General features: G+C 39.2%; 3 protein-coding genes, 4 long non-coding RNA genes and 2 pseudogenes across 31 annotated transcripts; 5 read left to right on the forward strand and 4 right to left on the reverse strand.

The window, feature by feature from the left end:
- Window positions 1-1,632: 1,632 nt before the first annotated feature.
- On the reverse strand, window positions 1,633-163,932 carry LOC100665190 (protein farnesyltransferase/geranylgeranyltransferase type-1 subunit alpha-like; annotated as a pseudogene).
- Window positions 163,933-249,421: 85,489 nt separating this feature from the next.
- PPM1H (protein phosphatase, Mg2+/Mn2+ dependent 1H) lies at window positions 249,422-578,104 on the forward strand. 8 transcript variants are annotated; one of them, XM_064283939.1, is made up of 13 exons: window positions 249,422-249,733; window positions 370,470-370,635; window positions 406,798-407,142; window positions 416,786-416,898; window positions 469,442-469,526; window positions 491,498-491,616; window positions 522,343-522,406; window positions 526,146-526,253; window positions 535,445-535,541; window positions 540,379-540,458; window positions 547,517-547,668; window positions 571,520-571,574; window positions 573,235-578,104. In XM_064283939.1, the coding sequence occupies exons 1-13, from the start codon at window positions 249,489-249,491 to the stop codon at window positions 573,307-573,309; spliced, it is 1,704 nt and encodes a 567-aa protein (XP_064140009.1). In that variant the 5' UTR covers window positions 249,422-249,488; the 3' UTR covers window positions 573,310-578,104. The 8 variants fall into 8 exon arrangements, with proteins under 8 accessions (XP_064140009.1, XP_064140011.1, XP_064140013.1 ...); XM_064283941.1 differs by lacking the exons at window positions 571,520-571,574; window positions 573,235-578,104 and adding exons at window positions 540,722-540,797; window positions 542,875-542,956 and having other exon boundaries at window positions 249,423-249,733; window positions 547,517-547,674; XM_064283943.1 differs by lacking the exons at window positions 571,520-571,574; window positions 573,235-578,104 and adding an exon at window positions 540,722-540,797 and having other exon boundaries at window positions 249,423-249,733; window positions 547,517-547,674.
- On the forward strand, window positions 296,537-348,587 carry LOC111752891 (uncharacterized). Its single transcript, XR_010321819.1, has 2 exons — window positions 296,537-300,671; window positions 320,278-348,587. It is a non-coding gene; the product is annotated as an uncharacterized LOC111752891 (long non-coding RNA).
- Window positions 387,104-395,938, forward strand: LOC135231194 (uncharacterized). Its single transcript, XR_010321820.1, has 2 exons — window positions 387,104-391,774; window positions 393,494-395,938. It is a non-coding gene; the product is annotated as an uncharacterized LOC135231194 (long non-coding RNA).
- A 369-nt stretch (window positions 578,105-578,473) lies between the features above and the next one.
- LOC135231297 (dynein light chain 1, cytoplasmic-like) lies at window positions 578,474-580,558 on the reverse strand (annotated as a pseudogene).
- Window positions 580,559-589,244: 8,686 nt separating this feature from the next.
- LOC135231195 (uncharacterized) lies at window positions 589,245-604,397 on the forward strand. The gene is made up of 2 exons (XR_010321821.1): window positions 589,245-594,879; window positions 595,542-604,397. It is a non-coding gene; the product is annotated as an uncharacterized LOC135231195 (long non-coding RNA).
- A 1,163-nt stretch (window positions 604,398-605,560) lies between these two features.
- On the reverse strand, window positions 605,561-752,485 carry MON2 (MON2 homolog, regulator of endosome-to-Golgi trafficking). Of its 11 annotated transcripts, XM_064283935.1 has the most exons (37): window positions 751,995-752,032; window positions 734,420-734,483; window positions 728,415-728,495; window positions 726,098-726,147; window positions 725,218-725,345; window positions 724,048-724,179; window positions 723,153-723,282; window positions 721,090-721,187; window positions 720,031-720,156; window positions 715,494-715,688; window positions 708,237-708,361; window positions 707,674-707,813; window positions 703,607-703,760; window positions 696,618-696,850; window positions 694,247-694,328; window positions 693,183-693,367; window positions 692,242-692,354; window positions 691,773-691,877; window positions 691,012-691,092; window positions 690,860-690,933; window positions 690,678-690,768; window positions 687,854-687,955; window positions 685,995-686,105; window positions 684,221-684,396; window positions 682,700-682,862; window positions 680,851-681,144; window positions 678,862-679,060; window positions 675,075-675,703; window positions 668,078-668,221; window positions 667,437-667,454; window positions 667,004-667,132; window positions 659,865-660,055; window positions 656,941-657,001; window positions 655,576-655,699; window positions 651,447-651,654; window positions 645,234-645,316; window positions 620,282-638,924 (listed from the first exon to the last, which is right to left on the reverse strand). In XM_064283935.1, the coding sequence occupies exons 5-37, from the start codon at window positions 725,302-725,304 to the stop codon at window positions 638,761-638,763; spliced, it is 4,947 nt and encodes a 1,648-aa protein (XP_064140005.1). In that variant the 5' UTR covers window positions 725,305-725,345; window positions 726,098-726,147; window positions 728,415-728,495; window positions 734,420-734,483; window positions 751,995-752,032; the 3' UTR covers window positions 620,282-638,760. The 11 variants fall into 11 exon arrangements, 10 of the variants coding, with proteins under 10 accessions (XP_023414143.1, XP_023414139.1, XP_064140004.1 ...); XR_010321818.1 differs by lacking the exons at window positions 620,282-638,924; window positions 726,098-726,147; window positions 728,415-728,495 and adding exons at window positions 605,561-609,301; window positions 610,059-612,425 and having other exon boundaries at window positions 751,995-752,485; XM_023558375.2 differs by lacking the exons at window positions 620,282-638,924; window positions 726,098-726,147; window positions 728,415-728,495 and adding exons at window positions 605,561-609,301; window positions 612,373-612,425 and having other exon boundaries at window positions 751,995-752,485.
- Window positions 752,486-752,604: 119 nt separating this feature from the next.
- Window positions 752,605-759,657, forward strand: LOC135231196 (uncharacterized). The gene is made up of 2 exons (XR_010321822.1): window positions 752,605-752,757; window positions 758,917-759,657. It is a non-coding gene; the product is annotated as an uncharacterized LOC135231196 (long non-coding RNA).
- Window positions 759,658-792,369: 32,712 nt separating this feature from the next.
- On the reverse strand, window positions 792,370-931,607 carry USP15 (ubiquitin specific peptidase 15). Of its 8 annotated transcripts, none has more exons than XM_064283946.1 (22): window positions 918,559-922,833; window positions 900,470-900,597; window positions 890,109-890,239; window positions 878,935-879,061; window positions 866,738-866,883; window positions 862,167-862,228; window positions 844,902-844,988; window positions 838,128-838,272; window positions 814,814-814,987; window positions 812,703-812,861; window positions 812,399-812,623; window positions 810,200-810,283; window positions 810,015-810,109; window positions 809,731-809,922; window positions 808,649-808,764; window positions 807,991-808,263; window positions 807,534-807,604; window positions 807,042-807,157; window positions 805,981-806,130; window positions 804,626-804,729; window positions 797,622-797,710; window positions 792,371-794,185 (listed from the first exon to the last, which is right to left on the reverse strand). In XM_064283946.1, exons 1-22 carry the CDS (start codon window positions 918,561-918,563, stop codon window positions 794,000-794,002), a joined length of 2,865 nt encoding a protein of 954 aa, XP_064140016.1. In that variant the 5' UTR covers window positions 918,564-922,833; the 3' UTR covers window positions 792,371-793,999. The 8 variants fall into 8 exon arrangements, with proteins under 8 accessions (XP_023414118.1, XP_064140016.1, XP_010596742.1 ...); XM_010598440.3 differs by lacking the exon at window positions 918,559-922,833 and adding an exon at window positions 931,469-931,606 and having other exon boundaries at window positions 792,372-794,185; XM_003405173.4 differs by lacking the exons at window positions 844,902-844,988; window positions 918,559-922,833 and adding an exon at window positions 931,469-931,607 and having other exon boundaries at window positions 792,372-794,185.
- Window positions 931,608-1,153,433: the final 221,826 nt, after the last annotated feature.

Consider the following 1,153,433-nt stretch of genomic DNA (forward strand, 5'->3'; position numbering starts at 1 on the left):
AGAAACCAAATTCATTGCTGTCGAGTTGATTCCAACTCATAGTGACCCTATAGGACAATGTGGAACTGCCCCATACGGTTCCCAAGGTTGTAATCTTTACAGAAGCAGACTGCCACATCTTTCTCCCTCAGAGCGGCTGGTGAGTTCAAACTGCTGACCTTTCCGTTAGCAGTCAAGCTCTTAACCACTGCCCACTAGAGGTCTTTACTACAGGACACAAATAATCTTGAACTCAGACTTGAAGAGGCTTCAATTCTTGTCACTTTTCTCCATGATGTTGACCAAGTCAGTATCCTCTCCAAATTTTCTCATTCTTAAAATGAGACTAGTAATAACTACTCATAGGATTGATAAACTTATATTACCAATACGTCTTCGCAGAAACATTATGTATGTATAAAACATTATTTATGCATTATTACTATATCAGCTTCCTTTTGTCTTCCTGCTTTTACTATCATGCTTTCCTAATCCACATTGTTCACTGCTGAAAAACTTACATTCTAAAAATACTCTTGTAATCATATTGCTTTTAACTCAGGAATTTACAATGACTTCCTTTGACTCTCAAATTAAGTCCACATTGTCTTTGTGGCATTCAAAGCCCTTCAATTCAGTGAACTTGAATTAAGATAGATGATAAAATATTGACTGTGACCTTAAAAACAGTGAAATACGTAGACCTACAAGCGAGCACAGTACTATCAATGTACTACGGTAAATGGTAAGACAGAGAATATAAAGGCAGCCAAGGAAGCCCAAAGAGAGGACATGAAGTCAAATATTGTGAATTAAAGAAAACATTCTGGAGGCCATAATGACTGAATTGAATTTCATAATGGCTGAAAGGACAAGCAAGAATTAACAAAATAAAGGTCAGAAGGATATTCAACTAAAAAAAAAAAAATTCAACTAGTCACAGTCTATTCAACCTTACTTCTCAATACGAGCAAATACTCAGATTATTTACTATATTCCCGGAATACTCTACCTATGTTCTTTCCTATTTAAATTCCATGGCTTATTCATTGAAAACCAATAATCACATAGTCTTTTCCAGCTAAAGCATTTCTTTATTATGAATACCAGCAATGCTTAGGTTTACAGTATATTCATGTGATCCCAGGTTTGTCTGTATACATAGGCATAAACTAGTTTTCCAGTTGCTTTCCAGAGCTGCCTACCTCTATACATCACATGATGTGAGAAAAACAAAGCCCTCTTGTTTAAGCAACTACATTTTACTTACTGTACATTGGGCATTTTGATCTTTAGCTGAAGCTGTTCTAATTGGTACACTAGTGCATTGTATCACTTAAGGTCAAACCAGGTTTTTTCTGTTTTTTTTTTTTTTTTTGAGAAATTTTACCATTATTAACATTCATGCAGAAGTATGAACCAGCATGAATATATATACCTTAACAAATACGAAGTCTGCTATAGACAAAATTGCAGTGTAAATGGGGATGATGTTTCTGGCCATCTTTTGCCTGCTGGACTACTTCTCCCTTCCTCATTCTGCCCCACAGAGATCTTATTCTCTGGTGTCTCTACTGTGATATGCCCCTGGGGCGTCCATCCAAAACAGCACATAGGGTATTAGCCAACATCTTTACCCATTGAACTTCATGGCATATACCATACTGGTATCCCATAATAGTGGTATCAATAATACTAACATGTACTGAAATTTACCACGTGTCTTCGTGCCGCTATAAGAGAAATACCACAAGTGGATGGTTTTAACAAACAGAAATTTATTCTCTCACGGTATAGTAGGCTAGCAGTCTGAATTCAGGGCACCAGCTGCAGGGGAAGGATTTCTTTCTCTGTTAGCTCTAGAGAATTTCTCTCTCGTCATCAATCTTCCCCTGGCCTAGGAGCTTCTTGGCACATGGACTCGAGGTCCAAAGGACGCACTCTGCTCCTGATGCTTCCTTCTTGGTGGTATGAGGTCTCTCTTTTCTCTGCTTAATTTTCTCTTTTATATCTAAAGAGATATTGACTTAAGATACAATATAATCAAACCCAGTCCTGTAGATTGAGTCCTTCCTCACATAACTTCCTCTAATCCTGCCTCATTAACATCATAGAGGTTAGGATTTACAACATATAGGATAATCACATCAGATCACAAGATGGTGGACAGCCACACAATATTGGTAATCATGACCTAGCCAAGTTGACACACAATTTGGGGACATGATACAATTCATAACACTATGTGTCAAGCACCTTGCATGCATTATCACATTTAATTCTCTCAGCAACCACATAAAATAGGTACCATTAGCCCATTTTGCTGATGAAAAAGTAAGGATTAAGAAAAAAAAAAAACTTCAGAGAAGAAAACATAGGATCAAATGCCCGCCCTAATACACAGCTTTAACACGATACAAACCATAACTAACAGCACACAAACCCCAGAAGATAAGCTAGATAACTGGGATCTTCTAAAAATAAAACATTTATGCTCAAAAGACTTCATCAAAAGAGTAAAAAGAGAACCTACAGACTGGGGAAAAAAATGTGGCTATGACAAATCCAACAAAGGTCTAATCTGTAAAATCTACAGGAAAATCCAATATCTCTACAACAAAAAGACAATCAATTAAAAATTGGGCAAAAGAAATGAATGGACACTTCACCAGAGAAGACATTCAAGTGGCTAACAGACACATGAGGAAATGCTCACAATCACTAGCCATTTGAGAAATGCAAATCAAAACCACAATGAGATACCATCTCACCCTGGCATTACTGGCATGAATCAAAAAAACAGAAAATAACAAATGTTGGTGAGGCTGTGGGGAGATTGCACTGTTGGTGGGAAAGCAAAATGGTACAACCATTTTGGAAAATGATATGGCACTTCCTTATAAAGCTAGAAATAGAAATACCATATGGTCCAGAAATCCCACTCCCAAGAATACATCCTAGAGAAATAAGAGCTGTCACACAAATAGACATATGCACACCCATGCTCATTGCAGCATTGTTCACAATAGCAAAAAGATGGAAACTAACTAGATGCCCGTCAACAGATGAATGGATATTGTGGCATACACACACAGTGAAGTACTACGCAACAATAAAGAACAGTGATGAATCTGCAAAGCATCTTACGACATGGATGAATCTGGAGGGCATTATGCTGAGTGGAAGAAGTCAATCCCAAAAGGACAAATATTGTATGAGACCACTACTATAAAAAGTCATGAAAAGGTTTACACACAAAAAGAAACAATTCTTGAGTCCCTTGAGAAAATATAGGCATTCCATCAAGTTCTTCTGGGCAGTGTTATTTCTGTTCACTGGTTGGTCAGTGACTTTCTGTGCTGTGTTTGCTTTCAAGTGATTGTCCAATATATCTCTGATATTCCTTTCCTCTACTGTCCTTTTTTTTTAGCTGGGATGTCACACAACTCTAATGCTTTAAGAATGTCCTCCTTGTTGTCATATTGGTTTTCTAGTCTGTCTTCATAGATATCCACAAGAAAGGCAATTAGGTAGGGAAGACTGTGACTTGGTTGTAAATCAAGCAATTGATTGAACAGATTGGAATATTTCAAAAGGCCACAATCCTGCAAAATCCTTCTCAAGAAGTTCCATGCACTTTCACTATGTGGTACTAGTTTGATCATTTCCAGACTATACTAGGCTTCTCTCTTCAATACAGCAGGATTACTGTAGCCAGTGGTGTTAGAAATTACAAAGTACCTTTGATTCCAGACAGAGTTATTTCTCACAGCTTCTTTGAGAAGTTGGTCTACATATTGCAGTTCGTTATCCCAACATTTTAATTCCTGAGTAATTCACTGTCCACACTGCCAGGCATGGTATTTCTTTGCATCCTGATTAAGAATATCAGCAGTAATTATCAGCTCCTGAGATAGATCTTTCAGCCGTTCCACTAAGGCTCGCCTAGGATGCTAAGCTTGATAGGTTGGGGGCTGTTCCTTAATTATTGCAGTGATATAGTTCGTTTCCTCCTGTGAAGATCCTTTTGAAATGACTTTAAGAGAACTCTCCGAAAATGCATTATTGGCTGCATTTAACTCAATAACATCTCATATTAGTTTAAAAGACTGTTCACTCTTTTCATCAGGCTGCAGCCACAGCCGGGAAATAATCATAAACATCTCCAAATTTTTCACTATAAATGATCTGAGCCAGTGGATTGGGGCCATCGCTCTTTGGCATTGGATCTTTATCTGCCCACTCTGCTCTGTTGCTGTACAGGACATGGGTGAGCAAGTCCAGACTCAGAAACCTGTCGGCCACTGGAGACGCCACCACTTCTGTAGCCTAAACCTCCATCTCTTCTTCCTGCTGCTGCTGCTGTTGTCACTGCTGTGGGTGCAACTGGGGTAGTGGCTGCACCAGCTAATGGGGCTGGCTGCCCCGGAACCGCTCGATAGCCTCCATCTTGCGTGGGCCCACCTAGACTGGAGGCCTGGTGGCACACTGATTAAGAGCTGCAGCTGCTAACCAAAAGGTTGGCAGTTCAAGTCCAGCAGCTACTCTTTGAAAACCCTATGGGATGGTTCTACCCTGCCCTATAGTTGGAATCGACTTCAGAACAACAGTTTTTTTTTGTTTGTTTATCAGAGGGTAATGCAATGAGTTAAAAGATGCACAATGTGCATAAGCTAAACCAAACAAGCCACTTTGGAGAAGAACATCTTGTCCTGAGAGTGAAAGGAGAGAAAATTATCTTCTACGGTCTGCCAAAAACAGATACAGTACATAGAAAAACAGGGGGAGAAAAGTTGTTTTCTTTGAATAGCCTAATGCTTTCTTCCTGGGTACCATGTTTTCCTGGACAGTTTTATAGCTGCATGGAAAATCAACCCAAACTCAAACATATAATAGAAATTTGACTTTATAAACCATTCACTCGTTTTAGAATAACTCTGGTAAGGAATTTTGGAGTGCTTTTTGCTTGTAGGGTAAAACTTTAATCACTGATACACTCATTTTGAAGGTATAAATTCAGGTGAGATTTAGGTATTCTGTATTATATAGTAATGGCTCATAGAGAAAAACATCAATGACTAGATATTAGGAGATATTACTCTAGTTGTAATAGTGGTGTGATATTTCAGAACACAAGTTTTAGAATCAAATAGAGCTAGGCTTGAATCACAAGTCTGCCATTTACTAAGTATATGATACTTGGATGAGTTATTTAATCTTTCTGAACTTTCTTGTTGTTCCGTGCCGTTGAGACACTTCTGACTCAAAACAACCCTATGTACAACAGAACAAAACACTGCATGGTCCTGCACCATCCTCACAATTGTTGCTGTGCCTGAGCCCAGTGTGCAGCCACCGTGTTAATCCATCTCCTTGAGGGTATTCTTCTTTTTCGCTGATCCTCTACCACACATGACATCCTTCTCCAGGGATTTGTTCCTCCTGACTATAAGGCCAAAATATGTGAGATGAAGTCTCACTATTCTCAATTCTAAGGAATACTCTGACTGTACTTCTTCTAAGACAGGCTTGTTCATTCTTCTGGCAGTCCATGGTATATTCAATATTCTTCACCAATGCCATAATTCAAATGCATCAGTTCTTCTTTGGTCTTCTTTATTCATTGTCTAGCTTCACCTATGTGTATGAGGTAATTGAAAATACCTTGGCTTGGGTCAGGCATACTTAAGTCCTCAAGGTGACATATTTTCTTTTTAACATTTTTTAAAGGTCTTTTGCAGCAGATTTGCCCAATGCAATACATCATTTGATTTCTTGGCTGCTGCTTCCGTGGGCATTGATTGTGGATCCAAGTAAAATGAAATCCTTGACAAATTCAATCATTTCTCCATTTATTATGATACTGCTTATTGGTCCAGTTGTGAGGACTTTTGTGTTCTTTATGTTGAGGTGTAATCCATACTGAAGGCTATAGTCTTTGATCTTCTTCAGTAAGTGGTTCAAGTCCTCTCCACTTTCAGCAAGCAAGGCTGTGTCATTTGCATATCAAAGGTTAAGAGTCTTCCTCCAATCTTGATGCCCTGTTCTTCTTCATATAGTCCAGCTTCTCAGATTATTTTCTCAGCATATAGATTGAATAAGTATGGTGAAAGGATACAACCCTGATGCACACCTTTCCTGATTTTAAACCATGTAATATCCCTTTGTTCTGTTCAAAAGACTGACTCTTGATCTATGTACAGGTTCCACATGAGCACAACTAAGTGTTCTGGAATTTCCATTCTTCGCAATGTTATCCGTAATTTGTTATGATCCACACAGTCAGATGCCTTTGCATAGTCAATAAAACACAGGTAAACATCTTTCTGGTATTCTCTGCTTTCAGCCAAGATCCATCTGACGATAATATTCCTCATTCCATGTCCTCTTCTGAATCCAGCTTGAATTTCCAGCACTTCATTGTCAATGTACTGCTGCAGCAGTTTTTTAATTATCTTCAGCAAAATTTTACTTGCATGTGATATTAATAATATTTTTCAAAAATTTCTGCATTCCGTTGGATCACCTTTCTCTGGAATGGGCATGAATATGGATCTTTTATAGTCAGTTGGCCAGGTAGTTATCCTCCAAATTTCTTGGCATAGACGAGTGAGCACTTGCAGCATTGCATCCATTTGTTGAAACATCTCAATTGGTATTCCATCAATTCCTGGAGCCTTGTTTTTTACCAGTGACTTCAGTGCAGCTTGAACTTCTCCCTTCAAGATCATCAGTTCATGGTCATATGCTACCTCCTGAAATGTTCGAATGTCGACCAAATCTTTTTGGTACAGTGACTCTGTGTGTTCTTTCCATCTTCTTTTGATAGTTTCCTGCCTAGTTAAATTTTTGGCCCATGGAATCCTTCAATATTGCAACTCCCGGCTTGAATTTTTTCTTCAGTTTTTTCATCTTGAGAAATGCCGAGCGTGTTCCTCCCTTTTGGTTTTCTAAGTCAAGGTCGTTGCACATTTCATTATACTTTACTTTGTCTTCTCAAGCTGCCCTTTGAAATCTTTGTTCAGCTCTTCCACTCCATCATTTCTTCCTTCTGCTTTAGCTATTCTACATACAAGAGCAACTTTCAGAGTCTCTTCTGACATTCATTTTGGTATTTTCTTTCTTTTCTGTCTTTTCAATGACCTTTTGCTTTCTTCATGTATGATGTCCTTGTTGTCATCCCACAACTTGTCTGGTCTTCAGTCATTAGTGTTCAATGTGTCAAGTCTATACTTGAAATGGTCTTTAAATTCAGGTGGGATATACTCAAGGTTGTACTTTAGCTCTTGTGGGCTTAATTTTCTTCAACTTCAACTTCAACTTGCATGTGACCAACTGATGGCCTGTTCCACAGTCAGCCCCTGGCCTTGTTCTGACTGGCGATATTGACCTTCTCTATCATCTCTTTCCACGAATATAGCCAATTTGATCCCTGTTTGTTCCATCTGGTGAGGTCCACGTGTACAGTCGCTGCTTATGTTGTTGAAAAAAGGTATTTGCAATGAATAAGTTGTTGGCCTTGCAAAATTTTATCATCTGATCTCCAGCATCATTTTCATTACCAAGCTCTATTTCCCAATTACCAATCCTTCTTCTTTGCATCTTGATTGCATGTTTGATCAATTTCAGACTGCAGAAGTTGGTAAAAAAAAAAAAAAAAAAAAACACTTCAATGTCCTTCTCCTGCCTGGAGGGGAGATGAGAGGGCAGAGGGGGCCAAAAGCTACCCAAATGGACACGAGAGAGAGTGGAGGGAAGAACTGTACTATCTCTTTAGATGGAGAGCAATTAGGAGTGTATAGCAAAGTGTATATAAATTTTTGTATGAGAGAATGACCTGATTTGTAAATTTTCACTTAAAGCACAATAAAAATTAATTAAAAAAAAAAATCTTCAGTGTCTTCATCTTTGGCATTAATGGCTGGTTTGCAGATTTGAATAATAGTTGTATTAATTCATCTTCCTTGTAGGCATATGGATATTATCCAGTCAGTGACAGTGTTGTAGTTTGGGATAGATCTTGAAATGTTCTTTTGAATGATGAGTGTCCATAGTTATATTCTGAGTGCTTTCCAACCTGGGGGGGTCATTTTCTGGCAATATATCAGACCATGTTTAACTGCTATTCGTAAGATTTTTCCTGGCTTATTTTTTCTGAAGTAGATTGCAGGTCCTTCTTCCTAGCCTTCTTAGTCTAGAAGCTCCAGTGAAACCTGTCCAGCAAGGTTGACCCTGCTGATATTGGAAATATCAGTGGCGTAACTCCAGGCATCACAGCAACATGCAAGCCACCACAGTACAACAAACTGACAGAAACTTTATCTTCTTCATTTCTAAAATGAGGATGTTATCATGTGACTCTCAGTGTTGCTCTGAGAATTCATTAGCTGCTCAATTAATGGATCACCTTAATGCCATTCCAGCTCATAGCAACCCTATAGGACAAAGTAGAATTGCCCCATAGGGTTTCCAAGCCTGTAAACCTTTAAAAAGCAGACTGCCACATCCATCTTCTGAGGGATGGCTGGTGGGTCCAAACTGCCAACTTTCGGTTAGCAGACAAGTGCTTTAACTGCTGCACCACCAGGGCTCCTTATGCTATCATTAAAACCAAACCCAAACCCATTGCCATGAAGTTGAATTCTGACTCATAGCAACCCTATAAGATGGAGTAGAACTGCCCCATAGGGTTTCCAAGACTATAAATCTTTATGGAAGCAGCCTGCTGCATCTTTTTCCTGCAGAGTGGCTATGGTTGGCAGGCAAATGCTTCACCACTGTGCCACCAAGTCTCCTTCATTACCACTGCCTAATTGTGTGATCTTCAGCAAGTTAATTTCCTGGGCTCTGGCTTTTTGATCTGTAAAATAAAGGATTTGGACTAAATGACCTCTAATTCCTTGTGAGAATGGAGCAGGACTGGGCAGTGTTTTGTTCTGTTGTGCGTAGGGTTGCTATGAGCCGGAACCGACTTGACAACGCCTAACAACAACAGTTCTTTATCCAGATTTTAGATTTTATGAATCCCATGATATATTATTTCTTGCTTCCTTTTCTGTGTCTTCACATCATATAGACATACATATTATTGTGCTTGACACCATGTATTATTATTTGTTCATTTTCTCCCAGGCTTTTTACAGTGCCTGGCATAGAAAAGGTGGTCAATAAGTGTTTATAAATGAATGGATGAATGTATGACTACCTGAATAAATGAATGAATGAATAATTTAATATTATACAATCCCTAATAATAGAGTGACAAAGACACAGGAAAGAACTATCATTTTTTTAAACTATATTCCTGAGTATATTTTTAAAGTCTTGGTGAAAGTAAAAATAATACTAATAATTTTTATTCTTATCTAATATAGATAGAAAACTAGGTTGGGAGTTTTATGGTAATGAGAGAGTAAAGACAAATCAAAGGCTGTAAACACAAACGCATGCTTTTGGAAGCAATCTACACATCACTGATTTAGCTGTGTTGTTCTTACCCCACCCCAACACAATAATTACTGAAAAAGAGTCTGGAATTTCTTCCCGTGGACAATTTCAAAAATGTATTTTACTCTTAAAGCCAAGAAGACAGATTAATTTTTTCCCCTACCTTCGTTTTTGCAATCATAATAAAAAAGTGTACTTAAATCTATATTTTAGGCAGTTATAAATAGAGTGTCAGGAATTGCTTGGCACTATGTTTAGCAGTTCATATAAAAAAGCAAATAAGATATGGCCTTTGCTGCCTAAGGAGTTAACATGTAGTCCCCTTGGTAGTGGCTTGACGTGCCGAATTTAACAAAATTTCAGTTTTTCTTTAGGCCTTAACTCTGAAAGGCAGATAGCACAATTATCTGAAATTTGATGTGGACTGAAATAGAGGCAATCCCATGTCACTGAGATACGTTTAAAGGACTTAGCCACGATTCCAGAAAATGTGGAGTAAACCTGAATGGTGCCCTCAATTTGAATACCTACTTTAAACACTTTTTTCTTTCTTTCATAGTTAAGCCAACAGTACATGTCTCATCAAGTAAACAGAACGGAGAGTTATCAGAGCTGTCATTTTATGTTAAAGAGATTAAATATTTGCTTTATTAATAAAATTAATTTGTTAATTTTATTAATTATTATTAATAAGATTAAACATGGGTCTGTAATGCAATTATTAAGCTATGCTAAAAATAAGAGTTGGATAAAATAACTAAGGTAATTTTAATGAGCTTTCTACGACTGACACAAATATTTTCTCCCATTTAAAACCAGAATTTTTCATCAAATACTGGTGTCCCAGCAACTTAAACCTTCAATCCACTGAGCAGATGCCTTTAGGCTCCTAACCCACCTGCTGGACCCTGCTAGAGCTCTGAGAGGGTGTGAGCTGAGCCTTGATTATGGCTGCTTCTAACCCCTCCACTGATGGTAGGTCCTTCAGCCTCAGCTCACTGTATTGAGTTCATATTGTTTCTTGCTTCCCTCCACAAAATTGGAGGATCTCTTCATCTAAAATTAATCTGTATAAAATACACTTAGTAGAGATGGGGGATCTACATTTTCATATTCTAGTCACTTTAAGAATTTAAAATTACCTTGCCAGGAATAATAATAGTGATTTTTTGAAGCGTGGAAAGGACACAGAACGTAAGAATACAGGGGGGGTGTGTATTGTGTATGTGGTGTGTGTGAGCATGTGTCATGTGTATATGTGTGAATGAGGGAGAGAGATTGTAAATCTGTGTTGTGGGGGTGATGGTGGCTAGCCATACTACCTTCCTTTCTGAGAATCTCAATAAAGAGGATAAAATAAGAGCGGTAACAGAAGCAACTGGCTTAGAGATACTTTTAAGACAGTCATTAAGATCTACCAATAAATTCCAATCTGCCAGCTAGAAACCTCTCTCATGGGGCTTTTCCAGTACTGAGCAGCTTCTGTTTTGCTGAGCACTTGCTGACATGCTCAGTTGTTCTTTTGATGCCCTGTTTTTTTGGGGGGGGGGTAGCTGAGAAGCTATTTCCAAATCTGTGCTGTGATGCAGGGAAAGAGTTAAGAGAGAGCATTCATCATGTCTTTAAGTCTTCAACTGCCCCAAATTAATACCAGCAATGTTTTAAAGGCAGGAAAAACTTTCATTAAAAATGTCAAAGTGTATATGATCACAACATATTAAGTGAATAATGAAAGTTTTTAAATAGTTTGAACATTTCAATCCCTATTTTAGTTTTATATTTCTAATCATGTGTGTGCACACACGTGCACATGTAGCAAAAGACTGGAAAAATACACACCAGGTTTCTCAAAATTTATTTCATTGTAAACCAATTCTTCAGGATAGTAAGAGGTGCTGTCTTTTTTTTTGTTTTGTTTTAAGTCACTTTAAGATTGTGAAATGCTCACATAAAAAATGTTAAACAGGTTTCTTTACTCCAGGGCTGCCTAAATGTGTCATATGATGATGGTAAACTATATGAGATGTTTATAACAAAATATGTAGTTGTCCAGGCCCCATTTACATGAAGAATTTTCTAGAATGCAACTTAATATTTAACACCAAGCTTCCATTCCACCAATATAAATGATAAAATCATATTCCTAGTTTTTCCTGGAATTTCTCCCTGTTTTCTGGGGCTGGGTTATAGCTTGGGGCTTAGAAAGTGTCAAGATGAAGGGAGGGGAGACAGTGAGTGCAACAAATCTAGTCCCTGGTTGATATTGAATCATACATCATCCTCATCTCTTGCTCTTTCTGCTTCTTGAATGATGCCCACCAACACACGTAAAGCAGATAAAGCAGAAGAACTATCCACCCCAACAGAGACTCAGGAATATTTCATGAAGCTGCTTAAGTTCCCTTCTGTCTAGGTGATATTGGCCATACTGGAAATATTTACAACAAGGAAGTCAACAAATTCTACAAATCGGGGCATCCTACCCTCCTCCCTCCACAGCAAGTTGGTTGTTAACATTTTATCAGCATCCACTGTACTTCCCCCCTTTCTCCAACTCCCTTTCAGCTCCTGGCCCAACACTTAAAAGATTTGTAGGCTGTTTCTTATTTCTGCCCTACTACACGCCCCCAAGGAGCCCTGGTGGTACAGTGGTTAAGAACTACTGCTGCTAATCAAAAGGTCAGCAGTTCAAATTCACCAGCCAACCTTGGAAACCTTATGGGGAAGTTCTACCCTGTCCTATAGGGTCACTATGAGTCAGAATTGACTCGATGGCAATGGGTTTGATTTTGGTTTAGGACATGCCCCCACCCTTACCCAAGTCAGTGAAGTACTGAGTCGGTTATCATTGACATTGGTGGAAGAAACTGGAAGGGTAAAAGAGGCCTTTTTTATTGGGACTAAGGCCTATGCTAACTGAACTGAATCGCTTCGTGATAGATGCTGTACTCAGGGTACAGCAAAAACCAATCACTTTTTGTTTTAAATGAACTCTGTGGTAGAGTGCCTCAAAAAATGGCTGCCAACAACACCTACCATTCATGTACATGCATGCGACATCCCCCGTCAAGGGTCAGAGTTTATCTCCCCTGCCCTCGAAACTGAACTGACTTGTAACCAGTAGAATATGTCAGAAGTTTTGCTGCGTGGATTCTAAGCCTAGTCCTTAAGAGGCCTGGCACGTTCCAGACTTGCTTTCATGGATTCCTGAGCCATCATATATAAAATCTTACCACTTCACATGAAGAGTGAGATATCCAGTCAGACCCCAGACATTTCAGCAGGAGATACATGTGTAAAGCCATTTTGTATGTTCCATCCCCAGCCAAGTTTCCAGCTGAATGCAGCTTCTTGAATGACCCCTACCAACACACATGGAGCAGAAGAACTACCCAACCGAGACCAGACTAAACTACAGAAACATGAGTTAAAAAAAATCATTTTTTGTCCAAATTGCAGAATCATGAGCAAATAAAAATTATTTTTGTTCTAAGTCACTAAGTTGTGTGGTGCTTTGTTATGCGTAAAAGGTATTTGAAACACTCTCTTCCAAGCAGTATAATTATTTAAATTATTCTAATCTCTTCGCTTTAAGCATCTAACTCAATATCCACAAGTGTTGCTATATGTTAAAGGAACACTCCCTTATACACAATAGAATTCATTACTAGAGTATTTATTTCCTGCCATTACAAAATTTAAAATTATCACTTCACTCAGCAGATTATTTTGTGGAAAATTCTAATTCTAAAGTTTATATGGAAAGTCAAATACCTAGAATAGCAAACTCATCATTGAAGAAGAACAAAGTTGGAAGATTCAAACTAACTAATTTCAAAAAAAAAAATTTCAAAAGGTGTGATAAATCTATAGTAATCAACACAGCGTCATACTGGCAAAAGAATAAACACATTGCTTAATGGAACAGAACAGAGAGCCCAGAAATAGACCTACACAAATATAGTTAACTGATCTTTGACAAAGGCACAAAGGCGATTCAAGAAAGAAAGGATAGTTTTTTTCAAAAAATATTGCTGGAATAACTAGGCCTCCATTTATTAAAAAAACAAAAAATTAATAAATAAACCCAGACAGGGACCTTACATCACTCACAAAAATTACCTGAAAATGGGCCACAGGCCTAAATGTAAAATGCAAAACTATAAAACTTCTAGAGAAAAATCTATGTGACTCTGGGTTTGGTGATGAGTTTTTAGACACAACAACAAAAGCATGATGCAAGAAAGAAAAATTGATAAGTTGCACGTTATTAAAAACTAAATCATCCGACCTATGAAAGACACTGTTAAGAGAATAAAAAGATAACCCACAAACTTGGAAAAATACCTTCAAAATACATATCTATCTGACAAAGAGCTTGTATACAAAAGATACAAAGCACTCTTAAAACTCAACAATCAGAAAAAAAGCAACACAACTTAAAAGCAGACAAAAATCTAAACAGACATCTCACCAAAAATATATATACAGATGGCAAAAGAGCATAGAAAATGATCATTTGTCATTAGATAAATACAAATTATCTAATGAGATACCTTTTCACACATACTAGCATGGCTAAAATTCAAACAAATTGACAATATCAAATATTAACAAGGAGGCAGGGCAACGTGAGTTTTCATTCATTACTGATGGAAACGCAAAATGCTGTAGCCACTTTGGAAGACAGTTTGACAGTTTCTTACAAAGCTAACATAGGCTTACTATTTTGTATAGCAGTAGCACTCCTGGGTATTTACCTAACTGATCTGAAAACATATCCACACTAAAACCTTCACATGAATGTTTACAGCAGCTTTATTCATAATTACCAGAAACTGAAAGTAACCATGATGTCCATCAAAGGGTGAATGAGTGAACAAACTGTGGTACATCAATGCAATGTAATATTATTAAGTAGAAGAAAGAGATGAGCTATCAACCCACAAAAAGACATGGATGAATCTTAAATGCATATTGCTAAGTGAAAGAAACCAGTCTGTACAAGGAACACAGTGTATGATCCAATTATATGACAGTAAAATGCAAAACAGTAGTGATGGTAAAAAGATAAGTGGTTTCCAGGGACTTAGGGTAGGGGGGATGATTAAATAGTTGAAGCACAGGGGATTATTCAGGGCAGTGAAATTATTCTGTATGATATTGTAATGGTGGATATACAGCATTACGTATTTGCCAAAACCCACAGAACTTTGCACCACAAACATTGAACCTTAGTATGCTATTAAAAAAAAAAATTATTTAAGAGGTCAAGGGATCCCAAGATGGAATGCAGAATGTGACAAAGCAATTGAATTGTTTTACAAATGTATGAAGCAACATCACTGAAGGGGTGGGGGAAATAGTGGTGGCTAAGTAACGTTGGAAATGAGCGGGATCTCTAAAACTCAAGGCAAAAAAGAAAAACAAACTGTGCATAAGCATTATATTCTAGTTAATAAAGTTGTTTCCCAAGGGGTATGATTTAACAATTCTGATAATTCTGTATATGTACACTAAAATTGAACATTTAAGTAAATAGGTGGTGGATGGCAGGAGCCAGGTTTCTCACTATTGGTGTGGGAACTTACAAATAAGTGAGAGTAGAAAGCTAGAATGATCCATGTGGTAACAGATTAGAATTAGAGACATAAGTATGAACAGGGACAGATTATCCAATAAGCAAGGTACGCACAGGCTTACTTAGGCTTACTTACTAATCAAAGATGTGGTGAAACCCATGTGAAATTGTGTACTACAGATTAGTAAGTAAACACAAATAAACCTGTGCTCACCTTGCTTAATGTAAACTTGTGGGTACCTTGCTTACTGGTTAATTCTCCCCTGGGTATGAACTTACATTTAGCCTAATATAGATACAGATGGCAACATACAGAAATGTTTACAGATACACTTATATGCGCAGACTAGTATACACACACATATTTCCTTGCTCTGTCAGTCAAAAGGGCAACAATACTCCAGTAAAAATGAACACACATAGCACTCAGATTTTGGTTTCTAGCACCATTCTCCAATAAAAGGTACCAAGGCTCCTTGGAAAAATGTCTGGCACTAGGATTCGGGCAGGAAATATACAAAGTGAGCCTGGAGCATCTGATAGTGTCAGAAAGTAAGGAAGTACTAAAACATGCAACAAAACATGCAGGCATATATAATAATGGGGATATGCAAAGCGGACACAGGAGTCAACTGAAAGAGCCCCTGATGGCCAAAACTGGAACAATTAGTGCAACAAAATAAAAAAGTAATATTAACTTATGACTCAAAGTATAAACTATCCATGAGTCCATACTAATACAAATGAATGGATGAATACATGAGGAGAAAGGACAAACTTCCTTTGAAAAAGAATTGCAAATAATTTGTGTAGATTCTCCACTCTCAAGGAGGTGGAGGATAACTCCCCATTCCTTAAGTGTGGCTCGTACATAGTGACTTTCTTCCAAAAAGTACAATGTTATAAGAGGGGAAAAAGAGAAATTCTATAGTGAAGAATCCTGGCAAGCACTACCTCATCCAGATGATCAAGATCAACTTCAACAGTGATAAGTCATGTTGATACTGTACACTCCTGGTATGAGGTAATGAAATTGGCACTTTACCTCTGTGGTGTTCCTCCAAAAAAAACATTAGTCCAGTCTAATCATGAGAAAAACATCAAAGAAATCCTAATTGAGAAACATTGTAAAAAATACCTGACTGGAGTCCCTCAAAACTACCAAAGTCATCAAAAAGAAAGTCTGAGAAATTGACACACCAAGAAGAGCTTAAGGAGACATGAACACTAAATGTAATGTGGCCTCCTGGATGGGATTCTGGAACAGAAAAGGGACGTGAGGATAAAAGTAAGGAAACCAGAATAAAGTATAAACTGTAGTGAATAATAATGTATCAACATTTGTCAATTAAATGTAACAAATATACCATATTAATAAAAAATATCAATAATAGGAGAAAGTGGGTGTGAGGTATACGGGAACTCTCTCCAGTCTCTTCACAATTTTCCTGTAAATCTGAAACTGTTCAAAAGTATAAAGTTTATGAAAAATTGGTTTAATGTATCACTTCAAAGCAACCTAAGATAATAGAGCTTACTAATAAATAAACCCAGTGCCATCCAGTCGATTCCGACCCATAGCGACCCTATAGGACAGAGTAGAACTGCCCCATAGAGTCTCCAAGGAGCGCCTGGCGGATTCAAACTGCCCACCCCTTTGGTTAGTTGCTGTAGCACTTAACCACTACACCACAAGGGTTTGCTACTAATAAATAAGACCTCCAAAAGCTACCACCTGAGGAAGAATTACAACGTGTTCATCAGTGCTCATCAATGCCCTTGGGGACCTCTCTTAGGCCCCAGGACACATTTCTGAGGGAGATAATTCAAGTTAATAAAATATTTACTGTGGTTTATCTCAGTGATTCTCAGCAGAGGTACTAGGGCTTTATGATGTGTCTTAGGAAATAATGGTAACAGTGAGTTGTTTGAATTTGGGGAGGGGGTTTTGCTACTTGCAAATAATGAATGGGGGTCAAGAAACCAAGACATACTGGAACATCAAGACCGCTCTATCCAAGAAAAAAAATTGTCTCAAGTCCCATATGATCTTTGAATGACTCATCAACTGAACATTCAGTTAGGTGAGAGGTTAGTTTTTAATTACATGAACCTAGAACCTAACTCAATTTTACATTCTAAACAATATACTTTTTGCAGTATTAATATACAAGTTAATATATAAATATTACAAGAAAGCAGCTACAAAGAAAGTCAGATTTTACTTTGTTTTGTTCGAAAATTTACTAAAGCTTCTTTGACATTTCAGAAAATTATGTTTCTGATGACCACCACCACCACCCACTGCCTTCAAATCGATTCCAACTCACGGCGACCTATAGGACAGAGTAGAACTGCCTCATAGAGTTTCCAAGGAGTGCTTGATGACAGTACCACTTATTTTTTTGAAACAAAACTACCATATACCTTCAGTCTGAATTTGTAGCTGTCATAGTAATATTGATTTGAACCTACTTTTTAGTCTATATTTCATAATGTCTAATATAACTTTCATGGAGCCCTGGTGGCACAGTGGTTAAGAGCTCAGCTGCCAACCAAAAGATCAGCAGTTCAAATCCACCAGAATATAACTTTCATGACAAAAAGAGGAAGTATTGAAATTGCAGTTGTCAAGGATTTCATCCTACAAAGATCCACAATCAAAACCCACGCAAACAGCAGTTAAGAAATGAAACAGCGTATTGCATTGGGCAAATCTGCTGCAAAATACATCTTTAAAGTGTCAAAAAGCAAAGATATCACTAGAGGACTAAGGTGTGCCTGACCCAAGCCATGGTATTTTCAATTGCTTCATATGCATGTGAAACTTAGACAATGAACAAGGAAGATAAAGGAAGAATGATGCCTTTGAATTACAGTGTTGGTGAAGAAAATTGAATATACCATTGACTACCAAAATAATGAACAAATCTGTCTTGGAAGAAGTACTGCCAGAATGCTCCTTAGAAACAAGGATGGCAAGACTTCATCTCAGGTACCTTAGACATGTTATTGGGAAGGACCAGTCCCTGGAGAAGAACATCATGTTTGGTAAAGTAGACAGGCAGTGAAAAAGAGGAAGACCTTCAATGAGATCAGCTGACACAGTGGTTGCAACAATGGGCTCAAACATAGCAATGATTATGAAGATGGTATAGGGTCAAGCAGTGTTTCGTTCTGTTGTGCATAGGGTCACTATGAGCTAGAAACGACTCCGCAGCACCTAATGACAACAATATAATTTTAAAATTTCAACAACATTTGATTGAAATCTGAAACTGGGTTTTATAGTTTCACCAACGAAAAAACATCAATTATGTCTACTCTTCCAATATGTTTCTCTAACGAAGAAATGAAACCATCAAGATTAAGTGAACTATTTTAAAAATCTGGTAATGAAGAATAAAAATCTTCTTTCTTTTACAATAACACGAACTATCATAAAATATGGTAAGCTCCACAATATTAAAGAAAAATAATTTCACCAGTTGTATGAAAAGTTTTAGTTTGATTAAAAGAATACAAACAAGATCGTTTCTTTTTTGAGCAGTAAGATTGTTTTGAGAGATTCATTGAGATGTGAAAAATGTCAAAAATCAGCTGCGGAACAAATAGCAATTGGGCAAATTTCAAGCACAAATGGATAAAGTAGGGGGATGAAGCTTTATTTCTTATACATATGAATATCATATGGAATTAAAAAGTCATAGAGAAAATGTTATTTTCAAAATTATAAACATTATCTATGAAGGAATTGTCAATATTAAACACTCAAAATTATCTTACGGAAAAAATTATCTTTTCCCAATTTCATCACTCGTGCAAAAAAGTACCAGTATAGCTGGTTGGCAACATGTGTTTATTACCATTGCAAAAGGTAGCACCAGTGTTTCAGCATTTAATTACATATTTAACAATAAGGTCTAGTTGCCAGAATCTTACTGAAGTCTTTCACAAATCAAAAAATACTGTTTTAAGTGCCATTAAATTAAGAGCATCCCTTGAACAACAGATTATTTTGTAAACTGAGCAATAAAAAAGTGTTTTAATGTTATTACCCTCCGCATGGAAGAGAAGCCCCTGGCCCAAACGGATACTGCTCCATTGCTAGCCGATTACTGGTGATTCAAACCTACCAGAGGAACCTGGCAATCTACTTCCTAATGGTCACAGCCTTGAAAACCCTGGGGAGCACAGCGCTACTCTGCACCCATAGAGTCACCAAGACTCAGAATTACCTGGACGGCAGCTAACAACAACAACAACATGTGGAAGTCAGATGGTTCTACTGAAGGTATTAGCTAATAAAATGCTCTTCATTATTAGATACTACCATAGAATTTTTTAGTTAAAAGAATAAAAAACTAAACATTAAATTTAAAATGCTACAAAGTGAGTATTTTTAAAGATACATTTAAAAAGGTAAATGGGGCACTTAAATTGCAAGAAAATTAGAAGAATTAGAGTAAGGTGAATTACCATGACAGCCATGGGCAAACTTACACTATTTAAAACAATTTTGATTATTGAGAATTTTTAGCTCTCACCTTTGCAACAGTTGGGAAAAAATAGGCTTAAGATAACTTACTTGAAAATATTCTTATTGGAATGCTATTTTTGAAGAATAATGATTAGATTTAAAGATCTGTATGTATTCTCTGGAACCCTGGCGGCACAGCGGTTAAGAGCTACAGCTGCTCACCAAAAGGTCGGCAGTTTGACTCCACCCTCCACTTCTTGAGAACCCTATGGGGCTGTTCTACCCTATCCTATAGGGTTGTTCTGAGTTGGAATTGATGCAGCCTAGCAATGGGTTTGATTTTGGGGGGTTATGAATTCCCAAAAACCTACTAATTCCTTTGAAAAAAATGTGGGATACTTTAGCCAAGTTTTATATATGTATATATATACTTCTTTGGAAAGAAAAGAGGCTAATTATTTCAGTACTCCCTACCACTATTTAAGGATCCCAGTGGTGCAGACAATTAAGCACTCATCTGCTAACAAAAAGATTAGGGGCTTGAATCCACCCAGCGGCTCCACGGGACGAAGACTAAATATTATCGACAGTTCTACTTTGTCACATGGGGTCACTATGAGTTGAAAAAGACTCAACAGCACCTAACAGCAATAACAATGACATATTTAGCTGTTGTTATTTTTGTTAGGTGCCATCAAGTCAGTCCCATGTACAACAGAACCAAACACTGCCCAGTGTATCACCATCAAAATCGTTGCTACGTTTAAGCCCATTGTTACAGCCACTGTGTCAATCCATTTCATTGAGGGTCTTCCTCATTTTTGCTGATCCTCTACTTTGCCAAGCATGATGTCCTTCTCCAGGGACTGATCCTCCCTGGCAATGTGTCCAAAGTACATGAGGTGAAGTCTCACCATCATCTCTTCCAAGGAGCATTCTATCTGCACTTCGTCCAAGACAGATTTGTTCATTCTTCTGGCAGTCCATGGTATATTCATATTCAGTATAGCTACTACAAAAACAATGACACCAATTACAAATATGTAACGTACCATATTGCTGAAAACATTTAAAATGCTAAGATCTCCTGCAATTTTATTAATAAAGATTTTTTTAATATATCACTTTATTGTAATCCTATATATTTTGAAATTTTATAATACAATAATAAAAATACTATGTTGTGTTGTGAATTTAATTTCGTCCCCTAAAAATACACATTGATGTTCTGGCACCTATACCTGTGGATGGAATTCTGTTTGGAAATTGGATTTTTCTTTTGTTATGTTAATAGGGCCACAGCAGAGTATGGTGGGTCCTAAACCTAAACACTTCTTCTCATAAAAAGAGCAGAATAGTCACAGAGACACACACAGGGGAAGACAGGTGTCAACGAACACCATGTAACTCATGGGGCTACCAACAAGGAAGGACTTTCACCTAGAGCCACACGTTGAATTCAGACTTTAGCCCCCTGTACTTTGAGAAAATAAATTTCTGTTCTTAGAAGTCTCCCATTTGAGGTATTTCTGTTATAGCAGCACTAGGTAACCAAGATATGTTGTAAAAATTATAAATTGAAGTTAGTTATTAAATTTGGAAGCTGGCTGCTGTCTTATTCTGGGGTCTATTGCACAAATTCTCCATAGTGTTATTTGGGTTTTTTTCCCCTGTGTTCCCACCTCACCCCACATATACACATTCATAAGTATTTCTTGGTGCCTCCTTAGGTGTAAGAAAATAGTCTAAAAGACAGGAGGGCAGTGAATGGAAGAGAGAAGCGTAGTACAGTTTCTGGGCAGCATTAAGGGCTGACTTGAAGTTAGTGCAATGAAATGAAGGTGACACAGCTTTCCTGGTTATGTGCTTTTTTTCCCCACCCACAATCAAATGCTTGGGTCCAGGCAGAGTTGGTGGAGAATTGGATCTAACCAAGCTTTGTATTTTTCCAAAATATGTAACCTTGCAAGAGTAGGTTAAGGGAATTGATGTTATATACAATGAGGATGATAATAGCATATGTAATAGCTATAATCATTTTTTATAAATTATGACATCACTGTCCTTCCATTTGTCCATGCTCCAGAACCAACAGAGGATTTGCACCTCTGTTCTCAAAGCAAAATTCATCCTTCTAGTTTCAAAATTAAATGTCCTTTTTGTAGGAAGTAGGGAGGGAGTTGGTATAGGTGTCAGCATTGGGCACTGACTGACTTTGTTTGTATTCTTTATAGGCATAACCTATACGAATAAACTTTTACTGATAAAATCTCACATTTTCTTGTAAAAATGACAGAAATTTTACTGTGAAGGTCATTTAGATAAGGGTTAGGCCACAAAAGGCAATAGTTCCTTTAGTCAGAGTGACTTGACTATTCTCTAGCAAACTTCTTGGCAAGCATTCAGTGCCTGAAGTCAGTGGAAATCCCAATCCCATCCTTCATTTTACAAAACATAAAAAAAAAAAAAAAAAAAAAAAACCTCAAAGCAAATAAGCAGATGTTTGGGTTAAGACCTTGCATGTCTGAGGACTACATTGCTCTAAATGATTTAGTTGAAGGCCATCCCAAGGTTATATCATTGCCAAGGTTCCCATTTAGCATCCCAATTGCCTCTCATTGGAAGTTTCCAGTAATAAGAAGCCATGGCTTTGTTCTCTTACTCAGACACTAATTGGCTTTAGTATCTCAAAAGCAGCACCTGCTAACCCACTGGGAAAATAAGAACAAATAATAAGAAACATTTTTAACCTATCAAACGGGGGCGAGGGGTGAATTTATTATTCAAAAGTAATTTTCGTTTTCACAATTAAATCTACTAATGTATCAAGAAGCAACAAAAAGATTTTTAAAATCAAAGGGAATTGTGATGCCTTTTGATAACTGCAAGAGAGATTGCTTGAGGGGAAGGAGATAAGGTCAGGATAAAAGGATTTTCTACAGCTCGACTAAGAGACTTTTGATGTACAGCTAGCACATTTTGACAAAGATAAAAAATTGTCCTAGAAAAATAAAAGATAATTATTTCAGAAAAATACATTCAGGCAGTACCTAAAAGTGGTTATTGGGCCAACCATTCAGTTCGGGAGACTAAAGGTCGGAATTTAGGGCACAGTTCTAGATCCTTATTTGTGAGTAGTCCCAGGCATTCCTTGGAGTTCCCTCATATCTGCTTTCCCCTGTGTGTGTCTTCGCATCTATTCTGCTTTTAATAAGTCAGAAGTAACTAGGTGTAGGATCCACTCTACTCTGGTATGACCTTATTAACACAACAAAAGAAAACCCCTATTTCCAAACAGGATCCTATTTACAGGTATGGGAATTAAGATTTCAACATATATCTTATGGAGGACACAATCCAAACCCTAGCAGTTACTTTGCTCAAAAAACCTAGTCAAATTAAGACAGAGGTTCCCAGGCTGCAGAAAATTCCACTGCCTCAAGCAGCTTACTTGGCATGCCCTGTAGGTTTACATCAAAATCCTGGTTCCCCTTTCCTTAACTGCTGCCCAAAACTAGAGGAAATTGTTGGAAACCGGTTTAGCCGTCATGTTGATATTCGGGATAACCTTTTAGACCTCATACATAGTAACTTCCCCACCCCTGGGTGGAGTTTAACTGCCACTTTCTGAACACTCAATGCATGAAGTTATATGTAAACCTCATTGAGCCTGCATAGTATGATTACGAATGTTGCTGATGTAACCTGTATGAACTTCCTACTTGTAAACCCCTTAAAAATAACCTTTCCTCTTGTCCTCATTAAGCAGTCTTGGAGGCAACAGTGCCAACTGCTCCTTTCCTTGCACAATAAGGTAAAGGTACCTTTCTACTCTCCACCTCTGTCTCTCCTTTATTGGCTGAGACGAGTCATGCTGAGTAGAACCTGGGGTTTCCACCCAGCAACAAAATTTTTTTTCTTTTTTTTTCCATTTCACCATTAGCAGCTTGATTTGATGTGTAACATGAAGAAAAAAGTTGCTATTTGGGGAGCGGGGGGAAGAAAAACTACAGCCAGCTTCTAAACGTAGTTTGCCAGATGAACAACTCTTTTGTTTGGGAGATTCATGGGCCTTTTTAATTACGCAAAGTATGCCCCAAATCCTAAAAAGTGAGCAATGAGGTAAAGAAGAGTTAAATGTCTCTGCATATTAGAATGCTGTGATAGTTGTAATATGTTCCAGAATAGACAGTGTGGTATTATATGTGTGTTACTTAGGCTAAGATACATCCTTGGCACATTTAGATATTCTAATCAGGATTTCACACTGGAGTGGTGAAGAGGTGGGACGTGGGAGACAGAGAGCTAGAATTTTATCAGAAATATATCTCTGATCAACAACAGACATTTTGCTAATAAGCATAACAGTAAAATTTGTAACTTATTTATCATTATAATGAACATTAGAAATTAGCTGTCATTGGTAAAAATAGTAATATTCAATATATATGAATTGGCTAAAATACTTTAGAACAAGGATTGGCAAACTATGGCCCACAGGCCAAATCCAGCCCTCCCCTAGTTTTTGTACAGCCCACAAGCTAAGAATGATTTTTACATATTCAAATGGTTGAAAAAAAATGTTTTGTGACAATTGAAATTTATATAAAATCCAGATTTCAACGTTCATAGATAAAGTTTTAAAATCAGGAAAGGTGTGCACCAGGGTTGTATCCTTTCACCATACCTATTCAACCTGTATGCTGAGCGAATCATCCGAGAAGCTGGACTGTAGGAAGAACAATGGGGCATCAGAATCAGAAGAAGACTCATTAACAGCCTGCATTATGCAGATGACACAAACTTGCTTGCTGAAAGTGAAAAGGACTTGAAGCACTAACTAATCAAGATCAAAGACCACAGCCTTCAGTATGGATTGCACCTCAACATAAAGAAAACAAAAATCCTCACAACTGGACCAATGAGCAACATCATGATAAACGGAGAAAAGATTGAAGTTGCCAAGGATTTCATTTTACTTGGATCCACAATCAACAGCCATGGAAGCAGCAGCCAAGAAATCAAACGATGCATTGCATTGGGTAAATCGGCTGCAAAGGACCTCTTTAAAGTGTTGAAAAACAAAAACATCACCTTGAAGACTAAAGCGCACCTGATCCAACGCATGGTATTTTCAATCGCCTCATATGTATGTGAAAGTTGGACAATGACCAACGAAGACTGAAGAAGAATTGAAGCCTTTGAATTGTGGTGTTGGCGAAGAATATTGAATATATTATGGACTGCCAAAAGAATGAACAAATCTGTCTTGCAAGAAGTACAACCAGGATGGTCCTAGAAGCAAGGATGGCAAGACTGCATCTTACATACTTTGGACATGTTGTCAGGAGGGATCAGTCCCTGGAGAAGGACAACATGCTTGGCAAAGTACAGGGTCAGCCGAAAAGAGGAAGACCCTCGACGAGGTGGATTGACACAGTGGCTGCAACAATGAGCTCAAGCATAACAACGGTTGTAAGGATGGCGCAGGACAGGGCAGTGTTTCATTCTGTTGTGCATAGGGTCACTATGAGTCGCAACCAACTCAATGGCGCCTAACAACAAATAAAGTTTTATTGGAACATAGCCACAGTTGTTTGTTTATGGGTTTTCTATGGCAGAGATAAGCAAACTTTTTCTGTAAAGGGCAAGATAATAAATAGTTCAGGTTTTGTGAGCCATATCATCTCTGTCACAACTACTCAGCTCTGCCACTATAGTATAAAGGCTGCCTTTGGCAATATGGAAACAGATGATCCTGTGTTCTGATATAATTGTATTTACAGAAACAGGTGGTTTGCCAACTCCTGGTCTATGGCTGCTTTTGTGCTAGATTGGCAGAGTTCAGCAGTTGCAATAGAGGCCATATGATCTGCAAAGCCTAAAATATTTGCTCTCTGGCCCTTTACAGAAAAATGTTGCCAACCTCTGGTTTAGAATATAAGAGATAAGGCCTTTGTCTTTCGTGTCTTTAACTACATTCCCAGAATCTAGAACAGTGACTGGGATATAATGCATCCTCGTAATTATTTGTTGAGTGAATGAATGAATCAGTCAATAAATAAATACATATATAATTGCTGTGGTTGAAAACTCACTATCCCATCATGGAGCCTATTCCATTTTATGAGAGCCTAGTGGAATATTCTGCCTTATAGTAAAGTTGACATCTGTTTCTGTCTTAGTCAGGATTCTCTAGAGAGTTTATCTAAGGAATTCTGGGGAGCTGGCAGGTCCAAAATCTGCTGGTCAGGTGACAGGCTGGAGATTAAAAGAGCAAAGAGGAGAATTTCTGGCAAGATGTTTATTTTTCATCTAGAGGAAGAATACATCTTGACTCCCTTTTTGCTCATAAGGCCTTCAACTGATTGGATAAGGCCCATCCACATTATGGAGGGTAACCTACTTAAAGCCAACTGATTTATTTGCATATAACTATTTCATAACAGCATATAACTAGTGTTTGACCACACAACTGGACACCATAGCCTAGCCAAGTTGACATACAAAATTAACCATCATAATCTCCCTGTAACTTCTACCTACGATCTAAGTTATATACTTTCTTCCACCTGAAAGTTCTTCAAATATTTAAAGATGATTCTCATATTCCCTGGATCGTCTCTTCCCAACATTCATAGTATCTTCAACTCTTGCTACCATGATGTAGTTTTGAGTTCCTTAGAAGACCAGTGGCCCCTACTGATGAATAACATTCTATAAATCTTGGTTTGTCTAAAAAAAAAAAAAACCAACATTGGCACAAGACCAGGCAACAATTCATTCTATTATACACAAGGTCGCTATGGGTCAGAGCGGAATCAACTGCACCTAATAGCAACAACCACAAACATGAGACTAAGAACAAAAGGTCAGTGAAGCCAGAATATGCTACCATGTTACTTTGTCATTGGAACTCATGTGGCAATATAGAGAGTTATTCTTTAAATTCCCAGTAAATAAGATGATTTACCAAATGCTGAAATAAGTTCTTGTATATGAAGACTAAACCACACATTACAGAGTTTTACTCATCTCAGTTTAGATATCTCCAAATTTTGGAGAGATACAAAGTCATTCTCGAAGAACTGATTTTATTACACAAATTTATTTTCTTTGACATGTTCAATGAATAACTGTCAGTTAACATTTTTAGATTACCTTTAGCTTTCTCATAAGCATTTTGTAGAAAGGGCACTTCTACAAAAGTTGCCCAACCCTGTAGTTGCCTTGATTTCAGATCCAGCCTTCAAAAACAGTCAGCCTATTTTTAGTTGCATTCCAGACCCTGTAGTTACATTCAGTGATTTAATTCCCCATTTGTCTCACTCTCCTAACCTCCTTTCCCCTGAGGTTCTCCCATAACTGAAGAGCAATTTTAAGTTGCTCCGTCTGTCCTATTACAGTGTAGTGAGACAGATACTAGCATCTCTAACATAATGAGACATTTCTAATATGATTTTGTTCTTAATTAATATATCCTTTACAGCAGATGGGCCATTGTACAATACAATTAACCAAGACACATTGAAAACCATGAATATTACTCTCTCACCTGGAAAGCTACAATGGAATTACAGGAGGCTGTTTGTTTGAATCTAATGGAACTCCAACTATAGCCTTTGGGCCTCTGGTGAACGAAGGTTTTCATGGTAGACTTAAATTTGGTTCTACCCTTATGGGGCAGTTCTACTCTGTCCTATAGGATCACTATGAGTCAAAATTGGCTCTATGGCACACTACAACACTAGAGGATAGAATACTGTAATGTTTGGAAGGTCTTTGCCTGTGCTGGGAGACAAGCAAGGAGGCAGAGGGTATTTACTCTGAATGAGTCTATTCTGGGAAGCTCACTAACCAGAGCTCAATTGTAGTGGCCCATTGGGCTAGGATTTATTTTTCTACTTCCATCATTCAGAAACACTTTTCAAAGAACCTAGAAAATCAAATAACAACTTAAGGCTTCAGAAAACATCAAGCCCACTCTTAAGGAGTGATGAGGCGGAGACCACAAACTTTAGGTGAAGAAACACCTGGAGCTGAACCTCCATTCTTCTACTTTCCATATGGAAATGGAAAAGTCTCTTCATTACTCTGAGTTTCCTCATCATCATCTATGAAGTGAAACCACCTACTCTGCAGGGTTACTGTGAAGTTGGAGCTATGTAAACATCTGCTTGATACATAGCAGGCACTCAACAAAGGTCAATTCCCTTCATTGTCAACATATGTGCAATGGTCCCCTTTTCTAAGCCCTACAGGGCATGAGACTAAAAGTAGGAAGAGTTCCCCAGGACATAGGACTTTCAGTGCTAAAATACTGGGAAAACCAAGACTACTTGTTCTAAGAGCTACATTTGATAAACTATTCCAAGTTTTAAATATTAGTTTAAAACTACTGTTGTGCTGTTGTTAGGTGCCCTCGAGTCGGTTCCAACAAAACAAAACACCGCGTAGTCCTGCCTCATCCTCACAACCTTTGCTTGCTTGAGCACATCATTGCAGCCACTGTGTCAATCCATCTCATTGAGAGTCTTCCTCTTTTTCGCTGAACCTCTGCTTTACCAAGCATAATGTCCTTCTCCAAGGACTGGTCCCTCCTGATAACATGTCCAAAATACGTGAGACAAAATCTCTCCATCCTCACTTCTAAGGAGCATTCTGGCTATACTTCTTCCAAGATGGATTTGTTCATTCTTCTGGCAGTCCATGGTATATTCAATATTCTTCACCAACACCATGATTCAAAGGCATCAATTCTTCTTCGGTCTTCGTTATTCATTGTCCAGCTTTTGCATGTGTATGAGGCAATTGAAAATACCATGGCTTGGGTCAGGTGCACCTTAGTTCTCAAAGTGACATCTTTGCTTTTCAACACTTTAAAGAGGACTTTTGCAGCAGATTTACCCAATGCAATACATCATTTGATTTCTTGACTCCTACTTCCATGGGCAGTGATTATTGATCCAAGTAGAATGAAATCCTTAACTTCAATCTTTTCTCCATTTATCACGACATTGCTCATTGGTCCAGTTGTGAGGATTTTTGTGTTCTTTATATTGAGGTGTAATCCATACTGAAGGCTGTAGTCTTTGAAATTCATCGGTAATCGCTTCAGGTCCTCTTCCCTTACATCAAGCAAGGTTATGTCATCTGCATATCAAAGATTGTTGACGAGTCTTCCTCCAATCTTGATGTTGCATTCTCCTTCACATAATCCAGCTTCTCAGATTATTTGCTCAGCAAATACAACCCTGATATACACCTGTCCTGATTTTAAACCATGCAGTATTCCCTTGTTCTATTCGAATGATTGCCTCTAGGTCTAACTATCAATGCATTTGATTGCATGTTTGATCAATTTGAGACTGCAGAAGTAGGTAAAAATTTCAATTTCCTCTCCTTTGGCACTAGTGGTTGGTGCATAAATTTGAATAATGGTCATATTAATTAGTCTTCCTTGTAGACCTATGGGTATTCTTCTATCACTGACAGCATTGTACTTTAGGATAGATCTCGAAATGTTCTTTTTGATGATGAATGTGATGGCATTCCTCTTCAATTTGTCATTCCTAGCATAGTAGACTACATGATTTTCTGATTCAAAATGGCCAGTACCAGTCACTTTCAGCTCACTAATGCCTATGATATCAGTCTTTATGTGTTCCATTTTTGATGACTTCCAATTTTCCTAGATTTGTACTTCATACATTCCACATTCTGATTATTAATGGGTGTTTGCAACTGTTTCTTCTCATTTTGAGTCATGCCACATCAGCAAATGAATGTCCCAAAAGCTTTACTCCATCCACATCATTAAGGTCAACTCTACTTTGAGGAGACAGCTCTTCTCCAGTCATCTTTTGAGTGCCTTCCAACTTGAGGGACTCATCTTCTGGCACTATATCAAACAATGTTACACTGTTGTCCATAAGATTTTCATTGGCCATTTTTTTCAGAAGTAGACTGCCAAGTCCTCCTTCTGTAATGGTCTAGAAGCTCAGCTGAAACCTGTCCATGGTTGACCGTGCTGGTATTTATAACTTCCAGCATCATAGCAATATGCAAGCCACCACTGTACAACAAACTGACAGACGACAGATGTCTGACTCTCTTAAAACTATTAGTTCTTTCGTAATGTCCTGACGAGCACATTAGGAAAGACGCTCTATTGTTTTGTGCAGTAGAGTTGAAAGACAAGTACTCATGACTATTGATATTTTGTTTTAATCACTCAACTCAAGACTGTTGACTGCTTTTACAATAATGATTCTCAGTGGTGGGCAATTTTGCCTCCCAGAGGATATTTGGTAATGCATGGAACTATTTTTGGTTATCACAAAGGGGAGGGGTGCTACTGGCATCTAGTGAGTAGAGACCATAATGCTGCTAAAGACCCTAAAACACACAGAGCAGCACTTTCCACCCCCCATCCACCATCCTTGCATCGAAGAATTATCCAGCCCAAAATGTCAATAGTTCTAAGACTGAGACCATCTGTTCTACAGACAAAATAATTCCTATCTTCTTTACATTTCTTCATGTTAAATGTAGCTCATAAGGAGCCCTGCTGACAAAGTGGTTAAAGCACTCGACTACTAACAGAAAGGCCAGTGGTTTGAACTCACCAGCTGCTCCATGGGAGAAAGATGTGGCAGTTTGCTTCCTTAAAGATTTAAAGCCTTAGAAACTGTGGAGGCAGTCTACTCATAGGGTTGCTATTAGCTGGAATTGACTCGACAGCAATGGTTTTTTTGTTTTTTGTTTTTTTTGTAAAGGTAGCTTATAGAAAAAATAATAATAATGGTATACCTGCCCTTCCTCCTACCATAAGAACTTAATTCTCTGTAGCTCACTGATTACAATAATGATATTTTTATAGTGCTTTAGGATTTACAAGGTATTTTAATATAATGTTTCATTTAACCCTGACAAGAACCTTGTGAGAAATGCATTATTAATAATATCCATTTTACAGATGTAGAAACGAGATTTAGAGATATTTTACCCAAGATCATACTTTAGGGACAGAACTAAGGCTCAAACCAGATTACGACGCTAAATCTCACATGCTTTGCACTGTCTCCTGCACTACTTGCCCTTGTTCTGTCCCACACTGTTCTCAGCAGAATAAGAAGTGGAAAGGAAGCGCCACCAAGGCAGTGGTTCCCAACTGGGGGTGCTCATGAGGATCATCCAGGGAGATGTTTAAAATACAGATTCGTGGCTCATCAATCTATTACATCGGCATCTCTAAGGATAAGGGCAAGCTATGTATTTTGCAAGAGCACTCCCACATGTGTCCACTTCTGGTGTGTAATCTGGCTCGGAGCACATCTCAGGTAACAATAATGATCTTTCCAGGAGCTTTTGCATGTTAACATTCCTTAATCCAAAGAAATGAATCTCTGATGGTATTTTAGGCATCGGGAAAGATTTGGGTGTGGCTGGGATAGTTTTGTGTTTGTAAAGTCTCTCCACTACTTAAAAACGACTGCCATTTTCAACTACTTTTAAAACATTTTTTATTCTGGGTCAAAGTATTTTTTAATAATGGGGTTATATTTTTTGTTTTCTTCTGTATCCTGTCCATGTACCTTACATATATTTTACACAGTGTGTTTCATTACAAGAAACATTATACAGTAACATGCAAGAAGTGGGCAAGAAAAGCCTGTTAAAGGCCCAATTAGTATAGAAGATGGTATAATCACTGTCTTAATGATTTAGTGCTGCTATAACAGAATACCACAAGTGAATGGCTTTAACGAAAACCAATTTCTTCTCTCACAGTCTGAGGCTAGCTGTTCCAGCTCCAGGGGAAGGCTTTCTCTCTCTGTTGGTTCTGGGGATATATCTTTGTCATCAATCTTCCCCCTGGTCTAGGAGCTTTTCAGTGCAGCAACCCCGGGTCCAAAGGACACAAGTTCCTGGCTTTTCCTTTTTTTTTTTATTTTCTAATTTTTATTGTGCTTTAAGCGAAAGTTTACAAATCAAGTCTGTCTCTCATACAAAAATGTGCATACACCTTGTTATACACTTCTAGTTGTTCTGTTAATGATATAGCACATTCAATCACTCCACCCTGTATTTCTGTGTCCATTCAGCCAGCTCCTGTCCCCCTCTGCCTTCTCATCTCCCCTCCAGACAGGAGCTGCCCACATAGTCTCATGTTTCTGCTTGATCCAAGAAGCTCGCTCCTCACCAGTATCATTTTCTATTTTTATAGTCCAGTCCAATTCCTGTCTGAAGAGTCAGCTTTGGGAATGGTTCCTGTCTTGGGCTAACAGAAGGTCTGGGGACCATGACCTCTGGGGTCCTTCTAGTCTCAGTCAGAGAGCTAAGTCTGGTCTTTTTATGAGAATTTCAGGTCTGCATCCCACTGCTCTTCTGCTCCTTCAGGGATTCTTTGTTGTGTTCCCTGTCAGGACAGTCATCGGTTGTAGCCAGGCACCATCTAGTTCTTCTGGTCTTAGGCTGATGTAGTCTCTGTTCCTGTCTCTTCTTGCTCGGTGATAATGAGGTCCCATTGTCTCTCTGCTTGGTTCTCTCTTTCATACCTGAAAAGAGATTGACCACCTACTCTTGGAGATTGAGCCCTGCCTCGCTAACATAACTGCCTCTAATCCTGTCTCATTAATATCATAGAAAATCACATGAGAAGACAAAATGGCGGACAATCACACAATACTGGGAATCATAGACTAGCCAAGTGGATACACATTTTGGGGGAACACAATTCAGTCCATAACAACCACTATCTTACATCTCCTGCCTCTGTACTTCAATTCATTCCAGTACCATTTGTCATTTTTTAATCTTGTTCACATTGCTAACTCACATGTGGCTCTCCACCTAATCTTCTTTTTATCATAATTCTCTTGATCACTGATTTCCAGTTTGTAATGATCTGTACAGATTACTTATTTAAGTGCACTGCTATGCAGTATTCTGTGAGCCAGCAGCATGGGCATCACCTGAGCACCCTTTAGAAATACAGAATCTCGAGCCCACCCAGAACCTACTAAACCAGAATCTGCATTTTAACGAGATCCTCAGTGATGCTACATGCAAGTTTGTAGGTTTTCTCACAACATACTTGGGGGAGGGGTTTCCTAACATACTCCTACTACTACTACTAAGTCAACACTACAGTGATTCTCTAAGACACCGGCTCCCAAAGCGTGGTCCTTAGACTAACAGCATCAGCACCACCTGGGAATTTGGTGTTTGTTGTTAGGTGCCATCAGGTCTATTTCTACTCACAGCAACCCCATGTGACAGATTAGAACTGTCCCATAGGTTTTTCTAGGCTTCAAAATGGTTAACTTCAGCTGCTAAACAAAAGGTTGGTGGCTCAAAACCACCCAACAGCTCCAAGAAAGAAAAGATTTAGCAGCCCTGAGGAAGAAAAGACCTGGAGATCTGCCTCTGTAAAGACTGTGGCCTATGAAGCCCTTTGAGGCAGTTCTACTCTGTCACAGGAGCAGATTGTCCAATAGGCAGGGTAAGCACAGTGCTTACCTTGTGTACCAAATCATCTGTAGTGAACAATTTCATATTTTTTCACCACATCAAAGGTTCTGCTTCTAGGTATGGCTGGCATCTGTCTCTCCCCCAACCCCAAAGCACTTTCCTACAGAATCAAGGCCTCTTTTCAAATTTACAGTCCCCGACAGGGGCAGATGACCCAGTAAGCAAGGTAAGCATTGGCTTACTTGTGCTTACTTAGTAATCTGTAGTAAACAATCTCACTACAGATGATCTGGTAAGCAAGGTAAACATCATGCTTACCTTGCCTATTGGATAATTCTCCCCTGCTCTGTCATATAGGGTGACTATGAGTCGGATCCACCTTGAGAGCATACAACAACAGTCTTTATGGGAGCAGATTGCAAAGGTTTTCTCCCACAGAGTGACTAGGTGGGTTTGAACCAACAACCTTTCGGTTAGCAGGCGTGCACTTAAACATTATACTACCATCAGCATCACCTGGAAACTGGTTAGAAATGCAAATTTCCAGTCCTTTCTCAGGCATACTGACTCAGAAACTTTAGAGGTGGAACCAAGAAATCAGTGTTTTAACAAGCTCTCTAAGTGATTCTGATGTAAAGTTTAAAAACCATTTCTCCAAGGCAGAAGCTATCAACCATAGCTCCATAGTAAGATAAACTAGGGAATTTTTTGTAAATACCAATACCTCAGCCCCATCCCATACTAAGAGTGTGAACAAGCACACTGCCGGGTGATTCTAATGTTCTATCAAGATTGCCAATTGAGGTTTAAAAGAAAATGAGTGTGGTTGATAAAGCATTACAGGTCTAATACAGTGGCTGTCAATCTTGATAGCTTAGGAGGGAAATTATATGTGTGTGTGTGCATATACATAACACAAAAATATATATATTGATATATTTAAAAAAAGTTGCCATGAAGTCAATTCCGACTCATAGCAACCCTATATATATTGATATATATTTATCAAAAATTATATATGTGTGTGTATATATATATGTATATATATGTACTCACACACACCTTATCTTTATGTTAATAACACACACCTTTCGTATTTGTTTGCTGGCCGCACCCTCCCCCCATGAGGTATTTTCATAGGCACCACTATGCCAGTTTTATTTTACATGGTGCTGTGAAGAAAAATAGCATAATGAACTTTTTAAGTTGCCTTATGGAGAGAGGATGCAGTCAACAAACATAGAAGGTGCGTGTAATATGAGTAAAAATATGTTATTGTTGTTGTTGTTATTAGCTGCCGTGAAGTCAGTTCCAAATCATAGTGACCTTCTATACAATAGAACGAAACACTGCCCAGTTGTGTGCTGTCCTCACAATCCTTGTTATGTTTGACACCATTGTTTCAGTCACTGTGTCAATCCATCTCACTGAGGGTCTTCCTCTTTTTTGCTGACCCTCTACTTTACCAAGCATGACGTCCTTCTCCAGGAACTGGTTCCCCCTGATAACATGTCCAAAGTATGGGAGACAAAGTTTCGCCATCCTTGCTTCTAAGGAGCATTCTGGTTGTACTTCTTCCAAGACAGATTTGTTCGTTCTTTTAGCAGTCCATAATATATTCAGTATTCTTTGCCAACACCACAATTCAAAGGCATGAATTCTTCTTTCTTCCTTAATTATCGTCCAGCTTTCGCGTGCGTATGAGGTGATTGAAAACATCCTGGCTTGGGTCAGGTGCACCTTAGCCTTCAAGGTGACATCTTTGCTTTTCAACACCTGCGAGAGGTCTTTGGCAGCAGTTTTGCCCAGTGCGATGCATCTTTTGATTTCTTGACTGCCGCTTCCATGGCTGTTGATTGTGGATCCAGTAAAATGAAATCCTTGACAACTTCAATCTTTTCTTCGTTTATCAGGGTGTTGCTTATTGGTCCAGTTGAGAGGATTTTTGTTCTCTTTATGTTGAGGTATAATCCATACTGAAGGCGCGGTCTTTGATCATCATCAGTAAGTGCTTCAAGTCCTCTTCACTTTCAGCAAGGAAGGTGGAGTCATCAGCGTATCATATGTTGCTAATGAGTCTTCCTCCGATCCTGCTGCCCTATTCTTCTTCATATACTCCAGCTTCTAAGGTTATTTGCTCACCACACAGATTGAATAGGTATGGTAAAATGACACAACTCTGTTACACATTTTTCCTGACTTTAAACCATGCAATATTCCCCAGTTCTGTCAAATTACTGCCTCTTGATCTATGTACAGTTTCCTCTTGAGCACAATTAAGTATCCTGGAATTCCCATTCTTCACAATGTTATCCATAATTGGTTATGATCCACACAGTTGAATGCCTTTGCATAGTCAATAAAACACAGTACCACATCTTTCTGTGTACTCTGCTTTCAGCCAGGATCCATCTGACATCAGCAATGATATCTGGGGTTCCACATCCTCTTCTGAATCTGGCTTGAATTTCTGGCAGTTCCCTGTTGATATACTGCTGCAGCCACTTTTGAATTATCTTCAGCAAAATTTTATTTGTGTGTGATATTAATGATATTGTTCAATAATTTCCACATTAGGTTGGATCACTTACCTTGGGAAAAGGCATAAATATGGATCTCTTCAAGTTGGTTCGCCAGGTAGCTGTCTTCCGAATTTCATCTCAATTGATTTTCCTTTGTTTCCTGGAGCCTTGTTTTTTGCCAATGTCTTCAATGCAACTTGGACTTCTTCCTTCAGTACCATCAGCTCCTGATCACATGCTACTCCTGAAATGGCTGAGCATCTACCAATTCTTTTTGGTATAGTGACTCTGTGTATTCTTTCCATCTTCTTTTGACGCTTCCTGTGTCATTTAATATTTTTCCCATAGAATCCTTCACTATTGCAACTTGAGGCTTGGATTTTTTCTTCAGTTCTTTCAGCTTGAGAAATGCTGACCGTCTTCTTCCCTTTTGGTTTTCCATCTCCAGGTTTTTGCACTTGTCCTTATAATACTTTGCTTTGTCTTCATCAGCCAGCCTTTAAAATCTTCTGTTCTTCTGTACAAAGTATGAATCTAGCAAAATTGGAAATCAACAAAAATGAAATGGAATGCATAAACATCAATATCTTAGGCATTAGTGAGATGAAACGGACTGATATTGGCCGTTTTGAATCAGACAATCATATGATCTGCTATGCTAGAAATGACAAGTTGAAGAGGAATGGCGTCACATTCATTGTCAAAAAGAACATTTCAAGATCTATCCTGAAGTACAATACTGTCAGGATAGGATAATATCCATATACCTACAAGGAAGACCAGTTAATATGACTATTATTCAAATTTACTAACCAACCACTAAGGACAAAGATGAAGAAATTGACGATTTTTACCAACTTCTGCAGTCTGAAACTGATCGAACATGCAATCAGGATGCATTGAAAATTACTGATGTTTGGAATGCAAAAGTTGGAAACAAAGAAGAATGATCAGTAGTTGGAAAATAGGACCTTGGTGATAGAAACAACGCCGGAGATTGAATGATAGAATTTTGCAAGACGAACAACTTCTTCATTGAAAATACCATTTTCATCAGCATAAACAACAACCATACACATGGGCCTCGCCAGATGGAATCAAATCAACTACATCTGTGGAAACAGACAATGGAAAAGCTCAATATCATCAGTCAGAACAAGGCCGGGGCCAACTGCAGAACAGACCATTAATTGCTCATATGCAAGTTCATGTCGAAACTGAGGAAAATTAGAACAAGTTGACAAGAGCCAAAGTATGACCTTGAGTGTCCCACCTGAATTTAGAGACCATCTCAAGAACAGATTTGATGTGTTGAACACTAATGACCGAAGACCTGATGAGTTGTGGAAAGATATCATACATGAAGAAAGCAAGAAGTCATTAAGAAGACAAGAAAGAAAGAAAAGACTAAAACGAATGTCAGAAGAGACTCTAAAACTTGCTCTGAATGTCAAGCAGCTAAAGCAAAAGGAATAAATGATGAAGTAAAATTGCTGAACAGAAGATTTCAAAAGGTGGCTCGAGAAGACAAAGTAAAAATATGGTATATCAAAAATTATGTGTACATATATGCCCACCCACTGCTATACAGTTTCTTAAAATGGCATCACCCACCCACCAACAGATGAATGGATAAACAAACTGTGTTAATACTCACAATGGAGTATTACACAACGATAAAAAACAGCAATGAATCTGTGAAGAATCTCATACCATGGATGAATCTGGAGGGCATTATGCTGAGTAAAATAAGTCAATCACAGAAGGACAACTATTGTATGAGACTACTACTGTAAAAACTAATGAAAAGGTTTACATACAAAAAGAAACAATCTTTGGTGGTTACAAGGGGAAGGGAGGGGTGCGGATGGAAAAACACTTAATAGACAATAGATAAGTGGAAACTTTGGTGAAGGGTAAGACAGTACACAATACTGGGAAAGCCAGCACAACCTGTACAAGGCAAGGTCATGGTAGCTCCATAGACACATCCAAACTCCCTGAGGGACTGACTTGCTGAGCTGAGGGCTGTAGGGACCATGGTTTCAGGGAACATCCAGCTCAACTGGCATAACAATTTATAAAGAATATGTTCTATATTCTACTTTGGTGAGTAGCATCTGGGGTCTTAAAAGTCTATGAGGGGCCATCTAGGATTCTCCGCTGGTCTTACCCCTTTGGGAACAAGGAAGAATGAAGAAAACCTAAGATACAAGGGAAAGATTAGTCCAAAGGACTAATGGACCACATCTACCATGGCCGCTATCAGATTGAGTCCAGTACAATTAGATGGAGCCCGGCTACCATCACTGACTGCTCTGACAGGCATCACAATAGAGGGTCCTGGACAGAGCTGGAGAAAAATGTAAAACAAAATTCTAACTCAAAAAGGAAAACTAGACAGTGACTGGAGAAACCCTAAGATTATGGCCTCTGGACAGCATTTCAGCTCAGTAATGAGGTCACTCCTGAGGTTCACCCTTCAGCCAAAGATTGAACAGGCCCATGAAGCAAAGCAAGACTAAAGGAGCACACCAGCCCTGGGGCAGGGATTGGAAGGCAGGAGAGAAGAGGAAAGCTGGTAATAGGGAACTCAGGGATGAGAAGGGAGAGTGTTGATGTGTAATGGAGTTGTTAACCAATGTCATGGAACAATGTGTGTACTGTTTGATGAGAAACTAGTTTCTCTGTAAACCTTCATCTAAAGTACAACAAATAAATAAATAAATTTGTAAAATATACGGGAATGTAGTATGGTAACACTATTAAAAAATATGCATGTAGACTGGAGAAACCCCAAGAGTATGCTCCCCAGATGAACAAAACAAGAAAATGTTCCTGGTCTTAGAAAATTGAGATTAGGTTACTGCTTTTATTTTTAATGAACACACAAATTATGATGGAAACTGGCAAAAACAAATTTAGCATGCTGCCTCAGCTTGATTAATGATTGTTTAACTTCAAAATGTGACCCAGAAAGAGAAACCTGAAGGTAAATCTTTTTGCTTAAAGGTGGTAAAATTAAGGTTAAAAGTTCAAGAGTAATACATATGTTTATCATATAGTTAACGCATGTACTTTTGCCTTTCATGCAAAGTTTTCAATGATCTTGTGATGGAATTTACTCCGAGCAGAAAATGTGTTATATGTGGTAGAACAGATATATACATATATATACGCACACACACACACATATATATATGTTATTTGTCCATGAGCTGTTGAAAAGTGGCTTTGTTGTGAAGCCAACGGAGTTTGCATTTTTCACAAGTAGTTGCTGGTTCCTCCCAATGAGTAATTAATTCCTCAATTCCACCTACCCCTTTAGTTTCAGAGGTTCCTGTGGCTATAAACCACCTTCTCTTTCAAAATAGGAAAAGGCGTAAGACATTCCTTTGCACTTGCTGATAAACTTTAGAATAGATACATATCAATCTGAAAGTAAATAAATAAAATGGCATCACCTTCCTCTGCACCCTCTATTTGTCTAGGATGGTTTCTGGGGATTACATATATTTTTCAGTGCTTTGCACGAGATTCTAGTGTGCAACGGGGGTAGAAAAACCCTGGTCAAATCAAACCTTCATTTTAGGAATGAGAAGTACAAGATTTAGGGATAAAGTGGTCTATTTATGAGATGTAGAGATAAAGTGGTTTACCTTTACTTTACTAAAGGTTTATCTCAACTTCCGATTGCTGACTCAATGCTCTTTTCCCATATATGCAGCTTAATTGTTCTCTGTGTGAACATAGCTTGGCATTTGTTTTCAACTGAATTTCATTTCCCCCAAATTTTTAAGGCCTCCAAGAAATCTGATTTTTATCCTGCAAGGGCCCAGACACTTTGACAAAGAAATTTTTAGTGTAAAAGATACTATTCATACCTTTTAAAAGATTGAATATGAATGTGGCACAATATATTTTCCAAAATATTTCCCTTCCCAGATATTCTTCTTCATTGTGGCCTTGTTACTCCCTCATCAAATGATGGAGTCTAATTACCTTCCACTTGAATGTAGGCTTGACTTGGTGACTTGTTTGACCAATAGACTCTGATGGAAGTAACATTCTAGGATTTCCAAGTCTAGTTCATAAACAGCCTTGCAGCTTCTGCTTGAGCTTTATGAAATGCTTACTCTTGAGACGCTCAGTCTTGAATCCCAGTCACCATGCTGGGAGAAGCCCAAGCAACATGGAGAAGCCACATGTAGGCACTCTGGTTCACAGGCCCAGAGGAGTTCTCAGCTAAGAGTCAGCATCAAGTTGCTCAGCCATGTGAGTGAGTCATCTTGAACCACCAGCCCAGGAGGGCCTTCAGATGATTGCAGCCCTGGCTGACATCGCAATGCAATGGCATGAAAGACCCAGAGCAAAAACTACCCAGCTGAGCCCAGTTAGAACTGAGAGAGATTACAATAAATTGTTGTTTTAAGCCTCTAGATTTTGATGTAGTTTGTTGAGGAACAATAAATTCCTGGAAATAATTTCAAGTGAAAAAAGTGTGGTATCGGTGAGCTAAAAGCATGTTACAGTTAATTGAGAGAGCATGGCTTGAGGGTGGGGAGATGGTGGGGAAGACCAGGAGCATAAAACAGAAAATAAAAATATTTAAGGAATCTCAAAACAGGAGAATATTGCCTCCTTGGAAAGTCAATGAGAGATCGTCATTATACATTTCAAGTAGAATTTTGAAGTTCCCAAAAATTACTTAATATCAGTATGTAACATTTTTTGCTGAAGATAAATTGTCTGAAATTACAAGAAAAAACCTGAAACATAATGATTAAAAAAAAAAGTTAAAATAAGGTGGAAAAAGCAAATATTTTCTGAATAAAACTTAAGTAGACAAATTAACCTATCATACTCTGGAATCTTGGGTATGAATCTTTGTTGTGACCATAAACATGGCATCAAAAAAAAAAAGACTGAAGAGTGTAAGGCCTCCTTACCAATGATTACTAGAGGACAGTTTTCTAAATGGACAGGTAAACAAAAACATTTCCAAATGTCAGTTCTTAGCTTTGCCAGATAAATCTAGCACTAGATCAGAAACTCCAGCTATGATCCCTCACTTATATATTTAGTATTCTTTCAACAAAAATAATGATTCTGAAATTGGATTTGGATGACAATTGCTTTTGAATCAAAGCACAAAAAAGAATACTGCACAGTTTATTCTTGTCCCAATTTTTATCACAATAAACTGATTCTGCAGTGATTTTTGCCATGAAAATATATTTTTATTGACATGAGCACTGACCTGCAAGACACATGGTGGGCACGCAAATATTGTTTCAAGGGGCCCTTTTGTGATTCAACTCCCCTCTTACACTTCTTGAATTAATTGTCTTTGCTGGTCTCTGACTACTGAACTTACATAAGTGCAGTCACAATGAAAGTAAGTTCAGGAGTTGGTTCTCTGGGTGCACCTGTTAGCTTCACTGTCTTTGGCAACTGCACTTGGTGGGCCATCTGGTAGACATAACCCATTTGTCAAGCAAGGAGAAATAGGAAAGACCACAAATTAGGGAAAAGTTACTTCTGCTATGAAGAAATAACTCAAAACACTGATACAGGTGTAACTATTATTTAGCACACATGCTGCCACTTCCTCCTCTACATTTGCATTAGGCATCACTAATCAATCATGGCTTTTCCTCTCTGTGAGTCTGAGCACAGCCTCAGAAGTCTCAACACAATGTCCAACCTACTATCACTCGATCAGATGGAAACATTTGTTATCCTTGTACTTATCCTTGTATCCTTGTACATTAAGATGTAATCTTGATGAAGTATCAGGAAAATCATCTATATACGCAACTAGTTTTATCATTATTCCTGGCCTCCTAACTTTGATACACAGAAGTAGAAGAGAATTTCCCAACTAGCTGTACATGGTGAAGGCAGGTATTTTATAGAAAGGCTTTTTATTCTGCATAATAACTAATTCTCCTCTAAAATATTGCAAACATTCATGTTATTATGTAGCATGTGATCTGGATCTCAGGATAATAGTTAAGATTAAAATGTCACTTCTCAAAACAAACATCAGAAATGTCTCTAATTCTTGGAACTTTTTTCAACTGATGCAAAAATGAATGCTAGAGAATTTCTTAGTCCTTAAAAAATAATAAATGCTACTTCTTAGATCTGTCCATTAGTTGGCCTTGCACCACCCAGGACTTTCATAACAACAGTCTGGAAAGATTTCTCAAGCCAGGCAGAACCCAATCAGAGGACTTCACCCGCCTGGCTCTTGTTTGAAATTACCATAAAACCAGAAATTTACAGATCAAAAAAATTTGGCAGAAAGGTCAGCTCAGGTTGAATAAGCAAATCTTCCAAGTATATCTGGGAAAATAAATCAATACAGTGCAAAAAATAGCAAACGCTTTTCCAGCAATCATTTTCAAACTACTAGCCATTGTGGAGAACACAAGGTACTAAAGTCAGCCTTTTCTTATAGGAGTTTGTAAGTGATCTAAGGCACTATTCCTTGAAGATTTTTAAAGGTTAACTTAAGAACGCATGGTGATAAATAAATGATTGGTACAAGTCAGGAGCCCCAATTCTTTTCTGCAAGGGAGCAGATTTTTCCTTGCCCAAAGTCTTAAGAGAAGCCAAGAACAATGAAGAGAACTCTGAGGCTGGTTACCTATGAAGTCACCTTCTGGTTTTCAAATCCAGAATCTCTCATTTACTAGATATGTAAACTTGGGCAAGGCTGAGGTCACTGAATGTCTCTAACCTTTGGTTTCTTCACCTGTAACACAGGGATGATAACACTAATAATCACCTTGTAGGACTCTTGTGAGGAGTAAATGAGATGATGTATAGAAAGTGCTTTGCATTGTTCCTGGCATGTAGTAAAGAAAAAATATTCCATTATCATCATATGATCATCGTGCTGCTAGATATCTCAGCAAACTGCAGAAGTTGAAATGGGAGGCAGCGGAGAGGTGGTATCCTTACCACAGTGACAGATTTGGAGGTTCCCCAGGCAATCAACCTCTCTGGTGTTTAATAACACTATATATAGATAGTAAATCCCGTAAACTCAGACAAAAAACTAACATGAGCTGAGGTACCGTATTTTTACACAAAAAGACGCGTGTTATACTTTTTTTTTTTTTTGCCAACCGCACCCTTCCGCCTCTCCCAGGGGTATTTTCTTAAGCGCACTACACTTTTTTTTTTTTTTTTGACATCAGCATGCATAGCGTACTTACGAAAATACCGGGGGAATGCGGCTGGCAAAAAAAAAAAAAAGTGTGATGCACGTTATTTGTGTAAATATGGTAATCAAGAAAGACTTTATGCTGGGGAAAAAACCCAAAACGGAGTGGTACATTAATTGTGCCTTGAATAAAGTGTAGACTTTGGATAGGTAGAGAAGAAAACATAAGCAAGAATACTGTGGCATACCCTGTGCCTGAAAAACTGTGAGTAAAGTAGTTGATCAGAGTTTTGGGACGTGCTGTGGGGCAGTTGCAGGAAGCCATGTAAAAGACCAAAACGGGTAACTCAACTAAGTGGAAACTGATCCAGCCACTCCCCATTATGCACATTTCCCCTCACTGTCGTTTAAAGTTCATAGCTTTTAATGGTTTTGTAAAGAAAGAAAAGATTTATATAGTTAACACTTCCCATTATTGTCTCCACATAAAAATGTCATGTGCTTGGAACTGAAGTGACTTCTGTTAAATAATGTGATAGGAAAATGCCCGTATCTTTCAAGTTTAATAAAAGGTATTTTCCCTAATTTTTTGCTCACATGCGTATGAAAAAAAATCAAACTTCCCCATGTTGTTTTATTGTTGTAATACATAAAAAGTCTTCAGATTGAATCTTCTCACCACATTCTCTCCATCAAAGCCCCATTCAGAGGGCTTCCCCTCCCCCACACTAGTATCGGCCTTATAAAGCCTGGAGTTAGTAAATAGATAATTTCAAAGTGAATTAGGGCAAATAAACCCATACAGGGCAAAATGTGCTAGACTTCAATAGCGAAATAAAAATAAGAGTTAACTTTCATGATTTTCACTCCATGCCAACTAAGGTACTAAGTGCTTTACATGCATTATTTTAATTAAGCCTCACAAAACCTCGTGTGGAAGCTATTAATATTAAAATATCCATACTTTACAAAGGCAAAATATGAGGCTGAGATTGCATAAACAACCTGTCCAAGGTTACACACTCATTAAGAAGTCAGTACTTGAGCCCAGGTCTAGACTGATCCCAAGGTCATCATACTATGCTGTTGTTAGTTGCTGCTGAGTCAATTCTGACTCATGGCGAGTCCATGTGTGCAGGGTAGAACTGCTCTATAGGGTTTTCAAGATTATGACCTTTGGGAAGCAGATCACCAGGCCTGTCTTCTGAGGCACCTCTGGATGGGTTTGAACTGCCAACCTTTCTGCTAGTAGTCAAGTGCTTAACATTTGTGCCAGCTAGGGATTTCTTCCCAAAAAGCATCCGAAAAGATCTTAGTGGCCAAAAAGACCTTAAGGAGAAGAAAGGCCTCAAGCAGAGAATAGTCAATTGTTCATATTAAGGAAGAGAAACGATAGCTGATGATCTCCATCTGAATATTAAAGTTAGTTTAACACTTCAATTTGTACTCTCTAATTGAAAAAAGCTAATGTAAATAATTAATATTTGCAGAAGAAACTTCAGAAGTACATCAAAAGCTATTTTTAATATATCCCCTAGTAAAACAGACTCAGTTTGCCAGATACTGCATTTGACCCTATATTTTATGGTATGTTGCCCATCCAACCTTGGTTATAGCCACTGTGAAATGTCTGCACTAAAAGATGAGACGCTCAGCGCCTGATCTCTAAAATCTATATGATTCTGTTAAAACTCAACCACAAAAAGACAAAAAACCCAATCAAAAAGTGGGCAAAGGATATGAACATGCACTTCACTAAAGAAGATATTCAGGCAGCTAACAGATACATGAGGAAATGCTCTCAATCATTAGCCATTAGAGAAATGCAAATTAAAACTACTATCAGATTCTATCTCACTCCAAGAAGGTTGGCATTAATCCAAAAAACACAAAAGAATAATGTTGGAGAGGATGTGGAGAGATTGGAACACTTCTACACTGCTGGTGGGAATGTAAAATGGTGCAACCACTTTGGAAATCGATCTGGCGTTTCCTTAAAAAGCTAGAAATAGAACTACTATACGCCTCAGAAATCCCACTCCTCGGAATATATCCTAGAGAAATAAGAGCCTTTACACGAACAGATATATGCAAACCCATGTTTATTGCAGCACTGTTTACAATAGCAAAAACATGGAAGCAACCAAGGTGTCCATCAGTGGACGAATGGATAAATAAATTATGGTATATTCACACAATGGAATACTACACATCGATGAAGAACAGTGACGAATCTGTGAAACATTTCATAACATGGAGGAACCTGGAAAGCATTATGCTGAGTGAAATTAGTCAGTTGCAAAAGGACAAATATTGTATAAGACCATTATTATAAGATCTTGAGAAAATAGTATAAACTGAGAAGAAAACACTCTTTCATGGTTACGGGGGGGGAGGGAGGGAGGGTGGGAGAGGGGTACTCACTAATTAGAGAGTAGATAAGAACTACTTTAGGTGAAGGGAAAGACAGCACACAACACAGGGGAGGTCAGCACAATTGGACTAAACCAAAAACAAAGAAGTCTCCTGAATAAACTGAATGCTTCGAAGGCGAGCATAGCAGGGGAAGGGGTCTGGGGACCATGGTTTCAGGGGACATCTAAGTCAATTGGCATAATAAAATCTATTAACAAAACATTCTGCATCCCACTTTGAAGAGTGGCATCTGGAGTCTTAAACGCTAGCAAGCAGCCATCTAAAGTGCATCAATTGGTCTCCACCCACCTGGAGCAAAGGAGAATGAAGAACACCAAGGACACAAGGCGATTATGAGCCCAAGAGACAGAAAGGGCCACATAAACCAGAGACTACATCATCCTGAGACCAGAAGAACTAGATGGTGCCTGGCTACAACCGATGACTGCCCTGACAGGGAACACAACAGAGAACCCCTGAGGGAGCAGGAGAGCAGTGGGATGCAGACCCCAAATTCTCATAAGACCAGACTTCAATGGTGTGACTGAGACTAGAAGGACCCCAATGGTCATGGCCCCCAGACCTTCTGTTGGCCTGGGACAGGAACCATTCCCGAAGCCAACTCTTCAGACATGGATTAGACTGGACAATGGGCTGGAGAGGGATGCTGGTGAGGAGTGAGCTTCTTGGATCAGGCGGACACTTGAGACTATGTTGGCATCTCCTGCCTGGAGGGGAGATGAGAAGGTGGAGGGGGTTAGAAGCTGGTGAAATGGACATGAAAAGAGAGAGTGGAGGGAGAGAGTGCGTTGTCTTATTAGGGGGAGAATAATTGGGAGTGTGTAGCAAGGTGTGTATGGGTTTTTGTGTGAGATTTGTAAACTTTCACTTAAAGCACAATAAAAATTATTTAAAAAAAAGATATCGTTACACACATATTTTAAAAAACCAAACCTATTGTTGTCAAGTCAATTCTGACTCATGGTGAACCCACATGTTACAGAACGAGTAAAATCCAAAAACAAACAATACCAAATGCTGGTGAGGATACAAAGCAACATGAACCCTCATTCATTGCTGGAGGGAATGCAAAATGCTACAGCCACTTTGGAATACAGTTCAGCAGTTTCTTACAAAGCTAGATGTACTATTACCATATGACGCAGTGATCAGGCTACTAGGTATTTACCCAACTGATCTGAAAAATTTAACCACACAAAAACTGTACACGAATGTATATAGGAGCTTTTTTCATAATACCAAAAACCGTGAGCAGCCAAGATGCCCTTTAACAAGTGAATGGATAAACAAAGTTGGTATAGCTATACAATGGAATACTATTCAGCAATAAAAAGAAATAGGTGATCAAACCATAAAAAGATATGGATGAATCTTAAAATCATATGGCTAAGTGAAAGGAGCCAATCTGAATAAGGATCATACTGCATAATTTCAATTATATGACATTCTGGAAAAGGCAAAACTATAAAAATAGTAAGAATATTGGTGGTTGCCAGGAGTTTAGGCAGGGTGGAATAGGTGAAAAACACAGGGAACTTTCAGGGTGGTGAAACCATTCTGTACAATATTGTAATGGTGGATAAATGACATTATGCATTTGTCAAAACCCATAGAACTTTACAACACAAAGAGCATACTTTGATGCATGAAAAAAATGTAATTATTTAGGAAATTAGGAGACCCCAGGCAGGAATAGAGACTGTAACAAGAGAATCTAAGTGTACTGGCAATATATGAAACAATCTCACTGGGTGTGAGGAAAAGATGCTGACTTAATTAACTCTGGAAATGAGTGTGGTCTATAAGACTAAAGGCAAAGGAACTGCACATAAGCACTGTACATTTAGTTGATAAAGTTTTTTCCCATGGAGGTATGGACTAACAATTCTGATGATGCTACGCTTGTATACTAGAATTTAATAATTAAGTCAATGGATTGTGGAAACCGGATTTCTTACATTGGACGTGGAGATTTACAGACAAGCAAGGGTAGAAGGCTAGAATAATCCATGTGATAAAGGATTAAAATTGAAGACATCAGTGTGAAATCATATTTAACTTAGTATAAATATAAAAGATTACATATAGAAATATTTATAGATATTTCTATATACACTAGCCAGTGTAAATGCATAAATTTCCTTACTCTATCAACTGAGAGGGCCTAGAAGCAATGACATCCTGGTAGCAATGAACACACCTAGCACCCAGATGTTAGTATCTAATGCCATTCTCCCATAAAAGGAACCAGGGATCCATGGAGAAATGGTTAATTCTAAGACTGGGGCGGCAAATACACAAGATGACCCTGAGCATCTAGTAGATCCAGAAAGTACGGAAGTGCTTTAAAAAAAAATGTTTCATTCATGGGGGCATGTCAAAGGGACACAGGAACTGACTGAAAAAGCTCCCAATGGCCAAAGCTGGAACAATTTGAGCAAAAAATAAATATAAATAAATAAATAAATAGAGCAATAAAATAAATAGAATAGTACTTAGTTATAACCCAAAGTATAAAATAAATCCACGTGTCAGTACCAATATTAATAAATGGTTAAGTAAATATATAAGTGGAGAAGAAGAGATATATCTCCCTTGCAAAATAATATGAATAATTTATGAAGATTCTCTGGCCCTCAAGCAGAGAGAGCATAAGTTCCCACTCCTTAAGTGTGGGCTGAGCATAGTAACTTCTTCCAAAGACTACAGTATAGAAAGAAGGGAATTAGGAATGACATGCCAGTGGAAAACTCTGACAAACACTAAAAACTGATTCCGACTCATAGCGACCCCTTAGAACAGAGTAGAATTGCCCCATAGGTTTCCAAAGAGTGACTGGTGGATTTGAACTGCCAACCTTTTGGTTAGCAGCCATAGCTCTTAACCACGATGCCATGAGGGCTCCCTGACAAATACATCAACCAAATGATTAAGATGAATATCAACAGTGATAAATCATGTTGATAATGTGTATCCTTGATAGGATGTGACAAAAATGGAACTTTACCCCTGTGACCTTCCTCCCCAAAACCATAACCTCAGTCTAATCATGAGAAAAACATCAGGCCGATTCCAAAGAGGGGCATCCTACAAAATAGTTGACCAGTGCTCTTAAAAACTATTGCAGTGTCAAAAACAAAGAAAGTCTAAGAAACTATCACAACCAAGAGAGGCCTAAGGAGCCATTATGATTAATGTCATGTGGTATCCTTGATAGAAACATTAGGCAAAAACTAAAGTATGGATTGTAGTTAATAATGCATTAATATCGGCTCATTAATTGTAACAAATGCACCACGCTAATGTGCAATGCTAATAGTAGGGGAAACTGGGTGTACGTGGGAACACTTTGTGACATCTCATTTTTTTCTGTAAATCTAAAACTATTCTAAAAAAATAGCCTATTTAAATTTTTTTTAATTATGTATTTTTCATTTACTAATTTATTACCACTGGTCAAATTATGGTCACTGTGCTGGGGAAAATCCAAGAGCTTATTTGTAGATCAGTCACTAGATTTAATATTTAAATAAAATAGAGCTATGTTCCTATGAAGCAGCGTTATGCCCTACATTGTGGGGCCTCAGAAATTTGACTGCTTGTGACTGCATGTGTATAAGGCAATAACATTTGACAAAGACACACTGATTCTAGCAAAAAGAAGTAAAAAAAAGTCACCCAAATAGAAAAGAAATCAAAATCTACTCAAAGAATCTAAACATGTACAACTGAACCTATGGAAAAGGAAGGTGCCTGGCTTTTTCCTCGAGCCCAAAGGTAAAACTCACATTAGAAGCAACACCTGCAAATGAGGGAAACAGTTAGTGTTATTTCCATCTGAAAGGAACATGCTCTAATTCATAGCAATCTTGAAACACAGTACAGAAAATGAAATTGCACAAGGATGTCGCCCATCTATCCAGTTCTAAAAATATATTCTTTCATCATCCTTCTTCTGACAGGGTCACATCTCACAGCCTGAAGACAGAACTACATAACCAACAGAAACATCCTGACCGCTTTCGCTCAACCATATAATATTTTGTTTCAAGACACATTATACACTGTTTTGAAGAACCCAAGTTATTCTGGGGGGAAATTTTTTTTTTTTTTACTTAATTTTCATATTGAAGGAGCCCTGGTGGCACAATGGTTAAGCACTCAGCTGCTAACCAAATTGTTGGCAGTTCAAACCTACCCAGTAGCTCCATGCAAGAAAGACTTGACAATCTACTTCAGGAAAAATTATGCCTAGAAAACCCTCTGGGGCGGTTCTACTCTGTCACATGGGGTCACTTTGAGTCAAAATCGATTCGACGGCATCTAACAACAGTAATTATTCATGTGGGAGAAGATAGTACCTCAGTCAGGAAATGCCACTGTGAGAGGCTCCCTTGCTTTCTCTGCTGGGTTAGCCATTATCTTGCTTTGAGGCACATCGCACCATGCTCTGAGGGCTCAAGATGTTCTGAAGAAAATCTCTGACTTGTCTGTCTATGAATAGGAGACTAGAAAGTTTATCATATCCAAGAAATGTCATGAGAGTAGTTATTACATGAACTACTGGCCCCATGGGAAATTGCAGGATTTCTTGGATTTTAGTTTTTAATATGAGCTAAAGACAGATCCTAATCAAGAAATACGAAGTGGTGACTAGGAATAAAAAAAAAATTAAAAAAAAAAGGAATAGAGACTAGGAAAAGACTCACTAACCCTTCTGGTCTAAAAATATTTCTACCAAAAATTTCCTAATGGTTTTGCCATTTTCTAGTCTTACTCTTTGCATTTCAGTTTCTTAAATATGAAGCATAGTATTACCCTGTTGTATCTAATCCATGCAAGATGGATTGACACGGGGGCTGCAACAATGGGCTCAAGCATGACAACGACTGTACAAATGGCGCAAGACCGGGCAGTGTTTCGTTCTGCGGTACACAGTGTCGCTATGAGTTGGAACTAACTTGACGGCCCCTAACAACAACAACAATATCTAATCCATTAATGAAAGCGGGTCAAGATTCCACTTTCCTCCGTGACATACCCTTCATAATAAACCTTAATATGCTGTGCCTGCTTACCCCTTCTACTTCATCCCTGCCCTACTCCCAGTTGCACCAAAAACTCAAGCCCTTAAAAAACACAATTGTCTCATTTGGGCCTTTGCCCAAGTTGTTCCTACTTTGCACAAGCTGTTCCTGGCAGGCTTCCAATTTCTCTGAGAGGCTAATTTTACTCAACCTTCAAAATTCGGCTCAGAGTCACTGCTCCAGGTTGCCTTTTCTGGCATCTTCTGACTCCTATCTAAGCTCTTTAAGCCTCCGTGCTCACCCGTCTGACAGCACTAATGCTGACTCACATTTGCCCCTTCCTGTGTACAGTACTACTACTAGACTGAGAGAGTTCATTGAGGCCAAAAAGTGCCTATTATTCTGGGATCCATAAGATATGACACACGCAATATCCCTTGCAAGATACAATTATTTTCTGCTTTGAATTTTTGGTTGTTAACATGTGTTATTATTAATGGAAGTCTGCTGAGCCACTGAGTGTATCTGAATTTGTGGTAGTGTGGATTTTTGTTTTCTTTGCTCCCTCCCATAAGCCTACCCTTAGAGTCCAGTAAGACAAACGCTGTGTCACAAATTCTACCTGTTAGAATCCCCCAGAATCCACTGGGATATATGTGCCCCAAATAAAAATGTTCAAACTTTCTATTTTTCCTGCCCAAAACACAGATGCCTGATACAATCCCTTGAAAAACCAGTAATTTGTGGCACGCACCCACTTCTTCAGTTTCAAATAGAAAGGCCCCCACCTTGCAGAAGCACACACTGTCAATGGGCCAGCAGCTTCCCAATAAACCTGAGAAGCAGAAAATGTTGGTGAAGCAACCATACATCCCAAGAGTCAAGACAAAGATATTTGGCACCTAATGAGGGTGCTGGGATGAATAGAATTCAGTAGAGACATTAAAGCAACAATCTGCTATTGGAAAGTTAATGCAACCCAAGTATACAAATGCTAATGACCTAAACAAAAAATTTGCTTTATGAAAGACTGCTTCCAATCTTGCCCCCATCATTCTCCTTCACTTTGCCACATAATGCTCTCGCTGAACAAAACCTATTGTGTCCAAAGCCCTTCATGATCTGGCCTGGATTTGTCCCTCCCTCAGCCCTCCTCCCATGCCACTCTATGGCCATATTAGCCCACTTGCAGTTCCAGAGCACAGGGTGCTCTCTTGAGCTCACTGCCTGACCCATAGGAAACATTCAATCAGTGTTTGTTTAATAAGTCAAAAAGACCAAGCTTGTTTTGTTATATAAAAACCATATATTGCAAATGATGGGGAACCTTAATTGCATTTTGGCTTAACAGCTCAAGAAAATTATGCCTAAGGTATGCTAGGCACTGTGTTAGGTACTAGGTTGAATAAAGATGAATAACCAAAATGAATAAACCATGGTTCCTGGCCTTACACTATTTCCTAATCTGATGATGTATTGTTGTTAGGTGCCATCGAGTGGGTTTCTATGTACAACAGAATGAAACACCTCCCAGTCCTGCACCACGCTCACAATCATTGCTATGTTTGAGCCCATTGTTGCAGCCACTGTGTCCGTTCACCTCATCAAAGGTCTTCCTCTTTTTTCTGACCTTCTACCTTACCAAGCATGATACCCTTCTCCAGGAACTTGTCCCTGCTGATAACATGTACATGGGACTAAGTCTCACCATCCTCACTTCTAAGGACCATTCTGGCTGTACTTCTTCCAAGACAGATTTGTTGGTTCGTCTGGAAGTCCATGGTACATTTAACATTCTTCACCAACATCACAATTCAAATGCATCGATTCTTCTTAGGTTTCCCTTATTTATTGTCCAGCTTTCGCATGTATGTGAGATTATTCAAAACATCGTGGCTTGAGCCAAACATACCTTAGTCCTCAAAGTGACATCTTTGCTTTTTAACATTTTTAAGAGGTCTTTTGCAGCAGATTTTCTCAATGTAATTCATTGTTTAATTTCTTGACTTTCATGAGTGTTGATTATGGATCCAAGTAAAATGAAATCCTTTACAACTTCAGTATTTTCTCCATTTATTTTGCTTATTGGTCCAGTCATGAGGATTTTTTTTCCTTATGTTAAGGCGTAATCCATACTGAAGGCTGTAGTCTTTGATCTTCATCCATAAGTGCTTCAAGTCCTCTTCACTTTCAGCAAGCAAAGTTGCATCATCTGCGTATCGCAGGTTGTTAATGAGTCTTCCTCCAATCCCAATGCCCCATTCTTCTTCATGTAGTCCAGCTTCTCGGGTTATTTGCTCAGCATACAGATTGAACAAGTATGGTGAAAGGGTACAACCCTGGTGCACACTTTTTCTGATTTTAAACCATTCAACATCCCTTTGTTCTATTCGAAAGACTGCCTCTTGGTCTTTGTACAGGTTCCTCATAAGCACAATTAAGTGTTCTGGGATTCTTATTTTTCACAATGTTATCCATAATTTGTTATGATCTACACAGTCAAATGCCTTTGTACAGTCACTGGCAAACATCTTTCTGGTATTCTCTGCTTTCAGCCAACATCCATCTGACTTCAACAACGATAGCCCTCGTTCCACATCCTCTTCTGAATCTGGCTTGAATTTCTGGTAGTTCCCTGTCAATGTACTTTCTGCAACCATTTTTGGATTATCTTCAGCAAAATTTTACTTGTGTGTGATATTAATGATATTGTTTGATAATTTCCATATTCTGTTGGATCAACTTTCAATTGGATCACCTCTGATGAGGTAAAAAGACACATAAGTAGATAATTTATTTTTTGAAGATCAGTGTAGTAAAATAAAAGTTTGTACAGTTCAGGTAAAAATTCCTAGAAGAGATAACTCTTGAACAAGTCTTGGAGGATGAATAAGTTTATCAAATTAAGAAAGACCTGTTCAGGCAAAGGGAACAACACAAGTACAGGCATGGAGGTGTAAGTGATATAATCAAGAGATAATGATGTTGTTGCCGTGTTGTCCAGTCAGCTCTGATTCATAGTGGCCTTATGTATAACAGAATGAAATGTTGCCTGGTCTTGTGCTGTTTTCCTCATGGTTGCTATGCTTGAGTCCATTGTTTTGGCTCTTGTGTCAGTCCATCTCGTTTTTGCTGACCCTGTACTTTACCAACCGTGATATCCTTTTCTAGGCATTGGTCTTTCATGATGACATGTGAGTGAACTGAAGTCTTGCCGTTCTTGCATTCTTGTATGTTTTTCTATGACTGATTTATTTTTTCTTCTGGCAGTCCACAGTCTATTCAATATTCTTTGCCAACACTACAGTTCAAATGTATTAATTCTTCTGCTGCCTTTCTTTTTCATTGTCCATCTTTTGCATGTATATGAGGCAATTGAAAAGACAAGTGCTCCTTTGTTATTGTCATAGTTATCTAGTGCTGCTATACCAGAAATACCACAGGTGGATGGCTTTAACAAGCAGAAATTTATTCTCTCACAGTTTAGGAGGCTAGAAGTCTGAATTCAGGGTGCAAGCTCCAGGAGGTTTTTTTTCCCTCTTGGCTCTGGGGGAAGGTCCTTGTCATCAATCTTGCCCTTATCTAGGACCTTTTCAGCACAGGCACTCTGGGTCCAAAGGACACGCCCTCCTGGCTCTTCTTGCTTGGTGGTAATGAGGTCCCCCAGTCTCTCTGCTCACTTCTCTCTTTTATATCTTAAAGGAGATTGACTCAAAATACAACCTAATCTTGTAGATTGAGTTCTGCTTCATTACCATAACTGCCTCTAATCCTGACTTGTTAACATCACAGAGGTAGGATTTACAACACATAGGAAAATCATGTCAGATGACAAAATGGTTGCCAATCCTGCAGTACTGGGAATCACAGCTTAGCCAAGTTGACACACATTTTCGTGGATACAATTCAATCCATAACAGTTATCAAAATGACATCTTTGCTTTTTGCTTGTACTAGAGAAATTACAAAGAGCCCTGGTGGCACATTTAAGCACTCAACTGCTAATCAAAATGTTGGCGGATCATAGAATCTCCCTAGATACATCCAAACACTTTGAAGGACCAAGTTACTGGAGCTGAGGGCTGGGGACCATGATCTCGAGGGACATCTAGGTCAACTGGCATAATAGAGTTCATCAAGAAAATGTTCTACGTTCTATATCGGTGAGTAACGTCTAGGGTCTTAAAAGCTTGCAAGTGGCCATCTAAGATACATCTATTGGTCCCATTCCATCCGGAGCAAAGGAGAATGATGAAAACCAAAGACATAAGGTAAATGTTGATCCAAAGAACAAATGGACCACATGAGCCACAGTTTCCACTAGCATGAGCCAAGAAGAGCTAGATAGTGCCTACAACAACTCTGACAGGGATCACAGTAGATGGTCCTGGACAGAGTCGGAGAAAAATGTAGAACGAAATTCAAATCCACAAAAAAAGGCCAGACTTACTGGTCTGAAAGAGTCTAGAGGAATTCCCTAGACTATGGTCCTCAGACACTCTGCTAACTCAGAACTGAAACCACTCCCAAAGTCCACCTTTCAGCCAAAGATTAGACAGACCTATAAAACAAATGGAGCCTTGGTGGCATAGTGGTTAAACAGCTTGGCTGCTAACCAAAAGGTCAGCAGTTCGAATCCAACAGCTGTTCCTTGGAAACCCTCTGAGGCAGTTCTCTGTCCTATAGGGTCACTGTGAGTCAGAATCAACTCGACAGCATGGGGTTTTTTTGCTATAAAACAAACAATAACACACGTGATAAATGTGCTCCTCAGTTCAATCAAGTATATGAGATCAAATGGGCAACACCTACCCAAAAGCAAAGATAAGAAGGCAGGAAGGGACAGGAAAACTGGACGAATGGACAAGGGTAACCCAAGCTTTAAAGGGAAAGGGGGAGAGTACTGACACATTGCAGGGATTGCAACCAATGTCACAAAACAATTTGTATATAAATTTTTGAATGAGAAAATAATTTATGCTGTTAACTTTCACCTAAAGCACAATAAATTTTTTTTTAAATGGCAGTTCAAACCTACCCAATGGCTCCACAAGAGAAAGTCCTAGCAATTGTTTCCCTAAGGATTATAGCCCAGAAAACCCGATGGGGTAGTTCTACTCTATCATATAGAGTTAAATGAGTCAGAATTGACTCCACAGCACCTAACAACAACAGAGCAAAGATACTAGAGACGTAGGGGAGGGGATTATTCAGGAAATAAATGTATGTAAGCTCACCATGACCTCATAAATGTGGGGAGAAGGGTGAGTGAGAGAAACGTATCTGGAATGACTCTTGGTTGAACCTTGGGTAAATGTGACGATGGAGAAGAAAGAGGTTTGGGGTGGCGTGGGGAAGATAATGAGTTTCTATTTCAACATGCAGGAGTGAGGTATCTGGGAAACATCAAGTTGATATAACCAATAGACAGTTTGATTATAAGAAGATTTATCTAGCAGACAACTTGGTGTATAATCCAGGCTAATACAATTGGGGTGAGGAATCTAATACCACAAGTGAGATTGCTTGTGGAGAGCGAGCAATGAGATCATAAATGAGACTGCTTAAGGAGAGTACTTGCAAAGGAAGAAGCAAAGAACCAAAAACAGAGCTCGGAGTAAAGAGGAGAGGCAAAGGAGGAGTAGCCTAGGAAGATAAACAAAAGAAGCAGGAAGAAGTTGCACAACCAGACGGAGTCATTCATAAAGCCAAGAGCACAGAGCTTGAAGAAGAAAGAAATCAAAAGTGAAAATGCAGCAGAGTAATCCAAAAAGATAAAGACAGGAAAATAACCATTGGATTTGCCAATACGAATGCCACTGGGGCTGATGTTGGCAGAGATGATTCAGTGGAATGATGTGAGGGCTGAAGACAAATTGCAGAGAGTTGATAACTGAAATGCAGGTGAAGAAGGGGAGACACTGAGTATAGGATGATCCTTGAAAAGGCCTGGATGAGAAGGGAAGAAAAAAATAGGACAATATTGGAGATGGGCAGGATGGGGAAACAATGGTTTCATGGCCACAGGAATAATTATTTTAAGATAAGAGAGCTGTGAGCATGTTGGTAACTGGGAAGAAGCCACTGAAAACAAAAAGTAGAAGATAAAGGAAAGATAAAGTGAACTTTTGTTCCTGAGGCTGTGATCTCCTTGTTGGCAGGGGTTCTTTCTTTTTTCTTTTTTTTTTTTTTGCTCCAGCCACAGCATAGTTCTTGGCACATGAGTACCAAATGAATGTCTGCTAAATGAGTAAGTGAGTGAATAAATGATGAAGCAATATCCTGGAAGAAACCAGCCGATTATGACCAAGGGACTAGGGTGGGAGACTGACATTGCACAAGAAAAAAGATGCTTCATTCTCTGAAGCCGTAAGGGGAGAGGGAAAATGGATTTCAAGCCACATCTTTCTCACACTGATAGATTAATTTTGTGGACTTGAAACCACAAATATTTAGAACCTTGATAATTAACTGTAATGCATTATCGTTTTATTTACTGTTTCAACACTTCTTGAATGAACACCTCAGGAAGGTTAGAATCTATCTTTTTTCTGGCCTTCTGGCCTATTTTTCTATCATATCACCCTCTTGAGAACATGAACCTTGACTTTTTTTTTATCCCTTCCAACACTTCATGCAGCGTCAAGACATTGAAGGTGTTCAATAAATGCTTGCTGAATTTATTAAGAGAAAAATACCAGGGTCTGGGACAATATGCTTATATTGGTTTCAACCTCTGAGTAGTACTAAGTATAGGCTAGGGTAAAAAAAAAAATTCAAACACAGGATTATTGTGTGACCGGGTCAGGAAGTCATTCGTCAAGATATCATTGATGTGACTATATAACATGTTTGACACACATTTGGCCTACAAAATGGAGATTGAATGAACTTGAAATGCTTCCTGAAAATATCTACATCCTGGTTCTCTTTCAAGTTCTCCACTATTAGTATTTAAGGCACGTCAAATAGGGGAAATGTTTTCAACTTTCTCAAATGCCTTGGCATTCCCAGATCATGCCGTACCTCTGTGCCCTATACATGCTACTCTCTCTGCCTAGAGCACTCGTCCACTTGTATATACTGGCTAATTTCTACTCATCCCTCAAGATCCACTTCCAATGCCATTCTAGGTACAAAGCTTTTCCCAACCCGCTATCTCACCCTACTGTGATTATTCCTTATTATGACACTAATCTGCTCTACTATAATTATTATTTTTTGATGAGTTAGACCAAGTATGCCTTTTCACTTTTTATCCTCAATACCTGGTACACACAATGACTGTTCCAGGGTAGAAGCTGTGGGGGTGGTGAAGAGTGGTCGAGTTCAGGTTTATTTTGAAGATAGAGTCAATGGGATTTGGCGATGTAAATCAGATGATGCGTGTAAAACAGAACACAAAGTCCAAGGCTAGCACTAAGGATTTTGCCCTGGGCAAATGAAAGTGTGGAGTTACCACTACCTGAGGTGGGGAAGACTTTGAGAGGAGTAGGTCAGGCATTCAGTTTTAATTTAAGGTGATTATTAAGCACCCCAGGGGAGAGGTTGGGAAAGCAATTGGATATACAAGGTAGAGTTTCAGGGGAGAGGTCTGGGCTCTATAAATTTGGGAATCCTCAGCATATAAATGGTATTTAAAACACTGAGACTAGATGAAATCACCAAAGGGGTAAGCATAAATAAAGAGAAAAAGGCCAAGGACTGAACTTAGGGATCTCCAAAATTAAGAAGTCAGAAAAAGAGGAAAAATCAGCAAAGCAAACTGGCAAGGAGCAGCCGGGGAAGTAGAAAGTGAAGTAGAAGAAAAACCAAGAGTTCTTGACTTCCTGAAACCCCAGTGGGAAAAGTGTTTCAAGGAGGAGAGTGTGATCTCTCTCAGGAAAGCCCATTAGATTTTGAAAAATGGCAGCCATTAATAACTTTGATTTAAAAAAAGGAATTTAGGTAGAACGTGGGGGCAAAAGCCTCATTGCAGTGAATACAAAGGAAAATATGAGTAGAGTTATTGGAGACAGCAAGTGTAGACAACTCTTTAGAGGAGTTTTGCTGTAAAATGGAAGCAGAGAAATGACACAGTAGCTAGAGGGATATCAACAAGGTTTTGTTTGATTTTGATTTTTAAGATGGTAGCTGTTGCAGAATGTTTGATATTAATGAGAATGATCTAGTAGAGAAGGAAAAATTGATGATGTATTAGGAAGTATCTGAATGAGGTTCTTAATAACCAAAAAAAAAAAAAGAAAGAAAGAAACCCATTGTTGTCGAGTCAATTCTGACTCATAGTGACCCTACAGGACAAAGTAGAACTGCCCCTCAAAGTTTCCAAGGAGTGCCTGGTGGATTCAAATTGCCGACCTTTTGGTTAGCAGCCATAGCACTTAACCACTACACCACCAGGGTTTCCAGCTTCTTACTAATTACTAGAAAATTACTAAGCAATATCTTTGAGGAATTGAGAACTTCTCAAAGTGGAAGGACTGGGCTTAGGGATGCAGAGAGCAACAGGAGAGAATTAGAGTATGGGTATAGGCAGGTTGGCTGGTGAGGAATTTCTCTTCCCACTCCTGTATTCTTAGCAAAATAGGAAGCAGGATCATCAGATAACGGTGAGGGGATGAAGGAGGTGATGGAAGTTAGAGGAGGGAGGAAGAGATGTGGAATAGTTTCTTTAACTTTTTTTTTAAACAGCACATTTTCTATCCCAACTTAGCATACATGTACACATACATAGACCTGAGACAAACATGTCATGAAATGATATTTACTCTTGCTATGTAGTACAGACTCTAAAAAGTTTTATTTCATCTTAGTCTGTTTGATTTTTTTAATGCACAGTTTGAAAAACACCAGTGTAGAAAAATGGAATAATGAATGGATGAGGGAGATGAAGTAATATTGCCAGGCAGCAGTAAGAGTCCACTGAAGGTTAGAAATGATGTATTTCATGTGAGCTCAATGGTCATGGCTGTAAGTTTTTATCCAGTCATGTTCAGCTGCAACCAAGCAGGCATGGAATAAGCAGGGAGTCAGATTTAACTAGGACTGGGATTTTCCAGGCACATGCGACGGTAAAGTCAGGGAGAAGGGCAAGAGGATAGAGGGGTCTGCCAGGGAGTTATTACAGTGTTAAAGCACAGAATCGACACCGAGTAAGGCTGTAAAATGAGATTAGGAGGGAGTGTGAGGGAAGGAAAAAAGATGGTTGGATCAATGGATCGAGGGTCCTGTGAGATTAGTGAAATGAAGACAGGGCTTCCAAGAGAAGGAACTAGAAAGACAAGAGGTAGTGGTAGAAGAGTGGGTGCTTGACACTGAGCTTAAGATGTTCTTGTTAAGTGCCATCCAGTCAGTTCTGACTTAATGATGAAGATCAAAGACAACAGCCTTCAGTATGGATTACACCTCAACATAAAGAAAGCAGAAATCCTCACAACTGGACCAATAAACATCATGATAAATGGAGAAAATATTGAAGCTGTTAAGGTTTCATTTTCCTTGGATCCACAATGAACAGCCATCGAAGCAGCAGTCAGGAAATCAACTGACCAATTGCATTGGGCAAATTTGCTGCAAAAGACCTCTTTAAGGTGTTTAAAAGCAATGATATCACTTTGAGGACTAAGATGTGCCTGACCCAAGCCATGATGTTTTCAATCGTCTCATATGCATGGGAAAGCTGGACAATGAATAAGGAAGAGCTTAAGATAGGGATGTAGTTATTGGTAAACACAAGGATGTGACCATGCCATTGAGTGGCTGTAAGGTAGAAGACAAGATCCCTGGAGGAGAGGAACCAAGAGAGAGCCTGCAATGTTGAAAGGATACTAACATAACCAAAAATCTTCACAGTGAGCCGGGAGCTAAAAATATTGAAATGAGGAGGTGAGACTGTGGAATATAGTCTGACGGCAGGGACTTAAAGCTGGAGGTTTTAGGGAATGTCCATGAGGAGGTGGCCAGCACCTACTGTACCTCCAAGCCCAGTGGTAAGAGAGGTGTGGAGGGAAAACAGCATGTGACAGCGACAGTGGAAGCAGAGTCCTAGGGATGAGCCAGGGTTCCTTTAGAGCAAAAGAACAAAGAGAAGGTTCAGAGAAGTGGTAGGAGGACATAGAAAGTTTGCAGGTGACAGATCCTGAGTTTCTGAAAGCACAGTGGAAGTTTTCCAGAGTAGGAGGGTGAAAGATGGGACAGGTTAGCAGATGTACAGAGCCAGACAGGGATGGGTAGCTAGTAAACTTAGGATTTTTTGCAAATGACTCGCAAAAGAAAGCCAAATCAAATAACTTATGTCAAATCTGCTGCATTTACATAAATGTCAGATCTTTGTAATTAAGTGAAACGGAAAATCTCTTTGATTATTTTTTTCTTCAGAAGTATCAGCACAGTGAGCATTCATGTTCATTCTTTGCAGCCTTTTTACCTCTCATTCTCTTTTAAGCAGATTTTTCTCATTTTATCACTCATACTTTTTCACTCAAAAATACATGTAATAAATATAACAATCCAGTTGGATTGCATCAAGAGTGCTTTTCACTTAACATTAAGGCAAGAAACAAATGATTTAAATTTTCTGTTAGAAAGTTGTTCATCAAAAATGTAGAACAAATTTCAAACTCACAAAAAAAAGACCAGACTTACTAGTCTAACAGAGGCTGGAGAAACTACGGAAGTGTGGCCCCCAGACACCCTTTTAACGCAGTACTGCAGTCACTCCTGAGGTTCACCCTTAAGCCAAAGATTAGACAGGCCCATAAAACAAAACAAGACTAAATGGGCACACCAGCCCGGGGGCAAGGACAAGAAGGCAGGAGGGGACAGGAAAGCTGGTAATAGGGAACCCAAGGTCGAGAAGGGAAGAGTGTTGACATGTCGTGGGATTGGCAACCAGTGTCACAGAACAATACGTGTAATAATTGTTTAATGAGAAACTAATTTGCTCAGAAACCTTCACCTAACGTACAACTAAAAAAAAAAAGCTGTTCATCAAACAAATAAATACCAACTTAAAAGGGTTGCTGCTGGGTGCCAATCGATGCACTTTAAAGAAATTCAAAAATTATTACAGAGTTTCCATATATCCACCTAAAATGGATATGAAAACGTATCAAAATTATTTTCAATTCTTCCTGGCTCACAGTTAACAAAATGTGACACTGGCTCCGCCCACTGGACACTGCGTGTTACTGCAATCTTACCTTTTAACATTGGGAAATAACAGATTTTGTTCATTCAATATTAACATTATTGATCATTAAGTATTTTTTATTGATTGTCTTCTATGTCTAGGCACTGTTCTAGGCCCTGGAAATATAAAGTGAATACAACAAACAAAAATCCATGTTTTCGTGGAACTTGTGTTTTACTGTATAAAAATTACACATTTTGTTCACTATCACAAACTACAGGAAAAAGCTGTTTAAAAGGTACCCTGAATAAGGCTGGACCCCAAGATTTTAGAAACCTGATTAATAAAGTTGGATCAAAGCCTGTCAATTAAAAGTTACAATTTTCATTTTCTACAGATAGACATGTCAATTCACCTTTAAGACGGGTTCTTCTCTATGGCTACTCTCAATGGCAGTAGTTCTCAACTGAGGGAGATTTTACACCCCAGAGGACATCTGGCAGTGTCTGGAGACATTTCGATTCTCACAACTTGAGGGGTAGGGGAGGTGGTTTGCTACTGGCGTCTATTAGGTAGAGGCCTTGCATGTTGCTAAATATCATACGGCACATACCACAGCCCTCTACCCCCAGCCTAGCAACAAAAAAATTATCCAGCCCAAAATTTCAATAGTGCCAAAGTTCAGAAACCCTGTTCCATGGTATGAAGCAGGGGGTAGTAACCACACAAAGAGCCTTTGAATTATATGATTGAGCCCACTCTGTTCCTGGAAAAAGACTGTAACCATCACTAACACAAGCACAGAAGCCATGTGTTCTGTTTGATGACATAAATTGAGTACAAATTTCAATAGACCCAGGTTTCTCTAGACGTTTTTTGCTTTTGTGGACAAGAAGTTGGTTAACTTCAGCTGAGATTGGAATTGTTGTGCTACAAGCTGTTTTCTGTTGTTGTATAGTTTGGTGTGGGTGTGTTTTTGCAAAGCCTTGGTGTGCAGAGCTGGGTTATTCAAGGTCTTGGTTCATGATACACCCTCATCAACAGTCCATGCATGTCCCTATGGAGACCTTCTTGAAAAAAAAATTGTTCTATTTCAAGCAACTGGATTCAAGAGATGCAAAGCTGAGGTTTGGGGCAGGAAGAAGGATATGCAAGTATAATATTCACTTCAGTCTGGAAGAGAGCCTTTACTCACTGGACTTGTTCTAGCTCAATTGAAGTACATTTGAAGTCCCACGTATATATGATGATTACTTAAGACAAGTAGTGAGATGTGTTCGACTTTAGATACCTCAAATGGAGTCATTGCACCTACCTAGTACTTCCTCCTTTCTTGACCTGTGATCAAAGTTCAGTGTTCCTTCCTGAAAATCAGTGGAAGCTAGCATGGACAGAGACTGTTGAGATTCAAAAGAAACTTGAGAAAGAAGAGTCTAAAAGACACAAGAAGGTTCTGGGATCAGGATTTATTAACACATTAGTAAAAGATTACTGTCCTGAAGGTGGTAGCAATAAGCACAGATGACAATGGAAGGAGACCACAAGGAGGGTTATGCGAGGAGATACATAGAAAACAAAGTAACACCCAGGAGGAAAGACCTTTAAGTAGACACTCAGAAAGTAATGAACCACTGTTCCACAAACATTCCATTGTCACCAACCGACCCATTGTGAATTACCAGTCAGAGTGGCACACCAATCAGCAAATGATCACCCAGATTAAGAGATCATAAGGCAAAATCCCCTGGATTCTGCCACTGCCACTGCTCCCCCACTAAAGCCACGGCGGCAAGATAAGTTGAATGCATGCTGAAAAAGAGGAACCTTGCTAGTGGGTTACAAATTCAGCCCTGACCATCCTGGGCTGTTTTATATCCAACCAAAATGTAAGAACACAACCTCCCAACTCAATTCAGAGAGCGCAAGTCCTGAGAGCCAGCACCATGTGGTCCCTCATGATTAGGCTGATTCTGGAAGAGAATTGAGAGTATCAAGGGGAATCCATGGGCTCCTGTCCCTATGGTACTCCTTTGAGGGTAGGTCATCAGGAGCCTGAAGTTCTATTCCCTGGCAGAATAGTTTAATAAGATTATACAAGCAGCTGAGTAAAAGATAGCAAGTGTGTTATTATATGAAAATCAAGATGCCTAACCAGGACTTAAGCCTTGATGGAAAACGAACCTGCTTCTGCACGGAAATAGGCCAAAGGTATCCCCCTGGGCAGGGCCTATCATTTCTTATAAAATAGTTCTGATGTTGCTCCCACCCATAAGTAATTAAATAATCAAAGCTCAAAAATTCTTCTTTTAGCCTGAAAGTTTTTGAAAGTAATAATTAACAATTTTCCACCACAGCCTTTAAAGCTTAGTAATATATACTTAAAATGTCAACTTTTAAATAACATATCTTTGTGATGAACTTTTCAACATAATTTCGCTAAAAAAAAAAATGTACTCCTAGGTAGTTAAATGTACTGGCCAATTGCATACACCAATTAAAGCCTGCTGCCTAAAATGATGATTTTTGCTTCGGAGTGATATGTTAGGCCATTCTTATTGACAGAAGTTAGATGCAGAACCAGTTTTCTGTGGAGGCCTATTCATGACAGCTGTCCTCCACATCCCCACCTCAGTTGTGAACTCCTTCTGCCATTAATTCAATTTGTGGTCTGTGAAGAATGCAACTCTATGATGTTAGAAACCATCAGACTTATTTTTATTAACTTTAAGCTTGTAAAAAGCAGCTGCAGTATGAGGCATCAATTACAACAACTATCTCAACCATCAGAAGCTAAAGCAAGATAGTATAGTCAGTGGGGCATAAATTTATTTCAAAGCAAGAAGGGAAAAAGTCAAAAAGAAATTCCAGTGAGTTCAACTTGACAATTCAGAGATCTGTAAAGAGTGACAAAAGGCACAACTGATGGACAATCACTGCCTCCAACTCTGGTCATGTTTTATTACTCTTTTTAAATTATTAAAAAAACCAAAATTATTAGAGCTGTGTTTCATAACTTTTGGTGTTCATGGATGCAAAGAAATGAAGATTTGTATATTAGAACACAGAAGAATATACTTTATGTACCCGAGAGTTCTCATCTCACTGAACCATGGACCAAGAGTAAAAAAGAACAGAATTTAGGAAAATAGCATCTGATGTGACACCTTTGTCTTTAGCTTAATAAACCCAGCTAGTCCTCGATGCATTTTAAATATTTCAGAGCATAGAAAATTTACTGTACTGAATCTGGATAAGCAAAGATTCAAGTAATTCCTTCTTTATCACTTATCCAAAGCTCCTTTCCTTATAATTCTGATTTCATATCTTCTATTTTCAAAAAAAGTACAACCAGAATGCTCCGCAGAAGCAAGGATGGCAAGACTGCGTCTCACATTCTTTGGACATGTTGTCAGGAGAGACCAGTCCCTGGAGAAGGACATCATACTTGGCAAAGGAGAGGGTGAGCAAAAAAGAGGAAGACCCTCAATAAGATGGATTGACACAGCGGCTACAACAACGGGCTCAAGCATAACAACAATTGTGAGGATGGCACAAGACCGGGCAGTGTTTCGTTCTTTGTTACATAGGGTCGCTATGAGTCGGAACCGACTCGACAGCACCTAACAACAACAACAACATTTTCAAAGGCATCTACTTATTTGCTTTTCTAGCCACAGAATTCTTTCTTTTTATAGCCCATCTGTGCAGGTCGGTGTGGTATAAAGAGCAGAGTCTACAGACTAAGACAAGCTGGGATCAAAATCCAGCCCCAGCTCTTCTTAGCTGAGTGACTCGTAGCAGACTCATTTTCCAGTCTGAAATATCCATCTTTCAGAGCAGTTGTGCAGGTTAGAAATAATACACATATAATATCTGGCTCAAACTAACTCGGAGAAGTGTAGATATTTTCTTCATCATGTGAGTGTTGTCCCCATAAATGTCATGTCACCTCTCTCCAGCTACTTTTTTTTCTTCACTGATTAAGCAGTTTGGTCATTCCTTCTGGCACGTAGCTTTCACAACCCATTTACGTACACTATCCATTCAATTGTACCATGCTGTCTCTGCCTTATGTTTTAAACTGTTGTTACATGGTCACCATCAAGTAGGCTCCCATTCATGGCAACCCCAAGTACAACAGAATGAAATGTTGCCTGGTCCTGCGCCATCTTCACAATCATTGGTATGCTCAAGTCCACTGTTGAAGCCACTGTGTACTTTGAGCACCTTCCAACCTGGGGAGCTTATCTTCCAGCACTATATCGGACAACATTCTGTTATGATCCATAACTAATCCGTAACTAATTTATGGAAGTAGATGTCAGGCCTTTCTTCCTTATCTCTCTTAGTCTGGAAGTTTCTGTGGAACCTGTGCACCATGGGTAACCCTGCTGGTATTTGAAATACTGGTGGCATAGCTTCCAGCATCACGGCAGTGACATCACATAGTACAACAAACGGACAGACGTGTGGTAGGCTTTTTAGTTTTGTTTTTTATTTTTATTTTAATTTTTAAAATTAGTGATCTTCTTTAATTTACTTCTTACGTGACCTAGATTTTAATGCCACGTTATTGTTTGAAATGAGCACGCAAGGAATAAGCCATCTGGAGTTTCCTGTAGGAACTGAAGCACCCACACATGTAGGGGCAAAGGAGAGGGAAAGAGGCACCAAGTAGAACTGGAAGTTTGGGAATGACCAGAAGAAAGATTTAGGGGTCAGGGAGCCTTGGGCTTCTTCCCTTGCTTTCGTATCCCTTTGTCACTTACCCCTGGACAGATCAACTTCCTTCTCCAAACCAGTTGTCTTACCTGTAGAACTGATACTTGCCTCAAGGGTTCGTTGTGAGGATTGGGTGAGACAGCGTATGGCAAACATTTTGCTGAGAGGTTGACAATAGGTGATAGCAACAGCAGCTGTAGTTGTCCTTAATTTCTAGACATTTCACTCTGTTGTGCATGGGGTCGCCAGGAGTTGGGGGCCGACTTGACAGCAGCTGACAACCACAGAGGGCATGCACCTTATTTTTAGTTTGTTTTGCTTAGTTCTTTCATTGAACTGTAGAGGGTGGTGAGAGTGGCGATATTCCCTCTATATGAGGCAAGCAAAGTTTATCTGTAATGTATGTTTGTTGTATTAGTTGAGAATATTCAGTTCTCCTGTAACAGACAACAAAAACAAGTAGAAAAGATCAAACTAAGATGATATGCTAAATACAGTTATAGTGGAACCCGTGCAGGAACTCAATGGGACTGCCTTGTTTTTCTGGGTCTCAAGAGTTTTCTGCCTTTGACAGGGTGCAGTCTTACCACTTTTCCATTACTCGTTTTGGTGGAAAATATTTGAGTTTTCCTTCTCTGACAAGTTTCCACCTTATACAGGTTCTGGCTTTTGCAGGCTTTACTGTAATGAATAACAAGCAGCTTGTGAGATATGGGCAGAATTTATAAGAGAGTTGGCAATCTGTGTTAAAGATAGAATGATGCAATATATGGTTTTATTTAAAATAAAAAAAAGATGGAACAAACAAGATTGTTTACTTAAAGGGAGAAAAAGGTAAAAGGAATAAATCATAAGATAAAAATCAAGCCACCTTCAGATTGGCAGGTAGGTCATCTCTAAATCAGCCAACCTTGGAGCCCCATTCTGGCCTTGCCAGGAGATAAAGCTCACAGCTGCCCAGCGAACTAATTGGTGAGCTGCAGCTGTGGCCAGGCATCCTGGCCCCTGTGTCTCTTCAATGGGGCAAATGCGTGTTAGTTCCAGACATGTTCAGCTTGCTTAGCCACCTTGTTCAAACTCAGCTCCATCTTTGTAATCACACCACTATTAATAAAAAGTGATGAGAGACAGAAAGAACATGAACAACTGTGTAACACATGATATGCTGTGTGGCCCTTCCCCCTCACTTGTACTCCATCTTAAGTGTGTCAGCTTACCCCATATCTCTTTTCCCTTGCTTCTTGACGCAGGCTTTAGAGTGATCCAATAAACCATCAGTTTCAGCATCTTAATTTAATCTGTGAGCTTTTCTGTTCTGTAACCTCAGAGATAGCTTGCCTGGAATATATTTGATGGCTACCATCTCATCAAGATAATTTTTCACATGAGATATTTTTCCTGGCACCATAATTTATTTTGAGAACAGAACCAGTTGGCTTTCTACTATGAAACCACTAACTTGGAATCATTTTTCACTACAGGGCAATAAAACCCTTTCCTCCATATTTTTCTGGTGAAGGCAGCTTTGATACCTGGTAAATGTCTGAAGAACTAGTAATTTCATATGAAATTGCAGCCTTTCCTTCTAGATCGTTGTTTATAGCTGTATTCCCCATGGTTATCTGACTTCAGTTTATTTTATCATCATGGAGTTTTTTGTTTTTTTTAAACTAATTGTCGACACTCCATGGTCACCATTACCATTACCCTGGCTGGGTCAGAGACACAACCACAAAAGGTATAGCAGCAGAAACCCAGGCTTCTGCAAACAGTGGCAATAGCCATCACCTGAAGGTCACTCCTGCCTAACCACATTCCTTTTCCTTCCCTCCTTCCCTCCCTCTTTCATTCCCCCCTTCCCACCTCCCTTCTTTCCCTTCTTCATTCTATCTTCCCACCTTCCTTCCTTTCTTCCTTCATACCTTCCTCCCTTCCCTCCTTCATACCTTCCTTCCTCCTTTCCTTCCTTTCTTCCTTTTTATTTTTTAGTTTTTTTCATATCTTATCCAGAGGCCTCTCTTCCCATCTCAAGAACTAGATATGAGTTCATGTGGGGCTTTACTCTGAATCATTTCTTTGCTCTAAAAATTAAGGTTTTGTGTGTTGTTCTTGTTAGGTGCCATCGAGTCAGTTTCAACTCATAGCAACAGTATGTACAACAGAATGAAACACTGCCCAGTTCCACGCCATTCTCACAATTGTTATGCTGGAGCTATTGCTGCAGCTACTGTGTCAATTCAATTAGTTGAGGGTCTTCCTCTTTTTTGCCATCCCTCTACTCTACCAAGCATGATGCCCTTCTCCAGGAACTGGTCCCTCCTGATAACACATCCAAAGTATGTGAGATGAAGTTTCGCCATCCTCCCTTCTTATGAGCATTCTGGCTGTACTTCTTCTAAGACAGGTTTGTTCATTCTTTTGGCCCAAAAAACCAAGCCCCTTGCCATTAGGACAGGGTAGAACTGCCTAATAGGGTTTCCAAGGAGTGCCTGGCAGATCTGAACTGCCGACCTTTCGGTTAGCAGTTGCAGCACTTAACCACTATGCCACCAGGGTTTCCGTTCTTCTGGCAGTTCATGGTGTATTCAATATTCTTCACCAATACCATAGTTCAAAGGTATTAATTCTTCTTCAGCCTTCCTTATTCATTCTCTAACTTTCACATTAATATGAGGCGATTGAAAACACCATGGCTTGAACAAGGCACACCTTAGTCCTTAAAATGACATCATTGCTTTTTAATACTTTAAAGAGGTCTTTTGCAGCAGATTTGCCCAATGCAATGCATCTTTTGATTTCTTGACTGCTTTTCCCATGGGCATTGATTGTGGATTCAAGTAAAATGAAATTCTTAACAGCTTCAATATTTTCTCCACTTATCATGATGTTGCTTATTGGTCCAGTTGTGAGGATTTTTGTTTTCTTTATGTTGAGATGTAATCCATACTGAAGTCTGTGGTCTTTGATCTTCATCAGTAAGCGCTTCAAATCCTCTTCACTTTCAGCAAGCAAGGTTGCGTTATCTACATCTTGAAGGTTGTTAATGAGTCTTCCTCCAATCCTGATGCCCCGTTCTTCTTCATATAGTCCAGCTTCTCTGATTATTTGCTCAGAAAACAGATTCAATCAAAAAAAGTCTTCCTGCAATCCTGATGCCCCGTTCTTCATACAGTCCAGCTAAGATCTTGGGTTATTTGCTCAGCAAAAAGATTGAATAAGTATGGTGAAAGAATACAACGCTGACGCACACCTTTCTTCACTTTAAACTACACAGAATTCCCTTGTCCTGTTTTAATGACTGCCTCTTGGTCTAAGTACAGGTTCCTTATGAGCACAATTAAGTGTTCTGAAATTCCTGTTCTTCGTGATGTTATCCATAATTTTGTTATGATTCATACAGTTGAATGCCTTTGCATACTCAATAAAACACAGGTAAGCATCTTTCTGGTGTTCTCTGCTTTCAGCCAGGGTTCATCTGACATCAACAATGATATCCCTTGTTCCACATCCTTTTCTGAATCTGGCTTGAATTTCTGGCAGTTCCCTGTTGATGTACTGCTGCAACCACTTTTGAATGATCTTCAGCAAAATTTTACTTGCGTCTGATATTAATGATATTGTTCTATAATTTCCATGGTCTGTTGGATCACCTTTCTTTAGAATGGGTACAAATATGGATCTTTTCCAATTCGTTGGCCAGGTAGCTGTCTTCCATATTTCTTGGCACAGATGAGTGAGCATTCCCAGCACTACATCCATTAGTTGAAACATCTCAGTTGGGTATTCCATCAATTCCTGCAGCCTTGTTTTTCGCCAATGCCTTCAGTGAAGCTTGGACATCTTCCTTTAGTACCATCAATTCTTGATCATATACTACCTCCTGAAATGGTTGAATGTCAACAAATTCTTTTTGGTACAGTGACTCTGTGTACTCCTTCCATCTTCTTTTGGTCCTTCCTATGTCATTTTTTTTTTATGTCATTTAGAACTTTCCCTGTAGAATTCAATACTGCAACTCAAGGCTTGAATTTTTTTTTTTTTTTCTTCAGTTCTTTCAGCTTGAGAAATGCCAAGTGTGTTCTTCCCTTTTGGTTTTTTATCTCCAGGTCTTTGTATATGACATCATAATACTTTACTTTGTCTTCTCCAGCTGCCCTTTGAAATCTTCTGTTCAGGTCTGTTACGTCATCATTTCTTCCATTCACTTTAGCTACTCTGCATTCAAGAGCAAGTTTCAGAGTCTCTTCTGACATTCATTTTGATCTTTTCTTTCTTTAATGAACCCTTGCTTTCTTCATGTATGATGTCTTTGATGTCACTCCACAATTCATGTGGTCTTTGGTCATTAGTGTTCACCACATCAAATCTATTCTTGAGATGGTCTCTAAATTTAGGTGGAATATACTCAAGGTCATACTTTGGCTTTCGTGGACTTGTTCTAATTTTCTTCAGTTTCAACCTGAACTTGCATAAAGCAATTGATGGTTTGTTCCACAGTCGGCCCCTGGCCTAATATTGAGCTTTTCCATCATCTCTTCCCACAAATGTAGTCGATTTGATTCCTGTGTATTCCATCTGGCAAGGTCCACATATATATTCACCATTTATGTTGAAAAAAGGTATTTGCAATGAAGAAGTCGTTGGTCCTGCAAAATCCTATCATACTATCTCTAGTGTCGTTTCCATCACCAACTACCGATCCTTCTTCTTTGTTTCCACCTTTCGCATCCCAATCACCAGTAATTATCAGTGCATCCTGATTGCATGTTTGATCAATTTCAGACTACAGAAGTTTGTAAAAATCTTCAATTTTTTCATCTTTAGATTTAACGGTTGGTGGGTAAATTTGAATAATAGTAGTCTTAACTGGTCTTCCTTGTGGCCGTGTGGATATTATCCTATCACTGACAGTTATACAAGAATAGATCTTGATATGTTCTTTTTGACTATGAGTGCAATGCCATTCCTCTTCAACTTGTCATTCCCGGCATAGTACACCATATGATTATCCAATCCAAAATGGCTAATACCAGTCATTTCACCTCACTACTGTCTAGCATATCTATCTTTATGTGTTCAATTTCATTTTTGATGACTTCCAATTTTCCTAGATTCATACTTCGTATATTCCACGTTTGGATTATTAATGGATGTTTGCAGCTCTTTCTTCTCATTTTGAGTCATGCCACATCAGCAACTGAAGGTCCTGCAAGCTTGGCACCATCGATATCATTAAGGTTGACTCTACTTTGAGGGGGCAGCTCTTTCCCAGTCATATTCTGAGTGCCTTCCAACCTGAGGGGCTCATCTTCTGGCACTATATCAGACAATGATCAACTGTTATTCATAACTTTTCACTGGCTAATTTTTTCAGAAGTAGACCACCAGGTCCTTCTTCCTAGTCTGTTTTAGTCTGAAACCTTTGCTGAAACCTGTTCACCCTGAGTGACCCTGCTGGTATTTGAATACCAGTGGCATAATTTCCAGCATCACAGCTACACACAAGCCCCCACAATACAACAAATGACAGATGTGTGGGGAAGGTTTTGTATACTGTATCAATTTTATCATCTGCACCTCCCAGAGAATAAGATCTCCCCTAGAAAATCCCTCAGTCCTTTATGCGCATAAACCCCTGGCAGACTAATTACTAATTAATTAGTAATTACTAATTGCTAATTACTCAGACATGTTAATCCTAGTCTGAATTCCATTCTTAAACTCAAGCAGCAACCTCTCACCTCCACTACCAGTTGACCTCGAGTTAATCTGGACTCATGAAAACCCCATGTGTGTCAGTATAGATCTGTGCTCCGTAGTGTTTTCAATCGCTGATTTTTCAGAAGTAGATCACCCAGCCTTTCTTGCCAGGCTCCTCTGGGTGGACTAGAACCACCAACATTTTAGTTAGCAGCCAGGAACATTAACCATTTGCACCAACTGGGGACTCCAAACTTTCACTACATGTGCATAAAACGTTGTCTTAATATCCTGGTGAAGCCTTGCAACAGGGGAAATTCTGATCATTCTCTCTACATTACCTTCTCCGCTGTCCCCAAAAGGTTTTCTCCTCCTCCCTCAGGCAATAGATGCCATCTTATTTTCCCCCTCAGTAGTGCTTGAAAGGAAATGTCAAGTTCTTCAGAGTGAAATATCTAGAAAAAAATCTATATATATGTATGTATTTGTCTTGCTAATATTGCCTGCTAAAAATTGGTTAGGGAGGAAACGTCATCCTTCTACCATTGAGCTTAAGGATAGAGAACCCAAGTTCGTACTTCTTCATGTAAATATAAGGACATAGAACAAAACTTTTTACTTCCTTTTATCCTCTTCCATCAGTAACCAACCTACAAAGAAACAGCAAACTGGCACACAATAAAGGGGGATTTACCAGATCATGTACTGGAAAGTCCAGAGGAAAGGCAGGCAGTTTGGTCAGGGCTCTGGCTCCATTTTTCTGCAGCTCTCTTGGCTGCCCTCTCTTTCTCATATTGATTAGTCTTCAGGCTAGCAGCTCTCATCATCACAAAACAGCTGCCTGAACTACACACACCTTTGTTCGTATCCAGAAAGAATAAGGCTATGGATTATCACACAGATTAGACCAGGCTGTGGCCAGTGTAATAGCACACACTGATTGGCTTAGACCCAGGTTCCCTCAACCAGTTCCTGCAGTAAGGAAGATTAAATTACACTTTTAAGGATAGACAGCTAGACATGGGGTCAATTGCACAAAAACTTCAGGGCTGCCACACAATAGGGAGAACAGTGGTTCCCCCAAAGAAAAATCAGGGTACTCTGAAAAGAGTGGAAGAATGGGAATTGATGCTGCATAAAAAACAACCAAAAAGGCTCCGATGCACCCACAGCATAGATCTTTCACATGGTGTGTTATGCTGTTGTTGGGTGCCATGGAGTTGATTTTGAACCATAGTAACCCCAGGTGACATAGCAGAACTGACCCCCAGTTCTAGGCTGTAATCTTTTGGGAGCAGATCACCAGGTCTTTCTCCCAGGGGCCACTGGGCAGATTTGAACCGCCAACCTTTGAGTCAGTAGCCAAGAACTTAACCATTGTGCCACCAGGGCTCCTTTCACACGGTATAGGTGCTAATATGTCACTGACATATCTAATATAATTTAATATACCACTCTGATATATCACATATCACTGATGAATTTGTTGTTTTGTACATTTGTATCAACTAGTTTCTTCTAATTATTTACTACTTCACATTACTGAAAATCATTTTTCTCCCATTACCTCATAGCAATATTAGAACTTAAAGAGGGTAAGGTGGAATCAATTTGGAGAGAATAACACAATTTGCTTTCCACTCCTGAAGTGAAAACTGTTAAGAATATTTTTAATATATTACTTTAACCACCGCCTGTTGAATTCAAAGATATGCCATTCACTTAAGAACAAGGTCATTTTAGCGGCCTGCTGTGCCTCTGTCTTAATCCATGCTGTGTTCCTATCAGGGTTAGTTTCCTACGTCCGGCCTTCGGCATCTCTTACCTAGCTTAATGCGTTAACCTTATAAATGGTCTTCCTTCAGTCTTGTCACCCTCATATTCACCCTTCACACAGCTGAAGAAGCTGTCTGTTTAAAATGTACATCTAGTCACAACATCCCACAGTTAAATATCTTCAGTGTTCCACTTGTTTACAGCAGTCCTTAGGCTCTTCAATTTACAGACCAGGGAATTTTTTTTTTAATATATTATGCAATATGTTAAAAACTTACACAAAGATGCCAACTGTTGTGATTGTTGTTGCCATTGAGTCAGTCCGTGACTCAGGGCGACCCCATGCACAACAGAACAAAATGCTGTCTGATTCCGTGCCATCCCTCTGACTGGTTACAGATCAGACCATTGTGATCTACAGGGTTTTCATTGGCTGGTTTTCGGAAGTACATTGCCAGGCCTTCCTTCCTAGTCCATCTTAGTCTGGAAACTCTGCTGAAACCTGTTCAGCATCGTAACAACACACGAGCCTCCACTAATAGTCTGGCAGTCCTTGCGCTTGTGGCATGTTGGCCAGCAATGGAACCTGGGTCTTCTGCATGGAAGGTGAGAATTCTACCACTGGACCACCTATGCCTCATGTGGCAACTTTACATTTTATTAAGGAAGGGCAATTTAAAAAAAAAAAAAAAAAACTATCACAATCCTTTCGTAAAAGAAAAAACAGTTTAAAACTATATGTAGACACACACATAATATAATCTCGGAAAAAAGAAGTTTCTTTCACTGAATTAAATTTAACTTTCTGAAGACCTCTCTCCACATTCCCAAAGCAGACTGGCTCTGACTGGCTCCGGCTGGCTCAGGTCTGCTGAGTATAGCAGGGTATACAAGCCTCCTGTGACCTGGCCCCTGGCTACTCTAGCCTTGTCCTCCCAGACTAAGTAAGCTCCAGCAACTCTACATTGCTCATTGTTCAACTATACACCGAGATGTTTCTCACCTGCCCCATTTGTTCGCCTGCCTCCATGCACTGTAATGCCTGCTACCACCAACCACCACACCGCTCTTTTGCTTGGCTCACTGTATATATCCTATAACACTCAGAAAAGGAGTCCCATTTTGTTATTCCTGACATACTCTTGACCCTGTCCCCAGAGATGAGTTTAAATAATTCAGTAACACTCTGTAAATCAGTAACATTCTACCTAGCATATTTATCTAGCATAGTTACCTGCATTGTACCTAGGAAAATCATCTGCACATTCCCCTCTTTCTTCCACTAGATGACAGCTCCATGAGCTATTGGGCTGTGACAGTCTTTCATTTTTATGTCAACAATACACACAGTGCCTCTCAGCCCAACATGGGCACTCAAGAAAATTCACTAAGTAAAAGAGTAAATGAATAACCCACTGCCTACTGTTGTCAAGTCAAACTTCAACTCACAGTGACTGCATAGGACAGAGTAGAACTGCCCCCATAGGGTTTCCAAGGCTGAAATCTTTATAGAAGGAGGCTGCCACATGTTTCTCCCGAGGAGTGGCTGGTGGGTTCTAACCACAGGCCTTTTGGAACCATTGTGCCACCAGAGCTCCTCTTGAAAATGCTTACTAAGTAAAAAAGTAAATGAATAGATAGCTATATTTTCAAAGGAATACATGGTGATGAGGAATCTAATTATGAAGACATTTTTAATTCTTCAGAAGAAAGATAATTTTTAAATTAAGTTTTATTGGACGTATTTTTGCTTTAGCATTTCTTGAAGTAGGTGGCACCACCTTGCAGAAATAGGACAGTCACCTTGTTTGTTTGTGTGTTTGCTTCTACATCTCATTGTAACAGGGTTCAGTCAATTCTCCGCCTATTTCCTCACACACAAATCTGTTGCCGCTTGGAAAATTTTGAAACTATAAAAGTTGTGTTTATTTTTCCGAGACTCTCTTAGTCCAAAAAGAATGCAGATTGCTAAACACGTTTTTGTTGTTGTGTTAATGCATGCCTCCGTGTAATGCTTATTCCTTGAAGAAAATGTGTTTAAAAATAATTAACCGGCCACATTATAATTATAATACCCTTGGTGATAGTTATTGTTAACACACGCATGCACTTTGCTGGGAATATTGTAGATCCTGACTCAGCGCACCAAATGTGACACTGGGGATTTCCAACCCTGTGAACTATGTCAGAGTAAACAGATTGCACCTAATAATTTTTAACTGTGATTTTCCCAGCTCCCACAAGTATGCAAGTATAAATGATGTAAAGTGAGAAAAGTGTGGGCTCTCAAATCAGATCACTTGAGTTTTACACCTGGATCCTTCACTTCCAGGTCAACTGACCATAGACCATTAACTTAAATTGCATCTGCCTCAAATGTCGTATCTGGAAAATGGGAACAATATTAGCGTGTACTTCCTAAGGTTGCTGTGAAAATTAAACGATATAAGCTATATCGTTTATAAGTGCTTAGCTCTCAAAAATATTATTGTTTTTTACTTATTCTTTTCTCTGCCTACCCATGTGGGACCCCAGCCTCCTAAAGAAGTCCATCTCCCAAGTTTTCATAGCAATCTCCAGAAGAAATCTAACTGGGCTCACAAATGAAATGAACTGGCCATCTGGTTGCCCTGAGGTAAGCCCAGTTTCTTCTCTGTGCTCCAGATCCTGGACAGTTCCCTCCCTCACCCCCCCCCCCAACCCCCTCACCTCATGGTGTCTTGCAGGCACCACAGTCATTCACCAGATACCACGGAAGCTACTACAGCTTCCAGGCACTGCCTCCCACCACTGTTGCACTGGAGCCCCTTAGATGTCAAGCTGGTTAGAGAAAGTGATATGGAGTACTAAGTCATTGATGCTGGTACCCTAAGGTCCTACACAATTTCTAGTAAAATAGCTCTTTCAGATTTTACTGATGGCGTATCACCATCACCACTCCATCCTCACTAGATCCTACTTAGTTCATAAGGATTGGGCTAAGAAGCCCTGGTGGCACAATGGTTAGTTACTCATCTGGTAACCAAAAGGTTGGCGGTTTGAACTCAACTAGCAGCTCCACAGTAGAAAGACCTGGTGATCTGCTCCCATAAAGAATACAGTCTAAAAAAGCCTGTGGGGTAGTTCTACTCTGAGTGGAAAAATGACTCAACAGCACCTAACAATAACTATTCTCTTCTACCAATCTATTTGTCAATGCCTGCACTAATATCGCACTGACCTAATGAGGACACAACCAAGTACGGCATAAGGATTGGGCTAAGAAGAGATCCAAGGAACCAGCAACACAAGGTGATCAGAATTAACCCCTCACTTCTGCCTTTCTTTCTGGATCAAAATTGGAGCACTAAAAAATGAACTCGCTCTCCCAGGAGATTCTTTAGTCCCTCAAGAAAATGGATGCCTGGGGCCTAATTCTCTGGACATACCTAACAAGTCTGAAACCAACTGCTGGTGAGTGCAGCTTCACTCAAGGAGAGATTTTCCCTCTGATATAAGTGCTGGGCACTTTCTTGGTCATCCTAAGCTAAACTACCTCTGAAGTGCTGGGCAGCTCTCTATTTTCAAAGAATTGCAGTAAAGGCCAAAAAAGGAAACTTCTAAGTTGGTAGTTTAGAAACCAAATTCACTTTCTCAGCATGCCAATGAAAATAAGGGAGATTTTAAGGACATTTTGCCCTTCCTTGCTGTCTTCTCTTTCCTGTACATTGCTCAGATATCAGTCGATATTTTTACAAAAACAAAAGCTTACACAGACCTTTCTCTCTCTATGTAACTAAACACCCCAACACTCTGTAACTTAAAACAAAGCAAATATTCTCATGTACATGTGTGCTGGTCAATTGGTGTCAGCTGACATAAACTGAGTGTGCCTGGGCTTGGCTCCAAGTGCTGGTTGGGTTCAGGTCAACCCCACTCATCCTCTTCGGACCAGAGGGCTAACTGTCACATGTTCTTCTCTTGGCACTGGCATGAATGGATGAGGACGAGCCTAAATGCATAAGCATATTTCAAGCCTTTGCTTACACCATAGCTGCTAACATCTCACTGGCCAAAGCAAGTCTCAGGGCCGAGCCCAATTTCAAGCAGTGAAGTAGAATTGATCCACCATGAGGCCATGGCAAGGGCTGTACAATACCAATAAAGGTTAAGAATTGTAACCAAAAATTTAATCTAACACACCCACCAAATCTGGGACAAAGAAACAAAGGAAAAATAGACCAGAGCTATGGGAGATGGTCCCAAGAATATGAAGCTCTGTAACAGCAAAGAGCTGCGGTGGGGTGGCTGAAGAAGAGCGGGTGTAAAATCCAACTGCAGCCAGTAGGAAAGAAGGGGAATCATTGTTACTACTGGGTTTGAAAACCAAAAAGGAAGAACACGCTCAGCATTTCTCAAGCTGAAAGAATTGAAGAAAAAATTCAAGCCTTGAGTTGCAATAGTGAAGGATTCTATGGGGAAAATATTAAACGACACAGGAAGCATCAAAAAAAGATGGAAGGGATACACAAAGTCACTGTATCAAAAAGAATTGGCCTATGTTCAACCATTTCAGGAGGCGGTATATGATCAGAAACTGATGGTATTGAAGGAAGAAGTCCAAGCTGCACTGAAGGCAGTGGCAAATAAAAAGGCTCCAGGAATTGACAGAATACCAATTGAGATGTTTCGACAAACTGATGAAGCACTGGAAGTACTCACTTGTCTATGCCGAGAAACTTAGAAGACAGCTACCTAGCCAACCGACTGGAAGAGATCCATATTTATGCCTATTCCCAAGAAAGGTGATCCAACTGAACATGGAAATTATCAAACAATATCACATATGAGTAAAATTTTGCTGAAAATCATTCAAAAGCTGCTGCAGCAATATATAAACAGGGAACTGCCAGAACTTGAAGCCAGATTCAGAAGAGGACATGGTACCAGTATATCATTGCTGATGTCAGATGGATCCTGGCTGAAAGCAGAGAATACCATAAAGATGTGGTATTGACTGTGTTTTATTGACTATGCAAAGGCATTCTGACTGTGTAGATCATAATAAATTATGGATAACACTGGAAAGAGTGGGAATTCCAGAACACTTAATTGTGCTCATGAGGAACCTGTATATAAATCAAGAGGCAGTTGTTCAAACATTAAAAGGGGATACTGTGTTGTTTAAAGTCAGGAAAGGTGTGCGTCAGAGTTGTATCCTTCACCATACCTATCCAATCTGTATGCTGAGCAAATAATCCAAGAAGCTGACTATAAGAAGAAGAACTGAGCATCAGGATTGTAGGAAGACTCATTAACAATCTGCATTATGCAGAGGACACAACTTTGCTTGCTGAAAGTGAAGAGGACTTGAAGCACTCACTGATGAAGATCAATGACCACAGCCCTCAGTGTGGATTACATCTCAACATAAAGAAAACAAAAATCTTTACAACTGGACCAATAAACAACACCATGATAAGTGGAGAAAAGATTGAAGTTGTCAAGGATTTCATTTTACTCGGATCCACAATCAACGCCCATGGAAGTGGCAGTCAAGAAATCAAAAGATGCATTGTGTTGGGCAAATCAGCTGCAAAAGAGCTTTTTAAAGTGTTAAAAAGCAAAGATGTTACCTTGAAGACTAAGGTGCACCTCATATGCATTGGAAAGTTGGATGATGAATACGAAAGACTGAAGAACTGACACTTTGAATTGTGGTGTTGGAGAAGAATATTGAACATACCATGGACTGCCTAAAGAATGAACAAATCTGTCTTGGAAAAAGTACAACTAGAATGCTCCTTAGACTCAAAGATGGTGAGACTTGGTTTCACGTACTTTGGACATGTTATCAGGAGGGACCAGTCCCTGGAGAATGACATCATTCTTGGTAAAGTAGAAGGTCATCAAAAAAGAGGAAGACCCTGAACAAGATGGATTGACACAGTGGCTGCAGCAATGGGCTCAAGCATAACAATGATTGTGAGGACAACACAGAACCAGGCCATGTTTTGTCCTGTTGTACATAGGGTTGCTATTAGTCGGAACTGACTTGACAGCGCCTAATAACAACAACAAGTGGGTTTGCCCTGAGTTTATGCACTTTAGGAGACTGAAATAAATTTATAGTATATGTTCCTATTCTGCACCTGTCTGTCAGTTTGTCCTACTGTGGTGGCTTGCATGTTGCTGTGATGTTGGAAGCTATACCACCAGTATTTCAAATTATAGAAGGACCACCCATGGTGGACAAGTTTCAGCAGAGCTTCCAGACTAAGACAGACTATCTACTTCTGAAAATGAACCAATGAAAATCTTATGGATCACAACAGAACATTGTCCAACTCACTTGCTTTGGGCACGTCATCAGGAGGAATCAATCACTAGAAGAGTGCATCATGTTCGGTGAAGTAGAGGGCCAGTGAGAGTGAGGGAGACCCTTGGTGAGATGGATTGACTCACAGGCCACAACGATGAACATCCTCATGCCAGCAGTCAAGGAGATGATGCAGGGCAACATTTCCTTCTGCTGTGCCTAAGGTTGCCGTAAGTCAGAGCAGACTTGATGGCGGTTATCTATCTATCTGTCTGTCTGTCTGTCGGTCCATCTATCTATCTATACTTATCTCTCATATATAAGCCTTAAAAGCCTGATCCTAGCAGAAGCCCCAGGCATTTTCAGCAGTGGCTAGAATTGTTCCTTATCACAAACAAAACATGAGGGGGAAAAAAAAAGGGCTTTTCAAATGTCTCTGTTTCTTTATTATATGTATTTATTTGGCTTGGATTATCTTTCTCATTCATGAAATGTAACATGTTAGATATCACAACTTGCAAAATTCAGGCTTTGTTGGTTTCCAAAAACCATGAAAGTCGTACATTTCCCAGTTATTACATATTAAAAAAATAAGACCAGCTGAATAAGACAGTGGGCATTTATTAATTCAAAAGGATAGCAATAAATTCAAGAAACTTTATTTGCACATTACAAACACCAAACATTGTCAAGCACAAAGCTGTTTTTTCCTGAAATGTTTGTAATGATACTGTGGTTCCTGGCCGTTTTGCCATTAAGTCTTCTCTGAAACTTGATTGTAAACTATTTTCTATTTGGCATGTAAATGTTCAGTTGACTATTTGAAATACAGTATTATTCCAGATATTCCATAGACAGCTTCTGAGAATCTCAAATGTCAGCTAAAGAGCTGTGTACTGCTTAGTTTCCCAAGGCGTTATTTAATATTGAAAGTTGTTGGAATAAAAACTTTCGTTCTGAGAGAGGCGGTGTGGTTTTCTAGAAATGTGTCTTTTGTCCCAGCCCTGTCATTAACTAACTCTGTGGCCTTGAGCAACTCATTTATGTGATATTGAGAGTTTTTAACAACCTGGCACCAACCAACCTCTCTGCAAGTATTTTCAACTCTCATTTTCACTCTTAGTCCTGCCTCTCTCCCTTTTTCCTCCTCTGTCATCCTATTATTTTGCAGGGCAATTCAGCCCTTTCTTTGTAGACTAATCTCTGCAGAGCCTCACTCTTCGTTCTCAAAGAAGCCTTCAAGGCATTTTCCAAAACAAAGTGACATCTCTCCTGATATAATTTGCCACTGTGCTCCTATATTGAAGTCTCTATTTTTAATAGAGTAGCAATTTTTCCTTCCCTCTACATTGGTTTAATCATAATAGGCTTTCATTAAACTTACCAAATACATGTTTTTTTAATGGTTGTTTTTATTCCTACAGTGTTTTGAACACTACTCTGGATTAAGCATTCTGAAATGAATTCTATTCAGTTCTGTTCTGACACTTACTGCAAATGCAGTTCTTTTTCTGACCCAAATCACCTGGAGCTAAGTCAGGTCTTACAGGTAAAAGGGCACAGTCCTCCAGACTGAAGTCTGTCCAAGACTTTAGGTGCCAGTCACAAACCTAGGACACTCACACTTCTGATCTGCTGGCTTCAAAGTCAGAGTTTCCCACTACCCCCTCAGGAAACTAGCCACAAGACTGGAGTTCTCCAGAACATTGGCACTTCTGACCAACTATCTACAAATTCAGAGGTTCCCACTACCTCCCTGGGTTCATTATTTCACTAGAACACCTCACAAAAATCAGAAAAGCTCTATATGTACAGTTACAGTTTTATTTTAAAGGATACATATCAGGACCAGCATAAAGAGAGACACATAAAGCAAGGCCTAACAGGGTCCTCGACACAGATGATGTGTTTACCTCCCAGTGCATTGATGTCTATCACCAACCAGAAAGCTCAACAGAGCTCAGTGTCTGGAGATCTATCTTAGTGGGGTTTCATTCGGTAGACATGATTGCTCAACTCATTGCCCAAGAGGTCAAAGTCAATCTCCAGCTTCCCTCCCCTCCATGGAGGTTGGGCTGATATGTGGTGAGTTTTCTGAGCCACCTTGTTAGTGTAAGGTGTGGTCTGGAGTTCCCCACTGAAAGCAAGGACATTCTAATCACTCGAGAAATTCCGAGCATTTAGAGGTTATCTCCCAGGAACAGGGACAAAGATCAAATTCTTTGGGTAAAGTAATTCTTCACCGTACAAGCACTTTTATAAATTTTCACTTAGTAATTACTGTCGTTGCTAGTTGCTGTCATGTTTATTCTGACTCACGGCAATTTGGACTCATGGCGACTCTGGGTGTGTAGAGTAGAACTGCCCCACAGAGTTTTCAAGACTGCGACCTCTTGGAAGGAGATTGCCAGGCCTGTCTTTCAAGGTGTCTCTGGGTGGGTTTGAACCACCAACCTTTTGGCTAGAAGTCAAGCACTTAACCATTTGCACAAGGAGCTATGAGGAAAATTGAGTTTAGAGAGTTAAATACTTTGTCCAAGGCCACGCCGTTTTAAGTAGTGGAGCTGGGATTTAAATGCACATCATCTGACTCCAGAGTCTCTTTTCTCATCTACAAAATAGGAGGTTTAACCAGATAATCTCTGTGGTTCTCTTGAGATCCAAAACTCAATGACTCTATGATTATTCTGAATTGCTCATTGTCAACTAAGCACCACTAATTCTCTGCAGCTCAGAAGAGAATCCAGGAGCAACATTTCCCAAAAATATTTTCTCATGTGATTATGAGTGCTTGCCAGTGAGGGATACTCTCATGAGATTTGGAAGTCAGAAGGGAAGGAGAAATCATCATTTGCAGAGGCAGTTTTAACGAGACCAGGGATCAGCAATTTTTTTTTTTCCTTGTAGAAAGTCAGATACTAAATATTTTAGCTTTGCAGGTTGTACAATCTCCATCACAACTACTCTGCTCTGCCTTTGTTGTGTGAAAGCAAACATAGACAATCCACAAATAAATGGGTTATATAACAAGGGGCTGTGTTACAATAGAACTTTATTTATGGACACTGAAACTTGAATTCCCTACGATTTTCACATGTCACAAAATATTATTCTTCTTTTGATTTTTGCCCAACCATTTTCAAAGTAAAACTCCATTCTTAGTTCACAGGCTGTACAAAAAGGCAGCATGCCAGGTTTTGCCCATAGGCTATAGTTTGCCAACTTCGGGCATAAGACATTGGCAGGTAGAAGATTTTCAATGGCTTCTGAGTGAGCTCTTGAGAGCCACCCACTTCATTGTTTCCGGATGAGACAGTCAGGGATGGCTTCTCTGATTCGGTTTCCCTGGCCCCTCCAATGGTTCTGTAGACCTTTAATTTGCTGTAGGAAACCCTTTCATGCTTAGATCATACAGAGTGACTTCTGCTTTAATGGCCGAACTTTGACTCTTAGAGCATTTAGTATTGGCAGCAATTTCAGGAAAACAGAGCCTCAAAGAAGAGAATCTGGGATTGGTTCTCTGATCTGAGTAAAGTTTAAGAAGTAATAACTTCATTGCTTGTAAAAAAAAAAAAAAGTGAGACTTAGTTGGCGCATAACATGCAGCAGCAAAACAATTCCTTAAATTTCCACTTCTAGTTGCCTGGACTCAAGTGCCCATGTATGTTTGTTAGATAGACAGTGAGGAAAGAAATTCTACTCTGCGTTATGAGCTTCTGTGTCTTCTTTTTTTCTCTATAGACAAGGTCCCTGCACCCATTCCTCATACATCTCCATAAAAAAACCAAAGCAAATCCATTGCCATCAAGTCTATCCCTACTTATAGCTACCCTACAGCACAGAATCCCCATAGGTTTTCCAAGGAGCAGCTGGTGAATTTGAACTGCTGACCTCAGTGCTCAGTGCAAAAAAATGTTTACCAAGCATTTGGGTTTGCCTGGGTAGGATGAACCCCTCCTCATTCAAATGTTATCAACAATTTAAACAGTTGACTGTTAATACTGTCAACAGTAGCCAACAATTTAATAGTCAACAATTTAACATCTTATGAAAGGTCTCAGATCTGCCTATCTCACAAAGACCTCCAGATGGGGTCCTGGCTTCATTTAGTTTCTTTGGTCTAAAGCAATTTAACTTTCACTTCGTACTTGCACATTTCTAAACAAGGGAATTTTAAAACTTAAATGTATGCAATTACCTTAGAACTTGTTTCCCAAAATTTGTGTGAATGTATTTTCAAACAAGAAGAACACCCTATTTCTACTGTCAAGATTATTTTCCTTGCTTTAAATATAATGAGCTGAGATTTCAACTTAAATAGATTTTAAGGGAGATATACTTCTTTATAGAATTTAGTTTTGTATTCCCAAATCTTTGGAGAAAGTACTATTGAATATTTTTAAATTACATTTGTAAAACCATTATAAGGATCACATTTCGACAGCACATCTTGGGTTGTAAAGTTATTTCACACACACCAAAAAAAGCCTTTCCTGGTGGTGTATGTCTTCATTTAATGGGATTAACTAATATTTTGGGGGCTTTTGCTACTAATAAAGTTCACGAAAGGATATATAAAAAAGGAATACTATACCAATCAGCACTTCTAGATGCACAACTATAAGCATCTTATGGAAATTAACTAGCAAACTTAATGAACAATTAGCAAATAGAGAACTTAGAAAAAGTCCTACAGAGTAATGGAAAAAGCAAAATAAATAAAATAAAATTTGATCTGTGTGTTTCTTCTGAAAGGTAGCATTGACCATTTAATCTCAGCATTCTGAATTTATTGCCACTGAGAGTAGGAACTTTGAGAGTAGTGACTCTGTCTAGTTCATCACTTTACTCAGCATCTAGAATAATGCCTGGCATAAGAAAGGCCTTCAATAAATATTTTTCAAATGAATGTAGGCATGGATACATGAAAGAATATTTTCATCTTTTATTTTGTCTTTTTTTTTTTCTTTCACTGTATACCCACTCACTAAAGCATACATTTAAAAAAATGTCAGGTCTCCATCTCTGCTCCAGTTACCATTAGCAACCTCTCAAACAATACATCTAATGCTTATTCAACATTCTCACTTTCTTATGGAAACCTCAAACTAAATATATGGTCTCTTGCTGCTCCCTCCCTGGCCTCACCACCCTACCACTTGTCTCCGTAAATATCACCACAAGCCACCAGCTATCTGAGGGTCTTCTGTCATGTCTCCTCCTTCCTTGGTCCCTAGATCCAGTCACCACCAAGTCTTGTGAATTTTACTTCCAAAATCCTTTTCAAATTTATCCATATCTACTTCCATTGTCACTTCTCAAATCCAACCACTTTTATCTCTGTCTGGACTTGGCAATAGGCCTTCAACTCATGTCCCTGCCTTTACGCTTGGCCCCTCCAGTTCATTCTTCGTAACCCAGCCCAAGAGATCTTTTAAAACCTCAGACTAAATCCAGTTTGCTTCCTGTTCCAAGTCTTTTAAAGGCTCACCGCTTCTTTATGACTGCCCTCTGCCCGCCTCTTCAGCCCCACTTTATGCCACTGCCCCCTCATTCACTATCCCTTTAGGGTTATATCCACAGATACAGAGAGAGAGAGAGAGAGATACATGATTTCATTTGACGACATTTAGACAGCTTTTAGGGCTGTGGTCTGGCCAGACAGGAACAATTGAGGAGGGGCAGGCAATAAACAGATTAATTCAATCCAGGGGTCAAGTAACCTGGGTTAGAATTTGCAGACTCAAATCAGACAGAGGAATTAGATGATGTGTAATTTGAATCCAGGGCACGTGTATTGTGAGACCATACCATGTGAAGGACATGGAATTAAAAAAAAAAAAAGTTCATTATATTGGTCAGTGGCAAGGACAGAATTAAACGCAAGACTGAGCCAACATTTCTGATCAAATAGCAACCTCGGTGCTTGATGTGCTTGAGAGAATGACCACAATATTGTAAGAAGAGTAGAAATGTTTCCTTGATACACACAGGGCCACCACGTGCAATTGTGCAAATTGTGCTCCCCCTCAGCTCCAGGGTGTACTTTATACATAGTAGCTGATGTGAAAGCTGCCCCCAGAGTTGTTCAGGGAACCGCCTATGCAGTTATATGCAGAAGTCCTCATGAATAAGGGCCTTTTAACTCTAGGAAGAATATTAATGTTTTTATTAAGTTCAATAATTAATATTTATAATCATTGATTTAATCTTGGTATATATTTAAAAAAAAAAAAAAAAACCCTGCTGCTGTTGAGCTGATTCTGACTCATAGAAACCCTATAGGACAGAATAGAACTACCCTCATAGGGTTTCCAAGGAGCGGCTGGTGGATTCGAACTGCCAACCTTTGGGTTAGCAACCAAGCTCTTAACCACTGTGTCACTAGGGTTCCAATCTTGCTATAAAACCCCAAAACCAAACTCATTGTCACTGAGTTGATTCTAATTGGTTTCCAAGTGTTAAAAAAGCAAAGGTGCCACTTGGAGGACTAAGGTGAACCTGATGCAAGCCATGATATTTTTATTCACCTCATATGCATGTGAAAGCTGGACAACAAATAAGGAAGACCTAAGAAGAATTGATGCCTTTGAATTTGGGTGTTGGCAAATCTTATTGACTATACCATGGACTGCCAAAAGAAAGAACAAGTCTGTCTTGAAAGAAATACAGCCAGAGTGGTCCTTGGAAGCGAGGGTGGTAAGACTTGATCTCATGTACTTTGGACATGTTATCAGCAGGGACCAGTCCCTGGAGAAGAACATCATGCTTGGTAAAGTAGAGGGTCAGCAAAAAAGAGGAAGACCCTGAACGAGATGGATTGACACGGTGGCTACAGCAATGGGCTCATACATAATAATGATTGTGAGAATGGTGCCGGACAGGGCAGTGTTTCATTCTGTTGTACATACGGTCACTACAAGTAGGAAGTGACTCGATGGCATCTAACAACAACAGCAACAATTGTTTCCGGAATCCTGGTGGCACAAACAGCTAACACACTCAGCTGCTAGCCAAAAGGTTGGCAGTTCAAGTCCGCCCATAGACAACTCAGAAGAAAGGCCTAGTGAGCTACTTCCCCAAAATCAGCCACTGAAAGTGCTATAGAACATAGTTCTACTCTGACACACATGGGGTCGCCATGGGTTAGAACTGCCTCGACAGAAACTGGCAATGGTTTAATGGGATTCAAGGAGGTAGAATGGCCGCCTTCTTTTCAAGTCTTGACCAGCTAGTCAATCATTAGCCAGTGCTCATGGATCAGTATAGGATCAGGACATTTTTCTTTCTCAACAGATTAGACAACTAGATATTCTGCTCATAATTCTACGCAATAAGAAAACTTTCCTCTACCACTGTCTTTCAGGGGCACTGAAAAGCAGTCACTGTTCACTCCTGGCTGCTGCTAGTGTATATAAACAAGGATCACACTTTTTCCTTTTCTGTTGGCCAGCCATTGGGAGCTCCTCTTGAGATCACAGGTATGCATTAAAGGAGATGTGGTAAAACAGCAAGAGATAGGGTGAAAATTTGAGTAATTTGTCATACTATTGTGTCTTCTAGGCCTGCTCAAGCTCAGTCTCCTATATGCTATTTACATTTAATAATGAAATGCTGCTGCACATAATCCAAATTTATGATTTTGTTGAACAGATGACACCTAGTTTTTGAGGAACAGCTTAAGTTGCATAGTGGCTTCATGTCTCATGGTCAGATATTCAGTCTCTATCCAAGATCCATAGAAAGCCAGGGACTGCTTTTCAAATAGGGATTCTGCAGAAGACAATATGGCTTTGCTCAAAAGCCCTACAGTTTATTATCCAATTAATTGATTATATTGGTTATATAATATATGTCATATTCTTATACTAATTATGTTATTGATTGATTGATTATTCTACTGCTAGAGGCTCTATACAGCATTTCTGTCCAATATGTACATTTCTAACACCATTGGATCCCCTGGGTCATAAGGCTCAAATAGAAGAGCAGGCTTTAATGGAGCCTTGGCCTCCTACAGGCTTTTCTTTGCTCTAAGTCCTGCTCAAAACTGTCAACCTAATGGGTAAATGGGCCTGAGTATCTTCCTCAAATGTGGTAAAAATGCCTCTAAAATCCAAAGAGGTTCAGTAAGCATGTATCTCTTTATTTGTCATGGATATACAGAGCTGTTTCATTTTGAAGGGAACATTCCAATGTGTATCAGGCCTCTAGAAAATTCACTGATGTGGTGGCCTGTGAACTTTTGCAAGGTTTATCTTCCACCCTCTGATACATCTCTATGCTGAGCAAATAATCTCAGAAGCTGGACTATATGAAGAAGACAGGGGCATCAGGATTGGAGGAAGACTCGTTAACAACCTGCATTATGCACATGACACAACCTTGATGGCTGAAAGAGGACTTGAAGCACTTAGTAATGAAGACCAAAGACCACAGCCTTCAGTATGGATTGCACCTTGACATAGAGAAAACAAAAATTTTCACAACTGGACCAATAAGCCACATTATCATAAACAGAGAAAAGATTGAAGTTGTCAAGGATTTTATTTTACTTGGATCCACAATCAACACTCATGGAAGCAGCAGTCAAGAAATCAAAAGACACATTGCATTTGGCAAATCTGCTGCAAAGGACCTCTTTAAAGTGTTGAAAAGCAAAAAAGTCACCTTGACGACTAAGGTGCGCCTGACCCAAGCCATGGTATTTTCAATCGCATCATATGCATGTGAAACCTGGACAATGAATAAGGAAGACCAAAAAAGAATTGATGCCTTCAAATTGTGGTGTCGGTGAAGAATATTGAATATGCCATGGACTGCCAAAAGAAAGAACAAATCTGTCTTGGAGGAAGCACAACCAGAATGCTCCTTAGGAGCAAGGATGGTGAGACCACATCTTACATATTTCGGACATGTTGTCAGGAGAGATCAATCCCTGGAGAAGGACATCATGCTTGGTAAAGTAGAGGGTCAGCGGAAAAGAGGAAGACCCTCAATGAGATGGACTGACACAGCGGCTACAATAATAGTTCAAGCATAACAATGATTGTAAGGATGGCACACCAGGCAGTGTTTCATTCTGTGTTACATAGGGTTGCTATGAGTCCGAACCGACTCGATGGCATCTGACAACAACATCAACTCTGATACATATATGTCTTCCTAAGAATGCTTGCTACTTTCTACTCACCAGGTTCAAGTAACATAACGTCATCAATGTATTGGACCACAAGTGTCTGTTCTAGGTTCTCAGGACAGTCAAGATCCCTCAGAGTCATATTATTTTAGAGGATAGAAATAATAACCTCTATCACTACATATCATAGCAAACTGCTTCTGACTTCCCTTACTGATGAAGTTGAAGGAAAAAAAGCATTTGCTAGGTCCAAAAACCAAATGCTATGTTGATTTGGGATACAGAAATCCCATCCAAAATTATAGCTATGATTGACATCTCTTTGATTAAATTTAGCATAACCCACCATCATTCTCCATAATCCATGTGGCTTTTGCACTAGCCAAACAGATGAGTTAAATGGGGGTAGGTAGGAATCACCACCCCATGTCTGTCAATTTTTTAATGGTGGCACAGATCTCTATAACTGCCCCAAGGATGTGTTATTTGTTTTTAATTACCATTTTTGTGGGGATGGGACAATGTTAAGACTTCTACTTGGCCCTTCTTAACCAGAATAACTCAATCCACTGGTCAAAGAACAAATGTTGGGATACTACCAGGTATTAACTATATCGATTCTTGTTATATAATCTGAGACTATGTAGATCTATTAGTGTAGGATCAATTCATAATTCCACCGTACCGACTGTGAGGCAGATTCCAACAAAAACGTCATTTATTGCCTAACCTGCATAGGGCCTCCCAACTCTAACAAGTAGAATATGTGGCTTTGGGGTATCCAAGGATTATCATTGGTTCAAAGCCAGTATATAATAACCCCTAGACACCTAGGTTAAAGAGTTTGGCTGCTAACCAAAAGGTCAGCAGTTTGAATCCACCAGCTGCTCCTTGGAAACCTTTTGTGGCAGCTCTACTTTGTCCTATAGGTTCGCTATGAGTTGGAATTACCTCAGCGGCAATGGGTTTGGTTTGGCTTTTTTTTTTAGAAGTCTACGTATCTTTTTTTTTTTTTCACAATCATCATAGTAAATGGCTGCAGATCCCTCTGGTAAAGTTTTAGGGGAAGGTTTACTGTATATACTTGTGGCCATATTGCATGCATGGTCTTGCCTCCATAAGGATTGACTTCCCCCTCAGTCAAGGGGCTTTGGATTTGTGAGCTATTTTAGATGTGGAAACTTAGAAATGTTCCATGGAATTACCACTATGGCAACTTGAGTTACATTTCTATCTACCAGATAGAATTTTTCTACCTATTTCTGTAAAAGCGTATCTCAGTAGCTGGCCATTTACTTCACTTAAGTTGTTGTAGTTGTGTGCCATCAGGTTGATTCCAACCCATAGAGACTCTATATGATAGAATAGAACTGCCCTATAGGGCTTTTTAGGCTGTAATCTTTATAGGAGCAGTTCTCCAGGTTTTTTCTCCCATGGAGCAGCTGGTAGGTTTCAACCGCCAACATTTTGGCTCAGAGAAGAACACTTAACCATTGCACCACTGGGAATCCTTGTTTCACTTCTATAAACATTATAATCAATTATAATTGTCAATTGATCCTTGCAGGTCAGAATATTTTAATTATTTTTTCTTTGAAGTTTACATGATACTACCTGGTCTGCACCATCCTGGGATCCCACTATGTTTCCATTGAGCTCAAGGAACCAAATTTCATTGCAACATCTCCCTTCATCATCTCTAGTTTATAAGGTCCTGCCAAGTCCAGGCTTCAGTTAGCCATTTAGAAGACAATTATCACCATTCCTGGCTACACATACCTTCCTGGCTGCATTAAATCCCTAGTACCCATGTCAGAGAATTCAGTCTGATCAACCATTAGATTTTATTCCCCTTGATCTTTAGAATCCATTCCTGTATGTGCTGCCCAGACGTCTGCTGATACAGATTCACAAAGCCCAGTAACTTTTTCAGTACATAATCTACTTCCTCCCAGAACTGGCTATGTTGAAATCTAACTCTCATTATGGGCCTGGAGAAAGTGACAGAGGTGAAACGGCATCAGCTTGCTAGGCAATCATTCACAGACTTCCTCCCAGGGGCTGGCCAGTTCCCTCAGACAGGAGTAGGAGAAGCTGCCTCTGCCAGCAAGGAAGTTTCAAGGTCCCTGAACCTGAATCAAGGATATGGGAGCCCTCAGTCTTGTCCATGTATACTCAAATATCTCTCCTTCCCTTCTCTTCCCTTAATGTAAGAGGCCTGTCAGGGGTGAGGACTTACTGCTTTGAAACTCTGCAACCTTTAAAATCAGGTCCTGTCCTTGATCCTCAGCCATATCTACCCTGCAATTACAGGGGACGAGGGACTGCATCGAAGCTGTCCATGAGACTTTATGATTTTCCATGCATGTTCTCAACTGGGCATTCATAGTTTTTCATTTCTTCCTTTCCCTAGGTTTACCCTGCAGGGTCATCAGAAGAAGCCAACTGATGCCTCATAGTTACCTAAGTGTCACAACCACTTGGCATTGCAACACGTTGTCTTCCCCCTGCACTTTATCTCATGCACCAAAATATTCCTACTGCCTTTCCCCACTACCAGCTCTTTTCAGTTCTTCAAAACTCCATGTTTTTGTTGCTTCCGAGTTCTTACATCCAAGGTGTTCTCTGCTTAAACCACTCTCCACACCCCTTTTCATGTGGCCAAAGAGAGTTCATTCAGCAAGTTTGAGAGTAAATGTCACTTTCTTCGAGAAGACCCAGGACGAGGTCAGGTTGCCCAACACGCTGCTCAACCAAAAACCAAACCAAACCCGTTGCCGTCGAGTTGATTCTGACTCATAGCGACCCTATAGGACAGAGTAGAACTGCCCCATAGAGTTTGCAAAAAGCGCGTGGTGGATTCAAACTGCAGACCTTTTGGTTAGCAGCTGTAGCACTTAACCACTACACCACCAGGGTTTCCCACTGCTCAACAGCACCCTGTGATTTTCCTTCAAACAACTTATCAAAGATTGTAATGAATTAATTACTCAAGTAACTACATAATATCTGTTTTTCCCATTAGACTGTAAGCTTTATGAAGGCAGAAACCTCATCTGTTTTTAGCAAAGTGTCTGGAATACAGTAATACCTTCTTAAAAAGACTTGTCAAGTGCATGAATTACATTGTGATAAGACAGTGGAAAAACTATTCATACTGAAGCAGTGAGTTAAATCGGTTAAAATAGTCAGAATTCCATACATACGTGTAATGGGAAGGGACGACAATAATTTGGAATCTGACTTTCAAATATAATAAACTATATTACGTTTATTATTGATGAGTTACCAAAAGTTCTTAAGCCATTGAATAAGGTTTTTCATAAAGTCACTTCGAGAGTTCTCTTAGCTTCCTCCAGGTTTTAATAACATATGCTACATAGAATCCACTAATCATTGCAGGTGCACTGAAATTTTCTTAAGCATTTACCAAAGATCTAAGGCAATTAGCAACTCACAGTCCTCAATCCTGCAAATACAAACATTAAGTATCAGCAAAATAGAGCTTTTCTTTGCCAGTAGTCATTGTAAAACATTTATACAAAGCAAACAGTGGAAACAACATGATTTTGAAAATGTTAAGAGTAAAACTGACCAAAACTACAGTGCACGTAAGAGTGTAAAAACAGGTTACATATATTAGCTGTCCTGATGAAACAAATTAACAGAGTAATATATCACCGACTATTTAAACCATAGTGTCTAAGGTAACTTTTTCTCTAAGCAACCAGAGTAAGTGCAAATACAGGTACTCTAAAAATAACACAATAGATAACTGCGAGCTCCTAAAAATCAAACAATTATGCTCATCCAAAGACTTCACCAAAGAGTAAAAAGACTACCTACAGACTGGGAAAAAGTTTTTAGCTATGACATTTCTGATCAGCGCCTGATCTCTAAAATCTACATGATACTGCAAAAACTCAACTGCAAAAAGACAAATAACCCAATTAAAAAATGGGCAAAAGATGAATAGACACTTCACTAAAGAATATATTCAGGCTGATGATCGTGAGGAAATGTTCATGATCATCAGCCATTAGAGAAATGCAGATCAAAACTACAATGAGATTTCATCTCACTCCAACGAGGCTGTCATTAATCCAAAAAACACAAAAGAATAAATGTTGGAGAGGCTGTGGAGAGATTAGAACACTTCTACACTGCTGGTGGGAATGTCAAATGGTACAACCACTTTGGAAATCGATTTGGTGCTTCCTTAAAAAGTTAGAAATAGAACTACAATATGATCCAGCAATCCCACTCCTTGAAATATATCCTAGAGAAATAAGACCCTTTACACGAACAGATATATGCATACCCATGTTTATTGCAGCTCTGTTTACAATAGCAAAAACATGGAAGCAACCAAGGTGCCCATCAATGGACGAATGGATAAATAAATTATGGTACATTCACACAATGGAATACTATGCATCAATAAAGAACAGTGAGGAATCTGTGAAACTTTTCATAACATGGAGGAACCTGGGAGGCATTATGCTGAGTGAAATTAGTCAGTTGCAAAAGGACAAATATTGTATAAGACCACTATTATAAGAACTCGAGAAATAGTTTAAACTGAGAAGAAAACATTCTTTTGTGGTTACAAGAGGGGGAAGGGAGGGAGGGTGGGAGAGGGGCATTCACTAGTTAGATAGTGGATAAGAACTACTTTAGGTGAAGGGAAAGACAGCACACAATACAGGGGAAAAAAATAAAATATATATATATATATTTTTTTTTTTTTGTCCAGGGGAGGTCAGCACAATTGGACTAAACCAAAAGCAAAGAAGTTTCCTGAATAAACTGAATTCTTCGAAGGCCAGCATAGCAGGGGAAGGGGTCTGAGGACCATGGTTTCAGGGGACATCTAAGTCAATTGGCATAATAAAATCTATTAACAAAACATTCTGCATCTCACTTTGAAGAGTGGCATCTGGGGTCTTAAACACTAGCGAGCAGCCATCTAAGATGCATCAATTGGTCTCAACCCACCTGGATCAAAGGAGAATGAAGAACACCTAGGACACAAGGTGATTACGAGCCCAAGAGACAGAAAGGGCCACATGAACCAGAGACTACATCATCCTGAGACCAGAAGAACTAGATGGTGCCCGGCTACAACGGATGACTGCCCTGACAGGGAACACAACAGAGAACCCCTGAGGGAGCAGGAGAACAGTAGGATGCAGACCCCAAATTCTCATAAGACCAGGCTTAATGGTCTGACTGAGACTGGAAGGACCCCGGGTGGTCACGGCCCCCAGACCTTCTGTTGCCTCAGGACAGGAACCATTCCCGAAGCCAACTCTTCAGACATGGATTGGACTGGACAATGGGTTGGAGAGGGATGCTGGTGAGGAGTGAGCTTCTTGGATCAGGTGGACACTTGAGACTATGTCGGCATCTCCTGCCTGGAGGGGAGACGAGAAGGTGGAGGGGGTTAGAAGCTGGCAAAAACGACACGAAAAGAGAGAGTGGAGGGAGAGAGCAGACTGTCTCATTAGGGGGAGAGTAATTGGGTGTGTGTAGCAAGGTGTATATGGGTTTTTGTGTGAGAGACTGACTTGATTTGTAAACTTTCACTTAAAGCACAATAAAAATTACTAAAAAAAAAAAAAACACACAAGAGTTCAGTTCAGAGAGATGATCTTTATAAAAGGTTAGTCAGATCATGTCATTCCCCTCATTAAAACCCTCCTTTGGCTTCCTACCAGGAGGAAAATCCAAACTCCTCACAATGGCCTTCAAGGCCCAGCATGTCCTGGGCCCTGCCAATCTCTTGACAATGTCTCTCACTCCCCCACCCCAGCCTCTTACTGCTCAACTTACAGTTTCACCTCCTTTCTGTTCTGAAATACGACAGACTCATTCCCATTTTATAGCGTTTTAAGTAGTTGCCCTGTCTGCCTTGAATGCCCTTCCAATAAATATTCACATAACTGGCTACTTCTCATCAATCAGGGATCAGGTCCAATGTTACCTTCTCAGAGAGACCTTTCTGATTACCCAGTTTAAAGAAACTTCCCCCCAACCTCTGTTCTCCAGTTTCATATCACCCTATAAGACAGTCATAGCCCCAAATTCATTCTCCCCTTCTTCCCCAGTCAGAGAGCTGTTTTCTGTACTCATGGTCCCTCAAGATGAAGACGACATTTCCAGGCTTCCCTCACAGTTGAGTGTGGCCATGTGGCCAGATTCTGCCATTGGGATATAAGTAGAAGTGTTATGTGGCAGCATTCTGGAACCTTCCTTACAACACAGGGAGCATGTGCCCTTTCTTTACCCTTTCCCTAACCTGCTGCCTAGAATGTGGTAGTTTCCAGTACGATGTCTGGTGGAGACACAAGAGAGAAAGACAGCAGGAAAGACCATAGGAGCCCAGACTACCTACCTGACTTTGATATGAGAGAAATAAACTTCTTTATTGCTAAAGCCACATTTGATTTTGGGTTTTCATTCATTCACAACCAAATCTGCTACATTAAATTAACAATAAGTTGCTATAAATTGACAGAGAAGATCCCATGTGCAGAAATTAAAAAAAAAAAAAAACTAAATCACCAAAGATGATAAAACGTACCATTTATTATAAAATATATCATATTTGAGAAATATGAAAAAAGCATGTTAAAATTGATGAACTAGAGTAATACTAAATAAAACATTTTATTTTTTTACTTACAATATTTACAATCATATTTTCTATACTTTTTTTTTGCTTAGTTGTTTACTGTTGGTTTCTTCTCACTTATAATCTCCATGACATTGCAGGCTTTTTCAATCTTAGTCATCAACACATCCCTAAGGCCTTAAGCAGTTGCCATCAATTCCAACTCAAGACAAATCCATGTTCTATTTTCATAATACAACTGCACTCCATAAGGTTTTCAATGATAGTGATCTTTCAGAAGTAGATTGCCAGGCTTTTCTTCCAAGGTGCCTCTGGATGGATTCATACTGCCAACCTTTTGGTTAGTAGCCTAGTGCTTAACCATTTGTTCCATTCAGGGACTCCTAAGACCTACCTGCCTCTTCATAGATAATCAACATGTGTTGAATAAATGAATGAATGAAACTAGGCAATATGTAGTTTGCACTTTCCAGTACTGTTCTAGAGCAGTAATTTTTTACCTGGGCCAATAAATGAGCTTTAGGGGTTGGCTGTACCTTCTGAAATCCCATACAGAACTTTACCTTCTATGTCTATGGCAGATGTTGTGAACTGCCTTGATCAGCAACCACCCCTGGCTCTGTAGTGCGCTTTCCATACTTCAGTAGCCAGAAAATCATAAAGCATATTTTCTAGAACCCCTCGCAGCTACAGTTCTACATACAAATTAGATTTTACCAATTAGATGCAATTGCATGAAATTTAGAAGGCAGAACTGAGTCAGAGACCATCTTTCCATTGCTGTAAATATTGACCATCAAAGTCATGGAGATAAGGGTATCAAGAGTCAGTAGGGATGGTTGAACACATTGTTCTGGTGTCTAGTCATCACCTCCAGGGATTTTGGAAAACGGGTATGCTGGTGGCAGCATTAGATTCAAAATTCTGCTTTCCTGATCCCTGGATCAATGTTGTGACCTGTGCTCTTTAAACTCAATAGTTCCAGTGGCAGCCTCCTGACTTACATTCCCTCAGCCTTTCCAAGAATTTTGTAAGCACCTTAGTCCTTGTGTTAAATCTCTTTCTGCTTAAAATAACTAGAGTGGTTACCGTTTCCTGCACTAAACCCTGACTGGCCCAGATATCAGAAGTAGTTGCAGGGAGTAGACCTCCAAGGACAGGAATGTAGAGTTGATTGACTGATCTGGGTGAATTTGAAGACAAGAATTACCTGGTTACTATGCATATGAAAGCTGGGCAATAAATAACGAAAACCTAAGAAGAACTGATGCCTTTGAATTATGGTGATGGCAAAGAATGTTGAATATACCATGGACTGCCAGAAGAACGAACAAATCTGTCTTGAAAGAAGTACAGCCAGAACGCTCCTCAGAAGTGAGGATGCCGAGATTTCATCTCACTTTGAACATGTTATCAGCAGGGACCAGTTCCTGGAGAAGGACATCATGCTTGGCAAAGTACAGGGTCAATGAAAAAGAGGAAAACCCTCAACAAGATGGCTCCACACAGTGGTTGCAACAATAGACTCAAACATGTTAGGATGGTGCAGAACTGGGCAGTGTTTCTTTCTGTTGTACATAGGGTCACTATGAATCAGAACTGACTCAAAAGCAAGTAACAAAAACAACATAAAACTGAAACATTTGTAGTCTGCCCAGTAGCAAAATGATTGCTTAAATTATCACATACACAACCAATGTCACAGAACAATTTCTGTATTAACAGTTTAATGAAAAACTAAATTGCTCGGTAAACTTTCACCTAAAGCACAATAAAAATTAAAAAAAAAAAAACAAAAACATAAGAGACTAATGGGCATACCAGCCCAAAAGCAAAAACAAGAAGGCAGAAAAGGACAGGAAAACTGGACTAATGGAAACAGGGAACCTGGGACAGAGAATGGGAGAGTATTGACACATCACAGGGTTGGGAACCAATGTCACAAAACAATTTTTATATTATCTGTTTAATGAGAAACTAATTTGCTCTGTAAACTTTTGCCTAAAGTGCAATAAGAACATTTTTTTTTTCTGAAATAATCACCTATGATTTCTTAGAATAAAGCACCTATATTAACAAGGAGCTCTGGAGGCTCAGTGTTTAAGTGCTCAGCTGCTAACCAAAAGGTCGGCAGTTCAAACCCACAGCCGCTCCACAGGAGAAAGATGTGGCAGCCTGCTTCCATAAAGATTACAGCCTTGGAAACCCTATAAGCAGTTCTACTCTCCCCTGTAGGGTCAGTATGAGTCAGAATTGACTTGACGGCAATGGGTTTTGGGGTATTAATTCTTAGAACTGCTGTAACGAAGTTCCACAAAGTGGGTGATTATAAGAGCAGAAACTTATTGTCTCATAGTTCTGGAGGCCAGAAGTCCAAATAAACATGTCAGCCCGGCCATGCTCCCTCTGAAGTCTCTAGAGGAAGGCCCTTTTTTGTCTTTCCCAGCTTCTGATAGACCCAGGTGTTCCCTGGTTTGTAGACTCATCTTCACATGGCCTTCCTTCCTCTACCTGTCTGCGTCTTCTCTCTGTTATAAGGACACCATTCAGGTTGCGTTAGGACCCACCCTACTCCAGTATGACCCCCAAACCCACTGCCATCGAGTCGATTCCAACACACAGCGACCCTATAGGACAGAATACAACTGCCCGATAGAGTTTCCAAGGAGCGCCTGGTGGATTTGAACTGCCGACCTCTTGGTTAGCAGCTGTAGCACTTAACCACTATGCCGCCAGGGTTTCCAGCATACCTCATGTTAACTTAACTCATAACATCTTCAAAGATCTTACTTCCAAATAAGATAACGTTCATACTACATGGGGTATGGACAGCAACATATCTTCTGGGGGGACACAACTCAATCCACAGTAGTGCCTATTGCAGGCAGAGCTGTAACAGATTGCATGGCAATGAAAGTGGGAATGGGAAATACAAAGACTGCCCCGAAGTGCTAGAAAGAAAATGACAAGTGTAGGTTTTTTACCTCACGTTTTACAACGTGGCCAGAAGACCAGGGGTCTCCTTTGACTCGTATAAATGAATCTCTTATATTCTTAAACCATAGCGCTCAGTTACCTGAAAGATCAGTCAGAATACGATCCTGAGGAGGACAGAATTATAATTTTGGTTTAACTTTGAGGCTCATCAGGCTCTTTATATGAAAGATAGGATATTTATTGGAAAGACTGAGGCTTAAGGCTTAGAATGGGATCACTGGATGGTTTTAAACAACTCTGAGTACTCTGAACTCCCAAACCCCACTAAGTCTCCTCCAGCAATGGTATTAGTTACCAATTTGTTATACAAATAAGTCAAAAGTGGCCTCTGTGTAATTTACCCCAAGTTGTTTACTTCTTCATAGCAAGCTGAGGTCAGTTAGCCCAAAATGTCCACTGGTGCCAAGCTCAAATTTGTATAATCCAATAATTTTTAAGAATAGCCCAAATAAGCACATTTGTAACCACTTAGAGCCTGCCTGCTATACATACCCATGAAACTACAACCAACATCTGCTAGCCTTACATAAGATAAAATCTTATGGTTATAAAGACCCTGAGATGCTGCTGCCTTTGGCATTCTCTGACCAGAGATTCCCTATCTCGTCACAGGATGACATCAGGTGCACATAAGCACCCTCTCCCCTGTCCTCTTCCTAGGGGTTTTTCATGTCCTTCTCCACTTCTGATAGCTTCCGAAGACCTTCTGTTGTAGAAGACCACCCCCCATGTGGCTGTTAATGCATTGGCCCCAGTAAATAGCTTCCTGTGCAATGCTATCTCACGGTCCTGTCTATTTTCTTGATAAGCCTTGAATTCCCTCAAACTCACTACACTATTGCTGAATAACAAAATTTTAGTGGCACAAAACGGCAAACATCTATTATCTCATACTTTCTGAGGGTCAAGAATCTGGGCTCAGCCTAGCTGGCTATTCTGACTCAGGGTGTCTCACAAAGCTGCAATCAACGTGTAGACCAGTCATGTCATAATTCCATTGGTGAAGGGTCTGCTTCCAAGCTCACTCACACAGCCACTGGCAGACCTCAGGTCCTCGCTGGCTGTTAGACAAAAAAAATGGTTTCTTGCCACATGGGCCTCTCCATAAGGCAGATCACAACATGAAAGCCGGCTTCACTCAGAGCAAGTGAGCAAGAGAGGTCACCCAAGATAGAAGACAGTCTTTTTGCAACCTAATCTCAGGGTGACATTCCATTATCTTTTTCTACATTTTATTTACAACAAGCAAGTTGTCTTAGTTATCTAGTGCTGCTATAACAGAAATACCACAAGTGGCTGGCTTTAACAAACAGAAATTTATTCTCTCACAGTTTAGGAGACTAGAAGTCCGAATTCAGGGTGCCAGCTCTGGAGAAATGCTTTCTTTCTTTTGTCAACTCTGGGTGAAGGGCCTTGTCATCAATCTTCCCCTGGTCTAGGAGCTTCTCAGTGCAGGAACCCCTAGTCCATTCCTGGCTCCATTCCTGGCTCTTCTTGTTTGGTGGCAATGAAGTCCCTCTCCTCTTTGCTCTCCTCTCTCTTTTATATCTCAAAAGAGATTGACTTGAAACATAACCTAATCTTGTAGATTGAGTCCTGCATCATTAACAAAACTGTCTCTAATCCTGCTTTATAGTAGTAAGTTAATTTCAAGAGGATAACTGTCTTCCTCATGTTTCTCTCCCTTTATCCTCTTATTCCCCACAGGCAGTGATGAGTTGGAACTGGCTCATACCAGCTCCTGAGCCACAGTACCTATCTTCCCAACTCCAACTTCAGAAACATAGGCTGGTAGTTTGAAAATGGTCATGGAGTGGGTATTTATACCATGTTGCTGTTGTTGTTTGGTGCCATCAAGATGGTTCCAACTTATAGCAACCCTATGTACAACAGAACAAAACACTACCCGGTCCTGCACCATCCCCACAATCGTTGCCATGCTTAAGCCCATTTTTGCTGCCACTGTGTCAATCCATTTCATTGAGGGTCTTCCTCTTTTTCACTGACCCTTTACTTTACCAAGCTTGATGTCCTTCTCCAGGAACTGATCCCTCCTGATAACATGTCCAGAGTATGTGAGACATAGTCTTGCCATCCTTGCTTCTAAGGAGCATCCTGGTTGTGCTTCTTCCAAGACAGATTTGTTCATTCTTCTGGCAGTCCATATTCAATATTGTTCGCCAATACCACAATTCAAAGGCGTCCATTCTTTTTCCATCTTCCATATTCATCGAACAGCTTTTGCATGCATATGAGGTAATTGAAAACACCATGGCTTGAGTCAGGAGCACCTTAGTCTACAAGGTGATATCTTTGCTTTTCAACACTTTAAAGATGTCTTTTGCAGCAGATTTGCCCAATGCAATGCATTGTTTGATTTCTCAACTGCTGCTTCCATGGGTGTTGATTGTGGGTCCAAGTAAAATGAAATCCTTGACAACTTCAATCTTTTCTCCATTATCATGATGTTGCTTATTGGTCCAACTATCAGGATTTTTGTTTTCTTATATTGAAAAGTAAATCATACTGAAGGCTTTGATCTTCATCAATAAGTGATTCAAGTCCTCTTCACTTTCAGCAAGCAAGGTTGTATCATCCGCGTATTGCAGGTTGTTAATGAGTCTTCCTCCAATCCCGTTGCTCTGTTCTTCTTCATGCAGTCCAGCTTATCAGATTACTTGCTCAGCATACAGATTGAATTAGTATGATGACAGGATACAACCCTGATGCACACCTTTCCTGACTTTAAACCACACAGTATCCCCTTGTTTTGTTCAAACAACTGCCTCTTCATCTATGTATGGGTTCCTCATGAGCACAATTAAGTGTTCTGGAATTCCCATTCTTCATAATGTTATCCATAATTTTTTATAATCCATACAGTTGAATGCCTTTGCATAGTCAATAAAACACAGATAAACATCTTTCTGGTATTCTCTGCTTTCAGCCAGGATCCATCTGACATCAGTAATGATATCCCTGGTTCCCCATCCTCTTCTGCATCTGGCTTGAATTTCTGGCAGTTCCCTGCCAATATACTGCTGCAGCCATTTTTGAATGATCTTCAGCAAAATTTTACTTTCATGTAGCATTAATGAAATTGTTCATTAATTTTCATATTTTCTTGGACCACATTTCTTGGGACTTGGCATAAATATTGATCTCTTCCAGTCAGTTGGCCAGGTAGCTGTCTTCCAAATATCTTGGCATAGATGAGTGAGTACTTCCAGCGCTGCATCAGTTTGTTCAAACATCTCAGTTGGTATTTGTTTTTAGTGCTGTTATAACAGAAATATCACAAGTGTATGGCTTTAACAAAGAGAAATTTATTCTCTCACAGTCTAGCTGATTAGAAGTCCAAATTCAGGGTGTCAGCTCCAGGAGCTGTCTTTCTCTCTTTGTTGTGTTGTCTCTAGAGGAAGATTCCTTGTCATCAATCTTTCTGTGGTTAAGGGAGCTTCTCAGACACAGGGACCCCAGGTCCAAAGGACATGCTCTGCTCCTGGTGCTGCTTTCTTGGTGGTATGAAGGTCCTCTGTCTTTCTGTTCACTTCTCTCTCTTGTATCTCAAAAAAGGTTGCCTCAAGATGCAATACAATCTTGTAGATTGAGCCCTGCCTCACTCACACAACTGCTGCCCATCTTCCGTCATTAACATCTTAAAGGCAGGATTTACAGCGTATAGGAAAATCAGGTAATACCAAGAATCATGGCCCAGCCAAATTGATACATATATTTTGGGGGGACATAATTCATCCACGATAGTATTCCACCAATTTCTGGAGCCTTGTTTTTTTTGCCAATGCCTTCAGTGCAGGTTGGACTTCATCAGTTCCTGATCATATGCTGCCTCCTGAAATGGTTGAATGTCAACCAGTTCTTTTTGGTATAGTGACTCTGTGTATTCCTTCCATCTTTTTTTGATGCTTCCTGTGTCATTTTAATATTTTCCCCATAGAATCAATTCAACTGTTTGGATCATGACAAATTATGGGTAACATTGCGAAGAATAGGAATTCCAGAACACTTAATTGTGCTCATGAGGAACATAGAACAAGAGGCAGTCATTAAAACAGAACAAGGGAATATTGGATGCTTTAAAATGAGGAATGGTGTGTATCAGGGTTGTATCCTTTCAACATACTTATTCACTCTGTATGTCAAGCAAATAATCTGAGAAACTGGACTATATGAAGAAGAACGGGCATCAGGATTGGATGAAGACTCATTAACAACCTGCAATATGCAGATGACACAACCTTGCTTGCTAAAAGTGAAGAGGACTTGAAGCACTTACTAATGAAGATCAAAGACCACAGCCTTCGGTATGGACTACACCTCAAAGTAAAAAAAATCCTCGCAACTGGACCAATAAGCAACATCATGATAAATAGAGAAAAGATTGAAGCTGTCAAGGATTTTGTTTTACTTGGGTCCACAATCAATGCCCATGGAAGCAGCAGTCAGAAAATCAAACGACATATTGCAGTGGTCAAATCTGCTGCAAAAGACCTCTTTCAAGTGTTAAAAGGCAAAGATGTCACTTTGAGGACTAAGATACCCCTGACCCTAGCCATGGTAGTTTCAATTGCCTCATGTGCATGCAAAAGCTGGACAATGAATAAGGAAGAGGGAAGAATTGACGCCTTCGAATTATGGTGTTGGCAAAGAATATTGAATATACAATGGACTGCCAGAAAAAAGAACAAATTTGTCTTGGAAGGAGTACAGCCAGAATGCTCCTTAGAAGCAAGGATGGGGAAACTTCATCTCACATATTTTGGACATGTTATGAGGAGGGATCAGTCCCTAGAGAAGGACATAGTGCTTGGCAAAGGCAAAAAAGAGGAAGACCCTCAATGACATGGACTGACACAGTAGCTGCAACAATGGGCTCAAGCATAACAACAATTGTGCCGATGGCACAGGCCCAGACAGCATTTTGTTCTATTGTACCTAGGGTTGCTATGAATGGAAACCAACTCAAAGGCACCTCACAACAACAATGGACAAAAATAAACCCTGAATAACCAAACCCATTGCCATAGGGTCAATTCCAACTCATCCTGACCCCGTGTGTTACAGTGTGGAATTGTTCCATAAGGTTTCTTTGGCTGTAATCCTTATGGTGCAGTTCGCTAGGCCTTTCTCTTGTGGACCGTCTGGGTGGGTTCAAGCTGCCAACCTTTAGGTTAACGGCTGATTGCAAATGACTTGTGTCACTCAAGAGTAGAACAAGACAAATTCTTTGCCTTCATAGATTTTACTTTCTAGCAAGAAAGACAGGCAACAAGCAAACAAATATATAATACGAAAGATAAGTGTTGTGAAGGAAATGAAGCAGGTAAGAGGGATGGAGAGGCCCCAGTTTAGCTAAGGTTGACAGAGGAGGCCTCTCTGAGGGACATTTGACCAGGAACCTGAATGAAGAAAGAGGTTGCCATGACCCAACAGGGGAGAATATTCCAGGTAATGGAACAGCAAGGCCCTGAGTGAGAAGTGTGCTGTGAATGTCTGAGGAGCAGCAGGGAGGCCAGCGAACTAAAAAAAAAGAGAAGAGTAAATTAGGGGGAAGGGGAGGGGAGGTGAGGCTGAAAGATGTTCTGAGGGCAGGTCTCATATGGCCTTGAAAGCCATCTGAGTACTAGGTGAAGGTTTCAAAGCGGTATGAATTCTTTTTTGGGGGTGGGGGGGTGGGGGAAGTATGCGATATAAATCTATTTTTAAAGTACATAATTACTTATGTAAAAGAAGATTTTTAGAAAATAACACCACCTCAACTTCATCAATATCTATTCCCCTTTTTTAGTAAATTGACAGAACAGTACCACTAACATGCCACAATTTTTTGCCCATAAAAATTACAACTGCATTTTAGGCCACATTAGAGTCTGCTAAGATGTCCAAACAGCTTCCCAGATGTCTTTAAACATACAGAAAACAATGCCCCCTTCTAAATACTCTTCAAATCAAGTATCTTTGACCATGCTTTTTTTTATATATATAGTTAACCTTACTGGAAAAATATAATATTGTTTGGGATTAATTTCTCTTCTTACCTATATTCAGTAGGACCATATGTAAAGTTTAACAGATGGGATTTGGGATAAAAATTAGGAGGAATGTCTTGACTAAATCTGGTATAAACTGTAAAGAAATTACCAAGCTTTTGCAAATCGCTTCAGTCAAGTTTTAAGAATAAGATGGATACTCAAAAAACCAAAACCAAACCCATTGGCAATGAGTCAATTCCAACTCGTAGTGACCCGATAGGACAGAGAAGAACTGCCCCACAGGATTTCCAAGGCTATAAATCTTTATGAAGCTGACTACCACATCTTTCTCCTGTGGAGAAGCTGGCGGGTTCGAACCACCAACATTTTGGCTGGCAGCTGAGTGCTTTAACCACCACGCCACAAGGGTTCCTGTAAGACGGATAACTTATTACAAATTGACCTAAGCCAATTTAGTCTTTCCACAATGGTCAGGTTTTCCTTGTTGACTCCTGGTGCCTCCAAAGATTAGGAGTAGGTGAGAGCTACAGCTCTCCTCCCTGACTACCTTGTTACCAGAGGTATACCGTGCTAAAAGACAGACTCAGATTGAATTCTGCTCCACATACAAACATATATTGCAGATTCTTATACCCTATTTGTGCAAGAACTAAGATGCCTGTACAATATTCCTAGCTAGCCACATCTCCCAAACATCAGCAATTCTTCAAGGAAATGTTTAGAAAATCTTTTTTTTTTTATTGCAGATTTAGGAAACCCTGGTGGTGTAGTGGTTAAGTGCTAAGGCTGCTAACCAAAGGGTCAGCAGTTCAAATCCGCCAGGCGCTCTTTGGAAACTCTATGGGGCAGTTCTACCCTGTCCTATAGGGTAGCTATGAGTCGGAATCGACTTGACGGCACTGGGATTGCAGATTTATTTAGCCATATTTGAACTCTGCCAGTCATCTCTTTAGTGAGGGTTCCTGAGTAGACTTTCAAATGCTAATAAACAACTCTGGGGTGTGGATTTCTGCTTACTAGTTAACCAGTAGCCCTCTACTCATGGTGACCCCATATATGTCAAAATAGAACTGTGGTTCATAGGTTTTCAATGGCTGCTTTTTTTGGAAGTAGATCTCCCGGTCTTTCTTCTGGAGGCACCTCTGGGTGAACCGGGACTTCCAATCTTTTGGTTAGCTGCTGAACTCGTTAATCACTTAAGCACCCAGGGATTTCAGATTTCTGATTAGGATACTTCAAACCTTAACTAATCACTCCTAGAGTGTAGGTTAAACTGGCACACACTTTCACAGTGCTCTGAAGTATTCTTAGATGAATTGCAATTGACAGAGCCTCAGCCTAGGCTATTTCACATAAAATCCTCATTGGAAAAGGAGGGTTGACTAGCTGACATCTTGTGGCCTCCCTCTTCTTGCTTATTTATTCTTGACCACCTTACGACACAGGCTTAGACAGTTTGTAGAGAGCCTTACCTTAAGTGCAACGTGGTAAAGTAGCAGTTTTATATCTGCCCATCAGAGGTCAGTAAACCCCCGCTTATTCAATATTTTCCACTCCAAAAAAAAAATTTTTTTTTACAATAGAGGAAGGGGGTTACAAATTAACACACATTATGTCTTCTAGTGCTACTCTAACAGAAATACAAGTGGATGGCTTTAACAACAAGAATTTTTTCTTTTTCTCACAGTCTAGTAGTCTAGAAGTCCAAATTTGGGCGCTCCTGGCACTGCTTTCTTGGTGGTATGAGGTCCCCAATTCTCTTCTTGCTTCCATTTCCTTTTATCTCTTGTAAGATAAAAAGTGGTGCAGGTGACGTCCCAGAGAAACCTGCTTTACACTGGATCAGGGAAGTGAGGTAAGGGTGTTACAATCCCACCCTAATCCTCTTTAACATAAAACTACAATCACAAAATGGAGGACAGCCACACAATACTGGGACTCAAGGCCCAGCCAAATTGATACACACTTTGTGGGGGGACATAATCCAATCCATGACACGGTATTAAGAGAGAAGTAAAAAAAAAAAAAAAACAATTCCCAAAGAAACCTAAAGAATGCTGGCCCATGGAAAGAAGATCCTCCCCCCATTGTGATAACCATTTTATATATAGTTTTGTTACCCAATTAGGATCCATGCCCTGGAGCAGTAGAGCCAACGAAACGTACTCCAAATCGGAAAGAGTAAGAAAGTTTATTCAAGAGATGTATACATCACCAGGGACCCAGCAGCAACACAGGCTGTCTCTATGGAGTCCCAAAGAGGAATTTTACCTTAGAGCTTATACAGAATTTTACAAGGGTTAAAAGTGTCTCTGTAGTCTGCAGATGGCCTGGCCAGAAGAGTTATTCATTACAAGATAGTGACAAAAGACTCTTCATCAGACTAAAGAGATACATGCTGGACATCTCTTTATCAGGCTAAAGATATACATGTCAAACACCTGGGCTCTAATCTCCATGTGGGGGGTTGAAAGTCACAGGTGGTCGGACAGAACAAAACAAAGTTATTTGCATCAGATTAAAACAAAGAACAAAGTCATTAACATTAGGTCAAAAAAAAGTCGTTAACAAAGGTATGCGAAGGAGGAGGCAGGCGGAGGAAGGAGAAAAACTTAAGCTTCACCATGGCGTAGTTAAGTCAAGCTCTCAGTCTCCATTGAAAAAGGAGAAAACACGCTGGGGAATAGTAGGGTCACAGATTAAAATTAAGGTCTGCATAAATTCCAGTAGAGTAAGCCCGGATTTGAAAACATCATCATTTCCATTTGCAGGGGAAAAAAAAAATTCAGAATAAAGCTTTTAAAATGTAAATTTCTAAGTTAAAATATAATGGCATTAAGTTCAATTTTTAATTATTTTAATTTCACATTTAAAAATTTTATTTTGTTTTTACATTTTTTACATACCTTAAGCATCACTGTGAAATTAAAATGTAAAACATGTAGGAAGGTATTATTATCCCCATTTTAGAGAGTAGGAAAGAACATGAAGCAGTATGTAACTAGCATGAGGCCCAAAGTTTAATTTACAGCCCATGTTGTTATTGTTAGTTGCCTTCAGTTGATTCCAACTCAGGGTGATCCCATATGTGCAGAGTAGAACTGCTCCACGGGATTTTCCATGCTGTGACCATTTTCACCACCCAGGGACTCCTTTATAGTCCATAAAAACCAAAAAACTAAACACATTGCCACTGAGTCGATTCTGACTCATAGCAACCCTATAGGACAGAGTAGAACTACCCCATAGAGTTTCTACAGAGCAACTGGTAGATTCAAACTGCCAACATTTTGGTTAGCAGCTGAGCTCTTCACCACCTTGCCACCAGGGTTCCTTTATAGCCCATAAAACCAACACCAAACCTATAGAACTGCCCTATAGAGTTTCCAAGGAGCACCTGGTAAATTCAAACTGCCGACCTTTCAGTTAGCAGCCATAGCACTTAACCGCTACACCACCAGGGTTTCCTTATAGCCCGTAGCCCTTAAAATGTTTACCTTGTGACCCTAATACGTTTAAACACGTTTTCTCCTGTTTGAAATGAGTGATTGAGAGCTTGACATAACTAACGCCATAATGACGCTCTAAGTTATCTATGAGCATTTTTTATTGCACCAGCTGTACTGGTCTCTTCCAATGGGGTGCGGACCCCTCTCTACTCCTGTGACCTTGGTCTTTTTTCTTTTCTTTGTTCTTTTGAGAAATGGCTTTCAGCCTGCAAGACCACAGATAGGAAGGCTGCCTGGTGCTTTTGATCTATAACTTTCTTTCTTGCTCCTTATCTTAGTCAGAGTAGAGTTGGTAGGCCAGTTCCACTAGCCAAGAGATTCTTATGTAAGTTTTTTTCAGCCCTTTACAAACTTACAGATCAGAGTCCAGCCGTCCGACATGCATATCTTTAGTTTAATAAAGAGTTTCTTGTAGTTGTTTTGTGATGTCAACGACATGCTTAAAAACTTTAGGTAACTCTTTCCAAAATAATATATAAGCTCTGATGTAAAAATTGCTGTATGGGACTCCATAGAAACAGCCTGTGCTGCTGCTGGGTCCCCGGTGATGTATACATCTCCTGAATAAACTTTCTCACTGTTTCTGACTTGGAGTACATTTCATTGGCTCGACTGCACCAGGGCATGGACCCCAATCCGGTAACAGCCTTCTCAAACTACTTTATGCCTTTACTGCACCACACACATATTTGTCTTTCTATCCAATGATAATATCTTAAGCTCCTTTAGGTCAAGAATTCAGTCCCTTCTTTGTTCCCCGTAATACACGTAAACAAGAAATACGTGCTTAGCCGAATTTACCTGGTCTCCTTATCCTCCATACACTGCAGGGCACACACACAAAGGCAACGGTGAGCATCAGCTCCAACCTGGAGAAGCCCCTGTTTGCTTCATAAGTCAAAACAACATCAGAGAAACCCCTTAGTCGATTTTAGACACACCCAGGTATCTTAATTCACTAGAACAGGGATCTTCAAACAAATTGTATCCAGCAGGAGAAATGTATAAGCATTCACCCCAATACATAGAAATTTATTTATAAATTACAAATACTCATATATATTAATATTTATTTACATTTTAAAAGTCTCAAAAATAGAAAATTAAGCATTATAAAATAAAGATGTAATAAAATGCCTAAATAATTACATGTTTTATTTCCTTTGTTAATGGTACAAAGTACTTTTTTATTTCCCTAAAATATTATTATACTAATATTTTGTGCTATCAATGTAATAGAATATTGAAAATTCATGAATACTCACCTCCATGTTTATAATGTATCTATAAATTACAAATATTTATGTACATTTTGAAATACTGGAATAGAATATTTTAAATGAACTAAAATAGTTACAAAATATCTTAAATAAGTGTATGTCCTCTTTCCTTTTAATGCTACAAGTGCAACTTTGAATGCTCCCATAACTTTTTTTCTTGGTTTCTGTAATGCAAAATCTGATTCCATATTAAGTTTATTTAGATACTTGGTTTCAATGGCTATAGTAACTAGAAAAGTAATGGCACAAAAGCATGTTTTGCCTTTAAGGTAAGATTCATTATTAAAGATAGTAGGTGCAGATCCATATTTCAAATAGTGTGGTTACAGTTTTGCACTTTATTACATAAGATTAGATTTCAGAGTTTTTAATCTCATGACACGAGCAACAAAAAGTTCCTATTAGTAAAAGAAATGTCATGGCAGCTATTTTTTTGTAGGCTAATTATGCCTGCATTATTAGTATTGTCTTTTTTTTTTTTTTTTTAGTTTCTTACTTTCTTGACAAAAATCTCTTTAAGCCACTGATTCACTTGGGGCACGTTATTTTAATTAAAGGAGTCCAACACAAACAGTTAAGCACTCAACTACCAACCAAAAGGTTGGCAGTTTGAACACACCCAGAGGCACCTCAGAAGAAAATTCTGAAGCTCTCCTTCTAAAAATTCAGCCCCTGAAAACCCTATGGAGTTGTGTGAAACTACATTCATTTACTATCTCACCTTTCTGGGACAGAAGTCCAGGCACAGCTTTACTGAATCATCTGTTTAGAATTTCACAAGGCTACAATCAAAGGCATTTGACTGTGTGGATCATAACAAATTATGAATAACATGGTGAAGAATGAGAATTCCAGAACATTTAGTAGTGCTCAGGAGGAAACTGTACATGGGCCAAGAGGCAGTTTTTCAAACAGAACGAGGGGATAGATATTACATAGTTTAAAATCAAGAAAGGTGTGCATCAGGTTTATATCCTTTCACCATTCTTATTCAATCTGTATGCTGAGTAATTAATCTGAGAAGCTGGACTATATGAAGAACTCAGCATCGGGATTTCAGAAAGAGTCATCAACAACCTGGGATATGCAAATGGCACAACCTTGCTTGCTGAAAGGGTAGAGGACTTGAAGCACTTACCTGTGAATATCAAAGACCACAGCTTTCAGTATGGATTACACCTCAACATAAAGGGAACAAAAATCCTCACAACTGGACCAATAAGCAACATTATGATACATGGAGAAAAGATTAGAGTTGTCAAGGATTTTATTTTACTTGGATTCGCAATCAACATCCTTGGAAGCAATAGTCAAGAAATCAAACGATGCATTGCATTGGGCCAATATGCTGCAAAAGATCTCTTTAAAGTTTTAAAAAGCAAATATGTCACTTGAGGGACTAAGATGTACCTGACCTAAACTATGATGTTTTCGATTGCCTCATATGCATATGAAAGCTGGACAGTGAATAAGGAAGGCTGAAGGACTGATGCCTTTGAATTATACTGTTGGCAAAGAGTATTGAATATACCATAGACTGCCAGAAGGACAAATAAATTTGTCTTGGAAGAAGTACAACCAGAATGCTTCTTAGAAGTGAGGATGGCAAGTCTTCATCTCACTTACTTTGCACATATGATCAGGAGGGAACAGTCCCCGAAGAAGAACATCATGCTTGGTAAAGTAGAGGGTCAGCAAAAAAAGAGGAAGACCCTTAACAAGACGGATTGACACAGTGGCTCCAACAACGGGCTCAAACATAGCAATGATTGTGAGCATGGTGCAGGACCGGGCAGTGTTTCATTCTGTTGTATGAATTAGTCAGAATCAACGGCACCTAACAACAACAACAATCAAGGTGTCATCCAGGGCTGGGTTCTAATCTGGAGGCTGGAGTATGGAAGGATCGGCTCCTGTCCTAGAAGTTGCCCGCAGCTTTTGCCACATGGAGCTCCTCCGCACGCCCTCTTGCTTTCCCACAGCCAGCAAAGGAGACAGAGAGCCCAAAGAAAGGAATGTTACAATTTTATGTGATGTAATCACGTGATCACATACACACAATCATGCCCTTCCATCACATTTAAGGTATTCTGTTGGTTAGAAGCAAGTCACAGGTCCCACTCACACAAGGGAAGGGAATCACACAAAGGCATGAATACCTGGAGGCGGGGATCATGGAACCACTTTAAGAGTCTGCCTGACATTTCACTATTTGCTGTAAAAGGGGAAAAGTTGCATGAACAAATGCTCACTGAAAATTACTAGATGTACAAATGCCCAACAAGTACATGAAAAGATATTCAATGTCATTAATCACTACAGAAATGCACTTCAAAACCACAATGAAATGTTACTTCATACCCACCAATATGGCCATTGCCAAAAAAAAAAAAAAAATGACAAGTGTTGTGAGGATGTAGAAAAATTGGAGCCCCCGTCCAGTGGTGGTTGGCAATCATGTAAAGTGGCATAACTGCTGTAGAAAATAGTTTGGCAATTCCTCAAAAAGTTAAACATAGAATTACCATATAACTCCACAAGTCTACTCCTAGGTATGTACCCAAAAGAACTGAAAACAGTTATTCAGATAAATACCTGCACAGCCATGTTCATCCCAATGCTATTCACAACAGCCAAAAGGTAGAAACAGCCACAGTCATTATGCTAGGAAAGAAGCTAGGCACAAAAGGTCAAATACTGTATGATTCCATTTATATGAACTACCCAGAATAGATAAATCCATAATGACAGACAGCAGTTTGGTGGTTGCCAGGAATTGGAGGTTGGGTGACTGCTTAATGAGTAAGGGGTTTTACTTTCAAGTAATAGAAATGTTTTGAAATTAGATAGTTGGTGGTTGTGCAACATTGTGAAAGTACTATATGCCGTGTATCATTTGCTTTAATATTGTTCATTTTATTTTAAGTGATTCCTCTCCAATAATTTTTTTTTTTTAAATAAAGCTGGGTGAGACAGATGGCTTGACTGGGGTCATATGCCTGGGTCCTTGGTTCTTCTCCAGGTAGTATCTTCTAGCACCCTAACATCCAAGATGGCAGCTTCACTCACAAGTCTGTGGCCTAGGATGGCTGGAATAGCCAGGAATGGTTGGCGTCTCAGTCTCTCCATGCATGACCCCCTCAGGGAAATCAGACTTCTTACTTGTCAGATGGCTTCTCCCTGAACAAGAGTTGCAAGAATGTGTTCCAAGAGACCAGGTAGAAGCTGCAAACTTTCTTAAGACCTAGCCTCAGAAGCCCCACAATCGCTTCCACGTTCTATTTATCAAGGAAGTTGTTAAAGTCAGCCCAGATTCAAGACAAGGGCAGAAGTAAACTCAGCCTCTCAATGGGGAGTGTCATGTGTGTACAGAGGGAAGGAATTGATGGTGCCACCTTGAAGATGAGTTACCACACTGAATATCATCCTGTAACTAGGTTTTTCCCTTACCAATAAGTCTTGGAGATCTACCCAAGTTAGTACGTACCGTATATCTACCTCATTTCTTCTAATTTTTGCATAGTATTAACTAGGATTATAACCAAACCAAACCCACTGCCATCGATTCCGACTCATAGCGACGCTATAGGACAGAGTAGAACTGCCCCATAGAGTTTCCAAGGAGCGCCAGGCAGATTCGAACTGCTGACCTCTTGGTTAGCAGCCGTAGCCCTTAACCACTATGCCACCAAGGTTTCCAACTAAGATTATATCACAGTTTTTTTAGGTACTTGCTTCTTTATGAACATATAGAGGTTTTCTTTTTTTTTCTGTTATAGAACCACTCCTTAACATGCCTACTTTTGTTTCCATTCCAGTGTTTCTGAGGTTCATACTGAGAAGTGAAATTACATTTTTAGCATCATAGGATATTATCATATTTAATAAACTCAAACCAAACCTGTTGCCATCAATTCGAACTCAAGGCAACCCCATGTGTTACAGAGTAGAACTTCTCCATAGAATGTTCTTGACTATAATCTTTATGGCAGATTGCCAGTCCTTTCTTCTGCAGTACAGCTCTGTGGGTTTGAACCACCTTTAGGTTAGTTGTTAAGTCAAACCATTTGTGCCACCCAGAGACTTTAATCATATTTAATAGATACAATCAAATTGTCCATTAAACTACCCTTTCCTGTTAACATTCCCCCATGAATGTATGAGAGTTACAGTTTTCCTAATAATCTTTCCCAATACTTGATATTATCAAACTTTTATAAATGTTTGCTAATGTGATGGGTAAAAATTGATACCTCACTCTTTCATTATTAATTTTTATTCCTCCATGTACAGTGAATGTTTACTCACTATTGGGTTTGCTCTTCTGTGAGTTGCCAGTTGATATCCTTTGCTCATTTTTCTATTGTAATTTTTATGTGCATTTCTACTTATTTATAGAAATACTTTGTGTATTCTGGATTCTAATCCTCCATCTCTTACTTACTGAGGGTAGATTTTGATGAAAGCCTGGATCCTGGCTATGGGATTGGAGCACAAATGAAGAGGGAGGCTCAGAGCTATAAGACTCAGGGCCTAGAATCACTGCACCTACTTCCTAGTTTAGCCAAAACCTATATTCCAGAGTGAGCCAAGGTCCAAAAGACACTCCAGGCAAAGTGATGACCCCATCCTTGGGGTTACAAATTATACCCTTGACAGTGTTTCTCAAAGTGTGTTTCTCAACCAGCAGCCTCAGAATCATCCGGATGCTTATGAAAAAATACAGATTCCTGGGCAACGCCCAGGTCTAGTGAATCAGAATTTCATGGGGTGGGGTCTAGGAATCTGCACTTTTAACAAGCTATTCGCTACTTGCCACTAAAGTCTGAAAATCATTACCTTGAGGACATGGCAGATAGTTATACTAAGGGTGGAGAGGAGTGAGAGATGGGATCATAAATCATCCTAGTTTGCTATGGGAGTCCCTAAGTGGTGCAAACATTAACGCACTCAGCTGTTTACCAAAAGGAGGCTCAAGTCCATCCATAGATCCCTTGGAAGAAAAGGCCTGGTGATCTACATCCAAAAATTCAACCATTCAAAATTGTATGGATCACAGCTCTTCTTTGACTCATTTAGTGCTGCATGAGTCGGAATCAATTAGATGACAGCAGGGTTGGTTTGCTGTGGGATAATCCAGGGAGAAAAAGTAAAGTCACAGAATCGTAGAATCACAGAATCATAGAACTCTGAGAGCTAGAGGCAGCTTAGAGATCATCTAAATCAGTACTTTTTAGTGAAATCTGTCTGGTATCAGAATTTCCTGGGGAGATCCACAGAGGCCAATTAAATCAGACTGGGTCAGACGCCAGTATTTGTGAAACGCTACGCTACATGTTATATAACCATAGTCAAGAACCAGGCTAATCCAAACCCTTCACAGAAAAAGGAAACTTGGACCAAGTGACCTTCTATCATTTGTCGTGGGTGTCACAGATTCTAGTGGCCGAGAACTTGCTGACCAGGGCTCTCTCTCTTATTTAATAGTTCCTCTAGAATTTTTTTTTTTTTTTTTCTGGAAGGGCTGCTTTGGGTGGATAGGGTTAATACTGGGAATACTTTGAACTGTTTTCACAATATTGGGAAACATTCTTTTCTAAAAAATCAATTCTGTACTTAGTGTCTATATTTCTATAAGAACTAAAAGTGAAAAGCTACCAGACCTCCAACTATAGTGATATTACTGGCAGGAAGCACAGCTCTAATTACACATAAAACTCTTCCCATTATCTATTTTTTTACTCAAGTGGTTTTAAAAACTGAACATTACACATTTATACAAAAAGTAACCTGAATATTTGTATTTTCTTACAGTTTCAAACTGGTATGTTCTCAGACACAGAAAGTAATATAAAAATTAATCAAGCATTATAATTTTCACTCATTTTTTCCTTTCTCTTTTCCTTGTGTTCTTGTTTATGTTACAACAGATCCTAAAACGCACCCTAAAAAGCCCTGCGCAGACAAGGTGCACGAGCCTATGTTTGGGAAGAATGAATCTAGGTTCTAATCCTTACTGTGCTCTATTTGCAGGATACAACATAATTCATTTAATCACCCCATCTTCTTTTCTATTTTGCAAGATAGATAGGGTAATCTATGCCCTGTTTATTTCATGGGATCATAGTGAGATAAGATTTGACAAAGTACTTTACAAACATGAGCATTGTAGAAATACAACATTTTATTACCATGATATACTTGGGATAAGGCCTCAGTTGGGAGCCAGAGTTTTCATGAAATTGTGCCCTTCAGGAGATATGTTTTGTCTCACCTATAAGGTACCCCCAAAGGCATAATTGTAGAGAGGCTTCACACAACTGGGAAAGTGAAATTCTTAAGGAATATACAAATGTAGAGTCAAAGAGCCTTTTTTTATTGCCTGTTAATTCCACCCTTAAATAACTAACACTCCTTTCTAAAATTCTATACCCTTGTCCCAGGTCTTACAGCCTAAACTTTTTCTTTCTCTATCTTGCCTCAATGGCCTATTTTTTAAGTTCTTTTTTTTTTTTTCTTTAGTCCCATCCTTTCCAACACATATAAAAACTCTGTCCAGAGTAAATAAAAAGAACTAAAAAAAAAAAAAAACAACAATATCCAAGCACTAGTTCTACATTTTTTAATTGGAAAACCAAATAGCATTTATCAAATAGGGTGCTGTTCCTACATATGACAAGAACTTTTGCTGGTATTTTTTGTCTTGCAGGGAATAGGAGGGGAAAGTAGATATTTGTATTGATTATGAAAGTAGCATAGGCTTAAAAAGTGGGAAAAAACAATGTACAAAAGACAATATCACAATATAATTTATCCAGAGGGAATTATATTTAACATTTTTATATATTTTCTTCTAGCCTTTTTTATATACAAATAGGCAAATACAATTGCATATGTTTCAAAATCAGGATGAAATTATGTTTACAATATTAGATTCTGATTTTTTATTGAACATTTTATTGTGAATATCATTTCATATCCTTCATAATCACGATTTTAATGACTATCTTATTCCACTATATGGACGAATCATAAGGAAATTTTTTTATTCTCCTATGATTGGACGTGTTATATTATAACAGTAGTAATAACTATCATTTTTTGAGCACTTAGAAAAAAAAAAGGTGCCTATAACTATGGCAAGAACTTTAAATGCATTATCTTTTATCCCTACAACTAGATTGATTCATACGCAATATCCAATACTTGACTGTTTTTTATCTACAAAAAAATGGCAATTTCATATGGCTCGCCTTCTTACATGTTACCGTTACAGTACAGTTAAAGAAACCAAGGTTTAGAAGTTAATTACTTGCCCCACAGCATGTGGGGAATCAGGAATCTAAACTCACATCTGTCTGATTCCATAAATCCATCATCTTAAACACCACTATGTTATAACATGTTATTAAACTGGGATAGTTATAAATACAGCTTTAATAAAAACATTTGTACACCAATGTTTTATTATCTGATTCCATATAATAAATGATAAAAGCAAGATTATTGAGGTAAAGAGCTTGAAAATGTTAAGGCTTTTTATACATGTGCCTACACTATGTTTTCTAACAACTTCTCTCCTTTCTGTTTCTATTACCACTGCTTCTTCCAATCAAAATAATATTGTTCTTACATCTTTATGTTATATAATACCCTGATATCAGAAGGATTCATTCTTTTCCTGGTCAATCTTTTATTGGAAATCTATACTAATTAAACAAATTGAACTAATCCAAAAAGTAGCCAGGGAAACAGGCCAAAACACTTCACTTTCTCTAAGGTCAAGACGTTCTTTTTATTCTTTTGTTGTCTGACCTGACACTTCAGTTTAGCCTCTTAGGGTCAGTTATTTTTACTATGATGATAGTATAGAACTAAGCAGATTTCTACACAGGCTTCCTATGTCCAGCCAAGACCAGAGGCTAACCCTATCTAGAGGTAAAGCGAATGTACACAGAAACGTATATACACAGAATTATATATACACAGAAATTGACTCAACAGCCCCTAGCAATATACACAGAAGTGAAAATACACAAAAGTATATATACACAGAAGTATATATACAGGTGGAGAGAGGATACACAGAAGCGTCTATACACGAAAGTGAATACCCATGGAAGCGTATATACGTAGAAATGTCTATACAGAGTAAATGAATACAGAAGTGTACATACACAGGAGTGAAGGTACACAAAAGTGTACATACACAGACGTGAATATACTCAGAAGTGAAGATACATAGATGTGAATATACACAGAAGGGTCTGTACAGAGTGAACAAATACAGAAGTGAATAACACGGAAGTGAATATATACAGAAGTGTCTATTTAGAGTGAATAAATACAGAAGTTAATATACATAGAAGTATCTATACAGAGTGAATAATTACAGAAGTGATTATACGTAGAAGTGAATATACACGGAAGTGTCTGTACAGGGTGAGTAAATACAGAAGAGACTATACACAGAAGTGAATATACACAGAAGTATCTATACAGAGTGAACAAATACAGAAGTGAATATACATAGAAGTGAACATATACAGAAGTGTCAATACAGAGTGAATAAATACAGAAGTTAATATACATAGAAGTATCTATAAACCAAAAAAACAAACCCAGTGCCGTCAAGTCGATTCCGACTCATAGCAACCCTATAGGACAGAGTAGAACTGCCCCATAGAGGTTCCAAGGAGCACCTGGCAGATTCGAACTGCCAACCCTTTGGTTAGCAGCTGTAGCACTTAGCCACTATGCCACCACAGTTTCCAGAAGTATCTATACAGAGTGAATAATTACAGAAGTGAATATACACAGAAGTGTCTGTACAGAGTGAATAAATACAGAAGAGAATATACACAGAAGTGAATATGCACAGAAGTATCTATTCAGAGTGAACAAATACAGAAGTGAATAACACAGAAGTAAATACACACAGAAGTGAATATACATAGAAGTGAATATATACAGAAGTTTTGATACAGAGTGAATAAATGCATTAGTTAATATACATAGAAATATCTCTACAGAATGAATAATTACAGAAGTGAATATACATAGAAGCAAATATACACAGAAGTATATATACACAGAAGTGTATATACACAGAAGTGTATATACACAGAATGTATGTATGCAGAAGTGAATATACACAGAAGTGATAATACACAGAAGTATCTATACAAAGAAGTGAATATACGCAAAGGTGTATGTACACAGAAGTAAATACATACAGAAGTGAATATGTACAGGTGGAATGTATATACACAGAAGTGTATATATATGTGGAGTGAATATACATAGAAGTATATATACACAGATTTCCTGATGCTGGGAACCAGATCTTCTCTCTGAAAACAGTATGTACTGTGTTTTTGTATAATTTCCTGTGCATGCTGTGTTTTTTTGTTTGTTTGTTTGCTTGTTTTGGATCCTTGCCCTCACATGTTAATGCAGCATTTGAGTTACTTTACCAGTTAGCTAAGGAGCCCTAATGGTACAATCGTTAAGTGCTCTGCTGCTAACAGAAAGGTTGATGGTTCCATCCCATTCAGTGGCTCCATGGGAGAAAAGACCCGGCAATCTCCCCCCGCCAAAGATTACAGCATTGTGGGGCAGAGCCAACATGGCACTATACACAGAAGAACCACACCTTCCCTCTACAACAAAGACTCAAAAAACTAAGTAAAACAGAGACAAAGGTCAATCCTGGAACTCTAAGCATCAAATGAAGTGATAAAGAACTCAACCAAGCACCGAATGGAATAAGAAACTGACAGAGAACATACAGCAAGGAAAGACACAGAGCAGAGGTCTCCTATCACCTAACGTGGCAAGGATTCGCCAGCTTGGACCCCTCAGCCTCTGAGGATGGTGGATAGGGAGTATGGAAAGGCAGCTTCATGGAGTGCCCAGCAGGAGAGTATCTGGTAAAGAGAGATACGTGCTTTCCCACCCACCCCCTGCACCCTTCTTTGCCCTGCACAACCCCTACTGCTTTCCAGCCAGCCAAGGTCAAGAGGACAGCTCTTGCAGCTTGGATTCGCCCCGCCCACACTGGCCAGCTCTTTCAGTTCATTTTTTGGTTGCTGTTGCTTTTTTCTGCTTATTTTGGTTTCTTCTCTATCGCCTCCTTCCTTTCCTCTTTCTTGAATGCCTGACTCTGTGCCATCTCTGCTCCTTCTTGACAGGCTGCAAAGCGCTGCTAGGCTGAGGAAGCACTTCGCCAGTCCTTGCCACCACACTGGTGGGCTCCCTGGGGGCATTTTTCTTTCTTCTTTTTTTTCTTGGTATCTTGTCTCTGTCCACCTACCTTCCTTACCCTTCTCCTGAACACCTGGCACCGTGTGCTATCTCTGCTCCTTCTTGACAGGCTGTCAGCCCTCTTCTGGAAGCTGCTTCTGGTGGGCTGTCTTGGGGCATTTATTTTTCTTTCTTTTTTTTCTTGGTCTCTTGTCTTTGTCTACCTTCCTTCCTTTCCTTCCTCCCAACCACCTGGTAACTCCCCCCACCCCGACCCCCTAGTTTCTTGTCTCTCTCTACATGTCTTCCATTCATTTCTCCCAACGACCTGGCTGTATGTGCCTTTCTCTCTCTGTGTTTTTTAAATCTAGTTTCTTATCTCTCTCTCCCTTTCTTCCTTTCCCCTCTCCCACTCACCTAGCTGTGTGTGCTGTATCTATCCCTTCTTGATGGGCTGTGCCTCACCACTTGGCTAGAAAGCCGCCAGCATATCGCTTCCCCAGGTTTGTGCCACTTCAATGGCAGGCTCCTTCAGCACTTTTTTTTTTTTTTTGGCCCCTGTTTCTCTCTCCTCTTTCTCTTCTCTCTCACACCTACTTAGCGCCACACATCACAACCTCCCGCCTCCCTCCTGCCTAGCTGCACTGTGCACTGAGCTTTGCACCCCCAAATAGCACAGACAAGGTCTATCAGAGCCTGCCTTGCACTGACTTCCAGCCCCACCCTGTCAGCTCCAGTACATGCTAAAAACACCCTCTGTTGCACCCCCTGCTGCACCATAGCTGAGTGACTGGCCCTGCCCATTGGACTAGGTGGTGAGAAATATCATGCCCACAGATGAACGACGAAGAACACCCAATCTGGCTGCTCAGCTATAAACAAATAAAACAAAAAACGGGACGAAACAAACAAATCTACAATCAATAAATGAAGAAAATAATTTCTGAATGTCTTGAAGACAACAGACAATATCAAAACATATGAAAACACAGGACAGGATGGTTCCAGTAGGCGTCCAAAATAAAACACCAGATGACATTCCAGTAGAAGAAAAGTCACGGGAACTACCTGATAGGGAATTCAAATCTCTAGTATACAGAGGTATCTAAGAGTTGAAGGAAAAAGCAGGCAAAAATGAGGAAAAAGTAGACAAAATCATGGGAAAGACAGACAAAACACTGGAAGAAGTCAGGAATATAATGCAGGAACAAAATATCAGAATAAATTCACAATGAGAAATCATACAAAAACAACAATTAGAAATACAAAAGATAAACAACAAGATATCAGAAAAGGATAATGTCATGGACTGAATTATGTCACCCAAAAAATGCGTGTATTGATTTGGCTGGGCCATGATTCTTGGTATTGTGTGGTTATCCTCTATTTTGTGATTGTAATTTTATGTTAAAGAGGATTAGGGTGGGATTGTAACATCTTTACTAAGGTCACATCACCGATCCAATGTAAAGAGAGTTCCCTGGGGTGAGGCCTGCACCACCTTTTATCTTATAAGAGATAAAAGGAAAGGGAAGCAGATAGCTGGGGACCTCATAACACCAAGAAAGAAGCACCAGGAACAGAGCTTGTCCTTTAGACCCAGGATTCCTGGGAAGAGAAGCTCCCTAGTCCAGGGGAAGATTGAAGAGAAAGACCTTCCTCCAGAGCCAACAGAGAAAGAAAGCATTCCCCTAGAGCTAACACCCTGGATTTGGGCTTTTAGCCTACTTTACTGTGAAGAAATAAATTTCTTTTTGTTAAAGCCATCCACTTGTGGCATTTCTTTTATAGTGGCACTAGATAACTAAGACAGACAGTGTCATAGAAAGTTTGAGGAGTAGGTTTGAAACAATGCAAGACAGGATCACCAAAATTGAAGACAAATACTTGGATACCACTTTGTTTCAGGAAAAATCAGAGAAAAGAACAAAGAAAAATGAAGAAACACTGAGAACGATGTGGGGTACAATCAAAAGCAAAAATCTGTGAATGCTTGGAATTCCAGAACAGGGGGAGAAAATGGAAAATACAAAGAGGATCATTGAAGAACTGCTGACAGTTAACTTCCCTAATATTACAAAAGACGAAAAGCTGACCACCCTAGAAGCTCAACAAACCCCATATAGGATAGAATCCAAAAGAAAAACACCAAGACATATCATAATCATGCTTGCTAAAACCAAAGACAAAGAACCCTGAGAGCAGCTCAAGAAAAATGGTACAGAAGGGAAACAATAAAACTAAGCTCTGATTACTCAACAGAAACCATGCAGGCAAGAAGACAAAAGAATGACATATAAAATCTTGAAAGAAAAAAATTGCCAACCAAGAATACAATATCCTGCAAAACTCTCACTTAAATATGATGGTGAAACTAGGACATTTCCAGATAAACAGAAATTAAGGGAATATGTAAAAACCAAAACAAACTTACAAGAATTATTAAAGGGAGTCCTTTGGTTAGAGAACAAACAACATCAGATGACAGCCTGTATCCAGGATGCAAGACTGCATTACCCAGACACCAACCTACGTAATGAACTCTCAAGGATAAATCAAAACTAAAAGATTTACAACAGGAAACCAGAGAGGTTAACCTGTAAATGACAACAATGTCAGAACAATAAAAGAGGGGATAAATGATGTAGGTATAGAACTTTCAAGTGAAGAGGAAGGCAAGGCGATAACATGTAATAAAAGACTGGTTAAACTAAGGCAGATAAGGGTAAATTTCAAGGTAATGACAAAGAAGATAACATACTCGTAGAAAAAAGAAGAAAAACATACAGTCTCAGTAAACACAAATCTACGAAAACAAAAGAAATTTTTAAAAATCCACAAACAAAAGGAATTCACCACAGGAGAGTAAGAGAAACAAAGAAAATGTCAGCACCACAAAAAAAAAAGCACTGCAAAATAACAGCAGTAAACTCACCAAAAAAACCAACCAAAACCAAACCCAGTGCCGTCAAGTCGATTCCGACTCATAACGACCCTGTAGGACAGAGTAGAACTGCCCCATAGAGTTTCCAAGGAGCACCTGGTGGATTTGAACTGCCAGCCTTTTGGTTAGCAGCTTTAGCACTTAACTGCTACGCCACCAGGGTTTCCAATAAACTCACACCTATCAATAATTACAGTGAACATAAATGGCTTAAATGCACCCACAAAGAGACAGAGAATAACAGAACGGATTAAAAAACAGGATCCACCAATATGCTGTCTACAAGAGACACACCCTAGAAAAAAAGACATAAATTTATTAAAAATCAAAGGATGGGGCGATGGCCACCATCTAGGTGATCAACTAAGTCCAGGTATTGATCATTGAGGTGTTATCTCCAATCTCTGATCAAAAGAAGGGAATGATTTAGGAAATAATATTGTAATCATTATTCTCTGTCCTTGAGTATAGAGAATGTGACCCAGCTGGAACTGGATCCACAAGGACTCACAAGGACACATCAACCAGGCCTTGGGGTATAAAGACAATAGCTAAGATAATCTTGGAAAATATCTTTTAGGAAACTTTTCACATAAAGCCAATGAGACAGAATACAAAAGACTTTCCACTCTTATCTTTTTCTATTCACATTTAGTGAATAGAAAATTTGCTGGACCAATGAAGACCCTCCTGACTGTCATTACTGAAACCTGTACCAATGATTGTTAAGAAAGGCAGTTCAAAATGTAGGATCACAGTTTCTAGCAAATCTGTGAAAAGGTGAAGCTTCCAATGGTTTTGACTGTTTGTGATGTTAATATATACTGATGATTCTGTAGCATTTCTTGGACTCGGACAAACATGGCTGTCAGTTTTCCCATTCTTGCCTATTCTGTAATATTTTTCAGACACAGGCAGACATGGCTCTAGCAGCATGCTTGTCCGTTTTCCCACTTTTGCCTATCCTGTAATATTTCCTTAGATTCGGGCAGACATAGCTCTGACAGCAAGCTTGTTCACTTACTACTTTTGCCTTTTTGAACATATGCTGAATAAAACCTTCTTTACTAAAAAATAAAAAAAAATCAAAGGATGGAAAAAAAAATATCAAGCAAACAGCTACCAAAAAAAGCAGGAGTGGCAATACTAATCTCAAATAAAATAGACTTTAAAACAAAATCCATCATAAAAGACAAACCCCGTAAAAAGACAAGGAAGGACATTATATAATGATTAAAGGGAAAACCTACCATGAGGACATAACCGTAAAAAATACCTATGCACCCAATGACAGGGTTCCAAAATACATTAAAAAAAACTCTAACATTGTTTATAAAGAAAATGTTCTACATTCTACTTGGTGAGTACAATCTGGGGTCTTAAAAACTTGTAAGCAGCCATCTAAGATACTCCAATGGTCTCACCCCATCTGGAGCAAGGCGGAATGAAGAAAACCAAAGACACAAAGGAAAGATTAGTCCAAAGGACTAGTGGACCATAGCTACCACAGCCTCCACCAGACTGAGTCCAGGATAACTAGATGGTGCCCAGCTACCACCACCGACTGCTCTGACAGGGATCACAATAGAGGGTTCCAGACAGAGCTGGAGAAAAATGTAGAACAAAACTCTAATTCACAAAAAGGCCAGACTTACTGGTCTGAGAGACACTGGAGTAAGGCCCGAGAGTAACACTCTGAACATACTTTTAACTCAGTAATGAAGTTAGTCCTGAGGTTCACCCTTCAGCCAAAGATTAGACATACCTGTAAAACAAAATGAGACTAAAGGGGCACACCAGTCCCGGGGCAAGGACTAGAAGGCAGAAGGAAGACAGGAAAGCTGGTGATAGAAAACCCCAGGTTGAGAAGGGGAGAGCGCTGACATGTTGTGGGGTTGGTAACCAATGTCACAAAACAATATGTGTACTAATTATTTAATGAGAAGGAAGATTGTTCTGTAAACCTTCATCTAAAGAACAATAATAATAATAATTTTAAAAACCCTGTGGAGCACGGAAGAAAATAAAAAGAAACCTGATGATTAAGTTACAAGTAAAATTTCATTTTGTTAAAAACATTTGAAACTATTAAAAAAATATATTACAGGCTGTCAATGCCTGACACATAATACATGGTCAATAAATATATTTTCCCTTTCCAAACATTTTGGTCATCGTTAAAAAGCAATTCAAGTTTACGTAAATACAGGGAGGCTATCATTTCTGAGTCAGTCCTTTATTCTGTGCTTTTCTTTGAGAATCCAAGATAGGTGGAATAGAAAAAAAAAATTTTTTTTTTTTTTTGAGAAAATCTCTGTCTACACCCCCACTCTAGAGCAGGATCATTGGGGACATCCTATGAAGATGATACTTCCCTCGTCTACCAACACATAGTCCTTGGTATTAGTTGCCTTCAAGTCAGCACCAACTCATGACAACCTTATGTACAACATAATGAAATAGTTGTTGCCCAGTCCGGTGCCACCTTCATGATCTTTGGCATGTTTCAGTCCATCGTTGCAGCCACTGTGTATTTGGAGTGCCTTCCAACATAAGGGACTCATCTTCCAGCACTATGCTGGACAATATTCTGTTTTGATCCATAGGGTTTTCATTGGCTAGTTTTCAGAAGTAGATAGCCAGGCCTTTTTTCCCTAGTCTGTCTTAGTCTGGAAACTCCATGGGTAACTCTGCTGGTATTTGAAATACCAGTGGCATAGGCTTCCAACATCATAGCAACATGTAAGCCAACACAGTGCAATAAACTGACAGACAGGTGGTGGTTTAAGAACATCAAAGAAAATGTTAAGAACATAGAGGAACATATTAAGACTATAAGAACCCATTAAATCCTTGCCTTCGAGTCGATTCCGACTCATAGTGACCCTATAGGACAGAGTAGCTCTTAACCACTGTGCCACCATTGTTTCCAACTATAAGAACAGTGCCTTGTAAAGGACTATTTATATTCCTCTAAGTCAATATTTCTCAATTTTTTAATTATTGCTCCCTCCACCAAAGAGCCTTTTTAGAAATTTTTTCCTAATCACCACCCTCATGAAATTTTAAGACCACAGATATACTGTACATTTTTTTATAGACTGTATATGTATCTGTGCTTTATACATAAAAAAAGTAAGACATTTTTGCCACCAAGTTTTGCCAGCTGGAGATGAGATCGCCCCTATTGAGAATGCATGCTCAAAGTTCTCACAAAGGGTTCTTCTTCAGCCCCCAACCACCCCTGCCCTCTTCGCCATGCCCCAGAATCAGGCCAGAGTTTGCCTGTATTCAGCTTTAATCATAACACAGAAGAAGCTGACACCAGTGAATCTGTCTTCACATGACACACAATAAAAAGAGGAAGACAGAAGTCAAGTGGAATTTCATAAATAAGGTTTTACTGAAAGCCACAAGCTAAAGGAAAAGAAATCACCAGTTATGACTGAAACTGAATCACTGTCCACAACTATCGGGCCTCAAAACAAAACCCATGCCTACCCTCACGAAAGCTCATGGTATGGACTGGAAAGGTGATGGCTTCAAAATGGCTGCCCATTTTCCTCCTTTTAGTGTGTGTGTGTGTGTGTGTGTGTGTGTGTGTGTGTGTGCATGCACAGACACTATGAACCAATTAAGCATGATTTGGGTATTAGTTGGTATTTCCCCCTGACAAGTATTTAGAACCCTTTAATATAATTTTTTCACAAGCAGCCCTGGTGGCGCAGTGGTGAAGCGCTAGACTAACCAAAAGTTCAGTGGTTTGAACCCACCAGCTGCTCCACAGGGGAAAAATGTGGCAATATGTTCCAGTAAAGATTTACAGAGTGGCAAACCCTATGGGGCAGCTCTACTCTGTCCTGTAGGGTCACTATGAGTTAGAAACGATGCAAAGGAGCTTTTTTTTTTTTTTTTTACTATTTTTCACACTGTTAAGTTGCTTAGTAATATGCTCCAAAAAACAAACAAAAACTCTTGCCTTTGAGTGGATTCCAACTCACAGTGACCCTATAGGATGGGTAGAGCCGCCCCATAGAGTTTCCAAGCAGCACCTGGTGGATTCAAACAGCCAAAGTTTTGGTTAGCAGCCTGAGCTCTTAACCACTGCGCCACCAGGGTTCCAGTATGCTTCAACCTGTAAAAAACTAAACTCATTGCCATCGAATCCATTCCAACTCACAGCGACCCTATAGGACAAAGTGGAAATGCCCCACAGAGTTTCTTTCCAAGGAGCGCCTAATGGATTTGAACTGCCAACTGTAGCTGTAGCTCTTAACCCCTAAGCCACCAAGGTTTCCTCCAATACGCTCCAGTCAATCTAATTTCCAGAAGAAATGTTTCTGTCGATCTTTAAGCTTATTAATTTTTATTACTTTGCTAAATCTCTAAACTGATTTGTTTAGGAAATGACTGAATGAGCACTGCTTCTAAGGATGTGAAAAATTGGCACTTCACATTTAGCCAAGAAAACTTAGTATCTGTATGTTTATGTTTGAAAATATTGTTACATGTGATTTTTTAGGACATAGATACTTTGATTTTCTCAATGAAGTGATTAAAGCACCTTCCCAGATCAAAATCTGGGGAAGTTATTTGTCGACTGTCTTTTTGGGAGATATGACTTGTCAGGTTAGACATTATTTTCTCTTATTCTGGCATTTTAACTTGAATTAAATTCTTTGCAGAGTTTTGCTATCAATAGGTTTTGTGGGAATTAAAGAATAATGACAAGTCAACGCAAGCTATATCCTTAGGCCACTAAATAATATGATTCTTTGTACCTTCAAAGCTAAGAGAATCCTAAACCAGGGGCCTGGGATTTTCTGGTTAAGCAAGATTAGGTTAACAGCCACGAACTTCTGGAAGCATGACTTCTCGGCTGGGTTCTCCAGCTCTTTGGGCTAGGTGGAGTAAGGGAGGGGTTTGCCTTTTCCATTGTGAAGTCTGTCCTTCACTGGGCTTTAAGCCATGACTTATGAGGGATCAGAAATGATTTCAATTTAACTTGCAAAAAAAGAAAAGCAAAGGAACAAGGAAACCAGCATTCATTTACACCACCAGTAGCAAAAGAAATTGCTATCACATTTTTAAAAGGCATAGTATTTATCAAATTTTAATATGTGCATACACTATGACCCAGCAAATCAACTTCTAGAAATTTATCCTAAATAGCTAATAATGAATGTGTCTAAAGATTTACTACAAGGATAATAATTTCAGTGTAATTTATAATTTTTTTTTTTTTTTTTTTTTTTAATGTAGGCACCTAACTATCCCACTGTGGGGATATTATTAAACAATGGCAGGTCCAAACATTCCCATAAAAGAGCAGGCACATAAACTCTGGTACGTAAATATCAATTATATCTTGAAGGTAACATTATGGGTAATTTTAATTTTCTTCATTTTATTTGTCTGCATTTTGGCAGTGTTTTCTGCAGACCGTGTATTCTGTTTGTAATAAAAATTAAAAAAAAGAGACCTAGTGTGACGGTTAATTTTATGTGTCAACCTGGCTACGCTATGGTCTGGCCAGATACTGGACTGGTTGTTGTTTTGTAATGTAATGTAATGTCATGTTACGTAACTTAATGTAATGCAATGGAATGTAATCACATTCCAAGATGTGATCTGAAGTGATTGAATAGTTCAAATGGGAGTTTCCTTGGGCATGTGGTCTGCCTCCAGAAAATAAATGGATATTCTGGCAGAGCTCGCTCTCTTTCTCTCTTTTGGCCCTGCACTCTTCTCCTTGCTTGACCTACAGATCTTGGGATATAAGCCTGCAGAAGTCTCCAGCATGCTGCCTGACATGGATTTTGAACCTGCCGTCCCCACAACTGCATTAGCCAGTCCCTTGAAGTAAATCTCTCTCTCTCTCCCCTCCCCTGACATCTGCGTGTGTGTGTGTGTGTGTATAATATATACACATATGTATACATAACCCAAACAAACCGTTGCCATGGAGTTGAACTGCCCCATCAGGTTTCCAAGGAGTGCCTGGTGGATTTCAACTGCTGACCTTTTGATTAGCAGCCAACTGTTTAACCACGGCACCACCAGGGCCCAATAGATAGTATATATGTGTATGTATATGTATCACTGGTTTTGCTCCTTTAGAGAGTCCAACCTAAAACATCTAGTTACATGAAAAAAAAAAAAATGCATTCCACCTTTAGTTAATATTATTTTTAATGGTTGATAACTTTATGTGCCAATAAAAAGGAATTTCTGGTCACTGTCCCTGCTGAACATGTTTTCTTTACCCAGACTTCTTTCTCTACCCATTTTTGTCGACAAAAGGCCTACACACCCTTCAAGACCCTATGTGAGCTAGACTTTTCAAAGAAATCTTCCCAGATATCTTCAGTGAGAATTAACCTCTTCATGGAAACCCTGGTGGAGTAGTGGTTAAGTGCTAAAGCTGCTAACCTAGAGGTTTGCAGTTCAAATCCACCAGGTGCTCCTTGGAAACTCTATGGGGCAGTTGTGCTCTGTCCTATAGGGTTGCTCTGAGTTGAAATTGACTCGATGGTAGTGGATTTGGTTTTTGGTTTTTTTCATTCCCATAGCACCTGTAATGATAAGAGTAGTAATAAAAATAATGTTTAATGTTATCAGGTGCTTAGTATGTGACACATACCAAAATTAACATATTATCTCATCATCTAATAATTGGTCATTAAAGTAGGCATTATCATCCCCTTAGACAGACAGAGAGAGACACAAAATTCCTTGAACTGTCCCCCAACACCACTTACTGTTGAATCTATTCTGATTCATGGTGACCATGTGTTTCAGAATAGAACTGTGCTCCATAGGGTTTTCAATGGCTAATTTTTCAGAAGTAGACAATAACGCCTTTCTTCTGAGGCATCTCTGGCTGGACTTGAGCAACCAACCTTTTAGTTAGCAGCCGAGCAGTTTAATCATTTGCATAACCCAAGGACTCCTTCCTTGTAGTGTAAAGAAGATTAAAATCTAGGTCTATCTGCTTCAGAGCCCACAACCCTAACCACTGGTCCATCCTGGACTGGCTTCATTTATTGTCTCTGACAGAATTTTCTACTAATGTTTTTCAGGATAATTTTTTTGAAACAAATTTTTTCCTTTCTCTTGGCATTTCCCATACCACTTGCAGAGTCCTGAGCTCCTAGCTGCTGGGAAGAGACGTGATGGGTCTGAAAGTAGAACATAACTGAGGAGACCCTCAGTGATTTCTGAGAACCCCAGGGTAATAGGATATTTGGAGCAGGCTTCATGAGAAAAAACAAGTCTTCTCTCCATGAGTATCCCCGTATGCCCACTCACCCATTCTTTAAAAAGAGAAAGGAGGAAGAAGAGTCAGGAGAGAAGCAGGGTGAAATGTGACCTAAGTGGTTATCTAAGAGAGGGGCTGTAATGGATTGAACTGTTTCCCCAAAAAATATCTGTCAATTTGGTTAGGTCATGATTTCCAGTATTACATGATTGTCTACCTCTTGTCATCTGATGTGATTTCCCTATATGCTGTAAATCTTATCACTGTGATGTAATAAGATGGATTAGTGGCATTTATATTGAATAGATAGTGTCTTAAGCCAATCTCTTTTGAGATATAAAAAGAGAGAAGCCAGCAGACAGACATGGGGGAACCTCATATCACCAAGAAAGCAGTGCCAGGAGCAGAGTGCATCCTTTGGACCCAGGGTTCCTGCATGGAGAAGCTCCTAGTCCACAAGATTGATGACAAGGACTTTCCTCTAGAGCCAACAGAAAGAGAAAGACTTACCCTGGAGCTGACTGTCTGAATTTGGACTTCTAGCCTACTGGACTGTGAGAGAATAAGCTTTTGTTTGTTAAAGCCATTCACTTGTGGTATTTCTGTTACAGCAGCAGTAGACGACTAAGACAGAGGCCCTACTTGCCAATTCCCAAGCTTGAGATGGGAAGAGTGAATGATTTTGATGCATACTTAAGTAGACATGAATCACAGAGAGTTTTGGAAAAATCTGTGTGTCTCAAAGCTTCATAAAAACCTCAAATACAGTCCTGAAGGGGAGCGAGACTCTAGTCCTGAAGGGGTCAGATGAATAAGGAGAGGCATCTCTGTAGTGACCATGTAGGCACATTCCTTGAATTGGGCAACTAGAGCAACTCCCTGGGCTTCATATTTGCAGAGAGGCATAGGACACTGCACCTTACCCCTGTTTTCTGAACACCATTAAAATTCAAGGTTATGATATATTGTCTGAGATTTGCTTCAAAATTAACTAGTGGAGTAAGAGTGAAATAAGAGTAAGGAAGACCTTGCCAGCATAGATCAATGCAAGGACTGTGGTACAACTGATGTCTCACTGAATACCTGCACGATATTGAGAATAGTTTCTTCCATCTCCTTTTGCACCAATGTCTTGGACCTCAATACATAAGCCCCATGGAAATAATTAGATATAATCCTAGGAGGAAGATGGTAATCACAAATAAACTGAGATAGGGAACTGTAACCCTTTAGTCTCACTTTGACTACCTCTCTTCCACTTTCTTCCTCACTAAGCCTAGAGAAGACAGTGGGCAGGATTAAAACTTACTTTTTGGTTCATACCTAGTGAATCTGTACACTCTGCATAAAGGCCTACTCTTTCAGAAGAAGAAGGACCTACTTGTGGTATCTCTCTTGGACTCTGGCCTAACACAAATGGACTTTGAATTGTTTCTCTAGTAGTGGTCATAGGCTGCACCCAGTCACATGTACATTTATTTACTTCATTCCCCATGTGAACCATGATTGTATTTACAAGAGGCTGGTTTGGGTTGAGACTTCAATCTTCCTCCAAGAAACAAAATAACACTAATTGGTAATGTGGTTTTGTAGCTATGAGCATACGGTTAGGAGTCATGCCAAGCTAAATGTGAGTCTCTGCTCAACTACTTCCCAGCTCTGCGACATGATAGGCTGCTATTGCTTTAATTTTACTGTGGTAAAATATATATAACAAACATTTGTCATTTTAATTATTTTTAAGTGTACAATTCAATGACATTAATTATATTCATCATATTGTACAATCATCACAATTACCTAGTTTCAAGTGTTTTTCATCACAGAAAACTCAATACTCCTTGAACAATATTAACAGAAACTTACTTGTGAGAGAATAAATGTCTCTGTGTTAAAGCAATTCACTTGTGATATTTCTGTTATAGCAGCGCTAGATAACAAAGACAGGGCTTACTTCGCCTTCCTCTGACCCTCAACACTATCATCCCAGCCACAATTCCCATTCTGCCCTCCATCTTTCTGTCTCAGTCAGGAATAGCACAAAGAAGGTGGTGGTTCTCCACTTAACAAAAACTCAGCACTCCTTAAACAATAACTTTGCCTCACCTCCGTCCCCAGCCCCTGGTAACCACTAATAAACTTTGATCTTTATGCATTTGGCTATTCTAGATATTTCGTATAATTAGGGTCATACAACATTTGTCCTTTGTGTTTGACTTATTTCACTCAGCATAATGTTTTCAAGGTTCATCCATGTTAAGGCATCTATCAGGACTTCACTTCTCTTTATGACTGAATAATATTCCATTGTATGGTTATATTACATTTTATGTATCCATTCATCTGCTGATGGTCTCGGGTTGTTTTTACCTCATGGCTTTTGTGAGTACTGCTGCAGTGAACATTGGTGTACAAGTATCTGTTTGAGTCCCTGTTTTCAAGTCTTTTAGGTATATTACCTCAGAGTGGAATTGTAGGGTCATATGGTAATTCTACGTCCTTGATAAGTTTTTTACCTAATCTGTGCCTTGGTTTTTCCATATGTAAAATGGACATAATAATACCCATATTATTATAAAGGTATTTATAATACTTAACACAGTGCCTAGCACATGTTGTTGTGTTTGTTGCTAGCTGCCATTGAGTTGGCCCTCAACTCATGATGACCCCATGCACATTGGGATTGGACTGTTGTGGTAAGTGCTTAATAAATGCTAGTTCTAAGAAATATATGTGCCGAGGAAGTTACAGGTGCCAAACCAAGATAGAAATCCCACATCTAAGGGGATAAACAAGAAAAGAAAGACTATCAAGTGGAGAAACACTATCTTCTTCGTGGTATTCCTGACTGAGATAGAATGACAGAGGGCAGAATGGGAATTGTGGCTGGGATGATAGCGTTGAGAGTCAGAGGAAGGCAAATTAAGCCCTGTCTTTGTTATCTAGTGCTGCTATAACAGAAATACCACAAGTGAATTGCTTTAACAAAGAGGAATTTATTCTCTCACAATCTAAGAGGATAGAAGTCCAAGTTCAGGGTGCCAGCTCCAGGGGAAAGCTTTCTCTCTCTGTCAGCTCTGGAGGAAGTACCTTGTCATCAATCTCCCCCTGGTCTAGGAGCTTCTCAGCATAAGAGCCTCGGATCCAAAGGACACATCCTGCTCACAGCGTTGCTTTCTTGGTAATATGAGGTCCTCATTTGTCTCTGCCTGCTTCTGTTTTTTATATCTTAAAAGAGGCTGAATTCAGACACAACCTCATTTTGTAGATTGAGCTCTGCCTCATTAACATAACTGCCATAATCCCACCTCATTAACATCATAGAGGTAGGATTTACAGCACAGGAAAATCACATCAGATGACAAAATGCTGAACAATCATGAAAAAATGGGAATTATGGACTAGCCAAGTTTACACACATTTTGGGGGGACAGAATTCAATCCCTAACAAGCCCTTACATGGTGTTTATCATGAAACATTTACTTCTTTTACGAAAATCTAGAAGAACATCAAAAACACTGAATTGGATTGGCCTGGAGAAAGAGTGTGTGTGTTTAAGCTAAAATGAACTGTGTATGGTTCTAATTGCTTTACATATAATCAACACACCCAACCCTCACTTTCAATGAACGCTTTGACAACATCCTCAGAGATGGAGCTGAGACACAAACCCAGGCAGCTAGGTACCTGAGTTCACACACCTAACTCCTGTATTATGGGGTTTCCTGTCCCAGTGTTTTGCAGTTCTTAGCAACTTGGGAACTCCCAAATTTCATCTGCCTCTTCATCCAGCAAAATGACTACCAAGTCAATAACTTGTCCTATACCTCAGTAATGCAAATACAGAAGACACAAATGACCCGGCCACACCATGCAACTCTATGGGTACCCTTACCAACTTGTCAAGGGGGCCAGTGACATCATCCACTAGACATACTGAATGACATGAGAAGACCTTTCACAAAGCAACAGTCACAGTACCCATTTTCTGCCTAGAAGAAGCAGAGTCCCCGCTCAAATTTTATCAGCAGGCAAAAGCTGCATTCATTTCTCCAAAGAGAAAAAAAGAGCTATTGGATTCCAGCCCCTGTGTCTTTTATATGGAAATGATTGAGGCACTCTGCTTTCTTTGAAAAGTTTCCTGTTGCAGTACCTGTAGTCTCTTCTCTGTCAATTACTGAATAGCATCTGTCTGACCTATCTTTTTTCTCAAAACAAGCCCTGTTTGCCGGCTTCCATTTGTGCACAAAATATACCCTTTCTCCAATTTCATTTGGGAAAAAAGGTGGATGTGGACAGCTCTTTATTAAACAAAGACATTTTTGATAACAACAAATTCCAATTGTGACAATAATTATCTTATTCAAAGGATAAATAATAGAATACTAGTTGAATCTGTTACCAGTAAATACATACAGTAAATTTTTGATTGAGAGAGCAGGCTCTGGAGTCAAACCCTGGCCCCACCTCTTATCAATAGCAGAACACTGAGTGAGATTCAACTATTAACTTGCAGTTTCTCTATCTGTAAAGTGGGATCTTTTTTTAATTTTTATTGTGCTTTAAGTGAAACTTTACAAATCAAGTCAGTCTCTCATACAAAAATTCATACACACCTTGCTATATACTCCTAATTGTTCTCCCAGTAATGAGAGATCCCACTCCTTCCCTCTACTCTCTCTTTTCGTGTCCATCCACCAGCTTCTGACCCCCTCTGCCCTCTCATCTCCCCTCCAGATAGGAGATGGCAACATAGTCTCAAATGTCTACTTGATCCAAGAAGCTCACTCTTCACCAGCATCTTTTTCTATCCCATTGTCCAGTCCAATCCCTGTCTGAAGAGTTGACTTTGGGAATGGTTCCTGTCTTGGGATAACAGAAGGTCTGAGGGCCATGACCACCAGGGTCCTTCTAGTCTCAGTCAGACCACTAAGTCTGGTCTTTTTATGAGAATTTGAGGTCTGCATCACAATGCTCTCCTGCTCCCTCAGGGGTTCTCTGTTCTGTTTCCAGTCAGGGCAGTCATCTGTTGTAGCCGGGCACCATCTAGTTCTTTTGGTCTCAGACTGATGTACTCTCTGGTTTATGTGGCCATTTCTGTCTCTTGGGCTTATAATTACCCTGTGTTTTTGGTGTTCTTCATTCTCTATTGCTCCAGGTGGATTGAGATGAGTTGATGCATCTTAGATGGCTGCTTGCTAACGTTTAAGACCCCAGACACCACTCTCCAAAGTGGGGGACAGAATGTTTTCTTAATAGATTTTATTATGCCAATTGATTTAGATGTCCCTTGAAACCATGGCCCCCAACCCCCACCCCTGCTACTCTGGCCTTCGAAGCATTCGGTTTATTCAGGAAACTTCTTTGCTTTTGATTTAGTCCAGTTGTGCTGACTTCACCTGTATTGTGTGCTGTCTTTCCCGCCACCTAAAGTAGTTCTTATCTACTACCCCCCCCATAATAATCAAATGATATTTTCTTCTCTGTTTAAACTATTTCTTGAGTTCTTATAATGGTGGTCTTATACAATATTTGTCCTTTTGCAACTGACTAATTTCACTCAGCATAATGCTTTCCAGATTCCTCTGTGTTATGAAATGTTTCACAGATTCATCACTGTTCTTTATTGGTGCATAGTATTCCACTGTGTGAATATACCATAATTTATCCATTCATCTGCTGATGGGCACCTTGGTTGCTTCCATCTTTTTGTTATTGTAAACAGTGCTGCAGTGAACATGGGTGTGCATATATCTGTTCATGTAAAGGCTCTTATTCCTCTAGGATGTATTTCAAGGAGTGGGATTGCTGGATCGTATGGTAGTTCTATTTTTAGCTTTTTAAGGAAGCGCCAAATCGATTTCCAAAACGGTTGTACCATTGTACATTCCCACCAGCACTGTATAAGTGTTCCAATCTCTCCACAGCCTCTCCAACATTTATTATTTTGTGTTTTCTGGATTACTTCCAGCCTCATTGGAGTGAGATAGGATCTCATTGTAGTTTTGATTTGCATTTCTCTAATGGCTAATGACCGTGAGCGTTTCTTCATGTATCTGTTAGCTATCTGAATGTCTTCTTTAGTGAAGTGTCTGTTCATATTTTCTGCACATTTTCAAAATGGGATCTTGATGATAGAAATTCTTCCTAATGCATAGGTTCAAGTGAGGATCAAACGTGATCCTCCATGTATAGCACTTAACACAGTATCTGGCACATACAGGTGCTCAGTACATATTAGCTGTTATGATTACCCATTGCCACCTAGTCAATTCCGACTCATAGAGCAACTCTATAGGACAGAACTGCCCTATAGGGTTTCCAAGGAACAGCTGGTGGATTCGAACCCTTTGGTGCACCACCAGGGCTCCAGCTATTATGATTACGCATTTGAAAAAAGTTACAAAAAAAAAAAAAATTCCAGCTTTATCTCTTTTTCAGTTATATCTGCTAGAAGTGTTTTGAGATGTTTAATTTACATTTGCCCTATTCAGACATTTCTTTTGTTAGAAATGTGTTCTGACTCCAAAATCATAGCCTCATTATTACTGCAGCTGTGGGGTTGTTTGTGGAGTTTGTACTGTAATCGATGAAGTAGGGCCCTTAGGGACTATAACAATATGATGAATTTTCTGATTATGTAGGCAAAATGATTTTTGTTTCTATCCATGTAGTTGAAAACTTTTCTAAAATATATTAATATTAAAATATATTAGTTTATTTATGTTCCTTAATAGGCATGGTAATCTTAAGATAGCTGGAAAAAAACACATTTTTGAGACACACAGACCTTGATTTAAATCCGTTGCCCACAATTTGCCAGCAATATGACTTCAGATTGCAGCCTCTCTGATCCTTAGTCTCCTTAGCTACAAAATAGGAATGAAAAGCTACACAATATTTTAATTGAATCATTACGAGATGTTTAGTGTTCTGTAGTACAAAATTTCAAACATCAGTTTCACTGCAAAATACTAAGAAATAAATTTAGAAGGTATTGGAAATTATACCCATGCCTGAAAATCATATACTTTAAAATGATTACTGTTGTTGCAGGAATTTTTCGTAGTAATTCCAGGAATCCAGAGGCTTTTAATATAAAATAAGAACAATGGGGAAAAGACACGCCATTGTGGGAACACAGTCAAGTCTTTGTATTGGGATATGGTAACCAGGTCCCAGGGCAGGGAACATCTCACTGACCAGCTTACCATCCTCATAAGAAAGGCCCTTCTCTGGAGCCACAGTAGCTCTGGGCGTTGCAGTCAGCCTAAGCCTTCTTCTGCTGTTTGAAGTTTGAAGGAGCTTCTTTTCTTTCTGCCTTCCATCTGATCTCCGTGACCTGAATCATTCATAAGGGAGCATCCTACTCTCAGTTTTCTAGGTGGGCTCCCCGCAGGATCACTGTCTTTAACTGCTTCTGCCTTTGAGCATCAGGAAGCCCGCTTTCTTCCCTTTGATTCTTGTAATCAGGAACTGCATTCATATTAGCTTGCTTAATTCAGAAAGGCCTTATTACTATGGAGCTTTGTTAGTAACCTCAATTCTGAAAGAATTCAATTCTTCATCGAAGACCTTCAGTTTCAAGCGGACCTGTTTAGGTTCCAGCTCCATCAGCAAGCATTGAGAGGAACATGAACTGAGTGTTCAGAAGTAAGGATAGCAGAATTGCTTTCCAAAGTTAGAAAAGAGCTCATTCTAGGTCAAGTGTGGCCCATGTTACAATGGCTCCTTCCTCCGCCACCCAGACCAAAGGGTGGTTCTTGGAAAAGGCTCTGAATCTGCCCCATCTGTCATAACCACACCACTTGGCTCTCAGGCAGCTTTGGCTGGAGAACATCCCTGAATGAGCACGACACTGGAGAACCATCGTCTTTAGGAACAGAACCAGGCTGGGACACTGAGGAAGAGGTCCTGGCATTTCTCTAGACTACCTGAACTACTAGATAACTGTAGGGGTAAAGTGGTTGAAATGGTTAAGCACTGGACAACTAACCAGAAGTTGGCAGTTCAAACCCACCCAGAATCCACTTAACAGTAGCCAACAACAATCCCGCTCTTTCTCTTACCAGCCCTGAGGTGTAGCTGAAAACAGTGGAGACCAGGGGACAGGGTTTCTCCAGGACCCTGCAGCTTTAGAAATTGACTTCCAGAGGTGTTTCTGAGTTAAATCATCTGGATCAGGGGCAAAAGGCAAATAAGAGAGAGAGCATGGAGTTTTAGTCATATTAGGAGAGAGGAACCCTGAGAAAATCCTAATCCTAATAAAATGTTAATCTAGGCAGTTGGAGGCTACAAGTCACTGCCATTTGAATGCTAAAGGTAACGTGACTTTATTTTGTGCCCTCAAGCTGGTAAAGGAAGACATATCAATTATACTCCCAATGCTTAGACTTAGTTTTCTGACAATAATACTTACTCTGTTTTCCTTATTTATTTATTTCCTTATTTATTGTGTCAGTTCAGAAATTGAATCATAAAAAGAATATTTTTCGAACAACCACTAAGTACACTGTGCTGGTTTTTCACTAATGTGACTCCAGTACTCCCCACCATGTTTTCTCCTTTTTCAAAATGGGTGACTGAGAGCTTGACATAACTAATGCCATGATGAACCTATAAATTCTTCTGCTTGCTCTGCCTGCCTCCTGCTTCACATACCTCTGTTAATGTCTTTGTTTTGACCAAATGTTAATGACTTTGTTCTTTGTTTTAAACTGACACAAATAACCTTTTGTTATGTCCAACCACCTTTTTAACCACCTGTGGCCTAAAACCCCCACAGGAAAATAAGAGTCCAGATATCTGGTAGGTATATCTTTAGCCTAATAAAGAAATGTCTGGCAGGGGACTACAAATACACTTGTAAACCCTTGAAAGATTCTGTATAAGCTCTAATGTAAAACTGCTCTTTGGGACTCCGTAGAGACAGCCTGTGTTGCTGCCAGTCCCCGGTGATGTATGCATCTCCTTAATAAACTTTCTCACTCTTTCTGACTTGGAGTATGTTTCATTGGCTCAACTGCTCCAGGGCACGGACCCTAATCAGGTAACAACTAATCTATCTGCTCTTTCAGGAGCCTACAATTTGCCCATCATTGCTCTGTTGTTGCTATTGTTAGCTGCCATCAAGTAAGCCCCAAATCATGGTGACCCCATGCACAACAATCAAAATACTACCTAGTCCTCACCATCCCCATGATTTGTTACAGATTGGTCCATTGTGGTCATAGGGTTTTCACTGGCTGATTTTTGGAAGTAGAGAGCCAGGCCTTTCTTCCTAGTCTATCTTAGTCTGGAATCTCTACTGAAACCTGTTCAGCATCATAGCAACATGCAGGCCTGAACTGACAGACAGGTGGTGGCTGTGCATGAAGTACAGTGGCTGAGAATTGAACCTGGGTCTCCCACATGGAAGGAGAGAAGCCTACGACTGAACCAACATTGCCCCCACCATCATTGCTCTAAAAACAACACACAAAAAAAAAATTTTCTTTTTTTTGGTGTTACAAAACACAGATCTTCAAAGAATGAGGAGACAGGTCAACAGGTACCTTAATAGGGAATGAAAAGTGTGCAAGGTACAATTAGACTACAGAAGAGGAACTAATGAGCTCTATCTGCGGAGGTCAGGAAAACAGCTCAAAGCTGAGACTTAAAGAAAGATAGAACGAGAATTAGCCAGGTTGAAGGCAGAAGGTAAGAGGAGGCATGAGGACAGCACATGTACAGGTAAAGTGTCAGAGCTGTATTAGCTTATTTTCACATACATATAATGATACAGGAAACGGGGGAGGGAGAGGATGGGCGGTGTTATTCCAAAAGTGGTGCCTTTTCAACTATTTTGAAGGAATAATGCATGATATGGTTGTTGTTAAAGTCATAATGAAATGAGCAAAGAGCAATACAGAGCAGAAACATCAGTGGTCTGCCAGGGGAACGAACCTTCAGGACTTCACAGGACAATGCCCCTCAACACCTTTCCTTCCCTTCCGCTGGCTCCCTACCCACACCCCAGCCACGCCTGCGGTATTAGAGTCGGCCCCTGCTTCTGGCGCAGGGGTGCTGTTGATGATGATTTCTTGCTGATAACAGTGGAGCACACAGAGAATAATCCTGTTAATTGAGTGTTCCAAGAGTTTTGTGTTTATTAAAAGAAGTCTCTATTTGTTGCTTTGTTCTACAATCTGGGGTCAAAACCAACACATACATATAAGAATACGTACATCTTTTCAAATAGTGAGTAATCTATTCAATCTGGGATACTCGGAGAAAGTACTGTCCCCCAAAGTACAGTGGAAAGAGCACAAGTACAGGAACAGATTAGGACAGAGCTCCGGGCGGGCCAGCAACAGAGGGTACTGAGGTAGGCCATTACCTTTTCCGAACTTAAGTTTCCTCACTTGTAAATAATCTAGAATTTGGAACGTGGCTGTGACTTTGCTTCAAATGAGGGTGATAAGGACAAAAGAGATATCTTAACTTTAGAAGGCATTTTATTTTAAAGTTACTTTCATTTCCAAAATGAACTATAGATCTATCTAGAAATACAGAGATGGTAGAATTCGATTTAGAAAACACTGGAAAGCAAAAGATACCCAAAAATGTAAAAAGAAACTATGTGCTGTAGTGTAGAGATTTTAAGCACAAAGATTCTGAATAAAAACAAATATTTTAGTGGCAAAAATGTAAATAAATGAACAAATAAGCTCTTCCTACTACTTGTATTTAGTAAAGGGATATTTCCCAACCTTTCTTTCCAAGATGCCTGAATAATGTGAACTATAAGGTGCTGGTCTTATCGCAACATTGATTTCAGCAATAATGAAGGAGCCAAGAAAAAATAAACAAAATGACTGGATTATCTCGTGCCAACACACTCAATTAGTGCTATGTATTTAATAAGATATATTAAAAAAATTAAAATGTTCACCGTCTCTTTATCCCGTAAAGGATGTGCCTATAAGCAAACACAGAAAAAATGAATAATCTTGGTTTAATGCTTCTTTTGCTACTGCAAATTAATATTTAGTGATTAAAATGTCAGCACACATTGTTCAATTTTGCAAGACAAGCAGTATAACTGGTAGTTACAAGGGGCAAAACGCCAGATGGACTTTTTTCTCTTACAAGCTACAAGCGATTTTTTTTTTTCAGCTTTATCGTGGCATCATTTATATGTAATAAAATTAAATGTACCTCTTCAAAGTACAGTTTCGTGAGTTTTGACAAACACATACACAAGTGCAGTCAGCACCACAATCAAGATATGGAATACTTCCATGGCCCCAGGAATGTTCCCCTGTCTCCCTTCCTGTTCAATCCCTATTCCTACTCCCAGGCATAAGAAACCACTGATTGGCTTTCTGTCACTATCGTTTTGCCTTTTTCAAAATTACATATAAATGGAACCATACTGTATATAGTCCTTCATATCAAGTTTATTTCTTTGAGTGTGCTGTTTCTGAGATGATGTGTGCTGTTGCGTGTACCGGAAACCCCTGGTGGTGTAGTGGTTAAGTGCTACAGCTGCTAACCAAAGGTCGGCAGTTCGAATCCGCCAGGTGCTCCTTGGATACTCTATGGGGCAGTTCTACTCTGTCCTATACAGTCACTTTGAGTCAGAATAGACTCGACGGCACTGGGTTTGGTTTTGGGTTTTTTTGGTGTTGTTGCGTGTATTGGTATTTTTCTCCTTTTTACTGTTGAGTGGTATTTCATTGGATAGATATACACTTTTGTTCAACTAGTCACCAGTTGGTAAACATTCAGTTGTTCCCAGTTTAGGGCCATTATGAACAATGCTGCGACAAACTCTGATGTACAAGTCTATGTGCAGACATGCTTTCATTTCTCTTGGGTAGATAAATATCTAGGAGTGGAATGTATGTTAGGCGTATGCTTAGCTTTTTTAAAAAACGTGCAAACTTTCCAAGTGGCTATACCATTTTGCATTACTGGACTGACTTTTAGTTCATTATGTTTTATTTGTATAGATATTTTCTGTATTGCCATAAACAAAATTTTGTATTTGAATCCTTGTTCTGCATTGTGAAATTCGCCTCAGACGAACACACACACACCAGAGGCAAACAATATCCCTTGAGCATCTCTGCCTTTGATTTGGGATCTTAGAGCCAGGCTTAGCAGTAGAGAAAGCAACAATATATGGGATTTAGCCAATGAATATAATTGACTATTTTCACTTACATGATTAGCTTCCTTCACAAAGTCAGCCCCAGAGCAGAGAACATAATCTTCTTCTGGGCAAACAAATCAACCAACCAACAAATCTGCATGAAAATGGAAGATGACCTGGAGCAGTGTGATCTTAAGTGACCCTTAAAATGGTACCAGAGTTGGAGCTATCTTTTCAAGGCAAGACGAAGCAAAAATAACTACCAAAGAATCCTCCCTCGAGAGAAAATACATACTAAATATGCATTTTACCATTTTTGAAAATGCCTGAATAACTGATTTCAGCCTCAAATAAACCTTACATGTAGGCTTTTGGGGGAAATAGGAAAAAGAATGGTGTACTGGCAAGCAATTCCTTCCAAGTATTAACCACACGACATTCTCCTTATGTTTTAAGAAATGCTCATTGATTTTTATAATAATAAATACAATGGTTTCGACCACAAATCTTCATATGACTTTTGTCCCTTAAAATGAAAATATTTCTTGGGGGGAAAAAAAGTAAAATAGGGAGATGTGAGTCAACCATCTGCAAGTTTATGCAATTTTCATAGCTTTTTATCTTCTAAATCAATCTGCATGGTTGATTTCTTATACCACAAAATAATGAACTGGATGGGACTAACACATAGAAGGAAAAAAGACAGTTTTTTAAAAAATTAACAAAACCTGACATCCTGCCTCATTCCCTTACTTCACCACCCTGACCTTGATCTTTACTTGCAGTTCTGTTAAAAAGGATGATCACTTTGTGATACTTTAAAAAATCAGTCTTTCCTAGACAAACAGTAATATATGCTAATAAAAATTACTTTTAGTGATAAAGTAAAGGTAATTCCTCTATTTTATCCAGGAACAAAGAGACACCCGATTTTGTTTGTTTGTTTACTGTCTTTTAAAGAGTGGTTTAAGAAATACCAGGACGTACAATAAAGTCACAATAATTAGAATAATACGGCATTAGCATAGAAACTGACAAACAGATTAGTGGCACTATGTAAAATACATTTCCCAGCCTCCCTTGCAGTTAGATGTGGTCATGCACCTGAGCGCTGGTACCTTCTAGAGCATGGAAATATGGTGTGCCACCTCCAGGTTTGGTCCATAAAAACCTTCCATGTCTGGTCCTCTATCCTCATTGCCACTTCTGGCTAACTGGCTAACATGGTAGAAGCACCACGTTGGAGATGGGGAGGCCAAAAGATGGAAGGATCCTGAATCTCTGAATCACTGGCTGGGGCAGACAACCCAGGAAAGCCACTCACCCAGAAACACCCACACTGGACTCTTTGGTGAAAAAGGAAATAATCTTTTATTGTGTTGAGCCACTGAGATTTTGGGACTTCTATGTTACTTCTATGTTACCCAGGAATCCCTGGTGGTGCAAATGCTTAACATGTTCCACTGCTGACCAAAAGGTTGGAGGTTCCAATTCACCCAAAGGTGCCTTGGAAGAAAGACCTGGCAATCTACTTGTAAAAAATCAGCCGCTGAAAACTCTATGAAGCACAGTTCTACTCTGACACATATGAGATTGCCATGAATTAGAAGCAACTGGACAGCAACTTTTCTTTTTATGCATATGTGTTATAGTAGCTAGTGATAAAGATAAAAATTCAATTTATTACAGATTATTAAATTCATGTTGACTATGAACTCTCTAGCCATTAAGGAGAAATAAAATTAGATCCTTACCTTGTACCATATACAATAATGAATTCCAGGCAAATTAAAGAGTTGGCTCTTAAAAATAAAACAATTTAATCTTGTTAAGAACCTTGGTGAAACCTTTTCACCAAGATTGGAAATTGTGAAGCTATTTTAAATGTAGACATTTTAAATACCAATATAAATCACATTCGAAACTGTAACGTTGCAAAGGGTGAGACTTTGGAGACTAGATCATAAAAGGTGCGGCAACTTCCTTCTCTCTGTCTCTCAGATCACTCGTTCCAGGGAAAGTCAGTTGCCACTTCGTGAGCAGCCTTAAGGAGAGGACCACAGGGCAAGGGTCTGAGGCCTTCTGCCCACAGCTGGTCCATATGTAAGCGCATGAGCAGGGTCCAGGCACTTTAAGAGCTTTACATATATTAGCTTATTTAATTCTGACACCTCTTTGAGGTAGTTATTATTATTATTTTTAGTTCGTCTTCTTGTATATGAATATTTTATTTTTGTTGTCAATTTAATAAATTTCATCATTTTTATTGAGTATTGTATGTTATTTATTATTGAAAATCATATCCAGTTTTTTTTGCATTTTAATTTGTTTTATAAAGTTTTTTTTTTTTAATCGTACTTTAGTTTACAGAACAAACCAGCTTCTCATTAAACAGTAGTACACACAATGTTTTGTGACATTGGTTACCAACCCCACAACATGTCAGCACTCTCGCTTCTGGCCCCTGGGTTCCATATTACCAGCTTTCCTGCCCCCCTCCTGCCTTGTAGTCCTTGCCCCTGGACTGGTGTGCCCCTTTAGTCTCGTTTTGTTTTATGGGCATTCTTAATCTTTGGCGAAAGGGTGACCCTCAGGAGGGACTTCATTACTGAGCTAAAAGAGTGTCCCGGGTCATACTCTCTGGGTTTCTCCAGTCTCTGTCAGACCAGTAAGTCTGGTCTTTTTGTGTGTGTGTGTGAGTTATAATTTTGTTCTACATTTTTCTCCAGCTCTATCTGGGACCCTCTATTGTGATCCCTGTCAGAGCAGTCAGTGGTGGTAGCTGGGCACCATGTAGTTATGCTGGACTCAGGGGAGTATCATTCAACCATTAGTCATTTGGACTAGTCTTCCCTTTTTGTCTTTGGTTTTCTTCATTATTCCTTGCTCCAGACAGAGTGAGACCAGGGGAGTATCTTAGATGGCCACTCAGAAGTTTTTAAGACCCCAGACGCTACTCACCACATTTCCTTTATAAACAATGTTATGCCAGTTGAGCTAGGTGTTCCCCTAGACCATGGTCCCCGCAGCCCAGTAATTCAGTCCCGCAGGAGAGGTAGTTATTATTATCCCTATTTTACAGATGAAGAAACTGAGTCACAGAAAATTTATAAAACATCCCACAGCTTGTAAGCAGTAGTGCTGGGGTGAGAACAAAGAATATTTTTTCCTAAATTCATGCTCTTAAAAACAGGTTATTGGTTTGAGTTGGAGATGGGGGCAAAGGACTAGAGAACGGGGTGGCAAGGTGAGGCGTGGGGTAAAGGAAGGAAGCTAAACAAATGTAGGAAACAATTATTAACCACATGAAGAAACAGTATTATGAGTATAACAGTATGATCACGGCTTCACATTTGTAAAATGATGTATATAAAGCCATTTTTTAAGGCAAAAAGAATAGAAAGTACTAAGAGAAAGTATATTTGAAATTTTCATTTATTGGTCTACCTAACACAAAGCAACTGTTTTTTTTAACACAAAGAGAAAGTTGTTTTAATTATAACTAACTCTCATTTTTTTTTTCTCCATATGCCAGGCTGTGAGCTAGATGCTGAGAAAACAATAGTAAAATGTGGCCTTTTTCTTCAAGGTGCTGGCAGTAGTGGGAGATAAAGATCAACCAATTTGCCAAAGAATGAAGCTACATGACCCTCTTTCACACCTGTAGTCCCAGTAGGACAGATACAATTTGCTTTCAAGTTGCATTTAAAAAAAATATACACATTGACACCTGCAAATCAATTATGCTAAACAATCAGCTACACTAGCCTTTCTCAGTTCCTCCTAGTAAACTTTGCCGGTGTGTATAGGGCTATAGGGGCTTCTTGACATATAGGCTCAAAAGTGATCATAAAATCAAACCAAACAGGCATAACAGTGAGAAGCAAAGAATATTTGATCTGTAGGTCTTTTGGAGATTTCTAAGGTTCAGTGCATGATCAGGGCTTTGGCCATAACAGAAGAAAGAAGTCATATATATCCTTTGATGAGGGATCTAAGTCACAGTGGTTTGAATTTTTACCCTGATGCTAAGTTCACAACTGCACAATTCCATGCTGATTCCATTTGGAGGGAGGCTTTTCTGCCAGTGACCGCACAGAGATCAGCCAGGACTCTTTCCAAAATCACTCTTCAAATTACTTCATACATCAAAGCCTACAATATTAACAAAGTATTTGACGAATGAGTCTCAAAATATTAAATGCTGATTTCACAAAAACCCCCTCAATTAGAATCCCTTTGTAGAAGCCTAAATATGCCAAGTAAGAAAGCAATTTGATTATCAGAGACTCACTGGAACAAACTGTGCTGGTGTTTGTTCCCATTTCATAAATTACCTCAAAATAGACACAGAATAATGTGTTAGGGTTTTTTTCTATGAAAGTGCGTTAAGGCAAAATAAGGTCTTTTTCTCAAGCTTGTCACTATAGGACTGGCATGCCAAAACAGGAGACTGAAACCCAGTAGGCAGGGCATCTTCTCTCTTCAATTTTATGACTCAGAAGAAGGAGGGCATAGAACTGTCATTGGAAGCAGCGCCTAGCACAGTGACTGGCATATAGTACTCAATACTTCTGGAAGGAAGGAAGAAAGGGAGCGAGGGAGGGAGGGAGGGGGGAAGGATGGAGGGAGGGAGGGGGGAGGGAGGAAAGAAGAAAAGAAGGGAGGAAGGGAGGGAAGGAAGGAGAGGGGAAGGGGGAGGGGAGGGAAGTGGAGGGCATGGGAGGGAGGGAAGGGAAGGGAAAGAGAGAGGGAGAGAGGAAGGGAGGAAGGAAGGAAGAAACGGAGCGAGGGGAGGGAGGGAGGAAAAAATAGCTCTTCCACTCCATCTTCTACCACTTGCCCTCTTTTTCATTACAATCCAGTCACACTGATTTTTCCCTGATGTGTTTGTTTCTATGTCAGGGCCTTTGCACTTGCTGAATCTCTTTCTGGATTTTCCCACAGGTCTTCACCCATATTTTACTTTTCATAAAGACTCCTTTCTTGATCATCCTATCCCAAGGACCCAAACCTCCACACACACCCTCTTTCCTTTTACCTTGTTCTATTTCCTTCAGCAGGCATCACTCTCCGATATCCTCTTCTTCATTTTGTTTTTTACTTGTTTACTGCCTGTTGTCCTCTTGAGCTCCGTGAGAGAAGGGAGCTTGCCTGGTTGATTCACTGCTATACCCCCAGTGTCTAGCACCATGACTTAGCATATAATAGACACTCAATTAATATTTGTTGAATTAATGAATGAGTGAGAACACTAATATGAAAAGGCTGCAAATAACCACTCTAGCTCATGTTAGATGCTCACACTGGATTTTCTTCAAAAGTCCTCTGAAATACCTAGTAAAATCAGAAACCTTCCTTTTGAGAACTGTCTGATGTGGATGTTTCTGGGTGAGCAGCTCTCCTGAGCTGCCTTAGAAGATTGTTAGATGAATAGATTATACTGGCTGTTTTCACTTGCTTAACACATCATAAGGCCAACAGCTGTTTTTGCCCCAGTGCGTTATCTTTTATTTACCACCTAATCTGGATCCAGGTTTAAAAACTAAAAGAAAAGCTAAGACAGAACCATTCATCAAATCAGTCACACCGGTTTTATTTCCCTGACTGTCTCTAGTTCATTCTCATTGTGGACAAACCACTTAGATACTCATTAATTCAATTTCCTCTTCTCAGGCTTGGGACTAATATGGCTATTACAAGGATTAATGTGATAATATTTCTATAATCTTGCCAGGTGCCATAGAAATTAAATATATATATATAATTAAGAAACTATTTCCTTCTCGTTTCGTCTCCCCACTCCTCCTTCCGAACTCAGTGTGCCAGGTTTCATCTCCTTTCTCCAACAAATTATAGAAAATCACTACCATTGTGTAATTGCAGTTTAATGGACCTTTGAGGTATATGTCTGTTTTGTAAAGCACAGCTTCCCCCTCCCGGGACTGAATCTAAAGACTGCGATGATGATGTTGGTAAACACAATGAAGATAATGGCTCTGACATCCTTAAGCCTTAAGGTGTCATTATCTGTGAGAATCATCAGGCATCCGGCCACACCTTGGTCATGGAGGCTGATTGGATTCTAACCATTAAAACTGCAATTATACAAACACTGTTTATGACTTCGCTATTCTCATTATTTTTACCAGTTGGGGAATCATTCAAGTCTTTCGTAACAATATTTGTAAGTGTATCCGCTGAAGGGCACCTCTACAGATTTTACACTCTACGCTCTCTGCCACCTCCATCTTACTTTGTCTACTTAACAGGACAAGGTCACAGGCAAAAAGGTTTAGGTTTGCTAAAAATTCTGACAACCTCTGTGTCACTTGCTACTCATAGTAACTACGTGCAGAGACTGTCAATGAAAATGCAAAGAATTTTTTTTGCTACCAGCTCTTTGTGAAGCTGATATACTGAGTGCTATAGCCTGACATTTCTCTGACAGTTTACAGAGTAGCAGCAACAAGCTTATCACCAACCTCTAGAAGGAGAAGGGTGAACTCTGCCTGCTGGTGTGTCCTAGAACCTGATGTCCAGAATGCTGAACACCTGCTTTGGTCTCCAACAGAGAGACTTTGGAATCTTAGCTTCTCAAATATGCCTAGCACCTTCCTGATTTAGAATCCCTCAGATACTCTATTCTGTCTGCCAGGAGCGTTATTCATCCAAGTCTTGGAAAGTTTAATCCCTGCTTGCTTTTTTTATGTATATGCAAATGTAACTTCCTCAGAGCAAGGTTCCCTGATCATCTAGACTAGATCAGTATATTAGCTAGGAAGTCTCAGCTACAAATAACAGAATAAACGCCCAACTAACCCTGGTGGTGTAGAGATCGAAAGTTCGGCTGCTGCACAAAAGGTCCGGAGTTTGAATCCACTGCGCACTCCTGGGAAATCCTATGGGGTCGTTCTACTCTGTCCTATAGGGTCGCTATGAGTCTGAATTGATGCGACAGCAACAGGTTCAACCGATGAATGTATCTTTAACAATTAAAAAAAAAAAAAAAAAAAAACCTTGCCTTTGCTTCGATTCTGACTCATAGTGACCCTATAGGACAGAGTAGAATTGCCCCACAGAGCTTCCAAGGAGCACCTGGAGGATTCAAACTGCTAACCTCCATCTTAGCTCTTAACTGCTAGCCACCAGGGTTTCCTCTTTGAGAAAAAGAATTTCATCTTTATCTTTGTATTGCCAATTTTAAACTCAAATATAAGTGCATTTAATTCTTACTTGAAATCACCAAAATTATGCAGTTTATATTTCATAGTACATGAATGTATATTTCATTCTTACCAGAACAGTAGAAATGTTGCACACAACTAACCCAACTTTTTTTTTTTTCCCACCTGGTGATACCTACGCATTCTACTAACACTTTCTACTTTTGGCTTACTAAAAAGTAAGGAAATGACGGAAGGGAAAAGGAATTATGGGTTGTCCTATCTTTCCGTTTATTTTTATACGTCATTTTCAGTCTAAGTAACAAAACTAAAAAATGATATGTCCTTAGAACACCATTGCCTTCTTTCTACTTTTGAAGCAAGTTCTAGTTCGAATGGAAAGCATAGCCTCTCAGGGCTGTCAGCACCCCCACATACTCAGTTGTAGACATAACATGCTCGCCTTGTACATATTTTGAATCTCACTGAACTTCCAAGCATCATGGGTCCACTGGAATTCAGTGCTCAAGGGACATCATAAATGCTATATGTGAATGGGGTGGTGAGGAATGCAGCAGACACACGTATCGTGTATATCTTCTCTTCTCACCACACGTTCCATTATCCCATTGGATTTCACTTACAAAACACAAATACAACATTAAAATTATTAAGAACTTCAAGATGGCAATAGCAAAGCATTAAATCAGGCATGGGGCCCTTCTGAACATTGGGCCATATATGACTACACATGTCACATGCTCCTGAAGCCAGTTTTGTCTGGCCCATCTAGATACTCAACAAATATTTGATGGTGACTAAATGAATGAATGAATGTGTGGCCTGTTTTCTGATAATTGTTCCATCTGTTTCTGACATTTCTTCTGAATGAGCTGCTCAGGTTGCCTTTTTCCTGATCATTATACTAAGTTCAGGTAGAATGACACTAGGCTGTTAGTAATTCAAACCACTAGGAACCAGAAGGAAGGCAGAAATGTTGAAGAACTGGGCCAGAGACAAGAATTCCTCTGGATTTAAAAATGGAACCAGAAGTCCAAAATACATGTGCATAGGCTCCTAGGAAACTCGGGTTCAGTCTTCAGGGCCTCCATGTCTGTGGTATCCAATTTCAGGATGGTAGGAGACCTGAAGCAAGGCCAACCAGCTGCACAACTTGGTGCCAACTGTATTGACCACAGAGTGGATGGTACTCTTTGGAGTTGTGAGGTAGTGTCCTGGGCTGGATATTTTGGTTCCTGGTGCTCAGAACTTTAGGAGGGTCCCAGTCAACCACAGAACTGACAGGGAACAAGAGGGATCTGACGAGGGCTGGAAAGACTATTAAGGCCCTAGCCAAGTGGGCCAGTGTTTAAGGTAGAACCCCAAGCTATACAGAAACTGAAGTGTTAAACTGGAAATTGAGGCCAAAATTCAAGTAGAAAGGCCTGGGGTAATCGCATGGTTTTGACTGGGTATATACAAAGTGTTACATATAAATAAAAAATATATAATAAGTGAGGAAGTTATTACTCTTGTCTCCCCAATAAGACTATGTATAAATTTCTCGAGCTCAAGAGATGTTCTGGCCTTACAGGCAGAACAAATTACATTTGAATACTGGCTTTTCCATATACTAGCTATGTGGCTCTGAAAACTTTTTCAGCATTTCTCCTTATCTCCAAAATCGGGATAGTAATACCTATTTTACAGAATTGATGTGATACCTAAATGTAAACCACCTAACACCGTGCCTGACAGATAATGATTCTCAAAAAAGACAGTGGTCACTACTATCATTATTTTCATTTTCATATTCTCCAAGACACTTGTTGGCTTGTCCACTTCAAAAGCTCATGTTATGAAACTGTTAGAGAAAGTTTAAGTCATAAGGCATACTTTAATATCAAAAAGAAACATAAAGGTCATTACTCTGTTCAAAAACTTCCAACTGTACCAAATTCTTGCAAAACTAAATTCTTGCCTTGGCATTCAAACCAAGACCAAGAATCCCACCAACAATATTGTCCCAGCTTATGCTCACATGCTCATCTCCTAACAGTCCCCACACTGTAGTTAGTCTTGACTATCTGCTGCTGCCCCAAACATTATCTGTGCTTTCCTAAGTTTGATCATGCTGCCTAGATATTTGAACTCCCTCCATATACCACTCCCCAAGTTTTTCATGAAATTGCTATTGACCATCTAAGCCTGCCTGTAATCTCTATTTCTGTAGTGCCTCAGAATATGGAATACCTTCCATATTCCATCTATCCACCCATCTGTCAGTTGGTTGTGCTGTGGTGGCCATGATGCTGGAAGCTATGCCACCAGTATTTCAAATACCAGCAGGATTACACATGACAGACAGGTATCAGTGGAGGTTCCAGATTAAGGTAAACTAGGAAGAAAGGCCTGAAAATCTACTTCTGAAAATTGCCAATGAAAACTTTATGGATCATATCAGAACACTGTCTGACTCTCTTGCTTTGAACACATCATCAGGGAGGATCAATCACTAGAGGTGGACATAAGGTTTGGTGAAGCAGGTGGCCAGCTAGGGTGAGGGAGACCCACTGTGAAATGGATTGGCACAGGGTTTGAATTAGATACCTCTCTAAATACCTACTTGTGAAAATATCTCTTTTTTAAGAGTCTACAGTTCTGAATTAACCTTTGAAAAGCACTAGAATCTTTAATTCCCTCTGTTCTCTGTGTAAGAAAGTTCTTTAGTAGTGAACTGCCAAACCTCACCCCTGAAGTGTATCTCTTATAAAATATTCTTTGGCTTCTATCTGTTTGAGAAATAACAAACTCTCCAAATTTGAAAAGGAATAATTTCTTTCCACAGAAAACTGTTAACCCATTAAGAGTGATCAAGTGGTATTTTGAATTCCTTATTATTTCTACAAAAGTTAAATTTCACTGTGTTTTCTAAATACTGGATCTTATTTCACACAGCTATCATCATAGAAATGTACTCCTAATCTCCTATTTAAAAAAATTAAAAAGCAAACAATAAAACAAAACAAACAAAAAACTGCCTTGACTGCAAACTTCTTTGAAAAGCTGTTTCTATTCAAGACGTTTACTTCTACTTCCTTATTCCTGCTGTTAGTTGCCCTCACGTTGACCTCAGTGCATGGTGACCCCATGACTGCAGAGTAGAACACCACAGGGTTTTCAAGGCTGTGGCCTTTCGGAAGCAGATCGCCAGGCCTATCTTCCAACGTGCCTCTGGTTGAGCTTGAACTGCCAGCCTTTTCAGCTAGTAGTCAAGCGCTTAACAGTGTGCACCACCCAGGGACTCCTCTATATCCTTAACCTAGTCTAAATGAGCTTCAACCTGCGCCATACCACAGAGATTATTCTATAATGATCTCCATGTTTCCAAATTCATGGGTCACTTCTCCGTCCTCTCTCAACAGCATTTAACACAATTGCCACTCATTTTTTCTTGAATTATCTCGTCTTGGCTTCCATGACATCACAACTTGTTCCTTTTATCTGGCTGAGGTGCACCTTTGTAGATACCTTTGATGACTATTCTTCTTCCCACCATCTAAATGTTGGAGCAGCCTAAGGCTGTGTCCCAAATCCCCTTCTCTTATATCTATACCCTTTCTTAGATATCATTCAATCATGGTTCGAAGTGCATCTACATGATGAAAAGGGCCAAATCAAATCTTCAAGTTTGTTTTACTCATGAAATTTAAGTTCCTAGACTTATACATCCAAGGTCCTAACTTAACATCCTCACTTAGTTTCTCAGAAATAACATGGTCAAACCACCTTACCCATCTATTCATCTTGTTTCTCAAGCCTAAACTCTACAATTTAAACTTGATTCTTTTTTCTTGGTCACCCCGCACCCACCCCCACGCCCAATCCATTAGCTAGTCCTCATTTCTCTACCATCAGAACATCTCCTGGATTGGTCCTCTTCTCTGCTTCTTCCCTAACCATACCCCTGGTGTGAGCCACCATCCTTTCTCACCTGCACTACAGCAACAGCTTCCTAACTGGTCTTCCTGCTTCCAAATTTTGTCCTTTGCTGTACTACAAAAAATTCTCCATACAGCATCCATTGTGATGTTTTAAAAATGTACATCAGATCCCTACCTCAACTGAAATCCCAAATCACATTTGGAGTAAAACCTGAACTCCTAACAAAGTCCTCCATAATTTGGCCTCACTTCCTTCTCTAATTTCATCTCATACTCTCTCCTCCCCTCTCCTCTCCACCTATAGAAATGCTCCGCAAATGTACTGAGTTTATTTCCATCTGAGGAAATTTATGCTAGCTTTATCCCCTGCTTTGGATATTCTCCTCTTTGTTCTTTATATGGAAGCCCTGGTGGCATAGTGGTTAAGTGCTACGGCTGCTAACCAAGAGGTCAGCAGTTCCAGTCCACCAGGCACTCCTTGGAAACTCTGTGTGGCAGTTCTACTCTGTTCTATAGAGTCGCTCTGAGTCAGAATCGACTTGAAGGCAGTGGGTTTGGGTTTTTTGGTTTTTGTTCTTTACATAAGTGGAACTTCTTGTCACTTAGCTCTCAGCTTCAGTTTTGTCTCCTCCAAGAGACCGTTTCTGATCATCCAATCCGTAGTAGCCCCTGCCCACTGTATGTTTCCACCCCATCATCCTGGCACTTACCCAATCCAATACTCCTTTCTTTTCCCTCCTTTTTTTCCTTTCTTTCTCCCTCTCTATTCATTTTTTATGCTTATGCCTAAATCCCATCTCTGAATGTAAGCTTCCCATGTGAGCAGGCCCTGGTCTGTCTTGATTGCCATTACATAAAACCAAAAAAAAAAAACCAAACCCAGTGCCGTCAAGTCAATTCTGACTCATAGCAACCCTATAGGACAGAATAGAACTGCCCCATAGGGTTTCCAAGGAGTGCCTGGCAGATACATATAAACTGAAAAAAAAAAAACCCGTTTGCCATCCAGTTGATTCTGAACCATGGTAACCCCACATGTACAGAGTAGAACTGCTCCATAGGGTCTTCAAGGCTGTGACCTTTCCAAAGCAGATCACCAGGTCCGTCTTTCAAAGCACCTCTGAGTGGGTTTGAACCTCCAACCTTTCTGTTAGTAGTCTAGTGCTTAGCTGATTGTGCTACCCAGGACTCTCACCACTACATGTATGGCCTCTAAACTGTCCCTGACACATACTGGAAGCTCAGTGTTAGTATGTTTACACCCCTTTCCGCACACATGCTTACCCCCCAATGGACTCTGAGAGTACCACTCTTTTGTCTATCAGGAAGCAGAGATAAGATTTTCGAATTCAGGCCTGCAGTAACCGGCCTGCTGGGCAGCAACTCTGAGCAATGCTAAGTCTAAGAGAAACCTAGCAAAGGAAAGGAACACATGATTACTGTCTTCAGGAATGTAGTAGAATGCTTCTTCCCCAAACAGCCCTAGGGGCTGCCTTCCAAAGAAAGCAGAAAATGTGGATAGATGAAACCGTCATCACAACAGGGACATTCCACTAACTGGGTGGTCAGGCAAGTGTCTGAGTCTCTCCTGCACCCCACCCCAAACCACCTGAGTCCTAGGCTGGTCTGTGTGTTAAAGACAACAGCTCTGACCCTTAGCACCCTGCTTTGTAGTCGTCATCCCCCTCATGTCTGTTTTTTTCAACAAAACTTCAAGAGAGGAGCATAAAAGAAAAAGGAATTTATTCCCAGTCAAGCAATGACTGGAAAGAATTCAGAAATACCAATGGTCAAACAAGCAATATCAGAAAACACAGAACCTAGAAAAATGATGGAAGGAAACATATTCAATTCAACATGGATTTTTTTTTCTTTTTAAATTCTGCAAACTCCATTACATCGTAGGTCCTTGAAAAATGTTTTCTAAGCCTCAACCAGTATTTGACGGGCATAGATCGATTCTTCTCTTTAGCTCCTGAAGCAGTGAAACATGTCATTTCTATTGAAAGAATGATTCTAGGCACGGATTGAAATGTTTCAGAAAATATGAGGGTAAGATTCAGATCAGCTCCCTTTTATTCCCAGTAACTTGGGGGCTTGAGGAGGGGGGGTTTCTGGAATGTTCCACTGTTACGACGGTATTGGACACTCCAGAGAAAAAAGACCAGCCTTACACCATAAAAAATATTTGGAAATGAATTAAGTAAGGTTGCCAGTTTCTCAGTAAGATTTTTCTAAACATTGGTAAATAACAAATAAGGGTAACTATTACATACGTAAAATTTTATTTCCTGTAGTTTTGTTCATTGCATTTTACAAAATACAAACACTCTAACATGTTATTTTTATTTTTCTCTAAAACTGTAGTGACTTAAAACGTGCTTCTGGAGAAAGGCAAGCAGTAATAAAGCAGAACGTAATACATTTATGAATCCATTTGTCAATTGTCATCTTTTTCAATTTAAAACTAATTAAACACTCTAAATCTAAAAAATAGTATTTGATTGTTTAACAAAGAACACAAAAGAATCCTAATAAATGGCATTAAACAGCTAGTTTGATAACATCCGGTGGCTTAAATGCCTACTCCCCGTATTTACTAATATTTTACTTCCACTATTGAGCAGTACTTCCATCATCTCGAATTAGATCATTGAACCTATTCTGGAAATTAAGGCCAAAATGTTTAAGTGGTAATATTAATATAAACTATTATTTTGCCCAGAATCCTCAATATTCAAAATGTTAATTAGCATATTTATATTAACCAAGGGAAGGAATAAATAATTGGTTTGGGTAGCCTTTTATCTTTTACTTTTTTTGTTTGCACTTTCTCTTATGACAGATGGTTTTAACACAGATGGAATGAAAACAAAGTTGTTGTTTATTTAGGGATCATCTCTTCCTGGTGCTTAGACCTCACCTTTAAAGTGTAATCCAGTGTTGCAGTATTCACAGCTTATTGTCGGCAAAATATGAGTTCTTCTGTCATCTTCTTGTATGATATAAAACTATGCTTTGTACTGCACAGGATGGTATTTTTAATTACTATGTCAAGGCTGGTGGCATAGTGATTAAGAGTTCAGCTGCTAACCAAAACGTCGGCAGTTCGAATCCACCAGCGCTCCTTGGAAACCCCTGGGGCAGTTATACTCTGTCCTATAGGGTTGCTATGGGTCAGAATTGACTGGATGGCAGTAGGTTTGTTTTCTTTTTTAATGTCAAGGCTTGCTCAGGTTTGCCATATCGAGTGATCTGGAATCTTGTTAGGTTGGTAGCTGAGGATGTTAAGAGCAGATAGCAAAAAAAAAAAAAAAACATTGCTATCAAGTCGATTCGGACTCATAGAGACACTATAGGACAGAGTAGAACTGTCCCATAGGGTTTCCAAGGAGCTGGTGGATTTGAACTGTTGACCTTTTGGTTAGGAAAAAGCACCCCTAAAATTCCTAGCAAGTGTTTTTCCAAAATATTTAACCTGCATGCTTATCACTTATCACAACCAGTCAATTTCCTTACCTCTGTTTGACCAAAGTCAAGGGGACAAATTTAAAGATTCCCCCTCAAGGGCAATGATGGTATAGAGGCAAAAATCAAAGGCTTGAAAGAAAAATCAGAATGATTTATTCATTTATTTATTTTAGTAAGCGTCCTATTTTAGAATAGTTTCAAATTGTCAGAAATTTGCAAGGTAGTACAGAGAGTTCTAGTATAGCCCACACGCAATTTCCCCTATTGCTAACATCTTACATTAGCATGGTACGTTTGTCGCAACTAAAGAACCAACACCGACACAGTATTATTAAGTAAAGTCCATACTTTATTCAGATTTCCTCGGTTTCTATCTAATGTCCTGTTTCTGTTCCAAGACCCCATCCAAGATGCCACACTGTATGTAATCACCATGTTTTCTTAGGCTCCTCATGCCTATGACAGTTTCTCAGACTTTGTTTTTGATAACCTCGACAGTTTGGAGGAGGTTTAGGCAGGTATTTTATAGAATGTTCCTCTATTGGCACTTGTCTGGTGTTTTTCTCGTGATGAGACAGGGCTTAGGTGTTTTGAGGAAAAAGACCACAGAGGTAAAGTGCCATTTTTATCACATCCTATCAAGGGAACATTCTAACAAAATGACTTATCACTGCCGGTGTTGATTTTGATCACCTGACTGAGGCAGTGTTTCTCTACTGTGAATTACTCTTTTTTCCCCCTTTCCTTACTTCTCTTCGGAAGGAAGTCATTTTGGGCAGCCTACACTTAACGAGCGAGGCACAATGCTCCATCACTTTGAGGGTGTGGTATCTGCATAAATTATTTGGCCTCTGATTCCTCTTATGTATGAAAGTTTTAATTATACCTGTAACATAGGTAGAGGGTGTCATGAGGATTCATTGAGGTTGTCATGAGAGTACTTAGCAATGCCTGCTGTACAGTAAGTAGCCTATAAACATTAGCTATTATTATCTAGCCATAAATAAAGTATACAAAACTCAGACAAATTATGTGATTTTTTCCAAATGATTAGTTAAAATCTCTTTCACCCTGGGTCTTCATTTCTAGACTGTGGGATATATAAAGATTTGTGAGACGTAGACCTTGAACTTAAGTGGCTAGAAAATGACTATGGTGTACAGGAAAGAGCAAAGTTGTTGGTTACAGAAAGTAGGTTATAATTTCAGAGTTGCTGCTTATAGCTATACCATCTGGGCCAGGTACCCAGATGTTTTCTAGTTTTAATTTCTTCCTTTGTAAACCCCATTCATAAGATTACTGTGCCTGTCGTGTACATACAGTACCAAGCATAGAGTAGGTCCTCAATAAATGATCTAGCTGGAAGCCTCTGGGTGATACAAATGGTTAACGCACTCAGCTATTAACCGAAAGGGTAGAGGTTCAAGTCCACCTAGAGATGCCCCAGAAGAAAGGCCAGGCAATCTACTTTCAAAAAAAGTTGCCATTGAAAACCCTTTAGAGTATAGCTCTACTCTGACACACATGAGATCACCACGAGTCAGAATCAACTCAACAGCAACTGGTTTACTGCCTTATGGTCTGGTGTGGAAAATAAAATTGAGTTTACATCATGACAGTCTTCTTTTATTCTTTCCCTTGCCTAAAGAGGGGAGAAAGTACTGTAAGACACAGGGCATGTTTACAAAAATGAGGTTAATTTAAATTTTGTTTTGAGGCTATTTTTCAGGATTATGTAACCCCTTGAAGTAATTGAAAATACCTTCAGATATCACAAAACCATGGCCAGGACGCACCAACCTCATATAAGTGAGCCTTCTCAGTGGATAACAGGGATGCCCAGCTCATCATACCCGACACTTCTTGCCCAATAAATCAACATTGCCTGCTGTGCAGTCACGGTTTGGCACCTCCATTTCCAAGCTCCTCTTGGCGTGAGCTCCACAGAAAATGTCAACAGCTTTGTTATAAGGAAGCTGGTAGGAGTAAGAGTTTAGGTAAGGATACTCAAATATCAATCTTGAAAGCATTACTTAATAAGGATCCACTAATTCGCACCTATCAATGGCAATTTGGAAATATATTGACAAATAACAATCAGATATGATTGAAAGAAACTCTATTTTAGTTGTTAGTTTTAACCTCCTCCCCTTCAAACATTTACGAATGCTGCTAACAAGGGGAAAAATTGACTAATTTTGACATTCACCTCCATTTTCTCCCTCTTCTTTCCTCTTATGAAAATGTTAACAAGCAATAAAGCAGACACAGAAATATAAAACAAGAGAGAAGAGACAGAGAACCTGAGTAGCCAGACAAGACACCAAGACCTAGAACAATGTAACATTGGTCATAATAGCCAGGAGTCATATTTGGCTGGCTCACTAATTCAGAAGAGAGAAAATTAGACTAGAAGCTCAGTGATGCTATCGTTTTAGGGAGAAACTGCTTTTACTTGATCCTTTACATTTTAATCCAAGGTTCATTTATGGATCCTTCCTTGACTCACACTCTTTCTCTCAAGTGGCTTCAGAAGAGTTTCTTGGAAACTACATCTCACATTAATAGCTCTCCTTTTTTTTTCATCAGAGTAGCTCAGATGAGCTAGAAAAAATCTAGCCATACCTGCTTCTCTAAGAATTCGGATGGGCTCATCCTTTAACCAGCTATCTCTGGTTTCCACCAAACAGTGAATTAAACCAATTTGTGGCATTTGACTCATTTCCATTGTCATTTGCAGGAAGTTCTCAGCCATCCCTCACTTCACTAATGCAACTTTTACCTCTTACATTGCTAGTTTTCCTGCCAGCAAGCAAAGTGTTTCTTTATCCTCCCTTAGCCTGGCTTTTGATCTATATTATGTTTATTCCTACAAGTATTTTCAATTTACTAAGTGATGGGTTTCCAAACTGTCCACTAGAAAGGGAAAGATAATCACTAAAGAGAACTCATAAGCTAGAGGACAGCTACACATGGCATCCTGAGTCTGCTTGGGCCACAAGTCACTTCAATCTCTAAGGCTGATGAGGTAGGTGCAGAAGAAAAATATTGGTAGAATCACACCAAGCCTGTTGCTGTTGAGTCGACCCCATAGGACAGAGTGGAACTGCCTCATAGAGTTTCCAAGGAGCAGCTGGTGGATTTGAACCACTGACCTTCTGGTTAGCAACCAAGCTCTTCACCACTTCGCCACCAGGGCTTTGGTGGAATCATAGTCATCCAATAGAAGATACAAAGAAGCAAAATTAATGATCCATACAATGTAGTGCATACCTTACAAAAAAAAAAACCCAGTGCCATCGAGTCAATTCTGACTCATAGCTTACAGTGGAATGAAATTCGTAGATCTTTTAAGTTGGAAATATCTTAGGGAACATTCTTTCTAGGTGTTTTGGTGGGTTTTAGAATTCTGGAATTGTGTGTGTGTGTATTGGAGATTTTAAATATTTGTGTCTTATTTGTGGTGGATTATTCTAAAAAGGCAGGGCCATTATGTTTGAATGATAAGTACAGCCAGAGGTTTAAAAAGGGAAAAGCCTTGGTTTTATAGAACTACTTTTTTAAAAAAGAAATGTTGTACACACCTATCTTCATGGCAGCATTTACTCACAATAACAAAAAGATGGAAAAAACCTAAATGTCCATCAACAGATGAATGGATGAACAACTTGTGGTACACACATATAATGGAATGCTATTAAACTACAAAGAATAATGAGGAGTCTTATAACATCTTATAACATGGATGAATCTGGAGGACATTATGCTGAGTGAAATAAGTCAATCATAAAAGGACAACTACCTTACGGTCCCACTATTATAAAAACTCAAGAATAGATAGATATACACACAGGAAGAATCTTCTTTGATGATTAATAGGAATGGGAAGGGGAGGAAAGGGGAGTCACTTTCTAGATGGTAGATACTTGTTATTTTTGGCGATAACCTACAAAAACAAACCCGTTGCCATCTAGTCAATTCTGACTCATAGTGACCCTATAGGTCAGAGTAGAACTGCCCCATAGAATTTCCAAGGAAAGCCTAGTGAATTCAAACAGCCAACCTTTTGGTTAGCAGACATATCAATATCAAATATGGATAAAGACTGCGCAACCTGAACAAAGTAAATGAAGACACTAAGAAGTACACAAAAATAAAAAAAGGGACAACTTCATAAATTTTATAACATATACAATTTTGTAACGACAGTAATAAAACCCAAAAAATATGTGTGTGGTTACATAGGTAGATATGTGTATAGGAAGGCTTATGAGAGTGCATGCATGTAGATGTACTGGTGTATCTGTAAAAAACATGTTTGTGTGTGCTGCATGTTGTTGTTGTTAGGTCCCATCAAGTCAGCTCCAACTCATAGCAACCCTAGGTACAACAATAAAAAACACTTCCTGGTCTTACCCCGTCCCCACAATTGTTTTTATGCTTGAGCGCATTGTTGCAGCCACTGTGTCAATCCATCTCGTTCAGGGTCTTCCTCTTTTTCGCTGACCCTCTCTACTTTACCACGCATGATGTCCTTCTCCAGGGACTGGTCCCTCCTGATAACATGTCCAAAGTACATGAGTTGTAGTCTCGCCATCCTTGCTTCTAAGGACCATTCTGTCTGTACTTCTTTCAAGTAGAACTTCAGTAATTTCTCCGTTTATCATGATATTGCTTATTGGTCCAGTTGTGAGGATTTTTGTTTTCTTTATGTTGAGGTGTAATCCACACTGAAGGCTGTGGTCTTGGGTCTCCATCAGTAAATGCTTCAAGTCCTCTTCACTTTCAGCAAACAAGGTTATGTCATCTGAGTAACTCAGGCTATTAATGAGTCTTCTTCCAATCCTGATGCTGTGTTCTTCTTCATATAGGCAAAAAAAAACCAACCCGTTTCTGTCAAGTCAATTCCGACTTATAGCCACCCGATAGAGCAGAGTAGAACTGCCATATAGGGTTTCCAAGGAGCAGCTGGTAGATTTGAACTGCTGATCTTTTAGTTAATAGCTGAGTTCTTAACTACTGCACCACCAGAGCTCCTCATATAATCCAGCTTCTCGGATTACTTGCGCAGTATACAGCTTGAACAAGTATGGTGAGAGGATGCAACCCTGACAGACACCCTTCCTGACTTTAAACCATGAAGTATCCCCTTGTTCTCTCCCAACAACTGCCTCTTGGTCTATGTACAAGTTTCTCATAAGTACAGTTAAGTGATCAGGAATTTTCATTTTTTGCAATATTATCCATAACTTGTTATGATCCATGTAGCCGAATACCTTTGCATAGTCAATAAAACACAGTAAACATCTTTCTAGTATTCTCTGCTTTAAGCCATGATCCCTCTGACATCAGAGATGATATCCCTCATTCCACGTCCTCTTCTGAATCCAGCTTGAATTTCTGGCAGTTCCTTGTTGATGTATTGCTTCAACAGCTTTTGAATTATCTTCAGCAAAATTTTACGTGCCTGTGATATAAATGACATTGTTTGATAATTTCCACATCTACTGGAGCACCTTTTCTTGGATTGGACACAAATATGAATCTCTTCCAGTCGCTTGGCCAGGGATCTGTCTTCCAAATCTCTTGGCATAGGTGAGTTAGCACCTCCAGCACTGCCCTCCTTTTTTGAAACCTCTCAATTGATATTCCGTCAACTCCTGGAGCCTTATCATTCACGAATGCCTTCAGTGCAGCTTGGACTTCTTCCTTCAATACCATTGGTTCTTTTTTTTTTTTTACCAGGTTTTAAATTTCTGTTTTACTTTTTTTTTTCAATTTTTTTTTTAATTAACTTTTATTAAGCTTCAAGTGAACGTTTACAAATCCAATCAGTCTGTCACATATAAGTTTACATACATCTTACTCCGTACTCCCACCTGCTCTTCCCCTATTGAGTCAGCCCTTTCAGTCTCTCCTTTCGTGACAATTTTGCCAGCTTCCCTCTCTCTCCATCCTCCCATCCCCCCTCCAGACAAGAGCTGCCAACACACTCTCAAGTGTCCACCTGATATAATTAGCTCATACCATTGGTTCTTGATGACATAGAACCTCCTGAAATAGTTGAACATTGACCAGTTCTTTTTGGTACAGTGACATTGTGTATTCCTTCCATCTTCTTTTGATGCTTCCTGTGTCGTTTAATATTTTCCTCATAACCAAACCAAAAACCAAACCCATTGCAGTCGATTTAATTCCAACTCATAGCGACCCTATAGGACAGAGTAGAACTGCCCCACAGAGTTTTCAAGGAGCAGCTGGTGGATTTAAACTGCTGATTTTTTGGTTAGCAGCTGTAGCACTTAACCACTATGCTACCAGGGTTTCCATTTTCCACATACAATCCTTCAATATTGCAACTTGAGGCTTGAATTTTTTTTTCAGTTCATTGAGCTTGAGAAATGCTGAGCATGTTTTCCCTTTTGGTTTTCTAACTCCAAGTCTTTGCACATTTCATTGTAGTATTTTACTTTGTCTTCTCAAGCTGCCCTTTGAAGTCTTCTGTTCAGCTCTTTTACGTCATCATTTCTTCTTTTTGCTTTAGCTGCTCTACACTCAAGGGCAACTTTCAAAGTCTCTTCTGACATCCATTTTGGTCTTTTTTTTTTTTCTTTCCTGTCTTTTTAATGACCTTTTGCTTTTTTTAATGTTTGATGCCCTTGATGTCACTCCACACCTCATCTGGTCTTAAAAAAACATCTGGTCTTAGGTAATTAATATTCAATGCATCAAATCTGTTCTTGAGATGGTCTCTAAATTCAGGTAAGATATACACAAGGTTGTATTTTGGCTCTCATGGACTTGTTTAATTTTCTTCAGATTCAAGTCGAACTTGCATATGAGCAATTGATGGTCTGATTCACAGTTGGCCCCTAGCCTTGGTCTGACTGATGATATTGAGCTTTCCATTGCCTTTTTCCACAGATGTAGTTGATTTGATTCTTGTGTATTCCATCCATCAAGGTCCAAGTGTATAGTCACTGTTTATGTTGTTGAACAAAAGTATTTGCAATGAATATGTCGTTGGTCAAAGGCAAACAGGCTTTGTGAGGTCAAACACGAGCGCCCTCATATGGTCCACTAGTTCACTGCAGTATGGTAAGTCATCCTTACGTAAGTGCCTGGCATGTAGTTGCTATTGTCCACCACCATTATAAAACCTCTGTTTTCCCACTGCAGGGCAAAGAAATCCACTTTGGTCCTATTGCCATCCAGGACTAGTCTCGTCTGTAAGCCTCCCTAATAAGCTCCTCTGCTGCCACCCTGGAATTGCCTACCTCTTTTTTCAGTCTCTCGCATTCTCCATTTTTGGAGGAAAGTTTCACGTTACTGGTCCATGCCTGGACAATTGGTGACCCAGCCAGAAGACTGAGGAAATGGCAAGTGAGAATAAAGCCTCTGTGGGGGAAATCCAGGTTGTCCCGCAACCTCATGCGGGGATGTTTACTCTATATGCTTCTCTGCAGGGGAAATCCCAGGTTGGCCAGCAACTTTTATTTGGGGAGATCTGGCCCTTATGTTTCCTTGTGGGGGAAATCTTGGGTTTGCCAGTGACCTCTAGATGGGGATGTCTGGTCCATATATTTGATGCATGCAGACTGCCACATGAGTAAGGAAACAACCCCCAAAACACCAAGCAGCATAAGACAGTTGTGGAAGATGCATGCCTTCATAAGTTTGGAAAAGAAGCTAGGAGAGCAGTAGCAGCTGTGGGATGGCCACTGCTCTGTGTTGTTCAGCTGGCCACCAAAGCCCAACCAGGTGCTAACATGCATGTAAGAGCTTTTCATGAAAAGCTACAAAAGGGATGTGCAGCAGTCATGAGTGGCCGTGACTCATGTATTCAGCTGCCATGACCAAAAATAGGATGAGCAACTAGAATCACTCACCTGTAGGTTTTAAAGATGGGGGGGTTCAAGGGCTAAGGGAACAATCCCTTAGCCATTGCTCAAAGGCCTTCAACAATAGGACCGGAGATAACTGGAGGGGCTAAGCAAATCCTGGGCACTGAGAACACCCTGTAACACTCAATGCAAAGCAAGAGTTAAAACAGCAGAGAAAAAAAAGGAGTAAAATGCCCTTCAAGATGGCTTGTGTTGAGTGGCCTTTAAGAGATCTCAGAGGCCTTCTCTGAAATTATCTGATAACTGCTCCCGTCAAGATAATTGAGCAGCAACATACTCACAGCTGTAATAATAAAGGGGAAACTAAAATAGAAGGGCCTACCTCCATGGTACCAGGCTATTGGGCTGAACCCACTTTTGCACTTGGTACAGTGGAGGCATGGCTCTACAAATGGCTGAGAGCTCTGCCAACTTAGTCCAGATCTTTTGACTCAGAAATAATTTAGGCTGATCATTAAGCCTAGGTCCCTCTGTCACTAGGGAAGACCAAAGGCCTTATGCTACAATTAAAGATCAGTGAGGAGGGGGGCAGGGCCAAGATGGTGGAATAGACAGATGCTTCTGACAAGTCCTCTTACAACAAAGGCCTGAAAAAAACAAATGAAATGAGTATATTTGTGACAAGCTAGGAACGCTGAGCATCAAATGTAAGGTTAGAAAATGAACTGAGGGGCCGGGAGAGGAAAAGACAGTTCAGAAGCAGAGAGGCGTTACCGGACCTGAATAGCTGGGATCCCTCAGGCACCATTCCCGGAAGCAGCTGTGGCAGGCTGTTACTAGCATTCTGCCACGGTTTCCTCAGAGAGAAGCAGCCATCCACACATCCTACTCACATCTCTGGAACCAGAGAAGAACAGCTCTCCCAGCAAAAGCTAAGTACTTGCGTATATTTTGCTGTGTCCACCCGCTCCCAAGCTGGCTTCAGCTGCTGATTTCCCTGGACCTGAGGTAGGCCCTGTTGAGCACCTAGAGCCATCCTCCCGGCCTTGGAGAAGGAATAAATTTGCAACTGGGGGAAAAGATAATTTGCCAGCTCCACTAACCGCGGGAGCTCAGGACGGAAGCAGCTCCTGTCCAGGCATAAACAGCCCATGAACTTTGAATACCTTTCCCCTCTGCATGGACCTGTGTGAGCCTATTTCAGGAGAATAGGTCCTTGTTGGCACACTACAACTGTTTCAGCTGTGTGGTGGAGAGGTTGTTGTTTGATGTTTGACATTGCTTAGCCTATTAAACAGGGTCCTCACCTACCCACATCAGGGGCCTAAGGATTGGTGGCTCCACTCAGGTCACCCAGCCACCTGTGACAGGGGCCCAAGGATAACTGGTACCTCCCAGTCCTTACAACTGAAAACATTGGGTGCCCATAGTCTATCTGCAGATCCCACCCACCTGTATGCTCTAAGGAACAGGGACACACTTTCCTCGGAGACATTTGGGGGATGATTCTCAGCCCCCTGACTTATTCAGAGTGAGACCTCCTGCTGCAACCAGATACCAGTACCAACACCAATCACCCCTGCCCCTCTAAGACTGTAGGACAGAGCCTGTACCACACACTTGAAGATCAGCTACCTGGACACCTGAGCTGAATTCATACAAGAAAAGTAAGTGGGCTTCTAGACTGATATACCTGGTAACAGTTCTAGCCATCTGGGGACAGGGTGTCAGAGCCCCAAAGGTGAAAATAATTAAGCTAGCTCACTCAAGCAACCCATTTGGCATATCAAAACAAAACAAAGCAAAAGCTATGACTCAATAAGCAAACATAAAATAAACTAATACAATAATTTATAGATGGCTTGGAGACAACAGTCAATGTCAAGTCACATAAAGAAACAGACGATGATCACCTCAACAAGCTCTCAAAACAAAGAATCAAGGGATCTTCTAGAGGAAAGTGCAATCCTGGAATTACCTGAGGCAGAATACGAAAGATTAATATACAGAACCTTTCAAGACATCAGGAAGGAAATCAGGCAATACGCAGAATAAGCCAAGGAACACATAGAAAAAGCAGTTGAAGAAATTAAAAAGATTATTCAGGAACATAATGAAAAATTTAATAACCTGGAAAAACCCATAAACAGACAGCAATCAGAAATTCAGAAGATTAACAATAAAATTACAGAAGTAGACAACTCAATAGAAAGTCAGAGGAGCAGAATTGAACAAGTGGAAGGCAGAATTTCTGAACTTGAAGATAAAGCACTTGGCACCAATATATTTGAAGAAAAAATCAGATAAAAGAATTTAAAAAAATAAAGAAATGTTAAGAATCATGTGGGACTCTATCAAGAGAAATAACCTACAAGTGATTGGAGTACCAGAACAGGGAGGAATAACAGAAAATACCTAGAGAATTGTTGAAGACTTGTTGGCAGAAAACTTCCCTGGTATCGTGAAAGATGAGATGATATCTATCCAAGATGCTCATCAAACTCCACATAAGGTAGATTTTAAAAGAAAGTCACCAAGACATATTATAATCAAATTTGCCAAAACCAAAGATAAAGAGAGAATTTTAATAGTAGCTAGGGGTAAACAAAAAGTCACCTACAAAGGAGAGGCAATAAGAGTAAGCTCGGACTACTCGGCAGAAACCATGCAGGCAAGAAGGCAATGGGATGACTTATATAAAAAATTGAAGGTAAAAAATTGCCAGCCGAGAATCACATATCCAGCAAAACTGTCTCTTAAACATGAAGGCAAAATTAGGACATTTCCAGATAAACAGATGTTTAGGGAATTCCTAAAAACCAAACCAAAACTACAAGAAATACTAAAGGGAGTTCTTTGGTTAGAGAATCAATAATATCAGGTATCAACCCAAGACTAGAACACTGGGCAGAGCAATCAGAAGTCAACCCAGACAGAGAAATCACAAAAATAAATCAAGACAACAAAGCACTCAAAACAAGGAAACAGCAATGTTATTATACAAAAAAAGACAATATTAAAGCAATAAAGAGGTACTAATAAGTGTGTAGTGGAAACCCTGGTGGCACAGTGGTTAAGTGCTATGGCTGCTAACCAAGAGGTCGGCAGTTCAAATCTGCCAGGCACTCCTTGGAAACTCTATCAGGCAGTTCTACTCTGTCCTACAGGGTCGCTATGAGTCAGAATCGACTCAACGGCAGTGGGTTAATAAATGTAGTCATAGATCTTCCATATGGAGAGGAAGACAAGGCGATACAAAGAAATAAAATTAGGTTTAAATTTAGAAAAATAGAGGTAAATAATAAGGTAACCACAAAGGAGACAAACTACCCTACACATCAAAATGAAATACAAGAAAAATATAGAGACTCAGTAGAAATAAAATCAACAACAACAAATATGAGGAAAGGACAATATATAATCTACTCAGCACATAAAATTAAGTGGGAAAAAGGAACTGTCAACAACACACAAAAAAAGACATCAAAGTGATAGCACTAAATTCATACCTATCCATAATTACGCTGAATGTAAATGGGCTAAATGCACCAATAAAGACACAGAGAGTGGCAGAATGGATTAAAAAACATGATCCATCTATATGTTGCCTACAAGAGGCACACCTTAGACTTAGAGACAAAAACAAACTAAAACTCAAAGGATGGAAAAAAATATATCAAGCAAACAACAATCAAAAAAAGAACAGGAGTGGCAATATAATTTCTGACAAAATAGACTTTCAAGTTAAATCCATCATAAAAGATAAGGAAGGACACTATAAAATGATAAAAAGGGACAATATACAAAGAAGATATAACCATACTAAGTATTTATGCACCCAATGACAGGGCTGCAAGATGCATGAAACAAACTAACAGCATCAAAAAGTGAGATAGACAGCTCCACAATAAAGTTCAATGAGGAAATGAAAAGAATTGTATGTCTTGGGTTTCTAGATACCTTTGCACAGGTGACTGTGATCTCTATTACACCTGGCACCAAAATGAAGGAATCTTTTGGGTCTGCGGTCACCATCATTGAGACACTTGCCCAAACCTGACTATGGATAAATCCCTTCAGGGTCTCTACAAACCTCTATTATACGTGTTGATGATGTTGGTGTATTAATGTACACTTTTGTATACTTTTGCCCCAAGCCCTAACGGGAATTGCTGCCATAGGGCCATTTTTTAGTGGGCCACACAGAAACTGTGATGTGGACTATAGATAACAGCCTGGCCATTCTATCTGGCCACTGACAACTCTCAGACTGACGTATAAATCAAGCTGCTAAGAGGATGACATCTGGACGAAATTATGTATGTATATATATATGTATATATATATATATACATATATATATCAGTTCTACTCCTGATAAGCTTTTGTTGTGTGGATGGTCACTAGAAAGACCCCTCTGCTGAGAGGGGAAAACAACCAACAAGCAGGCTGCTCCTGCCAAGTGACTACAGAGGCTGAAGCATCATCTGCTCTAGAGCAAAGACTTGTGCAAGCAACCACCCCCTGAATTTAAGAGAAGACAACCAATGGAGACTCACACACCATACTAGACTTTGCCTACACTCATGGGCTGCCAACATCGTCAGAAAACGCCAGACAGCATAGAAAACCGGGCCTGCCTGTAAGACCCTGGCCAAGGCTAAAACCTGCCAAGGATAGATTCCTAAGCCAAGAGGCCAGGTGTTCTCAAGAGGTAAATCATATCGGGGCCTCTTATCCTATGCAGAGGCTTCCACTGGATCTTGAAGGAACTCTTCACCCTCTTTATCATCCCCAAGCCATAGGGAAGATTGGGCACCTCAATGGATAGATTTAAATGGCTGATAGGAAAGGATAAGACAACCCCAGCCCAAACCACACATCTCAGGCAAGCAGTCTGGGGTTTCAGTGCAGCAGTTCCCTTCAACAGCATTTCTCATTTGCACCATATGTTTTATCAAACTGTCTATTCTACAAAATGTGTTTTTTCTCTATATAACTGTTCCTGACAAAAGTTCTGGGATCCCACAGAGGTCACTGCCTCAGGACTAGGACAGGTAGCCTGAATGGCTATACCCAGGCAACCCTCACCTCAAGTCCCACAGAGATAGAGGAGGGGAGGGGGGAATTGATAATTTTGTCTCTTTTTCTTCCCAGGTTATCTCACAATGATGGACAGGACCCTCACCCATCGGACCCAATGACAAAGGCCTTTGCTAGAGCTACAAATCAGATCAACTATTAGCTCTGTCAACATTTGAACTGAGATGACAAGTCATCTTCCCACATTGTTCCAGCTGATCTGTCAACAGTGGGGACACTTCATGGACCAACTGAATGTGTAAACTGGTATACTGAGGAGATGATGTGGCAAGCGAATATGGTCGACTCTACTTCTCATGGAAAACATTTTTTGAAGTATGAAAACTGCATGTGGGGAGTGCTCCAACTTTAGAAGGAAATTTCTCTGTGTATTTTAAAAATGGAAACCCTGGTGGTGAGGTGCTTAAGAGCCACGGCTGCTAACCAAAAGGTTTGCAGTTCGAAACCACCAAGTGCTCCTTGGAAACCCTGTGGGGCAGTTCTACTCTGTCCTGTAGGTCGCTATGAGTTGGAATCGAATCAACGCAACAGCAATGGGTTTGGTTTTTTGTTTGGTATTAAAAATGTAAATGGTACTGGGTTGGATGGTTTGACTCTGAGAACAGTACTTTTAAGGCTGACTTTGAAGTTACTCTGGACATGAAGAACTTGCAGAATATGACCAGATAGTCCAAAGTAAATTGACAGACTACACCAAGTCTGAACTACCCTGGTCTGGCAATGGTAATACCTTATTCGAGTGTGCTAAGAGAGGGAGTTTTTGTATTACTTGTACTGAAATGTGTACTGTTCGTATAATATGTCATGTTAGGAGAAATACGCTGTTTTTTACGTAAATGAATCATGACATGCTACACATACATAAGATTGGACAACTGCAGCTCTTTGATCTATTCAGTCAGCTTGGATTAAGTTACAGCTGGAGTGGTTGTTTGAGATCTCTCCTCCAAGCAGTCCTGATCAATCGGTTGGGGACAGTCCTACTAGTAACCCTCATTAAATGCTGCCACAAATGATACACAGTTATAACATCCACCAGAGTTATGCACCCAACCATGGACAGTTCAACATCCAAAATGGGCAATGAGAATATCAGGTCTTGGTACTGCTTTGCTTCTTTTTCTGGCACCTTGATGAAATTCAGGGGGCGGACTGTTGGGGAACTAGTCTGCCTCTACACCTCCCATCCAGGCTACCTAAGTAAAGGCCTTGGGAATTAGCTTGCCTTTTCTCTCTCAGTTCTTTTTTCTTACAAAAGAAGCTTTCTCCATGTTTTGGGCACACAACAACTTTCTCTGTCTCTTGCACATGCATGAGCATCATATGGTACCTGGTCAACCCTACTTCTATATCTGTTCCAGGCAGGGAGAGAACAAGGTTTCTTGTACTATGGCATGAGAAGGGGAGTATGCCAGATTTTGAGAGTCAGCCTCAAGGGGTAGACTGAAAAGGAAACAGACTTTATGAGGTCAAACATGAGTGCTTTCATGTGGCCTGCTAATTCACTGCAGTTTGCTAAGTCACCCTTATGTAAGTCACTGGCATGTAGACACTATTGTCAATTACCACTATAAAACCTCTGCCCTCCTGCTGCAGGGCAAGGAGATCCGATTTGGTCCTGCTGCCACCCAGGACTTGCCTTGTCTGTAAGTCTCCCTAATAAACTCCTTTGCTGCCACGCAGGATTTGCCCACCTCTTTCTTTACTCTTTCAGAGCCCTCCATTTTTGGAGCCAAGCTTTACATTACTAGTCCATGACTGGACAGTTGGTTTTTTATTTTTTTAATAATTTTTATTGAGCTTTAAGTGAACGTTTACAAATCAAGTCAGTCTGTCACATATAAGCTTATACACACCTTACTCCATACTCCCACTTACTCTCCCCCTAATGAGTCAGCCCTTCCAGTCTCTCCTTTCGTGACAATTTTGCCAGTTTCTAACCCTCTCTACCCTCCTATCTCCCCTCCAGACAGGAGATGCCAACACAGTCTCAAGTGTCCACCTGATACAAGTAGCTCACTCTTCATCAGCATCTCTCTCCTACCCATTGTCCAATCCCTTCCATGTCTGATGAGTTGTCTTCAGGAATGGTTCCTGTCCTGGGTCAACAGAAGGTTTGGGGACCATGACCGCCGGGATTCCTCTAGTCTCAGTCAGACCATTAAGTCTGGTCTTTTTATGAGAACTTGGGGTCTGCATCCCACTGTTCTTCTGCTCCCTCAGGGGTTCTCTGTTGTGCTCCCTGTCAGGGCAGTCATCGGTTGTGGCCGGGCACCATCTAGTTCTTCTGGTCTCAGGATGATGTAAGTCTCTGGTTCCTGCGGCCCTTTCTGTTTCTTGGGCTCATACTTATCGTGTGACCATTGTGTTCTTCATTCTCCTTTGATCCAGGTGGGTTGAGACCAATTGATGCATCTTAGATGGCCACTTGTTACCATTTAAGACCCCAGATGCCACATTTCAAAGTGGGATGCAGAATGTTTTCATAATAGAATTATTTTGCCAATTGACTTAGAAGTCCCCTTAAACCATAGTCCCCAGACCCCCGCCCTTGCTCCGCTGACCTTTGAAGCATTCAGTTTATCCCGGAACCTTCTTTGCTTTTGGTCCAGTCCAGTTGAGCTGACCCTCCGTGTATTGAGTATTGTCCTTCCCTTCACCTAAAGTAGTTCTTATCTACTAACTAATCAGTAAATAACCCTCTCCCACCCTCCCTCCCTCCCCCACCCCGTAACCACAAAAGTATGTGTTCTTCTCAGTTTATACTATTTCTCAAGATCTTATAATAGTGGTCTTATACAATATTTGTCCTTTTGCCTCTGACTCATTTCGCTCAGCATACTGTCTTCCAGGTTCCTTCATGTTATGAAATGTTTCACAGATTCCTCACTGTTCTTTATTGATGCGTAGTATTCCATTGTGTGAATATACCACAATTTATTTACCCATTCATCCGTTGATGGACACCTTGGTTGCTTCCAGCTTTTTGCTATTGTAAACAGAGCTGCAATAAACATGGGTGTGCATATATCTGTTTGTGTGAAGGCTCTTATTTCTCTAGGGTATATTCCAAGGAGTGGGATTTCTGGGTTGTATGGTAGTTCTATTTCTAACTTTTTAAGAAAACGCCAGATAGATTTCCAAAATGGTTGTACCATTTTACATTCCCACCAGCAGTGTATAAGAGTTCCAATCTCTCTGCAGCCTCTCCAACATTTATTATTTTGTGTTTTTTGGATTAATGCCAGCCTTGTTGGAGTGAGATGGAATCTCATCGTACTTTTAATTTGCATTTCTCTAATGGCTAATGATCGAGAGCATTTTCTCATGTATCTGTTAGCTGCCTGAATATCTTCTTTAGTGAAGTGTGTGTTCATATCCTTTGCCCACTTCTTGATTAGGTTGTTTGTCTTTTTGTGATTGAGTTTTAACAGAATCATATAGATTTTAGAGATCAGGCGCTGGTCAGAGATACCATAGCTGAAAATTCTTTCCCAATCTGTAGGTGGTCTTTTTACTCCTTTGGTGAAGTCTTTAGATGAGCATAGGTGTTTGATTTTTAGGAGCTCCCAGTTATCTGGTTTCTCTTCATCATTTTTGGTAATGTTTTGTATTCTGTTTATGCCTTGTATTAGAGCTCCTAATGTTGTCCCTATTTTTTCTTCCATGATCTTTATCGTTGTAGTCTTTATGTTTAGGTCTTCGATCCACTTGGAGTTAGTTTTTGTGCATGGTGTGAGGTATGGGTCCTGTTTCATTTTTTTGCAAATGGATATCCAGTTATGTTAAAAAGACAATCTTTTCCTCAATTAACTGACACTGGGCCTTTGTCAAATATCAGCTGCTCATATGTGGATGGATTTATATCTGGGTTCTCAATTCTGTTCCATTGGTCTATGTGCCTGTTGTTGTAACCGTACCAGGCTGTTTTGATTACTGTGGCTGTATAATAGGTTCTAAAATCAGGTAGAGTGAGGTCTCCCACTTTCCTCTTCTTTTTCAGTAATGGTTTACTTATCCGAGGCTTCTTTCTGTTCCATATAAAGTTGGTGATTTGTTTCTCCATCACATTAAAAAATGTCACTGGAATTTGGATTGGAAGTGCATTATATGTATAGATGCCTTTTGGTAGAATAGACATTTCTACTATGTTAAGTCTTCCTATCCATGAGCAAGGTATGTTTTTCCACTTAAGTAGGTCCTTTTTAGTTTCTTGTAGTAGTACTTTGTAGTTTTCTTTATATAGGTCTTTTACATCTTTGGTAAGATTTATTCCTAAGTATTTTATCTTCTTGGGGGCTACTGTGAATGGTATTGATTTGGTTATTTCCTCTTCGATGTTCTTTTTGTTGATGTAGAGGAATCCAAGTGATTTTTGTATGTTCATCTTATAGCCTGAGACTCTGCCAAACTCTTCTATTAGTTTCAGTAGTTTTCTGGAGGATTCCTTAGGGTTTTCTGTGTATAAGATCATGTCATCTGCAAATAGAGATAATTTTACTTCCTCCTTGCCAATCCGGATGCCCTTTATTTCTTCGTCTTGCCTAATTGCTCTGGCTAGGACCTCTAGCACAATGTTGAATAAGAGCGGTGATAAAGGGCATCCTTGTCTGGTTCCTCTTCTCAAGGGAAATGCTTTCAGGCTCTCTCCATTTAGAGTGATGTTGGCTGTTGGCTTTGTATAGATGCCCTTTATTATGTTGAGGAATTTTCCTTCAATTCCTATTTTGCTGAGAGTTTTTATCATAGATGGGTGTTGGACTTTGTCAAATGCCTTTTCTGCATCAATTGATGAGATCATGTGGTTTTTGTCTTTTGTTTTATTTATATGGTGGATTACATTAATGGTTTTTGTAATACTAAACCAGCCTTGCATACCTGGTATAAATCCCACTTGGTTGTGGTGGATTACTTTTTTGATATGTTGTTGAATTCTATTGGCTAGAATTTTGTTGAGGATTTTTGCATCTATGTTCATGAGGGATATAGGTCTGTAATTTTCTTTTTTTGTGATGTCTTTACCTGGTTTTGGTATCAGGGAGATGGTGGCTTCATAGAATGAGTCAGGCAGTATTCCATCATTTTCTATGTTTTGAAATACCTTTAGTAGTAGTGGTGTTAACTCTTCTCTGAAAGTTTGGTAGAACTCTGCAGTAAAGCCATCTGGGCCAGGGCTTTTTTTTGTTGGAAGTTTTTTGATTACCGTTTCAATCTTTTCTTTTTGTTATGGGTCTATTTAGTTGTTCTTCTTCTGATTGTGTTAGTTTAGGTAGGTAGTGTTTTTCTAGGAATCCATCCATTTCTTCTAGGTTTGCAAATTTGTTAGAGTACAATTTTTCATAATAATCTCATACGATTCTTTTAATTTCGGTTGTGTCTGTTGTGATGTGGCCCATCTCGTTTCTTATTCAGGTTATTTGTTTCATTTCCTGTATTTCTTTAGTCATTCTGGCCAATGGTTTATCAATTTTGTTAATTTTTTCAAAGAACCAGCTTTTGGCTTTGTTAATTCTTTCAATTGTTTTTCTGTTCTCTAATTCATTTAGTTCAGCTCTAATTTTTATTATTTGTTTTCTTCTGGTGCCTGATGGATTCTTCTGTTGCTCGCTTTCTATTTGTTCAAGTTGTAGGGACAGTTCTCTGATTTTGGCTCTTTCTTCTTTTTGTATGTGTGCATTTATCGATATAAATTGGCCTCTGAGCACTGCTTTTGCTGTGTCCCAGAGGTTTTGATAGGAAGTATTTTCATTCTCGTTGCAGTCTATGAATTTCTTTATTCCATCCTTAATGTCTTCTATAACCCAGTCTTTTTTCAGCAGGGTATTGTTCAGTTTCCAAGTACTGGATTTCTTTTCCCTAATTTTTCTGTTGTTGATTTCCACTTTTATGGCCTTGTGGTCTGAGAAGATGCTTTGTAATATTTCGATGTTTTGGATTCTGCAAAGGTTTGTTTTATGACCCAATATGTGGTCTCTTCTAGAGAATGTTCCGTGTGCACTAGAAAAAAAAAGTATACTTTGCAGCAGTTGGGTGGAGTGTTCTGTATAAGTCAATGAGGTCAAGTTGGTTGATTGTAGCAATTAGGTCTTCCGTGTCTCTATTGAGCTTCTTACTGGATGTCCTGTCCTTCTCCGAAAGTGGTGTGTTGAAGTCTCCTACTATAATTGTGGAGGTGTCTATCTCACTTTTCAGTTCTGTTAAAATTTGTTTTATGTATCTTGCAGCCCTGTCACTGGGTGCATAAACAGTGCATAAATATTTAATATGGTTATATCTTCCTGGTCTATTGTCCCTTTAATCATTATGTAGTGTCCTTCTTTATCCTTTGTGGTAGATTTAACTTTAAAGTCTATTTTGTCAGAAGTTAATATTGCTACACCTGCTCTTTTTTGCTTATTGTTTGCTTGATATATTTTTTTTCATCCTTTGAGTTTTAGTTTGTTTGTGTCTCTAAGTCTAAGGTGTGTCTCTTGTAGGCAGCATATAGATGGATCGTGTTTCTTTATCCAGTCTGAGACTCTCTGTCTCTTTATTGGTGCATTTAGTCCATTTACATTCAGCGTGATTATAGGTAAGTATGTGTTTAGTGCTGTCATTTTGATGCCTTTTTATGTGTGTTGTTGACAATTTCATTTTTCCACTTACTTTTTTGTGCTGAGATGTTTTTCTTTGTAAATTGTGTGTTCCTCATTTTCATAGTGTTTGACTTTATGTTTGCTGAGTCGTTACATTTTTCTTGGTTTTTATTTTGAGTTATGGAGTTGTTATACCTCTTTGTGGTTACCTTGATATTTACCCCTATTTTTCTAAGTAAAAACCTAACTTGTATTGTCCTATATCGCCTTGTATCACTCTCCATATGGCAGTTCTATGCCATCTGTATTTAGTCCCTGTTTTTGATTATTGTGAACTTTTATACATTGACTTCAATGATTCCCTGTTTTGAGTGTTTTCGTTTTTTTTTTTTAATTAATCTTAATTTGTTTTTGTGTTTTCCCTATTTGAGTTGATATCAGGATGTTCTGTTCTGTGACCTTGTGTTGTGCTGGTATCTGATATTATTGGTTTTCTGACCAAACAATTTCCTTTAGTATTTCTTGTAGCTTTGGTTTGGTTTTCGCAAATTCTCTAAGCTTGTGTTTATCTGTAAATGTCTTAATTTCACCTTCATATTTCAGAGAGAGTTTTGCTGGATCTATGATCCTTGGCTGGCAGTTTTTCTCCTTCAGTGCTCTGTATATGTCATCCCATTGCCTTCTTGCCTGCATGGTTTCTGCTGAGTAGTCTGAACTTATTCTTACTGATTCTTCCTTGAAGGAGACCTTTCTTTTTTCCCTGGCTGCTTTTAAAATTTTCTCTTTTTCTTTGGTTTTGGCAAGTTTGATGAGAATATGTCTTGGTGATTTTCTTTTTGGATCAGTCTTAAATGGGGTTCAATGAGCATCTTGGATAGATATCCTTTCGTCCTTCATTATGTCAAGGAAGTTTTCTGCCAACAGATCTTCAACTATTCTCTCTGTGTTTTCTGTTATCCCTCCTTGTTCTGGGACTCCAACCACACGCAAGTTATTCTTGATAGAGTCCCACATGATTCTTAGGGTTTCTTCATTTTTTTTTAATTCTTTTATCTGATTTTTTTCAGCTATATTGGTGTTAATTCCCTGGTCCTCCAGATCTCCCAGTCTGCATTCTAATTGCTCAAGTCTGCTCCTCTGACCTCCTCTTGAGTTGTCTAATTCTGTAATTTTATTGTTAATCTTTTGGATCTCTGAATGCTGTCTCTCTATGGATTCTTGCAACTTATTAATTTTTCCACTATGTTCTTGAATAATCTTTTTGAGTTCTTCAACTGCTTTATCAGTGTGTTCCTTGGCTTTTTCTGTAGATTGCCTTATTTCATTTCTGAGGTCATCCCTGATGTCTTGAAGCTTTCTGTAAATTAGTTTTTTATATTCTGTATCTGGCAATTCCAGGATTGTATCTTCATTTGGGAAAGATTTTGATTCTTTCGTTTGGGGAGTTGTAGAAGGAATCATGGTCTACTTCTTTATGTGGTTTGATATCGACTGCTGTCTCCGAGCCATCACTAAGATATTGTACTGATTAATTCTATATTTGCTCCCTGAGTCTTATCTTGTTTTGTTTTCTTTCAATATATGTAGATGGGCTACTAGATTGTGCTGTCTTGATTGTTGTAGCCCTTGACTCGCTTATGTCCTATTACCAGCTGGTTTGGGCTGTTACCAGATATATAAGCCTGAGTCCATTCACTATTCTTGAGTAGAATCTGATTTTGGGTCATCCAGTGTGTGGTGCAGACTGTCACCTATCCACCTAGAGAAGTAGTGGTGATAGTTGTGTGCACCAGATTCTATTAGCAGCAGGGGTTCACACTCCAGGGGGTGCAGGATGCTGACAGGCTTCCCCCAAGTGTCAGTGAGGTAGGTGTGTCTCTATTCCTAAAGCACCTTGGTGGGTGGGCTCTGCAGCTGTACCTTGGGCCCCCAATGCAAGTACTTCTACAGATTGGTAGGTGTCACCCTCCTTAGACCCCTAAGGCAGGAGGGTAGGTGGTCTGGGGGGAGCTTCAGCCCTCAGTTCCCTGCCATGGGTCAGTGAGGGCTCTGTTGAATACACAGAGATACCAGACCTGGGAAACCTGTCTTTCCAGTAAATCCACTAAAACGATCACAGTCAGATCCCTATCAGAAATGCCTTTGCATTCTAATAGCCACCTTGTTCCCTGTAGGGATGAAAGCCCAAGACTGTGGATCACATATGCTTGGCTGGAGCTGGTTCTGTGTTTTTAGTCCAATTAGGGAAGGATTTTTGGTCCCTGGGTTTTTTTGTAGCTGCTTCTCTCAGGCCAGGAGAATGGGTTAGGAAAAGAACATAAGAAAAAAAGAAAGAAAGAGAGAGAGAGAGAGAGAAAGAAAGAAAGAAAAGCCGCAGAGCAGTTCACTCTCTGGCTCAGGAAATTCCAATGTTAATGAAGCCACCTGGGAAGCGGAGGGGAGGGTTCAGATAAATAGGAGAGAGTAGCACCCCGGAATATAGACAAAGTTACTTATCTTGCTTGGGATGACTGTTTTATCTGAGATTCCCAAGGGGTATGTCGACTGTGTGCCGTGGCTGGGTAGAGATTGCCCCCGAGGGTCAGGCCTGGGTCCCGTGCTTGCACTATCTCAGAAGCCGCAGTTAGTTCCTCTGCTCCCAGTCCAAAGCCTAGCGCCAAGGTTCCCCGGCTGGGACGTCACACTCCCAGCTCCAAAACCAGTTGCTGCCTCCCAGTGACTTCTCCTCCTGTCAGCCGCATCGCTGTGCTGCCTGCGTGCACTGGCTGGGCTTCCCCCGAGGTCAGTTCAGGGGGCTAGGGCTGCGCCCCATGTTTGTGCCCTCTCAGGATGCCTGCTCTGCTCACCTGCGCCCAGTCCAAAGTCCGGCACGAAGGTTTCCTGACTGGCATGCTGGCTCCAGGCTCCAGAAACAGTCGCTGCTTCCCCATGGTTGTTCGTTCTCAGTCTCTGTCACTCAGGTCAACTCTTTAGATCTGTGTTTGATGATCAGGGTTCGTAGATTGTCATGTATGTGGTCGATTCACTTGTTTTTCCAAGTCTTTGTAGTAAGAGGGATCCAAGGTAGCATCTACCTAGTCAGCCATCTTGGCCCCGCCTGGACAGTTGGTTTTACAAAATGTTATCATGCAATCTCCAGCATCATTTCTATCACCAAGGCCATGTTTTCCAACTACTGATCCTTCTTCTTTGTTTCCAACTTTCGTATTCCAATCACTAGTAATTATCAATGCATCCTAATTGCATGCTCAACCAATTTCAGACTGCAGAAGTTGGTAAAAATCTTCAATTTCTGCATCTTTGGCATTAGTGGTTGCTGCATAAATTCAAATAATAGTCGTATTAACTGGTCTTTCTTGTAGGTGTGTGGATATTATCCTACTACTGACAGCGTTGTGCTTCAGGATAGATCTTGAAATTTTTTTAATGATGAATGCAACACCATTCCTCTTTAATTTGTCATTTCCAACATAGTAGACCATAGCAGACTACCATTTATGTGTCATAAGGTGGTGGATTGCATGTTGCTGTGATGCTGAAAACTATGCCACCAGTATTTCAAATACCGGTAAGGTCACCCATGGTGGACAAGTTTCAGTGGAGCTTTCAGACTTAGACAGACTAGGAAGAAGGACCTGGTGGTCTACTTCTGAAAAAAATGGCCAGTAAAAACTTTATGAATAGCAGTGGAACATTGTCTGATATAGTTCCAGAAGATGAACCCCTTGGGTTAGAAGCCACTCAAAGTACAATTGGGGAGGAGCTGCCTCCTCAAAGTAGAGTCAACCTTAATGATATAGATGGAGTAAAGCTTTTGGAACCTTCATTTGCTGATGTAGAATGACTCAAAATGAGACGAAACAGCTGCGAACATCCATTAATAATCAGAATGTGGAATGTTTGAAGTATAAATATAGGAAAATTGGAAATCAAATGGAAAGCATAAAAATTGATATCCTAGGCATCAGTGAGCTAAAATGGACTGGTATTGGACATTTTGAATTGGACAATAATATGGTCCACTACGTCAAGAATGACAAATTGAAGAGGAATGGCATGTGCTGCGTATAAACCAAACTCCGTGCCGTGGAGTCGATTCTGACTCATAGCGACCCTATGGGACAGAGTAGAACTGTCCCATAGAGTTTCCAAGGAGCACCTAGTGGATTCGAACCGCTGACCCTTGGGTTAGCAGCCATAGCATTTAACCATTACCCCACCAGGGTTTCCATGCTGCATATAAAAAATATATATATGTATAGATCCACATATATATAAGAAAGCACACAAGAGGCACAGTTACTTCCTAGACATATCTGAACATCTGTCAGGATTTGTTTACTGGGTTAAAAGGCTTAGGACCATATTCTTGTGATATAACTTAGTCAATTGGCATGATAAGGTTCATAGAGTTAATGTTCTACACCCTAGTTTGGAGAGTAGCACCTAGGGTCTTAAAAGCTTGCAAATGGCCATCTAAGATATAATTATTGGTCTCTAATCATATTTTTTTTTTAAATCATATAGACAGCCCTGGTGGTGCAGTGGTTAAGAGCTATGGCTGCTAACCAAAAAGTTGGCAGCCCAAATCCACCAGCTGCTCCTTGGAAACACTATGGGGTGGTTATACTCTGTTCTGTAGTTGGTATGAGTCAGAAACAACTCGATGGCAACAGATTTGGGGTTTTTTTGGTTTAATTGTATGGAGCAAAAAAGAATGAAGGAAACCAAAGCCTCCAAGACAAAACTACTCCAGAGAACTAACAGCCCACGTGAACCACAGTATCTTCTCACATGGGACCAGAAAAACTAGATGATGCCCAACTACCACTACCAACTATTCTGACCAGGCACACAATAGAAGGTCCCAGATAGCATAGGAGAAAAATGTAAAATTAAACTGAAATTCTTAAGAAGAAGTCCAGACATACTGAATTGATAGAGATTAGAGGAGCCCCTGAGAACCCTAAGGTATCCTTTGAACTTGGCACTGAAGCCACTCCTGAAGGTCACCTTTCAGCCAAATAATAGATTGGCTTATAAAATAAACAATATCGCCTGTGAGTAATGTGTGTCCATTCAACAATCAACTATGTAGACCAAATAGTCAACTTTTACCTAAAAGCAAAGATCAGAAGGCAAAGAGGGGAATGGAGGCTAAATCAACAAAAATAATGAGAATGTTGACACACTGTAAAAATTGTAACCAAGGTCACAGAACAATTTGTATAAAAATTGTTAAATGAGAACCTAATTCACAGTGTATGCTTTCACCTAAAATACCATAAAATATTTTAAAAAGAAAAAGAAGTGCACGTAGTAGGTTGTTTTGGGAATGCAGTCTGAGCAATTTTAATGACTGAGTTGTGGCAATGAAAAAAGCTACACTTGAAGTTTTCGTAGTTAGGATTTTCTGTTTTTAAATGTCCTTTCGCATTTTAACTTTGACTCTCACTTCTAATATGCATCCATATGCTAAGAAAATCACTAGTTTTAGTTGTTAAGCCTTGTTTATAGAATTCAAAGGTATCTCTAAATGATTACACTACTTTGATTTTCCAACACAATAATATTTAGATAATTACAATGTGTGTGTGTGCGCACGCTGGTATGCTGTCAACAGCACTTGCTACACTGAATCCGAATTGTGTCTCTAACTATTACACCAGAGCATAGGCTCATCAAAGGTACAAATGACTCTGTTTCATCTTTCAGATCCTTCTGCCTCACACCATTGTCACAGTTGGATGTATCTACTGAATTGAACTGAATCTAAAGTCAGTATTGAAAATCTTACAGATGTCTGTGACTCTTTCAGATCTGCTTTTGCAAATTGCTTTCACTTAAAGAAAACACTATTGCTTCTAGTTCGTAAGGAGCTTACTCTGTTTGTAATGGTTGTTTTCCAGTTATATTCAGGTGGGCTGTCTTGGGGCTCTATTTCAATACATTTTTAAACTGTTTCTCTTTCCCTGCTTTTTTATCCACTTAAGACTGTCCACCTTCTTTTTATTATAAATAACTGCTGAGGTATTTTGGGTAGTGGTGCTTCCTAGGGGAGCAGCCAGCAGAGTTATGCTGTCAATGAGCTCACATTAGTGCCTTTAGATTATCTAAATTCTGAGACTGTATTCATTGTGTATTTTTGTCTAGCTCTTTCACGTTCAGTAGGAGGTGGAGAAAGACACGATGTGTCTGTAGTGCCCATAATCTTAATTAACCTTTCCAGACTCTTCTCCCATCAAAACAGGGTATCCACTAAACAGACAAATTAACATAGAGTTAGTCCTCTCAGAGAAGTCCTGGCACAAATAGTTAACATGCTTAGCTGCTAACCAAAAGTTGCAAGTTCAAGTCCACCCAGAGGTGCCTTGAAAGAAAGACCTGGTGATTTACTTCAAAAAAATCAGCTGTTGAAAACCCTATCAAACACAGTTCTATTCTGACACACGTTTGTTGCCATGAGTGGAATTGAGTCGATGGCAACTAATTTAATCCTCTCATGAGTTACGCCTTCAAGGTAATATTTGTATTTCTCTCTGGCTTTCAATGCCTTGACCTAGTGGCAAGACCAATGAGAAAGAAATCTGGGGACTGACTATGCCAACAGGTGATTGCATGCCCTCATTTTAGGAGTTGAGATAAACATCTTCAAAGAGAATATGGACATAGAGCAAAGGTTAGGGGAAGGAAAAGCATGGATGGAGGGTACAAGGATATGTGGCATGTGGCTCCTAACTTGAAACCAGAATACTGACTGTAACACTAAAAATAATCCACAAAACCCTTTTACATGTAGTATTTCACAGCCACTGGCCAAAGTAGAGAATATCTTGATCTCAGAAATGAGAAAAGGTGGTCAGAGAGGTTGAATGATGTGCCCAAGGTCACACAGTTAGTACATTGGTGATAAAGGTGACATGAACCTCTGAAATCATCGTAATCTTCATCATGCCACATCACTACTTTTTCTTTAGGTACATGACCAGCCCCTAAACCATTCCTTTGCCCAAGCGTTTGTGTATACTGTAATTAAATAAATATATATGAAGGCACTGGGTTTTTTATATGAACATTGTTTAATAGAGGGTGGATGTAATCATGTGGAAGGAGAAGTTTTCTAGACGTCAGGCAAATTACCACAATTTTTCTAAACTATAAATTGCATATATGAACAATAAGTTCCAACAGATAAATAAGGCATTAACATTGTGAAATCTCTCACAATGTTCAGGTAGATTACTTAAAATATAAAATAAAACAATACTGGCAAACGCTTATGTACCATTACTATGTGCTAGTCCTCTTCTATGTGATTTATATCCTATGAGGTAAGAACTATGATTGTGCTTGTTTTACAGATGAGGAAACTGAGGCACAGAAAGTTCAGTAACTTTCCCAGAGTCACACAGCTGGTAGCATCCTAGAGCGTCCAGGTTTGGGTCCTTTCTAGATCAGTACATGGTATAATTTTATGAATCAATATCAAAATAAATTAGCTCTAGGTGATTTTTATTATTAACTCAATCACTTTAACTATATATATTTCATTGTGTATTCATTCAAATTTATGTTATGTTGTTGAAGTTTTTTTTAATTGATAATTTTTTTTTTAATGACTTAAGGGTATCATTTCCCTTATGACCCTTAAAAATATTTGTTGTATATTTAGGATATTTTCTTTTAATTACTAATGTAGCCCCATTGTAAAAAAGAAACTAAAACATTATAAGAATATATAAAAGAGTCAAAGTCCTCTATAAATCCACCCCCCCATAAATAATTCCTGTTAAAACCATCAACTCACTTTAAACAATTTCTTAATAATGTCATAACTATCTTATAATTAACTGCCTTAAAACTCGAGTCCTAAGCTTTTAGCAATGCAGATTTACGTTGCTCACCTAATTATACGCCCTTAAGGTTTAAGACAGAAGAACTGACACATTCAAACTATGGTGCTGGCAAAGAATACTGAATATACTCTGGACTGCCAAAAGAATGAAGAAATCAGTCTAGAATGCTCCTTAGAAATAAGGATTGTAAGACTTCAGCACACTTAACTTTGGACACGTCATGAGGAAAGATCAGTCACTAGAAAAGAATATCATGTTTGGTAGAAGGTCACAAAAATGAGGGCAACCCTGAATGAGATGGATTGACACAATAGCCTCAACGATGGACTCAAACATACCAATGACCATAAAGATGGCAGAGGATCCAGGAACGTTTCATTCCTTTTTACCTAAAGTCACCATGAGAGCGAGCCAACTTGACAACAACTAACAACAAACAAAGGCTTTTATAGCAATGACTGCAGTAAGTAGCACCAGATGAATTTAGTCAGTGCTAGAGTGTTTCGTCAAAGGCTCTATTTACCTTTAGTCCCTCTGCCTGACCCTACATAAAGCCCCCTCAGAATCTTAGAATTGGTCAGCATCAATACAGCTGTGCCAGGTAGCTTACGTTGTTTGTTTCAACTGCACTGAGAGGAGAGGGAAAGGAGGCCAACCGAGAGGAGCTAAGTGAAGCAAACAAAAAAAAAAAAGGAGAGAGAGGAATTAAAATAGGAGGCAGACCAAAAGAGAATGCCCTGATGTTCTTCAAAGAACATCAAGAAAGCCATTTCCACTTCTTCCCATTCCTGGGAAACTGGTTCTGAGTGCAATTTCAGAGAAGAAACTCCAAAAATATTTGGGCAATTCGTTCGACACATATTTATTATCACCTATATATTTTATATATATATATATATATTTTTTTTTTACTATATGCTAGGCATTGTGCTAGATGCTAGGGATAAAAAGATGAGCAAACTAGTCGGGCTTCCTGACTCATGATGATTTAAATATTATAGAGGAGACAGACATTAATTAATCACATAAACATAACATGAAATTAAAACTCCGATAATTGTTAAGAAGGAAAGTTATACAGTGATATTTTGAAAAAGATCTCATAAGATGATTAAGTCGCTGCCTGCTATAAGTAGGGAGGAAAGTTACTCATTATTTTTAACTTCACCTTCAATCTTTTTTTTTTTTTTTTCAATCTTTAGCATGCCTCAGTAAATAAAGGGGAAAGCAGCGCTCCTGTGATCCATGCAGTCAGTTATAGGAAAACACACGAGGCTGGTGAGTGACTTGAATTTATGAATTCGAGGCCAAAAGATATACTGAACACTTTTGAATCTGACCACCTTTCAGTCACAGCTTTTTGATACTGATAAGTAGCAATGCACAGAGGGATCAAAGGGGAGAAGATGCATGGCAAGTTTGGTTCAGGCAATTTAAAAGGCAGCTATGTTTTGCATAACATCAGAGAACAAGAAGAAGCTACTGGTACTAAGCTGGCAGTTCAAGAAGCAGTCTCTGCTATCAAAAACAGAAGACTAACAGTTTGATTTTCAGGGGTTTAGATATGATACAGGGAAATTGATGGAAAAGGGGCTGTCTTAGCTTTCTAGCTCTACTATAGCAGAAATAACACAAATGGATGGCTTTAACAAACAGAAATTTATTCCCTCACAGTCTAGGAAGTAAAAGTCTGAATCCAGTGGAAGGCTTTCTCTTTCTGTCAGCTCTGGTGGAAGGTCCCTATCATAAATCTTCCCCTAGGTCTAGGAGTTTATCAGCACACTTCCAAAGGACTCAGTCTGCTCCCAGCTCTTCTTTCTTGGTGGTAGGAGGTCCCTCTCCTCTCAGCTTGCTTCTGTCTTTTATATCTCAAAAGAAATTGACTCAAGATACAACCTAATCCTGTAGATTGAGTCCTGCCTCTTTAATGTAACTGCTTCTAATCTTGCCTCATTAACATCACAGAGGTTAGGATTTACAACACATAGGATAATAACATCAGATCACAAAGTGGCAGACAACCATACAATACTGGGTATCATGGCCTAATCAAATAGACACACATTTTGGGGGGACACAATTCAGTCCATAACAGAGGCCAACAAAACAGCCAGGAGTAGATCATCAGCTTCTCAAAGCACCATCAAGTGAGGTTACCTTTCCCCTAAAGAGAAAAATCTTCCCAACCATAACTGTCAGGGTCTATTCATGACTGCTCATTTGATTTGCTTTAGGAGAAAATAAGATTTACATGTATAAAGGATAAGGATTTATAAAAAAATTATGATCTTATATGTAAACATATCTGTGAATAATTAATTCATTGCACCGTTTACATTCATTTGTATTGACTTCAGAGAGCTTTAAACTGTGAAGAGTATAGGTTTTCCATTTGTAATTTAATTGGCATTTGAGGGTATTTTAATTTTTAAAAGTTGGCATCAAGCTGTGGGACAGTTCTATACCCTGCAATTTCAAATTTCCTATAGAAAGTCTGCTTTTGCGCATGCCCGAGGTTTTTCTAACCGGTAGCTCAAAAATGGTGAGATGGTTAAGGTTATGTGTCAACTCCGCTTGGCAATGATTCTCAGATATTATGTAATCATTCTTCATTTTGTGATCCGATATGAGCAGCCAAACAGTTGAAAGCCAGTTTCCTTGGGGATGTGGCTTGCATCCAATATATATATGGATGCCCTGGCAAAGCCCCCTCCCACTCCTGCATCCAACTTGTCATCCTCTGACGCCCCCCGTTCTTGGAATGTGAACCAACAGCCTTCCACCTGACCTGTCAGTTTGGGGTTCAGCCTCTACAACCACGTGAGTTGGGAGAAGCACCCAGCCTGACACCTGACTCATGGATTTGGACTTGCCGGTCTCCACAACTGCATGAGCCATTTTCTTGAGATAAATCTCTCTCTCTCTCAAAATCAGCCTCACTGGTTTTGCTCCTGTAGAGAACTCAGCCTAAGACAGGTGGACTTCAAGGAGTACAAGAATCTAAAATTTCACATCATAGAGTACTTTCTTAAGAAAGGTTCGTTCCATAGCTTTCATCAGATCTGAGACTGCCATGACTCAAAATTTGTGGAATCACAGACAAGATCATTTATAATTTCCAGAATTTTTCTCAGGGGTATAATTGTTCATAAGTATAAAAATTTTCTTTTTGTGTAGGTATGTAAAGTACTTTTGTAAATATACATAAATGTTTTTTCTCCATGCTTGTGCATATGTATGTACATACACACAGTGAAACGTTATGAATGTGTATGTGTCTGTGTGGGTATATGCATATCTATACACACATGAGCATGAAAATTTTTAAAATAAATGTAGATATGTATGTCATGTAATATAACATAAAATACCTGATTTTATGACTATTAACAGGCACAAAACAACAATAGGTACCCCCAATGATTGTAAATACCTTGATGGTAGATATCACTTATCTGTTATTTAAGCACTTTGCCTGGCATACAGGAGGTGCTCAATAAATAAGTGTTTAAATGAAGTCAATTACCTGGTCAGTCTAGTCTAAAATAATACATCTAAGAAAAAAATGGAGCTGGTCCATGATTCTTTGCCTTTACTGTGAGAAATATATCAGAACCCAGGATAGTTTGGAGATACTTTTACATTGGACATCACTAAAAAGTATTTACAAAGATATGATCTCTCTTATTGCTTTTTGTTGTTGTTGTTGTTTTGTTTTTGAAACTTCTTTTACTTAACTATATGAAAAATGTATTGGAAGAATTAAAAGATCAGGCATACAATTCCTACTTCATAATCCAGCCATTGCATTTCAATATATGAATTCTACACAAAGGGTTAATTAATAACAAATCCAGTTTTTGACAATACATGACTGGAGAGTAAGAAGAAAGATGCCCTGAAAAAGGCATATGCTCTACAAAGAAAGGTCTTGCCTTTGTTTCAGAAAGTTTACAACCCTCCCCCAGAGAAGCCCTTGCTCTTCTCCCTTTCTTTTCTTCTTCTTCCTCTTATACCTTGCTTGGCCTCCTTCCCGTTCCTCTAGCTACCCATGAGCATTAGAGTTAAAACATAAAGGAATTCAACCTAGTTTATTACATCATACCAAAATCTTGGATTTAAAAAAAATATATATATATAATTGTCTATTTGGAAGATAAATTCCTCATTCAATCTGCTCATTTGACAGATGATGAGACTGAGACTCAAGAATGTTGCCAGCCATCACCCAACTGAAGGAATAAGAACAGATATTTCAAAATATTCTAAAACTTTACTTTCCCCCATGATAGTTGCATTCTATTATTTCTATTATTGTGGATAAATTAATCTATTGTTCCAGTAATACAAATAAATTAATCAACCAGCAAATACTGATTGATTCCCTGATAGCTATATAAGATTTGACGTGTGGCTGTAAGTCCAGTGGAGCTCAAGAAGAAAGAAATGACATTTGCTGGAGCGTTCAAGGAAGAATGACTCCTAACTTAGACTAGAAGAGTTTAGAGAGAGCAAGAGGGATTAGAAAGGCAACACTGTCAGCTTCATGAGGTGGGGGTGTGTTTCTCTGGTTCACGCATCAACAATGTAGAGCACACATGGCCTGGCACACAGTATACGTTCAATTCGTGCTGGTTGAGTGAATAAACAGAAAACAGAGATACTGAGCATGAAAAAACACAATATGATCAAAGTCAGAGATGGGTATATGCATGATGTTTAGGAAAACTGCAAGTAGATAAATCTAAACCAAAAAAAGACCAAACCTACTGCTGTCGAGTCAATTCTGACTCATAGCGACACTAACACAGAGAATTTGAAAAAAGCAGTGAGAGATAAGTTGGAAAAGTCGTTCAATAACAAAACTGAAACCACAATGTAAATGAGTTGGGTGCCCTTCCCCTGAGTTTCCACTGTCCTCCATTTACCACACTGCACTGTAAAGGATCCTTTGCTAGTCTGTCTTCCCCTCTAAAAGGTGAACTCTTTGAGGACAAGGACCATGATCTCCATCTGTATGCTCGAAGTTTAGCACAAGGAATGGACCGACAAAATGTCAATAAACCTATGTTTAATAAGTTAATTAATGAATTGCTTTATTTATGTTGTATAATGTTTATAGTACTGATGTCTAAGCACTTCGGATTTCGTCTTGAGGGCAATGAGTAATCGAGTAATATGTTTGAGTGGGCATGTAATATGACTGAAATGTTGAGGATTGAGAGGCTAATGTCATAGTAAAGCTAAGAGTTGGTGGGTTGGAGTGATGGCAGTGGGTATTGACAGAAAGGGACCTATGAAGGTGAAAGGTATTGTATTTAACTCCAAATACATACTGGGATGCATACCATGCTCCAAAAAATACTAACATTCTGGTTCTATTGAACCTTTTCCAGCTACTATCTACATTATAAAAATATCCCTATCCATTTTAAATACTCTTGGCTCTTACTTTTACTGTGTAGACCTTTTACACCATGTTCCATCATATCTTTGAAGTCTGACAAGTACACCATAATTTTATTCAGGGAAAAAAAGAAAGAGCCCTACTACTTAACCTGATTATTTCCATTGATTATATCAAGCAAAGCATCAACAGAAAATGGGAAAACAAATCAAATCAAGTCAATAGATTTTGTTTTAGAATAAGAAAACAGAATGTTCCAGCATTAACTCACCTTTAAATTTTGATGTGGAAATAAAGGAAACCCTGGTGGTGTAGTGGTTAAGTGTTACAGCTGCTAACCAAAGGGACGGTAGTTCGAACCCACTAGGTGCTCCTTGGAAACTCTATGGGGCAGTTTTACTCTGCCCTGTAGGGGTCGCTATGAGTCAGAATCGACTCAACGGCACTGGGTTTGGTTTTTTTGTTTGTTTGTTTTTATGGAAATAAAAGAATGTTATTTTAAGATAGTAAATAGACCCAGAACATGTAATTTTTTTTTAAGAGCCTTATGGGGAATGGGATTTTAAGGATCTGTATAATAACTTCTTTGCCCTTGACAAAAAGTAGTTCCATAGACACAACAACCACCTAGTTCTAAAGCCAACCAAATCTAAACAGGTATCAAGGTTATGTAAAATCATCAGTTTTACTTCACATGCACTCTACTTTCCAATACTAATATGTTCATAATAAGTCTAGCCTTATCAAATACTAAGAATAAAGAGATTTCTGGGAAATCTAGCCGTTAAAGTGGCAGGGACTAAGCTAAATGTTTTGTGTAATTTATTTTATTTAATTTTCAGAACAACTTTATAAAGTAAGCATTATTATCCCCGTTTCACAGGTAAGGCAAAGTCAAGTGGTTTGCCCAAGGTCACACAACTTATAACTGATGGAAGAAACATAGACTAGTAAGGAAGGATACCAACCTCAGAATTAAAAAACCTGAGTTAGAATAGTGGCCCCACTAATTAAAAGCTGTGGGTCCCTGGATAATTCACTTAATTCCTCTTACTTGTGGTATCTTCTTTTAAAACTTCAAGACAGTGCTGCCTAATGGTTAGGGACAGGGACTGTGGGGCCAGACAGCCTGGACCTGAATCCAAATGTTACCACTTACTGGTTTTGTGAGCTTACAAAAGCTACTTAACTTCATAGTTTAATTTCCTAACCTGTCAAATGGAATGATGATGCTATTAATAAGAACTATTTACCTTATAGGAATATGGTATGGAGTAAATGAGTTCATAAAATGTTTACAGCTGTAACTGGCACATGTCATTTGTCCTTAGATGCTGTCTAGTCAATGTCTGTCCACTCATAGCAACCCCATTTGACAGGCAGAACTTCCCTCATAGGTTTTCTAAGCTTTATTATATATTATATATTATGTTATGTTATATTTATTATTTATATTATATTATTTTATATTATATCAAACCATGTATTGCATTGGACAAATCTGCTGCAAAAGACCTCTTTAAAGTGTTGAAAAGCAAAGATGTCACTTTGAGGACTAAGGTGTGCCTGACCCAAGCCGTGATATTTTCAACTGTCTCATTTGTATGAGAAAGCTGGATAGTGAATAAGAAAGACCAAAGAATTGATGCCTCTGAATTATGGTGTTGGTGAAGAACATTGAATATACCATGGACTGACAAAAGAATGAACAAATCGGTCTTGGAAGAAGTATAGCCAGAAAGAATGCTCTTTAGAAGCGAAGATGGTGAGACTTTGTCTCACGTACTTTAGACATGTTGTCAGGAGGGAACACTCCTTAGAGAAGGACATCAGAAAAAGGGGGAGCAGATGCTGTTCAGGCAAAAACAACGGATGCCCTTTACAGATAGGTATCAAAATGGTGCCCTCTAGGACAGGTTGAAACCAGGCATGGCCAAATGAGCAGGCTTCAGAACCAGGAATCTCCAGCCAGCTAGGACAGCATTTCTAAAGGAGTATATGTAACTTGATCTATTTTTAAAGACACCTGTGGTTAACTATGTTTGGAAAACACTGGGTTAAACAAAGTAAAGCAAGTTCCTTGCTGTGGGCAACATTGGCCAAGGTCATTTAAGGTCATGGAGGATGCCACAGGACTATTACTACATGAATACACTATTTCTACATGACAAGTATCAGGGCTGCAGAGCCGCAGGCAAGACACCACTACAGGCAAGACACCACTGCAAAGGCTGCAGGAGGCCACTGTCAGGAACAGGCATGTGGTACCAGTGAGACCAGCTGGAGCACTATCAACAGTGAAGCACCAGAGGCAGAGCTCTGTGTAACACTTGACTAGGGCCAGAGTGGAAGACTATTCATAACAAAATTCCCTTTTAGTTTAAGCTCCACTAGCAGAAGATAGTGGAAACCCTGGTGGCCTGGTGGTTAAGTGCTATGGCTGCTAACCGAAGGGTCAGAAGTTCGAATCCGCCAGGTGCTCCTCGGTAGCTCTATGGGGCAGTTCTACTCTGTCCTATAGGGTCACTATGAGTCAGAATTGACTCGATGGCAATGGGTTTGGGTTTTTTGCTTTAGCAGAAGGTAAACTCAAATCTCAAGTCTCATTAATCCCACCTTCTAACCCTACAGTGCCCAATACAATGGCCACTAGCTACATGTGGCTATTGAGCACTTGTGATGGGGCTAGTGCATGACCTTAAATGACCTTGGCCAATGTTGCTGACAGCAAAGGAACTTGTTTTATTTTCCTTAACATAGTATTTTCCAAACACAGTTGACCACAGGTCTTTTTAAAAATAGATCAAGTTACATTCAAGTTTTAAAAACCAAAGTGGCGCAAACTATTTTTCCAATCAACACAAATTTATTGTTTTGGTAGGGCTGTATTTCACTTTAATCATTGAAAATTTGGCATCTGAATTGAGATGTGCTGTGAATATAAAACACACACTTAATTTCAAAAACCTAGTACTTAAAAAGTATAAAATACCTCATTAATAATTTTTGTATTTATTACACGTTAAAATGATAATCCATGACGGATTCGAACATGTTGGCAATTGTGAGGAAGGCACAGGACCAGGCGGCATTTTATTCTGTTTTACATGGTGTCATGGACTGAATTGTGTCCTGAAAAAATATCTGTTAACTTGGCTAGGTCATGATTCCCAGTATTGTATGATTGTCTGCCATTTTGTCATCTGATGTGATTTCCCAATGTGTTGTAAATTCTATCACTATGATGTAATGAGATGGATTAGTGCCAGTTATATTGAGATCTACAAGATTAGATAGTGTCTTAAGCCAATCTCTTTTGAGATATAAAAGAGAGAAACAAGCAGAGAAACATGGGGACCTCATAGTACCAAGAAAGCAGTGCCATGAGCAGGTGCAACCTTTGGACCTGAGGTTCCTGCGCTAAGATGCTCCCAGACCAAGGGAAGACTGATGACAAGGACTTTCCTCCACAGCCAACGGAGAGAGAAAACCTTCCCCTGGAGCTGGCGCCCTGAATTTGGACTTCTGGCCTACTGGACTGTGAGAAAATAAACTTCTCTTTGTTAAAGCCATTCACCTGTGGTATTTCTGTTATGGTGGCACTAGATGACCAAGACACATAGGTTCAGGTTAAAATGATAATCACCATGTTCTGGCAAAGCTGTCTCTGTCTCTCTCTTGATCATGTATCACGTATCTGACTTGTCATCCTCTGACCTCCGGTTCTTGAGAGGTAAACCAGCAGCCTGCTGTCTGCCCTCCTGATTTTGGGTTCATCAGCCCCTGCAACCAAATGAGTCAGGAGAAGCCTCCAGTCTCATGCCTGACCCATGGATTTGGGACTTGCCGGCCTCCACAACTGGGTGAGCCATTTCCTTGAAATAAACCTCCCTGTACTGTACATATATTTATATATAGGTACTTCACTGAACTAGCTCCTCTAGAGAATACAGTCTTAGACAACATTTTATTGTCTTGGTACCAAAGATTGCTTTTTAATTTTAATTTTGTTTCCTAATTATGTAAAATTATTGCTTTTCATATATTTTCGGACCATGCTGGTTATTCTCCATCTGTTCACATAGATTATTCTCTGGGTTCCTTCTGCCCTGTTTTGTGTCCCAGAAGGCTGAACTCTATGGACTATGTCATCTGGGCTCCCTTAACTTCTGGCTACTAGTTGAATTCAGCTAATGTAAGGCATAGGAAGGAGGTCGGGATATAGGGGATAGAAAGTGTCAGGGTACTTATCTATCTCTGGTACAGTCACAGCTCCTGTGTGGCAGCCCCTCTTCCATGATTCCAGCTCTCAGTAGGCTCCACTAACACCATTCCCTTCATGCTTTGGACTTCTGGGGTATAACTTTCTGTTACTGCTAGGTCCCTGAGTATGTCAGCTCCCTTAACCCTGTTCAGTCTCCGAAGTGGGCCCTTCATTAAATGCTCTTCCATTAAGTTTATTGGACATGGTGTTTTCTGCTGGAACTCTACTACAAGAACCACTTGTATTTCTTTTTTTTTTTTTTTAATTTTATTGTGATTTAGGTAAAAGTTTACTGAGCAAATTAGTTTCTCATTCAAAAATTTATACACAGATAGTTTTGCCACATTGGTTGCAATCCTCGCAATGCAGCAGTCTCCGCCTTTCCACCTTGGGATCCCCATGTCCATTTTTCCAGTTTTCCTGTCCCTTCCTGCCTTCTCGACTTTGCTTTTGGGCAGATGTTGTCCTTTTGGTCTTATATACTTAATTGAACTAAGAAGCTTCTTCCTCACATGTGTTGTTTGTTTTACAGGACTGTCTAACCTTTGGCTGAAAGGTGGACTTGGGGAGTGGCTTCAGTTCTGAGTTAGCAGGGTGTCCAGGGGCTACAGTCTTTGGGCTTCCTCCAGTCTCTGTCAGACCACTAAGTCTATTTATTTATTTTTCGTGAATTTGAATTTTGTTCTACAATTTTCTCCCATTCTGTCCGGGACCTTCTATTATGATCTTTTTCAAAGGGGTTGCTCAATTCCCAAAAGTAGACCCTACTTCCCCAGGTCAATGATTATGTCCTTAGATGTCCTCCAGAGTTGTGTAATAAAGCAACCATGACTAATCACTGGAATTTGGGCAAAAGTTTTTAAAAAATGGTAAACCAATTAGAAACTCAATTAATTAGCATACTTCTGAACTTAAATGATTTCACTGAGCCCATCTTTCCTTTTCTTTCCTCATACAAATTAGTACCTGTCAACAAAAGGTAATGTGTTTAAACTTTATAAGAATGCCTAAAATTCACATGCTGTGCATTTTCTCATGGTAAGACAAGATTAAACAAATTTTCACCCAAAAAGAAAGACAGCTAAATCAAGATCTAATATACTTATTAAGTTAAAAAAAGAATTGCTCTTCAAGCTAATTCTTCAAACAGCACTTTAGTTATTTTTTTTTTATATTCAGACATCAGCCACATCCTATCTTTAGCTTTAATTACTACAATAAAAATTCAAGAAAGAAATCAAGGAGATTGGAAAGGACTATTTTATGTAATACATGAATTAATATATAACATATAAATGTGTATAATACTGAATATACCATGGACTGACAAAAGAACGAACAAATCTGTCTTGGAAGAAGTACAGCCAGGATGCACCTTAGAAACAAAGATGGCGAGACTTCATCTCACATACTTTGGACATATTATCAGGAGGGATCAGTCCCTGGAGAATGACATCTTGCTTGGTAGAGGGTCAGCAAAAAAGAGGAAGCCCTTCAATGAGATGGATTGACATGGTGGCCACAACAATGGGCTAAAGCATAACAATGATTGTGAGGATGGCACAGGACTGGGCAGTGTTTCATTCTGTTGTGCATGAGGTCACTATGAGTCAGAACCAACTCAATGGCACCTAAAAATAACAACCACATTTTATATAAACCATCCTGGTGAACATAACATATTAAGCTTAACAAACATGTAGAGAGGGCATATTCTGTGCCAAAATTTTAGGAACCTTCTAGGATAAGTGCCTAGCCTGGTCCCATGCCCACTTCTCTAATTGCTGAGCCATGGTCATCATGTTTGTAGGACATGGCCCTGCTTCTCCTTGACCACTGCTGATTGGACAATGGGTTTGTACATGACTAAATCTGGGCAATCAGAATCTCTTCTTGGAATTTAGAATTGAAACACCAAACTAGACTCCACTTGGTCTCTGATAAGTGCTTGAGCTAGGAGATCAGGAAGAGCGGAATCAACACATGCATGCCATAGCACAGTAAAATAACTTATAGTAAGATCTAGGAAAATAAAACAGATGTGCCTAGAGAAACAGAGACAAAAGATCCAGCATTCCAGAAAAGACAGAGCAAGAAACTATGGACTCCTGGTTTCAGTGCCTTGTGAGACATCTCTCTAATCATCACTCTACAGTTACTTGGGGTACCTTTGTTGTTAGCTGATGTCAAGTTTACCCCAACTCATGGCGACCCTGTGCACAACAGAATGAAATGCTGCCCAGGCCTGTACCACTCCTGTTTGCAGATCAGACTGTTGTGATTCATAGGGTTTTCACTGGCCAATTTTTGAAAGTAGATAGCCAGGCCTTTCTTTCAAGTCCGTCTTAGTGTGGAAGTTCAACTGAAACCTGTTCAGTTTCACAGCAACACACAAGTCTCTACTGACAGACAGGTGATGGCTGTGCATGAGGTCCCTTGTCTGGGAATTAAACCCATGTCTCCAATGTGGAAGGTGAGAATTTTACCACTGAATCACCACTGCTCCCTGGGATATATTTAGACATTCGATAAATGTCTGTCTTATTTTTGTTTCTGGCCTTAAGCTAGTTTGAATGAATTTTCATTTTGACAATAAAGTGATCGCTGCTTTAGTCAGCCATTGTGAAGTTAATACTAGAAAATTAATTAAAGGAATTAATTTAAAGAAATTAATTAATAAGAAATTAAATAAAGTGATAAAATAAAGTACCCTGAAAGAAAGGGCAGAGTAATTATCTAGAATATCTTTTATTAAATTTAAACAAAAATATATGGTTGTCATACAACAGTATAGCTCCTATTGAGGGATTAAAAGTAGAAAGAAGAGAAAATAAAAACAGGAGGAAGAAAGTAAAGGGGAAAGAAATAAGCCAGCTCCTGACTAAGTTCTTTCTTTCAGCAATGTCTGCCCTTCCACCTTCTGTTTTTATAAGATCTTCCAATAAAAGATAAACTAAGTGAGGTTCTAAAAATTGAGAATGTATGGCCTAGCAAGTATTTGCTAGAATAGTGCCTGTACATAAAGAACTCAATATTGACTGATTGAAATCATATATTACAATTCCATATTTTATGAATTGAGATGCATAAAAAAAAACCCTAAAGTTTCCCATGTTAAATGGTGAGGCCTGAACTTGAACCTGGGTCCTGGCCCTCAAGACTAAGCTCTTTCCTCCACATTAGGATACTTTCCATCATCGGGTTTGGAAATAATTTTCTACATAATTGTCCTCCAACAAGGGGAGAAACCATTTGCAACTAGAAAGTGAGCAGCATTTCCCTCAAATTGTCTCTGTTCAAATATTTAAATTGTTGTTTTGTATTTGCACAAGTGCATTAAAATAAACACACAAAGATGATCACTGAAACATTATATATAATAGCAGAAATTGGAAAATCCTAAACATCCATCCATACAAGATCAATTAAATAAATTATGTTGCATCCATACAATGGAATATCTGAAGAGACATGAAAAATACTGAGCAGGAACCATAAGTTGTTGTTAATTAGTTGATGTCAAGCTTGATTCTGACTCATATGACCCCGTGTGTACAGAGTAGAACTGTTCCATTGGGTTTTCAAGGCTGTGGCATTTCAGGAGCAGTTCACAAGGCCTAGCTTCTGAGGTGCCTCTGGGTGGGTTAGAACCACCAACTTTTTGGTTAGTAGTCCAGCACTTAGCCATTTGCACCACCCAGGGACTCCTAAGTACTGATCTGGAAATCAATCACAACTCCAAGATCTAAAACACTCTAGAAACTAAAAGTTCTTTGAAACTCACCTGGCAGTAAAAACTGACCAGTCCTGAACTCACTTGGCAGCAAACACATCCCTGGTCTGACATGAGGATATTTACGGTCTTAATTTATCTCACTTCAAGTGCAAAAAATGGTTAGTGTATGTGATTTTGCGATAATGTCCCCGACTCTACTAGGAGTGTCGTGTGATATTTGGTGTATGCACGTATTACCACTTTAAAATGCAAAATATTCTGAACTCCCAAACTCAACTGGCCCCAAAGGTTCCCAATAAGGAATTATGACCCACACTAAGTGAAGAAAGAAAACGCAGAAAAGTATTTATTGTATGATCCGATTTGTATAATTTAAAAAGATACATAGACTGGTTTATGTACCTGAAAATTCTGAAAGGAGTATATATGTTTTATAAAGAAAATATTTACTGTGTTTATTTCTGAGAAGTTAAACAGAAGAAATTGCTTAACAACTCTATTATCACAGAAACTAGCTCATCTCCTGGGGCCTCAATAGCTGCAGGAGGGAACTCATGGGTCTTTTCTGTGGCCTGGCTGCAAGATGGCTCAACCCCAAGCACCTTGTGTCCCTGTGTGTCTCAACTCAAGATTACATTACATGCCCTAGAGAGAAGATGACTGGCCACCCACCTTAAGTCACATGCCCTGTAGGTTGGGGCAGGGTGGAAAAAAGCAAGGAAGTCTCTTTTGACTCAAGTCCTGTGTGGTACAAATGGTTAACATGCTTGGTGGCTAACCAAAAGGTTGGCAGTTAGAATCCACCCAGAGATACCTCAGAAGAAAGCCCTGATAATCTGCTTGTGAAAAACAGCCACTAAAAACCTTATGGAGCACAGTTCTACTCTGACACACATGAGGTTGCCATGAATTGGAGTTGACTCAATGGCCACTGGGGGCTCCTCTCACCAGCAGTGCAGATGAGCACTTCCCCAAAGGCGGCAATGCTGAGATTGTCACAGAAGGGAAGGGGGTGACCTGCTAGACACACCACCCCTCAGAATTTAAAGTGGGTGTGAATGGCCTAGGGATCTTGTTAACACAGATTTGGATTCAATAGGTCTGGGGTGGCCTGATACTGATGCTGTTGTCCAACAAGACCACACTTCAGTAGCAAAGCCTCAGAGCACTATGTTGCAGCCTGTAGGTGATGGGGCCACTATGATAAAGTCTGCAAAATTGAGACCTTGAATGGTTTACCTAATAGTACTGATACACTGTTCAAAATTTCCTTGGTGGCCCAGTTTATAAATAAATAGCACACAAGTATAAAACAAAGTATAAAAATAAATAGCACACTTTATAGGCATAGCCATTAATGAGGTTTGTCCTTTGTGAAGACAAGTGATTTTGATTTAATCATTAACATAGTTATTAATCACTGTGACCCTACTTCTCCCCAGCATGTTTTCTCCTTTTTCAAAACGGGCAACTGAGAGCTTGACATAACTAACGGGGTGATGAACCTATAAGTTTTTCTCCTTCCTCCACCTGCCTCTTCCTTCACATACCTCTGTTAATGACTTTGTTTTGACCTAATGTTAATGACTTTGGTCTTTGTTTTAATCTGATGCAAATAACTTTGTTTTGTTCTGTCTGACCACCTGTGATTTACAACCTCCCCGCATGGAGATCTGAGTCCAGGAGTCTGATATGTATATCTTTAGCCTGATAAAGAGATGTAGGGCATATGGCTCCTTAGTTTGATAAAGAGTCTTTTATCATTATCTTGTAATGAATAACTCTTCTGGTCAGGCCATCTGCAGACTACAAAAACACTTCTAACCCTTGTAAGATTCTATATAAACTAATGTAAAATTGCTCTTTGGGAGTCCATAGAGCCAGGCTGTGTTGCTGTCAGGTCCCCAGCAATGTATACATTCCCTTAATAAACTTTCTTACTCTTTCTGCCTTGGAGTACATTTTATTGGTTCAACTGCACAAGTGGGCAGACCCTAATCAGGTAAAAATCACTGTATTACACGAGTTTATCCGTACAGCAATACTCTGACGTATAAGCTAAGAGCATTACCATCAACTTTACTTGAGGCTTAAGAAACAAATTTATTCTAATATTGGCTTAGAGCTAAAACATGGATAATCACTTTTCAAGGTTTTCATGATTAATGTAAACTTCAGAGAATTGTTTTGAGTTGTAGGCCAGTCTCCATCGTCCAATAATTCCAGGACATTAACCAACAGAATTTAGCTTGGAAGTTCCCTGGGGAAGGTCTAGGTTTTCATTTATGGCTGTTCAGAATCAAGTACACAGATGGGTTTCAATAAATAAGTAATTGTAATGGAACTAGGGACTCTAAAGTGAGTTGAGTACAGAACTAAAAATGTCACAATGAGTTTGTTTATCTGAGGCTGTGCCGACATTAGGAAGCCAAATCCCCCTCTGATTGGCTTTATGGTGTTTAGTCTACATTAGGTATAATTTTAGAAGTCAAGTACTCTCACATCAGACATTTTCCAAATCACGCTTCCCAAACTTGAAACCACATCAGAAACCTGAGCTGATCCTAACAGTAATTACCCCTGTTACCTAATTAGGGTCTGTGCCCTGGAGCAGTCGAGCCAATGAAACGTACTCCAAGTCAGAAAGAGGGAGAAAGTTTATTAAGGAGATGCATACATCACGGGGGACCCAGCAGCAACACAGGCTGTCTCTATGGAGTCCCAAAGAGCAGTTTTACATTAGAGCTTATATAGAATCTTACAAGGGTTACAAGTGTCTTTATGGCTGTTCAGAATCAAGTACACAGATGGGTTTCAATAAATAAGTAATTTTGGCCATTCCCTTCTTCTGCCATTTTTCTTCCTTTGTGTGTCCTCTCCCTGGGAATGGACTGAGATTCCTTGGGAATATGGGAGGTTGTGTTACAGGGCTGGGCTTCCCAGCTTGGGACTAAGCCCTGCCTAGGTTCTTACCTTCTGCTGACCAAGAAGGACCAGGAGAGGCTCAGAGGTTCCACACGAACAAAGGTTTATTAGTGACAGAAAGAAAATAAAAGGCTCGCAAGGGAGAGGGGTTTCCACCTACGATAGCCTCCAGTCTCTCCCTGAACAAAGGATTCCCTAGGGCTTATAAAAGTTTTTAGGTGGGAGAAAAAGGCATTACCTTTATTCATTTTTTTTTTTTTTTTTCATTAGATGGGTGGGGATTTCCAGGAGAAGGGGAGGGATTATGAAAATCAAATGTGGGTGAAGTTAGAATTCAAGATGGACTTCCTCACAGAAGTTGCTGGAACCAAAACGGAGTCTGTCACAAGAGCTGTCAGGATGTTGAATAGGTCTTCTTCTAAGATGTTGTGCATGTGTAGTGTCTCTGGATCTTGGTTCAAGCCCTGGCGAGGGGTCCCTGTTCATGATTGTCGCACGTGGAAGGTCATTCATAGTCCACATTGATCTTTACTGTGCATGCTCTGCACCTGGTGAGGCCTTGAAAAACAACTCAAGAGGATTATCAGTAATTTACAGCTGGTCAAGCACACAGGGCCTTGAAATGCAGCCTCTTATCTTGTCACAAGTAGTTCTCGGGTGCCAGCAGTAAAAGTTATATGGTGGCCTACACTTAGGTTTAGATTCAGAGACTATTTAATTATAGCTGGTCAAGCACACGGGGCCTTGAAATGTAGCCCTTATTTAATTCAGCCAGCCCAATCTCCTCCCTGTCTCAGCTGGGTGAGCCAAATAAGACAATTATCTGTTAACTATTGAATAGGATGGTGTTCTAGACATTTTGAATTGTAACTCATCTGAAAAGCATGAAGCAGTTGAAATTCTAAAAACCTTCAAAAGAAAGTATTTTGTTCTAAGCAGACAGCTTAAAACCTCGGGTGTCATGGCTTTCTAGCCACTAGATACTAGACAGAGACAGCCTTAAAGAAAGGGCTTCTAAGTAATGTTGTTGTGTACTATCGGGTTGATCCCAACTCTCAGTGACCCTATAGGACAGAGTAGAACTGTCCCATAAGCCTTTCTAGGCTAAAATTTTTACGGAAACAGAGCGGCAGGTCTTTCCTCCCACAAAGAGGTTGGCGGTTCCAATCACCGACCTTTCAGTTAGCAGCCGAGTGCTTTAACCATTTTGCCAATAAATTAGTAAATGAATAAATAAATATTTAAGGTGACAGGTGGCAATACTGGAAGTCCGGAAGGCAAGCTTTTCTTCTGCATCTAGCTACAGCGGGCATTCCCAGAAGGCTGTCAAAGGCATGTAGACAGGGCACCCCAGAGTTGGTGGGGTCCTGGCCCAGAGACTGCAGCAGGTCCCCACACTGCCTATAAAAAAATAAGTGATCTTTATCTCTCCAGTTATGGCCAGTCAAACAATGAGAGGGCCTCTTTGAACTTGTCCATCTGGTCAGCAGAGAAGTATATCTTTATACTCTTGGGGTGCTGAGCGTCCTGTGTAACCCCAAGCCTGAAAATATGAACTCCAAAACGCGGGACTCTGAGACATTCCCATTCATCTTGCAGCATATCTCCTGAGACAAGGAGTAGGACACCTACGTGGACTTCTTGGAGGTTTTGTGCATTTTCCAGAAGGAGAGCAACAGCATGGTCATGGGCATGAGCTCTGGCCAGTGCTGGCCACTCTGGGAGAGAAAATGATCAATGACGGAAGCTGAAGTGGAGCAGCTATTGGCTGAGTAAGAGGATTCCAATGGCTGCATCAGTTACAAAGCCCTCATCAAGCACAGCACGTCTGGATGAAGCAGACTCCTCCAGGGTGACTGGCCCTTGGTTTAGTCATCCGAAGGAGAATTAGCAAGAGGCCCAGAGTAACAGAGTTTGAGCAGGAGTCCCAGACTGTCACTGCAGCACAGCCCCAATGACCTCATAGCCCACTGCCCTCCCTGTAAATAAACAGCCCAGGCAAGGCTGGACCAAGTTCCCTGATTCTGAAAAAAGAAAAGAAAAGAAAAGACATCTATAGGCAGTGCCCTGGTGGCACAGTGGTTAAAGAGCTCAGCTGCTAACCAAATATTCGGCAGTTCGAATCCGCCAGCTGCGCCTTGGAAACCCTACAAGGCAGTTCTACTCTGTCCTATAGGGTCACTATGAGTTAGAATTGACTTGATGGCAATGGGTATAGGCAACACGGTGGAGTCCAGCAGGAGGAGAGGTGTCCTCCAACAGGTAAGAGTCCAGAGGTGGTATTTTTAGAGTGAGAAATGCTTACATTATTTTCAGCACAAAATCACATAACAGTGTAAACATTTTCAAACATCAGTTTTCAAAATGCTTCCTCTATAGCATGAGGTGCCAACCAAAATCAGTTACTGACTTTGTTTGAATTCTGATTTGAATTAACTGTTGTTGTTGTTGTTAGGTGCTGTTGAATTGATTTTCACTCATAGCAATCCCATATGACAGAGCAGAATTGCCCTGGATGGTTTTCTAGGTTGTAATCTTTAAGGAATAGTGACAATTGAGAGTATGGTGCAGGACCAGGCAGTGTCCATTCTGTTGTACATGGGACAGTGTTCCGTTCTGTTGTACATGGTATCGTGCTATGAGTTGAAACGGACTCAACAGCACCTAACACTAACAGCAATCTTTACAGGAGCAGATTCTCAGGTCTTTCTCCTGTGGACCGGCTGGGCAAGTTGGAACTGCTAACCTTTCAGTTAACAGCCAAAGCATTGCACCACCAACCGGTTTCCGTGGAGTCAATTCCCACTCATAGCTACCCTATAGGACAAAGCAGAATTGTCCTCTAGGGTTTCCAAGGAGCAGCTGGTGAATACGAACTGCCAACCTTTTGGTTAGCAGACAAGCTCCTAACCATTACGCTACCAGGGTTCCTTAAATTGACTGAAAAGAAGATATATTTTGAGCCAACTAAGGAAAATGAATAAGGACATATAAGATAAACCCACAATAGTATCGCTAATTTTGATAGCTGTGGTAATGGCATTGTAGTTGTAAGAAAATGTCTGTATATTCCACAGATGCGTACTGAAGTATGTTGGGTGAAGTGCCATGAGGATTTGTTTAAAATATTTCATCAATGACAACATCAACAAAATGGGATAGCTAAAGGAAATGTGATAAAATCTGATAAGTGTTACTCGTGGGTGATAAACATGGGTGTTTATTGTGTTATTCTCTCTACTTCTGTGTATGTTTAAGTTTTTTCAGAATAAAAATCAATTTAAAAATTTGCTCCATTTTCAGTTATTTTTAAAACAGCACCTCGATCTTGAAGAAAGGACAAATTAAGTGCATGGCTGTGTAAAGTTTTTATTAGACGTAGGAAAGACGTCAGCTTTGCTTTCACATTTGAGTGCATTAATTGCATTATCTTCTATCCTTGATTTCTTTTCAAGAACCTTCTCAAATTGTTTGTCTAATAACATGAGGATTCATTTCATTAAAACTAAAAGATTAAATCCATAAATCCACTTATCTAGATCATTTTTAAAGTTCAATAACCCCTCAATAGTAAATGAAGCCCCATGAGGGTTCTGGGTTATAAAATTTAGATTATCAACTCCTTCGCTGTTGAGAAAAGTGAGAAAAGTTAAAATAGAAAAGAGAAGAGGACATTCTCTTTCCAGCAATACCCATCTCCTCTTCTTTTTCCCCTAAAGCCCTAATATACCATAACTACTAACCTTTCAACTGTTTCACAAGCTCAATGTTTCCTCCTTGAAGTGACAAGTAAATCACACCTGATGAATGGCCATCATTGTCTTTATACTTTCAATTTTCCAAAAAGCAGAACTCAGACTCCAGTTCATCCCAAAAACATTGTTGCCTATTCTATTCTAACAGCAAATGACATGTTGACATGAAACTTGAACTATCACTTATTCATTGAAATTCTAAAATTACAAGAGTGACCTTTACTGATATTAAAAATAGATTTACAGCAGGATTTCAATGTTTCAATTAAATGACATGAATTTTAAGTTTTCAGGCTTTAGAAAAACAACTCTAAGAGAAAGAAGAAATATAACCTCTGGCATATGCCGTGGATAATAAATATTTCACTGTTCTTCTTTGAATTAAACATTTGATTTGAAATTGTGTTAAAGTCAAACTTCAATTAATTCATTCATTTATTCATTCACTCTATACATCTTTATTAATACCTACAATTTGCCAAGCACTGTTCTGAGCCCTAGAAATTCAGGACTAAGCAAAAAGGTCTGCCCTCATGGCCCTTATCTTCCAAATGGGAGAGACAGATGATAAAACTCATTGCCATTGAATCGATTCCAACTCATAACAAACCTACAGGACAGAGCAGAACTGCCCCATAAGGTTTCCAAGGAGCAGCTGGTAAATTCTAACTGTTGATCCTTTGGTTAATAGCCACAGCTCTTAACCACTGTGCCACCAGGGTTCTGACAGACAATAAGTAAATAAATTAATAAATATATACTACAACAGATGGTAATAAGGTTGTGAAGATAAAATGAACTGGAATAAGAATTAAAAAATGACACAGAGGCATGGATTTTATTTGAAAATGAAAAGTCAGAAAAAGCCTGTTGGATAAGATAAGATGACATATGAGCAGAGATTCAGAGTATGTGAGGGAGCAATCCATGTGGATACATGAGGGAAAAGAGCCCAGCTAAAAGAAAGAATAGCTGCAAATGGCATGAGATATGTTCAAGGAACAGAAAGAAGGCCAGTGCCTATACCAGAGTGAGTAGTGGGGAGAAAAATAGGAGGTGAAGTCAAGGAGGTTCCCAGGGACCAGGTCATGTAGAGTCCTGTAAATGACAGTAAGGATTTTGTCTTTTTTTGAGTGACATGGGAAGTCACTGCAGATTTCTGAGTAAGAAGTGGCTTAAAGGTATAATTCTGCCTGCTTTGTTAAGAACAGACTGTAAAGATCTAAAATTAGAAACTAGGATTTGCAATGTATAAAGAACCCCTACAAGTCAACAACAAAAAGACAAACAACCCAATTTAAAAATGGGCAAAGACCTTGAACAGACATCCTCCAAAGAAGATATACAAATGGCCAGCAAGCACATGAAAAGAGGCTCAAAATCATTACTCATTAAAAAAAAAACAAACCCAGTGCCGTCGAGTCGCTTCTGACTCATGTTAGGGAAGTGCAAATTAAATCTACAATGAGACACCACTCACTGCCCTAGGACAGCTATTATTGGATAAAAAAGGGAAGATAACAAGTGTTGACGAGAATGTGGAGAAATTAGAACTCTCATCCAGTAGTTTTGGTGGGAATGTAAAATGGTACAGCTACCATGGAAAAATAGTTTGGCAGTTCCTCAAACCATAAAACATAGAATTAACATAAAGGATCAGTTGCCGTGGAGTAGGTTCCAACTCATGATGACTGACACCATGGGTTTCAGTGTAGAGCTGCATTCCATAGGATTTTCAATGGCTCTGATCTTTCGGAAGTAGGTTGCCAGGGCTTTCGAATCTGAGTGGTTTCAAGCTGTCAACCTCTCAGTTAGCAGCCAACCATTTAACTGTATGTGCCACCTGACCTCAAAGTTACCATAAACAAACGAAACCAGACATATGACCTAGAAATTCATTCCTGGATATATACTCAAAGCAACTGAAATCAGGGACTCAGATAGATATTTGTATGTCAGTGCTTATTGCAGTGTTATTTACGATAGCCAAAAAGGTGAAAACAACTCAAATGTCCATCAACAGATAAATGGATAAACAAAATGTGGTATGTACATACAGTGGAATATTATTCAGCCATAAAGAGAAATGAAGTTCTGATACAGGCTACCATATGGATGAACCTAGAAAACATTATGCTAAGTGAAATAAGCCAGACACAAAAGGACAAATATTATATGATTCCACTTATATGAAATATCTAGAATAGGCAAATGCATAGAGACAAAAGTTTATTGTTAGGGGGTGATGGGGAGTTATCGTCCAAGGGGCACTAAATTTCTGTTTGGGGTGATGAAAACTTTAGGAAACAGATAGTAATGACAGTTGCACAGCTTAGTGAATGTGATTACTGTCACTGAACTGTACACTTAAGAGCGGTTGAAACAGCATTTTTTTTATGATATATATTTTACCATAATTTAAAAAAAATTAAAAATGTATGTGTTAACTAGTTGGTGCCCGGCCACAATCGATAACTGCCCTCACAGGGAGCACAACAGAGGACCCCTGAGGGAGCAGGAGATCAGTGGGATACAGACCCCAAATTCTCATAAAAAGACCAAACTTAATGGTCTGACTGAGACTAGAGGAATCCTGGCGGCCATGGTCCCCAGACCTTCTGTTGGCACAGGACAGGAACCATCCCCGAAGACAACTCATCAGACATGAAAGGGACTGGTCAGCGGGTGGGAGAGAGACGCTGATGAAGAGTGAGCTAATTATATCAGGTGGACACTTGAGATTGTGTTGGCAACTCTTGTCTGGAGGGGGGATGGGAGGATAGAGAGAGAGAGAAGCCGGCAAAATTGTCAAGAAAGGAGAGACTGAAAGGGCTGACTCAAGAGGGGGAGAGCAAGTGGGAGTAGGGAGTGAGATGTATGTAAATTTATATGTGACAGACTGATTGGATTTGTAAACGTTCACTTGAAGCTTAATAAAAGTTAATAAAAAAAAATTTACAATAAAAAAAATCATATGTAATAAAAAAAAAAGTATGTGTTTCTAAGGACAATATCAAGAAAGTGCAAAGATGACCCACGGAATGGAAGAAAACATATATAAATCATATGTCCAATAAGGGTCTAGTATCCAAAATATATAAAGAGCTCTTACAAGTGAACAACAAAAAGATAAAGACAAACAAACCCAATTTAAAAAAATAGGCAAAGGACTTCAGTAGACATTTCTCCAAAAAAGTTATACAAATGATCAATAAGCACATGAAAAGATGCTCAACATTAGTCATTAGGGAATTGCAGATCAAAACCACAATGACATACCACTTCACATCAACCAGGATGGCTATAATCAAAAGAGCTGAAAATAACAAGTGTAAGCAAGCATGTGGAGAAATTGGAACCTGCCTGCATTGCTGATTGGATTGCAAAATGGTGTTGTTCGAAAAGCAGTATGGCCGTTCCTCAGAGAGTTAAATAGAATTACCGTGTGACTCAACAATTCCACTCCTAGCTGTAGAACCAAAGAATTGAAAACGGGAACTCAAACAGATACTTGTATGCCATCGTTCATAGCAGGAGAATTTCCAATAGCCAAAAGGTGGGAACAGCCCAAGTGTTCATCAACAGATGAAAGGATAAAAAAAATGTGGTATATACATACATGAAATATTTTTCTGCAATAAGAAGGAATGAAGTGAAATAAACCAGATATAAAAAACCAAACCCAAACATGTTGCTGTCAAGTAGACTCTGACTCATAGCGATTCTAAGAGACAGGGTAAAACTCCCCCATAGGGTTTCCAAGCTGTGAATCCTTACAGAAGCAGACTGCCACGTGTTTCTCCCGTGGAACAGCTGGTGGGTTTAGTCCCAGACCTTTTGGTTAGCAGCTGAGTGCGTAAGTACCACCAGGGCTCCTCAAGCCGGATATAAAAAGACAACTACCATATCATTCCACTGTTGTGAAATATTGAAATAGGCAGAAAGTAGATTACAGGTTACCAGGGCTGTGGAATGGGGAGCACAAGGAATTACTCCTTAACGGGTTTAGAGTTTCTAGTTGCGTTGATGAAACATTTTGGAAATAGCAGGAATGGTTGCATAACACTGTGAATGTGATTAATGCCACTGAACTTTACACATTAAAATTGTTAAATGGAAAATTATATGTATTTTACCACAATGAAAAATAGTTTTAAAAAAATCAACCCAAGAGACCGAGCAACTTCCGTAAGCTCCAGCAAATAGAACTTTTGAAAAGGGTCCCAGATTTACAAAAAAAAGAAAGCAAATATTTGAATACTTACTTGATTTAACCAAAGAAGATGTACAAATGGTTATTAAGCCAAAGGAAAGATGTTCCAAATCATTCATCATTAGGAAAACACAAATTAAGACCACAATAAGATACCATCTAAATAAAATAACCAAACCAAACCCATTGCCATCAAGTCAATTCCAATTGAAAGCATCCCTATAGGACAGAATAGAACTGCGCCACAGAGCTTCCAAGCAGTGTCTGGTGGATTTGAACTGCTGACTTTTCTGTTAACAGCCATAGTACTTGACCACTTGCCACTAGGGTTTCCACCATCTAAATAAAAAAAAAAAATTTTTTTTTTTTCACCATCTAAATAGCTATAAAAAAAAGACAGACAATAACAAGTGTTGGAGAGAATGTTGAGAAACTGGAAGGAAACCTCATAGATTGTTAGAGAGTGCAAATGCTGGAGCCACACTGGAAAATCAGTTTGGCAGTTTCTCAAAATGTTAATACACACATTTACTATATGAACCTGAAATTTCTTTCCTAAATATGTACCCAAGAAAAATGAAAATACATGTCCACACAAAGACTTTTCTATGAATAATCTTAACATTCTTCATAATAGCCCCAAACTGGAAATAATTGAAATGTCCATCAATTGGTGAATGGAGAGATAAAATGTGTGCTAGCCATACAATGGAGCATTATTCATTAATAAAAAAATGTACTGCTACTTGCTACAACATGGATGCACCACAAAAACATTATGATAGATAAAAGAAACCAAACATAAAAGGCTAGCTATTGTAAAATTTCATTTATATGAAATGTTCAGAAAAGGCAAATCTTCAGAAAGTACTTTAGTGGTTGCCTGGTCCAGCTGTTCATATTTTATAATATTTATAAGTGAAAATGAACAAAATAACATGTTATCAGGAGGAATCAGTCCCTAGAGAAGAACATCACGCTTGGTAAAGTAGAGCGTCAGTGAAAAAGAGGAAGACCCTCAACAAAACGTATTGACACAGCGGCTGCAACAATGGGCTCAAGCTCAACACGGATTGTGAGGATGATGCAGGACAGAACAGTGTTTCGTTCTGTTGTACATAGGGTCACTACGAGTTGAAACTGAATCGACAGCATCTAACAACAAAAACCCATAAGCTGTCACCTGGGCTGGTTCAAGGCAGTGTTCTTTTTTTTTTTTTTACAGTCTGGCAATACAATGTAATCCCAGGAAAATATAAAAATAAGTATTACTTTGCTACCATCAAAAAATAAAAACAATGAAGCAATGAATCAAATCCACAGTCAATACAATTAAAGGTGTAAAATAAGTTTCTTATTCATAAATAGATAGTACTTACCAGTTTTAAAGTGTTTGAAGCATAAGGAGAAGCTGATGTGTTAAACTGGTGATGCTGAAATGTTGAGGAGAATTAAATGAACACTAACATGTTTAAAGAATGTGATTCCTGCCGTTTATATTTTGTTTACTGTTATTTTAAGTAGTGTTTAAATGTTGAAACCTAGTTTGCTTAACACATTTTTAGGATTATATGACACTGGACATTAAAGCCAGCAGAATTTGAGTTATAAACATAGGTGAGCTCTCAGACCACTTCTCTCCTTTCTCCCAGGACAATCTCATCTGCTCCACTGCCTTCAATTATCACTGTCGTGCAAATGATTCCTGTCGTGGATTGAATTGTGGCCCTCCAAAATATGTGTCAACTTGGTTAGGCCGTGATTCCCAGTGTTGTGTGGCTATCCCCCATTTCGTGATTGTAATTTTATGTTAAAGAGGATTAGGGTGGGATTTTAACACCACCCTTAGCCAGGTCACATCCCTGGTCCAGTGTAAAGGAAGTTTTCCTGGGGTGTGGCCTGCATCACCTTTTATCTCTCAAGAGATAAAAAGTAAAGGGAAGCAAGCAGAGAGTTGGGGGACCTCATACCACCAAGAAAGTAGTGCCAGGAGCAGAGCGTGTCCTTTAGACCTGAGGTCCCTGCGCAGAGAAGCTCCCAGTCCCAGAGAAGATTGATAAGAAGACCTACAGAAAGAGAAAGTCTTCCCATGAACTGACACCCTGTATTTGGACTTACAGCCTACTTTACTGTGAAGAAATAAATTTCTCCTTGTTAAAGCCATCCACTTGTGGTATTTCTGTTATAGTAGAGCTAGATAACTAATTCTCAAATTTTCTCCAGGCTCATATTTCCAATCGCCAACTAAGCATCTTTTCGCTTGATGTTCTTGTTGTTGTTGTTAGGTGCTGTTGCATCCATTCCAACTTGTAACAAGCCCCTGCTCAACAGAACGAAACACTGCCAGGTCCCGTGTCAACCTCACAATCATTGCTATGCTTGAGCTCACCGTTGCAGCCACTGTGTCAATCCATCTTCTCAAGGGTCATCTTTCCTTTGCCAGTCCTCCGCTTTACTAAGCATGACGTCCATCCCTAGCAGCGCAAAACCAACATTCCGCAAATACAATTCTTCTTTTCCAACCAAAACTTTTTCCTAGTCCCTCCTGTGTGTGTTTTTTTTTAACTTACCTTTCCCCCTAATACACTCAAACACCAAGCCTAATTATGTCTTTGTCCCTTCCATTTCTATTTTCAAGCAATTTTTAGCTCTGATTCTTTTTGATTGGACTACTATAACAGGCATCTTATTGATCTCACTGCTCACAGGCTGCATGATCTCACCCCTGACCAGCTCACTATTCTCTCCTATATAACCCTGACAAATTAATCTCAGTAATACAGCGTTTTGTCAAAACATGTTCATGGGACAGTAGCAGAAACTTCAAAAGAAAATCCTATTCTACAGTCAAATAAATTTGGAAAAAGTTCCATAATATAGGCCATTCTTGGAAAGTTATAATGCGTGGTGTTGCTGTTATGTTTTTAGGTCCCATCAAGTCAGTTCAGACTCACCGTGACCCTATATACAACAGAATGAAACACTGCCTGGCCCTTCGCCATCCTCATAATCATTTGAGCACATTATTGCACCCACTGTGTCAATCCATCTTGTTAAGGGTCTTTGTTTTTTGCTGACCCTCTCTTTACCAAGTATGATGTCCTTCTGCAGTGACTGGCCCCACCTGATAACACGTCCAAAGTATGTAAGATGAAGCCTCACCATCCTCGCATCTAAGGGGCATTCTGCCTGTTCTTCTTCCAAAGCAGATTTGTTTGTTCTTCTAGCAGTCCGTAGTATATTCAATATGCTTCACCAACACCTTAATTCCAAGGCATCAATTTTTCTTTGGTCTTCCTTATTCATTGTCCAGTGTTTACATGTGCATGAGGAGATTGAAAACACCATGGCTTGGATCAGGTACACCTTAGTTCTCTTGCTTTTTGACACTTTAGAGAGGCCTTTTGCAGCAGATTTGCACAATGCAACATGTTGTTTGATTTCTTATCTCCTGCTCTCATGGATGTTGATTGTGAATCCAAATAAAATGAAATCATTGACAACTTCAATCTTTTCTCCATTTATAGTGAAGTTACTTATTGGTTCCATTGCAAAGATTTTTGTTTTCTTTATGTTGAGGTGTAATCCATACTGAAGGCTGTGGTCTTTGATCTTCATCAGTGTTTCAAGTCTTCTTAACTTTCAGCAAGCCAAGTTGCATCATCTGGATATCACAGGTTGTTAATGAGTCTTCCTCCAAACCTGATGCCCATTCTTCTTCATATAGTCCAGTTGCTCAGATTATTTGCTCAGCGTACAGACTAAATAAATATGGGGAAACCATACAACCCTGACGACACCTTTACTGATTTTAAACCACACATCATCCCCTTGTTCTGTTCACATGACTGCCTCTTGGTCTAGGTACAGGTTGCTCATGAGCACAATTAAGTTTTCTGGAATTCCCATTATTTGCAATGTTATCCATAATTTTTTATAATCTACACAGTCAAATGCCTTTGCATAGTCAATAAAACACAGGTAAACATCTTTCTGGTATTCTTTGCTTTCAGCCAGAATCTATCTGACATCACCAATGATACCCCTGGTTCCACATCCTCTTCTGAATCTGGCTTGAATTTCTGATAGTTCCCTGTCCATGTACTGTTGACATCTGAATTGACAGCCTTCAGTGTTCTAGGTCCCCACATGTCTGACAGTTTGTCGTACTGTGGGGGAATGCACATTGCTGTGATGCTGGAAGATATGCTACCAGAGTTCGAATACTAGCAGGGTCACCCATGATGGACAGATTTCAGCTGAGCTTCTAGACTAAGACAGACTAGGAAGAAGGACTCGGCAGAACTCTTCTGAAAAGAATAACAGTGGAACATTATCTGATATAGTGATGGAAGATGAGTCCCTCAGGTTGGAAGACACTGAAAAGACAACTAGGAAAGAGCTGCCTCCTCAAAGTTGAGTCAACCTTAATAATGTGGATGAAGTCCAGATTCTGAGACCTTCATTTGGTGATGGGGCACAACTCAAAATGACAATCATATGGTCTACTACGCCAGGAATGACATCTTGAAGAGGAACGGCATGGCATTCATCGTCAAAAAGAACATTTCAAGATCTGTCCTGAAGTACAATGCTCTCAGTGATGATAGGAGAATATACATACACCTACAAGGAAAACCAGTTAATACGACTATTACTCAAATTTACGCACCAACCACTAATGCCAAAGATGAGAAAACTGAAGATTTTTACCAACTTCTGCAGTCTGAAATTGATCAAACATGCAATTAAGACACATCGATAATTACTGACAATTGGAATGTGAAAGTTGGAAACAAAGAAGAAGGATCGGTAGTTGGAAAATATGGCCTTGGTGATAGAAACAATGCCGGAGATCGAATGATAGAATTTTGCAAGACAAACGCCTTCATTGCAAATACCTTTTTTAAACAACATAAATGGTGAGTATACACTGGGACCTCATCAGGGGCAATACACAGAAATCAAAGTGACTACATCTATGGAAAGACGCAATGGAGAAGTTCAATATCATCAGTCAGAACAGGGCCAGAGGTTGACTGCGGAACAGACCATCAACTGCTCACATGCAAGTTCAAGTTGAAATTGAAGAAAATTAAAATGAGTCCACGAGAGCCAAAGTAGGAACTTGAGTATAACTCACCTGAATTTAGAGACCATCTCAAGAATACATTTGATGAGTTGAACATTGATGACTGAAGACCAGAAAAGTTGTGGGAAGACATCAAGTATGATGAAATCAAGAGGTCATTAAAAAGACAGGAAAGAAAGAAAAGGCCAAAATGGATGTCAGAAGAGACTCTGAAACTTGCTCTTGAACCCTGAGTAGCTAGCACAAAAGGAAGAAAAAGAGCTGAACAGAAAATTTCAAAGGGCAGCTCAAGAAGATAAAGTAAAGTATTATGACGACATGTGCAAAGACCTAGAGATGGAAAATCAAAAGGGAAGAACACACTTGGCATTTCTCAAGCTCAAAAAAGAAAAAAAAAAATGAAGAAAAAATTCAAGCCTCAAGTTGCAATAATGAAGAATTCTAGGGGAAAATATTAAACATTTCAGGACACATCCAAAGAAATTGAAAGGAATACACAGAGTCATTATACCAAAATAAATTGGTCGACATTCAACCATTTTAGGAGATACCATATAAGCAGGAACCAGTGGTACTGGCTCCAGGAATTCATGGAAAACCAACTGAGATGTTTCAACAAACAGATGCAGCACTAGAAGCGCTCACTCGTCTATGCCAAGAAATTTGGAAGACAGTTACCTGGCCAACTGACTGGAAGAGATATTTATGCCTATTCTCAAGAAAGGTGATCCCACCTAATGCAGAAATTATCAAACAATATCATTAATATCATATGCAAGCAAAATTTTGTTGAAGATTACCCAAAAGCAGCTGCAGCAGTATATCAACAGGAAACTGCCAGAAATTCAAACTGGATACAGAGGAGGACATGGAACCAAGGATATCATTGCTGATGTCAGATGGATACTGGCTGAAAGCACAGAATGTCAGAAAGATGTGGTATGACTCTGTTTTATTGACTATGTAAAGGCATTCGGCTCTGTAGATCATAAGAAACTATGGATAACACTGGGAAGAATGAAAATTCCTGAACACTTAATTGTGCACACGAGGAACCTGTACATAGATCAAGAGGCAGTCGTTCGAACAGAACACGGGGATACTGCATGGTTTAAAGTCAGGAAAGGTGTGCATCAGGGTTATATCCTTTCACCATAACTATTCAATCTGTATGCTGAGCAAACAATCCAAGAAGATGTACTGTATGAAGAAGGGAGCATCAGAGTTTGAGGAAGACTCATTAACAATCTGCGAAATGCAGATGACACAACCTTGCTTGCTGAAAGTGAACAGGACTTGAAGCACTTACTGATGAAGATCAAAGACTACAGCATTCAGTATGGATTACACCTCAACATAAAGAAAACAAAAATCTTTACAATGGAACCAATAAGTAACCTCATGATAAATGGAGAAAAGATTGAAGTTGTTAATGATTTCATTTTACTTGGATTTACAATCAACACCCATGAGAGCAGCAGTCAAGAAATCAAAGATGCATTGCATTGGGCCAATCTGCTGCAAAAGACCTCTCTGAAGTGTTGAAAAGCAAGGATGTACCCTAGAAGACTAAGGTGTACCTGGCCGAAGCCATGGTGTTTTCAATCACCTCATATGCATGGGAAAGCTGGACAATGAATAAAGAAGACCGAAGAAAAATTGATGCCTTTGAATTGTGGTGTTGGCAAAGAATATTGAATATACATGGACTGCCAAAAAAAAAATGAACAAATTTGTCTTGGAAGAAGTGCAGCCAGCATGCTCCTTAGAAGCAAGGATGGTGAGACTACATCTCACATACTTGGGACATGTTATCAAAAGGGATCAGTCTCTAGAGAAGGACATCATGTTCAGTAAAGTAGAGGGTCAGAGAAAAAGAGGAAGACCCTTAATGAGATGGATTGACACAGTGGCTATAACAATGGCCTCAAGCATAACAATTGTGAGGATGGTGCAGGACCAGGCAGTGTTGTCCATAGGGTAGCTGTGAGTCAGAACTGACTTGTCAGCATGTAATAACAACAGTGTTTTAGGTAAAAACATAATTGTAATCATGAGAAGAAGTAAAGATTGCAAAAAAATAAGTTTTGAAGAAAGCACTTTCCGGAAGCACACTTTTAGCCGAAAACCAATATTTACTACTAATGGGTTGTTTTGTAGCTTAAATAAGTCAACTTATAAGAAAATGTCACAGAGTTAAGTGCTAAGTAAATATTTGTTGAATCTCAGTGATAATCTGTTGCAGTTTGAAACCTGTATTTTCTTTGAATATTGTAATTGGTGCTAAAATTAATTTACGATATGTATAGGTGTCTCCTTAATAAAAGAACTATTACTGACATTTGTACCTGAAATCCTAAAGCTGCCAAAGTTGTCTAAAATGAGTTTATCAGCCCTTCTGAGCCTAAAATGTTATTGCTCATTGTTCAAGAGAGACGCCTATTGGTCATTCTATTTACTAATAATAATAAGATCATATAACTTGTAAATTTTCAACAGAAAACAATGCATTTAATGATTTATTTCATGTTTTAATGGAAATAATTATTCAGTCATTATTCAAAGGCACATTACATAGCAGTCCCAGTTGTGGCCAAGCATTGTGTGATCATTCTAGGTGGTCTTATGGCATGAAGAATATGGTATTAATAAAATATGTAAAATAATAGAATGGAAAAGTAGGCCTAAACAGTGCTGAAGGGGCTAAAAAAAAAAAAAAAAAAGATACTTCAAGCTTAGACCTTAGGAATGCAAATTTTTTGTGAATTTTTAATTCTAGTTTAGCTATTGCATCAAACTTGAATTATTTTAAATTATTCAGGGATGAAATTCAGGTCACATAATAATTGTTTTTAATATACTCATAGGCTCATCATAGAAGTAGAAAATCACTTGATGTTTGTCTTATTTTTCTCTAATGCAAAATAAGGATTCATTTATTCATTTTAGAAAATGTTTCATCAGTACCTATTATATGTCAGTCCTCAAGGAGCTCTCACTAGTGGGTAAGAATTACTCTATCAGCTCACCTAGACATAAGAAGTTATTATATCAGGCCCAAGTTTAAATACCTTGAAAGAGAGGCCCAAGTCTGCAGTGTCTGCCCACCGACTTCAAAACGAACTAGAAATATACTTTGAACCCCTGAGCATTTTGTTTTGAATGACTTGGTTTCTGTATTGCATCACTTTCTGGATTACAAGTCCACCAAGAGCAGGAACCCTGTCATTTTCTTCTTATCCTGAAAATCATCCTGCATAATGTATGTACTAGCTTACACATTGACTACCAGGCAAATGAAGTATCAACTTCTATCTCTTTTCTAGAGCGAAGATCGAGCCCTGTCTTTCTCATGAATCCACACTTTTCACATTAGGCAACAGTGAACTTTCTCATCTCTGAACATGTGCTTCTGTTGTTGTTAGGTGCCATTGAGTCAGTTCCAACTCATAGTGACACTATGCACAACAGAACAAAACACTACCCTGTCCTGCACCATCCTCACAATCATTGATACGCTTAAGCCCTTTTTTGCGGCCACTGTATTAATCTATCTCATTGACAGTCTTTCTCTTTTTCACTGACCCTCTACTTTGCCAAGCATCATGCCCTTCCCCAGGGACAGATCCCTCCTAACAACATGTCCAAAGTAAGTGAGACTTGGTCTCGCCATCCTTGCTTCTAAGAAGCATTCTGGTTGTACTTCTTCCAGGACAGATTTGTTCGTTCTTTTGGCAGTCCATGGTCTATTCAATATTCTTTGCCAACCCCGCAATTCAAAGGTGTCAATTCTTCTTCAGTCTTCCTTATTCATCAACCAGCTTTCACATGCATAGGAGGTGATTGAAAACACCATGGCATGCATCAGGCGCACCATAGTCTTCAAGGTGACATTCTTGCTTTTCAACATTTTAATGAGGTCTTTTGTGGCGTTTTTGACCAAAGCGATGAGCCTTTTGATTTATTGACCGCTGCCTCCATAGATGTTGAGTACAAATCCAAGTAAAATGAAATCTTTGACAACTTCCATCTTTTCTCCATTTATCATGATGTTCCTTATTGGTCCATTTGTGAGGATTTTTGTTTTATGTTGAGGTGCAGTCCATACTGAAGGCTGTGGTCTTTAATCTTCATTAGTAAGTGCTTCAAGTCCTCTTCACTTTCAGCCATCAAGGTTGTGTCATGTGCATAATGCAGGTTGTTAATGAGTCTTCCTCCAATCCTGACGCCCCTTTCTTCTTCATATAGTCCAGCTTCTCAGATTATTTGCTCAGCATACAGATTGAATAAGTGTGGTGAATGGATACAACCGTGATGCACAACTTCCTGACTTTAAGCCACACAGTATCCCCGTGTTCTGTTTGAATGACTGCCTCTTGATCTATGTACAGGTTCCTCATGAGCACAATTAAATGTTCTGGAACTCCCATTGTTCACAATGTTATCCATTATTTGTCATGATCCACATAATCGAATGCCTTTGCACTGTCAATAAAACATAGGTAAACCGTATCTTTCTGTTATTCTCTGCGTTTCGCCAGGATCCGTCTGACATCAGCAGCAATATCTCTGGTTCCACATCCTCTTCTGAATCCAGCAGGAATTTCTGGCAGTTCCCTATGGATATACTACTGCAGCCGCTTTTGAATGATCTCCAGCAAGGTGATATTAATGATATTGTTTGATAATTTCTGCATTAGGTGGGATCATCTTTCTTGGGAATAGGCATAAATATGGATCTCTTCCAGTCAGTTGGCCAGGCAGCCATCTTTAAATTTCTTGGCATAGATAAGTGAGTACCTCCAGTGCTGCACTCGTTTGTTGAAACATCTCAGTTGGTATTCCGTCAATTCCTGGAGCCTTATTTTTCCCCAGTGCCTTCGGTGCAACTTGGACCTCTTCCTTTAGTACCATTGGTTCCTGCTTATATGGAACCTACTGAAATGGTTGAATGTCAACCAATTCTTTTTGGTATAGTGACTCTGTATATTTCTTCCATCTTCTTTTGATGCTTCCTCCATCGTTTAATATTTTCTCCATAGAATCCTTCAACATTGCAGCTTGAGGCTTGAGTTTTTTCTTCAGTTCTTTCAGCTTGAGAAAAGCAAAGCGTGTTCTCCCTTTTTGGTTTTCCATCTCCAGGTCTTTGCACATGTCATTATAATATTTTACTCAGTCTTCTCAAACCGCCCTTTGAAATCTTCTGTTCAACTCTTTTGCTTCATCATTTCTTCCTTTTGCCTTATCTACTCAGCGTTCAAGAGCAAGTTTCAGAGTCTCTTCTGACATCCATTGTGGCCTTTTCTTTCTTTCCTGTCTTTTAATGACCTCTTGCTTTCTTCATGTATGATGTCCTTGATATCATTACACAACTCACCTGGTCTTCGGTCATTAGTGTTCAACAATTCATATGTATTCTTGAGATGGTCTCTAAATTCAGGTGGGATATACTCAAGGTTGTACTTTGGCTCTCATGGACTTCTAATTTTCTTCAGTTTTAACTTGAACTTGCATATGAGCAATTGATGGTCTGTTCCACAGTCTGTCCCTGGCTTTGTCCTGACTGATGATATTGAGCTTTTCCATCATCTCTTCCCACAGACGTAGTCAATTTGATTCCTGCGTATTCCATCTGGTGAGGTCCACGTGTATAGTCACCGTTTGTAGTGGTGAAAAAAGGTATTTGCAATAAAAAATTTGTTGGTCTTGCAAAATTCTATCATACGATCTCTGGCATCATTTCTATCACCAAGGCCATATTTTCCAACTACCAATCCTTCTTCTTTGTTTTCAACTTTCTCATTCCAATCACCAGTAATTATCAATGCATCCTGATTGCATGTTCGATCATTTTCAGACAGCAGAAGTTGGTAAAAATCTTCAATTTCTTCATTTTTGGCCTTAGTGGTTGGTGTGTAAATTTGAGTAATATTTGTGTTAACTGGTGTTCCTTGTAGGCATGTGTATATTATCCTATCACTGACAGCGTTGTACTTCAGGATAGATCTTGAAATGTTCTTTTTGAAGATGAATGAAATGCTATTCCTCTTCAAATTGTCATTCCTGGCATAGTAGACCATATGATTATCCAGTTAAAAATGGCCAATACCAGTCCATTTCAACTCACTAATGCCTAGGATATCAATGTTTACATGTTTCATTTTTGACGACTTCCAATTTTCTTAGATTCGTACTTCGTACATTCCAGGTTGCAATTATTAATGGATGTTTGCAGCTGTTTCTTCTCATTTTGAGTTTTGTCACATCAGGAAATGAGGGTCCCCAAAGCCTTGACTTCATGCAAATCATTAAGGTCAACTCTACTTTGAGGAGGCGGCTCCTCCCCAGTTATGTTTTCAGTGCCGTCTAACCTGAGGGGCTCATCTTCTGGCACAGTATCAAACAATGTTCTGCTGCTATTCATAAGGTTTTTACTGGCTAAATCTTTTCAGAAGTAGACTCTCGGGTTCTTCCTCCTAGTCTGTCTTAGTCTGGAAGCTCAGCTGAAACCTGTCCACCATGGGTGATCCTTCTGGTATTTGTATACTGGTGGTGGAGCTTCCAATATCACAGCAACATGAAAGCCCCCACAATATGACAAACTGACAGACACGTGGGGGTGAACATGTGCAGTACTTAGTTTACGGCAGTCAATCATTGGCAGCGCTTTATTATTTAATGTGTTTATGTGTTCTGGCTGCAATGTGAATGCTTTTCTATGACAAGGTATTGTTTCATGCTTCTATAAACCCTCCACATGAAAGCCATCATCAGAAGAACCGTTCTTTCCATAGGGTGGGTCTGTGATGACTGTTTCCAACTAACCCATGCAGCATATGCAAATAAATGACTCTATACCTGCCTTTGTTAAAGAAGCCATCCTAATTCATCATAGAAGTAAAATAAACTTTGGTTACTGATATGACTATCAACTAAAATTTTTACAAAGTATTGGTCAAACCAAACTAACTCTCACTGAATTTTTTACTGTTTAAACAAAGGCCTTTTCCACTGTAAAAACTCATGGGAAGGTTTACACACAAAAAGAAAAATCTTTGATGGTTACAAGGGAGGGGAGAGGTGGGGGTGGAAAAACACTAAATAGACAACAGATAAGTGGTAACTTTGGTGAAGGGTAAGACAGTACACAATACTGGGGAAGACACCACAACCTGTACAAAGCAAGGTCATGGAAGCTCCATAAACACATCCAAACTCCCTGTGGGACTGAATTGCTGGGCTGAAGGCTGTTGGGACCATGGAATCTGGGAACGTCTAGCTCAATTGGCATAACATATTTTATATGAGCGGACTTCTAGGATACTCCACTGGTCTCACCCCTTCAGGAACAACTAAGAATGAAGAAAACTAAAGACACAAGGGAAAGGTTAGTTCAAAGGACTAAGGAACTACATCTACCATGGCACCAGACTGAGTCCAGTACAACTAGATGGTGCTCAGCTACCACCACTGACTGCTATGACAGGGATCACAATAGAGGGTCCTGGACAGAACTGGAGAAAAATGTAAAACAAAATTCTAACTCAAAAAAGAAAAGACAGACTTGCTGACCTGACAGAGACTGGAGAAATCCTGAGAGTATGTCCCCCGGACACCATTTCAGCTCAGTAATGAGGTTACTTCTGAGGTACACCCTTCAGCCAAAGGTTGGACAGGCCCATAAAACAAAACTAGACTAAAGGGACACACAGGTCCAGAGGCAGAGACAAGGAGGCAGGAGAGAACAGGAAAGCTGGAACCCAAGGTTGAAAATGGAGAATGTTGACATGTCATGAGGTTGTTAACCAATGTCATAGAACAATGTGTATACTGACTATCTAATGAGAAAGTTTGTTCTGTAAACCTTTATCTAAAGTACAATAAAAATTAAAAAGTCCTTTTCACCAGGTTTTTATAGGGTTGTTCTTGAGGCTAATAAGCTCAAAGTAAAATATTTTCATACAAAATTTTTTTTGTGTGTGAATAAGACCTCTGGGCTTCCCCCTCATTTTTGTCCTCTTTCTTCCAGACTTTAAAAGTTGCTGCAATAACAAAGGAGACTGTTATTTTGAGCTCTGGGCATACATTTGTACTATTCATGCCTTAAGAAATTGCAGGTCTTTTTTTTTTTTTCCACGTGGTAATGAAAAGTGAAAGTCACTGTGTGGGAAAATTTAAAGTAGAAGAGAAAGAGTGGGCAGAAGTCAGACACTGAAAACTGAGAAACCCCGCATTAGAGGAACTTTCCATAGAACTAGACCAGGCCACTATTTTGTATCTAAGGAAATTTCTAACTCAAACTGAGAATATCCAAACCTAGTGGAACCTTAGATAAGAACCAATAAAAGCTTCAGCAATATAGCATGGTTTACTTAGTACCCTGGAAACAAAAAAAATATATTAAAAAGAGAGAAGAATTAAAACATAGAATGCTTTGAAGGAAAGAAGTGTCATTTAAATGCTAAAGGGTTCTAATCATATGAATACATATGTATCAGTAGCTTCTGGCTTTATTACGAATAAACAGAGCACTGTTTCTAACACCTATTAAAAACTTTTTCCATATCTATTTAAAAATTTAATGAACTTACATTTTAATTTAACAATATCCAACAGTATTGTTGAGTTCACGGCATTCCTGAAAGGACAATCCAAGAGATTTGGGGCTATCAGGTAGGAAACTGCATTGGCATTGGACAGATTTGGATTCAAATATCGCTTCCACTACTTTCTGGTTCTATGAACTTGATAGAATCATTAATTTCTCTGCGTCATAGTTTCTTATCTATTTAAGAATAATATTTAATTAGCTAATTATTTCCCACATTGGTGTTGTAGGATTAAGTAGAGTAATTGTGTAAAGTACCTGGCACATGGAGTATGGTCCATGCTCAATAGATGGCAAATACTGTTGTTATTATCAACAAGAAACAAAGGTGAAATTCCACCTAATTATCATACATTATTACTATTACCAGAAAAGCAAAAGTCAGTTAAAAGTTTTACTTCTGTGATGCAAAGCTAGTCTGACTACATTTTCTTACTGAATTGCTTAATTTTTATAGGATTTACTAAGTTTTGTTTTTGTTGCTAAAATAGAAAATACCTGTCACTGAGTAGTTGTTAAAATCATCATAATTATAAATTCATCAAAAGCACCTCTTATATTTTATTGTTTCAGAAGAGAAACTCAAGAATTATTAGTCAATTATAATTGTTCATAATGTCAGGAAAATACTTAAAATTCATAGTTCTAGTGTAATGGATTGAATTGTGTCCCCCCAAAAATCTGTGTCAACTTGGTTAGGCCATGTGTGGTTGTCCTCCATTTTGTGATTTTCCTATGTGTTATAAATCATAATCTCCATCTGTGGTTAAAAAGGATTATGGTGGGATGTAATACCCTTGCCGGGTCACACCCCTGATCCAACTAAAGCGGGGTTTCCCTGGGGTGTGGCTTGCACCACCTTTTATCTCTCAAGAAACAAAAAGGAAAGGGAAGGCAGCAGAGAGTTGGGGACCTCCTACCTTCAAGAAAGCCATGCTGGGAGCAGAGCAAGTCCTTTGGACACAAGGTCTCTGTGCAGAGAAGCTCCTAGTCTGGAGGAAGACTGATGAGAAGGCCGACAGAAAGAGAAAGCGTTCACCTGGAGCTGACACCTTGAATTTGGACTTTTAGCCTACTTTACTGTGAGAAAATAAATTTCTCTTTGTTAAAGCCACCCACTTGTGATATTTCTATTATAGCAGCATTAGATGACTAAGACATCTAGAAAACTGCTGGAGGGTAATTGAGTTAAAAAATTTGGCAATAAATATTTACTTAGCCCTCAGAGTGTGCACGGTATTTTACTAGACATTTCAGAGAGCTATTAACTAAAACTCATGGTTTCAGCCTACAAGTGGTATCTTAGTTATCTACCCAAAACCCAGTGCCATCGAATTGATTCCGACTAGGACTAGTGCTGCTATAATAGAAATACCACAAGTGGATGGCTTTAATAAACAAAAGTTTACTCTCTCACAATTTAGGAGGCTAGAAGTCTGAATTCAGGGTGCCAGTTACAAGGGAAGGCTTTCTGTCTTTGTTGGCTCTGGGGAAAGTCCTTGTCATCAATCTTACCCTGGGTCTAGGAGTTTCTCAGTGCTGGGACCCTATGTCCAAAGTACGCGTTCCACTCCCAGCTCTTCTTTCTTGGTGGTATGAGATCCCTCTCCTGTCTGCTTGCTTCTCTCTTTTATATCTCAAAAGAGATTGACTCAAAATACAACCTAATCCTATAGATTGTGTCCGGCCTCATTAACGTAACTGCTTCTAATCCTGCATCATTAACATCATAGAAGTTAAGATTTACAACACATAGGAAAATTACATCAGATCACAAAATGGTGTACAACCACACAATACTAGGAATCATGGCCTAGCCAAGTTGACACACATTTTGGGGGGACACAATTCAATCCATAACAAGTGGTTTAAAATTCCTTTAACTGCCTTTTTGAGGTATAATTATTATATAATAAACTGTACTTTTTATCTAGCTGTACAACTTGATACACTTTAACACATGTATATTCCATTACACCATCTTCAAAATTAAGACAATGAACATATCCACCACTATTCACAGTTTTTCCTTCTACCCCTTTATAATACTTCTTTTCCTCTCTCCTCCCTCAGCCAAGCATTGTTCTCTTTCCTGTCATTGTAGATTAGTTTGCATCTACTGAGTTATGTATATATGGAATTATACAATAAGTACTTTTTTTGCCTGGTTTATTTCAATTTTTAAAATACACCGTACAGTTTTGTTTGAAATATCGATAAAGCTATGTAAATGTGCAAATATGTCTCCTATAGTATCAGGAAAGAAATGATTGTACAAATTTGCATTGTAAAGTTCAAGCGTAAACATCCCACTTCTCTTTAAGAGAAATAACTCTTTGCTGCTCCTCTTTTCTTGGCCCTTAATTTTTATTCATAGATAATGAAGCTGCCTACTGAGTTCTAAGAGATTTACCTCAGTAAACAAAAAAATGTACATTTATTAACTCATCAAATGCCAGGACAGACAGATATAGTTATATCCATGGCTATTTTTAATTCATTCATCTAATATTTGTTGAGGGTCAAAGTACATGCCCATCAGGCACAGTTCTGGACAACGGAGATAAACCAGAAAATAAAATACAGCTTTCATGAAGCTTATGTTTTAGTGGCAGAAGACAGACTATCAACAAATACACAGAGATACATGCTACAAGTACTGATAAGTGTTAGAGAAAAATAATGCTGGGTGGTGCCAGGGTAGGTGGGGAAGGAGGAAGGTCAGGCCTGATATTTGATCAGGAAAGGGTTAGAGAGGTAGGTGGATACTAAGGGCAAAGCTATACATACATACGTGTGTATATTTCTGTGAATAAAATTTTCCCTTTTATTAAATTTCATTTAATTTTCATATTTAAAAAAATATTGATGTCTGTTATAGAAGACTACTATAAGTTAGTTATTTCAAAAATTCAAAAAGTGCTTGGCAGTATGGTCTCTGTTCTCTAGAAGCTTTAAATCTAACTGAAGAAATGGAGAATATATGGAAATAAACTTAATTGGAGCCTGTTTATGATACATAGGCAATAATGAGAGAAATTTCATTTCATCCTAGGATGATCAAGGTTTCCAGAAAGATGGAATTCACTTCGCAAAAGATTTCAAAGTGTAAAATTTGGGGAGCTAGAGTCTTTTTTAGGCAGAGAAAACTGAATAAGAATATAGATGGAAAAACTTTAAACTCATTGATGTACTGCAGGAACAAGCCAGACATCAGCTGGGAACTTTCCTGCCTGTGATATCTACGTAAATTTGCCTCAAACTTCCTTTATTTCATGGCCAAAAAACCAAACGAACCCTGCTGCCATCAAGTCGATTCCAACTCATAGCAACGTTATAGGACAGAGTAGAACTGCCTAATGCAGTTTCCAAGGAGAACCTGATGGATTCCAACTGCTGACCTTTTGGTTAGCAGCCATGGCTCTTAACTACTACGCCGTTAAGGTTTCCATTTCATGGCCAGTGGTGCCCAAAGGTCTGTCCACCTCCTGTGCCTCTTGGGCTTTCTCCACTTCACTCAAGGCCTCTGCCCTATGCTATGAAGTTGCTACCCTAAAACTGAGTCTCTTCTTTAGTTCCACAGTCACACCAACCTTTTGGGGACAAGCAGATTTTACTACAGGTTGGGGTGATGAAGTGCAGAGAGCGTCACGCTGTGTCCTGAGCAGCCTGCCTCCAACTTGTCTTTTTCTTATCCCTCCTTTGTTGATCTCTGTCCATCTCTGCTGCATCCTCTCCTCTTCCCCAAACCAGAGCCTCATTTGTTTCTGTCTGTTGTGCTTAGCACCTTCACCCTCCTCTGAAGTCTGGGTAGCTGACCCCAGGCATTAGGTACCTCACCTTCTGCTCTGAGCATATATCAAAATATTTTTCCCAACAGTGACAATATCCTTTGTAGGAAGAAACATGGTACTGGTTGTTAAGATTATACCGTTAGCTCATTACAAGTTTGCTTGGAGCTGTAAAGGGAGGATAAGAGGACACTGAGTTGGTTCAGGCTGAAGAAAGAAAGACACATCTTGAGGCCAGGTGTCTCTAACCAACATATCAGAATTTGCCCTGCCTGGAGGCCTCCGAGCTGGTTGTTATCCCCACACCTTTCTCACCCACAATGGACTGGGAAAAGGATAGAGGCCATTTTTCTCCAATCTCCTCAAAAATTTCACTGTGAGTACAGCCCTCTCTATCACATGCTTCCCTCCTCCTCATGGAAAATCATACGGTTTTAACTTTTTTAAGTGGTCAGGGATCAATTAATTGAAGTGTGACCTTGTCAATAGGGAAAGGAAAGCTCTTGGAAGAAGTCCAAATTGAGTCCAAGGTACTGGGGCAAATCAAGCTAACCATAGATGTCTAGATGATTACAGAAATTAAAAAAAATGGGAAACAGTCTTCAGAAATAGAAAATACTGAGACAAAGCAGTGGTTGAGAGACAAGAACTTAGTCACTAATGAACTAGTGTTTAAGGCATTGAAAAGAGTTCATGGAAACCTGGTGTGTAAGGTGGGTACTGAGTAACCAGGGGACACACCTGGAACCAGTTCCCAGCTACCCTATGCCATACAGCATGATAGTAAAGAGGACCAGCCTTTGGAATCAGACAAGCCTGGGTTGAACTCCCAGCTCTGATACTTACTCGCTTAATAGCCTCAAGTTAAATATCACTCCAAGCCACAGCTGTCTCATTTGTAAAATGCGAATGATAATGTAACCTACCTCCATGCAAGGATTAATTGAGGTTAATAAGTTTGAGAGACAACCTTGACTTCTCTCTTTTTCACACACAATTTCAGCTAGCCCTGTTGCTCTGTCTTCAGAATATATATCTAGAATCTGATCAGTTCTCACTAACTCCACTATTACTATATGGTCTGAGCCCTGCTCTTTGCTCATTTGCATTGTTACATAGTAGCAATTTTTTTTTTTTTTTTTTTTACCACCTGCCACGCATTGAACTGTGTCCCCCCCCAAAAAATGTGTGTCAACTTGGCTAGTCCCAGTATTGTGTGATTGTCCACCATTTTGTCATCTGATGTTATTTTCCTATGTGCTGTAACTCCTATCTCTATGATGTTAATGAGGCTGGATTAGCGGCAGTTATGTTAATGGAGCAGGACTCAATGTACAATATTAGGTTGTGTCTTAAGCCAATCTCTTGAGATATAAGAAAGAAAAGAGCAGAGAAACAGGGGGACCTCATACCACCAAGAAACAAGTGCAGGAGCACGAGTCCTTTGGACGCTGGGTCCCTGCACTCAGAAGCTCCTAGTCCAGGGGAAGATTGATGACAAGGACCTTTCTCCAGAGCTGACAGAGAAAGCCTTCCCCTGGAGCTGGCACCCTGAATTTTTTTTTAAGCTGTGAGAGAATAAAATTCTGTTTGTTAAAGCCATCCAGCTTGTGGTATTTCTGTTACAGCAGTACTAGGTAACTAAGACAGCACTTAACTCATTTCCCTGTTTCCACTCTTGTCCCCTAGCCAGAGGGATCCTTTTAGAACATAAGTCAGACATGGCAGTCCTCTATTCAAACTCCTCCAGTGGCTCCCTGTTTCTCTCCAAGTAAAAGAAAAACTTTCCTTACAGGATCAGCCTCCAGGGCCCAATGCCCAGCCACACTGAACTCTTTGCTGTTCCTTGAACTCAGCAAACACATTCTTGACAAGGCTTTTACACTGATTGTTCCCCCTGCCCAAACTGTTCTTCCTGCAGTTATTCACATAGTTAACTCACTCAAGGACTTCAAATCTTTGCTCAAATATAACCTTGTCCACTCTAACCACCACATTTACATTTACACCCTGCCCGCCTCCCCACGCCCTGCCACAGCCTCAATTTGCCTTTACCTGTTCTATTTTTTTTCATAGCGTGTATCACCTACATACTATAACACTTACTTAGTGGGTTTATAGTTTATTGCCTGTTTCCAGCAACCAGTGTATAAACTCCATAGGACTTTTTGTCTGTTTTATTCTCTGATGTCTCACAAGCCCCTAGGTCAGGGCCTTACTGAATGAACCAGTACTGATGCATGTAGTACACTTGCACGTTGCTTAACGATTAGTAAGCACTTACCAAATGGTAGCCTCCAAAAAGGGGTGAGTGTATCTTCAACATTAATACTGAGCCAGAGATGACTGCTGGTATTGGTTCTGGAATCAGAGATAATGCTGGGCCTAAAGGCAGGCATTAAACAGGCCCAGTTTCTGGACATATAGGCTTACCATGATTAAAAAAAAAAAAAAAAAAGGCAGCCTGAGCACAGACCTACTTCACATAGATTAGTAGCTTGCTGAAATTTATTTCATTAGGTCTGCCATTCCTTAGTATTTTTATGTTCCCCTTAGATAAAATTACTTCAGCTCGTTTAACCTTTCCTCACAGGCAAATCTTCCAAACTCTCATCCTTACTTATTATTAGTCTTTGAGCCCTATGAAGTTAATTCTCCCACAGCCCTTATAAGTAAGTATGAAGCTCGTAGCTGAATATGGGAAGCAGACAAATCCAGTAATGCTTCTCAATTTTGAATTAAAGTCTTCAGTTGTTACGCCCTGACAAATAAGAACACAGCAGCCTCCTTCATGGAGATGGTGCAGTTACCTTAGAAGAGCCTTATCCTGGTTTTCATCTTTTAGAACTTGAAGTCCCTTCACCAAGAAAAGGTTCAAGAAGGGGGCACATTTTTTGAGGTCTGTAGTTGCAACACATTGTATAGTAAATGCTGTATCTAAACAAAACAAAAAGAAACCCACTGCTATCAAGCTGACTCCAACTCAGTGACCCTGTAGGACAGAGTAGAGCTGCCACACAGGGTTTCCAAGGCTGTAAATCTTTACAGAAGCAGACTGCCACATCTTCCTCCCGCAGAGAGAGACTGGTAGGTTCGAACTACTGACCTTTTGGTTGGCAGTTGAAAGCTGTAACCAATGCACCACCAGGGCTAAATACTGTACCCAGATCCTCCCCACTCCCCCCAAAAAACATTCCCAAGAGTGTCTGCTCAACAGCGATTCCACAGAATATTAACAGTTTTTTTTTTTTTTTCCTCAGGGGAAAAAAAAATGGAGGAGTAGTTCTTTGGTCAATTTAACTTGAGAAACACTGTAACACTGTATAACCAACTTTAAACAATTCTTTACGGCAGGATTCTTAGAGATGACATCTGCTGATATGCAACTGTGAATATCCAAGAGGATAAGATAATGTGCAGCTTTTCCTAAACTCACTAGCTCAAGGAAGCTCTTTTCTTCTAATTGTGCTTTAACTGAAAGTTTATAATTCAAGTCGGTTTGTCATACAAAAACTTATACACACACTGTTATGTGGCCCTAGTTGCTCTGCCTACAATGTGACAGCATACTCCTTCTCTCCACCCTGTATTTCCTGTGTCTATTCATTAAGTCAGCTCCTGTTCCCCTCTGCCATCTCCTCTCACCTCCAGACAGGTGCTGCCCACATAGTCTCAGGAGCTAAGAAGCACACTCCTCACCAGTATCATTTTATGTCTTATACCCATTGCCATCCAGCCAACTGCAACTCATAGTGACCCTATAAGGACAGAGTAGAACTGCCTCATAGGGTTTCCAAGGAGTGTCTGGTGAATTCAAACTGCCTACCTCTTGGTTAGCAGCCATAGCTCTTAACTACTACCCCACCAGGGTTTCCGTATGTCTTATAGTCCAGCCTAATCTTTGTCTGAAGTGTTGGCTTCAGAAATGGTTTTAGGTTTGGGCTAACAGAGAGTCCGGGGGCCATGACCTCTGGGGTCCCTCTGGTCTCAGTCAAACCATTAAGCCTAGTCTTTTTACTAGAATTTGAGGTCTGCATCCCATTTTTCTCCTGCTCCATCAGGGTTTCTCTGTTGTGTTCCCTGTCGGGGGAGTCATTGGTGGTATCCGGGCACCATCTAGTTCTTCCAATCTCGGGCTGATGGAGTCTCTAGCTTATGTGGCCTTTTCTCTCTCTTGGGCTCATATTGGAAGCCCTTCTTGAAAGAGCACCTTGGGCTTATTTTATTCATTTAACAAATATTTATGAAGCACCTACAATGTACAAACACTGTGCAGACGACAGGGGTAAGGTAACACACACAGTCCTTGTTCTCATGTTAACTGACAGTCTAGTAGAGAAGGCACAGAATAAAGTAGTATTTAGAAAGTTGGTGAGTGTGACAAAAGGTAAAATGCAGGCTGCCATAGAATATTTAGGTGAGAATGGTGTTTAGTCAAATATACTTTGAGAAAGCTTGATCTAATTGTTTTCATGAATCAATTTTATCTTTAGGTGATTAATCACATATTGTTTACCATTTACTTTCTATGTATTTAAGCTAGGTGATATTGGGAAATACAGACACAGAAAACATAAACAGTGCTTTAAGAAAAAATAAGTAAAGATAAAATGAAATAAATAATGCCAGCCAGAATAAAATGATGTGTAAGTTTGGATGGTTCGGTTAACCACTAAAATGCTGCCTATCTTTCAAAGACCTGATAAAGTATCATAGCTTCCGGGAAGCATTCTCCCAACTATAAACACCCACTGTACCATATGCCATTTTTTTCCATGCTTATTCCACATTGCCTTGTATAAAAGTTCTTTTGTCTGCATCTCTGATTTACCGAATTAAACAGTCAACTTTGGGGCACAGATACCTGATCTTTAACATCTCTGCATTCCCCATAGCCCATGGTTATTTGTGGGAGACAACAACGCATAATGACTATTATCAAAAGATTTGGAGTTACACACCACTGGTTGAATTCTGGCTGTAGCATTGACTTACTGTATGGCTTTGGGAAATTTTCTTAACCCTTTGAGTCTCAGCTTTTTTGTTTGTAAAATGGAGATAATAATACCCCTATCAATCTAATTCATTATTGTATTAGCAGAAATGATGCACGTTATGGATTGAATTGTATTCTCCAAAAGTATGTGTTGAAATCCTAACGCCACCCCTTACATCTCCCCAGTACCTGTGAATGTGATCTTGTTTGGAAATAAGGTCTTCAAAGATGTTACCAGTTAACATAAGGTTATACCTGAGTAGGGTGGGTCCTAATCCAATATAAGTGGTGTCCTTATAAAAGAGAACACAGACACAGAAGCACACAGAGGGAAGATGATCATGTGAAGACAAAGGCAGAAATTAGAGTGACTCCTCTACAAGCCAAGGAATGCCAAGAATCACCAGCCATCACCAGAAGCTAGGAGAAAAGCATAGAACATATTCTCGCTCAGAGTCCTCAGAAGAAATCAACACAGCCAACACCCTGATTTCAGACCCCCAGCCTCTAGAACTGTGAGACAATAAATTTCTGTTCCTAAAAGCCACCCATTTTTTGGCAACTTCATTACAGCAACCCTAGGAAACTAATACGGTGCACATAATTTATTGCCTGGCATAGTAAGTGCTCCATGAGGTACTTGTTGTTATTATGACTTCTGTTAGTGCACAGTGTGCCCTGCAGTAAGTATCGACTCAATGTAGGTGTTGAGAGGAAAGAAGGAGGTCAGGGTCTAAAGGACATGGCTCATACCCTCACTTTTCTCTCACAAAACTCTAGTACAAATAAAGCTAGAAGAAGCTTGAAAAGATCCCCAGGGTCGGACTATCTATGCTAGATTGAGACAAGGGGCAGCAACAAAATATAAACAATGTTGAACAGACATGGAGAAACCTGATGAAGGTGGTGGGAAGGACTTGAAAAATGGGCTGATATGTTCAGACTTGAACTTACAGTGGATAAAATGAAAGACCAATAAGGAGGAAATTGTTTCCACGGGGGATTACCTTGACAACCATGATCAGCAGGAACTAGCTGGAATAAACTAGAGTCAGAAAGACTAGTGACAGCCATGCAACATAATAAAGTTGTTAAATCTAATATAAAAAGAGGCTTGTTTTGTTATACTCAGTAATAACTCATTAAGTGAATGAGAGTCTGGATAAATGGGGAGCTGGAAGGAAATTTTAGTGTTATGTTCAGTTTTGGTTGTTGTGTGCTGTCCAGTAGATTTCAACTCATAGCAAGCCTATAAGACAGAGCAGAACTACCTTATACTGTTTCCTAGGCTGTAATCTTTACAGAAGCAGATTGCCAGGTCTTTTCTTCCACAGAGCTGCTGGTGGTTTCAAATTACTGATCTTTGAATTAGCAGCCAAGTGCTTAACAATTGTACATCAGGGCTCCTTTCAATGTTGGTTAGTTGCCATGAACTGAAGACCTTAGACCATAATTCTGAAAGACAAATTCTCAGGATTGTATGGGGCCTACCATGACCCATCAAATACTTCCTCATGAAGCTATGCTTTTCCTTAAGAAAATAGCAATTCTGTCATGTGGTTAATTTAGTCACCTAACACGACCATCACTCACATAGGGAATCTCCATGGTTTTTTAACAATGGAACGTGTAGAGTTAAACACACTGTGGCAAAGCCAGATGAAACAAGAGTTAAATTTTTCTCCAGGAGTCTCTTGGAAGATTCCTCAGATTTCTCTGAAGAATTTTTAACAAGCCATTTTCAGTCTTACATTTATTTTACAGAAGAAAAGTAAATACTTAAAATAAGATAATTGAGAACGTAATGATATGGCTGACTATTTAAAAAAGAGGTGCTGTATCATCTAGAAATAATAAAACACTCATTGACCTTGTTATATGCTAATGACGTTCTGTCTGAAGATTAAAAAATTGAGGTTGCCATGTTTGATTTTTTCCAAGTACTGTGGTTAAAATCATGGGAACATTCCATTCCCTTCTGTTCTCCTTCTCCACACACTGATCTGGGAGATAAGTTTTTTAAGATCCTAGTTAGAATGCTGAATGCATTTTTCCATAGAAATAATGCTATAAATGAATATGCATGCTTGAAATGATATTATTAGTTTTATATCCAAAATCAAACCAGTTGCCATTGAGTTGATTCCAACTCTTGGAGACCTCGTATGTTTCAGGGTAGAGCTGCACTCCAGAGGGTTATAATGGCTGTGATCTTTTGGAAGTAGATTGCCAGGCCTTCCTTCTGAGGCGCCTCTGGGTGGGTTCAAACCTTTAACCTTTCAATTAGTAACTGAGCATTGAATCATTTATGTGCCACCGAAGGACTCCTTAAATCCATTAAAAAAAAAAAAAAAAAGCCGTTGCCTTTGACTCAATTCTGACTCATAGTGACCCTATAGGACAGAGTAGAATTGCCCCATAGGGTTTCCAAGGAGCGACTGGTGGATTTGAATTGCTGACCTTTTGGTTGGCAGTTAAGCTCTTAACCGCTGTGCCACCAGTGCTCCTAGTTCACATATTAGTTATTTAATTTCCAGGCTAACCCACAAAAGGCAGTTTAAGCACAATATAATTAATATACCCAGTGTATAGGGTCACTGTGAGTTGGAATTGACTGTACCAGGTTAAGTGTACCGGAGGAAGATACATTAACAACCTGTAATATGCAGATGACACAACCTTGCTTGCTATAAGTGAAGAGGACTTGAAGCACTGATGATGAAGATCAAAGACCACTGCCTTCAGTATGCATTACACTTCAAAATAAAAAAAACAAAAGTCCTCACAACTGGACCAATAAGTAACATCATGATATACAGGGAAAAGATTGAAGTTGTCAAGGATTTCATTTTACTTGGACCCACAATCAACTCCCATGGAAGCAGCAGTCAAGACGTCAAATGACATATTGCATTGAGCAAACCTGCTGCAAAAGATGTCTTTAAAGTGTTAAAAAGCAAAGATGTCACCTCGAGGACTAAGGTATTGCGTGCCTGATTCAAACAATGGTATTTTCAATTGCCCGATACGCATGCGAAAGCTGGACCATGAATAAGAAAGACCTAAGAATTGTTGCGTTTGAATTACAGTGTTGGCAAAAAATATTGAATATACCATGGACTGTCAAAAGAACAAACAAATCTGTCTTAGAAGAAGTGTAGCCAGAATGCTTCTTAGAAGCAAGGATGGCAAAACTTCATCTCATACACTTTGGACATGTTACCAAGAGGGACCAGTCCCTGCAGAAGGACATCATGCTTGGTAAAGTAGAGGGTCAGAGAAAAAGAGGAACACCCTCAGCGAGATGAATTGACACAGTGCTGCAACAATGAGCTCAAACATGGCAACAATTGTGAGGATGGCAGTGTTTTGTTCTGTTGTACATAGAGTCCCTGTGAGTCAGAACTGACTTGACAACACCTAACAACAAACAACATATTGTTGTTCATAATTTCCGAATGGTCTAAATACTAAAAATTGGACTATCAATTATATTTAGATAATTCCTTTTAAAATGACAAATAGATCCGTAGTAGCAAAACTTATACCTGAACTCCTATACAACTCTTACATGACAGATTTTTAAATGTATAGATTTATAAATTGACAAAACTGGAGGCACCTTTAGAAACATCCAAGCCACCATTCTACATATGAAGAAACTGAAGCATAGAGAGAGAAAACGATTTGTACAAAGTCACTCACCTAGTTAATTAGTAGGCAAGCTAACGCTGGAAAAGAGTTATCAAATTCTGTGGACTCAGTTTTCAGATGAGAAAAATGCTGCTTATTCATTTGTTCATCCATTCTTCATTCATATACTGAAGACCCATTTGATCTATGCCTCCAAGGTGCAGAATCCTCTGCTAGTTGCTGAGAGAATTCAAAGAAGTACACTAATTGGCTCTTGCTCTTAACTAACCAAAATTTAATTGGTCATAAAGACAGAGCCTTAGAAAATTAAATTGTTGTATAAGAGTTACATAAACATTAAGTTATGTCAATGTGCATGATTTAACACATTTAATTTTGGTTGTTCAGACAATGTCTTTTGAGTTCAGAAGATGGAGAGATCCCTGTGGATTGGAAGGATGAGAAAAGCCTTAAAAAAATACAGAGTTTAGATCCATCTGCCCATCTGTCCATTCAACAGATACTGATGAGTACATATTATTTTCCACACACTACACCAAACCCTGGGAATATACCAAACGCTGGGAATATATGAATAAAAGGCATAATTCTTGATCTCCAAGATTCGCAGTCTAGTGAGGAAGACAAAGAGAAGAGAACAAGAAATAACATGAAGTAGAGGGCACACTGATGGTGTAGTGGTTAAAAGCTACGTCTGCTAACTAAAAGGTCAGCAGCTCAAATCTACCAGGCACTCCTTGGATACCCTATGGGGCAGGTCTACTCTGACCTATAGGGTTGCTATAAGTCGGAATCAACTCGATGACAATGGATTTGGGTTTTTTTAGAGAGTACACAAAGAGCCCTAGTGGCACAATGGTTAAGCGCTTGGCTGTTAAAAGAAAGGTTGGTGGCTCAAACCCACCAGCTGCTCTGCAGGGGAAAGATGTGGCAGTCTGTTTCCATAAATATTTACAGCCTTGGAAACCCTATAGGATAGTTCTAGTCTATTCCATAAGGTCACTATGAGTTGAAATCTACTCGATGGCAACCAGTAGAGGGTACACACAGTATGTTTACCATTTTAAATATAAGTAGAGGCAGGACCAGGATTAGAGTGAGATAAGCAAGGCAACTAGGGCACAAAATTTAAAGAGGCGCTCATTCTCAGGGCCCTGCAAGTGAAGATTCAGCACTTGCATGGCCCTGAGAGTATCTCTGTAAATTTTCCATCCTAGCTACCCCATTTGCCTTACCCTGGTCCAGGCCCATTACACTGCTATTTAGCCATCATGCAAAGTGACAGGATGATGTAAACAATTACAAAAAACCCTGCACAGGGCTTGAACAATATTCTGCCAGTAATCACTAGGTGGTCTTGAGTAAATTTGTTCATATCTTTGGGCCTCAGTTTCCTCATTTGTAAAATGAACAGGTTGACTGAGATTAGTGCTTTCAGACTATGCTTTGCAGAGCTCATGGAGTCTTCAAGTAAATCCGACAAAAACCTGAGTGGGTAGAGCTCTAGGTTCCCCATCCTTGATTTACCCAGAATTCATAGTTTTTATTAGTTTTATCTAAGATGAAAGGATTCAGTGATTAAAAAAAAAAAAACAGAAAATACAAAAATCACCAGTCAGGTTGACCCTAGGTGATCTCTAAGACCTTTGACAGCTGTCAACTGGCTTTTTTATAAGGAATCTGGTTTTTGCCAAGAGCCAATGGGAACAACCATAACTATAGTTTAAATTACTGGTGGTAGTAACTGAGAAGTATCCACAGGCGTCAATCACTTGTCAGCCCTGTGGTGAGTACGTGAGTCAGGTTGTTCTCCACACGAAGTGCTGAATGAGTTTTGGTGAGTCAGGTGGAGGGACAGACTGGAAAACTAGAACAAATCTGATATTAATCTAGGGGTGTGGGGGGAGTTAGCAGTCTGTGAATCTGATAACGCTTTGGGGTTGAAATCAGGAAGTACTGATGCAATTAAGTTTCATGTCTATAAAATGATGCCATATGGCTATCATAGTGCTTTCTGTCTTCCCTTCAGAAATACCATTTAGTCAATGATTGGTCACAAGTTGACACACATGCAGGGCTTGAAAATTTTTTTTTTTTCTTTTAAAGATGAAGTTAGTGATCTTTACAGACCTGTAAGTGTTTATAAGCCTACTACAGAAATGACCAGAAGAAGGGGTGGGAGGTGGATAAGAAAAAGCACAGCAGTTTTGCTCATGTCTGTGAGGCAGCACAATTATTTAAGTTGTTATTTAAAATGTGAGTAAAAAGCATAGCCATAATTTCAGCATGTAAGGCAAGAGTGGATAACCTCATGCTCCAAATGGTAAATACAAAGAATGACTTCTAGTGTTAAGAATACAGGATACAACTCAGCTATAAAGAGAAATGAAGTCTCAATACATGTTACAACATGGATGAACCTTGAAAATATTATGTTGAATGAAGTCAGTCAGTCACAAAAGGACAAATATTGTATGAGCCCACTTATATGAAATATCTAGAATAGGCAAATGTACAGAGAGCAAAGTTTATTAGTGGTTCCCAGAGATGGGCAAGAGGAAGGGGGAAACAGGGACTCATTGCTTTGCAGACACTGAGCTTCTGTTAAGGGTGATAGAAAAATTTGGAAACAAATAGTGATGACGGTTGAATAACACGATGAACATAATTAATGTCACTAAATTGTACGTGTAAAAAAATGCTGAAATGGCAAGTGTTTTATTACATACATGTTTACCATAATAATAAAAAAAGAATATAGGATACCATAAAAATGGCATGGGGGCGCATCTGACCTCCTTTAACTTCACAAGAGGGAAGGAAAATCAAGATCAACAGCCCAAGGCTGATTGCTATGAGGCAGATGTCAAACAGGCCCCCTCTCTCCACCAGCTTTACTAATTCTGCCACCAACTGTCCCTCCCACTGCACTCTCTAGTTTGCCGCTGGTTTTATAATTTATCACAATGGCTACACAGAACTCACAGACAATACTCATGATTATGGGTTTTATTAGGGAAATAACAGGTTACAACTCAGGTTTAGAATACGGTTCTTCCATCAGGACAGCCTTTTCTTAGCCATACTCGCAGGTATGCCTCTCAGGCCTCTGCCCTGTTCAGCAAGTGTTACAAAGCTGTTTTAGCTCTGTCAATAAGTGCCCAGAGGCACCGCACTCTGCCAGTAAGCCTCCTGCCCAAAGGCATTCAGCTTTCTCCCTCTGTGGGCCAGGAAGCCCACCAAACCATCTCCTGCCATCATTTCTCTGCCACCGCTTCTCTAGTTTTATCTCTCTATGTCTCCTCATTCCAGGAGCTTCTCAGCACAGGCATCCTGGGCCCAAAGGAACGTGTTCTGTGCCCCTGGCTGTTCTTCCTTAGTGGTGGTGGGATCCTCTCTCTCCCACCTCTGGAGTGGCTCATTTCAAGCCCAGTGGAATGGCAAAACTGACCAATCCCCTCGGTGGGCCAGATTGCTTTTATTTGCACAGTTACAAGATCATGGCTAGAAAGACCACACAAAAGCTATCTATCGCATCATAGATACAAAGATGCTTTGATAATGCTCCTCGGCCCTGCACCCTGACTGGGAGAGGGGCCTCATGTAAAGGACAAAAAGACAGGAAGGTCCTAGGGGAGTTCATTTAGGGCATATCTATAGACATATCTCAGCTTATACAACAGCTTGAGCTGGACCATATTAGTTCTATTTATAGATGAAGAACCTGAGTCCCTGAACAACCAGGTAACCATGGGAGGACAAGAGCCTAGGAAAGTCTGATTTCCAAGGACTGCATATCTAGGGACGGTCTCTGGGGATGGAAGTGCATACAATTATGGAGAAAGTGTGGAGGGCATACTTGGCCTGTTGTTGTCAGATGTTGTTGAGTCAGTTCCAACTCATAGCAACCCCATGTATAACAGAACAAAACACTAACCAGTCCTGTACCATCCTCACAATCATTATGCTTGAGCCCGTTGTTGCAGCCACTGTGTCAGTCCAACTCCTTGAGGGTCTTCTTTTTCGATGACCCTCTACTTTACCAAACATGATATCCTTCTCCAGGGACTGCTAACATGTTGAAAGTATGTGAGACATAGTCTCACCATCCTTGCTTCTAAGGAGCATTCTGGTTATACTTCTTCCAAGACAGATTTGTTCATTTTTTTTGGCAGTCCATAGTATACTCAATATTCTTTGCCAACATCACAATTAAAAGGTGTCAATTCTTCTGCGGTCTTCCTTATTCATCGTACAGCTTTTGCATGCATATGAGGTGATTAAAAATGCCATAGCTTGGGTCAGGCGCACCTTAGTCTTCAAGGTGACATCTTTGCTTTTTAAAGTGTTCTTTTGCAGCAGATTTGCCCAATGCAATGTGTCTGATTTCTTGACAGCTGCTTCCATGGGTGTTGACTGTGGATCAAAGTAAAACGAAATCTTTGACGTCAATCTCTGTTTATCATGATGTTGCTTATTGGTCCAGTTGTGAGGATTTTTGTTTTCTTTATGTTGAGGTGTAATTCATGCTGAAGGCTGTGGTCTTCGATCTTTATCAGAAAGTGCTTTAAGTCCTCTTCACTTTCAGCAAGCAAGGTTGTGTCATCTGCATAACACAGGTTGTTAATGAGTCTTCCTCCAATCCTGATGCCCCGTTCTTCTTCAGAGAGTCCAGCTTCTTGGATTATTTGCTTTGCATAGAGATTGAATAGGTATGGTGAAAGGATAGAACCCTGATGCACACCTTTCCTGACTTTAAACCACACGGTATCTCCTTGTTCTGTTAGAACAACTGCCACTTGATCTACGTACAGTTTTCTCAAGAGTCCAATTAAGTGTTCTGAAATTCCTGTTCTTCACAATATCATCCATAATTTGTTATGATCCGCACAGTTCAATGCCTTTTCGTAGTCAATAAAACACAGGTAAACATCTTTCTGGTATTCTCTGCTTTCAGCCACGATCCACCTGACATCAGCTATGATACCCATGGTTTCACGCCCTCTTTTGAATCCTGCTTGTATTTCAGGCAGTTCCCTGTCAACATACTGTTGCAGCCACTTTTGAATGATCTTCAGCAAAATTTTATTTGTATGTGACATTAATGATATTGTTTGATAATTTCCGCATTCAGTTGGATCACCTTTCCTGAGAATAGGCATAAATATGGATCTCTTCCAGTCGATTGGCCAGGTAGCTGTCTTCCGAATTTCTTGGCAGAGGCAAGTGAGCACTTCCAGCGCTGCATCTGTTTGTTGAAACATCTCAATTGATATTCCATCAATTCCTGGAGCCTTGTTTATCGCCAACACCTTCAGCGCAGCTTGGACTTCTTTCTTCAGTACCATCAGTTCCTGATCATATGCCACCTCTTGAAATGTTGGAGCATTGACCAGTTCTTTTTGGTATAGTGATTCTGTGTGTTACTTCCATCTTCTTTTGATGCTTCCTGTATTGCTTAATACTTTCCCCATAGAATCCTTCACTACTGCAACTCGAGGCTTGAGTTTTTTCTTCAGTTCCTTCTGCTTGAGAAACGCCAAGCGTGTTCTTTCCGTTTGGTTTTCTATTTCCAGGTCTTTGCACATGTCATTATCATACTTGACTTTTTCTTCTCAAGCTGCCATTTGAAATCTCCTGTTCAGCTCTTTTATTCCATCATGTCTTCCTTTTACTTTAGCTACTCGAAGTTTAACAGCAAGTTTCAGAGTCACCTCTAACATCCATTTTGGTCTTTTCTTTCTTTCTTGCCTTTTTAATGACCTCTTCTTTCCTTCACGTATGATGTCTTTGATGTCATTCTAGAATTCATCTCGTCTTCCGTCATTAGTGTTTAACGCGTCAAATCTATTCTTAAGATGGTCTCTAAACTCAGGTGGGATATACTCAAGGTCGTACTTTGGCTCCCAAGGACTTGTTTTAATTTTCTTCAGCTTCAATTTGAACTTGCATAGGAACAATTGATGATCTCTTCTGGCCCTTTGTCTTGTTCTGACTGATGATATTGAGATTGTCCACCGTCTCTTTCTACAGATGTACTCAATTTGATTCCTATGTATTTCATGTGGTGAGGTCCATATGTATAGTCACTGCTTTATGTTGTTGAAAAAAGGTATTTGCAATGAAGAAATCTTTGGTCTTGCAAAATTCTATCACACAATCTCTGGGGTCATTTCTATTACCAAGGTCATATTTTCCAACTACCAATCCTTCTTCATTTTCAGCTTTCACATTCCAATCGTCGGTAATTATCAATGTGTCTTGATTGCATGTTTGATCAATTTCAGACTATGAAAGTTGATAAAAATCTTCTATTTCTTCATCTTTGGTCTTAGCGGCTTGTGCATAAATTTGAATAATAGTCATATTAACTGGTCTTCCTTTTAGGCGTATGAATATTCTCCTATCATTAACAGCTTTGTATTTCAGGATAGATCTTCAAAAGTTCTTTTTGTTGATGAAGCAGAGCCAGTTCTCTTCAATTGGTCATTTCTGGGATAGTAGACCATATGATTGTCTGATTCAAATTAGCCAATACCTCATTTCAGCTCACTAATGCCTAGGATGGAGCCTTGTGGCACAGTGGTTAAGCAATCCACTGCTAACCAAAAGGTGGGCTGTTTGACTCCACCAGCTGCTCCTTGGAAACTCTATGGGGCAGTTCTATTCTGCCCTATAGAGTCACTAAGAGTCAGAATCACCTCAACAGCAACAGGTTTTTTTTTTTTTTTTTTTTTTTTTTTGGTTAATGCCTAGGATATTGATGTTTATGAGTTCCATTTCATTTTTGATGACTCCCAATTTTCCTAGATTTATACTTCTTACTTCCCACGTTCCTATTATTAATGGATGTTGGCAGCTGTTACTTCTCATTTTGAGTCATGCCACCTCAGCAAATGAAGGTCCTGAAACTTTGACTTCATCCACATCATTAAGTTTGACTGTTTTGAGGAGGCAGCTCTTCCCCAGTTGTATTTTGAGTGCCTTCCAACCTGAGGGGCTCATCTTTCACAGTATATCAGATAATATTCTGCTATTATTCATAAGGTTTTCACTGGCCAATTTTTATAAAAGTAGACTGCCAGGTCCTTCTTCCTAGTCTGTCTTAGCCTGGAAACTCAGCTGAAACCTGTCCACCAAGGGTGATCCTGCCAGTATTTGAAATACCAGTGGCAAAGCTGTCAGTATCACATCAATACACAAGCCATCACAGTATGACAAACTGACAGACATGTGGTAGAGACCAACATTAGTTGTAACATATTAACACTTATTATCTCACTGATCCTCAGAACTACCCTGTGAGATAGGAATGATTATTTTCCATTCTATATATTCAATCCACCACAGTATGACAAACTGACAGACACATGGTAGAGACCAACATTAGTTATAACATATTAACACTTATTATCTCACTGATCCTCAGAAGTACCCTGTGAGACAGGAATGATTATTTTCCATTTTACTTATTAAGTATTTTGAGAATCAGAACATTTCAGAGCCTTATCTAAAGTACAGAGAGGATGGAATGTACAAAGTATGACTCTAGGAAAATTGGAAATCTTCAAAAATGAAATGGAACATATAAACATAGATATCCTAGGCATTAGTGAGCTGAAATGGACTGGTATCGGCCATTTTGAATTGGACAATCATATAGTCTACTATGCTGGGAATGACAACTTGAAGAGGAATGGTGTCGCTTTCATTGTCAAAAAGAACATTTCAAGATCTATCCTGAAGTGCAATGCTGTCAGTGATAGGATAATATCCATATGCCCACAAGGAAGACCAGTTAATACAACTGTTATTCAAATTTATGCCCCAACCACTAAAGCTGAAGGTGAAGAAATAGAGGATTTTTATCAGCTGCTGCAGCCTGAAATTGATCAAACGTGCAATCAAGATGCATTGATAATTACTGGTGACTGGAATGCAAAAGCTGGAAACAAGAAGGGTCAGTATTTGGAAAATATGGCCTTCGTGATAGAAACAATGCCAGAGATCAAATGATATAATTTTGCAAGACCAGCAACTTCTTCATTGCAAATACCTTCTTTCACCAACATAAATGGTGACTACACACATGGACCTCACCAGATGGAACACACAGGAATCAAATTGACTACATTTGTGGAAAATAAATGTTGGAAAACTCAATATCATCAGTCAGAACAAGGCCGGGGCTGACTGTGGAACAGACCATCAATTGCTCATATCCAAGTTCAAGTTGAAACTGAAGAAAATCAGAGCAAGTCCATGAAAGCCAAAATATGACCTTGAGTATATCCCACCTGAATTTAGAGACCATCTCAAGAATAGATTTGACTCACTGAACACTAGTGACCGAAGACCAGAGGGGTTGCGGAATGACATCAAGGACATCATCCATGAAGAATGCAAGAGGTCATTGAAAAGACAGGAAAGAAAATACCAAGATGGATGTCAGAGGAGACTCAAACTTGCTCATGAACATCGAGCAGCTAAAGCAAAAGGAAGAAATGATGAAGTAAAAGAACTGAACAGAGGATTTCAAAGGGTGGCTTCAGAAGACAAAGTAAAGTATTGTAATGGCATGTGCAAAGACCTGAAGTTAGAAAACCAAAAGGGAAGAACGTGGTTGGCATTTCTTAAGCTGAAAGAACTGAAGAAAAAATTCAAGCCTCGAGTTGCAATAGTGAAGGATTCTATGGGAAAAATATTAAACAGCACAGGAAGCATCAAAAGAAGATGGAAGGAATACACAGTCATTATACCAAAAAGAATTAGTTGATGTTCAACCATTTCAAGAGGTAGCATATGATCAGGAACTGATGGTACTGAAGGAAAAGTCCAAGCTGCTCTGAGGGCATTGGCAAAAAACAAGGCTCCAGGAATTGATGGAATATCAATTGAGATGTTTCAACAAACAGATGCAGCGCTGGAGGTGCTTACTCTTCTTCACCAAGAAATAGGGAAGACAGCTTCCTAGCCAACTGACTGGAAGAGATCCATATTTATGCCTATTCCCAAGAAAGGCGATCCAACTGAATGTGGAAATTATAGGACAATATCATTAATATCACCCACAAGCAAAATTTTGCAGAAGATCATTCAAAAACAGCTGCAGCAGTATATCGACAGGGAACTGCCAGAAATTCAAGCTGGTTTCAGAAGAGGACGTGGAATCAGGGATATTATTATTGATTTTAGATGGATCCTGGCTGAAAGCAGAGAATACCAGAAGGATGTTTACCTGTGTTGTATTGACTATGCAAAGGCATTTGACTGTATGGATCATAAAAAATTAGGGATAACATTGCAAAAAATGGGAATTCCAGAACACTTAATTGTGCTCATGAGGAATCTTTACTTAGATCAGAAGGCAGCTGTTTGGACAGAACAAAGGGGTACCGATTGGTTTAAAGTCAGGAAAGGTGTGTGTGAGGGTTGTATTCTTTTACCATATCTATTTAATCTGTATGCTGAGCAAATAATCTGAGAAGTTGGACTATATGAAGAAGAACGGGGCATCTGGATTGGAGGAAGACTCATTAACAACCTGTGATATGCAGATGACACAACCTTGCTTACTGAAAGTGAAGAGGACTTGAAGCACTTACTAATGAAGATCAAAGACCACAGCCTTCAGTATGGATTGTTCCTCAACCTAAAGAAAACAAAAATCCTCACAACTGGGCCAGTGAGCAACATCGTGATGGGTAGTGAAAAGATTGAAGTTGTCAAGGATTTCATTTTACTTGGATCCACAATCAACAGCCATGGAAGCAGCAGTCAAGAAACAAAAGACGCATTGCATTGGGTAAATCTGCCGCAAAGAACCTCTTTAAAGTGTTGAAAAGCAAAGATGTCACCTTGAAGACTAAGGTGTGCCTCATCCTATTCATGTGAAGGCTGGACAATGAACAAGGAATACCGAAGAAGAATTGACCCTTTTAAATTGTGGTGTTGGCGAAGAATATTGAATATACCATGGAATGCCAAAAGAACGAAGAAATCTGCCTTGGAAAAAGTACAACCGGAATGCTCCTTAGAAGTAAGGATGGTGAAACAGCGTCTTACACACTTTAGACATGTTGTCAGGAGGGATCAGTCCCTGGAGAAGGACATCATGCTTGGCAAAGTACAGGGTCAGCGGAAAAGAGTAAAACCCTCAACAAGGTGGATTGACACAGTGGCTGCAACAATGATCTCAAGCATAGCAATGATTGTAAGAATGGTGCAGGACCTGGCAGTTTTTTGTTCTATTGTGCACAGGGTCGCTATGAGTCAGAAATGACTCAACAGCATCTAACAACAACTACAACAACAATTTAAAGGATATATCGTGGGACTAAGTATTATGAGGAAGAGTTTCTGGTTTATATATTTCCCACATCAGTTACAAAGCAGTGGTCCCAGTCTAGGACAATGTGGACACTGGATAGAATGGTCTATAGAAGACAGGCAGCGGGAAGATACAGTAAATCCTGCGAAATCCGAAACCTCTGTAAGGTGGAAACCTGTCAGAGAAGAAAAAGTAACATATTTTCCACTAAAATGAGTGATAGAAAAGTGGTAAGACTGCACTCTTATCAAAGGCAGAAAACTTGGGACTGCCAGAAAAAACAAGGCAGTCCCTTGGAGTTCTGGCTCTCACAGGTTTCACCGTAATTGGAAAAGTCATGTGTAACCTGCAGGTTGACTATATGGATGTTCCTAAAGCAGGTATTTGCAGTCTAGGGAATATCCGCATTTGATGGACGTATGTTTTGCGAATACTCTATAGCTCTGTGCTTAAAAATTAGCTATAAGAAATCTCTTGGTTCATAAGTAAGTTTTTATTTATAAATACATGGTTTTGTTTACTGTGGAAAACTAAATTAACCCCACCTAATAAGTCATGTCATTTTCAGCCAGCACATTTACTGTATATGAAACCAGAATCTAAACCATTTCTCAAGCAAAAACAAGTTAATATGAACTATTTTAACTTCATATCCTGGTCATGATATATATCAGCTTATCAGTTTAGTGTCAAGCAGAGATCCACACAATTTGGTATCCATGTTATTACTAATCGGAATATTGGCTGAACTTAGCTAAACATTATCTTATCAGATCCCGTAGCTTAAGGAAGTTCTGCTTATAGACAACAAATATCTGAAGGGACAAAGTGAGAAAGATCTTTAAGAAAGCAGGGAAGCATAAATAAAACATTTGGTAATTCAAACAGGCTATATTCTTTCTTCTCTGAAGGAAATTTGTTTTTACTAATTAATTTCCTGACCGAGCCCTATTATGCATTAGGCTAAATTTTGGAAACACAATGAGTAAGAATGTTCTTGCTCTGTGGGAAGACATAGGCAAACTACTAATTACAACCCAAGGAGGTTAGCACCAGAATGGAGGTGTGATCTAGAGCTGTAGGAGGGGCGACCCTTGGAAAGGCTTTACTCATCTTTCTCCTGGTCAAATGAGCATTTGCTTCCTACTTGAACCAGAAATGCCCCTGATGTTTTTCCTTTTTTCAACTTTTTGTTGTAGCTTTCCTTAATATTAACATCTTACACAACCATGGTACAATTATCAAAACTAAGAAATTAGCATTGGTACAATACTGCATCTGATAGTTCTCTTTTGTCTCCTTCAATCTGTGACAATTCCTCCGTCTTTCCTTGTCTTTCAGGACCTTGACACATTTGAAGATACCTGACCAGCTCTTTTGTAGAATGTCTCTCATTTTGGGTTTCTCTCCTATTTTCTCATGATTAGACTGAGGTTATGGATTTTTGGAGAAGAATGCTACAAAAAAATGATGTGTCTTAAAGTGCATCATGTCAATATCTTCTATTAGTGTGATGTTAACTTTGATCACTTGTTTAAGGTAGTGTCTCCCAGGTTATTCCACTGAAAAGCTCTTACTTTTCCTTTTATAATAAATGAATATTTGCGGGGAATTCCTGATGTTTTGACTGAAGAAATTATTCAGAGCTTCTTTCTTGAAAATGGTTTATTGATGACACAGAACCATTAAATAGTCCAAAACCATAGTATTATGAGCCTAGAAATGTTCATATTTACATGAAGAGCAGCTAAGTATTAGGTTGATGTATCTATGCCCTAAACGAATACTCTGTTAAAGTCTTCGAACTCATTTTCCAGGGTGAAAGAGGACAAAGACAAATGAAGAGCATCTATCGATGACTGGGGCATCTGCAGAGTATATAACAAACACATTGAGTATGTCTAAATTCCTGAGTGCTACACCATTTGCATTTAGATAATAATGAATCTTAAAACTGGGAGCATGGGTAATCCCAGAATCTGCATCTGTAATATGTGCAAAATGCACTCATGTCCAAGGGCCCCCCCGCCCCCCCCCCCCCCCCCCCGGCCTCAAGCCTGAAGCACTGGTCCTCAGAATGAAATATCAGGCTTTGGTGATAGAATGACACAATTGAGAAGTAAATCTCATGGAAAATATTTCTCCGTGAAATTCTGGGGTGGGAATAGTCGGGGACACTAATCTAACAGATAGGCTTATTAGTCAGCTGTGAACACTCCTACTGTAGAAATATTCACGAGAAAAAAAAACAGGTATGGAATTTTGTAGGACAAAGTTTGCTAAGCAAAGTAAAGGTATACAAACTCTCATGATAGGTTATAGAGAAAGACGATAAATTCTTACAGAACATGGGTTCACAAACCTGGCTAATGTTGCCAAATTTAATTACGCTAAATACCCTACTTGAGAACATTTTTGGAAGCTCGCAGAAAACGTTAACAGTGTCAATCCCCTGGGGAATTATTACGGAGTCTTTCAGTTTTTTCATTTACAGTTCTGTACCATTGGATTTTTTTATTATTTACCATGATTTGGTATTACTTTTAAATTGTAAATAAATAAATCAGAAAAAAAATTTAAATCCTTTTTGTAAAAAATATCAAAGCCTTGCCATAAAGTGAAACGAAGGGAAGACCATGTTAAATTCAACTCAATAAAGGTTACTGGAGTATCCAAAAACATTGTTTAAAATGTAATTATTCTACAATAAAAGCTTGAGAAAGGCATTCTAAGCTCCTGTTAGCCTCAGTGGATACTGGATCAGGAGGTATGTTGGACGTTTGACCACTACATAGATAATCAGAGATTTTCCGTTCAGAAGGAGTTTATAGTTGAACCAACCCAAAACAGAAAAGACAGTGGAGTTTGAATCATTTTAAAATTCTGCTCCAATTTTTAAAAATCGGACAGAGAAAAGGAGTCAAAATAAAATTGTTTCTTTATGAAAAGAAACTAATTGATAGGAATGGTATGTGACTGAAAGGTTGAAATATTGTTGTCGTTTATTTGGTATATACTAGAGTATTCATGAAAAAGTCAAAGGGGAAAATATTTTTTCATAAGTAATGCAGATACTGAAGAAAAGGGCTCAGTGAGGTTTACTCAGGCATCCCTAACAGCAAGGACTCCTCTTCAGAGAATTATCTTCTCATCCAACACTTTGTGAACTCTCCCCCTCTCCACATGGAAAATAATGAGGGCCTATATTCGCTTCAGAAGACCAAGAGGGCTGTTCAGTGCCTAACTGCACCAGTAACGCCCAGTCCTGACCAATTAAACGGTAGGTAAACATAGGAACAGGAGCCCTGGTGGCACATTGGCTAAGCACTCCACCTCCAACCAAAAGGTCAGCCGTTCCAACCCAGCAGTCTTCTCATATAGCGATGGGCTTCCATAAAAATTTACAGCCTCGGAAACCCTATGGGTAGTTCTGCTCTGTTCTATAGGGTAGCTATGAGTCGGAATAAACTCGAGGGCAGTGGGAAACAGGAACAGGACACGGCTTCTCTTGCAAAAATTAAAAAAAAAAAAAAATTTCACAAATGTTACCCCGGAATAAGCACATTCATCAGGGTTTTTCCAGACATTTTTCATCTTTTTAATGTAAGATCACCAAAGATATTTTAATTGCAAGCATTTGCTTATTTTTGCTTTAACACAATTTAATTTGCTATGTTGTAGTTAAATTCCTTTAGTTTTGCAGTGCCCTTATGTAATTTTGGAACAATGATACGGATTAAGAAAAACTACGGTTGCAGTGTCTCCATAGTAAGTATGAACAGCTTTGAAAAGATACGTTTGGTTTATTGATACGTTGGAAGAAAAGTGCTACATAAATTTATTAACCAAGCTCTAGGTAAAATAGTACTTGCTCTGATTTCTTAGAGCTCTTTTGTTTGATTCGCCATTAAGCTTTATACTAGATTTGAAACAGGATCTGCTCCGCAGATAATGAGGTAGTAATGAAAGAAAAAAATAATAATTCTAGGAATACCTAGGGAAAAACTTAATGACGCTTGTGCAACCAGTGTGGCTTTTTTCTTTTTAAGCTCTTAAAAGTCTCTTACGCCAGGTGGCTCCTCATTTTCACCGTAGGACTTGGAGCCGTCCCGCCAAGGTTTCACCTGTCCTTCCCCTACAGCTCCCGAAGTTTCCTTTCCGAAGGGCGAAGGCAGCGTTCCTCTGGGCGTGAATTCCTCAACCGGCTTTTCCCGGTTGTCGGGCTCTGCCTGACCGCCCCTCACACCTTTCCGGCCTCAGGCTCACAGCGCCCCCATCCCCTCCGCCAGGTACCGACCCGGCCGGGCTTCCCCTCCCCCAGGAGGTCACGGTCCTGGCGCGAGCCTCTCTAGGGCCGGCAGGGGAGGGGCTGAGCCACGGCCACAGCAGAAGCTCGAGCCTTTGCAGCCTGATTATCACATGACTCGACGGCGGCAGTAGCCGTGGCAGCAGCCGCGGCGGCTCAGCTGGCTCGGCTGGTGGGCTCAGTTCCGTGCACGCAGGAGCCGGGCGCAGGGGGCGGGGAAGGGACCGCCTGCTGCTGCTGCTGCGCCCACCCCGCCGCTCCTGGAGCGCCTGGCGTCTCCGCCGGCCCGGCCGGCCTGCTCCATGCCTCTCGGTTGCGGAAGTGTAGCGGGGGGAGGCGGCGGCACCGAGCGCAGGAGGCCGGGGCTCTGCCCCCTGCAGCACTAAGCTCCGTGAGCCGCGCGCGGCGCGCCCCAGCTGCCCGGCTGCCCGTTGCGCCCGGCGCCCGCCGCTGCCTGCATGCCCCGCGCTGCGCCTCGCCCGGCCTCCGCCGCCGTCTCCTGCTCGCACCACTGCTGCCGGGCGCCGGAGTAATATGCTCACTCGAGTGAAATCTGCCGTGGCCAATTTCATGGGCGGCATCATGGCTGGCAGCTCAGGCTCCGAGCACGGCGGTGGCGGCTGCGGAGGCTCGGACCTGCCCCTGCGCTTCCGCTACGGGCGGCCTGAGTTCCTGGGGCTGTCTCAGGACGAGGTGGAGTGCAGCGCCGACCACATCGCCCGCCCCATCCTCATCCTCAAGGAGACCCGGCGGCTGCCCTGGGCCACTGGCTACGCAGAGTGAGTGCAGCGACACCGGCGTCGCCCCTATTCTCCTCGCGGCCCTTCCCCGCAAGGTCCCAAGCCTTCCTCTCTCCCTGCTTCTCGGCCCCAGGGCTTTCCGTGGTTACCGGTGTCCAGGCCTCGGCGGGATCCTTTTTACTTACATTGGCCATTTCCCTCTTCTCCCCACTTCCCCTCCCCCCAACCCCTAAGACATTGCGACTCCAGCCCGGAGTGGGTGGTGGAGGAGTGGGCAGCTGCCGGACCGTGGGAAAGCTAAGGTTGGCGGGGCCTGGGGATCCCGGCGCTGTGACTCTTGGAGGAAAGTGGGTAGAACAGCTCTGCTGAAGTTTGAAACAGCGGGGAAATCTGGCATCTGCGCCCCCTCCCCAAAATGCCTGTGCCCCCGCGTGAAGAGTTTGAGGGTTAGAGGATTGGAGGAGCTGTCGCTGCGATTGGGGGGCGGGCGTCCGAGCCCTGGGGGTGGCAGCGTTCGCCCGCGGTTGTGCATTTCGGAAGATCACAAGTTATCTGACGTCCAGGCTACAAGTTAATTCGCTGCGGCTTTAGCAGGTAGTGAAAGCCTGCTCCTCGGTAAATGCCAATACTGTTTCCCCCGTCCTTGGGGAAGCGGGAACTTATTCCAAGTATTTAATGATAGCATCTTGGTAATCAGCTTTGGCGATTAAGCCAGCGTTTGAATGCTTTGCTATTTCAAGAGCCGATTGAGTTCGATTGACGACCTGGAGTGGAGCTGGAGAAGGAGGGAGGGAGGGAGGATTTTAATGTCCTATCCCCATTCCATGGCCACTTCTTCATTGACTATCAATGGCCATCTTATGAATGGTAGGATAAATAATGTTTTCCGACTGTTACCTATTATCTCAGTTTATGGAACTGGGAAACTTGGAAGATGGGATTCAGGACATCAGAGTTCGGGGTTAATAATGGCCGGGCGGGTGTAAAAGTGCACGCAAAACCCTGGCGCCTGGAACACCTGCCCCTTTTACTTAACTCATCCCGTCTGTGAACCTGGCCCTCCCCAACCAGTGAATGTCCTCCGTCGCTGATTGGTTTTTTCGGGAACCAATCACCTCTCCCGACGCCTGAGCGCATTGATGCTGACCCTGTTCTGGTGGCCCGGATACCCCCGGGCGTGCAAGGTTCCCGACGCTCCGGGTTCCGGTGGGAGACTCTCCCGTTTGCTGTTGTTAGGTGCCGTCGAGTCGGTTCCGGCTTATAGCGACCGTATGCACAACAGAACGAAACCCTGCCCTGTCCTGCGCCATCCTGAACAATCGTTGTTATGCTTGAGCTCATTGTTGCAGCCACTATGTCAACCCACCTCCTTGAGGGTCTTCCTCTTTTCCGCTGACCCTGTACTTTGCCGAGTATGATGTCCTTCTCCAGGGACTGATCCCTCCTGACAACATGTCCAAAGTATATAAGACGCAGTCTCGCCATCCTTGCTTCTAAGGAGCATTCTGGTTGTACTTCTTCCAAGACAGATGTGTTCGTCCTTTTGGCAGTCCATGGAATCTGTAATTCTCCTTTTATCATCATTTAGCCATTTCTTTAAGGGCCGGAATAGAAAACAGATAGAAATGGGGACAAACGTAGGAGATAGGAGTGTGAAAGATAGCGAGGAAACAAGTGAGCGTGATGGGTGCTGAAACAGTAAAAAAATTAGCGCGTAATAAAAGACGCCGGAGGAAGAGAACGTTTGGGAGGGGGAGGTACAAAATGGCATTATAACTTCCAAGATAAAGCCAAAGCCAAAGTAAACACCTGTGTAAGAACAGACCTAAAGGAGGAAAAAGTATCTGCCAAAATACGTAAGGCACTGTTTCTTGACTGAAAGAAAAACATTGTTTAAACAGCTCATGGATCCTTTGCAAGACAGAAAGCAGCTCGGAGGCATGCTCCCTCCCACAGTTACATAAACTGGGGCCTTGCCGGCTGAAACCCTTAATGTGTAGGGGCCTGTTGTTATGCCAGTGGGTTTCCCAGGGGCAGGAAGACAAGCAGGCAAATGGTGAAAATATGTGAGCGGTAGGAGGGGAGATAAATACACACTGAAAGTGGAAGCTATTTGGACACAATAAAAGGAAAATCACAGGTAAGTGGGAAGGAAAGGGAAAAACACACACATGCAGTGTTTGGATGCTTATGGTAGGCACAGGATGTGTCAAAGGCAGTGAAGCCTGGAAGGGAATCTGAAATGAGACCTGTAGGAGGGGTGGTGCTTAGTAGTCCTACATCATCCTCTCTGGGTCTCAGTTTCCTCCACGGTAAAGAAGCTTATCTTTTCCTAGACCAGGATATGAGAAATGTCCAACTTGAAGGCTAGTAAGGACACTGTAAAATGTTTAAATCTCACTGCCGAATGCTTAAATATTTTGAATTAATCATAAAAGTTATATGTTCATTAATTTAAGCAACCAAAAAAAACCAAACCAGACCCGTTATCATTAAGCCGATTCGGATTCATAACGACCCTGTAGGACAGAGTAGAACTGCCCCATATGGTTTCCCAGGGGTGCCTGGTGGATTCGAACTGCTGACCTTTTGGTTAGCACCCGAACTCCTAACCACTACGCTGCCAGGGTTTCCTAATTTAAGCAAAGGTGTGCATAAAAATGTAAGCATCCTTCCTACTCTAGGGGTATGATGGGTCAATGTCTGGATGATGTATACCTTTCCAGACCTCTTTGAATGCAGCTGTAACTATGTTTCATGTGAGTTATATTTTTCACCCCTCAACTGGGCTTATACTAAGCATATTATTCTGTAGCATTTTCACACAACACTATGTGATGAACGTAGTTCCAAGTCAGTACACATAGAATTACATCATTCTTTCTAAATATCCGCACAGCACTAATAATAGCTAACATATTTAGTGCTTATTGTTTAGTGCTTACACTGTTTCAGACACTTTGTGTTGTATAATTTGATTCTCACAACAGCCCTATGAGGAGGCACTCTCATATCCCTTTTATTGATGAGGACACCAAGTCAACAAACAGTTAAGCAACCTGCCCAGGGTCAAACAATCCTAGCAGAGCGTATATATACACCCAGGCAGTCTGACACCAGAGCCCACACCACCAAACTTCTTTCCCTTCAGTGTATTAAATTATGTGCATCCATCTTTACCCAGGATTTGCCACTAACATTGCCTTGCTGCCTCTCCTCACCCTATTTCTGTCAAATGTTATATTACACCACTTCCTTAAACCTTGAGCTATAGTTTATCTTCCTGCAAAAGTACATCCTGAATGATCAAAACGGCCAAAATAGGGAAGAGGAAAGACGCTATGATCAGAAGATACCAGTAATACCGACCTCTGCTACAGGATTTGCATCACAACAGTGCTAGTTATCTATTACTCATAACAAAGTACTCCCAAACTTAGCAGCTTAAAACAATAAACATGTATCTCACACAGTTTTCTTGTAGTCAGGAACCCAGAAGTGCCTTAGCTGGGTGGCTCTGACTCAGGGTCTTGTATGAGGTTGGAATCAAGGAGTCAGCAGGGCTGTAGTCACTTGAAGGCTTGCCTGGGGCTAGAGAATTCTTTCCAAGATGGCTGACTCATGTGACTGTTGGCAGAAGGCCTCTGGACTGGGGAGGGAGGAGAGGAAAGCAAGAGGGAAGTGGAAAGTTCCTTGCCACTGGGGACATTTCCATAGGAGAGCTTGAGTGTCCTTAAAACATGGCAGCTGGCATGCCTCTGATTGAGCAGTCAGAGAGCAAGGAGGAAGCATAAGTGCCTTTAATGACCTAGACTCAGAAGTAACACATGGTCACCTTTGCGGTATTCTTTTAGTTAGAAGCAAGTCAGTAAGTCCAGATATTTAAGGGTAGAAGAATAAAATTCTACCTCTTGAAGTGAGGAGTATTCAGATAATTTGTGGACATATTTTTAAGCCATCACAATGACTTTTTGGTGCCACTGCTACACAGAAGACCAGGAGGGGCAGGGTATTGTGTGGAGGCCCCTATTTTTACAGGCTATGAAAATCATTTTTCAAGAAGTTCAATATATATCTCTAACCCGTGGTTAGGAGCTCTAGTGGTGCAGTGGTTAAGCGCTTGGCTGCTAACCCAAAGATCGGTAGTTTGACCGCACCAGCTGCTCCTTGGGAGAAAGATGTGGTAGTCTGTTTCCATAAAGATTACAGCCTTGGAAACCCTATGGGGCATTTCTGCTCTGTCCTGTAGTGTTGCTCTGAGTTGAAATTGACAGCAACCGATTTGGTTTGGTTTGAGCCTTGGTTTGCACTGGGTGGAGGAGGGGTGTCTGTGGGACATAACATTCCCTTTTGTAAACTTGTAGTAGTCTTCAAATATTTGTAGAACAACTACCATTGAAAATGACTTGGATTTATTCTGTAAGGCTCAAGAGGGCAGAAATGAGAACATAAAAGTTGAAATGTTCAGAGAGCATTATTGTAAATGGGATTTCTTCATTGGGAAGGAAGACAAACTAGATTTATTCATTAAATATTTATTGAGTAGCATGTACCAGATACTCTTCTAGATTCTCAGGATATAGCCCTTGTGTAGTTTGTATTGCAGAGAGAAAGATAGTAAACCTATAGTATGTCTGGTCATGATAAGTGCAATGGAGAAAACCATGGTCAGGGAATGGAGAGAACAGGGATGGTGGTTTTATACAGGGTGGTCAGGGAAGGCTGGTCTGGTGGTGTGACATTTTAAGCAGAGAACAAAGGAGAAATTTGGAAGAAGAGACTACTAGGCAAAAGAAAAAACAAATGCAAAGGCCCTGAGGCAGGTGCATACCTGGTGAGCTTGGAAATGGGCCAGGATGACAGCAGCAGAGAGGATGATGGAGAGATTGCCAAAAGATATAACCTGATGGTAGTATATTGGGGGTGGGGAGGGGATGATTACCCAAATCTTACAGGATTTTATAGGGCAAAGAGAGGGCTTTGGCTTTTACTCTAAGTGAGATAGCCCCAGGACTGTTTTGAGCAGACCTTTCAAAATTGACCCTGTCCGAGTTGATAGGACACAGTAGAACTGCCCCATAGGGTTTCCAGGGAGTGGCTGGTGGATTCCAACTGCTGACCTTTTGGTTAGCAGCCTGAGCTCTTAACCACTGTGCCACCAATTCCCTTGCTAAGGGCTGTTTATAGTGGAAGGAGAAAGTTATCTTCTGTTGTTGAAGAAGGTACCTGAGAGGGGTGGAGTAGGTAGGAAGGTTGGTCAGAAAGTGGTGCTAGTGAGTGGAGGCTGAATGAGAAGTGGTTTGTTTACCTCTCTAGAATGTGAGTCACATGCCTTGAGGAGATTTGGCATCCCTTGGTGATTGATTGTGAAACCCTGGTGCTAGTGGTTAAGGACTACAGCCGCTAATAACCAAAACGTTGGCAGTTCGAATCCACCTGGCGCTCCTTGGAAACTATGGGGCAGCTCTGCTCTTGTCCTATAGGGTCGCTATGAGTCGTAATCGACTGAGCGACAATGGGTTTGGTTTTTTTTTTTGATGATTGATTGAGGGGTTGGAGAGAGGACAGTTGAATTCTAGTATTGGCTTTCTTGGGGTCTATTTTTGCCATTTAAAAGCAAAGATATCACTTTGAGAACTAAGATGCACCTGACCCAAGCCATGGTATTCTCAGACATCTCACATGCATGTGAAAGCTGGACAATGAATGAGGAAGACCAAAGAAGAATTGATACCTTTGAATTATGGTATTGAGGAAGCATATTGAATATACCACGGACTGCCAGAAGAACGAACAAATCTGCCTTGGAAGAAGTACAGCCAGAGTGCTTCTTGGACGCGAGGATGGCGAGATTTCGTCTCACTAACTTTGAACACATTGTCAGGAGAGACTAGTCCCTGGAAAAGGACATCTTGCTTGGTAGCGGGTCAGCGAAAGAGAGGAAGCCCTCACTGAGATGGATTAACACAGTGGCTATGACGATGGGCTCAAGCATAGCAATGACTGTGAGGTTGGTGGCAGGATGGGGCAATGTTTCATACTGTTGTGCATGGGGTTGCTATGAGTTGGCACTGACTCGACGGCGCCTAACAACAACATTTTTTCCCATTCGCTATTAATCCCTTTGAAGAAGAGATACTCTATAGGTTATAAAACTAGAGACTTAGTTTAAGTAATCCCTATAAAACCTTGCGATTCAGAAACTCAAGACATTTGTTCATTCATTTGTTCGATATTTATCAAGCTCCTCATTTGGCATTGTGCTGGATAGAATTTCCTGGTTCCTCAAAAAGCTTTCTAGTATGGCTGAAAAGTTTGGCCACTTGATTAAGGGTTATTTGCTGTGTTGTAAAGCATTGCAATTACAGATAACATCCACTTGAGCAAAAATCTTTCAAAAAACGTGCGCTAGCAACTTTTATTTTCAAAATTGTCTTTGAAATCACTGACTTAGCCTTTTAGGTCTGCTTAGAGAGAGCCCATGGGAAGCAACGGAGTCTGACAGAAACACCACCGGGCAGCTGCTTCCTTTCTCTCTCCACAGTTTAAATTGTACCCAAGTTGTCGCATGTGCTGGAGAGGCCTGGAGATTCGTTTATTTTTTAGGGGTTAGGAGGCTATTTCAACTTTTCTTCTCATTTCTCCCATTAATGAGAAGCTTGACTTAGGGATGCAGATGATACGAAGTTTGTGCTTGAAACTACAAGAGTAGAACATGCCAGAGAATGCACCAGCGTCTTGGGCAACAATACTCTATTAAAGCATCATATTCAAGTTTTCATCAATATTTCTTTGCTTGTATGAAAGAATAATACATACAGAATAATTTTACGTAGGTTATAGTTATAAGGAAACCATAAAATTTTTTCCTTTTTAGTCTCCCCCAGTACCTTTCTTATAAAAGGTATACATACCCCGGGCATGGGTACAAAAAATGCTACTTTTAGAGTTTCTGTTAAATGCATATTGCATCCCTTCTTTGTGTCTCAGCTTGTGAGATTTTTGATGAAATAACCCTATTTCAATCCAGCAAACAGCCTACAAGTATTTTGATTTGTTATGGAATCATTTGACTGGAGGCTCTTCTGTCTTCGCGGTCTTTGGCACTGAGTAACAATTACCAATAAATAGCATTAGTTAGATATGCAGTGGTGTTGACAAAGAAACCATTATTTTCCCTCTTTCCCCAAAGCTTAAGAAATCCCCTCTGGTTTGGTTTTCTGGTAACCTCCCCTAGCATGCCCGTCCCTCTTACCGGCGCCTCTTTGCAGAACTCCCGCCTGGGAACTTCCTGTTTAACAACTGAAGAACCTTGAGGTTCTCTACTTCTTGTTGTGTAAGGATGAAAAGAAAGGGTGGGAATCTCATTTAACAGCACTGTACAAAGCATGTATTTACAGATAAGTCAAAAGTCCAAGGTAGCCTAAGATACTTCACCATCTTTCTGGTAACCTGCAGTCAGTATTAATTTCCCATTTTAAAAACAGTGGGCTAAGCTTTCTCCATTTTCAGATTTAACATTATAATGACATTGTATCTAGGGTGGAACTCCTGGGTTGTCCCTTTTCTTAGGGAAATGGAGCATTTTCCTTCAAGGCTTAGTGTGTGCCTCAGACAAGATTTAAGGCTTCTTAGAGGATGTGTTTACCTTGTGTTTCTGCTCCAGTTTAGAAAGGCATCATCTTGGAAATTATCACTGCTCTCCATGCTCTAATAATGGTTACCAAAGCCCATTGCCATCTAGTCAATTCTGACTCCTAGCAACCCTATAGGACAGAGTAGAACTGCCCCCACAGAGTTTCCAAGGAGTATCTGGTGGATTCGAACTGTCAACCTTTCGGTTAGTAGCTGTAGCTCTTAACCACTGCGCCACCAGGGTTTCCAATAATGGTTACAGTAATACCGATTGGTAACTTAAAATTTCATATTGGAATTGTTTTCTAAAAATATGTTATTGTTCGAGGCAAATTATTTTTAGAAGAAGATGTCATTTAATCCTGTGTTTGATAGAAATTAAAAAAAAAAAAATCAAGTGCCATTATAATTTTCCCTGATTTGCCTAATTTGAACAAATGATTGATAATTTTCTCCCTTGAATTTATGCCATCCTCTTTCAGGAAATAGACATCTGCTTCTGTTATTTCCTCGTTCAATCAATGAAGTCATCATTATATTCCCACTTTGTGTGGAGCTTTGGCCCCATCCTGGGTTCGTAATAAGACAAAGTCTTGTCCTCAAGATAATTTTATAGCATAGTCTTCCTCCCTTTTGTGTTCTTTTTTGAAATTAAATTATTTTAATTGGAAATTTAATTCAATTAATTAAAATGAAAGCATGGACTATTAAAGTTAGAAGGGACCAGCACTGAGCATTTTTCTTTGCTTTTAGTGTTTTGATGCTTCTGGGAAATTGGGAATCTCAGGATTTGGAGCCTTTAAGTCACTGAGAGAGCAAACTCAGTTCTTTCCAGCCAGCCTTTTCATTAGCTGCCAAGTTTTCTGTTCCGAAAGTCCTGAGACCTTCTTGTTGTTGTTAGCTGCCATCAAGTCAGCTCTTGACTCACGGTGACCTCATGCACAATAGGATCAGACCATTGTGTTCCACGGAGTTTTCATTGGCTAATTTTTCAAAAGTAGATTGCCAGGCCTTTCTTCCCAGTCTGTGCTAGTCTGGAAGCTCCGCTGAAACCTGTTCAGCACCATAGCAACGTGCAAACCTCCAGTGACACATAGATGGTGGCTGCACTTGAGGTGCATTGGCTGGAAATTAAACTTGGGTCTCCCGCATGGAAGATGAGAATCCTACCACAGACCCACCAGTGTCCTCAGTTGAAAGCTTTAGATGGGGTCAAGTTGAAAAGTAGAAATAGATGGCACATATCTTGCTTGCTGTGTTCCTGTTGAGTTAAATCAGTGTGTGGTTTGTTAAAACTTGACTAGCTCTTCTCAGATTGCAGACATTCAGGTGAATGGTATTGGAGGAGCCCTCGGTTTAATAAAGAATGTAGGATGTGTTACCTGTAAAGGGTAGTTATGATGAATAAAGATATGGTGCTGCTTTTCTTCTGAAGGAGGTACTGTCCACTTGGAGGCTTAGGAAACCCTGGTGGTATACAGGTTAAGTGCTACGGCTGCTGACCAAAAGGTTGACAGTTCATATCCACCAGGTGCTCCTTGGAAACTCTATGGGGCAGTTCTTCTCTGTCCTCTAGGGTTGCTATGAGTTGGAATTGACGGCAGTGGGGTGTTTTTTTCTTTTTTTTTGCTCATATGCTCTTAAACATGTGTATCTGTAACCCACATTTAATAAAAGGGGACAGTGAGGCCTAGAGAGAACTTAAAATGTCATGTTGTCCCATGATCCTGGTGACCTTCACTGAACTGCTGAACCTCATTATTCATTAATTTAAAAAGACATCGTATCCCTGTAAACAAAATGTCACATAAGAGAGTTTAATGTATTTTCTTACTCAAAGGAAACTAAGAAGGCTGAATCTCTAGTTATTGGATAAAGGCTTATTAGGACACTGGTTTTGTATAAATGGATGTTTTTCAAAGAACTTTAAAATAGTTAAGTATGTTAGTTCCCTTTCTGAATTATGTTTAACTTCCTTAGCACATGTGCATTGCCTAAGTATAACAGTTCAGACCTTGTTTAAATTACCGTACTTTCTTGACTCCAAAGTACTTTTTTTCCCCTTCATATTTTAATGTTTTTGGAAACCCAGTATGTCTTAAGACCAATCAGTACATTTTCTGTAATGGTGTTTCTTTTTTCCAAAGTGTTTAAATGTATCATGTGTTTAACATCAATAGCTTCTTAGAAGTGAGGAAATGCACTTAGGAATTCTGAATAATGGAGCTCAAGTCTTGAGACAGGTTTAATTATAAAATCCCATTTAAAATTTACTTGAGATATTACCTGAGTTCTAACTTAAGCAGAATCAAATTTTAATGGGAATTTTTCAAGATAGTGAACTTTGGGGTCAATGCAAGGCTAGCAACTCAGTGTAGTACTCCTTTGTGGGTCCTGGGCATCTGGGAGTGCTTGTATTGATGACTTGCACAAGTCAGGCCTAATGGGGCCATGGTGGATGGGCAGTATAATTAATTGATCATCACAAGGCTGAGGGTGGATGGGAAAATCATTTATTTGCCAAGTTGAGATGGTCAGAGTGGTTTGTGTACTCTACTGTGCTTGCAGGGAGTTAACAAGTAAACATTTAAGCTACTAGAAGATAGTGCCTCTTTACCATTATGACCTTTTTCATGTAATAGTGTAGGAAGGAAAAAAATCTCAAATGATAAATTGATCTTATAAATAAAAATACTGTGGACTATCGAATTACTGTACAGTCATGTGCCGTACAACATCCATTCGGGCAGCGTCCGACTGCATGTACTTCCGTGGTCCCATGAATTCAGAAATCCCAATCAGAGAATGGAATGTAGTAGACATAACCAGACATAGCCAGGAGGGAGCTGCCTCCTTTGCGCCTCGGACCAGCTCATGCTTGCGGAACCTATCCTGGGCTTGCCCCACACCCCTAGACCTCATTTTCAACGAACTGCAGGTCTGTCTGGGGCTCCAAAGTGCCTAATGCCTTCCTGAGTGCCCCAGCGCCTCGCCTAAGGGCCCAGCACCCAGGATCCACCCTCGCCCATGCTCTCGTTTCCCCCTGAGACGCAGCCACTGACCTGGACCCAGACAGCAGCAAGCAGAACAGGCCCTCCCTGTCCCTTGGTAAGGAACGCTTCCATTATCTCAAAGTTGCCATAAGAAAATAATATGGTGTTCGCACAATGTCCAAATCACATAACCTCCTATTTCACAGAACATATCTTGGAGGTTAAGCAAGGCATGACTGTATTTAAGTGATCTGCTGTGGTATACTAATAGCCTTCATGTGCTCTTTTGAAAGGGTGAACTTTGACATTATGTTTAGAACACATAGCTGGCAAAAATATAAGATGGACAGTAAAAGTTTAGCAGGAAGCAAATGTTAATGTACAGTGAATAGGAATAGCCCATAATAGGGGGTTGGGAGAGAGAGGGGCATCAAACTGGTATTACTATAGAAAGAACTGTTAAAGGTTTTTAACATAAAAGAGGAAATAACTAGAATATTTTGTTACAAATAGCTTATGAGGATGAAATCTTAAATATATGGCTGGGGACAGCAGAACGATCTTATCAGCCTTTTTAGGACAGCATTTCCTCCATAGGCTGGGTTTAAAGTAGAGCCGAAGAGCCAGATTAGATGTTTCTTTGGCCATCCCTCTCTGCGATTATTAGTAATCAGACTAGCCCCCCAGGGTGAGGCCACTGAAGGCCATGTTGCCCTGTTGTTAGAGCCAGGTGTCCAGAGCTGTGCTGGTGATTTGGTGCAGCAGCAGCAAATGGGAAGAGAAGACTTGCCAACAGGGACTCTCACAGCTGGTGTTTATTAAAAAAAATCCTGGTGTTTAAATGAAAATCACATAGGCCCATGCTTAAAGCTGTGCCTCATCTCTTCTCTCCTGGCCTAGGTCATCAGGTCAGTGCTGACAGGCCATCTGGCACCTGCCCCTTCCCACTTTGCATCCCACCTGAAGCCCTTTCTCTAGACCCTCAGGTTCTGGGCTCTACCAGGGCTTGTGCTGTGGATTGCCTGATGTCATGGACTGAATTATGCCTCTTCCAAGTTTGTGTCAACTTGGTTAGGCCATGATTTCCAGTATTATGTGGTTGTCCTCCATTTTGTGACTGTAATTTTGTGTTAAATAGGATTAGGGTGGGGTTGTAACACCCTTACCCAGGTCCCAGCCCTGATCCAATGTAAAAGGAGTTTCTCTGGAGTATGGCCTGCACCACCTTTTATCTCTCAAGAGATAAAAGGGAAAAGGAAGCAAGCAGAGAGGGGGGACCTCATACCACCAAGAAAGCGGTGCTGGGAGCAGAGCGTGTCCTTTGGACCCAGGGTCCCTGCGCAGAGAAGCTCCTAGTCCAGGGGAAGATTGATGAGAAGGCCCATAGAGAGAGAAAGCCTTCCCCTGGAGGTGATGCCCTGAATTTGGACTTTTAGCCTACTTTACTGTGAGGAAATAAATTTCTCTTTGTTAAAGCCATCCACTTGTGGTATTTCTGTTATAGCAGCACTAGATGACCAAGACCCCTGAAGTCCTGGCTCCCAACCCTTTCACTGTCATGGACTCTTTCATTTACTTATTTATTTTTTGAACATATTCCTTGTGAAAATTTTTGTTCAGCAAGCTGTATATTGAACAACTATTGTTGTTAATTGCTGTGGAACTGGGTATGACTCACGGAGATCCTATGAACAACAGAATAAAACGTTGTCCAGTCCAGTGCCATCTTCAAGATCTTTGGTATGCTTGAGTCCATTGTTGTGGCCACTGTGTGTTTTTAGTGCCTTCCAACTCATCTTCCAGCACTATCGTTGTTGTTAGGTTGCCGATGAATTGATTATAACACATGGTGACCTCATGTGTACAGAGTAGAACTGCTCCATAGAAGGCTATACTGGACTCTGTATCAAGCACTATATCGGACAATATTCTGTTATGATCCTTAGGGCTTCCACTGGCTAATTTTCAGAAATAGAGTGCTAAGCCTTTCTTCCTAGTCTGTTTTAGTCTTGAAACTGCTGAAACCTGTCCATTGTGGGTGACCTTGCTGGCATTTGAAATACTGGTGGCATAGTTTTCAGCATCATAGCAACATGTGAGACACTGTAGTACATAGATGGATGCTGAAAATAAGTATTAAGTTTCCCGATTAAAAAAAAAAAATCAGACGCATCATATCTTCTAGTCAGTTCAGAGAGCTTGGTGATAATTGCATTGAACTGATAACATTTCAGCCAAAAGCAAAGATTTAATCTTTCAGTTAACACGTGCAGTCTTATTGCACACAATCTGCTTAACGTTAGCTTTTTTTTCGTTCAATATTTAAAATAGCTTAGGTCTTCCATTACTACCTTCCCAGATCCATAAGGAGCTTGGACCATAAGTTGGGAGACTGTCAAAAGGTGTGCCTTTTGTACCACCCCTGAATTTTCAGCCAGCTGTGCTCAGATTAATGTCAGGATCATTTTGTTCTGGAATCTAATGTGACTGCCTTCCTTGAGCACATTACCTTAAATTCCCCAATGTCCTTTGCTTTATTGAAAACTTGTGTTTAAATAGTTTTCTTTTCTTGCCTTCCAAAGTGCTGCAAGTTGCCCGAGAGGCCTGGTGCTTGTCAGCTGCACGTTTAATTAAACTCATGCTGAGAATATTATTTTTTCTAGCAGAGTTTGACCCTTGGGCAAAAGTTTATCTTGTAAAAAATTCTGTCATCCACAGACTGGGTGAGAATTATTTTAAAACATTTTTAGGTATCTACTAACCTGTTGAAGTGGAGGAGGCTTTGATTAGTTAGGACTTTAGATCATAGGCCATAATTTTTAAAAAAAAAAATAAATAATGTACTTTTTGTCTGTTTTTACAGAAATGATATGTGTTCATTGCAGGTACTTTCAAAAATTCATAGAAGTACTATGAAGAACATAAAAACAATTCATAAATTCTACAACCCATAATTAGCTGTGTCAACAATTTGTGTCTATTTCTAAGTGCATATGCATTTATTTACAAAATGGAATCATTCTGCATATCGATTAGTAGTTTTTTTACTTCAAGTAGAGTAACTATCTTTCCATATAATTAAATATTTTACTATGTCATTTTTAATGGGTGTATTGTGTTTCAATTATGGTTGTACCATATTATTTTTTTTAGGTGGTAACCAATTTTTTATTATTAAATAACAGTTCTGTGATGAATATTCTTGTAGATAAATTTTTGTAATTTATAATTTGAAAAGTGACGTTTACCTGGGAAAAATAATTCAAATGGGAGTTTACCATATTTCTCCTGGGATTATTTAATACTTAGAAATCATCAATGTTTAGATTGAAAATTGTTTTGAGAGATGTCAGTTATGTACTTTATTTTAAAATACCAAAATAATGTCTTGGTAAACTAGGTATACTGATTTGAGAAACTATTGCTTCTTTTTGACATCTAGGTTTAAATATAGAACTTCAGGAAAATATTCCTTAAGGGCCAGTTTAAGATCCTATTCTTTTTTCCCCATGATTATGGGGTTTATTAGGGAAGTAACAGGCTACAATTTAGGATCTGGAACACTCAGGATACAGTTCTTTGAAAAGGGCATATAGCCGTCTCTCAGCAGCGCTCACAGGCACACCTCTCTCTGGCCCCTAGGCCTCTGCCCTGCCCAGACAAGTGTTACAAAGCTCTTCTAGCTCTGCTGAGAAGTGCCCAGAGGCACCCCACTCCACCAGTAAGTGCTGGCCTGAAGGTGCTCAGCTCTAGCACAGTGAGTAAGACCCTACTCTTAATGATTATCTCTTGTTTTTTTTAAATTGTTTTAGTTTTTAATGAATAATCTTGAGAGTGTGGGCATGATCATATACATTTAAATTCCTCCAGTATAGAGTTACATACACTGCTGCTTAACTATATGGACCTGAAATAGTGGGCATATAATCAATATAGCTCTTTTAATTTCAAATGAAGGCAATATCTCCTTTGTTCCGCAGGCTGATTTCACATTATACGTTCAACTCCTGGGGTCCCAGCAGCTATTACAGCACTTACGAATTGCAGACATCCATCTGCTCAGTAAGTGCTTGCTGGAGACATTGCGTGATATGCTCTGCACCTGGGCTGCTGAGGGTGGGCAGGGAGGAGAAAAAACATATCCAGCTTTCCAACTCTTTAGCTGGAGATAAGTAGGTAAGAACGGCTGCTACTGGAAAAAGTAGATTTTTTTTTTAAATTGTGCTTTAAGTGAAAGCTTACCATTCACGTCAGTTTCCCGTACAAAAACTTGTACACACATTGTTATGTGACCCTGGTTGCTCTACCTACGATGTGACAGCACACTCCTCCTCACCACCGTATATTTCCCATATGCATTCAACCAGCTCCTGTCCCCCTCTGCCATCTCATCTCTCCTCCAGACAGGAGCTGTTCACTTAGTCTTATGTGTCTCCTTGAGCTAAGGAGCACACTCCTCACCAGTATCATTGTATGTCATATAGTCCAGTCTAATCTTTGTCTGAAGAGTTGGCTTCCGGAATGGCTTTAGTTTTGCGCTAACAAGAGAGCCCAGGGACCATGTCTTCTGGGGCCCCTCCAGCCACAGTCAGACCATTAAGTCTGGTCTTTTTACTAGAATTTGAGTTTTGCACCCCACTTTTCTCTTGCTCTGTCAGGGACTCTCTGTTGTGTTCCCTGTCAGGGCAGTCATTGGTAGTAGCAGGGCTCCATCTAGTTCTTCTGGTCTCAGGCTGATGGATTCTCTGGTTTATGTGGCCCTTTCTGTCTCTTGGGCTCATATTTTCCTTATCTTTTGTGTTCTTCATTCTCCTTTGCTTCAGGTGGGTTGGGACCAATTGATGCATCTTAAATGGCCGCTTGTTAGCTTTTAAGACCCCAAATGCCACTCACCAAAGTGGAATGCAGAACATTTTCTTAATCAATCAGCTGACCTAGATGTCCCCTGAAACCATGGTCCCCAGATCCCCACCCCTGCTGCTCTGTCCCTCAAGGTGTTTGGTTATATTCAGGAAACTTAGCTTTTGGTTTAGCCCAGTTGTGCTGACTTCCCCTGTATTGTGTGTTGTCCTTCCCTTCATCTAAAATAATTCTTGTCTACTGTCGGGTTTTGGGGGTCTAGTTAGTGAATACCCCTCTCTTTCCCTCCCCAGCCTCATAACCATCAAAGAATGTTTTCTTCTGTGTTTAAATCTTTTCTTGAGTTCTTATAGTAGTGGTCTCATATAATATTTGTCCTTTCGTGACTAATTTCACTCAGCATGATGCCTTCCGATTCCTCCATGTTATGTTTCACGATTTCATCATCATTCTTTATCGTTGCCCAGTGTTCCATGTGTGAATGTACCATAATTTGTTTAGCCATTCATCCCTTGATGGGCTCCTAGGTTGTTTCCATCTTTTTGTTATTGTAACCAGTGCTGCAGTGAACATGGGTATGCATTTATCTATTTGTGTGAGGGCTCTTATTTCTCTAGGATACATTCCAAGGAGTAGGATTGCTGGGTTGTATGGTAGTTGTATTTCTAGCTCTTTAAGGAAGTGCCAAATTGATTTCCAAAGTGGTTGTACCATTTTACATTCCCACCAGCAGTGTGTAAGTGTTCCAGTCTCTCCACAACCTCTCCAACATTTAGTATTTTGTGTTTCTTGGATTAATGCTACTCTTGTTGGGGTGAGATGGTATCTCATTAGCGTTTTGATTTGCAGTTCTCTAATGGCTAATGATTGTGAGCGTTTCCTCATGTATCTCTTAGCCACCTGTTTTGGTCATCTACTGTTGCTATAACAGAAATACCACAAGTGGATGGCTTTAACAGAGAGAAATTTATTCTCTCACAGTCTAGTACACTACAAGCTCAAATTCAGGGCAACAGTTCCAGGGGAATGCTTTCTCTGTCAGCTCTGGAGGAAGGTCTTTGTCGTCAGTCTTCCCTTGGTCTGGGAGCATCTCAGTGCAGGAACCTCAGGTCCAAAGGACAGACTGCTTCCAACACTGCTTTTTTGGTGGTATGAGGTCTCCTTGTCTCTCTGCCTATTTCTCTCTTTTATATCTCAAAGAGATTGGCATAAGACACTATCTCATCTTGTATATCTCATCAATATAACTGCCAGTAATCCATCTCATTTTATCATAGTGATAGGATTTACAACACATAGGGAAATCACATAAAATGATGGACAATCACATAATACTGGGACTCATGGCCCAACTAAATTGACAGATATTTTGGGGGGACACAATTCAATCCATGACACCAGCTGAATGTCTCCTTTGGTGAAGTGCCTGTTCATATCCTTTGCCCGTTTTTTAATTTATTTGTCTTTTTGTTGTTGAAGTTTTGCAGTATCTTGTAGATTTTAGAGATTAGATGCTAATCAGATTTATTGTAGCCAAAAATTTTTTCCCAGTCTGTAGGATGTCTTTACTCTTTTGGTGAAATCTCTGGATGAGCACATCTTTTTGATTTTTAGGATCTCCCAGTTAGTAGTTGCTCTTTTGGTGTTTGTGCATTGTTAGTAATGTTTTTTTGTGTACTGTTTATGTCATGTATTAGGGCTCGTAGCATTGTCCCTATTTTTTCTTCCATGATCTATGTATCATTTTAGATTTTATATTTAGGTCTTTGATCCATTTTGAGTTAGTTTTTGTGCATGATGTGAGGTATGGGTCTTGTTTCATCTTTTTGCAGATGGATATCCAGTTATGCCAGCACCATTTGTTAAAGAGACTGTCTTTTCCCCGATTAATGGACTTTGGGCCTTTGTCAAATATCAGCCGCTCATAAGTGGATGAATTTATGCCTGGATTCTCAATTCTGTTCCTTTGGTTTATGTATCAGGCTGTCTTGTCTACTGTAGCAGTATATATAAAAAAAAAAGTAGGTTCTAAAATCAGGTAGTGTGAGGTCTCCCACTTTGTTCTTCTTTTTCAGTAATGCTTTATTTATCCCTGGCCTCTTCTCTTTCCATATGAAGTTGGTGATTTCTTTCTCCATCTCGTTAAAAAATGCCATTGGAATTTGGATCGGAAGTGCATTGTATCTATAGATCGCTTTGGGTAGAATAGATTTTTTTACAATGTTAAGTCTTCCTATCCATGAGCAAGGTATGTTTTTCCACTTATGTAGTTCTGTTTTGGTTTCTTGCAGTAGTGTCTTGTCATTTTCTTTGTAAAGGTCTTTTACATCTCTGGTTAGATTTATTCCTAAGTATTTCATCTTCTTGGGGGCTATTGTAAATGATATTGATTTGGTGATTTCCTCTTCAGTGTGGTCTTTGTTGGTGTAGAGGAATCCAACTGATTTTTATATGTTTATCTTGTATCCTGATACTCTGCTGAAGTCTACTATTAGCTCCCCTAGTTTTTTTGAGGATTCTTTAGGGATTCCTGTGTTTAAGATCATATCACCTGCAAATAGAGATACTTTTACTTCTTGCTTACCAATTTGGATGTGCTTTATTTCTTTTTCTAGCCTAATTGCTCTGGTAGGACCTCCAGCACAATGTTGAATAAGTGTGGTGATAAAGGGCATCCTTGATAGCAGTGGGTTTTTGTTGTCTGGTTCCAGATCTCAAGGGGAATGCTTTCAGACTCTGTCCATTTAGGATGATGTTGGCTGTTGGCTTTGTATAAGTGCCTTTTATTATGTTGAGGAATTTCCCTTCTGTTCCCGTTTTGCTGAGAGCTTTTTTTTTTATCATGGATGGGTGTTGGACTTTGTCAAATGTCATTTCTGCATCAATTGATAAGATCTTGTGGTTCTTGTCTTTTATTTAGTGGTGGATGAAAGTAGATTTCTCGATATATGTGAGTGAAAGGTGTATCTGTGTATGGTTACTGAGTTCAGAAACCCATTGCTGTTTTGAACTTTTATCAGATCTTTTCTCTACCTTGTCACCAATTCTGCTTTTTCTCTGCCTCACTTTCTGCATCTTTTTTTCCTGTATATTCATAAATTGTCTGCTCATGAATCCTTTCTCTGTGCACAAGCTAAAACATTATTGAAATAGGACAATCTATGATTTACTCCATCTACTGATTGGATTATTCATACCGAAGCCTGCAGTTTGCTTTTGATACAAAAGCTCAAAGTCATCTGAGATAATTGTCCCATTTCCGTTTCTGTCCAAACTCGAGCCAAGCTATTCTTTTTTAAAATCACTTACATGTACAACTAGAACAAAGAAATTCTGGAGTGAAATTAATTTTAATAATTAACTTCTATACTTATGTTAGTATTGGTTTTCAAACTGACCCTGAAGAGCTTTTGTTATTGTGGTTTATATCTAATGATAGTTACTGTATTAGAAATTAAAGCTGAGAAATTTTAAAATATTTATAAATTCTTTTAAAAAAAACTTTTGGGATATAAACATTTTTAATGAAAGATAGTATTTAAAAAACAAAAATCTATTTAGTGAAAAGAATGGCATTATACACACTTGCAAATCTCTTATCATCTGATTTAATAAAAGATAAATGGATTCTTTATTTGCTTCTCCATTTAATCTGTTCTGACATCTCCACTCACAAGCAAACTCCACTTGATACTCATGAGAGAAAGAGTGAAAAAGGAAGATAATATCTTAGCATTATGGTGAAAGTAGCTTTGACCTCGTGGAGATCTTGATGAAAAGGTTTTTGGAGAACCCCAGGGTTTCCCAGACTACACTTTGAGAACTGCTGTTATAGAATAGGAAACCCTGGTGGCATAGTGGTTAAGTGCTACAGCTGCTAACCAAAGGGTTGGCAGTTCGAATCCGCCCGCCTCCTCGGAAACTCTATGGGGCAGTTCTACTCTGTCCTGTAGGGTTGCTGTGAGTTGGAATTGACTCAACAGCACTGGGGTTTTTTTTTTTTTTTTGGTTATAGAATATGGTATTAAGAGTCAGCATAACTTTCTGCCTTATTTTTTGAACTGTATTTTACAGATGAAAAAGCTTAGATCACTTAAAAAGTCATGGTGGATTGTAGTTCTTCCACTTCCAACAGGAATATACTCATTCTAAAGTACACTTTTCTGCACACCCTGTTGGCTTCCAGGTGTAGAGTACTTTGTCTTCTCCTAAGGACTTGTGTGTCATGTATGTTTAAGTGTATTAGGCAGTTGAGGGAGGGTGGCATTATCCACCCTTGACAGATAATGATAAAAAATGATAGGGACCAGATTTTTCCAGGCTTACTGCTGCAGTACAAATCTTTGAACACTTTACGTTTATGGTAATTCTGGAGTTATTTAGTATTGTTGTTGTTAGTTGCCAGTGAGCTAGCTATGATTCACGGTGACCCCACGCACACTAGGACAAAACGTTGCCAGGTTCTGTGCCATCTTCATGATCGTTGGTATGCTCAAGTCCATTTTCACAGCCACAGTATATTTTGAGTGTCCTCTAATTATACTTGGTTTAATGATGCATGATATCAGACAGTAGTCTGTTGTGATCCATAGGGCTTTCATTGTTAGTTTTCAGAAGTGAATCACCAGGCCTTTCTTCCTTTTAGCCTAAGAAGCTCTGTTGGAAATTGTCCACCATGGGTGATCCTGCTGGTTTTTGACATACTAGTGGCATAGCTTCCAGCAGGAGTCCCCGGATGATGTAAAGGGTTTACACTTCTGGCTGCTAACCAAAAGATTCGAATCTACCCTGAGGTGCCTCAGAGGAAAGGCTTGGCAATCTTATTTCTGAAAAATCAACCAAGGAAAATCCTGTGGCGCACAGCCCTACTCTGACACACGTGGGGTCACCACGAGTCAGAATCAACTCTACGTGACTGGGAAGCCTTCAGCATGGTAGCAACGCGCTAGCCACCATAGTAGTACAACAAACTGACAAAACTGACAGACAGGTGGTGGTATTTAGTACTGGACGAGTAGTATTGCATTGATTTTCTTTGTATATTATGCATTTACTGTATATGTCACATGTATTAAGAGGCAAAAGATCCAGAGGTTTTAGCCTTAAGAAGCTTACATGCCTTTTGGGAAGATAATTTCACGGGAAGAGTAAATCCTTTTCAGAGTATGACAGGAGGCCTGTCAGTGATGCCAGGAGATCAGTACTGCGGAGAGGCAGTTGGAGGTAGTCCTGGCTCTTCTGTAACCAGCCTGTGGCTTCAGCAAAGCTGGTTCACTTTTTTCATCCTCAGTTTGCTTGTTTATAAAGCTAGGCCATTAACTGGGCCCTTCCAGCTAAAAGGTGTTGTGGGCGTATGTATCATTACAGAAATTGTGCACTGATTAGTAATTTCTACTGACTTTTTAAAAAAGTAGGATACTTACATACAGTTCAAGTTAGAGGACAGATACCAGTTATTTGCTTTGTCTTAAAAAAATCTCTGATGGGAATGTTGCCTGAATATGCATTTTAACAAATGGTGGAAGTAAAATGAGACTCTAATTACACTTGATTTAATGATACATGTTTCTAAATCTTAACAGCCTGGTAAACCAAGTATCATGTAATCATAGCTAATCCACTTCCCTGGGCGACAGTCCTCCTTCCCCCACCTAAATTGCAGCATCCAGGGAATGAGTATCAAACAGATTATACCATTGTTGCATTTCCTGGAATAAATCAAGGAAATATAAACAGCCCATCCTGGCTTAAACTATAATTTTAAAGTTTTTGGTTAATTCTTCTAAAGTAATAATGCAGTTACTATATTGTCCAGAAAAATCATGATTTTAGGTATTTATCCAGAAGGAGATAATGTTTCAAAGTTTTACCAGTGAATCAGGTAAAATTATGGTAGTGATGGCAAGCCGTTGGCTCCAATCTGGAATGTCTTCGTCTTTTTTTTAGAAATGATTCTGCTATAATAAAATTTTAATTTGTAAAATATATATGTCTGAGTATGGTCTCTGCACTAAAAATTGAAAAAAAATGTGAAACTGGACTCTTACTAATCCTTCTTGAAAAGAGGAATGAAGATCAGAATTCATTATGAATTCAGCCCATCCTCTAAGTCCCAAATTATCTGTAGGTGGGTGACCTGAGGACATCTCCATGGCTCTCGGGCTCGTGCTGTGATTTGGTGCAGAGCAAAATGTTGGCAGTTAAATTGTTGTGGAAAGAAGCTGAACTTGATGTAATTTTAATCAATACCTTGTACTTATATGTGACCCTGCAGTCACTGTATCACGGTGCTGTTCTCAGCATCTCTGACCGAAGAATGAAGGACACAGTGTCTTACTTGAAATTTAGTTTTGAAGTTCACGTAAATCAATTATATTTAAAAAGCACCGAGAAGCTTGCTACTTAAAGTATGTCAGTGTGGGATGTCATTTCACAATGTTAAGAATCGTTCTAATGTTAATTGGTATTGGGTCTTTGTGATTTGAACTTAACTGCTAAATGTTTCTAAAGTGGAAGATAACTAGTGGTGGGTTCATTTCAAATAAGTGACCAACATCTACCTAGCATGACTAGCTTCTGGAAGGTCTCTAGGGGTAAGTGGCTAAGGACAAGTGTTTGGGACTCTGCCTACATCAGTTTCCTCCTTAATGTGCTTCTTGATCCCCTTTGACTCATCTATAGAATTGATTTACTTTACTTTTCAGTGCCTTTGTTCATAGCAGACGTGCTTGAGCATCTGTTTCTGTCTAGGGTTAAGTAGCATCTATTTAAAACAGTGCTAGACTAGCCTTTTGGCAAGAAACCATACTCTTTCTTAGTGTTTGAACTTAAATCCATATCCTTTCCTTTTTATCACGTTTCAAAGCTGTGATTCACCTCATCTGTAAAATTAATTTGCAGCTTGTTAGGAAAAAAATAGTTTAGTTATTTTATTCAGTAAATATAATTGACTCTAGGTACTTATCAATTGAAATGTGAATCATCTCCATTTTATTTTATATAGCATTTGACCTTTGGGAAGCATATTGTGATACTGATACCAAAACCAAAACAGAAGATGTTTAGATTGTGTTATGTCAGTAAAATAAATAGTTGATTCTTAAAATTATGCTTATTAAGGAAAATAACCTATGATCAACAGCAAACCAGTAAACCATTTATTGTTGAGTCAGTTCCAACTCATGATGACCCCTCGTGGTGCAAATGATTAATGTGCTCGGCTGCTAACTGAAAGGTTGGAGATTCGAGTCTACCCAGAGGTGTCTTGGAAGAAAGGCCTGGCAATCTATGGCTGAAAAACCAGCCATTGAAAACCTTATGGAGCACAGCTCTACTGCACAGTTATATTCTGACACACATGGGGTCGCCATGATCAACAAGCCAACTATTAATAACATATTTAAATCATATTGGGCAAGTAAAAATTAGACTATTTCGGCTAGTTTGGCAGGAGAACATTAAATTGATTCAGATTTTACTTAGCTAACAAATATTTATTAAACCTCCACTGAGTATAAGGCTCTGAGGGTAAAAAAAAACAACAAAAAGCAAAAAATGTATTCCCTATCTTCAAGGAGTTTATAGGTTAGTGGGGGAGATAGTATGTGTATAACTGTAATATAGTGAGTTACTGTGATAAAGAAATTGATCAAATGCAATGGGACTCAGCAAATGCTGGCGTGAGGGATAGTGGGAGGGGGGTTAGCAAAGCTGACATCGTTCTAACCTTTGAAGAATAGAATATGGATACAGGCAGCGTTCGAGGAGGCAATAGCATGAATAAAAGCATGGCAGTATGAAAGTGGCTATTTCTGGGAATTAAAATAGCCTTTTGTGATTACTTGTAAGTACATATGAAGCCCCTGGCACCAGACATGGAATGAGTCTTCCTTCTTAATGAAAGAGTGGATGCTAATAGAATTTTGACTGTTCATTAGGTCTTCCAAGCATGGCCTCTGGAACCTCCCTGTAAGAGCTGTGCTTATTCATTGTGGTAGAAGGACTCATATCTGAATGATACCTCTGTATCGGGGAAACTGTTGGGCTGCTGTTGGGATGTATACCTCCATATTATGATTGAGGATCAGAGAGGAAGTGGGATGGGCTTTGCTCCTCAAATAAAACCAGGTGAGATTTGTCATGGAGGGAGGGCTAAGGAGATTTCACTGTGGACCATGGTATTTACTACAGGAAAGGTAATAATGAGGCACACACCCTCTCATTTCTGGTAGGATTGTCAGAATATTTCCTGCAGAAGCTCGCCAACAGTCTGTACCCAAAGCCCTCTGACCCCTGCCTGATTGATTCACCAAGGGAGCTAGTTCTGGGGAATAGAGCAGAACTCCTAAAGGACCCACATTAGGGCTGCAGACACTGCTGATGCTATCTGCTTTGGGGGCACTGCTCTTGACTAGGAAGGACATGGAAACCCCAAGCTAATTTTTCTTTTGTCCTGAAATTTCTGACTCATTGGCAGTTAAAGTCATCAAAGTGCGGTCTCCTCCAGGAAGTGTCAGACCTTAAAAAAAAAACAGTGCACAGAGGCCAAGGACAAGATGGAAAGCTAGGTTAGGATGCAGATTGTTAAGGCCTTTGTATATCATGATACGGGACTTTTACACCATAAGCAATAAGCAGCCAGAAAGGATTTTTTTAGTAGCAGGTGCTGGGAATGACATAATGAGATGTGTGTTTGGGAAACATAACTGGCAGGTCTAGGAAATAAACACAAAGGTGAAGATAGGAGGAGGAGACAGAAGAAGAGGGGACTATTGGAGACATTCTAGATGTAAAACTGATAGATTGTGGGGACGGATTTGGGAATGAAAAAGAAGTACATGGTAGAGACTTCTAGTGCTTAGTCTTCTCTGATTCTCTTCTTCACCTGGCACACAGGAGTCTTAGGCTTTTCTGCTCCCTTTTCAGCTAGGTGAGCCCATGTGATTAGTTCTAGCCAATGTGTTATGAGTAGAAGTAAAGCCTAACCTTCAGACTTATCATTTAATTGTCACTGGAAGACTTTCCAGCATTGTCTTCCTCTTGTATGATAATAGAGGAGGCTGTATGTTTCAGATGGTACCGCTCGTTACAGATTGGTGGAGCCTCAGTCAGCCAAGTCACTGAATGGGGGACAGTTGCCCTGTAGGATTGTTCACATCTACAGGGATCAACACTTGTTGTGTAAAGGCAATAAGATCTGAGGGACGTTTGTTACCACAGCGTATTCTAGCCTATTCTGACATATACATGGTGGCAGTATGTAGCATAAATTTCTAAATGGAACTTGAGATGGAAAACCCAGGATTTTCTTACTGTGTCTCATTAGACATTAAGTGCCACTTGAGAAGAAAACCTGTAACTATGCTGAGTTAAGAGTTAAGTAGGTTTCTTGGTAGGGTTTCCTAGAGCTTTTAATACACTGTGATGAATGGCGAAACTCCAAGTTGATGGACTGAGTATGGGTTACTTCCTAAACTTAATCTGACTGTGAAATTTATTTCTCTCTCTTTTTTTTGGTAAGCGTACTTATTAACATTTTGAAGAACACAGTTGGGGAAATACTGAATTACAATAGGCTAGGCAGGAAACTTATTGCCTAAACCAGAAAGAGTCATAAGACCAGAAAGGAAGAAACGGGTTTGAGGGAAAATCCAAAAGGAGGACACAATATGAGACTGATCGGATGTTTAAAGGAAGAGGTTATATCGTTTCAGTATGCCCTTTCATTTCTGACCAGAACCCACAGTGCCTTTCTAGACCTTTTTGTCTTTTCTCATACTGTCAATCCCATTCCTGCCCCACTTTGTGTTGGCAAACCCTCCCACTCTACTGAGTCACTAACACGAGTTCCTCTTCCAATCCACCTTGGCATCTTTTTAACTTCATTCCCTTTCCTCTTTTTGTCTCGGATGGAGAAATAATTCTTCCAAAATGTTTACACCTACTCCCATTTGTGCCTTCTCTCCCATTTCCTCCGTTTGTTTTCTCAGCATCTGGAGTCTTCCTCTCCACTGCCTTTCCCCTTTACCTGTAAATGTGCTGCTAAGTGCTAAGTTGTGGCTGTTGTATAACAACACCCCCTCTACTAGACTGCATCACTCCTTCAAGTTAGTGAGCATACTATTGCTTTCTTTTTATTAACTGCGCCCTCATTTTCTTCCTTACCCGTTGTCATCAAGTCGATTCCATGTAGGACAGAGTAGAACTGCTCCATAGAGTTTCCAGTTGGAATTGACTTGATGGCAATTTTTTTTTTTTTTTTAATCTCTGTGGAAGCAGACTGCCGCATCTTTCTCCCCTGGAGTGGCTGGTAGGTTTGAGCTTCTGAAATCGAACTGCTTTCAGTTAGCCAAGCACTTAACCACTGCACCACCAGGGCTCTGTTCTGGTTCCCAGGAACACAGGGGTAAGAAAGATAAACTACTTCTCTCAAGCTTTCTAGTGGGAGACCCATCCAGCTGAAAAAGCCACTGAAGTGGCCTGCCACCATAGAGGTGCAGCACAGGGCATCATGGGAGCGCCAAGCAGCTGCACACAGCCTCTGGATGTGGCCAGAGAAGGCCTCCCACGGGAGAAGAGGCTGGAGCTGAGCCTTACAAAAGTCAGCTACACAGTAGAGGGGCTGGGCAGGAGAGCATGTGTAGGTGCACGGAAGGGTGACAGTGCGACGCACTTCAGACACTGGGTGCTTTGCGCTCATTGCCGCTACTTTAGTGCTATCTGGAAAATGCTCGCCAGAGGTCATTTGTGACTTTCAAGGTTCAAATTTAAAATTTATTCATACTCCATGTCCTTACTTAATTTCCTAGGGCTGCTGTAACAGAAATACCACAAGTGGGTAGGTTTAAAGAACAGAAATTTGTTTTCTCACAGCTTAGGAGGCTAAACCAAAACCAAAAACCAAACCCGTTGCCAACGAGTCGATTTCAGCTTGTAGCAACCCTGTAGGACAGAGTAGAACTGCCCCATAGAGTTACAGTGAGCGGCTGGTGAATTCGAACTGCCGACCTTTTGGTTAGCAGCCTGAGCTCTTAACCACTGAGCTACCAAACTCCTTTAGGAGGCTCCCAACCCAGTGCCGTCGTGTGGATTCTGACTCATAGCGACCCTATAGGACAGAGTAGAACTGCCCTGTAGAGTTTCCAAGGAGGCTAGAAGTCCGAATTCAAGGCACTGGCTATAGGAGAAGGCTGTCTCTGTTGACTCTTAGGGAGGGGAGAAGAAAAAAAAAAACAGCTTTTGTAGCCCCAGCATTTCCTGGTTCCTTGAGGATCTTCACATGGCATCTACCCCCTCCTCATTTGTGTTTGCTTCTGTGTGTTACAACTTTTTATAACTCAGAAGTGATTAGGTTTAAGATACACCGTGCACTGATATGGCCTCATTAACATAGCAAAGAAAAAACCTACTTCCAAACTAGATTACATCCACAGGTATAGGGATTAGTATTCCAACATATGTTTGAGGGGAGTGAAATTCAATCCATAACACCACTGCAGCAATATTTATTGCTGTTCACTCTGTAGTTCATGAATTCTTCTTTTATGCCTTAACTTCCAGAGACTCCTTCCTTCTCATTCATTTCTAAATTTTCTCACCATGGTTTATTTTCTTATCAGAAATCTCTTTTAAATATTGATCTTCTCCAAACTCTCCAGACTTCTTCCTTCTCTTCCCTCTGTTGTTATTGTGTACCTTTGAGTCAATTCTAACTCATAGTGACCTTACAGGATAGAGTAGAACCGCCCTATGGGGTTTCCAAGACTATAATCTTTATTGAAGCAGACCGCCACATCTTTCTCCAGAGGAGTGGCTGGTGGGTTTGAACGGCCAACCTTTCATTTAGCAGCCGAGCGCTTAACCGTTGTGCCACCAGGGCTACTTTCTCATCACCCTGTCCCTTTGGCAATTTTATCCACATGACTTCCTTGAAATCTGAATTTACCTTTGACCTTGCCTCTCTCCTGAGTTCTTTGCATGGTCTCCTGTGATCATTCCATCTGCCTGCCTGTATCCCATACTTTGGTGAGTCTGAATTTATTTCTTTAAAGTGTGAGCATAAAATAGGGGAGCTGGAAAGGACATGGTGGAGACTCCATGCCCATGTATTGTTTATGAGCTAATGGCTTTTGACAGGGCCAGGTGGAAGCAGTTGGACAATGTTGAGGCCTCACTGTGTCTATATCTGTGAACTAAATGAACAGCTGGGGGGAAATCTGCTTTTGGACCTTAGAGCTACATTGGTCTGTTAATAAAATTCTATTGTGTTGGTTTTCTAGGATTATAGATGTGTCCCCTTCTTGTCCAATTACATTTACGGTGGAGGCTTTTTTTAGTGAATTGCCATATAATGAGTAATAGCTACGTATGCCTTGTTAAAAAAAAAAGTTCCCATTGAGTCGATTCTGATTCATGGTGACACCATGTGTTTCAGAGTAGAATTGCACTGCATAAGGGTTTCAATGGCTATGATCTTTCAGAAGTAGGTTGTCAGGACTTTCTCCGGAGGTGTCTCTTGGTGGATTCTTACGGCCAACATTTTGGTTAGTAATCAAACACGTAACCGTTTGCATCACTCTGAGACTTCTCACGTTTGTCTTGTTAGCTTTGTTAAAATAAAAACTGATTGGCTGTTTATACTGATTCAGAGTTTTTGAATTATCTTAAGCATGATTTTACTTGCATGTGATATTAATGATATTGTTCATTAATTTCTGCATTCAGTTAGATCACCTTTCTTTGGAATAGGCACGTATATGGATCTCTTCCAGTTGGTTGGTGAGGTAGCTTCCTTCTAAATTTCTTGGCATCAATGAGTGAGCGCTTCCAGCGTTGCATCCATTTGTTGAAATATCTCAATTGGTGTTCTGTCAGTTCCTGGAGTCTTGTTGTTCACCAACTGCTTCAGTGCAGCTTGGACTTCTTTCTAATTAGAGTCCTTTATTAAAATCACCATTTTGTTGCATTGAAAGCTCATCAGAGTATTATGAAATAAATATCTTTTCTTTTTTTAATTGAAAAAGGGGAAGCAGGTGGGTTATTCAAAGATTTAATAAGGATGTTGTTGTCGTTAGGTGCCATCGAGTTGGTTCTGACTCATAGCGACCCTATGCACAACAGAACGAAACACTGCCCTGTCCTGCGCCATCCTTACAATCGTTGTTATGCTTGAGCTCATTGTTGCAGCCGCTGTGTCAATCCACCTCACTGAGGGTCTTCCTCTTTTCCACTGACCCTGTACTCTGCCAAGCATGATGTCCTTCTCCAGGGGCTGATCCTTCCTAAATACTTCAGGATGTTTGTCAATTTATATTAATCAGTTTGTTGTTGCTGTTAGCTGCCATTGCGTCAGCCCTAGTCATGGTCACCCCATGTGTAATGGAATGAAATGCTGCCTGGCCTTGTGCCATTCCCATGATCCTTTGCAGATCAGACCATTAGGATCCATAGGGTTATCACTGGCTGATTTTTGGAAGTAGACCACCAGGCTTTTCTATTATCTTAGTCTGGAAGCTCCACTGAAACCAATTCAGCATCATAACAACATGCAAGCCTCCTCCGACAGACGGATGGTGGCTGCCCATGAGGTGCATTGGCCAGGAATGGAGACCCAGGTTTCCTGCATGGAAGACGAGTGCCTATTCTTACCTTTTTCTCAGTTCAGGAATAATTTACATAATCTCAAATTATCAATTCCTTGACAGTATTCATTGGTAGTTCAGTCAGTGGTGGAGCCCTGGCGGCACAGTGGTTAAGAGCTTAGGCTGCTAACCAAAATGTCAGCAGTTAAAATCCACCAGCTACTCTTTGGAAATCCTATGGAGGCAGTTCTGCTATGTTCTACAGGGTCTCTATGAGTCAGAATCGAGCCCACAGCAACAGCCTGGTTTTAGTCAGTGGCATGTATTGGTGGTGAGCTGGGGTGAGGGAGTCATTCAAAGAGAGAAGGGTACCAATTCTTTAAAAAGTTTCTCCATTTCTTCCTTTATGAGCAGTTTATTCAAGATAGTTACACATATGCTGTATATAGTTAATTGATATAAAATAACTTAGCAGTCTTTAGTAATAATTCAGAAGTCTGACGCCTGTGATGGGAATTTCCAAAGGAAATTCTAATTATGTGTACATCTTTTTGACTTATGACCCTCTTCCCAGGATAACCCAGCCTAATTATGAGGCTTGTCCGATGACTTTAAGAGTTTAACAGTCCCTTAGAAATGCTTCATGGTAATAAAAATGGTCACTTCCCTTGCCTTTCATATATATTAGCAACTGTTATCTCCCTCTAGCAATACTAGCTTATCTGAAGAATCAAATCAAGTAATCGGAGCATAAGGCAGCAAATTGTGTGCTGTTCCGAAGCAGTTCCTGATCAAGGAGCCTGCTCTGTAGTTGAAAGGATCAAGTATTCACAGGTGACAAGTTGAATAATAATGGAAGGTTTAAATAAAGATTCAAGATAAAAACTAAAAGAAATTACTTACGTATCTGAGCACCTACAACATGCCAGGCTCACTAGACTGGGGATAGAAACAACTACGAGAAAATGTGAGATAGGAAATTGTCAATGGTTACTGTCTCACTACTACCTACTTCATAGTGATAGTAAAGTTGTTGTTGTTGTTAGCTGCTGTTGTGTCGACCCCCGACTTATGGCCACCCCACACACAGCAGAATGAAATACTGCCCCGTCCTGTGCCATCCCCATGATCAGTTGCAGATCAGACCGTTGTCACGGGCTGATTTTTGGAAGTAAGTTGCCTGGCCATTCTTCATCATCTGTTTTAACCTGGAAACCCTGCTAAAACGTGTTCAGCATCACAGCAACAGGCCAGCCTCCACTGACAGATAGGTAGTGGCTATGTATGAGGTACATTGGCTGGGCATCGAACCCGGGTTTCCCGCATGGAAGGCGAGAATTCTGCCGCTGAACCACCAATGCCTTATAATAATAAAGTAGGTCAGCTGAAAAGCTGGATGTAATAGAAATCATGGATATTTTTTAGGGAGGCTAATGATTACCTATGAAGAGCTCTAGTGGTATAGTAGTTAAGCTCTCAGCTGCGAACCAGAAGGTTGGCAGTTCAAACTCACCAGCCACTCCATGGGAGAAAGATGTGGCAATCTGCTTCTGTAAAGGTTACAGTAAACATTTACTGAGCACCTGATTCAGGAACCTGCCTTTTCACAGGCATTATGTCATCTAATTCTCCCAACAAACTTAAGAGGGAGCTGCTATTTATTTTTATTAATAATCAAAATAATGTGTTTTTGGTGAAAGTTACATGGGAAATTAGGTTTCTGTTTAACAGCTTCTACACAATTTGTTCAGTGATGTTGGCTACGTTTTTCACAGTGTATTTAACTTTCTCATTATTTCCATTCTGTTTGTTTCATTTCCAGTAATCAAGTATCCCTATCCCCTTACCTTTACTCATGTTTGCTTTTGAGTAAATGTTGACCAGTTGGTCTCATATAGATGATTTTTAAAAGGTGCACAATACTCACAGATGGTATTGTTTACTTTATGAGACAGTCTGTTATTTAGCTGAAAGATGACTTCATGGAATAGTTTTGGTTCAAGGTTTTAAGAGTATCTCAGGGCAGTAGTCTTGGAGAGTCCTCTAGTCTCAACCAGTCCAGTAAGTTTGGGCTTTTTAAGAATTTGAGTTCTGTTCCACATTTTGCTCCCATTCTATCAGGATCCATCTGTTATGTTCCTGATCAGAACTGTCAGTAGTCGTAGCTGGGCACCATCTAATTTCTTCTGCCCTTGGAGTAGATGGCATCGTGGTTCCTATACACTAGTAGTCTTGTGGGCTAGTCTTCTCTGAGTTTTTGGTTTCCTTCTTTCTGTTTTACTCCAGACATGTAGACACCAATATTTGTATCTTAAAGGGCTGCTCACAAGCATTTAAGACCCCAGACACTATTTACCAAGATAGGATGCAGAACATAAATTTAATATACTATATGTTGCCAGCTGGCTGAGTTGTTCCATAAGACTATGGTCCTAAACCTTCAGATCCCATAAACCAATCCTGTAAGGTTTCTGGCTGAGCCTAAGAAGTATCTGTGTTTGTGCCCCCATGTGCTTTCTTGCATATATGAATATATATGGATGTGTACACATTTATATATTTATGTATATAGATATATGTGCATATAGAATCACCTCTATATGCCTACATATAAACCAAAACCCACTGTCACTGAGTCAATTCCAACTCATAGCAACTCTGTAAGACATAGTAGAACTGCCTCATACGGTTTGGTTTCTAAGGCTGTAAATCTTTATGGAAGCAGACTGCCACATCTTTCTCCTGCAGAGCGGCTGGTGGGTTTGAACCACCAATCTTTTGGTTAGCAGCTCAGTGTGTTAACCACTGCACCACCAGGGCTCCTTACATACCCACATATATGCACACATGTACATGCATACTTATATAATTGTATGTATACCTACATATACACGTAACCACACACCTATTTTTTAGTTGTTAAACATGTTGTCTTTCTTTTATTTATAAGGAAATAGGGTAAGCAATGTGTCAAAGTCATAAAAGTTACAAGTGACTGAATCCAGATTATAGTTCAGTCAGGCTGACTCTGGGACCCAGACATAATAGCACTGCCCATACCCAGGAGAAATAAATCAAGGCAATAACTTACAACTATTACTTGTAAAAAACAAGGGAATGCTTTCTTCACTGCCCTTTCCTCATCCTCATTAATCTAACATTATAGATGTTAGTGTGTTTTTTAAAGAGTCTGTCAAATATATTTTCACATATTTTTATTTCATAATTTAAATATTTTAGATGTATGAGCATCAACATTCCTCCTATTTTTTCTATGACTATAATAGATTTCAATACTTATCTGCCTTGTTATTTTCTAATGTAATCCCCCCCCCCATCGATTATTCTAAATTCTAGTTCTTTTCTCAGAGATTTGTCATGTATTTGAATGCTGTTTTTGTGGGCAATATTCTGAGCCTGCATAGCTGGAGAATTTTTTCCTCTTGTCTTCATGTGAATTAAAGCTAAGCAAAAGGTTGGCGATTCAAACCCACCCGCTGCTCCACAGAACAAAGATGTGGCAGTCTGCTTCCGTAAAGATTTACAGCCTTGGATACCCAGTGAGAGCGCTTTGAGTCAGAATCGACTCGACAGAAATTAGTTTTGTTTATGTATGAAATTGTTTGTGGTTGTTGTTAGGGGGTGTTGAGTTGGTTCAGAATCTGAGTGACTGTATGTACAACAGAACACAACACTGCCTGGTCCTGCACCATCCTCACAATGGCTGCTGTGCTTGAGCCCACCATTGCAGCCACTGTGTCAGTCCATCTCGTCCAGGGTCGTCATCTTTTTTGCTGACCCTCTATCCTACCAATAATGATGTCCTTCTCCAGGGACTCATACCTCTTGATAACATGTCCAAAATTCTCTTTTCCAAGGAGCATTCTGGCTGTACTTCTTTCAAGACAGGCTTGTTCTTCTAGCAGCTGATGGTATGTTCAACATTCTTTGCTGACACCATAATTCAAAGGCATAAATTCTTCTTTGGTCTTCCTTATTAATTGTCCAGTGTTTGCATGCTTATGAGGCAATTGAAAATATCATGGCTTGGATCAGGCATACCTTAATCCTCGAAGTGACATCTTTGCTTTTTAACACTTTAAGGAGGTATTTCACAGCAGATTTGTCCAATGCAATACCATTGTTTGATTTGTTGATTGCTGCTTCCATGGGCGTTGATTATGGATCCAAGTAAAATGAAATCCTTGACAACTTCAATATTTTCTCCATTTATCATGATGTTCCTTATTGGTCCAGTTTTGAGGATTTTTGCTTTCCTTATGTTGTATAATCCATACCAAAGGCTGTGATCTTTGATCTCTGTCAATAAGTGCTTCAAGTCCTCTTCACTTTCAGCAAGCAGGGTTGTGTCATCTGCATATCTCATGTATGAAATTAATGGGTCACAATATTGAGGTGTTTATTGTAGCAGCAGAAAAAACAAGGCAACATAATTTTAAGTTTTGTTTTTTCTAGCTGAGGTGTTTGTAGTATTTGGAAGTTTGCAATGTTTGGCATTAATTTTGCCTGGATAAACATTGGTGGTGTCGTTTGGTGCTGTTGAGTTGATCCTGACTCATAACAACCCCATGTGATAGAGTAGAACTGCCCCATAGGATTTTCTTGGCTGTAATCTTTATGCGAGCAGATCACCAGATCTTTCTCTCGTGTAGCAGCTGGGTGGGTTTGAAACACCAACCTTTCAGTTAGCAGCTGAGTGCTTAACCATTGCACCACTTTAGTACTCTCAATTTTCAATCTTGGGACTTTGAGACTGAAACATTTTCTCACAGTATGCCTTTGATTATCCATTTTGCTCTACTTCCTTGTATATGGTTAAAATATACTTTATGTATATTTTTGAAATATGACATTAAAATAATAACAGCTCTCATTTACTGAGAAAGCCTGAGCTGCAGGGGTAGATTGCTAGGATTCTCTTTCATTCATATGTGAGTGTTTTATCTTTATTTCTTTATTCTGGAATGGTTTCTCAAGGTCATCCCCTGTGGTACTTAATTTAGGTTTTTGTGGTATTTGCTTTTAACTACTGAAAAGGAAGATTTTTATTCCAGCAATTGCATTCTTTTTTTTTTTTTCTTTTTATCTTTCTTGTTATTGTATCATAGAAGCAGTACCCTTTTTACCTAAGAACAAAAGAAAAAAAATTTTTTTTATAACCAGCTTCACTTTCATGAAGTTAACGTCTTTTGGGGGTGTGGGAGTAGATGAGGATTATTTCTCGAAGTTCTGCTTATTAATTGCCTGTCCTTGTTTTGGGTGAATAAAAGCACAGCAGCTATATTTTGTGATTCTTTTTTTATTTAGTATACTATGGTCTGGGCTGCCACTGGCTTGGTTCATATGTGGGTCTAAGTTAATAGCCAAGCAACCTGTGCAGTTGCATGGGGCCCTGAACTTAGAAGGGGACTGCGCTTGACTTAATACTGTGATGTTGCCTTCTTAAAATTCTTAATAATTTATGAGCAAAGGACTCACCGTTTTCATTTTGCCTCTGGGCCCATGAATGATGTACTCACTTCTGCCCATGTGGTACCTTGGAAGGAAATGAACTGCAAGACTAACTATATCTGTGAACTAGAACTGTCTCCTTCGCCGTGCAACTGAAAGAAATGGATGGTGCCCGGCTACCACTATTGAATGTTTTGGTCAAGGACCCAGTAGATGGACCCTGATCCAAAGGAGGAAAAATGTGGAATGTAACTTAAAATTCTCACCAGAATCAGACTTACTGGATCCGCTGATACTAGGTGACCCTCTGAATCTATGCCTGGAAACAGTTTTTAAACCTTGAACAAAAATCATTTGTAAACTAAAAAAAAAACTAAACAGGTTAATTCAACTGATAAATAATGCTTGCCTTGAGCATTTGCACTGTTTTAAAGACTCATCTATGTGAGATCAAATTGACAACAGTAACCCTAAAGCGCAGTTGAGAACTTTAAGTGGCAGTGAAACAATATGGGTAGAGACAGTGAGAACGGTGACACGGAGTGAGGTATGTAACCTTTGTCATTGAATTGTACATGTAAAAACTGTTTAATGGGTGTATGTTTCGTTGTATATGTTTTCACCAGAAATTAAAGGAGAAAAAAAAGAGGAACTCATTTCTCCTTGTGGACACAGGCTCAGCCATGATGCACACCTTGGCCCGTCAGCCAGCATATTTGTGCAGTGGACATCCTGCCCAACCTTACATAGCATACTTGATTGTTTTTCTGTCCTTGCATATATTCAGAGTGTGGATAGTAAAATACATCCTGGTTAGTAGAAACATGCTTCTCTTGCCTCCTCAGTTATGCTTTTTTAAAATGAAATAAAAATAAGCAAAATTCAATTTGTTGATGACCTATTATGTTATGCACAGTAATTATAAACCAATCGATATGCAGACTGTCTCTTACTTGTCCTTAACACTTATTTTTCTCTTGTGTGCTACATTTTTAAATAAATGGAATATTCATTTCTTTTCTGCCTTGAGCTTTTAAAAATGATGATATTGATGTTGTTGTGATGGCCCCAGAGGCTGGTTTCAAAATCTTTACAGTCTGTCCTGATTGAATGTAGAAAGTGTTGTGAGGACAGTCAAAAAGAGGAGGGTACCCTCTTTCTGGGGGTGTTACTAAAACCAAACTAAACCCACTGCCGTCAAATCAATTCCAACTCATAGTGGTCCTATAGGATACAATAGAACTGCCCCACAGGGTTTCCACGGCTGTAAATCTTCGCAGAAGCAGACTGCCGTATCTTTCTTGCACAGAGCAGCTGATGGGTTTGAACCACTGATCATTTGGTTAACAGCTGAGCATATTAACCACTGCACTACCAGGGCTCCTAAGGTACCTTTTACCAGACTTGAAACTGAAGGGCAGGCTGCTTGGTATAGAGTTCGTCACCCTGTGGCTGGCTGGTAGAAAAATTAGAATGAACATCTGTGCCTCTTCTTGGTACAGGTACCGATTCAAATTCTCCAGGGCACACAGCTGTTGAGAGCCAGGCAGGAATGATACAATCTCTTATGTGAGAAGTACCCATTGGATAAACAAAGGAGAATTAGACCTGAAGCTTATTTATGCTGGTTTCCTAGGTCCTGAGTTTCAGAGTTGAGGTTTTTGACTTGGTGTTACCAGGCAATTCTCGAGTGAAGAGTGGGGCAGAGAACTAGAAGGCAGCACAGGACAGTAGAAGAGCATCAAATTTTGGCAGCAGACCTGGTCACACATCTGGACACTTAACTGCTGTGATGACCTTGGGGGATTGTTCATTTCCTCAGAACTCCAGTTTCTCCATCTATAGAATGGGGGCGATAATACCCAGCTCCCAAGATTCATGTGACGAAATTAATGTTAATGGAAAGTTCTTTCCCAGTGCCTGGCATGTGTCGGGGTTTGGCAAATGCTTCTCTTTCTCACCTTTCTCCCATTACTGAGCGTTCAGATTGCTCACTTATTGTATTAGGTGGGGAGTCTCTCGTACGGATGGTTAATGCACTTGCCTGCTAATCAAAAGATTGGCGGTTTGAGTCCACCCAGAGGTGCCTCCAAAGAAAAGACTGACCATCTACTTACTAAAAATCAGCCACTGAAGACCCTGTGGAGCACAGTTTACTCTGACACACATGAGGTTGCCATAAGTTGGAGAATCGGAACTGACTTGAAGGCCACTGTTTTTTTTTTTTGGTTGTTGTTGTTTGTTTGTCTTAGGTGGGAGGGAGTGGAGAGAAGGGAGATAGAATTGTGGAAAGAATAATAACCAGCTTTTCAAAGGGAAGGAAACCCTGGTGGCCTAGTGATTAAGAGGTAGGCTCCTAACCAAAGGATCAGCAGTTCGAATCTACCAGGTGCTCCTTGGAAACTCTGTGAGGCAGTTCTACTCTGTCTTTTGGGATCTCTATGAGTTGGAGTTGGAATCAACTCGATGGCAATGGGTTGGATTTTTTTTTTTTCCCCCAAAGGGAAAACATTACATATTTAAGAGGCATTGTTGCCAGGGATGAATAGACCCAAGGATTTGAAGGTGATTTGTTTTGGTTTAACCCCTTCTTCAGGGAAAAATGGGTCAGTGAAATCATAAGAACATTTCTCAGCCAGTCTCTCACATCCTTCCATGTTAAATGAACCTCAGTACTTTTCTTTAAATGCTCTAAATGCATTAACATTCTTCTTCATTTTCTTTCATAGCTGAAAGAGAATGATTTTGTTGTCAAGCTATATATGTGCAGCAAACTGAAGCCAGAGTCTGTTGTGGTTCATTTCCATTTATCCCCACGTCCTACTTCTAAAAACTGTGGGAGATGAAGCACTATCAATTGTATAGCCTTTCTGTCTCATCCCTTCCACTATTGCCTTTCTTTTTTTTCCTTTGGGATCATTGTAATGGAAGAAGTAGGCTACTGTATTTCTGAATAGTCCTCCATGTGGAGAAATAGAGTTTATACCCTCAGGATATCCTGTTTGTGACCCACTTTATATATTCTTTAATGCCCAAGGGGTTGTCATTCATGGAGAGCAATACTTGCTACTCTTTGTACTTTAGTGCTTAAAATATTACTAATATTTAAACCTAATTTTGAAAATCAATTTCTTAAATCTATTTAAACATGGATTACAGACTTACATTGCTTTTCACAATTTAAACTACATTGATTCTTTTGAACACCCCAAACACTGTAAACAGCACACAAAACCTGTGAAGATCCAGTGATTATAAAACTTGTATAACACACTTAAACCTATTCTAAAATACCAGCGTAATGGCGTTCATTTGTTGTTTTTTAGACTTGTCCATTTACTTTGCTAGGTTTGTAGCAACATGTGATAACTTTTAGTGTTAGAGCAGGGGGCAGTGGTGGTTCAGTGGTACAACCCTAGCCTTCCATGCAGAAGACCTATGTTTGATTCCCAGCCAACGCACCTCATACACAGCCACCACCCATCTGTCAGTGGAGGCTTCCGTGTTGCTATGAAGCTGAACAGGTTTCAGTGGAGCTTCAAGACTAAGACAGAGTAGGAAGTAAGGCCTGGTAATCTACTTCTGAAAATCAGCCAGTGAAACTCTAAGGATCGCAAAGGTCCAGCCCACAAGCTATCGTGGGGATGGCACAGGACCAGGCAACACTTTGCTCTGTTGTGCATGGGGTCGTCATCAGTGACAGCTAACAACAACAACAAAAGCATTAGAGCAATACTCATTTCTTAGGGATACAGAAATACAGTAGTTTAGGTTTGCAGTTACAGAAACCTTATCAGAACCAGAAAGATATTCTGACCAGCTGAAGTGAGAGGATCTAGTTATCAACCAGTTTCTTTTGGGCCATGTCCAAGTTCATTCACATCCAAGCCAGCGACCATCTGGCTAGACCCTTTATTTATGCCCTCCATTTGTTTCATCAGTAAGATTTTTGAGCTATGCTTTCCATATAGGTCCAGTTGTTTGGTAGCACGGTGCTTCCCCCATGTTTTATTCTCTAAGTTTTGCTTGGTTAGTGCTTCATAGACCATTGTCCTGTCACCCAAATGTTTACCTAGTCTTTTTGCATCACTAGAACCTTAAATATGCTTCATTACTGTCTCACCCTAATTGGCAGGGCCATCTAACAGCGTCATTTTTCAGGATCCAAACGATGAAGTCTGCAGTTAGTTTGCATTTTCAGACATATAGCGAATTCATTATCTTAACACACAGTGTTCAGTTTTCTTTCCCCCGGTTTATTGTGTTAAGGCCTTTTGGTTATCGGTATACCCCCTACCTTTCCTATTGTTGTTGTTAGGTGCTTTCAAGTCGGTTCCGACTCATAGCGACCCTGTGTACAATGGAACCAAACACTGCCTGGTCCTGTGCCATCCTCACAATCGTTATGCTTGAGCCCATTGTTGCAGCCACTGTGTCATTCCATCCCATTGAGGGTCTTCCTCTTTTTTGCTGACCCTCTACTTTACCAAGTGTGATGTCCTTCTCCAGGGACTAGTCCCTCCTGATATCATGTCCAAAGTATGTGAGACGAAGTCTCATCATCCTTGCTTCTGAGGAGACCTCTGGTTGTACTTCTTCCAAGACAGATTTGTTTGTCCTTCTGGCAGTCCTTGGTGTATTCAACATTCTTTTCCAATGCCACAACTCAATGGCATCAATTCTTCTTTGGTCTTCCTTATTCATTGTCCAGCGTTGACATGCATATAAGGTGATTGGAAATACCATCCATGGCCTGGGTCAGCTGCACCTCAGTCCTCAAGGTGACATCTTTGCTTTTTAACACTTGAAAGAGGTCTTTTGCAGCAGATTTACCCAGTGCAATTGGCCATTTGATTTCTTGACTGCTCTTCTTTAAAGTGTTAAAAAAGCAAAGATGTCACTTTGAGGACTAAGGTGCACTTTAAAGAGATCTTTTGCAGCAGATTTGCCCAAGGCAATATGTTGTTTTATTCTTGACTGCTGTTTCAATGAGCATTGATTGTCTACTGTTCCTAGGACTAGTATTACTTAGTTTCCTGCATTCACCCTTTCCTACTTAAACATATGTTTAATAGAAGAAACAGGAAAGGTAGGGAGAAGAAACAAAACACCTAGCACTCTTCTGTTTATTGAAGTTAACAAAAAATTAAACATATGTTCTTCTTTTGTATGAGGATACCTCATTGTATACTGTACATTAACTTTTCTTGTTTGGGTATCATTACAGAAGCATATCTCTCACATTTAAATTGATTTGTTGTTTTTACGCCCGTGTTGTCCCATCTCAGCCAGTGATTTGTCCTTTGAACACAACCCCTGATATCCTTGAGCACCCTCTACCTTTCTTGTAGCCACAGGTTGGACCATGCCCATCCTTAATTTTCCCAGTCCCATGATATGTAATTACTTACCCTTCAAGAATCCCTGGTTTTTCTTTGAAGAACAGTTTTATGTTGTTTACTGTGTGTCAGTGATCTTTACAAATATTGCCTGGTTTAATTTTTGTAACAACCCTATGAGGTGGGTGTCGTTATCCCCGTGTTACTCCCATTTTATAGATGAGGAAATCGAGGTCCGGAAAAGATAAATAACTTGTCCAGGACCACATAACTGGTAAGTAAAAGAGCTAGAATTTAAACCCGGGGAGTGTGGTTCTGAAGTCCAACCTCACGTGCAGCCAACCCCCCACCGCCATCTGCTGTGTGAGTCTGCACCTGGAGGTTGCTGGCATGGGGAATGGCTGCTGCAGCCATTGGGCTATGGTCTGACCCCAGCCATTGGGCTATGGTCTGACCCCAGTCTTGGTTAAAAAAACAAAAACAAAAACAAAAAAACCTATTGCCATTGAGTCAATTCTGATTGATAGAGACCCTGTGGGACAGAGTAGAACTGCCCCATAGGCTTTCCAAGGAGCGCCTGGTGGATTCGAACTGCCGACCTTTTGGTTAGCAGCCATAGCTCTTAACCACTATGCCACCAGGGTTTCCCAATCTAGGTTAGAGCTGGAAAAAAATTGCTTTTAAAGTTCATGGGCTTATTGACTTTTCCAAGAAATTAATATTTCATACACTAAAACATCATCAATTTTAGACATGCTATTATTGCATATACTAGTAAGAAAAAGAAAAAAATAAAACTGTGGACTTAACTATGACACAGTGCTCATTCCAGTGGTCCTGGGCAACTGCTAAATCGCTGTTGCTTTGAAATTTCTTTCCCCCATTACAAGGAGCTTGGCAGTTTCTCCTGCCTTCATTGCTTAGCATCTGACAGCAATCCTTCTGCCTATATGTTGTGACAAAATCTGGACAGTTTTGCCTACTGCTGAGTCTCTTCCTATTTTAACCCCCATAAAATAGTCAGTTGTAACTTTGCAAGAAAATAAAGCATCGTGGTCATTTATCCAGCAACAAATATTTGCTTCACTCATAATAATTTTATATACCACAGCTCTGTTTGTGGTTTTTTTTGTGCACACAGCCACATTTTGTTTCAATACTGAATTGTGGTATACATTTTTTCAAGGTTTTTTCCAAGAGTATCTCAGTTCTACATGAGAAGTACCAACAGAACATATGATTCCATTGAAGTGGTGGCAATATGAACAGTTTTAACTAATTTAAGTTTGTGAGTATTTTTTCTACACCCTACTCTTCTTATGGTATGAGGTTTCATCAGCCACGAAGACTATACAGAGTGATTTCAAAAGAGAATCAACCTCTTCAGAGATGTATTACCCTGTAATTATGTTAAATATGAACATGTAAGCATACACCAAATTTTAGAGTTGCCCTTATATTTCCCAGTTTTCTTCTAGAAGCTGATGGTTCTGTTACAAATCTGTTTCGACTAAATGTTCATATATAGCCTGGTTACTGAAGAGTGTTTTTTTTTTTTTTTTTAATATTCAGTTCTATTTCACTCTTCACCCCGGTGGTGAGTGTGATGGATCACTGTCGTGTGACTTTTCTTGCCATGGTCTTATAACTCTCACCCAAGTGATTAGGTGGGACTGTGAAAATAAGGCAGTGTGGCCCACCAAGGGGCTTGGTCAGTTTTGCCTTAAAAGAAAGCCAATTCCAGAGTAGAGAGAGGATCCCACCAGCACCAAGGAAGAACAGCCATGAGTGGAGCATGGGATCCCTGTGCTGAGAAGCTCCTGGAACCAGGAGACAGAAAGAGAGAGAGCTGTAATGCTGAAGATGATGAGAACCAGTGGCAGAGAAATAGTGGCAGGAGTAGGCGTGGTGAGCTTCCCAGCCCATGGATGGAGAAAGCTGAGTGCCTTTGGCCAGAAGGCTTGCTGGCAGAGTAGGGTGCCCCCCAGCACCTAGTGTGGAGGTAGGTTTGCCGACCCAGGGAGCTAGAGCTTGAGCACCTCTGGGATGAGGCTTACTGGTGGAGTGGGGTGCCTCAGGGCACTTATCTGTAGAGCTAAAAGAGCTTTATAACACTTACCTGAGCAGGGCAGAGGGCCAGGGCCAGAGAGGTATGCCTGCGAGCACAGCTAAAAAGAGGCTGTCCTGTTGGGAGAACTGTATCCTGAGCGTTCCTGAACCTGAATCGTAACTTGTTACTTTCCTAATGAACCCCATACTTGTGAGTATGGTCTGTGAGTTCTCTGTGGCCAATGCAATGAATTATCAAACCCAGCACAGAAGTGGAGGGTGCAATGGGAGGGACAGTTGGTGTCAAAACTGGTAAAGATGGCAGAGTGAGGAGGCATGTCTGACCTCTGCCTCATAGGAATCATCCTTGGGCTATTGATCTTGATTCCCCTTCCTCCTTGTGAAATTAGAGGTCAGGCACTGCTGCCATGCCATTTTTACAACCCGTTTTCTACCCACCCCACCCTGTCCAATGAAATGGAACACATTGCTTGTTATTTAATACATATCAAATTTGCAAATCTAAGTAAGTTGATTATTAATGTCTCATATTTTTCCGCCTTTGGAATGAGGGATAGGTATTCTCAATCGCTTTCTCTTCTGCTGGGTCTAAAAACATGGGCAGATTTCTTATCTTCAGTGGTTAAGTGACATCTGGCTCTCAGTTTTAGTTGTTACTTAACCAGGATTCATTTCATTCATTTATTGTTATTTTCCTGCCCCTTCCTTCAGATATCACAAAAGTTTTAAAATATGGAGAATGAGATTGCATCAAGGGTGGAAGTCTTAAAATAATATTTCAGTGTATTTCTGGACCATGCGTGTACTCGACTTCCTGTTGCTTTGTCTTTAGTCAAGCTCTGTGTTCCCCTTTTGGAGTGTTTGCCATTGACATGGTTCCACCCCGTCACCAGCTGTTTTTGTTTTCATCTTACAGCATTACAGAGGCTTCCAGGCTTGATGTCGATGAAGACTTCTCTAAAGAAATGAATTGTACTAGTTACTGCAAGTGGGAAGAGCTTTGAATCTGGTGATGTCTGAAATGTGGTGGCCACAAAGCTGGACTTTGCCCAGTGTATTATCTTGTCTGTCTACATGAGGGGATTAACAAATAGGTGTTAGGGTTGTGTTACAAAGTTTGTTCTGTCCGTAGCGGGTAGTATGATTATGTCCCCCAAAAGCCACTGATTTGGTTGCTGCCTAAGTATCCCATAAAAAAGCAGGGGTCAGATATTAGCCCAGTGGTATTAACTCAGCTCCCTCAATGGAGAGGCATTCCCATTGGCCATAGAAGATTTGATTGTCCTCAAATAGTGGGTGGTTTTTTTTTTTTTTTTAAATCATGAATGGATCCTCCATCTAAAGTAGGGTCCTGACTGGTTCTATTTCCACTATTATTTATCATTCTTAGTAGTAGTGATAATTACTCTCATGAGCGCCTCTAACCATATTATTGAGCCCTTTTCGTGTGCCAGGCACTGGATTAAGGGTTATAATCTCAATTCTCAGGGTAACTCTATGTACGATATCAGGATTGTTTACCACATAAATGAAGAACCGAGACTTATAAAAAAATAGGGGAGTTAAATGACTTGCCCAAAACCTCAGCCAACAAAGGGAAAAGTCAGAATTCTGATGCCAGGGTTTGGGGTGCCTCATTAGAGCGATGGTCTTCACTAGCGGTGCCAAAAGGGAGTGAGAATGGGTCCTGGGGTCATGAGCTTTGTTTGAAAAAAGTTCTAACAGTGTCCAAGTATCTCTGCTTTGTAAACGTAAAAAATTTTTTTGAACCTTTTCAAAAAGCTAATTTTAAAGCATTTTGTATATTATATTCCTTATTCATCCTTTTGAATTGGTTTTAGAAAAGCTCTTGAAAGTAAACAAATCATGTTACAGTTAGATTATTTATTTGTTTTCTATTGTATGATCCCATTTCATTCTAATCTTAGAGGCTTAGGTCAGAATTTGTAGCTTGTAGAACTTGTCCTCCTCGCCTTCATTTGGAGCCAAAACTCACTTGTACTTGCCTCCTGGAGCTTCAAAGGCTAGTGGTATTTAAGAGCCCCAGGGATGCCTAGAGCTACTCTGTCTGCTCAAACCTACCTTGCCTCCCAAGACACCTTAAATTGGATATCGTGTATGGAAAGGATTGACTTTACCTGTTAAGAATGCTAAAATCCTGTCTCATTTGGAAAATAGCTCTGCTCTTTTAATTCAGCTCGATCGCCTTAACGTTATGTGTACGTATTCTAATGTGGTTGTACTTTTTAGCGGTAACCTCTATAAAGATGTAGATAATTTTAGAACAAATACCACTGACAGTCCCCACAAGCACAAAAACATAATTTTACCCAAATGGCCTTTGTTGCCTGAAGGCATAAACTGTCAGAGTTTCTCTTCGCATTGCTTCAGGTTTTATCTGTGAAGTGGTGAGGTTTTTAGGAAACTAGACAGCGAGTTCCATTATTAATGATACTCAGTCTTTTCCTCTAATTCAAGTAATTTAAAAATAGCAATATGAGAATTAATTGGACTCTCTTGCTGATAATTGTCATTCCTTCATTATAAATGTAAACTCACCTAAGGGTTTTGAAAAACTGGCTTTGGAGATTTGGTTGGTGCACACTGGTGACATTCATTGTGCAATCGAGAGTTCTTTTCTTCACAGCAATTACAAGGCACCAAACTTGCAAGACAGGAATCTCTGCCCTTCTCAGTTCTCTAAACCCAATGGCAAGTGTCACCTGCCCAGTCAAAAGGGACCTGAGCAAACTATGTGTCAGAAAGTATATCAGGTTACATGGAAAGAAAATTGGGTTCCACTGGCATTTTGTAGCCCCCAAGTTCTCTATGTTCTGTGTGTGCTGCCATCAAGTTGATTCTACCTCACATTGACCCCTAGTGTGTCAGAGGAGAGCTGTGCTCCCTGGAGTTTTCAGTGGCTGATTTTTCAGAAGTAGGTCATCAGGCCTTTCTTCCAAGGCACCTTTGAGTGAAGTTGAACCTTCAACCTTTCAGTTAGCAGCCAAGCATGTGCATCATTTGCACCACCCAGGAACTCCCATGTTCTGTAGACCTGGTGTTTTCCCTAGCCCTGAGAGAACCAAGGAGCTTCTTTCCAGAGTTTGCTGGAGAAAATGAGATCTTGAAAATTATACCACAGCATGTGGAGATAGAAATTTGTGGGAGCATTGAGAAAGGGATGCTCAAATTTGGTCTTCAGTCTTTGGAAACAGAATTTGAGATAAGCATAGCAGTTGGGCAGTGTGGTGAAATGAGTTCCTTTATGTGACCTTTTGCCTTGGTTCTTTGGAAAAACATCTTGGGAGATGTTTCCCCCCAAACCTTGAGGTGTTGTTACCTTTGCCATAACTCTTTGGAGAAACTACTTAGGGGACCTCCCAGGTTGCTTTCTACCCCAGAGGGTTGTTACTTTGGCCCAGGGAAGAACCCCAATTCTCTGCTGGCAGAAAATGTTACTTTTGTAAAAGACCTGAGTTGATTGAGAACTCATGGATTTGTGACTATCCCAAAATGATTGGCTGGGCCACAGTCTTGGATTGGTCAATTTACTGTTCAGATAGTGGCTTGAAAATCCACCTAATAAGATTGAGTGGCTTGTGGTCCACCGATGGGTTTGGTCAGTTTGTGGTCCTGCTGGGAGGGCCATGCCTTGAAATTGACAAGGAGTTTACTCACATAAGTGGCCAACCCCACAGAAGTTTTTAGAGAAGAGGAAAGGAGGGAACCTTAAAACCAAAAAGAGCCTGGAGGAGACCAGTTTGGACCCAGGGTTTCTGTGAGGAGAACCTCCTAAAAGTGCTGTAATAAGGGTCAAGGAGTGTGACACTGAAGATAATGAGAGGCCTGGAAGGGGCCCAGTGGCAGAGTTAGAGAGTTGAGAGGGCCTGCACAGCTGAGCAGACTGCTACAGTGGCTATGAGCTGGGCCATTTAGCAGCGGAGAGGCTGACGGCAGGGGAGGCCAAAGGCAGAGAGATCTGCATGGCCAAGAGGGGGCCTGCGTGGCCAAGAGGGGGCCTGCGTGGCCAAGAGGGGGCCTGCGTGGCCAAGAGGGGTGCCTGCGTGCCCAGCTGAGAGCAGCTATCCTGGTTGGAAACAGAGCTCTGAACCAGTTCAGTCTGGTTCGATTCCCTGCTGATAATTTGCATTTTTTCTAACAAGTTCCCTGTTGATAATTTGCATTTTTAAGAAGTTATACATGATAATCACCAAGTGATAACTTCCTAGTGCCTTGTTAGAAAGGCATATTCTCAGTAAGGGGTTGAATCCAACTGGTTCGAAGGCTTATTTGGAACCTGTCCTGTACTGAAGAAGGGAGGGATGTGCTCTGCACCTGGAGGGAGCCTTCCAAACCCGAGTTTTCATGTTACTTCCAAGTTGATCCTTATCTCAAAGTGTAGCCTATTCCTTAATAAACACCGTAACAGTGAGTATGGTCTGTGAGTTCTGTGTGGCCATTGCAACGAATTACTGAACCCAGCAGAGAAGTATAGAAGTTGGAAAGTGGAGATATGTCTGACCTCCACCTCATAAGAACCAGCTTTGTGATGATTTTTATCCCTCATGAACTTAGACAAGTCTTTATGCTGCAACACAGGCAGCAAGGCTTTGCAGTCAGATAAACCAGGGTTTAAATCATGTCTGTATTACCTCTCCTGTGACACTGGGCAGCTTATTCCCCTGGCCTCAGTTCTTTCTTTGCAAAATTGAGAATGGGTGTGAGGATAGAAGAGATGGTGTAAAGACAGTGCTGGCCATGCAGTTCCTCTCTTATCCAGATGCTGTTGTTGCTGTTAGTTCCTGTCAAGTTGGCTCTGACTCATGGTGACTCGACGTACGACAGAATGAGACGTTGCCCAGTCCTACGCCATCTTCATGATCGTTGGTATGGTCGTGTCCGTTGTTGCAGCCACTGTGTATTCTGAGCGCCTTTTAGTCTAGGAGACTCATCTTCCAGCCCTGTATCGGACAGTGTTCTGTTGTGACCGTAGGGCTTTCATTGGCTAGTTTTCAGAAGCAGATCACTAGGGCTTTCTTGCTAGTCTGTCTTAGTCTGAAAGCTCTGCTGAAACCTGTCCACTGTGGATGACCCTGCTGGTATTTGAAATACCAGTGGCATAGTTTCCAGCATCATAGCAACATGAAAGCCACCATGATATGACAAACTGACCGATGAGGAAGTCGGTATTCAGAGACGTTAAATGACTTACCTGAATGGCAGAATAGAGGCTACAGCTGGAATCTTTTTAGTCCTACTACAACTTGCAGCCCCTGCGGGACCATTATGTATGCTTTGCAAATACGTGGCATGCAGCTGGTGTGGAGCTCAGTGAGGACTGAATCTGCTCGAGCTTTGTCACCTTCATAGTTGAATCTAGTCATGTTTCCTTATGTACAGCAAAGGAAACATTTGTCTCAGCAAAGCCGACTTTTCCTTGTGATTCCCTATGGCTAATTGTAGATATTCCTGTAAAAACCATTCTGATAACTATGCACTTGGATATTTAAAAATGTAATCAAAATACACTCTTTTTAAAGAGAGAGGTATGCCTCTGAGGCTTTCCAGTCAGCTTCTTGTAAGTTTAACTATTTTCCTATTGATTTACATTCTAACCCCAGTTGTATTGGGAATTTTTGATCTTCATTTGTCAGGAGTACCTTTTAGCTTTTGTTTCTTTCGTAAGGCTTGTCTGTTAGGTATTTAATGAAAAACCACATAAGTGCACCCAGGAGTTTTAAGGGAAAGAATTAAGTCTTTTGTAATACGGAAAGAATTAAGTCTTTTGTAATACCATGATCCTATAATTTATCTGTTTAACAAAATGATATGCTGTGTGCCCTAATTTTTAAATGAACAGGTGATTACCGTTATAACATACGTTACCGTTAATGCGTGTTCTCTTTCCCGGTTCTACTTACAGGTGCTTTGCTTACAGTTTATCCCTAGTCATGATCAACAACTGGACACATTCGGTGTAAGCTATCATGATGTACACAAAGTCCTTCGGTGGCCCCTAATTGTCTTGAATGTATTTGAAGCCCATTTCTCATTCAGTTGGCAGTTGACTTTCTCCTGGTTTCTCCTTCTAAAGTAAGGAGAAAAGGATATCGCAAATTTTAACGTGTGTAAAGCTGACAACGCAGGTTACCACGTAGCTGGAGATGAAGTTTTGACATTTCCATGAGTCACCTGCCATTCAATAATATGTTTCAGGAAGTCGTTTAGAGATATGTGGGTTGATCATTAGCAAATACATTTTTACCTCTAACTGGCTGCCTTTTTGAAGCTGCTTTGAAAGTCTGTTTTCTAAATTTGGAAGGATCTGTGTATTTGAGCCTTGAAAAAGACAGTCTCTTAGCAACATGTTTAAGGACCTGGAGAAACAAATTAAGTAAGAAGTATGATGATCTGTGTATGTTCTCACTGTTTCGGAAACCATCCTAAAGGTAGATATTTTTAAGGCAGTTTATTACTTTTGATAAAATTAACTAAAAAGCAACAAAAGCATAAGTTCTGTGTTTTTCCTCCTTGGCGCCTTTTTTCCTTTGTCTCCCCAGACTGTACATTTTTGCTCCCTTGGAAAACATACGTGGGCATTCATAATTAAGAATTAATTAAGGGAGTCAGCGTGGAGGACTTTCTGCTCCATACTTAATTAGCTTAGAAAACATTGCCTTGATAAGCAGATGGATCGTTTTTAAAGAGAAAACAGTTCACCCTCCTTTTAGACCTCTATAATAATTCATTTAATTAACCTTGGAAGCATTCTGTATCTCTTATGAATTCCTAGATACGGAAATGCAGGAATGTTTACTGCCCCATTTTGTGTGTTGTAGCTTAGTTCCTTTGGTTGTGAGGAATAGTGGCTCTCCAGATACCCTAGTGGGTGTGGATGGGGGGCCTTATTATAGTGAAGCTGTTACCCAGGCTGGGATGGGAAATTCTACAGAAACCACCTGTGTTCTAGGCTAGGGATCAGTTCCTGTCCAGCAGGTCACATATGCTGTTTCTCTCTGTGTATTTGCTGTTTTCTTCGGTTGCAATAGACTGGTTTCCCCACTTCCTTATGCAGCTTCACCTTTACAGTAGCCCTTCATGGCAGCTCAGGATGCATCTCCAGAATTCACTCCTTTTTCTGGTTCAGTTCCCGCTGCTAATTGGCAAAGTCTTCCAGTGTTTCTTGGCTTAGATTCTTAAAAGAGATAATCTGCTTGCCCCAGCTTAAAATTTTGAGCCAGGCCACAAAGATTGCCACACTGAGGTTTAGCTGTCCTTCATTTGGGATCCCGCCCAAGTCCAGCTGTGTAAGTTGGGTAGATACAAGGTATGTCCATGGATGCTGCAGCTGGGCTGAGAGCAAGGCAGTATTCTTACAGGGTATGGACACCTGCCTGATGCATCATAATATATTGTATGTATTAGGTTGATCTAAAGGTTGGCAGTTCAAGTCCACCCAGAAGCACCTTGGCAGGAAGACCTGAAGATTCACTCTCAAAAATCGGCCGTTGAAAACCCTGTGGAGCATACTTCTACTCTGACACACATGGGGTCACCATGAGTCAGAATCAACTCAATGGCAACTTTTTTTTTTTTTAGGCTCCCTTGACTGTTTCCATGTTGGATTTATCCACCAAATTCATTAAGAAGTGTTTCTACAAGATTTGGGTTTGGTTTTTCATTTATCTGTTCTAATGTAGCACAGTAACATTTAAATCACCTCATTAATACTTCTTGCCTAAGGCTGTTGATATAGTGGTGTGGACTGCAAAGTGGTATGGTTTTATTTTAGTTGCTTTTTATAATGGGGGAGAGGTAGAAAAAAAAAACAGTTTTTTGTTTTTAAAAGTACTTGGAAGCAAAGATCGTTGGAATAATTAGCCAGTACCTCACATTATCTAAATGAGCTAGTTTGTGAAACTGAGAGAAAACGGGCCTTTGTTATCAGAGGTAGTTGATAATAGAAATGCCTTTCCCTGGACCAGTGATTCTAACTTTAATATGCATCAGAATCACCTGTACCTGTTACCCATTGCCCTTGAGTTGATTCTGACTCATAGTGACTCTATAGGACAGAATAGAACTGTCCCCTAGGGTTCCCAAGGAGTGGCTGGTAGATTCGAACTGCCAACCTTTTGGTTACCAGATGAGCTCTTACCCACTATACCACCAGGGCTCCAAGAATCACTTGTAGGGCTTGTTAAACTATCATTTCCTGGTGCCACCGCATAGTTTCTAATTAAGTTGGTCTGGGGTGGGGCACTATAATCTGCATTTCTAATAAGCTGCCTGGTGATGCTGTTACTGCTGGACTGAACACTGCACTCAGCCTTCAAATTTAGAAACCTTGGACAAGGCTGTTAACTGGACTTACCTTTTCAGGTTCGCCTTTCCAAGATGAACCACCTCTTCCATTGAATTATGTGTAAAAATCACATTAAAGGCATTTTCTCCTTAATTCTGCCTGGAACTTTTAGCTTGCCTTTGCTTCTATGTTCAGTAAATATTTAGTGCCTCTTGTATACCAAGCAGGGGCTCTGGGGGCACAGTGGTGAAGAGCTGTGGATGCTTACCAAAAGGTTGGCAGTTTGAATCCACCAGCTGCTCCTTGGAAATGCTGTGGGGCAGTTCTACTCTGTCCTGTAGGGTCGCTATGAGTCAGAATTGACTCAATGGCAATGCGTTTGGTTTTGGTTTTTGGGTATACCAGGCATAGTGCTAGGTCCTGGTGGAGTTAAGAAAGACACTTAATGGAACTGCACAGGAGACACGCAGATACACATACGGGGTATTGGCTGAAACACAAAATAACAAATGGAGTTTCTTGTATCTTATTTCCCTTCTTAAGATCCTATGCGCTGGAGAAAGATGTGGCAGTCTGCTCCCCTATTGGGCAGTTCTTCTCTGCCCTATAGGGTCCACTGTGAATCCAAATCAACTCGATAGCGATGGGTTTGGTTTGGTTTGGTTGGGGAAGATCCTGTGCTGGCTGCCCTCCCATACTGAAGATAAGAGATGAATAACTGGAGTAAGTAACTAAAACTGATGAATGACTTAAATAACAAAAACAATATGAAAAACAACTCTACAGATATTCTTAATTTTATGAAGTTGCTATGCAACCTAAAAAATAGGAATTTTTATAGATTATATTAATGTTATTCTATAGGGCTTAATAGGCATAGTAGGCAGAGTTCTTGCTTTCCATACAGGAGACCCTGGTTTGACTCCCAGCCAATGTACCTCATGTGTAGCCACCACTCATCTGTCAGTGGAAGTTTGTGTGTTGCTAGGATGCTGTGAGTAGGTTTCAGCTTGCCTTCCAGACTAAGACCAGGAAGAAAAGCTTGGTGATTCTGAAAATAAGCCAGTGAAAACCCTCTGGATTAGGACAGTCTGGTCCACAACCGATTCAAGGGATGGCATAGTACCAGGCTGGATTTCATTCTTTGTACATGGGGTCATCATGAGTGTGGGCTGACTCAGTGACTGCTAACAATGACAACATAGGGCTTAATACATATTCAAGGTATATTATGTATTTTATTGAATTCGATCTTACTAATAAACCTTTCAGGTGGAGTAGACATGATCTCTGTTTTAGACTGAACACAGTAAGGCTGTGTGCCCACCATTTGCCTGTCACTATGCAAAACATTTTATACTCTTATGCCCAATCTTTATAAATAACCTAGGAGGTAGGGTGCATTGTCCTCATTTATAGATAAAGAAACAAAACCTCTAAGAATCTACGTACCTCACCCAAGCTAGTTTATGGCAGAGCTGGAACAACTCCTGGGATTAAATGTGGGTCCTTTGTTCTTTTCATTTTAGCATCCTACTTTCTGGTATAACCCCGTTTTCAATATTCTCAACAACCTCATCACCTATAGATCTTGTTTGATCTTAGCTAGTGCATATTTTTGTTTTTTACCCCACCAGCTGTCCCTTTGTGATAGCCTTTTTCCCTTTTTGTTCTATACCACACAAGTTCCTACCCGGGGACCTCTACCATGCAAATTGTTTCCACTATCTATTACTGAGTTAAAAAAAAAAAAAAAAAGGCAGTAAAACCACTCCAAAACTTAATTATTCAAACACAACCACTTATTTGCTCACAGTTCTGCAGCTTGGGGAAGGGGTTGGCAAGGTGGCTCATCTCTGCCCCATGTAGTATTGGCAGGAGTCACTTACGTGGCTGGATCATCCAAGGTGGCTTTACTCACATGGCTAGTACCTGAGCTCAGGTGAATGGGATGGTTGGTGGCTGGTTGAGCCTTTCTCTTCACATGGTCTCTTAGAATTCAGTAGTCTGCCCTAGAGGTCAGTTACTTTTTTCCTAAAAGGTCAGTTAGTAAATTTTTAAGTTTTATGGCTTTGTAGGCCCATAAGATCACTGTTGAATATTCTTCTTTTTTTATACAACTGTTTAAAAACATAGACTTTTTATAGCCCGTGGGCAGTGTAAAAGCAGACCCTGACCACATTTGACCCACTAGGCTATACTTTGCCAACTCCTGGTCTAAACTCTAGCCCAGGATTCTTGGTGGTGATGGGTGGATTCCCAAGAGGGAAAAAGTGGAAGCTACAAGACCTTTTAAGACTTGGGCTTGAAGTTCAGAATCTCAGTTCTGCCATGTCCTATTAGTGAAAGCGAGTCACAAGGCCAACCCAGATTGGGGCAAGTGGCGGTTGGGTAGACTTTATCTGTTGATGGAAGGAGATCCATGCACACAAAGGGATGAAAGGATTTCCTGGGAGCCGTCTTTGGAAATGATCTTTCACAGAAATGAGAGCATTTATTTATGCCACAGAGACTGTATTCCATCAATTTTGAGATGTACATTTCCCCCCATATTTTAACATCTCTGAAATCAGGATGTGTCTGCCTGCCACTGGCCAGATAAGAGTTCCATGTTGTCATTACCTATGCTTGTGCAAACTTGAGATACAGCAATTTTGCTTATGTACATTGTTGAGTTTAACAGCATATAAAAGTTCTTTGAGAATATAAGTCATGATTCAACACTGAAACAGCAACATGACTTAAATTTGGGTACTAGTGAAACAAATCTTTATTAAAGAAATGATCGCAGTTACTATATTTTGCAAAGAAAGGATCAGGGACTTTTTGAGACCTAAGAATGGAAGATAAGTAGCTGAAGTGGTATTTATTACATAATTAGGGCAAAACTGTGGCCTCTAAATGATAATCATGTAAATGAAAGCAAGAGAAATTGCTAGATCCTTTGGAAGAGATGAAAGGAATTTAAAAGGATTAAGAGGTCTGTCCAGTTCATAAGTTGCACAAGACTGTTGGTGAAGCATAGAACATCAGTTTATCAAACTTCCTGCAGACTGTGAGCTGTTCCTGCTTAATTTCTAGTAATTTGTGGTTTAATTGAGGAAAATTTGAGTTTAGGCAAATAGGAAATGCTAACAAAACTCGAACACTTTTTTTTTTTAATTACCGTACTTTAGGTGAAGGTTTATAGAACAAACTATCTTTTCATTAAATAGTTTGTACACATATTGTTTTGTGACATTGGTTACCAACCCCATGACACATCGACACTCTCCTGTCTGGACCTTGGGTTTCCTGTTACCAGCTTTCCTGTGCCCTCCTGCCTGCTTGTCCTTTCCCTTGGGCTGGTTGCGCCCCTTTAGTCTTGTTTTGTTTTATGGTCCTGTCTAATCTTTGGCTGAAGGGTGAACCTCAGGAGTGACTTCATTACTGAGCTAAAAGGGTATCTGGGGGCCATACTCCCTGGTTTCTCCAGTCTCTGTCAGGCCAGTAAGTCTGGTCTTTTTGTGTGTGTGTGTGTGTGTGTGTGTGTTATAATTTTGTTCTACATTTTTCTCCAGCTCTGTCTGGGATCCTCTATTGTGATCCCTGTCAGAGCAGTTGATGGTGGTAGCCAGGCACCATCTAGTAGTACTGGACTCAGTCTGGTAGAGGCCGTGGTAGTTGTGGTCCATTAGTCCTTTGAACTAATCTTTCCCTTTTGTCTTTAATTTTCTTCATTCTCCGTTGCTCCCAATGGCATGAGACAAGTGCAGTATCTTAGATGACTGCTCGGAAACTTTTAAGACCCCAGAAGCTACTCACCAAAGTAGAATGTAGAACATTTTCTCTATAAACTATGTTATGCCAGTTGAGCTATCTAGCTATCCTTGAAACCATGGCCCCCACAGCCCTCAGCCCAATAATTCAGTCCCTCAGGGAGTTTGGATATGTTTATGAAAACTCCAACGTTCTTTAAAAGACTCTAACATAATGTTAAAGGTGCTAAAGAGATTGAGGTCATGAGCACGTGCTGTCATACTTTGTGCAATTGCTGCTGGCCGAAAGTAACAGCCATATTTATTTATTTATTTTCCTCCACACTGGTAGATTCCCTCTCTCAGAGTCCCCCCACCTCAGCACTGTACCCTCAGCTTGGCCATATGTGAAGTGCTCTTCCAGATTTCTCCCAGGCAGAAATTTTACTTGCTCAGCCATTCATCCATCCATCCTTTCCTTTCTTTCTTCCTCCCTCCCTCCCTCCCTCTCTTCCTTCCTTCCTCCCATCCATTCATCTAGCACTTTATTCAGTCAGGTCACTTGTCTCTCCTTTGCTCAAATCATCTACACGCTCACAACAAATCCTATTCCTTGCCATGACTAAGAAGCTCCTACATAGCCGAGCCCCTGCTGATCTGTCCTACAACTGTGCACATTTCTTACCCTACTCTGATTACACTGGCTTTCTTGGTAGCAGCCGTAATTTAATCTTAAACCACAAAACAATTCCCAAGAACGAGTTCTTCCCCAAAGATGTTATTGTGCTTGTGTGTATGTGCACACAGACACAAAAAGATTTCAGCTCAGCTGAAGAAGAATTGGCTAAAAGATGTCTTAGAACTCCGCACCCGCCCCCAACCCCGCCCCGGCGTCCCCAGTATGTAGGTTCTTGGTACCTCACATAAATGTGTATCTGAACAGTAAGAAATAAACTCATTGAAAGGTATAGCGACCTTGTTGTAAACTTGGGGACATGGCTGCACAGCTGCTATCCTTTCTCATATTTATAAAATCACCAAACCACGTAAGAACCACTTGGCAAGATACGTGCCCTGGTTATCTGAAAAGCCTCTGTTGTGTCACCTGGTAAGAACAAGAAAGTACCAGCCTCAAAACTGGCAAACTGAAGTAAGTCCCAGAGACAATAATGGAGCATTTTGTGGAAAAAAATGGACATCAGCAACTGAGGTAAAATGATGCGGAAGAGTCAGACTGGGCCTTGTTGTGTATATCTTGATCAATTTATTTTCCTTTTTCCTTTAAGGTACGTCAGTGATACATGATAAATCTGTAATTCTCTAAAAGCCTTTTCAATAATTATAAAATAATTCTAAATGACAAGAAAGCACTGTATAATAGCTTACTTGGCAGCACTTTTTTCTTAGTAGTATGCAAAAGATAGTTCATTTTATAATCAGTTACATCTTAGATAAAATACAGCCCAGGCACTGAACCTAAAGTTGCCGCTTTCATGGAGTTTCCAGTCTAGGTAAGATGGAAGTGTTACTACTCAAAGCCCAGTGTGCATTTCAAAATGCATTCTTCCTAGAGAGAATGTATAAAAGTGGGATTATTACATACATCATTTTTATATGAATATATGTTCCAAGTTCCAAGCAGCCAAGCCTTATAGGAAGTAAGTGTTAGTCTTATTTTCTTGCTATTTCATATACCAGAAACCAAACCTTTCACTGTCTAGTCAATTCTGACTCATAGTGGCCCTGTGGGATAGAGTAGATACGCCCCATGGGGTTTCCAAGGAGCAGCTGGTGGATCTGAATTGGCAACTTTTGGTTAGCGACTGAACTCTTTACCACTGCATACGTTATGTATTTCCAATTTATCAAGTTAAGTGTTGAGTGTATTGTATAGATTTCAGGTACAACTATTGAAGGATTTAAAAATAAGTTCAAATTGTTGGTTTTTAATGGCTTTTTAGCTTTCAAGAGTTTCTAGAACTCATCCTTGTTATTTTCAGACAACAATGTCTGCAGATGTTCAATGACTTTTTGATTTTGAAGTTCTGACTTCAGAATGGAAGTGTGTTGAGGTTGCAGGTGGCTAGATAGCCAACCCTTGTCAATAGTTTGGGCGGTGGGTTCTAAAACACATTGCTAGAGATTCTGGGCAGTTTATTTTGAAAACCATGAGTTAGGTTATTACAAACCCTGTTTCATCATATTCAACTTTCTGAAGTTCTACGTTAGTGTTTAAGAATGTAGGCTTAGGAAATCCTGGCTTCATTATCTTACATCACTTACAAGACTTCAGGCCAGTAGTTTTACATTTCAGTTGTGAAGTTGTCTTCACTGTCGGGTTTAAATGGATAATATAAAGTTGTTTTATAAACCTTGATTCTACTTCCCCACCATGCCTTTGAAACTGCTTATTGCGACGTCATCATTGACTTCCATATTGCAAAATACAGCAGTCACTTGTCCCTTCTTTCTTTTTATATGACTTCTCAGCAGTATTTAGCTCAGTGGACCACTTTCTTCTTGAAATATTCTTATCTTGGCTTTCCTAATATTAGTCTCCTGGTTTCCTTATGTCTTACTGGATGCTGTTTATAAAATTTTCTTTGCTGGCTCCTTCTCCTCTGTCTGACCAACCAGGGCTTTAAATATCACTCCTATGCTGATGACTCCCAAATGTTTGTCCCCAGCCCTGAGCTCCAGACCCTTATATGAAACAACCACTTGACTCCTCCTCTTGGACAGAACTCTTGATTTGCATGTTTTTGCCCCATCTCTCCTAAACCCTGCCCCTCCCTCCATGTAATAAATCTCAATAAATGGTATCTTCATCTAAACATAAGGCCAAACCAAAAACCAAACGAAACCCATCACATCAATTCTGACTCATAGCGACCCTATAGGACAGAGAAGAACTGCCCCATAGGATTTCCAAGGAGCGCCTGGTGAATTCGAACTGCTGACCTTTTGGTTAGCAGCTGTAGCACTTAAGTACTACGCCACCAGAGTTTCTAACCATAAGGCCACACATATTATTGCCCCAGTCTTCTTTCCCTCCCTGTCCTTCCCCTTATGAGCCTGTTCTTTTGGCTCTACCTCTAAAATATATCCTATAATCATTCCCTTCTCTCCATCTCGCTGTGGTTGACAACCGTATTCTGGACTCCTAATACAGCTTTCTAACTAGTCTCCCAGAATGGTCATTTAAAAATGCAAATCGTATTGTGTCACTCCAGTTTAAAGTCCATCAGTGGCTTCCAGTTCACTTAAAATCAAGGCCCTCTGTGGTATGACTCCTTATCATCACTGAGGCTCATGACTACCCTGCCGTTTGCTCAAAAGGCTTTAGTCTGTTCTATGACTATGCTAAAATTGTTTCCACTGCAGAGCCTTTGCAGTTGTTATCCGCATAGCCTGGAACAGTCTGACCTTCCCTTTATGTGGCAGGCTTCTTGTTTTTGAGGTCTCAGTTCAGATGCCCTCTCTAGAGTGGCCATCCATAACTACCATGTACATTAGATACAACTCTCACCTTCCCCAAATTCTATCACATCTCTTACTTATTATCTTCCCTGCATGTACCACTATTTGAAATCACCTTGTTCATACATTTATTGTCTGTTTTCCCACAAACAGAATGAGCACCACAAGAGGAAGGGCCTCTTCTATCTTCTTTAGTGTGATATTCTAAGTTCCTAGAACAACCTAGTACTTACTTGGTGCTTGGTAAATATTTATTGAATGAGTAAATAAATGAAATGAGGCTTTGAGCACAATGTCTTAAATAAAAAAAATTAGTAAATGCTTGGTAAACATTGGCCCTTATCACATTGAACATTAAACCTTGGTTTATATGCCTGGACCTCTTGCCTGGCTGATTTCCTATGAACTGCAGGATCCACACCTTAGACATCTTTGTGTTCCAGAGTCTAGTTCAGTGATAGGCACATAACCAACCAACCAACCCAGTGCCATCGACTTGATTCCGACTCATAGCGACCCCATAGGCCAGAGTAGAACTGCCCCATAGAGTTTCCAAAGAGCACCTGGCGGATTCGACCTGCTGACCCTTTGGCTAGCAGCCGTAGCACTTAACCACTACACCGCCAGGGTTTCTGACAGGCACATAGTAGATGTTTAATAAAGATTTGTTGTAGTGACTGCTGCACTTAGCGTTTGCTACCATGTGTATTTTCCGCCATCATCTTACTTGGGCTCTCTGTGGAGTTGGTAGTGTTCATCCGTGTCCACTGAGTGAGAAACCTGGCATCTCCCTCACTCTCAACACCCAGGCCATATCCAGCCAAATCTCTTGTATAAAAAAATCAGTTGCCCATGGAGTCATATGGTAGTTAATGTTATGTGTCAACTTGGCTAGGCCATGATTCTCAGTAGTACGTAATTATCCACTATTTTGTGATCTGATGTAAGGGAAGTTTCTTTGGGGGTGTGGCCCGCATCCAGTATAGATGGATGTTCTGGCAAAGAGCTCTCTCTCTCACTCTATCCTGCATCAACTTGTCATCCTCTGACCTCTGGTTCTTGGGAAGTGAGCCAGCAGTCTGATGCCTGATCTGCAGGTTTTGGAATTCATCAGCTCCCACAGCTGCATGAGCCAGCAGCCTGCCATCTGCCCTGCTGATTTTGGGTTCATCAGTGCCTACAACCACATGAGTCAGGAGATGCCTGCCTAACCCATGGATTTGGGACTTGCCAACCTCCACAACTGCATGAGCCATTTCCTTGAAATACATCTCCATATATTTATATATATATATACACTGCACTGGTTTTGCTTCTCTAGAAAACCCAGTCTAAGACAGGTTTATTCTGATTCATGGCAACCCCATGTGTATCAGAGCAGAACAGCTCCATACAGTTTTTAATAGCTGATTTTTCAGGAAGCAGCTCACCAGGCCTTTCTTCTAAGACACCTCAGGGTGTACTTGAACCTCCAACTTTTTAGTTAGCAACTGAGCATGTTAACTGTTTGTACCACCCAGGGACTCCAGTCTCTTGTATACAGTATCCTAACTGAGCCCTCCCTTCTTAGACCAGTTCTGTGTCTTCCTCCCTGCCTTCCACGTAGAATGAATTTTCTTTATTTCTTCCTTAGATAGCCACCCTTAGGTAGCCAGACTAGATTGTCTCTTTTCCCTCAATCTACTAATAGGTTGATCTTCCCCTTTCTAAACTGCCCACATGATTCCATCCTCTGTTAGATTAAAACACTACAACAAGCCCTCTGTTTCATTAATTCCTGATCTTGCTGGGCTTTCTTATGCCTCTGTGTCTATAAATAGAATTTTTGAAGATTAGAAAACTCCAAATAGTCTGTATGTGACAACTATCTTAAAACACTCCTGTGATGAAGTATTTGTAATGAACTACTTACCCTAATTTGTCACTTCCTCATAATAAAATATTTTGGGGTTAACTTTTAGAAGTTTTATGGTCTAGAGGAAAGCAAACACACATGTTGTGAACTGCCAATGGAAGGGGCTATGTGGCTAGGACATGAAGGTGACCTCTAGGAGCTAAAAAAAACACAAGAAAATAGGGGGCCTCAGTCCCATATCTGCAAGGAGCAGAGTTCTGCCAACAACCTAAATGAGCTTGGAAGAGGACCTCGAGCTAAGGACCGCAACATAGCCAACATCTCAGTTTCAGCCTGTGAGATGAGCTACACCATGCCCAGCCTTCTGACCTACAAAATCTGTGAGATAATAAATGTGTATTGTTTTAAGCTCATGGTAATTTGTTACATAGCAATAGAAAACTAATGCAGTACCATACAGGTAGCTTATAGACTTTCTTCAGATTTCTCTAGTTTTTCCACTAATGTCTGTTTTCTGTCCCAGGAAATAATCAAAATGTGATATTTTAATGCTCTCATTCCTCATAAGTCAAGATGAAGTGATAGTTCATGATAAGCAATAAACTTGGATAAATTAGTTATCTATAAACTAGTTGCTGTCAAGTTGGTTGTGACTCATGGAATCCCCATGTGTGTCAGGGTTTTTGAGTGGCTGATTTTTCAAAGTACATTGCCAGAGGTGCCTCAGAAGAAAAGCCAGATGTCTGTAAGAGAATTCATTCTAACTGATTTAATTGGCAGGGGGCAGGGTGGGGAGTGTAATCTGAACATTTGAGTTCAAGCTTTGTCACATTAACACTTGTGTGTGGTGTGATTCTCTCCAGGACTTGGTACCTTTTTGTCTGTTAGGTCCCATCTTGGATGTCACCCAGCATGCAGAGCTGCAAGTGAATGCTGAAAGTGTGCGAAAGGGACTTCAGACTCCTGTCCTTTCTCCCCCTGCTAACTGCACAGAACCAGCTATCTGAGAAGGATGCAATTATGTGAGGAAATGACTACTGCTGGCTGTAGTTCCTGAGCTTTGTTCTTAGAATTGTTGGTTTGGGGTCTGTCAAGATATTTTGGAATGCTTAAACTGCCATATAATCACATAGGGACCCTATGCTCAGTTCATTCATTGTACAGGTGAGAAAGTGGAGATGATGAGGTCAGAGGTGCGCAGTGAGTTTGCCTATGAATTGCCGTGATAGAGATCTAGGTCCTCTTGCTTCTAGTGTATTGTCTTCTCACTGTCAGCAGGTCGTTGTTATTATTAGCTGCCATCAAATTGGCCCTTGACTTATGGTGGCCCCATGCATGACAGAATAAAATATTGCCCAGTCCTATACTGTGATCAGATCAGATCACTGTGATCTGTAGGGTTTTCTTGGCTGATTTTCAGAAGTAGATAACCGGGGCTTTCTTCTTAGTTTGTCTTAGTTTGGATGTTCTGCTGAAACCTGTTCAGCATCACATCATATGCAAGCCACCACTGACAGGTGGTAGCTACACCTGAGATGCATTGATTGGAAATCGAAGCCAAGTCTCCTGCGTAGAAGGCAAGAATTCTACCAGTGAACCGCCAGTATCTCACGTCAGCAGGTTATCAAACATGGTTTACTTTATCGCTCATGTTAGAGGTTAAGGTGGGTTTTGGGTGCTATTTTGATGGAATTTGTCTAAACGCCAGAAATGTCCATATTGAGCCCTTTCAATACCCATGCCCTACTGTGAAGCATGGAGTGGCTTTTTGCTGTGGGAATCAGAGTTCTGTTTTATTAGAAGCATTGAAAGCATTTAGTGCTTCAGTGCAGAGTCAGATTAAAGGTTATTTGGGGGCACATGGCTTAGGTTCCAGACCTAAGTGGACCATTCTCCAACCAACACTCACATCCCCAGTTTAAATCTTGAGGCCAGGCCAGGCAGGAGTGGATGTGGAGAGAGATGGCAGAGCCCCCAGAGGGTCTTAGAATCCATTTACCCACCCAACTACATGGAGCCAGGAAAGATAAAGCAATGGGATGGGGACAGTACTGGTTCAGCTAGGAGTCATGAATTCCTGCTCCATGACTGGTAACCCCATGACTGGTAACCCCATGACTGGTGATGGTGGTGTGTTTAGGTTCAGAGGAAGTAGATTAGCAACTTCTGTCTTGCATGTCTTAGAGGGGAGATAAAGATAGGCAGAGGAGAGTCTCATAGAGAGGGGTGGTAGTGAAAGGTCCTTTCTTCTACAATATAGGCTCAGTGCTAGGTCTTGGAAATATAATAGTCTCTGTCCTCAAAAAGTATAAATTTTAATGGAGGTCACTTACAGAAACAAATACAATACAGTGGTTCTCTCTTAGGGTTTAAGGGAAGAATTCAACAGAAGAGATAGTTAACCTGAATTTCAAAGGATAAATAGGCATTTGCCTCTCCTTCTTTTCCTTTTCCTCCCTCTATCTCTTCTTCCCTCTCCCTTTCTCTCTCACTCTCTCCCTTCTCCCTCATTCCCTGCTTCCCTTCCTCCTCCTCTCTCCCTTTTTCCTCCATCATCTGTTCGTCTTCCTTCCTTCCTTCCTTCCTTCCTTCCTTCCTTCCTTCCTTCCTTCCTTCCTTCCTTCCTTCCTTCCTTCCTTCCTTCCTTCCTTCCTTCCTTCCTTCCTTCCTTCCTTCCTTCCTTCCTTCCTTCCTTCCCTCCTTCCCTCCCTCCCTCCCTCCCTCCCTCCCTTCTCCTCTCCTCTCTCTTCCTCTTTTAATTTCTCCTCTCTCTCCCTTCATCTCTTTGCCTTCCACTGACTAAGTCAGACCCACCCAGGACGATAATCTGTCTTAAAGCCAACTGATTAGGGACTTCAGTTACAAATTCCCTTCACAGCAACACTAAGATTTGTATTTGCTTGAATAACTGGGAGAAGGTGTGTGTATGCTACAAAATGGCCATTACCAACTCTCCTCAGAGAATCTCCTTTGCCAGCCCACCCTGTCTGAAACATACTAGAAAGGGAATTCTGGAGAACATAGGTTAGCCTAGCCAAGTTGACACACCACAAAGCCATTACAGATGACTCCCAGTTTTCTGACCATGGTAATTTTGTAAATACTGGGTAGATTAACTGAGATTGGAATTACAAGGGATAGAAAGTTTGAAGGTAGAGGGGAGTAGCTGTTGAACTCAGTTGTGATTTGTTGAGTTCTTGAAGTCCCTGAGGATCCTCACATATTCTGCTCATGGATATGGGTTTAGGAACTCTTGAGGGGTCTGACTGAAGACACAGATTGTGGGTCTTCAACAAACACATGGTAATTAGAACCAAGCGACTGTATTAGATCATCTAGGGAAAGTAGGACAAGAGCCTAGAAAGGGGACAGTAACATCTAGAGGACGGATGAGGGAAGAGGAGCCACAAACAGTCTGTGAGCTAGACATATTCAGAGATGGAGCAGAACAAGCAAGGACAAGTGAAAGACAGTGATGGCATTAGTCTACAGATTGCAGAGTAATCACGACGTGCCGGCATGTAAGTCGGGTTGTATTACTGGCAAGTGCACTAAGCATGCCTCTTCCATGCTGCCTACAGGGCAGGGAAGGCAGACTCAAATGTCTGCAGGGGTGTGGCGGGAGGGGAACCACTGAATCCAGATTTGGGGCCAGGGTTTCGAAGGGGTAATTTTTGGTTCAGCCCCACCCTGAGAATTTGAATTTCCACCCCAGATTTACTGAGTCAGAATCTACATTTTAGAAAATAAGGGATGCAAAGCCCTGCTTGAGGCTAAGGAAAGGCTTCATGGAAGAAATAATAAAAGTCAAGGTCTCCAGGATAGGTAGGAATTAACCCAAAGGAAGAGGAAACAGGGTACCTATTGCTATGCCTCCCCAGCGATCCCTCTGATCTTTGCAAATTCATTTCTTTACTCCTTTAAGCCTTTGTTGCAACCTAGTCTGCTCTTGACTGGGAAAATGTCTATTTTCTACTAAATAGCATTTACTAAATTATATAATTTATATTTTATATAAATTACATTTATGAATTATATCATTATAAAAATAAACATTTATAGCATTGTTCCATTTTAACAACTTTTTCCTGTCTCCTTTTATCAAATGTTCATGCTTAGCGTAAAATGTATTTTCACCCAAAAGGTCAGTTTTTAAAGTTGGTAGGTTTTGCTTGCTGAAAGCAAAGAAGACTTGAAGTACTTACTGATGAATGATGAAGATCAAAGACTACAGCCTTCAGTATGGATTACACCTCAACATAAAGAGAACAAAAATCCTTGTAACTGAACCAATAAACATCATGATAAACAGAGAAAAGATAGAAGTTGTGAAGGATTTCGTTTTACTTGGATCCACAATCAACGCCCAGGGAAGCAGCAATCAAGAAAATGAACAATGTATTACATTGGTCAAATCTGCTGTAAAAACCTCTTTAAAGTGTTAAAAAGCAAAGATGTCACTTTGAGAACTAATGCCGTGGTATTTTCAGTCACCGCATAAGTATATGAAAGCTAGACAGTGAATAAGGAGGACTGGAGAAGAATTGATGCCTTTGAATTATGGTGTTGGTGAAGAATATTGAATATACCATGGACTCCCAGAAGAACAAACAAGTCTGTCTTGGAAGAAAGTACAGCCAGAAAGCTCCTTAGAAGCCAGAATGATGAAACTTCATCTCATGTTCTTTGGACATGTTATCAGGAGCAGCCCCTGGAGAAGGACATCATACTTGGTAAAGTAGACGGTCAGTGAAAGAGAGGAAGACTCTCAATGGATGGATTAACATAGTGGCTGCAACAATGGGCTCAAACACAGCAGGAATTGTGAGGATGGCGCAGGACCAGGTAGTGTTTCGTTCCTTTGTTTATAGAGTCGCTATAGCCACTTGTCATCGAGTTGATTCTGACTCATAGTTACCCTATAGGACAGAGTAGAACTGCCCCATAGGATTTCCAAGGAGTGCCTGGTGGATTTGAACTGCCTACCTTTTGATTAGCAGCTGTAGCTTTAACCGCAATGCCACCAGGGTTTCCATATATAGTGCTATATAAAGCAACTTGAGAGCACCTGACAACAACAGGTTTTGAAAAATAAAGACCTTCAATAATAAAAGTTTTACAGGCCTGCAAACTTTTGGCAATGGCAGAGATTACTTTAAAAGGAAAAGTCTAATCCAGTTCGTCTTCCTGGCTGTGCATCAAAAATTGCCCAAGCTAGGACCCTCCTTGCTAGAGATTCTGACTTAATTGGCCTGCGGAGCAGGCTGGCCATCAGTGCCATTTTTTAAGCGCCACAGGATATTCTAGCCGTGCAGCCGTGGTTGGGAACACCTGATTTAATCACAGTATTTACAACTATTTTGGGTAGAGGGAGATTCACCACAGCCTCCTTAGGAGGATAAGGAAAGAAAACAGCAAAAAAGAAACCCCTCATCCTAACTGGTGACTCCACTTAGGATGAGAGCAAGAGGACAATTTGGGTACAAAATGAACAAGATCAAGCAATTTGTAATTAAAATCCACTTGTCTATCAAAGACAAGCTTCCAACAGAACAACACCCACCTGGTCATCACAGGTGATGTGAATGGGGAAAGGTATTTTTATCTCACTGATACTCTCAAGCAGTGGTTTTCAATTCTGCACTCCCCAACACCAGAACCATTATTTTAAGGCAGATCTTTCTTGAAACTCTAAGCCCCCACTCCCTAACTACTGCCTTCCCCTGAGACCTTTCTTAGGAACCCTCGGGTTCTTCAAAACACAAATTAAAAACAAAATCATCAGGTATGAAAGCTACTTCTGTCTTGAGTAGGAGCTAAAATCAGCGACAACCAAAAAATTGAAACCAGCTGTTCCAAATGAGTGATCAAACCGTGGCCTATTATTTCCTCCTGAGGTTTGGCCACCTCAGATAGAGCCCTGAGTGGATTATCTTTCCATTTGGTCAGAATTCAACACCTTGAGGGGAGTTAAGGAGGGCATTATTCCCCTTTCAACATGCCAGAAATCAAAACCAAATCCGTTGCCATCGAGTTGATTCCGACTCATAGCGACCCTATAGATAACATTTTAAAAAGGAAATAGGTACTGGGAGGTATGTAAAATCTAGTAGTAGACATTAAAATTGAGTGCACCAGACTTCTTACTTCCTTACTCTTTGTATAAATTATCTGAGCTCCAATCCCTACAGAGACAAAATAATAGTAATCAATTTATGGTCTCCACTGGGAATTTAATGTCTAGTAGAGTGAACCTCTGTTAGCCACTCTTGTGTGTCGATGGCAGTTTCATGCTATTAACCACTCTTGGGTGTCCCATACAGTTTCACTCTATTTAAACAGTTCTTGTGTGTTGATAGGAAACCCTGGTGGCATAGTGGTTAAGTGCTATGGCTGCTAACCAAAAGGTCGCAGTTCGAATCCACCAGGCACTCCTTGGAAACTCTATGGGGCAGTTCTACTCTGTCCTATAGGGTCCCTATGAGTCAGAATCAACATGACGGCAGTGGGTTTTGGTTTTGTGTGTCAATAAGTGATTTCAGTCTATGAATGAAAGTATGAATCATTGCATTCACCCTGTAGGATCCCTGTGAGTTGGAATTGACTCAATGGAGATGTGAAGTGGTGGCTGCCTACTCAGGGAGGCCCTGTGCTAGGCACAGGAGAAGAGTGCTTTAAGTTCTCCAACAGTCTGGGGTCTGGGATAGGACCTCTGCTTTACATACTTACTAGCTGTGTGACATTAGGCAAATTCCTTAACCTCCCATTATATTAATAATAAAGTATTATTATTGTGGTAGCCGGCGGCTACGGCATCAAAGTTGGTGGGTGCCTGGAGCTGCAAGCAACTGGGTACAATTTAGAAACATAGTCACTGACACTTATATAACAAAACGACAGATTTGCAAGGTGTTAAAATCTGACCAGCCTTGTCTATGTTATACTTTAAGCCTCCACTGCTTCACCTCAAAATAGGAATAATTGTGTATACCTCACGATTGGGAAAAAATAAGCCAGGCTGTTTACATAAAGTGCTTAGCGAAGTGCCTGGTACATGGTAACGTCTACTGATATTAGTTATAGAGTGCCTTGGAAAAAAAATGCTTTCTGTCCTCAAGGAGATTATAACTTAGGGAGAGGTGAGCAGATGGAAATCATTTATTCTTGCATTAAATACTTATTGATAGCCTGCTCTGTGCCCAGTGCTGGGAATACAGCCATGAGATGAGGCAGAATGACAGGAGCTGTAAGGTTAGAGAACAGTCCATAAGATCAACCTTATTTCTGACACCAGCAACAAGTTTCAGGGTTCCCCAGATCACCCTCAGTTTCTATAAATTTGCTAGAATGACTCACAGAACTCACTGAAAGCTGTTATACTCGCAATTACTGTGTATTACAGTGAAAGGATACAGCCAAGAGAAGAAACAAATGGGGCATAGTCCAGGCGCGTTCCAAACACGAGCCTCCAGTTGTCCTCTTCCACTGGGATCACGGACAGCCCTAACTTCTTCCAGTAACGATATGTGAGAATATGCACAGGGTATTGCTAACAGGAAAGCTCACCCAAGCCTTGGTGTCCAGAGTTTTTATTCAGGCTCAGTCATTTGCTTGACTGCCCATGTGGATGACCTGTAGTCTCCAGTCCCTCAGAGGGCAAGCTGATACCACATGGCTCAAAGCCCCTGCCATAATTCACACTGTTAGACTATCTAACGAACAAAGACACTCTTATCAAGCAGGGCACCTGAAGGGCTTGGAGATCACCTCCCAGTAGCCAAGTGCAAGGTTAATTCTTTGAGTTATGTTAATTCTTCACTACTCAAGAGCTCTGCCAGAGATGCCTTTATTCTAGAAGAGTAGAGGAAGGTGTGGTGCGTTTGCGTGGGGAGATAGCTTGTGGACTTGAGCCTTGGAGACAGCAGCTCAACTGGGTGGAAGGAGAGGGACAGGGACGGCATTCCCACTGTTAGGCATGACCAAAGGTGAGAGGTATGAGAGTCCATAAGAGGAAAATGTAAGAACAGATAAGTAATCTCAGAGGTCACCTTTCAACTAAATAACAGATTGGCCCATGGAATAAATAATATCACCCGTGAGTACTATGCCCCTTTTATAATATTAAAAAAAAAAAATCATCTATTTGAGACCAAATGGTCAACATTTACCCAAAGGTAAAGATGAAATGGAGGGAGGGCAGGCAGAGAAGCAAGAATAATGGAAACAGAGCAACCAGAATGGAAATGAGAATGTTGACACGATGTGGAAAATGTAACTCATGTCATAGAACAATATGTGTAGAAATTGTTGAACTTAATTTGCTGTGTAAACTTTCTCCAAAAACTCAATAAAATATTAAGAAAAAAGAAAGAAAGAAAGAAAGAAAAAAAACAGGTCGTAAGGGGTGAGGCTAGAGAAGTGGCTTGGGCAGTAATAGAGGCAAATATTGAGGACTTGGCCAGGAGTGATGACTGCTCCATAGGTGAGGGGCAGCCATTCTCTGTGAGAAGCCTTTGTGCCTCGCTGCAGTGAGGATGTGTTAATAGTATCTCCTTGTCTGTGTTCTATAACCAGAAAGCCTTGCAGATGGACCCAGTGCATCTGTGGACATAATGGCCATGAGAATAGCCCATAATAGCAGGTTGCTCACACAGCATGTTAAATCCTGGAAGGAAGATAATGCCAAGATTTAAAAGTATTATGCCAAGAAAATGCCTGCAGGATGGTTATCTCAGACTGAGCATAGACTATATTTCTAATCAGAGCAAAATATAGATAGTCTAGGTCAGGGAGCACCATATGCCTGTTTCTGAGATAAGGGGCTGTGAGAAATAAACCGGGTAACAGCGTATTTTAGGGGCAGAAAGAACTTAAAGCTTTTACCTAAGATATGCATAAGGGTTGACTCAAGCTTGTCCTGATAATGTGCTAAAGGAAAGCCATTGCATGTGGGTAAGTGCTAAAAAATAGTAGGTGGTGGTTACATCATCAAATTTGGTGCCTACAGGCAGCTGGGCACAATTTAGAAACTAGTCGTTGACGCTTATATAATGTCAGATTTCTAAGGTGTCAAAATCTAACAGTCTTTTCTGTATTATTCCTATCAACTGGTGTTCTGATTTGATTGAATTGTGTCCTCTAAAAAGATATGTTGAAGTCCTAACTCCTGTGCCAATGAATGTGACCCTGTTTAGGGAAGTGGAGTTTTTCTTTGCAGACATTATCAGTTAAATTAAGTCATACAGGAATAGGGTGAGTCCTAAGCCTAATCCCTTCTGAGTGGCGGTTTATAAAACACAGAAATAGTCACATACAGGGGGAAGACACTTTCTGGGGATCCATCTGCAAGCCAAGAAGTGCCTGGGTTGGCCAGAATCTGAAAGAGACAAGAAAGGATCTCCCCCTATTGCTGACAGAGCAAGAGCATAGCTCTAATGCCCTCCATTTGGACTTCTAGCCTCCAGAACTTTAAGACAAGAAATTCCTATTCTTTAAACGCACCTACTTTGTGGTATTTTGTTACTAAGAAATTAAGACACATGGCAGCCAACCCCCTTTTAAGACGTCAAATCGTGGTAAAGTCAGACTTCTTGGGGCAGCCCTTTTTCACCTTGGACAGCTGGCTTCTGTTCTTGAAGCTGGTTCTACAAATTAGGTACTGTACCTATCCTTTCCCATCTGATAGCACACAATTTTAAGACAGCTCTCATGTCCATTTGTGTTTTTTTTTTTTTTTTGAGTTGAACATCCATATATAACATGGTTTTAAGTCTTTTCACCATCTTGATTACTTGCCTTAGTATATTGGCTTTTCTCCACTCCTTTGAAAGGCTACTGTTTTTAAAGGTGTAAAACCGGAATGCATTATTCAACAAATGGCCTGATTTGGCTTGAATAGAGCAAGATTGAGGATCACCACCACCTTCCTCTTCCTCAAACATGTTTCTGTCAATGGAGCTGTAATTTAGTGGTGTCAGACCTTACCCGCATCCACAAGGAGGTACGAGAATCAGCTCAAAGCTGATTCCTCTGAGGTGGAGGTCAGACATACTTTCCAACTCTTCACCGTTTCTCACACCAGTCATCCTCTCCACAGCATGCGCTACTTCTTTTCTGGGTTTGATAATTTGTTGCAGTGGCCAGAACTCACAGAGAGCATACTCACCATTATGTAGTTTATTGGAGAACTTACAAGTCAGGATCAGGATCAACTTGGAAATAACAGGATACAACCCAGGAGACAGGATACGGTTCGTCAGTCAGGTCAGCTTCCTGCCAACCAGGATGGCTTTCAGCTTTTACCTGGCCATGCCCACAGGCAAAGCCTTATCTAGATGTGCCAGTCAATGGCCCATCTCTCAGTCACTCCAACAGGTAGCCTTTCTCTTGGCCATGCCAACCTGCAGGACTTCTCTAGGCCTCTACCCTCCTCTGGCAAGTGTTATAGCACTTTGACTCCGCCAACAAGTGCCCAGAGGCACCCTACTCTGCCAGCAAGCCTCCTACCCAAAGGTGCTCAGCTCTTTCTCACTCCATGGATCTGCAAGCCCACCACAGCCACCTTCTAGTCCTGTGGTTCTTGCTGCTTGTACTGCTGCTACCATTTCTGTGCTGCTGGATGGGGGCTCTGCTGTGGCTGTGGTTGTTACCATTTCTCTGCCACTTGTGCCGTCATCAGTGTTTCAGCTCTCTCTCTCCTGGACTAGGAAGTTCTCAGTGCAGGGACCCCGGGTCCAAAGGATGTACTTTACTCCAGGCCCATCTTGATGGTAGTGAGGTCCCCCTGAACCTCTGTGGGATTGGCCCTTATATTCAATTTCAAGGCATGACCCTCCCAGCCAGACCAGGAACTGATCAATCCCCTCAGTAGACCATAGCCTCTGTATTTACGTAGTAATCGACCTATTCTCACAAGGTCACTTAATCCTTTCCGGTGGTTTTACACATTCTATTTGCATAGTAAATAACCAGTCCCTTTGCAAGATTGTGGCTAGCCAATCATTTTGGCAGAATTATAAACCAAAGGTCATATATTAGAGAAACCCATTGCACTGCAGGAGCCTATAACCACCCTAGCAGCTTTAGTATTGGCATATTGAGCTTCCTTGTCTGCTAAAACTTGTAAGGGTGGTTTTGTTTTGTGTTTTGATTGATACACTAGTATCTCCTGAATTTCTGCTCTCTTTCCTGTATTTGTGTGTTTTGTTTTACAATGCAAGTCCAGAAACTTTTATTGGTCCTTGTTTTATTTCTTCAGCTTGTGAAGATTATTGAATCCTGACTGAATGGAACAGGAAATTTACCATCACTCTTGGCTTGCTCCCAACCACAGATGTGATAACCTTGCCTTCTTTTTCATCAGACAAGTCACAGATCATGTACTTCAGGCGAGAGCTGAGTGAAGAGCTCTTTGGCAGATCATGAGTCGAGTCAGTCCTTCCAGTTGGACTTTGAGCCATTCACCAGCCCATTTTGGATATGGTCATTATTAATTTGCCAGTTGTTCCATCCGTTTACAGTCTATTTCTGAAAATCAGCCAGTGAAAACCCCATGGATCACAATGGACTGATCTACAACCGATCGTAAGAGTGGCGCAGGACAGGGCAGCCTTTCCTCCTGTTCTGCATCTGGTTGCCATGAGTCGGGGGCCAGCTCAGTAGCAACAAATTTGCCATCTAGTCACTAAGAATGTGATGAGAACCTTCTCAGATATCATAGTGAAATCCAGTTCTCTGTGATCCCTTCCTTAAGTTTACCAATAGTGTATCAACAATAAAATTTTTAATTTGTTGGAATAAATGGTAAAACCATGCTAGGTGACTGGAACCTATTTTAAACCCGCTAACTGCTCTTTTACAATCTTTTTATTCATCTTTACACCTTCTAAATGTTCTTTTATACTTTTTGGTCTCTACAAGATTTTCTTAAGCCAAATATAGCTTCAATCCGTCCCAAGCAGCAGAAATGCCTCTTCCTTGATTTGCTATATAAAAATATTCATGCTATTTTAACAAAAAAGCCCACCCCTAAAAGCCTAATTTTGTTGTCTGTGCAATATCTGTAACCCCCAATTCCCTCTGGGTTTTGGATTACTGACTGAACATATTGGTCCGCGCCATCCATCCACTTATACCGGTTGCCATCAAGTCGATTCTGACTCATCATCAGGTCGATTCTGACCCATCGTCTTGTAGTCATCCTAAATGCATTCTCTTCGGGGAATTTGCCTTTGTTTGGTTCTGTGCCTTTATAACTTTCAGCATGACCTTTTAAGATCTGAGCAGCTTCATTGGTTTCCATAGCAACACTTGCTTCTCATTAGGATTTTTTTCTTTTTTATGATTGCATAGTCAGAGCTTCTACATCTCATGAATACTCTTTTGGTTTAGAATTTGATGCCCAGAACTACGTTCATGTTGTCTGAGAATTCCCATTGTGTGTTTCACCGCGCATTGGTTGTGTGAACCGAAATAGCTGCTTCTGAGAAAGAAACAATAAGCCTTCTCCCAGGCTTGAATCCCTGTATAAAATACATAAGAGGGTCCCTTTTATGCTTGGGAGCTGAATGGCTATCACCTGTCCTGTGGCCAGTGCCTGTAGAGGCTTGCCCTGGCTTATAGGACCCTGGCCGTTTTGCAGAAGAGAGTCACCAGAATAGCTGGAATTTGCCTGTGAGCTTTTGTGCCTCTTCCCCTCCTCCTATATGTTCTCATCTTGTAGAAATCCAAGGGCGAATGTACAAGTGTTACATGATTCAGTATTGGGACTGAATTCAGTTTATTCTTTTTTCTTAACATGAAAGCACAGAAGCTATATAAACATGTCCATGCTGTTCTTAAGGTAACATTGTCATCTTAACTTTCTTTAAAAGAAGAAGACATTTGAAAGCATGGCTACACAGATGACAATATGTATCACTTTTGGTCTTGGGCCTTCCTAAAGAAGGAATAATCTGAATTTAGGAAATGGTTCTTGGCAGTCTTGAGTCGGCTGTGTCCCAGTTTACCGGGTCCCAAATTTTTTTAAGTCTTGATAATAGCTTAGAAAGGTTTTTGCAGTAGTGTTTGGGGTGTGCCTTCAATATTTGGCACAAAGTAATATGGAAGCAGTTGACCATATAAAAGGTAGCCAGCTGCCACAACCTCCTGGACAACCTAAACATGTCTGCACTTTACATTCATGTCGTGCTTTTAAAATTTGTTTGAGTTTAAAATGTTAAGGGTATATACTTAGAACATCAGGTAGTGGTGATCCAGGTCCCCAGACCTTTGAATTAGCCCAGCCCACCTTCATTCTCCTTTCGTAGTCACTTCCCCCCATTTGTGTTGCCATCACCCTGTACTAGCCATCCTTTTGGCTGAAATACTGTCACAGTCTACGTGGGCTCCCCACTATAATTCGTGTCTCCTTCCAGTTAATTTTCAATGCTGGACAGCAGCCAAAATGAGCTTCTAAAATACAAGCTAGGTTATATCATTCCCTTGCTTAAAACCCTTCAGTGGCTTCCAATTGCATTTGGAATAAAAACCAAAATTATAAAAAATCTAGAAGGAGGCCCATAATCTGCCTGTGAGATGACTCCAGCTGTATCTCTTCGCACAGAGCTCCTTTCCCACAGTATTTTCTGCCTCAGGGCCTTTGTACATATATGTCTCTCTTTGCCTACTTTCACTCCTCTCTCCCTGCTTACCTGACTGACCTCCTGCCTCAGCTTAAATGTGACTCCTTTAGAGAAGCTTTTTCTGACATTTTGTGTGTGTGTGTGTGTGCGCTTTAAGTGAAAGTTCATAGAACAAACTAGTTTCCTGTGTGATAAGTTTGCACATAAAGTGTTTCATGACCTTGGTTTCACCCCCCACAATGTGTCAGCACTCTCCCCATTTCCGCCCTGGTTTCCTCATTTTCTTTCCTCCTGATTTTCTACCTCTTCCTGCCTTCTCATCTTTGCTTTTGGGCAGATAATGCCTTTTTGATCTCCTATAATTGTTCTATTGAGTACGTTCCTCTCCCCTGTTAACTGTTGATCTTAAATGTGCCTGTCTATTGTTTGACTGGGAGGTGGTCTCTGGGAATGGCTTCCTTTCCAGGTCAGAAGGGTATCTTATGGCCATAGTCTTGGGGGTTCCTCCAGTCTCTGTCAGACCAGCAAGTCTGTTTTTTTTGTGTGTGTTTGATGTTTTTGTTCTGCAATTGTCTCCCACTCTGTCCAGGACCCTCTGTTGTGATCCCAATCAGAGTAGTTGGTGGTGGTAGCCAGGCACCATCTAGCTCTTCTGGTCTCAGGGTCAGCCATGTAGGCTGTGATTCATTTGGTCTGTTAGTCCTTTGGACTAATTGCTCCCTTGAGCTTTTGATCTCCTCACTCTTCCTCACTCTGGGTGGTAAGAGACTGATAGTTGTATCTTACTTAGATGGCCGCTTGCAAACTTTTAAGGTCCCAGGTGCTACTCACCAAAGTAGGTGGCAGAACATTGTCTTTTTGTACTGTATTGTGCCAGTTGATGTAGATATCCCCCAAGTCTGTGGTCCTTCGTTTTCCAGCCTAGGAACTTCATTACGCAAGGTGTTTGGTTATGTCTAAGAGATTTTCTTGACTGTAGCCCTTGTGTGCTCTGCGTAAGCTGTACCTGTAGTCATGTATGTAGAAATATCCACCACCAAACCTGTATTTGCCAGTGGCTATGTTCGCTTATATCTTCCCAAACCTCTTGGTGTATCTATTTGCCTATTTGCCCATTTGTAAATTGCTTCGCCTCTTTGCACGTTACGTAAAATACTAGTGCTGCAGGATTGTCTAAGCTATAGTAGTTACCATTGTAGCTCTTTATTCTTGCATTCCCTCCATTGTCCTTTCTTGCCTTGGTCATGTTGTATTGACTTTCCCCCATGTTATGTATTGCTTTTCCTTCACCAGTATAAACTTACGTCTTCTATCTAATTGGTAACTTTCCACCCCCCTTCCGTCCCTGGTAACCATAAAAGTTCTTTTTTTTTCTTCCCCTTTATGTAAACCTTCTGTTGTTACTTTGTAATAGTGGTCTCATACAATATTTGTCCTTTTATGATTGACTTATTTCACTTAGCATAATGTCCTCCAAATTCATCCATGTTAGTGCCATGTTTTGTGGATTCATTGTTATTCGTTATCATTACATAGTATTCCACTGTGTGTATGTACCACAGTTTGATAGTCCATTCATCTGTTGATGGGCACTTAGGTTGTTTCCATCTTTTTGCTGTTGTGAATAGTGCTGAGGTGAACATGGGTGTGCATATGTTTATTTGTGCCATGGCTCTGATTTCTTCAGGGCATATACCTAGGAGTGGAATTGCTGGGTCATAGGATATTTATATTTCTAGATTTCTGAGGAAGCGCCGTACCATTTTCCAAAGTGATTGTACCTTTTACATTCTCGCCAACAGTGTATAAGAGCTCCAATCTGCCCACAACCATGCCAACATTTGTTATTTTCTGGTTTTTTGATTAGCGCCAGTAATGTTACGGTGAGATGGTATGTGATTGTAGTTTTGATTTGCATCTCTCTAGTAGCTAATGATTGCGAGCATATCTTCATGTTTGTTAGCCACCTGAATGTCATCTTTGGTGAAGTGTCTGTTCATATCCTTTACCTGTTTTTTAATCGGATTATCTTTGTATTGTTGAGATGTTGAAGCTTTCTATAAATTTTAGAGATTAGTCCCTTGTCAGATATGTCTTAGGTAGAAATCTTTCCTAGTCTGTAGGTTCCCTTTCGACTCTTGTTTTTCTAACATTCTTATCTAAATTAAGACTTGTTATATTCTCTCATAGGTCTTCATTCGTTTCCATTTTAGCAATTACAACAATTTGTAGTTATCTACTTAAATCTTTGTCCCTACAACTGCACAGCTTATGGAGCTAAAGACCATGTTTGTTTTATTTTTTGCTCTAGTCCCACAACCTTTTACAGTACCTGATGCATACCCGTACACCCGTTGCCACTGAGCCAATTCCGACTCATAGTAACCCTATAGGAGAGAGTGGAATTGCCCCATGTGGTTTCCAAGGAGTGGTTGGTGGATTCAAACTGCCCGCCTTTTGGTTAGCAGCCAAGTCCCACCAGGACCCCTACATGATGCGTCGTATGTACTATTTGTTGAATGAATGTGTAGATGAATAGATTCATGCTACGACATCTTACCGAATGTGGTAAAATAGAAAGTGCTCAGAAATTGCAATAAAAAGAGGTGAATTCTTGGCCCTGTTCTGCCATTTATCTACTTTGTAACCTTGGATAAATCTCGACCTCCCTGTGGTCCAGCTGCTTTTTCTCTTTAAGTTGGAGTTAATGATCTTGACCTACTTCTAGGAAGATGTTGTAAAGATAAAATTAGCCATTTTTTAGATAATGTTCTTTGGAAACCATGTGATAAAATGCCTTCTCATCTTTAACACCATTGCCCAGCGAATGACCAGCATAGAGTGAAGGGAACTGAAGGACCTTGATGAGCACAAAGACCTGGGGACAGAGCAAATGCCAGGCACACGAGGTGTGAGTGTATGTGGTTGAGGAGGGTGTGCAGAACTGCATCGGGTCATCTCCGCCCATGGCCTGTGATGAGGGATGTGGAAAAAGAGTGCTAATTCTTAGGCTTGATTACCTTACCATGTCCATGTGGAGACCATGTACTGTAGTGGGAAAACACTCAACTCAGAGATGTCTTGAAATACTGTCTGAACCCTACCACTGATCAGGTCTATGGCCTTAGAAACATATATAAAGTCTGTTTCTTTGTTTCCTTAATGTAAAATTGAAATGAAAATAGTAATGTTCTTGCCACTCTTCGAGAAGGATTGAATGAAATAATGTATGTAAAAGTTCTTTGGAAATGCCTAATATATGAGGAAAGTAGTGTTGAAAATTGTGCAAGAATTAATTCAGTAACTGTCCAAAGTGCCTCCTTGGCACACACTGAATACATAAATTCCTTGGTAATAATTTTAGTTGAATTTTTTCATTTGCAGTTAGAGTACCGTGAACACTGTAACTATTATATGTGGATTTATAGAGCCCTTTTTTGGGGGAAAAGAATTTCCACACTTCCTGATTGGTCTGAGGGTAGTATATTTTGATCAACACTGAGCAAGAGGGTGACTCTGACTGTATTTGCATGGTGACTGCTACAATGTATGCAAATGTAATTATCCTTTTCAGCACAGGGCAGTGGTGCATGTAGGATATAAAGTATCTGGTTGGGAGACTGAGCTGGGAAATATGCCTCCAGCTAATGCCATTTTTGTAGACTGCCTATTGACATCAGTTGATTTTAAAGTGTACCAAAAGTGGGAAGATTCAGTCTATGTCATTTATAAAATTCATCTTGATGCCAGACGAATTAAAATATTAAAAGCAGGCCTTAGACCGAAGGACATGCCCTGCCTTGTTGCCCCTGTAGGTAGGGCTGTACCTTAGTGACGTGGGGAGGTAAAGGCAGGCTGTAACGCAGCATCTAAAATTCTGGGCACTTCCTTACTTCCCTCAGAACATCTCTGTTGATGGTACTGTGGCCTCATGTTGCTTTTGACATCGTAGTACTTCTTTGTTACGAATTAAAATGGCTTCTGTAGGTGTGTGACTTTAGGCTTGAGCAGAAGATCTTTGAAGTTGTGATCTTCCACTTCACATCTTTATACTTTGCCTAAGAAATTTTGATGAGATTGCAGAAGCCAGCATCTTATTGTTAAGTTGATGGGAAAACATTTAGCAAGAAACTAAATACTGCATTTGTTTCCATAGATCTAGGTTTTAAAAGCTTGATAAGAACTGATAAGAGGATTTTATAAATCCTGGAAATTAATATTAAATTCCGTGCCCCACCATGAAAGTTATATATGCTACAGATCTGCCTTGTGTCATCCATATGTATTCTTTTGTGTGTGTCTTTTTGTAATTGAGATATAATTTACATACCAAAAATTCACTTTTTTTAAATTCAGTGGTTTTTAGTACACTCATAAGGTTGTGCAACCACCACCATCTAGTTACAGAACATTTTTATCACCCCAAAAGAAACCCTGTGCCCACTAGCAGTCACTCTCCATTCCCTCCACCCTCCTTGCCAGTAGCACCCAGTAATCTGCTTTCTGTATCTATGGATTTGCCTATTCTGGACATTTTGTATAAATGCAGTCATCAAATATATGGCCTTCTATATCTGGCTTCTTTCACTTCACATAATGTTTTGGAGGTTTATTTATATTGTAACATGAATCAGTACCTCATTTTTATGACGGAATAATATTTGATTGTATGGATTACCACATTTTGCTTATCAGTTTATCAGTTGACGGACATTTGGGTTGTTTCCACTTTTTGGCTATTATGAATAATGCCGTTATGAACATTTGTGTACAACGTCTTGTGTGAACATATGTTTTTAGTTCTTTTGTTTATATACCTAGCAGTGGAATTGCTGGGTCATAATGATAACTTTTTAAGGAACTGCCAAACGATTATCCAAAGTGACACACCATTTTACATTTCCATCAGCAATGAACAAGGGTTCCAATTTCTTCATATCTTTGGATGTCTGATTATAGTCATCCTATATTGGGTGTGAGGAAACCCTGATGGTGTAGTGGTTGAGTGCTACGGCTGCTAACCAAAGGGTCAGCAGTTAGGATCTGCCAGGCGCTCCATGGAAACTCTATGAGGCAGTTCTACTCTGTCCTGTAGGGTTGCTATGAGTCGGAATCGACTCGACGGCACTGGGTTTGGTTTGGTATTGGGTATGAAGTATCCTTTTAATTTATATTTTCCTAATAACTAATGATTTTCCGATTCAATATCATTAATATCACACGCAAGCAAAATTTTTCTGAAGATTATTCAGAAAACAGCTGCAGCAGTATATTGACAGGGAACTGTCAGAAATTCAGGCTGGTTTCAGAAGAGGATGTGGAACCAGAAATATCATTGCTGATGCCAAATGGATCCTGCTGAAAGCAGAGAATACCAGAAGGATGTTTACCTGTGTTTTATTGACTGTGCAAAGGCATTCGACTGTGTGGATCTTAACAAATTATGGATAACATTGGGAAGACTGGGAATTCCAGAACACTTAATTGTGCTCGTGAGGAACCCTTATATAGAGCAAGAGGCAGTTGTTCAGACAGAACGAGGGGATACTGATTGGTTTAAAGCCAGGAAGGTGTGCGTCAGGGTTGTATCCTTTTACCATACCTATTCAATCTGTATGCTGAGCAAATAATCTGAGAAGCTGGACTATATGAAGAAGAATGGGGCATCAGGATTCGAGGAAGACTCATTAACAACTTACATTATGCAGATGATACAACCTTGCTTGCTGAAAGTAAAAAGGACTTGAAGCACTTACTAATGAAGCTCAAAGACCACAGCTTGTATGGATTGCACCTCAACATAAAGAAGACAAAAATCCTCACACTGGACCAGTGAGCAACATTATGCTAAACAGAGAAAAGATTGAAGTTGTCAAGGATTTCATTTTACTTGGGTCCACAATCAACACCCATGGAAGCAGGAGTCAGGAAATCAAAAGATATTGCACTGGGCAAATCCACTGCAATAGACCTCTTTAAAGTGGTGAAAAGCAAAGTTGTCACCTTGAAGACTAAGGTGCGCCTGACCCAAGCCATGGTATTTTCAAATGCATCATATGCATGTGAAAGCTGTACAATGAATAAGGAAGACCAAACAAGAATTGATGCCTTTGGATTGTGGTGTTGGTGAACAATATTGAATATACCATGGACTGCCAAAAGAACAAACAAATCTGTCTTGGAAGAAGTACAACCAGAATGCTCCTTAGAAGTGAGGATGGCAAGACTGCGTCTTCCATACTTTGGACACGTTGTCAGGAGGGATCAGTCCCTGGAGAAGGACATCATGCTTGGCAGAGTACAGGGTCAGCGGAAAAGAGGAGGACCCTCAGCGAGGTGGATTGACACAGTGGCTACAACAATGGACTCAAGCATAGCAATGGTAAGGATACGCAGGACTCGGCAGTTTTTTGTTCTGTTGTGCATAGGATCGCTATGAGTCGGAACCGACTCGTTGGGACCTAACAACAATAACTGCAATAACTAATGACATTGAGCATCTTTTTATGACAATTTGTATCTCTTCCTTGGAGTAATGTCTGTTCAAATCTTTTGTGCATACATCCTTTAAAAATTTAATCTCGACATGAAGTCCCCTGTGTGTTCCTCAGCCTAGGAACCAACCTATCTTCCTCCCGTCTTCCCTACCCTATCCCATTTAAAGACCCTCTTGTCTTATTGCCAAAGCAAGAAACGTGGGAATCCTCTCCTCTCACCCTTTCAGCACGTCTAACCTGTTACAATGTCCTGTAGATTCTCCCTCCTTAGTATCCCTCAGCTCCATCCTTTCCTCCATTCCCACTGTCACCGCCTTGCGTCAGACTCTCCTCCCATCCCTTCTGGACAACTGGAATGATCTCCTCACTAATCTTCCTACCTACAGCATGTCTCTCATCTCTCTTCTATGCTATCTGCAGCAAACCTGATGGCTGAAAATCCTTCCAGGGTTCCCCAAAGCCTGTAGGCTAACAGACTTGTGAAGGTAGCCCACGAGTCCCCAGCTCCTTCCCTTTTTATGTGTCCAAAATTTCCTCAAAACAGACTTCAATAATAGGGAACCCAAGGTTGAGAAGGGAGAGTGTTGATTTGTCATGGCTTGGTAACCAATGTCACAAAACAATATGTGTGCTAACTGTTTAATGAGAAGCTAGTTTGTTCTGTAAACCTTCATCTAAAGTACAATTTAAAAAAAAAAAAAAGGTTTAAGATTGGCTTCTCTGGATGCCCTCTCTGACGTGGCATCTCCTTCCCAGTCAGGTTTTGTGTTTTCCTTGCCTCTGCACCTACAATACCTGCCCATACTTTTGCCATAGCACTTGCCTTACAGTGTTCTGTAATAATTGTGGGATTTTTGTATTGTTTTATATTTGTTGTTGTTTTTCTATCTCAATACTTTTGGTAGTTTCTGGTATATAGTAAACGCTCAAATATTTATTCAACAAATAGCCACCTAAGCACCCATAATGTGCCAGGCCCTGTGCTGGGTATTCAGGTTGTCCAGACATGGTCCTACCCTCTAGATAAAGGTAGTATAAGGCAGCTTGTAAAGAGTGAACAGAAGGCAACCCAGAGAAGAGTCTAGAGCAGGAGTAGTCCAGCAAATGGTACGTGTTTGAAAGCCTTGAAGAAGAAAATACCATGGGGTGTCTGAAGACCTGAAAAAAGGACAGTGACTAGAATTGGAAGGCGTACTCTCCTGCCTGGTGATAAGCTCATACAGGGGTTTTAAGCCAGGTTAAGGAACTTTAGATTTAATCCCAAGTGCATTAAGAAGCCATTGAAAGAATTTTGAGCAGGAGATAGGATCCTGTTTTAAGAGAGATCTTGTATATAGTGATTGTTTTAGAGGGTGGTGGGGGTAGAAGTAGGGAAGCAGCATACAGATAGCATGATATAGTGGTTAAGACATGGATTCTGGGTTCAAATCCTGTCTGTGTTACTGTGTGATCTAGGGCAAGTTACTCAGCCTCTCTGTGCCTCAGTTTACAATCTGTAAAATAGAATCATTAATATTACATGCATTTTTGAGTTCTGAGGATTACACTAATATATGTAAAGTATTTAGAACAAACCTTGGCGCAAATTAAAAATTAAAATTCAAACACATTATCTGCGCTGAGATTAGTTGTTACAAAAACAGCAAATTGTTCAACCAAAAAAAACCAAACCTGTTGCCGTCAAGTCGATTCCGACTCATAGCGACCCTACAGGACAGAGTAGAACTGCCCCATAAGGTTTCCAAGGGGTGGCTGGTGGATTCAAACCACCAACCTTTTGGTTAGTAGCTGTAACTCTTAACCACTGCACCATCAGGGCTCCCAAACAGGGGTCAGTAAATTGATGTTGAATGGATGCCAACCTAGTTTTTTAAGTTCAGCTGTTGATTTTTTTATTCAGAGGAGGGGTTGGGTTGGAAAGTGTTGCCTTTAGCCTGGTTTCCTCTTCACGGCCAGAACAGTGCAGATCTTACCAGGAGAAGATGCAGGCCGTGACTTCAGCCCAGTCAGTGGTGCAGGAAGAGCTGCTCTGACGGCAGTGGCAGGAAGCAGGCACCAGCACAGGACCCACACGTTCAATGTTACCTGCTCCTTAAAGGGACTATATATCATGAATCCCTTTATTTCTGGATTCAGTTTATGGGAATGTATAGTGACCAGAGGAGACCCATGGTTTTGGATACCTGCCCTGTAGGAAATCTGATTTCCCTTCAGCTGTTCTTGGTATTAAGGGAAAACTAATAATCGTAATTGCTTTCAGGCCCTGGTACCACACTGGAGATTCAGGTCAAGGCAGGACAGGAGTCACTGTGCATTTGGCAGACTTTAGTTACCTACACTGCTCCTACCCTGTTGGGGTCCCACAATACTAGTACACTTTGTTGGAAGTGGTAATGTATTGAGACCATGATGGCAAAATGGAAACAGAACCAGCCCTCTGGATCCACCCTTGAACATAATATGGGTATATTATGTCAGCTTGTGTGGCGCTCGGGGAGAGGCAGTGCATTTTGCTTATAGTACTGCTCTTTGGACATCATAAGCAAATCACAAAAGAATGATTGCTTTCTTTGCTGGATAAATGTACTCCTAAGATCTTTCTGGAAGAGGAAGCTGGTTTAAAGTAATCGTATCATCTGTGATGCTGGCATAGAGTGTTTCGTTTCCTTGTATTTATATTTAGCACTAAAATGAGTACGTGGGAGGAGGCAGGAAGGTAAACTCAGGAACAAGGTGGACAAGAGGGTGAGACAATCAAAGGAGAAATTTTCACGATAAATTTGAAGGACCATTGATCTGGTGTAAAATAGAATTTTCACCGCTCCTAACATATAGTAAATGACTGATTATCTGAAGTGAGCACCGTGGAGATAAAGGCCTCAGAGCTATGACTTAGCAGATTAAAAGTCTGAGCCAAATTTTAGTGTTCCGTATCTAGAACCTATATTAATAATAAACTCTTCATAATCAGGAGGCAGATTGCAAATTACCATGCTCTGCCTTGTTGTTTTTTTTTTTTGGCCTTAAGTTCTGTGAGCATTTGAGGATCAAGTCAGCTGTTCTGTGCATTTTTCTGGCTTGTGAATGACCTGCAGGCAAGGCCGAAACTGGGAGGTATTTATAGAATAAACATTTGTGGAATGCCCACTGTGTGTAAACCCTGAGGCAGGAGGGGAAAGGGTATGGGAACTGGAAAGTACTGCTTAAGTACTGCTTAAGACAGACTTCAAAGGAGCTTGTCCTTTAAGGGTACACGTCACGTCACGGAGTCAGAATAGAGAAAGGGCAAGGCAGCTGTATTAGTTATCTATTGCTGTGCAATAAGTTCCCAAAACTTCATGGCTCAAAACATATCTCACAGTTTCTGCAGACCAGGAATCCGGGAGCAGCATATCAAGGTGGTTCTGGCTGAGGGTCTTTCATGAGGTTGCCATCCAGATGTTGCCTAGGGCCAGAGTCATGTGAAGGTTTGACTGATGCTGGAGGGACCCCCTTCTGAGATGGCTTACTCACATGGCTTGCAAAGTTAGTGTTAGTTATTGGCAGGAAGCCTTAGTTCTTTGCCATGTGTCCTCAACGCCATGGCAGCTGGCTTCCTTGGAGTGAGTGATTCAAGAGAAAGAGCAAGGAGGAGGCCTTGATGCGTTTTGTTACTTAGTAACTCACTCTACTGGGCAGTGTTTTGTTCTGTTGTGCATAGGGTCGTTATGGGTCGGAACCGACTCGACAGCACCTAACAACAACAATAACACTTCTGCGATATTTTATAGAAGTAAGTCATGAAGTCTTGCCCACACTAAGGGAATTAGGCTCCACCCTTCAAAGGGAGAAGTGTCAAAGAATTTGTGGACAAATTGTAAAACCACCAGAGGTGCTCGGTGTGACTTTGGGGAAGTGCCAAAGTCAGTGCTCCAATCTGGGTGCTGGAAGGGCTAGGATCCCAGTTTTTTTTTTTTTAATCCCAATGGGATAGAAGGACATCAGAAGGACAGCGGGCCCTGCTAACATCAAGGGATATATAAAGAAGCTTTACACTTGTCTCTTTTATCTTTCCCTCTTTGTATCTCTGTGCTCTAATGACACACCCACTCTGGGCCTGACATGCTAAATGGACTTCTTGGAGGGGATACTTGCAGTTCACCATAGACCTTTGCTTATATAAATACGTGTTAGAAAAAAGGCCCTTGTGCTGAGTTGAAAGTTTAGGAGACTTCTGAAGGAAGTAAGCTGCTACCCAAGAGTCATTGTGACCATTCTAGTTCAACTCTTCTTCCATTCTTCACATGTAAAATAAAGATTTATTACTGGCCAAGAACAATTTGGGTGCTCAGTTGAACTTTATAGGGGGTCTGAAAAATATACTTTTCTATATTCATCTCTAACTGGAGAGAGAATCCTATTAGAAGTAAGGCCCTTAATAACCAGGAAGGGAGGGAAGAAATAATAAAGGGCCTGAGTAAGTGATCCAGAGGGATGGGGTAGGAATTCAAATAAGGGTGAGATCCACATGGGAAGGTTTGGGAGCAGGTAGGTTAAAACCAGAAGCTGGGCTCTAAAGGAAATACAGTATTTGACTAGATTAGGAGAGGAGGGGGAGGACATTACAGGTGGGAGGAGGGAGAGCAATATGAACGATTGTGTCTCAAGATGGCAATCTGTGGGATGGTTGGAGGCCAGCTGGCTTGAATAAAGCAGCTATTCTGGAGGAGTAGATCGAATGAAGACCTTTTGAAGAGCCTGAACCTATTTCAGATCCTTGTCAGATTACTAAATATGCTGAAAAGATAAGATCTTCTTAGAGGGGGCTTCTTTATAATCCCTCCCTGGTGACAGACATAGTCTTCGATCTTAATTAGAGAAAATGAACAAAAGGAAAAATAATCATCTACAAGATTTGGCTGTAAGAACGTTCTTCTGATCCTAATGTTGTCGTCGTGTGCCATCGCCTCGGTTCTGACTTATAGCAACCCTATGATATGACAGAGTAGAACTGCCCGTAGGGTTTCCTAGGCTGTAAACTTCAAGGAAGCAGACTGACACATATTTCGTTGACAGGGCAGCTCTTGGGTTTGAACTATCCACTTTTTGGTTAGCAGCTGAGTGCTTAAGCATTGCGCAAGCAGGACTCCCTTGACCCTATTGAGGGGTGGATATATTTCTGAACTACAAGTTCCATGTGGTCAAATATTTGGTATTGATGGCAGTTTATCATTTTCCATTGTGAGTGCTCAAATTACCATCTTTTACCATCTTAGAGCCATGCTTTTAAAAAAAAAAATATTGAGACTCATTAAACTTAGAAATTATTTTCAAAGGTGATGCAGGGGAGACAATGTATACCAATATGTGCCTTTTCTTGAGGCTTCTTTGGGTCAAAGCCCATTTCTCATTGTGGGAAAGGATGATTTTACTAATATCATATTATTTAAAAAACAAAAACAAAAACCTGTTGCTGCCAAGTCACTTCCGACTCATAGCAACCGTATAGGACAGAGTAGAGCTGCCCCATAGGGTTTCCGAGGAACGACCGGTAGATTCGAACTGCTCACCTTTTGGTGAGCAGCCAAACACTTAACCATTTCGCCACCAGGGTTTCCAGTATTGTACCAGTGTACATAAATTGAGCTCTGGTGGCACAGTGGTTAAAGTGATTGCTAACCAAAAGATCGGTGGTTTGAAACCTCCAGTGGCTCTGAGGGAGAAAGATGTGGCAATATGCTTCTGTGGAGATTTACAGCCCTGGAAACCCAATGACGTTGCTATGAGTTGGAATTGACAGGATGGCAGTGGGTTAATATTGTACCAGTGTACTTAAATCTGTTCTGCTGTTATGTGATAATTGTGGCTTTAATAGAAGTTAATTTATTGTAAACAAAATTTAAGAACTTGTTTCTCAAAAGGAAAAGAAGAGGGCTAAGGAATAAAGTACTTAGCCATTGCACTCTGCTGCTAACCAAAAGGCTGGCTCTTCAAACACACCAAGTGGCTCTGTGAGAGAAAGACCTGGCAATCTGCTTCCATAAAGATCACAAGGCAGTACCTACTACTAGTGAAGATTGACTTGATAGCACTCCACAACAACAAGGGATACAGAGAGGCTCAGAATTTTTATTGGTTGAATGTGCTTTAGGTGGAAGTTTACAAATCAAGTCAGTCTCTCACAAAAAGTTATACACACACCTTGCTATGTACTCCTAGCTGCTCTCCGCCTAATGAGAAAGCACATTCCTCCAAGAGGGGTTCAAATTTGCTAAGTTAATTTTCCTTTATAAATTTTAATAAGAAAGAAGTTTTCATATAATTCTAAGTATATTTTGTTACTGCAAAATAAAAGTAAATTGATTAATCCAAACTGACAAGAACAATCCTAAATATCATTGAGCAAGTCTCAAAGGGCACAAATGACCAGACAAAATCAGCAAGTGTTTGTTAGCACAGTTCATAAATCTCAGTGGTGCACATGAAATGTCAGCTGAGCAGCCAGCCACTCCAGGTTCACATTACCGTATTTCTTCAAGCGCAATGCCTATTCCCGATTTTTTCACCAATATCGCCCCTCATGAATTACGGGCCCTGATTCAATGGTAATGTGTTTGAATTTCTTAATGTAAACTTGCTCCATAGAAGAAATTTCCACCTTATTTTATTGCCTCTGCAGAGCCCTGGTGGCACAGTGGTTGAGAGCTTGGCTGCTAACCAAAAGGTCAGCAGTTTGAATCCACCAGCCACTGCTTGGAAACACTATGGGGCAGTTCTACTCTGTCTTATAAGGTTGCTATGAGTCAGAATCGACTCTACAGTGATGGGTTTGGTTTTTGGTTTGGCTTTATTGCCTCTAGCTAGACCAGGGTTTCTCAAACTCAGCACTATTGACATTTTGGGCCAGAATTCCTTGTTGTGGGAGGTGGTCCTGTGCATTGTAGGATGCTTAGCACCATCCATGGCCTCTACCCACTAGATGCCAGTAGCATCTTCCTCACCTGGTTACAGCAACCAAAAATGTCTCCAGGTATTGCCAAATGTCCCCTGGGGGCTAAAATCACCCCTCTTGAGAACCACTGCTCTCAACTAAGTGAGAGCACTGGCATTTTCATGTGAAAAACAAAATTATAACATTGATGTGTACAGATGGAGCTAGAAAAGACCCTTGTGTTCTGCCATTAGGTGTACAGTTTTCTCTCAGTTTTTATTTATCAGGGGCCTCAATATTGGAAAAAGTATTGGAGATGAAATTGTTGTTAGGTGCCGTCGAGTTGGTTTTGACTCATAGCGACCCTATGTACGATGGAACTAAACACTACCCAGTCTTGCAGCATCCTCACAATTGTTATGTTTGAGCCCACTGTTGCAGTCACTGTGTGAATCCATCTCATCGCGGGTCTTCCTCTTTTTCACTGACCCTCTATTTTACCAAGCATGATGTCCTTCTCCAGGGACTGATCCTTCCTGACAACATGTCCAAAGTATGTGAGACGAAGTCTCGCTATCCTCACTTCTAAGGAGCATTCTGGCTGTACTTCTTCCAAGACGGCCTTGTTTGCTCTTCTGGCAGTTCGTGGTATATTCAGTGTTCTTCACTTACACCACAATTCAAAGGCATCATTTCTTCTTAGGTCTTCCTTATTCATTGTCCAGCTTTCTCGTGCATATGAGGCAATTGAAAATATCACGGCTTGGGTCAGGCACACCTTAGTCCTCAAAGTGACATCTTTGCTTTTTAACACTTTGAAGAGGTCTTTTGCAGCAGATTTGCCCAGTGCAATGCATCTTTTGATTTCCTGACTGCTGCTTTCATGAGTGTTGATTGTGGATCTAAGTAAAATGAAATCCTTGCTTGACAACTTCAGTCTTTTCTCTGTTTATCATCATGTTGCTTATTGCTCCACTTGTGAGGATTTTTGTTTTCTTTATGTTGAGGCGTAATCCATACTGAAGGCTGTAGTCTGATCATCATCAGTAAGTGCTTCAAGTCCTCTTCCCTTTCAGCAAGCAAGGTTATGTTATCTGCATAATGCAGGTTGTTAATGAGTCTTCCACCATTCCTGATCCCTGAATTCTGCTGGCTTATTGGGCAAGAATAACCTTTGTCAACCTCTGTGACTTTATTTCCTCATCTGTCAAATGAGAGAATATCCCTAAGCCCCTTTCCAGCTTTAAAATGAAACCATCTTGTGGATAATAAATAGGAGATCTGCCTTTATAACTCAAGCCTAAAGTCTTCTCAGTGTTGTGTAGGACTCTTTCTAAGGATTTGTTCTTTCATGTATTATTTTTCCAAACCCTTCCCCTCCCCCCCCAAAACAAACAAAACCCGTTGCCGTCAAGTTGATTCTAACTCAAATGCACTTTCCTAATAGTACCCATTTCTTTCCCAAATATTAGTTCTTGAATCTTCCCTTTTGTTTAATTTGACTGAGGCTAATATGTCTTAAAACAACAACAAAAACAACCACATAGTGCCGGATTCTTACTTAACAATTAAACCTAAAAATGTCTGAAGTTAGATTTATAGAGAATGATAATATAATTTGCATATATCTGCTTTCTTTTGGAGCATGCTGATATAATGGATACATTTCCTGAAGCATGAAAGTCATTCATTTGAGAATTCACGTCTGAGAAATGGAATGATGTAATCAGCAACATAACCATAGAATTAGAAACCCCTTTGTATTTTGAATAAGTACCTCTGAATAGAGATATTTGGCTTATAAAGTCTGCATATGTGGATAACAGGGGTAGTTGAAGTTATAATTATTTTTATTTGTATAGCTATGTAAAGTGGAATTAATTTTGTCCAATGGAATTTCAGTGAATTTAAACTTGGAGTATTTCTTAGAGCTGTATGATACTGTCTACTTTGGAGAGGACAAAACTTCATTAAAAAATTTTTATTGAATTTTCACCAAAGCATTTTTAAAAAATTGAATGATGTGTGTTAAACGTAACAGTAAAGGACAAATTGAGGCTTTACTGTATCTCTGCCTTTTATATATGAGAGAATGATTGAAATTTCTGACTAATGGATTTTCTCAGGATACTTTTTAAAGTTGACTCCATGAATCATGTTTCTAAATAAAATACCAAAGTGGCTGAGTTTGTTTTTTTTTTTTTTTACTACTGCTAGGTTTGTCTCGTCAGGGAAGGTATGTAGCTATGTGTGAATTTATGAAAGCTGTACATCAAGCTTGCTGGGGTTTTTTACATTCTTTTTTTTCCAAGTTCCTTTCCATTTTGCCCTTAAGGAAGTAATATTTTAAAATGTATGAGCTATGTCATAAAAAACAAAATCTTTGAAAGAGGCATAATTATCATATATCATTCATGTATCTGAAAGCCTTGCAGTTTTGGATAGAAGGCTCAGATGCCTTCCCTTCAGTTTGTTACTCTCCGACACTAATGTCTACTTAAATCAGAGGGCTAATGTGTAATGACCCTGGGTGATGCAAACAGTTAACACTGTTGTAGGGAAAAAACAACACAAAGTTTAGTAAAGCAAAAAGAAAGTTTTATTCGGCATATATTCAAAAAGACAAAAGTTGAGAAGTAGACAAGTATGCTGCCAGAGCTAATGTCTGCCCAAGTCTAAGGAAATATTACAGGGTAAGCAAGAATGGGAAAACAGACAAGCAAGTTTCACAGCCATGTTTGCCCGAATCCAAGGAACATTGCAGAATAAACAAGAATGGGAAAATGGACGAGCATGCTGCCACAGACATGTCTGTCCATGTCCAGAGAATATTACAGAATAAACAAGAATGGGAAACTGGACAAGCATGCTGCCACAGCCATGTCTGTCCAAGGCCAAGGAAGATTACAGAGTCATCAGTACATATTAACATTACAAATGGGGCAAAACCAATTAAAGCTTCACCTTTTCACAGATTGGCTGGAAATTGTCATCCTACATTTTGAATTGTCTTTTTTAATGATCATTCATACAGGTTTCAGTAAGGAGGATCTTCATTGGTCCAACAAATTTCTATTCGCTATATGTTAATAGAAAAAGATAAGAGTGGAAAGTCTTTTGTGTTCTGGTTTATGTAAAAAGTTCCCTAGAAGACATTTTCCAAGATTATTCTATTGTCCTTATCTCAGGGCCCAATTGATGTGTCCTTGTGAGCTCTCATGATCCCAACTCCAGCTGGGTCACATTCTCTACGCTCATACGCTCAAGGACAGTATTATTTCCTAAATCAACACTCAGCTGCTAACCACAAGGCTAGAGGTTCAGTTCCACCCAGAGATGCCTTGGAAGAAAATCCTGGTGATCTACTTCCAAAAAATCAGCTGTTGAAAACCCTGTGGAGTATAATTCTACTCTGACAGACATGGAGTTGCCATGAGTAGGAATGGACTCAACAGCAACTGATGATATGTAGTAAAAAGCCCTTGTATCTGTGCTTTTGTGCACAAACCGCTCAGGAAGGTCTTGTCTTCTAGCTAGTAACTCTCGCTGTCTTCTCATCACTGTCATCCTCTGACAAGAGCCCCCACTTTCCCTGGGAGGAGTATGTCTTGGAGGCAGCCACAGACCCTATCCCCCAAGTGCTTGAACTGCCTTCTTCCCAATGGATTCTGTTTAAGGTTTCATCCTTTTTTTTTTTCAGCAACCCCCACTCTCTGGGCTTTCTGTGATCCTAGTTCTATTACTATTCCAGGTTTAAAACTCCAGAGCAGAGTTTCTCTGCTGTTTGGTTTACTATATCTCAGAAGGCTGTAAAGTAACAATTGGGAAAGTTGATGACACATGGTCTAGATTTGCCTGTAACTGTATCTTGTTTGGCTATAAAGTTTTAAAAAAATCTATATATTTTCCATAATATAGATTCTTGGCTTCTCTTGAAATGCCAGAGACTTGGCAACACTGAGCTGCAGTCCTATAATCGGGTACAGCTGGGTATAGCTGTCCCCTATTAGAAGAGGCACGTGTTCTCCAGTTGCCCACAATCACCACTTGTCCTCCATATACTATTCTGGCCCAGGAGATGTTTGCTCTAAGGACTTGAGATGTGCTGCTTACTTCCAGGAAGTTCTAGCAGTGATGGTCCACTTCCTCACCTTCCTCTTTCCCTACAACCATATGGTTTCTCTTCTGGAAGAAAAATATCTACTATTGGAGTAAACTGGAGAGTAAGCATGTATCTGAATCTACAGATGTGCTAGGGAAATGGAGAAGCAACTTGTACAAAGTAGTTACAAAGTCAGTACAATGAGAAATAATTTAACAAATAGAGGAAGGGAATGTGATAAACGTTAGCTGTGGCCAACCCATTGTTGTCAACTCCATGTCTGAAGGTTCTGGAGTTTGAATGAAACTGTTATCTAGTTATAGTTACCAGGCTTGAAACTTGTAAATTTGTTTCGAACACTTAATTTTAGTGCTTCATGATGGCATTCTGTGATTGACTGCCACTGGGCCAAGCACTTTGCAGAAGTTCTGTCAAGGCCTGGTAGGAAGGAGCCTGGAAGGATGTTAGTGATGGTAGCCCTTATTCACAGAGAACTTGAGGCTCAAGGCTCATTTTGCTAGTAAGGGACAAGATGGAATTGTAACCCAGTCTAGTTTGACTTAAAACTGTTGGGTTCTCAGCATACCTCACTGCCTGTCTTAGTAAATTTCAGATGTCATATCGTTCGTATCATACTTCATTGTGGTTAGGTAGGCTGAGACTCCGTTTTATGATCTGGAAGAATGGAGGTAATGCCTGCTCTTCCTGCCTCACAGGATTCTTGGAGTGTTGGTTGAGGTGATGTACATGGAGGTGCTGGATACATAACGAAGGGCTAAGTAACTAGAAGGGGGTGTAGCTCCATTTTCCTACATTTGGTTCATTGGTGCTAAGCTCCATCATTTATATGGCCAGAAGCCTTACTAGCAACAATTCAACCTGCTGTAAATTAGAGAAGAGGATACTGGAATACAGTCCTTTAGAAGGCGGAGGTTATGGTTTTGGTGTAAATTCGGTCTTTACCTTTGGAAAGAAGAACACGGAGGTCTGCTCAACTATTTGGCAGTAAGCTATAGGAAGAGCATTAGATAGGAATTCAGTTCTTCATCATCGGAGTCGTTGCTTTGTGGCCTTGGAAACTTTTCTGGGACACTTTTCTGTAATCCAGTTTCTTTATCTGAAACATGAGACAGTTCATACAAATCATTTCCATAGTCCCAGCTCTGATTTTCCACAATCATCAATTAAAGTGACATTGAGCTGTATGCCTGTTTTGATAGTTTCTTGATTTTTATGATGAATATTTATCAAGGCAGCCTTGCAAGGAATACTTTCAAAGCTTTCAATTGTTAGTTGCTTTTAACCATACCCACCACCCCAAAGGACAAACACACTTGCACACTTGCTCATTTAGCCTCTTGGGTTTATGAAGATCTCTGTTAGTGCATGCTTTTTATTCCTTTTTAATTCTGTGTTTCTGACTTCTTGAACGTCATTTAAGAAGAGAAAGAGAAGCCTCTTGAAGAAATCCTAGCCAGAGGCTCTCAGCAACAACAGAAGTGCCCTCTCCTAGGATGAGGGGCTTTGTTCTTTGGGTTCTGAAGGGGCCTGGTGCCAAACTTGAATGTCAGATGATAGCTCTATTTCTTTTCATTCAGGTGATCTACTTCCCAACTTCAGATATTTGAACGCACAATGCTGAAGGCTTTTTCATTTGTGATTGTTACATAAGACAATGAGCAGGATGAATTTGGAAGAGGAATTAGGCCATTACTCCACTAACTGGTGTGAATGAGCAGCTATTTAGAGCTCAGATTACTAGCTGCAGATGTGAAAGGACCATTTTCTGTGATTTGCTGAGACAGTTAACTTCCTCCAAATGTGGACAGTGCTGTTATTAGAGATAAGGCATCACTGCTGTTTAAAATGCAAGCCACTGCAGGGTTCTTTTTGAAAACAGAAATTTAAGTGTCTTGGTTTACCTGTGGAGCGGGAAGAGGGACAAATTTGAACAAATTACTGATTATACATAGGTAGTTGTGACTTGAATATATTTGAGACTCAGACCTTGCTTTTTATATACTATTCCCCCCATGTTTTCAGTATGAATGCTAATAAGGAACTAGAATTGAAGATCACATGCTTCCTGGAGGCTTGTTTTCTAATTAAGTCACTTCCTTAGGAGAAACCTCTCATGTCCCTTCCAGGGGTATCATTTGTAGCCTATATTTAAGCAAGATACTCCTCCCTGGTTAGGGAATTTTTATATTTCCCAGTATTCAAATTGTCACCTTCTTGCTACTAACTTAGCTTTTGATTTCATGGACTGTGTCATAATTTTTGTTTGTACATAATCCTTTGAGGCAAATGATGACAAATTACGTGTACCTTTTTATGTGTGACGATTAGAGGTTTGAAAGAAATAAAATCTTTAAACTGGCTTTTAGATGATATTCTTCCTGAAACGCTATTAAAATTTTTTTTGCGCCCGTTTACTGCTGCCCTACCAATCTGGCAGAGCGTGAGGTAAAACAGCACCTCTGTTTTACCAAAGCAAGTGTTATAGCTGGGGGAAAAAACTGTCAACAGTCATTAAAATATATGGTAATATTTACTTATATCTCCTTATCTGTTGAAGGCCTTGAGGAAGCTGTAGATTAACAACCTTTCCTTTCAATTGAATAATACACACAGAGCAAACTACGCTTATAAGTGTCAGGGAAGGAAGAGTTTTTAAAGTGTGGGCATACCTGACCGGAAACCGTAGGAAGGGCCGGAAACGTAGGAAGGACCGTTTGCCCACGATTGCTCCAAGATCGGGATGAGGGCAGTGGAAGGGAGAGGTGGCATATTCAAAGGTAGTTGCTGCAAAACAAACTTTTATCAGGGAAGTTGTACAGTCGATTTTTAAAAACAAAGAAAAGGCTTTCCTATTCACTACTAAGCTGAGACTGAATGCAGGTCAGCCTTTCATTTCCTGCCCAGGTGAAAAATAAGCATAAATTAGCCAATTAAGTCAACTGTGCAAGAAACTTCTATCGGTGGCTATAATGACAACTAAATATATTCGTTTGTACCTATATACAAATCTTCGGACCGTGCCCTACAGGCAGCACTTAGTACTTTGTGTACAAAGGTAAGTACTGAGTTCTCACCTTTTGGGCTTTTGTTAATTCAGTGGGATAGAAAGGTAGCTAAGTATGTAATTATAATACATGGTAGTCTGTGGTAGCCCCTGAAAGAGGCATTGAATCAATGGTAGTATGAGTGATGGAGAGATTCTCTGGAGGAAATTGGAGAAAGAGTTAGGGGAGTGTTTTTTAGAAGAGGGTTTAAATAGGTCTTGGAGAAAGTGGGAGAGTATTGGCAATGTTAGGGACTCCATCATTGTAACACTTTTTTTCATTCTGTATCGAGTTCACTGCAACTCATGGTGACCCATGTGTGTCAGAGTATTAACTGCACACCATAGGGCTTTTAATAGGCTGAATTTTCTTAAGTAGATCACCAGGCCTTTCTTCCAAGCAGCCTGTGGGTGGACTTGAACTGCCAACCTTTTGGTTAACAGCTGAGCATGTTAATTGTTTGCATCGCCCAGGGATTCCCTTCATCCTATAGAATCAAACCAAACCTGTTTCCATCCAGTCGATCCTGACTCATAGCAACCCTATAGGATAGAGTAGAGCTGCCCCATAGGGATTCTAAGGAATAGCAGGTGGATTTGAACTGCTGACCTTCTCCTTAGCAGCTTAGTCCTCTAGTGCTGCTATAACAAAAATACTACAAGTGAATGGCTTTAACAAAGAGAAATTTATTTCTTCACAGTAAGGTAGGCTGAAAGTCCAAATTCAGAGCATCAGCTCCAGGGGAAGGCTTTCTTTCTGTCGGCTGTGGAAAAAGGTCTTTCTCATCAGTCTTACCCTGGACCAGGAGCTTCTTTGCACAGGAACCCCGAGTTCAAAGGATGCGCTCTGCTCCCAGTGCTTCTTTCTTGGTGGTATGAAACCCCCTCTCTGGTTACTTCCTTTTCCTTTTTATCTCTGGAGAGATGAAAGGTGGTACAGGCCACAGCCCAGGGAGACTCCCTTTAGATTGGATCAGGGACGGTGACCTGGGTAAGGATGGTGTTATAATCCCACCCTAAACCTCTTTAACATTAAAATTACAGTCACAAAATGGAGGACAACAACACAATACTGGGAATCATGGCCTAACCAAGTTGACGCGTATTTTTGGAGGATACAAGTCAATCCATGACAGCAGCCAAGCTCTTGACCACTGCACCACCAGGGCTCCATTGACCCTATACCAAAACCAAACCCAGTGCCGTTGAATCGATTCTGACTCATAGCGACCCTACAGGACAAAGTAGAACTGCCCCATAGAGTTTCCAAGGAGCGCCTGGCAGATTCAAACTGCTGACCTTTTGGCATAATAGAGCACACTAAATTTGCTTGATTACTAAGTGCTGCTCCTATTACCAAAACTTTGCATTTTTTGTTATCAAAACATTGTAACCTTTTATATCATGCATTCTCAACAGGGATGTTAACACCTCCAAGTGGGCAAAAATTGTTTCTTGGGGGAGCGAGAAAGCCTCAGAGGTTACAATGGTTTGTGGCCCTTCAAGGCTCAGCCTTATCTCACAAAATCTTTTTTCTTCAGAATTTAATTTCTCTTGTTAGAATTTAAATTAAGTTTAATTTTTCTCCTTAGGGAGTCAGTAATGAAAAAAAGACTAAGAAAAACTATTTTAGATGATTTATGACCTCTCATGTTTAGGTGTGAAGTGGCACTTTATTTAAAAATCTCAGAAATTTTATGATAAGCATCATGTGGCTTATAAACATGGTTTATATAAAACCATGTAAAACACATGGTTTGCCCCCCCAGTCACTTCTTTAACATCATTTTTGTTAACATGAATCATTTGATGTAATGCAAATTATATTGAATAAGAAGAGTGCCCTGGTGAATGCTATTAAAAGCTATTACAAAGGCTGTTGATAAAAGTAGCTAATAATCTATCCATTAGGACACATTGTACTTAATATTTTGAGGGAGAGAAAAACCACAAAACTGCTTCTGTCTGAGGTCTAAATATGTAACAGAACATTGGAAGAGTAAAAACATGAATTTGCTATTCACTATATTATTTTTTCATTTTAATAATTTATTTAAAAAAAGATTCATAGAATTTTTTCCATGAGGATAGTGGTCCATTTTGGGGCCTATAGCAAATGTGGACTGGGACTTATTTTTTAAAAATGGGTCAGCCCAATCCAAAACCAAACCCATTGCCATCAAGTTGATTCTGACTCCTAACTGACCCTGTAGGACAGAATAGAACTGCCCCATAGAATTTCCAGGGAGGAGCTGGTGGATTCAAACTGCCGATGTTTTGTCTAGCAGCTGAGCTGTTAACCACTGCACCACCAGGGCTCCAAAAATTGGTCAAATGGGGCCCAAAAATAAGTTTGAAGACTCGTGACAAATGGATAATGGTATGTACATATTCATTAAAAAAATATTCATTAGTCACTGCATAAACACTGTTTTATGCAAGGTGCTATGTGGGGTGCATGCCTGCCCTAATGAAACTTAAACATTTGAGTAAAAGCAGTAACATGTTATATACGTGAAATAGCAAATGTATAGAGTATGGAGGACTGAAGGAACCCTTAACAGAACTTAAGTAGTTGGCTGCTAAGGGAAAGTTCGGCAGTTTGACCCCAACGACCACTCCGCAGGAGAGAGATGTGGCAGTCTGCTTCCTTAAAGATTTACAGCTTTGGAAACCCCTGGGGGCAGTTCTACTCTGTCCTGTAGAGTCTAGCAGCGAGTCAGAATCAACTCAAAGGCAACAGATATGCAGATGGATGAAGGGGAAAGTACAAAGAGCAAGCTGAGTGGTCTAATTTGGAGAAAAGAAGGTTGAGGAGGTGCACCAAAGGCAACAGCATGATAAAATGAGCTTGAACTTCAGCATGAAGGGACCTCCCCCCCAAAATGCTGGACATGCAATAAGTGTTGAACTCAGACCAAAAATGGTTTGATCTATTCTTGAGGTATCAGCATAAAGGCTTCAAGAGAGTTTCCAATTTGGATTCACTTATAAAAAGGCCTAGGAGGATGAATTGGTAGTAAGAAACTCACTAAAAACTGATTGGATGTAAATTCTCTCAGTCTCTTCCACAAACTTCCCTCCTAAAATGTCTTCAAACCTCCCAGAATGCATAGAATCATTTAGTATACAGGCAGTCCCTGGGTTATGAACAAGATCCATTCATAAGTGTGTCTTTAAATCAAATTTGTAGGTAAGTTGGAACAGGTGCATACAGTTCTTATATAGCCTTACTTTATTTACTGCAAGGAAGGAAACCCTGCTGGTGTAGTGGTTAAGAGCTACGGCTGGTAACCAAAAGATTGGCAGTTTGAATCCACCAGGCACTCCTTGGAAACCCTACGGGGACAGTTCTACCCTGTCCTATATGGTTGCTATGAGTTGGAATTGACTCGATGGCAATGGGTTTTACGCAAGGAAAGGCTGAAGTCTTTTCAGTGATTTAAAAGCTGCACCTGCAACAAGTGTAGGGGATTGTGATGAAGAATTTGTTGAGAGTGAGGGTTGGTTCAGTCATTTCAAAGTGAGGGCAGATTTACATAACATTAAAGGGCAAGTATAAGTTGTCGGTTTCTGTTCTCTGTAAATCCGACGTTAGTAACCTGGGGATTTACTGTATATGTTACTAAAATGCTTATGTAAGTATATTTTGTAACAAATCCGTTATTTGTAAAATGCCTTAATTATTTCTTCTGTTCTAGTTTTTTTTTTTTTTTTTAGTTCGTAGACGGAAAATTATTAAGTCAAGCAACTACATTTAGAGAGATACAAAGGAAATATGAAAGATACAGTACTCATGCAACAAGAATCTACCTTTAAAAAATCAGAGCCCTTTACTTTCAGGTCTAGATATGGCAAGAAACTTCAGATCCAATCCTCTGAAATTGGATCTGATTAAAGAAAAAAAAAATCTTAGGAAGCTTTTTTTGTGAACAGATTTTGTCTCTGGGGTGATTTATAGTGTTGGTTTTTATTATAAGAATAATTATGGTAATAAAAAAAAAAAAACCTAGTGCTTATTTTAAAATAAGCTTTTTTTAAAAAAACAACCAGGATTATTTGATTAACAGCTGCTTTCCTTTCTGTTGCCTTTTATACCTAACCAGTTATCTTTGCTCCCACTCAAATACCAACCACCAATCTTCTTGTCTTTGCTCTTAACTGAAGCAAGAGAAGAAGGGAAGTTATGAATTTCGTCCAAGATGCCTTGGGACCGCTCAAGGGGGCTTATATTATGTATCTAGTTTCTCAGAGTAGTAGCATTCCTTCACTCCTGACTTGTTAAATATTTGGGTACCTTCTTTACGCCAGCCGTTTTGCTAGGTGCTAGAGATGCTGTAGTAAACAAGACAGTTCTTCTTCCCTCTGCCTTGTCTCCTCAGTACACTTTAAACTCTTGTCTTTCACAAGGGTGGCAGCAGTAAGGAATTACATGATTCCAGATGAGTTTTCCATGCCTTTGAGTCTAATCTGACATGTGAAGATTTGTAAGTTGCTCTAATATGTGATAGACACGTTAAATTTATCTGTAGCCAATTTAAGGAAAGACACAAAATAATTCTTAGGTAATTTAATAGCATAGCTGTGGAGATGAAATAGATTATTGGAACAAAATAACCATATATATGATAACCTGTGAATTTGTATGATCCCTCCAGCTCTTGTGACCTCCCAGGCTCCTTAATACAAGTGTTGCTTCACTTTCTAAGGTATCATTTTTGGTGTGATGGCAGATACGGTGTCAGATCCTACTTGGCATCAGTTCTTTTTAAAATTGTTGACAAAGATTCCCTCTTGAAAATGAACTTGGGACACTTCCATATCCAGCGAATATTTCCTCCCACCCGAAACAAGCCAAAAACAAAACACCAGACCAAATATATGAAGCAGTGGTTTTGGGAACACTGGCCATCAGGCAGCAAAGGACAGTGATCTCTGTGAGATGGGAAGCAAATGATGCGAGCCCTACAATTGCCCTAGCTTTGTCCTGAGAGAAGGGGCGCCAGTGCAACTGCACGAACTCCCTGAGTTGAAGAGATGGAGCTGAGAGTCTGTGGAGACCAAGGACAGTAGATTACACAGAACCGGTACTGGAGAAGATATAGTTACACAGAGAGCTCCAGAGATATGCAGAGAGTATCCCTCAAGTAGTCAGCAGAGTTCTGATCAGCACACTAAGCCTGAAGAAGAAACCGTCTGAAAGGATTACAGGTAATAGTTCCCAATGTTCATACAGAGCCAAAAATAGTGCCTGTGCCCACCAGTCAAACTGGAAAACCTCATAATTCATGGAGCATCAACTAGAGTACTCACGAGGACCTTTCCGTTAAAAACAAACGAACAAAAAAAAAAACCGGTTGCTCTCGAGTTAATTCCAACTCACAGCAACCCTATAGGACAGAATAGAACTGCCCCATATGGTTTCCCAAGAGTGCCTGGCAGATTCAAACGGCTGACCTTTTGGTTAGCAGCCATAGCTCTTAACCATTATGCCACAAGGGTTTCCCTCCTGCCTTAATAAGTGGGGGATAATTAGCTCTAGATTAAACACTGTTTTGGTTCTGCTGAAAAATCTTAAAAGAAAGACCTGGAAGGATCAAATTGTTTCCAAGTAACTTAAATGTGTCCCAGGACAATGTTCAAGAATGTTTATAGGTATACAAAAATATCCAGCACCCAATAGGCAAAATTCACAGTGTCTGGCATCCAATCAAAAATTACTAGGCATGCAAAGAAGCAGAAAAATACGACTCAGTTGTTGCTTTCCACTTAACTGTCCTTGCCAGACCGAGAGACCTGGAATGACTTGGGTACTTCAGATGAAAAAAGTCTTTAACTTCCAGCTGATGTCAGGAAGGTTGGATTCGTACAGCTTTGAAATCCAAGGAATCTGTCCCAAATGCAATAAATTACACTTTGAATGTTGAGTCCTAATAAGTCATCTTCTTGTAGTACTGCTAATTAAGAACTTAATATTTTTGCCACCACAGCTGTTCAAAGTCTGATCTGATTCTTGGCTTTTGAGCCAGGACAGCCTGTTCCTGCTCATTACCCGAGAGATGATCCTGCCTGGATGTACCTGAAGAACAGTTTGCCCCATTTCTGTCTTCTCCAACTTCGGATACAGTAGTTTATTGGACATTCTAATACTTACGACAGTTTGCAACTTAAGAAATTGTGACTTTCTGTCTCTTAGACTAGTATTTTACATAAGAGCAAGTAGGCTTTAGAAAGAATGACCAAATTTGCCTGTAATGTCCTGATTTGCCTGGAACTGAGCGGCTTCTCAGATGGTGGGACTTTAAATGCAAAAACTCCCGGTTTCCCTGGCAAACCAGGATAGTTGTTGATCCTAGCTTTAGGCCAACTGATTCTACTAATGACTTGCATCAGTAGATTCTTTATCATGTGGAGAAATTCAATCCTTCAAGAATGTACTACCTACACACTGTGGCTTTTACAGATTTTTCTTTGATATTTGACTCTGGAAAGTACCTGGTTTAGAGGAAGCTGCGATTACTTCTACAGATGCCTGATTCCTGAACCTTACGCAGACTTTGGAGATGTTGTCAGGAGGGATCAGTCCCTGGAGAAGGACATCATGCTTGGCAGAGTACAGGGTCAGCGGAAGAGGAAGACCCTCAACGAGGTGGATTGACACAGTGGCTGCAACAATGAACCTCAAGCATAACGATTGTAAGGATGGCTCAGGACCGCGCAGTGTTTCGTTCTTTTGTGCATAGGGGTCGCTATGAGTCGGAACTGACTCGACAGCACCTAACAACAACAACAACATGCAGACTTTTGCTGTAGCAAGTGTCAGAATTATAGGAACTGTCTTTCGACCATTAAAAGGTTTTGGTTTGTCTCTCCTTTTTTCTAAATGTTCATTAAAATCTCTGTTTACTCAGATCTGGTTGAATCTGATTTTTAAAAGGATAATATGAAAGTTTAAAACTATGAGTTTATCAGTAAACATTTGACTGCAAAACGGTAAGTTAAAGTTTGAAGTGTCTGTACAGCTTTGGAGTTTGGAATGAAGTAAAAAGTTGTCACTTATTTTTTCAGTGACTATAATTTGCTAATTATCATTTTTAAGAATTTGTGAGGGCCTTTTATAGACTTTTTCTTTGACAGCATCATTTTGGGATTAAAGCTAGAATCTGTTAAGCGTGGATGCTGTTTTAAGTGTCTGTCCTTGCTTGATCTTTAAGACAAGGCAGAAAAGTGAAATGCTTCCCTAGAAACTCATACGTTCAATCTCAGGCTTAAGTGCCCTTTTTCACCTTTAAACTCTGCTTTCTCTAGGGAGGGAGAATATTTTAGTACATGGACTTTATAGCCGTTACCAGTGGGCACCAGTATTCCTTTAATTGTCATATCTAGTGGACATCTAAACTTTACTTAACTTCTGACATTTTCCATTCTTAAATACTTGGTCCATTGTTTTCTATGATACCAATAGATTCTGGGTTTATCCTTCTTGATCTCAAAGCTTCTCAGCTTCCTTTTTCTGTAGTATAAGAGTAGTGGTTGAGATTGGGCTTTGGAATCAGATTGGGATCTGAGTTGGGCCTCACCGCTCAAATGGCTGTCTGACCTTGGGTAAGTCACCTTTCTGGATTCAATTTTCATCTATAAAATGGGATAAATAATACCCTTCCTATCTAACTTACTGTTTTGGGAGTCTGAAATGAGCTAATGTTCAATTAAGTGATGAAGTATTTTCAAGTGTTAGTCATTTTTCTTTCTCATAAAAAGTGTTTTGTAGTTAATAATTTGGAAAATACATTGTGTATCTTTCCTGTGAGCATAGTTTCCCCAGATGGTAATTTACCTTCCAGGTTGAATATACTAAACAATCAGAACACCCTTTTCCCCTTTGTATTGCAGCCACTTCCACCACTGGAAACAAGCTTCTTGTGTATTGCCTTTCCTTCCCCCCACCCGCACTTATCCTTTCTTTATTATTGTCAACCATTTCTTAACATCATTCTCTCGTGTGGTAGACTCTCAGCCACCACTACTTAAACTTCCATTCCTTGAAACTTGTAACCGCATTATAGCCCTGCCAGGGTTCTTGCCCTTGCCCTCCTCATTGGGGGGGTCGTCATTGTCCTAGTCAAGCCCCTCCCAATTATAGTGACTGTTCCCTCCTCAAGTTCACATTCCTGCTAGCTCAACTTCCATCCCTCCCTGGAACCCCTATTCCTGTCCCTAGGAGCCTCTTGAGCTTCTGACTCTGGTAGTACTAACCACCACCAGTGACTTACAAACTAGGGCTATTGCATACTATTTTTTATTTAGCTCAGTAGAGTGAGAGTGAGGGTGCAAGGGAAGTCCCGAAAAGAACTGTGTTTTGTCTAGGCCAATCCTGCTCAATGTCATCTGTGAACCAAAAGTATCACCACCACATCAGAGTTTGTTAGAAATGCAAATTCTTGGGCCCTACCTTAGATCCGGAAACCCTGGTGCTGTAGTGGTTAAGCGCTACAGCTGCTAACTGAGGGACCGGCAGTTCGAAAACACCAGTTGCTCCTTGGAAACCCTATGAGGCAGTTCTGCTCTGTCCTGTAGGGTCGCTATGAGTTGGAATCGACACGACGGCACTGGGTTTGGTTTGGGTTTTTGGTACCTTAGATCTGCTGAGTTAGATTCTCTGGAAGTGAGGCCCAGAAATCCGTGTGTAAGAAGTTCTCCGGGTGGACAAAAGTTTGAGGACCATTCTAAACAACGAGATTGGAATTCTGAACATACTTTCCCATAGAAACCGTGTCACACATTGCATTTGTGGGCCTTTAGTATTATGCTTTATCTAGGTTATTGTTTAGATAAATTTCCAGGTAAGCCCTGGGTAGTACAAACAGTTAATGTGCTCGGCTGCTAACTGAAAAGTTGGAAATTTGAGTCCACCCAGCGGCATCTCAGAAGAAAAAATATTATTTATTTCTGAAAAAATCAGCTATTGAAAATTCTCTGGGGCATAGTTGTACTCTGATACACATGGGGTCACCATTAGTGGGAACCAACTTCATGGCAAGTGTTTTGTTTTTAACCATTATTTAATGTCGGTTTTGGTTCAAAATTTATACCAAGTTAGTCACCTTATTTATACACTCTTGGACTGTAGCCCATTACGAATGTATTAGTAAGTTAGACGGTGTGTATTTTGATAGTGTATGATGTGAGAATTTTGTACAGCTATTATTATTTACTGATTAGTTTATATTCCTATCAATGCAGAAAGGATATGTTGCAACCAGGATCCAAAACTATATGCAATTTAGAAACATAATGAAATGAAAATTACCCTCAAGGCCCTTTTTATGAAAAAAAATTCTTCCTGATTTCCTCTCTCATGATCCTGGTTCTGCTATTAAAATTTATTCTCAGCTGCTAAATCTGTTTCTTACTACATCCAGGATTCTGGAAACAATGAGATCTATTTTAATGTCTAGATTGAAATGCAATCAGGAAGGTAAACAGTTACCTCATTTGGAGCCTGCGGAATTTTCAGCCATTTCTGAGACTTATGTAAGTTCCTCCACATTCCAGTCACAGTTAGGCTGGTGAACATCCCATTGTCTCCTGGTGGGAAGCTTCAGGAATATTCTCTACATGAATTTAACATTTATTCATAGAGCACAGCTCTTTTTATTTCTTATTCTCCCAGTAAAACTAGATTAACTCAACAAGTCGAAGATGTTCAGGGGATTAAATGCTCCGGAAAAGGGGCTCTCAGAACCGAGACTGAAATCTTAAACTTTGTGCTTCCATTCTGAGGTTTGGCCCAGTGTACCTCATTGCCTCTTTCTGGTTATAACTGTCAAACATGTACTCTTTTTTGGGGGGGTGGGGGTGGGGGTGGGGTTCTAAGTTTCTCTTTTATCCCTTAGGACAGGATGGTATCTAGAGAGTTTGTGATAAGAATTTTAACCCCAAGTTACTATTTCTCTCCTGAAGTCAATAAACCTTTCACCTAGTTGATAGTACTTGACTGCCTGCTGTGTGTGTCAGGCACTGTGCTAGTCACTGAAGATACAAAATCTAGTAAGATTTTTACCCAGGCTTTCAAGATGCTATGATTTTATAATAATAGTATAAATGAGTGTGTATGAAGAGTTGGGTGTTGTTAGACTCCTTAGTTTGCAAGTGAAAGAAATCTGAGAGTAATTTATTATAAGGACATTAGAAGTGATCCAGATACTCCATTAAAGTTCTCATTATTTCTAATCTATACTCTTTTATAATTTGCTACCTTTTCTTCTTTCACTTCCCTTCTCCTGTTGTTTCGCTTTCACTTTCCATGGAAGGGTCCTAATTGGCTCAGCTTGGGTCAGCTGACCATGCCTGGACCAATCAACTGTGTCCAGAAGACAGCTCTAAGAATGAGATGGAGGAGGGCTGGAGAGAAAGGAGATGTCTAAAAGGAAGGGGACCTGCACACATAAAAACAGGTCTATGCCAGGTTTAACACTGCAGATTCATTCATTCTCTTAATCTTCCCTGCAATCCAATATCATAGCTAAAGAAACTGAGTGTTAGAAAAGTCAGTTAACTTGCTCAAAGTCACTTCACTGTAAATACCAGACCTGGGATACCAGTCCCAGTTTCTGGTGATTTCTGTCAGTGTAACTATTGCACTCCTTAATGGTTACATTACAGTTATAACAACTACAATGAAGAAATGCATGTGAAGCAGATTTAGGATGATGTGGTGTTTAAACTGAGTGTCCAAGAGACAGGTGGACGTTTGTCAGACAAAAAGGAGATTAGGTCATTCCAGGCAGAGAGAAAGGCACGTTGGGAGGGAATTCTGTGTAGCAAGGTGGTATCTTCTGCAAACCACAGGTGGCTTCTTATGGCTGAGGATAAGGAAGGGGTGTGAGGAGAACTGATGAGGGCTTACTTTACACATCCTGCTCCCACATTCATATGCTGGTTGTTGTTGTTAGGTGCCATAGATTAGGTTCTGACCCATAGCGACCCCATGTGTAGAGGGGATTATAATTTATTTATTTTTTTCCTTTGGGATGTAGACTTCTTTTCCTTGAAGCCAATTGATGGGAATACCAAATCAAAATATTTTAGGCTTTCAGAAACAAATAAGCAGATTTAGAACTTACTGTTCTAGTCTCCCTCCATGGGATGTTATGGAGAAAACGAGTTCATTTGTTCATTAATTCAACTAACATTTATTGAGTGTCTACTCCCTGCTTTGTGGTGGGGATTTGAGATGGGGGGGTGGGGGACTAACCAAAACAACATACCCCGGTGTTATAGAGTATAATTATCTTTGACAAATTGAAAAATGTTGGCAGCTGACCTTGTCCTTTTTATTTGAGGAGATATTGGGCATTGATTTAATTTGAAATAGTTTACATTTTCGTCAATGCATTTGTCTCACTCAAGGCCATAACAAAGCCTCGTTGTACTTTGTAGCTTTTTGAGGGCAGAGATCAATTTCCCTAAAATGGAACCCAGATTGGCCTTGCTGGGGCATCAAGATTTAAATTGATACGTTCTTTTCCCTTGCAAATTAGGGAGGCTTAAATTGTTAACTGAGCTTTGCCCAGGGTCTGAGGACAAAGGTAAGAATGTTTGATCAGATAACAACAAGGCTTTAATCTGGAAACAAAACAGACTTTCTCTGCACATTAGTTAACACAAGGGTGAAGATTTCCCAAAACTGATTATTTTCAGTTAAAATGTGGATTAAAAAAACAAGTGCAACAATGAAGCAAAAAATTATTGCTCTTAAGTACCTTTGCAGTAATACTGTGCTTGCCTTGGAAAAAGTCCCTGGGAGTGCTGAAACCGTGTGACATGTCACAACCCCTTCTTGCAATACTTGTGTTCCATTTATAGGCCATTGTGCAACTAATTACAACAGCATTGTTTGTGTGAACATAATACGTCTTTTAAAACCTCAGTTGCCATGAGAAAACGCCAGAATGGCTTGCCCAGGATGTTGAATTGAATCATTTTGCATATGGTATCGATGGGGCCAATAAAATGAAGATAGTGGTAACACCTGTCTCATGTTTAGGGTTACAAGCATTGACTAATGTACCAGTTAAACCACTTTTAACAGTTGTTTTCCAGTAGTCAGACTGTTCTCAATGCATTACCTTTTTAATCTTTACAACTGCCCTATCAGGAAAGTACTGTTGAATATTCTTATTTTACACATGAGAAACTGAGGCACAGGGAGATGCAGTGATTTGCTGAAAACTGTACAGCTACCAAGGAGTCCATCTAGGATTCAAATCCAGGTCGTCTGGTTCCAGAGTTTCTGGGTGGTACAAACAGTTAATGCGCTTGGCTGTGAACTGAAAGGTTGGAACTTCAAGCCTATCCAGAAGTGCCTTGGAAAAAAGGCCTGGTGATCTACTTCCGAAAAGTCAGCCATTGAATGTCCTATGGAGCACAGTTCTATTCTGACACAGATGGGGTCGCCATGAGTTGGAATCGATTTGGCAGCAACTGGTTTTAGTTTTTAGTCTGCTTCCTAAATTCGTAGCAGAGAGAAACCTATCTGTTCCCCTCCCCCACCAGTGATTCATGTTCTGTTGCAAATGCCCAGTGCATTTAGGGATAGATGGATGGCTGGCCTTCAACTTCTGTGAAGGCTGATCGTACATGTCTTAAGATTTTTTTCTAGAACTCCGATGGATAGGGCTTCACCCTTGTTACTACCAAACAGTCCTCTTCTGTATCGAAATTTTTCCTTTTGTGTCACTTTAAGGTTTAAAAGGAAAGTGCAGAGCCCAGGCTTGTATAGCTTGCTCTTTATCCCACAGCAATGGAAAATCAAGATTGTAGTGGGGATTTGAGGAATCTGCCGATTAACAAATTGATGCGTTGATGTTTGATGAGATAAGAGCACTTTTGTCTTTTGGTTTCATGTTTAATAAGTTTCAAGCTTTTTTAAAGTTTGCATTCTAAAATTACACATTTAAAATTGACTTCACTTTGCTTAAAAAAAAAAAAAAACCATCTCAAACTGCTCGTAGTATTGATGTTATCTGGTGAGTAAAGAAAGAAAACCATATCTTTAGAAACATTAACAGCTTCAAGCACGTTAATTTTTTTCTTAATTGACAACTGAAGCTAACGGCTGTATTCAAATGAGTGTTCTAATCCTGCAAAAAGTATTTTTCTGCTTTTTACAATGCAGATTTTCATAACTTGAAATCCTTTTTGGGTAGGCCATTATTTTGATTTCACTTGGCCCCACAGACAGCACTTGGGACCTGTGTGGGAATTGTTCCGGCATCTGACAGAGCACAGACTTCCTTATTTAAATAAGGAAGTTGAACATTGGTGATATTAGTGGTTTTGCCAAGAGAACCCAGAGAATAATTGAAAGGAAATACCCAGAGGCGATTTTTGTCTTCCTTAAGTTAAAATCTCATTTCTAAACAGCCAGTGTGAAGAAGAAAACACTGATATTTATGAGGGACAGTCCAAGGAGACACCATGATCTTCAGTGTTCATTTTTAAATCCTCAGTCATTTAACTATTTAGGGTGAGGGGATCTAAAAATATAAAATGTAGAAATGACATAGTGGAAGTGCCTGACCTCCTCTGACGTCACAAGGGGGGAGAAGAGAGAATCATTAGCAGCCTCAGCAGCCCAAAGCTGATGCCTGTGAGGCCGAAGTCAGACATACCTCCACTCTGCAGCCTTTTTACCCATTCTGACATCAGCTGACCTTCCCACAGCACTGTCTGCTGGATTGGATAATTCATTGCAATGGCCACACAGAACTCACAGATAATACTCATGATTATGGCATTTATTAGGGAAGTAACAGGTTACCGTTCAGGATTAGAAATGACTCAGAGTGACTCAGGATACAGTTCTTTGCTTAGGACAGCTTCTTTGTGGTGCCTGCAGGCAGGCCTCTCTCTGAACTTCAGCTTCTCAGCCCCTAAGTATCTCAACCTCCTAGCCTTGCCTATGCCCTGCTTGGGCAAGTGTTACAAAGCTCTTTTAGTTCTACTGACGTGTGTCCAAAGGTACCCCACTCTGCCAGCAGGCCTCCTGCCCAAAGGCGCTCAACTCTCTTGCTCCATGGGTTGACGCATACTCTGTAACCACCTTGTTTCATGGGTCAGGAAGCCCTCTATGCCATCTTGTGCCTGTCTCCTAGTTCTGCTGCCACCACTTCTCACCATTGCACCATCACTGGTGTTACAGCTCTCTCTCTCTTTCTCTGTGTCTCCTGAGTCTAGAAGATTTTCAGTGCAGGGACCCCAGGTCCAAAGGACATGCTCCACTCCCATTCTTCCACTCCTATCTGCCTCTAGGATGACTCATTTTAAACCTAGCGAGATGGAAAAACTGACCAATCCCTGTGTTAGGGTTGCATATACCTTATTTGCATGGCCCCAACCCCACAAGGATACCATGCAACTTTATTTGCATTATTAGCAAGCTAGCCAATCCCTTTGGTGGGCCACAAGCACCTTATTTACGTAGTCACACCCAGTCATTTGGTGGGAGTTACAAGACCATGGTGAGAAAGGCCATATAAAAGTGATCCATTGTACCACAGGGAAATAAGTAGAAGCTAATGCTGGCTCACAAATGCTAGCAGCAAAGTAATATTCAAAATTAATGTCAGTAATAATGCTAAAATTCTCCTTAAATTCTACACAAACCTGTATCTCTCTCCTTTGCTTCACCAATATATTATGTGTAACCATATGAAATTGCCGATATTTGATTGAATTGACCTACAAAAATAATTTAAGAAAGTTCAATCTAATAGTTACGTTCTGAAGTCAGTAAACTTTTTCGGAAATGGGGCAGATAGTAAATAATTTAGGCTTTGTTGGCCAGGCAGTCTGTGTTGCAGCTATTAACCCTACCAGTGTAGGGCAAAAACCACCATGGATGATAGGTAAACCAATGAAAGTGGTTGTGTTCCAATAAAACTTTATAAACACTGAAATTTGTATTTCATATAATTTTCACATGTCACAAATGCTCTTCTTTGGATTTCTTCAACTGTTTAACATAAAGGTAAAAATTATTGAATTTGCAAATATTTTGTTATATCTATTTTTACCACAACTGAAAAATAAAAAAGAATGAGGGAAAAAGAGAAAAAAATTGTTGAAACCATTCTTAGTACGTGAGCCATTCAAAAACTGTCAGTGATCTAGATTATGGCCCACAGACTGTAGTTTGCCAACCCCTGGTTAAGTTGAACTTTGCTGCCACTGCCTTTGTAATTTCTGATACCTCTGGACTTTCTGTTCACTGACTTAAAACCAATTTTATTATCTCACCCCCAAAACCACCCGCTCCCAAGACTGTTTTACCTTCTTATCTCCCTTCACGATCCATGGTACCTTGATCTGTTCATTCTGCCACTTTGGAGACCTGGGAATTCTCTTCTTTACCTCACGTCTCCTCCGCTACCCATGTCTATCAGGTTTTATTAGGTCTTCGTTCTGTCTCCTCTCTTTCCCTTCTCTTCCCTTTCATCCAGAGCCATTGTTTGGTCTGTAGCCTCTTTGCCTTTGTCATTTATCCTCCACTAGACCACTAGAAAAGGGAGCCCTGGTGGCACAGTGGTTAAAGCGCTTGGCTGCTAACTGAAAGGTCAGTGGTTCGAACATACCAGCCATTCCATGGGAGAAAGCTGCGGTAGTCTACTTACATAAAGATTTACAGCCTTGGAAACGCTATTGGGCAGTTCTACTCTTTCCTATAGCTTAATTTTGGTTTAGGCCACTAGAAAAGTGTGCTTGTGGCACAACATTTAAGTGCTTGGCTGCTAACGGAAAGGTTGGCAATTGGAACCTACCCAGTGTCCCTGCAGGAGAAACGTGGTGATCTGCTTCTGGAAAGATTAAGCCAAAAACAACAACAACAACAAACAGAAACCATTGCCATTGAGTCAATTCTGGCTCAAGAGGGCCCCTATAGGACAGAGGAGAACTACACCATAGGGCTTCCAAGGCTGTAATCTGTAGGGAAGGAGACTGCCACATCTTTGGAAGCGTGACTGGTGAGTTTGAACTGCTGACCTTTTGGTTAGCAGCCAATGCTTAACCATTGCGCCACAAGGACTCCTTCCATAAAGATTACAGCCTACAAAACCCTGTGGGGGAAATTCTGCTCTGTCACTTGTGATCTCCATGAGTCTAAATTGACTCCATAGTACCTGACAACAGCAACAGGTCCTAGAGTTATTTTTCTAAAACACTTTTGACCATATTAGTCTCTTGTTTAAACCAGGGCTTGGAACTGGTGTTTCCCAGCTTAGTCACATCAGAGGAAGCAGAACTGGAAGACAACCGAATTTTTAAAATTTGGATGAAGTGGAACAGTAACTGGAATGGGAAAAATTATGGGTCAAAGCCCTGCTAGAAACTTTATCTCCCTCCTAGAAAACATGGGCAATGTACACATTGCATAGCCACTAAATTTCTTGCCCTTCGGATTTTGAGCAGAGTCAGAAACAGCAGTGCCCTGCTCAAAGATGGCAGCTGACCGTGCCATTGTGAATGTGTGTCGTTCTCCACAGTCCTGCCAATAATCCATTTTCATGCATCAGACTCCTGAAAGGGCTCACTACACCTCTTCTGAGTTGGCGCATTCCAGAGCTTTGACCCGTAATTTTTCCCCTTCTGGTTATGATTCCAGGTCTGGTTTCACTTCTTTGGCCTTGACTGAACCAGTTCAAACTCATTCAAAGCACTGGTTTAAACAATCTTATTGTTTATAACCCATTGGTTATAAACCATAATAGGATAAGATTCCTGTAGAAATTCATGGTCTAATCCTGGGGCAGCTCCCTCACCAAGCCTGTACTTAGGTCATACCTAATCTCTTTTAATAAACTTCTACACCACCCTGTATTTTCATTGGCTGTTACTTTGCCCAAAGAAACTTTGCTCGTAGTTTCTCTACTGATTTCCTCCTTTACGCCATAAGACTGGTCTCAGGTGCCACCTCATCTGTGATACTTTCCCCAGCTCTTCTTTTGCAGAATGTCCTCCTCTAGGTTTTCAGATCCCTCGGGACACATACCTCAATTTTGGCCTCAATCCCAGCAAGTTCCAATTATTAGCAAGAAAGTCTCTCTACTATAGATGACTGTTAGCTCCGTGAGGACAGAAATCATGTTCTAGTCTTCTTGACTTATCTCGACTTAATTACACAATAAATATTTTTAAATTAATCATTTCAATCAATATATGATGTTACTAGTTGCCATTAAGTCAGCTCTGACTTGTGGCGGTCATATGTATATATAACAGAACAAAACATTGTCCATTTCTGTGCCATCTTCATGATCGTTGGTAGGTTTGAGTCAATTATTGTGGCTATTGTGTGAATCCATCTCATTGAGAGTTTCCCTCATCTTTGCTGACCCTTTACTGTACCAAATAGGATGTCCTTTACAAGAGATTGGTCTTTCCTAATGATATGTCTAAAGTAAGTGAGCCATAGCCTCACCATCCTCACTTTCATGGAGCATTGTGGTTGTATCGTTTCTCGGACTGATTTGTTTTCTCTTTTGGCAGTCCACACAACTGGACCAGTAAACAACATCATGATAACTGGAGAAATCAATGTATACTATGGTTATAATAACTTTCTTGGTTTACTCATAGAGTCACAAGATTTAATTGCAGGGCTGCAGACCCAGCTGGCTATGTGGCCAGGCTGATAACTTAAATGGAAGAAGTGGACAGTAAGGATTAGGGTGAGCCAGCGAGAACATGCCCTGTCTCATGGGGGCAGCTTCTCCTCACCTCCAGCCAGGTGTTGTCACACAGGAGTCGTCTGAATGTGTAGCCAGATATATTAGCTTTCAAGAGAGATGAGAAAGTGCAGTTTTTCATGTAAATATCCAGATTTAAAAAAAATTGGTAATTTACCTTCTTAAAAAAAAAACACTTTGTGGACAAAAAATTTAAAATAATCAACCTGTCCATGGGCAATATATGGCCCTTGGGATCCCAGTTTGCAATCTCTGATTGATCCCGTCTGTTCATTAGCCATGGACAGAGAGTAGAAGGTGTAAGGCTTCACAACTGGGAGGAAATGCACATGCTCCTTCCCTGGCCAGCATTTATTCTGCCTTCTCTACCATGTTGGCTTCTTTATGAGTTGGTCCTTAGTCACCTTCCAAAACATGAAAACCAAACACCACAAAGAATTCCATTTCATGCTGTAGTTTCCTCTTCTGGCAACACTTGACTATTAACTGAATTGGTTGGGATGACCTCCCCGTATCCCTCCGTCCCCTCCCACCCAGGGTGGTTGAAACAGTCCTAGGGGAAGCCATTACTCTTGATGGATGCTCCATTGGCTGTCCAGCTGGTTTTGCTGGTGGCTGTTATTAAAGGTTTGGGTTCCTAGCCAGAGCTGTGGTCTTCAGTACACCAGTAATGAGAGGTTATTTTCTCATTCAGAGCTAGGAATTAAGTTGTCCTTATGTTCCAGGCCATCTGGGTGGCCAGTAAGTACTTCAGAAACACTGCCTAAGAAGTTACCTAGAAAAGAGAATTTTAGTAATTGATAGCTGTATTTGGTCTTCCGTGAATGATTCATCCCCCTCCTCCCCTCACAGCATTTTGATATCTGCTTCTCAGTTGTATATGAATCAGCAATATCTCACTTCACCTGATGGCCTTTATAAAATAGCTCTTCCTTCTTAACCTGTAATTACCACCTGCTTAAGGAAACTCTGGTGGCATAGTGGTTAAGTGCTACAGCTGCTAAGAAAAGGTCAGCAGTTCGAATCTACCAGGCACTCCTTGGAAACTCTTATGGGGCAGTTCTGCCCCATCCTGTAGGGTCACTATGAGTTGGAATCGACTTGATGGTAGCGATTTTTTTTTAAAGCAGTGTTAAAGGAGCCCTGGTGATGCAGAGGGTAAAGCACTTGGATGCTAACAGAAAGGCCTGCAGTTCAAACCCAGCAGCCACTCTACAGGAGAAATATGTGGCAGTCTGCTCCTGTACAGATTTATAGCTGTGGCAACCCTATGAGGCAGCACCAGTCTGTATTATTGGGTCTCTATGAGTTTTTTTTATGAGTCAGAATTGACTCAAAGGCAGTTGGGGCGGTGTTAACACTTACGTAAATTTTTTAACTTAAAAGCAAAGCAACATAACAACCACAAAACAAAATTCTCTACTTGGTCTTTACCTGTGGTGTTAGCTCTGGGCCTGGGACCTGAGCTTTTGAGTCCAGGAGCCTGGGGACCCTGATATGGGTGTCTGTGAGCAGATCCAGGTAGGAATCTGAAACGTACTTCATAACCAGTGTACAGAGCAGTCACATGAGTGATTTGAGTGCATAACAACTTTGAGGAGGCAACTTAGAGGACTGAGGGAACTTGCTGTAGGTCCCTGTTCCCGGGGGAAGGGTCATGCTGTGCCATCTAAGGGCTCTCAATGCCTGGGGTGGGGGTGGGGGAGGCATGCATTTTTGAGGTCAGCAGAAGGATGCTGCTGGTAGAAAGAGGAGGGAGGGGTGAGAGGGGGAGATTTTCCTCTGACGTGAATGGCTGGATAAAGTCCCCAGGATGCAACAGAAGAGGCAGCTAGCTTTGTATTTGATACATTATTATTAAACAGTATATATAGAGTACTCACTATTGCCAGGTACTGTTACATACTTTTTTTGCTGTATGTGTCATTTAATTCTCACCACTCTTTTGCAGTTCTCTTCTGTTATCATCCCCATTTTAGAGGGTGAAAGGAACTTGCCCAAGAACAAGTTAGCAGTATTTGCAGACACCAAGTTTGCATTAGGTCTGTCTGACCCTTGTCCCTGTTCCCTGCTCTATGCTGAGTACCTTATGGGGTGGGAATGGAGTGGGGTGGTGTTTCATGACTTGGCACCTGTCAAGTGTTTAACATTGTACATGGCACATGCCAATCCTTTAGTAAATGTCAGCTGTGATTGTCCTTTGTTGACTGACTGCTTTCACATTGTGGGTTCTCTGGGCCAGTAGCCTTTATGACAAAGGCTCACTACTCGAGAATACCTATTTTCAGGAGCAGATTAACCAGCAAGCAAGGGCTTACTTGTGTTCACTTACTAATCGTAAACCCATGCAGACCTTGCTTACTGGGTATTCCGCCCTGCTTACTTTGTATTTATTAATCGGAATCAGTTATAGGTGTCATATCATCAGAAGAATATTGTTGAAGTCAAGTCTGTGGGCGGGTGAGAAGGAATATAACTTGATAATTTCACAGTTGCAACTAAAAGCAGGCGTTTCTGTGGAAATTCATGCAAAGTTGATTTTTAAAATTTATAACTAGAGTATTTTACAAACAGAAAGAAAGAAAATGTATCTCCCAAGTGTATGACTATAGCACAGAATGAATCCCTTGCTCTTCCTAAATAGGCTCTGCTACTATTTAGGTCATAGTTTCAAGCCATACCTTATAGACACATAGGAATTTTTTACTTCCAAGCCCTTTTAATTATGTGCTTACCTATTTTCATGAGGGTGAGGGTGGGAGGGAACTTAAATGTTTTGGTTCAGTGGAAGGTGGGCAGGTTAAAGCATTACATAACTGAATGTAAGGCGACCACTTATCATCAGGGCAGATGTGTCATGTTCTTCTAAGACTTGAAAGAACTAGACGTAAATTTTCCATATTGCAGAGACGGTGGCTATCCTTTTTCTCCTCACTAACTTGGATCTCTCATCCGCTAGCATTTCTTCCACCTGAATTTTAATCCTAACTTCAAAATTGCCCAGTTCTTTAAGATGACTAAAATATTACTGTCTGCCTACATGCACACATACAACTCATAAAATTTCATTTTAGCAAAGGAAACTGGGGTTTAGAGAAGTTAAGTAACTTGACCAAACATTCTGCCATTCCCTAACTGTGACTCATCATTAAAAAGAGAATAATGGTGCTAACTACTTCATAGAGTCTAAGAGAGAATTAAATGAGTAAATTAATATATGCAAAATGCTTACAAGTCCCTGGGTAGCACAAACGGCTAAGTGCTCAACTACTAACTGAAAGATTGACAGTTCCAGTCCACCCAGAGACACCTTGGAAGATAGGCGTGGCAGTCTCCTTCCAATCACAGTCTTGAAAACTCTATGGAGCAGTTCTGCTCTGCACATGTGAGGTCACCATGAGTCAGAATCAACTCAAAAGCAACGTAACAACAACAAAATGCATACAGCAGCCTTTGACACACGTACTCAAGAAATACAAGGTACTAATATTACTCCAGAAACTCTGGTGGCATAGTGGTTAGGTGCAACCACTGCTAACCAAAGGGCTAGCAGTTTGAATCCACCAGGTAGGTGCTCCTTGGAAAGTCTATGGGGCAGTTCTACTCTGTCCTGTAGGGCTGCTATGAGCTGGAATTGACTCGACAGCAGTGGTTTTTTTTTTTTTTTTTTAAATACTACTTCGGAAACCCTGGTGACATAGTAGCTAAGAGTTTGGCTGCTAACCAAAAGGTCTGCAGTTGGAATCCACCAGGCCCTCCTTGGAAACCCTAGGGGGCAGTTCTCCTCTGTCCTGTGGGGTTGCTAGGAGTCAGAATTGACTCGACAGCAACGGGTTTTGGGTACTTTTTTGTTTTTTAAATATTCACATCTAGGCAGTGGCAGAGTTGATTTTCTGATTTTATTCATTCAGCAAACACTGTTTTATTACCTCTAGTTCTAAAGATGTTTTCCCTCATTGTAGGAAGTTGGAAAATAACCTCACCAAAGTTATAACAACTCACGGTCTGTTACTTTGTTTTTAAGTCTCTAAAATAAGCATCAGAGGTAGCTACTGTTAGACAAAGAGTGCGTATGGTACGTACATTGGTTCCTGCTCTCTAGATAAGCCAGTTGCCAGCAGGTTGATTCTGACGCATGGTGACCCCGTGTGTGTCAGAGTAGAACTGTGCTCCATAGCGTTCTCAGTGTCTGTTTTATTTGGAAGTAGATTGCCAGGCCTTCCGAGGCACCTCTTTGTGGACTCAAACCTCCAAACTTTCACCTTAACTGTTTGCACCGCCCTCCCCCACCACCGCCAAGGGCTGAGCTCCTAAGATAGTGCTGACTTTACGCTGCAGCATAAAGCAAGAAGGAGGTGTAGCTATCATAATAACTATGCGTACGTTTAAAGAAATGGTTGCATCTGTAAATAGCAGGATGCTTCTCAGCTTGGAGAAAACCAAGTTTTTCTCAGTTTACTTTTAGAGGAATGAAAGTTTCATTTGCAATTTGAGAAACTAAGGATTTGCCTTTGAAGAACAAAATAAAATGTTTAAGTTGATAAAGATCAAACTTTTTAGAGCCAAAGTAAATTTAGAAGAATGCGGTCTTTCAACTTAAGCTGTGTGGAGATCGGAATTTGAAATAATATAAAATATGAGATAAAAATTGTTTAAAAAAAGTGGCATTAAATTAATATATTTTTAATCATCTGCATAATAATCAGATATCTGACTGAAATAGGCCTACAGGGCTGGGACTGCTGTCAACATTTCTGAGTTTTTGATACTTTATTAGTGTCATTCATAAGCTGAAGTCAACATGAAATGACAAAATAAGGTCTTCTACAGTTCTCTGGCTTTGATGAGTCACTGCAGAACAGCCTTCTGACCCAAGTGCCAACAAGAATAGATGCACAACAGAAAAATAGAACAACCCGAGAGTTGAAGCAGAAAGAGCTCCAAACTTCTCGTGTTCACAGCTCCACTGCGTTTAGCTATGCGACCTTGTGCAAGTCAGTCTCCCAGGGCTCTGGGTTTCTCATGCAAAAAATAAGGGGATTGTACTTTCTCGGGCTTCTTGCTGAAGTTCCCTGAGCTTCGAAGTTTAATATCCACAGAAAGAGGTACTTGTGTAATTATAGTAGCTTTATTGACTGTTGGGAACTGGCAGTGCCAGATGAGTCAGCCTGGCAGGTAGCTCTCGGAGATTGGTGATGCTTTTTTGGTTAAAAGCACTGACAGTAGCACAAGTTTAGGTGCCAGCGGTCAGGGTAATGCCAAGCTCCAGAAATGGCAGGTGGGATCTCGTACAGAGGGCAGTGTGAAGGGGATGGCTGTCATGAACTGGTTTTCCCAGCCTAACCTCCACTTCAGCTTTCCTTAAGGATAAGGTTCATTTGGGAGGCCATGGTAGTATAATATCATGATTCAGTAAGCAATCCACCCCACTCGTTTTGCTTGGGAAGTCACTACCAGTGACAGAAGAGGCAGGTGCTATTTCAAAACTCCCTCCTCTGCCTGGCTTGGTTCTCCAAGGATAGGCATAAAAGGAACTCTGGACAAATGCATGTTCTGTATTATGAGCTTCAGCCGCAAATCCCTAGTGACTGGGTCTGAATTACGCATGTGCCACCTAGGGACTGGTATATCCAAACCACGCATTCTTCTCCTTTTCTGCTGGACCCTTTCCAGGATCCCTGTAGCAGCCAAAGAAGCAAGGAACAGAATTCTGCCTTCTCTCAGACCTGGACCAGAGCTTGCCTAATCTGTGTATTCTCTGCACACGGCCCAGCTTGGCCTGTCTCAGACTGATGCAGGAGTCCCCGTGGAATAGTAGGCAGAGGTGGAGTTAGGGGCTCAAGGTAGGCCTCTTGCTAAATCCCAGCTGGGCCACTTCTTGGCTGTGGAACCTGAGGTAACTTACTTACGTTGGACAATAAATGTGGTAATATTAGTAGTCATCAAGAAGGTAGTCTTGTTATATCCTCAAGAATTCCATTTTATTCTCGAGCCCTGTGAAAACGACTCCACTTTGACGGAGACAAGTTGAAGGTGAGGCAGGAAAATAGAACTTTGGCACCTCCCTCCCACCCCAGGAGAGTGTGTGATAAGCACCAAAAGCAGATTTGACCCCACAGATCAACAAGGATTCCCACCTCTCTACATAGGCCATGCCTAGTTATTAATGTTGCTATAATAGAATTACCACAAGTGGGTGGCTTTAACAAACAAATGTATTTTCTAACAGTTTAGGAGGGCTTTGTTGTTGTTAGGTGCTGTCTGACTCATAGCAACCCTATATACAGCAGAACTAAATGCTGCTCAGTAAGTACTGCTCTGTCCTCACAATTTTTGCCATGTTTGAGCCCCTTGTTGCAGCCACTGAATCAATCCATATCCTTGAGAATCTTCCTCTTTTTCAGTGACCCTCTACTTTACCAAGCATGTTGTCCCTCTCCAGGGACTGGTTCCTCCTGATAAAATGTCCAAAGTGTATGAGATGCAGTCTCACCATCTTCACTTCTAAGGAGCATTCCTGGAGGCTAAAAGTCCAAATTCCGGGGGCCAGCTGTAGAGGAAGGCTATCTTTCTCTGTGGACTCTGGGAGAAGGTCCTTGTCTCTTCTCAACTTGTTTCTAGGTTTGTTGGTGATCTTCACGTGGTTGGTCGTCTTATCTTCCCTCATCTCTGCTAGCTTCTCTCGATGCCTAATCTGCTCTTTTATATCAAAAGAGATTGATTTAAGACACACCCTACAAAAAAGACACACCCTATACTAATACTGTCTAATTATAACAAAGAAACCCATTCCCAAATGGGATTATAACCACAGGTATAGGGGTTTACAATGCATGTTTTGGGGAGACACAATTCAATCCATAACAGGCTCCTAGAATAACGATTTTCAGATCTTAAAAGCAACAATCTACATTTTTTAAAATAAAATTTTGCATAAAATTGCAACAAGTAAAGAAGCCCCTTGTATATAAAAATATGCCTAAGTTAAAATTTATAATAAAGGAAATCAGAAAATGAAGCAATTTTGATTAATGTAGGAATGTGACATAGGGCAAATAACAGATGACTGTCAGTGGACTTTTTCTTAGAATGTAGTACAGATAAGTAGTTGCAAACAGTAATCTTTTTTTTTTTTTTTTTTAACAGTTCTTGCAATCAAGGGATATTGGTTAATTCGAAAGCTGCTCAACATACAGGCTAGCATATATATTGTTCACATGGGAATGAATTTTTAAATTATTAATTGAATGTATATGCATTTAAAAAATAAATTTAAAGTAAATGTTGAGATGTTTGAAACATTCCGTAGAATCCCAGGGTTTGGCAGAAGACGGCTTGAAACATACTCATAGATCTTGCAACATCCAATTCTCAATTTTCTCTCAGATTCCTATTTTGTTGTTACATGTATGTGCTGGCTTGGGGACTTCTATGCGATTTTCAATACTAAAACTATTTGGTGTAAAAACTGGTGAAATCTGAAAAAGGTCTGTAGTCTAGTTGACAGTGTTGTACAGATGTTACCACTGGGGTAGACTGAGTGAAGATACACAGGACTTTGTACTAGTTTTGCAACATACTGCTAGTCTATAATTTTTTTTTAGCTAAAAAGTCATCAAAAAATGATTTAAAAATTATCATCTTTTACTTGACTGTTTGCGGGGTATACAACCAGACACATGAATTGGTGCACTAGCACGTTTGTATGGTGGATTTCCATTTATCTTACCTTAAAAAAAGCATCTTTTCTTTCCTTGCCACTGAATTCTTTATACGCCACACTTACTCTGTCTCCTGTTCTGACACTGTTAAAGTTTCAGAAAGAACGCAGCCAATGGCAAGTCAATGAAAGCTCCCTTTTAGGAAATCCATTTTTTTTTTTTTTTAGTGGCTGCTTCATTACTTAAGAAGAAAACAGTGCTAAAACACAAGGGTTCAACTGATACGAAATAAGATGTGTGAGTGGCGTAGCATCTTTTCCTAAAGCATTCCTACACTTAAAATGTTTAGTAATTACGCCAAAGCAGTCTTAGCATGTTGCGATATTGTTATTATGCATCTGGGCATCCAAATCAGAGTGTCCCATAGCCCAGTGTGACAATGCAATGTGATAGTATCTCTCGAAGACACCCAACCTGTGCCACCACTAGGGTTGGTGTCACCCAGTGTGGTAACTCATGGTGTCACCCCCCAATATTGTAGCTAAAACACCAGAAAACGTAATAAAATCAGCAACTATAAAAACACCAGCAACAATGAAAACTGCAACGCGTGCTTGTAGCACGTGCAGATGAAACCACGTGATTCAAAGCATCATTGTAATTGGGTAATAATGACAGTTCTGACTGGAACACATTAGAAGGTTGAAAAGATAAATTAATATAAACTTGTCGCCTTGCAGGTCTATTGAAACATGTAAGCTGGGCTTACGAACAGAAACTTCTTGTTGTTATAACTAACCACAGGGATATATTTATAAAAAAACTAACAAATTTCTATTGAAACACTGTACAGAAATTTTATCGACAGTCATTTTGGTGTCACCTCTTCTGACAGTGTCATCCAGTTTGGTCTGCACCCACATGCTCCTCTAGTAACCCCACTGCACTCAGCAGAATTCCCTGTCTATTTTCATGGTAATTGCCAAAACATTCAGGCTGCAAATTAACCTTAACAAGGGATTGTTTCCTGTGTTTTGACTAGAATGGATTGGTGCTGCTGATGACATTAATCAGACACCTGTGAAGGTGAACCGAATTAATAATATCTTTAGTAAAATCTTTGGAAACCCTGGTGGCGTAGTGGTTAAGTGCTACAGCTGCTAACCAAAAGGTCAGCAGTTTTAAGTCCACCAGGCACTCCTTGGAAACTCTATGGACCAGTTCTACTCTGTCCTATAGGGTCGCTATGCATCGGAATTGACTTGATGGCAGTGTGTTTGGTTTTTGGTTTTTTTGGTTAGTAAAATTTTTAAGGAGCCCTGGTGGTACAGTGGTTAAGTGTTTGGCTGCCAACCAAAAGGTTGGCGGTTCAAACCCACCAGCCACTCTGCAGGAGAAAGATGTGGCAGTCTGCCTCCATAAAGATCTTATAGCCTTGGCAACTTTATGGGGCAGTTCTACCTTGTCCTGTAGCGCTGCTATGAGTCCAAATCGACTCAACAGCAGTGGGTTGGTTTAGTAGAATCTTTAGTTTGTATTAATATAATTCTATTTTTTTTTTAAACTCAGTTTATTCTGGAATGTAAAGTACCGAGATCATAAGGTCCTTTGGCATAAAGCAGGACTCAGGATTAAGTGGTTGACTACTAGCCGAGAAAGGTTGGCAGTTCTACTCTGCACACATGGGGTTGCTGTGAGTTAGAATTGACTCACCAGAACTAACAGCAACAACAGATTTGTGCCATCTCTGGGGACTACTTTGGCTTACCTTGGAGACAAGCTCTAAGCTCTCAGCTTCCTGAAAATCACTCTGCCTGACCAGTTTTTCTGGCTTCTTCTCCAGGGTTATCAATGCTGGAAAGAGCACACACAATGAAGACCAAGCCAGCTGTGAGGTGCTCACTGTGAAGAAGAAAGCAGGAGCCATTATCTCAACCCCAAACAGGAACTCATCTAAGAGACGGTCCTCCCTTCCCAACGGGGAAGGACTGCAACTAAAGGAGAACTCGGTAAGACCTTCCTTCATCCTTGGTTCTCAGGTGAGAGGTGCGATACACACTCGCCCCACTAAGATACTAGATCTTAATCCAGGGCGTGTAACAGAATAGAGACAAGCAATGTCTCTAGAGTTTCTGGTGTGGTGGGTTTATACTCAGGGCCTCACATGTTCAATACTCAAGGTGACATATATATGAAGAACTAACATTTAGGATTTTAACCTGAGTGGTGCAGTTAACTCTCTCAGCTACTAACCGGAAGGTCGGTGGTTTGAGCTCATGCAGAAGCACCTTGGAAGAAAGGCCTGGTTATCTACTTCCAAAAAATCAGCCGTTGAAAACTCTATGGAGCACAGTTCTATCCTGAATCTACTCAACAGCAATTGATTTTTTGGTTTTAAAGTAAATAGAACCCCCCATATTATATGTAGTCCTTGACGTTAAAATTTGTACATATAATGGTAACCTTTCAGATGATATGGAAGAAGCCGATTCTAGATTTTTGTGAATGCAACAATCCAGAAACCCCTCATGAGTGTGGAAATAACTCTTAGCCATTGCTTCATGGCTAACAACTCTTAGCCATACCCCTGCTATGACTTTGCCACTCTGTTCCCCTTGCCTGACCATTGTAATCATCCAGTTGGAGCCTGTGTATGACATCCTTCCCTAATTAATACTTGTTTCAATTGGACCAAAGCCTGTGCAGCCCATGTGGTAGCCCTATAGACTGAATGCCCTATTGACACACCATAAAGCATTTCCCCTCTCTCCACTTTCTGGAGCAAAACGCAGATATAACATTGGGAGATGCCAAAGAACCACTTCAAAAGAAGTAAAGAATGATTGGCACTCTGTCCATCGGCAGTTACCTTTTTCTAGGGAAAGGTGTTTGCTGGGAAAATCAAATGCTGGATGGAGTAAACCAAATGTGACCACTTATGCTAATAATCTTCAGGATAATTTTGTATATAATTTTTATAGGAATTCAGAGGCCTAGGAATCTCCTTTTAGTCTAAGAAACAGCATCTCATTGCATTTATGGTCAGGGAATAAAAGTGAGAGTGCTGATTTATTTTGTTAGTACTAGTTCAACCTAGAGTTAAAAAACACAGCGACCTATGGAGACTGGTCAGTTATGCTTGTTTTCAAGACTGAAGGAAGCGTTGATAAGCCTCTCCAGGGTTTTAGCTGAAGATTCTCCCCAAAGAGGCATTGTTGAGGACCCTAACGGGCAGTATAGAATAACAGTGTTTAAATGCACAGGCTCTAGAGTAAGATGGTTATGGGTAGTCCCCCACGTAGAAGCTATTTAATTTGGGGACAGTTATTTGTTCTTTGAGCCTAAGTTTCCTGGTATAATAGGATAATACTAAAAGGTATAATAGTAATAACTACCAAATATGGTAGAAACAGGCTGGTTGGAAATATTAAATCCAAGAATCAAGTAAAGTGTTGAGCCAATGCCTTAATTAATAAGCCCTCAGTAAACTTTAGCAACTGTTATTCTGAAGTCAGTCCCACTTCTATCATTCTCTGTGGGTAATACCCACTGAATTGTGTACATTTATTCATTTGTAAATTGCAGATCGCACAATTCCTTCATACTACTTTACAGGATTTGTTTTTTAAATTGTGCTTTAGGTGAAAGTTTAGAGCACAAATTAGTTTCTTATTCAAAATTGTTTTGTGACACTAGTTGCAATCCCTGCAGTGTGTCAACATTCTTCCCCTTTCCCCCATGGATTGCTCGTGTCCATTGATCCAGTTTTCCTGTCCCTTCCTGCCTCCTTGTCTTTGTTTTTGGGAAGATGTTGTCCATTTGGTCTCATATACTTGATTGAACTAAGAAGCACATTCTCATGTGTATTGTTTGTTTTGTGGGCCTGTCTAATCCTTGGCTGAAAGGTGAACTTCAGAAGTGGCTTCATTTTGAGTTAACAGGGTTTCTGGGGGACCATAGTCTTGGGGGTTCCTCCAGCCTCTGTCAGACCAGTAAGTCTGGTCTTTTTTGGTGAATTTTAATTTTGTTCTATGTTTTTCTCCAGCTCTGTCCGGGACTCTCTGTTGTGATCCCTGTCAGCAGTTGGTGGTGGTAGCCAGGCACCATCTAGTTTGTCTTGGCTCAAGCTGGTGGAGGCTGTGGTTCATGTGGTCCATTAGTCCTTTGGAGTAATCTTTCCATTGTGTCTTTGGTTTTCTTCATTCTCCTTGCTTTAGATGAGGTTGCACCAGTAGGCGTATCTTAGACCGCCGCTCACAAGCTTTTAAGACCCCAGACCTTACTCATCAAAGCAGGATGTAGAACATTTTCTTTATGAACTATGTTATGCCTATTGACCTGGATGTCCCCCAAGACCATGGTTCCCAGCCCTCAATCCTAGTAACTTGGTCCCTCAAGGTGTGTGGATGTTTCTAGGAAGCTTCTGTGTCTTTGCCTTGGTGAAGTTGTGCTGACTTCCCCATGTTATGTGTTGTGTGTCCCTTCGCCAAAGTTAACACTTGTCTAGTTAGTGGTTTGTCCTCCCTATCCCTCCCCTCCCTCGTAAACATCAAAGATTGTTTTTTTCTGTGTGTAAACCTTTTCTTGAGTTTTTATAATAGTTGTCTCATAAGATTTGTCGGTTTGTGATTGACTAATTTCACTCAGCATAATGGCCTCCAGATTCATCCATTTTGTTTGATGTTTCATGGATTCCACATTGTTCTTTATCGTTGCGTAGTATTCCATTGTGTGTATGTACCAGTTGGTTTATCCATTCATCTGTTGATGGGCACTTATTTCCATCTTTTTTGCTATTGTGAATTATGCTACAATAAACATGTCTATCAGTGTGACAGCTCTAGATTTCTCTAGGACATATTCTTAGGTGTGGGATTGCTGGATCTTATGGTATTTCTTTTTCTAGCTTTTTTAAGGAGACACCATATCATTTTCCATAGTGATTGCACAATTTTACATTCCCACCAGCAGTGCATAAGAGTTCCAGTTTCCCTGCAACCTCTCCAACATTTGTTATTTGTTGTTTTTTTGATTCGTGCCAGTAATGTCGGGATGAGATGGTATCTTATTGTAGTTTTGATTTGCATTTAACCAAAAGGTCAGCAGTTCAAATCCACCCTCCACTCCTTGGAAACCCTATGTGGGGCAGTTCTGTTCTGTCCAGTAGGGTCAGAATGAGTCGGAATCAACTCGGCGACGATGGATCTGAGTTGGAACCCTGGTGGCATAGTGTTAATAACTCGGCTGCTAACCAAAAGGTCAGCAGTTCAAATCCACCAGCCGCTCCTTGGAAACCCTATGGAGCAGTTCTGCTGTGTCCTAGAGGTTTGCTATAAGTCCGAATTGACTCAACAGCAATGAGTTTTTGGGTTCAATGGCTAATTATCACGAGCATCATGTGTCTGTTAGCTGCCTGAATTTCTTCTTCGGTGAAGTGTCTGTTGATGTCCTTTGCCATTTTTTAATTGGATTATTTGTCTTTTTGCTGTTGAGTTGTTGAAATATTCTATAGATTTTAGAGATTAGACCCTTATCAGATGTGTCATAACCAAAAACTTTTTCCCAGCCTGTGGGTTCTCTTTTTGCTCTTTTGGTGAAGTCCTTTGATGAACATAAGTATTTAGTTTTTAGGAGCTCCCAGTTATCTAGGTTATCTTCTATCATTTGTACATTATTAGTTATGGTTTGTATTCTATTTATGCTATGTACTAATGCCCCTAGCATTGTCCCTATTTTTTCTTCCATGATGTTTATAGTTTAGGTTTTAGATTTAGGTCTTTGATTCATTTTGAGTTTGTTTTTGTGTATGATGTGAGTTATGGATCCTGTTTCATTTTTTTACAGATGAACATCTAGTTTTTCTGGCACCATTTGTTAAATGGTCTGTCTTTTCCCCACTTAATGGACTTCGGTCCTTTGTCAAAGATCAGCTGATCATAGGTGGATGGATTTACATCTGGGATCTTGATTCTGTGCTATTGGTCTGTGTGCCTGTTGTTGTACCAGTACCAGGCTGTTTTGACTGCTGTGGCTATATAGTAGGTTTTGAGATACAGGATTCTTTTAAGGATTGAATTATTATTGGAAAAGGCTCTAAAAATGTGAGGCATTAATGACAATAAGATATGGGTGTTAGTGACTTAATGTTGCTCCTTCCCTTAATATTTCTCCCCTGCCACTGGGATATAAAGCAGACTGACTCACTGTAGTGATTTCTGCAAAAATAGTCTTGACATTTGGTCCATTGCCAGCTGGTGATGGCATTTTTCCTTGTTGGTTAGTTCCCCCAAAAAATAGAACAGGGGTAACTTCTTAACTTCCTGTCCTCAAGAACATTGTAACCAGTGCATAAATGCTTCAGGAGGCAGCCATGACCCTTCCTGCAGTGGCTTTGAGCCTCTGTGGGATCCGTGCTCCAGGAGGCAGCAAGGAGCTACCAACAGAGTTAGGCCCTGAACCTCGATTTCCTGCATCAGCCTCAGCAGATTCACTTCTATCTGCCTTATGTATCAGGCTTCTCGTTAGAATTTAAGAGCTGTAGTACTTTTTAAACACGTAAAAACCAGGATCTAGTGTGCCAGATCAGTAACTGCACAAATATTTACTGAGCACCTGCTGTGTACCATGAACTGGATGCCAGGGATTCAACAGTGGACAAAACAGACAGACAGCTCTACCCACAAGGAGCTAACAGCCATTGAGGAAGACAAGCAAACAATTGAAATGTATAGTGTGCAGATGATAAATGCTATGAAGGAAAACAAAGTAAGGAAGCAGGAATAGGTAGTGTGGGATGAGGGCAATGGATTGTGGTTTTAAATAGGATGGTTAGAGTTAGAGTAGGCATCACTGAGAAGGTGACATTTGAGCAGACCTGAAGGTGAGGGAACAAGCTATGTAGCTATTTGAAGAAAGGGCATACTCACACTTTGGTATAAGGAAAGCAAGTGTGCAGGTCTGGTGTTCTGAAAAATCAGCAAGGAGGCTGCAGAGAGAGTAGATCCTGGGTTGCAGGAGATGATGTCTGACCTCTTGTTCTTGGGTCTTGAGTAGGTTCTTATCTGCCATCTTGCCTGCCAGTCTTGGAATTCATTGGTTTTTGCAGCCTGTGAGCAAGAGCCCTGCTCTCTGCCGATTTTGGGTTCGCCAGCTCCTGTGGCTACATTAATCAGGAGAAGCCTCTAGCCTGACCCATCCTTGATATAAATCTCTCTTTATAAATATTTATATGCTTTACTGATTTTGCTTCTCTAGAGAACTCAGCCCAAGACACAGATCAATACTTTTAGGGATTCATCCAGCCTCACTGGCTCCAGAAGGTGTGGATTCCATGAGAATTTGGAACTCTCTACCGCATTTTCCCCCTTTTGTCGTTGAAAGGCTTTAAAGAGTCTATACACTGATTGTGGTCCACGGGTGAAAACTAACTTTTCCACTGTCTTTTGTTTTTCAATTCCAAATATCTAGTCAGCATTAAGAATAAGATAAAAGAGGAGGATACCATATAACTTCTCTCTGATGTAGGAGAAAGAGTTAACTCATAAAGATAACTTATAACCTTGGTAGTAAGAAGTGCATGCCCTTATGTGATATGTTTGGGTGAGAGAGATTCTCATGGCAATAACCAGGATATTACCTCCCCCTACATCTGACCGTATTTGGAACAGACTGTTTCTGGCTTAAGCCTAGACTTCTGGACACATGCATTCCAATTCTGTTTCCTTAGGAGCACCCTTATGTTGTTTAATTTAGTCAAAACACATCAAAGTGTGTGGCTTCAGTATCTGTTAGTTCAGTGTCTAATTACAATAACAGGAGATGGCTGTGTCAGCATCATGGCCAAGTTCATCAGCAGGGGAGATGAAAGCTGATTATCTTTCTCAGTAGAAGACAGGAAAGCACTGTGGGAATTCAAGGCAAATAGGATCAAATCGGGGCAGGGAGAAGTAAAAGGGAAATGAGAAGGGGCTATTTCAGCTCTCTGAACTGAAGATTTACCATTCTTTTCATCTGCTTTTTGTAAGAAGGACTCCTTCACCCCCAGAACATTTAGTGAAGGTCATTTCCAGTTACACAGTGGTGGCTCTTTTGGAATATTTGACCGTCACCTTGCAGTCTGTTCCTTGCAATGATAAAGAGCAATCAATGTAACTGACCTTTTATTCCTCTCATTGTGCTCATTACTTTAAATTTTTGCTCTTAATTAAGCTCTTTGATTTGTGCATGTCAAGAAAACCGAACTTTCTATTTATCTACTTAGATTTTTTTTTGAAGCAGGAGTGCAATGTTTTCTTTCAAAACTCTTTTATCTCTTAGTTACAGGCACATAGAACTCTTGGCAGTGATTAAGAAGGATGACCTTTGCAACCAGGAATTGACTAGGCTGATATCAGCTAGAGTAACCTCACAGTTCCCACCTCCGTGGGTGTTGGCTTACCCTCAACACCAGGTTTGATCAAGATGTATGTAGTAGCTGAGAACACAGCAAAAACTTGATTCTACAGTAGATTTTCCCACCGTGACAAATGTTAAAAACTAAAAGGAAATAAATCGTGTTGTGTGGAAATTTTTCTCTGCTTCAGTTTAATCTGACTTCCCCACAGCTATAGGTGGGAAGAACATTGACAAAGGCAGTAAGCTCTTGAGATTTTTTCTTTTCCTTAAAAAAAAAAAAAAAAACGCATAGCATTCATGTGTCAGACACTGATCTTAGTGCTTTGCAAATATTGATTTAACCTCATACTTAATGTAAGCTCATAATATATACATATAACCTTATAGGTATGTAATTTTATTATCTTTATTTTACAGATAAGGAAGCTGAGGCACAGAGGGAGTAGATAAGTTGCTCAAGGCCAGACAGCTAGAAAGTGTGCAGTTTGGATTCAACCCAGGCAATCTGGCATCAGAGTCTATACTTCCAGCTACCATACCATGCTGCCCCTTTATCCATTATCAGTTGGAAAATGTGGCAGGAAAATATATATGTTGTTTTTGTAAGGTGCTGTCGAGTTGGTTCTGACTCATAGCGACCCTATGCACAACAGAACAAAACACTGCCCAGTTCTGTGCCATCCTCACAATCATTGCTATGTTTGAGCCCATTGTCGTAGCCACTGTGTCAGTCCATCTGTCTTCCTCTTTTTCACTGACCCTCAACTTTACTAAGCGTGATGTCCTTCTCCGGGGACTGATCCCTCCGGATAACATGTCCAAAGTATGTGAGACGAAGTCTCGCCTTCCTCACTTCTAAGGAGCATGCTGGCTGTACTTCTTATGAGACAGCCTTGTTTGTTCTTCCGGCAGTCCATGGTATATTCAGTGTTCTTCGCCTACACCATAATTCAAAGGCAACAATTCTTCAGTCTTCCTTATTCATTGTACAGCTTTCGCATGCATATGAGGCAATCAAAAATATCTGTCATGGCTTGGGTCAGGCACACCTTAGTCCTCAAAGTGACATCCTTGTTTTTTAACACTTTAAAGAGGTCTTTTGTAGCTGATTTGCCCAGTGCAGTGCGTCTTTTGACTTCTTGACTGTTGCTTCCATGGGTGTTAATTGTGGATCCAAGTAAAATGAAATCCCAGACAAAGTCAGTCTTTGTTTATCATGGTGTCTCTTATTGGCCCAGTTGTGAGGATTTTTTTTTCTGTATATTGAGGTGTAATCCATACTGAAGGCTGTAGTCTTTGATCTTCATCAGTAAGTGCTTCAAGTCGTCTTTGCTTTCAGCAAGCAAGGTTGTGTCGTCTGCATATTGCAGGTTGTTAATGAGTCTTTCACCAATCCTGATGGCACATTCTTTTTCATATAGTCCAGCTTCTTGGATTATTTGCTCAGCATACAGATTGAATAAGTATGGGGAAAGGATGCCACCCTTAGGCACACCTTTCTTGATTTTAAACCATGCACCTTCCAGTATTACGGCAATATGCAAGCTACCACAGTACGACAAACTGACAGACATGTAGTGTCTGCCTTGTTTTTCTGGCTCTGCACCTCTAACAGGCTGCAGTCTTACCATTTTTCTATTGTGCTCTATTATTGGAAAATATTTGAGTTTTCCTTCTCTGACAGGTTTCAGCCTTACATAGGTTCCGGCCTTCACAGGTTTTACTGTACACCTACTCCTCACTTATCAACTCTCTCATTATCCAACACTTCACATTTACAACAGTAGTAAAAAACATACTTATCTGACTAATTTTTTGCATTAACGACATATATCTGGCAGTAATGAACACCCTAGGTGTGAGGCAAGAGTAACGCTGGCTGTGATGGTTAAGGTTGTGTGTCAGCTCGGTTGGGCCTTGATTCTCAGTGCTTTGACAGTTATGTAATGGTGTAATTTGGCAGTTAGGTATTGATGTGGTCCTCCATTTTCCCATAATGTCAGTTTTCACATAACGACCTGGACGTTAGAAGCTAACAGTGTCAATAAGTGAGGGTTGGGTGTATATATGTAGACACACACACACACACATATATATATTTTAAGTAATGACCTAGTATGTATGTATGTATATCTATGTTTTAAGTAATGACCTAGTATGTATTTTAAGTAATGACCTAGCATGTATGTATGTATATCTATATGTTTGTGTGTATCTATGTATATATGTGTATGTATGTATGTATGTTATGGAGCCCTGGTGGTGCAGTGGTTAAGAGCTATGCCTGCTAACCAAAAGATCAGCAGTTTGAATCTACAAGCTGCTCCTTGTAAACCATATGGGGCAGTTTTACTCTGTCCTATAGGGTTGCTAGGAGTCAGAATCGACTGAAAAGCAACAAGTTTATGTATGCTATAATAATGCCAGCTGTTTTAACAACCCCCACATTGCAGTGGCTTAACTCAATGGAACTTTAGCTCTTACGCATGTAGCAGTCAGCAACAGTGAGTGTTCTGGTGAGGTAGATCTCCTCCAAGAGGTGATTCAGAGCTCCAATTTTTTCTGTCTCTTGGCTCTATCATCCCCAAGTCCTCAGAGTCATCTGCTGATCTTTGCCATCAAGCCAGCAGATGGGGGAAGAGAGAGAGTGGAGGTAGTGTGCAGGAGGCTTTTATGGGCCAAGCCTGGAAATCTTCCTAACACTCTGCCCACAGCCTACTGCCTGGCCATTCCTCACTAAGAGGTAAATGTAGGCCAGCCATGTGCCAAGAGGAGAAAGAACCGTGTTTGCTGAAGAACAACCCAATCTCTTGCAATTACATATTCATAGAAAAATATAGAATGGTTGAACTTCCCTGTGATTTGTTCCTTTATTATTGTTTAAGAACCCTCTTTATTCCTAATAGTGCTTTTTGCCTTGCCATTTTATATAGATAAGCCAGCTTTATTTAGACCAATAGTATTTCTTGTATCTTTTTTTATCATTCTTTTTATTTCAGCTTTTAATTAATTATACCAAAGAGAAGACACATAAAGTTTCTCGTAAGTTAAATCAGGATTTAAAGAAACTACACTAAGAATTTGAATGAAAATAAAATAATAATATGAGGACTCTTTTTCTTGCCATCTTCTTGATTCATTCACTGTCATCATCACTGTCATGATGGTATGTAGAAAGGAGTAAAGGACACATTCCTGAACAGATTTTCATCCCTTCTTTCTTGTTATCCAGGTACAGAAACTTTGGCTAGTTGGGAAGCCAAGAGCTTAGCTCAGGAGCAGGCTATCAACTCAGAAAACTGGATAGCAGCTCTTACGGACTTAGGTGAAGAGCAGAACGGAAAGTGCTCATTATCTTACTGTCCTTGTTGTCCCTTTGCCTTACTGAACACTCTTATAGAAAGACCACTTCGGCATAAACCATGGCAAGAAGAAAAAGCTTTCCATAAGAGTTTTAAAAGCTTAGTTTATTAACTTGTCAGAGATAATTCCTGAGCTGATTTATCAGTCTAGAATAAACCATAACACAAATTAGCCAAAACTGTTGCAAGATTTATATTTCTTATCTCCCAGCAATTAACTTAATACTTATTTAAAATATGAGACTAAATTGCCATTTAAAAACAAAAACCAAACTTAACAAAACTTAACCTGCATCTTAAAAAAAAAAAACAAACCCATTACTGTGGGGCCAATTTCAACTCATAGCAACTCTATAGGACAGAGTAGAACTGCCCTATAGGGTTTCCAAGGCTATAAATCGCTACAGAAGCTGACTGTCACATCTTTGTCCCACAGGGCAGCTGGTGGGTTTCAACCACCAACCTTTCACTTAGCAGCTAAGTGCCTTAACCACTGCACTACCAGGGCTTCACTAACCTATATCTTACTGCCACGTAATGTGAGAGGAATTAAATCAAAGAAGTCTGCATATTCCTCCTCAGACAAGTGGTAGCTGTGCATAGGGTGCGTTGGTCAGAATCAAACCTGAGTCTCTCTCATAAAACCAAAGAATTCTACCATAGTGTTTATTATATGCCAGGCATTGTTTTGAGTGTCTTTCACACATTAACTCATTGTCTTGCTAAGAGCAAAGACTCCGTGCTATCATTAACTTATATCTCAAGGCATAGTTCATCATTAACAATGGTTGATATAATTCCATATTTCAGACTGTCTCTGGGCATTTCAGATTCTTTTGGCTAGATATTATTGTCAGGTATGACTAGATCAGATCATCATTACTGAGAGTAAGAAATCCTAGCTCTGACAAGTTCTTATTTGCTCATGTTTTCTTCCAGCACTTCCTTGACGATAATTCTTTTCAGCAGTTTAGCCACTTTGTGAGGGATAATTTAGTTTAAAACTTAGTACTATAGCCCATAAAGCTACTTAGTTAGGGGCACAGGTACACAGCCATAGGTCTCAATAAAAACCTAACCCATGCTGCTGAATCGATTCTGACTCATGGCGACCCCAAGTGCTATGGGGTAGAACTGCACCATAAGGTTTTCTTGGCTGAAATCTTAACAGATGCAAAACTAGTGAATGTGCCCAAGTGCCCAAGTTCCATGCATGACCTGGGGACATCTGCCTTACCTACCACACGAGGGCGCCAGTGTCAGTCGGTATGAGAAACACTAACCCTGTACCCAGTGCCACTGAGTGGATTCTGACTCAGCAACCCTATAGGACAGAGTAGAACTGTCCCACAGAGTTTCCAAGGAGCACCTGGCGGATTCGAACTGCCAACCCTTTGGTTAGCAGCCGTAGCACTTAACCGCTATGCCACCAGGGTTTCCATGAGAAATACTAGTAAAGCTTAATTCCTTATTTTTACATTAAAAAAAAAAAAAAAGAAAGAAAGGATTTCTAGTTTCCCCTGTTACTGATTAGTCAGTTTTCAACTCTGCCTCAGGTATAGATACCCCGCTGTGGTGAACACTCATTTAGAGAAAGGAGAAGGGATTTAGAGCTTTAGAGTGCTATGTTGTAGGTAAGGGAGAAGGCAAAGCCCCTATTTCCTTAAACTGATACAAAACATGTCAAATCTCATTCCTTGGTTTTCCGTATATTTCCTGCCTCAAGTCTCTAGCATTTCTGTCAGGCTTCACAGGGGACGTCTGAGACTATGCCTAGCATGTCCGCCCCACCTTCCTTGTCAGCACACCATAAGGTTTGTCAGAAGGGCTGGTACCTCATTTCCTCCCAGATGGCTCACCAGAGCCTGCATTTTGCAGGCATTTATGGCTGCAGGTTCTCTGGAGTTAAGGGGCTGGAGACATGGCTCATATTTCAGTAGGGCTAAAATTTAGGCTATGATTTTTGATATCCTTGGTTGCCTGTGCTATAGCTATGCCTGAAGCTGAATGAACATCAACTGCTTGTAGCTAAAATCATTTAAACTTCTTGTTCAGTAGATAAACTTCTGTTTGGAGCAGTCTTAAATTTGTGGAAAGGCCCAAGAATCCCTTCCCAGATAGAGCTTGTTAATTTAAATTCTGGCATTATACCTGATCATGGAAAGGGGAAATAAAAAATAAGTAGTATTATAAAAAGCAGCTTCTAGAACTTTTGAGAAAAGGGCATGTGACATTTGGGCATACTCTAGAGAAATCCTAAAAAGAAATTATAAACTTTAAACTCCCAATTTGTCACCTTCTGGAATATTCCTTTGCCTGACTGTAGATATATTCCTAAAAAGTAAGTGTATGTGTGTGTTATAAATTTGATATAAGAACTAATTTCTTTTTGGTAAATGAAGTGATTTAGAATGCAATTGGAAAACCACTTGAAAGGAATCCTTTGGTAAGGTATAAGTAAAAACTAAAAACCCATTGCCACCGAGTTGATTCCAACTCATAGCAACCCTATAGGATAGAGTAGAGCTGCCCCATAGGGTTTCCAAGGAGCGACTAGTGAATTTGAACTGCCGACCTTTTGGTCAGCAGCCAGACTCTTAACCACTGCACCAGCAGGGCTCCAAGGTGTAAGTGGTGGCTGCCAAACTGAACTGTGTGGTAAGTCAGGTAAGTGCCCAATAGTTTTCTTAAAGGGGAACACACTTTTAACTCATGTTGATGTGGAGCAAAAAAAACAAGGTCAACATATGTTAAAATATAACATTACTATTATAGAGCATGTTACTCTAAAATTGAAGGGTCTCATTTTTCAGGTATAGAATTTACATCTTGTACTGGTGCCCTAGCAACATTTTCTGATACTAACAGAAGAGGAATACTGGGTTCCTGCCCAGAAGCTTTAGCATCTGTTGATGACCCAGGACATAACATGTGATTACTAGTAAGCAATGAAAAAATTAAAATAATGCAAGCAACTCTCAAGCACTAGAGGTGGGAAGATTAATTAGACAAAATTGTGTGATGTTAGAAAGATCCCTTAACTTGGAGTCTGAAGAACTGGGCTCAAATCCTGGTCCTACAACATACCGGTAAAGTTTCTTACACTGTCTGTGTTCCTCTTACACCATGGTAAAACAGGATAATGATGCCCGTTCTTATGGAGGTGGTGTGGGGATTAAACCAGGTGAACATACTTAGCACAGTGCCTGACACAGTAGGTGCTCGATAAATGTCCTTTGAACTTAGACTTCCCAGAGAGAAGGAGGTTGTATAAGAAGAGTAGAAGAGACAGAAGTTATACAGTGGAGGGAGATGAGCATCCAGTTTGGTGGAGCTGAAAGTGAGCTGAGCATGTAGGTTGGCCTCCCGGGGTAAGGGAGCCATTACTTCTCCCTGCCTGCTCAGTGTCGCCCCCAGACCATTTAGTGCAGTGTAGAATTTTTGTTTCTCCTCTATGATAGACATGGCTCTGCATATTTAATTTATTATTTTCTAATTACTGTACAGTAAAATTAGCTTTTTTTTCTTTTGGTATACAGCTTTTTTTTTTCCCTATGGATTTTAATACCAGTGGATTCATGTAACCATCCCTACCACAGTCTGGACACAGAACATTTTCATCATCCCCAGAAAACTCCCTCAGGCTATGCCTTAATAGTCATACCAACAAAAAAAACAAACCCATTGCCATCAAGTCAATTCCGACTCATAGCGACCCTTCTAGGACAGAGTAGAACTGCTCCATAGGGTTTCCAAGAAGTGCCTGATAGATTCGAACCAATGACCTTTTGGTTTGTAGTTATAGCTCCTAACCACTACGCCACCAGGGTTTCTAATAATAGTCATGCCAGCCACCCATAATTCAATATTACACATTTAATACATATTATCCATTCCTGTGGCACCACGCCGTCCTCCTAACGCTCATCACACTTGTCTGCATTCAAGATTGGTAGCTTCAGGAGGTTGGGATCCATGGTATTCTTGTTCCCTGCTATATCCCCAGGGTCCACAATGGAACCTGACACACAGAAGACTCTGAGACATTCATTAAATCCTTGCAGAGGGTCCATTTAATTAACACTGTTCTTTAAATGAAGAAGTTGAGGTTCAGAGACGTTAAGAAGCATGTCCAAGATTACGCAGTAGTAAATGCCAGAATCTAGATTTGTCTTCATAAAGTGCACTACCCAACTTTTAAAATAATCATGGGTATGTCATATATTGACACCTTTGATAAAGTTGCTCTTCGACTATGAAAACAAACTTTGCCATTGCCTTTGTGTGGATTCTGACTCATAGTGACCCTATAGGACAGAGTAGAACTCCCCTATAGGGTTTCCAAAGCTGTAGTCTTTATGGGAGCAGACTGCCACATCTTTCACCCACAGAGTTGCTGGTGGGTTAGAATCTCCGGCCTTCCAGTTAGCAGCCATGCACTTAACCACTGTGCCAAGAGGGCTCCTTCTTGGACTATCAGATAGTGTAAAACCTAAAACCCTGTTCCTGTACAACATGAACTAAAAATCTTATTCTTAGATCTAATAGCAAACTAAGGAGGTACCCCTACTTCTAAAGTGACTAACAATTTGAGGGGGGTAGGATGGTGCCTTTGGCCGTGGGAAGATAGGTGTGCATTGTGGGGTAAGAAGAGGGGACTGAAATGGAGCTGTGGCTTTTGCGTCTCTCCTTCAGTACCTTTGTGTCAGCTAAGCAGATGAAAAACACTGCTCCCTAGCTTCCCAGCCAGCCATGTGCCTTGGCCCTTGAATCACTGGTTCAAAGGATAAAACAACAACAGATTGTACATCCTAGCAGGGTACAAGGCTAGGATCAGCAGAGCCGATGGGACTTGGGGAACCTGTGGCTTGGAAAGAGTCTATCCGGTTTCAACAGTTCCAGTTTGTTTTTGTTGTTTGCTTTTGTTTTCCTTTTTAAAAAGATACAGACGTTAGTTTAGAAGAGAATGAATGCTTTCAGAGTGTGCATGTGCTTGCGTGTGTTTCTGTGCGCGTGCCTGTGTGTGTATGTTTTTCACACTGGTAGGACCACAAGGCTCAGCAAATCATATTCAGCCAGAGATGGCAGTGTCCCTTTGGTTTCCATGGGGCCACTCTCATCCCCAGGGCTCTAGATCCAGGCTGTTTATATGCATGAGACACCAGGCCTCGGGGAGCTGAGAGGACACAACCCTAGATACACTAAGATAAATCAGGCCAATCCCAGAGTAGGTTGAGTTTTATTTCTTTCTGTTAGTCTTACCAATATGAAGTATCTTAACATAAAAATTTTTTTTGTTTATTTCTTTTATCGTACTTTAGATGAAGGTTTACAGAGCAAATTAGTTTCTCATTAAAAAAACTAATACACATATTGTTTTGTGACATTGATTGGCAAGCCCATGACATGTCAACACTCTCCCCTTCTCGACCTTGGGTTCCCCATTACCAGCTTTCCCGTGCCCTCCTCCTTTCTCATCCTTGCCCCTGGGCTGCTGTACCCATTTATTAGTCTCATTTTGTTTTATGGGCCTGTCTAACCTTTGGCTGAAGGGCAAACTTCAGGAGTGACTTCATTACTGAGCTAAAAGGGTGTCTAGGGGCCATACACTTGGGGTTTCACCAGTCCCTGTCAGACCAGTAAGTAAGTCTGGTCTTTTTTGTGTGTGTGAGTTAAAATCATCTTCTGTATTTTTCTCCAGTTCTGTCCAGGACCCTCTATTATGATCCCTGTCAGAGCAGTCGGTGGTGGTAGCCAGGCATCATCTAGCTGTACTGGACTCAGTCTGATGGAGGTTGTGGTACTTGTGGTCCATTAGTCCTCTGGATCATTCTTTCTCTTGTGCCTTTGGTTTTCTTCATTCTCCCTTGCTCCAGACAGGGTGAGACCAGTAGAGTATCTTAGATGACCACTCACAAGCTTTTAAGACCCCAGACACTATTCACCAAAGTAGAACGTAGAACATTTTCTTTATAAACAATGTTATGCCAGTTGAGCTAGACATTCCCTGAGACCATGGTCCCCACAGCCCTCAGCCTAGTAACTCTGTCCCTCAGAGAGTTTGGATGCATCTGTGGAGCTTCTATGACTTTGCCTTGGACAAGTTGTGCTGGCTTCCCCAGTACTGTGTACTGTCTTATCCTTCATCAAAGTTACCACTAATCTGTTATCTAGTTAGTGTCTTTCCATAATCACCTTACTTTTCTCTATAACCATCAAAGATTGTTTCTTTTTATGTGTAAATCTTTTCATGAGTTTTTGAAGTAGTGGTCTCATACAATATTTGTCCTTTTGTGATTGATTTATTTCACTCAGTGTAATGCCCTCTAGGTTCATCCATGTTGTGAGGTGCTTCGCAGATTCATCATTGTTCTTTATCACTGCACAGTATTCCATTGTGTGTATGTACCATAGTATGTTTATCCATTCATCTGTTGATGGGCACCTAGCTTGTTTCCATCTTTTTGCTATTGTGAGCAATGCTGCAATGAATATGAAGGTGCATATGTCTATTCATGTGACAGCTCTTATTTCTCTAGGTTATATTCCTGCAAGTGGGATTGCTGGATCATATGGTATTTCTATAGCTTTTTAAGGAAGTGCCATATCATTTTCCAAAATTGTACCATTTTACATTCCCACCAGCAGTGCATAAGAGTTTCACTCTCCCTGCAGCCTCTCCAACATTTGTTATTTTCTGTTTTTTTTTTTTTTTTTTTTTGATTCGTGCCAGTAATGTCGGGATGAGATGGTATCTCATTGCGGTTTTGATTTCTAATTCTCTAATGGCTGATGATTGTGAGAATTTCCTCATGTGTCTTTTAGCCACTTGAATGTCTTCTGTGGTGAAGTGTCTGTTCATATCCCTTGCCCATCTTTTAGTTGGATGGTTTGTCTTTCTGTTGTAGAGATTTTGGATTTTCCAATAGATTTTAGAGATATAGACCTTTGTCGGATTTGTCACAAGCAAATTTTTTTTCCAAATCTGTAGGTTCTCTTTTTACTCTTTTGGCGAACTGTTTTTATGACCATAAGTGTTTAATTTTTAGAAGATTCCAGTTATCTAGCTTATCTATCTTCTGGTGCTTGTGTGTTGTTAGTTATGGTTTATATGTGTTAAAACCGTGTATTAGGGCCTCTTGCATTGACCCTATTTTTTCTTCTGTGATCCATATAGTTTTTGGTATTATATTTAGGTCTTTGATCCATTTTGAATTAGTTTTTGTGTATGGTGTGAGATATGAGTCCTCTTTCATTTTTTTGCAGATGAACATCCAGTTTTGCCGACCTTAGTTGTTAAAAAGACTATCTGTTCCCCATGATGGACTTTGGGCCTTTGCCAAAAATCAGGTGACCGTAGGTGGATGGATTTATATCTGGGTTCTCAGTTGTGTTCCATTGGCCAATGTGTCTGTCGTTGTACCAGTACCAGGCTGTTTGGCTACGGTAGCTGTGTAATAGATTCTGAGGTCAGGTGTAGTACAAGTCTTCCTACTTTATTGTTCTTCAGTAGTGCTTTACTTATTCAGGGCCTCTTCTCTTTCCATATAAAGTTAATGGTTAGTTTTTCCATCTCTTTAAATAATGCTGTTGGTATTTGGATCAGGATTGCATTGTATTTGTAGATTGCTTTGGGTGAAATTGACATTTTCACAATGTTGAGTCTACCTATCTATGAGCATGGTATGTATTTCCATTTATGTAGATCTCTTGGTTTCTTTTAGTAGTGTTTTATAGTTTTCTTTGTATAGGTCTTTTATATCCCATGTTAGATTTATTCCTAAGTATTTTATTTTTTTAGGTGCTATTATAAATGGTATTGTTTCCCTGATTTCCTTTTCATTGTTGTCTTTATTGGTGTTTAGAAATCCAACTGATTTTTTTTATGTTTGTCTTGTATCATGCTGCTATGCTGAATTTTTCTATTACTTCCAGTAGTTTTCTTGTGGAATCTTTTGACTTTTCTATGTATAAACCCAAACCAAACCCACTGCTGTTGAGTCGATTGCAACTCATAGTGACCCTACAGGACAGAGTAGAACTGCTCCATAGAGTTTCCAAGGAGTGCCTGGCGGATCTGAACTGCTGATGTCTCGGTTAGCAGCCATGGCACTTAACCATTATGCCACCAGGGTTTCCTTTCTATGTATAAATATGTATATTTATGTATACATATTCTATGTATAGTATCATATAATTGGCAGATAAGGACAGTTTTGCTTCATCATTACCAGTGTGGATGCCCTTTATTCCTTTTTCTTGCTTTATTGGTCTAGCTAGGACTTCCACCACAATGTTAAACAGGAGTGGTGATAAAGGCCATCCTGTTCTCAAGGGGAATGTTTTCAGCCTCTCTTCATTAAAAATGATGTTGGCTGTTGGTTTTGTATAAAAAACCAAAACCAAACCCAGTGCCATCAAGTCAATTCCGACTCATAGCGACCCTATAGGACAGAGTAGAACTGCCCCATAGAGTTTCCAAGGAGCGCCTGGTGGACTTGAACTGCCGACCCTTTGCTTACCAGCTGCAGCACTTAACCACTGTGCCACTATAAAAAAAAAAATCCCGTTAATTATGTTGAGGATTTTCCCTCCTATAATATCTCTTGTATTGAGAATTTTTTATCAGGAGTGGGTGTTGGACTTTGTTGAATGCCTTTTCTGTGTTGATTGAGATCATCATGTGATTCTTTTGTTTCGTTTTTTTAATGTGGTGGATTACGTTGATTGATTTCATAATGTTGAACCATCCTTGCATACCTGGTATGAATCCCTACACCTATACGATTTATTCCCTCTTTTATTGTTCTGATATTGTTGTCATTTACAGGTTAACCTCCCTGGTTCCCTGTCATAAATCTTTTAGTTTTGTTTTATTCTTCAGAGTTCATTACCTACGTTGGTATCTGGCTGATGTGGTCTTGCATTCTAGATACAGGCCATTGTCTGATGTTGTTGTTTCTCTAACCAGAGGACTCCCTTTCACAATTCTTGTAAATTTGATTTGGTTTTTAGATATTCCCTCAATTTCTGTTTATCTGGAAATGCCTTATTTCACCATCATATTTGAACAAGAGTTTTGCAGGATATATTATTCTCAGTTGGCAATTTTTTTCTTTCAAGGTTTTATATATGTCATCCCATTGCCTTCTTGCCTGCATGGTTTCTGCCGAATAATCAGATTAGTCTTATTGTTACCCCTCTGTATTTGACTTTTTGTTTTTCTCAAGCTGCTCTCAGGATTCTTTCTTTGTCTTTGGTTTTAGCAAGTTTGATTATGGTATGTCTTGGTGATTTTCTTCTCAAGGTTTATCCTATATGGAGCTCGTTGAGCTTCTTGGATGGTCAGGTTTTCATCTTTCATGATATTAGGGAAGTTTTCTGTCAGCAATTCTTCAATGATCGTCTCTGTGTTTTCCGTTTTCTGTCCCTATTCTGGAATTCTGTTCACTTGTAAATTTTTGCCTTTGATTGTGTCCCACATTGTTCTCAGGGTTTCTTCATTTTTCTTCATTCTGTTTTCTGATTTTTCCTCAAAGTGATAGCCAAGGATTTGTCTTCAATTTTGCTGATCCTGTCTTCCATTGTTTCAAATTTGTTTCTAAAACCTTCTATTGCACTGTCCATTTCTGACATCTTGTTATTTATCTTTTGGATTTCTAATTGCTGTTTTTGTATGATTTTTAATAGTGAGCTTATTTTGACCTTTTTTTCTGTACTATTTTCCTGAATTCATTATTTTGTCTGTCTTTTATGATTTTGTCTATTTTTTCCTTATTTTTGTCTGCATTTTCCTTCATCTCTTGTAAAGTGCTGAATATTAGAGTCTTGAATTCCCTATTAGGTAGTTCCAGTGCCTTTTCTGCTACCAGAAGGTCATCTGGTATTTTATTTTGGACACTTATTGGAACCATTCTGTCCTGTTTTTTTTGTAAATATTGTGTACTGTTTTCAGGGCATTCAGTAATTATTGTCTTCATTTTTTGATGGTAGGTTTGTTTGTTTTGTCCTGCTTTTTTTATTTGGTTAGGTCTGGGCAGATGGGCTGGGTGTTCTTTGTTGTTTGTTCATCTGAGGACAAAATCCTTCTCACCATCTTGTCCAGGTGGGCAGGGACAGTTGCTCAGCTATGTAGTAGCAGGGCAGGTCCACCAGAGGGGGAGGGGCAGGAATGGGTCGATTGTGCCATGTAATGGAGCCAACAGGGTGGGACCTGGGGGCAGTGCTGGGCAGGGTGCAATGCTCAGCATGTGGTGCAGATAGGCAGGAGGTAAGGAGAGAATGTGATGTGTGGAGCTAATTGGGTGTGGGAAAGAAGAGAGAGAAATAGACGCTCATTAAAAAAAGGTGCTGAGGGACCCTGCCGTTGGAGTGGTGCAGACCCAGGGAAGCCATGTACCAGTGGCTTTCTAGCCAGGCAATGTGGCACAGCCCATCAAGAAGGGGCAGAGACAGCATACGTGTCTAGGTGGGCAGGAGAAAGGAAGGGAACAAAGGGAGAGAAAGATAAGAAACTGGAAAAAAAAAAAAAAAGTGAGAAAAGCACATACGGCCAGGTAGTCAGGAGGAAGGAAAGGAAGAAAGGTATAGAAAGACAAGAAACCAAGAAAAAAAGAAAACTGCCCCACGGGAGCCCACTGAAAGTGACTCCCCAACTGAGTGGCACTGCACAGCCCATCAAGAAGGAGCAGTGATGTCACATGTCCGCATTAGCTGATAAAAAAAAAAAAATAGGGGACCTCTATTCCCATATAGGCAATGCTGAAACAGTAGGATAAATTCTATGGTAGGGGACATTCAGGTACTATGGTAGTCCAGGCAGGCTTGATGGGGAAGCCATGCTTTCACTGAAAACTGAAAGGTAAATAGCTCTCCAAGCAGAAGGCAATAGATGAGTATTTTAGGCAGAAACAAAACACATCCATAGTCCCAGAGGCACCTGGGAGTTAGAAGAGAGGAAGTGAGAGAAGTTCAAGACAACTCATACAGAAAGGAGTGAGAGATGTGCTGGAGATTAAGTAGTGACTAAAATCATGAAGGGCCCATAAGCCATATGAGTATGCAGGAGACCAGGTGATAGGGAGTCATTGAAGGTTCTAAGCAGTGAAGCAGTACAGGTGGATTTTCAGTGAGATTGCAGATTTGGGGCACTTTAAAATCATTATGTTCACACAGCTTGTTATTTTTCTGAGGTTTACAGTTATATTTGACCTATTTGCCTTATTCCTGGCCTACACCCCTGACATTGATGAAGGCCCTTGTTGTTGGTTAGATTCTGAGGAGGCATTCACTCCTCAAGGTTCTTGGGTCTGACTTTACCTGCTTCTGACTCACAGCGATTGATGGCATCATTTTGAAGAAAGCAGAGGATTAGAGAGAATGGGTAATCATCGTATCCTTTGTAAAATAAGTGTCATATACATTCTGTTTGACTGTTCAGCTTTCAAAAATAGATTTCTATTTCCTGTAATTTCTTGGTCACATCTGAACACCACATAGCCCATTTCCATATTCATATTGTTCTTTGAAATGTATCTTGAAGTCATCTGTCTCCTTTCCAGTCACACTGATGCCACCCTCATCTCAGTGCTGTTTGCTTCACAACAATCCTTTATGAGCCTCTCAAAATTCAGTGCTTCCAAAAAATAAAAATAAAAAGTAGAAAAATGATTTGAAAATGGATAATGGTGATGGTTAAACAACACACTAAACATAATTAACGTCCCTGATTGTACATGTGAAGAATGTCAAAATGGCAAATGATTTGTTACATATATATTTACAGGCATACCTTGGAGATATGGCGGGTTCGGTTCCAGACCACTGCGATAAAGGGAATACTGCAATAAAGCAAATCACAAATTTTTTGGTTTCTCAGTACATATAAAAGTTATGTTTACACTATACTATACTATGGAGACACTGGTGGCGTAGTGGTTAAGAGCTACAGCTGCTAACCAAAAGGTTGGCAGTTCAAATCCACCAGGTGCTCCTTGGAAACCCTATGGGACAGTTCTACTCTGTCCTATAGGGTCACTATGAGTCAGAATTGACTTAATGGCAGCAGGGTTTTTATGGGGTTTGAAACACTATACTCTGGTCTACTAAGTGTGCGATAGTATTATGCCTAAAAAACCAATGTACATACCTTAATTAAAAAATACTTTATTACTAAAAAGAAAAAAAAAATGCTAACCATCATCTGAGCCTTTAGCCAGTTATAATCTTTTTATTGGTGGGAGGAACCTGCCTTGGTTTGATGACTGCTGACTGATCAGGGTAGTGGGTGAGGCTCGCTGAAGTGGCTGTGGCAATTTCTTAATATAGGACAATGACATTTGCCACATAGATTGACACCCCTTTCACAAAAAATTTCTGTAGCACGTGATGTTGTTTGATAGCATTTTACTCACAGCAGAACATCTTTCAAAACTGAAGTCAATCCTCTCAAACCCTGCTGCTGCTTAATCAACTAAGTTTATGTAATAATTCTAAGCCCTTTGTTGTCATTTCAATAATGTTCACAAAATCTTTGCCAGTAGATTCCATCTCAAGAAACCATTTTCTTTGCTCATCCGTAATAAGCAACTCCTCATCCTGAGATTTGATCCTGAGATTGCAACAATTCAGTCACATCTTCAGGCTTCACTTCTGATTCTAGTTCTCTTGCTCTTTCTACCACATCTACAGTTATGTCCTCCACGAAAGTCTTGAATCCCTCAGAGTCAGCCATGAGAGTTGGAATCACCTTCTTCCAAACTCCTGTTAATGCTGATGTTTTGACTTCCTCCCATGAATCACAAATGTTCTTAATGGCATCTGGAATGGTGAATCCTTTCCAGAAGGTTATCAATTTACTTTGCCCAAATCCATTAGAGGAATCACTATCGATGGCAACTATAGCCTTCCAAAATGTATTTCTTAAATAATAAGACTTGAAAGTCGAAACTACTCCTTGATCCATGAGCTGCAGAATGGATGTGGTCTTAGCAGGCATAAAAACACTAATCTCCTTGTACATTTCTATCAGAGCTCTTGGGTGACAAGGTACATTGTTGATGAGCAGTAATATTCTGAAAGGAATCTTTTTCTGAGCAGAGTGTCTCAACAGTGGGCTTAAAATATTCAGTAAACCATGATGGAGGTGGAGCCAAGATGGCGGAATATACAGAGGCTTCTCAAGCCCTCTTTACAACAAAGACCCGAACAAACAAGTGAAACGAGTATATTTGTGACACGCTGGGAACCCTGAGCATCAAAGGAAAGCTTAGACAACGAACTGAGGGGCAGGGGGAAGAAGAGACCGTTCAGAAGTGGAGAGGAGCTACCGGACCTGAATTGCGGGGACCCCTCAGGTACCATTCCGGGAGCGGTGGCGGCAGCGCCGGGCTGATACTAGTGTTCGGCCGCAGTTTCCTCAGGGAGAAGCAGCCAGCCACACAGGCTACTCACACCTCCGAAATCTGAGGAGAACGGTGCTCCCAGCAAAAGTTAACTACTTGCGTATATTTTACCGGGCTCCCCCCTCCCCAAGCCGGATTCAGCGGCTGAATCCCTGGGCCCGAGATAGACCCTGGAGAGCACCTAGAGCCATCCTCCTGGCCTTGGAGAAGGAATAAATTTGCAATTCGGGTGAAAAGGTAATTTGCTAGCTCCTTTTTTTTTTTTTTAACCGGGAGAGCTCAGGACAGAAGCAGCTCCTGTCCAGGCATAAACCGTCCATCGACCTTGAGCACCTTTCCCTTCTGCATGGACCTGTGTGGGCCTATTTCAGGAGAATTGGCCCTTGTTGGCAAACTCCAACCATTTCAGCTGTGCGGTGGGAGAGGTGGGTGTTTGACATTTGACATTGTTTTGCCTATTAAACAAGGTCCTCGCCTACCCACATCAGGGACCTAAGGACTGGTAGCTCCACTCAGGTCACCCAGCCACCCACCACAGGGGTCCAAAGATAACTGGTACCTCCCAGTCCTTCCAACCAAAAACCTTGGGTGCCCATGGTCCCTCTGCAGAACCCACCTACTAGCACACTCTAGGGAACAGAGGCGCATTTTCCTCAGAGACACCTGGGGGTCGGTTCTCAGCCCCCTGCCTTGTTCAGAGCGTGACCACCTGCTGCAGTCAGATTCGGGTATATATGCCAATCACCCCTGCCCCTCTAAGACTGCAGGACAGAGCCTGTACCACACACTTGATATCAGCTACCTAGAAACATGAGCTGAATTCATACAAGAAAACAGAATGGACTCCTAGACTGATATACCTGATAAGAGCTCTAGCCAGCTGGGGACAGGACACCAGAGCGCCAAAGGCGAAAATAATCAAGCTAGCTCCCTCAAGCAGCCCATAGGGGTATACCAAAACAAAACAAAGCAAGCAGCTACGACACAGTAAGCAAGCATAAACTAATACAATAACATATAGATGGCTTGGAGACAACAGTCAATATCAAGTCACATAAAGAAACAGGCCATCATCACCTCAACAGGCTCTCAAAACAAAGAATCCAGGGATCTTTTAGAAGAAAGTGCATTCCTGGAATTACCAGATGCAGAATACAAGAGATTAATATACAGAACCCTTCAAGACATCAGGAAGGAAATGAGGCAATACGCAGAACAAGCCAAGGAACACACAGATAAAGCAACTGAAGAATTCAGAAAGATTATTCAGGAACATAATGAAAAGTTTAATGAGCTGGAAAAATCCATACACAGACAGCAATCAGAAATTCAGAAGATTAACAATAAAATTACAAAATTAGATAACTCAATAGAAAGCCAGAGGAGCAGAATTGAGCAAGTGGAAGCTAGAGTTTCGGAACTTGAAGATAAATCACTTGGCACTAATATATAAGAAGAAAAATCAGATAAAAGAATTTTGAAAAAAATGAAGAAACCTTAAGAATCATGTGGGACTCTATCAAGAGAAATAATCTATGAGTGATTGGAGTACCAGAACAGGTAGGGATAACAGAAAATACAGAGAAAATTGTTGAGGATTTGTTGGCAGAAAACTTCCCTGGTATTGTGAAAGACGAGAAGATGTCTGTTGAAGATGCTCATCGAACTCCATATAAGGTAGGTGTTACAAGAAAGTCACCAAGACATATTATAATCAAACTTGCCAAAACCAAAGATAAACAGAGAATTATAAGACCAGTGAGGGATAAACAAAAAGTCACCTATAAAGGAGAGCCAATAAGAATAAGCTCGGACTACTCGGCAGAAACCATGCAGGCAAGAAGGCAATGGGATGACATATTTAAAAAACTGAAGGAAAAAATTGCTTGCCAAGAATCATATATCCAGCAAAACTGTCTCTTAAATATGAAGGTGAAATTAAGACATTTCCAGATAAACACAAGTTTAGGGAATTCATAAAAACCAAACCAAAACTGTAAGAAATACTAAAGGGAGTACTTTGATTTGAAATTCAATAATATAAGGTATCAACCCTAGACTAGAACACTGGGCAGAGCAACCAGAAGTCAACCCAGACAGGGAAATCCAAAAAAAAAAAAAAAACCAAAGTAAAATTATTAAAAAAAAAAAAAGGCCCAAAACAGGGTAACAGCAGTGTTATTACATAAGACAACATTAAAATAATAAAGAGGGAATAAGAAATGGAATCATATACCTTCCATATGGAGAGGAAGATATGGCGATACAAAGAAATAAAAGTTTTAAATTTAGAAAAATTAGGTAACCAGAAAGGAGACAAACTATCCTACTCATCAAAATAAAATACAAGGGAAAAATACAGACTCAGCAGAAACAAAATCAACAACAACGAATATGAGAAAAGGACAATATATAAAGAAAATATAGTTGATTGCCCCGGGTACTGGGTTACTCAGCACATAAAATCAAGTGGGAAAAAGAAACTGTCAACAACACACAAAAAAAGACATTAAAGTGATACTAAATTCATACCTATCCATAATTACCTTGAATGTAAATGGACTAAATGCCCCAATAAAGAGACAGAAAGTGGCAGAATAGATTAAAAAAGAAGATCCATGTATATGCTGCCTACAAGAGACATACCTTAGACTTAGAGACACAAAAAAACTAAAACTCAAAGGATGGAAAAAAAATATCAAGCAAACAACAATCAAAAAAGAGCAGGAGTGGCAATATTAATTTCTGACAAAATAGACTTTAAAGTTCAATCCATCAGAAAGGATAAGGAACGACACTATAATGATTAAAGGGACAATACACCAAGAAGATATAACCATATTAAATATTTATGCACTCAATGACACTGCTGCAAGATACATAAAACAAACTCTATCAGCATTGAAAAGTGAGATAGCTCCACAAAAATAGTAGGAGACTTCAACACACCACTTTCGGTGGACAGGACATCCAGAAAGAAGCTCAATAAAGACACGGAAGATCTAAATGCCACAATCAACCAACTTGACCTCGTAGACATTTACAGAATACTCCACCCAACAGCAACCAAGTATACTTTCTTGTCTAGTGCACATGGAACATTCTCTAGAATAGACCACATATTAGGTCATAAAGCAAGCCTTAGCAGAATCCAAAACATTGAAATATTACAAAGCATCTTCTCTGACCATAGGCCATAAAAGTGGAAATCAATAACAGGAAAAGCAGGGAAAAGAAAGCCAACACTTGGAAACTGAACAATACCCTGCTCAAAAAAGACTGGATTATAGAAGACATTAAGGATGGAATAAAGAAATTCATAGAATCCAGTGAGAATGAAAACACTTTCCTATCAGAACCTTTGGGACACAGCAAAAGCGGTGCTCAGAGGCCAATTTACATCAATAAGTGCACACATCCAAAAAGAAGAAAGGGCCCAAATCAAAGAATTATCCCTACAACTTGAACAAATAGAGAACAGCAAAAGAAACCCACAGGCACCAGAATAAAACAAATAATAAAAATTAGAGCTGAACTAAATGAAATAGAAAACAAAAACAATTGAAAGAATTAACAAGACCAAAAGCTTGTTTTTTGAAAAAATCAATAAAATTGATAAACCACTGGCCAAACTAACAAACGAAAAACAGGGGAGGAAGAAAATAACCCGAATAAGAAATGAGATGGGTGATATTACAACAGACCCAACTGAAATTAAAAGAATCATATCAAATTACTATGAAAAACTATATTCAAACAAATTTGAAAACCTAGAAAAAATGGATGAATTTCTAGAAACACATTACCTAACTAAACTAACACAAACAGAGGTAGAACAGCTAAATAGACCCATAACAAAAGAAGAGATTGAAAAGGTAATCAAAAAACTCCCAACAAAAAAAATCCCCAGTCTGGACAGCTTCCGGACAGCAGAGTTCTACCAAACTTTCAGAGAAGAGTTAACACCACTACTACTAAAGGTATTTCAGAGCATAGAAAAGGACGGAATACTACCAAACTCATTCTATGAAGCCACCATATCCCTGATACCAGGTAAAGACACCACAAGAAAAGAAAATTATAGACCTATATCCCTCATGAACATAGATGCAGAAATCCCCAACAAAATTCTAGCCAATAGAATTCAATAACATATCAAAAAATAATTCACCATGACCAAGTGGGATTCATACCAGGTGTGCAGGGATGGTTCAACATTAGAAAAACAATTAATGTAATCCATTACATAAATAAAAGATAAGAATCACATGATTTTATCAATTGATGCAGAAAAAGGATTTGATACAAAGTTCAACACCCATTTATGATAAAAACTCTCAGCAAAATAGGAATAGAAGGAAAATTTCTCAACATAGTAAAGGGCATTTATACAAAGCCAACAGCCAACATCACCTAAATGGAGCGAGACTAAAAGCATTCCCAATGAGATCGGGAACCAGACAAGGATGCCCTTTATCACCACTCTTATTCAACATTGTGCTGGAAGTCCTAGCCAGAGCGATTAGGCTAGATATAGAAATAAAGGGCATCCAGATTGGCAAGGAAGAAGTAAAAGTATCTCTATTTGCAGACGACATGATCTTTTACACAGAAAACCCTACGGAATCCTCCAGAAAACTACTGAAACTGATAGAAGAGTTCAGCAGAGTATCAGGATACAAGATAAACATATAAAAATCAGTTGGATTCCTCTACACCAACAAAAAGAACATCGAAGAGGAAATCACCAAATCAGCGCCATTTACAGTAACCCCCAAGAAGATAAAATACTTAGGAATAAATCTTACCAGAGATGTAAAAGACTTATATAAAGAAAACGACAGTACACTTCTGCAAGAAACCAAAAGGGACTTACATAAGTGGAAGAACATGCCTTGCTTGTGGATAGGAAGACTTAACATTATAAAAATGTCTATTCTACCGAAAGTGATCTATACATTTAATGCAATTCTGATCCAAATCCCAAAGACATTCTTTAATGAGATGGAGAAACAAATCACCAACTTCATATGGAAGGGCAAGAGGCCCTGGATAAATAAGGCATTACTGAAAAAGAAGAACAAAGTGGTAGGCCTTACTTTACCTGATTTTAGAACCTGTTATACCACCACAGTAGTCAAAACAGCCTGGTACTGGTACAACAGATACATAGACCAGTGGGACAGAACTGAGAATCCAGACATAAATCCATCCACATATGAGCTGTTGATATTTAACAAAGGCCCCAAACAGTTAAATGGGGGAAAGACAGTCTTTTTAACAAATGGTGGTGGCATAACTGGACATTCATCTGCAAAAAAATGAAACAAGACCCATACCTCACACCATGCACAAAAACTAACTCAAAATGGATCAAAGACCTAAATAGAAAATCTAAAACAATAAAGATCATGGAAGAAAAAATAGGGACAATGTTAGGAGCCCTAATACATGGCATAAGCGGTATACAAAACATTATAAAGAATATAGAAGAAAAACTAGATAACTAGGAGCTCCTAAAGATCAAACACCTATGCTTATCCAACGAGTTCACCAAAAGAGTAAAAAAAAAAAGACTACCTACAGACTGGGAAAACGTTTTTAGCTATGACATTTCTGATCACCGCCTGATCTCTAAAATCTACATGATACTGCAAAAACTCGACTGCAAAAAGACAAATAACCCAATTTAAAAATGGGCAAAAGATATGAATAGACACGTCAGTAAAAAAGACATTCAGGTATCTAACAGATATATGAGGAAATGTTCACGATCATTAGCCATTAGAGAAATGCAGATCAAAACTACAATGCGATTTCATCTCACTCCAACAAGGCTGGCATTAATCCAAAAAAACACAATAAATGTTGGAAAGGCTGTAGAGACATTGGAACACTTCTGCACTGCAGGTGGGAATGTCAAATGGTACAACTGCTTTGGAAATCGAGTTGGCGCTTCCTTAAAATGCTAGAAATATAACTAAGATTCGATCCAGCAATCCCACTGCTTTGAGTATATCCTGGAGAAATAAGAGCCTTAACAAGAACAGATATACGCACACCCATGTTTATTGCAGCACTATTTACAATAGCAAAAAGATGGAAGCAACCAAGGTGCCCATCATCGGATGAATGGATAACTAAATTATGGTGTATTCACACAATGGAATACTACGCATCAATAAAGAACAGTGAGGACTCTGTGAAACATTTCATAACATGGAGGAACCTGGACGGCATTATGCTGAGTGAAATTAGTTGCAAAAGGACAAATATTGTATAAGACCACTATTAAAAGAACTTGAGAAATAGTTTAAACTGAGAAGAAAACATTCTTTTGTGATTACGAGGCGCGGGGGAGGGAGGGTGGGAGAGGGGCATTCACTGGATAGTAGATAAGAACTAATTTAAGTCAAGGGAAAGACAGCACACAGTACAGGGGAGGTCAGCACAATTGGACTAAACCAAAAGCAAAGAAGTTTCCTGAATAAACTGAATGCTTTGAAGGCCAGCATAGCAGGGGCCTGGGGACCATGGTTTCAGGGGACATCTAAGTCAATTGGCGTAATAAAATCTGTAAAGAAAACATTCTGCATCCCACTTTGAGGAGTAGCATCTGGAGTCTTAAATGCTAGCAAGCAGCCATCTAAGAGGCATTGATTGGTCTCAACCCACCTGGATCAGAGGAGAATGAAGAACTCCAAGGGCACAAGGAGATGATGAGCCCAGGAGACTACATCATCCTGAGACTAGAAGAATTAGATGGTGCCCGGCTACAACTGATGACTGCCCTGACAGGGAACACAACAGAGAACCCCTGAGGGAGCAGGAGAGCAGTGGGATGCAGACCCCAAATTCTCATAAGACTAGACTTAATGGTGTGACTAAGACTGGAAGGACCCCGGTGGTCATGGCCCCCAGACCTTCTGTTGGCCCAGCACAGGAACAATTCCCGAAGCCAACTCTTCAGACATGGATTGGACTGGACAATGGGTTGGAGAGGGATGCTGGTGAGGAGTGAGCTTGTTGGATTAGGTGGACACTTGAGACTATGTTGGCATCTCCTGCCTGGAGGGGAGATGAGAGGGTGGAGGGGGTTAGAAGCTGGCAAAATGGACATGAAAAGAGAGAGTGGAGGGAGAGAGCGGGTCTTGTTAGGGGGAGAGTAATTGGGAGTGTTTAGGAAGGTGTATATGGATGGGTTTTTGTGTGAGAGACTGACTTGATTTGTAAACTTCACATAAAGCACAATAAAAATTATTATATATAAAAAAAAGAAATAGTATTCTTTTCTACAAATGGTGTTGGAATAATTAGTAACTGTACAAAAATAAAATGAACCTCAGCATAAACTTCATACCTTATACAAAAATTGGAGAGCCGGTATAGCCGGTGACACAGTGGTTAAGAGCTCGGCTACTAAACAAAAAGATCCGCAGTTCCAATCCGCTCCTTCGAAAGCCTATGGGGCAGTTGTACTCTGTCCTATGGGGTTGCTATGAGTCAGAATGAACTCCATGGCAATGAGATTTTTTTTTTTTTAATACAAAAGTTAACTCAGAATGAACTGTGGATAAATGCAAAACTTTGAAATTTTGGAAGAAAAAATTGGCAAAAATCTATGAGACATATAGTGTCTGAGAACAGATCAATGGTTGGCAGGGGCTGGATGTGAGAAAGGGCATTGTTACGAAGGAGCAGCACAAGGGAAGTTTTTGGTGTGATGAAACTGTTCTGTATCTTGACTGTGGTGTACTTCAGTTTACTTTATGTCAATTGGAAAAAAAAAAATCCTAAAGTATATTTCTTTGAAAGTGTACTAAGGTGACACAAATAAAAAGAGATGTAAATGAAAACAAAGACCCCCGCCCCCCCCCCCAAAAAAAACCATGATGTAAACAGATGTGTTATCATCTAGGCTTTGCTGTTCCATTTATAGAGCTCAGGCAGAGTGGTAGCATAATTCTTAAGGGCCCTAGGATTTTCAGAATGGTAAATGAGCACTGGCTTCAACTTAAAGTCACCAGCTGTATTAGCCTCTAACAAGAGAGTCAGTTGGTCCTTGAAGCTTTGAAGTCAGGCATTGACTTCTCTTCAGCTGTGAAAGTCCTAGGGAGCATCTTTTTCTAATACAAGGCTGTTTTGTTTACATTGGAAATCTGTTGCTGAGCATAGCCACTTTCGTCAATTATCTTGGCTAGATCTTCTATACAACTTGCTACATCTTCTACGTCAGCACTGCTGCTTCACCCTGCACTCATTTTTATGTTGTGGAGACAGCTTCTTTCATTAAACCTTGTGAACCAACCTCTGCTGGCTTCAAACTTTTCTGTTCTTTTATTTTTATTATTTTACTTTAGATTAAGGTTTACAGAACAAACTAGCTTCTCGTTAAACAATTAGTACACATATTGTTTTGCGACGTTGGTTACCAACCTCACGACATGTCAACACTCCCCTTCTAAACCTTGGGTTTCCTATTACCAGCTTTCCTGCCCCTTCCTGCCTCTAGTCTTTGCCCCTGGGCTGGTGTGCCCCTTTAGTCTACTTTTGTTTTATGAGCCTGCCTAATCTTTATCGGAAGGGTGAACCTCAGGAGTAACTTCATTACTGAGTTAAAACGGTGTCCGGAGGCCATACTCTTGGGGTTTCTCCAGTCTCTGTCAGGCCAGTAAGTCTGGTCTTTTTTGTGATTTAGAATTTGGTCTACATTGTTCTCCAGCTCTGTCCAGGAGCCTTGATTGTGATCCCTGTCAGAGCAGTCAGTGGTGGTAGCCGAGCACCAGCTAGTTGTGCTGGACTCTGTCTGGTAGAGGCTGTGGTAGTGTGTTACATTAGCCCTTTGGACTAACCTTTCCCTTGTGTCTTTGGTTTTCTTCATTCTCCCTTGCTTCAGACAGAGTGAGACCAGTGGAGTATCTTAGACGGTTGTTTACAAGCTTTTAAGACCCCTGACTTCAAATTTTCATCTGCAGCTTCCTCACTTCATAGAATTGAAGAGAGTTAGGAACTTGCCCTGGATTAGGCTTTGGCATAAGGGAATTTTGTGGCTGGTTTGATCTTCTATCCAGACCACTAAAACTTTCTCCATATCAGCGTAAGGCTGTTTTTGCTTTCTTTTCATTCGTGTTCACTGGAATAGCACTTTTAATTTCCTTCAAGAACATTTCCTTTGCACTCACAGCTTGTCTGTTTGATGCAAGAGGTGTATCTTTTGGCCTGACTTAACTTTCAACGTGCCTTCCTCAATAAGCCTAATCATTTCTAGCTTTTGATTTAAAGTGAGAGATGTGCATGTCTTCCTTTCATTTGAACACTTAGAGGCCACTGTAGGGTTATTAATTAGCCTAATTTCAATATTGTCATGTGGGAAGGAATAGGGAGGGAGAGAGACGGGAACGGCCAGTTGGTTGAACAATCAGAACACACACAACATTTATCAGTTAGGTTTGCTGTCTTATGTTGGCGTGGTTCATGGCTCCCCAAAACAATTATAATAGTCACATCAAAGGTTACTGATTACAGATCACAATTATAGATATAAGAAAAATGAAAATGTTTGAAATATGAGAATTTCCAAAATGTGATGCCAAGACAAGAAGTGAGCACATGCTGTTGGAAAAATGGCACCAACAGACTTGGTCTACACAATGTTGCCACAAACCTTCTATTTGTGAAGGAAAAAACACAATATCTGTAAGGCATAATAAAGGAAAGCACAATAAAACGAGATATGTCTGTACTACGGTCTTTTAAAATGTGAATAAATACTAATTCTTCCCTTTTATAACTTTTCAATGTAATAAGATTGTTTGGTAGCCATCTCAATTGGGGACAAATACATTTTTCCGGCTTCCTCAAAAAAAAAAAAAAAAAAACCCGTGCTTCCTTCTTGCAACTCACCTGCAGGATGCCATATGATCAGGTCTCCTGCAGCCCCATTTGTTTTTTTCAAGTTGTGCAATTGTTCTCACTATCCTTTTTTTTTTCTTAATATTTATTTTTTGCGGCAATATACACAACCAAACGTACATTCATTCGCAGCTTCTACATGTGTGTTCAATAACATTGGTTACATTCTTCACATTGTGTCACCATTCTCAGTACCATTATATTTAGACACTCTGCCCCTTAAAGTTCTCATCTATGATTTAAATGAACTATTGTCAGTTTGATCTCATGTAGATCATTCTTTGTAAGAGCTGAATGCTCAAGGTAAAAAATCTGTTGTTTAATTTAATGATGGCTTTGTGGATTGCAGCCTTGTTTTCACAGCACTCTTAGGTGCAAGGGCATTTGATCATTCCTAATTCCCCAAGCGCAGCAGAAAGATGTACTGCTTCTGTAAAGATTTAGAGCCTTGGAAACTCTGTGGGGCAGCTCTGCTGTATCCTGTAGGGTCGGTATGAGTCAGAATTGGCTCGACGGCAGTGGGTTTGTTTTTTTGGTTTTTGGAATTCCCCAAGGCAGAAAATTCAGGCTCCTCAGTCTGCTTTGCCAGACTCCAAAATCTCGCCCCAGCCTTACCTACTCCTCAAAGTCTGCCTTAGTTAGGCTACTGTTCATGTATTCTTTTATATTTAGCCCCGTTTTCACCCACATTGCCTATTAGTTACTCCATTTTTCCAGAATATTTTCGCCTTCTCAGTTTGTCAATGCCCAAGCAGGTAAACAATCACCATACAGTATGATAAATACTGTAGTAGGGGGTCTTTGCACCTCCTCTTGCTACTGCTGGGTGTGTTGTCTCCCTTCCTCAATATCTTAGGCTGGGTTCTCTAGAGAAGCAACAACAGTGAAATCTATATATAGAAAGTGAGAGAGATTTATCTCAAGGAAATGGCTCACATGGTTATAGAGGCTGCCAAATCCCAAGTCAGGGGTTGGTCAGGTGTCTGGCTGGAGGCTTCTCCTGACTCACATAACTGCTGGGGCTGATGAACCCAAGATTGGCAGGTAGGATGGCAGGCTGCTGGCTCAGAGGCTGCAGAGGCGGACAAATCCCAAGACCAGCAGGTAATACGACAAGCTGCTGGCTCAAGTCTCAAGAACCGGAGGTCTGATGATGATGAGTGCATGCAGGATCCAGAGTGAGCAGAAGCTAGTGATCTTTGCCAGAACGCCCATATATGTTGAATGTAGGCCACACCCCTGAGACTCCCCTTACAACTGATTGGCTGATCACATCAGCTCACATCGTAGAGGTGATTACATTATATCACAAATGGAGGATAACTACGTGCTTACATAACTGCCAAACCACTGAGAATTGTGGCCCAGCCACGTTGACACACAGCCTTAACCATCACACCCTCTTACCTAATGAACTTCCATACATCCTCCAGCTCTCAGCATAGTCCTCACATCCTCAAAAATCTTCCTCTGGTGTGCCCCTCTACAGACCGGCCTCACAGCACCAAGTACTTCTCCTTGTAGCACTTACTAGCCTTGTGAGCTTAAATTTATCCATGTGATTATTTGATCAGTGTGTATCTCCCCCCGCTGGGTAACTAATATCAGACTATGTGTGACATCTCCTTTGACTATGCTTTTTTCCCCATTGCCTACTGTAGTGCCTGTCACATAGAAGATGCTTCGTAAATATTTGTTCACTGGAAAACAACTATTATATATCTCAGCACCTAGCACAGAATTGAGTGAAACCAAAGTTTTAAAGGGCACAAACAGAGTAGTGGCACATGTCACCACAACTACACAGGATCTTCCAGTATCACTCCAAGATGGGCTGCAAGAACTTTCTTTAATGACTTCAGCTAAAAAAAAGGATTCAATATTTATTGCTGGGGGGTAGATAAGTCTAGTAGTCAAAAGTGGATGTCCTATGCATCATACCTATTTTTTCAGTAGTTTTTTGAAAATAAAGATCTTAAATGTTTATTTAATCTCAGTATTCAATATCTTATCCCTCCAGTTATATCAAAATTGAGTTCCTTTTCATCTATAGCCAAGATTTTATGCATGTGTAATTCAAACGTGGTGTTCAGACGTGGTATTTAAACATGTTAATCTTGAGATGGAGTCCCTGGGTGGTACAAACACTTAAAGCTCTCAGCTTCTAACCAAAAGGTTGGGGTTTGGGTCTACCCAGAGGTGCCTCAGAAGAAAGGCCTGGTGATTTGCTTCTGAAAAATCAACCATTGGAAACCCTACGGAGCACAGCTCTACTCTGACATGCATGGGGTCACCATGAGTTAGCGTCCACTCAGTGACGGCTGGTTTTGGTAAATCTTGAAACAGTCTGGAAATCAACTGGCGGGTACTAAAGCCATGATAGATGAGGGAACATGGGCTGCATATAGCTTTAGGGTAGGAAATGGGAACAAAAAGATGCTGCATGACACTGGAAAACAGGGAAATCAGAAATATGAAAAAGATTTGAATTGGCTGCTTCTAGACTAATTAGACTAGATTTCATGTCTGAGAGAAGAACATATTCTATAAATTCAGGATGTAGACCAAAAAAGTTAGGACAATTATCTGAGAGGGTAAGGGCCTTAAAGGGTAAGTATGGGTCTACTTATTTCCCCTTGGAGAACTTACAGGAAAAAAAGCCTAATTTTCTCCAGAGACTCTAGACCAAACCTACTCTGGGGCTGAAATAAAACACAGGGAGAAGGTAGGTTTTAAAGCTGGATTCTTAAAGCCTTGTCTATTTGTAGGAAGTTTTACCTCAGAAGTCTACAACATCAAATTCAAGTAGATCTTGTACTTCAGATGGTAGACCCGGTTAGTGTAATTTGGGCTCCTTCCCTAGCAGAGAGGCAGGGAACACTTCATCTCTTGGGTAGTGGTAATAACACTGACAAATCTGGGGACCCCTCCGTTTATGTGGCCTGGAGCATTTTAACCAGGCTTTGACCCCATTGTTTGCAGGCCAAAGAAGACAACCAAGTGCATGCTCTGAGCTGCCAGTAGGCTGCGCAGTGTCAGCAGTGAGCCTGGGGCAGGGCCACTGCGGTGTTCTCACTTCTTCTCACTTTTTTCTCACCAGGAATCAGAAGGTGTGTCCTGCCACTACTGGTCGCTATTTGATGGTCACGCGGGATCAGGGGCCGCCGTGGTCGCATCCCGACTGCTGCAGCACCACATCACGGAGCAGCTGCAGGACATCGTGGAGATCTTGAAGAACTCTGCCGTGCTCCCGCCGACCTGCCTGGGGGAGGAGCCGGAGAACACACCCGCCAACAGCCGGACTCTGACGCGGGCGGCCTCCCTCCGCGGAGGGGTGGGAGCCCCGGGCTCCCCCAGCACCCCACCCACCCGCTTCTTTACGGAGAAAAAGATTCCACACGAGTGCCTAGTTATCGGGGCCCTTGAAAGTGCATTCAAGGAAATGGTAGGTATCCCCGAAGAGTCCAGGGCAACAGGGATGGCCACTTAAGCCAAATCCCTTCCTTTTTAGGTTCCCTGAATGTGCATGTTTTCCGGTCTGTCCTTCTGTTTTAATGCACGTTCCACTCGGAGGTCTTGCTTTTATAACATGGTCTCCAGTTTCAGTAGAAGTCAGCAACTAAGATAGAGTACTTGGAATTGACTGCTGGCAAAAATTAAAAAGATGAAAGAGAAAGGTGGTGCCTGAGGTAGTGTGATTATTAAATGCACACGTAGGGCTTCTCTTTCAATATATTCATATCGATGCCAGCCCATAGAATTCCACTTAATTGAGATGTAAGTGTGTTTGCCATCTGTTTTATACATGTGTCTGAATTCCAGATGTTTGGGGAAACTTAGGCTTGTAGTAAAGGGCTGAAAAGTACCCTCTCCATTCAGTTCTGATCTGAGAACGGCTATTTTACCTCAATGGGAAGGGTGGTTCCTTCACATTGCTGAAAAGTAGCTGCTGTCAAGAGCCAAGGGGCCAGTAACCAAGACTCATTGTTTTACTTAGGAACATGGATTTTTTTTGTATGTTTACATTTGTATGTGTCCTTCCCTGTCGGCCTCACTCCTGAGAACACACTAGGGAGAGAGAGCAGCCAGCCCTAAGAGTGCCCCGGTGCTGCCCCATCTACTGTGAGAAAGCACGGATGAGGTCGGCCTCCTACTCTGTTCCCTGCCACTTCCTTCCCTCTCTGACCTTGCTTTCTACAGAGGCAGTTCTTTTGTTTCCAAAGATTTTCTTTGCTGAGCAGCAGCCTTCACACAGATTAAGAGTATAAGATAGTTGTAAGGTCTTGAATAAGGCGAGTGGGCGGTACGATCCATAAAACCTGAAAATTAAAAAGTGATGACAAGGTGTTAAATGAAGCAAGAATGGCTAGCAACACTTCCCCAGAACCAAATATGCTCAGCACACACATTCCGGGATTTCAGATGTCTGGGGATGTGCTGACGAGAGTAGTATGGATAGTATTTAATAGCATCATCTGATTTGTTTGTAAGGAAAAATAGTTTGTGTGTTCACACCTTAAATTTACACCTCTCCTCAGTTTAATTCATGCCTTCTTTGCTCCCAGCTTTTCTTATCACACAGATAATATTTCTGCTTTGACTAGTAGGTGGTTTAAAATGCATCTCTATCTCAGACTGTGTAGTAGCCTTCAACCTTGCAATCCTGATAAAAATACCAGGAGGCTGAAAATATTATTTAGGAACAAAAAAGGAATGATGGCAGGAAGATTGATTCCTAGTCAGGCTTGGTGTAAAACTCACTCTCCAGCTCTCACAGAGGCTCTGATAAGAATAAAATGTTTCTAGACCCCAACACTCAGAATGATACATATTTAATTGAGGTAAGTATCTGACAATGGACTATTCCCTGATAAGGAAAAAGTTGGTTTCCATGGTAAAATTGAAAAACTTTGGGTTTCTCACTTCATTCAGTAATCGCTGGTGCCACGGAGCATCTTTTCTACAGAACTGCTGTCTTCTCAGTTTTATCCACTAGAGGCCAATATCATATTGAGTCAGACCCCACCAACAGTCTTCAGGTTTTCCTGCCCATTGATGGCTCATGTTTACCACAACAACCGTACTTAAAATGAGAGGCTCATTCAGAGAAATTCTTAGCAAAAAGCCTCATTCTTGTCCTCTAAAAGTTTTCTGAAAATTTTCCATGAAACTTAGTTGCCAGCAAAAAGATTGCTCTTTTCATTTTCTTGTCTTCATTCATTCAGTCAGTAAATATTCATTGAGTACCAACTATATGCCAAGCCCACACGGGAAAAGAACATTGAGTACATTAGACAAGTTCCTTGTTTTCACAGAGCTCACAGGGAAAGACTAAGGAAGTAAAATAAAAACAGGAAGAGGCTTAAGAGGGAAAATACAGGGTGAATTGGGAGCCTGGTTAAGAGATGAAGGGAAGGTTCCCTGAGGAAGTGTTGCTCAGGGTAAGTAGGAGTAAAGCAAACAAACCAGTGTTCCAGGCAGACGAAACAGCCTATGTAAAGGCTCACTCAGGGAAAGAAGATAGATTTCAGGGATAGGAGTGGTGCAAAGTGAATTGGGAAGGTGGTCGGGGAATCCACCAGTGGAGGACCTGGCAAGACATATTGTGAACTTTTAGCTTTAAACTCTACCTCTTCTCTGTGTTGGTTCTTCCTCAGTGCACCCCATTTCCCGCCTTCCTTTTCACACCTAAGTTTTTTCCAGATGGTGCTCTAGTTCTTAGCACACCCGAGGCCTACCGTGACTTGCACCATGTGCTTGGACTTACTGAGTGAGAATACCCATCAGTTCATAGTTATCTTGGTGCTAGGTAAGATGACCATACTTCCTGCTTTGCCTAGGACTGAGCTAGCTGATGCCTGTTGTCTCAGGGTAATTATCAAAAGTGTCCCTGTTTGGATGACAATGTTTATATTGACCCTAGTCACAGAGAGATGCCCCTGTTTATTCTTTACTTCATCAGGGGCTTCAGAAAAAGTCCACCCCAGTGGCCAGTTTAACCATTAAGTTGGAGTGAGCTATACAACCCACAACACAGAAGTTTTACAGCACACTCTTACTTTAAGGACCTAGAAAGTCATTACTAAGTATAAAATACTTGTTTTTTCTTCCTCATACTAGATTTTTGAAAGTCATCAACTCAAGGTCAACCTTCCATTTTTTTAAATGCCCACCGTGCAGCTGGTTCCTTCTTTTGTTGGCTGATTTGGTGGCTTCTTCCCACCCTGACCCCTAGCCTGAGTCCTTTCAGAGAGGGGCAGGTTTGGAATTTAGAGGCCGGTCCTAAACTTCTTTCTCACAACAGTCTGCCACTTTCTACGTCTTTTTCTGGGTATTCTTTGGGTTATATAGGTTTTATGCCATTCTGATCCTCTAGGATAGGAAAATTCAGTGTTAAATAAGATACATTCATGTAAGCATCTCAGTTTTGTGACTCTTTTGGTTTCTCTCCCACTTTTAATCTGTGAAAGTAAGGTTCCAGAGCTAGCACCTAGGCCTCTAATTTACCTCATTGATGACACCTATGCAGCTATCCCTTCTGATCTTCAAAGTGTAACTTAAAGTCCCCTTAAAGGCAGAACTTGCCTTTAGCTTGGGGTTTTGCTTTATTCTCAGTAGTTCAACGATGTGGAATTAACAGAGTTCTCCATAGGGTCTCTCTCTCTCTCTTAGTCTCCCTCTGGCTCCACTGTTCCTCCTCCTTCCTCTCCACTTCTCCCCCTTCTCTGTCTGTCTTTCAGTGCAATGCTTTACTCAATCACTAGTATTTGTTGAGCTTATATTTTATAATCAGGATTCTTCCAGGTACTACAGGGGATGGAAGTAAAAGATAAGACCTCATTTGGAGCCTTTTGTGCTCATACATTATGTGAATATCCCCAAAAAACCTCAGACCCATTGCCATCAAGTCGATTCCAACTTATAGCTACCCTATAGGACAGAGCAGAACTGCCCCAATAGGGTTTCCAGGGAGTGGCTGGTAGATTTGAACTGCTGACCTTTGATTGGCAATGGTAGCTCTTAACCGCTACACCACCGGGGCTCCTCAGTATGAACATAGAGATATACAATATCACATTTATTTTGATATTCTGAATAACATTATAGGAGATAGTACAATGTTACTATTTATTCAAGATGGAAAATTAGTTGAAAGATCCTGAAACACCAAGCCAGAATAAATAATACTATTTCAGGTTGGAGGTGGATAGGTTCCAGTTACAAAATACGGACTAACAGGAGAGGAAATAATGCTTTGAACAAGAAGCCATGCTATTCGGTTAAGCTCTTTTGAGAGTAGTGTTTTTCCTTCTATCTTTGGTCCTCGTGTTGCCTGGCACAGCACGTTGCATGTGAAGAAGGTGACCTCTGACCATTGGGCTACTTCTTACTGTGTAGGCTGTCAGACACAGACATACCCCAACAGCCTCCTTATTGTAGTTCATCTTGGATCTTCCTTCATAGTGAGAAGGCAGTGTAGCCAAGTCCCTCTGTGTCCGCTATAGAAAATGAACCATGTTTGCCAAAGGACCAGAATCAGAAACTTTTTGACTCTGTCAACTCTCTTTTCCCAACAGTGCTTTGTAACAATGTTTAGCTTAGTAGCTAAGTCTTTGTCACCTATCGTGTTTAGGTGACATGTTGCTTGATCCAGGATGATAACAAAAAAAACCCACCAAACCCTTTGCCATCAAGTCAATTCCAACTCATAGCGACCCTATAGGACAGAGTAGAACTGCCCGATAGGGTTTCCGAAGAGCACCCGGTGGAATCAAACTGCCGATCTTTTGGTTAGCAGCCGAACTCTTAACCACTACGTGCCACCAGGGTGATGGGCGTGTATAAAATAAATGTTATAAGTCCTGATTTTAATCCCCTCCCCACTTGCCTCCACCCTCTACCCCATCCTCCAAAAGGGGATTCAGTAGTTCACATTTTAGACTTATTTAGGAAGTCTCTTCCATTGTGGAGGCAATTACAGAAGGCCTTGGATTTCCTAGGAATCAGAACCAGGTCTTGGAAGAAGTACAATCAGAATGCTTCTTAGAAGCAAGGATGGTGAGACTACATCTAACATACTTTGGACATGTTATCAGGAGGAATCAGTCCCTGGAGAAGAACATTATGCCTGGTAGAGAGTAAGCAAAAAAGAGGAAGACCCTCAACAAGATGGACTGACGCAGTGGCTGCAACAGTGGGCTCGAGGATAACAATTATGAGGATGGCACAGAACCTAACAGTGTTTGGTTCTGTTGTACGTACGATACTTTGAATCGGAACCAACTCAGTGGCACATAACAACAGTGTGACTATAGATTCCCTGCCACAATGAAGAATGTTTAAGAATATTTGGTTACTGTAAAGGGAGAAAAAGGATAATATTTTAACCATAAAACCACCTGCTATTACTGAGTGAATGATTGGAAATAGCAAGCTGCTTGACTTTTGAGTAACAACTATCTAAATATATGATGACACTATGGTGAAAAACACAAGGATGAATGCAGAGTTTATTCATAGTTGATAAATCCTAGTGTTTCCAAAATTAGCATATTTATGGTTAGTTGGAGACTAAATTAAAAAAAAATTTTTTAAGACTTTATTGTACATTAGGTGAAACTTTAAATAGTCCTGGTGGTGCAGTGGTTAAGCACTTGACTGCTAACCAAAAGGTGGGTGGTTCGAACCCACCAGCTGCTCCTCAGGAGAAAGATGCGGCAATCTGCTTTCGTAAAGATTACATCCTAGGAAACCCTATGGGGCAGTTCTCCTCGGTCCTATAGGGTTGCTATGAGTCAGAATTAACTCAGCGGCAGTTGGTTTTGGTTTTAGGTGAAAGTTTACGTAGTGAATTAGTTTCCCATTCAATAATTAATATACAGATTGTTCCTTGACATTGGTTGCAATCCCTGCAATTTGTCAGCACTCTCCCCATTTTCACCCTGGGTTCCCGTTTCCATTCGTCCAGTTTCCCTGCACCTTCCTGCCTTCACATCTTTGCTTGGGCAAATGTTGCCCTTTTGGTCTTGTATAGTTGATTGTTCTAAGGAGCCCAATCCTCTTAGGTTATTGTTTGTTTTATAGGCCTGTCTATTATTTGGCTGAAAGGTGATCTCTGTGAGTGAGAGTGGCTTCAGTTCCACGTTACAAGGGTGTCTTAGGGCCTGTATATAGTCTCAGTGGTTCCTCGGGTCTCTATCAGACTAGTCTGTTTTTTTTTTTTAATTTGGATTTTGTTCTACATTTTTCTCCCACTCTAACTAGGACCTTCTATTGTGATCCTGGTCACAGTGGTCGGTAGTGGTAGCTGAGCACCATCTAGTTCTTCTGGTCTCAGTCTTGTGGAAGCTGTAGTTCATGTGGACTTTGGACTAATTGTTTCCTTGAGTCTGTTTTATTTTCACTCACCTTTGCTCCGGAGGGGAAGAGACCAATAGTTGTATCTTAGGTGGCTGATTGTAAGCTTTTATGACCCCAGATGCTACTCATCACAGTAGGATGTAAAACATTGTCTTTAAATTGTCTTTATTTAAACTAGAGGTTTTTTTTCCCATAGAGCAGGAAGCTCCTCCATTAAGGAATGGGGCATGTGATTCCACCAAAAACCAGCAGGTGGCAATATTGGGCAGTAGTGGGGTTTTTCCTCTCCCATTCCTGGCTGGCAGATTGGCTTGTGCTCAGAACAAACTAGGATCAGAACCGGATACTAAGACCATGCAGAATCTTATTATTTGTGACTGACACTATTAGCAACGTGATCAGAACCATATTTTAGCCCAGCCAGGAGGAGCTGCCAGATCCCACTTAAACTACCCAACGCTCGCTGCCTTCTGTCGTCCGATATTGCTTCCCATTTGCAACCTGAAATTGGTAGGAAACAAAGAACGATCCTGGAGTTGCATCATCTCTGGGACTTCCAAACGAAATTACAGCCATCCCGGGCAATATGTCTTTTGCTTTGCAATTCTTTCCTGCCGAATTAATCTCATTCCACACTCTCCTCTTTGTTCCCTTCTCTCTCCCGCTCCTCCTTGCAACAAAAAAGAGCAAAATAAAATCCCAAGCCTTAAAAATTTTACATACTCTTTGATTTAGAGATAAAATCAGCTCAAATGTGATATTTAGCAGACACAACACAAGATAAATTAGTCCTGCTAAGTGAAAAGTTGCCTTGAGAGGTCGGCTGGTACCTAGTTTGAGCAGCTAAATCAATTATCTTGTTAATTGAACGTTATGAGTCATTTAAGTGATCCTATTTTTTTTTTTATTAGACCATACTTGATATTAAACATACTTGATATGTGCGTGCATTTTGCTGGCAAGTTATTGGGCTCATGTCTTGGGATTGATATTCATCAGCAAATAAAATGGGAACTCTTCAAAATCAGTTCTTGCCTGGTACAAAGTAGTGGGTAGCTTTTCTCTTGGTTTCATTGATTTTTGAAGACCTACCCAAACTTGAGAGGGTTTTAAAGTAATAATTATGCATTTTTGTTTACTTTATCCTAGAATGTAAAAGCTTAAGCTAATTGCAAAGGTGGAGGGTGTGAGTAAATAAAGGTAGTTAATTCACAGGTAAATATATCTTTATTGATCTCCTGTATCTTGTTTGATCTGATAGTAAAAGAAGAGCCGTGATTGGTCCTTTAACGTTCATTCCTTTCAGTACTAAGATTTTGTGAAACATCTTTTAAAGAGGAGTAGGTGGTGTAGGAACAGTAAATGTGCTATGTTGGTTTCTAGGGAGGGTAGGAAGGAAGCAATTATTTTTAGAATATGTTCTACTTGCATCCAGCTTTAGAATAGAAGAGTGTATTTTAATGTCAGTGAATCCTTCAAGGGATGAAGTCTATAAAAGTGCATCTTTCTAATCCTTGCACCGTGGTTCCAGCAAGCACACATGTAATTAAAGAGTGTGCGTGTGCATAGGTCTGTGTGTGCATGTACACACCTGTGTGTGCATTCCTACACAAATACGGTTGGGGGTGATGAGAACAGGCATTTATTAGCAAAACTTCCTGACTAAAAAGTAGTTAGATTTTAATTCACTACTTACGAGAAAGTGCTGCCAAATTTAGTGTTCCTTCTTCGGGGAGCTACAGAGGGAATGTAGTTGAAAAGTAGGAAAAGATTAAAGCAACAATGAAATCAATTAGGAAAAAAATATTGAATTACACTTTTAATCCAGTTGCAAGGAATTAACTGAGTAAGCTAACTGGAATGATTCCCAAAAAAATCAAGGGCAAGTATAAACTCTGCTGTAGCAAGAAGTCGTAGTGTCGAACGCTCTGTCCTGTTTCTTTTCTTTCTTTCTTTTTAAAGAATTAAATAATTTTATAATCAGATAGTTTTTGTCATGCAAGCCATGAGGAATAAGACCACCTACAGTGTAGAGTAAACTTGTTTGTCCGAGTCCCAAAGGAATCCTTTTATATGGAGTGTGTGTGCCGTAGCATTTTCCTCCCTTTTGCAAATGATTTGATTAAATCTGTCAATATCCTTCACATTCCAGTGCATATACAGGATACAAGTGGTTGGATGTTCAAGGAATTTTTAGTAAAAATTGCCTCTCATTCAGACCCTAGGTATTTAAACTAATAATGAATTCTGGTTAGGAAAGGAGGGTTTCTGTAGCCAGAGCAACCCCTTCTAATGTATTAAGAACAGCAGCATTGGGTGTGGAGTTTATATACGCATTTATATATCAATGTGATAAATTACATAGCTATTGTAATATCAACTTTATATTAGTTATTTAAACACACACACACACACACACAAAACCTAAAGGCAGATCTACTAGGAGGGGAGTTCTTTGTGGATAGGGTTGTTGGTTCTGTTTTGATGCCAGTTTTGGAATTTGAAATAAACAAAAAATTTCCAGTATCTTCTTTCACTTCCTTGGGACAATCCTTCTCACCTCCAGCATCCATGTCCCTCCTTCCCTTCACTCTCTTGCCTCGTACACGTATAGGTTCATTCATTCTTGTCACTTCATTGTACATTAAGTGAAATGAGTTCCTGCTTAATTATTATCTTAATAGTAAGCATTTGCATTGTACCTTTTCATTCGTGATTTGTGGAATACACTTCTCACGTTAAGACAGATATAGGGTGGTAGGGAGATAATTTGGAAACCCCGGCATTGTTTAACTTATATATTCATCCATCCATTTAACAGACATAGGGTGGTAGGGAGATAATTTGGAAACCCCAGCATTGTTTAACTTATATATTCATCCATCCATTTAACAGACATAGGGTGGTGGGGAGATAATTTGGAAACCCTGGCATTGTTTAACTTATATATTCATCCATCCATTTAACAGACATTTATTAAATGACCAGTGACTGGGTCCGGTGCTCGGTGTTGAGAGTCTAGCGTGCTCGGTGTTGAGAGTCTAGCAGTGAGCAAGAGAGTGCTCTGCTCTCAGCCCTGGAGCTTCCAGGCTGTTGGAAGGAACTAGATGGCGTGCTGAGCCCCATAGACACACCATCTAATTTAATCCTCATGATAGTCCTCTTAGGAAGCTAATTTATACGGAGTTTAAGTAAACCGTAAAATCTCAATATGGTCCTTTGAGACAAGTCCTCATGCTTGACCTTTCTGCAGCTTTGATGCTGCTCGCCTTTTCTTGAAATGTTTCTTCATCTGGTTTTAAACTACCATGTCCCCACACCACATACACATCCTTACCCCCTTGCATGGCTCCAAGGCTGACCCACCCTCTCCCCCATTGCGCAGCTCACTCCCAGTATGTTGGTTTCTTCCAGGTACTGTCTTTGAACTTTTTCTGTACTTTTCAACCAGCACGTTTTCCCAAATCTGTGTCCCCAGCTGAGGTGATTCTCCGATTCACAGTTACCCATGGGTAATTTATTTATCTTTGTAGCACTGTCCCTGGCCCTAGAGCAAAGTGGTTGCTTGTAAATGCTGGATGACTGAATTCTTTCCTTTTTCCATGAAGAGCCTGCCTGAAGCAGCTGAGCCTCTCTTATTCTTATGGCTATGTCAAAGGAGCGAGGCTAAGAAAGCCATTGACCCAAGTGCCTGTGTACTTCAGCACCGACTCTGTTTTCTTCCTCAGGACCTACAAATAGAACAAGAGAGGAATGCATATAATATATCTGGTGGCTGCACAGCCCTCGTTGTGATTTGCCTTTTGGGGAAGCTGTATGTGGCCAATGCTGGGGATAGCAGGTAAGCAAATTAACCTTCTGATTCTTACTAATTTCTAATAACTTATAATAATTTTGAACTTTAAAAAAATTAAATGATTAGATATAAAATAATTCTACTTGGGATTAAATGTTGGGGCAGACAAGCCTTCTATAAAAATGCATTCAAGAACAATCAAGTTGGTATTAAAAGGTAAAGGCAATTCACATATTTATCTGCAATTAACACGGGGGTCTCCATGAGTTGGAATCGATCCAATGGAAACTAACATCAACAATCTAAACCAGTAGTATCCAAACGTTTTTTGGACTTAGATCCTGTTTTTCAATGAAAGCTTAGCAAAGGCATGATATATGAGAGAGATGAGGGGGGAAGAAGGGGATTGGAATGCAGGGGGTCCCTGGAGGATGCCACCAATAGGATCTCCCCAGCTGGTTCCGCTTGAGCTCAGTGACTTTACACTGACCCCTCCTGGAGCCCAGGAGTTTCTCCTTTTATGCTCACACCCTTGGAGGCCACAGCCTCCTCTCTCCGGGGATTCAGTGAAGGGAATTTCAGCCAAGAGATTATGGTTAACCTTTACTTTACCCAGCATTGTCAGGGAATAAGATAAACTTGTGTGGTAATTTTATTAACATGCTTCTTCATTTTGGGTGCAGAGAATTTTTTAATTACAGACTCGATGAAAATTTTTTAATATGTGTCATGTAACTCTCTGCCTCTTTAGTCAGAAAATCTGCTGACTGCATAATGCGAGACCTTTTCCTAAAGGCTGACTCTTGATTCTAAAAGTAATAAAAGTACTGGACTCTAAACAGATGTCCTTGGAGGAGGAGTGATCTCCATATGAGGCTGCAGTCTCAGGGTGCTCTGATTCTGGTTTCTTCTTCTTTGAGGTCACCTGTCTCTTCTGTTAGCGCTTCTGCTTGCTGCTAGCTCACCAACAAATTTCATTCCCCTTCCTGTATCCCTTCTCCATTTCCCTGGGTCTGGCTCAGGTTGTTGCTGCTGCCTCTGCAGCCTTGGAACACTGATTCCCTGGAGGCAATCAAGGAATTCACCTAATTTTACTTCTCCTTGCAAAGCAGGAGACTTGCATCTGGGGCTGCGTCCATTTATTCTGGTGACGCATCCTTCCCCAGCCTTTCTCACTAAAGATTCCAGAGAGTAAGAGAGAGTGAACTGCTGAGCCAGCCATGTTCTAGGATTTGAAGATTGGTGTTTTTTGAAGGTCCATTTATTTTAAAACTATGAATTTTCCTTTCTGCTCTATAAAATATCTCAAATTTCAATATAAAATTTTGCCAAATAAATTAAAGGGTATATCAGATGCTGTGTTGATCCCTTGGCCCAGTGTATGTTCAGGGTCCTGGCAAGAAACAGATTCCAAATCAGATGGGTCAGCTGAATGAAGGAGCAAAAAGGAACCAGCTGGGAGTGCTGAGATAGCCAGGAAGGAGCTTACCACCCCTAGGCCTGCAGGGGCCAAGGGTGGAAATGCTATTAGCAGAGCAGGAGATAAGGAGTCACTGATAAGGGGCTACTGGGCAAGAGACACAGGAAAGAATGGGAAGAAATACTCTGATTTCTGTCTCTTCTAGCCCTTCTGTCTCTTGCCAGGCTTCCCATTGGATGAACCCGGCTGGAAGCCAGCCTGTAGGGCTGCCCAGGGAATACCATTCATAGAGGTCAGCCTTCGAGGGCACAGAGCTGGGCCCAGACTGCATCTCAGGAATGGAGCAAAGGGAAAATAACCAACACATCTGCTACTCCTTCTTTCCTCCCTGCCCTGGAGTTTAAGCAGCTTAGAAATAGGAATCCTCGATCGTTAGGAGCTTTTTAAAACACACAGTGAGAAACCTTCTGGACCTCTTGTTCTTTTCTGCACCTTGAGCTTGTTGGATGGACAGATAAGGAGGTCATTCCATTCTGTCCCTATTGAATAAGACCGAACTGATGATTAAGCTGTCGTATTTCTGTCTTTATGCATCTGTGTCCTTTAAGACGAGTTTGCTTTTCTAGCCCTTCTAGTGACTGAGTGCCTTATCCCACCCCTCATTCCCCAGCAAAGCCCCTGTTGTCAGTTGACCCCAAACTCAGAAGTTAGCCTGACTTCTGTGCCCAGAAAAAAAGTACCTGTATATTAGATCTCCTTTTCACATACACAACTTCTCCCTGGAACCTCGTCCTCATTTTTCAACGTAGTTACTTTCAAGGCTCCAAACTCCTTAACAGAACCACCTACCCAACCAGGACTTCAGCTCCTGCTTTCCAGAACATCTGCTGGTCCCAAGTGTCCATCTTTTTCCCCCCCTTGATGCCGTTTTCCATACCAGACCTCAATTTCCTGATCTGTAAAAGTAGAGTGTTGGACTAGATAATCTTTGAAATTTCTGTCATTCTAAAGATTAGTCCATGGAAAAAATGTCATCTCTAAAAGTTAGTAAACTTAATTACATTACTTGTACTCTTGCCCCAGATATTAATGTGGGGTTTTATGGTAGATTGTTTGGTTTTGCTGTTAACTTATAAATCATATGTCATAGTAGAAACCAAAGAGCAATATGAGTTGGTATTTATATGGGCTATGCCCCAGTGGCACAGTGGTTAAGAGCTCAGATGCCAGCCAAAAGATTGGCAGTTCAAATCCACTAGCCACTCCTTGGAAACTCTATGGGGCAATTCCACTCTGTCTTATAGGGTCACTGTGAGTCAGAATCAACTCCACAGAAATGGGTTTGGGTTGAGTATTTGAGTTTGTTGAAATACTCAGTTATTCCCAAGAAACACCAACTATGAGTATCCTCATGGAAACAAAGGTCCATTTTCACTTATGGACAAGCAGCTATGAATCCAAAGACTCAATTTAAACAAATGATTAGAGTGACAGAAGATTCCAGCAACAGGGCCCTGCTTAATGAAGTGCTAATTTTTCTTCTTTATTGCCAGATATTGGCTGCTGTATGTTTACATTACATCTTGACAGTTTTCAGAGTAAAAGTAAATATTATTGTATGTTCGTGCTCAAGAAAAGAGAAGTTTGCACTGGTTTGATTTGGAAGCTACTGGTAGTCGGGGGCTATTTTCTAGTGAGCTATGTAGCGTCTGATTTACCATGAAGCACATGCGTCTCAGGAGTTGTATTCCTGAGAGAAGGAGCCCTGGTGGTGCAGTGGTTAAGCTAAGCTTGGATGCTAACCTAAAAGTCGGTGGTTCAAACCTGCCAGTGGCTCCGTGGGTGAAGAGACCTGGCAATCTGCTTCCATAAAGATTAGAGCCTGGGAAACCTTATGGGGCAGTTCTACTCTGTCCTATAGGGTCGCCATGAGTGAAATCGACTTGACAGCACACACAATGACTAATAACAACATTTTCAAAAGACAATCTGCTTCAGGGGAAGTTTTTAAGTCAGCGACCAGCCAGCATTGTGGAATGGTCCACAGTAAGTGCCAGTAACTGACCCACAGTGGTTTCTAATCAATAGACACACCCTTTTCTACTCAGGTCACAATGGCACATGACTAGCTGCTTGAAGCAGGCAAGTTGCTTCATTTTTTTCAGGCAAAGACAGCCAACTCAACACTTAGGGGTTGGTAGGCAAGAAGCAGATGGTAGGTGGATTTTCACTGCAAGCAAAATGAACCTGGTAGCATGCAAATGTCAGGAAAAGCAATATGCAAACTATCACCCATTGTGTTTCAGTCACCAGCTTCTAGGGCTCCAGGTGCTTTGACTCCATCTTAGAAGATAATTTCTTTTTTTTAGATCACTAAGGCACTGAGGAAGCAACGCTGTTACCACTTATTTCAAACAATGTCTAAAGATTTGGCAACTGAGACTAGGAGAACTCATTCAGATTAAAGAAAACCAATAAGATTTGTTAAATTCTTAATTTCACTCTTGCCACATTTATAGTAACAACAACAGTAAGACGGCTAGCAGGTGCTGGGTACCATGTTAAATATTGGAACAGAGGATCATATTTAATTCTCTCGGTAATTTAGTGAGATGTGGGAATTATTAATATCAGATAAATGTAGTTTACAGATAAATAAACTGAGGCAGAGTAAGGTGAAGCGATTTGCCCAGGCCACAGCTAGCGAGGAGCAGGGCTGCCATCCAACAGAAGACTGAGCCAAAGGATCATGTTCTCACTCATTATACTATACTTAGGGTTTCCCATCCATGCTAAGCCTTTTTTTTTTTTTTTCTACACTTTCTTACATCTCTACATCAAGGACTTCTAATTAACATTTTTTTCTTTCCCATTCATGTGTAAAATAATGATACACCTTATAAGCATTGTCATCTTAGGTTTCACCAAAAAATGGTTTATGAGGTACAGTTGAGTGGATGACTGCATTTCCGGGCTATTTTAAATGTATCGTTGGCAGTCAAACAAATAAACTTTGGGTGGTCAGATTTAGTCATTTATGATATAGGCAAAGATATGTTCTGAAAATGAGGGCTGCCGTCTGAGTTTGACAGCAAGGGTCTCAGTGTTCCACGAGGCCATTTTAACTTTCGTGTTTTCGTTTTGATGATAATCTACTGAAAATAAGATGAGTGTTTTCTGGAACATCTGGATGACTAGTGTGTGAAAGATTACTGCCAGAAATTCAGATCCACATTTGTGTTGTGTTTATGATTTCTTTGGCAGCAAATGTCTTGCAGAGTTTTTCAAAATGGGACCCACAGACTCCAGGGAATGCAGGGTCATCTTCACATGCTTGAAGGTCTTCCTGTGAGAAGGTAGAGAAGATCGGGTGTGTTCATGAAGTAGCTCTGTGCACAGTAGTGAACACGCATTCCACATATCGTCCTTAAAGCAAGCCCACTAAGTGCAGGGCAGGAACAGTTTTTCATTTCTCTTTCACTCTTTCTCTTTGTAAAATTTCTGTTAACATAAAATTTGCTATCTTAACCATTTTGAAGTATATAGTTCAGTGACATTAATTACGTTCACAATGTTGTATAACTGTTATCACTATTTCCAAAATTTTTTCACCACCCCAAACAGAAACTCTGGACCCATTAAGCAGTAACTCCCCATTCCTCCTCCCTGGTAACCTCTAATCTACTTTCTGTGTCTATGGATTTGCCTATCCTGGGTATTTCATATAAGTGGGATTATACAATAGCATCCTTTTGTGTCTGGCTTATTTTACTTAGCATAATGTTTTCAGGGTTCTTCCATGTTGTAGTGTGTGTCAGAACTTCATTTCCCTTTATGGTTGGATAATATTTCATTGTACGTATGTACTGCATTTTGTTTATCCATTCCTTTGTTGATAGATCTTTGGGTTGTTTCCATCTTTTGGCTGTTGTGAATAATGCTGCTATGAATTATTGGTGTACAAGTATCTGTTTAAGTTCCTGCTTTCAATTCTTTTGGGTGTATACTTAGAATTGCTAGGTCATGTGGTAATTCTATATTTAACTTTTTGAGAAACTACCAAACTGTTTTCCAAAACAACTCTACCATTTCACATTCCCACCAACAGTAAACGCGGGTTCCAATTTCTCTGCATCCTTGCCAACACTTGATATTTTCCTTTTTTTTAATAACAGCAATATTAGTGACTGTGAAGTGGTATCTCATGGTTTTCATATGCATTTCCCTGATGACAGAAAGTGTTGAACATTTTTTCATGTGCTTATTGGCCATTTGTATATCTTCTTTGGAGAAATGTCTGTTCAAGCCCCTTTTCCATTTTTTAATTCAGTTGTCTTTTTGTTGCTGAGTTGTAGGAGTTATTTATATATTCTGGATATTAAACCTTTATCTTTCACTAGTTTTTAACTTTTCAGAATTGCCCCATTTGAGTTAAAGCTTTGTATACTAGTTGGAGGTAAATTTCTTTGGCAAGGCTGAATTTTCTCAAGGATAGGAGTCAGATGTTAAACGAAGCTTACATTTCTAAAATTCAAAACCAATTACACATCTGTGGTGTCTTCTCCCTCAGGCCTTTGCGCTTTACTAGTGTTAAGATAGGAAATATTATGTAACTGCTATGAGTTGGAATCGACTCGACGGCACTGGGTTTGGTTTTTTTTGGTTTGGCCTCCAGCTGCAGAGAGTGTTCCTTTTTATGTTCCTGGATTTCTCCGAAGGCCACTACAGAAATTTCCTAACACTGCTTGTTGCTAGTCAGTGGTTCATCTATCCACACCTGCCAGTGAGCTGCTGCTTTGATAGTACCCTTCCTCTGAGTTCAAAAACGTATTTGATCTTCTTCCATTGACTAAATTCACCACACACTTCTCTCACTCTCTTTATGACATGACTCTGAAAAATAGCATAGGGAGAAGCCAGAGTTAAACACCATTCTCCACTGTGAAAGTTAAATTGCCATTTCTACATTTTTCTGCATGCCCCCCCCATCTAAAAAGATATACATAATCTCTTAGCTATATCCAGAAAATGTAGAATGAATTATCAAAATATACTGACTAGAGAAGTGACAGCTTTGATTCATGCAGGCATTCAGAAGCCTGGACTAAACAAGGCCCTGTCATCTTTAAAACTTGGGCTTCAGGGTCTCTGGGAGTATCTCCATTGCAGGCATCGGGACAGGAACAAGAGCATGGAGAAGCACGCACAGAAGGTTTATGGACCATACCTGGAAGAAGCAGATATCGCTTCTGTAGTCACACATTCCGTTGGCTAGAATTCAATCATGGCCAAACTGAAAAGCAAGGAAGCCTGGCAGATGTAGTCCAAGTTGTGTACCCATGCCCAAGGAAATTGATTTTGGTGCCCAGCTAGTGTTTTCTGCCACAAAGTGGCATTGAAAAGGGGATTTGTGTTAGATTTAATTAGTAATGATGTCTTCATTTGGCTTCGATCAATTTTTTTCTGATTGTGCTGATGAAGCTATAACTTGTATGTCATTATCATCTTAAAAGCCCCAACACCAGTTATTTCTCCTGTTATTTTTCTTTCTGTCATTCTTAGTTTTGGAAGAGATAGAGTAAGTTCAGCTTAAATTGTCAAAGACAGAGATGAATATATTTATATCTCGGAGATGAATGTATTAAAATAGTGAAGATGCCTACAAGTAAACAGCACACCAAATACACCCACTTCTCACATATCAACATGGTTAGGTTCCAAATACCAGGTCATTATGCCAAAATCGGCACTATGTGAAAATGGAGGATGATCACATCAGATCATAACGGCCATATTTTATCATAACACGTAACTGCGAAACCACTGAGAATCATGGCCCAACAAAGCTGACACATAACCTCAACCATTGCAGCCAGTGTCAGTCTCACCTCACACCTCAGCATTCCTTACTGCCAGATGTACATTGTTAATGCACAAAATAGTTGGATAGTAGTTTTTCTACCATTGTCATAAATGTGAAATGTCAGATAACGAGATAGTAAGTCAGTAGTAGGTATATTTGTCTTTAGAAAGTTCATTTCATGCTAAAGAATAAAGATTCTATCAACCAGGTAGAGTATGACTATATTGATGTCTTCAGCAGCTTTTGTTCTTTTAAGATTATTCTTAATATCATAGTATGTTGTAGAGATTTTTAAATGACATACCAGTCCAGCTTAATAGTTTAACCTCCTAGCTACTCTTAAACTATGGTACTTAGATATGTTATTTCCTCCCCTTAATAGAGTTGAAATAACTACTGTGGTTGGATCATTTATAAATATGTGTCAGTCCATCTTAAGTTTATTTATGTTGGACTTCTACAGTTGGTGGTGCATTTTTTGCACAGTGAGAGCCCCAGAGTGAAGATAAGATATAAACTGACTAAATTGTCATGGTAGAAGCAGGAGTCAACAACAATTTGGATGCCTTCCCTGAGCCAGGCATTTGCTGGCACTTTGCTGGTGAAGCAGTGGTAAATAGGCAGACAAGGTCCCTGCTCTCATGGCACTTACAGTGTTGGGCTGTGGGGAGACAGGAAATCAACTATCCAGTTACAGTGCAGTATGATGAGCAAATACAGATGTCTGGGGAGACAGATAAAGTGCTGGGCTTATAATGTAGTGGGGCTACCTTGGGTTAAAAGGAAAACCTCTAACACATATGTAATTGTGTTCTTTGGCTTTAGGAATAACAATGACAGTATACTGCATCAAGATCACTTCAGAGGTCAAAATCCACTGCAGTGGAGTTCTGTGGGCTGATGATCCCTTTGCTTTGTCATTCCACCGTGTCATTGTTCTTCTGGTTGAGAATACAACTAGAAAGCCTAGTTGGCACTTGAGGTCATTTTGTGGTACAAATATTTTTGGTGGAACCGTACTTATTATTGTGAAATGTAAGCCTCACTGAACCATTATCAATAGGAAATGATTTATGAGGTCCTTTCTTGCTTCATGATACTGGGTTGCTATTCACTGAGTAGTCTTTATTGGTGTGCAGAAAGGTGGTTATCAGATGGCTGCTTTGCTCTGGGCAGTTAACCAGACAAGATAAGTACTGAACTTCAACTTTGTCCTCACTCGTTTGGCAAGTGAACAAATTATCTGGGACCAAATGTGGTTTAGCTGTTGGTAGCATGGAAGGATGAAGGGAGGTGTCAGCCCCTGGAAGTGAGCCAGTGCTGTGGGCAATAATACAACATGGTGAAATGGGGTGACCATGGGCTGGGTTCAGGCAAAGCTAACCGTCACCCCAGCACTACCACTTTGTCCACTGAATAGGGATCCCCCAAATCTATGTCCTCCCGGAACCTCAGAATGTGACCCTGTTTTGGAAATAGGGTCTTTTCAGATATAATTAGTTCAGATGGTGTAATGCTGGGCTAGGGTGCGCACTAAATCCCACAACCGGTGTCCTTATATTAAGGCCATGTGAAGATGGGGACGTAGATACATGCAGACAAAAGAGCCACGTGAAGACAGAGGCAGAAATCTGAAGTGATGCTGCTATAAACCAAGGAACGACAAGGATTACCGGCAACCACCGGAAGCTAGGAAGGGACAAGGAAGGATTCTTCCCTAGAGCCTTCAGAGGGAGCGTAGCCCTGCCGACACCTTGATTTCAGACTTCTAGCCTTCCGAACTGTGAGAGAGTCAATTTCTGTTTTTATAAGCTACCCAGTTTGTGGTAATTTGTTACACCATCCACAGGAAACTGATCCACCACCCACAGGAAACACTTTAGCTTTCCCGTTCGTGGAAGGGATGGCTCCCACTCCTCAGGATTGCCATGTGAGCTGGAGATAATGCACATAAAGCACATCGGACGGAGTATGGTACATCGTTTATTCATTCAGTCACCAAATATTTATCAAGCACCTGCCTCATGCCAGACACTGTTGTAGGCACTGGGAACAAACATATCAATGAACGTAACAGACAAAAATGCCTGCCCTTATGGGGCTTACATACTAGTCAGGAAAAAGAGAAAACAAGCAAGGCAAATGAGTTTGTTAAATGGTGATAACTGCTAAAGAGAAAAATAAGGAAGGGGCCCAGGAGTCAGGGGGCAGTTTCAGTTTCATATAGGGCATTTAGGGAGGGGCAGTCGAGTAATGGTCTGAAGGAGGAAGGGCACAAACCGAGCAGTTACCTGGGGGAACACATTCTCGCAAATGGAATAGCAGAGGCCCTGAGCCAGGAATGTGCCTTTTATACATATCCCTGTTCTCAGGTTTACTAAATCAATCTCTGAGTGTGGGGCCCCGGCATCTTTATTTTAAAAGCACCCCAGGCATTTCTGGTGTAACCACTCGGGGAAACACTGGTCTAAATCCCCTTTTTTTTTACTGATGAGAAAAATGAGGACCAGAGAAAATTACTTTCACAAGTTCCTACTGGTAGCCAGTGGCAGGGCGAGGACTAGAACCCAGGTCATCTGCTTTTGCAGGGCGCACCCTCTTTCCTTTCTAAGATTTTGCTCAATATCTCTTCAGCACCATTGGCTCTTTCTAGGGTCAAATAACACTCAAGCCATACTATGCCTGTCCATTAACAGTTTGCTGAGTCACTATCTGTCTTATGCAACAGTGAAGAGTAGGTTCTCTTTTCCTTGGTTAGAATTTAGAAAAATTATTTGGAAAATATCCTAAGTATAGAACTCCAAAGCATGGGAATGCAGGTGTCTACAGAATGCAGCTGTCTGGCCTTGCCTTTTGTTGCTTCAATGAGACAATAGTGGAAAAAGCACTGAGCTGGGAGTCCAGAGACTGGGTAATAAACTCTGAAACCCTGTCCACTGTTCTTAGCTGCCATCAACTTGGCCCCAACTCATGGCAACCCTATACTCAATGCAGCACAGCTCTACACCATCCCCATGTTTAGTTGCAAATCAGACTGTCGTGATCCACAGGTTTTCACTGGCTGATTTTTAGAAGTAAAATACCAGGCCTTTCTTCCTAGTCTGTCTTAGTCTGGAAGCTCCACTGAAACCTCTTCAGCATCAAGCCGCCATTGACAGATGGGTGGTCCTTGTGCATGAGGTGCATTGGCCAAGAATTGAACCCTGGTCTCCCCATGGAAGGCAAGAATTCTACCACTGAAACATTCCCTGTCTTCTAGCAATTGCAGAATTGTTAGAAATTCACTTCAGTCTCTGAGCCTCAGTTCTCTGCTTTGAAAAGTAAGAGGAGTTAAGAACATCTTGTTAACTGATCTCAAGGATGTCTCCCAACTGTGAAATTCTGTGACCACTAAATAAAGATCCAGCCAGACTGAGCTAGCCAGCTCAGCTTCCTGGATTCCTGCAGCCCTGACCTATTTTCCTCCCTTTATTGTTGGCTTAGATGCCAGAAGCAGATAAGATGCCCCAAACCTTAAGCTCAAAGATTTTCCATTGTTGTCTCTGCCAGCTCTAATGGGCCCAGTTTTCCCTGAGCAGCTGAGTTTCAGTGGTTTCCCCAGATCTAAGCCTCCTAGGAAGGACCCTGGCTCCTGGTGTCTCTCTGTGTAGCTTCAGAAGACCTGTCTAGCACTAACCTCTCAGGTTCCTTAGGCCCTGGTCAGTAGGATCCCAGATATTGTGTCTACCCACCTGCATGGTAAGGTTGTTCCTACTTTTCAAAGCTTACCACCAGTTGCCATCAGCTCAGCTTCAACTCATGACAACCCCATGTGTATCAGAAGAGAGCTGTGCTCCATAGGGATTTCATCGGCTGATTTTTCAGAAGTAGATTGCCTCAGGGTGGACTCGAACTTCCATCCTTTCAGTTAGTAACTGAGCACGTTAACCATTTGCACCACCCAGGGACTCCTTTCAAAGCTCAACTCATCTCTTATTCTGAACTAGCCTCTTCCTAGTTAGTGGCTGCGTGGTGGTAGTGGGCCCTGCCTCTCCCTTAGGAGTATTGCATTACACTCTCCAAATTTGAGAAGCAGAATCTTTCATCCCTTTGTTTAAATACCACCCACGCATGGTGCCACCCACTCCATCCTTGTTTCCTGACTGTCTGTCAGTTGGTGGAGCCAAGAAAGCTGGCTGGGATCAATATCATGTGTCTACCCTCCACCCACCCCACCCCTCTGGACTCCCTTTGACTCATCCCTCTGGTACCTTCCCAGAGGGAAGTGGTTTTCCAGAATCACTTCATTAAGGGTTTTACTACATCACAATCTAAAGTAACCAAACCAAAAACCCATTGCCATCAAGTCGATTCCGACTCAGCAACATTACAGGACAGAGTAGAACTGCCTCATAGGGTTTCCAAGGAGCACTTGATGAGTTTGAACTGCCGACCTTTTGGTTAGCAGCCAAACTCTTAACTACTACACTTCTAGGGTTTCCATCTAAAGTCACAGCGAGCACCATTTCCTCCTGAGCTAGAAGGAGGGTTTTCTTCTCAGGTTGTGGCTTGGTACAGTTTTGATGGTATTGATTCAGATGAGCTTCATACCTCTGACAGGTAGCATCTCAGTATGATTCCATGATGGTTTGCTTTTGTAACCCCAACGTTTATGTGGGTCATGAAAAAAAAAAAAAAGATAATAAAAAGTGTCCAGGTATAAATCTAAAATGAACTTTTCAGAGAGTGGTGAAGAGGGGCCTGTTGCTAAATTGCACATGTAGCTATCTAGGTCAGGGCACAGAGCTGGGTAGTGATTGAGCACCTGGGCTTGAAACTCAGGCCTGAATCTGAGTTCTTGCTTCACCACTTACAGCATGACTTTGGGCAAGGTACAGGGTCCATGTAAGATGCACTTTTCTCATCTGTGTGATTAAAATAATAATAATAGTCTATTTCATGGAACTGTTGTATTAAATGATAGTGTATGAAGTACTTAGTGCAGTGTCTGGCACACAGTAAGCACTCAGTAAGTGCTATTGTTTCTATTAAAATAGAGTCAGAAATGCTAGGTACTGGTTAAAAGTACAGGATTTGGAGCCAGGCTGCCTAGGTTTGAATCCTAGCTCCATCACTTCCTGTGTGACCTTGACCAAGTTAATAACCATTCTGTGCTTCAACTACTTCATCTGTAAAACAGAAATTATAACAGACTCTATCTCACACATTAAATGAGTTAATTAAAAATATATTTGGGTGCCTGCTGTGTGCCAGGCACTGTTCCAGGAACTAAAGACCTAGTTAACAACAAAGGTAAAAATCCCTGCCCTATTGGAGCTTGCAGTCTAGTGAAGGGAGACTGGCAATAAATTTAAGTAAGTAAAATGTGTATTTTACATGGTAATAAGTGCCATGAAGAAAATACAGCAGAAAAATAGGGTAAGGACTGGGAGGACAGGTAATACTGAAAAAGCATTGAACATTACCTAAGTTAATGCACGGGGGATATTTAGACAAGTGGCTGCCTGGCACATGGAAAGCACTTAATGAGCATTAGTTACTAACATTGATGGAAACCCTGGTGGTGTAGCGGTAAGTGCTATGGCTGCTAACCCAAAGTTTGCCAGTTCAAATCCACGAGGCGCTCCTTGGAAACTCTATGGGGCAGTTCTACTTTGTCCTCTAGGGTCGCTATGAGTTGGAATCGACTCAACGGCAACAGGTTTGGTTTTTTGGGTATTAACATTGATAATCAATATATTATTATTACTGCTATCACTACTCCTACTACAAATAGTAGAGTTTGACACTTTAATGTATCTTAGTTTATAATAAAAACGATGCAAGGCAAAATAAATTTTATATCACAGTAGAGATGTCTTGAATATGAGAGGGATACATTAACTTTGGGGCTGATGTAACAATGTGTATTATTAACTTTTCAGACAGCATTCCTAAACTGCTTTAAAACCAGTGTGGAGTACAACTCCTCTTAACCAATGATGCTACAGAACGCTGGCCCTGGCTTCTATAACTGCATTCTTCCTAGGTTGGATCTGGACAACATGCTGAATTCAAGTCAGCAACCTCCATAGGAGCGCCTGTGTGTGGCTCCGAGTCATTTACAATTACAATCTAGGTTCTTTGGGGGCATGCTGGGCAGCCTTTAGTATCCTTTCCAGCTCTCAAGTTTTGCTTTTTTTTTTTTTACCCTCATGTTTTGGTAAGCACTGGTTGTCTCTAAGTAACAGAGAAAAAGTCCCTTTTCGCCAAAGTCCTTTAAAAAGCCTCCACGTTCTAGGCATTTGACAAACACATAAGGTTTTCTCTTTTTCTTGCAAGACTTAGCTGTGAAGTTAAGTTCGCTGCTTCCTGGGTGCTCAGCTGCACAAGAAGCCCACGCTAGCACTGCTCGGCCCAGGACTGCCCTGACCCTCTGTGCTGGGCCATGCTCTGCCGCCCAGCTCTGGGACCCTTGCTTTTCTCTTCCAGCGGCATCCCAGGCAATAAAGAGGCTTTTGAAGTTGCGAAGTGGGACTTCTGTCTATCGTAAGCCACCAGGCCTGTCTGCAAAAATTGGATTCATGCAATTAATTTTCACACCCATTCACTTCCTTGCTTGCTTTTTTCTTCCCTGTTCTGCATCATTTCTGTATCAAAGTTTTTGTTTAGTGTTTTTATTCTTCTTGTTGACTTTTTTTTTTTTTTTGCTGTTATTGTTTTTTCAGCCTTTCTCAATCATGCTCTCTGTGACTCTGAGCTGGCAAGTCATAATTGCCACCAGTATGTCAAGGACATAAGGTCCCTCTTCCAAACGAGCTGCTCCAGCTCTCGATGTTAATAGGCCATCTGAGAAATGGCTAGACAATATTACATGCTGACCCTTTATTTAAAAGAAATCTTGCAGCAGAGGCCCACAATGTAAAACAGTACTTATGGTAAGACAGGCTATATAGCGGTTAATAGCACAGATCCTGGAGACAGACAAGCTGGGTTCAGATCCTGGTTCTGCCACTTATAATACTGTGTGACCTTAAACAAAGTACCCAACCTCTCTGTGCTTTCATTTCCTTATCAATAAAACATTGGTGGAAAGATTAAATTATTTAAAGTGTGTAAATGCTAAGCATAGTTCCTGGCATGTTGAGTTCCTGGCTCAATAAGTATGAGTTTTATGACTATAATAATAATGTTATTATTAACATTGTAATTCCCCATCAGCAACCCCTAAGAGCTTTGCCATGGAGCTGTTAAAAACCACAATATCATGCTTTCAACCCTATGCTTTTCACATATTGCACTTGCTCATTGTTATTGTTCTTAGCTGCCTTTGAGTGGGCCACCAACTCATGGTGACCTCAAACACAAAGGAACAAAATGCATCCTGGCGAATAAAACCAAATGAAACTAAAAGGGCACACCAGCCCAGGGGCAAGAACTAAAAAGCAGGTGGGAACAGGAAAGCTGGTAATAGGAAACCCAAGGTCAAGAAGGGAGAGTGTTGACATGTCAGGGCATCGTTAACTAATGTCATAAAACAATATGTGTACTAACTGTTTAATGAAAAGCTAGTTTGTTCTGTAAACCTTCATCTAAAGTACAATTAAAAAAAATTAATTACAAAAAAAAAAGTGCAACCTGGTCCTTCGCCATCCCCATGATTGGTTGCTCTTGCTCATAGAAGGCATTTAATACGTATCAAATAATCAAGACCCAACAAACCAGTCGTCCTATAATTTTCTAGAGGGAGCACTTAATTATTTAGCTTATGAGCAGTCTCTCAAACAGGCTAAGTTTGATGAGGACAAAAGTCAGGTTTATTGGTGACTGGGCAGCTGTGCCCTCTCCCGTCTGAGTACCAATGCTCTCACACGGGATGAGCGTCAGCCTTCCACTGCATGTCACAGCCATCGTGATTCTGCTCTTAGAAGGTTGAAGTGGTACTCTGTACAGGAATACCCTACACACCTCTTAGCCCTTCCTAAAAATGGCCTCTGCAGACCTCATTATCCCCCAGGTAGTACCAATCTGATGGTCAGGGCCATTTAGGGGTGACACTGCTACCCCAGGAAGAACTAGACACTTCCTTCTGCAGAGTCACTGTGCTTTCTGTAGCAGATATGTAATTACATATGCCGGCTTTAATTACTATTTTGGTACATTGCCAGCAGGCAGTCTTCTGGTTGACCCAGCATTTCTCCAAGAACTCTCAGGCTTACTACGCTGGGAAAGTCCTGCAGTGCAATCAAGAGAGAAATTGCACTCATGAGTTTCTTAAGTTACCTGTGTGTAATGTGTATAGCATGGGTATGTGGAAATGTATGGTGAGCTGTGCAGAATAAATACGTCCCAGGTTAGGCCTAGCAGAAGTCAGACAAAGCTGTCTTTTATCTTTTAATTTTTCATGGACATTTGCACCTTGCTATATTTAGCCATTGATGGCAATGGTTTTTTTTTTTTTTTTTTTTTAGCTTCAGGATATACTTCATATTCTTCCACCAGTGTTCTTGGTCCCACCTTCTCTAAAAACAGCCTCTACCCGTCCTCTGTTGGAGACCTTGGGTGGTGCAAACAGTTAAGCACTTAAATACTAGCTGAAGAATTGGAGATTTAAACCCACCCAGAGGCTCCTTGGAAGGTAGATTTGGCAGTCTACTTCCAAAAGGTCACAGCCTTGAAAACCTATGAGCAGTTCTACTCTGCACACATGGGGTCGCCATGAGTTGGAATCAACTTAACAGCAACTAACACCACCACCACCACCCATCCTTTCTACCTTTGTGTATCATCAGTCACTCCCTTCTCCCTAGCTTCTTCCTCTTTGCTTGCAAACATGTTCAGAGTTATCTCATCTTATACAAACTTTTCCCTCACTGTTTTGTGCACCTTTAGCCCATTCCCTTCCCTTTGCCTGCAAGATCCTCCCAGAGGAGTCTGTATTACCTGGCTCCACGTCTGCGCTCACTACAGCCTTGACTCTGTCCCTACTGCATCCATGTAATACATTTTTCCTCCCTACTGTACTTGTCTTGGAAATCCTGGTGGCATAGTGGTTAAGAGCTATAGCTGCTAACAAAAAGGTTGGCAGTTCAAATCCACCAGGCCCTCCTTGGAAACCCAATGGGGCGGTTCTGCTCTGTCCTATAGGGTTGCTTTGAGTTGGAATGAATTCGAGAGCAATTGGTTTGGTTTTTGGTTTGGTACTTGCCTTACTGTATGGCAGAGCAGTCTACCTGCTCTACAAACCCTTTCTTCTTTCCCTGAACACAAGGGACTCCCTTACCCAGCCTTCTGTGGTACACAGCTAAGTTTCAGCCAGGGGGCTGTGGGCAGAAGTGATGTGTGCCACTTTTCAGGCTTGACCCATGAGAGCCTCCTACACACTGTTGTGGGTTGAATTATGTCCACCAAAATGGCATGTCGAAGTCCTAACCCCTGGTACCTGTGAATGCGATCTTATTTGGAAATAGAGTCTTTGCAGATGTAATCTAGTTAAGATAAAGTTATACGGGATTAGAATGAACCCTAAATCCAATGAATGATGTCCTTATAAGAAGACCATGTAAAGACACAGGGACTCAGAGACACACAAGGAGAACACCATGTGGCGGACACAGAAATTGGAGGGATGCAGCTGTAAGCCAAGGAACACCCAAGGATTGCCAGAAACTACCAAAAGCTAGAAGCGAGGCATGGAGCAGATTCTTCCCTCAGAGCCTCCAGAAGGAACCAGCCTTGACTTGCTGACACCTTGCCTCCAGAACTGTGAGAGAATAAAGGTCTGGTTTTCCTTTGTTTTGTTTTAATGGATCTTAAAATTGCTTTTTTTTTTTTTAAATTATGAAATACAGATAGGCAGTCTCACTGCTCTCTCAGACTCACTGACCCTATCACTGTGATGTGTATTCTTTCAGACCTTTTCCTACACACTCACATGTCTGTACCTCCATGCACTTTTGTTTTACGGTGTTCTTCCCCCGAAACAGTACTGTTTTTTTCACTTAGCAATACGCCTTGGAGACCTTGTTTTTGTTAGTTGCCATTGAATTGACTCTGACTCAAGGTGACCTCATACACAACAGAACACAACATTGCCTGGTCCTGTGCCATCTTCATGATTGTTGGCATGCTTGAGTCCATTGTTGCAGCCAATGTGTTTTGTTTTGTTTTCCTTAATTGTGCTTTAAGTGAAAGTTTACAAATCAAGTCAGTCTTTCATACAAGAATTTATACCTTGCTATGTATTCCTAGTTGCTCTCCCCTTAATGAGACAGCACATTCCTTCTCTCTGCCCTGTGTTCCCCGTGTCCATTCAGCCAGCTTTTGGCCCCTCTGCCTTCTAATCTCCCCTCCAGACGGGAGCTGCCAACATAGTCTCATGTGTCTACTGGATCCAAGAAGCTCACTCCTCAACTGTATCATTTTCTCTCTTATAGTCTAGTCCACTCCCTGTCTGAAGAGCTGGCTTTAGGAATGGCTCCAGTCTTGGGCTAACAGAAGGTCTGAGGACCATGACTTCTGGGGTCCTTCTAGTCTCAGTCAGACCATTAAGTCTGAGGTCTGTTGTTTTAAGCCACCCAGTTTGTGGTAGTTTGTTAATGGTAGCCGTAGGAAACAAAGACACACACCATCTCTGGTCTCCCTTCAGCCAACTAGAGGTTAGCAAACCAGAGTGGCCTCAGAAGTGCATGCTACAGCTGGCAGAACACCCAGTAGTCTAGTTCTCTATGACTGTGGAGCACAGCCTGCCGCCTCATCCCAACTGCTAACTGGACTTTTTGTAAACTAGGAATAAGCATGTATTGTGTTAAACCACTGAGATTTTTAGGGTTTATCTGTTAATGCAGCTAGTGTCACCTTAACTAAAAGCATCTATCTACAGAAGTCATTAAATAAAGGCAGCTTCTATAAATGCACACTCAACTCTTCCTTTCTTGAAACAATCTTTTTCACTTACTTCCAGATTTCACTTTCTCTTGGTTCGTATCTTTCTCCTGCCCTGGTGGTTCCTCTAAAACCAGTCTACTTACTACCTCAGTGCCTAGCTTTTCCATATCCTATCCCTGAGCCAGCTCATGCGCTTTCATCTATTACTTACATGCTAATGTTGCCCAATGATAAAAGCCCAAACTGGAGTCCTCTCCTGTTTCTTCAGGCCGCATAACCACCTGCCTCTGGTCATCTCTACCTTCTTATCTCACTGTCCCACCTCTCTACAGAATGTTAGGGCCTTCCATGAGGTACACAGTAGGGCTGAACTTCTAACTTTCCTCAGATTTTCATTCCCATCCCCCTGAGCCCCCAAGCCTAACCATCTTTCAAAGAATATGGCTAGGCACACAGAGTAACTTCTATCCGCGTGCTGTATTTGTCAGACAGAGGAACCATCAACTTGCTGCCTTTTGGCATTTCTAAAAGATTCTGGTGAGAGAAACAGTATTTATGGAGGATTTCCAGTCCCAACATCCCTCTAGAAATTCCAAAATATTTCCGTGGACTAAGGCTGACTGTACTTTGGTCCCCTAAAATGAACTGTTATCTTATCCTGTAAGCCTCCGCTGAAGAAGTTGACAAGAAGCAGCTCTATGGAATGGGTAGCTATATTTACTGCAAGAATTCTGCCGAAGAACTTGTTCATTTCATTTCACAGAGTCCTCTTTTTTAAGTACTATAGAGGACTTTTAGGTGCAGTTTAGGGAAAGGGAGGTATGGGTGATGGGTTTTTACATTTGGGACCCTAAGTTGTATAAATTGATGATGGTTGTTTCTGTGTTGCCTGTTAGGAAGCATTTGTGACCCACTTCTAGGAAATACAAGAGCCTTACAGCACATATTTTCATTAACTTAATTCCTATCTTCATCTAATCTTCCCTGGTATTTTTTCCCACATATGCTTTTTATTTTGTATCTTATGTATATTTATGTAATCTTCCTTTAAATCCTTTATGGAACAAGGTAAGTTAGGAATAAATAAGATGTCCTGCAAACCTCCTCACACTTAAAATGTGTAAAACTAAATGGTGGTCTTCCTCCTGTCTACCCAAATTTGTTTTAAAGTGCCGCTGAGTGCCCCATGGCTTAAACCAGAAACCTAGGAAATGTACCCTGACCACGTCCTCCCTTCCCTTCCCCCCCTCCCCTATGTGTCATCAATGGCTGTCAATAACCAACAGCATCTTTGGCAGACTCCTTTTAGGAGCCTCATGTGGCCTCCTTACAGGGATCACTGCTTCACTGGGATCCATACTGTGAGTCCCCAAGGCCACTAAAACATGGGGTAGCCACACATTTCCCCATGTAAAGGCCTTCAGTGGCTTCTCATATCCAGGATAAAGTCCAGACCCTGTAGCCTTGTCAGCCTCTCTCTGTCTTCATCTCCTGTCACTTTATATCCTTGCACCCTAAGCCCTGGCAAGACCACACCACGTACTCACACCTCCCAGAACCAAATAGTCTCCTGGCCCTTGTCTTTATAACATGCTACATGCTTTCCTCTAGCAAACACCTGGGATGTCTTCTAGAAGACTCCACTTAAACATCACTTGTTCCTCAAGATCTTTCCTGTCTCCCTTATCCCGTCCCAGGCAGAGACTTTTGTGTCGGGACCCACAGTTCTCCCTTCTCTCTGTGAGTTTTTCACTTTTCATATTGCACCAAAATTGAGTCTCTCTCTCCTAATAGGCTAGAGCTCATTTGTGGCAGGAATCAAATCTTATCTTTGTATCCCTTCAGAGCACTTCCAGAAGTAGGCTCAACTCTGCTTAGGCCCTTTAGAAAATTGTGCAGCTATTTGAAGCAACCACTACAATGTTTATACCATTGTAGGCTTTTCAGTACTCTTTCAAGGGGCCTGGGCAAGTTGAAGCACTTAGTCTAGGGACAAGAGTATTAACTATGGGTGCACAGGGACCTGGACTATGAAGGAGACAGTTAATTAGGGAAAACACCATCTCCCAGTTCCTGGGACATAGAGGCACTTAATAAGCACAGCCTCACACCACTGTCCCCAGCTCCCAATCCACTGTAACATACATCCTATCAATTTTGACTCCGAATTATATCTAGAGTGCATCACTTCTCATTATCTCCACCCTCATTCACCATCCTGTCTCTCATTTAAACTTCAGCAACAGGCTGCTATCTCCCTGTTTCAGCACTGTCCGGTACCAGTCTATTCTCCACATGCAAGAATAGTCTTAAACAATAAATCCTGTGTTCAAAACCCTTCAGAGCTTAGTATTGAACTCACCTAAACTCTTGGCACAGCGTTCGAGGTCCTCCTGACTGGCCACTGCCCACTTCTCCAGCCTCCCCTAAGCCCACCTCCCCTTCCTCACAGAACTCAAGCCACACTGGACTTTCACCAACCCTTCATACATACCAAGCTCGCTTCCCCTTACCGTGGAGTCTTTGCTCATGCAGTTGCTTCTGCCTGAACTACTTTCTCTCCACAGCTGTCCACATGGCTCCCTCTTGCTCATCCTTCAGGCTACCACCCTCAGGCTCAGCACGCTCCCCTCTCCCCCAAAAACCCTCTAGACAGATTGCTGCTTCTCCCTAGGCTATAAGCTTTATGCGGCAGAGATTCTTGTGTTAGGTTGTATGCCAATCTTAGTGTGTATCACAGTGCCTGACACAGGGAAGGTGCTCAGGAAGTATTTGTTGAAATAAAAGAAGCAAAGAAGATGGAAAAAGGTCTCAAAAGTTCTAATTTTGATCAGTAAAAATGTGATGTTACTCAGGCTTCCGTTACACGCAAGGTCATATGGATTTAATTTTCGTCATTTTTTTATAGTTAAAAATGTCAGGCTCCTTTGGAGGCTGAACCCTACATATATACAGCATGTTTTGGTTCAGTGTAGCTGTTACTACCCCCAACACATGAGACAGATTTGCTTCAGATTGCTGTTTTGGCTCTGTCTAGAGTTTGCAGCCATGATCTCCGCTCACTAATTTAGGGCATACCTAGATTTCCAGTGTGTGTTTCCCTTGCTCAGCTATGTAGGACATAAGCCAGGGGACTTCGCTGTCCCCAGACAGTGCCTCTCAACACACTGGCTCCTGAGTAAGTGACCTCGCTGGGTGCACACTCTCTCTTTTCTTCTGGGTCACTCCCATTTGTTCTCATTTCACTATTTTTGTCCCTGGTAATTGTCTGGAGGGAAATTCACCAGAGTTCATCATTTTTAGTATTATTGGATTTTACGAAGGGAAGAGAAAAGAGTGTGGTCACCACAGGCATGGGACAGAAACACATTGCAGGCAAAAAAAAAAAAAATGTAGCAGCTGGATTGAGGCAGGAATCCAAGGACTGAGGAAAGTCCTGCCTGTCTTAGTTTCCTGGTGCTGCTGTAACACAAGTTCCTTAAGTGAGTGGCTTTAAAGGACACAAATTTATTTTCTCACAGTTCTGGAGGCTAATAGACCAAATCAGAATCTTGGTCATGTGCTTCCTTGTCTGTAGTCCCAGAATCCCAGGCATTCTTTGGTTCCTTGGCAGTCATTGGCTTGCAGATAATCCTCACGTGGCATCTGTTTTCCCTAGTTTGTGTGTCTCTGTATCTAATCTGCTTTTTTAATAACTCAGAAGTGATTAGATTTAGAGCCCACCCTACTCGGGTATGATGTAACTAACATAACAAAGAAAATCCTATTTCCAAACAGGACCACATCCACAGGTATAGGGGCTAGGATTCCAACACATGTTTTGTGGGGGGAATACAATATAATCAATAACGTTAACCTTCACTGGAGGGTGGCAGGATGCACCAGTGGGTGTTCTTCTGTCTCAGGACGTTGGCTATCTCTAAGCTGCTCCAAGTGTTCAAAGATGGCTGGGGATTCAGACAGAAAGTAATAGTCTACCCTGAGCAGGAGGAAGCCTAGTATTTGGAGGAAAGAAGGAACTTTGAGGTGAAAGTTAAGACATGGTTTCCTCTGATTTTCCTAGATCTTGGTCTCTTCATCCCTAAAATGAGAAGACTGAACTAATAAGATTTCTAAGCTCAGAAATTCTGTGAAGAAGTGTCATTTCCCAGATCTCTGCATTATGCACCTCTCTAGTAAATGTTTAATGATCTGCAACAAGCTTTGGAGTCACATTAGTGATTTCAGCTTTCTCTATTTGCCAAGTCTTCTCTCTCATTATCCCCTGAGAGAGGAGGAGCTGAGGAAGAAATGAGCTGAGGACTGGCAAGAGGCTTTAGCAATTTATGTTGTACTATCACCTGCTTTGTCAAGTCGTGAACAATTAAGTCTCCCAGCTGAAAAGCAGTGCACTGCACGCAAAGCAGGCTATCAGCAATCAGAACCTCTGCTCCGGACACCAGCACCAGCTTTTGAGCTTACCCTATGCAGGTGGCGGTGCTCAGAGTCCCTGGGTGGTGCAGTTAACACGCTTGGCTGCTAACCTTTCCACCAAAAGGTTGGAGGTTCAAGTCTACCCAGAGGCACCTGGGAAGAAAAGCCTGGCTATCTACTTCCAAAAAATCAGCTGTTGAAAGCCCTGTGGAGTGCAGTTCTACTCTGATGCACATGGGTTCACCATGAGTTGGAATCAACTCCAACAGGAAATGATTACAGGCAGTGTTCAGCACACGATGGGTACGGACTTACTTATTCTTCATAACAAGCATGTATAGGCAGCAATGCTTTATAGATGAGGAAGTCAAGGGTTAGAGAGGTCAAGTAACCAGCCCAAGGTTACAGTGATGAGTAGAGGAGCCAGCACTCAACCCTGGTCCACCTTGATCCCACCCTAATAATAGGTCAGTGTAGTCGGGCAGTAGATTATCTTGGGTGGGTTTGTAAAGCTGAAAAGACCACTTGGTTGATTTGGATGTCTCTTAGTTTCTTAGTGCTGCTCTATCAGAAATACCGCAAGTGGGTGGCTTTAAAGAACAAATTTATTTTCTCACACTTTAGGCAGCTGGAAGTGTGAACTCAGGGCACTGACTCCAGGGGGAGGCTCTCTGTCTGCTGGGGGAGAAAATCCTTATCTCTTTCAGCTTCTCCTCCTCGGTTCCTTGCTGATCTCCACGTGGCAGCAATCTTTCTCCATTTGTGCTTCTTTTCTTCTGTGCCTAAATCTCAAAAGTGATTGGTTTAAAACACATCCTATACTGATATGGCCCCATGGACATAACAAAGAAAACCCCATTCCCAAATGCAATTATATCCACAGATACAGAGGTTAGGATTTACCACACATATTTTTGGAGGACACAGTTCAGTCCATAACAGGGAAGCAGCATATGTTTTGGGCCCATTAAACCTTATCAGTCCCAGTTTGGAGACTTTCTAACTTGGTAATTTCGGGCAAATTGCTTAACTACTCTGACTATGCAAAGTGAGGGTAATACCTCCTTCCTTTGGTTGTTAAGGAGAAGTTAGTTTATATGTCAAGTGCCTAGCACACAGTCCCTGCTTCTCAGCAGGTGCTTTAAAAAAGAATAGGAATATTAGCTCCTTTTGCTTCAATGAGAGGAAGGATTCAAATCATCCCAAATCCTTCAGGTCCAAAGGAATTTCAGCCCAGCTGCCTCCGGGATTCCATGCTGGCCCTTCCCTATCTTGGTCAATGTGTTCTTCTTCCTTTTCTTCAACTGGTATTGTCCCTATTTTAATCTCACTTCATCATGCATATTCTTCTGAGCCACAAAGAGAACCCATAATTGAATGAAAAACCAGGCTTGGCAGAAAGATGAGCATCTAAAGCTTCCTCACCAACTTTGTGGCTTTGTGAGAGTAGGAAGATTTTTGGCTGCTCCTCACCTGTCAGGAGTCGCCAGGGGAAGGTCAGCCTGGCTGCAGAGTGTTCCCAGTGGTAAGAGGAATGGGCTTCTTGGGGTCTGGGGTAAAAAAGCCTTATCTACTGAGCCACCCGCTGCTTGTCCAGCTTAGATGGACACCCCTGTAGGCTCCACAGCGCTAATCCCCCTTGGAAAAGCATGAATCACGCATGGTCACAGCCACAGGGCCAGGTCACAGAGCTTATACACACCCTCATGACAACCTGTGTGAGACAAAGACGTCTCTGAGGGGCTCCTAAGACAAGCCACATGCAGGTGAGGCTAACCTGAAGCCAGAATTGTGGTTTGATTGGGTTCTCTAAAACAGTGACTCCTCAGTTACTAGCACACAGCAGGGCAGTGATACCCAAAGAGGAGCTGCAGGGCAGGGCCTTGCATGGGCCCAGGCTGGGAGGCCCTCTCTGATGTACTGGGCTCAGGCCACAGGTATCAGGTTCCAAGAGTGGGGAACCTGCCTGGCCCTATGACCATTCTTCACAGCAGTCTACAGAGATGAGTCTCTGAGTCTAGGCCTTCTAGCTCTTTGCTTTCCAGCCTATTACATGCAGTATGTATTCTCCATACTGAGAACTCCCTAAATGCTCACAAAATATTAAGCCATGTGTCTTGTAGAAAATACAAATAAGCAAAAAAAAAAAAAAAAAAGAATTGCCTGCAATGTTGTTATTGTTGTTAGGTGCCGTCAAGTAGGTTTCAACTCATAGCCACCCTGTGTACAACAGAATACAATACTGCTGGGTCCTGCGCCATCTCCACAATCCTTGCTATGCTTGAACCCATTGTTGCAGCCACTGTGTCATTCTGTCTCATTGAGGGTCTTCCTCTTTTTCACTGACCCTCTACTTTACCAAGCAGGATGTCTTTTTCCAGGGACTGGTCCCTCCTGATTAACATGTCCAAAGTATGTGAAACAGTCTGGCCATCCTCACTTCTAAGGAGCATTCTGGCTGTACTTTTTCCAAGATGGATTTGTTCGTTCTTCTGGTAGTCCATGGTATATTCATTACTGTCTGCCAGCACTACAATTCAAAGGCGTCAGTTCTTCTGTCTTGCTTATTCATCGTCCAGTTTCTACATGCGTGGGAGGCAATTGAAAACACCACGGCTTGGGTCAGGCACACCTTAGCCTTCAAGGTGACATCTTTGTTTTTCAACACTTTGAAGAGGTCCTTTGCAGCAGATTTGCCCAATGCAATGTATCCTTTGATTTTCTGACTCCTGCTTCCATAGGTGTTGATTGTGGATCCAAGTGAAATGAAACTTGACAACTTCAGTCTTTTCCCTGCTTATCATGATGTTGTTATATTGGTCCGGTTGTGAGGATTTTTGTTTTCTTTATGTTGAGGCGCAATCCATACAGAAGGCTGTGCTCTTTGATCTTCATTAGCAAGTACTTCAAGTCTTCTTCACTTTCAGCAAGCAAGGTTGTGTCATCTGCATAACGCAGGTTGTTAATGAGTCTTCCTCCAATCCTGATGCCCCATTTTTCTTCATATAGTCCAGCTTCTCGGATTATTTGCTCAGCATACAGATTGAATAGGTATGGTGAAAGAATAGAACCCTGACGCACACCTTTCCTGACTTCAAACCAATCAGTATCCCATTGTTCTGTCCGAACAACTGCCTCTCGATCTATGTAAAGATTCCTCATGAGCACAATTAAGTGTTTGGAATTCCCATTCTTCTCAACGTTATCCATAATTTGTTATGATCCACACAGTCAAATGCCTTTAATAGTCAATAAAACACAGATAAACACCGTTCTAGTATTCTCTGCTTTCAGCCAGGATCCATCTGACATCAGCAGTGGTATCCCTGGTTCCACGTCCTCTTCTGAATCCGGCCTGAATTTCTGGCAGTTCCCTGTTGATATACTGCTGCAGCTGCTTTTGAATGATCTTCAGTAAAATTTTACTTGCTTGTGATATTAATGATACTGTTTGATAATTTCCACATTTGGTGGCATCACCAGATCTCTTCCAGTCGGTTGGCCAGGTAGCTGTCTTCCAGATTTCTTGGCATAGATGAGTGAGTACCTCCAGAAGTGCATCCATTTTCCACATACTGTTTTGAAATTGCTTTTTCCCCTTATTCTTTAAACATAAGGAATATGAAACATAACCTTACCATTTCTTGGAGGTTCCTAGTCATAAATATAAACAGGTCCTTTGCTCTTTTGTAATAGTGGTGTCCTGGGGTTTATATTATTGGCTGCAGTCTTCTTTGAGACTTGGCCCCTGTTACGGATTGAGTTGCATCCCCCAAAATTATGTCTTGACTTGTCTAGATCATGATTCCCAATATAGTATGATTGTTCTCCATTTTTTTTATCTGGTGTGAATATTCTATATGTTATAAATCCTAATTTCTGTGATGTTAATAATACAGGGTTAGAGGCTTTTATGTTGATGTGGCAGGACACAATCTATGGGATTAGGTCGTATTTTGAGTCATTCTCTTTTGAGATACAAAAGAGAGAACAGAGCAGAGAGAGAGAGGACCTCAGTACCACCAAGAAAGAAGAACTAGGAGCAGAGTGCACCCTTTGCACCTGGGGTCTCTGTGCTGAGAAGCTTCTATATCAGGGAAAGATTGTTGACAAGGACCTTCCACCGGAAGGAACAGAGAAAGAAAGCCTTCCCCTGGAGCTGGCGCCCTAAATTCGGACTTCCAGCCTCCTAAACTGTGAGAGAATAAATTTCTGTTCTTTAAAGCCATCCACTTGTATTATTTCTGTAATAGCAGCACTAGATAGTTAAGACAGCCCCTTATTTCATTTTTCTACCACCTTTCTTATTGATGTCTGTTATTTCTTGCTCCTGTTAGGGAGCTTACTGCAATAGCCCTTATTCTCTTTTTTACAAAGTTTCTAATCTTTTGTTGACTTGAAAATTATGTAACTATTCTTTTTTGCACTGTGCGTAAATAATATTTAACTTAGGGGCAGATAGTCCTAAGTAAAATACAGAAGATGTTTTGGATAGCAGAGCATGAGTGGTATAAGGTTAGAATATAATCTTCAACCTGAGAGTCAATGTTAACTGTATAGTCTAGTCCACTTGGTCGTTTTATCACCCTGTATAGGAAAAGTCATTTTTTTTTTTTTTTAGTCATTCTGGGATGTGGCCTAGCCACTACACTGTTTCATGAAGAAGAGAAATTTACTCAGCTGCCAGAAAGGCCCTGAATGTGATTAAGCCTCTCTTAGGTCACTTGTGCATTTCTTTTCTTCATAGTTTAAGAGTTTCATTAAAATGTAGCCAGTGTAGGGAATAAAATGACTGCAATCATGTAGGGAGGAAGATATGACATTTGAAGCTTGGCAAACCATATGTCCCACTGCTAAGGTGAACAAGTACTGACTTGGTCAAGAAGCTGAGTTTCTGGTGAATTCCCTAAGAATGTTCATCGCCAATCATCTTTAAAATTCCTTAGACCTCAGAAATTGGTAAAAGCAATTTTAACTACAAATAATCACATATGCAGTACAAATACAAAAACCCTGCCCATGCCTGGACCCCGACACTGCCGCCCCCCCACCCCCGCCACCCCGCCGCTTGGAGAGACCGCTGTAGGCATAGATGAATCACACTCAGATAGTTTTCGTCTGTGAGGTTCATGTGAACTTTGAGGCCACTAGACCTCAAGGCAAAAATAGATGCCCTTCAAAGACTTTGTAGCTTCCAAGAATTATTAATGTGGAAACCAAATGAAGATGTTGATTTCCCATGAAAGAGACCTCACAACTAAAATGAATAACTCTAAGTGATTCCAGCCACACATGAGAACCCAAACCCATTGCTTTTGAGTTGATCCCGACTCATAGTGACCCAATAGGACAGAGTAGAACTGGCCTATAAAACATGAGAAAGTGTTAACTCTTTCATCTGTGGTTGAAGGAAGATGATTGTAATTGGGATACATTATTTTAGAATTCTTGGGTAGTTTTAAGCACTTAGTTTTAAGCAGTGTAGTTTAGCCTTTTGAACAGCAAACTTATATTTCAAATTATATTGAATCTCTATTAATGCTCTCTTTAATCCCTTCTGAACCGCACTCCTAAATTGCACCAGGCTGGAACTGGAAAGCCTCCATATGTGTTTCTTCTTTGAGACATGGTTGTGAATCAGAACAACCAATGGGAATAGGATGATTATGTTCCAGGAGTCTCTTGTTCTATGGAATGTTTGACTTACTGACTGGTGCTAAACATTTGAAACATAAATTTGAATAAGTCCCTAGAAATTGGAAGATAGAAACACGGGATTTAATTCATGGTGCTTCTCCTGAGTATGCTATGGAGTGGTTTTATGATAGAAAGTGCCTCCCCAATAGTATTATTATAAGAACAAACTTACAACTTGAGCGTTGCTCCCAGAAAAACTTTTGAAAATAGAGTATGCTGATACATTTCTGGTGAATATACTAGATTATGTTTTTTTCCCAGTGAATTTACCTCTTTGTTGATTTTTTCTTCATTCTTTTGAGATGCATAAGGGGAAACTGGTTTATTTTTATTTTTGTTTATTTATTGTTTATTTACAATTTGAGAAAGAAGTTAAACCCTAAGTAACTAGTTTGTCTAGAGCTTAAGATGTTTTATGTACCTGAACGGTTTGTTTCAAATGGAATGGACCATAGTATAAATATTTCCCTTCCATCCTTATGTTGAACATGGGAATGGCATCTCTACTCTCATGGAAGCTCTTAAGTTTCTGCTTTTGGCAGTACCAATCCCAGTGAAAATGGGAAATGGATTACCTATCAAAAATCATGTTCTTGATGGTCTTCTTCCTCCTTTCCTGTCCCCTACCATCTGCACTAAGGTAATTTAGACCGATAGCTGAACTTGACTATAAGAGGGTGTTGGATAAAAGTGCGTACAGTGGAGGCATCTCACAGGGCACTTGGAATGACTCAGTTCCAGATATACTTCAAGAACCAGACAGTGACCTCCAGCTTCTCTGTGACCATAGGTCTCTCCCCTGGGCATTGCCCTTGGGGTTGCTGGTTTCGGTCCTCCCCCACCCCCATCGCCTCATTTTCCAACTGAACAAGTCACAGGATTGTGTGCCTGTTGTAAACTCTGGAAGAAGGAGATTTTTCCTCTTTGAGCTGTTGGAGATACTCTCTTTGACTTTGATTAAGACTTTGCTGACATCAGGGCCACCTCTCCAGTCAACTTGACTAGGTCCAACTGGTTCCTGGCTTAGGAATCCTGGTTTTTTTCTCCCTCTCATCTCCACGGCTCATAGCAGAGATTGCTCCACAATTTTTTAGCCTTTCACGTGTCATCTTCTTTTCCATAGTTCTGTTCAGTCCGCTACTTCAAGATTCTATTGCCTACCCTCCTCTTTTCTGTCTTCTATTTTTATCTCACATTTCTCCATGAATATACTTTACCTTTTCATAACCACATTCCCAAGTGTCACCACTCAGCTGAGTTTCAGTATTCCTGGCTGGCCCTCCTTTTTATGACAACCCTCCCCCTACCAGCAATTTATTCTGTATGTTTAAATGTACTTGTTTACTTTCAGGAAACATTTGTAAAATTACCTATTACATAAGAATTATATGTTACCTGTATGCTATTTAAAAAATACAAATAAGCCAGCACAGCAAAAGGAAAATATTATATTCCCACCGTGCAGAGATCATCACTCAGTCTTCCACTTGACAGTTCTTCAGATATTAAAAGTCACTTATCGTAACTCTCCATACATCTCTTCTTTAGCATATACATCCCTGGGGTCATGAATTGGATTGTGTGCCCCCACAATATCTGTCAACTTGGGTAGGTCATGATTCCCAGTATTGTATGATTGTCTACCATCTTGTCATCTGATGTTATTTCCCTATGTGTTGTAAATTCTATCACTGTGATGTAATAAGATGCATTAGCAGCAGTTACATTGATGAGATGTACAAGATTAGATAGTGTGTTAAGCCAGTCTCTTTTGAGATATAAAAGAAGCGAGCAGAGAGACATGGGAACCTCATACCGCCAAGAAAGCAGCACCAGGAGCAGAGCACGTCCTTTGGACCTGAGAGGTTCCTGTGCTGAGATGCTCCCAGACCAGGGAAAGACTGATGACAAGGGCCTTCCTCCAGAGCTGACAGAGAGAGAAGCGTTTTCCTGGAGCTGGTGCCCTGAGTTCGGACTTCTGGCCTACTGGACTGTGAGAGAATAAAATTCTCTTTGTTGATGCCATCCACTTATAGTATTTCTGTTATAGCAGCACTAGATAACTAAGACACCTGGTTACCTTCAAATACTCTTCATATAGGTTTGACCTATGTATTTTGAGCCCCTCATCATCCAGGTCCAGGTCTCTCTCCCTAGCCCAGTTCTTGTTTAATTTTCCTGTTCAAATATGGCACCGCTCAGAAATGAACTGACCCATACATTATAGAGCTAAAGGTCACCTCCCTTGTAAAGATATCCTTCAAGCCCAGTCTCACTTTCCCAACAGACATGCCATAGAGCTGAATCACATTAAGTGCCTTACGGAGTGAAACTCCTGATTTTGTTGACATTTCAACTGTTTTTAACTTGTTTATTTGTATTTGTACTAGTTCCTCTTCTTATTGTCAACCAAAAGATGGTTAAAAAAAAAAAAAAAGGTGTTGATTTCTAAAGTCCAAGTAGATACTATGCTTGTGGTATTTCTTTTACCTGGACAAAAAAAGGGAAGACAGACTGAGAGTGACATGACTTACTCTCATAGAAAACCCATGCAGACCACCAGTGACTCTGCTCTTTTACTAGCCCTCATAAGCCTTTTCTTTAATGACCTATTCTAGAATCTTACTCTAGGTTGATATCAAGTCTCTCCTCTTTAATTTACAGAATCTACAGTCTTCCTTGTTGATACTTAGACTATATTTTCCTATCTCTTCTTCACTATCATTCTTCCCAACTCTCTGACTGCACTACAACAACCTCATTTTCAAATACTTTTAATGCCCTGAGATATAATGAACTGAGGCCAGAGGACCTGATTTCATTTATTGCAGCACAGTTCTCTATTATAATATATTCATCTACCTTGGGCTTTTAGTTTTCTCCTACTTGTAGTTATTCTCCACTTCTCAGTCTGAAGATCTCTAATAGGGAAAATAGAAATAAAATAGGTCTTTTGCTTTGTCATCCATCAACATTACAGTTTTAAATTCAAGCAGCAAATTAGTCTCTTCTTTGATCACCTCAGTGTTTCAAATATAACTACAGAAGATCATTTCTCTTGTCTCTGCCATGTTCCACAAGTAAAAATCTATTCTGGGCTTTAGCCTCGTGAACACTTTTGATAAGTTGGTTTCACTGTCCATCCTTGGGCAACATCCTATCAGAAATAATAGAGCCTTAAATTAACCCCATACTAATGTTCGGACATGTCTTTGTCAGTTTGTCGTACTGTGGGGGCTTGCGTGTTCCTGTGATGTTGGAAGGTATGCCACCAGTATTCAGATATCAACAGGGTTACCACTGGTGGACAGGTTTCAGCCAAACTTCCAAACTAAGGCAAACGAGGAAGAAGGACCCAGCAGTCTCCTTCTAAAAAGAATTAGCCAGTGAAAACCTTATGAATAGCAGGGAACACTGTCTGATATAGTGCCGGAAGATGAGCCCCTCAGGTTGGAAGACGTTCAAAAGATGACTGGGGAGGAGCTGCCTCCTCAAAGTAAGAGTTGACCTTAATGACTTGGATGGAGTCAAGCTTTCGGGACCTTCATTTGCTAATGTGGCATGACTCAAAATGTGAAGAAACAGCTGCAAACATCTATTAATAATCAGAACACGGAAATGTACGAAGTATGAATCTAGGAAAATTGGAAATCATCACAAATGAAATAAAATGCATAAACATCAATATCCTAGGCATTAGTGAGTTGAAATGGGCTGGTATTGGCCATTTTGAATCAGACACTCATATGGTCTACTGCCAGGAATGAACTTGAAGAGGAATGGCATTGCATTCATCGTCAAAAAGAACATTTCAAGATCTATCCTAAAGTACAACACTGTCAGTGATAGGATAATATCCATATACCTACAAGGAAGACCAGTTAATACGACTACTGTTCAAATTTACGAACCAACCACTAAGGCCAAAAATGAAGAAAATGAAGATTTTTACCATCTTCCGCAGTCTGAAATTGATCGAACATGCACTCAGGATGCATTGATAATTACTGGTGATTGGAATGCAAAAGTTGGAAACAAACAAAGATTGGTAGCTGGAAAGTGTGGCCTTGGTGACAGAAACAATGCTGGAGATCGCATTATTGAGTTTTGCAAGACCGATGACTTCTTCATTGCAAATACCTTTTTTCGCCAATATAAACAGTGACTATACACATGGACCTCACTAGATGGAACATACAGGAATCAAATCAACTACATCTGTGGAAAGAGATGATGGAAAACCTCAATATCATCAGTCAGAACAAGTTCAGGGGCCAACTGTGGGATAGACCATCAGTTGCTCATATGCAAGTTAAAGATGACACTGAAGAAAATTGGAATAAGTCTACAAGAGCTAAAGTACGACCTTGAGTATATCCCACCTGAATTTAGAGACCATCTCAAGAATAGATTTGACGCATTGAACACTAATGACCGAAGACTAGATGAGTTGTGGAATGACATCAGGTACATCCTACATGAAGAAAGCAAGAGATCATTAAAAAGACAGGAAAGAATGCACAAAAACTAACTCAAAATGGAACAAAGACCTAAATATAGAGTCTAAAACGATAAAGATTGTGGAAGAAAAAATAGGGACAACGTTAGGAGCCCTAATACATGGCATAAACGGTATAGAAAACATTATAAAGAACGTAGAAGAAAAACTAGATAACTGGAAGCTCCTAAAAGTCAAACACTTATGCTCATCCAGAGACTTCACCGAAAGAGTAAAAAGACTACCTACAGACTGGGAAAAAGTTTTTAGCTATGACATTTCTGATCAGCACCTGATCTCTAAAATCTACATAATACTGCAAAAACTCAACTGCAGAAAAGACAAATAACCCAATTAAAAAATGGGCAAAAGATACGAATAGACACTTCACTAAAGAAGACATTCAGGTAGCTAACAGATATATGAGGAAATGTTCACAATCATTAGCCATTAGAGAAATGCAGATCAAAACTACAATGAGATTTCACCTCGCTCCAACAAGGCTGGCATTAATCCAAAAAAAAAAAAAAAAACAATGTTGGAGAGGCTATGGAGAGATTGGAACACTTCTACACTGCTGGTGGGAGTGTCAAGTGGTACAACCACTTTGGAAATCAATTTGGCGCTTCCTTAAAAAGCTAGAAATAGAACTACCATACAATCCAGCAATTCCACTCCTTGGAATATATCCTAGACAAATAAGAGCCTTTACACCAACAGATACGTGCACACCCATGTTTATTGCTGCACTGTTTACAATAGCAAAAATATGGAAGCAACCAAGGTGCCCATCAACAGATGAATGGATAAATAAATTATGGCATATTCACACAATGGAATACTACACATCAATAAAGAACAGTGAGGAATCTGTGAAACATTTCATAACATGGAGGAACCTGGAAGGCATTATGCTGAGTGAAATTAGTCAGTTGCAAAAGAACAAATATTGTATAAGACTACTATTATAAGAACTTGAGAAATAGTTTAAACTGAGAAGAAAATATTCTTTTGTGGTTACGAGAAGGGGAGGGAGGGAGGGTGGGAGAGGGGCATTCACTGGATAGTAGATAAGAACTAATTTAAGTCAAGGGAAAAACAGCACACAGTACAGGGGAGGTCAGCACAATTGGACTAAACCAAAAGCAAAGAAGTTTCCTGAATAAACTGAATGCTTTGAAGGCCAGCATAGCAGGGGCAGGGGTCTGGGGACCATGGTTTCAGGGGACATCTAAGTCAATTGGCATAATAAAATCTATTAAGAAAACATTCTACATCCCACTTTGGAGAGTGGCGTCTGGGGTCTTAAACGCTAGCAAGCAGCCATCTAAGATGCATCAATTGGTCTCAACCCATCTGGATCAAAGGAGAATGAAGAACACCAAAGACACAAAGCAATTATGAGCCCAAGAGACAGAAAGGGCCACATGAACCAGAGACTACATGGTCCTGAGACCAGAAGAACTAGATGGTGCCTGGCTACAACTGATGACTGCCCTGACAGGGAACACAACAGAGAACCCCTGAGGGAGCAGGAGAGCAGTGGGATGCAGACCCCAAATTCTCATAAGACTAGACTTAATGGTGTGACTAAGACTGGAAGGACCCCGGTGGTCATGGCCCCCAGACCTTCTGTTGGCCCAGGACAGGGACCATTCCTGAAGCCAACACTTCACACATGGATTGGACTGGACAATGGGTTGGGGAGGGATGCTGGTGAGGAGTGAGCTTCTTGGATCGGGTGGACACTTGAGACTGTGTTGGCATCTCCTGCCTGGAGGGGAGATGAGAGGGTGGAGGGGGTGAGAAGCTGGCAAAATGGACACGAAAAGAGAGAGTGGAGGGAGAGAGCAGGCTGTCTCATTAGGGGGAGAGTATTGTGAGTGTGTAGCAAGGGGTATATGGGTTTTTGTGTGAGAGACTGACTTGATTTGTAAACTTTCACTTAAAGCACAATAAAAATTATTTCAAAAAAAAGGAAAGAAAGAAAAGACCAAAATGGATGTCAGAAGAGACTCTGGAACTTGTTCTTGAACGTCAGATGGGTAAAGCAAAAGGAAGAAATGATGAAGTAAAAGAACTGAACAGAAAATGTCAGTGGGCAGCTCGAGAAGACAAAGTAAAATAATGACATGTGCAGAGAGCTGAAGATAGTAAACCATAAGGGAAGAAAACACTCAGCATTTCTCAAGCTGAAAGAACTGAAGAAAAAATTCAAGCCTTGAGTTGCAATAGTGAAGAATTCTGTGGGGAAATATTAAACACTGCAGGAAGCATCAAAAGAAGATGGAAGGAATACACAGAGTCATTCTACCAAAAAGAATTTGTCAGCGTTCAGCCATTTCAAGAGTAAGCATATGATCAGGAACCAATGGTACTAAAGGAGGAAGTCCAACCTGCACTGAATTCATTAGTGAAAAACAAGCCTCCAGGAATTGACAGAATATCAATTGACATGTTTCAGCAAAAGAATGCAGTGCTGGAATTGTTCACTTGTCTGTACCAAGAAATTCAGAAGACAGCTACCTGGTCAGCCGACTAGAAGAGATTCGTATTTATGCCTATTCTCAAGAAAGGTGATCCAAATAAATGTGGAAATTATCAAACGATATCATTAATATTCCATAGAAGGAAAATTTTGCTAAAGATCATTCAAAAATGGCTACAGCAGTATATTGGCAGGGAAGTGCCAGAAATTTAGGCCAGATTCAGAAGAGGACCTGGAATCAGCGGTATCACTGCTGATGTCAGATGGACTCTGGCTGAAAGCAGAGAATACCAGAAGAGTGTTTACCTGTGTTGTATTGATTATGCAAAAGCATTTGACTGTGTGAATCATAAGAAATTATGGATAACATTATGAAGAATGGGAATTCCAGACCCTTACTTGTGCTCATGAGGAACCTGTACATAGAGAGGCAGTTATTTGGACAAAGGTGTGCATGAGGGCTGTATCCTTTCACTGACCTATTCAGTCTGTATGCTGAGCAAATGATCTTAGAAGCTGGACTGTATGAAGAAGAGCGGGGCATCAGGATTAGAGGAAGACTCATTAACAACCTGCGTGATGCAGATGACACAACCTTGCTTGCTGAAAGTGAAGAAGACTTGAGGCACTTCCTGATGAAGTTCAAAGACCACAGCCTTCAGTATGGATTACACCTCAACATAAAGAAAACAAAAATCCTCCCAGCTGGACCAATAAGCAAGATCATGATAAGCAGAGAGAACATTGAATTTGTCAAGGATTTCATTTTACTTGGATCCACAATCAACAGCCATGGAAGCAGCAGTCAAGAAATCAAAAGACGCATTGCTTTGGGCAAATCTGCTGCAAAGGCCCTTTATGAAGTGTTGACATGCAAAGATGTCACACTAAGGACTACAGTGAGCCTGACCCAAGCCTTATTAGTGTTTTCAGTCCCCTCATAAGCATGCAAAAGCTGGACAATGAATAAGGAAGTCTGAAGAAGAATTGATGCCTTTGAATTGTGGTATTGGCGAAGAATATTGAATGCACCATGAACTGCCAAAAAATGAACAAATCTGTTTTGGAGGAAGTACAACCAGAATGTTCCTTAGAAGCAAGGATGGCAAGACTTCGTCTTACATACTTTGGACATGTTGCCAGGAGGGATCAACCCGTAGAGAAGGACATCATGCTTGGTATAGAGTCAGCAGAAGAAGGAGACCCTCAATGCCATAGATTGACATAGTGGCCGCAAAAATGGGTTGAAGCATAACAAAATTGTGAGCATGGCGCAGGACCAGCAGTGTTTTGTTCTAAGGTACATAGGGTCGCTGTGAGTTGGAACGAACTCCACGGCACCTAACAACAACGACAACATTCAGAGTGTTCAGGAAATGGAAAAAATATAAGTTCCAAAGTATATTTCTCCACCTGTAAAATGTCAGAGGTTACTGTGTGTGGAATGAGACTCACTAGGGAAGTTATAGAAAGGCAGCAATGTCCTAAAGAGATGAGTTAAAACTCAGAACCTGATTTCTGAAAGGTCTAGGGAGGCATAAGACACAATATGACCAAGACATGGGCATTCTGGTATTCAAGTTTCTTCTGAACCCTGTATACCAATGCCAAGAAGATAAACAGAGAAATATATGGACAGAGAAAAAGGCACAGTTACATTTTTTATGAGTAATAAATTTTGGCCTTCAGTACCGGTGTGGTCCCTTCACAAGCCCAGCTGGAACATGTTGAAGCCTTCCTTTGTTGAAGTTAGAATCAGGTCCTGAATGCAGTGCCCAAAACTCAGTGCCGTCGAATCGATTCCGACTCATAGCGACCCTGTAGGACAGAGTAGAACTGCCCCATAGAGTTTCCAAGGAGCGCCTGGTGGATTTGAACTGCCGACCCTTTGGTTAGCAGCCATAGCACTTAACCACTACACCACCAGGGTTTCCAGTGCAGTGTGAGAACGGTGTGTTTGCCTCTTTCCCTCTAGTTCTGGTGAAGAAGAAAAGTCATTCCAGAGGAGAAGTAAATACAAAAATAAAATGAGAATCAGAACAAGGAAGCCCCCAGGCTTTAAATCAGAACCAGTTGAAGTCAGGCTAGCAGGAGCCAGCCCTGGGTTCTCTTACCTGTCAAACTAGTCAAAGGAAGCGCCAGAAGGGAGAAAGCCAAAGAGTAGGGAGAGAGGGATAGATGTCCTGGCCTCCTCCCAGGCAGCCACAGCCCCAGTCTCAGCCCCCTTTACCTTTCCAGCTTTGTGAAAGGAACGCATCCCAAAAAACGAAATGGAGTCAGGGAGAAAGAGACTCACGGTGTGGCCTTCTACGAAGAGGGAGCAGCCCTGGTTTTTCACCTGACAAGGCTCTTGGGAGTAGAGAGTGAGACTTCCAAGAGGGAAGCCCACCGACCGTAGGCTGAAGCTTAGTCAAGTGCATCCATCCCTGAACCTGATCCCTGCTTGGTAAAAGAGTAAAGAGAAAATGTTAGGAGATACTCTCTTCTCGTCAGATCTGGAAGGACCCCTGGTGCTACAATGGTTTAGTACTCGGCTGCTAACTGAAAGGTTGGCGGTTAGAGCCCATAGGAGAAAGATGTGGAAGTCTGCTTCCATAAGGATTACAGCCTTGCACAGAAAGAAACAATCTTTGATGGTTACGAGGGAGAGGAGGGCTAGGGAGGGAAAAATACTAACTAGACAAAAGGTAAGTGATAACTTTGGTGAAGGGTAAGACAGTACATAATACTGGGAAAGTCAGCACAACTTGACCAAGGCAAAGTCATAGAAGCCTCGTAGACACATCCAAACTCCCTGAGGGACCAAGTTTCTGGGCTGAGGGCCGGGACCGTGATCTTGGGGGACATTCAGCTCAATTAGCATAACATGTAGAACATGTTCTACATCCTACTTTGGTGAGTAGCATCTGGGTTCTTAAAAGCTTGTGGGTGGCCATCTAAGATACTCTACTGGTCCCACCCCATCTGGACCAAGAGATAATGAAGAAAACCAAAGACACAAGGGGAAGATTAGTCCAAAGGACTAATGGACCACAATTACTACAGCCTCCACCAGACTGAGTCCAGCCTAACCAGATGGTGCCTGGTACCACTACCGACTGCTCTGACAGGCATCAAAATACAGGGTCCCAAACAGAGCTGGAGAAAAATGTAGTACAATATTCTGACTCACCAAAAAAGACTGGACTTAGTGGTCTGACAGAGACTGGAGAAACCCCGAGAATATGGCCCCCGGACACCTTTTTAACTCATTACTGAAGTCACTCCTGAGGTTCACCGTTCAGCCAAAGATTAGATAGGCCTGTGAAACAAAAATACACATAGTTCAACCCTGTTGTTGTTAGGTGCTGTCAAGTCGGTTCTGACTCATAGCCACCGTGTGTACCACAGAACAAAACACTGTCTGGTCCTGCACCATGCTCACAATCATTGTTATGCTTGAGCACATTGTTGCAGCCACTGTGTCAGTCTGTCTCGTTGAGGGTTTTCCTCTTTTTTGTTGACCTTCTACCCTGTATATGAGACTAAATGGGTACACCAGCCCAGGGGGAAGGATGAGAAGGCAGGAGGGGACAGGAAAGCAGAACAAATGGAAATGGAGAACCCAAGGTCGAGATGGGGAGAATGTTGCCATGTCACAGAGTTGGCAACCAATGTCTTAAAACAATATGTCTATTAATTGTTTAATGAGAAACTAATTTTATCTGTAAACCTTCACCTAAAGCACAATAAATTAAAAAAAGGAAATTACAGCCTTGGAAATCCTACAAGGCAATTCTCTGCCCTATAGGGTCACCATGAGTTGGAACCTACTTGACGGCATCGGGTTTGGTTTTTTGCTTTTATTTTAGTCATATCTGGAAATTGTACAGAAAACTGGAGAACAATACATATTAGTATATTAAAGGTTCAGAAAAGTCCTGCAATTAAAAAAAAAGGGTTTCTCAAAAAAAAATTTTTTTTTTTTGAGCAAGAGGAACCTTTTTATTTATTTATTTATTTTGTTTGATAGTTTCCTGTTATTCCTCAGAGGAGTATTCTACGTAAAACGTCATAGAGGTCAGCCTAAATTCATTGATTTATTCTGTGCGTAAGAGTTTGCCACAGAGATGAAGGAATGAATTCATCTTCCTGTGTTCTCAATTAATATGTTGGTTCTAGCCTCAACTTTGTTTTTTGTTTATTTCCCCCTGTTCGTATATACTTTCCCTGGAACATATATTTCCATTCCACTGTTGTACCTAGAGTGTAATCATGACCATTCCCAAATAGCTTAACATGCCTAAGTCTAAATGTAGTATCGTCTTCACACCAACTGCTCTTCCTGTCTTGCTTATCATCAGTAGCATCATCACCCTCACTTGACCAAGCTAGGAACCTCAGCCAATTCCCAGACTTTTTCTTCTCCTTTACTTCCCACTTACAATCAAGGAAAGAAAATTGAGTTATGTATTTATCTCCAGAACTTTTCTGTGTGTTCCCACAGACATAGCCCAAACCCTGATTTCTCATTTGGACAATTAAAATAGCCTCAGGTAAATTATGGGTTGAGTGGAATTTTTTGCTGGGCAAGGGAGTTTGGGATGGGAACAGTTTACATATCTGATTGTAAAAAAATAAAACCTAAAATCACAGATGTGCTTAGAAAAATGTAAAGGCGACAATATTTATACTAATGGACAAGGTGGTATTTTAGAGCTGCTAATCAAGAGAGGCAGGAATGTCTCAATTCCATCTGTCAGCCTCTGTGGAGCTCTTGGGGGGTCTGAACACACCGATGGAAATGACAATGGAACATCAGTTTAACATTTCATCATTAAAGCCCAAGCCAAGGTTGTACATACAATTTGTTTTTTTATTCATATAGCTCATTGGGATCACAGTTAGGGAAGGTTGTCATCGTACAAAATAACAGCTAAACGTTCCAAGTAATTGACTATTCCAGTTTGACTTTTTGGATACATGAGTTTCCCTTCGTGATTCACTTAGCTTTGCTGATAAGCGATACTTAAAACCCCTGTGCACGTGTACTCATTTAATCTGAAAGAAGTGGTATTTTCTCATTTTTCAAATGGGAAAAATTAAGTCTTATAATAGCTAACTGATTTTCCCAGTTCATAATTTGAACTAGCTTTTGGACTCTGAACCTTAGTTTCTTTATGAAACATATCAGCTGGCTTTCTAAAACCCTATTGAACAAGTACAAAGTAGCAGAAATATGGGTTTTCCCAGGCTTTGCTGTATAAGGAGCTGACATGGGGTGACCATCAGCAGGCAGGGCCAGAGACACCTTACAGGTCAGGCTGGCATACAGTACCTAGCCTATATAACCTGACCATGGCCCACGGATGAGCCCACCTGCCCTGCCAGGCAGAAACCATGTAGCTTATTTTTTAACAAGGGCATGTGGCAGTGAGGATACTCTTTACTTCCACGGTATAGGTTGCAAGACTTTCCTCAACAACAGCATATAGTCTAGAGCTAACTGCTCATGGATTCAGTTTTGCCCTCGTGCGCCAGATGCGGTTCCTGATTTATTGCATCATCAACACCAGGAACGGAAACCTTAAGATTTTTGGCAGGTGAGTATAGACAAAGCTTCCTCATGTCCTCTTGAAGAACTCCAGAGATGGAGACCCATGGGCTTTGGTCAAATGTTTAATGTGAAGATCAAGAAATTCTTTCCTGCTTCCAATCATAGTATCTTACTGATTTGATTTAAATAGAATTTTCTCTTGCTTGTTTCACAGTTAGCATGAAGAACTGGTCACCCACTATTCTTTAACAAAGCCATTTCAAATGCGTGAAGGAGAGTGTGATCAAATCATGCCTCATTCTTTCCTTAAGGCGAAAATACCACAATTCCTTTAACCTCCTTCAAAGCACCTATTTTCCACTCCTTAAATTGTTTTTACTTCTTTTCTTGGGATTCTGTCCAGAAGCTCCATTCCATTGCCTTTTTAAAGCAAAGAGGTCAGAATTGAACACAACCCTAACAAGGGTGTGACTAATGCAAAGTATTAGTAAGGAGATTGCTTCCCAGGCTCTGCATGTCCTACCTGCTCTGGCACACACACAGCAAACAAGTGTAGTCATCAGTCGTTTCAAAAAAAAAAATCCACTCTACTCCAAAAATGACGGGAGTCAAGAGAAAAATAAATACCTTTGGCTGCCTCACCCAGTCAGAAACATCTGGCTACTTGATATGAGGAGAAAAATACGGCTTGGAAAGTGGTTGTTCACATTTGTGCTGGGGGATTATGCCATGCTGTAGACTGTGTATTTACCCTGCTCTTGAGAAAGACAGAACACATACCCTTCCACACAAATGGCAAACACAGCATTAGGTGTTCAACATATGCATAGAAATTTAAGTGTGCATTGCATGCATTAAAATCTAAGTATACAGGGAAAATTTTTCCAGAAAGGTACTTTTAAAACTATGCAGAATGAGAAGTAACTGGGATTTTCAGAAACAAGTTTTCATAATGAGAAGAAACTTTAAGAGGGAATTTTAAAACCCACCAATTGGGAATGTAAAATGGTACAGCCACTTTGGAAAACTGGTGGTTCCTTAAAATGTTAAATGTAGTGTTATATTACAAAGCAACTCCACTCATAGGTATAAACTCAAGAGAATTGAAAACACGTGTTCACACAAAAACTAACACATGTTCATAGCAGTCTTATTCATTATAGGCAAAAGTGGAAACAACCCAAATGCCTATCAGCTGATAACTAGATAAGTAAATATGGTATATCCATATAATGGAATGTTATTCGGCCATAAAAAGGAATGATGTACTGATACACACCACAACATGGATGAACCTTGAAAATATTACCCTAAGTGAAAGAAGGCAGTCACATTTTGTATGAAATGTCCAGAATAGGCAAATCCATAGAGAAAGAAAGAAAGATTAGTAGTTGCCAGGGAAAGGGAAATGGGGGGTGACTGCTAATGGGCACAGGGTTTCTTCTTCCTGTGATGAAAATGTTCTAGAATTAGATAGTGATGATGGTTGCATACCTTATGCATATACTAAAAATCACTGAATTGTATACTTTAAAATGGTGAATTTTATGGCATGTGTATTATATCTCAAAAAAAAAAAAAAACTCACCATTACTTTACAAATGAAACCCCTTGTCATTCTTCATTCTTTTAGAAATAATACCAAACCCAACGCATAGCTGTTGAGTTGATCCCGACTCATAGCGACCCTATGGGATAGAGTAGAACTGCCTCAGAGTTTCCAAGGAGCGCCTGGTGGATTCGAACTGCCAGCCTTTTGGTTAGCAACTGTACCTCTTAACCACTACACCATCAGGGTTTCTTAGAAATAATAAGCACCTCGAAAAGGTTTTTTTTTTTTTCTTTTTTTAATGGCTCTGAAGCTTTTGCCTGATCTGGAAAATATTGTGCTGGTGCATCAGGTTTCATGAATGTTGCTGGTATAGCACGATGTTTGTGGAGAGGGCTGAATTGTGACACTGAGAAATTGTTCTGGGTGGTGTGAATACAGACGGGGCTGTTTGTGAGGAAAAGAAACATCTGACTCAGTTATCTGCTCTGAGAATGGTCGCTTATTTTTGCTGCCCCTTCAAAATCTGAATTACTTTTTTCTCACCATTTTTTTGGTAAATTTTTTGCTTAGGAACTTTATTGCCTATTTGTGGCCTTGTTAAATGAATCATTGTATTTTTGTAAAGTTCTTTAGTGTCTTTTCTGGAAATGGAATGACACACCCAAACTAATTTCAGGGTCCTGGGATGATTTTTTTCCCCTCAGCTATTTTTTAACACCTCTAATTAGCATCTGCAGCCCCGCTGTTCTCCGAAGGCAGTAACCCTGGTCTTTCCGTCCGCTGCTCAGCTTCCTTTTCAAGTGACATATTTCCGATACTTCTGAAGGAGACAGACACTTCTGCTGCATCCACACAGAAGCCACAAGGTCCAATGCTTTTTGACAAAATGGGTAACTCCTCCCTATACTTTGGAATTGATACACACTGCCAAAAGGTTTTCCGAATGGCTTCTCTCTGTCACCTTGTATCAGATTTTCTCCTCTATTCTGGAAATGTGCAGTTTAATGTTGCGTTTCGAATCACTTTCAGCTGAAAAATTGTGTAATGGAATCAGGGCATCCCATGGATACTCTTAACAGTGTCAAAGATGCCTTTTGTTTGCAGCTCTGTGTTCCAAGGGGACTGGTGACAACGGTGAAATTACATTGGGGTCCTTGCTCAGTAATGGGCCCCTTGTCCTTTATGATTTAAGAGACGTGCTAAGGGTGGCTTCTCCTGTCCTGGTGCTTCTGTATTTGGCTTATATTTATTAAAATCTAAATTGTGGTGATTACCACCTCCTGAAAAGAGAAGTAGTAACTGTAGTAGCTGTTGCCATTTCTCCACCCTGGAATCATTTTCAGAATCATTTAAATTTAGAGCTAAAAGGTACCTATGAAATCATGTGGCCCTACCCTTTGTGTTTACAGGCAAGGACCGAGGCCCAGAGTTAAAAGATTAGCTCAAGGTGGAGCTGGGACCCACCAATTCTGAGTCCCGGTCCAGTGTCTTTGCTGTCACACCACACAGCCTCACTGCCCAGCCCTGAGCATGCACACGTGTGAATTCCCTCCCATGCCATGAACTTTCTGAGTTGGGGACGAGCTGGAAAATCCAACATTGCCCCACTATCGTTATACAGTGCTTTTGCTGTCACATTTTAACCTTCCAGGTAAACTCATTTTACAGGGGGGAAACCACCTCCACAATGCGTGTGTGTGCACCATACACACACACACACACACACACACACACACACACCAGCATATGTTCAGTTTTGCTTGCTCTGAAAGAAGGGAGCTGTCTTCCAAGTTATTAGAAAGAGTAATTGGCTGCTTGCTACCACCCAGCAAGGACATCTCCTACTCCACTTACTCCTGGTAGTGATGCCGTGAAGAAGTAGATCCTCTGTTCTGCAATCCAGACCCCGGAGTGGCTGGCAGGACCTTCAGTTCTGCAAGTTGTGTGGTGGTAGGTAGCTCACAGGCAATGAATGCAGCAATTGAGTTCTGTTTTGATTTTTTTCTTCATCAGGGTCACTGATTTAATACACTGAAGATTTCTCTATGGCCACTGAATAAATCATACATCGATGTATGCTGTCAGTGCCTAAGGGGCATAGTCTCAAGTCAGTTCTTAGGTCCCTAGAGAAGTCTGTGTACATCAGGCCATCACAGAATGCCCAGGTAAGGGAGAGGCTTGCACCTGTACAAACTCACACCTTTCCGTGGCTGAGATTAATGAAATCTGACCACCTGGACAAGGGACTGACGAATTCTTCACTCTCCCAATGACTTTCTCACTCAGAACTTTTTTTATTTTTCCTTTTCTTTTTGTTTTTAAGCATGTTTGGCAGTTCTAAACTACGTTTTTGGGTTTTCTATTATGGCATAAATGACGGGATAAACATCAGACATTTGGGGACTTAAGCGGTTCTTTTTGTTTGTTTTGTGCTTTAGATGAAGGTTTACGGAGCAAACTAGTTTCTCATTAAACAATTAATACACATATTGTTTTGTGACATTGGCTGCCAACCCCACGATGTGTCAACACCCTCCCCTTCTCTACCTTGGGTTCCCCATTACTAGCTTTCCTGTCCCTTCCTGCCTTTTCATCTTTGCCTCTGGGTTGGTGTGCCCATTTAGTCTTGTTTTGTTTTATGGGCCTGTCTAATGCTTGGCTGAAGGGTGAACCTCAGGAGTGACTCAGTACTGTGTATCTGGGGGCCAAACCAGTTCTTATTTTTATAACAAAATCCAGCCACTGGCTTCTTTTCAGTTAGTGGCTCCTGACACAGCTATAGGATACATTTGGGGCTGTGCCTGACCTCTGAATAATGACTTCTGAGATGTGGTTGGGTAGGACTTTGTGGACTAGTGCTTGGGACACAGTAGTCTGGACCACTGGTAGTGTTTTAAAGAGGAATCAGCATTTAGCAGGACTCTAGGCCTTCTGTGAATATATTGCCAAATCTGGGCAAGTAAATTCCTCATCAAAATTTTCAAAATGAATACATATTCCCTATGACAGTCAAATAATACAAAGATGTGTAAAGGAAAATTAACTGTCTCCACTTCCATACCTTTCTCCCAACTCATTCAAATGTTGTCCAGCTGTCAGGTGTCAAAATGACCAATTAGGACAACGAGCCAAACAGAAAGTAGCAATCATGCCTTTATTCACTTCCTGTGGTAGTGCGGGCAAGAGGCAAAAAAAAAGAAAAGTGCCACTTCCTCAATGTTCCATTTTTCCTCCATGGAATTGCAAGGGCAAGGGTCAGTCAGATGGCATACAACTCAGGCAGGGGGACTTGTCACTGCTCTGGAGTTCTGAACAAGACTCTTGCCTCTATGGGCCACGGGGAGGGAGAAGGGGAAGGGCAGGAGTTGAAAAGTAGTGAGTCAGAGTCAAGCCTCCCCGCTACCCCCACAATACAGAGGTCTCTGAAGAGTTTCCTGAAAAGTGCCTCAGTTGAGGATCATGCCACACCACCACCACCACCAAGGAAGCCTCCAAATGGAGGTGCCTAGGCTAGGAATAGGAGCCCTGGCTGTGCAGTGGTTAAGCGCTTGGCTGCTAACCTAAAGGTCAGTGCTCCATAGGAGAAAGATGTGGCAGCCTGCTTCCATAAAGATTTACAGCCTTGGAAACCTTATGGGGCAGTTTTACTCTGCGCTATAGGGTCACTATGAGTCGGAATCGACTCTAGGGCAATGGACTTTTGGGTTTGTTTGTTTTTAAGCTAGGAATGCAGATACTCCTATGAACATGGCTGGCCTGGGAGACCCTGAGTTTTAAACTGCACTTTCTCTAGAGCTGGCACCAAGCCTGCTGCGGGGAAGGGGCGGGGTTTTGCTCCATGAGGCGTGCTAGGCAAAGCCTGTGGTTGGGTCTGAAGGGTCACATGTCGGATTTTGGCCTGGAGCTGGACACCTCATCTGTATGGGGTATCTCTATGTATTTCTTATATTTACAAAAATGGGATTGTAGCACACATTGCTCTGTACCTTGCTTTTGCCACTTAATACATCATAGATATCTCCAGTGACAAAACATGGACATAATTCTTTTTTTTAATGACTGCATAGTATCTCATAATGTAGAAAGCAACCCAGTTTATTCATCCATTTCACTTTTGGTAGAAACTCAGGCTGTTTCCGGTCTTTGTCACAGCAAATAGTGTTGAAGTGTGAATTCTTGTATGTATATCCTATGTGCTGATTTTTTTAATTTCTTTAGGGTATATTTCCAAAAGTGAGATAGCTAAACCATTGGATATGTAGTTTTAATTTTAATAGATTTAAAAGTTATAATTCCCATTCCCATCAATTGTGAGAATGACTTTTTTCTCTCACTGTATGAGAATTATTATATATTGTTAATTTTGCAGATAAGTGTTTCCCAATCTGATGAGCAAAATTTGGTATTTTAAAAAATACTACACGTTTTTGCTTTATCTCCTTTTCTTCCCTCCTAAGCTGGAACATCCTTTTACTAGTCGTATTGTTCCTAATGTATTTCTCTGTTATCCGTGGGAAAGTTTTAATAACTATTCTTTCAAAAATTTTGTACTCTTACAGTATTTTGTTTGTGGCAGATTCTTAGCACATTTTACCAACAATTTTATAGATATTTGTGTTCTTGTCTTATTTTTGCTCCTTATTATAAGAACTTTGAATCTTGTATCTATTTCTCTTTCTATGTACCTATCACAGCTTAGGAGCCTTGGTGGTGCAGTGGTTAAAACCTCAGCTAGCTAACCAAAAGGTCAGTAGTTCAAATCCACCAGCTGCTCCTTGGAAACCCTATGGGGCAGTTCTACTCTGTCCTATAGGGTTACTATGAGTTGAGATCAACTCGAGGGCAACGGTTTTGGTTTTTTGTTTGTTTGTTTTATCATAGCTTAAAGTAGGCTTAATTAATGTACAGATTTTTGTATATTAAAGTAAGAAGTGGTATGGGGTATGATATAGTTAGCTTATAAGATACATAAAAGGTAAACCTCTATTTTACTTTAGTGTATGTCTGCTATACATGTACATATATGTGGTGTTAACTTCATTTAAACCAGCACAAGTGCATAGTTCAAATTAAGATCTCATGGTTGACTCATAAGAATGCATTAAACCTTATTTACTGTATGGCAAGTAATGCTCCATCTTTATACTGGACAAGAAATTAAGGCGTGTGAACTTCAGTTCTAGTCTCTGTGAATGAAAGAGTGACCTTAACTTTGTGGAATATGCTTAAGCACCAGCCCCTCTGCCTACTACTGCCCCCCACCATGTACACACTTACACGTCTTCGCCCTTCTGTCTCCCACACAATTTCTTTCTTGTCATTTATCTGCTTTTTTATTCTTTGACCACCCTCTCCAGACGTGCCACTGCAGGTGGGTATGGTAAGGGGTACAGGGTGGGAAGTGGTTGCCAGTTCATTAAATCACACGTCCGTGCCCCCCCGACCCGTAACGTTCTCACTTAATCTCTGGCCAAACCCTGGCTGGGGAGTCCCCACTTGGCACAAATGGTTAATATGCTCACTACTAACTGAAAGGCTGGTGGTTCAAGTCTACCCAGAGGCACCTTGGAAGAAAGGCCTGGTGATCATCTTCTGAAAAAATCACCCAGTGGAAACCCTACGGAGCACAGTTCTTCTGCGGTATACATGAGGTCCCCATGAGCCAGAATTGACTCTGTGGCAACTGGTTTGTTTGTTTAACCTGGGTAGATAAATGGAATGTCATCCAAATTCTGACCACGGTAATATTCACAAGTCCAGACCCAGAGCCCCAGAAGAAAGGTCAGGGCCTATGTCTCGCTTTCCTTGATCCTCACCGCCACCCACAGCTTTTCAAAACTTTCTTAGGAAAAGCGTTTGGTAAAGTACAGTGATAAAGCAGAGGTATGAAGTATTCAGGGTCCTGTGATGAGACAGTGTAGCTCTAAAGATGTTTCTCTGCTTTATTAGTCGTTTAGTATGAGATTTGTCAGCCTTCACCTGCACACGGTTCCTTTTGGAACCTCTTCTCTCTCACTGCCCTAGTCCTAGTCCAGAATGGAGACAAGCACTCTGACAAGTTGATCCCGAGATCAGAGGTATGAAAGAGAGAGAGAGATCAAAGGAAGCCAGGTATCACATCGGAAGAGGCATCACCATTTAGGGACTGGAAAGGCTGGCAGCCAAACATGCTGTCATCTTTAATCCACAGGATGCCTGATGAAAAAGAACTTGGTTGTTCACACAGAACTGAAGAATTTTCCGTGCATAAATGGATTTGGATATAATTATCTATTTAAGAAAGTAGTTAGCTAGGCTTACCCCAGCAGTGAATATTTAAATTGAATGCAGGTACCTCATTCATGAGAATCCAAAATTTAAAAACAGTAAACATGGAGATGCTACTGACTCTCTGCCTTGGATCCATTCTCTCTTTCCTGCCCCCACTAATGATAGGGGCACCTGCCTGGCTTCTCCTTGTCATTTGAGTCACTTTTCAGTGGTGCTTCTGTTGGAATGGCATCCTTTTTGTTCTGTTGGTGTCTGTTGATTTTTAGGCAGTTATAAGTAATAATGTTATTACTAAGAAAAGTCTTATTTAGGGCCCTCGCTTCTTGGTACTTCTGTCCATTGACTCAAGTCCAGCTCACTCTTCATCCATTGAATCACTTGTTTATCAGCAACAGTTGTTCCCTGTCTGCCACAGGCCAGGCACAGGGCACCGGAGATTCAGAGACAACAATTTAGGCTCTGCACGGAAACCACCCTTGGGGTAGTCAGAGACAGCCGCGGAAAGCCAGCAGTCACAGGGAGGACTGGAAAGTACTGTGGTACAGCTAGGCATACAACACAATAGAGTTCCAGAGAAGGGGCATCAAAGGCAGGCCAGGCAGGCATTCTCCTGAGCTCTGAGTCTCAGTGGGGAATGGGATGGCCAGAAAAAGGGAGGAGCAGATATGAAAATAGCAAAAGTAAAGCTGAAGTCAGAAGTATAGGCAAGAACCAGATAATGAAGGAAATTGGAAGTGCTGAGAAGGACTGACAGGCTTTAGATAAGGCATGTGACATCATAAGAGTGGTACTTTAAGGTTTTCTCTGTGACTGTATGGAGCATGGGTCTAGAGGAAGGCAGAACAGGGTCAGGGAGAACAGTGGAGAGCTGTGGAGTCATGAGGCAGCCTTTGCCCTGATGGGTACCTGAACCAAGGCACAAACAGTGCATTAGATACATGTGCTATTGGGGAGATGAACTCTACAGGACTTGGTGACTGATTTAATGCATGGAGTAAGAAAAGTGAGAAGTCTAAAATGCCTCCCTGGCTTCTGGCATGATAGAAATGTGTGGGCTGGAAACGATATTTGGATTTATCAGCATATGCAGTTGTTGAAGCCACTTATTAAGTGCCTACAATCAGGGTCAGCTCCATGGGCGTGTGACACACAAGGCTCTACTCTCAGAATGGTCCACACTTGGTTTAATACTCTGCTGTCACCATCTCGAAATTCATAATAGATTTTGAGTCAGAGCCTGGAAGCTGGGCTTAGGGGGATGTAGAAAAAAGGGTAGCCCTGGGGGCACAGTGGTTAAGAGCTCGGCTGCTAACCAAAAGGTCAGCAGTTCAAATCTACCAGCTGCTTCTTGGAAACCTTACGGGGCAGTTCTGCTCTGTAGAACTATGTGTCTATCAGTCGGAATCAACTTGACAGCAGTGGGTTTGGTTTGGGTTTTTATGTTTTTGGCGGGGGGGGGATTGGAAAAAGTGAGGAAAGAGTTAAGACTAGCTTTAAGCAAAATTTTGGAAGAGGAGGTTGCCTCTGGAATTTATCAGATAGTGATTTTCTCCTCAGGTTCTTGGGACCCTTGCTATTTTAAGACGGGTTTCTAACCTAGACCTTCCTGGCCCCCTTTCAAGCTCTCTATATTTCTCTACCCTCTGTCAAGACCTCCACTCCCTTATCATAGTTATTCTCAGCTGACAGTTAGGACAAACACAGTTTGAATTAATTTGTACTAATTTCGACGGCACTGGATTTGGGGAATTTGTGAATAGTGGATATCATCTTTCTTGGGGGCGATTGCATTGTAAAAGTGTCTCTGGATCTGTAAGAAGGAATCTTTAATTTGTCATATTTTAAAGGGCATAATAAAAGAGGAAACCCTGGTGGCGTAGTGGTTAAGTGCTACGGCTGCTAACCAAAGAGTGGGCAGTTTGAATCCGCCAGGCGCTCCTTGGAAACTATGGGGCAGTTCTAGTCTGTCCTATAGGGTCGCTATGAGTCGGAATCGACTCGTTGGCACTGGGTTTTTGGTTTAATAAAAGAAGTGAAAGACACTCAAATATGAATGTTACTGGAAGAGGCATCCTCTTTCTAGAGTCAGCTCCCCTAAACTTTTCCAGTGTCTCACAGCATCTACTGTATATCCTCCTAGACACGTAAATTCTGTAAAGCCCCCAAGATTGTTTTATCATCTCTTCCCCTGCCTGCCCTCCCTCCCACCCCCCAACCCCCCCACCAGTTTCTATGACAGCAGCAACTGGGGCACAGGTGGTGATGGGCTGGGGGAGGGGTCACGACAGCTGCAGCCATTTATAAGGATTGTTTATAAGTCAGGAGCTGCCTCTCTGGTGGGGGGTGGGGAGTGCCACCGAGGGGTTTCTAAGTATAAAGAACACACCTTCCCCTAAACAATGAGGGCAGAGCAGTCATTGGCCCAGGGCTGAGCGCCTTGGAGGCATTTCCCATGTTTGTGGGCCTTTACAGAGAAATGTGTCAAGCCCACAGGTCTCTGGCTCACAGGCTCCAGGGAGCTGTTGAGTTCAGATGGAATGCAACTCCCCAAGCCACTTCCATTTGTCGAAGAAATGGCAACGTTCCGCCACAACCGATCAATAGCTGGAAAGTGGCTGTCAGGAACCATCTCAAACCAGAAGATCTGAGAACAGGAGACACCACTGGGAATGGGCCTAGGAAAGATTGCTCCACCGTTATCGATCCTGCAGCCGCTCCTTCAGGCATCTGCTTTGAGGAACGCTGATCTCTCAAAAGTCCTTGAATCAGCAGCAGCTCTGGGGCGCAATTTTGTGTGTGCGTTTCTTGAGCTTAAGATGAGTTTGGCTTTTCCTGGACCAGGGATATTACCCTAGAAAAGCAGGAGTCTGGGCCCAGCCTTCTCAGATTTTAATATGCATATGATCACTTGGGGATCCTATTAAAATACAGATTCTAATATAGTTAAATCTGGGATGGAACCTGAGATTGTGCATTTCTAATAAGCTCCCAGGTGAGGTCAGTGCTGCTGGTCCATGGGCACTTTCAGTATAAAAGGTCTAGAGCTGCACTAATACATTAGCCACTAGCTACATGTGACTACTTGAATTTAAAGTTAAATTAATTAAAATTAAATAAGATTAAAAATTCACTTCCTCAGGTGCTTAATAGCTGCATCTGGCTGTTGTTGTTAGGTACCACTGAATCAATTTAGACTCATAGTGACTCCATGCGATGGAGTATATCTGCCCATAGAGTTTTCTGGGCTGTAATCTTTATAGGAGCAGATCACCAGGTCTAGGCATGTTCAAACAACCACCCTTTTGGTTAGCAGCTCAGTGCTTAACCATTGAGCCCCAGGGCTCCTTCACATCTGGCTAGTGGCTGCCATATTGGGCAGCATAAATAAAAAACGTTTCCATCATCATGAAAGGTTCTACTGGATAGCACAGGTCTAGCAACAGCCTGTGTTGCATCATCCATTCATTCATTTATCTGTTTATTCACTGAACATCTATCATGTGCCCAGGTACTGTGCTCCATGCTAGGGTTTTAAGGTTAAACTAGCAGAATAGGTAAACATACACTAACTAGAATGTGATGTGCTTAAAATAGAGATGCCCATGCCATGGTGAGAAGGATCCCTGGTGGTGTAATGGTTAAGCACCTGGCTATTAACCAAAAGGCCAGCAGTTCGAACCCACCAGCGGCTCCACCAAGAGAAAAGACCTGGTAATCTGCTCCAGTAAAGATTATAGCCTGGGAACCCTATGGAGCAGTTCTACTCTGTCATATAGGGTAGCTGTGAGTCAAAATCAACTAGATGGCACACAATGACAACACCATGGTGAAATGCCCAGAGTTGGTAACAGTGAATTTTTCCATGCAGGTTGGAGGAGAGGATGTCTCCCAGGCATTTCATGTGTGTTCTGAACCAAGCTATGGTTATCATAGAATTAGGGTACTTACAGGATTGATGGTTGACAATGCGTTTTCACCATTTCAGGGCCATAATCATCAGAAGTGGAGAAATCATCCCCATGTCTTCGGAATTCACCCCTGAAACTGAGCGCCAGCGACTTCAGTACCTGGTAAGAGTCCACTAGGTTTTGCAGACCAGAATGACGTCAGGGATGGTGTCAGAGTTGTTTCGGAAAAAACACATTGCTATTGACATGGAACAGGCCCACAGCAGTCAAACGACATATAGTATTAACTTCCCCACACACATCTTTTGGATCACACATCCTGGCTCCGCAAATGCGAACGCACTCCACCTCTGTGAATTTAGTATTGTGGCTGATTCTGTCCCATCTGTGACCAGTTGAAGACATGGTGTGCTCTATTTCTTGTAATGGTTTGAGATTTACAATGTGATACACAGTTTTGAAGACGATGGTCTTCCCGTGGCCTGCTACCCACTTTAGCTCAAACAGAGGGGCTCGGCATGAATCACATTGTGAGAAGAAGCCTCTGCCAGGCCTGGCGCCTGTGAGTTCCCTGAGTTCTTTCATGCTCAGATATGAAGTCTGCAGGGCCCTTTGGGAGAAACGCAGGTGTCAGAAAATCAGTTTCTACCCTGAAAATAAATTCTTGATATAGATCATCTCGTTTGGGGTGAAATCATGAGAAGGTTATAGGAAGGCTGTTTGGTTTTCCATTTCCTGAGAAGTTTTTGCTTCACTTGCAGGTTGAAGTTTTTTGGGAAACAAGGCTTACTCCCTTATCCCCAAATTCCAGGGTAGGGCTTTAGGCTTATAATCTCACTTAAAAGTGACTTTGATAGTCATCCTAGATCACTCTCTTTGGGAACTAACCCTGTGAATAGTAGTTCTGTGGATGAAGTATTTTTGCCAACTGGCTTTCTTCTTAGACAATATAGGTGAAGTAGTGACCCTCTGCTCTTGGGAAAGAATTCATCCCAGCTACTCAGGAAGGACTTTGTTCATGACTCTCAATTCCTGTATGGGTGAATAGTCAGTACTTGATTACTTTGGTTAGTTTAGAAAGCAACTGGGCCCTTTCCTATAGTTTCCTTCTTTATTCCCTTGTCTGTTTTTGCTTGTTTTATTCTGTAAATAAGTTTTGTTGCATTTACTAATTGTCTGGTACGTAAGACAACAGGAATATGAAACTAATGTTGAAAACAATGCTTTGAATGTTTCTTCACTCTTTCACCTACTCTTCTTTTCAAGCCAACAAATGAACTTAAAGCCACTACTACTGCACCCAGACTTTAGCTCTGTTCATTCTTCTTTGGCAATCTAGACAGGTGGAAGGGACCCCACAGTAGCCAAGGGATCTTCATTCCAGGACCAGCTCTGTTACTCACTGGCTAGATGGCATTGTAGAGTTTCTTAACTTCTTCAGGCCTTGGTTTGTCACATGTGACATGAAGAATTAGACCAGAGCGTCATCAAGAACCTTCGAGTTGGAAGGGTCCTTCCAAGTAGAGTTCAAAATAACTGGCCTCCCTGCTGCCTGTCTGGTTTTCTCCACTCCGTCTTCACAGAACACCAAAGTGATCTTATCACAGACCGTATAACTCCCAGGCCTAAAAACCTTTGGCCCGCACAACCTGTAGACCAAAGGCTACACTTCTTGGCAGACCCAGGATCATAGTCCCTGTCCACATCTACAGCATCATCTCAGTTGCCCCACCATTGCCACCTTGCATCCCATGCTCTAGCCTTGGAGAACGTTCCTCCGTTTTCAGGACACATCTTGATCTCTGCTACCTGCATGCCTTTGTAAATACGCTGTGCCTGGATGGCCCTTCTCTTTGTTCTCTGTCAGGAAAACTCATCCTTTGAGACCTCAGTACAAATGTCTCCTCCTCTGGGAAGTATCCTCCAAGCCTTCTGGGGCTCACACAGCACCATGTAGATACCTGCATTGTGGCTGTTAGTGCGTAGTTTTATATTTCTGCTTAGCATCTCTGTCTCCTTCTCCAGACTGAGTTCAGGAGGGCCAGCTCTTTACGTTAGTCACCTGATACTGCCAGTACCCAGCACAGTGCCTGGCATAGAGGAGATATTGAATCAGAATTTGTTGACTGAAAGAAAGAAAAAAACAGTATTCTTATCAACTTTTGGATCATTACCAATATTACTTTCCCTTCCACGCTCTCCCAAACTTGCAACAGCAGGACACAATGCCTTTGCCATCCTGCCTCTACCGTGCCCACCTTCATCATCTCCTGCCTCTTATCGAAAACCATTTTCCGTTTCCTTCTAGAGGCAATGAGTAATAACAGGTTAACTCTTTGCATTTTTTATTCTGAAATAATTTCACACTTTGAAGTTACAAAAATGATACAAAGAGCTCAAAAGATTAACTTTTATGGAGGACTGAGAATTCTGAAAATATTCCTGAATATTTTGGGATAGGTTCCCTGGTTGGCATAAGCAGTTTACGCTTGACTACTAACCGAAAGGTTGGCAATTTTTTTCTACCCAGCAGTGCTGTGGAAGAACGGCCTGGCAACCCGCATGTGTAATGTTGCAGCCCTTGAAAATCTTCTGGAGCACAGTTCTACTCTGACACACATGAGGTCATCATGAGTTGGAATCAACGGCAACTGGTGTATTTTGGGATGGCTGGAATAAGATGTATTTGGATTCAGGTCTCAACTTTGTCCCATAACTGTGTGTGTGTCAGGAGCCTAGGAATGTATGCTTTGAAATAAGCAAATCCTGTAATAATAGTCACATGACCTATAGGGTGAATCTCTCTGGCAAAGTACTTGAGGAAATTAGGAGGTTTATAGCATAACATTATCTTGTGGTGCAATCTTTATGGTAAAGTATTTGAGAGAATTAGGAGGTTTATAGCATAAAATCTTGAAAATAATACCTACTGAGAGAGGAGAATGGAGCCCTGGTGTCACAGTGATTAAGAGCTCTGCTGCTAACCAAAAGGTCAGCAGTTCAAATTCACCAGCCACTCTTTGGAAACCCTGTGGGGCAGTTCTACTCTGTCCTTTACGGTCGCTATGAGTCAGCATCAGCTCAATGGCAATGAGCTTGAGTTGAGTTTGGTGAAAGGCGAACACGAATGTGATGTGGGCTTCTCAGCCCAACCTTCTGAACAACTGTGTGACTTCGAGTCCTTCACGTGATGTCTCTGAACTTCCTTGTGCAGTGAGTATTCGCACAAGATATTTATAACGTGATTTGAAATTCAAATGAAAAATAATCCTGTGGTAATATAAAATGCAGTATAACCCAGTACCCAGTGCCGTCAAGTCGATTCCGACTCATAGCGACCCCATAGGGCAGAGTAGAACTGCCCAATAGAGTTTCCAAGGATACTACTTTATAATCTTAAATATGTCTAATCCTCTTGATTCATTTATTTTCTTAAAACATTAGTTTCCTTGAACTCATTATTAAACAGTGCAATGAAAGCTATAGTATCCCTTTCCTTTACCCAGTCTAAATGCGTTAGTGTATCCCTGGACAGTTAGCCATGTATTCTTTATTCTTTAGGTCAAATCAAATTTTGTTTTTATGGTGTATGGAGAAACATTCATGATAGAATCATTGAAACGTCTGGGTCCTTAGCCATTTGCGTGGAGCAGATGTCTGCAGTGCCAGAGCTGTTTGACTTGTAGAAATGGTTAATGATTTTCTTGGGGGTCGGAAGGTGGTCAGAGCCCTTTGTACATGAATCATTTTGATCCACGTTGAAGAGGAAATGTTCAGACCCGGACATTTGGGGATTATGGAACTGGAAGCAGATTACAAGATGATGGATATGGTGGGCACCTTCGTTTTGTGTGGTCTTGTGTCCTGACCTCAGAGGCCCCTTCACACCGCTCTCCAAGTAATATGAACCTTGTTTCATAGATTCTCGAGCAGGATGATTAATGGAGTAGGCTTGAAGGTTTGACGTGTTCACACGAAATGTGGCAGGTGTGTGATGAGGGGGTCAGGGGCTGCGCGCTTCTGCCCCAGCAGCCAGGGAGAGCTGATGAGCCTGCAGCCTGAATAAGCCTTCCTCTGCAGTTGCTGAGTTTTGTTTCTTTGTTTTTTTACTGTTTCCAGGGTGATTGAAATCAAATATTTAAGGAGACCCACCGAGATAGACAGAATGTTTCAATGGAGTCATGGCTCAGATAGGAGTGAAGGGGTTCTAGTTTGTAAGCATTTCTCAGCAGAGTTTACAACTCTGATCCTATAGCCTGAAGGAAACACCACCCCCACCTTTGCTTCAGGTGACAGCCAGAAATGGATCTCCCTCAGGGGACTGCTATCGCCCTGAGGTGCCAGAGTGATGGCTTTTCCTCCATTCTGCCTAGACATGTTTATAAACTCTGGTTTGATTACATCGAGATGTGCTGGTATCATCAAACCTTCAAATAATGTACTTCTGTCCTTGTGGAATAATCCAGGTCTACAGCTGTTTTTCATCAAGGGCTACGTACAGAAGAGATGAAAGTGGGTTTCAAATACGCATTTGATATACACAAGTGCAACATTATCTGAGGTGATTTCTTGCCGTGTCCTTGGAACTACTCTCAGCTTTATACACCAAGTCTGGTTCTATCTGCCGTTTCCCTGGCGCTGGGCTTGGAAAGGCTTCAAGTGAGCAGCATTGTGCCTCTTGGCTCTCTGGGATTTTTCATACTCAATAGTTATCTCCAGAAAAGTATTCCTTAAGCCTGAACCCACTTTTACGACAAGAGGCTATCGGTAATCAGGAGGTTCAAGTGGACTCATGAGTAAAAATGACTGACTTGCCACCTCAGCATCCCACTTAACCTTGAGAAGAGGTCGTTAAACCCAGGGAGCCTGGCTTCAGTCACGGGAACAGCTTCACCGTTGCTCCACTTGGCTCCTAAGAAGAACATATGACTGAACCATGGAAAAATCCACTCTGATCCCACCTCCTTCCCTGTTTAATCCCATTTCGTAAAACTGTATATGAGTTTCAAATTTCTAATTAAAAAATCACAGGCTACAGAGTTGGAGAAAAATGTAGATCAAAATTCTAACTCACAAAAGAAAAGAATAAATAAATAAATAAAAGGCCAGACTTACTGATCTGACAGAGACTGAAGAAACCCCGAGAGTATGGCCCCTGGATACCCTTTTAGTTCAGTAATGAAGTCACTGCTGCAGTTCCCTCTTCAGCCAAAGATTAGACAGGCCCATAAAACAAAACCAGCCCAGGGGCAAAGACGAGAAGGCAGGAGGAGACAGGAAAACTGGTAATGGGGAACCCAAGGTTGAGAAGGGGAGAGTGTTGGCATGTCATGGCGCTGGCAACCAACGTCACAAAACAGTATGTGTATTAGTTGTTTAATGCTCTGTAAACCTTCATCTACAGTACAAAAAAAAAAGAGAGAGAAATCACAGGCTAAAAGCAACTGTGACATTTTTCATATTTACTATAGGTTCCCTTGACCACAAAAGTATCACGAAAAAGTCAGGAGATTTTTTAGAACATGAAACTAATGCCACCCAGGGTTTTCAGAGGCAGGGAATACTGCCTGGGGAGCATTGCCTGGCTTCAAGGAAACCTCTGAAGAAGGTAGCCCTTACAGTTGAACCTCACTCCTCCCGGACCCCTGATTTTGAAAATGAACATAAATGGAGGTTTTGTTTATTCAGGGCTGGGAGGAGTTACAGACTTGATGTTGATGCCTTCTGAACCTACCGTGCAGATCTAAGAAAATGAATTCCATGCAGCTGCGTTAAGCAGTTAAACAAACATGGAAATGTTCCCCGAAGTGTGCTTTTTTAAAAATTAGTCTTTCTGAACGGTTGCCATATGCATATGATTTTTAAACTGTCTAAAATCTGTCCCCCATCCCCACCCCGCCACCTCCAATACCTGAATTGAAAGTTTGGCATATAAAACTAGAACCGTCTGCCCGTAGTCCCTTAAGAGTTTAGCTTAGTGCTAAAGAAGCGAGATAATGTCACACATCCTGTAAATAGTATTAGAATTAAATGTGTCTTTTTGGGAGAGGTAAGATTCATTGAGGTTTGTGAGGGCAAATACTTAACCATCTATAAAATGTTTTCTGTGCTTCAGTTTCTTCCTTTGTTAAACAAGATAATTACAGGCCCTTCTAGCACTAGGGTCACTATGAGTCGGAATTGACTCAACGGCAACAGGTTTGGTTTTGGATTTATAGTAGTAGAGGAGCCCTGGTGGTTCAATGGTTAAGCACTTGGCTGCTAACAAAAAGGTCAGTGGTTTGAACTCACCAGCTGCTGCTCTGCAGGAGAAAAGACCTGGTAATCTGCTCTTGTAAAGATTACTGCCTAGGAAACCCTACGGGACAGTTAGTTCTACTCTTTCTTAGAGGGTTGCTATGAGCCAGAATCAACGTGACAGCACACAGCAACAACAAACTTAACATTAGTATAAGGATTGTTATTATTGTTAGGTTCCATCCAATTGATTTCAACTATAGCAACCCCATGAGACATAGGGTGTCTAGGCTGCAGCCTTTATGGGAGCAGATCGCTAGGTCTTTCCCCCCACAGAGCTGCTGGTTGGGTTCCAACCACCATCCTTTTGGTTAGCAGCCGAATGCTTAACCATTGTGCCATCAGGGTTTCTTGATGGCACAATGGTGATGAGAATTAATGTGTTAATATTTGTAGAGTGCTTAGAACAGTGCCTAGCACAGAGACAAAATAAAATCTTAACTATGCATTTGAAGAACCTTTTTATGGCTATCCTGTCATGGGAACCGCTTCAGTGGCCTTTTATAAAATTTCTAAATCCCATTTTGTGTATGCAGAGATTGAAGATATGCAGGCATATCCTTTTTGCTGGCATGAGTTGCTCCCTCTTCAAATGAATGTATTTTTACGTGAGAAGAAAAAGCATTAGGCGTATGAATATGGAAACCTTATATGTTTTATGTAAATGGGTACATTTTACCCCCGATTCTATACATTAAACTGTTGTAGAGTTGACAAATCTAGGCAATTTTGTGTAACACTCCCATTTGCATGCCAGTGTCCGAGTGGCTTCTTTATAATCAGATGTAAATTTTACAGTTTTAAAATTCTTTTAGAAGCATGCTACTCCTCTCTGGCTGATCAGTGCAATCTCCTGTAGAAATTTAAGCAAGAACCTTTCTTGAGATCCACATAAACCAGGCCGAACTTTGTTAGTATTCAATTCAGTGATAGTTTATTTATACAAGCTTGTTTCTTGTTACTTTGAGATTTTAAAGAATAAATTAATACTGATACAATGCTTTTTTTCCCCATGTTTTATTCTTTTTTTTTTATTGTACTTTAAGTGAAAATTTACAAATCAAGTCAATCTCTAATAGAAAAATGTTTACACTCTTTGCTGTGTACCCCTAATTGCTGTCTGCCAAATGAGGCAGCACACTCCTTCCCTCCACTCTCTCATTTTGTGTCCATTTGGCCAGCTTCTGACCCCTTTCGCCCTCCCATCTCCCATCCAGACAGGAGATGCCAACATAGTCTCATGAGTCTACTTGATTCAAGAAGCTTACTCTTCACCCTTATCATTTTCTACTGATACGATTCCTTATGAAAGAATGCAACCACACATATCTAGATCACAGCCATTTCATATTTTCTTTTAACCCAAACCAAAAGAATATAATATTCTTGTGCTATAAATCAGGCAGCCAGTGTTGGCTCTGCAAAAGCTGTTTCATTTAACCATCAGCTATCACCAGTGGCTTGGCCAACGTTATTAATTTCATTCCATTCGTGACCTTAGACTACCATCATGATAAATCATCTTGAAATATAAGGCTTCCAGTCATCTGTCATAGAATCTGATGTGATTTTTTTCTCCTAAGGGCAAGAAAGAGATTACTCAATTTTTAAAAGATTTATGTTAAACACTGAAAGTCCTCCTTTTGATAACTTCCATTCAAATGCTGAGAAATCTGACCATTTTTTAAATGTTAACTTAAAAGTTTTCTAGTTAAACCCATTGCTGTCAAGTTGATCCCGACTCCTCCTGTCCTGCAATCTGCTATCTCATTTAACACATGAGTATTTTTACCTTCCGTATTCTGCTGATGGGAATGGAAATTGGAAATCCTTTGAAAAAGTTTTTGGGAGTCATTATTTAAGCTGAACGTGTTATGACCCAGCCATTCCACACGAATAGAATGGATAAATTGATTGTGGCATATTCACAGGATGGGATACTGTACAGCCCTGCGAGTGAGTAAATTGTAACTACACACAACGTGAATGAATCTCACAGGCTTCACATCCTGCAAAGAGGGCATTCCGTATGACTTCTTATAAAGTACCGAAATGGACAAAAACAATCTAGACATCAGGAGAAGTCTTACCCTTTAGGAGAACAGCCATGATTGAATGGAATCTTGAGGGTAAATTCCAGGGTTCTGGTAATGTTCTTTTTCTTGATCTGGATGCTGGTTACACAGTTGTATTCAATCTGTGTGCATGGTGGGGCAGAGTGGGGAAGTAATATTGTTTTATTTAACAATATGTATTCTTTATATCCACCACCTGTCTGTCAGTTTGTCATACTATGGTGGCTTGCATTTTGCTATGATCCTGGAAGCTATGCCAGCAAATGCCAGCAGGGTCACTCATGGTAGACAGGTTTCAGAGAAGCTTCCAGGCTCAGACAGACTAGGAAGAAAGACCTGGCAGTCTACCTCTAGGAAAATTAACCAACGAAAACCTTATGGATCACAACAGAACATTGTCCGACTGGTTTGCTTTGGACATGTCTTCAGGAAGGATCAGTAGCTAAAGGAGGACATCAGGTTTGGTGAGGTAGAGGGCCAAGGAGGGCGTGGGAGACCCTTGGTGAGATGGATTAACACAGTAGCCTCAATGATGTACTCGAGCATGCTGGTGATCATGATGACACAGGACTGCGTAGTGTTTTGTTCTGTTATACATAAGGCCGCTATAAGCCTGAGAAGACTCAATGGCAACTAATAACAATAATCCTTTATTTAATTGTATATTGCCCTTGCTTGGCAGGAGGGTGTGCCCCATAGGAGCCGAGGGTGAAGCAAGCGGACCAGTTTCCCAGGACACCACACCACTCCCATCTGTCTGCCCACCTTCTCTCCTAGGAGCAACTCCAGAAGCAACCCCATATGCCATGCTGCTTCCCAATTCCTTGCCTTTACTCTTCACTGCACCCTCCCCAGAGCCCCTGCCTGACCAAGTCTTAGATCCTTTTCAGATTCCTGCCCCACCCTCTCTGATCCCCAGTGAGTACCTCTGTTCCTTGGCTAGCCTCTGGAGATATCCTATTTTTCACTGTAAGCCTTCCTCAGTCTCTCCAACTAGCATGCTAGCTCAAGCTGAGGGGCTTCTCTTTTTATTTTTCTTTGAATCCTGCGCCCTTGTTCTTGACACATGCAGGAGCTCTAATGATAGTTGCAAGCATTCCTTTGGCTGGATACCCCGAAACCTGGGACAGTATCTTCACTGTCTGGCACCCCTCCCACCCGTACTGGCAAGCTGACCACAAGGCAACAGAAGGGAATTTTATTAAAAGGAAGAAGAAAATGAGGAAACATTATGTGTTCCCTAGCAGGCAATTTTTAGTAACCTCAAGACCCACTGTCTCAGTGTCCGCTGGAGGCCTGGCACTCAGCCCTCTTCTGCTGGAGCGCTGGCCTTCTTGGTCTCCTCCCATGGCCAGGCCTAGTTTTACTCTCTGGGGACTAGGCTCCTGGCTTCAGACTCCCTGTTTTCTCCCTGCCTTGCCAAGGTGCTCACAGATCTCCCCACCCAGTCCAAGAGGCTAGAGCTCAAGTCCATATACTCTGGAGTGAGAAGGGCCTGGGTTCGGGTTATTTACCTGCTCTAGATCTCCAGCCTCCCTGTGCTATAGTGAGAGGTAGGCTGGAAGATTCCAGAAGGTTGTTTGCCCTTTCCTGTATGGCTTAGCCCATTCGGGTCCCCAGAGACTACTTCAGTGGGGTTGTTTGTTTCCCCACAGTGTAATGTTCCTCCCTACTTTGCCTCCCTTGAAGTTTGTTTCTGCCCTGGCCTAGAAAGGAGAAGTAGAATTAGAAGTGGAAGTCAAATCCCTGTACCCCTACTCTGTTGTTCTGCCTCTCCTTGACACAGGTTATAACAGCATCCTTTCCCAAAAGGAGATATCCTTCTTTTCCCTGGCCAGATACCACCATGTCTGAAAGTTCTCATTAGCTCCCCAGGACACTAAATGACAAAGATACATCCCGCCATCATTGTGGAAACCCTTGTGGTATAGTGGTTAAGAGCTATGGCTGCTAATAAAAAGGTCAGGAGTTCAAATCCACCAGGTGCTCCTTGGAAACTCTATGGGGCAGTTCTACTCTGTCTCATAGGGTCGCCAGGAGTCAGAATTGACTCAATGGCAATGAGTTTGGTTTTTGGTTTACCATTTTTGTATCAAACCTGTGCATGCCTGAGTCCTTAAGGCTCATGGCAATGGTTACCAAGCTTCCACCCCCTCCCAGGTGACTTTTCTGGCACATACCTGAACTCAGTGTGTACCTCAGCCCCTCGGCATTCTGTTATGGTTTCTTGAGAGAAAGTTTGAAAATTTGGGATAAAGATGGAGGTACATGAAGAGGTCCATTTGTCTACACAGGGCAGGCCAGTACACTTTAAGCTGCATTTCAGTATAAGGTGCTGTTTTGAGATCTACAATGCTTATTAAATAGAGAAGAAGCAACACTATTTTTAGATGTTCTTGGGATTCTGCAGTATTATCAGAGGGTTTTAAATGGTACAATGGACCCACACACGTGTGGTTTTATAGGTAGGTATCTATAGGGTCAGAAACCCTGTGGTGTAGTGGTTAAGAGCTATAGCTGCTGGCCAAAAGGTTGGCAGTTCAGATCCACCAGGTGCTCCTTGGAAACTCTATGGAGCAGTTCTACTTTGTCTTAGAGGGTCACTATGAGTCAGAATCAACTTGACAGCAACAGGTTTGGGGTTTTTTTTTTTTTTTTTTTATCTATAGGGTCACTATGAGTCAGGATCAACTCAAAGGCAATGAGTTTGGTTTTCGTATCTATCAAATTTTAAAAAGTTAACTGAATCCCAAATAGCGGTAACATGCATCCAAGATTGTTTTTATGTGCTGTGGACCTCAGTCTTAGCTTTTTCAAAAGATAGAAAACTATGTTAAGTTGTTTTGTAAAATTTAAATAACTAACAAAAATATAATGGTGTAAAACAGGCCAGAATATTGTGTATTCGTTCTTCGAACAAGTACTTATTGAGAGCCTGTTTTATCTTAGGTACTGTGCTGGACTCTGGAGTATAGACAAGGTTTTAGAAATAGCGAACATGTTTAAGTGTAGCTACTAATTACATATACCCAATGGCTTGTATCACTAACTTGGATCACCATGTAGATGTTGCTAATTACATAAATCCAAATAACATCATCAAAGAGAAAAACTTAAAATATATTAAGCATAGCATAAAACAAAGGGCAGTAGTCATGTATAGGGGGCAATGGTAGCTCAGTGGTAGAATTCTTCCCTTCCATGAGGGAGACCCAGGTTCCATTCCGGGCCAATACACATAATACACAGTCATCACCTGTCCGTCAGTGAAGGCTTGGATGTTACTGTGGTGCTGAACAGATTTCAGTAAGCTTCTAGACTAAGAGGCACTAGAACGAAAGGCCTGGCAGTCTACTTCTAAAAATCAACTAATGAAAACCCTGTGGATCACAACAGTCCAGTTTCATGTCATCCTACATGGAGTCACCATGAGTTGGGAGCCAACCTCGCAGCAGCTAAGAACAAGTCATGTATACGTGAACTTCCCAGGTATAGACAGTGGATTAAACCATGGCAGAATTATCCTTGAATCTTGCATGCTTTAGAGTCAGGAAGTCATTAAGTTTTATTGCCAAAAACAACCTTACAAATTCATTATGGAGTTTAAGTTTTGGAGCTTGTATGTTACAGTGAATTCAAAGTAAAATCACTTTTGGGACTCAAGACCCCTGTACGCTATCTTGAGCAATGCTTCTAGCAGGGGCAAACCAGTACTAATGAAGTCACACTAGCCAGTCTTGTCCCTTGAATGCTGGGCAAGCTCTAAGAAGTTTCAGAGTTCCCAAGTCATTTGGCTTCCCTGCTTCTGAGAACAGAATGTCTTTGTGCTGACCTGTTGGGAGGCAGGGCATTCAGGGTCTCCTGCATTGGAGCCAGGTCCATGCCCTGGTTGGCTCTTCCCAATGATTTTAACTCTACCTCACGTTAGTAGAATAACAAAGAACAGTGCAGTTTCTCTCAACTATTTTTTAAAACCTAGTTTAAAAATTGCATTAAGGTAATTTTTGGAGTTCTTGAAATAAAACGAATCCATGCTCAATGGTAGACATATTCATGCATATTAGTTAAAAAGAAAACCCTCAGATAAGATTTTTATATTTTGATGACTTTGGGTGTACGTACATATATAAACGTGTGTCCACCTGAGCCCACAAATGTAAACTCTGATAAGTATTCCACAAAAAGATATACTAATGAGAAGCATTTTCTCTGAAAACCAACAGGTAGTTTTTCAGTTGTGTGCATCCCATTACCTTGTTGTTGTTGTTAGGTGCTGTTGAGTCGATTCTGACCCATAGCGACCCTATGCACAACAGAACGAAACACTGCCCAGTCATGCACCATTCTCAAAAGTGTTGTTTTGCTCGAGCCCATTGTTGCAGCTACTGTGTCAATCCATTCCTTGAGGGTCTTCCTCTTTTTTGCTAACCCTCTACTTTACCAAGCATGATGTCCTTCTGCAGGGACTGATCCCTCCTGACAACATGTCCAAAGTATGTGAGATGGAATCTTGCCATCCTTGCTTCCAAAGAGCATTCTGGTTTTACTTCTTCCAAGACAGATTTGTTTGTTCTTTTGGCAGCCCATGGTGTATTCAATATTCTTTGCCAACACCACAATTCAAGGGCATCAGTTCTTCTTTGGTCTTCCTTATTCATTGTCCAGCTTTCGCATGCTTAAATGGTGATTGAAAACACCACGGCTTGGGTCAGGCGCACCTTAGTCCTCAGGGTGACATCTTTGGTTTTTAACACTTTAAAGAGGTCTCTTGCAGCCGATTTGTCCAATGCAATGCATCTTTTGATTTCCTGACTGCTGCTTCCATGGCTGTTGATTGTGGATCCAAGTAAAATGAAATCCTTGACAACGTCAGTCTTTTCTCCATTTATTATGTTGTTGCTTACTGGTCCAGTTGTGAGGATTTTTGTTTTGTTTATGCCGAGGTGTAATCCATGTTGAAAATTATGGTCTTTGATCTTCATCAGTAAGTGCTTCAAGTCCTCTTCACTTTCAGCAAGCAAGGTTGTGTATCTGCATAGCACAGGCTGTTAATGAGTCTTTCTCCAATCCTGATGCCCATTCTTCTTCATATAGTCCAGTTTCTCAGATTTTTTGCTGAGCATACAGATTGAACAGGTATGACCTATTCAACCCTGAAGCACATCTTTCCTGACTTTAAACCATGCAGTATCACCTTGTTCTGTTCAAAAGACTGCCTCTTGATCCATGTACAGATTCCTTATGAGCACAATTAAGTATTCTGGAATTCCCATTCTCCACAATGTTATCCATAACTGGATATGATCCACACAGTTGAATGCCTTTGCATAGTCAAGAAAACATCTTTCTGGTATTCTCTGCTTTCAGCCAGGATCCGTCTGACATCACCAGTGATATTCCTGGTTCCACATCCTCTTCTGAATCCAGCCTGAATTTCTGGCAGTTCCCTGTTGATATACTGCTGCAGCAGCTTTTGAATGATCTTCAGCAAAATTTTGCTTGCATGTGATATTAATGATATTGTTCTATAATTCTCACATTCAGTTGGATCACCTTTCTTGGGATTAGGCCTAAATATGGATTTCTTTCAGTCAGTTGGCCAGCTAGCTGTCTTCCAAATTGCTTGGCATAGACGAGTGAGCACTTAGTGCTGCATCCCTTTGTTAAAACATCTCAATTGACATCTTAATTGGTATCCCATCAATTCCTCGAGACTTGTTTTTCAGCAATGCCTTCTGTGCAGCTTGGACTTCTTCCTCAGTCCCATGGGTTCCTGATCATATGTTACCTCCTGAAATGGTTGGTATAGTAACTCTGTATTCCTTGCATCTTCTTTTGATGCTTCCTGCATCATTTAATATTTTCCCCATAGAATCCTTCAGTATTGCAACTAAAGGCTTGAATTTTTTCCTCAGTTCTTTCAACTTGAGCAATGCTGAGCGTGTTCTTCCCTTTTGGTTTTCTATCTCCAGGTCTTTGCACATATCATCATAATATGCTACTTTGTCTTCTTGAGTCACCCTTTAAAATCTTCTGTTCAGTTTTTTTACTTCATCATTTGTTCCTTTTGCTTTAGCTACTCGATGTTCAAGGGCAAGTTTTAGAGTCTCTTCTGGCATCCATTTAAGTCTTTTCTTTCTCTCCTGTCTTTTTAATGATCTCTTGCTTTTTTCATGTGTGAAGCCCTTGATGTTATTCCACAACTTCTCTGATCTTTGGTCATGAGCGTTCAACACATTGAATCTATTCTTGAGATGGTCTCTAAATTCAGGTGGGATATACTCAAGGTCGTACTTTGGCTCTAGTGGACTGTTCTAATTTTCCTGTTTTAACTTAAACTTGCATATGAGCAATTGATGATCTGATCCACAGTTGGCCCCTGGCCTTGTTCTGACTGATGATATGGAGCTTTTCCATTGTCTCTTTCCACAGATGTAGTCAATTTAATTCCTGTGAATTCCATCTGGTGAGGTCTGTGTGTACAGTAACTGTTTATGTTGGTGAAAAAAGATATTTGCATGAAGAAGTCTTTGGTCTTGCAAAATTCAGTTATGCAATCTCCAGCATTGTTTCCATCACCAAGGCCATATTTTTCAACTTCGGATCCTTCTTCTTTGTTTCCAACTTCCACATTTGAATCACCAGTAATTATCAGTGCATCCTGATTGCATGTTTGATAACTTTCAGACTGCAGAAGCTGGTAAAAAAACCTCCGATTTCTTCATCTTTGGCCTTAGTGTTTGGTGCATAAATTTGAATAATAGTTGTATTACTGGTCTTCCTTATAGGTGTATGAATATTATCTTATTGCTGACAGTGTTGTACTTCAGGATTGATCTTGAAATGTTCTATTTGATGATGAATGCAATGCCATTCCTCTTCAAGTTGTCATTCCCAGCATAGTAGACCATATGATGGTCCTATTCAAAATGATCAATACAGTCCATTTCATCTCACTAATGCCAAGGATATCAATCTTTATGCATTCCGTTTCATTTTTGGCAATTTCCAATTTTCCTAGATTCGTACTTCATACATTCCACATTCTGATTATTAATGGATGTTTGCATCTCTTTCTTCTCATTTTGAGTCTTGCCACATCAGCAAATGAAGGTCCCAAAGGCTTGACCCCATCCCTGTCATTAAGGTCGACTACTTTAAGGAGACAGCTCTTCCGCAGTCATACTGAGTGCCTTCCAACCTGAGGGCTCATCTTCCAGCACCATACAGGACAGTGTTCCCCTGCTGTTCATAAGATTTTCGCTGGCTAACTCTTCTCAGAAGTAGACTACCGGGTCCTTCTTCCTAGCCTGTCTTAGTTTGCAAGCTCAGCTGGAACCTGTCTGCCATGGGTAACACTGCGGGTATTTGAGTACTGGTGACAGAGTTTCCAGCATCACAGCAACACACAAGCCCCCATAGTACAGCAAACTGACAGACGCGTAGGGGCATCACATTGTAGCATCTCATATTTCACAAATTAACCATGTGTTTCTTTTTAATGCTTGTATTTAGTTCTTAAGTTGTTTTTCTTCAATACCAGTAACCCCATCATGTCTGATAAATCCAACATCAGTGAGTGTTGAAAGTACAGGTAAGAAGGAAGCCTTCAATTAGAATGTGGGTGATGATTTTTTTTAAGTCATTAAAGTAATGAATAGATACACACGTATCTTAGCTTCCTAGTGCAGCTGTAACACAAATACCGCAAGTGGGTGGCTTTAAAGATTAGAAATTTATTTTCTCATAATTCTGGAGGCTAAGAGTCTGTATCAATGTCTCAGCTGGGACTATTCCTTCCTTTTTTGGTAGCCCCAGACGTTCTTGGTTCCTTGGCCTGGCTTATAGACAATCCTCACATAGCTTCTGTCTTCCGCCGTGTATGTTAATATCTCTGGGTTTAATCTGCTCTTTTTATAACTCAGGCATAATTTGATTTAGAGCCTACTTTATTCAAGTATGAAGCGCTGGTGGTACAGTGGTTAAGAGCTTGCCTGATAACCAAAAGTTCGACAGTTTGAATTCACCGGCTGCTCCCTGGAAATCCTAAGGGACAGTTCAACTCTGTCCTGTAGGGTCACTATGAGTTCCAATTGACTCAGCGGCGACGGGTTTGGTTTTTTGGTTTTTTACTTGGATTTTCTATAATCTAATTAATGTAACAGAACCATATTTCCAAACAGGATTACCGTGTTTTATGCAAATAACGCACTCCTTCTATGTTTGTTTGCCAACCGCTCCCTCTTCCCTCGAGGTATTTTCATAAGTGCAGCTATGCCAGTTTTTGTTGTTGCTGCTATAAAAAATTAGCATAGCACGCTTACGAACAAATGTAGAAGGTGTATATTATTTGCATAAAAATACAGTACATCCATAGGTATAGGAATTAGGATTCCAATATATATTTTAGGGGGACATAGTTTAATCCATACTAACATGTTTTTTTTTTTTAACATGGAATGAATTTTTTTTTTTAGTCATGATCGTGACAGAAAATGAATCGTGCAACTTGTGATATGTGCTATAGCGATTCACAAAAAAGGAAGTAAAATAACCCTAAGCATAGAAAAAATTAAGGGTGTGGCATCAGTATCGATGGGGGTTGGATATTACAGTATTTCCTCAAAGCATCCAAATCGATGGAGATTGAGCATTATAGCGTTTCCTCAAAGCCAAGACACTTTTTTTCCCCTAGTATTTAACATCTTCGAAGTTGGGATATTCACAGTAGATTATTGCTGTCAACCAAGTAGCAGTCACGACATAATGTCATCCTTTAGGCATATGAAAACATCAACAGAATGGCCACCAGACTTGCAGGATGGGTATCCTACAGCTTGGAAGAAAACTGCAGAGAAAAACGAAGCCTCTTTGGATCTACTTGGTTGTGTGGCGGGGTTAGGAGGCGTGACTCAAACTTGTTTAGCCACATTCCCAAAGTGGGAGTAAGCTAGCTCTAGATAATTGCAAAGCTGGCTTAAGAACTTTGCACCAGTGGCTTTGATGCTTCTCATTCTTTTGTGGATTATTTAAGAAATGCTGGTTTACCAATGCTTTGATGAAACACAGGACGCTATTGTGTAGAAAAAAACATGAAAATTAATGGCTCACGTTGAAAAGTGATGAGAACAATTGGATTCAAAATGTGCAAAAGTTTTGGAAAACCTTAACCACTGGACTTTACTTATATATTCCTTTTTAAATACACACAGTAGTGATAGGTGGTAAACATTTGTCTAAGTCCGAAGGAGATCTTTGAGAAAGAAAAAGAAAAAAATTAGAAATGGTAAGAAAGGATTTTACATAGTTTAATTGGCAGCTTTTCCTTCCTTCCTTCCTTCCTTCCTTCCTTCCTTCCTTCCTTCCTTCCTTCCTTCCTTCCTTCCTTCCTTCCTTCCTTCCTTCCTTCCTTCCTTCCTCCCTCCCTCCCTCCCTCCCTCCCTCCCTCCCTCCCTCCCTCCCTCCCTCCCTCCCTCCCTCCCTGCCAATAAAATAATGGTCCATGTAATAAATGGCATCTTTAGGAAAAAAAGATTGCTGTTGAGTCAACTCCAACTTACAGCAATCCTGTGTGTGTCAGAGTAGAACTGTGATCCATAGTGTTTTCAATGACTGGTTTTCTCAGAAGTAGATTGGCACGCCTTTCTTCTGAGGTGCCTCTGGGTGAACTCGAACCTCCAACCTGTCGGTTAGCAGCCAAGGGCATTAACCCTTTGCACCACCCAGTTACTCCAGTGTCATTTTAGATTCAGTGAAATAGAGTAGCCTTTTATTACCCTGGAAACCCTGGTGCCACAGTGGTTAAGCGCTGCAGCTGCTAACCAAAAGGTTGGCAGTTCAGATCCACCAGGTGCTCCTTGGAAACAATAGGGCAGTTCTACTCTGACGTACAGGGTCACTATGAGTAGGAATTGACTCGATGGCAACAGGTTTGGTTTTTTGTATTTTGTTTTTTTTTTTTTGGTTGTTACCCTGGGAGAAAGCCCGCAGCTGGTTGGAGACCTTGAAAGACCGTGCGCGGGGTAGGGGCTACAGATGTCACGGCAACCCAGAGCTGAAGGCTCCTTTGAAGCCACATCTCCTCAGAGGGAGAGGTGAGGTGGCCCCTGCAGCTATCAAAGCTGCCAGGGAGTATCCTGCCTTCCACTGTAGACATCTGCCTCAGCAGATTCCCAATTCAGCTGCCCAGGCAAATGTATGTCAGCACAGAGGGCATGAGAGTACCTGGTTAAAGCGTCACCAAAGGGCCCACTCATCCTTCTGTTACGAGGAAAAGCGCCTTAACTCTGCACGCTTAACCCTCTTAGTCCCTTGGATTTGCGAAGAAGTATACTCAGGAATGGCCTTTGGATCTTAACCTCTTTGTTTATAATATACATGTGTATCATATATCAGTATTTACACACATGGGCCCATTTATGTGTATGTATGTATGTTTTTAGATAAAAAAAATTTTTTTTAGATAGATTCCTGTATATATGATAACAGCCATATATGTGAAATATATATTCACATACACATTGTTTGAGAACCTGTTTTTTTATTGCTTCAGATGTGTCAACTCTGCCTATTGTTGCATGTGTTCTATATACATCATTTTAAATATCAGCATAGAATTCTTTTATATGGATTTATTCTACTTTATTTAATCACACTTCTATTATTAAGTGATGATTTCTAGTTAATGTTATAAATAACACTGGGAACATTCTCGTGTCCCAGCTGTGTGCAGATCTGTGTTTTTTTGTTGTTGTTGTTGTTGTTGTTTTTTAATTGATTCACATTAGTACCTGCCTCTAATTTGGAATTTGCATGTTGTAAGAGCAGTAGGATCACAACAGGCCTTTCTTGCCCCCTCACTGTTTTTTTCTAAATGTGAGCATAGAGGTTAAAGGGCCAACATGGGGATTAGCGTTTGGGTTAGGGACATGACACCAAGCTTAGGCTCTAGAACAACCCACTTCTGGCTAATGACCTTTGGCTAGATGTCTTAACCTCTCTGGGCCTTAGTTTCCTTGTTTGTAAATGGAATCTATGACACATGCTATAAAGGATTATTGGGGGAATAAAGAAGATAAGGCATGCCAAGTCCCTGGTACTGTGCTGGCACATGGTGACCCCTGAATCAGTGTTAGTCCAGCAGGAGGGGGGTGGTGACAAAAACTCCATGCTGATACAGTCCTAAAGTTCTGAGACACAATAAAGGGTAATTAAAAGACACTCTGTTCATTGATCACTTAGTTTTCACAGGTGGACCAAAATAAAAGGAGGAATAAAATAGTATTTCTCACATGGGGTTGCTAATAGTCGAAAAGCCACTCAACAACACCTAACAATAACAGCAGCATCCCCTAGGCAGGACTGGTTTCATGGACATGTGACTTGTACAGCCACACAGGGCCCTCACTTAGTAGGGCCTCAAGCTTAGTCTAATATTCTGCTGTCACCATCTTGAAACTCCTGATTTTGGACAAAGAGCTCCACATTTTCATTTTGCACTGGGCCCGACAAATGACGTACCAATCCTGACCACAGAGTTGTTAGGAGGGTATAATAAGAACTCACAAAGCTCCTAGCACGGTACTTGGGATGTAACAGAACTCAGTCACCATTAGGTGGATATAATAATTTTATTTTTATGAGCAGAAACAGTTGTGATAACTGCATTAAAGACGTCATTTCACGTAATTATTGAAACATCAGTGTGAGATAAATATATAATCTCATTTTACAGATAAAGAAACTAAGGCCTGGGAAATTAAATAACCTGTTCAGAATCACACTGCTTATAAATTCAGAGCTTGGATTCAGACCCAAGTCAGCCTCACCCAAAACCCACACCACTAAACTGCCCTATTAAGTGTTAGGTCCCTTCTTTCTTTCCCAGAACTGTTCTGTGAAGCCCAGGGTTTGAGTTTTCTTAATAGCCATCAACAGCCCAAGCCTCATCCCTAGTACAGGTCCCAGACATCAAATATGACCCAGAATTCCCTCCAAAGCTGGAATCTCTGAAGTTGCAGCAGACAGGGAGTCCCATGGTAGTGCAAATGGTCAACACACTCAGCTGCTAACTGAAGGGTTAGGTGTTTAAGTCCACCCAGAGGTACCTCAGAAAGAAAGGCCTGGTGACCTACTTCTGAAAAATCAGCCATTAAAAACCCTAGCCAGGGTGATAGTTGAGCAACCTGATGAACACAGTTATGTCACTGAACTGTACATGTGAAGATTGTTGAAATGGCAAATGTTTTGTTACTTATATGTTTAACACAATAATTAAAACTATGGAGCACAGTTATATTCGGGCACACATAGGGTCCCCATGAGTCAGGGTTGACTCAATGGCAACTGGTACTGGAACAGTAGACAATAAGGCACAGTACTTTCTCCCCCTCGGACCTGTCCTGTCCCCACAACTGCTCAGAATTACTGCCTCAAAATTCCATATCTGGCCAAATCTGACCGGCCTGGCAACAATTCGCCTTGCTTCTTTTGGCTCCTGATACCCTTAGCTTTCCCATGACTAATACCTAGCTACTACCTCCAAACCTCTGTGAGAGTCAGTGGAAGGTCTGTCTGTAATGGGTCCTGGAAAAGAGAGGGAGGTACCCATTTTCTAGTAAACTGAGGACATGGCCATCTGTCCTGTGGCAAGGATCCCTGGGCTTTCTTACAGTACCCGGATGCAATTTGTTCTGCCTATTTTCCCCACCAAAAAAAGGAGAAGCTCCATCCTGGCGGGGCTGCTAATAAGCAGGGGCGGTGTACAGCTTGATGTGGGAAAGCTTTAGTGCAGGTATGCTTACGGGCTGTGGTCCCTGGGCAGGGAAGTTAATGCATGAGCATTTCATCTCTTGGATAGCTGGATTTGGATTTAGAATGTGACAGTGAGACTGTTTGTTGTTTCAAAGCAATTCCCTAAGTGGCTGTTTGCTCAAGATTTTTGTAGTGTGAACAGAGATTTGGGGGAGGGGGAAAAGCCATCTGCTCTGGAATAGTCTTCCGATTACATGATCAAATTACTGCAGAGCAAAATGGAGGGAGTCCAACAGAAAGTTCCTGCCTGCTGTATCTCGTCCCAACCTGCCCTCCCAGGCCATTGTGTTTATGTGGAGACTCACATTCAGACTCAGGAAGTAAGGCCATGTTAACTAGGGGTGTGAGCCAGAGGAGTGAGGAGAGTCAGGGTTCGCTTTCTTCTCTTGTAGCTCATTAACATGCTGCTCAGGCAAATGAAACCATCTTGGATTTGAAAAGTAAACCTCTGGAAAACTTCAGTCCCTTTTTCTCAAGTCCTTGGTTACATGTCTTCAATTACAATAATATATCTAATGAAGAAGCTACATCCCTTTATAAATTCATGATCCCTTTATAAATTAAGTTCATGATTTATATTTGTTGATAGTTTATTAGTATTTAGATTCTTAAATCCATTTATTGTGGTGGTAGTTGTGAACTCTGTTGAGTCAGCCCCCAGCTCATGGCGACCCCATGCACCATGGAACGCTGGTTCTGTGCCATCCCCATGATCGGTTGCATATCGGACCATTGTGATCCGTAGAGTTTTCACTGGTCGATTTTCAAAAATAGATTACCAGGCCTTTCTTCCTATAAATCTATTTACTTCCCTTAAAATATGAGATTTTTGGGGCGGGGGGGTTGAAGTACAGACTATCCCGATTTGCAAAATGTCCTTGAGTTTTTTTTGTTTTTGTTTTTGTTTCCCCTCTAAATATGTGTGTATTTTTTTCTTTTTGCTATTAGGCATTCATGCAACCTCACTTGCTGGGAAATGAGTTCACACATTTGGAGTTTCCAAGGAGAGTGCAGAGAAAGGAACTTGGAAAGAAGATGCTCTACAGGGACTTCAATATGACGGGCTGGTAAGAACATGCCTCCCTCCGCCTGGGCATCCCCAGTGTGTGTGAAGGAAGTGGCATCACCATAAAAAGTCACTTATGTGGTTTGGATTAGGAGGCACAGCCAGAGACCTGGGTTTGTGCTGAAGGAAAAGGGGTTACACCTGCTTGTGCTGTTTCTGCATGGGCACCAGTTCTCAAATCATGGCTGTTGGTTTGTCGCTCTGCTTCTCTGAGGCCTTGCTCGGGGATACTAGATCCCATGAAAACCAACAAAAAAAGAAAACCATTGCCAGTGAGCTGTTTCCGACTCATGGCAACCCCATGTATTACAGAATAGAGCTGCGCTTCATGAGTTATCTTGGCTGGAATCTTTACAGACTCAGATTGCCAGGCTGTTCTTCATCGGTGCTGCTGGCTGGGCTTGAACCTCCTACTCTAGGTTAGTGGCTTAGGCCCCATGAAGCTGACCTAAGTCATCGATTTACAGAGATCAGTCATTTGGGGTCTTTTAAAGCACATTAAGCTTTATGTTTTTTTTTTTTTTTAATAATTTATTTCATTTGTTTTTGTTATTGAGAATATACACAACAAAAACACACCAATTCAAGTTTCTACATGTACAGTTCAGTACAGCATTCTTCAAGTTGTACAACCATTTCACACCCTCCTTTTCTGAGTTTTTCCTCCCCCTTTAACATAAACTCACTGCCTCCTAAAGTTCCTGTTTAATCTTTCAGGTTGCTATTGTCAATTTGATTACATGTAGATAAATCTCAAAAGAACATAATGCTTGTCTTAGTCATCTAGTGCCGCTATAACAGAAATACCACAAGTGGATAGCATTAACAAAGAGAAATTTATTCTCTCACAGCCTAGAAGGCTAGTAGTCTGAATTCAGGGTGTCAGCCCCAGGGGAAGGCTTTCTCTCTCTCAGTGGCTCAGTGCAGGGACCCCAGGTCCAAAGGATAAGCTCTTCTCCTAGCAGTACTTTCTTGACAGTATGGGATCCCCTTTTCTCTCTGCTCGCTTCTCTCTTTTATATTTCAAAAGAGATTGACTCAAGACACAATCCAATCTTGTAGATTGAGTCCTGCCTCATTAAATAACTGCCGCTAATCCCACTTCATCAACATCATAGAGAAAGGATTTACGACACATAGGGAAATCACATCAGATGACAAAATGGTCAACAGTCACAAAATAGTGGGAATTATGGCCTAGCCAAGTTGACAGACGTTTTTGGGGGGACACAGTTCAATCTATGACAATGCTCAAGGCAAACATTCTTTACTAGCGGTGGTGAATTATTGTTTGGTTTTAAGTAGACTTCAGGGATATTTTTGGGTTAAGGTTTAAAGATTACCTTAGGGCAGTAGTTTCAGGGGTTCATCCAGCCTCCATGGATCCAGAAAATCTGGATTCTATGAGAATTTGAAATTCTGTTCTGCATTTTCTTCCTTTTGATCAGGATTCTTCTATAGAATCTCTGATCAAAATATTCAATAATGGAAGCCAGGCACCAGTTCTTCTGGTCTCATGGCAAAGAAGGCCATTCCGTTTCCTCTGCCTGTTCCTGACTCTCATTCTGCCTCTGTTGCTCCTGGTGAATGGAAACAGTTGTGCTTTCGATGGCCTGGTAAGCTTTTAAGACCCCAAGCACTATGCAGCAAACTATGAGGTAGAGCAGAAGCACTAAACACATCATTAGGCCAGTTAACTGGAATGTCCCATGAAACCACAACCCTAAACCTCAAAACCAAGGACCCAAATCCCATGAGGTGTTTGGATATACATAAGCAGGCTGAGCAGCTGCACATTTTATTTTATTTATTGTCACTGTTATATCTATCACGAAACTTTTGCCAATTGCTTTATGGCTTTTAAGTCAGGGCTAATAGGGAGATAAAGGGACTCAAAGAAATGGCCAAAGGTTTATTGATCAGACTTGCTTGGATTTGAATTCTGGCTCAGATCTTTCTAAATAGGTAAAGTTGGGCAAACTACTTAGCCCCTAAGAGCTTATTTTTCCATGGATAGAGTCAACAAGACATACCCCCTTGTTATGGATTGAATTGTGTCCCCCCAAAATGTGAGACAATTTGGCTAGGCCATGATGCCCAGTATTGTGTGGTTGTCCATCATTTTGTGATCTGATGTGATTATTCTATGTGTTGTAAATCCTAACCTCTAAGATGTTAATGAGGCAGGATTAGAGGCAGTTTGTTAATGGGGCAGGACTCAATCTACAGGATTAGGTTGTATCTTGAGTCAGTCTTTTTTAAGATATAAAAGAGAGAATCAAGCAGACAGGAGAAGGGGCCTTATACCATCAAAAAAGAAGTGCCAGGAGCAGAGTGTGTTCTTTGGACCCAAGGTCCCTGCACTAAGAAGCCCCTAGACCAAGGGAAGATTGATGACAAGGACCTTCCCCCAGAACCAACAGAGAGAGAGAAAGCATTCCCCTGGAGCTGGTGCCCTAATTCAGACTTCTAGCCTCCTAGATTGTGAGAGAATACATTTCTGTTTGTTAAAGCCATCCACTTGTGGTATTTCTGTTAAAGCAGCACTAGACAAGTAAGACACCCCTTGAAGGGTTGTTGTAAGGACTAGAGGTAATGAGCTCTTCTCATAATTTTATCACATTCAAATTCAAATCAATCTTTCTGGCGGTTGGGGGGTATCTTATTACCAAAACATACCTATATAAGTACCAAGACCATTTTTGTCATGGATCCCTGGGTAACATTGTCTCATCTGTTTCTTTCATCTGAAAAATAGATATGATAAAGTACTTAAATATCATAGTGTTGGTATAAGTAGCGAGAGAACCGTGCCTGGCACATAGAAGTATGGGTAAAGATGAGCTCTTATGCCCTGAGAACCCACCAGGTAAGCCTTCTGCTGGACTAGAGAGAGGTAGGAGAATGAGACAATGGGCACTTTCCTCACCTACCTCCAGGACAAAGGCAAAGAAGTAGATGTCATTATCTCTTCTTCATTGACCAAAATAGCTATAACAGGTAGTCACAGCCCAGATCCCCATGGATATGACTTCTAAACTGGGGATCTTCGCATAGGGTACATACTATATGTCGTAAAGGAGTAAGTTTTTTAACCTTGCCATCCAAGAGAAGATCCTCACTAGTATCTACACTTCATCCTCTAGATTAGGGATCAGCAAGTTGCAGCCCAAGGGCCAAATTCTACCTGATGCCTGTTTTTGCAAGTAAAGTTTTATGGAACACAGCCATGCCCATTAGTTTACATTTGGTCTGAAGCTGCTTTTGCAGTACAGCAGCAGAATTGAGTAGTTGCAACAGAGACTGTCACATTCACAAAGCCTAAAATATTTACTCTTGCTTTGACCCCGGCTCTAATACATGAATAGATTTATTGGAAAAGTTTCCCTAGTTTTGCAAGTGAGAGAACTGAGATTTTGATGCCCCAGAGTCATTACCCTGACTCTAACTGGGTTTTCCTGTAAATCTATTTGTATTCAATTAGCAGATCAGCCCTTCTTGCAGAAAAGAGTGAGGTAAGGGCTAGTGTGCTCATAAAAGTGTAATGGGGTTTGGCTGGCTTTTATAGAAATTGGAAAGATAGAAGGAAAAGCATCCTAGGTGAGGAATCTACGTGATTGTAAACACAAAAGACAGCAAGGAAAATAAGCAAATAGAAGGAGAGAGTCTGCGGGAAATCATGCTAAGTTGATACTAAAGGAATATAAGGAAGAACTTGGGAAAGCCAGGCAGAGAAGTTTAGATTTATTGTAGGAGGTTCATGTGTGTCTCTCAGGAGGGGAATGAAATGATGAAAGCAGTTTAGGAAGGTTGTTCTGAGAGAAGTTGGAAGGAGACTCAGTAGGAGAGAGAGCAGACTCAGCTCTTCAGAGAGAAGCTATTACAGACATATGTATATGAGGTCTCGAAAGCTATATTGAAGTATAGAAGCAGAAGACAGAGAAGGAAAGGGTATGAGACAAGAGACTAGATTATTTAGGCCAAGGGATAAGTATAAGAGGTAAGTCATTGATGACTCCAGTTACCTGTTTAAATATGTCTCTTCAACTAGTCTGTGAACTCCCTGAGGGGAAGACCAGTGCTTTGTCCTCTGTCTGACACATTGTAGACATACACTTAGCAATATTTATTGTGTGAAAGGAAGAAAAGTGGTGCAATTGACCCAAGATGAGGGACGGGAAGGGTGGGAATGATGAGTTTGCATTTGAGACATGTTGAACTGGAGGCAAGGCTGTTTTTATGTTCCTTCTGTTCCACAACGGCCATTTAGATTTGCGCATCCGCTCCTCAGGCAGTCAAAAGAAATGTAGTAAATATCACACCTAAGATTTTGTCATAGTAGAGAGTATCTTTGTTGCGGCTGCTTAGTATCAATTCAGATGAGAAGGGAAGAACAACTGATCGTATCTAGCTTTGGAAAGCATTCCTGATGAGATGATAGGCATTGTCTCTGTAATGGCAAGATGCTTTCAAAGGCTGTAAAGATTTCTGCTCAAACCTCTCTTTGTAAGTAGAACATGTGATGAGGTTAGTTTTTTTTATTGCATTCCCTTCTCCAAATCCCTTGAAACAGAGCTGCTTTTTTTTTTTTTTTGAGTGCTATGTTCGTTTTGTTCTTTAACAAATTGCTGAAGATTGCCTCCATCATAAATATATTTTTTTTAAATGTAGATAAATTCAGGGACTAGATTACATCCAAATTTATATACACACAGTTATTCTCTTTGGCTTACTCTTTTTCTTATACATATGCACTGCATTAACATGGTCCTAGGCAAATAAGCAGTCCATAAATTGTCTGTATTTAATTGTATGGAACTCCACAGAAGGTATTGAATAATTGAGGAGCCAAGACTGAGAGTGGCTTCAGTCAGACATGATTTGCTGATTTGGTTCAGTGTAATTCCCTACGTGGCTGTTGGCTCATAACTTGGGCTGCAAGCAGAGATTTACATACACCTTTGTGAATTCCCTGCTTATTTTTAGTTTTGATTTGCAAATGGGACTTAAGGAGAAGAGCCTTTACATCTCTGCTGAAGAGCTTGGGAAGTTTAAAGCCAATTTAGACCACTGCCTATGTAAACCCCCTTTCCTAACTTTGAGTACCTTTTTTTTTTTTAAGTATTTTTACCCTCTTTTTTTTTTAGGAAAGCCTCAGAACTAGCAGTCATTTTTCAGGACTTAAAACAGATGGGATCACAATTTGCTGCCTTTTTTAGTTGTAAACAGAAAGAGAAGGATGGGAAATTCTATGGAAAGGGAGATGAGGATTTGTGGCCTATTTCTTTTACCAAGAAAGCCTTAAATTACTACAAGTTGTTGGAATTGGTTGAAGGGAGGACTGGATAGCTTTTGGATTTGTCATGCTGAAGGAGACTAATAAGTCCTTACCTAGTCCCTCTTTTATGTTCCTTGGTTGAAAACTAGTTTCTCTGAAACCTTTTTAACAAAAATAGGGCTTGTCTGCTGCAAAGCAGTTTAATCCTTGTAGTAAATGCCTAATTATGGATATTTCTACTTTCTCTCTTGCCCCCAACTAATTCCGATGGTAATGGAGCTCATGGACAGTTATTAAGAATGCTAAGTGCCAGGCACTGGAATGAGAGCTTTTAATGATTCCTCATATTTAACTCTTATGAACTATGAACTACATACATTTTACAGATGAGAACACTGAGGCAGAAAAGCTAAGTCACCCAAGGTTACTCAACTAGTAAGAGGACAAGCTGGGATCTGAACTCTGGCAGCATAACTTCAGGGTCTATACTGTTTACTACTGGGTTGATGCATCACAATGCTAGACAATGAAAAAGGAAGACTGAGGAAGAATTGACACACTCAAATTGTGTTATTGGTGAAGAATATTGGAAAACCATGGACTGTCAGAACAAACAAAGCTGTACAGGAAGTACAGCCAGAGTGCTGCTTAGGAGCAAGGATGGTGAGACTTCATCTCTATTACCTTGGACAGGTCATCAGGAGGGACTAGTTGCTGGAGAAGGACATCATACTTGTTAAGGAAAACCCTCACTGAGATGGATTGACACCATGGCTGCAACCATGGGCTCAAATCTAGCAATGACTGTGGGGATGGCGAAGGATTGGGCAATGTTTCATTCTGTTACACATAAAATCACTATCAGTCTGAGCCAACTGAATGGCATCCAATAACAATACTGCATTGAAGTGCTAAATGTGAAATAACACTTTCTTGTTGTTCTCATTTTGCGGATGAGCACATTGAGGCCCAGAGAGATTAGGTGATTTACTCAGCTTCCATTGATAAAACAATGTTAGAATAAGGATTCGAACACATGTTTCTGACTCTTAGTCCAGGGTTCTTTCTGATATGATATGCCAGTCCACTCATATTAGACATAGTTATTCCATTTTGAGTTGCAACATAAATTTAAGCAGAGGACCTCTATCCACCAGGATCAGTGTTTCCTTGGCAGTCCTTTAGGAGAAAAGAGGATGGTACAAAGCATTTCAAGAACTCCTCAGGTAATAACTTTTCTGGTTCTTATTCTGATCCAATAGACCACTGGCCAAATTGGGATGCCTCACACTTGTCACCAGGACTCTGTGTGTGATTTGGGAATGGTGGTGTTGGTGGTGGGGAAGATCCCCAAAGAAGCCAGTCTCCTATGCTTAGGAAAATGGACTGCTTTCATTAAAGGAGAATCCTGCCAGCATTCTGTGGTGTGTGTGCAGTAGGGAGGAAGTGTGGGAGAGGATGTCAGATCTAGGAAGCTTTGTCTCATAATAAAGGATGAGTCTGTTTGCCTCCTGACGGGATCCTTTCTCTCCCACCCTTGCACTTTCACAGAGACTGTGGAGCAGCCTGGCAGGCCCAGATTGTATAGAGGACAAAAGTTATTATCGACAGGACCTTCATAATGAAGTTGGCCCCAGCCTCCCCTTAGCCCCCTCCTCAGATAGCTTGTTGAGTTGGTCCTTGATCTGGCCTTTCCGTGCTCTCCCCATCACCCACCCATCTCTCACTCTGTGTGCCGGGTGTCGTTGGTCCTGGTGCCAGAATCCCAGCCACACACTCAGTGCAAGCCAGCACCCCCCCAACCCCCACCAGCCTTTGTGTGGAGCTGCTATTGCAGGATACCCACTGTAGCCAGCATTGTCTTGAGAGCTCTGTATCCTGACCCGCAGCCCTCTGAGCTGTCTCAGCCCATAATTTGCTGGCAAGCATCTACGTTACCGAGTTGAAACAACAGTTTTTCGCAGCTGGCTTTGTGGCACCAGGTCCCTGCTCCTGTGACTGCTGGTGATTTAGCTTTCTCATGTAGAATGGGTATTCTTTGTGCTCTGTGTCCAGCTACATGGGGTGACCAGCAAGCCGGGCCCCAGGAGGACATTCGTGTGAGAGGAGATTGTAGTTTCACCCGTGGCTGCAGTCCAGATTCTCCGGCAGCTGTTCCTGGGCTGATGGGATTTGTGGAAGGAGCAAGGGCCAAGGAAGAAGAGACATCCACCGTGTGAATGCGTGATTGCTTCCAGATGGTTTTGGTTATGAGCAAAGTAAACCAGAATTCTTCCTTTAAGCAAAGCCTTTCTAACATTTATGATGGTCCAATTTCAGGGGATGGGCTAGACTAGTAACTTGAGATCACATGACTTGTTTAGCAAAGAGAGTGCTGCTTTGGCAGTTACGCTCTGTGGGTACTGGTCTTTGCGCTGCCAAGGTTTGGAGACCTTGGGCAAATCCTGGGCCTTGGTCTCTCATTTGTAAAATGGTTCCTTTGCCCATTGCTGCCAAGGTCTGTGTCTGGGAGGATAGGCTTTGCTCTGCTCTTTAGAGCTTGTGAAAAAGACAGATCCCATTAGAAAGGTTGCAGAGATGGTAACCTTTTTTTTCTTTTTTTAATTTAAGTCAGCCTCTCATACAAAAATTTGTACACACCTTGCTATGTACTCCTAATTCCTCTCCCCCTAATGAAACAGCCCGCTCCTTCCCTCCAGTCTCTCTTTTCGTGTCCATTCCACCAGCTTCTGACCCCCTCTGCCCTCTCTTCTCCCCTCCAACAGCAGATGTCAACATAGTCTCCTGTGTCTACTTGATCGAGAAGCTTACTCTTCACCCGTATCATTTTCTATCCCATTGTCCAGTCACATCTCTGTCTCAAGAGTTGGCTTTGGGAATGGTTCCTGTCTTGGGCTAACAGAAGGCCTGGGGACCATGACCACCGGGGTCCTTCTAGTCTCAGTTAGACCATAAAGTCTGGTCTTTTTACGAGAATTTGAGGTCTGCATCCTACTGCTCTCCTGCTCCCTGAGGGGTTCTGTGTTGTGTTCCCTGTCAGAGCAGTCACTGGGTTGTAGCTGGGCACCATCTAGTTTTTCTGGTCTCAGGCTGATGTAATCTCTGGTTTATGTGGCCCTTTCTGTGTCTTGGGCTCATAATTACCTTGTGTCTTTGGTGTTCTTCATTTTCCTTTGCTAGAGATGGTAACCTTTTATTATTGTCCCTTGCAGCCCTTACATTTTTATGATTCTTACTTGATGATGCATCAGGGTAATTATCCCCTCCTCTATTGCCCTTAAAACTGTGAGCAGATCTGGGGATTTTCCACTAGGAACAGAAGGGAGTCCACCTCCATTTTTTCGTTTCAGCACTCTCTACTCTTATTAAGGCAATAGAACACTTTCCGTTTTCTCTGCTCTATGATACAATAGCTACTAGCCACATGTGGCCATTTAAATTTGAATTAGTTAAAATTGAATAAAATTAACAAAATATTTCTCCAGTTGCACTAGCCACATTTCCATTGCTCAACAGCCAGATGTGGCTAGTGGCTACTAACTTGGACAGTACAGATATAGAATATTTCCATCATCATAGTAAGTCCTACTGGGCAGTGCTGCAGTCTAGATAATAAGGTTGTGGGTCTATTTGGGAGTGGGCTAGAGAACCATGGAAGGAGCTGTCAGTGACTAAAATGAGCACAGACAGGGAGAACTGAATGGTGCAGGCCACATTCTATGGGTTCTGGCCCCACTGCTGCCAGACTGTGTGTCTGCTGAGAGATGGGCTGTACCCTGCCTTTCAGACTTTTGGGAACATCCATCATTGGGTTCAGGGATGACTCATCTCCAGGGGCCACTCACTGGCATTGGGTAGCAGAGGCTGGCATCCTGCCGGCCAACTTGAAGGGATGCCCATTTAATCCGCCCTAGTGAATAGTATCGAGTCCCTTGGTGGTACAAACAGTTAAGTTAGCCCTTGACTGCTAACTGAAGTTAGAGGTTCAAGTCCACACAGAGGTACCTTGGAAGAAAGACTTGATGACCTACTTCCCAAAAATCAGCTGTTGAAAACCCTGTGGAACACAGCTCTACTCTGACACAAATGGGGTTGCCATGAGTCAGAATCGACTCACCAGCAACTGGTTAGTCAATAGCACACCTCCCACTCCCCAAACTTCACAGCAGCCCTCTCCCAGCCTCTCACCCCCACCACCTGGAAGGCTGCCAGCTTATTGGCACTGTTGTTCCTCTTGTTTTTTCTTTTTCTTCTTGGGGAATATTTCAGACCCTGAAGAGCTGATTACAAAGCTACTTTACTTCCAACCCTTTCCATTCTATTTGGGGTGACCTTTTATTATTGGTCTGTAGCCCAGAAACAGCTCATGGATGAGAACTACAGCCTCTCAGCATTAGGCTTCCTACCAGACAATCCAAATGGTCTCTGGAGAGAGAAGCTGGCTAGAGGCATTCCCAAGCATGGTCCGGAGCTCCCAGGTCAAGTTTTACAAATATTGTAGATATGGTTTCTATCTTATTCTTTATTGCTCTTTTCAGTGCCCTCTGACAGCACATTCAGGCTGGCTGACAGGGAAGTGGATAACCAGATTGAGAAATGCCACAGAATGCTTTATGAAGCCAACTCCAGAGCTGCACCCGCATTTAATATAAATTGATTTATTGAATCGAGCACAGAAGCCCTGTTACAGAAACCTCAGGCTTTATCCTCCGGAGGACCACCTAATAAAGCAGCCCCAACTGACACTCCTTATTAGTTTTTCCACTGATCCCCAGGCAGTTTTTAAAGGGACAGTGTCCCTCTTTGGGGCCTGAATTTATATGTTAGCCGTGCCTGTGGGTCTAATTAGCCTCGGCATTAGTAGTCTTACTTGGAAAGCCTGCATTTTCTAGCAGCTTGGCTCTTGAGTATTAGAGAGTAATTGGAAAATTCAAACCCTGAGCTTTTCCCGCTTTTTGTTTTTAATCACTTTTAACCCCGTCTTTAGAAATTTACCTGCAGATCCTCCGACTAGCATTTTTGAGACATGGAAGGATTTCTCAGTACCGGCTTGGTGCAAATCCTGATCTTACGCTTACAGCATATCCCTCACTGGAAGACTTATTAGACTCACCAGGAAAATAGCAAATTCGAATTTTACAATTACTTCACAAGAAAACAGGCCTTCCTCTAGTTAAGCCTGGTATTAATTTCCTACCAGCAACTTATGTTTTCATGTTTATGGGCCACCTTGGCAGCATTCAGACTTTCTAGAGAAAAAGGGGGCTTGGATGTAATTTCAGAGAATTTTCATTCCAGACCTCAATAGATCGTCTAGGGTGGATTTGGCTGAAGCAGAGATCGTTGTTATTGTTGTTAGCTGCCATCAAGTCGCCCCCAACTCACGGCTACCCCATGCACAATGGAACAAAACACTGCCCAGTCGTGAGCCATCCCCATGATAGATTACACATTGGACCAGAGCAGGGATTAGGCACTTAAAAAGTCCCCATTTTCAGAGTTCCTTTTGGGGTCAAGCTCCCGTGGGGAGGGGCCGCTCTCAGAGCTCCCGGAGCCAAGATGATGAATGGTTATTTGCAATGTGCATGTTCTGCATCTTTTCAAGACTTGCAGCTCTAGCTGCAGGAGCAGCAGGGAAGACAGCCTGGCCTGCTGTGTGCAGCACATCTCCTGACAGTGATAAATGACTCCTTGCTCCTCTGCCCTCCTCCCCGCCACTCTGCTCATGAGGCCAGTGGAAGCTATGAGGTCTTTACAAATGGTTGAAAGCCAAGACAGACACGCATTGTCAGGCCACGGGGAGGAGAAAGAAAAGAGATGCCAGACCAGCTAGCGCCCTATTGATTGTCCACTTACCCTGTACACACACACAGACTCACCCTGTATACACACACAGACTCACCATGTACACACACACACAGACTCACCCTGTACACACACACACACAGACTTACCCTGTATACACACACAGACTCACCATGTACACACACAAACTCACCCTATACACACACAGACTCAGCCTACACACACAGACTCACCCTGTACACACAAAGACTTACCCTGTACACACACAGAGACTTACCCTGTGTACACGCACAGACTCACCGTGTACACAGACAGACTGACGATAGACACACACACACAGACTCACCCTACACGCGCACACACACACACAGACTCACCCTGTGTACACACACAGACTCACCGTGTACACAGACTCACCGTATACACAGACTCACCCTACACACACACACACACTCACCCTTCACACACACAGACTCACCCTGTACACACATGCAAAGACTCACCCTGTACACACATACAAAGACTCACCCTGTACACACACACACACACACTGACTCACCCTGTATATAACACACAGACTGACCTTATGCACATACACAAAGAGATCTCTTTGTTTTAATGATAAGCATAACATTTATTATTTCTAAAGTAGCCAAACTACTTCAAGCCTTTCTTTGACTCAGACCCTTTGAACAGACACAGAATTTATCTCTACCCATTCACATACCCCTAAGTATAGTGTACCTAACCCTCTTTCCCATTGACTGATATTTGGGTAGTACTTGTGAGGTGGTAACTTGGCTCCAGGTAATATTGGGGGAAGTTTTAGGATGTCAAATGCTCACAAAATCTGTTAATATAGTCAAGGTCCTTTTGGCCAAGGAACCTCTGGGGGTACTCTTTATATTCAGCAAACCTTTATTGTTCACCTGCTGCATATTAGACATGGAAGAGAAGTTAAGAACATGGATGGTGGAGCCAGACTCACTGGCTGGGCCAGTTTCCATCTGTGTGACTTGGATCTCTCTCTGCTTTGGTTTCCTTTTTTGTGAAATAGGTCTAATCACCACCTCCACCAGTTGCCATCAGGTCAATTCCAACTCATGGCAACTGTGTGTGTGTCAGAGTAGAACTGGCTGATTTTTCAGAAGTAGATCCTCCAGGTCATTCTTCTGAGTTGCCTCTGAGTGGAACTGAACCTGTGACTTTTCACTTAGTGGCCAATTTGCATTAACCTTTTGTACCACCCAGAAATTTCAAGTCCTGTGTGTTGTCGTTAGGTGCAATCAAGTCGGTTCCAACTCATAGTGATCCTGTGTATAACAGACCAAAACACTGCCCAGTCCTGCACCATCCTCCAGTCATTGTTGTATGAGCTCATTGTTGTAGCCATTCTGCTAGTCCATCTCATTGAGGGTCTTCCTCTTTTTTGCTGACCCTCTACTTCACCAAGCATGATATTCCTCTCCAAGGACTGTTCCCTCCTGATAACGTATCCAAAGTATGTGAGACGTAGTCTCGCCATCGTTGCTTCTAAGGAGCACCCTGGTTGTACTTCTTCCAAGACAGATTTGTTTGTTCTTCTGGCAGTCCATGGTATATTCGATACTTTCTGCCAACACCTTAATTCAAATGTGTCAATTCTTCTTCAGTCTTCCTTATTCATTGTCCAGCTTTGGCATGCATGTGAGGTGATTGAAAATATCATGGCTTGGTTCAGGTGCACCTTAGCCCTCAAAGTGACACCTAAGTGCTATATAAATACCTAATAAGATGATAATCATTAGAGATTATGGAGACCAGCAAGATCTGACCTGACCCCTGCCTCAAGAGGTTTACTCTGTAGCATCTGTTGAAATGCTTTTTGCCTCAAAGTGGTGAGAGGCTAGAAACCAAAAGGAAGGCAGTTTGGAGAGGCATGAGACTGAAGTGAGATCAGGGTATGCTGGCCACCTCTGCCTGGCAGGTCTGTCCCACAGTGTGCCAGGCGAAGAGATGAGGCTCAGCACAGGTAAGATGGGCCTCTTGTCTATGAAAAGAGATGCCATCCCTATAGCCAGGAAGCCATTGATTTTCTGGGTGCTGCTTGATGGTGGTTTTTGGCTCTTACACTGACTTTGTATCTACCTTTTGGGTCTTAGACACTGGGACCTTTTCAGATGCTCACAGCAGCCCTCCTGAGACATATCCGAATTGCTGGGACCCCAAGCCCCTCAGTGACCAAAACATGTTTTCATATAGGAGAGATCTTATCAGATACCTAGGACTATGTTAATGTCAAAAAGATACCACTTGCCCAGGGATTGACTTTCTGGAAAATTTCTGAGCAATACCATTTTGCCTGTAATTCTGTTCTTAAAATCTCAGCAGTAAGGGAAGTAGATCTGTTGGAACTTATATATAAATAATGCAAGAAACAAGATAGGGATTGTAGAAGGGGGGTTAAAGGAAAGACTGGTAGAGAGAGTGATTGTTTTTAAGCATTTGAACTAAAGAGCTGAGTTATGAGTAGGGTGTCAAGAGGGCTGGGGGCAGGTGGGAAGGGCGTGCTGAGCAGAAGACACAGCACAAGCAGAAACCGTCCCCCACCAACAACAACAACAAAAAACCCCGTTTCCATCAAGTCGAATCCAACTCATAGCAATTCCGTAGGACTGAGTAGAACTGCCCCCATAGGGTTTCCAAGATTGTAATCTTTATGGGAGCACATTACCACATCTTTCTCCTGCAGAGTAACTGGTGAGTTCAAACTGCTGACCTTAAGGTTAGCAGCCGAGTGCTTAATCACTGTGCTACCAGAATTCCTTAACACAGCAAAAAGCCCAAAAAGCCCAAAATGCCCGTTCCCATCAAGTCGGTTCCGACTCATAGCGACCCTGTAGGACAGAGTAGAACTGCCCCATAGATTTTCCAAGGAGTGCCTTGTGGATTCGAACTGCCAGCCTTTTGGTTAGCAGCCCTAGCTCTTAACCACTACACCACCAGGGTTTCCTTAACACAGGCAGAGGTGTGAACACGTGGTGTGTTTTAGGAATGTTGAAGCCAGAAAGAATATTCAAAATATTTTAACCATCAGCATGGAAGTATTAATAGACTCCAGCTAGGCTGCAGCAGGGGCGTAGAAGCCCCCTGCTGTGCCAGGTAAAAAAGGTATTAACCCTTAATTTACTATATCATGGGGATTCAAGGGGAGGGTCCAGAGCAGCAGATAAGGGGTGTTCAGGAAGCTTAGGGCAGTCATTATTTGCCAGTCAATACAGGAGTATTTCAGTGTTTTAACTCTCTGCACACAGTTATGTTGGTATGTACCAGTTAAGCCCTTGGCTGCTAACCAAAAGATTGGCAGTTCAAACCTACCCAGCAGCTTGGTGGGAGAAAGGTGGGACAGTTCTGCTCTGCCACATGGTTCACTATGAGTCGAAAATTGACTCAACGACACCTAACAACAACAACAAGTTAGAAAAGAGGGGCATTGGTGGTCCAGTGGTAGAATTCACGCCTTCCGTGAAGGCGACCCTAGTTTGACTCCCAGCTATGGCACCTCATGTGTAGCCACCACCCACCTGTCAGTGGCATCTTGAGTGTTGTTATGGTGCTGAACAGATTTCCGCAGAGCTGCCAGACCAAGAGAGACTAGGAGGAAAGACCTGGCTGTCTACTTCCAAAAATGAGCCAGTGGATCACAGCTGATCATGGGGATGGTGTAGGAGCAGCCTTTTGTTCCATTATGCATGGGTTGCCATGAGTCAGGGCTGACTTGATGGCTGCTGACAACATCAACAGCTAGGTAACAGTCCTGGTGGTAACCTAACATAACTGACATGTATCAGGAACTGGAAGGTCATGGGGGCAGTGATGGCCTATTTATAGGATCCTGTTTTTAAGAAATTCCAGAGAAGTGTGTACTGCAAACACTCCTACAAATTTTCTAGGTATTTCACAACCCTGCCAAAGAACCATTTTACTGTATCCAACCTACACTCATCTGGTTATAATATTCTACTCTTAGGAGAGCTTGATAGTGTTTTGTTTGGGGTTTTTTTTTTATCTTTTTCCTTGCCACGCATTCTCTGCCCACCAGGTTTTAGAGTAGGAAGTTGGTGTTCCTGGTTCCAAGCTTACAATCTCATTAAAGTGCTAACCCAGTGTGGCCTTTGGAGTATCTTTCATCGGAATCACCTGGAGTGCTGGTTTAAAACCCCTGGTTTCTGGGCCAGCCGCAGAAGTATACACACTAGAGTTGGAGAACCACTGCTCCAAAACCCTAAAAGGCCTTATCCTGCCACCACATTCCTCTTACCTTCGGACAAGAACATCAAAGATGTTTTCAGAGCAAGGATAAGGTTTTGTGTCTGTCCCTTGTTGAAGAACTGAACACGGATCTTTCTGTAAAAACTGGAAATGCTCACACTGAAGATGCCAGGGGCATTTTGAGGGCCAGTGTGTCATCTGTCGGTTCTCCCCTCTTTGTTGTGATTAGATCGCAAGGGAAGTTTCAGGACACTCATGAAGATATGGCAGGGCAACACGTTCACTGTTTGTTAATGATCCCGTTGCTCTGGCAAAAGCCATCCCCTGCCAAATTCTAGGTTCAGATTCCACTAGGACTAAATCAGCCCTGTCCATCTTCCAGGGTCAGTTGAATGCTGGGCCCTGGGCCTGGTGATTTTAAGGCCTGAGCTCTGGGCTTCATCTTGTGTGGGTGGTCAGTTTCGACAGATATGCATTCAGTGAACCAGGCTTTGTATTGGGCATTGGTGATAAAAGATGAGTAAGACAGTCCCTGCCCTTGTGGAGTTTACAGTCTAGTGTGGGGACAGGCCCATAAATGAATGATTGCAATCCCATATCGAAATGGATAGAGGGATGTGTACCCAGAGTGAAGCTTGTTCATCAGGGATGATTATTAAAAATGTACATTCCAGGCTCCACCCCACCTGCTAGATCAGAACCTGTGAGTTCCTTGAATCTGCATTTTTAAAAAAAATTTACCAGGCGATTCTCATTTATCCTTAAACATTGATCTTGGGCAGCTCTAGATGTTCTTACCGTGGATGCGAACAACTGCTTGCAGAAGTGATTGATTAAAGAGCACCAGGCAGCCTGTCTAATGGGTTGAAAGGTCTAAAGTGGTTTTGTGATTCCTGGGGCTTTGCGGTCTTCTCCCTGGTTAACCTCCTGCGATTAATTAAGAACCTCTTTGTCTACCTACAGTGGACAACAGCTGTGTTCAGGAGGGACCCAGTAGTCTGGACTAGCAGTAGATAATAAGGGGTAGTTAAAGCACTCAGGTTCCAGCAGTGGGTCAGGGTAGCGTCTTCTTTTCCATATTGATGCTTGTGCCCATAACATGGATAGTCCAGGCCCAAGGATGGTATAAATACACAGGGTAGAGCAAGAGACCATGCTCCCAGAGCATTCAGCTCTCTGGTTTCTTGTTCTTGTTCATTCTAACTTAATGACCTCCCTCCCCGAACATTTGCCTCATCCTTCTGGGTGGGCTTGGATCACCCTGTGGAAAGCTGGGCACCCAAGTTTGAAGATTTGGAGTCTTTCAGTTTATTAACAACCAAATTATTTGAAAGCCAAACCTCAGGTTATACCTAATTTTACAGTGATCTTGTACATCCACCATATCATTAAGAGGAAAAGAAGTCTAAGATGTGGTGTGTTTAAATCTCTGTGTAGCTGACCACATGAAAACCCGGAGGTACGAGTAGACTTTTACTTCTGCAATTTACTCTAAGCAGAAATCAGTAGTTAAGGATTCTGTTGTATATCATGCCATTTTGCAGCATTTATACAGATTCATAGCTCTTCAAGGACAGGCAGAGAAACACTGTGGTTAACAGCACAACGTGCTTCGTGGGCAGATCTGGACTTGAGCTTGGCCTCTATTGTTTCCTGGTTGTATGACCTCTTTATGCCTCTTTTTTTTTTTTCTTTGTCTGTACAATGGAGATAATGTTAATATCTACCCTACATGATTGGTATAAGAATTATATACTTTTAAACATGTAAGTGCTTAAAAGAGTGCCTGAAACATAGCAAGTGTGCAGTAAATCTTGGATATATTGGAATTCTGTGTTAGGGGTGAGGTGACACCACAAAATTTAAAAACAGCTGCCTTCAGACTCTGTCCTCTAAAACAGTAGGGCCACCTTGATGCAGGAGGTTTCATATTACTAGAACCTGGGGAAGGGGGTGGGCAGTGGGCTGGAGATTTTTTTTTTATGTGTTGAAATAAACGTTGATTGTATGCAGGCTTATGCAAAATTCTCATGGCTTTTTAAGCTAAAACAGAAGACTGAAAAAGTATTCATACTTACTTTGGGATATATGCACTGTGCCCTGAGTGATGTTACCAGTTCAAGGGCACTTGGATAGAAAGCTTTGAAATGCCGTGGCGTAGGGTAGAGTTCCAGTGCAAGTGGCTTCTCCGAGGGGAAACTCTAAGACTTGGTGCTCTGTTGCAAATATCTGTGTGACCAGAGTGGGAGAAGCTTTGTTAGGTGGGGCTGTAAGGACCTGCACCAAGGAATTGGCCTCTGCAGTAGTTAGCAATCTAGCTGCTATTTTCTCCCCACCATTCGTGGCTAGGGGGTCAATTCTGGTCATCTTCTGATTTGTATGTACTGACTTGGTCTCATCCAATATAAAGGCCAGTGTCAATGAAATTCGTGTTTGTTTCAGAATGAATGGTCCCTGAGAAAGCTGAAAGCAGTCCATATTTGTGTGCTCATAAAGTAAGGATCTCTGGTTCATACCCATGGGGAGAGCTAAATGTTATTGATTACAGTATGAAGCTCTCCTGGCCAAGTGCTAATGCACACCAAATGGATACTGCATCAGAAGGAATTTCCAGATCTGAAACTTACCTAGAAGTCATTCAGAATCTTCTTATGTATTAGTGGTTCTGTTGGTGGCATGCACCTGTGGGTGTGTTTTTCAAAAGACTGATTCAAAGCATTCATATCTCTATTTGAATCTCTTTCCACCTTTAAATTTGGGCCCATGAGTCAAGCAATGACATTTACTTTATTTACTTCAACCACACATATCCAGTACCTGTCCAGTGCCTAGCACCTAGTAGGTATTCAGTGAATACAGTAGAACCTATTGCTTTTATTTGACCAAAGCCTAATCTCCTAATTTGGAAGTTTCTAAGACCAGGTTCTTTTCCTCTACCCAAGCTTTTAACTATGAATAGAGTCCCATTAATAGGTTGTGAAATCAATTTAACATATGGAGACAAGCATTTTAAACAAATTAAATAACATTGAATAAAAAGAAAATATCAGTGTATGTCACATGCATATATATAATGGTAAGGGTTGTTGTTGTTGTTGTTGTTACATGCCGTCGAGTCAGTTCTGACTCATAGCGACCCTATGGAACAGAGTTGAACTGCCCCATAGGGTTTCCGAGGAGTGGCTGGTGGATTCAAACTGCCAACATTTTGGTTAGCAGCCAAGCTCTTAACCACTGCACTACCAAGGCTCCAATAGTAAGGGCAAATACTGTTTTTTGTAATGCGTTTATGTGTATATTGAATTACCAAGATGTATATTAGAGCAGAGGTTTCACACTTTATATATATCTTCCCATGGTCACAAAGTATGCAGCCTCTGCTCCAATCCAGTCAACTCTCCCAGAGAACACAGGCCAGCAGAATAAAAGCAAGCTCTATTGCCACTATGGAAACCCTGGTGGCATAGTGGTTAAGCGTTATGCCTGCTAACCAAAGTGTCAGCAGTTCAAATCTGCCAGGCGCTCCTTGGAAACTCCATTGGGAAGCTCTACTCTGTCCTATAGGGTCGCTATGAGCCAGAATCGACTCGACAGCACTGGGCTTGGTTTTGGATTGCCACTATAGACCTGGTGGGAGGAAGAGAAGTCTTTAGGCCAAAATAGAAGGATGATTACTGCTCTCAGCTCTCCAGGCAGAATCTGGCTGAGGCATGCTGATGGGAAATGGGGAGGTAGGCATTTCCTAGGGCCTGTGAGTTTGGTACTAGGTCAGCCCTACCAATTAGGGGATTTCTTCAAGAGCAACTGCAATGTCAAGGACCAGAGCTTGGGCCCTGTTATAGAACGCTGACCTGGAGAGAAGGCCAGAAGATTTCCCCTTTTCATGCAGCTAAGCAGTAGGGAGGTTGTGGCTCTCATCCTGGGCAGCCAGATATGCACAAGCTAGGCTGCACTGTAGTAGGTTACATTGCCCTTGTCAGCCCCCTTGAGTTATATCACCAAATATAAAAAACACATTTACAATTCAAGCAAACTATGTGTGCCTGAATCCAGACTGTTGCACTGTATTAGCAGCAGTACATCAACTTGTCCCTGGATTAAAAAAAAAACCTGTTGCCGTCGAATTAATTCCAACTCATAGCGACCCTATAAGACAGAGTAGAACTGCCCCATTGGGTTTCCATGGAGCACCTGGTAGATTCGAACTGCTGACCTTTTGTTTAGCAGCAATAGCTGTTAAACACTATGCCACCAGGATTTCTAGGTCTTTTTTTAGCTTAGGGTCTACAGTAAAGGACAGTCCAAGGACCATAGGGAGAAAACAAAGTAGCATTTGTTTGTAGAGCCTAGCGCCACCAAAGGACCTTTCCCTGGGATCATGTAATCAAGATACCCCTTGACAACAAGTCCTGGCACATAAATTCAGGGACCAGATGAGTCAAAACACAATCCCGTACCCCTGAACGAAGAGTTACAAGTAACTAAAGCCGGCTATACAGTGATGAGCCTGTGGCAGAGATATTTGTTTGTCATGCCCAAAAAACATTATAAAGGATACTTCGAAACCCCCAAACTACTTGCTGTGTATGGGATGTTTTTCAGCCTCTTCAGATTCATCCTGGGGATTCTGGGGCTGGCCTCCTATTCTCATGCCACAATGCCGACTTGAGCCTGACCTCCTAAAGCTTGGCTCAGATTCACCACCACCACCCCCCTCCACACACAAAGCTTAGCTCCAGCTTTCCAGCATATTAAGATTCAAACCAAAGGCAAATTTAAGGGATTTCTGGGAGTTTATTTATTGTAAATCTTTGAAACCAGGAGAAAGGACTTAAAAGGGGACATTTAAAAAAATAAGAGTAAGACCTAATCAAATACCGGAATCTTTTTATGTTGCCCGAAAGGAAACACGCAGATATGTACACGCAGATTTTTACCCAGCAAGGAGGGGGAGTCAACTGCGTGCTGTAAGACCACCTCAAGGAGCAAGAAGCCACCTCCATTACTGAGCTCTGTCTGTGATTAGGCCCTGGGCTTGATTCTTTTGGAAATACAGATGGCTGGCAGGAAAAAAGGAAGCACAAGGTGATTGCCAATCCTGCATTGCTTTTTCCAGGAAGACCTGAGGAGGGTGGGTGCGGTGAGAGGCGAGTCAGGGGAGCGCCCCTGTGGATTCCATCAATTGCTTCATTGGGGTCATGCCAACCACTTAAAAGCCACGAGTGGCATTTGGGCTCCCAGCACGTGTCTGCTTCTCAGCAGCCAGGCCTGGCCGGTGTTTCGTCCCTGGCCTCCTGCAATTCAAGCTTCTGCTGAGATTTGGTGGTAGGAAGGTGGGAGTGGGGACAAAGGACCAAGAAATAATCTGTCCACCACCCTCCATCCCTGTGAAATGTGCCTCTGGTGAGCTAGGACTAGCTTTCTGCTATGAGCAAAACAAGACTACCTGTGGCTTTTACCTCCCTGCTAGTGGGGCAGTGAGCTTCCAGCTAAGGGGAAAAATGTCTCCTTTTATGAGTATTTCAGACTAACCCAAGAGCACCCCCTGTAGATAATTAGCTCTGTGGTATCTTTCTGAGCCTCTAAGTCTTTGCTTTAGAACGGTGAACTTTTCCAGATAAAGTTGTACAGATGCTCCCTTTTATCCTCTGATATCATCAGCAATGGTAGAAAAAGCATGAGTTGTGGGAGCTGAGGAAGTACTTCTCCATGGGGATGTGCTATGTCTCCCTGCTGGTGGTGCCCACCAGTTGTTACCTGTGCTGTCTGTGTTGAAGAATGAGGCTCCTGAGATCTTCATAGCCACAACTTACAGTTAAATAGCACTGTAGCTTTCACAAAGGATTTTTCCCAGCCATTTTTGTGTTTAATTTTTACAACCCATGAAGTGTATCCAGCTGAAGAAGGAAATTCAGGAAGATTGAGGGACTCTCCCAAGTTCACACAGCTAGTTCATGTGAGGACTGAGATGTGTGACTTTAAGACCTCTGACTCCAAGCCTGGTGTTCTTTAACATACCACAGTGGGTTCTGCCAGGAGGGAAGAAAGAATCCAGGAAGAAAGACTCCCGGGGGAGGAGAGAAATCCAAGGCAATGTCGAGAGGTTAGCGAGTGGAAGAATGTGACTCACTAATGTGTGTCATTAGAGCCGCACAAGTGGATTGTTGAGATTACGCAGTCCCCGAAGGATGAGGATCCCATTACTCTCCCCAGAAGGGGTCACGTACCTCTTAAATGACTTTGAAGTCCTGCAAAGGAAATTAAGACTTGGAGAAACAAGTGATATTTTTTCCCCTTTTTCTAGTTAAAAGTCATGACTTAGGAGAGAAGGAAGTCGTGGGAATTGATCTATATGGATGGTGCCACAGCGTGAACTTTGGGTTCCGGGCCTGTGGGTTAAGAAGCCAGAGTGGGGCTCTGGCTGTGGATAGAGGAATCCAACAAAGGCCAGATATAGAGAGAGACATAAAAGGGAAACTGAAATTCTAATATAAAGAGGTAAACAAAGTCAGAGGTATCACTGATAGGACTCAGGCATAGAAATCTTCAACACGTTCTGATGGTTCTGGAATCCTGACTTTGTAACATCTAACCCACCTCCTGATGACCTTCTTCTCTGTTTCCCATCAGCACCCTGGTCATGTAGGCTACACCGAGAACACCTCCTCCTCTGAGATTGAACTCAGCAATGGAAAAGCTCACTATTAAAATGAATGGGGAAGCCAAGACTACAGTGTATCCTTAGAAGGAAACTCGTTGAGGGGGAAGTGACAGCCTTGCTTCACTTATGTACCTATTTGCTAGTGTCTCCCTTACATCCGCAGCATGCCTGCACTGTTCTAGATATGAAAGTGTAGCAGTGAGTCAGGCAAAACTCCCCACCTCCAGTGTTTTAAAGGGGGCAGCAGAATATAAACAAGTAAACAAATTAATAAATGGATACCTTCAGGTTGTTCTCTGAAGAGTAAAGAAGGAGGAGCAGGGGAGCCTCATACTTTTAGCTGAGTGATCAGTGAAGGCCCTTCTGAGGGCTGCACAGCCTGCAGCTTCAGGATGGCCTCAAGAAAGAGTGGCCCACACAGAGGGAACAACAAACAACAGGGCCCTGTTCCTGTGGCAGGAACAGCGCTACCTGTTAAAGAAACTAGAAAGCCAATGTTGCATGAGCACATAAAACCAAAACCGGTTGCCAGTGAGTCAACTCCAGCCCCATGGCAACCCCAGAGTAGAATTGTGCTCATAGGGTTTTCAATGGCTAGTTTTTCAGAAGTAGAACACCAGGCTTTTCTTCTGAGGTGCCTCTGGGTAAACTAGAAACCTCCCACCTTTTGGTTAGTAGCTGAACAGTTAACTGTTTGCACCACCCAGGGTATGATCAAAGATGTCAAGGGCCTCATCATGCAGGGCCTTGTTGTTGAATTCTAGATTAAGGATGATGGGAAGTCAAAGGAGGATTTTAAACTGAGGAGTGATGATTATGCTTATAGGTTAAAAGAGAGAGAAATGGTTGTGGGAGATTGACCTCCCAGCCAGGGTGAATATGGGCAGTGTTTTTTCTGATAAAAATTACAGAACTGACACAGAAACAAGATGTGTTCATACTGGAGGAGTCCTGTACCCCTCTGAGGTTACTCATCAGAGGAGTGAAAAGACATCAGCTTGGCTGCACAGGGACCTCTTGAGTTCATCTGTTCAGAGAACATGTCTGAAAAACTGCAAGGAGCAGCACAGAGCCAGCCAGGGCCAGAGGCAAGAAAAGGACGCACCTGGAAGTGAGCAGCAGCTGAGGCCAGGACTTCAAACCAGTCAGGTCGAACCCCTGTTGAGAATTTGCATTTCTAACAAGTTCCTAGGCGATGCTAATGTTGCTGGTTAGGGACCCATTCTGAGAACCACTAGTAGACCAGTGTTCTCAAAATTTATTGTATATAAGAGTACACGTGGGGATTTTGTTAAAAGTAGATTGTGATTCAGTATACCAAGGATGAAAATGCAAATTTTCAGCAGGAATTTAAACCAAACGAACCAGTTAGAAGCCCTGGCTGAAACACAGACCAAGAAAGCTGTCAAAGAGCACAGGAAGGCTCTTTGCTTTTGTTTTGTAAATATGTATAGAACAGGAAAGTAAGTCAGGGCAGCATAAAATCACTGCTTGGGGTAAGTAGTATTCATTGACTTGCTCACTTATTGAACAGCACCCATTATATGTCAGGCACCCTACTAGCTACTGGGGATGCCACAGCTAAACAAAATCCCTGCCTTTGTAGCAGTGGGGGAGGAGCTTAAAGACGGTAAACATAATAAGTAAAATATTTAAAATGTTAGATGGTGGTAGGTGCTACAGAGAAAAATAAAGCAGGGAAGAAAATTGGGGGGAAAAAGAAATTTTTAAAAAGGCCGTTTCATTACCTGGTTTTTATTCAGAGTATGAAGGGAAAACCATTGGAGGGTTTCAATAGGGTAATGATGTCATCACGCTGGTTGTTCTCAGAATAGAGAGAATAGAGGTAAGGGACAAATCTAAACAGTTTTCAACACCTTTAGTGCTCTCACCTGAATCCTGGCACCATCCTCTCCTGCTTAGATTATTATAGAAAGGCTTGATGAGGCACTAGGGTGATGGCAGTGAAGGTGCTGAGAACTGTTCAGATTCTGATCTGTTGTGGAGCAGAGATAACAGCATTTGGTAAATGTTAATAAACAAAACACTCAATTCCTATTGTATTTCCTCCTTCTAGAAGATCAAAATAGTGAGGAGTTCTAGATATTTAGCAAGGAGAACAGTTAAAAGATTTCATCACATGTGAAGGCTAAATCAGGAAACAAGCAGAGCCAAAAGGTAGTTGGAATGGCCAGACCACAGAGGGGAGCTGGCCTGTGGAGGGCGTCTGGCCTGTGAGCCACAGCAAGGCAGTGAGAGAGGAGATGGTTCCGAGGTGCAGTCTCGGTGATGGGGTTGTTCTCGGTACACCTCACATGACCAGGGTGCTGCTGGGAAGCAGAGGAGGAGGTCATCCAGAAGTAGGTTAGGAGTTTGTCGATTCCAGAGGCACCATCAAAATGTGTAAAATTGCTGCGAATAATAGCACAGTAAAGAGTGGAAAAGCAATCTGTGAACATAGAAAAAATGGGTGAATGTCCTGAAGGTCATGAACAGTAACTTGAGTAGTTAGGGATAGTCCCCCAGAACCTGTGAAGAACAGTTAAAGAAACTAAGGATAACTTTGAGATAGCTGTCCTCAAATATTTGCAGAGCTCTCAAGCAAAAGAGAAACTACATTTATTTCATGGTTTTCCAGAGGACAGACCAAATGCACCAATGGGTGAATGATTGGGTTAATTTAAGAAAGAATTCCCCAGAGTTATACTTCAGTGGAATGGGCTGACATTAAATATTGTAAAGCTTCTAGGACAATGACTGTATACAGGAGTCCATTCAGTGACAGGTCAAGGACCAATATGAATTATGTTGTAGAAAGAATTCCTGTGCTTGAGGTACAGCTGACTTTGTGGCCTTGCAGTCTCTTGCTATGCTGAGTTTCTCTTTCCAGTAGGTCCAGACCAATGGCGCCTTGTTTTTCAGCCTTGCAGAATCAACATTGCAAAGGAAACTATTAAAAAAAAAAAGAAAGAAAAATTTTGAGGCTAATGCCTCTGATTGAGGGAAAGTCAGGAATATAGCACTTGGATTTTTTTCTCACCTCATCTTTTTGTCAATTGGCCTCATAAAATAATTGACCCAAAATAAGAGCTATTTTAAAAATCTTTCCTGAGCCTTTTAGTTTTTGCTTTCTTTTAACAAGTAATGTTTGACTATATACTCTTGTCAGTTATATTATTGTAAAACTAGTGAAGAATCTGTTTTTCTGGAGTGTTATTTTGTTTTTAATTCAATCAGGGTTTCAAGACCCCTTGGGTCTTCAATGAAGGAGTTGGTTCTCTTAATCTCAGGTACCTCCACTTCTTGGAGCTCTCAAACTTCAGACCTCTCACCTCCCTGAGCCAAGGATGAGCCGAAAGCATAGCTTAAAGCTTGCAGCCTAGACATGGACTATAATAAGAACAGCAGACAGGCCTTGCAAGTCTGCAGAAGCTGGGGTGGCCGCCTTAAACTGTGAGAACAGATTCAAGGTCGGCCTGCTGCCTGGAGAGAGGGCTCTGTTGGACTCTGTGGCCACTGGTGAAAGTCCCAGAAAGCAGAGGGAGGTCTAAGAACAGAGGACTGTCATGTCCTCTGATGTCCTGCTTGCCTTCCCTAAACCATAGTAGAACAGCCGTGGTTTTACCCCCACATAGTCGCCGTACGTTCTTTTGTCACTCACATGGAAAACTCCCTTCCAGCAAAAGTCTCTTTTTAGTCTTCAGATTTCTGTGTTTCACCCAGTAAGAGGTGAACAATAATGGTCTGATTTCAGACTCTTCAACTAGGATTGGAAATTCGCAAATCTGAGCCCTAATGTCACGTTTTTGGTGCGTTTCCTAGGAAAGTCTGAATTCAGCCTTATAGTCGCCAAACTCAATATATCATCTTGGAAAAGTAACTTCACCTCTCTGAGTCTCAGTTTCCTCGTCTTGGTAGAGATTTTAGACACTGTCAGTAAGCACCAGGTCCACTGTCTAGCATGTAGAAGGTATTTAGTAGATCATAGCTGCTGTAATTATTACTACCTATCATTCAAGGAAGACTGAAGAAGAATTGATGCCTTTGAATTACGGTGTTGGCGAAGAATATTGAATATACTATGGAATGCCAAAAGAATGAACAAATCTGTGTTGGAAGAGATACAGCCAGAATGCTCCTTAGAAGCAAAGGTGGCAAGACTATGTCTTACTTACGTTGGACATGTTATTGGGACATGTCCCTGGAGAAGGACATCGTGCTTGGTAAAGTAGAGGTTCAGTGAAAAAGGACGACCTTCAACGAGATGGATTGACTGACACAATGGCTGCAACAATGGTCTCAAGCATAACGATTGTGAGGACTGGGCAGTGTTTTGTTCTGTTGTACACAGGGTTGCTATGAGCCAGAACCGACTTGATGGCACCTAACAGCAACAATAATCATTCATTTACGTAGACTTTAATCAAGTTGCCAGTTTTAACTCTGAAGTGTTAACTGTGGAGGCAAGTTCACCTAGTTTTATATGATGAAATGTGCTTAAAACCCAGAGAGATTGAGAGGGAGAGGGTGTTGTACTTTCTCTCCTTATTTATAGTTATTCACACTGTCATACCAGCTCTAAACTACTTATTTGTTAGTGGTGGGAGAGGGGAGGACCCGTAGTTGCTTGAAAACTAATAGTGGCAGGAAGAGAATAAGCCTTTCTTTCTGTAAACTTTATGCCATGGATTGAATTACATCCCCCCAAAAATGTGTGTATCAATTTGGCTGGGCCATTATGTGATTTTCCTATATGTTGTAAATCCTGCCTCTATGATGTTAATGAGGGAGGACTTGATCTACAAGACTGGATTGTATCTTGAGGCATTCTCTTGAGATATAAAAGAAAGAAGCGAGCAGAGAGACAGGGGGACCTCGTACCACCAAGAAAGCTGGGAGCAGAGCGTGTCCTATGGACCCAGGTTCCTTGCACAGAGAAGCTTCTAGTCTGGGGGAAGATTGATAAGAAAGCCAACAGAGAGAGAAAGCCTTCCCCTGTAGCTGACACCCTGAATTTGGACTTTTAGCCTACTGTGCTATGAGAAAATAAACTTCTCTTTGTTAAAGGCATCCACTTGTGATATTTCCATTATAGCAGCACTAGATGACTGAGACACTTTATATTTTAAATTTTGGGGTTGTTCCCCAAGATAAAAAAAAAAAAAACAGAAGCTAAAGTATAACATTAGAATTTGTGATCATCTTGGCCCTGTGGGTGACGACTCCAAGATGAGTGTTTGTCTTTCAGAGCTGTGGTAGCATAGATTTCATGCTCCTGAACTTCTCTGCCCTGAGAGAATTCGATTACTTGGGTTTGTGGTTGAGTCAGAGAACAGTGTTCTCATTACCTTTTCAAGCCTTTTAAGAGTGCTTTTAGCCTATCTCCATGCTGCGGAGCTCTCAGTAATTTCCAGTCATTGACTTCTAGAACTGCTGTCTCTGCCTCTCATTTAATTCCAGACTCCTGTACCTGGGTCTCCAGAATACACCGTCTCTCTAATTATAATTCTCAGGAATTCTCCTTCCTTTCTCTCTGCCTGGGCCTGTCCTTCTCTCCACTATCCCCAAATCCTGCTCCCGCCTGTTTCAGGGCCTTTCTTGAGTCATTTCCCTCCTCTCCCTTGAGCCATGTCTGCCGTCTTTAGGGTCAAGCTGCTTTGAGTTTATTGTTTAACTGACTTTTAATGTTAGTTAATGGGATTTTGGTCTCCAACAGTGGTTCTCAACCTTGGGTGTCCATTGAAATCACCAGGGAAGCTTTTAAACACTACAGATGCTAGGGGCCTACCCCAGAAATTCAAATTTAATTGCTCTGAAGTGTGGCCTGGGCATTGGATTTTTTTAAAGCCCTCTCAGTGGATTCAATATGCAATCATAGTTGGGAACCACTGTCCTAAAAATTCCTTCAATCCTCGAGCTAGGTCTGTGCAAGTATATATCAAATCCCCACTTTTCACTTCTCCTGACACCAAACTGTGTTGATTAATCCAAATCAATTTATTATTAACTCTCTTCCCCTCTATTCCACTTCTGTACTGACACCAGCTGCACCTGCAGCACTGTTTCCTCTGACCCTAACCTCCTGGAGCTAGGACAGACCTCACAAGTTAAAGGGCACAGTCCTACAGACTGGAAGTCTGCCCAAGACCTCAGATGCTAGCTGCAAGTGTAGGAATCCCCACCCTTACTTTCAACCTGCTGGCTACAAATTCAGGATTTCCCTTTACCCCCTTACGATAACAGCTATAAGCTCAAGGTTCTCCAGCCCCGTTCACTTCTGACCTGCTGGTTCCCACTACTCCCTCGAGTTTGATAATTTACTACAACGACTCACAGAACTCACAGAAAGTAAAATACTTATGAGTACAGTTTTATTATAGCAAAAAAAAATGAAAAGACACACAGGGCAGGGTCTGGGAAGGCTCCCAAAGCAAAGCTTTTCATGTCCAATAAAGGGATACACTACCCTCCCACGCATCATTCTTTCACCAACCAGGAAGCCCATGGAGCTTTCATGTCCAGAGCCTTTATTGGGGCCTCATTATGTAGTCGTTACTGATTGAATCAGCCCACTTCCTCCAAGGCCAGTAATCACAAGGTGGTCTTTCTGTCTTGGCCAGCCCCCATCTGAGTCACCTCATTAGCATAAACCCTCAGATGTGATCTGGAGGCTTCATCAAAGGCACTTCAGTTACTGGGAAATTTCCAAGGTTTTAGAGGTTATCTCTCAGAAACCAAGGACAAGGACCAAATTCTTTGGGTAAACTTAATTTTAAACCCCGCAGTCACTATTCTAACAGTAGCTCTATTTGATCCCCAGCTGTGTACCACAGTGTTTAAAAAATTTCATGTGAGTATAAAACCATCAAAGTGGCTATATCCACTTTGTGTTAATTTCGTAGATTTAAGGCAACGAAATAGTACAGTTCCTTTTTTGAAAGTTTTGTTCCTAGAATACCTCTAGGTTCACTTGACAGCAGCAGCAGCAGCAACTAGCATTTACTGAGCCCTCAGCATGTGCCAGGCTCTGTGCTAAATATGTACTAAGCTCTTCACATTTACTATCCCATTTTAATTCTCACAACAACCCCACGAGTGAGCACCAGGTTTTGCACTAATTGATTAATGAGAATGTTGGGGTCCAAAGAAGCTCATCTGCCTGCCCAAAGCTATGAAAATAGCTGTGCTGAATTCAAGTCAGCCCGGGCACATCTGGTGCTAGAACGTAACTGATTCTCTAAACCCTGGGAAGGAACAACTTATCCAAATAATCATCCTGGAAAATGAGGGTGTGACTTCTTTAGCTTTGGGGTCGAACTCTTTTTAAATTGGATTGTATTCTTTTATATATCAAGAGCTCCTACACATTTGATTGCCCGTTCACTCCCATGTTGCCTGGGTGTATCCTGGACCGGGAGACCATTTAATAATTAATCTTCCTTGGACTCAGGAGACGTTATTTTAGAAAAGCATCTTACTCAGTTCTAGCACCTAACCCAGCAGGACCTACCCCATCTTTTACTTAATCTTCTGAGTACCTAATGCTTCTGCTGCTGCAGTGGTACTTCATTGTTGCCCAGAAATTAAATGCTTAGGACAGAAACCTATCTCCCCTTATTGCTAATTATGAATATGCCAACATATTTTCTCCATCTTCGAGCATATAAAGATTTGGTATTTTCTAGGTTACTCAAGCACACATACAATTCCATAGGGAAAATAACTTTATGTAAAGAAGGACCAGCAGTGTGGTGAATAGGCAGTGCTGTACCCAGAAAGGGGAACTGGTGTGCCAAAGTATTTTCTACTAAATACTAGCAATAAACCAAACCAAAAAGCCTTGCCATCGAGTCTGTTGCGACTCATAGTGACCCTACTGAGCACTTACTAAGTGCCAGGCTCCATACTAAGCTCTTTATATCCTATATGGTTGTTCTTATTTTATAAATGAGGAAATTGAGACCAAGGAAATTGAAGCTACTTGCCCAGGATGATACAGCTAGTGATAAAATGCCGTGTTTGTTTGTTTTTGTTTTTTAACTTCCTCAGGAGCAGAACTGCAAGAAATGGACTTCATTTGCTTTGTCCTCTTAACCTTGGCAGCCTCAGCTGTACGCACAGTGGCATCTGGACAACCATGTCCAGGATAAACCATTGAAGCACAAACTGAATTTTCTTTCTGTGTGTCGAATGGCCATTTAAAAGCTATTATGAAACAGAGACTTTTGTGCCAACCTTGACAATCATACTGAGGTCAAACAGGCTCTAAATATTCCTTCTCCAGCACTCCCAATCCGAGTTTTGATTTGGTGTAAACAGTCCCTAAAGGTGAAAACTGGCTCTTGGAGCAGCTTCACACTCCATCCATCTCTGAGCTGTGCTGTCGCTCACAGTTTTGGGTTAATAACAAGAACCCAGCCGCTGCCGCTGGGGCACTTCATCATTGCACAGACACTCAGCGTGTGAAGCCCATGGCCCCTCCTTGCTTATTATGAATATGCCAACATATTCTCTCCCTCTTTGAGTATATATAGACTTGGTGTTTTCTGGTTTGCTAAAACACACACACGCAGAATTCTGTAGGGAGAATAACTCTGTATAAAGAAAGATTGGCAATGTGGTGAGTGGCTGGAGTCTCAGGGAGAATAACATGCCTACCGGCCTGTGTCAGGACAACGGGTCACTAATTGAGTGCACACCTTTTTTAAAAAATGTTGTTTATCCCCCTACAGGGCATACAAAACCATTGAGGATGATGACTTGAAGTTTCCCCTTATATATGGAGAAGGCAAGAAGGTAGGCGCTTGTGTTTCCCTTGGGCTGCAATGACAAAACTATGCCCCACTGCCACTCCACGTAACTTGTGGCAGTCTATGTGTTCTACTCAGCAGCTCATGATTTTATAGCTTTGACAGCTTGAAAGAATATCACATCCATCATCCTTCAGGCTCTCCTGTCTTGAGGATCCAAGAAGGCGCAGGGCTGGGGTACAAGGAACACAAGGGACCAAAGTCAATTTTGTAAAAATAACATCCCCCTTCCCAATTCATTTGAATAACGTTTTGCAGTGTTTAAACATGACCACTTCCACATAAATCATTTTATTTTCTGTCTGCTAACAAGTTGGGAGGCAGGCAAAGCTGGCCATGTTATGTCCATTTAGTAGATGAGGCAGCTGGGACCCCAAGGTTAAAGAGCCTCAGTTAAAGTCACACAGCTAACGAGTGGCAGCACAGACCTGGAGCCAGATCCAGTCTAGTCTAGTCTAGTGCTGTGGCACTCTGTCTTGCAGGTTCAGACTTTGCAAATCTGCTTTTCCACTAGACCCATGGGAGGAGATCCAAAGCTTCACTGTAATTAGCTATAGGATCACTTCTAATTTATTCCTTACACATCGCAAAGAGCCCAGGCTGAGGTAGCAAAGACTGTCAGCACCTCCCAGGACCCCAGTCAGAATCAAACACTCAGCAGCATGTTCTTGAACCAAACAAAAGAGTAGATCTGAGAGTGGTCTGTGAGCAGAGACTAGGGGAAGGTTGAAATCCTGAAAGGAGAGGAGGAAGTTTTGAATCCATTTCCCAGTAAGACCAAACACCTTCTAAATCATTGCATTATTCCTCTGAGCACTAATAATGTTTTAACTCAGTGCTGAGAGCTTCAATTAGAAGTGAAAAAATGTGGTCACATAACAAAGACTCTTCAACTGAATCTTTTTTTTCAGCGTTTTATCATTTTTACCAGAAAGAAGTGATTCAGAAGAAAACGGAAAGATGTCGTCATGGGCAGGACTTGAGAGAGAGGGAGACTCTGTGTGTGTGTGTGTGTGTGTGTGCGTGCGCATGTGTGTGTGTGTGCGTGCGCGCGTGCGCATACGTGCATACGTGCGTGCACACGCATACATGCACGTGGGTGCCTGTGTTAAAGTGAATGTGTTCATGTGAGAGAGGACATGCCTTCAGGGTTAGGCTTGGGGCTCGGTGTAGCCCAGCAGTGATTTCAGTGGAAGGAAGCATTTCATGAAATGAAACATGCATATCTGGTCCACGTGGGGATCAGATTTTAAATTAGCTTGCCCCTTTCCTGGAGATGGACACCTTCTGCCCCACCACCTCTGGTTGAGAATGATTACAAAGATGAACACAGTTCCTAATAGGAATATGTGTGTTTTTGAGAACAGGGAGCACCATCAGTGTATATCATTAAGCCCAATTACCTATACCTGCAGCTGCAGTTCTTTGTGGGGCTGAGATTCTCAGTATTACCCTGCTATATCCACTGGGTTCTAGTAAGCTCAGGACTGTCCTGTTACCTTCGATTCCCAGTACCTGTCCAGCCTGGTACCTGGTGCATAGCAGACCTTTAGTAAATGCACAGGTATTAAATAAGCTATTCAGTTATGTTCAGTATACTCTCCTTAGTACAGCTGGAAAAGGGACTAATAATGTATTCTTAGAAGATTATCAGCAATAATATTTCAAGAAGCATGGGTTTTCTCAGTTAAGCACAAAGGTCAGTTCCCCAGAGCATCATGTTCCTCAAGCATTTTAGTTCATTAAGGCTTGACAGTCCCGTGATGTGCAGCTGGCATGTTCTGTCATCATACCTGTCAACCCTTTTAAAGCCACTGTTCTCCAGTTCGCTTTTATTGGTAGGCTTGCCCAGTACCAAAGTAGTACACCATCCGTGTCTCATGACTCCATGATCGCTCGAGAAATCTTTAAAACTGCAGCGTTGGAAAGAACATCCGTTCTGTCTAGAACATTTACAGAGGTTTCCTTTTTCCTCTCTGCATACATCCACCCAGAAGCTTTAGGGGTGCTTTCGTAGCCATTGCTTTTCATTTTATTTCCACAAATACTTTTAAGGGCTTGGGTGCATGACACTTGTATACTTTGTAAAGCAAGTTCACTGACTAGCAGAAACATCAGGCTTCTTTGGGCTAAAATACAGGCATGTGATTTTTCCAGCTAGAGAAGCTGCCATTGCAGGGGGAAGAGCAGAAAGGTCACAAGGGACCCAGAATTTTTCCATTTTGAGTTGAACACTTCTTTAGTCAGAGGAGGCCATCCAGCCCCCATCAAGGCGAGGCCTTCTTTGCAGCTTGCCTGGCCAGAGACCCCCAGGCTTCATGTTGCATGTCTGTATTTTACCAATCTCTTTTGACTCTTGTCTTTTATAACTGTGTCATGGTTTTATTTACCCTTTAATGTAAACCCTTCTCATCTGGAACTGGCTCCAAAATTCACAGCCTTTTGGGAAAATGGGGTGAAGATGATGACAGTTATTAGATTAGGTAATGTTTCATATTTATTTCATCCTCAGCCCTATGAGGTACTCTTACTGCACAGCCCTTGGGTACTCTTATACCTTAGCAATAGGTAAAGATTCAAGCTGGGGTCTTTGAACCATGACTCTACGCTGGCTATATTACTGGTAATCCAAGAGTTAGGCTATTGGGCTTCATTTCCACCCAAAATGACTTTCTCTCAATCCCTCTGTGTCTACCTGTCTTGTTCTGTGCATCCTTCTGCACGAAGTTTAACATCACCTTCTCCAGGAAACCTTCCCAGTAGAATTTTTATCTCCTCTGAACTCATATGACTCATTTTTTGTGTCTTTCAGCACTTGACCGTATTTTATATGTTATTAGTTAAATACACACCTCTTACCTCCCTAATCATGTTCCTTTAAAGTAGGGGCAAGGCTTTACACATTTATGTCCCTGACAGCATGATGCCTGCTCACAATAGATGCTCAATAAATGTTTGGGTAAATCAGCGCATCATACACACAACCTAACTACCCCAGGAGATAATCAGGCTGACGGCGTAAACATTAGTGCGATAGTATTGCTTCCTTAAAACAATTGGGAAACGGTTTAGAGCAGTGCACAGATGGTGAGGTCTCAGCCCCAGGTGCTAGTGGTATTTTGTCCCTTTCCACCCAGAGGGAATTTGTGGGAATGCTAGCAGGATAGGTTACAGATACTCTGCAGCCATAAAGTATAATAGGTGAGCTGTGCGAGGGTAGGAGCTGCCTCTGGCTTTTTACATCTTTTACTAGTGCTTGTCACCTAACTAGGGATATCACTGGTGTTTAATAAATACATGTCGAGTAGACGTGGTTTGGATGGATGGCTGGATGGACGGATGGACGGATGGGCGGGCGGGCGGGTGGATGGATGGATGCTGTTGGATTTGATTTGAACTACTTTTAGTAGCTGTAGCCAGCGCTGATATATTGGCTTTAGTGTACTGGACACCCTGTGCTCTAGTCTCTAAAAACAGAAAGCTGAAGAGAGACAGCAGAAACCCATAAAGCTTAAGTTAATTGATAGAAAAATTACTCCTCAAATACTTACGTGATTTTGGTGAGCCCTTCCGTGATAACAACGACCCACGTAAGTTAGCAGAAAGGGGCATGGGAAGACTGGCAGGAGGAATTGGAAAATTTAGCCCTCATCAGCTGTATTGTGACAGGGACTTTTTCTCAATGTGCGGGATTGTTTCTGATGACCCTCTGCTTGTACTCCTAGGCCCGAGTAATGGCAACTATTGGAGTGACCAGGGGACTTGGGGACCATGACCTGAAGGTGCATGACTCCAACATCTACATAAAACCATTCCTGTCTTCAGCTCCAGAGGTACCACATGAGCATTTTGTTCGTATTTCGTACAATAAAATATTTTCTACATTATTCCTCCACGTGACATACACCGCACATCCAGACAGTAACCAAGTTATGTTACGTGTACTTGTGCAGTATCTCTCATGCCTGTTTCTTCTTTCCATTCCATTTTCTCTGTGACTGTTCTGGTTTATACCCTCATCTCCTCCTGTCCAGATACCTGCTAGTCTCCTAGTGGCTTTTCCACCCTCTTCCGGCACACCACACATGTTGGTCTCAGGTGAATTTTCCTAAAGAACCACTCTGACTCCTGTCTACTCAAAACCCTTCAATGGCACCCCACAGCCTGGAGAATAGAGCCAGACTCCTTTACCTGGCATTCAAGGCTGTTATAATTTGGTCTGATTTTCCAATCGGACTTTTGTTCTCCTGCACCAGCCTGAATGAACTTGCTGCTTCCTGTATTTGACCTTCCATTTCCCATCTTTGCTTAAACTATTCCTTCTACCTAGACTATACTTCTTCCCCATCTACAAATGTCCAAATTCCTGTTTTTCTCCAGCTCAGCTCAAATGCTTCTCCTATGCAGACTCCCCTGATTTCTCACTTTCCCAGCTAGAAGTCTTGCCCTCTTCTTAGACCCTTGTGTGTCCAGCCTTAGTCACAGTCAGTGTACACCTTATCCCCTTGTTAGATCTTAGTTGCCTCAAGAGCTTATACCACTCAGCTGGTTTTTAGAAAAATTAATTTAAAAACAAGTTGGCAATTTATTTGGTGAAAAAAAAATTGTCACAATTCTCACAACACAGGAAATAATATCAAGGTCTAGGTGTCCTTTTAGGGTATATCATTTAGAAAAGATTTTACTTCCAAGTAACAGAAAAATCTAAAAGCGGTTGAGGGATATATTTTACGCAGACAACAAGAAGACTGGAATTAGGTGACTGCTAATGTTGGTTTTGCACCTCAAATGTTCAGGGCATCTCTGCATTTCTTTGACTTTTCCTTCATGGGTGCAAGATGGTGGTAATTTTCATTCAAGGCAGGAAGGAGAGGGCAGGGCCAGCTTATTTGCCTAAGCAAATATTCACTTACATCTTATTGGCCAGAACTGTGTCACATGACCCCACTAGCCACAAGGGAGGGTGGGAGAGAACCCAAGCTTTAACTTTTCCAATTTCTAATCTCTATGAGTCAGAATTGACTTGACGGCAGTGGGTGGGTTTATAGTAGAGGAGAGCCATAGAGAAGTGAATTAGGAACCAATGGTATCTTCCATTCTCTGTAATTAACTGTTACAGCAGTGCCTTACAGTAGAAATGCCCAGAACATGTAGACATAGCTCCATGTGCAAGTTCTTCCCAATGGTAGATGCTGTGTGTGTCTTCACTAGAAGGCTCTTTTTGGTTGCAGAAAACTGAAACCCACTCAAGCAAATTGAAAAAAAGGAGGTATTTATTTTAGTAGTATTGTAAAAGATGTTTATGGTGTCCATGAGCGTAACCGTCTAACAGCCAGGCTTTATGGGAGAGAGGTTCTGGAATTGAGTCAGCCCTGGAGGGCCTCAGCAGCAGAAGCCTGTCAGCCTCCATGAGAGGGTGTTCTACCATTAATGTGGCCAGCCACATTCTAGATGCCTGTGCTGCCAGTCAGCCCAGTGTCTCACTTTCCCAATTCCAGATTCCTGGACAGGAGCCTGACTGGCCCAACTCAGCTCTTATACCAAGCTGCAAGTGGCTTCCAGCCTATGGATTTTCCCTTCAGATCATGTGTCTACTCCAGAACCATCTATGGGCACAAACAGCCACCTCAGCCTATCCCTCTGGCAGCGCTGTGAGGGACAGTTCCTTTAGTCCTTTAGAGCTGGGGCTGGCATCCAAAATAAATCTAGATACAGGGGATTAAGAGACCATTGAGAGAGAAATCCCTACTAAGTATTAGGCATGGAAGACATACATTTCCTGATACCACCCAGGATTTCAAGTAAGGACTGCTTGAGGGAAATAATAATTCATTGAGAGCCTAAAATGTTCTCTCTTTTAATTTCCGTACCAATTCTGCGTGGTAAAGACCGCTATTGCCTAACGTGTCCAAGCTCCCCTCAGAAGCTGGTGAATCCCTCATCCCACTAATCTGGCCAGCGTTAAGATCTGTGAATTGCCGCTGAGACTAATCCTAGCCAGAGTGACGTACCTCAGACCTCGGACTGTCTTTTCTCTGTGCTTCACTGAGCACAGGGCTTGTGTCTGGACACTTGGACTTACATTTTCCCTCTTGGAAGAAAGGCGTTTATCAGACATGTTAAATCATGGCTTCACCTTTCTGCTTTGCAAAAGGACTGGTAAAGTGTGTCAAGACCTTGGGGGTCTTAGAAACACTAATTGACTGGTTTCCTCCTGAAAACAGAGTAAACCTTCTCACTTCCCTCCCCTGTACGCACATGCTTATACGTTCTGTGTAAAGTGAGAACACGTTCAGTGTGGTTTGAGGGAGAATGATCTGTGTGATCAGTTAGGTTTTGTTGTCAGTTGCCATGGAGTTGGATCTGACTTATGACAACCTTACGTGTAACAGAGCAAAACGCTGCCGGGTCTTGTGCGCTGCCGGGTCCTGTGCTGTCTTCATGATCTTTGTTATGTTTGAGCCCATTGTTGAGCCTGTTATATCAGTTCATCTCACTGAGGGCTTTTCCCCTTTTCACTGACCTTCTAGGTTACCAAACGTGACGTTCTTTTCTAGCAATCATTCTTTCCTGATGATGTGTCCAAAGTAAGCAAGACAAAGTCTCGCCATCCTTGCTTCTAAGAAATATGCTGACTGTACTTCTTCTAAGACTGATTTGTTCATTCTTTTGGGAGTCCACAGTATATTCAGTATTCACCACAATATTCACAATTCAAATGCGTTAATTCTTCTGTCTTTTTTTCATTGTCCAGCTTTCACATGCGTGTGAGGCAATTGAAATGACCGTGGCTTGGGTCAGGCATACGTTAGTCATCAAAGCAACATCCTTGCTTTTTAAATCTTTAAAGAAGTCTTTTGCAGCAGATTTTCCCAATGCAATACGTCATTTGCTTTCTTGACTGCTGCTTCCACAGACATTGATTGTTCATCCAAGTAGAATGATATCCTTGACAGTTTTCAGTTTTTTTCACGATGTTGTTTATTGGTCCGGTTGTGAAGATTTTCAGTTAGATTTTAGAACTTCTAATTGCTTTACTACTGTCAATCCCAAGAAGAAACTATAGGTTTAAGACTTGGGCCTGGGCAGGTGACTACTTGGAGACTGAGGAAAAACTTCAGTTGGTTGATCAAGAACCTCATGTCTCTGAGCTGGAATAATGCCAGTTTGCTGGGGAATGAGTTGATTGGTTCAGCACTGGTGGAGAGTAGAGGGTTTAGGAGGTAATAGGCAACTTCTGGAAAATTTTAATTGCTTTCAGAAAAGTTGTGGAGTTGAATAAGGTGTGGAATTTTTTATAATAATAGCAGTAACATCAAACATTTATTAAATAATCGGAAGAAGCACAGCCAGGGTGCTCCTTAGAAGGGAGAAAGGTGAGTCTTCATCATACGTACTTTGTTCATGTTATCAGGAGAGACCATTTCCTAAAGAAGGACATTATGCTTGGTAAAGTAGAGGGTCAGTGAAAAAGAGGAAGACCCTCAATGAATTGGCTGCAACAATGGGCTCGAACATAGCAACAATTGTGAGGATGGTGCAGGACAAGACTGTGTTTTGTTCTGTTGCACATAGGATCACTATGAGTCAGAACCAACTTGACGGCACCTAACAACAACATGCACCAGACAGGATGCTAAATTTATTATACACAGCATCTCTTTTAATCCTTACAACTCTGGGAGATAAATATGGTTATTATATCCTTTTGAAAGACTGGGAAATTGAGACCCAGGGAAGTGAAATAACTCCCCCAGTACAGCTATTAGTAGCAGCTGGTTCTTGTGCCCAGGTCTCTCTAATTAGATCAGGGTCTGTAGGAGAGAGAAGCTTTGTACAGAGTGCAAGGGACCCACTGAGTACAGGTTCAAAAGGCTATAAAGAGGCACCTTTGTATTGGGACCTCAGTGGCCACACTTTTTCAAAGAAATATTGCTGGCCTCACACTGCAGTTGTAGAAAATGATGGTGTATTAGAAAAGATATTTGGGAAACACGGTAATGACCATTTGTGCTTGCAAACGGAGGCCAGACAGAATTGTGCAGAATAAGGTTGTGCACCTATAATTTAGCTTAATGGATATGTACCGTATACCTCAAGATTTCCTTGCACAAGAGTAAAATCACTGTACACTTAAATGCTTCCAGATGGAGAAGTCTTGGTCAAAGCTAGGCAGGGAGGGGAAAAAGAGAAGGGAAGAGGTGAACCAGATTGAATTGGCTACTATGGGAAGAGTGCAGGAGAAGAAGAATGGGTCCAGAGAACTCCCCACCCCTGCAATCCCTAGCTTTTCTGACAGGAACCCCTTTTCCCTCAGTGGTGGTGATAAAATCATATCAAAGAGAAACTGGTAGGGGGCTTCTGTTGTTAGCCCAGAAAGCCATGTAAATTCATTTAAATACTCTAATGAAAATAACCAGGGCTTTGAACCAGTTTTAAGGGTGGAGGGGAAAATATGATTTAGTTCTAAGAAAAAGGGCTCAAAAATCTTCTTGGAAATCAGCATTGTTCCCATTCATCATTGTAGCTCCTAATTCAATTTGATGAGTTAAATATAAATAAATCAAAAACATGTGGATCAAATTTATGTAAAAAATGCACAGGGGTTTAAAAATTAGAGAAGGGTTTCTAGCCAAACACATTTTCAGTTTCACTGAACACAAGGCGCTGGAAAAATCTTGAGTTTGCCAAACCCAAAGAGCAGCCGCCAGGTTTGCTAAGCCTCCCTCAAACCTTCTGAGGTCTGAGGCAGCGATTTCTGGCCAAGAACTGAATTCCACAAGAGGCCCCTTCACCCCAACCAAGCTTAGGCCTGTTAGCTGGAGGCTGCAGGTTGAAAGTAGGAGGCATTTTGACTTCTCTGGTTTAGAGCACCTGGTTTTCTCTGTGTAACACCATGGGGTGCAGCCCTTCCGCAATTAAAGAGAAACTTCCCCTGCCTGGTCTCCCATCCTTTGACTCAATGAAGCTCACATTAAACTTTTTTATACCATTCTAAAAGGGATCAGAAGTCTCTGGGTAGTGCAAATGGTTAACGCACTAGGCTGCTAACCAAGAGGTTAGAGATTTGAGCACACACAAAAACACCACAGAAGAAAGGCCAGGTGACCTACTTCTGAAAAATCAGCCATCAAAAGCCCTTTCAGAGCCCAGTTCTACCCTAACATACATAGGTCACCAGAAGTTGTAATCCACTCAACAGCAACTGATTAAAAGAGTTCAGATGGAGAAGGAAAGGATTTGTCAACTGAAAGCCACTGGAACCCAGGCTTTCTACATAGTCTTCTTTTCCCACCCCCAGTCCAGCACACACATCTCGTCGGGTAAATTACAGAGTGTCGTATTACTCAGGCAGCTTGGCACAGGCCTTCAGCCTAAACCCTCCAGATGTTCTCTGCTCCACGCCCCTTTCTGGCCTGATACAGGCTCTCTGTAGAGCTAGGGCTCTTCTTAATTTCATCCTTCTTTCCAGCCTCCAGTCCAAGACTGTGCTCTTGCCTTTAGCCAGCCCCCTTTTGGCCTCTTGGAAGAACAAGGTCTTTTTCTGTTTGGGGACCATTTTACAAAGCCAACTCCCTCCTCAGCTCAGTGATACTCCTCCTTCCCCCAACCAGACTGAACCACAAGGAGCCCAAGTTTTTTCTTTTGGTTGTTCCTCTCCTTAGTTTGAAAGATTTCTGTGAGCTGTTGTTTGTAACTTCAGATCATTCATTCAGCTCATTCTCAGATTTCTTTATCTAGGTATACTTTTTTTCTTTTTTCTGAAGCAGCCTTCTCTGAAAGAGCAAAGACTCCAATACCTGAATTCCAACCCCAGCACCAACATTACTAGTGGCCTGCACGAGTTATTTAACCCTCACTTTGCTCCTCCTGTGGAGGCTGTGTGGTGCAGTGGTTAAAGCATTTGGCTGTTAACCAAAAGGTTGGCAGTTCAAAAACCACCAACAGCTCTGTGAGAGAAAGATGTGGCGGTTTGCTTCCGTAAGGATTTATAGCCTTGAAAACCCTATGGGGCAGCTCTACTTTGTCCTATAGGGTCACTATGAGTTGGAAGTGATTCGATGGCAGTGAGTTTGTTTTTTCTTTTTTTTTTTTTCTTTCTATTTTTCCTGTTCTTGAAGGTGGGGTAAACATGCTGATATTGACAGGTTGATGGGAAAAGTAAATGAGAACATCTAGGAAATTGCTGGCACAAGGTCTGGTGTGTGGTCAGAGGCAGGCAATAAATATTGGTCTTCCTTCCCCACCGTTTTCTGGAAGGCTTTACGTTTAGAGATCCCCGGTATTGGCTTCCATTTTAAGGGATAATGGCTATATTGTTTGGGATTCCCGTGTTGTCTCCCATGAAAACATAAACAGTTTTGAAGATCTCCAATTACATGTACACTCTTGTTATTCTGCGTGACTTTTTATGCCCCAAACTAAAATCCTGTTTGGGGAAAGATTTTGTTACATTTTGTACTGTCACAGCTCCCTAAGGCTGTCATAACAAAGTACCACAAACTGGTTAGCTTAAAAGAACAGAAATGTATTGTCTCACAGTTCTAGAGGCTAGATGTCAGAAATCAAGGTGTTGCCAGGGCCACGCTCTCTTGGAAGGCTCTAGGGGAAGATCCTTCATTGCCGCTTTCTTAGATTCGAGGGGTTCCTGACGATCCTTCCCATTCCTTGGCCTTGTAGATACATCACTCTAGTCTTTGCCTCCATCTTCACATGGCCATCTCTCTTTTGTATCTGTATCACTGCGTCTCTCTTCCTCTTTTCATAAGGACACCAATCATATTGGATTAGGGCCCACTCTACTCCAGCATGACCTCATGTTAAACATTTTCAAAGACTTTATTTCTAAACATGATCATTCACTAGTACCAAGGGTTAGGAGTTCAAACACGTCTTTTTGGGAGACACAATTCAGCCTATAACATATAGTTTTATTTTTTTTTTTTCTCTTTTTTATAATTTTTGTTGTGCTTTAAGTGAAAGTTTACAAATCAAGTCAGTCTCTCACACAAAAACTCATATACACACCTTGCTACACACTCCCAATTACTCTCCCCCTAATGAGACAGCCCACTCTCTCCCTCCACTCTCTCTTTTTGTGTCCATTTTGCCAGCTTCTAACCTCCTCCACCCCCCTCATCTCCCCTCCAGGCAGAAGATGCCAACATAGTCTTAAGTGTCCACCTGATCCAAGAAGCTCACTCCTCACCAGCATCCCTCTCCAACCCATTGTCCAGTCCAATCCATGTCTGAAGAGTTGGCTTCAGGAATGGTTCCTGTCCTGGGCCAACAGAAGGTCTGGGAGCCATGACCACCAGGGTCCTTCTAGTCTTAGTCAGACCATTAAGTCTGGTCTTTTTATGAGAATTTGGGGTCTGCATCCCACTGCTCCCTTGCTCCCTCAGGGGTTCTCTGTTGTGTTCCTTGTCAGGGCAGTCATCGGTTGTAGCCAGGCACCATCTAGTTCTTCTGGGCTCAGGACGATGTAGTCTCTGGTTCGTGTGGCCCTTTCTGTCTCTTGGGCTCATAATCGCCTTGTGTCCTTGGTGTTCTTCATTCTCCTTTGATCCAGGTGGGTTGAGACCAATTGATGCATCTTAGATGGCTGCTTGCTAGCATTTAAGACCCCAGACTGCACTCTCCAAAGTGGGATGTAGAATGTTTTCTTAATAGATTTTATTATGCCAATTGACTTAGATGTCCCCTGAAACCATGGTCCCCAGACCCCTGCCCCTGCTACGCTGGCCTTCGAAGCATTCAGTTTATTCAGGAAACTTCTTTGCTTTTGCTTTAGTCCAGTTGTGCTGACCTCCCCTGTATTGTGTGCTGTCTTTCTGTTCACCTTAAGTACTTCTTATCTAATACCCCTCTCCCATCCTCCTTCCCTCCCCCCTCTCGTAAGCACAAAAGAATGTTTGCTTCTCAGTTTAAACTATTTCTCAAGTTCTTATAATAGTGGTCTTATACAATATTTGTCCTTTTGCAACTGACTAATTTCACTCAGCATAATGCCTTCCAGGTTCCTCCATGTTATGAAATGTGTTACAGATTCCTCACTGTTCTTTATCGATGCGTAGTATTCCATTGTGTGAATATACTATAATTTACTTATCCATTTATCTATTGATGGGCATCTTGGTTGTTTCTATCTTTTTGCTATTGTAAACAGTGCTGCAGTAAACATGGGTGTGCATATATCTGTTCGTGTAAAGGCTCTTATTTCTCTAGGATATATTCCAAGGAGTGGGATTGCTGGATCATACGGTAGTTCTATTTCTAGCTTTTTAAGGAAGCGCCAAATCGATTTCCAAAGTGGTTGTACCATTTGACGCTCCCACTAGCAGTGTATAAGTGTTCTAGTCTCTCCACAGCCTCTCCAACATTTATTCTTTTGTGTTTTTTGGATTAATGCCAGCCTTGTTGGAGCGAGATGAAATCTCATTGTAGTTTTGATCTGCATTTCTCTAATGGCTAATGATCGTGAACATTTCCTCATATATCTGTTAGCTACCTGAATGTCTTCTTTAGTGAAGTGTCTATTCGTATCTTTTGCCCATTTTTTAATTGGGTTATTTGTCTTTTTGCAGTTGAGTGTTTGCAGTATCATGTAGATTTTAGAGATCAGGTGCTGATCAGAAATGTCATAGCTAAAAACTTTTTCGCAGTCTGTAGGTTGTCTTTTTACTCTTTTGGTGAAGTCTTTGGATGAGCATAAGTGTTTGATTTTTAGGAGCTCCCAGTTATCTAGTTTTTCTTCTGCATTCTTTATAATGTTTTGTATACCGTTTATGCCATGTATTAGGGCTCCTAACATTGTCCCTATTTTTTCTTCCATGATCTTTATCGTTTTCGATTTTATGTTTAGGTCTTTCATCCGTTTTGAGTTCGTTTTTGTGCATGGTGTGAGGTATGGGTCTTGTTTCATTTTTTTGCCGTTGGATATCCAGTTATGCCAGCACCATTTGTTAAAAAGACTGTCTTTTACCCCGTTTAACTGTTTGGGGCCTTTGTCAAATATCAACAGGTCATATGTGGATGGATTTGTGTCTGGATTCTCAGTTCTGTTCCATTGGCCCATGTATCTGTTGTTGTACCAGTACCAGGCTGTTTTGACTACTGTGGTAGGTTCTAAAATCAGGTAAAGTAAGGCCTCCCACTTTGTTGTTCTTTTTCAGTAATGCCTTATTTATCCAGGGCCTCTTGCCCTTCCACATGATGTTGGTGGTTTGTTTCTCCATCTCATTAAAGAATGTTGTTGGGATTTGGATTGAAATTGCATTAAATGTATTAACATGTAGTTTTTGCAGTCTAACCAATTAATTAGAAATAATATCGATGTCTAATGACATAGCATACGCTGTATTAAATGAAACAAAGATTACGATTGTGTAAATAAAGAGTATGATCATAAGTAGGTTAAAAAATGTGTGTGCATAGCTAAAAGTCTTGAAAGAAATTTTCTAAAATGATAACAGCAATTATCTTTGTATGGTAGAGGAGAAGAAAACTTTTAAAAGTTCTTTTAATTCCCTCGGACTTCTCAAAAAAAAAATCCATAGGAAGCAGCGCGATGTCATGGTTAAATACGTGGCTTCAAACACTCCCTTTTCACTTACAGCTGGTGACCTTGAGAAAATTACTTTACCTAAATCTCAACTTCCTCTTCAGTGCAAAGGGGACACAATACAATTGTAGTAAAAAAAACAAATGACATATGTAAAGTCCTTAGCTCAGAACCTGGCATACTGGCTCCTAGCTTTTCTTCCTTGTCCACCAGAACCACAAAATTTCACTGGCTCTTTCCATAAGAATCATCAGTCCAGTAATGTTTTATTCATTAAAACACTGAGGAGCATTCCCTCAAAGGATTAGATTTTTTGGCCAGTGGGAAGGTGGGTCTAGCCAAAAAATAATCACCCATAAAATCCTGTGTTCCTGCTTCCTAAAGGACAAGAGGAGTTTGGAGGAGAAAGAAAGAACTGTATATTCTGAAGAAAAAGAGAATAAGTAGAACTGGAAAAAAAAGGAGTGAGTCTGGTCTGAGGTAAAATTCTCCTTAGGAGGTCACGAAGCTTGGAAGATGAGCTAGAAGGGCAATTTGCTATAACGACGTTTAATATATAGGGCCTTGAATTGGGCCTAAAGTATAGATCAGGTCCTCAGCAAGCGCAGCAACATGGTAACTGTGGTGTTTGTGAACCTTAGATTGTTGCAGCACGTAGATGGGGAGTGGAGGGGTACAGAGCTCAAGAGAGGGAGACAAGTGTGGCAGTGAGGAGCTGAACTAGGGCAGGGACTGTGAAAACTAAAAGGAAGATGCAGATCTGAGAGACATTTAAAAAAAATTAAAAGACCCAATGGCAGACTTGATTTAAAGATTGAAGCAGAGTTAATTTAAAAAACAACTACCTTCTTTTCTAGCCTATTAGAAAGGAAGAATGGTGGTGCTAATTAGGGTTCAAGGAATAAAAGTGGAAAATTAATTGTACTCCTGTTTCCCTCTGAGTTTTCTGAACCAATTTAAAAAATAGACACAGTAGTTGGGGATCAAAATAGCTTTATAGCCAGAATAAAGTCAAATTGGAAACCATGGCTTGGATCTAAGACCAGTTTGACTTCTTGCTCTTCCATTTCAGCCCCAAATTAAAATACTCACTGGACAGCTGTGAGCTTTCATCTCCCTACTCCACGGAGAGAGGGTCTTCCTAGTATTTACCTCTTGAAGGATGGGAGCAGAGAGAACAAGTGTCACTTGTGGGCAAGTGGGGACCTAAGGGAAAACTCTAGAGAATTCAATGTCGCATGCCCCATCTCACCAGTCCTATAGGGAGAGAGAGCTTAAAAGTGTTATATCCCAATATAATGCCTTTGTGGACTGCATAACAACATCTAAAACTTAGAGGCTTAAAAGAACAATTTATTCTTTCATAATTCTTGGGTTGACTGGACTCAGCTGGCTGGTTCTCCGTTGGGGTGTCTTGTGGTTGTAGTTAGATTTCATTGGGGCTGGAGTCATCTGAAAGCTAGACTGGGCTGAGCATCCAAGATGCTCATTCACATGGCTAGAGGTTGCTGTTGGCCGTCAGCTGAGAGTTGAGGCAACTACACATGGCCTTTCCATGTGGTTTTGGCTTCTCATAGCATGGCAGCTGGATTTTGAAAGAAAGCATCACAAGAGTGTGTAATTCAATAGTCCCAGACAGAAATTGCAACCGTTTTTAAGACAGAAGCTGTAAGTCTTTTTAAGACCTAGCCTCATAAGTCCCAGAGTATCACTTCTGCCACATTCTGTTAGTCAACAAAGTCACTGAGGCTAGCCCATATATGAGGAGAGGGAAATTGGACTCTACCTCTAAATGTGAGAAGCAGCTTGCTTATAAAAAGAGAAAAGGAATTGACAGCCACCGTCTTGGAGCTTCTCTACCACAGCCTTCTTGTACAAGTACCCTCCCTGCTATGGAAGCTTGAGGATTAAAGTAATAATCATTTATTTCTCCAGTGCAAACTAATATAAGTTGATGATGAGCTGTTTAGCTAGTTAATTAAGAAAGGAAATCTAGGTTGCAGTAAAGGCAGATTTACAAAGAAGCTAATGAAAGTTAAGCATCAGGGTACTTCATTTGGATTGGCCCCTGTGAGTGCTGGTTGTTGCTGGGAGATGTAGAATGTTCTAGATGGGGAGGAGAAGTAAGGTTGCAATCAAGAAGAATTTCTATGTAAACATTTCTCCAAAAAGGGACCTCAATTTTCAAAGCTTCAATAATCTGTTGTTATTTCTCTTTCTTAATAAACATTCACACTTGTATCGAAGTTTGTAGTCATCCTTAATTTAATATTCATTTTCTTAAAGAGAGCCCCCAAATTGTGAAACTTCAGGCTTCACAAAGCATGGATTTCCCCTGTGTAAATGGAAATGATGAGTTCTATCTAAGGGCGCTCAGATAGGCTAGAGCAGTGTTTTTGACAGCTTTCTCAACCTCTACTTCAAGCCCACATGCCTATAACAGCTCATTATACTTCTGTCTTCTCAGCTGGGGTGATGCATCCTTGGGTGCTGTTTGTCACCACCACCACCTTAAATATGCCTGAAGACAAAACCACATATTAAGAGTTTGCAAAAGCTGCCTTCTTTGATTCTGGCCTTACATAGGCAACTTAATGACTTGGTCTGTCCATCACGAGTCTAATGGTAAAAATAACTCATGTGAGTCTATCCATAAAGTAACTGTTTCCATATGGCCAGTGACTTGAGATTTGCTAACCAGCTACTTGACTTAAACTGGAATATGAAATTTACTCTGGCACACACCAGAAAAAACTGACTTGGCAACTCATAAAATGAGTTGTCACACAAAGGGAACCAACGTGTATGTTTGTGTCAAATGTATCCTCTTGTTGGAGATTGTTATCCTCTGATCCCCCAATGAAAAATAATTTTATTTGCATATTCATAATGTTTTGCATTTAAACATGGAGCATCTTTTTTAAAAATTTGGCAGGAGAGGTTTATAATGAAGAAAACTGAAAGCCTCCCAAGATAAATATGTGCCACTTACTTGAGTTTCTCCTTAATTAGAACCCTTGCTCTCCTGATTCTAGACGACAGGGTCTTCTTAAACATTAATACATATAAGAATAGTTTAAGGAGCTTGTTTAAAAAAAATGCAAATCCCTGGAATTCATTTCCTGAAAGATCTAATTCAATAGGTCTAAGGTGACTCTTAGGAATATTCACATTTTTAGATGATTCTAAAGCAGGTGATCTCCAAACTACTCTGAAAAACACTGTTATAGGCTGTTCTTCACTGTGCATCAGGAACTTCAATTTTACAGCCCTAAATTGGGTTTCTGATACATCCATGCTCTAGCCCTGAACTGCGTGATTCAGTTCTACCATATGTTGGGCTCAGTGCTAGGCTGGGAAGTTAAGGATATTACACATCTCATTCTCTGCTGCTTGAACACAGGTTCCCTGAGACCTGGGCTTCTTGCTACAGAATACCTGCAATCAGCAAGATTGACTTTGCCACACAGCAGGCATTGGACAGCATACCAGTAGTGATTGTGTCTCCCCTTCAAAGGCAAGATACATAGTAACTCACTGGCTTGCTCTCTTACTCACTTGAGACTCTGAAAAGTTGCCACTGTGAAGAGTCCTGTGAAGTAGTAACACTGTGGTTATTTCCAGTCCCATTGGCCAGAGAGCAGCAACCACAGGAATGAAGAGTAGCAGTCATTTCATTATTTATACATCAGGTGACCTATCATCTAAGCCAGGATATTTTTTAGAGTAAAAAAAAAAGGGGGCACTATTAATGATTATGCAGGGAAAACAAAAACAAACGAAAGCTATCCCTGGAAAATGGGAACATGTGGTCACTCTGTTTATGTCTCAACTGACTCCTGAATGGATTTGAGGAAACTCAATTCAGCTATACTACACCCCTGTCCTGGCACTCACATACTGGGATTTCCCAACCTTTATCTCCATAAATGAGCATTTTAGTAAAGATAGAATTATCCCTCAAATTGTCCTAGATTCAAACCCATTCATTCCACAGGTACTTGATTTAGTGGTGAACAACCCACTGGAAGCCCAGAGAAAGGAGTATACACCATGAGAGTGTCCCAGCAAGTAGGTAATATTCCTTTAGCTTACTTCACTATTTAAGTTGTGAAGTATCAGGTCTCATGTGAAGAAAATGTAGTCTTTGTGTTATAGCAGCCAGGTGCTGGGTACAACTTGAGGCTGTCTTCATACTACCTAGCAGTTTAGCTGGTTTAGAAACGTTTTGAGCTATTAGATTATATCCACCCTCCAAAGTCAAATGTCAAGAATATCTGTGGTAAATTTCAAGTATAAATATTATACCCACAGCCAAAAACAACCAGGTCTTTTGGGTAGTATGAGTAGCCAAAGTATTTGTAATACTAAAATGTCACTTTATCTTTTTGTAGCCAGATCTTCTGAGGTCATATGGTCTGTCACATCTACATCTAACTCAGCCTGTGAAGAAAGAGCCAGAGATTTTAGAGCCGTAAGCGCCCCCAGTGGTCACCTAGTCCTAACCTTTCATTTCACAAAGAAACACATGGAAGACTTGAGAAGTCGGGCCGTATCCCTACCACTCCCCAGCAAAAGTCCAGTACTGTAGCCAAACTATAAAGCTCCCCCAGCCCATCAGCCCTCTCTCACATCCCCGGCCCTGGCCCTGCAGTTCTCACGTGTCAGGTATGTGATATCCAAGTCCTCTTCCCTGATGCTCCCCATCTGATGTATTATTACTCCTCTTTCATTCAGTATTCCCAGAAGGTGGTCAATAGATGCGGAAAAGCAGATGAACAAAGTGGTTTTTGCAAACTAGTAAGAGGCAGAGGTAGGTCTCAAATCCAAGTTTTCTGCCACTAAATCCAGTGTTAGTTCCATGATACCATGTATGTGTAGATAAAATGACTGCAGAGCATTTAGGTGCACTCTTGGTGATCTGCCAGAATGCCAATATAAAAACAATCTACTTCTAGCCTCCCAGCCTAGCACTGAGCCCAGCACATGGGTGGGAATGAATCACACAGTCCAGGACTAGAGCATAGGATGTCCCAGAAGCCCATTTTAGGGATGTAAAACTGAAGTTCCTGATGCAGTGAAGAATGGCTTATGACACTGTTTTTCAGAGTGGTCTTGGGATCACCTGCCTTGGAATTGTCTAAAAATGTGAAAATTCTTCTGGTACAAGGGCCATTTTCAAACTTCTGTAGGTTGAGCTTTTGGGTTGGCTACATGGAGTAGAGAGGGCAAGACTTCAAACTCCTCTTATTTCCTACCACCTGTTGGCAGCCTTTACCTTGGGAACTGCCTCTGGGATTTCTGCCAATGATACGATTGAGAATCCCAACCACTGCTATTTTAAATGAGCTTTTTGAGATTGAACGTATAAAATTATAAATCCCCTAAACCTGCTCTATTCCTCTCCTTCCACCAACTAGCCTACTTTCAGGTGTATGCACTTGAGACCAGTGCCATAAAAGAATAACATGTAATTCATGAGAATCTGCAAGTCCCTTCCACATTACCTCACTGATTTTCGTAACATCTTTGCGAGAGAAGTAAGGCAGATATTATAATATATATTTTTGTGTTTCTTTTTTTTTCCAAAAAATTTGAATCATTTCAGAGATGAGAAGAAAATTGAAAGATAAAGGGAGCAAGAGGCTTATTTCAAGTCAGGAAGCTGGTTAGACAGAGAAGCCTGAAGCAGAGCTTCTGATAACAAGGGCAGGGCTCTTCTCCAGAAGGCTACTTGGGAGCTGCTGGAGCTCACTGTCCTACGTTGAGTACTTAACCTGTTGCTGTTGAGTCAATTCTGACTCATAGCGATCCTACAGGGCAGAGTAGAACTGCCCCATAGAGTTTCCAAGGAGTGCCTGGTAGATTCAAACTGCCGACCTTTTGGTTAACAGCAGTAGCACTTAACCACTATGCCACCAGTACTTTTGAGAGAGGGGAAAAAGGGTTTGGAGATTTGCTAAGCTGATAAAGATGTAAAAGCAGTGAAGGTATCCTAGAGAAGCAGCAGAGATTTGGAAAATGGAAGAATTGATGGACTCTTTAAAAGTAGCTTCAAGAAGCCAGCATCAGCTTACAGTAGCACAAACACTCTTAACATGCCACCGAAATATCATCAGTAACAGAGCAAAGATGCAAGCATGTATTAGACAAACGCTGAAGCAGCAGCCTGTGGCTGAGCGCTAAGTGCAGGTGCTGTATTAAAGGAGTTGCTTGTCACGCTCCTGTGTAGAATAGGCACCCAGTGATGGCATTAAGGACATCTCTTTAAGTGCTCAGAAGCCCAGGGCCCTGGGAAAGCAGTCAGCACTTGGCTCATTCAAGGGCAGATTAGCCAGCACTCTTGCTTGCTCCAGACTTATTCCTCCTCCCTCATTTCTGAGTGTTTTTCTATTTGTTAGCAGCTCTCCTGAGGACAGGGGAGGGCATAGAGTTTTCTGCTTCTATTAAATATCAGCCCATTTGGTGCTAATATTACAGTTGGTGACTGTTTGGGAGTGTAGAGCTGAGATGCAAAATCTGTTGGGTTACCATGAGATTAGGGGGTCTTCTGAATGGATTTCATATATCTTAATATTTTTTTCTTCCTCTCTTCCTCCTCCATTTATTCTTTCTCTCAGCAAATATGTCCTTAAAATCTACTGTGGTTTAGCACTAGGAAAGATTTACCAGGCACACAGAAGCAATGTAAAATGGATATCTCTGGCCTCTAGCGGTTGAATATCAGAGGGGAGAAAAGATGGCCAATTCTGAAGCTGGCTTAGTATATGTTGGGTATTCACTGTAAGCTAACCAGGTTGCCATCAAGTCGACTTTGATTCCTAGTGACCCCATGTGTGTCAGAGTAAAACTGTGCTTTACAGGATTTTCAAATGGCTGATTTTTCCCAGGCGCTTCTGGTTGGACTCCAATTTCAAACCTTAGCAACTAAGCACATTAACCGTTTGCACCGCCCAGGCACTGTGGCACATGGTAAGTGTTCAAGAAACATGTAATGAAGGCAATAGGAAGGCAGATACTCCACATGGCCCCATCTCTCACCTGCTCCAAGGAACTGCAAGAATCTCAGAAATTTGTGTGGGCATCTTCTCCATTCTTGGCAGATGGAGCACAGGGGAAGGCCACTAGAAGCTATGATTGTGTCCTCTAGCTCCCCTGTAGACAAAGGTGTTTTCTGTAACACACCTCCCAGAGCCTGCTGAGTCCCCCTTCCAGATATCTGAGTCCTGGGGAGCCTCAGATCCCATTAGTTTGATGTGAGGCTTCCAGGAACATTAAGAAGTTATTTAAGGAATTGGACAGGCGAACTTTGAGAGGTGAGTGTGGTCTGATTGAGGAGGGCCAACACAGCTTCAGGGAGAGAAGGTCAGGGCGCTGGAGCCTGCTGGAACCTTTGAAGCGCTTTCTGCTGGGGAGGATGCGTGTGCCGTGGGATGACTTGCACAGCAGTCCACTTTTTCTGAAAGCATTTTCACAAAATGTTCTGTACCACAGGTTAATGCATAAGACACCAGTTGTAAGCGGAAAGCTGGCAAAGTTCTTTGGAAATTGGCTGAAGTGCAGGAAACAAAGGGTATCAGTAAAAATCTAAAAGGAGGTTAATTGGGGAGTGCCTCAGAGAATAGGGTTGCGACCAGCTTTTTATTATTTACATAAAAATTACCTGAAGAATGGAATCGAAAGGGATTTTCACCTTGGTTAATGAAACTGCGTTAGAGAGCTGGCTGTGCATTAGAGAGAAATGTGAATAGTGGAAAGGATCCAATTTGTTGATGAAAGTGAAAAATAGCATTTTCTAATGTATTTTTTATCAACCCACACCCATTCTGTTGTTCAGACTTACATTTGAGTTATCCACAGGACCACCTCAGTTTGAACAACTCAGGCTTCCACCTTTCTTGGGCCAACAGAAAGCACCTGAGGAGGTTTTGGCACACTACTCACAGGGCAGGTCCTGAAATTAAATCGATGTTATCTTTAGACCTGGAAACCTCTTTTTTAGGAAGAGCTGGAAGGCAGATGGAATTTACTATGTAGTAAAAGCATAAGATTGGGCCACCTTGCATCCTCATCGCCCCACCTCTCTTAACATTTTCCATCCTTTGAAACTCCAGTTATCAGAGAAATCTATTGTAGATATTCCGTGTATTAGTTTCTCAGGGCTGCTGTAACAAAGCACCACAAGTTGGGTGACTTAAAAAAAAAACAGGCATTTATTCTTTCATAGTTCTGGAGGCTGGAAGTTTGAAATCAAGGTGTCTTCAGAGCCATGCTGCTCTGAAGGCTCTAGGAATGATCTCTTCCATGCCCCTCTCCTAGCTTCTATTGGATGCCAAAAATCCTTGTGTTCCTTGCCTTGTAGACACATCACTGCATCTCTGCTTCTGTCCTCACATGGCGTTGTCCTCTCCGTGTGTTTCTGTGTCTGTGTATCCAAACCTCCCTTTCCTCTCTCTGATAAAGATACCTGTCACTGGATGAGGACTCTTCCTAATCCAGGATGGCCTCATCTTAACTTGATTACATTTGCAAAGACCCTATTTCCAAATAAGGTCACATTCACAGATACTGTGGCTTAGGACATGAACATATCTTTTCTGAGGGGACACAATTCAACTCATACCCCAGTAAGAAGCTAGCAGTCTCTCTTAAGTAATGTTGTCACGTACTGGAAATAACACACAATGAGCCAGCCCTTGAAGTTAGGAGCACAGAAGTGATACGTGCTGTCCTCTGTCCTACTCTAAGGAACCCTGGTGACACAATGGTTAAGCACTTGGCTGCTAGCCAAAAGGTGGGCAGTTTGAACCCATGCAGTGGCTCTGTGGGAGAAAGACCTGATGATCTGCTTCTGTAAAGGTTACAGCCTAAAAAACCCTCCGTGAGCAGCTCTGCTCTGTCAGATAGGGTCACTGTGGGTCAAAATCAACTCCACAGGCCCAACATAGCCTACTCTAGGGGATAGCCTGTATAGGCATCACGGAGTTCATAGAGACCTTGATTTCCTTGTTTTCAGACCTGGCTCAGTAGAAATCCTCTATGGCCTTGCTACTCAAAATATGGTCATGGACCTGCAGCATCAGTATCACCTGTGAGCAAGTTAGAAATACAGGATCTCAGGCCTTAAACCAAAAAAAAAAACCACTGCCATTGAGTTGATTCCGACTTGTAGCGACCCTCAGGCCCTACTCCAGAACTAATGGTTCGGTGGTAGAATTTTCGCCTTCTGTGATTTTTTTTTTTTTTTTTTTATGCAAGAGTTCCAGGTTTGATTGCTGACCAATGCTTCTTATGCACAGCCTCCATCTGTCAGTGGAAGTTTCTGTGTTGCTATGATGCTGAACAGGTTTCAGGATGCTGAACTCAGGTTTCAGGGTGCTTCCAGTTTAAGACAGACTAGGAAGAAAGGCCTGGAGGTCTACTTCCAAAAATTAACCTATGAAAATGCTATGGATCACAAAAGTCTGATCTGCAGTTGATCATGGGGATGGCGTAGGACCAGGCAACATTTTGTTCCACTGTGCAGGGTGCCGTCATGAGTTGGGGGCCAGCCCCAGGACAGCTAACAACAACTGCAGCAACTCCAGAACTCAATTAGACTCTGAATTTTAATAGGATTTCCCAGGTGATTCCTATGCACATGAAAGTTTGAAAAGCACTGGTCTAAGAACCACAGGAATTAAAGCAAAGCAGGATTGTTTGCTTCTGTTAGAGTGAAAATCAGACCATGTTAGCTCAGTGGCTTCAGTAGAGCATTCTGGCATTTAGGACCTTCCAGTCTGCTGTAAACTTAGTTCTCCCTTCCTGTTTTAATTTGACTTATAAGGCACAGTACCTACTCTGGAATGTAATCTTATCCTTAAGTGAACATGCCTTTTTAGAAGGGGATGTTAAAAGCTAACCCAATATGCCTCTGAGTGCTCTTCCCCAGCGTCGCTCGTGAGCTGGGCCATTAGCTAACTCTTAGCATCTAGTGCACAGGCCACTGAGGCCTGGCACCTGGAGACTGCTTTTAATTCAGGCTCATTTGCCAAGGGCTCCATGAGCAGGTGCTGGACTTGTTGTTGCATTCTGCTGCTCAGTGCTGGCTATTAGTCCACAGTACCAGCCCCACAGCAGGACTTCATGAGCCTAGGCAAACCCTTCTAAACACGGAAGGCTAGGCTTTTAAAGACCCAGATTTGAACAGTCTGTAGCCCTCTTAGAATTAATTCCCTCTAGGTCCGAGAGGAAGCCCTGGTGGTGCAGTGGGTAAGAGCTATGGCTGCTAACCAAAAGGTCAGCAGTTCGAATCCACCAGGCACTCCTTGGAAACTCTGTGGGGCAATGCTACTCTGTCCTATAGGGTTGCTATGAGTCAGAATTGACTCCTTGGCAGAGTGTTTTGGTTTAGGTCTAAGATGGAACAACAATGTCTACATCCTCTCTTCTCTCTCTGAGCTGCCCTACAGCTCTCACTCGGACTTCCTTTTAGAAAATAGGATCGAGTAATGAGGGAGGTTGAAGGAGCCAAACAAGGGGTGCAATTGACCTGCTTTTGTCCTCCACTTATGAGATGGTATAGACAGGGGCTGACTCTGATGTCCCAACTCTGCCATATTAGGAGGGAATAGCAGTGAAACCCCACCCCCGCCAAAGGAGGGTGAACACAGAGTCGTGGCCAAACCCAAATGAGGCTTGATTTTTATTCTTACTAGTTTCGCCAAGGCTATTCTGTTCTTTTCAAAGAGCTTAGGTGGATGTTGAAACATCCAGGTCACTCAAGGTACTAAAGATGAGGAAAGACTTAACATTTGCCAAGACACACTTTGGAGATTCAGACTAAATATCTGTTCTTTGTAACTTGGCCTAGCTTGGGGTGGGAGGGTTCTTCAAACCTCAGAGCCCCATCTTTACATGAGCCCGGCCACCTGGGCCTGCGAACAGATAAGCCAAGAGGTGTTTCAAGTGAATGCACTAAATAAAGTATGTCTCCACAGTCCCAGACAAACACATATAGAGCAACTACTAAGAACTTTGTTTTGGCCTTATCTTCCCCACATACAGAAAACTACTGGGAAGCAGGGAAATCTTATTCATCTTTGTACCTGCAGCATCTGGCATAAAGTAGGTTCTTACTAAATGATTGCTGAATGAATGCAGGAAGGAAGGGAGGAAGCAAGCAAGACTCTTGCAGCTCTTTTGGCTAGCACAATATCCACTTGTAAGTCATTGTCGCAATGATGCCTCAGGTGTTACATTTTCAATCAGTTTCTTCTTGTTGGTTATTGAGCACACCCCTTGGACTCATTCACAGGTGTGTATTGGGCCCCACATGTCTGTACAGGCAAGTCTCAAATGGAGGCTACCCCGTCCACAAAGCATGCTGCATAATCGAGTACATTACAATCCATACCTGAAAACCACTAGGCTGGGAAGGAAAAGGGGAGGTGAATCAGAAGCCACTTTGTTAGAGGGAATGATTTTGTGACTTGTGGGGCTTGGAGGATGTGCTTCCAACTTCTTAAGCAGGGTTATTCCTGTTCTTTTTAGGTAAGAGTCTATGATCTCTCCAAATATGAGCATGGAGCAGATGATGTGCTGATCCTGGCCACTGATGGACTCTGGGATGTTTTATCAAATGAAGAAGTGGCAGAAGCAATCACTCAGTTTCTTCCTAACTGTGATCCAGATGACCCTCACAGGTTTGTGCACTGGTAGGATTGTAACGTTGTTCTTCAAGCAGTCTTGCATGACGTGACGGAAATAAATAATAATCAAGCAATTTTAACCTTTAGTGATTTATAGTACAGGCAGATGGGTTAGTAACCAAACTGCAGAAGGGGCAAACTTTCCTGCTATATGTGCTTTCTCAGCCAAATAAAGATCCTTCTCCTAAAAGTTTCACCTAAATATAAGCGGTAAGAGGTTTAATTTGTTAGATATTTCAGCAGCATATCTGTCTCACATACTTATGTCATAGCCTCCAAAGCGGGAATAATCTCACCTTTTCACCCTGCTGATGGAAGTGTTGGCAGATGCTCCCAGCATTGATTTTTATTCACTGGAGAGTTATGTCTTTTGAGAAACATTGGGAAAGGACAGAAAGATTAGAGTATATATTCCTTCCTAACAGAGTAGCAATGTAAATATCCTGAACAACCGTAGATGGACTCTCAGAAGTAAACAGAAATCCCCCCTATAGAAAGGGAGCTTTAACGTAGAACACAAGGAAATGAGTCACCATGAGTGAAAGCCAGTAGAAATAATAAACAGAGTTGGATCTATAACTAGTTAATTATATAAATATATAAATATTTAACATGTTTCGTAAAATGTTTTTAAAAGCATTAAAAATATGAGAAGGGACAAGAGGCTATAGAAATAACTAAACAGATTTTTTAAATAAGGCAATGGAACTTTTAGCGATGAAGAATATAAATTAGATATTTAGTAGATTGAACAGATTAGAAACAGTTGAAAAGAACACTGGTGAACTAGAACACTGATCTGAATTAATAATCCAGAATACAGCTCAGAGGGACAAAGAGAAGGGAAATAATGATAGAATGTAGGAAATTTACAGGCTGGAAACCCTGGCAAGATGTTTGTGTTTCCCTTGGGAAACCTCAGTTTTTGCTGTTAAGGTCTTCAAGTGATTGGATGAGGCCCACCTACATTATGAAGGGCAGTCTGATATATTTAAAGTCAATTTATTGTAAATGTTAATCACATGTAAATGCCTTCATGGCATAAACTGTTTGACCAAACAACCAGATACCATAGCCTAGCCAAGTTGATATATAAAATTAATCATCGCATGGCTAATTCCTGTTATTCAGCTAGTTCTGCCTATATTAGCCACATAAACAAGTACAAAATAGTTCTTGTAACTTTAAGGTTCTAAGGAGCCAGAGTAGTAGAACTGTCTTATCCATGGACTGTGTATTCTTTTCCTATGTGCAGACTATTAGTAAACAACTGTCTTAATTTAAAGTATTGAGTCTATGGTCCTTATTTTCCATAATAGCATCCAATTTAAGGAGCGAGACCAGAAAAAATCGAGGTAAAGTAATGGAAGGGAAAAAGAAAGACAACAAAATAGAGAACAAATATACAATAAAGATAAATAACAAAGCTAAAGTTTGGTTCTTTAAAAGAACTAACAAAGTAGATAAATTTCTTGTAAGATTGATGAAAAAAAGATGAGGGGGCAAATAAACAAGATTAAAAATAAAAAATGGTAGTACCATACATGCAGCAACAATTAAAATACAATAAGAGAATATGAATATATAACAAAAAAATATATTCTTAAATAGGAAGATTCAACATTGTAAGGACATTAATTCTCCCTAAATTGATCTATAAAGTCAGTGGAATTATAAAAGTTCCAACTGAAGTTTTCATGGAATTTGACAAGCTGATTCTAAAATATATAAGGCAGAACAAAATGTGAAAAATGTAACATTTCTGAAGAATGGAGGTGGGGGGCTGGGGGTGGGGTTGTGTGGGTCTTGCCCTACTTGGTATTACGACAACACCAAAAATTAAAACAGTGTAGAAAAAATAGAAGTTGGATTCTTACCTAAAATCAGGTCTGGGTAAATTAAGACTTAAATGTGAAAGGCAAAAGTAAATATAACTTTCAGAAAACAGCATAGGGACAATTGATCTTTATGACCTTGGAGTAGGGAAGGATTTCTTAAATAAGGCACAGAGAGTACAGACAATAAAAGTAAGTTCAATAAATTTAACTACACTGAAAGTACAAACATTGGTTCTTTAAAAGACAACTTAAAGAAGTAAAAAGACAATCTGTGGACTTGGAGAAGATATTTGCAACTTTTATAACAGAAAAGGGATTCGTATCAATAATCTATAAAGAATTCCCAAAAATCAATAAGGAAAACACAACCTAATAGAAAAATGAGCAGGAACTATACAGTCATTACACAGAAGAAAATTAAATAAAAAATAAATAGAAATTAAAAAAATTCAATCTCAGTAATCAGAGAAGTACAAATTAAAAACATTGTGAAATATGGTTACGGACCAGATTGGGAACACTTAAAAAGTCCAATAATTTCGAGTATTAGCAAGGATGTGGAGCAACTGGAACTCTCATACACTGCAGATGGATTTGTGAATCTGCAAATCACTTTGGAAGACAATTTTACATACCTGGTAAAGTTGAGCATAAACATATCCTATAACCCAGGGATTCTACTCCTAGGTCTATACCCTGCTTTATGGAATGAACTGTGTCCCCCAAAAACATGTGTTGAATACTTGGCCTTTGTACCTGTGGATCTTGTTTGGAAATAGGGTTTTTCTTTTGTTATATAAATGAGGTCATACCAGAGGAGGGTGGATCCTAAACCTAAACACTTCTGAGTTATAAAAAGACAAGAATAGACACAGAGACATGCACAACAGGAAAACAGGTGCCAAGGAATGCCAAGAATCTCAAAGATTGTTGGCAGATACCAGAAACTAGGAGGAAAGCTCACAGAAACAACCACGATGCCAAGACCCTGATTTGGCATTTTCTTCTCTAGAACTGAGAAAATAAATTTCTGTTCTTTAAAGCTACCAACTTGCTGTATTTCTGTTATAGCAGCACTAGGTAATGATTCTAAAAGAATGATCCTCAGACCACATGGTATCAACATCACTTTGTTAGATATGCAGATTGTCAGGCCCCACACCATATCTACCAAATCAGAAACTCGAAGGGTGGTGCCCAGCAATTTGTGTTTTAACAAACTCTCCAGGTGTTCTGATTCTCCTGAAATTTGCAAACCGAGTACCCTGGAGAAATTCATCATCATGAGGCTGCACAGAGATATCCATGACATTGTTTTTATTACAAAAACTAGAAACAACTTACATGCCCAGTCAGAGAATGGATAAACAAAGAATAGAATACAGCACTGAAAAGGAACTACCCAAGACTGTGCTCATTAACAGGAAGAACCCCAAAATTATAATGTTGAGTTTAATAGCCAAGTCTCAGAAAAAACACACATTATGATTCTACTTATATATAAAGTATAAAACTAAGATATTGTTTAGGGATCTGGATATTATACTGCATAAAAATATAAACTATAAAGAAAAGCAGGAGAATTAACCCAAAATTGAGCTTAATAGTTGCATTGGGAGAGTAGGCGGCAGGGACAGAGGGGCCGACAGTGTGCTTCTAAGGCACTTACTGGTATTTTCTATTCTTTTAGCTAGGCAGTAGGTACATGGCTGCTCATTTTATTTTTCAATAGTACATCATATGTAAAACACCAGAGACAGTATAGTCTAGTGATCGTTGTTGTTGTAAGGTGCCATCAAGTCAATTCCAACTCATAGCAACCCTACACAACAGAAAGAAACACTGCTCAGCCCTGCACCATCGTCACGATCATTGTTTGAGCCCATTGTTGCAGCCACTGTGTAAAAACAACTCATTGAGGGGCTTCCTCTTTTTTGCTGACCCTCTACTTTACCAAGCATGATGTCCTTCTCCAGGGACTGGTCTCTCCTGATGACATGTCCAAAGTATGTGAGACGAGTTTTGCCATCCTTCTAAGGAGTATTCTGCTGCACTTTTTCCAAGACAGATTTGTTTATTCTCCTGGCAATCCATGGTATATGCAATGTTCTTCACCAACATCATAATTCAAATGCATCAATTCTTTGGTCTTCTTTATTCATTGTCCAGCTTTCAATTGCATGTGAGGTGGTTGAAAACACCATGGCTTGAGTTAGGCGCACCTTAGCCCTTAAAGTGACATCTTTGCTTTTCAACGCTTTAAAGAACTCTGTTGCAGCAGATTTGCCCAATGCAGTGCATCATTTGATTTCTTGACTGCTGCTTCCATGGGCGTTGATTGTAGATCCAAGTAAAATGAAATCCTCGACAACTTCAGTCTTTTCTCTGTTTATCATGATGTTGCTTATTCATCCAGTTGTGAGGATTTTTGTTTTTGTTGTGTAATCCACACTGGAGGCTGTAGTCTTTGATCTTCATCAGTAGGTGCTTCAAGTCCTCTTCATTTTCAGCAAGCAAGGTTGTGTCATCTGCATACCACGGGTGGTTAATGTGTCAAGTGATTAAGACACAGAATTTGTAGTTGGATTGCTTGAGTTCAAATCCTGGCTCAGCCACTTCTGGCCTTGTGACCTTGGAGAAGTTTCTGTGCCTCAGATTCCTCATCTGTAAAATAAGGATTCCAGTATTACCAATCTCATACCTGTATATAAAGTGAAATGCCTGGCATATAGTAAGCACTAATGGAAGTATTTGTTGTTGTTATTGTATGTTTTGTATATTTGACAACAACAAAAGCACTCTTTTAGAGAAAAAAAATGGAGGTACAATATCTCCTCCGAGGATTCTTTAGATGCAGATGAATCAATGGTACTATAATTAAAGCTTCTTTTATTTGAGGTCCTATTGAGTTTTTAGTTTTAATCTGTGGTTTGTATCTTACTTGTTAACATTCTTATGTTGATTTTCTCTACTCTGATTGTTTTTATAAAGCTTTGCAAAGCCAACTGACAGGACTTAAAAGTTTTTTTTAATCTCTCTAAGCTGGCCTGGTCTTGCTTACCAGCCTCTCTCTCTCTCTCTCTCTCCATGCCAGCAAATCTGCCCACCATGAAACAGGAAACCGTAGGCAGTGTTGTCACTGAGCAGGTGCACACCAGGTCAGAGCAGACTACTGGGGTCTGTGAGAACTGTTGCCAACAGAGGCAGGGCTTACAGGGATCTCCAGAAAACAAACAGGGCAAGAAAAAAAAAGTAGTTTTCAGTCTTCTTTTCAGGAAAGACGGCAAACCAAAGCTCTAGAAAGAGTCCCGTATCAGATGAATTAGTGGAGAGGAAAAGTTGCAAGATGAGCAGTTTTATTGGTAGAAGGTAGACTATCAGGCTGGAGATCAGAAAATTAAATTTATGATTGATTTTTAAGATCTTAAGGCAGAAATTATGGACCAAGGTTTTCTTTGCAAAATAACTCCAGTTCACATTCATCCATTCAGGAAATGTTATTAAGAACCTACTTGATGGGCCAAGGCCTGTGGTAGACACTGAGGAAGAATCCATGAAGAAAACAGACCTAGTCCCTGTCCTCTTAGACTTTAAAGTCTAGAGGGGGTTACAAAAGTGTAAACAGAAATTTACAAAACGAGTGATTAAAGAGAGGAGCGTAAATCAGAGCAAGGGATGTCCGTCCAAGAAAGCTTCCCAGAGGAAGGAATGTTTCAATTTAAACCTGAAGAATAAATAAACCTGAGTCAGGTAATATAGGGGTGGGGTGGAGATGAAGGAGAAGGAACATGGCTCCTGGTGGTGTAGTGATTAAGTGCTATGGCTGCTAACCAAAAGGTTCGCAGTCTGAATCCACCAGGCACTCCTTGGAAACCTTGTGGGGCAGTTCTACTCTGTCCTGTAGGGTCACTATGAGTCGGAATCAACTTGATGGCAACAGGTTTGGTTTGGGGTTTCTAACAGTCAGTATGGCTGCCTAGGCTTGGCATGGGGTAGAATGTCAGCAGAGGGGGTATGAGAGGTAAATAGGGACCAGATCACACCGAGCCTTATGAATTCACAAGGTTAATATGAACGTGAAAACTAGTTGTAGGAAAGGAAGTCTGTGGTAATGATTTGGAACTTGTGTAATTTGCTCATTATGATCCGTAATCTGGAAACGCGCTGCACAATCTGATGGTGAAGAAACACGAGATATGCATTGTTTCTCTACCTCATGTGCTCCTTAGTAATTCAAGGCATGTTGGTGTTATAGGGCAGAAAACATCACAAAGTTTCATAAAGCAAATTCGACATATATTCAAAAAGGCAAAAGTGGGAAACAGACAGGCATGCTGCCAGAGCTAATGTCTGCCTGGACCAAGGTTACAGAATCATCAGTATATATTAACATCACAAAATGGGTAGAATCATTGAAAACTTTGCCTTTTCACAGATTGGCTGGAAGCTGTGATCCTACATTTTGAATTGCCTTTCTTAACAATCATTGGTACAGGTTTCTGTAACCCACAGTCAGGAGAGTCTTCATTGGTCCAACAAATTTCTATTCACTAAATGTTAATAGAAAAAGATAAGAGTGGAAAGTCTTTTGTATTCTGTTTGATTGGCTTTATGTGAAAAGCTCCATTAAAGATATTTTTCTTCCCTAAAAGATAATTTCCAAGATTGTCCCATCTATTGTCTTTATCTCAGGGCCAAGTTGATGTGTCCTTTTGAGTCCTTGTGGGCCCAGCTCCAGCTGGGTCGCATTCTCTATGCTCAAGAATGGGGAATAATGGTTGCAATATTATTTTCTAAATCACTAGGAGATCAAAGAAACTTAATATGTTTCAAACTCATGATTTAGGAATTATGTAAAATGATGCTCTCTCACACGTGTGTGGCGTATTTCCACATATCTGTTTATAATTTGGCAAGAGGATACCACACTCAAACCCTGGCTCAGCCTGTCTCTTTGGGAGGCCCATGGACACAGTGCTCAGTCCCAAGAGCCATGGCAAGGGTTTGATAAGAGCCTCTGCTATGACCCCCTGCTCTTCTCCTGAGGAAGGCAGCCACCTGGAATCTAGATCTGAGGAGCCCTTAAAGATGGGTATTTATGCCTGAAGGTGCTCTCCTGACTGGGAGCTGTTCTGATCTTGCTGTGCAAAGTGGAAATATGAGTGGGAATCACTGTAATGAATTTTAGCTTGTCATAATTTCTGTGATAAAGAAACTTACTATAATTCCAGAGGTTCTGTTAGCCCTTCTTTGGCCAGAAGGGCTTGTTTTATCCCAAATGTAGCCCAAGACCAAAGGTTTGCCTATTTCATCATGGAGGGGACACAAGGAGTGGAGGTTCCTTGGGCTGAAGCCTGAGGGGCTGACCAAATAAAGTCAGCATTATTGTTTTACAGAAAATGAGAAAGGAAAGATAAGCTCCCCAGGCTGGACAGCCTGGCGGAAAAGAAACGGAACAAAGCAAGTGAGAAGAACAGCAAAATGTTTCATCACTCGAGTGAGCCTGTTTTAGTTTGAGTTTTGTCAGATTTGCTTAGTTTTGTCTAGAAAGGAAGCAGACCAGAAAGAGGCAGGGAACTAGCCCTGTGACTAGCAGGACTTCGCGTTTTGTTGTTGGATTGTTTGGCTTTTATGTTGCATGCAGGGTTTCTTTCCTTTTACTTTTCCTTTTCCTCCCAGTGGCAGCCATTCTCAACAAATTGCCAGCATTGTCTTCCTCTGAGGACATCCTTCCCAACAAGGAATGTAAAATAGCTTCTCCCCCTCCAGAGTACATTGTGAGGGAAGAGATGATTAGCATAAAGATGTGTTTGTAACATTTGGACCCTCACACCATCCTCTCAGGCAGAGATGGAGTAAATTAGGAGCTGTGTGATCTTCTTGACCCCTGTGTATCTTATTAAGTATTTTTGCTCTTTTGAACTATCTTGACAAAGTAACTGGAAAATAAAAAGAAGGCTTGTGCATAAGCCAGAATATGCGTGTGAGTAGGTTTCTTTCTTTCTTTTTATTGGAGTTTGCCCTGCAGTGGGGCAGAGCTGGCAGTTCTAGGAATCCTTTGTGGGTCATGAAGTGAATCGTTCGTAGGAAATACATCGAGCTAACATTCAACAGCGGGGTTGTTAGAGTCGTGGAGGTTGGACTACACAGTCCTGTAGTTTCATATAATTCCAGTAAGGTTCTCTTTTGAGGCCTAAAGATATCCTGCAGGATTTGGAGAGGGTGCTGTGAGATTTTCTGAAGCAAAATATCTGGGATTGACTATCCCTTCTGTAAAGGCAGGAGGTTTAGTGGTGGGTCTTCTAGGAAGAATATTCAAAATGGAGGCAAGTATGTAAACACTCAAAGATGATGCTTAAGATTTTGTCAGAAAGGAGTAAATTGTTGATATTACTAAAGGGGAAGGGAGTGGGCAAAGCAGAGAGGAACTGGGGCCAGAGAGGAGTTAACCAAACTTGAAACTGTGGCATGCATTCACATTCCAAACGCCGGGCGAAACTTTGCAAAGCTTTGCACAGCCCTTCATTTCCCAAAACCTGTCTGTGGAAACAACTTCATCTGTATATCTTGGACCTAATGACTACTGGCCCCACCCCCTCCCCCACCCACTCCCCTGTCATGAAACTCTAGGGGCTTTTCATAGGGTATTAAATCTGTAAGTACCAATATACTGTAAATCCCACAGAGCATGCCTCCAATGAGAGAAACCTCAGTGTTCGTGCTTCTGGTGTCCTTCTTCACGTTCATTCTCTCAGTGGCTCAGATAGCTGTGTGCTTCATAAAGGACTAATTAATAGAAGGTTAATAGTAAAACATCTGCCAATACTGACAGGAGGTATTAATGCAGGTATTAAATGCTAGTTTATATTATCTTGATAATATGAAATTTATGTTGGCAGAAAGACAAAGGTTCTTTGATCTTTTTGAGAGTTAGCTGAACTAATTTCTAGCAGTGCCGTACGGCTTTCAAAAACTATGCCTCAAATGCAAAGACGAAGAGTCCCCACCACCCCCAGCCCATATCAATTCCAGGTTTTTAAAACCAATTTGTGAGCGTTTGATTTGGTGTTTGAGGGGAAGTGTGCATTTTTGTGTCTTCTGCAATGTTTAGCATATTCAGGTGCTGGAAGAGTTGGAAATCCTAGAGCCTGCCTGAGACAGCCTCTAGCAGCCCACTGCCAGGCCCCTCGTTCCTCAGATGTAGCTGCATACCATTAGAGCAGAGCTGTGTAGCCACATGTTTGGAACACAAAGGCATTTTAAAGGGCTTGCCAGGGAGGATTAAGAAGGAAATTATTATTCCCTGTCAAATTGAACTGCTGATGTTTGGAATTTGAATTAAAACACTAACTACCAAAAAATCCAGGGAGACCCTGCCAGGGTGCAGAGGAGGTAGCCGGGGCCTGGTGGGGGCTCCCTGGCCCCTCCCATGGGGGTGGGGAGCTCTCCCCACTCTGTGGCCTTGTACCTGCTGGCACGCAAACCCCCAATGCACAGTGACAGTGTTGCTGGAAGCAGCTGTCATTCTTCCAGAGTCAAGACATTCTGCCTGAGTAGAGTGGGAAGGGGACAGAAACTGGCGTGAGCGGCCTCCATGGAGCTTGGTCCCAGAGCTCTAAAGCGGAGATGTGTAGCCCTGCACCCAGCAGTGCCCTAAGAAGTGTGCCTCCTCCCTGGACAAGTTGCCCAGTTCCCAGCACAACAAAGGGCTACCTCCAAGCTACTCCCCACCCCCATCCAGTCGCCATAGATCTCTGCCAATGTTCCAAAGCTTGGGAGAGCTTTGCTACCTCTTAAATCTCAGAGGCCTGCTCAGAATGCAAAGAGGATCCCTGCTCCTGTTCCCATCACACTGTATTACTGTGGGCCATCAGCAGATGGAGGCTGCCTTTTATATGCAAATATTTGGAACCCATTAATTCCATGTTCCTGCCACCTACCCTTCCTTTTGTAAGACCCTGTGTACCATCCAAATGGCAAATAGAAGTTCCAGCCCAACTAGAACTATTTAAAGACTTTAAGGCATGGTTATCATTGCCTGAGGCCTGAAATTGAGTTATTAATCACCAGTGCTGATTGAGGTGAGACCTTGTGGGAAGCAGATTCTAGAATAGGGAGCTGGCTTCTGAACTCTTGGGGAGGAGAAAGGCATTTGAGGTCTGGCAGGTATGATAGCTAGCATTTACTGCCCCCTGACCATGTGCCTGGCACTGTGCAGAATGCTTTCTGGGAATGAAATCATTCATTCCTTGCAGGAGCCTTAGAAGTCTACGCTGTTATTCCAGATTTACAAGTAAGAAAAGAGGGGCTACAGGAGGCGAAGCAATTTTTTCAGAGGCACCCATTTAGTGAAGCCAGGTTGGGAACCTCAACAATCCAGTTGCACAGACTCAGTGAGGACAAGTGAGATAGACAAGGATTTATCGTTCTCCTCCCACCAGGCTTTAGCTGTAGAAACAGCTTTTGGCCTTCCCGTGGTTCTTCAGCCCTCTTCTTTTGTTTTTCTTGCTGTCCCTGCTGTCCTTTCTCTGCTCCCTCCCCCTCAGAGCCAAGGAAGCCTCTCAGCCAAGCCCCGTGAAGTTTGCCAAGTCCAGTCTCTCCCCAGCAGTCATTTCTTTCAGCAGAGCTTTGCTGATCAGTATTGAAAGCTTCAGCCAGAGAAGAAAAATGTTCTCAAAATACAAAACTTGTATCCCAGGGAGACTCTTCATTAGAAGAGAGTGGGTACTTCAGACTACTCCAGTGGTTCTCTAATGCTGCCTGGCCAAGCATTCGTGAATAAAGCATTCAAAAACGGCCCTACAGCTGCTCTCATCCAACTTCCAGAAACTCTCCAGGCTCCTCAACCCAACTTAGAATCCCAGCGGGTGTATAACGGATCCACTTCCCTTTCACTGTCTTCAGCTACCCTATGTTCTTCTTTATTGCTGTAGTGTATATTTTGTGCTTATATTTCATGTTTTGGGTCAAAACATTTTCCTTCCACTCTATTTCCTTAAATCTGTGGGACATTTTGCACTTGTATCTGCCTCAGTACAAAAATCAGTAGAGCCCCCCTCCTGTCTTACTGCTGTATTAAGCCATTTCTTTCATTATCACCAACACAGGCAATCTTTTTAAGGTAGAATTTGGAAGAGAAAAAATAGGAGGAGAGCAGAAGCACTTCTTTTTCTCCAAAGAGAGTTGTTTCTTCTTGCACCAGTCTCCATATAAAGCAGCCTTGGAATTGGTTTCATGCCCAGGGCAAGTTGACTATTGAATATGGATGCTAATGAGCTCCAAAATGACCATCAGGCAGGCTGATTGTGGGAGCTGGAGCAAAAAGCCTTCTCCCAGGAGCTGGGGTGCTGGGTTTGTGATATGTTGATCTGTTTATGGGGAAAACTCCCATCAAGCAACCTCATTTTACCGGAATGCTATTCTTGACTTTCATTTCAGTTCTAGTCACTGTTCAGTTATTGAACACAGGAGCTAATCATTCCCCTCCTGTTGTCTGCTCAGACTGCTCTTCTGAAGGGAGGGATATCACATTCCCTAGAGAAATCTAGCAATGAGAAACAATATGAAGGAGCCTGAGCTCCTAGGAACAATCTTAGAAGAAGAGGTCCTATGGATTCTGTCTGAGATTCCCCTCAAGTTAGGGACCATCCTTTCCCGAAGCACATGGGCACATGGAGGAAGGCCTGACAAAATTCAGGTTCTGTGAGGAGGAGGAGGAAATGGCTGGGTAGGCTCACCACACAGGAAAAATGTGAAGTTAAACTTCACACTCCTCCTGTGGTATAGGAGCCTTAAGCCAATAAATTAACATGTTCTAGGACTGGAAAAACCCATAATGTCCCTAGTAAAGGCAAATTTAAAATCTTTGTATTTAAACCAGCACACACAGTCAATAACCCCCTACTGAGGAGAAGGTTACAGCTAACCTTCACATTCGCCATGAGAGAGAATAGCTAGATACAGTGGAGCATCGTCCCCCCATACCCAAAATAATAGCACAAATCGAGAGAAACTTTGCAAACATGCAACTAAAATCATAGGCAAGCAGAAGTGCATTTAAAAAAGAACCTAATAGAAATTCACAATGGAAAATATGTTATTGAAATAAAATAACTTTCTGAATGGATAGAATAGTAAACAGCTGCGAAAGGAATTAGTGAATTGAAAGACATCACAGAGAGAAAACAGCAAAGAAGTTGAATCTGGAACACAAAATGAGAAAGTCTAATAAGAATTAATGGAGAGAACATAAAAAATGGAGAGGAGGCAATATTCAAAAAGTTCATGGCTGAGAATTTTCAAGAATTCAAGAACTGACTTTTCAATTTAAAAGAGCAAGACCAAATCTGGTTCCAAACCAATTGCTGTCAAGTCGATTCCAACTCTAGTGACCCTATAGGACAGAGTAGAACTGCCCCATAGGGTTTCCAAGGAGCAGCTGGTGGATTCAAACTGCTGACTTTTTGGTTAACAGCCAAGCTCTTAACTACTGCGCCACGAGGGCTTCTCACTAGGCCAAATCCCAAGCAAGAAAAATAAAAAGGAATCTTGATTGTTTTATCTTAGTGGAACATCATGCCATCAACAACAAAACAATAACAACAAATTTGAACCATACAATCCAGCAATCCCACTCCCAGGAATATGTCCTAGAGAAATAAGAGCCATCACACAAATAGATGTATGCACACCCATGTTCAGTGCGGCGTTATTTACAATAGCAAAAAAGATGGAAACAACCTATGTGCCCATCAACAGATGAACGAATAAACAAACTGTGGTACATACACACAGTGGAATACTACACAACAATGAAGAACACTGATGAATCTGTGAAACATTGCACAACATGAATTAATCTGGAGGGCATTATGCTGACTGAAATAAGTCAATCACAAAAGGACAAATAATGTATGAGACCACTATTATAAAAACTCTTGGAAAGATTTACAGAAAGAAACAATCTTTGATGGTTACAAGCAAAGGGAAGTGTGGGGTGGGAAAGGCACTAGGTAGGCAGTAGATAAGTGATAACTTTGGTGAAGGATACTGGGGAAGTCAGCACAACTTGACCAAGGCAAAGTAATAGAAGCTTCACAGACACATCCAGACTCCCTGAGGGACCAAATTACTGAGCTGAGGGCTCGGGACCATGGTCTTGGGGAACATCTAGCTCAACTGGCATCACATAGTTTATAAAGGAACAGTTCTACATCCTCCTTTGGCAAGTAGCATCTAGGGTCTTAAAAGCTTGTATCTCAGAGCAGCCATCTGAGATACATCTATTGGTCCCACCCCATCTGGAGCAAGGGAGAATGAAGAAAACCAAAGACACACAGGAAAGATTAGTCCAAAGGACTAATGGAACACAACTACAACAGCCTCCACCAGACTGAGTCCAGCACAACTAGATGGTGCCCAGCTTCCACCACCGACTGCTCTGACAGTGGTCACAATAGAGAGTCCCAGACAGAGCTGAAGGAAAATGTAGTACAAAATACTAACTCACAAAAAAAGACCAGACTTACTGGTCTGACAGAGACTGGAGAAAGCCTGAGAGTATGGTCCCCCATACACCCTTTTAACTCAGTACTAAAGTCACTCTTGAGGGTCACACTTCAGCCAGACATTAGACAGGCCTATACAACAAACAATAACATACGTAGCTTACCCATATATATGAGGCTAAATGGGCACACCAGCCCAGGGGCAAAGACAAGAAGGCAGGGGGGACGAATGAAAATGAGAAACCCAAGGTCAAGAAGGGGAGAGTGTTGACACATCACAGCGTTAGCAACAAATGTCACAAAACAATATATGTATTAATTGTTTAATAAGAAGCTAATTTGCTCTGTAAACTTTCACCTAAAGCAAAATAAAAGAAGAAAAAAAATATTGAAAAGCCAAGGCATGTTTCTGAACAATAGTAGAAGTCAGAAATAGAAGTCCAAGAATAATAACCCTAAACTGCTAAGGAAAAATAGTAGTCAATCTAGATTTCTATATACGGTAAAACTATCATTCAAAGACATAATAAAGACATAAAGACAAAAATATTTTTGTAGTACAAAGACTGGGTAAATTTATCCCTCACAGAGTATTGTTAAAAGAACTACCAAAAATGTATTTCACAGAAGGGAATTAAACCCAGAAGGAAAAAAGAACTACAAAAGCAAAGAAATTAAAGTGTGTTGGTTTATTTATATAAGTATAGATTGTAAATGATAATAATAACTAATGGCACCTTAAAAACAAGATGAAGCTAAAATACTAGGCAACAAAATGGGATATGAGAGAAGATCCTTTTATTTTAGGAGATAGACAAAAATGTTGGTTGATTTATATATTAAAAACTTACATATAACTGCTAAAAGAACAGAAATAAAATAACACAAGCCAGTAAAGAGACAAAAAGGATAATAAAACTGTCAGAAAAGAAAGAAAGCTATCAGCTTGACAAAGCAAGAATAAAGAAAAGAAAAGAAAAAACATAGAAAATAGAAAACACAGAAATAAGTTCATGTGTATAAAAAAAAAAGTATATAAGGTCCCATTTATTTTGTCTTCAATTTGTGCATTTGTTGTTATGTTTGTTTTGTTTTTTCAAAAGATTAGGTCCCATAGTTTTCTCCAGAAATTTCATGGTTTTAGGTTTAACAGTTATGTCTTCGATCCATTTTGAGTTAGTTTTTGTGTATAGCATGAGGTATTGGTCCTGTTTCATTTTTCTGCAGTTTTGCCAGCACCATTTAAAAAGAGACTGTTTATGCCCCCACTGAATGGGCTTTGACCCCTTATCTAAAATCGGTTGTCCATAGATGACTGGGTTTCATTCTGAGTTCTCTGTTCTATTCTACTGCTCTATGTGTGTATCGAACCAGTACCAGGCTGTTTTGATTATAGTGCCTGTATAGTATGTTTTGATATCAGGGACTGTGAGGTCTATTGCTTTGTTCTTTTCCTTCAGTATTGCTTAAGCTATTCAGGGTTTCTTCCCTTTCCATATGAAGTTGATTATTACATTTTCCATTTCAGTAAAGAATGTTAGGATTTGTGTCAGGATTGCATCGTATCTGTAGATCATTTTAGGTAGAATTGACATTTTCACTATATCAAGTCTTCCAAACCATAAGCACAGGATGTCTTTCCATTTTTGTAGGTCTCTTTTAATATCTTGTAGTAGTGTTTTATAATTTTCATTGTATAAATCTTTTATGTCTCTGGTTAGGTTAATTCCTAAGCATTTTGTCAATTTGGAGGCTATAGTAAAAGTATTTTTTCTTGATTTCTTTTTCAGAGTAGTCTTTGTTAGTGTAGAGGAACCTAACTGATTTTTGTGTATGTGTGTTGATCTTGTACCCTGCAGCATTGCTAAATTCTATTCTAGCAGCTTTCATGTGGAATCTTAAGGGCCTTCTATGTATAGGATCATGTCATCTGCAAATAGAGATGGTTTTACCTCTTCCTTTCCAATTTGGATATCTGTTATTTCTCTTTCTTGTCTTACTGCTCTGTCTAGGACTTCCAGTACAGTGTTGAATAAGAGTAATGATAATGGGCATCCTTATCTTATTACCATTCTCAGAGGGAAGGCTCTCAGCCTTTCTCAGTTTAGTATAACGTTGGCTGTTAGTTTTGTATATATGCCCTTAATTATTGTCTTAGTCGTCTAATGCTGCTGTAACAGAAATACCACAAGTGAATGGCTTTAACAAAGAGAAGTTTATTCTCTCACAGTCCAGTAGGCCGCAAGTCCAGATTCAGGGCATAATCTCCAGGGAAAGGCTTTCACTCTTTGTTGGCTCTGGAGGAAAGTCTTTCTCATCAATCTTCCCCTGGACTAGGAGGTTCTCACCACAGGGACCCCGGGTCCAAAGGACACACCCTTCACCTGGCACTGTGTTCTTGATGGTATGAGGTCACCCTGTCTCTCTGCTCTCTTCTCTCTTTTATCTCTCATAAAAGATTGGCTTAAGACCCAATCCAATTCTGTAGATTGAGTCCTGCCTCATTAATATAGCTGCCACTAATCCCACCTCATTAACATCATAGAGATAGGATTTATGACACATAGGAAAATCACATCAGATGACAAAATGGTGGACAATCACGCAATACTGGGAATCATGGCCTAGCCAAGTTGACACACATATTTTAGGGGGACACAATTCAATCCATGACAATTATGTTGAGAAATTTCCCTTCTATTCCTATTTTGCTGAAATTTTTTTTTCAGAAAAGGGTGTTGAATTTTATCAAATGCCTTTTCTGCATCAATTGATATAATCATATGGTTCTTTTCCTTTGTTTTATTTATGTGGTGTATTGCATTGATTGATTTTTATAATGTTGAAATACCCTTGTAATCCTTGTATGAATCCCACTTGATCATGGTCCATGATTTTTTTAATACGTTGCTAAAGTCTGTTGGCTAGAATTTTGTTGAAATTATTTGCATCTGTGTTCATAAGGGATATTGGTCTGGTTTTTGTTTTTGTTTCTGATACCTTTGCCTGGTTTAGGTATCGGGGTTATGCTGGCTTCACAGAAAGAGTTCTGTAGTATTCCTTCCTCTTCTATATTTTTTAAGAGATTGAGTAGGATTGGTGTCAGCTCTTTTCTGAATGTTTTATGGAATTCTCCAGTGTAGCCACCTGGTCCTGGGCTTTCCTTTGTTGGCAGTTTTTTCATGGCATCTTCAATCTCTTCTTTTGTAGTGGGTCTCTAAATTTTCTACCTGTTTATGTTAGTTTGGGTAGGTAGTGTGTTTTTAGAAATTTGTCCATTTTATCTAGGTTTTCAGATTTGTTTGAATTTGTTCAACTTCAGTTCATACTTTGATTATAGCTTATTCTGTTTTTTGTTTTTTTGTTTTTCCCCCTTTTGTCAACTTAGCCAGTGGTATGTCTATTTTATTGATCCTTTCAAAGAACTAACCTCTGGTTTTGTTTCTTTCTATTGTCTTTCAATTTCATTTATTTTTTCCCTGATCTTTATTGTTTCCTTTTTTTCTGGTAGCTTTTGGCTTGTCTATTTTATTGATCCTTTCAAAGAGCTAACTTCTGGTTTTGTTTCTTTCAATTTCATTAATTTTTTTCCCTGATTTTTATCATTTCCTTTTTTCTAGTAGCTTTTGGCTTCTTTTGCTCTTTCTTTTCTATTTACTCAAGTTGTCAGTTTAAGCTAATGATTTTGGATCTTCTTTTTTAATGTAAGCAGTCATTGCTATGAATTTCCCTCTGAGTACTGCTTTTACTATGTTTCAAAGGTTTTGATTTTTTTTTTTTTCTAGGAATTTTTTGATTTCTTCTATGACCCAATAGTTTTTTAGTAGCGAATTATTTCGTTTCCATGTATCCCCCCCCCCCTTCTTTTTCCTGTTGCTGATATCCACCTTCATACTATTATGGTCAGAAAACATGCTTTGTGTGGTTTCAGTCTTTGTAAATTTATTGAGACTTGTGTCCTAGTATATGGTATATTCTGGAAAGTGTTACATGTGTGCTGGAGAAGAATGTATATTGTTCTGATCCTGAGTGACTATACATGTCCTTTAGGTCCAGTTCGCTTATGGTTTTATTTAAGTTCTCAGTGTCCTTAGTAATCTTCTTTTTAGATGCTCTGTCTATAACTGAAAGTGGTTTGTTGAAGTCCCCTAATATAATTGAGGAGTTGTCTATTTCTCCTTCATATTAGTATTCATTTCATGTATTTTGGTGCATTGCTGTTAGGTGCATATATACTTATAGTTGTCATGTCTTTTTCTAGATTGAACATTTTATTATTTTGTAGTGTCCCTCTCTTTATCTCTTGTAACAGATTTTGATTTAAGGTCCCTTTTATCTGACGGCGCTGGGTTTTTTTGCTGGGTTTTATCCGATATCAGACTGACCACTCCTGCTCTTTTTTGTTTACTTATTGTGTGGAATATTTTTCTCCGTCCTTTTCAGTCTGTTTGTGTCCTTATGCCTAAGATGTGTTTCTTGTAGACAGCAAAAGGGTGGATCATGTTTTTTAATCCATTCTGCCACTCTTTGCCCTTTGCTTGGGACATTTAGACCATTTACATTTAAGATTATTACTGAAAATGAAGTGTCTCTCTCACTCTTTTCAGTATTTGTTTTTTGAGTGTTTCATATCTTTGTTTTTTTTAATTCTGATTCTTCTGTTTTTCTTTGTATACGGCTGTTTTCTTATGATGAGTCTTTTTGCTTTCTTCTTTTCTTCTGAATATTTTCTCTTGGTTATCTTTTAGTATATTCCATTACACAACTTACAATTACAACAGTGTTTAGCATGTGAACAACAGTTAACATAGAACCTTAACATAATAAATCTGTTCCTGATATGCTCCTTCCTCCCCCATTTCTGTTGATGTGTCTCCATTAACATCAATATACAACCTATGTTTGATAAGCTTACTTTGTGCTTATTTCTTACAAACTTGATATATTTGTAGAATTTAATTATTGAGTTTATTCCTTGAAAATATCATATGCTTGAACCTTATGATTGTCTATGTTGCGTTTTCTGGAGATCTCTCTCTCTGTCTCTTTTATTATTTTTTTTATGATGTATAGATATGAGTATTTAATGCTTTTGCCTTTACGTTTAGAGTGCTCTCTTGGGTAATACTTGCAAAGCTGATCTGGTAGTGACAAAGTCCCAGGGCATCTGTTTGTCTGGAAATGTCTTGATTTCCCTTTCATTTTTGAGTGACCACTTTTCTGGGTAAAGAATTCTTGGTTGACAGTTGTTTTCGTTCAGTATTTTATGTATGTCACTTCTTTGTCTTCCAGTCTGTGGAGTTTCTAGGGAGAAATTCACAGACTCTTGTGAAAGACCTTTGGTATGTTATATTGCATTTTTCTCTTGCTACTTTCAGAATTCTCTCCTTGTCTTTGGTTTTCAGGAATTTTGTTAGGATATGGTGTGGAGTTGATCTTTTCTGATTGGCATTCATGTAGCTTCCTGTATTTTCCAGGATTGGTTCTCTGTTGAGGTCTGGGAAATTCTGATTATCTCTTGGAAAATTTTTCTGTGCCTTTATTGTTGTCATAACGCTCTGGGATTACAGTAATTCTAATGTCAGATTTCTTAATTGAATCCCACATTTCCTTTTGGATTTTCTCACTTTTCTGTGCTCTTTTCCCTTGTTTCTCTTGAGAATTGATAAATTCAGTTATTTTGTCTTCTAGTTCATTTATTCCATCTTCTGTCTGTTTGCCTCTGTTGTTAAGTGTTACTCTTGTTTTTTCTAATTCAGCTGCTTTATTCTTCAGTTCCAGTAGTCCTCTTTGGTTTGGTTTTGTTTTTGATGTCTTCAGTTTCCTCAATGAGTCTCTCATTTTGTTCCTCCATTTGTTTCCTGATCTCTGCTGGTTTGTTTTCGGTATGCTTTTTGCTTTCTTTAAACATATTTAATACCATAATCTGAAAATTATCAATTCTTTGCATTAGTCTGGCCTCCATAGGACAAATTTTCTCTTATTCATGTTTTGCTTTTGATCGTCCTTCTTCTCTTGTGATTTTGTGTGATTTACTATTTCTTTGTTGAACTTGGATCATTTTGTTATCCTTTTTTTTTTTTTACTTGAACCTTTGTATTCTGGTTTTTGTGGTAAAATTTTCTGATCTGGTGCCCTGGTGTCACAGAGGCCAAGTGCCCAACTGCCAGCTGAAAGGCTGGGACCCACACCCACCAGCTGCTCCGTGGGAGAAAAATAAAACAGCCTACCTCCTCAAAGACTTACAGGCCTGGGAACTATATGGGGCTGCTCCACCCAGCCCTACAGGGTCGCTATGAGTCACAGCTGCAAGCTTGGTATCTTCTCCTAATAACCATTACAGGACACTCATCCTTAGGTTTTTTTTTCAGTGCTAATTCAGGAGTTCTGGATGCTTGATCTCTGGAGTTCAATACACATGCACAGAAGGGGAGGTTTAGTTGGTCACAGATACTGATGTAAGCAGTGGGGTTTGACTTTCCTGTGGTAAAGGTGGAGGGTTCTCTGTCTTTCCCTCCCAGGTGCCCCTGCACAGGCTGCCCCACAGTGTCCCGCTGAGGGCAGGGAGCCAGCTGTTTCTCTGTCTCACCTGTCAGTCTGAAGTATTCCCTTCACCCTGCTGCCCTTGCAGTTCCTCCAAGTCCTAGTGTCCATCCATCTCGGGCCTCAACGAGATTCAACAGTATTCTCTCGCAGCACCAGGGTTTCCCTTTGCACCCTCCCAATTGCACAGCCCACGAACTCCCATGGCCTATTTGCACTTCCCTTAAAAAAATCGGGCTAAGGCTTCCTCAGATTAACTCCTTATCTGTGTTACCTGTTTGGGGTATTACTCACCCCCATCCAAAAATGGCTGCAATGAGTGAGTGCCATGTTAGTGGGTTCGTTCTCTCAGCTTCTGTATCATCCCTGCTCTACCTCCTCCCTGCTTCTGGACTAACCCCAACTTTCCAACACCTCAGCTGCTATCTGGAGTTCTGAGATCTCAGTGTATGCCTGTTTTCATTTGTTGTTCAGTAGGTTAGCTGCTAAGGGAGTAAATGGGAGTGTCCATTCACTTTGCCGTCTTGCACTGTCCCCCTCATGTTCATATATATAAGATTGCAAAAATAAGTTCATACATACCAGTTTTTACAATAAACAAATTTAACTCATATGTTAAAACTGTAAGATTAGATTTTATTTTAATTGGTCACGTACCCATAATGAGAGATATTTAAAATTATACAAAGTCTAAAAGTCCTACTAGGCCTTGTGGATTTTGTAATATCAGGGTGAAAAAGTAACATTGAAAATAACCGATTTCTTGCTTAAGGGGTAGGGTATACCGTTAACAAAGGATCATAGATGGAGAAGTACCACCTTGAAAGTGAAAATAAATTACCATTTATTGACTTCATCCTAAGTCAATAAAAGAAAAAAAGAAATTGAGAAGGAGCATCAGAGTGAATAACTTGGGCCATGTGTCATGGAAGCCAAGACAAAGGAGGAAAACTTGGAGTGGGCACTCATGGAATCCCAAAAAAGAAGAATTCAAGAAGAAAAGAAAGGAGATTTCAAGGATAAAGAGGATGGCCAGCAGTATTTGTGCTGAAAATGCTGATGAAAATGAGTATTGAGAAGACACCTTGGATCCAGCTTTAAGAGGACAAATTAGTAGGCCATTGCTGCTGTTGGGTGCTGTTGAGTCGATTCCAACTCATAGTGACTCCATGTTATGGTAGAACTGCCTCATAGGGTTTTCTTGGCTGTAATCTTTACAGTAGCAGATTGCCAGGTCTTTCTTTCACGGAGTCTCTGGGTGGGTTCAAACCACCATCCTTTCAGTTAGCAATTGAGCACTTAACCATTGTACCACCAGGGCTCCTTCTGTTAGTAGGCTACTGGGCCTAAAATACCAAAAGTTACTAACAATATCAGAGTGGCTTTAACTATGGATGGTACTTTTTCATGAGTTAAAACCAGCTGGACATCCTTTACCCTTGTTTTGATCTTTCAGTCATTGCCCCATATCTGCAGGACCTCTTGAGGCCTATCAGACTGTTTGCCTCAACACTAAGTGACCACAGAAAGCTGTGTCTTGAGCTTTTGTTTTTTGTTTGTTTGTTTTGACATCTTTGAACATCCCTTTTACTTTCAGACATCGTTCTCATAATTTGCCATAACTCATGAGCTGGGTTAAGCTGAGTTCAGCCCTGATAGATGAATCTACTCTGTATATTGACTCAACCAGGTTTCTGAACCTGAAAAGCTAAGATCTAGACCCTGGTGAATCATCAGGATAAAAAACATCACCCCGGTATTACTGGTAGCCTTGCCCTACTTGGTTGTATCTCAGATACATAGTTTAATGAAAAACAGAGTAACCCGGGGTGAGCATCTGAGGGTGTCTTCTGATTATAGTATGTAAGTTGCACTACATGGATTGTGACATTTATATTGGCTCTTTGGAGGCCTTTCTGTTTGTTTCCTGGTCTCACAGAAGCAGGACCCTCAAAGAGGACTAACTGGTTGCCTCTTCCCTAGATGTTCAAGTGTAAGTTAGAGATTTCTGCCTCAAGGCTGATAATTCTCTTGGTACAGATACTATCCAACCTCCAGCAAGAAGGGTGTTTATTTTGTATTAATTAAACTATCTTCTCCTCTGCCACCTACAGTGTATGCTTCACATCTCTCTGCTACCAAGGCCATACCAGTAGACTTTACTCTCAAAGAGTCTGTGCCTTGGAAGCTCAACAATTCTGAGATCATTTTCTACAGACCTATAAATAATGTGAAGTTAGATGACCTCCAGGTCTCTTTTTATCATGAGAGATGGAAATTCATAAGGGGTTTTAATGAAAGAATTGGAAAGGCTTCTGGTGTTCTAAATCCCAAAACTTACAGATCTGAAGTCGAGGCTGAGACGTTCCAAGTAGGGAAAAGCCGTTGGCAATATCAGGGTGGTCTCTTGTAAAGGGCCCACAGGCTGGCTTCCAAGAGGCCACATAGGGTGACATTTATTATCCTGGTGATTTACCAGAGTTTGGCTCTTAGCGTCTCAGTTTCAGAAACTGATTTAATCAGCATGTAGAGAATAGGCTCATTATCAGAGCTGGACTCACCTTAACCAAGCTTACAAGGTTGATTTGTAAACCAGAGTGCTAGTTGACATTTATATAGAGAAATGTAACTGACTGTTACTCTTAAAGTACAAATGACTAGCTCATTCTTTCCTTGTAGGCAGACCTATCCAGGAAGGCAGGTCATGATCAGAAAGTTATTTGATGAATATGAAATCAGAAGGCCAATCATATGTTTAATGGCATAGGCTAAGAGAGTAATCCACCTCACGCCAAATATGGCCCTGCCAATGGAACTAAATTTCTGAGAACTCCTTGTGCTCTGGTAAGGATTTAGGTAGACATTTGCCAATGTTTTGTTTCCTTTTTTTTTTTTAATATTTTTATTGTGCTTTAAGTGAAAGTTTACAAATCAAGTCAGTCTCTTATACAAAACCTTATATACACTTTGCTATATACTCCTACTTGCTCTCCCCCTAATGAGACAGCACACTCCTTCTCTCCACTGTGTATTTCCATGTCTATTCAGCCAGCTTCTGTCCCTGTCAACCTTCACATCTTCCCTCCATACAGGAGCTGCACACATAGCCTCATGTGTCTACTTGATCCAAGAACCCTACTCCTCACCAGTATCATTTTCTGTCTTATCGTCTAGTCCAATCCCTGTCTGAAGAGTTGGCTTCGGGGAATGGTTCCAGTATTGGGCTAACAGAAGGCCTGGGGACCATGACCTCCAGGGTCCTTCCAGTCTCAGTTAGACCATTAAGTCTGGTCTTTTTACAAGAATTTGAGGTCTGCATCTCACTGCTCTCCTGCTCCTTCAGAGATTCTCTGTTGTTTTCCCTGTCATGGCAGCCATTGGTTGTAGCCGGGCACCATCTAGTTCTTTTGGTCACAGGCTGATGTCTCTGATTTACGTGGCCCATTCTGACTCTTGGGCTCATACATACCCTGTGTCTTTGGTGTTCTTCACTCTGCTTTGCTCCATGTGGGTTGAGACCAATTGTTGCATCTCAGATGGCTGCTTGCTAGCGTTTAAGACCCCAGACGCCACTCTCCAAAATGGGATGTAGAATGTTTTCTTAATAGATTTTATTATGCCAACTGACCTAGATGTCCCCTGAAACCATGGTCCCCAACCCCCCCCCCCCCCCCAGCCGCCTCTGCTACGCTGGCCTTTGAAGCATTTGGTTTATTCAGGAAACTTCTTTGCTTTTGGTTTAGTCCAGCTGTGCTGACCTCCCCTGTAGTTTTGTTTCATTTTTTTTGTGTGGAGGCTAACCCAGGTCCATGCCTGCCAAACCACCTCCAGATTTACCATCCTTCTCTAGATACTAATGTACTTTCCATTAAGTTATAGTCTAGTCTCAAAGGTGTGAGAGTCATTCTTTTTCTGTAAATTTACTGTTTAAATCTCAGTGAGCAATCTTCTGTTTAGGTTCTTGGGGATCCCTCACTGTACTTACATTGTTCAAGGGGAGAGTATAGCATTGGTGAGTGGAACAACTTATTCATGTGCTTTCTCATTTTTACTAAGTTCCTGTGCCACGTGTACTATTATTAATATTTTTCTTTAAATCAACTCATTTTTAAAAAACAAATTTATTTTAAAAGGAGATTTGTATATCCCTAGGTAGTTTATCATACTGTGATGGTCTGTATGTTGCTGTGATGCTGTAAGCCATACCACCAGTATTTCAAATACCAGCAGGGTTACCCATGATGGACAGGTATCAGAGCTTCCAAACTAAGAAAGACTAGGAAGAAAAGCCTGGTTCTTAGACTGAGTTCTCTAGAGAAGCAAAACCAGTAAAATGTATAAATATATATAGAGAGAGAGATTTATATCAAGGAAATGGCTTGCGCAGCTGTAGAGGCTGGAATGTCCCCAGTCCATGGGTCGGGATAGAGGCTTCTCCTGATTCACATAGCCGCAGGAGCTGGCGAACCCAGGATAGGCAGGTCAGAGAGGAGGGCTTTTGCTCACAGGCTGCAAAGATCAATGAATCCCAAGATCAGCAGGCAATACCGCAGGTAAGCTGCTAGCTCAAGTCCCAAGAACCGGAGATCAGACGGACAGGAGCCAGCTGCAGGACCCAGAACGAGCAAAAGCCCCCAAGCCTTGCCAGACTATCCACTTGTATTCAGTGCAGGTTACATGCCCAAGGAAACTCCTCTTCAACTGATTGGCTCCTCACAGCAGATCCCATCATGGAGGTGATCACGTAATAACAAATCTCATCGTGGAAGTGATTAGAACATAATACAACTGCCAAACCACTGAGTATCATGACCCAGCCAAGTTGACACACAACCTTAACCATTGCATCTGGCAAGCTACTTCTGAAAATAGCCAATTAAATACCTTACGAATCACAGCAGAGTATTATCCAACTCACTTGCTTTGGACATGTCATCAGGAGGAGTCATTCACTAAAGGAGGACATCATATTTGGTGAAGTAGAGGGCCTAAGAAGGTGAGGGAAGTCCCTCGATGAAATGGATTGACACAGTAGCCAAAACAATGGACTCAAACATTGTGAGGATTACACAGGACCAGGCAATGTTTCATTCGATAGTACATAAAGTCACCATGAATCGGAGTTGACTGGATGGCAGCTGTTTATTCCTATATCTATCTAGCTATCTATTGTAAATGAAAAAAAGACAATCTTCTATTATAAAAGAAATGTAGTCCTAAAAATAAACATACTGAAAGGTTCTTATTTTGCCCATGAACTTTTTAGCTAGATACTGTTTGCCATGAAAGGCTGTGAGCCTGAACGTGTCTTTGTTGAAGATCCACTAGAACATAATCAACAACATCAAAAGGGACTGAAAAGTGGAATAACTTAGGAGGTTATTTAATATATTTAGTGCCTTGTCCATCTAAAAACCAAAAAAAAAAAACCAAACCCAATGCTGTTGAGTCAATTCCGACTCATAGTGACCCTGTAGGACATCTACCAGCTAAAAAAAATAATCTCACCTTGGGCATCCCGCATTTTAGAGAAAGATGACCTAGGCTTTTTGTGGCTTTCAGGATATTTAAAAACTGTTCACACAGCTGTAGTAACAATGTCCCTTCCTTCCCAGTCTGACCCCAGATTCTGCCTGATACTGACTGTCGTATTCCCTCTTCTCCTTGCACAGGTACACACTGGCAGCTCAGGACCTGGTGATGCGTGCCCGGGGCGTCCTGAAGGACAGAGGATGGCGAATATCTAATGACCGACTGGGCTCAGGGGACGACATTTCTGTATATGTCATTCCTTTAATACATGGAAACAAACTGTCATGAAAACAGACCAGGATATTGGGAGGACTGAGGGGAAGAAAGCTGGGAAGCCTCTTGTGGGGCAGGATTGGAAAGTACCCAGGTGGAGCTCCAGGTGATGCGATCTTTTCCCAGTCCAGATAGGATAGGTGAGGAGTTTGCTGCCAAAAGGCCTCTGGTTATGCTTCCAGATGACCCTTGGGTTTCAGTTTCCTCTTTAGTAACAGGTCTGGATAATCAACAAGAGCAAAACACAGAGGCTGCTACTGCGTGTTGTGTTTCTGTTGGTTCCTTTTATAGGCCTCCTAGTAGGCCTTCTGCCTATTTTGAACACATACAACATATTTATTTTATCTAGAGTAGCTGGTGCAGCCATTTTCAGGTGTAACTGGCAGAAGACTCTCCAGCTGGTCAAGCTGCTGACTTCTCTACGGGTTAAAATTGCTGCATTGGAAAGTTGGAGATTTTGCCTCAGAAAGTACAAGCATCCACCTTCTAGTAAGCGTGAGATTTTATTTCAGGGAACATTTCTATCTCCCTATCTCTCTTTATCTCCCTCTCTCTTTTTTCTGATGATGATGGGTTGAGGCAGGATTTTTCCTTTTTTGACATTCCTTGAATATTTACTTTTTCCTTTCCGTAGAACAGGCCTGGGACTTTCCAGCTCCTTGCTGAGAAATTTGTGTGTCAAATTCCAACCCAGGCTGTCCCCAGAACCTCGGGCAGCCACCTGGAGCAGTGCCCTGCATAACAGAGTACTGTCTTTGTTGTATAACTGAATTTGTCCCTGAGTTACATTTTCTTACCAAATTAGTGTGTTTTCATAAAAATATGCGTGTTTCTCTGGACCAACAGTTCCTCTATTGTCTTTAACAGCTCCCCTAGTTATGGCTTGAGGTTTCCCTATAATAGTCTGGGTTTTCATTTCTGGAGTGGTTGGGCTTCCCCCACCCGCTATGTGGTGGGGCATATGTCAAGCAGTGTTTAATATAGCAGAGGTATAGGAAGTTCCTACTGTCAGTTCGTTCTCCATACTTCATTTGAGAATCATTCCTCCGTTCTGAATGCAGGTCTTATGAGCCGTGACTGTCCCCATGCCCACTCCAAACAAAGTGGAAGTATCAAAAAAATGCCACAAAGCAATGCTTCTACTCTCGCCATCATCTTGGTGTAGGTCCTTCAATAAAAGGGAATTCGAATTGGGTTGACTGATCATTCTCATGCTATACTTCCTTTCCTTCTGCAGGGCATCATGTCATTGCTACCCAAGAACTGAAACCCCCATTCTCACTGTAGCTCCACCTCCAAGTGGTCCTTACAAGTGAAGCAGCAGCAGCTGTAGAAACAGGGGACACCATATCTACCTGCTGTTTGTCTGCAAGGAGAAATCAGAAAGTAAATGTTTAGAAATCACTTCTATCTCTTGGGCAGACTGCTGCTCTGCTCTACATTGGGGAACTTGTAGAGCAATGTCCAGTTTCCAAGTTTTCTTCCTGCAGGCCTGCTATGGTATCGTCACCGTTTTGACAGTTTTGTGTACTTAAAACGTTCTTCCAACCCAATAAGCGGTAATTGATCCCAAAAACTGCTGGAGAGCCGATTCCGATTCTCATGTTTGTTTGAGTTGCTTCCCCAGAGATGAAAGGATAAGAGCCCTTCCTCAAAGGTACTAAATCTCCTGTATTCCTAAAATTGTAGGTATTTTCTTAAGAAAGGCCTGGAGACTTTCTACTCTGGAGTGAATTCATCCCACAGTATGGAAATGGTGGCCTGTCAGGCGTGTGAAGTGCTGTGGGGACCCACCCCGCCAGGTATTTGCCAAAATGTTGCCTGAGAAGAATTTTGACTACTCTATTGCCAGGAATCTTTTTCATCTGATAACTTTCCCTCCTCCTTAAGCAAATCTTAGCCACCTCAATATCTGTGGAGAGAAGTTTGTGGTAAACCATTTGCTTCCCTGGCAGAATATGATGCAATGGGAAAATACTCAGGCATCCTACAGCAGTGTGGTCAACTTTCAGCTCCTTCCTGGACTTCCAAAGTCATGTACAAACTGGAAACTTGAGAAGGTCTTCCGTGGAGGACCTGAGCCTTCTTCTTTGGGAAGCTGCAGTCACAATCACCTCTTCCCCGTGTTCCCATCGCCTTGCATTTGTTTCCTTTCTTGGGCCTGTGTCTGGGCCCCACCTTAAGCTTCTCTAGTTCTATTCATGTCAGACTTTGTCCGACTCTGCTAGAGTCAGAGCTTTAGTGCAGATACCACATAGCTGTCATGATAGCCATCTAACCACTGTGGCTGTTAACCAAAAGGTTGGGAGTTTGAATCTATCCAGTTCCTTGGAAACCCTGTGGGGCAGTTCTACCCTGTCCTGTAGGGTCGCAAAGAGTTGGAATCTACCCAATAGCCAGGGGTTTGTTTTTTATGTTGTTGTTTGTTTGCATGTTTATATTTTGAAGGCATGCCTCAGACAAAACTCTGAAACTCCCTTATTCAATTGACCTTAAAACTTAAGCACTTCATCCTACTGGGTTTGGTTAGAAATGTATTCAGGAATTTTTCTCATAAGCCATAAGAAAATAAGCACCCTTGGGTGGAAAGATCTTAGTACCATGCTCAAGCCATGTTTCTGCTTGGGGCATGGGAGGAAGATTACAAATGAGGCGAATAGGTCAAAAATGGAAAAAATGATTTGTGAATGCCGCAGCAGACCTGTCCAACACTCATATTGCTCTATAAATTGAGCTCACTCTGTGTTGACTTTATTTTTTACCGAGGCTCCAAGTCACCCATCTCAGAGAAATAACTGCATCTACATAACCAGTTGGCCCTTGGAGCATTCCTGGAAAGATCAAAAGACAACACACTCAAAATTCTGCAAAAGATATTTGTATGTGGTTCTGAAATTTTGTGTATCTGACTTGTAGCCAAATCTGCTCACCCTAATACCCCCAGAGAAAATTGTGTTTAATAGAAAGCTTTTGGTTTCCTAGTCAAGGCTGTAGAGTTGTCTTGGGGTGCGTGTGGTCACTTACTACCTCAATGAAAGGCTGTTTCAGTTCTAAATCTCTTTGTTGGTCTGGCCCTACCCTTCAGACTACTTGGTGTGACACTCCTCTCCTTAAAGTTCTACAACTAAAGCTTTGTTCTTGTAACAGCTGAAATCTAGCAGTGTCAGCAGTCAGAGATGTAGAGAGTATGTTCTGCGGTGGTTTTGCATACCTACCTGCTGTTTTGGGGGTGGGCAGGGAGAGAAGAAAGTGTAGCTAGGTCAAGTACTCAGCTGTCTAATATGACAAAGCCAAAAAAAAATAAGAATTTTACTTATTTTCCACAGTATTACTGCTTTGGAGGGCTTGGGAATATTTAATTTTTAAATTCCCAGCAACATACCTCCATGAAGCTGTGTGAAATTAGATTTGCCCACTCTTGTTCTTCCTCCCTTCTCTAAGCATTCATTTACTTCTTGGGGAGAATTGCAGCCATAGGTACATATTGTTGGGCAGGAATGAGAGTCCCAGTACCCAGATTTGGCCTCAGGTCTTGGCCGTTCAGGCAGGGTTTTGGTTGACCAAGAGCACTAGCATGGAGATGATCTTGGACAATCTCCAACATCTTTAAAAATTCTGATTCTCTTCTTGATTTCACCTCCCTCACCTCCTTTCGCATCTGCCAATCAACTTTCTTTCTAAGGCTACAGGTGGTCAGTGCTTTCCTTCTACCACAGATTGAGGGTCTGACCTTTCCTTAAGTGATCCATGAGCTCCACTGTTTTCAAGGTGAAGATGTTAAGCTTTTATGAGATTCTATTTTCATTAGGTTAGTGCTTCTAGGGACACTTGGAAAGAACAGTCTGAGAGTCATTGTCTATGCAAAGAACAGCTGGGCTGACCTCAAAAGTTACCAGATCAAAGAAGAAAATAAAACAGACTTTGGCCACATGATAGATTAGCTTTATGTTAGGAACTTGGATTTTTGAGGAATTGGATTTTGGGGATTGCAGAGAAATGTTGCAGCTTCCATGCCACAGCCCACCTCTCTGAGTGAAGTTTTGGTTTTATGTGGGCATTCCAGCATATGTGTGTACACCGGGATTTTCCGAAGGACACTAGGTGAGCAACCAACTTTCCCCTTCTGTGAGCATCATGGCTCTGTGTCAGGTTTCAGTGCTGGTCTGAGGAGTACTGCTGTTTTCAATCTACAATGTTATCTGTGTAAATAGCTTTTTTTTTTTTTTCCCTATACGTCTTAGATGGAGTTGTGTTCATGTAGCAACCAGGTAGATGGTGACCAAATGAGGCTGTAAATGTGCCGTCGTTTTTACTGTGACGTACTTGAAGGAGGAGAGCCTTGTGTCCTCCGCTCTCCCAATCTTCTATTTTGTGTTTGGGGAGTCTTGGTGTTTTTTCACCCCTACGTTGCCTCCATTTGCTTTGTTTCTTCTGGAGACCCAGGGAGGCCCACGGTGGAGACCATTTTTACGGAATGTACCATGGTCTGGGTTTCCAAAAATATCCTACGTACAGTGAATGAGAGAATCTGCCTGAAAATGGTTTCAGAACCACGTACTTTTATGCGTTGTGCTTGTGAAACATTGACTTTCGTAACCCAAAAATGAAAACTGTTTAGTAAAGGGGATCTATTTTGTGTGTTTTGAGACTTAGGTGCAATGTTCCATGGAAAAAGTTGAAGAAATGTATATGCTCAATGACATTTTAAAATAAAATATTATATATATGTATATAGGACATCTTTAGCAAAACTTTTTTGTGTCATTTCTTTGAACTCACTGTGAAGTTTTTGTTTTGCTTTGTTTTGTGTTTTTTCCCTCCAACAGATTTTTTTTTTTTTTAAAGGAATGGATTTTTGAGGAAAGAAAAAACCTGAAGCAGGGGGAAAGTGGAATAGAAAATAAGTACAAATATGAGTTGTTTTGCTGGTTGTTTTATAACCACAACAAACTAGTACAGATAATTCCCTATATAAAATGACACAATATAGGTTCAAAGATGGGGATGTTCACTTAGCGAGACTGAAAATTCCTGTCTCTGATCATTTGGAATGTAGGCTTCAGTCCTTGTGTTGGATGGATCACTGGGTGTGGCACAACCCATGCATTAACTAGGTTTGAAGAGAAGAGTGGCCACTTGGCCCAGGTAGAAGTAGGTAGTTGAAGTACTTGGTTTCATGTGTCACATAACTACTCAAGTTCCGCCGCATGATGCAATGACAGGCGAGGTTGTCAAACTCCTTCTTGATATGGGCCACATTGTCCATCTGTATGTTAATATTTCAGCAACATCTGAGTAGCACACTCCACCAATTCCTGTTGCATCTCCTTCGACATGTCTGCATTTTTTATCGTTGCCTTTTGATCACATATGATTATTGTGGAGCAAGGACTGGCTGACTGCTGCAGTCTCCTGGGGGAGCAGCTAGAGTAGTTCAAGCCCAGGGGGAGCTGCTGTGAAGTGTCTTCATTTCAGATAATGGAATGGCCTACTGTAGGGTTATGAAGTGTGAACACAGACTTAAAATTTAAAGGGGGTGGATGCTAACACTATAAACCTTTTCAGGACTAGCAGTAGGGGCTAATACATTTCAAATATGCATCTAGAAGAACTACGTGGATATCATGTATAATAAAAGCACAAATTCAGAGAAAAGAATTACTCCCAAAATGTATCCTAAGGCTAGTGCCTAATCTCCTTACGGTGAGAGTCCAGGCTCTCCTTAATCACTTAAGCACTTAGGAAGTGCTAGTACAACATACCATCTTAAAGAGAAAGGCTACTTTAACAAGTGGGTTAAGGCATCAAAGAATGCTAATTCTGCTTAGTTCTAAAACCCAGGAAGTTAAAAGTCATCTAGAAAATATCAGTACAATGTTTAAAATGATCAAAGTATTAATTCACAAAAGAAAGCTAAAAATAGACTTTAGCTTACCTGAAGCTTAGTTAGGAGGAGCAGAATAGAAAACAGTCGTTTTAGAAGGACTTCATTGCAAAACTTCCCCAAGACTTTCACCTTCTGTCATGAATTGTGTCCCGCCAAAATGTGTGTCAACTTGGATAGGCTGTGATTCCCAGCATTGTGTGGTTGTCCACCATTATGCTATTCTGTTGTAATTTTCCTATGGGTTGTAACTCCTAATCTCTGCCTGTGGTTAATGAGGCAAGGTTAAATTATGTTAAAGAGGATTATGGTGGGATGCAACACCCTTACTCAGGTCACAGCCCTGATCCAATATAAGGGAAGTTTCCCTCGGGTGTGGCCTATATCACTCTTTATCTTACAAGAGATAAAAGGAGAGAAGGGAGCAGAGAGATAGGGACCTCATGCCACCCAGAAAGAAGCACCAGAGCAGAACAAATCCTTTGGACCTGGGGTCTTTTGCTGAGAAGCTCCTAGACCAGGGGAAGATTGAAGGCAACGACCTTACCCCAGAGCCAACAGAGAGCTAAAGGCTTCCCATGGAGCTGGCACCCTGAATTCAGACTTCTAGCCTCCTAGGCTGTGAGGGAATAAATTTCAGTTTGTTAAAGCCATCCACTTGTGGTGTTTCTGTTATAGCAATACTAGATAACTAAGACACCTTCATTAGTACCCTAATGTTTATGATGCCTTCTGCTCTCCCATTCAATAGTAGAAATTCTCATGAAAAGAGTAAATTCTTGGATTAGATGCTTGAAGATAGGGTCATTGTTTCCCTGTGAAGATAAAGAAGTCTCTTCTAGCATTCTCTCATGAACAGTACGTAGCTGATCAGGTTAGCTCTCCAAAGGTATGGTAAATTGTCTCCAAAGATGGCTGCCAACAGTGCCTCCCATCCCTGTTCACAAATACTGTTCTTCCCATCAAGAAGTGGAGTCGTATCCTACCCTTTGAATCTGATCTGGCCTTGTGACTTGTTTTGATTAATAGAATACAGAGTGACATTCTAAGACTTCTAAGACTAGGTATCTGGAGGTCTTGTAGTGCCAGCTATCACTACCCTTGGAAGCCAGCCATCATGTAAAGGTCAGACTAGAGTACTGAATGATGAGAGGCCATGTGGGAGAGAACCAAAGTACACAGATATTGTGAATGAAGCCATCTTTGATCCTCAAGCCCCAGTTGAGTCACTCCACGTGCCATCACAGGAAGAGAGAGGTCAGCCAGCTCCCAGCTGTTCAAAACACCCTACCTGAGGCCACGGGCATCGTGGAGTAGAGAAGAACCATCTCACTGAGCCCTGCCTGAATTCCTGTGACCCACAGTGCTGTGAGCAAATAAAATGTTTTTTGTTTTTTTTTTTTTAAGCCACTAAGTTTTGGGTGGTTTATTACGCAGCAGTAGAAACCAAAACAAAGTATAGAGAAACTGGCTCCGGGAGATTTAAGGTAAAGTGGTTAAAAATAAAAATTAGAAGGAAGAAAATGGCATTGAGAAAGTACACTTGTAACTAGAGAAATAATCTTCCACATAGAAGCTGGTAGGGTGACTGAGATGGGGGGAAACCAGCTTATAGCAAAAATGTGGAGGCTCCAACTGATAGCCACGCTGGGGTCTCTGCAAGTCTTCTCCATGGCTATGCTTTGGCTTCTTTGTGCAGTTTATAATAATCATTAGTAAACCTTACCCCCCCACTTATGAGAACACCGTTCCATGTTGTACCATTTAAGACTCTTGGGAGAGTCATGTGGGTCTTTGTCTCCCTAGACTGTGTTGCTTGAGAGCTTAGGTTATAAATGAGGGAAAACAAGACAATTTTAAAATCATTATGTGTGTGTATGTGTTTTAATTATTAATTTAAAATCCCTGTCTACAAAACACTTCAAACTTGTCATCCCAGGTTTTTCGTATAACTAAATGACAGGCCAAAGAGCAAGTTACATATCCTAGCAATTACCCATTTCAATCAAGTCGATTCCAACTCAGCAACCCTATAGGACAGTGTAGAACTGTCACATCTTTCTCCAGCGGTGTGGCTGGTGGTTTCAAATTACCTTTCAGTTAGCAGGTGAGCACTTTACCCACTGAGCAACCAGAGCTCCTTCCAATTAGACTCATTTTTAGTTGCCTTTTTCTGTGATTAAGGTCCTGAAAAGACTGCTGCTTTCTCAGTACATCTCTCTACATTTTCAGTCTTTTTCACCTCTGACAAGATTTTCCAGTCAGCTAACTTTCTTTGCTCTATGGACAGGGCTTTGGAAAGTCTGAATGCAGTCCTGGAAGACAGGCAGAAAAATCTAATCTTTCTGCTTTCCCCGTCTTTAAAATTTACTGTTTGCAAATCCAGTCACTGTAAAGTCAAATGAGCTCATTCAGAGAGCAACATCCAAGGCACTGCTAAGGAATGCAGATGGCGGTTGGCATGACAATGGAAGAAAAGTGATGTTGCAGAGCAAAATATCCCAAACCAAGGCACCTCACACCCTTTAAAAACTTTGCTGGAAGTTGTGTGGCTAGTAACCAGACATCTGTGATTTAAAAGAAGGACTCGTGGAACCTGCAAATAGTGATCTTAGCAGTTCTAAATTCGACATCATCTCCCTGGTGAGTTTGGTTAGTGAGAAAAAAAGTTGGAGGAAGATTCTGGAAAATTGTGAAATGTCTACTCTCATTGCGCTAGATTGGAAAAAAAAAGATATTTCCTATTTCTTGAAGTTTTGAACACAAGTCAGGGAACATTCGATCAATCTACCAATTGTGCAGTGGAATTTGAAGGAAAGTTCAGTGTGGTGGTTCTCATACTTAAAAGGTAAGTGCTATCATTACTAGTATCATATGCCTTAAATTACGGTGCAGATACACTGAAATATTTATGGATGAAATATTCTAATGTATGTCTCATTATTGCTTCAAAGCAATATGAAGAGTGAAAGGGTAGATGGGCATATAAGCATATAGATGAAACAAGATTGGCCAAGTTATAGAGCGCTATTCAAACTTGGAAATAAAACAAAAGCATGCCTTTTGATGTCTTTGCTGGAATATTGTCTAACAGGCCCATCCAAGGATTATTTAATTCTCTAGGTCAAGGTTCAACAAATTTTTTTCTGTAAAGGGCCAGACAGTAAATATTTTAGGCTTCCTGAGCCATGTGTTCTGTCACAACTACTCAACTCTGCTGTTGTTGCAGAAAAGCAGCCATAGACCATCTGAACTAGAATCTGTGCTGAAGTATTACAAAGTCAAGCTTGATCAGAAGAATTAACTCATGAGACTGTATACTGACCTTGCCGCTCTAGTGTGAAATGAATGAAGAAAGTCAAACATTAATGAATATTAATGGCCCCTATCATTAAGGAAAAACCAGGTAGCTCAGTAATCATTTATCTTGTTTTACTGAATTATAAACTAAAGACAGTTTATAAATTTGCTAGTTCTTTATTGCTGAAACAGCCTTTCATTCAGCTTTTTAGTCAAATGATGGTGGATCCATCAGGGCCATGATACTATATTTCTTCAATACTAAGACATTATCAGTTGTATAATTTGCCATAAATACAAAGCTTTTTTTTTTTTAATGTGCAAGGAGGGGTGTAACCCATTCTTTGCCACACTCCAGCCATGAGGCAAAGGAAAACATATCTTTACTTTGTTCTTACTATGTATTAGGTTCTGTGCTGGATACTTGAGATCTGGGTTTTTTTATTCCTCTCTTGGGTAAGTATTTTACAAAGGAGGAACATACTTTGTATGATTTCAGTTCTTTTAAATTTATTGGTTTGTCTTATGGCCTAAAATATCGTCCTTTCTTGGAGAATGTTCCATGCGCACATGACAAGTATGAGTATTCTGCTGTTGCTGGATGGACTATTCTATAGATGTCTGTTAGATATACTTCGTTTATAGTGTTGTTCAAGTCTTCTATTTCCTTGATCATCTTCTGCCTAGTTCTATCAATTTTTGCTTCATGTATTTTGTGGCTCTGTTGTTGAGTGTGTATATATGTTTGTAATTGTTATGTTCTCCTGATGGATTAACCCTTTTAGCATTACAAAATGTCCTTCTTTGTCACTAGTAACAATTTTTGCTCTAAAGTTTATTTTCTATGGTAGTAGTATAGCTACTCTTACTCATATTTGATTACAGCTTGCTTGGTACATCTTTTTCAGTTCTTCACTTTCAGCTTATTGGAATCCTTGAGTCTAAAGTGTGTCTTTTGAAGAGAGAATATAGTTGGATCATGTTCTTTTAGTTTCATTCTGTCAATCTCTGTCCTTTGATTGAAGTGTTAGTTCATTAACATTTAATGTAAATACTGATAAGGTACGATTTTTGTCTGCTATTTACTATGTTTTTGATGCATCATGTCTTCCCCCAACCACACACACACACACTATTCTTTCATTACCGCCTTCTTTCGTGTTAGATAGATAGTTTCTATTATAGCGTTTTATTTTACTTCTTTTTTTTTTTCTTAGTGGTTAGTGTATTTTTCTGTTTCTTTGTGTGTCTCATAATTTTTTATTGAAAACTGGGCATTTTAAATAATATAATGTGGCAAACTTGGAAATCAGGTTCTCCCCCTCCCAGGATTTGTTTTGTTGTGGTGACCATAGGTGGTTGTTTAATGACTTTTCTTAACTAATTCTGTAAAGTCTGTATTCTTTGTCATGTGTCATGGCTGCTGAAGTCTCTGCTCAGTTCACTTAGTGGTCAGATAAAAGATTCAATAGAGATTTCCTTAAGTGCCTTGACCCAATAAGTCTCTCTGCCTTTGCCAAGTGGCTGTTTGTATATCTTCAGTGCTCCAGCAGGCTCCAGCAGGCAATTTACAACTCTGCCTTAGCCTTCACCTCCTCCTTTTGCAGAGCCGTAAGGTCAGTCAGAGATGAGAAATTAGAGCTTTCTCAGGTCTTTCCTGGGCATGTGCGCTTCCCTGCACATGCACAAGAACTTCAAGATCCCCAGTAACATGTCATAGCTTTTCAAAGCCCTCTTGACATCTCATTCCCCAGTTTTTTTCAGCTTTTTGATCATCCTTTGTCTTGGTTTCCTAGAGCTTCCATAACAAAATACCACAAAGTGTGTGGCTTTAAGGAACAAAAATTTATTTTCTCACAGTTCTGGAGGCTACAAATTCAGGATATCAGCAGGGCTGTGCTCTCTTTCTCTGTCAACTCTAGGGAAAGATCTTTCTTTGTCTCTTTCAGCTTCTCTAGTCTCAAGTGTTCCTTGGAATCTCTTGGCTTATAGACAGATCCCCAATTGCATTTTACCCCTGTGTGTGACTCTGTTTCCATGTCTGTCCCCTTTTATAAGACAGCAGTCATATAGGATTAGGACCTACCCTACTCTGGGATAGTAGCATCATTAACTTAACTGATAAGATCTGCAAAGAAAAACCCCAGTTCCCCAAATAAGTTCACATTCACAGATACATGGGTGAGGACTTCAACATATCTTTTAGGAGACCCAATTCAATTCATAACATTCTTGTTAGCCTCAAATGGTATAATTGCTTCAAGCAGCTACAATGTTATACAGTTGTCAATGATGGTTTTCAACACACCATGTTCTGGTGATAGGTTCAACTAATGCCATGGTGAGAGGGCTGTTCACACAGAGCAGTCAAATAGACTAGTCCTGAGGATAGGACCTTTCCAGGGAGCTACCCAGCATATCAAATAGTGACAATTCTCTAGGAATGAGGCTTTTTAGAAAGCTACAAACTTCCTCTGCCTCCTCTAGTGATTGTTAGTCTACTGATTTTCAGAACTACCATGATTGTGAGGTTATTGGTGTTCAAGGCTACCATGGATATGGAGAGAGGGGGAAACAAATATGGCATGTTAAAATGCCACAAGGCTCCCCATTCTTATCAAGATACAGCCTTTTTTTTTTTTAACAAACACTCCTTGGATTGTTGCCAGTCTCTGGTTAATTTCCAGAGTTATGAAAAAGTTAACTTTGACTATTTTGCCAGTGTTCTCTTTGCTTGTATGGAGAAAAAGATTTTCAGAGCTCTTTATTCTGACATTCCAGAAGTGCTTATCCAGATGAAGAAATAAAGGTTGAAGTAGATTAAGTAGTTTGCCCAAAAACAGAGCCAAGTATCACCAAAGCCAAATTTCAAATCCAAAGCTTATATTCTGTACCCAACTGCGCCCACCTTACAAGTTTCCTGGAACTTCTTATTAGATAATAAACAGTAGTCACAAAACCTCCATTACCACACTTACTTGGATGGCATTTTTAACAATATCTTTCCTCACCAAATCTCCATCCCTGAACTTTGCCCTGAGCCATCCACTAACAAAGCAATGTCAAATGCTGACCCACCAACACCGTTTTCTATAAAATCTGTTTCTGTCATAGGCATGTTATTCCCCACTCACTCTAGTTTTGACTGTTAACTTGGCTGGACCTCTATTCCAGCATTTCCTTAGCACTTCCTATCAAGGCTTATGTTGGCAAGGCTAATCTACAGGGTAAAACTGAGTACCAGACTCAAATATAAGGCACTTACCCAAGCGGCTTAAATGTGCCACCTCAAGGCAATGAAGCAACAGGTAAGTTTTAGCTCTGCAGACTATCAACTAATAGTTGAAGAAGGACAGATATCCAAGGGTCGGGGAGAACTGATCAAAATTATGTTCAAAATCCTCTTGAACTAGAAGTGTGCTTAAAACAGATCCTATATTCTTGAGCACTGACCTGTAATAAACAGGTGCTTAGCTGTGTTATTTATTATAGAACCTGAGGCGTTTAGATGGAGAGTCATTTGCTACCATGGTATCGATATTACAGCTCTTGCCATCTCTCTTTATGGGCTTAGTCAGGATCAACTTGGTAGCAGTGGGTTTGGGTTTTTGTTGTTGCATTTACCAAAAATAAGAAGACCATTTCACATACAGGACATTTTTCGATGATCTACTTGACGTTTGCCTTTGGGCTTAGCAGTGAGAAGAGTGATGACATTTTTTAGCAGAACAAAACTCAAAGAATTTAAGCTTCAAACCAAATCCGTTGCCATCAACTCCAACTCATAGGGACTCTAAACCAAAAAACCAAACCAAACCTACTGCTGTTGAGTCAACTCTGACTCAGCCACCCTACAGGACAGAGTAGAACTGCCCAATAGAGTTTCCAAGGAGCACCTGGCGGATTCAAAATGCCGACCTCTTGACCACTACACCACCAGGGTTTCCATAGAGACCTTATGGGAGCCTAAATCCAACAATGTGGTAGCTATGACAATTTAATTAATTAATGCCTGTCTCTGCAGCAGTTTCATACCCTGGCTGCACATTAAAATCACCTGGGAGCATCAAAAAAAATCCTGTCAACCAGACCTTCCCTCAGACCAATTAAATCAGAATCCCCAAGGGAGGGACCCAGGCACCAGTATTTTTAAGATGCTCTCCAGATGATTCTGATGTGAGAACCACTGTGTCAAGATAATAAGGACACACTCCCCTGAACTAGTGTTGCCAGATACAGCAATAAAATAAAATTATGTATGTATATATATACACATAGGAGACGCGCATTTAAATTTGAATTTCAGATAAACAAAAAATAAGTTTTCAATATAAGTATGTCCCATGTAATATTTAGAACATTAAAAAAACCATTGCCATTGAGTTGATTCTGACTCATAGCAAACCCTATAGGACAGAGTAGAACTGCCCCATTGGGTTTTCAAGGAGTAGCTGGTGGATTCAAACTGCTGAACTTTTGGTTAACTGCCAAATGCTAAACCACTGCACCACCAGGGATATACTTATACTGAAATGTCATTCCCTGTTTATCTGATATTCAAATTTAAAATGGGTGCTCTGTATTTTATCTGGAAATAGTACACAGGAGAGTGAAAATTAAACTAGGGGTAAAAATGAAACTATCAGAAGAAAGATTTTGCTGGGTAGTAGGTTCTTGCTCACAAAACAAGATCACCTGGAACATAGAAAGAAAAGTTGTGCCAGGTCAAAGCTATCCCTAGGGAAAGAGTTCCCAAGTAATGGAGGAGGAAGGAGGGCCACAGGAAGGTTCTGGGCAGGCTTTCTTAGTTCCTCTCACCAGACAGGAGTGCTGGGGCAGGCCCTTTGATAGGACAGTTAAGCTTTGATGGCCTTTTCCCAGTGTCACCCCAGCCCAGAGGCCCCTGGGGCTGTGCAGGAGAGTGACTGTGCCCCAGAGCTATCAGGGATGACAAGAGGGGAGCATTTCTGAGGAAAGTGACAGAAAGGATGTTGCCATGTGGAGTCTCCTCGGTACAACTCGTCTCAGCCAATCAATGAGAGACCAGGGTGGGAGAATGGAAATCTCATTGTGCAAGGAAAGCAGCAGTCAGGGCTGCTGCCACCAAGACTGCTCAGCAAGGGCAAGGGGGAAGGTTACATTTAAGGGGTTTACTAGTAGGAAGTTCACACAAATTATATCAGCAACATTCTTTATCATACTACACAGGTATGATGGGGTTTACATATAACTTCATGCATCGCATGTTCAGAAAATGGCAGTTAAACCCAACCCAGAGGTGGGGGTTACTGTGTATGAGATATTTAATGAGCTAAAAGGTTATCCTGATGTCAACATGGCACCTAAACTGGTTTCTGCCAATTTCCTCTAGTGTTGGGCAGCAGTTAAGGAGAGGGAAACCAGGATTTTAATGTAAATCTACCAGGCATGTCAAACAAAGGGAACAGGATTTTAGGTGGTGGAAATTTCCACGGCCTGGGGACCTCCGTCTTCAGGAGAGTAGGAGGGCAGTAGAGGAATCGCTTTTCCAGGAAGAAAGGGAAGGAAAGGGGGTAGAGAGATGTCACCAGATGGGTGCGTGATAGAGAACGGGATAGAGAGCATGTTAAACCAAGAGGACCCATATGCAGGAAAAAATATGAAGATGTATCTTCTCCTCCAGAGACTAAGGAAACTATGGGAGGAAGTAGGGTAGGGAACAAGAAACAAAGGTCGCTTTCCAAAACAGAGGGAAGACCCCTAGAAGCCCCTCAAATCCCCCTCCCCCCTCCCTTTGTTTTTAGTAAAACAAATCGCCTTGGGGTTACAAGACTCTGCTCAGGGGTCAGAGAGGAGACAGCCCAGTCTTCGTTTTATTGAATTCTCAGGCTAAGTCAGCCATCAAGAACACAGGTGTCACTGCCTCCAAACAGCTGACCCGGGTTTTATGGCTTTAGGCCATAGAATATGCACATTTAGGAGCCCCAGGTGTGCTGAGGCTGCTGGAGGACTTTCGGGACATGCAAGCTCACACGCACACACGCGGGTCTGCTCCGGTTTGAGGCGGTGCCAACGGAAAGAACAGCCGGGAACTTTTCCTCCCAGGTGTAGTAGTTACTGCTGCGCTAGTCCCCGCCGGATCCCGGGAGCTGCACCAAGCCGGCGAGGCTAGGCGGGCGCGCAGGGCTTCCCAACTAACTGATTCACCAAATCAAAGGGGTCTGGGAGACTGAATCTTTAGTTAGGGTTTTAGATGGAAGTTCGCTTTCCAAGGTAGGTCTGCGGGGGTATCTGATCTTCATCTAGGGCTTTAGATGGAGGTTAAAGAACATCCCTTTTTGTTGTTTTTGTTGCTGCTCCATGTGGTTTCCAAGGCTGCGACCTTTTGCAAGCAGATCACCAGGCCTGCCTTGGAGGGGCCTCTGGGTGGGTTCCAACCACCAACCTTTCCTTTAGTAGTACATCCCTTAACTTTTGCGCCATCCAGTTTTCTCATATTCAACATTTACAAAGAGTGTGGCCTGACAAAAAGGGGGGGAGGGTGGAGCAGAGCGGTAAACCAGCTGAAGGGCTGAACCAGCTGACACTGAAAGAAAGCTGTAAAGCAATTGAACTTTTTCAATGTGATGAAACGATAAGGCTCCTTCCCCGCCACGGCGCCGGGCGCCAAGGTGGCTCCGCGCCTTTCTCTCCGGCCCGCGCGACCCCCTCTGGTCTCCGAGCAGCTGCGACGGCGCGGGAGGGCCCCGGGCTCACCGACCGCCCATTTCGCTGCCTGGAGAAGGGCCAAGCGCACGCCGCAGCCCCTCGCTGCCATTCCAACGTGAGTGAAAGGCCCTTTAATAAGACTGTAAATAAAAGCCAGGCTGAGAAATGAGTTTTCCATCCCAGCAATCACTGGGCTAACCTCGGCTGTAAATGGTCGGTCCAGCAGCGCGGCTGGAGTCCCCGCACCTGGGGGACCAAGGCAATCTCGGTGCTGCTCGGTGCTGCGCGGTGTTAACAGCTGGGTGCAGCCGACAAGCGAATTCGCGGGGGAGGCGGGGCCGGTCCAGCTCGGGTATTTGGTACGAACAACCCCCCTCGGGCCTGGCCTACTCGCCTTGCCCTCCCTCGCCCCAAGAATTGCGTGGGGCCCCAGCGCGCCGGCCCTCTGGGGGAGGCGTGCGCCGGGCCACTGGAATAATCTTAGTCTGAGGTAATGTCCTCGGGAGGGACCGGACCGCCAGGCCCTCTAATTTATGGTCATTGGCATAATAGCTTTAACGTGATTTATCTGACTGCGCAGGAGATGGCAAAAGCCTCCCGAAGAATGATTGGTTATCCCAGGCTTTGTGCATTTCTGATTGGCCTTATTAATTTAGAGCGGAGCCGGGAGCAGCCTCTTGACCGAGACGGGGAAATCAGCTTGACAACAGCCTCTGTGTAGAGTCGGTTTGGGGCTGCCAAAGGTTTAGCTTTTTGCAGAAACTGAAAGAATAATTTACTGCTTAAAAAAGTCGGGGAGTTTGACAGAATGTGCTGGCAAAAAGCAATTTTAGTTTGAAAGAGGGTGAAGATCCCTTGGTTCCACTGATTCCTATTTTGTTTTCCTTCGTGTTTGTACAGACCAAAGACCTCAGTGCCTTGGAGGTGGGAAAGACAACAGGAAGGGTGTTTTCTTATTTTTATTTTTAATGTTTGAGTTTTGGGGAAAAATGCAACACTTAAGACTTTGAAGGAAAAGAATTTGGGGGAACCAGGAGGCAAGTAAGTATTAGATCATGCTTCTGAAAATGTATTTCACAGTCATTTCTGTGGGGAAAAATGTCTTACCTTTTGAGCTCTCTTCAGACATCCTCATTAGTATTTATGGAACACATAAATTATTGGATAAGCACACCAATACACCACACTTCACAAGGTCATTACTCTGTGTTACTGTAGTAACTGTCACTTAAATGTCACCATTGAATGATGCAACTTAGTCCCATGAATAATAGAGACTAAATAAGAATATTGGGGGCATTATAATATTTAGTGGCAAATATTTTCGTATGAAAGAATTATAAAATAGAGTAGAGGTGGGTACCTAATTTAAATGTACACCCATTCATTTACTATATTTGTGTGTGTGGAACTGAAATGTCGACATATAGCACTAGGTAGCCTCCAAATATAATCCTTAACACTGTTCCTCTGGGGGACCAGAACAAAGCCAGAGAGAGAGCAAGAGAACATGATTGCTTGGGGAAGGGGGCAGGTTGGTGTCACACGTGCAGTGGCACAATCATTTCTTTTATTTATAGCTCTAACCAGAAAAATAGACTGGGAGCAGCTGAGTACCAATTTATTTTGCTGCCTGAACCGATGAGTGGTTGCCTTAAATGTCATTGAGTCGGAAGGTTATGCATTTCATTCACTGCCAGGTTACAGGAAGCTTTGAAGCAGGTCTAAAAGGCGATCAGTAATTGTCCTGCCACCTATCAAGGTGGGCAAGTGCCATCCTGCTGGGTGGAATTGGCTCAGTAGGGGTTGAGGGCTGCCTGTCATCGCTGACTAGTCTCAGCAAATGCAGTTTGAGTAGAAACAAAGGTGGCCGGTTTAGTCCCGGTACAAAAGCAAAGTGAAGTGGAATGTAGGGGATACCTCCCAGAACAACCAAAATGGATTTGGAGGCCAGGAATGGGGACTTGTTTGGGCCAGCCACAAGCCAGAGCATGTGCACACACCACAGAGGTCCAGTGTTTAACTCCCTAAATGTGACACTCACAGGAGAAAAGGACAATACTAGAGGTATGACTCGAGTGCTGTGGAAATTCAGAGAGAGCATTGAAGAGTCTGTAAGGGTCAGGGAGGAGTTTCTATGTGGTGCAAATGGTTAACGTCCTTGGCTGCTAACTGAAAAGATGGAAGTTCAAGTCTACCCAGAGGTGCCTCGGAAAAAAAGGCCTGGCGATCTACTTCCCCAAAATCAGCCTTCAAAAACCTGTAGAGTGCATTTCTACTCTGACACACATGGATCTCTGTCATGGATTGAATTATGTCCCCTAAAAATGTGTGTATCAACTCGGTTAGGTCCTGATTCCCAGTATTCTGTGGTTGTCCTCCATTTTGTGATTGTAATTTTATTTATTTGTTAAAAGGATTTGGGTGGGATTGTAACCCCACCCTCACCCAGGTCAGACCCTTGATCCAAGGTAAAGGGAGTTTCCCTGGGGTGTGGCCTGCACCACCTTTTATCTCTCAAGAGATAAAAAGGAAAAGGAAGCCAGCAGAGAGTTGGAGACCTCATACCATCAAGAAAGCAGCACCAGGAGCAGAGTGCATCCTATGGACACAGGGTCCCAGTGCCTGAGAAGCTTCGTGACCAGGGGAAGATTGAGGATAAGGACCTTCCTCCAGAGCCCACAGAGAGAGAAGGACTTTCCCTGGAGCCAATGCCCTGAATTTGGACTTGTAGCCTACTAGATTGTGAGAAAATCAATTTCTCTTTGTTAAAGCCATCCACTTGTGTTTCTGTTATGGCAGCTTTAGATGACTAAGACAGTCTCCATGAGCTGGAAGCAGCTCAAGGGCAACTGGTTAAGGGTTAGGAAAGGTTTTCCACATGTGTTGACCAGTGTCCTGGGACATGAAGCATGAAGAGGTTTTGGTCAAGGAGAGAGGGACAAAAAATCATGCTAGCCATGGTTAGAACACAAATCATAAAGGAGAGGAGAAAAAAGGAGATGATCGGAGCTACCCAATCCCCTGTAATTAATGGCTGATGAGCATACAGGTATACGTTTAAGCTGCATCTCACCTCTTGGCGAAACTTAAATATTTACATGGTGCCAGAAATCTCCCTCACAAAGAAACATTAGTAGTCAGGTGTCTCCTCTAATTTTCTTTTAAAGGAAATAATGGAAAATAATGTTTCCTTAAGCTCATCTGATTTTAGCCATAATGATCGAAGGGCAAGCCAAAAACCATAGAAGAGGACTAAACTCTGAAATCCTAGTATAATTGTTTTTTAGCTTAAAATAATCCTACTCCACTAATACGACATGTGTCATATTATGCTGAGCGCCATCTCCCCGGCTCTCCAACATGAGCAGTAGTGGTGTTTGTCTCTAAGGATAGACAAGCTGGCAGCCAACCAGCAGCATTCCCTGGATCCAGCACAATGGTACGGTTCTGCCCCTCTGTCTTTCCCCGCTGGGCTGCACTCGGCCCCATAGGAAACTCATCTGTCATCACAACAAAAATCAGCTCAGTTCCTTTGCATTCATTTGCCGACCAGGCGGCTCCCTTCCAGGCCACTCAACGTTGCTTCTCTTCCTCCCTTCTTTAGCCTCCAAATCTCCTCCTCCTCCCTCTGAACAGCTCATTGTTGAGTATCAGGATTATGATGGCAGAATTCACTGCTGCCCTCAGTTAAAGAAAAGAAAAAAACACACACACTTCTTTTGTCTTACTTTAGTCAGCAGCATAGGCCGTGTCTTTGTAGCAGCTCTAGTTCTCGCTATAAAGATATAATGGTGCTAATCTTAACTAAAAAAAAAAAATATACAAATTCCATTAGGTATGGATTCTGTGCCACCATGAATAGTATTTCCAAGACTGCTTTCCTCATATATGGGCCCTGGTGGCGCAATGGTTAAGCACTTGGCTGCTAACCAAAAGTTCGGCAGTTTGAACCCACCAGCCGCTCCGTGAAAGAACAATGTGGCAGTCTGCTTCCATAAAGATCACAGCCTTGGAAACTGTATGGGGCAGTCACTGTGAGTCAGAATTGACTGAACAGCAATGGGTAATTCTCGTGTACTGGTCCATTTCCTATCTTACTAGGAGTACCTCCTTCCTTTTTTGGCTCTATTATTCAGTGCTTCTCTGCGTAATTTGGATTTTACCCTTTGGAGATGCCTCCTTGAAGAATCACAGTGCCTGTATATGAAGGTCAGAAGCCTATCTAGCCCAGGGCCTTGCCAATGGGTCAAAGCTGTGCCTGTGATAGCAGTTCTGGGTGCCTCCTACCAGGGGTTGAATTTTTATTTATTAATTTTGCAGACTTTACTGAAACCCTCCCATACATCTTGGGGAGTGCGGAATGAATAAGAACCTTCTTGTCTGATAAAGGAAGAGGCGATGAACTATGTGATGCTCACGTGAGATAGTACAATAATAAAGGTACGAAGGGAGTGCTGTGGAGATTCAGGAGAGCACATGCAAGAGTCTGAAAGGGTCAGGGAAGGTTATACATATGTATTGACCACTGTCCTGGGTCATGAAGGATGAAGGGGTGGAAGGCCACTGAAGACAAGGGTGAAAAACAGGCACAAAAGAGAGGAGGAAAAGAAAGACCGGCGGAGAAAAAGAGGGAGGAAGGAGCCTACTGGGTTGTTAGAGAGAATGAATGAAATGGAAAGATCAACGAGAGTTAAAGTTACATTAGTAATTGTTTCTACACCCATCCTTGATAACCAAGTTCACTCCCAGTGTAAATACCATTACGGTTTATATTATATTTATCTCACCAAAAGATGTGGAAGTTCCAGAAAATGAGTGACTTAGCATGTTCACAATATGCTACTGTGATGGTTTAAGGTTGTGTGTCAACTTGACTGGGCCATGATTTACAGTGGTTTGGCAGTTATATAATGATGTAATTTGGCAGTTATGTAATGATGTGGTCATCCTCCATTTTGTGATCTGATGTAGTCATCCCACATTTTGTGACCTGATGTGAGCACCCAATCAGTTGAAAGGGAAGTTTCCTTGGGGGTGTGGCGTACATCCAATACATATGGCTGTTTTGGCAAAGGTTGATTGCTCTGGATCCTGCATCCGATTTTTTCATCCTCTGACCTCCAGTTCTTGGGACATGAGCCAACAGCCTGCGACCTAACCTGCAGATCTTGGGATTCACCAGTACCTGCAACCCTGTGAGCCAGCAGCCTTCTGCCTGACCTGCCAGTTTTCGGTTCATCAGCCCCTACAACCACGTGAATCAGGAGAAGCCTCCAGCCTGATACCTGACCCATGGATCTGAGACTGGAGCATGAGCCATTTCCTTGAGATAAAGCATGTATACATGCTTCACTGGTTTTGCTCTTCTAGTGTACCCAGCCTAAGACAGCTACGAAGAACATAAAGCAGTTATAAAAGAAGAAAAATAAAAAATCCAAGGCATTGAAAAAACAGGGAAGAAAATACATCAAAATGATGATAGCTGTTATCTATTATTATCTCTGGAGGCTAAAAGCTTGGCTGCTAATCAAAAAATTCAGCAGTTCGAATCCATCAGCTGCTCCTTGGAAACCCTATGGGGCAGTTCTGCTCTGTCCTATAGGGTCACTATGAGTCAGAATCAACTTGATGGCAACAGGTTTGTTGTTTGTTTTTTTTTTTTTTTAATTATGCGTGGGATTATGGATGATTTTAATTTTCTTTTTACTTATTTGTACTTTCTGCTCTACCGTGAACATAAATACTTGTGTATAAGGTATTTGATTGGCTAATTGAGTGATATTTAATACAAACACTTTCTAAGAAAAATGTGTTAAAGTTTGTTGTCATTGTTAGCTGCCATAGAGTTGGTTCCAACTCACAGTGACCCCACACGTAATGGAATGAAATGCTGCCCAGTCCTGCACCATCTCCATGATCGGTTGCAGATCTGTCCGTTGTGATCAATAGGGTTATCCTCGGCTGATTACCCAGAAGTAGATCACCAGGCCTTTCTTCCTAGTCTATCTTAGTCTGGAAGCTCCATTAAAGCATGTTCAGCATCATAGCAACATGCAAGCCTCCACTGACAGATGGGTAGTGGCCTGTGCATGAGGTACATTGGCCAAGAATCAAACCTGTCTCCCCCATGTTGTTGTAAGATGTTGTTAGGTACTGTTGGGTCAATTCCAACGCATAGCAACCCTATGTACAACAGAAACAAACACTGCCCAGTCCCATGCCATCCTCACAATTGTTGCTATGCCTGAGCCCGTGGTTGTAGCTTCCACTTCATCTCATTGAGGGTCTTCCTCTTTTCAGTGACCCTCTACTTTACCAAGCATGATGACCTTCTCCAGGGACTGATCTCTTCTGATAACATGTCCAAGGTATGTGAGACATAGTCCTGCCATCCTTGCTTCTAAGGAGTATTCTGGTTGTACATCTTCCATGACAGATTTGTTCCTTCTTTTGATAGTCCATGGTATATTCAATATTCTTCTCCAAAACCACGATTCAAAGGTGTCAATTCTTCTTCAGTCTTCCTTATTCATTGTCCAGCTTTCGCATGCATATGAGGCGCTTGAAAACACCATGGCTTGGGTCAGGCACACCTTAGTCCTTAAGGTGACATCTTGCTTTTTAAAGAGGTCTTTTGCAGCCAATTTCCCCTATGCAATGTGTCTTTTGATTTCTTGAGTGCTGCTTCAATGGGCGTTGATTGTGGATTGAAATCCTTGACAACTTCAATCTTTTCTCCCTTTATCATAATATTGCTTATTGGTCCAGCTGTGAGAACTTTTGTTTTCTTCATATTGAGGTGTAATCCATATTGAAGGCTGTGGTCTTTGATCTTCAGTAAGTGCTTCAAGTCCTCTTCACTTTCAGGAAGCAAGTTTGTGTCATCTGCATAACACAGATTGTTAATGAGTCTTCCTCCAATCTTGATGCCTCATTCTTCTTCATATAGTCCAGCTTCTCGGATTATTTGCTCAGCATACAGATTGAATAGGTATGGTGAAAGGATACAACCCAGACGCACACCTTTCCAGATTTTAAACCATGCACTATGCCCTTGTTCTGTTCGAACGACTGCCTCTTGGTCCATGTACAGATTCCTCATGAACACAATTAAGTGTTCTGGAATTCCCATTCTTTGCAATGTTATCCATAATTTGTTATGATCTACACAGTCAAATGCCTTAGCATAGTCAGTTAAACACAGGTAAACATCTTTCTGGTATTCTCTGCTTTCAGCCAGGATCCATCTGACATCAGCAATGATATCCCTGGTTCCATGTCCTCTTCTGAAACTGGCCTGAATTCCTGGCAGGTCCCTGTTGATATACTGTTGCAGCGCTTTTGAATGATCTTCAGTAAAATTTTGCTTGCATGTAGTATTAACGATATTGTTCCATAATTTCCCTTTCCCCCATGGGAGGCAAGAATTATACCACTGAACCACCAATGCTTCAAAAATTCATTGAAGTTCATGATAATGGCATCTGACCCACGTGTGGAATGATGAGACTGAAAAACTAGGACTGTCTCATTCAGGAGGCAGGTTTTGTAAAGATAATTTGGGGTGTGTCTTATTTACATGTGTGTCAACTTTGGCACCACCACCACCCTCCCCCAGCCCATAATGACAGACAAACCTATAGTCCTCTTAGTATCCCCAGCCCCTAGCACACCTGGCACAGTAGATGCTTGTTTAATAAATGCTATTTAATGAAAGAATAAATAAATGATTTGAGAAGATAGATCCCTCAGGCATAGCCCACACATAAGGGAGGAGATTCAGCATCTCCTTGCCATGCAACTTTTTTCCCTTGTGACCTCAAGTGCATGAGGGATCCTCCAGATGAAAATGAGTCCCAGGGACTAAAAGCCTCTTCTGGCTGGCAGCTTCTGACCTGTTTCCTAATGATCGGGCCCCCTGGTATTCATTCCCTCGTGTAAATTCCTCTCCCTGAAGTGTGGGCTGGACCTTCTAAGGAATAGAACACAGCAAAAGTGATAGGATGCCACTTTAGTGATTAGGTTACAAAAGACTTTGGCTTCCGTCTTGCTGCCACTCTCTTTTGCCCTCCTGCTTCCTTGCTCTGAGAAAACAAGCTGCCGTGTTGTGAGATGCTCTATGGACAGGCCCACGTGACAAGGAACCGAGGGAGGCCTAGAGCTAACAGCCGAGGAGGAGCCGAAGCCTCAGTCCAATAGTCCACGAGAAGCTGAATCCTGCAGACAACAATGTGAATGAGATGACTGCAGCACTGTGAGAGACCCTGGGCCAGACACGCCAGGATTCTGGTCCCTCAGAAACTTCAAGATAATAAATATTTTAAGTCAGTAAGTTCGGGGGTAATTTGTTGTACAGCAGTAGATAACTAATACACCTTTTGTGTTAGTTTTTCTTGCGCTATAGTCCTTACTTCTCTAGTATTCACTGTGCTGTTACTTATCAATTTACTGTGATGTGAGGGAATCATTGACTTGCAAACTACTCACAGTATACACACAGAGTACATACAGTGTACATACAACTACATATTGAATATATACATTGAAAACACACCTACATAAGAGCATATATGGTGTGCACACTACATGCTAAGTACCTACAGTGTACATGCAGCTACACGCAGAGTACATACAGTGTACACACTACGTAAGAGCATATATAGTGTGCACACAACTACTTGCTAATATAGTGTACATGCAACTAGACGCAGAGTACATATAGTGTACACACAAGTATATACCAAGTGCATACCATGTGCATACAACTACACAGAGTATTATAGCGTACATACAGCTACATACCAAGTACATACTATTTACATACAACCACATACGGAGTACATACAGTGTACACATAGAGTACATATCGTGTATACACAACTGCACACAGAGTGCATTCCGTGTACACATAACTACATAAAGAGCACACCACGTTAGACGTGCTGGACATCAGTGGCCACTCAGCTGCACACTTCATATAAAGCACAGGCCCTACTGCCTCCACTGTTAAAGGAAGCATCCTCCTTCCTTCAATCGTAACCCTTTTTTTCCACCTCCAGACTCATCCTCTTTATCTTAGAAGTGGAAAAGCCTGACAGTTCAGCCCTCTCCATTTACAAAATGAGAAAACTGAGACCCACAAAGAGACAATGACCTGTCCCACCTCACACCACTAATCCAAGTCAAGAGTTAGGAGATGAAGTACTAAGAAAGCCTGGGTCTTCCTGCCCCTGGTCCAGGGGTGGGGTCTGTTCTAAATCACATGCTCATGTTCTAGGAAGTGAACAGGTATCAGCAAGTGGGAAAGCAGTCTCATATATCAGAGCTCACCCTCGACATCAGGGCTCGTTTCTATTTGGGTCCCAGGCTCATTCTTTCCCTTCAGGTGGGACTTACTATCCTGAGGCTTGGTAAACTACAACTCAGCAACATTAACCTGAATTCTCCAAAGGAGACTTTTCTCTCTTCCACATAGGCATCCTCTACTCAGCCATGCAAAACTGCCTGCGATTCCATAACACCTTCATTGCTCTATCCAGCTTAACACATATACAGTCTGGTTCCTCTTTAATTCCCCTTTATTCTGCCAGATTTATAATTAGGGGGGACACTACCCCCATAAAGTGAATTGATCTGCACTAGTTGATATCTCAAATGATGTCATGGATTGAATTGCATCCCCTTCCCCCCAAATATCTGTCAATTTGGCTAGATCGTGATTCCCTTGTATGATTGTATGATTGCCTACCATTTTATCTACAGATATGATTTCCCTATGTGTTGTAAATCCTAACACTATGATGTAATAAGATGGATTAGTGGCAGTTATGTTGTTGAGGCCTATAAGATTAAATAGTGTCTTAAGCCAATCTCTTTTGAGATATAAAAGAGGGAAGCCAGCTGAGAGACATGGGGACCTCATACCACCAAGAAAGCAGTGATGGGAGCACAGCACGTCCTCTGGACCTGAGGTTCCTGTGCTGAGATGCTCCCAGACCAAGGAAAGACTAATGACAAGGACCTTCCTCCAGAGACGACAGAGAGAGAAAGCCTTCCCCTGGAGCCCACGACCTGTATTTGGATTTCTAACCTACTGGGCTGTGAGAGAATAAACTCTTTGTTAAAACCATCCACTTCTTGTATTTCTGTCACAGCAGCACTAGATGGCTAACACAAATGAGCATAATTTGATTTTAAACAAATGCTTTTTAGATTAAATTAAAACTTGGTTTGCCTGCTTATAATCTCCTGCTTCACTTTTCGCCTTTATTATGAGGCCATTGAACGTATTAATTTTAATAGTGGATGGGGGTGGAAGGGTTTGCAGCTGTGTCACTGTGAAATTACTCAGGTTTTAAATATGACTCTGAAGCCAGCCATTGCTGGGGAAGAGAAATCTACACAGATAATCTGGCCTTTGACTTGTGACTATTACAGAAGCCACTGCTCACGAACCCGTGAAATCAAAGGCCTGCAAATCAGAGTTATACTGAGGCTAGGGTAAGAAGGAATTTAAAATGAAAGCATCCTACTTTGTGTTCAACCCCATTCTATCATGTGAGTGAAGAGTCACCCAGGCACTAATTGTGACTTTCATCACTATACTTGTGCAATTTTTAAGAATGAGATCATAAGCATTATCTCACATGACTCTCCCATGCCTGGGAGGTGGGCAGAGCTGGAATTTTCATACTACAGAAGAAAGAGAGGCTCAGTACGCTAAGTAACTTTCTCAGGGACATGTAACTAGTGAAGAGTCAGGACTAAAAAAACCTAGATTTCTTGATAGTTAAACCAGGACTCTTTTCATTACAAGAATGGCTCTCATATAGCGTCCCAGGTGATGCTGATGTTGACGACCTGGGACTACACTTGGAGAACCACAGCACTATAACATATTGTCTTCAGGAGGAAGGCTCCTAAGGGCTATCTGCTGCCACACATGCTTTTTATATCCATGAGTTCAAAGTGTGTTCTAAAAGATGCTGTGAAGAAGAATCAAAGCTAAAATAGCTGGCAGAGAAGTAAAATGACAAAACATGCTTTTAATTCAACAGTTCATTTATTGTTTGTTCAGTAGTAGGTCTTGTTGAAGAGATTGGAAAACGTGTATTTCCACTGCTTAGTACCTTCAAAGATCATTAGTTCATTCATGGAGTTGAGATTAGCATACAGGAAAAGCATAATATGTATAGTTGGATAACAAAATATGTATCAATAAGTTTTATGGGAGTTAAAGGGATCAACATTAATTAGACTAGCAAGGCAAGGCTTTACAGAAAAGCTAGGTTTGGAACTTTGAAGGATGGTAGTCAGGATATCTAGTGCTGTATAAAATGAGCACTGGTGGTACAATGGTTAAGAGCTCAGTTGCTAATCAGAAGGTTGGGGATTCCAATGCACCAGCCACTCCGTGGGAGAAGAGACTGGCAATCTGCTCCTGTAAAGACATCGAGTCCATTCTGACTCATAATGACCCTAACGGACAGAGTAGAACTGTCCCATAAGGTTTCCAAGGCTGCGATTCTTTATGGCAGGAGACTGCCACATCTTTCTACTGCAGACTGACTGATGGGTTAGAACCACCAACCTTCCCATCAGCAGCTGAGCACTTAACCACTTGCACTACCAAGGCTCCTGTCCCGTAGAGATTTCAGCCTAGGAAACCCTATCCAGCAGTTCTACTCTGTCCAGTAGGGTCGCTATGAGTTGGAATTGACTCAACAGAACACAACAAAGTGTGTATAAGGAATCACCCCAAAACTTACTGGTTTAAAATAGATATTGTTATCTCTCGTGGTTCTGTGGGTTGATTGGGCTCAGGTGAGTGATCCTGCTTGGGGTCTTTCATGTAGTCTCAGTGAGATACCAGCAGGGAGTATAATAATCTCAAGGCTCACCTCGGCTGGGTGCCCAAGATAGTTTCTTCACTCACATTATCTGGTGTCTTAGCCTCCTACACAGGCCTTCTCTCTCCAAAAGAGTTGCCTGGACTTGTTCAATGACAGCTCAGCGCTCCAAGAGATAGGAAATGGAAACTTCCAGTCCTCTTAAAGTTTAGACCCAGAATTAGCACATCTGCCGTATTCTATTGAAGATAGTCAGATGCAAGCCCAGATTGAAGGGAACAGAGGAATAGACTCCATCTCTCAATGAGAGAGTGTCATGTGTATACGATAAAAAAAAAAGTTCCCGTTGAGTTGATTGCAACTCATAGCAATCCTATAGGACAGAGTAGAACTGCTCCATAGGGTTTCCAAAGAGTGGCTGGTAGATTCAAACTGCTGACATTATAGTTAGCAAAGTAGTTCGCTGTACCTCTTAACCACTGCAGGAAGAAACTGATGAGAGCTATCTTTGGAGAAAAGTTAGCACAGATGGGCAGGTAGAGGAAACACCCACAGCAGAAGATGTAAGAACCAGGAAGAGAGCTAAGAGGAGATCTGAAATCCTATCTATAAGAAAAATCAAAGGAGTTGAAAGCAGAAATGAAGAGTCTGGGTCTGATCTGATAAACAATGGAAATCATTGTAAGTTCTTAGGTAGCAAAGTGGCTTTTATTCACTCAACACTCCCACTTAAGCACTGGGCTGGCTGTGTTATAAATACAAACGTACACAAGACAGTTTTAGTCAATTTTTGCAACCATTGTGTATTTTGAATACCTTCCAACCTAGGGGGCTCATTTTCTAGCCCTGATAGCACACTAGCTAAGCTCTTGGCAGCTAACCGAAAGATCAGCAGTTCAAATCCACTAACGGCTCCATGAGAGAAAAGACCTGCGATCTGCTCCTGTAAAGATAACAGCCTAGGAAACTCTGAGTGAGCCATCATGGGGCTCAGAGTTCAGTGGGAGGTGCGGATGCTGGGCAACGGCAGTCTCGTGTGATGACTGCTGACAAAGTGAAAAGTGTAGGGTGCCAGAAAAGGAGTGGGAGGGGAAGGGGTAGCGGTCAGTGCTGTTTTAGAAATATTCCTCTAACAAAAGTTCTTGGGCAACATTGGAGAAGAGAAAGACAAAAGAAGACAAGGAGGCAGTTAGAAGGCTGTAATAATCTTTTGTTGTTGTTGTTAGGTGTCGTGGAGTTTGTTCCAACTTGTAGAGACCCTATGTACCACAGAACAAAACACTGCCTGATCCTGCCCCATCCTCATAATAGTTGTTATGCTTGAGCCCATTGTTGCAGCCACTGTGTCAATGCATCCCACTGACATTGAGGGTCTTCCTCTTTTTCACTGGCCCTCTACTTTACCAAGCATGATGGCCTTCTCCAGGGACTGTGAGAGTAGTCTCATCATCCTTGCTTCTAAGGAGCATTCTGGCTGTACTTCTTCCAAGACAGATTTGTTCAGTCTAGATGATTAGAATTAGACATTTTAAACCGCCTCCTCTATCCCTAATGAATGGAGATGTAGCCCTGACAGGGAGTATGCCTAGGGCAACATAGGCTGTTAAAGTAGTCGTACCTTCCTCATAAAAGATTTGGTTATGCCCAATGTAAAGTTATCTGATAAAACTTGTAAAATGACAATACAGGTTGAAGTGATATCAAGGCATTTTGGTGTTGTTAGCGGCCATTGAGTTGGCTCAGACTTATGGTAATCTCATGTACAACAGAATGAAACATTGCCCAATCCTGTGCCATCTTCCTGATCTTTGGTATGTTTGAGTCAGTTGTTGCAACCATTGTGTATTTTGAATGCCTTCCAACCTAGGAGGCTCATTTTCCAACACTGATGGCACCATGGTTAAGTGCTTGGCTGATAACCAAAAGGTCTGCAGTTCGAAGCCACCAGCAGCTCCATGGGAAATAAGACCTGGCTATCTGCTCCTGTAAAGATTACAGCCTAGGAAACCCTATGGGGCAGTTCTACTGTGTCCTATAGGATCGCTATAAGTAGAAATTGACTCAACAGCACACAACAACAACAGAATTGGACAATATTCTTTTGTAATCTATAGGGTTTTCATTGGCTAATTTTTGGAAGTAAATTGCCAGACCTTTCTTCCTAATCTGACTTTGTCTGGAAGCTCTGCTGAAACCTGTCCACCATCGGTGACTCTGCTGAAATGTGAAATACTGGCAGCATAGCTTCCAGCCTCAGAGCAACACACAAGCCACCACAGTATGACAGACTTGGGAGATCACATCAAAAGCAAGGGAGAAAACTGAACTGAGGTGGAGCGTTCTTTCCTCACATCCAGAAAACATCTACCTGACTCCAGAGAGAGAAGCTATTTCACCCTTTAAAGGCACACCAAGTCACTGGCTAACCTTCAGGGGGAAAAATTTTGATTTTGTTTTTCTTCTCTAAATTAGATGAACTCATGTCTGTAAGACAATACCTCCAGTAAATAAATTATATGTGGTTGCCAAGGAAATGCCAACTGCTTATAATGAGACCAGGAAGCTCATTCTCCACCAGAAAGCAGGCTCCACTGGCCCCTGCTGCTCGCTGCCCAGGTTGTTACCTACAGCTGGTGCACTGCCAGAAACACTGTGGAGGCTCAATAAATGTTTGATTGTCTTAAAGAGTATACTCAATTGTGTACAGATCACAGATGGTGATGGGGCTAGGTACACTTGGGGTACTTTGTGTTCTAGACTCTGCCAAGAGCTCTAAGAATGCAGTTAACTATTTAGAGGAAGGAAATGCTTAAGCTGTCCTACCGAGAACATAGGAATAACATTTAAACTCAGTTCTAGTGTAGGCACTGGAATAACTTCTCCAAGGAAAGCAGTGACAAGCGGGGGAGGCATCTAGTGTCTGTCACCCTCTTCACAACTGTCTCTATACTTAACTGTTTTCCTGGCGCCTCTTTTCTAATCCACTCCTTTTGTTCTTCATTAGCTTTCATTCAAAAGTCTTCCCCAGGGACCCTGTAAGGGTAATGTACAAGGCAGGGAGTTGGTAGGAATGCTTATTATCTTCTTGCTAGCTTGGACCACTGCTACTTTCTATCAGAGTGGAGGAGCAAGAGCTGGGGAAAAGACAACTAGAGAAATGGAAGGAGAGAAAAATGAGGAAGAAGGGCATTGCAACACACAAAAAGGAAATAAAAAGAAAAGTTGAGTCAACATGAAGACCTAGTTAATGGGAGAAAGAACTTTCCAGATCTAAGGCAGTGGTTAAAAAAAAAAAAAAAGGCAGGGATTATGTTAAATAGTAAAATCTGAGTAGAATACAGACCTCTGTTTACTGCAGCCAGCCAGCCAAGCAGCCAGGCATGCCCTTTGCTGTCATTTTCCTTTTTTTGCATTTGCTTTGCCATTTCACCTCTGCTTGGGAAAGAGAGAACCAAAAAAAAAAAAAAAAAAATCACGGTGGAATAGATTCCGGCTCCTAGCAACCTTGTAGGACAGTGTAGAACTGTCCCATAGGGTTTCCAAGGAGCACCTGGTGGATTCAAACTGCCAACCTTTTGGTTAACAGCCAAACTCTTAAGCACTACGCCACCAGGGTTTCCTGGAAAGGGAGAAGAGGTGAAATTTGAGTTCACCGATTTTAGATAAATAAATAGTTGTTCATTGTAAAATAAAGAAATAGTTGTTCATTGTAAAATACTATATCGGCTTTCTATTGCTGCTGTAAAAAACTACCATAAACTTAGTGGCTTAAAACAAGACAAATTTATTACCTTATACTTCTCTAGGTCAGATGTCTAACATGTGTCTCACGGGGCTAAGATCAAGGTATAGGCAGGGCAGTATTCCTTCTGGAGACTTTGGGGAAGAATCTATCTTCTTGCCTTTTTCTACTCCTAGAGGCCACCTACTTTCTTTGGCTCATGACCCCCTTCCTTTATCTTCAAAACCAACACTAGCAAGTGGAGTCCTTCTCACATTGCATCACTGATCTTGCTTCTATCCTCCCACCTCCCTCTCTGACTCTGACTCTTCTGCCTTCCTTTTCACTCTTCAAGACCCTTCTGTTTACACGGGGCCCACCCAGATAATTCAGGGTAATCTCCCCATTTTAAAGGCTTTTTATTAGCAACCTTAATTCCATCTGCCACCTTAATTCTCCTTTGCCATGGTTTCCAACATATCTACAGGTTCTGGGGATTTGAATGTGGATGTCTTTGCTGAATTATTATTCTGCCAACCCCAAAAAACCTTGCTGAAACTACACAGTTTCAATTTTTACCCAGTATTCTTGAAAACCAAGAAGAATGCTGAATGTCAGTTATTTGTTTTTCCTCTTATGGGTTTGCTGGAAGCAGAAGTAACAATCCTAACCATCTGTCATTTAAACAAGGGCAGATGTATTGCTTTTGACTAAAAAGGCACTTGTCGTAATAGCAGCACTATATACACTACAGCAAAGACAGGGCCCCTCTTACAGGGGCTACACCATACTATCAGCATGTCACTTGGTGCCACCCTTTTCTGAACAGTGCTGCACAGATTTCAACGGTCTCGCATGCTTGTCCTAGAAGGCAGTCAGGACAGGAAAAAGAGGGTCTGGCCCTCTAATGACGGGGCAACATACAGATCCACAGTCCTAGTGGACTGCAACCATTTTTTTGGGTCAGTTATATACTTTGTGTATAAATGGAAGGCTGACATGCAAAATGACCCCTGGCCTTTATTTGTTAACCCAAGCAATGTAATACAATTTCTATTGCAATTGTTAGCACGCAAGCAGGGGTGCTGAAGTCCCATAATGGCTGGATTTCAATCAAAAGCAGAAAGACTTGGATTGGCTATTGTCTTTGACCATGTTGGTAGGTATCATAATTAGGCATGAAGGCAAAGAGTTGAAATTAACGAAGAATGATCTTTTTTAAGAAAATAATACATTTCTGCTTTTTATCTTTTGCTGAGTCATTCCCTGAATATTCCTGTAAACTGGCTACCAGGGCCATTCCCTTGAGTATAAAAGCCCACTCTTAAAATGGTAGAATGGATATGCAATTTCAGGAGCTTAAAATGGTAGTTCTGTGTGATGTGTGTGAAAAAGAGATTAAGATTATATGAGCGTTTTAAGCATTTAAAAGACACCTTTTAGTCTACTGCAAATAGCTACCATTTCTTGAACACCTTCTTTGTGCCAGAACTTTCCTGGGCACCTTAAGTATATTATCTGTGATCTTCAGAACCACCTCTTATGTTATTACGAACAAGGAAATTGAGAATCGACAGGATTAAAAAATTCACCTGAGGTCACAAACTATTAAATAGCAGAGATAGGAAATAATTCCCTGGCTACCTGACTGACTCTAAAGCCCTTGCTCTCTCTTGAAAAGAGTAACTCACCCCTGAACCATCTAATGCCAATAAGCTAAGTGGTGGCAATGGAAATATGTATGAGTTCTTTTGCCAAGCCCTGAAAGTCACCAGGTTATGTCCATGCCTCTTCAATCATCTATCTCACTAACCAGAATTAACTCCATCAATTTCCTGATTAGTGACTTACTTGGAGTCTCATAACAAGTCAGCAGAATATCACTTGTGAATCTATCCCCTTGTTTCTGGTGCCACATCAATTCTCCCCAAGATAGCTATCCATTACTTAGAAAGAAATGAAGAAACTAGGCAAACAAGAAAGTAAAGACAAAAATTAGAGCACATTTGTGTAAGAAAGAGCAGCAGAACACTGAAAAAGCTATACATACTGTTTGCCATGAAAGACTAGACAGCGTTGTTCAGCAAAACTTGGAAACTATGATGTTCCGCTACTTACTTGGCCTGTTTAGATGGTATCCTCAAAGAAGATGTATCTTTGAACTCAAATTTAACATTTGATCAAACCAAACAACTAAAAATGCTAAGTAGAAACAAACTTGCTCTCTAAAATCTATAGGAAAATCCAACACCTCTACAACAAAAAGACAAATAATCCAATTAAAAAGTGAGCAAAGGATATGACAGACACTTCACCAAAAAAAGACATTCAGGCACCTAACAGACACATGAGGAAATGCTCTCGATCACTAGCCATTAAAGAAATGCAAATTAAAACTACAATGAGATATTATCTCACCCCGACATTACTGGCACGAATCAAAAACAACAGAAAATAACAAATGTTGGAAGGGCTATGGGGAGTCTGGAACTCTTATACACTGCTGGTGGGAATGCAAAATGGTACAACCATTTTGGAAAACAATATGGCGCTTCCTTAAAAAGCTAGAAATAGAAATACCATACGATCAGGCCAACCCACTCCTAGGAATATATCCTAGAGAAATAAGAGCCATCACATGAATAGACATATGCACAGCCATATTCACTGCAGCATTATTCCCAACAGGAAAAAGATGGAAACTACCTAAGTGCCCATCAACAGACGAATGGATAAACAAACTATGGTACGTCCACCCAATGGAACACTACAAAATGATAAGGAACAATGATGAACCCGTGAAACATCTTACAACATGGGTGAATCTGGAGGGCATTATGCTCAATGAAACAAGTCAGTCACAAAAGGACAAATACTGTATGAGACCACTATTATAAAAACTCATGAAAATGTTTACACACAAAAAGAAACAATCTTTGATGCTTACGGGGGGGTGGGGAGGAGAGAGGACATAAAAATGCTAACTAGACAATAGATAAGTGATAATTTTGGTGAGGGTAAGACAGTGCATGATACTGGGGAAGCCAGCACAACTTGACCAAGGCAAAGTCATAGAACATCATAGACATATCCAAATTCCCTGAGGGATCTAACTACTGGGCTGAGGGCTGGGGACCATGGTCTTGGGAGACATCTAGCTCAAGTGGCATAACATAGCTTATAAAGAAAATGTTCTACATCCTACTTTGATGAGTAGTGTCTGGGGTCTTAAAAGCTTGTGAGCAGCCATCTAAGATACTGTGCTGGTCCCACCCCATCTGGAGCAAGGGTGAATGAAGAAAACCAAAGACACATGGGAAAGATTAGTCCAAAGGCCTAATGGGACACAACTACCGCAGCCTCCACCAGACTGAGTCCAGCACAACTAGATGGTGCCTGGCTACCACCACTGGCTGCTCTGACAGGGGTCACAATAGAGGATCCTGGACTGAGCTGGAGAAAAATATAGAACAAAATTCTAACTCACAAAAAAAGTCCAAAGTTACTGGTTTGACAGAGGCTGGAGAAACCCTGAGAATATGGCCCCCAGACACCCTTTTTATCTCAGTACTGAAGTCACTCTTGAGATTCACCCTTCAGTCAAAGATTAGACAGGCCCATAAAACAAACAATAATACCCATAGCCCAGCTATGTATATAAGCCTAAATGAGCGCAGTAGCCTAGGGGTAAGGATGAGAAGGCAGGAGGGGACAGAAAAGCTAGACAAATGGAAATGGGAACCCAAGGTCGAGAAGGGGAGAGTGTTGACATGTTGCAGGGCTGGCAACAAATGTCACAAAACAATATGTGTATTAATTTCTTCATGAGAAACTAATTTGCTCTGTAGACCACCTAAAGCACAATTAAAAAAAAAAACACAACTTTTGGAAAGATATTATTATGACTAGAATTCTGTTTTCTTAAAATTAAGAAATTAAAATTCTTAAATCTAAGAGTATAACGTGCATTGCAATAAGAGACATGAGGTCTAATATCATACAAAGCCTTCCTAAGCTATGGCAAATCAGAACACTTTCCCAGGCCCCACACTGTTTGCATAGCACTAAGCTGTTGTTGGAACTAGTCCTTCAGAATAAGGGGTCTCTCTAATTTATCTTACCACATAGTAGTCAGTTCGGTCAGGTACACATAAGGATACCAGTAATACTGATGAAATAAAAGAATATGCATTTAAGCACTTATTTTCATTAACTCATAGAATTACACAATCACACTTAATTTCCAAGGCAAAACAATTCTGGTAACACTGACTTCCTTTTTTCTGGTCCCCTTTAAAAATCCTCTTCCTTTTAAGACTTCCCCTTCAATGGTGCTATTGACATTCATTTTAATTAAATTAGAAATTTGTACAAAGCTGGAGAAAGTGAGATAACAGACACATTTGACCTAGACTTTAAAGCTTCACAGATGGCCCATAAGATGAAGAGGAGCCAGGACAGATTTCAGCAGTCTTCTCTGCATTGTATCCCTGAAAGATGACAACTCAGCATTAGAAAAGAACATGTATATCATGACTGGAGTATTCTTAAAAATTCTTACCCAAAATAGGTTCAGGTGACCCACAAAATGCTTGAAAATGTCTGCTTATTCCACTGGATAAACACTATAGGTTGCTACTGAAATCATCCAGTTTTTACATTAATACACTTTAGCATTATTTGTATTAGCTGTCCAGTCACTCTGTAAGATTTTGGAAAAATAAGGTAGGCAAGTTCAGACTGTGGATGATAGCAGAAAGGCAGAAAAACCCCTAGAGCATGTGGAGAAGCCTGGGGAGCCCTGGTGTACTAATGAAAAACCAAACCCGTTACCGTCGAGTTGATTCCGACTCAGCCTGGTGTACTAGACAGTAACAACAACAACAAAAAAATTAAAGGGCACTGGACAAAAACAAAACCAAACCCACTGCTCTCGAGTCAATTCCAACTCACAGCAACCCTACAGGACAGAGTAGAACTGCCCCATAGAGTTTCCAAGGAGCACCTGGCAGATTCGAACTGCTGACCTCTTGGTTAGCAGTGGTAGCACTTAACCACTACTCCACCAGGGCTTCCAAATCACCCCCAAAACCTAGTGGTTTAAAACAACAACCACCACTATTATCTCTCACGGGTCTGAAGATTGACTAGGCTCAACTAGATGGTTCTCACTCATAGTCATTCACCTGATTGTCATCAGATGGTGGCTGGTATTAGAATTATCTGAAGGCTCGTTTACTCCTATACCTGATGCCTGGGCTGGGAAGACTCAAACATCTGGGCCTCTTCTATCTCTCTGTGGTCTTTCTATGTGGTCTCTCCAGTGTGGTAGCTTTGGGGTAGGTGGTCTTCTTATATAGCAACTTAGGGCTCCAAAGGCACATGTCTTGAGAAAGAATCAGATGGAAGCTGTATCACTTTTTATTACCCAGCCTCAGAGGTCACATAGGGTCACTTCTGCTGAACTCAATCACAAGGTCCACATAGGTTCAAGGGGAAGGGACACAGATACTACTTCTTGTTGGGAGGGGTATCAACACATATGTTTATGAACACATTTTTAAACCCACAGTCTGCCCTCAGGCCATAAATTATTTACATTCTTGCCACACACAAAATTCAATCACCTGCGCCAAAATTCTCATACATCAGGACATAAGTCTCAGGCTCAGGGGCCAATATCTTGTCAACTAAGTCAGGTCCAGAAGTGGATAAATATCCCTCAGTGTGGTCCTGAGAAATGCTCCTCAAGGACCATTCTTCTAGGTCTGAAAACCTGTGAACTAGAGACAAATTATCTGTACCATCCCCCAAACCCCTCTCAACACACATGATGGGAAAGGTATAGGATAACTGCTATAGACGCGCCCAATTAAAAAAGGAGAAAATGAGAGACACATAGCAGTTGATTAAAAAAAAAAAAAAGGGGAAGAAGAAAATCCAACTTGGCCCATGTTGCCAATTCTTCAATTAGGGTTAATTTTACTGCCTGGGATAATTCTCTTTACCTATTGGCTCCACTCTCTGGACTCTTAGTTCCACCCTCTGAATTATCATTCCTATTTTTTTTTTATTCCATAAAAGGAGCTCTAGTGGTGCAGTGGATAAGTGCTACAGCTGCTAACCAAATGGTCGGCAGTTCAAATACACCAGTCGCTCCTTGGAAACCCTACAGGGCAGTTCTACTCTGTCCTATGGGTTGTTATGAGTCAGAATCAGCTCGACAGCACACAACAACAACAACAATTCCATAAAATATAGACCATGTCTGAAATTGAATGATTTGATAAGCCTGCTTCCTGCTGTAGGAGTTCAGGAGTCCAAAAGGCCTCTTTTCACTTTGAAGCAATCTTTGTTCCTTGTGTTCAAACTGCTGGTATTTCTACTTACATAATTTTCTTAAAAGCTTAATGAGTTTGCTATGAATCGCGTTGTGGTTTACTACATTAGACAAAAGCCACATCCATTACTCTTGTTTACCTTGGGCTACCTGTAAGGCTGCTATGAATCAACGCCTTTAAGTTTGCTGTGGATCAAGGCCCTTAAGAGTCTCAGAATACCTGTTACTTAATAGAGAGGATCCCTAAGCTTTGTCTTTTGTCTCTTTGAAGGAATACAGAAGATACCACCTTAAATCCTTCTGAGGTCTTAGTAAAGGGTTTACAGTCAAGTCCTTAACTTCATCTTTACCCTGAAAAATTCTCCTGACAGAGCCATAAATTTGATCTTTATCCTGAGGCCCTTCTTTATCTTGTGAATATTCTGCTGGGAGAGAATGATAATCAGAAAAGATTTTATTTTCTAACCCAGGAAGTCCTAACTGCTTTATATTTCCTCTGAATTTCATTTGAAAACTGAGTAATCTCTTCTATAGCTCATCACTATCTATACTTTGTGATACACAGGTAGAAGAAACCACTTGAAACTTCTGATGTCTAGCCTGGAAAACTCATCAGCTCATTAGGTGTATTTCATATTTTCCACATTACCACAGGAAACTGTTTTGATAACAAGAGCTTTTCCTCCAGCTTTCAGTAACTTTTTCCTCACTCTCCTCTGAATGCTTACTGACAGTCTGAAGGGTTGTCAGGATTGTGCTACTAATCTCTTCAAGGCTCTTCTGATTTATGCCTGCAGCTCGATTCCAAAGCCATTGCCATATAAATTATGGTTATCTATTGCTATGTAACAAATCACCCTAAAATTTAATGGCTCAAGGCAACAACAACCATTTTATTATTATTTCTCATGGTTCTGTGTTTGACTAGGCTCAGCTAGATGGTTCTTGCTCAGGGTCTCTCATGAGCTTGCAGCCAGATGGTGGATTGTGCTGGAATTATCTACAGGTTTGCTCATTCACATGTATGGCACCTGGTCGGGAATACTTAAATAGCTACAAGTGGAAAGAGCTGAGCTTCCTCAGACACTTCTATCTGGAGGTGATCTCCCCCATGGTAGCTTACATATGGCTGTTCCAGGGTAGCTATTCTTAAATGAAAGCTCAGGGTTCCAAAAGCACGTGCCCTGAGAGAGAAAGAAAACAAAGTGGGAGCTGCCTTACCTTCTATGACGCTGTCTCAGAAGCCACACAGAGTCATCTCTGCCACGTTGTATCTGTTGAGGCAGTCACAAAAGCTATTTAGGTTCAAGAGAAGGGAACATAGACTTTTTTTTCAATGAAAAAAATGTCAAAGAATTTGTAGGCATGTTTTTAAACCACTACAAATGGAGAAAGAAAAAAGAAAGGAAGGCTTATGGACTGTTGCTGAAACTATGCTATATTCTATAGCCCCAAATCGTTGACAGTTACAGCCACAAATCCATGATGATGGACAAAAGTAGGTCAAAGGTCACATACAGCCCAAAGTATTAAATTATTTCAGTTTTTTGTTGTGCAAGAAAGACCTATTTCTTTTCTTCACTTGTTAAAAGAGAGAGAGAAGAAATGTTCCATCAATAGGGAAACAGTTCAGCAAACTCTGGCCCACGGGCCAAATCTGGCACATGGCCTGTTTTTTGTGCAGCCCATGAGCTAAGAACGGTTTTTACATTTGTAAAGCGTTGTTTAAAAAAAAAAAAGAAGTAGAAGCAACTGCAGCATGAGACGGAGACCACACGTGGCCTGCAAAGCCTAAAATATTTACTGTCTGGTCCTTTACAGAAAAAGTTTGTTGACTCCTGTCCTAACACTTTCAAATGTGTGTTCAGATGGTTACTGCCATGGATTGAATTGTGTCCCCCCAAAATGTGTCAACTTGGCTAGTCCATGATTCCCAGTATTTTGTGATTGTCCACCATTTTGTCCTCTGATGTGATTTTCCTGTGTTATAAATCTTACCTCTATGGTGTTAATGAGGTGGGATTAGCATCAGTTATGTTAATGCGGCAGGACTCAATCTACAAGATCTTCTCTTGGAGGTGGCACCCTGAATGCGGACTTCTACCTTACTAGACTATGAGAGAATAAACTGTTAAAGCCATCCATTTGTGGTATTTCTGTTATAGCAGCTCTATATGACTAAGACAGTTAATATAGCTTGATCAGCAAACACACCTCTAGGGTACTTTGAATATGCAGATTTTCATCATAAAAATGTAACTATAAATAGATGCTATGATAACACAGGATATTGTCCTGTCAATTATTCCTTCTCTAGTACATATTCAAGGAGCCCTGGAGGTGCAATGATTAAGAGCTGGGCTGGTAACCGAAAGGTCAGTGATTTGAACCTACCCAGTGGCTCTGCCGGAGAAAAAAACCTGATCTGTTCCTGTAAAGATTACAGCCTACGAAACCCTATCGGACAATTCTACTCTGTCTTATAAGGCCTCTATGAGTAGGAATCAACTCAATGGCACACAACAACAGTATATATTCCATCTCCCATCTCCATATTCTCTCTCATTTTCCTCTACCTACCAGTATTCTCATCTCCCCATAATAAGAACTCTTCTTCTTCCACCACCCCACCTCCAGTTTTGTGTATACCATTTTCTTTTCCCCTCATGTAACCTCCCTCTGCCAAAGTCATAAGTGTTTTCTTACGTCTAAATCACTACCAGTTGCCATCAAGTAAATTCTGACTTATGGTGACCCTATGTGTGCAAACTAGAACTGCACTCCATAGGGTTTTCATCGCTGTGACCTTTTGGAAGCAGATTGCCAGGCCTTTCTTCTGAGGTGCCCCTGGATGGGTTCAAACCATCAAACTTTCAGTTAGTAGCTCCTAAAGGATAGTCAAAATTCCTGACCATTGCAGGTCATCCATGATCTAGCTCATTCCCACATTTCCAGCCAGCCTGTATCACATCTACATTTGATTACTTGCTCTTCCTTGAAAGCCTAGGCCTTTTCATGTCCCCATGACTTTCACTGTTCTTATATCCAGAAATGCCCATCCTTCCATTCTCATCATATTGAAAATACCCTATTCCTCATGCTTCTTGGCTGATTCCCCTACTCAAAAGTGATTGCTCAGTGTTCTGCATTCCCATTGCATGTGTCTGTTTGTAATCTACACAGCACTTGTTTTATTCTGTTTCGTATGTAGTGATTTACTATTTCCTCAAATAGTAAAGCTCCTTGAGAGCAAGAGCTATTTTTTATTCATCTTGATATCTAGTAAATGCACAAATAATTTTTAAATAAATAAGTGATCGAGTGAATGAATGATCCCAGATCCTTTCTTTGTTTTCCTGAAAGCCCACCCTTTCCCAAAGCTCACCCAGAGTTGCAGCTCTGGTTTTTAAGCTGATCTCTTCCTGTTCTTACTCTTATGGCTTTTCTATTCAGAGCCTCTAAATACTGGAAGAAATCACCCCATGTTCTTTCTAGTAGTTTTATGGGCCTAGTTTCATTAAATCAATCTTTTAGCACTTCAAAACTTCATCCATCCCTCAACATGACTTTCCACTTAGCCTACCTCAATCACATGCATTTCATCAGCATAATTCCTTCCGACGGTTTCACAGGGCACAGACCACATATGTACCTATAAGCCAACCACCGTATGTTCCTTCCTTACCTTTTCTTATGCTGAAAAAATACATAAAATCTGACATTTTGTCACAGGCACCTCTATACATCCAACCTCCCTTAACTTTTATAAGAGGAACATTATTTTTGCTACAGTCACATAGAAAGACATAAAGATTACTCTACTAAAAACAAAAGAAAAAAAGAGGGACATCATACAAGAAAAAAGATGAACCCTATACCAGAATGCCCGAAGTCATTCTGGAACTTGCAGACTAACTTTTGGGATAACCTAGGAGTGGGGAGGACCTTTTTGCTTCTTGAAACCCTGTTGATAGTCTGACTTGATTTTTTGGAGAATGGCTAGCATTGTAAATATTGACTTTGATTCCCTAAAATAAAATGACAACAACATATTCAATTAACAAGGGAAATATCAAGCAGGATCAGGAAGAGTTCGAGGAATATTTAGTCAATTCAAGCACAGTGGATTCTGCAGGACTCACAGATAGTCACCATAAAAAAAAAAAAAAAATTGCCATCCAATCGATTCCAACTCATAGCGACCTTATAGGACAGAGTAGAACTACCCCACAGAGTTTCCAAACAGTGGCTGGTGAATTCGAACTGCCGACCTTTTGGTTAGCAGTCAGGCTCTTAAGCACTGTATCACCGGGGGCTCTAAAGATAAAGAAGCTGTAACATCTATACAAATGGCAATTATAAATATTTCTCTAAGGCAACTGAAATTCCATTGTTAAAATAGAATATGTCCATGTTGTGGTAGATTAGGTCGAAGCTAAGTTCAAAGTCTAACTAGTGAGTCCAGATACAAAATGTGCACAGAGTTAGAGTTAAATTTTAAAAAAGTCATCAGGATGTACTTTAAATAAAATTACTTAACAGTGACAATATTTCCCTAAACTTGATATGTGCAATAATGTTTACATTAGCTTTTCCCCTCAAATATTATCTATATTGAGTATAGATGCCTGCAGTGGAACTCGAGTTTGAACTCAACCCAGACAGCTCTTGGGTAGTGCTCAGCACTGTGCCTGGCACATGTTTATTACAGGGAAGCTTATCTCAATTAGAATATAAATTTCAACGGCACAGCTTTTTTGTTTGTTTTTCTCTACTATGTATCCCTAGTGCCTAGAATAGTACCTGACGTATAATAAGTAATTAATATATTTGTTAAATAAATGAAGTGAATGGATTTATCTGGAACATAAGTTTCATTCACTAAAAAAGAAATTAAGTGAAAGAAGCTAGTCTGTAAAGGCTACATACTATATGACGTTCTGGAAAAGGCAAAACAATAGAGACAGTAAAAATATCAGTGGTTGCCAGGGGTTCAGGGAAGAGAGAGAAAGGAGGAGGAATGAATAGGTGGAGCACAAGGGATTCTTGTTAGCTGCCTTCTGATCAGCTGGCCCCCGACGCATGGCAACCCCATGCACAAAGGAACTGAATGTTGCCCCGTCCTGTGCCATTCTCACCATCTGTTGTGGGTCAGACCATTGTGATCTATATGGTTTTCATTGGCTGATTTTTGGAAGTAGATTACCAGGCCTTCTTCCTAGTCCTCTGAGTCTGGAAGCTTCACTGAAATCTGCTTAGTATAATAGCAATACACAAGCCTCCACTAAAAGACAGGTGGTAGCTGGTGGCATGAGGTGCCTTGGCCGGGAATCCAAGTGGGGTCTCCTGCAGGGATGGTGAGAATTCTCCAATGCCCTCAGGGGTTCTTAGGACAGTAATGGCAGATACATGACACTATGCATTTGACAAAACCCGCAGAACTGTACAACACAGAGTGAAACCTAATGCAATCTATGGATTTAGCTAATAATGGTATATCGATATTGGTTCATCAATTGTAACAAATGTACCGTTGTAATACAAGATGTTAATAGGGGAAACTGTGTGTTTGGGGAGGTGTGTGGAGTGAAAGGGGGCTATAAGGGAACTCTATTTGCTGCTCAATTTTTCTGTAAACCTAAAATGGCTCTAAAAATGGTCTACTGAAAAAAGGCAGATGATTCTAATTTTCACTGCTAATTCACCTGTTTTTATTGAATAGTACATAAATGTGTTTAAAAACAAAATGGGAAAATATATTCCCACTTGCTTATGTATCGTTTTTAGAGTTTAGTCTCACTTCCTGCCATTAAGTCAGTGTTACTACTATTGAATTGACTCAACAGCCACTGGTTTAACCACTAACGACAACTAGCCCACGTCCTGTAGCTGTATGGTGCTTTTCTGTTTAATGGGTGCCTTCAAATATGTCCACAGAATAGAAATAGCAACCTCTGAATCTTGATACTTTCTTTAGTAGTTATCTTCAAAGTAGTATGAAGCAAGCATAATGCGGTTTATTATTCACCCAGAGCTGCATTACATGAATGATCTAAATTGCCAATGTCAGTGGACACTTTTTAGTCCTTAATTCACTTTTCTCTGTCAACTGACACTATTTGGCCTTCTAAGAAACCTTAACTTCTATGATAAAACACTCTTCAATTATATTATAATGGAACTAACTGAATTAGAAACTTGACTAAAAGTTTCTAACAATTTCTGAAACATTTTCAGCAAATGTTTGAGATTGAATAAGGAGAAGGAACTAAAAAAAAAAAAAAAAAGGAGAAAGAACTAGGTCCTTTAAAATCAAAACAAGACCCATACCTTAGTTTTAGTCACAATTGATGTAACTGATGGGTGTCAATGGTATAGCTTAGAAGGACCCTAAATTCACAAATTTAGTAGCCAGAAATCTTTTGCAAGCACACCTCAACTACAGGTGAACAAAACAGAGCTTTTAAAGAAAAATAATTGTAAAATGAAACTGTAGCCAACCAAAAACCCATTATGCAAGTAACTCTCAACTTGAGATGAGAAAACACACTATGTTCCATGTGGAACCAGTAATATTTCTCTTGAATTCAGATGACATCCCCAGAACATTATTAGCAGATAATGGAGGATTCAAATCTATACCACCCACAACATCACTCTTATCAGCTATGAACCGTATTGCTCATCTCCAAGGTCACAATCTACTTTCAGACTTACTACTAGAGGCAACAAGCATTGAGAACTCTTGAAACTGCATGATTTATTTCAAGTCTCCATACTTCTCCACGCCCAGCTCTTACGCCCACTGGATAAGGGAATCTTTTCTGCCACACTTTACAGGCCTGAAACGTGAACTACACTGTTAAGCTGCCCATTTTGATTCGTAAGCATTTCATGTTGTATCTTTTCTAACAGTATTTTCCTCTGGGGCAAGGACTAGCCATACAATTATTTTGCTTTCCCCATGGTGTACACTTAACAATGACATTTGATGAACTGCATTAGACAATCATTCAGGTAGTTTTAACATTTTTGCCTTAATTATCTAAGTATCAGAAGCACAGATGGCTTTCCATATTTTATCATAACAACTGTCATAATTCTCCTCTTGGGTATTACCGATCTGGCCTAATACATTTTTGAAAATGATTATTTGCCGTTCATTGCAGAAAATACAGAGGAGATTGTTCCATACGAAAGTAAACTAATAGCGTCTCCCTTGTCAGGTCTCTTCACTGCAAGGGGTAAGGGGAGGCAGTAAACAATCGGGGGATGTGTAGTTAGACAGAAATCTGCCTTCTTGGTATCTTGTGCCCATACATTAAAGAGCTAATATCCAGTCACTTTCTTCCGGCAATAATTCTTTGGCAACTACTCCACAGACTCAATGTGTTTTGATTAGTACACTTACTGGTCAGCCTTGCCTACTCCATTATATCTGCAAAAAAAGGTAATTTTATTTTTAAATAGACTCGACAGCAGTAGGTATCAATAGTGTTTACATATAAGACTAAAAATCAGCAACTCTGACTTTGGCGTATGAAGCAAAACTGTCGTCAAAGAATCTTTCCCAGGTGTCCATGTAACACTTAAAAAAAAAAAAAGCCGAGTTGATTCCAACACATACCGACCCTATCGAACAGAGAATTGCCCCCATAGGGTCTCCAAGGTGTAATCTTTATCCAAACAGACTGCCACATCCTTCTTCCATGAACAGCTGGTGTGTTCGAACTGTTGATCTTTCAGTTGGCAACTGGGTGCTTAACCACTGCACCACCAGATTTCCTAGATATACCATAACACCCTCTATGCTATTTCCAATAATTGAGGACAGGATTTATTAATATGTCATTACAATGACCCAGCTTTTCTGTGGTCCAGTACTTACCGAGAAGGGCACTCAAAATGCAGCCTTACACCCTCCCACCGGTGGCTTTTTGCTATTAGAAATTAATTGCTTGAAAATAGGCTTTTAAGAAGAGTCAATTATACCAAGCCAGTGTCAATAATACTGAGATTGTAAAGTTGTATTTTTGATAACACAAATTCATCTTCTAGGAAACTGCCAATGGTGAAAATGTTCAGTTGGTAATCTTCACTGGTATATACAGAAATGTGAGAGTAAAATTTTAAATGCTATTAAAATTTTGAAATCAAATTAGAAATATGATTAAACAAGCCAGCTGGGGGCAGTATTTTGTTGTAATTTATCAACAAGAAACACCACACGAACTTGCCCTTACACCCAACTCAGTAATGCTCCTATTATGTGTGCAATCTTTGACATAGTTTTGGATGAAATTATTTTAAAAGGACATGATAAACCATGAATTCTTTGAGACTGAACATTTTTGATCTGTTGACCCGTTTAAATAATCTACCAGCAGAATTTGTAGTACTTTGAGATACAGAATAACAACTATTGATTCTCCACAAAATGTTAAACACGATAGTAGGAAAGATGGTCTCTGTTGGATGAAGGTTATCACGGTTGGTTGAATTTAGTGCTTTGGAAAATAATTATAGTACAATTAGAATTTTATGAATAGTTTCTAGATAATTCAAGATTTCACATAGCACAAGATTTTCATCATTTAAAAAAGGCACTTTTAACTAAAGTACTGAATTTACTTTGCTCTTCCGTTATTAAGAAGAGCAAATTCAAAGGGCCTTATTTTCTGCATTTTAAAGATTCATCTAAGGTTCTTCGCTGCCTTCCTACGATGAGGCAGATCCACCCAGATGAGATCAGATCAGGTAAAGTCGCTCAAGACTAAACCCAATCCAACCAAGGTGCATTTATTAGATCACTTTGGTATTATAAGGCAATGAACTCCTACCAAAAGGACTCAGCTGGTTGTTAAAATTTCCTCCTTCTATGTACCTTTTTCTTAGTAAAGCATTGTCTTCCTGTTCCTTCAACTGAGCATCAAAAATTAAACCGTGGAAAACTGTGATTATATTTAACGCTAACTATGCTGCACATAGCAAGTAACCCTGGTAATGCGGCGGTTGGCTGCTAACCAAAACGTTGGCAGTTCAAATCCACCAGCTGCTCCTTGGAGACTTTATGGGGCAGTTCTACTTTGTCCTATTGGGTCACTATGAGTCAGAATGGACTCTATGGCAATGGGTTTGTTTTTTTTTTGTTTTATTCTGCACAAATCAGGTTTTTTTTTTTTTGGTACTAAAATTTACCATCCATTTATCTCAGTGAAAACTAAAAATACAATTATCTTTTCCAGACTTTAGGGTACTCAGAAAATCAAGTAGTCTCATTAATTACCCAAACTACTTTTCTTTATAAAAACGGTATTTCCCTATTGGGAGTAGTGATCGCCCACGAATCAAAATGGGTAACATTTAAAACGGAAACTATTCAGAAATCATACGTTTAACTCCTAGGTTCTTTCCCCCCATACTAAACGCAAGGGTATAAATAAAAAAGTAGCACGTAAGATGAGAATCAAAGGCCAAAAAGCAATACAATATACACCAGCAGTTTATTTGAATCCGGAAGTAATATTAAAACAAAACACAGTAACATACTGTAAAAAAGAAAATTTATTTGCTTCATACATTAAAAAATAGGAATAGTGCATTTCATTATAAATTCAAGGAGTTGCAGACTGTAAAAAGAAACTTTAAACAGCTTTACATTTACGTGAAAAACTCTTAAATTTGCTGAAAACAAACCAAAACCAAACCCACTGCCCTGGAGTTGATTTCAACTCATAACGACCCTACAGGACAGAGCAGAACTGCCCCATAGGGCGTCCAAGGCTGAAATCTTTACAGAAGCAGACTGCCACATCTTTCTCCCGCAGAGCAGCTGATGGGTTCAAATGCCCACCTTTTGCTTAGCAGCCTATCAGCAGAGAACTTTCACCACTGAACACTAAAACTAGGGCTCCTAAATTTGCTGAGGGAGTATATATTAAAAAAAGACAGAGAGAGCGAGCTCTAAGATATTAAGAAGACAAACTTTACAATTAACGGGTCTACTATTTTGCTCCCCCATGCCAATTCTGCAGAACAGGATAGCTCATTTCAGCTTTCGTACACCAGGCGCAAAGGAAAAAAAAAAATTTTTTTTTTTACCTTAACTACTGAATGAAACCTTAAAACGACTTAAAGGTGGAAAAGTTATCCACGTAAACACCTTACACAATTTCACTTTTCCTTTGAGAGTAAAAATCAAATTCAATGCCTTAGTTCTTTCCTGAGCTTTAAAAAAAAAAGAAAAAAAAAAACACCGCCCACTCTCCCCGCAATTCCTTCCCTCCCTCCAGGAAAATGTACAGCTAACGGTCTCCGTAGCGGCCGGGGCTCCGCGGGCTGTCCCCGCGCCCCCGCGTCCCGAAAAACAAAGGGGATTCCCAGCCATTGTCCTCCGCGGCGCTGAGCATCACCAGCACTAGCAAGGCAGTAGCTTGCGCAGTTATCTCCACAGCGGGCAATGTCACAACCCGACCAACAGCACAAACTACTACCTCAGCCAGGGCCATGGTGTCGGGAGGCACCGGACCACGTTGACGGCGAGAGCTAAGCTGCACCGGCGGTCTCCGTCCTTCTTCCGCCGCCGACGTCGGCCCGACACCCCTTCCCCTCCGCGTCGCGCCCGGAGACCCCGCCCAGCGCCGCGCCGCTTGGCCGTTCCCGAAGCCAGCGGAGAACTCCGGGAATCGCAGGCGGCGCTCGAGGAGGCTGAGCTGGGCGTTCCGTCCAGAGCCAACAGCTCTGGAAAGAGAAACGGTGCGGAGGGTCCTGCCGGAGGAAGTCGCTCCCTCCAGTGCTCGGAGGGAAGCTCATCCATGGGCCACTCGAAAGCAGGAAATGGGCGGCAAAAGCGAAGCCAGACGCCAACTGGATCCGGACGGCCCCCGGGAGGCAGGCGCTCCCGCGCTTCTCCCGCCTCCCGCCAGCAGCTCCCGGCCGGCCCCGCCGCGCTCCCGCCACGTCTCGGGGCTGCGCCTCCCGAGCCTCTCCCCGCCCCAAGCCCGCGGTGGGGGCTGGGCGGCGGCGGGACTAAGAGCCCCGGCCCCCACTGGCGCTACGGTTCCCGCACCCGTCCGGGGCCCGGCTCTCCGCGCGGGCGAATGCTCAGGACGCATCCCGCAAGGGTCGCCGCTGGCTCCAGCGCCGCGATAAAGGACCCAGGCATAGCCCGGAAGTCCCCGTGCCACCCTTTCCCCGGCACCCTTTGGGGAAATCCGGATCAGCTCTGCAGGAGCAAAGAAAAAAACAAAACCCCTTAAAACTGAAACCCGGCTGGGCGGTGGTGTTTCCTCGTGTTAGGCGCGCGCAGACACACAACCCGTCTCGCGCTCCGCTGCTCCTGTGCGTCCAGACGAGCCATAGAGATCACTTAAGGAGGCTCGCGCGCTACTCCCCACCACGTGACCGCCCCGGCAGGCCGGCCCCCTGCGCCGCCATTTTACATCCGGGACAGGCAGCGTCCCTTTTCCCCGCCTTGGCAAGCTTCGACGTGTCACTGGAAATCAGTCCCAAACGGGGGACCCCCGGCTCACACGTCATCAAGTGCTGAGGGCGCGGGCTGTCGCCCCTAATCCGCTTTATGGGCAAAGTGGAGCCCCTAACTTCTCCGTCTTTGCCGGCAAAGAAGATGGCGGCGCCTGCCGCCGCCGAAGTGGACACGTTGTACACTGGCCGGGGTTTAAAGTTTCCGGCACCTCCTTTCCCCCTGCAAGGAGGATAGAGCCATAAGCGCTCCACCCCGCGGCGTAGCCACTCTCCTACGTTGCGCAGAAAACGGGCGGGAAAGCTACGGCACAGCTCGCTCCGCTACTCCGGCTCCTGGGACTCGGGCTTTTTGGGGGTTTTTTAGGCCAAGTTTGGGAGAAGGCCGACTCTGTGGAGGTTTTTACGCTCTTGGCCTAGACTCCTTTTTGTCTCCCATTTGGAGATTTTCTTAGGAGGTAAATTATTTTACACAAAAAGTTAACCGTTAATAAGGGTTGCCAGATTTAACGTACAGAATGCCCAGTTATTTGAATTTCAGTTGAACGGATAATTTTTAGAAGTATATGTATTCCCATGTACTTAAAAAAAAATTCCGTTGTTTTTCTGAAATTCAAATTGAACTGGGTGCCCTGTATTTTTATTTGCTAACTCTGGCAGTCCTTTTAGTCATTACAGTCACAAAAATTCTGACTGCAAATAACAAAAGTGAAATGAGAAGCTTGTTCAGCTACATTTTGGGACTGACTGGGGGGGCAAAGACTGATCCTAGCCAGAGGGCTAAGGTCCAGACTCCAAAAATAGGTAACAAAGGCATAATAGGTACCCATGTATGACTCCTTTTTTGGAAAAAATAAGATTTTTCTTTAAAGCAACGTAATTTTGAGCAAGAGCCTCCTGGCCAAGAGTCCCATTGCAAATTAAAAATTAACACTGTCTTACTGTATTGTATGTGGTATTGATGATGGGACTGGATTTCTTAAAGCACGTTTTCAAATTAAAAAGCAACCTGCCTCACTTTTCAAAATAAATGATGTTTGTACATAGTGTGCAAATTCAGAAAATGAAATACACTTGGATATGCTCACCAAATGACATTCCAATGTTATGCTAATAAAAACATTTTAAAGCAATGGTTGAAGGTAATTTGCTTGGACTGTCCAATATGAATTATTTACAACTAACTATGTATGTGTGTGTATTCCTTCCATAGAATCCTTCACTACTGCAACTCAAGGTTTGAATTTTTTCTTCAGTTCTTTCAGCTTGAGAAACACCAAGCGTGTTGTGTTTTGGTTTTCTAGCTCCAGCTCTTTGCCCATGTTGTTAAAATATTTTGTCTTCTTGAGCCACCCTTTGAAATCTTCTGTTCAGTTTTTACTTCATCATTTCTTCCTTTTGCTTTAGCTGCTTGGCATTCGTGAGCAATTTTCAGAGTCACCTCTGACATCCATCTTGGTCTTTTCTTTCTTTCCTGTCTTTTTAGTGGCCTCTTGCTTTCTTCATGGATGATGTCCTTGATGTCATTCCACAACTCGTCTTTGGTCACTAGTGTTCAATGTGTCAAATCTGTTCTTCAGATGGTCTCTAAATTCAGGTGGGATATATTCAAGGTCATATTTTGACTCTCGTGGACTTGCTCTGATTTTCTTCAGTTTCAGCTTGAACTTGCATATGAACAATAGATGGTCTGTTCCACAGTCGGCCCCTGGCCTTGTTCTGACTGATGATATTGAGCTTTTCCATTGTCTCTTTCCACAGATACAGTCAATTTGATTTCCGTGTGTTCCATCTGGTGAGGTCCATGTGTATAGTCGCCTTTTATGTTGGTGAAAGAATGTATCTGCAATGAAGAAGTCGTTGGTCTTGCAAAGTTCTATTGTTCGATCTCTGGCATTGTTTCTATCACCAAGGCCATATTTTCCAACTACCAATCCTTTATTTCTAACTTTCGCGTTCCAGTCACCAGTAATTATGAATGCATCCAGATTGTATGTTCGATCAATTTCAGACTGCAGCAGCTGATAAAAATCTTCTGTTTCTTCATCTTTGGCCTTAGTGGTTGGTGCATAAATTTGAATAATAGTTGTATTAACTGGTCTTCCTTGTAGGCATATGGATATTACCCTATCACTGACAGCGTTGTACTTCAGGATAGATCTTGAAATGTTCTTTTTGACGATGAATGCAACAACATTCCTCTTCAAGTTGTCATTCCCAGCATAGTAGCCTATATGATTGTCCGATTCAAAATAGCCAATACCAGTCCATTTCAGCTCACTAATGCCTAGGATACCAATGTTTATGCATTCCATTTCATTTTTGGTGATTTTCCATTTTCCTAGATTCATACTTTGTACATAATGGATGATTGCAGCTGTTTCTTCTCATTTTGAGCCATGGTATTTTCAATCACATCATATGCATGTGAAAGCTGGACAATGAATAAGGAAGATGGAAGAAGAATTGATGCCTTTGCTTTGTGGTGTTGGTGAAGAATATTGAATATACCATGGACTGCTAAAAGAACAAATCTTGGAAGAAGCACAACCTTGGAAACATGCTCCTTGGAAGCAAGGATGGTGAGACTGCGTCTTACATACTTTGGACATGTTGTCAGGAGGGATCAGTCCCTGGAGAAGGACATCATGCTTGACAGAGTACAGGATCAGCGGAAAAGAGAAAGACCCTCAACGAGGTGGATTGACACAGCGGCTACAACAACGAGCTCAGGCATAACAATGATTGTAAGGATGGCGCAGGACATGGCAGTGTTTCGTTCTGTTGTGCACAAGGTCGTTATGAGTCGGAACCGACTCGATGGCACCTAACAACAAGAACGTGTATGCGTGTGTATATATATCACATTTGCAATTAAATGCTTATTTGACAAAGCATACACTCGACCATCCATCACAAAGACCTGAAGATCTGTGGAAGCTTCACCAATAGCTTCATTATGACTCACACCTTTCCTGATAAGCAATGATTGAGCTGCCATCGCATTCCCCTCTGCTGCCCATCCACAGCTTATTCATATCCACGTCATCCCACACCATACCAAACGCCACTGAATTAGCACAGTGGCATAGATTTTAAAATTATCATTAAGCAGTCCCTTGGTCTCCAGCATACAAATCTGTTAGAGCAACAAAGTTTCCAACTAAATTTAATCATCAAACTAATTGTATTACTTAGGTTCCTTTCCATAAATAACCTGTTTTTGATAGTGCTAACACCAATCCAAACACAAGGTGCTGTTATTATGAACTCTTTATCCTAAACCCGCAATATCGGAGACCTAACCATCCTTTCCCAATGTGACCAACATTTGGCTAATCCTTTTTATCCTCGCCTCACACACATCACAGCAGGAAAAATGCAATACCTTCTTCCCCTCTCTCCCCCTGTTCTATATTCCCTCTATCTTGCTTATGACTTCAAGTTTATCTTCCTTAGTTTCATAATGTATTCTTAAAAGTAATCACTTCAAACTCTTGCCATCTCAAATCTAAACTACTCTGCCTGGATTTCAAGAAGTTTCATGAATGGGCCTCAGTCCCTCGTTAACCTTGTTTCACACAACATACCAAAATGTACTCTACACCACTTCGCTCATATTTCACAGATGTTCTTTGTTCACATTATTTAACTTTGCCTGAAATACCCTTCAATATCTTTTGTGCCCATCCAATATCTACCTAACCATTAAGATCCATTTTAAGTTCTATTTCTACCACTGAGCCTTTTCATTTCTTTAATGGTCTCCCTTCTGTACACTAACAGCAATAATAGCCTGTACCACAGAAGACTAGGCTAAGGTTCCCTGCTTTATGATCCCATATTCATTTGTACTTATCCTTCACATACTTTGCACACTTGTTAAAAGTCTGTATTCCCTGAAGAACTGTAAGCTCCATGAGGGCCAAGACTTCCACCCTACGTTTAACACATAACAGGACCTAAAATGTTAATAACACATCAGCACTAATTATATAGTCTTGTATTCTGTATTATTTTATGTGTGTGGGTCTCTGAACTAGCTGTAAGTACTTTCAGAACCCCTAAAAATTTCTCACACTAGCAAGGACATAGTTATGTGCTCACAGCTGACTCTAAATTAACAGAGTGGTTGTCCGGTAAAAGGCAAAAAAACTGGTCCCTAGTGTGGTAAGGGGGCTCTGGTGTTGCAGTGGTTAAATGTTTGGCTGCTAACCAAAAGGTGAGCAGTTTGAATCCACCAGCCATTGGAAACCCTCTGGGGCAGTTCTACTCTGTTCTATAGGGTCGCTATGAGTCTGAATCGGCTCAATGGCATCGGGTTTTTTAGTGTGGTAAGGTATGGCATTCCTCCTTGAATGATGCGTGCCAAGGGTATTTTATTTATGTAACATCTACTTAGCACATACTACGTGCCAGGCGTAATGATTTACAAGGTTCCTTTTTTTAATCCTAATTGTTTTGTTGGGAAAATGGTCTGTTGCACACTGCCTTTCAACTCTCACCTGGAATGCATAACCAGAGCCTTGGACCAGGCACATTCCCTGAAAATAGAGGCTGAGAACCGAGCTACTGCCTCTGACCCAATTTCTTCTTCCTTATGAAAGAAACTCATTCCCTGTTCTGGGTACACAGTCTGCTTCACTGTGAGCCTCACGTGGCACTTGCCTAACCCCACTGCTCTCTGTTGCCAGTGGGGAGAGAACGAGGTCCTCTTCTGCAGCAGAAGAGTGTGTGTGCAGACCATTATTCCTGTGTCTGCTGCTTTGGGGAGTGACTTGCTTGCCATGGGAGACCAACACCCACTATTGAAGCTTACCTTGCTCTGTCTCTTCTGTTACTAAAGTGGTATTCTATCCAATGCCTGTCTCTTTCTTGGTGACCCCGGACCTTGGCTTGACACTAATAAGTCTATGAGTTAAACATTATTAACTCCATTTTACAGATGAGGAAACCAAAACAGGTTAATTAACTTGTCCAAGGTCACACACCCACTAAATAACAGAGCTGGGATTTGAATTTAGGAAGCCTGGCTCCAGACTCTGGGCTCTTAACCACTAGAATATTGCTTATAACAGCACCTCTTATAACGAACAACAAATCAGGTATTTTAAACTGCCCTGGACCAATAAGAAAAACTCAATGCAGCTCTGGAGAGCATAATTATTAGAAAAATAATTTTTATACATTATTAGAAGTTTTTTTTTTGTTCAAGTATATTCATCACAATGTTTATTCACAGAAACAGTAATTGTCTAAAAAGCATTTTTAATTGTTTTCAATAAGGCTTGGATTTTAACAGAATGATAATCTTTTTTGGTAAAGCATGAAATTAACATGTTGTAGTGGAAAGAACTGCTGTTGGAGCAAGACATGCCGATTCGCATAGACTTTAGCTGTGTGACTCTAGGCAAGACACTTAACCTCTGAACTCTGATTTCCTCATCTGTAAAATAAGTAAAACATACCTTCCCTGTAGGTCTGCTGTGAGGATTAAAAGTAATAATATAGGTAAAGTCCTGGCTGACACATACTACTAAAAAACAAAAACCAAAAGCAGTGCTGTCAAGTTGATTCTGACACATGGCAACCCCACGTTACAGAGTAGAACTGCTCTGTAAGGTTTTCTTGGCTGGAATCTTTACGTAAGCAGATCACCAGGCCATTCTTCTGTGGCACCCCTTGGGGGGTTTCAAACCGTCAACCTTTAGTAGTCGAGTGTAAACCACTTGCATCACCCAGGGATACATGCTAAATGTGTGGACCAAAATGTCAATTAAGAATTAGAAAAGACACTGTAACTACACCCGACTGCAGCATATACTAAGTATTGCAGGAATTTTTCTGGATCATATATTTACTACACAACTCAGGTTCTCAAAAAAGACATTTTAAAGTAAACAATTTTCCTTTGAGAGGATGGTTGGTTTGGCAATGATACAGTCTCAAAATTAGCCTCACCAAGTAATTAACAAATAAGAATGCTCAAATGATGCCAAAGACTAACCCACATGAGGACTGCATTTTTTACTCTTAAAATTTTCACTCAAAGCTTCAAATCTTCTTTCTAAATTGCTATTTCATACTATACTTCTGACTGTATACTTTTTTAATTTTATAGTTTCAACAAAGTTCTCAAACACGTTCCCATGATTCAATTGCATGTATTTTTTCCAAATTGGCCATACATGTAAGCCATTGTAAACATATTTTAATCATTACTCATGAAGTTTTTAAACAGAGTCAGTCAATGGTGTGGGGTGTCAACAATGTTTGAATTTAATGGGGATGAAAAAGTAAATACTAAAAGTATATTAAGGAAAAACAAATAGTTTATCAAACCTGAAGGTAAATTATCCAAGTGGGTATGATCTTAAGTCATAAGAAAACTAGTACTGCTGGAACATAATTAAAACCTAGGGTCACACTGAGCGGTAACTGTAAAGCAAATTAAAGATCTATGCAATCACAGCTATAGCTATGCAGCTTTGGTAAAGTATCTTAGACCACAAGGAAATCAGAGGTCAAGGCATTATCAAGATTATAATACATAACTGATAGATCTCAACAACATAAAAATTTTTTAAGTAGAAAGTACAAAAACAGTGGTATTGCTTTCAAGAACTGTGTTAGGAGCTAGAAAGAATCTCACAAAATTAGATAAATATATCCAGTCTGACATAAACACCATATGGTAACTGCCTTAAGAGACAGGAGTTCTAAGTTATGTGTTAAAATTATGACACAGAGGTAGTAAAAACTAGAAAGTAAACACAACCTGCACAGTTGGGTCTAAAGCCTAATATTTTATTTTTCTAGATAAAAAGAATAGTACTGCAATATTATAGCTTTGCAATTTTTCTCCCATCAAACTTAATACAAAAAAAGCAGCTGTTGTTATATTGCAATGGTTTTCCGAATAATGCCCCGGCTCAGCAGATCTTCCCTGGTTGCACTATTTATTGGATGCTAGTTTAAAATAAAACTTAATGTAACTCCATTTGCAGCAACTGAAAATGGTTTCAAAATCCAAGGGTATAGTAATTTTCTTTTCCTTACCTGAGGGGCTAGAATCAATGCCACAGAGTAATTAGGAATGTTTCAATTGACCTCTGTATCACTGCAAGCACTGAGGACATGGAGACCAAATACACCCTAGAAAGACTCAAGAGACGAAAACTGTGACATTCTGAGTCTTCCTTCAAAGACTATTGCTGTGCAACAGCTGAAATACATAAGCAATGTGCTTCCTCATGACCACTCATCTGTCAGTTTGTCGTACTGTGGTGGCTTGCATGTTGCTGTGATACTGGAAGCTACGCCACTGGTATTTCAAATATGCTCAGGGTCACCCAGTGGACAGGTTTCAGTGGAGCTTCCCAATTAAGACAGACTAGGAAGAGGCACCTGGCGATCTACATCTGAAAAAATTGTCCACTGAAAACCGTGTGAACACTGTCTGATACAGTGCTGGAAAATGAGCCCCTCAGGTTGGAAGGCACTCGAAATACAACTGGGGAAGAGCTACCTCCTCAAAATGGAGTCTGTGTTAATGACTTGGATGGAGTCAAGCTTTCGGGATCTTCATTTGCTTTTGTGGCACGACTCAAAATGAGAAGAAAAAGCTGCAAATACCCATTAATAATCAGAACGTGGAATATACGAAGTATGAATCTAGGAAAATTGGAAATCATCAAAAATGAAATGGGACAAAGATAGATATCCTAGGTATTAGTGAGCTGAAATGGACTGGTATTGGCCATTTTGAATTGGACAATTCTATGGTCTATTGGGCAGTTCTACTCTGTCCTATAGGGTCGCTATGAGTTGGAATAGACTCGACGGCACTGGGTTCTGGGCTGGGATGATCTATTATGCCAGAAATGACAAATTGAAGAGGAATGGCATTGCATTCATCATCAAAACGAACATTTCAAGATCTTCTCTGAAGTACAAAACTGTTGGTGACAGGATAACCATATGTCTACAAGGAAGACTATTATAATATTATAATGACTATTATTCAAATTTATGCACCAACCACTAAGCAAAAGATGAAGACATGGAAGATTTTTACCAACTTCTGCAGTCTGAAATTGATCAAACGTGCAATCAAGATGCATTGATAATTACTGGTGATTGGAATGCGAAGGCTGGAAGCAAAGAAGAATCGGTAGGTGGGAAACTGCAATACTGAAGGATTCAAAGGCAAAATATTGAACAATGCAGGAAGCATCAAAGGAGGATGGAAGGAATACACAGAATCACTATACCAAAAAGAACCGGTCGACATTCAACCATCTCAGGAGGTAGCATATGATCCAGAACTGTCGGTACTGAAGGAAGAAGGCCAAGCTGCACTGAAGGCATTGGCAAAAAACAAGGCTCCAGGAATTGACAGGATACCAACTGAGATGTTTCAACAAATGGATGCAACAATGGAAGTGCTCACTTGTCTATATACTAAGAAATTTGGAAGACAGCTACCAACCGACTGGAAAAGATTTATATACATGCCCATTCCAAAGAAAGGTGATCCAACAGAATGAAGAAATCATCGAACAATACCATCAATATCACATGTAAGTAAAATTTTGCTGAAGATAATTCTAAAATGGTGCAGGAGCACATCAGCAGGGGACCGTCAGAAATTCAAGCCAGATTCAGAAGAGAATGTGGAATGAGGGATATCATTGCTGATGTCAGATGGATCCTGGCTGAAAGCAGAGAATATGAGAAAGATGTTTATCTGTTTTACTGACTATGCAAAGGCATTCAACTGTGTGGATCATAACAAATTATGGATAACATTGCGAAGAATGAGAATTCCAGAACACTTAATTGTGCTCATGCGGAACCTGTGCATAGATCAAGAGACAGTCATTTGAATAGAGCAAGGGGATACTGCATGGTTTGAAATAAGAAAAGCTTGTATCCTTTCACCGTACTTATTCAATCGGTATGTTCAGCAGATAATCCAATAACCTGGATTATATGAAGAAGAATGCAGCATCAGGATTGGAGGAAGACTCATTAACCACCTTTGATATGCTGACGACACAACCTTGCTTGCTGAAAGTGAAGAGGACTTGAAGCACTTACTTATGAAGATCCATGACCACAGCCTTCAGTATGGATAACACCTTAATATAAAGGAAACAATCCTCACAATTGGACCAATAAGCAACATCATGATAAAGAGAGAAAAGATTGAAGTTATCAAAGATTTCATTTTACTTGAATCCATAATCAACGCCCATGGAACCAGCAGTCAAGATGTCAAAGGACATATTACATTGGTCAAATCTGCTGCAAAAGACCTCTTACAGGTGTTAAAAAGCAAAGATGTCACTTTGAGGACTAAGGTGCACCTGACTGAAGCCATGGTATTTTCTGTTGGCTCATATGCATGAGAAAACTGGACAATGAATAAGAAAGACCAAAGAATTGGTCCCTTTGAATTATGGTGTTGGCGAAGAATATCGAATATACCATGGACTGCCAGAAGAACGAACAAATCTGTTTTGGATGTAGAGTCAGAATACTCTTTAGAAGCAAGGACAGTGAGACTTTGTCTCAAGTATTTTGGACATGTTATCAGGAAAGACTAGCCCCTGGAGAAAAGCATTGTGCTTGGTAAAAAGTATAGGGTCAGTGAAAGAGAGTAAGACCCTCAATGAAATGGATTGGCACAGTGGCTGCAACAATGGGCTCAAACATCACAACGATTGTGAGGATGGCCCAGTGTTTCATTTTGTTGAACACATCAAAACTGGCTTGACAGCACCTAACAAAAATGCTGATTCAAATCCTTAAAAGTAGGCAGTGTAAATACTATAAATAATATAAATATAAAATAATTAGAAGCATCTGTCTCTACAAAGAACAAAAGAGAAAGACCCCTTACGTAAAGGCAAAATTAAAAAAAAAGTCACATAAACATATTTTAAACACTCCCCTTTGAGGGAAGTGGTATAATCTACTTGTCCATGTAACAGAAAAGCCTTGGTATGTTTCAAGAATAGATGCTGAATCCACCATACTTACAGCAATCCCAAGTACTTCCCTTTTTCATTTTGTGAACACCTGACTGCTGAATCCTGTGGATTCAGAAAGATAGGAGGAACTACAGTCTGAAATTACTTTAACTTGTTCAGCTATTTTGAAATGGCAGGGAGACTTCACCTTTGCAAAAAGTCAACAACAGTCAAAGTGGGAAGTATTTCTAGAATCTCATTTAATAGGCAGGCAGTCGGCAATGGTGTTACCACTAACAGCTCTGCTTCTTATGGACAAAGAACAGGTAAAATTAGAGGAAAAGCTGGAAGAGAAGAGGCAGAGAATGTGACAGGAATGAGGGGAGAAAAAAAGAAAAATCAGAGGAAAGTAAGACAGTAAGGTAAAAATGAGAGACAGAGAGGGAGAAGAAAGCAATAAGCAATGCAGGAGAAAAAGTGAAAAATACATTTTCAAAGGTCTCAGGATATATTAATAAATTTACCAAACAACTCACCCTAAGAATGTCATCATGAAATCAGCTCCAAACCCTAATTATGCATTTTTCTCTAAAGAATAAGTAACTCATTGATTATCATCTTCATTTTAGAGATAGAGAGGGCTTTGAAAAGCTAGCATACCTACAGTTAAATAAGAGGCAGAGCCTGAGCTCATCACTGCCTCACCATTAGTCAAGGTTACTGAGTATTATTCATATTCACGAAAGGATTCATTCACACACACTCTTTTAAAGAGCCAACACTGCTAAGCATTCAAAATTACTGGGTTAATAAGAAACTGATTTTTATCTAACTTCTGTTTTTTAATATAAATTAAGATACAAAGACATTATAGCTTTCTTTTCCAATCTATAGAAACTTTTCATTCAAATTGAAACACTATTTTCCAAAGATATGAAAATTTTAATTCAAATCATCTTGAACTATTAAAAACTTTTCCTACCACACATAAACTGGTAACACACCATGTGCTATGAATCCGTTTTCTCATGAATAGTAATTAAAAAAGTCAAACTCTAATAATCCAGCCATATACTACCCAGCAACACTAAGAACAGTAAAATGTGCTTTATGTAAATATCAGCGTATGCGCCAAACCGCCAAACCTAATAAATGGAAATCTAAGGAACATACTAGGCTGCTGGCAGTGCTTCCATAATCATTTTTGCCAACACCTATGGTAGTTTTCTATTAAAAAACAAAACAGTATTCCACAACATTCTCTGTCTGGACATCAATTTATTTCAGGGGTTTCCAAATCTCCACTGTTAATTTCTATAGCAACCGCAGGTAGGTGGTTTCCTCAAAGTGTTCTGCCTTGGGTAGATGGATTTCACCTATAGCGGTCTCCTGAGAATTCCGTTGTCCATCTGAATTATCCCACATTTGGGAAAAGTATGTTGTTGCTGTTAGCTGCCATCAAATCAGCTTCAACTCATGTTGACCTTATGTACAATAAAATAATTGCCCAGTCCTGCATCTTCCTCACAATCACCATCATGTTCAAGTCCATCACTGGCGGCAATCATGCTCATCCATCACATTGAGGGTCTCCCATATCCGCACTGGCTCTCTACTTCACCAAACATGATGTCTTCCTCTAGGGACTGCTCTCTCCTGACAACGTGTCCAAAGTAAATGACTTGCATAATGTCCTGTTGTGATCCATAAGGTTCTCATTGGTTAATTTTGGGAATTCGATCACCAGGCCCTTCTTCCTAGTCTCTTAGACTGGAAACTCCACTGAAGTCTGCAAACCATGGGTGACCCTGCTGGTATTTGAAATATCAGTGGCATGCCTTTCAGCATCACAGCAACATACATAGCAGGCCGCTATAGCATGACAAACTGACAGATGGGTGGTGGGGGGGGAAGAATACAGTAGACATTATACAGTAACTATACTATGAGTCAGAATCAACTCCACGGCAAAGGGTTTGGGTTTTTGGTTTATACAGTCCTTCATTAACATGAAGGTAATAATGACTACTCCATTAATATGGAATATACTTTTGAGTTGCTTTTACAACACTGTTCGTTTGTTGATTCATACTCAGTTTCTTAACTGATCCTCTGGCCCAATAGTTACCTGGGACTAGTGGTACCGAATTGCGACAATGAACGAAATATTCTAAGGTTATATTGATAAAGGACAAATAACCCAGTTGTTATTGGCCTGCTACAGAATTAAGTGAATGCTATTCTCCAGAATAAAATACATACACTAAATTGTCTGTCTCTTCCTTCTGATGCTACATACAATTTAAGTAGCTAGAGTAAAAAGGAGCCCTGGTGGTACAGTGGTTAAGCGCTCAGCTGAAAGGTCCGTGGTTCAAACGAACCAGCCACTCTGACAGAAAAAGATGTGGCAGTTTGCTTCCATAAGGATTACGGCCTTGGAAACCCTATGTGGCAGTTCTACTCTGTCCTACAGCATCAGTATGAGTAGAAATCGATTTGATGGCAACAGATTTGGTTTAGAAAGAGTAGAAAAAATGTAAAGCAAATCAATACTCATAAAGGGGAAAACAGGTAAGAAACATAGCTCTTAATCTAATAAAATTAAAAGTGGAACCAAGTGAAAAGCGGTTTTGTCTAAGCCAGACTTCTATGCACTTTCTTTTTCTTTTGGCACCTAACAAGTCCCCAATCTATAAAGTTTATTCACAAATGTATGCAGTAAAACTAACAGAATCTTACTGCTAGTTATAAATACCACCACCCATCTGTCAGCTTGTCATACTGTAGTGGCTTGTGTGTTGCCATGATGCTGGAAGCTATGCCACCAGTATTTCAAATACCAGCAGGGTTATCCACGGTGGTCAGGTTTCAATGGAGCTTCCAGACTAAGCCAGACTAGGAAGAAAGGCCTGGCAACCTACTTCTGAAAATTAGCCATTGAAAACCTTATGGATCACAACAGAATATTGCTGATACAGTGCTGGAAGACGAGCCCCCTCCCTAGGTTGGAAGGCACTCAAAATACACAATGGCCTTAACAATAAACTCGAGCATGCCAACGACTGTAAAGACGGTACAGGACTCAGCATGCTTCATTCTGTTGCACATGCAGTCACCATGATTTGGACCTATTTGAGGGCAACTGTTAGAAACACAAAATAAGACACGACAAAATGATCTGTTCTTTTCCTTCTTGGCAGTGATAGCATTATAGGAAAATAAAGAAGTAAACCAGGCAAGTAGAAAATTAGTTTGTTTCCATTACAACAGGGGAAAAAAAAAAAGTCAGAAAAGGACTTTATTAATCATCCAACTGTTGGCATATGCCTGATGCCCAATAATCTATTTAAGGCAGGCACTGTCAGTGACAAAAAGTGATTATCTGAGGCTTAAAATCCACTGTATTTCTAATATGTATCCCAAAGGACATTATTACTGTTTCAAGGACTAGTCACAGACTCAATTGTGCTAGAAAGTGATCTTAGCTTTGGGACTTTTCCTTTTTGAATTTCCTAGCAGCTAGTAATCTAACAGAGCCCAGCCCTTCCAGTTAACGAAGAACCCAATTCATACCAACAATGTCTTAACCTCCCCAGGGATCAGGATATTTTAGAAAATGCAGCCTAGAGGAATGCTTGACTTAAGGGAATGAATTGCTAATAGTGGCTCCTGCAGGATGGGGGTATTCTGGAAGGAACAGCCTGTCAAATTATACGACCAAGGGGCTAGCCCACTTGTAAGACTCGGACTGATCACCATATTATATTGTATTGGAACATTCACCACATCTATGTATCTTCAGCACAACTGTAAAGCATAACCTTGGTGTCGAAAGCTAATGCAATGTTAGCTCAAAGTACTCAGTTTGTATAGATGCATGTGGTATACCCCTGACTCACATTTCAGTTTCACCAAAGAATTATTATTTGGATTGCAACAGATTCATCTTGTTTCTCAAGAATAGACATATTTTTACTTCTTGTAAATTCATCGCAGTATTTTTAACATTTTACTGAAAAGGTACACTACTTTGGTTATTCTACTTCAATATTTATCACTGATATGTAAGTTTTCTAACCCCCAATTTAACACATCCAATACAGAGAATAAACACACAGCTTTAAATGTTTTTTTTTTTTTTAAAACAACTTTCCATAAGGAAAATGTTGAAGGCAGAATCTATGGAATGCCATATTTTACCTTAATTTTAAGTGAAATTATAAAATAGAAATTCATTATTTCATGTAAATAAAAGATCTCGCTGCTGGTGAAGAATGAGCTTCTTGGATCAAGTAGACACTTGAGACTATGTTGGCATCTCCTATCTGGAGGGGAGATGAGAAGGCAGAGGGGGTTAGAAGCTGGTGGAATGGACATGAAAAGAGTGTGGAGGGAAGAAGCAGACTGTCTCATTGAGGGGAGAGCAATCAGGAGTATATAGCAAGGTATATATAAATTTTTTTATGAGAGGCTGACGATTTGTAAACTTTCACTTAAACCCAATAAAAATTAAAAAAAAAAAAAAAAAGATCTTGCCACACGTTTACCGCAACAGTGCAAATTAGTTACACAATTACAACAGCTTCAAAATTTTATCTCATTCATTACTCAATTCTATTACCTTCTTGTAGTTTCATGATTATTCTGGAGAAACTGAAACTTGCAAATTTTATCAAAATTAAGGCCTTCCAGCACACTAAAATAATACTGAGACCATTAAGATTTTTTTTATGAATAATCATTGTTTTAAACATCTTCATGTCTTCACACAAATCATTATGAAAATTTAAATCGGAAGGAAAATATTATAATACCATAATCCATTAAATAAAAAATACAGTAAGCTAGGTCAAAGTCAGTTTTAAAAGAAACAAATCAGTTAATGTACTTAAAGTGCACTTTTTCTTCTTCACTAGGAGGGGAAAGTGAAACAAAATTGGCTTTTTACTCCATGACAAAAAGTTTACTGCACTTCTAAATGTTGACTATCTCCAAAAATACACTTCTTATTATAATACACATGTATTTTATACTTGTGGATTAGCATAGTTATTTTTCTTTTTGAAAAGACATTACAAAATGAAACATTGACGATAACTGAAATAAACAGAACCTCACAGGCAAAATTTTAGGGAATTTGAAATCACCTTGCCCAGGTCATAATTCAAAGACGGTGACAAGTGTTGTTAGGGGAAAAAAAAATCAGTAGAAATACAAAATATGAAAAGTCTTTAAAATCCAGACAGCAAATATAAAAACGGACAGACTTAGTGAAAGCTGGAAGAAATATTTAAAGAAATGAGGTATGATGGAGTCATACTGCTACAATATATCTCAGTGTATTACATTAATAACCTATACTTCAAAGTTACAAAATCGGCAAATCATGAGCTATTTGCTGCTGTGATTATATGACCTTTCTGGTCAGATGTTTAATGGTCACTGATAAATACATTCAACATAAGCATGAAGCTAAATGCATGATCATATGATGAGCATATCTGCCACTTAAGAAGGCAAATTATAAGTAAAAATATAAGCAAACAATTTTGTATTAATAATAAATACAGCTCCAAGCATTTAATATTAGCAACATTTTAAAAGTTTAAATAATAAATGCAACTATTTTATACAGAACTGTACCATTTATTATACACGCAAGTATATCAGTTCCCTTTGTTTACAAAGGCTGGTTACAGATAATATGGAATGTCACAGTACCATCTTGCATAAAATTTTAGTACAACTTTGTACTTGAAAAACTGTGCAAAAACACCAGCCTAATAAATCTGACTGAATTGAAATATCTTCCTTTTTAAAAAGGACATCATTAACACATACACCACAAACTGTACATAAGTTCACTTTTAAATCACCAACTGAAGACGTGGTAGCAGGTATGTTGCAGTATTAACTATCCCTTCCACCAGTGTAACTTATTAAAGGCCTGCACTGCCACTCATTCAGGAACCTTTGTTGATGTGTAAGCTTGTAATATGAATTACTGAACCCAGGTAAGTACAATTTAAAGGAGGCCAACAACAGCTGCCAAGATTTATTTGTAGTAAGAAATGTTTTTCTCATAGAAGACTCACTTAGGAGCAAATGTTCTTTTAGGTTATCTTTCTTCCTTCAAATATATTGAAGCCAGTCAAGATTCTCCATTTTGAACTTTGGATGCTGGTGGTTGCATGAAATCCTTAAAGGGAACCAGCGCCTCTTTAAGTGCAGAGCAGACTTCTGAAGATGAGCAGGTGACGCATTCTACTAATGTTGGGTATAAGGCAATTACCTGTGCCCAGGTATTTCCATCAACTGCAATGCAAAAAGTATAAAGCCTCAAGAAAAGGGTAGACTTAACTAACAGACATCCAATGAACGTGAACACAGCCCTTTAAATGCAATGCAAAGAAAAAAATTCATAAAAATGGAGATTCTACAAGCTTGTACCTTTTCTCTTTTTAATCTTTGCAACATTTTCTACATTTAATAAGGTATGGGAGAAAAATATGTGGTCAGTGTACAGAGTCATCAATACTAAGACACATGGTAAGGTACAATTTAAGTTGTGCTTCACTTTGTGAAGGAGTTCCTGGATGGTGCAAACGGTTACTGCACTTGGCTGCTCACCAAAGGCTGAAGGTTCTGATCTACCCAGACACCTTGGAAGAAAGGCCTAGTGATCTACTGCTGAAAAATCAGCCACTGAAAACCTCATAGACCACAGTTCTACTCTGACACACAAAGCTGGAATAGACTTGACAGCAACTGGTTTTCACTGTGAAAAAGGAAAAATTCTTTTTAAAAAGGACATCATTAACACATACCTTTCTCATTTTCAATATCAGTTGCCAGAGAATGCAGTGAACATTTCAAGAATAATTAGAAAACAATTCATTTTTTAAGCAGTTGTCTGCTAAAAATGTATCTTAAATTATCTTCCCCAGTAAATCAACTGATATTAATTTCAAATGACCACACATAGATCCATTCTTCTCTTGTAGTGTTTGCTAATCTTTAAAGCTAGATATAAACTCTAACGGGCAGTGGCAATGTCTGCCTTCTTTACCACTAACAACTAGCACAGCTGAATGCTATTTGTTGAATGGACAAAAGTGTCTCATTCCAATCGGTCTGTAACGTCCTTATACTCTGAGATCACACATTACATTTCTATTTTCCTGAAAGTGCTGAGTGCCTGATATGCAATAAAACCTGCTGACAGATTTTTCTTAGTGTAAGTATACCACACTTTTTGGGACAAATCTCAAATCTGGGAGGTGCTGTAGTATAAAAGAAAAAATACTATGAGTAAGGAGCTTTAGTTCTGTATTTTACTGCACGTCAACTGCCTAATTTACTGAGCGTTAACCGCCCAAAAATCTTTCTGAAATAAGGCAGTGGTGGGTATCCTTGGCCAAGTCATTTAATTTCTCTTTATCTCAACGTCTTCCACTGTAAAATAAAAGAGTGACTTTCTCAAACTAGTGTTACTCAAGTTATCTCTTAGTAAAAAAAATCATAGCCAAGTAAGTTTGGAAAATATTGCATACATTATCACCCCTTTTGAGAATTCATAATTCACATGAATTTATTAAAGCATTGTAATAAAAGACCCAATCTGCTAGACACATGCATTTACAATTCCTGCTCCAGAAAAACGTCAGATAGTGAGGAACTCAGAGATGTAGAATGTATCATTCTACCTTCCAAAGAGATTCTCTCATAGAACTAAACTAACAGGTCTTAGGCTTTACCAAGGGTGACTATGAGAAACCAAGCATATGTAGAGCACTGCTGCTGCAACCGAATGTGGAAGACTGTCCCTCACACTGTTTTTTGGCAATATGTGTAGGGCTGTTTTCCCCTACATTAATTGGACCTGAATAGTTTTTGAACTTTCGTGTCAGCAAATCCAGGCTTTTGTGTCTCCTTTTCCTCTGTCAATTCTCAAATCTTCCTTATTCTAGCCTCGATCAGTCCTTTCCCTTCCGATTTACTACAAGATGAGAACCCTATGCTTAACTAGCAAGTAGGACTGAAGTGAGAGCTTGAAGGGGCTGTCCTGTTGAACTGGTTGAGGAAAACACTGTCATAGTCACTCATCAGACCATCAATCAACCTGTAGGCATGTAGTTCTTTTCTACATATTTGCTTCATATTTTTAAAAATACTTTAGGCATAATTCAGAATGAAAAAGGTTTAGTGCTAATCTTTTCCTTTATATAGACACTATGAAGATGCCAACCTCCTTTAACTTGACATGAGTAGATAATGATTTTCTTTTTGTCACACCAGAAAAAACCATTTTTGTTTTATTTACTCATATCTATTCAGTGCCTAGCATCTATGCCGCCCTCAATACATATTTCTGGGAGGGAGGCAGGGAAGAAATCAAGGACACAGATAGGATATATTCCAAACTCTTTTCCTCTCCCATCCTCCCACCAACTGGAGATGACAGAGCTTTTGGTAAGAAAAAGAAATCAGTCAAAGTCCTGTTCTTCCTCTTGGTTATTTGGAGAAATACTGTGGGCTAGTAAGGTTATTAAGAAGAAGCAAAGCCTGATAGGACCCAGGAAAAGAAGTGCTAGTCTTCTTAAGCAAGGCTCTGCCCTAGGTTTTAGGGAGAAAGAAGATTCTTCCAAGTTTAGTTACCTAACATAGCTCACCAATGAAGGGGAACCAATGGACATTTTGAACAAAACCTTAGGGCAGAAATAAAGAATGTACACTTGTCTAATGTGCCTCCTGTCCAAAATTTCTGTTTAGAGCCAAATGCAGTGGTGAACAACTGGACAGGCTACAAGTCGAAACAAGAAAGGTGAGGGAAGAACAACCTTTAATAATATGAGCGAATGACAGCCTCCAATAGTAAGTAAAAGGCCCAGAAATTGAAATTTGAATTGGAATAAATGTAATCAGGGAATGGTGAAAGACTCACTTTTAAGGTATACGATTCAAACAGTATGTCCTAACTCTATATTGCTGGGGAAAACAGCAGTAACACTTTGGCAACTAAAGACTTTGGGCAAAGACATTAGGCCAATTTTGACAGGAGTCAAAGACACAAACAGTGACAACTTCTGCAAATAACAGCTCTGATCACAAATCAAAGAACAATTTTTACATGATGAAATCATGCTACACCAATCTTTATACCTTTATTTAAAAAAAAACAAAAACATTTTCAGTAGCATCCCTACATATGAAGGATGGCAATATGTAATAAACACTTGTATTTAACTGGGATCTTACAGTGACTCTTTTTCACACCTATCAAGTTGGAGGCTGCTCTATAATTTCATTAGAAGATTTTGAAAGCCAAGTTTTTAATGGATGCTTGCATACATACTTTAAATTGAAACTTCAAATGGCCAGCGTTAACTATTTACTGACTTTCGGCTGGCCTTGTGACTTGTTTTGACCAACGGGAATTAACAAACATGATATTAAAAAAAATTAAGAACTGTACATTAGGCTCGACTAAACATGTTAGAGTGAGACCATCTTAATTCATTCAGGAGCACCTAAGCTGACCCAGGCCAGGAGAACCACTCAGCTGACCTAAAAAATTAAAAAAAATGTTTATTATTTTAAGCTACTAAGTTTTGGGATCATTTGTTTGCCGCAAAAACAGGTACATCTTTTATTGGTTTGTGATCAATTTAGTTTGAGCTGGAAAGGAGGACGAAATAATTATTTCACATCAAAGTCTATCTGGGGAAAAATAAAAGATATTAACAGATTTAAGATTACTGTGATGTCAATCATTATACATGATCAAATCTGGTATCGAACTGTATGATCCCAAGTGTTTACTTCTAATATTTTCAAAGACCTGTAAAGCAGTAATTTAAAAATCTATTTTGAAGATTAAAAGACCCATTTGAGAATCCAATGAACCTTTCTTTGCCTTTCCCCACCAAACATGTATTACACACTAAACTATGCTTATAATTTCAAGGGGGTGTGAAGACATCCTGAAGCTATCCATGAATCTCAGTTTGAGAAAACTTGCTCTAGATAATGAAAATGCATTCACACACCGAGATGTAAAATTTTCAGAAATTTAGTTCATTTGGACTTAAAAACAGGAAATTTTACAACTATCTCTAATTATTACTTCAAATCTTTCATACTGAATTGAGTATTTCATTTCTATATTACACAGTTCTATACAAAATGTTACAAGCAATCAAATGCTTTATTTTATGTTCTGAAACATTTCTTCCAAAACAACATTTTGTAGGACCAACATGTGACACTGACAGTCACTGTTTTTTCCAGGCTGATACAATGCCAATTTCACCTTTTATTGTCTTAGATTACCTACATTTAAAGGAGGGCAACACTCATTAGAAAAAATAAAGAGTAAAAAATATTTTATTGATAAGATTTCTCTACTTAGACAATAGTAGTCAGAATTGTCATTATTAAAAAATTCCATACTGGAAAGAGATTCTCTCAAAGTACTGGTAGAAATATAAATTTGTACAACTACTTCAGAGGGCAATTTGGTGCTATTCTACCAAAATTATAAATATTGTTTTGAACCCAGTAATCCTATTTTTGGTCTGTCAGTTTGTCGCAATAATCTGAAAAGCTGGATTATATGAAGAAGAACGGGGTGTCAGGATTGGAATAAGACTCATTAACCACCTGCGATATACAGATGACACAACTTTGCTCCCAGAAAGTGAAGAGGACTTGAAGTACTTACTGATGAAGATCAAAGATTACACCCTTCAGTATGGATTACGCCTCAACATAAAGAAAACAAAAATCCTCACAACTGGACCGATAACCAACATCATGATAAACAGAGAAAAGACTGAAGTTATCAAGGATTTCATTTTACTTGGATCCGTAATCAATGCCCACAGAACCAGCAGTCAAGAAATCAAAAGACATATTGCACTGGGCAAACCTGTTGCAAAAGACCTCTTTCAAGTGTTAAAAAGCAAAGATGTCACTTTGAGGACTAAAGTACGCCTGACTTAAGCCATGGTATTTTCAACTGCCTCATACGTCTGAGAAAACTGGACAATGAATAAGGAAGACCAAAGAACTGATCCCTTTGAATTATGGTGTTGGTGCAGAATACTGAATGGACCATGGACTGCCAGAAGAATGAACAAATCTGTCTTAGAAGAAGTACCGCCACAGTGCTCCTTAAAAGTGAGGATGGCAAGGCTTTGTCTCAAGTATTTTGGACATGTTATCAGGAGAGGCCAGTCCCTGGTGAAAGGCATCATGCTTGGTAAAGTAGAGGGTCAGCAAAACAGAGGAAGACCCTCAATGAGATTGACTGACACAGTGGCTGCAATGATGGGCTCAAACAGAGCAACAACTGTGAAGATGGCACAGGACTGGGCAGTGTTTCATTGTATTGTACATAGGGTTGCTATGAGTTGGGACCGATTCAATGGCACCTAACAACAACTGAGAATTTCCTTTTTTCTTGGGTATTGAAAGTAATGCCTCTTAAAGTGGCAGTCTGCTACCTGATGAGGTGCTTGTGCCAGAATGTAAATCAACTGTTTCCTTCTTTAACATAGTTTGTTGTATAAAAAATGTCAGCTGAACCAAACAGTGTGTTTAGTGGCACAATGGATTCATATTCTGGGGACATCGCTTTATCTTGTCCTGGACTAGTAATATTCTCTTCAGACCAGTGGCCAGTCAAACAAACCACACTTTGAGTAGCAATGTTGTGTAAGATTTGAAACAGAACACAAAAGCTTCTCAAGAAGCTTACAATTTAAGGGGAGGTAAGTGATGTATATGTATAACTGTAATACAAACAGAATGCTTTCAGACAAAGATTCATATAAAAATGCTGTGAGTCAATGAAAAGAGATAACATTTACTTCTAACAAGTTAAAAAGAACGCTTAAGAGTAGGGATGGTATTCGAGCTAGGTGGATATAAGCAGGGGAATGGAATAAGCAAAAAGGGAATATTTGGGGAGATTGAAAATTTTTGTTGGACAGGAGAGTTTACACAAAGCCTAATGGTAAATAAAGTATGAATAGAATAGAGTCAGATTGTAGTACTCTTTCCATTTTTGTAGGGAATGGTAAGTGACATTTTTTTTTTTTTATTAATTGTTTCGTATGGGTGGGTAAATGAATGCTCAAAGCCGTGCTTTAGAAAAAAAATAATTTTTTGAAAATAATGTAAAGAATGGATCGAACATAAGTGAGTAACAGAGAGGGGAAAAAATGAGAAAGAGCAACAAAATGACTTAAAGTTATTTATACAGTTTGTACCTATAAAGTAAATCAGTATAAATGGAGGATGGAAGACTCTACCTACGCCCCCAACCCAAATCAGTGATCTTCTATATTAATATAAATTGTCCACGCAACACCTGAATTTATTAGACCAATTTAGTAAAAGAAAACAGTTAAACTCTTGTTTAACATAAAGAAGATAAAACATTACAAATTAATTTTACTTAATTGACTTGATGTTTTGCTGTGATGAGGACTGGAGAAAAGAAAGTCTAACGGCTGCTATGTTCCTAAAATTCAGTTAACTTAATAACAACACAAAAGTGCATCACAAATAGCATATAAATGTTAGGAGTTTAGAATAACTGAGTTTCTAAGCACTTACCATTCTCAGGCTGAGTTTTCTTAAGTGAATCAATGAGAGTACTGACTGCTTTTAAGACAAATATGATTTCTGTTACTTGCTGCCTACAAAAAGAGATGAAAAATTATTTCCAACAAGATTTAAAAACATGTTGTTTTTTTATGGCCCCCGGACACCCTTTCAGCTCAGTAATGGGGCCATTCCTGAGGTTCACCCTTCAGCCAAGGACTGAACAGGCCCAGGGAACAAAACAAGACTAAAGGGGCATACCAGCCCTGGGGCAGGGACTGGATGGCAGGAGGGAAGAGGAAAGCTGGTAATAGGGAACCCAGGGCTGAGAAGGGAGAGTGTTGACATGTCATGGCACTACCAACAAATGTCATACAATAACGTGTTTGATGAGACACTAGTTTATTTTGTAAACATTCCTCTAAATTTCAATTAAAAAAAATGTTTTTTAAAAATAAAATTTGTGATTTAGATGAAAATTTACACAGAAAATTTGATCCTCCTTTAAAAATTTTTATACAAATTGTTCCATGCCATTGGTTACAATTTCTGGAATGTGTCAGCATTTTCATTATTTCTATTGTGTTTGTTCTGTTTCCCATTGATCTAGCTTCCCTTCCCTCTTTGCCTTCTCATCTTTGCTTTTGGGTAAATGCTGACCCTTGGTCTCATATAGTTAATTGTCTAAGGGAGCATATTACTCACAGGTGATACTGTTTATTTCATATGCCAATCTACTGTTTGGCTCATGGTAAGGGAAAAACACCCTAGACTTGAATCCAATTAAAATGGAGCTTTACTAAGCCAAGGCAAAGAAAATAATTTGAGCTATGGAACTGTCAATGTGCACTGAGCACAAGAGACTAAGGGATCCACTGAATCACATTCCTGGAGTCTCCAACATACTATTGCAGAAGAAAGTAAAGAAAAATTCTGATTGGTTATTCACTGATACACCATTGTCAAAGGTGGGGTAACAAAAACGGGATCTTTACAGTGATTGCTTTAAAGAGTTTTTGTTGACTAGTTACCATCTGGTGATATGTGCCTTGATCTTAGTGACTATAGGGGGTTTACAAGAGGAGGGTTTACAGGAGATTGGATATTCGTTCATTTCTGGAAATGCAGAGGTTGCATAAAGGCTCCCTGGAAAAAAACTGACATTTGTTCTTAGCTTGGTTACAAAGAAAGCATTTCCTTAGATGCCAGATAACAGGCATAACTGACCTTACCCTCTGTAATTATTAACCAGTTCTGTTTTCTGGTTTCACAGGCTTTCCAAACAAAATGGATTCCTGGCCCAGACCCCACTTTAGCCTCCCTTACTCTGGACCACAGACCTCATATAGTTTTAGAGTCTCCTTATCAGGCTGAAAGGTGATCTGCAGACATAGCTTCAATTGCCATGTGTGTTTTTATACAAATATGCCATGTGTAGGTTTGTACAAATAGATGTACTTTGAAAAAATGATGAACACAATACAATTCGAAGTTAACATTAATTTTAAATTATAAAGGAAAAAAAAATCATTTTTATTAACATGTACTTCAGTGTACAAATCAGATTTATAATTACTCTCACCTTAAGTTATGAATTTAAAAAGGGGGGGAAGGCAATCTACTCATGAAAATATAAATTTATTTCTAAGATACTCCTTATAATACTTTAGATTAAAATATTTTACATACATGCTTTCAAAACTTCTCCACTAAAGTTTTTTTTTTTTTTAAACTAACTACACCATACCTCACTTATCGACACGGTTAGGTTGCGAAGACCAGATTTTATGCAAAAATCAATGCTATGCAGAAATGGAGGATCACCGTATCAGATCACATAATGGAAGATGACTAAATCATTATATAACTGCCAAACCACTGAGAATCATGGTCCAGCCAAGTTGACTTATAATCTTAACCATCAGAGTCAGCATCACTCTCACCTTGGCTTTTGTTACTGCCATATGTACATCGTTAATGCGCAAAAAGTCAGATTTTTTAATTATTGTTATAAATGCAAAATGTCGGATAACAAGATAGTCGATAAGTGAGGAGCAGGTGTAGTACTAAAAGATTTCTCAAAGCTTAAATGGGAACACACTACTATTATCTCCTGGTACATATTTACCATGTTTATTAAGAGTATAGTCAAAATTATAATGGTATTTATTTAACTTTCTAATACAACAAACAAAATGCTCTGAAATCGTTAATCCTAAAGTGGCGCTATCTGGAGACATTAGCAATGAAGAATGAAGCTGGAGTGAAGGATCAGGAGTAGCCTGATTCCTTCTTTCTCTTTACAGAAGTAAAACTGTTCCACTCTATAGTCTCTCCTGCCCCCACCCCCATTCCTGGTATGAGTTTGTGTTACTATTCTATAGACAGGACTTTCTGAATACTATGACAGGGAACTACTTCAAACACTCCTTTATGAGCACAGATGTATTTTATTGTTGTGTTACAATGTAACTTTTCAGAAAACAATTTCAGGATAGTGCATCAAAAAGCATGTGTCACGAATTGTGTCCCCCAAAAATGTGTGTCAACTTGGCTAGGCCATAAATACCAGTACTGTGTGATTGTTCACCAGTTTGTCATCTGATGTGATTTGCCCATGTTTTGTAAATCTTACCTCTATGATGTTAATGAGGCAAGATTAGGGGCAGTTTGTTAATGAGGCAGGATTCAATTTGCAAGATTAGGTTGTATCTTGAGCCAATCGTTCTTGAGATATAAAAGAGGGAAGTATGCAAAGAGACAGGTGGACCTCGTTACCACCAAGCAAGAAGAGCCAGGAGTGCGTGTCCTTTGCACCCAGGGTCCCTGTGGCGAGGAGCTCCTAGACCAGGGGAAGACTGATGACAAGGGCCTTCCCCCAGAGCCGACAGAGAGTGAAAGACTGCCCCTGGAGCTGGCACCCTGAATTTGGACTTTTAGCCTCCTAAACTGTGAGAGAATAAATCTGTTTATGAAAGCCATCCACTTGTGGTATTTCTGTTATAGCAACATTAGATGACCAAGACAGAATTTGGTACCAAGAGAGTGGGCTGCTGCTCTGACAGATACCTAAAATGTGAAAGCTGTTTTGAAATTGTAAATGGACAGAGGATGGAAGAATTTTAAAGTGGCTGATAGTAAAAGTCTAGATTGCTTTGAAGAGACTGTTAGTGGAATTATGGACATGAAAGACAATTCTGGTAAGGACTCAGAAGGAGATGAGAGCTGCTACACTGGACAGAGAGCAGATGGTGAGAATCAGCAGCAGAACAGACCAGCACGAGACAGTGCTGGAGCTGACCCACAGAATGAGAGAGCTGAGTGCCTGTGCACAGGGGGCTTCCTGGTGGAGTGGAGTGCTTCTGAGCACTTATCCGTAGAGCTAAGCTTGCCGACCCACAGAGTAAGAGAGCTGACAACCTTCCACCAAAGTTTACTGGTGGAGTAAGGTGCCTCAAAGGACTTATGGGTGGAGCTAAAGAGCTTTGGAACACTTGTCCAAGTAGGGCAGATGCAGGTAGTGAGGCCCAAGGGGCCAAAAGGCCAAGTAACCAGGAAGCAAAAGCTGAAGAGACAAGGACCATGGGAAGCAAAACTGCCTCCGTCTCAAAGGGTAGGGCCACGACCCCTGGGGTCTCCAGAGTTGGAGCCATGGCCTCTGAAGTTTCTAAGGGTGGAAACACAGCCTCCTAGGTTTCAAAGAGTCAGATCTTCACCAATTTGGCTCCAGAGTGTGGGGCTGCCTTTCACGAGTACCAGTGGGATGGGGGCAGATCTGCTACCCAAAGCGGAGGGGACAGGACTGCCATGCACAAGGGGCAGAAGAACAGAGCCTGCTGGGGCTGAGGGAGTTGGGTTGCCACTCAGATGGACTAGGAGAATGGGGCTGCCCAAAGTTGAGGAAGGAGAGTCCCCATTCCAGTGCGCCTGGAAGGCAGAGCTGAAGCCCCAGGCTGAGGGGCCTCCACCCAGAATCCGGAGGGTGTAGCCAACACCCAGAGTCTGGAGGGCAGGGCAACTGCCTAACTGGTCTCATAGAAGAGAGGATTATTTTCAAGTCTTGAGTGCTAATGTAATGTGTTCTGCTGACTTGCTTGGTACATGTTATCTCTTCTTTCCCTCCAATTTCTCCCATCTGTAATGGCAATATCCATCTTGGACCTGGTTCGACCATTTTACTTTGAATAACTCGCATTCTAGACTTCACATATGGAGGAGAATTTTGCAGAAAATGAAATTCTGAATTTGGAGTTGATTGAAGACTTCTGAGATGATATAATGAGGTGAAAGTGTTTTACACGTGGCAAGGATATACATTTTTGAAAGAGCCAAATGGTAGAATGGTATGGATTGAATTGTGTCCCCCCAAAATGTGTGTCAACTTGGTTAGGCCATGTTCCCAGTATTGTGTGACTGTCCACCATTTTGTCATTTGATGTTATTCTCCTGTGTGTTGTAAATCTTACCTCTATGATGTCAATGAGGCAGGACTCAATCTACAAGATTAGGCTGTATCTTGAGTTAATCTCTTCTGGGATATAAAAGGTAGAAGCAAGCAGAGAGACGGGGGTCCTCATACCACCAAGAAAGCAGAGCCAGGAGCAGACTGGGTCCTTTGGACCAGGGGTTCCTGTGCTGAGAAGCTCCTGGACTAGGTGAATATTGATGACAAGGACCTTCCCCCAGAGCTGACAGAGAGAGAAAGCCTTTCCCTAGAGCTAGCATGCTCAATTTGGACTTTTAGCCTCCTAAACTGTGAGAGAATAAATTTCTCTTTGCTAAAAGCCATCCACTTGTGGTATTTCTGTTACAGCAGCACTAGATGACTAAGATAGCATGATACAATATAATCTTATAGGAGAACTACAAATAAAATTCAACTAAAGGCAGTAATTAGAGTAAATTTAAAACATAAGAAATGAAGAGAAGGTTGATTTCTAAAATAAAACAGTATGTTATAACCTAATAAAAATATTCCATGCAAAGCAACTTTATTAATACATTTTCCAATGTATTTTCAGAGCTCAATTTTGATTAATCACTTTTCAATCATGCCCATAACTGAATTACTAACACCTATCTTCGGAATGTTTTTGTATGTAAATTTGAATATGGGAGGTATAATTTACTTTCTAGAAATTCAAAATACAGAAGATCCTAAAAGTCCAAATACAAATGGCTAATAAGCATTAGCAATTAAGAAAAGAAAAAAAGACAAGCTAGTATGTGACTATTTTCCATTTATCAAACCAGAAAAAGATAAAATTAACGATAAACTGGCAAATCACTAAGAATGTTAAAAATTGAAGAAAAGCGTCCAGGAGAATGTCAATTGGTATAATTCTCTGGTAGGCAATTTGGTAATACGTAACAAATGCTTTAAAAATGTTTATATCTTCGGACATGTCAATTACAATTCATTGTAAGTAAGTAAGAATGTGCATAAAGACTTAGGGCTAGTGATTTACCTCTCCAAAACCACCCATGAAATAGGAACTGTAATGATTTTCTTCTTTGCTGACTTTGATATCTTCGTCATCCAATATTATTTTCTATTTATTTTACTTCACTTGATTTGCCCTGAACCTTATTTTCCACATTAAAAAAAAAACAAACAGATTTGTAACCTAACCCTCATTTATGATGACAACTTTTTATGATTTTGATTAGCCTTGGCTTAGCAGAAAGACCTAAAGCCCTTCCTCTGGCATCGGGTTGGATAGGAGAGGGAAATCCAGTTAGGTGGAAGGGCTTCATAGAGCAGATTAGATGAAAAGATCTAAGATATGGCTAATTGACTTACAGAGAAGCCTTGAAATGACTGTAAAACAAACCAGGCTGTTCTTAGAGTGAGATTTTTCTATTATTTTCACTGTAGGAGATAATATCATGTGCTTATACAGATCCACAATCCCTTACCCCAAAATCTTTGGTAAAAGTTTTTTTGGAATTCAATTATTTTTAAATTGAAAAAAAAAAAAAAAGGTAACTTAGTGCATATATATTACTTAACATCCATGAGAGCTCTGAGGAAGCACTCTGTAATAAAACACAGAAAAACTTATGAAGCAAAACTTACAAAGATTTACACTATTTGGGATAAATTATAAACAGCCTCAGGTCAGTTCAGATCACTCATGAGAATACTTGCTTTTCAGAGCTTTCTTTGTTATTAACAATGATCATATCAGTAGATTTCTTTCTTTAATAAAATAAAATACATACCTTGGAAGAGGACATTTGCCACTTAATCTTTCATCCTCTATATAGCGATGTAGTACATCTTGGGACCTCTTTAAAAGCACTGAGAGTGCCATTCGTGAGATATAGCCTTCTTGAGGTGTTGTGACTTTATTACTGAATGAAAACTGGAGCAATGTTTCAAAACACATTTTAGAAAATTCCTCCCTCAAACGAATATCAATCTCTGCTTCTGTGAAATTAACAATTTTTGATTAAGAAGAGGTTAAATCAAGCCACCATAATGATAACAACTCTTAGCAAACTAGGAATAAAAGGAAATTCCTCAATCTGATGAAGGGCATCTATGAAAAGCCTATAATTAAAAAAAAATATATATATGGTGAAGCACTGAACAACTCTCTACCCTCCTTGCAAGATCAAAAACAAGGCAAGATTGTCCTCCCTCATCACTTCTATCCAACATTTTATTGGTGGTCTCAGTGATTTCAATAGGGCAAAAATAAATGAAAGGCATACAGAGTACAAAAAGAAGTAAAAATGTCTTTATGTACAGGCAACAAGTTATCTGGCCCTTCTGGATTAGCTTCAATTAAAAATTATATAGCAGAGATAGCTACAGCCCGTAAGTATCCTTTGCAGTGGTGTGCTGGAGTCCACTTGTATTGTTTTACAGGAGTCAACTGTGGACACCCTTCCCAACTGCACATTCAGTGATATACCATGGATAGCTTAAAATCGGCCATGGTGGAAGTGGGAGTGTTTATCCCATAGAAATCGGCAATCACTACAAATCAGGCATTTCCCTCCTTAGAGAGTTGATTAAACATTTTACCAGCATACACTGGTTATGTGGTTGGGGGTCTCTAGTATAAGGATTAAGAATACTCAGTCAGGAGGAAATAAGTCTCCAAAGCAGGTCTCAAGACAGAGAGGAAGTTTTGCAAAAGGTACCTTCAAAAGAATATTGGTTTTTAAGGTCACTCATTAATTTGAGAAGTTAGAAAAAGTCTGCCTTCAGCTTTTTGATTAACTAAAGGTAGAAAATTCAATTTGGAAAAGTCAATTCAGATCTTGAACACTTGTAGACGAGATAAAGCTAGATGCTTCTTATTTTCCAAAAGCATGCAGAACCCCTTATTAAAAAAGCACATGTTTAACAGTAGCAAAGAAATTAGTGGGGAGGAGTAAACTGCCTCATCTAAAACTGGGTCTAAACAGCCTAATTTGTTTCTTCATTTCTGGCTTCATTTTCTTCAGTATCCACTTAGGCCCTAGAAGCTATTGTTATCAACCACTTCCTACTCAATTCCTTTGTTTATTCTCCTTTTATTGCATATAGTTTTCTCTGTCATTTTAGATGATTTCCTCAAATACTTGGGACCTTTGGCTGTCAGATAATACATGAGCAGGGGACTAAAGGAAACCCTGGTAGCATAGTGGTTAAGAGCTACTGCTGTTAACCAAGAAGTCGGCAGTTCGAATCCACCAGGTGCTCCTTGGAAACCCTATGGGGCAGTTCTACTCTGTCCTATAGGGTCACTATGAATCGGAATTGACTCGATGGCAACGGGTTTGGTTTGGGTTTTGGTTTAGGGGACTAAAAATCGATCACTGAAACCTTCGTGTGTATAGGTTGGTCTTGTTTAGCAAGGAATACCTCTGTATGTATATGTTTAAAAGAAACTCCAAGTTAAGGCTAAGAAGTTTGTGTTCTACTGCAAATTCTTTGGAAGAAGATTTGTTTATCTTCCTTGTCTTGGTACACTTAACACTATAAATGGCCAGAAACATCAGAAAATTGTTAGTAAAAGTATACATGGTAACTCAGTAGTCCTTATTTAGCTTAAGACATTTATACCTAATTGTGAATATTGTGTTTAGGGAGTATTTTACAATAATTTATCTACAAGTTTCTGAAATATAGTTTTAATAATAAAAAGTTGCCTAGATTAAGATAAATGCAGTTTAATTTTTTTTTTCTCTGAGATTCTCATGTTTGTTAAATCTACATTTTACCAGGTCAGTTTTAAAAATTGTCTGGACTAGGGAACAGAACTAGTTTGTGAAGTAAACAGTATGAGAGACATCTAGTGGTCAAATTGTATACATAAATGCTCTTTAAACCCACTGCCATTGAGTCAATTCTGACTCAGCAGTCCTATACAACAGAGTAGAACTGCCCCACAGGGTTTCCAAGGAATAGCTGATGGATTTGAAATGCCGACCTTTTGGCTAGCAGCCAAACTCTTAACCACTGTGCCACCAGGGCTCCAAATGCTCTTTAATGGGGTTTAAAAGTGTTCAGTACTGCTTAGAAGCAGAAGTTAGTAACGGCTCTGGGAAATTCTGGAGATTTAAGGATACGCATGGTACAAATTTACAATTTTTTAATCATCTCACAGAAAAATCACTTTATGATGCTACAATAATATTTAAGGCTTGAGCACAATTTAGAAAAAAAAAAATAGTAAAAAGCAACTTAAATATTATCTCCCGATAAGGTAGCATGATATAATGAAAAGAAGCAAGCAGTTCTTTCACAGTGTGAATTTTGGCCTCTAGCCTTAAAACTTTGTGCAATTTTTTCAACCTTTGTAAACCACTTCCTCTTCCGTTATATGGTTACCCATCTTCAGAGAAATGTAAGGAATGAGAAAACATACTTCTAGCATAATAACTTAAACATAGTAGGCACTCACTAAATGCTGTTGTTGTTAGGTGCTGTCCAGTCAGTTCCGACCCACAGTGACCCCATGCACAACAGAACAAAATACTTCATGATCCTGCACCATCCTCAAAATCTTGTTACACTTGAGCCCATTGTTGCAGCCACTGTGTCAATCCACCTCGTTGAGGGTCTTCCTCTTTTCCACTGACCCTCTACTTTACCAAGCATGATGTCCTTCTCCAGGGACTGATCCCTCCTGACAACATGTCCCAAGTATGTAAGACGCAGTCTCGCCATCCTTGCTTCTAAGGAGCATTCTGGTTGTACTTCCAAGGCAGATTTATTCGTTCTTCTGGCAGTCCACGGTATATTCAATATTCTTTGCCAACACCAGAATTCAAAGGCATCAATTCTTCTTTGGTCTCCCTTATTCATTGTCCAGCTTTCACATGCATATGATGCGATTGAAAATACCATGGCTTGGGTCAGGCACATCTTAGTCTTCAAGGTGACATCTCTGCTCTTCAACACTTTAAAGAGGTCCTTTACAGCAGATTTACCCAATGCAATGCGTCTTTTGATTTCTTGATTGCTGCTTCCATGGCTGTTGATTGTGGATCCAAGTAAAATGAAATCCTTGACAACCTCAATCTCCTTTCCATTTATCATGATGTTGCTTATTGGTCCGGTTGTGAGGATTTTTGTTTTCTCCATATTGAGGTGTAATCCTTACTGAAGGCTGTGGTCTTCGATCTTCATCAGTAAGTGCTTCAAGTCCTTTTCACTTTCAGCAAGCAAGGTTGTGTCATCTGCATAATGCAAGTTGTTAATGAGTCTTCCTCCAATTCTGATGCCCCGTTTTTCTTCTTATAGTCCAGCTTGTTGGATTATTTGCTCAGCATACAGATTGAATAGGTATGGTGAAAGAATACAACCCTGGCACACACCTGTCCTGACTTTAAACCAATCAGTATCCCCTTGTTCTGTCCGAACAACTGCCTCTTGATCTACATTAAATGTTAGTTCCCTTAAAAAATGTTAAGGCATCTTATTTTTTGATGGGCTAACCGCAATTTATAGTGCTGAGATGCAGGTATTTATATCTTCATTTTACAGATGACAAAATTGAGACTCAGAAGTTAACCAACTACTAAGTGGCAGAACACACATTAATTTTTCTCTACACAATACTGCCCTCCAAATAATCCATGACTTCACGTACCAGTAATGCAATGACTTGAGCTGATGCCCTAAGTACTTTGCAACTTAATTCATCACCAGGGTTTGCAAATATGCTTTTATCCACAGATTATTCACTCTACTTTCCCCTCATAAAGCTGAATGTTCTTAAAAATTACTTTATCATTTTCCAATTAACATTTACCACAATCATAGAATTAAATATTTCTACAGTCAGCTTCTTCAAAAGTACTTCGATACATACTAACATTAAAAAAAAAAAAATTAATTAAAATAACAAACCTGTAAATGAAGATGACTGAGAATGTATTGAGCCCTTATTAAGCATGGTCATTATCTGGCCAACGAATTCTTTGGGAATAAAATTGGCATAAGGTAGTATCTCAGTGCTGATAAGCTGAACTACCTAAAACAAAAAAAAGCAAATCCAAATGCATTTTTTTCCTTGAGAGAGATTATGTCAAATATTATGATCAAATTATAATTTCTAAAGTAAAATTTAAATTTTACTTTTAAAAAGAAAATCAGAATCCTCCTTGAGAAAAGGACATGAACATTTTAATGTTAATATACATAATCACTACCAGTCTGTTTTGCTCATCTGTCTTAGCAACTTTACTACAAAACAGTTAATACTATTAAATATTTATTATGCAACTATTGACAAATATTGGTCTTCAACATGATAAATTAAACAGTGCTCTAGAGAAAAATAGACAGCATATGAAACTACCCATGTTATACGAAAATATCCAAATAACCACAAATAACTTATAACTACAAAGTATGCACTATAAGAGAAATAGTTATATTTATTTTTGCCAAGTATCTTATTTCTAACATGTATTAAAATTTGTCCTTTGAAGAAAAAGAAATTTCATGAGAGTTTTAATACGGTAGTGGCACAAAATTCAATATTTTATATCTATATGATGACCTCTATACTTTTTAAATGTATACTTTAAAGTAATTCATTTGATCTGATTTACTTAAGAGTTTTCCTATTTCACTGCAAGGGAAAAAACCCAAGGGCAGGGGAGCGGGGGGACACCCCACCACTACCAAAAAAATTCACAGTCAAAAAAGCTACTTCTTGTATGTGACAGTCTGACTTGATTTGTAAACGTTCACTTGAAGCTCAATAAAAGTTAATAAAAAAAAAAAAAAGCTACTTCTTCACATTTCATTTGTAATCCTCAAAATACGTTCTTTAACAAAACACTACTAGCTTCAAGAATTCTAGAGGCTGTATCTACAGCTGGTTAAAAATGAAAAAACAAAAAAACAAGCAACTTAAACTGATTAGTTTGTACCACAAATATCTGGTTTGCCATACTACTGTATAAGTTTTTTAATACCTGATAGATTTATTTCACTGAATCAAGTGCTTTTTTAAAGTTATTAAATGGACACAATCAACAAACTAACTAGACAATATGCACACAGCACAAGTACATAAAAATCTAAGAAAGTCATTTTTTAAATGTCAATGCTTTAAAAAAATTAACCTTTAACCTTTGTTTTAATGCCTTTAGGTTCAACCTTAACCTGTTAACTTTATTCTTCCAGTAATTTTATAGTTTCAACATTTCTAATACTTAATTTTCACAAATGGCCACAGGAAAATGTTCTAAATAGCTTCCTTACCTCAACGTCAATACTTTCATTTCTTTGGAACTCTTGAATAGACAGATTATCTGGAGGTATGCTAAAGATAATAAATAAAACACTTTATTTTTAAAGGTAAATATTCCCTGGGAAAATAGATAAATAGTATTCAAATGACAAAAATTTCTATTTCCCACTCAGTTTGAAACATTACCATTTTTAAAAAGAATCATATTCTTAACTAGTCATTAGTATAAGTGACTAAGCTAATTACGAACATGAAATTCTAACTACAAAAATACTCGCTCTAATCCTGAACTAAATACAATTTATAGAACTAAACTTCTTTCAGTGCTACAAATGAAAAAATGATGAAAGGTGAGGATATTATCCATCATCGGCAGTTATAGCACAAGTTACCACTGAGAAGACATGAGTTCACTTATCTTGTCAGTAATTTAAGAAAACCTAGGTTAAGTTGCTGAGTTCTTCACTTAGAGACTGCCAATTCATCATTAACCTGTCATAAGTACAATGTATTAAAGACCTCTACAATACAAGATGGATAACATCTGAAAAGTTGTTCAAAACATCTGAAAACCTGCTTCAGGTTTTCTAAAGCAGAAAATCATTCTCAGTCAACAGTTTTGAGAGAACCAAGGTGAATTTCAGATCTTAATGGCTCTTAATAAGAATGAGCAGTAAAATGCTATTATACTCATAAAATAGTGGGATATTAACTACTCAAAACCAGCTGAGAATAAGATGGCAGTGATAATAATAGCAGCTAAAATTAGAGTCAGCTACTGTACTAAGTGCTTTATTTGTATTATCTCAGATGATCGTACCGCAACTCTGTACGTAAAATATTATTATCATATAATTGACAGAAGAGGAAACTGAAGCTTATAATGGCTAATAGTACGCCCAAGAACAAAAAGAAAGAAAATTGCAAGGCCGCAATTTGAACCCAGACTTATCTGATACTTGAGCCTAAATTCTTCTCTATTATGTTCTAAATGTAAAAACAGACACATTTAGGTTTAGAGACATAGAATACATTTTTGTACCAGTGCTCTTTTTGCTCTGTTTGGCATTATTTGTTTTATTCACTTATTATAGGTATTAAAATACACACAAACAAACAATATTACAGGCACTAGAACTTGGTTTAGATGTTTTTCATTCAACAAATATCTATGAATACTGACTGCTTTGTATCAAGAATTATATATTCTTGGTGTTCAAGACCCAGTTGTGAACAAGATGGACCCAGTTCTTGTCCCATGAAACTTAGACACTAGTTTGCAAGTCTTATGCTAACTCTGTAATTTGGCAGTAGGAACTAAAAGAAAAAAATTTAAAGACATGTATTCAAACCTGAATGGAATTTCACAACCACTACCATGAAAGTAGCTTCCCAGATCTTATCTGCATCTTTAAGATGAAAGTTGCGTTTAATTCTAATTTATAAGCAAGAAATGTGTTTAGCGATACTAAAAGATTTGTGATGACGGCAGTGGTAATCAATGATGGACTGATAACTTATTAGGAACTTACACTAATAATATTAATGTTATTAGGAGTATATAACAGAAACACTCGTTGCATTGCTAAAATATCTTGTGATGAGGGAAGAAAGTAATGTACAAAATTAAAAACTGGAGCCCAGTTGGTGAAATGGTTAAGCGCTCGGCTGCTAACTGAAAGGTTGGTGGTGGGAACTTCACCCAGTGACTCCATGAGAGAAAGACCTGGTAATTTGCTTCCATAATGGTTTTAGCCAAAAAAAAAAAAAAAAAAAAAATCATACGGGGCAGTTCTATTCTGCCACATAGGATCTCAAAGAGTTGGAATCAACTCGACAGCAACTAACAACAATAACAAGGCTAGGAATGGCCAGAACCCAAAAAATCAAAGCTAAAAATGGAACGGTTCACTCTTCCTAATCCCAAAGATCCATAAAGATCAGGAAACTATTTGATTGTGCACAAGGTGAGTATTCTGATCCCAGAACCCATACTAATCATTTAATTTATAGCTACTATCCTTTCTAGGTACTTTAAGCATATCAAAAAAACACTGGTTACAGTTTAGAAAATGCTGATGATTAAGAGCTTACTTATAAAGGGAGATGGTCAACATTGTAGGTACAAATGGGCCATATAAGATCCTTAATTCTCTAAGTTTAAGAAACACAGTATTAACTGGCTTAAAAAAATTGTTTACATGAATATTTATTTGAAATAAGAATAGAGCCTTCAACCTGATAAGGGCCCGGGTGGAGTAGTGGTTAAGAGCTTGGCTGCCAAGCTAACTAAAACCTCAGCAGTTCAAATCCACCAGGCACTCCAGGCACTCCTTGAAAACCTGTGAGGCAGTTCTTCTCTGCCCTGTAGTTTTTTTTTTTTTAACTGATAATGTATTTATACTTTTTTGTCAGTTTTCTCTGTATATGTTTATAAAATATTTTATTGGAGTATAATTCGTGTATCATAAAATTCATCCTTGGATATGATACAATGAAAATTCCATTTTTTAAAACCAAACATAAACATCCTAAAGGGCTGATCATTATCACCACTGAGCTTATTTATTCTGGTAATACACTGATTTTTCTGAAACCGTTTTCCTCTTGTAATGTCAAGTGGGTCTCAGATTAAAAAATGGATTTTCCTAGCTTCATTAAGTTAAAATTATGGTTTCTTAATTATGATGTATTCACATTATCTTATATGCAAGATTCCTGGCTCACAGCCAAAAACACTCTGAAGGGCAAAAATCTCCATTGCTCATAGATAATGTACCCAGTGGATAAATGTCTGATGCACTTCTGTTTTATACACAATCTAACAATCTTAACAATCAATTACTTTGTTAATAAAGACAGTTTTCAGAACAACTGCAGATGTGATGACACTTTTTCGAAAGGCTGCCCTAATTTTAAAAATGAATAAGCTGACCTTTTAGTAAAGAGAAAGTCTTCAAAAGTACTGGCTAGTTCTGGCCACATACTGTCAAATTTTCCAGAAGAAGCATGCTGCCGGGCAACAGGAAGCCCAATAGAAAGAACTTTGAGGAGAGAAGATACTGCTAGTTTCCATGTGCTTTCAGAAGGACAAGAATACTTCAAACTGAGAGGAACTCTAAGAGTCTGTGGAAATAAAAACAATTTAAGATAAGTATGCAGTTAAAACACACACACACCAAATTTTAATTACTTAAAAAAAAAAAACTATAGCAGAGGAAAAAAAATTACAGCAAAGGCATTTTAGTCTTAAAAAGTATGTTATTTTCCAGAAAGACCAATTCTCAGGCACGGTCTTTAAATCCTACTGCCTAGAAATATATACTTTTAAAACCTGTCTCCATCTTATAAACAATGAACCAAATTTTTATCATCACAAAAAATAGGGATATTGCCTGAAAAGTTAAGAGTCAGATTAGGAAATTTACAGTTTTATAGATGCTACAGAATCAGAACACCCTGCAATAACCTCTTCCAGCAGAAAATAATTTGGCTGATGTGATTCTCCCATTTGGGAGAGATTAATACTTGCTTATATTTTCTCACTAATGTTGTGCTGTTGTTAATGTTTTGTTGTATACTGTCGAGTCAATTCCAACTCACAGCTGCCCTATGGGACACAGGAGAACTACCCCACAGGGTTTCCTAAGCTGAGATCTTTATGAGGGCAGATCATTAGGTCTTTTCTCAAGCAGAATGGCTGGTGAGTTCAAACCTCTGACATTTTGGTTAACAGCCAAATGCATAACCTTTGGAACACCAGGGCTCCTTAACTAATGTTTAAAAAAATCCCATTGCTGTCTAGTCGATGCCAACTCATAACCAAAAACCAAACCAAACCTGTTGCCGTCGAGTTGATTCCGACTCATAGTGATCCTATAGGTCAGAGCAGAACCGCCCCATAGAGTTTCCAAGGAACACGTGGTGGATTTGAACTGCTGACCTTTTGGTTAACAGCCGTAGAATTTAACCACTATATCACCAGGGTCTCCTCCTCCAATTCATAGCGACTATATATATATATTTTTTTTATATATATATATATAACTACTGTTTACGCGAGAGTAAACACAGCTTAAAGCAGCGTTACTTTGAAGTCTTATGTTTTTCTCTAAAACTCTTGAACTTTTTATTCTACCCTGTGATATTTTAATGTACTATTTTTCCTTTTTGAAATACTTCAGTAAAACTGATAATTCAAGAAGATGGTTTATTTACATTTAAATAAATGAGGGTACAGAAGCAGCGTATCTGAGCTATGTACAGTGACTAAGATGTTGAGACCTTTTTTTTAACTGATCAACTTTTGAGACAGGTTGCTGTTAATCATTAAAATAACTAATTTGGTGATTTGGAATGGACTTCTCTGGTCATTCTAGGTCTATCTGGCAACTAGAAGACTAGACTGACCAAATTATCACAGTCAGCTATCTCAGGGCACCATCAATAAATAATTTTGGCATACTGTCAGGCAATTCTTATTACAGTGAATATTCTTGTATACAAAAATTCTAGTCTGAGAAAGCCAAAGAGTAGAAGAGATAAATTCTTACATTGCACAATTATGGAATGAATATAAAACCTAATTTCATCATCCTCCATACAAATTATTACTAAGTACTCTCTTGGGGAACATATGAATCATTACATATTAGTAGCATGACATCAGCTTCCATTAATAGAAAATCAATCTATCCAGAATCTATTTATCCCTTTCCTCTCTCTCCACTTCCACACAACCCATGTGCTTTGGGAGAAAGCTGACCTTAACCAAGTTTGGGAATTAGGGTAAGGAGATAATTAGCTTATTAAACCAATCAATCTACTCCATTTCTCTTGCAATAATCCCTGGTTCAAGAATGGGCAAAGGACCAAAGCTAGTCCACTTAAGGTCAAATTTAGAAAGTTAATAATAATATGGTAGAATCACACCCTCCTGTTCCTACTTGATACACAGGATACATACATGTTATTGGCCTACAACTAAGAGGAGAAACATAGTTTAGGATGTAGGCAACTCTTAGAAAGCAGAACAGAGAGAAAGACATTTGGTTTTTGGTGATACTGCTGAACCAATGAATCAGTCAATCCTAAAGCCTTCCCTCTAGTTTTGAACTTTCTAATTAAGTATACCAATAAATGCCCTTTATTGTTAAAGCTAGTTTCAGCCTGATTGTATATCCTTTGCATTGAAAATACTCAATGATACAAGGGTCATTCTGAGTTAAAATTTTAAAACTCAAAGTTAGATAAAAGAAAAGTATGGTTTTACTGTTGCAATTAATATTTTACTGAAATCAAGGGAACATTATGCACAGCAGATCCATTCAATTTATTTCTTAAAATGTTTAAGTAATCACACAGGGATTGGCATACAGTAGGTAATCAGTAAATTTGTGCTGAACTGGAAAATTCAGTTCCTACCTTCACAAATCTCATGCTTCCTGAGAAAGGAGGAGAGCCTTCTCCAGTTAACCATGCCATAATATAATAAGTGGCATCAACAAAGAGTTTTGAAACTCCAGAAAAGAAACTCCTTAATACCTTTAAAAATACAAACTGATTCTTTTCACTCCTCAGCATTAAACCCTTCAAATGGTTAAAGAATAAAGTCTGATCTCCTTATGACAGCTTGTAAGACCCACATCTACCTTAACAGACTTACTCCAGGCCTTGTTACCTCCCTACACTAAATTTCTCACTGTTTCTTGAAAACGTACCATGATCTTTTACATTGTTTAATTTACCTACAATGCTCCTCTTCCCTTTTCTTACCTAGCAAACTCTTACTCCTTATTCAAAGACATTATCAAGTGTCACCTCTGTTCATTTTCCCAAAATCTCATAGGCAGTTATCTGTGGGGAGAACTAACATATTTAGCACTAAGTATCTGAAAAGTAGATGAAGTAAAAGAACTGAACAAAAGATTTCAAAAGGTGGCTCGAGAAGACAAAGTATTATAATGACATGTGCAAAGAGGTGGAGCTAGAAAAGAGGTGGAGCTAGAAAACCAAAAGAGAAGAACATGCCTGGCATATCTCAAGCTGAAAGAACTGAAGAAAATATTCAAGCCTCAAGTTGTAATAGTGAAGGATTCTATGGGCAAAATATTAAACGATGCAGGAAGCATCAAAAGAAGATGGAAAAAACACACAGTCATTATACCAAAGATAATTGATCGATGTTCAACCATTTCAAGAGGAAGCATATGATCAGGAACTGATGGTACTGAAGTAAGAAGTCCAAGCTGCACTGAAGGTACTGGTGAAAAACAAGGCTCCACGAACTGAAAGAATATCAATTGAGATGTTTCAACAAGCAGATGCAGTGCTGGAGGTGCTCACTCGGCTATGCCAAGAAATTTGGAAGACAGCTACCTGGCCAACCGACTGGAAGAGATCCATATTTATGCCTGTTCCCAAGAAAGGTGATCCAACCTAATGTGGAAATTATCGAACAATATCATTAATATCGCATGCCTGCAAAATTTTGCTGAAGATCATTCAAAAGCGGCTGCAGCAGTACATCAACAGGGAACGGCCAGAAATTCAGGCCAGATTCAGAAGAGGACATGGAACCAGGGATATCATTGCTGATGTCAGATGGATCCTGGCTGATAGCAGAGAATACCAGAAGGGTGTTTATCTGTGTTTTATTGACTATGCAAAGGCATTCGACTGTGTGGATCATAACAAATTATTGATAACATTGCTAAGAATGGGAATCCCAGAACACTTAACTGTGCTCATGAGGAACCTTTACATAGATTGAGAGGCAGTTGTTTTGGACAGAACAAGGGGATACTGAGTGGTTTAAAGTCAGGAAAGGTGTGCATCAGGGTTGTATCCTTTCACCATACCTATTCAATCTGTATGCTGAGCAAATAATTCAAGAAGGTGGACTATATGAAGAATGGGGCATCAGGACTGAAGGAAGACTTCAACCACCTATGTTATGCAAATGTAACAACCTAGCTTGCTGAAAGTGAAGAGGACTTGAAGTATTTGCTGACGAAGATCAAAGACCACAGCCTTCAGTATGCATTACACCTCAACGAAAAGAAAACAAAAATCCTCACAACTGGACCAATAAGCAGCATCAGGATAAGCGGAGAAAAGACTGAAGTTGTCAAGGATTTCATTTCTACTTGGATCCATAATCAACACCCACGGAAGGAACAGTCGAGAAATCAAAAGACGCATGCATTGGGCAAATCTGCTGCAAAGGACCTCTTTAAAGCGTTGAAGAACAAAGATGTCAGCTTGAAGACTAAGACGCGCCTGACTCAAGCCATGGTATTTTCAATTGGATCGTATACATGTGAAAGCTGGACAATGAATAAGGAAGAGCAAAGAGGAATTGATGCTTCTGAATTGCGGCGCTGGAGAAGAATACTGAATATGCTGTGGAATGCCAAAAGAACAAATAAATCTGTCTTGGAAAAAGTGTGGCCAGAATGCTCCTTAGAAGCAAGGATGACGAGACTGTGTCTTACATACTTTGGACATGTTGTCAGGAGGGATCAGTCCCTGGAGAAGGACATCATGCTTGGTAAAGTAGAGGGTCAGCGGAAAAGAGGAAGCCCCTCAATAAGACGGATTGACATAGTGGCTGCAACAATGGGCTCAAGCATAATGATTATGAGCATGGTGTAGGACTAGGCAGTGTCTCGTTCTGTGGTACACAGTGTCGCTATGAGTTGGAACTGACTCAACTGCACCTAACAATAACACTTGGAAAGCACCACTAAATGCTATATTTCACTTGACTCTCTTAATAGTTAAGAAATGTAAGTGGTATTAATATTATTCTTATTTTACAGATGAGAATACTCTCAGACAGGTCCAGTTGACCAAAATCATAGAGCAGCATTGACAGAGTGCACTATTCTAACTAGGTTTATCTGGTTGCAAAGCTGCCTCCATTCTGTGGTCTTCATCTACAACTTAACACACTGAATTGCTATTACTTGTTTGCCTTTCTACACTCCCTAAACTCATTTATTAAATGTAAGAATTCTCTTATTCGTTTTTTAATCTCTAACATTTAGTTAGTACCTGGTAATAACAAAAACTACCAAATCCACTGGCATTAAGTCAATTCCGACTCATAGTGACCCTACAGGTCAGAGTAGAGCTGTCCCATTAGGTTTCCAAGGAGTGCCTGGTGGATTCAAATTGCCAACCTTTCGGTTACAGCCGAGCTCTTAACCACTATGCCACCAGGGCTCCACCTGGTAATAAAGGTGATTAAAGAAATTATGTTCAAAAAATGAGGAAAGAGAAAAAACCTGTGGTGGGGGAGGTGGTATGGGGTAGAAAGAAGTATCATGGAAGTTAAGGGAAGAAAGAGTTTTAAGAAGGTAAGGGCAATACCATGTTCCAGGAAAGATAAAGAATCAGTAAAAGACTTAGGATTTGGAGATTTGGTCTTCTGTAACTTCGAGAAAGTAGTTTTTATAGTGCAATATTGGAAGTAAGCCAGTATGCAACAGGATATGGGTGAGTGGTGGCTAGATGAAGTTGTTTAAAGGAGTCTCAAAGTAAAGGAAAGCTGAAAAAGGATGGTAACTTGTGTAGGTAGAGTTGAAAGTTCTTGCAGCATAAAAGACTTAATTATCTTTGCAGGCTAAAGAGTAAGATGTTGAAAGGAAAAGGAAAGAATCACCAATAAAGAAAATTGGAAAGAGGAAAAGATGGATGCAAAGAGAGGGCTTAGTCTTGCAAAAGGGCAGCTCATATTTGCCTGAATTTGTTTCGGAAAGTAGAAGGTACCTCTATATACTGGAGAGGAGCAAGGTTTAGGCTTGTCCTTCAAAATAAGGGAAAAAAACATGAAATAAGCCTGGGGAGAATGGGACCCAGTCAAAAAGAGACTTTTTTTTTTTTTTTTTGGCTTAAAAAAACACTATGCATGATAGTTAAATTGATTGGTTGTCGAACGCTTCAAAGGCCAGAGTAGCAGGGACGGGGTCTGGGGACTATGGTTTCAGGAGACATCTAGGTCAACTGGCGTAACGAAATACAGTAAGCAAATGCTCTGCAACCCACTTTGGTGAGTGGCGTCTGGGGTCTTAAACGCTAGCAAGCAGCCATCTAAGATGCATCAATTGGTCTCAACGTACCTGGAGCAAAGGAGAATGAAGAACATCAAAGACAGAAGGTAAATATGAGCCCAAGGGACAGAAAGGGCCACATAAACCAGAGACTACATCACTCTGAAACTGGAAGAATTAGATGGTGCCCAGCTACAACCGATAACTGCCCTGACAGGGAACACAACAGAGAATCCCTGATGGAGCAGGAGAACAGTGGGATGCAGACCACAAATTCTCATAAAAAGAGCAGACTTAATGGTCTGATTGAGACTAGAGGGACCCCTAAGGTCATGATCCCTGGACCTTCTGTTAGGCCAAGACTGGAGCCATTCCTGAAGCCAACTCTTCAGACAGGGATTGGACTGGGCTATAACACAGAAAATTATACTAGTGAGGAGTGAGCTTCTTGGCTTAAGTAGACAATGAGGCTATATGGGCAGCTCCTGTCTGGAGGTGAGATGAGAAGGCAGAGGAGGACAGGAGCTGGCTGAATGGACCCGGGGAATACACGGTAGAGAGGAGGAGTGTGCTGTCTTATTGGGGGAGAGCAGCTAGGAGTACACAGCAAGATGTATATAAGTTTTTGTATGACAGACTGACTTGATTTGTAAACTCCCACTTAAAGCACAACTAAAAAAAAATTGATGGGTTGTATTGTAAATTTCTCCCTGAATTTGCACCAGCCTCAAAGTTTGGGAAGTACTGTCCTAAGAAACAGGCTCACCACTGTCTTATGAAGCAAAATTCAAGAATTATAACAAATACAATGCACGCTTTATAGAAAATATTTTTCATTAAAAAAACTTCTCATACTTTAGAAAAATGGTTTCATGAATGTATTTCATGAATGTTGCAGAAAAGTCACTATAAATAATATGAATTATATTTTCCATTTATTCAAATACAATGATAATGTATTACCTAAAGAGTAATTTCAATAATACTGACATGAAAGTGTAGGAGAAGAAAAAGATACCTTAATAATATTCTGGAGTACTTTTTCATTCACCACTGCTTTGTGACATGCTGTTTTTTGGTATAAATCCACAACTACTTCTAAAGATCTTTCAGCAAATGGTACATAATTCAAGGCTACCCACTCCGCCTAGAAAGTAATATTTTCACATGGAGTTATAAAAAAAGGGGGGAGGGGAGAGAATTAATCATGAAATCATACTGTTTTCAAAGAAAAAACTTCTTCGTCTTAAAGTTTAGGCCTTGGTTTTAGGTCAGATTGTACTACATGCAAAGTTTTCAGAGAGATATGTATTTCATGAAAGTAATTTTCAGCCACGCAAATATTAAAACTATTCAAATAAGTACATAGAGCATTCTATCATGAACTGGGAAAGATATATTTTATTTGTTGCCAATAGGTTAGGACAATTTTAGGAAATTTATTAACTCACCGGTGCAAATAGTTGGATCTATTGTGATTCCATTGTGTTGCAGGACAAATAGAATGAGAAAAGTTAATACATATTAAAACTACTTTTAGGACTATGTAAAATTAAAATTTTTATGTTGAGTGAACAAAATCAGCATGGCATGCATTTAGAAATTATTTTTTCCTTAAGTCAAACCAAAGTTAGGATTTGGCAAGTATGGCTATTAAAATTTTTTATGTAAAATCCAACTAAATATCACACCAGTAGTAGAGAACTTCTTATTCAGTATATAACGATTTCTTCACCTTGCATTACAAGCATCTATTTTAGGTAAGATTAGATTTGAAGATTTAGAAGCCATTTTGTGGTGGGATGGGTTAACCAAGAAAGACATACAAAGGAACTTATATTTTTCAAGAAAAATTTACTGCAGAGTAACATTAAAGGTCAAATTTTCTGGAGAACCACTTGAAAAACGGAAAGTCAAAAACGGAGAAAAGGAACACAAAAGTGGTTTTCACAAATAATATTTCTGTTCAGCTTAAATTGTTAACAGAATATGAAAATTTATTTGTGAATGAAAAATTTCATTTTCCAAGATAATCAAAGTCCAACTGACTGTATTTATAAGCCATGAATAAATATAATTTATAGTAAATCACCTGATTATATTTTGCATTTGCAATGTGCTTTGTTTCCAGTTGTCCATACTGTGGAGGCTTACAGGAGAATTCTACAAATGCTAGTAACTGATCAAATATAGCTGGATACATTATCTGCATATTTTCTGGTCCTACACAGATGGCCTGTAAAGGCAAAATATGAACATTAGAAAAGATAATCTGAACTCCATTAAGTTCTTTTCTTTATGTTTCCTTAACTAAAGAATCTTAAAAACTGTCCTATTTTACCACCACAGCCATTTAAATTACTCTTAGATAAAATGTGGGCTGAAATGTGTTAATCAGCTACAAAATGTTTTTTAATAGAAAAATGTGATTTATTACATAACACAGTGAAAAAAGTGCAGGCACTTAAAGTCCCAACCAGTCCTGAGGTTCTACAACTCGATCATTCACTAATACAGCCCATTAGACCATTAAAAATGTTTCACTGACCAAGGTGATACTGGCTTCTGTTTTAAGTGATACTAGTTCTTTAAAATGAAACTGATTTCTGCACCATGATTTGTCGACTGACCTTAACAAATAATCACGTATATCACAGGTCAGAAGAGTAAGTCACGTATGAAAATTTGTTTCTAAAAGAAATACCTATATTAATATTTTAACAGGGCAGTACAAGTTTAATATTCAATGTATATAACTATACATAAGACATGGAAAGAAAATCAAAGTATTTTTAATATAAACTAATAACATTTTAATTAATAGCTTCTCAAAATTTATTAGTTTCAATAATTTGATAGAAACAAAGAGTATAATTCATATCCTGACATTACAGGATATGTCACAGTTACTACAAACATGTTGAAATAGCTGCATAGTTACTTCAAACATGTTGAAAAGCACTTAAATCTTATCTGCTTTTATTTTTTCCTAGCAATAAATGCATTTTCTCCTCTCTTCCTTTTGTACTTTCCTGTTTTAGTGTTTATTTTTTCTCTATGAGAAAAACACTTAAGGACATTATTTATGGAGTGTCTAAAATACAGTTGTGCTTTACAAAATATAAAGCATGATCACTCTTCGCTTGAGAAATCATTTGGGGTCCCTCAAATTACTAAACTCAAAGGATCTGAAAATTTTAAGAAATTTATTTTAAAACATGTATAGCATTTATGTTTTTATGCTATCCATGGCTTTTCAACTTATCAGATAATAAATTTTATTTTTTCTCAAAGAAGATGTAGCCATTTAGTCATAAGTGAAGTTTTAGATAAAGCTGCTCTGACATCTAAAGATCTATCTTAAGTATGAGCAGCACTAAGCAAAGTGTTTATATAATTACACGTGTCAAGAGGCAGAATAAGGACAGCTTAACATCACCTCAAAATATATGGTTATTTTTCCCAGAAATACTGAGTGGAGAATCTTGAATGGTGAAGTTATACAGCCTAAAAAATTCTCATAAATGACTGCTTCTAATAGTTTCATTTTTTAAATTAAACAGCTGCTGGGTTTTCACTTAGAAGTAAAAAACTAATAATTATATGGAAAAGAGGCTGGATTACCCTAAGTGGATTCTTTTATTTTCAAAGATTAAAAAAAGGACAAAGCTTGTGGATACCTTAGGAAGTGAAATATCAAATTATCTGAAAATATTTTAACACTGAATAACAACTTTGACTATACATTTTAACTTTTAAAGGTCATTTCTTTAAAAAAAATTAATAGTGTTACTAGCAGCTGATTTATAAAGCAATTCTGAGATCTTAAAATGCATATGATGAAGATAGTAAGAGCTAACATTTACTGAGTATTTATTTATTTGTGCCTGGCACTAAAAAAAAAAAAAAAATTTTCTTTTTTTTTTAAGTACCTTAACAAATATCACCCCTATTAATAGCTGTAGATTTATTTTCATTTTTTAGATAAGGGAGCTGAAGTACAGAGATATTTAAAAACTTGCCCTTCGAATGTTTTGGTGTGTATATTTTCACAATTAAAAACAAACAAAACACTTGCCCACATTAAGTAGAAGACAGGGCTTCGTTGTAAAACTCCAAGGGCACCATTCACAAAATGTGATGGCACCTCCTGGAGTATAACTCCAGCAGCCTTGGCCATGGAGGCAGATAGGGGATCTGGCCATCTGACTTCAGAAGCTTAGTAATAAGTAAGACAAAAAGCAGTTTCCTGGCCACAGAACCTAGAATACAGCATATATGGAAAGCTAATAATCAAATTCCCAAGTGCCCATGTATGCCAAAATATCTTGGCAAAAAAGAAACATTAACACACAAGTCAATTTGTTTGGGGTCTAGCCATTTGAGGACTAAGAGAATACTGTGATTGTGAAAGTATTATAACTGTCCAGTCCTAAATAATGTAAGGGTGGACCGAGGAAGAACAAGATAGAGGCCCCTCTTTAGATAGAAAACATGAAATCAGAAATCAAGTTTTTTCTCTAGGAAGGAAAACAGATTTTAATCAATCAAAGTTTTGCTTAATAGCTTATTAGTTTAAGGATAAAGTCCCAAAGCAAATAAATTTTGCTCGTGTAAAGATTTTCCAACACCTGTGGAGGAAAATACAAACACACTCTTATGTGAATAAAATGTTAATTTTTTGTTAGAAATACATAGTAAAGAACCTGTATATTTGAATTGCATTCAAGGTTTGTGAAACATTATTTAGATAATCACATAAGTAATAAAACAATGGCTGGAGTGAAAATTAATAAAAACGCAAAATGATATCAATTGACATAAATGAACATGAAAAAGCTTAAGTTTCAGGCTGAAGGCATATATTGTTTTCAAAGCTATAAAAAGTCTAGAACAAATTCCTGATAGTTGGAATGAACAATTCCACTTGTTATCTTATTGCTAAGGCAGAGTTTTTAAAAAAATGAGATGACATGATTTGTCCCTGCAAAAAAAAAAGATGCAGGGGGAGGGCGGGGAGGTTGTTGTTTCTTCATTGCTTATTATCCTTTAAAAGTTCATAAAAGCCTGAATCAAATATAGGAATGAGAGTTCCAGATTATGGGCATCCCACAAGTCCCATGATTTTCTTTTTCTCTCTGATAGAAAAATTAATTTTTTTTCCTTTCTCTCTAGAACAGTGATAGCAACTTACTTGCATGGCCAATTCAGAGGAAGAAAGTAATTGTTGACATGCTATGTTTCCCCTACCCCCCAAAGATAGAAACAGCTATTTTTATCTCACTTGTGGAAAATTGTTATCTCTACAACTCAAGCTACCTATCCCACTAAAATAAGAACACTAATGAAAAAACTAAGGCTATTCTTTGGCTTCTAAAATACTACTATCCTGCAGGTGGAGAAACAGAGGTAAGATACACAGCCAGTTAGTAACAGCTGAAACTGGGAACAGGTCATTCCTAGCAATGCAACATTTATGGTGCTCCTAAACCTTATGATTGCTAATCGAAAGGTCGGAAGTTTGAATCCACCAACTGCTCCTTGGAAATCCTGTGGGGCAGTTCTACTCGGTCCTACACGGTCCTAAGTTGGAATCACCTTGATGGCAATGGGTTTTTGGTTCATGGTGTGCCACGTATTGCTTCAGGTACTGCAGATGCAAGAGAAAAAAAGGCGGGGGGGGGGCGCAATTCTGGTTTGTATTATGAGTTATAGGATCTTCCCTCTCCTATAAATATAGGTAAGTAGTACATGCTCAATAAATACTTGATAAAAGAAAGAAGAGAGAAGGTAAAGGAAGGGAGAAAAGAAGGCAAAAGAAAGGAAGAGAAGGGAGGCAGACAAAGGAAGAAACAAACAGAGGGAGGGAGGAAAGGAGGGAGGGAGGAAGAAAAGGAAGGAGAACGGAGGGAAGGAGAAAATAAAGGGAGAAAGGAAGGAGGAAGGAAAGAAGTTAGCTTTAGACTGGTTATGCAATGGGGGTTATCTGGAAAAATCCAGGCACCCAGAAGCAGCATTAATGCCACCACTTAGTTTCCCAGGAGTGCCTGGCACTGTGATTATTCTCAGCTGTGCAGTGTTGGGGTGCTGATGATCCACTTATATGTGCTTCACACACAACAATCATGATAATCTAGAATTTATTCCTAAGTATTTTTTTTCATATATAGCAAAGTAAAGAACTTCTAGAGAACTATATGCATTACTGCTTAGATAGCAACTAAAATTACATTACCCTTTAGAGAACATCCTCCCATGGGGAAATTCATCTGAAAATCCCTTTCAGTGCTAGTATTTGGGCATAAGTGATTTGAAGATAACTGTTTTTCTGAAGGCTTTTTCTCTCCTAATATTTCCAATTCATGAAAGTCAAATCTGTTAAAACAAGATCTAAGGACCCTTTCTCAAAATTAGGCTGGTAGTTGGTAGGTTCTCTCTGCTCTAAGAGACATCACGTTAATCCACAAAATTTTCATTTGTTTACATATTGTTCACGCATCCAGCACTTAACAAATGCCTACTATACGTTCTGAGAATGTAGAGGGGGAGAAAAAAATTCTGTCCTCAAAGAATTCACAGTAAAGTGATAAGACAAATAAGAAAACAAAATAATGATGGATTGGACTGGACAATGGATTGGAGAGGGATGCTGGTGAGGAGTGAGCTTCTTGGAACAGGTGGACACTTGAGACTATGTTGGCATCTCCTGCCTGGAGGAGAGATGGGAGGGTGGAGGGGGTTAGAAGCTGGCAAAATGGACACGAAAAGAGAGAGTGGAGGGAGAGAGCAGGCTGTCTCATTAGGGGGAGAGTAATTGGGAGTGTGTAGCAAGGTGTATACGGGTTTTTGTGTGAGAGACTGACTTGATTTGTAAACTTTCACTTAAAGCACAATCAAAATTATATAAAAAAAAAAAAGAAAACAAAACAATGATACAGTGGGAACCATCCAGGAGGGTCACCTCGTTCAAAATGTTAGGGACTGGGAAGGCTTCAATGAGAAAATGAGCTCTGAAGACCCTCTGACCCAAAAAGACTGGAAAGATAAAGGAGAAAAGTAGCACCTAGCAAAAGCCAGACCCTACGGAGCTCTGCAGTCCAGGTTAAGGATTTGGATTTTATACTGAAGGCAACAGGGAGCAGAAAATTTTACTGATAGTTACGATAGCTCTTGCTATTTGCCTAACATTGTAGGATTACAAAGTACTCCTATATGCATTATTCCACTAAGTGCTAACAAAAATATTAACATAAAACTTTAGCCCTGTATAAAAAAATAAGAGGGGGAAAAACCCACTGAGCAAGACGGAAGACTCAAGACTGAACAGTGAGATATTCAATAAATATCTTAAAATGTTAGACTCTCTTAAAGTTTAACTTTCTCCACATTTTGTTTCCCTATACAATGCAACTAGGGTTATAGAGATCTAAGAAGTACTGCTCAGCTAGACTTCCTTCAGAGGCAATTAAGAGGTATCACGTATACTGGAAATACCACTATTCTTACTGTGAAAGTACTCATCATTCCAGCTGGATATAACGCAATCAGTTAATTAGAAGGCATGATTTGCATTACACAACCAACTACACATGTGTGATCAGAAACTAGTTCCATTCTAATTTTATCAGAATGTCATACCTACTTTGTAGGAATAGCTGGTTAATTCAGTTGGCATATTTTTGTTTAGCATTTTGGTGGTTGTGAACTGTGCTAATAATTACTTTGATGTTCTACAAACTCTTTGATTTTGATCTGGTCTTGCTTGCTAACCTGGATTTGCTCAATGACTTTTAGATCTGTCTGTTTTAATAAGTCGTTTTGCAATAACAAAACACACTTATAGCTAAAAACACATCTCTTTTTAAAATTTCTGTGAGAAAATGCTTTTATAAATTTATTCATACCTCTTTTTTTATATGGGCTTCCAAAAACTTCACAGCTAAATTTAAGTGCAGATGAAAAAATATATATATAATTCCATTGCTTATTAATTTTTTACTCATTAAAAACACTTTGCTAAAGTTTTTATCCCAAATATTATATTCTCTTGTGCACAGCTGCATGAACGAACCAAAAATGCTGGTGAGCAGAAACAAGGGGACACAGGCAGCTTCTTAAGGACTCTAAAATAGACTTCAATTACCTTTTTAAAAATATCAGAAAATGACAGGCTTTTAGAATAACTGGATCTTGCAATTCTGAATTTATCCCTCAGTATAAAGTATACACAACACAAAGTATACACAATCTTGATAATCCTGAATTTATCCCAAAATACATATTAAAATAAATCTGACTCCTAGCAACCCTAAAGGGCAAAGTAGAGCTGCCTCATAGAGTTTCCAAGGCTGAAATCTTTACGGAAACAGACTGCCACATCTTTCTCCTGTGGAGCAGCTGGTAGGTTTGAACCACTGATCTTTTGGTTAGCAGGCAAGTGTTTAACCATTACAACCACCAGGGCTCCTAAAATACATATAAAAACCAAAAAACAAAAACAAATCAGACCGTTGCCATCAAGTCAACTCCAACGCACAGAAACCCTATAGGACAGAGTAAAACTGCCCCATAGAGTTTCCAAGGAGCAGCTGGTGGATTCAAACTGTCAACCTTTTGGTTATCAGTCATAGCTCTCAACCACCTAACCACCAGGGCTCTGAAAATACATGTAACTCATTATTCATTGCCATCCAGTCGATTCCAACTCATAGCAACCCTATAGGACAGAGTAGAACTGCCCCATAGAGTTTCCAAGGAGTAGCTGGTGGATTCAAACTGTCATCCTTTTGGTTATCAGTCATAGCTCTTAACCACTGCACCACGAGGGCTCTGAAAACACATATAACTCATTAGTCATTGCCATCGAATCCATTCTGACTCATAGCGACCCTACAGGATACAGGAGAACTGCCCCATAGGGTTTCCAAGGTGCAGCTGGTGGATTTGAACTGCTGACCTTTGGGTTAGCAGCTGCAGCTCTTAACCACTGTGCAACCAGAGCTCCAAAAACACATATTGCAAAGTAAAAAAAAAAAAAATCCAGAGGACTGTTTGCACTATTGCTTAGACAGCAATCAAAATTACATTACCTTTTGGAGAACATCTAAAGCTGTAAGTACAGCTTCCTGTAAGCTTGTCAAAACTGCTTCGGTGTAAGATGGAAGAATAAAAGGGGATGCATCTGAGCTTATTGGGACTGAAACGGCACTGTGCAATATGACTCCCAACTTTTGCAAGTCATCCATGTTGAAACCAGTTTTTATGTGTTGGTAGAGAGCTGGAAATATCTGAATTAAAGCTGTAAGAAAAGGCTGGCTGGGAATGAAAGTTAATTTATCAAAAGTAATAGGAGGCTTAGTGCTTTCAGATCCAATTTTATACCAGGTATTCCATGCGGCCCACCAGAGATTCAAATCTTCAAGCTCAGTATTAACTATGGGTGGCTCTGAGCTACTGTATCTTCCAAGTCTTTCTCCAATGGAATCTGTTCTTACAAAAGGTCTGCTTAGGCCAGGGCCTGATATGGGTCCTATAAGGACAGGTACAGGTATATTAACTGCAGGTGGTGTCTCAGGCTTCTCTGAGTCTCTGACAGGGGATACAATCTGTAAAATCTCCTGGAAGCTTTTCAGAGCAGCCAGAGATACTTCATTGTTTTTGCTGAGTGCTGCTGACTGTATGTGGTCAAGAAGAACATCCCATGCTCTGGAAAAATCTCCTATATTAGGAAAAGAAAAAAAAAAATCTATCACCATAAAAGTGGTATTTTCTCTTAATATGAGACATTTTAAAGTCTATCTGCTTTATTTTTCTACTTAAATTCCCATAGAACTAGAAAAAATATGCTTAGGTACTAACAATGTGAATTAAAATCATCACAACCCAGAAATTCTGAAAAAAAAAAATTCAGATAGGGGTAAAAAGACCATAAAGAAGAGGCTAACAGGTGTATCAAACAATGTTTTGGCCTTAAAAACAAAATTCTATACAATGTATGTATACCTGTTTATACTATTTCTTAGTACTTCTGCCTGAGAACAGAATAAAAACCTATTAAGGTTTAAAAAAAAAAAGGCCTTTTGGTAAGTAAAAATAAATCTATATTTTATTGATGATTATGTTAAGACTTTTTTCATTCTTAAACATACTGGAAAGGTTGAAATACAGTATGATTCATGTGTTTGATAGGTCTAAATGTTTAAAATAAACTATATCATAGGCCATAAAATCTTAACTTTATACTTTGGTTTTCATTTTTAAATAATTTTACAATTGTAGAATTTTCTTAAACATTGCTTTGCCCATAACAGTGTAGTAAGTCACCAGCAGACCAGGAAAAAATGTACCATAAGGAATAAACTGTCTTTTTACAATGAATCTAAATTTGTTTTTCTCATGTGAATCTAAGTCTACTGACCCACCATCAGCAGAGCATGGACTGAATAGTTTACTCATCGGTAGGTGCTGCTTTTCACTGATTAATTCAATCTTTTGCCCTACTCTGTGACCAACTAAACACATTTACAATGAATCTCTCTATGGCCAGGTACAGTTATTTTTCCATGAAACACAGCAAAAATGACCTCGTTCCTATAGCAATCAAACCAAATGCCTTTGTTAGTAGCATGAATTACTACCCACATACTTGCATTAAAATAATGCAAAAATCAGAGAAACTGACATTTTCCAAAGTAGGGTGACATGACTAGGTTATGAAATATATAATCAAGGTTTGAAGACTTTCATTCTGCAAAGGCTATAAATGACTTTCTTTTCTTTTTTAAAAACAGGATAAACCCAAATGCCTGCAGGAAGTATTCAGTTAATCAAAAGCTGGAAGTAAGTGGGGCATAAAATAATAGGTACTACTCTGCCTGCTTAGGACAAACTATAATAGCTGCCCAATTACACCACCTATGCCCCTCCATACTCTCTTTATTAAAAAACTAAGGTATAATTTATATACAGTAAACAGTTCAGAGTTTTGACAAATTACATTTAAAAACTACCAAAACAGCTAAACAAAACACTTGTGCCTGTTGCCATCCCAGTTAAAAAGTCAGAAGAACTATATCTGCAAACCTAAGGGTGAACTAATCTCAGATTTAGAATAGTCCATGCCATAGTGGGGCGAAGGCTCTTGCAATTCCTTTATTAACATACTTTATGTCTAGGAAGAAGTCCCCTTTCTGTAAGACTAGGTGTCATTACTGTTAAAAATGGTTACGTTAAAAACACGATCCTGTCCTGAAATAATAATAACCATTTTCTAGTATTCAAGTTACAAAAATTTATCAAAACTACATGAACTGCCTTATATTTTCACCTAAAAAAACTAAATCCGTTAGTTCTTAACTTTTAAAATAAAGTAGCTATCACAGAGGTATTAAGAATGAAGCTCATTTTGTCAAAACAGTGAATGTAAAATTAAAATTTATGTATTTTGTTGTAGGTAAATTTTACACAAAGAGAAAAAACCTAAATAAAATTTAAAAAAATACATCGCGCTCTAAAGTGCAAAAGGAATCAGACACCGTAAATTATTTGTTGTTGGATAAAAAAAGTTAAACGAGTAAAAGTACATAAGAACATACTCAAATGCCTACGAAAAGAGTAAATATGCTTTAACATAAGGTTAAAAAAAGTCAAACATAATAAATAATACATACAGTATGCTCACAACTATGTATAAACGTGTCTCAACCCCCACCACTACCGCCAAAATTGAAGCTATTATAACCTACATCTGGGCATCTCAACCTCAGCACTACTGACATTTTGAGTTGGATAATTCTTGGTTGTGGGGGCTGTCCTGTGTACCACAGATGTTTAGCAGCATTCCCGGCCTCTACCCACCAGATGCTAGTAGCGCCTCCCCCTGTTGTGACAATCAAAACATCTCCAACCATTGCCAACTGTCCTCGAGGGGCTTCCTAACAATATCCTTCTATCCTTTTAAAATATATCAGAAAATCCTACCATCCTTCCTTGCTGCCATTCCCATCTACACACACTAACCAAAGTGATCTTCTGATGTGCATATCTGATTATGTCACATCACGAACATCATTGCTCTTAGGATGAAGTCCTAACTTTTGAACATGATCTACAAAGTTTTGCATGGTCTGGGCTCTCCCCATCCCTACAACCTTATCTGTAAACATGCATTTCCTCACTCTCTTCATTCTGGACATTCAAACATACTAGGTTCCTCACCATCCGCTCACCCTCCAGCTCTAGATCTTCTCCTATTCCTTTTATACATTCTATCTGATACAATGCTGATACAATACTTAAACTTCAGATCTCAGGTAAAATATCACTTTCTAAAGGAAGCCTATCTGGCTAGGTGAAATACCTACTATAAGCTCACAAGGTACCACTCCTTTACAGTACTCACCATTTTTGCAATTTTACATTTATGTATGTAATTACTTAACTATGACAGCATGGAAAAGTATAGTTTACTCATCATTGTACCCCCTAGAGCCCAGACCACAATAGGCACACATTAAATATTTTCTGAATGAAAATGCATACTTGAATTTAGAACTTGTTGCTTGTGGGTAGTACTATTGTATACGAAATTTAAAAGAATCGTCTATTTTCCAAATTTCCTTTAGCATGAATTACTTGTATAAACCCATTGCCATCGAGCTGATTCTGACTCATAGCGACCCTAAAGGAGTAGAACTGTCCCACAGGGCTTCTAATGCTGTAATCTTTAGCAAAGCAGACTGCCGCATGTTTCTCCCATGAAGCAGCTGGTAGGTTTGAACCACTGACCTTTACGTTAGCAGCTGAGTGCTTTAACCACTGTATCACCGGGGCTCCTAAAATTACTTATATAACCCCCCACCCCAAATGTATATATACCTAAAGGTTGTAGTAAATATCTTCTAGTGTTGAAGATTCTTGCTACTCCAGCCAATGTTAACACCCATGTCTCAGCCCATTGCTTCTCTGCTGTATCCCTTGAATGATGAATGAGAATATTGCCACCTCCTGACTCAATCTTTTCTTTGTCTGCTGTGGTAGAAGACTCTCGAACTCGGTCCAACAGATGAAAGAGAACCTGAATATTTATAAAAATGTCATATGAAAACTACTGGTAACATAGGTTAAGTAATGGCATAGTAAACTAGGAACTGTTACCAAAAATACATGGTCTGGTCAATTCCCATAAGTAAGGGGAAACTGATTAACAGAAACTGATCAACAGAGGTACCCTTATATTCTTAAGTTCATCCTTAAGGTCATGAAATGCAAAAAGTTAAAATAAATAGGATAGAACAGTGTATAAGCCTGGTTGAGTAGGTATCACTGGAACATCTATGGGGTAATCTACAGGATGAGAACAAAAGGGGGGGTAGCAATCTGTTTTAACAAGCCCTCTAGGTGATTCTGTTACATGCTAATATTTAAAAGCCTTTGAAGCAGAATAATCTAGAAATAAAATTACAATGAGTAAGGGGATATAAAGGAGGTGAAGAAGAAAAAGACTCATTGAGAATTAGGCAGCACAAAGATATAATGAAGTTGTTTGAAAGAAAAACAGAAATCAGAAAAAAAAACAGGTTTGTTTTTATACAGTATGGAAGACTTAAGCATGTATGTAAACTAAGGAGGAGTCCAGGGATGGAATGAAATACAAGGCACAGGAGGGAAAAATGTTTTTAATTATTTTTATTCAGAAATATTATATTTATTATTTTTTAAGATGATATATGAGGGTCTTTTTATTAAATTATAAACATCATTAGATACAATTAAAGTTTACTATATTGCCTACTATCAAACTTAATGATCTCAAAACTTCAAAAAGTAAAAGAATTTAAAATAGAACTTTATTAAAACAGAACAGATACAATAAAAAGGAGAGCCTTTTAGCAACTGGGGGCATGCTCACTAACAAGCTACTGACTTTAAAAAAGTTTTTAAAAGAGAGGGGAAAAAATGGAAAAACAAAATTGTTTATTTAATGAATTACTGCTGTTAGTTGCCATCAAGTTGCCTCTGACTCATGGTAACCTTCTCTGTAATGTAACGAAACGTAGCCCAGTCCTGCATCTTAGGGACTTTTGGTATGTTTGAGTCCATTGCTGTGGTTATTGTGTAGTGCCTTCCAAATTAAGGAACTCATCTAGCACTATATTGGACAATATTCTGTTAGATCTGTCAGGTTTTCATTGACTAATTTCAGATGTAGATTGCCAGGCCTTGCTTCCTACTGTCTTAGTTTGGAAGCTCCCCTGAAACCTGTCCACCACAGGTGACACAGGTAGTATTTGAAATACCTGTAGCATGACTTCCAAATTCATAGCAACAAGCAAGCCACCACAGTGTGTCAAACTGACAGAAGAGGGGTGGGTTTAATGAGTGAATATGTATAATTTACCATGTGGAAGTTACTTTTATATGGTAAGTTGCAAGTGAATTTCACTGTAAATGATATTCCTTTATTTACACAATTCTCATCGGATTATATCTGAATTACATGTATATAAGAGACCTCGAAGGGAAAAAGAAAAAGACTTTCCACCCTACTGTAAGGAACTGATTTCCTTCTGTGGTTTAACAACCCCTGGTTTTACTACTTGGGAAAACATGAAAATAAAAGAGGAGGCAGAAATTAGAGATAGTGATACTAAGAGATCAAAACAGAAACAGAGATGAGGCTTTTAATATTTAATTTGTCTTCTGCGAGGTACAATTTAAAATATGAAAAAGCTAACATTTTCTATTTTGTGAAACACACAAATACATAGAAATTTTTCTTTAAAAAATAATGGGAAAACATTTAATTTAAAAAGCATATAGGCATGGTTCAATTAAAAGCTGATAACTGAAGCTATTTTACAATACCTTCCAAATAACAGTGTGCCATGTTGAATGTTGTAATAAAGTTCCATGTGCACCAATCGTAGAAAACAGAGTTTGCCCGGCACTCTTCCTAACAGCAGGACGGGGGTCCACACACAGTTCACCCAATTTTGCATACAGACATAACCACAAGCAATCAAATGGTGGTGCAGGGTGGAACGGCCGATTTAAAGCTACTCCTTTCTCTTCTGCCTGCTTTTGCTGTACTGCCTCTTCCTTGTTTAATTCTTTTTCAATAGTTTCTCCTCTTTGAAAAAAATAATCTGAAATATTCCACTAAAAAGTAGAAAAGTGTCGCTTTATTAATACACTTTATTTTAAACACATAATAAATTAAATTTGCAATAGAAGGCCATTTACCTTTTAGAATAAAACTTAAATTACTTAAATCTTTTTCTTAGTGGAACAGATTCAATGAAAACACCTCTTGCCCAGTGGGTGTCTCTATTTGATTTCAGTAGAATTTGAGGGAACAATCCGGTTTTAACAATAATTTTTTATTTTTGCTTTCTATTATGAAAAATTTCAAAAACATACAGAAAGACGGAGAATAGTATAATGAACTTCAATGTACTGATATACTCATCACCCAGGTATAACAACTGTTAACATTTTGCCATACTTACTTCATGCTCATATTTTTAAAATCATTAATAAAAGCTTTAAAAAATATAACCATAAAACCATTACCACAACCAGCAAAATTATTAGTGAAAACTTAGTATTTTAAAATTTCATATAAGAACAATCACTGTCTCCAAACATATCTTAAGACTTAATTTTTAACCATAATAAGGTATATGAATTAATTATGCCAATGGTAAAAATGTCGGGGATCTAAAACCTATGAACATAAATGTAAAATAAAGGAGGTGGTATCTAGCAGTAATTTAATCATCATTAAATTTACTGACCACTCATTGGGAGCAATTATATATACGGCATGCTTATACATATTTTTACAATTATGTTTTTAATAATAAAATATTAATGTACCTAGCTTATGAGGGAAATAAGTATGACTTTACAAAACTTCTGTGTTATAATATACATTCTAAATAACCATCAAACAAATACATATTGGGAACACCTCTACATGTTTACTTCATGTCATATTAACATGTCATATTATTTCTCTATTAAAGATGAGTCAAATGAGGCTCAAGAGGTCAATAACTTAACAATTAATGGGGGCAGACAGGACTAAAATACAGGTATATATGATTCCAGAGCATATGCTCTCCCACTATCATATGCTGTCTCTTAATAGAGTCAACAGGCTACCAAATCAAAAAAACCAAATCCGTTGCTGTCGAGTCGATTCCAACTCATAGCAACCCTACAGGATAGGGTAGAACTGCCCCATAGGGTTTCAAAGCTGTGGCTTGTGGATATGAACTGTCAACCTTTCAGTTAGCAGCCAAGCTCTTAACCACTGTGCCACCAGGGCTTCACTACAGGACTATGTAAATGTTAGAGCCTTTTACTGAAGCTTCATTTACTAGTTAAGTAGGTACATGAAAATGTTGCTAATAAAATAATGTTGAAAATCAACTAACCTTCACACTAAAGTCAAGTGAATATTTTCCTTGTATATATTCTTAATTGTTTACTAAGTCTTCTCTGACAAACATGGCAAAAACCAAACTTTGACACATTATAGCAAAATTATTCCAAATATTTCATTTAATCCTTCATGAAAGATATGTTTGATAGTTCAGTCATTTAAACAATTCCCATAGAGTCTAAAGAACATTTGCTTAGCATTCACTCACGACTGTGTAACAGTGATTTCTAGTTACCCTGTCTTAAGAAAGGCAATGATACTTACCAATAAACCTATTGAAGTTAAACTAATATTAAGTTCTTGGTTATGAAGCCCAAAGCTACCTGCAACATCTACAACTATCTGCAGACAAGTGCAAGGCATAGTTGGTAGAAAGTCTGTCACAACTAACTGAAGACACTGGAATGCAGTTCGTATCAAGGATTCTCTGAAAACATAACAGAAACATGCTGATGCATTAGAAAGAAATGAGAGAGTAAAATTACATACTTTACAATAATTTGAACGAAGCAAAACTATTTTAAAATTTGGACAAGAAAAATCTTCCTTAACATAGGTCATATAACATTTTAACATTTACATAAATGTAAAAAAGATATGTTTAAACAAATTAACAAATAAAAATAAAGAAAGAACCTCACAGGTAAAGAAAAGCAGTAGCTTAAAAAAAAGGGAAAAACATGCTATTAACACCATATTATTTCTATTTGTACTTTGCACCAACTAGTGAAACAAAGAAAACTTACAAAAGGAATGAGAAAGGCAAGTTGGCTACAGTTACTTTTCTCACTACTGTATCCCCAATAGCTAACATGGTACCCAGCAAATGTAAATACGCATGATCTACTCACTGAATGAAAATGAGTTCCGCACTCTTTTATAAATATTCTGTATCTTATTTAAACATCAAAAGAAATATAAAATTTAGTATTAATCTGTGAGAAGGGGGTAAATTTTTAATTTCAAGTAAAGAAAACAGGCATTTGATTTTGGAAAGAAATTCTGGTAATGAAAAAGTAATGAAAATGAAAATTCCAGTAGATAACACTTACTGTGTACTTAATGTGCCATGCACTTTCTAAGTGTTTAACATGCATTAATTCATTTCACCCTACAATGCCCTGGGTTACATAGAAACTTACTGAAGCAGAGAGGTTAAGTCACTTGCAAAGTCAGAAGCAAGGAATTAGCACTTCAGGGAATTGCAAATGTATACAATGAAAAACTACTACACACCTAGTAGGATGGTTAAAATCCAAAATGCAAAATGGTACGGCCACACTGGAAGACAATTTGGCAGTCTCTGACAAAGCTAAACATAACCTTACCATATGACCCAGCAATTGCACTTCTAAGGATTTACCCAATTGATTTGAAAACCTATGTCATTTTAAAGCAATTTTTTAGATTTTCTAATATACACAGAGAGGTCAGGGCCTAAACACTATTTCACATCTTACCAAAATATTAATTTTAACAAAATAAAATAAAACCCTAGGTTTGGATATTTTATAAAATTTGTGTATTTGGTTCATTTAACTTTATTATAAGTAAGAACCTTGAACTCTGGTGTAAGTGTAAAACAAACAGCAAATTCTCCATTCTTCCAAAACAAAAAGGAGCTCTAAAAATCCTTGACTGCCACTTGGAAGTAAGGTTAAGAAAAACTATTCTAGATCTTAAACAGGAAGAACATGCATTAAAAAAATTACCACTATGCAAGATTTTAGAGTAAATTCTTTTTCTACCTGTATACCCTTCTGGATGATAATTTTAAATACTTACCCTTGATCATTTCTGATCGCTCCCATGACTCCAAGCACTAACGGCCATCCAGGCCCAAGACTGTCTCCTTGACTCTGCAGAATCTGCAACACACATTCTAATTGCTTGAGTCGGATATCAGGATGGTTAATATTGGACATCTCCTTCAATGGATTCAGTAAAAGCAACTGGAGCCTCTGAAAACAGGGCAAGAAAGTAATTAGGATAAAAAGCCCAAAAAGACAAGAAGGCTTTGCTATATTGCTCTTTTAAGTTTAAATTCACTTTATTCAGACTACTATGGCAAGTTGAAATTTGTCTATTAAAATAAACATTATTTTAATTTCTATCAGTAATCATTACAGATTAATTTTGCCATCTATTTCTTTCTTAAAAATAAGAGAAAATAAAAAAACAATCTTCAAGATGTTAAGATTTCAGGATAAATGGGGGAGTTCCCTTACTTTAAAAGAAATTAATTATAAACCCATAGAAAAATGAACCTCACTGAAAGAAATACATTTCTAGCTGAATGTGGAAAGAGAAAAACAATTCCCAATATTCAAAATTACTTTTATTTTATTAATGAATACCACATGTATTTAAATATAAAATTTTTAACTCTGACAGAATAAAAGAAGTTATGATACCCACAAAAAATGAACAAGTACAGCAGGCATTAACAAAGATAAAATATGTTGCAGAGTTAAAAAAAAGCACTCCCGTCTGTCTCTTTCAGCATCTGAAAGCACTTGCCTCATTTTAACTTTCTTCTGTTCAAGGATCCATTTATTTGGTTCACTAGTTGAACAAAACATTTATTAACTCTCACTATGTGACAGGTACTAAGATGGACAATGTTTTTCTTTTCAAAAAAACTCAAACTGTAGTAAGGGAAAATATGAAATCACTAAAAGGTAAGCTCAAGAAGAGCACAAGCCTTTTCCATCTTGTTCATCATTCTACTACAAGACCTAAAACACTGCCTAGCACACAGTGTGTACTCAATAATTATTTCTTGAGTAAATCTGTAGAATACAACTATAATCCAATAAGATAATGAGAATGCTTATTAAGTACCCTAGTCCTACTCAGTCTTGAAAAAATAAAACTTTGATGGACTTTTTAAAAGTCTTTAGATATGTAAATGATTAAGAAGAGTCAGGACAAAAAGTTAGCTCTGAAAGTATAAAATAACCTTTTAAATTATTTAAAAATAAAAATCTATTGTATTGTGCTTGCATCTTCTGCCACTTATTTTCTCCCCATGTAAGAGTAGTGAGACAGAAAAAAATCAGAGACAGGTAAGGACCAAAGAAAAATAGATTAGTAAGTTGTTAGTTGCCACTGAGTTGATCGACTATGCATAGCAACCCCATGTGATAGAGCAAAACTGCCCCATAGGGTTTTCTAAGCTCTACTCTTTATGGGAGAAGATTGTCAGGTCTTTCTTCTGTGGAGCCGCCGGGTGGGTTCAAACCATCAACTTTTTGGTTGGTTACTATCTGAGTACTACATGAAGAGAATAATTTGTTAACTTAATTCAGTGTCAGTCACAAGAAGGTCTTTAAAATTTATTCTGAAGACAATACTAAAGATCCATGCATATCAGCCTTCTGTAAGAGATCCATGACCTACATACAAAATAGAATACTGAGTAACGAAAGCCCATCCTTAGAATATCACCCATTTGATTAAAAGAAAGAAAAAAAAAAAAAAGAATTACATATGGGGAAGGTTGATTTTATACTAAGCATTTTTTTTTAAAAATGAGATCAGAGTCTCCCCAAATTACCTGGTTTTGTGAAAGTGGAGGATCATGATTAAACGTTAGCCCTGCTTTAATAAGTGAAGTTAAAGCTTCTGCTCCCCATTCTCTCATTCGAGAGTTTGTATGCTGGCAGACCTGAAGGTACATACATTGAACAAAAATTAAATATTTAATCTTTATACTTAAGATATGAATCATACATCAATTTGAAGAAAAGGAAAATTTAAATATTATATTTTCTGTTCTTTTTACATTTTTGAAATGATACCAAATATTCATCTAGGTATCAAATATTCACCCAGTCGAGAGAAAAATTACATTCAAAATATAAATAAGCTTACCTTCTGAATAAGGGGCAAGAGGAAGCAATAGAAAGACAGAAGAAAAAAAGATGAAACTAAAACAAGTCATAAGAAAAAAGGACTTCATAATAGTAAATGATACGTCATCACAGTCAACAGGAGTAAACTGATGCAAAGGCTCCTAATTTAGTCTGATCTCATAACTGAATACTGTGCTAAAATTTTAAAAACTTGTTTTTTGCCATTTGATGAGAATGTCCAATAATGAAGAAAATCTGCCTATATCCCTTAATGATTCATAAAAGTCATCACAAAAAAATGAAAACCAAAAACAACAGCAACAAAAAAAACCCCTACAGTACCTCTGTTTTTCTTACTGAGAATAATAACCTCTCTCAAGTTACTAAAATAACATAACATGGCCCTTGTAACCCAGACCTAAACTGCACACAGACATATATACACGCAGAAGCAGCAAATTAGTACGAATCACCCCAACTTGAATACAAGAGAATACAAATTCCCAGATAAAATTCACTGGTACTATCTATAACTAGTAATACCAACCAGATTTTTCACTTTGCAGAAGAGCTATCTCAAAGCAAAAGCTGGAAATGAGCAGTATTTACTCCCAACCCTCAGCCTCAATTACCTTGAAGTTGTTTCAGAATTAGCTAGAACTGAGGTGATCAAAACACTGTGTAAAAAAATAAGGTCCAAGCTAACAGCTGAAGAAGACTTCAGAGATTTCATAGATAGTTATTTCTCACTTTAAAATTTCACCCATGTTCCCCAGGACAACTAGATGGTACCCAGTTACCACCACTGACTGCTCTGGCACAGATCACAATATGGGGCCGTGGACAAAGGGGGAAAAAATGTAGAACAAAATTCAAATTAAAAAAAAAAAAAAAAGAGGCCAGGCTTGCTGGTCTGACAGAGACTGGAGAAACCCTGAGAGTGTGGCCCCCAGACACCCTTTTAACTTCAGTACTGAAGTCGCTCCTGAGGTTCACCCTTCAGCCAAAGACTGGACAGTTCTCTAGGGCTAACAATAACACACATGAGGGACGTGCTTCATAGCTCAATCATGTATATCAGACTAACAGGCCTATCAGCCCAATAACAAAGATGAGAAGGCGGGAAGAGACAACTGGACAAATGGAAAACAGGGAACCTGGGGTGGAGAAGGGGAGAGTATTGACACACTGAGGGGATGGCAACCAATGTCACAAAATAATTTGTATATTAACTGTTTAATGGAGAAACTAATTTGCTCTGTAAACTTTCACCTAAATCACACACAAAAAATTTTTTTTCACCAATTTTCAGTCAATAAAAGCAAACTGCTCCCTCATCAAACCAATTACTATGCAACTTTACTCCTTCATAAAATATACATGTATAAGTACTAGCTCAGGAAAGAGGGAAAAAAGGGTTAATGCTGATTTTTCAAATGGTTATCCACAATCATTACTTCAATGTATATTATCTTTGTTCTGGTAACTTAATCATCACAAATGCACAAATGAATAGTCCTTTATAAAAAATCAAATATAATGTTTAAGAAAAAAAGGTTACCTCAAGTAGGTGGCCTGTTAGAGGTCTCCACAAAATTTCTATTCGGTGCATGTTAACAAGACCAGTTTCTAACAATTTGGCAACGGCGAAAAGAGATGGTTCCTAGGGAGGAAACAAGTTGCATTTTGATACTATAAGGAAAATTTTGAAGACTTAAATTGTAAATAAAATCAAGAATACTCTGGACAGCATAACTGTAATTAATATATTATTATTTAATACAAAATCAGCAAAAAATACAAACCTCTGTTAACAAGAAACAAGTCTTTCTACCACCCTCAACTATCCAGAATGGCCCAAATTGGAAAATTTGGTCACAAAGAGAATATTTTAGTAGGGAAATGGTCATAAATCATACCAGACACACAGAATGGCCAGTCTTCTGACCAGAAGAAAAAAAACATTCTTATTAGTGAAGTCTTGAAATGTACAGGTTTCACGTATGAATGTCACAAAGTATGATAAAAAACAAAGGAGAAAGCAGGAACCAGGGAAAAAAATATGAAGTCAAGAGTATGTAAGAGATCAGGGCTGTCAGTTTTAGACACAGACAGAAAAATAAAAAAGAAGACAAAACAGCTCTCTAAAGTCAGAAAGAGAATCAGTTTACATCACACATAGCTAAACTGGAGACCTGGTGGCGCAGTGTTTAAGAGCTACGGCTGCTAACCAAAAGGATGGCAGTTTGAATCCACCAGCTGCTCCTCGAAAATCCTAAGGGGCAGTTCTACTCTGTCCTATAAGGTTGCTATGGGTTGGAATCGGCTCAACGGCAAAGGGCTCTTGTTATCACTAAATTAGAGTACTTGGTTGCTGTGTTATAGAAACAGTTTCAGTGAAAAAAACCAAAAGGCAACTATCTCTAATTCAAAACTAATGAAGGTGGTAAAACATGATTTAATGCAAATTCAGTTGACAGAAACGATGAGTATTTTCTAACGGGTAACTATTTCAAACCGAGACACGGCACTGAAAAAAAAAAAAGAGAAAAAAAAAAAAAAAAAAACCCTGGCAAATTATAAGCATAATAATTTTGATTTTAAACGAAAAAACTTATTATTCTATATATTTAACAATTTTTCAGTGCTGATAAAAATCTAATATGAAAATGCCCAACAATATATGTCTTTCCTAGTAGCAGTCAGTACATTGAAACAAGTACAATGAGACTTTAAGACAAATATGGTCAGGTTGGCTCTTCTTGCATGTGTTAACGTTATAGGCACCCTAAACACTTTTGTAGTAGAAAAATTCATGGTTCTAGAGGCAATGTGGTATAGTGGTGAATACTGCTGCCTGTGCAGTTTTAACTGCTTGGGACCTCGTCTCTACCACTCAATAGGTATATAACCTTGGGTAGGTTACTACCCTTTCTGAATCTGTTTTATTTATTTATTTTAATCTATAAAATGGAAATAATACCAGCATAGAACCTATTCTAAAAGTACAGAACCTACCTCAAGTTAAAAAGTGCCTGGCATATAGTAAATCCCCAATAAATGTTGCCTATTACCGTTGTTGTTGTTAGGAGCCACTGAGTCGGTTCCAACTCGTAGCGACCCCACGTACCACAGAACGAAACACTGCCCGGTCCCGCGCCATGCTCACAATCGCTGTTATGCCTGAGCCCACTGTTGCAGCCACTGTGTCAATCCATCTCATTGAGGGTCCTTCTCTTTTCCGCTGACCCTGTTACTACCTTGGTGTTATTATTTTAACCAGGATGTGTACAGTAATCATGTGTATCATTTAAAAGAATATAAAGATACCCAGGCCCCATACTTGAAGATTCTGATTCAGGATGTCTTGAATAGGGGCCTCACATTTGTAATTTTTTTAAACTCCACAGCTGACTTTGATGCTCTCCAAAAGTGAAAGCTATTAACAAAGCTGTTAAGAATGAATTGTTTGAAAGAAACTATAAAACATGGGCATGGACATTTACCTGTTTGTAGAATTCTCTAGCTGTATGGTATAATATATGAAGCTTCGACCTAACAAGACCTTCTCGACTAATCCTTAGTCACATGAGCTAAGATGATGAGCCACAATACACAGAATTATAATTTAAGGACCAGGCAGAAAACATAATTTTGGATCCTACCATTAGATGTTCAATAAATTACAAAGCAGCATTCTTAAATTTTTAATCATGTTTTGGGTTGTCTTCACTTTTTTATAAATGGTCAAACTAAACTTATTTATTCATTTTAAAATGTAGAAGGCATTTAATTTTAAATAATTATTCCTAAGATAAATAAATTTTCCTGTACTTTCCAAGTAAAACAGAAAATACTTTGAGTATAGAAATGTTCTTGAATGTCAATATTCAAAAGTACTGTTTTACTAACTGAGTCAATGAATAAAGCAAAAATTTAATTTTCAAGGAACATTTTGAAGGACAGAAACACTAAAGGAGAATGATGACTTTCAGGAAAAAAAAAAAAAAGATTAGCTCCTGATTTTCCATCCCAACCCAGATAAGAGGAACTGAGACAGACTTACATTCCTTGATTTAAATCCTAAATTACCCCAACCATAAATTTATTTTTCAAATTACAAGTAATTGTGACATTGTATAAAGTTCATTTATAAAAACAGTGTTGGATTATTCTTTATAAAAATATTCAATACACAAAAGAAATGGACACAACTTAAAATCGCTATATATATATAAAAAATATATATATATATACACACATACATATATATCTCACAAGGCAAAACATGTCCTCTTAACTCCCTCAACAAATTACAACCATAAATGGTAAAAACCCAAAAGTATGGTTAGTCACATTTAAAATAGAAAGGTAGAATATCACACCTTATTATTTCCATAGGCCATATCCATTGCTTCTAGGGATAAGGAGCAAAGTGCATTTATTAAATGATGCAATGAAACATCATCAAGATACCTAAAACAAAAATAAAGTAATAAAGACATTATGATTTAACATATATAGATAATAACAATATTTTCTATCAATTTAAAAAACTGACTCTTACTGTGAGCTTTCAAACAATCTTGAAAGTATATTGGAAATTACAGGTAAATCTGTCATCACAGCTGTTGTTAGAACCTAGGAAAGGAATAAAATTAAATGTAACATAGGAACATTCTGGGAAGCACTAATTGGGTAAGAATGACGAGGGCTTACTGTACTGGGTCCTTCTACAGCTCTCCCAGGTTTCAAGGCACCACCACTACTAGGCTTTAATCCTAAAATCCATACAAGATGCTGTTAAAAAAAAAAAAAAAAACAAATTTATAGGAATTCTAATAACTAAAATTAAAATCAGTAATTAAAATTCATGGAAACCCTGGTGGTGTAGTGGTTAAGTGCTACGGCTGCTAACCAAAGGGTAGGCAGTTCAAATCTGCCAGGTGTTCCTTGGAAACTCTGTGGGGCAGTTCTATCTACTCTGTCCTACAGGGTCGCTATGAGTCGGAATCGACTCGACGGCACTGGGTTTTTTTTGGGGGGGTTTAGTCAAAATTCATACAAAGGACCTATTATACCAAGCACAGGCAGTGAAGCTTAAAAAAAAAAAAAACCAAACCCGCTGCCACTGGGTCAATTCCGACTCACAGCAACCCTATAGGACAGAGTAGGACTGCCCCATAGAGCTTCCAAGGAGTGTCTGGTGGATTCGAACTGCCAATGCTTTGGTTAGCGGGTATAACACTTAACCACAATGCCACCAGGGTTTCCTAAATGGAGCTCAGGCAGTTATAAAAAGCACTCAATCACTTCCTACAACATGAGCCGTATCTTCTTTCCTTTACAGCTTCTCTTTTTTCATACTTACTGCCTATTCTTTAGGCCTGCCCAAAGCACTAATAGGCATTGCTTAGTTTAATTGTTAACCCTTAGATATAAAAGCAACGCCAACCTCTGACCCAGAGACTACAACATACCTGCAGAGTTGCCAAGACAAGTTGCCACGATGTTCCAAGAACAGCCCCATGGCAGTGTGCCAAGTTAAGTAAAGTCCTCATACACTGGATATTTTTGGAAGTTAGCTATATATTAAAAAAGAATATATTTGCAGAACTGTTAGGCTTTCTTCAAAATTAAAAAGCTTGTAAAGCATTATTATCATATTCAAAGTTTTTTCTTATATAAAAACCAAATAAAAATATTAAGAAAATCGGTTTGGATGACTAACTGCAATGATTTTATACAGAACAAATTCATTGGCTTAAAAGCTGTTATATGGGTTATGATAATGTCACCTGCATAGTTTTAACTACTTTCTTTTATAGATACCATCCAGGTAAAAGAAAATAAATAAGTTCAATGACAAATTTTGACAAATACTGAGAAAGGGTACAACAGATTTTCTTTTTAGTTAATTGATAACAACAACAAAAACAAGCACTTTACCATTACTGTCCCTTGAGGCTGGACTGCTAGAGGTTGACCCACTGCCACAACCTGCTGGTGAGATTCGCTTGATGGACTTATCATCATAACACTCTGGCCCTGAATGGAATATGCTAGAACACAAAGGAAAGCCTAAATAATTAAAATGTACTTACATGTTGCATTCAAAGAAATGTTATATTTTAAAATATTAATTTGACCGAATAAAGTTCAACTGTGACATTTATTTAAATATCAGCATTTTTACCAAACATTTTATACAAACATTTTAAAAACTCATGAGGTGCAGAAACCAAGGCAAGTTAAGCAAATATTAAATAAAGAATTTGATAGATAACATATAAAATTACAAAACTTTGCTACATTTCTTCATAAGTAAAATAAAACTAGAACACAGTAAGCATTTTACACATGTATCCCCAGTACGCTTTTCTAGTAAAAGTCAGAGACCAATACTCACATTTTCAGTCTGAAAATTGAAGATCATATTAAAATATATTTATATCATTTGTAACAAACGAGTATTTTCAAAATATTAAAAAAAAAATTGGGATGTTAGCCTAATCTAAGTGGTTGCAAGCATTATTGTTGTATTCATTTCATTAAAAAAATCATCACCACCATTTCAACAGTAAGTTATAGTTCCCAAAAAAGTTTCAGATTTATCTTATTTTATCCTCACAACTATTATTAAAATTGGATTTAAACTGGTATTTAAAATTGGAACTTGTCTAAAATTGGTATTTTTTCCCCACCTCCATTCTTTCTTTTTTTTTTCTTAAAGAGATGGAAGAAATTCAGACTCAGGGATATTAACTTTCCCAAGGTCACAGAGGCAGTGAGTGGAACAGCTAAAGCTTAAACTCAGAATTTCTATAATCTTTTCTCTACATTATGTCACCCCGCTAGATGACGAGAATTTGAGTAAGTTTAAGTCTTACATTTATTGGAAAGTGTAGCTGCGGTGGTAGTATTCAATACAGTAAGAGCATAATGAGGAGGCAGGGAACCCTTGCATATTGCAGTTATAAAGGCATCTCTTGAAGTTACAAGGCCCAGCCTTCCACAAAGAGCAGCCATAGTCAGTTCAGCTTTTAAAATATTCTCAGTGGCAGCTTCATCTGTGCTGAAAAGATAAGGTATTTTATTTCATCTGATTAATTTATTTTTAATTATACTGCAAAACATGATCTGGAATTAAATACTAAGTGAATTTTAAAGAAAATCTATATAAAAATACTTTCAAAACTGATACAATAAGGAATTTTAACTAATTAACATAATATTCTGAAATATGAACTGGGTAAAAGCAATGTACAATACACATATTCATTCAGGTAGTCCTCAACTTACAACGTATTCAAGTTATGACAAACCACTTACAACCATCCTTTTTTAATGATTTGTGTATTTTTTATGTATGTATGTATTAAAACATATCTGTAAGTTTATATGTAATGCTTCCAACCTCCAAAGACAAATAAAGATCAGATTTATAAAAATACTGATAATAAAAGGCAAAAATAATGAACACTAAAAAAATAAAATGAGATATCTGACTTAAGTCAGAACCAACTTATGTTAGTCAAGGACTACTTGTATTTAAGCAAATGGTCAAAAACTCAAAGATTTAACTTAAAGTACCAAGCATTTAAAAATCAGTAAATCCTGCAATTCTGGATAAGAACATGAAAGAGAATGAATAATGTAATTCAACATCATTGTAAAAGCAGTGGTAAGTTAAGTCTCAAAACAAGTAAGGCATTCAGTAATTTTTTTGGGATTGTATTTTCCATTAAAACATGACAGGAATTCTGGTGGGGAACAACAGAGCAAGGAAAGGATGGGGGAAGGGTGGCAGAAAAACAATAATGTTCTATACAAACAAAAAAGTAATATTAAGAAATATTATTACAAAACAAAGTATTAGGCCAAATTTAAATAAACCACTCTGATGTTGTTTTTAACTGCCACATGTAATATAAAACTTACAAAGACTTAATACCTGGCATCAAGAAGGAGTGAGAGTGCAGCAAGAAGTCCACACCAGCAGGCATTCACCATTTCTTCCCAAACAGCTCTGCTAACTTAAGGAAAAAAAAAAAAACTTAATGATAATTATAGGTATTATAATATCAGATGATATGTCAAATTCGAAAATCTACCTAGTCATTTCAAAATATGTCAAATATTCCAACAACTCAATTACCAAATACTAAAGCTTTACTATTTAAAATATATCTGAATGAACAATATTTGAAAGCATACTATAGTTTCAGACTTCAGTCTTAAAACTAACTTGTTTTTAAATATTTATGGTAAGATCTTTCTGTAAACAAGTTAACTGGTTAATATCTTTAAATATATATGTCAAGAAGTTAAAAATCAGTAAATTCTACAATTCTAAATAAAAACATCAAAGAAATTGAATAATGTAACTTGTCATCACTGTAAAAATACTAGTAAGTCTCAAAACGAACAAGGCACGTGTGTGTGTGTGTGTGTGTGTGTGTGTGTGTATATATCAGTTCTTATTCCCTTCTCCCTTCATCAGGCCAAGCTTTTGGCTTGTGTGACCAGCAGGGAGTGAGCGTGGGTGCAGGTTAACTAGCTGTCTCAGCCAGGTGATTGGTTATATACAATGCGAGCTGAGCAAATAAGTAGACACACTGAGTAAAACTGGAGCCATGTTTCTCACTGTTGGGGAAAGGAGTTACAAATACGCAAAATAAATATAAACCTTGTGGTACTGAACTGGAATTGGAGAAATTGGTACGATCTTATGCATGATATTTTAGATAAACAGATACTCTAAAAAGGTAGACAGATGTTTGCTTATGTCTGTATGTATGTATACATTTGTTTCCTAACCAGGTAGCAAGAAGTGTATACACATAGTGTCCACATGTTCATTTCTAAATAGCCAAAAACCCAATCTGCTATCATCAAGTCAATTCCAACTCATGGTGACCCCATGTGTTACACAGTACAACTGCTCGATAGGGTTTTCTTGGCTGTAATCTTTATGGAAGCAGAACACCAGGCCTTTCCTCCATAGCACCTCTGGGGGGGGGGTTCAACTGTCAACCTTTAGGGTAGTGGCTGAGTGCAAACCGTTTGCACCACCTAATGGTTAAGCACTTAGTGGCAAATAGAAAGGTTAGCGGTTCAAACCCACCAGACACTCAGCAGGAGAAAGATGTGGCGGTCTGCTTCCGTAAAGACTACAGCCTTAGAAACCCTATGAGGCAGTTCTACTCTGCCCTCTAAGGTCGTTATGAGTTGGAATTGACTTGACGGCAACAGATTTGATTTGGGATTCTCTATTAAAAGGAGCCAAGGCTCCTCGGAAAAAGGGATGACTCCATGGCTGGGCAAGAAAAATCCAAAATGAACCTGGGATATCTTGTTATATCAGATAGTAAAGGATTACTCAGAGAATGATGGGGACATACTAAAAGTACACAGGGGCCGTCCTGAAGGGGATACTACTAGCCATGTCAGGGATAATCTGAGCATCAAAATAGATAATGATAGTTGTTGATTGTAAACCTCTGAATAAAACAGAAATCCATGAATTCATACTAATATTAGATAAATAAGCAAAATAAAATAAATGAAGGGGAAGGAAAAGCTCTATTTTATAGTAAAGGTCTCAAAGTATTTCTCCACAGAAAGTTAATTAACTTTACAGTGAAGAGACCTGGCAGGCACCATATTAACCAAATGATGAAAGTTGGCATCACACCAGTAATGACACAAATTGATATTGTATGTTTCCTGATACAGCACAGCGACATTTCTATGGTAGCCCTGCCAAAAATGCATAAATCAAATTTAATCATGAGGAAACATCAGATAAGCCCAAGTTGACTAGCCTGTACTCTTTAAAAAAAATGTCAAGATCATATAGAACAAATAACAACTAAGGAACTGATGCAGACTGAAAAAGAGTACAGAGACATGGCAACTAAATTCAACATGCGATCCTGAACCACAAAGACATCACTGGGACAAGTGGCAAAATCTGAAGAGAATTTGGGGTTAGATGATAATATTGGACTAATGTTAAATTTCTGATGGTGAATATATTATGGTTATGTAGGAAAGTGTCCTTATTTTCAGAAAATACACACTTGCATATTAAAGGATAATCGGTAATCTATCATGTCTAACTTATTCTCAAATGGTTCAGGAAAAAAGTACAGTGACATGTATATAAACAGAGAGAATGATAAGGCAAATACAATACAGCATTAACAACTGGGAAATTAGAGTGAAGGATATAAGGGAACTCTTAATATTTTCACAACTTCTCGATAAATTTCAAACTATTTCGAAATAAAAACGAAAAATACAGAATCATAATATTATACCTATTTCTTTATCCATTTGGTCTGATGCTGACTGTAAATCTTGCTGTTCTGACGACTGTGTTGGTGAAGAAGCTGCTTCAGTGGTAGTCTGACATTCTGTTTCAGCCTCCCCTAACTCTCCTTCAATCATACTAGTTATTCCACGTACGAGGTCTAGCAAACAATGGAATGCCACAGACATGGCATAACCTTCCGGTATAGTTGGGGGCTCAACTTTGTCCAACATCTCTAGGCTGAAATTATAAAAAAATCAGAACCCTAACAAAAAGCCACAAACATGAAAATATATAAAATTATTTTTCTAATTTATGGACTACAGAAATTAAGATAAGCAGAACAGCAAAAGTAAATGAATATCACTGAGTTTGTTCGTTTGGAAGGGAGCTCTACTTTCCTGATCTGATTAGAAAAATTAAGGCCTCCCTGACCACTTTCATAACTATTTTAATCATTCATTTCTGGCTCCTCTCCCCAATTATGCTAATATTTTCAGTAATTGCTGATACTGGAGAAATAAAGACATATACAGGACAGAATAAGAACTCACCAGAGGTCTCAACCCACCTGGATCAAAGGAGAATGAAGAACACCAAGGTCACACAATAACTAAGAGCCCAAGAGACAGAAAGGGCCACATGAACCAGAGACCTACATCATCCTGAGACCAGAAGAACTAGATGGTGCCCGGCCACAATCGATGACTGCCCTGACAGGGAGCACAACAGAGAACCCCTGAGGGAGCAGGAGATCAGTGGGATGCAGACCCCAAATCCTCACAAAAAGACCATACTTAATGGTCTGACTGAGACTAGAGGAATCCCGGCGGTCATGGTCCCCAAACCTTATGTAGGCCCAGGACAGGAACCATTCCCGAAGACAACTCATCAGACATGAAAGGGACTGGACAGTGGGTAGGAGAGAGATGCTGATGAAGAGTGAGCTATTTGTATCAGGTGGACACTCGAGACTGTGTTGGCATCTCCTGTCTGGAGGGGGGATGGGAGGATAGAGAGAGTTGGAAGCTGGCAAAATTGTCACGAAAGGAGAGACTGGAAGGGCTGACTCATTAGGGGGAGAGCAAGTGGGAGTACGGAATAAGGGGTATATAAACTTATATGTGACAGACTGACTTGATTTGTAAACGTTCACTTGAAGCTCAATAAAAGTCAAAAAAAAAAAAAAAAAGAACTCACCAGATTATAAAATTTCTCAAACTCTAACTTAGGTGTTGACTTTTAAAGTAAGGTGCTATAAAATCAAATAAATCCTGTAACGAGGATGATGGTTTCAAACGCGGGAAAAGTATTACTGTGAAATATCAGTTCTCCTGTCATCTCAGATCCAATATGCCAGCAGGGTAAGAATAATACTTAAGCGCATCAATGTATTAATAAGTTCAAATTTCAGAACAGTTTCCACCTTGTAGTTAGGGGAAAACTTTGAGAAAAGAGGACAAACCTTTTGTTTTCAATCACGGCAAACAGGAAATCATGATTTTAAATACCTTAAAATTGAAATCTATCAAGATAATCCAATGAAGAAAGAACAAATGGTGCTGGGTCAACTGGATATGCAGACGTAGGAGAGTAAAGCTGGACCCCCTACTTTAAGGCCATATACGAAAAAAAAAAAAAAAACTCAAAATGAATCCTAGACCTAAATAAAGGAGCTAAAACTACAAAACTCTTAGAAGAAAACATGGGCATAAATCCTCACGACCTTAGACTAGGCAATGATTTGTTAGAAATTATAACAAGAGCTTAAGAAACAAAGGAAAAACAAATAAAATGGATTCATCAAAATTAAAAACTTTTAATTGGCACTATCAAGAAAATGAAGACAACCCAAGAATGAGAGAATATTTTTTGAAAGTCATATTACCTGATAAGAGACTAGTATCCAGGGTATATAAAGAACTCTTACAACTAAATAATGAAAACACAGATAGCCCAATTTAAAAATGGGCAAAGGATCTGGATAGACATTTCTCCCAAGATAATATAAAAATGACCAATAAGCACATGAAAAAATGTTCAACATCATTAGTCATAACCAAACCAAACTCACTGCTGTTGAGTCAACTGCAACTCATAGTGACCTTACAGGACAGACTCAAACGGTCCCACAGGGTTTCCAGGGAGCAGCTGGTAAATTCTAACTGCTCACCATTTGGTTAGCAGTCAAGCTCTTAACCACTGTACCACCAGGGCTTCCGTTACTCGTAAGGGAAATGCAAATCAAAACCACAATAAGATACCACTTCATATCCACCAGCATGGCTACAATCAGAGACAGAAAGTAACAAGTGCTGATGAGGATGGGGAGAAACTGGAACTCTGATACATTGCTAGTAGGGCTGTGAAATGAAGCAGTTACACTGGAAAACAGTTTGGCAGCTCCTCAAAAACTGAGAGTAATCATTCATATAACCTAGCAATTCCACCTCTAGGCATACACCTAAAATAAATGAAAATCTATGCCTACAAAAAAGCTTGTATATAAAAGTTTATAGTAGCATTATTCATAATAGCAAAAAATATAAACAACCAAATGATCATCAATTGATTAATTCATCAACAAAATGTGATATATCCATACAATGGACTATTATTCACCCATAAAAAGCAATGAAGCACTATGAGAAAAGCTGGGTTATATTTGTTTTTATTTATGCCATGAACCTAAAACAAAGCATATACGTTGTTACCTCACTGCTTTATTAGAATTGCTACGTAATTTTGGGTATAATATAACACATTTGGAAACCTTGGTAGCATAGTGGTTATGAGCTACATCTGCTAACCAAAAGGTCAGCAGTTCAAATCCACCAGACGCTCCTTAGAAACCCTATGGGGCAGTTCTACTCTGCCCTATAGGGTCGCTGTGAGTCAGAATCAATTCAACAGCAACAGGCTTCGTTTTCTGAGTAATTCATTTATTTAAATAGCTCAAATTTAAAATCAAGTCCAAAAACTGTCACAAGCTCAATTTCTAGGGCAGCCACAGTGAAATAAATCTAAATGAGTATAATGTTTCCAATACTTATGTTAACCCCACGTTATCAGTCAGAGCAAGGCCAGGGTCTGACTATGGAACAGACCATCAGTTGCTCCTATGCAGGTTCAAACTGAAACTGAAGAAAACTGGAACAAGTCCACGAGAGCCAAAGTATGACCTTGAGTACATCCCACCTGAATTTAGAAACCATCTCAAGAAAAGATTTGATGTGCTGAACACTAATGACTGAAGGCCAGACGAGCTGCGGAATGACATCAAGGGCATCATACGTGAAGAAAGCAAGAGATCATTAAAAAAGGCAGGAAAGAAAGAAAAGACCAAAATGGATGTCAGAAGACGCTGAAGCTTGCTCTTGAACATTGAGCAGTTAAAGCAAAAGGAAGAAATGATAAAAGTAAAAGAAATGAACAGAAGATTGTGGCTTGAGAAAACAAAGTGAATATTATAACAACATGTGCAAAGAGCTGGAGATAGAAAACCAAAAGGGAAGAGCATGCTCGGCTTTCTCAAGCTGAAAGAACTGAAGAAAAAATTCAAGCTTTGAGTTACAATACTGAAGGACTCTATGGGGCAATTACTAAACGATGCAGGAAGCATCAAAAGAAAATGGAAGGAATACACAGAGTCATTAAACCAAAAAGAATTGGTCGATGTTCAACCATTTCAAGAGGTAGCGTATGATCAGGAACTGATGGTACTGAAGGCACTGGTGAAAAACAAGGCTCCAGGAATTGATAGAATATCAATTGAGATGTTTCAACAAACGGAAGCAGTGCTGGAAGTGCCATGAAATTTAGAAGACAGCTACCTGGCCAACTGACTGGAAGGGATCTATATTTATGCCTATTCCCAGGTAAGGTGATCCAACTTAACGCGGAAATTATCGAGTAATATTAATATCACATGCCAGCAAAATTTTGCTGAAGATCATTCAAAAACAGCTGCAGCAGTATATAGACAGGTAACTGTCAGAAATTCAGGCTGGTTTCAGAAGAGGACGTGGAACCAGGGATATCGTTGCTGATGTCAGATGGATCCTGGCTGACAGCAGAGAATACCAGAAGGATGTTTACCTGTGTGTTATGGACTATGCAAAGGCATTCGACTGTGTGGATCATGGCAAACTATGGATAACGCTGGGAAGAATGGGAATTCCCGAAAACTTAACTGCCCTCATAAGGAACCTGTACATAGATCAAGGGGTAGCTGTTGAGACAGAACAAGGGGATACTATGTGGTTTAAAGTCAGGAAAGGTGTGCGTCAGATGACACAACCTTGCTTGCTGGAAGTGAAGAGGACTTGAAGCACTTAACTAATAAAGACCAAAGAGCAGAGCTTTCAGTATGGATTATACCTCAACATAAAGAAAACAAAAATCCTCACAACTGGACCGATAAGCCACATTACGATAAACAGAGAAAAGAAAGAAGTTGTCAAGGATTTCATTTTACTTGGATCCACAATCAACACCCATGGAAGTAGCAGTCGAGAAATCAAAAGATGCATTGCATTGGGCATATCTGCTGCAAAAGACCTCTTTACAGTGTTGAAAAGCAAAGATGTCACCTTGAAGACTAAGGTGTGGCTGACCCAAGCCATGGTATTTTCAATTTCATCATATGCATGCAAAGGCTGGACAATGAATAAGGAAGACCGAAGAAGAACTGATGCCTCTGAATTGTGTTGGCTAAGAATACTGAATAGACCATGGACTGCCAAAAAAACAAACAGATCTGTCTTGAAAGAAGTACAACCAGAATGCTCCTTAGAAGCAAGGATGGTGAGGCTGCGTCTCATGTACTTTGGACATGTCGTCAGGAGTGATCAGTCCCTGGAGAAAGACATCATGCTTGGTAAAGTAGAGGGTCGGCGGAAAAGAGGAAGACCCTCAACAAGATGGACTGACACAGTGGCTGCAACAATGGACTCAAGCACAACGATTGTGAGCATGGCACAGGACTGGGCAGTGTTTCGTTCTGTGGTACAAGGATCTCTAGGAGTTGGAACCAACTCAATACCACCTAACAACAAAAACACATATGTTAAAGTTATTTCTGTCTGTATTTCTTATGGAGCCCTGGTGATATGGTGGTTAAGTGCTACAGCTGCTAACCAAAAGGTCGGCAGTTCAAGTCCACCAGTCTCAAATTGGAAACCCAATGGGGAAGTTCTACTCTGTCCCATAGGGTCACTATGAGTCAGAATTTGTCTTGCTGGCAATGGGTTTGGGTTTTTTTGGTTACTCTTCTCAAGTATTCAAGTTACTACATACTTAAGAAGTCAATAAAAGAAGAGAATGTACAACCAAGATTTATATGTATGCCTTCAAAGATAATACTAAAAGTAATTTTATATTGAACCTCAATGAATGAACGAAAGATGCTAAATTCAACAGGGCAGTTCCAATATGAACATACTAACCCAGAAGAGCATCCAATATTTTCTGGCTATTTATGTTTCAAAAGTGAATAATCAAATTATGTACGGCCCTAAAAAAATAACTTGTTTTGAGATTTAGTCTAAACTTGCCTTAATGTTCAAAAAAATCAAGATCAAGTAAAATAAAGTGCTGTACTCAAAACCATACTATTTAGTAGCAGAATGACTTAAAACCCAAGTCTTTTAAATTATGAGGGCTAAAATTATTAATAAGCAATTTGTTTTTAGACTTTTATTAATAAAAAAGGAATTCTACAACTTGGCTAAATTATTTACTCTCTTGTGGCTTTTTTTTTCCCTCAAGCACACTGAAGAGACCCTTTCTGTTTTTATCTTCACCCCGGTCACTCCTTATCCCCTTAATTTGCTTTATTTTCCTTCCTAGAACTAACCACTACTCGAGGTTACATTAGATGTTTATTAGTGTCCTTACTATCTCACTCACTAAAATGTAAGCTCCACAAGGGCTTCAATTTGTTCTATGCGCTGAGGCTTTTTTCAGTTTATAAAATGAAGTGAGGAGGTGTATTAATCACTAATATTCCCTTCAGTGGTAGAAATGTGATTGTTTTATAACTTGATATTGTAATAATCTCAAGCCGTAATACATTTTATAGCAAGGCAAAGCTTATATGAGACTAGGTAACTTTAATATCTTATAATGGCTAAGAAGAAAAACGAATTTTAGTTAAAAGATTTCAGTCTTTTATGATTCTATACGTCCATAATTTTAGGGAACATAAAGCTCCACGGTAAAATCTCTATGATGATGTAGACTGAAATACCATATACGTTTATCATTGAAACTACTCAGAGATTCTATTTCACATTAAAAGACTTGATTGACTATTACACGAACAGTGTTTTAATTACACATACCAATTATTCAAAATATACTAGTAACTGCAGTAATGCTGAACCCATGTGATATTGATTGCTTTATCTCTGTTAAGCACTACAATTCACTAAGACTTAAGAAAAATCAACAATATGTTGCTGAATATATATGTTACACTGAAATCCATAAAACATGGATTAATTAAAAACTAAAAATTCCACTTGTTGAACCACAAATGTGTGGCTACTTAGGCACTGAAAATAACGTCTCACATGCAGAGTCCTGAAAGGTAGATTTATTACTACTCCCACTTATAGAAGTGGAACTGAAATAAAAAACGGTTAACTAATTTGTAAGAGGTAGCTCGGTTAGTATTAGGAGACCAAGGTTTAAGTCCAAGTTGTCTGAAACCAAGCCCTGTACTCAACCAAAAAGCTATACATTAGGTAAAAAAATCATACATTGCTTTATAATGCTGTTAATAGTTTGCAAATAGTTAAAATAAATAAATAAACAACAATAACAACAACAACAAAAAACAGTCCTAGGTAGATTTTTCAAAATATGACAAAAGAAAACAAGTTGTAAAATACCTCAGGAATATTAGGTTTAAAATTTTAAATATAATGCAGAAAGAAGAATTTTAGGATTAAAAAATGGCATTCCTTATAAAATAAAGCAACTACTACTTACTAGGTGGCTTTAGCACTGCCTTGAACAGTTATAGTCAGAATAGGTATCCAAGTTCCTCTATATTCAAACGCTGGCAGCAAAGTAATACCTCCACCAATTCCCAACATTCCTGAGTTTGCTGGTGCTGAGACTGGGCCACCTGTGTTATTATTTCCTATTAAATAAAGGGAAAAAAGTAAAGATACCGATTTATTACAGTCATACCTCACTTCAGTGCATTTCAGTTACTGCGCATCACAAATACTGTGTTCTTTACAAATTGAAGATACGCAGCAATCCTGAGATGACCAAGTATATGGCGCCATTTTTCCAACAGCATGTGCTCACGTCTTGTCTCTGTGTCACATTTTGGAAATTCCGCAATATTGGAAAATTTTTCATTGTTATTATATCTGTTATAATGATCTCTGATCAGTGATCTTTGGCATTCCTATTGTAATTGTTTTGGCGTCCCATGAACTGCGCCCATATAAGATGGCAAACTTAATCGATAATGTGTGTGTTCTGACTGCTTCACCCATCAGCCGTTCTTTCATTTTTCTCCCTTTCCTCAGGCCTTCCTATTCCCTGAAACATGACAATATTGAAATCAGGCCAATTAATAATCCTACAATGGCCTCTAAGTATTTAAGTGAAAGGAACAGTCACATATCTCTCACTTTAAATCAAAAGTGAGAAATGATTAAGCTTAGTGAGGAAGGCATATCAAAAGCTGAGGTGTGCCACAAGCTAGGCCTCTTGAGTCAGTCGAGCTGTGAATGCAAAGGAAAAATTCTTGAAGGAAATTAAAAGTATTACTCCAGTGAATACATGAATGGTAGGAAAGAGATACAGCCTTATTGTTGACATGGACAAAGTTTTAGTGGTCTGATTAGAAGATCAAACCAGCCACAACATTCCCTTATGCCAAAGCTTAATCCAGAGCAAGACCCTGTCATCATTAGGTGCTGTCGAGTTGGTTCTTACCCTTAATGACCCTATGTACAACAGAATGAAACACTGCCGGGTCCTGTGCCATCCTCACAATCATGGTTTGCTTGAGCCCATTGTTGCAGCCACTGTGTCAACTGTATGAAAGCTGAGAGAGATAAGGAAGTTGCAGAAGGAAAGTCTGATGCTAGTAGAGATTGGTTCATAAAGTTTAAGAAGCCATCTCCATTACATAAAGTACAAGATGAAGCGCCAAGTGCTGATGTAGAAGCTGCAACAAGTTATCCAGAAGACCTAGCTGAGATAACTGATGACGATGGCTACATTAAACAACAGATTTTCAGTGTAGATGAAACAGCCTTCTATTGGAAGATGTCATCTAGGACTTTCATAGCTAGAGAGGAGAAATCAATACCTAGATTCAAAGCTTCAAAGGACAGGACGACTCTCTTGTTAGGGGCTAACGCAGCTGGTTACTTCAAGTTAAAGCCAGTGCTCATTTACCATTCCAAAAATCCTGGGGCTCTTAAGGATTGACCTAATCTACTCTGTCTCTGCTCTACATTTGGAACAACAGAGCCTGGATGACAGTACATCTGGTTCACTGAATATTTTAAGCTCACTGTTGAGACTTATTGCTCAGGAAAAAAGATTCCTTTAAAAATATTGCTGCTCATCGACAAAGCACCTGGCCACCAAAGCACCTGGTCACCAAGATGGAGATATACAAGGAGATTAACGTTTTCATGCCTGCTAACACAACATCATTCTGCAGCCCATGGATCAAGGAGTAATTTTAACTTTCAAGTCTTATTATTTAAGTATTATTACTATTTTGTAAGTCTACAGCTGCCATAGATAGTGATTCCTCTGATGAATCTGGGCAAAGTAAATTGAAGACCTTCTGGAAAGGATTCACCAATCTAGATGCCATTAATAACATTCACAATTCACGGGAGGAGGTCAAAATATCAGCGTTAACAGGAGTTTGGATGAGGTTGATTTTAACTCTCATGGGTGACTCTGAGGGGTTCAAGACTTCAGTGGAGGAAATAACTATAGATGTCGTGGAAATAGCAAGAGAACTAGAATTACAAGTAGAGCCTGAAGATGTGACTAAATTGCTGCAAGCTCAGGATCAAACTTTAACAGATGAGGAGTCGCTTCCTATGGATGAGCAAAGAAACTGGTTTCTTGAGATGGAGTCTACTTCTGGTGAAGATGCATGAACATTGTCGAATTGACAACAAAGCATTCAGAAAATTACTTCAACTTAGTTGATAAAGCGGCGGCAGGGTTTGAGAGGATTGACTCCAATTTTGAAAGAAGTTCTGCTGCAGGTAAAATGCTACCAAACAGCACTGCATGCTACAGAGAAATCTTTTGTGAAAGGAAGCGTCAATCGATGCAGCAAACTTCATTGTCTTATTTTAAGAAATTGCCACAGCCACTCCAACCTTCAGCAACCACCACCCTGATCAGTCAGCAGCCACCAACATCGAGGCAAGCTCTTCCACCAGCAAAAAGATTATGACTTGCTGAAGGTTCAGATGATGGTTAGCATTTTTTTTTAGCAATAAAGTATTTTTTAATTAAGGTATGTACTTTTTTTTTTTTAAGACATAATGCTATTGCACACTTAATAGATCTTGTTGTTGTTGTTGTTGTTAGGTGCCATCTAGTCAGTTCCAACTCAGAGAGATCGTATAGGACAGAGTAGAACTGCCCCATAGGGTTTCCAAGGAGCAGCTGATGGATTTGAACTGCCTTTTGGTTAGTAGCTGACCTCTTAACTACTATGCCACCAGGGCTCCTAATTGACTATAATATAGTGTAAACATAACATATACACAGTGGGAAATAAAAAAAATTCATGTGCCTTGCTTTATTGAGATATTCACTTTATTGCAGTGGTCTGGAACTGAACCTGCAATAGCGCCAAGGTATACCTATACTTAATTACAAATCAGTAATATTCAGAGCCCTGATGGCACACTGGCCAAGAGCTTGGCTGGTAACCAAAAGATCAGCAGTTCAAATCCAACACCCACTCCTTGGATAACCTATGGGGCGGTTCTGTTCTGTCCTACAAGGTCACTATGGGTAGGAATAGAATCAATGGCAACGAGTTTGGTTTGTGGTTAATACTCAAACTTCTGGTCAATTTTTTAAAATTTCCTGTGCTACAGGAATTGGATATCATGCAAACAAATGAAATTTATCAATCCCACTAGTGAGTCTCCCTGTTTCCCCAAAACAACATTTTCTTTTTTTGTATAAACGCTACTAATAATTGGAATGATGAAAAATTTTGGAAATACATAGTGGTGACGATTGCACAACATGACGAGTAAAATTAATGTCAATAGGGTATATACTTTAAAATGATTAAAATGACAACTATGTTGTTATATACACTTTACCACAATAAAAAAAAATGTAAAGCTACTAGTAAGTAAAAATCCTGCCAATTTTTATAATATACCTTTTATTAGAACATTTTTATCAGAGGTAAGAATAAAGAATAAAAAGAATCGCTAGTACAAAGTGGAAGAGAAAGAAGGTAAAGGGAAGCAACAAGCAGTATACTGATTCGCAAACTTAAATGAAGTTCACCCCTTTTGTTAAGAGAGACTAACAGGGAGTCACTGCTTCAGAGCCACTGAGCTTCTGTCAAGTGAGATGGAAAAATCTGGAAATTAATAGTGGTGATGGTTGCACAACACTATGAACATAATTAATGTGGCTGAGCTGCACATGTAAAAAATGTTGAAGTGGCACGTTTTATTATATATACATTTACCACAATAAAAAAACAACAGAGAGGGGGACTAACAGACCCCATAGGGTCTTTATAAGGAGACATCACATGAACATTCTTCTAAAATGAAGATTAGTATCTAAATTTCTGTTCTTACGTAATTAGAGAAACTGAAAGTATATCAGAGAAGAAAAAAGTATCCAGAAAAGAAATGAGCGAGATCAAATTACTCTTCAAAATATAAGTCTTTACTATCAGTAAATTTCGGTACTCTAAATTTCTCTAGTCACAAGAGTTCAATAAAATGTCCTCTCAGAATGATGAATATAGTAAATTAAGGCAGAATATAAAAAGCAAAATACAAATGAGTCCTTACCAGCTTGGTTTGTTGTAGCAGATGGATTTCCAGTAGGAGGCACAAGAAACAACGACTGGATAAATGATCCCAGTGCATTCACAATATCACGAAAAACCTTGGTAGAATGTTGCTTCATATCATAGGATTGACAAAATGACCTGCAAGATAATTTAAAATGTTTCTGGAAAGACATTTAAATATATTTAAATTTGTAAACATTTTTTATAGCAAATGATGTCGCTAAATCAGTTTCAATTATATAGTTAAAACTTGTTTATTATACCTGAGTGATTTTACTAACTTAGAACGAAGGCTCAGACTGAGGTTAAGGTTCCCCCCCCAAAAAAAATTATCTTGGCTATATTATTAACTCAGTAAACTCAGACAAATGGAAACTGCTAAATCACACTTTGTGCCCACCATGCAGTTCTTTTCCATTACCCACACTCTGCCTCTTTGTATACACACAATACAGTTTCCTTTGTTTAGAAATCACTAATATGTGAGAATTAATACTTAAACTCTTCCTGCTAACATAAACATTAACTTATCCATTTAGCAAAATATTGCTAAGGTTTCACCTTAATAGCCGAGGCTGCACACACAGTCTGTGTATTGATTCCACTGCAACTGCTCGTAACCACTGTGGTTTATCTGCATCCAGAAACTTCACCAGAAGTGACAGAAATATCTCACATTCAGTTACCTAAAAAGTATAATTTCTTTTGATAATACTTCTTTGCATCAAGGAGAATTATAAATCACATTCTTGTTCTTAACTTAGCATCATGGACAAACCAATTTTTAAACTATGTTTTACATTTGAAATAAATTAAAATTCCCAAGAGAGCAGAGCAAAGGAAAAAGAGAAGGTAAAAGTAGCTGCATGTAGAAACATTAACAGTAAAAATAATCACAGTGTTTCTCTAAATATAACCCTGAAAACTCGCACTAGTGAACTGCTATTGTTAACGTTAGGTGCCGTCGGGTCAGTTTTGCCTCACAGCAACCCCCTGCGACAGAAACAGAACTGCTTCATAGGGTTTCCAAGGCTGTTATCTTTATGGAAGCAGACTGCCAGGTCTTTCTCCCACAGAGCCACTGGATGGGTTCAAACAGCCAATCTTCTGGTTTGCAGCCAAGTGCTTAGCCACTGTGCTACCAGGGCTCCTTAGTGCTAACAAGGTTAATCTCCTTTAGGAAGCACTGTGCACCATCATGCCATCCATCCCCATTTCTGCAAACTGTGAGGTAGCGTATGCCATGTAAACTGCTGATGGGGTTATATGCTTTACTCTTCAATAATACCACAGCCGTTTTTTCATGTTTTCTCCTGCTGCTTCAGAAACAAGGAGGCAATAAGCCAAAGGTGGCTTAACATATATTTTCTAATGGGAAAACAAGGAACCTGTAGTAGTGGTCAGGTATAAGGTATATAAAGTACTTAGAACAGGGCCTGATACATAATTTTGCTCTATTATTGGCTATCATTACTGTTATTAATATAGACATCATCTTTTTAGCCAGCTCTTTGTAAATAAATAATAATAGTGTTTAAAGTACATTCTAGGTTTTCATTAAATGTCTGATGACTGAGGGAACAAACAAAAAACAACCAGTATATTCAAAGATTAATGGATTCTTTCTATTACATACTAGTGGAGGATGTGGCAGGACCTCTGGGAGGTGAGAATTAAACGGACATTGGGATTCCTAAGGACAAATTGATTCTTGGTTATTTGATGTTTTAGCTGTAGGTGCCCCAGAATGAGTGAGCCATAACTTGGGATATACAATGGCCCTCAGGATTTTAGCCCAAAGTCCTAGTGATTAAAAAAAAAAAGATTGGTATTGTCTAATTTTCTATTTTCTAATGCCTTTAGTATCTTTAACTGGGTGCTTAAAAACAGAATATAACTATGTGGGTAAAGGAAGGAGGACTAAACCAACTTTATCCTTAGACTACTTATGACTTGTGAAGTCATAAGGCTGAAGTCTGTCACTATTCTAAACATAATATAGTTGAAAAGCACTAAATCAGAAATCAGATGCCTCAGCTTCTTCATTTACCAACCTTGAGCATGACAAGCTACTTAACCTCCGTATAAAGGATAAAAGTACCCTCACCTTCCTTAGAAACCAAATGAGAAAATGTTAAGAATGAAAAAACTTTCCCTAAACATGATAAAGTTCCACACAAATGTAAAGAGCATCACTATTTTTTCTAAAGCAAATGAACCTTCATAAGGAAAGGTTTCTAGAGAAAAAACTAAAAAAGGAAGACTCATGCTAGTGACTCCATACAGCAACAGTTGTGTCTGCCAAAGGGTCTTAATATTAGTAGGTCATTCAAAAAGTACATCTTCCTTAGAGTGAAAGTAGAATATAAATGTGGTGGTACAATTTGTTCATCGGCTAGGTTTTGAGGCCAAAAAATCAAGGCTCTCAAAAACATCAAGTATACCACAGCCAAAGAAGTTAAAATATTACAAAACCTGCCTTGAAGAGCAGATCATTTCCTCTCCTATGACAGAACGGCTAAAATCAATTAATCACTTGATTTGTACTGTAGTCATTAAACTTTAAAATTGGAGTAAAAAAAGGGAGCCTATCTCCAGAGGTCAGGAATTTTGCGCTCCCCTTGTCCCTCCTTGCAAAGTGTGAAAGCTTCATCAGAGAACCAGTGTTGAGGGCACTGAATTGTTCTCAAAGGTTTAAATGGAGGGCTCTTATTGTAAGTCTGTTAATCTTTCCCCCAAGAGGTTGTACGTAGAAGGAAATGGGTATTAAGGTTAGTATCTATGATTATTCTACCATACAAAAGGAACAAAGTTATAATAAATGCTACACACGATGAACCTTGAAAACACTATGCTAAGTGAAATAAGTCAGACACAAAGGGACAAATATTGTATGCTCGCACTTACATGAAATGTCTAGAACAAAAGTATAGAGACAGAAAGTAGATTAGTGGTTCGCATGGGATGCGGGAAGGGTCAAATGGGAGTCATTGCTTCATGACGAAAAACTTTTAGAAACAAGTAGTGACAATGGCTGAATAACACTAAGTGTGATTAATACCACAGGATTGTATACTTGAAAATGGCTAAAATGGCAAATTATATATTGTATATATTTTACAGCAATTAAAATAATACTAGTATTTATGGCCTAAGTCCAATTTTTGTGGCATGGAGAAGTATTAGTACTCCATGAACTCTATTATACAAGCATGAGAGGCCATGAATGTTTCTGAATTCATGCAGTCTTTTGGTATTAGATAATAGTCAAGAGACATTTGATGGGCCTAAGACTAATCAAAGCTATCCTTGTATAATTTCTAACACAGTATGACAGAGATGTCTGGTAAAGTATAATGTATATAAGATAACTGCAGGTTTGGGAGACAATGAAGAAAGTCTGGGAGAATATTCAAATGCAGGAATCTTTCAGGGGCTGGATAAGAATTAACACTCTTATGGCTAATAGGTTTGTTAATGATAAAATCCTTTGTTAGAGAGATGTCTGTGAAGAAATGGCAAATTAGGCTGGCCAATCAATTTAGCCTTATTCATTCCTTTCTAAAAACAGTAGATCAAAAAGCAGAAGAGAAATACTCTAGCCATTTACAATCAGTTTCACATTAAGGGCATTTTCTTTAAAAGAGGTATGTGAGTCAGAATTGACTCCGTGGCAGTGGCTTTGGTTTTTGGGCCCGTATCCTGAGTGTTTCAGAGGATAGAGAAGCGCCTAGCTCACATGATAAAAAAGAAAGGGGAAAAAAATATAGTTTCGTGGATGTATCTCTACCTGAATTAGTGGGGCATTCTAAATTCCTCTAGTCACTAATTAACACAACTAATTTTTGGAGACTAGTTATCTTCGCTCCTGAGCTTCTTGATAGAATGAGAAACTGGTGACTCATTATCATTTGGGGAAGAACACTGATTCTCTAGTACAGTGGTTCCCTCGGTGTGGTTCCTGGATCCCTGGGGGTCCCCAAGACCCTTTTAGGGGGTCTGTGAGGTCAAAATTATTTTCATAATAATACTAAGATATTATCTGCCTTTTTCAATGTATTAACATTTGCACTGATGGTGTAAGGTGGGTAAAAAAGCCGAAGCTTTAGCATCAATCAAGGCAGTGACACCAAACTGTCAACTAGTATCATTGTATTTTCCACTCTACACACAGTTTAAAAAAAACAAAAAGGTCAGTTTGACTTAAGAATCATGATGAATGAAAATAAAATACGCACACATCTTTTTAACAAGCAGTGTGTCAAAATGGGAAGTACACACAAAGCACCTCTGCCATGTATCAAAGCATGATCGTTGTCAGGAGGAAAAGCGTTTGTGACTGAGCTGCAACCTGAACTGGCTGCTTTTTTTCCTTAAGGAACACCATTTTTGCTTGAAAGAGCAAATGACAAACTGTGATTATTTAGACTTCTGTATACTGCAGACATTTATCGAAAATGAACGAAATGATTCTGTCACTTTAGGGAAAGCAACTGACAGCATTTGTTGCCAATGATAAAATTTGAGCTATCAAACAAAATTAGAATTTTGGAAGGCTTTTATCTGCCTCTGTGAACTTGACAGTGTCTCAATAATTAAAGACTTTTCTGATAGACAGGTGGAAATATTAACAAGTGGGATATTTTTTGGTATTGTATGAAGTGTCAACATTTGGCCAATCTGTACGACTAAAATATGTGTTGTTACAAAATCATCCATTCAGGGTAAAGATCCATTCAGAGCACAAGATGGACCAAAGGATTTTAATAAAGCAGAGTATGAAAATGTTATTGATATGGTTTCAGATGTTATATTGCCACTAAGCTTTAAAAAAGTGTCACTAGTCCAGTTTTGGTATTCCATCAAAGAAGAATATCCACTATTATCTGAAAAGGCTGTTAAAATAATTCTACTTTTTCCAACTACTTCTGTTTGTAATGCTAGGTTTTCTTCATATAGTTCAGCCCAAACAACCTATCACAACAGAATGAATACAGGAGGTATGAGAATCCAGCTGTATTCTATTAAGCCAGACATTAAAGAGATTTCCAAAACTGTAAAACAATACTTCTTTTTGCTTTAGAAAATGTAGCTATTTTTCACAAAAATAAGTGTTTTGTTAACATACAATGGGTTTAGTATTGTCTCAGCTTCGGTTTTTAATAAAATAAATAATGATAGAAATAATCCACATAAACAAAAGCTCTTAGGGAGTCCTCAATATTTTTAAGTGCATAAAGGGGTTCTGAGACCAAAAAGAGTAAGAACCGCTGCTCTAGTATGTCCTCTAAGAGATATACTATTTCCAGAATTAAATAAAGAAAACACAGAGAAATAATAGGCATTCCACATCAACCACATCTCGCTCACCCTACAACTACCATGCCTCTTTTACCCTTGGAGAAACTGTTCAATGTCTGAATTTTCCTATGCAAATAATGTTGGAAATTCCCAACGTAACAACTTATAACACTGAGGAGTTAATATATACATCTGAAGAACTCATCTGCCTTATTGGGAAGGGAGACTTTACCAGTTGATCATCACCCCCAAACATAAGTGAAGTAGGGAGGCAGGTCTTCCTCTTCCTTCAGGCAGTAACATTCAATTTTTTCTATAGTTGGCTGTGCTGTTATCTGTCTCCCTCCCCCATACCCCTCTACACAATCAAGCGGATGAATACAGAGAATGGTAGGAACCTAGCAAGAAAGTTGGCACTGGCAGCATAAAAGTCCAAGAGAGGCTTTGGGGAGCAAAAGAAATAAAAACTAAGATAACGGTTAAGTTGCAGAATGTAATCGTTAAGATTGTGGGCTTTCCGGTCTAACAGATTAGTTCATACTTCAGCTCTGGAGCTTAAAAGTGGCATGGCCTCAAGCAAATTACATTAAAATCCTGCGGCTTATTTTATCTATTGTAAAATGGAAATATGAATGCCTACTTCACAGGTGTGTTGTAAAGTTTAAATGAATTAAGGTATGTAAGCATTTCATACAGTGTCCAAAATAGAATATACTCTCAATAACAGCAATTTCATTCAAAGCAGAAATTACTGAGGATCCTGGGTGGTGTGAATGGTTAACATACTGAGTTGCTAACATAAGAGGCTTACACAAGGAGAACTACAAAACAGTACTGCAAGAAACTAAAAGAAATCTACATAAATGGAAAAACTTTCCACACTCACAGACTGGAAGACTTAACACTTTGAAAATGTCAATACCACCAAAACCGACTGATAGATATAATATAGTCCTGATCCAAATTCCAACAACATTCTTTAATGAAATGGAAAAACTAATCTCCAAGTTTATATGGAAAAGATGGAGGCCAAAAATAGCTAAAGCAATATTGATGAAGAAGAACAAAGTAGGAGGCCTCACACTTCCTGATCTCAAAACTTAACATACAGCCACAGTAATCAAAACAGCCTGGTACTAGTTCAGTGACAGACACATAGACCAGTGGAATAGATTTGAGAACCCAGAAGTAAATCCACCCATCTATGGGCAGCTGATCTTTGACAAAGGGTCAAAATCCATTTAATGGGGAAGAAAAGTCTCTTTAACAAGTGGTGTTAGTAAAACTGGATATCCATATGCAGAAAAATGAACCAGGATCCACACCTAACATCATGTACAAAAACTTACTCAAAAGGGATTAAGGACCTAAATGTTAAAGCTAAAATTATAAAGTTCCTGGAAGATAACATAGGGTCAAAACTAGGAGACCTAATTTTCAGCATAAATAGCCTATCAAACAAAGCTAAAAATGTACAAATGGATAGAAGATAAAATAGATAACTTCCTAAAAATTAAATACGCTCATCAAAAGCCTTTACCAACAGAGTAAAAAGAGAATTTACAGACTGGGAAAAAATCTTTGGCAAAGACATTTCTGATAATGGTCTAATCTCTAAAATATATAGAAAATTTCAACAACTCAACAACAAAAAGACAAACAATTCAAACAAAAAAGGGGCAAAAAACATGAACAGACATTTTACCAAAGTGGACATTCATGTGGCCAACAAATACATGAAAAGATGCTCAAGATCATCAGCCATTAGAGAGGGATGTAAATCAAAACTACAATGAGATATCATCTCACCCTTGCAAAAATGGCTATGATCAAAAAAATAGAAAACAACAAATGCTAGTGAGGTTGTGGGAGGACTGGAACTCTTATATACATTGCTGGTGGGATTGTAAATTGGTACAACCACATATGGAAAACAGTATGGTGCTTCCTAAAAAAGCTAGAAATAGAAATACCTATGATCCAGCAATCCTACCCCTAGGTTTATATCCTAGAGATATAAGAGCAGTGACACCAATAGACATATACACAACTATGTTCATTCCAGCATTATTCACAATAGCAAAAAGAAGGAAACAACCTCAGTGCCCATCAATGGATGAATGGATAAACAAATTGTGATACATATACACAATGGAATACTATGCAAGTATCAAGAATAATGAGGAGTCCACAAAACATAACATGGATGACACGGATGAATTGGGAGGCATTATGCTGAGTGAAACAGAAGTCAATCACAAAAAGACAAATATCGTACGGTCCCATTATTATAAAAAGTCAAGAATAGATACACACACACACACAAATACTATGTAAACATAAGCACAATTCAAAAAAGGACAGAATAAACCTTTGGAGTACCTAGGAGAACACTGACTGGTATTCATAAAAAGTCTGCTAAAATAAAAAAAGCTAAACACATTGTAACAGAATACCTTCCAAAAAGAGTACTGCATGTGATTACACACACAAACATGTATGGAAATTAGCACTTACCAAAAGGCTGTAAAACTGCTTAATTAGAACAGACACTACTCTCAGCAAACGCATGCAGATGGGAAAATACGGTTTTTCAACTGGTGCTGGGGAAGATGAAGTGCTGGAACCTTGTCTGAATTTTATATTTGGAGAAAACAGCTTTATCACAAGAGGACATACCCTTTCTTTGAGGAGGAAACTAAATTCTTGGTGCTAGCGAAGAAAAGAAAAAAGAATTAAATAATTAAATTTGTTTGCACTTAATACTTCTACAACAGTATCACAGAAAATAAAAATCAGTATTAATAATTTAGCTTTATGATAAGTTTGTATCATTTACTATTTCACAGTTTATGCACAATTCTGAAATTAATGTTCTTTGAGAGTGCAAGATCAAAATGATAATCAGTATTTCAACAAGTTTTAAAAAGTATTTAAATTAAAAAGGAACATTTAATAATTTTGGAATTGAGTAATTGGTACTTATTACTAGTAACTTTACTTTCAGTTAGACACTGACAATTAAAAGCATAAAGAATGAAAGAAAGAAAATATTACTCAAATTCAAACAGAAGAGCATTTAAATTAGGCAGCTGGGGAGAGAATACTTGTCTATGTAAAATATAATAAGTTATATAATTCACTGATTTTATTTTGCAAAGATAACAATTCCACTTGTGCAGAGAAGACTTAATGATTAACTGTAAAATTTTTGTTTTACTTAGACTACTTAAACAGAACACAATGAACTAATAAAAAAATGATGAAGAAGCATAATTATTTTACAAGTTTGGAGAATTTTGCAGAGTTCTTACATTCTACTTACGGTAACAGAAAGTCTTAATCTGTTAATGCCCTACCTATATTAGCTAAGAGTAGTCCGACTTTACTAACAATGTAAGGCCTACTTTGCATTTTAATGGCTAACCTTGAAATATATTTGCTTTTGTTGTTTTAAAAAATGTATCTTTTAAAAACTCAGACTCATTAAAGAAAAAAAATTAAAAAATACAGATAAGTTAAAAAAGATGAAAATAAAAGCCTTACCTAATCTCACCTCCCAGAGACAAGTTAGTCACTGTTAACTTCCAGGTGTACTTACTTCCTGATGTTTATATGAATTTGAATGGTGCTTTTTGATTCTCCTTCCCCCCAAATAGGATCTTAACAGTTAAGTGATTTGAAATTCTACTCTGACATGTGCAGTTAGTTTCTTTGACTAAATGAAAAGTATAGTTAAGTCCATTTTCATACTTTATAAAAATAATTATTTTATGTATTGGCTAATAATAATATTATAGACAAAGCATACACGTTTATCTACTGTATCTACTGCTCCCCTCTCACCACTCAACTCACTGCAATTGGGATTCTTCCTCCACCACCAACAAGTACCTCTATACCACTGAAGCTATTCTTATTCTAGTCACCATGATCTCTATGGCCAAAGCAAACATTGACTTTTCAGTCTTCATCTTTCCAAATCTCTTAGAGGCACCTGACATAACTGATTACTTGGTTCATCTTGAAATTTTTTTGCCTTTGTCTTTTATTATGTCAGTCTCTCACTTTGTTCCTGGCTTTCTGGCCTCCCGTTCTCAGTCTCTTTTGCATGCTTATCCTCTCACATCCAACCATTTAATGCTGAAGCTCCTCAGAGCTCCAGAGTACCAGGCCTTCTCTCCCTAGTCAATGCTTTTTCCATATCTATTCAATCCTGTATCATCAATTAGTAGCTATATGTCAGCAACATTAACATTTATAACTGTAACCCAGATGTTCCTTCTGAGCTCAAGGTTCATAAATCCCACTAACATTTTATATGTTTCATAGACATTTCAAAATGAGTATGTACTAAACTGAATAATCTCTCCCTTGTAATAAGCAGTGAACCATCTCAGCAAATGGCTCACTGTTTAATCCAGAAAGCTGAAAGTTATCTTTAAAAATGCCTTGTCCTTGCGAACTCCAGTGATTCACTGATTTATTCAGCAATTACTTCTAAGTGCCTAATATGTGCTAGGTACTGTGCTAGGCAACAGGTATACAGAGTTAAACACAATTTCCAATGTCCCTACTGTATTTTCTAGAAGAGAAGACAGACCCTTTCTCAGGGTCACTGCTCTTGCAACATCCTCTGTCTGGAGCATTCTTTTCCTATTCCGCCTACCCCATAATTAATTACTCTTCGTCTTTCAAGTACAAGCTTAAAAATCATATCCTTGATTCATCCCTATCCCTGTCCCACACATACCAACCAGGTTTGGTATCTATGTTATTCATTTCCACAGGACTTTTTATACTTCTCTTTCAAAGAACTCTTTATATAGCTTATCTTCAGTTAATTAACATCTTTCTCCACATTAGATTTGTAAGCACCATAGGGCAGAGATTTCATTAGTCTTATTCTAAATCCTTGGCACTGAACCCACTGGCCAGAACACTGTAGTTGCCTGGTAAATACTGGTTGAATGAGTGAATGATGAGTAAATGAAAACAAGTATCTACCTCTTTGCAAGAAAATTTTTCAAGACTAAACTTTAGGATCTTACATAGAATAGTTATCCCCCTCCCCTGCCCCTGCCTTGTACTATAGCAGGAAAAAAAAAAAAAATGTAGGAATTTTGTGGTTACAATAAGTCTGGGAAAATATTTTCAAATGTTTTCCTTCAAGTCAGAAAATACAATCCAACCTATCAAAATTTTTATTTCAAATTTATTTACCAATTCATTGATTCTACAAATATTTATTAAATACCTACCACATGCCGCAGTATTCTGGGCACCTGTATAACAGTGAATTAAGTCCCCGCCTCGTAGGCGAAGAGAGAAAATAAACTAATAAACACATGTAGATCAGGAGGTAGTGAAGTGCTATAAAGAAAAATCAGAGGTAAGAAAGGTATAGGTGTTGACATTAAAAAAAGGTTGCCAATTTACACAGAGTGGTTGAGGAAGTCTTTCTTGTCTGATAATTTGATGGCTGAACAAAGTCCTCAAAAAAGGGAGCAAGCCATATGGGAGAAAAGAATCCCAGGCCCAGGAAACTGTAAGTACAACGGTTGAGGCAGAAGCCTGCTTGGGGCACTTAAGGAAAACAGCAAAAAAGAGAGAGTGGCTAAGGGGGGAAGAAAAGGAAGAGATAAAATCAAGGAATACTGGGAATTAGACCATGAAAAGTCCCACAGACCATAAAAAGAACTTAATCTTCGCTGGGTGAAGAGGACATCTTACTGAAGTACTTTTACAAAGGAGTGAAATGATCTGACTTGTTTTAAAAGGCCATTCTGGGTGTGCTGTGACAAGCAACTACGGTAAAGTAGAGCAAGTGGAGATGCAAGGAGACCCAGTTAGGAAGCTAATGCAGTAATTCAGACAAAGAGTGATGGCGGCTTGGAATAGGACGACTGTGGTGGAAGTGGCATGAGGTAGCTGGGTCTTGGATATATTTTTAAGGTAATGGCTAGGATATAGGGTATAAAAGAAAAAGAGAGATTAAGAGGAGAAACTAATTTGGAATCTGGATGAACACAGGTTCAAATTCCAACTCCATCACTTACAAACCATGGAGCCTCAGACAAATTACTTAATCTTCTGGAAGTCTCTGTTTCCTCATGGTATATCTCAGGCATTTTATGAAAATTAAATTTAATGAGATATGTAGGAAATATGCAACAGTCATAGCATCCAGTAGGCACTTAAAAAGTGGTAGCTATTACGACTATCATTTTATATAAAACTGTTGGACAAGTCATATCTAAATACTGCTTATCCTATTACAAGGAAGGAAATCATCAGTTAATATAACTCATTATCACTAAAAGCATTAACAATTGCCTAATATACATATACCAAAATGATGAACTGTATCAAAAAATCTTCAGTCCCAACTCCTGGGCTAAAGGATCTTATACTACCATGGCACTTGATTGACATATTTTATAGACAACAGTAAAGGATGAAATGGATTATTTAGAGAGGCAGCAAGGCAGGGACGGAGCTAAATGAGTAGTTCAAAGATTTTAGTTCAAGATCTACTAATAACTAAGGAACTCTTTGTAAGTCATTGAATCACTTCTGGACTTCAGTTTCTTACAAGTAAAATGGTAAATTTGAATTGCTTCTTACTTTTTCCCCTATTAACCTCTGTTTTGAAATATCTCACACTGCACATCATATTTGTTAAGGACTAATTCTTTTTTCCATTTAAATTATCTAAAACACATAGCTACATACATAAGTAAAAATCAGTAATACAATTTCTATTAGGCTTTTAAATACAATAAAAGTAACTCAGCTACCATAGTCCCTTCATAGACCTATAGGTTGGGAAACACCTGGCTAGATAATTTCTAAGATTCCCTCTAGTTTTAAAATTTCATAATGTTATGGCACTAAAAAACTGTAATATAACACTAAATTGTTATGTTCAAAGTCTGAGGCAATAATTCTTTACATTTATTAATGTGAAAAAAATACATGTTGCTTTCTTTAAAAAATGATATCTGAAAAAATTAAAGATTAATCTTGCTGCAAGATACTATAAATGGCTTACCTGTAAAAAGACTTGTGGAAAATCATTCAGGACTGACTCAAGTAATTCGAGGCCAAATGTCCGAGTCATTTCTGTCATGCCTACTAGCCAGTAAGGGGCGTCAGCATTAACCAACTGACAAAGGTCCTGGGAAAATAAATCAAACAATTTCATGTTTAGAATAAAATGTGTCTTTCAAAACTCACAGTTGACAAAAATAAGAAGAAAAAAAAAATTCTCTCTTCTTATAGAACAGTATTTTCACTCCTCAGAAACTAAGCATCAGTAACTCAAATTTTGGCAAGTTATATACTTGATAGATTCTAAACAATCTTATAACTACTAACAATATACAGTATGTACAGATAATCAGTTAATTTAAAATTCTTTTGGTGAAAACCCATTTAAAATAACTCTTTAATCCAAATTAATAAAATTTTCAGTGCAGAATCTTATTGTACTTAAAAGATTTATTCACAAAAAATAGGTATCTGTATATCAAATTATATGAAATAGAGCAAAAATTTATTTAAAATTTTCTTGTTAAAGGAATTATTTTATATATGACTAAAAACCAAAAACAACCAGTTGCTGTTGAGTTGATTCCTACTCATGGCGACCCATGTGTTTCAGAACAGAACTGTGTTCCACAGGGTTTTCAATGGCTGTAAGCTTACAGAAGTAGATCACCAGGGCTGTCTTCTGCTGCAATGCTGAGTGGTTTCGAACCATCAACCTTTCAGTTAGTAATTGAGTGCAACCATCTGCACCCTCCAGGACCTTAAAGCCAGTTGCCGTCGAGTCGATCGGATTCATAGCGACCCCATGTGTGAGTCTAGTCACTCCTAATGTACCTATTTTCTAGTTCTGGTTTTAATTCATTCTGTATCCTTAAAGTGAATTGTAACAGTTCATCAAGTTAATTATCTAGTATACAGTAAACACAGAAGTTGCTTTTTTATTAGAACTTTTTTCAATTTTACTTTTGACATATTTTAATAAGAAATATTAAGTCAGACATAAATTTTCAAAATACTCACAAAATTTTATAATAAAAATTATTTTTCTCAACTGAAATACCTGAAAAAGCATATATGCATCTTTAGCACAAGGTTTGAGGGTGCTGACAGATCTTCTGTTACTGTTTCCTTGTACCAGTACTGGTTGTTCTGTAATAACTGCAATCAAAATAGGATGGATTTTAGGAGTTCATAATAGCCTATAATAAATCATGTACACTATTTAAAAGTTATATATCAAATATATACTTGTTTACAGAACTATAAACATTAATTTTAAGTTCAGAACTATGCCTCCAAAGTGAAAAAAAAATTGGGGAATTTATTTTTACACAAAATGCCATAAAAACCACTCTTCATTACCACATATTCATTTTAACAAGCCTAGTATTTTTGTCCATATATCTGATTTTCCCAGTCTCCATTCTCCAGTCCCTTTATTTCCTAAGTTTGAAATTCATATAATCTTTGTGCCTTTAAATAATCAAACACAAAAGTTCACCATATAGTTAATCACAATATCGTCTCACCATCTGTACTAGAATTAACTGCTTGATCTGCCACAATTACTATGTCAGTGGTATAGATATTCACTAGCTAAGAGTCAGCTAGCATAGTGTTTTCCAACTGAGCATTTCTTTGAATACTAATAAGATGTCATTACCTGTAAATTATGCAAGCCTGTTTTAAATAAATGTTGCCTTACTTAATGACTATTTGAAAGACAGTCTAAGTTTTTCCTACCTTATTAGAAAGTATTAAAAGAGATACTAGCCTTCAGAGACACTCAGCTTAAACTATCAATCCCAGAATCATACTGAGGTTTTGAATTTATAAAACACTCATACTGGAAAATTGCCCTATTTTTATTAAATGTGATTATGAATACTTAACTAAGTATGCTGTACTGTAAGATTAATTCCTTAACATTCCAAACTGCTAGTAATTTCATCTGGTTTTCCCCTCAAGAAATATATAGAAAATCAACATACAAAAGTCATAGGAAATGTTCTAATCACCCAATGAGCTAAAAATGCCTGAAACTGAATGTGAAAAATCTGACTATTGACAAATGTTTAATTTCATGAAAAGTGAAGTCATTACTAAACAGTTACTAGCACTGCCATTTTTTACCAGTATTGCCAAAAGAATATTAAATGTAATGAGAGATTGTAAAGCACATAAATTATGCAAGGGAAAAATAGCCTTGTGTTTCTTGGTTATATGATACAGACAGGTTGCTCATGATTGTAGCACCTTCTGATCTTTTCAACTGATCATAGAAAATTTTACTGTTCATCAGGTAAGGATGATAAATGAAAAATATGATACCTCATTTTAAAAGTTATCAAATTACAGAAATTATAACAGAAACAGCAATTATCTGTCAGATCTTTGAAAGGATGTGTTTCTAAGTTTTAGGGAGTTTTTTCAAATTACAGAGAAAAAGATGTTAAAAATTACACTACAGGTATTTGATGAAAATATAAAACATTAATCTTTATATTATATAAATTTTCTTCACACATGTGAATAAGCAGACAAAAATTCACACTAGGGAAGCTCATTCTTGAGAATTTATCCTAAAGAGATAATACAAAAGGTGGAAAAAATTTATATGTAGGAAGACATTCAAAACAGCAATGCTAAAATATTGAATACAAAGTGTGTCCAATAGGAGACTATTATGTTATAGAATAGCTACAAAATATAATGTAACCATTAAAATTTTAATTATGAAGATAAAAGAATAACATGAAAAATTAATGTATAATGTAATGTTTGGTTAAAAACACATATAATGTGATGTTTCATTTAAAAACACAAAATTTCACCTTCAGTGTGAAATTATGCATACATATTAGAAGTAATATGGAAAGTGAAAAGTCAGCTTCTTAGAGTGATAAAATTATGGGGGGTTTATTTTTAAATTGCCACTGGGGAAAACAAGGCACTGATGGTTATTAACACACAATATCAGTAATAATGTTACGACAGATGCATTTTTAATGTATTCTAATCTTGGGGTACCCCAAATTCACAGGACAAAGGATGAACATCAATAAAAGTAAAATCATGTATGTAAGACCCATGTCCCATCAAAGGAAATATTTATTACTTTACCTTTGTGTCTTTCATCTTCAGCAACCATCCTCTCAAAAACGACAGTAACAACTTGTCGCACTGTAGCAGCAGCTGTATTATTTGTAATATTATCTTTTGTGAAGTGTAGCCGAAAACAAAGAACAATTGCCTAAAAATCAATTTTTATTTAGTGTGAAATAAGACTGAAAAGTATGGCTATTAACTTTATCTGATGTAACCCATGCAAATTATAATAGAACTATTACAGAAAGTCCAAAGAAACTTTTAAAAATAAAGCATTAATTGAAGACTCTTATTACTCTTTGCACTTTCCAGTTTTTGGTCTTTAGAAATATTTCATAATTAAAAAAAAAAACTTTTAAAATAGTGAAATAAGTAATGGAACAGTTGTTATATATTACCAAAGAGGGTGGGAGTGGGGAGGAATTGAGAAATAGGTATCATACACACAGCTTATCTAGTGTAAAAGCTGAAAGAAGACTTTTCACCCACTTAAGGGACACAGGTAAATTTAAAATGACTTACATATCACATCCATATGAAAATTATTTTTAAAGGGGGAAGGGCTATTACAGGGAATCTAAAACCTCAAGGCAACTGTGAACACTGACACCTCTCAAAATATTCTTGTTCTCACTTCCCTTTTCCTCTACTCCTATTCTCTGCTACTTTTCTCTTTCCTATTGGTAACTAAGCCTCTCAGCTGTACCCAAAGGGCTTTACTTAAGCCTAACTTGATTTCAACTCTAATCTGGGGAAAACAAGGCCCTGATAGTTATAAATGTATAATATCAATCATCACAATAGCTTACAGGGATGTGGCTTTTGCTTTAAACAGCACCAGACTTTTCTCTTTCAGTTTATTCAAATACTGCTCAAAACATTTATATACTTTTGCAATTAAGTTTCCTACCTTAGAGAGTGCCTCGTCATGAACTACTGTATTGGTTGTCAAAAGAACAAGAACTGTTTGAAGTAGCTTAAGTTCTTCAAGACTATTTTCCATTAGCTGCCAAAGCATGTTAATTATATTGCCAGCTGCAGTCTGTAAAATAATTATTTTAATTACTGTCAACAAATAAATTATATATACCTAAGTAAGAAAATGTACACAAACCTTCCCTCTCCTAGAGAGAATTTCTTGATCACAACAACAAAAATCATGTTTTTAGATCTGCTGACCCAAACACATGTCTCTCAGCTAACATGAAACATGAAACCAACGAATTTTCTTTTCAAAAAAGTAAATTACTCTAAAATGTAATATCCCACTTGAATATACTTAAACAGCAGCATGTAGCTCTGAAATACCTGGCCAAAATCAAAGTTCATTTCTAGAATAATATGAGTGTATTTCATTTGGACATTTGTAAATAATATGGACATACCCAAATTAACTGAGTCTGCTACTGGTTATTTTATTATTTCACCTATAACATGTTATAGAAATAGCAAAATGCAACTTAAATTAACAACACATTTATAAACTCAATTAAATCAGACATTGTTTAGGACCCCATGGTAAGGGCAAAAGAATTTACCACTTCTGTTACATAGAGTACCTTATGGAGTACAGGATTAAGGTAATATCATTAAATTTGAAAACAAAACAGGACACAGATTAAGAGGGACAAAATTTTTTTTTTTTTTGCTTTACCTTCATAAGGTTAGATACAAACAATGCACTAAAGTTAATGAACAACAAATTATCAATTCAGATGCTCTAGGAAACAAACCAATAATATTCCCTCCTACCATTTTTTAAAAATTGCTGAATTATATTAAGTAACTATGCAATAACACCGAAAATTCGCTTGATTCTCAAAATTGCTATCTGTACTACTGAACTGTGACTTCTTAGATTACAAATGACTTGAAAAAATGCACTTCATCTTTATTCATTCTTTAAGAGTGTTTAATAATTAGACAGTTTGGCAATATTTTTAAATTAAGCAGTTTCCTTCAAGAACACTGTTTTATAAAACTGACTTACATTAAATATCAAGTATGTTTCATTCTCCCCTTATAAAAATTCCTGATTCTATTCTTAGATGCACATTTCAGATAAAAATCTTCATATTACCTCAGACACAACTTCATGTGACATTAGTCTCTGAATAGCTGCCAAACATAGCTGAGTGATCTTCGGTTCCTTAGTTCCACATCCCATTAAAAAAGGCTGAACAACTTCTGAGCTGTTCTCTTTCAATGCTTTAGAATACATATAAAGTAAATTATTAAATTTAATTCATAATTAGGAATAGATACTTTGTATAATTACAACCAGCAATGGCAATCTTAATAAGAACTGCTTTATGGAAAATAAATACCAAAATAAAAGTCCTGTAGTAAAAGTTAAAATATTTCAGCTAGAAACTGCAGATATTGTACCTACACTATACCCCTTAACTACAGCTTTCCTTGCTTTCTCCTAGCACTCTGTCATTTGGTTCTCCTCCATCTTCTGCTATAAACTCTAAGGACATTTAGTGTATGGGTTCTCAGAAATTCTGTCCCGTCTCAGAGAAGCACCCTATTTCTTATAGTACAGGAGGGACACTATGAATTGGAATTTATACCCTAGAGCAGAAAAAGCAATTTAAAATAGTATACAATATATATATATATATATATATATCATCCCAACACATTCGTGAATGAATATTCAGAAGCTCCCTAGAATTTTACTATATGCCTTAAATTTATATATCCCTACTTTTTCTTTAAGAAATAGACACAACCCATTAAAAACAATAACATCACTCTTCTTACTACTGAAATATTATTTCAAAGTAATTATATGTATATGCTATAATCCCAAACCTTAATGTGATTCCTTCTACCAAGCCAAGTCTTTGAGAAGTTTTCAAGTGGCAACAAAAACATATGAGGCTAGAAAATGCACAAACTGAATTATACATAATTAAATTTACAAAAATGAAATTAAATCAATATACACTTACTGAATAACTACACAAAGATGAATAAGACAAGTTTGTCATCCTCAGGAAATCTGAATAAATAACATGGAATTCTAAGTCAAGAGAACATTGAACATGTGTTTGGTATGTTTTCAAAGATACTAAATCCACCAATTTTTGAGGCAAGACATGTAAAAAAGACATACAAATCTGAGTTTTTAAAATGTTTTTTCAAAAGAAACCTAGAAAAAGTCATCCAGAATCACCATTAAAATTGTAAAATCAGTGTTAACTTTATCATCTAAATCCCCACCTTTCTTTCATCTCCCAAAGCTCCTTTCTTATGATAAATAAAAACGATAATTTCCTGTTAAAGCAAGCTGTGCAAAGTGCCTCAGTACCCCAGCATAAATTACCAATTCAGCAGATCTAAGAAACGGCAAAAATGACCGGCAAAGAAGTGTGTTTCCAAAAGGGTTCCCTCTCATTTCCTTGCTTTCTTGTTTATAAGGATTTTATACATGTATAACAATGTCTCAAACCATTGGTATGAATTAAAAGATGACCGTGAAGTTCAAAAAAACACTATTCTAAAGCAGTGGTTAAATATCCCACCATATTCAATCTTGCCAGAATCACTAGACTATAAGGCTACCCCTACCACCACTGAGCATTCTTTACTATTAAATGTGATTCGAATTCAGAGCTTTCAATAGTAACAAGGTACATTTGTAATTTTTATGATGTTAACATGTGTTTCTCATTTGATCATCACAATAATCTTATAGTTTATCATGGCCGAAGACCCGATTTGGCCCAAGTGAAACAATAAGTAGACTGTAAAGCCAGAACGTGAAAACAGGTCTTCTAACTTCTGGTTCCGTATCTTCCTGCAACATCATGCTGCAACTCTTTAACGTAAACAGTACTCTAACGATAATGGAAGTTAAAAGTGCCAAAAAAGAACTAATGATTTTCATTTTAAAGTTGTCTGCCTAAAGTCTTCAGACAAAAAGGAAAGGGATCCTGTCATTATTAAAGAAAAAAACAAAAAAACAATTATTGTATTAGAGTCCACAATGTCATTGATTTTAAAATACACCAGTAATATTACGAATAAAGAAACCTAGTGTCGATTTAACTATGACATAAGCTTTTTAATCACTTAAATTTCTTCCTCAGAATTTCATTCTCCAAGCCATCAAGAACACTGGGGATGCCTCGTTTCTTGAAAGAATTTTTCACTATTGTCTCTGGGGTTTTCTTCTAAGCCACTGACACACATTCTACATGACTTGATGCTGGCTGTTTCCTGATCTTACCACGAGATGCTAACAGAAAGATTTTATACAACTAGGGTGACATTTTAAATTTCACCTGTGTAGTATCCACAATACACGTAACTCAACTGATGCAACAATGATATAAACAGCTATGATAAAGTTCACAAAAGCACCAGTAAAGACAACTACAACATTGCCTGGCCCACAGTGATTCTAAGGTGCTATCAATTGTAAGATGCATGCCTGTATTTCAGGGATGTTAAACTGTAAAAAAAACAAAAACAAAAAAACAACCATACATCTTAGAATCAATTAAAAAAGGAAATCACAGTAAAATGCTGAATTGTGTCAGTCTATCAAACTGAGATTGACTTGAAGTAGTAATAAACATAATTTTTAAAAACCTTATTTTAATGTAACTTAAAGGAATCAAAAACCTATTCCTCTTCTCCTTCTCACTTTTTTCCCTCCCCAGTTACATGAAAATATAAAGGTCAGAAAGGAAGTTTCTACATTATCTAGAATTGATGACCAACAAAATAATTTTAAAAACCTGTTGCTCTATGTCTTTTGAAACACAGTCTAAAAAGCAAAAAATATATATACCATATCTAGATCAAAACTTGATAAGAGAAAGCTAAGGGAAAAAAAGTTACATTTTTTTTTTTTTCTGCTTCTTTAAAAAATGATAGTGGTCCTTGAAAGCAGAAATTGATCTTGCTCTTCTGATGGAGGGATATTTCTTCTGTCTTTGTATATAGTAATTTTAATGATATGCTACTAAAAGGTAGCTTTATAGAAAACATTCCTTAGGCAAAAGGAAAGGCTGTACAGTAACATAAAAGACATCTTGCTTTAACCACTTTATATATCATTCCAGAAAAAAGAAAATGGTTGATCCTTTTTAATCAAACTTCATAAAAATAGCTTTTGGGGGAAAGAAAAGGAAAAGTTTATTTTCCACTTAAGTCCTATAATACGCATAACTCTTTTAACAGAGCCAACACTGTATGTTTGGTAAGTATTGCATTTCCAAATTATATAACTGTGAGATCAAATGATGCACTTTCACACACCTGAAAGAGATCCAGGAGGGTCCCCATATCCTAGGGGTTTCCTTGCTCTGAGCAGTTTCACTGCATAATTGTAGTTTTATCCTGGAAAAAAAGAATTAAACTAGGATACCCCACTAAAAATCACATTAACAGGGGTTAATAAAAATTTCATTGTGATAAACAACAAATTTTAATTTTTGTGAAAGAAATAAAACGTGACTTAGAAATGATTTCTATCCTCAAAATGCTTAAAATCTAGTTATGAGGAAGACTGATATTCCTAAGAAAATTTTAAAAAAAGAACTTCTAATGAGTTCAAAAGGTCTGAATAGATACTTAATTGATTCAATGATATGAGGGCAAATAAAAGCAGAGGTAGTTTTATATTAAAGGCATACTGTAGGACAGGGAAGGATTATTCAACAAATGATGCTGGTACAATTGGTTAGTAATTTTGCAAAACCAAAACTCAACCAAACCCACTGCTGTTGAGTTGCTTCCGACTCACAGCAACCCTCTAGGACAGAGTAGAACTGCACCCATAGGGTTTCCAAGGAGCACTTGGTGGATTTGAACTGCCTAACTCTTGGTTAGCAGCCATAGCTCTTAACCACTATGCCACCAGGGTTTCCTAATTTTGCACAAGAAAAAAAAAAATCTAAATCCTCACACTGTACCATACATTAATAATTCTAAGGGGAAAAAAATCAAACTACAGAAAAACTAAGAAAATAAAGATGAATGTTTATTAACTACGTAGAATGAAAAGGGCTTTCTAAAACGAGAGCAACAAAAGAAATCAGAGGAATTAATTACATAAATGACAAGCATCTGTGATGGTTAATGTTACACGTCAACTTGGCGAAACCATGATTCTCAGTGTTCCATAATTATCCTCCATTCTGTGATCTGATGTAAGGGGAGTCTCCTTGGGGGTGTGGTCTGCATCCAAATATATGGATGTTCTGGCAAAGCTCTCTCTCTCAATCCTGCATCCAACTTCTCATCATCTGACCTCGGTTCTTGGGACGTGAGCCAGCAGCCTGCTGCCTAACCTCCTGCTCTTGGGATTTGCCAGCTCCTGCAGCCCCGTGAGCCAGCAGCCTGCCGATTTTGGGTTCCTCAGCCCCTGCAACCACTTGAGTCAGGAAAAGCCTCCAGCCTGATGCCTGATGCACAGATTGGGGACTTGCCAGCCTCCACAACTGCATCAGCCATTTCCCTGAAATAAATCTCTCTGTATACATATGTCTCTGTGTGGGTATACACACATATATACACACACACACACACATATATACACACACACACACATATATACACACACACACACACATATACACATGCTTCACTGGTTTTGCTCCTCTAGAGAACCCAGCCAAAGACAGCATCTAATTAAAAAAAATTAAAAGGTAAATGATCTGGGGAAAAAATGATGTAAACACAAAGGGACGCTAATATTTTTGCTATACAAATAGCTAAAGCAAATTGATAAGGAAAACACAAAAACTCAAAGAAATGAGTATAAAATAAGAAAATAAATAATTTAATGCATATAAAGAAAACTGTTCAACATAAAAAATGTAAATTAAATAGGAAGTCATTTACCGATTCAATTATCAAAAAACATTTTTTAAAATAATAATCCTGACAAGGATGCTATAAAAATACACTCATTGTTGGTAAAGGTATAAACTTTCACAATCTTTTCAAGAATTTTAAACAAGTTCATTTGTGATTCCAAATCTAGAAATTTATCTTAAAGAAATAACTCTAAATACTGAAAAATGCCTAACATAAAGGAACGGTTAAAGAAATGACAACTCACTTGCTGAAATATCATATAGCAATTAAAATTTTTAAAAAAGATGGCATCGCAGAAAAATACTTATAATAAAAGGCAGGATACAAAATTAAAAATTTAAAAAGGGGAAAAAAAATCCAAGGGTGGGCGGGAATAAGAACACATTACATTGTACACAAACTGTGTCATCGCCCTGGCCAGACAGGTCAATTTGTGATTTCATGTCTTCTAGCCTAGATTATAGGAATAATCTCCTAACTGATCTGTTTTAGTGATGTTACAATGAAATATATCCTCTACACTGAGACAGAATAATTTACTGCTTCAAACTCTCTAGTGGCTTTCCATCAAGCTGCTCTGGCTGTCACACTATGTCCCTTATGATCTCCTTGATATCTATTCTCCCCTTCATACTTTATATTCAAGCTATAGTTGAATAATGTATCCAAATACACCAGCTGTTTTATACCTCATGTGTTTGTTTAAAGAGTCCCTTTTATCTTCTACTTCTTCATCTTACTTCTACATGCCTGGCTAACTCCTCTTCAGGTTTCAAGACTGAGCTTCTGTTTCCAGGCTGCAGTCACACAGCAACTTTGTATATACTTCCACCTTGGCATTTATCACACAATATTAAAATTGTATTTACTGGTCTATTTCCTTCACTACTCTGTAATCTGGTTAACATAAACTAAAAAAAATGACAAAATTAAGGTACTCACATAATTATAAAGTGTGAAATTAAAGAGGGAAGAAAAACACACGAATGGCAGCACTAACAGTCTTGCTTGCATCTTGGAGTGATTCATTTATTCAGCCTACATTTAATGAGTGCTTACTCTTCTCCATGTAATATGGCAACATGAGGAAGGATAAGATACTGAACCTAAGCGTAAAGAGTACGTCATCTAGAAAGGAAAGTTTCTGGCAAAAGGAAATATATTTTGAATTTTAAGGACTTCAAAAGGCATATGGAGGAGCATGTATGGTAAACAAAATGAATAGCACAAACATACTTCAAGTATATTTCTTATATTTCCATATAATGAGTTATATTGCTCATTTTTGTATGTCCCCTAGTGCTTCTTACATATTTCCTTACTAAGAATCCATTGCATGATATATTCTAGAGATGTCTGTAAAATATCACAAGTACATGTGTGTTGACAAGATAGAATATACTAAATAAAATAAACAGATAAATTACCTTTTAACACAGGGAAAAAAAAATCCAAAGTATATTTACTCATTGCTACTTAAATTAGATACTTTTAAGTAATAAAGTTATGTAGAAATGAAAAAGATGGAGGAAAACTGTGTGAGAAAAGAACACTTCAAGTCATACATAATGATTATCTATGAAATATTCTATATGTATACTGACAGTAGCTGAAAGCCACAGGTAGATGTAACTGTTATGATTTTGGGTAGAAGTTATACATAAATTGTAAAAGATATCACAACTTCATTTACTTCCTTGTTTCAAATACCTATCTAAAAAGTAGATTCTCTGTTCATGTAATTTATGCGTAATGCAAGCCTTCTCAATTTCTAGTATATTATAAACTAGGATAATAAAAAAACGATTTGCAATATATGGTAGTCAGATGAAAGATAAAGGCATTTAGCCTTGTAAATGAAAAACTATGCTGTTAGCTCTCGTTTGCAGAGTTTATTTTTAAAGAAAAAGAATATTTTGAGATAATGATCTGTACATGTGAATCAATGCTGACATTACCTGGCATAGCATTCCCACTTATGTCAGCATTCATGACAGCAGTGAAAACAAAGAAAAATAAACATTAAAGGAGGATGCTTAAAAGAAGAGGAAATGTAAAGCAAAGACTGACTCTACAATGTAAATAAACTTCCTTTCGAAAATAAATCGAAGAAAACTAAAGTTGGCTAGAAATCTATGTTGAGTATAATTATCAGACTAGTTGATCCTAATCAAGAGTCTTGATTTTTATAGCAATCTTTTGTATTTTCTGAATATGCAGGGGTATATGAAAATTCAATATCCCATGTCATTAGATACTCAATTGTTTGGTATCTTTGACATCCAATACAGCACTAAAGTAATACCCTATATTCCCCTATAGTCTCAAGGACTATAGAGATGTAAGCATTTCTCAAGAAATTTTTTAAAAAGTTAACCAAACATTTTTCTCAGTATTAACTGTACTCTGTATTAACTATGTAGGATAGAAACAATACACTAATTTAGACTCTTGTTTTTAAGAGCCTTTGATTTTGAAGATGACAGTGGTCTACAAATATCTCTCTTTGTAGGTATCAGCTGCTATAAATACCTGGTAAAAAAAATACTAGGAAAAGTTTAGATGCTAATAAACCTCCTCAAATTCATGGCTTTGGGTACTATAGTGAATAAAGTACAAACTATTAATTGTATTACATAAAGATCTCTTCTAGCTTGACCTGAATAAAGTTAACTGAATTAAAATGAAATTAACAGCCTGTCTATACATTAAACTCAACTGACTGAGCCAAAATTTTTCTTACTCGTCCCTGAGATTAACTAACCAGACATTTTATTTAAATATAGAACACTGAAATAGACAGTGATCCTCTGAAGACATAAAACTTTTTTAATCTTCCATCAACTACAGAACCAATAAAAAATTCTATTACTGGAGAATAATTAAAGGACTTACCACGGTATAAAAAATGATAGTAGCAAGGTAAATACCCTTAATGATATTCTAATATAACTAGCTACTGTCTCCAACTTCCCCACAGTCCACTAATTTCCCCACAGTAGCTAATCTACCCAACACGCATCTCCCACAACCCATGCGCCCACCTCCCAAGCCAACCACCTTCGCCTTTTCCCACCACATCCCTTCTCAATATACGTAGAGACTTGCCACAGCTGTGAATAATGCTATAAAATTTTTTGGTGTTTTGAGAGACTGTTCAAAATCAGGAAGAGATTGTGAGAAACAGATGCAATTTAGGAAAACTAACCCTAAGGGCAAATTTCCAGTAAAGCTGGCTAGCCTAAGTAAAATCCACTCCCATCTCCATACCTAAACTACCCCTGAAAATCTTATCTTGAAAATTAAATTTGAAATTCCACCAATATGAGATTTAGTGGCATCCTTTTAAAAAATGTAAATAGGTTTAGGAGAATAAAAGAGGTTCTTTATTATTTGGACTTTGCATATATTAATTTAAAAGGACTGCTTCTCTCCTATAACTAGCTGACTTTCACAACACTGATGAAAATACAGATTAAAGGATCAGTGAAGTAAGCATGAAACACTAGGGAGGGAGTGGCTAGTATGGAAACTTTCAGGCACCGTGGCAGCACAGTGGCAGGAAGAACACGGTCTCTGAACAGTCAACCCTGGATTTCAATCTGATTCCACCACTTATCACAAGACCCTGGGCAAGTAATATAATCTCTTTGCATCTCAATTTTCTTTTATAAAATGAGAATAATAATATTTCTCCATGAGGCTGACTTATGTCAGAGTTTAAGCTGATGACACAATCACCTTTAACATAACAGATTCTCATGAAACGCCAGTTTCCCTCTTTTCCATGTTCATTACTGAGGCAAGAACAGAAGGCACCAAAAAAGAGAAAGGAGTAAACTGGGTAGTGAAAGGGTGCCAAAGAGAAACTCTAGAAATTTCCTCCTTGAAAACCATATTCCACCAAGAAGGGGTAAGAAAACACTTTTGCTTTCTTTTCTCATTTCTTCCTGACTAAATTGCCTTAGACCTTGTACTCGAAACCCAAACAGTACTACAAAATGTATTAAAAAAAACTTACGAACTGTTCATATAGTAAGGATAAAACAGAACTTAGAAGGTGGACTGGGAACCTACTTTCCATTCACTTCAATACAACAAATATTAATTTAATAGCTTCCATGGGGAAGGCATGTCCTAGGTAATTATCAAAAGGTGGAAGAGAATGAAAAGATGAGTAAGAAGAAAATTCTTGTCCTTAAGGAGTTAGTAATTTTAAGTTTCCTGATTTCAAAGAATTTTTTAATATTCATCTCTGGGAAACCCAATCCATCAGGTTATAAATGAAAGACTTACATTTTGCGTATCACTATGAACAGCATGCTACGGCATGAAGAAGAGATGCTACAAAAAACTCATGCCTTTTTTTTTTTTTTTAAGATTCTGCTTTTATTATTAGTCAATTTTTCATTCGCTGTTGAATTTTTAATGCAAAAAATTACCTGCCAAAATTTCGGTGTTTCGTGCAGCTATTGTTTTAACTTTTATTATTCCTGATTCAGCAGCCTGCAAGAATAAAAATAATTAGAACCAAAAAAACTTACTATTAACATGAATTGTGCAGAGAAAAATCATACATGATAGATAAAACCTCAAGCACAAATAGAGTCAGTCACTAACACCTTTCTTTATTTTCAAAACATAGATACTAAGCCTGGTAGTGACATATACATTAAATGTGATCAAATATGATTAATTCAATCACAGACAAACTATGTACCACCCTATGTTGCCTTCCTCTGCCATAAGGCGTATCTGAAATAGCTCAATTTTGCATCAATTTCAATGTTCAGAAAATAAATTACAAAAACAAAACTTAACGAAAAAAAATTAGGTTTGTCCTCCCCAAGTCACACTCCCCTCTCCACACCACAAAAAAAAAACATCATAAAATCAAGTGAAATTACTGCTCTGGATTAGAACAGCCAGTTTTCTGCACTTGATATGTGGTTAATTCAAATTGAGCTTACCTTCTAAGGGTAAAATAAAATCCAAAACCAGTTGCTGTGGAGTTGATTCTGAATCATGGCAACCCCTGTGTGTCAGAGAAAACTGTGCTCCCTCAGGGTTTTTAATGGCTGGTGTTTCAGAACTAGCTCATCAGCCTTTCTTCTGAGGTGCCTCTAGACAGACTTTAATCTACAACCTTTACGTTAGTAGTCAAGCATACTAACTGTATGCACCACCCAGGAACTCCTAGATATAAAGTACACACTGAATATTGAAAGCTTAGCATGAAAACAGAGTGTAAAATCTCTCTTTAATATTTACATTGATTGTATGCTGAAATAATACTTTGAATATGTTGGGTTAGATAAAATATATTACGACAGTTAACCTTTCCTATTTGTACCTTCTTAATGCAATTTTTTTTAATGCAATTTAAAATTCCATATATGGCTAACATGTGCGGCCCATATTACATTCCTATTAGTGTTGACATAAAACACTGAAACATTATCCCCATCATAGAAACTTAAAACATTTTTCTATCAAGAAACATGGCTATTTCATACTTACAGTGGTCTCTACATCTCCAAAAACAGTATATAAACACTCATAAGAAATTATATGTCCACGTTTTCCTATTAATTTGCTGCTACTTGCCCATTTATTATCTCTTGCTGCTTGTAAGGATAAGTGATTCAAAGGCTCTAAAAGTTTAAACATAATTATGGAAGAACACCAGTATTCCATGGATTCTTATTTTGAAGACCAGGTGATTAGGGCATAAAATAAACAATCCATTCTAGGATATACTATGTGTGGTGGGTCTTTGTTATTTTGTTGGCTTTCAAGCATGTGCAAGCCCTGACTTTGTCTGTAAAATTCCCAACTTCATGCATTTTGGTGCAAAACAGAGCTCGTCGCCCACTACTAAAACTGAAAATGACAGAGACTTGCTTCTCCACCTGATCTAGCAAGCTAAGCTTGGCCAAACATACGCACCCATCAAGTATTCTGAATATGGAGGCTGGTGGCACAGAAAAGCTGAGGCAAGAAAGAATTCTGAAAGGAGCAGTAGTGGAGGCAACATCTGGCTTCCGAGAGCAGTGGTGGCAGCAGAACCAGTGGCGACACACAGTAGCCAGTGTAACCAGCAGAGCAATCTGTGACACCCAGTCTGTATTCAGCAGAGGCAGCAGTAACGGTCTCACTGGTGGGGGTTTTGCTGCGGTTCTATCAGTTTAGCCTCCCTCTGGTTTCTGTAGTTTTCCTAGGGCTTTTTCCCTCCTGCCTTCTATCAACTCTGTGAGCCACTCAATCCTCATCAATTAATTTTATTTCTGCTTAAATCAAACCATGCCAGCTTTCACTGCCTACAACTAATATGCCTAAGGGATATACTAGGGTTTTTTTACTTCCAAAACTTTAAGAAATGGAAACACTTCAGATTAAATTAACATGGCTACTAGCAGGAAAACACAGACCAATTACTTTAGGTAAAAACTGCTGCTTTTCTAACTATTTGGGTTTCTTGCATATGAGAAACACCAGAATTTTTTTTTTTTTTCAATCCTGATGCCCAGGTTGCTATCAATTCCCATTAGATCAGAATGACTGACAGTAGGAACCACACATCAGTATTTTCAAAAATCGGATGATTCCAATCTGCAGCAAATTTTGAGCATTTGTAACTTTTAAAAACTGCCTTATCAAAAACACTTTCTGTTATTTAAAAGGAAGACTTCAACTTAATTGTCCCTTCTAAAGCAAATCATCTCTATAAAAACTTTTCTCCAGTATAATATGGACACTAAATTTTAAATCAAAGAAAAGCAAAATATGTCAGAATCCTACAACAAAACTGTGGGCTATTAAAAACATGGCTATAGACAGGTGAAAGCCTGTCCCTGAAGCAGTCTGATAAGGCAGCTAGCTTCTGCAAACAGGGGTCAGTCTTATTTTTCTATAAGAGGGGATAAAAAGTTCTCTCTTTAAAGTGAGACATCATAACTTATCATTGTTGTTGTATCATTAACTTATCAATGCCTTTGTAAATTTTTTTTTAAGTTAAGACAAGGAAAATGCTTTCTTTAAAAAGAGATAAAAAAAAAGGAACTTAATTCACCTGGATCCACTTAATCTGGTAGTAGTAAGAATAAACTACAAACCACTACTGAAATGTGTTAACCATTTAAAAGAAAAAGATCATTATGTTGATATGCTTTCTGACTTATTTCTGTTTTACAATTTTATTTAAGAAGCAATCTTAAAAACCATTCAAAGTAAACTGATATATATGGCCTTATCACATACAAGCTTTTCCACAAATGAAGAGAAACAATTACACTGTGAAGCAATGGAAACTCTATTCAAGGGTATGAAAAGAACTATTGAGCTAAAGGGCATTAAAAATTGTTTATTTACCTTAACAGAGAAAAAATGAACCCCTGCTCTAAAGCTTCTGTCAATAATTCTCCCTCCTCTTTTCCTCCAGGACACTGGTGTCAAATTTCAGGGAGATGTAAAAAGTAGCTAGCTCTTCCTCCTTCTCACCCTTCTCACCTTCCTCCTATGCCACTTAAAAAAGGAGGGGGAGGGGGCAGATCCCCTGAAGAGAAGACAGTTTGAAGGAAAAGAAGGGGAATAAAATATTATCTTCAAAAAGTTTCTTTCATTCATTCATCAATCAAATATATACTGAATTCCTACTACATATCAGACACTGTTCTAGACACAGAAGATACAGCGGAGAACAAGACAGGGTCCAACCAGCTTGTAACTTATATCTTAGTGCGAAAGAGAGTCGGTAAAGAAGTAAGGTGACAGGGCTTGGAACCCCTGCTGAGAATTTGCATTTCTAACAAGTTCCTAGGACATTATAAAGAATCACCTGGCCATCTTATTAAAATATAGATTCTGATTCAGTGTATCTGTAGTGGAAATGCAAATTCTCAGCAGGGGTTCAAATCAGAACAAACTGGTTGGAAGCCCTGAAAGGTAGTGGTAAGTGCTACAGAGAATAGGAAAAAAATTTTTTTTTTTTTTCCCCAGGTAAATAAGAGTGGCAGGGGTGGGGAAGAGTTCGTGTTTTTTCTCATTTGGCTAACCCTGTATTTCTAGGAATCAGTTTTGGAGAAGTATGAGTGAGCAATTTCAAAACTTCAGTTGTCAGATAAGGACGCGCTTCAAATTGTAAACTTCTTACAACTTGCAAGGACTTTCTGTGAGTGATTATTTATAAGGTACTGAAAATGAATGACAAGTTGTAGTTTTAGTGACTTAAACCTAGAAATTCTCATAGAATAATATGTAGTGAAAATCTGCCACTGTCTATAAGAGATCTAATACAGGGTATTACTACTAACGTTAACTTATATTTATACGGCACTTCATTGTTTTTATGGTGGTTTTACATAACCTTTTCACTGGATCTGTACAACTAAGTGTGCAGGAGAGGCAACGTTTCTTATCTAAAATTCTTGGGAGCAATATTTTTTTCCTGCGGTCTCTGGCATCCTCCCATTTTCCTACTCTCCCATTACCTATGACAAGGCTCCAAGGTTAACAGAAAAAAAAGCAGAGTCAGGATTATAACGGGAATTCTGCTCCTCCTGATCTAGTCTTTTTGGACCTAAGAAACATTTTCTCTACTTTTTTTACTACTACAGTGCAATACCTAATGATGTAACCCAGAACTTTGCCTGAGCTACAGCCTCAAAGTACCAGGACCAATTCCAAGTGCACCTCTACTGCCTCTTTACTTGACAAGAAATAAAATACCTCAGTAACCTGCTAGGCTAGGGTGGTATTAACTTATAGTAAAATAGGCATATGTAAATTCTGCAGTTCGCTGAGGTTTATTCATTCAACGAATATTTATTGAGCACACCTATGTGCCCAACACTGTTCTTTCTAGGCTCTGGGAAAACAACAGTGAACAGAATTACAGTGTAGTGGCAGAAGACAGACAATGAGCAAACAAGAAAGAAAATTATACAGCACATTTGGAAAGAAAGAAGTAACTGAGATAGTGGAGAGGGAATACCAGGGAGGGAGGGACTGCTATTTTTTTTTTTAATAATTTTTATTGTTCTTTAAGTGAAAGTTTACAAATCAAGTCAGTCTCTCACATATAAACTTATATACACCTTACTCCATACTCCCATTTACTCTCCGCCTAATGAGTCAGCCCGCTTCCTCCTCCCAGTCTTTCCTTTCATGACCGTTTTGCCAGTTTCTAACCCTCTCTACCCTCCCATCTCCCCTCTAGACAGGAGATGCCAACACAGTCTCAAGTATCCACCTGATACAAGTAGCTCACTCCTCATCAGCATCTCTCTCCTACCCGCTGTCCAGTTCAATCCATGTTTGATGAGTTGTCTTCGGGAATGGTTCCTGTCCTGGGCCAACAGAAGGTTTGGGGACCATGACCACCGGGATTCTTCTAGTCTCAGTCAGACCATTAAGTATGGTCTTTTTATGAGAATTTGGGGTCTGCATCCCACTGTTCTCCTGCTCCCTCAGGGGTTCTCTGTTATGCTCCCTGTCAGGGCAGTTATCGGTTGTGGCCGGGCACCATCTAGTTCTTCTGGTCTCAGGATGATGTCAGTCTCTAGTTCATGTGGCCCTTTCTATCTCTTGGGCTCAGAATTATCTTGTGACCTTGGTGTTCTTGATTCTCCTTTGATCCACGTGGGTTGAGACCAATTGATGCATCTTAGATGGCCAGGGACTACTATTTTTAAAGGACTGAAAACGTGACATTTGAGCAAAGACTTGAAGAAGGTGCAGGAGCACGTCAAGGAGCTAGAACACTCCAGGCAAAAGGAACAGCAAGTACAAGACGCTGAAGTAGAAGTGATTGTACTTGATGTGTTCAAGAAACAGCAAGAAAGCCAAAGCAAGAATTTGGAGTGAAGTGAATGGGGGACAGAGCAGTGGAAGGTTAGGCAGAAGGCAAAGGGCAGATTTTTTCAGTAGAAGCCACTGCCAGGGCTGTGGCTTTTATTAATATAGTACTCTGAGAGGGGATGGTAAACCAATGGGTTCTGTCCAGAGTAGTTACACAATCTGATTTAGGATCTAACAGTATTACTCTGAATGCTGTGTTGAAAATTGACTATGGGGGGCAAGGGGTGGGACAACAAGAAACAGACTATTTAGGAGGCTACTGCAATAATATGAAAGCAAGAGATGATGGTGGATGAGCCCTAGGTGGTAAGAAGCGGTCAGATTGTGGATATACTTTGAAGATGTACAAAATTTACAGTAGTAAGTTTACTACTGTAAAAAGTGAATTAAAGAACATTAAAATTATTAATTTATAATACACACTCCATCTCAAATGCTCTTGGGTAAATTTCTGACTTAAAAAAAAAAAACCCGTTGCCGTCGAGTCAATTTCAACTCACAGCGACCCTATAGGGCAGAGTAGAACTGCCCCATGCGGTTTCAAAGAAACGCCTGGTGGATTAGAACTGCTGACCTTTTGGTCAGTAGCTCTTAACCACTACGCTACCAGGGTTTCCAATTTCTGGGTAGAACTGTGAAGTTAATCTGTGCTCACTGAGGCTTCTTCCACCCTCATTTCCAAATGTTTAAACCCTCCCTCCCCTCCTTACTCTGGCTCTGTATACCTTGTATATGCCCAATATTCAATATTTTATTCTGCTTCAGTGTCAAAGGAGATTGATCAAACTGAACCTTCATAGATACAAATGTGATTTGTCATGACTTGCTGGATTCTAGTTAGTCAAACATTAACCGTTACCAAAATCGGTTCTGTAGCATGCTAAATGCTTTATTCCAGTAAAGGATTTCAAATCTGCCAGACACTATTTTGATTTCCTTAGAAAAACAAGAGTTGGCTCATGTATGTATACATATATTTAACAAATATTTTAACACATACACCATAAAAAAAAGGAACAAGGAATTTTTTTTTTTAGTTGTCATTCCAGAGCAGTATTTTTTAAAAAATATACATAACCAGCCTTTTCAATCCTAAATTCGAGGAATCATCAGAAAAGCTATTTATTTTTTTTGCCTTAAATATAATAAAACCATACTTTCTCATTTTTTACAACCAAGTTTCTATTGTCAAAATACTCTGAAACTGAAAAATCTTATTCTCATAGGCACCCGATGTTGCTGGAAATTCTCACTATCAATCTCTATTGACAACACCTGTTAATCACGGTTCCCCAATCACTGCAACGTTACTTCAGCATACCCAGGCATAGTCTAGATCTTTAAGACTGTCCTCTATGAATTGTTACCTTCAGTCTCAGATTTCCTTCTACTTATTAAAGGTCCTCTGTGTGAAGGGGAGTCTTTAACTTCTTGCTTTAAACAGTATCCCACAAAATAATTAAACACAGGGAAATGTACTCACAGTGATTCACTATGGAATTAAGAAATATTTTCAAAAATTTTATTATACCTTTCTTAAGAGTTCTAAATGATCTAGAATAGACCACATATTAGGTCATAAAGCAAGCCCTTGCAGAATCCAAAACATCAAAACACTGCAAAGCACCTTCTCTGACCATAAGGCCATAAAAGTGGAAATCAATAACAGAAAAAGCAGGGACAAGAAATCAAACACTTGGAAACTGAACGATACCCTGCTCAAAAACGACTGGGTTGTAGAAAACATCAAGGATGGAATAAAGAAATTCATAGAAACTAATGAGAACGAAAACACTTCCTATTAGAGCCTTTGGGACACCGGAAAAGCAGTGCTCAAAGGTCAATTTATAACAATAAATGCACACATACAAAAAGAAGAAAGGTCCAAAATCAAAGAATTATCCCTACAGCTTAAATAAATAGAAAGAGAGCAAAAAAAGAAACCCTCAGGCACCAGAAGAAAGCAAATAATAAAAATTAGGGCAGAATTAAATGAAATAGAGAACAGAAAAACAACTGAAAGAGTTAACAAGACCAAAAGCTGGTTCTTTGAAAAAATTTCACAAAATTGATAAACCACTGGCCACACTGACAAAAGAAAAATAGGAGACAAGCAAATAGCCTCAGTAAGAAATGAGATAGGCAATATTACAACAGATCTAACTGAAATTAAAAGTATCATATCAGATTACTACAAAAAATTGTACCCTAACAAATTTGAAAACCTGGAAGAAATGGATCAATTTCTAGAAACACACCACCTGCCTAAACTAACACAAACAGAGGTAGAACAACTAAATAGACCCATAACAAAAGAAGAGATTGAAAAAGTAATCAAAAAACTCCTAACAAAAAAAAAGCCCTGACCCAGGCAGCTTCACTGCACAGTTTTACCAAACTTCCAGAGAAGAGTTAACACCACTATTACTAAAGGTATTTCAGAGCATAGATAAGGACAGAATACTACAATACTCATTCTATGAAGCCAGCATATCCCTGATACCAAAACCAGGTAAAGACACCACAAAAAAAGAAAATTACAGATGTATATCCCTCATGAACTTAAATGCAAAAATCCTCAACAAAATTCTAGCCAATAAAATTCAACAACTTATCAAAAAAATAATTCACCATGGCCAACTGGGATTCATACCAGGTATGCAAGGATGGTTCGACATTAGAAAAACAATTAATGTAATCTATCATATAAATAAAACAAAAGACAAGAACTTGTCAATTGACGTAGAAAAAGGATTTGACAAAGTTCAACACCCATTCATGATAAAAACTCTCAGCAAAGTAGGAATGGAAGGAAAATTCCTCAACATAATAAAACCCATTTATACAAAGCCAACAGCCGACATCATCCTAAATGGAGAGAGTCTGAAAGCATTCCCCTTAAGATTGGGAACCAGACAAGGATGTCCTTTATCACCACTCTTATTCAACATTGTGCTGGAGGTCCTAGCCAGAGCAATTAGGCTAGACAAAGGGCATATGGATTGGTAAAGAAGAAGTAAAAGTGTCTCTATTTGTAGATGACATGATCTTACACACAGAAAACCTTAAAGAATCCTCAAGAAAACTACTGAAACTGAGAGTTCAGCAGAGTATCAGGATACAAGATAAACATACAAAAATCAGTTGGATTCCTCTACACCAACAAAAAGAACACTGAAGAGGAAATCGCCACAATACCATTTACAGTAGCCCCCAAGAAGATAAAACACTTAGGAATAAATCTTACTAGAGACGTAAAAGACCTATACAAAGAAAACTACAAGACGATACTGGAAGAAACCAAAAGAGACCTACATAAATGGAAAAAACATACCTTGCTTATGGATAGGAAGACTTAACACTGTAAAAGCGTCTATTCTACCAAAAGCCATCTATAAATACAATGCAATTCTGATCCAAATTCCAATGACATTTTTTAATGAGACGGAGAAACAAATCACCAACTTCATATGGAAGGGAAAGAGTCCCTGGATAAGTAAAGCATTACTGAAAAAGAAGAACAAAGTGGGAGGCCTCACTCTACCTGATTTTAGAACCCATTATACTGCCAAGGTAGTCAAAACAGCCTGTACTGGTAGAACAACAGATACATAGACCAGTGGAACAGAATTGAGAATCCAGATATAAATCAATCCACATATGAGCAGCTATGATTTGACAAAGGCCTAAAGTCAGTTAAATGTGGAAAAGACTGTTTAACAAATGGTGCTGGCATAACTGGATAACCATCTGCAAAGAAATGAAACAAGACCCATACCTCACACCATGCACAAAAACGAACTCAAAATGGATCCAAGACCTAAATATAAAATCCAAAACGATAAAGATCATGGAAGAAAAAATAGGGACAAAGCTAGGAGCCCTAATACATGGCATAAACAGTATACAACACATTATAAAGAATGTAGAAGAAAAACTAGATAACTGGGAGCTCCTAAAACTGAAACACCTATGCTTATCCAAAGACTCCACCGAAAAAGTAAAAAGATTACCTATAGACTGGGAGAAAGTTTTTAGCTATGACATTTCTGATCAGCATCTGATCTCTAAAATCTACATGATACTGCAAAAACTCAACTACAAAAAGACAAATAATCCAAATAAAAAATGGGCAAAGGATATGAACGGGCACTTCACTAAAGAAGACGTTCAGGTAGCTAACAGATACATGAGGAAAGGCTTACGATCATTAGCCATTAGAGAAATGCAAATCAAAACTACAATGAGATTCCATCTCACTCCAACAAGGCTGCCATTAATCCAAAAAACACAAAATAATAAATGTTGGCGAGACTGGAACAATTATATACTACCGGTGGGAATGTAAAATGGGACAACCACTTTGGAAATCGATTTGGCACTTCCTTTAAAAGCTAGAAATAGATCTACTATATGATCCAGCAACCCCGCTCCTTGGAATATATCCTAGAGAAATAAGAACCTTTACATGAACAGATATATGCACACCCATGTTCACTGCAGCACTGTTTACAATGGCAAAAAGATGGAAGCAACCAAGGTGCCCATCGACAGATGACTGGATAAATAAATTATGGTATATTCACACAATGGAATACTACACATCGATAAAGAACAATGGTAAACCCGTGAAACATTTCATAACATGGAGGAATCTGGAAGGCATTATATGGAGTGAAATTAGTCAGTTGCGAAATGACAAATATTGTATGAGACCACTATCATAAGAACTCGAAAAACAGTTTAAACAGAGAAAATATTCTTGATGGTTATGAGAGCGGGGAGGGAGGGAGGGAGAAGGGTTTTCACTAATTAGATAGTAGATAAGAACTATTTTAGGTGAAGGGAAAGACAACACACAAGGCAGGAAAGGTCAGTACAAACGGACTAAACCAAAAACAAAGAAGTTTCCTGAGTAAACTGAATGCTTCAATGGCCAGGGTAGCAGGGGCAGGGGTTTGGGGACCATGGTTTCAGGGGACATCTAAGTCAACTGGCATAATAAAATCTACTAAGAAAACATTCTGCGTCCCACTTTGGAGAGTGGTGTCTGGGGTCTTAAACGCTAGCAAGTGGCCATCTAAGATGCATTAATTGGTCTCAACCCACCTGGAGCAAAGGAGAATGAAGAACACAAAAGACACAAAGTAACTATGAGCCCAGGAGACAGAAAGGGCCTCATAAACCAGAGACTACACTGGCCTGTGACCAGAAGAACTAGATGGTGCCTGGCTACAATCAATGACTTCCCTGACAGGGAACACAACAGAGAACCCCTGAGGAACAGGAGAGCAGTGGGGTGCAAACCTCAAATTCTTGTAAAAAGACCAGATTTAATGGTCTGACTGAGACTAGAAGGACCCTGGAGGTCATGGTCCCCAGACCTTCCGTTAGCCCAAGGCAGGAATCATTTCCAAAGCCAAACTCTTCAGACAGGGATTGGACTGGACTATGGGATAGAAAATGATACTGGTGAAGAGTAAGCTTCTTGGATCAAAAGACACACAAGACTACGTGGGCAGCTCCTGTCTGGAGGGAAGATGAGTGGGCACAGCGGGTCAGGAACTGGCTAAATGGACATGAAAACAGAGAGTGGAAGGAAGGAGTGTGCTGTCTCATTAGACGGAGAGCAACTAGGAGTACACAGCAGTATAAAGCAAGGTGTATATAAATTTTTCTGTGAGAGACTGACTTGATTTGTAAACTTTCACTTAAAGCACAATAAAAATAAAATATAAAAGTTCAAAATGACATATTCATCAATTTTCTTTAAAATGAAGAGTAAAATACAAAAGGAAAGAAGGAAGTTCCTTTAATGGGCGCTTTTAACTATCTCATGAATGACATCAAAATCACTGAATAGTAGAAACTCTCTTTTCCTTTCTAAAAGAAAATAACTTTTCTTTATTTAATTACAAAGAAATACATGCAAAAGCTGGACAATGAATAGGGAGGACCTAGGAAGAGCTGACACCTTTGAATTGTGGTACTGGTGAAGAATGTTGACTATATCATGGACTGCCAGAGGAACAAGTAAATATATCTTGGAAGTACAACTAGAACGCTCCTTGGAAGTAAGGATGGTAAGGCTTTGTCTCACATACTTTGGACACATTATTAGGGGGGACCAGTCCCTGGGGAAGGATATCCTGCATGGTAAAGTAGAGGGTCAACAAACAAAAACAAAGACCCTCGACGAAGGAAATGGATTGACACAGTGCCTTCAATAATAGGCTCAAGCGTAACAATGATTGTGAGGATGGAGCAGGACCGGGCACTGTTTCGTTCTGCTGTACACAGGGTCGCTGAGTCGGAACTTACTTGATGGCACCTAACAACAACTGTTTATGTTTTATCACAATTTAAAAAAAAAAGAATGCCTATTCAGTCAGCCTCTCAGGGCCCTGCCTGGGGAACGGAAAATAAAAAAGGTCACCAAGTCCTAGTAATTAATTTACCTTCTACATTTATTTTCAATCCATACCCTCTCATTCTCTCCTGTCTACCTCATTGCAAGCAATCTCATGTCTACCTCTACTGATGCCTCAATCTAGACAATGATTAGTTTTAAAAATTTTGTCTCAATGCCTCAAATTTCAATCCCCTCTAATTTTTCCTACTAATATTGTCAAGGTAATGTTATTAAATGTGAAATCTGGTCATATTACAGGTAGTCCCCAACTTACAACGTATTCGAGTAAGGAAGAACTGCACTTACAACAGCCTTTTTTTTGTACATCTTATTGTTAGTAATATGAACTACATACAATGTCACAGCACGTACTATGCCGTTATCATCCTCAGATGTAATGTTTCCAACCCTCAAAGACAAATAAGATCAGATTTATAAAGATACTGATAATAAAAGGCAATAATAATAAAAGCAAAAAAAAATAAGGTACTCATCTTACATCAGAACCAACTTATGATGGAATACAGAACCTTGTCGTAATTTGGGGACTACATGTACTCCTCTTAAAAAGCTTTAATGGCTCCCAATCACCTTCAGCATGAAATTTATTTTGCGTTAAATACAAACATCATTTACTATTTCCTCTGCCTAAAATGAACCCCTCCTTATCCTGTTGGCTAATTTCTATTCATCTTGTAAAACCCAAATCAAGAATTACAAACTCTCTCTGACCACATCTCCAGCCTATACTGTTTTCACAGCATAGTGCCTACAATAGAAGATGATCAAAACTTTGGTATTCATTGAGCACATGAACAGAAACCTTCAAAGGTCACTGTCTCTGAAGGCCACTGAAGATCAACTACAATAAAGTTGATCATAAAAGATCAACTACTTCAAAGTAATTTTTAAGGCAAAGAAAAAAAAATGTTTTCATAAGAAAAATACCCTGGAACAAGCTGACTGATAACACTTGCACTAAAAAAATTACACTGCCGAAGCATGATGATTTATATTTAAGAACTAAGAAATATGGGCAGATAAAAAGAGGAAGGAATTTATTGCTCTTAGTATTTAATCACTGCCTTTATTATAAAATGACAATAAATTTGTGGCCACCACAAAAAAATTAATATGCAAAAGGTAAATTTGTAAATGAAAAACTATGAAAAAAATCCAGATAGGAAATAAATATCAGTAAATGAGACACTGTCCTTTTATCAGTATTCTTTTCTTCTGTTTATCTACAGATTTGAAAACTTAAAAATTCGTATTTTTAATTTTTAAAAAAGAATTATAACCATAACTGACAATGTACCATCAGAAGAGAAACATAACTGAGAGGTCCTAAAAATGAAACACCTATGTTCATCCAAAGACTTCACCAAAAGAGTGAAGAGAGAACCTACAAACTGGGAAAAAAATTGGGGGTATGATATATCCACCAAGCATCTAATCTCCAAAATCTATAGAATACTTCAACACGTCAATAACAAAAAACAATTCAATTTAAAAATGGGCAAAGGATATAAACAGACAGTTCGTCAAATAAGACATTCAGGTGGCTAACAGATGCGTGAGGAAATGCTTGGGAACATCAGCCAATATAAAAATGCAAATCAACACTACAATGAGATACCATCTTACCCCTACATTTGTTGTTAGGTGACTTGAGTTAGTTCTGACTCACAGTGACCCTAAAGGACAAAGCAGAACTGCCCCGTAGGGTTTCCAAGGAGCGGATGGTGGATGTAAACTGCCGACCTTTTGGTTAGCAGCCAATCTCTTAACCGTTTTGCCACCAGAGCTCCAACATTACTGGCACTAATAAAAAAAACAGAAAACAAATGTTGGAGAGGTTGCAGGGGCGGTGGAACTCTTATGCACTGCTGGTGGGAATGTAAAATGGTACAGCCACTATGGAAAAAGATATGGCGCCTCCTTAAAAGCTAGAAATAGAAATACCATACTATCCAGCAATCCCACTCCTAGGAATATATCCTAAAGAAGAGCGAGCCATCACGCGAACAGACATATGCATATCCATGTTCCGTGCAGCATTATTCACAAGAGCAAAAAGATGGAAACAACCTAAGTGCCCATCAACAGATGAATGGATAAACAAATTATGGTACATACACACAATGGAATACTACACAATGATAAAGAAAAATGATGAATCCGTGCAACATCTCACAACATGGATGAATCTAGAGGACATTATGCTGAGTGAAATAACTGAATCACGAACAGAGAAATATTATATGAGACAACTATCATAAAAACCCAAGAAAAGGTTTACACACAGATAAAAAAAAAAAAAATTTGATGAGGGAAAGGAGATCTGGGGAGGGGAAATCACTAACTAAATAGTAACCCACTGCCATTTGGTAAAGGAAAAGACAACACACAATATAAGAAGTCAGCATTGCTTGATCAAAAAAAGTCATAGAAGCTTCCTAGACACATCCAAACACCTTAAGGGATGGAGTTACAAGGGCTGAGGGCTGGGGACCATGGTCTCAGGGTTACATCTAGGTCAACTGGTATAACTTAGTTCATAAAGAAAATGTTCTACATCTTACTTTGGTGAGTAGTGTCTGGGGTCTTAAAAGCTTGTAAGCAGCCATCTAAAATACATCTATCGGTCCCATCACGTTTGGAGCAAAGGAGAATGAAGAAAACCAAAGACACAAGGAAAATATTAGTCCAGGGGACTAATGGACCACATGAACCACAGCTTCCACTAGCCTGAGCCCAGAAGAACTAGATGGTGCCCAGCTACCACCACCAACTGCTCTGACAGGGATCAGAAGAGAGGGTCTCAGACAGAGTGGGAGAAAAAAGTAGAACAAAATTCAAACTCACAAAAAAAGACCAGACTTACTTGTCTGACAGAGACTAGAAGAACCCCCAAGGCTATGGCCCCTGGACACCCTGCTAACTCAGAACTGAAGCCACTCCCGTAGTCCACCTTTCAGCCAAAGATTAAACAGACCTATAAAAACAAATAATAACACCAGAAGGAACACGCTTCTTAGTTCAATCAAGTACTGGAGACCAAATGGGCAATACCTGCCCAAAAGCAAAGAAGGCAGGAAAGGACAGGAAAATTGGAGAATGGACACGGAGAACCCAGAGTGGAAAGGGAAAGGGGTAGAGTGCTGATACGTTGTGGGGATTGCAACCGATGTCACAAAACAACTTGTGTATAAATTTTTTAATGAAAAACTAAAAAAACAAAAACAAAGATTATAGCCAAGCATTATGGCCAAAAAAGAAGAAACTACTAAAAACCTGAAGTAAAGGCTAATCTTACTCAATTCTTCCTTATTTAAAAATTATTAATAAGCCATCCCTTCCAAAGCACATTTGCAATTAGAATAAGTTTTAAATTCTATTGTATTAGGTTCTTGAGTAGCCTCATGAACAGTATAGAATGTGTGTTTTTCTGGTAATACCTATGACAACACTGGAAGCATTTTAACTTGACAACAAATCTATAAATGGAAAGCTTCTTATACTCACAGTAAGACTTTTCCTTAGGCTTGACCTAGCACCCTCCCCCAAAAAAACCAAAAACAAAATTCACCAGTTCCTTAAAGAACAAAAGTAAAAATTTGGCATTTATTTAATTACTAGGAAAAGCTTAATTCAACAAAAATATTTCTTGAAAGTCAAGGCTTTCTTCTAAAAAAAAAAGTCACTGTTAGGCTAATTATTTCATTTTTGTTTTAAACCTGTGACACAAGTCAAGATCATTTTTCAATTCCTAAAATAGAGCCCTCAAACATACCAGAAGTGCAACTGGTTAAAGACTCAAGGTTTTTTCATTCAAGAAATTTTTACTGAGCATCTACTATTTACAAAATTAAGTACCAGAGATAATCACATCAAGAATTACTTTTGCCATTGCCTCAAAGACTAGGTACATTACTAAATATCTCTTTAGCCAGTGATAAAGTAAAAGATAATGAGCTTTATCAAAAGTCTCAAAATTAGAAAAGGCTGAATTTCAAAAATTCGTTTTAAGTTACCTGCTTGGAACTCTGAATGCATTTTCCCATAGAAATACTGTAATAAAGAGCAATTAGATTTCCCAGCTGGCCCACAAAGACCTATAATATTAATATAGGGAATCCCCACTACTTATATGAGTTTTAGGAACTGGGAACAGTCCATTCTATACATTATTGTTCAAATTAAAAAATCACTTGACATTTTTTAAAGGAAAGCATTGTTCTAACAATTTTTAACAGCCAAATTCTTTAAATTCTTTAAAACAGCCTACTTCTTTAAAATTATTTGTTTACATGTTCTTTCAACAGCCATGTGATAGAGAAAATTTTGAAAATCATTATCAAAACTATTGAACATTTTGAATAAAACATAACAGCCATCTTTCTAAAAGTGGTACAACTGGTTTCCATTGTTGAGTAATATTTGCTTAGTATTTTGTTAAAAAATACTATATGGAAATATGGAGCCCTGGTGGCACAGGGGTTAAAAACTCAGCTGCTAACCAAAAAGTCCCAGTTCAAATCCACCAGCCGCTCCCTGGAAACCCTACAGGACTGTTCTACTCTGCCCTATAGGGTCACTCACTATGAGTCAGAATCCACTGGACAGCAACCGGGTTCGGTTTTTTGGGGGGTTATATGGAAATTTGTTGAGGACTGATGAGACCAAAGCAATTACACAAAAGTTAACATTCCTTAGTAGCCAACATCCAAACTTTAATGGTTAATTTCTAATTACAGAATCTTTATAATAATAAACGTGAAACATTTAAGTAAGTATGAAAATAAAAAATTACTTTGGTGAATTCTTAGGGCAAGTAGCAAATGAAATTACAGATATATCAAACTACATTAAGTAAAAATAATAAACTAATTACTTTCACAAAAATATCATTGCAGTATCTTAAAAAACAATTAAGGCAGTATCTTAAAAACAATAGTGACCAAACATTGAAAATTTCAATTCAGAAAATATTTGGAGAATTTAATTTGTATATATTAACTACAGCCTCTCTAATAACCATTTTTGCTCTGAAGACTTTCTCATAATTTTATAAAACTACCCTTTAGCCCTATTTTACAGCTGAAAGAAAAATGAAGCACAAGGAGGTTAATTAAGTAGGATGCCTTGCTTTAACTTAAATTGAAATGCATTCGCTTTCTCCAAGTCCAAACTTCCCACTATGTACAGCATTGCTCTTAACACAGGCTTAAAATTGTTACCCGGTCTTCGAAATTTGTCCTAAATTAGATGGCTATGGATAGTTTATTAATACTCTATGGGACTAATACAGAGTTAAACTATTTGCGCAGGACAAGAAGGAGAGCTGTTTCCAATTGAGTGTTATAGCACAGCTATGTGGAGCACAGGTTTCACCACGACAATAGATAGTAACTTTTAGGTAACAAAGAGACACTAAGTTTTTCATTCCTGGTTTGGCCCCTTTCGAGTTTGGAAAAGGGCAAAAAAGTGTACTATCCACCTGAATAAGCTTACTCCACGAATTTCACTCCTGAACTGGGAGGCCAGGATAGAGAAAATCACAGCGCCTCAGACTTCTACAAAATTATAAAAAGCGCTTGCGGACCTCCCCCAAACTGGCAAATCTGTACAGGTGAGGGACGAATGAAAAAATTCAACATGACCGTAGACTACGGGTGAAGAGCTGGGTCTGTCAGGACCAGGTATGGTCACGGCGCCTTCTCCTGACGTCGGCCGAAACTTACCTCCTTGACAGGTGGGAATTTCTTCTTGCACTCCAGTGACAAGGCCCGCAAATCGCTCTGCATATTCTCCAGCAGCTTCTTCACCGCCTCGGGGCTGTTGGTGCCCGACATGATCCGAGCCAATGTCTGAGCGGGCAAACGAACTCCGACACTGTCAGCTCTTGGGGCGACAAGCAGCTCCCTCCAGGCGCCTTCGGTCCTTCCCCGGCTAGCCTCTTGGGCTCCTCCGGGCCTGGGTTGCGAGCCCGAAGTGCGCCCGAGCGCCCCCCGCAGCCTCTTCTCAACTCCTCGGGTTCCTCTCCGAGGCGCCCCCCGAAGCCCCGCTACGCTCCGCCGGCTCTGGCTGAGGAGCCCACAAGACGGGCAAGTCCTCCCGCTACCGCGGGGCCCGGTCACACCGGGCGTCACCAGCCAACCTGGCAGGAAGCTTCAGTGCCTGCTCCCAGGGCCCCCAAGACTCGCAGACGCCATTAGCCGAGTGGCCCACAATTCCGAGCGCGAGGGGGACACGTCAACCGCACTTCCGGGCACCGCGGCCGCCGCCCCCGCCACGGCCAACCGGGGCGGCGAACCGCGGGTGGGCGGGGCCGGGGGCGGGGCCGTGCTCGGGGCAGGCCCAGTTCCGGGCGGGGAGTGCTTTCTCCAGCCCAGTTTACGGCATCGCAGGGAGCGGAGGATTTCTGTTGCGGCGTAGAGTCCATTTCCATTTCCTTGACAGGTGCATGACCCGAGTCCACGGCTACACCTTGGCGTATGTCTTTGAGTATGTTTGTGTTAAATTGTATTTCGGTGTAAATTGTTTCCATCCTTTTGGATTAATCTTATTTATCTTCTTCCTCTTCGTTTCTGCCCCCTCAAATCCGCGCCAAACACCACCCACCTCTTTTTTTTTCTATTATTCTGAAGACCTAAATTGCAGTCCCTCCTTAGACTTGTTCAGAGCGCTGCTGGTGCACTTACTGAGGAGTAGCCCCTTATTTTCCCAATCTGTAAAATGGGGAGTAAAATTTAACCTGCCCCCCAAACCCTCCTCTGGCTTCCCATGTCACCCACAGTAAAAGCCAAAATTCCAGCAATCTCCTACGAGGCTCTACGCGATCTGCCCCGCCCCCTAATTATTACCGCCTGTCTGTCCCCACTAAAAGGAAAGTTCCAGAAGGCTTGGGCTTTTTTTTCTTCCCGTTATGTTTCCTGCTGTATTCTCCAGTCTAGAGTAGCGGCTGTCACACGGTAGGCGATCAGTAAATATTTATTGGATGAATGAATGCCCTACTAAAATCAGAGCGTTTTGAAGCTCAAATGATGAACAGGTATAAAACTTCATAGAGTTTGAAGTGCCAAATAAATATGAGGCAAAAGCTACCTAGAAAAGTTTGCATTTGTGCGACTCGTAAGATTCAGGTCAGCCTGCTTTTGCCCAAGAAGTTTCGCAACTACGAAGCAGAAAGTAGAGAAAGGTAAAGGTAAAGCCTGATCAGGGAAGAGGTAGAAGCTGAAGAAAATAACACCTCCAGACAGGACGTGCTGATGAAAATAATGACCTCTGAGATTGTCCTTGGAGGCAATATTCGTAAAATGAGGAGGCCCTTGTAACACAAGTACTTTGTAAACTAAATAAATCCACCCCCCCTCCTGATAAGCAAAACGAGGATGGGTAAAGGTGGCAGGTGAGGTGGTAGTAGGGAGCTCCCAGAACATCAGCTTGGATCTTTGTGCCTATTACATAATTTCTGGGAAACTTGAGAGTTCGTATGGCATAAGCTTTATGTATTAACCCATTACCATCATTCTGACTCGTAGTGACCCTTTAGGACAAAGTAGAACTGCCCCGTGGGGTTTCCTAGACTCTAATTCGGTTATGATAGCAGACTGCCACATCTTTCTCCCAGATGTCTGGTGGGTTGGATTGGTCGATTGGAACCACAGACCTTTTGTTTGGGAACCAAGTGCTTTAACCCCTGCCCCACTAGGGCTTCTTAATGTGTTATCAAACCAAACTCCGTGCTGTCGCGTCAATTCCGACTCATATGTAGCCAACTTTTGAAATTTAATTTTTTATTAACTTTAGCATGAGTGACTCAAAATCATTTGTCTTAGTCTTTCCTATTTCTTATATATAGTTGAGGAAATGCATTTAAAATTGAAATTAATTAATTCAAAACAATACTAATGACTCTTTGAAAAACCAAAATTTTCTTACTATGTGTAACAATTACTTTTACCCAGTATTCTGTACATGTCTTTAAAAACCAGCCTTCCATGTACATATTGGGCTGCCCCAGAAACAACTTGTGGCTTTTTGCCAAAACCACAGAAATTATCTGCGGTAAAAATAATTTTTTGATTCTACAAGTTAAGAAATCAAAACTCAGGAGTTTCTCTTTTAGTAACAAAAACAAATTATTCAAATACGTATTATTGTTCTCAAGTGCCTCAAGAAGTACAGTACTTTCAAAATTCTAACACATCTGCAAATGTCAGTATGGGTTTAAAACTGTCCTCTGTGGCTACAAAATCTGTCTTCATTAAGAATTACATGACAAATGCCTGATAAATTTAACCTTTTATTACCATAAAGAATGCTTTCAGAGCTTGATCACATAGTACTTGAGCCTCAGGCTCTGAAGTCAGAAATCCCAAAATTTGAATCTTAGCTCTGCTGGTTACTATCTGGGTAACCCACAAATTAACCTCTCTAATCTCACATTCTTTGGACATGTTATCAGGAGGGATCTGTCCCTGGAGAAGGACATCATGCTTGGTAAGGTAGAGGGTCAGTGAAAAACAGGAAGACCATAAATGAGATGGACTGACACAGTGGCTGCAACAGTGGGCTCAAGCATAACAATGATTGTTGAGGATGGCGCAGGACCGGGCATTGTTTCCTTTTGTTGTACATACAGTCGCTGTGAGTCAAAACTGACTTGATGGCACCTAACAACAACAATCTCCAGTTTCTTCATCTTTGAAACAGGAAGTTAGAAGTGATTTCCTCATGAGGTAGCTGTGAGGTTAAATGAGATATGGCAGGTGTTAAGCACAATGCCTGGCACATAGTAAGGTTGAGTATGTATTTTAAATAGGTGGTAGAAAAAGATAACTCTTCTTTGGTCGTCATTCACATTGATTCTTCCATTAACTCCTAAATAACTTTAATTATCAGCAAACTTTGTACCTCATGTTTAAAATGAGGAAACTTGTGTCTTTTTCTGACTCCTTGTTATGAATCTTTTAGAAAATTTATCTAATTGACATTGAACATGTATTCATATATAAGAAAACCTGTCTAATATCATTTTGAAATATCTCTAGTTTAGTGATGAAATACAAATGTTACTCAATCTGCTTTTCTAGTTGTTCAGTCCCTCAGTTTTTACTGGCATCATTTAGTCTCTTAGATTTTCTCTCTTCATCTACTCTTTATAAGTTTGTGCTTCCCAGAATTCCAGCCTTTTGCTCTTTTCTTTTCCGTTTATTCTACCTAAGTGATTTCATGTATACCAATGGCTTCAAATACTACAAATCTACTGTTATCACCCTGTATAACCTCCATGTAGGTAAATATTAACAGAAGGGCTAGATTTGCAGAAATACCACAACACAGACACCACTTGGGTTTACTTATCTAAGAGCTTAAGAAAGAATTGGAGTTGTAGTATCAGCTGAGACATGAAAGTGCAAGCTTCTAAGTCTTCCAGATACTCATACCTTCTGGTATATTTAACATCAGACCTTCTGTAAACTCACTGCCACTTCCAGTCCTAATCATAATATACATAAAACTGGACTGGTCCTAAACAAAACCTTCTCTAGAGACCACCTAGCAGGGTACCCCATCAATCTCAGAGTTATACAATGCACAATATGATAGCTAGGGTATGGTACAGAGGATATTCCAACATAAACAAATCCTTTATTCTCAGCTTCCCCGGGCTAACACAGCCTACTCCAAGTACATTTCTAAATTTAGTGCTAGGAGAATAAAACAAACTCTTAGCCAGGTATCTCTGAACATCATGATATCAAGCCTTTAAACACACACTTATAACTTCAGAGACATCCAGACCCGATGGATATCTACCTGTAAGTCCCATCAGTACCTCACACTCCTCCCCAAAAAGGAGTTAGTCCTGTTCTCAGCGAAAGGCACCACCATCCATTTGGTTGCCCAAATTTGGAGCCCAGGAGTCAAACTTTTTCTGTTCCCTCACCTGCTACACTTAAGCTGAATAAAGTTCTGTTCATTCATCCTCCTTCATAACTTTCCAATTAATCTGTTTATCTCTGTTCTCACTAGCTTGGTTCAGGCCATCACCATCTCTCACCTGGTTGAAAACAAAAGTTTTCAAAGTGGAATCCCTGCTTCTATTCCACTTCCAATTTTTTTCCACATTGTTCCCTAGACCTCTTTCTAAAATGCAAATATGAAGCCCTTTTATGATTTTCTGTTTTCAGAAGTGTTGTGCGTCCTCGTCCCTCCTCCAGTGCTTCACTAGACCAAGACACATCTACTCTATGTCTCTGCTAATATTTCTCCTGCTTCTACCAACCAGTTACCTCATTCCCAGTTTTATATGTCATTTAGCTTCTGCTTTCTCATACCTTCAGCTTACTCATCTTTTCTGCTGCTTCATGGCCTCTGTGGCTTTTCTTCTTTCTGTTTTAGCTTATGTCTCACTACCCTACCAACTATATACGTTCTCTGTATGTCTCACGTTTACATTTCTAAAGAGAAAAAAACCTAAGCAGTTCAGCATATTGAATATAGAGTGAGTATTCTGATTTTGATGTTTTTTTGCCAAACCACCTCCTAGGTCATTAAAAAGAATGCAGAACAACTGCTCTTGGAGCAGGCCCCGCATCTGGTCCAAACAGCTGTGGTTGGGGTGTTTGGCACATGTGGTCAGAGTGATGGATGAGTTCACGTGGTACAGAACATGGACATCTATGCTGAAGAAAGTGCATCAAAGATTTGTCTGTTGGATGAATGAATGAATGAGCATTATTGGCAAATGTGTTTATAAATACTTTCTTAATCATTTTGTCTCAGTAACCATATATTATTTACAAATTAAAGTTTTTATGTTTGGAGATTAAAACTATTAACCTCATTTAATTGCTGTTATGAATATTAATTTTAGATTTATTTTTAGTCAATCTCTATTTTTTCCTTTATCATCATTAATTCTTTATGTCTGAGTTGCTTTGCCTGAAATTAATTCATTTCTACACTTTTCATTCTCAAAGAATTTTACTTAGTCCAGGAATGATTAATTTTTAACGCCACTTGATACATGCTGTCTACATATTTCCTAAAACATTTTCTCAAGGAGTCCCTTAGGCTTTAATTTTCAGAATTAAAAATTGTAACTTGCTGAGTAGTCTAAATTACATACTGGCTGAATAATACAGATGATTTCTGTAGAGAAAATGTCAGTGGTGCTGAGGCCGGGGAACTCTGCATCTAGCCTAATGACTGCACCAGTTCCAGTAGTCAGGCCACTGTTTTGTTCTCCTGTGTTTAACGCTCTAGCATGTAAGCTGTCTGGTACCCCACTTCTCTAGGATTATTTTTACTAATCTCCAGATTCCCCCTCAGAGGGAAAGCTTGCTGCAGAGCCCCACCCCCATGTCATGCCCACCAAAGAAAATTCCTCATGCTAACTGCCCACCTGTCTGGATTTTACAATATTACCTGCTCCTAGATTCCTTGTATCTAGGAGCTTGGTTGGCCCACGTGGCTGAAAAACCAGTTCCTCTGGCCAGATTCTCTTGAAGTCAGTTATCCACCCGGAATATTGTTGTTTATTAATCTTTCTTGGTTATCAAGTGCTACCTTCTTGTCTAGACTTCTTCCTATGGCCTCAGTTTAATTTGTTCTGTGGTCTGTTCTTCCCACTTCTCAACCTGCTGCTCTTTCACCAAATGGGCACATATAGTTTCATATTCCCACAACTCAGGTTAGTCCTATTCCATTGCAGTTAGCATGTGTATGTCCATTGTTTGACCAGACACCTAAAAATATGCTTTAGAGTTATAAAACATGTCCCATAAAGCCAATTATAGGGATAGGACATCATGTTGGTTTAGCTGAATATTTCTAACTGGAAAAAATCTGAAGAGAGGTGGTCCATTCAAAGCAGCATACAGATCATATTTTATATTTCCTCTGATAAAGAGGAATTCTCTCTGATGAAGAGAGGTGATAATAGCTACCATTTATTGAGCAACTACGTATGAAGCTCTGTACTAAGCACATTTACTCTCATTTAATTTAACCTTATTGCAGCAGTGGTGGCACAGTGGTTAAGAGCTATGGTGTGCTACAGCTGCTAACCCAAAGATTAGCAGTTCAAATCCACCAGCTGCTCCTTGGAAATGCTATGTGGGAGTTCTACTCTCTCCTATAGGGTCACTATGAGTCGTAATTGACTTGATGGCAACAGGTTTAATTTTTTTTTTTGAAATTTAGTCTTCACAAAAACCCTGTGAATTAAGGATTACTATTTCTATTTTATGGAGCCCTGGTGGTGCAGTGGTTAAGAGCTTGACTGCAGGTTTAATTTTTTTTTTTTGAAATTTAGTCTTCACAAAAACCCTGTGAATTAAGGATTACTATTTCTATTTTATGGAGCCCTGGTGGTGCAGTGGTTAAGAGCTTGACTGCTAACCAAAAGGTCAGCAGTTCAAATCCACCAGCCACTCCTGAAAAACCCTATGGGACAGTTCTACTCTGTCCCGTAGGGTCACTATGAGTCGGAATTGACTTGACAGCAATGGATTTGGTTTTGGTTTATTTCTATTTTATAGACAAGAACACTGAGATGCAAAAAAAATTAACTTGCCAAAGGTCCTATAGTGATGTCAGGATTTCAACTCTTTCTTCGTTTCTCTCTGTTTTTGTTTTTTTGTTTTACTCCAGACGTTTAAGAAAATCTCCATTAAACCAGTGGTGACCAAAAGCTAAATGAATGGAGACTTCCGAAACCACAGACAACAAAGAGTACAATCTTTAAAAAATCATTTAGAGAAGTCACTAAGCAATAAACTATAACTCAAAGCAAGCAACGATAACAAACCTTGAGGAGAAGGAAGAATCTGATTTCCAGATTTACCACATTGTAATATTCAAAGTGTCAAGTTCACAACAAAATATTAAAAAGCATGCAAAGAAACAAAGTATGGCCCGTTCCTAGGTTGGGGCCAGAAATGAACAGAACTATCCCTGAAGAAGCAGAAACTTTGAACTTTCTAGACAAAGATTTTAAATCAGCTGTCTTAAATGTTGGAAACCCTGGTGGCATAGTGGGTAAGAGCTATGGCTGCTAACCAAAAAGTCAGCAGTTCGAATCTACCAGGTGTTCCTTGGAAACCCTATGAAGCAGTTCTACTGTGTCCTGTAGGGTCGCTATGAGTTGGAATCGACTCAACGGGTTTGGTTTTTGGTTTATCTTAAATGTGCTCGAAGAGGTAAAGGAAACCATGGACAAAGAACTAAAGGAAACGAGGAGAACAATGTCTCAATAGAGGATACCAATAAAGAGACAGAAATTATAAAAAGGAATGAAATAGAAATTCTGAGCTGAACAGTACAACGGAAATGAAAAATTCACTAGAGGATTTCAATAGCATATTTAATGAGGCAGAAGAAAGAATCAGTGATCTTAAAGATAAGTCAATTGAAATTATCCAGTCTGAGGGGCAGAAAGAAAAAAGAATGAAGAAAAATAAAAATAACCTAAAAGACCTATAGAACACCATAAAGCATTCCACCAATACACCCATAATGGAAGTGTCAGAAGGAGAGGAAATAGAGAAAGGGGCAGAAAGAATATCTGAAGAAATAATGGCCAAAATCTTCCCAAATATGATGAAAGACATATCCAAGAAACTCAATTAATTCCTAATAGAGATCTACAACATGACACATTATAATCAATATGTCAAAAGACAAAGACATACAGAAATTCTTGAAAGCCAGAGAAAAGTGACTCATACATAAGGGATCCTTAATATGGTTCATAGCTGTTTTCCGAAACCAGGGAGGCCAGAAGGCAGTCAGATGACATTAAAGTGCTGGGGGCTGGGGGGATAGGTGGTGAAAAACAACTGTCAACCTAGAATTATAAATCCAACAAAACTCCAAATATGAAAGAAAAATTGAGACATTCCCAGATTTAAAAAAAACTGAGAAATGCCAAAGGAATCCTTTGGGCTGAAATAAAAGGACACTAGACAGCACTTGAAGCCATACAAAGAAATAATACTGATAAAGGTATCTACATAGGTAAATATAAGAGTCAGATTATTGTGGGTTTTTTTTTTTTTTTGGTAGCTATTTTTCTATATGATTTAAAAGACAAATACCTAAAACAATAATAAAAAATCTATTATTTAGCACACAGAATATAAAGATGTAAGTTATCAATAACAAAGGGAGGAGAAGGGCTAGAGATGTATATGAACAGAGTTTTTGTATACTGTTGAAGTAGGTATTAATTCAGACTAGATTGTTACACATTTAAGATGTAACCACTAAGAAAATAACTAAAATATAAGCAAAAAATAAAATCAGAGGGGATCAAAATGGCACACTACAAAAAAATCAAACAGGAAAGAAGATAATAATATAGGAAATGAACAAAAAAGATATAAGAACATAGAAAACAAATAGCAAAATGGTGGAAGTACTGTATTTTTATGCAAATAACGCACACCTGCTTTTGTTTGCCAGCCATGCCCTCCCTCATGAGGTACCTTGGTAAGAACACTATGCTAACTTTTTTTTTACAGCAACATGTGGAAGAGGATTGGCGTGTCAGGGCTTGTGAGGGTGCCTTTGCGGGGGAGGGTACAGCTGACAAATGAAGAAGGCCCATGTTATTTGCATAAAAAGACAGCATGTCCTTTAAGTGGACATTAAAAAAATTCTTAAACAAATGGATCAAAGAAATAATCACAAAGAAAATGTAAAAATGCTTTGATATCAATGAAAAGGAAAACAACGTACTAAAAGTTATGGGATGCAATGAAAGTGAGAGGGTTATTTGTGCTGGTGGCTGAACAAAAGAGCTTTTAAAAGATTATCATCTAGAAGTTGGGTAAACAGGAACCACACCCTATCCTGAGACAGATAGGGTTAACTGTGCTGGTGGAACAAAAGAGCTTTTAAAAAGATTACCATCTGGAAGTTGGATAAACAGGGAACCACCCTGTCAACATGAGATAGGATTGGGGCAGCCCATGAATTACTATCTCCTTCTTAGTGTCTTCTAGTCCTCTCCTCCTCTGCAGGCTCCGTATGGGCAGAGGAGCAGAGTGTGACCACTGTTTAACCTTTCTCAGCCCTCCAAAGATGGTGATGTAGTGCTGAAGATCAGGTAAGCTTGCGCTATATCCCATAATAAGTGATGCCAAGGGCTGCCGAGAAGACTCCATCTTGAATATCAGCGGGTTCCATCTTAGATTCCAGATGCACAAGCAACCTAATTAACATACACTGCCGTTCTGAGAAAGAAGCCCACTAAATATTCATTATTGTCTCCACCAAACCCATATAAACCCTAGCCTAGCTTCCCTTTTCAAGTCAGTCTTTAGGAGAGGCTTAGATCCCTGCTGACTCCTTTTGCTTGACTCAAGCAAAATAAAGCTTGCTGAAGATAAAGTTTGTCTTTCACGTGTATTCTTGGGAACATACAAGGACCTTTTGTGTCAGATTGGCAATTGGTAACAAAAGTAGGGTTCAGAGGGAAATTTATAGCAGTGAATGCCTGTGTTAAAAAAAGATTTCAAATCAATATTTAACTTTTTTTTTTTTTCTTCAACATCCTGGGTTCAATGATAATTGGCTTGATTTCTATATTTGTGAAAGGGTCCCTGAGACTCCCAGGGATCCCCAGATTACATTTTGAGAACTGTTGTCTAGATAGAATAGACACAATATAACAGAAGCCTATGAAATTAAGCTTGTAACAGACTGCAATTATTAAACCTTAAAACAACCACTGTGCTCCCAACTTGTACCAACAAAACAAAACGTGGGCTGTGAAAGCTGTGTAGGCTTCAGGTAGAGCCACCTCCCCGTTACCCTTCTCAGATATGATAGGCTAACAGCCAAGGAGTAACCCTCTGTAGGGAAGATTCAGGGGCTTCAGAGGATAATACACAAGGGAGATCTCCCCAGAGAGCATGACTAGGTGGGCCACATGAGCCAACCAAGAAACTGACTCCACTGCCAGAGCAGGCGGTCTTTGGCCCTCCCACCAAGTGGGATTAATAGTTACTTTGGACCATTTTCTAAATGAAAATTTTTACTGTGGATACTTTTTTTCCCCCACTATTGTGTATCGAAAGAAGTCTTGGTGGTGCAGTGGTTAAATGCTTGGCTGCTAACTGAAAGGTTGGTGGTTCAAACCCACCAGCCACTCCATGGGAGAAAGATATGACAGTCTGCTCCTATAAAGACTATAGCCTTGGAAACCGTATGGGGCAGTTCTACTCTGTCCCCTAGGGTTGCTGAGTCCAAATCGACTTGACAGCAATGGGAAAGGGATTTTATTGTGTATTGGATAGCTTGTCTTTTAGTTGATAGGTGTCCAAAACACAAGGAGATTCCATATGGATCTAATGGAGAAGACACAACATCACCCAGATACCCTCAATTTGATCTCAATGCAGAAAGTGGTTGAAATTTTGGTGGTGTTCATATCTTTTTCCTTAGTGACAGAAACCTACTTTTATATAAGGCATTAATTTGCCCAAATAAAGGACTACCTTTCCTAGGCTTCTGTACAGTTAAGTATGGACATATTATTAAATTTTGGGATGTTGGGAAAGCTCAGCTGAAGTGTAGACTTGGCCCTTCTGCCTTTCCTTCTGTTTCTTGCCTGGAAAACAGATATCATGGCTGAACCTCCAAGCAGCCATCTTGTGATTTAAAGGGTGGAAGCTTCATGCTAAGAACAGTGGAGAAGAAAACTCATTTGTGAATTTGGGGAGCTGCTTTATTAGCCCTTGATTTGTATTAGCCCTTCCCCGGCTAATACAAAATTAGCCCTTACATATCACTTTAGATAGATCTCTGTTACTAATAGTAACTGAACACAATTCCTAACTGATCCAGATGTCTAGTTATTCAAGTCCATGAGCTCATATTCCACTGAGTTATCAGTTTACCTGGTCTGATACAGTGTATTGGGGGAGGGACCAAAGCCCCACCCTAGTTTTTTTTCTTTCTGGTGAGTTCAAGGAAACCCTGGTGGCGTAGTGGTTAAGTGCTATGGCTGCTAACCAAAAGGCTGGCAGTTTGAATCCACCAGCCGCTCTTTGGAAACTCTATGGGGCAGTTCTACTCTGTCCTACAGGGTTGCTATGAGGCAGAATTGACTCCATGGCACTGGGTTTGTTTGGTTTGGGTGAGTTCAAGGAGAGGGGTCATGGGAAGGAGGAGAAGGGGATAAGCCCCAGGGCAGAAAGTGCCAGGCTGTAGACCACTCTCTTTTCCTGCCACTCCTTTAGGCAAATCTTCAGATTCTTTTCACCTCTTTAAAAGCAGCAGCACCCAGAAGACAATTTCTTTACCCTGGTATACTAGTTCTGAGGGCTAAAAAGGGAAAATGTTGTGTTTGCCTCCCAGTATTATAAAAGATGCCTGGCAGGGCCATATTCCGTAAGCTCATTCTCAGTACCATAAACACTACAGGTGCCAGCTGTTATATTGAAAATCTGGCTGGAGCATCTGTTGTAGGGGAAAAAACATCACAAAGTTTAGTAAAGCAAAAAGAAAGTTTTATTCGGAATATATTCAAGAAGACTAAAGTTGAGACGTGAACAAGCATGCTGCCAGAGCTAATGTCTGTCCAAGTCCGAGGAAATATTACGGAGTAAGCAAGAATGGGAAAACGGACAAGCATGCTGCCACAGCCACGTCTGCCCAACCAATGAAGGTTACAGAGTCGTCAGTATATATTGACATTACAAATGGGCAAACCATTGAAAGCTTCACCTTTTCACGGATTGGCTAGAAATTGTGATCCTACATTTTGAATTGTCTTTCTTAACGATCATTGGTATACTTTGCAGTAACAGACAGTCAGGAGGGTCTTCATTGTACCGACAAATTTCTATTCACTAAATGTTAATAGAAAATGATAAAAGTGGAAAATCTTTTGTGTTCTGGCTTCTGTAAAAGGTTCCCTAAAAGATATTTTCCAAGATTATTCTATCTATTGTCTTTATCTCACGGCCCAGTTGCTGTGTCCTTGTGAGTCCTTGTGAGCCCAGCTCCAGCTGGGTCACATTTTCTATGCTCAAGGACGGGGAATAATGACTCCAATATTATTTCCTAAATCACATCCTTGGAAAATAGTTTGTTCCAGGCAATGTCACAGAACCAGCAAAATCTCTCAGCCTGCATATACCTGGTGGGTAAGATTTCAGGTACCTGCTTCATGTCCTAAGTCCTATTTGTACAGTTGGAAACCCTGGTGGTGTAGTGGTTAAGTGCTACAGCTGCTAACCAAAAGTTTGGCAGTTCGAATCCACCAGCCACTCCTTGGAAACCCTACGGAACAGTTCTACTCTGTCCTATAGGGTCGCTATGAGTTGGAATGGATTCGACGGCTACGGGTTTGGTGTTGTTTTTTTTTTAATTTGTATATTTCAGCAATTAATTGCCAGCTCATTTTGAGGTCATTACTCAAATGTCATTTTCTTAGTGAAGATTTCTATGATTCTCCATTTTAAAATTACACAGCTACTCCTATGTGTCTTCCCTGCTTTATTTTTCCCCCATAGCATCAAATATAACAGATATTTTACTTATTCTGTTATTTATTCTGTCTCCTCCAATTGAATACAAGTTCCACTAGCACAGGGGTGTTTGTCTATTTTGTTGACTGCCGCATCCCCAGTGTTTAGCACATAGCATATACTCAATACATATTTATTGAATAAACGAATTTCAAGGTGTTACACAAACATTCCTCTATATCAAGAATTACAGCCCTTTAAGCCAAATACCTACATTGTATTATTCAGAAGCACCTCCCAATGTCCCAAGCTACCCCTGAACTACTCAGACTCATAAGGAATTCTCTTGCTGTAGGATTTAATACATAGTTTGAGTGATATGTCTATCAGGGTACAAGGAGGAAATGGGTGGCACTTTTAAAGGAGTTATTTGAAGGAAGTTTTAAAAAGGGGCTATCTTATTGCCATCTGAGTTGATTCCAACTCATAGCGACCCTATAGGACGGAGTAGAATTACCCCATAGGGTTTCCAAGGAGCGGCTTGTAGATTCAAGCTGCCAACCTTTTAGTTAGCAGCCGTATCTCTTAACCAGTGTACAACCTGGGCTCCTAAAAAGGGACTGAAAAAAAAAAAAAAAGGGACTACTAAGGGTTTATTGGGCAGGCTTAGAAGAGTCCTTAAAAAAAAAAAAACAAAAAAACCCAAGCCCAGTGCCATTGAGTTGATTCTGACTATTGCGACCCTGTAGTGCCTACCCTTAAAGGGAGGTTAAATAACCTGAGCTAAAAACCCTGAGGAGCTGTGATCACTTCCCAACCTGAAGGGACAAGGAAAGGGAGTGGTTTCTGGAATCTTAGGTTCATCTAGAGAAACAGAACCATACACATACTGCATTTTTACACAAATAACACACACCTTCTGTGTTTGTTTGCCAGCTGCACTCCCCCCACCACCACCACTTGAGGTACTCTCACAAGCACCGCCATGCCGATCCTCTTACACATGTTGCTGTAAAAAAAAAAAAAAAAAGTATAATGCACTTATGAAAATACCCAGGGGTAAGGGGAGGGGAGAGGGTACTGCTGGCAAACAAAAAAGGCCCTGTTATATGCGTAAAATATGATACACACACACACACACACACATACAGAAAGAGATTCACTTCAAGCAATTGGCTCACGTGATTGGGGGGTACTGGCAAGCCCAAAATCATGCTATAGGCTGGAGACTTCTGCTGGTTTGCGTTCCAAGATCGGTAGGTTAGGTGACTGGAAGAGTGGAGAATAAATTTCTGCCAAAATGTCTATTTATATTCTGGAGACAGAATATACCCTAGGGAAACTCCCTTTTTAACTGATTGATTAGATTATAGAACAGCAACTAGACTAGCATTTAGCTGAACAACTGGGAACCATAGCATAGCCAAGTTGACACATAACCATTACAGAATTATTGTAATTGTAGCAGTTGTGTCCTCTAGACAGACCTAACCCACAGTGAGCCTGCAGGCAGGGAATGGGGAATAATGCCTTCTCTTCACTGTCTTCTCTCCCTCTGTCCTTCTGCCAGTGCCTCCCACTGACTAAGCCCAACAGGAAGTGCAAGGGCAAGAGAGCCTATTTGGAGCAGTCTATTAAGTTCAGTTTTCTAGAGCACAGAGAAGGAACAAAAGGGTGGAGAATGAATTTGGAAGAGAAGATGGAAAATATCCAGCACCAATGGTAATCATACGCTGGTCAATTGTGCAATCTGTATTTTTTTTTTCTATGAAACTCTTCGCTGCCACTGCCCAAGCCCCAAATGAATAGATACCAGGAGTACAACTGTCTATGGCCCTGTTCAGTGTCATCACTAGGGTTGGTGTCACCCAGTGTGGTAACTTATGGTGTCACTTCCCTCCCCCTGGACCTCCTCCTATACCAGAACATACAGAATCCTTAGTAAAGTTTTCTTGTACTAATGTTACTCATAAACTGTAATTGCCATATACTACTCCTTCTTTTCCTTTAATTACTACTTTTCAAAAAGTTATTGATATAGGCTCACAAATACTAATTACCATAATATTACAGCTAAAACACCAGAAAATTTGACAAAATCAGTGACTGTAAAAACATTGGCAGCAAAGAAAACAACAGCACATGTTTTAGTTCATGCAGACAAAACCACGATTCGAAGTGTCGTTGTAATTGGGTAATAATGACAGTTCTGACCAGCGTGCATTAGAAGGTTCAAAAAGTAAAGTAGCATAGGGTTTTAGCCTTCTAAGTATGTTGATACATGTAAGCTGGTCTTACAAGAAATGCTGTTGTTATAACTAACTACAAGGATGTTTTATAAAAAATAATAAATTTCTGATGAAACACTGCACAAAAATTTTATAGAGTCATTTTGACGTCACCCCTTCTGACAGTGTCATCTGGTGTGGTCTGCACTCCCTGCACGCCCCAGTGACACCAATGCCCTGATTATATTCAGCAGTGTGTCTAACACCCATTAGCGTCTCTACCTGGATCCCCCACACTTGAAAACATTTGGTGCCTCAGTCTATATTCTATGGCGTCCACCTAGTCTCAGCAATAACTGCAGATAGCATATTCTTTTTGATTAAGAACATATTTTAACCACAGGCCAACCATTTATCTGAGTACATGGGTACCTAACATACTTTTTCCCTCAGAGCCCGTGTCAGCAGATGCTGATGGACCAATGGCAGAGTTAAAAATATTCTGTATTCTTTTCTTAACATGGTGAGGGCTTCTAAGGTCACATTCTTCTAATTGAATCAAAGCATCTATCTTTCTAATGAACTGGATTTTTACAGAACATTTGGGAAATTTTATGGAAATTAGTCATTCCCCAGGATTTAAGTAATCTGTGTATCTTCCCCCTGCAGGTTATCTTTATATCAGATGGTTTCAATTGCTACATAGGGTGATCTCTCCATCTTAGGTAGTATCTAGGTTTATGGTCACAGCTAGGAATATTCATATCAAGAAGGCTCACTCCCTGGATCTTTAAGGTACAGTCTCTTTGCTCAGATCACAAATTCAAACCCCCATCCTACCAAGGCATCAAATTAAAATAGGCAGTTCTCCCCAGGTTTACATCCCAGTCTAGTGTGGTTATTCCCTCAAATCAAAGTATATATGGTAGAAACTTCGTCTGAAAATCTTCCATAGCATGTAAGGCCATATTAATATCCTGGCACCTCCCAACTTCAGGACTACCCTTAGATATGACCAACTTTTCTAGAATTTCATACATGTGTGGTAGACAGAAAAATGGTTTTCCAAAGATGAAATCATAATCTCTAGAACCCTTGAACGTGTTACCTTACATGGCAAAAGGGATTTGGCAGGTGTGATCAAGTAAGGAACTTGAGATGGGAAGATTTTCCTGGTTGATCTGGGTGGGCCCCATGTAATCACGAGGGGCCTTGTGAGAGGGATGCAGAAGCATCGGAGTCACAGAAAATACGACAGCAGAAGCGTAGATCACAGAGAGAGATTTGGAGATGCTATGCTGCTGGCCTTAAAGATGGACAAACGGACCGTGAGCCAAGGAATGCAGGTAGAGCTCAGAAGCTGGAAAAGGCAAGGAAAGGGATTCTCCCCTATAGCTTCCAGAAGGAAATGTAGCTCTGGCGACACCTTAATTTTAGCCCCTGAGACCCATTTCTGACTTCTGACTTCCAGAACTGTAAGATAACAAGTTTGTGTTGTTTTAATCCATGAAGTTTGTTGTAATTTTGCGCCAATTTTTACAGCGGCAATAGAAAACTAATACAGTGTGCTTTCCCAAATAATGGAGCCTCCTCTGTCTGAGGGTGTAGGTGCTGCAATGACAGAGTTCAGGACAAAAAGGTGAATAAAAGGTGAACTCAGGTCACGTGGTCTCCTTTCCCTCACTCTCTCTAATAAATTTTATATTTGGAATAATTTTAGATTTACAGAAAAGTTGTAAAGGTAGTACAGAGATGGCAGAAAATTCTAGTATACCCCTTACTTAGTGTTTGCCAGGGGCCAGAGGTAGAGGGAGGGGATTGCCTTCAAAAGGGCACGTGGAAAGTTTTGGGGGTGAAATATTATATGACTGTGACGGTGATTATAAAACTGTATTCATTTACCAATATTAATTGAATTGTGCATTTAATTATATATATATATTATATATCCCAATATAACTGATTTAAAAAAATAGTCAAAAAAGTACAAAATTTTGTTTGTATTTATTTAATTTTTGTTAAGTATTGTTTTTATATCTATTGATTTTTATGCTTACCTCCTTGATAAATAAGAAATTATGTAGTAAAAAAAGATTTCTGAGATGGGGCCAAGATGGCGGACTAGGTAGACGCTACCTCGGATCCCTCTTGCAACAAAGACTTGGAAAAACAAGTGAATCGATCACATACATAACAATCTACAAACCCTGAACAACAAACACAGATTTAGAGACGGAAAACGAACAAATACGGGAAAGCAGCGACTGTTTTCGGAGCCTGGAGCCAGTGTCCCAGTCAGTGATGGCTCGGAGACAGCAGTCGATATCAAACCACATAAAGAAGCAGACCATGACAGCTTCTACAACCCCCCAGACAAAAGAATCAAAATCTTTCCCAAATGAAGATACAATCCTGGAATTATCAGATACAGAATATAAAAAACTAATTTACAGAATGCTTCAAGACATCAGAAACGAAATAAGGCAAACTGCAGAAAAAGCCAAGGAACACAATGATAAAACAGTTGAAGAACTCAAAAAGATTATTCAAGAACATAGTGGAAAAATTAATAAGTTGCAAGAATCCATAGAGAGACAGCATGTAGAAATCCAAAAGATTAACAATAAAATTACAGAATTAGACAACGCAATAGGAAGTCAGAGGAGCAGGCTTGAGCAATTAGAATGCAGACTGGGAAATCTGGAGGACTAGGGAATTAACACCAACATAGCTGAAAAAAAATCAGATAAAAGAAATAAAAAAAATGAAGAAACCCTAAGAATCATGTGGGACTCTATCAAGAAGGATAACTTGCATGTGATTGCAGTCCCAGAACAGGGAGGGAGGACAGAAAACACAGAGAAAATAGTTGAAGATCTGCTGACAGAAAACTTCCCTGACATCATGAAAGACGAAAGGATATCTATCCAAGATGCTCATTGAACCCCATTTAAGATTGATCCAAAAAGAAAAACACCAAGACATATTATCATCAAACTTGCCAAAACCAAAGATAAAGAGAAAATTTTAAAAGCAGCCAGGGAGAAAAGAAAGGTCTCCTTCAAGGGAGAATCAATAAGAATAAGTTCAGACTACTCAGCAGAAACCATGCAGGCAAGAAGGTAATGGGATGTCATATACAGAGCACTGAAGGAGAAAAACTGCCAGCCAAGGATCATATATCCAGCAAAACTCTCTCTGAAATATGAAGGAGAAATTAAGATATTTACAGATAAACACAAGTTTAGAGATTTGCAAAAACCAAACCAAAGCTACAAGAAATACTAAAGGATATTGCTGGGTCAGAAAACCAATAATATCAGATACCAGCACAACACAAGGTCACAAAACAGAACATCCTGATATCAACTCAAATAGGGAAATCACAAAAACAAATTAAGATTAATTAAAAAAAAAAAAATGCTCATAACAGGGAATCATTGAAGTCAATATGTAAAAGATCACAATAATCAAAAAGAGGGACTAAATACAGGAGGCATAGAACTGCCATACGGAGAGTGATACAAGGCGATATAGAACAATACAAGTTAGGCTTTTACTTAGAAAAATAGGGGTAAATATTAAGGCAACCACAAAGAGGTATAACAACTCCATAACTCAAGATAAAAGACAAGAAAAACGTAACGACTCAACAAACATAAAGTCAAACACTACGAAAATGAGGATCTCACAATTTACTAAGAAAAACGTCTCAGCACAAAAAAGTAAGTGGAAAAATGAAATTGTCAGCAACACACATAAAAAGGCATCAAAATGACAACACTAAACACTTATTTATCTATAATTATGCTGAATGTAAATGGACTAAATGCACCAATAAAGAGACAGAGAGTCTTGGACTGGATAAAGAAACATGATCCGTCTATATGCTGCCTACAAGAGACACACCTTAGACTTAGAGACACAAACAAACTAAAACTCAAAGGATGGAAAAAAATATATCAAGCAAACAATAAGCAAAAAAGAAGAGGAGTAGCAATATTAATTTCTGACAAAATAGACTTTAGACTTAAATCCACCACAAAGGATAAAGAAGGACACTACATAATGATAAAAGGGACAATTGATCAGGAAGACATAACCATATTAAATATTTATGCACCCAGTGACAGGGCTGCAAGATACATAAATCAAATTTTAACGGAACTGAAAAGTGAGATAGACACCTCCACAATTATAGTAGGAGACTTCAACACACCACTTTCAGAGAAGGACAGGACATCCAGTAAGAAGCTCAATAGAGACACGGAAGACCTAATTACAACAATCCACAAACTTGACCTCATTGACTTATACAGAACTCTCCACCCAACTGCTGCAAAGTATACTTTTTTTTCTAGCGCACATGGAACATTCTCTAGAATAGGCCACATATTAGGTCATAAAACAAACCTTTGCAGAATCCAAAACATCGAAATATTACAAAGCATCTTCTCAGACCACAAGGCAATAAAACTAGAAATCAATAACAGAAAAACTAGGGAAAAGAAATCAAATACTTGGAAACTGAACAATACCCTGCTGAAAAAAGACTGGGTTATAGAAGACATCAAGGAGGGAATAAGGAAATTCATAGAATGCAACGAGAATGAAAATACTTCCTATCCAAACCTCTGGGACACAGCAAAAGCAGTGCTCAGAGGCCAATTTATATCAATAAATGCACACATACAAAAAGAAGAAAGAGCCAAAATCAGAGAACTGTCCCTACAACTTGAACAAATAGAAAGTGAGCAACAAAAGAATCCATCAGGCACCAGAAGAAAACAAATAATAAAAATTAGAGCTGAGCTAAATGAATTAGAGAACAGAAAAACAATTGAAAGAATTAACAAAGCCAAAAGCTGGTTCTTTGAAAAAATTAACAAAATTCATAAATCATTGGCTACACTGACTAAAGAAATACAGGAAAGGAAACAAATAACCTGAATAAGAAACGAGAAGGGTCACATCACAACAGACCCAACTGAAATTAAAAGAATCATATCAGATTATTATGAAAAATTGTGCTCTAACAAATTTGCAAACCTAGAAGAAATGGATGAATTCCTGGAAAAACACTACCTACCTAAACTAACACATTCAGAACTAGAACAACTAAATAGACCCATAACAAAAAAAGAGATTGAAACGGTAATCAAAAAACTCCCAACAAAAAAAAGCCCTGACCCGGACGGCTTCACTGCAGAGTTCTACCAAACTTTCAGAGAAGAGTTAACACCACTACTACTAAAGGTATTTCAAAGCATAGAAAATGACGGAATACTACCCAACTCATTCTATGAAGCCACCATCTCCCTGATACCAAAACCAGGTAAAGACATTACAAAAAAAGAAAATTACAGACCTATATCCCTCATGAACATAGATGCAAAAATCCTCAACAAAATTCTAGCCAATAGAATTCAACAACATATCAAAAAAATAATTCACCACGATCAAGTGGGATTTATACCAGATATGCAAGGCTGGTTTAATATCAGAAAAACCATTAATGTAATCCACCACATAAATAAAACTAAAGACAAAAACCACATGATCTTATCAATTGATGCAGAAAAGGCATTTGACAAAGTCCAACACCCATTTATGATAAAAACTCTCACCAAAATAGGAATTGAAGGAAAATTCCTCAGCATAATAAAGGGCATCTATTTTTATGCAAAGCCAACAGCCAACATCACTCTAAATGGAGAGAACCTGAAAGCGTTTCCCTTGAGAACGGGAACCAGACAAGGATGCTCTTTATCACCGCTCTTATTCAACATTGTGCTAGAAGTCCTAGCCAGGGCAATTAGGCTAGACAAAGAAATAAAGAGCATCCGGATTGGCAAGGAGGAAGTAAAATTATCTCTATTTGCAGATGACATGATCTTATACACAGAAAACCCTAAGGAATCCTCCAGAAAACTACTGAAACTAATAGAAGAGTTTGTCAGAGTCTCAGGTTATAAGATAAACATACAAAAATCACTTGGATTCCTCTACATCAACAAAAAGAACATCGAAGAGGAAATAACCAAATCAATACCATTCACAGTAGCCCCCAAGAAGATAAAATACTTAGGAATAAATCTTACCAAGGATGTAAAAGACCTATACAAAGAAAACTACAAAGCTCTACTACGAGAAATTCAAAAGGACATACTTAAGTGGAAAAACATACCTTGCTCATGGATAGGAAGACTTAACATACTAAAAATGTCTATTCTACCAAAAGCCATCTATACATACAATGCACTTCCGATCCAAATTCCAATGACATTTTTTAAGGTGATGGAGAAACAAATCACCAACTTCATATGGAAGGGAAAGAAGCCTCGGATAAGCAAAGCATTACTGAAAAAGAAGAAGAAAGTGGGAGGCCTCACTCTACCTGATTTCAGAACCTATTATACAGCCACAGTAGTCAAAACAGCCTGGTATTGGTACAACAACAGGCACATAGACCAGTGGAACAGAATTGAGAACCCAGATATAAATCCATTCACATATGAGCAGCTGATATTTGAGAAAGGCCCAGTGTCAGTTAATTGGGGAAAAGATAGGCTTTTTAACAAATGGTGCTGGCATAACTGGATATCCATTTGCAAAAAAATGAAACAGGACCCATACCTCACACCAAGCACAAAAACTACCTCCAAGTGGATCAAAGACCTAAACATAAAGACTAAAACGATAAAGATCATGGAAGAAAAAATAGGGACAACCTTAGGAGCCCTAATACAAGGCATAAACAGAATACAAAACATTACCAAAAATGACGAAGAGAAACCAGATAACTGGGAGCTCCTAAAAATCAAACACCTATGCTCATCTAAAGACTTCACCAAAAGAGTAAAAAGACCACCTACAGACTGGGAAAGAATTTTCAGCTATGACATCTCCGACCAGCGCCTGATCTCTAAAATCTATATGATTCTGTCAAAACTCAACCACAAAAAGACAAACAACCCAATCAAGAAGTGGGCAAAGGATATGAACACACACTTCACTAAAGAAGATATTCATGCAGCTAACAGATGCATGAGAAAATGCTCTCGATCATTAGCCATTAGAGAAATGCAAATTAAAACTACTTGAGATTCCATCTCACTCCAACAAGGCTGGCATTAATCCAAAAAACACAAAATAATAAATGTTAGAGAGACTGCGGAGAGATTGGAACTCTTATACACTGCTGGTGGGAATGTAAAGTGGTACAACCACTTTGGAAATCTATCTGGCGTTATCTTAAACAGTTAGAAATAGAACTACCATACAACCGAAAAATCCCACTCCTCGGAGTATACCCTAGAGAAACAAGAGCCTTCACACAAACAGATATATGCACACCCATGTTTATTGCAGCTCTGTTTACAATAGCAAAAAGCTGGAAGCAACCAAGGTGTCCATCAACGGATGAATGGGTAAATAAATTGTGGTATATTCACACAATGGAATACTACGCATCGATAAAGAACAGTGACGAATCTATGAAACATTTCATAACATAGAGGAACCTGGAAGGCATTATGCTGAGCGAAATCAGTCAGAGGCAAAAGGACAAATATTGTATAAGACCACTATTATAAGATCTTGAGAAATAGTATAAACTGAGAAGAACACATACTTTTGTGGTTACGAGGCGGGGAGGGAGGGAGGGAGGGAGAGAGTTTTTTACTGATTAATTAGTAGATAAGAACTGCTTTAGGTGACGGGAAGGACAACACTCAATACATGGAAGGTCAGCTCAGTTGGACTGGACCAAAAGCAAAGAAGTTTCCGGGATAAAATGAATGCTTCAAAGGTTAGCGGAGCAAGGGCGGGGGTTTGGGAACCATGGTTTAAGGGGACTTCTAAGTCAATTGGCAAAATAATTCTATTATGAAAACATTCTGCATCCCACTTTGAAATATGGTGTCTGGGGTCTTAAATGCTAACAAGCAGCCATCTGAGATGCATCAGTTGGTCTCAACCCACCTGGATCAAAGGAGAATGAAGAACACCAAAGTCACACGACAACTAAGAGCCCAAGAGACAGAAAGGGCCACATGAACCAGAGACCTACATCATCCTGAGACCAGAAGAACTAGTTGGTGCCCGGCTACAACCAATGACTGCCCTGACAGGGAGCACAACAGAGAACCCCTGAGGGAGCAGGAGATCAGTGGGATGCAGACCCCAAATTCTCACAAAAAGATCATACTTAATGGTCTGACTGAGACTAGAGGAATCCTGGCGGTCATGGTCCCCAAACCTTCTTTTGGACCAGGACAGGAACCATCCCCGAAGACAACTCATCAGACATGGAAGGGACTGGACAGTGGGTAGGAGAGATATGCTGATGAAGAGTGAGCTAATTATATCAGGTGGACACTTGAGACTGTGTTGGCATCTCCTTTCTGGAGGGGGGATGGGAGGATAGAGAGAGTTGGAAGCTGGCAAAATTGTCACGAAAGGAGAGACTGGAAGGGCTGACTCAAGAGGGGGAGAGCAAGTGCGAGTACGGAGTAAGATGTATATAAACTTATATGTGACAGACTGACTTGATTTGTAAACGTTCACTTGAAGCTCAATAAAAGTTAATAAAAAAAAAAGATTTCTGAGAAAAGTAGAAGATAACGTTGAAAAAAGTCTCTTAGAAAGTAGAACAAAAAAGAGCTATTTGGGAGATAGAAGAGGATCAGTCTAACATCTTAACAGCTGGCTAATTGGACTTTCACTGAGTGACAGCAGGAAAAAAAAGAGAGAAGGGAGGAAATATCAATAAGATAATTTAAAAAAGTGTTCCTGAACTAAAAGACATGCGTTTCTGGGTTGAAAAGGCCCACCAATTACTCAGTACAATTAGAAAGAAAATACAGTCTATCCTCGTTATTCACGGATTCTGAACTTGGGAATTTGCATGCTCGTTAAAATTTATTTGTAACTCCAAATCGACACTCATGATGCTTTCCTAGTCATGCACCGACATGTGCAAAGCCACAAAAAAACTTGAATCAACACATACCCAGCTGTGGTCAAACTCGGCTACACCATGCTTTCTTGTTTCAGCTTTCATACTGTAAACAAGTGTTCATGGTCGACTTAGTGCCACGTTTTTCAAATTTTTATGTGTTTTTTGGGTGATTTTGCTTGGAAATACCCATCCAAGCATAGTGCTGAAGTGCTATCTAGTGTCCCTAAGTGCAAGAAGGCTGTGATGTGCCTTAGAGAGAAAATATGTGTTAGATAAGCTTTGTTCAAGTGTAAGTTGTAGTGCTATTTGCTTTGTATGTGAGGCTGCTTCAGAAAGTGCTAAAGTAACATCTATAGTGTGTGATGAAGTTACAGAAAAAAATGGAAAAACAGCTAGATTTGTGGATTCATGAGATGATGACTGGTAAAAAGATTTTAGTGGACAGGATTGTTTTGAGGCTGAAAGCTAAAGAAATTTATGGTCACCTTACCCAGGGTCAGGAAAATGTTAAACCCTTCTTGACAAGTTCTTTATTATAAGGAAATACTGCATATAATTATTCCTAAGAAATACATACATTAAAAAAAATAAGGTGTCTTTAAACAGAAACACACATAAAAAGAAGGTTATGTATTAAACAGCTGATGAAAATGTGACTGGAAGGTCACAGGAACCTAACCCTGCATTTCTCCTGGGAGCAATGGCCCAGTATTCTTTAATTCCGTGCTGGCGGCAACTCTTTAGAACATTACTACAGCAAATAATAAGAACTGACTGCCCCTCCACGAAGAAAATTCATCAACTATCAGAAAATCAGAAATAAAAGATCCTGGTAGTTTCTAGAGAGAGGAAAAAAAAAAAAAATCCCAAACGTATCTTCACTAGCTAGTTGCTGTAGCCAACAGCTACAAAAATCTCAGGTGCTTAAAGTAATAAAAGTTCATTTCTCACTCAGGTCACAATCGGATGCGGGTTTGTGGGTTGTTAGCCTACCTCCAGCCTTCTTCTCTCACGTGATTCTACCTTCTAAGAGTCCTTTGTGAAAGGGTCTGCAGAGAAATTTTAAGGGCCACACCTTGACAGGGGATATATCACTTCTGCCTACATTCCTTTGGACAGAACTCTTCACATATTTCTAACCTAAAGTTAAGAGGCTTGGAGACTACAGTCAGATGTGATCCAAGGAAGAAGACACTGGATTGACGAGCAGCTAGTCAGTCTCTGCTATGAAAGGCACATGAAGGATTGTGAATTAGAATAGCATTGGTTTTTCTGGGGCATATCTTCAGCTTGATCTTTTAGAAAAACTGGGAGCTAGAAAACAGAGCAATGCCTTTAAAATTCTGATGGAAAAATATTCACAACCTAGAATCATTCACCCAACCAACCAATCACTAAAGTGTGGTTCTTTTATCCTGTTGCTAGGGTGTCAATTAGAAATAAGTACACAAATAAAACCAAGAATATCCTTTAACCTAGCAATTCCATTTGTAGAACTTTATCCTACAGATGTGCTTACAAGAGCCAGAGGCATATGTGTACACAAATATGGAAATGTGTATGTCATTGTTGTTATTAGGTGCTGTCAGTTGGTTCCAACTCATAGTGACCCCATGTACAACAGAACAAAACACTGCCCAGTCCTGTGCCATTCTCACAATCATTGCTATGCTTGAGCCCATCGTTGCAGCCACTGTGTCAGTCTGTCTCATTTAGGGTCTTCCTCTCTTTCGCTGACCCTCTATTTTACCAAGCATGATATCCTTCAGGGACTGGTCCCTCCTGATAATACATCCAAAGTATATGAGACGGAGTCTCGCCACCCTTGCTTCTAAGGAGCATTCTGGCTGTCCTTCTTCCAAGACAGATTTATTCGTTCTTCTGGCAGTCCATGGTATATTCAATATTCTTCACCAACACCATAATTCAAAGGCATCAGTTCTTCTACAGTCTTCCTTATTCATTGTCCAGCTTTCATGTGTATATAGGTATATATAAATAAAAAAGGAAACAATCCAAATTTCCATCAGAAGAATGGCTAATTAAATGATGACACAGACACATACTGAAATATCACACTGTGTGAAAATGAATTACCTACAGTAATATGGACCAACATGGATGAATCAGACATTTAGTATTGAGTAAAGCAAATCATAAAAACCAAAACAAAACTCAGTGCCGTCGAGTGGATTCTGACTCATAGCAACTGACCCACAGAGTTTCTAAGGAGCGCCTGGCAGATTCGAACTGCCAACCCTTTGGTTGGCAGCTGTAGCACTTAACCACTACGTTACCAGGGTTTCCGAGCAAATTATAGACATACACATATACAAGGATACCATTTTTATAAGACTCAGAAACAACAAAGCTAAATAATATATGGCAGAAGGATATATACACTTAATTTCAATGTAACAAATGTTTTGAGTGTGCACTATGTACCAGGCAGTGTTCCAGACAATAAAAATAGAACAGTGAACACAAAAGACAAAATTGTCTGCTTTTGTGGTGTTTACTTTCTAGTGGTAGAACAGACAACAAACAAGATAGGTAAGTAAATGAAACATGTTAGATAAAGGTAAATGCTGAAGAAAAATACAAAGCAGGGAAGGGGCCAGGAAGTGATAGGGAGATAAGGTGGTTAGTAAAGGCCTCTCTGAGAAGAAGAGGATAGTTGAGCAAAGACTTGAGCAAAATCCAGGAATTGGCCAAGTGGTTATCGGGGGAGAGTATCCCAGAAAGGGAAACGGCAAATACAAAAGCCCTAAGGTCTAAGCGTTTTTGGTGGATTCAAGGACTAGGAAGGGTGCCAGTTAGGGGTGCTGTGAGTGAGAAAAGTAGTTAGAGATGAGTTCAGAGAAGCACGGTTGTGTGTGTGAGGACCCAACACACAGAACGTTGTAGGGTTTTATTTTTTACTCTGAGATAGAAAGCCATTTGAAGGTTTTGTGTACAGGTGTGACATGATCTAAGGTTTAAACAAAATCACTCTGGTTCTGTGCTGAGACTAAAAAGGGGCATGAGTAGAAGCAGGGAGACAAGTTATGAGGCTACAGCAATAATCCAGGTGAGAGAAGATGGCAGCCTGTTGCCGTGTTGGGATTCTACACATACATTTGTAAGACAGAGCCAACAGGATTTGCTGACAGACTGGATGTAGAGAATGAGAGAAACAGGAAATCAAGGATGCTGCCAAGATTTTTGGCTTCAGTAACTAAACAATATATATGTGGTAAGGCACACAAAAGGTCCCTAGGTGGCACAAATGTTTCACACTCAACTACTAACCTAAAGGTTGGCAGTTTGAACCCACCCAGTGGTGCCACAGAAGAAAGGCCTGGTGATTGGCTTCCATAAAGATTAAAAAAAATTACAGTCAAGAAAATCCTATGAAGCAGTTCTACTCTGTGACACATGGTACGAGTCAGAATCCACTTGACAGCAATGGGTAATGGGTAATGGTAAGATACACAACAAAAAGGAAAGGAGTGATAAACACAAAGTTCAAAACAGTGGTATTCTTTGGGGGTTGGCAGGGGTTGAGATTGGGGGAACCTACAGGCACCTTCAACTATTGAGAGCCTTTTAGTTGAGATTGGTTGAAGGGTTCCATGGTGTTTATTTTAATATAATTCTTCAAACTTACTCATTACACATGTATTCTTTTGTAAATATCAAATATTATATACTTCCCCCCTAAAAATAACAATAACAACATCCCAACAGTAGATAAAAGTGCAACATAAAAGCTATAATCATATGCAGACCCTCTTCCTAAAATAATTAGAAGGGTGCACAAAGATCTATATGCAAGGAAGTTCACTACTCCTCATTAGAAATCTTAGTAATAAATTGGAAGAAATAGAATGGTTAAATAGAATATTATTATGCTATTAAAAATCATGTCTTCAAAGATATTTATAAAGGCACATGCTCACCTTATAATGTTAAGTGAAGAAGCGATAAGGTTTATATGCAGGCTGATGACGTTTTTGTGTTATATAGATGCAGAGAAAAGAGACTGGACATTTGAGTGTAAATGCAAAAGTAGACACAGATCTTACCCACTACTTCAGTTAGAATTAGGTTTGGCCGTGAGTTACAGAAATCCAAAACACAGTGGCTTTATTTAATAAGATTGAAATAAATTTCGTTCACATAAACAGAAATCCAGGCTAAGATGGGTGCTCTGGGATATTCAGGGACACAGACTCCTTCCATGTTATTGCTCTGCCACCTTCAGCTTGGGACTTCTTGTAGTCTAGGTGGCTATTCCAGCCCCTCATCACTTTCACATTGTAAGTGGGAAGGAGGAGAAATGAAAGGACACGCCCTCTCTCTAATGAAATTTGCTAGATATTGCATATTAATACGTTCGTACTTCCAGCCCGTTGCTACAACTTAGCCACATCAAGCTGAAAGTTAAGGTCATGTGCTGAGCTAAAAGTTTGGGATCCTACTACTCAGGAAGAAAAGGAGAGCAAATGCTGGAAAACAACTCTCAGTCTCTCCCACATTCAGTGAGATTCCATTTCAGTCGGCAGTTCAAATCTGACAGGTGCTCCTTGGAAACTCTGTGGGGCAGTTCTACTCTGTCCTATAGGGTCGCTATGAGTCAGAATTGACTTGATGGCACTGGGTTTGGTTTGGTTTTTGGTCATTGGTTTGTGCAATATTGGACAATTTTTACTTTCAATATTTTCAATTTTTTTTTAGTATTGCACGTGTATTGTTTTTAAATATTAAAAATAAAATACTCAGTATTAAGGAGGTACACCCTTCATCCAAAGATTAGATAGGCCCATAAGACAAAACAAGACTAAAGGGGCACACTAGCCCAGGGGCAAGGACTAGAAGGCAGGAGGAGACAGGAAAGCTGGTACTAGGGAACCCAGGGTCGAGAAGAGAGAGTGTTGACATGTTGCGGGGTTGTTACCCAATGTCATAAACCAATATGTGTACTAACTGTTTAATGAGAAGCTAGTTTGTTCTGTAAACCTTCATCTAAAGTACAATAAAAAAAAATGACTCCTCCTAATGATCCTTTGGATTGAATAAAGTCCTATAAAGAGGCAAACAGATTTCATACCCACATGGATGGCAAAATGAACAAAAACAAAAAACAACTCAGTGTTAAGAATAAACTAAAAATATAAAAACAAAGAAACTGAAAAGCATCCTTCTCTGTACCTGATCTCTTTGTTTTAAGGAACATTGAAAAAGCACAAATGAAGACCATGAAAAGCACAAGTGCTAGATGATAATGTTACGTTAAAAAAAAAAGGCTGCATCTTTGGTAAAACAAATATCAAACAAAAGGATAGAAGGTAAATTCCCTGGAAACATACAAGAAATCGGGCTTTTTAACAAAGTTCTGAGTTGGGCCCAACTCCTGGAAAGGCATGGTTCTGTCTTGTAACAGCTGTGAGTGCAGAAAGTCAGGAGATCAGACTTGACTAAGCAAGGTGATGCCCTTGACTTAGTCTTTGAATGTGAACCTGGACATGTCCTCATAATAGCCACAATCCCTGCAGTGTGTAGTTTCCTGGGCAGCCCAGTATAACCTTCAGCCTAGTCGTCACAAACTTCTTAAACAAAAACACAGGGAGGTTAATAACAAGCCCACGGTTGCCCAGCTGTATTTTTTTCCTCCGTCCCTGTACATGGTTGAGATATCTGCTGAATGTAAAGGCAGAGAGTTTTGTAATGTAAAATTTGAGGAGCGGCCCAATCTTTGTTTGAAAACAAAATCAATGGGTTTAGATCAGTAAAGACTTATTCCAATTTACCAGTTTTAACATGACAGTACAAATAATTATTTTTACTATGCACCAATTGTACAGCTTAAAATTTGACAATCCCACATATCTAATTAGAAGTGCTTTTTTTCTTTAGGGTAGGTCTTTGGAAAGAGCAAAAAAAAAAAAAAAAAAAAAAAGGCAATGGCTTATACAGCTGAGCACTCCTGACCCCTGCTGGCTGGAATTGACTACAAGACTATCTCAAGCTAACCATACTAACATAGTAACACTTGAAACCTCCCAATGTTTCTAATAAGACAGTCAGTTCTTCCTGTAAATATCTTAGTATCTTAGTTTATTTCCTTCAAGAGACTGACACTGAGTGAGAGAAAAACACAGACACAGAATAGCTTGTATTTCTGCCTTCCCCTGCCTCCTTGCATTGTAACAGCCTGCTCAAGTTTTGATTGTTTCACTATATTGAAAGCTCCATGAAGTCAGTGACAGTGCTAACCAAAGGGCCGGCAGTTCAAATCCGCCAGGCGCTCCTTGGAAACTCCACGGGACAGTTTTACTCCGTCCTATAGGGTCGCTATGAGTCAGAATTGACTTGAGGGCACTGGGTGGATTATCACACTTGGGGCCCTGGTGGCATAGTGGTTAAGAGCTATGGCTGCTAACCAAAAGGTCAACAGTTCAAATCCGCAAGCCATTCCTTGGAAACCCTATGGAACAGTTCTACTCTGTCCTACAGGATCACTATGAGTCAAAATCGACTGGATGGCAATGGGTTTGGTTTTTCATTATCACACAGTACATACGTCAGGCACAGGAAACAGGAACTCAATTAAGTTGGCACAAATAGGCATTGTTCTAAGCACTTCACAAATATTCTTATTTAATCCTTATGAAATAAACTTTATTCATCTATTTTACAGGAAGAGGTTAAGTAAATTCCCAAGGTTAAATAGCTAATAAGTGGTGGGGCTGGGTCTTGAACTCAGGAATTTTGGTTTGCACATTTCAAGCTTTTAACCACCAGCATGCTGCCTCTCCAAAGGATGTGAAGGGCAGAGGAGAAAAATAGTTTCAGGAAGGTTCTGTCAATCTCCAGGTAAGTCACCTGCTTGCTGGAACATAACTGAATCAGGGATAACATCACTATACCAGAGAGCCAACTATCTAGTCAGTGCTTCTCACAGGTGTTAGCTAAAGGGAAACAAATAACAGAGAAGGATAAAGCCCACGTGGGGTGGTTTAGAGGCTCCAAAACAGTCTCAAAGAAAAAATTTCTTAGTAGTTTTTTATTATAGCTTGCAAATTCTTTATATCTTGGATTTCACTTTCTACCTAAACTGTTTTGCTATAAAGTGTTTAAAAATACTTAACATTGAATAAAACTGATACTCCATGAGGATGTACCATATCTGTCCAGTGGCTGTGTGATGTTCACCCCTTTTGAAAGTACAGATCTAATCTTTAGTTTTGCCTTAATTAAAAGTTCCAGAAACATCAAATCGTTGGGAAAAAAATCAAATTGCCAAAAAAAGCAATGGCACTGGAAGCATGAGTACTCTATGTTTAAACTCGAGTTACAAATCTTCTTCAGGTGAATGATTATAGCTATCACTAACTCAGCACACAGAAGAGCTTAACTGCTTCGTTAGAGATACTTCAAATACTATTTATGGTGTTTCAAGAGTATTTTTCTTTTTTAAATAAATAAATTAAATAAAATGAAGTATAAATGAACCTGTGACAATGCCATCTTTAAGAGGAAACTTTGGTTCAATACAGTGATGTTGGAGACCTGGTGGTGCAGTTGTTAAGAGCTTAGGCTGCTAACCAAAAGGTTGGCAGATTAAATCCACCAGCTGCATCTTAGAAATCTTTTGGGGCAGTTCTACTCTGTCCTGTAGGGTCTCTATGAGTAGGAAACGAAGGCGATGGGGGTAGTTATGTTATATATTCACACATAAAATACTTTGAGTACTATGTTTTTAGTGAAACTCAGTGTATAACTTGGTACCCTTTTAAGTATAAAGAAAAAAAAAAATTTTTTTTTAAGTATACATACTATTAAAATGCCCAAGTCAGTTCTAGGAGGCACTTCTCTCAGTTAATAGCATCACCATTGACCTGATCACCCAAAGTATACACTTAGTCTAATAACGTACTCCTTCATGCACCTTGAAGTCTTGGAAGAGAGATGTAGAAATTACTTTCAGTGATGGGACATTTGGATGCAGAACCACAAGAGTGGGCCTCATGAAGAACCTAAAGACATTCTTGATGTAGTAAGCATACCACCTTCCACTCAAAAAATACTGTTAACACTTTTATTTCACCAAAACTGAGGATCTCCTTAGACGGGTTTGCCACTGACATTCACCATGGAAAAAGCTTGGCATGTCACCTTAGATTCAGATGGCTTCCTTTATTCTAGTCTGTGTGTGTGATTGCTTTTGGTTTGTACAGTAGTGTTGACTCATTTAGCTTAGGCGTTGATCTTACCTCAAATACAGGACATACACATCATAGCAGCCTGGGTAGGATAGAATTCATTTGGGCTGCTACACACACGCACACACACACACACGCACAAGTAGATTTAGTTATATGCCAGGCACTTGAGGATTTATATTTATGAATTATAACCAGTATATATGTTATTACCTCTCTTTTAATCCCCTCATCTAGTCAGTGTACTGAGTTAGGATTAGGTTCGTTGGTATATTACAGAATACTTGAACAACATTGAATTAAATGAGGGTTTTTTTTTTTTCCTCCGTTAGATAAAGAAGTCTAGACTTGTTTCTACCCAAGATGGAGTAACACGGACTGGATTTATACTCTTTCCTGAAAGTGCCCTAAACAAACCAGACAAAATACATAAAATAATATTTCTCAAGATATTAGACATCAGGCAACAAAGAACAGTAATCACCAAGAGATTGGAAATAAAGTGATTCCTACGATTTTCCCATTTTACTGCTTTGATCGTTTACAGGCCATGGCGCCAAAAGGGGGAATAGGCAGATCTTGGTGAACTCTGAGTTGAGGAGATGGACTAGAGAATCCAAGGAAACAAGGAGTTTGGAGGACTGAGTAGAGGAAAGAGCTGCTGAGAGATGTAGATCTGCAGAGGCTCCTTCTTCAGAATTCATCAGAGTACAGATCAGTGCAAATCTGTAGGAAATTGCCTCAGTTTGGCAGAGAAAAAAATCCAGAAAGATTAGAGGAACAGTGACTAACATTCACACATGGCTGGGAAGAGTACCTGTTCCCGTTGGCCAGAGGAAAAAAAAACTCAAAGTATCTGACACTGGGTACAATGCTCAGGAAAGTCTTGCTTCAGCTGTTGTTAGGTGCCATTGAATCGGTTCCAACTCATAGCAACCCTACAGGACAGAGTAGAACTGTCCCACAAGGTTTCCAAGTAGCGGCTGATGGATTTGAACTGCCTACCTTTTGGTTAGCAGCCAAGCTCTTAACCACTATGCCACCCAGGGTGCCTTTGCTTCAGTAGTGGGGAATTGTTAGCACTGGACAGCACTGCTTTGGGCCTGCCAAGCAAATCACAAAAGCAAGGCCTGAAACAATCAAACAACTTTCAAATAACTGCATCTCAGAACAAGTCTCAAGAATATTTGATCTGCTGTAGCTGCACACTACAAATTCTGATGTAATGGTTTTCATGATCAATCAGTTCTATATATATGCTCATGTCCCCTGTGACTTCTTCTTTGACCCATGTTTCTAGATATCTTATGCATTTCTAATTTGATTGTCTGATGAGTGAGCATATTCTGTATGTCAATCCTTTGCAACTTACTAAAACTTGGTTTATGGCTTAGAATTTGGACTATATTTCATGTGTATTTGTTGAGTGTAATGTTCTATACATGATAATCATGATATTAATACAGCCACAGTGATTTTTCCTTATGCTTTTTTCATGGTGTATCACTCTCCATCTTAGTTCTTTTAACCTCTCTGGGTCTTTATATTTAATGTATGTCTTTTGGAAAGAGCATATAGTTGGATATTTCTTTTTTTTATCCCGTCTTACAATCTCTGCTTAATTTGGAGAGCACAATTCATCTACATTTAATTATTGGTGGTGTAGTGGTTAAGAGCTGGTCTGCTAACCAAAAGGTCGGCAGTTCAAACCCAACAGCCACTCCTTGGAAACCCTTTAGGGCAACTCTACTGTCCTGTCGGGTCACTATGAGTTGGAAGCGAGTCAACCGCACCTAACATTTTTCTGTTTTTTGTTCTCTCTGCTCTTTGTTCTTTTTCCCCTTCTTTCCTATCTTTATGTTTTTTTCTGGCAGGGGTAGTGGTAATAGTATTACTTACTATTCCATTCTCTCTCCCTTACTGGTTTTTAGCTATGTTTTTTTTTCTTTTTTGCATGTGCGTTTGCTCTGGATTTATAATACACACTTTTTTCTCCTCTTTTATACTTTAGATGAAGGTTTACAGAACAAACTAGCTTCTCATTAAAGTTAGTATACCTAGTTTTATGACTGTGGTTAACAATCCCACAATATGTCAACACTTTACCTTCTTAACATTGAGTTCCCCCTTACCAGCTTTCTATCCCCTCCTGTCTTCTAGTCCTTGCCCCTGGGCTGGTGTGCCCCTTTGGTCTTGTTTTGTTTTACAGGCCTGTTTAATCTTTCTCTAAAGGGTGAACCTCAGGAGTGGCTTCATTACTGAGCTAAAAGGGTGTGTAAGGGCCATATATAATATACATTCTTAACATATCATTTTTTGAATCAATATTACTTCAAATATAATCTAAGAACTTTGCAATAGTATAAATCCGTTTATACTATTCCCATTGTTGTTACGTTTTAATCTTACATATTATAGTCCCCAGAGTACACTGCTTTTTATTTTGAACCGATTGGTTTTAAAAAAGAAATTTTTATATTTACCTACATTTTTATCATTTCCAGAGCTTTCTTTCCTTCTTGTAGATCTGAATTTTCATCTGGAAATTCTTCCAGCATTATTCTCCACATTCCTACAGTATGCGTTACTAATGAACAGAATGTTTTATCTGAAAATATCTTCAACTTGCTTTCCAAACTGTGTCCTTTGTGGTGTGCAGATACTGAAATCTCTTTAAAGTTTTCCAGTCGCTATTCTCCTTGGGCTCCTTTGGTCTTGCTTCGTTCGTGCATGGTTAAGAAGTCAGCCAAGCATTTGAGAAAAGTTGCTACATTGATTTTGTGGCTACCCACAATGGCTCCATCATTTTTAGGATTTCCTCCCTTAATAATTAGTCACATCGGGTCCCCTAAATTCTGACCCTGAGACACCTCAGCACATATAAACTGGCACCTTCCACTTAAACTCTATCCCCTGTGAACAGGAGTTATAATGCCCATTAATCTAGAATGTTCCTCTAGGGGATTTCAAGAAAAGCAAATACCGTAAGTTATTTTAATGAGACTTGTGTTCGATATGTTGCAAGTTCAAGAATTCTGAAACTTTAAGAATTAAAAAGCAAAGTGATATTAACAGTTTGGTAAATGTTAACAATTTGTCATTCTTGAGAAAGTGTAAGAATACACACTAATCCTCACAGAAACTGTTAATTCCCATTTTATGGTTGTTATGGGTTGACCTGTGTCCCCCTAAAATGTGTACCAATTTGGGTAGGGCATGATTCCCAGTATTGTGATTGTTCACCATTTTGTGATCTGATATGACTTTCCTATGTGTTGTGAATCCCACTTCTATCATGTTAATGAGGCAGGATTAGAGGCAGTTATGTTGTAAAACGGGACTCAATCTACTGGATTATGTTGTATGTTCAGTCATTCTCTTGTGAGATATAAAAGAGAGAAGTGAGCAGAGAGACAGGGGGACCTCCTACACCAAGAAAGCAGAGCCGGGAGCAGAGCTTGTCCTTTGGACCTGGAGTCCCTGTGCTGAGAAGCTTCTAGGTGAGGGGAAGACTGATGACAAGGACCTTCCCCCAGAGCCAAGAGAAAGACTTCTCCTGGAGCTAGCACCCTGAATTCAGAATTCTAGCCTCCTAACCTGTGAGAATATAAATTTGTTTTTGTTAAAGCCATCCACTCGGGGTATTTTCTGTTATAGCAGCACTAGATGACTAATGGTTGAGATGAGAAAACTGAAACTCACAGATTAATGATTTTTTGGAGCTGTGCTGAAAATGGTTCTAAATATTGAATGTTTTCTGCCATATCACTGTTTTCTGACATATTACCCAAATATCTATAATTGATAACCAATAGACTCTGCAGTCTATATTACAAATAGATAGCTCAAAGTTGAACGTAATTCTGAGTTGAATAGTTTTACCTTACCAAAGTCACTCTATATTTAAGAGTCCAGCAGAAATTCCTTCTTAAGTTAAAAAAAAAAGTACTACAGTTTCCCAATGTCTACAATTTATTTTTTTGGTTGTCTTAAATGAAGGCAGTTCTAAAACAATTTCTACTTGTTTGTAGTTTGTTTAAGCAATTTTCAGGACACTGATAGTTCACTACAATGTGATCAGAAAAAAGTTTTAAAATCATTGGTGTTGCTATTCAGGGCTTGAAGGTCTTAGGCTTCTTGTGGAAAATGAGTTAAATAGCCATGATGGAATTAATTCTGATGACCTCACTAGAGAATTTTTAAATTCTGCACTTCATATAATGGAAAGACGGTTTTCAGTGTAAAGAAAATGAAATACTTTCACTACTTATACAGATAACCCAAGGTCAGAGGACAGTAGGCCAAGCGAAAGAGTAAAAGCACACTTAAGACCTGATATAAGCAGAACAGTCAGAATACCTAGGAATCAATGAACAGAGGATGACCTAGTAGTTATAATGTCCATTAATCTAGAATGTTCCTCTAGGGGATTTTGAGAAAAGCAAACACCATAAAAAAGTATTTTAATGAGACTTGTGTTTGATATGTTACAAAGTTTAAGAATTCTGAGACTTTAAGAATTAAAAAGCAAAGCGATATTAACAGTTCGGTAAATGTTAACAATTTGTCATTATTGAAAAAGTATAAGAATACACATTATGGGAAAAGACTGTTGGGATGACTCCATTTTTATTGTTTTACTTTTATGGATGTAGATTTAACTCCAACTAGTAATGGACTTTGAAGGACATAGCAAATGAAACTTTTTGTTTCACCAGACTATCTAGAACAAGCCACGTAGATGAGGGAAAATTTTTTTAGCAAAATAAGCATGAACTTCAATCAGGATTTTCTACAGTAGAACACAATTACCAAAACAATTTTAACATTTAAAATACTTAACTTTGTGCATATTGAAAATGTGGTCTTATTTTTACAGCATTTCTATTTAAAAGAGCAATTTTCAAAGAGATATTTGTATTTTTAGCTGCTTTGTTTTTTTTGTAGAATCACTTTTGTTAGACATTTCTAGAAAACAAAGATACCAAAACCCATTTGACTGACTTTCATCCTGTCCTTTAATTGAGACTCAAGTCCAAAATATTATGTCAATTCCTAATTTTCCTTGAATAGATTATCCACTTTCTGGATTCCATTAAAAATATGAGTTTTTTTTTCCTTTACCCTGACAAGTTCCAAGATCCCAAAGGCAGAGCTGGGGGATAACTGGACCATGGTATGATGTAGTGTATGTTCCTCAAAGCATACATGTGCCAAAAAGAATTTCTGTACTGTGTTTTGTATTATCCATTTAAAAATTATCTTTACCCCATCATTGGCACAAATAAGGCTTGATAATACTTAAAATTTCACCATTCATATTTTATCTTCCCAATTCTGATTATTTTAAAACTTAATCTATGTAGTTTATAAAAATCTGAATATATTTAACCCAGTTTTAAATGAAAGTTTTATTATCTAAGCTATTTGGAAATTGAATTAAATACTTGAAATATATTTAATGGTCTTCCAAACCTAGAATAATGCTTATAAGAAAAATTATCACAATAAACATTTCTCATTAGAAAAATCTGATAGTGAAACAATACAGTTTAGCTCTGCAACTGAATACCAGTAAAAAAAAAAACAACCCAGCAACTAAATACATAAGTAAAATTAATAAGGATATAAATATACTCACCTTTTTTCTTTCCCTATCGTCTCGTTAAGTGGCACTTCGAAGATCTGGGAGTGTCAATATAATTATATTTTCAAGAGAAGTTGTTTCAAAATTCCTTAGGTCAAGTTATCCAAAGTCCAATTAAATTTGTATTTTATTGTAAAATAAAAAATACAAACAAAGATCTTCACTATTCTTCTCTTATATAAGCTCTCAACTCTTTGGCTCCAGAAATAAGATTTATTTTCCTTTCCTTCTCACCCCTCTGAGATTCCTTTCTCTAGTATAGGATACAAGAATTTCTCACATTGCTATCTTAAAACTAAACTAGAAAAAATGTGCTCATCTACACTGCACAAGCAAAGGAGGCCAGAAGCATACCAAGTAGGAGGATGGGGTGGGGGCCACCTGCCAGGGAAACAAGTAGTAATAAAATGCACTGTCTATACAGAACTTAAAAACAATGGTAAAATTGATTAATTGATAATAATTGACTATTATCACCATGCAGCAGTATTACACAATGTCAGTGACAATGGATTTCTCCTCTCAGGGTTGAAGGTTCGGTTCCTACTGCTCCCCTCCACTTTGGTATACCACTGAAGGAGACTCCCTACATCTCCTCCTAGTTTCTTGCCTTATTTCTTATGTATTCACCTCAATGAAATTATCTGAAAAAGCACTGTCCTTAGACTGTGTCAGTGGCTTTGGTACTTACTGATTTTCTTCACACCCAAATCAGTGTTTTGTGTGACATTATATTCAGTTGCCAGGAAAGCAAGGATAAATACAGGACTACCGAAAGAATGCAGATGATAAAAGAAAGCAAAATTTAAATAAAGCATTCCCCCATCCCCCCCTTGCTGTCAAGTTGATTTCGACTCATAGTGACCCTGTAGGAGAGAGTAGAACTGCCTCATAGGGTTTCCAAGGCTGTAATCTTTACAGAAGTAGGCTGCCACATCTTTCTCCTGCAGAGTGACTGGTGGGTTCAAACCAATGACCTTCCGGTTAGCAGCCAAACGCTTAACCACTGAGTCACCAAGTCTCCTTAAATAAAGCATCAGGTTGAGCTTTTCTCATGGATATTAATTAAAATTTAGTTACAGGTGAAAAGAAAGCTCTGGAATTCAAGGCTGTATCAAGTTGCATTTGGGGAAATAGAAAGAAGGGTACATCTTGAGTTAAATGAAAAAATAAGAAAAAAATGTCAAAATTACATTTAAGAATTAGTTAAAATTGTAATAAATGAGCATAAGTTGAATGAAGTTAATTTTAAAAGGGAAACGTTAATTATATTCCAACTGGTTATCTTATTTGTATTGAAACAATGAGCTGAAGATACTTTTAGAAGCAGACATTAGACTTCAAGATGACCTTCTATTTAGACTGAAGAAATAAGTAACGAGTACACCACATTGTTTACAAATCACTGTCTCATAAAATACTGTACCTCATTGGAGCTCTCAACAGTCATGTGACATTATAACACAGTGGGAGGCTGTATATCTGGGGTAAAATATCGGCACCATCACATATTTTGTGACTTGGGAAAAATACTTAACTTTGCATCTCAGTTTCTCCATGTGAAAAATGGGGATGACAATTGTACCAACCTCATAGCTGTTTGGCATTAAATGAGATAATGCATACAAACACCTTATTATAGTGCCTGGTCTACAGTAAGTGTTCAATGCATGCTAGCTCTTATTGTTGTCATTATTTTACAGGTAAAGAAACAGACCAGAAGAAGTTAAGAAATTCAAAGTCATATAATTACTGAGTGGCAAAGCTAGAAGTAGAATTCCAGTTTGGATATACTCCTACTACCCTGTATTACCTATGAATATATCTACTGTTAGTTAGAATGACTATGTATTATCTTTCAGCACTATTTTTAAAATCTATTTTTTGCTGGTGAAATGTCATTTAAGTTTGACAAATTCAATGGCAGCATTAACATCATCGCCTATTTAGAAACAAATTTCTTTTAATGGGAACAGAAGATAATGATAGGCATTAAAAAAAGGAAATGGTCTCTATGAAGAGTAAGGGTGGAGATACAACCTAGGGCTAGAAAAAAATTAACTTTGGTTTTTCTTTAAACCTCCAGAAAATGAATATATAGTCTATAGCTGGTAGATGGCAGAAAGAATGTAAGCTCTGTGAGGCAGGGATATTGGTTTACTGCTGTTATCTCCAGACCCTAGACCAGTGATTGGTAGGCTCACAAACATATTTGTTTCATGAATGCAGTATAAAAAAAAAAAAAAAGTTTAAAACGTTTCCATAACAGTAGAATTCACTTTGCTTTGACATGCTTTCCTTTCTAGCATTAATTATATAACTAAAAAGTCTAGCAACAGTTATCTACCCATAAAATAGGGAGATTCTTATAAAAAGATTCAGAGTAAGAAATAAAAGACTAAATAAGGCCTTGAATAGCTTTATTGAAATCTGTATAAATAAACATGCACATTTCAAATGTAAACTCAAGTGAACTCAAGTGCAGACAAAATTTTAAATTTTAACCTCTGTCATGCAGGAGGCTAGTTTACATTAAAAAAAAAAAGAAGAAAAAAAACAAAAAAAAGATAAAGAAAAAAAAAAAAAAAAGAAAAAAACCCAAAGCAGCTTTTAAAATACCAGGATGAAAAACCAGCTTTAATACCAAGGTATAAAGCAAAGCCATGATCAACATACCTCATTTATCCTGGTCAAATGCATTTTTTTCTTTTTCTTTTTAATGCTAACATAAATAAATAATTTACCAAAATGTGCACTCACAGAGTGAACTTTTATTTACAATACACAATTTATAATCTATTGTATTTGATTAGTTCAAGTGAAGAACATTATACTTTTTGCTTTAATAACAGTGGGACACAAAGCCATTTCTCAGGTAGTCGATATGTGAAATGTGTCCCAGCATTTAGATTTTCTATTAAAGGCAGTATTGTATGCCAATCGACAATACATTCTTTCAACTAGATCAAAGGGAAAAAGCAGCAAAATGAAAAATGTTTCAAATGTTCACACATTATTTTTGGCATCCTGGATCCTTGAATGTGGTGAACTAAAATCAAATTCAAGGTTTATATGCTTTATATACTGTACAGGTTCTGACTCTGGAACATGCAAATGCCAACTCTCTTACAACAAATTATCTTCTGAGAAAAGCGGTAAGGCTATGGTGAATTCCATCAGGAACACACAAAGAAAGTTTACAGACCTACCTTTAAAGCCGATTGCCCATTAATGATTTAAAAGCCAAAAAATCTGTCATCTAAACTTGATGCAATTATTACTATGGACACAGAATATTATGTCTGTCCTTATATTACATAATTGGGAGAGCTAAAAATGGCCAAATTACCAAAAAAAGGGGTAGACAAAAACAGACAGGAAAATTTTAATTTTGGACCAACATCAAATTAAAGATATGCATCTTAAAAAGCAAGTCAAAAAGAATTTGAACGTCTAAGGAATAAATCCCAGTAGCAGTAAAAACAAAACAAAACAAAAAAACCTTACATTTAACTGAAAAATGACTTTAGATGGAGGGTGAAATCTAGAACCTGTTTCCACAGTAGCAGTAAGATAAACATCATATTCTGGATTTTTAATGATACTACAAAAGGAAATAACTTTTTAAAGATTGTTTCCTCTATCAGGATTTGGTTTTTTAATAGGCTCACACTGATTACCAAGGATAGACTTGAAATTCGGTTTTCCAAGAATACTACTGCAGTATTTATGCCACATGGATATTGTAGCTAAAATATCATAGTAGTATACATGGCAGCCTAATGCACATAAATTAGGTTATTAAAAAACTAAGTTCAGCCATAGTTTTCTTGCAGTATTTTTAGAGCAAAATAAATGACCAACATCTACAAATTTAACATTTGTCATCAGTTAACTCACATCCAAAAAATTAAAGAAAACATAATTCATCAAAACAGCAGCAAACTTAAAAGGGGTTTATTTGTGATTTCCTATATATATTTAGCTTGTAAATACAAGACTGTAAATGTATTAAGAGACAATTTCCGTTAAAGTTTTCGTTGTGTTTCACTTCAAGTACTGCACAAGTTAAAATCTGATAAAGGATTTACATTCGGTTATCTGAAACTCCCCATCTCAGACTTCTTGTTTTAATGTGGTGGGTAACTTCAATCATTTCAACAGATACCACCAGCAGGAAAGTCTCTCTTTTATGGCTTCCATGACTTTCATTAGTTAGTGTGCATACAATTTTCATTTTCTATATCATTGTCATTATCATTGCTATCTTCTTCATCACTTTCTAATGGGATGCCTGTGGCAGCTGAAGCACCTTTAGTTTCTCGGTCAAGAGGGAAAAAGCCAGTTCCACTGAAAGTGTCTTGTCTCTGGTAGAAGAGTACGTATGCTGCTTTTGACTGTCAAAACAAACAAAAGATGTTAAAATGGTAATGACTCTCAAAGATCACATTAAATATAGTATGAATTATTAGCTGGTTACCAATTTTGGTGGTAGGGCAAAAATCAGATAGGAAAGCCACACATCGACAACTGATAGTTACTAAAATTGATTTAACTCTTCTCAATAGGTATTTCTATACATAAAGGAAGAATGGGCCCTGGAATTAAAAACTTTTTTATTACTTTCTAAGGTTTTTGGGCCAATTAATAAATACAACCATTTCACAGATGGTCCTAGTTACTCTAATATGAAATAGAATTTTATGCCACCTTCTGTCTTGTCTTGTCTCTAAGGAAAAAGTGAGCCTCTAATACTACCCACTTCATTCCATGTTTGCTTTGGGCTCTAATTCTTCCTACTCTTTTAAATATATCGCTCCATCAATCGTCACTTATGTATCTTTAACAAGTCCTTTAAGTATTTTGCCATCATAAACCCATAAATCCTTCTCCATTCCACACCCTTCTAACTGCCATCCTCTCTACCTTCCTCTACTTCACAATCAAGCCTAAAGAACAGCAGACTAGTCATCACCTACTCTCATGCACACTCCTCAATTCAATGTAATCTAACTTTGCCTCAACTATTCCAATGAAATGGCTTTTACCAGGGTCAATAATTTCCTAATAAGCAAATTAAATGGATACATTTTTAGTTTGTTAGTTACTCTGTAGTGTTTCACCACTCTCCTTTCCTTCAAACTATTTTTGGCTTCTGTGATACCACTTTTCCTTAGATGATCTTCTGTTTCTACTGTTTCTTCTTAAACTCTTTTGTGGGCTCATTAAATTCTCAATTAAAAATATCCTGTTCTGTTTTCAAAGCTATATTGTCTCACTGGGTGGCTCATTCAAACCTATGGCTTCAAGTGCTAACTATGGCTAACAACTCAAACTCATAACTTACACAAGTTTTCTCCCCCGAACTCCAGTCACATTAGTCTAATCACTTGATGGAAATTTCCACAAAGCTGTCATATAAGCACCTTAAATATCATATTTTCCCTACCTTGGTGAATAGTAAAGAGTCATCTTTAACTGCTCCTTCTCCGCATCTCTGTATTTGAATCTGTATTTTATTTATATCTAATCTTAAATAAATTCTACTAATTCCACCTAGTAAATATCTCATAAATCCATCTTCCCCTTGTCTATGCTCTTACTACATTTAATTTAGAAGCCCTTGTTGCTTAAATTACTGTGATATTCTCCTGAATGGCCTTTCTGCTTCTTTTCTCAATGTCTTCCAATCTATCTTCTACAGTATTCTGAGAGAGATGTTAAGATGCAAATTTAATAATGCTATTCTATTGCTTAACAATTATTCGGTGATTTCTCAGAGCCTTTAAAGAAATGTTTAAACAATAATGCATGGCACCCTTTTTGATCTGAGTACTAAATTTATCTCCAGACTAATTTTTGCCCCATATCCCTACAGAAGCCTTTCTTTTCAGTCAAACCAAATTACTTGCTGTTCCTCTAACATTCCATGCTTGTCACACCTCCATGCTTTTAGACATAATGTTCTTTGCTTAGAACAACTTTTCTTTTGTCTAATTTACTCCTATTTGTACTTGTAAATTCAGTTCAAATACCACTTTCACTGAGGTACTTCCCTGACCTGTCCTTCCTCTCAAACCCCAAATCTGTGTTGAGACAGCTGTCCCCTTTCTATGTGCCCCCAGCAAATTATTTAATAGTAGTTATCATATTATAATGATTACTTTACTTGTCTGTCCTCTCTAGATTGTAAGCCTCTTGAAAGCAAAGAGAGTTGTCTTTCAACCCTGTTAGAATAGTATCCTATATACAGACTCAAATACTCGTTGACTAAATGAAAAAAAATCATCATTGTTAAGACACACGGTAACATGAAATTCATTTATTATATAAAACGAGATATACTGTTTACTTGCAGGCAGGATTAGGGCAGTGCTGTCAAAGTGTCTTTGAAGAAGGATGGTGCCAATTTTTAGATGTTTGGGTAGAAAGATTAAAGAGAACAGAATTGAAAAGTGGGGAATTAGGAGTCAAAATATAAACTAGAAATGTAGCTAAATTAGGCATATACACATTTGAAAAATATTAGTGTTCAAGTCTCTCTTTGCTATAGCTATGGGAAGACAAGCAGCAGCACAATTAATATATGTACATTACATCTATAAAGAAACAGGCATTTAAAAATTATTTCAGGTTTGCTGAGTCAATGACAGATCAAAACTATTTTGGCTCAGAAGTTTATTAATTTGTTAAATAAGTTGAACAACTTAAGTTGAAGATTTTAAAGCATTATATATAAAAAGGTAGTCTCTGCCCTCAAAAATACATTAGTTCAAACTGGGAAGCGCATAAAGCAGTCAGTGCTCCCCGAAATCAACAGAAACCTTCTGTACGGCAAAGATCATGAGATGAGCAAATACTATATATATTTCCTACTCTTTGTAATATTGTGATCAATAAGCAAAATAAGTAGAAAGGCAAATGTATAGAAAAATCAAATCTCATCAAGAAATTCTTAGCTTTTTTCCTAGAACATAATAAGTCATCCTTCATCAATCAATATCTGAAATAAAAACTGCTCTGATGTGAAGCATGATACATGCCAATATTTTGGCTCTAGCTGTGGCACACAGACTAATGAAGTGTAATCATTTTTCTACGATTCAAAAAATATTAAAGTAACAAGTAGACACCCAAACACCAAACCCACTGCCTTCGAGTCAATTCCGACACATAGCAACCCTATAGAACACAGTGGAACTGCCCCATAGGGTTTCCAAGGCTGTAATCTTTAGGGAAGCAGGCTGCCACATCTTTCTCCTGTGGAGCCACTGGTGGGTTCGAACCACTGACCTTTTGGTTAGCAGCCAAGCACTTAACCACTGATCCATCAGAGCTCCTTAAAAGTACCCAAGGGCTAATTTTCTAAAATCTATGATTTGTTTAATCTAATTATGTCATTTGAGTTTAAATGCTTAACTGTCATAGAGGAGGATAAGACTTTACTATAGAAATCACAGGCATGACAAACCCTTAAAGGATATTTTCTGTTTTAGCATTCTGCCTTTAAGTAGTCAACCTCTAGAAAGTTAAGATCTAAGCCTACTTTTCAGAGGAATATTTTATTATTTTCTTTAGAAAATCACTTCATGTTGAAAACTACCAGAAAAATTTTTTCACTGCAATTTATTCTTCTGTTAGTAGGCAAATTCAAAAGACAAATTTCTACTTTGGGAACAATTTTACATTTCTTTAAATTGGAGCAAATTTCTCTTGGTTACCAGAATTGCTAGAATATAGGCTATAGTATTTCACTGGCCCCTTTTATTAATCTATATTCACTCTCCGAAAAAATGGATCCTATGATTTTCAGGAAATATAAGACACACTTACCACAATTTGGTCTTCAGATGCAGTTGAGACACTACTGTCATCAAAATAGTACCATTTCCCATCATCTTTATTTTTTGCGAAAGCAGTATCTAGTGAAAAAATATAATCACTTCTATGACTAAAATGATCCATGGTTTCCTGGGGGAAATACTCTATAATCATCAAAATAAGGAATATCAAACAGTACATGATAATCACCTATATGACACATTCAACTAATTCAACCTATTAAAGGTTTTTGGAATAATTTCCTACAATCTAGATACCTAAAATTCTTTTCATATAACTTGAAATTCATAACTGTCATCTCAGGGACAAACAGAATAGATTTAATTTGTAGAATACCAATACGGACGATCAATGGCAATTAACATTTATGTAAACACAGTGCTATGTACTTTGTGTATAATTTCATAAAGAGGAGCCCTGGTGGCACAGTGGTTAAGAGATAGGCTGCTAACCAAAAGGTCGGCAGTTTGAATCAACCAGCCACTCCTTGGGAATCCTACAGGGCGGTCTGACTCTGCCCTGTAGGGTTGCTATGAGTTAGAATCGACTCAACAGCAATGGTATTTTTTTAATTTCCTAAAGAAGATATTATCATTATTGTTCTTTCCATTTTAGAGCTGGGGAAACTGAGGTATCAAGATATTAATTGGCCCAAGGCAGTATAGCTGTTTGGTAGCAGAGCTAGGCATTAAACTCAGGTCTATTTTTAACACCAAAGTTTGAAATTTCAACTATTATTTAATTTTCTATGACAATTTTTTTCCTAACAATTCTAGCATTATTTGCAGAGTTTTCTTTTTCAATCTGTAACATAAGTATAGAGCAAGAGAAAGTTAAAAAGTGATTAATCTGCACAATTTTTTAAGATTTGCTTTAAGTTAAAACAAAGAAAAAAAGTCCCCTTTCTCACCTCATGCTGTGTATGAGGTACACAACAACTGAAGAAACAAAGTTGCAAAACATTCCCCAATTATTTTTTTATCATAGCTTCTAAAAAGTGACACTTCATATGCCATATCTTCTAAATAATTCTAGCTCTCACAAAAGAAAAATTATTACTCTTCTTATTCAGATATACATAGGCAACTGAGGTGGTTATCATTCACATGGTTAAAACCAAGGAGGAACATACTTCTATTATGTTACCTGACCGGGTGATGCTCACAGGAGAAAAAAAAAATTACTTTAAAAGTAAAGTATGTTTAGACTTAATAGTTAGCCCTTCTATCTTTGGTGACGCTCTTCTGGGGGCCAGAAGATAGTTTAAAAACCAGACAAACTAACCAGCCAGCCAAAATAATGGTTTAAACTCCAATTCATTTATTTAACAATATTCAAGGAGCATCTACCATGTAGAAGAAATTCTCATATCCTACCTGCTATTGGTTCCCTCTCCTCAAAACTCAACTATGAAGAAAAACTACAGAAGTAGAGGAAAGCTATGATCAAAGAACTAATTAAAAAAAAAAAATTGTGAGAACCCCCCAGAAAAGACTATAAGGCACATCAGTGTGAACTGATGTGGATATGTGTGTGAGCATACAAGGTGCCTGCAGAATGTAACAGTGTGCTAAGTTTCAAGCATGGGGCAATCACTGCCTGGTTCTTTTTCACAGAAATCAGCAACACTCAGGCCACGTGAAACAGAGGTATAGGGTTTTTAAAAGTTCTGCTGGGCTAACATGGTATTTGACAACTGGGGTGGTTACACCCATGTGCTCTAAAAATCAGCCTTAGTGAGGAGTTGAAGAAACTGAAGAGCTTCTCTTAAGCATGTACTACTCTACTTTCTCCCCTCATTCTAACTCCCTAGGACTGGTGGATTACAACTTCCTCCTAAGGCAGCTTATTTCTAAGAGATTAAAGTAGAACTTCTGATCACAGTAGGTGCCTTGGTCAAGCAGTCATAAAGTGGAGGGTTAACAGTGAGTGATTCTGTGCTGCTTGGGGATCTTTGCTTTGTGGTTCACCCCTTACCCTCTCAAACTCACTGGGAAGGACATAGGCCTAGCCTATGCGCTTGTCTAAAAGACCTTACCAGTAGAACTGTTAGTATTTGTAAGGGAACATGACCTCTGAGGCTAAAATAACCAGACACCAAAAAAAGGACCATAAAACCAAATAATCTAAATCAACTGAAATAGTATTATTAGATCAGATGTACTAAGTACTTAAAATAAGTTTAATAAATATTAAAGATATAGCAAAAGATGTAAGCAACATGAAAAAGTAAAAAGTAAAAACAAAAAACATGGTAATAAGAGCTATGAAAAATACAATAGTTCAAATATATAACAATCACAATGTGGAGAAATAACAGAATAGTTAAACCTGAAGAATAAATTAATGAATTGGAATATGAGAATGAGGAATTCTCCTGTAAGGCATCAGGAAAGGATAAAGTGAAAGAAAATATAAAAGAGTTAAGTATAGAACTGTAAGTAACAATTTGAGGAGGTTTAGAAAGAAAAAAAGGAGTATTTGCTGGAATAATGAGGGTAAATTTCCCAGAATTAACAAAAGACGAATGATAACAGAATACAAGGTCTTGCAGAAGGTCTAAAAGGAAATATATATTAAAAAATACCGCACAACTAGATACAATACAGTAAAATTTAAGAATGTCAAAGACAAAAAAGACTTAAAAAGCTTCCAGAAACAACTAAGAAACGAGAACCAGTCTGATGTCAGACTTCTCAACAGTAACCATGGATACATGAAGACACTGAAGTTACATATTTAAAATATTAAAGTAAAAGAACATTGAACCCAAAACTTTATATCTGGCCAAAATAACACTTAAATGTGAAGACTTAGAAGGAGCCCTGGTGGCGCAATGGTTAAGCGCTCATCTGCTAACTGAAAGGTTGGTGGTTTGAACCCACCAGCATCTCCAGAGGAGAAAGACATGGCTATCCACTCCCATAAAGATCAAAGGCTTAGAAACCCTATGGAGCAATTCTACTCTGTCCTATAGGGTCGCTACGAGTTGGAATCGGATTGACTTGACGGCAGTGGGTAAAAGCTTAAGAATGATAATCTTTGGCCTGAAAGGTTGTTACACAAAGATTCATTTAGAAAAAAGGCAGTCTTCGAGCAAGCTTTCAAATAAAAATAGAAAAAAATATATAGGAGTATTCTGTAAGAGATGTGAGAAATAGAGATCTTCAGGTTTATTATTTTAAAAATGAGTAAGAAAGAGGGAAGGACAGAGAAGAGATAGAAACTAGGTAGTAACCTAAACTAAAATTTAGATATTCAGCATGGGTGGGGGGGCGTAGTAACAGTAAGACCAAAGGGACATGAGAGTACTAAAGGAACATAACAATATTAAAGCATTTATCTTGTTCAGGTAAAAATATAGATGCTTTAAGAAGTCAGTGGGAGAAATAAAGGATTATGTGTCTTAATTGTATCTACCACAAAAACAAAAATAGACTGCATAACTTTTAAATAGCAGCAAAAAACAAAACAAACAAAAAAAAGAACTGATCTATTCAAAGAAAAACAGGAAAAAAGAAAAAATAAAAGTCCAGTAAATGTAAAATACATACTATGCCAAAAAATTAGTCCTAATACAGTAAATACAATAAATGAAATGGGTTAAACTCACTAAAAGTGTATTTAAAAAAAAAAAAAAAATTATTTATTTATGTTTAAATGGAAAATACATACTATGCGAAAAAATTAGTCCTAATACAGTACATACAATAAATGAAATGGCTTAAACTCACTAAAAGTGTATTTAAAAAAAAAAAAAAATTATTTATTTATGTTTAAATGGAAAATACATACTATGCGAAAAAATTAGTCCTAATACAGTACATACAATAAATGAAATGGGTTAAACTCACTAAAAGTATATAGTTAACAAGTGGTTCTGCCTCTTCTCCTCAAAGCCTTAGACTTGACTCTTGGTCCAAACCCCTTTGCATCATCGAACTCAAGGAAAAACCAAACCAAACCCACTGCCGTCGAACTCAAGGAAGTGTTAGGTATTTATCTGTACTGAATCCAAGATAAATGAGAATCTGTCCAAGGACTACAAACCATTCACTGATTAATGACTAAATGGTAACTATAAGATGCAGCTGTACTGAAAAATGGAAGCTAAGTTTGTAAGCTGAAAGGACTCCAGAGCTGGTGGTGTCCATGAGCTGAGGCTGTCAAAACATATTCAGCCTTGCTCTCAGCACCAGCATATCCTTAGTGCATAATGATTGAGACAAGAGAAGCTGCAGCTGGGAGGTTATAAGACCTCTGCTGACCTACTGCTCTGTATGCTATGTTATTTCTTATTCTGTATCCTTTCTTAAAGCTAAGTAAACTTGGTGCTGGGTGTTGTGAGTTTGTCAATCTCAACTCAAGACTGCTGTACAGTAGACACTGCACTGACAAATTAAAAAACAAAAACTCTCAGACTGAATAAAAAGACAAGACCTAACAACATGGTCTATAAGAGACAGACCCAAAAAAAGGGTATAAAGTGTTCACAAATTAAATGACGGAATCATGAGAAAGCTAGGGTAACACCTGCAGTATCTGAGAAAAAAACTAAAGGGACAGGAAAGAATGTCAAGTCCTGATAAAAGGAACAACAGAGAAAGAAAAGCTACTTATCACAAATGTAAGTGCATTTAATGTAAAACAACAAGAGTGTTGGGAAGAAACAAAGATGGTTCAACAGGAAAATCTATCTTTTGGAGAGTAAAGACTGGTGCAGCCACTTTGTGGAGCACTCTGGCAGTACTTAAACACTCTAAAATCCAGAGAATTTCCAAAAGAAATCCTCGTGTGTTGTTGTTAGGTGCCACAGAGTTCGTTTCTACTAACAGCAACCCCATGTGTAATAGAACAAAACACTGCCTAATCCTGCACCATCCTCACAGTTGTTGCTGTATTTGAGCCCATTGTTGCAGCCATGTGTCAGTCCATCTTGTTGAGAATCTTCTTCTCTTTTGCTAACCCTCTACTTTACCTAGCATGATATTCTTCTCTAAGGACTGGTCACTCTTGATAACATGTCGAAAATACTTGAAACAAAATCTAGACATCCCTGCTTCAAGGAGCATTCTGGCTGTATTTCTTCCCAGAGAGATTTGTTCATCCTTCTGGCAGTCCATGGTATAATCAATATTCTTTGCCAACACCATAATTCAGATGCATCAGTTCTTCTTTGGTCTTCCTTATTCACTGTCCAGCTTTTGCATGCATATGAGGTGACTGAAAATACCATGGCTTGGGTCAGGTGACATCCCAAGTTCTCAAAGTGACATCTTTGCTTTTTAACACCTTAAAGAGGCCTTTTGCAGCAGAGGGAGCCATGGTGGTACAGTGGTTAAGAGCTTGGCTGCTAACGAAAAGGTTGGTAGTTCTAATCCACCAGCTGCTCCTTGGAAACCCTATGGGGCAGGTCTAATCTGTCCTATAGGGTCGCTATGAGTTGGAATTGATTCGACTTTTTTTGCAGCAGATTTGCCCAATGTAATGTGTCATTTGATTTCTTGACTGCTGCTTCTATGGGCACTGATTGTGGATCCAAGCAAAATGAAATCCTTGACAACTTGTATATTTTCTGTTTATCATGATGTTGCTTATTGGTCCAGTTGTGAGAATTTTTGTTTTATGTTGAGATGTAATCCATACTGGAGGCTGTCGTCTTTCATCTTCATCAGTAAGTGCTTCAAGTCCTCTTCACTTTCAGCAAGCAAGGTTGTGTCATCTGCATAACGCAGGTTGTTAGTGAGTCCTCCTCCAATCCCAATGCTGCGTTCTTCCTCGTATAGTTTAGTTTCTTGAATTAGTTGCTCAGCATACAGACTGAGTACCTTTCAACCTGGGTGGGGGGGCATCTTCAGTACTACATCAGACAATGTTCCGCTGCTTATCCATAAGGTTTTCACTCGCCGTTTTTTTTTTTTCTTCAGAAATAGACTGCCAGGTCCTTCTACCTAGTTTGTTTTAGTGGAAGCTCAGCTGAAACCTGTCCACTGTGGGCGACCCTTCTGGTATTTGAAATGCTGGTGGCATAGCTTTCAGTATCATGGCAACATGCAAGCCACCACAGTACGAGAAACTGACAAGTGGTGGAAATTCTCACACAAAAAAAGAAAAAAAGCTTTTTTTTTTTTTCACACAGGGGACATAAAAAATGATGCTTATCTTGTGGTGGTAGAAAGGTAAAGGCAATTTGGATGTTCACCATGAGGGAAGTGGAGAGGTAAAATATGGTGGATATAAATTATGAGTGATTAGAAGCAACGGATTAACTGTACACAAAGCAACATAGATAACACTTAAAAAAAGTCAAGAGAGAAAAAAGCAAGAAAACACATCGAGATCCACAGCACAGCACAACTCTGAAAATTAAAAATTATGCATGATTTATAAAAGTACATACATCAAATATATTCAAAAGGTGAGGGAAAAGGAGAATGGGAAAGGAGAGGAACCCTGAATGGACCAATGATATCCTTGTGCCTTGAAACAAGTACTGTGATTAACTCTATCCTTTATACCTGATGTGGGAAAAAAAAGGTTCACAAGCAGATTCATTCCTTAATCATTAAGCACTCAGCTGCTAACTGAAAGATTAGTGGTTTGAACCCAAAAGCAGCTCTTTGGGAGAAAGACCTGGGCGATCCGCTCCCATAGAGACTACATTAAAGGAGCCCTAGTGGCACAATGGTTAAGAGCTTGGCTGCTAAACAAAAGGCAGTAGTTCAAATCCACCAGCTGCCCCGTGGGAGAAAAGACCTTGCAATCTGCTCTGGTAAAGATTACAGCCTAGGAAACCCTGTAGGGCAGTTCTATTCTGTGCTATCAGGTCGCTATGAGTGACAATCAACTTGAAAGCACAAACCACAACAACAATGAACAACTGCTATGCATAAGACACATCTCACATTTTACCTTTATGAAGTAATATATACCTTTAAGAAGTCTGGAGTTAACAAACATCAGGATTTAAGTTAAAAGGCAAAATGTCAACTTACAGTGTCCTCCTCCCATCCCTCCATAGTGGTTGGAAACAGCAATCAAATTATAGCGGCAAGGACCTGCGTTTGGATTAATTAGGAATTCTGACATATCCAAGTCACTGTTTAAAAAAGAAATCAAGTTAGTTTTATGTTTTCCCCAATATGAAATGAATTCTATGCTGACTCTCATTTATATACAGTTCACTAAAGAAATTACCAAGGGCCAAATAACTCATAAAACAATTATACATGTACCCTTGAGATTTGAGTGTTTTGGCAAAAATTTATTTAGGAGTCAAGACTTTAAAAATGCACCACTGATCACTGGTATTCAGATTCACGTTTTTATGCTAATACAGTATATCAGGAAAAATACCATAGTTAAGAATAATTGATGAGTAATGATAAAATAATTCCTAGGAAAAACAAAATCAGTAAGATCCTATAAAGTATTTATAAGGATACTTACAGTATCTTTAAGTATCGTATAAAGATTTATAAATGGGACCAATGAACTCATAAGATAATGTAAAATAGAAATAATTTAATTCTATTTTTGAAAAAGTGTATCTTCTCTGTTCTTTGAAAATCTTTAAGAAAGAATAAAAATCATGGAACACCAATCCTGATGGATAATTTGGTCCAATGGTATCTGATGTTTACTGACGGATAATAACAAAAAGCATCAAATAAGTTTGAAAATCATCTAAGATACTCCACTGGTCTCACACTGTCTGGATTAAGGAAGAATGAAGAAAACCAAACATCCAAGGGAAAATTAGTCCAAAGGACTAATGGACCACAACTACCAGTCTCTACCAGACTGAGTCCAGCACAACTAGATGGTACCTGGCTACCACCACTGACTGCTCCGACAGGGATCACAGTAGAGGGTCCTGGACAGAGCTGGAGAAAAATGTAGAACAAAATTCCAACTCACAAAAAAAAAAAAAACAAAAAAAAACAAAGACCAGACTTATTGGTCTGACAGAGACTGGAGAAACCCGGAGAGTTATGGCCTCCAGACACCCTTTTAGGTCAGTAATGAAGTCACTCCTGAGGTTCACCCTTCAGTCAAAGATTAGACAGGCCCATAAAACAAAATGAGACTAAACGGGCACACCAGCCCAGGGGCAAGGACTAGAAGGCAGGAGGGGCAGAAAAGCTCCTAATGGGGAACTCAAGGTCTACAAGGGGTGAGTGTTGACATGTTGTGGGGCTGACAACCAATGTCACAAAACAAATATGTGTATAAACTGTTTAATGAGAAACTAGTCTGCTCTATAAACCTATATCTAAAGTACAATTTAAAAAAAAGATTAAAAAAAAAAAAGTTTGAAAAAAGTTAGAACTGCCCAATTAAAACTTACATGATAGGAAAGTCAACTAAGGTATCTAACTTGTCTCTCATGTATCGACTGTAAGAAAATCGCTTGAGATGTACCACAAGTACTGGAGGCAGGGACCATAAATCCAATTTTTTTGTGGCTTGCTGATGTTCTTTACAATTTGGACAATACCTAAAAATATAGAGAAATATTTAAAGCTTGAGAGATACAAATAAATAAGGACGCCTCATTAACGAAATCAAGAAAACAAACGTTTGGAGAGTTCTACATTCATTCAGTGAGCAAATACTATATGCCTAAAGCCAGGCTGAAACAAATGTCTTATTATTTTTAATACATTTTCCATACAGGTTTAACCATTATAAACTAATATACAGGTAAGTATTCAAAGAAATGGTGAAGGCTTGATATCTTATTTACATTTTGGTAGGTTGAAAAGACATGATGTATCCCAAAACTGTCCATATAAATATTTGAAAACCTCAAAACTTCTGGGCTCCAATGGAATTAATAACACCATAAAACACATCACTACTATTTCCATAAAAAAGCTTCTCTAAAATAGGTTGGATAGCTAAAAATTTTGGGGAAAAAGTAACTAAAATTAATTATTAATGGTAAAATGGCTAATATAAAAAATATTGTAATGGTATTAAAGCTTAACATTATATTAATACTTCAAAAGACATTCTCATCCCTCTTAATAGACTAGTACCAGTACTTACTGCCATCAAGTTGATTCTTACTCACGGGAACCCCATTTGTGTCAGAGTAGAACTGTGCCCCACAGGGTTTTCAATGACTGATTTCCCAGAAGTGGATCACCAGGCCCTTCTTCTGAGGTGCCTCTGAGTGGACTTGAACTGCTAACCTTTTGGTTAGCAGCCAAGCATGTTAACCATTTGCACTACCCAGGGCCTTCAAGAGGCTATGTTAGACTATTATTTATTATCTAAAGATATGTTTATTACTTAAAATATCAAAGGGAATTAGTAATCACTTCCTCAACTTGATGCAGCACATACCAGAGCATGAATCCTTGAAAAAATAATTAGAAACTGCTATTTAACTTTGTCTCTTACCAGGGATCTTCAGCACCTAGCTTTTCTTTTGTTGTAAAAAGTTCAATGCAGTCTTTTAATTTCACAAAGGGTTTTTTAGGAGGTTTATATTCCACACTTTCATGTTTTTCAAAATCCTAAAGAGAAGTATTTCTTGAGTTAAGAGAACAAATGAAACAAAACTCATTTTAGTGATACCATCTTACTATGAATAATAATGAAAACTCCTAAACTTTCCCGAAAGAATCATAATGTTTATTTCTACTGAGATTTACACCACTTTTCTAAATAACTCATGTATACACCTTTATGAATGACTAAAAAGTGTAAACAGAAAGCATATTCAAAACCAACTCTGTACCTTTAAAAAAAGGTATTTTTGCAAAGCCATTTCTCTTCTAGTTCATGACCACTGTTCTACTGGCAAAACAAACAAATTTGGTAGGAGTAAAAGTATAATAAAACAGTGTAATTAACTTGGGAAATGTAAAGAAGGGATGTGTGACAACTTACCTCAGCAGCATTTTCATCAAAGTATCTTTTTTTCAAATCAGGATCCCAATCCAAAGCAAGAAAAGATCTTTCTAAGGTAGAAAACATATTTTTTCTTTGAACTTTAATTTGTCATGTTAAAGTTAACAGATTTTAATGTTAAGATATATACCAGAATAAACACAATGCTGTCTACTATACTAAATGATTAAACAAATAGCTATTTCTAAGCCAGTGAAATAATTTAGGGACAAAAAAAAAAAGAAAAAAGAAAAAAAAAGCTATAAAACTTAAGTATGAATTCAATCTTCATTTAATAAACACTGAAACAGGTTTTAGTCTACTTAGAAAATAAGATTTTTCATTTACAATTTTAGACAGGTAAATAGCATTTTTCAAGAAAGGGTAGAATTTCATAGTTAAAAATAACATGTTTTGCTCAAATTTAGTGTTTAAGAAATCTTTCACAAATACTTACCATCTAGCCTAAGCTGCCTATCATCAAATCTTATATGCCTTGTATCATCTTTGATGTAGTTGATATCAGTATTGCCTAAGTTGTTGAACTGGAATGTAAACAACCGTTTTTTGTGCCCCGTGAGTTGACCTTTGCAAGTTTCCTCCGTACATAATCCATTTTCAGAATCATTATCTCCTCCAACTGAATCTTCAGACTGACTATTTTCATTCTCTGAGGGAAGTTCTTGATCCTGGCTGGATTCATCATCTGGCTCATCTGTTTCCATTTCACCTAATTTTAGATATTAGAAATTTTTAAAATAAACCCAGTATTACATTTAAATTAATGTTATTCTCAAAGTGATTAACAGCAACTCAAAAGATATGAACCTTAGGGGGCGGCAAGTTTACGTTAATGGGGGAGGAACAGCTCAGAAAATGAGGGTGAGAATGGTTGCACAACTTGAAGAATGTAATCAATGTCACTGAATCGTACATGTAGCAACGGTTGAACTGGTGTATGCCTTACTGTGTATACCCTCAAAAACAACAATAACAACAAAAAAATTATTTTCCCCAGGCTCACAGGTATTTTTTAGTTCCTCAATTCCCATTTTCTTTTTCTCCAAGTCAAGAATCCAAGTGAAAGGTTTTACAATTTAACAGGGAAGCCTTACTTGGTGAGCCTTCTTCATGTATGCCATTTGGGCCATTCCCATTAATATTTTGGTCCTTACAGCAGTGTAGGGATCCTTCAGTTTCTTCAGTTTCAGTAGATATTTTGACGTATCGGCTAATAAAATCAGAAACCAAACAAAGTCAGGCCTAAAAAGCTAAAAACTAAAAGGTAAAAAAAAAGAGTTTCCTATTCTTTCAATAAAACACTTTTTTTTTTTTTTAACAGTGGTCATTTTGTAGATTGAAGGATAAATTTCACCTCAAGATACAGTACCACGAGTGCAACTAATAATGTGCTTTGGTTGTCTTAAAGAAAAAAAAAGAAGTTAGTTTGTTACTTTTAGGAATTCACATCTTTCTTTTAGATGTTTAAATATTTGTGGCAAATAATTCCTCAACTTAAAAAAAACACTTAAGAAAAGGCCATCATTTACATGATATGTATTATTAATAAGATCACTTATACCTGTTAATTTGATCTTTATGTACGGGTTATTTAACTGTAATGATTAAAATAGGTATGTAACGACGGCACTGGGTTTTTTTGGGTAAGAAATACTAAATATATCAACTACAAAGGATAAAAGAGAAGGATCAAATGGCATTCTTTACCTTATAATGCAAATCAAGGTTTTAGGAAGGAAACGAGGGGACTATCTTATAATACTATCAATCATGATAGTTAATTCTTGTAAATAAAACTATTAGTATGAGTGTTTGGACTAGCTGTGTCTATAAAGAAATAAAATCTATGATATTTGTTATGATTTTAGCGTACACACATCCATTACAGTACTGATAATTTCCTACTTCTTTCCAACTGTAAATTTCTGATGTAAAACAGTTAAAACATTTCAGGTTTCCTAGTCTTGAAATTACCTACTAATGAATTTTACATGAGCAGGAACCTGGATTAGGATGCAATCTGATATTTAAAATTGCTATCTTTCTAAACAAAGTTCAGATAATACAGACCTATCTAATTATATTCTACTAGTACCTTGCATTTTTACTTCTATCACCTAGTTTATATTTTATTTCCATATTTATTTTGTCAATGTAGGATTGTTTTGGCACTTACCACATTCTCAAAAGCAGGAGATTATAGAGTTTATCTTCAGTATTGTTTCGTGGTACAGCCATAAGAAAAGGCTGACCAAAAAGTGAAGAGCCAGTATGGTGGGTGTAACTTGAGTGTCTAAACTTTTCTCTCAGGCAAACAGGAATAATCACATGCTCTGTATCTTCTGTCTTATTGACGTTTATTTCAAACCTACAAGGACAAATCATAAACTCTCAAAATTTTGTCATTTTGTTTGAATTTTTTTCTCAAGTAACATTTTACACAATGAATTTTATACTTACACATAAATATCATCTCGTTCCATAATACTACTAAGGTTTTCATCCATAGCGAATATTCTGTGAAATCTATGATTGTATATATCAGTAACTATCATCTAAAAGGAAATAAATTTCTATTAAGCTCATTTTACAACAGTTAAAAACTAAACATCAAGTTATATGTTTTCATCACAAAACCATCTTACCTTATCTGCAGGTACTCCTGACAAAGCCGATAATGCTGTACAAAGATCTGATATGTTTCCAATTTTGGGGACAACCACTTTGTACTAAAAAAAGATAATAAATTTATTACTTTAGAAAAAATATTCGACAGATGTAACCGACCTCATGGTTGCTTCCTTATATTCATTTGGCATTTGGCTCACCACGTCTGTCACCAACCTTGCCATCATCCTGGGTGACAACCTCCGTATGAATGATTTATCCTAACCTTACTATTCCTTGGCTCCTCAATTCAAAGACCTATACTTTGATTCAGTTTTAGTCCACTTCCATCACCTGAAACTGTCCCACTTCTGAAATCTTAAACTCTAATAGGTTATTCTTTAACCACTACTTCATACTTAACCTGTAAACTCATTCCTATTTATTCTTGGGATGCGCTGAGATTTCTAGTCCTTTCAGCTCTCAGTTTTCTCCCAGCTTACCAGCTTCCTACTATCTTCACACCCTTCCATCTAGACCCAGCATGCTTGTAAAACCTTTAACTCCTTTGTTACTCAGTTCTATTGATGTTGAACTTCCTCTGAGCTGTTCAGATAAGATCGAGAAAACTGCTCAACTTTAGAGACTTTGGAGACTAGTACGCTAAGAATTCAGTGTCTAATCTCAAATGATCCTTCAACACTACCCAGAAATTCTTCAACACTACCTAGAAATTATTTGCTTACTCACTTAGTTGCCTTAATAACTACTTGAAATCTTCACCATCCTTAGCCTTGGTGTCTTATCACTTCTCTCTTCACTGATCACCAGAATATCTATTCCGCCAAGAAAAGAGAGGCAAGCAGGGTGGAAAATCTCCAATATCCTACTACCCTACAAATTTTCCTGAATCCATTCAGGTCCTTTTCTCTGTCTCTTGCAACACATGGAAAGAGAACCAGATTCCCATCCAAGGCTAACTCTAGCACTGATGCTCTGAATCCCATCTTCTGTTTTCTCTGAGACTTAAGCCCAGCAATTATCCTTTCTTTTATCTTGACTTTCTCATAAGCATAAGCAAGTCACTCATTAAAAACAAACAAAAAACCAAAATAGTTCCTCATTGCTTCCACTCTAGTAATTCCTCTGTCTCTCGCCTCCTTGTTATAAGTAACTTTGTTAAAAGTAATGTCTATACTGATTATCATAACTTCCTCACCTCCGTTTGCTTCTCAACTTCCTAGCTTCTGTCTTTACCTCTCTATTTAGCCTGTTACCAAGGTTACCAATAACTGGTATATCAATAAATCTTTATCGGTCCTTATTTTATTGACCTGTCTATAGCATGACACCTGACACCCTCTTCTTACAAATTTTCTTTTCCCTACAACACTACTATTTAATTTATTATACTGACAAAATTTCTCTGATTCTTTCCTCAGTTCACATTTTTTAAACTTACTTTATAGTTATTAAAAAATTTTTTTAGATATAAATTACCTACATATGATAATGTAGCTAGGTTGAGAACCTGGTAAGTGTTATAACAGAATTTAGGGGACTAGAAGGGAAAAGAAGTGGGAGCTACCTTCACTGGGGTGTGTCAAATGTCAGAAAAGGATTATCAATAAAAAAGGGATTAAATACACAGTGACTTGTTCCACAAGTTGTAAAATAATCCAAATATAACACTAGGCAATGAAATCAGGCCTAACGCAGGGCTCTTGTATAAAATAAGCAATATCTGATACTCTACAATGCTAAAGATGAGAACATTATAGAATCAAATACTTTCAGTCTAACTAAATTTTCATTTCTCTTCTAAGTTCTTAAAATGCCTAAAAATTACAGGCATTTAAATATACTATTATATCATGAATTAAAATAGATAGTATGAATTAGTTTTACTTCCAACAGCCACCACAAAAAAAAAAAAAAATTAACATAAAACATCCAGGTTAGAAATTATTATTTATCTTTGTAAACTAATATTTATCACAACATTGTAAAATCAAACCACTCCTCATGTTTCTTTGATGAGAATTTTATACTTTCATGACAATTACACTTTACACATCCTTCATTTTTTTAAGATTCTGAAAAACTATATAATTTCCAAAGTATTTAGCTTATAAACACTCTTATAGAAACAAACTTATTATCTAATTGTACCTGAAGCATACGGAGTTAATGCTATTTTTTATAGAAATAAGGAAAATAATAATTACATTACTTACCTGCATAGGTTTGGTATGTGGATCCATTCTAACTAAATAAACTTCCAAGGTACGTTCCTTTTTCATGGGCAGTGGAAGTGTCAAGTAACAAAAAGGATCAAATGTTACTGAAATCTTAGCACACTCAGGACAAACTAAAGTTGATTTGAAAAGGCCATGAAATATATCTACTATAATAGAATCATTTCTTTTTAAATGGTTTTCCCAGGCTTCTTCAGCAACCACCTATAGGGAAAACAAACAAATATTACAAAGAGGTATCACAGAATGTTAACAACGGTGACAAAAATATCATAAAATTTACCTTATCTGGCCTTCCATCAGCATCTTTTAATTGTATATATGGTTTTTTTCTAATTCTATTCAAATCCTCATGTAGTCCATCTAGTAGGAAAGCTAACAGTTCTTGACAGTCCTGCTGCTGATATCCAGAGAATTGAGGTGCAAAACGTCCTACCTGTGTCTGTAGGAGATGCAAAACTATAAAATCAGTTCTAGGGATGCGATTAAAAAAAAAAAACACACACACACACACACATCCACCCCTCCACCCAAAGGGAACATAAATGAGTTATATATTATCTTTTGTTTTCCATTCCCAATAAGCACTCAGTGAAGTTTAACTGGAAGAAAACAGACTAACACATGGAATCCTTAAAAAAAAATACATCAGTACAGTAATCACTGTTTGTTCTTAGATTTCGTTGTCATTAATTGATGTTTTACTATTTGGAAAGAATTTTCCTGATCTTAATTTCAGCTCTAGGACTTTCTATCGCAGACATTAAGAGATAGGTTCTCAACCTGGCTACATTTTATCACATGTAGATTATATATCTAAAAATATTTTTTAAATAACCACTCTATAAAATAAAAAGGAAAAAAAAAGTTGAACTGAGGAAAGAAAAAGGAGAAAATCTGATAAACTTTTGTACAAATGATTGGGAAACAATAAAGACTATTAAATTGCAACATTTTGCTTTGGGTCACTAGTAAAAAATTACAAGGCTCTCATTTAGTTTCTCTGTATAAAAAGAGAATGAAGAAAGTAGTGGAATATTCGTGTTCATATATAATTCTCCTAGTCTTCACAATACTAAACATTTTTCAAGTAAGACTGAAAAGAAATGTAATCATTTGAATCACAGTTGAAAGGAAAAAATCAGATGTCCAGAGGCTATTTACACATAATTTTATGAGAGGAAAGTCTAATAAAATCTAATAATTGCACGATAGTTAAGGGTTGAGAGGTGGTTTGTCTGAGCTAGTTTGTCCAAAGTGTAGAAAGTCAAAGAATATAAATGCAGGGTCTTTTTGTTTGTTGGTTGTTTTAGTTTTTAAGAGCTAGTGTATAGTTAATAAAATGTTCCCTAATAGCTGTCCTACATGAAAGCCATTTATTTATATAAATAATGGTTTAAAATGGCTTATTCTCTTTAAAAGTTTAAAATTTCCCATAAAATTTATATGATTAATTTATTTGGAAAACTTTTTTTTATGATAACATAATTCTAAATATCAGCTCAATTCTTACTGGAATGACAAGCTAAATTACTTGAGATTTTATTGATTCTAAGGAGCCAATTCACAAATATGAATAAACTTAAAAGCTTGAAGAACTATACCGAAAATAAATTTAATTAATATTGAGGACTTGTAACAATATATGAATACCAGAAGACAAGCTAGATAATTGGGATCTTCTGAAACTTAAATACTTATGCTCATCAAAAGACTTCAGCGCAAGACTAAAGAGAGAGCCTAAAGACTGGGAAAAAATTTTTGGCAATGATAAATCTGACAAAAATCCAATCTCTAAAATCTACAGGCAAATCCAACACTTCTGCAACAAAAAGACAATCCAATTAAAAAACGGGCAAAGGATATGAATAGACATTTCACGAAAAAAGACAGCTAACAGATACATGAGGAAATGCTTGTAATCAGAGGAACGTAAATAAAATATTTAGCATTTGTTTTGCAGATTCATTTCAACAATTTCTCAAACTTACAATAAGTTTCAAAATAAACTGAAAGCTCAACCATATGCCCAAATTTCGTCCTTTAAATTTGTATATTCAGGTAGGCTTTTCAGAGATACACTGTATTCTAAAACAACTGTGCAAATGCTCATTGCTGTCTCTCTACAGTCATTCCTGTATCATACTAGTGTGTCTCAACCTTGTTTTCATCATTGTCCCCTGACCCAGGAGACTTTTCAGGTATTTTTTTCCTAATCACTCATCTGTCCCATTAAATTTTAATACTATATATATACTGTTTGTGTCCTGTGTCTCTCTTCAGGTCCTCAAACCATTGTAATAGTTAAGACTCCCTTCCCTCCATCCCAAGAACCAATTTTCATCTCCTTGAGGGTGGTATCGTTCCTGCTGAGAATGCATATTCCGTACTGACCTTAAAGGCTCTTGGTGTGACATAGCTAAATTTTCCAGACCACATTTGCTTGATCAGTTCAGCATATGATTTAGCTATTTCACCTCTCATTCCTAATGGATTGTCAAAATTCAGTTCTTCTTGATACTTATCATTGAGGAAATATTCAGTAAGTGGAGGCGTGTTGCTCAAACACTGCAAAGAATAAAATATATTTTTAAGTAAAAGTAACCACATGTGCATGATCCTTAAAACATGTTACAAATGAAGAGAGAAACAAATTGATTTGGCATAATACTTATGTAGAGAAAATATTAAAGGATGGTCTCTTGGGATAATAAATAACTGGCCAAATAAACACTCAAATGATGCACTCAATTATTCATTTCTCAAACTTCAATTACTTATAATAAATGTAAATGCTAATATTTGTTGCTGTAAAATCTGAATTAATTTTAACCACAGCAAACTACCTGTTAACTGGGAGAGAAGCTCAGAGTTTTCTTTCCGTCTTTTACTTGATTGGTAGAAATTATGGACTGTCTACTCATCCCAGGCACCTGCAAATTAGCCTGAGTAGGTAAAAACTGAGATAGAGTGCAAGCAAGAAATTAACTTAAAAGAGGTATTTACTGCTTCCATTGTTAACTCCTTATCCTGAAAAAGCAAACTTTAAACTTTCCATTTGGTCAACCATTTTTAGAAGAGACAATACAGATTAGCTGAGTCTGAGAAAACAGACTTTAGTTATGTGACCTCTGGGTGAGTGCATTCTCACTTTTGCCAGCTCCTCTTTAATATCACAATAATCTAATTTTGCTTTACAGCAAGATCTAAATTACAAATAATTTTACAATTCTTTTCCATTCTGAATTAAATTTTAGTACTTTTAAAATAAAGAGCAGCAGTACAGTTTTTTCCATAATATTTCTCAAGATGGAATAATGTGACCTCAATATGGACTCAACATTACTTTATCAATTAGATGTCTAGAGTCATTAAGTAGAATACGCAATGACTGACACAGACATACCATCATACAGATGACTTTTTTTGCTACAGGAAAATATTTGTCTTGGAGGCAAGTGGTAAAGTGCTGTAAGAAAAGCTAGCTAGCTGCTTGCATGTAAATTAGTAGAAACCCATTCCTATGAGAGCTGTGATTTACATTAATGGAAATCAAAATTTTTCAAATCTTGGTTTCCATTCACTTGGATTAAGTTAAACAGGTTTGGTAGCTATGAAGGGTTCAGCTTACTCAGTTCATGCAGTTAACCTGGATTCTATAAAGTATGACTACCTACCATGTACTACTTAGCAAAAACTCCAAAATGAGCATATTCAACTTATACTTAATTAAAAAAAAAATGATGGTGCTCTATTTTGTGGTTTCAAATATAAATTATGTTTGCTCAAGTAACTATAATATCTCTTTAGGAATTTTCTATGCAATAAAAATTGTTGTTAGGTGCCGCAGAGTTGGTTCTGACTCATTGCAACCCTATATACAACAGAATGAAACACTGCCCAGTCCATAATAAAAATAATACAGTCTAAACTGGTAGTGTGCCCCCCACCTTAAGGCAAAAGGGAGAATTATATATAATATTATGGAACTTGTTATTGTATAATTCTTAGGCAGCGAAAATAATGTAAATAGTTAAAAAATGTTTGGGGTAGGGTATATAGGCCTTTAGCCACTTACATGTACATTTCAGCAGCAAAAAAGTTTATTTATGCGAGGAAGAGGGAAGATAGAGGAGGGCTACAGTATAGGAGGAATTAAGGAGGATACTTCCCTACCTACCTTCCTAATTCCTTTTATATTTTAACACTTCTCATAATCTTATATTCCTTTTGAGTCTCCTTCTCTCTTTTTCTGTATTATATGTCTTTTTAATTACAGATCCAGCACTGAAGGTAGTGTCAGGCAATCTAGAGCATATCATAGTTACACAGGACAGAAATGCCATTACGTAGTAGGTTTATCTGATTTAGCACGAGTAGAATCAACACTAACAGTCAGTAAGATGAAGGGGTGGTCAGACAGCAATTCACAACAATTATTTATTTATTTTTTCAATTCTTATACTTGATCATCTCAGGCTTAGGCTAAGCTATACCATTCCACTAACGCCTGTAACACAATTATACAAAGAAGCTAATTTATGGCTTTACCAAATACCTCAAAAGATTCATTCAAGTTGTGTTAACAAGAATAATTCTTGAATTTTGTTACTTAATTATTCACATGTATTCCTATCTTGCAAAGAGCTTCCAAATCTAACTGGATTTCTTTTTAGCTTTTCAACAGCATCCATAGTGATCTTTCTTAAATGTATAGCTACTCATGCCACTTCCTTGTTGTAAATCTCTTAATGGCTTTCCCTTCTTTCAGACTGCAATGCCAGATCTTTAGAAGGGTCTATCTTCTGCCTACCTATGTAGCCTCATCCCTTGCCAATACCTATTTCACTTCATTTGAGCCTTGTTTAATCACTTGTGGCTCCTTGACTCTATATTTTCTCACTCTAAGTTTGCAACATCACTCCATTTACTTGAAATGCACTTTTTTTTTGCCTTAGTAACTTCTACTAATTTATCAAAATTCAGATTTCTTCTCTGAGAAGCCTCCCTAGATTCCTCCTGTATAATCTCATACTGCTTAATGCTCACTTTTATTATAGCACTTATTTGATAACATACTGCAACTCTTTAATTTTTAGTTTGTCTGTCTTACAAACTGGACTGGGACCTTCACAAGAGGTACCATGACATTTTTCATATTTCTATCCTCAGCACTGAGCACCATGTCACCTGGCACTTAGTATGTACCCAATAAATGTATGCTTAATAAAAATGTTTTGGCCTATTTTACGAATGTGTTCATCCTCTTGTTGTTTACTCTTTTCCTTTAATGTCTGGCACAGAATGCTCGACAAATTTTTGTTGAACAGAATATTAGTGAGGCAAAAATATATTCGCTTGTAATGAACAATCTCAAAAGTTTCTTCAAACACTTCCATATACATACTAAATCAAAAGAGAGGCAGCACCTATTAACCCCCTTTTTCATTCTATTTACTATCTGCTTTTCAGTGGGTTTGCCTTAGTTTTTAAAAAGTCCTTCACATAGAGACCAGGACTTATTTGCACAGTGACACATGCCTGATTTAAACTGATTGTAATTCAATGTTAACAAACTAAACAACAACTAAACACAAATACTTTTAATGATATGTAACTGGCTGTATTTCTGTCAAGATACCATAACCAATGTATTTTGAGATAAACCTTAAATTGAAAATATTAAGATCTAAATGTGCCCCCCCCCAAAAAAATCGTATTTGTTGAATATTAAAAAACTCACAGGCTACATTTTTCTAAAAATTTATACAAGTACATGTAAAAACAGAAATTGGACAGCCAGTTTAATTGTTCTGCTAATACACAAATCATGATAGTTTAAAAAGCTGTCAGACTTTTCCTCCTCATCTTGAAAATACCATTATCCAATGAGTCAATATATTTTTGAAATAGTATAAAGGCCAGTTAAATGAAAAGTTCCCTTATAATTTTTGGTATAAGTTTCAAGGCATAATTGGAACAGAGGTCAAAGAAAGTATTTCCATGCCCCAGGTAATGGCCTACTTGTTATAGTAGTATTCAATGTCATGATTCTGGCAGAAGAAAGAAGCTGGTTTCTTAAAGAAGCCAGTCTCGTGGTTGTAATGCAGTTTGATTTGTAATTTCTTTGTTCAATTTATTAGGTCAACCTTTGCACATGAGGCTATCTTAGACACATGAACACTTGGACAATTACAAAGGAAATTGGATACTTGGACTGTTTACCATTATATACAATGTTTTAAAAAACAAAGCTGGTTTTCATGAGTTCAATAATAGAAATCGTAACCAGAGTTATGTTAACCAAGCTGTGCTACCAAGAAAGCGTCTCTCTCAGAGTCTTCTACTAGAAAAAAAATCACTTTCCTATCTCTCAAAGCAATTCCTTTATTAAAGACATACATATTTTAAAACCCCTACATACATACAAGTAGGAAATTTGCTTCTTAACCCATAAGATATTTTAATGAGTGGCAGAATATGGACTAGCAACCATATGATATGTGTTGTGGTTAGTTGGATAGATCTCTTATTTCAATGCTTCCTGGATTGTAAATAATAACAAAACTCACCCTTCCTCCACATACATGATTGTTCTTAGCAAAAACTGAGAATATATGTGAATGTATTGTGAAAAACAAAAGGAGTTATATAAACAGTTTGATATTTTTGTGGCTAATTATGATGAGTCTTGTGACAAGCCTACCAGTCACATGTCATCCTGAGCTGTTCCTCTGTTAATTCACTGGAGTTCACCTGCCTGACGATGACTAATGCAAACACCTCAGTTTCTCAGGAGAACTAGATCTTCCAATTAATCACTAGTAAAATGAGATCTAAATATGAAGTAATATGACTGGCCATAAAACACATATACCTTAAGCCACATTTTCTTTATATCATAATTGTGCCTACAGTCAGTCCTAAAATTGAGTAAAGTTTGTCAAATATCTTGTTTAAAACAATAACAAAGAGCAATCAGATTGAAGAAAAAAAAATTGTGTACTAATAGTTCCAACTCTTAATACAAAAAAGTTTAAAACTTACATTAAGGGACAGGTTAACCAGGTTAAATATTTTTATATTTAAATATTTTTAAATTGTACTTTAGATGAAGGTTTACAGAGCAAATTAGCTTCTCATTAAACAATTAATACTCATATTGTTTTGTGACATTGGTTGCCCATCCCACGACATGTCAACACTTTCTCCTTCTTGATCTTGGGGTCCCTGTTACCAGCTTTCCTGTCCCCTCCTGCCTTCTTGTCCTTGCCCCTGGAATGGTGTGCCCATTTAGTCTTGTTTTGTTTTATGGGTCTGTCTAATCTTTGGCTGAAGGATGAACCTCAGGAGTGACTTCAATACTGAATTAAAAGGGTTTGCATGGGTCATACTCTCAGGGTTTCTCCAGTCTCTGTCAGATCAGTAAGTCTGGTCTTTTTATGTGAATTTGAATTTTGTTCTACATTTTTCTCCAGCTCCGTCCAGGACCCTCTATTGCGATCCCTGTTAGAGCAGTCAGTGGTGGTAGCCAGGCACCATCTAGTTGTGCTGGAGTCAGTCTGGTAGAAGCTGTGGTAGTTGCGGTCCATTAGTCCTTTGGACAAATCCTTCCCTTGTGTCTTTAGTTTTCTTCATTCTCCCTTGCCCCAGACAGGGTGGGACCAGTAGAGTATTTCAGATGGCCGCTCACAGTTTTTAAGACCCCAGATGCAACTCATCAAAGTAGGATGTAGAACATTTTCTTTATAAATCATGTTAGGCCAACTGAGCTAGCTATCCCCTGAGACCATGGTCAGTAATTCGGTCCCTCAGGGAATTTGGATGTGTCTATGAACAAATATTTTTTCATGATCTCTGTTGTTAGTTGCCATCAAGTTGATTCTGACTCATGGTGATCCCATGTATGCTGAGTAGAACTGCATTCCATAGGATTTTCAAGGCTGTGACCTTTTGGAACAGAGTGCCAGGGCTACTTCTGAGGTGCCTCCGGGTAGTTTGAACTGCCAATCTTTTGGTTAGTAGTCCAGCACTTAACCATTTGTACCACCCAGGGTCTCCTTATAATCCCTAGGCAAGTTAATAGTGTGAAAAACTGACAAGTGCAATCCTAAGATTTAAGGATCAAGAAACTAATTTCACATTTAATATGTAGGCGCTTTTGGCATTCACTAATTTAACCTTCATGATATAATGAATGTTTGGTAAATGAAAGGTTAAGGACATAGGCTATTATGAAAAACTGTTGACCCATGAGGAGTGATGAGAATGGCTGGTATATATACGAGCCAAGAATTTAGTGAGCAGAGGTAAGTGTTAAACATCTGTTCCTCAAAATGGCTTTGTGGTCCTCTGCTAGTACTTGCACAAGCATTTTATAGGGCAAACTGCAATTAGTAAGAGTATTCCTGAATTCGAAGCTTAAGAATCTAGAGATGTATTCTTTAGTTTATTGTATTAAGATCTGCCTCTGAGAGTATTCTTCCCCTGTAAGAAATTCCTACTTAAAGTTTAACAGTGACCTCAGCATCTCCTCCAACTATGACATCTTCCTCATTACCTCAAGGAAGAATTACTAATTTACTAACTTTTACTAATTTATCAAAATTCAGATTTCCTCTCTGGGACGTCTCCCCAGTTAGGTCTAACTCTATACCTTGGACTCGCTTATCTTGAGAGCAGAGTTCATATCCTGTGCACCTTTGTACCTCAGAATCTAGCACATGCTAGGCACATAGTTCGATAATCTGCTGAATGAATGTAAATTTGTATGGTAGAAAGACTAGATGTAGTCCTTAGTAAGACCTAGAGCAGTGAGAAAGCACCTGACTAAAAAGTACTGCTATAACTATAACCTATCCAAAAGTTCTGTAAGTTGAAAAAAAAAAAAAAAAAGTCCGACAAACATCTAAAGAGGTTTTCCTAATTTAGGAAAATAACTACTATGAATACCCTAACAACCGTCAAGATACATCAGTATCAGTGAAAGATATGTGCAGGAAAAATATTTGGAGATACATTTTCAATGAAGATTGTTTTCCCCAAACCTTCGACCTAGAACTTGACATAAACATCTATATTCTAAAAAGAGTTCTACGTTATCAAAAGTCACATTCAATGAATATTCTGCTCATGGTTTAATGTATATAGCTCTTTATCTACTGCTGCCCTGAAGATTATTTAAGAAAAGAATGTATATATCATTCAACTATTTATATAGAGTATTAATTCTCTAGGAAGAACTCTCTAGTTATAAATTTTCTTCCTAATCAAACACCCTAAAACTGAAATATTATATGACGTATGATTTTCTTTCATTATTTACTTGGAAAGACTGCAATGTATTGCACATAACTTCTCCTTATACACACATGCACAAATCCTATTGCTTTTATATTACTTTCAAGAAATTCTTCCACTAAGTATGTGCTGATCGATAAGTCTGATGTTTTTAGAGCTCTCTGAAAAAAATTAGTGACTCATATAAGAGTCTCAGTTTTGTATTGCGCTATAAACGTCCACATAACTTCTTTTAATTGAGGAAGTCAAATAAAGTTCTACTATATAACCAAATCTCAAGTGTGTAACCAACATATTTTAGAAAATGAATAATTAATAGCCAACCCAATAACTTGTAATGAATCTGGAATTTCCCCAGTACCTGGAAAATAGCCAAAGTAATCCCCTTCAAAAAGAGAAAGTTGTCTTTTGTAATGCTGAATATGAACCACTCCCTTTCTGTTCAGGTGCTCCAGAAGCCCAATTCTCAAGTGATCATGTATGCTCACTATTTTAGTAAACCGGTAACTAGAACAGGAAAGAAAACAAACTTAATTTTTGATTACCTAAAGCCTTTGAGTTGTGTAACTCATTCTCTAACTGACCAAAATGTAATGCCACTCACAACCCTTTAAAAAAGTACCTATGCCTTCAAACTGCTGATACTAAAAGTAAAAACCCATTCTAAAATAAAGGAATCATTTTTATTTTCTTATGAGTAAAAAAAAAAAAAAAAAAAAATCTGAAGAAATTCATGGGTAAAATCACCTTGGAATACCCCAAATATTTTTTCTTGATTTTACAGTTAATATATAAAGAGTTTTCAGATTTGCCACATTTTTAGTTGTTTGCCAGTTTATCATGACAATAGTATGAGCATTCTGAAAAAAGAAGGCACTGTGTAATTCTGAAGCATTCTATTGATACTGGGATATTTGCTATAGTTCTGTAATAAGATAGTGGCTGTGAGAAAAATTTGTGATATAAACTTTTACAATGAAGAACTACAAACATAAGCCTGTTTTTTCATCAAGTACATAAAAAATGATACAATTTTAAGCCACTTGAGGCTTCTATTTTTACTAATTTTTTTCTAGAAAAAGCAAATCCTATCAGATTTGAGAGATCAATCCTGAAGCTTCTCCACATATTTTGTGAAAGTGAACACAAGTCATACAGCTGTATTTTGCTTTACATTTCCATTTTCTCTTCAAACTTCCTTTAGAGAATAGGTTTAGGTAAATAAAAGGAGATAAAATTTTCCTTTCATTTTTTTTTTACCTTTCCTTTTCTTTTAACTATGGTTTTTCTTCTCCCAACTAGTCAGTGAAGAAAACTGGCATATTTTACTTAAAATTATAAACTTTTACATTAACTAAATTTAGTTTTAAAGACAGGGTTTTTAATTAGATAAGGATGTTCTTCTTCCATTTTAACATATATATTAATCCGGTCCCCATGTGTAAGAGAAAATTTAATTTTATTTAAAGTTTCTGCGGTTATCCCTCTCTTTAAATGATATGGAATTCCTTCTTCACACACTACTTGAGCTCAGTGAAGAATTACTAAAGCTCTGGTAAGTCTGAGAACTGATGGGAAATACTTTCTTGGCTAGCCAAAAAAAAAAAAACAGTTTTCGTCCCTCATCTATATGAGAAATGAGAATTCTAAGTCTGTCAAAAAGACTACCTTTTCACACGAAGACATTAAATCCTGTAACCAGAGATGTCAAAGTTAGAAAAGTAGTGGTTATGTAAAGACCGCTCATTTTTGCATTTGAAAGTTAAAAGAAATTGGATGGAACATCCATTTGTGATAAAGATAAATCTGAAAGTCTCTGATAATGATTATAACACCAACAGTACTATAAACTTCAGGTAAGGTGTATTTAAGTGAGGTTTTAAAACTACTAGACTATGACAGCACTTGTGTGATTTTTTTTCAAATAACAGGCTATTCAATGAATGATTTTATGTTTAGGTATTCATTTTATGGAAGTATGCTAAAATCATAGCATGGTTCTAATAACATTAAGAAACATTAGTATAAGTTATATTTATGTTAAAAATACTAAAGCTTATGAATTTAATTTTATTGTTTAGTATTTTACAGCCCATTCCATTTTAATCCTTAACAATTCAAAACTAGCTCAAAATGAAATTGTCAATATTAACTTTTTAGGTGATCGAGATGGTCAAGGAATTAAAAAAAAAAGATTTTTTAATAGTGTTTTTTGTTTGCTTTCAGTGTCTACTGAACAAGATATTCAGGAAAAAAAAACATTTTTGAATAAAAGAGTGTAAGAATTGTATGATTTAGTAATTTTAGTCCTCCTGCAAAGGCAATACAGGAATAGTAGAAATTGAAAAAAAAAAGTTTGACTTATTACATTCTTTAAGAACCAAGCCACTTACTTCTCTATCATTTCATTACACTAGGCCCTTAACTGACAATAAATGTTTAAGCTGAATTGAAGCAGAAATTTAAAACCATGTGATAACAGGAACTATGAAGATTTCTGATTATTTCATTATTAAAAAGATCATTACACTGATCTAAATAATTAACAACATATATTAGGAATTATTTGAAGGTAACAAAATCACATCTACATTTTAAAACAATGAATCAGGAAGAAATGTACTGAATGGACTGGAAGAGGGAAAATTGGAACACAGAGATGACTCAGAGATGTATTTTGATACTGCACATATAAGATGCTGAAGTACTGAAATAATGCACTGGCAGGACAGGAGAGGACAGATGCAAGTGATATTTAAGAGGTAGAACAAACAGGATTTGGGACAAGTGTCAGGTTTTTGACTTGAGTTACTGTGTCAATGGTGGTACCTATAAGGGAGTATAAGAAATAAAAAGTGTTAGGTTTCTGGAGGCATATAAGTTTTAGTCTTAGTTCACATTCGGTTTGAGTTGCTTATGGTCTATCTAGGCAAAGATGTCTGCTTAACAGTTATATATTGGAGTGAAACTCAGGAGAAAGAATTACAGTTGAGACAGATTTGGGATTTGTCAGTATATAAGTGGATATCAACTTCTCAAAGGTAAAGGGGCTATAGAGAACCTAGGCAATAGGAGGTCAAGAATGACCTTAGCAAAAGCAATTTCTGTGGCGTGGTGTGATGATAACAGTGATGATGATAACAGCAGTTGACACTTATATACAGTACTGCTTATTATATGCCAAGTAAGGAGCCCTGGTGAAGCAATGATCAAGCACTTGGCTGCTAACTGAAAGATCGAGTTTGAATCCATCAGCCAATCTGTGGAAGAAAAGGACGAGTGATCTGCTCCTATAAAGACTACAGTCTAGGAAACACTATGAGGCAGCTCCACTCTGTTCTATTGGGTTGCTACGAGTCAGAATCATCTTGATGGCAACATTTACCAAAAACTTCTTTGGCACTTTATTTTACAGATGAAGAAACTAAGAAGTTTCTAATTCAAGGCCACACAATTCCTAAGTGGCAGAACTACGATGTGAATCCAGGTAGTCTGGTTCCAGGTTCCATGTTTCTCACGAACATGCTATGTAGCTGACAGACTACAGTGAGATGAGGATTACTGAATGCAAGATGAGAAAGTAGGGAGAGAAAGCACAGATGATCCTTTTCAAACAAACAAACATCATGTTTGGTATAACCCAAAATCAAACTCATTGCTATAGAGTCAACTGCAAACCCTCGATGAAACATGCTGACACGATAGCTGCAACAATGAAAACATACTAATGATCATGGAGAGCAAACAGGACCAGGTGATGTTTTGTTCTGATACAGGTAAGACTGCCCCATGTCAGAGTCAATTCAACAACAACATCCTTTTCAAGGTCAAGGGTCTCCCTTACTCTTAAAAATGACATAACCATGTATATATGCTAAGAGGAAGGCATACAGTGGTGAGGTTAGAAGATAAAGAACAAAGAGGAGAAAAGGGAGCAAGTCCCAGGAAAGGTAATCAGAGGTCTTAGTTAGATGGTGGTACAATCATGATGAAAAATACATTTTTGGTATAGTATTCAGTGACTCTACTGTAAATATAAGAGGAGTCTTAAAGTATATTTATTGTCCTATTAAGGATTTTCTTAAAATTGGTAACATTTTTCTCCAAAATCATTTCGTTTTAAATTTCCTTACTGAAAGTCTTCTAGCAAAGTACATAAGCTTATAAAAGCCCTAGGGATTATTGAAGAATTAGTCATAATGCCTCAATTACATACCAAATCTATAAAATGAACACAAATGTGTGTGTGTGTGTGTGTTACATACACACACACATACGTAGTCTCCACTTAGGATGGGATTCTGTTCCAACAACTCCATTGTAAGTTGGTTCTGACATAAGTTGAATACTCCATTTTTTTTGTTTTCATTATTACTGCCTTTTATTATCAGTATCTTTATAAATCACAATATTATACATCTGTGAGCAAACATCAGAATGACATCAGCAAATTACATGCTGCAACACTGTATGCAAAAACATTACTAACGATAAGATGTACCAAACAAACAAACAAACCAAAAACCAGTCTTAAGTGTGGTTTGTCGTAACTCGGGGACTACCTGTGTGTGTATGTATGTACACAGACACACACACATACTCTTTCATATATATAGTAAATATGTTTGTGTGTGTTATTAGTGTCAATGATTCAGTTTATCTGTCTAAATGACAGATAATCTATTATACATGAATCAGAATTATAAAGCAGAGAGATTAATTTTCCAATAAACCCTCCAAATTTCAATGAACAGCACCTTTAATATAATTACTTTAGGAGGCTTATATGCTTGTTCCATTGATATTGCTGATGCTCAGAATTTTTTTGTTTTGTTTTGTTTTTTTGTTTTCCTCTTTTTAGAGCCAGTATACATGTGAACCGTGGGAGAAAGATGTGCCAGTCTGCTCCTGTAAGGATTTACAGCCTTAAAAACCCTGTGGAGCAGTTCTCTTCTGTCCTGTAGGGTCAGAATCAATTCAACAGCAATGGGTTTTGTCTGGACACACGTGAAAAGGCATCAAAATCTGCCACATCGATAAAATATGTGTTTATTGTGTGAATGAAGAATGGTTTTGCTGTAGCAGAATAAAATTCTGATTAGGGATTTCTGTGGTGACAAAATGTGGAAACGGGCATTAACTACTGTTATAGTTTGTACCTCTGCTAATTCTCCGCGTCTTTATGACTAGATGAACAAAATGTCATAATGGATAGTAACATATTCTACCAAATGAAATCAAAACCCGACTTGAAATCAACTCCTTGATGAGGCCTCACTTATTTCTCAATGGCTCTCTCCTCCTTGCTTCTATAACATTTGGCTAGTCATATTTTCTATAACATCAAATATTACCTCTTATTTATTTATACACCTATCTCACTCACTAAACCCACTGCATCGAGTCCAGTCCAACTCATAGTGGCCCTCTAGAACAGAGCAGAACTGCCCCAAGGAGCGGCTGGTGGATTCAAACTGCCAACCTTTGGTCAGCAGCCATAGCTCTTGACCACTATGCCACCAGGATCTCACTCACTAGGCACTGTCTTGTATCACTAATGTGTAGAACAATGTTTGGAACATAGAGAATAATGCATGTTTGTTAAGTAAATTAGCTAAATAATTTGGCCTAATAAAAACAAAACAAAACAAAAACTAGTTTAGTTGCTCTTAATTCCTCTCCCCCTTCTTCTCTCTACCCTAGATGCACCATGTAGCTGAACAGTACTGGAGAAAAACTCAATGGAATATGGATCAGGTCTTGTATGATCTGGTCTGATGTCATATTCAGACATCTCTGCCTAGATATATCGCAAGTAATTTTGGAATAATGGAAGCCTTCACAAAAACTAGAAACCACTTGCATCCATAATCCCTTCTCCGGTTATAACAGAAGTATCTTTCCTCCATTCAAATATTGTAAGACTTAGTCCTGGGTTCTCTTTTTCACAAATGCCCTCATCTTATCCATCTTCATGGTTTACAATATCATCTGTCATAGCCATATTTCTATCTCCTCTTGTATTCCCATACTAGAATATTCAACTACTTATGATCTATTTACTTGGATGTTTCATGGGCATCACAAACTGAGCATGCCTAAAACTGAATTCATAATCTTTTTCCCACCCTAAATCTGTTCCTTCTCCCACCCCTATAGCTTCATTAAATGGTTATATCTATCATTATGACGTACAAGCCAAAAACTAGAGAGATACTTGTGATTCCCTTTATCTTTCATTAATTTGAGTGCCTTCTATACATCAGACACTGTTCTAGGTAATGGGGGTACAACCAAAAAACCAAACCCACCGCCATCGAGTTGATTCCAACTCATAGCGACCCTACAGGACAGAGTAGAACTGCCTCGTAGAGTTTATGGTTTATGCCGACCCCTTGGTTAACAGCCATAGCACCTAACCACTACGCAACCAGGGTTTCCAGTTGGGGTACAGGAGTAACTAAAACAAAGTCCTTGCCCTCATGGAACTTATATTCGTGTGTGTGTGTGTGTGTGTGTTGGGAGTAGGAGGAGATAGACAAAAAAACCAAATACACATACAACATGGCAGATGGGCACAGGTGCTGTACAGAATGTGGGCAGGGCAGCTGCTATTTTATAGAGGGTGATTGGGGAAGAACTTGACCGATAATAGGGGCCTAAAGGAAGAAAAGAGCAAGCATACAAATATTTGGAGGAAGAACATTCCAGATATTGGAAACTCCATGTTTAGGGGCCCTGAGGCAGTAACATTCTTAGCACGTGCAAGGAAGCCAGTAGCCTGGTGTGAAAATGAGCATGGAAGAAAGGTGATTGGAAACAGCACGAGGTCAGATCATACAGGACCTTACAGTATGTTTTAAGGCCTGGCTTTTGTTGATTGAAATGAGACGGCATTCCACAGCTTATTCACTGTTTGGTTTTAAGGTAGGGGCTTTGAACATGTTATTGCTCCATCTTCCTTTAAATCTCCCCTGTCTGACTCATACCTATTCTTTGGTCATAGCTCAAATGCTACTTCCAAAGAGAGGGTTTCCCTGACACCCAGACTCTATCCAGGCTCCTGTGATTTACTCATAAAAAACCGAAAACCAAAACCATTGCTGTTGAGTCGCTTCCGCCTCATAGCGACTCTGTAAGACAGGGCAGAACTGCTCCATAGGGTTTCCAAGGAGCATGTGGTGGATCTGAATTGCTGACCTTTTGGTTAGCAGCAGTAGCTCTTAACCACTACATCATAGCACCCCATATTTTCTCTTCATGATACTCATCCCAACTCACGGTTTATTCAATGCAATCTCCTCTAACAGACTATAAACTCCATGGAAACAAATCTTTTGTTCACCATGATATAACTAGTGCCTGTCAGATTGAAAGGCACTTACTAAGTGTCTATTAGGCCTTCAATAAATACTTGCTGAGAAAAATGAATTACTTCCTAAGTATATCTTATTTGAAAAAAAAAAAAAAAATTGCCTAGCTTGTTCACCTACAATATTCTGAAGAGAATGTTCTGAATAATTTCTAGTTTTTAAAAATCAACTTAATCATCAAAGGAGGAAAAATATTCATAAGTAATATTCAAAGAAGAATAAAAACAATTCCAAAAGGAGTTCTTGAACTGTTTTGAACACTCTTGACATCAAACGAAAGTGAATACATAACTTCATACAGAAACTGTTTCTGAAGGGTACAACAGTAAAGCTACTTTATGACAGCATCTTGTACTGTTGTGTGCACTGAGTTGATTCCACTCATAGTGACCCTATATGACAGAGTAGAACTGCCCCATATGGTTTTCTAGGCTGTGTAATCTTTACAGGAGCAGATCACCAGGTCTTCTGTCCCGGGAAACGGCTATATTTTAGAATCCTATGCAATTATTTACAACTCCTCTATTTCTCTGTGACTTATACTCATGTCATTTTCCTATTATAGAGTTAAAAACCAGAACCAAAAACAAAAAACCAAACCCGCTGCCATTGAGTTGATTCCAACTCACAGTGACCCTACAGGACAGAGTAGAACTGCCTCATAGAGTTTCCAAGGAAAGCCTGGTGGATTTGAACTGCTGACCTTTTGGTTAGCAGCCAAACTCTTAACCACTACACCACCAGGGTCTCTATTATAGAATCAGTGGATAAAACATTTAAAAGTCTGTATTAATTCAAAACTAGAAAAATTAATCCTCAGGAAGTCTGTATATTAATTCAGAAAAATGTAAACAGTAGACAAATAAGATTTTCCACCCAGTATCTGAGGGTAAGGTATGTTTTCATTATAAGAAATCATTATTAACCAAGTTACACAGGTGCAAGACATTCTTTTAGAGTTCACATTTCTCACCTAGTATGTTAAGACTAAATTCTTACAGAACTAGACCATACATACTCATTGCTAAAATAATTTGCCTAAGAATGCAGGCTCTCCCTTCCCACCACCCTTTCTAAAAGGAAAGGATACTATTGCCTTACTCTAACCCAAACAAAAAAACAAAAACCAAACCTGTTGCTGTCAAGTTGATGCCGACTCATAGTGACCCTACAGGACAGAGTAGAACTGTCCCATACAGTTTCCAAGGAGCGCCTGATGGATTCAAACTGCAGATCTTTTGGCTAGCAGCCATAGCACTTTAGCACTTAACCACTAAGCCACCAGGGTTTCAACCCAAAGAGTAAAGCAAAAACACTGGTATTCGTGTTGTGAAAGTAAATGGGTTCTAATGTAGGTCAGTTTAATTGTTCTAACGTAAGTCAGTTTAATTTCCAACGGTTTGCTTTATGAAAATGGAAAAAAAGACCTAAGTGAGTTGTCATCTGATAGATCACTAAACATATTTAAAAAAATGTATTTTAATAATTTTACTTATTTTTTTGTTGTTGAGAATATACACAGCAAAATATACATCGATTCAACAGTTTCTGCATGTACTTTAGTGACACTGATTACATTCTTGGAGCTGTATAACCACTCTCATTCTCCTGAGTTGTTCCTCCCCCACTAACAAATTCACTGTCCTCTAAGGTGCCTATCTAACCTTTTGAGCTGCTGTTTGCCAATTTGATCCCATATAGATAGTTTTAAAAGCTCTGGTGGCACAGTGGTTAAGAACTCAGCTGCTAACCAAAACGTCAGCAGTTTGAATCCACCAGCCGCTCTTTGGAAACCTTATGGGGCAGTTCTAGCCTGTCCTATATGGCTGCTATGAGTTAGAATTGACAGCAATGGGTTTTGGTTTTAAAAAAGAAGAAACTCAAATAATTGAGTTTAATTTCCAGGATTAGACTAAAAGAATGTTACTTCTGTGTATTATTACTCATTCCCTTAAATTAAGTCTTAAAAAAAAACTGTAGCTTTCTATTTAACAATTTTTTTGTCCAACTGACTGAATAAATTTTTTCCTAACTCAACAGATCATAAAAAAGGTGACTTTAAAAATGCTTGAAATCCCCAGCCATTTTACATTGTCTGACAGGAATAACAGACAGGTCCTTGATTACTATCATTTTTCTCAATGACTTCTTAGAATCTATTAAGTAACTCTATCATGTCCAAGCCAGGTGTCTGAAAACAACCAATTTACACCACGCAGCCTTCCAGGGGAAAATACCACAGGACTCCCCTGCTTCAAATCCATGGGAAGAGTTGCTTCTTCTAAGAATGAGCCTTCTAGAACTTGACAATAAAAAAGGCAAAGGTTGGAGTGCTCCTGAATCTACTCAACTAATGCCAATTAAAATTACCTCCAATAATGTAAATTAAAAAAACTGGTCATTCTCTAGATGGAGTAATAGATTTAGGGCACTGAGAACTATTTTGTTAACTTATTGGTACCACCAATAAGATGGTGGTGTACACCTGTAACCCTAACTACTTAGGAGCCTGAGGCCAGGGATAACTTGAACTCAAGAATTTTGAGTTAGAGTGCCCTGCAGATTGAGTATCTATAACGAGTTCCATGCTCTTATGTTCCTTGACTATCAGTTGGCCTAAAGAGAGCTAAACTAGCAGAGATCAGAAACAAAGCAGATGGTAAGTACCATTATTAAAATAACAATAAGCAAAAAACAGTTAAGGTATATTCAATTCTTTCGTCTTCATCCACCAACTCCAGCCAAAGTGAAGACTTGTCGGAAAGGAGAACAAATGCAGGGGATATGGAAGCTAGAATTTTTCTGGAGTCTTTCTACTTAACTCCTTGAATTTAAGAAAAGACAAAATATCAACCTAATACCTATTCAATATTTATTTTTTATTGTGCTTTAAATAAAAGTTTACAGTTCAAGTCAGTCTCTCATTCAAAAATTTATACACACATTGTTATGTGACCCTATTTTCCCTATAATATGGCAGCACACTCCTCCTTTCCATCCTTTATTTCCCGTGTCTATTCAACCAGTTCCTGTTCCTCTCTGCCTTCTCATCTTGCCTCCGGAGAGGAGCTTCCCATTTAGTCTCATGTATGTATCTTTTTTTTTTTTTTCCTAACAGAGAGTCTGGGAGCCATGTCTTCTCGGGTCCCTCCAGTCTCAGTCAGATCATTAAGTTTGGTCTTTCTACTAGAATTTGAGTTCTGCACCCCACTTTTCTTCTGCCTCATCAGGGACTCTCTGTTGTGTTCCCTGTCAGGGCAGTCATTGGTGGTAGCCAGGCACCATCTAGTTCTGCTGGTCTCAGGCTGATGGAGTCTCTGGTTTATGTGGCCCTTTCTGTGCCTTGGGCTCATATTTTCCTTGTGTCTTTGGTGTTCTTCACTCTCCTTTGCTCCAGGTGGGTTGCAACCAACTGATGGAACTTAGATGGGCGCTTGCTAGCTTTTAAGACCCCAGACGCCACTTGCCAAAGTGGAACACAGAACATTTTCTTAATAAACTTTGTTATGCTAATTGACTTAGATGTCCCTTGAAACCATGGTCCTCAGACCTCCGCCCCTCCTACTCTGGCCCTTGAAGTGTTTGCTTGTATTCAGGAAACTTCTTAGCTTTTGGTTTAGTCCAGTTGCGCTGACTTCTGCATTGTGTGTTGTCCTTCCCTTCACCTAAGGTAATTCTTGTCTAGTTAATGAGTACTTCTCTCCCTCCCTCCCCACCCTCATAACCATCAAAGAATGTTTTCTTCTGTGTTTAAACCTTATCTAGCATTCTTATAATAGTGGTCTCGTATAAAATTTGTCCTTTTGCGACTGACTAAATTCACTCAGCGTAATGCCTTCCAGATTCATCCATGTTATGAGATGTTTCGTGGATTCATCATTGTTCTTTATCATTGCGTAGTACTCCAGTGTGTGAATATGCCATAACTTATTTATTCATCTACTGATGGGCACCTAGGTTGTTTCTATCTTTTGCTATTCTGAACGGTGCTGCAATGAACATGGGTGTGCATATATATCTATCCATGCGAGGGCTTTTATTTCTCTACGGTATATTCCAAGGAGTGGGGTTGCTGGATCAATGGTACTTCTATTTCTAGCTTTTTAAGGAAGCACCAATTCAATTTCCAAAGTGGCTGTACCATTTTACATTCCCAGCAGCAACATATAAGTATTCCAGTCTCTCCACAACCTCTCCAACATTTATTATTTTGTGATTTTTGGATTAATGCTAGCCTTGCTGGGGTGACATGGTATTTCATTGCAGTTTTGATTTGCATTTCTCTAATGGCTAATGATCGTGAGCATTTCCTCATGTACCTGTTAGCTGCCTGAATGTCTTCTTTGGTGAAGCACCTGTTCATATCCTTTGCCTAGTTTTTAACTGGGTTATTTGTCTCTTTGTTGTTGAGGCTTTAGAGTATCTTACAGATTTTAGAGGTTAGATGTTGATTGGATTTGTCATAGCCAAAAATTTTTTCCCAATCTGTAGGCTGTCTTTTTACTTTCTTGGTGAAGTCTTTAGATGAGCATAGGTGTTGGATTTTTTAGGAGCTCCCAGTTATTCAGTTTCTCTTCTGCATTGTTATTAGTGTTTTGTATACTGTTTATGTCATGTATTAGGGCTCCTAGCATTGTCCCTATTTTTTTTCCATGATCTTTATTGTTTTAGATTTTATATGTAGGTCTTTGATCCATTTTGAGTTAGTTTTTGTGCATGGTGTGAGGTATGGGTCCGGTTTCATTTTTTTGCAGATGGATATGAAGTCATGCCAGCACCATTTGTTAAAGAGACTGTCTTTTCCCCAATTAACAGACTTTGGAACTTTGTCAATATCAGCTGCTCATAGGTGGATGAATTTATGTCTGGATTCTCAATCCTGTTCCACTGGCCTATGTATCTGTTGTTCTACCAGTACCAGGCTGTTCTGACTACTGTGAGTGAATAAGTTCTAAAATCAGGTAATGTAAGGCCTCCCACTTTGTTCTTCTTCTTCAGTAATGTTTTACTTATCTGGGGCTTCTTTCCTTTCCATATGAAGTTGGTGATGTGTTTCTCCATCTCATTAAAAAATGCCATTGGAATTTGGATTGGGACTGCATTTTTATCTGTAGATCGCTTTGGATAGAACAGACATTTTCACAACGTTAAGTCTTCCTATCCATGAGCAAGGTATGTTTTTCCACTTACACAAGTTTTTTGATTTTTGCAGTAGTGTCTTGTAGTTTTCTTTGTATAGGTCTTTTACGTCTCCGGTTAGGTTTATTCCTAAGTATTACCTGGAAACCCTGGCGGTGTAGTGGTTAAGTGCTACGGCTGCTAACCAAAGGGTCGGCAGTTCAAATCCACAAGGTGCTCCTTGGAAACTCTATGGGGCAGTTGTACTCTGTCCTGTAGGGTTGGTATGAGTTGGAATCGACTCGACGGCACTGGGTTCGGTTTTGGTATTTTATCTTCTTGGGGGCCTAGTCAATATTTATAACATGGAAGTCACTATCCTAAGAGCTTCATATTCAGTAACTGAATATCACAAAAACCTCAAAGATATGGGTACTATAATTTTCCTAATAACTTGTATAAAGTAACAAATCTACTAAGCCATGTTTACAATCCAAGTAGTCTTATATTATTAGTTTTTAATTGATGTTTACTTTTTTGTCAGACTTTGTTTTTGCAGCTGTTCCTTGGATTCCTGAGATACCAAGAAAATACTTCTGGGGCCATTAAATAAAGGAAAGGAAAGAAGATGGGGTTCTGGGCACTTTACTCAGCCAAAGCAACTTCACAACATTTTGTTTAAATATTGGGGTTACAATGAAGCTTTCTAATAATAAAACAAATGTTCTGATGCTAAAAAGCAAAAAGCTTGAAAATTCCATTATCTGGACTATAATCTTCATAAGATCAGTATTTATGTCCAAAAGTATCAGACTTATGTTTGGCATTGAATAAATATTAACTTAAATAATGGAAACAATATGGCAGTGACTATTAGAAAAATTTAATATTCATTCATACCATGTCACCAGAGAAAACCTTGCACACCAATATAATTAAATAAAATAATAATAATGTTAAATCATATTCAAATTGGTGCTTAATTTGAAATCATGAGCAATCAGGACTTTACCTCAAGGCTACTAATGGGGTAGCATAACCCACTTTCACATAGAAAAAACAGGTATTGCTTTTCACATGCACATTTTATTAGATATATAAATAATTATACTGCCTGATATACTAAAATGCTCACTCACATTCTTTAGGATTATTGAATTAACATAAGAAATTAAAAAGCAAATTTATCCGTAGAAATGCTATTTTATAATATTCCCTGAAGTTCATGAATTGTCACAGAAGTTATAAGAAAAGCTAAAAGAAGCATAACTTGAGGAAACAGTATCTGAAAAAGATTACATATTTTTAAAAATCTACTCTATTATTCATCTATTACCCTTTTCATCTGTGGATCTATGCATTTATATTAATGTTCATGAAACTGAGGAGTAAAGGCTACCGCCATCATTTTGCATTCCCTCTTAGGATGAATTTTCAGCATGAAAGCAGTACCTAAATCAATTAAAAAGTCGTAAGTACTTTAAGAATATATAACTAAAATTTCAGCTTTTCTAATTCTGAATTTGGACTAAAAGCTAAAATGCCAAAAGCAGGAAAAATAAAAATTCATTTTTCTCTTCCCAATTTGCCTGAAGAGTTTTATGTTAGAGAATACAGTTTCCAACCAAGCTAAGATACAAGCATATAATCATATCTACCACTTAATATACTCATTGCTGGAATTTCATCAAAAAATGTTCCTACTTTGTGATTCTTAACATAAAATAATAAACCATCTCTTTCATGATTAGGTCTCAGTTGAAACAGAACATGTGATGGTGAAATATATTAAAAGCGAGGGTCAGCATTAAATCTGATTTAGTGTAATAAAATAGTTTTGACCAGAAGCAAAAATTCGTAAAATGAAGTTTCTCATACCTGAAACAAAACATACAAGAAAGCAAAACAAAATGCGAAATCTAGCTCAACACAGCTGACTAAAAGATTTAACTTCAATACCCCATTTCTGAGAAACTGTAGTTAACCAACAACATGGAGGCAAAACTGTAAGTAGACTACGTCAAAGGCACAGGAAACTAAAATGTAATACTATCCTAGAAGTAGCGTAGTCTGAATTCCAGCTAGAGCCTCCCGTGAATGATTAGCATGAACACTAAGTCTTACTCTTTTATGACCGGCACAAATTTATAACGCCTGCAGTGTTAAGACACTTTCTTGTTCTTTATGAAAAGGCACTAAGGTTAGTTTTCTGTATTAGAATATTAAATGAACAAACAAACAAACCCTACGCTACATGAAGCCTCTGGAACCAAAAGAATTTTGGCAGTGGGAGGAGGGGTTATATATGAATTATGACTTGGCGATCCAAGAATAGGGTTTCCTGGTACTGATGTAACCACTATCCCCCAAAGCATTTTCCAAAGATGGTAATAAAGATGATTTTCAAGAAACAGGTAGGGCAATCCAACAGATATCTAAACAAAATTAGAATTTGTCTGCCCCCGCCCCTATCTCTGAAAGCTCAGCACCTGTGGGCCTTACTTTAAGTAAAAAACTATCAGGTTAAAATACATTTTGGCTTGCTCTTCTCAGATAAGTTCCCTTTCTAATTTTCTAGAAGAATAAAGAAAAAAATGTAAATTATCTTATTTTTACTAGTACTAGAATCCTAGAAAACAATTTTGACTAAAGTAATTCACAGGAAAGTATGAACAGTAGTACTCATTTAAAGAAGATGGAGCTTGAATAGATGAACTATTTCCTGAGTAGGTTAACTCTAAACCAAGAAGTCATAAATTAACTAATTATGCCACCCATTTGTGAAAGGTTGCCAACTCCTGGCATACAGTTTTGACAGTTAAATTCTTTTCTAGGAATGGTTCATTAAGGAGACAACTGGATTAATGACAATGTACAAAAGTATTCATTTAGAATCTTGGATGGTGAAGTCTTACACTTTTCTCAGATAGTCAAAAGATTTGTAATAATGTCCTTACTAATCTGTACTGATGTAATTTTTTGAATTTAATCTGTGTATTTGGAGGTGGTCCTCTGGGCATAGGAGATCCAATATTAAAACATGAATGAGGACAAAATATTTCAGATTTAAAACTAAAAATTCAGAATTTACACATAATTTTAAAAAGAATCTTAAAATTCAAATATAAAAAATAGTGTATCATTGGGGCTTTTTAAATACAAAATTTTATTTTTAAAAGAAGAATGAAATGAACTAGTCCTAATTTTATACATACCCGCAAATTATATATAAAACATATTATTATCTGATTACTTCAGACTCAATCAAAGACATAAATATTTAATAAGTTAGGCTGGAAGCAGTTATAGACCAGAGAGAAAGACCAGGAAGAAAAGGGAAGTTCCATGGGGAGAAAATGAAAAAGAGAAGACAGTGATTTCTTATATTCCAAATTAAGACCTAATTTTTTTCAAGGGAAAGTTGATTTGTTAAATTGAATATACAAAAGGAAGGACATGAAATTTTCCCATTAAGTTAAAAAAAAAAAAGGGGGGGGGGATTTAAAAGTAATTTTATTTAGATTTAGAGAACTGGTGACCATAAAACATTTTCTAACATCCTCACCAACATCCAAACAAAAGCAACAGACCTCTACTGAATATATAAAGATCTCACTACTTTTTTTTCTTCTTAGCCTAAGTTTAATGTTTGAAGTAGACTTTTACATGAATATTTAATCTTCCAGTATATGGTAATTAATCACATGCCACCTAATTGAGAAACATGATAAAGATATTCTAATAACAGCACTAGAATGAACATGTTAAATGTGTATGCTTAAATCTTCCATGAATATAGAAACTTTTCTCAAAACACATATAATACTCATGCTCTGACATAGAATACCCAACTCTACTCTTCTCGTCTTACTGATTTCCATGAAACACTTGAGTTTTACTTTTTTGGAAACACCTACCTGAATAGCTGAGTTCATGAAACACGTATTTCCCAAGTTACTTAGGCCACAGAGGCCAGGCTGTTCATTGTTTCTTCCAGGTTCTGAATAATCATAGTTCTTATAAGCAGTATATGATGGGAGACAATAGTTTGAGTTTTTCACACTGGAAGAAAATAAAAAAATATTTTTTCATAATACAGCCAATAATTACAACAGAGTTATAATATAACAAAGAGTATTTTAAATTATTTATGAGATAGGTTTTCAATCATTGATTTTTTTAATAAAGTTCTTAACTCAGATATTTTTTAAGACTTGCATTTCAACAAAAATAAAACCCAGTGCCCTTGAGTCGATTCCAACCAAATAACCCCCTTAATTAAGATACTCCTTGCCTAATCAACAAAAATCACTCCATCATGTACCACACTAACCAATACGAACCACTATTATATCTTTCTACCCTGGATTAACTGGAGCAGTTTCACAGCTCACTCCATTTTTCATTGCTCCATCAAATTTAAAACATTCAGATTTTAAACACCACCCACAGCAATAAATCATCTCATTTATGTCCCCTCTGCATCCTATAACTGTAATAGAGTGAGAGCAGTAGAAACACAAAGTTGTGCTTTAGTTACAGGTGAGAGCAGAGATTTCCAAGGCCACTGTGACATCACTACTCTGATGCGCTGAAGATTCTATTTATAGTTTGTATTTTTTTTTTATTTTATGCCAGACCAGCAAATCTAATAGTTAAATGCGGAAAAAAGCCTGGGGTGATCAGGAATGCAAAAATGATTCTAAGCAAGCACATCCAAGTATTATTTAGTTTTCTCTCTTCTAGTTTGTTAGGATAACGCAGTTTACTTAACTAGAGAAATATAACCTCAGGATAATTTGTACTGTCAGTATAATAAATGTTAATCTTAAAAAAAATTATGCACGTAATCTTCTAAAGCTTAGAAAATCAGGTTAATTTTAGAGAGAATTAAGTCAATAACTTATATTACTTCTTTCCTTTTACACATAATGAAAAAAACATTTTGTGGACTTTCCCTTAATTTTTTATAGGTTATCTTATAAAATATTTACGATGGATACTTTGGATACAAGCATATTTTCAATCTTTTTTTTTTTTTTTTTTTATTAGAACAAACCTAAACGAGAATCAAGGTCATTTGCTAAAAGCTAAAAGCAAATGGTGATGCAAGTAAATGAATAGAGCGTTACACATAAATACGATCAGTAACTCTGACAGTCTCAATTGGCTACATTTATTCCCAGTATTATTAAAGAAAAAAAATTACTTCTAATTTCAAATACTTTCAGTCATGCCTTCTGTACTATCACTTTATTACTATTACAGTTTAAGTAAACTGTTTTTGTACTACTGCCTGTTCTAACAAAGTGGCAAATACTACAAACACACACATACAAACACACACACTGTCAGGTCGCTGAGTTGGAACTGACTTGATGGCATCTAATAACAACATATATATACATAAAACAAACCAAGCAGATAAAACAAAACCACATCAAGCTAAAATTAAACACACAAAGCTAGTCTATATTTTAAAAAAAAAACGACACCCCCACCACAAACAAAAAGATAAGGTCCAGACTCAAAAAACAATTCACTCTTAGATAAACAAAAATAGGGCCCAAAGAAATGCAACCTTGATCAATTCAAATTCAGAACTGCTGGACTAGTAGCTGCATACTTGTTTTAACTTAAAATATATAAAACAAACTTAAAATAGAATTCAAGCATCTTTTGTCTTTTTGCAGATCACCAGCCTTATGACTCATATTCCCAGTATCTAATAAAATGCAAGGCACCTATTAGCAATTCTATATACATTGACTGAATGACTGATTTTTTGAATCTTAGTGTGGGGACACCTAACAAAAAGCTGAAGGACAAAAAAATTTCTATTTTTCTTAGTACAAGTAGTGCTAAAAATCAAGGTCTGCTATGTATTACAAAAATCCAAGGCCTGTATTTTCTACACATTAAAGACAAGAAAAAACCATATATATTCCAGCCATATCATCATGGTAATATTTAAGCAGCCAGAGTACATAGGGAAAGTATGCTCAAATGCACGCTCATGCCTAAACACACACAAAAGTGAAAAGACTTTTAAAAGCACATTTACATGCTCATTCCATAAGCATATATTCAGATAACTGTTTCTTCCCCTTTGTAACAAATGGATGATGGAAGCTCTATTCTTCTTTGTGGCAACATGATGGAATTTGTTGGTATAAGGGTTCCTATTTACTGAGAAATGAAAAAAAAAAAAAAACTTAATTGCAAAAACATTTTGTTTTTAAAATCTGAAACTACATTTTAATTTTAAATGATAGGTTAAGTATAAACCTTCCCCAAAGACTGAGATAGTCTAGATGCTCAATGATAATAATGCAAATTAATGAATTTAAAATAATACCTTCTTAATTGGTCATTTTAAGAGTCTTGATAATCCACATATTATGTGCTCTCTAAATCAAATATTAAAGCTTATCATGGAAAATCCAAACCAGCGGTGTTTAAATACTTCAACAAAGTACATGGAAACCTAGGCCCCAAAGATAGCCTCTATCATCTTTCATGACTATTAAGATAATTTTTTCTTACTTAAAGATCTTAAGCTAGTCACCTTTTTATTAACCCGGTGTAGCCGAGTCAATTCTGACTCATGGTGACCCTATAGGACACAGTAGCATAACCTTTTTATTAGGTTATGCTAAACAATAAAAAAATAACCCAAATCCTTTGCCATCTAGTCAATACTGATTCCAACTCACAGCGACTCTATAGGACAGAGCTGAACTGCCCCATAAGGTTCCAAAAGCTATGACCTTTACGGTTGCAGCCTGTCACAACTTTCCTCTGTGGAGTGGCTGGTGAGCTTGAATCGTCAACCTTTTAATTTGCAGCCAAGCAAAAACTAAATGAATTTATGAGTAAGATTAAATGGGAATTTTAATATTATACTAGATTAATTCTGTATTATAAATCTATCATCTTTAATACAAAGATACAGATTAAAAAATATAATTTTCTTGGTAAAATTGAACCCTATCTTTCTATAAAAATTTTAAGTATCTTACCTTTATTACAGATTAGCTTTTCAATTACTACTGACATCTGACACTATAAACATTATAAATATATAATACTCATAACCACAATTATGCTCACTTTACAGTTAATGAAAAAAGATGCTCGCAGTTAAATAACTTGCCAAGAGCCATATGGCTAGGCAAGTTACATAACTGAATCTAGCTCTGGTGGTCTCCAAAATCCGCAGCTCCTGGGCATGGCTACATCTCATACAGGAAGTCATTTACATTTCAAAAATGTTTAAATTATTTAACAGAAATGTGCACTGATGTGGAATGATAAGTGTTTTGACAAAAAATACACTAAACATATTTTTTGCAGGCAGTGTTAGTAACAGAGCAAAGCAAATACAGCAGGGTAGAAAATGCAGGTAATAGAGCTATTACCGGAGAAAAAAAATTGGCACACATTAAAAATGTACTTAAATTTTAATTGAAGCAAATTTTAATTGAAACAAACACTGTATGGACCAACAGATAAGAAAAATTAATACAGAGGGTAAGCAAACAGTACTGGCTACTGATTCTTCCTATTATTAATCTTTAATTAAAACTTTATTAAAGTCCAATAGAATAATTGTAAGTATACTTTGTTATTACCTTTCTAACTTATTTTTATTTCTGAAAGTTAAAAATGTATATCTTAGCAATGTATCACTGTAGAATTGTTTAAGTCTTGAATTTATAAATTTCACATAAGCTAGTATATCATAACCAGTGATTTTAATATAAAATTTATTCTTGTAGAATATCTCCATATACGTGAAGTTTCAAGAATGTATTTAATCTAAAATGGTCAAAACCTATTTTACATACTTTTAATTAGAAACTATGCTTATTTCCATCTGAAGTCCTTGGCTCTACTTAGGTATTTCCACAAGTTGAAAGGGAAGTCAAAATATAAATTCTATGTGAAATATTGTTGAGCTAATTATGTTATTTGTAATTCAAGTTTTTAAAGAAAAAACAAAAACACACAATGAACAACGCTTTCCATTTCATGGATGTTTAAATTTTGTTCCTTAATAAGAAAGATAGTCAATACATAGTTCACTTTTAAACTCAAAATGATCATAGCGTGTTGGTACCTCAGTAGCTACTTGGTATTAAAATTTCCTGTTTTGGTACCTAAACTAGACAAATGCAAATAGCTAAAAATATACTCTAGTCATAGGAGTGGAATCATTAGTTAATCATGTTCTAAACTTAAGACTCCAATACCTCTCAATATTTTCTGCATGCAGAGGTTTTGAGGTTAGATCGTACTGTCATATTTTTTATTATGAGAGAAAAATAAGACAAAAACAGAAACACATCAGACAACATATATTAAGATGGTGACTTTGATTAAAAGACAGTCTATACTGAATGTCAAAAATTTCTCCAAAGAATGACTATAAATACATATTATACCTGGATCTGAATTCTTATACAGTAGATGTGGGAGCCATGTACAACTGGTAGAAACATGTGCTATTTTATCTACTATAAAGAAATTACTTTTGATAAATATAATGGAAAGATATCACATAACATACTAATTGTATTATGGGGGGATATTTCCTTTCACTCTTTCTGACTACGCATATACATTTTTAAGTAGAAGTGAACATACTAGAGTGTAATTTTGCATATTCATAATGTCTTTCAGTATTTCACTATATACTATGGTACACATACCTTTTTATGAATTACTGAAATAAGGGCACAAATGTTTTAAACCATCTTGATACATACTACCACACTTTTTTTTAGAAAAGTGGTGTTAATACTCCAACCACTAAAACAGAACCCTTACAAAAATAGGCGTCATTTAATTTCTCCCAATGTGACTGAGGTGGGGGAAAGTGGGCATTTTTTTTTTTTTTAATTCCCATACTTTTATTATATGGTAAGTCAAATGGTTGTGCCACTGTCCATTATTTGAGTTCTTAGAAAGTTTCTTGCTGATTTTTATGAGTCTGATATATTAAGAATTTACCCTTTATTAAAAATTTGTAGCAAATAAATATTTTTTTCATTTATTTGCCTTTTAATTTTTATATGCCTGAAAGTTATCTTGGACTTGAAGTTCTAAAGAGAAATCTTTAATAACAATCCAATTTTCCTAACGATATTCACTGAATAATCTATCCAATCTCCATTAGTCTAGAATGCTTTCAGATTACACTAAATTCTTTTATATAAAAAGGTCTGCTTCTGAGCTGTCCTATTTTACTGATCTGTAGGTATATTCTTGGGTCAATACTGTAATGTTTAAATTCTTACTGGTTTTGATATTTAATAAGACTAATCCTCTCATCTGGAGCCCTGGTGGTGCAGTGGCTAAGTGCTTGGCTGCTAAACAAAAGGTCAGCAGTTTGAATCCACCAGCTGCTCCTTAGAAACCCTCTGGGACAGTGCTACTCTGTCCTATAGGGTTGCTATGAGTCGAAATCAACTCCACAGCAATGGGCTCTTTTTTTTTTTTTTTTTAAATCCTCTCATTAGTCTTCCTTTCCAAAATTATTATAGCTGTTCTCATCCATTTATACTTACACGTACATTAAAATCATTTTGTAAGTTTCTCCAAAAATATGCATTTTAGGGGGTAATTAATTAAACCTATAAATACAATTATTGGTCTCATTTAAAGATTATTTCACAAATAACTTTACTATTTTAACTCTCTGGAACAATCAGATGCCATGTGAGAACTAGAGAAGCAGTACAAATATTTAACTACATAAATGCTGTTAACAGGAAATAAAAAGAATCACCTCTGGCTCAAAGTTCTTTCCATAATTTGATTGGGCCAATTACATATAATGAAAACTTTCTTTTTACCCTTTTCAATAAAATAAAAATCACACCAGTTTTCAAGGTAATACATTCATAACCAGAACCAGTTGTTGTGGAGTCAATTCTGACTCATGGCCACCCCATGTGCATCAGAGGAGAACTGTGCTCCATTGGGTTATCAACGGTGGATTTTTTAGAAGCAGATCACCAGGCCTTTTTTCCAAGGAGACTGTATGGACGTAAACCTTTCCGTTAGCAGCCCATCGTGTTAGCTGTTACACCACCCAGGTACTCCCAATACATTTATAATTAGATGTTACAGTGAAGCCCAAGTGGCTTACTTCTGTTTTTCTTATAGCAACACTGCACACACTTTTGCATAACTTTTATAATTCCAAGATTCTGAATGTTATTCATGATGGGACAAAAGAATTGTTTTACTGAACATCTTTAATAAAAAGTGACTGTCCTTTTTTTTTTAGATAAACAAAGATTTTTGTGTGTTTTCCAGCTGAGAATCAGACATACTTTTAAGAAATACTACATATTGTAGGTGATAACAATTCTAGTTCTAAAATGGCATCTGAAGTTTATATTCTTTCTACAAAGTTGAGCATGTTTAGAATGTAAAATCCTGAAAGTGCTTTATTTTCATTTTAACAAACTACTGTAAAAAAGTTTTTTTTACTGTAGTATATGTATTAAATCAAGACGTTTATAACTGCATTTTCTTTCTTGTAGAACTGACTTGTAATTGAAAAGAAACCCGATTTTAATGCATTAAGACTTTAATCCTAAATTTTAGATACAAGAGATTTTTTGCAACCACAAAAGGGCGATCAATTAAACAAAGAGTTTTTAAGACACAGTGCTTACTTTCTGTTGTTGATGTTGTTATAATTATTTGATAGAGATGAAGGAGAGATCTTTGGTAAAGCTGAAAAATTGGATGCACCTGGGGACCTTTAAAGATATGAAAATGTTAAATTAGATAAAAACGCTGAATTTTGAAAGTAATTATGAAATAAAGAAAAGAACCAACAGATGACAATGAATGTAGTAAATGAATGCTGGAAAACAGATTTATGTGCAAAATATATATTCTTTGGTTTTCAATTTCCAGTGATTCTTTCATATACACAGTAAAAAAGGGAACTATTTTCAAGTAAAATTTTCAGATTAAATATGAGCTTTGACATTATACACCCAGTACACCCAATGATGAATTCGGGTAACCACTGCTAACATTTACAATCAATAATTTCTATAAATCAATGGAATTAAAGTATTAATTTTTTTTAAGGAAGCATGTAAAAGGGATCTACTTTCTCACTATCATGGCATTCTAATTATATACAACACTGACACGGATAAGAGAATGTTACCACATCTAAAAATTCAAGGCAATGGGAGATAGAATAAAACATAATCCCAAGAAGTAATTCTTGGCCAACAGTTATCTCTGAGAAAATTGAAAAGACATAAATCTTACTACACAACACAAATCTTACTAATTCAGAATCTTTTTAAAGAAATTACAATTACTAAATATTTTTAATCAACAAATATGCTTTAAAGGTATGGGGTATACTGCATGAGCCCATTATAAAGAAATGATTGCTTTAAAGGATTTAAATAAAGGTCTCTGAAAGGTTTAATGATTTCCTCCGTAATTTCATAAACAATTTTAATTTACTAGGCAACATCGGGAAACCTTGGTGGCATAGTAGTTAAGCGCTACAGCTGCTAACCAAGAGGTCAGCAGTTTGAATCCACCAGGCACTCCTTGGAAACTCTACGGGGCAGTTCTATTCTGTCCTATAGGGTCACTATGAGTCAGAATCGACTCGATGGCAGTGATTTTGGGTTAGGCAACATCTAGTCTCTAAAAGTTGTTTCAGCCCAGTATGTTTAAACCAGTAATCATCTAATTTTAAATTAATTCCAAAGAGATTAGTTTTTAAAAATTATTTTATCTCCTCTACTCAGCTGCTAATATACAATGAAATGGCCAACGGGCAACAAAATATGATATACAAATTGAAAAATCTGCTTTTAGGTAATTTGGATTTTACTATACTACTTGTAATGTATTATGCAGAATAAATGGTGGATAATACACTTCCCTACATATAAGAAAACTTTTATTTATCTTTTAAAGTTCTATACAGTATGAAATCTTGGTACATGTTTGTCTTCCTCTTTAGCAGGGGCTATTTCTTTTTTTTTCTTTATTGTACTTAGATGAAGGTTTACAGAGCAAATTAGCTTCTCATTAAACAATTAGTAGACATTTGTTGTGATATTTTGTGACATTTGTTGCCAACCCCATGACATGTCAACACTCCCCCCTTCTTGATCTTGGGTTCCCCATTACCAGCTTTCCTGTCCCCTCCTGCCTTTTGTCCTTGCCCCTTTGCTGGTATGCTCATTTAGTCTTGTTTTGTTTTATGCGCCTATCTAATCTTTGGCTGAACCTAAGAAGTGACTTCATTACTGAGCTAAAATGGTGTCCGGGGCCTTACTCTAGTCTCTTTCAGACCAGTAAATCTGGTGTTTTTATGAGTTAGAATTTTGTTCTCCATTTTTCTCCAGCTCTGTCTGGGACCCTCTATTGTGATCCCCATCAGAGCAGTCAGTGGTGGTAGCCAGGTACCATCTGGTTGTAACGGACTCAGTCTGGTGGTAGCTGTAGTACCTGTGGTCCATCAGTCATTTGGACTAATTTTTTCCTTGTGTCTTTGGTTTTCTTCATTCTCCCTTTTAGCAGAGGCTGTTTCTGCTGATACATGCTGCATACAGGTAGATTATATTAAAATAAGTGGACTTCTACTTAGGTGCCTTTCTGACAGATTACTTTAAAAGATTTATTTTACTGTATGCTCACAACACAAAATACAACCAAGTTTTAGAAATATTAAATACAGAGAACACATTCAAAAGTCAATTTCAATAATCTCATTATTTTAAAATATTAGTTTTAAAATATTAACAGATTCAGAAATATCTTTCCATTTTTGCCTCCACACTAAGAATTCTAAATTAGGAAAAAGAAATGTATTAGAGATTGAGTTATAATGAATTAAGGTTATAGTTTTCCAAAATTTGATTCATTACAACTTTTCAGGAACGCATATATAACCTGAATTGTTCCCTTGAATCTTATTTATAATTATGGAAATAAAAGACTCATTACTTTATCCAATAAAGTGGCAGAGGTTTATATTTATTTTATCTTTTCTGCCCATTTTCTGGTCTTTTTACTAATCATTAGCAACTCTACCTAAGGATAGTAAAGGAAGAAAAAGAGAATGAAATATCATAGATTTAATTTATATTTTCATAGTAGTGTTTATGAAACTCATCCAAATACTCAAACATTGGTTGAACGATTACTGTTGCTTTGCTTGTGCTAGGTACTGGGAATAAAATGACAGCTTCTGACCTCAAACAGCTCACCATCTAATGGGGAAACCGATGCATAAGCCAAATAAGCACAATACAACATAAGTGCTGTAACAAAGTTTAATATAAAATTCTGTGGGAGTCCACAGGAAGAGCACCTAACTGCATGAGCAGTAACATGAGGTGATTTTAAAATGATGGGCACAGCTGGGGTGGTATTTGGGAACTACGAATGAGAATATTCCAGGTGAAAAAATTGCACATGCAAATGTATGGGACTCTAGCAACTGATGTGTTTAGTGAACTACAAATAAATTAGTTTGGCTGAAAAAACGGCGAGTAAGCTGGCATGATGATATGGAGCAATTCTGCTCTGTACACATGGGGTCACCACGAGTCAGAAATGACTCAAAGGTAACTAACAACTTGCTCCATGAAGAAATTTGGATTTTATCCTATTGTGCTGGGACATGTTGAATAATTTTAATAGTCTATCAGCATAATCAGATTTGTATTCTAGAAAGATAACTCATGAGAATGAGAGGAGACTAAAAGGTGGGAGATCAGTCAGGAGCTTATGAAAATAACAAAGGTAAGAATAAAAGCTGGAGCTAAAACAGTGGAGTGGGCAAGGGCAACAAGTCCTGGACGTTTAGGAAGCAGTCCTAAAAGTACAGTCTACAGACTTCTTTCAGGAGGTTCCTGAGATTAAAACTATTTTCATAAATAAGGTGTTATTTACATGTTATCTGGCCTCTTTCACTGGGTGGATATTTGCACCGATGATGGGACCCAGGTCCCTCGGTGGTACAGTTTGTGCTCAACTACTAAAGGTTGGCAGTTCTAACCCACCCAGTGGTGCCTCAAAAGAAATGCCTGGCAGTCTGCTTCTGTCAAGATTGTAGTCAAGAAAACCCCCATGGAGCAGCTCTACCATATAACATGGGGCTACCATGAGTTGGAACTGACTCAATGGCAATGGGTTTGGTTTGGTTTAAGCACAGATCAAAGAGGTAGTACCAACCTATACTAGTATCATTGTATTCTTCACTGTCCCACAGGACAAAAAAAAGTCCGTTTCACTTTGAAAGTTTTACTTAATAAAATTTATTGATTTTATTAAATCTTGACCCTTTCGTGACCTGTGGGACATATGGTATCACACCTACATTTTCCAGCTCTCAGGTTTTTTGGGACTGTACTTTTCCTGCTAAAAATATTTGTTTCCCTCCAGTGGGGACTTGTGTTAATCGTGAAAGGTTAAAGAAACATTATTGAAGTGAAACAGCCTTAAATGTTAGGTAGTGCAACCAGGAAATATTATGTTATGAGGAAAGAGACTTGCACAACTATTGGGATTACAAAAGGAACTAGCCACTCTTTCACATGATACAGTCTTTTACATAAAAAGAACGATCGGCAAACTATTCAGACTTGGATGTTTGGTAGGCTTTTTCTTGAAAATGAATGATGGGAGCCTGTCACTCCAAGGATTACAACTGAAAGGGTCTGACTGCCAGTGATAAAAATTTGAGCTATCAAAAAAAAAAAAAGAGCTATCAAGCAAAAACTTGCCTCTGCCACCATGAGGTTGATAGCTTCCCAAAAGACTTTTCTCGTGAGTTTGGTGGTGTTTTAACAAATATGATTAAAAAATAAAATAAAACCAGTTGCTGTTGAGTCTATTCCAACTCATTGCGGCCCCATGTGTCTAAGAGTAGAAATGTGCACCACAGAATTTTCAGTGAGTGAACCTGAACCTCCAACATTTCAATTTGCTTCTGAGTGTGTTAACCATTTGTACTACCCAGGGGCTTTTAAAAAGTACTGTATGATAGCTTTGCTAACATTTTGAAGATCTGCCCAACTCTGTGAATCAGTATTTTCTAAGTGAACTAAAGCATGAAGCTATAAAATCATTATAAATTTTAATGTAATAGTATAAAAAATTAATTGATGTGGTTTCAGGTCCCATATTGCAAATAACCTTTAAGACTTTACCTTAGTTTTATCAATTACCTGAAATTACTTTCTTTTTCTAACCACATATCTGTGTGAGGCTGAATTTTCTTCATTACTTCAACCCAGATACCGTATTGCAACTGAGTGAATGCAGAGGCAGATGTAAGAATTCAGTTTTCTATTCAGCCAGATATTAAAGAAATTTGCAAAAATGTAAAAGGCTACTCTTCTAATTTTTGTTTTGTTTTGGAAAATATTTTTCACTAAAATGTTACTTATGTCAAACTATAATGGTTTAATATTGTTATTCATAAATAGATATTTTTAATTTTTGTTTTAATTTCTAATATGATAAATATCGATATAGCCCACATAAATAGAAATTCTTTGGGTTCTTTAATAACCTTTAAGAATGTTAAGGAGTGCCGAGATCAAAACGTTTGAAAACATCAAGTTTAGGAGGTAGAATCGGCAAGAACTGTTGACTACCTGGATGAGAATGAGGCTGAATGACAAACTTAAGGTGGCTCTTCGTAGAAAATATGAGAAATGGATATAGGTTGGGGGGATGGAAGAAGTTAGAGTAAAAAGATTTTGAATTCGATTTTGACATGGTAAGTCCTACATGACAGTCATATAATACCCAGTAGTCATCTGTTTATATGGGTCTGGAATTCAAAAGAGTTGTAGGCAAGAAATATAGACTGGCGCATTTATGTCAGTTTGAGCTGGGGGACAGGATTAGAATACAGTTCATCAACTGGTTTTGAGCACCTACTATGGTATGAAAGAACAGGTCCTCAGACAGAAATTCGTGGAGTATCAGTGCAAGTTATACACTGTCAGGGAGGACTATTCACATAGATTATAATGTGAATGATGACCTCCAGAACTGTGTGGTACATAATCCAAACAACCAAATGTGGCAGCCCTCTGGATGAGAAAGAGAGCCAGAGAGACAGAGGACTGGTCAGAGAGGTAAGAACTGTCCTTCAAAGAATGTGGTGTCATGGATTCAAACTAAGAGAAATTATTTAGGAGACAGTGATCAAAAAGAAGTGATAGAGAGATCAAATAAACTAAAACTTCTAGCAATCTTTAAGAAATATTTAAAAATAAGGAAGTTACCGGTAATCTCAGGAAAAGAGCATTTCGGTGGTGGGTGGACGAGGTTCAGAGTAGATGCAGACTGGCTGAGAAAGAAGAATGTAAAATTCTAAGTGGGTGGTAAGAAACAATAAGTATATTCTCTTTAAAGAAGCTGGCTGTCAAAGGGAGGAAAGCTAAAAATAGTATCTAGAGGAAGTCTGTGGTTTTTATTTTTTCTTTAAAGATGGGAGATGCCTGTTTATGTTTATAGGCTGAGGGGAAAAATGACACTGGAAAAAAAGACAAAAGAATGAATTAGTGCTAAAGGAGTGTCTACTATATGTATGGCAGTATTTCAGGCATTTATATATGTATGAGGGGAGATTATGAAAGAAAAAGCAAGGTCTAGGAAGTACTGGGAATCCCTGGGTGCTGTAAACAGTTAACATGTTTAGCTGCTAACCAAAAGGTTAGAGGTTCGAGCCCACCCAGAAGCACCTCTCGGAAAAAAGGCCTGGCAATCTACTTCTGAAAAATCAGCCACTGAAAACCCTATGGAGCACAGTTCTACTGTGACACACATGGGGTCACCATGAGTTGGAATCAACTCAACAGCAACTGGTTACTGATTAGGAATCATTGAGGTTGTCCTCAAATAGCAAGGAGATCAGAGAGATGTGGTCACAGGTAAATGTGAACTGTGATAATACTTTTAAAATGTTGTTACAGGCATTACTGATTAATGAATATAATCCTTGGATACCCGTTAGATCATTTATCTGTTCTGATTTTAACTTCTGACCTAGATTACACAGAGCCCAATCTAGCTAATACACAGAGTTAATTTCAAGTTCTTTAGAGAATGATCAGTCATTCTGTGAATTATAACCTGAGTCCTTTAGCTCTCTTTCTTTGATGTAATTTGAAAATTACCCTGTTCATTAGCAACTTTGTTCTAGTGGCATTCTAAATTACAGAAAAAACAGAATATTACACATTGACTAGATATAAGCCACTTATCTAGTGTTAAACTACTTTGGGTTAGTTTGGGCTAGGTGTATTATAAGGCAGTGATTCATCTCTTTAAAACGACTGAAAAAGGTAAAACTCATCAATTTGGTTGAGGTAGTTTCATGAAGAAAAGAAATTAAACCTTACCCCTGACAATTTAATGTTTGTAGTATATGAATTTCCTTATGTCCACTATAAAGGAGCCCTGGTGGCGCAGTGGGTAAGAGTTCCGCTGCTAATCAAAACGTTGGCAGTTCAAATCTACCAGCCACTCCTTGGAAACCCTATGTTTCCTAGGATAGCTCTACTCTGTCCTATAGGGTCGCTATGAGTCAGAATCGACTTGATGGCAATGGGTTTGGTTTTTGGTTTGGATGTACACTATGTTTTACCTAAAAGTACGCAATTCAAGTCTAAGTTAATATTTGAGCTTCTTAGCTCAACAGAAAAACACAGCTTGCTCTTGGTAAGTTAACCAAATATTTTAACACATGAAAATTTAATACCATATTGAGGAACCAAAATATAAAGAAACTAAATCTGAATAATGATATAGCAAAACAATTATTTAAAGATTTTTATGGTTATTTTAAACTTGACATTATAAAACAACTTTATAAAATCTAATATTAAAAATATTAAACATTAAAAATAAAAATTCTTAACAAGATAAAAAATTCTCCCCATTTCTAGCAATCCTTCTAAGTTCTTCAAGAAAAAGGAAATTTCAAATCTCTTGAAAAATTAAATACTTTTACTGTTGTGAGACACAGTTCAGTAAGCATTTGCTGTGTGCCTCCTATATGCCAGACAGTGTGACATAATTAAGATACAGGAAGACAATGTTAAAGGAATTTGCATATACATTGCTTTTCACAGCTTTATTGTTTTTCTTACTTTGACTGCTTTATTTTATATGTAGTATGACATAAAACATTCTACTTTTAAAAAATGAAATTGTAGTCACTTTTCTTCAATGGTTATCAATCTCAGCACCAAACCTGTAATCCATTTTTAATGTAAACTATTATACAAAATTAAAACATACACAAACCCTCACTCACCCAATGTCAGTCACTCAGCTTCAAAAACTATTCATATCCTGCCTTTCTTTTCTAGCTATAGTCCCCTTATCCCCCCTTTTTTTGCTAAACTATTTTAAAGCAAACCCCAGACATCTATAAATTCATCTATAAATACTACAGTATGCATTGCTGTCACCACATACTATTATCAGTTCCAATCTAATACCCAGTTCATGGTCAATTTTCCCCCAATTATCTTAAAAGTATCACTTCCCCACCTCTCTCCAGTTAGTTTGAACAAGAATCCAAACAAAGTCCACACATGTGCAGACCAATTTCAATAGCTGCAAAGGCCCTTACTGCTCCTACCAACTCACTTAACTTCTGGTTTTATCGCACTGTGACTACATTTATTTTCCCTTTGTCCTAATTTCTGTTTCTGTCTATATAGTAATTCTTGATATACACGTGTCACAGTAAATTGAGAGTATCTAATAATTATTTGTGAGTACCTGAAAATACCAAACATCTATATGAAAATTCTAGACTTACACTCATTTACATGTGTAATATACTATCTAAATTTTTTAACTTCAATTAAATTTGGAAAAAAAATTTATTTATTTATTTATTTTTTTATGGCTTTTAGATATAAAATTTAACACTAGTTAGTGATTTTGACTGTGACCAAGCTCTTTCTGGTAAAACCTGGAAAAAATGGTACTAGGTTACACATTATCTTTTCACAACAGAAAGTAGGGAGAAGTTTTAGATACAGAAAAGACTTGTTTAATCTATGTGCATTTTGAGAAGAAAATTTGCATCACACTTAAGATCTCAATGATTATTAAACTGAGAAACCTCAAAGTACAGAGGTGTGGGGGAGTGTGTTATGTGCATTCACAAGAATTTCCAAAAAAGGATTTGGAGCTTGGACGACTAAAATAACAAAAACAGTTTACTGGTAAATAGTACAGCATATAAATTTTATTCTATCATTAATATGATACCTTTGTATTATGTTACCATTACCTCAAAAAGGGGCATATTTATTTAAATAACAAAAAGATTTATATCAGAGTTTCTCTCCTACTCCAGAAATCCTGCCTTTCCAAATCAACTATTATTTCTTTTTCTTCTTTCAATACATTTCATGATAAGTGGTCTATGCCTGCTGTTCCATCTTCTGACTAGCGTCTTCATCCCCTTTCCCTGTTATCTATTTCTCATTCCTATCATACTGCTGAATACCACAAACAAAAAAACCCTTTGCTGTCGAGTCAATTCTGACTCACAGTGACCCTACAGCACAGAGCAGAACTGCCCCATAGAGTTTCCAAGGAGCACCTTATGGATTCAAACTGCTGACCTTTTCAGTTCGCACCCATAGCTCTTAACCACTACACCACCAGGGTTTCCGCAGGCTAGTTTAAACATGGTCTCCAATTGTCAAGTACACTGACTCTCTCAGTTCCCCCTGCTCCGCCCCGTATCATTTAGCAGTGCCAACCATTCCCTTCTAAAAGCTCTTTTCCCTTGGCCTCTGTGATAAAATGGGATCTAAGTTTTCCTGAACCTTCATGATTATTCTTTTTATTGGATCCTCCTATTCTATGCCATTACTTGGGGACACCTCTTCAGGCTTAATATATGGATCTCTACACTTTTGATAATTCATATATGCTTTTAGTTCTCACTTCTAGGAATACAACTACACACCTACCGTTACCATTACTCTTCAAGCTTTGGTTCCATATCTTTTACTGCATGTTAGCTAACTTTTATTTGGACGTGCCATTTCCTTAAACTCAGAAAAAGCCATTGTATATACGTTTTTTAATGAGAATAATAATGAGAAGATACAATGAGACATAAAAGGGTTTAAAAAATTCTAAATGTTTTTTAAAAAAGGACAATAAGTTGGATATTTTAGAATACCACCCTGGATTTATAGCTCATACATAGGTTGCATGTAAAGTTGCAGACAGGTGTTATTAATTTAAGATACAGGGATATGAATGACAATGAAAAGCTGGCTCTTAAACTATCCTCTGAACTCCCACAAGCCAAAACCACCTAACCCTCCCACTTCCGGTATTTGAACAGGGTTAAAACTGGTAACAAATACAGAAACTTTAGAGTTGATTTTCTGTTACCTATGATAAGCACACCTTTTTTAGTACCAAAAACAAAACTGTTGATTACCAAATCTACTAATGCTTCAAATATGCAGAAGTTATCATGCTTATAAATACTTCAAAAGTCTCAGTCCAAATTATAAATCACTACAATGAAATCAATACTTCACATGGTAAGTTTCCTAAGATGTATTTTAATCATTTTTAACCAAATAGGTCTATGTATCATTTCTGAATCCATTTATACAGTTAACCTTGAAGTTGCATGTGCAAATTAGGCTTAATAATTACTCTCTAAAATACTAAGAAATATATGTTGATTTTCTACCTGTATTTAAGCAGGTACAATATGTATACAGGTGGTATAAAACACAGACAGAAACAGTATTACAGAGTCATCTAGATATTTTTTATCCTAACGAAAAAGTAGTTTGCAATGGTTTTATTTATAAAGTGCTCCTTTTCTCCAAGCAGAGCACTTAGAGACAGTGCTGTAAAAATACTATTTTGGCACTAGATTAAGTTTATACTTAGTGTTTCAGTCATCAATTTGGAATTCTGTTAATCAGAATAACACAGGTGGCAGAGGGACAATGTATGAGTAAGAACCACTGACTCAGTTTTCCATCTGATTTTGTTTCAGCCTCTCATGCCTTATCTGGTTGATTCTTCTCTGCATGTTTTCTAGGCTATGAAACTCCCTTTTGAAAATATCAGTAACCCTTAACTTTTTTCATCAAATGCCTAACCACATGTTTTTTGAGTAATTAAGGAAAACGTCTGAGTTAAATAAAACTCTCATGCCACCCTCCCAAGAGGACATTTTTACCTATTTCAGAAAAAGTAAAATCTGGATTTTTAAAAATAATGCTAATAATCTCAAAGGCATTGTTAGCAATAATTATACCTAAATGAAACCATACAGAAAAAAAATTAATAGTACAATTAAGTCAAAATTTAATAAAGTTGCAATCTCAGAATTCATGGCTAAGAAATAAAGAAATTAATTTTCTCGTAAATTAATGGGTTAACCTATTGACGTAGGTTTCTTCTCTCTTTAGGAACTCCTACAATTGTGTTACTTTAAAATCCATTTTTTGAAATACAAGATTGAACTAGTCATGCATCTTCAATCTAATAATTAGATTGTCCACCCAGTGCCAATGTCCTTAGAAAATAAATGGCCAAATTTAAGAGAAAAGAAAAAAAAAATTTATAGGAAGAAACCCTTTTCAAAGGTATCCTTAGAAAAGGCCATGTTTTTGAGATGTTATAGGAATTTAGATCCTTAAAAACTAAATTGGAAATGTAAGTTCTGAAAAAAACTAGGTACTTGAAGAGTACAAAATATAGCGCAAACATGAAGATGAAAATTTCAAATTACCTTGATAACCAGCAGAAAAATATGGATAAACATTTTGGAGTGAAGTTTTTTTTTTTTTTTAAAGTAAGTTCTCTTAGATCTCTAATATAGACTTTGAGTTGTTTCAGGGTGCCAATTAAAAGGATTTTTTCCCCGTAACTACAGGACTATGTGTTTTAAACAAAATAATATTTTACTCTTAACATTTTTGAATATTCAACATTTCTTCTTCATCAATTAGCCCCAAAATATATACTTTAGCTGAAGATACAGCTTAAGGATATAGCTGAGGATACATGTACATGATCTCAGACCAAAATGGGCCTAGTACAATTTTAGGACCTTCAGAGCACTTAAGATCCTCTGTTTTTAGTGGTATAAAAAGTCAGTCAAGTAAGGTACTCATGTACCTTCTCTTAGTGAGTATATGCCTACTGTAGTGGTGTTCTTATGTTTTACTGTTCATAAGAACCACCTAAAAATGCAGATTCCTGGGCCTGCCATAAAGATTGTATTTAATTAGCCTGGAGTGGGAACCCTTGAAGTTGCTGCCTATGGTCTATTCAGTGAATGTTAAGAAGCCTTATCTACAGTAGTTCTTAAAATGTGGTCCTCAGATGAGTAGCGTAGGCTTTGCCACCTATGACTGTATTAAAAAAAATGAAAATTTGTAAGCCCCAACCAGATCTACTGAATCATAAGCTCTGGGGGCAGGGCCTAGATAACTGTTTTAACAAGCTCTCCAGGTTATTCTCTCTGTTAACATAATACATACCTTTTAATGATATTTCCTCAGCTTTTGACTCTTTGGGTAGAAGCTAGTTAAGTGCTAAGCAGTATGAGCACAGGACAGGTCCCAGGTTACTAATGTCTATTAAAACTAGCATCTTCATGCCATCTTGAGAGCCACTGGCTATCTCCTGACACATATAAAACAGGGGTGTACTGTATCTTGTTGTCATGTGCTGTTGAGTTGATTCTGCCTCGTAGCAACCTTATATGACAGAGCAGAACAGCCTCAAAGGGTTTCCTAGGCTATAATCTTTATGGGAGCAGATTGCCAGGTCTTTTCTCCTGTGGAGCAGCTAGCGGTTTTGAACCACCGGCCTTTCAGTTAGCAGTCCAGTGCTTAACCATTATGCCACCAGGGCTACTTTTCTATATCACAATATCTTGAAATTTCTTTTTAAGGACAGAAATTACATGCCTTCTCCTGAAGTTGAATTTGCCTAAGTTAAATTTGCTTATAACGTGACTTCAGTGAATACACAGACATTCCACTTTTTTTTTTTTTTTTTGGCATTCACCTAGAAAAAGCATTCTGTATCCTTACTTCAACTATACACTTAAAAATAAAATCAAGTCTTAGTGCCTCAAACTTTTTTTCTTCTCTAATCTCTATTCTTATTTCTCTCCTCTATAGGTACTTTCTCTGTCCTTAAATAATATTGTATGTTTATGTAACATATTGTACATCACAAATAAACATAAATGGTACTGAATTATAAATGTCATCCTGTTTTTATTTTTTTTACCTCAACTGTGTATTTTAAAGCTTTATTCAGTTTTAGAAATACCTTCACTGTCAATTCTACCTGCTGCATACTATTTCACAGTATACAACCACCTCGTTTTTCTGATTCACTCTACCAGTGACGGGCAGTTAGCTAGGCTGCCTCCAACTCCCCACTACCACAAACAATGCAGCTACAAAGAATATCTCCTCAGGAGTCTGCTCAACAATTCCTCTGAGAAATATACCTGTAACTATGAATGCTAGGTCAGAAGGCATGAAGTATTCCTGATTTAATTATTATACTGAGTGACTTACAGAATGGAGTTCCTAGTTTATATACTCTCACCATCAGTGTATAAGACTTCTCCTACATCCTACTCAACACTTGGTATTAGCGACCTTTAAAACTTTTGCTATTGTGATGTATGGATGGTTGTAACTCATTTTTTCTTAAATTTCACTTTTCTAAATACTATGAGTTTTTACATCTCCTCATCTACCTATCAGCTCTTGGGCTTCGCATTCTGTAAAGTTGTCTATTCATATTCTTTGCCTATTTTTTTCAGTTTTTTTGTTTCTCTTAGTTTACAGCAATTTCCTGTACACTACAGGTATTATTCCACTGTAGGTTTTTGATGTTCACAGCTGACATTTGACTTTTAACTTTATATATGGTTCCTTTAAAAGAAAGCCTTAATTTTGATTTAATCAAATCCACTAAGCTCACATAGTATGTTCTGTGATCCTTATGACACAGGTATTCTCCAAAATTTCTTCTATTAGCTTTATAGCTTTATCTTTCTTATTAGGGTCTTTAATCCTTCTGGAGTTTGCCTTTGTATGCAATATGTAATGTAGTCAGTCACTCAGCCTTTTTTTCCTCCAAATATCTACTTTTCCTAATAAAATCTATGTATGTATCCTGCTTTAACCTACGTGTTCCTCACTACCTAGTGGTGTCACTTATCATATATCAAGTTCCCAAATATATATGAGTCTTTCTGAACTCACTATTCCAGTCTATTTACTTTTGTTTGCTAACATCAGAAATGATTTTATTACTATGGCTTTGTAGTAAGTCTCACTATCTGGCAGGTCAAGAGTGCTCCTCTTTACTCTTCTTTTTAAAAACGGACATAGCTAACTCTGGATCTTTGTTAGTATAAATTAATTGTAGAAAGAGTCTGTCAGGTTTCTAAAAAAAAAAAATCAAGTTAGATATTTGAATGGGAGGCACTGACATGATAGAGAAAACAGGTATTGCTATGGTAAGTGATAGAGTCCATGAGCTTCTTTTGTCTTTTAATAAAGTTAAAATTTTTTCCCATAAAATTTGTAAGCATTCTTTTTTTTTTTTAACTTTTATTGAGCTTCAAGTGAACGTTTACAAATCAAGTCACACTGTCACATATAAGTTTATATACACCTTACTCCGTACTCCCACTTGCTCTCAGCCCTTCCAGTCTCTCCTTTCGTGACAATTTTGCCAGCTTCCAACTCTCTCTATCCTCCCATCCCCCCTCCAGACAGGAGATGCCAACACAGTCTCAAGTGTCCACCTGATATAAATAGCTCACTCTTCATCAGCATCTCTCTCCTACCTACTGTCCAGTCCCTTTCACGTCTGATGAGTTGTCTTCGGGAATGGTTCCTGTCCTGGGCCAACAGAAGGTTTGGGGACCATGATCGCCGGGATTCCTCTAGTCTCAGTCAGACCATTAAGTATGGTCTTTTTGTGAGAATTTGGGGTTTGCATCCCACTGATCTCCTGCTCCCTCAGGGGTTCTCTGTTGTGCTCCCTGTCAGGGCAGTCATCAGTTGTGGCTGGGCACCAACTAGTTCTGGTCTCAGGATGATGTAGGTCTCTGGATCATGTGGCCCTTTCTGTCTCTTGGGCTCTTAGTTATCGTGTGATCTTGGTGTTCTTCATTCTCCTTTGATCCAGGTGGGTTGAGACCAATTGATGCATCTTAGATGGCTGCTTGTTAGCATTTAAGACCCCATATGCCACATTTCAAAGTGGGATGCAGAATGTTTTCATAATAGAATTATTTTGCCAATTGACTTAGAAGTCCCCTTAAACCATGGTTCCCAAACCCCCGCCCTTGCTCTGCTGACCTTTGAAGCATTCAGTTTATCTCGGAAACTTCTTTGCTTTTGGTCCAGTCCAGTTGAGCTGACCTTCCATGTATTGAGTATTGTCCTTCCCTTCACCTAAAGCAGTTCTTACCTACTAATTAATCAGTAAAAAACCCTCTCCCACCCTCCCTCCCTCCCCTCCTCGTAACCACAAAAGTATGTGTTCTTCTCAGTTTATACTATTTCTCAAGATCTTATAATAGTGGTCTTATACATGTAAGCATTCTTAATTAGGTTAATTTTGTTATACTATTTTCTAAGCAGGTTACTAATGGCATATACCAAGGGTTGAAAATCTATAGCTCACAGGTCAGATCTGGGGCACCATCTGTTTTTGTAAATAAAGTTTTATTGATACACAGTCATGTCCACTTGTTGATATATTATGTTTGGCTATTTTCATGTTATAGTAGCAGAAGTGTAGCTGTGAAAGAGACCATATGGTCTGCAAAGCCAAAAATATTTACTAGAAAAAATTTGCTGATCCTTGGGTAGAGAAAGAAAACTGTTTTTAGATTTTTAGAAATTAATCTTATATTGGACAATCTTGCTCAATTTTCTCATTACTTCTAGTAGTTTGTTGATTGCTTATAGGTTTTATGTAGATGATTGTATCATATGCAAACAGTGGGTTTTATCTTTTTTTCCTTATCTTGCATTCTTAATTGGGTTACATTTGAAATTTCTCAATTAAATACAATGTTTGCTACAAATTTTGAGTATACAAACTTTATCAAGTTAGGAGAATTCTTTCATTCTTAGTCTTCTGAAAATCTTTTCACACATGGGTGTAATTATCATGAAAAAAATTTTTTTGTATTCTAATAAATTATCATTTGGTAATTTTTGACATATTGTTACACAGTATTTCTTATATTTTACAGTGAACTGACACAACTTTTCATCCCTTAATATTTGGGTTATCTACTAAACTAGTAGATTTTGTGAGGGCTGTAACTCTTTGTTATAGTTCTGTGCTTTTCTATCTTAGTACTGTCCTTCACCAGTACTTATTACATGCCTATGGAGTGTTAGGTATTGTATTAAGAAACTGTTTTCTCTTACATAAAGCAAGCGCTTTAGTTGTTTGAGTAAATAAAACTGATATGCTAAAAGACAGGGGAGAAGATAAAAGAAAATATGTAAGTACTTTCAGCTTTTGTGTAAAATTCAGTAATTTTAAGTAGAAAGATTTCTCAATCTTTGGAACTCATGGTACTTCTATATTAACCCACAAGTAACTTTGTAATTTCAAAAATTATTTAAAGATATAGCTAAGTAACAGCAATCTAAACATAAGCTAGAAAAAACAACAGTGGTTCTGATCTAAAATCTAAATGTGAATATTCAAAAGGAAAATGCTCCTAACTAGGAAATCTTCACCAGTCATAAAATCTACGATTCTACCCACATGCTTTTATTACCTTATTCTTATATTAAGTTTTACCATCGTACTGCCTCCAACCAAGTAGGGTAAGAATAAAAATCACCTCCATGTAATTAATACACTTAGGAACATTCTCATAAAAAATTTAAAAGAAAAAATCCCATACGAGATAGAAAGGATAGAGAGTAATACTTTAGTTTTGAAGAAAATTGAGTATCAGATCTTTGTTTTCTTTTATGTGCTAGCTAGCAATTACTAAATTGTTTATAATTTATTGAGTCATTATTTCAAAGATTTAAAAAATAATACCTTTACAATCCCTTATCAGAAAATCTGAAATGTCAAAAGCTCTGAAAGCTTAAAAATTTTTTATAATTCCTTTGGGGCAAGATGTAACCCGAACCTACACAAAAAATCTTTACTTATCCCACTTAGTGTGAATATTTGCTGAGAAAATATTAATGTGGTTGACTATACAGTGCTGTCTTAGGCTCTACAGAAATGTTACAATAATAGGTGGTATATGTGCCACATTACTTCTCAAAAATCTATAAAATCTGAATACTGAAACACAACTGGCTTTAAGTGTTTTCGATAATGGATTATAGACCTGATTATTCTAAAACAGTGAAAAAGATTCCTAATCTTTCTTCCCCTCATTTACTATCAAAAGCAACTCATGCCCCTCTATCTCTGCTTGTGCTTTTATATTCTAAAACACTTATTTAAATAAATAAAAATCTTATTTTCGTATGAAATTCAGTTTGATAAAAAATATTCTCTTAAAACACTTGAAAAAATAAAAAATCTTCAAAAAATTGAATGATATGTTAAGTGATCTGACTGTATTAGATAATATATTCTCATTTATAACATTTATTTATACCATACCTCATTTTAAAAGATTTGAAGTGGAAGCCTTTCTAATTATAACATTAATTTAAGCACAAATTGAGATAACTTCTATATTAAAAATAAAATATTAAAATATAAGGGCATATATTTTTGCAGAATGGGACAATTAGGTTCTATCATTTTAGATTTCAATATCGGACATCAAAGGTCTCAAAATCATACAATAAGCTGTAAAAAGTGGGAGCACTTACTTAGGAGTAGAAGGACCCCTTGGCCATGTTCCATCTTCATTTTTCTGTTCTATCACTAACACCTGCAAATATGACACAATAAAAGAGTGTTTTTCTATAATTCTGAAGTTAAGATAGCTTTAAAAGATTAGCTGAATACACTAAGTAGTTGATTATTTAAAGGACACGACAGACAAGGTGAAGAGGTATTTGCATTTTGGTTCTAAAGGTGGGCAAGGGAGACAAAAAGACCTCAAACAGAAGAAGTCAGTAATGATAATAAGGCAAGGGGGTAAACTATGAAGAAAATCATCTGTTCTATGACTTTAAATATAGGAAAGTGCAATCCAAGCATAAAATACCCAGTATAAAATATAAATTCCCTTAGTTGAGAGAGTACACTTTGTGTCTCTTTGCATTTGTGGCTTGTAACATAATACAGTGCAAGTAACAGATGTCCAGTAAATAACTGCAGTTATTATTAAACTTTCTGATATATGACCTTAGCTAACTATTATGCTAATACTGAAGAACAGTGGCACAATCACAAATTACAGATAATACATAATTTATTTGAGGTTTTGAAATTTGTCTGTACTTATCACTATGTAAATTATAGAATCTTTTAAAATATAAATGATAGGCATGTTTGTGCATTATCAGACTAAAGTTCCCTATTGCAGCATGGTTGAGGCAGAGCTTTCCTTTATTCTAAAACATCCCAGAAGCCGTCTCCAATTTTCTAGTCAAAAAGAGAAGTTTTTCTTCTAGTTTTTCCTATGGGTGAGCTTGTGCAAAGAAGAAAAACTAAGCAAAAATAATTAAATTAGCAAAAGAAATGTGATAATCTTAAGAAGTAAATACCTAAGTTTCATGGAAAAACTATAACATAGGCAATATGATGGGATAAATTCGAGGTATTACAAATTTCAAAGCATTCTATACATTCAGATTCACTACATCTATTTTTCTTAAAGTTGTGATTTTGTAACCTACTCTACATATGCTACATATGCTAGGTAATATATTTTTGTAGGCTGTATGTTTCAGGCCATTTATAAACTGGCATCTGTATCCTAACCATGTAAAACAAAAGCTTTTTTCAGAATACAAGTAACAAACAAAATGCTGATTAAAAAAAAAAAATTCATGGAACTATGCTGTCTAAAGAACATACTAATTATTATAATTGTGCTAAAAAGCAAACTAATATTTTGTACATTCAAAAACCACGTATAATGTATATGTAAGGTATAAAGAATAAGTGCACAGTGTACCTACCACCATCCTGGTTTCTCCCTGGTCACATTTCTCTCCTTCCCTACCACAGACAATTTAACTATTATCCTCACTTTTCTGATCATCATTCTGATAGTCTTCTCATGTGTTCACATAATTTTACAAATTTATAAAACTGAATTCAGTGAAAGATTCTTAAGTCCAGAATAAAGTTTTTCTTGACTGCAACCTTTAACTATGGAGATGTCTCCATACAAACTATAGACACACACATAAATACACACGCACACACACACACACACACACAAACTTTATGGTCATTTGGAAGGCTTAAATCGGTTATAAAACAAGAGATCTTAGGTATTTTCAAAGTTATACATTTAATACTATTGTTTATAGTTTGTCTTTTAAAAAATATCTTTTAAAACTGAAGATTCAAGCAAATATCTTAAGTTTAACTCTACATGTTAATTTCTAGTTAAAAAAAAAAAAAAAACCTTTTGCCATCGAGTCAATTCTGACTCACAGCAACCCTAGTGTGCAGAGTAGAACTGGCTTGCAGTGTTTCCAAGAAGTGGCTGGACTTGAACTGCTGACCTTTTGGTTAGCAGCCCAATGCTTAACCACTGTGCCACCAGAGCTCCTAATTCCTGGTAATATTTATAATTAAAAATCCAAGTTTTTACAACCATAGATAATTAATGTTGATGGTTACCAGAGATGTTAAAATTCACTCCTTTATTCAGATGCACCACTTCCTGAATAAAATTTTACTTAAGGTTAAAACTTAAAATGAAAATACCTTTAGAAAGATTTCAAAATTTACTTAAGTTCAACACACAGAGACACAAAAAGGGAAAGAAAAAAGACCACCCATTTGGAGAGGCAAACATTTCAACAACGTATCTTTCATTGCTAATGAATATAAATTTTAATAAAAACTTTTCTTAAAAAAAAAAAAAAAAGGTCCAGGATAGTGTTTAGTTCATTTATAATCAATCAGAAAAGAGTTCTCATAAAATCTGCACAATTTAGTGCTGACTCTTTGAAAACCATACCAAATCAGTTGCTGTTGAGTCGACGCCCACTAATGGCAACCCCATGCCTTGCAGAGTAGAACTGTGCTTCACAGGGTTTCAAGGCTGTGACCTTTCGGAAGCAGACTGCCAGGCCTTTCTTCCAAGGTTGAGCACTTAACTATTTGTGATAAAAAAATTTGTGATACCCAGGGATATTTCAAAGGATTAACTAGCCTTAAAGGATATTTATTCTCCCTCTTACTAAAATAATTTATTCTCTTACCTGCAACCTGACAAATGCCTGCCTATTAAGAACATCAAATTATTTGACTTTTCTAAGCCACATGATGGACAGAATAATATTCATCATGTAGAATCACTGGAAAGATTAAAAGAATTAATTCCGCATTTTTCAAATTGTACTCCTGGAGTTACCTCAAAGCCTGTTGGATGGTGACCAAGGAGACAGGTATGTCTATTGGAAGACAGAGGAGGGAGCTGACTGGCTGGGGAGAGGAGTGTTGGCTCACAGGTAGAGTTCCAAGGTCCTTACTCCAATAGAATTGTGCTCCATAGAGTATTCAATGCCTGATTTTTGGGGGGCAGGAAGCAGATTGCCAGGCCTTTCTTCTGAGGTGCATCCAGATGGACTCAAATGTCAACTTTTGGGTTAGGAGTACAGTGTGTTAACTTTTGCACCATCCAGGGACTCCTCAATCAGGGCAACTCAGCTTTTAATTATAATACATATTGGATTTTATAAGAATGAATTTAAGAATATAATGATTAAAATAAGCTTGAAAAGCACTGTTTTTATAGCCTATTACAATGCTTGGCATATAGTATTTAATAAATACTAATTTCCCTAAACCTAGGGAAATTAATACCTTTAATACCCTAAATCTTTTCACAACTCATTATCATATTGATGTCAATAGTAATTTTTAATAAAACTTAACAAAATAAAGGAAAACCTCCATATACTGGTGCACCACGTATTGTGTTAGGTATTAAAAATAAGTAAACACAAAAGTAAAGAGACATAAGAGACACAATCCAACCAAAATATAGACCTCACAGTTTAGCTGGGGAGCTCAATACATAAATAATTTATGTGTATAATGAATTATACAAAGTACATAAAAATAAATGGGGGAAACAACTGTCCCCCAAGTCAAAAAAATCCTGTACTTCAATGGATATTAAAAAAAACAGATCAGGTTGAAGAGATGTGACATTTGCATTGGAATTTGAAGGATGAATCATCTGGCTAGATGATATGGTGGGATGGTTAATTTTGATAGTTAAAAAGGACTTTTTTGCTGGATGGATACAGGAACTGGGAAGAGAGTACACGAGGCAGCTGGAACAAAATATGCAAAAGAACAGGAGTATGGAATAGCATAGTATGTTTAGGAACCCATAAGCAGCACTGTTAGAATGTAAGTTATAAGGCAAGGATAATCTGAAGACACTGGAAGACTAGACAAGAGGTCAAACCATGTCTTATATCTTGTGATAAAGATGCCTCATCATTAAGGAGCCAGGAAAGGTTTATGAAAGGGAAAAAATAATGTTTATATAATATTGTAGCAGAAATATGGAAGACTGAATGGACCTGAAAAGACTAGAGGCAGGGAGAGCTGTTAAGAGACTACTGAATGATTAAGACTGGGAATAGAATAGACAGATGAATTCAAGAGATACTTAGAAAGTAAAATCAGTAGAACTTGTTGATTGTGTCTCATCTTCTCCAATCATTTCTTTGGATTATACCACAAAGAAAGACCAAATTAGGGGCTGATACATTATAATAACTACTGCTCATTGCCATCGAGTTGATTCTAACTCATAGCAACCCTATATACATTTTAATAGAGGTTGGCAAAATAAATCCACTAGCCCCCTTGCTTGCTTTTGTAAATAAAGTTTTATTGGAACACAGCCATCCTATTTTTTAATGTACTATCTATAGCTGCTTTCATGCTACTACAATAACATAGTTGCGGTTGCTACAAAGACCATAAGGCTTGAAAGCCAAAAATATTTACAATTCAGTACTTTGCAGAAAAAGTCTGCTAACCTATCTTATAATATTAACAGGTTTTTTGATTGAAAATAATTTCTTTTAAACAAGTAGATTATTCCCAAGCTAAAGGAAGGAAGCAGAAATTATAGCCAGTGACCAAGAGAGATAGGGAAGAGATAACTTAGAAAGAGGAAGCTAGAGACAACAGGATCCATTATATATTATAAAGATACTCATTAAAGTCTGTGAATCCAAAAAGCTTCATGTATAGTATGCTTAAAATAAACAATATTGCTAAACAATACCTGTCCTTGGTATAAACCAGCATCCTGAATGGTGCTATCTGGCTTATTCAGTGGTTCAAATGTGTTACTCATGTATTTGTTCCACAATCTGGTCTCCTTTTCGTCCGGAATATTGAAGATTTTTCTTATTTCCTTTTCAATTGTATCTAGATTTAACGAGGAGAGATATATAAATAAAATATTTTATGATATACCACAAATGACTAAGTGCTCACCAGCATATATAATCCTAAATTTAAAATACTGACAGAATACAAGAACAGATAAATACATAAAGAAGAAGAAAAAAACCCTGATAGGCAGTGTTTAAGACCAAGTGTACTTTTTAAGGAGGGGGGGGGGGTAATTGAAAACCCAAAAGGTAAAAGAGTTCAATTACAAACACTAAAGTATAATTTATGTCATATATGATGAACTTTAACTTTTTACACATTATAAAATCAGTTTATTTCCTGATATGTAAGAGTTAAAAATTAAGAGTATGAATCAGAGATGCTACAGATGGAAAAAACCAAAACCAAACCCGTTGGCATCGAGTTGATTCCGACTCATAGCAACCCTACAAGACAGAGCAGAACTGCCCCATAGAGTCTCCAAGGAGTGCCTGGTGGATTTGAACTGCCAACCTTTTGGTTAGCAGCCATAGCACTTCACCACTATGCCACCAGGGTTTCTGTGTGTGTGTGTGTATGTATACACAAAACTTTTTATTGTAGTATAACATGTACACCGAAAAATACACAAATTTAACCATATAGTGACAAATTCCATGAAGTGGATACACCTAGAAGCTGAGGAAGGGGAATATTTTTAGTCTTTCTATAAAAAATGAATACTTCTCTTTCTGATTACAGAAATAATTCTTGCTCATTGTGAAAAATTCAGAAAATACTGACAAATATAAATCCAATGTCTATCAAAAGGTAGTAACTGTTAACGTTTTATTTTCCTCTTTCAGATATTTTCCTATTAGTACATGCACACTTGTATACATAAACTATTGTACATAAACATATATGGAAATCTCTTCTTCACTCAGTATATATATACACACACACACACACACACACACACACATATACATATATATGGGGGAAGAACATTATAGGCAGAAAAAATAGTAATACAAAGGCCCTGAGATGGAAATATGCTTGGCATGTTTTAGAACAGCATGGCACACCAATGTGGCTGCGGTGGAATGAGTGAGGGGGAAATGAGACAATAAAGTACTCATGTAAAATCATGTAGAATTCTGGGAGCCAAGAAAGTATTTCCTATTTTTTTCTGAATAAGAAGGGAAACCATTGAGGAGTTTTTGAGCAGAGGAGTGGTATAATCTGACTGACATTTTAAATATTCGCTTTTATTGATATGTGGAGAGCAGGCAGCAGGGGGTTAAGGGTGGAAGGGGGTTAAGGCTACTGCAGCAATCTGAACCAGGGCAGTGGCAACAAAATTGATGTTAAGTGGAGAATAGATTCTGAAAGAACTGCTAAGAAGCTATGCTGCTGGATCACAGGTAGGGTGAGAAATAAAAGAATCAGAATGATCCCAAGGTTTCTGGTCTGAGTAACAGGAAGAATACAAGTGCCATCTACTAAGATGGGGAAGAATGACAAGACAGCAGGTTTTAGAGGAGAAAAAGAGGGATCAAGGGTTTAGTTTCATCTAAGTCAATTGGCATAATAAAATCTATTAAGAAAACATTCTACATCCCACTTTGAAGAGTGGTGTCTGGGGTCTTAAATGCTAGCAAGCAGCCATCTAAGATGCATCAATTGGTCTCTACCCACCTGGATCAAAGGAGAATGAAGAATACCAAGGACACAAGGTGATTACAAGCCCAAAAGACAGAAAGGGCCACATGAACCAGAGACCACGTCATCCGGAGACCAGAAGAACTAGATGGTGCTCGGCTATAACTGATGACTGCCCTGACAGGGAACACAACAGAGAACCCCTGAGGGAGCAGGAGAGCAGTGGGATGCAGACCCCAAATTCTCATAAAAAGACCAGGTTTAATGGTCTGACTGAGACTAGAAGGACCCCAGTGGTCATGGCCCCCAGACCTTCTGTTGGCCCAGGACAGGAACCATTCCTGAAGCCAACTCTTCAGACATGGATTGGACTGGACAATGGGTTGGAGAGGGACGCTGGTGAGGAGTGAGCTTCTTGGATCAGGTGGACACTTGAGACTATGTTGGCATCTCCTACCTGGAGGGGAGATGAGACTGTGGAGGGGGTTAGAAGCTGGCGAAATGGACACGAAAAGAGAAAGCGGGCTGTCTCATTAGGGGGAGAGTAACTGGGAGTGTGTAGCAAGGTATATATGGGTTTTTGTGTGAGAGGTTGACTTGATTTGTAAACTTTCACTTAAAGCACAATAAAAATTATTAAAAAAAAAGTTTAGTTTCATACATGTTACATCATGAAATATTACTAGATATACATATAAAGATATGGAATAGTTAAAACTGAAGTTAGGAGAGAGTTGTGGTTAGGAGGTATAAGCATAAAAGACATGCAGGAAGTATTTAAAGTCAGAGAACTGGATGAAAATACCAATGAAAAAGAGAGGACACAAAGCAAGGAGACAGTCTGATTTTTAAAAATTTTTTATTACTGTTGTAAAAATATATACTACTTGCCAATCCAAGATTTTTCACATGTACAACTTAGTGATATCAATTACTGTATTTTATGCAAACAGCAGGCACCTTCTACGTTTGTTTGCCAATTGCTCCCCCTCCTCATGAAGTATTTTTGTAAAAACGTTATGCTAATTTTTTTATAACATGTAAAAAAAACTGGCACAGCAGCACCACTGGCATAGCTCCCTGCAGGGGGAGGGAGCTGTTGGCAAACAAACATAGAAGGTTCACGTTATTTGTGTAAAAACACAGTACATTAATCATGTTGTGCAGCCATCACCAATAATCATTGCCAAATTTTTCATCACCATAAGCAGGAACTCACTGCTGATGTTTTGAGATCAGGTGTATGAGGAGATTTTACAAAAGACTCTAAAACAGCCAGTAAGAAATTGTATCTTGGAAGCCATGTGAGGAGAAAATCTTCCTAGGTGGATATATGGCTCACTATATTAAAATTTGCTGGTAGGTTAAAAATATGGAAGACTTCAAAATTATCACTGGATTTGGCACCATGAAGGTAGAGACCATGACAGAAACAGTACCAAGGAAGCTGTAGTTGTTAGGTGCCCTCTAGTTGATTCTGATCACAGCAACCCAATGAAACACTGCCCAGTCCTGTGTCATTCTCAAAATTTAACTATGTTTAAGCCCATTGTTGCGGCCACTGTCTGAACCCATCTCATTGAGGGATATAGTAGGTTTGAATACCTAATGTAGTGGGCTTGAGAGAATGGACGTAGAGAAGCGGTGGCCAGAAAGCAGGATGCTTGACATTGAAATTTGACAAGTGCAATTACAGATAATGACAAGTCTAGTGTATAACTGTGGGAACAGGTGTCTGAGGTTGGGCGCTGGTCAAGATCACTGGAGTTGAGAATATCAAGGAACTGAGAGCATGTGTATATTTTTCCACATTAATCCCACCATATTAGGCAGGTAATGTAAAGCATACACAGGCAGAAAAATATTAATATAAACAATAGAAATGCAAATGTTTTAAGAAATATTTCTAATACGAACATATAAGAACAAAGTCTGTTAATAAATTTTATAAACATAACTTTTAAATTATAAAGTAGTTTTCAAGAAGTTTTATAAGAAATATTATTTTTTTAGTGGTATTATTAAAGGAAAATAAAGCCAAATTTTATCTGTCTTATTGGAACATGTGCAATGCCCAAATACATCAATTTATGGAAGAAATATTCAAAGGCACAGTACTTTATCTCCGACGTGGTAAATTATCTAGATCCTGCCTATGGCTTCTATAATTTTGATTACTAATCAATGTAGGTGGTTCTAGATGAAATGGAATATTAATTTGGAAACAATAGAAAACGGGTACTTATGTTTCCTCATCTTATTTATATAATTTAAGTATTTTGTATACCTAGCTACTTTGATAATTTTTAATCAAGATTTTTTAAAAGACCACAAAGGAAAAATATATATCCATCTTCTTATTATCCAAAATTCTTTACTGTTTCACAACACACTTCCCTTAGAAAAACAAAATCAGCCCAATTAATACTTCCAAAATGGATATTTCTTTAGCATATACAAATTGTATATGGCAGCAATTAAGAGATGAGGCTCTGCCAAACTGCAACATTTTTTTAAAAATAATTTTTATTGTGCTTTAAGTGAAAATTTACAAATCAAGTCAGTCTCTCACATATAAGCTTATATACACCTTACTCCATACTCCCACTTACTCTCCCCCTGAGTCAGCCCGCTCCCTCCTTCCAGTCTCTCCTTTCGTGATGGTTTTGCCAGTTTCTAACCCTCTCTACCCTCCTATCTCCCCTCCAGACAGGAGATGCCATCACAGTCTCAAGTGTCTACCTGATACAAGTAGCTCATTCTTCATCAGCATCTCTCACCAACCCATTACCCAGTCCCTTCCATGTCTGATGAGTTGTCTTCGGGAATGCTTCCTGTCCTGGGCCAACAGAAGGTTTGGGGACCATGACCGCCGGGATTCTTCTAGACTCAGTCAGACCATTAAGTCTGGTCTTTTTATGAGAATTTGGGGTCTGCATCCCACTGTTCTCCTGCTCCCTCAGGCGTTCTCTGTTGTGCTCCCTGTCAGGGCAGTCATTGGTTGTGGCCGGGCACCATCTAGTTCTTCTGGTCTCAGGATGATGTAAGTCTCTGGTTCATGTGGCCTTTTCTGTCTCTTGGGCTCATAGTTATTGTGTGACCTTGGTATTCTTCATTCTCCTTTGATCCAGGTGGGTTGAGACCAACTGATGCATCTTACGCTTGTTTGCATTTAAGACCCCAGGCTCCACACTTCAAAGTGGGATGCAGAATGTTTTCATAATAGAATTATTGCAAGAACATTCTTTAATGAGATGGAAAAACTAATCATCAACTTCATATGGAAAGGAGAGAGGGCCTGCATAAAAATAGGATTATTGAAGAAGAACAAAGTAGGAAGCCTCACACTTCTCGATATCAGAACCTACTATAGAGCCATGGTAGTCAAAACAGCCTGGCACTGGTATAACAGACACGTAGACCAATAAAACAGAATTGAGAACCCAGAAGTAAATCCATCCACCTATAGAGAGCTAGTCTTCGACAAAGGGTCAAAGTCCATTAAATGGGGAAGAGAAAGTCTCTTTAACAAATTGTGCTGGCAAAACTCAATATCCGTTTGCCGAAAAATGAAACGAGGCCCGTATCTTATACCATACACAAAAACTAACTCAAAACGGATCAAAGACCTAAATGTAAAACCTAAAATTATAAAGATAATGGAAGAAAAAATAGGGCCAAAGCTAGAGGCCCTAATATATGGCATAAATAGAATATCAAACATAACTAAAAACACATAAACAGCAGAAAATAAACTAGACAAATGGGACCTCCTAAAAATTAACACATGCTTCTCAAAAGACTTTGCCAAAAAAATAGAGAGCCTACAGACTGGGAAAAAAAATTTTGGCTATGACATATTCAACAAGGGTCTAATCTCTAAAATTTACAGGAAACTTCAATACCTCAACAGCAAAAAGACAAACAATCCAATTAAAAAGTGGGCAAAGGATGCGAACAGGCACTTTACCAAAGAAGACGTTCAGTGGCTAAAACACATGAAGACATGCTCACAACCGTTAATTAGCCATACAAAAAAAACCAAAACCAAACCTGCTGCTGTGGAGTTGATTCTGACTCAAAGCAACCCTATAGGACAGAGCAGAGCTGCCCCATAGGGTTTCCAAGACTGTAATCTTCAGGGAAGCAGACCTCCACATCTTTCTCCTGCAAAGTGGCTGGTGGATTTGATTCGTTGACCTTTTGGTTAGCATCTGAGCACTTTAACAACTGCACTACCAGAACTCCTTCATTACCCATTACAGAGATACAAATCAAAACTACAATGAGACACCATCTCACCCCAGCAATAATGGCATCAATTAAAAAAACACAAAACAACAAATGCTGATGAGGTTGTGGGGAGACTGGAACTCTTATACACTGCTGGTGGGAATGAAAAATGGTACAACCACTACAGAAAAAGGTATGGCATTTCCTCAAAAACCTAGAAATAGAAATACCATATGATCCAGCAATCCCACTTCCTAGATATATATCCTAGAGAAATAAAAGCTGTGACACAAATATACATACACACATCCATGTTCATTGCAGCATTATTCTTAACAGCAAAAAGATGGAAACAACCTAAGTACCCATCAATGGATGAATAGATATGCACATTGTGGTACATACACAATGGAATACTACGCAATGAAAAAGAATAATGATAAATCCACAAAACATCTCACAACATGGCTGAAATCTGGAGGACATTACACAAAGAGAAGTCAATCATAAAAGGACAAATATTGTAAGAGATCAATATTACAAAAAGTCAAGAAAAGGCTTACATACAGAAAGAAACATTCTTTGATGGTTACCAGGGATGGGGGGGAGGGATGGAAAATTACTAACTAGATATTAGACATGGTTAACTCTGATGAAGCGAAAGGCTATACTTAATAAGGAGAAAGTCAGTACAACATGACCAAGGCAAGGGAAGACACTGAGAGGAATGCAATAAAAGGAACTATGCAGCCCTGGTGGAGAAGTGGTTAAAAGCTAACCAAAAAAGGTCAGCAGTTTGAATTCACCAGCTGTTCCTTGGAAACCCTAGGGACAGTTTTACTCTGTCCTACAGAGCTGGAAACAACTGAACGGCAAGTGGTTTTTTTTTTTAAGGTAAATACTATAACATATACAATCGTGCAACAAAAGTAGTAACAAACAACAATTTACCAGTGGATACATAGGTAGATATGTATGCTGAATAGGTGTGGGAGGGTATATGGGAGTACATCCACATGGATATATATGTTTGGCTGTGGATATTTCTACATACATATTTGTACGGGCTGCGCGTATATTCATATATATAATAGAGCACACAGAGGGCACAGTCATGGAAACTCCCTAGACATAGCCAAACACCTCACGAGACTGAGTTACTGGGCTTGAAAGCTGAGGACCATAGTCTCTGGGACATCTAGGTCAACTGGCATAACATAGTTCATAAAGACAGTGTTCTACACCCTACGTTGCAGAATAATGTCTGAGGTCTTAAAAGCTTACAAACAGCCATTTAAGCAAGGTACAACTATTAACTATTGGTCTCTTTCCATCCGGAACAAAAGAGAGTGAAGAAAACCAAAGACTCAAGGAATTGACTAGTCCAAAAGACTAATGGACCACAGGAACCATAGCCTCCACTAGCCTGAGACCAGAAGAACTAGATGGTACCCAGCTACCACTACCAACCGCTCTGACCAAGATCACAATAGAAGGTCCCAGACAGAGTGGGAAAAAATGTAGAGCAAAATTCAAATTCTTAAAAAAGACCAGACCTATTAGTCCAACAGAGGAACCTCTGAGACCATGGCTCTTACACACTCTTCTAACTAGGAACTGAAGCCACTCCCAGAGATAACCTTCACCCAAACAGACCTGTAAAATAAACAATTACACCTATGAAGAAAGTGCTCCTCAGAACAAACATCTATATGAGAACAAAAGGGGAACATCTGACCAAAAGCAAAGATGAGAAGGCAAGAAAAGCAAATAGAAATGGGGAACTCAGGGTGGTAAAGGGGAGAGTGCTGGCACGTTGTGGGGGTTGCAATCAATGTCACAGAACAATTTATGTATAAATTATTGAATGGGAAACTAATTTACTCTGTAAACCTTTACCTAAAGCACAATAAAAATCAAAACCTGTTGCTGTTCAATCAATGCTGACTCACAGCGACCCTACAGGTCAGTGTAAAACTGCCCCAAAGGGTTTCCAAGCAGCGGTGGTGGATTCGAACTGCTGCCTTTTTGGTTAGCAGTTGAGCTCTTAACCACTGTGCCACCAGGACTCCGAAAGCACAATACAATGTTTAAAAAAAAAAAAAAAAAGATATCAGGTTCTGCACTTTACACCCACAAGGATGGCTGTTACATCAAAAATGGAAATGACAAGTGCTGGCGATAAAGTGGATAAATTGGAATTCTTGTTCGTTGTTGGAAACCCTGGTGGTGTAGTGGTTAAGAGCTACAGCTGCTAACCAAAAGGTCGGCAGTTCAGATCCAACACGTGCTTTTTGGAAACCCTATCGGGCAGTTCTACTCTGCCCTGTATGGTCACTATGAGTCGGAATTGATGGCAATGGGTTTGGTTTTTTTTAATCCATTGTTGGTGGGAATATAAAATGGTGCTGTCACTGTAAAAAAGAGTTTGGAGGCACCTTAAAAAGTTAAATGTGAATTACCATATGACCTAGCAATTGCACTTCTAAATATATATCCCAAAGAATGATAAGCAGAGACTCAAATACTTGCATACTAATGTTTATTGCAACACTATTCAAAACAGTCAAAAGGTAGAAACAACTCAAAAAACCATTAAAAGATGAATGGATAAACAAAATGTGGTATATACATACAATGGAATGTTATTCAGCCATAAAGAAAAATGAAGTTCTGATACATGCTACAACATGGATGAGCCTTGAAACCATTTTGCTGGGTGAAATAAATCTGACACAAAAGGACAACTATTACATGATTCCACTTACATGAAATATCTAGAATAGGTAAATGCATAGAGCCAAAAGTTTATTAGTGGTTCTCAGGGGCTGGGGAGAGGGAAGCATGGGGAATTTTTGCTTAAGGGTACTGAATTTCTGTTTAGGGTGATGAAAAACATTTGGAAATAGATAGTGGTAGTAAATGTACAACATGGTGAATGTAATTAATGTCACTGAACTGTACCCTTAAGATGGGGATAAGGGCTGTTCAGGTTTAAGTAAGAAAATTCTTGCAAAGTGGCTAAAACATAGCACGTGTTCAATAACTATTAACCATGAAGTCTCTTATCCTGATATGATTAATTCTAATTTTTTGAAAATTTTTTACTTAAAAAACAAACTTGCTCTAATACAGACTTTTATACTTTTTAAAACAATAACCTACAACAAGGAGAAAAAACCCTACAATATTTATTAAATTATTTATAATTAAAAATATTGATATTTTTTATTCTGATATTTTCTATTCTATTCCCCTTACTCCTAAAATTAATGAACCACCAAAGCAGTGACACTCCAGCTTGAAAAACATTGTTCTAATATAATGTAGAAATTTTAGCTATAAAAAAATTCAGTTCAAATATAATAGGTAGTATTTTAAAGTATTAGTATATTTAAATTATGTTGGTTAAAATCTATGCTAGATCATATACTCTTTGAAGCACAGATGTTTTATAAATTATGTATCTCCTTGACAAGTTCTTACATAGTATTTAATACGAGAATCCCATAATGCTTATTTTAAATTCAGAAATGTTTAATTTCTGAACTTGTTTAAAGTTACTGATCTTTAGATAACTAGTTTTAAAAACATAATTTGGTAAAACAATATTCTAAAATAAGATTTCTGATTGTCTCATATTTATATGTAATCTTCCCATTGAATAGGTAAGGAGACAAAAAAATACCAAACCTCAAAAATAACTAAAAAACATCGTATCAACTATTTTAAGAGACAGCTCCTCATTTATTTAACTGTCTGAACATTTTACAGATTACGTAGTCCATGAGTTAACTTTATCCTTGTTAAATAAATTCAGATTCTTATTGTGTACGGTTTTAATATGATCAACAAAATTTTCATAAATTATAAACTTCTGGCTTTTCACATGTAGAAATGTATTATTTTCCTAAATAAGTACCACGAATCTGCAAATTTAAAAATATGCAATAACTACAATAACCAAAAACCAAACCCGTTGCCATCGAGTTGACTCCGACTCAGTGATCCTTTGGGAAAGAGCAAAACTGCCCCATAGAGTTTCCAAGGCTGTAAGTACTTATGGAAGCAGCCTGCCACATCTTTCTCCCAGGGAGCAGCTGGTGGGTTTCAACCACCCACCTTTTGGTTAGCAGCTGAGATCTTAACCACTGCACCACTAGGGCTCCTTCAATTACAATAGAATAACATTTATATATGGAATACTTAATATTTTAAGCATTCATTTTAGAAAGATAATTGCATGAATATATTCAAAGCACATCTCAAACTTATAAATGTTCCATCTAAATAAAGAAGAAAATAAAAAACCGGTAATATTTTATTTGGTAGAAACATTAAATTAATCACTAGGTAGTTGAAGAATGGTCCTACTTCATAAAAAATACAGGTTAAAAGTATTTTCCTCCTGTGGAATGGATAAGCGGTGAAAGCCAAATGTACTTAAAAAATTGAGAAAAACTTTTTTTTTTTTACTTATATCAATAATTTTAATTGAAGGGTACTTAATGATTGACTCCAACATTGGAGATCTATACAGAGGCATAATTCATAAATTTGCTAATCGCTCTCCCTTGCTAAGGAGCTCTGCATAAATGTCATGTGTCCTTCTCTACTGTCCATTTTCTCTTTAAATATGTTTTTTAGAATACTTTTTCATTTACAGAGAAATTGTGCAGAAAGCACACCTCCCCCCCCCCAGCACACTGTTTCTCCTAGTAATACTTTGAATTAGTGTGGCACATTTGCTACAATTGATGAACCAATATTGATAGATTATTAACTAAAGTTCATAGTTTACATTAGCGTTCACTCTTTGTGCTGTCCAGTCCTATAGGTTTTGACCAATGCATTATGTCATGTGCCTACCATTACAGTATCATACAAAATAGTTTCACTACCCTGAAAATGCTCCATGCTCCACCTATTCAGCCCTTTTTCTCTCCCTCTGAACTCCTGGCAACCACTGGTCTTTTGCTGCTACTCATTTTGCCTTTTCCAGACTGCCACATAGTTGGAATGAGATGCACTTAAGATTCCTCAATGTCTTTTTATAGCTTGATAGCTCCTTTTTTTGTTGCTAAATAATACTTCATTGAATGGATGTTCAATTTGTTTATCCATTTACCTACTGAAGAATATCTTTGTTGCTTCCAACTTTTCGTAGTTATAAAGCTGCTATAAACATTTGTGTGCAAGTTTTTATGTGGATATGTTGTCAACACATCGAAGTGGGAACTTACAGGTGGGAATGCAAAATGGCACAGCCACTTTAGAAAACAGTCTGGCAGTGTCTTACAAAGTTAAACTAAACATAGGCTTACCACACAACCCAGCAATTGAGCTCCTAGGTATCTATCCATTTCATTTTAAACAAGACCAATGTGATTATCATTAATTTTACTTTACAACAACTTTATTTGAAAATGAATATCTACCTTTTATAATTTTTATTTTGAGCTGTGTTTTCTGAAACGGTACCATAATTTTATTACTGAATCTATAATCATTTATTAAAAAACACTTTATTAAATATATTGCTGATCTTAAATTTAAACAAGACTTTGAAACAGAAAGAATGTACCCATATCTAAAAACAAAACTATATACATGTAAATCTCTCTCTATATATAGGTATAAGATTAGGAGATTAGGTACACGTATCTTTGAGACTAATTCCCTAACTTACTCATTGTAAAAAAACAAAACAAAACAAAACAAAAGTCATAATAATGCTAAGTCTGCTGCCTCATTTAGCTATTTAACTGTATTTAAAGTCCAAAAGAATAAATGGTGAGAAAAAAGGAAATAAAAAAGACAATACTTTCCATGCAAAAAAGGAGAAACATACACACACACCTATTTACATTACCATACCAAGTTTTTAAGCACACACTACTCTTCTTAAATGTATGGTCAACATTACAAACATGACATACATTTTTAAAATGCCAAATTGATGTCTTTTTTATTGGGGAAAAAAAGCAAAATAGCACAATATTAAACTCATCTAAAAGTTGCAAAACAGAACGAAAAACAATTCAACTGTAAACTAAGACATGTTATATCACACTCTGGGATTCTGTAATGTTTAAACATAAATTCTTAAAATGGTTATCATCCCAGTAACATATATCAAACAGAATTATAACTAAATATCTAATAGCAATGGTTAAAAAAGCCAAAAAAGACAGGATCTTGAATTACCTATTGTGTCAGCTTTGCTAAATCTTCGAGTTACAACATTGTTCATATTTCCATTCTCACAGAGCTTCAATTCTGTGAGATATACTTCTACTTTGCAGTGTTTTACAAACATACCCTGTTCAACCACCTAAAAAAACACAAAAAAACCAAATCAGTGTCAGCTGTATCTCAATATATTTCATTCTCACCAAGAACAATATAATTTTCTAAGGAAACTTTAGAAAAAAACTATAGCTCTCCAATGAAAAACAGTAACTTTTAAAACCTGTCAATATAAAACAAGATATTGGATACTTAAAATTAAAAAAATTTTTTTTTGGGGGGGAAATTTCAATATTTAACACAATATGAAAAATAATAATATAAAACAATAAAGGCAGTCTACTGATCTAGGCATATACTTTGGTAAGCTATAAATAATGAATACATTCTTTATTTATGACAAAAAAGTTTACCCAAAATGACTATAATATACATATGCTAACACATACATCTCTGATTAAGTATACAGACATACTTTTAGCTTTGAGCACTTGATTACAAGCAGAAAATCTTTAAAATTTTTACGTTTTATACAATTTGAGCTAACAATAGCTATATTATCACTCTGTATGTTAAAATAAATCTTTTAAAATGATAATTCCAATTTACTGCTGCCAAAATATTCAGCTATGTCCCTGTAACTGATGTTAGTTTTCCATCCTAAGATGACTTTGCATGACCTTTAAATACGCACTAAGTAATACCATGCAACAAATGAAAAAAAAAAAAAAACGCTGTTAACCGTGCGAGTCGTGAACTATAGAAAAAATATGTATACGTCACAGTCACCTTTTAAAATAGGTATATTACCTTTTGATCTTCTAAAGGTTAACTGTAGGATTTCAGTCATGAAGACTGTGTCTGAAAATAGTAATCACGCTGATACGTGATACATTAGACAAATATGGCAAAAGGGAGGCTCCAAATGACTGTTACGTGTATTCACAAGCTTAGCATCAATTCATTAAGAGACTTACAAATTTCTCTCCTCTTACTGAAAAACCGTTTTAGCTTAAAAAATTCAAATGCAGTTTATCTAGTATTTACTGTCTAATCCAACACTAATTTTTATAAAGCTTTGTCATATATATTCTCCTAATCATACCTGTTACATCAAAACTTCTGATATATGTTTAACACAACCTACATCCTTCCTTCCATTAACTGATGAACTTAATTTACTTTATAAAATTAACATATTACACCTCTTAACTGATGAGATCTGTTTTAAATCTCTCATGCTAATTTCACTTGGAGGTTAAGAATGCAGAAAAAGATATATCATTTAATTTTATAAGAATATTTGAGGCTAAAAGTAGAGAAACCAGAAATCAATCATTCCTATCAATCAGAAATTTCTGCTTTAGGACTCAAAGGCTGAATAAGAATGCTAAAATAATATTACATTAAGGTAACTACTAATCATTGGTAGGTTGCTAAAACCAAGGTAACTAAAATCCCAGTTTTTATGGAAAAAAAGGAAATGTAATGATAAACAACAGAGCAGGAAAAAGAATAATTAAAAAAAATCCCTCATTATGATGCACAGTGAGGTGTATATTTTCTAAATAAGTCCTGTTTTTTATGAGACTCAACCTTCATAATACTAACATTTTCCTGAAAAGAATCTGATGGTTTAACTGTCAAAAAGTCTTGTAAAATCTTTCAAAAACATAACACCAAGATTATATAAAAATCCACACTTTGAGTTCAGAATTTTCCTCATTTTTTTCTTTTCTCCGACAATATCTTACATTGCCACAAATATAATTATCACTACTTATCAAAAACAAAAAAACAAAACCCCCACTGCCATCGAGTTGATTTTATTCCTACTTACAGCGACCCTACAGGACAGAGTAGAACTGTTCCACAGGGCTTCCAGGGAGCGGTTGGTGGATTCAAACTGCTGACCTTTTGATTAGCAGCTGAACACTGAACCACTGTGCCACCAGAGCTCATGCTTATAATAGTACTATTATATTTATAGGATAACTTTACTAATCTCAAAAATAATGTACAAAAAAGCTGTTTTTTAAAAAAGAAAACGTGTTTGTCTTTATTTGTATTTGCATGGATCGTACTATATGCATGATTAGAGCTCAACTACAACAAAATCACAGCAGAAAAAATAATTAGCATAGTTATGAATCAGTATTATGATCTTATTAAGTTGTTCACATGCAGGCTATTTCTTTGCATAAACTCTCTTTGCTTCATTGTTCACAAATAAGAGTAATGTTTCTGAATTTGGGTAACAGTTAAAATGTTTTTTTCCTAAGTGTATGATAATGCTGCTATATTATTATAAATAAGCATAAGGGGAATTATGGTTCCTTGTCCAAAATTTAAGAGTTAGGGCTCAGTAAAAATATTTTCATTAATTAATGAACACAATGAAGACCAAAGTCTCTTTAATGAGTTAAGTTAATGTAGGAAATACAGATTTACACATATAAGAATAGTTGTAATTTCTACTGGTTCATTTTTACTGTGAGTATTTAGAGGACATTTTGCACAAAATCATAAAATGCAATCTGTTCTTAATGCCTGTGTACAAAAGATAACTCAGTTCATTCCAGATTCCCCTGCCCCCACTGGAAAAAGAAACAAAAGTAATATTTAAATAGATCTGGTACTATAAAACAATTTTTAACACTGGGCCAAATACACAGATGTACTATATTGAGCCACTATGTTCATTTTTGAAGAACTTGCTGAGCGCCCATGTTAATGCTGGCTATACACAAATGAATTAGACCCAGTCCCTGGAGTCAAGGTGAGAACACCTACTAGTGAAGACAGACAAGTAAACCAAAAAAAAAACCAAACTCAGAGCCGTCAATTCCAACTCATAGCGACTCTATAGGACAGAGTAGAACTACCCCATAGAGTTTCCAAGAAGCGCCTGAAATCATAGGTGTTAATGCTTAAGAAACAAATCCCACACATGGTAATTCATCCACAAATATTGCAGGATTTATTTCTTCTAAGAAAAGGTCTCAAACATAAAGGCAACATAATTATCACACCAAAAACATATTAAAAATAATCCTGTGATATCAAATATATACTCAATATTCAATTTCTCCTGTTGTCTCATTTTTAACATATTGTTTGAGTCAGGATCCAAAGTCAATACACTGCAAGTGACGAATGTCTCTTAAGTGTCTTTTTTGTTTTTTAACCTTTTTTATTGTGGTAAATATATTTAACAAAGCATTTACCAATTCAACAATTTTTACATGTGTAATGCAGTGACACTGAGTACACTGTTCATGTTATGCAACCATTATAACTATCCATTTCTGAGGTATGAATGTACAAAGTATGAGTGTATGAAGTACGAATCTAGAGAAATTGCATGTTGTCAAAAATTAAACGGAACACTTGAAGATAGATATCCAGGCATTAGTGAGCTGAAATAGACTGGTACTGGACTTTTTAAATCAGATAATCATATACTCTACTATGCTGGGAACAACAAATTAAAGAGGAAGAGAGTTGCATTCACTGTCAAAAAGAACACTTAAAGATCTATCCTCAAGTACAAAGCTGCCAATGATAGAATAATATTCATATTCCTACAAGGAAGAACACTTAATATGACTATTATTCAAATTTATGCACCAACCACTAATGCCAAAAATGAAAAAACTGAAGTTTTTTTTTATTGCGCTTTAGATGAAGGCTTACAGAGCAAATTAGTTTCTCATTAAACAATTAATACACATACTGTTTTGTGACACCGGTTGCCAACTCCATGACACGTCAACAACACACTCCTCTTCTTCACCTTCCGTTCCCCTTAACTGGTTTTCCTGTCCCCTCCTGCCTTCTCTTTCTTGCTCCTGGGCTGGTATACCCATTTAGTCTCATTTGGTTTTATGGGCCTACCTAATCTTTGGCTGAAGGGTGAACTTCAGGAGTGACTTCAGTACTGAGTTAAAAGGGTGTGTGGGGGACATACTCTCGGCTTCTTCAGTTTCTGTCTGACCAGTAAGTCTGGTCTTTTTTTGTGAGTTAGAATTTTGTTCTACATTTTTCTCGAGCTTTGTCTGGGACCCTCTTGTGATCCCTGTCAGAGCAGTCAGTGGTGGTATCTAGGCACCATCTAGTTGTGCTGGACTCAGTCTGGTGGAGGCTGTGGTAACTGTGGTCCACTACTCCTCTGGACTGATCTTTCCCTTGTGTCTTTGATTTTCATCATTCTCCCTTGCTCCACACAGGGTGGGACCTGTGGAGTATCTTAGATGGCTGCTTAGAAGCTTTTAAGACCTCAGACACTACTCACAGGAATTGAAGATTTTTACCAAATTCTGCAGTCTGAGGTTGATCACACATGCGATCAAGATGCATTGATAATTGCCGGTAATTGGAATGTGAAAGCTGGAAACAAAGAAGGACTAGTAGTTGGAAAATATGGCCTTGGTGAGAGAAACGACCTCAGAGATCGCTTGATAGAATTTTTACGACCAACAATATAGTCATAGCAAATAACTTTTTTTTAACAACATAAAGAGGTGATTATACACATGGACCTCACCAGATGGAATACACAGGAATCAAATCTACTACATTTGTGGAAAGAGATGACGGTGAAGCTCACTATCATCAGTCAGAACAAGGCCACGGGCCAACTGCAGAACACACCATCAATTGTTCATATGCAAGTTCAAGTTGAAGAAAATTGGAACAAGTCCACGAGAGCCAAAGTACGACCTTGAATATAGCTCACCTGAATTTAGAGAATATTTCAAGACACGTCAAACACTAACGACTTAAGACCAGATGAGCTGTGGAAGGACATCACACATGAAGAAAGCAAAAGCTCATTAAAAAGACAAGAAAGAAGGAAAAGCCCAAAATGGATGTCAGAAGAGACTCTGAAACTTGCTCTTGAACACAGAGTAGCTAAAGTGAATGGACGGAATGATGAAGTAAAAGAGCTGAACAGAAGATTTAAAATGGCTGATTGAGAAGACAAAGCACGAAATGTGCAAAGACCTGGAGTTATAAAACAAAAAGAGAAAGAACACGCTCAGCATTTCTCAAGCTGAAAGAACTGAAGGAAAAATTAAAACTGTGAGTTGCAATATTAGGACTCTATGGGCAAAATACTGAATGACACAGTATTAAAAGAACCATCAAAAGAAGACGGAAGGAATACAGTTACTGTACCAAAAAGTGTTTGCTGATCTTCAACCATTTCAGGAGGTAGAATATGAGCAGGAACCGATGGTACTGAAGGAAGAAGTCCAAGCTGCACTGAAGGTACTGGAGAGAAACAAGGCTCCAGGTATTGACAGAATACCAACCGAGATGTTTCAGCAAACAGATGCAGTGCTGGAAACACTCACTCACCTTGCCAAGAAAGTTGGAAGACAGCTACCTGGCCAACCAACTGGAAGAGATCCATATTTGTGTCCATTTCAAAGAAAAATGATCCAAAAGAATGCAGAAATTATCGAACAATATCATATGCAAATAAAATTCCTCTGAAGATAATACAAAACCGGTTGTAAAAGTACATTGATAGGGAACTGCCAGAAATTCAAGTCAGATTCAGAAGGGGGCGTGGAACCAGGGATATCATTGCTGATATCAGATGGATTTTGGCTGAAAGCAGAAAGATGTTTACCTGTGTTTTATTGACTATGCAAAGACATTTGACTGTGTGTATCATAACAAATTATAGATAACATTGCGAAGAATGGAAATTCCAGAACACTTAATTGTGCTCATGTAAAACCTGCACATAGATAAAGAGGCAGTCGTTCAAACAGCACCGGGGAATAATGTGTAGTGTAAAATCTGGAAACGTGTGTGTCAGGGTTGTATCTTTTCACCATACTTATACAGTCTGTATGCTGAGCAAATAATCTGAGAAGCTGGACTATGTGAAGAATAGGACATCAGGACTGGAGGAAGGCTCCTTAACAACCTGTGTGATGCAGATGACACAACCTTGCTAGCTGAAAGTGAAGACTTGAAGCGCTTACTGATAAAGATCAAACACTACAGACTTCAGTATGGATTACACCTCAACATAAAGAAAACAAAAATCCTCAGGAGTAGACTAATAAGCAATGTCATGATAAATGAAGAAAACACTGAAGTTGTGAAGGATTTCATTTTACTTGTATTCCACCCATGAATTCAGCAGTCAAGAAATTAATGTATTCACTGGGCACTTCTGCAAAAGATCTCTTTAAAGTGTTAAAATGCAAAGATGTCACTTTGAGGACTAAGGTTCACCTGCCCCAAGCTATGGTATTATCAATCTCCTCACATGCATGCCAAAGCTGGGTAAGGAAAAGGGATGACTAAAGAAGAACTGATGCACTGGAATTATGGTGTCGGAGAGGAATACTGAATATACCATGGACTGCCAGAAGAACAAACAAATCTGTCTTGAAGAAGTACAGCCAGAATGTTCCTTAGAAGCGAGGGTGGCTAGACTTTGTCTCACATATTCTGGACATGTTATTGGGGGGACTAATCCCCAGAGAAGGACATTATGCTTGGAAAAGCACAGAGTCAGGAAAAAAAGAAGACCCCCAATAAGATGGACTGACACAGTGGCTGCAATGAAGGAATCAAATAAAGCAATGACTGAGAGGATGGTGCAGGACTGGGCACTGTTTTGTTCTGTTGTACACAGGTCACTATAAGTTGGAACTGACTTGATGGCACCTAACAACATCTACCTCCCTTTCTCCCCTGATAACTACTACTACCGTATTTTTACGCAAATTACATGTGTCTTCTATGCTTGCCAACGGTGCCTTCCCCCCACTGTGAGGCATTTTGGCAAGCGTGCTATGCTAATTTTTTTTACAGCAACATGTATATAAAAAAAAAAAATTGGCATAGCAGTGCTCACGAAAATACCTTGCGGGGGTAGGGGGAGGCACAGCTGCCAAACAAATGTAGAAGGTGTGCATTATTTGTGTAAACTATGGTAATCTTTCATTTGTATATATTTCATATGAGTGACATTGTACAGTACTTGTCCTTTTGTGACTGACATATTTTGCTCAGCTTGATGTTTTCAAGGCTCATCCACTGAGTGGCATGTATCAGGGCTTCATTTCTTTTACAGTTGAGTAGTATTTCATTGTATGTATATGCCACATCTTGTTCATACATTCATCTGTTCAGACATTCGATTGTTCCCACCTTTTGGCTATTGTGAAAAGTGCTGCAATGAACGGTGATGTACAGGTTTCTGTTTGTGTTCCTGTTTTCGCTTCTTTTGGGTGTATATACAGGATTGTGACTGCTGAGGCATATGGTAGTTCTATGTTCTATTTTTTGAGGAACTGCCAAACTGTTTTCCACAGTGGCTGTACTGTTTCACATTCTCGCCAGCAATAGATGATGGTGCCAGTTTCTCCATATCCTCACCAACAAATGTTGTTCTCGTTTTTATGATTACTGCAATTCTACTTAGGTGACATGGTATCTCATTACGGTTTTGACGGCACTGTGATTAAGAGCTCAGCTGCTAACTAATAAGTTGGCAACCTGAATCCACCAGCTGATCCCTGGAAGCCCTATGGGGCAGTTCTACTCTCTTCTATAGGGTCACTAAGAATCGGAATCGGCTCAATGGCAATGGGTTTGGTTTTCTGAATGGCTAATGACATTGAACATCTTTTCATGCACTTGTTGGCCATTTGCAGATCCCCTTTGGTGAAATGTCTGTTCAAGTCCTTTGCCCATTTTTTGATTGAGTTGTTTGTCTTTTTGTTGTTAAGTTGTAGGAGGTTTTAGCTTGTAGTGGCATACGTGGGCTTGGGCAGACTTGGCAGGCTACAGGGCTGTGTTCCTTAACTTGTGAGTTCTGACCTAGCTCTAGGTGGTTAGGGAAAAAGTGCTGCATGTGTAGTGTCAGAAAAGAAGTGGAACCAAGGGGGACAGAATTGAATTGACTTGATCTTTACACATTTGGTATCAGAAACGTGGAAACTGATTTGATTTTCCCGGCAGGATCCTTGGGTGTAGTTCTGTAAGTTCTTCAAATGTATTTCCTCTTGACCTATAGACCTGTGAACTAAGAGACAAGTTTTCTGCCCCACAAACACCCAAAATACAATGGTGAGACATGCACAAAATAACCATTTAGACATACCTGTTAAAAAGGGGGAAACTAGGGGCACAAAGAAGTCAATGGCTCATATCAATTCTGAAATCCCATTGGGCGAATACTGGAAGTCCCTTGATTAAGACTCAGTTCTACCTTTGCCTGAAAATGGCTTTTCATAGCACTTCCTTCATTTTTTATGAAAGTTAACATGTGTTTGTAGTTAAGTTCTCAGCCTGATTCCTGCTTGCAGAAGTCTGGGTCTCAAAGGCCACTTTCATTTTATACTGTCCCTGTTCCTTTCAGTCTAAGCTGGCGGTGGTTCAGGTGATGTAATTCTCTTGAAAATACTGTGAGTCTCCTATAGATCTTATAGAAGTTCATTCCATTAAACAAAAGCCACACCTACAAATACCCTCTAGATAAACCCTTCTCTGCCTGGTGGTGCAGTGGTTAAGAGCTTGGCTGCTTATCAAAAGGTTGGCAGTTTGAATCCACCAGTTGCTCCTTGGAAACCCTATGGAGCAGTTCTACTCTGTCCTATAGGGGCACTATGAGTCGGAATTAGTCGATGGCAACGGATTTGGTTTTTTTGGCTACCTTGGATTTATGCTGAAAAGACTGAGGGACAATCGCCCTTAAGCTTTTTAGAAACCCTATTATTTGATAACCAAAAGGTCAGCAGTTCGAATCTACCAGGTGCTCTTTGGAAACTCTATGGGGCAGTTCTACTCTGTTCTATAGGGTCACTATGAGTTGGAATCGACTTGATGGCACTGGGTTTGGTTTTTTGTTTTGTTTCGTTTATTATTTGATTGAGGGGATATGTGAGGCATACTCTTGAATTCTTTAGAGGGCCTTTTGTCTCAATGATACTTACCGTGAGGCACCATCTTCAATCTCTCTAAAGTCTTACCAAAGCATTTTACACTCAGCTGAGACCATACCTTCCTGAGAGTGCCCTGGATTTAATATTTCATTTCTTAGAATCAGAATCATCTGTTATCTGTAGAGGCTAGAAATTTTCCAAACTAGTTTTTTTTTTGGATTTTTAGTAAGTCTTGGCTTCTTTTTAACAGCCCTCTCTTTAGCTTGAGGTCCCTGGATGGCGCAAATAGTTTGTGCTGAACTACTAACCTGAACTCGCCCAGCAGCTCCATGAAAGAAAGGCCTGGCGATCTGCTTCTGTAAAGATTATCCAGTGCCATCAAGTTGATTCCAACTCATAATGACCCCACAGGACAGAGCAGAACTGTCCCGTAGGGTTTCCAAGGAGTGCCTGGTGGATTTGAACTGTCAACCTTTTGGTTAGCAGCTGAGCTCTTAACCACTGTGCCACTAGGGCTCCCTGTAAAGTTAGAGCCAAGAAAACTCTATGGACCAGTCCTATTCTGTAACACATGGGCCATCATAAGTCGTTAGTTACTAGAGGGCCACAGGTTTGGTTCTTTAGCTTATCTCTCTCCTGTTACGCCTGTCAATAAGGAGCAAGAAGAAAGCAAGCAGTACTTTCAACACTCTCGTAATAAGTTTCCTTTAGCTAGATTCCTAGTTCATTACATACATTTTTTACCTTCCAGTTTACTGTAGGCAATATGTTCCTAAACTTTCTGCCACTACATAACAAAGATCACTTTTCTCATTCACTTTTGGTGAGCATCACTTTGATAACCTGATCCTATTTCCCCAAGTTTGAACATTTAGGTTTTCCCCTAACATTTTATTATTACAAATAAAGCTGTGATGAACATCTTGAGCATAATCCTTTGTTTTGACATCATACATTATGTTCTTAGCATAACCAAAAACCAAACCCATTGCCGTAGAGTCAATCCCGACTCACAGTGACCCTACAGGACAGAGTAGAACTGCCTCATAGGGTTTCCAAGGAGGGGCTGGTGGATTCAAACTACCAACCTTTCGCTTAGCAGCCGAGCTCTTCACCGCTGTGTCTAGTTGTTGGCTCATATACCATTTTTTTATATCATCAAATTGCCTGCCTTCTAAAAGGTTTGTAACAAGTTACCCACCCAGTTCAATGTTTGAAAATGCCTGTTTTATTAAGAGTTCTTTGTATTCTCATTTAAAAAAAAACTTTGCTAATTTGTTGAGCCCAAAATGAAATATTGTTTCAATTTGTGCTAAGCGAATGGCTGATGGTTCAAACCCATCCAGAGTCTCTGTGGGAGAAAAGACCTGGCGATTTGTTCCTATAAAGACTGTAGACTAGAAAACCCTATGTGGCAGTTCTACGCTGTCACATGGAGTCACTATGACTTGGAATCAACTCAATAGCACCTAACAGCAACCTCTGTTCTGAGCACTTTACATATTAACTCACTTAAACTTTGCAGAAAACTCTGTGAGGTATTATCCCTGTTTTACAGATGAGGAAATGAGGATGAAGAGGTAGGATGTTCAGGGGTTTTTGCAAAGTCACATGAGGATACAAACTTAAGCAACCTGACCCTGTTTTCTTAATGACTTGCTGCTTTTTTTATGAAACGATGAAAAATAATGAAGTAACTAAAAGTTGAAGAAATATTTTGCAATGTAAAACATTTTTAAACTTCAAAATGCAGTATATTGTTAAATCATTTTTTAAAGTTTTATAATTATAGTCTACTCATTGCCGCTGAGTCAATTCTGACTCACAGTGACCCTATGGGATGGAGCAGAACTGCCCCACAGGGGTTCCAAGGAGCAGCTGGTGGATTCAAACTGCTGACCTTTTGGTTAACAGTTGAGCTTTTAACCACTGTGCCACCAGGGCTCCAATTTTAGACTAGAAACATTAAAAAGGACCTGTTTTCTCTACTCTTTTGGGTTAAAAAATCATTTATAAAAGTGAAGGTGTTGCTATAATGGAAGAATATTAAATATTCAAACTACATCTGTCAACCTAACAAAGTATTTGATAGTTTATTGAGCTGAGGGTAGGGTGGGGCAAAAAGAGGGAGAGGGAGTGAACAGAATCTCTTGGCATAACTATTTGAACTATTCAAAAAAATAATATTTATAATCAGGTTTTCTTAAAATATACCTTTCTTGCTATTGGCTCCTGACCTTCCATCAATGTGTACCAGCTGACAAGTTTATTCCAGCCCTCAGTTGGCAATAGTATGTAATCCAATTCATCAATAAGATGCTCCTTAAGTGATTGTGCATCACCATCTGCAAAAAGGAAAAATAGCCTCAATACATAAAAAGAACCAACGGAACATACCTCTAAGTATTTTAGTTGTATATATTACAAATTAAACTCACAAAGACTGATTTTCTTTACTCAAAATAATGAGCTTAAAGAAAGCTCTGTAGGTTTCAAAACCTACATATTTTGAAATAAACAGTTGTTCTAAAAAGTTTCAATGTGTATCATTAGTGAAATAACAAGTGTTTTAAAACATGATTTTTCTTTTACTGGGCTCTTAGAAAAAAAATCCTGTAAGTGTAGTTGTTAGCTAAGGAGCTGAAAGAACAGTGTTTCCCAAATATTTCTAGTATCACCCCACATGATAATAATCGTAATTCTAACATCAGCTGACGGAGGAAATTCAGAAGCAAATCAGTAAAGTTTTATAATGACTATAAGGCGCACGGGTTGGGAACCATGATGGAAAAAATAAAAGGGCTTCTTGTGAAACAACTCATTGCTCCACAAAGCCCATGATCTAGATTCTTCCCAAGATCTAGAACTGAGGTAGTAGTTGAAATGTTCTAATTCTATGATCCACTTTCAAATTTTTAGTTAAGCTCAAAAAATTTAGCAGGGCAGGCCAGAGATCTAGAGGCAATACATTGAGTCATACCTGTGTATCATAGTTCTAATCTGAGACTGCTATCTGGTCCTTTACTGGAATTTCCAGATCAACTAAAAGTTTAGAAACAGAAATAATTCATTGAATTATATCCTACACAAAGGAGACCACCTTGTTCTGAGCCAGTCTTAAGTTATCAAACCATGGGAAGCTAAATATTCTTGGTAGAATTTCAATAATGAAAACATACTATTTCTAATATATAGTAAGGGATTAAAAAGAAGTTATTTATTCTTTTAGGACTACTCTGTGGTTACAGAATCATACTAAACTTTGAGAAAACGATGCTTCATAGAGAAAAAATGGGAAAACTCTGAATTTTATAATACGAACATCAAAAACAGATGCAAATTAGGTATGGATTTTTAAGCCTAGTTTTTAAATTAACCTTAGTTGTAATTTTTTAATTCTTGATAGAAACCAGTAACTTAGAACACTTTTTCAGAAACGCCCTGAAGGTGAAAGAAACACACATTCTAAGCCCCCACTACGCATTGTGTATAATGAGACATATTACAGCAAATAGCCGTGTTATCTTAGTCAGAGCTCAAAACACTCCTTTAAGATAGGTATCTCCAGTTAAGATTAGAAAATAGATTTAGGGATTTTGAATAATTTGCCCAAGGTCACAAACATAGGAAACTGCAGGTATTGTGAAAGGTGTGTTACTAAGGAAAACTATGTTATCTCAGTTAATTCTCAAAACAACACTAAAAGGTAGACATCGTCATTTTAATTAATAAATAGATTCAGGGATGTTGAGTAACCTGCAACTAAGGTCACACATACAGAAAAGTGTTGAGATGCAACTCAAACATGAATCTTTTGATTCTAACACCTATTCTCCTTCCATTGTAACATATTGTTTCAAAGGAAACGGGAAAAAAAAAATTAAAGAATTACTTCTATGCTGTTTTCCACAATAACTAAAGAATTTGGATAAATGATTTTATATGTACCAGAATCCACATGGTAATTTCTATCTTGCGTACATAAATGATCAATTCAATTTTAAGGGGGGAACACCCCTAAACTAAATAGATAACTGGTATTTTTTAGCTGTTGCCATATGATAAATGATACACGATAAACTGCAATATTTAAAATGTACAGTTTGAGAAGTTTTGACATATCAATGCACGTTCAAAACATCACAACTACCAAGAGATGATGAACATCCCTCACTCTACAAAGTTTCCCGGTGCCTCTTTGTAACTGCTCTCTCCGCCCATCCAGGTCTCATCTTCTTGTCCCCAGAAAACCATTAATCTGCCTTCTGCCAATATATAATAATTTGCATTTCCTAGAACTCTACATAAAAACAGTATCTGTCACTACAGACGATTTTGCACTTTTCTAGAATTTGACATAAAACCAGCGTGCACAGTTTTTGGCTTGGCTTGGTTCATTCAGCATAATTATTTTATGATTTTTTCACTGTAATAGTTCATTCCTTTTAATTGCTGAGTGGAATCCAATATATATGGATATACTACAATTTGTTTATTCATTCAGCTGATGATAGGCACTTGGGTTGCTATAAATTTTCTCTATTATAAATAGTACTGCTTGTGGAAAGAGGGAGTGTGCTGTCACATTGTAGGGATTACAACTAATGTCACAACAATATGTCTATAAATTTTTGTATGAGAAATTAACTTGAGCTGTAAGCCTTCACCTAAAGCACAATAAAAAAACAAAAATAACACTGCTAAGAATATTTGTGGACATATTATATGGACATAAGCTTACATTTTTCTTGCATAAGTAACTAGAAGTAGAATGGGTAGGTCCTACAGTAAATGTATGTTTAACTTTTTAAGACAGAGGCAGACTATTTTCCAAAATGGTTGTACTATATTATATTACACTACCAGAAAGGGCATTACAAGATTTCCACATACTCCATATTCTTATCAACACTTGGTGCAGGTCAGTCTTTTAAATTTTAACCATTTTAATCAACTACTTCTTTGGTTAAGTGTCCCTTAAAATCTTCTGCCTGATTCTTCTACTGAATTTTATGTTTTCAAAAAATTGAGTTTTAAAAATTCTTTACATATGCTGCATACAAGTCTTTCATCAGGTATGTGATCTGCAAATATTTTGTCCCAAACTTGGCTTATTTTTTCATTCTCTTAATAGTGTCATTTGAAATCCAAATTATCTATTTTTTTCCTTTTACCAGTCATGCTTTTTGTATCACATATAAAAAATCTCTGCCTAACACAATGTCACAAAAATTTTCTCCTTCAAGTTTTATAGTTTCAGTTTTTACATTTAGGTCTATGATCTATCTTGTTTTAATTTGCATATGGTACCAGGCATGATTCAAAATTCAGTTTTTTTTGCAAATGAATATCCAAATGTTTACCAAAACCCACTTCCGTCAAGTCGATTCCAACTCACAGAGACCCTACAGGACAGAGTAGAACTGCCCTATAGTTTCCAAGGCTGTAATCTTCATGGAAGCAGACGGCCACATCTTTCTCCTGAGGGCCAGCTGATGGGTTCCAACTGCCGACCCTTCAGTAAAGCCAAGCACTTTAACCAGGGCTCTTCATCCAAATGTTTAAGCAGTGTTTATTTAAAAACTATCCTTTCTTCACTGAATTACTCTTTCATCTTCCTCTAAAATTTGATGAGATATGTGTGAAGCTATTTCCGAACTCTCTGCTCTGTTCAAATGATCTGTCTTTATGCAAATATCAGACTCTTGATTTCTGCTCCTTTATATGATAACCTTGAAATTAGGTAGTGTAAAGTCCTACAATTCTTTTTTTTTTAAAAAAACAAAGTTGCTTTGGCTAAGTCCTTTGCATTTCCATATGAATTCTGGAATCAGCTTGTTAATTTCTACAAAAAAGCCTATGGTACAACTAAATATCCACACGTAAAATAATGAAGGTAGATTGTTACCCCACACACCATTACACAAAAATTAACATAAAATGTATCAAAGACCTAAATTTAACAGCCGAAGCTACAAACAGAAGAAAAAAACTTTGAGGTCTTATATTAGGCAGTGGTTTCTTAGATATGACAACTGGAGCACAAACAACCAAAGAAAACATAAATGGGACTTTATCAAAATTAAAAACTTCTGTTCTTCAAAGGACACCATCAACAGAGTTAAAAAAAAAACAAAAAACCACAGGACGGGAGAAAATTTTTGCAAATCGCGTATCTGATAAGAATCTAGTGTTCAGAATATATAAAGAATTCTTATAACTCAATAATAAAAAGAAAATAACCCAATTAAAACTTGGCCAAAGGATTTGAATAGAACTTTCTCCAAAGAAGATATACAATAAGCACAAGAAAAGATGCTTAACATCTCTGATCATTTAAGAAATGCAAAGCAAAACCACAATGAGACACCACCTTATATCCATTTAGATGGCAATCCTTAAACACACACACACACACACATACACACTAGAAAGTGTTGGTGAGGATGTGGAGAAACTGAAACGCTTTTCCATGTTGAGAATGAATAACGGTACAGTCACTTGGGAAAACAAGTCTGGCTGGTACTCAAAAAGTTAAACATGAAGTTACCATATGACTCAGTAATTCCAATGTTAGGCATATATACCCAACAGAAAGAAGAACACATGTCCACACAAAATCTTGCACATTAATGTTTACAGCAACATTATTCATAATAGCCAAAAAGTAGAAATAATTCAAGTGCCTATCAACTGAAGAATGGATCACTATGGTATATCTATACAATGGAAAATTATTCAGCCATAAAAATGAAGTACTGGTTCATGCAACAACATGGATAAAATTTGAAAATATGCCCAGGGATAGAAGCCAAACATAAAAGGCCACATATGTTATGATTCTATTTATATGAAATATCCAGAATAGGCAAATCCATAGACAGAGAAAGTAGATTAGTGGTTGCCCAGGGCTTGGGGTAACTGGGAGCGACTACTAACGGGTATTTTTTTTTGGCAGGGGCAGCGGGGTGATGAAAATGTTCTGGAATTAGATAGTAATGGTTGTACAATTTGTAAAAAAACCACTGAACTGTACACATTAAAAGGATGAACCTTGTGGTATGTGAATTCTACCTCAATTTTTAAAAGTCCTACTAGAAATGCAATTGAAATTGGGCTGAAACTGAAGAATGGGAATTCCAGAACACTTAGTTGTGTACACGAGGAACCTGTACATAGACCAAGAGGCAATCATTCACACAGAACACAGGGAAACTGCGTGGTTGAGTCAGGAAAAGTGTGCGTCAGGACTGTATTCTTTCGCTGTACTTATTCAATCTGTATGCAAGCAAATAATTCGAGAAACTGGACTATTTGAAGAAGAATATGGCATTAGGATTAGAGAGAGATTCATTAACAACCTGTGATATGCAGATGACACAACTTTGCTTGGTGAAAGTGAAGAGGACTTGAAGCACTTACTGATGAAGATCAAAGACTACAGCCTTTAGGACAGATTACACCTCAACATAAAGAAAATAAAAACCCTCACCAGTGGACCAATAAGCAACATCATAATAAATGGAAAAAAGACTGAAGCTGTCAAGGATTTCATTTTACTTGGATTCACAATCAATGCCTATGGAAGCAGCAGTGAAGAAATCAAACAAACATATTGCACTGGGCAAATCTTCTGCAAAAGACATCTTCAAAGTGTTAAAAAACAAAGATGTCACCTTGAGGACTGAAGTGCGCCTGACCCAAGCCATGGTATTTTCAATTGCCTCATATGCATGTGAAAGTTGGACAATGAATAAAAAAGACCAAAAAATTGATGCTTTTGAATTATGATGTTGGCGAAGAATATCGAAGATACATACCACGGACTGCCAGAAGAATAAACAAATGTGCCTTGGAGGAAGTAGAGCCAGAATGCTCCTTAGAAGCAAGGGTAGTGAGCTGTTTCAGGTACTTTGGACATGTTATAGGAGGGATCAGTCCCTGGAGAAGGACATCATGGCTGGCAGGGGATCAGTGAAAAAGAAGACCCTCAACGATATGGATTGACACCGTGGCTGTAACAATGGGCTCAAATATAGCAAAGTTTGTGAGGATGGCAGAGGATCCGGCAGTGTTTCCTTGTGTTGTAGTGTGCTATGGGTGGGAACCAACTAGATGGACGTAACAATAACATTAATGTGATTTCAGATTATGTTGGCATTGTACTGAATCTGTGAATTGATTAGGGAGAAAAGTGATGACTTAAAATTGAGTCTTCTGACTCAAACATTGTTTCTCTCTTTAGGTTTTATTTCATTCCTCTCAGCGATGTTTTGTAGTTTTCAGTGTATAGATCTTGCACATATGTTGCCAGATGTATCTGTGAAGTATTTTATATTTTTTGATGTTATTGGGTGGCTATGAGTTAGAATCTACTTGACTACAACCAAACCAAAAAAAAACCAAACCTACTGCCGTCGATTCGATTACAACTCATAGTGACCCTACAGGACAGAGTAGAACTGCCCTATAGAATTTATTTACAAGGAGTTTTTTGGCAGATTCAAACTGCCGACCTCTTGGTTAGCAGCCATAGCACTTAACCACTACGCCACCAGGGTTTCTTTGACTATAACAGGTTTTTTTAATATTATAAAATTTATTAAAAAAAAAAATTCAACTTATGTTAGTACACTGTTAGTGTATAAAAATACAACTGATTTTTGTATAATAATTTAACTGATTTTGTATTCCATAAATTTACCTCATTTGTTCTAGTAGCTTTTTTGTAGATTCCTAAGGTTTTCTACATAGACATAGTTAACTATGAATAAACACAAACATCCTTGCCTTTTTCCTGATCTTAGAGGGAGAACATTCAGTATTTTATCACTGAGCATGTCATCTGTACGTTTTTTGTACATACTCATTATTAGTTTGAAGACGTTTCCTTTCTGTTCTAAGTTTGTCGAGTTTTTATCATAAACAAGTTCTGAATTTTGTCAAATACTTTTGCTTTATTTACTGAGATGATTTGAATTACACTGATTTTAAAATATTTAGCCAATCTTGCATCACTAGGATAAATCTCACTTGTTCACATCATCCCTTTTTATAAACTGTTAAAATTTTGTTAAGAATTTTTACATCTATGTTCATGAGGGGTATTGGTTTAGAGTCTTCTTGAAATATCTGTTTGGTATCAAGGTAACGATAGTCTCTGTTATGGATTGAATCACACCCCCCCAAAAATACCTGTTGTAAATCCTCATCTCCATACCTGTGGTTATAATCCCACCTGGGAATGGGTTGTCTTTGTTATGTTAATGAAACTAGATTAGTGTAGGGTGTATCTTCAGTCAATCTCTTTTGAGATATAAAAGAGATTAGATAAGCAAGCCAGGGAGCAGAGATGGGGGAAGAAAGATCCCAAGCCATAGAAGATCACCCAGGTGCAGAAGCTCAAGAGACAAGGACCTTCACCCAGAGCTGACACCCTGAATTATGACTTCCAGCCTCCTGAACTGTGAGAAAATAAATTTGTTAAAGCCACCACTTGTGGTATTTCTGTTATAGCATCACTAAATAACTAAGACGGTCTCCTAGTATTCCTTCCCAATTTACTGGAAGAGGTTTTGTAAAATTGGTATTAGTTTTACCTTAAATGGTTGCTAGAATTTACCATTTGGTGTGGGAAATTTTTAAACTTCAAATTCAGTATCTTTAATTGCTATAGGGTTATTCAGGTAATTTATCCTTTTGGAATGATCTTTGGTATTTGAAGTCTTCTAAAAAACTGTCTTTTTCATCTAATTTGTTAAATTTATTGGCATAAAGTTCGCAATATTCCTTTTAATATTTGTTGATTCTGTACTGATGTCCTCTCTCTTATTCTTGATATTGGTAATTGTGTCTTTATTGTTTTTCTACCGATCAGCCAGACTAGATATTTATCAATTTTAATGATCTTCACAAAGAACCGACTTTTGGTTTCATCAATTTTCTTCTTTATTCTATTTTATTCTGATCTTTATAATCTCCTTTCTTCTGTTTACTTTAGGTTTAACTCATTCTTTTTTATGGTTTATTAAGTTGGAATCCGAAGTCATTGATTTGAGACTTTTCTTCTTTTCTTTATAGATATTCAGTGCTATAAATTCCCCTCTACATATTATTTAAGCTTCATCTCCAAATTTTGATTTGTTGTGTTTTCATTTTCATGTAATTCAAAATACTTCCTAATTTACCTTTTGATTTCTTCTTTGACCTATGGGTTATGTAGAAGTGTATGATTTAGTTTCCAAATATCTGAAAATTTTCCAGGTATCTGTTATTTTTAATTTACCCCATTGTGGAAAGAAAATATACTTTTTATGACTTGAATCCTTAAATTTATTGAGACAGTTCTATGTTCCAGGATATGGTCTATGTTGGTAAATGTTCTCAATGCACACTTGAAAAGAACTTTTATTCTGCTGTTGTTCAGTGAAGTGTTCCACAAATGCCAATTTAAGTCAACCGCGTTGACAGTGTTGTTCAAGTCTTCTATATTATTATTAATTTTCTCTCTACTTTTCTATCAAGTATCAGAAGAATAGTGGTAAAGTATCCATATATAACTGGATATTTTTCTATTTCTCTTTGCAGTTCTATCAATGTTTGCTTCATATATTTGCAAGCTATGCTAACAGGTGTGTAAATGTTTAGGGTTATTTTGTTCTCTTGATGAATTGTCCTGTCCCATTTATTATTACAATGTTCTGTGAGTCAGAAGTTCGGGTGGGCTTGATTGAGTTTTCTGCTTAGGGCCTCACAGGCTGAAGTCAAGATGCTGGATGGGCTACTCTTAACTGAAGGCTCTGGGGGAGAATCCACTTCCAAGATCTTCCAGATTGTTGACAGAACTCAATTCCTTGTGGCTGTAGGTCTGAGGTCTCTGTTTCCTTGCTGGCTGTCAGCCCTTTCCTTAGGGGTCACTTTCCTTCTTTCTCACAGGTTTTTTTTTTTTTTTTTCTCACATGGTCCAGCAAGAGTGTAAGGAGTCCTTCTCATGCTCTGAATCTCGAACTTCCTCTTCTGCCACTAGCCAGGGAAAACTCTCTGCTTCAAAAAGGCTCCTGTTACTAGATTAAACTCACCTGCATGATCTGCCATTTGCTATATAACGATCTTGGAAGTGATTTTTCATCCTATTCACAGGTTCCACCCACACTCAAAAGGGAGAGCATTATACAAGAGTGAGGGTTTTGGGGAATTATTCTTAGAATTCTGCTCACCACAGCATGGCATATTTATTTCGAGCTTTTACTTCTGATATATTTAAAGTAGGTTTGCTAAACACAGCACATAGTTTGGTCTTCTATCTAATCTTACAGTCTGTACCTTAAATAAATCTACCATCTTGCTATTTGTTTTTCATTTCTCCCATCAGTTCTTTGCTCCCCTTTCCAACCTTCTTTTTGATTTTTAAAAGATTAATATTTCTCCTCATTGTGGGTTGTATTTTCCTGCTACTTTGCATGCCAGGTAATATTTGATTGGATCCCACACATCACAAATTTTATGTTGTTGTACGCTATATATTTTTGTATTCCTATAAGTACTCTTGAGTTTTGTTCTGAGACAGTTATTTAGATATGGTTTGATGCTTTCAGGTTAAGCAGGACCAGAACAACTTTTAGTCTAGAATTAATTTTGTCCCGTACATATGCAAAACCATTCTCACTACTAATCTACCCTGTGAACTATGAGATTTTCCTTTTTGTATGCTGGAACACTATTCCTGGTCCTATATAAATCCCAAAGATTGTTCCGTCTAATCCTTTCAGGTTATTCTTTCCCTGGTGCATTCTTACATGCATCTGTTGACTAACAGCTGAAGTCTTGAGAGAGACCCTCTGCAGATTTCCAGGTCTTTCTGCATTGTTTGCTCTCCTCTGGGACTGTACCCTGAAAACTCTAGCAGCCTTGGGCTCCACCAGTGTTTCCCTTCCCTGTGCTGTGTCTTGGAAACTCTCTCAAAGAGGTAAGATGAAGCAAACATAGGGCTCATCTTGTTTATTTCCCATCTCCGGGGGATCACTGTCCTTTGTTGCCTGCTGTCATATGTTTTGAAAACTACTGTGTCATATATTTGTTAGCTTTTTAGTTTATTCAGATAGAAGGCTAAATTCTGTCCCTGTTAATCATCTTGGCCAGAAGTGAAAATTCTGGCACTTACGTTTTATTTTCTTTAAATAAAATACAATGGAAGGTATAGAGGGGCTGGCAAGTACTGGGAGTTGTAGAAGCTTAATGTAAAAATTCAGGAACGTAAACATGTATCAGTGCTGCCCAACTTTAAAAAAATATCATGCGTCCGTTAGAAAAAACACTTCCCCAAAATAAGATAGTATTTTCCAATTTACATTCTTCATTAAAAGGTTTAGACAATAAACCCTTAATATACCATAAATGAAAAACAAAATCTGCCAGGATGCGGAGTAATAATTATGACAGGATAATGTGAGTTCCTTAGACCAAATTTATAATGCAAAGAAATTCCTAACTTATCAATTTATTTACATTAACATTTTCCATATTACATTCACTAAAGTTAACACTTTCACAATTTGACTAAAGAAGGAAATCACGACCTTTCAGAAGTCCAGAGTTATCAATGGGTCCAGGGTATACATTTTGATCTCCCATTTGATATTTGTCCCAACTGTCAAAACCAACATATTTTTTCCACTGTTTGAACCAGCGACTATCGACTAGGTACCTAGAAAAGAAAAAAAGAAATCAGTTAAGAAAAATATCTGGAAATACAAGGAACATCAAAAGAGCCATCTATTTTTGGCACTTCTTTTATATTACAGCTCATGCCTACTTCAAATGATTATTGAGAATAACTCTAACGCCACTTAGTATTTGGAAGAAAAATACTTATGTAAAGTATTACTTCTATTGTTCTATAAATCTCTACCACTTGAAGACAAGTACTACCATACACATTAAAAAAAAAAAATCCCTAACTGTGCTTAAAAAAAAAAAGAAAAAGGCAAGGTACGTACATCTACTCCTCACTTGACTGACAGAGTGGCTGCAAAAATGGGCTCAAGCATAACAACGCTCATGAGCATTGCAGGACTAGGCAGGGTTTTGTTCTGTCGTACACAGGGCTGCTATGAGTCAGAACCGACTCAACGGCACCTAACAATAACAACACTCCTCACTCATCAACTATCTCATTATCTGGCATTTTGCATTTATGACGATAACAAAAAAATCTACCACCTCACTATTTTGCACATTAACGATGCACATCTGGCAGTAACGAGCGCCGAAGTGCAAGCCAAGAGTAACGCTGTCTGTGATGACTAAGGTTACGTGTCAACTTGGCTGAGGCATGATTCTCAGTGGTTTGGCGGCTATGTAATGATTTAGTCATCCTCCATTTTTGCATAACATTGATTTTTCACCCAATGACCTGGTCTTTGGAACCTAAACATGTTGATAAGTGACGAGTGGTGAGGAGTGGGTATAATAAGTATTCAATAAAATACCTATCAATGGGGTCCTAAATGCCAACAAGCAGCCATCTAAAATACATTAATTGGCCTCAACCCACCGGGAGCAAAGGCAAAGGAAGAACACCAAGGTCACACGACAACTAAGAACCCAAGAGACAGAAAGGGCCACTTGAACCAGAGACCTACAATATCCTGAGACCAGAAGAACTAGTTGGTGCCCGGCCACAATCGATGTCTGCCCTGTCAGGGAACACAACAGACAACTCCTGAGGGAGCAGGAGACCAATGGGATGCAGACCCCAAATTCTCATTAAAAGACCACACCTAATGGTATGATTGCGACTAGAGGAATCCCAGAGACAATGCTCCCCAGAACTTCTGATGGCACAGGACAGGAACCATCCCCGAAGACAAATCATCAGGCATGAAAAGGACTGGTCAGTGGGGGGGAGAGAGATACTGATGAAGAGTGAGCTAATTAAATCAGGTGGACACAGGAGAGTGTGTTGGCAACTCTTGACTGGAGGGGGGATGGGAAGATAGAGAGAGAGGGAAGAAGGTAAAATTGGCACGAAACGAGAGACTGTAAGGGCTGACTCAATAGGGGGAGAGCAAGTGGGAGAAGGGAGTAAGATGTATGTAAACCTACATGTGACAGACTGATTGGAATGGTAAATGTTCACTTGAAGCTTAATAAAAATTAAAAAAAAAAAATACCTATCAATGGAAGAAAAACTTAAGTAGTAATCATACCTATCAAAAGAAAATTTAAAATACAAAGTGGTAAAATATAAAGAAATATGAAAAATGGTTCTCTTGTAAGAAACCTGCAAACACAGTATGTTCATTTTTACACATTTTCCTGTATATATCTTTTTGGGGATAGGGAAAACTGGTTATTAAAAGGTTTGAAAGGTTGATTATAATAATTATAATAAATCTTTTAAAAAATTTTAAAACAATTAGCTTCTTTACCAACAAATGTTAATAATAATACTGTCTCTGTTCCTCACATAGTAGTAAAATCTGCGGGGGTAAGCAGCATTGGTTTCTGATCGATTCAAAAGTGTGACACATGAAGTACCATAAGCATTACTGAAACTATATTCATCTTATTTTCCAATACCCAGAATTAACTTCTCATCAATCAAAATAAAGGTTTATTAGCAAAGAAAGCATAAAAAACATAAATCTAGACAACTTTACAAATTTATTCTGACTCTATCATGAAATATTGCTGTGCTACTGGTTCATAATTCTTTTAAATTTATTTTCCAGAAACCTTTTCCCCATATTTTACCAGGTACAATGGCAAAAAAAAATCAAAAGTACAGGTTAATGAGCTGTTTAAAAATCATATTGTAATAATATAGGTAACAAATTTTTTAGGAGATCACCTTTCTAATATTTCTGCACTTACTACACACAGTACTATAAGAATGAAAACCTACAGTTATGTATGAAAGCAGCTGAAGCAAAGGCAGTGAACTAACAAAAGCTTACAATTTTTAAAGAATATTTATCAGTACTTTGATACCTATGGGTGGGTATGAAGTATTGGCTATGTACTAGTAAATACTCCAAACCCACTGTCAGGGTTATATAACTGAAAACCTCCAATTTAAGATTTGTGAGAAAAAAAGAGCTGAGGACTAAGTCTTCAGAAAAACATTTTTTTTTTCTCTAAAATAAAATATGCTAGACTAGCAATGGTTTTATGCATTAAATTGACAATAAGGAAAATTATAGTTAATTGTATATCATCCACTAAAACAATGCTTATGCTTCCTCCCTTGCCTTTTTAAACAAGATACTCTGACATTTTATTTGGTTTCCTGCAAAGAAATGTCTCACTATGTGGCATTTGTTCTATTCCATCCATATATTTGTCTATCCTTGTGCCAATTTCATAATGTCTTAATTACTTTAATCTTGGTGTTTTTTAGGCCAAGTCCCTGCCTCCCCCCAGCTTGTTGTTGTTCTTGCAAATTGTCTTAGCTATCCTTGGCTATCTGCTTTTTCATAAAACTTTTAGAATCAGTTTATCAAGTTCCACAAAAAAACTCTATTAAGATTTTTACCGGAATTGCACTGAACTTGTAATTTGGGAAGAACTGCCATCTTTATAATATGAAGTCTTCTCATGTACAGGCATGGCAGATCTCTCCATTTACTCAGGTATTATTTAATGTCTTTCATTAAAGTGTTATCATTTTTTCCCATAAAGATATTATACCCACTCCTCACTTATCGACATGGTTAGGTTCCAAAGACCAGATCATTATGCGAAAATCATAGTTATGCAAAAATGAATGACCACATCAAATCACAAAAAGCAGGATGACTACATCATTACATAGCTGCCAAATTGTATCACTATATAACAGCCAAAAAACTGAGAATCATTGTCCAGTCTTGCTGACACATAATCTTAACCATCAAAGCTAGAGTTACTCTTGTCTTACAACTCGGCATCTGTTACAGCCAAGACATACACTATTAATGCACAATACGGTTGGATAGATTTTTTACTATTGTCGTTAATGTGAAATGTCGGATAATGAGTCGATAACTAAGGAGTAAGTGTACTTATTTTTGTTATGATTTATCCCTAGGAACCTTATAGGTTTTTGCTATTCTGAATTTTACTTTTTTTTTCTTTAATCATGTTTTATAACTGTTGTTGATACATAGAAATGATTAATTTTATAAACTGCTTACTCTTATATCCAGCAGCCTGCTACACTCTTAATTCTATTTCTTTGTAGATTCTCTTGGACTTTTCTATGTAAAAGGTCAAAGTGCTGCAAATAATATGTTTTACCTTTTCCTTTCTAATTCTATTCCTACCTTTCTTACCTAATCATTGGCTGAAGGAGCCCTGGTGGTACTCAGCTGCTAAAGATCAGTGGTTTGAACCCACCAGTGGCTCTGTGGGAGAAAAGACCTGCTGGTCTGCTCCCATGAAGATTAAAACCAAAAAACAAAACCCAGTGCCGTCGAGTCGATTCCGACTCATAGCGACCCTATAGGACAGAGTAGAACTGCCCCATAGAGTTTCCAAGGAGCGCCTGGCGGATTCGAACTGCCGACCCTTTGGTTAGCAGCTGTAGCACTTAACCACTACACCACCAGGGTTTCCCATGAAGATTACAGCCTAGGAAATCCTATGGGCAGCTCTACTCTGTCATATAGGATCTCTAAGAGTCAGAATTGACTTGATGGCACATAACAACTATTACTGACTAGGACTTCTAAAATAATACAGGTGAAGAGACTGAAAACATCATTGGTCTCCATTTAAATGGAAATAATTTTAAAGTTTTACCACTATGTAAGATATTTGCAGTATGTTTTTGATAAATACTGTTTATTAAGTTCAAGATGTTCCCTTCTATTCAACATTTGTTTAGACCATCACGAATAAGTGATAAATGTGATAAAAAATTTTATGAACTTATCAAGATTTTTCTCCTTTACTTTGCTGTACAAAATTAAAGAAGCTTTTGTTCTTCTAGGAGCCCTGGTAGCACAGTTGTTAAAGTGACTGACTGCTAACCAAAAGGTCCACAGTTCAAAACCACCAGCAACTCTGTGGGAGAAAGATGTGGCTATCTGCTTCCGTAGAGACTTATAGCCTCAGAAACTCTATGGGGTCGTTATGAGTCAGAAAAGACAGCAGTGGGCTTTACTTTGGTTTTTCTTCTTCCATTTTCCAAAAAAAGTAGTTTACAAGGACAGGGAATATCTGTTCCTTGAAGATTTGGTAGTACTTGCACATAAAACTGTTTGGGTATGCTCACTTTTGGGAGGGTAGATAATAATAACTCCCAATAATTTTCATAAGTACTTACTGGCTTTTGCTTTGAAAATGGACATGCACATTCCTCAATTAATTTCCATAAACAATTAATGACATATGCATAGAAAATGGAAATACAGACTTGACATAACAATACCACTATAATTTAAAGTGTCACTTATAAAGCTTACATTAAAAATTATTTGTGGAACAGCAACAAAATTCTACTTATATTTACTTGAGATATTTTTAAAAGATGGAATTTCATCTATTAAAGGGCTTAGTAAATCCTATACAGTTATATTGGAGGTTTGTACTTGACAGTATCCATCTGCTGCCATAAATTTGAAGGTCAACTCCTTTCACTAGATCTTGAAATGGCTACTTCCTGTATAATGATACTATCAGATGAAACTTTTCCATTTGATGAATATTTTTCAACACTTCCTTCAATTGAAAAAAGGTACCACGTCTCTATCAAAGGCCATCTTTATCTTTTTATAGAATTTTGTGGCAATGAAACACCAGGTAAATAGAAAAAACAGGAACATCTACTTCAGAAATAATGTGTAGTCTTGTTAGGTATATGTATGAAAAGCAACAAGATCAGATGGAGTAGACAAATGAAAAAAATTCTATTTTAAGGCATTTTTATAGATTTGCTGTACTATAAAAACTCTACCCCTAATTTATGAAACCTGCCAAAATTCTAAGAGTTCTCAATCTGAACACAGAAAGTGTGGAACAGAATCAATAAATCATAAAGACTACAAATAAGTGAACAAAGACCTGAATTTATACACCCTCAACAGCACTCTTTATCCTTGGTATCCCATCAGGGTCCAGATTTTAGCTTTTGAGTTCTTTTTTAAAGTTACAACTCTCTGTGAAGATTGATATTTCACGACTTTTGTTCTTCCTTAGGAGTCCTGGTGTGGCATCAACGGTTAAGCACTTTACTAGTTGAATGACTGGTAGTTCGAACCCACCCAGAGGTGCCTTGAAGACAAGCTTGGCAATCTGCTTCGAAAAAGCCACACCCTTGAAAACACTATGGAGCAGTTCTACTCTGCATACATCAGGTCTCCGTGAAACAGAACCGACTCGATGGCAACAAGAACATTCTTTCTTATCTCTAAGAAATATCAGGAGCCCTGGTCTGGTCTGCTCCTGCCTACCTAGCATTACTTTTCTTTGTGTTGAGATTCAGCTACAAGAACCCAAGAGCCTTCTTTCAGTTCTTTGACAGACCATTTTCCTGTCAAAAAAGGTTACTTCTGCCTAGAATATTCCCCTAGTCTCCTCAACAGCTAGTTAACTCCTATTATCTCTCAGATAGCTTAAATGTCACTTTCTCAAGGAAGTCTTCCATAAATCCCCCCAGTTTGGAAGAGGAAGAACAAGGTGGCAATCTCAGTCTACTAGATATCAAGACTCTTTATCAGGCAGTACAAATTATTTTTAATAATAATAAAATTTTTAACATTTGGGCTCTACTCTTGGGCCGGGTGCATACTTCTAAGCACTTTCATGTATTGGCTCATTTACTCCTTATATACAAAAAAAAATAAGCTACCCATAAAACCAAAAACCAAATCCATCGCCATCGAGTTGATTCCGACTCATAGTGACCTTATAGGACAGAGTAGAACTGCCCCATAAGGTTTCCAAGGAGTTGCCATGGTGGATTTGAACTGCCCACCTCTTAGTTGGCAGTCATAGCTCTTAACTGCTTCGTCACCAGGGCTCCAACATGAAGTAGGTATTATCATAATTTCATAGATGAGGTATAGAGGCACTGAGAAATTAACTTGCCCAAGGTTACAAAGTTAGTGGCAGAGCTGAGATTAAAAAAAACGTGAACAAAAAGACCAGTGAAAAACAGCACAAAGAAACAAGAACCAGACTCACATATATGTGGAGATATGCTATATGGCAAAAGCATCATTACAAACTTGTGGGGAATGATGGCTTATCTCTATAAAAAGCACTGGGACAGATGACTATGCAAACGGGAAAAAGAAATTAGACCTCTATCTCACATATGCAAACCCTGGTGGTGTGCTGGTTAAGAGCTACAGCTTATAACCAAAAGGCTGGCAGTTTGAATTCACCAGGCGTTCCCTGGAAACTCTACGGGGCAGTTCTACTCTGTCTCATAGGGTTGCTATGGGTTGGCATCAACTTGACGGCAGTGGGTTTTGGGTCAGGTATCTCACATACGCAATCAGTTCTGCTTTAATGTTTGTTTCAGAAACTTGGATATGTTACAATGTAGATTGATGTATTTGGGAACAATTTGAGTGTAACACGAATTTCAGTATATGTTTAAGCACTATTTCCACAACAAGTAGGGCGAGGACCAGGGTAAGGAAGCAAGATGCCTAGGAACCCAAGAGTCGGAGTCTCTTAAATTTTGTGCCCTAGGGACCTCACTTGCCTTACCCTAGTCCTAGCTCTGTTCCAGATACACTAGGTGAACTCAGAAAATTACCTAGCTGTACTGAGCCACGTAGGAATGCACACACACACCTCTAACACCTGCCCGCTACTTAAATCCGCCTTGTATACTAGGAACCACGTCCTCCACATCTGTTGTTATAACTTTCTGGCAGATTTCAGATTACTCTCCCTTCACCACTTCGCAGTAACTCACAAGTTGCAACTCTTTTGAATGCCACTTCCACAAGCAAACTTCTTTTTCAAGGTAACAAAACCCATCGCTGTCGAGTCGATTCTGACTACAGTCACCCTACAGGGTTTCCAAGGAGCAACTGGTAGATTCAAACTGCTGACCTTTTGGTTAGCAGCCAGAGCTCTTAACAGTTGTGCCACCAAGCCTCCTTTCAAGGTAAAGTGACATATTTATTGTAGTATTTATGTATTTTGTAATCATATGACATATATAATACCGGGTTACCATTTTTAGGTGTTTTTTTTTAACGTGTTACTGACAAAGCTTTTGAGTGTTGTGCCCCAACTCTCTTTTTCCTATATGCCCTGTGGTTTTTATTGTGTGATTTTACACAGCATGGAACACATGCCACATTACACCAGAAGGAACTGTACAAAAGTAAATTCCAGATGAACTAAAAACCTAAATGTGAAAATAAAAGTATAAATTTTTTAAATATAGGAGAAAATCTTTGTTACCTTAGAATATACAAAGTGTTACGACAAAAAGCAAAAACATCTTAAAGAAAACTTGCTGTTAAAAATGAAAAGCTTCTGTTCAACAAAAGACACCGCAAAGCCCAAGTAAAGCGATAAGATACAGACTGGGGAAAATACTTATACTGCATATAACCAATAAAGGATTAGACTCCAGAATATACAAACAACTCCTTTAAATTAGTTTTAAAAATAAAAAATGGAAAATTTACAGGATATGAATCAGAACAAAAAAACCAAACCCAGTGCCGTCGAGTCGATTCTGACTCATAGCGACCCTATGGGACAGAGTAGAACTGCCCCATAGAGTTTCCAAGGAGCGCCTGGCGGATTCGAACTGCCGACCCTTTGGTTAGCAGCCGTAGCACTTAACCACTATACCACCAGGGTTTCCCAGTGAATCAGAAGAGCCTTTAAACGTGTGAAAGATGCTCAACCTCATTGGCAACGGGGAAAATGCAAATTAACACTACAGAGACCTATGGTATCATTCCCAGGAAGTAAACACAAGCACATGCACATTGGTCGCGGATCCCAAAGGTGGTGAAGATGTGTAGGGGAGCCAGGACTGGTACACTCACTGCCTGCTGGTGGGAGGACGTGCAGGGGAGCCGGGACTGGTACACTCACTGCCTGCTGGTGGGAAGACGTGCAGGGGAGCCGGGACTGGTACACTCACTGCCTGCTGGTGGGAAGACGTGCAGGGGAGCCGGGACTGGTACACTCACTGCCTGCTGGTGGGAAGACGTGCAGGGGAGCCGGGACTGGTACACTCACTGCCTGCTGCTGGGAAGACGTGCCGGGGAGCCGGGACTGGTACACTCACTGCCTGCTGGTGGGAAGACGTGCAGGGGAGCCGGGACTGGTACACTCACTGCCTGCTGCTGGGAAGACGTGTAGGGGAGCCGGGAGTGGTACACTCACTGCCTGCTGGTGGGAAGACGTGTTGGGGAGCCGGGACTGGTACACTCACTGCCTGCTGGTGGGAAGATGTGTAGGGGAGCCGGGACTGGTACACTCACTGCCTGCTGGTGGGAAGACGTGTAGGGGAGCCAGGACTGGTACACTCACTGCCTGCTGGTGGGGCGTGAAGTGGAGAAACATGTGGGAATACCTATTAAAGATGCACACCATACAATTATTTAATGCCACTGCTAAGTTTCTACCCTATAGAAATCCCTGAACATACGAGAATAAAACTAAAAGAGTATGTCCTACAGCATAATTTATAAGAATAATAATTTGGAAAAAAAGCTAATATTCATTACTCATACTATGGAATACATTAAAAATTGAAACGAAACATAGAACTGCATGTATTAACATGGATAAATCTCAAAAATACAATGCTGAGTAAAAAAAAAAGTTAAAAAAGAACACATACAAAATAAACAAACATATTAACATAAATACAAATATAGTTTAACTACAGAAGTTTTTATGAAGCCTTGGTGGTGTAGTGGTTAAGAGCATGGCTGCTGACCAAAGGATCAGCGGTTCGAATCCACCAGCTGCTCCTTGGAAACCCTATAGGGCAGTTCTACTCTGTCCGATAGGGTTGCTATGAGTCAGAATTGACTCGACAGTGAGTTTGGTTTTGAAGGCTGCTGGGAATACCTCCCATGATTATTGGGAGGATCAAATACATGTGAAATGCTCAATAAATCAGAAACTTACTTAAAAATTTGTTATTCTGAGCATTTCAAAAAGGTCTAAATTTTATGGTGCTAAATATGCTAAAGACATCAAGAAAGATAATTTGTATTGTTGCCTGAACAGAGTAACTTCCAATAGCTCCAGAAAGTGGCGTGCACAAAACAAGCCACCATTCCTGATTTCTCAGCCCCTTGCAGATGTAGGATGGTACCCTGCATTCCTGGAGTGGCTGCTGGTGCCAGGGAATGCAGCAAAGACACTGCCCTCCAAAAATTTGGGCTTGTGCATTTTGGTCTGACTATTCCCTGAGGGACCAGCACAGACACTGACCTTTGTTTTGACATTATTTTGTTTCAGCCCCTTTGTGCCAAGCAGCTATGAGATTTAAAGAAAAAGGCACCCTTTTTTCGGTGGGTAGGAGAGATACAAACATTTAAAGAAGTATCTGTCAGGTCACTTGCTGATGACAGAAATAATGGAACGAAAGTGCTAGTGAGCACACCCAACAAGGAATACATACTTCGCAAAAACAGTCTAGAAAGGTCACTAAAACAACAGATGATTACAGCCTTCCACAAGCAAAAATCAGCAATCCCTGATGAAAGGGAGAATCTGATTTCCAATACTCAAAATGGCCAGCTCTCAAAATATTACAAAACATACAAGGAATAGGTAAGTACAGATCATTCACAGGAAAAAAGGAACTTGACAGAAAGCACTGGAAGCCTAGACATTGGAATTACTAGTCAAAGACATTAAGTCAATTGTCTTAAATATGCTCAGTGAGCTAAAGGAAAAAAAAAAAAAAAACCACGGACAAAAAGAAAACCAGGAGAACAATATATGAACAAATACATCTCAAGTGAAGAGATAGAAATTACAAAAAAGAACCAGGTAAAACTTCTGGTTATAAAAAGTACAATAGCTGAATAAAATTTACTAGAGGGTTTCACTAGTGTTCAATGTGTCAAATCTATTCTTGAGATGGTCTCCAAATTCAGGTGGGATATACTCAAGGTCATATTTTGGCTCTCGTGGACTTCCTCTGATTTTCCTCAGTTTCAGCTTGAACTTGCATATGAGCAATGGATGGTGTGTTCCACAGTCAGCCCCTCGCCTTGTTCTGACTGATGATATTGAGCTTTTCCATTGTCTGTTTGCACAGATGTAGTCAATTTGATTTCTGTGTGTTCAATCTGGCAAGGTCCATGTGTATAAAAAAGTAGCCACTTATGTTGGTGAAAGAAGGTATTTGCAATGAAGAAGTCGTTGGTCTTGCAAAATTCTATCATTCGCTCTCTGGCATTATTTCTATCACTAAGGCCATATTTTCCAACTACCGATCCTTCTTCGTTTCCAACTTTCACATTCCAATCGCCAGTAATTATCAATGCATCTTGACTGCATATTCAATCAATTTCAGACTGCAGCAGCTGATAAAAATCTTCCATTTCTTCATCTTTGGCTCTAGTGGTTGGTGCGTAAATTTGAATAATAGTCGTATTAACTGGTCTTCCTTGTAGGCATACGGATATGATCCTATCACTGACAGCGTTGTACTTCAGGATAGATCTTGAAACATTCTTTTTGACGATGAATGCAACACCATTCCTATTCAAGTTGTCACTCCCAGCATAGTAGACTATATGATTGTCCAATTCAAAATGGCCAAAACCAGTCCATTTCAGCTCATTAATGCCTAGGATATCGATGTTTATGCATTCCATTTCATTTTTGACGATTTCCAATTTTCCCAGATTCATACTTTGTACATTCCAGGTTCTGATTATTAATGGATGTCTGCAGCTGTTTCTTCTCATTTTGAGTCGCGCCACGTCAGCAAATGAAGGTCCCGAAAGCTTTACTCCATCCACGTCATTAAGGTCAACACTACTTTGAGGAGGCAGCTCTTCCCCAGTCATCTTCTGAGTGTCTTCCAACCTGGGGGGCTCATCTTCCAGCACTATATCAGACAATGTTCTGCTGCTATTTATAAGGTTTTCACTGGCTAATGCTTTTCAGAAGTAGACTGCTGGGTCCTTCTTCCCAGTCTGTCTTAGTCTGGAAGCTCAGCTGAAACCTGTCCTCCATGGGTGACCCTGCTGGTATCTGAATACCAGTGGCATAGCTTCCAGCATCACAGCAACATGCAAGCCCCCACAGTACGACAAACTGACAGACACGTGGGGGGATCAGTTCCTGGAGAAGTTCTGGAAATGGTGGTGCAAATGGCTGGGCATTTGACTGCTAGCTGAAGGGTTGGCAGTCCGAACCCACCCAGAGGTGCTTTGGAAGTAAGGACTGGTGATCTGCTTCCAAACAGTCCATCATGCTTGGCAGAGTACAGGGTCAGTGGAAAAGAGGAAGACCCTCAACGAGGTGGATTGACACAGTGACTGCAACAATGAGCTCAAGCATAACAATGATTGTAAGGATGGTTCAGGACCAGGCAGTGTTTCATCCTGTTGTGCATAGGGTCGCTATGAGTCGGAACCGACTCAACGGCACCTAACAACAACAAGAGGGTTTCAATGGCAGATTTGAGCAGGCAGAACAATCAGTAAACCTGAAGATAAGGCAATTGAAATTACATAGTCTGAGGAGCAGAAAGAAAACAGAATGAGGAAAAATGAACAGACCCTGAGAGACCTGAGGGACGACAGCATGAAGTGTACCAACATACACGTCATAGGAATCCCACAAGGAGAGAGATAAAGGGGAAGAAAAATACTTGAAAAAATAACGGCCCAAAGCTTCCCAAATCTGATGAAAGACATGAACATACACATCCAATAAGTTCAACAAACTCCAAACAAAAAACAAAACCAAACTCGTTGAGTTGATTCTGACTCATGGTGACCCCATGTGTTACAGACTAGAAGTTAGCTCCATATGGTTTTCTTGGCTGTAATCTTTATGGAAGAGATCACCAGGCCTTTCTTCCACTGCACCCCTGGATGGGTTCGAAACACCAACCACTTGATGAGTAGTCAAGTTCAAACTGATTATGTCATGCAGGGTACTCCAAGCGAGATAAACTCAAAGAGAACCGTGCCAAAACATTCTAATCAAACAATTGAAAACAAAAGAGAAAATCTTGAGAGCAGTAAGACAGAAGCAACTCTGCATGTACAAGGGATCCTGAGTAAGATTAACAGCTGATTTCTGATCATAAATCAGGAAGGCCAGGAGGCTGTGGGAAGATACATTTAAAATCCTGAAATAAAAAAAAATTGTCAACTAAGAATCCTACCCATCAAAAATGGGGAAATTAAGACATTTCCAGATAAACCAAAGCTGAGGGAATTTTTTTACTCATAGGTTTGCCCTACAAAAAATGTTACAGGGAGCTCTTAAGGCTGAAAGGAAAGGACACTAGACAGTAACTCAAAGCCATGTATACCAGTGTTCACAGCAGCATTATTCACAACAGCCAAAAGATGGAAATAATCCAAGTGTCCATCAACTGATGAATGGATAAACAAAATACTGTATAAAAATGTAATGGAATATTATTCAGTTATAAAAAGAAATGAAGTTCTGATACATGCTACAATATGGATGAACCTTAAAAATATTATGCTGAGTGAAATAAGTCAGACACAAAATGAAAAATAATGTATAATTCCACTTTTATAAAATATCTAAACCAAACCCACTGCCATTGAGTCGATTCTGACTCATAGTGACCCTACAGGACAGAGCAGAGCTGCCCCATAGAGTTTCCAGGGAGTGCCTGGTGGATTCAAACCGTCAACCTATTGGTTAGCAGTCATAGCTCTTAACCACTACGCCATCAGGGTTTCCATAAGATATCTAAACCAAACCGAAAAACCAAACCCAGTGCCATCGAGTCGATTCTGACTCACAGCGACCCTACAGGACAGAGTAGAACTGCCCCATAGAGTTTCCATGGAGCACCTGGAAGATTCGAACTGCCGAACCTTTGGTTAGCAGCCGTAGCACTTAACTACTACGCCACCAGGGTTTCCATAAGACATCTAGATTAGGCAAATTCACAGAGACAGAAAGTAGATTAGAAGTTACCAAGGGCTGAGGAGTGGGGGTGGGGTAGGGAAGAAGGAGCATTACAGTTTAGTGGGTAGAGGTTCTATTTGGAGTGATGAAAAAGTTCTGGAAATGGTGGTGCAAATGGCTGGGCATTTGACTGCTAGCTGAAGGGTTGGCAGTCCGAACCCACCCAGAGGTGCTTTGGAAGTAAGGACTGGTGATCTGCTTCCAAACAGTCACAGCCTTAAAAACTCTATGGAACAGTACAACTCTGTGCTCATGGTCACCCGCTGTGAGTCAGAATTGACTCAACGATAGCAACTAACAGCAATGATTTTACAACATCATGAGTGTACTTCATGCCATTACACTGTAAACTTAAAAATGGTTAAGATGGTAAACTTTATTACATATATATTTACCATAATTTTTTTGTAAAAAAGAATTTTAAAAGGCCATAATTTTTTGAGAGGGGAAGATACAAGAGTTTCAAAGTTGTTTGATGTTTTTTCACACACACTAGAAGCAAATTTAAAAAAGACATAGAGCGACCAATAAATGATTTAGAAATAGTTCTAGATATAAAGAAGTTTAAAAACAATATGGGGAAATCCTAATAGCAGGGCTTAGAAAACCACAGGGGCAGTGAAAGCATAGTTCTATTTTTTTTTTGATGAGTACACATCAACTTTCAGATGAACGTCACTGCGTAATACTGCTTAAAATACAATCTAGTATTAAAAAAATAAATCCTACCTTTCTGCAGAGTAGGTATAATACATCCTTTTGAAGGAGAAAGTAGACAAAAATCTCAGTCCAATTCAACATAGCACCATCAATCTCAGAAAAGCATCTATAACTCTCTTTTGCAGAATTAATAACACAAACAATTCCGCATGTAATTCACGTTTATGGCTAATCCCTTTATTTAATGAAATATTGTTTAAATTACACTTGAGTCGTGAGAACATTAAACCATTTTTAATACTAAGGTAATAAAAAAAATAGTGACACTTGATGAAGACCAAAGACCACAGCCTTCAGTATGGATTATACCTCAACATAAAGGAAACAAAAATTCTCATAACTGGACTAATAAGTAACTTCATGATAAAAAGAGAAAAGACTGAGGTTGTCAAGGATTTAATCTGACTTAATTCCACAACCAACACCCAGGGAAGCAGTAGTCAAGAAATCAAAAGACGCCCTGCACTGGGCAGATCAGCTGCAAGAGATCTCTTTCAAGTGTTAAAAAGCAAAGATGTCACCTTGAGTACTAAAGTGCGCCTGACCAAAGCCATGGTGTTTTCAACTGCCTCATATGCATGTGAAAGCTGGACAATGAATAAGGAAGACAGAAGAAGAACTGACACCTTCGAGTTGTGGTGCTGGAGAAGAATACTGAATATACCATGGACTGCCAAAAGAACAAACAAATCTGTCCTGGAGGAAGTACAACCAGAACGCTCCTTAGAAGTAAGGATGGCGAAATTACATCTCACATACTTTGGACATGTTGTCAGGAGGGATAAGTCCCTGCAGAAGGACATCATGCTTGGTAAAGTAGAGGGTCAGTGAAAAAGAGGAAGACCCTCAACAAGATGTACTGACAAAGTGGCTGCAACAACTGGCTCAAGCACAGCAACAATTGTGAGGATGGCACAGGACTGGGCAGTGTTTCATTCTGTTGCGTGTAGGGTCCCTATGAGTTGGAACAGACTTGGTGGCACCTGACAAAAACAAAAATATTGATAATGCCTTAGTTATCTAGCGCTGCTACAACAGAAATACCACAAGTAGATAGCTTTAACAGAAATTTATTTTTTCACACTCTTAGGGGGCTAGAAGTGCAAATTCAGTGTGCCAGCTCCAGGGGAAGGCTTTTTCTCTCTGCCGGCTCTTTCTCTGAGGAAAGGCCCTTGTTATCAATCTTCCCCTGGTCTAGGAGCTTCTCAGCGCAGGGACCTTAAGTCCAAAGGACGCGCACTCCTTGGTCTTCTTGCTTGGTGGTAATGAGGTCCCCTCTCTGCTCTGCTTCTCTCTCTTAAATCTCCAAAGAGACTGACTCAAAATAAAACCTAATCTTGCAATCTCAGTTAACATAAAACAAAAAAAAAAAACCAAACCCAGTGCCATCGAGTCAATTCTGACTCATAGCGACCCTACAGGACAGAGTAGAACTGCACCATACAGTTTCCAAGGAGCGCCTGGAGGATTCGAACTGCCGACCCTTTGGTTAGCAGCCGTAGCACTTAACCACTACACCACCAGGGTTTCCAGTTAACATAACTGCCTTTAATTCTGCCTCCTTAACATTGTAGAGGTAGGATTTACACAAGGAAATCACAACAGATACAAAATGGTGGACAATCACACAATACTGAGAATCATGGACTAGCCAAGTTGACACACATCGTGGGGAGACATAATTCAATCCATAACAGACAATATTTAGTATTTAAAATAATTATAAACCAGGTATTTCACCGACATTTTAAGTACCACAAACTAAAACTCTGAATTTCACTGTTTGAGTAAAAAGTAACCAAAGAAAATGATGATGTTCTTTTAAGTGAACCAATGGCCTGCTCTGCCTTTTTTAAAATGTCTTAATTTTTAGATTTCAGGCATTTCTAACCTATTTTCTGCTCGGTATATTAAATTCACCAGTTAGCAAGCACCAATTTTTATGATCTCTTTTTGCATCTGAACGAAGAGAGAAATTAAGGAACTCAAGAAAGAGGTCAAGTAAAATGTTCTTTAACTAACCATTCAAAATACATATACACTATCACTGCTGAAATACGTATGCCTCCCCATATTAAATACATCCTGCAACCATATTTGACATGTAAGTCAGGATAAGGATATATGAAGCAAGAAGAAGAGTAACTAACAATGTTCGACACTGTCACGGTTGTTATGGTATAAAATTCCCTGAGCTTACTTTGTGTAACTTTTACACACTAGAGAAATTGGGTTTGGCATTTAAAAGAGGTAAGAAAACCTGTCTTAAAACTAAAAATCCTTACATCCAACTTTACTTATTTTTTAAAATTATATCATATTACTAAAGTTCAGAAAATAATACAAGCATTCATATATATATTATGCAGCTTAAGGGAATAAATATTACAAGTACAAATGTGGCCCCCTATGGATTCCCTCCCTGTACACAGCCTCACCCTTAACTCAGTATTTATCATTCCATGAATGTTTTTATACTTTTCTTATGTAACTGTATTTCTACAAACGATATATAACACTGTTTTGTGTGCTTTCAAACTTTATTTGAATGGTATTCTATGACTTCTTTCACTTACAAGATTAATTTGGGTTTAGACCTCTTTTAAGATGCCATACCATTTCCAGCTGTTGAAATTGCTGTCCCACCTTCCTCCATAGATATCCTGTAAATGCCTCTTTGATAACTAGTACACTTGCTTTTATGTTCTTAAAATGAACAATGTATTTGTTTGGGGGGCATAAGGGTAGTGGGAGGGAATTTCAAATAAGGGGAAATAAGAAGACAGGCTGCCTAAAGAGAAGCATATCGCTTACATGGGTTAATGAAATACTGACACATACTTAATAATATTTATAAAACAATATTTTGACAACCTAGTATAAACTAATAAGAGTGGAGGGCAAAAACAATCTGGAAAATGAGAAGTTAACTCACACCCCCAGATTTTAAAACCTACTACAAATCTACAATAATAAACACAGTGTGGTACCGGCATAAAAAAAGACATATAGATCAATGGAGTAGAATTGAATGTCTAGAAATAACCCCACGCTTTTACAGTCAATTGATTTTTGACAAGAGTGCCATAGCAATTCTATTGGGAAACAAGTCTTTTAACAAATGGTGCTTAAAAAAAAAAAACACATGCAGAAGAATGAAATTGGGCTGCTTCCTCACCCTCTACACAAATAACTGAATCAAAGACCTAAATGTAAAAGCTAAACTATAAAACTCTTAGAAGAAATGTAGAAGTAAATCTTCATGACATTGGTTAGGCAAAGCTTTCTTAGATATGACAGCAAAAGCACACACCACAAAAGAAAAAAACAGATAAATTGGGATTCATCAAAATTAAAAACTTTTCAGCATCAAAGGACATTACCGAGAGAGCGAAAAGAAAATCTATAGAATCGATGAAAATTTCTGCAACTCACATATCTGATAAGGGACTTATATCTAGAATATATACAGAACTTTTACAACTCAATTAAAAAAGGATAACTCAACAAAAAAATGGGCAAAGGATGTAAGTACGCAGACATTTCTCCAAAGAAAATATATAAATGGCAAATGAGCATTTGAAAAGATGTTCAGCATCATTAACCACCCAAAAGAAAAAAACCAAAACTGTTGCCATTGAGTCAATTCCGACCATGTTCTACCCCTGGAGTAGAACTAAGCTCCACAAGGTTTTCTTTGCTGCAATCTTTATGGAAACAGGTTTCTAGGCCTTTCTTACATGGTGCCAACTGGGTGGGTTCAAACCACCAACCCTTCCATTAGCAGCCGAACTCAAACTGTTTGTACCACCCAGGGACCTACCTCATCAGCCATCAATGCGATGCAAATCAAAACCACAATGAGATACCACTTCATGCTCACTGCTGTTGTTGTTCATTTTCCTAAAGTCAGCTCTAATTCATGAAGACTTTACTTATAACAACACAAAATGTTGTGTTGGTCCTGTACTATCTTCATGATCCTGTGCCATCTTCATGATCATTGGTACATTTGAGTCCATCGTTGAGACTATTGGATAAATTCATCTCATTGAGGGTTTTCCTGATTTTCATTGGCCTTGTACTTTACTGAGCATGATGTCCTTTTCTAACTGGTCTTTTCTGACGACATGTCCAAAGTAAGCAAGTCCAAGTCTTGCCATTCTTGCCTTTAAGGAACATTCCATTTGTACCTCTTCTAAGACTGTTTTGTTCATTCTTTCGACAGTCCATGGTATATTCAGTATTTTTTGCCAACACCAGAGTTTGAACGCATCAATTCTTCTTATGTCTTCCTTTTTCATTACTCAACTTTCACATGCATATAAACAATCAACTGAGTTGATTCCAACTTACAGTGACCCTATAGGACAGAGCAGAAATAAATGCCCTATAGGGTTTCCAAGGAGTGACTGGTGGATTCCAACTGCCAATCTTTTGGTTATCAGCCGAGCTCTTAACTACCGTGCCACCAGGGCTCCTCACATGCATATGACGGTGATTAAAAAGCCCAAAGCTTGCATCAGACACACCTTAGTTATCAAAGTGACACTTCTGCTTTTTAAAACTTCGAAGAGTTCTTTCAAAGTAGGGAAACCTTTGGTACCTTCATTTGCTGATGTGGCACGACTCAAAATGAGCAATAACAGCAGCCAACATCCATTAGTAACTGGAATGTGAAACATACAAAATGAATCAAGGAAAACTGGAAGTTGTCATTAACAAAATGGAATCATTTAAGATCCATATCCTAGGTGTTAGTGAACTGAAATGGACTGGTATTGATCATTTTGACTCCAACACTCATATGGTCTACTACTACTATGCTGGTAACAAATTAAAGAGTGGTATTACGTTCATCATCAAAAACAACATTTCAAGATTTAACACACCCACCAATGGCTATAATAAAAAAGACAGAAAATAACAAGTGCTGACAAGATGTAAAGAAATTAGAACCCTCCGGCACAGCTACTAGAAATGTAAAATGGTACTGCTGCTTTGATAAACAGTCTAGCAGTTCCTCAAATAGTTAAACAGAATGACCATTTGACCTAGCAATTCTACTATTAGGTATACACCCACGAGAAATAAAAACATCTACACAAAAATCTGTACACAAATGTCACAGCAGCATTATGGATAATAGCCAAAAACCGGAAACAAATCCAATGTTCACCAACCGATGAACAGACGAAACGAACGCGGTGTCTAGACAACGGCCTATCATTCAGCAACAAGATGGAAGATGAAATGAAGTACTGATACCTACCGTAATATGGAGGAACCTAGAACACGTTGTTTTTAAGGTGCCACAGACTCGACTCTGACTCATACCGACCCTATGTACGACAGAACGAAATACTGCCCTGTCCTGCGCCATCCTCATGATCGTTGTTAAACTCAAGCCCGTTGTTGCAGCAGCTGTGTCAATCCATTTTGTTGAGGGTCTTCCTCGTTTTTCACTAGCACTCTACCCAGCATGATGTCCTTCTCCAGGCACTGATCCCTCCTGACAACATGTCCAACATGAGATGCAGTCTCGCCACCCTTGCTTCTAAGGAGCATTCTGGTTGTGCTTCTTCCAAGGCAAATTTGTTCACTCTTTTGGCACTCTATGGTTTATTCAATATTCTTCTCCAATACTACAATTCAAAGACATCAATACTTCTTCGGTCTTCTTTGTTCATTGTCCAGCTTTCACATGCATAGGAGGCAACTGACAACACCATGGCTTGCGTCAGGCACACCCTAGTCTTCAAGGTGACACCTTTACTTTTCAACAGTTTAAAGAGGTCAGATTTGCCCAATGCAGTGCATCTTTTGATTTCTTGACTGCTGATTCCATGGGTGTTGATTGTGGATCCGAGTAAAATAAAATCCCTGATGATTTCAATCTTTTCTCCATTTATTAGGATTTTTGTTTTCTTTATGTTGAGGTATAATCCATACTGAAGACTATGGTCTTTGATCTTCATTGGGAAGTGCTTAGGTCCTCTTCACTTTCAGCAAGCAAGGTTGTGTCATCTGCATATCGAAGGTTGTTAGTGAGTCTTTCTCCAATCCTGATGCCCCAGTCTTCTTCATATAGTCCAGTTTTTTGGAATATTTGCTCAGCATACAGACTGAATAGGTATGCTGAAAGGATACAGCCCTGACACACACCTTTCCTGACTCTAAACCACGCAGTATCTTCTTGTTCTGTTCGAAACACTGCCTCTTGATCTATGTACAGGTTCCTCATGAGCACAATTAAGTGTTCTGGAATTTGCATTCTTCGCAACATTATCCATTAAGTTTTTATGATGCACACAGTCGAATGCCTTTGCCTAGTCAATAAAATACAGGTAAATATCCTTCTGGTATTTGCTGCTTTCATCCAGGATCCATCTAATATCAGCAATGATATCCCTGGTTCTACGTCCTCTTCTGAATCCAGATTGAATTTCCGGCAGTTCCCTGTCGACATGCTGCTGTAGCCGCTTTTGAATGATCTTCAGCAAAATTTTGATTGGATGTGATATTAATGATGTTGTTTGATGATTTCCGCATTCGGTGGCATCACCTTTCTTGGGACTAGGCATAAATACAGATCTCTTCCAGTTAATTGGCTGGGTAGCTGTCTTCCAAATTTCTTGGCATAGACAAGTAAGTACTTCCAGTGCTGAACCTGTCTGTTGAAACATCTCGATTGGTATTCCGTCAATTCCTGAAGCCTTGTTTTTCACCAATGCCGTCACTGCAGCTTGGACTTCTTCCTTCAGTACTACTGGTTCTTGCTCATATGGTCTCTCCTGAAATGGCTGAACATCAATCAATTCTTCTTGGTATAGTGACTGTGTATTCCTTCCATCTTCTTTTGATGCTTCCTGAGTCATTTAATACTTTCCCTATAGAATCCTTCAATATGGCAACTTGAGGCTTGAATTTTTTCTTCAGTTCTAGAAATGCAGAGCATGTTCTTCTCTTTTGGTTTCCCATCTCCAGGTCTTTTCATATGTTGTTATACTATTTTGTCTTCCCAAGCTGCTTTTGTTGAACTCTTTTACTTTATCATTTCTTCCTTTCACTTTGGCTACTCTACGTTCAAGAGCAAGTTTCAAAGTCTCTTCTGACATCCATTTTGCTCTTTTCTTTCTTTCCTGCTTTTTCAATGACCTCTTGCTTTCTTCATGGATGATGTCCTTGATGTCATTCCACAACTCATTTGGTCTTCACTCATTAGTGTTCAACACGTCAAATCTATTCTTGAAGAAAAAAAAATTTTTTCTTGAGATGGTCTCTAAATTCAGGTGGGATATACTCAGGTCATACTTTGACTCTTGTCGACTTGTTCTAATTTTCTTCAGTTTCAACTTGAACCTGCATAGGAGCAATTGATGGTCTGTTCTGCAGTCAGTCCTGGCCTTGTTCTGACTGATGATATTGAGGTTTTCCATCATCTCTTTCCACAAATGTAGTTGATTTGATTCCTATGTATTCCATCTGGTAGGGTCCATGTGTATAATCGCCGTTTATGTTGGTTAAAAAAGGTACTTGCAATGAAGTTGTTGGTCTTGCAAAATTCTATCATGCAGTTTCCAGCATCATTTCTATCACCGAGGCCGTACTTTCCAACTACTGATCCTTCTTCTTTGTTTCCAACTTTTGGATTCCAATCTCCAATAATTTTCAAGGATCCTGGTTGCATGTTCTGTCAATTTCATACTGCAGAAGTTGGTAAAAATCTACAATTTCTTCATCTTTGGCCTTAGTGGTTGGTACGTAAATTTGGATAATAGTCAGATTAACTGATCTTCTTTGCAGGCATATGGATATTCTATCCCTGACAGCGTCATACTTCAGGATAGATCTTGAAATGTTCTTTTTGATGATGAATGCCATTCCTCTTAAAGTTGCCACTGCTGGCAGGGTATATCATATGACTGTCTGATTCAAAATGGCCAATACCAGTACATTTCAGTTCACTAATGCCTAGGATATCGATGCTCATGCATTCCATTTCATTTTTTCTTTTTTTAATTTTTATTGTGCTTTAACTGAAAGTTTACAAATCAAGTCAGTCTCTCACACAAAAACTTATATACACCTTGCTACATACTCGCAATTGATCTCCCCCTAATAAGACCGCCCGCTCCCTCCCTCCACTCTCTCTTTTTGTGTCCATTTTGCCAGCTTCTAATCCCCTCTACCCTCTCATCTCCCCTCCAGGCAGGAGATGCCAACACAGACTCAAGTGTCTACCTGATCCAAGAAGCTCACTCCTTACCAGCATCTCTCTCCAACCCACTGTCCAGTCCAATCCCTGTCTGAAGAGTTGGCTTTGGGAATGGTTCCTGTCCTTCCATTTCATTTCTGATAACTTCAAATTTTCCTATCGTACTTTGCACATTCCATGTTCCAATTATTAGTGGATGTTTGCAGCTGTTTCTTCTCATTTTGAGTCGTGCCACATGAGCAAATGAAGGTCCCGAAAGCTTGACTCCATCCACATCATTAAAGTCGACTCTCCTTTGAGGAGGCAGCTCTTCCCAGTTATCCTTTGAGTGCCTTCCAAACTGAGAGGCTCATTTTGCAGAACTATACCAGTCAATGTTCCACTGCTATTCATAAGGTTTTTACTGGTTAAATCTTTTCAGAAGCAGACTGTTGGGTCCTTCTTCCTAGTCTGTCTTAATCTGGAAGCTCAGCTGAAACCTGTCCTCCATGGGTGACCCTGCTGGCATCTGAATACCAGTGGCATAGCTGCCAGAATCGCAGCAACAAGCAAGCCCCCACAGTACAACAAACTGACAGACACGTGGGAATAGAAAACATTATCGTAAGTAAAATAAGCCAGACACAAAAATTTCACATATTCTATATTTGCATTTACATGAAATATCTGGCATAGACAAATCTATAGAGATTACCTGACAACAGTCAACAAACTGAATGACACACTGCATTAGGCATATCTATTGCAAAGACCTCATTAAAGTTTTCAAAAACAAAGATGCCACTTTGATGACTGAGGTGCATCTGATCCAGGCCATGATCTTTTCAATCACATGCAAAAGCTGGACAATGACAAAGGAAGACAGAAGATTTGATGGTTTCAAATTGTGGTATTGGCAAAGAACACTGAATACGTCATGGATTGCCAAAAGAACAAATCGGTCTTAAAGAAAATACGACTGGCATATTCCTAAGACGCAAGGATGGTGAAACTTTGGCTCATTTACTTTGGACATGCCATCAGGTAAGAGCAATTGCTAGAAAAGGACAACATGTTTGGTAAAGTAGCAGGTCACTGAAAACAAGGGAAACCCTCAGTGAGGTGGACTGACAAAATAGCCATTTTGAATCCAACAAAATGGACTCAACATACCAATAATCATGAAGATGGCACAAGGCCAGGCAGTACTTGGTTCTGTTATACACAAGGTCACTATGAATTGGAAACCACTTGGTGGCAACTAACAACAACGTAAAGACAAAGTAGATCAGTGGCTGCCTAGAAAAAATATATTTGGGAGAAAACAGGGAGTGACTACTAATGGGTATGGGGTTTCTTTTTGGGAAGATGAAAATATTCTAAAATTGATTGTGGTGATGGCTGCACAACTGAAAATATATTTAAAAACCAGTGAATTGTATATTCTAAGTGCGTGAATTGTTTGGTATGTGAATTATATGCCAATAAAGCTCACATGCCTATATATAACCCCATTGCTGTTGAGTCGATTCTGACCCATAGAGGCCCTGGAGGACACAGTAGGACTAACTGCCCCACAGGGTTTCCAAGGAACAGGCTGGTGGGTTCCACTGTCGACTTTTTGGTTAGCAGGCGAACCCTTAACCATTTATTTTAAAGAAAGAGTGCTAACCTTTAGGTGAACAGTTAATTGTAAACCATTTGTGTCACCCAGGGATCTTTTACATCATTATAAATGAGGTATTTAAACTAGCTCTAGAATCATCAAACACCTGTAAAATGACGTAAATAAGGGCACTTGTAAGGATTAAATGTGGTAAGTATAAAGCCCTTAGAATACTGGCTTGCACAGAGTAAGCATTTAACAAATGTTCACTGCTTACGGTATACCTGTGAATCACAGGCAAGCCAATTAATTTCTCTGTGCTCAGATCCTTCATCTATAAGGAATATAAATATAAATTCTGATCCTTATTTTGAGGATGAAATCAGATAATGTGAAACACCTTTACCAATTAGCTCCCTGCTAATGTGCACGATAGTTTCAATTCACTTTCATCAATAATCATGGCTTGTTATAACCCTTTCTTTATTATTGGTATAAACGGTATGCCAATCACTTTTTATGCCTCTGGACCTCAGCGGCAAGGCAATATTCTGGTTCTAATCCATTTAGCGTCAAGGTGGATTCCTTTTGAAATGCCTGAAACTCAGCAGATGAGAGTTTGTGGCTCTTTGTGGGGTAGGTTAACCATTCTATTAGGTGATGCTTCCTAGATGAGTTAGTTTTATAAACTTTTGCTTTTTCTTCCTTTATTTCTGTGAGATAAGGCTTGCAAGCATAACTATGGCTTTTCAGTGTGATAGTTATGGAGTCCTGAGGGGTTTGTTTTGGTTTTTCTGTGTTACATTTGGAAAACCGCAAGTTCCCCACGTAAAAAAAAAATGGAAAGACGCCAGCCATAAATGATATACCTAGTTCTTAGTGGCATACTGATATGCCACAGATAGGTGGCGCCCAAGTGCCACTAGCCTAACTGGTAGATTGTATTGCCAGATTACATTTCTCACAATCCATTATTACCAACCAAAAATTTAAACACATTCAATTAGTAAGCATGTATTCCAATGCTGAAAACACATGCCGTCAAAAAAAAAAAAAAAAAAGGAGAAAAAATGTAGTAACGATTTAACGGAGTGATTCTCAAAGTGAAAGGAAGAAGAATCAATTTAAACTCATGTAAGAAAATGGATATATCCAATGACTAAAAAAAAAAAAAAAAAAAAACCAGTGCCGTCGAGTCAATTCTGACTCACAGCAACCCTGAAGGTCAGAGTAGAACTGCCCCGTAGAGTTTCCAAGGGCTAAGACGGCAAAATTGATGGCTTTATTAGCAGTGATACAACTGACACAGTTTTTGGAAATATGTCAAAGAGGTATCAGTATGATTATGCTGTCTTAATTTGAATGTTCTTTGACTTGGAAAATTCACTAAGAGAGTCAGTACTGAAAAAAAAAAAAAAAACCACCAGTAAACATGGAACATAAAATACCAACATTCGTATTTGCATTTCTGTGTTGGCCTACTCCTACAGACTCCAAAAACAGAGCCTAACGTACTTGTGGTTTACTATAAACCATTACTGGTAAAATACTGGCAAAGTACTAACAAAAAATATCCTGCAAGCTCTTACTACCTACTCGATGCGTTACTGCTGTAAAACTATTTAAGAAGGGGCCACATCACTTCTAATAAATAGCTCATGATTACTGATAAAGGATTAAATTCAAAATTTCAACAGAAAATGATCTCACTCTTCTGTTTGAATGTACTTTTGGTACATTTTTGCTGTTGTTGTCCTATGTATTCAGTTAGTCACCTATCAATTTTTAAACATATTTAATTTTGGAAGCAAGATGTCTAGATTTTCTACACTCTATTGTATCTAAACTGAACAGTCACAAGAAACGAGTGGGGAATAAAACGGTAGAATTATGCTGCTAAACATAAAATAGACTCCATTTCTAAAAGAAAAAATGTCCACTCATTTTTCTTTTAAAGTAAAACTACTTTTATATATACATCTTTAAAATAAGCAGTACAGTAAAGTAATTTAAGGGCAAGGACTAAAGATTCAGACTCCCCGTTTTCAAATCCCAGGTATAAGATTATACGAACACAGTGAAGTGACTTAACTTTTCTGAGCCTAGGATTCCTAATGGAATAATGGAATAAAAACACCCGTCCCCTAGAATTGTGGTGATGAATAAGTTAATACATGTAAAATGCTTACAATAGCACCTGGCATACAAGTGTTTTTAAATGTACAAGTAATGTTACAGGTCATGGACTGACAAGCTATCTTTTTTTCTTATTATACTTATGTGCAAGCAAGATTAATAACTGTCACAAAACATTTTCTAAAAAGACCATTTATTTAATACCTTGTTTGTGTTAATGGGAAAATGGTATCATTAAGAAAAAATAAAGTTAGGATTTTCTTGGTCAAATAGGCTATATTATTCCTGGGTTCACTAACAACTCAGAACTGATTAAAAAACTTATGAAAAAGCCTTTCCTAAAATTGTTTTTCTAGATTTTAAACAATTAAAATGTTAAAAATACACTCTTATTTCACCAATTTACCAACATTGAAAAACAGTTTCACTTTCTAGTTTCATTTTCTGTAAATGGATATAACACATACTCAGTGTTAGGCTATTTTTGTGGTAAACTCCCTGGCATAACTAAAATTAACTTTAACAGTCATGTAAAAAGTTCATTACTATGTATATACTAATCATGTTGGTAATCATGATGGCAATCATGATTATCAATAGTGTCCCTTTAGATTATTAGCTGATTTGTAATTATAAGGTTATTTTCTATTAGTGTCAATTAAAGTTGTACTAACATAAGGAACCAAATAAAGCCTCAAATATTTCTAAGAAAAAGAATAATAGAAAACTCCATAAACTGAGATCAATGTCTCTTTTCTAGAATCAAATTGATCAGATGGAATTTTCCTTGGCAATTTACTGAAACGAATGTGTCATATACATTTTAAATGACTCTAAACAAGTTACTCTTCAATTTTACCTTAAGAATACTGAAGTTCTTAGTTTATACAAAATTGACATGCTAGATTCAGTTGCTTTATAAAGCTAGCTACACATTGCCACTGAATATACTTGCACATAAAAATAAGCAAAAATGACTGGTAGATGAATAACACTTAATAAAAATGGGGAAAAGGAAGTAGTGATTTTCATAATTTGTAGTTACCTATTTATTTACTCATAAAAGGTCTATTTTAAAAGAAATATCCAAAGAGAACATGCCACAACTTACAACTTTTCCTTATAACTCATTTATCTAACTACAAAAATCATTTGCCTTCCAGTCGATTCCAACTCACGGAGACCCACGTGTGCCAGAGTAGAGCCATACTCCGTAAGGTTTTCAATGGCTAATTTTTTTGAAATACAGCACCAGGCCTTTCTTCTGAGCTGCCCGTGGGTAGACTCAAACCTCCAAACTTTCAGTTAGCAGCTGAATGTGTTAACCATTTGCTGCACCCAGGAACTCCATTTATAGAACTCTGTTGTTAGTTGCTGTTGGGTGGATTCCGACTCATAAAAAAAACTAAAAAAATAAATAGGTTCCTCCATTTCTAAGGCAATTACATTTAATATAATTTAAGAGGGGCCTTGGTGGCACAATGGTTTAGCGCTTGGCTGCTAACCGAGAAGTCAACAGTTTGAACCCAACAGCTGCTCTGCAGGAGAAAAGGTGTGGCAGTCAGCTTCTGTAAAGATTACAACTTTGGAAACCCTTTGGGGCAATTCTACTTGGTCATACAGGGTAGCTATGAGTCTGAAATCAGCTCGACAGCAATAGGTTGCTTTTTTTTTTTTTTTTTAATGTAACAAACAAATTTTCTTTCTGCCTTATCAGGAGAAACAACCACGTTCTTGAAGATGAAGTTATCTTTCACTCCTTGCAAGGCAATTTTAGTTCCCTTATATATTTTTTCTATATAGGTCCAAAATTCTATTTTTTAATGTTGTTTACAGTTTTCTGAATCTCTCCTTGGAGTTGAAGCACATAAAAAATGACATTATGAGACTATATCTTTACTCCTTCTGATGCAGACCAGTGTCACTTTTCTACTTCACCTTTTAAGAGGTATTACTCTTGTTAATCAACTATGACTTACTTTTTAAAGTCTAGTACCACATGTATCATAAAGTTTGTTCTTCATTTCAGACTTATTTATTTTTGCATCTAGACAAGTAAGCAGTTTGCAGATAAAAATCTTTCATTGTTTACAAATAAACAGAAACTCTAGCATTCATCCAGAACCAAACACATCTTATTACCTGCCTAGGCGTTAGAATTACCAGACTACTATGAAACAGCCCTTATCTACAAAGCACTCACAGCCTAACTTGTGAAATACATTTTTAAAAATTCATTTGACTGTAACTTCAAACATTTGAATTAAGCTTTTGAGAATAAACTTCTGGTAAATCTACCATTTTTTTCTCAATAGCCCAATCTTTCAAAGATGGTGATATTCATACACCAAGGCAATGTTCCATTTACAAATGGCCCATTTCAGCTACATAAAAACAGATAGGATTTACCCAATTACCCAGAAAAGACTAACACTAAGGTTAAAAAAAGCTTAAAAGGTTACAACTAAATTTGTAGGTATCTTTACCAGTGCTGAGCTCACAAATACACTGTCGGATTTTTACTCAAGCTATTCTCCTTCAAACTCTCAATCAGACTTTTACACTACACTATTTTGAAGCAAGACAGGTTTCATCGGCTAATTTGGAAAACAAACTGGCTCACATATAAACGAAACAGATTTCTCCAACTCCTCAGCACCACCTTGCTCATACAAGTTCATTTTCCTCCCTTTAAATGAGAAGAAAAATTAATGCGAAGATAAAAGTTTGTACCTTCTGCTGTTCCCTAAAATATCTGGGCTTCGGTTTTCTTTAAAATGAAAACATTCAAATAACTCAAACTTATGGACCCCCTGTATTTTACTCTTTAAAATGATTTACAATAACTTTGTCAAAAAGCAAAAATTATTTATTTGAAAAATACCAGAATTAAAAATTTATTTGAAAAATACCATGATTTAAAAAGTTTAATGCCCACAGTATAGATACAGCTCCTATCATCCTATAGGGCCAACAATACCAATGATTACTCAGTATACCAAAAGTATAACAAGACTAAAGAGAAACAATAATCCAAATTTTAATTTACATATTTCTATTTTAAGGAAATACACATTTACGTTTTTACACAGGGTAATGGGCTAGATAAATTAAGAATTCTTAGAAGTTCTTTAACAAATAGAGCAAGGATTGATTTCATCTTTAAAAACCCACAGGCCAAAGTAAATACAGGTTATCCTAGGATATGTAGCCAAATTTCTCCACGGAAATAAACATGTTAGGAATGCTCCAATGTGAATAATAACAATTATTTATTCAAAGGTCATATTTTGTGCTGTAATGCAACGAGTATATGTTGACACCCACAGGTATTTTTATCATATAAACACAGTACGCAGCCTACAAAGTAGGAAAAAAGTACCAGGACTTAGATCAAAGTATTTAAATTCAAGTCCCAACCCTAATATCACAGCATTTTGTTAGGAGTAAAAGGTGGAGATAAAAAGGCAACTAAAATTTAACACTTTTCTTAAGTATCAAATCTATTTTAAGTATTTAATTGAATCAGGATAAAACCCTTATAAAAAAACTATTGTCCATTTCATAGATGAAGATACTGAAATGCAATAATTTAAATTACCTTTCCCCAAAGTTATATTGCAAGTTAATTACTGCAACTGTGACATAACTCAGGTCTAAATTCTATGCTCTTTCCATTAAGCTATATTACAGTATCTGAAAAAACACTTTGTAAATTACATACCATAGTTACAGAGACAGTGGGAAGTGGAAATAATTTTTTCTTATAATAAAAAGTTACACTAACTACATTATATTCCTTAGCTGTTCCAGTAAAGTGATACAGGAATATTTTTAAATACTACACACGAATCATACAATAGGCCTACTTGATTTCACCTTCCCTCCTAATAAACTGAGTACTTTCTCTTCATGTCACATATTCACATATTTAATTCTGGAAATCAACTGATAAGGCCGACAAGTATCAAAATGAAAATCTCCACATACTTCATTCAGTATTTTAAGTGTATATCCTCTGGTATTTTATAAGTTTCCAAACTAGCAAGTTACTTAAGCGGCAAACAGACTTACCTACTTTTTGCAGGCCTATGTTTTATGTTATCCCTGAAACAGGAGAGAAGGGCTGTACTTCAAGAAAAACGGTGCCGGCTTTTATCAAGCCTCCACTAAAGCACAAGACCACGTGGTATCTCTCAAAAGCCTAAGGTTCCCTACTTCTCTCCCTCTTTTTGACAAGGAACTGCAAACTACGGTTTCTTTCTCTTAACTGGCGCCCTGACACATGCCACCTGTATAGTACGGACCGCAAACATCCTGCAGCCTGCCTCCCGGAAGAATGCGAGAATCAGAATAAGAGGCAACTTGGATGCCGACAATGCCCGGAAAGGAAATGACTGGAGAAGTAAAGCGGATGGGATCGTAACAAACCGCAGGACCCAGACCTGTCAAACATACTGAAGAACTCAAAACCAACAACTGTAACCTATGGTTCGGAAAGGCCTGAGGTGGGAGCGGCACTATGGGAGGAAGGAGGACGAAGAGAACTGCATGAGCCGCCGCTCTGATCCCCACAAATCTCTCAGCACGCCCCAACAGGCCACGAACCCTAACCCTCACCTCCAGTCCAACCTCTGCCCCCAAATTTCGGCAGCGGCCAAAATCCTGCTGCTCAGGGCGGCAGCCGCCGGACCTACCCGCACCTGTCACTAGCGAAAGACACCAGTCCGCAGTTCCCGCCCAGTTACCCACCATCCCCGGGAAACCGCGGGCACCTCAACCTCCTTCTCTCACCAAGTGTCCCCTTTCCGGAGCGAGGTTTTGAGTAGCGTCGCGATGTCAGACCGCTGGGTGTCCAAATCCGCCGCTCCACCTTCCGCCATCTTCTTCCACTAGCGGTAGCGGAGGCGGCGGCAGCGACGGCGGCGGCGGCACGCCCCAGAGCATTGTGGGAATGGCGTCCTGCGGCCCCTCCCAGCCGCCAGGTCGAAACCAAAAGGGCCGGGGGTGGGAGCGATGCACCCGGGACAAGAGGAAGTCCCCGGGGCGGACTGGTTGCGTGACCGTGGTCTGCTGCCCCCCATCGGCCCCCGCCTCTCCAGCATCTCGTGCCGGCCGCGGCCTCCTCCGGGCCGGACCCCGGTTTTCCTCGGTGGGGAGCCGGGCGCTCACTCTCTTGAGCGATGCCACGGCCCGGTCTGTGCTTGACTTCTGCCTTCCCCTCCCTCTTTCCCACAGACGCCTGAAAACCCTTATTTGCGCATTCGCTCACTGTTGAGGGTGGGGTGGGGAAGAGGGGCGTGGGGACGGTTAAGATATGGCAGAAAATTTTAGCGAGTGTGTGACTCTTGTCTTTTCATTGCGAGTCGCGGTACCCAGGCTCGGTGAGTGTTGGCCCAAAGTACAATCCGAAACCGAACGCTTGGACGCAGTGCTCATCGTGGACTTCCTAGAGCCCTCTTACTGCTGGTGTAGGTGGGGACCTTTTATAGGCTCTTTGTGACGGCTCCCCGGGCACACCCAGACAGCTAAGGTGCAGTGAAAAGCGTGTCCCAGTTCCTCGGTGAACAGGGCGTAAAATATGTATTGAGTAATACCAGGTACTAAAAGGAAGGAAAGTCCTTTCCCATTATCTTCCCATGGTACGTACACCTGAAATGTAACTGGATAGTAATTGCAGTTGAGTATTAGTTGAAGCTACAATTATGCTAAAAATGAGGAAATTGAGTCTCAAAAAATCAAGGGTCTTACCTAAGGTCACACAGCTAGTAAGTGGAGAGACAAGTTTATAACCTAGGGTCCAAAGCCCATGTGCTTTTAAATGTAGCATACTCACTACCTCTTGTAATTGAAAGCCTGAACTAAAATGGGAACTCCACAAGAGTTGGAACTGAGTCCATCTTTTTTACCTCTGTATGCCTAGTGGCTAGCACAGTGTTTCCTAACATATAAAAGCCATCTAAATATTTATTTAATTAATTAATTTTGTCAAAACTGCTTAAGTATTTCAAAGAGTAAAGGTTCCAGAGACTTGGTGTTAAGACAACACAAAATGATGTGAAAAGTCTAAAAGATGGGAAAACATCCCTATGCTCTCTTGTTTTCCCATTTTTAATGCCTACTCTAACCACTATGTGGAAACCCTGGTAGCCATAGTGGTTAAGACCTAGGGCTGCTAACCAAAAGGTTGGCAGTTCCAAGGCACTCCTTGGAAACCCTACGGGACAGTTCTACTCTGTCCTGTAGGGTCACTATGAGTTGGAATCAACTCCATGGTAATGGGTTTGGTTTTGGTTTTAACCACTGTAAGGTCACTATGAGTAGGAATCCACTGGAGGGTAATGGCTTTGTTTTTGGTTTTCTAACTCATCTGGTGGTGGTGGTGGTGTCGTTAGGTGCCGTCGAGTCAGTTCTGACTCATCGCGACCCTGTGCACGACAGAATGAAACACTGCCTGGTCCTGTGCCATCCCCACAATCATTATGCTTGAGCCCATTGTTGGAGCCACTGTATCCATCCACCTTGTTGAGGGTCTTCCTCTTTTCCACTGACCCTGTACTTTGCCAAGCATGATGTCCTTCTCCAGAGACTGATCCCGCCTGACAACATGTCCAAAGTACGTAAGACGCAGTCTTGCCATCCTTGCTTCTAAGGAGCATTCTGGTTGTACTTCTTCTAAGACAGATTTGTTCGTTCTTTTGGCAGTCCATGGTATATTCAATACTCTTCACCAACACCACAATTCAAAACCATCAATTCTTCTTCTGTCTTCCTTATTCATTATCCAGCTTTCACATGTGTATGATGTGATTGAAAATACCGTGGCTTGGGTCAGGTGCACCTTAGTCTTCAGGGTGACATCTTTACTCTTCAACACTTTAAAGAGGTCCTTTGTAGCAGATTTACCCAATGCAATGCATCTTTTGATGTCTTGACTGCTGCTTCCATGGCTGTTGATTGTGGATCCAAGTAAAATGAAATCCTTGCAATTTCAATCTTTTCTCCGTTTATCATGATGTTGCTCATTGGTCCAGTTGTGAGGAGTTTTGTTTTCTTTATGTTGAGGTACAATTCATACTGAAGGCTGTGGTCTTTGATCTTCATTAGCAAGTACTTCAAGTCTTCTTCACTTTCAGCAAGGAAGGTTGTGTCATCTGCATAACGCAGGTTGTTAATGAGTCTTCCTCCAATCCTGATGCCCCGTTCTTCTTCATATAGTCCAGCTTCTAGGATTATTTGCTCAGCATACAGGTTGAATAGGTATGGTGAAAGAATACAACCCTGATGCATACCTTTCCTGATTTTAAACCAATCAGTATCCCCTTGTTCTGTCTGAACAACTACCTCTTGATCTATGTAAAGATTCCTCATGAGCACAATTAAGTGTTCTGGAATTCCCATTCTTCCCAATGTTATCCATAATTTGTTATGATCCACACAGTCGAATGCCTTTGCATAGTCAATAAAACACAGGTAAACATCCTTCTGGTATTCTCTGCTTTCAGCCAGGATCCATATGACATCAGCAATGATATCCCTGGTTCCACATTCTCTTCTGAAACCCACCTGAATTTCTGGCAGTTCCCTATCTATATACTGCTGCAGCTGTTTTTGAGTGATCTTCAGCAAAATTTTGCTTCCATATGTTATTAATGATATTGTTCTATAATTTCCACATTCAGTTGGATCACCTTTCTTGGGAATAGGCATAAATATAGATCTTCTCCAGTCAGTTGGCCAGGAAGCTCTCTTCCACATTTCTTGGCATGGATGAGTGAGTACCTCCAGTGCTGCATCTGTTTGTTGAAACATCTCAATTGATATTCCATCAATTCCTGGAGCCTTTTTTTTCACCAATGCCTTCAGAGCAGCTTGGACTTCTTCCTTCAGTACCATTGATTCCTGATCATATGCTACCTCTTGAAATGGTTGAACATTGACTAATTCTTTTTGGTATAATGACTCTGTGTCTTCCTTCCATCTTCTTTTGATGCTTCCTGGGTTGTTTAATATTTTCCCCATAGAATCCTTCACTATTGCAACTCAAGTCCTGCATTTTTTCTTCAGTTCTTTCAGCTTGAGAAACACCAAGTGTGTCCTTCCCTTTTGGTTTTCCATCTCCAGCTCTTTGCACATGTCATTATAATATTTTACTTTGTCTTCTCGAGCTGCCCTTTGATATCTTCTGTTCAGTTCTTTTACTTCATCAAGTCTTCCTTTTGCTTTAGCTGTTCGACATTTCAAAGCAAGTTTCAGAGTCTCCTCCGACATCCCTCTTGGTCTTTTCTTTCTTTCCTGTCTTTTCAATGACCTCTTGCTTTCTTCATGTATGATGTCCCTGATGTCATTCCACAACTCGTCTGGTCTTCGGTCACCAGTGTTCAACGCGTCAAATCTATTCTTCAGATGGTCTCTAAATTCAGGTGGGATATACCCAAGGTCATACTTTGGCTCTCGTGGACTTGCTCTGATTTTCTTCAGTTTCAGCTTGAACTTGCATATGAGCAATTGATGGTCTGTTCCACAGTGGCCCCTTGCCTTGTTCTGACTGATGATATTGAGCTTTTCCATTGTCTCTTTCCACAGATGTAGTCAATTTGATTTCTGTATGCTCCATCTGGCGAGGTCCATGTGTATAGTCGCCACACCCCCCCCCCACGTGTCTGTCAGGTTGTCGTACTGTGGGGGCTTGTGTGTTGCTGTGATGCTGGAAACTATGCCACCGGTATTTGGATACCAGCAGGGTCACCCATGGAGGACAGGTTTCAGCTGAGCTTACAGACTAAGACAGACTAGGAAGGAGGACCTGGCAGTCTTTCTGAAAAGTATTAGCCAGTGAAAACTCATCTGGTTGGAATGCAGTAAAGATGGATGTTGCTATGCCAGCAACCAGTGCTGAACAATTCCAAGTGAAAGGAGTGTATACTGACATGGTTTGTTTATATCAGCATTGATTGCTTACTTTCTGTGTAATAATTCTGTTTCACAATTACATCATCCTTGATTTGAGAGTCTGATAATAGCTTCCCATCAGTGCTATTTCGTATATTATTTGGCTTCTGACAGACTGAAAAAATAGAGTTTCTCTAACCATGGGTACCTTCAAAGGGCCACAATTTTCCCCTTTTCTACCCAACCTCTGAATGAGAACAAAGAATTTTTCGAGAGAAGCAACATGGTTTGGAAAGACTTCTTTGGAATCACAGGAATCTGAGTTCAAATCTCATTTCAGCCTCTGGCTGCAAAGCACTTAACTCTTAGTTGAATCATAGACTTTGGGATAATAATACCCATCTTGGAGTCCCTGGGTGGTGAAAATGGTTAATGCACTCTGCTACCAACTAAAAAGTTGGAGGTTCAAGTCGACCCAGAGGCAAAAAATCAACCATTAAAACCCTATAGAGTGCAGTTCTACTCTGATGCACATGGCGTCCCTATGGGTCACAACTGGATCAAAGACATTAGTTTGTTTGTTTTGGTTTGTTTATTGAGTGTCAAGCATCATCCTAAATACAAGTATTAATCCTCAGAGCAACTCTAAGGAGTATTATTATCTGCGTTGTATATATGAGGAATTAAAGCAAGTGGCAGGATGCAAATTTGAACCCAAGCAGTTGCACTCAAGAATCTAGAAAGATTGGGTAAGTTTGTATTTTTCTACTGATCTTTACTATCTCGTTTATAGCAGTCAACTTTTTAGTGACCCCAGTTTACTAATTTATAAAAATTCTACTTTGTTTATAGTTCTACTCTCAAAGATAATTATGAAGAAAAATAAGATAATGTTTGTAAATACTAAATTGGTTAAGGTCCATATCTTTCTGAATAGCTAAGTAGACCGTTTATGAGAAAAGCTACTTTACCTTGAATCACATAGGCTACTACGTATAAACCAGGGTTACATCTGATTTTTTAGATTACATGTCTTTATTGATGCTTTCCTTAATTAACTTCATAAGAATGTCCGTCTTTCTTGGTGATTATATTGCCTTCTTAGACCCTTTGCACCTTCCTTGTCTGTTTAAAACTTAGTTGAAGGCTTTGAGGAAAAAAAAAAAAAAGGAGTACCTTAGAAATTAGACTTGATACGAATAAGGTGGACTTTACATAAAGGCAGAGTAGGTTTTAAAATCAGAGATTCTCTAGGGAAGATTCCTTACCTTCCCAAATAAGTCTCTGTTCACAGATACTTAAACAGACCATTTAAGAGAGGATCTTGTATTCAGTAATTGGAGATGGGATTTCAACGGTAAATAGTCCAGGAAAGAGTAAGGCTTTGACTTAGTTAACATAAATGGGAGCCCCTTTTTGGGCCTGGGGTGGACCACAGAAAGAAGAAAAAATTCTGTGTTTTTAGGGCTGAATGGAAGAAAGCACCAAGGAAAATTCCAAGACAAACTTTGCCTACTTCATGATTTTGTATGGAGCTGGCTACAAGAGCCTAAAGAAAAATCTGCTTATAGTCTGAGTGGACTTAGCAAATCACATGCATATACAGAATCAACACATCCCCTGAAAAAACAACGATAGATGATGACCTAGCTGCCTTTATTACTCAACTCCTCCTACATTTGGGCTTCGGGAACCAATGTCCCACTTTTTCCTTCTTCCCTCATCCTTCCTCTACAATTATTTCCTCTGGTATCCTCCCCCCCGCCCCCCCCACCGCCCCACCGCCCCATTCTTACTCACCTCCCTAAACCCTTCATTCTTTACTTTTTTAAATTTTATAATTCCTTTTTCCCTTCACCAGCTGTCTGAACAGCTAAATGGCAGCGGAAAGGTCGGTGAGAAGTACAAACACTGAGACAGCATGTAGTAAAGTGCTTAACCTGTTAATGATATTTTGAAACGTGGGATATGAATAAAAACTTTAAGTGCCACAACGCAGTTAAAAAAAAAATACAGAGGCTCCTTATTTAGACAAATGTTGGGTTCTGATAAAGAGAGATAAAAAGTAGTGAAATGAATACAGTGCCCTTTACAAAGGGCTGGTACACTTGGATTCTGACTGGCTCAGTGCCACTAACTAGCTGGGTAACCTTGGCCAAGTTATTTAATCTCTGAGAGCATGAGTTTTCTCATAGTCAAATAGAGTGGTTAAATTCTTCAGGGGCTGAAACTGAAGTGCTTTCAGGGGTTAGATATAGCTAACATAAATGGGTGAAGCAAATCCGTTCTACGATAGTAAGGAGTTGTGGGAACGTTGTTGAACTGTATAGCTCCTGCCCAAACTAAAGGTATTTAAATGTGAAAAATTAGAGGAAACCAAATTTTATCTCCCACCTTATAGGATCTGGAAAGTTTACCTTTAGAGTGGGCATGAATTCTATGAATTGATTAACCTGAGTTGCTACTTATGTCCTTATTTTTGGAAGCACATACAAAATGTTGTAACGAGCTGACACTACTCTGAAGATTGATGTCAATTTACTTTATAGTAGATGCTAAATGATGACAGAACTAAACCAAATTGAATCAATAAACAAAAGAATAGTCTAATAGGTCTAGAGTTATAGCAAAAGAAATTCCTTTTTAGAGTAGTATATTCTGCAGATCCTAGATATTTAAAAATGAAATGTGTGATCGGAAACATTTCTATCCAACCAAGAGTGATATAGACAAAATCAAGGTTGACAGTGGGCAAACTATTTTACGTTTTCTTTATTTGTTATTAACATTTATTGACAGATTTGAAGGCTGACAAAGGACCACTTCATGAAAAAACAAACAAATTTTAAGCAGCCTCTGGGTCCTTTCCCATGTCTGGTAATAATGGATGGGCTTTAGAAAGCTAAATCACTGCAAACATGTGGATCCTCTTTTAAATGGACAAGTTAAACAAAATATCAATCTTATTATATACTTGATCATTTTTACTTTATATCAGTTCCATCTAAAAGTTTAAAAATGTCTTCTTTCATGCCTATGAATTTTGGAAACCTACACATTCAAAGTTAAGAGTTGTGCAGTGATCCAGTGATTCTGTGACTGGATAGATTCCAGAGAGATTAACTTTGGTTTCTCCCAGGAGATGGCTAAATTATTGGCTTTTCTGTTTGGACACTGTTTCTCTTCGTCTTCGCTTAGATAGCAAAAAGATTTAAACCATTCAACCAGCTCCTGTCCCCCTCTTCCTTCTCATCTCGCCACCAGACAGGAGTTGCCTATAAAGTCTCATGTGTCTACTTGAGCCGGGAAGTTCACTCCTCACTGGTGTCATTGTCTATCTTATAGTCCAGGCCAATCCTTATCTGTATAGTTGGTTTTGGGAATGGTTCCAATCTTGGGCTATCAAAGGGTCCAGGGACCGTGACCCCAGGATTCCTCCAGTCTCAGTCAGACCGTTAAGCCTGGCCTTTTTATGAGAATTTAAGATCTGCATCCTACTGTTGTCTTGCTCCGTGAGGAGTTCTCTGTTGTGTTCCCTGTCAGGGCAGTGATTTGTGGTAGCCAGGGCACCATCTAGTTTTTTGGATCTCAGGCTGATAGAGTCTCTGGTTTATGTGGCCCTTTCTGTCTCTTGGGCTCATATTTACCTTGTGTCTTTGGTGTTCTTCATTCTCCTTAGTAGCAATTATTATTTACAAAATACTTGCTTTTTTTAGATTGTGGAAACTACTAAATTTGAATGTCTAAGAGCCATTAAGATCACAAAGCTGCTATATGATAAAATAAACATTTGTATTAAAATTAGTAGTACCCCATGTCAAAGCAACCCAATCACGAAAAGGGTAAAGGAGGATAATATTAAAAGTCCAGTTTTCCTCATGGTCTTTTTTGTGAAAGCATTCTTAGAAATAAAGCAATGTACTTGGAAACAGAAGAATATGATACAAAAATATTTTATATGCTTATGAAAGTTCTTGAATTATAAACTTAAGTAGATATATAACAGATTAAAGATGTGTCTTAGATTAAGTTTACCTGTGGAATGACAGCATGGTAGGCAGAATAATAGCCTCTAAAAGATGTCGATGTTCTAATCCCAGGACCTATGAATATGTTATATCACACATTCAAAAGGTACTTTGAAGATATGACTAAAGTGAAGGACCTTGAGGGGAGAGAAATTATCCCGGATTATCCAGGAAGGCCAAATCTATCACACAAATACTTAAAAGTAGAGAACCTTTGCTGGCTGTATTCAGAGGAATATGTGACTACGGATGAATGGCTTTGAAAATGGAAGAAGGGGACTATGAGTAACGGAATGTGGCTGGCTTCTGGCAGCTGGTAAAGGCAAGGAAACAAATTCTGTTCTGAAGCCTCCAGAAAGGCCAACACCTTGATTTTAGCCCAGTGAGACCCATATCAAGCGTTGTACCTATGTTGGCACCTATGCTACTCGAAGCCACTAAATTTATGGTAATTTGCTACAGCAGCAATACAAAACTAATACAGAGAGATAATGTAACAGTTCACCCTAAGGAAATTATTTTTAGACCTAAAATTGGCCGCTATGGCCCATCTACTATAACAGTACATAGATACATATTATATCATGGATAACAATTATATTGTTTAATTAAATTGGGTTCAATTTAAGATATATTCTCAGAACGATGAGTTGACAGAAGTATGGAAGATATTTTTAACAAATGAGCTCTAAAACTGAAGTGACACAGGAAGCAATAGCCATCCCAGAGTCTTTAGTGGTTATGAGACTTTAAGGGTTTAACTTTCTAAGCAATATAACAAAAATCTTCAGATAAAATTATAATAAATATCCACCAGCAATGAGGACCTGGAGCTTATAAATTATGGTGATTACATTTCAACTGGGCCAGATATAAACCAGCATAGATGACGGTAGGTACCCAAACAGCATCTATACAACATACGATAATCATTGGCATAACATGCAGAAGAAATGCTAGAACGATTTACTCTGAAACACTACAGAGTTTAAGCAGATAAACCAACCTCATACATTACAATCGGAGGAAACTGAGTCATGGTGACTTATGAAGAAAGGGGGTAAGCCATGTAGAGCTGGATAATACATGTGACTGCTAGCCACAACAGATTAAAAATCCATGCCAGAAGTTTCCTTCCTTCCTTCTCACTCTTCTTTCATTATCTTCCTAGATACTTGGTACAATTTTATGTTGACAGTGTTTCCTTGATAAGTACTTAATGAAATGACTGCAGGGAGGATAGAGCTGAGAATAAAACCCAAGTCTACCGACTACTTACACTGGTTAATGGAAGGTAGAAGTAGATCAAAGTAAACCAAACCAAACCAAACAAAAACCCAAACCCATTGCTGTCAAGTTGATTTCGACTCATAGCGACCTGTAAGACAGCAGAACTTCCCCATAGTTTCCAAGGAGCCCCTGATGGATATGAACAGCTGGCCTTTTGGTTAGCAGCCGTAGCACTTAGCCCCTACATCACCAGGGTTTCCAGGTCAAGAGAAGGAGGAAAAAAAACAAAAAACAAAAAACCTGTTTTTATAAGAGCAAGGTCTGAAGTGGTTTTAAGTAGTATTACTAATGTCCTTTACACTCTATAATGCTCTAACTGCTTTGGAATGGTTCTATAGTAAGTTTCTTTCAGCCTTTCAGCGAAAAATGGATTTCAAGCTTGTTTTTGCTGTTGAGGTGGGAGTGAAAGAAATCAGAAAATTAGAAGACAGTTCAGAACTGGCAGACTTTCAAAATAAGTAGAGGAAGTTTTCCCAAAATTTTTCCTGTCAAGTTTGTATTTGCAAGTTTTCTGTTTTAAGTATTGTATAAATTAATTTAGAAAAAAAAAAACTTATAAAGATGTGAATGCTTTTTCAGGTCTGAAAAAATGTTAAAACTATCTTCAAGTCAGGAATCAGACAAGGTTGCCATTTGTCACCATTCTTTTTGAACATTGTGCTGGAGGTCCTAGCCAGAGCGATTAGGCTAGATAAGGAAATAAAGGACAGCCAGATTGGTAAGGAAGAAGTAAAAGTATCTCTATTTGCAGATGACTTGATCTTATACACAGAAAACCTTAAAGAATCCTCAAGAAAACTACTGAAACTAGTAGAAGAGTTCAGCAGAGTATTAGGATACAAGGTAAACATACAAAAATCAGCTGGATTCCTCTACACCAACAAAAAGAACATTGAAGAGGAAATCACACATCAATACCATTTACAGTAGCCCCAAGAAGATAAAATACTTAGGAATAAATCTTACCAGAGACGTAAAAGACTTATACAAAGAAAACTACAAAACACTTCTGCAAGAAACCAAAAGAGACCTACATAAGTTGAAAAGCGTACCTTGCTCATGGATAGGAAGACTTAACATTGTAAAAATGTCTATTCTACCAAAAGCCATCTATAGATACAATTCAATTCCGATCCACATTCCAGTGACATTCTTTAATGAGATGGAGAAACAAATCACCAACTTCATATGGAAGGCAAAGAGACCCCAGATAAGTAAAGCATTACTGAAAAAAGAAGAACAAAGTGGGCACCTCACTCTACCTGATTTTAGAAACTGTTATACTGCCACAGTAGTTAAAACAGCCTGGAATTGGTACAACAACAGATACATAGACCAGTGGAACAGAATTGAGAATCCAGACATAAATCCATCCACATATGAGCAGTTGATATTTGACAAAGGTCCCAAATCAGTTAAATGGGGGAAAAGACAGTCTTTTTAACAAGTGGTGCTGGCATAACTAGATATCCGTCTGCCAAAAAATGAAACAAGACCCATAGCTCACTCCATGCACAAAAATTAACTCAAAATGGATCAAAGACCTAAATATAAAATCTAAAATGATAAAGATCATGGAAGAAAAAATAGGGACAACGTTAGGAGCCCTAACACATGGCCTAAACAGTACACGAAACATTACTAACAATGCAGAAGAGAAACTAGATAACTGGAAGCTCCTAAAAATTAAACACCTATGCTCATCCAAAGACTTCACCAGAAGAGTAATAAGATTACCTACAGACTGGGAAAAAGTTTTTAGCTATGACATTTCTGATCAGCGCCTAATCTCTAAAATGTGCATGATACTGCAAAAACTCAACTACAAAAAGACAAATAACCCAATTAGAAAATGGGCAAAAGATATGAACAGACACTTTACTAAAGAAGACATTCGGGTAGCTAACAGATACATGAGGAAATGCTCATGACCATTAGCCATTAAGAGAAATGCGAATAAAAACTACAATGGGATTCCATCTCACTCCAACAAGGCTGGCATTAATCCAAAAAACACAAAATAATAAATGTTGGAGAGGTGTGGAGAGACTGAAACACTTATACACTGCTGGTGGGGATGTAAAATGTTACAACCACTTTGGAAATTGATTTGGCGCTTACTTAAGAAGATAGAAAGAGAACTACCATACGATCCAGCAACCCTGCTCCTTGAAATATATCCTAGAGAAATAAGAGCCTTTACACGAACAGATATATGCACACCCATGTTCATTTCAGCACTGTTTACAATAGCAAAAAGATGGAAGCAACCAAGGTGCCCATCAATGGATGAATGGATAAATAAATTATGGTATATTCACACAATGGAACATTACACATCCATAAAGAACAGTGATGGCTCTGTGAAACATTTCATAACATGGAGGAATCTGGAAGGCATTATGCTGAGTGAAATTAGTAAGTTGCAAAAGGACAAATATTATATAAGACTACTATAATAAGAACTGGAGAAATAGTTTAAACAGAGAAGAAAATATTCTTTGGTGGTTACTGGGGGGAGGGAGGGAGGGAGGAAGAGAGGTGTTCAGTAATTAGATAGTAGATAAGAACCACTTTAGGTGGAGGGAAAGACAACACACAATATAGGAGAGGTCAACACAACTGGACTAAACCAAAAGCAAAGAAGTTTTCTGAATAAGCTGAATTCTTCGAAGGCCAGCATAGCAGGGGTGGGGGCTTGGGGACCATGGTTTCAGGCTACATCTAAGTCAATTGGCATAATAAAATCTATTAACAAAAGATTCTGCATCCCACTTTGAAGAGTGGCATCTGAGGTCTTAAACACTAGCAAGCGAGGCCACCTGACATGCATCAATTGGTCTCAACCCACCTGCAGCAAAGGAGAATGAAGATCACCAAGGACATAAGGTAATTATGAGCCCAAGAGACAGGGCCACATAAACCAGAGAGTATATCAGCCTGAGACCAGAAGAACTAGATGGTGCCCAGCTACAACCAATGACTGCCCTGACAGGGAACACAACAGAGAACCCCTGAGGGAGCAAGAGAGCAGTGGGCTGCAGACCCCGAGTTCTTGTAAAAAGACCAGACTTAATGGTCTGATTGAAACTAGAAGGACCCCGGTGGTCATGGCCCCCAGACCTCCTGTTAGCCCAAGACAGGAACCATTCTCACAGCCAACTCTTCAGACAGGAATTGGACTGGGCAATGGGATAGAAAAAGATGCTGGTGAAGAATGAGCTTCTTGGATCGAGTAGACACTTGAGACTATGTTGGCATCTCTTATCTGGAGGGGAGATGAGAGGGCGGGGGGGTCAGAAGCTGGAGGAATGGACACGAAAAGAGAGTGGAGGGAATGAGAGGGCTGTCTTATTAGTGGGAGAGCAATTAGGAGTATATAGAAGATTTCAAAGTGCCTCTCGAGAAGACAAAGTAAAGTATTATAATGACATGTGCAAAGAGCTGGAGATGGAAAACCAAAAGGGAAGAACACGCTGGGCATTTCTCAAGCTGAAAGAACTGAAGAAAAAATTCAAGCCTCGAGTTGCAATAGTGAAGGATTCCATGGGGAAAATATTAAACGACCCAGGAAGCATCAAAAGAAGATGGAAGGAATACACAGAATCATTATACCAAAAAAAATTGGTTGATGTTCAATCATTTCAAGAGGTAGCATATGATCAGGAACCGATGGTGCTGAAGGAAGAAGTCCAAGCTGCTCTGAAGGCATTGGTGAAAAACAAGGCTTCAGCTCCAGGAATTGATGGAAATCAACTGAGATATTTCAACAAACAAATGCAGCGCTGGAGGTGCTCACTCGTCTATGCCAAGAAACATGGAAGACAGCTTCCTGGTCAACTGACCGGAAGAGATCCGTATTTATGCCTATTCCCAAGAAAGGTGATCCAACCGAATGTGGAAATTATAGAACAATATCATTAATAACATACGGAAGCAAAATTTTGCTGAAGATCATTCAAAAACGGTTGCAGCAGTATATCGACAGGGATCTGCTAGAAACTCAGGCCGGTTTCAGGAGAGAATGTGGAACCAGGGATATCATTGCCGATGTCATATGGATCCTGGCTGAAAGCAGAGAATACCAGAAGGATGTTTACCTGTGTTTTATTGACTATGCAAAGGCATTCGACTGTGTGGATCATAACAAATTATGGATAACATTGGGAAGAATGGGAATTCCAGAACACTTAATTGTGCTCATGAGGAATCTTTACATAGATCAAGAGGTAGTTGTTCAGACAGAACAAGGGGATACTGATTGGTTTAAAATCAGGAAAGGTATGCATCAGGGTTGTATTCTTTCACCATACCTATTCAACCTGTATGCTGAGCAAATAATCCTAGAAGCTGGACTATATGAAGAAGAACGGGGCATCAGGATTGGAGGAAGACTCATTAACAACCTGCGTTATGCAGATGACACAACCTTCCTTGCTGAAAGTGAAGAAGACTTGAAGTACTTGCTAATGAAGATCAAAGACCACAGCCTTCGGTATGGATTGCACCTCAGCATAAAGAAAACAAAACTCCTCACAACTGGACCAATGAGCAACATCATGATAAATGGAGAAAAGACTGAAGTTGTCAAGGATTTCATTTTACTTGGATCCACAATCAACAGCCATGGAAGCAACAGTCAAGAAATCAAAAGACACATTGCATTGGATAATTCTGCTGCAAAAGACCTCTTTAAAGTGTTGAAGAGCAAAGATGTCACCTTGAAGACTAAGGTGTGCCTGACCCAAGCCATGGTATTTTCAGTCGCGTCATATGCATGTGAAAGCTGAACAATGAATAGGAAGACCGAAGAACAAATGACACCTTTGAATTGTGGTGTTGGCGAAGAATATTGAATATACCATGGCCTGCCAAAGGAACGAAGAAATCTGTCTTGGAAGAAGTACAACCAGAATGCTCCTTAGAAGCAAGGATGGCGAGACTGTGTCTTACATACTTCGGACATGTTGTCAGGAGGGATCAGTCCTTGGAGGACATCATGCTTGGCAAAGTACAGGGTCAGTGGAAAAGAGGAAGACCCTTAATGAGGTGGATTGCCACAGTGGCTGCAACAATGAGTTAAGCATATCAACGATTGTAAGGATGGTGCAGGACCGGGCAGTGTCTTGTTCTGTTGTGCATAGGGTCGCTATGGGTCAGAGCTGACTTGACAGCACCTAACAACAACAATGACAACAATCTCAGAACCTTGCTAGTTTTATGTTTGTTTGTTTTTGAGGGGATCATAGTGTTTATTAGTATGTGTAAGGACCACTACAGTAGAAAATCACATTATTAAATATTGATCTCATTTTGGAAACACAGAAAAAAAGGGTAAGTTTGTTTTTGGAAGCTGTTGTCATCCTCAAACTTTGGTGTAGATAAGAATTATGTAGAGAATATGTAAAAATGGCACATTCTTGGGTGCCTACTAATCGGAACATTAGGAGGTCAGAGCTAGAATTAAGCAGTTTTTGTAAGTCCCCTAGGTGATTTTATGCGTTTAAGTAGTCCTTTGAGAAACCTTGACTTTTATAGAGGAAGACCACAACATAAGTTAAAATATAACACTAATTACTGTTTTTATTTGTGTTGTGGTGGCAGATACCCCTATCTCCTACCCTTACCCCACCCTAAAGAGAGTTTAAAAGGTCTGCTTTTTTTGGACCTGGCTCCCTTCTGTGATGGCAACCTGTCTAGAGAACGGCCTACAGATCCATGGGATTAAGAACATGACTTCCCTAAAAAGCGTATAAGGCTCCTTTTTATTGATTTATAAAACTAACTCCTTTGGACTCTCATATTTTGACAGGTAGGAAAGAATATAAGATGAAAATCAAAGGAGCCTTGAATCGATAAACTATTCGTTACATAACACAGAGAGACTATGGCAATAAGAGGATGGCTTTAAAAAGAAAGAGGAATTTTTAAGTATAATTAAATTTATGAGCAAAATATCTAGAAAAATGCTGGTAGAGATGCTTTTCCCTTAATTGGAGATAAATGGAATTGAAGGGTTTCGGTTAGCTATAACTAAGATTTCCTATTTTGAAATTACTGCCAAATAATTTGGAGAATATCCTTTACTAATGGTACTTAAATATGGTAGTTCAATGTTTGCTATTTAAAGTCAGGGCTTTAGATTTGATACCCTGAGGTCTAAAAGTCTATAATATTGAGGAGAAAAGCTTTCATTTACTTTTAATACCTCAAGTAGTAAAATACAAACTTTTGAAAGGTCAAAGAATTGTAATTGTAGATCAAATATTTGAGAATGAGAAGTAAACATTATTTAAATAACATTTAAAGTGACTGAAATGTATGAAGGAGGTTCAAAGGGGTACTTTAAATAAGTACTTGAGTCTTGAAATGACAAATGAGGAAACAATGTGTGAAAAGGTAAATTTGTAGCATCAGAATCAAACAATCATGGAACTCAATGGTCCTGCAGAAATCATCTAGTTTATGCATATTTTTTAGATGAGCAATTTAATATTGAGAAAGCTTGGGTTGTGATTTACCAATGTCAGAAAGCTAGTAAATGGTAAGGCCAGGATTAGAGTCCAAATCACCTATTTGTTTTTGCTATAATATCCCATTGATTCAATCAGCCACATATTAATGATATTGGGTGTTTTTAATGTAACATGATTTGATACTAAATTGAAAACTGTAGTAGCAACGCCAAAAGTTACAGTACTCCCTGTGACAGAAACTGCTTACTGTTCCCAAATAGGTATTCTCTTTTTCCACAGCAATCGAAGTTTAAGCTGAATGTATGGACACACAACCAAACACTATGTTTTCCTTTTTGAAAAACAGCTTTATTGAGATATAATTTACATACCATATATTTCACCCATTTGAAATGTACAGTTCAATGGCTTTTTGTATATTCACCGAGTTGCGTAACCCTTTCTACAATCAATTTTAGAATATTTTCATTAACTCCCCCCAAAACTTCACAATCTTTAGCCATTGCCCCCAACTCTGTCTGTGGTCCTTTGTGACTGGCTTCTTTCACTAGCATAATGTTTTCAAGGTTTATTCATGTTGTAGCATGTATCTGTACTGCATTTCTTTTTAGTGCTGAACAGTATTCCAATGTATGGATAGACCCATCCACTAAACCCGCTGCCGTAAAGTCGATTCTGACTCATAGCGACTCTATAGGACAGAGTAGAACGGCCCCGTAAAGTTTCCAAGAAGCGCCTGGCGGATGCCAACTGCCGACCTCTTGGTTAGCAGCTGTAGCACTTACCCACTATGCCACCAGGGTTTCTGTTGTATGGATAAAAAAAAAAAAAAAAACACATTTAAATTATCCATTTATCAGTTGACAAACATTTGGGTTGTTTTTTAATTTTTGACTGTTATGAATAATGCTGCTATGAATATTTGTGTATTAACTTTTTATGTAGATGTGTTTTCTTTCTCTTGGGAATATACCTAGACATGGAATTGCTGGATGATATATCTCTCTCTTGCTAACCAAAAGGTTGGTAGTTCAAACCCAGTAGCCATTCCAAGGGAGAAGGCTGTGGCAGTCTGCTTCTGTAAAGATTTACAGCCTTGGAAACCCAGTGGTTCTACTCTGTCTGATAGGGTCGCTATGAGTCCGAATTGACTGGATAGCAGTGGGTGGTTATAGTCTCTCTGTTTAACTTTTTGAGGAACTTCTAGACAGTTTTCCAAAATAGCTGCACAATTTTATATTGACACTAGCACTGTATGAGGGTTCTAATTTCTCCACATTCATGCCAGCACTTGCTATTGCCTGTCTTTTTGATTACAGCCATACCTCAGAGATATTGCTGGTTCCATTCCAGACCACTACAATAAATCAAGCAACATGTGTGTTTTGGTTTCCTGGTGCATATGAAAGTTATGTTTACACTATACTGCAGTCTATTAAGTGTGTAACAGCCTCGATGTTGATGGCCGCTGACTGATCAGGGTGGTGGTTGCTGAAAGTTGGGGTGGCTGTGGCAATTTCTTAAAACAAAACAATGAAGTTTGCCGCATCACTGACTCTTCCCTTCATGAAAGATTTCTCTGTAGCATGAGATGCTGTTTGACAGCATTTTACCCACACAGTAGAACTTTCAAAACTGGATTCAGTCCTCTCAAACCCTGCTGCTGCTTTATCAACTAAGTTTATGTAATATTCTAAATCCTTTGTTGTCATTTTCAACAGTGTTCATAGTATCCTCACCAGGAGTAGATTGCATCTCAGGAAATCACTCTTTTTGCTCATCCATAAGAAGCAACTCCTCACTCATTAAAATTTTGGTATGATGTTGCAGCAATTCAGTCACATCTTCAGGCTCCACTTGCACTTCTAGTTCTCTTGCTATTTCTACCACATCTGCAGTTACTTCCTCCCCTGAAGTCTGGAGCCCCTCAGAGTCATCCAGGAAGGTTGGAATCAACTTCTTCCAAACTCCTGTTAATGTTGATGTTTTGACCTCCTTCTGTGAATCATGAATGTTCTTAATAGCATCTAGAATGGTGAATCCTTCCCAGAGAAATCAATGTTTAAGGCAGCAATAGCCTTACAAAATGTATTTCTTAAATAACAAGACTTGAAAGTCAAAATTACTCCTTGACCCATGGGCTACAGAATGGATATTGTGTTAGCAGGCATGAAAACAACATTAATCTCCTCGTCCATTTCATTTCCATCAGAGCGACAAGATGCATTGTTAACAAGAAGTAATGTTTTGAAAGGAATCTTTTTTTTTCTGAGCAATAGGCCTCAACAGCGGACTTAAAATACTCAGTAAACCATGTTGTAAATAGTTGTGCTGTTATCCAGGCTTTGTTTTTCTATTTGTAGAGCACAGGTGGAGTAGATTTAGCATAATTCTTAAGAGTCCTAGAATTTTTGGAATGGTAGGTGAGCATTGGCTTTAAAGTCATCAGGTGCATTAGCCCCTAACGGAAGGGTCAGCCTGTCCTTTGGAACTTTGAAGCCAGACACTGACTTCTCTCTGGCTATGAAAGTGCAAGACGGCATCTTCTTCCAATATAAGGCTGTTTCATTGACAATGTAAATCTGTTGTTTAACCACCTCCATCAATTATTTTAGCTAGGTCTTCTGGATAACTTGCTGCAGCTTCTATATCCACTTGGTGCTTCACCTTGCACTTTTCTGTTATGGAGATGGCATCTTTCCTCATACATCATGAACCAACCTCTGTTAGCTTTAAACATTTCTTCTGCAGCATCCACACCTCTCTCAGCCTTCATTGAACTGAAGAGAGTTAGGGCCTTGCTCTAGGTTAGGCTTTGGCTTAAGGGAATGTTGTGGCTGGTTTGATCTTCTATACAGACCACTAAAACTTTCCCCATATCAGCAATAAAGCTATTTCGCTTTCTTATCATTCATGTGTTCACTGAAGTAGCACTTTTAATTTCCTTTAAGAACTTTTCCTTTGCATTCACAGCTTGGTTAACTGGTACAAGACACCTATTTTTTGGCCTGTCTTGGGTTTCAACATGCCTTCCTCACTAAGCTTAATCATTTCTAGCTTTTGATTTAAAATGAGAGAAGTGGGACTCTTCCTTTCACTTGAACACTTAGAGGTCATTGTAGGGTCATTAATTGGCCTAATTTCAATATTGTTTTGTCTCAGGGAATAGGGAGGCCCTAGGAGAGGAAGAGAGACAGGGGAATGGCCAGTCGGTGGAGCAGTCAGAACACACAAATTTATTGATTAAGTTCGCCCTTTTATACGGGCATGGCTCATGGTGCCCCAAAACAGTTACAATAGAACATCAAAGATCATTGATCACACATCACTGTAACAGATATAATAATAATCAAAAGTTTGAAATATTGCAAGAATTACCAAAACATCACACAGAGACAAGAAGTGAACACGTGCTGTTGGAAAAATGATACCAATAGACTTGCTTGATGCAGGGTTGCCACAAATCTTTAATTTGTAAACAATGCAACATCTGCGAAGCACAATAAACCAAAGCGTGATAAAACAGAGGTATGCCTGTATAGCCAACCTAGTGGGTGTGAAGTCGTATCTCTTTCTGGTTTTGATTTGCATTTCCTAAATGGCTGATGATGTTGAGGAGCCCTGGTGGCGCAGTGATTAAGAGCTCAGGCTGCGAAGCAAATAGTTGGCAGTTTGAAGCCACCAGCTGCTCCCATGGGGCAGTTCTCCTCTATCCTACAGGGTAGCTATGAGTTGGAATGAGCTTGAGGGCAACAGGTTTAATGATGTTGACCATCTTTTCATGTGCTTATTGACCACTTGTATATCTTCTTTGGAGAAATATCTATTCAGATCCTTTGCCCATTTTTTAATTGGGTTATTTGTCTTTATTATCGAGTTGTAAGAGCTCTTGATATTTTCCAGATACAAATCCCTTATCAGAGAGATGATATGCAAACATTTTCTCCTATTCTTTGGGTTGTTTTTTCACTTACTTGAGGTGTCCACTGAAGTACAAAAGTTTTTATTTTGATAATGCCATTTTATCAATTTTTTTTTTTTTTGTTACTCGTGCTTTTGGTGTCATCTCCAAGAAACGATTGTCTAATCCAAAGTCACCAAGATTTACACTTATGTTTTTGTTTAAACATCTTGTAGTTTTGGCTCTTACATCTAAGTCTTTGATTCATTTTGAGTTAATTTATGTAAATGGTGTGAAGAAGGAGTCCAACTTCATCTTTTTGTATGTGATTATCCGGTAGTCTCAGCATCATTTATTGAAAAGATAATTTTTCCCCCATTTATTTGTCTTGGCACTCTTGTCAAAAAATCAATTCACTGTAAATGTAAGGATTTATTTCTAGATCGTCAACTCTATTTCATTCTTCTCCATGTCTATCCTTATGCCAGTACCACCCTGCCTAAATTACTAAAGTTTTGTAGTAAGTTTTGAAATAAGGAAGTACAAATCCTCCAGCTTTGGCTATTCTGAGTCCCTTGAATTTCCATATAAATTTTAGAATCAGCTTGTCAGTTTCTGCAAACAAGCTGGGGTTTTGATGGAGATTGTGTTGAATCTGAAGGTCAGTTTAGGGATGTCTTAGTCATCTAGTGCTGCTATAACAGAAATACTACAAGTGGATGGCTTTAACAAAGAGAAATTAATTTTCTGACTGTCTAGTAGGCTAGAAGTCCAAATTAAGGATGTCAGGTCCAGGGGAAGTCTTTCTCTCTCTATTGACTCTGGAGGAAGATCCTTGTCATCAATCTTCCCCTGGATAGGAGCTTCTCTGCGCAGGTACCCCAGGTCTAAAGGACGCGCTCTTCTCCCGGCACTGCTTTCTTGGTGGTATGAGGTCCCCTACTCTGCTTGCTTCCCTTTCCTTTTATCTCTTGTAAGATAAAAGGTGGTTCAGGGCCATGCTCCATGGAAACTCCCTTTACACTGGGTCAGGGACGTGACCTTAGTAAGAGTATTACAATCCCATCCTAATCCTCTTTAACATAAAATTACAATCACGAAATGGAGGACAAACACACAATACCGGGGACCATGGCCTAACCAAGTTGACACATCTTTTTGGGGGACACAGTTTAATCCATGACATTCCACCCTTTGGCCCCCCAAAATTCATGCCCATGCTACATGTAAGACACATGCACCCCATCATATAAGCAAAAGTATTAAATCAACTCCAAGTCCAAAATCCAAAAATTCTTCTACATCTGTGAAATCTAGAATACATTGTACTTTGTTTCCAAAGTACAATGGCAGAACAGGCACAAGCTAGACATTTCTATTATGGTGGGAGAAACTGGAGGGAAAGCAGGTATAACAGGCACCAAGCAAGTCAGTAGAACACATTATATTAGCCCTCAAGGCTTTGCAGATAATCCTTTGTTCCCTGGGACCATTCAGACAATGGTCCTGCCCTCTAGACTCTAGGTATTGGCTACACTCTCCACTGGGTTGGCAACTCTTTTCCCTTGGCTTTAGGTGCACCATTCTCTTAGTCCATCTGAGTGGTGACTCCACCCTTAGAAACACTGGAGGACATGGCTCCACCCTTAGAAACTCCAGAGGTCAAGGCCGTACCTTTTGAGACTGAGGCAGCTTGGCTTCCTGTGTTTCGTGTCTGTGCAGCATTTGCTTCCTGGTTCCTTGGCATTTCAGCCCCTTGAGCCTCACACCTGCATCCGCCCTGCTGAGCCAAGTGTTCCAAAGGTCTGTAGCTCCACTGATAAGTGCGTGGAGGCATCCTACATTGCCAGTAATCTTTAGTCAGAAGGCACTTAGTTCTCTTGCTCCGTGGGTTGGCAAGCCTAGCTCCACTGATAAGTGTCTGGAGGCACCCCACTCTGCCAGGAAACCTCCCGCACACAGAAAGTCAGCTCTCTTGCTCTGTGGGTCAACTCCAGCGCTGTTTGGTGCTGGTCCTTGGTTCTGCTGCTGCCAGTTCTCTGCCGCTGCTGATCCTCTATCCATTCAGTTTCAATACTGCTTCCACATTTTAAGTATCTCTTAGAGCAGCACCACACTTTCTCGTTACCAAATTCTGTCTTAGTCATCTAGTGCTGCTATAACAGAAATACCACAAGTGGATGGGTTTAACAAGAGAAATTAATTTTTTCATAGTCTAGTAGGCTAGAAGCCCAAATTCAGGGTGTCAGCTCCAGGGGAAGGCTTTCTCTCTCTGTTGGTTCCAGAGGAAGATCCTTGTTATCAATCCTTCCCTGGACTAGGAGCTTCTCCGCACAGGAAACTCAAGTCCAAAGGATGCACTCTGCTCTGGGCACTGCTTTCTTGGTGGTATGAGGTAGGAGTATTGGGAGTATTGCCATCTTAACAATATTAAGTGTTTCAATCCATGAATATCGTATGACACTATACCACTACACCATCAGGGTTTCCCAATGACACTATAATTTCTTTTCTTTTTTTATGATATTTTAGTATGTTTTTTGAGAAAGCTTGCACAACAGTTTAGATTCACATTCAACAATATCTACACATGTTGGTCAGTGGCATTGGTTACATTCATCACAATGCCTTAACATTCTCATTATTTCTGTTCTGGTTCTGTTTCCATTAATCTAGTTTCCTTGCCCCATTACATTCTCATCTTTGTTTTAAAGTAATTATTGACTGTTTGATGTCATATATTTTTTAAACGAGCACAGTACTTAAAAGTGATACTCTTTTTTTTTTTGAGCCATTTGTTATTTAGCTACAAGGTGACCTCGGGGTTTAATTTCAGTTCAAGGTTTGAAAAGTATCTCAGGGTAATAGTCTTAGGGAGTCCTCCAGTCTCAACAAGTCCAGTAGGTTTGGTTTTTAGGAATTTTTAGGGTCTGTTCTACATTTTTCTGATATTCTACCAGGGTTCATCTATTGTAGCCCTAATTAAAACAGTCAGTAGCAGTAGCCAGATGCCATGTAGTTCTTCTGGTCTTAGGGTAGAGGATGACACTATAATTTCTTAACGTCCCTTGTGCCATATTTTCATGCAAATAACACCCACTGTCATGGGTGGAATTGTGCCTCCCCAAAATATGTGTATCAATTTGGCTAGGCCATGATTCCCAGTATTGTGTGATTCTCTGCTGTTTTGTCATCTGATGTGATTTTTCCTATGTGTTGTAAATCCTACCTCTATAATGTTAGTGAGGTGGGATAGGTGGCAGTTATGTTAATGAGGCAGAATTCAATCTACAAGATTGGATTGTGTCTTGAGCCAATCTCTTTTGAGATACAAAAGAGAGAAGCGAGCAGAGAGACAGGGGACTTCATACCACCAAGAAAGCAGTGCTGGGAGCAGAGCACATCCTTTGGACCAGGGGTGCTTGCTTGGAAAAGCTCCTAGCCCTGGGGAAAATTGATGAGAAAGACTTTCCTCCAGAGGCAACAGAGAGAGAAAGCCTTCTGGAGTTGACACCCTGAATTTGAACTTCTAGCCTATCAGACTGTGAGAAAATAAATTTCTCTTTGTTAAAGCCATCCACTTGAGGTATTTGTTATAGCAGCATTAGATGACTAAGACACTCACCTTCTACATTATTTGCCAACCGTGCCCTTCCCTTCAGGTATTTTTGTAAGCACACTATGCTAATTTTTCCAGGAAAAATTAGCTTTCTGGAAAAAAAAAATTGGCATAGTGGCACTTACAAAAATACCTCGCAGGGGAGGGCACAGTTGGCATACAAACGTAGAAGGTGCACATTATTTTTGTAAAAATACACTATATCATGCCTCATTTCCTTTTCCTGTTTTTAGCTGGCTAGAAACTGGAAATAATAATGGGAGCTAGAGTCATCACCTTTTCTCATGAATTGGAAGCAACCTATTGAGAATGGGTGGGCAACAAGATATCAGGAATCTGGATCCCCACCACCATCAAGCCACTATATTAGCCCTGGACTGCCCACATGAACTTTAAAGTGAGAGAAAAATTTTTGTCTTATTTAGGCCACTGTAATTTTGGGTATTTTTGTTACTGTAGTCTAACCTGCATCCCATCTACTAGATCCCCTTAAGGGAAAACTCCTTGGTACTGGAGAACCTCATATTCATGCATATTTATTTCAGTACAAATGATACTTCCTTATAACAGCATAGTTGTTTATGATTTACAAAATATTTTCAAATATATTTATCTTATTTTGACTGTTATTTTGTAAAGTAATGAGGAAAGATATTTTCATACCTTATAGGTGAGAAAATAACAAGGAGGAAGGGGAAAGCATGACTATTTGATGAACAATATTCTAAATCTAATCTACCACAATCTTTTAGTCACAAATATTTATTCATCGACCATATGAAAAATATACTCACTCCCATTGCAAAACATTCCAAAAGTCTCAGTGACATCAAATTTAAAGTTTAGGATCAAATGCTTTATATTATGTTTAGAGAATCTCCTTGTGATTCAGAGACCTAAAAACTTACAGGATAAGGTATTGACTCACACAGCCAACATATGACAGTGGAACAGGAATAGGACAACTATAACAAACACTTTAATTTTCAAAGTTAAAGTATGAGATGCATATAGGAGTCACTGGCCCACAACAATTTTGAAATTCTGCTGGGCAAATATTTTCAAATCGCCCGTCTTTGAGGGTAGGAAATGTTCCTTGATGAGGCCTTAGTTCTGTTTCTTGGAAAAGGCTACTTAGTCTATGCTTCTTCACGACTCTTTGCTCTGCCTTCTGGTGAAGAGGTGGACCTATTCTTCTTCCTCGTCCTTAGTCACTTCTGATGAGGGCATTGGCAAATATGCTGTTCTTGGTGGCTACAAAGCTTTCACAGTTTACTCCCTGCCTGTAGAAAATTGGAGGGCCAAATGTCTTTTTATATCTTAAAGAGCCTCCATTTCCTTTAGTCCAGATTTGTGGTACTTTTGCTCATAGAGCTTTCTAAAAATGTCATGGATTTTCAGTGTATTTGAGATATGACTATATGGCTTTCTAGACTTAAGCACAGATATTTCAGGGACAAAAAGCTTCTGAAGGACCATGTCTTTAATCTTTCCTAGATCTATTTTATATAGCTGAAAGGATAAACAGATACTACCTCTGGTAGACACTCTCCACTAAGCTAGTACCTATGGCTGCATGGTGGGTCCCTTATGACCTGTTGACAATGGAGGGAAAAAAGCTGAGCTTTTTCCTAAATAGGTCGGTTTAATGTGTGGTTACAATCCTAAAAAGGGTGGTGTTTGCATTACAGATCATTTTATGGGTGGCCTTGAAAAAGAGAAGTGAGGGGAAATCCTTCCAATGGACAGAGCTTTTGTACACCTGGCCACCCACTTTGTGTGGAGAGACAATTTTTGTGAGGGGCCTGAAAGGAAAAATATTGAAAGATTGGGGACCAGAAGGTTTGAGGAAGAGATATGTGAATGGACCTACGGGAGTGGGTACAAAAATGTCAAGATTTTTTTTCTCATGAACACCAACCATAAAGCATATAGCACAGAAGAGGCACTAAACAAAATAGAATGACTCCACCAGTTGACATCGACAACGTCTCTCATTGGCTATCCCCAGAGCTGGAACAATGGGAAAATGAATGGAGTAGCCATAGTGGCTCTTCAAGGGCTCCACAGTGTGGGCTCTCACTCATCAAGGTTGATCTAGCTATTCCTGCTGTTAAATGTCCAGAGACCAATGCTGAGCCCCTGATACAGAATTATCCTTAGATGAGAACCAAATGGTTGGAGTTGATGATATTGGATCCTTCTTTTCTAGAAAGGGCAGTGACTTGTCTTGATTGAAATTGACACACATTATAGTTATGGGTTTGCTTTTCTGTCGGCAGACCCTCAGCTATCACCACCATCTAAGGGCTTACGGAGTGTTTGATCTCATGACACAGAATCTTTCATACATCAAGCAAAGGGATTCACTTTTTTGGCAAAGGAAGTATGGTAGTGGTGACATGATCATGCAATCCATTGGTTCTTTCACATATTATGCCACTCAGAAACATTAACAGATGCTAGTCTGATAAAACAATATAATAGCCTGTTGAAGGTGTGACTGACACCCTATGGGAATAGGGTATCATCCTTCCAGATACAGTGTATACTCTGAGTGAATGAGCAAGCTTTATGTGTTGCTGCATTTCCAACAAGTAGAACTAATAAGTATGGAAATCAAACGGTGGAAGTAGAGATGGCTCAGTTTACTGGCCCTGTTTACCATCACTTTCAGTGACCACTTGAAGAGTTTGTACTTCCTATCTCCACAACTCTGGATGCTATGAGTTTAGAGGTGTTGGTTCCCAAAGGGAGAGAATTTCTAACAGGAATCACAAGAGTCTCATCAAACTTTAAACTATGGCTGTCACTAAGGCATTTCTGGCTCTTAGTTCCAAAGGACCAGCAAGAAAAGAAAGGAATTACCATCCTGGCAGAGTTATCCTAATCATTAGGAGGAGGTAGGGGCTGCTGTTATACAATGATGGCAGAGAGGACTAATTATTTGGCATTTATTGGTACTCCTTTGCTCAGTGTGGCAAGTAAATGGACTAGTAAAGTAGCCATGACCTAAGAAATGTATGGTGACTCTCAAGAATGAGGGACTAGGCCATCCCACTGGGTAAGCCACCAAGATTAGCCTCAGAGAAGCTAGCCAATTTAGAATGTGTAGATAAGGAAGGATATGATGAGTATCAAGAAGCCCTGGTAGTGCAATGATGAAGCACTGGGCTGCTAACCAAAAAGACCTGGTGATCTGCTCCTGTAAAGATTACAGCCTGGGAAACCCTATGGGGCACTTGTACTCTGTCCTATAGGGCTGCTGTGAGTCTGAAGAGACTCAACAGCCCAAAACAACAATGTGCTGAGTATTATCTGTGGCCTTGAAACCAACTGCAGTGGTGGAAGCTATTTGTCTCACTAACATTCTTCTCAAGTTTTTGGAGCTGTTTTCAAAACTTACGCAAAGAAGTAAACGTGAGTGTGCATGGGTGGGTAGTACTGAATGATGTACTCTTTCACTAATATAGTCCTTCCGGACAAAAGAATTTATTTCTCCAGCTGCTGGGATTTCTCCTGGCTTCAGCTGCCAGTCTTCTTTGGGAACTGCCCTCAGCTGAAGAGAGCCACCATGTCCAAGATCATGCCCCTTTCCTGGGGGCAGCTAGTATCCAGTAACTGGTTGATGTGGGATTATAAAGGCCCAGCCCCATTGCCCCAATTTGAAATAACTCCGAGAAGTCATCTATCAGTGGGTTGACTGAGGTCTTCTTGTAAATACATTATAGCCCAACTTTTCTCTCTGTCCAATCTTGTTACTTCCCTTCTCGCATGGGAGTTGATCCTAAAACACTCCCTGGCATGCTAATCTGAGGCTCAGAGTTGGCTTTCAGGGCACTCAGGCCTGCAACACCATCCCAATCTTTTCAGAGGTTTTAACAAAGTGTGTTATAGTGATGCCTTTGGTTAGATCTTTATTCTGAAGACATGTTTTATTGGCAGTAGCCCTTGATTGTTATTTTTTTTTCTTCCTGAAACTGGGATTTGGTGAGAAAGTTTCATTTTTTAACCCTGCAAGTATCAGAGGAAACCCTGGTGGCCTAGTATTTAGGTGCTACGACTGCTAACCAAAGGGCCAGCAGTTGGAATCTGCCAGGTGCTCCTTGGAAACTCTACGGGGCAGTTCTACTCTGTCCTATAGGGTCACTATGAGTTGGAATCGACTCGACGGCACTGGGTTTGGTTTTTTTGCAAGTATCAGAATTTCTGGACTCTGTGTATTCCCTCTAACTTCTATTTGTAATCCAGCCAGTTCTGTATGAGTCTATGTCTTTCTTACATCATTTCAACTACAGCTAACAGCAGCTAGCTTTTTAACAACCTGCTTTGAAATCACCTCACCCAACTTCTCAAGTTTATTAGGTACATGTTCTGCATTCTATGTTACTTCAGGTGACAATTTTGTCAAATTTTTGCCAGTATATATAACACTGCTTGCCATTTTCACAGCCTCCTAAGTAATTGGAAACCCTGGTGACGTAGTGGTTAAGTTCTATGGCTGCTAACCACAAGGTCAGCAGTTCGAATTCACCAGGTACTCCTTGGAAACTCTATGGGGCAGCTCAACTCTGTCCTATAGGTTTGCTATGAGTCAGAATCAACTTGACCGCAACGGGCTTGGTTTGGTTTTTTGAAGTAAGTGCCATTGCCTGCCGTCCATTCCTGGAAACCCTGGTGGTGTAGTGGTTAAGTGCTAAGGCTGTTAACCAAAAGCTCGGCAGTTCGAATCTGTCAGGTGTTCCTTGGAAACTCTATGGGGCAATTCTACTCCATCCTATAGGGTCGCTATGAATCGGAATTGACTCAACAGAAGTGGTTTTGGGTTTTTTTGGTTTGGCTGTCCATTCCTAAGGCCAATGCCACATAGTCTAGGTTTTGTTATGGCAGTACTCAACTTGAAGTACAAGATTCTATATCAGCAACTTGGCTGCCTTTCTAAACACTTAAAATCCTAGTAGCATACAATAATGTGCATGTAATTCTAACTTATGCATGTATGGATTGACTGGAGTTTGGCTGTCTTGGCAAGTCTCAGCAAATCTCCATGCTGCAGGTTGGGTCCAGGTCTGCTCCATACATCTCTCCTTCTCCTTGAACCAGCAGCTGTCTGAGTTATGTCCTCATGCCAAAAAACAAGACATCATGAGAGAAGCCCAACTCTACAAACACATTTCGAGCACATACCAAGTCCCAAATCAGAAGAGGAATGTATACTCCTCCTGCTGGAGGTGGAGAAGGGAGTGGCCATTTGCAGAAAAATCTTCTAATCTACCACGTTACCAGGATGCAAAACAGAAGGATAAAGTCTAGGAAATATGAAAGAACAGTTAAGACACACGGAGAACAAAGACCCAACATATGTCTTATAGAAGTTTTAGAATGAGAAAATAAGCTATATTCAAAAAGAATGCCTACATTTTTTCCTCAGAGAATGAGAAAAAAACTCAAGTCTTTAGATTCAGAAATTACAATGAGTTTTATGAGATCAGCAACAATAGCCTAAAGACAAGCCTATATCTATACATACATACCTATATGTACAGAATAAGTTGGATAAGGACAATAAAAAAAAAAAATACCTATACATGCGTACTATAAATACCTAGACCCATTCTCATGAACACAAAAATGTGAAGCTGAGAGAATATCTTAAATACAAAGAGAAAAGACAGTTTCCTACTATTAAAAGAAATTTTCAATAGAACAATAATTTTTTTTTGAACTCACTGGCTTTTTTTTTTTTTTTTAGCAATTCATGAATTAGGCAGCATCTAGTTTGAACATCAGACTAGAGCTTCCAACGGCAGCACAAAGCGAAGGGTTTTATAGGCAATATACACACAGGAACAAGGAAGCTATCCTGGATAATTTCGAATTGGCTGGTGGGCATTTTCTTTCCTTATTTGGGATAAACGGGGAAATTTTGAACCAGGTTAAGATGAGCAAGTGAGTCCTAATTGGTTTACTTCCTGTTTCTGGGAGATTAGAGCACTTATAAGAAATAGAAACTATTTTTGGCTTCCTCACCTACGGCTTAGCATGACTTACTCCTTATTGGGCTTGGCAAGATTTTCTTATCACTCCTAAAGAAAAGCCATTTAGATATCAAACTTCTCATCAGTAACAGTATTATTCCAAAGACATTGGAATAATATCTTTAAAGTACTAGGAAAAAATTACTGTTAAAATTCTGTACTCAGTTAAATTATTCAAAACAAAGAGAAAGTAGATTTTTAAAAAAATATTGCGTTTATAACACATTGACCCTTGCCAAAAGGAGTTCTTACTAAATGTACTTCAGGAAGATGAAAATTGAACTTAGAAGTAATGAGCGGAATGTAAGAATAATCGTGAGCAAGGAAATAAATAAATATAAGCATTGACTAGACTGATTTTGGATAGGAATATTTCAAAAAGAGGTGGGATGGAAATAATTTTTAAACATAATAAAAGGTGGTAGGAATTAATTCTAACCTGGATAAGGGTAGAAATATCAGTTAACTTTAGACCTTCTTATGATAAGTATGTTAAATTTTTAAAGGTAAGCACTGAAAAAAAAAAAAGAATAAACAACTAAGAGTAGAAGGGAGGCCTGGTGGCACAGTAGTTAAGTATTTGGGTGCTAACCAAAAGGTTGGCAGTTCAAATCCACCAGCCACTCTTTGGAAACCCTATGGGGAACTTCTGCTCTGTGGTATAGGGTTGCTGAGTCAGAATTGACTCGACAGCAGTGGGTTTGGTTTTTTTTAGCCTGTTTTATCAAATATCAGTTAATATTACTTTGAGGTAAAAAAAGAAAAAAACCTTGTTATAAAAGGCCACTATTTAATGATAAAAAGAACAGCTTATGAAGAAAATATAACAATCCTGAATCTTTTTTAAATATCTGGCCTCAAAATATATAAAGCAGAAAGACTAAAGAATTACTAGTGGAAATTGATGAACACTTTTAAAAACTGAGAGGTAAAAAAAAAAAATCAGTAATGACACAGAAGATTGGGACAACATAATCAACAAACTTGAACTAAGAATTATATATGGACTCTTCTATTCAACAATAGTGCAGATTATTTTCAAACAAGGATGAAACATTTACAGAAATTGAACAGTATAAAGCCATAAAGAAAATTTCAACAAATACCAATCAATCCATGTTGTAAAGATCTTCTTTTCTGGGCAAAATTAGAAGTCTGTAAGAAAAAAACAGCCCCAAACTACCATGTGTTTGGAAGATAAGCTAATTCATGTTTGAAAGAGATCATAGTTGGGAATTATATACTATTTAGAATGAAAGTGGGCTGGTGCTAAAACAAAACCAAGAAGGATATTTATGTTCTTAAATGTATTTATAATAAAAGAAGAAACACTGAAAATTAAGGAACTAAAATTTGAATTTAAGATGTTGTAAAATTACAATGGAATAAACCACAGAAATTCATAAAATAGAAAATAGAGAAACAGAAGGACCAAAAAGCCATAATCTGGTCTTTTGAAACAGCCAAATCTCTGACAATGTCACTCAAGAAAACTAAGTTATACTAAACAATATTAGGAAGGTAAAAAGAGGGCATAATTGTGAGATGAGAGGAAAAAGTTGTCATTATTCATGGACAATATCATGGTCCACATGTAAATCCAAGAGATCTGCAGACATATAAGAGAGCTTGGCAAAGTTTGTGGACATCAGGTCAACATACAAACGTCAATGGTGTTCTACATGTAAGCCAAAACCAATTGGAATATAAAAATGTAACATATATCTCATTCCTAATACGAAACTCTGGTGGAATAGCGGTTAAGAGCTACGGCTGCCAACCAAAAGGGTGGCAGTTCAAATCCACCAGGAGCTCCTTGGAAACTCTGTGGGGCAGTTCTACTCTGTCCTATAGGGTCATTATGAGTTGGGATCGACTCAACGGCAATGGGTTTTTTTTGGGTTTTTTAAATAGCAACAACAACTATAAGTCATCTAGGATAAATCTAACAAAATTATGTAAGTATTTATGGTGAAAACTATAAACTTTTTTGAAAGACATTAAAGGAGAACTGAGTAAACGAAGAGATATATCATATTCATGGATTGCTAAACTCAACATCATAAAAGTGGCAGTTATTTCTCAATTAAAATATAATTAGCTATAATTCTAATAAAAATCACAGTAGTAATTTTTCATAAAATTTGATGAGTTGATACTCAAATTCAAAGGTATAGGGCCAAGAAAAACCAAGTCAATTTTGAAGAAAAAGAATGGAGGGAAGGTTGTGCTACCTGATATCAAGGTTTGTTATAAAGCTGTAGTATATAAATTAGTATAGTATTGGTGGAGGATAGACAATGGTGAAAAGAAATGAGAGCTCAGAATTAGACAAATAATATACAGGGACTTGATATATGACAAATATTCCATTAAAAGCAAGGAGAAATGTTGTGTTATTCATTATGTGGTACTGGGACGAATGGATGTTCATTAGGAAAGATAAACTAAGATTTTCATCACATATCAAACACAAATTAAATTCAAGATGCTTAAAACAAAAATGTTTTAGAAGTTAGGAGCTCTGAGTAAGGAAAGCTTTCTTTTATGAGGCATAAAAATATCAACTTTAAGAGAGTGACAAATTTGCCTATACTAAAATGAAAAACTTTGGTACAATGTAAGACATTAAAAAAGGTAACAGCTAAATTCTGAGTGTGAAAAGACATTTTAAATGTATATTACTGAAAAAAATTAGAATTATACTATGTAAAGAATTCCTACAAATTATAAAAAGAACACAAAATAGGCAAAGGATATAAATTCACAAAAGAGGAGACCTGAATGACAATAAACATGTTAAAACTAGTAAATATGAAAATGCAAAGTATAAGTACAATGAGATACTATTTCACATTTTTAAAAATCTGACAATATCAAGCGTCGGTGAGGATGTGAAGTAATAGGAGTTTCATATGCTGCCGATAGGAACCCCATGTGTGCAGACTGGAACTGCTCCATAGGGTTTTCAGGGCTGTGAGCTTTCAGAAGCAGATAGCCAAGCCTATCTTCCAAGGCACCTCTGGGTGGGTAGTCAAGCGCTTAACCATTTGTACCATCCAGGGACTCCTATGAGTTGAAATCGACTCAACAGCAGCCACAAACAACACGAAACTGATAGGAGCATAAATTGGAAAAACTGTTTTGGAGAGCAATTTATTTAGTGAAGTTGTGCAGGAGCATACCATATGATTTAGCAGTTTTACATCTTGGTATCTACCCTAGTCTGTGCACAAAGAGATACACCCAAGTATATTTATTCCAGAATTATTTATTACGGAAAAATGGAAATAAACTGAAATGCAAACCATAATGTGATAGTTTAATAAACTGTTGCAAATTCCATCAATAAATTGCCAAGTCTTTAAAATTACTTCATGAAGAGTGAATAATAGTATGGGAAAAGCCTTGAGGTACTATAATTAAAAAAAAAAGTATATACGCCATGAAGAAAAACGAGTTCCCAAAACACCTTGCACTGTGGATGAAACATATGAACCTTATTATATATTATATAAAATATATAATAAATAATAAAACAAATAGGGGCAACTTGAAGCACTTACTGTTGAAGATCAAAGACTAGAGCCCTCAGTATGGATTACACCTCAACATAAAGAAAACAAAAATCCTTACAACTGGACCAATAAGCAACATCATGATAAACAGAGAAAAGATTGAAGTTGGAAAGGATTTCATTTTACTTGGATCACCAGTCAACACTCATGGAAGCAGCAGTCAAGAGATCAAATGACACATTGCATTGGGTAAGTCTGTTGCAAAAGACCTTTTTAAAGTGTTAAAAAGCAAAGATGTCACCTTGAAGATTAAGGTGTGCCTGACCCAACCCATGGTGTTTTCAATCACCTTATATGCATGCAAAAGCTGGACAATGAATACAGAAGACCGAAGAAGAATTGACGCCTTTGAATTGTGGTGTTGGTGAAGAATATTGAATATACATACCATGGACTGCCAAAAGAACGAACAGATCTGTCTTGGAAGAAGTATAGCCAAAATGCTCCTTAGAAGCAAAGATTGTGAGACTATGTTTCACGTACTTTGGACATGTAATCAGGACGGATCAGTCCCTGGAGAAGGACATCAAGCTTGGTGAGGTAGAGGGTCAGTGAAAAAGAGGAAGGCCCTCAAGGAGATGGATTGATGCAGTGGCTGCAACAATGGGCTCAAGCATAACAATTGTGAGGATGGTGCAGGACCAGGCAGTGTTTCGTTCCATTATACACAGGGCCCCTACGAGTCAGAACTGACTCTACGGCAGCTGACAACAACAGGGGCTACAGATGCTGTTACTTCTTAGATATAACCAATCACTTCATGGGATTAGTTATCTTGGTTTGAAGACTTAGGGTCATAGTCTCACAGGACAATCCAGTCAATTGGCATAATATAGTTCATAAAGTTTATGTCCTACCTCCTAGTTTGGTGAGTAGTGTCTGGGGTTTTAAAAGCTTGCAAGCAGTCATTTAAGATACAACTATTGGTCCCTATTTGTCTGGAGCAAAGGAGAAAGAAGGTAACCTGAGAATCAGAGAAGGTACTGGACTATAGGACCAATTTTCTCCATGAACCACAGCCTCCTCTCCTTGAGACCAGAACTAGATGGTGCCCAGCTACCACTACCTAATGTTCTGATCAGGGTCACAATAGGTGGATCCTGATAGAAAGGGAAAAAAGTGTGGAACAGAACTTCAAATTTCTCAATGAATCCAGACTTACTGGACACATTGACACTGACGGAATCCCTGAGACGATTGCCCTGAAATACTCTTTAAACGAATTGAAACTATCCCCTGAAGTCATCTTTTAACTAAATAGCAGGTTAGCTCAAAAATTGAAGAATCTCACCCTTGAGAACTGTGCTCTTTTAAAAAATTATCTATGAGACCAAAGGGACAACAGTGACTCTAAAGCATGGATGAGAAAGTGGGGGTAGGTGTGGGCAGTGAGACTAAGTTATTGGGAATGGAACACCTAGAACAGAAATATTGAGAATGTTGACACAATGCGAAGAATGCAACCAATGTCACGGAACATTATGTGTAGAAATTGATTGGGAACCTGTTCTGCTGTGTATACTTTTACCAAAAATGCAACAAATATTTTTTAAAATTGTGTATGTATAAATGCATGTGTGTTTAGCACGATTATATTTATCTCTATCTCCATCCACCTCTAAGCCTCAAACACAGCACTGTTGTTGTCATTAGTTGCTGTTGAATCAATTCCGACTCATGGTGACTCCATGTGTGCAGAGTAGAACTGCACTAAATAGGATTTTCAAAGCTGTGACCTTTTAGAAGCAGGTCACCAGGCCTTTCTTCCTATGTGCCTCTGGGTTGACTTGAACTGCCAATCTTTCGGTTAGTGTTTAACCATTTGCACCATCCTGGTACTCCAAACACAACCTTATCCATACCCCCCCTCCAAAAAAAGACTAAAAAGAAATGTCCCAAAATAACCAATGATTGAGTCCAAGTGGTGGAACTATGGGAGATTTTTTTCTTTCTTTCTGGTTATCTTAAAAAAAATTTTTTTAATGAGCATGTAATACATTCATAATAGTAAAAATTTAAGTTCATTGAGCAACTTAGGGGGAAATAAAGAGCACGTATTGTAATGATTCTGTGATATTTTAATGTCTTATCTTGGGTGCTAACTAGGTAAATCCACTGGCAGAAACGGTGATTTCCATTGCATTTTATAAAATTATTAGAATGCTGCCAATGTGCAATGAATGTTAAATGATAGCTGTAATAATTAAAGAAGAACACTACAAAGCCATCTTCTCAGCCTTATGGATTTATACTGCATAGTTAGTTTTTTGCTGCTTCAAGTCCCTGACATTTAAGCACACAATAAAACAGAAAATCATTCCATAAATGGTAGCCTTTACAAATAATCATGAGTATATGTTGTTGCTTGGTTTGATCCCTGCATAATGTTTTTTAAAAATTACTTCATTTACTTGATAAACTAAAATGGCTATAGGGCTTCATTCTACCCTACAAGGTACATGTTATGCATTTATTAATATGTAATTAGTTCTTTTTTTAAAATAATTTTTATTGTGCTCTAAGTGAAAGTTTACAAATCAAGTCAGTCTCTCACACAAAAACCCATATACACCTTGCTACACACTTCCAATTACTCTCCCCCTGGTGAGACAGCCTGCTCTCTCCATCCACTCTCTCTTTTCGTGTCCATTTTGCCAGCTTCTAACCCCTTCCACCCTCTCATCTCCCCTCCAGACAGGAGATGCCAACATAGTCTCAAGTGTCCACCTGATCCAAGAAGCTCACTCCTCATCAGCATCCCTCTCCAACCCATTGTCCAGTCCAATCCATGTCTGAGGAGTTGGCTTCGGGAATGGTTCCTATCCTGGGCCAACAGAAGGTCTGGGGGCCATGACCACCGGGGTCGTTCTAGTCTCAGTCAGACCATTAAGTCTGGTCTTATGAGAATTTGGGGTCTACATCCCACTGTTCTCCTGCTCCCTCAGGGGTTCTCTGTTGTGTTCTCTGTCAGGGCAGTCATCGGTTACAGCCGGGCACCATCTAGTTCTTCTGGACTCAAGATGATGTAGTCACTGGCTCATGTGGCCCTTTCTGTCTGTTGGGCTCGTAATTGCCTTGTGTCCTTGATGTTCTTCATTCTCCTTTGATCCAGGTGAGTTGAGACCAACTGATGCATCTTAGATGGCTGCTTGCTAGCGTTTAAGACCCCAGACACCACTCTTCAAAGTGGGATGCAGAATGTTTTCTTAATAGATTTTATTATGCCAAATGACTTAGATGTCCCCTGAAACCATGGTCCCCAGACCCCTGCCCCTGCTACGCTGGCCTTCGAAGCATTCAGTTTATTCAGGAAACTTCTTTGCTTTTGGTTTAGTCAAATTGTGCTGACCTCCTCTGTATTGCGTGCTGTCTTTCCCTTCATCTAAAGTAGTACTTATCTACTATATACATGTAATTAATTCTTACAGCCACATTTGTTAGGACATCATTGTAGGTCCAGCATCGTAAGTACTAAAGCCTTTTCCTGCGATGCTTCTTTTATCAGTGATGCTACAATTGCTTGGATCAGCTTGACATTCAAGCATGGTCTCTAAAACCCAGTAAACGCAGTGCTGTCTCTATACATGAATATGTACTGAAAACTGACTTCCAGATAAAAAACCTGTCTTATTATGTAAATCTTTCATAATCAACAGTACTTTCATTTTCCTTTAGCTTAAAACCTTAATAATTTTGCCTATAGTTTTCAAGTTAATTTTATGTAAAACGTATATTTGTTATCCACTTTTCAGGTCAGTGGCTTATTTAAAAGGACTTAAATGAATTTGACTTGTGGGAAGAAGTGCTTATTTTTTAACAAAAAAAGATTTTGATGAGAATTTTAGAAGTTGGTTAGTTCCTATTACTTACAGATTATGTTCACAAGGGTTTGTAAATTTCAATCTATATTATTTTTACTCCAATCAAAGTGCTGTATTTTCTTGGAGTAAGAAGCTTTGCTTTTTAATCCTTATACATGTCATGGACACTGTCACAGACTAGGTGTGTAAAACAGTGTGCAACTAAATTTTAGACTTTGAAATAGTTTTAAAACATAGGAAATTGCATAAAATGGTAAAACATAACCTGTAAAGTGGCCACAAAGAATCCTCAATAGTTAACATTTTGTCATATTTGCTTTATCTTTTTAGAAGATAATGAATAAAACATTAAGGATAAATTTGGAGTCTTTGTTCGCCCAATCCAGTCCTATTTCCTTCCCATTTTCCTGTAAATTTAATGTGTGTTTCCTGAGAGATGGAGTTTTAATTCTCGTGGAATCCAGATTTCTGGGTTCGTGGAGGTTGGAGCAACCCTCCCAGCTCATTGCCCAGAGATGATCTTTTGAACCTTGAACCTTGAGGAAACTGCTGTCATAAAAGTCCCTGTTAAGTCAAACAATAGTCTAGGTAATTAGTACAGACTGTTTTGCCTTGAGCATTGTGATCTTTTATAGAATTATCCATGTGTAGTCACTTTAGAGAAAAAGAAACTCCAGGGTCAGACTAGAGCTATGTTTTAGTGTAAATCAATAAATAATTTAATTGTTCTTCAAGACAATGCTGTATGAATTCCATTCTGAACACAATTGTTTTTATCAGTTTTGCTCTGGCTCATTTCCATGACAATGTTGATGGGATAGGGCATAAGAATCTTTGGAAGTTCCTTCCTTTTTGGAACATTTTAAAATCTTTAGTTGAAGTGTTAGCCTGATTTGCAAATTGTATACTAAATAAGCTTCAGTTTCTCCTGTTGACTTAACATGATTTTTGTTTCAACACTTCCATTCATTTTTATGCTTTTACACATGTAAAGGTACATCCAGACCAAATATATAGTATTGTTCTGTATTTAAGTTTTTTTTTAAATAGATTCATTTTGCACAAATCATCCTGCAACTTATTTCTTTCACTAACATTGCTTTTGTAATATATCCATGTCGATATGTATAGCTCTGGTGAATTGCTTTTGCCTGCTATAGGCTATTCTGGCTTTTTTTTTTTTTTTTATAACATACCACAACTTATTTATTTATTCTCCTCTTGACCGACATGTCAGTTTTTGCCAATATTTTGTTTTTACTGATAATACTGCAATGACTATCCTCATACATATTTCCTTGTAAACACATTATACTCAAATAGTTAAAAATTCAATGGGTTCCATAAAAAGAATATCATGAAAAATGTAGTCTCTTTTCTAGCTTCCCTCATGCTTTTCCCTGGAAGCCACTACTTTCAACTGTTTTAGAAATTTATTCTGATATTTATCTCCATTAAAATAATATACACAAACTTCCATTTCTTGATTATTAAGTGCAGACATCTATTTCCTATTTTGGGACATAAAAACTTTAGCTTAATTACAGCTCCTCATTCCTTCCTTTTATTCTTCTAATTTTATTTCAATTTTTTACATTTTTGACTATGTAAATATCAATCATTGCTAAGCCAAGTATTAAGCTATGCTTTTATTTCCTATCTTTGTCATTTTTTTGGCTTTTTCTGAAGTCACTAATTGCTTGGTTGTTAAAATTGTATTCATTAATTAAAAAAAAAAATTGACTCAAGTTTTCCCATAGTTCCAAAGCTTCCATAAAACACATCTCAATATAATTTTTATCAGGTCTAACCTTTAAGATAATTTATTAGTTTCACTTTCCCTTTTGGAAGTATCAACACCTGACCCATCTAACCTTTGCCAATTTGAATTGGTTACTTTCTCTGCCTCGATACTTGCTATTATCTTGGAATTTCCCTTTGTCATCATATTCGGAATTCCTTTTTTTTCTTGCTGTGATTTATCTCCAGCTTCCTGATTCTCTTCTTTCTGGAGCTGGAAATAGGTGGAGGGGGGTCTTATTGCTCAGGATGAACTCTTTTCACCATTCTCACCTATGCCTGGTGACCTTCAAACTGGTCGTTGTTAGTTGCCATAGAGTCTGACTCATGGAGACCCTGTGTGTGCAGAGTAGAACTGCTCCATAGGGTTTTCAGGACTGTAAACTTTTGGAAGCAGATCACAAGGCCTGTCTTCTGAGATGCCCCTGCGTGAATTTGAACTGCCAACCTTTCTATTAGTAGTTGAGCACTGAACAGTTTATGCTCCCCGAGGGACCCCCTCAAACTGGTACCTCTCCATTTCTAGGGAACGAACACTTGTTTCTCTGCAGGGATTGGGGAAGGCAGTTACCTGGCTGCCTTGAGAATGGGTACTTGGGGATCTACCTACTAGATGTATAGTCTTAGAAACAATCCCTGTGTTTTCAACCCTGCTCCTCATTACCGCCTCCAATCCTGAGCCATTCTATGGTTCAGTGGGCTAAACACCTTGCTTCTTTTAGTTTCTCCCGCTCTAGGCAAAGATGTATTTTGTGTTTCTGTTTCATGTTCTCGTTGTTGCTTGAGGTGATTTTCAAATAGAAAAGCAGTCAGAAACATTTCCCCTTTACTCTGCCACAGTATATTGCCTCTTCTGAGGACCCAGAAGTTAGACTTTCACATCCCCAATAACTACTGTGGCAGCAGTTGCTGGGACCAAATTTGGAAGCTGAATGGACTGAGAAATCACTAAATTGGAGTGTAATTAAAAAAAAAAAACAAACAACTAGATAACATTTCTGCATTAGGCAGGATAAGGACTCAATGCCGGAAAATTAAAGAGTGTAAAAAATAAAGGAAAGCATATTCCTTTTCAAGATGGCAAAGGTATTTGAGTCTGTCTTTTGAAGATTACCTCAAAACAATAAAGAAAACATAACTGAAACTTAAACTTCTTCTTTGATGAAGCTAGGAAACACCTGTTTCTCCAAACCACGGTAAAGGGAGACAGAAAAGGAAGTAGGTCAGACCTAAGTGCTTGTAGTACACATGCCAAAGTAAAGGAACTTTACTGCATGCTATGATCCCAGTCTAACTTAACAAGTTTATTACTCACTACTTCCTTATATGTATCTCATGTTTAAACCAAAACAGAGTCTTCCAATTCCCAGAATCCATATATCCATATTTTCTACCTCCTTTATATGCAAAAAAAAAAAAAAAATTTTTTTTCTTTTTTATATGCAAGGAAACCCCGGTCGCATAGTGGTTAAATGCTACAGCTGCTAACCAAAAGATCGGCAGTTCAGATCAGCCAGGCGCTCCTTGGAAACCCTGTGGGGCAGTTCTACTCTGTCCTGTGCGGTGGCAATGAGTCAGAACTGACTCGACAGAAATGGGTTTGGTTTTTTGCTATGCAAAAATCCATGCCATTCTTAATGATTCTCAACTTTGGCATACGTCTGTCAGGTGGGGGTGTTGAGAATCAAATATTCCCGTTGTGATTCTAGTATATAATCAGGATTAAAAAACACTGACCTGGAATGTCCTCACCATCCCTCTTCTTTTCTGCCCCTCGTCATTTGTGTACTGAAATTCTGCTCATTGTTTCTGGTCATCTCAAGAGCAATTTCTAACACTTCCTGATGAGCCCCTCTCTGCCCTTCATTGCCCCATCTGGATGGTTTCTGGCTAGCTATAATTTTCCCAACACAAAGATAATATACAAATCTTCGAGGCTTTACCCAAACCTGCAACTCTAATTTCCTGTGTCAGAAAACAACTCTGAAATGAGAGCCACCTTTAATTATTACAGATCTCCATGCCTGATAATTAGGAAGCCAATTAAGTATTATTTGCTGACTAAAAAAATTACACAATGAAGGAAACAGGAAATGATAGGGCAATCTGTAAAAACAACAAGAGTACTTACAAATTCAAGTTACTTCAACCAGTCTTTGCCTCATGAGTCCACTCAGGCTAAGGGCAAGGTAAAAACTTTCCAAATCTCAGAATTATGTTTGGCCTCCAATTGGAGAAATGCTTGGCTGCTAAATGGTCATGTTCCCCTTTAGTTAGCAGCCAAGAAAAGTCAGTATCGTGGCATCAAAAGAAAAATAGGAAAGGTTACAGTCCAAGTAACGATTACTAGTATTCTCTGCCCCTACCCCTTCTCTAACCTTCTTTGGTTCTGGGCCTAGCTCTCCAACATCATCATGTGCCACTGTACCGTGTTTGATGCTGAGGGCGACCAGGAACAAAATCAGATGTGCTTCCTTAAGGAGTTTATATGGCATGTGGCGTGTGTTGAGAGAATAAGCCTTTATAGGACACGTGCTGTACTGGATGCTGTTTCTCTGGTCCACTACTCCAGAGGCCGAAATCTGAAAGAAATAGTCATGTGAAATCGATCCATTTGATGTATCTATTTATCATAATTCCCAAGGGTTTGTTTTATCTTAGAACTTAATGAAGATATTAATAAAAATAATACTAGCAATAATATTACGTTGTAAAAATTTAAATGCTTCTGTGAGCATTACCATTCTATTAGGGAATAAACTACACTAAATTTACTACACAGAAACCGTGTGTGTGTGTGTGTGTGTGTGTGTGTGTGTGATTGGAAACATTTTTATAATCCTTCTCTGTCTTCTATGGAGAGTAGATCTTTAGTGTTGCTGAGAGAGGGATTAGATAAATGTTCTAGTTATTTTTTTCTGTGTAACAAACCACCCAGATTTAGTAGCTTAAAACAATTAAAAAAACCAGTTGCCATCAAGTTGATTCTGACTCATGCAAACCCCATGTGTATCGGAGTAGAACTGTGCTCCACAGAGTTTTCAAGGGCTGATTTTCGGAAGGAGATCACCAGGGGTTTCTTCCGAGGCACCTCTGGTTGTACTCAAACCTCCACCCTCTGGTTAGCAGCAGGGCTCCTTAGAGACAGTTAAATTGCTCTTCACTTAGATTGAATAGTCAGGGAAAAGACCCTGGAGGGAAAGATGACAGAAATTAGTACAGAAGGAGATAGAAAAAGGAGACATGAGGCAGCTGCAATGAAGAGAGAAACTCTGGGGAAAGAGCTGAGGTTTGCAAAGGAAATTTGGGATGAGTTTTGCTCTTCTGTTTCATAAAAATATGCATATTTATCAATGTCCTTGGGATTGCACTTTTGTTTGTTGAGAGAGCAAATTGGCTTAAAGTCAGATACAGGGACAGAATAAGAGTGGCCCAGTGAAACTCGGTCACGTTCAGGATATACGTATATAGAACAATCATTTTCCTCCATATACAAATACTACGCGATACGGTTCTGCTGATAACTTCAGAATACAACTCCTTGTAAATTAAATTTAGTTCAACAAACAGTTATTAGGTATTTAGAATGTTTCGGGCATACTAGTTTCCAGGGCTATAAAGATGAATAAAATATAATTCCTACTCTAAATCTAGTGGGATGGGCAGATTCATAAATTGGAAGTTTTAATTAAAGAGCATAAGAATTAAGAGTTCGGATTCTGGAGTTAAAATCTGTGACCTTGACATTGTAGTTTCATAGACATATCCAAACTCCATGAGGGGTCGACTTGCTGGGCTGAGGGCTGTGGGGACCATGATCTCAGGCAATATCTAGCTTAATTGGCAGAACATAGTTTATAAAGAATATGTTCTACATTCTACTTTGGTGAGTAGGATCTGGGGTCTTAAAAGCCTGTGAGGGGCCATCTAGGATATTCCACTGATCTCACCCCTTTGGGAGCAAGGAATAATGAAGAAAACTAAAGATACAAGGGAAAGATTAGTCCATAGGCCTAATGGACCACATCTACCACAGCATCCAACAAACTGAGTCCAGTACAACTAGATGGTGCCCAGCTACCACCACTGACTGCTCTGACAGGGATCACAATAGAGGGTCCTGGACAGAGCTGGAAAAAAATGTAGAACAAAATTCTAACTCAAAAAGAAAGACCAGTCTTTCTGGCCTGACAGAGACTGGAGAAACCCTGAGAGTATAGCCCCCGGACACCCTTTCAGCTCAATAATAAGGTCGCTCCTGAGGTACACCCTTTGTCCAAAGATTGAACAGGCCCATGGAACAGAACAAGACTAAAGGGGTGCACCAGCCCTGGGACAGGGACTGGAAGGCAGGAGGGAACAGGAAAGCTGCTAATAGGGAACCCAGGGTTGAGAAGGGAGAGTGTTGACATGTCGTGGGGTTGTTAACCAATGTCATAGAGCAATGTGTTTACTAACTGTCTGACGAGAAACTAGTTTGTTCTGTAAACCATCTAAAGTACAAAAAAAAATAAAAAATAAAAATAAAGAAAAAAAAATCTGTGACCTTGGGCAAGTTAATCTCTCTGAGCCTCAAGTTCATCATTTATAAAATGGGAAAATGAAGTGTCTACTTCAGAAAGCTGTTGAAAGAATTAAATGAAATAATGCATATAAACTATGTAGCAGATGGAAAGTGCTCATAAAAGTGAATGATTATTAATAATGTAGTAAAAATGGTAAAGTGTTAAGATATAAATGTATGTGGGATTCCATAAAGACACAGAAGATGGGGCACTTAAAGGGCTGAGCTAGCCATATGCAGGACTGGCTACCTAAGTTGCAGGGCCCCATACAAAATGAAAACGTAGTGCCTTTGATCAAAAATTAATATGAATGTCAAGAAGGTGAGAGCAGAGCATTAAACCAAATATGGGAACTTTCTAAGTGTGGGGCCATGTGCAGGTCTATAGGTCACATTCCCACGAAGCTTGTCCTGCCCCTGTGACATCTTTGCAAGAATAAGAAAAGGCACCCTTTTCACCAGTAGATTTCTTTGCCTCTTTTCCTCTCAGGCAGGTACTTTTGTGCAGTACATAAGCTGCAGAAATGTACAGAGTAGGGCTGGACACTTAGCCCAGGCAAGGCTTTCAGAGGAGATTTCTTAAAGAATATGACAAATGGTGTAAGCCTTGAAAGATGAACAACGCTCACAAAAAGAAGAAAAATGGAGAGGACAAGAAGAGAAAATAGAGGTAAAGAAATGGCATGATATGAGGGGGAAACAACCAAAAAATTCTGGACTACCAGAATGGTGATGGTTGTTAAGCAGGGGATGATATGTTCAGACCTGGATTTTAGAAAGATTGACCAGGCTGTAAGGCCCTTAATGGGGGCAAGACTGGAAACAGGGGGAGATGAAATCAAAATGGCAGACTAGGCAGATGCACTAAGCCATCCTGCAGTGACAAAGACCTGACAAAAAAGTAAAACAGTCCTGGAACCCTGAACCTTAAATGAAGGGATAAAGGATTAAATTGGAAGTTGCTGAGGAGAAGAAGAAACTGATAGAAAACGGGAAGGAATAGGGATACAGAGTGGAGATTCCTGGCCATACAGCATGAGTCAATGTAGTATCTTGGAATAAAACCAACAACGCCGCACCTAGAAAAGCACCTCCATGGAATTCCCAATAGTAGATAGAGGTACGGTGTGGACACACTGAGAGCTAAGTAAGACCATGTTTGCTGGCTGCAACTCAAAGAGGAGTCCAGACTCTCTCACTCACTGAGTGACTGGCCCTGCACACCCGGACAAGGTGGTGAGAACTATTGTGCCCACAGACAAGCAAGCAACAAAGCATGGCTGGCTCACTCGCTTAGACATAACCAAACAAAACAAAAAAGCAGGATGAAACAAACAAACCTACAAATGATAAATAAAGAAAATAATACCTGAATATCTTGGAGACAGCAGAAAACATCAAAACATATATAAAAAAAGACAAGAAGGCTCCAGTAAGTGACCAGAATAAAGCTTGAGTTGGCCTTCTGGCAGAAGAGAAGGCACTGAAACTACCTGATAAAAAGAATTCAAAACCCTAATATTCAGGCTGTCCAAGAGATTAGGAAAGAAATCAAGGAAAATGCAGACAAAATCATGGAAAACACAGATAAAACCAACCAAAGTCAAGAAAAACGCAAAGTGTTTTCCATTTTCTTCCCTGATTCTGGAACTCTGATCACTTGCAAATATTTTCTCCTGATTGTACACCACATACAACAATAAAATGTCAAAATATATAAATAATTAAAAATGATACAAAAACAGCAATTTGAAATCCAAAAGATAAACAACAAAATTTCAGAAATGGATAATGCAATAGAAGGTTTTAGGAGCAAGTTTGAAACAGTGGAATCAGCAAAACTGAAGACAAATCCATGGATGCTACTTTGTTTGAGGAAAAATCAGAGAAAAGAATGAAGAAATCCTAAGAAATGTGTGGGGTACAATCAAGAGAAAAAATTTGCAAGTGATTGGAGTTCCAGAACTGGGGGAGAAAATGGAAAACACAGAGAGGATTATCAAAGATTTGCTGACAGAAAACTTCCCTACCATCATGAAGGATGAAAAGATGACCATCCAAGAAGCTCAATGAACCCCATACAGGATAGACCCCAAAAGAAAGTCACCAAGACAATCAAACTTGCCAAAATCAAAGAAAAGGAAAGGATTCTGAGAGCAATTTGAGAAAAACAAATAGGCACATACAAGAAGGAAATAATAAGACAAAGCTCTGATTACTCTGCAGAAACCATGCAGGCAAGAAGGCAATGAGATGATACATATAACACGATCTGTAAATGATGGCAATGTTAGAACAATAAAAGGTAGAATACACAGTGTAGGTATAGAACTTTCAAAATGGAGAGGAAGCCAAGGCGATATCAAGTAGTAAAAGATTGGTTCAAACATAGGAAGATAAGTGTAAATTGCAAGATAATCACAAAGGAAGTTAACAAACTTACTCATTAAAAAAACAAGAAAAACATAACGTCTCAGTACACACAAAATCCACAATAACAAAAGAAATGAAAAGAAATTTCACAAACAAAAGGAACTCAGCACAGGAGAGGAAGAGGAACAAAGAAAATGTCAGTACCACACACATAAAAAAACCTGCAAATTAACAGCAATAAACTCACACCTATTGATAATCACACTGAATGTTAATGGCTTAAATGCACCCATATAGAGACACAGAGTGACAGAATGGATAAAAAAAAATGATCCATCAATATACCATTTCAAGAGACACACCTTAGACACAAAGACATAAATATATTAAAAATGAAAGGACGGAAAAAATATATCAAGCAAACAGCTAGCAAAAAAGAGCAGGATGCCAATACTAATCTCATATAAAATAGACTTTAAAGCAAAATACACCATAAAGACAAGGAAGGACATTATATAATAATTAAAGGGACAATCCACCATGCTCACAGAACCATAGTAAATATCCATGTACCCAACAACAGGGCTCCAAAATACATAAACTCTAACAGCACTGAAAAGGAAAATGGATGATTCCACAATAATATTAGGAGACTTCAACACACCACTCTTTGTAAAGACATCTAGAAATAAACTCAGCAAAGGTGCAGAAGATCTAAAGGCCACAATCAACTATCTTGACCTCATAGACATATACAGAAACTCTACCCAACAGCAGCAAAATGTACATTCTTTTCCAGTGCACATGGAACATTCTCCAGAATAGATCATATCTTAGGCCATAAAGCAACCTTCAACAAAATCCGAAACGTTGTGGTAGTAAAAAGCATCTTCTCTGATCACAATGCCATAAAAGTAGAAATTAATAACAGGAAGAGCAAGGAAAAAAAATCAAATACATGGAAATTGAGCAAAACCTTACTTAAAAACCACTGGGTAATAGAAGAAATCAAAGATGGAATAAAAAAATGTCTAGAATCGATGAGAATGAAAACACATCATACAAAAACCTTTGGGACATAGCAAAGGTGGTGCTCAGATAGCAATAGGCACATACGTCAAAAAACAAGAAAGAGACAAAAAAAAGTTAGCAGTACAACTCGAACAAAGAGAAAGAGAACAGCAAAAGAAGCCAACAACCACCAGAAGAAAGGAAATAATAAAGATCAGAGCAGAAATAAATGAAATAGAGAATAGAAAACCAATAGAAAGAATCAACAAAATCAAAAGTTGGTTCTTCGAAAGGATCAACAAATCAACAAATGACTGGCCAAACTGACAAAAGAAAAGTGGGAGAGGACACAAATAATCTAAATAAAAAATGAAATAGGGGGCATTACAACAGATGCAACAGAAGTAAAAAGGATCATAGCAGAGTACTATGAAAAACTTACTCCAACAAATTTGAAAACCTAGAGGAAAATGGACAAATTTCTACAAACACACTACCTACCTAAGGTGACACAAACTGAGGTAGAAAATCTGAACAGACCCATAACAAGAGAAGAGATTGAAAAGGTAATAATAATAATAAAACTCCCAACAACAACAATAATGCCCCGGCCAGATGGCTACACTGGAGAATTCTACCAAATATTCAAAGAAAAGCTCTCACCATTACTACTGAAAATATTTCAGAACACAGAAAAGGAATGGATGCTTCCAAATTCGTTCTACAAAGCCAGGATAACCCTGATACCAAAACCAGGCAAAGACACCACAAAAAGAGAAAATTACAGACCAATATCTCTCGTGAATATAGATGCAAAATTTCTCAATAAAATTCTAACCAACAGCATTTAGCACCATATAAAAAAATAATACATCACGACCAAGTGGGATTCATACCAGGTATGCAAGGATGGTTCAACATTAGATATCAATCAATGTAGTCCACTACGTAAATAAAACAAATAACAAGAATCATATGATCTCAGTTGATGCTGGAAAGGCATTTGATAAAGTCCAATACCCATTCCTGATAAAAAGTCTTAAGATAGGGATAGAAGGGAAATTCTCAGCATAATGAAGGACATCTATACCAAACAAAGAGCCAACATCATTCTCAATGGAAAGAGGCTGAAAACATTCCCCCTGAGAATGTGAACAAGACAAGGATGCCCTTTATCACAACTCCTGTTGTGCTGGAAGTTCTAGCTAGAGCAATAAGGCAAGAAAAATAAAGCACGTCCAAATTGGTAAGGAAGAAGTAAAACTATCCCTATTTATGGATGCTGTGATACTATACGTAGAGAACCCTAAAGACTCCACTAGAAAACTACTGGAACTAATAGATTCAGCAGGTGGCAGGATACAAGATAAACATACGAAAGTCAGTTGGATTCCTAGACACAAATAAAGAGAACTATGAAATGGAAATCAGGAAAGCAATACCATTTACAATAGCCCCTAAAAAATAAAACACTTAGAATAAATCTAGCCAGGGACGTAAAAGACAGATACAAAGAAAACTACGAAATGCTGCTGCAATAAACCAAAAGAGATCTAAGTAAATGGAAAAATATGCCGTGCACATGGATAGGTAGACTTAACAACGTAAAATGTCAATTCCACCCAAAGCAATCTACAAACACAATGCCATCGTTATCCAAATACCAACAGCATTCTTTAATGAGATGGAAAAACTAATCATTAACTTTATATGAAGGGGAAAGAGGCCTCAGATAAGTAAAGAATTATTGGAGAAGAAGAAAGCAAAAGGACTCGCACTACCTGACCTCAGCTACGGTAGTCAAAACAGCCTGGAACTGGTACAACAGCAGACACATTGACCAATGGAACAGAATCAAGAACCCAGATGTAAGTCCATCTACCTATGGCCACCTGATCTTTGACAAAGGCCTGAAGTCCATTAAATGGAGAAAAGACGGTCTTTTTAACAAATGGTTCTGGCAACACCATATATCCATCTGTAGAAAAATTGAAACAGGATCCATATCTCACACCATACGTAGAAACTAATTAAAAACAGATCAAAGACTTAAATATAAAACCAAAAAATATAAAGACCATGGAAGAAAAAACAGGATCAACACTAGGGGCCCTAATATACGACATAAACAGGATACAAACCACAACCAACAACATACAAACACCAGAAAACAAGCTAGATAACTGGGATCTTCTAAAAATTAAACACTTATGCTCATCAAAAGACTTCACCAAAAGAGTAGAGAGAGAAACTACAGATGGGAAAAAATTTTTTGGCTATGACATATCTTACAAAGGTTTAATCTCTAAAATCTATAGGAAAATCCAACCCCTCTACAAAAAAAAGACAAATTATCCAATTAAAAAACGGGCGAAGGATATAAACAGATACTTTGTCAAAGATGGCTTCAGGCGACTAACAGACACATGAGGAAACGTTCAAGATCACTAGCCATTAACCCAGAAAAACCCAGTGCCGTCAAGTCGATTCCGACTCATAGTGACCCTATAGGACAGGGTAGGTGGGGGTGAGATGGTATCACATTGTAGTTTTGATTTACAGTTTACTAGCCATTAAAGAACTGCGAATTAAAACTACGATGTGATACCATCTCATCCTCACCTTACCGGCAGAAAAAGAAAAAAAAAACAGAAAATAATAAATGTTGGCGAGGTTTTGGGGAGACTGGAATGCTTATGCACTGCTGTTGGGAATGTAAAATGGTACAACCACTCTGGAAAACAATATGGCTCTTTCTTAAAAAGCTAGAAATAATTCTATTATGAAAACATTCTGCATCCCACTTTGAAATGTGGCATCTGGGGTCTTAAATGCTAACAAGCGGCCATCTAAGATGCATCAATTGGTCTCAACCCACCTGGAGCAAAGGAGAATGAAGAACACCAAGGTCACACGACAACTAAGATCCCAAGAGACAGAAAGGGCCACATGAACCAGAGACCTACATCATCCTGAGACCAGAAGAACTAGTTGGTGCCCGGCCACAATCGATGACTGCCCTGACAGGGAGCACAACAGAGAACCCCTGAGGGAGCAGGAGATCAGTGGGATGCAGACCCCAAATTCGCATAAAAAGACCATACTTAATGGTCTGACTGAGACTAGAGGAATCCCGGCGGCCATGGTCCCCAGACCTTCAGTTGACACAGGACAGGAACCATCCCCGAAGACAACTCATCAGACATGAAAGGGACTGGACAGTGGGTGGGAGAGAGATGCTGATGAAGAGTGAGCTAATTATATCAGGTGGACACTTGAGATTGTGTTGGCATCTCCTGTCTGGAGGGGGGATGGGAGGATAGAGAGAGGGGGAAGCTGGCAAAATTGTCACGAAAGGAGAGACTGGAAGGGCTGACTCGTTAGGGGGAGAGCAAGTGGGAGTACGGAGTAAGATGTATGTAAACTTATATGTGACAGAGTGACTTGATTTGTAAACGTTCACTTGAAGCTCAATAAAAGTTAATAAAATAAAAAAAAAAAGCTAGAAATAGAAATGCCATATGATCCAGCAATTCCACTCCTTGGAATATATCCTAGAGAAATGAGCCATTACATGAATAGACATATGCACACCCATGTTCAATGCTGCATTATCTCCAATAGCAAAAAGATGGAAACAACCTAAGTGCTCATCATCAGATGAATGGACAAAGAAGTTACGGTACATACACACTCATAGTGACCCTATATGTTCTATGTTAGGCTTGAGCAATACAACCTGAAGAATAAGACATAATTCTTTCTTTTTTTTTTTTTTTTTTAACTTTTATTGTGCTTCAAGTGAAAAGTTTACAAGTCAAGTCAGTCTCTCATACAAAAATTTATATACACCTTGCTATATACTCCTAATTGCTCTCCCGCTAATGAGACAGTACACTCATTCCTTCCATTCTCCATTTTCTAGTCCATTAGGCCAGCTTCTGACCCCCTCCGCCCTCCCATCTCCCCTCCAGACAGGAGATGCCAACATAGTCTCTTGTGTCTACTTGATCCAAGAAGCTCACTCTTCACTAGTATCATTTTCTATCCCATTGTCCAGTCCAGTCCCTGTCTGAAGAGCTGGCTTTGGGAATGGTTCCTGTCTTGGGGTAACAGAAGGCCTGGGAACCATGACCACCGGGGTCCTTCTAGTTTCAGTCAGGTCATTAAGCCTGGTCTTTTTATGAGAATTTGGGGTCTGCATCCCACTGCTCTCCTGCTCACTCAGGGGTTCTCTGTTGTGTTCTCTGTCAGAGCAGTCATCGGTTGTAGCTGGGCACCATCTAATTTTTCTGGTCTCAGGCTGTTGTAGTCTCTGGTTTATGTGGCCCTTTCTGTCTCTTTGGCTCATAATTACCTTGTGTCTTTGGTGTTCTTCATTTTCCTTTGGGCCAGGTGGGTTGAGACCAGTTGATGCAAATTAGATGGCCGCTTGCTAGCGTTTAAGACCCCAGACGCCACCCTCCAAAGTGGGATGCAGAAAGTTATCTTAATAGATTTTGTTATGCCAATTGACTTAGATGTCCCCTGAAACCACTGTCCCCAAACCCCCGCCCCTTCTATGCTGGCCTTCGAAGCATTCAGTTTATTTAGGAGGCTTCTTTGCTTTTTGTTTAGTCTAGTTGTGTTGACCTCTTCTGTATTATGCTGTCTTTCCCTTCACCTAAAATAGTTCTTACCTACTATCTAATTACTATCTTATTAGTGAAAACCCATCTCCCTCCCTCCCTCCCCCCTCTAGTAACCATCAAAGAATATTTTCTTCTCTGTTTAAACTATTTCTCCAGTTCTATAATAGTGGTCTTATACAATATGTGTTCTTTTGCAACTGACTAATTTCACTCAGCATAATGACTTCCAGATTCCTCCATGTTATGAAATGTTTCATGGATTCATCATTGTTCTTCATCGACGTGCAGTAGTCCATTGTGTGAATATGCCATAATTTATTTATCCATTCATCCGTGGATAGACACCTTGGTTGCTTCCACCTTTTTGCTGTTGTAAACAGTGCTGCAATGAACATGGGTGTGCATATATCTGTTCAAAGACACAGTTCTTGACCGCAAGAATTTCACAGTCTAAATAAGTCAGCCACAAAAAGACTAATACTGTACGAGACCACTGCTATAAAAACTCATGAGAAGGTTTCCACACAGAAAGAAACAATCTTTGATGGTTATGAGGGTGGGGACGGATGGGGAGGGAAAAACACCAACTGGACAATAGATAAGTGATAACTTTGGTGAAGGGTTAGACAGTAACAAAACAGGGGAAGTCAGCACAACTTGACCAAGGCAAATTCATAGAAGGTTCATAGATACATCCAAACTCCCTGAGGCATCAAGTTACTGGGCTGATGGCTGGGGACCATGTTTTTGGCAGACATCTAGCTCAAATGGCATAACATAGTTTATAAAGAAAATACTCTACATTCTACTTTGGTGATCAGAGTCTGGGGTCTTAAAACCTTGTAGGAAGTGGCCATCTAAGATACTTTACTGGTACCCCCTCCCCCCCGCCCCGCCCAGTCTGGAGCAAGGTAGAATGAAGAAAACCAAAACCACAAGGGAAAGATTAGTCCAAAGGACTAATGGACCACAGCTGCCATAGCCTTCACCAGACTGAGTACAGCACAACTAGATCGTGCCTGGCTACCACCACCAACTGCTCTGACAGGGAACACAATACAGCATCCCGGACAGAGTAGGAGAAAAATGTAGAACAAAATTCTAACCCACAAAAAAAGACCAGACTTACTGGTCTAACAAAGACTGGAGAAACTTGAGAGTATGATTTCTGGACACACTTTCAACTCAGTACTGAAGTCACTCCTGAGGCTCACCCTTCAGTCAAAGATTAGACAGGTTTATAGGGTCAATAATAACACACACGAGGAACATGCGTCATAGTTCAATCATGTATATGAGACTAATAGGCACACCAACCCAAAAACAAAGGTGAGAAGACAGGAAGGGACAGGAAGTCTGGACGAATGGAAACAGGGAAACTGGGGTGGAGAAGGGGAGAGTGTAGACACCTTGCAGGGTTGGCAACCAATGTCACAAAACAATTTCTGTGTTAACTGTTTAATGAGAAACTTATTTGCTCTGTAAACTTTCACCTGAAGCACAAAAAAAGAAAGAAAAAAGACTGGAAGCAGGAAGAGAAGTTATTCAGCTGTTGCAATATTCCAGATCAAAAAAAAAAAAAAAAATTGAGGACCTGAATTTAAAGCAGCAGTAGTAGGGATGGAGGGGTGGAGTCAGATTTGAGAAATGCTTACTAGGTAAGACTGATACCACTTGATGATTCATTGAGAACGAGAAATGAAGAAGAGATGATTCACATGTTTTTTTGCCTTGGGTAACTTGGTGGATAGTGGAGACGTTAATTGATTTTAGAAATATGGCAGAAGGAATACGTTTGGGGAGTTAGGACTGGCGTGAATTTAATCTCAGATATTCTGTTTCTGAAGAGTTTAGGTTACACACAGGTAAATTGGTATAAGTCTGAAGATGGAAATCAGTGCAGAAAATTTAGAGGCTATTAGCATACTGATAGAACCCAGGTGGCACAGTGGTTAAGAGCTACAGCTGCTAGCTGGGAGTTCGAATCCACCAGTAGCTTCTTGGAAACCCTATGGGACAGTTTTACTCTGTCTGAAAGGGTCTCTATGAGTCAGAATCAGCAGCAGGTTTTTTTTTTTTTTTAAAGCATACTGATAGCAGTTAAGATCCAGAAAGTGGACAGGATTACTTAAGAAAGTATATCAAGAGAAAGATATCATCCAAGAATGAAATGCTAAAATGTAACAGCATTTAAGGGGTAGACAGAGGAAGACTTCATGAAGGAGCTGAGAAGGACAGATCCGACAGGAAAAAGAAGACAGGAGGGAGCTCAGTTTTCAGAAATGGAGAATTCGAGAATGAGTCAGGAGCACTTTTGGTTTGAAGATGGTGGTATAAATAGTTGGCATTTTCCTTTTCCTAAAAAATCCTCTAAAAGCAACAAGGAAAATGAGAAAAGAGAAGAACACAAACCAGGAGACGGTTAAAACCCCAATCCGCAAAACTGCTGCAAGTGATGACAAAAGCTTCAGAAATCAAGCGAGAGTATTTGTAGGGGGAAACACCACTGTGAACATCTTAGAAAGAGCCAGCAAAGTGAACTTCTCGAAGACGACAGGCATAGCCCAAGGGGCAAAAACCTAAATACCTTGTTTGGGTACTGGGTTTTAGTTGGCTGTATGGGACCATCTGTAGGATAAGTTGCTAGAAGCAGAATTACTGGATCAAACTGCATATACCACGGAAATTTTGGTGAATATTGCCAAATTGCCCTCCATAGATTTTGAACTGATTTACATACCAGCCAGCAAAGTATAAAAATGCCTGCTTCTCCATGCTCTTGCTACAAGTGTTATCAAACTTTCTGATCTTTGTCAAATTTACAGGTGAAAATAGATATTTCAGTGTATCTTTATGTGTATGTCTTTTCTTGTGAGAAAGTTTGTGCATCTTTTCATATGACCAAGAGCTTTTCTATGAAATGTCTCTTGATATCTTTCCTCACTTTCCATTTTTCCCTGATAATACTGATTTAGAGGAACTTCTGCACTATTAGGGAAATTAAGCCTTTGTCCATGAAGAAGTTGCAATAGTTTTCCCTAGTTTTGTTCTTTTTTCCCTTAAAAAAAATTTTTTTTTGATAGGTTTCTTTTTCATTTTTAGTTAATTATAGTAAAATTAATCAGTCTTTTCTGGTTTTTCAGTTTGAAAGCACACTTAGGCTTTCCTCATATATCAAGATCATAAATTTTTTTTACATGGTTTCTTCTAGTTCCTTTGTGATTTTATAATTTATGTCTTTCATTAATCTGGACGTTTTCTTGTTATAAGGTGGGAGTGATGACTCCAACAACAAACCAAACCTGTTGCTGTCGAGTCAATTCCAACTCATAGCAACCCTATAGGACAGAGAAGAACTGCCCCACAGGGTTTCCAAGGAGCGGCTGGTGGATTCGAACTGCCAATCTTGTGATTGGCAGCCAAGCTCTTAACCGCTGTGCCAGCAGGGCTCCAATGAACCAGTAGAGCTACTCAGTGTTCCAACACCATTTATTAAATAATCCACTTTTCTGTAATGATTTGAAATATCTAGATTCTCATTATGTTTGATCTGTTTCTGGACATTCCAGTCCATTCCTTCTATCCGTTGGTCTATTATTGTGCTAGTACTGTATATACTGTTTTAATTATTAAAGCTTTTCATTATATTCTAATAATTGGTTGGATTAATCCCTTTTTATTATCCCTTCTTTCTGAAGTTTATTGGCTTTTAAGGTTTTTTAATATGAAGTTTAAAATGAGCTTGAATAATTAAAAAATTCCTGTTGGTATTCTTATTAGAATTGCATTATGTTTACACATGAATTTAAGGAGAATTTATATCTTAATGATGTTGCCTCTTCCTAACGAAGAACCTTGTATGATTCTCTACTTGTCTTCTTTTGTGTCCTTTAACATCATTGAAAAAATTGTCCTTATGTAGATGTTGCATACTGTATAAGGATAATTATATCATAATTATAGCATAGGTGTTTTATCTTTTTTATTGTTACTATGTATTAGATTTTTCTGTCTTAATATATCTTAACTGGTTGCTATAAATGCATATGAAGACTTACTGAATTCTTCTGTTTGCAGTACACGAAGGAAAAATAATATTCTAGAATATATTAATTTCATGGTGAAATGTGTGGGCCATAATTTTCATTTATTCCTCAGCAATATTTCCTGGGGGATGTTCTTTAAACCGCCATTAGTTTTCCCTGTTAGTAACTTTGTACAGACCTTGGGCTTGTTCTTTCTTGATTACTCATCTTGAAGGAGGTGAGTTTTTCTTGAGCTAGGGACATGTAGGTGGTTTCTGTTTGGGAGGAGCCACGGCTGTGTTGAGGCTAGCTGAAATTTCCATATGGCCTGGAGTTTTGCTTGTGAGTTTTCTGAAACTTGCTTCTCCCAGTCAATAGAGACAGGAATCTGTGGGGGTTCTCACAATGCATAGTCTCTCTTCACCGTTCTGTCACAGAGACAAACTTCCTGAAACCACACTTGCTTGTTTTAATCTTTATTTAGCCCCACTCCATCTGTTTCTTGGAATCAAACTCTTTGTTCAACACGGTTTAAATTTGAGCCCCATCTTCTCTGGAAATCTCTCCTCTCTGACATATTGATTTGTAAGAGTTTTTATATACTTTGAATACTAGACCTTAGTTGGCTATATGTGTTGAAAATACATTCTTCTCTGTAGATTTCTTTTTTGTTGTTTTTTGAAGAACATAAATACTTTACTTCAATGTATTAGAATTTTTCAACCTTTACTTTTAGAGTTAGGTCATTTTGTATCTTGTTTGAAAAATCTTTTTTTTCTCTAAGATCATAAAGATAGTCTTCAATACTATATTCTAATATTTTTATAGGCCTGTCTTTGTATTTATTTCTCTGATCCTCCTGAATTTATTTTCATGAGTGGTGCAAGGTTGGGGTCCACTTTCATTTTTGCCAATTATCCCAGGACCATTTATTAAAAAGCTCATTGTTTTCTCATTGATCCTTTATGCCCCTCCTGTTACATATCAAGTGTTTAATATGAATAGATCTTTCTGGGCTATCTATTTTGATCTATTGATCTATTTGTTTATTCCTGTGCTAATCTCACATTGTATTACTTATCATAACCAAATAAGTATTGATACCTGTTAGATACCAACATAGATGCCTAGTAAAATAAGTTGGATAATATTTTAAAATTTTAGGACAGTGTATATAAAAAGATGCCTCATTAAAAAAATGCAGACTATTTTTTTCTAGTGAATTCACTGTGATCTGATCCATCTTTTAAGGTAATTTTTTTTTTTTTTTACCATATTGACCTATTCATATTCTCTGTTTCCTAAAAGATATTTTTCAATATTTTATGACCATTCATTTACCTTTGATTATCACCTTTATTGTTATATAACTGAAAAATTTTCACATCTTTCTAAAAATAATATAAGTATCTTCTGGTTATAATAGCAATGCATGTATATCACAGAAAATATAGAAAAGTATAATAAATAAAAAAGACCTATGCTCCAATTTCCCTAAGTTGATGTTTTGTTATTTTGATGAACATTTTGGTGTCTTTTTTCCAGATTTCTCATTTTATTAATTTGTATTTTTTTCCTTTCCACTAAGTGAGCTTAATTTTATAATGTCCTTTTTCAAAGTAATTCCTGGCTTTTTTTCTTTATTGTATTTATTTTTCCTTTTAGTTTATTATATCCACTTTGTATTTTAATATAACTTATACTTTCTTTAGGATCTCTGGTGGCACAGTGGTTAAGTGCTCAGCTTCTAACCAAAAGGTTAACAGTTCAAACCCACCAGCTGGTCTGCAGAAGGAAGATGTGGCAGTCTGCTTCCATAAAGATTATGTCCTTGGAAACTCTATGGGGTAGTTCTACCCTGTCCTATAGGATCGCTATGAGTTGGAATTGACTCAGCGGCAGTGGGTTTTTATACTTTCTTCTAGTGCTGATTTCTTCCAGTTTTTGTTTGTTTTTGATTATTTCTTTCTACCTCTAGTAAGATTTTACCTTTAGTAAAGCCATTCTGACCAGTTTTCTCTTTGGTGACATTTCAATAATTAGTTATTTAAAAATACTCCATAATTTTGTTCTACACTTCTCCACTTTCCAAAACTTACCAAGCATTTTCAGCCTTTTTTTTCACATTCTCTCTGTTCTACTGATCTCTAGATTTAAAAAATATTCAAGTCTGCAGATTAGCTTGTTGAGTAAAAACCAAACCAAACCTGTTGCCATAGAGTTGATTCTGACTCATGGTGACCCCATGAGCTCCACAGAATTTTGTTTTTTTTATTACCAAACTTTTTCTGTATTTTAATGAATGTATCATTTACATACAATAAAATTCACCCTTTTTAGTGTATAGTTCTGTTAGCATTGACAAATATTTACTTTCATGTAACTACTACCACAATCATGATTAGAGTGATTCCATCAGCTACCAAAATCAGCTACCAGAACATGGAATGTACAAAGTATGAATCTAGGAAAATTGGAAATCATAAAAAATGAAATGGAAAGTAAAAACATCAATATCTTAGGCATTAGTGAGCTGAAATGGACTGGTATTGGTCATTTCCAATCAGACAATCATATGGTCTACTATGCTGGGAAAGACAACTTGAAGAGGAGTGGTGTTGCATTCATTGGCAAAAAGAACATTTCAAGATCTATCCTGAAGCACAACGCTGTCAGCGATTGGATAATATCCATTCACCTACAAGGAAGACCAGTTAATACAACTATTACTCAAATTTGCACACTAACCACTAAGGCCAAAGATGAAGAAACCGAAGATTTTTTATCAGCTACTGCAGTCTGAAATTGATTAAACATGCAATTAGGATGCATTGATAATTACTGGTGATTGGAATGCGAAAGTTGGAAACAAAGGAGAAAGATCGGTAGTTAGAAATACGGCCTTGGTGATAGAAACAATGCCTGAGGTTGCATGATAGAGTTTTGCAAGATCAACGACTTCAAATACCTTTTTTCACCAACATAAATGGTGGCTATACGCATGGACCTTGCCAGATGGCATACACAAGAATCAAATTGACTACATCTGTGGAAAGAGACAATGGAAAAGCTCAATATCATCAGTCAGAACAAGGCCAGGGGCCAACTGCGGAACAGACCATCAATTGCTCATATGCAAGTTCAAGTTGAAACTGAAGAAAATTAGAACAAGTTGACAAGAATATATCCCACCTGAATTTAGAGACCATCTCAAGAATAGATTTGATGAGTTGAACACTGATGACCGAAGACCAGACAAGTTGTGGAATGACATCAAGGACATCATCCATGAAAAAAGTAAAAGGTCATTAAAAAGAGAAGAAAGAAAGAAAAAACCAAAATGGACGTCAGAAGAGACTCTGAAACTTGCTCTTGAATGTTGAGCAGCTAAAGGAAAAGGAAGAAATGATGAAGTAAAAGAACTGAACAAAAGATTTCAAAGGGCAGCTTGAGAAGACAAAGTAAGGTATTATAATGACATGTGCAAAGATCTGGAGGTAGAAAACCAAAAGGTAAGAACACTTGCATTTCTCAAGCTGAAAGAACTGAAGAAAAGATTCAAGCCTTGAGTTGCAATAGTGAAAGATTACATGGGGGAAAATACTAAATGACGCAGGAAGCATCAAAAGAAGATGGAAAGAATACACAGAGTCATTATACCAAAAATAATTGGTTGATGTTCAACCATTTCAAGAGGTAGCATATGATCAGGAACTGATGGTACTGAAGGAAGAAGTCCAAGCTGTACTGAAGGCATTGGCGAAAAACAAGGCTCCAGGAATTGACGGTATATCAATTGAGATGTTTCAGCAAACAGATGCAGCACTGGAAGTGCTCACTCATCTATGTCAGGATACTTGGAAGACAGCTACTTGGCCAACTGACTGGAAAAGATCCATATTTATGCCTATTCCCAAGAAAGGTGATCCAACTGAATGAGGAAATTATTGAACAATATTGTTAATATCACATGCAAGTAAAATTTTGCTGAAGATCATTCAAAAGTGGCTATAGCAATATATCGACAGGGAACTGCCAGAAATTGAGGCCGGTTTCAGAAGAGGATGTGGAACCAGGGATATTATTGCTAATGTCAGATGGATTCTGGGTGACAGCAGAGAATACCAGAAGGATGTTTACCTGTGTTTTATTGACTATACAAAGGCATTTGACTGTGTGGATCGTTACAAATTATGGATAACATTGGGAAGAATGGGAATTCCAGAACACTTAATTGTGCTCATGAGGAATCTGTTCATAGATCAAGAGGCAGTTGTCAGAACAGAACAAGGAGATACTGTGTGGTTTAGAGTCAGGAAAGGTGTGCATCAGGCTTGTGTCCTTTCGCCATACTGGTTCAATCTGTTCATTGAGCAGATAATCTGAAAGGCTGGACTGTATGAAGAACTGGGCATCAGGATTGGAGGAAGACTCATTGACAACCTGCATTATGCAGATGACACAACTTGGCTTACTGAAAGTAAAGAGGGCTTGAAGCACTTACTGATGAAGATCAAAGACTACAGCCTTCATTATGGATTACACCTCAACATAAAGAAAATAAAAATCCTTACAACTGGACCAATAAGCAACATCATGATGAATGGAGAAAAGATTGATACTGTCAAGGATTTCATTTTACTTGGATCCACAATCAACAGCCATGGAAGCAACAGTCAAGAAATCAAGAGATGCATTGTGTTGGGCAAATCTGCTGTGAAAGATCTCTTTAAATTCTTGAAAGCAAAGATGTCACCTTGAAGACTAAAGTGCACCTGACCCAAGCCATTGTATTCTCAATTGCATCTTACACATACGAAAGCTGGACAATGAATATAAGGAAGATCGAAGAAGAATTGATGCCTTTGAATTTTGCTGTTGGTGAAGAATGTTAAATATACCATGGGCTGCCAAAAGAATGAAAATCTGTCTTGGAACAAGTACAACCAGAATGCTCCTTAGAAGCAAGGACGGTGAGACTCCATCTTACGTACCTTGGACATGTTATCAGGAGGGATCAGTTCCTGGAGAAGGACATCATGCTTGGTAGAGTAAAGGGCTGGCAGAAAAGAGAAAGACCCTCAATGAGATGGCTTGATACAGTGGCTGCAGTGATGGGTTTAAGCGTAACAATGATTGTGAGAGTGGCGAAGGACCGGTCAATGTTTTGTTCTGTAGTACATAAAGTCACTTTGAGTTGGAACCGACTCGATGACACCTAACAACAACAACATCTACTTAGTGAATACCCCTTTCCCTCACTCCCCACACTTGTAACCATCAAAGAATGTTTTCTTCTGTGTTTAAACCTTTTCTTGAGTTGTTGTAATAGTAGTCTCATACCATATTTTGTGACTTTTGTGACTAGTTTCACTCAACACAATGCCTTCCAGATTCATCCACATTATGATATGTTTTGAGGGTTTGTTATTATTCTTTATTGTTGTGTAGTATTCTGTTGTGTGAATATACCATTTGTTCATCCCTTCATCCATCGGTGGGCGTGTAGGTTGTTTCCAACTTTTCGCTGCTGTGAACAGTGCTGCAATGAACATGGGTGTGCGTGCATCTATTCGGGTGAGGCCTCTTATTTCTCTAGGATATATTCCAAGGAGTGGGATTGCTGCATTGTATGGTGCTTCTATTTCTAGCTTTTTAAGGAAGTGCCAAATAGATTTCCAAAGTGGCTGTACCATTTTACATTCCCACCAGCAGTGTATAAGTGTTCCAGTCTCTCCACAACTTCTCCAGCATTTATTATTTTGTGATTTTTGGATTAATGCCAGCCTTGTTGGAGTGAGATGGAATCTCATTGTAGTTTCAATTTGCATTTCTCTAAAAAAATTTTTTTTTTTTTAATGGCTAATGAGTGTGAGCATTTCCTCATGTATCTATTAGCAACCTGAATGTTTCCTTTGGTGAAATGTCTGTTCATATTCTTTACCCATTTTTTAATTGGGTTATTTGTCTTTTTGTTGTTGAGCTTTTGCAGTATTTTGTAGATTTCAGAGATCAGATGCTGATCAGATTTGTCATAGCCAATTTTTTTTCCCGGTCTGTAGGTTGTCTTTTTACTTTTTTGGTGAAGACTTTGGAGGAGCATAAGTGTCTGATTTTTAGGAGCTCCCAGTTATCTATTTTCTCTTCTGGTGTTTGTGCATTGTTAGTAGTGTTTTATATTCTGTGTATGCCGTGTTCTAGGGCTCCTTGCATTGTCCCTATTGTGTTTTCCATGATCTTTATCATTTTATATTTATGTCTTTGATCCATTTTGAGTTAGTTTTTGTGCATGGCGTGAGGTATGGGTCTTGTTTCATTTTTTTTGCAGATGAATATCCAGTTATGCCAGTACCATTTGTTAAAGAGACTGTCTTTTCCCAATTAATGGACTTTGGGCATTTGTCAAATATCAGTTGCTCATAGTTGGGTGATTTTATGTCTGGATTCTCAATTCTGTTCCATTGGTCCGTGTATCTGTTGGTGTGCCAGTACCAGGCTGTTTTGGCTACCCTGGTGGGTGACGGCACTGGGCATCTTTTTTTTGGGTGGTATAATAGGTTCTAAAATCAGGCCTCCCACTTTGTTCTTCCTCTTCAGTAATGCTGAAGAAGTAATGCTGTGGCTTCTTCCTTTTCCATATGAAGTTGGTGGTTTATTTTTCCATCTCATTAAAAGATGCCATTGAAGTTTGGATTGGGATTGCATTGTATCTGTAGATTGCCTTGGGTAAAATAGACATTTTCACAATGTTGAGTCTTCCTATCCATGAACAAGGTATGTCTTTCCACTTATGTAGGTCTCTTTTTGTTTCTTGCAGTAGTGTCTTGTAGTTTTCTTTATATAGGTCTTTTAAGTCGCTGGTTAGAGTCATTCCTAAGTATTTTATCTTCTTGGGGACTATTGTAAATAGTATTGATTTGTTGATTTCCTCTCCGATGTTCTTTTTGTTGGTGTGAAGGAATCCAACTGATTTTTGTATGTTTATTTTGTATCCTGATACTTTGCTGAACTCTTCTGTTAGTTCCAGTAGTTTTTTTTTGTGTGTGTGTGGATTCTTTAGGGTTTCTGTGTATAAGATCGTATCATCTGCAAATAGAGATACTTTTACTTCTTCTTTACCAATTTGGATGCCCTTAATTTCTTTTTTTAGCCTAACATCTCTGGCTAGGGCCTCCAGAACAATGTTGAATAAGAGTGGTGATAAAGGACATCCTTGTCTGGTTCCCGTTCTCAAGGTGAATGATTTCAGACTCTTTCCATTTATGATGATGTTGGCTGTTGGTTTTGTATAAATGCCTTTTATTATGTTGAGGAATTTCCCTTCTATTCCTATTTTGGTGAGGGTTTTTATCATGAATGGGTGTTAGACTTTGTCAAATGCCTTTTCTGCATCAATTGATGAGATCGTGTGGTTCTTTTCTTTTGTATTATTTATGTCATGGATTACGTTAATTGTTTTTCTAATGTTGAGCCATCTCTGCATACCTGGTATGAATCCCACTTGGTCATGGTGAAATATGTTTTTGGTATGTTGTTGAATTCTATCAGCTAGAATTTAAAATTTTTTTTTATTGTACTTTAGATGAAGGTTTACAGAACTAGTAAACTAGTTTCTCTTTAAACAGTGGGTACACATATTGTTTTATGACATTGGTTAACAACCCCACGACTTGTCAGCACTCTCCCTTTTACCAGCTTTTGTGTTCTCTCCTGCCTTCTAGTCCTTGGCCCTGGGCTGGTGTGCCCCTTTAATCTTGTTTTGTTTCATGGGCCTGTCCAATCTTTTGCTGAAGGATGAACCTCAGGAGTGACTTCATTGTTGAGTTATTGAGCTGAAAGTGTGTCTGGGGGCCATACTCTCAGGGTTTCTCCAGTCTCTGGCAGGCCAGCAAGTCTGGTTTTTCTTTTTGAGTTAGAATTTTGTTCTACATTTTTCTCCAGCTCTGTCCAAGACCCTCTATTGTGATCCTTGTCAGGGCAGTCAGTGCTGGTAGCCAGGCACCATCCAGTTGTACTGGACTCCGTCTGGTGGAGGCTGTGGTAAACGTGGTCCATTAGTCCTTTGGGCTCATCTTTCCCTTATTTCTTTAGTTTTCTTCATTCTTCCTTGCTCCCGAAGGGGTGAGACCATTGGAGTATCCTAGATGGGCCCTCACAGGCTTTTAAGACCCCAGACACTACTCAACAAAGTGGAATGTAGAGCATTTTCTTTATAAGCTATTTTATGCAAATTGAGCTAGATGCTCCTCCAGACTCCACAGCCCTCAGCCCAGCAATTTGTTTCCTCAGGGAGTTTGCATGTCTACGGAGCTTCCATGACCTTGTGTTTTCTAGAATTTTGTTGAGGATTTTTGAGTGTAGGTTCATGAGGGATATTAGTCTGTAATTTTCTTTTTTTGTGGTATCTTTACCTGATTTTGTAACAGGGTTATGCTGACTTCATAGAATGAGTTTGGGAGTATTCCATCCTTTTCGATGCTCTGAAATAACTTTAGTAGTAGTGGTGTTAACTCTTCTCTGAAAGTTTGGTAAAATTCTCCAGTGAAGCCGTCAGGGCCAGGGCTTTTTTTTTGGTTGGGAATTTTTAAATTACCTTTTTAATCTCTTCCTTTGTTATTGAAAAAAAAAAATTTTTTTTTGTTATAGGTTTATTTAGTTGTTTTACCTCTGTTTGCGTTAGTTTAGGTAGGTAGTGTGTTTCTAGAAATTTGTCCATTTCCTCTAGGTTTTCAAATTTGTTACAATACAATCTTTCATAGTATTCTGTTATGGTTCTTTTAATTTCAGTTGTCTCTGTTGTGACATCGCCTATCTGATTTCTTATTCATGCTATTTGCTTCTCGTGTTTTTTTCAGGTTGGCCAGTGGTTTATAAATTTTATTGATCTATTCAAAGAACCAGCTTTGGTCTTGTTAACTCTTTAAATTGTTCTTCTATTCTCTATTGCATTTAATTCTGCTCTAATTTTTATTATTTGCTTTCTTCCAGTGTCTGAGGGCTTCATTTGCTGCTCTCTATTTGTTCAAGTTGTAGGATAAATGCTTGATTTTGGCCTTTTCTTATTTTTGGATGTGTTCATTTATTGCTATAAATTGACTTCTGAGCACTGCTTTTGGTGTGTCCCAAATGTTCTGGTAGGATGTGTTTTCATTCTCATTTGATTCTATGATTTCTTTATGCTGTTCTTAGTTTCTTCTGTAACTGAGTAGTTTTTGAGCAAGGTTTTGTTTAGTTTCTATGTGTTTGCTTTTTTTTTGTTTCCTTGCTTTTTCTGTTATTTATTTCTACTTTTATGGCTTTATGGTCAGAAAAGATCCTTTGTAATATTTTGATTCTTTGGATTCTGTTAAGGTTTGCTAAATGGCCTAATATGTGGTCTTTTCTGGACAATATTCCATATGCTTTGGAAAAGAAAGTATATTTGGCTGCTGTTGGGTGGAGTGTTCTGTATATGTCTATGAGGTCAGATTGTTTGATTGTAGCATTTAGATCTTCCATGCCTTTATAGAGTTTCTTTCTGGATGTTCTGTCCTTCACCGAAAGTGGTGTGCTGAAGTCTCCTACTATTATTGTGAAGCTGTCTATCCCAGTTTTCAATGCTGTTAGAGTTCGTTTTATGTATTTTGGAGCCCTGTTGTTGGGTGTGTAAATATTTAATATGGTTATATCCTCCTGGTGTATTGGCCATTTAATCATTATATAGTGTCCTTCCTTATCCTTTGTGATGGATTTTAAAGTCTATTTTGTCAGAAATTAATATTGCCACTCCTGATCTTTTTTGATTGTTGTTTGCTTGATATATTTTTTCCATCCTTTGAGTTTTAATTTGTTTGTTCTTTGAGTCTACAGTGTGTCTCTTGTAGGGAGCATATAGAAGGATCATGTTTTTTTTATCCATTCTGCCACTGCCTGTCTCTATATTGGTGCATTTAGTCCATTTACATTCAGCATAATTATTGATAGGCTGCTCGTGTGAGCTAGTTTGATTATTGGCAGTTTCGAAGCTGTAATGTCCTGTCACTGCTGTTACTAGGTATGTGAGCCCAGGAGTTCTGTTTACTTTTCTTGTATGGATTCAGCTCAGGTGCCTAGGTAGTCAGTCACCAAGTATGTGGTGCAGGCTCTCACTTATAGTCATAGGCAGGCAGGGGTGATTGGTGTAGGCACAGGTATCTGGCTGCATTAGGGGGTCATGTGCTGAGCAAGGCAGGGTGCTGACACCTGCACCTGAGTGTCTGTGAGGAAAGTGTGTCCTTGTTCCCTAGAGTGAGTAGGTGGTTGGATGGGTTTTGCAGCCAGACCATGGGCACCAAGTGTTATTGGCTGTAAGGACTGGGAGGCACCACTTATTCTTGGACCTCTGTTGCAGGTGGCTAGGTGGTGTGGGTGGAGCCACCAGTTCTCAGGCCCCTGCTATGGGTAGGTGAGGACCCTGCTTAATAGGCAGAGTGGTGTCAAATGTCATGAACCTGCCTTTTCACCATACAGTTGATACTGTTGAAGTTAGACTTCAGGTATATAACCTGTCGTGCTGTGCTAATGACAGCCTATGCTGTTGTAATGGGGCCACACAGATCTATGCAGGAGTCAAAGACATTCAAAGTCTGTGGCCCCGTTATGCCTGTGCCTAGACAAAGGAGCTCTTTATGCCCTAAATTCCTGGCTTAGGGGAGCCGGCAGATTATTTTATCCTGTTTGTTTATTTTTTCCCCCGCCAAGGCTGGGAGAACATCTCAGAGTGGGTTACAGTTCCTACTTCTGTTCCAGGGGATGCAGCAGTCGCTGAAGCTGGCTTAGACCCAGTGCAGAGGGGGAAGGGGGCAGGTAAATGGGAGAGAGGTTTTTCCCAAAGGGGTGTGTTTTGACTGTAGGTTAGACACATGTACTTATCTTTTGCTGATTGAGAGCCACTTTTCACTGATTCTTGAGGCGTGAGTGGACTCACCACCACTTGGTCTCTCCCAATCTGGAAAACACACCCCAAATACCACTGCTTGCCTCATTGTGCTTACGCCAGTGAATTTGGCTTGTGGACTGCCAGGTCCTGCCCGGCCAGTTCTGGCAATTCCTTGCTGCTTCTGAGGTGTCTCTCCCTCCACCTGTCACTGAATCCAATTCCTCAACTTTTCCTTTGATATTCAGGGCTCCTAGATCGTCATATATTATAGATTCACTTGTTTCTTCAGGTCTTTGTTGTAAAAGGGACCACAGGAAGCATCTGACTACTCTGCCGTTTTGGTCCTGTACTCTAATTGGGTTTTCTTGGCTGTAATCTTTATGAAAGCAGATAGGCAGGCCTTTCTTCTGCAGTGCTGTTGGGTGGGTTCAAACCACCAACTTTTTGGTTAGTAGTAGAGCACAAATCGTGTGCATCACCCAGGGACCTGCTTGTTGCATACTCCATATGAAAGAATGAAATTTTGCATTGTGTTTTCAAGTAGGTATGTAAGAAGTCTTTATTTTAATAACATACTCAAGGAGGTTTTTCAGATATAGTTCTAACTTAATGTAAGAATGCAGTTTTTATGTACTAGATTGGTCATTTCTAACAAGAGCGGTAAGGTTATAGTCAGTGATTTTATTGTCATAAGTTTGCTGAACAAATCCTTTATGAGAAATATTGCTTACAGCTTTAAATGAACAAAGTTTTCTTGGACTCGAAGCTCTTACTGATGAAGATCAAAGACTAGAGCCTTCAGTATGGGTTATACCTCACCATAAAGATAACAAAAATCTTCACAACTGGTCTACTAAATGACATCATGATAAATGGAGAAAAGATTGATATCATCAAGGGTTTCATTTTACTTGGATCTACGATCAACATACATGGAAGCAGCAGTCAAGAAATCAAATGACGTACTGCATTGGGCAAATCTGCTGCAAAGGATCCCTTTAAAGTGTTGAAAAGCAAAGATGTTATCTGAGGACTAAGGTGCCCCTGACCCAAGCTATCATATTTTGAATAGCCCCATATCCACGCCAAAGCCGAAGAATGAGTAAGGAGGATCGAAGAATTGATGCCTTTGAATTATGGTATTGGCGGAGAATATTGAATATACCATAGACTATCAGAAGAATGAAAAAGTCTGTCTTGGGAGAAATGCAGTCTGGACTGCCCCTTGCAATCAAGGATGGCAAGACTTTGTCTTACGTACCTTGGACATATTATCGGGGGAACCAGTCCCTGGAGAAGCACATCATGTTTGGTAGAAGGTCAGTGAAAAAGAAGAATACCCTCGATGAGAGGGATTGATACAGTGGCTCCAGCAATGGGCTCGAGCATAACAATGACTGTTAGGATGGTGCAGGACTGGGCAGTGTTTCATTCTGTTGTACATAGGGTCGCTATGAGTCAAAACTGACTCAACCGCACCTAATAACAACATAACAAACATATATAATCTCAAAGTTTCAAGTCAGTAGCCCTTGGAATTTTAGTTTTAAAATTAACTCCTGAATATTATTGGATAACTCTTTGTCCTTGGTGGACAGAAACTCAAGTTTATGTTGGTTTAGATTAAGTGTAGATTTAACTTAAATTTTGTGGTTACTATGTCAATATCTCTAACCTTCTCTGGTCTCTATTGATGCTTTGCATTCCAAAAGCACTTGTGTTAGCAACTTCTTTGTTTCAAGTTTCCTATTAAATAGAAAAAAATTGTGACCCTCGTTCCATTTATAATTTTAACCAAATCTGATTTTTCATTTCCATACTTTTTAAATAACCAAACTGACTTCTCTTAGTTCTGTATTTGAATTCTTATAAGTCAATCTAAATTTTTATTTTCAGAGCTGGAGCATATTTTTATTCATCAATTTGCAGAGATATAACACTAACAAGAAGCACTTTTAAATTGTTTTGTCTGTTTTTTCAAAACTATTTTTCCATTTTAAAGAATTTTCTTTTGCTATACTCACCTTGACATATTCATTGTCAGTAATTAAAATGGTATTTTGTCCTCATCTTTTCTCATTTAGTGCAAATCATGGTTTTCGTATGTTACCATTTTAATCCTGTCATCTAAAACCCAAAATGCCAAAACGCCTAGCTACTTTGCAAGTATGATATTATTGAATTTCCTATGTAAATGTATAACTGCCTGGAAGAATGTCCTTCAGAATATCTTTGGTAAATAGAAAACTATTCTAATTTAAGTGTCCTTTTAATATCTACCCTGATTACCATTGCTTCATTGACTTAGTGATTGGCAATGAGGAAGCAACAAAATATAAAAGAGAAGAAAAATAAGTTGCTAGGAATAGTACTATAAGTAGTATACCCAAGACTATTTTAAATATCTACCTGATAATTCTGAGTCATAGATTTGAGAGTGTACATAAAGAGCATACTATGTTAGAGCTCTGCTTGATGTACTGTAGGCACTAAATAAATATTTGTTAAATGAATGAATGAAATTCAGACTTTTCACAGGCAGAAAAAAAATAAATACCATTTGGGTTAAAATGTTTAGATTTTCCTTTGCTGAGTGACAAATGGTAGTATTTTTCTGGACTGACATTACTTTCTTCTTCAGCAACTTGGGAAGTGAAAGCTTACCCAACTGATTACACAGCAATTCAAGTAAAGGTGGGGCTACGTTAACCAAAACGGAGCCCTGGTGGCCCAGTGGTTAAGAGCTTGGCCGCCAACTAGAAGGTTGATTGAACCAATCAGCAGAGGAGCTTCTGTAAAGATTTCAGCCTTGGGAGCCATATGGGACAGTTCTACTCTGTCCTATAGTGGCCACTATGAGTCTGACTTGATGGCAACGGGCATGTTAATCAAGGATAGAGAGGGGATCTTTCTTACTTTTCCTTCCCTTTCTTCCCTTCCCTTCTCCCACTCTTTTTCTATATAAATTAGAAATTAATTTAATTCATATTTATTATGAAAATCCAGAAGTAAAGCTTCCTTTTTACCCTCCCACACTTTTAACTATATTTTGCTATGTACCTGTCTTAGTAGACTTGACTGGGAAAAAGATTCTAAGATGCATATTTTTTTGCATGGATCAATACCCATGGGGAGCAAAAGAAGTAAGAATGGCCAGAAGAGGAGTTGAGCTGTGATGCAGTTGGCAACAAAGGCTGAAGTCAATCTCAAGGAGAACTTTGGAACAGGTTTGTCCCTTCAATGTTTGACTATGAGGAAAGGGCTGGGCCTTTATACCATTGTATCTGGATCAGTCAATGGATATTATCTGCTTGTAGGGAAAACGCTTGATCTTGGGCAAGATGGCTCTCTTCAGCTGAGGACATTTCCTTGGAGGGAGATAACGTTTAAGAGCCATCAGCCAACAAGTTTAACGCAACTCTTGCTGTGTCTTCTACTGGAAGTGTATCTCCTCAGGACCGCTCAACCTGCGCTTTCTAATATGGTAACCACTAGCCATATATGGCTATTTAAATTTAAATTAACTGAATTAAATACAATTAAAAATTCTGTCCCTCAGTTGCATTAGCCACATTTCAAGTGCTCAATAACCATATGTGGCTAGTGGCTACTGTATTGGTCAGTGTAGATATAAAACATTTTTATCATTACAGAGAGTTGTTTTGGACAGTGCTGCTGTAGACCCACAGAGCCTATCGTTGAGATGGGATACGAAAATTCCCCAGTGAGTCATGGAAAATGATGATAATCAGAGCTACTCTTAATTCTACCCCTTGGTCCTAGATTATATATTCTACCTATTGGGTCAGAAGCGTCATAAATGGTTGTTAACCTAATGGTTTTTCATCTTCAAAAGGTATCACCTCCAAGAACGTGTCTCAGTTTATTAGTCTGGAAGCTTTTGTGTGGTGTGATATGTGATAAGACCAGTGAGTATCGTGGTTATATGAACACTGATGCAGATTTTTCCTATAAAGGGGGTGGGTTAGTCCACTGCAATGTTATCTAGGATCCCGTGTCAGTATATCAAATACTCTGTAAGCCTTCCCGTAATGATATTAGCTGAATTCTAGTGAGAAAGAAAGGCAAACTCATGCCTGAAATATGTATTGATCTCTAGAAGATGCTCACTTCGCCTCAAGGGTAGAAGGAGTTCAATGCAAAGAACTTGCTCTCAAGCAAGAGTCTATTGGTTTTCTCAAGTGATGGTGGTTTATTAGGCTCTCATGATTGGTCTCTATTACTGGCAGGTTGAACATTCAGCTGTGTCACTAGCTAGATCAACCTTGGTGATTGGGAGACCATGTTGTTGGGTTCATGCATAGCCTCCATCCCTGTCACCATAGCTATTCCATTCATGCAGCCATTATTCTAGGACTGTGGAGGATGTTGATAGAGGTTAGCTATCATCTGGCAAAGTTATTCAATCTGGTTGGTTACTTAGTGCCTCTTCCATGGTGGATGCTTTCTGCTAGGCATCACCATGCAATCCAACTATCCTGACACTTTGTATTCATTCCCATGGGTCCATCCATGTGCCTTTACCTTAGATCTTCCTGTTCCTCATCTTCTAATGTTTTTCCTTCCAGCCCTCTGACCAACCAGCCAAATTATTCACCACTGCCCATAAGTTTGCATATATTTTTACCTTCAATCACTTCTCTTTTCATACAAAGTAGATGACCAGTATACCATCCAAATCTCTGCCCATTCAAAAATTTCTCCTCACCACTGTCTGTTAGAGACACACCTGCAGTGTAGCAGAAGTCTAGTTTTGGCTTTCATCCAGATAAAAATTCTGGAGATATCACTTCCTCCTGCACTTACTAAACCATACAACTCGGTGGCATCTGGCAGAGTCAGCTCATTATGGTCAATACTGCCCCAACAGCTACTTGATATACTGTCTGTCTCTTCCAGGGTTCAGGAGCATTCTAAATAGCCTCCTCTCATCTTCAAGTGGTATATAACTCACTACTGCAGTTGGCATAGTGTTTATCCAGAATCCTAGGGGTCTACATTGTGACTTCATTTGGGCAGCTACCTGTAAAATCCGTATAGTATATTTTCCGATTACTGTTGCCTTTAATACTAAATGGTTTGCCAGATCACATGGCCAAAGAGGCAGAGTCACTTATACTGCAACTTGGACCTGCTTCAGAGCTCTTTCTTGTTCTGGGCTCCACCTGAAGCTTGTAGCTTTTTATGCCACCTGGTAAACATGTTAGAGAAGTATTTGGTAGTGTGTAATATGCTGCTTCTAGAACCCAAAGGGGAATACTGGCTATTGTGTGTTCTTCTTTGCATTGAAAGGTACAAGATGCAATCATTTGTTTTTTAGTTTGGAGGTGATGTCCTGACTTGTCCCAGACCCTCCCACGTACTGCTGAAATGGTGTTTCCATGAGTCTTTGCAGAGTTCCACTCTCTGGAATGTGTATCTGTTATATCATATATACATGTAACATCTCTGGTATATGTTATACAGAGGCCTCTAATGTATATGCTACTTCTTGCTCATCCAGTCCAATTAACATGATATCGCCAATATAGTGAACCACTGTGATGCTTTGCCAAATAACTGTTAGGCTTCGTTGGAATATATAATGTCAGAGGGAAAGCAATTGAACTATCTCTGGTTAAGACTATAAATACATACACCTACCTGCTTCAAGTAAATTCAGACTGTTTCTGACTTTCCTGAGATGGATGGAAAATGACCTGTTCATCTGATCAATGATAGTATACCATGCACTAAGACCATGATAATCTGCTCTAGCAAGGATGCCACTTATGACAGAGAACTGCAATTGGAGCTACTTTCTGATTGAGTTTGCCTTATTTTATCATCACCTGCCAGGATGATCTGGTTTTTGTAGAGTTCAGGGTAGCCAGTTAAATGGTGTCTTAGTAATCTAGTGCTGCCATAACAGAAATACCACAAGTGGATGGCTTTAACAAAGAGAAATTTAGTTTCTCACAGTCTAGTAGGATACCAGTCTGAATTCAGGGTGTCAGCTCCAGGGGAAGGCTTTCTCTTTCTGTCAGCTCTGGGGGAAGGTCCTTGTCCTCAATTGAGGTGCTTCTCTGGCACAGGGACCCCAGGCCCAAAGGATACACTCTGCTCTTGGTGCTGCTTTCTTGGTAGTATGAGGTCCCCAACTCTCTGCTTGCCTCTCTTTTCCTTTTATCTCTTGAGAGATAAAAGGTGGTGCAGGCCACACCCCAGGAAAGCTCCCTTTACCTTGGATCAGGGAGGTGACCTGAGTAAGTGTAGTATTACAATCTCACCCTAATCCTCTCAACATAAAATTACAATCACAAAATGGAGGACAACCATACAATACTGGGATTCATGGCCTAACCAAGTTGATATACACATTTTTTGGGGGACATAATTCAATCCATGACATTCTACCCTTTGGCCCCCCAAAAATCACATTCTTGCGACATGCAAAACATATTCATCTCATCATAGCATAGCAAAAGTCTTAAACAAAGTCAAAGTCCAAAATTCAAAAATTCTTCTTCATCTGTGAAATCTAGAACTCAGGTTATCTGCTTTGAAAGGTACAATGGCAGAAAAGGCACAAGCTAGACGCTTCCATTACAAATGGGAGAAACTGGAGGGAAAGAAGACAAAACAGGCACCAAGCAAGTTAGCAGAACACGTTACACTAGCCCTCAAAGCTTTGAAAATAATCCTCTGTTCTCTGAGACGATTTATACAATGGCCCTGCTTTGCAGACTTTAGGTATTGGCCACACTCTCTGTATTCTTAGCGGAGGCCTCTTGGCCCTGGGTTTCAGCTCCAGCTTCCAGGCTCACTGGGACTGCAACTCTGTTACCTCGGCTTTAGACGCACAATTCTCCTAGTCCATCTGAACAGAAACTACACCTTTAGAAACACCAGAGGCCATGGCTCCACCCTTTGAAACCTCTGAGGTCATGGCCATACCTTTTGAGACTGAGGCAGCTCAGTTTCTTGTGTTCTTTGTCTCTTCAGCTTCTTTTTCCTGGTTTCTTGGCCTCTTGGCTCCTCGGGCCTCATACCCACTACTGCCCTGCTGGGGCAAGTGTTCCCAAGCTCTGTAGCTCCACTGATAAGTGCCCGGAGGCACCTCATTCCAGCAGGGAGCCTCCCACACAGGCAGGCAGCTCTCTGGCTCTGTGGGTCAGCAAGCCTAGCTCCACTAAGTGCAGGGGGCACCCTGCTCTGCCAGGAAGCCTCCTGTGCACAGGCACCCAGCTCTCTTGCTCCATGGGTCAGCTCCAGAGCCATCTTGTGCTTGTTTCCTTGTCCTGCTGCTGCTGGTTTTCTGTTGTTCCACTTCTTTGCAGCTGCAGGTTCTCTGCTGCCCTGGACCTCTGTTGATGTGGATGGAAATTGACCTGTTCATCTGATCAATGATAGTATACCATGCACTAAGACCATGATAATCTGCTCTAGCAAAGATGCCACTCATGACACAGCAGCTGCAATTGGAGCTACTTTCTGATTGAGTTTGCCTTACTTTATCATCACCCTCCAGGATCATCTGGTTTTTGTAGAGTCCAGGGTAGCCAGTGAAATGGGGACATTAAATGGACCCACGCATCCTGCATCCTTTAGGTCATTAAGTATGGCACTGTTCTCTGTCGCCTTCCCCTGTTCCCATTTGTGGTTGAAACACTGTTTCTTAAATTTACTATGTTGAGTGAAGGAGCAGTTTCAGAGACTTTCAATTGTCTACTACATAGGTCTTATTCTACAGCCTGGGGAACCAATATGGGATTTCTGCTAATTACCTTGTATGTTCATTATAATTATACACTTAGGGACAAGGGAGGTGACCACTGGATGGGTCTGTGGACCCAATGGAACCAGTGTTAGCTGGAACCACTGTTAGCAGCACTCTGCTTTTTTGCTTTTTGTTTTTTCACCTTGCCTCCACATGCTGGCACTCTGGCAGGGTCAACTTCAGTGTAAACTCAGATCCTGTGTCTAATAAGCCTTTGAAATGTTTGAGTATCTTATTAGCCAAGTAAATGGCTTTAGGTCAGATTCTTTTGGAGAAGGATCAAGGATATTATCTTATTCACTTGCACTGGTTGTGCAGGCTCTTTGAGACAGTCTCTTTCAGTGAGTAGCAACCAGTGGTCTTTACAAATAACAGTTCTAATATAATTTTATTTAATGCTCACCGTAGACCTGACCTGTTGCCATCGAGTCAATTCCGACTCATAGCGACCCCATAGGACAGAGTGGAACTATCCCATAGAGTTTCCAAGCACAGTCTGGTGGATTTGAACCGCCAATGTTTTGGTTACCAGCTGTAGTTCTTAACCACTAAAACACCAGGGTTTCCATATGCTCACCATAGCCCTTGTAATTAGAATAGGTGTTATTATGTAAGTGCCATCACTTCACAGATAAGAAACCACTGTTCAGCCAGTTTAATTTAGATCACAGAAATAGCTATGAAACCTGTATTTGTAACCATATCGTTTTTCTTTGAGAAACAGTGTTCTTCCTCTTAAGCCAAATACTGTCCTGGAGATGCTGTGGCTGCAGTAAATTTGCCCTGAGTAAGATCGTGTTCAGATAACTCTTTGTGTCTGCAAAGCAGAGCTGAATGGCAAGAGGATAGGTGAAAATGTCAGTACTTCCCTAGGCTATGGCATGTGCTGGAAAATCTGTTATATTTGTATCCTATTACCTGGCTTTTTTCCATTTCAGGATATTCCCAATGTTAGGGCAGTTACTGAGAAGGGAGGACTCAGATGATCTGGGCTTCCTTTGATGACTGCACATCTGCATACAATTAATACATAATTTCTGAAAAAGAGACATCAGTAACCCAAACTGTGAACAAATTGTGGAAACTATCTTTTGTCCTGTAATTCAGAAACCTGTGGTTAAGTATGTTGGAAAGTTTCAGTCTCCTTTGTCGATACACAAAGATATACAAAATAATAATTTAGCTTGTTAGTAAGTAATCTCTCAATCTCTTCTGCTTTGAATCAAGAGAGTGGTCCTCAGCTCTGGTGACAGGAGCGTGGATAGGGTTGGTTATCAGAATCAGGAGTGGAGATTTTTTTAAGACTTCGTCTCTTGCCAAAATTTAGATGGTGTCTCTTTCTAGCACTGCATTGAGGCATATTACATTAGAAGGTAAAGATAGTGGGTATGTTCCTCAAATTTGCGGGCGGAATAAATTCCTCTGTAAACAATGTACCAAATCAGCCCTTCTTCACTTGGGATGCCTGGATGGTTCAGAGGACCTCTGGACTCCTTGACACAGTCTGTGAAATTTTGAAAGTATGTGATTTCATCAGATGCTCAGTGGCATCTGTGACCTCAAAAAAGGTTGCGTTCAAACGGTATTTATATGCTGGTAAAAAAAAAAAAAAAATTTTTTTTTTTTTTTTTAGTACTGTCAGAATTGACTTGATGGCAATGGGTTTTTTTGTAAACTGGAAAATTTATTCAGCATCCTTGTATTTAATAGCTTTTTTGTACACAGGCATGGGAACCTAATGTCCATTTTAATCATTGTTTATATGGAAAACAATCTGAGTTCCAAACATACACAGTATTGAAAGACATCCCATTCATAAGTTGAGGCTACCTATACAGTTGAGATAAAGAATAACTGAGTTTAATGGATGCTGATAAGTGTTTTTATTCTTTAGCTTGGATTGTAAATTCTGTAATAACAAAGTGTATTTATAAAGCTCAATATGAGATAGAGGAGTACCTAATAGTACTTGTACTTTTAATAATTATTAAACAGCTTGAACATAATTTCACTGTTCAAGTAATTATCCTGAACATTAGACAGAGCACAAATAGAGATTTCTACTCTGAATTCTAAGCATGACATTAGAACTGTTCTATCACTCCTTCTTGCCACTTCTCAAACTGTGCCCTTTACTCAAGTGAGGAGGCATTGGAATGCAGTGTGGCGTACTAGCAGCTTCCTGGTCTAAATCCAGAAGAAAAGACAGGCATTTATCGTGACTCCTAGATATGAATTGATTCAGAGACAGGAGCCGAAATTTGTGACCTCAGAACTTTATGGGTTGCTGATATAAGTTCCACTAATATTTACCACTCCACCAATATAGTTGTTTTATAACCTTTAATATACAATTTCCACTACAGGGAGCAAAATACATTATTTTTGTATTTTTTCAGAACTAGAATATGAGGTAAAGACTGCTAATAGCAATCATTTGGTTGAGCTTATTTTCAGGCCTCTTCAAGAGGCCTATTATTCAAACTTTTAGTCACCTATTTAGATTCATGATAAAGAGACCCTGGTGGTGCAGTGGTTAAGCACCCAGCTGCTAACTGAAAGGTTGATGGTTTGAACCCACCCAGCAGCTCCATGGGAGAAAGATGTGGCAGCCTGTTTCTGTAAAAACGTTTACAATCTTGGAAACCCTATGGGGCAGTTCTCTGTCCTATAGGGTTGCTATGAGTCAGAATCAACTTGATGGCAATGGTTTTTTTAAAAAAAAATTTTATTTTTATGTTCATGATAATGTACTCATGTTCAAGAGATGTACCAGTAAGTGGTTAGGTGTATTTTTATTCTCCTGAAAATGATGCAATAGTTAAGAAACTTGTTATATTACTATCACAGTTGCAATTTAGTTTTTTCTCTTGAGAGTTGGATTATACCTTTGCTAATTTAGAATGCCAAATGAGCAAAAGAGAAAGCATTTTGAAATATTCCATTTTTCTTAGTACCTTTTTTTTTTTGGTAGTGACAACTCTCCTAACATACTTTTAAAGGAAAGCAATTCTTTCTGCCAAGAAAAAGAAGAACTGATGTTTGGAGAAGAATTACTCGGCAGAGAGTAGAGGAGTAGAGTGACTGACTTTTCCTCTGTACATCAGAGTACATTGGAAGGCATCTGCTCCTCGGCTTTAATACCTTGCAAACTTGTAAAAGAGTCTGACGGTACCAAAAAGAAGTTACTCCTAGAGGATAAACTTGGAGAATATGAAACCTAACCATAAAGATATGGAGACTAGCTTCTTCTAAACTCACAAAGTACAAAACTGGAAGAAACAGGCTGACCATGAAATAGAGGGCTCCATTAAGCACCTCCTTACAGGTGGCTATTTTGAGAGTTGTTGAATTGCCATTATTGAATATGATATGAATATAATATGGAAATGAGGAGCAGGTTTTGAGTCGGGGTAGTTTGAAGGCAAATTTTTTGGAAATAAAGGAAAATGAGTACTTTTTGAAACTTCCTTTCTAATTCTATGAACTGATGGTAAATATACACAAGTCTTTTTTTCTATTCATCTTTCCCTGGTTTGCTATATGCCTTGAACCATAGATATAATTAAATTACAATCTCTAACAATATTAACTTCTTGACTACTGACTTCATACAATTTGTTAATTTGTGGTGAAATGAGTTGCTAATAATAAAGTACTGAACTTTGGAAACTATTTACTTTGAAATGTAAACTACAACAGTTATTCCTGTAATTGTCCTTTTCATTGACTTGTATTAGCTCTGAGGAGCCCTGGTGGTGCAGTGGTTAAGAGCTTGGCAGTTCAAATTCACCAGATGCTCCTTGGAAACCCTATGGGGCAGTTCTACTCTCTCCTGTAGTGTCGCTGTGAATCAAAATCAACTCAATGGCAATGGGTTCGTTTTTTTTGTTTTGTTAGCTATGCTTTCTTCAATGGGAGAGAAAGCACTTATAATAAGAAAGACAGAAATTTTGAATAATTTTGAATAACTCTGGTAAATTTATGAGAATGCTTTCTATCCCATTTATGGGATAGAGAAACACTGGGAGCTACTGGTCTAATCCACAACCTTGTACATGTGTGCATTGTTTGGGGCAGACATCCTAATAAAGATAGGATTTTACAGTAGGGGATGACCCAGAGAGCCCAAGCACAAATGCTGAGTAATTTTGAAAGGAGATATATTACCATTAAAAATGCTTTTCTTATACTCAGAGTTCTGTATTTTTCTGTTTTTAAATTTAACAAAAACACATACATGCTTCATCTCTAAAATGCACTTTGTCTTTCATATAGTTGGACTGTGGTGAGCTCATCATGTTTATTAAATTGTGCTTTCCAAAGGGCAGGTGCCATGTAGAGTCGCCAAAACCAAACCCATTGCTGTCAAGTCGATTCCAACTAATAGTGACCCTATAATTCACTTAGATGATGACCTTGTTTTAAGATTAGTCTTAAAGGATCTCTTGCTACACGTTGTGTTTGTTATTACAGCTGAGTAGAACTTTATAGGTTTCCCATCAGTTGTCTAGCTAGATATTCCCCTGAATACATCCAATATTGGCAATTCTGCTAATCCCCTTTGTGGCTCATTACACTATCTAATTAATTTCTACATTCAAAAAATGTGTGATAAGACTGAATATAACTCCTTTTATTTTTGGCTCCAACACATGTCTGTCAGTTTGTCGTATTATGGTGGCTTGTGTGTTGCTGTGATAATAGAAGTTTTGCCACTGGTATGTCAAATACTAGCAGGGTCACCCTTGGTGGACAGGTTTCAGCAAAGCTAAGACTAGGAAGAAGGATCTGGCAGTCTGCTTCTGAAAAAATTGGCCAGTGAAAACCTTATGAATAGCAGTGGAACGTTGTCTGATACAGTGCCGAAAGATAAGCCTCTCAAGTTGGAAGGCACTCAAAATATGACTGGGGCAGAGCTGCCTCCTCAGAGTCAACCTTAAAGACGTGGATGGAGTCAAGCTTTCGGTACGTTCATTTGCTGATGTGGCACAACTAAAAGTGAGAAGAAACAGCTGCAAACATCCACTAATAATAATAGGTATGTGGAATGTACAAAATATAAATCTAGGAAAATTCATATTCATATGATTAAATTTATCCTCTCATTTCCTTTTGCTCCTTTATCTTTTCTAGCATTTTGGAAAGGGCATATTCTCTTCACTTATCCTACTTAAATTTTTCATTTTTTGAGTCTGGATGCTCATTTTCATGTCCTTCTTTCTGTTGTGGGAGTATCTTCAATATGTACAAGCATTTACCACTCAAAGACTCTGGAAACCCTGTCATTTTTGTCGCTGTAAAGCAGACAGTATGTACTATCATACCTGTCTGTAGAAATGTTGGCGTCTGCCTGCAGTTGCTCTGTTTGGGCACTGGGTGGCTGAAATGCATGGAGAAGGTGAAACTTTGACAATCTTTCGAGTGTAAAATTTTGATAATGTTGGATGACAGAAATCATTCTATATCAAACTAAAAATGGGAGGAAATTTTGTTTGGGAATTGAAAGAGAGTTCAAATGGAGGAATTTTAGGGTTTGAGTTTTCTGGAAATAATTAAGTTTCAACAAAGTCAGCAGGGGTGGATTAATCAATAAGGAAGATAAGCACAGCATTTACCTGATCAGCTGTGGTGATCAATTTCACTTTTTTTTTTTTTTTTTACCACATCAAATCTTCTGCTTCTAGGTATGGCTGGCATCTGCCTCTCTCCCAGCCCATGGCATCTTCCTCAAAGCCTCTTTTTAAGTTTACAGCCCCTGGCAGGAATAGATGACCCAGTAAACAAGGTAAGCACAGACTTAGCTGTGCTTACTTAGTAATCTGTAGTGAACAATTTCACATTCGCCATGCCTTTCATGTGGTGAAACTCATGTGAAATTGTTCACTACAGATTACTAAGTAAGCACAGCCAAGTCTGTGCTTACCTTGCTTACTGGGTCATCTGCTCCCGTGTAGAATAAAACTAACACTGAACTGGAAACTAGGAGACCTGCTTTCTTGTTCATGCTTTTGAGTTAGAAAATCTAATCAGAATTCTGACTACCCTCACTTTCTAACTGAATGACAATGGACAAGTTGGGCAGTTAATCTCTGAACTTTGTAAGTCATAAAATGAAACAATATCTATCTTATAGGATTACTATGGGAAAAAAGAGATAAATGTTAGTTCTCTTCCTTATGTTCCTTTCAGAGCTTTGATTAAAAATTTGTAAATATTGCTCTCTACTGAGCTTCAGTTGAAAACAATCTTTGCCGTGTGGTTAATTCAGTGGCTTTCCCTTTCTCCCCATTCTTGGTCCTGTTTCTGTGGGTGAACAAAGCCATGTATTATTAAAATTTATTTAGCCAATAAATAATATAGGGAAATGGGGCTGAGTCAGGTTAGGAGGACCCAGCCCTATTAAGCATGGTACTATAAATTGACTTTCATCTTGGTCTGTACCTCTTCCAGTGTGAAGTGTTTGGTTCCCTCCTAAAGTGAGGTTCTGTCTGCTTCACAGCCTTGCACTGAGGAAGTGGGGAGAGGAAAGAGGGAAAAAAGGAGTTAGAGGCCAAAAGCAATCTAGTTAATACAGTAAGCCAGGCAAGAAGAACAAGGGTTAGAAGAAACAATAACAGTTCAAGCTTTACCAGCATGACAAGTCAAGAGACAGATACTACTAGAGCTGGTAGTCTTGACAGGAGGGTGCGTATCACACCTCAGGTGGAAACTGTTATGAAAATCATATGAATCAAGATCACAAAATAAATTAATCTTGAATTGAATTAGATGAATTAAAGTTGTTAAAGACCCAGGACTTCGTACTTCACATCAATGGGCTTTTGAAAAACTTCTAATGGAGGAAAGTTTAGTAAGACTACATTCTCAATCCTGACGACCCTGCTCTCTAATCTATACTTCTGAGACTGGTATATTCGTTATGCTGTGGGCCGTTAATTTCTCATGTATTTGGAGTTTGTCAGTCTCTGGGCAATCTAAACCCATGCCAGTTGTTCATACTGACCCTCTAGCTACTTACTCATTGCCAGTTCTAGAAATCATTAGGTTTCAGCTTAGTATGATATCCATAGCTTCTCTCTACTAGCAGATGACCTTTTTTTTTTCCTTTGCTGCCTTATACCACAGATCTAAAATGTCTAAAATGCCAGTATTCACAGAAATTAATGTTCATCCCATTAATAAATGGATAAAAACTGTTAAGTATAGTCAAGAAACAGTTTTCTTTTTCTCCCATTGCCTTCTGTGATACTCACTTGGCCTGTAGAAACTAATATGTCATTGGCCCATGAAATTACAGCATTACCTCTTGACTATCTGATGACTTTTTTTTTTGGCTGTTGCTTTTGGCTGTTCCATCTAGCCTCGCATCTTCAGAATTTTCCAGACAAGAAGTAGGCTCTTATCTCTAACTTCATATTTGCACCCAAACAACTGAGAAACAAATGCTAGATTCTTCCAAAGATGTCCTTCCCACCTCTTCCCATTCTGGTCTTTTCAGCTTAGCAAGCATCCAGCCAGGGAGTGAGACTAAGACTTCCTATCTCACCCTATCCCCTCTGTGGCACACCTCAGTATTCACAAGGGATGAGGATGTCTAGACAGTAGACACCTGTGCTTAAGTTGTTCAGGGAAGGGCTGGTAGTGGTTCAGTATGAGGCTGAGGCTGACCTAGCTACCCTGGAACTCGGGTGGATTAACCAGTAAACGTGGTATGCACTGCCTTGCATTGAGCAAGATATGCATGGGCTTAATTGTATTTACTTGCTAAACTGTGGTGAGCAATTTCACATGGGTTTCACCACATCTTTGCTGTGGTTGGGACAGGTGAAATTGTGCACTATAGATTGGTAGGAAGAACAGTTGGGCCCATGTATACCTTGCTTATTAGGTAATCTGGCCCTGCTGGAACTGTGGATACATCTTGGGAAAAACGTCTATGTACTTGTAACTTGAATGAATTGATCATTAAGAACTGGGGCTTCTGGCATGTAGGGCTGCTTCTCTTGTTTGATTTTTGACTGAGTATAACATTGTTGAGATTTTCCTGTACTCAAGGAACCACTGTGGTTCAACTGCTGGAGCAAATGGGACTCTAGTTACTATTCTGAAATGGGGCTTAGTGTTATAATGTGCATGGAAGCAGATGAATGTAGGGCTCTGGAGGCCACCAATAGACTTTAAGGGGTGCATTTGAGTTCCTTGTCTCTGATGTGTGTGTGTGTGTGCATGCATGTGTGTATGTGTGTGTGTAGGAATGAAGATGGCTAATTTCAATTCTTCAAGATTGTCAGAAACCGTTTTGGAATCTAGTAGCTTGGAGAATGCAGTTCTTGTGATTAGTAGGATTGGAGCTTGAAGTAATTATTACTGGATGATAAAATAGATGTGACTATATACTGTTCCCCAGTCTGGTGAATTGAGATATATTGGTTACTCATCCATCCATGTCTGCACTGTGCTGGGTGATGCAAAGATATACAAAATTGTATTCCTTCCAAGAATATACAATCTAAGTGGGATAATCTACCAAAGATGAGTCAATTATAAGACAATTATAACACAAGTATTAAAATGGAGGAAGGTACCAGGTGTTTGGGGAGTACAAAGGAGAAACAGTTGGGTTGGAAAAATCAGGAACATTTTCCCAGAGAAGATAACCCTTGACCTGAGTTTTAATGAATGAGTAGGAGGTAACTAGGAAAAGAAGGGATTTGTCCTGTTTGCTCCCAGGTATGGGTGGTGGTGCCAGTTGTTTCAATCAAGTCCATTTGGGTAGCCATTTATAATAAATATTATTCATTTCATAAACTCAACACTTTGGAACATGGTAAAAAAATCAGGAAGTAAACAAAATAGCTCAATGACGAAAGTAGGTGTTTTAAGGTCCATGCATCAAAGATGACGTAACCGTTACCATATAAAAGTTGTCAGACTAATGAGTGAGGCAATAGACTACCGGCTGACTGTGTACACATGGGTGAGCCCAGTTGACGCCAGAAAAACTGCCCAGCTGATCCCAGTTGAGTCCAGCCCAAATTGCCAATCCACAGAGATGTCAATTAATGAATATTTGTTCTTTAAGCCACAAAGTTTTGGGGTGGTTTGTTACATTTGCCTGTATATTACATATGGAACAGTTTTCCTGCCTCAGTCCTCTTTCATATTACTCTGGAAGAGTCCTTTTGACTGATCTCCATGACTTCTGTCTGCTCACTTGACTTGTTTAACCTGATTAAAAACCCACTGCTGTTGAGTTGATTCCAACTCATAGTGACCCTGTAGGACAGAGCAGAATTGTCCCATAGAGTTTCTAAGGAGCATCTGGCGTATTTGAACTGCTGACCTCTTGGTTAGCAGCCGTAGCACTTAACCACTATGCCACCAGGGTTTCCTTAACCTGATTATGGACCACAAAATATTTATAAGGTATTTATTATGTGTCAGGTACTATAGGAGCCTTAGTAGTACAGCCATTAAAGTGCTCGGCTGCCAACCAAAAGGTCGGTGGTTCAAACCCACCAGCCACACCACAGAGAAAGATGTACTTCTGTAAAGATTTAAAGCCTTGGAAACCCTATGGGGGCAGTCCTACTCTGTCCTATAGGGTTGCCATGAGTTGGAATTGACTCAATGGCAGTGGATTTTGTTTTGTTTTTGGTTTTACATACTATGCTCAACTGGTTGGTTGGTACACTGCTACGTGGTGGGGATACTAAAAATAAATACCATTACATACACATGCCATGGAATATATATGGGGTATATGGAATGAATCTGTGGTTATATCTGTTTATCTGATTACATGAAAACATTTAAAAGATGAGTGGGAGCAGCATTGTGAAAAAGAAATAAGGTGGCATAGGGTAATGCTATTCAGCGATATGCATCCCCTCCTAATAGAGTCAGTTTTGCTCTTCTCTGAACCATGCTGGGGATGAACTTGATACGGACTTGGGCTAAGGTACAAGGCCAGGAGTGGCATGACTGGGCCAGTGACCAAGGCCAAGGAATGACTTAGCAGCAAGAAGGAAAACATCTGGGTCTGAATGTGAAGTCCCTACGAATGCTGGCTGCCCAAGGACTTGGGAGAAAAACAAATGAGCCTTAGTCCCAGCTGGAACAGTATATAAGCTTGCGTCTCCCGCTAGGTGGTTGCGGTGCGCTAAACTGTTCCAGCCACCACCCTAGGCCGACTGTCCTGTAAGTAATGTTCCCAATAAACCGTATGTCATGATCGCTGGTTCCAGAGTCTTTCTTCAGTCTCTTGGAGATGCGACTGACCTTGGGTTCAGGTGCTCCTGGGGTTGTTACACAAGAGTTGGCGAGCCAGCCAAGAAACAGAGGAAACCTCCATGAGCACAGGGCATATGGTGGGGAGAAGGGCCTTGACAGGAGAAATCCTCGGATAGCCCCTGTACTCCATGTGTGTGGGGGGCGCGCAGCTATCTTGGATAACTGGACCCCATGGCGTGAGTACAGGGATGCCCTGAAAACACCTCAGGGCATTGAGGATGTGCTGCGTCAGCTGGAGGCCACAAAGCAAAAGCCAGATTGCCGCAACATGGCAGCTAGTGTGGGATGGCTCCTACTGGCAACTTAGAGAGAGGTGTCCAACATGGAGCTAGCTACTAGGGCCTGAATTAGGCAGCTGGAAGCAGAGCTGCAACTGGAGAAGGATTTGTGTGCAGCATATTCTTCCCCCACTGAAACATTAGTGTCCCGTTTAGGGGAGCAATGTGCGTCTGTGGAGGAAATCCCGGTTTGGCCAGCAACCTCCATGTGGGGAGGTCTGGCCCCTATGTTTTTCTGTGGGGGAAATACCAGGTTGGCCAGCGAATCCCAGTTAGCTCAGTTGGTAGAGCATGGGACTGGAGATAGTTGGAGGGAATAAGCAGATCCCTGGCACTGAAAATACCCTATAACATCCAGTGTGAAGCCAAGAGTTAAAACAGCAGGGAAAAATGATTTTAAAAAAGGAGTAGAAAGCCCTTCAAGATAGCTTGTGTGAGCGACCTTGAAAAGACCTCAGAGGCCCTCTCTGGAATTCTCTGATAGCTGCCCCTGCCAAGATAACTGAGCAGCAACATAGTTGTGGCTGTAATAGTAAGGGGAAACCGAAAATAGGAGGGCCCACCTCCAGGTTACCAGGCAATGGGGCTAAACCCATGATTGCACTTGGTATGGTGGAGGTGTGGCCCCACAAAAGACTGAGGGCTTTGCCAACTTTTCCCAGATCTTCTTTCAGAAATAATTAAGACTGAGGATTAAGCCTAGGTCCCTCTTTCACTAGGGAGGAGCAAAACACCTTATGTTACAATCAAAGTTCAATGAGGTAGACTTTTGGGTCTGAGGTCACTATCATTGAGACGCTTATCTAAGCCTTATATGGATAAGTCCCTTTGGGGACCATACAAATCCTTATTGTATGTACTGATGATGTTCATGTATTAATGCACAACTTTGTAAACTTTTGCCTCCAAGCCCTAAAGGGAATTGTTGCAGTTAGGGCCATTTTTAGAGGGGCACGTGGAAACTGTGACGTGGGCTGTAGCTAATAGCCTGGCCATTCAATCTGGCCACTGACAACCCTCGGACTGACATATAAAGCAAGGTCCTGTAGAGATGAGACATCTGGAAAAAAAAACCAAAATCAGTTCTGCTTCTGATAAGTTGTTATTACTTGTGTGGATAGTCATCAGAAAAGCCCCTGTGCTGAGGGTAGAAAACAACCAATGAACAGACTGGTCTTACCAACTGACTATGGAGGCTGAAGCATTGCCTGCTCTGGAGCAAAAAGATGTGCAACTGACCACCTCCTGGATTTGAGAGGACAGTTCATGGAGATTCACACAGCATTCTAGACTTGGCCTACACACGTGAACTGCCACTGTCATCAGAAAATGTTAGCATAGGAAACCAGACCTGCCTGTAAGACCCTGGCCAAGGCTGAAACCTGTGCGGGGACACATTCCTGAGTCAACAGGCCAGGGCATTCTCGGCAGGTAAATCATACTGGGGCGTTTTATCCCATACAGAAGCTTCCACTGGATCTTGAATGAACTCTTCACATTCTTTATAATCCCTAGACACAGGGGCAATTGAGCACTTCAACAAAAAAGGTTTAAATGGGTGATGGGAGGGGACAAGACAAGCCTAGCCTGGACCATGCATCTCAGGCAAGAAGTCTGGGGTCTCAATGCATCAGTTTCCTGCAATGGCATTTCTTTTTTGTGTCGTACATTGGATCGAACTGTCTATTCTAGAAAATGTATTTCTCTGGTATAAAATTATTCCTGACAAAAGATCTGGGTTCCCACAGAGATCACTGCCTCAAGACTAGGACAGACAGCCTGGGTGGCAATACCCGGGCAACCCTCACCTCAAGTGCCATAGAACAAATAGGGGAGGCGTTGGGCACTTATCATTTTGTACTTGACTTGACTAATGCTTTCTTTAGTATTCCTCTACACCCAGACAGCCAGGACCAGTTTACCTTCATTTGGGAGGCGAGACAGAGAACCTTCACCATGCTCCCACAAGTGTACCCACATAGCCCCATCATATGCCATGGCATGGTTGCCACTGACCTCAAGTGGTGGACTCCCCCTGCCAAGGTGGCAGTATTCCACTATAGTGATGTTGTCATGCTGATCTCTGACTTGTTTGCTTCTTTGCAGACTGCAGCTGGTGAAGTAGTCATGCACTTGCAGACGCAGGGATGGGTGGTGAACGAGAGAAGGACACAGGGGCCTGATTTGTCAGTCAAGTACTTGGGTGTTATCTGATCGGGTAAGATGCGAGTGAGGCCTCAAGCAGTGACAGATAAGGTCTAAGCCTACCCCCGCCAAGAAACTGTGAAGCAACTACAGGCATTTGTCAGGCTTCTAGGGTATTGGCACCCCTTCACGCTCTATTTAGCCCAAACCCTATGGCACCTATATAGGTTAGTGAAGAAAGGAAATGAGACTGAGGGAGAAAGAAACAGAAATATTGGGTGAGAAAGTGATACGAGGAGCTAGAGGGGAAGAGAATGAGTGAGAGAGAGACAAAGAGATGAAGACTGGGGAGAGAGAGACAAAAGGTGAGACTGTGGAAAGCTCTAGAGAGTGAGAGTATAAGAAGAAGAGAGAGCCCATAAGAGAGGAGACAGAGACACACAGAGTGTGAAGAAAGGAGCAGTGTGGGACTGAGAGAGAAAGGAAGAGGAGGTCTTCCAGCAGGCGAAGTTCACTGTAAAACAAATAGAGGCTTTAGGAGTGTTAATGCAGGGTCAGTTGGAGGTAGCCTGTTACCCTGAGGGGTATGGGTGGGGCCTGTGGCAATGGCAAAGCAACAAGAGAGTGCCACTGGGATTTTGGTTTTTTTTAGCAGCAAGGAGTAGAAGAGAGATACAGCATGTCGGATAAACAGTCATGCACAGCGTATAATGCCCTACTGCAAGTGAAAGCAAGTCCTTATAAAGTGCCGAGTCCCCCTTTGCTGGGAGCATTGGAACAGGATTAAATACCTCTCGTCCCCTCATGGTGATGGATTTGACCCCCTGACAACAGTATGCTGGAACCCTGCTAGTTGTTGCCAATAGTTGGTTAGGGAAGCAAAAGCAAAGTGTACAGGAAGGGACATAGCTGTCACCCAAGGGTTGGCTTTGCACATGCAGCTCACATGGGTGGCTGTACCTGCCCTATGGCTGGGTGGGGAGCTGTACCTGGGGGCGGCCATACATAACTGCTAGTATTTACACTGCCCTCCTCAGTGTTCCCAGCAACAGGCAACCTGTAACAGCCTGGCAGAGATACTGGCACACATTATGGTGGTTTTACCCCTTGGCTCTGTTCTCACCCCAGGCTGCCACTGTAGATGTAGAGTGGCAGGTAGAGGCATTAGCCAGACATACCACGGCTGCACTTAAAGACACCAGGTGGGCTATCGCCCTTCTGAATGGGGAGACTCAACAAATACGGAAGGTCATCCTTCAGATTAGGATGGACATTGACATCCTGACTGCTGCCCAGGGTGGCACTTGTGCCATGGTAAAAACTGAATGTTGCATATATATCTCTGATGCCTCTAAAAATGTGTCTTTGGCTCTGCAGGACTTGCAGCAACACATCGCTGCTATTGGACATGGTGCCACTAACCCCTTCTCCAGCTGGCTGCAATCCCTCCCGTCTGCCTGGAGGACAGGCTTCTGGGTGATATTGGGACTCTTATTACTAAGTCTTTTCCCTGTGTCGTGGGTTATACTGTGTATGTGGTCTCCTTTTGCAGTGCGCCTCTGCATACCAAGTCTGAGGGCTGTCATGGAAGTGTGGCGGGGGCGGGGGTGGTAAGATTGTAAGGACATTAGGAGGGTATGCAGGGGTGGAGTGTAGGGTAATGCTATTTAGCTATATGCATCCCCTCCTGATGGAGTCAGTTTTGCTCTTCTCCTTAGCATGCTGGGGATGAACTTGGGATGGACTTGAGCTAAGGTACAAGGCCAGGAGTGGTGTGACTGGGCCAGTGGCAACAGGAAGAAAAACATCTGGGCCTGGATGTGAAGTCCTTGGGAATGCTGGCTGCCCGGGAACTTGGGAGAAAAACAAATGAGCCTTAGTCCCAGCTGGAATGGTATATAAGCTTGTGTCCCCTGCTAGGTGGTTGCAGACTGCTAAACTGCTCCAGTCACTGCCTTGGGCTCACTATCCCATAAGTAAGCTCCCCAATAAAATATATGTCATGATCACTGGTTCCTGAGTCTTTCTTCAGTCTCTTGGAGAGGCGGCTGACCTTGGGTTCAGGTGCTGCTGGCTTGTTACACAACAGGTGGTCAGTACCACAGAAATAAACAGGCAGCGATAAGGGGCTGAATGTATTGTGGGTGGCACTCCTCTTCACTTAGGCACTAGGCATCAGAAGTTTTTGCTGATTTGTTTAAAATCCTTCCCTGATAGAACACTGAGGGGAACTGGAGCTAATTTTTCTTCTGTCTTTCTCACTAATAACTTTTCTTCGTTCTTACTAATAAATGAACCCAAATTCTCTAGCTAACACTTTTTTATATCCAGGTTCACATGTTTTACTGGGGGAAACAAACCCAGGACCAAAATCAAACCAAACAATAAATAAAATCTGGCTTTGGATTCAGGTATATCTGGTTTGAATCCCAGCTCTGCCACTTAGTAACAGTGAAATTGAGTTTCAGTTTTTTTTTTTTTTTTATGTAAAATGAGGTTAAGGAGCCCAGGTGGTGCTATGGTTGTGTGTTTGGCTGCTCAGCATTCTATTTACTTGTTTCAGATTATTTCTTTTTCTTTTTCTAAATCCATTCTTACTACTTATTCATTTTTACATAATTTTCTAATCACTAGATTTGAGACTATACATTAGATTAAGATTTTGCTCACCCCCAGATCTGATCAAAGTGAACCTAAGAAGAGCTTACATTTGATCTAATATGCCCTCTGCTGAGACCAATCCCTAATTTGACCAAACCTGTAAGGACTTGGCTGACCTTTCAGGGTCTTGGTGTTAAATTTCTGTAAATATCACTACATTCCTTTAGCAAGTAGTCTGCTTACATAAGACTGCAGTGCAAATCCTCTCTCTAAATCCTCAGAGGTTAGAGTTTGTAAAAATGCAAAATTCTATGATAGTAGCTACTGCTTTTCTTTGTGGAGAAATTGGAATCCTAGTTACATCCAGTAAAGCTTTCTAACCCGATGCTACCTCTGGAGGGAGACATAGTCCAGCTTTTATACCGATTCCATCCCTCTCATCTTTTACTTTTTCTGCAGGACCGCTGTTTGCTTTCAGCAGCCACTGACGCTGCTAATAGAACTGGCTGTTGGGCGAGAGGCGGAGGGAGGCTACGCCGTCTAGTCCTGCCATCCTTTTTCACTGCTTAACTCAACCAGGAGTGTCGGGACATATTCTCTTCCCGCATTATACAGGGAGGCCAGTCGCTCCGTAATCCCTAGACAGCCAGGCTGGGTGGAATAGGGAGTAGGGTGGAAGATAGGATTCTGCCCTTTAAGGAAGGTGACTTCCTAGAAGGTACCACCAGTGTCTTTTGACAGCACAGCGCTTGGGGTGGGACGCGAACAGGAGGCTTTGGTTGCTAAAAGGCTTACTTTTTAAAATTTTTTTCTGGTGATCTGGATTTGTTTCCTCTGTCCTCTTCTCCCCCACCCCCTACCTTTCTATCCTTCAGCCTTAGCGAAGTGAAACAAGGCGACAACTGCTCGCCTGTGTTCGATGTTGGAACTTGCACCTTCTCCTCGGTGGTGAAGAGGCCAGAGCCCTGGGGACAAGGGAACAGCGGCGAGTTTCCCTTCCGGCCCACCATGCCTGAAGGGGCAGCGGTTGGGCTGTGTGTGGCTCTGCCCGCAGCACTTGCAGGGGGGCTTGAGGGGCTGCAGCTGGCCAGGAGGAGCTGCTAAATGGACTCTAGGTGACGGCGCAAAGTCTCCAAGAGGGCACCTGCAGAGACCTATCTGCGAACGAGAGCAGCGGCACCCGGACCGAGAAACCCAGGCTTCTTACAGAGGGGGATCGGCCGGGGTCAGAGCCTCTCCTTTCTGCCCGGAGCCTCCTCAGCAACTCCGCATATTGAAGACCCTAAGACCTTCGAGAGCCAGGCAACTCGAGAAGTAGGTGGCGGAGGTTGCTTTCCTGAAGGTGAATCATCTTGTCCAATTGCCTTTCCCTGGGAAGCAGAAGGGACGGCTGGAAAATGTGTGAGCGTGTGTGTGTGTGAGAGGGAGAGGCAACGTGAGGCGAGAAGAAAAGTCTTTACTCGGCGTTAAAGGCAAACAAATCAGAGATGGAATAAGAGCGGTAATTGCTGCAAGACCGCCTCAATTCTCGCAGTCGGGGAAGCTGAGCACACCCCGGGCATCCGGCGAGGACAGCCGGGTGACTGCAGGCGCGGCCAAGGGCTGCGGGACTTTGGCTTTTCGTCAGTAAACAAATCTTTTGATTACTTTGGCACTGTGGAATAAAGAGAGGGGAAAAAGGACGAGGCTAACGCGCTCCACCCTCCACCTGCTTTGGGGGGTTACCAGTTTGGATGTCAGGAGACTCCTGAGCCCTTTTTGCCATCGGAGAAGGAAACGCACACACACACACACAAACGCGCGCGCGCGCACACACACGCACGCTCAGGGCCACACTCACACGCCCTCCACGAGCGCACACCACCAGACTTCTGTTCCTTATGCCCCTGGATAGCGAGGGCGGATTGGCATCTTGGAAGCGATGCAAGAGCGATAAGGCTGGCGCGGGTCCGCGGAAGCTGCAAGAGCATCGCTAGGTGTTGCCGCCACCGCGAAGCGGGGCTGCAGGTAAGTGCGAGCCGTGCCTTTGGCCCGCGGCCGGCGCGAGGGGCTCGGGCGGCAGATGGAGGACTCGGGACCCAGGAGCCCCGGTGGGCACACGTCTCCTCTCCCCTTCCCCTGGGGTCTTGGACTGTAGGGGAGTTGCCTGGAGAAGGCGAGAGGTGAGAGCAGATGCTGGCTGAGCGGTCAGCGTCTACCTCGCAGGCAGTCAGGATAGGGGCGGGGGTAGAGGGACGCAGAGGAGGGTACAAAGCACGCGAAGAAGGTTCCTTGAGCGATCCCCTACCTCTCCTCTCTGCTCCATTTCTCCTAACCTAGCGAGCGACCCGGGTTTTAATTCGATCCCTCAATCAGACCAATCCCGGCTGGTAACCATTTTGGACTCCGATTCAGGAGTTGGGGTCGAATTCAAGGGAGGATCACTGGGATGCGCCAGGTCGCCTTCCTGAAATCCTTACTTTCTGTCCACTTCTGATTAGTTAATTTTCAGGCCTGTCTGCAAAGGGTGGGCGTTTCAGCCAGGCTATTGATTTCTCCACCTCTAACTATTTTCATAAAGAATCGTGTCGATAAGTTCCTGAGCCCCAGTTATCTGCATATTTATTTAGATTTGGGGATTGGACGCTTTATTACTGAATGGTTCACCCGAAAGCTTTGGTAAAAGATCATTTTACGTTCTGAAAAAGAACATCTTAGGGAAACTAATGGTTTTTCATTTCTTTCCGGATAGATGTCTCCCAAAGCTTGCCAATACTACACGGGTTGTCTGCCCAACTGCTGTCCCTCCCCCTTCTATTCCAAAAGGCTACTTTCCTTCCAAAAGGCTACTTTCCTACCAAGAAGTGTTTCCTTCAGGCTGCCGATTTTCACTGATCTGTGGGGAACGTGTTATTTCCAGAAACTGCTTTGTAAAGGAAAGTTTGAGATCCATCGTCCTATTTCAAATATCCTAGAGCTTCAGGGTGAGCTATTCAGTCTCCACTTGAAAAGGACCAACTGTAGGCGCTGGCGGAGCTTCCGGGTAGACGCGACGATTGCCTATTCAGTATTCCACTTCCTGACCGAGCGTTAAAACAATTGCCTGAAGCGCTTGGAATCAAATGTGTCGTTACTACAGTGGCTAGCCTTTCTTCCCTCTGTGCTGGGCGAGGTTGGCTTGTGGCAATAAGGTGGAAAAGAAAATAATCCTCATCTTGTGAGTGCCAAATTCCCTCTTGAATTTTGGAGGCCCCCCGCAAAGCAAAAAACCAACAAACCCTATCTCCGCACCCCCTACCGAAAAAACAAAAAACAAAAACCTTAATCCATATGCAACTTTCATTCTGAAGAGTTCCTCAAAGCACTCAGTGTATAAGGGTCCTTCACTCAGGACAGGATGAATTTAAATCACTACAGACTGGATGATAATTATCTGGTTCCTGTCTTCCTAACTAGATTGTTTTAGACATCAGCGTTCAGACTGTTATCAATTAACACTTAAAAACTGCTCTATTAGGCAGTATAAGTTAAGACAAATGAGTAATTAAGATTTCTGTTTAAAATGCTAAATTGCAATAACTAGCAAAGGAGATTAAGAACACTTCTAAAGCCTTTTAAAAACCAGAGCATTAAGGTTATTTGTATTTACTCCAGCATTTCCATGTTTGCAAATGTCCTCTCAGGCTGGTGAATCTTTTACAATTTCAAAATTGGCACCTAGCATTCTATATTTTAAAAAATATCGGACATGCTTAATTTTCCTTTTTTTCCTACTTTATTCTGTTCTGAATTTCATCCTGAGTCAATTGTATGGATCTCGACCTTTTTAGAACTCTAATTCTTGAAGCCTAAAGGCCACCAGTAACCACACTGGAATTTATTTTATTTTTATTCTCCTAAATTTTGAAAAAAATTGGGTTGTGTTTTTGATAGATACAATATTATGAGAGCAGTGTTACTATCTACCAAATACTTAGACACGGGAACTCTTTTAAGAGGCAGAACACAGTTTTCGGTGTTGCCTTATTTAAATTAGGCATTTGTTGAGATTATAATATTGTTTCTGTAAAATCCAACTTTGGAGATTAAAATATTATTTCCTTTCTTGCCTTTAAAAAAAAAACTTAATAGTTTAAGATGCTTGAACTTACGTATTTATATATAGTGCTGTGATGATATCTCTTAAAGAAGAACCAAGAAACCTTGACATTAAAGCAAATGCCTGTAATACTACAAGTTGTGCTAGAGGAGAATCCAAGGTTTCTGAGTAAGTGTAATTTGTAATCTGTAAACATTAGCTATTTTAACAATGACAAATTGGAAAATGTAGATTCATTGAGGTGTCCATGGATCTATGTCAAAATAGATACACATTGCTTAGAGACTGCATTATAGTATTTACTAACCACCAAGTTTTAAAATGTGATGACATGGCTGTAAAAAGATCTGTTTTTAGACATGGCCACTTTTCCTTTTTAAAAATTTATGCAGTGATGAAACTTAGGAGGTGATAGAAGATTTTATAAAAAAAATTATTTTATATATCATAAAATTTTAGTAGTCCTGGATCCAGTATCTTTAATATAGTATTTTAATGATGATCCTTTTAAAGTGTGGTTTTGACTATTCAAATGTTCAAAGTGCATCTTATGGGTGATTTATCACTAACTGCTGGTTATGGATTACCGTCTACAGGTAGAGAAAGATGTGCCTCTCCAGCATTTCCCAGGCATTTCTTATCACGCTCCCTAAGAAAAGGTTCTGTCAGATTCTGCCCAAGTTCAGCTGTGGCTGCAAAGCTGATGACCATTTGCGTCTCTGATGCATGTCCAAACTAGGAATATTCCAAAATGTCATCCGTTATGTATGATGTATCTGAAAAGATGAAATAACTAGAGTGCAAACAGTTGGGTGCCCCCGGTTTTACTTCTGCAGTGTTTTATTAGGGATGCCTCATTAAGTCGCATTATTCTGCAGCTGTTGTGTTCATTGAAGATTCAAGTAAAAATAAGGAACTTTACTGGGCAATGCAGTTTTGTTTTCTTGGTTAAAAACCGTAAGTTGAAGTAAAATAAGCATCCAACATAGTCCCGTTTGATCTGTGGCTGACATTTACAAAAGCAATTTATCAATCTGTTATTAGTAGGGTTCCATCAAAACAAAGAAACACATTAGCATAGACCGTTGCTAGATACGAAGGCCAAGCCAGCTGAATCAACCTCATATCTGGTCCACGTGCTTGTGTCACATTTCACATGATATATCTTGCTTATGAGCTATTGATTTTGTAGTGCCATGTAAGGTGAAGAATTTGCTATTTGGGTTGAAAATTCTTTGGTTAACTTTATTTTGAACTACTTGGAGCATATAAAACTATAGCTGTAATTATTCCATTGCAAGAGAAGCAATAATTTCACAGAGCAACCTTAAGTTTTTTTTTTTTTAAGAGAACAGTTTTACTCTAGGTTTAAAGCACAGTCTGAAACAGAGGCCTAAAAATTAGTTTCTGTTTCTTAGTTGTCATTAACTGTTGATTTATTGGATAATTTTCAGAAGGTGTCATTCTATTCATTCATTCATTCATTCATTCAGTGTCCTTGTAAATGAAATAAAACTGACAATTCTTGTCTTCCACTTATTCTTATAGAAATTTTAAGAGGAATGGCTAGACTTACTGGAATTTGAGGAAAGATATTTAAATACATTTGTATACACACATATATGTACATATATGTATACACACACATACGCTTTTAATGATAGCCATGTACGATACTGGTTTTATGGAAAAGGGGGCAAGAATAACTTTATAATTGTCCACATTAATAGTTTTTTACTATTTTATATGATTTGACCTACAGTGCAACAAGGTCCTTTATAACGGAAGTTTTATTGCTTGAGCCATTGTTACACTATTTTTCCCTTCAATTTTTCTTTTGGAATTTTTTCTTTTGCTAGACTATCAAATGCAAAGAAGTCAATTTTTCCTTCTATGAAGGGACACTTTGGGATGTGTTTATTGACACCACGACTAGGAATTTTGACACATTTTAGACACTGAACGTATCTGTATGCAGTACTTATTAACTATACACCTCTGCAGTCAAAACACAAACTATGGGTTACATTAGAACACACTATTCTGGTTTACAAATGGTTAGCTACACATTTTTCAGAAACATATCGATACTGTATTCCAAATTTATATTAGATCTCCAGAGCCCACCTACTTCCAATATGTATAACACATGTATATGTTGGATCCCATCCTGTGCTGTAATGGCAGGCAAGCCAATAAATCGACTGTATGCAAATCTTGCCTATTTAGGTAACTGATTGTTATTGTCATTGGAAAACATAACTTCCCATTTGCTTGGGATTCAGATGAACAGTGATTATATAAGCTTTAAGGAAATTATTCCATTTGGTTCACAGTGGTCCATATAAGGCATGAGATATAACCAAGGAATCAGAGCTTACATGCTTATGTTAAATAAAGTTCTTTTAATCACTTTCTTCAATCTCTTAAATTACTGCGCAGTAGCTGTAATTGTTTTATGATTTCCCCTGAATGGCCAGTTAACATAAGGTACATCTCCCTGTCCCCTAGCAATAGCACAAACGTAGCCATTTAATTAAATTTATATTTGTATTGCCTCTTTTATACAGGAGATTTTGGAAACCCTTTACAGAGAGATTCAATGATGTGATAATGTTCATTCTAGCAATTATGGTTGTAGGCTGAATTTAGTACTTTGACAAAATAGGACAAACAGCCAAATAAGTCTCCTTTGCTCTTTTATTTCTTTGTGCTGTGTAAAGCTAATTCTCCATATGAAGCGTCGAGAGTTCACAGTAGCTTTTGATGAATGCAAGGTTTGTTTTACTAAATATTTTTACATGTTTATGTTTTTTTTATGAACTAGTCACTATATAATCGCATGCATATGAATGGGCAACTGTCTTGACCTTTAAAGGTCATACAGAGATTTTAAACCTTTCAATTTGCAGTGTTAATTGCTTATGGTCTCCTGTAGCTGCATAGGGAGCTTTCTGTTGAGCTAAATAATATAGAATAATATTTTGGTTTGCTTTGCTGGATTATGCAGCTCTTTATAAGCAAAGGAAGCCCTGGTGGCGTAGTTAAGTGCTACTTATGGCTGCTAACCAAGAGGTCGGCAGTTCAAATCTGCCAGGTGCTCCTTGGAAACTCTGTGGGGCAGTTCTACTCTGTCCTATAGGGTCGCTATGAGTCGGAATTGACTCGACGGCAGTGGGTTTGGTTTGGGTTTTGGTTTTATAAGCAAAACTATGAAGCCCACATTAGGCTCTGTGACAGGAAGATTTTTGGAAAGTTATATTTGTGCTTTGGTATTAAAGTTTTCAAGCCAGAATGACTTGGGTTATGAGGAGACATATTCTTTCAAGTGCAAAAACCAGATCATTCGAAGTTATTATCTGTATTTAAAAATTGTGCCATGGTTTTATTTTTCCTTCTTTTCTTTTTCTGAAAGTCTTTTACTAAAAGTTTCCCCCCTTTTTTGTTTTCTTTTTCTAAAAGTCCTTCTTGGAGATTCCAATGAGAATTGCACTTAAATACGTGAGGAAGTAAGTACGCTTGCTGTCTCCTGCTCTGTTATGAGAAAGACCATCTACATGAGAGAAGCAAGGTGTGTTATTTGTCCTCCTCTGCTTTTTCCTGGCTTCATATTTATTTGTCTTTAAGGATTAGAGAAAGCAAAGGCAGGCAACTAAAAGACGGTTATGTGATCATAGATTTGGTCCATAACCAACCTCAACCTAGTGATAGAACAGAGACTTTGTTAGAATATATACTTCAAGAAGGCAGGCCTTCTATAGCCCTCAAATCTGATCTGCTCAAACAATAGAGGACTATGTGCTGATGGAGTAAATTTGTGATTGCTCAGAGGGCCTGTTCAGATCATATACACTTTAAAAAATTTTTTTATCTGCATTAGTTTATGGAATGTTTCAAATTTACAGAGTCACTGCCCAGTGCTATTTCATTTATGGTGAATAAACCTGGTTTTTGTTATCATTTCTTTCTTAGTTTGGCTTTACCTTATTAAAGGTGTGTGGTGAATGGCATACTCAAATCTCAGGCTGCTGGAGAGTTCAGAGCATTCCTTCTTAGAAATGGCCATCAGGCCCATCAGGAACAGTGACCTGGTCCTGTTTTTGGTTTGTATTTCCTTCGGGAGGCTGAGTTGAAATGAGTGAAACAGCTCTAACTATAGTTTTCCTATTTTCTGGCACATAAGGAAAAAGGAGGTAGGTAACCTACATCTCAGGCAATCCAAGGGTCAGAGTGAAAGGCATTGAAATCACATACCTCATAAAACAAAGGCCCCATTTTAGGCAGCTTTAGGGGCAAGGAAAATTTTTAACCTAATTTTTTTTTTTAGCTTTAGTTCTTGAAATGTTATATGACAATAGTTTCCTGCTAAAATATGTATTTTGCATTATCGAGAGCCCCTGTTCGATTGATCGTTGATGTGTTTATAAACATATGTTTGAGATTGGGTCAAGATTTAGTCTTTGCTGTTTGAAGATATTTGCTCCTCACATTGTTTGTTGAGCGGTTAAAATTCATTAGCTTGCCATTTCAGTTAGCAGATAAATTTTGAAAATGACTACTGTAAAACCAGTGTGGTGCAGGGGTAAGAACTCTGGAGATGCTTTTGTAGCTCTACCAATAAATAACCATGTAACCACAAGACATTCGCTTTATTTCTCTCTGAGCCTCAGTTTCTCAGCCAAGTATTTCATCAGTGGATTTTTCAAGACCATTAAATATATATTTTTCTACATGTCCAGAACTACTAAGTATTTGACATGGGCAGTAAGATAGTATTGCATGACATGCTTTCTTCCTTCAGGAGTTTACATTTTGGTTAGGAAGACAAGAGCCGTTTAACACATAGTTCCTGGTATACCATTAAATGCTCTTCAATAAATAAATGAGTTGTTCAGCTGTGTAAGAGCAGGGTGATGATGATGTTGATGATGATGATTATGGTTATGACTAAAGACTTCATAGACATAGGGACATAAAACTGAATTGCAACTAAATCTTATAATTCAGTTTAGTTTGCTAATGTGCATCATGCTGTTTTGTAACAAAACAAGTTGTGATAGGCTGTGGATCTCAGGACTGGACTGGATATATCTTCTGAGGGTATATATCTTTGCTTTACTGATGGTTTTCATAGCTGCTGAAATAGAATGGTTTGGTTTGATCAAGCCAAGTAGAATTAGGCTTACAAATGAATACTCTTCATAATAAACACTTTTGATAATAAACACATTCAATCAGAATCAGTATGAAGTTTTGAGAATTTATTCAATTATTCGATAAATATTTATTGAGCATTCTTTGGTTTGTGGGATATCTCAAAAGACAAAGACACTTGCCCTGATGGAATATACCATTTCAAGATACTACTTTAAGCTTTGCGAAGAATCTGGAGGAATGGTTCAACAATGTATTGTGCTGTATCTGCTCCTGCTAGTAATTTATTTATTTATATTTTGTTGTGTTTTAGGTGAGTTAGTAATTCTTATTAATAACTGTGAAGCACAGTTCTGAAAAGAATAGATATTGAAATAAGAGGCATTACACCTATGTCTGAGTTAGAATGTATTGTGAAGAAAAATATTATAGTATATATTTAAGGTGAGTCCCTAGGTGGTGCAAAGGGTTAAGCACTCAACTACAAGCACAAAGGTTGGCTCTTTGAACTCACCCAGGGCTCTTCAGAAGACATGCCTGGTGATCTGCTTCTGAAAGGTTACAGCCTTGAAAACCCTATGGAGCACAGTTCCGTTCTGACACACGTTGGGTTGTCATGAGTTGGAACCAACTTGACGGCAACTAACAACAACAAATATAATTTAGTGAATTGATTGCAGCTCACAAGATCTATCATAAGACTGAGGATGACATAACAGTAGCTCCTTTCATGAATTACATAAATGGAAGAATAAATTCAGATGGGCTGAGTGACATGATATGCCCTAGAACCACTTAAAGGGATTGCAAATTTAAACGCTTATAGGGGTTAGGTTGTTAATGTGAGTAAGTAAACCAGACCAAGTAGAAGATGGCAAGTGGCAACCGATACTCTGCCTCTGCCACAGTTTTGGGGAGACCATTGGGAGTGGTGGAGACTCTGGCCAACATCTAAGTGGGACAGCTACACTTTGGTTCCAACATGTTGTTGCCATGCTTGAATGTGGCCGTGGTGTTGCCAGATTTTCTGACTTGTAGACGAAAACATAGATGTGAGGATTTTTGTTTTTTAATTTTTAAAAATTTTTATTGAACTTTAGATGAAGGTTTACAGAATAAACTAGTTTCTCATCAAACAGTTAGTACAAACATTGTTGTATGATATTGGTTAACAGCCCTATGACATGTCAACACTCTCCTTTCTTAACCCTGGGCTCCCTATTACCAGCTTTCCTCTTCCTTTCTACCTTCCAGTCCCTGCGCCAGGGCTGGTGCGCCCTTTAGTCTTGTTTTGTTCCATAAGCCTGTTCAATCTTTGGCTGAAGGGTGAACCTCAGGAGTGACCTCATTACTGAGCTGAAAGGTGTCCAGGGACCATACTCTTAGGGTTTCTCCAGTCTCTGTCAGGCCAGCAAGTTTGGTCTTTCTTTTTAAGTTAGAACGTTTTTCTACATTTTTCTACAGCTCTGTCTGGGGCCCTCTATTTTGATCCCTGTCAGAACACCATCTAGTTGTACTGGACTCAGTCTGGTGGAGGCTGTGGTAGATATGGTCCATTAGCCCTTTGGACTAATCTTACCCTTGTATCTTTAGTTTTCTTCATTCTCCCTTGCTCCTGAAGGGGCGAGACCAGTGGAGTATCCTGGATGGCCTCTCACAGGCTTTTAAAACCCTAGACACTACTCATCAAAGTAGAATGTAGAACATTTTCTTTATAAACTATGTTATGCCAATTGAGCTATATGTTCCCTGAGATCATGGTCCCCACAGCCCTCAGCCTAGCAACTTGGTTCCTCAGGGAGTTTGGATGTGTCTATGGAGCTACCATGACCTTGCCTTGTACGGTGAAGATTTTTTAACGTGGCAGTTTCAGGTCGATTAATGATGACAATGAATTCAAATTTGAAATACTGTATGGGGCCAAAAGAATATGCCTGTAGGCCATATGCAGGCCAAGGACCATGAGTGTGTCACTACTGACAGAGAGCTTTATGAAGACAGCTAGTTGGGGAGATACGTGTATGCCTACTCTTCCGTCATCTCTAGCCACAATCCTCTAACCTCACTTGCATCTGGAGCCAAGGTGGTGGGCAGTGAAGGGCTCAGCTGGTGGAGCTGAATGCTAATGATGAGTGAAGTGACTCAGTCTTTCCTCTTATTGACTCACTGAACAATTGATGCTGAACTACCCTTGTAGTTGTGGTACCTTGGAGGGTTTAAGAAATGTACTGGGAATACAGAAGTTCAAATTCATGCTAAATATTTGTAATGAGCTCTGTAGTTCTATAATGCCTTGTTCTTTTAGACCAGGGGTTTTTAAACTTCTATGTGCATACAAATCACCTGGGGAATCTTGCTGAAGTGCAAATTCTGGAACAAGGCCTGAGATTCTACATTTCCAGCAAACTTCAAGATGAAGTTACTGCTGTTGGCCTGTGGGTGACAATTTGAGTAGAAAGGCTTCAGAGAGCATTTTCACACTGAATTTCATTCCATGCATGCTGAAAGGTGGTAGGCTTCCACCTGTTACTCCTCTGACAGTTTTTCTCCCAGTTGTAAGCAGCCTAAACCTGACTGCTGACTCTGAACACTTTTCTTAAAGGCTCTTTGATCCAAGCATAGAATTCATAAGCATTTTGCTTAGTTACTCTAGCCTTCTATTCCGAGAACAAATTTTTTCCCCAAAGTCAGAAATAGTCTGTTCTTTACATATTAATGCAAATTTGGTTGACTTCCTACAGTTTGAGGAAATAAGCTTATTTATTTCATAACTAGGGCATTGTATTATACATAGATACATACACACAAGGTCAATTTGAGCTTCCCAAATCATTTTCAGAATTTCAACAGTAATTGCTTCTTTTTTGGCTTGGGTGGATGTCCAAACTTGGGTCACAACATCTAGATTTTTGTTGTATTTGAGTAGCTATTATGAGCATGTGGGAGATAGATTGAAAAAAGATGGGAGTTTTCTTTGTGCGTTTATTCGGCTTACAACTTCAAAGTGAGTATTCCTTCATTTTTCTTTTGCCCTGCTAATCCTAAATAACTTTCCAAAAGTGATCTCTTAAGGATTAAAGACATAATACCTTATGATTTAGAGAAATCGAACTTCTTATCTTTATATACTAATAGCTCTGCCCCCCTTAAACCGGATTTGCTAATGTCAGAAGCTGTCATGGCTCAGGTGTGTGACTCTATTCTACTTCTTTTATGACCTGGGCCTCATGTCACAAGCTCAGTTCACTGGGTAGAAATATTTTCCTTCAGTTTTATTAATGCCTTGGAAGTTCTAATGTTTCCTTATGGTGGTATGTTAATTATAAACTGAGATTAGATTTAGACTTGTCAGTCTGAGGGAGTGAAGCAATTTGTTTTCTTGCAAATTGTATGATTAATATAGTTTGCAATAGTCATGCTATTAAATCTTGCTTGATTTCTTTATTTTGACTGCATAGAAGTTTCTACCATATAGAATAGCTTTGCTTATAGCTGAGTAAAGAGTTCCTGGGTGATGCAGTTGGTTAAGTGCTAGACTACTAACTGGAAGATTGGCGGTTCAAACCCATCCAGAGACTCCTTGAATGAAAGGCCTGGTGATCTGCTTCTGAAAGGTCACAGCTTAGAAAACCCTATGGAGTACAGTTTTACACTGTACGCATGAGGTCACCATGAGGCAGAATCAACTTGATGGCATCTGGTGTAGCTGAGTAATGACAGGAGTTCCTTTAACTGAGTCTGTGAGACTGTAAGCTCTGTGTGGCAAAACCATTTGTGTCTTCTTTTAGTTGATTCCCAGTGTTTAGCATAGTGTCTGGCACATAATAGATACTTAATAAATTTAATGGGAAGTAGATCAATAGTTTTTTTTTTTTTTTTAGATCAATAGTTAGATATTGATAGGACATCTTTTTGTACATGTTTCCTCAATGTGTGAGGAGGTTTTCTGTGAAGATTGTCTTTTATTTTGTTTAATGATATGAAAGAGGGAGAGAGAGAGACATACACGAAGGGGCAGGCCATTTATCCTGACCTACTTTTTTTTTTTTTTTTTTTAACACTTTTCACTTCTAACCTAAAAGGTATTTTAGCATTAAAAATATATTTTAGGCTAACACCAAAGATAAAAATAAAAGAAGTATGCTGATCAATATTCCCATTCTTTCCACAATTTATTGTAACCTGGAAATTTAGAGACTACATATGCTTGTAATTCTGCTGTTGTATAAATTAGATAATATTTGTCAATGTCAAATTCAAGTGTTGTTAATCACATATGGAATATATTTTGATTGCTCGTGTCAGTGACTTGACTCATCATTCATTAGGGAATTTAAAGCTGTTTATTCTTATCTACATAATTACCATTTTCATAATTTATCATGAGCCATATTTGTTCTTTTTATCTTCTGGATCACTATTGACTGTGATAATGGTTGTTCTTGGCTTTGATGATGTTAAAAATTATTGGTATTCTAATTTTAAATGCTTTTAGTACAGATAGCATGAATACAAATATTTATTGATTTTATTTTAGTCCTTCTGGATTAAGTAAAGCTTTTAAATACTTGCCTCCATAGAAGGGTTTTCAAAATTAAGACTCTGACTATATTTGATTATTAAGGAATCCATGTGTATTATAAAACCAAAAAGAAATCAACTAACTAGATTATAAAAACTTAAAGTTGAATATTTTTGCCTTTATTTTAAAGCATTGCATTGTAATGGTATTTATTAGTATCCCTATACATTTAAATGAAGTCTCTGGATGGTACAAATATTTAACGTGCTCAGCTGCTAACTAAACGCTGAATCAAGCTCACCCAGAGGCTCCTCAGAAGCCTGACAATCTACTTCTGAAAAATCAGCCCTTGAAAACCCTATGGAGCACAGTTCTACTCTGACACACATGGGCTCTCCATGAGTTGGAATCAACTTGCCAGCAACTGGTTTACACATTTAAAATATTTCTGAGAACTCTTGAATATCATATCTTCACTCTCTGAAGCATTAAGCATATTTTTGAGATTCTTCAACAATTCCAATGATAGGCTTTAAATTGGGTGGACCTGATTTTCCCTTGTATTGTCCAAAAATACTCAGACTGGTATAATTCATATTTAGGGTTTAAGAGTTATGGCTGCTAACCAGAAGGCTGGCAGTTCAAATCCACCAGTTGCTCCTTAGAAACCCTATGGGGAAGTGCTATAAGTCGGAATCAACTCGATGGCAATAGGTTTGGTTTTTTTTTGTTAGGGTCATTGAGGTAGGGCTACTATGGAAGTTATTGAAAAAGATACATCTATTCTTCTTCCCCAGCTCAATCCCAAATATGAGACTAATGAAAAATTTAGTTACTGTATAGTACTGAAAAGTTTCAAAACTAATAAATGAAATTAAAATCAAGCTTATTATACACTGATGAATTTTATCTAGGATCAGAGTCCATATTATTCTCCTAGGAAGACTGGATGGCCTAATACCTTTTCCCAGCAGCTGATTACATTCAGTCTTTAAGGTGTATTTCAGGGTTTGTGGCTCATGTTTCATTTTGCATTTTGTGAAATCTGCTTCAGAGCTCACTGGGAAGATGGTACAGAGGCTGGAGAGAAATGAGAGAAAGAAGCAGGCTGGATAACTCAGTCAGGGATTGAGAAGGTGGCAGGCTCAAAATTTTGTAGGGTGTGATGGGAAAGAGATAATAGGTGGGGGGCCAGCTGGGGTAGAAATGAGAACACAGAGGTCAAAAGGGAGATTTGTTCTAGCTAGCATTTTTATACAAAGAAAATAGAAATCCTTTACCTTTGAGAGAGATAAAAAATTAGACAAGGAATAAATTTATTTTAATTCTGGAGGAACAAAAATTTAAAATGGCAACAGACTGAAGTAAAATTATAGAGGAGAGAAAAATGCATGGTGACAAACCAAACTTTTTCCCTGGTCTTGTAAAGACTCTATCTAGGAATAAGAAACTTCTGTCAACCCCAAAGACTTTGAAGAAGTTACTGAACATTTTGTCATTACTTTTCTCATTGGTAAATGTGATGGTTGGAAGTAATGGCTACTAAGATCTCTCCAAGCTCTATAAACCAATGAAGACCATCTAGGATAGGTAAATCTGTAAGTCCATTGCCATTGAGTTAATTCTGACTCATAGTGACCATATAGGACAGAGTCGGACTGCCCCGTATGGTTTCCAAGAAGCTTCTGGTGGATTTGAACTGCTGACCTTTTGGTTAGTTGCCGAGCTCTTAACCACTGCACCACCAGGGCTCCCTAGGATAGGTAGGCACCCTTCTCTTCTTTTATTCTGTTATCACCTGAACACATAACAGTCACTGTCTTTCTGTCTCCTCCCTCTCTAGACTGTGAAATTCTTGAGGACAAGAATTGTGTCTCATTCTTCAGCTTGTGCTGCTCAAGTCTAACATGGAACATATTCAGGCATTTGATAAATGTTTTATTAATTAAATGATGTTTAACTTTTTATTTTAAAATTCCAAAATTGTTTCTTCTTTTATTTCTGTAAGAAACAACAAAGTATCTTTCAGAAGCATAAATAATAGCTGTTTTTCATAGTACTTTATTGTTTAGAAAATACTTTCATGCATGTGATTTCATTTGATGTAAAATGGCTGTGAGTTAGGGATGAGTGCTATCCTCAACTTTAAGTGAGAAAACTCTAATAGAGTTAAAACGCATACAGCTAGTGAGTACCAGAGCACAGTTTGAATTCAGGCCTTCATACTCCAAAGCCTATCTGTTGGACCACAAATTTGCATGGGTCTCTCATTTTTTTTTTTTTTTTCATATCTTGCAAGCAAGACACTAACTACCCTTTTGTTCCAAAATGTCTTTTTAAGGATGTTTAAAAAGGGAACAGCCTTGGATGTCCTTCTGAATCACAGGGCAGATTTTCTTACTGTTCAATATAATAAAAATAATGTTTCCCTCAGGGCAAAGGACAGAATGTTTGCAGCCCATTATAAAAGATGTAGGTTCCCTAAGCTCGAGGTTCCTCAGCTGTGACACAAACCCACGGCATGTGCAGTATCCACCTGGATTGTTTTGCACTGCACTAGTGGGATTTGGGGACAAAGAGAACTGACTCAAACATGGTGTTCATGCTTTTTGCTGTGCAAGGAGTAATAAAACTCCCTGTCTGACCCAGTATCTTATGCATTCTGCCAGCATCCATGAAAAATGTTAGGCTTATTTATGAGCTTGCATATAAGGTAAAATCTCAGATCCTTCAAAATTCTTGACAGGACAGTATCTCTTGCCCTCGCATAAAAGGAAACCTCTTTTTCTTTGCCTAATTTTTTTTTTAAATTTATTTAGGCACTTTAGTAGCTACCCTAAGTAAAATTATAACATAAGTGAGTGGCCTTTCATATGGGTGCCAAGCTTTTGGTATTTCCCCATTGTGGTCCCTCTCGAGGCTCATCCTCCTCTGATATTTAGAACAATTTCTTTGGTGTCCGTGTAGCAGATAGATTGCCTAGGGGACAGAATAGGAAGTTAGGGAGACCAGTTAGAAAGCTGTTGCGGTTGATCTGGTGAAAACCGGCAAGAGTTTGAAGAAAAGAGGTGGAAGAAGGGAGGGAAAAAAAGGGATACATTAGAGGTAGGAGGTGGAACCACCTGTCTTGGAAACTGAATATGTGGGAAGGGAGAGAAAAGAATTAAGAACAGGCACTGGCATAGGTGACTGGTGGTGTTTATACAGTCAGGTCACAGAAGCTACTGTAGTCTACCTAGATGAAGATACAGGCATGATGATAGGAGAACCAAGAGTAGATATAAGTAGATAATGATAAATCTCAGTCTGAATTTCAGGACAAAATTTGGATTATAGATATAGGTTTAAGAGTCATCAGTGTTCAGGTAGCAACTGATAACCTTCTAAATGGATGAGATCTCCTAGGAAGAGTGTTGAAAAACACCAGGGAAAGAATGTCAGCAGGCAGTCACCTTCTTTCTCTCCATTCTTCTCTTCCTGTGTTCTTGCCCAGTTTGCTGCAACTTGTCCTTACAAACTATGGAGTCCACATTTCCTGCAGTAATCTGTTGCCTGGTGAAGCTGATGGTAGCAGGAAGAGAAAGCCATGGAGGAAAGTGGGCGCATGCTCAGAATTCCTTATTTCCATTTAGCTCTCTGCTACTCCCTTGGATGTCATTGTGCCTGCATAGCTGTTATGGACAACAACACTGTGAGGGGACAAAGACTTTCCCCCTATGGTCTTTGCTTTCTTGGAGAGGCATTTATAAAATCTAAAACCTGAGCATTTACAGTGTGCCAAACACTGTGCTAAACACTTTGCATGAATTATTTTATGAATTCATGTAATAGTAAGATACTGTTATTATCCCTAGTTTATTAGTAAGTGACTTGACTAAGGCCACACATCTTGTATGAAACAGAGACAAGTCTTGAATCAAACACACTGCCTCCAGAGCTGAGATTTTAACAATGCAATCCTGCAACTCAGTCATATTCATTAGAGTATTAGACTCATTCCACCTAACAGAATGCTGGTTAGAGAATTGTCTTGATTCAAACTAATTACATCTGGAAATCCTAAGTAGGTCCTATTTCTTCAAGTTTAGAATTGTATCATAAAAATTACACTATAATATCCACAGCATTCTTTGACTATGTCTCAGATTTCCCATAAATGGCTTTCTATGATTCTCCCATTTCATTTGGTGAAATGCTTTGTTAAGTAATGAGATAAATAGCATTCAAGAAAATTTGAAAAATTCATGTTATATAATCAGATGTTTATTTATTTGAATTGGGGGGAAAAAGTCTCACCTTCTAAACAAATGTGAGCTAAAGTGTGTCTTTTTCTGGAATTTAAATTCAGACTGAAATGTGCTGTTACATTTATCTTACAAAAATCTCTCTTGGGCTTTTTGCTGTTTAAGAAATGGGTTTCTTGGGGGTGAGGTGGGAATAGCCTTTGCAGGAGCCCTGTTTACAGAATTCAGTTGCATTTGTAGAATATCAATATGAGACTAATTAGACGCTAAATGCTTGGTGAGTATTGAACAATACAATTTTTTAATTGATGACAAAGCCTCACCAAAAAAAAAAAAAAAATTAATTATATTGAAAGAATTCAGATAATCTCTTTCTGAGTAAATCTTTTTTATTTTTATTAACTTTATTTGTAACAAATGATAGAGTAAAACAGAAAATGTATCTATAAATGGATTTTTTCTAATAATATGATAATGGAGGCAGCAGACATTCTATGGTGCTACGAATAATAGGTTCCTATTCCTGAAGATTATGGATGTTTTTAATATGACAACATCAAAGGAAGACTGTTGTATTACAGCTATATTGTATTTTTTTTGACTCTAAGTTTAGAACTGAATTTCAGAAAAAGGTGGGAACATATTGAATACACATTTCTTTTAAATAAGAGGTATCGTGCAAGTTTCTTTGTAGTTTGTGGTATATATATTAAAAAAAACAATGCAGTCCGGTCGAGTTGATTCGGACTCATAGTAACCCTATAGGACAGAGTAGTAGTATATATATGTAGTATATATATATGCAGTGTATGTATATATATGCTTATATATATATATATGGCTCCAGATAGACAGGTACACGTATGTGTATATAATATGCTATTTGTATACTTGATTCACTTTCTTGGTTTGAATAAGAATTGTTGCTTGTAAAATGGAATAGTAATTGTTGACAGTTTGTCTTAATTATCAAGTTAAGTATTACTACAGATCGTGCTCTAAAATTATAAATACCAATAAAACCTTCTAGCTGGGGCTGAGAGAAAGCCCTCTTAAGAGAAATAAGATTCAAGGGCTACAGTCAGGACAACTTTTTGACATAACCAAACACCTTGTGGGACGAAGTTCCTAGTCTCTAAGGCCAAGGAGCATAGACTTGGGGGACATCTATGTCAATTGGCACAACATAGTTCATAAAGGCAAAGTTCTGCATCCTACTTTGGTGAGTAGCGTTTGGGATTTTAAGTACTCTTGAGTGGCCATCTAAGATACAACCATTTGTCTCTTACTGTCTGGCGCAAAGGAGAATGAAGAAAACCAAAAACTCAAAGAAGCAATTAGTCCAAAGGACTAATGGACCAGATGAACCACAGCCTACATGACTCCAAGAACAGAACTAGATGGTGCCCAACTACCACTACTGACTGTTCTGACTGGGATCACATCATGACGGAGGGCCCTGGGTAGAGCAGGATAAAAATTTTAGTACAAAAAATCAAATCACAAAGAAGACCAGACTTACTGTTCCGACAGAGATTGGAGGAACTCCAGAGGCTATGGCCCTAAGATACCCTTCTGAACTGCAACTGAAACCATTCCTGGAGACCATCTTTCAGCGAAGCCATAGATAGGCCCATAAAACAAACAGTAACACCCGAGAGGAACGTGCTCCTTAGAACAACCAATTATACAAGATCAAAAGGGCAACATTTGCCCAAAAGCAAAGATAAGAAGGCAGGAAGGGGTAGAAAATAAGAATGAAAGGAAATGGGGAGCCTAGGATGGAAATAAGGAGAGTGCTGACACATTGTGGGGAATAAACCAATGTCATGGAATGCTTTATGTACAAACTATTAAATGGGAAACTAATTTGCTCTGTGAACTTTCACCTAATGCACTTAAAAAATTAAAAAAAAGGAAAGATAAGATTCAAAATCATAGCAAAAAAACAATGTAATTTCTTTTGAAGAGATGCTTTGTTCAAGATGACAGGACAGTTTTATTTCAAATGACTGGGGCTATGGCAAAGTGAAAATGTGATATAAAAGGAGCTTACTGTAGATCTACAATAACTTTAAAAAAAAAGAAAAATGTGAGGTTTGAAGATATAAAATTAGAGCAATGAGTAGGCATTTCAAATATTTTTCTTTATAATTCTATTACAACATTTACATTTTTTTTCATAATATTGTTTTAAATCAGCAAGAGACCTTGGAGCGTATAGAGCCTCACTTTATCAGTGAGGTTCTGAGGTCTGTAAAAATAGCCAAACTTGGTAAAGGACACAGAAATACTGGTAGTATATCCCAGGTTTCTCAATTCCCCTTTGGAATGCTTTCACAACATGTAATCTTTGTTAGTTTTTCATGGAATCAAAATTGTGGAAGAAAGTTTTGAGAGGGCATTCAATCTATCCTGCTTTCTTAGGCTGACTTAGAAAATTACTTAAGCATGGATCTAATTAAAAAAAAAATTCCACAGAGAAAGGAATGCAAAAATTTTTCCAATGATTTACTCTGGAGTCAAAACCATATTTGTCAATACAGTTATAGTTGCTGACAAGTTGATTCTGACTCATGCTGACGTCAAGTATGTCAGAAAAATTGTGCTCCATAGGCTTTTCGATAACTGATTTTTCAGAAGTAGATCACTAGGCCTTTCTTCCAAGTGGTTCTGGGTGGACTTGACCCTCCAACCTTTCAGTTAGCACCTGAGCGTGTCAACCATTTGCTCCACTCAGGGACTCTACTTGTCAATACACGTATTCATTTAATCATTGCTTAGGGAGCATCTACTATGCGTCAGGTACTGTGCTATGTGCTGTGGACACATATCCTTATTCTTTTGGAGTTTATAATGCACATACAAATATATTAGCAAATTAGGATAAGTGTTGTATCAGAAACAGTATCTTCTTATATTTGGAAAATAATGTAGTATTAGTGGACAGAACATACAAGGACAAAGATTTTGGTTCAAACTAAGGAAGGATTTTATAATAGTTAGAGCTGTCTAACGATTGAGTTGTTTTAGAAAGTGGTAAGTTTCCAACACTGGGAATGTTGATGAACACACAAGTGGACAATTCCTGGGAGAGCATATTTTCAGAGTATTCAAACATCAAATGGACCCTTTATTAAATTATTAAATTACTTTTCTTTGAAATTCTTCATGGGTAAATTAAATTTTTTATCCAATGGATTTTATTTAGGCTTCATTATTTGATCTAGGAGATTACTCCTTTTTTTTCTTTTTTTTTCAACTGACCCCTCTGCTCATAAGTTTATGAAACAGTACTGTTATTCTCTTCTAACTTCTCTGGTCATTTCTTTAGAACCTCCTTTGCTGGCTTCTCTTCCTCAGTCTTTCCCTGAGGTATTGGTATTCCCTTGGGCACTGTCCTTGGCATGTGTCTTATCAACATATTCATACTTCCTTACTGATTTCATCTATTCTCATTGCTTAACTATTGCCTGTGTGTTGATGACCTCCATATCTAGGATTCCTGGTTGACCTTTCCAATATGAATGCCCAGTTGTACACTAGGCCTCTCCATCTGGATGTCTCAGAGGAATCTCAAACCCAGTAGTCTCAGATTGAACTTATTCCCTATCCCCCCAAACTCTTCTCCCTCTGTTTTCCTATATCAGTAAATAGTCTTTAAACCTGTCCAAAGGCTAAGAGTTTTTTCAGACAGTGTTGAATTTCCAACACTGGGGTTTGTTATGGATACTTATCATCTGCCATATCCATTGGACATAAGTTTAAAAGACACTGGTCTGGAGCATGATCCATGGCACATGGTAGATATTTAATAACTGTCAAATAAATGGATGGATGAAGTTTATGCTCGATATTGAGAACACTTTCTTTTGTTCTGTTCTCAAGGAAAATGAAATCATTTGCTGAGGAAAGTTGTGGAGTGATCTTTTCCATATATTTTCAGTTTAGAATGTCTTAAAAGGAAGTTGATGAGTAAACCCTTCAATGTTTTTTTTTTTCCATTTTTAGGAAATCTCCTTTTTTTCCCTGAATATAGTGAGTATGGAGACTAACATTTTTTGAGTACTCTACAATGGACCATGACCTGAGTTAGCAACTTTCATGTATATATTTGTTCATTTATTTCTCACAATGAGTCAAGGGCCGAAAGGATCAGTATTGATATCCTTATTTTATGGCGAAATTGTTGAGAGTCAAAGAGGTTAGATAACTTGTTAAGGCCACAAAATTTATTAGGTGGCTGAACTGGAATTTGAACTTAGGTTATGTGAATTTAAAGGTAAAGCCTTGCTCTATTCTTCATTCATTTCCTGATGATACTTTCAATTTACCAAGGTCACTTGGTATTTTAATTCTGTCTTTATATTTGAAAGACACTTTGCCTGTTCATCTAGCTTTGTGTGTACAATTAGTATTTATTAAGGATCTGCTGTGTTGTGTACCGGCCATTACACACAGTAAGAAGAGGCAGAAGTAAGCCCTGCCTTGAAAGAGCTTTTGACATAGTTGTCTGCAGTGTGACTAAGTATACTGTTTGGTTCATTATTAATATTATGGAAGGACATTTTAAACCACTCTGGATCCAAGATTAATGCCTGTAGCTGTTCGTTTTAACTGGGAAGACAGGAAGGAAGGGAGGGAGGGAGTAAGGAAGACGTCCTTGTTTTCTATCTCCTGAGCCTATTATTTTGTCAAAGAAGAATATTACATTTGTCTGAAATATTTTCTTATTCCTAAAGAATGGTGTTCTTTGAAAGATCTATACTGTTTTACTTTTTGAGGAAGTAGTTTTGTGATGATTTGCTCCTGTAGGTTTCCAGTTACATTAAAAAGAAAAAAATATATATATATATATATATATAATAATACGGTTACACTCTAACCATCTTCTTAATCCTCCATGAATTTTTAAAAATGATAGATGCGGGACTGTGGCCAATTTCTTTCTATTATAATAGATTTATAAATTTATTCGTGCTTGCATGCAGGTAATATGTGATCCCACAACAAGGTGAGTGCATTATCCGTATGCAATGCAGCGAAAGGGAAGAAGAGAGGGCCTTTAAAGCATTATGTGAAATTTTCATGTTTTTGGAGGAGCCTTTTCTTGATGACCCAGCATGTCATACAGCATAAGTTTCTTGTTATCGCTCCACTTTGTTCTAGTCTCAGCTGTGGTTCCCTTTTAATTCTATCAAAATAGAGGGCCCAGGTTTTGGAATCTGGAATTGTTCTATTACCTCAAATTTTAACAGAGAAGAACCCAAAAATGGCACATGGAGAATTTGCTTACTTTTGTTCTCTCTTTTCTTCAGATACTATAGATCATATGCATGAAAAAAAACAAAACAAAACAAAACAAAAACCCACTGCTGTCGATTCCGACTCATAGTGACCCTATAGGACAGTAGAACTGCCCTGTGCAGTTTCCAAGGAGTACCTGGTGAATTTGAACTGCTGACCTTTTGGTTAGCAGCCATACCACTTAACCACTATGCCATCAGGGTTTCCTCATAGGCATGAGTCAGCTATTAATAGAGAGGCGATGATTATAGTAAAACAATACTAATATAAATGGTTAATATTAAAATAATAATAACATTAATAAGATATATAATTAAAGAGACCATGTAATACCTGAAATGTTGTGGTCTGTAGCAAAGCGAATAATATAATGGTGCTAAACCACTTACTGGTTCTAAAATATGAACCAGTAAAGAAACGCTATAGCATTCTAAGTATAAAACTAAGAATAAACATAATTTTTGGACTTGTGGCTACAAAGTGTTCTCAACTAGAGCCGTAATAAGAGACCAACAGCTGAAGTGGTCTGCTACCTGATAAAACCCATATAGCATTTGGGGTTTATAGCCCTAGGTAGTCTCTCTTTAATAAATCCCAAACAAATATATAACTCTGGTAGAGTAGATAAACGTGGAAATGGAAGAACACAAAAGCAGAGTGATCTGCCTAAGAAACTGGTCTGACTTGATGTACAGGCTGAACAAGTTTCAAAACTAGTATTTCTGTCCTGCCTTGGCAATACTTCAAAAAGAAGGTACATCTGGACACTAGCCATATCACTAGGGGGTTTATTTTCCAAAAGAGATTGTGTAAGCTACTCACCTAATGTGATGCTATCAGAATCATTCAACTTAAAAATATTTTTACTTATAATTACAATCATGATAACACTGGACTCCAATATATAGTTTCCTTTGTTTGACATTTTAAAAAGGGGTATCAATTATTTTAGACCTCAAGAGTACTACTAAGTATTGCCTCAGGGTCCTTGGGACTGTGGTTCTCTCTGCTGGCCCCACAGGGTTTCCAAGGAGTGGCTGGTGGATTCCAACTGCCAACCCTTTTGTTAGCAGAGCTTTTAACCACCGCACCAGCAGGGCTCCATATGTGTGTGTGTGTGTGTGTGTGTGTGTGTATGTAAGTTGTTTTGTTAGGTGCCGTCGAGTCGTTTCTGACTCATAGTGACCCCCTGTACAACGGAACAAAACACCATCCAGTCCTGTGCCATCCTCACAATTGTTGCTATGTTTTAGCCCATTGTTGCAGCCACTGTGTCAATCCATCCATTGACGGTCTTCCTCTTTTTCACTGACCCTGTACTTTACCAAGAGTGATGTCCTTCTCCAGGGACTGATCCCTCCTGATAACATGCCCAAATTATGTGAGGCGTAGTCTCACCATCCTTGCTTCTAAGGAGCATTCTGATAGTACTTCTTCTAAGACAGATTTGTTCGTTCTTTTGGCGGTCCGTGGTACATTCTATATCCTTTGCCAACACCACAATTCAAAGGCATCGATTCTTCTGTCTTCCTTATTTATCGTTCTGTTTTCCCATGCATATGAGGGGATTGAAAACACTATAGCTTGGGTCAGGCACACTTTAGTCTTCAAGGTGACATCTTTGCTTTTTAACACTTTAAAGAGGTCTTTTGAAGCAGGTTTGCCCAATGCAAAAAAACCAACCCGTATATGACTGTTTTGTTAGCCCTCACAAATCAGTGGATCTATGTACTGACTAATTAGTAGCTACTAGCACGAAGAAAGAGAGACAACTAGGTATTACATAAATATATACCACCACCTTTGAAATATTCTTGCCAAAAAATCTGCAGATATTATCCTTGTTGATGCTCAGATTGCCTACTTTTGGTCTGGTGGAGCCCCTTCAAGTGGTCTCATGAGTCTTTTTTAGCAACCCTGTTTTTGTTTCTGTTGTTGAGAATATGCCCAGCAAATCATGCACCAGCTCGACAGTTTCTACAAGTACAGTTCAGTGACATCGATTACAGTCTTCAAATTGTGCAACCCTTCTCACCCTCCTTTCTGACTTGTTCCTTCCACATTAACACTAAACTCAGTGTCCCCTAATTTTCCCATCTAATCTTTCAGATTGCTGTTGTCTCTTTGATCCCAGATAGATAGATCTGGAAAGAGCGCTGTGCTCAAGGCAGACATTCTTTACCACTTAAGCTATTGCTTGGTTTTCAGAAGACTTCACGGGATATTCCAGTTTAAGGTTTAAATATTATCTCAGGGCAATAGTTTGAGAGGTTTTTCCAGCCTCCCCGGCTCCAGGAAGTCTGGAGTCCATGAGAATTTGAAATTCTTTTCTGCATTTTTTTCCCCTTTTGATCAAGATTCTTATATAGACTCTTTGATCAAAATGTTCAGTAATGGTAGCATGCACCATTCAGTTCTTTTGGTCTCATGGCAAAGGAGGCAGTTGTTCACGGAGGTAATTAGCCAAACATTCCATTTTCTCCTCCTATCCCCAACTCTCCCTCTTCCTCTGTTAAAACAACACTATTTTTAACAAGACAAAACATTTCAGGCTTATCTTATGTTTTTCCTCTCCGAAACCTGGAATAAATTATTTTTCCAAGGGGCCATGGTTTATTTTAGTAGGAAATGGCATTTAGAACTACAGTTTGGAAACTAGAGATGTTCATTGCCTTTGGGTTGAATGTTCTTTTAGAGTCTTTCCGGTGTATAGTTCTAGGAAATATGAAATTTTAAAGATTCATTTTATTATGAACTCATAATGAGACCTCCAATTCAAATCTAAGACTACAGGGTTTTTACTTGGTTCCCTTGGTTTTATATCTGTATCTTCTCTTATGCTGGAAATCCTGGTTTTGAATGATTCCAGTATAATTGCTCATTTGTTTTATCCCACAATGCACATACAACAGTCTCAGGATGACAATGCCAACACAACCAACAATGATATAATTACTGAAAACGTTTAACATTAGTTAACAGTTTCTCTCTGTGCTTAAGCCACCAGCTTGATACAGAATTTCATTGGTTTCATTTGCTTTAGGTTTTTAGAACATAATTAAAATTTTTTTTTTTTATTATATTAAGTATTTGTACCCACAAAACAAGGCATATTTAGAGAAATCTAGCTTCTATCCCTGTCTTTTCCACTGTCTTTCCTCCCTCCCCCTGTAGGTAACTGTTCAAAAATTTTGGTTTATCATTAAAAAAAAAAAGTAAAAATACATGTGTTTTTATATTCCCCTCCCTTAGATAAATGGTAACAATCTACACATATTTTTCCAATGATTTCTATTTTACTTAGAATTTCCTAGACATCTTTCCAGTGTAGTACATAAAGATATTCCTAAGTCCTTTTTTGCAGCTGCTCAGTACTTCATTGTGTGGCTGTAATGTAGATTATTTACTCAGTCACTATTAATGGACATTTTGGTTTGTAAAAAAAAGAAAATTAAAATGATTAAAAACTAAAACAAAAAACCAGCCATTGCCATCGAGTTGATTCTGACTCATGGTGGCCCCATGTGTTCCAGACTAGAACTGCACCACAGGGTGTTCTTGGCTGTAATCTTTATGGATGCAGATCTTTAGGTCTTTCTTCCATGGCACCACCCAGGGATCTAAAATGATTCAAATAGGAGTTAAACGCTTTATTCAGCTGATGTACACCAGGAAACACCTGAAGACCGGGTAATTCCCCAAGCTGAGTTAGGATTGGAGTTTCACAGTGCTAGGGGAAGAGAGGGGTATGTGTCCTTGTGGTTGTCCGTGTTGCACCATTAACTGTTGCAGCACTTGTGGTCGGAACAGTTGGGGATTGTTTTGGTTCTTCATACCTCTTGTTTGGGATGGTTGTTGCAGTTCTTTTAGGCAATTGGCCAGTTCTTTAAAGAGCTATTTTGTAAGCCTTGTAGTTTTTCAAGGTTCAGGGAAGAGAGAAGCAGCACAAAAAGGGGAAAAGGGAAAAGAGAAGAGGAAAAATAGGGAAAGGAAGCAAGGGCAGAAGCAAGGGAAACAGGGTTGTTTTAATCTCTTGACAAGTTATTTCCATTCTTTTACTATATTAAATAGTGCTGTAGAAATAGGGTTGTACATGTGACTTTTCATATTTTGAAATTGAATGAATACTGTGGAGAGCAGGGCTGGACGAGATCGTGAACAGTTTTGATTGTAAGACGAAAGCATTTAGAGCCTATCTAATTTTCTATTTACAATAAAGTGGTTGGGCACATTGGAGTTTCAAGGATGGATTCCTAGAAGTGATATCGCTGGATCAAAGGCTAAAAGCATGTGTAATTTGTAAGCTCCCTCCGTAGGGGTTGTACCATGTGTGTATGTTTGTGTGTGTATGTGAGACAGAGACAGAGAGAAAGAGAGGGAGGGAGGGAGGGAGGGAGAGAGACAGAGAGACTATGGTAAGCTTAAGCAGCCACCAATGAAAAAAAACTGCCTAGCTGACAAAATGTTAAATTCTGGTTTGCTAAGTAATAATTTCTGGACAGGCTTCCTTAACTTTTTGTTAGAGGAAAATGAAACAGATTTCCTGCTTTTCTTCAATACTATTATCATTTAACCTGAATTATTTGCTGAAAACAATGAGTATAGTACCTTTCTAGAAAGTGAATATCTCAGTTTGGGAAGTAAGAACAGTGAGTGGCATCAACACTGAAAAAATAGTAGATATTTTATATTTAATTTTTGTTCTCATAAAAAAGAAAAGCAATCACATTAATTCTGAACACCGTAAGCCTTTTCGTCTTGCCTTAACCATTTCAAAGAGAAACACTAAGTACACACACAAACTTGATGTATAACACTGTGACAACTCGTATTTTGCTAGGAAATTGAATGAACATTGTGGATAGCGGGGCTGGGCAAGATGGTGGAGAGATTTGACCGTAAGACGAAGGCATTTGGATCCTAACTAACAGGCACAGTAAAGTGGCTGGACACATTTGAGCTGAGGAATTATATGATAACTGAAACTCAGGAAGATTATCCTCTGGTAATCGGTTAGATGGCACACAACAGCAACAACAGTTTGTAAAATGGTGCAGACTAAAGGCAAACCCATCAGTTAAAAGTCTCTTGGAGTAGTTCTGGCCTTGGTGGTAGGGACCAAATGACTGTGATGTCAGTGGAATAGGAAAGTAAAACAAAAAGATATAACAGAACTTGTGGCTGATTATGTACGAGCAATGAGGAGACTCAAAGATGTTTCTATGCTTTCAAGACTGTAAGAATTATGTAGTCATTAGTCAACTTTGAAAATTAGGATTTTTAGTTACTTTTGAGGAGAATATGATGATTTCGAACATGGTAATTTTAAGATAATAGTGGGAAGGCTAGATAGCAACACCCAGTAGGAAACTGAGAAATTGCTGCTAGATTTTAAGAAAGATGGTAGGATTGAAGATAAATGTTTTGGAGTTGTCTGAATGAAGAGATTACTCAACTTTTTCGGAATATGTGTGATCTTTGAAGAAGAGAGTACAGAGATTCAAGGATTGAGCTTTGCAAATCCCATGCTTTCAGTAGATGTAGAAGGAGAAAGTCAGTAAAGAAAACACAAAAGAAGCAAGTGGTCAGAGGAGTTGGAGCTGGTTAGTGGGGGCGTTGCTAAGGCTAAAGGACAGTGTAGGTGGTGATGTTAAATGTAGCGGAGAGGTTAAAAAAAATGAAAGTTGAGAAAAAGGCCATCGTATTCTGAAATCACAAGTTAATCAGTATAGAAGCTGAAAAGGATTGACATCTTGGAGTAGAAGTGAAACCTCCTGTACAACTCTAGCTCTTCTCTACGAAGATATTTTATGTGACAGAATTGTTCATTGTAATTGAAGAAATTACTTCCCCCGAAGTATTGGGGAAAGACTATTAGACTAGTTAGGAGACCTGCCTTCCAATTTAAGCTCTACTAATACTAAGTAGCTTTGTAACCCTGGGCAAGTTATTGAATTACTGTGAGCCTGATCTGTAAAATGAACTGTTGGGGAAGGGAAGGGTGTATGACTACCACTATGGCTACCACTGCTACAGGACTAAATTACCAGCTATTGCTTATTGAGCCCTTTGTGTCAGGCCCTAATTAAAGTGCTAATAACTTTTACCTATTCTTTCATTTATATGACCTTTAAGGTCCTTTCTATCTCTAGAATTTTGTGATTTATTTTGGAAAGCAGCAGAAGCACTAAGAATTGGAAAACGCTCTGAATTAACCAAGATTATGTCTGAATTTTTTTTTTATTCTGTTTTGATTAATTGCTGAGTGGATTTAAAAAATAATAATTATTTTAAATTTTGAGTGAATCATGTGTGTGTTAATGTCTAAGACTTCAGCCTTGGTTAGATTGAAAACTTATAAATTCCCATGGGAAATAGTACTTATATTTTTAGGCATATTTCTTCCACTCAAGGCAGACATGTTTATTAAGAAACTAAATGAAGCGTTTTTTTAAAGAAGAACTCAATATCTCAATAAGGCTGCCTGAATTTTGTCTGCAAATTCAAGCACAAGGATGTCCTGAGTATAAAACTGTATCTTAAGTTCCCTAGGAACAAGATAGATGTCCTCGGGTTCAAGGGAGAGAGTTGTTGAGAAATTAAGTGAAACTCTGGCTGCCCTTCAGAAACCTCAAGTTTACCAGATTGCCAATCAATAGACTCAGCTCTTACTAAAACTTCTAAGGGACACCCCTGTCCACAAGGATCCGTGGCATAAGCACAGATGCTCTTTGAACCGTACTTGCGAAAAACAAATCAAACACCAGAATTCTTGTTCCACTTTGATTGCCTGAAATAAGACTATCATAACATTTTCATTTTCTCTGTTTTCCAGAAATAAATTAAATCTCAGCTATGATTTTTTTTTTTTTTAAGCATCTGTTGAAGTGAAAAATCCTTTTAATGAAGCCCTGGGAAAGACTTAAAATGTAACTTTTTCCCCCCACTCCCTCCCTTCCTCACCTTGGTTTTTTCATATACCCATCAAAAGAAATATGACATGTTAATACTAATGGTTATTGCTGGTGGCCATTTATCACTTTGTTCAGGTTTTTGAAGATCCATTGCAGTTATGATAAGCCAGTATGGGATTTACATTACTTCGAAACAAATAGGTATGTCTGCCATACTTAAACAACAGCCTCTCTCTAAAAGCATGTTTCTCAGAATTCAGGTTTTACTAATGAAAGTGGACATTCTGTGGGTTCTTACATTTCCATGACTGCTCATTTGGTTTCGACAATTCATCTTTAAATAGGTAAGACACTTCCCTGAAAATGAGAAGGAAGGTCAAAGAAAAACTAGAACCATGCGCCTTAGCCACTGTGGGAGGTAGTGTAAGAAATGTGAGAGCAATGGTTGCTTTCGGCCCAAAAGATAGGGAGCTGAGAACAAAGATGATTTTTTAGACAACCGTGTCATCTTAATAACACCACCACAAACTGCTGCTGGCTGCTATGGAGATAAAACAGATAATCGTGGTCAGATAAGAGACCAGCTCCGAAGAGCAATGAAAAGTTTTGATTCGTGTTCTTTTTCGGTGTCTGAAGACTTTTTCTGGAATTGAGGCTCATTTTTACAAAATTCAAAAGGGAATGTAGCGCTGAAGATATCCCTTCTTATTTCTCATGAAAGATCCTTGCTAAGTCATGTGTTACTCCCTTCAGAGACAAGCCGGGTTATATTTTAGTGGCTACGTGGAAGCCCTTTGTCCTGGCATTTGGATTTCTGCATTATTGTCCTAACTTCCATTACTGGTTCTGTTTTCCAAGCTCCTGCACATGCTTTACATTTTAATTTGATTAGTCTACTGAGAGTTCCCCAGACACCCCTTGTTTTTCCTCCTTTGCCACCTTCCTTCATTTCTGCCTTTGGAGATGTCTTCCCCCTCCTTTAGACCTCAAACAGCATTTCTTCCATAAACCTCTGGAAGAAATGGACCATTTGTGTATGTGTGTGTGTGTAATGCCACATATAGACATTCATATAGTAGATACAGAGTTCTTCTAGTTGACATCTATATTCCTTTCAAATTGTACAATTTTATTATCCTATGACTTCAGAAATGAAGGCAAATCTAAGTCAAATGAACAAGGCAAATTTGCTGGGTGTCAAAGAAAGGCGGCAGTTGGCTGGGCGTTCATTGCCCAAAGTTCACCTAGGATAGTGTGCTGAGGGAAAGAAGGCTAATCTCAGACCCCTCTGAAAGGTAAGAGGCTCGGGAATTGGTCAGGACTATGTGTACAGGGGACAGACTTGCCTTTTCCCCCGTTAGGGCTTGCAGCTGATCGTACTGAGGAAGTCAGAAACTGGCAGTAAGAGTATGAACTTTTCTCTTATGACCTATTACTTCCTATTATATATTAGAGTTTTTATATGCATGCCTCATCTCCTTTGCATGACTTGGAGCTTCTGGATGGCAGGTAAAAAACAATTTTGTATGATTTTCTAATTCATTCATGTTTAACAACATTTATTCAGTACTTACTATGACTCAGGCACTGTGTGCTAAGGGCCAGGGGTACAAAGATGAATAGTTTATTAGAGGAAACCAAGCAATTGCAATGCAACTGGCCAAGGCCTTTAATAGAAGTATGAATATGATGCTCTGAGTGTTCCAAGGAGGAAGTGAGTAACTACATGAAGGATTCTGGAAGGCTTCCCCAAGGAAGTAACACTGACCTTGGTAGAAATCACTCCCATCGGCTGACAGGATGCACACTTACAGACACACTGGCCTTTTTTTATATCTATTCTGTACACATGGGGTCTCCATGAGTTGAAATCAGCTGACAAGTAACAATAAAAATAATCAGCTTTTGAGCTCTTAGAGCTAGTGGGAGAAGAAAGGCCAAGAGGGACATCTCTGGTGGGGGAAAGGGTATTTGCATGGCTGAGTTCTCCCAAGATTTACCAGAGAAGACTTCAGATATATACTCAACACCTATTGACCAGCTCACCTTTCTGAGTTCTCTAAAACCATGGGACCAGTATGGGACCTGACACACAGAATGTTCAGTATTTACTGCAGAGCTGAGTGATTTGAGTAAGGGTAGGGAGACAAGAGGAGAAGCTTGAGGACAGGTGGCACCAGAGGCAGGGCAGCCAAGGACTTCAGGAACAGGCATATCATGGGGAGGCTAAGAGCATAAAACAATCTTCTCCTAATACTTTACCTCAGTTCCACTGAGTTTTAGTTCAAAAGCTGAGACTTGATAGAAAATGCAAGCATATTATTTAGGTTCTGCCACAAAAAAATATTTATCGCGGCTTCCTATTAAAACAACTCAGAGTTCTGACAGTCAAAGGAACAGATTGTGCCTTTTAGAATATTTCTTTCTGAGTTATAATTCCTAAATGAGGGAAATGCATCCTACAAGGTACCTAAGAATTTTATGATGCTCAGTAATTCACCATAGTCTCCTCAGTTTATGGTGGCATTTCTGCTGGTAATGATAGCACAAATATTTTTATTAATGGCCATTATATTGAATGTTAGTTTCTTCAGAATTATTAAAGTCCTTTGGTTAGTTATTTGTTTCTGTTTTATTCTCCTCTGAACCCACTTTTTGGCAAATGATTGACTATAGCACCACATGAGCCAGTACTTTAAGGAAACCATTTGAGCATTTTTAAATGTCATTTAGCCACGTCTTACACAACATTTATAGCAACAGAAGAGTTTTTCAGTGCCGTGTCGAGTTACGTCAAGGGACAGGAAGAAATTGTGTTTCTTCTGTAATGAATATTTTGACAGCCTGAACTTTAATAATTTTTTTTAGAACTCCATGTTGAATTAAGAATTCAGTTGCTGTACCTGTATAATATGTAAAGTTACTACCTTTTACTTCTCAACCAGGGTATTTCAATTAAAGATGAACATTTCCTTTGTCATTGCTTTAAATGAGTTGAAGAAGCAATTGAATGACTCTTACCTTCCAATGCCCTTTGTTTATTATTTGTGCTGGAGACAATTCATGGAGATTAACATTCTGTTTAGCTTTTAACTAGGTATCTTACTGTTACACCCTGTCTTGGAAACCAAAGGGGAGAAAATAGATATTTGTTAAAAAAAAAAAACTGTCCAAAATAAGACCAGGTATATGTTTGCAACCTTGTCTTTGTAAGTGGAGCCCTGGTAGTGTAGTTTAACCAAAAGTTCAGTAGTTTGAATCCATCAACCACTCCTTGGAAACTCTATGGGGCAGTTCTACTCTGTCGTATAAGGTTGCTGTAAGTTGGAATCAACTTGTAAGCAATGGGCTTTTTTTTTTTTTTTTTAATGTGTCTTCTTCATACGTGAGCTGGACAGATAGGAACTGAGTCCAAAGACTGGAGATCTAAACCTAAGATGCTAGATGAAGATTTAAGTAACATTCCATTTAAGAATCATTGAACCAAGGGAATAATAAGCCTGTGTGTCTGAGAAGATGTGCTTTATTTACTCTCTTCCCATTGTGAGTTGTCAGTGTCTGGAAAAATATATTCAATATACTAATAACTGTGAGGAACTTATAGGAGAAAGTATGGGTCAGCTCGTAGGCTGTTTTCTTGAGGTACTTAGAATCTTTTTCTCAGTAGACTAGTACCTGTAGAATATGTTTTAATGAAATGTTATATGAAGAAGAGTTATAGTCATGATCTGAGATTTTACCTACTATGTGTACTTATATGGAAACCCTGGTGGCATAGTGGTTAACTGCTACGGCTGCTAACCAAAAGGTCGGCAGTTCGAATCCACCAGGCGCTCCTTGGAAACTCTAGAGGGCAGTTCTACTCTGTCCTATAGGGTCACTATGAGTAGGAATCGACTCCAGGGCAGTGGGTTTTTTGGGTGGGTATACTTATATGGAGCGGCTTAGTCCTTTCCATGTATTTTTTCTAGCTATTTTGTTGTATTTCCAGATTAAATATCCATAAAATTTTAATTAATATAATTGAGCAATAATTATTGAGATCCACTTTGTGTCGGGCTCTATCTGTTTAGATTACACTAGTGTGGGATATTGATTGTGGTTTGAAAAAGTTATTTGGGATAAACCATAAATATTTTTATTCTTTTCAGAAAAGTTTTTAGGGAGCATTGTTTGACTTTGGGGACCATCGGAGCCACATATAAATGAGAGATGCATTTTTTTTTCATTCAACAAGTATTTTTGGGGCACTTATTTTGTGATGAGTCGCAATCGACTCGACCGCAGTGGGTTTTTGGTTTGGTTACTTTGTGATGAAGCTTGTTCTAGCTACTGAAGATAGAAATGTAAAAAGACAGACTGTATCCCTGCTTAGGTGGAGCTTATATTCTATTCTAGCCGGGAGGATGTAGGGCAAACAAGTAAACCAAATAGGTTGTGTCAGATAATGGTAAATACAGTCATGCGCTGCAGCGTTTGGGCAACGTCCGACGGTATATACGTCCGTGGTCACATAAGCATGTCAATCCCTGCAGCACCTCCCTCTTCCCTTCCTCCTGGCTTCATTCATCCGCCCAGCGTGTCCTATTTCGCAGAACGTATAGTGGACATTAGGTGACACATGACCGTGTATTATATTAGTCGCATGTTAGAGTTTAGTGATGTTGACTATGCAAAAGTCACAGTCTTTGCGACTTGAAGTTTTTATAGTCTATATCTTGTACTGCTTTGCCTTATTTGTATCTCATAATTGACTTAGGACTTTATGTTTCATTTATTGTTCTCAAAAATCTTGCCTAATGAGATTGGAATATTCTGCAGAGCAAGGGCTAACATTCCACTTCTGTTGTATCTCCCATATCATCTAGTGCAATAAGTGGATGTGATAGGTGAGGGGTCGATGGGCAAAACTCATGCCAAAGGCAGCAGCAGGTGTATCTTTTTTTTTTTTTTGTAGTCACCACTCTGCTTTGGAGCCCTGATGGTATAGTGGTTAAGTGTTAGGCTGCTAACTAAAAGGTCGACAGTTTGAATCTACCAGCCTCTCCTTGGAGCCCAGTGGGGCAGTTCTCCCCTGTCCTATAGGGTTGCTGTGAGTCCGAATCCACTTGACCGCAATGTTTTTTTTTTCTCCTCTGCTTTGGACAGCCACCACCAGCCACCTCTTAGAAGAACTATCCCCGACCCTTCTACTTTCAAATCTCAGATTCCAATTTCAGTTATCTAAGTTAGAAATTGTATTCATTCATAAAAAACAAAAACAACAAAAAAAAATTGAATGCCTTCTATGTGCCAAGCACCGGGCGAGGTGGTAGTGATACAGTTATGAATAAGTTCTTTCCATTATGGAAATTTAGACTGTAGTAGTATATGCAGTTAGCATATCACCTGTGTTGTCTTGCTAGGCATCAACGTGTCACAATACTTTGGCATTTCTTTTTTTGCCCTGTATCAAGGGATCAACACATTCCTGGAGATTGATTAAAATTAAAACATGGATATTTTCTGGGGAACTGGCTCTATTGTTGTAATATAATTTGACACTTCAATGGCTTTTAAATCTATGTCTTTAGAGCCACAATTATGTTGCTGATTTGGGCAAAAGCAATTACCCATGCAAGTAGCCACAGCTGTGTACAACTAGCTTCAAATTATTCACTGCCCGTGTCAGAGCTCGAGGCCTTACTTCTGTGGGAGAGTGACCCTGAATTTCAGAATAGCATAACACAGATCTTTAAACAGGAGGTGAATTATCATGCAAAGGAAGCAATGTCAGAAGGTTCAGATCTATCCTTCCAATTCCGAGTAAATAATTTTGGCTTCCGAGTCTCCAGGGAACTTGGGATCCCCTTATGCCACAGGCAGTCAACAGAGAAATAAGTAAAATCTCTAAACAGTAACTGATTAATCACACTTTAGTGCTCTCATTTTGATCAAGAATGAATTTCTGAGTGACGGTGTGGTATCTTTCTGGAGGTCTTCTTATTCCTTTCTGTGTCAGGAACTGACATAAGTTCACATTTTCCACAGTAGTTGCAGGGAATAATTTCCATTTTAAGTTTTTTCCCCTACATTTTTCACCATGCATGCAAAACAGTAATCTGAGAATGCGAATGTAATTAAAAAAATGCTCTGTAATGAGTGTGGCAAGAAAAACCTTCCAGCCATTATGATATTTGCACATTGTCCAAAGCAATATCACTCTGCTGTGTATTTTACGTATAGACCTGCTGTTCCAGAGGAATGTACTAAGTCAGAAATACCGCTTTATTGAAAATATTTTGCACTACAGCCTTGCATTGTGTTTCCTATCCCTCCCTAGAACCATAAACATGTAAAGGCTAATATCACTTTGTTTCACTAGTTCACTGGGTAATTGTATCTGATAACTGAATGAAACGTAACTGAAGAATTTACTTCTTGAATCTTGTTAGTATTCCTAATCTCATAAATAGACTTCTCTAAATAATAGAGTCTATTCTAATGTATGGCATAGAAGCCCCTTTGGGCTCAAGGGTGCGTAGGAATAGAGATTTCTATTCTGTGTTACAAGACACACAAATCTGGAGGACAAATAAATTAGTTTCCTAGCCACAAAAGTGCTTCTATAGTAAAGTGGAAAAATCACAGTCGAAATCAGAGTAAACTGGTGAAAGGATTTTCCTCTCCACGCCAAAATATAATTGTGTTACTAAAGTCTTATCATAAAGAATCAGATTTTTTCAGTATGATACTGAATAACTATATAAACATTGGATATTGCAAACAGGCCATATATATTGCCTTTCTGGTCAATCTCCTGCATGTAAAGTAGAGAAGACCTTCCTTTTTTTAAGAGAACACATTTTAGTCTTATCTGCAAGTAACAAAAATCTAGGAACACTATCTTCCTCTGTGGAGAAAGATGTTTAATTGGGGACCAACTACAAGGGGGTTAGCAAGAGGAACGCACTGATGGACTGTCACCATGGGCTGCTTTCAGCATTGCCTGGTGGGTCTGCATTCTGCCTCATGGAGGCACCACAGAAGGAAGCCCAAACCAGCAAGATAGGTGCTGATTGGCTGCGTGACCTTGGACCTCAGTTTACTTCAGTTGTCACATTTGTAAACGGTGAAAAGCATACCTTTTCTGCGTAAAAGAAGGAAACTAGCCTTCATCTCAAGAGACCTCTTGGAGCCCCTTCTGGCTGTAGGAGTCAGATTTTTGGCACAGTCAAAACCACAAATTAGAAACTGCATATCAGTCCCCCCCCCCCCAACACTTTGGTGACAGTGGTGATGTGGGTGTGAGCAAAATTGTAAAATGTCATGAGTTTACATGGTGGCTATATAAGATACCAAATGGATAAAAAAATAAATTGGTGTTTTAGGTGAAGGTATGCGTGAATCTATTGGGAGCATCCTTTTTTGAAATGACAAGACCTCTACACTTGGATGTGCTATTTCAGTCTGGGAATGGGTTACTTAGTCCCCTCCATTGATGAACACATATGGGGGCTGAAGCACTTAGGCAGGTTCTATATTTTTGTGCCAGGACTGCCTCTGGTTTGCTACTGTTTGATTGACTTTATTTTGAGGACAATGTATATGGTGATGGTAGTTAATATTTTTAAGCAGAAAATGAGTGCTGTGTTAGGAAAATTAATGTTCGTAGGGTGGGTTGGAAGAGAGGTTCAGTCAGGGAGATGATTTAAGAGGCTAAGAGAAGAATATAATTTCAATGATCTACCCTTTTATGCGAATTTCAGTCAATGCAGTCTCTCTCCAAAGTTTAGTCCATTTATTTACTTATAGAAAGAGCCCTGGTGGTGCAATGGTTAAGTACTTGGCTGCAAACTGAAAGGTTAGCTGTTGGAACACACTAATGGCTCCATGGGAGAAAAAACTTGGTGCTATGCTTCCGTAAAGCTTACTCAAACCAAACCAAACCAAACCTGTTGCTGTCCAGTCAATTTTGACTCATAGTCACCCTATGGGACAGAGTAGAACTGCCCCATAAGTTTTCAAAGGAGTGGCTGGTGGCTTCAAACTGCAGACCTTTTGGTTAGCAGCCTAAGCTTCTAACCACCATGCCACCAGGGCTCCCCAGGAAGATTACAGCCTAGGAAACCTTATGGGGCAGTTCTACTCTGTAATATAGAGTCACTGTAAATGGGAATCAATTCCATGGTGTGCAACAATTTATTTATAATACTATTCCTGTTTTTTTAAAACATGAGACAGGTTACAAATAAAGGTATATATACAGAAGGATCACCAAAATAAACAAAAGAACAAGACTGATTCAACTGAGACTTCTTTTAGGGGAAAGCATCTTGTTTTAATAATCTTTGTGCCCTTGGTGTCCACCACAGTGCTTAACAATTAACAACTAATGTTAACTGTTAATTAATGTTGGCTAACTTAAAGGAGAACTGGGAGATAACTGGGTCAGAAAACACAGTATCTGAATAGGTTTTTCCCTCCCCTCCTGCCTTTAAACACTAAATTTAACTCAGTTTACTGACAACCAAGGCAAACCCAGGAAACCCTGGTGGTGTAGTGGTTAAGAGCTACGGCTGCTAACCAAAGGTCAGCAGTTCAAATCCACCAACTGCTCCTTGGAAACCCTACGGGGCAGTTCTACTGTGCCTTATAGGGTCGCTGTGAGTCAGAATCTACTTGACGGCAGTGGGGTTAAGGCCAACCCAATGAATTACCAATTCCTTGCTATTTTGAAAGAAAAGAAGCACAGAAGAATTTTCCTAGCCCTTAGCTCTAGGAGTTATTGCATGAATCTTTGTATAATAGACATGAACAGTATCTTCAACAGCAATTTCACAAACAAGGCAGAAATGTTTGTTATATTGTGGTTCCTTATATCGACCCTTGATAAAGACCATGGCATAATATTATATTATAGTTCTGTGAAGGCATTGCCGTGGGTGAGTGAAAACTGAAGGAAGTTATTTAGTGTAGCTGAATCTCAAAACTCACGTTTGGGTTTTTACGGAGGTATTAACATACTTTTTTTATTTTTTATCATTGTCGTTGTTGTGTGCTATAGAGTTGGTAGTAATTGGTTAAGAGTTCAATTACCCTTTAAGTCAGCTTTCTTATTTGATAAGACAGGAAGGTATTCAGTTCATTTAAATAAACTCATAAAGAAAATGGTTTTTTGGTAACAAAACTAATTTTTCATACAAAATCTTATGTGGAAGTCTAATATATAAAGCAGATGAAATTGGTTCCTTTAGTTGACAATGTAAGAGTGAGACAGGCTTAGGGGAGAATCTTACTTCTGAATTTCCCATGACCATGAAGGCTTCTATGAAATCCTAAGAAGTCCCAGGGCTCTAAAGAACACACTCTTAAAACCTTTCTCTATAGGCTTTAGTGTTGCCCAGATGTATGTTTTACTCCTTGTTTTTCACCATTTATAGGATCTGAATTTTAACTCTCAAGAGCCAATTCCTATCCATGCTGATTCTTGAAAAACTACAATAAAGAATCCAGAGGACTACTACTAACCTGGAATTGATATCAAGATCATATTATAGATCCATAAATTATTTTTTTCCTGGGATCAAAGCAAACAATATATTAACAAATGCGTTGTGTGTGCTAAGGCCTAGCTCAGCATCAGGCTGAGGGTGTGGTCCATTCCAGCTGAGGCAGAACAATTAGGCATGGCCTAGAGAAGAAGAAGAATTCCAAAGAAACCTAAGATTATAATGTCTGCTAATGGGTTCACAGAAAATAATTAAGTTTTGAAAAACTATCAGGTTAGGATGTCTGAAGAACCCAAAAAGACCTCAATAAGAGGCCATAACTGATCTTTTATATTGTGGAGATTATGTATATAAATCTCTATTTATATCTATTTATAATTTATATATTATATATTTAAATATTTTTCCTTGATATAAATTTCTCTCTCTATATATGTTTATACCCTTTACTGGTTTTGCTTCTCTAGAGAACCCAGCCTAAGACAGAGTATCAACTGGTTACATGTAGCTTATGATTTACGAATATTGCCAAATTGGACAGCAAGGCCAAGTCCATCTGGCTGAGGCATAACTACCGACCAATTCCTTATGAAAGGATAATATGTAGGCTTCCTAGATTGTTCCATCTTGGCAGGGGAGTGGCTTAATGAGAAAATTGCCAGCCACAGGGCAAAGATATCCTATACCATTGGCTGTAGGTGGGGTTCTACTTAAGGGTTTAGGATATTGCTTTAAATTCCTGCCAAAAATTAGTGGTAACTCCTTTTGGCTAATCTTAATGTTTGTATGTTTTAAAATAGGGAAAAGAAGGAAACCAAGGCAGGATTGTTCTGCTACTTCTTTGTTCTATGTATTCAAAATAATACTACACAATATTTATGCATTACCACATTGGTGTCAGATCTCTGTACAGGTTCTTTTTCTTATTTATTTATTTATTTTCTACAAATGTGCAACCAGACCTTGAACTTTCTTTTTTGAGGGTCAAGTTGGGAGGGAATAGGGTCATCCCTTCATAGGGTGTAAACCCGTTGCTGTTGAGTCTATTCCGACTCATAGAGACGCTATAGGACGGAGTAGAACTGCCCCATAGAGTTTCCAAGGAGCGCCTGGTAGATTTGAACTGCTGACCTTTTGGTTAGCAGCGGTAGCACTTAACCACTATGCAACCAGGACTCCTCATAGAGTGTAGGCGATCTTAACTTTTTGTTGAGCTCTTCTGATACAGACGTGATTGGCAGGGATGATGTCCAGTTATGATTGTATACTTAACAGAGGAAGTTCTAGAGGCAGAGCCCTTTCTGCTTTTTAGTAGCAATACTAGATATTAAGCTGGCATAATTTTGGACAGTTAAATTTCTTAGAGGAACTTGTCAAACATCTCATTCTGTCTGTATTGAAATATGTCTTCTAGAGAAGGACACAGACATCTTACTTAAGAACAAGAGACAGCAGTCACAATTTGCCAGTCCCATTTGTTTCCAACAACACAGAAAAAAAAAAAAAAAGATCAATTATACGGGAAGCAGAACCTTAGAGCTTTAAAGGATAATTGACTAAGGGTCACCAAGAACGCATACCACCAGTAGGACACTTGGTGAATAAGATTGGGGGTGGCAGAAAAAAAAAGTCACTAGATGTGTCAGGGTTGCTGTTTGCAGCTGCTCAGGTTGTGCACTGCACAGATTCAGGCAACTCCCTTCATTTAGATCACATGAATGGCAGGAAAGGGAGTTGTGCAGCATGGTGGCTCTAGGGGTGTTACCCTGGGTGGATTTTGCACATGAAACAAAATTCCTAGTCAGATAGTCCTTGAACAGGTTGGATTGTTCAAGAACTTTTTGTTGTTGTTGTTAGGTGCTGTCGAGTCAGGTTAAACTCATAGCTACGCTGTGCACAACAGAAAGAAACACTGCCCGGTCTTGCACCATCCTAACAATCGTTGTTATGCTTGAACCCATTGTTGCAGTCCATCCACCTCGTTGAGGGTCTTCCTTTCTTCCGCTGACCCTGTACTTTGCTAAGCATGACGTCCTTCTCTAGGGACTGATGCCTCCTGACAACATGTCCAAAGTATGTGAGATGCAGTCTCACCATCCTTGCTTCTAAGGTGCATTCTGGTTGTACTTCTTCCAAGACAGATGTGTTCATTCTTGTGGCCGTCCATGGTACAGTCAATATTCTTCTCCAACACCACAATTCAAAGGCGTCAATTCTTCTGTCTTCCTTATTCATTGTCCAACTTTCACGTGCATATGGTGCGATTGAAAATACCACGGCTTGGGTCAGGTACACCTTAGTCTTCAAGGTGACATCTTTGCTTTTCAATACTTTAAGGGGGTCCTTTGCAGCAGATTTACCTAATGGAATGCATCTTTTGATTTCTTGACTGCTGCTTCCAAGGCTGTTGATTGTGGATCCAAGTAAAATGAAATCCTTGACAACTTCAATCTTTTCTCCATTTATCATGATGTTTTGCTCCTTGGTCCAGATGTGTGGATTTTTGTTTTCTTTATGCTGAGGTGTAATCCATACTGAAAGCTGTTGTCTTTGATTTTCATTAGTAAGTGCTTCAAGTCCTCTTCACTTTCAGCAAGCAAGGTTGTGTCATCTGTGTAACGCAGGTTGTTAATGAGTCTTCCTCCAATCCTGATGCCCTGTTCTTCTTCATGTAGTCCAGCCTCTGGGATTATCTGCTTAGCATACAGTTGAATAGGTATGGTGAAAGGATACAACTTTGATGCACATCTTTCCTAACTTTAAACCACTCAGTATCCCCTTGTTCTGTCCAAAGAAGATGAATGATAAGTTGAGCAGGTGAGAAATTATGTTAAATAATGACATATGTTATTAGCTCTGTATGCTGATCATTTGGTTTTGTAGAAAATCAAGCAAGTGCTTAATGATACCTGGTTTTCTCTTACGTAAATTTGCAAGTACAATTAGGAGGCTTTCTTCAACTGATTACTCATGAATGGGGGATTCTCCTGTGAAAGGGACTTAGCATTTTTAGGGAGGTAAAGAAGGCTATATTGATCTTAGAAGCCTTCGGGATTCTAATCAGGTCATGACTGATGCAAGAGGATGGCGGGAGGTAACCAAAAACAGTACAGCCCTCTCTTAGCCACTTCTTACATCACTTGAGCAAAGGGATCTGGAATGACAGGCGTGAAGTGGGAATATAGCGTACTCTGGCACAGGAATGCCTGGGTTTGGTTCTCAGCTAAGCCCTTACTTTCAGCCTAACTTTGAGCATGTTCTTTAACCTCTCTATGCTTCATTTTTCTCCTCTGGAAAATGGAGATACTAACAACTCATTGCTGTTTAGTTGATTCTGACTCATAGTGACCCCATAGGACAAAACAGAACTGCCTCATAGAGTTTCCAAGGAGCAGCTGGTAGATTTGAACTGCTAACCCTTTGGTTAGCAGCCGAGCTCTTAACCACTACGCCACCAGTGCCCTGGGATACTAATAGTGCTTATATATTAGGGTTGTCATAGGATAAAAGATGTTAATCTATGTGAAGTGGTTAAAACAGCGTCAGACAAATAGTGATAACTCAATGAATATTAACCCTTTTTCTTATTATCTCTGACACACTGTCATGACAAAAAGTGAATCAGTTTAATTGGATTTTTTCTTTCCCCAAAGGCCACCTAAATTTAAAGGGCGTTCTAATAGTTTAATTATAAATCACAAACCAAACTGACCCATATTGACCCTATAGGACAGAGTAGAACTGCTTCATAGGGTTTCCAAGGCTGTAAATCTTTACAGAAGCAGATTGCTACATGTTTCTCCAGTGGTGTGACTGGTGGGTTCAAACTGCTACCCTTTCGATTAGCAGCCGAGTTCTTTAACCATTGCGCTGCCAGGACTCCTTAATTATAGACTGTTGTATCTTCAACCAGCAAATGCTATAGGGAAATTTCTTGAGGGAGAGCTGAGCAATTTTATCAAAAGATCTGACTTCAGTAGAATTTTTTTCCTACTTTCTTCTCTATGTGTAGTGCAGTTTCTCAGCAATGTATATATATATATATGTATATGTATATATTTGAATATATGTTTTTAGTATTTTATTCATTTTTGGTGGCAATATACACAACCAGACATACATCTATTCACAGTTTCTACTCGAACAGTTCAATAACATTGGTTACCTACTTCACATTGTGCCACTATTCTGTCTCTACTCATATTGTTTCAATACTATTAATTTAGGCTCTCCCAGGTTAAGAAGGAGCCCTGGTGGCACAGTGGTTAAAGTGCTCAGCTGCTAATTAGAAGGTCAGTGGTTTGAACCTGCCAGCTGCTCCATGGAAGAAACATGTGGCATCCTGCTTCCGTAAAGATTTACAGCCTTGGAAACCCTATGGGCAGTTCTACTCTGGCCTGTAGGGTCATTATGAGTTGGAATTGACTAGATGGCGATGGGTTTTGGTTTGTTTTTTTTCCCCTTTACGGTTCTCATCTGTGCTTTAGATTAACTTTTGTCAGTTTACACTCATATGGATAATTCTTTATAGAGTGTTAGGTTCAAGGCAAACATTATTAGTTGGGCTAAAATGTTATTTAGTTTATGATGGCTTCATGGGATAGTTTTGGTTCAAGGTTTAAAGGATATTTCCAGGCATTAAATTTGGGAGTTCCCCCAGTCTCAATGGATCCAGTAAGCCTGGATTCCATATGAGTTTGAAGTTCTGTTCCACACTTTTCCTCATTTTGGTTGGGATCCATCTACTGAGTCCTTGATCAAAACATTCAGTAATGGAATTTGGGCACCGTCTATTTCTTCTGGTTTCATGTTAATAGAGGTAGAAGTTTATGGAGGCAACTAAAGCTGTAGTCCATTTCCTTCTCTAATTCCTAAGTCTCCTTCTTTCTCAGCTGTTCCAGGCAAATAGAGACCAATTGTATTTTGGGTGGCAGCTTGCAATGCTCAGCAGCATTGATCAATATTGGGTAGTCACGCATGGTAGACACTAATTTCCATTGTGGTATGTCTTTTGTTAGGTTCCAAATTGTTCTGGAAACATAACAGCAGCCTTGATCTGAGACATGAAACATGTAGGGAAAGAAAATTAGGCATTTGGAGACTGAGAGACAAAGTCCTATTCTTGCCAAAGTGTAACTCTGGATGAAAAAAGCATAATCACCAATAGGCCATATCTTGCTACACACTGTCCTAGTCAGTTTTGGTATTGTATTTCTAATTCTCATAACATTCAGTCTTTGTGAATTTCATTTACCCAGCAAATGTTAAAGAGCCTAGTGTAGGCCAGGCAGAGTGCTACAGGGTGAACAGTGTACCAGGGTCTGGCAGCTATTATTTTTCAAATTTTATAAGTGAGAGAACTGGCACAAATAGGTTAAATAGCTTCCCTAAGATCACAAGCTCATAAAGTGGCAAGTTTATGAGCCCTAGTTTCTTCTTTTTTTAAAATGAGAGAAATAATACCTACTTGTTGTTTTGTAGCTAGCACCCTTGTTGGGTGGTGAGAATTACATACATAAAACCTGACATTACTGGGCACTCCATAAATGGTTGATAATAACAACAGAAACAATGATAATCTAGCGATAAGGCTAATGTCAATTGATTCATTTGGTTTATGAGTCTCCTAAATTATCAGGATCAGAGATGAGGATGACTCTGTCAATCTTTCTTAACTGACTGCATTAAGAGTTTATTGAGATTGGTCTAAGAGTCCCTCTTTGGGATTAAGGAAGGGCCTATGCAGGACTAACTGTAGAAAATAGGTATTCAGCTTCCCCTACTTGGGGTATGGCTATCTTCATAATTGTTTTGATGCATTGGCTCCTAGTGTTTTAAATTTTAAAAATAAGTAAAAGCAGTTAAAAATAACATAAAGCGAAATCAAAAGATTGCTCATTAAAATAGACCAAACTGTTAAACTGTAAAATTAAAAATTGAAATAAGCAGTCCAAGGGCTAGGCATAGTTCTTTGAATATTGAAAAACTCCAAACAGAGGAAAATGCTGTGAATAACAAGTCAGGTTGATCCTCAAACCAGGGAGCAGAGGTGTGGAAGATGGCAGGTGAAACCTCTGAAGGTTTAAGCTAGATGTGCTTCCTTGGAAAGCTCATCCAACAGTACCAGGCCTAGGACCTTGGAGGCAGGCACAAACGACCTTCAGCCACTTCAGAGAAAACCATACCCATCAGTTGAGGTAAACTCCCTTCCCTGCAGCGATGCTGATCCAGCTACCAAGAACACAGGACCCAGAAACCCAGTTATCATTCTCTCTGAACTTTCTGTCTCCAAAGGTGCTTAGGGGCTTTAAACCTACTTTTTATGTATGGGTGGTTGTATGGGTGGTGCAATGGTTTGTGCTTGGCTACTTAACCAAAAGTTTGGTGGTTTGAATCCACCCAGTGGTACTGCAGAGGAAAGGCCTGGTGATCTACTTCTGCAAGATCATAGCCATTGAAAATCCTATAGACTGCAGTTCTACTCTGAAACCCATGGAGTTGCCATGGGTTGGAGTCGACTCTGTGGCAATAGGTTTGTTTGTTTTTGGCTTTGTATGTATGGAATGAGAATTTTGTTAATATTAAAGGAATTTCAGGCATCTACGATCAGGTCACTATGAGTCAAAATTGACTCGATGGCAACCAACAACAATTAAGTTGATGACTTTGAGGGTGTTTCTAAAACTACAAAATGAGGATTACTGAGAGCAGAGAGTAGTTGTGAAGATTTGGGGACGAGGGCGGGTGGGCAACATATAAGTGAAGCACCTGGCACAATGCCTGGCTCAGAGAAGCTGATCGTGATAAAACACGAGAAGTGTGTCCTTCCCTACTATCCACCTAACCAGGGGCCAATTTGTTCTCTCTAATTTTTTTTTTTTTATAGTCAAGGCTATTTTCGCACAGTCCTGTGTGCTGACTTTTTGATCTAATGCAAGCAATGCCTAAGTCTTTGGTCAGCTAGCCTCTTGAATTTTCCTGTTTCCTATTTCCAGAAATAGCCTATTTCTGACACTGTTAGAACATGATCAGCATAGGGGAAGCTGGTTATAGTATGATCTGGGCACTACCCTCAGCTGGTTGAAAGCTCACATTTAGGGTGTCTGTCTGAGAAACAAAATAGCTGTTTGTTGTAGGTTGGATTGACTAGAAGCAGACACTGAGACAGAATTTAGGGTGCAAAATATTTGTTGGGGATCAATACCTGTGAAGGGAAAGAGGAGGAAGCAGGATTAAGGGAGCAGTGGAGGGACAAGATGAATTGCGTTGCATGCCAGACAAAGCATTGGTCCACCTGGCAGGGAGCTTTGGAGTGAGTTTTTTCCATCAGAGTTATCTTGCATTGGCCATACTGGCTGGGTCTTTATACCCTCACCTTGCTTGGTTACCACATGTGGGCTGTACCGGAAGGACTTGACCTCCAGCAAGACATTTCTCTATAGCTAATGCAGACTCTGAAGAAATGGAGAGCTGAAAGCTGTTGCTGGCCAGGAGGAAGTCTGGAATGTCTGTCACAGCATTCTTTAATGAAGAAAGCACCATAATTCCTGTGGTAGGCACTCTCTCCGCAAAACCACTTATAATTTGTAGACATCGGTCTGGGGAGGCTGGGATAAAAATTTACCCACAACTAAATAATAGTAAGCTGTTAAAATATTTACAGTAAAATCTGCCAAGTTTCCCAGGACAAATCTCTTCATAAAACACATTTACCCAAGAGCACATCATGCTCTGGGGAAATAAAATACTCATTGCTGCTCTGGTATCGTCTTCCTAAAGTCGTTATATTAAAAAATACGAATAAACAATAATAAATGACAATGTCCTTTCTCTCTGTCTTTCCTCTTGCTTCGTAAAAGAAAAGGAAACCAATATTTATTGACTCCCTACAATGTAGCGAAAGGGTGATTGGATCGGGGGTCAGTGTGTGACCTTGGGCAAGTCACTTCTCACATCCAAAGCTCAATTTTCTTGTCTTTATAATGAGGAAATTGGGCTAGACCCCTTCTAGCTCTAATATGTTATGCCTTTTGAATAATAAGAAAGCCTTTCTCCAAAGTGCTGGTAAGCTCCACTTGTTACAAAGATGTATGTCACTCAGCCTACTAAATCAGGAAGAAGTGTCTCTGGTACAGAGAGACATGGAGTAAAGTATCCTTCCTTCCATGCTTAACCAGGAGAAGAGGTATTAACAAATTCCTGGAATTGCTATGTTGAAGTTCATATTAAACCAATATGGAAATTATAAAATGGTAGGCATAATCCTCACATTCTATCACAAAATTTTATATGTTGCTTTTCCAATAAGAACAATTTGTAGTGCTAATACTCTGGAGTAGAATATTTCAGTTTATTCCATTTCTTTGTAAATTACAATCACTAAATGGGGAAATGAATCCTACAAAATACTTATGATTTTTATGACACTCAGTAATTCAGTAAGAGTATTCACTTTACAGTGTTGGATGTACTGGTTGTAACAGCACCAAGTAATTATAATAATAACTGTCTTGCTATTAGTTTCTTCAGGAGTACTAAAACATATTGGCTTACTTATTTGCCTTGATTTTATTTCCCCCCAAACTCATCTTTTAACAAGTGATTGACTAGATCTCTGCCTAGGTTGGTATTAAAGTTACCCTTCCAAAACTTTGGAAGGGTAGTCCCTGCCCACCCCACCATTTAACCTCATCTAACAATTTCATAAAAACACATGATTTCTTTACTTCTATATCTAAAATTAAAAACAAACAAACAAACCAAAAAAACCCATTGCTGTCGAGTTGATTCCCACTCACAGTGACCCTATAGGACAGAGTAGAACTGCCCCATAGAGTTTCCAAGGAGCGCCTGGTGGATTCAAACTGCTGACCTTTTGGTTAGCAGCTGTAGCATTTAACTACTATGCCACCAGGGTTTCCCTATATCTAATTACTCCATGGGAAAGAATGGGAACTATTTTTTTTACCTTATTGTTGGTCTTTTGGTGGCATGAGATCTGTAAATTCTTGTGGCACTCATTATTGAATGAAGAATTCAGTTGGCAAGTCTGATTAAAATGTAAAGCTCATACCTCTTCTGAAAAAGGTTATTTTAAATTAAAAAGAACATTTATGCTTCCATTGTTTTAGATGTATTAAATGGTGCACTGAATTGAAAAGAAGATGTGAGGCAGCCGTTTGGTTGTACCAGGGGAAGCCAAACTTTGCTGAGCACAGCATACACACTCTAAGGCTGCATTTAATTGGTATGAAGTGGAGTGCAGCGAGGCAGCCCTCTTATTACAGCAGCCATCATCCAAGCAGGCTCTAGAAGACTGCATGGTTCAGTGTCTCCTGTTGGTCTGTCAACTGAGAGTTGAAGTGCTAGCATACTCACTCATCAAGTACTGACTGAGCACCTACTTTGTGCCTGGTGTTGTTGTAGGAACTGAAGCTACAGTAAACTCTAAAAAAAAAAAAAAATCCCTGCTCTTGTGGAACCTATAAGGGGCAAAACCCAGAAAATTAATAAGTAAAATTACTGGTATGGTAAATGATAATAAGTGCTATGGGCAAAAATAAAGAAGGATGGGGGATAAGGGACCCCTGGTGGCACAGTGGTTAAAGTGCTTGGCTGCTAACTGAAAGGTCAGTAGTTCAAACCCACCAGCTGCTCCCTGGGAGAAAGATGTGGCAGTCTACTTCCATAGAGATTTACAGCCTAGGAAACTCTATGGGGGCAGTTCTACTCTGTCCTATAGGATCGCTATGAGTCAGAATTGACTCAGTGGTAGTGTGTTTTTTTTGGTTTAGGGGGATAAGAAATGTCAGGGTAAGAGTTGGTGTGTAATTTTAATTAGGGTGGTCAGGAAACACCTCACAGAGGAGTGGCTTCTGAGGCAAAGACTTGAAAGATGCGAGGCAGTGAGCCATGGAGAATGGAGGAAGAGCATTCCAGACAGAGGGAAAAAAAAGTACAGATGCCTACAGGTACATCTTAGATTGGAATGATTGACGGGCAGAGTTGGGAGGAAGGCAAAGGTCAGAGGTGAGGTCAGGGGGGTAGGGATGGGGACTGATTGAGTTAAACTTTGTAGGTCTTTGTAAGGCATGTGGTTTTTATTTTGAGTATGCGGGGGAGCCGTTGGACAGTTTGAGCAGGACAGTCATGCTGAGATCTAACTTATTCTTTAAAAGCATTATTTTGGCTGCTCTGTTGAGAATAGACTGTATAGGGGGCAAGGGTGGGAGCTAAGAGACCAGCTAAGGGGCCATTAGAATAATCCAGATGGAGATGGTGATGGCGTATACCTGGGTGGTCACAGTGAAGGTGGTGAGAAAAGGCTGAGATTCTTTTGATTAGATTAGGCTCCAAGAAAGAGATCCTGGACTCTGACATGCATTTGAATACTGATGACCATGTCATAAATTTAGCTACTGGGAAATAAAATATAATGGAAAGAAGTAGACTATGGAAATCTGAGTTACAGTCTAAGCTCCATCATCTACTAGCTGTGTGACTTTGGGCAGGTTACTTATCTTCTCGGAGCCACTGTTCTCTATTTTTGAATGTGAACAGTAACAACAAGCTCACAGGGTCCTTATGAAGCTTTAATGTGGTAATGTGTATTAAAGGAAATTGCAGAGTGCCTGGCATACCTAAGTGCTTCATAAATATTGTAATGTATTGCTGTGTGCAACTGAGTTTATCCCGACTCATAGCGACCCTATATGACAGAGTAGGACTGCCCCATTGGATTTCCTATGAACATTTATGCTGTAATCTCTATGGGAGCAGATCACCAGGTCTTTTCTCCTACGGAACTTCTGGTAGGTTTAAACCTCTGAATTTTGGGTTAGCAGCCTAGGACTTAACCATTGGAGCATCAGGACTCCTTTTGTAAATATGTTTCATTCAATTCCTCATTAGCTTATATATGGTAATTTACAATGTAAACTCAATAGATTACAGCTTGACCCTTTGGGCAGAATCTGTGCAGGGCATTTCCAAGCACATCTGTCTTTGAGGTTGCAGGGGTGAGAAATGGAAGCTTTTCTGGCCAAATTTGTCTATTGAAGACAAAATTCCTAGTACAAATTCTCTAGGTTGGGGTCCAATGTTTAAGATGAACACACTCTCCAAAGTGTAAGCTTCTGCCGGGGAGTTCCAAGTTAAGGGGATCAGGGACTCTGAAAATTTTATGAAAAATTTTATGCACGTGTATGCTTTTCTGGGAATAAGAAATTGAAGATTATAAGATTCTTAAAGGGGTCCATGACCCCCCAAACATTACCAGCTACTGCTCTATACAGATTTGTTTAGCCAGTGGCTGTACTCTAAATACCACCCTCCACATGTGAGAAAAATTGTTGCCTACTCTTGCTAATTCTCTTAACAAATATTTCACCACAAAACACTTTGTGGTTGGAAGATGTTATCCTGGCTTCTTACATTTCTCAGTCTGTCAATATTTTTTGTCTTTGACTATCCAACCACTGCTAATTATAAACTTCTCTGCGTATACACTGTTTACAGAAAAAGCTTAGGATATCTTTACACCTTCGGTTTATTGTCATTGTGAATTACCAAGGTAGCTTATTTTTTTCTGTGCTGCGTTACCCCAAAATCTATGGTTGTGAACCTGTAGGTTCAGAAAACATTCTGAAAAGGTTTGTGCTCGGCTATTTGAATTTGTAAAATATTGGAATGAGATACTTTCATAGTGGGAAAAAGCAGATATCATCTTGGAAAATTATCATAGTTGACAGAAGAATCACAAAGGAGACGAAAACTGTCACATCCTGTAGGATTCTGGATTTGTATCTATCTAACCCATCTGTATCTCTATTTACATTATATGAGTTATAACCCATCTGTATCTCTATTTACGTTATATGAGTTATAATGACTGTGGATGACTGTGTTAAATAAAATAACTTTTCAGACTCTTGTATCTTCTAAATTGATGAAAGGCAATATACATTTTCTCCTAATGAAATTCCTATAATTTAGAAACAAAAGCCTGTTCACTTGCTAACTAGAAATCGTACTCCCAAACACTGCTGTGTGCAAGCCAATGAATTTACAGAGAAGTGGGAAGCTTGCATGCAAAATAACCATCTAGGCAGTGATGAGTCAAATATTGTCTCATCAGCATTCATCACGCCGCCTATGGCATGAAAAAGAGCATTCTTCTCCAGAGACATGCGGAGAGCAGATAAAAGTCAATCAGGGTGAAGAAGCCAAGCATCCCTTTTATACATGTATGATTTCTCTTGAGATTTACATTGTTTGTCAGTTCACATTATAGAATAATAAATCCTCATTTTTTTTAGCAACTCACCAGTCAAAAGGTAAGCTTTTTTTAATAGCACTTTACATGCTTTTTCACTTTATTACACAATACAGGCTCTGTTACTGACGTAATTGAGCTGATGATATCCATGAGAGGGATAATTCCGAGGTGGTAAATCAGACTCTGAATTTGCTTTCTAAAAGGAAAGCTTGTTTTCTTGCTTAATTGGGTTGTTTTACCGTGATTCATAAAACATATTTTTCATTAATTTTTTTTTCCTTCCTAAGCTTTATTTTCATTTTCAGATGACCCTTTGCTTTATTTCTGTAGTGATTTGTCCAATTCTTTCTCACCTGATAGTAGTAATACTCTACTGGCTCCATAACCTTCTGATGAAGAGATTTCTACTTTTGTTTGAGCAGTTGAGTTTCTGAATCATAAATTTGCCAGCAATCTTGTGATGCCTGTTACTGGAGTGCTGATCAATTTATGGAGCTATCCAGTTCTTTAGAATTGACATTTTGCTTGATTTCAAGTTAGAGGAGTCAGATTTTGCCAAGAATGTGGCTTTGCTAGGGTCATTTGGAAAATAACAACGGGCTCTCTTTTTATAATAGGCTCTTGCTCATAACCTCAGATTTAGGTACCAGTTTTATTGGAAAAGGAAAGGAAATAGATTTTATTGAGCACCTGCTATGGGCGTTGGAAACCCTTGTGGCATAGTGGTGAAGCGCTATGGCTTCTAACCAAAAGGTTGACAGTTCAAATCCACCAGGCACTCCCTGGAAACTCTATGCAGCAGTTCTACTCTGTCCTATAGAGTTGCTATGAGTCGGAATCGACTCGATACCAGTGGGTTTGGTTGGTTTTTTACTATGGGCCAACAGTTGTGACTCGCTTCCATAGAGCTTACAATTAACCAGGGAAAAAAGATAATAAAATAATTTTTATAGTACGTGTGATTCATACTATGTATAGCATTATTGCAGTAAACTGTAGAAGATCTTAATTTAATGTATGAGACCAGAGAAGGCCTTCTGGAAAAAATGATGTTAAGCCGAAACCTAATGGAAGAGTAGAAATTAGACAGGTGTAGGGAGATGGGATTGGAAGGTAGTATTACAGTGCTTGTGTCATCTGCATATCGCAGGTTGGTAATGAGCCTTCCTCCAATACTGGTGCTGCGTTCTTTTTCATAGAGTACAGCTTCTCAAATTATTTGCTTAGCATACAGATTAAATAAATATGGTGAAAGGATACAACCCTGACATATACCTTTCCTGATTTTAAACCATGCGGTATCCCCTTATTCTGTTCAAACGACTGCCTGTTGTTCTATGTACAGGTTCCACATGAGCACAGTTAAGTGTTCGAGAATTCCCATTCTTCACAATGTTATCCATAATTTGTTATGATACACACAGACAAATGCCTTTGCGTCATCAATAACACACAGGTAAACATACTTCTGGTATTCTCTGCTTTCAGCCAGGGTTCATCTGACATTAGCACTGACACCCCTGGTTCTGCATCACCTTCTGAATCTGGCTTGAATTTCTGGCAGTTCCCTGTCAACGTACTGCTGCAACTGTTTTTTAATTATCTCTAGCAAAATTTTACTTGTGTGTCATATTAATGATATTGTTCGATAATTTCTGCATTCTGTTGGATCACCTTTCTTTGGGATGGGCACAAATATGGATCTCTTCCAGTCAGTTGGCCAGGTAGCTGTCTTCCAAGTTTCTTGGCATAGACGAGCGAGCACCTCCAATGCTGTATCCATTTGTTGAAACATCTTAACTGGTATTCCATCAATTTATGGAGCCTTGTTTTTCACCAGTGCCTTCAGTGCAGCTTGGACTTCTTCCTTTAGTACCTTTGGTTCTTGAAATGGTTGAACACTGACCAATTCTTTTTGGTATAGTGACTGTGTATTCCTTCCATCTTCTTTTGATGCTTCCTGCGTCTTTCAATATTTTGTCCATAGAATTCTTCAGAATTGCAACTCGAGGCTTGAACAGCTTTTTGCTTCAGTTCTTTCAGCTTGGGAAATGCTGTGTGTTCTTACTTTTTGGTTTTCTAACCCCAGGTCTTTGCACATGTCATTATAATACTTTGTCTTCTTGAGCTGTCCTTTGAAATCTTCTGTTCAGATCTTTTACTTTTTTTTTTTTCTGTTCATTTTAGCTACCCTACGTTCAAAAGCAAGTTTTAGAGTTTCTTCTGACATCTGTTTTGATCTCTTCTTTCTTTCCTGTCTTTCCTTTCTTCATGTATGATGTCCTTGATATCATCACACAACTCGCCTGGTCTTCAGTCCTTCAAACCTATTTTTGAGATTGTCTCCAAATTCAGGTGGGATTTACTCAAGGTTGAATTTTGGCTCCTGTATACTTGTTTTAATTTTCTTCAAGTTAAACATGTATATGAGCAATTGATGGTCTGTTCTGCAGTTGGCCCCCAGCCTTGCTCTGACTGATAATATTGAGCTTCTCCATTGTCTCTTTCTACAGATGTACTTGATTTGATTCCTGTGTTTTCTGTCTGGTGAGGTCCATGTATATAGTCACTGTTTATGTTGTAGAAAAATGATATTTGCAGCGAATAAGTTGTTGGTCTTGCAACATTCTATCATGTGATCTCTGGCATCATTTTTGTCTCCAAGGCCATATTTTCCAAATACAGATTCTTTTTAATTTGTTTCCAACTTTCACATTCCAATCATCAGTAATTATTAATGTAACTTGATTGTAAGTTTAATGAATTTCAGGCTGCAGAAGTTCGTAAAAATCTTCAATTTCTTCCTCTTTGGCCTTGGTGGTTGGTGCGTGAATTTGAATAATAGTTGTATTAGCTGGTCTTCCTTGTAGGCCTATGGATATTATCCTATTACTGACAGTGTTGTACTTCAGTATAGATCTTGAAACGTTCTTTTTGATGATGAATGCAGCACCATTACTCTTCAATTTGTCATTCTTGAGATAGTGAGCCATAAAATTGTCTGATACACAATGGCAATACCAGTCCATTTCAGCTCACCAATGCCTAGGATATCGATGTGTGTGGGTTCCATTTCATTTTTGAGGACTTCCAATTTTCCTAGATTCATACTTCGTACATTCCAGTTCTGATTCTTAATGGATGTTTGCAGCTGTTTCTTCTCATTTTGAGTCATGCCACATGAGCAAATGAAGGTCCCGAAAGCTTGACTCCATCCACATCCTTAAGGTCAATTCTACTTTGAGGAGACAGCTCTTCCCCTTTGTATTTTGAATGCCTTCCAACTTGAAGGGCTCATCTTCTGGCACTATGTTAGACAATGTCCTACTGCTATTCATAAGATTTTCACTGGCCAGTTGTTTCAGAAGTAGACCCCCAAGTCCTTCTTCCTAACCTGTCTTAGTCTGGAAGTTCCACAGATGCCTGTCCATCATGGGGACTCTGCTGGTATTTGAAATACTGGTGGCATAGCTTCCGGCATCACAGCAACATGGAAGTCACCACAGTACAATAAACTGACACACGTGTGGTGGTCTCTTGCTTGCAGAGAGTGAAGAGGACTTGAAGCACTTACTGATGAAGATTAAAGACTATAGCCTTCAGTATTGATTACACTTCACCACAGAGAAAACAAAAATTCTCACAACTAGACCAATAAGCAACGTCACAATAAATGGAGAAAAGATTGAGGCTGTCAAGGATTTAATTTTACTTGGATCCATAATCAACACCTATGGAAGTAGCAGTTAAGAAATCAAACAACATATTACATCTGGCAAATCTGCTGCAAAAGACTTCTTTGAAGTGTTGAAAAGCAAAGATATCAACCTGAGGACTTAGGTATGCCTGACCCAAGCCATGGTATTCTCAGTTGCCTCACATGAGAAAGCTGGACATCAAATAAGGAAAACCAAAGAAGAACTGATGCCTTTGAATTATGGTTTGGTGAAGAATATTGAGTATACCATGAAGTGCCAGAAGAACGAACAAATCTGTCTTGGAAGAAGTACAGCCAGAATGGTTTTTAGAAGTGAGGATGGAGGGACTTCATCTCATACACTTTGTACATGCTATCAAGAGGGACCAATCCCTGGAGAAGTATATCATGCTCGGTAGAGTTTTAGTGAAAAACAGAAAGACCCTCAACAGGATGGATTGACACAGTGGCTGCAACAATGGGCTCAGTCATAGCAACGATTGTGAGGATGATGCAGGATCTGGCAGTATTTCATTCTGTTGTACATAGGGTTGCTATGAATCAGACCTAATCTGACAGCACCTAACAATAATGACACAGTTGCAGTACTGGAGTGGAAGAAGAAAGCTTCAGGCACGGGGAATAGCATGTGCAAAAGCGTGTTCGAAGTAGTCAGATGAGTCCAGAAAGCTACAGTGTAGAGTTTGAGTGCTACGAGATGAGTCTGGAAAAGAAGTAGGGGCCATTCATTCATTCATTTGACAATTCTTTATTGAGTGTCTCCTTTGTGCTAGATGAACATGGTTCCTGGTTTTATGGGAGAAGTGAAAAGAGACACTGAATAAACAAGGAAACAAATAAGAACCCCAGATTACTGTAGATTGTGATAAGCACTATGAAGGAAATAAATGATATTGTGATAACAATATGGGTGGGACGATAAGGTAGTCAGGGTTGACCTGGTGGAGGAAGTGACACGTGAATTGAATCAAGAAGGATTGGTAAAAGCCAGGAAGATGAAGAAAAGAGCATTCAAGCACTTGGAATTTTCAGTGACTCAGGAAAGAGAGTGGGGTGTTTGAGATTCTGCAAGGAGGCAATGTGATTTGAACGTAATAACCTAGGAGTAGGTATGGTGAGATGAAGCTGGAGAAGTGGGCAGGTAGGAAACTGTCCCAAGCTTTACAGGTGAGGAAAATGAGAGGTTATTTGCCCAGGGTTACTGTAGGTAGTAAATGGCAGAGCTATGAAGTTAATCCAAGCCTGTATGCCTCCATATTTGTTTGGCCAAGCCTATATTTGTTTGTTAATTCATCTGACTAATATCTATTGGTAGCCAGGCACCATACTATGCTCCAGGGATACAATATTAAACTACATATTCAAGTTTCTTGGCTTCGTAGGCCTACATCTGCCTTTTTTTCACTGAGTCATGTTCCGTCCTTGAAGGCCAAGGGGAAGACAAGAGAACTTGCATCTGCAAGAAAAACTTTCACCTACTACCACCAAGAAAGAAGAGTCAGGAGCAGAGCATGTCCTTTGGACTTGGGGTCGCTATGCTGAGAGCCTCCTAGACCCAGGAAAAGATTGATGAAGACCATCTCCCACAGTGGACAGAGAAAAAAAGTCTTCCCTTAGAGCCAGAACTCTGATTTTGGACTTCTGGTTTCCTAAACTGTGAGAGACTAAATTTCTGTAAAAGTCCTCTACTGGTGGTATTTCTGTTACAGCAGCACTGGATAACTAAGACTTTGGTTTTGCAAAACAACATTCAAACTGGGTTAAGCATTAAAAGAGGCTGGTTGCTCATGTAATTAAAATAAGGCTTCCTGAATGATTGAATGGAACTCCGTCTCCATTTTTTTCTGCTCTTCTCTTAGTTATTTCCTCTTCTATGATTCACGTTTGCCCATTTCCAGACTTTGTATCCACATACCACACTGTCCAGAACTTCCATCCTAGCTCCCATTAGAAGTCCTGAGCTTTGTGCTGATTGGGTAAGCTCTGATGGAGCCAAGAGAATTCTTTTGCTGACTGGCTGAGGCCTGGGCTCCATATTTATTCTGGAACTAATTGTTGTGGCAAGGGTATTCCTAAGTTATTCTCAGTGAGGAGTAATACCAACCCCTGGGGTTGTGTGTGGATAGAAACTAAAGGAGATGCGTGTGCATGGAAACTTATGGGGGAGTAATGGATTGTTACAATGATGGGAGGTCAATATTGCTATTTAGTGAATGGGTGCCAAGGATACTAGAGGCCCTGGATTGCACAGGATAGGCGTGTACAACTAAGAATTGTCCCCCATTCTGCATACCTTTTGAATTCATTTCTGGGCAGTATTTAGGTGAAAAACCTTACATCATCCTCTGAACCTAGAACTTAGCTATTTAACATATAAACACAAAGTGTTTTTTTGGGGGGCACCATTTTAATATACACCAAATTTTCCAGAAATGTAACTGTATTAGTTTCCTAGGGTTGCCAGACCAAATTACCACAGTTTGTGGCTTACAATAACAAAAATTTATTCTCTCACAGATCTAGAGGCCAGAAGTCCAAAATCAAGGTGTCAACTGGTTCTACTCCCTCCAAAGACTCTAGGGGAGAATCTTATTCTGCCTCTTCCTGCTTCTGATGGCTTAAGTGTTCCTTGGCTTGTGACTGCATCACTTCAATCCCTGCTCTGTCATCTCATAGCCTTCTTGTCTTCCCTTTGTATCTTTCCTCTTTTAAGGACACTTATCATTGGATTTAGGGCCAATGTGGGTAATCCAGGGTGATTTCATCCCAAGATCCTTAACTCAATTACATGTGTAAAGACCCTTTTCCATATAAGGTCACATCCGCAGGTTACAGGACATAGACATATCTTTTTGGGGGCCACTGTTCAACCTACTGTGGTAACTATTGGTTGTACTATGGGATATTGTTCTTTCTTTTTTTCAGAATTTTCCCAAGATTTGTTTACCTTTTTGAAAAAAATCACATCGTAGATGGGAATGGCGCTGTAGTATTTGAGCTGCCCAGGTAACACACCTTACCAGGCTACATTTGCAGGTGTCTCATTTCATAATGATTCCATGTAAAGGTACAAGCATCTGACTACAATACCATGGCTGAGGATATTGAAATACGTATTTTTCTCATTAATTACATTTATTTCTCCTTTGTATTTTGTTTTGAGAATTATATTGATTTTTTTTAAATTATGTGTGAAGATAATTATATTTATTTAAGAATTTTATTTTAGTATAGGAAGGGGACATTATAAAATACTAATTATATAAAGGGACTGTTTGGTTTGACAGGGCTGAAATCCCACAAGAGACCACTTCTGGAGTTGGGGGTGGGGTCAATTATGCAAACAATATGGTTACTATAAACTAGGGGAGAGGTGAAATGGATATTGGGGAGATGCCCACCATGTCGACTAGACACCTCTTTTATTGTTAAATGTGGACCTGTCTCAATGTAGTAGTGCTTAGAATTGAATGCTTTTAATGTTAAATGCACTTTGAGGAAAAATCCAGATTAAGGTGAACCTATATTCTTGTTGTGAATTCAGGTCCAGATATTTACTTTAAAAAGCAAATTAACCTGGGATGAAATGTGATAAATATTGTATTTCATGTTGGAAATTTTACTTTATCAATTTATATTTCAAATTCTTAATTCAGTCTTGTGTAGCCATCACTCCATTTGTTCATTGCTATAACAAACTATTTCCCATTTTTGTTTTGTGAACTACACACACATTTTGAGTATCCAAAAGGGTTCTCAAACTTAAAACTTGACCTGGTCATGAAGTTGTGAATAGGAATAACTGAAATACTAACTCCTATTTAAAGAAACACGGACACAATGAAAGGATAGAAATGGAAGGCAGCAAGTACAAAATGGAGAAAAGTGGCTTAGTTCATTTAATAGACTAAACAGTGAGATAATAACTTCGACTGGGTTATATGAACAAACATGTTGCTTGAAAGAGAGTTTGAAAAGTGATAGAATATTTGAAAATGGCCATTTTAGATAGTGGAAATAGGTTTTTTCTATTGCTAAAAAATTCCCACTCAAGTGAATGCCTTATCTGTTGTTAGGACAGCCTTGAAGTTAAAAAAAAAGAAGGTGTTCCTATTGCTTTGGAGTCCCTGGGTGGTAGAATTGTTTAACCGGCTGGCATGCTAACCAAAAGGTTGGAGGTTTGAGGAAGCCAGCATAACTTGTCGAAGGCAAAGTCGTGGAAGTTCCAGAGACACATCCAAACTCCCTGAGGGACTGAATTGCTGGGGTGAGGGCTGTGGGGACCATGGTCTTGGGGAACACTTAGCTCAGTTGGCATAACATAGTTTATAAAGAAATGTTCTACACTCTATTCTGGTGAATAGCATCTGGGGTCTTAAAAGACTGTGAACAGCCGTCTAAGGTACTCCACTGATCTCACCCCTTGAGGAGCAAGGAAGAGTGAAGAAAACTAAAGATACAAGGAAAAGATTAATTCAGAGGACTAGTGGACCACATTGACCATGGCCTCTACCAGACTGAGTCCAGCACAACTAGATGGTACCCGGCTACCAGCACTGACTGCTCTGACAGGGATCACAGTAGAGGGTCCCAGACAGAGCTGGAGAAATGTGCAGAACAAAATTCTAAGTCACAAAAAAAACAAAAACAAAACAAAAAACAGATTTACTGGCCTGACAGAGACTGGAGAAACCTGGAGAGTATGGCCTGCAGACACCCATTTAGCTCAGTAATGAAGTCATTCTTGAGGTTCAACCTTCAGCCAAAGATTAGACAGGCCCATGAAACAAAATGAGACTAAAGGGGCACAACAGCCCAGGGGCAAGGAATAGAAGGCAGGAGAGGACAGGAAAGCTGATAATAGGGAACCCAAGGTGGAGAAGAGAGAGTGTCAACATGTTGTGAAGTTGTTAACCAATGTCATAAAACAATATATGTACTGTTTGATGAGAAACTACTTTGTTCTGTAAACCTTCATCTAAAGTACAAAAAAAAAAAAAAAAAAAAGGCAGAGGCTTGAGTCCACCCAGATCCACCTCAGAAGAAAGGCCTGCTGTTCTACTTCCAAAAAATCAGCCATTGAAAACCCCTTTATGGAGCACAGTTCTACTGTGACACACACGGGATCTCCTGAGTCGGAACTGACTTGATGGCAACTGTTTTTGTTTTTGTTTTCTTTTTTCTTTCTCTATTGCTTTGGTCATGATGTGTCTGTGGTGCAAATACAGCCATTGTCCAAAAGTGGTCCTGGGAATGGCTTGACAAGTCAGTCTGGGGTGACCCAGGAGCACAATTTTCAGTTGTTTGAATTTTATGGAAGGATTTATGGAATGCTCTCAGGTAGCACCAGCAAAGCTATTCACCTCCAGGATTTTCTAAGTTTCCATAAAATAATTGATTTACATAGCAAACCTTCTCTAAATATGTAGACACTGACTACTAGCTGTAAATTGCCCGGGTAATGTTTAAATGTGTAAGAAAGTACAAACGTTATGTTTTTTTTCTTTCTCCCTGTGTATGAATGCCACCCAAAGAGTCCTTACAATTTAAGGGGTAGTAATTTTTCTTTTTAGGTGACTTACTTATTTTGTAATGATTTCGCAGAGAACCGGCTCTGACACTTTGCTTTGTGTCCTAAATTATTAGCTACTCTCGTGACCTGCAGTACTTGTTTTTGCACTCCTTCACGTGTGCCATTCTTTCTGCAAAAGCCAAGGGGCTCTCCAGCACTGTCCCTTTTCATTAGTGCAGCTTTCCGTTCTCGCATGTTATTTGATGTCAGCCGGCTTTTTGGGTTTTGCATCAACATTGTAATCAGTAGCTAACGTTTTGTTAAGCAATTTGTTGATGCTTATCACTTGTCAGCTTTTCAGTTTGCTAACCACTGACATGATTTTCACTTTCTTGTTCCGAAAGAGATTTTACAGCTTAGTAAAATGTTACCAAACATACCATTTTCTCTCCCCTCTCTTTTTCCTTTCCTTGACTCTCCTATAAATAGGTATGTTGCTCTCAAAGAAAACATGATATTGTGTTTGAAAATCTGAACGTTTAAAACAGATCAAATGTGGGTCAGGGCATTTCATGTGGCAACTCCAGAAGGCCAACATTAAGTGGAGCGTGTACTATGTCTACGTGCAGAAATGCTCTCAGTCTCTGTAAGCGCCTCAGCACCGTGCCTGCCACTTAGTGCGTGCTCAAGAAAAGTCAAATGAAACAATAGGAGGAAAACAAGCAAATGATCACTTTCTAAGATTGAACAATAAGGAACTGTAATATTTATTCATTTCTCTTCAGTATATCCTGGGGAGTGAGTTAGCTAGTAAAATACCATGAAGTGGTAGGTCTTTATTTGCAATATTAGTTTATAGACTCACTTATTTCTTACCCCCTTGAATTGTGCATTTCATTTTCATCGCTTTAATTTAGAGATAAAACATGATATTTTTCCTCCTCTGCAAGATTTGCTACTTCATGTGGTTTTTGGCAAGAGCAAGAGAAACTCTGAAGGCTTCCTGATAGCCTTTGAAAAAATGTGAATTACCTTGTTTACAGAGAATAAAGGAAAAAGCTTAGGAGAGAGTGGTACCTTCGGTACTAGACTACAACTATGGTTCATAAGTCCCTCAGGCCACCTAGTCACTTGGGACAATGGGGTCAATTTACCAGAAGAATTCCTCCATGTCTTCTAATTTACCGTCAAAAATAGCTGCTAAAATATAAGAAAGTTACGTTCATGAATAGAGTAAATAAATACATTGGGTTTATCTTTATCAAGCAATATAACTGGGAAATTGGAGTTATGGGATAATTTAGTTCACTGGCTAATACAGTGTTAATAAAGCGTAACATAGAAACTTCCCAATTCTTCAGAATGGTTGGGAAATGGAATATTGTAGTATTCTGGATTTTTAAGAGTTGCCACACATTACGTTCTCTATAGAAGGAGCCCCTGGTGGCCCAATGGTTAGGCACTCAGCTGCTAACCAAAAAGTTGGTGGTTTAAGCCCCCCAGCTGCATCGCAGGAGAAAAGATGTCCTCCCATAAAGTGTTAGCTAGAGGAGATTTCTGATTGCTAGATGGACAGTGATGCTATGCTGTGGTACAATGATCTGAAGAGGCTTAATTAATTGTACCTCAACAGTTATTTGAGTGAGAATTGCTGCTTTGCTTTTTTATATAGAGGATTATTTACTTCTCATATTATAGCAGAGTTGAAAATATAACTTGGCCTTTGTTAAAATCTAGCTTAAAATGTACCTTAATTATAATAGGTGCCCCTGGTCTTGGAAGAATACTTCTGTCAGCACAGCTGTTGTTCAATTTTCCATCCTTTTATTTTTTGGCTAGTGGGGGAACATGAGAAAGAACAAAAATGTTCTTTCCACCATTTGAATAATGTTTATGTGTGTGCTCAATCCACAAAAATAGAAAAAAATACCTGCTTCTGGGTAGAAAAACAAAGGAATGTGTTTATTTATTAGTCAGTGAGTTAAATATTTATTGAGTACTGTCTTGTTCACATTCTGGGGCTAGAGCAGTAAATAAGATGGAACTTTTTTATGATGCAGTTTCCTGAATTATTTGGAAAATAATAAAAGTTTAAAGCATGAGACTGAAATTAGTTTTATATGTCTGCAGTAAACACGCGCATATATTCAGATATGATGTATGGTATTTGCAACTACTGAGACTTAAATAAAAAAAGGTAGCCTATTGTATGACCTTAATTTTATCCCTAACCACACTTTCAGTTATGAGGTGATTAAGTACCTTAAGATGATCAGTAAATGGGTTTCTGCAATTGATGATTTCTTGTTTGTTTACTAAGCATACATTAAGCACCTAATATGTGCCATGCTAATCTGGGAACAAGGAAAGTAAACATCAATCAAGTATGGTCCCTGCTTTCCTGTACAGCTGTGGGAGATGGAGCTGGGGACAGGAAAGAGAGAGAGGAGTATTGAGTGAGACAAGAATTGTGGGGAGATAGAGTTATGTGAATAGGAACCTGTTTTAAACTGTAAAAGAGGACAGCAAAAGGAACAAAATTTGTCACGTAAACCTGCATTGACCTCTTGTTCTTTATCTAGGTTTGTTTTTAACTATCGTGAGAAAGTTTTAGGTCTCCGATATGTTGAATAACTAGGTCCCTGGGTGGTGCAAACGGTTTACACTCTACTACTCACCGAAAGGTTGCCAGTTCAAACCTACCCAGAGGTGCCATGGAAGAAAGCCTGAAAAATCTGCTTCCATGAAAATTACAGCCAAGAAAATCCTATGGAGCAGTTCTCCTCTACGCCAGGAGTCAGAATTGAGTGATCACAACGGATTTGGTTTTTTGGTTGAATAATTAGCTGTGAAAAGGGCAAGGTAAGCAGAAGGTTAATTCATGTTTGTTTCACAACCTCAGGGTTTCCAAGGAAATGAATTATCTGAAAACAAAGCTAATGCTTTGCTTTTGTCACACTTAACAATAACAGGCATGTGGCTTCCACGGCCATTTCTCTGAATAAATGGTGAAAATTCTTGAGCGTATATATTATTCTGCTACTATTTTAAAGCTTAATCCTGATCATAACTCTTAAATATCCCCAATTTTGTCATAGAAGGGAGTGATAAAATTAACTGAGCAAACGTCTGAGACAGAGGAAAAAAGAATGTCATTCCTGCATCTCCATCTGAGCATATCCAAAATAAAACACATTATTCGGTACCCTAAACTTGCTTCTTACTCCCTACCCATCTTCTCTTGCCTTGATTGTGCTTCCTATGAATTTATCTTTCCAGTCTTGATATTTTCCAACCTGTCCACATTGCTGTCAGAGTGATGTACAGAAACCACAAAGGTAATGAGATTAATATTGGCAGATAACATTTAATTGAGTACTAGATATTCTTTGAAGTACTTAATATAAACCAAACTTTTCAGCTTTCAAACTATATGATATCAGAGCTATTATGACCTTTATTTTATAGAGAAGAAGCTTTCTCTGGGTGACATATCTAATATGTAGTAGAGCCAGGTTTTAACCCCAGCGATTCTCACTTGGGAGCTGCAGCTGGTAATCACCATGCTATACTCTTCTGTTAAAGACCTTCATTGTCCCCTCAAAGCCTACCATGAAATTGAAAGTGCGCCAATGCCTCCCTTACAGACTTTAATTGGTTCTGAAAAACTTATCGCTGGGTGAAAGCTAAAAGGAGGAAGACCCTCAATGAGTTGGACTGACGCAATGGCTGCAACAATGGGCTCAAACATAGCAAGGATTGTGAGGATGGCGCAGGACCAAACAATATTTTATTCTGTTGTACATAGGGTCTCCTATGTAGATTCCATCCCTACTGAAGACACCTAAACATTTTTCACAGGTAGAAAAAGCTATCATTCAACAATGAAGACAAATTTATATAAATAATAAATCATTTGAAAAGTAAATAAATTCGATTTCTACATAAAATGAAGGTTTGCTTCACTTGCCAAAGGAGGAAGAAAAGATTTGGGCCTGGATGGTGGATGATGGAGTTGAGGTACAACGAAATAATTCTTTGAAAGGTGCAATCTTCTTTCTGCCACATTTTCTTCACGAATTCTTTAACCTTTTGGGCTCATGGTTATTCTGCACTCAAACTTCACTTATAACCCCTTTGGGGCAAAGTAAAGGAGCCCTGGTGGCACAGTGGTTTAGCACTGAGCTGCTAACCGAGAGGCTGGCAGTTCAAACCCAGCAGTCGCTCCACAGGAGAAAGCTGTGGCAGTCTGCTTCCGTAAAGATTAAACCAAAACAAAACCAAACCTGTTTCTGTTGAGTTGATTCCGATTCATAGCAACACGAGAACAGAGTAGAACTGCCGCATAGGGTTTCCAAAGAGGGGCTGGTGGATTTGAACTGCTGCCTTTTGGCTAACTGCCAAGTTCTTAACCACTGCACTACCAGGGATCCCTGTAAAGATTACAGCCTTGGAAACCCTATAGGGTTGGAATTGACTCAACAGCAATTTTTTTTTTTTTGGTTTAGGGCAAATTAAAAGCTAAACACTTCAGCACTTGTAACACCTGAAAAAACTAGCATATGCATGCATACAACACTCGGATGCTTTCACTTCCTCTCTCTCAAAAATTTTAGGTTCATGCAAATGTGGTGCTTAATTCAACTGTGTTTGAATTAAGGTGCTCTTTTTTTTTTTTTTCACTTGTTGCTAGGTGCTGTCGAGTAAGTTCCGACTCATAGCGACCCCTATGTACAACAGAATGAAACACTGCCTGGTCCTGCGCCATCCTCACAATCGTTGTTATGCTTGAGCCCATTGTTGCAGCCACTATGTCAATCCATCTCATTGCGGGTCTTCCTCTTTTTTGCTGACCCTCTACTGAGCATGATGTGCTTCTCTAGGGACTGATTCCTCCTTATAACATGTCCAAATTGCATAAGACATAGTCTTGCCATCCTTCTAAGGAGCATCCTGGTTGTACTCCTTCCAAGAAAGATTTGTTCATTCATTTGACAGTCCATGATATATTCAGTATTCTTCGCCAACACCGCAATTCAAAGGCATCAGTGATTTGGTTTACCTTATTCATTGTCCAGCTTTTGCATGCACATGAGGCAGTTGAAAACACCATCGCTTGGGTCAGGTGCACCCTAGTCCTTAATGTGACATCTTTGTTTGTCAACACTTTAAAGAGGCCTTTTGCAGCAGATTTGCCCGATGCAATGCGTCTTTTGGTTTCTTGACTGCTGCTTCCATGAGTGTTGATTGTGGATCCAAGTAAACTGAAATCCTTGACAACTTCAATCTTTTCTCCATTTATCATGATGTTGCTCATTGGTCCAGTTGTGAGGATTTTTGTTTTCCTTATGTTGAGGTGTAATCCATACTGAAGGCTGTGGTCTTTGATCTTCATCAGTTAAGTGCTTCAAGTCCTCTTCACTTTCTGCCATCAAGGTTGTGTCATCTGCATAACGCAGGTTGTTAATGAGTCTTCCTCCAATCCTGATGCCCTGTTCTTCTTCATATGGTACAGCTTCTCGGATTATTTGCTCAGCATACAGATTGAATAGATATGGTGAAAGGATACAACTCTGACGTACAGGTTTCCTGACTTTAAACCACGCAGTATCCCCTTGTTCTGTTCAAATGACTGCTTTTTTCTTTAATTTTTATTGTGCTTTAAGTGAAAGTTTACAAACCAAGTCAGTCTCTCATACAAAAACTTACATGTATCTTGCTATATACTACTAGTTGCTCTCCCTCTAATGAGACAGCACACTCCTTCCCTCCACTCTCTATATTTGTGTCTATTTGGCCAGCTTCTGACCTCCTCTGCCCTCTCATCTCTTCTCCAGACAGGAGCTGCCCACGTAGTCTCATGTGTCTACTTGACACAAGAAGCTCACTCTTCACCAGTATCATTTTCTATCCCATAGTCCAGTCCAATCCCTGTCCGAAGAGTGGGCTTTGGGAATGGATCCTGTCTTGGGCTAACAGAAGATCTGGGGACCATGACCTCTGGGGTCCTTCTAGTCTCAGTCAGATCATTAAGACTGGTCTTTTTACAAGAATTTGGGGTCTGCATCCCACTGCTCTCCTGCTCCCTCAGGGGTACTCTGTTGTGTTCCCTGTCAGGGCAGTCATTGGTTGTAGCCGGGCATCATCTAGTTCTTCTGGTCTCAGGCTGATGTAGTCTCTGGTTTATGTGGTCCTTTCTGTCTCTTGGGCTCATAATTACCTTGTGTCTTTGGTGTTCTTCATTCTCCTTTGCTCCAGGTGGGTTGAGACCAATTGATGCACATTAGATGGCTGCTTACTAGAGTTTAAGACCCCAGACCCCCCTCTCTGAAGTGGGATGCAGAATGTTTTCATAATAGATTTTATTATTGCCATTGAGTTAGATGTCCCTTGAAACTATGGTCCCCAAACCACCACCCCTGCTACGCTGGCCTTCAAAACGTTCAGTTTATTTAGAAAACTTCTTTGCTTTTGGTTTAGCCTAGTTGTGCTGACCTCGCCTGTATTGTGTGTTGTCTTTCCCTTCACTTAAAGTAGTTCTTATCTACTATCTAATTAGTGAAAACCCCTCTCCCTCCCTCCCTCCCACCTCTTGTAACCATCAAAGAATATTTTCTTCTCTGTTTAAACTATTTTTTGAGTTCTTATGATAGTGGTCTCATACAGTATTTGTCCTTTTGCACCTGACTAATTTTACTCAGCATAATGCCTTCCAGGTTCCTCCATGTTATGAAATGTTTCACAGATTCATCGTTGTTCTTTACTGATGCATAGCATTCCATTGTGTGAATATACCATAATTTATTTATCCATTCATCCATTGATGGGCACCTTGGTTGCTTCCATCTTTTTGCTATCATAAGCAATGCTGCAATGAACATGGGTGTGCTTATATCTGTTCGTGAAAGGCTCTTATTTCTCTAGGATATATTCCAAGGAGTGGGATTGCTGGATTGTATGGTAGTTCTATTTCTAGCTTTTTAAGGAGGCGCCAAATCGATTTCCAAAGTGGTTGTTTGGTTTTATATTCCCACCAGCACTGTATAAGTGTTCCAGTCTCTCCACAACCTCTCCAACATTTATTATTTTGTGTTTTTTGGATTAATGCCAGCCTTGTTGGAGTGAAATGGAATCTCATTGTAGTTTTGATTTGCATTTCTCTACTGGCTAATGATCATGATCTTCTTTAGTGAAGTGTCTATTCATATCCTTTGCTCATTTTTAATTGGGGTATCTGTCTTTTTGTAGTTGAGTTTTTGCCACATCATGTAGATTTTAGAGATCAGATGCTGATCAGAAATGTCATAGCTAAAAACTTTTTCCCAGTCTGTAGGTAATCTTCTTAGTCTTTTGGTGAAATCTTTGGTTGAGCCTAGGTGTTTGATTTTTAGGAGCTCCCAGGTTATCTAGTTTCTCTTCTTCATTGTTAGTAACGTTTTGTGTACTGTTTATGCCATGTATTAGGGCTCCAAGCATTGTCCCTATTTTTTCTTCCGTGGTCTTTATCATTTTAGATGTTGTATTTAGATATTTGATCCATTTTGTGTTAGTTTTTGTGCATGGAGTGAGGTATGGGTCTAGTTTCATTTTTTTGCAGATGGATATCCAGTTATGCCAGTACCATTTGTTAGAGACTATCTTTTCCCCATTTAACTGTTGTGGGGCCTTTGTCAAATATCAACTGCTCGTATGTGGATGGGTTTATGTCTGGATTCTCAATTGTGTTCCCCATTGGTCTATGTATCTGTCGTTGTACCAGTACCAGTACCAGGCTGCTTTGACTACTGTGGTGGTATAATAGGTTGTGAAATCAGGTAGAGTGAGGCGTCCCACTTTGTTCTTCTTTTTCAGTAATGCTTTTCTTATCTGGGGCTTCTTTCCCTTCCATATGAAGTTGGTGATTTGTTTCTCCATCTCATTAAAAAACGTCATTGGAATGTGGATTGGAATTGCATTGTATCTATAGATGGCTTTTGGTAGAATAGACATTTTTACAATTTTAAGTCTTCCTATCCATGAGCAAGGCATGTTTTTCAACTTATGTAGGTCTCTTTTGGTTTCTTACAGTAGTGTCTTGTAGTTTTCTTTGTGTGGGTCTTTTATGTCTCTGGTAAGATTTATTCCTAAGTATTTTATCTTCTTGGGGGCAACTGTAAATGGTATTGATTTGGTGATTTCCTCTCGATGTTCTTTTTGTTGGTGTAGAGGAATCCAACTGATTTTTGTATGTTTACCTTGTATCCTGATACTCTGCTGGACTCTTCTCTTAGTTTGAGTAGTTTTCTTGAGGATTCTTTAGGGTTTTCTGTGTATAAGATCATGTCATCTGCAAATAGAGATACTTTTACTTTTTCCTTACCAATCTGTATGTACTTTATTTCTTTATCTAGCCCAATTGCTCTGGCTAGGACCTCCAGCATAATTTTGAATAAGAGTGGTGATAAAGGGCATCCTTGTCTGGTTCCCGATCTCAGGGGGGATGCTTTCAGACTCTCTCCATTTAGGTTGATGTTGGCTGTTGGCTTTGTATAAATGCCCTTTGTTATGTTGAGGAATTTTCCTTCTATTCCTATTTTGCTGAGAGTTTTTATCATGAATGGGTGTTGAACTTTGTCAAAGGCCTTTTCTGCATCAATTGATAAGATCACGTGGTTCTTGTCTTTTGTTTTATTTATAGAATGGATTACATTAATTGATTTTCTAATGTTGAACCATTCTTGCACACCTGGTATGAATCCCACTTGGTCAGGGCGAATTATTTTTTGATATGTTACTGAATTCTGTTGGCTAGAATTTTGTTGAGGATTTTTGCTTCTAAGTTCATGAGGGATATAGGTCTGTAATTTTCTTTTTTTGTGTTGTCTTTACCTGGTTTTGGTGTCAGGGATATGCTGGCTTCATAGAATGAGTTTGGGAGTATTTCATCCTTTTCTATGCTTGGAAATACTTTTAGTAGTAGCAGTGTTAGCTCTTCTCTGAAAGTTCGGTAGAACTCTTCAGTGAAGCCATCTGGGCCAGGGCTTTTTGTTGTTGTTGTTGTTGTTGGGTGTTTTTAAATTACCTTTTCAATCTCTTCTTTTGTTATAGGCTTATTTAGTTTTTTTAACCTCTGTGTTAGTTTAGGTAGGTAGTGTTTTTCTAGAAACCCATCCATTTCTTTTAGGTTTTCAAATTTGTAGTAATCTGATATGATTCTTTTAATTTCAGTTGGGCATGTTATAATATCACCCATATCATTTCTTATTCAGGTTATTTGCTTTCTCTCCTGTTTTTCTTTTTTCAGTTTGGCCATTGATTTATCAATTTTGTTTGTTTTTTCAAAGAACCAGCTTTTGGTCTTATTAACTCTTTCAATTGCTTTTCTGTTCTCTATTTCATTTAATTCTGCTCTAATTTTTATTATTTGCTTTCTTCTGGTGCCTGAGGGTTTCTTTTGTTGCTCTCTTTCTATGTGTTATAATTGTAGGGATAATTCTTTAATTTTGGCCCTTTCTTCTTTTTGTATGTGTGCATTTATTGATATAAATTGACCTCTGAACACTGCTTTCTGTGTGTCCCAAAAGTTCTGATAGGAAGTGTCAAATGGCTGTTTCCTGACCTACGTAAAGTTTCCTCATGAGCACAATTAATTATTCTGGAATTCTCATTCTTTGCAATGTTATTCACACTTTTTTATGATCCACACAGTCAAATGCCTTAGGATAGTCAATAAGACACAGGTAAACATATTTCTGGTATTCTTCACTTTTAGCCAGGATCCATCTGATATCAGCAATGATATCCCTGGTTCCATGTCCTCTTCTAAATCCAGCTTGAAATGCTGGCAGTTCCTTGTTGATAAACTCTTTCACTAAAAACTGATAAATCAAGTGAATTGATGAATATGTCTTCCTGCAACAGCAACACTAATATATAATGTCTTATAGCATATCTATTTAGTGGATTTTGGGATAAAAAAGTTGTTACGTTGAAAAAAAAAAAAAAAGATTAATTAAAAAAGTGGTATAACTTTTCCAGAGCCATAATGGCAAAAAATTGTTAGCTAAAGTCATTACAAAGTAAGTTTATATTTACTTGGTATATAAAGCCCTCCAAGGTTCTGCCCTCGAATTGCTCTCCAGCCTCATCTTTCCCCACTTCCTGCCTCATACCTTACTTGTCAGCATTACTGAATTGCTTGTACTTAAGTGTCCATACTATGCTGTTTCATAATTTGGTTCCTGTTCATAACTCACTTTTCCCTTCTGCACATCTCCAGTGGGTTTGTTTTACAACTGAGGATCTGAGAATTTAGCATATACATTTTCCGCTCCTGTTTCAAAACTTAATCCTAATCTTAACTCTTAAATATTCCCTATTTTGTGATAGAAGGGAGTGATAAAATTCACTCTTTTACAGGGGGCTGCTAGCAAATCTGCCTAACCTATGCCCTGGAAAGCACATTGTCTTTATCATACCGGTCAGGAAAAAAACAAAACAAAAAACCTGCCCTCTGCCCTTAAGAGAGACACTGTCTTGTCTTCCAAAGCTGTTTGCTATACAAACATTTTAAACAGTCTGGAACAAAAGATTTGTTAAAGCCTTTGCCCCGAAAGTGCAGTAACGAGAGAGGCCCATGGAGTGTTGTCTCTCAACAATCGTTGCACTTGGCATATTGTCTTAAAATTATCCATTTAAGTGTCTGGTTGGTTAGCTCATTTATAGAGAGATTTAATCGTGTCCATTTTTGCATCCCTAACATCCGGTGTAGTACTTAGCACAGGCAAGAGAATCAATACATGTTTATGGAATAAATGATGATCCTTAAAAATCTAGAGAAGATAGGTTGGAGGGGTTATATCAAAAATTATTTTTGATAAAATAAGCCAGTAAACCACGCTAAGCACACCTAGATTTTAAAGGCTAAGTGGCTCATGACAACCAGCTTGCTTTCCACAATCAGGGTTCTAGTCATTTGAGAAAAAATATTGTTATGTAATGATAATACCTAATTATGCGCCAAGCCCTGAGTTAAACTCTTTATAAATAATGCCTCAGTTTATTCTCATTAATAATAACCCTATGAGGTAGTGCTATTATTATCTGCTATTGTAAATAGAGACTCAGAAAATTTAAGGAACTTGTTCAAAGTCAAACAGATGGTCAGGATTTGAACCTAGTCTGACTAGAGAATGTGTTCTTAACCACTTAAATTGTACTTCGCCTATCAAGAAAGGAAAGAAAAAAAAATTTGCTTGAGTTACCTTAGGTTCTCTAAACATATGTTGTCTACAAAATCAGATGTGGATAGAATGAATACAAGTATGCCCTACTTACAGATTCTAGTATGCATTTAGGGAACTGTAATGAACCCTGTTTGTTTTGGTATGGATTGCCGTCTTGGAAGGAAATTGTTTGAGGATGGTCTTAACGTTCCTAGAGAAAGATGAGGTGAGCATCTTTCCTTGTGAATGTTGGAGACAGAACCCATGAAGGCATCATTATTGCTAACCTCCTATAACCTAGGGCTAGAGCAGGACCAGCTCCATGGATATGTAACCTGTTCATTCACACAAGCCTCCATGCTTAGAAGTACCCTGTTCTTGGCTTAATTCTTTGTTGTCATCATATTGAAATTCTTAATACATTTTTAAATTGTAGTGTTATGGTGGTAAAATATATATATATTACAAAAAATTTTGCAATTTTAACTGCTTTAAAGTATACAATTTGGTGACATTAGTTATAGTCACCATATTGTGTTCTTAACACTTTTTGAACAAGGGACTCAGTATTTTCATTTTGCACTAGACCCAGCAAATTATGTAGCCAGTTCTGGGGTAGAGTCTTGGTTAGCCCTTTGGGGCAGCTCATTATTTGACAAAGGAAAAGAGAGTTGGACTTATTACACAAGAATGGCTACTTCAGAAGGCCTTTAATGATGCGTGGGCCTGCCAGTGTCCACACTGGACTTTGAAGATGAAAACTCAGGTCCTGAATTTCTAGGCTGTCGGATATTCAATTTTCTGAGTATTTGGTGATTCTATAAGATGATACTCTGGGACTGATTTAGATACATTTACTGTAGAATGCTTGTCTATTTTAGGGAAAAATTATATTACAGACAATATTTTCCAGATATTTCAAGGTCTTAGATCTATTTTCATGCTTTCCCCTGATCCAGTGGTTTGTTTTAGTTCAATGTCACCGCTCTCTTTTATAATAAGCACCAAATCAATTAAATGAGAAATAACATTTCCTTTTAGCAGGAATCGATATCTAACATTTCCCTTTTGGTGTATAAGTTACATTTCTGTTATCTTTAGTAAATATGGAATGCATTTCGTGATTTCAGTTTGTGTGTGTGTATGAGAGACTGTGTAGGCTCAATAAAATATACTCATATATCGCCAAGTTAGCTAGTGTATTTCAGTAATGTTTTCAACACCTTTGATTTCCATTTCTTCAGTAATATTACCTAGCTGCTCCTTCTTTTCCTTTACTTCTTCAGAAACCCTAAGTAGAGACCTTACAGTGTGTAGTAGCTTTGATAATAGTAATTATTATTTTTTATTTTGCTGTGCTATTTCTGTCAGAGAACTTTTCAGTCATTGTATATATTTGCATTTGCTCCTGACAAACAATATGTAATCCAAATCTTCTCTCTTGTGATTGTTTTCTTCTATACAGTTTTATATCATTATCTCTGCAATCTTAGAGATCCCCTGGTGAGTTCCACCATTCTACTACAAATGAAAATAAGCAGTGGCAAAAATACTGATTTGGTAGAAACCACTTACCTTGATTTTTTAAAAAATTAATTTTGTTGCTGTTGAGAATATACACAGCAAAATGTACACTAATTCAACCATTTCTACATGTACAATTCACTGACATTGATTACCATGTTCTTACACAAATAATGTGTGCCTTCTACGTTTGTTTGCCAGCCTCCCTCTCCCCCTTGTGAGGTATCTTTGTAAGTGCCACTATGCCAATTTTTTTACATGTTGCTGTAAAAAAAATTAGCATAGTGAATTTACAAAAATACCTTGATGGGGGAGAGCACAGTTGGCAAACAAATGTAGAAGGTATGCTTTATTTGCAGAAAAATATGGTACATTCTTCAAGTTGTGCATTCATTCTCACCCTCCTTCTCTGAGCTTTTCCTCCCCCATTGACATAAACTCACTGCCCCCTGAGGTTCCCATCTAATCTTTCGAGTTGCTGTGGTCGCTTTGATCCCATATAGATAGTTCTTAAAAGAGCATAATGCTTAAGGTAAGGATTTTTTACAAGTTTTGTCTGGTTTATCTTGATTTATTGTTGCTGATTTACTCACATCCTAAATCTATTCTGTTTTCAAATTATTATATTTTGCTGGATATTGAATTTAAATCTTGATTTGAACAGGAGAAATTTTCTGCGGGGGGAAGAGTTCCATAACCTCTGATTCTGCAGAGTTGTATGTCTTACTACTGCAGACCCAGCAGAGGGAGCCCAAGTTAGTGAACGAAACTCTCTGGAGCTGTTTTGATGAACTAGTAATTGACAGTCAAAAGGTGGTTGTTTTTAGGGAGACAGAATCCGTTTGTATATTGCGTGTGTGTGTGTGTGTGTGTGTGTGTGTGTGTGTATTGGGGAGAGAGTGGTAGGAAGAAATAAAGCAGCAGGTGAAAGCCATGTGAATTTTAAGATAGACTTAAAATGTGGGCAAGCCACTACATCTTAAGGAAAATGACAAAATTGATGGAGAGAAGGGTTTGCTTCTCATGTCCCGAGAAAGTACTTTAATACTAAATGCATAAAACTACTTTTTTTTTTTTTTTTACTTTTCCAGTTAACCAATTCTCGCTTTAAAACTTTTCAGATTGAATTCTTATACAATTCCGTTTCTTGTGGTTTTTATATTTAGGGCAATATCCCAAAGACAGCCTTTTTTATTCCCTTCTTCAGTCTGTTATCTCACTGGCCCACATGTTGTGTGTGCATGTATGTCTGAGTATAGAAACTATTGGAGTCTATTTAATTCTAGGTGAATGTTTATTCAATAGATTAATCAATTAGTCCACCAACTAACCAAACAGTATTTATTGAACTTTTAGTACTATGTGAAGTACTCTGTGTGTGCATGTACGTGTGTGTGGTGGCAGGCAGCGAGGAGGGAGAATCAAAACTCTTTTTTGTCCTCAATGAACTTAACTGTAGCTGAGTAAATAAATGTGTCTGGTAGATCAGAAAATATTATGCAACTGCTTAACTAATGCTTGAAGTGCCCACAATGTAAACTGAACATAGAGCCTGTATTCAGAGAAGAGATATACAGATATTTGAGGTAGCTGGAGGAACCTAGACAGGCTTCAGGGAGGAAGTGGGTGGCTGGGCCTGAATGACGACTGGTTTTATGCAGATAGAGAGAAGAGGAAAGGCTTTCCTCATGCTGGTGAAGCAACATGAGAAAGGTGGGATCACTGTGTGGGATTATGCTGTTTTTGTACTACGTACCTCTAGGAGGCACCACTCACATTATGTGAATGATGCTCCTGGAGGTAGCCAGTGCCCTAGAATGAGTTCTGGAGTATTGCGGTTATGTAGGACAGTGGTTCCTAGCTACTGTATAATCCAACCTACAGTCACACTATAGAGAGGAATCTCTGAAGAGGCAGTAGAGTGCAACAGGTAAAGTTTGACTATGTAATTAGATCACCTGGATTTGAAAACTGTAGTTATCGAAAAACAGCTGTGACACATACGACAAGTATCTTAGCTTCTCTGTACTTTACTTCCTCATCTATAAAATGGTTGTTGTTGTTAGGTGCCGTCGAGTCAGTTCCGACTCATCGTGACCCTAAATACCACAGAATGAAACACTGCCAGGTCCTGTGCCATCCTTACAGTTGTTGCTATGCTTGAGCCCGTCATTGCAACCACTGTGTTAATTCGTCTCATTGAGGGTTTTTCTCTCTTTCACTGACCTTCTACTTTATCAAGCATGATGCCTTTCCTGATGACATGTCCAAAGTACAAGAGATGAAGTCTCATCATTCTGGTTTCCACGGAGCAGGTATTTCCTCCAAGACAGATTTGTTTGTTCTTCTGGCAGTCTGTGGTATATTCAATATTTTCACCAACACCATAATTCAAGGGGGTGAAGTCTTCTTCGGTCTTCCTTATTCATTGTCCACCTTTCGTATGCATATGAAACAATTGAAAATACCATGGCTTGGGTCAGGTGCACCTTAGTCCTCAAAGGGACAACTTTTCTTTTTAACACTTTAAAGAGGTTGTTTGCAGCAGATGTAAAATGGTATGATAATAATAGTACCTACTGTATGGCACTGTATTGGTTAAATGTGATAAAATGTGCTTAAAATGCCTAGATCCTAATGAGCTCTGAATGTTAGCTATTATTATAAAAGAGCTAAGGTGTCATTCTAATCAAAAGCCAATATCCTGCTTTTTCCAGACATTTTCAAATGTAGAGATATTGCATTAATGTTATGAAAACCCTGAAACCCATCTAAACTACTTTTGTCCTTTGCTGGTTGAGAATGATGAAGCAGACCATATGGTTTACGATTACATTGGTCTCACAGGCTGATTTATTGAAGTCCTGTCTGTAATATAGGTGGAGCAGGCATTACTACAGAATGTGTTGAGGATGCCTGATTAAACATCTTCCCTGGTAGTTCATCATTGTCGTAAGATGAAAATCACTTAAAATTTAGATCATTTTGTAGTCTACAAATACTTTTTCATACCTCAGCATACCTACAGCATTCCTATGAATTTATTACTGCTCCCAATGAATAGTTTGTATAACTGAGTCTCAGTAGAGTTAAATGACTGGCCCAATTTCACACATGAATTAACGTGGGATTTGGACTTGATCCAAGGTCCCTTGACTACAATAGCAAAGGATTTTCTTCTGCTGATTTTTTGGCAGCATGCTTTTTTTCTACCTGGTTTCAAGGCCACACCATTATATTCACTCTGCTGGGAAGGGTGGGCCCTGTCTACATTTCTTATATTGGAGTACATTATGTGATTAGGTATGGGTTACTTTGGAAGATACCAAGAGACTCAGGGGATGTGATGCTGAGCAGAGCCTTGAAGTGAAGAGGAGAAATGGGAAGAGTTACAACCTATCTTGGGTAGTTCATAGAAATTATGATGCATCCATTGGAAAGGGACAGTCTAGATGAGATGCTCCATCAGGGGTTTTGAATTATGTCAGTAGGTGCAGAAAACAACAAAACAAGCAAGACAGGAGAATAGAGGATCTAGAGTAGATGTTAAAAATCTTTATAACTTTGTGTAGAGCTGGCCCTGTTCTTTGGGTCTGCTGGAAACTTAAAGCCAAGAAACTGAGTGGGCTTGAATTATGTCTGACCATATAGACCCAGGAGGGGGAGGTTTGGAAAGACCTTGTTCTTTAATTTCTCCCCTTCTCTTTTGGTTTTGGAGAAAAGCCTTCTTCAAATACATTGACAATGTTCATCATCTTCTATGCTAGTGTTTCTGTTATCATCTGGGGCATGCCTGGAAGTGGATTTTGCCCATCAAATTTTATCGGTATTGATGATTTCTTTTATTTTTAAATTGTACTTTAGATGACGGTTTACAGAACAAATTAGTTTCTCATTAAACAGTTAGTACACATATTATTTTATAACATTGGTTAACCACCCCACAACATGTCACAGTGTTGACTATTTCTAAATTTCCTGCATTGTGAAATGGATTCTTTAAAAAGAAATACGAAATGCCTATTTAGTGAGACCATTGAAATGTACAATGCCATATCTTCTTAGGTGCTTAGTAATTACAAACATAATTGCACTTAGTCAACCTTTGTGGATACTTCCATTATATAATTTATTATACTTAGTTACACTTTAGATTTTTTATGACTCCCTGATTAGATTATGGAGGAAATTTGGGTTCTTTACAGTAGCTAGCGCAGCACGTTGCTAAACTTGTTTGCTGTTGAGTGGATTCCGACTCAGAGTGACCCCGTAGGACACAGTAGAACTTCCCCATAGGGTTTCCCAAGGAGCGGCAGGTGGATTCAAACTGCCGACCTTTTGGTTAGCAGTTGAACACTTAACCACTGCACCACCAGGGCCCCCATAGTAGATATTTAATTGGTTTGTTAAATGACTTGGAAGTTAAACTCTTTTATTTTTACAGGGATGCAAATTAATACCATGATGGGGCAGAAACAGAAACAAGAGCTGAAATAGAGGATATTTTTATTTGTGACCTAGTTATCTATAAGTTAATTCAATTCCATTTCATAGCAGAATTCAAAATAACTAATACAAAAGAAATGATTGTAAAACAAATTACGTCACAGTAGCAGAATTCAAAATAACTAATACAAAAGAAATGATTGTAAAACAAATTACGTCACAGTAGGAATGCAAAAATGTAAATGGAAGTTGATATGCAGAGCAATGATTACGCTTGTCTTTTTCATGCTTGCTTACTATCACCCAGCATAGTATGCCTAGCACTTACTAAGTGTTCAGTAAATGTTTTTTGTTGCTTCTTGTGTATTGCATTTGTGTTTCAGTGAGTCAAAAGAGATTTTTTTAAATGTTTGGGTGAGGGGGTTGTGAATGCTAAGTTACCAGGGAAATCACCCTCATGTTTTTTTCCTTTTTATAATATTCTAATTTTATATGGCTGAATTATACTTCATTCAGGGAAACATATAAGTAGTTAGCATTAGGACTTTGGAGGTACTTTATTTTAGAATCATGTAATAGCAATTTCTTGTAGTTAAAAACCAATGCCTCAAGATTAAATAGTTCTTTAAAAAAAAAACATGAAATTAGATCCTTACCTTTCACTAGATAAAAAAAATCAACTCCAGATGGATTAACAAATCAAATGCCAAAAGCAAATCTTTAAACACTTAGTAGAAAATTTATGCAAATGTATTTTAGAACCTTAAAGTAGAAAAACATGCCTCAAATAAGGCATAAAACATGTTGACTATAAAAAAGAAATGGTAAAAAGTTTATTACGTTAAAATTAAGAACTTGGGTTCATCAAGAGATCTCCTTAAAGAAAATGAAAAGTCATATTATGAACTAGGAGAACATATTTACAATATAGACAAGCGACAAAGGAATGGCGTGAAGAGCAAAAAAAAAAACCAAAAAGAAACCCTTGCAAATCAGTAAGAATAATGGGAAAAAGTCATTAACGGACATTTCACAGGAGAGGAAGCTCATATGACCAACATACATGTAAGTGGGTGTTCATTACATCACATCACATCCATTGGTAATCCTGGAAATACAAATAAAGACCATTATATCATTTTACACTCTTCTTTTGGCAAAAAAAAGAAAAAATCAAAAGTCTGATAATACCAACTATTGGGGAAGATATAGTGCCACTAGATATTCTTTGATACAATTATTTTGGAAAACTATTTGGCATTATTTCTGAAAATTGAACATTCATCTACCCTATGATTTAGAAATTCCACTCCTAGATACATACCCAATAAAATTCCTTTACATGTGCAAGGATGTTCATATCAAAGCTATTCAAATAAGGAACAACCTGGAAACCATCCAAATGCTCATTGGTGGGAGCGTGGGTGAATTGTGCTATATTCACAATAAAGTATTACAAAGTAGTCAAATGAAGTTCAACATTTGCAAATATGGATGAATCTTAGCAGTATAACACTGAATAAAAAAATTTCTAAAAATTGCATATGATATCATTTTTATAAAGTTAAAAGCAACTAAGTATTCTTTTAATAAATACACATAAAGGAAATAGCCCTGTATGACAGGGAAAGCAGAGAATGATGAACATGGATTCAGTATGGTTATTGTCTCAATAACTGCTGTAACAGGGGGCTCAAACATAGCAGCAATTGTGAGGATGGAGCAGGACCGGGCGGTGTTTCCTTCTGTTGTACATGGGTTCACTATGAGTCGGAATACACTCAACCTAACAACACCACGTTGCCTCAGGTTTGGGAATCCAGGGGGGTGTCATTTCAGATGACCATGAACTTAGATATGGCTTGTGATCAGAGCCCTAATATTTGTTCTGGGTGGGGAAATTCATATGTCCTTATTATATAATTAAAAATGGCTAAAGAAACAAAACAAATCAATAAAAGTGAGTCATATAAGTCTCAATGATGAGAGTATGTCATAAACCAAGCATTATAATGAATTCAATTCTGTGCATCTGCAGTGCAAAGAATAAAATTATATAGTTCCCAAAATATGTGAATATTAAAGATGTTCTGTATTTAATCATATTTTAAGAGTGGGCATAGCAGGCTATAGTTTGTGATTGTTGTATTACTTGCCAACGCATTTTTAGATTATGTATTACACCAACAGGATTTTTCTTTAAAGCTCATTAGCAGATTAACTGTGTCTATAATGTAAAAAACAACATGGAAATCATTCTATTCTGTGTTCTTGATACTCAATTAAATTTCATCTATTTTTCTAAAGAAAAGAGGTAGTATCAGATACAATTGTTTTACGTAAAAATACTTACAACTCATAAAGAACAAATATTTGAAACATTTGAAGTGTTAAGCATTTAAATAACCAGCCCAAACTTATCTGTTAGAAACATGTGGGGTCTTGGGCTGAATATTCTGGGTCAGTATGTGAAATTTCAGATTTACATACTTTATTTCCTTAAATACATAGCTTGTTGTATTTACAAAGAATTGGAAGCATCCTAGAATACAGGAGTTAAATCTATTATAAATTATTGCAAATATGATGTGATATATGTAAAATCCAAAACAAACACAAGAGCTAAATAATAGAACAATAGGATTTTCAGCCTGCAAAAACAACTGGCAATCTTTAGAATATGGAAATACTATTTTGTAACAAAACTCAGTCATGCCCTTTTCTCTGACTGTGGTTCCCATGATTTAGCTCTTAAAATGAGTCCCTGCTGTTTTCCAGGCACTGTTCTAGGTGCTGGTATACAGCAGTAATACAGTCTGTGTCTCACCATGTATGTAAGAAAGCAGCAAGGACACAAATTAGAAGAAAAATTTTATATTAAATTTGCAATTGCTGTTATCCCCAAATCTCTATCGTTTTTCCTAAAGACAAAGGGCTCCCCTTTGATTGCTTGGGAGAATTAACCACTGTTGAATCAATAATCAAATCCCTGCTGCTACTCACTCCAGAACCTAGGGTATGCTGTATGGAGTTGAGCAAAGGAGGAACAGCTTAATTGCAAAATAATATTGTGATTAGAAGTATCCATCGTTGTGACAACCGATTGTGGTCTCACATTTGAAACCACTCTGTTTTTTCTGTCCACAAGGTCTTAATGTCTGAGGTGTGTTTCTTCCAATTGCAGTCACAGGGGCCTCTAGTACATTAATGTTAGCTGCTGCAGAAGATGGCTATCTATCTCTTTTGAGATACGCCTCAGGGTCCTTCGAAATGAAACTTGGGTAAGCCACACTACAGACATTTGAAATCAAAGTTCTAAACATGCTCTCAAAATTTTATAAAAGTCTAATATCAGTTATTTTCATTTGTTTTAGTACCAGATAAGAGAACTAAGACTCAAACTCAATAACCCAAACCCAGTGAAAGGTATTATTTAAAAATGTGATCGGATATTATTTTCCTAGACTAACTACTGGTTTCTTTTTTATTATGTCATTCTACTACTTTCTGTTGTTCCTTTGACTCTTCTTTATTTGGGAGGCTAGACCACAGAAGAATGCAGAGAACAACAGCCAAATTATTCAACTGACATTGAGCCATTAGGCTTGATGGCGCTATTGTAGACATTCATGAAGGAACACCCTGCAGTAATTTCCTTGGGCTATTATTGACCACAGACCAGACTGGAAGCTGGATTTTTGAGTGGGCACAATTGCAGGTAAATGGTGTTTGAGTCAGATTCCCTCCCTTCTCCTTGTGTCTTGGTACAATGTAAACTCCCTCTGCATAGTGGAAATCAGACACTCAAACCAAAAACCAAACCCAGTGCCATCAAGTCGATTCAGACTCACAGTGACCCTATAGGACAGAGTAGTACTGCCCCGTGGAGTTTCTAAGTAACGCCTGGAGGATTTGAACTGCTGATCCTTTGGTTAGCAGCCATAGCACTTAACCACTACTCCACCAGGGTTTCCAAATCAGACACAACCTTGGAAAATCAGAATTGCAGAAAGGATGCGTATGAGGGTAGGGAGGAGATGCATCCTTAAAGTTACTCAGAGGATGTTTCTATCATATAGGTACAGAAAAATATAAAAATACAAAAAGTTATAATTCTTGCACACTTGAGTTATGGCCCGTGACTTGAACCTGGTACCTCTAGATTCCATATATTTCAGTTTAGATACGATGGCCTCTGCAAACAAGGATTGAAAAAGAGCCGCAGCATGGCTTGATCCAAGCCTAAAGACTCATGAACTATAAAAATCTTACCATAGCACTTGTAATAATACTGTCATAAATAGAAAAAAAATCAGTACAGGTGAAATACTGGCCTTCTGAAGCAGCGTGAAGATGGTCTGATATATAAATTTGGAGAATAGGAGACTGGGGAGGGAGGCATACACGATCTTGGTACAAATGGGAAGTGACTCTTGGTAGTTTGATTTCATGATGTTCCAGTCAGGATGAATTTATTAGTCTGTCTTGGTGGTTCAATGGGTTCTAGACTGGAGTTTAAATAAAAAAGAAAGCCAAAATATAAGGAAGAGGTTACTCAAAGAAGGTCAATATTTAGAGACAATGTTTAAAAAGAGAGATTTTGTTTTAGAATTAGTTTTAAAAATTAACCTTGGGCTAAATGACGGAAATCACATTGCAGTACAGTGAATCCATAAGTAGATCAGCTCATTTTTAACTAAACGAGGACCTGTGAATTAGACTATTTCACATATAAGAACTATGATAAAGATTATTAATAAAAATAAGGGTCTTGGTGGAGTCTTCTGCAAAGTCTTAGCGTTATGAATCATTTCAAGAAAAGCAAACTTTCCAATTACAATGTGACTATGTAGATATCATTGGTAATGTTAAGTAGTGGTTAAGAATATGGGCTTTGGGTTTAGGTGGACTTTGATTCAAAAAGGCTGACTACAATTTAGTAGCTGTTTGAGTCTGAGCAATTCACTTTGCCTTTCTGTAAAATGTGAATAAGGGTATCAACTTCATGGTATTGTTATGGGTATGAAATCTGATAACATAATTAATATGGCTGGCATATGGTAGTAACATTTATTATTAAGCATTTTAATAATTGGAGGTTTTTAGCAGTCCAACCCACAATATAAAATATTTTTCTCTGTTGGTTTAACAAAATATCTTCAATTATTGAGGCATTACAGTTGTTGTACTTCTTAAACAATTTATTTGTGTTACACACTAGAAACTATGGATAAATACTTTCATATGGAAATGAATCACAAAGTATGCCCCCCCCCAAAAAAAAAGCCATGAAAAGGCAGTGAGTAAAAAAACCAATTTTTTAGACAATGCGCTTTATAGCTTCTTAAGCAAAACAGGAAAAAAGAAAAGATAATTTGGAAGGCTTTTGGCAGATACGAATGATAATATTACTAGTAATACGACATAATTTGCATTCTATTTAGTAGCATTCTCACTTCAGTCATCCAGGAGATCTCAACTAAAATGAAATGATAAGCTTTTATACACTAATTGAGGAAAGTGGAGGCTGCTATGAATTTACTTTGAGGAAAATATAAATGTGGAAATGTTAAATAAGTCCAGTAATAGCCTAATGAAATAACTCTTCTTCCAGACTTCCTATTTCATCTTACGAATGCAAGTTTTATTTAAGAAAGTAACCTTAACTCATTTTCATAAATCGGAGTCCTGACAAATATGCAAACAAAACGTGGAGGTTAGTTTAAAACACACAGTTAATAAGACTAAAATTACAAAAACATGCATTAAAAATCCTTCAGAATTCACTACGTTATTCTTGACACAAAATTTGGTTTATTTAGAAAAAGAATGTGCAAGCCAAATTTCAGACTTGGGTAACATTTATTTGATGTTCCCTTTGGTAACTTTTCCTTTTTGACATTTTGAAGAAATGCTGTCTATCATTAACTCTTATTAGCCCCACTTTCAATCTTTTTTGGAGTGTGCTAGAGATATCTTACATCTTTGCTTAAAACTGGAGAGTGACCTAAGTTTTTATTTTGCTTTTAATTTTTATTAATTTTATTACTGGGGACAGATAAAACCCAGTGCCGTCGAGTCGATTCCGACTCATAGCGACCCTATAGGACAGAATAGAACTGCCCCCCATAGAGTTTCCAAGGAGTGCCTGGTGGATTCGAACTGCTGATCCTTTGGTTAGCAGCTGTAGCACTTAACCACTACGCCACCAGAGTTTCCAAAAGGTGAGCTTTAATATCATAAGAACACGAAAGAAAAATCTAATGCTTCAAAAACATTGAGAAAGCAGAACCTTTATCGCTAGGAATTTTGTCTTGACCTTTGCCAACAATGGGGGACGCAGTATAAAGGGAGAGTATTATTTCCTGAGAGACTTTTTGCTGGAGTCAGAAGGTAGCAGTGATCACTTGGCAACAGAACACTCTACAGCAGTGAAATGAAGCTCTTTTACAAGTCTCTCAATTGCTACTGCAGCTCCTGACAGTGAAGCTATTTTAACTTTTAATTTGCTGAGAGGCAAATAAGGCAGCTGTCTTCACAGTGGGATGTTAGGGGTGAGTGTTGGAGAAACAGCTTCTCTTTTCATGTAAATTAAAGGAAAATATACTAAAGAAAAGTTTACTATTACTATCCGGATTCTCAGCAAGCAGGCCAGAGTGTCATCTTTAGTGATTCTCTTATGCTTTCCTTTAATTTGCCAAACGCTTGAGACCTGAGGGCAGATTTTAGATCTGACAGCACTGAAATTCACGTCAGGAACTGCCTGTCTTTCCACCTTCCCAAACACCAAAAAATCGTAAAACCTTTTAGGTAATGTCTGAACTTAGGATTCTACTTACTCAGTGTTTTTTTTCATTAAACCTTCATTCTTTATGTTATTCTTTTTTGTCATAGCATTTTCGCAGGAGAATTGAAGCACAGTTAGCAGGAACTAAGATTGTACCTACTTTTCATTAGATAGGGGCTTCATTAGCAACTTCCTAAGCCTTGCATGTGATCCACTAATGGCAGCAGCCTCTGGATGATTGCTTTTGAAGCTGCCCTCTAAAGGTCTCCTCAGAAAGCACTGCTCTCTGCATTATCCCCTTCTGACTTCTGGTGGTTTGGTTTTATTTGTCTATTGATTGGTATTACACATCCCTCCTAATGCTAACATTAGATGATGCTTTATCAGAGCACTTAGTGGAAAATTACTGTATACAGGTAGAGAGTTCATTAAATAGTTTGAACTACGTGTCTGGGATGCATCATCAGCCAGATATATATTCTAACCATGGAGCTGATTTGGAATTTTGGTAAGTCTACTCATTTATCTCTGCTATACATTTTGTCTTTTCTGGGGTGCCATGCATTATTTAGATGAATGCAAAACTCCCCTTTGTATTTAATATAATACATTTTTAATGGCTAATGATTATTTAGATAATCTCATATGGGGAGCAACAACATTTCCCTTTGGTTATCATTATAAATTTACTTCTGAACAAATTAAAGATGAAATCATCGTCCCTGTCAGAAATGTGCAGGAAAACAAAAGCTTATTAAGAAATTGCTTTCCCTTGGTGAAATATATCGTCAATAATCATCTCGGTCCATGTGGCTTGGTACGACATACTAATTTTTACCGTTTTAATGTTTAGAAACAATTTTCGTTTCTCTTCTGTGGGCTCTCAGTAGTTGGGTATCTTCTGCAAGTGAGTTTTTGTGTTATGGTAATCGCACTGCGCCTGACTGTTATAAAAAGTAACTCTCCGACCAACTTGTACTTTTAGTTGTGCTCTATGTTTCCATCTTTAATCAGGTGTTCAATTCAGAAAGAACCCCAGGTGGCTAAAGTCACTGAGGATTAATCAGTGTTATGTAAAAGAAAACAAGACTGTTCATTAGCATTTTTTTTGCAGAAGAACCGCATCCCAGATTCAACTGTGAAAGCTATTGTGAAGAGAGGATTAGCTAAGTGCCACGTTTGCCACTTTTCCTCTTAATTATTACTTAATAAATTCTCTCAAGCAATCTGTTTTTAGACTGACTTTATCCTATCGAAGTTATCAGTATTCACTTTAAGTATCACTTGTTTTCAATTATATTGTTGTAGGATCCTGCAATATGTTCAAGTTAGCATTGCTAACTCAAAGGTGACTTGTGGCACAGGGATGATTTATGCCTCTGGAATCGCAGAGGTCTAAAAATAGGGCTTGGTGCTACATTAATATGTACTGCGGTGCACAGGCACAATAGGGTTAGAGGAGGCTGGCGTTTCATCCCTAACTCTGTTTTCTTGCTTTTGTGTCAAGTCTGAGTAGCGCCTGAATAATTAGTTATTGCTCATTTGCCATTTGCATCATTTCCTATCAGTACATACTATCCTCTCCCACCATCTCCCAGGTGTTTACAAGGAAGCGTGTAATCTGCAAATAGCCTTTCTGCGCAACTCTAGTTACTGTTTTAATTTGAAGATATCCTCTGTATTTTGGACTAGACAATAACGTCATTGCTGCTAGGTTCTAATGGGGTAAGTTTGCAACTTCGACCTTAGAATGAGAGCAGAAATGAAAGTGTCCAGCTAGACATAGGGCAAGTATACAGATTCCGAGAAGGAGTCTTTGTTAGCAAGGTGAATGCCAGCAGTTCTGTGGAATCAACATTTCTGAATGAACAGCAGGTGGGATTTTGGCCAATGTTTCCTCTGGTGTGATGGTTCTGATTTCAGTTGTAATGAGTGCAGGTGGCAGTGTTGAAAGATGCTTTTCTTCAACATTTCTGAGAGTGAACTCTGGTCAGACAAGTGGAAGTCGTGTAATTGAGTTCACACATCTGTTGTCAACAGGGCTAGAGGTTGCATGAGCATAAGGTTAGGCTGTAGAGAGAGAAACCAAGTCTAGCACCATCCAGAATATATATGGGAGACATAGAAATTGAGTGGTATCTCTCTTTGTTGGAGGAACTGGAGTAGACTATTGATGAGACGGATGAAACGATGATGAAGCAATTGTTGTTCAGGACAAAATCCAAAGTCTTCTTTGATGAAATCTATACCCAAAGTCTTCTTTAATGAAATCTAAAATAGGATTGGCTAAATATCATGAGTTGCTAGCTTATTTTCCTCTACTATGATATGTATATGTAAATATATATGTGTGTGTATATATATTTAAATCTTTCTCTTACTTTAATATGATGAGGGAGTTAGGTCCAGGGTATATTATGTTATATATATATGTATATATATATATAGAGAGAGAGAGAGAGAGCATACCATACCCACTACCATCGAGTCAATTCTGACTCATAATGACCCTATAGGACAGAGTAGAACTGCCCCATAGAGTTTCCAAGGAGCGCCTGGCAGATTCGAACTGCTGGCTTTTTGTTTAGCAACTGTAGCATTTAACCAGTATGCCACCAGGGTTTCCATATATGTATGAACTCTGATGGCACAGTGGTTAAGAGCTCAGCTGCTAACCAAAAGGTTGGCAGTTAGAATCCACCAACTGCTCCTTGGAAACCCTATGGGGCAGTTCTCCTCTGTCCTGTAGGGTTGCTATGAGATGGAATTGATTTGACGGGAATGGGTTTGGCTTATATATATTTGTTGGTTTATGTATATATATATATACACAGATATTTATATACAAGTACGTAGTCTATACTGTACTATAAGGAGCTCTGGTGGCACAATGGCTAAGTGCTTATCTGCTGACTAAAAAGTTAGCAGGTTAACCATCACAGCCACTCCATGGCAGAAACCTGGCAATCTGCCCCTGTAAAGATAACAGCCTGGAAAACCCTATGCAGCAGTTCTACTCTGTCAAATGGGGTCGCTATGAGTTGAAATCGACTTGATGACAACTAACAGTGACAACAATGTACTGCACTATAATATATATGGTATATTATATACCAAACCAAAACTAAACCCATTACCATCGAGTCAGTTCCGATTATATAGTGCAGTTTGATGTTTTTGGTGCCATTGAGTTTGATTCCTACTCATAGTGACCCCAGGTACAACAGAATGAAACATTGCCCAGTCCTGCACCATCCTCACCGTCGTTGTTGTGCTTGAGCCCATTGTTGCAGCCAAGTGTGTCAATCCATCTCATTGAGGGTCTTCTTCTTTTTCGCTGACCCTCTACTTTACCAAGCACGATGTCCTTCTCCAGGGACTAGTCTGTGTATCTCTATGACTATAATGTAATTATTCAGATTCTGGAGGTGTCTTTGTTGTTCTTTTCAGCAATGGTGATTTAGAACTGTTTTGACACTATTGTTTAATAGATAGCTCAGCTCTCAGAGTTGACTGGGAGAAGATCACAGAGATCACCATCTGAGCAATAATTTTATGTGTCTGTAAGCCTTCGTTGTTGCTGTGGTGTAACAATACGGAACATGCTAAACTAGTCACCAGCTGCAAATTTAAATACACATTGGTGAGAGTGATCTAATTTTCAGAGAATATTAACTCGGTCTTAATAAATGTTGATGTTTAATTTAACTGCAACATTTAAGTTACACTTTTTGAAGAAAAATGTCTCATGTTTTTACAACATGATACTGTGGCTGATTTTTTTTAATGGTCCCAGAAAAATGTTTTTAAAATAGCAATAGTTTTTACCTGAGCCCAGACCAGTCCACCTCAATAGAAATAACAGCCTAGTAAATCTCTCCTGATTAAAAAAAAAAAAAAAATTTTTTTTTTTTTGATTACTTACTGTAAACTCAAAGAAAATATAATCAAGGGAGGACAAAGTATTAGTATAATGAGAGTAAGAAGAAAATGAATTTCTGATGTTTTTGCAGTTAATTATGCAAGAGTTACTGTTTAACATTAGTCTATAGAAACTACCAGATGCAGCTTATCATAGCGATTAAGACCACTTTTCAGTTTGCTTCCACTTTCCCCTACTCAGCTTCTTAGCCAGGCAAACTCCTGCTTATCCTTCAGGACCCATATATAATGTGGCATTTTTTCCTGTGAAGCCTTCTCCAGCCTTCTATACCACGCACGCACAGGCAGAGCTAATTACTCCCTCAGCACTTTGTTCATAATTTTGTTAGCACAGCTATGTATTTTAGAATTAATCAAGCTTTCTAATTTTCTCCTTCCCTTGACTGTGAGCTCCTTGAGGGCAGAGACTATATCTTATTCATTTTGATATACCATTGTCTAATGCTAAGCCTAGTACTAGATCTAGAGTAGATACTGAATGAATATTTGGTGAAAATTGAGAAAATGAACGAACTCTCAAACAGAATCTACAGTGATTCCATTCTCATTGAGCCGAAGTAGAACCTTCTACATAAGGTGATGGTATGTGCCCTCTGAAGGATTGCTCTTGTAGAAGCTGCATTGAAGGTCCTGTGGTCCATCAGCCGTAGAGCTACCTTGAAACCTGCTTGCATTCTAGAGTGCTTTGTCTTTCAGGATAAGAGCCATGTCTGGGATTAAGAAAGAACCTTCAATGTGAGGAAATTTGATAACCAAATATTGTACGATGAGTATGCATCTCCATGTAAATGCAGAAATGTCCTCAATATATATTTTAACTAAGTGCCAATTCATGGTAAGCATGATTATTGATTGGGTTCGTTTAGGAGATGGTCTGATAATTTGGTGTCAGCCATGGCACTATATGGGTTAAATCCATTAGTCAATGCAAAATTGTTTTGGCTCTTGGGGTTATTAGGTGGCATGGGTTATATCGGTCAAGGAACCTAGTCTCTGGAGTGCTGGCTGACTGAGCTGCCCTTATGTTTGAGGATCTCTTAGAGTCCTTAGGACTCCCCTGGGTCCTGGTTTATTTTGGGGCATTCTTGGAAAACAGGGTTTGATCCATAGTTGTCCTTGGATAATCTGCTACTGGCCTAGGCTTTTCTGCAGTGCAAGTACTTAAGCATGTATATGTGAGTATCTGTGCGTATGTGTATGTTTTAAGGTGTCACAATTCAACATTATTCTACAGAAATGGCAAGATGCAGCTTGTTGTGGTTTCTATGATATTGAGATCAAAATAATACCTACCTCTAGGCCACTCTATAGGTTGGGAACTGCCCCTTCCCAGGTGCCATTCACATTGTATCTATGTGACTGGCACCCCTGAGATTTGAAGAGTACAATGTGTGCAGCCACACAAGGCAGACTTGTTTCCCTGTAGAGTGGTTATAAGAATTAACGAGTCACTGCATATAGAGTGCTTAGTGCAGTCCTTGCCATTTAGGAAGTGAACAATAAATGATTACTTTCATTGTTATACTTTGAAGACTGTCTTTTTAAGAAGACTAGACAGGATAAGAGGTATGATATGAAGCCATAACAAATAATATTTTAAAGTGATACTAACAGGTGGGTAAGGGATGGAAAATACAATCTATTCCACAAATCATTGCTAGGGTCTAGGTTAGAAGTAGCAGCTGATTTGTTAGAAATCCAAGATGATATATATATATATATATTCCCATTGCTGTCGAGCTGATTCCAACTCATAGTGACCCTATAGGACAGAGTAGAACTGCCCCATAGAGTTTCCAAGGAATGCCTGGTGGATTCAAACTGCCGACCCCTTGGTTAGCAGCCATAGGACTTAACCACTACGCCACCAGGGTTTCCATATCTATCTATCTATCTATCTATACATAGTTTTTTTTTTAATATATAATTATAGCAACATTTCATGTATTTAGAGGTGATTTTTCTATCACCAATCCTCCTTTCTGACACTTCAATCCTTTAGAATATAACTTTTATTAGAAGCAAGCAAATAAACCTAGGGGGCCTCTGAAATAGTTGTTTCAGAGTGTTGCCGGAGCCTCTACGCCTTTAATTAAATAAGGTTCTTGCCTGTCACTGGTCAAGAATGAGCAGCTAAGGCACGGAGAATTTTCCTACAGGAGCAAAGCTTTATTAAAGAGGCTTGCAAGCAAAGATGAGGAGGGCCTAGGCAACGCTTACCCCCGTCTCTCAGAACAAAGGATTTGCATGGGTTTTTAAAAGCTTTTTTGGGGGGCGGGGGAAGATTTATGTTTATTCATAGGTATAGGTGGCAAGTGGCCTGTCTGGGTGGGGATATATTAACTATAGTGCACGTGCAGCAGCTTTCTAAGATGTCTTTAAGAGGCTCCTGTCCCAGGGGCCTCTGGGATTCGTTGCAGGACTTATTATGGGGTGTTGCACCTGCACTGTCCCTCCTGCGGTGTCAGTTTGATTCCTGTCTCGGGTACTTGCATCAGGCAGAAGTCATCCATCAGTCACCTTGGTCACCTTGTGATGTCTATGCATGCTCCAGGGACCAGATCGGTCTAGCCTTTCTGAAAAACATCTTACAAGGGAGTACATTGTTCTTTCCTTATCACATATTCCAGGATGGGGGTTTTGCATTAGCCAAACACATAGGATTGTTAGTAAGTTGCAAGTTGCAGGTGTTGCAGGGCTCCTTGCCTAGGGGCTCAGTCCCTGTTTCTTCCCTATCTCAAAGACCCTTGCACCAAAGACACAGAATTGACCTCTGTGCTTCCAAATTTTAATAACTCTTAATAAACACATGGTTCTCAAACAACGTGGTCATCTTTCTTCTGTATCCAGAGCAGATTGGAATAGCAAACTTGAATGTGTGAATGTGTGTGAGCATGTGTGTGTATGAACTACTATTATGAAGAAGCTGTGTTAGTGGCAGACACAATACACAATGGCAGCAAGTATGATAATATTCAAAAGTTTGACCTCGAGGGATAAACAGGAAAAGCAAACCAACAAACAAATAAAAGAACGACAAAAAAACCCATGTTCATGATTATCTCTAAGATAGACATTAAGAAAATATGTTCGATATTTTCTAGTTTAAAAGGCAATTCATATCTAAGTTTTATTCCCATTTAAAAGCATTTATTGAATAAAACATCATCTAAATGAAAAAAAAAAAAGGTTGTTAAGAGGAGACAGCATGATATGGTTGAAAAAATAACAGGGTTTGGAGTCAGACTGGGTTTGAATTTCAGATTCATTTCTTATGCTTAAATGATGTGGGCAAAGTACTTATTAGTGCCGTGAACTTTGGTTTCCTCATCTGTAAAGCAGGGGTGATACTTCACACCATGAAGTGGTGCTGTTGGGCTGGGATGACATGTATGTGAAACATAGTTGGTGCAGGGCCTGGTCCGTTGCTGCCTCTCAATATATTATTTACCTCCTTATTTCTTAAAAACGTATGCTTGACCAAAGTTATTTATCTAAAACACCCCATCCTCAATGAGATTTCACTCTATTTTGATTTCTCTGACTGAAGATTAAATTTATACTGCATATCACAGACAGGAGCTAGTCACTGAACTCAATAAGTATAAGCTTTGGATGGTTTAGATATTACTAAAAGCCTGTAGGTGTGAATCTGGTAAAGTCTAGCATGAGCTAAGATTTTCATAACTATTTGTTTTATAGTTTTGTGGGGTTTCTGGAATGTTATGACTCTCTAGTATGAAGATGGAAAGATAAATTTTATTTATTGCCAGTGCTACTGAAGTTAAGAAGACTGATCACATTCTTGTGTTAAATGAACTTTTAATATAGTTTGGATAATGGTTCTGGGCTGTGTTACAATTCACTTTTTTTTTTTTTTTTTCATTTGCTCGTAGGTGCTTCTTGTCATTATTTTATATCCTATTGATTTGGGGGATGTCCTAGAGACTTACACTATTGATTAGGCGAGTGTGTCTATATTTTGTGATTTATCAGTTTTTACTCTTTATATCTTTATTACCACTGGAGTCAAATTGAAAAGAGCCACAGATTCCCTCTATCATGGAATTTTTAGTGTCTTTCATAACATTTACTGGATTAAATAATTTTATGAGAGCTATCTAATTCCCCTAAATTTATCTAAAATATACCATCTGCTTTGTAACCTCAAGTGATCTTATGGTTTATTAGATTTATTAAGCAAACCTTTAATGTGTAAATATAATTTAATAAGCTTCCCACAGGTGTCTAATTAGGCTTTAATTTCTGCCACTAGAACTAAATCCGGTAAAAAGGTATGTAGGTCTCCAAGTCATAATAATATCTCTAAGTTATCTGGTGAAACTTTTGTTCAATTTCAATATCTTTAAGTCTCTGTTGCATTCTGATGTCAGAACACTCCATCAAAGAGGTGATTCTTAATCTCTCGCAGGTTATTTCATAAACCGGGACAAATTCTGTTGCACATGACAGAGCAGTCCAACTGAAACTGGCTTAATGAAAAGAGAATTTTATTAGCTCGAGGATCTTGGAAGAATGCTAGGGTAGATCCCAGAACTGGAGGAGGAGATGTAAGAACCAGAGACTTAATGAGTGGAATGAAGGACTCAATGATAGCAGAAGTCTGTCTGTCTCCGCCTATTTTTCATCTGTGTTTCTACTTCTTTATATGTTTGCCTTACTTTCCATGTGGCAGAGAACATGGCCACTGCAGCCCAAGCTTAACTACCCAGTGGAAAAAGAGCTCCTTTCTCTTAATGTCCATTGATGAGTGCCAAGGAAAACTGTGATTGGCCAGAACAGCGAGACCTTTGTCATGTTCCCACATCTCTGGCCATGGGGGTGATGGTAAAGCTTGCTAAAAATCAAGACTCAAACCAGTTACTGTCAAGTTGATTCCAACTCGTATGTACACAGAAGTTAACCTTGGTCACTCAGTCTTGAATCCTACTGAAAATCTGATGAATGTTAAAGACCACTGCAGGAAGTTCTGTGTAAAAATAGTACTTGCATACTGTTTTACATAGTTCATGGTCCCTTCTTAATGGTTCATGGTTTTAAGAACACCTGTGAAACAATGTTAAGGCAATATGATTCATCACTGAAATCAAAGTTTGGCAAATGTGTTTTCACTTTCAAAATAGTAAATTACTGTTGTTAAAAATACATATACTTGTCCAATAAAATTCAAGGAAATAACTCCTTGTAATACAAGGGAATGTAAAGACTTTAGTTATCTGGGGATCAAATTTACAAGCGTTAAACAACTTTAAGCATTAATGACAAAGAAGTTTCTAAGAACAGTGAATACAGCTGACAAGAACCAGAACTTTTCTCATGCTGACTACAGTCATGCCTTGTTTAATGTCCAACGTTCTGTGAAATAGGATGTTACGTGATTTGGATGCCGGGAAAACACCCTGTTACAATATATACAGGCAGTTCCCTGTTGCCCAACTCCACCTGCTGTTCCACCTGCCTGAGGAGCAGGAGCACTCTGGGCCCATGACCCCCTGCTGCAGCCTGCCTGCCAGACAAAGTGGGAGAGCTGTATCCACTGGATACAGGAGGCTGGCCTTGCAGGGTGTGTGGCTGCGGGCCAGGTAGGGGCTGTGGAGGCAGACAGATCAGGATTTTACACACCCCCAGGCGCAGGGCAGGGGGTGCACAGGGACATGGAGAGGTGGCCACAGGGACCAAACAGGGAGGAGGTATGCAAATGTTGGGGGTGCGGCCAGCGGTGCCGGCCATGGCGGCTGCTGTCCTGTTGGTGTGGCCTCTTTTTGATCATGTGCAGGGAGCCCATGAGCTCCCTGAGCCCAGCCTACCCCCTGCCTGGTCTGCGGGGAAGTGAACTGTCACAGGGTGGCTGGGTGAGTGAATGAAGGCAGGAGGAAGGGAAGGAAGAGGAGGCGGGCTCTGGGGATTAGCATGAGCCTTTTTACTCTAGGGGTTTGGGGTCTTTAAAACCGTCGGGGGTGGGGGGGGAATAATAAACAAAAGGAGAGCTGCTTCCTCTTAAAAAACAAACAAAAACCTTCTGGGATCATGGACATATGTGTGGTTGGATGTTGCCGGAACTGTATTTGATATGCCACATGGAAAAAAAATGGAAACTCCTGAGGCATACCAATGTCTTTCATTGTTATTGTTAGTTGCCATCAAGTCAGCTCCTACTCACGGTGACCCCACTTAGAAAGAATAAATGTTGCCTAGTCTTGTGTCATCTTCACTATCCTTGGTACGCTTGAGACCATTGTTGCGGCCACTGGGTGTTTTGAATGATTTCCAGCCTAGGGGGATCATCTTCTGGCACTATATTGGTAAATATTCTGTTGTGATCCATAGGATTTTCATTGGCTAATTTTCAGAAATAGATTGCCAGGTCTTTCTTCCTAGCCTGCCTTAGTCTGGAATGTGTCCACCATGGGTGATCCTGCTGGCATTTGAAATACTAGTCACATATCTTCCAGGGTCATAGAAACACACAAGCCACCACAGTACAACAAGCTGAAAGATTATGGTGGAATATCTCTAATAGGTCAAGCTTTTCCATGAAAAATCAGAGTGGTCAAAAGTGACTGAAGAGGAGAGAAAATGCTAGACTCACTGAAAAGAAATGGAATGTACCTGGACTACTGCAACATCCCCATGACTGGCCTTTTCCCTTCCATTTTTGACTTCTTCTAGTTTATTTGCTACAGAACAGATATAGCAATAATTTAAAAACATAGTCATTCAGATCATGTCAATACCATTCACTGGCCAACCCTTGCGTTAAAAATATTTAACATGGCCTTTTTTTTTAAGCCAGGATTTTCTATTTTTATTGTACTTTGGATGAAGGTTTACAGAACAAACTAATTTCTCATTAAACAGTACACGTATTGTTTCATGACGTTGTCAACAATCTCCCTACTCAACTCTAGGTTCCCCATTACCAGTTTTCCTGTCCCCTCCTGCCTTCTAGTCCTTGCCCTGGGGCTGGTGTGCCCCTTTAGTCTTGTTTTGTTTTACGGGCCTATCCAATCTTTCTAAGCCGGGATTTGACTCCTGAATCTTTCTATACCTTGTCTTGTGCCAGTTTCAGCTTTGCCTATTGACTGGTCTTCTTGCCGTTCCTAAAATGTGCCAGGCTCTTGTTGTTCTCAGATCTTTACTCATGTTGCACCTTATGCCTTGAATGCCTTGTCTTCAACTTTTCTTACTTCTTTCCCTCTTATCCTTCAAGACTTAGTTTAATTATTATTTTCTCAGAGAGGCCTTCTTGAACCTAATTCGGAACGAGCTCCTCTCTATTCTTCCCTCTGGTAATATTGTATTACTGAAAGTTGTAAAGATATATTCATGTGTTCATTTAATGCCTCTCTCCCCTTTGTGTTGCAAGCACCATGAGATCAGAGATCATGTTTTTTTCATTCCCTCTGTGCCTAGCATAGTGCTTGGGATATAATTCTTACTCAATAATGTTTTTTAAAATAATGAATGAAGAAGCAGAAAGAGAAAAGTAGAGATTAGAAACAGCGTCAACTGCTGACTTCAGAGATTAGAAATAACGAGGGGGTGGTAAACTGTAGACATATTGAAAGTAGAGTGGAAGAAAGATACCTGAAAAAAGCCCTAGAACAGCACAGCAGCCTGGGAAACGGGGGTGTGTGATTTCACGCACATGCCCTGTGAGGACATGCATGGGCTCATGCGTCGGCTGCTCAACAGCCCTTGAGCAAATTGGTGTGACATTTGGGAGGTCTGGCAATCAGTGCAGTTTAGCAGGCTGGGCAAGGGTTTGCACACTGCCTGTCAGTGACAAGCTAAGCCTTTTGTGCCCATGTCTCAACACTAGCTCCGTCAGCATGAAATATGGTGTGGTGGAGTCATCTGACCTCCTCTAACTTCACTAGGGGGAGAGAGAATAACCATCAGCATTAGCCCAAGGCTGATTCCTATGAGGTGGAGGTCAAACATACCTCCACCCTCCAACCTTTTTGCCAATTCTAACATCAGCCATCCCTCCCACAGTACTCTCTACTTCTCTGTTGAGTTTGATAATTTGTTGTAATGACCACTCGAACGAAACTCACAGACCATACTCACATTATGGGGTTTATTAGGGAAGTAACAAGTTGTAATTCAGGATCAGGAACGACTCAGGATACAGTTCTTTGGTCAGGACAGCTTCTTTGGCCATGTCCATAGGCAGGCCTCTCTCTGGCCCTTAGACTTTTGGCTCTTGGCCCATCAGCCCCTTGGACTTCTTGGGCTGGCCTGGCCTGGCCTCTGCCCTGCTTGGAAAAGTGCTACAAAACTCTTTAGCTCCACTGATAGGTGCCCAGAGGCGCCCCACTCCACCAGTAAGCCTCAGCCAGAAGATGCTTAGCTCTCTCGCTCCATGGGTTGACAAGCCTAGCTCTGCTGCCATGTGCCTGGAAGCAGTCTACTCTGCCAGTAAGCCTCCTGCTCAAAGGCATTTAGCTTTCTTGCTCCGTGGGCTGGGAAGCCCATTGGGACATCTCCTGTCGATTTCTTTGTTCTGCTGCCTCTGTTGCCGCCGTTTCCCTGCCGCTGCTTCTCGCCATCTCTGGTGTTACAGCTCTCTCTCTCTGTCTTCTGAGAGACAGAGAGATTCTGTCCAGGAGGTTCTTAGCATAGGGCCCAAAAGAATGCTCTGTGCTCCTAGTTCTTCTTTCTTGGTGGTAGTGAGGTCCTCTTTCTGCCTCTGGGATGGCTCATTTTAAGCCTAGTGGGATGCAAAACTGACCAATCCCCTCATTAGGCTTCCATGTACCTTGTTTGCGTTGTTCTACCCCCATAAGGGTGCCATGCATCTTATTTGAATTATTAGCAGGCTATCCAATCGCTCTGGTGGGTCATAGGCAGCTCATTTGCATAGCCCTCCCAGTCATTTGATGGGAGTTACAAGACCATGGTGAGAAAGGCCATATTAAAGCAATCCATTGCACTGCACAGCATTTTTTACTTCATTCTTAACATTGAACTATCAGTATTAAAATATTGGAAATTGTGTTACACACTTTAGAAAATTTTTTTGTTGTACTTTAGATGAAGGTTTACAGAGCAAATTACTCTCTTATTAAACAATTAATACACATATTGTTTTGTGGCATTGGTTGCCAACCCCATGACATGTCAACACTCCCCCCTTCTCGACCTTGGGTTCCCCATTACCAGCTTTCCTGTCCTCTCCTGCCTTCCCGTCCTTGCCCCCGGGCTACTGTGCCTATTTAGCCTTGTTCTGTTTTATGGGCCTGTCTAATCTTTGACTGAAGGGTGAACCTCAGGAGTGACTTCAGTACTGAGTTAAAAGGATGCCTGGGTGCCAAGAAATATTTTTATTAAACATTTTACAAAGGCAAAATCTTGGCATTTGTTTCATCAGGAAATACTTTAAAAAGGGTAGACCTAAGATGTAATTGACTTTTATAGTCCTGGATGTCCAATTTCTTAGTAAAAGAGCTGCAGTCTGGTGCCTTCAGTCTCTTGTTTTTTCAGCTAACATTCTGCATTTTCTTATCTATGAATAGGTCGCATTGGACATCCTACATATCTTTTTGCCTTAGGGTGTTTGTTTTTAAACTGTTTTTTTTTTTTTTTTTTGATTCAGGTATAGTTAGAACTGAGCTCCTTCACCTTGTCCCTGTTTTTTTTGATTCAGGTATAGTTAGAACTGAGCTCCTTCACCTTGTCCCTGTTTTTTTTGATTCAGGTATAGTTAGAACTGAGCTTCTTCACCTTGTCCCTGTTTTTTTTTGATTCATGTATAGTTAGAACTGAGCTCCTTCACCTTGTCCCTGTTTTTTTTTTGATTCAGGGATAGTTAGAACTGAGCTCCTTCACCTTGTCCCTGTTTTTTTTGATTTAGGTTTAGTTAGAACTGAGCTCTTTCACCTTGTCCCTGTTTTCTGGATGTGATTTTCGTGTTTGCATTATCAGTGATGTGTGGATGCTTGACTTTTGAAAGAGCACATTTCAATTTGTGCAACATCTTTGGCACCAAGATAGGAGCCCCCAGATTCATCTGGGGAGTTGAGCTGTGCTTAAAGATATTAAATGCTCACAAGATTTAAGATAAGAACCTGAAATGAGAGAACCAAAATTCACCTCTCTGCTTTCCTTGATAATGGCTTCCACAGTTTATCACAGGATGCTGGTTTTATGGTAATGGAAAGCGGTGAATTAAAAAGGCATTAGGAAAGATATGGCAATAATAGAGAGATATTTTCCTAATATCAGTTTTTGTAAATGTTGACTCTTTGAGCCAAACCTATAGTGCTCTGCTCCTTGGAGATTTGCGTACCTGCCTTTTTCTCATCTGTTAGGTTTCGGCTTAAATATCACATCCACAGAGAGGCTTTCTGAGGTAGGCCGGTTCACAAAGGATGGTTCAAACATGAGGACTGGCAAAAGAATTCTTTGAGTGATGTTAGTTTTCCTTTGTATTATTAGTGAATGAGAAAATAAGCAATGTTAAGGAAACAAACGGGTTTAACAGTACGTTAATGGGACTGGAGGCAGATTCCTGGTACCTCCTATGATTTTCACAGAGGTTCACTCAAAGTTTAGTAGAATCAGGTGTGAGATGCCCTTCAGGTAAGAGGATCCCAAAATTATGGGCTTTTTGCCTTTTAACCCTTTTTAGGCTAGGGTGGGATTTGGGCAATCCTGAGCATGCCTTATTAAAAAAATTTCTTTTGAGCTGTGTCACTAAGATGTGGGTACTAAGCTCATGATGTCTTGTTGTGCCACTTCTACATTGTATTCCTTGTTATGCCATCTGGTCTTACAGGATTTCAGTGCATTTGTGTGGGGCCTGACAGTGGCCTTCTATACCATTCCTGATCACTCTCTTTATTCTCTTCCACAATGCCCTGCTCATTTTCCTTATAATTTGAATAACACTCATAATTATTTCTTTTATTTGTCTGCTTGTTCTCCCTTCCTCACCCCAGGATGTTAACTCCATCAGAATGGCAACTATGGCTCTTCTCTCAGTTGCAGCCCTAGTGCTTAACACAGTGCCTGACATTTAAAGACTGCTCATTTCCTGTTCCCACAGTATTAGTTTATGATGCTCTTGTGATTGCATGTATCATGAGGTAGGAATGTTTTCCAAGATTATGTAAGCCGGGCACTTTTACTTCCTCACTCAGACACCTTAGCAAGGCCCTATGTATGAGAGATGGGGTCTGGAGTTTGCAGCCTGGACATAGGTAGTAGGTATAATGGTCCATCCATAGCATTGGGAAAGCTGGACAATTAAGAATAACTTCTTGATAGTTGGTGCTTTAGTGTTATTTCTCCTCACTCTTGCATATCCTTATTTGTTCTGATAACTTTGATCAATATTCTAAACAGTATACCATTGCAGTTAAGAGGGCAGGATCTGTAATTAACTGCCTGTGTTCCTGTCCTGGCTTTACATCTTTTGAGGTGTGTGGTTTTTGGTGGTTTCTTACTCTCTCTGGTTTCAGTTTCTTCATTCGCAAAATGAAGATAATAGTAACATGTGTTTTACAGGGTTCTTGTAAAGACCAAATGGATTAACATGCTGAATGTGTTTATAATATAATCTGCACTAAAGGAAGCATTCAAAGTTAGTCAAAATAAATACACAGATAAATATATTAGGTAATTCTGGGATAAAATTAAGGCTTATGTTTGCTTTATTTTTTTTCTGCATTATGTATCCATTTGGAACTTTAAAAGGAAAACTAGTTTCTTTCTAAAATTCTTTCTTAATAAAGTCAAGAGCTACCTTAGTCAATGATACAAATATTTTCAAAGTCAGGAGGCATGACCCTAAGAAGGATGGGGAGGGTTGGCTCCTAGTGTCTCTGGTACCTAAAGTTACAAAATATGCCGTAGAACCTTTAAAACATGAACGTTCCTGGATTTATAATCAAAGTGATTGATATCCTTTAAAGTAATCCCCCTTGGAGGCTGTATACATTTTAACCCCTCTGCAGTTGCTCAGTACCTGTTAAAAATCTCCTCCCCTTTTGAACTTGCTTTCCGAGTAAATATATAATCTTTACAAGGACATCTGCCTTTTTATTTTCTAGTTAAATCTCATTTTAGACCAAAGGTAATATTACTCAGTTTTATCATTCACCTGATTTATTGGACATGACAGTGAATAATTTTGGTTGTTCTAAAAAGAAAATCTACCCTTCAACTATGAACGTGTGGCCCTCTGAGGACAATCTAGAGTGTGATATAGGCTTTGGCGGTGTTTTCGAAGGTGGAGTTCCAAAATGTTCTGAACATATGGCACCATCATTAGAATATGGTGCAGCCTTGCAAGGTTATCACTTTAAAAGGAACAAAGCCTGTTTGGATGTATAAATCCTAGCAGTTATTATCTTTATAGCTAAAATTTATCGACTCCCCAGGGGGTTTTATTGATTCCTTGCTTTCAAGACACATAACCAGTTTGAAGCCAAATTTCATTTGAATGTGTGAATTAGTTAAAAAAAATCCCTAGCAATCTATTTTTTTCATTGTGCATTTTGCCATTAAGCATTTATAATTCTAACTGCATCTATTTGAAATCTTCATTTCCATCATGAATACTACCTTGATAAACCTATACAGGGCATGCAGAGTGGCTTATGGTAAAAACATGTAAATATACTCAGTCATTGCTTTCTATCATGATGCATTCCTGAAAATGGTTCTATAAAGCAGATAACAGTTTCCCAAAGGAGCAATATTGTTGGAGGTTGTGATCCTAACCAATGACGCAAAATCAGATAAATCAGAGATATAGCAATACTGTGTTATGAACACAAAACTATAACAATCAAGCCCTTTATAATAGTTTAAAATAATAAACTTGTGTACGAAATCCTATGAAATATCCATTAATATACTGTACCTATTGATTATAAAGAGGGTACCAATGGACTATAAAGTTTTCATATAGCAAATGAAAAACTCTACCGATGTGTGAATTTGGCTGTAAACTAATGTCTAAGAGAAAATGTCTAAGCAATAATAAATCATAATTGTTCACTTAATAAAAATGGTTTTAAAAACTATATGAGATTTGTGGGGAGATGATTTGTAGGGCCCATGTCTCTGAAACTGGCTAAAGAAGTTTAAACTTTATGCCCTTTTTTCCTTCATAGAATATTCCCTTTGCAGTAAGATTTGTAAAAAAAATCACACCATTGACCTCAGAGCCATCTCCTAGTCATCACCTTCTGCCGGAGGTGCCCAATACATTTGTTGTTGATGTTCATTCATTCATTCAAGAAATATCTATTAAATGCCTACCATGTTCCAGGCCCTGTTGTAGGCATTTGGGCTGCATTAGTGGGAAGAAAGGTCAAAATTCCTTCTCCTCATAAAGCTTATGCTCTGGTGGCTGAGATACATAATACAATGAAGACCAGAAATAAGTAAAATATGTGGTAGGTTGGATAGAGATACATTCTTAAGAAAAAAAAATGTCAAGCAGGGAAAGGATGATATGAAATGTGGGGACCAAGATGAGAAGGTGATATCCGAGTAAAGTGACTGGGGTAACATTGCTCAGAAAGAAGTAGGGGAATATGCCCTGCAAATATCTGGAAGAAGAGAATTACTGGCCTAGGGAACAGCAATGCAAAGGCCCTGAGATGGGAGCAGACCTGGCTTTTTCAAGGAACAGCAAAAAGCAACTATGGCTGGAGGGTGTGAGTAAGGGAAGATGAGGTTCATAGAAATAAAAAATCTGGATAGTGCTGTGACTTCTAGGTCATAGTCAGGACTTAGAGTTTAACCCTAAGTGAAATGAGGGCCTTTAGATGAACATAGGACTGCCATGATTTGACATGTATTTTAACAGGACCACTGTGCATGCTATGTTTAAAATAGACCAGTAGTTAGTAATATTGGAAGCAGGATGAAATTAGGAGGCCATTGCAATTATTCAGGTTAAAGATGATGGTGGCTTGGACTGGGGTGGTAGTAGCAGAGATAGTGGGCAGCCCATATATTCTGGTTATACTTTGAAAGTAGAATTTATGGAAGGATAGGATGTGGGGTATAAGAGAAAGAAAGCAGTCAAATATGACTCAAGGATTTTGTCCTGAACAATTGGAGGGATGGAGCCACAAAGGGGAAAACTGCAGGAGGAACAGGCTTAGAGGACAGAACAATAAGAGTTAAGTTATGAGATGATTATTAGATACCCAAATGCAGATATTGAATTGGTACATTCCTACAATAAGCTCATCGCTTATTGTAGGAAAAGGTTTTCAATTCAGTCCATTCATTGAAATTCTTGAAGAAATTCCCCAGGAGTTTAATTTTATTGGACTAGAGGTTAGAGACTCTTATGAAATATATACTTGGGGGCCATCACGTATAGATACCACGGCTTAGCTTTGAAATTGGATGAATTTACCAAGGGATGGAGTATAGCTAGAAAAAAAAAAAAAGAGCAATCTAAGGACACTTGTGTGGCATTCTGGTTCTTAGAGGTTGGGAGATGAACAGGAGGCTGAGAAGGAGTGGAAAGGAAAACCAGGTGAATGTGGTTTCCTGAAAGTCATGTAAGGCAGATATTTCAAGGAAACTGGACTGATTATTTGTGTCAAGTAATATGAGGGCTAAGAACTGACTATGGGATTTATCAAGGTAGAGGGTCATTTGTAACCTTTATAGGAGTGCTTTCTGAGGGTGTGAAAGCCTGATCAGAAAGAATGGGAGGTGGTCACTTGGAGTTTAGCTCTTAGGGAGTTTTGCTGAAAAGCGCTGGAGAGAAAGAAGGTGATAGGAATGAAGGTATGGGGGAATAGGGTCAAGAGAGTTTTATTATCATTTTTTAATATGGGAGAAATAACAGCATGTTTGTGTGTCTATGAGAGTGGTCTTGTAGAGGATAATCTGCTCATGTATGGATCCATGTCTTTGACTAGACACAAGGGGATGTAATCTAGTGCAGAAGTAGAGCATTGATCTTAGCTAGGAGCATGGCTATTATCAAAACAGAAGGTGGAGTGTATGGACACAGATGCCAATAGGTGGCAGATGTGGCATTGGATACAATTTATCCTCTTTACCACATAGTCATAGGAGGATTGCAAAGTGCATGGCATAAAAATCTAAGGCCTGAAGGAATTTTTGTATCTGGATAGACATTACCTAAGTAACGTGTTTCTGTGTGTTTATGTAAGTATGTACCTTAGGTTAAAGAGGAAGGCAAATATTTATTATATATCTACTGTATGCTAAACACGTGCAAAGCTCTCTAATGATGTTACCTGATGTCAAATGGACATTCACTGCCTTGAATTAAAATGAGAAATATAGACATAAATTCTATAGTTGCTTAGAGAAAGAAAAAAAAAATCACTGTGGATCGGAATAATTACAGAAATCTTCTTAGATGAAAAAGGTGGAACTTGCATTGGGCCTTGATGCCAGGCCTTTGCCTTGGCACCTAAGATAAGAAGAATCTACTTGTACCTACAAAAGTACACTTTAAGCACTCAACAAATGCCAGTTTAATCAAATTAATTTTGCTATATGTGTGAACATCCAAATCTTTTGTTTGAATTCGCTGAAAGTGGAAAGACAATGGAGAATAGGCATAAATATCTGAATATATAAGGTGAAAATTCACCTTTGCCAGAATTATCTAGTCTTAATTATTGGGATTATAACTTAAATCCGAACTGGGTATCCTCTGAAGGATTTATGAATTGTTCTAACAAAAATGGCAGATTCCTGGAAAGGAATGAACAACCAAAGAAGAGATACCTTTGCTTATTCATCTTAATTGAACTGGGAATATTTTCCCTCAAAAATGAATGCTGCAATTGGAATTAAATAACCCTTAGGAAAATTATTTGTCATGTTCAACACGAAAAAAAATAGAATAATTAAGTAATTTCAGGAAAGAGTTACAGGGTAGACTAGTTCTTCCTTTGACCTTGAGGCTGTAGTATGAGGATTGATAGTCGCTTTTCTGACTCTCCAACTATTCCTCTGTTGTCACAAATAGTCTTGAGGAGAGTTTTTTCTGTGTCCAAACCAGTAGATTGCTCAAAATGATGTCAATTGCCTTGTTTACAAACCTTACCATTTTCGAAACTGTAAAAGCATGTTTTTGTTTTCCAAAATAGAAACATTTTCTTTGATTTTGTAGTATAATTTCGATAACTTTGTGGTAGAGTTTGAAAATTTTCTATTACATTATGGATGTGCAAATGACTGCCAGGAGATTTTGTTCAGAGTCCAATTTCCTATAGCTCATTGCTAATTGTAGGAAAAGCTTTTCAATTCAGTCCATTCACTGAAATTCTTCAAGAAATTCCCCTAGAGTTTAATTTTACTGGACTAGAGGCTAGAGACTCTTCTGAAATAGTGTTGAAATTTTATCCAGTGAAAGAGCCAAGATTTGAATGTGAGTTGAAACCACGGGAGACTCTAATATTAAGTGAAATGAGCTATCACTGCGGTGGCCTAGAGGTAGCAGGCAACCTTAAGGGCAGGCAGTCTTATGAGAATTGATAATATTTAGGCAGGACATAACTCATAAAGGATAACGTCTAAATGATATCCAGCTTAATTTAGAGTACAGGATAAAATGATGAGTGAGGTTTGATGGATCTATGGAAATATCTGTGATTAAAGAACTCTGTTAAAGGACTAAAGCAAATATAAGTGGCAAGACAAATGACATTTGCATAGGCAAAAGCCTAATCAAATGTGTTACCCACAGCTGTTGATACTGAAAACCTGGAAAAATAGCGGGCTTCACGTAGAGTTCTAATGCAATGACTTTTTAGCAATTACCTATCTGTTTCAGCTCTGTGGTTTTTAAAAGACCATTTCAGATGCTTCTGTGAACCATATGTGTTTAAGAGATTGGATCAGGTTAACAGGAATAGATTTGGTTGGCCCAAGGGACACACATGCACACGCACACGTGCGTGCACACACACTCACGATGTTAGAGCTGAATTTAGACTCTAGTTAAATCCTGCTGCTCTTCATATTCTGTTTGGCTCAACCTAAGGCTATCAACTGACAAAACCAATTACTGAAATTATAAAATAAGCATTGAGTCCTTGGGCACTGCTTGGGTTCTTCCGTTTAGGGTGATATTGGAAATCATTGTATGAAGATAGTTCCCAAAAGAGAAGCTTAAAATAGCCTGGAAATTATGGGTAGCAGGTGAAATGCAGCAATTCCCTTTGAAACATAACTAATCTTTCTATTTGCTTCTTTATCCAGATTATGTTCTCTGAAAGTCCCCAGTCAATTATCAATCACTTTGATGGTGTTGGTTTTTGTTTTTTAAAGTATATTGGTTCGCTGTATAGTAAGAGGTTTTAATCTTAGCTCACTGTCCTTCAAGTATTAATGAAGGATTACAGTTCTAGTACTGCGCTTTGGTGTTAATTTGGTTTAACAATGATTTAGGATTGGCCTGAAATCCTGTTTTGGCCTTGAGGGTATCTTTTGAACTTTAGAATGAAGAAAACTTTAGAGGATTTTTTCATTGCTGTTACTTCTCCTTTGGATAAGGGGAAAGAAAAAAAACCAATATAATAGCTTTTTTTTTTTGTTGTTGAGAAAAATGTGTAACAGATATTTCGTCAGGCCATATGAGCCTGATTTTTTTTTCCCCCCAGAATGCAAAATGATATTAAACTTGACACTCCTTGAGAGTATCTCAGGGAAGGAGGTCTTCCAGATAGTTAAACATCTTTCTTCTCTTATAATTTTACAGAGGGCTATCTCAGCCACTTTTACTTAGATGCTGAGTATTCATGTACTAATCGTCCTTCTAAGGAAGAATTCTCATATAGCCTTAGTTCCCTTAGTTCCATTGCCAATGCTATTTTCTATGGTGCAAGCAGTCTCTCTATAGGGCTGCCTTTCTCTGAGTCTTTCCTTCTATTCACTTAGTGGTAATGACTATTTCACGCTCCAGGCTCTAGATTAGAGCTCATCCTACCACAGTTTTCCTGCACCAAAGATCAGTTTCAAGATCTTCATCTCCATATGATATGAGCAGAAGAACTGGGAGACCACAGCCTGTGCTCCTGTACAAGCTTCTTCCCCCTGGGAATTGCTCTACTCCTTATTTTCTAAGCAGTTACTTGAACTATTTATTTTTCAATTGGCTAATTAAATTTCTTTTTTTTTCTTCTGAAGTTTTGAGATGCAGCTACTGAATTCGGATGGAAAAAGGAACATGGGATTGTTGAATGCTCATGAATAAAAACAAATGGATATGGAGTTCTAACTCTATTCTTTCCTTCCATAACAACAGTGTTGATAGACTTTCTCTGAAATATCAACACCACTAACATCCAGTTGCTCAAGCTGAGGAGTCATCCTTGATTCTTCTTTTCCTTTATTCTTCATGGCTAGGGTAACTATATGATTTTATTACCTAACCTGGGATACTGTTGAAAGTAAAGTGATACTAGTTATATAAGGCATTGGGACAACAGACAGAAATCAGTTCTGCCTCAAGAAATGTGTGGGGATATATAGTTACCCTAAACCAAAAAAACCAAACCCAGTGCTGTTGAGTCGATTCCAACTCATAGCGACCCTATATGACAGAGTAGAACTGCCCCATAGAGTTTCCAAGGAGCACCTGGTGGATTCGAACTGCCGACCCTTTGGTTAGCAGCCGTAGCACTTAACTACTATGCCACCAGGGTTTCCATAGTTACCCTATCCAGGGCTAAATCAGCAAGACTTGTTGGCTTTGCCGTCAAAGCGTATGTTGAATGCAAGGATGAATTACCCATAAGCAAGGTATGCATGGGCTTACTTGTTCTTATTTACTAAAATCTAGTGCATAATTTCACCTGCTTCACCCAAGTTTACTGTAAACCCTGCACACCTTGCTTACTGGTTAATCTGCTCTTGGTTGAATGTATTTATTTGTCTCCATTTCGACTGCTATTACCCATTCCAAGCCATCACCATTTCTACCTTCTGCTGTTAAAAAAACTCCTAAAGGGTAGATCCCTAAAGAATCTACTTCCATTCCTGCCCTCCTGTGATTCACGTGGTGATCAAAATTGTTCTTTACAAAGAAATTAGGTCATGTAATTCTCTTGCTCAAAAATTTCCGAAAGTTTCACGTTGTCCTGAGAAGAAAATTCACACTTCTTCCCTGCCTGTAATGCCTTGCTTAACTGTAGCTGGTACTGTATCAATATTACAAGGTATCTTAGTTATGTAGTGCTGCTATAACAGAACTACCACAAGTGGACGGCTTCATCAGACAGTTTATTCTTTCACAGTCTAGGAGGCTGGGAGTCTGAATTCAGGGCACCAGCTCCCGGGGAAGTCTTTCTCTCTCTGTCAACTCTGGAGGAAGGTCCTTGTCATCAGTGTTTGACTGGACTAGGAGCTTCTCAGTGCAGGAACCTTGGGTCCGAAGGGCACGCTCTGCTCCAAGCATTGCTTTCTTGGTGGTATGTGGTCCCCCTCTCTCTCTGCTCACTTCTCTCTTCTATATCTGAAAAGAGAATTGACTCAAAATAGAAACTAATCTTGTCGCTTGAGTCTTGCCTCATTAACATAACTGTCTCTAATCCAGCCTCACTAACATCACAGAGGTAGAATTTATGGCACAAAGGAAAATCACATCAGATGGCAAAATGATGGACAGTAACACAATACTGGGAATCATGGCCTAGCGAAGATGACACACATTTCTGGGGAACACAATTCAATCCATGACACATGGTATTAGTCTATTGGGCATTTTTTCTATTTCTCCAACACGCCAAGTTCATGACTACTTCAGGGACTTTGCATTTGCTCTTCTCACTGCCTGAAATGCTTGTCTCCCAGATCTTACCCATCTGGCTTCTTCCTGTCATTCAGATATCAGTCAAATGTCACCTCCTCTGAGCATTCTTAGCTCTTTCTAATGCTATCTTCACCCTTCCTCTAGTCACTCCTAGTCATATTAAGCACTTACCTCTATCTGAAATTATCCTATTCTACTTTTTTATTTCTGTCCAATAAAATATGAGCTCAATAAGATCATTGGCCATATCTGTCTTGCCTAATATCCTCAGATTTTAGAGCTTGGCACATAGTAAATTATGGAGTGAGTAAACAAAAGAACACACTCAAGCGAGCTACTAAGGCTAATCAATGCTTGCTTCTCAGAACCATAGAATCTTGTGCCAGGAAGAAAATTCATAGAACATAGGTCAGCTTCTAGGCTAGCTTTCTTCTTGTTGCTTCTGCTTCTTTAGTGAATAAATAGTCTAGAAGTTATATACCTGTTAGCACAGTTAATTAGATTTAATATATCCCAAACCACTAAGATTGAAATAACATAAACAAAACTGTAAAACGTTTTCTTTCATCTGGTGATGAAGTGGGAGAAAGGAGCTATAGAATAGAGCTGGTTCTTTTTTAGACTCTTTAAGTTTCATGTAAGGAGCCCTGATGGCACAGGGGTTAAGCACTTAGCTACTAACTGGAAGGTCAACAGTTTGATCCCACTGGCAGCTCTGAGGGAGAAAGATGTGGCAGTCTGCTTCAGTAAAGATTATAGCCTGTCCTGTAGTGTTGCTATGAGTTGGAATCAACTCAATGGCAATGGGTTTTTAAGGTTCATGTCAGATGTGTTTTCATCTCAACCTTGGCTAGTTTATTTAACCTGAGGAAATCCAGTTTTATTTATGATTCTTAACAAATTACCATACAAGTAACATGATCAATGACTGAGAAAATGGGCCTAAAAACTTCAGTACTGCCTCTCTTAATAATTGATTGGAGGATAAAGACTTTTCTCTCCACTTCCTCCTGCCATCTCGAGGAAATTTGTGTATGCTGTTTGTGAAATGGTCACTATGAGTTGGAATCCACTTGAAAGCAAATGGGTTTTTGTCTTTTTTTTATTTGTGAAAGAATCTGCTGAGGAGGTAGGGAGATCTAATAGAAGGAAGACAAATTGCAGTTTTCTCGATGAGAGAGATTGGACGAGGGACTAAAGGCTGGATCTGGTGCTGGATGGCCTGGAGCAGTGGGAAACAGCCTTGTCTCAGACTAGGATGTGGGGTAATCCCTCTGGTTGGCAGTGGGGTTAGAGGAGAAAGGAAGGGAGGGACCAAGTCTGGTAGATTAGATAGCAAAGAAGCGTTTTATCTTGGAAAGGCTTGCCGAGACAGGGACCTGATAAGACCAACAGCACCTGGCTTTGTAAATTCTGAGTAGGAGCAGCAGCTGAGAAATTCCTCACAGATTCTAAAAGTGTGAGGCCATCAGTGATGAAGACCGTGGTTTCCGAGAAACCTCAAACAGGTTCTGCTCTCTTTTTGAGAAAAGGAAGAGACTCAGATATTCCTTTAATTCAGTTGACTGGAAGAATGGAATTCTCAGTACACACCCTGGCTCATGTGGCTTGGGGAGACAACCTGCTATATCCAGAAAGCCTTAGTAAATGTTTTAATTGATGTCAAGTCTGGGCTATGACATTTTTTTTACCGATTTTCTTTTTGAAATATGTATTGTTCTTCAACTGTACAGATTATGGGTAAAAGAAAACAAAATAAACTCTCTGGGTAGATTTTAGAGTATTTCACAGAGCTTCCATCCTGAAGAAATGTGTCTGATAGCTCTATGACTTGTTTCTGCAGTCTTTACCTTTAGGCAGGAATGTTCACATTGGTCCAAGCATAAAGCCTGCTAATTAGGAACTATTCCTAATTCAACAGAAGTAAACGAGCCACTGGAGGGAAAACTTGCCTTTGACTATTCTCTTTCTCTTCCTTTTGGGAAGCAAAAATTCCCTTCTCATAAAAAGTTGCAGACCCATGTTCAAAAATTGCTCTCAAGTTTTGGCAAATATTTTCAAATGTGCATTAGTAAATATGCCAAGATCCCTGTCCCGCTCCTTGTGCATATGACTTTGCACTGCTCTGTTCAGCATCATTTGTTTTTCGTCCCTACCTTTGTACTGTACTGTCATAGTTAGAGAAGAGCGAATGGAAAAATGCTAATGATTGTCAAAATTGGGTTCATTATTTAAACAAGTATTAGATAAGCTGTTAGGTATTTAAGTGTTAAGCATATAATTGAGAAGTGGTTTTGTGCTGACAAAAAGCTTTCCTGTAAACGTGGATTTAAAAAGAGTAGGAGGGAAAGAAATATAAGAAGTGAGAGAAAATATTCGGAAAATGTAGTGCAATTGCCAGGTTATTTTGTCTCTCTTTGCATACCTATTACAGATTTTGATGAAAGGTTGGCTTTTTTGAAAACGTTCTGTGTACTCATACTTAAACCAGAAATCTCTTGAATTTGGAGTTGAGTTTAAAAACACTTTAGGAATACTGATGCATCTCTTCTTGTATGTCTCTTTTGAAACAGACACACTGTTGCACACATGCAGTGAGAATAAAACATTCTCCAAGTAACAGTCAGCACTATGGGAAGAATACAAATTAGAGGACAAAAAAATCACATAAACACTCAGGCCGCTAACTTAATTTAAATGTTTAGGGTATTTTAATGATGGCGATAATCCCTAAAGGCTCCAATACACTAAAGATAGTTCTGCACTGGTTTCTCTTCTGTCTACGTAGCCGTTGCCACAAAAAGAGTAATTAGAAGAAAATATATAAGACACATTTCTCTGTCTTACGCTAAAGCTTTGGGAGACAAACCAAAGTTCTTGAAGGAAAATAAAATTTTATTCGTAAATGATGCCGTCAAAAGTGACTTCGGTTTGCAACTATAAAAATTGTTTATACTCCGATGACAAAAAATTCGTTCCGCTTTTATTTTTTTATGGTGAGGAGGGGAGCGGTGTTGTTCAAGGACAGAAGTATTTCAAAAGCTAAAACCTGATATATTTGGCATAGACCCCAGATAAATGTACAAGTGGACATTGATTGGAGTGTTCAGTAGCATTTTTCTACTTTCTAGAAACTTCTTTACATATGAGAACTCTATTCTGATGATAGGAAGGTTTAGGAGGAAGAAGTGGTCATTACCATCCTGAATGTTGTATAAATCGTAGCTATGCATTTTGTTCCCAAAGAGATGATGCATATTAGATCATATCACATTCATATCAGATCAGATTGCTGTTTCTGTTTATGGTCCTCATTAATGAAACAAGTAACTTTTCTTTATCCCTAGTGTCTAGAATTTAGAAGGCACTCAACAAATGTTTGTTGAAGCAGTAGAGAATACTGATTAAGCTCCTGGATTCTGGAACCAGATTGTCAGGGCTTAAATCTCAACTCTACCACTTACTTTGGCTATGTAATCTTGAGCCAGTTTCTCTTTTTGCTTTAGTTTCTTTGTAAAGTGAAGATAATCATAGCACCTATTCTCAAAGAGTAGAGGAAAAAAAAAAGAAAAAAAGAACCACTATAGAGCATGTTCAACACATAGTTACTGTTATGTGTTAACTGCTTTTTTTTAGTGAATGGATAAATGACACATGAGTGAACACGTGAATAAATGACACTTCTTAGAGGTTGTGTTTTAAATTTACATTGAATAATTTTCATAATTCAACTGAAATGTTCCACTGTAATGAGTTTATGACTGGTTATTATTTTATTACATGATGTAATTACTATATTCTTTGCTCAACTTTGTGTCCCACATCAAAAGACTCCATGCTCAGTCATCCAGAGCAATGTTTTCTGTGTATCTTCACGTGCTCCGTGGAGAGTGAGTCAGAATTCACTTTTCTTGGAAGTAATGACTGAACTTGATAAGGTTCATGAGGGCACGGCTGTGTCTTATGTCCTGGGACAATCCAGCACCTCAGACCTGGAATGGTATCTGGCACATAACCCAAAAAAAAGCCAAACCTATTGCTGTCAAGTCGATTCGACTCATAGCGACCCTATAGGACAGAGTAGAACGTCCCACAGAGTTTCCAAGGAGTATCTGGTAGATTCAAACTGCTGACCTTCTGGTTAGCAGCTGTAGTGCTTAACCACTATGCCACTAGGGTCTCCATCTGGCACATAGCACTGCTCAGTATCGGTTGAGTCAGTATGCACTCATCATGTGCCACTCTGTGAGTAAAGCACAGATAAACAAAACGTGATTTTTGTATACCTTTTAAAAAAGAGCTGCTTATCTTTAAAAATGACAGGTAGCAACAGTGGCATCTCAGGCCAGATGAGAAGGAAATTGAAATCTGCTCTTGGTTCTGTTCCTAACCTGATGAGGGAAATCATCTAAACTTTCTCAGAGGTAGGTTTTTTCCCACCTGTGAAATGAGAAAAATAATCCATGCTCTACCAATTTACATGGATATTTTAACGATAAAATCAATGTGACAAAAACTGTGAAGATAACTTGAAACATTAAAACGATTACATAACTGCAAAACCAGATAATTGGTTACACAGATCACTCTTCTTAAGCAATAAAGAAGTTGATATCTGATTTTTCTTTTTTGTTGTTTTTTTAAATTTTAGAATATAAATATTTTATGTCTTTATGTATCTCCATACAAGGTTGGAATCAGGTTTTATAAATTATTGAATAAAGACCAGAGAAATTAAGAGATATAATAGACCCACAGTGAATGTTGTATAGATTTTAGAAATTTGTAAAATTCAGATATGTGGTAAGTCAAAGAAGCCGTAGTAGTAGCACACACAATTCTCCTCCACGTCTGTGATTCCTTTTTTTTTTATTTTTCCTTTCTCTCCCTGCCTAGGGGTTAATTTAATTTAGTGCATGATTGTGTGGTAGAAAAGAACTTCTGTAAGTAGGAAGGATAGTGTGGTAGGCAGAATTTTAAGATGACCCCCAAGTTTACCACTCGGTGTACCACTCGTTGGTGTACATACTTTGTATAATTCCCTCTTGTTGAGTATGGATCTGAACTGTGAGTATAGCGGGATAGTCATTTCCATGACTTAGACTATGTTAGTGGTATAGCTGGCTTTAAGAGAGATTATCCTGGGTGAGCCTGACCTAATCAGGTGAGCTATAAAAGGGACCGGGCTCTTCCTAGAGAAAGAGATTCAAAGTGAAGGGGATCTTTTTGACACGAGGAAGAATCTCTGTTGCTTGATTTGAAGATGGAGGGGGCCACATGACAAGGAATGTGGGTATCCTTTAGGAGCTGAGAGGAATGTCACAAGGAAATGGGACCACAGACTTACAACTACAAGGAACTGAATTCTGTCACAACCAAATGGACTTTGAAGATGATCTGAGCTCCAGATGAGGATGCAGCTGGCTGACATCTTGATTTTAACCTGTGAGACCCTGAGCAAAGAAACCAGTCATGCCAAGCCTAGCGACTTACAGAGCTGCAAGCTGATAAATGGGTGTTGCTTAAGTCTCCTACTTTGTGGTAATTTGTTATGTAGCGATAGAACACTACTGCAGAAAGATTAAGGAACTGGCTTTACAATTAGCATGTTACTTCATTTACTTTCTGGCAGCAGCTTCATCTGAAAAAGTGAATAGGTTGGATCAGATGAACTGGAATATCCTAAAATTATTTTGAGACAAGAATATTGACCTTAGATCATAGATTTAATAACAGCCTGTTGTTAAACCTTTATCAAGCCACGGCGTTGTCTCCAAGCCCATAGGCCTGTCAGAAATATTAAATAACTTGAAATTAATTGATAAACTATATTTTTATAAACGTTGACAGCTTTAATTCATGCTCCTTTTTCTTATGTCAGTTTACTACCCTACTCCTGTAATGTAGATGAAAGTAAGTGGTGGGTACTGACAAATGCAAACTTGGAGCTGACAGATTTGGGAAGATAGACGTGTATGTGGGTGTGTGTTTATGAGTTGCAGTTGAGAATAGAGATTCAGGTATGTCTGGGTGTGCAGGATCAGCAGTTTTCCTAGGCATCTGTTTGTTTGGAGAAAAGGGCTTTCCAGGGGAGAGGTTTGTGTTTGGCTGCTGGAGAGCTGAGATTTGAGAAAGGGCGGTTGCAGGGGATGGCCTGGCATCTGGAACATACTCTGATTCCATGAACTATATATGAGCCCTAGAGAGAAATGCTATAGTTGGGAGCTAAGGAATTTGTTCAAGAAAAATTTATGAAGCACAAACATAATCTGGGCTGCGTGGATCTCTATGGGCCAAAGTGAATTAGAGTCAGCATTTTAGTGTTATCCCCTCTTTCTTGTGAAGCATGGCATTGCTCTAGTGATTTGAGGACATTAGATAATGATGGAGTTGCCTAGAGGAAAACTGATAGAGAAGACTGAAACCATTTCTTGAAAGAGGGAATGCAGGAAGGCCAACATTGTTTGGATATGGGGTAGAGAGTAGAGATAGCAAATATGACATATGTTAATTTTGAGGTCCTATGTTACAGAAGTAGAAGTATCTAGAAGGCAGTTAAAAATATGGATGGGAACCTCGAGTGAGGTTTGTACTGAAGATGTGGATCTTGATTAGCATACGGATGACAGTGGAATTTATGGATGTGGGTGAGACCATCTTGGGGGAGTATGTGAGATAATAAAAAAATAAGACGAACAGAGCAAGTAGAGGAGGAAGGACCCATGGAAAATACCAATAAGTTGTCAGAGAGTTTGGAAGAGAATTGGGAGAAAGTGGCATCCTGAAAGGCAATGGAGAAAGAGTTTTTATATCTTTGTAAATTTTTTTTCTATGTTTTATTGTACCTGTTGCATAGCTTTAGAGACGTTTAATGATCTAGTCATTAAAAGAAATTTCTTCTCAGAATCAGCCACACTCAATTCTGATCCTCATTTCATCACTAGCAATATTACTTTCCTTTTAACAATCCGCGAAAAAGTATTCAAGAATTTCCTCTTTTGTAATTAAACAATCATTACTTGCTAATTTAAGCAGGAAGTTTAATTTTTAATTTACTCTTATGTAAAGATAGGTTATGTAATGACTTTGAACCTAAATGTTAGCGAATATTTCTTTGTCAATTAATGATAAGAGAACACAAAATTAAAAGCTTCTCATTAAAGCAAGTTCATATGTTTTGCGGCTTCTGAAATCACTAGTGTCAGGTTAATTTCAAGAAGTGTCTTTAAACTGTTGATTTTAAGGAGAGACCCAATCAAGTGAGCCAACAATAATTCTCTAGGTTGGTAATTAATGAATTTAATAATTTATCTAGTGTTAAATAATTCCTCTTATGGTTGATAGAATCTTAAATAATTATCTCAGATTAGAAGAATATGCAATATTTTCATTTATATTAAGTATTCCAGAAAGTTAATCATCTAAACCTAGGCTAACATACTTGAGGAATCTAAAACTCATCAAAATTTCATTTCTATCAGACTTCCACTTGTGACCTCTTTTCACCTCTTCAGAGGTTCTAGTTTCATAGTAATTTTTTTCCCCAGAGACTAGGATGCTACTCTGAGTAGCTGTTTTCATCTTCTGGGTCTTCAGGACAACCATCTTATCTGAATACTTGCCCATGAGGATACATAGGGGGATAAATAAATTATGTCTTTTTCCTTCTGCTTTGTGTGCGTAACAGTGGAACTGTTGGTTAATTCTGTGCAAAAATGAATTATTGGAAGCTGTTGTTTCCTTCCCTTTTTTTTTTGGAGGGGAGGACCTAGGAGAAGTATTGTTTAAATACAGCATGAGACTGGATTAGGAATGCATCTGGCCAGTTTCTGACCAGTACTATAGATTTATGGGGTGTCTAATCTTAGTAAAAGTAGCCCTGCTGGGCGCAGTGGTTAAGTACCTAGCTGTTGACTGAAGGGTTGGCAATTCAAATCCAGTAGCCGCTCCAGGGGAAAAATAGGTGACAGTCTGCTGCTTGGAAACCCTATGGGGCAATTCTACTCTGTCCTATAGGGTTGCTGCCATGGATTGAATTATGTCCCCCCAAAAATGTGTGTATCAATTTGGTTGGGCCATGATTCCCAGTATTGTGTGGTTGTCCTCCATTTTGTGATTGTAATTTTATGTTAAAGAGGATTAGGGTGGGATTGTAACACCCTTACTAAGGTCACATCCCTGAGCCAATGTAAAGGGAGATTCCCTGGGGTTTGGCCTGCACCACATTTATCTTAGAAGAGATAAAAGGAAAGGGAAGTAAGCAGAGAGTTGGGACCACATACTACCAAGAAAGCAATGCCAGGAAGAGAGTGCCTCTTTTGGACCTGGGGTCCCTGCGTTGAGAAGCTCCTAGTCTGGGCAAAGATTGACGAGAAGGTCGACAAAGAGAAAAAGACTTCCGCTGGAGCTGACACCCTGAATTTGGGCATTAAGCCTACTTTACTGTGAAGAACTAAAGTTCTCTTTGTTAAAGCCATCCACTTGTGGTATTTCTGTTATAGCAACACTAGATGACTAAGATAGTTGCTGTGAGTCGGAATCAACTTGATAGCACATAGCAACAACAACCTTAGAGAAAGAAGAATTTGGATGAGTTGTGGGGAGAATATTAGATTTTACATGGCAGAAAAATGATTTTCAAAAAAATTTATATAGATTTAAAAAAAATCAGTTTCTATTTCTAAAGTCTTAAATCACACTGAATTACTCTGCTAACAAAATCTAAAAATAATTTGGAGACTTTTTCCTAAGAGACTTTTTAAGTTAAAAATTCTGCATTTTTCTTTTCCTCTTTCTCCACATAGGTCTACTGGACCTTTTAGAATAATACATGGTATACCAGATATGCTTAAATATATAAAAGTAGGAAAGTCTGATCTTAGCTTATTTTTAGTATTACAACAGTAGGCAAAATTCATTTCCCTTTTGAAGTATACAGTTCAAACAAGCTTAATTTACTAAGTCAAACATTAAAGATACTGCCGCAAAGAGGCAGTATAATGTATTCTAAAGAGCATAGGTTTTGGCTCAATCCATTCCATGCCAGTTGATAACTGTGTGCTACTCGGCAAGTCACTTAACTGCTCTGAGCCATAGTTTGGGATCTGTAAAATAAAGTACATGTAATGACAATCAAGTAAAAATATTTTTGAAGGGATTTTGTAATTCATAAAACACAGTACAAATGTTAGTTATTATTAGCAGTTTAATACTCAGAAAACAATAGGTTTAGTTATAGCTCAGGTTGGGGTTCTGGATGTTTTGGTCTGTATTTACTCCTAAAGAACTTTTGTCTTAGTTACTTAGTCCTGCTGTAACAGAAAAAAAAATACCACAAGTGGATGATTTTAAAGAACAGTTCTAGAACCTAGGAGTCCAAATCAGGGCATTGGCTCTAGGGAAGGCGCCTTCCTTTTTGGTATCCCTGGGAGTTCCTGCCATTCCTAGGTGTTCCTTGGCATTCCTCCCTCCAACCTCCATGTGTGTCTCTGTGTCTATTCTGCGTTTTATAATACACTACTCAGAAAGTGATTAGGTTTAGGACCCACCCTACGCTTGTATGGCTCATTAACATAACAAAAGAGACACTTGTTTCCAAACAGGGTCATATTTACAGGTACAGGGGTTAGGACTTCCACATACATTTTTTGGGGGACACAATTCAATCCATTACAAGCTTAATGGATTAATAAACTTGCAAAAGTATAAACAAAAACCCGTATTGACTATTGAATATAAAACGCATATATGTGTGTATGTATGTGCATATATACATACATTTATTTATATGTATATAATCTATTAAAAGGAGCCCTGGAGGTGCAGTGGTTAAGCTCTTGGCTGCTAACCAAAAGGTCAGTGGTTCAAACCCACCAGCTGCTCTGCGGGAGAAAGATGTGGCAGTCTGCTTCTGTAAAGATGCATCCTTGAAAACCTTATGAGGCAGTTCCTCTGTCCTATAGGATTGCTACGTGTTGGAATTGACTTGATAGCGATGGGTTTGGTTTTTTATGGTTTTATATAATCTATTAATTAGGCTGCTAACCAAAAGGTTGGCAGTTCAAATCCACCAGGCACTCCTTGGAAACCCTATGGGGCAGTTCTCCTCTGTCCTCTAGGGTCACTATGAGTCAGAATTGACTTGATGGCAGCGGGTTTGGTATTAATTAGGGTAGGCTAAGCTGCTGCAACAAATACATCTCAAAATAATGTATTTGAAAACATATCTAAGTTAAATGCTTCCATCTGGCTGGGAGCTCTACTCCTTACAGTTAATTAGGAACAGAGTTTATGTTATGAACTGAATTGTGTCCCTCCAAAATGTGTTGTAAATCTTAACCCCTATACTGTGATTTTGCGGAGCCCTGGTGGCGAAGTGGTTAAGAACTCGGCTGCTAATCAAAGGTCAGCAGTTCAAATTCACCAGCTGCTCCTTGGAAACTCTGTGAGGCAGTTCTACTCTGTCCTATAGAATTGCTATGAGTCAGCATCAACTCGATGGCAACAGGTTTATACCTGTGATTATAATCCCATTTGGGAATGGGTTTTCTATGTTATGCTAATGAGATAGTATTAGTGTAGGATGTGTTTTAAGTCAATCTCTTTTGAGATATAAAAGAGATCAAACAAACAAGTGAGGAAGCAGAGATGGGGGATGATAGATGTCATGTTACATGAACCTCACCTAGGAGACAAGTAATAAAAGCTGAAGGGACAAGGACCTTCCCCCAGAGCCGATAGAAAGAGAAAGCCTTCCCCTAGAGCTGGCACCCTGATTTCGGACTTATAGCCTCTTAACAGGCTGTGAGAAAATAAACTTCCGTTTGTCAAAGTCACCTACGTGTGGTATTTCTTTTATGGTAGCACTAGATAACTAAGACAGTGTTCTAGCTATAAAAAGGGTAGAAAGTCCAAGTCCAAGTCCAATGACGTCTATTCAGCAAGTGAAATGGACTTTGCTTATATCACTTCCACTCATAACTCATTGGCCACACCTGGCTGTAAGGAAATCTGGGAATACATAGCTTCTGCCCTGGTGGCACAGAGGTTAAGAGCTCAGCTGCTAGCCTAAAGGTTGGCAGTTTAAATCCACCAGTCACTCCTGGAAAACACTATGGGGCAGTGCTACTCTGTCCTATAGAGTTGCTGTGAGTAGGAATCAACTTGATGGCAATGGAAGCGGGAGCTTGGCATCCGTGTCTCACCTACAACTCTATAACTATGGCAGAAGAACAACTGATGGACAGGTAGCTGGGCATAATACTTTTGCTTTATTTATCTTTCAGTGAGTGATTTGAATGTTAAATAAGATGCTGTATAAATAGCCCATTTGTGTTTGGCATGTAGTAAGCACTCAAATGATCATTGTTATTATTTCACAAATATCTCATTTAAATAAAAATGAAAATAATATTGTATTCTTGGCATAATAGTAACTGAATATATGAGAACCTTTATGTCCATTTTTCATGTGTGACAAGTTTCCTATAGTTATTAAATATTTAAAATTTATGTAGAGAAAAGGATTGTGGATGTGCTAGATATGAATATTGTATATACAAGCTTGCTTAATGCCGTCTGATATAATAAATTGATGATTGAAGGATGCGGCTTTAGAAGCAAGAAGGAAATACGTTCTCTTATTTTCAACGTGTTTTATATCTATGGGTTTGTTAGCTGTGAAAAAAAGTTTTGAAATATATAGTGTCTTACTGCAAATGCTCCAAAATTAGCACGTTTCTCACCACTTAATTTTCATGAGTTATGCATTAGCTTGTAAGACATATCACTCCTTAAACAATTAAATTGCATTAGAGACAAGAATTTGAGGGGTTTTAACAAATACTTCCTTGTATAGGAGTCCTTCAATTTCAAGATTAAGTGTGGGATTTTTTGCAATGCAAAGAAATTTACTTAATGATATATGCTGGAAAAAATGTTGGCCATGCTATTCTGCTGGCTGGAACACAGTGGAGCCTCGGTACAGAGACCTAAAGCCAATCTTTTCTCTGCCATACACTGCCTTTCTCTTCTTTTATGTTTGTATGTGTTTTAGCTGTGGAAAGAAAAGGACAATGGCATACCAAACTGAAATCACTGTGTTGCATCAGTTAATTATTGTACATTTAATGGGAAATAGGTAAGTCCCTACAAAGTGCTCTGACAGGCAAGTCAATCCGCTATGCTTTAAGAACTTAGGCACAAATATTTTTAACAAATATATAACATAGTCAAGACAGAAGGAGATCTAATTTGCTTTAGTGATGTGCATGTGTGAGGGCTGGCTCATTTCATCAGGAACAACCCTGCTTCTTTGCCATTTGATGGAGAGATTCATCCTTGGTCTGATAGTCATGGCAGAGGAAGACCTCTGTGTTATCTGCTCCATGGTTTGTCACTCTATGATAGTGGACAGACAAAATGATACTGTGTCCTACTGTGTAATCAGAAATGTATCCAGCAAATTATAAAAAATAGGGAGGCATTAACAGGAATTTTGAAGCTAAATAGACCTAGAGTCAAATCCTGGCTTTACCACTTGTATAATACTATAGAAATTAATTTTCTGAACATTAGTCTTCTTAGCTGTATAATAATACCTACCTACCTCACATGTGAAGATTAAATGAAAGAACGCCGACTATTTCAGGTGCCTAGTGCAAAGAAGGATGGAATACTAGAATAAGAATGAAGTATTTTAGGCAGGAGTGTTTAGGGTAAGATATCTATAGTATTTCTTACAGATTCCTGTCTCTATTTCTTGTCTGACATCTGTCCTCCGATCTACATTGCATGTTTTTTGCTTTCCGTCATACTATAAACTGGATCTGACACTTCCTGATATTGTAACCAAATATCTTGGATTTGTTTGTCTTAGTGTTTGCCCTATGTTCTGTGGTGTTTTGGTAGGAGGGATTTTAAAGGTCACGGTGGCTTCAGATGGGAACAAGAACATTTTTCAGGTTGATGAGCTTCCCCTTAACATTCATACTGATTTCTTCTTCTAACCAAAGAGTCCACGTTGCACAAGAACCCCCTACTTGGAGGCAGTTCAGCTTTGTCATTGATCAGGGGATTTGCCCTTCTTCTTGCTCCATTCCATTTATTTTGGTTATTCAGTATTTTAACCTCTGGAGTCAGTCGTTTTAACATTGAGAGGGCAGGATATTGTTGCCCAAGGATGTTGATCCTCACGCCCATTTTACATTTCTGCTTACTCATCTTTCTCCAGAGATGCGACTTTGCCTCAGACAGGAGACTTGGAGAACAGTGGGTGTGATAGTGCCTAAAATGTAATATAAGAAATTTAGTCTCTCTACCCACCCTTCTACTACCAGATTTTATAAATATTAGGATAGTGAAGTATATTGTTTGATAAAACACCAAGAACTGGTATGTTGAGAAATCTGAAACATGCCATGGCCAAAACAAAACTGTGTTTTCCTCCCCCACACATTTCATCTCTTAGTTTTCTGTGTCTTACTACTGGCGCTGTCATCTACCCTCTTGGAGTTAATCTTAATTCTGTTCTTTCTAATACTCTCCACATTTATTCTAGCAGCCAGTATGATTAATCTATGTTCAAAACATATCCCAAATCCATCTACTCTTTCTTCTAACATCCTAGTCCAAATTAGCATCGTTTCTCCAACAATCCATCCTCTATGGAGCAGCTAGAGTAATGTTTTAAAACCATGAATGAGATCGTGTCACTTTCATGCTTAAAAGGCCTCAAAGCTCCTCATCTCACCTAGAAGAAAATCCCTTCTTTTTTACTCGGGCTCACAAAATCCTACATGATCTGACCAGACTCCTGCCTATTTCTCTGATCTTATTTTGTGGGCCTAGAAGTCCCGGAGTAACACAAACAGTTAAATGCTCACCTACTTACCAAAAGGTTGGTGGTTTTAACCCACCCAGAGGTGCCTTGGAAGAAAGGCCTAGTGATCTGCTTCTGAAAGGTGACAGCCTTGACAACTGTATGGAGCAGTTGTACTCTGTACAAATAGGGTTGCCATGAGTCAGAAATGACTTGATGGCCACTGTTTTTTTTTTCTTTCTTTCTTTTTTTGTATTCTTATCTTATCTCCCCATGTTCTAGTCACATGCCAGACTTCCCCATTTTTCAATCTAGGTGTGCCCTCTTCATGGAAAGCTGTCCCCCTTTATCTTCACAAGATTGTATCCTTCTTGACATTCCAATTTTATACTAAATGCCACCTTCTCAAAGAGGCCTTTCCTGTTGCTTTCTATTGCATCCTTAATTTTAGTCTTTGCATAGCACACATCACCCTCTGACCCATTAGACTCTACACTTCACGTGAGGGGCTCTAAGAGTTTTCTTCATCACTGTATTCACAGTACCTAGAACAGTAGCTGTCGTACAGTAAACCCGTACCTGTTGCTGTTGAGTTGATTGCAACACATGGAGACCCTGTTAGGCTGAAGGAATATTTTATTGAAAGGCTATTATTTTGTGCCTTTTGTTTTGATAGCACTCTTTGCAGTTTGCCTCTTAATACTTTAACTGTGTGAGCGTTTTAAGTGATTGTGGGTTGTGCCAATTTATTTCATGTATTAAGATTTGATTACGCTATTTGAAATTTGGTCTAGCTGAAACATATGTGTTATAATCAAGAACTTGAAGATAAGATTATAATAAACTATTGTAAAAATGGCATGGCGGTGTCTGACCTCCTAGGCTAACTTCACAAGGGGGAGGAGAAAGAATCAAGATCAACATCAGCCCAAGGCTGATTCCTATGAGGTTGATGTCATACATACCTCCTCTCTCCAACCTTTTTACCAGTTCTGATGCCAGGCACTCTCTACTCCTCTACCGGTTTGATAATTCTTTGCAGTGGATACACAGAACTCATAGACCATACTCACAGTTATGGGGTGTCATAGATTGAATCGTGTTCCCTCAAAATACCTGTCAACTTGGCTATGCCATGATTCCCAGTATTGTGTGATTATCCACCATTTTGTCATCTGATGTGATTTTCCTTTGTGTTGTAAATGCTATCTCTATGATGTTAATGAGACAGGATTAGTGGTAGTTATGTTAATGAGGCAGGACTCAATATACAAGATTGGATTACATTTTTAAGCCAAACTCTTTTTAGATATAAAAGAGAGAAGTGAGCAGAGAGACACGGAGACCTCATTCCGCCAAGAAAGCAGCACTAGGAGCAGAGTGCATCCTTTGGACCCAGGGTTCCTGTGTGGAGAACCTCCTAGACCAAGGGGAAGATTGATGCCAAGGACCTTTCCCGAGAGCGGACAGAGAGAGAAAGCCTTCCCCTGGAGCTGATGTCCTAAATTTGGACTTTTAACCTACTAGACTGTGAGAGAATAAATTTCTGTTTGTTGAAGCTATGACTAAGACACCCTCATTTTATAGTTAATCCCAGTGGAATGGCAAAACTGACCAATCCCCTTGTTAGGGTTCCACACACCTTATTTGCATTATTAGCACACTGTCCAATCCCCTTGGTGGCCCACAAGCACATTGTTTTCATAGTCTCACGCAGTCATTTTGTGGGAGTCGCAAGACCATGTATGGCTAGGAGAGTCATTTTAAGTAATTCACTGCACCACAACTATACGTTGGCCCCCCCAAACATGAATGAAAAGCAAAAACAAAAACAAAAAAAACAACAAGAGGGTACATTGACAGCTTACGATCTAGTAAAATGATATAATGGTTTTTCGAGTTTTAGGCCAAGTATTCAGACTCCAAGATAATTGGGTGATTTTTCTATGGGTGCTGAGATGTTTTTTCTTTTGAATTGCAAATAATTTCTGAGTTTGCTATGAGGTCACCTTTAACTCTTTGGATATATATATATATATTTTTACTCCATATTGGTTGTGGAGGCCTAGTCCTAATTACTAGCAAGAGAAGCGAGCTATGCTACTTTCTCCATCAATAAAGGAACATTCGACATAACCTCCCCAGCTGAATACTTGCTACAAAAATTCTGGATTTCGATGAAATCAAATGAAGGTTAAGGTTGTTTACTATATTTGCTTTTATGATAATTGCTCCTGGCTGTTTTTTTTTTGGTATATTTTAAAGCATGTTTTTCAATATGTGTTTGGTAAATTTTGTTGCACTTTCTGTCTTCTCTCTCTCTCTCTCACACACACACTTATTTTTCTTGTTTGCATGCAAAGAATTATAACCGTTAAGGTTTGCTTAAAAAAAGTCACCAGTTGTAACAGTGTAGAAGGAGATAAAATTTCTGCAGCCCATTGCTATTATTATACTTCATCCAATACACCTTTTAAACTCAAATTCCTCTGTAGTGTTTCCAAAAATAAAGTAGCAGAAGCAATAAATATCTTAAAAAGGAAACTGACTTCTGTATCTTTGGAATTTCCTTTAGTTCCTTGCTGAGAGCTTGTTTCAGATGGCTCATGAAAGAAAGAAAGAAAGAAAAAAAAGGTGATCAAATGAATGAATATTACTCCAAAGGCTAACAAGCAAGTTTATAAATATCTTCAGGAACTAAGGACACCTTGCTATATTACAAACATTGGGATGAACTCAGTGTATGCACATTGACCATAAGAAGTGTTATGTTTAGTCCAGATAAAATTGTTTTTATTTTAAAATGTGTTAGCACATCTTTGCAGCACTAGTGATATATACCAGGACATGCACGTTGAAGGTGAAGTGTTCATGGCCACTGTTGTTTCGTTCTTGTCATGTAGAAGCACTAAAACTCAAACACCCTGAGTTGTAATATTTATTTTCTTCTTTTCGAGTGTAAAAAATAAGCCCTTGGACTGAACGTTCATACATCAGAGACTTTCATACATGATACCTGGCACATAGAACTGCTCAATTCATGTTAGCTAGTGTCATTATACGATTTGAGGTATATCTTTTCTATTGTTCATATTGCCTTGAAAATTGTTAGCAACGTTAAAATACAATTTGAGTGTACCCCTAAGCACGTAACTTCTGAAGGTGGCCAATCATCTAGGAAGTAGCTTAAGCTTTGGAAAACTGTAGTTCAGTATGCTCTTAATTTTGCTAATATACTAGATGTGTATAGGGCAAAAGATTAGATGCTGTCTTAGTCATGCAGTGCTGCTATAACAGAAATACCACAAGTGGATGGCTTTAACAAAGAGAAATTTATTTTCTTACAGTCTAGTAGGTTACAAGTCCAAACTCAGGGCGTTGTCTCCGGTGGAAGGCTTTCTGCCTCTGTCAGCTCTGGAGGAAGGTCCTTGTCCTCAATCCTCCCCTGCTTGAGGAGCTTCTCAGACAAAGGGACCCCATGTCCAAAGGACGCGCTCTGCTCCTGGTGCTGCTTTCTTGATGGTATGAGGTCCCCAACTCTCTGTTTGCTTCCCTTTCCTTTTATCTCTTGAGGGATAAAAGGTGGTGCAGGCCACACCCCAGGGAAATTCCTTTTACCTTAGATCACAAAATGGAGCACAACCACACAATATTGGGAATCATGGCCTAACCAAGTTGACACATATTTTTGGGGGGACACAAGTCAATCCATGACAGATGCCATCACCGTCCCCTTGGACTCATAATAAAAGCAGCAGATTAGTAATTTCCAGAAAATGAACAAAACAAACCTTTAAAGAAATCTCAGTTTTGATTCTTTCCTGCCACTGTACCACTAGGGATTTGCTGTTATGATCAGAGATAAACTATAAAGGGTAATGGACTGTCATCAGAGCAATAAGAAAGGAATCAGCCTAGAGAACAAGGGACCAGTGTGGAGCCGGGAAGCCATTTATTGGTGGCTTACATAGATTGCATAAACTAATCCCCTCTGTATAAATAGTGGCACAAAATCACTCTGCTTCTGTTGGGAATGAGGTTTCAAACTAGTCTTGTTCATCTCTAGAGAGTACCTGCTTTGTGATGTCCCTATATGGAAACTTAAAGTATGGAGAAAATCAGTGACATTTAGGCTTCACAGTTTCTAAGTAGAATCCTATTGATATTGGAAACACTGGAGCATTTAATCAGTAGGAATTCATCATTTCTACTTTTAAACGATTACCTATGATCATAAATATTTCTGATGGACACAATCATGCAGACTGCAAGCTCACATTTCCCAGTGATTCTTGACAACGGCCAAGTAGTATAAAACATCCCAAATCCTCTATATGAAATGACAAGATAATTTTTGGCTTGGTGAGGGAGAAATCCTCTAAAATAAATTTTTTGGATAACATTTTGAGTCTATGAGTTTTTCCATATTCAAACAGAAAGGGGGAGTATGAGCCCATCTAATGATTTGACTTGTGTGATATGTGAGTTCCCTGCTTAACTATGGCAAGACCTATTCCAAAGAGGCAGGTGGAAGATGAGATAATTGCGCTTTGGATGCCAGCAGGAAAAATGGCTTAGCTTTGATATTTTTCAGTTTTTTCAAAAGAGAGCAGAGGTGAAGCTATAAAAAGAGAATCCCATCTTATCTCTTTCCTTCAAAGCTCCAACCTACAACTTTGTTAGTGGCAAGATTCCTATGTGGTTGGTTTGCACAGGTAACTGAGGATGTGCCCTTGGAATTGAAGAGAGGCCACTGAGAGCAAAAGTCAGGTTATGCGGGGGTCTTTCTAAAGGAAATTTCTTGCTGGCTCACTTTGTAGATCTAGTTTCCTTCCTTTCCTTTGAATTAATAAGTAGCTAATCACAATTCAGGCTAATGAAGAAAGATGTTGCCTGCATTAAAAAGAAATAAAAATAGACAGGGCACTTCTGAGTGACATCGAAGTCTGTATTTTCAACGTGAGGGAGGCAAACAAGCCTTATTATTTCTATTTTTGTAGAAGCCAAGGGAAAAGAAATTAGAGACCAGTGGCTGTGAAATTGAGTCACTGTGGAATTGTGGAATGAAGTCTGTCGAAGTGAAGATCCAAGATGAATAGGCTTCCTTCCTTTCCAGAAGAACCTGAATGAAGCCAACAGGAAAAATAAAAATCATTAAAGAGAAAAGGAATGAAAGCAGTAAAGAGAGGCCCATACTCAGGTTGAAATTAGTCACTTAAATAACATAAAAATGCAAAATCTTTTTCTGAAGTTGAATGTTCTGTTGTTAGCTTTTTGGTTGAAATCTGGACATTTAGAAGACACCTGAATATTTCTTGAAAGTTTCTTTTGATCTCCTAAGAGTAGTTTTGAGGGAAAGAATAATTATCCAGCTTCCTGTTTGTATGGGGGAAATCTATTTTTACTTTTTGGTTACTAATATGCAGCATCTTCTCACCCTGAAAAATTACTCTTCCCAGTCACATGGAAACAACAGGTTTGTTTGCAAATTTTCCTACATGCACTGGTGCTCTCTGGATTATGCTGGCGTTAATACTTTTAACCAGCTGCTTATATAATGAAGTCGTGGGGTTCTGGAGCCTGTTGGTGCGTTCTGCAACTGATGTGCACCAAAAAACTTGTTTTTCTTTATCATTATGTGGATGATAAGTCTGAACACAGGTGTAAATATTATTTTTGAGGTGAAATATCATAGATGCATTCTGCCTTCCCCCATTAATTGCTAACACATACACACACAATCTTTTTTTTTTTTTTTTTTACCAGCATACAATATGCTTCTTGGTGAGTCAGATTGTATGATTTTAAAAGTCTGATGATTCTTTGTAGGATACTAAGGTTTGCTAAGAGTAAATACAAAGAAATTCATAATATATTAGGCAATACCAACCTCCAGTCACACATTTTTTTCAGTCTGTGTACTGATTTTTCAAGTCTCAGCATGATTTGGAGTTTTCAGCTGCACATTTTCTCAGCGTTGTTATACTATTTTCATTGGTAAAACTAGGCAGGGAAGCAAGAACCTGTTGTATTATGATCAGTGATTGTTTACATCACAGAGAACTCTAGCCTGCAACACTTTGCTGAATTTCTGATTTTTTTGTAATTTGGAAATCCCCGTTCCCGTTTACTCTGCATATGGATATTTTCGACATTGTGACTGCTGTTTGGAGCTCAGGTGTTTTCTGGAAGTGAGATGTCTCACCTTAATGAACTCTTTCTAAGTAATATATATGTTACATATGACATTCTGATTTCATGCAAAGCTTGTATTCATTAGGAAAACAACTTGTCAAAAAGGCTTGTAGCATAACTGGTGTTTGGAACTAAATTCCTTAGAGGAAAAACAGGGCTGCGTGATTTGCTGATCTTGAGGGAACACTTTTAGGCATAGTGTTAAAATGTAGCAAAAAACAGCTGTGGAAAATAATATATGTGGCATTCAATTATGTATACCCAACACTTCATATTGTTAGTCAAAATGATAAAATTAATATTGACAACTTAGGAAAACATGGACAATAGAAACTGGAACTCTAGCTCATGAAATGATCCAAATTCAATAAAAGACTTCCTGTGAAGATTACCAGTGGTATTCCTACGGTGATAGTTATTGCAGGTTCTATGAATTATATAGAAATCATGCTCATTTGAAAGCTGTTATTGACCACAGTTTTGTTTCAGGTTTGCAGATGGATCAATATATAGTGAACTAATACATATATCATTTATTAGGAAGTACAATTGGTCATATCTGTCGGTTTTTTCTAAAACTATCCTGTATGTCGAAAAAATGAAATACTTAATGATTGTGAACAGAAACACTTTTTTATTTAGATAATTATTTTAGGATTTTGCATTCTCTATGTGGAATCCACTAACGGCCAATTCAAAAGCCAAAGTCCAACAGATTTGGGTCATGTATAATATTCCTTTTCTTTTGTTATTATTCTTTTCGGCTCCCGAGTTAGCTCTGGATTCCCTCTTAATGCTGTACTGGCAATATGTTAATAAAAAAGTATAGATGAGTTGCTTATTATCTGACAACTTGTTGTTAGGTGCCATGGAGTCCATTCCAACTCATAGTAACCCTCTGTACAAGAGAACGAAACATTGCCTGGTCCTGTGCCATCTTCACACTCTTTGCTATGTTTGAGCTCATTGTTGCAGCCACTGTCCATCTCATTGAGGGTCTTCCTCTTTTTCAGTGACCCTCTATTTTACCAAGCATGATGTCCTTCTTCAGGGACTGGTTCCTCCTGATAACATGTCCAAAGTAAGTAAGATGAAGTCTTGCCATCCTTGCTTCTAAGGAGCATTCTGGCTGTACTTCTTGTAAGACAGATTTGTTTGTTCTTATGGAAGTGAATGGTATAGTCAATATTCTTTGCCAACAATCTCAAGAATAGATTTGGTGGGTCAAAAACTAATGACTACGGACCAGACGAGTTGTCAAGGACATCATACATGAAGAAAGCAAAAGGTCATTAAAAAGACAGAAAAGAAAGAAAAGACCAAAATTGATGTCAGAAGAGACTCTGAAACTTGCTCTTGAATGTAGAGAGCTAAAGCAAATGGAAGAAATGCTGAAGTAAAAGAGCTGAACAGAAAATTTCAAAGGGTGGCTCGAGAAGTTCAGACAACTACAGTTTTTTAAATTGACACATACTTTTTTTTTTTTGGCCTATATTGCAATGATGCAACATGGCAATGACAGCTTCTGTCTATGTGTTCCAATAGCCATAAAATAAAAGTATCTTTTCCCCCAGCATTAAAAAAAATAAGGATGCTCACAACTGGTAGGTAATTGTGATGGTTAAGATTGTGTGTCAACTTGACTGGACCATGATTCTCAGTGTTTTGGCAGTTGTATGGTGTTGTGATCACTTTCCTGTTGAAATTTGATATGTGGTCACCCCATGATGGAATCTACTGAGTGGTACTGGGAGGGGTGGGGTGGGGCCGTGGCAGCTCACGGCCCCCTCAGCCTTCGCCTTCGGCTGCCTACTTCCTTCCTGCTGGCCTCGCAAACGTTGTTGGCTTATTGTGGATCTGGTAGCTCTTCTTGCCTGACCTCTGGTTCGTGGGACTTGAGCTAGCAGCTTACCTGTCCATCTTGGGATTTGCCTGTCTTCACGGCCTGTGTGCAAGAGTCTTGCTCTTTGACCTGCCTATCTTGGGTTCTCCAGCCCCTGCAGTTGAGTCAGAAGAAATCTTGCGGTCTTGCCTGCTGACCTCGGGGATTCCTCGACTGTCATAACCTGTGATCGGGATCCCTGCTCTCCAACCTGCTCATCTTGGGTTTACCAACTTTTGTGGCTCCGTGAATTGGGAAAGGACTCTATCCTGATCCAAGGACTTGGGGCGTTCCAAACCTCTATAGTTGCATGAGCCGTTTCTTTAATATAAATCTCTCTCTATGTATTATATGCATTACTGGTTTTGCTTCTCTAGAGAACCCAGCCTAAGACAGTTAAGTTTTTCATAAATTTTAGAAAGAGTATGAAATTCGAAATCGGACTCAGATTAAAAAATTCCAACACCCACTTATTTAATCTTAAGCATGCTTTAAAAAATGCCTCTGAGCCTTAGTTTCCTTCTCTCTAAAATGGTCATGCCATGTAATTACAGTGCTGTTGTAAAAACTAATTTGTTGTGAGGATTTAGAAACTAGTACTTCCCCAGGAACAGAGTAAGTAACCAACAAATGATAGTCTCATTAGTGTTTTTCTAGATAATTGCTTCCTTTTTCATGTCTCTAAACATTAGGATTATCTAATCTGTTTTTTTAAATGTGTCTAGTCATTTTTTCTAGTGTTTTTGGTTGGTATCCAACCAAAAGTTATTGGCTTCTTTGTATTTGGATTTATTTCTGGAGCCATCTATACAGTTAACAATGATTAAGTTTTGTTCATAGAAGATTTTTGATTACAGGAAATTTACATGTCATGTATGTCTATTAACCATAATATTTGATATATCAAAACACCTCATGCCCCTTTGGCTAACAAATAATTTTCTATAAGCATAGCATTCATTGGAGAAATAGAGAGACACCAAAATATGATTTGTATAACCATTAAGACTAAAACTTCAGTGTCCATGTATCTGCCTTTCTATCAAAGGTACGCTTTCTAGGGTTGCATCCTGAATTGATTTCATTGCTATAGAATGTTCCCAAGAGTGTCAACTAAAGGTTAACCCAAACTGTAAATGGAATACATATTTCTGTTTCCTCAGATAAACCTTAGCAGATAAGTGAATAAGAATTTTATGGTAAAATATGCCTCCTGGATTTATTCATGACAGAAAGTAGATACATAAATAGCCCGATTTTTATAGTTATTGGTTTTGGTTAGAACCAGCAATTGCAGGACTATTTTATGTTAAGATTTTGGTGAAAACTTTAATATAATAAGAGATTATAACTAGTTTTACCTTTTATAACTAATTTTACCTTCTACAAAATGGCTATCATCTATAAGACACTAAAATGACTAAATAATACTCAGAAACTAATTTTCTAAAGGGGGTAAGTAAATATATTTTGAAGTCACAAAGAATAGTTTTAAATTTATCATTTTGGGTTGAATTAATAAATAAACTTGCATCATGAAAAGACAATTATTCTGAAATGTGAAGTGTCATAAGTGTAAACCTAGAAAAAGAAGGAAATTGAAAGGAAATTGATGCATTGACATTATTAAAGTTTTGTGGAAACAAATAATATTTCCCTATTATGTCATGATTTGGTATTACAGATTTGGATTATTATTGTTTCATAAAGAATCTTAATTATATGTAATAAAAAAAAGAAAAAAAAAACCCATTGCCATCGAGTCGGTTTCGACTCATAGTGACCCTTTAGGACAGAGTAGAGTTACCTCATAGGGTGTCCAAGGAGCAGCTGGTGAATTCAAACTGCTGACCTTTTGGTTAGCAGCCTAACCCATAACCATTATGCCACCAGGGACCCAT

This window comes from Loxodonta africana, chromosome 4 (genome assembly GCF_030014295.1).
Source record: "Loxodonta africana isolate mLoxAfr1 chromosome 4, mLoxAfr1.hap2, whole genome shotgun sequence".
Classification (NCBI taxonomy): Eukaryota; Metazoa; Chordata; class Mammalia; order Proboscidea; family Elephantidae; genus Loxodonta; species Loxodonta africana.

Coding starts and splice junctions, on each gene's coding strand:
- PPM1H (XM_064283938.1), top strand. CDS start 249,489: ATGCTCACTCGAGTGAAATCTGCCGTGGCCAATTTCATGGGCGGCATC. Junction 526,254..535,444: donor TCCTGTCTTCAGCTCCAGAG/GTACCACATGAG, acceptor AAATATCAACAG/GTCATATGTGGATGGATTTG. Junction 540,459..547,516: donor GAGCCAGAGATTTTAGAGCC/GTAAGCGCCCCC, acceptor TGTTCTTTTTAG/GTAAGAGTCTATGATCTCTC.
- MON2 (XM_010598451.3), bottom strand. CDS start 752,105: ATGTCGGGCACCAACAGCCCCGAGGCGGTGAAGAAGCTGCTGGAGAAT. Junction 734,484..751,994: donor AATTCCCACCTGTCAAGGAG/GTAAGTTTCGGC, acceptor TTATTCTTGCAG/GCTGCTGAATCAGGAATAAT. Junction 645,317..651,446: donor GGCAAATGTCCTCTTCCAAG/GTATGTATTTTA, acceptor CTCTTTTTGTAG/GCAGCAAGTAACAGAAATCA.
- USP15 (XM_010598440.3), bottom strand. CDS start 931,557: ATGGCGGAAGGTGGAGCGGCGGATTTGGACACCCAGCGGTCTGACATC. Junction 814,988..838,127: donor TCATGAACTCAGCTATTCAG/GTAGGTGTTTCC, acceptor TATTCTTTGCAG/TGTTTGAGCAACACGCCTCC. Junction 809,923..810,014: donor GAACGAGATGATATTTATGT/GTAAGTATAAAA, acceptor TTGTCCTTGTAG/GTTTGAAATAAACGTCAATA.